The 1,083,654-nt window shown below is 45.1% G+C and overlaps 118 protein-coding genes, 20 long non-coding RNA genes and 11 other non-coding genes across 282 annotated transcripts in view; 72 read left to right on the top strand and 77 right to left on the bottom strand.

Annotated features, from left to right (window-relative positions):
• The window catches only part of LOC125975296 (raftlin), a 37,482-nt gene extending 21,101 nt beyond the window's left edge, over positions 1-16,381 (top strand). Inside the window, exons 5-10 of the mRNA XM_049730643.2 lie at positions 1,126-1,486; positions 5,070-5,285; positions 8,251-8,360; positions 11,153-11,256; positions 13,130-13,205; positions 13,511-16,381. Of these exons, the coding sequence (XP_049586600.1) occupies positions 1,126-1,486; positions 5,070-5,285; positions 8,251-8,360; positions 11,153-11,256; positions 13,130-13,205; positions 13,511-14,005 (1,362 nt within the window). The 3' untranslated portion in view covers positions 14,006-16,381. The remainder of the gene's footprint in view (positions 1-1,125; positions 1,487-5,069; positions 5,286-8,250; positions 8,361-11,152; positions 11,257-13,129; positions 13,206-13,510) is intronic.
• Positions 1-23,030, bottom strand: part of LOC125975301 (uncharacterized) — a 45,622-nt gene extending 22,592 nt beyond the window's left edge. The window contains exons 1-2 of one of the 2 annotated variants that reach the window (XR_011087442.1): positions 22,751-23,030; positions 22,306-22,449 (exon numbers count right to left, since the gene is read on the bottom strand). This is a non-coding gene — a long non-coding RNA (uncharacterized lncRNA). The remainder of the gene's footprint in view (positions 1-22,305; positions 22,450-22,750) is intronic. The other variant, XR_007483926.2, reaches the window with a different exon arrangement.
• LOC125975300 (homeodomain-interacting protein kinase 1-like) lies at positions 17,139-19,247 on the top strand. Its single transcript, XM_049730652.2, has 5 exons — positions 17,139-17,920; positions 18,001-18,255; positions 18,320-18,511; positions 18,918-19,050; positions 19,129-19,247. The coding sequence occupies exons 1-4, from the start codon at positions 17,906-17,908 to the stop codon at positions 18,921-18,923; spliced, it is 468 nt and encodes a 155-aa protein (XP_049586609.1). The 5' UTR covers positions 17,139-17,905; the 3' UTR covers positions 18,924-19,050; positions 19,129-19,247.
• LOC125975298 (uncharacterized) lies at positions 19,346-21,662 on the top strand. The gene is made up of 13 exons (XM_049730647.1): positions 19,346-19,460; positions 19,590-19,658; positions 19,847-20,034; positions 20,103-20,366; positions 20,432-20,466; positions 20,528-20,591; positions 20,673-20,732; positions 20,804-20,856; positions 20,926-20,974; positions 21,042-21,140; positions 21,254-21,288; positions 21,379-21,520; positions 21,617-21,662. Exons 1-13 carry the CDS (start codon positions 19,407-19,409, stop codon positions 21,657-21,659), a joined length of 1,155 nt encoding a protein of 384 aa, XP_049586604.1. The 5' UTR covers positions 19,346-19,406; the 3' UTR covers positions 21,660-21,662.
• Positions 23,031-23,213: 183 nt separating the features above from the next.
• Positions 23,214-45,235, bottom strand: LOC125975302 (uncharacterized). Its single transcript, XR_007483927.2, has 8 exons — positions 44,807-45,235; positions 44,350-44,413; positions 41,970-42,037; positions 41,741-41,870; positions 31,463-31,531; positions 31,194-31,329; positions 26,171-26,276; positions 23,214-25,764 (listed from the first exon to the last, which is right to left on the bottom strand). It is a non-coding gene; the product is annotated as an uncharacterized lncRNA (long non-coding RNA).
• On the top strand, positions 41,935-48,512 carry tbx20 (T-box transcription factor 20). Of its 2 annotated transcripts, XR_007483925.2 has the most exons (9): positions 41,935-42,258; positions 43,365-43,653; positions 44,238-44,402; positions 45,232-45,340; positions 45,652-45,810; positions 45,934-46,010; positions 46,946-47,058; positions 47,128-47,617; positions 47,722-48,512. XR_007483925.2 is itself a non-coding variant. In XM_049730645.2 (8 exons), exons 1-8 carry the CDS (start codon positions 42,129-42,131, stop codon positions 47,451-47,453), a joined length of 1,368 nt encoding a protein of 455 aa, XP_049586602.1. In that variant the 5' UTR covers positions 41,935-42,128; the 3' UTR covers positions 47,454-48,512. The 2 variants fall into 2 exon arrangements, 1 of the variants encoding a protein (XP_049586602.1); XM_049730645.2 differs by having other exon boundaries at positions 47,128-48,512.
• Positions 48,513-50,661: 2,149 nt separating this feature from the next.
• Positions 50,662-52,830, bottom strand: herpud2 (HERPUD family member 2). Of its 4 annotated transcripts, none has more exons than XM_049730648.1 (6): positions 52,678-52,830; positions 52,013-52,214; positions 51,843-51,950; positions 51,422-51,763; positions 51,206-51,347; positions 50,662-51,003 (listed from the first exon to the last, which is right to left on the bottom strand). In XM_049730648.1, exons 2-6 carry the CDS (start codon positions 52,078-52,080, stop codon positions 50,845-50,847), a joined length of 819 nt encoding a protein of 272 aa, XP_049586605.1. In that variant the 5' UTR covers positions 52,081-52,214; positions 52,678-52,830; the 3' UTR covers positions 50,662-50,844. The 4 variants fall into 4 exon arrangements, with proteins under 4 accessions (XP_049586605.1, XP_049586607.1, XP_049586606.1 ...); XM_049730650.1 differs by having other exon boundaries at positions 51,843-51,947; XM_049730649.1 differs by having other exon boundaries at positions 52,013-52,131; positions 52,678-52,806.
• A 229-nt stretch (positions 52,831-53,059) lies between these two features.
• pkdc (protein kinase-like domain containing) lies at positions 53,060-54,989 on the bottom strand. Its single transcript, XM_049730641.1, has 3 exons — positions 54,840-54,989; positions 53,845-54,228; positions 53,060-53,743 (listed from the first exon to the last, which is right to left on the bottom strand). Exons 2-3 carry the CDS (start codon positions 54,210-54,212, stop codon positions 53,149-53,151), a joined length of 963 nt encoding a protein of 320 aa, XP_049586598.1. The 5' UTR covers positions 54,213-54,228; positions 54,840-54,989; the 3' UTR covers positions 53,060-53,148.
• Positions 54,897-57,357, top strand: acad9 (acyl-CoA dehydrogenase family, member 9). The gene has a single exon (XM_049730640.2). The coding sequence runs from the start codon at positions 54,897-54,899 to the stop codon at positions 56,781-56,783; it is 1,887 nt and encodes a 628-aa protein (XP_049586597.1). The 3' UTR covers positions 56,784-57,357.
• On the bottom strand, positions 57,065-62,395 carry dpy19l1l (dpy-19-like 1, like (H. sapiens)). Of its 2 annotated transcripts, none has more exons than XM_068651923.1 (22): positions 62,068-62,395; positions 61,825-61,849; positions 61,549-61,636; positions 61,215-61,352; positions 60,985-61,105; positions 60,566-60,659; positions 60,390-60,447; positions 60,229-60,320; positions 59,946-60,045; positions 59,757-59,834; positions 59,581-59,667; positions 59,454-59,513; positions 59,299-59,379; positions 59,097-59,198; positions 58,955-59,026; positions 58,834-58,891; positions 58,683-58,711; positions 58,298-58,417; positions 58,057-58,231; positions 57,890-57,989; positions 57,694-57,819; positions 57,065-57,619 (listed from the first exon to the last, which is right to left on the bottom strand). In XM_068651923.1, the coding sequence occupies exons 1-22, from the start codon at positions 62,273-62,275 to the stop codon at positions 57,457-57,459; spliced, it is 2,175 nt and encodes a 724-aa protein (XP_068508024.1). In that variant the 5' UTR covers positions 62,276-62,395; the 3' UTR covers positions 57,065-57,456. The 2 variants fall into 2 exon arrangements, with proteins under 2 accessions (XP_068508024.1, XP_049586596.1); XM_049730639.2 differs by having other exon boundaries at positions 58,683-58,707; positions 58,815-58,891; positions 62,068-62,394.
• Positions 62,396-63,529: 1,134 nt separating this feature from the next.
• gbp (glycogen synthase kinase binding protein) lies at positions 63,530-65,523 on the bottom strand. Its single transcript, XM_049730642.2, has one exon. It carries the CDS (start codon positions 65,390-65,392, stop codon positions 64,883-64,885), a length of 510 nt encoding a protein of 169 aa, XP_049586599.1. The 5' UTR covers positions 65,393-65,523; the 3' UTR covers positions 63,530-64,882.
• Positions 65,524-72,730: 7,207 nt separating this feature from the next.
• si:dkey-22o22.2 (neural-cadherin) lies at positions 72,731-113,447 on the bottom strand. Of its 2 annotated transcripts, none has more exons than XM_049730636.2 (34): positions 112,233-113,447; positions 94,657-94,845; positions 93,301-93,526; positions 92,452-92,656; positions 91,573-91,684; positions 91,261-91,510; positions 90,987-91,129; positions 89,961-90,133; positions 89,719-89,887; positions 89,485-89,655; positions 88,760-88,932; positions 88,525-88,692; positions 86,855-87,104; positions 86,394-86,521; positions 86,122-86,308; positions 85,914-86,057; positions 83,428-83,711; positions 81,701-82,330; positions 80,636-81,632; positions 80,211-80,304; positions 78,244-78,428; positions 77,948-78,171; positions 77,226-77,503; positions 76,948-77,165; positions 75,890-76,017; positions 75,639-75,769; positions 75,465-75,576; positions 75,214-75,394; positions 74,971-75,140; positions 74,638-74,902; positions 74,377-74,560; positions 74,013-74,263; positions 73,711-73,868; positions 72,731-73,642 (listed from the first exon to the last, which is right to left on the bottom strand). In XM_049730636.2, the coding sequence occupies exons 1-34, from the start codon at positions 113,149-113,151 to the stop codon at positions 73,151-73,153; spliced, it is 8,589 nt and encodes a 2,862-aa protein (XP_049586593.1). In that variant the 5' UTR covers positions 113,152-113,447; the 3' UTR covers positions 72,731-73,150. The 2 variants fall into 2 exon arrangements, with proteins under 2 accessions (XP_049586593.1, XP_049586594.1); XM_049730637.2 differs by having other exon boundaries at positions 72,731-73,639.
• A 10,703-nt stretch (positions 113,448-124,150) lies between these two features.
• ccne2 (cyclin E2) lies at positions 124,151-128,896 on the bottom strand. Its single transcript, XM_049729960.2, has 12 exons — positions 128,502-128,896; positions 126,971-127,009; positions 126,627-126,708; positions 126,369-126,425; positions 126,050-126,192; positions 125,843-125,978; positions 125,618-125,764; positions 125,452-125,547; positions 125,237-125,371; positions 125,006-125,117; positions 124,774-124,931; positions 124,151-124,690 (listed from the first exon to the last, which is right to left on the bottom strand). The coding sequence occupies exons 2-12, from the start codon at positions 126,982-126,984 to the stop codon at positions 124,574-124,576; spliced, it is 1,197 nt and encodes a 398-aa protein (XP_049585917.1). The 5' UTR covers positions 126,985-127,009; positions 128,502-128,896; the 3' UTR covers positions 124,151-124,573.
• Positions 128,897-129,227: 331 nt separating this feature from the next.
• tp53inp1 (tumor protein p53 inducible nuclear protein 1) lies at positions 129,228-135,541 on the bottom strand. Its single transcript, XM_049729962.2, has 4 exons — positions 135,314-135,541; positions 133,051-133,367; positions 131,765-132,248; positions 129,228-131,684 (listed from the first exon to the last, which is right to left on the bottom strand). Exons 2-4 carry the CDS (start codon positions 133,181-133,183, stop codon positions 131,465-131,467), a joined length of 837 nt encoding a protein of 278 aa, XP_049585919.1. The 5' UTR covers positions 133,184-133,367; positions 135,314-135,541; the 3' UTR covers positions 129,228-131,464.
• A 2,197-nt stretch (positions 135,542-137,738) lies between these two features.
• nagpa (N-acetylglucosamine-1-phosphodiester alpha-N-acetylglucosaminidase) lies at positions 137,739-141,078 on the bottom strand. The gene is made up of 11 exons (XM_049729493.2): positions 140,842-141,078; positions 140,118-140,335; positions 139,780-140,047; positions 139,578-139,717; positions 139,388-139,496; positions 139,187-139,315; positions 138,915-139,120; positions 138,805-138,852; positions 138,607-138,735; positions 138,457-138,505; positions 137,739-138,290 (listed from the first exon to the last, which is right to left on the bottom strand). Exons 1-11 carry the CDS (start codon positions 140,928-140,930, stop codon positions 138,077-138,079), a joined length of 1,599 nt encoding a protein of 532 aa, XP_049585450.1. The 5' UTR covers positions 140,931-141,078; the 3' UTR covers positions 137,739-138,076.
• Positions 141,079-141,315: 237 nt separating this feature from the next.
• Positions 141,316-143,641, top strand: ndufaf6 (NADH:ubiquinone oxidoreductase complex assembly factor 6). The gene is made up of 8 exons (XM_049729496.2): positions 141,316-141,559; positions 141,716-141,938; positions 142,031-142,087; positions 142,155-142,257; positions 142,323-142,456; positions 142,514-142,615; positions 142,934-142,990; positions 143,390-143,641. The coding sequence occupies exons 1-8, from the start codon at positions 141,366-141,368 to the stop codon at positions 143,516-143,518; spliced, it is 999 nt and encodes a 332-aa protein (XP_049585453.1). The 5' UTR covers positions 141,316-141,365; the 3' UTR covers positions 143,519-143,641.
• A 779-nt stretch (positions 143,642-144,420) lies between these two features.
• Positions 144,421-150,374, bottom strand: LOC125974734 (beta-2 adrenergic receptor). 4 transcript variants are annotated; one of them, XM_049729498.2, is made up of 4 exons: positions 149,489-150,374; positions 149,280-149,403; positions 146,929-148,644; positions 144,421-145,948 (listed from the first exon to the last, which is right to left on the bottom strand). In XM_049729498.2, the coding sequence occupies exon 4, from the start codon at positions 145,907-145,909 to the stop codon at positions 144,875-144,877; it is 1,035 nt and encodes a 344-aa protein (XP_049585455.1). In that variant the 5' UTR covers positions 145,910-145,948; positions 146,929-148,644; positions 149,280-149,403; positions 149,489-150,374; the 3' UTR covers positions 144,421-144,874. The 4 variants fall into 4 exon arrangements, with proteins under 4 accessions (XP_049585455.1, XP_049585454.1, XP_049585457.1 ...); XM_049729497.2 differs by having other exon boundaries at positions 147,003-148,644; XM_049729500.2 differs by having other exon boundaries at positions 148,282-148,644.
• A 58-nt stretch (positions 150,375-150,432) lies between these two features.
• plekhf2 (pleckstrin homology domain containing, family F (with FYVE domain) member 2) lies at positions 150,433-156,436 on the top strand. The gene is made up of 2 exons (XM_049729502.2): positions 150,433-150,599; positions 153,811-156,436. The coding sequence occupies exon 2, from the start codon at positions 153,822-153,824 to the stop codon at positions 154,548-154,550; it is 729 nt and encodes a 242-aa protein (XP_049585459.1). The 5' UTR covers positions 150,433-150,599; positions 153,811-153,821; the 3' UTR covers positions 154,551-156,436.
• On the bottom strand, positions 154,955-160,397 carry wdr73 (WD repeat domain 73). 2 transcript variants are annotated; one of them, XM_049729495.2, is made up of 8 exons: positions 160,256-160,397; positions 159,726-159,793; positions 157,954-158,042; positions 157,779-157,867; positions 157,633-157,700; positions 157,394-157,555; positions 156,986-157,330; positions 154,955-156,822 (listed from the first exon to the last, which is right to left on the bottom strand). In XM_049729495.2, the coding sequence occupies exons 1-8, from the start codon at positions 160,312-160,314 to the stop codon at positions 156,575-156,577; spliced, it is 1,128 nt and encodes a 375-aa protein (XP_049585452.1). In that variant the 5' UTR covers positions 160,315-160,397; the 3' UTR covers positions 154,955-156,574. The 2 variants fall into 2 exon arrangements, with proteins under 2 accessions (XP_049585452.1, XP_049585451.1); XM_049729494.1 differs by lacking the exons at positions 154,955-156,822; positions 156,986-157,330; positions 157,394-157,555; ... (1 more) ...; positions 157,779-157,867; positions 157,954-158,042 and having other exon boundaries at positions 158,202-159,793; positions 160,256-160,363.
• A 67-nt stretch (positions 160,398-160,464) lies between these two features.
• Positions 160,465-161,816, bottom strand: cfap418 (cilia and flagella associated protein 418). The gene is made up of 6 exons (XM_049729503.1): positions 161,595-161,816; positions 161,428-161,521; positions 161,193-161,254; positions 161,057-161,122; positions 160,866-160,961; positions 160,465-160,782 (listed from the first exon to the last, which is right to left on the bottom strand). Exons 1-6 carry the CDS (start codon positions 161,726-161,728, stop codon positions 160,623-160,625), a joined length of 612 nt encoding a protein of 203 aa, XP_049585460.1. The 5' UTR covers positions 161,729-161,816; the 3' UTR covers positions 160,465-160,622.
• Positions 161,817-162,011: 195 nt separating this feature from the next.
• On the top strand, positions 162,012-163,597 carry LOC125975027 (uncharacterized). The gene is made up of 3 exons (XR_007483831.1): positions 162,012-162,094; positions 163,322-163,364; positions 163,462-163,597. It is a non-coding gene; the product is annotated as an uncharacterized lncRNA (long non-coding RNA).
• trnas-aga (transfer RNA serine (anticodon AGA)) lies at positions 162,316-162,397 on the bottom strand. The gene has a single exon. It is a non-coding gene; the product is annotated as a tRNA-Ser (tRNA).
• zgc:113232 (uncharacterized protein LOC541546 homolog) lies at positions 162,872-170,153 on the bottom strand. Of its 2 annotated transcripts, XM_049730048.2 has the most exons (29): positions 170,021-170,153; positions 169,452-169,550; positions 169,151-169,295; positions 169,030-169,070; positions 168,232-168,319; positions 168,079-168,144; positions 167,716-167,879; positions 167,495-167,629; positions 167,377-167,430; positions 167,243-167,296; positions 167,024-167,077; positions 166,890-166,943; positions 166,583-166,636; positions 166,449-166,502; positions 166,204-166,257; positions 166,069-166,122; positions 165,937-165,981; positions 165,663-165,716; positions 165,363-165,416; positions 165,238-165,291; positions 165,088-165,159; positions 164,966-165,001; positions 164,841-164,885; positions 164,738-164,770; positions 164,358-164,504; positions 164,102-164,278; positions 163,933-164,023; positions 163,771-163,848; positions 162,872-163,666 (listed from the first exon to the last, which is right to left on the bottom strand). In XM_049730048.2, exons 4-29 carry the CDS (start codon positions 169,048-169,050, stop codon positions 163,458-163,460), a joined length of 2,001 nt encoding a protein of 666 aa, XP_049586005.1. In that variant the 5' UTR covers positions 169,051-169,070; positions 169,151-169,295; positions 169,452-169,550; positions 170,021-170,153; the 3' UTR covers positions 162,872-163,457. The 2 variants fall into 2 exon arrangements, with proteins under 2 accessions (XP_049586005.1, XP_049586006.1); XM_049730049.1 differs by lacking the exon at positions 170,021-170,153 and adding an exon at positions 169,880-170,017 and having other exon boundaries at positions 169,030-169,295.
• An 88-nt stretch (positions 170,154-170,241) lies between these two features.
• On the bottom strand, positions 170,242-172,938 carry snrnp48 (small nuclear ribonucleoprotein 48 (U11/U12)). The gene is made up of 9 exons (XM_049730051.2): positions 172,663-172,938; positions 172,329-172,442; positions 172,209-172,269; positions 172,047-172,127; positions 171,748-171,930; positions 170,864-170,985; positions 170,641-170,765; positions 170,451-170,567; positions 170,242-170,366 (listed from the first exon to the last, which is right to left on the bottom strand). Exons 1-9 carry the CDS (start codon positions 172,804-172,806, stop codon positions 170,279-170,281), a joined length of 1,035 nt encoding a protein of 344 aa, XP_049586008.1. The 5' UTR covers positions 172,807-172,938; the 3' UTR covers positions 170,242-170,278.
• Positions 172,939-173,190: 252 nt separating this feature from the next.
• On the top strand, positions 173,191-175,116 carry sri (sorcin). 4 transcript variants are annotated; one of them, XM_049730055.2, is made up of 8 exons: positions 173,191-173,365; positions 174,044-174,091; positions 174,179-174,248; positions 174,341-174,384; positions 174,458-174,605; positions 174,694-174,807; positions 174,890-174,948; positions 175,024-175,116. In XM_049730055.2, the coding sequence occupies exons 1-8, from the start codon at positions 173,327-173,329 to the stop codon at positions 175,048-175,050; spliced, it is 549 nt and encodes a 182-aa protein (XP_049586012.1). In that variant the 5' UTR covers positions 173,191-173,326; the 3' UTR covers positions 175,051-175,116. The 4 variants fall into 4 exon arrangements, with proteins under 4 accessions (XP_049586012.1, XP_049586011.1, XP_049586009.1 ...); XM_049730054.2 differs by having other exon boundaries at positions 174,041-174,091; XM_049730052.2 differs by having other exon boundaries at positions 174,035-174,091.
• Positions 175,117-175,344: 228 nt separating this feature from the next.
• On the bottom strand, positions 175,345-178,832 carry LOC125975211 (uncharacterized). The gene is made up of 10 exons (XM_049730490.2): positions 178,371-178,832; positions 177,906-178,286; positions 177,321-177,680; positions 176,900-177,253; positions 176,727-176,744; positions 176,589-176,655; positions 176,478-176,521; positions 176,263-176,413; positions 176,004-176,117; positions 175,345-175,397 (listed from the first exon to the last, which is right to left on the bottom strand). Exons 1-10 carry the CDS (start codon positions 178,758-178,760, stop codon positions 175,345-175,347), a joined length of 1,932 nt encoding a protein of 643 aa, XP_049586447.1. The 5' UTR covers positions 178,761-178,832.
• A 9,009-nt stretch (positions 178,833-187,841) lies between these two features.
• Positions 187,842-190,941, bottom strand: mettl25b (methyltransferase like 25B). The gene is made up of 8 exons (XM_049729592.2): positions 190,556-190,941; positions 190,376-190,494; positions 190,106-190,316; positions 189,972-190,034; positions 189,763-189,903; positions 188,851-189,485; positions 188,594-188,778; positions 187,842-188,523 (listed from the first exon to the last, which is right to left on the bottom strand). Exons 1-8 carry the CDS (start codon positions 190,682-190,684, stop codon positions 188,378-188,380), a joined length of 1,629 nt encoding a protein of 542 aa, XP_049585549.1. The 5' UTR covers positions 190,685-190,941; the 3' UTR covers positions 187,842-188,377.
• Positions 190,942-191,104: 163 nt separating this feature from the next.
• isg20l2 (interferon stimulated exonuclease gene 20-like 2) lies at positions 191,105-193,257 on the top strand. Its single transcript, XM_049729596.1, has 4 exons — positions 191,105-191,187; positions 191,594-192,172; positions 192,241-192,441; positions 192,509-193,257. The coding sequence occupies exons 2-4, from the start codon at positions 191,663-191,665 to the stop codon at positions 192,620-192,622; spliced, it is 825 nt and encodes a 274-aa protein (XP_049585553.1). The 5' UTR covers positions 191,105-191,187; positions 191,594-191,662; the 3' UTR covers positions 192,623-193,257.
• A 279-nt stretch (positions 193,258-193,536) lies between these two features.
• bcan (brevican) lies at positions 193,537-199,384 on the top strand. The gene is made up of 14 exons (XM_049729591.1): positions 193,537-193,699; positions 194,931-195,010; positions 195,072-195,464; positions 195,522-195,699; positions 195,838-195,965; positions 196,035-196,301; positions 196,378-196,821; positions 196,895-197,449; positions 197,514-197,618; positions 197,678-197,836; positions 198,059-198,141; positions 198,207-198,351; positions 198,780-198,962; positions 199,109-199,384. Exons 1-14 carry the CDS (start codon positions 193,569-193,571, stop codon positions 199,201-199,203), a joined length of 2,946 nt encoding a protein of 981 aa, XP_049585548.1. The 5' UTR covers positions 193,537-193,568; the 3' UTR covers positions 199,204-199,384.
• A 95-nt stretch (positions 199,385-199,479) lies between these two features.
• On the bottom strand, positions 199,480-202,245 carry hapln2 (hyaluronan and proteoglycan link protein 2). Its single transcript, XM_049729594.2, has 5 exons — positions 201,255-202,245; positions 200,777-201,160; positions 200,590-200,706; positions 200,326-200,508; positions 199,480-200,102 (listed from the first exon to the last, which is right to left on the bottom strand). The coding sequence occupies exons 1-5, from the start codon at positions 201,313-201,315 to the stop codon at positions 199,825-199,827; spliced, it is 1,023 nt and encodes a 340-aa protein (XP_049585551.1). The 5' UTR covers positions 201,316-202,245; the 3' UTR covers positions 199,480-199,824.
• A 2,374-nt stretch (positions 202,246-204,619) lies between these two features.
• rhbg (Rh family B glycoprotein) lies at positions 204,620-209,694 on the top strand. The gene is made up of 10 exons (XM_049729593.2): positions 204,620-204,921; positions 206,924-207,110; positions 207,178-207,328; positions 207,402-207,549; positions 207,617-207,783; positions 208,047-208,184; positions 208,256-208,389; positions 208,457-208,578; positions 208,655-208,728; positions 209,158-209,694. The coding sequence occupies exons 1-10, from the start codon at positions 204,744-204,746 to the stop codon at positions 209,236-209,238; spliced, it is 1,380 nt and encodes a 459-aa protein (XP_049585550.1). The 5' UTR covers positions 204,620-204,743; the 3' UTR covers positions 209,239-209,694.
• A 9,151-nt stretch (positions 209,695-218,845) lies between these two features.
• On the top strand, positions 218,846-236,208 carry LOC125975056 (uncharacterized). Of its 2 annotated transcripts, XR_007483847.2 has the most exons (4): positions 218,846-219,083; positions 225,902-225,977; positions 231,220-231,295; positions 235,977-236,208. It is a non-coding gene; the product is annotated as an uncharacterized lncRNA (long non-coding RNA). The 2 variants fall into 2 exon arrangements; XR_007483846.1 differs by lacking the exon at positions 235,977-236,208 and having other exon boundaries at positions 231,220-231,458.
• Positions 221,111-230,686, bottom strand: LOC137840627 (uncharacterized). Of its 3 annotated transcripts, none has more exons than XR_011087420.1 (5): positions 230,413-230,686; positions 229,401-229,461; positions 227,713-227,961; positions 224,158-224,336; positions 221,111-221,769 (listed from the first exon to the last, which is right to left on the bottom strand). It is a non-coding gene; the product is annotated as an uncharacterized lncRNA (long non-coding RNA). The 3 variants fall into 3 exon arrangements; XR_011087421.1 differs by having other exon boundaries at positions 229,405-229,461; XR_011087422.1 differs by lacking the exon at positions 229,401-229,461 and having other exon boundaries at positions 230,413-230,684.
• Positions 236,209-238,231: 2,023 nt separating the features above from the next.
• On the top strand, positions 238,232-276,657 carry mef2d (myocyte enhancer factor 2d). Of its 7 annotated transcripts, none has more exons than XM_049731858.2 (12): positions 238,232-238,397; positions 258,503-258,784; positions 262,138-262,341; positions 265,716-265,853; positions 268,289-268,526; positions 269,024-269,080; positions 270,301-270,485; positions 270,626-270,652; positions 271,013-271,130; positions 271,956-272,115; positions 272,203-272,265; positions 273,195-276,657. In XM_049731858.2, the coding sequence occupies exons 2-12, from the start codon at positions 258,731-258,733 to the stop codon at positions 273,580-273,582; spliced, it is 1,632 nt and encodes a 543-aa protein (XP_049587815.1). In that variant the 5' UTR covers positions 238,232-238,397; positions 258,503-258,730; the 3' UTR covers positions 273,583-276,657. The 7 variants fall into 7 exon arrangements, with proteins under 7 accessions (XP_049587815.1, XP_068507854.1, XP_068507853.1 ...); XM_049731857.1 differs by lacking the exon at positions 265,716-265,853 and adding an exon at positions 265,460-265,597 and having other exon boundaries at positions 238,235-238,397; XM_049731859.1 differs by lacking the exons at positions 238,232-238,397; positions 265,716-265,853 and adding exons at positions 250,590-250,761; positions 265,460-265,597.
• LOC137840579 (uncharacterized) lies at positions 260,358-261,848 on the bottom strand. Its single transcript, XR_011087325.1, has 2 exons — positions 261,703-261,848; positions 260,358-260,791 (listed from the first exon to the last, which is right to left on the bottom strand). It is a non-coding gene; the product is annotated as an uncharacterized lncRNA (long non-coding RNA).
• A 1,224-nt stretch (positions 276,658-277,881) lies between the features above and the next one.
• On the bottom strand, positions 277,882-284,496 carry nes (nestin). Its single transcript, XM_049731854.2, has 4 exons — positions 283,596-284,496; positions 283,102-283,226; positions 282,040-282,116; positions 277,882-281,469 (listed from the first exon to the last, which is right to left on the bottom strand). Exons 1-4 carry the CDS (start codon positions 284,385-284,387, stop codon positions 278,297-278,299), a joined length of 4,167 nt encoding a protein of 1,388 aa, XP_049587811.1. The 5' UTR covers positions 284,388-284,496; the 3' UTR covers positions 277,882-278,296.
• Positions 284,497-285,139: 643 nt separating this feature from the next.
• capn7 (calpain 7) lies at positions 285,140-292,363 on the top strand. Of its 2 annotated transcripts, XM_049731855.2 has the most exons (21): positions 285,142-285,627; positions 285,721-285,829; positions 286,201-286,367; positions 286,456-286,523; positions 286,584-286,811; positions 286,894-286,980; positions 287,052-287,178; positions 287,248-287,333; positions 287,397-287,490; positions 287,550-287,696; positions 287,772-287,878; positions 288,004-288,124; positions 288,190-288,334; positions 288,395-288,494; positions 288,583-288,718; positions 288,811-288,886; positions 289,056-289,201; positions 290,141-290,203; positions 290,286-290,416; positions 291,875-291,967; positions 292,043-292,363. In XM_049731855.2, the coding sequence occupies exons 1-21, from the start codon at positions 285,526-285,528 to the stop codon at positions 292,185-292,187; spliced, it is 2,478 nt and encodes an 825-aa protein (XP_049587812.1). In that variant the 5' UTR covers positions 285,142-285,525; the 3' UTR covers positions 292,188-292,363. The 2 variants fall into 2 exon arrangements, with proteins under 2 accessions (XP_049587813.1, XP_049587812.1); XM_049731856.2 differs by lacking the exons at positions 290,141-290,203; positions 290,286-290,416; positions 291,875-291,967; positions 292,043-292,363 and adding an exon at positions 289,861-290,097 and having other exon boundaries at positions 285,140-285,627.
• Positions 292,364-295,022: 2,659 nt separating this feature from the next.
• LOC125974938 (SH3 domain-binding protein 5) lies at positions 295,023-298,523 on the bottom strand. Its single transcript, XM_049729893.2, has 9 exons — positions 298,205-298,523; positions 297,616-297,678; positions 297,244-297,372; positions 296,545-296,709; positions 296,332-296,462; positions 296,210-296,252; positions 295,908-296,118; positions 295,489-295,833; positions 295,023-295,404 (listed from the first exon to the last, which is right to left on the bottom strand). The coding sequence occupies exons 1-9, from the start codon at positions 298,268-298,270 to the stop codon at positions 295,181-295,183; spliced, it is 1,377 nt and encodes a 458-aa protein (XP_049585850.1). The 5' UTR covers positions 298,271-298,523; the 3' UTR covers positions 295,023-295,180.
• A 316-nt stretch (positions 298,524-298,839) lies between these two features.
• Positions 298,840-306,521, bottom strand: mettl6 (methyltransferase 6, methylcytidine). 4 transcript variants are annotated; one of them, XR_007483791.2, is made up of 6 exons: positions 302,260-302,951; positions 302,017-302,151; positions 301,778-301,948; positions 301,526-301,667; positions 300,934-301,130; positions 298,840-300,323 (listed from the first exon to the last, which is right to left on the bottom strand). XR_007483791.2 is itself a non-coding variant. In XM_049729894.2 (6 exons), the coding sequence occupies exons 2-6, from the start codon at positions 302,530-302,532 to the stop codon at positions 300,988-300,990; spliced, it is 864 nt and encodes a 287-aa protein (XP_049585851.1). In that variant the 5' UTR covers positions 302,533-302,692; positions 306,316-306,521; the 3' UTR covers positions 298,840-300,987. The 4 variants fall into 4 exon arrangements, 3 of the variants coding, with proteins under 3 accessions (XP_049585851.1, XP_049585854.1, XP_049585852.1); XM_049729894.2 differs by adding an exon at positions 306,316-306,521 and having other exon boundaries at positions 298,840-301,130; positions 302,260-302,692; XM_049729897.2 differs by adding an exon at positions 306,316-306,520 and having other exon boundaries at positions 298,840-301,130; positions 302,260-302,464.
• On the top strand, positions 303,698-305,574 carry eaf1 (ELL associated factor 1). The gene is made up of 6 exons (XM_049729898.2): positions 303,698-303,977; positions 304,447-304,541; positions 304,620-304,756; positions 304,890-305,062; positions 305,160-305,396; positions 305,501-305,574. The coding sequence occupies exons 1-6, from the start codon at positions 303,875-303,877 to the stop codon at positions 305,548-305,550; spliced, it is 795 nt and encodes a 264-aa protein (XP_049585855.1). The 5' UTR covers positions 303,698-303,874; the 3' UTR covers positions 305,551-305,574.
• A 306-nt stretch (positions 306,522-306,827) lies between the features above and the next one.
• Positions 306,828-317,940, bottom strand: bmper (BMP binding endothelial regulator). 2 transcript variants are annotated; one of them, XM_049729891.2, is made up of 16 exons: positions 317,506-317,940; positions 315,180-315,265; positions 311,186-311,285; positions 310,221-310,303; positions 310,037-310,127; positions 309,887-309,969; positions 309,697-309,796; positions 309,506-309,615; positions 309,297-309,431; positions 309,120-309,224; positions 308,957-309,002; positions 308,727-308,872; positions 308,374-308,575; positions 307,950-308,292; positions 307,741-307,871; positions 306,828-307,674 (listed from the first exon to the last, which is right to left on the bottom strand). In XM_049729891.2, the coding sequence occupies exons 1-16, from the start codon at positions 317,600-317,602 to the stop codon at positions 307,493-307,495; spliced, it is 2,040 nt and encodes a 679-aa protein (XP_049585848.1). In that variant the 5' UTR covers positions 317,603-317,940; the 3' UTR covers positions 306,828-307,492. The 2 variants fall into 2 exon arrangements, with proteins under 2 accessions (XP_049585848.1, XP_068507936.1); XM_068651835.1 differs by lacking the exons at positions 315,180-315,265; positions 317,506-317,940 and adding an exon at positions 313,046-314,103.
• A 991-nt stretch (positions 317,941-318,931) lies between these two features.
• On the bottom strand, positions 318,932-363,077 carry bbs9 (Bardet-Biedl syndrome 9). 5 transcript variants are annotated; one of them, XM_049729955.2, is made up of 23 exons: positions 362,937-363,077; positions 362,155-362,266; positions 361,926-362,082; positions 360,791-360,855; positions 360,610-360,723; positions 358,678-358,852; positions 357,949-358,033; positions 357,244-357,427; positions 356,218-356,347; positions 354,830-355,011; positions 354,395-354,471; positions 354,128-354,181; positions 353,963-354,065; positions 351,562-351,666; positions 350,483-350,497; positions 348,780-348,920; positions 348,411-348,506; positions 348,104-348,276; positions 347,820-347,972; positions 337,757-337,939; positions 336,635-336,884; positions 333,094-333,198; positions 318,932-319,583 (listed from the first exon to the last, which is right to left on the bottom strand). In XM_049729955.2, the coding sequence occupies exons 2-23, from the start codon at positions 362,264-362,266 to the stop codon at positions 319,321-319,323; spliced, it is 2,922 nt and encodes a 973-aa protein (XP_049585912.1). In that variant the 5' UTR covers positions 362,937-363,077; the 3' UTR covers positions 318,932-319,320. The 5 variants fall into 5 exon arrangements, with proteins under 5 accessions (XP_049585912.1, XP_068507991.1, XP_049585913.1 ...); XM_068651890.1 differs by having other exon boundaries at positions 362,155-362,251; positions 362,937-363,061; XM_049729956.2 differs by lacking the exon at positions 350,483-350,497.
• Positions 321,276-321,348, top strand: trnak-cuu (transfer RNA lysine (anticodon CUU)). The gene has a single exon. It is a non-coding gene; the product is annotated as a tRNA-Lys (tRNA).
• On the bottom strand, positions 321,664-321,736 carry trnak-cuu (transfer RNA lysine (anticodon CUU)). The gene has a single exon. It is a non-coding gene; the product is annotated as a tRNA-Lys (tRNA).
• trnak-cuu (transfer RNA lysine (anticodon CUU)) lies at positions 322,043-322,115 on the bottom strand. Its single transcript has one exon. It is a non-coding gene; the product is annotated as a tRNA-Lys (tRNA).
• trnak-cuu (transfer RNA lysine (anticodon CUU)) lies at positions 322,526-322,598 on the top strand. Its single transcript has one exon. It is a non-coding gene; the product is annotated as a tRNA-Lys (tRNA).
• trnak-cuu (transfer RNA lysine (anticodon CUU)) lies at positions 324,666-324,738 on the top strand. Its single transcript has one exon. It is a non-coding gene; the product is annotated as a tRNA-Lys (tRNA).
• LOC125974972 (golgin subfamily A member 6-like protein 25) lies at positions 343,207-345,680 on the top strand. Its single transcript, XM_049729957.2, has 2 exons — positions 343,207-343,698; positions 343,768-345,680. The coding sequence occupies exons 1-2, from the start codon at positions 343,222-343,224 to the stop codon at positions 345,259-345,261; spliced, it is 1,971 nt and encodes a 656-aa protein (XP_049585914.2). The 5' UTR covers positions 343,207-343,221; the 3' UTR covers positions 345,262-345,680.
• Positions 363,078-363,301: 224 nt separating the features above from the next.
• On the bottom strand, positions 363,302-363,373 carry trnap-agg (transfer RNA proline (anticodon AGG)). Its single transcript has one exon. It is a non-coding gene; the product is annotated as a tRNA-Pro (tRNA).
• Positions 363,374-363,671: 298 nt separating this feature from the next.
• On the bottom strand, positions 363,672-363,743 carry trnap-agg (transfer RNA proline (anticodon AGG)). Its single transcript has one exon. It is a non-coding gene; the product is annotated as a tRNA-Pro (tRNA).
• A 292-nt stretch (positions 363,744-364,035) lies between these two features.
• trnap-agg (transfer RNA proline (anticodon AGG)) lies at positions 364,036-364,107 on the bottom strand. Its single transcript has one exon. It is a non-coding gene; the product is annotated as a tRNA-Pro (tRNA).
• A 293-nt stretch (positions 364,108-364,400) lies between these two features.
• Positions 364,401-364,472, bottom strand: trnap-ugg (transfer RNA proline (anticodon UGG)). Its single transcript has one exon. It is a non-coding gene; the product is annotated as a tRNA-Pro (tRNA).
• Positions 364,473-364,763: 291 nt separating this feature from the next.
• On the bottom strand, positions 364,764-364,835 carry trnap-agg (transfer RNA proline (anticodon AGG)). The gene has a single exon. It is a non-coding gene; the product is annotated as a tRNA-Pro (tRNA).
• Positions 364,836-365,011: 176 nt separating this feature from the next.
• On the bottom strand, positions 365,012-370,200 carry nt5c3a (5'-nucleotidase, cytosolic IIIA). Of its 2 annotated transcripts, none has more exons than XM_049729948.2 (8): positions 369,986-370,200; positions 367,459-367,557; positions 367,287-367,356; positions 367,083-367,215; positions 366,904-366,993; positions 366,666-366,828; positions 366,273-366,473; positions 365,012-366,209 (listed from the first exon to the last, which is right to left on the bottom strand). In XM_049729948.2, the coding sequence occupies exons 1-8, from the start codon at positions 370,121-370,123 to the stop codon at positions 366,108-366,110; spliced, it is 996 nt and encodes a 331-aa protein (XP_049585905.1). In that variant the 5' UTR covers positions 370,124-370,200; the 3' UTR covers positions 365,012-366,107. The 2 variants fall into 2 exon arrangements, with proteins under 2 accessions (XP_049585905.1, XP_049585906.1); XM_049729949.2 differs by lacking the exon at positions 369,986-370,200 and adding an exon at positions 367,969-368,125.
• On the top strand, positions 367,533-371,827 carry LOC125974970 (uncharacterized). Its single transcript, XR_007483804.1, has 2 exons — positions 367,533-367,679; positions 371,290-371,827. It is a non-coding gene; the product is annotated as an uncharacterized lncRNA (long non-coding RNA).
• On the bottom strand, positions 370,584-372,622 carry dctn3 (dynactin 3 (p22)). The gene is made up of 7 exons (XM_049729951.2): positions 372,439-372,622; positions 371,828-371,912; positions 371,673-371,759; positions 371,509-371,592; positions 371,386-371,444; positions 371,251-371,310; positions 370,584-371,055 (listed from the first exon to the last, which is right to left on the bottom strand). Exons 1-7 carry the CDS (start codon positions 372,538-372,540, stop codon positions 370,969-370,971), a joined length of 564 nt encoding a protein of 187 aa, XP_049585908.1. The 5' UTR covers positions 372,541-372,622; the 3' UTR covers positions 370,584-370,968.
• Positions 372,623-372,796: 174 nt separating this feature from the next.
• atg5 (ATG5 autophagy related 5 homolog (S. cerevisiae)) lies at positions 372,797-383,831 on the top strand. Its single transcript, XM_049729434.1, has 8 exons — positions 372,797-372,901; positions 373,254-373,451; positions 373,525-373,652; positions 373,950-374,028; positions 374,127-374,289; positions 374,452-374,546; positions 379,736-379,853; positions 382,827-383,831. The coding sequence occupies exons 2-8, from the start codon at positions 373,344-373,346 to the stop codon at positions 382,961-382,963; spliced, it is 828 nt and encodes a 275-aa protein (XP_049585391.1). The 5' UTR covers positions 372,797-372,901; positions 373,254-373,343; the 3' UTR covers positions 382,964-383,831.
• LOC125974729 (uncharacterized) lies at positions 375,270-376,985 on the bottom strand. Its single transcript, XR_007483714.1, has 2 exons — positions 375,880-376,985; positions 375,270-375,525 (listed from the first exon to the last, which is right to left on the bottom strand). It is a non-coding gene; the product is annotated as an uncharacterized lncRNA (long non-coding RNA).
• A 3,599-nt stretch (positions 383,832-387,430) lies between the features above and the next one.
• On the bottom strand, positions 387,431-395,434 carry prdm1a (PR domain containing 1a, with ZNF domain). The gene is made up of 7 exons (XM_049729335.2): positions 395,095-395,434; positions 393,031-393,351; positions 392,435-392,554; positions 391,849-392,101; positions 389,770-390,677; positions 389,557-389,685; positions 387,431-389,482 (listed from the first exon to the last, which is right to left on the bottom strand). Exons 1-7 carry the CDS (start codon positions 395,119-395,121, stop codon positions 389,030-389,032), a joined length of 2,211 nt encoding a protein of 736 aa, XP_049585292.1. The 5' UTR covers positions 395,122-395,434; the 3' UTR covers positions 387,431-389,029.
• A 72-nt stretch (positions 395,435-395,506) lies between these two features.
• On the bottom strand, positions 395,507-405,821 carry LOC125974730 (uncharacterized). The gene is made up of 2 exons (XR_011087326.1): positions 402,856-405,821; positions 395,507-396,819 (listed from the first exon to the last, which is right to left on the bottom strand). It is a non-coding gene; the product is annotated as an uncharacterized lncRNA (long non-coding RNA).
• Positions 405,822-413,485: 7,664 nt separating this feature from the next.
• Positions 413,486-415,052, bottom strand: LOC125974721 (uncharacterized). Its single transcript, XR_007483704.1, has 2 exons — positions 414,716-415,052; positions 413,486-414,171 (listed from the first exon to the last, which is right to left on the bottom strand). It is a non-coding gene; the product is annotated as an uncharacterized lncRNA (long non-coding RNA).
• A 15,416-nt stretch (positions 415,053-430,468) lies between these two features.
• On the bottom strand, positions 430,469-437,969 carry tlr18 (toll-like receptor 18). Its single transcript, XM_049730489.2, has 9 exons — positions 437,818-437,969; positions 437,032-437,084; positions 435,264-436,262; positions 434,004-435,186; positions 433,292-433,700; positions 431,759-431,776; positions 431,315-431,349; positions 430,760-430,930; positions 430,469-430,685 (listed from the first exon to the last, which is right to left on the bottom strand). The coding sequence occupies exons 3-9, from the start codon at positions 436,250-436,252 to the stop codon at positions 430,536-430,538; spliced, it is 2,955 nt and encodes a 984-aa protein (XP_049586446.1). The 5' UTR covers positions 436,253-436,262; positions 437,032-437,084; positions 437,818-437,969; the 3' UTR covers positions 430,469-430,535.
• Positions 437,970-439,819: 1,850 nt separating this feature from the next.
• si:ch211-113g11.6 (uncharacterized protein LOC559008 homolog) lies at positions 439,820-451,796 on the bottom strand. Of its 2 annotated transcripts, none has more exons than XM_049729340.2 (14): positions 451,332-451,796; positions 449,485-449,624; positions 449,219-449,281; positions 448,664-448,759; positions 448,452-448,557; positions 447,362-447,469; positions 447,163-447,302; positions 446,915-447,093; positions 446,719-446,827; positions 446,449-446,656; positions 444,711-444,826; positions 444,316-444,488; positions 444,082-444,137; positions 439,820-443,246 (listed from the first exon to the last, which is right to left on the bottom strand). In XM_049729340.2, the coding sequence occupies exons 1-14, from the start codon at positions 451,438-451,440 to the stop codon at positions 442,900-442,902; spliced, it is 1,950 nt and encodes a 649-aa protein (XP_049585297.1). In that variant the 5' UTR covers positions 451,441-451,796; the 3' UTR covers positions 439,820-442,899. The 2 variants fall into 2 exon arrangements, with proteins under 2 accessions (XP_049585297.1, XP_049585298.1); XM_049729341.2 differs by lacking the exon at positions 451,332-451,796 and adding an exon at positions 450,377-450,605.
• A 136-nt stretch (positions 451,797-451,932) lies between these two features.
• ctsk (cathepsin K) lies at positions 451,933-467,174 on the top strand. The gene is made up of 9 exons (XM_049729414.2): positions 451,933-451,993; positions 463,969-464,189; positions 464,706-464,832; positions 465,379-465,501; positions 465,573-465,725; positions 466,001-466,219; positions 466,300-466,465; positions 466,546-466,654; positions 466,744-467,174. The coding sequence occupies exons 3-9, from the start codon at positions 464,707-464,709 to the stop codon at positions 466,841-466,843; spliced, it is 996 nt and encodes a 331-aa protein (XP_049585371.1). The 5' UTR covers positions 451,933-451,993; positions 463,969-464,189; position 464,706; the 3' UTR covers positions 466,844-467,174.
• On the bottom strand, positions 453,232-459,731 carry lingo4b (leucine rich repeat and Ig domain containing 4b). Its single transcript, XM_049729352.2, has 3 exons — positions 459,272-459,731; positions 456,441-456,546; positions 453,232-456,362 (listed from the first exon to the last, which is right to left on the bottom strand). Exon 3 carries the CDS (start codon positions 456,348-456,350, stop codon positions 454,536-454,538), a length of 1,815 nt encoding a protein of 604 aa, XP_049585309.1. The 5' UTR covers positions 456,351-456,362; positions 456,441-456,546; positions 459,272-459,731; the 3' UTR covers positions 453,232-454,535.
• A 572-nt stretch (positions 467,175-467,746) lies between the features above and the next one.
• On the top strand, positions 467,747-469,626 carry ctss2.1 (cathepsin S, ortholog2, tandem duplicate 1). Its single transcript, XM_049729412.1, has 7 exons — positions 467,747-467,911; positions 467,967-468,089; positions 468,160-468,312; positions 468,382-468,606; positions 468,748-468,913; positions 469,005-469,107; positions 469,277-469,626. The coding sequence occupies exons 1-7, from the start codon at positions 467,762-467,764 to the stop codon at positions 469,374-469,376; spliced, it is 1,020 nt and encodes a 339-aa protein (XP_049585369.1). The 5' UTR covers positions 467,747-467,761; the 3' UTR covers positions 469,377-469,626.
• Positions 469,627-469,633: 7 nt separating this feature from the next.
• onecutl (one cut domain, family member, like) lies at positions 469,634-478,890 on the bottom strand. Its single transcript, XM_049729376.2, has 3 exons — positions 478,589-478,890; positions 476,641-477,763; positions 469,634-474,022 (listed from the first exon to the last, which is right to left on the bottom strand). The coding sequence occupies exons 2-3, from the start codon at positions 477,629-477,631 to the stop codon at positions 473,712-473,714; spliced, it is 1,302 nt and encodes a 433-aa protein (XP_049585333.1). The 5' UTR covers positions 477,632-477,763; positions 478,589-478,890; the 3' UTR covers positions 469,634-473,711.
• Positions 478,891-494,826: 15,936 nt separating this feature from the next.
• On the bottom strand, positions 494,827-498,286 carry hormad1 (HORMA domain containing 1). Its single transcript, XM_049729400.2, has 16 exons — positions 498,019-498,286; positions 497,748-497,811; positions 497,377-497,521; positions 497,240-497,303; positions 497,120-497,156; positions 496,989-497,009; positions 496,883-496,909; positions 496,740-496,807; positions 496,508-496,656; positions 496,265-496,422; positions 496,132-496,200; positions 495,977-496,034; positions 495,806-495,855; positions 495,636-495,722; positions 495,198-495,254; positions 494,827-495,130 (listed from the first exon to the last, which is right to left on the bottom strand). Exons 2-16 carry the CDS (start codon positions 497,778-497,780, stop codon positions 495,050-495,052), a joined length of 1,104 nt encoding a protein of 367 aa, XP_049585357.1. The 5' UTR covers positions 497,781-497,811; positions 498,019-498,286; the 3' UTR covers positions 494,827-495,049.
• On the top strand, positions 495,089-495,975 carry LOC125974726 (uncharacterized). The gene is made up of 2 exons (XR_007483711.1): positions 495,089-495,153; positions 495,597-495,975. It is a non-coding gene; the product is annotated as an uncharacterized lncRNA (long non-coding RNA).
• Positions 498,287-498,478: 192 nt separating the features above from the next.
• Positions 498,479-502,618, top strand: ensab (endosulfine alpha b). The gene is made up of 3 exons (XM_049729485.2): positions 498,479-498,690; positions 499,816-499,938; positions 500,025-502,618. The coding sequence occupies exons 1-3, from the start codon at positions 498,634-498,636 to the stop codon at positions 500,193-500,195; spliced, it is 351 nt and encodes a 116-aa protein (XP_049585442.1). The 5' UTR covers positions 498,479-498,633; the 3' UTR covers positions 500,196-502,618.
• Positions 502,619-503,526: 908 nt separating this feature from the next.
• Positions 503,527-505,455, top strand: mcl1b (MCL1 apoptosis regulator, BCL2 family member b). Its single transcript, XM_049729435.2, has 3 exons — positions 503,527-504,112; positions 504,706-504,956; positions 505,079-505,455. Exons 1-3 carry the CDS (start codon positions 503,662-503,664, stop codon positions 505,193-505,195), a joined length of 819 nt encoding a protein of 272 aa, XP_049585392.1. The 5' UTR covers positions 503,527-503,661; the 3' UTR covers positions 505,196-505,455.
• A 14,373-nt stretch (positions 505,456-519,828) lies between these two features.
• Positions 519,829-520,419, bottom strand: LOC137840587 (uncharacterized). The gene is made up of 2 exons (XR_011087334.1): positions 520,232-520,419; positions 519,829-519,909 (listed from the first exon to the last, which is right to left on the bottom strand). It is a non-coding gene; the product is annotated as an uncharacterized lncRNA (long non-coding RNA).
• Positions 520,420-521,020: 601 nt separating this feature from the next.
• Positions 521,021-527,381, top strand: tmod4 (tropomodulin 4 (muscle)). The gene is made up of 11 exons (XM_049729410.2): positions 521,021-521,081; positions 522,145-522,241; positions 523,627-523,807; positions 524,281-524,437; positions 524,506-524,625; positions 526,000-526,092; positions 526,167-526,297; positions 526,357-526,464; positions 526,543-526,686; positions 526,748-526,892; positions 527,235-527,381. Exons 3-11 carry the CDS (start codon positions 523,706-523,708, stop codon positions 527,255-527,257), a joined length of 1,023 nt encoding a protein of 340 aa, XP_049585367.1. The 5' UTR covers positions 521,021-521,081; positions 522,145-522,241; positions 523,627-523,705; the 3' UTR covers positions 527,258-527,381.
• An 853-nt stretch (positions 527,382-528,234) lies between these two features.
• scnm1 (sodium channel modifier 1) lies at positions 528,235-529,910 on the bottom strand. Of its 4 annotated transcripts, none has more exons than XM_049729455.1 (8): positions 529,770-529,910; positions 529,520-529,590; positions 529,348-529,436; positions 529,165-529,259; positions 528,869-528,972; positions 528,705-528,799; positions 528,492-528,612; positions 528,235-528,430 (listed from the first exon to the last, which is right to left on the bottom strand). In XM_049729455.1, exons 1-8 carry the CDS (start codon positions 529,818-529,820, stop codon positions 528,316-528,318), a joined length of 741 nt encoding a protein of 246 aa, XP_049585412.1. In that variant the 5' UTR covers positions 529,821-529,910; the 3' UTR covers positions 528,235-528,315. The 4 variants fall into 4 exon arrangements, with proteins under 4 accessions (XP_049585412.1, XP_049585415.1, XP_049585414.1 ...); XM_049729458.1 differs by having other exon boundaries at positions 528,492-528,608; XM_049729457.1 differs by having other exon boundaries at positions 528,705-528,796.
• Positions 529,911-530,437: 527 nt separating this feature from the next.
• On the top strand, positions 530,438-531,681 carry lysmd1 (LysM, putative peptidoglycan-binding, domain containing 1). Its single transcript, XM_049729472.2, has 3 exons — positions 530,438-530,620; positions 530,796-531,073; positions 531,180-531,681. The coding sequence occupies exons 1-3, from the start codon at positions 530,438-530,440 to the stop codon at positions 531,325-531,327; spliced, it is 609 nt and encodes a 202-aa protein (XP_049585429.1). The 3' UTR covers positions 531,328-531,681.
• Positions 531,682-531,820: 139 nt separating this feature from the next.
• On the bottom strand, positions 531,821-535,282 carry tnfaip8l2b (tumor necrosis factor, alpha-induced protein 8-like 2b). Its single transcript, XM_049729476.2, has 3 exons — positions 534,966-535,282; positions 532,586-532,909; positions 531,821-532,485 (listed from the first exon to the last, which is right to left on the bottom strand). Exons 2-3 carry the CDS (start codon positions 532,901-532,903, stop codon positions 532,243-532,245), a joined length of 561 nt encoding a protein of 186 aa, XP_049585433.1. The 5' UTR covers positions 532,904-532,909; positions 534,966-535,282; the 3' UTR covers positions 531,821-532,242.
• A 2,994-nt stretch (positions 535,283-538,276) lies between these two features.
• On the bottom strand, positions 538,277-543,331 carry LOC125974643 (soluble guanylate cyclase 88E-like). Its single transcript, XM_049729334.2, has 17 exons — positions 542,805-543,331; positions 542,500-542,704; positions 542,304-542,436; positions 541,878-542,052; positions 541,700-541,791; positions 541,317-541,574; positions 541,089-541,233; positions 540,835-540,957; positions 540,645-540,765; positions 540,435-540,564; positions 540,217-540,363; positions 539,955-540,101; positions 539,720-539,876; positions 539,320-539,429; positions 539,145-539,234; positions 538,949-539,064; positions 538,277-538,827 (listed from the first exon to the last, which is right to left on the bottom strand). The coding sequence occupies exons 2-17, from the start codon at positions 542,625-542,627 to the stop codon at positions 538,464-538,466; spliced, it is 2,436 nt and encodes an 811-aa protein (XP_049585291.1). The 5' UTR covers positions 542,628-542,704; positions 542,805-543,331; the 3' UTR covers positions 538,277-538,463.
• A 441-nt stretch (positions 543,332-543,772) lies between these two features.
• On the top strand, positions 543,773-563,703 carry LOC125974719 (uncharacterized). 2 transcript variants are annotated; one of them, XR_007483700.2, is made up of 6 exons: positions 543,773-543,894; positions 544,007-544,061; positions 547,367-547,451; positions 547,981-548,081; positions 554,904-555,011; positions 563,356-563,703. It is a non-coding gene; the product is annotated as an uncharacterized lncRNA (long non-coding RNA). The 2 variants fall into 2 exon arrangements; XR_007483699.2 differs by lacking the exon at positions 563,356-563,703 and adding an exon at positions 555,323-556,618.
• Positions 563,704-564,786: 1,083 nt separating this feature from the next.
• sema6cb (semaphorin 6Cb) lies at positions 564,787-611,757 on the top strand. Of its 2 annotated transcripts, XM_049729311.2 has the most exons (21): positions 564,787-565,031; positions 573,099-573,190; positions 589,384-589,454; positions 596,030-596,244; positions 598,409-598,523; positions 598,819-598,876; positions 599,324-599,380; positions 599,468-599,569; positions 599,641-599,731; positions 599,802-599,924; positions 600,009-600,097; positions 600,185-600,402; positions 600,534-600,665; positions 600,810-600,965; positions 601,358-601,534; positions 601,639-601,773; positions 602,193-602,270; positions 603,422-603,480; positions 604,117-604,167; positions 605,726-605,866; positions 609,506-611,757. In XM_049729311.2, the coding sequence occupies exons 4-21, from the start codon at positions 596,076-596,078 to the stop codon at positions 610,726-610,728; spliced, it is 3,174 nt and encodes a 1,057-aa protein (XP_049585268.1). In that variant the 5' UTR covers positions 564,787-565,031; positions 573,099-573,190; positions 589,384-589,454; positions 596,030-596,075; the 3' UTR covers positions 610,729-611,757. The 2 variants fall into 2 exon arrangements, with proteins under 2 accessions (XP_049585268.1, XP_049585269.1); XM_049729312.2 differs by lacking the exon at positions 605,726-605,866.
• A 160-nt stretch (positions 611,758-611,917) lies between these two features.
• On the top strand, positions 611,918-617,821 carry LOC125974714 (cortexin-3). The gene is made up of 3 exons (XM_049729488.2): positions 611,918-612,903; positions 613,597-616,760; positions 617,505-617,821. The coding sequence occupies exon 2, from the start codon at positions 613,704-613,706 to the stop codon at positions 613,944-613,946; it is 243 nt and encodes an 80-aa protein (XP_049585445.1). The 5' UTR covers positions 611,918-612,903; positions 613,597-613,703; the 3' UTR covers positions 613,947-616,760; positions 617,505-617,821.
• A 218-nt stretch (positions 617,822-618,039) lies between these two features.
• ptpn23a (protein tyrosine phosphatase, non-receptor type 23, a) lies at positions 618,040-627,929 on the top strand. 2 transcript variants are annotated; one of them, XM_049729291.2, is made up of 25 exons: positions 618,040-618,280; positions 619,275-619,349; positions 619,420-619,547; positions 619,662-619,738; positions 619,865-619,914; positions 619,977-620,108; positions 620,180-620,260; positions 620,339-620,470; positions 620,548-620,595; positions 620,666-620,722; positions 620,803-620,861; positions 620,951-621,030; positions 621,110-621,224; positions 621,295-621,360; positions 621,436-621,581; positions 621,674-621,985; positions 622,050-622,204; positions 622,286-622,617; positions 622,686-625,284; positions 625,416-625,600; positions 625,678-625,782; positions 625,959-626,097; positions 626,173-626,286; positions 626,363-626,386; positions 626,965-627,178. In XM_049729291.2, the coding sequence occupies exons 1-24, from the start codon at positions 618,197-618,199 to the stop codon at positions 626,372-626,374; spliced, it is 5,283 nt and encodes a 1,760-aa protein (XP_049585248.1). In that variant the 5' UTR covers positions 618,040-618,196; the 3' UTR covers positions 626,375-626,386; positions 626,965-627,178. The 2 variants fall into 2 exon arrangements, with proteins under 2 accessions (XP_049585248.1, XP_049585246.1); XM_049729289.2 differs by lacking the exon at positions 626,363-626,386 and having other exon boundaries at positions 618,041-618,280; positions 626,965-627,929.
• Positions 627,930-628,127: 198 nt separating this feature from the next.
• LOC125974720 (uncharacterized) lies at positions 628,128-631,849 on the top strand. Of its 3 annotated transcripts, XR_007483703.1 has the most exons (6): positions 628,128-628,778; positions 629,496-629,553; positions 629,830-629,940; positions 630,084-631,239; positions 631,339-631,408; positions 631,593-631,849. It is a non-coding gene; the product is annotated as an uncharacterized lncRNA (long non-coding RNA). The 3 variants fall into 3 exon arrangements; XR_007483702.1 differs by lacking the exon at positions 629,496-629,553; XR_007483701.1 differs by lacking the exon at positions 628,128-628,778 and having other exon boundaries at positions 628,791-629,553.
• A 1,543-nt stretch (positions 631,850-633,392) lies between these two features.
• Positions 633,393-635,656, bottom strand: LOC125974722 (uncharacterized). The gene is made up of 5 exons (XR_011087383.1): positions 635,281-635,656; positions 634,157-635,137; positions 634,004-634,075; positions 633,835-633,904; positions 633,393-633,650 (listed from the first exon to the last, which is right to left on the bottom strand). It is a non-coding gene; the product is annotated as an uncharacterized lncRNA (long non-coding RNA).
• A 1,685-nt stretch (positions 635,657-637,341) lies between these two features.
• On the bottom strand, positions 637,342-646,991 carry scap (SREBF chaperone). Of its 7 annotated transcripts, none has more exons than XM_049729302.1 (23): positions 646,849-646,991; positions 644,361-644,564; positions 644,176-644,296; positions 643,877-644,034; positions 643,583-643,803; positions 643,401-643,506; positions 643,113-643,285; positions 642,846-642,972; positions 642,134-642,246; positions 641,974-642,068; positions 641,795-641,893; positions 641,521-641,730; positions 641,079-641,458; positions 640,864-641,013; positions 640,502-640,694; positions 640,324-640,439; positions 639,674-640,157; positions 639,524-639,606; positions 639,372-639,454; positions 639,136-639,302; positions 638,990-639,070; positions 638,671-638,877; positions 637,342-638,596 (listed from the first exon to the last, which is right to left on the bottom strand). In XM_049729302.1, exons 2-23 carry the CDS (start codon positions 644,480-644,482, stop codon positions 638,351-638,353), a joined length of 3,735 nt encoding a protein of 1,244 aa, XP_049585259.1. In that variant the 5' UTR covers positions 644,483-644,564; positions 646,849-646,991; the 3' UTR covers positions 637,342-638,350. The 7 variants fall into 7 exon arrangements, with proteins under 7 accessions (XP_049585259.1, XP_049585261.1, XP_049585257.1 ...); XM_049729304.1 differs by having other exon boundaries at positions 644,361-644,561; positions 646,849-646,989; XM_049729300.2 differs by having other exon boundaries at positions 646,711-646,878.
• A 72-nt stretch (positions 646,992-647,063) lies between these two features.
• Positions 647,064-649,180, bottom strand: elp6 (elongator acetyltransferase complex subunit 6). Its single transcript, XM_049729438.2, has 7 exons — positions 648,701-649,180; positions 648,537-648,615; positions 648,359-648,429; positions 648,038-648,162; positions 647,642-647,852; positions 647,427-647,582; positions 647,064-647,331 (listed from the first exon to the last, which is right to left on the bottom strand). The coding sequence occupies exons 1-7, from the start codon at positions 648,752-648,754 to the stop codon at positions 647,209-647,211; spliced, it is 819 nt and encodes a 272-aa protein (XP_049585395.1). The 5' UTR covers positions 648,755-649,180; the 3' UTR covers positions 647,064-647,208.
• A 925-nt stretch (positions 649,181-650,105) lies between these two features.
• LOC125974657 (chondroitin sulfate proteoglycan 5) lies at positions 650,106-660,035 on the bottom strand. Of its 8 annotated transcripts, XM_049729363.2 has the most exons (7): positions 659,637-660,035; positions 657,246-658,080; positions 655,962-656,150; positions 654,572-654,725; positions 652,662-652,718; positions 651,870-651,959; positions 650,669-650,818 (listed from the first exon to the last, which is right to left on the bottom strand). In XM_049729363.2, the coding sequence occupies exons 1-6, from the start codon at positions 659,824-659,826 to the stop codon at positions 651,873-651,875; spliced, it is 1,512 nt and encodes a 503-aa protein (XP_049585320.1). In that variant the 5' UTR covers positions 659,827-660,035; the 3' UTR covers positions 650,669-650,818; positions 651,870-651,872. The 8 variants fall into 8 exon arrangements, with proteins under 8 accessions (XP_049585316.1, XP_049585318.1, XP_049585317.1 ...); XM_049729359.2 differs by lacking the exon at positions 651,870-651,959 and having other exon boundaries at positions 650,106-650,818; positions 659,637-660,032; XM_049729361.2 differs by lacking the exon at positions 651,870-651,959 and having other exon boundaries at positions 650,106-650,818; positions 654,650-654,725; positions 659,637-660,030.
• A 616-nt stretch (positions 660,036-660,651) lies between these two features.
• smarcc1a (SWI/SNF related, matrix associated, actin dependent regulator of chromatin, subfamily c, member 1a) lies at positions 660,652-669,373 on the bottom strand. 2 transcript variants are annotated; one of them, XM_049729305.2, is made up of 28 exons: positions 669,122-669,373; positions 668,301-668,420; positions 668,139-668,224; positions 667,975-668,056; positions 667,803-667,895; positions 667,664-667,733; positions 667,509-667,578; positions 667,362-667,437; positions 667,155-667,280; positions 666,605-666,726; positions 666,268-666,398; positions 666,132-666,191; positions 666,015-666,052; positions 665,823-665,944; positions 665,669-665,740; positions 665,410-665,523; positions 665,179-665,332; positions 664,998-665,108; positions 664,813-664,872; positions 664,487-664,745; positions 664,253-664,414; positions 663,647-663,702; positions 663,378-663,534; positions 663,092-663,270; positions 662,876-663,010; positions 662,292-662,604; positions 662,088-662,213; positions 660,652-662,011 (listed from the first exon to the last, which is right to left on the bottom strand). In XM_049729305.2, exons 1-28 carry the CDS (start codon positions 669,293-669,295, stop codon positions 661,920-661,922), a joined length of 3,360 nt encoding a protein of 1,119 aa, XP_049585262.1. In that variant the 5' UTR covers positions 669,296-669,373; the 3' UTR covers positions 660,652-661,919. The 2 variants fall into 2 exon arrangements, with proteins under 2 accessions (XP_049585262.1, XP_049585263.1); XM_049729306.2 differs by having other exon boundaries at positions 666,605-666,699.
• A 161-nt stretch (positions 669,374-669,534) lies between these two features.
• cmtm6 (CKLF-like MARVEL transmembrane domain containing 6) lies at positions 669,535-673,289 on the bottom strand. Its single transcript, XM_049729473.2, has 5 exons — positions 673,148-673,289; positions 672,102-672,241; positions 671,500-671,676; positions 671,188-671,286; positions 669,535-670,911 (listed from the first exon to the last, which is right to left on the bottom strand). Exons 2-5 carry the CDS (start codon positions 672,216-672,218, stop codon positions 670,726-670,728), a joined length of 579 nt encoding a protein of 192 aa, XP_049585430.1. The 5' UTR covers positions 672,219-672,241; positions 673,148-673,289; the 3' UTR covers positions 669,535-670,725.
• An 88-nt stretch (positions 673,290-673,377) lies between these two features.
• On the top strand, positions 673,378-685,458 carry cpne4a (copine IVa). The gene is made up of 16 exons (XM_049729357.2): positions 673,378-673,927; positions 675,597-675,787; positions 676,096-676,278; positions 676,361-676,432; positions 676,758-676,832; positions 677,144-677,227; positions 677,320-677,409; positions 678,043-678,141; positions 679,821-679,907; positions 680,698-680,757; positions 681,255-681,388; positions 681,456-681,510; positions 681,773-681,824; positions 682,659-682,792; positions 682,904-683,140; positions 683,514-685,458. The coding sequence occupies exons 2-16, from the start codon at positions 675,617-675,619 to the stop codon at positions 683,640-683,642; spliced, it is 1,662 nt and encodes a 553-aa protein (XP_049585314.1). The 5' UTR covers positions 673,378-673,927; positions 675,597-675,616; the 3' UTR covers positions 683,643-685,458.
• Positions 684,445-689,180, bottom strand: LOC125974724 (uncharacterized). The gene is made up of 4 exons (XR_007483709.2): positions 689,032-689,180; positions 688,802-688,914; positions 688,605-688,708; positions 684,445-684,537 (listed from the first exon to the last, which is right to left on the bottom strand). It is a non-coding gene; the product is annotated as an uncharacterized lncRNA (long non-coding RNA).
• A 2,667-nt stretch (positions 689,181-691,847) lies between these two features.
• Positions 691,848-693,218, bottom strand: cmtm7 (CKLF-like MARVEL transmembrane domain containing 7). The gene is made up of 5 exons (XM_049729481.2): positions 692,957-693,218; positions 692,480-692,656; positions 692,315-692,413; positions 692,135-692,216; positions 691,848-692,011 (listed from the first exon to the last, which is right to left on the bottom strand). Exons 1-5 carry the CDS (start codon positions 693,065-693,067, stop codon positions 691,998-692,000), a joined length of 483 nt encoding a protein of 160 aa, XP_049585438.1. The 5' UTR covers positions 693,068-693,218; the 3' UTR covers positions 691,848-691,997.
• Positions 693,219-693,314: 96 nt separating this feature from the next.
• Positions 693,315-696,026, bottom strand: LOC125974676 (fasciclin-2-like). 5 transcript variants are annotated; one of them, XM_049729405.2, is made up of 7 exons: positions 695,802-696,021; positions 695,153-695,611; positions 694,669-695,025; positions 694,568-694,594; positions 694,388-694,477; positions 694,249-694,296; positions 693,315-694,161 (listed from the first exon to the last, which is right to left on the bottom strand). In XM_049729405.2, exons 1-7 carry the CDS (start codon positions 695,836-695,838, stop codon positions 694,130-694,132), a joined length of 1,050 nt encoding a protein of 349 aa, XP_049585362.1. In that variant the 5' UTR covers positions 695,839-696,021; the 3' UTR covers positions 693,315-694,129. The 5 variants fall into 5 exon arrangements, with proteins under 5 accessions (XP_049585362.1, XP_068508055.1, XP_068508057.1 ...); XM_068651954.1 differs by having other exon boundaries at positions 694,388-694,480; positions 695,802-696,020; XM_068651956.1 differs by having other exon boundaries at positions 694,388-694,480; positions 695,201-695,611; positions 695,802-695,979.
• A 147-nt stretch (positions 696,027-696,173) lies between these two features.
• On the top strand, positions 696,174-697,334 carry LOC137839524 (sialic acid-binding Ig-like lectin 15). Its single transcript, XM_049729424.2, has 3 exons — positions 696,174-696,304; positions 696,373-696,756; positions 696,818-697,334. Exons 1-3 carry the CDS (start codon positions 696,259-696,261, stop codon positions 697,243-697,245), a joined length of 858 nt encoding a protein of 285 aa, XP_049585381.1. The 5' UTR covers positions 696,174-696,258; the 3' UTR covers positions 697,246-697,334.
• A 139-nt stretch (positions 697,335-697,473) lies between these two features.
• On the bottom strand, positions 697,474-699,806 carry LOC137839578 (uncharacterized). Of its 6 annotated transcripts, none has more exons than XM_068651948.1 (6): positions 699,259-699,800; positions 698,610-699,068; positions 698,126-698,482; positions 697,839-697,931; positions 697,698-697,745; positions 697,474-697,610 (listed from the first exon to the last, which is right to left on the bottom strand). In XM_068651948.1, exons 1-6 carry the CDS (start codon positions 699,293-699,295, stop codon positions 697,537-697,539), a joined length of 1,068 nt encoding a protein of 355 aa, XP_068508049.1. In that variant the 5' UTR covers positions 699,296-699,800; the 3' UTR covers positions 697,474-697,536. The 6 variants fall into 6 exon arrangements, with proteins under 6 accessions (XP_068508049.1, XP_068508050.1, XP_068508052.1 ...); XM_068651949.1 differs by having other exon boundaries at positions 697,839-697,928; XM_068651951.1 differs by having other exon boundaries at positions 698,658-699,068; positions 699,259-699,787.
• On the top strand, positions 699,656-700,768 carry LOC125974684 (sialic acid-binding Ig-like lectin 15). Its single transcript, XM_049729425.2, has 3 exons — positions 699,656-699,761; positions 699,828-700,211; positions 700,273-700,768. The coding sequence occupies exons 1-3, from the start codon at positions 699,716-699,718 to the stop codon at positions 700,671-700,673; spliced, it is 831 nt and encodes a 276-aa protein (XP_049585382.1). The 5' UTR covers positions 699,656-699,715; the 3' UTR covers positions 700,674-700,768.
• A 61-nt stretch (positions 700,769-700,829) lies between these two features.
• Positions 700,830-703,293, bottom strand: LOC125974669 (V-set and immunoglobulin domain-containing protein 1). Of its 2 annotated transcripts, none has more exons than XM_049729388.2 (5): positions 703,207-703,293; positions 702,538-702,996; positions 702,054-702,410; positions 701,947-701,979; positions 700,830-701,859 (listed from the first exon to the last, which is right to left on the bottom strand). In XM_049729388.2, the coding sequence occupies exons 1-5, from the start codon at positions 703,241-703,243 to the stop codon at positions 701,735-701,737; spliced, it is 1,011 nt and encodes a 336-aa protein (XP_049585345.2). In that variant the 5' UTR covers positions 703,244-703,293; the 3' UTR covers positions 700,830-701,734. The 2 variants fall into 2 exon arrangements, with proteins under 2 accessions (XP_049585345.2, XP_049585349.2); XM_049729392.2 differs by having other exon boundaries at positions 700,830-701,856.
• LOC125974686 (sialic acid-binding Ig-like lectin 15) lies at positions 703,214-704,718 on the top strand. Of its 2 annotated transcripts, XM_049729431.1 has the most exons (4): positions 703,214-703,352; positions 703,598-703,709; positions 703,778-704,161; positions 704,223-704,718. In XM_049729431.1, the coding sequence occupies exons 2-4, from the start codon at positions 703,664-703,666 to the stop codon at positions 704,621-704,623; spliced, it is 831 nt and encodes a 276-aa protein (XP_049585388.1). In that variant the 5' UTR covers positions 703,214-703,352; positions 703,598-703,663; the 3' UTR covers positions 704,624-704,718. The 2 variants fall into 2 exon arrangements, with proteins under 2 accessions (XP_049585388.1, XP_049585389.1); XM_049729432.2 differs by lacking the exon at positions 703,214-703,352 and having other exon boundaries at positions 703,586-703,709.
• A 578-nt stretch (positions 704,719-705,296) lies between these two features.
• On the bottom strand, positions 705,297-707,948 carry LOC125974653 (IgGFc-binding protein-like). The gene is made up of 5 exons (XM_049729353.2): positions 707,640-707,948; positions 707,198-707,265; positions 706,378-707,111; positions 705,889-706,282; positions 705,297-705,815 (listed from the first exon to the last, which is right to left on the bottom strand). The coding sequence occupies exons 1-5, from the start codon at positions 707,720-707,722 to the stop codon at positions 705,397-705,399; spliced, it is 1,698 nt and encodes a 565-aa protein (XP_049585310.1). The 5' UTR covers positions 707,723-707,948; the 3' UTR covers positions 705,297-705,396.
• Positions 707,949-708,499: 551 nt separating this feature from the next.
• Positions 708,500-718,114, top strand: LOC125974637 (sodium bicarbonate cotransporter 3). Of its 3 annotated transcripts, none has more exons than XM_049729310.1 (25): positions 708,500-708,725; positions 709,380-709,455; positions 709,535-709,663; positions 709,752-709,890; positions 709,966-710,126; positions 710,278-710,466; positions 710,546-710,655; positions 710,726-710,883; positions 711,009-711,096; positions 711,163-711,309; positions 711,539-711,642; positions 711,779-711,953; positions 712,049-712,182; positions 714,782-715,027; positions 715,153-715,261; positions 715,333-715,494; positions 715,615-715,728; positions 715,810-715,971; positions 716,118-716,369; positions 716,439-716,507; positions 716,583-716,756; positions 716,818-716,949; positions 717,047-717,120; positions 717,198-717,305; positions 717,488-718,114. In XM_049729310.1, exons 1-25 carry the CDS (start codon positions 708,681-708,683, stop codon positions 717,549-717,551), a joined length of 3,321 nt encoding a protein of 1,106 aa, XP_049585267.1. In that variant the 5' UTR covers positions 708,500-708,680; the 3' UTR covers positions 717,552-718,114. The 3 variants fall into 3 exon arrangements, with proteins under 3 accessions (XP_049585267.1, XP_049585266.1, XP_049585265.1); XM_049729309.1 differs by having other exon boundaries at positions 717,032-717,120; XM_049729308.2 differs by having other exon boundaries at positions 710,543-710,655; positions 717,032-717,120.
• LOC125974670 (complement C1q tumor necrosis factor-related protein 4) lies at positions 712,495-714,783 on the bottom strand. Its single transcript, XM_049729397.2, has 8 exons — positions 714,190-714,783; positions 714,057-714,107; positions 713,863-713,991; positions 713,518-713,797; positions 713,353-713,441; positions 713,231-713,281; positions 713,017-713,145; positions 712,495-712,827 (listed from the first exon to the last, which is right to left on the bottom strand). The coding sequence occupies exons 1-8, from the start codon at positions 714,323-714,325 to the stop codon at positions 712,544-712,546; spliced, it is 1,149 nt and encodes a 382-aa protein (XP_049585354.1). The 5' UTR covers positions 714,326-714,783; the 3' UTR covers positions 712,495-712,543.
• A 79-nt stretch (positions 718,115-718,193) lies between the features above and the next one.
• Positions 718,194-725,126, top strand: pik3r4 (phosphoinositide-3-kinase, regulatory subunit 4). The gene is made up of 20 exons (XM_049729295.1): positions 718,194-718,361; positions 718,736-719,458; positions 719,611-719,744; positions 719,807-720,014; positions 720,094-720,483; positions 720,558-720,692; positions 720,760-720,981; positions 721,069-721,242; positions 721,328-721,473; positions 721,549-721,752; positions 721,860-722,061; positions 722,450-722,553; positions 722,665-722,887; positions 722,950-723,280; positions 723,502-723,713; positions 723,775-723,906; positions 723,971-724,071; positions 724,205-724,293; positions 724,426-724,546; positions 724,641-725,126. Exons 2-20 carry the CDS (start codon positions 718,741-718,743, stop codon positions 724,809-724,811), a joined length of 4,017 nt encoding a protein of 1,338 aa, XP_049585252.1. The 5' UTR covers positions 718,194-718,361; positions 718,736-718,740; the 3' UTR covers positions 724,812-725,126.
• LOC125974717 (collagen alpha-6(VI) chain) lies at positions 725,028-740,510 on the bottom strand. The gene is made up of 39 exons (XM_049729490.2): positions 738,307-740,510; positions 736,483-737,070; positions 735,461-736,039; positions 734,772-735,392; positions 734,078-734,638; positions 733,399-733,956; positions 732,741-733,319; positions 732,091-732,669; positions 731,604-731,965; positions 731,402-731,480; positions 731,184-731,329; positions 731,016-731,108; positions 730,889-730,942; positions 730,704-730,775; positions 730,598-730,624; positions 730,471-730,515; positions 730,341-730,394; positions 730,167-730,229; positions 730,028-730,093; positions 729,887-729,940; positions 729,768-729,803; positions 729,611-729,673; positions 729,474-729,536; positions 729,331-729,393; positions 729,201-729,263; positions 728,945-728,995; positions 728,830-728,865; positions 728,670-728,732; positions 728,429-728,491; positions 728,290-728,325; positions 728,183-728,219; positions 728,083-728,094; positions 727,148-727,641; positions 726,829-726,919; positions 726,117-726,767; positions 725,957-726,041; positions 725,781-725,887; positions 725,620-725,664; positions 725,028-725,552 (listed from the first exon to the last, which is right to left on the bottom strand). Exons 1-39 carry the CDS (start codon positions 738,386-738,388, stop codon positions 725,386-725,388), a joined length of 7,488 nt encoding a protein of 2,495 aa, XP_049585447.1. The 5' UTR covers positions 738,389-740,510; the 3' UTR covers positions 725,028-725,385.
• LOC125974666 (sodium bicarbonate cotransporter 3-like) lies at positions 727,522-744,822 on the top strand. Its single transcript, XM_068651958.1, has 10 exons — positions 727,522-727,671; positions 728,413-728,515; positions 742,599-742,728; positions 742,819-742,979; positions 743,131-743,319; positions 743,396-743,508; positions 743,579-743,736; positions 743,862-743,949; positions 744,016-744,162; positions 744,414-744,822. The coding sequence occupies exons 4-10, from the start codon at positions 742,925-742,927 to the stop codon at positions 744,612-744,614; spliced, it is 951 nt and encodes a 316-aa protein (XP_068508059.1). The 5' UTR covers positions 727,522-727,671; positions 728,413-728,515; positions 742,599-742,728; positions 742,819-742,924; the 3' UTR covers positions 744,615-744,822.
• Positions 741,202-762,910, bottom strand: LOC125974715 (collagen alpha-6(VI) chain). The gene is made up of 41 exons (XM_049729489.2): positions 762,838-762,910; positions 758,385-758,475; positions 756,726-757,334; positions 755,995-756,582; positions 754,825-755,403; positions 754,135-754,755; positions 753,468-754,028; positions 752,799-753,356; positions 752,141-752,719; positions 751,491-752,069; positions 751,007-751,368; positions 750,803-750,881; positions 750,585-750,730; positions 750,417-750,509; positions 750,290-750,343; positions 750,105-750,176; positions 749,999-750,025; positions 749,872-749,916; positions 749,742-749,795; positions 749,568-749,630; positions 749,429-749,494; positions 749,288-749,341; positions 749,169-749,204; positions 749,012-749,074; positions 748,875-748,937; positions 748,732-748,794; positions 748,602-748,664; positions 748,346-748,396; positions 748,231-748,266; positions 748,070-748,132; positions 747,841-747,903; positions 747,702-747,737; positions 747,595-747,631; positions 747,495-747,506; positions 746,593-747,086; positions 746,274-746,364; positions 745,562-746,212; positions 745,402-745,486; positions 745,226-745,332; positions 745,065-745,109; positions 741,202-744,997 (listed from the first exon to the last, which is right to left on the bottom strand). The coding sequence occupies exons 2-41, from the start codon at positions 758,464-758,466 to the stop codon at positions 744,831-744,833; spliced, it is 8,097 nt and encodes a 2,698-aa protein (XP_049585446.1). The 5' UTR covers positions 758,467-758,475; positions 762,838-762,910; the 3' UTR covers positions 741,202-744,830.
• Positions 758,045-765,524, top strand: rpp25l (ribonuclease P/MRP 25 subunit-like). Of its 3 annotated transcripts, none has more exons than XM_068651960.1 (3): positions 758,045-758,491; positions 760,352-760,485; positions 764,581-765,524. In XM_068651960.1, the coding sequence occupies exon 3, from the start codon at positions 764,581-764,583 to the stop codon at positions 765,190-765,192; it is 612 nt and encodes a 203-aa protein (XP_068508061.1). In that variant the 5' UTR covers positions 758,045-758,491; positions 760,352-760,485; the 3' UTR covers positions 765,193-765,524. The 3 variants fall into 3 exon arrangements, with proteins under 3 accessions (XP_068508061.1, XP_068508060.1, XP_049585428.1); XM_068651959.1 differs by having other exon boundaries at positions 760,308-760,485; XM_049729471.1 differs by lacking the exons at positions 758,045-758,491; positions 760,352-760,485 and adding an exon at positions 763,800-763,952.
• A 212-nt stretch (positions 765,525-765,736) lies between these two features.
• LOC125974707 (transcription factor HES-7.1-A-like) lies at positions 765,737-767,538 on the bottom strand. Its single transcript, XM_049729480.2, has 3 exons — positions 766,983-767,538; positions 766,803-766,889; positions 765,737-766,284 (listed from the first exon to the last, which is right to left on the bottom strand). The coding sequence occupies exons 1-3, from the start codon at positions 767,025-767,027 to the stop codon at positions 765,910-765,912; spliced, it is 507 nt and encodes a 168-aa protein (XP_049585437.1). The 5' UTR covers positions 767,028-767,538; the 3' UTR covers positions 765,737-765,909.
• A 1,503-nt stretch (positions 767,539-769,041) lies between these two features.
• Positions 769,042-771,156, bottom strand: LOC125974704 (transcription factor HES-2-like). 2 transcript variants are annotated; one of them, XR_007483697.2, is made up of 4 exons: positions 771,001-771,156; positions 770,776-770,877; positions 769,730-770,351; positions 769,042-769,652 (listed from the first exon to the last, which is right to left on the bottom strand). XR_007483697.2 is itself a non-coding variant. In XM_049729475.2 (3 exons), exons 1-3 carry the CDS (start codon positions 771,043-771,045, stop codon positions 769,935-769,937), a joined length of 564 nt encoding a protein of 187 aa, XP_049585432.1. In that variant the 5' UTR covers positions 771,046-771,156; the 3' UTR covers positions 769,042-769,934. The 2 variants fall into 2 exon arrangements, 1 of the variants encoding a protein (XP_049585432.1); XM_049729475.2 differs by having other exon boundaries at positions 769,042-770,351.
• Positions 771,157-772,066: 910 nt separating this feature from the next.
• On the top strand, positions 772,067-775,004 carry zp3d.2 (zona pellucida glycoprotein 3d tandem duplicate 2). 3 transcript variants are annotated; one of them, XM_049729355.2, is made up of 9 exons: positions 772,067-772,688; positions 773,207-773,322; positions 773,397-773,500; positions 773,604-773,778; positions 773,854-773,959; positions 774,038-774,126; positions 774,231-774,298; positions 774,389-774,706; positions 774,784-775,004. In XM_049729355.2, the coding sequence occupies exons 1-9, from the start codon at positions 772,206-772,208 to the stop codon at positions 774,987-774,989; spliced, it is 1,665 nt and encodes a 554-aa protein (XP_049585312.1). In that variant the 5' UTR covers positions 772,067-772,205; the 3' UTR covers positions 774,990-775,004. The 3 variants fall into 3 exon arrangements, with proteins under 3 accessions (XP_049585312.1, XP_049585311.1, XP_049585313.1); XM_049729354.2 differs by having other exon boundaries at positions 774,231-774,301; XM_049729356.1 differs by having other exon boundaries at positions 772,687-772,794; positions 774,231-774,301.
• Positions 775,005-775,018: 14 nt separating this feature from the next.
• fli1rs (Fli-1 proto-oncogene, ETS transcription factor-related sequence) lies at positions 775,019-783,918 on the bottom strand. Of its 4 annotated transcripts, none has more exons than XM_049729369.1 (10): positions 783,694-783,918; positions 779,900-780,081; positions 779,597-779,766; positions 778,871-779,074; positions 778,645-778,740; positions 777,789-777,857; positions 777,666-777,725; positions 777,136-777,183; positions 776,899-776,985; positions 775,019-776,427 (listed from the first exon to the last, which is right to left on the bottom strand). In XM_049729369.1, exons 1-10 carry the CDS (start codon positions 783,709-783,711, stop codon positions 775,889-775,891), a joined length of 1,473 nt encoding a protein of 490 aa, XP_049585326.1. In that variant the 5' UTR covers positions 783,712-783,918; the 3' UTR covers positions 775,019-775,888. The 4 variants fall into 4 exon arrangements, with proteins under 4 accessions (XP_049585326.1, XP_049585327.1, XP_049585328.1 ...); XM_049729370.2 differs by lacking the exon at positions 783,694-783,918 and adding an exon at positions 783,179-783,616; XM_049729371.1 differs by lacking the exon at positions 776,899-776,985 and having other exon boundaries at positions 775,019-776,478.
• Positions 783,919-784,374: 456 nt separating this feature from the next.
• etsrp (ETS1-related protein) lies at positions 784,375-790,309 on the top strand. Of its 2 annotated transcripts, none has more exons than XM_049729404.2 (8): positions 784,375-784,555; positions 786,656-786,742; positions 786,823-786,904; positions 788,459-788,527; positions 788,620-788,694; positions 788,799-789,200; positions 789,270-789,388; positions 789,463-790,309. In XM_049729404.2, exons 2-8 carry the CDS (start codon positions 786,701-786,703, stop codon positions 789,718-789,720), a joined length of 1,047 nt encoding a protein of 348 aa, XP_049585361.1. In that variant the 5' UTR covers positions 784,375-784,555; positions 786,656-786,700; the 3' UTR covers positions 789,721-790,309. The 2 variants fall into 2 exon arrangements, with proteins under 2 accessions (XP_049585361.1, XP_049585360.1); XM_049729403.2 differs by having other exon boundaries at positions 784,377-784,555; positions 788,426-788,527.
• Positions 790,310-791,152: 843 nt separating this feature from the next.
• Positions 791,153-793,745, top strand: pycard (PYD and CARD domain containing). 2 transcript variants are annotated; one of them, XM_049729470.2, is made up of 4 exons: positions 791,153-791,663; positions 792,039-792,083; positions 792,195-792,242; positions 792,501-793,745. In XM_049729470.2, exons 1-4 carry the CDS (start codon positions 791,417-791,419, stop codon positions 792,761-792,763), a joined length of 603 nt encoding a protein of 200 aa, XP_049585427.1. In that variant the 5' UTR covers positions 791,153-791,416; the 3' UTR covers positions 792,764-793,745. The 2 variants fall into 2 exon arrangements, with proteins under 2 accessions (XP_049585427.1, XP_049585426.1); XM_049729469.2 differs by having other exon boundaries at positions 791,156-791,663; positions 792,186-792,242.
• Positions 793,746-794,020: 275 nt separating this feature from the next.
• dnajc28 (DnaJ (Hsp40) homolog, subfamily C, member 28) lies at positions 794,021-796,847 on the top strand. Its single transcript, XM_049730488.1, has 2 exons — positions 794,021-794,027; positions 794,726-796,847. Exons 1-2 carry the CDS (start codon positions 794,021-794,023, stop codon positions 795,472-795,474), a joined length of 756 nt encoding a protein of 251 aa, XP_049586445.1. The 3' UTR covers positions 795,475-796,847.
• On the top strand, positions 795,921-813,072 carry gramd1a (GRAM domain containing 1A). Of its 9 annotated transcripts, XM_049729322.1 has the most exons (25): positions 795,921-795,968; positions 797,912-798,006; positions 798,978-799,036; positions 799,147-799,308; positions 799,489-799,531; positions 802,546-802,717; positions 802,811-803,123; positions 806,637-806,871; positions 807,034-807,054; positions 807,144-807,228; positions 807,327-807,430; positions 807,671-807,766; positions 807,895-807,975; positions 808,063-808,181; positions 808,263-808,536; positions 808,726-808,879; positions 808,953-809,099; positions 809,399-809,520; positions 809,579-809,721; positions 809,787-809,890; positions 810,000-810,215; positions 810,293-810,377; positions 811,076-811,183; positions 811,304-811,424; positions 811,499-813,072. In XM_049729322.1, exons 6-25 carry the CDS (start codon positions 802,669-802,671, stop codon positions 811,580-811,582), a joined length of 2,661 nt encoding a protein of 886 aa, XP_049585279.1. In that variant the 5' UTR covers positions 795,921-795,968; positions 797,912-798,006; positions 798,978-799,036; positions 799,147-799,308; positions 799,489-799,531; positions 802,546-802,668; the 3' UTR covers positions 811,583-813,072. The 9 variants fall into 9 exon arrangements, with proteins under 9 accessions (XP_049585279.1, XP_049585275.1, XP_049585286.1 ...); XM_049729318.1 differs by having other exon boundaries at positions 802,546-803,123; XM_049729329.1 differs by lacking the exons at positions 802,546-802,717; positions 802,811-803,123.
• Positions 796,825-798,367, bottom strand: si:ch211-225p5.8 (uncharacterized protein LOC555567 homolog). The gene is made up of 5 exons (XM_049729460.2): positions 798,150-798,367; positions 797,830-797,996; positions 797,517-797,751; positions 797,278-797,437; positions 796,825-796,919 (listed from the first exon to the last, which is right to left on the bottom strand). Exons 1-5 carry the CDS (start codon positions 798,226-798,228, stop codon positions 796,877-796,879), a joined length of 684 nt encoding a protein of 227 aa, XP_049585417.1. The 5' UTR covers positions 798,229-798,367; the 3' UTR covers positions 796,825-796,876.
• On the bottom strand, positions 812,309-817,607 carry scn1ba (sodium channel, voltage-gated, type I, beta a). The gene is made up of 6 exons (XM_049729463.2): positions 816,573-817,607; positions 814,453-814,619; positions 813,947-814,184; positions 813,711-813,852; positions 813,429-813,501; positions 812,309-813,302 (listed from the first exon to the last, which is right to left on the bottom strand). The coding sequence occupies exons 1-5, from the start codon at positions 816,622-816,624 to the stop codon at positions 813,435-813,437; spliced, it is 666 nt and encodes a 221-aa protein (XP_049585420.1). The 5' UTR covers positions 816,625-817,607; the 3' UTR covers positions 812,309-813,302; positions 813,429-813,434.
• A 679-nt stretch (positions 817,608-818,286) lies between these two features.
• psmc4 (proteasome 26S subunit, ATPase 4) lies at positions 818,287-822,025 on the top strand. The gene is made up of 11 exons (XM_049729379.2): positions 818,287-818,416; positions 819,257-819,355; positions 819,485-819,671; positions 819,849-819,995; positions 820,384-820,493; positions 820,570-820,663; positions 820,796-820,963; positions 821,035-821,111; positions 821,244-821,412; positions 821,511-821,566; positions 821,647-822,025. The coding sequence occupies exons 1-11, from the start codon at positions 818,384-818,386 to the stop codon at positions 821,758-821,760; spliced, it is 1,254 nt and encodes a 417-aa protein (XP_049585336.1). The 5' UTR covers positions 818,287-818,383; the 3' UTR covers positions 821,761-822,025.
• Positions 822,026-822,715: 690 nt separating this feature from the next.
• On the top strand, positions 822,716-830,219 carry si:dkey-199f5.8 (beta-1,4-galactosyltransferase 3). The gene is made up of 7 exons (XM_049729398.2): positions 822,716-822,924; positions 825,455-826,380; positions 827,076-827,311; positions 827,414-827,601; positions 828,096-828,218; positions 828,303-828,407; positions 828,502-830,219. The coding sequence occupies exons 2-7, from the start codon at positions 826,122-826,124 to the stop codon at positions 828,722-828,724; spliced, it is 1,134 nt and encodes a 377-aa protein (XP_049585355.1). The 5' UTR covers positions 822,716-822,924; positions 825,455-826,121; the 3' UTR covers positions 828,725-830,219.
• zmp:0000000881 (uncharacterized) lies at positions 830,048-836,414 on the bottom strand. 2 transcript variants are annotated; one of them, XM_049729374.1, is made up of 6 exons: positions 836,342-836,414; positions 832,638-832,803; positions 832,415-832,553; positions 832,011-832,118; positions 831,231-831,783; positions 830,048-831,141 (listed from the first exon to the last, which is right to left on the bottom strand). In XM_049729374.1, exons 1-6 carry the CDS (start codon positions 836,397-836,399, stop codon positions 830,792-830,794), a joined length of 1,374 nt encoding a protein of 457 aa, XP_049585331.1. In that variant the 5' UTR covers positions 836,400-836,414; the 3' UTR covers positions 830,048-830,791. The 2 variants fall into 2 exon arrangements, with proteins under 2 accessions (XP_049585331.1, XP_049585330.1); XM_049729373.1 differs by lacking the exon at positions 836,342-836,414 and adding an exon at positions 833,337-833,493.
• Positions 834,532-839,661, top strand: lsr (lipolysis stimulated lipoprotein receptor). Of its 2 annotated transcripts, XM_049729350.2 has the most exons (11): positions 834,532-834,746; positions 835,432-835,761; positions 835,898-836,017; positions 836,297-836,353; positions 837,103-837,249; positions 837,332-837,532; positions 837,618-837,680; positions 837,792-837,908; positions 838,015-838,309; positions 838,424-838,868; positions 839,044-839,661. In XM_049729350.2, the coding sequence occupies exons 1-11, from the start codon at positions 834,701-834,703 to the stop codon at positions 839,077-839,079; spliced, it is 1,857 nt and encodes a 618-aa protein (XP_049585307.1). In that variant the 5' UTR covers positions 834,532-834,700; the 3' UTR covers positions 839,080-839,661. The 2 variants fall into 2 exon arrangements, with proteins under 2 accessions (XP_049585307.1, XP_049585308.1); XM_049729351.2 differs by lacking the exon at positions 836,297-836,353.
• A 107-nt stretch (positions 839,662-839,768) lies between these two features.
• mag (myelin associated glycoprotein) lies at positions 839,769-850,422 on the top strand. 7 transcript variants are annotated; one of them, XM_049729346.2, is made up of 13 exons: positions 839,769-840,051; positions 843,870-843,968; positions 844,818-844,919; positions 845,061-845,124; positions 845,351-845,719; positions 845,808-846,104; positions 846,530-846,787; positions 846,892-847,152; positions 847,226-847,534; positions 847,601-847,700; positions 848,266-848,362; positions 848,614-848,667; positions 849,222-850,422. In XM_049729346.2, exons 4-13 carry the CDS (start codon positions 845,079-845,081, stop codon positions 849,375-849,377), a joined length of 1,947 nt encoding a protein of 648 aa, XP_049585303.1. In that variant the 5' UTR covers positions 839,769-840,051; positions 843,870-843,968; positions 844,818-844,919; positions 845,061-845,078; the 3' UTR covers positions 849,378-850,422. The 7 variants fall into 7 exon arrangements, with proteins under 7 accessions (XP_049585303.1, XP_068508164.1, XP_068508165.1 ...); XM_068652063.1 differs by having other exon boundaries at positions 843,870-843,975; XM_049729344.1 differs by lacking the exon at positions 839,769-840,051 and adding an exon at positions 841,772-841,908.
• Positions 850,423-852,271: 1,849 nt separating this feature from the next.
• lin28aa (lin-28 homolog Aa) lies at positions 852,272-861,352 on the top strand. The gene is made up of 4 exons (XM_049729467.1): positions 852,272-852,402; positions 852,528-852,703; positions 856,372-856,556; positions 858,310-861,352. Exons 1-4 carry the CDS (start codon positions 852,372-852,374, stop codon positions 858,545-858,547), a joined length of 630 nt encoding a protein of 209 aa, XP_049585424.1. The 5' UTR covers positions 852,272-852,371; the 3' UTR covers positions 858,548-861,352.
• Positions 861,353-861,675: 323 nt separating this feature from the next.
• On the top strand, positions 861,676-864,287 carry mecr (mitochondrial trans-2-enoyl-CoA reductase). Its single transcript, XM_049729399.2, has 10 exons — positions 861,676-861,956; positions 862,188-862,285; positions 862,413-862,544; positions 862,619-862,762; positions 862,883-862,985; positions 863,068-863,170; positions 863,278-863,351; positions 863,426-863,486; positions 863,584-863,656; positions 863,787-864,287. The coding sequence occupies exons 1-10, from the start codon at positions 861,775-861,777 to the stop codon at positions 863,942-863,944; spliced, it is 1,128 nt and encodes a 375-aa protein (XP_049585356.1). The 5' UTR covers positions 861,676-861,774; the 3' UTR covers positions 863,945-864,287.
• On the bottom strand, positions 864,083-867,396 carry smpdl3b (sphingomyelin phosphodiesterase acid like 3B). Its single transcript, XM_049729375.1, has 8 exons — positions 867,233-867,396; positions 866,942-867,155; positions 866,351-866,448; positions 866,113-866,256; positions 865,671-865,840; positions 865,410-865,590; positions 865,191-865,324; positions 864,083-864,998 (listed from the first exon to the last, which is right to left on the bottom strand). Exons 1-8 carry the CDS (start codon positions 867,291-867,293, stop codon positions 864,624-864,626), a joined length of 1,377 nt encoding a protein of 458 aa, XP_049585332.1. The 5' UTR covers positions 867,294-867,396; the 3' UTR covers positions 864,083-864,623.
• A 1,108-nt stretch (positions 867,397-868,504) lies between these two features.
• rpa2 (replication protein A2) lies at positions 868,505-871,655 on the top strand. Its single transcript, XM_049729437.1, has 9 exons — positions 868,505-868,669; positions 868,826-868,914; positions 869,230-869,331; positions 869,416-869,529; positions 869,601-869,675; positions 870,175-870,291; positions 870,573-870,698; positions 870,782-870,876; positions 871,493-871,655. Exons 1-9 carry the CDS (start codon positions 868,657-868,659, stop codon positions 871,578-871,580), a joined length of 819 nt encoding a protein of 272 aa, XP_049585394.1. The 5' UTR covers positions 868,505-868,656; the 3' UTR covers positions 871,581-871,655.
• A 132-nt stretch (positions 871,656-871,787) lies between these two features.
• On the bottom strand, positions 871,788-874,963 carry themis2 (thymocyte selection associated family member 2). Its single transcript, XM_049729337.1, has 6 exons — positions 874,800-874,963; positions 874,592-874,732; positions 874,103-874,522; positions 872,915-874,029; positions 872,573-872,684; positions 871,788-872,078 (listed from the first exon to the last, which is right to left on the bottom strand). Exons 1-6 carry the CDS (start codon positions 874,888-874,890, stop codon positions 871,981-871,983), a joined length of 1,977 nt encoding a protein of 658 aa, XP_049585294.1. The 5' UTR covers positions 874,891-874,963; the 3' UTR covers positions 871,788-871,980.
• Positions 874,964-874,995: 32 nt separating this feature from the next.
• LOC125974665 (transmembrane protease serine 3) lies at positions 874,996-877,878 on the top strand. Its single transcript, XM_049729380.2, has 9 exons — positions 874,996-875,892; positions 875,973-876,062; positions 876,152-876,277; positions 876,431-876,596; positions 876,659-876,837; positions 877,005-877,100; positions 877,220-877,362; positions 877,421-877,576; positions 877,765-877,878. Exons 1-9 carry the CDS (start codon positions 875,667-875,669, stop codon positions 877,834-877,836), a joined length of 1,254 nt encoding a protein of 417 aa, XP_049585337.1. The 5' UTR covers positions 874,996-875,666; the 3' UTR covers positions 877,837-877,878.
• A 147-nt stretch (positions 877,879-878,025) lies between these two features.
• ethe1 (ETHE1 persulfide dioxygenase) lies at positions 878,026-880,674 on the top strand. Of its 2 annotated transcripts, none has more exons than XM_049729415.2 (7): positions 878,026-878,385; positions 878,854-878,998; positions 879,070-879,218; positions 879,333-879,462; positions 879,750-879,839; positions 879,917-880,033; positions 880,326-880,674. In XM_049729415.2, the coding sequence occupies exons 1-7, from the start codon at positions 878,182-878,184 to the stop codon at positions 880,370-880,372; spliced, it is 882 nt and encodes a 293-aa protein (XP_049585372.1). In that variant the 5' UTR covers positions 878,026-878,181; the 3' UTR covers positions 880,373-880,674. The 2 variants fall into 2 exon arrangements, with proteins under 2 accessions (XP_049585372.1, XP_049585373.1); XM_049729416.2 differs by having other exon boundaries at positions 878,256-878,404.
• Positions 880,675-880,989: 315 nt separating this feature from the next.
• LOC125974683 (nuclear receptor coactivator 7) lies at positions 880,990-883,947 on the bottom strand. Of its 3 annotated transcripts, none has more exons than XM_049729421.1 (7): positions 883,795-883,947; positions 883,175-883,328; positions 882,527-882,676; positions 882,298-882,450; positions 882,125-882,220; positions 881,973-882,046; positions 880,990-881,880 (listed from the first exon to the last, which is right to left on the bottom strand). In XM_049729421.1, exons 1-7 carry the CDS (start codon positions 883,818-883,820, stop codon positions 881,742-881,744), a joined length of 792 nt encoding a protein of 263 aa, XP_049585378.1. In that variant the 5' UTR covers positions 883,821-883,947; the 3' UTR covers positions 880,990-881,741. The 3 variants fall into 3 exon arrangements, with proteins under 3 accessions (XP_049585378.1, XP_049585377.1, XP_049585379.1); XM_049729420.2 differs by lacking the exon at positions 883,795-883,947 and adding an exon at positions 883,401-883,758; XM_049729422.2 differs by lacking the exons at positions 883,175-883,328; positions 883,795-883,947 and adding an exon at positions 882,795-883,021.
• Positions 883,948-892,232: 8,285 nt separating this feature from the next.
• On the top strand, positions 892,233-909,881 carry LOC125974718 (uncharacterized). Its single transcript, XR_007483698.2, has 4 exons — positions 892,233-892,309; positions 892,509-892,611; positions 896,091-896,291; positions 909,565-909,881. It is a non-coding gene; the product is annotated as an uncharacterized lncRNA (long non-coding RNA).
• A 2,361-nt stretch (positions 909,882-912,242) lies between these two features.
• Positions 912,243-920,808, top strand: ctnnb1 (catenin (cadherin-associated protein), beta 1). Of its 3 annotated transcripts, XM_049729331.2 has the most exons (17): positions 912,243-912,412; positions 915,917-915,968; positions 916,037-916,264; positions 916,351-916,604; positions 916,688-916,926; positions 917,266-917,467; positions 917,542-917,686; positions 917,831-917,934; positions 918,025-918,159; positions 918,266-918,469; positions 918,547-918,705; positions 918,816-918,935; positions 919,013-919,163; positions 919,252-919,373; positions 919,440-919,500; positions 919,814-920,064; positions 920,265-920,808. In XM_049729331.2, the coding sequence occupies exons 2-16, from the start codon at positions 915,956-915,958 to the stop codon at positions 920,026-920,028; spliced, it is 2,352 nt and encodes a 783-aa protein (XP_049585288.1). In that variant the 5' UTR covers positions 912,243-912,412; positions 915,917-915,955; the 3' UTR covers positions 920,029-920,064; positions 920,265-920,808. The 3 variants fall into 3 exon arrangements, with proteins under 3 accessions (XP_049585288.1, XP_049585290.1, XP_049585287.1); XM_049729333.2 differs by lacking the exon at positions 919,814-920,064; XM_049729330.2 differs by having other exon boundaries at positions 917,831-918,159.
• Positions 920,809-935,764: 14,956 nt separating this feature from the next.
• Positions 935,765-939,225, bottom strand: LOC125974667 (serine/threonine-protein kinase ULK4-like). Of its 5 annotated transcripts, XM_049729383.2 has the most exons (9): positions 938,862-939,225; positions 938,689-938,788; positions 938,454-938,593; positions 938,337-938,370; positions 938,202-938,264; positions 937,952-938,053; positions 937,802-937,885; positions 937,644-937,719; positions 935,765-936,577 (listed from the first exon to the last, which is right to left on the bottom strand). In XM_049729383.2, the coding sequence occupies exons 1-9, from the start codon at positions 939,036-939,038 to the stop codon at positions 936,205-936,207; spliced, it is 1,149 nt and encodes a 382-aa protein (XP_049585340.1). In that variant the 5' UTR covers positions 939,039-939,225; the 3' UTR covers positions 935,765-936,204. The 5 variants fall into 5 exon arrangements, with proteins under 5 accessions (XP_049585340.1, XP_049585341.1, XP_049585339.1 ...); XM_049729384.2 differs by lacking the exon at positions 938,202-938,264; XM_049729382.2 differs by having other exon boundaries at positions 936,019-936,577; positions 938,202-938,370; positions 938,862-939,217.
• A 1,747-nt stretch (positions 939,226-940,972) lies between these two features.
• LOC125974639 (trafficking kinesin-binding protein 1) lies at positions 940,973-954,492 on the top strand. Of its 5 annotated transcripts, none has more exons than XM_049729317.2 (16): positions 940,973-941,159; positions 943,834-944,028; positions 947,683-947,759; positions 948,049-948,165; positions 948,250-948,350; positions 948,522-948,630; positions 948,703-948,781; positions 948,847-948,977; positions 949,049-949,123; positions 949,207-949,344; positions 949,457-949,533; positions 949,602-949,832; positions 949,949-950,274; positions 950,430-950,804; positions 951,651-951,739; positions 952,273-954,492. In XM_049729317.2, exons 3-16 carry the CDS (start codon positions 947,709-947,711, stop codon positions 953,167-953,169), a joined length of 2,796 nt encoding a protein of 931 aa, XP_049585274.1. In that variant the 5' UTR covers positions 940,973-941,159; positions 943,834-944,028; positions 947,683-947,708; the 3' UTR covers positions 953,170-954,492. The 5 variants fall into 5 exon arrangements, with proteins under 5 accessions (XP_049585274.1, XP_049585270.1, XP_049585271.1 ...); XM_049729313.2 differs by lacking the exon at positions 940,973-941,159 and adding an exon at positions 942,181-942,339; XM_049729314.2 differs by lacking the exon at positions 940,973-941,159 and adding an exon at positions 942,181-942,339 and having other exon boundaries at positions 951,651-951,741; positions 952,278-954,492.
• Positions 954,493-955,254: 762 nt separating this feature from the next.
• gapdhs (glyceraldehyde-3-phosphate dehydrogenase, spermatogenic) lies at positions 955,255-961,181 on the top strand. The gene is made up of 11 exons (XM_049729413.2): positions 955,255-955,377; positions 958,925-958,987; positions 959,123-959,219; positions 959,320-959,426; positions 959,523-959,613; positions 959,694-959,812; positions 959,878-959,959; positions 960,027-960,178; positions 960,257-960,419; positions 960,503-960,600; positions 960,691-961,181. Exons 2-11 carry the CDS (start codon positions 958,959-958,961, stop codon positions 960,755-960,757), a joined length of 1,005 nt encoding a protein of 334 aa, XP_049585370.1. The 5' UTR covers positions 955,255-955,377; positions 958,925-958,958; the 3' UTR covers positions 960,758-961,181.
• Positions 961,182-962,245: 1,064 nt separating this feature from the next.
• On the top strand, positions 962,246-965,426 carry tmem147 (transmembrane protein 147). 2 transcript variants are annotated; one of them, XM_049729462.1, is made up of 8 exons: positions 962,246-962,391; positions 962,525-962,627; positions 962,935-963,004; positions 963,142-963,207; positions 963,396-963,532; positions 963,603-963,687; positions 963,824-963,945; positions 965,278-965,426. In XM_049729462.1, exons 2-8 carry the CDS (start codon positions 962,551-962,553, stop codon positions 965,294-965,296), a joined length of 576 nt encoding a protein of 191 aa, XP_049585419.1. In that variant the 5' UTR covers positions 962,246-962,391; positions 962,525-962,550; the 3' UTR covers positions 965,297-965,426. The 2 variants fall into 2 exon arrangements, with proteins under 2 accessions (XP_049585419.1, XP_049585418.1); XM_049729461.2 differs by lacking the exon at positions 965,278-965,426 and adding an exon at positions 964,082-964,553.
• LOC125974727 (uncharacterized) lies at positions 964,421-965,514 on the bottom strand. Its single transcript, XR_007483712.2, has 2 exons — positions 965,386-965,514; positions 964,421-965,311 (listed from the first exon to the last, which is right to left on the bottom strand). It is a non-coding gene; the product is annotated as an uncharacterized lncRNA (long non-coding RNA).
• Positions 965,432-968,277, top strand: sult2st3 (sulfotransferase family 2, cytosolic sulfotransferase 3). 2 transcript variants are annotated; one of them, XM_049729418.1, is made up of 6 exons: positions 965,432-965,567; positions 966,844-967,052; positions 967,114-967,240; positions 967,363-967,457; positions 967,562-967,742; positions 967,882-968,277. In XM_049729418.1, exons 1-6 carry the CDS (start codon positions 965,432-965,434, stop codon positions 968,004-968,006), a joined length of 873 nt encoding a protein of 290 aa, XP_049585375.1. In that variant the 3' UTR covers positions 968,007-968,277. The 2 variants fall into 2 exon arrangements, with proteins under 2 accessions (XP_049585375.1, XP_049585374.1); XM_049729417.2 differs by lacking the exon at positions 965,432-965,567 and adding an exon at positions 966,004-966,300.
• Positions 968,278-970,046: 1,769 nt separating this feature from the next.
• Positions 970,047-978,347, top strand: ncam3 (neural cell adhesion molecule 3). 2 transcript variants are annotated; one of them, XM_049729338.2, is made up of 17 exons: positions 970,050-970,083; positions 973,501-973,636; positions 973,853-973,924; positions 973,996-974,190; positions 974,281-974,406; positions 974,498-974,638; positions 974,738-974,855; positions 974,957-975,114; positions 975,189-975,322; positions 975,586-975,721; positions 975,888-976,055; positions 976,139-976,259; positions 976,613-976,742; positions 976,811-976,979; positions 977,053-977,236; positions 977,299-977,430; positions 977,523-978,347. In XM_049729338.2, exons 2-17 carry the CDS (start codon positions 973,585-973,587, stop codon positions 977,563-977,565), a joined length of 2,079 nt encoding a protein of 692 aa, XP_049585295.1. In that variant the 5' UTR covers positions 970,050-970,083; positions 973,501-973,584; the 3' UTR covers positions 977,566-978,347. The 2 variants fall into 2 exon arrangements, with proteins under 2 accessions (XP_049585296.1, XP_049585295.1); XM_049729339.2 differs by lacking the exon at positions 973,501-973,636 and having other exon boundaries at positions 970,047-970,083.
• Positions 978,348-978,619: 272 nt separating this feature from the next.
• Positions 978,620-991,672, top strand: mroh1 (maestro heat-like repeat family member 1). Of its 3 annotated transcripts, none has more exons than XM_049729293.2 (45): positions 978,620-978,773; positions 979,041-979,099; positions 979,242-979,387; positions 980,033-980,164; positions 980,247-980,409; positions 980,588-980,686; positions 980,775-980,926; positions 980,996-981,136; positions 981,306-981,398; positions 981,656-981,734; positions 981,942-982,055; positions 982,147-982,220; positions 982,304-982,426; positions 982,658-982,759; positions 982,841-982,985; positions 983,097-983,137; positions 983,233-983,374; positions 983,528-983,580; positions 983,872-983,979; positions 984,039-984,158; positions 984,384-984,506; positions 984,581-984,727; positions 984,959-984,985; positions 985,728-985,850; positions 985,997-986,076; positions 986,231-986,375; positions 986,434-986,529; positions 986,886-986,990; positions 987,059-987,194; positions 987,277-987,389; positions 987,460-987,612; positions 987,677-987,733; positions 987,814-987,911; positions 987,989-988,154; positions 988,223-988,392; positions 988,466-988,603; positions 988,946-989,060; positions 989,128-989,274; positions 989,342-989,408; positions 989,531-989,652; positions 989,718-989,867; positions 989,944-990,078; positions 990,185-990,287; positions 990,356-990,421; positions 990,502-991,672. In XM_049729293.2, the coding sequence occupies exons 2-45, from the start codon at positions 979,078-979,080 to the stop codon at positions 990,576-990,578; spliced, it is 4,908 nt and encodes a 1,635-aa protein (XP_049585250.1). In that variant the 5' UTR covers positions 978,620-978,773; positions 979,041-979,077; the 3' UTR covers positions 990,579-991,672. The 3 variants fall into 3 exon arrangements, with proteins under 3 accessions (XP_049585250.1, XP_049585249.1, XP_049585251.1); XM_049729292.2 differs by having other exon boundaries at positions 981,942-982,061; XM_049729294.2 differs by lacking the exon at positions 984,959-984,985 and having other exon boundaries at positions 981,942-982,061.
• Positions 991,673-991,958: 286 nt separating this feature from the next.
• Positions 991,959-994,516, bottom strand: LOC125974709 (cholecystokinin). Its single transcript, XM_049729483.2, has 4 exons — positions 994,274-994,516; positions 993,417-993,496; positions 992,947-993,142; positions 991,959-992,671 (listed from the first exon to the last, which is right to left on the bottom strand). Exons 1-4 carry the CDS (start codon positions 994,281-994,283, stop codon positions 992,535-992,537), a joined length of 423 nt encoding a protein of 140 aa, XP_049585440.1. The 5' UTR covers positions 994,284-994,516; the 3' UTR covers positions 991,959-992,534.
• Positions 994,517-998,001: 3,485 nt separating this feature from the next.
• LOC125974723 (uncharacterized) lies at positions 998,002-1,025,983 on the top strand. Its single transcript, XR_007483706.2, has 5 exons — positions 998,002-998,294; positions 999,370-999,637; positions 1,015,402-1,015,486; positions 1,020,921-1,021,028; positions 1,024,607-1,025,983. It is a non-coding gene; the product is annotated as an uncharacterized lncRNA (long non-coding RNA).
• Positions 1,011,762-1,019,619, bottom strand: LOC125974697 (basic helix-loop-helix transcription factor scleraxis-like). Of its 2 annotated transcripts, XM_049729464.2 has the most exons (4): positions 1,019,473-1,019,617; positions 1,018,724-1,019,353; positions 1,018,440-1,018,656; positions 1,011,762-1,012,476 (listed from the first exon to the last, which is right to left on the bottom strand). In XM_049729464.2, the coding sequence occupies exons 2-4, from the start codon at positions 1,019,104-1,019,106 to the stop codon at positions 1,012,438-1,012,440; spliced, it is 639 nt and encodes a 212-aa protein (XP_049585421.1). In that variant the 5' UTR covers positions 1,019,107-1,019,353; positions 1,019,473-1,019,617; the 3' UTR covers positions 1,011,762-1,012,437. The 2 variants fall into 2 exon arrangements, with proteins under 2 accessions (XP_049585421.1, XP_068508168.1); XM_068652067.1 differs by having other exon boundaries at positions 1,018,724-1,019,619.
• Positions 1,025,984-1,031,915: 5,932 nt separating the features above from the next.
• On the top strand, positions 1,031,916-1,038,984 carry si:dkey-33i11.1 (sialic acid-binding Ig-like lectin 16). Of its 3 annotated transcripts, none has more exons than XM_049729343.2 (18): positions 1,031,916-1,032,670; positions 1,033,454-1,033,552; positions 1,033,641-1,033,752; positions 1,033,973-1,034,118; positions 1,034,244-1,034,364; positions 1,034,437-1,034,573; positions 1,034,708-1,034,830; positions 1,034,889-1,035,035; positions 1,035,445-1,035,550; positions 1,035,673-1,035,836; positions 1,036,421-1,036,570; positions 1,036,637-1,036,768; positions 1,037,391-1,037,472; positions 1,037,624-1,037,672; positions 1,037,741-1,037,818; positions 1,037,880-1,038,016; positions 1,038,284-1,038,403; positions 1,038,742-1,038,984. In XM_049729343.2, the coding sequence occupies exons 1-17, from the start codon at positions 1,032,622-1,032,624 to the stop codon at positions 1,038,399-1,038,401; spliced, it is 1,950 nt and encodes a 649-aa protein (XP_049585300.1). In that variant the 5' UTR covers positions 1,031,916-1,032,621; the 3' UTR covers positions 1,038,402-1,038,403; positions 1,038,742-1,038,984. The 3 variants fall into 3 exon arrangements, 2 of the variants coding, with proteins under 2 accessions (XP_049585300.1, XP_049585299.1); XM_049729342.1 differs by lacking the exon at positions 1,038,742-1,038,984 and having other exon boundaries at positions 1,031,916-1,032,530; positions 1,032,620-1,032,670; positions 1,038,284-1,038,550; XR_007483675.1 differs by lacking the exon at positions 1,038,742-1,038,984 and having other exon boundaries at positions 1,037,741-1,037,823; positions 1,038,284-1,038,401.
• A 91-nt stretch (positions 1,038,985-1,039,075) lies between these two features.
• Positions 1,039,076-1,044,998, bottom strand: hpn (hepsin). Of its 2 annotated transcripts, XM_049729378.2 has the most exons (14): positions 1,044,498-1,044,998; positions 1,044,318-1,044,353; positions 1,043,929-1,044,038; positions 1,042,665-1,042,772; positions 1,042,520-1,042,561; positions 1,042,217-1,042,346; positions 1,042,030-1,042,143; positions 1,041,890-1,041,930; positions 1,041,617-1,041,782; positions 1,040,904-1,041,094; positions 1,040,562-1,040,657; positions 1,040,355-1,040,497; positions 1,040,013-1,040,177; positions 1,039,076-1,039,937 (listed from the first exon to the last, which is right to left on the bottom strand). In XM_049729378.2, exons 3-14 carry the CDS (start codon positions 1,043,963-1,043,965, stop codon positions 1,039,893-1,039,895), a joined length of 1,278 nt encoding a protein of 425 aa, XP_049585335.1. In that variant the 5' UTR covers positions 1,043,966-1,044,038; positions 1,044,318-1,044,353; positions 1,044,498-1,044,998; the 3' UTR covers positions 1,039,076-1,039,892. The 2 variants fall into 2 exon arrangements, with proteins under 2 accessions (XP_049585335.1, XP_049585334.1); XM_049729377.2 differs by having other exon boundaries at positions 1,044,318-1,044,997.
• LOC125974728 (uncharacterized) lies at positions 1,042,341-1,043,905 on the top strand. Its single transcript, XR_007483713.2, has 4 exons — positions 1,042,341-1,042,597; positions 1,042,676-1,042,750; positions 1,042,961-1,043,068; positions 1,043,465-1,043,905. It is a non-coding gene; the product is annotated as an uncharacterized lncRNA (long non-coding RNA).
• A 1,839-nt stretch (positions 1,044,999-1,046,837) lies between the features above and the next one.
• Positions 1,046,838-1,048,749, top strand: LOC125974699 (uncharacterized). Its single transcript, XM_049729468.2, has 6 exons — positions 1,046,838-1,047,017; positions 1,047,334-1,047,407; positions 1,047,803-1,048,005; positions 1,048,121-1,048,268; positions 1,048,337-1,048,459; positions 1,048,539-1,048,749. The coding sequence occupies exons 2-6, from the start codon at positions 1,047,341-1,047,343 to the stop codon at positions 1,048,610-1,048,612; spliced, it is 615 nt and encodes a 204-aa protein (XP_049585425.1). The 5' UTR covers positions 1,046,838-1,047,017; positions 1,047,334-1,047,340; the 3' UTR covers positions 1,048,613-1,048,749.
• An 890-nt stretch (positions 1,048,750-1,049,639) lies between these two features.
• Positions 1,049,640-1,052,296, top strand: LOC125974712 (FXYD domain-containing ion transport regulator 11). The gene is made up of 7 exons (XM_049729486.2): positions 1,049,640-1,049,923; positions 1,050,759-1,050,800; positions 1,050,998-1,051,030; positions 1,051,144-1,051,158; positions 1,051,396-1,051,470; positions 1,051,720-1,051,744; positions 1,051,937-1,052,296. The coding sequence occupies exons 1-7, from the start codon at positions 1,049,800-1,049,802 to the stop codon at positions 1,051,965-1,051,967; spliced, it is 345 nt and encodes a 114-aa protein (XP_049585443.1). The 5' UTR covers positions 1,049,640-1,049,799; the 3' UTR covers positions 1,051,968-1,052,296.
• Positions 1,052,297-1,052,461: 165 nt separating this feature from the next.
• Positions 1,052,462-1,058,776, top strand: LOC125974713 (FXYD domain-containing ion transport regulator 3). The gene is made up of 8 exons (XM_049729487.1): positions 1,052,462-1,052,715; positions 1,056,219-1,056,268; positions 1,056,706-1,056,738; positions 1,057,097-1,057,120; positions 1,057,197-1,057,271; positions 1,057,386-1,057,422; positions 1,057,512-1,057,555; positions 1,058,058-1,058,776. The coding sequence occupies exons 2-8, from the start codon at positions 1,056,235-1,056,237 to the stop codon at positions 1,058,075-1,058,077; spliced, it is 267 nt and encodes an 88-aa protein (XP_049585444.1). The 5' UTR covers positions 1,052,462-1,052,715; positions 1,056,219-1,056,234; the 3' UTR covers positions 1,058,078-1,058,776.
• A 147-nt stretch (positions 1,058,777-1,058,923) lies between these two features.
• LOC125974706 (proline-rich transmembrane protein 1) lies at positions 1,058,924-1,065,315 on the top strand. Of its 3 annotated transcripts, none has more exons than XM_049729479.1 (4): positions 1,058,924-1,059,068; positions 1,059,176-1,059,358; positions 1,059,782-1,060,009; positions 1,064,229-1,065,315. In XM_049729479.1, the coding sequence occupies exons 2-4, from the start codon at positions 1,059,182-1,059,184 to the stop codon at positions 1,064,376-1,064,378; spliced, it is 555 nt and encodes a 184-aa protein (XP_049585436.1). In that variant the 5' UTR covers positions 1,058,924-1,059,068; positions 1,059,176-1,059,181; the 3' UTR covers positions 1,064,379-1,065,315. The 3 variants fall into 3 exon arrangements, with proteins under 3 accessions (XP_049585436.1, XP_049585435.1, XP_049585434.1); XM_049729478.2 differs by having other exon boundaries at positions 1,058,951-1,059,082; XM_049729477.2 differs by having other exon boundaries at positions 1,059,007-1,059,358.
• Positions 1,065,316-1,065,619: 304 nt separating this feature from the next.
• The window catches only part of rspo1 (R-spondin 1), a 22,736-nt gene continuing 4,701 nt past the window's right edge, over positions 1,065,620-1,083,654 (top strand). Inside the window, exons 1-6 of one of the 14 annotated variants that reach the window (XM_049729447.2) lie at positions 1,065,620-1,065,910; positions 1,066,585-1,066,819; positions 1,067,202-1,067,258; positions 1,077,789-1,077,822; positions 1,080,023-1,080,126; positions 1,081,611-1,081,991. In XM_049729447.2, coding sequence (XP_049585404.1) covers positions 1,081,895-1,081,991 — 97 coding nt within the window. In that variant the 5' untranslated portion in view covers positions 1,065,620-1,065,910; positions 1,066,585-1,066,819; positions 1,067,202-1,067,258; ... (1 more) ...; positions 1,080,023-1,080,126; positions 1,081,611-1,081,894. Of the gene's footprint in view, positions 1,066,333-1,066,584; positions 1,066,820-1,067,201; positions 1,067,259-1,069,322; positions 1,069,427-1,077,540; positions 1,077,823-1,079,759; positions 1,079,935-1,080,022; positions 1,080,127-1,081,610; positions 1,081,992-1,083,654 lie in introns of those variants that run through there. The other 13 variants (XM_049729441.2, XM_049729439.2, XM_049729444.2 and 10 more) reach the window with 13 other exon arrangements.

The raw sequence follows: 1,083,654 nt of genomic DNA, 5'->3' as shown, positions 1-1,083,654 counted from the left end.
TCGCGTTTGACGGGTGCATCTGTCGGCGGCTGATCCAGACGGAAATATCTCAACTGTGTCATGAATATATCACGGTGACACCCGCAGCAATCATTCCCGATCCCAGGAGGTCTGCGCTTCGTCGGCACGACTTCTCGCATCGCGAGGCGCACATCATACACCAAAGTTAGCGGTGTGAAATTTCAGGAGCAACCAAAACTGAACCCCCAAAAAAAGTTACAGCTCAATTTAATTGAATGTTAGCCAAAAAAAAAATGAGCACAATGGGCTCCAAACTGAAGCGAATATTTGAACACTTACATTCATACAATAACATTATGGGCTACAAAATAATGACTGAAAGGAGCTAATGAACATATTTCCACAGCGTCATTATTATTTTTTTTCTACAGGCAGATGTTTTGATAGCAGATCTCATTAGATTGCCAAGCTAATACCGCGGGTGTGCTTTGGATGGCGTTATTGGAATTAATGTGTGTGTTCTACTTGGTCAAGCAAGGCCTTTAACAAAATGATGTTAATGACGATAGCGTTATTGAAAATGAATTCATTCAAATGCGCCGGTGCTCTCCGTTCATCGCCCCCCCCCTGCCTCCTTCCATCACCTCGTCCATCACCCCCCCTCCGCCTCCCCGTGTATTATCCTTAAATGAAAAAACAAGCTTTTATCTGCGTGATTCCATTTGGACGCATGGCAAGGAGCAACGTGGCGTGGCAGCCGTCGCCTCGCATCAAGCAATGAGACTGGGAAGCCATTTGACTGTTTTCCAATTTAATTTCATAGTGAATAACCTGCAATTTGATTTTTATTCTCTTCCATCACGGAGATGGCGGTGGAGGGCTGCCATCATTTTTTTTTTTTTTGAGGGAAGGCGTGTTTGGATGCCGAGAATGGCGGCCATTAACGTTCTTCCACGGCAAACGGTTCAATCTTTCTCTCTGGAACAATTGCAACATAAAAATGCTAGTCGACGGGAACGCAATCTGAGGGGGGGGTGCTGACTTTTGAAAACGTTCCAGTTGCCAGAAATGATTATAAAATGTGTGTTTCAAACTAACTAACTTCAAACTAGCTTGGGTTTTCAAATGGCTGCTAACGTGTCTGACTGTCTTTCTTCCCAACAGCAGATCCAGGACGCGGCCGAGCAGGGTGTCACATTTGTGGGCTTCGTGCAAGAACCCTACGGGGCACCCTGCACCATGATCCGAGAACCAGACACCCCCTCGCTTTCCCTGCACTCCAGCCCCAGCTCTGTGCTGGGCTCCCTGGGGAGCTGCAGCCCCTCCGACCCCTCCAGTCCCAACCGCCACGGACATCCAGGAAAGGAGACAAACGCGTGCGAGAACTCGGGGAATCACTCGGGGGGACTCTCCGTGGCTTCGTCACCGATATCTGAGGAGTTGACGGAGGAGGCGGAGTCACTGTGCCAGAACAACAGCGCACCAGAGACAAAGCAGAGGAGCAGATACCAACAGAGAACCTGTGGTGAGTGGTAACCATGGTTACGGTTTTTCAATTTCAAAAAACAATATACATGTATATATTTTTTTTCAATCAATAACTTCTATCTGGCTTCACACGGTTTCTGCAAAATGGTAGAACCTGAATTTCTCAGCTTGTGCCTTTCTTGCAAAGAAGAATATTGCTGAGGCCGTCCACCATCAGATAATTAGATGTCATCATCAAGTAGAAAAGAAAAGTATTAATCTCCTCAGTCTGGTCGCAGGAAGCCAAGAAGCGTTTGTGTTATTTTGTGCGAGTAAACCCCCTCCACCCCTCCCCTCCCCACCGACTACACTAATTGGTCCGTGGAGGGTCGGCAAAGGTCATCATTCCAGTCTGCGCGCAGCTTGTCGAGCCACAAAGACACGCCGGACATTTTTATCCTGCCTGACAAATCCAAACAATCGCGATAAGGATGTAACACACAAAGCGCTAACGAGCTGTAATTAAGATAGCTAAAGGTCAAGATGTCTACTCGGGGGAAAAGGACACAACTGCTTGACTCATTTGACTGCGAGTTATTTCAGTGGCTTGGTTTATTTCTAACGGTCATGAATAAACCAATTAATCATGGATGGCGGGCCGCAAATGGCCCCCGGGCCGCAGTTTGGACACCGTTGTCTTTTGAAGTAACACGAGCGCAGCGGCACGCTTTCCCGCTATTGCCTCAACATTACGCCATAACACTCCGCCTCGGGCTGTAATCCTCCCCCCCAAAAAATAACAATCATTCCGCTTAAAGAATATCTTGAACAGAAAGCCCAATTAGCACATCTGCGAAATAATCCGCAACAGTTTCGTCGGGTTCCTCGCAGAATAGCGCCCACCCGTCCACGGTCTATGCACAACAGATGGCGACGCCCACTTCACCCCCGAGAGAGAGCAGATCATGTATGCTGTGCCACGGGAGGAGGAGAGAAAAAAAAAAAAACTCTAAATGTATGTGTGACTCGTATGAAACACGGCATGACATGTCTCCATCTGGGCGTCCATCTTTGTGGGTTCAGCCCAGACGCTGCGAGAAGTGGAGGCCCCGTGCCAAGCTCCCATGTCGCTTGGTTTCCTCGCTCCAACGCCTCGAGCTTGGGCCGGCTTGATCCCCGAGCGTCGCGGCCAGCGTTGGCACACCAAGAGAGAGGAAGCGAGACGTGACCGGAAAAGCTTGGCAGGCTTTGATTGATCTGTCCCACAGGAGCTTTCTCGCTCCGATTAGACAAATGTAACATTAATAGGTTGAATCACTCGGTGCTTTGCCTCGTGGCTATCCGTGCGTGCCGTCGACTATCTGGCTGTGCATTAGTTCTTTTTCCTTGTTTGTGTTTTTATTGGGGTGTGCCAAGCGACGTTATATTATTTTGAGATTTTTCATTTTGGTTCATTCTTAGTCCGTTTAGTTTTTTTTATTTAGTTTGTTTTCATTAGCAGGTTTAATCGTTTGCATTAGTTTTGGTTTTGTTTTTTTTGCTTAATTTTAGTTTAGCTTTTATTATTTTTAGTATTAATTTTATTATTTTTTAAAAACACGTTTTATGTATTTCATGTGCGTAAGATTTAAAAATATATATTTGTGTTTAATTTTAGTTGAGCTTTTATTATTTTTAGTATTAATTTTATTTTTTATTTTTTTTTAAAACACGTTTTGTGCATTTCATGTGCGTAAGATTTAAAAAAATAGATTATTTATTGCCGTTGTTGGTGGGCATTTTCAAGTTAAAGCAAAGAATGAGTCAAAACTTCAAATAACTCGACAGCAAGTGACGGAAATGGAAATTTGATGATGCATAACCGACCATAATGACCGTTTTAGTGCTTTGCTCCAGAGCACAAACACGGCTCCAACATCTCGCTTTTTAAAAAGCAGCAAAACGCGCCGAGTCAGCAGAGGAAGGTCACACGAGCTCAACAAAGACAACTTATTTGTCTTTATTATCTGTGAAGCGCAAGGCCTCTACTAAATGATTGATGTTATTTGCTGCTGAGGCCGTTGTAGATAAAGAAACGTAAACGTATCGGCTCATCTAGAATTTTGCACTCTCGGAGGTTGGGCGTCATCTGATATCATCTTCTTTATTATGTCGCATCGCCCTTTCAAAATCGGGCCTCGTTTTCAGTATCGTCCACACACCGAAGCTAAAGTTCACAATCGATCATCTTTATTTCGCGTCTCCCGCAACGGTATATTTTTTAGTCGTTGTCGCCGGTGGACAATTTTTTTTTTTTTTCGGGTTTGAAGACAACGGGAAGCACTCTTGACTTAATATTTCTAGTTTTGTTCATCTCTATGAAATCATTCAATGTTCATTTCCAGATGCTATGTGTGCTGTGACCAACTGGGGGCAGTATAATATAATTTATTCATGGCGGAGGATAAAGAACGCATGCGTGAGTATTGTATTAGCCGTCTGCGTATTTCTCGATCTCGTGTTCAAATATTGGATATGCTAAAAGGGTTATGAAATGATATTTGTTAGTCGTTACTCTGAATTGCGTTAAGCATTAAGCTAGCAGAATTTAAGTCAGAGTTACGCGCTGGTGGCTTCGTTAGAATTCCGCAGCGACCGGCCGAAATGTCAACATTTGGCGGGGAGACTTTGGCGTCCGGCCGCCTCGTCCGTCACACCGGCTTGACAGGAAGAGCTTATGAATGATTCATCTTTGCCCACGCGCCGACACCGGAACCGAGCCCTGAATCCCACATCGGGGTCTGTTTATGTGCGAGTTGTTTGTTTTCTTGCCTTTGTGTTTGTTGTTTTATGTATTCTACTTTTTTTTTTAGGGGAGGGGGGGGGGATTTTTTACATTTGTGCCAATCTTGGGTCGTCTCTAATTCTGCCTTCCATCTGGTCGACTGTGGTTCAGGTGCACTCACTAACCGCCTCCTTCATCTGCTCGGCACTCGGCTTCTGTCTTTTTTCCTCTTCGGTGACTGCGAGCAGAGCAAAAATATTTCCACCAAAGAAAGAAGAAGAAAAAAAAAGACTCCCACTTGGCCTGTGTTTGATACAGGGACACGTGCGCTCTTTTCTTCTCTCCCCCTAAGCCGTCTGCATTATGTATACGCTTCCTCTTGATGTAAACAGCGAGCCGGCGGCAGAGCCTTTAATGCATTATTCACTCAGTCTAGCCGCAAATTAACTGGCAGTGTAAACGCTCCCTCTTAACTCGCTGCATTCCTGGAAAAAACAATCGCGGGGAAAATTGCGAGCCGCTATTAATTCGACGCACGCTCGGGTCGGAGAGAAGAGACGCGACAAAAGGAGGGGATCGAATTTTTTGGCGCATCAGCACATATCGCGCCGGCGGAGTGTATGCTAATCATACAGAACAGACGGAGCAAAGAGTCACCAAAAGTTCTGACTTTGCTTTAATGAGTGACTTAGTGGTCTCACAGGATGCTACAAATCACGATCGAGCGTAGACTTTGACTTCAAGGCCGCGAGTCGATACAGTTGGGGAACAAAAACACACAAGAAATAACTTGAGAACTTTTTACACTGCACTTAGCACTGGTAGGATGCTAGCAAGCAGCTACAAACTAGCTCGTATTTGTCTTTTCTCTCCACAGGGGCTGAACTTCTGGCTTTGTTCAACCACCCGGCGGTGCGTGAGGGGGGCACGGTGAAGTACTACACGGTCAAGGTGCCGCTGAGAGTGCACGCCGGCATCAACGGCGGCGGCGACGTCCGAGAGGTGGAAGCTAACTGGCTGGATCACATGACGCAGCACTTTAACAACGGAGCCTCCCTGGTCGACGGGCATTTCTACCTCGGAGACATTGACGGTAAATAACGGGCGGTCACAACATCCGTCTGGCTTTCCTTGCCGGCATTCAAACTATTTCCTGTTTGGGTTCTTTGGTGGGCTTTGGTGGGGCATGTCATTCATCTGGCAACGTGAACATCTGGAAACGGATTTTACACATGAAAGCCTCCTGCCCAGCTTTGTGTTGACAAAAAAAGTTTCTTGAAAGAAGAAGAATAAAAACTGCCATACTCAGGTGCTGCTGTTTTGGTTAGCAACAGAATCCAAGATGTGAATTAACTCTGTAAACTATGGCATGCAGTTCGGAAGAAGGTCAGCCGCAAAATTAATAAGAGTTAGCCTCCGTTTAGTAAACAAACATCAGTGTCATGTTCCCGCGTTGTGACCTTTTTTCCAGCAGATGTTCCGGCACCTTCCCATCTTCCATCTGATCCGCTTTGTTCTAGAGATTGCCGCGAGTGCTCTTTGTACACGAGTGTTGTCATGGTGACATCGCGGCCGGCCTGCTGTCGTCGTTTGCATACGCATGTGCGTGTGTTAGATTAGGTCATATTTGGAGAGAAGCGTGTGAGCGTATTTTCGTCTGTGTGTGTTTGGCTGTGGCCGCAGGTAATATAAACGTATTAAATTTACCCAAATGCATTAAACATTGATACACGAGCGTGCGCACACACACACACACACACACACACGTTGTCACCAGAGTGGAGTTTCCCGAGCAAGACGTGCAGAAGTGCAAAACAGGACTGTGTCTTTTGTTACTCGAATGGCTTAATCTCGCTCTCTGCTGTGAGGATTTAGTCTTTTTCGTTTCTTTTTTTTTTCCCCTTGTCACGCACACGCCTGAGCCGCTATTCAACATGCGCCACACTCGGCTCGCTACGAGTTCTAAATTTGGGCAAGGACGACAAACGCTGCCACTCAAATCAGCCCACGTGCAAATTTTTTGTATGTCATGAAAAAGGTTTCGCAAAGTGTTGCCGTTAGTTCGTGTTGTTGGACTTGTGGGACGTTCATTGATATTGTCAGACCTATATAATAAAAAATAAATTAACATATACATTCAAATGAAATTAATTTATCAAATAAAAATAGTGTTCAAATTAAATGAGTTAGTTCAATGAATATATTAAATTAAGATTAAATGAATGCATTGAAATGAAATGTTTTTAAAATGAAAATCGAATTAATTTTACATTAGAATCATTTTAATACATTATAATTAAAACTTCACACAGTAATGTAGTAAAAATAAATGTTTTTAAATTGAAATTTAATTAACACATTAAAGTAACAATTCATGTTCTTCGAGTGCATGTAGCCCAAGTCTCCTCTTAGCTGCATAGCTCCAAAATACGAAATACGTCTAATGCCGGAATCCAGAAAGATGCAGGTGCATAACAAACATCTAATAAATAAATAAATCGCCATTGACGTTGCGACAAGGCGAGCGGCACCGAGCTAATCCCTTTGTTACACATCGCAAGCAGTGTTGGACTAGCAAAAGGATTAGTCTGCATCCACAAACATTACTGTTGCTACTCCCGTATTATCATCTACAGCAGGAAATAATCACGACTTGAATGATTATTTCAATCTTTGGCTTCCTTTAGCTTGAGACGGTCAAAATAACGACAAGCGAGCATTGTCGCTGTCGGGCGGAATCTGTTCATATTGTGGGTCGGTTATATTTACAAATAATAAAGCAATCTAAAAAATATATATCATGATACGAAAATGACTTCATAAAAAAATTGTCCGCCATGTTGTGGAGTCTCAGCGGTGTGTTGAAGTGAGTTGAGGAGCTTCATTTAGACAAAACTAGTGCTTTGGTATCCATCGACAATTCCAGCTTATTTTGCAGTAGGGACTCAATTGCTCACAGATGTTTGCTATTCGCAGCACATCACTCAACTGTCATTTACTGCCATGTAAATTCTGCCTAGCAACAGAGATTAAGAGCTTGCGTACCAGCTACGCACACACAGGTTCACCAGACCCCGTCCCGTCCACTGTGTGAAATATAAATGAGCTGTCAGCGCCGGTCCCGGCCTCCATTTTGAAACGGGCAGACATGACCCCGGTCACACGTCTTTCTCCGAGCTTTAATGCGCACGCACTAATGAGCACAACATTTTTCATTTGGCACAATCATTTATTGATTAACCACCCAGAATGCATCGCTCTGACATCAAACATCGGAGTTCGCCCGGCGGTGCGGCTTTCCCCCGTAAATGTGTCACTCAAACGCCAAATCCAGAAGCGCCGTCACACTTTACTCACCCGGAAAATATCGTGCAAAACGTGAACTCTGTACATTTCGAGAATGCGGTGATTTGATTGGTTGACGGAGAATGGTCACTCCAGAATGGGTAGAGGGAAAAAAAAAAAAAGTCTGGATGCTTGGATGGGGGGGTCTTGGGGGGGTCCTGGAGTGAACAATGTCTGCATTTGAGGGAGCCAGCAGATGTCTGAAGCGTCTTCAATTGAGAGTGCACCAGCCCCTAATTAGGTTTTGGGGAGGCATCTATATGAATCCCCCCCTTCTCGCTGTCTGTCCGCTTTCCTATCCTCCTTCCTGTCGCTCTAGCCATAGGCCCCGCCCCTCCCCACCAACACTATTATTGGGGGTCTCGTAATGAAATGTGGAGTGTCTTGTATTGCGTCTGGGCTCGGGCAAACTGTATTAGCGTGGAAATGGCAGGGCAGTAATGAGAAAGCACTCAGGGCCAGCCTGGATGACCGTGCGCCAATTGCCCAACACACGTGTGTGTGGTGCGTGTGTGTGTGTGTTGAAAAGGAATAACAAGAAATGCGGAGGGGAGGCTCGGGGGGGTCATGAAGGCCACTCTGTCTGGGATGAGATGCAAAGGGAACGTATCAGCAGCGTTGGAGCATGTTTGAGATCATGTGACCCTTTTGGCACTGCCTGTCAAAGACAGATTTATTAATACTAAAAATGATATTTTTTTTTTCAATCGCAGATTTGCTTCCAAAGTCGGTGGAGAGCGTCTTTGTGTTCCAGGAAGCCAGCGAAGGCGAGGCCAATACTACCTACGACGCCATCGTGGTGGAGCAGTGGACCGTCATTGACGTAGGTGGACTTTTGATCAGATTTTAACAATAATATACATGAAGTATTTGATTTTAAATCATATCTGAGGTCAAAAACAAGATTCTTCTGAAGAAGCTGAATCAAAACAAGCTTTGCAACAATTTGACCCTTTCTGTGCATCTTTGTACAATTTCTCTACTTTTTATTGCTTTTCTGCTCGTTTTTATTGTTAGCGGAATGAAACGTTGAAACATGTAGTACATCTTATTGACATATTGAGCGTGCGCGTGTGTGCGGGCCCGTCGCGGTAAACAAGCTCTTATCTTCTCCTGATTATATCTTCCAAAGGTTTGGTGTTAAAATGGATTTCTGTCCAGTGTGTTTAAAAGGTGTGTGTGTGTGTTATATACTGTATGTGTGTATACAGATGCTATCTCGCTAATGGAATTTAGACTTTTCTCAGTGTGAAAGGACGTTTTTTGTCCCACCAATTCACCTCTTGACGGTTTTAACGAGCTAAGTGGGGCGTTTACTCGGTGAAAGTGCAGTCAATCGAAAGAGCAGTGAACGTGAAGCTTCGTTGGTTCCGAGATCTTCTCGCGTCACCCCCGTTTAATGTAAAACTTAAAATAGCTAATGAAAGTCTATTAGCTTAATGCTACTAAGTCATTTGAAAAGAAACTGACTGGCTAAAGCAAACTAGCATAGACGTTACGGTACGTCTAAACTTTAAAACATTCTGTTTGACACGGTGTAGTAAAAGTTGAGCGACTTTGTAAATTAAGAACTCGCACAACATTCAAGGTACTTAAAACGTACGTAAAATTGAAATAGCTAATGAAAGTATATTAGCTTAATGCGACTATACAATGTGAAAAGGCATTGACTGGCAAAACTAGCATAGACGTTACGGTACTTCGAAACTTCAAAACAACTCCAAATTCAGATCTCACACAACATTCAAGGTACTTTTGTGTTATTTAGTTGAAGCCATGGGAGATTAATTTAACTGTAGCGTCGAAAAAACAAGAGATGTAAGCAATCTTAATTGACCCATTTGCATTGCGCTTCATCTTCATCATGCTGTTTACTTTCAATGCTTCTCAGTTCCCCGAATTTGGCTCGAAGACTTCAAACCACAACAGAGGCTTTCCTTCATTTATTTAAATCGAGCGGAATGTCCTTTTAAAAAAACAAACTCCTGACGGTTGCTAGTGAGCATTGTTCCTTGGTTCTTATCGAAGCGGCAGAATCCGACAGGCCGAGCGAGACCTCTCCTGCTGGGCGCTGGTGCAAATTAGCCCGGGCGCTATCTGGGTCGCGCCTCTTGTCTCACCTCCGCCGGGGAGAACCGAGACATCACACATATTGCAAGCAAGGCGTGTGCCACATGCTAGCTGGTGACGGCTATATCTCGGTTAAGTCTAAACTAAAAATTAAAGAGCAAACAATTTCGGTTTTGACACCAGAAGAAACAATCTAGATATACCCAGGTGACATTTTCTGTTTTTACATAAAAATCACTTTCCATAGTGGGGGGGGAGTCAGAGCAGATGCGTCATCTTTAAACAAAACCCAATGAAACTCAAAACTCTTTCCATGAATAAAAATGAAGGCGCGCACAGCGAGTGAACTCGCAAAAAAATCAAGCCAAACTTTGGTTTGTGACTTTTGAACGCCGTTGACATTTGAATGCGTGCGGTTGTTGACTTGCTGAACACGTTTGCCGCTTATCACTTATTTCTCTTGCTTGACATTTTTATGTTTATTTTTGCGCTTTGCCTCCAGGCTGCTTTTGGCTCGTGCGTCACCGAATGAGTTTAAATTGTATTTAAATGTTTGTGATGTTTGACATTCATTATTTGTGTCTGTTTGCAGGCTTCATTAGCTTTTTCCATTTATTTGTCTTATCAAAGTGCATTAATTCAGACTTCATTTCCTGTTGAGGCTACTAGCTGCTTTTATTACATTTTGGTACGTGCATTTCAAAAATCAGCGATGTGGGCACTTTATATGAAAAATGTCTGCATTTGGTTTGATTTAAACTCTTTTGCTCACTCAAAACATGCATTAAATTAAATCCACCCGGCACATATCAGATGGCATACAAAATAACTTTTTATTTTTATTTTACTTCATTCACTCTTGCCCACTGAGAACTTGTCAAATCTTGTAAGAAACTCTGTAAAATCCCACAGGACCTGTCCTAAATCCCATGAGACAGGCTAAATCTCACGAGATTACAGCTAAATCCCACGAGATTTCTAAATCCCACGAGACTTCCGCTAAATCTCACAAGACTTCTGCAAAATCCCATGAAACTTCAGCTAAATCTCACGAGACTTCAGCTAAATCTCACAAGACCTCAGTTAAATCCCACGAGACTTCAGCTAAATCTCACGAGACTTCAGCTAAATCTCACGAGACTTCAGCTAAATCTCACGAGACTTCAGCCAAATCCCACGAGATAACCTCAAATCTCAAGTCTTTCGCTCTCACTTTAAAATCCCCTTGCAACATGTCGTTTTTAACGACAATTAATGTCCTAAAATAAATATGTGGGTATCCCCTACCTGATAAGACACACAAAATGAGCAGTTTCACTGAGCAGCTTGTTTGTTCAAGGTCTTAGTGTTGCTGACAAACTCTTGTCGTCAGCTCAGCGCGTTGCTATGTTGACTCATAGCAACCGGGGATTTTCTACGGTGCTTGATTTATTTTTTCCAACCTTTGGAGCAAACTCCAACACGACACAAAAGCCTCCAATAAAAGCGGCGATACGCATAATCATACAGATTGATTGTACTAGGTGCTGGGTGTTTTTTCCACAGGGTTTACAGGTGAAGGCTGACTACGTCCCCCTGCTGCAGTCCTTGGCGATGTACGGCTGGAGACTCACCTGTGTGCTGCCAACGCCCGTCATCAAGACCAACAGGTAATCAGCCATTGGCCATTTTGGGGGAAAATTCAGGAACGAAGCTAGCCTCACTTAGAAATGCACATACTTGAAAAGATACAGGAAGTCGGCCATTTTGTTTTGAAGTGACTATTGTTGGGTTGTTTTGGCTGTTTTTAAAGCACAAAAAAGTGTTTGTCCCTTTGCTACCAAATTTCTACCGTGTATTCTGGAACGATGTGTAATAATAATTGCGCAGCACACGAAACTCTTTGCAAGTTATCTCCTTTCACACTTGTTTGTGGCTACGCTGACACATCTCTCCATCGCTTGGCCTAGATTGTATGAAGTGGAACACAGCTAGCACGCACACCTTGTCTCGACTTGCGGTTCAAACAGACTTCTTGCTCGAAAGACGTTGACCTGAATCTGCTTCCCCGCAACTTAAATAAAAGCCGAGCAGCAGTCACAGGAAAATCTCGTAATGTTCTCTCGGCTAAGCTCGTACTGACAACGCTGGAAGGAGGAACTTGGCGAGATCAACATGTGTGGAAAGCTTCTCGTCTTAGATGACAAATTGCTAGAAATGACCAAGAAAAAAAAAAAAACGACTCATAATATCACGGACCCCCCCCCCCCCCACACCCCGTTTACACGGCGCAACACAACGGCGCTAATTAATCAAGCCGGCCTAGATAGCGCACAACAAGCAGCTTATTTCTCACCCAGCCCGCAAACAGTTTTGATGATACATTTCACTCCGATACTCATTAGGCTCGTCTATTCGCCCGCTGGATGAAACAACGTGTCTGCAAACGGGTTCCGGCGTGGTTGTTTTTGTCTCATCTGAAATGGATGCTAGCTGGCGTCTCCGCGCAACATTAACCCCGACGCTCATCTTGCCTTGGCTGCATTCAATTAGTGTAGCTGGTGATTACATTTTGGAGCCATTAAGTCATTTCTCATTGTTCGCCAATAAAAAAATAAATAAAAAAAAAACCCGCATAAAAGTCTTGTTCGATTGATGATTGCGTATGAAAATCAAAGCTCATTATGACAACGAGAAAGATCACGTATTGGACCTAACGTCAGTTCAACCCAGTGAGGTTTTAGATAATCAAATTATTTATATAATTTTGTTAGGTTTTTTTTTTAGCCTCCAGGTCTATTCAGTCGTGAGTAGACGTGAAGTCTTAATAGCTCGGCGACAGTGTGTGCCACAAAGGCCTGTCATTTCCTCAACAGGCTGGACTGAAGTTTCTGCTGGGAAAGCGTCTTTTTTTTTTTTCCGCCTTTGATTCCCCCCACCAAGCCCGTCCAGCGTTCTCGACAGCCGAGAAAATAGCTCACGCAGACGTCTCGAGCAGGCCCGCTAATGGAAAAAAATGTTTTTGTGAAGCTTTTTGGGTGGTTTATATAAGGAGTCTTGCATCTATTTCATGTCGCGAAAAGGGAAGATTTGCAGCGGGGGCTTTTTAATGTTGCCGAGCCAGTCATCAAGCTCTTATTCGTGGGCGACGTTGGACGGGCTTCGTTTTTAGCCCAAAACAGCAGGATGGAACATGAAAGCCACAAAGCAGACGCAAACAAGAAAGCTGTCAGCGTCAGCCCCGAGCGGACGATTTATACAAAAACAAAACGGGGCCGACGTCTCGTTAATGAGAGCGGCGTGAAGAAGGAATGAAAGGAGCGGGATCGTAAAGAGGCGCCGACCCAAAACGTGACACGGGCCTATGTTGTGAAAGCCGTAGAAGCTTTTGTTAGGTACGGAAAAACAGACGCTCAAAGATAAATCGCAAAGTGCGTCGCCGACGTCAAAGCGGCGCTGACAAATTACGAAACTAAGAGCTTATCAAGAGTCTGAAATTTATTTTTGAAGATCATCATCCAGATCATGTCCTGTTCTTTGCAGTGATGGCAGTCTGGCGACCAAGCAGATTGTGTTTCTGCAGCGACCAGTCCTGAGCCGGAAGCAGAAGGAATCCAAGGTACACTTTGCTCTCATTGTTTTCAAATGGCCGCTTCCACGTTTTCCTTTTTACGCTAAACACAATGGCCTCTCTGTGAGCGTTATGGTGGGCGAAATGTTTACAGAAGTCCAACTGGACATTTTTTGGAGATGACCTCTGAATAGTCGTGAGAACCTCTTTGAGTGGAATGACATAGGCCACAGATTTAGGAGATAGCTCAAGTCCAACACATTTCCCTTGACGGCAACTTTTGGACCTCATCAGTCTGATGTCTGCATTTTATGTATATTATGAACACTAATCCAAAACTTTCCATGTTCCAGAAACTGATCTTCAAACCTCGTGGTAAGGCCAACAAGAATGGCATCAAAAACAAAGAGAAGAAGACAAAACCCAAATCGGAAAAAGGCATTCCCGATCGTAAGGAAAATGGCGAGAAACCAAATGAGCAAGATGAAAAGATTGAAGACCAGAACGCTGTCAAGGTTGAAACTGTTCAAACAAAGGAAGAAGCGGAAGTCGTAGAAGAGATAGAAAAGGAAACCTTTGAACTTGACGAGGAGGGATTGGCAGAGTCTCCGGAGAGGACAGACGTCCAAGAAGTCACAGAAACTGCGGCTGACGAAAAAGACGATCAGATCAAGGACGAGCAAGAAGTTGAAGTTTCAGTGGAAAATGGCCTAGAAACGGACGAAGATAAAAATGAAGATGAACCAGACCAGAACCAAGGCACGATTGAAGAATCAGTTGGCCTGGACCTCAAGGACAAGGGTACGGTGGCAGATTCACAGAGCCCGAATGAAATCCTCCAAGAGTAGCCCAGAATTTGAAAAGCCCTACCTCGAAAACCTCAAGACAGGGTTCACACCAAACATTATTGGGACTTGGAGCACCATCGACTTTGAAATCTGCCATCTTTCATCTACCGACTGCTGTATAACCACACCTTGTGAATGTACCACGTATCCTGAAGGAAGCAAATGAAGATGCTCGGACTAGACTTGGATCGAGCGCTTGCAGTCTGTTAGCTGGCCGGCGCCTTTTAATGGCCAGACTGATATCCGCGGGAAAAGTTATTTTTGGACTCTTGTTGATCTAGGTGACGAACTTAAAAGTCTAAAGACCACTGGCTAACCTCCGTCATACTGCTGACTGCCTAAGGACAGAAAAGACTTTTGATTCGTTCAACTCTACGGGATCTGAAGTGTTAGCCTTGGCTAACATTGGGAGTGGGATTCCTTTGCGACAGGCAATCCAAAGTTAGCGACACAATGTTGACGGCTACGCTCACCTCGCATACAGAATGTTCCGAACAAGCGGATGTGAAATTCACGGGACTATAATGTAGCTTTTATCTATCGTATCGTAAACAACGTATGCTATGAAACTCGACTTCTGTAGCCGTGTCTCTTGCCATACTGAGGATTTGACAAATATATTCCATTAAATTTCACTTGACAGCAGCCTTCGATAAAAAAAAAAAAGCACTTTTCTGAAAAGTCCATTCATGCCAGGGAATGAATTGAGGAAAATGGTGCCTGTGGCGCGTAAAACGAAATGAACTGACTCGTTTTAAAGTAATAGCGGTTAGCATGGCTCTTACCTGCGGCTATTAAAGCGCTCCTCAGCGGGTGTTGTTTAGAACAGTGAGCGAGTCGTGAGATGCCGTTGCTTGCCTAAAGGCCGGACGGCGGGTGGGTCGCTAAGGTGAGCGGCGACCACATCGGCTACACGAATCGCCCGTTAGCTCGCTAATGGTTTTTGTCAGTAGGGCATCTGTCAGGAATTGTGCATTTCTTACAAAAGGAGACTGAGGGATTCGTTTTGCCACAGCGGTATTGACAATAATGTCGAGCCCAGGTACCTTAGCAAATAGCTTTTGAGATTTCACACAAGTCACACTTTGACGTGAACGGAATGATTTTTTCTGGTTTGATTGTTTTGCTGTTTAAATGTTATAATTACACCCAACGAGACGCCGTGTTTTGTGCTGTCCATGTGTCGTCTGGTGCTGTTTTTGTGTAGAGCGGAAAACACACGAGACCAGCTTAGCCTTAATTAGCCAAATTCTCGATTTTTTTTTTGTAAGTTGCCTCTTAAACGACTTTCCGCAAAAATATTTTGCTAGTGAGGCGCCTGCCTATCCTATTGAGGCTTCAAGCTACCTCCCTAGGGTTTCTTGGTTTTAAGCTTGATGTCTACGCCCTTCCCGATGGCAAAATGTGAGGTCATACTTAATGGCAGCCCAGGTTCAAGGGTCACATTTGGCCGCCGGATTGATTTTTCCAGAGGATAGAAGCACTCTTAATTGTATTCCAAGATGTGAGGAACATTCTCTCACTGGCTTTTGGCTGCTCCTGGGCTTTCATTGAATGTTTTATTTCGTGCTTTACAATGATTTATGCAAATGGCATCGCGCTTGGGCGCCACAGAGCTTATGTAGTTTTTTTTTTTTTTTTTTTTATACAGGGGTTACTTGGTTTACATATGGTTGGGAACAAAAAAAATCAGACAGTGACGATATCAAGGTTTTGCGATACTGTATCGTGACGATATTATACGTTGCCCATTGACCATAAAAATACGCGAGTGCTAACATGCTAACATTTAACTGTTCATTAGTGACAACGGATGTTACGAAACGGACACGATGGTTTTTTTTCATTACGGTCAACAATCCGTACGTCATGCTGGTTAATCAGCATCCGATCGTGGCTGATAACGATTCGGTCCTTGGCAGTCTCGACGTTTTGTCACGCCATACCAAAAATGGTCAATTCTGCTTTGAGGCGATTTTCATGGTTAGAAGGAATTTAATTTCATAAATTTCACCGGTTTGTTTTTTTCTGGCTATTTTAAACATGGCGATCAGCAACACCCTTGACCTGCCCTCCCCTTAGTGACATCATCAAGGTCACATGATAGCACTTTGTTTGTCTCAACATTCCATTCGGACAGGCATCGACGGTCGTACCTTGACGAACATTTTGTGGGTAGTAGTGTTTTATTTGTTTTGTCAGGAAAGAGACATTTGAAATTCCAGCTGCCTGTTTTTGTGTGTTAAAAAAATGCCAGTGATGGTGTCAAAGTATTCTTTATCTGTGTGCTGTCCCGTCCATCGACGTTGTTATTGTTAGCCGCCGCTACTGCATCTGTACAATTTGTACATTATAAAAGTATTTATATTTAATGTCCACACGTGTGCTTCTTTACTGGGTTCTTAATGCCATTGTCAGATAAAAAAAAAATCCTAAAAATATTTTTTTTCAAACAGATAACACAATAAAATAACTACTGATGAATATCACATTCCCTACTCCCATGTCTTAACGAAATTATCACATTAGCACTCGAAGCCATGTTTTGTTGATGACATCATTAAACGTCATTAAATGTGCATTTGGGCTACTATTTGGCTCGCCGTGGTAAAAGGTCAAAAGTTTGCATCCAACGCTGATGGGATATTTGCGCCGCTGTTGCACCGCAACACGGCACCCAAGGGCCACATTACACACAATCACACACAAACACACACATGTATAAACACACAAATGTAGCTTGTAAAAGTACAGCAAGAAGGACAAATGAAAAGCGGGGGACACATGAGAAGCTTTTGCTTCTGTATGGACGTGGAAATCCTAATAATGCCACAAGGCCCCCGCACGGCCCTCGCAGGTCAATATTTCAGCCCCGATAATAACACGGCTCGGCGTTATGAAAGGCCCACAAGGCCAACTCAATCCATACCGCCTAAGACTAAAAGATCATTAAGAGCAAACCCCAAACACCAAAGCACTCTCCTGTCTGCATTGATTGATTGCTAATTGAAGACATTGATGAGTCCATCACACACACACGGAGACATCATCAAAGGTTTGCATGTCTATTATGTATGAGCTACAGGACTCCATTGAATACAACTCGGCTGAATATTTTGCACAAATGTTTTTTTTTTTTTCAAAAGGCTATTCGTGTCTAATCGAAGGAGGATAATTGACACTGAGGAATAAAAACACTAAAAGTGGGCAATTTGCTTCTCCTTAATAAAGTGTTTAAATTAGACAGCGTATGTCTTACTGGTTGTGGTTCTCAGTCTTCCTCAATGCTACACTGCCCTCTAGCGGAGGGCAGTGATACAACAGCAAAATAATTACACTGCTAGAATTTTGGCTTTAATTTGAACGGAAATAATGCTTTTAAGAGAGGGGGGGAAATAAATTATATATTAAAAAAATAAAGATCCCTCAATATAAGATTATTTTTAGCTTTCCAGGGTGGACTCGTGAGTTGGGGGTGGTGTTTGAGCCCCTTAAAATGCATTCATTATATTATTAAAATGCCAATTTTTTTATTTTTGCCACTTTGCAATCCGCCTTGGTACCTGCGCCACTGTCAGGAAGTTCCTTCTGCACGCTCTCTGCTCAACTTTGAATATATTCAGCTTGATGTGGCGTAATGAGGTCACATGGTGATGATATGGAAATGTGATGTCACTATGGCGGTAGAAGAGGAACATTAGAGACATGACACAGAGCTATGTGACATCATCACTCACTTTACAGGAGCTGCTGGCAGGGACAACTCCAGGAAAAAAAAAAAAAACATTTTATGTTAAAATCAAATAAAAGTACTTAATCAGTCCCCTGCCACGCTTTATATTTTTAAGTGCTGCCGAAGGTGGATTTGTTATATTCATTTGTGTCTGCCATGAAAGGAAAATGGCTGCAGAGCAGGTTAGTAAGCAATTAAGACCCTAACCCTTGTTTAGACACGCACTACAAATTAACTAAATTTTGCTAATGGCGGCTGTCAGAACCCCCCTTACAGGGTGCAGGCCAAAGTCATCACGTCGTCAGAGGAGGAGGCCGTCGCCGTGCTCTCCTCGCTGTACGACGCCGACAAACACCTGAGGGTCCTCCACTCGCCCGCCTCCGACTACCACATCATGGAGTTCCTGGGGGAAGGCACCTTCGGCGACGTGGTCAAATGTTTGAAGACGGCCACTAGGGAGGAAGTCGCCGTCAAGATCCTCAAGCAAATGGACGCTCTGGACTTGTTTAAGAGAGAGGTGCCGGACACGAGGCCCCGTCGGCTACTTTGATGACTTGATTCGATTTAAATATCTTTTTCAGGCCCGGGTGTTGAAAACCTTAATGGATTTCGACACGGACAAAGTCAACCTGATCCAGTGCAAGAGCATCTTTGTGGACAGAGTCTACATGTGTCTCGAGTTTGAGATGTTGGATATCAACTTGTTGGACTTCATGAACAGCAGACCCACCAAGTGCCTTCTGGTCAAGGAGATCCGACCCATTCTGCATCAGGTACGTTTACCTTCGTCTAAAGTGGTCAGATACAAAATGTCTATATTTTGCATTCTCCAACGGCTAACAAAGAAAGTTCAGTAAAGTTGTTTCCTTTTGTAGCATGATGCTAACACTGTATGTGTAAGCTAGCAAGGGATGCGAATCAATGTAACAGGGTTGTTTCTTTTTGTAGCATGATGCTAACATTATATGTATAAGCTAGCAAGGGATGCTAATAATGTAATGTTTCAACAAGTGATTTTAGTATGTGTTACATCGCATACATCGGCAGAGCCGGCCTGCTATGTCTTCAAAAGCCAGCAAGCCTGGCGGATGACGCTATCATAATTGAATACCATGTACTCGTGTCTTCAGCTGGCCGTGGGCCTGCATTTTCTGAACAGTATTGGACTTATCCACGCAGACCTGAAGCCCAACAACATCATGTTGGTGGAGCACGTCAGCCGGCCGTACAAAGTTAAAATCATCGACTTTGGCTTGGCCCAGCACATCTCGGAGATCCACCAGGGTCAACACTTTCAGAACCGCCGCTACAGGTATCTTTTTTGCCCTCCTAATTTTGTTGAGATACTTGATAACTAGTTGCAGTACGTATTGATTTTTCTTGTTTTCAGGGCGCCGGAGATCATTGTCGGTTTTCCCTACGCGGAGGCCATCGACGTGTGGTCTCTTGGTTGCATTATTGCCGAGTTGTTTCTGGGCTCTCCACTTTTCTACAGCACCTGTGAATACGACATGGCAAGAAAGCACCCGCCACTCCTAAAAAACTTTCTCAAGTGGTCCGACATAAGGTCACTTCAATCTCGAACTTTTTTCCTCCCCACAGTTGAGGAAGATCGAGCATATCCTGGGTCACTTTCCACAAAGACTACTGAACATTGGAGTCAACACTATGTATTTTTACAAGAGGGAGCGAGGCTTCCAGTCATTTCAGTGGAGACTAAAGGTAGAAAGTAAATCGGGTGCATTTGTAAACTTACGATTAGCTACTAGCTAGCAACAACCTCCGATTTTTAGCGGCGAACGAAATTTAGCATCACTTTGATTCTGACAGTTTTGCATCACCTCTCCCTAGACGACCAACGAATATGGCTACGTGGCTTGCACCAACAATTTTATCAACTCTCTGGATGACCTTTGTAAGGTATCAAGCTTTGTTGTTTATCGTACAAAGAATGCGAAATGCCATTTTTGCGACTGCTGCTGCCAAGGCGAAAATGCCAAACAGAATAAAAAAAATTGGAACTACCAAGAAATTCACAATCTGTGACCTTACAAAATGTGATTCTTTATATGTCTTGGTATTAAAGCCTGCAGTGTGTTCCGGTCCAGGTCAGACAAGTGGTCCACCTGTCAAATGAGGACACCACAGCAGAAATCCGAGACCAAGAGATCTTTGTGGATTTGCTGAAGCAGCTGCTAAGACCTGACGCCGGCCAGCGACCGACCCCCAATCAAATTCTACAGCACGCCTTCGTCACTATGGATGACCTTGAGCTCAACCACGCCGACACCTTCTAGTAGGTTCACGGCGAGGAACTGTAGAAGCCACTTGAGTAGATTAAACACCTCGTTTCTTCTGTTCAAGCTTGAAACTGAGCTGCGAAATGATGCAGGCCTGTCAGAATCCAAATTCGGGAACTCGGGCTTCACACAATGAGACCGCAAGCGCTCGTCCCACTTGGCATATCCACCGGGAACATCCCGACATCGTGGGCATCTCGTCACACATCACGAGTGGCCTCAATTTGGACACGCTCAATTCGGATCCGCAATTGAGCCTTGCGAATCAGCTCCGTTCAGTTTGCCTCCACAAGTCGCCGCCCCAGGAAAATATGTGGCACATGGCAGGGTAAGCTAGTTAGCCGAAACCGCTAGCTTAATAAAAACTACCGATTAATCGGTCAAATTTTTCAGAGAACCAAAACAGAAGGAGGATCAGGAGCAACGAGGTACGTTTGACCTCGCTGCTGGAATGAAGCTACGATGACATCACTTGTGACCTTCCGACAGGGTCTTCCGTCATGATGACTAGCAAATCGGCTAAATCTGAGCCTCCGCCACAAAACAGCAATCAGTCAGTTCTGGACTTTTTTTGGGGGGGGGTCTAGATTTTTTTGAACAGGTCTGAAGTTTACAAGTGTTCTTCTTTGAACAGAGTGCCTAAAAGTACCAACCGAGATGGTGACCAAACACCAAAGACGGCAAGGAGCATCAAGTAGGTTTGTGTTCAAAATTATTTTTAACACGTTTGTGTGTCATTCATCTTTGGTGTTTTTAATGGTCGAGCACCAAGAGGAGGAAATGGAAAACCAATCCGGGCGCCATCCGCACAACACAAGGTAAGTGAACTACTGTAAGAATAACGACAATAAAAACAATTTTTTTTGAATGTGTTTGTGTTGTCGTAGGAAAAGGAAAATTGAAAAGAAGAAGGCGACCCACACCGAGCAGAACAAGGTCAGTGTGACGTCACGCTTTTTTTATACTGATACATTGCGATCAATATGTTGCCATTGGTGCTCAGGGAGTCGCCAATAACAAAGAAGAGAAAAATGAATCCAATAGAACCCCCGACAACGGAAAGTAGTAATGAGTCTACGGCTAAACCAGCAGAGCCCAGTGTGTAAGTATTTGAGACTGACTGACTTATTTGTTATAATGTAAATATACTTAAAAAATATATAAATAAAATAAAAATAAAATATATAACTATCATCCACTATTATACTTTTGCAGAAAAACTAAATCTAGAGGCGCCCTGGCGAAACGTAGTAAGTCACTCCGCGCAATATTGGCTTAGCGAGCGAATTGCGTAATCAATCTGTGCATCTTGCCTCTCCTGACGTCTTTCCCCCCCCAAGAAATTCCAAAGCGCAAAAGGACACGGAACACTTACTCGGCCCGGAGAAGGAGAAATCAATCTGCGGGGAAATTGAAGGCAGCGAACACCAGAGAATGGAACAACCAAACTCAGGGCCCTTCCGAAATTACAAAGCGCAGTGGGTAGGTTACAGGGTGACGTCATAGCCTGTACTTTTTTTTTCTTTTCTCTCATCAAAATGATTAGCAGCGCTAAAGCACCATTCTTCTGTACAACAGTGTGGGCAATGACAACACCAAAAAACACAAAGATAAGACGTGACGGGTGTCTACAATCAAAACGTGAGATTTTTTTTATTTGATTTATAAAAATATCTTTCATTCTTTATAGCAATGTCAACAAGTCTTTGTCCTTCTTTGGGTAGACCTTCCTAAAAACAAGAGGACCTGGTCCAGCAGAATCTCTAAACCTAGCGAGGCAACCAAAGCTAACCCCAACTGAAGAAGGGCACGGTATTCTAGTGCATTAAATACTCTATACCGAAAGTTTATGACATATATATATTTTTTACTTTTAGATCTGTTGATTGATTGCCCTGATGGTGTCTCAGCAGACTGATAAATTCTCGGTGGCAGTCCAGGTATGACATCTCACAATTTAGATTTTTGACAAACTTAACTTCAAATCAACGTCTTTGCTTAGTCTGTTCAGGTTTAAAGGAATGCGAGGAGTCTTCAAATGATAGAGATGCGAAAGAAAAAGGGTACAAACTTATCTGAAGCAAACATAATGTTGCTCCATTTGTGTTGCATTCGTAGACCGTCGTAAAACAAACCATTTACAGATCAAGAGTGAGCAGACATTAACATAGTCATAAAATACATACTTGTAAACAAAACTACATAATAGCAGCCTTGAGCTCAGGCCAGCAACAAAATGGCGGGAAGGCATAAAAGATTTAACTTACTTTTAGATGACTTGAGGCTTCGTTCCACTTTCTTAACAAGGTCATTTGCTCCCTTTAGGGGTTCCATGCGTCCGGCCACAAGTTTGTAATTTCAAAACATCTAATCATGTTTAAACTGGGAGGAGTCTTCAAATGATACAGATGCTAAAGAAAAAGTGTACAAAGTACTTTTAAAGCAAACAATTTTGCTCCATTTGTGTTGCATTCGCAGACTGTCGTAAAACAAACTGCTTACAGACCAAGTATGTGTCATAAAACACATACTTGTAAACAAAACTATAGATTAACAATTAAGGAAAAACATATTTATCTGAACCAGTGACAAATTAGCAACTCCAAAAACAAAACAGTCTTAAAAGTCAACACGTACATAAATAACACAGCAGCCTTGAGCTCAGGGCAGCAACAAAATGGCGGGAAGGAATAAAAGAGTTGTTTAACTTACTTTTAGATGACTTGAGGCTTCGTTCCATTTTCTTAACAAGGTGCCTTTAGGGGTTCGGTGTGTCCGGCCACAAGTTTGTAATTTCTAAATATCTAATAATGTTTAAACTCGTAAAAAAATAAATTAAAAAAAACAAAACAATAGCCCGCAGTCGCCGTCCATCAAACTTCCTCCTTACCTGCGCACCGCTTCTAATTAACTGAGCTCGTTCACGAGCGTGCGCGCGCACAGCGTGCTGGCTTGAACACATTTTGTCCAGTAGGTGGCACAATTGGTCCTTTAAAAAAATAGTTCCGAGAAAAGTTATATTCAAATAAATATTGCTCCAACAGGCAACCGAACACTAACTACTCCGTAAATACTGTATATATGCATACGACATATATAAAATGAAACTATAGGAGTAATTTTTTTACATTTAGACAGAAATTGGATTGATCAATTCCGGACATATATCATACGATCTTTATTTTAGAATTGCAAGATATTAAAATAAAATATTATTTAAATGAACAAACAGTTTCAAATTAAAATGTAACATTATGAAATTCTGAAAATACTTTTCTTCCTCATTTCTCAGGATAGCCAATCAGCAACGAGCAATGACCAGTCGTGGCTTCCGACACGCAGTACCGCCGAGTACCGGCAGATGTCACTAAAAGACAGATTTACTCACACTTGCTCATTAAACGTATGGTGCGGATTAAATTTGTTTGTAGTTGTATTAACTTAATTTAAATGGTGAGTTTCAAACATCACATGTGATATGGGTCAGTTTGATATTTTATTTAAATTTATTGACAGTGTTGGCGATTATGTTTCCAGAGATAGCACAAGTAAATAGATGAGGGTGGATGATGTAGTTTGAAGTCTGGCGACAGACATCAGCAGTAGACATCTGAGAAAAGGAAGCAAGAAAGCAAAATAGAAGCTTTCCATCTTTATGACATCTGATAACAAAACTAGTTTGGAAACAAATTTTAGGATTTCAAATCCGTCTAGCGCCATCATTTGTCAAAAGTGCTGACACCGCAACTTTGCAGGCCGAGAGCCCTCCCCCCAAACCGAATGATGTTTATCCACCCTTGCTACTCTCAGCTTGACCTCTACAACAACAAGAAATGATGATGGTGATGATTGACAAGCTATTGAAAAGTTCTCAGCAGCGGAAGATTGTTTTGAAAGCAAACATTGTAAAGCACACAAGTGTGTCGTTTAAAGTCGCTGTGTGTGTGTGCGAGACACTGACATGTTTATTAGCGAGCAACAACGCACGCTGTCAATGATCAGTCCTCCTTTAGGTCTCCTTATCTCAACATTAAGCCCCCCCCCCCCCCCTGACTATTCCCTGCACGGCAATTCAATTAGCGCTCTCCACCCCTCCCCTTTTTTAAATCTAGCGTTGTCGCCGATTTTATGCACAGTGTCATCGCCATGGAAACGTTTGTTTTAGTTGGGCTGGAACGGCCAAACTAATCCCGCAAACGCAGCTGCCCGGATTACCGGTGCGCCTTGACCTCCGGCTTTTTTGAATCTCTGCTCTTCCAATAGACAAAAGCCTCCGCCGGCCTCACCTGTCACCGATGGGCAGATAAACGATAAATTCCGATTAAAGGACAGAACGTCTGATCGCTATCGGTGACCGGTTTCATTACGCTAAAACTGTTTCTCAATGGAGTTGTTCAGAGAGGGGTAAATTAGGGTTTGAAGAAAGGGTTCAGATTTGGAATTGGGGATTTTAAATATAGGATTCAAACCCGGGTTTGGATACGTGAAGTATCGGCAGCCTCCGCGAGTACCGATACCTTCAAATAAATCCGGTATTTAGAAAAATAAGGTATGTTTCAAATTGGAGTTTCAAAGCTGGGTTATGATTTGTGATGATCAGGCCCGATAAGCTCAGCGTGCAGTCATGCTCAAGCGACGCTCGGGGGGGGATTAACGGCACGGACGATTGGTCGCGGTCGGCTCGCTTAACGGAAGACGGGAGATGTTTGCCTGTCAATGAACTCATTCACTTCATTTTAAAACTGTCAAATACTTTCAGAATCATTTAGAAGTACATGGTGGGTTTGAAATCTGGGTTTGGACACAGGCTAAGATTTCAAATTAGGGTTTGAAGCCCATTTTGCACTTATGGTTAGAAGTTGCCAAGGCTGTTGTGGACTCTTTATATTAAAACTGACAAATGTCTTTGGGATTAAATTAGCCGCAATTAGCGTCGGTTCTTCCAGAGCACACAATGAGGACCGGGACGGCGGGCACTGATGTGTCACCCAACATGGACATCCCCCAGGGAGGAACCCAGCTGGGACTTTGTCGCTAATGGACTCATGAAGACATAATGAGACACGAGACTCGCATCTTGAAGGGAAGGGTAAGGCGGGAAATGGGTTTAGATCCAATGTTGGGTTTCAAATTCGAAAATTAGGATTGCAAATAAGGAATTGAAAACAAGGTTACGGTTTCCCATTAGGGTTTCAAATCCAGTTTAGGATTTCTAGTTAGGAATAAGGTGGTGGTCCGAGGGGGTGAGGGAGTACGAAGTACGGCTCCTGTGTCACTTGTCAACACCCTGACGCTTTAATCGGTCACGCCTGCGCACGTATTAAAAGATTATGCCTTGCGTTGCGCTTGGCTTCCCGCACACCGCATAAGGGGCTGCTTCTGGAGGGGGGTCAAACCGAGGCCCTTATAAGGAGAGAGTAGGTGGACTCAACAATCCAGACTTGACACACTCATTTTGAACCCTACCTTGAAAAGTTGAGGGCCTAAAAAAAAAAAAAAGCAAGCTAAATTGAGATGGATGTCCGTGTTGATAAATACGCCGCTGAAAGGTGTCTGCACTCGGACACTAGCACCTTCTTCTGCGGCTCTCAGCACCCGGGGGTCCTCCACCAGGGGGGGGACCCCTGCAATAATAAAGTGCTAATTGAAAAAGTGCCGCGAGCAGGGAGGCGGGCAAAGACGATGAAAGATCAGCAAGACCACCGGACAGTTCGCTTCTGTGTGGCCTGTGTGTGTATAGAAAATACATTGTTATAGTCTCCTTTTAAAATGTGTATCGCTACACGATGAGTGACAGACGTATACACACACACACAGATATAGTTCGTATTCCATTTCCCGTGTTGCGTGCGTGACATCGGTGAGCAATGTCTGCTCTTATGGAAATGAAAGCAGGGTTACTGTAACCCTGTTAAAATCTAATGAGATTCTGATTAAATAGAACATCAGTATGACTAATTCCCCGAGCTCCCCGAACGCGGCGCGTTATTGATAGGCCGGCGCGTAAGTGGTCTCCGCGGGACGGGTCCTAATGGCCCAATAATGCATTAGAGGGGCCGCGCTTATTGTGCCCCATTGGAAACACCTGGGAGGGGCATCCATCAAGGTGAACTCAGCGGGGTCTTCACGAACCTGTCACTGGATGGCTTGATCCACTCTCGGACCCCAGGTCTGACCGGGGGGGGGAGGCGGATTCGAGGACAGACGAGCCGCCAACGCTTCCTGGAATGGACGCCATCTTGGGGAAATATAGAAATACGTGAGGATGTCGGGAAGACTGGAGTGATGATGAAATGGTATGAAAATCTCACGTGACAGAAATAATTGTAAAAGTACTTGTGTAGACAAAAAATATTTTTTATATTTAAAAATCTATCAAAATATATTGTGTAATTCATTCAAACCCAAATGACAATTTTAACCATTTTAAAAACTTTTGAGTTGAATCAGGACTGTGTTTTGAAGTGGCAAATTAACTTTAAATAATATTTAAAAATTATATAAATTATTATATATTATAAAAATATTAGATATTATTTAGATACATGCAATAAAATGCAAGATATGTCTGTTTTAAAAAAAAAATCCCTTTTTTACTTTGTACATATGTCATTTTTTCCAGGTAATAATTTGTATTTAACAAAATAGTATTGCACACAAAGGCTTGGCGAACTTATAAGAAATAAGAAAAAAAAACATTGCGACAAACTGTTTATTGAGCTGACTGGTGGTGAAAAGGTTGAAGAACCTTTTGCTCAACATTTTCCTTGTCCGCCGCTGAACCTTGCCATGACCTTGCACCCTAAAGCAACATGTGCACTTTCTAAACATGGAACGAATTTCACTCTTGTGTTCAAATTGCGGTCGTCGGCACACCAAATGTGATGACAACACGACGGGCCCGTTGCTGTGAGACAATAAACTCTCCCACGCACGCATGCACACGCGCACGCACACATGTGCAGCGGGTGGCCGCCGGCGTTGAAGAATGAAGACGCTAACCGTTTAAATCTGTCAGAGGCCGAAGCATCTGTCAGTGAACAGTCTGGCCTGAGAAAACACGCAATGCAAATACACTCTGGGTGTGTGTGTGTGTGTCAGTGGCGGCGGTCAAGGCCATTACATGTTGTGTATTCAAAACAAAGTTTTATCAATTAGCTTAATGCTAACAAACAATGCAGAACACCATCGACGCGCTAACGAATAGCATCGGGGTATAAATAAAACAATAAAGCATAAAATATTGCCTCGTTGTTTGAAAAAAAAATCGAATAATTTCTGTTTTACGTTCGCAGTCAAAGACTTTTTCAGCAACATTCATTTCCAGTGACATTTAGGAAGAATTAAAAGCCGCTAAGTGACTTTGGCATCCTCAGTTTTAACATCAGTATCATAAGTACTAGCAGCCATGAAGACTTCCCGGCACTCCCCCCACCCCCCCTTCCTCCTCACCCGCTCCTCCCCCCCGACAACTTCCCAATGACTAAAATGATGTGATTACGTTGAGGCTAATGACGGCGGGCATGCTTAGATCCATCTGCGACGTTTTTCTTTGCTTCTGTCCTGATTCAGCGGCCTGTCAGCAGCTTCTTGGAAGAGCTTTTCACCACCGCCACGACAAAGCATCGTCAGACGCAGCAAAGCATTCTGGGAAGGCTCCGGAAATGACTAGACCGTGACAAGAAGTCCAATATTTGAAATATTCAAGTTATTTGTTGATGAATTGAAATTGAACCTGATAAATCACAGCGATCTTATCATGCTGTTGATGGAAAAACATTTTTTTTGCTTCGGGTTTAGCCACACAAAATTCAGCCGACATATCAAATCAGCATTTGATTGACAGGGCTTGACCTCTAGTCTAGCGACAAAGAAGCTGGTTGAACCAACCAGCTGCAAACCTCCAACGCATTACAGTAAAAACGACGCAAATCAAGTTAGCGGCGGCGGCGGCCTCTTGTGCTAATATTAGCCGTGCCTTTGTTCGCGGCTCCAGCTGCGAGCTTTCTGACGAGTCACAAGATTGAATTTTACCGTCGAGATGACAAAGTCGGGAGTCGCTTGTGCGTACTAGCACAATGCACTCAACCAATCACGTGTCTTCTTATTGTCTGCTCCAACTGGGATCTTTCAATAATGCATAGAAAAACAGAAACCATAACAATTGGTTAAAAAAATAACATGAAAAATAAAATAAATAAGTAAAAATATAAATAAAATAAAAAAATACGGTAAAATGATAAGATGCAAACCAATAACACTTTGTACTAAATAATAAAAACGATGATACGAGTGCAGGCGGGTTTCTTGAACGAGCAACTGAGGAGCTCCCCTGTGTAATCACATCAGGATGGAAAAGTTTTACTTATGGCAAACGGAATCGAGTTACGATTGAGCGGCGGGGCGGGAAGCCGATTTGTATCGATCCCCATAGTAAAGAGCGCTCGCAGTCAGTCTATCTATTCAGCGCGGGAATGAAAGGCCGCTCAGCCTATAGAGCCAGACTGTATAATCCTATGTTACCCGATCAATAGCGGCTGAAACCCGGCTTTTCCCGTCCCGCCACTATCCGAATATTGTGTGTGTGTGTGTGCTGATGGAGGTGGTGAGGGGGCGAGGTAATAAGTGCTGCCCATCTTGCCGTCTGGCAGCGACATCACACCAGAAGTGAAGTGACGGAAAATACAGAAGAATCCAAATCGAGACTCGTTCAGAACTGGAATCGTTTAGATTCTCAACGTGGATTCTGTAATCTAATATTTTTGAACATGCTAGGAAAATTTCATGAAAAAAAAATATGAGTCAATTCATGAAATATGGATTTGTCAACACGCTGAATCATCACGTTGTGTTTACATCATGGCGTCACACAGGCAGATTAGCTGCTTGACATTGATCACCCAGCAGTCCATCAATCACCTATATTCACTCCCGGCCTCCGACCCCCCTCCCCTCCCCTCGCAGGGCCGCCAATGCGCTAAACGCCCACGCCGGCGACCTCTCCATGCTAAAACGCACAAACAGCCGTCGGTCAGGAGGTCTCCACGACCCGCAGGAGCTTTGACATTGGCCAATCTGATGACTAAGAAATCCAAATATGAGATTAGCCCTCGGTGACTATCTCACTCTAAGTGCCCCCCCTCCCCCCCTCCCAACACACAAATGGGGCCCTAAGAAGATAATAGCGCTACAATTGGTTTCACAAGGGCGTAGAAGGTGGGGGGGGGAGGGGGGGCTGTCATTCGATTACAAGCCCCCCGCAGAGAAATGTTGCCCGAGCGAAAGTGCAGATGGGCCGTGTTTGGGTCGGACCAATCGGGACGACTTCAGGAGAGAGAGAAAAATGGACAGGGAAGTCGCTGTCAATCAAGATAGTGGCTAGTACATAAAATAAATCAAGCTAGAATTTTTTGATGTCCCAATACTTTTGCTCACATGTCATCATTTAACCGATAAACTGCAAGACTTCTGAGGTGACTAAAAAAGTAAAATATAATTTGTTCCGTTGTCTAATCGATTGCTTCTTCTCCCAGGAGAAACTCGAGTAGGCAAAGATTATTAACAGATATTAGAATTATTGATCGATCGAGTCAAAGGTGAAGGCATTATCACCTTGCTGGTGTCCTATTGAAGTATAAGAAGGTTACAGAAGTATTTATGTCCTATTTAGCATGACTCACCAGAATGTTGGACCACACACACACACACACACACACACACACACACACACACACACACACACACACACAGAAATATCTAGCCGCCAATCATCCTTTGGGCCGGACGTGGTGACACAATACGTGGATGCCGCAATGTTTTCTAGCTAAACAAGGCTGTCAATCATGGTGTGTGTGTGTGTGTGTGTGTGTGCAAAAGCACAGAATTTTCATTCCTAATATTTTGACCGTCTCAAGAAGACCACCCTAACAAAACGCAGAATTTTCCCAGTTGTACCTAATAAAGTGGGCAGAATGTTTGATGTCATCAAAAGGAGAGGCAATGTGACCGTGAACACAATTAGCGATACCTGGCACACACACAGACACACACACCTAGCCCGGGGCTCATCCACTACCAGGCAAGCTAATCAGCTAACGAGCCGCTAATGGCGTCAGCAGCAGCCGGGCGACCGCCGCCGGCCCTCTAAGGCGGGAAGAAGGCCGCTTCTGTCATCAGCGTCCAATTGCACCTTTGCTCCACTGTCCTCTCGGACGTCCTTTTGGACGTCTTATTCTATCTCGCTCACACACACACAAACACACACACACATTAGCGATCTCCTCGCCTTCCCAATTAGGCCTCTAATTTGGCTAATGGAGCATTAATGGAGAAAGAGGCTGCTGAAGACCCGAGCTCAGCACAATGTCCTCACACACACACACACACACACTGTCCTATATAATCCAATACTACGCACAGATTTGATTTCATTAACAATAGTATCACAATGCTCCTCTCTGACGACAAAATAATAGAAAAAAATTTGCACACAACACTCCGTTTGCTTTTTCTTTAGCTTTTTGTCGCACTGCATAAAGCATTTTGGGATCTTTGCTAATAACCCGATTTATAGATTTTCACAATATAGCTGAGATTTTTTTGTTTTTGTTTTCAGTAAACATAAAACAAAGTATTTTTGTAGCATCCCACACAGATTGTGTGTGTGTGTGTGATAAGAAGAAGTGTGACGGCGCCATGTTGATCTTCCACTCAACAATGCCGCACTTATTCCCACGCTGTCCACATCTTTTTAATGAGTGTGTGTTCTGTGTCAACGTGTCGCATTTCTGTAAATGTGTGTGTGTGTGTAGACAAACTGTCCAATAAACTCACATCGGTAATTAAGTAGAAAGACAAATATTTGGGTGAGAAGTACTAATTTAACTCTTACTTGTGTATGAGTTGAAAGTATATATATTTATAGATATATATATTTATTTATATTTTTATATATATATATATATATATATAGAATGATGACGCCGTGGCGACAGACGTATCTGACACTTTTGACCCGTTTCAAGTCGACACACACACACACGCAGTGTGTGGAGATAGCGTCAGTGGCTCAGTCTCCAGCCTTCGATAAGGGGGGGACCCCCCCTTAAAAAAAAAAGAAAAAAAATGAAGTGTGTGTGTCTGTGTGTGTGCTTACAGTGAGCAATGGAAACGCTCCAGTCGCTTCTAATCTCCAACTCGGCTCCATAAACACAAACTCGGGGGGGATGCGTCGAAGCCGACGGGCTGATGATGTCATCAAAAGGCACCCGGCCGCCGTGTTTAAGCCGCAGCTATGTGAGGCATGCGTTTGTGTCATTTTTTTTTTTTTTAATCGTACATTCTTAGAAGAGGAGGTTATTATTATTGTCTCTGCATAGGAAGGCCTGCGGTGGGTTGGCTAGTTGATTGCGACTTGGGGCCTACCTGATAAGAGTCGGAGCCGGCACAGCGCAGGCCGGCCGTCTGTTAGCATTCCTGGCGTTTCTGCATATCCTGTTGACACACACACAGACACACACAAGTTTAGGAACCTGGACATATTCAAGTCAGACTCGGTGGACCTTTAAAGGAAACTCACTTGAAGCAAAATTCCTGATTAAAAATGGAAGCTTTAACAAAATGGCCGCTGTTTAGTTTCGGGCATCGCCGCGTGAAACTTTTCAATGTAAATTGAAAATAATGGATCCAAGATGGATGCAAGCAGGCTTTGTGGAGGACAAAAGCCCCTCCATCATGAACGGCCATTTTGGCCACAACTTGGACTTCCTGTCTAAAAAAGCACGCCATTCAAAATGTCCTGCCGCTGTTCGCCGCTTCCTCCTTTCGCTCTTTGGCACTTTCACTCATTCACGCATTGGGAAGTGGCACGCCATTTGTCACGGGGCCTTGTTTGCCCGTGTCGCCTTTTACGAGACAACCAGAGGGGCGCCGGCTTCCTGAGACCACCCAGCGCTTGGACCCTTGACTGAACTTGAGCTTTTGCGAGATACTTTTAAAAAATTTGTGGTATTTTCCATTTTTTTTGGGTTAAACTCCAAACCTTCGTGTCATTTTAGTTCAATTAGTAACTCGAATTTTCCAATCTGTGTAAATTTCTCTCTTTTGGCAGATGTGCACTTAGAAAGCGGTGGTTTGCGCCGTTGTGGGTGTGAACACAGTCTCTGCGGCCAATAGAAGAGTCTCTTCTAATTTAATTCATTAATGTTCCAGAAAAAGTGTAATTCTTAACCCTCAGGTTATTTTGACGTGTCACAGAATATGAAAGGAGAATCGCAGGATTAGCGGCAACTGTGAGGTAATGGCGTCACGAGGCCCCGCCCCCTCGCCGTCCCAGTCGTGCTGGGATGCCTGAGGATTAAAGAGCGTGCTGACAATCGCATCTGTTTTGTTTCTCCAGTGCGCTAAGCACTGGTGTGGAGAAATAGTGTGTGAAAATGTCGATACGGGAGCGGCGTAGGTGTGTGCGTGGAGTCATAAATACAGCCGGGCTTAAGTGCGTGTAAACAGTACCAGCGAGTGGCGCAATATTTCTTGGGATTCTCGTAGTAAAAATGAAAGCTTCTTTCACAACAATGTGAATGAAGGACCGGCTCGTACCGCGCATTTTTTTGTTGCTAAATTACAAACTTTATTATCGGCCTCAGGCGAGACGCTGGAGAGGCAAAGTGGCTCGCCAATCTCCTGAAATCCTCCCAAAGCTCCCCCTCTCTTAGTTCCTCTTGTGATCCACGGGGATGCCCGGAGGCCTCGCCAACACGCCACCTCCGTGCTGGGACAATTAGCAAAACACACACAAGAACCACTTTGAAGTTCTCCACAAAAGCGGCTCGTCTGTTAACGCCGCGTTTTTCCGCATCCGGGAAGCTCAAAGATGTCAGATGAAAGCCAAGATGGCCGACGAGCACGACGGCTTATAAATCCTCATTTCAACTCGGGCTCAATAAAAGTCTTAAATCACTCTTGGCAACCTGAAAACAAGCAAAAACGGGAATGAAGTTGTGCTCTGTAGCAAATATCACGCTAATTTACAATAGCCTGTCTATGGTGTTTCACATTAAATGTTAGCATTAAGCTAGCAGACGTAATAAAAGGAGCATGGAGGAATTTTGGAAAACTGTATGGGACAAGCTGATCTGGAATTTGGACAAGGGTGTGTAGACTTTTTATATGCACTGTATATACTACAAGATATTTTTAACAATTGATTAATAAATTATTTTTAGCACAGAAAAAAAATATAAATATTGCATATTGTTGCTTCTGGGCTTGTTGTCTTATTAATCGGTTTCAGCGATGTTACGATTGTGCTTCACTTTCTCGGCCTGCCCACAAAATTGGAAAATAAAAAGACAATCACTGACAAAGCATGAAGTGAGTGAAAGGTCCGCAACAAGTGCACGAGGACACTTTGAGCAATGGAGACGTTTAGAATCCGCTCCCGACCAACAAGTGCTCGCAAAGTAGGCCATCCATCACAGGATGGAGGGGCTTGGAGATTTTGGGGGAGGGAGGGGGGGGAGGATATGAGTCATGGGTGGTGAAGAGGGGAGGGGTGTAGAAAGAGAAGGATGCTGGCTGAGTTTACGCTGATAAAGGCGAGCTCTGCCGGATTAACTTGTCCCGAGTTTTGTTTCAGCGGCGGCGAGGCTAAGCGAGGCGCTCTTAGCTCGCCAACATCTGGAACGTGTCAGCGGAGGCCAGACGCCGCGTCTACGTACGCTGGCGCAATGATGCGTGCACACACCCTTGTAAGATCAACACAAACAATTTAGAAAAAAAAACACACGTGAACATACAGTATCATTACAAACGCACAAAATCATAATAATTAATTTTACACACATCTAAATAAAATCAACATGAATGCAATGACGTGAATGAAACCATCACACACACGTCAATAGATAGAAAACTATAAAAAATAAAAAAAAACACATCCAAATAAAATAAATACACATTAACCCACATTAAAATACTGACAAAAACACACACACAAAGAAAGATAACACAACACCTGAATGTGCAAACAAAACCAACATATGGAAAAACACAAAAATAAAACACACACACACACTCACGTGCACTCTCACACACTCTGTCTCTCTCAAATGCACAACCAGACAGACACACATCTACTTACACACACACACATCACAAACTAACACTCCCACTCTGACACACGCAAGCCCACATACAGACATACACGTCAGACACATGAAGACGGAGTTGTCGTCTTTGAGGCAGCCGAGATAAAGAAAGAGTCCTGCTCCTTGTCACACGGACACACACACACACACACGCACACACACACGCACACTCCCAAAAGCCACACTGCAGTCGCTAATGATGGACAGCTGAAGGCACACTCTCGGGGCGCCAATCAAATTTGCAGGCCTCTAATTGGATTACAGCGGGCAAGAGGGAGGGCTTTTATCTCGCCCCGCTCACAACACACACACACACACACACACACACACTCGTTTGTTTGTGCTCTCGTCTGCGCTTGAATGATGGACAAAAGAGCGGCCTGTCGACTGGCGGCTGAGTGCTGATTGGTCGGAGCCGCCGTGGCTTTGTTGTGTGCTTTTTGCCTCCAGCTCATATGTGTGTGTGTGTGTGTGTGTGTGTGTGTGTGAATGTGTGTGTGCACGAGGCGTCACCTAGCTCATTGCCTGCTCTCTGTTGGCTTTTCAGCAGGCCTCAACACTACAAGTAGTGGAAAGACGCCGCGGGCTAGCATGGCGTAAAAAATACACAAAAGAAAATTCATTTAGTCAATTCTGCAAGATGATGACAGCGGCTTTTTTAAAGGTCAATCATGTTCGTGGCCAATTAATAAAAAATCTGCCAACAATATAATATTAGATATAACTAAAGGAACTGGTGAGAATGTTAGTCGTCCCTGCGGATGCCCGCAAGACGCCGAGCGTATCAGCGGCGTATCAGCCCGACCGACCGAGGCCAGCCAGGAAGTCACAGACGAACCCACGCTACCTAACCACCTACCCACATCTTATCTGTTATTGGCCGGCCCACTCGGACGCTTATCTTTTATTGGATGACTCCTCTGTCAAGCTTATCTTTATTGGCTGGCTCCTCCTGAGCACCAGGACGAGGAGAAGGAGGAAAAAGAAGGAGGAAAGACATCCTCTGACGTGTGGGAGAATATCATAAGCCTGTTTTCACCTTGCCTCACTTCCTGTCCTGCAGCCAATCACAGTCAGGTTAAATCAGTGGCTGAGTTGATTAAATAGGAAATATCATTAGGACGCTCATCTTAAACAGAAAAATTATCATTGTATTTAATTAATGCCCATAAGCAAAATACATTATTTTTCAAGAAAATTAAATTAATATAGGCTTGTTATCATTATTATTATTATTATTATTATTATTATTATTATTATTATTATTATTGCCCTTTTTAAATCACAATCAATCACAAAGACTTATGTGGAACACCAATTCATAATAAATAGAAAAGTTTATTTGATAAAACAAAATTGAGTAGTTGTTGACTAGTGTCAAAGCCTCAATTTTAAAAGTTTAAGACTTAATATGGAGACGTAATGTGTAGAATACTTCTAAAAAAAAAAAACTACAGTGGAAATAACAAAAAAAAACCTAAAGCTCATATGTTAAAAACGACATTGTGCTGTGTCACTTAAATGTAATAATGCTTTGCGTGTTTTTGAGCTCCTGGTTGCCGTGACAACGCATCCATCCCACAGGCAGGAGCTCTTATCTCACAGAAAAGCTTTTAAACGCGAAAAAAAATTACATAAAGAAGTTAAAGCAGCAGGAAGCAGAGCCTGATGGGTAAATACGTTAACAACACGCCATGTCCACCATTTACGATCACTTGCCGCATTTCCTGGTTGTTTGAACCGTCCCTGTCTGCTTCTGTTTGCATTAATCCAAATATTTATGACCCTTTTTTAGCCTCTTGCTCTTATTTGATGTCTTATTATAGAAACCTGAGTGGACTAAAGTGTGGCTTTCCTTCATCCATTTTGATAAGGAAACTGGAATATATCAAAAATAGGGCTTTCGTCTACCTATGTTTTGGAATGTGTTACAAATTTTGCGGCAATCTTTGGTCAGTCGATTACGTAGATCGTTAAACCCTTTCAAAAATGTCTACACTGTCGTCATCGTATCTCCTTGGCGTCATCTTGAGACACTAAATATGAACAAATATGGAACAGCCTTGATACCATCCCAGACAACACACAACACACACATCCCCGCCTCCCTGGGAACAGCGGGCCGTCACTGTTAGCGTTACGTGCCACTCACGGCACCTGATAAGACAAGCAGAGCCATAATCGGATCGCAACTGAGCTAGCCACCACGGGGAAGTTCTCAAGACAGTTTGTTCAAATGTGTTTTTCCCGAATAGCTATGTCGTCACAAAACACAATGCTCACATGGAACTCTATCGGCTAGCTTAAGAAGCTAACATAGCGGTGAATTTCTTGACAAATGGTTAAGAGCCTTAAATACATCACGTACATTAAAAAAAAGAAACACAAACTATTTTGTACACAAAAAATTCCTCAAAGTTGTCACAAAAAAACAGCGGCTAGCAAAAGATGCTAATGTACCTCGGCATCTAATCTTAGTATGTATATGCTCGAGCCATCTTTTTATAAATTATTTTGTTTTGAGCTGTCAATCTTTATATACATTCTTTATATACAGTCAATCTGTCTTTATTTACCCTCACTAATCTTCATATACAATGGATTAGCTTTCCGTGTGTCGCAAATGTGTGTTTATGTGTGCTTAGCATCAGTTCCTAGATAGACTTATCTCCCAGACGCTAACGGTGTCTGCGCGGCCCATTACTGAGCTGCAATTAGTCAGCGTCTCAAATTAGCCACACACCACAACAAGTGTCTGCTCTTTTATCAGAAGGAGCTTTCGAGACGTCTTGTTGACTGATTGAGCTCAAGAGCTGTGCTGGACGCTAAAATAAGCTCCATGGCGTAGTCCGACAACAGTTCCACGCTAGCTAAAATAAGAAAACTTCTGACAGTGCTAAAAGATGAAAACCTCCTTTGGGTCCATCAAGTACAGTAAATGTATTGTACACGCGCAGTTTGTTTGCGAACCTCAAGGGAAACGAGTGAGCTGCTAAAATCCGAAGATATAGAACATCCACGCTCACACCTCTGAATGGACTTGTCACACTTACACACGCACACGTTGTGATATAACACATCCACAATGTCACACATCCCAACTCCCGACACAAATAAAAATGGTGTCCATTTTGTCCCTCCATTCGTCAATGATGCATCTGACCTGCAACTGTGAAATAGCATCTTAGCGTCTAAGCTACTGATTAGCATGGCAACCTAGCATAAGGTTGACATTCCACTAAAAGAAGCTCGTAATTGCACATAGATGCCACAAAATGGCTCAACCAACAATCACATCATTCAAATCAAAGTCAAGCGGAGTCTTTCATCGTATTTTGGTAAATCCGAAAATTGACTCGGTCATGTGACGGGAGCTTTTGTTTATATATGCTAGCTGCATTCCATTAGCCTCCTGCCAGAAACATGACAATAAAGTTGACTATAATCTCTCAATTCTGTAAATATGATTTTAGGGTGGTCAGGTTTTACCCAGATGTGCCTGAAAAAATTGGCATGGGAGAGGCTGGGAAGGGGGGGGGGCGTAAAAAAGTTCTTAGCAGGTGCCGGGTGTTTATGTGACACCTCTTCAGGGTGCTAATGCTGGATAGGCGTTTAACGGTAGGGTAATGGACGCTCGGATGGCGGCCGGGGAGAGTCAAAGGGGGGTGAAGATGTTGTTAGCGGGGTTAGGGGGGTGAAGGGGGGGCACTTGTGCCGCTGCGCTGGATGAAAGCTCCCCGACCAGCCGTCGTCGCGGTAACTAATTTGCTGAGATTTTCCGCTCGACTGGAGGCACGAGGAAGAGGCCCCCTCGGACCCTCCTTAAGCCCTAACTTCCCCCCCTCAGCACTTTCACTTGACATCAGGCTAGCAAGTAGACAAGTAGCCTCAAAGCTAACATGCTACATTTTGCTTCCTGTTGTTTTTGTGGAGAGTAAAAATCATATAAAGATAATTTATAAATTGTCTTCTGAACTTTTTTCTACTTGACAAGGACTTTAAAGTCAACGATATGTACCTTGGAAAATTTCCAAGTCAAGTTTGAATGCATACTTTCGGTTCGACTGTTTCTCACTATGAGGGTTGAGACACGCTCTATTCCAAAGGTCGTAATCCTCTCCTTCCACTTTCACCTCAGACGGACGCTAAGCGCTAAGTGCAGATTATTAGGAGCAATAACAACACTTCCAACAATGAACCTCGGGGCCGCTTGGCCCTGCTCCAGTTAGCTCGCTGTTAGTTTAGCCGTCGTGCTAATCCCTCAATTTGGAGAGCCAAGACAAACGCAAGACCGCCAAATTACAGCATTAGCACCGTTGCTACTTTACCAACTTGTTGGACATATAGTTAAAAAACATTTCTTTTGCGGGTCAGGTATGAGCGGGCAAAGTGGATGGTGTAACACCGTGTACATATTTAGCGTGGTGTCTGCTCAGCGGGGTGGAATCACTACACAATTACAGTCGCTTGTTGAAGACATGTAGCCCAGGAGGAGGCGCGTCTCCGCTTAGCTTTTAGCACCAGGCTGCTGTCGCTAAAATGTCATGGCTATGCTGCAAAAAGGCTGTTATTAGCTTCTGGCGTGTCTGTCGCGCTCAAATACTCTCAAGAGAAGACGACCATGTGTCCCTCCATTATTCACAAGAGTCGAACATTTCTTTTTAACCGACGACACTTGTTTTAGGATCTCAGTTACGACGCCCCCTACAGGAACAACTCGGATTTTATTTTTAAAAAATTCAAATTGCGCAATTTTTTTAGGGTGTATTTTGAAGAAAATTTCATTATATTGCATGACAAAAAATTTTTTAAAATTAAAAGTCAATCTGATTGAAGAGAATGGAAGATTTTATAAGTTTTGAGTCCTGCGCCGACTGCCACTTGTTACCAAAAATAACACGCACAGTTGAACTGAAGTGAACTAAAGTGTCGTGTTTGGGTGCACAAGTGGATTATGGTGGAGGTTACAATTGGTGGGGGCTCAGAAGGGAGAGGGGGTTGGTCCCGCATTTGAACTTAACCCGACTGACTGACGCAGCAATTAACATCAAAAGCAGCAAAAGCAGCAGCGCAGTGTGACGCTGCGCTAATTAGTCATATGAACCAGACAGTGTGTGTATGTGTGCGCTTTCACAGCGGGTGGATGAGAATGGACTGGGAAGACAAATGTGTTGCTCAGTCATCTAATTGGAATTTATTTTCACTGGAATGAAAGGAAATGAAAATAATCCATGAGTTTCTAAGCGGCAATGATATGTTAGCATTTTAGCAAAGATTTTGGCTGAGGATAAAGAATAGATGACTACGAGTACTTTCACATTGTGTTGAAATATACGTTGCTTAAAAGTTTTTAACACCGCAAAATTGATGCTAGTTTTGTTAGCCTATCAATGGCATTCATGTGTTAGCATTAAGCTAGCGTTTAGTAAACTACAGAATGTCAAACGTTTTGACTCAGACTAGAAATAAATCATTTTTTGTTTCACGTTCGGCTAAAGTGTCACATCCCAAAAACAAAGTAACAATTGAGCAGGTGACGGTATTTTTAATGTAGTGTTTTCTACTTTAGCCGTAAATCCTTTCGAAAGGCTGAAGAATAAAAAGCGTGTGATGGGTGAGTGGCACATAACAAGATCTGCGTTGCACTCAGGGATATGACAATGAAAGCATCCCCGCCATTATCCCGCCGGATAAATGGCCTCCGTGCCGCTAGGTCGGCCGCCCGCGACGGCCAATTCCCCTCAGAGTGGAATTTGGTGGAAAAATAATCGCCCCGTGATTGAATTGCCCAGCGGGACGTTTGAGCCCGGCCCATAATGAAATGGCTGTTGTCGCGAGTTGACCTTTTTGGCCACTTTTTCAGCAGATTACGCCGACTATTTGCCTACAGGAAGACGTGTAATGTATGTACATGCCCCTGTTTTGTCAATGTAAATCCCCATTACCGCACACGACATTCTGTTTATAACTCAAAGGCTGTCACCCGTATACCGGAGCGGGCCACGCTCAAGTCTGTTTACAGCCGGTGTAGCTAAAAGGCTAAAATGCTAAATGAATACAGTAATACGGCAAATGCTAAAACGAGGCTAGTCCTAGTTTGGGTGGAAGGATAAAATCAGAACTCCTATTGAAATATTACAAAAAGCTAATTATATTTTTGATTGTCTTTTACTTTCTTTTTTATATAAAAAGTCACAATCTTGCTATAAATATATATTTTTTGAAAATAATCACTTTTTTTGCTCTTTACAAATATTAAAGTTAAGTGGCAAAGCCATAATGTGATTAGCATAAACTAATGCTAACGTTTTCTATTTGTTGCTAGCTTCACAAGTAATGCTTGAAACTTAACTCATTAGCATAAAACATGTTTGGAACAATGCTAACGTTTTCTATTTGTTGCTAGCTTCACAAGTAATGCTTGAAATCATCCAAACTTAACTACCAGTGCTAAAATACTAATTACTAATGTTTAGAGTTAATCCTCTAACATTTAAAGACGGATTTTTCTTAAATTGTACAACTTCAGTTTGCAATGTACACATCATTTCCCCCGTAAATACGATTTGAAAAGTGTCATTTTAAGAGTCTTGCAGTTTGTGTGAGTGACTTGACTGTTTGGCTTGGAGCCGCGTTGCCCCTTCAAGGCCCCGCCGGCCCCTCAAAGTGTGAATAATATCCAGCGAGCAGCGCAAGGGAAAGCTTTTAGCACATTATCCACTGCAGACGCCAACGCACGCTAATCCACTTTGTCAGCGCGGGTCTCTTATTAAATATCTGCACAGGCGCATTTGCATTCTGGAGTCTGCTAAAGGCTTTAAGACCTTCGCACATCGTTCTCAAAGCAACACATGGAGTCACATGGAGGACACATTTGCCTCACTTTAGAGGACGCGGCACTTACGAGAAATGCTATAAATAACACACTTGCTCATCATTTTGGCATAACAAATGAAAAGTACGCCTTGGAAAAGGTGGCAAAGGTGTTCATCTCTAGCTTCAAGATATGAAATGACAGTTTTCTTATCTGTTTCACTATCCAGCAGGAAACAACATGGCGTCTCCACAAAGGCGCTGATGTCTACAGCGGAACTTGCAAAAGCAAAGAAGCAACGAAACAAATTGCAAATTTGTGCGAGATGGAAAAGAGACAGGTTGATAAAGGAAGATGTGCGGAGGCCATTTTGTTGCGAGTGTACTATGTGAGAAAACAATAAAATACTGCAAAAACTGCATAACAAGGCGTGAAAGCGTAGTACAAGGAGCTTCTACTAAGGTGGCGCTATCACTTTTAGGAGTTCTAGACTGGCTACATATACTTTTTGTTTATAATTAAAGTCCTAAAAGTTTGTGTTTTTATTGCTTTGCTGCTTTTATGCTTGTTGTTTTTCAATAACAGGTTTCTTTCAGTTTTTGGTATTTCAACCAATACAATTGTCTGTTTTGATTGGAAGGAGGAGGGTTATTTTCTTTTCATTTTTTTTTTTTAACATTTCCCCCCTCCAAAGCCAGGAAGCTTTAGTGATTCCAAAAACAAACTAATGTGTTTTGATACCTAAGAAGAAGTAGAAGATAGCAGATGACTTCCTCTTGCAGCTCCTGTTGACCATGACGTCTTCTTAGGCCCCGCCCACATGATCTCCACTGATTGGCCACCGAGACGGGACAGCGTGACGTATGAGCCTCTGCAAAATGATTGGAGTGACGGGAAAAAAAAGGCTGAAGTTGGCTCTGAGCTTTCCACAAAAATCTGTACAGCACCTTCGGACCGGTCTGGAAGTCACCTGAGAGTTCTGGATGTCCTGCTCCTGCTCCTTCTTCTTTTTCTCCTCCATCATGCGATCACATTGGCCTTTATAAAACACATCAAGCAAAGGGATTTATTACTGTCTCATTATCGAGTTTGTGCGGAGTTTTTCCTTTTCTTTTTTTTGCGGAGCGACATGGAGTACAGCAGCTCCCCGAAGCCGCAGCTGTCCTCCCGGGCCAACGCCTTCTCCATCGCCGCGCTCATGTCCAGCGGCAAGCCGAGCAAGGACAAGGACGGCGGGGACAGCACCATCAAGCCGCTCGGTACGTGCAGCCAAAAGTGATACAACTGTTTTGATTTTGTATTCACTTTTTTAAAGTTTGCATGAATCAGAGTGGAAGAAAACAAAAGTATGGAGAGAAAAAAAATAGTGACATTTATACAGTGGGCTTTTGTTCATTTGAAATTTTCTAAAGTTTTAATAATGATATTCATATAAAATATTTTCATGACTCATATATGATTAAAAATATTTAATTCAAAAGGTTTTCTATTGCGTTAATAAATACGTGAGTTTGTGTATTTTATTTAGGTTTTGTATATAAATGCTCCCATTGACAACATTTGTAATATGAGAAAGGTTGCGAGTAGTTTATATAAAAAATAAAATGTAGTTTAAAGACATATTTATTGACATCTATATCTACATTTTGCTAGTGTGTGTACCTTTGTTTTGTTTTTGGTATTGTAGTGAGTTAGTAAATAAGAATGCATTTAATGACGACTTGTTTCTGCTATATTCGATAAGAAAAACATTTAAAGAAAATTCATATTCACGAATGTTGTGCCTTTGTATTTTTTTTCATTTTAGATTTTATATTGTGCTAATAGGGTTGGTTTATTTAGCTTTGTATCGAGTTAGAAAATTTACATTTTAATGATGATAACTTGCATTCATGCACGTGTTCATATATTTCGTTCTACTGAATATAACGAAATTCATGAATGTGCTAATGTTGTCTGTCTTGCAAATGTAATCATATATAGATAATTAATGTGACTGATTTTTTCTATATATCTGTAATTATTTTCAGGTTTAAAAAATATATTGTTCAACACGTTTTTTGATTTTAAAGATACACACTTCAAAAATGTTATAAAATTAATAAAATAATCCAATAAATGGATATTTGTTTTCCTCATATTCCCTTCATGCATACCAAATGTTACAATTTAAAAAACCGTTGTGATGCAATACATTTAATTTGAAAAAAAATAAACTAAAAAAAGTCCTTATATTTACTATTATAACAATTTTATCACCCGAGGGAAAAACATAAATCTCGCTATGACTTGATTGCAACTTGTGGTGAATTTGTCTTTACCAAACGATTATTAATTCATTCAAATTGCACGCTTGCCTTCGCAGAGCAGTTCGTGGAGAAGTCATCGTGCAGTCAGACGCCCCTCTCGGAGCGCTCCTCTTCATCATCTTCATCTTCGTCGTCACTGGACATCCTGCAACCGCTGGCAGGAGAGCTGGTCGGGAGCGCGCCGCTGTCAGGCGCGGGGGCGTGCACGGAGCCCCTCATCCCCACCAGCCCGCCGCTCCCATGCAGCGAGGAGATGGCCAACATCTCGTGCAGCCTCGAGACCAAAGAACTCTGGGACAAGTTCCACGAGCTCGGCACTGAGATGATCATCACCAAGTCGGGAAGGTGAACACATATTTTGTTTTGCTTGTTTTTTTTTTTCCTGCCAAATATTGTAAATGGGAGAATATTTCAATTTGCTTGGCTCCTTTCTTGCTATAGGTGTCGTTCATTTGAAACACATTTTCCAAATTATTATTATTGTATTATTATAAGTATGATTAATCATCATAATGATAATAGTAACAAGTGCTTATTATATGATAAAGCATCAAAATGTGTTTTACGATAATTATAAAATGTTTAACACGTTTTAATGGCTTAAGTCAGTATTTTTCCAGTTAAAACATTTTTTAGAGTAAATTTTATTGCTAACGAACAATTTTATGTGAAAGCCAGTAGTCTTTTTTAAGAGTTGGTATTTTTGTACGTTGTGTGTCATTTTTGTTATAATTTATGATTTACAATTTAAAAAAACAACAACATGATAGACATTTCAATAATAAATGATTAAATATAGCATTACATCAAACAATTTTCGTTTTGACTAGGCTGTTATTTGCAAAATACAGATGGTGGACTTTTCTGGTGATTTTACTTTTCATTTTATCCATGGCCCCATTTAATGTGTTGTTGTGTGTGTGTTCGAGGCGGATGTTCCCGACCATCCGTGTGTCTTTTTCGGGTGTGGAGCAGGAGTGCAAGTACATCGTGTTGATGGACATCGTCCCGGTGGACAACAAGCGCTACAGATACGCTTACCACAGATCCTCGTGGTTGGTGGCCGGCAAGGCTGACCCTCCTCTTCCTGCCAGGTAATAGAATCCTAAATATAGCATATGAAAAATACATATACCCTCGGCTTATTGCGTGTGTGTTTTCCTTTTCTGCAAAATAAATGCCCTAAATGGCATTATGCAAATTTTTTCCAATCAAGCCATTTGATTGGACAACAGGTGCACGGGACTAGCTGTCATTTAGCAGATATCAACAGTATATAGTTAGCGTTACTTGCATAATATACTTGGAATAAAATGTCATTTAAAGCACCAGTGGTCGTCAAATAAGGTTAATGAGACAAAATGTGTGTAAACAAACAAAACACTAGTTCGTCCAACATGCTAACGGAGCTAGCCACTGAACAGTCATGGCGTCAATTGGCTTCATTTAATATTTCTGGACTACTTTGATTGATGTTTCATCATCGTGGATTACTCACCAAATGACGTGATAGCGTGACATATAATGAAGTAGTCCAATCTTCCTGAGCGCTCCGTGCAAATGAAATAATCTTTTTTTTTTTCATTCATTCTTTTGGTTTAACTATTGACGCGCTAACGAATATGCGGACTATTTGTACTGGCGGAGTAGCATAAATCATTACGCACCCAAATCATAATTGATTGTTGTTGCATCTATTTTGCATTGCAGTAATTCGAGGTATTTTTAAGGGGATTAAATCATGTTTAAATTTTAATTTTAATTCCTTTTGATGTTAAAAAAAATAATAAAAATGTCCAAAACCCCCAAAATAATTTCTTGTCAAACCCGAGCGCTGATTGGCTACTTTCCGCCTCGGTTTGCTCGCTCTCGGTCAATCAGCGGCGAGCATGTGACGCCTGTGTTGTGATGTTGCGTTCACAGGTTGTACGTACATCCCGATTCTCCGTTCAGCGGCGAGCAGCTGATGAAGCAAATGGTTTCTTTTGAGAAAGTCAAACTCACCAACAACGAGCTCGACCAGCACGGACACGTCAGTTTGTATTTTGGTTTCAATATTTTTATAATTATTCATTCAAACTGTGAACTTTGATATTTATGACGCAGTGTCACTATACTGTTAGATGTCATACAACATACAATTATGATAAAATATTAAACGCAACATAAACAGGGTTCCGTCATAGATTAATTAGATATTGATTCCAAATTATATAGTACACTACATTTTTGAAAAAAATTGGAACTAAATCTTGATTTAGAAACACATTAATTTGATTTTTTCTCTATTATTTTCCACACTTAAAAAATGACCAAAATTCTCATCTGCATCTGTTCTTGCAGATCATCCTAAACTCCATGCACAAGTACCAACCTCGGGTTCACATCATCAAGAAGAAGGAGCACACGGCCTCGTTGCTCAACTTCAAGTCGGAGGAGTTCCGCACGTTTGTCTTTGTGGAAACCGTCTTCACCGCAGTCACCGCGTACCAGAACCAGCTGGTAAATGTGCATCTCATGTTATTTTGCAGGATCTCTGTGTAAAACAAAGTCTTGGTTATGTTAAAGATTTTTCAAATGAGTCTGTATTATATACAAACGTGTGTGCACATGTGTGTTTGTCAGATCACCAAGCTGAAGATTGACAGCAACCCCTTCGCCAAAGGATTTCGGGATTCGTCGCGGCTAACGGACATGGAGAGGTACAGGGATTTCTGGGAAAGTCATTTTGTGTGGTCATATATTTTGCTGAAATTTTTTAGTCACACCTAGTAGAGAGCTAAAAGGATTTTATTGCTCAAAAATATCAATTATTTAATTTTGCCAAGTCAGCACTTCTGACTCCCATTCAACACAAGTTTGAATGAAATCGATTCATTAAGAAACACAACTAAATTTTTGTGTTGTACAACAGGGGTGTGTAGACTTTTGATATCCACTATTATTTGCACACACACACACACTCGGAGGTGGTGTCAGAGTGTATTTGAGGGGCTGCGAATTGGAGCTGATCAATTGATCTTTGGGGCGCTGCAGAGGGAAAATGCGATTAGCCAACAGTCGCCATGCGGCTGCACTCAAACACACTTTAATCCAATTGGACGACTTTGAGTGATTGAAGCCAGCAGGTCCCGCCCACCCCCTCGTCCCATAAAGCATTGTGGGATTTTGCCATAGGGTCAACCTGACAAAAACACACACATTTGTACTGGTCTGCTGACACATATTGCACTTTACTAACCTGATTGGAGGGGAAGGAGGGGCGGGCGGGCGGGGGTAATGTGGACACATGGATGGCATCATGCAGACCAGCACATACGCTGAACACACGCACAATTTGTGTCACTGAGCTTGACAAGTGCAGCTTGACAAGACTCAAATGAGCTAATGCACTTGGGAGTGTAGTGGACACACACGCACATGCATGACAAAAAACTATTGCAAACAAAATGTTAGATTTGATTATAGTATGGATGATGTCACAACAAGGAAGTCAATAAAATATATTAAAAGAAATGGTTGCGTAATGGAGCAGAATCATTGTGAAGTATGTTCAAATACTGTTTGTATGTAAAATGACAAAAAAAAAAAACAAGGAGATTTATTTTGGGCTATTGCTCTTGGACTTCTGCTGCAGGGAAAGTGTGGAGAATCTGATCCACAAGCATTCGTACGCCCGCTCGCCCATCAGAACATACGCCGGGGACGACGACCATTTGCCTGACGACGGACACCCGGCCCACGCCAGAGGTGACAAATTATTATTACCACCACCACGAAAATATAAATTTTGCCAACATTAACGTCATTTCTAAACAGGCTCGGCGTTCACGGCCTCGGACAACCTGTCGCTGAGCTCCTGGGTGAGCGGCGGCACGTCGGCGGCCTTCTCGGGCTTCCAGCCCCCTCCGTCACTGTCAGCAATGGGGACGGGCGGAGCCGCCTCCCTGCCGCACCCCATGCAAGGCTCGCTGCCCCCCTACGGGCGTCTGGGCATGCCCCTGACACCGGGCGCCTTGCAGGCCGGCGGACCGTCCTTCCCAACCTTTCACATGCCGCGCTATCACCACTACTTCCAGCAGGGGCCCTACGCCGCCATCCAGGGCCTGCGCCACTCTTCCGCTGTCATGACGCCCTTCGTATGACTCCGCCCCCCCCCTCCCCAAACCTCGGACCGCCTCACTCTCATCTTGTGTAAATAGCTCACTGTAACGAAAGGACGAAGAAGCAGGAAGAAAGGGACATCTTGGAGCTCAAGGACCAGAACGTGGAGTCAGCCATGTTGTCAAAAGCGACCTGATTGGTTCGCGTCCTCGTTGAGACGACGAGAGAGGCTACCAGCGACCTTTGATGGGAACGAGATGGGATTCCAAACACGTGTACAGTCAAAAGTCAACCTATGTGAGAAATTAGGACTGGGTGGAAGCGCTACACTGGCTCACTAGAGATAAAATAAATGCTAGCACGCATGCTGGATTCAAACATTGTAAGAGAAAGAAAAAAAAAAATCATCGATTCACTTTGTTGAGTTCAACGTTTAAAACAGCAAAAGTAAACTACCTGACTGTTAGCATAAGCTGACTGGCCGTTATTTGTTTTTTTAGTTGAAAGGGATACAAAGAAATGTTTCAGTCTTCCTGGAAATTGTCCTCAATGCTTCTCATGTCATTATTATTATTTGATTTAGAGAAGAGTGGATAGAAAAAGTCAACACACCAATTCAAATGACTGATTTTGTGATTTTTTTTTTTTTTAAACAAAAGATATTTGAGCTGGGGTGTGCACATTTTTACAATTCACTGCAAGTAGTGGCATCCAAATATTCAATTATGCTAAAAAAATTTAGTAACACGTTAATTGACATTTTTTTAAAACTCTAAATTTATTAAATTATTTTTCCGAACTCCGGTTTCAAGGACGTCTTCCTTCAATTCACATTTTTTCTTATATCTTAAACATGCGGTAATGCCGAGGTTGAATGTGTACATTTAAAAAAAAAACTGCATATTTATTTGGTTTCCATGAATGTAAAATGTACAAATGACACTCGTTTCTTTGTTGTCATCTGAGCACCAAACAATGTTGCATTTTGTTGACTGTTTTTTTAAGTGCAATATATTTATTTTATTGTCTGAAAATGTCTAATGTATCACCTTGAAAAAAAGTTATTTGTCAAACTTGAGAAATATATATCACCACCCAAATGCTGACTCATTTTTTTTCTTTACATTTAAACAACGCATGAAATAAACATCATTATTAATCCTATAGGATTAAAACGGTTTTATATTATGAACCATCGCAATCGTAGGCTGAGATTTATTCCGACAGCGCACTCTGGTGGCAGAGTGGTATAATGAATGCATACGCATTAAAAACAAAACATCAATACAGTTTAGTGCAGCTACACGGGGAAAATAAATTATATTAAAATAATTAAAGTGGGGAAATGAAAAAATCTATTCTGCACAGGAAAATAAAAATAGCAATATGAAATTAGAAGCCAATAGAGATACATAAAATAAACACATTAAGTACTTTAAGTCGCAGGACCAGCCAAACTATAAAGTGCAAATTATAGTTAAAAAAATATGCTGACTAAGACAAATACGGTAAGGTTTTTTTTAATGATTTTAAACTTTTCAGTTTGTACTTTTTTAACTTTGTACTGAAAGACATTTCAGATTCTTTTACTTTAGGTACAGAAAATGATCTGCACTTTTGCCATCAATTTAGCATTTTGGCTCATTTTCCTCTACTCTGGCTTTTAGCGGACGCTGCGTGACAAGCTAACAGGTCAGCCCTGGAGCACAGGCATGCGGCGGCCATCTTGCTAACAATATGCTAATAGGTTAAGAGCAGGCCGGGTGATGGATGGCGTGTCTGTGGGCATTTAGCGGCAAAGTGCTTTGGAAAGCCAAGACGCCACCAAAGTGCTTCAAGGACGAGTGACGTTTTTGTGATGAAACGTGAACTAGACAGGAAGTGGATGCGGAATTTAAACTGAACGTCAGCCTAACACATTTAGCGTAAAAAGCTTTGCAATATTTCCATTTATAAACTGATTTTCGCAAACATGCACACCGCTTTCGCATTTAATTTGCTCCCAGTCGGAATTTATGAATTTATTTGCTATACTAGTCAAAGTGCAAACACAACAATACAAAATATATATATACAAGATTATCAATATTACCAATTTCTTAAAATGATTATTTAATATAGTGTTCAGTAAGTCTGTTGGACCAATTAGCCACCTTTCGCTACGCAATCAGTAGGCTAGCTCCTATTTTTGTGTGTGCCTCGTACAAACTCTACAAACTGCCACACACACACACACACACAACGAGTGTAATGAAGTGAGTATGTCCTCTAAAGACAAGATTTGATAGGAGGGAAACAGGCTGCATAACAACAAGTTATTAGGATGATGAAACGTCCTACAAGCGTCCAAACACTCTTAAAAGAAAGCTCGACTCAGATAAGGAGCGACGGGAGGCAGAGGGCACGGGAGGGGGTGCTTACGATCCTAACCCGATTGGATCGACGGCTCGCGGCGGGGACGTAACCCAATCAAACATCCGTCAAGCCCATGTCATGCATAATTAATTGAGCCCGCTACACGAAAATCTATGCTGATTGCATTAGGACCTTTCAGAGGACCCGTCCGAAGTGCATCGCGTCATGTCCTTTAATGGCGCTGCCTATTCTTGCTGCTTTTTATATTTATAGACTATTTATTGAAACATGTCCAATTAAGACATTTAATGCTGCTGTTCACTCACTTGCACATTTATGTATATACATTGAGGATGTATTTATTCTTGTAAAGTCTCTTGCTGGTATATATAAACACTTACATTTTGACTATTTTGGTTTTTAAGGTAGCTGGCACACATTTTTTAACATGCGTTACTGCCGCCTGGTGGACTGGAGCCTCACTGCATTGTAAATTTTCCACCTGTTAAGGCCCTCAACACAGTTTACACTCGATTGTGGTTTTTTTTTGGGATCGAACGACGACCACTGAGCCATTGTCGCCTTGCTATGGAATATTTGACCATTGGTTGCTGTTAAGTGAATACATTTTTGATTTTTTAATAAAGCATGGACACAGCCTGTTAACTTTACCGCACTTCAGAATGAGACACATTTTCTAATTAAGATACATTCACATTTGTTTTGCTATTTTATACTATTACTGAAATACAAATATCAATACTCACTGGCCAATCTCTGATTTGCTCTTCTGTGACTGTTGATGCGCTGAGGTCCTTCCTGCGCTCTCTGCCTTTAACATTTGCAAATGCTGCCACCTGCAGGACAGCAAAGGACTTACAAGAAGAAGGAAAATCATCTATACACAGCTTTTTATTCCTCAAAAAGAATACATAAAGCCATGACTTACAATAAAAGAAACTAAAACAGATGGGTTTAGGGAATCCATTCACAGCTTGAGTGATACATTTTCAAATAGTGCTTAAGGCCTTATGAAATGTTGAACTAGTTTACAGGCTAGTTGAGGTCAGTTAAGGACTAACGAGGATGGAGCACAGGGGGTAAGGCAGGTGGTCTTTGGGGCCACCCCTCGGGAATAAGTGAGGTGAAGAAGATTCTGACAAAGGACCACGCCACGGTGAGCAAGCCGGGCTCCTCTTGCTGGGCTTCCTCCGTGCCGTCGTCCATCACCCGCTCCTGAAGACGCACACACATCCTGTTTAACCCTCAGGTCGCGTGGTATTTGCTTTTCCGCTTCTGTGTGGCCATTTTGTAATTCTCAAGAGTTTTAGCTTCTCTAACTTGAAAGTACAGAAAGCGCAAATATATGATTGAATTAAAACGTATTATAAAATTGATTGACTGCTTGAAACTGTTGATATGGAAAATCAAAACATACCAATTCGTGCAGGCCTTGTTGCATTTCAGCTTCCTCCCGAGCTTGGGCTTGGTCGGGATCCTGAAGGTTTGGTGGGTCTTGCTGCTGCTGGTTTTGCTGCCGCTGTTCCACCGTCCTGAAGGGAAACCAGCCCACCTGGTGCCTAAAAGCAAAAAAGTAACATCTAACTTGTGCTTTGGGCAACATTTACAAAAGACAAACCCACTAGTGACTCACAGGTAGACGAGCATCATAGCTCCCACCACCACCATGAAGCGCCCGAAGGAGCAGTTGAAGTAGACGAAGCTGAGCAGGATGCAGACACGGAAGAGCGCGAAAGGCCAGTCTAGCCAGTCCCCGTTGAGCTGGTCCTCGTTTAGCATGCCCCCGCCGCCGCCCGCGCCTTGTACGTTCATCTGGATGTTGGCGTCAGCCGCGGGAGGCAGCGGCAGGTTCTCCGGCAGGGGGTCGGCGGCCGGGACGGGCGCCAGCGGGGGCTGCGCGGCTTCGTTGGGCTGAGGAGGCGGCAGCTGTGCAGTGGCGAAGCTGGGAGGCTGAGATGCCGCCACCGCTGCCTGACTGCAAAGAGAAAGACCACCGTTTTAAGATTGGCCAGCAGGGGTCAAACAAATTTTAGAGTGAGACATTTTATACTCACTACTGCATGTAGTAATGCCGCGCGTACATCTGCTGCCACCACAGCATCTGCATGGGTGCCAACATCTGGCCACCTTGCGAAAGCAATCGAGCTCCTCCATGAGACCTGCTAATGATTACCATCAGAAAAAAGAAGCACGCTTGTGAAGAATAAAATATGGAGTCTCTTACGATTGGGAGATGCCAGCCAGGTTCTTGGGGTTCGAACTGACGGTGTCACCTCGACGCCGGAGATCCATGACTCATTATCGTGGAGCGAACAAAGGTCGGAGGAGGGATTCGACGACCACCTGAGGAGGAAGCTTCCTTTAACACCTCACTGGGAGATGCTTGCCCTTCTGCATGATTTGTTGGTGGTGCTGCTTTATTCTGCCTTTTGAGATATCAAGTGAGAAGTAGACTTTCAAACCATTCATATGCACTCACTGGACAATGTAAGGATTTGGATTTAGTGGTACAATGACTAAAGAGTTTAATTTCCTGACCAAACATATTGATGTGAAGACAAATATTGACGCCGCCTATTATTACATAGATGTTCTAGATATTGTCCATATATTGTTGACTTTATGGCGTCACAAAGTTTTTTTTTATATTTATATATATTTTAATTGTCGTACGTGTGTAACTGGGTGGCGATAACCTGACGGGCAAATATTGACATCCATATCGTTCAGAAGTGATTAGCTCGGCTGACATCACAGCTAGCTCTCTTTAGCTTGTTGGCTAGCAAAATAGCTCGCCCCCGCTTTCTTACGGGGGGGGAAAGGGGGCTTTGACAGCGCGCTTTAAATAAGAAAGTAAACTTTACGTGGTGACAGGACCTCCTTATTTACCTGTTTAAATGCTTCTATAGAGAAGTGCCACCGTCTTCTATGTTGTTTACTCAGTGCTTGATGTCGATGACGCCATTGCGGAAGTCAATATGTCGTCACAAATCTGCGTCCTGGTGACGTCACAACTGCGCGACATTTGCACATTAAAATAGTGCGGATTTTTTTTAATATACCCCTTTTTTTACGAAAGAGCAACCTTTGGTGAACATATCTGGAATCAATTGAAAAAATACTAGTTATGTGCTATTTATTACTATAATTGTTTGTCAAAATCTTTACCTCTAAAAAATGGATATAAGGAAATTTAAAGCCTTATTTGAGAAAATATTCGAAAATGTTGCATGCAAACTGGATCACACTTTTTCTTTTAATACGACATTGCAGCCATGCACTCGCATTTTTATTTTGTATCATCTTTTCGTGCGACATGTATCAATAAAAAAAAAGATCAAGCCGAAGCTTTTGTTGTATTCAAAGCTTGAGCTTGCTCAGGACCTCTTCGATCAGCTTCTTGTCGTGGCGGTCGATCTTCCAATGTCCTGGCATCCACCCCAGCAGGAAGCGTTGGAAATCAGTCCATGCGAAGGCAAACATCTCCCTCCACTCTTTCTCCAATGCCACAAAGTCCAGCTGGGTGCTGCTCAACGCACACTTTAACTCAGAAAAGTAATGATCCAGGAGGCCCGGCGCCTTCTTCTCACACTCCCTTTCTTTAAGACAGCTGCCCAGGAAGTAAGCCACATCTTTCATCCCACAGCCGCCGCCCACATACTGGAAGTCCACGGCCGCCACATCCCGTCCGTCGGAGGAGAAGCAGAAGTTGGCCAGCTTGGCATCGCCATGCACGATGGTAAGGAAGCGGCAGCTGTTCAGCGCCTCATCCACCGCGCCAGCCGCTGCCTTCAGCCTGGCATCATCCATGGCCTCAAGCTCATCCGGGCGTGTCTCCAGGTGCCAGTAGGTGCCCACTGGCCACAGGCCCTGCGGAGCTACGCCCAGGAAGTGAGCGTGGAAGTGGGCTAACCAGCTGAGACATGCCTTCATCTCATGATCGTTTACGTTGGTTCTGTGAGGACAACAAAAGGTGTATTTTGCAGCAGAATACTGCATGTGGTGATATAATACTGCACATTTGTGGGAGGAAAATACAAGTGATTAAACTTCTACCTTCTTTGGTCATAACCAGCCACATCCAGGTCTTCCAGTACAATGAGAATCTCATCTTCATGGGAACTAACGGTGAAACAGGCGGGTATCCTGCACTTGGAATTGGTGGCGTAGTTCTGGTACCAATGTGTCTCCACCTCGTAAGACCTCACCTTCCTCATATGGGAGCGATGGGCGGCGGTGGCTTGTTCGCCCCCGTTGGGAGGGAACTTGACGTGTTTAACGACCACTGATGGCCGCTCGCAGCCCTCCAGATGCAAGCGGACGATCTCGCCATAGCCGCTCCACAGAGTCTGGATCTTGGCGCCGACACGCAGCGAGGCAGCGCCGCATGCCTGCAGAACCGTGTCCTGGAGCGCAGGCTTCATTTACAGTCACTGTTGACTATCAGAACAAGGAATTAAAACAAAAGCGGAAGTTATTCGACGTATTTCCCTCCCCGATAAAATGAAAGTCTGCGTTATGGACTTTGGCGTCCTGTCCAAAAACTCGCACGACCCTTGTTTTATGGTTGTCATACTCTGCGCATGCGCTATACACTGTGCAGTAGCCGCAAAATGTGTAATACGGGACTCATTGCCGGCATCAAATGGCAAGGCCGAATTTTTACTTTACTACTATTTTATTTAAATTTTAATGTCATTTTCGGCAGGAAACGACCAAATCAACAACCGGTGCCGCCATGTTTGATGACGCGTCCAACACCGTGGCGCAAGTCGATGACGTTTCGGCACTGTCCCAGTTCTGCATTGGATGTACACTTGCACCCTATGATCTTAAATACTTCGTGCGTCCTACTAAGTGTACAAGTCATGGCGGACAGCAATGTGCGGGGTCCGACACTCCGTTTTGTGCACTACCAAGGTGCGTCAAGAACATTTCCAAACGTGCCCTTACGTTTCTGGTAGGAAGTGCCAACAGACTAGCGAGGAGTACGCATATAGAGCGTTGAAAGAAATGAGACGGGCCCACGAACGTATGTGCTATACACTGACCTTGTTTTTGCAGCCATCGCCATTAGCAGTTTTCAGCGCTTCTGTCCGCCCACCAAAATGATGACCATCAGTAGAATGCTCGTCCTCTCCAACTGTTTTCACATCCGAAAGCAGCTTCTGCGCAGTATAAAGCCGAAATACGTCTGCTCTTTCCCACCGCAAAGGTCAATTAAAACTTACACAAGAAACCTCGCCTATGCCAAAGACTTGTTCCTCGGCCAAGTCAATCAGGCGGAAGTATTTCCCTTTCCAGAAATTGGACTAGAAGAATTGGAGGAGATTAACCAGCTTGTGGATCCTGTAGAAAAATTCTTCAATGAGGAGGTTGATTCTGCAAAGATTGACCGAGAAGCAAGAATCCCCCCGGAAACGTTGAATGGCTTGAAAGAGCTTGGACTGTTTGGACTCCAGATTCCTGAGGAATATGGAGGTCTTGGATTGTCCAATACTATGTATGCACGACTTGCAGAAATCACATCATTGGATGCTTCTATTGCAGTCACACTCGCTGCTCATCAAGCAATTGGATTGAAGGGTATACTTATAGCGGGGAATGATGCACAGAAGAAGAAATATCTGCCTAAATTAGCCTCAGGGGAACACATTGCAGCTTTTTGTTTGACTGAACCAGGAAGTGGAAGCGATGCAGCTTCCATTCAGACACGGGCGACATTGTCAGACGATGGAAAAAATTACCTTCTCAATGGATCCAAGATTTGGATTTCAAACGGCGGAATGGCTGACATCATGACTGTGTTTGCACGGACTGAGGTGCTTGTAGATGGCACTAAAAAAGACAAGATTTCTGCATTTATTGTCGAGAGAGCTTTTGGAGGCATTACGAGCGGAAAACCTGAAGACAAACTTGGTATCAGGGGCTCCAATACTTGCGAAGTGTCATTTGACAATGTTCCAGTACCGCTGGAAAATGTGATTGGAGAATTAGGGGACGGATTCAAGATCGCCATGAATATACTCAACTCGGGAAGATTCAGCATGGGAAGTTCTTCAGCTGGAATGATTAAAAAAATGATAGAATTGACGTCGGAATATGCCGCAACACGAAAGCAGTTTAACAAACGCTTAAGTGAGTTTGGTATGATCCAGGAGAAATTTGCAATCATGGCCTTAAATGTCTTCGTAATGGAGAGCATGGCCTACCTGACATCAGGAATGATGGACAGACCTGGGCTACCTGATTGTTCTTTGGAAGCCGCTGTGGTTAAGGTGTTCAGCTCAGAGGGAGGCTGGATTTGCGTCAGTGAAGCTCTTCAGGTTCTCGGAGGTCTAGGGTACACAAAAAACTACCCATACGAGCGTTACCTCAGGGATTGTCGTATCCTTCCCATTTTTGAAGGTACCAATGAAATTCTGAGAATGTACATCGCTCTTACCGGTATGCAATACGCCGGTAAAATCCTCACGGGAAAAATCAAGGAGATGAAGAGAGGAAATATCGGTCTGGCTTTGGGGATGGTTGGGAAAAAATTGAGGAGCTCGTATGGAAGCGTACCAGCAGGGGTGCTTGCGGGGAAGAACGGAGTGATTCATCCCAGCTTAGCGGAAAGTGCGCAAAAGTTTGAAGAAAATGTTTATCTTTTCGGATCAACAGTAGAGAGCCTGTTGTACAGATACGGAAAAACAATCGTGGATGAACAGCTCATTTTGAAAAAAGTAGCAGATGTTCTTATTAACCTCTACGCCATGACAGCCGTCCTGTCCAGAAGTAGCCGTTCCATCAGCCAGGGTCTTCGGAATCATGACCACGAGGTGTTGCTTACAAACACCTTCTGCGCTGAGGCTTACTTCAAGAATAATTATTTGATGACCCAGTTGCAAAAGAACTCTCCCGAGAACAATGACGCCAACTTGAAGAAGATCGCCAAGGACGTTTTGGAGAATAGAGCGTATATCTGCTCTCATCCTCTTGAGAGGACATATTGAGTTCTCTCATGATACTAATACTTCTTGGTTTTGGTGGAAAAGTGCCTGTCACAGAAAAGCTTTGCATCACCAATAAAATAAAAGTGCTTAACTATAAACTCTGGTATTGTGATTAAATAATTGTACGGCGAGATCATACAAACATGTTGGATACTTACGGATAACTTTTCTGGTGGAAAAAATATGGAAACTTGAGGTCCGCTCAAGTCGCCTGGAATTTACAATCTACGGCAAGAGTGTAAAATTATGAATACAATCAAGGGTGGGGGGAAAAAAATACATCAATTGTACCCTTTATTTTAATACAAAACATCTATAAAACATGTGCAAGACGCATAGACAGAGAGAGGAACCATGACACATTAGAAACGATTAAAAACATTCCTAGGAAAAAAAGCTCTGTACATATTTTTTGTTCACGCAGTGGCTCCCTTTGGCACATAAAGGCTTCCTCTTGAACTTGTTATTCCAATACTTCTGCTTTTTGCAACCTTATTTCTACACACTGCTACTGTTAGGGCGTGATAAACCGCTACGGGTAGTTTGGCAGTGCGACAGGCTAAAAAAAAAACAAGTTATCCGATTAAAGTCCTGTAACGTATATTGCTTCCACCGCTGCACCAAAAAAACTTGAGATTTGAGTAAAGTCCAAAAAGCAGATGACTGAGTGCTGTTATCTGGCATCTTTGGGCACTTTGAGAACTTTGTAGATATGATTGGCAAAGACGGTGGAGAAGTGTGGCCGTGAGTTTCTGGACATGTGAGTGCACAGAGGAATTTTACCCACGTTCTCCGGGTCTTCCACATCCCAGATCTCCGGCATGCTGCAGCCGGGCCTTGAGGGAATGGCGAAAAATAACATTTTATTGGACTCCATTTATTCAAACAACTTTGCAATGACGTATCCTACCTGGTTCTCCTGGTGCACCAAGAATCTTCCAGAACAAAAAAGTCGACTCCCAGCTTGTTCAAGTTGCTCTTGACAGTTTCTGCGGACATGCGGCTATACATGGAGTACACCAACTTGGTTCTCTCCCTGAGGAACACGACATACAGCCATGTGATCATCACGGTCTGATCATGGTGGTCATGTGACTCGCGCTGACCTTAAACCGGCGTCTTCGTAGTGGGGGTGGTTCACGATGGGCCGACCCGTGGACAATTTCACGCTGGCCATTGTGGGCATTGCACCCGCAAACACAGCATCTGCATCACATGACAGAGAAAAAAAAAAGTGAGGTGGAACCAGGAAGGGTTAGAAATGATGCCTCACCAGGGACGGTGTTGTCCTGTATCCAGTCCAGCAGCTCCTCCTGAGGCATGTTGCTGAACTCCCCGATGATGCCCCACTGGGCCTGCAGGTTGGCCACGCCCTTCACCGACATGAGGGCCAGCATGACAAACACAAGGACCTGTTGTTTGGTCCTGTCCGCGATCCAGCCCAGTAACTGAGGAGAACACGGAAAAGAGGATGAGTGAGGCAACCGGAGCGAAGACGTCGTGGCGATTACAACCTGCCGGGAGCAGATCAGCGATGCCACGATGCACATGTGCGGCGTGAGGAAGAGCTTCAGCCGCATGATGAGGACGGCCAGCACGCTGAAGGCCAGAAGCTGCAGACTGTGGTACGCCATCTGCAGGAGACCATCACAACCAATCATCAATCTTTTTTTTTAATTGTTAAATAATCTTTCTGCATGCTTATCTTCAAAGATCAGTTGTGTAAAAAGTTCATGGCAACCACAATACCGATGCTAGTTTTGTTAGCCAGTCTAAGGTGTTTCCTATTATGTGTTAGCATTCAGCTAGCGGACTTTTGTCAGATTTGGTTAGATTCTGAATATAATGATTTAAATTTGTGCAGAATATGTACGGGAAATATGGAGGAACAGTTCTCACCTCTCCTTTAGTGACAACGTCACTCCTATAACAGAAAAAAAGAAGCTGAAATATGTGTAATTTTGTGTTATTGACTTTTGTTGCATAATGTCATGATTCGAAATTCCTAAGTGCACAGTGACATCATCTGACCTCGCAACCGAGTCATCTTTATGACCAATATTTGCTTTTCCTCCATCCTTCAGGTAGCGGATGACATCTTGCATAATCTGAAAAAGGGAAAAAAAAGTTATGTTTATGTTTTTTTAGCACATCACAAACAATCTAGTTACCGTCTTGGCAATCAAAGCCACCACCAACAAGTTGACGGGCAGCAGCAACGTTGTCAGGTAGCGGGTGGGAGTCTGGCGAAGGATACAAATAAGTGTTACAAACGTTACTCGCACACAACACGTGCGGTGATTTCAGTCCCACCTCCCACTCCATGAAGTCAAACTCTGCAGCGCATGTGTACATGAGCGTGTGGAAATCCTTGTAGCTGGTAAATTTGGACTTGATCAGGCCACTGATGTGAGCCTGGGGAGCAAAAAAGTGTGTCAAGGCACAACAAATAATTGAGAATTTCCGCTAGGTAGGTCACAGTAACTTTTGGGAAAGTGAGTGAGCCGTAACTCACATCGTCGGAAGCACCGAGAATGGTGGACAGTAGGAATTTGAGTAGAACGGTGGAGCCCACCCAAAATAAAGCTTGCATGACCTGTGGACAGAAGAAGATTTTTCTTACATCCAGAATACGAGTCTACTATAATAAGAAAAATAAATCCTTCCTACCCAGAAGACCAAGCCGGTTCTGAAGATCCGAGTCAAGCGATCCCTCAGCGCAATGACAGCCTGAGAAAGAAAATCATTATTTATTTAAGAAGATTAATTTCGACATCATCCTCGTGACTCGACTCACCCAGATTGAGACCAGCGAGGAGGCGTAAAAGGATGTGAGCAGCATGGCGTTGCCAAACATCAACACAAAGCAGAAGGCCAGTGCGACCTGCAGTTTGAGTAAACAAAAGATAGAGGGCGCTAGTGAGCACAATCCTTCCACACCTTTCCAATACATTTTAATAAGACCTGGCATACCATGTGAGTGACCAACAACGACTGCATCTTAGCCGCGCTGAGGTAACCCAAGATGTAGGACGCAAACAGGGAAGCTACCTGAGAAAGGAGAAAACAAACCCAAAAAAATAACATTTATTTGATCTATTCAGTTCTATTAAAAACACGTGTAGATGTTCCTTTGAATTTTCTCTCTGTTTTGCTCCTGACCTGAGTGAGCAGCACAAACTGGGCAAACTGCCATGGCAGCATGAAGCACAGTGTGGAGATTCCCAAAGCGGCCAGGGCCATCCTGCTCGGGTTCCGGGTTCTGGTGGTGGGGGGTGATAAAAACAGCGAGGAAAAAAATAAAACACCCACTGGACACAACTGCACAGGCGCCATAAGAGCTACGTTTGTTCCACTCCGATCCTGTGGGTGGCACTAACGAGCATTACTAGATGCATTCCGAATTTGATCAGCCGTGTTCAGTGGGTGACATGACCCTCTCTACCTCAAGATGAATGTGAGTAGCATCATCTGCAGGACCAGGAAGGGGTAAGCAAAGCTTTCCCTCAGAGGAGGAGTCCACATCACACGTGTGCTCTGACGCATAAAAGATGAAATATTAGCCGATTTTTAATCAGAGTCACATTTCAATCACCTCGCACCAACCTCGCCGTGATTGAAGAAGAAACACGCGGTGGTCACGACGCCGCCCAGTCGGCTTCCGCTGGAAAGGAAACACAACAGACCTGATTACAAGACATTTATTAACCCTCATTCTAATCGTTTCTTTTTTCTTTCTTTTTTTTTTTTTTGTAACCAACCAGCCAAACTAGGATAATTACCTGAGGTAAGCGCCGTACAGGAAAAACATGCTCATCATCAGCCCGTTGAGCAAGAACACGCATGTCACGTAGAAGTAGGCCGGGTCGCCCAACCCTGAAAATATATTTGGGAACACCCTGAATCATATTTTGAATTTCAAAGCAGTTCCTAGAATGTCATCACAGTTCATCTTACTTAAGAGATTTTTTTAAAAACAAGAACCGACTTGTTTTCCTCCACCCTCAAATCAACTCTTGGTTGCATCACCTTTATGTAAACGTTGACTAATCAATAAGCGGGCCGTTTCTAAAACAAATATTTGTTTGCCCTTTTAGTTTTGAAGGACTTCAGTCATAACTTTGCTTCTTTCAGTAGGTTGTTTGTGTGTGTTAGAAGATATTTGCAGAGGGCACAGGATCGCCACGGCAACTGCAAGTACCTTCGCAACTGTCCACTGGCGTGAGGCCTTCTCCTCTGTTGATGGACCAGCACATCTTGGTGGGAACGCCAAAGTAGCCCATGACGGACGTGTAAACCCGGTACCAGCTAGCTAGAACCACCTGCAGCACGCAAACACACACAGTCGGCCCGACCAGTATGGATTTTTTTTTGGGCTGATGCAGATTTTATATAACAGTTGCGAAAAAACAAGTCCTGCCAAAAAAATACCTCTGGGTAAAGATTAAACCTCTTGAGGGTGTTTATGACGAGCGGGTATTCGGTCAGCCGGTCGTTCATGATCATGTGCAGGCCCTGCAGGAAGGACGGCGCGTCGATGATGGTCTTGTAGTACGAATAATACAAACCCTGCAATTAACAAAAAAAAAACGATGTATTGATTAAAAGACAACTTGATAACCCGCCTGGGGAAGATTCAGAGCCACTTTCAAGCAAGGATTAGAGTGAAATGTCACTCCATCTAAGAAAGAAAATGCTTGGTGTCCAAAAAAGCTTTCAGTATGATGAATTACGCAAACACGATAATAAATAAGGAAATGATCACCATCTCGGTCCGGAAAGCCATTTCCTTTTCTAAGCTGGATAAGTGTGAGAAGTGTCTGTCATTCTCAAATAGTTGTGTGAGATGATACCTGCAAGTAGAGCATAATAATAATAATAAAAATAATAATAATAATATAATAATAAGCGTTAGACAGGAAAGGTCAGATTGGTGAGAGAAGTCAAAGATTTAAAATGAAAACCAAATAAAAGCATTTAAATTAATAACACTGCTCATTAATGCACACATTTTTATTTATTTATTTATTTTACAACTCACCAGTGGAGATATCCGCTCAAAGCAGCTGGGGGCAGACAAAAATACAATTTAGAATTTTTTTATAAGAAAAAAAAAAAACATTCTAATTGCAAATGAATTAGCAATGAGTGGTGGCTAACGGTCCAGAGCTAACAGACAGGTGAGCTAACGTTAGCCCGGATGTTGATATACGGTGGAGATAACAACTTTGTTAGCCGCATATTTATCACAGTTTTCAGCGTCCCGGCGCGCCTCGCATCTTACCGAGCAGAAGCGTGAATCCCAGGCCGACCGCCGAGGTGTGACTTAGCCCCAGCTTGTTCCGAACGCCCGATAGCCCATTCGCGGCTTTGGCATCCCTGCTGCCAGCAGCGGCTCGTTTGGCGCCGCTTTTGCCACCAGTAGAAGCGACCGGGGGACTCTTTTCGCTTTTGTCGCTTTTACCGGTTTGCTTTCGGTTTTTGGCCGCCATAGAGAGTTGCGGGAAGATGGGGAAGCAAGCAGTAGAGGAAGCCGGAGGTGAACGAGAGCTGAGCGGCCACAGAGCGGCGGTGCGTGCCTGCTCATGAGCTCTGATTGTGCAGACGCTTTCACTTACTACAGTGGCGGGTGGATCGATCCAAATGTCGATAACGTGAATATTGATATTGGTCGATATCAATGTATGAGGATCGATACGTGGGTACTTTCCTCTCCTGTAGTTTTATTGAAAATTAAAATGAACTGCATTTATGTGTCGCTACTCACTACCAACAAATAAAAGTCCCTGTAAAGTGAAACCAATTGTGTAACATATTATTAAAAAGAAGTATCATTAACAACAATTTGAACGATTAAAAAATATTTATATATAAAATACATACACAAGTAGAAGTACAGATACTTCTGTAGAAAATACAAAAGTGCAACAACCATTGTGCCTCTTATTCACCCCAAATAAATTTCAGATGTTCTTTTAGTTCCATATTACAGCACAAGGCCACATGTTGAGAGCTTCCACAAAAACAGAAAGAATTCATTGTTCAAAGATATCAGCCGGGGGGGCAGGTTAGGTTACAAAAATTTTTTGAATGAGTTAAAATCATCATCGAGTATCGAAAATCTAACGCACAAAGCTAGGCATCATTAGATGGTGCGGTTTTAATTTTTTTCTAATTACCATAATGATCTTTCTGTTGTATAAAAATAGTAGCGGTGTTGCAAGAGTGTGAGACCGGAAACCTTTTGTGAGCAGGTCTTAAATGTTTCCTCTGCAATAAAAACCGCTTCACAATACTTGTTTGTCCATGGCAGCAGTAATGACATCAGAATAATCTGGTTAAATGCTTTTAGTCTGTTCTTTGAACTTTAATTTCTAAATTGGGAGTACATAAAGCTCACCCAGTGCCTGTTTGTGCTGTTTATGAGCTCCCCAGGGCGATTGGAGCTTCTTTCTCTTCTGCTGGGAAAGATGATGAAACACAGTGACTGAGCAGGAGCGGCAGAGGGAGCTGCCGTAAACAACATGGAGGCCACTGCAAAACATGTTTTTCTCCCCCTCGCTTTTCGCACCCTACTGTGCTGCTCCACATAGAGAGACGAGAGGAGGGGGGGGGGGTATTTATAGGCCCATAATGAACATGTGTCCTCCAACGCCACGCCGTCCACGCTCGCACACGTGGAGAACCTATCTGACTAACGGAGCTTTGAGTCACAAGGCGTTCCCGGAAGTCAAGACGACAACAAGTTTGGAAAAACAAAAGTGTGTTTATTAAGACAACCCCAAAAAACAAACAAAAAAAGGGCCTGAATACTCAGGAACATTAATACTTCGTTACGAAGCAGTTGTGCATTTTTCTTGACACAGAGCACAAATACAAAAAAAAAAAACACCAACAATAGAACTCCTCATTGGAATTCCCAAAAGGTGAAGAGCACCACAAAAGTGTTGTCATGTGAACGTCGACCACACACTTCCCCCTTTTACAAGCAAACAAACAGACCCATGTAATAGTAAGCCCTGTGGGAAATGGCCTTGCTTTCACATGCCTCCCTGCACCCCCACTATCTTGCATATTTGCCCACCAGGATCCCCTTTCAGAGGACACCTAGAAGCTTCCAACCACAAGAGACTTTTTGTTGTCACATTGCTTGGTATAGAAAAAAAAAAACCCAACAACTTCCGATACTCCTCATAAGGACCAAGGGTGAGCTGGAGCCGATCCCTGGGAAACAACCCGGACTGGTTACCAGTCTCAGACAATTGTAAGACTCTTCAATGATTTGAACAAGTCACTTGGAATGTGGGAGGAAACAGGAAGCCGGGATTTGAACCCCTGTACCGCAAAACTGCAAGGCAGTGGCGCTAACCACAAATCTACCGTGTTGTGTAGATAAACTGCTGTAGAAAAATAACACAGATGGTGTCTTTGATGAGGTTTTTGGTGGTGAGAGTAGCTGCTCCGAGAGGGAAGTCAAACTGAAAAAAGTAATCAAAGGTACACATTTGCTTCCTGTCTCCGAGTGTAAACAAAATGGCCACACACAAACACTAAAGGATCTTAACTCTCCTCCACGCTAGAGTTCATGAATGTGGGGAGTGAACGAAGCTAGTAGTTTGTATCCCAGGCACCCAAACGACAACAGATTAAAGGAGAAGGTGGGAGAAGACAAAAAAAACGTGTTTACGTGTGGAGGGGGGCTTTATGAGTCGTCTTGAAAATGGCGTCCATCTTACTCTTAAAATGACACACAAAAAGCCCCCCATGTGAAATTTCATTCATCTGAGAAGAACGGGGTGATGTCGACGAAAAAGAGCAAAATTTCCGATTGTTCATAGCCCCTTCGATCCCCCCACCGCTGCACTTGAGTTGAGATTTTCAAACATAAACAACACGGCTGATTAGCCGGGCGGCTAACTGGCAAGCTAACCGCCTCCCGTTGACGCAACGGAGCCAATGTTCCAGGTCAAATAAAAAAGGGGGGACGTGGATGGAAATAGGAGGTTAAAACTCAGCTAGCAGTTTCGTCGACTTGAACTTGAAAGTCAAAGGGGGAGAGAGTCACGGAGAGGGTGGGAAGAGCCGAGTTTGATGTCTCGTCAGCACGGCACGTTGTCCGCTGCCTTGGGGAAATCGCCACAGTCCGCCGCGGAGAACTGCAGCCGCTTTACGGCCTCTTTGATCAGATTGCCAGACAGGATGAGCTCCTGGAGGAGACGATGCGGGTCGTCCTCGTCGGCGTGCAGCCTTTTTTTGTTCCACGGTTTAATTTGGTCCCACTCCTGGTCGCTCGAGCCGGGGATGTGGTAAGGGCTCGCCCGGCTGCTGCCGCGGTTTCTCAGCCGGATGCAGCAGCCTTGCCGTTTCGGAACCGGCGCGCCCGTGGCGATGGTGCCTCCAACTCCACCGCCGCCGACCCCCGCCGGGTTGACCACACTCCCCACGCCGGTGGTGAGTCCGTGCAAGCAGGCAGCCTTCTTCGCATGGTTGCCGCTATTGTTGTGGAGCTGCAGTGCCTCGCCGATTCTCGTCACCAATGCGTCCACCTCTTTGGAGTCGACGGTGACGGACTGCTCCAGGAAGATGTAGTTTTCCTTTCGACAAGGCATGGTGAGCGCCGGTGAGTGTAGTTGTTGTTGTTGTTGTTGAGGATGAATGAGAGTGGAAGCGCTCCACACACCGCTCCTCGGTCCTCGCTCTCGCCACGCCGCCAACCTCCAACAAGCACCGTTGATTTGTAAACAATGGATGACGACTAGAGAGGAACGTACCAAATCTCCCGCCAAGGGGTTAATTTGGGTTGTTTCGAAACAAAAACCCCAGACTCCTATTGAGAAATAAGTGAGACATTTTATAAAAACATCCATACATAATATTAATCATTTTTAAACAAATGCAATACTTTTATCCGTATCACCCCGATGATTTCCCAACATACCGATAGTTTTCCCCCCCTTACTGCTCTCCTGGTTTGGACTCTTCCAACCAAATGGACGTTACATAACTCGTAACTGCTTGTCAGGGGAAAACAAACAAAGCACGTTTTTCGGTCGAACAGGGAAGAAAAGCAAACCGTTAGCATTATGTTTTTCGAACACAAGATCATATTAAACCACCGTGGTGTTTTCCATAATAACACGCTCGTGTCCCAAAATAAACAAACCAAGTAGTCACTAAAATGGTATCGTTTTGATAGTATTTGACCTTTGGGTTGTAAAAAGGCGTGCCGTACCTAATAGCGGGCGTTAAATAACTAATAAATGCAGACTGACATAAAATTCACAAGAAATTCTCCCTTCAAATTACATTAGCATTTAGCTTCCAGACTGGTCAAGAGTTTTATTATTCTTATAGCACAGTCTGCATGTTGTGTGAATGTGTTCGAAAATCACAATGAGCTGGCTGCAAGGTGAAGTTTAAATGTAAACAAAGTGTTTTTTTTGCATTGAAACACAAATACGGAAAGAAATTCGACCCTTTTGCTGTTTTTTGTTGTCGTTTGTAACACTAGCAATAGGTAGCCTGTTACATTTTAGAACATCATCCTCTTTTGAACCAAATCAATTGGTCAGTAAGCAATTAGATTTTAGGACTTGTGTTGCTACTCAACCATTCTTTTACATGCACATGAATGCATCCTTTTTTTTTATTTTAAGAATCATCTCCCTAACCTGTATTTGTGAGTGCACGGTTGCAATACGTTGACAGCGTGGCAGCCAGCATGTGTATGCTGACAATAGGAGTGTGTTTGAATATGCGTGTGTGTGTGTTGCTGAGGGGAGTACACAGTGTTCAGTTGTGCTTTCTGAGAAACACCACGGCTAAACCTGATGCTCCAGTCAATGAGAGCCCTCGTCACCATATAAGGAGCTACGATGGTTGCCAACACGTGGCGTGGCGAGCCAATCCGAGGAGCCTCAACTCAGACTTCCTGTGTGGCTCAAAGTAAGACATGGCGGGGGTCAGGGAGTGGGAGGCGCAGTTGGGAGTGGTACCAAAAAAAATGTTGGAAACCAAAAGTCAGAGCCAACAATGGCACGAAGCCAAACATTATACTGAAAGAGGCCCGATCGAATGTTGGTAAACACTTAACCACAAGTCGACTTCCGCACAAATGAGGAAATGAACTCCAAATTTACTTTTTGGCTTTTACTCGAAGCGTTTGCTGAACAAAAGTTTTCAACGGACGAAAAAAAGTTGCTTTCCTTGACCTGAAATGTTTTGAAAACTAAAGTAAACATTTGATGACTGCTCTCAAAGTTCAACTTGAATGTGGGTAGTTGTCACATAACTCAATTGCTCATTTAAAAATGGGTCATGCGTCGAAGCTGAGGGTGGAACATATTTGTTCAAAAAGATTTGAGAATAATAAACAACAATAGGTCAAGTGAAAGTGTAGTTTATCAATGTCTGTTTATTAAAAGTAAAGTCAACTACCTTTGCTTTTAAATGGCTGCCGCGCCCAGCAACTATTCAGGGCACGGTGCTTATTCAAAGTTACGGTATGTGATAACGTCACAATAACAATAGCAAACCTTGGGACTTTCTGTCCTAAATGTGTCATGACTCGAGTCCTTTTTAGCTAGCACAAAGACTTTGTGAGAACATTTCATGTGAAATCTAAAAACAAGGAGATAATTGTCACCCGGAGGGAACTTGACAACAACATGAAAACATTCAAAAGGGAGATTAAAAGGTTCAAGTCAATCCCATAATTGAGCATGTTTTTGTTTTGCTCGTTCCACTGTGTTGCCGTCCCATCTGTTAGCGGGATTATACCCCAAACATAGACCCTTCTCGCCCGCCATGTGTTCACACTACACTTGTGTTCATTTATAGAGGCAGATGTCAAATAAATTATGTTGCAACTCATCTCGCAAGTGTGTGGCAATAGAGTGAAAAACGAGTTGAGACTTGAGGTGCGTCGGGAGGAGAAACTGCAAACTTCGCTTGCTCAATGTCAGGCCGCAAAGTTCGTTGAATGAAACAAGCGCAGGAAATGATGTCACGTGATTGCAGCCGGCTGCCGCTTTATTGGCACGTACTCGCCCGACGGTAATGTTTTTTTGTTTGCTTTCGTTCCGATAAAACAATAGGAGAGGATGTGTGAGAAAATGAGCGCCAGCCACATCAACGAGGGAGATTACGATCGGCTACGGAATGTAGCGGAAGTGGGGAAGAAAAGCCAGTTTGTTGTCATCACACCTTCCCCCCCTCTTTACGAAAAAAAGACATGAGTCATCTGTCCGACGTTCTCTTTAAAAGAGGAAGTAAAGCCTTTCGGGAGGAATGAGGGCATGTGCTTCCTCTGAAACATAGAAGGAGATTGTTTATTAACAATCGTCCGCTTTGTTAGCGTTGTAAAAAAAAAATGATTCAAGCGCCTTATAAAGTCACAAAGTTCATCACGAAAAAAATGTCAACATCCGCCTGGTCGTATAAGCAGATAAGACAATCTTAAACGGATAAGACAAATACAAATATTAATATATGAGCATGCGTGCTGGATTGTTGGAGCTTGTGGGAGGCCGTGGAAGTTAAAATGGGGACGCAAAGATAAGGTTGCAACTGGGATTTATTTATTTATACGTGGGCAGCATTAAAATACTACTGGAGGATGCGTCAATGGTGACATGTGAGCCCCCTGCTGGCGGTATTTACCATCGTGGGGGGGGGGGTGCAAATGGAGACACTCAAAAACATGTTGATGACCTTGTCGAGATTTCATCAATGACATTGTGGGTTGTATACAAGTGCTGCGAAAGCTTCACATATCACATTGACTAAGCACTCACCTGTTTCCTGGCTTTGGTCATGTGACACTGGCTAGCTGAGTTATGATTGGTTGTTACCTGAGCCCTTGACAACAACTGGCAAAATGAAGTTATCAAATCAAATGTAGACAAAATAGTACCTATTATTGCCAAAAATGATTAAATAAATAAGTATCCCAAATTATAAAAAGTTTAAAATGAAAATTAGTTAATATTGTATGGTTTATAATGAACTGTTTAGCATATTTTGCATATACTCTATAGATTTGAAGTTTTTATTTATTTTATTTTTACCTCAACTACAAATGACCTGGCCCTTGTGCCCCTTTTAAAAAAAAAATCTGCCCAAATGTTTACCTACTGTTTAGACAGTAACACAAACATTTATTCCCCCCCCCCCCCCCCCCCCCCCCCCCCCCCAACCAAAGTTAAATATTCCAAGGTTTGAGATTACCCCAACAATTCCAAAGCGCTCCTTGTTGATGTTGCCAAACATTTTGCCTTTGCCGCCGGCAAAAGAAAACAAGAGGATCAACTTTGATAGCAGTTGGCGTGTGTCCAGGCGTTCAAGTTCACAGAGTTTGTTTCCTCCATTCAAAGGGCAAGCGAGAGAGAGAGAGAGAGAGAGAGAGAGAGAGAGACGGACCATTTTTATACTCCCTATGCTGAGGAATGCGAGGCACATGGCTGCCAGTACTATGAAAGGATTTATGTGTTGCACATTTGTAAACACATTCAGGAACGTGATCTCCGGCTAATAGTGGCGTATTTAGAAAAAGAAGTCGAAGAAAAAAAAAAAATTAATATAGCCTATTCAAAAGAGTTTGTGAAGTGATGCCATTGAACCCGCCTGCACAGCTAAGCTAAATGCTACATCTATGATTTATGCTAATTTAACTGCACATACTAGTCTAAAAAAATATTTGTTATTGGAAAAAATATGTTACATGCTGTTTGAAAGAACGTTTTGACTCTGTCTACGCCTCCACCAAAATCTCACAAACACTGATTTGTTTTGAATCTGCAGACAAAATGGCCGCCACCCGTTAATCATCCACGTGGGACTCGAAAAAGTACACCCAGCGATAAAGTCATTCGGGAGTTTTGTCTAAGCAGTTCACAATATATGATACACCTCATATGATACAAATATTTATTGACCCTTTCTTGTTCCTGTTGTGACCATTAGACCTGCTAGAGGGCGCTGCAAGTCAAATACATGAATAATATAAGAATCTATAGTTAAATTATTACTTGAGTAAGTACTCCATGGGGGAAAAAAAAACTACAAGTTGAAGGATTTGTACTGAGTACTTCCACACCACCTGTCAAAACATTGTTTACCTTTTGGAACACGTGCTGGCTTCTTCACGAGGAGGAGTCCACATGATGCAACGGGCAAGCGTGTTGCATAATGCAAAGAAGGGAGACGTTCGGAGTTTGATTGATTTGTCTGTTGGAGGAGGAGGAGTCGTAGTGAGGAGGCCTCCGTGACCCCCACGCACACATCCTCAAATGACTAACTGTACACAAAGCACTCGCAAAACACCAAATTATATAATGTTCCTTTACACCACGTGTGTGTGTGTATATGTGTGAGGAAGTGCTGACTGGGCTTATTTTTTAGAGGCAGAGTGAGACATCGACTCGTGTTTTCACCTCGTGAAGCCACAACTAATAATATTCACATTATATAATGTTATATATGATCTTGCGAGCCTTTCTATTTTTAGCTTTATCAAGGACAGCCTGTACAGTTGCAACCTTTTTTTTTTTTTTTTTTTTACTTCAGCAACATTTGACTAAAACAGGAGTACAATAGTTTTCCTCACTACTGATTTTAGAGCTTGCAAGTGTTCCTAATAAATTGTCCAAGTGGTGCACTTATAATGAAACTAATAAGTTTATGGTTGCAAACTTTGGAACTTTGTTCAGGTTAGATTGACATTTAATTGTTTTAAGACACACACACACAGGTCAAGGTCTTACTTTCGGGTTGAATGGTGGACATCACACTCCCTGTTGTTGTCTTTTTTACACACAATAAAATTAGACAAAAGTATTGGAACATCAAGCCAGCAACAATTATGATGATCTAGACAAAATCTCTGACCAAATACTTTCCCCAACGTTCAGTTGTGTACGTTGACAGATAAAAACACACATTGTCTTACTGTTCCTTATCAAAGCGCTGCACACATACTTTACAGTTAAACGTGCCTTGCAGTTTGATTACATAACATCTGAAACGCATGCCCTCCCCACTTGGGTGAAAACCATAAATCCTAACCGCTAGACCATATGGGATTCCTGGAATCTCAACTACCGTAGATGTGTTCCTAGGCTCAGAACATAGCGTAACCAAGAAGATCATATATTTATGTGGTGTCGTGTAGGTTATTTAAAAAAATAAAAGCCCAGCTTGCACCACTGAAATGGGAATTAAAAACCTCAAAACAAATGTATATATTTTTTTGCCTATCTCCATGTGTTGCTGCACCTTTTGTATTTGCATTACTTAAAGCAGTATAACATGGAAATGATTCGTTAGCCTGTCTATGGCGTTTCCCATTACGTGTTAGCATTATGCTAGCAAACATTAAAAATGCTATCTTTAAATTTGATGTCTGTGTTTTTTCACAAACCATGACTACAAGGGAGTCCAATGTATATTCTTAGCATGAGTATCCATGACAGCTAATTTGATACCCTCTAAATTTGTTTCCACGTCGACGCCCCACACGGCAGTTAATAATCGTATACAGCGATTTAGCGCCAGTCAGCTGACATCCACCCGTGTATGGCACAGGCACACACACATGCAGACACACTATCCAATGCTATTCCTGGCCGCGGTGAACCTTTTGGAAGCTGCCAACATCTGTGAAACTTCACACTGACCCGACTTGTATGCTGAAAATAGAAAGTGAGCACATAGATTGGCTCACGGTGTGACATTCGAAAGTTGATTGTCCGCCGTATGCGTGCGGTCAATGACTTTTTGCTCCAGCAGAGTCAGTACGTCAATATTTGTTTATCAGTCCGCTTGTTGAAATTGTTGTGTCTCTGCTGTTACCGTGGTTACTGAAATAACACAAAAACAGATCCTGTTCACCTGCATCACTATGGCAACCACTACAGCATACTCACCTATATCACGAGAGCAACCAAAGCATCTAACTTTCTTCTATTGTTCTGGCAACCAAGCATCATCTGCCTTTGTATCTCCATAGCAACCAAAGTGCAACGACAATCGGAGCATCCTTCAAAAATGCATCCCTATGGAAACCAAAGCATCATCTGCATCCTATTTGTGACGTCATTTTATAAAAAATAATACATGTTATCCACTCTTCTTGAAAACAATACCTGTGCATCGTGTCGGAGCTAATGCCGTACTGCATACGTCCACTAGAGGGCAGCATGTGTCCTGTCATGTCTGTCTATTTTCTTTCACCAGTCGCTAACATACGCAAGAGGCTCTATGTAAGCTGAATTTTTCATGTTATATGTTCAATTGAAATTGATAAGGATTCATTTGACTTACCCTGAACCTTAGGTCGTCTAACCGAAAAGAAGGTGCTTCAAATGGCGACTCAGCTGAAGGGTCGGCCTGGCTGGAAGTCAGGTGCTCCCAGGCTTTCCAACAAGCCGACTTTTGGGGTTTTTGACGCGGTCCGGGGCGAAACGCTTGGCTGAGCCGCGATAAATTTACATCTTTCTGAAGACTCGTTAATTACCCAGAAAATTGAGCACGGTCTTCTTTGTGTTTTACGGCGATTGGCACCGGCGTTTAAGTGCGTTACCGCCACCTACTGGTTTGGAGTGTGAACGATTGCGATATTCTTTCCTCTGCGTAGAATGACATTAGAACTGTACTTTGAATAAAACCTCAGAGGATATTCAGGGAAAAAGTTTTTTATTTATTAAAATTCATGTACAAAAGGAAATATTTTTTCAAGTAATTATAAAATGTCCATATTTACATTATATCATACACTTCAAATAAGCAACAAACACTTAAGACTTTTTCAAATGAACGAAGAAGCAGCACACACACTTCAGGTGCATAGTTGACAAGGAGAAAGAACTCAAAAGTCAGAAAAATATGTCCCCAAACAAAACAAGCTACATGAAAATGTATTCTTCAGTCATTCAAATGTAACAAATTTCTTTTCTATCCTGTGAACATATTTGGTGGGCATAGAAGGATTGATTTGTTTTCTCTTTGCTTTTCAAATATAAGTCACAAGTACATTCCTAAGGCAGCCAAGGACAAACTTAAGTTCCAGGAACTAAAAGAATTAATAAGTTGGAAAATTTTAGAAATGCAATTATATTAAGCACATTAAAATGTTCCAGTAATTTTAGGTTTAAATGCATCTGAAGAGGAGGAAAAAGGGGTCCAAAAAAAGCTCCAGTTGGGAAAACTTTAAATGATTGTTGCCGCCAACTATGGAAAAACTTCACTCTGCCCTCTTCAAAGATGGCGGATGATGTCCATTTTGTAATCCAGCCTCCCAGTTTTCACTTTAGTGAAAAATCGACATACTGTCCAAAAATGAGAAGGAGTCGAGACTGTCGGGTGGCCCTCTAGTGGCTGGGAGGCCGTCGTGCGACGGTCCCGTACGAGAGCGCCACTTGGGGGCGGTCATACAAGTCGCTCAGCGTCTGGAATTTGGGTCCCCAGCGCGACAGCCGCTCGCGTGTCGTCTCCCTTGCGTTGTCCTCCTCTTCTACGTCGTCGTACCCGAGTGAGCTGAGGCTTCCCGCCGGCGTTCCGGATCCTTCCTCCCGCCACCTGTGGAAGACGTCCTCTGGGAGCGCGTCCTCGTCGTGGTCGGCCTCCCACACGATGCGAGACACATAGTTCTTGAAGTCCACGTGGGAACGTGACGATGAGGGCGGGGGCGGGGGGTGTTGGTGGACGTGCGGCTGCGGGATGGTGAGGTAGGGGCCGCAGGCGGGGTGTACCTCCTCCTGCGAGCCCGGAGACGATTTGATGAGCGGGGCTGTGGTGCATGAAGACGACTGGGACAAGCTGGAACGCAGAGGACGCTTCAGCTCCGTCATGTCGTAGCCCTTCTGCACCAAGAAAAATACGTGTCGATTTTAAGGTTAGCATTTCAGATTTGCTGCGGACTGGGCTGTACCTGATCCTGCTCGCCGCCGCCTTCCTCGTTGTAGTTGAGGATGTTTTCGCGGACGTCCTCCCAGCTCTCGTGCTCGGCCGGGATGTGGTAGACGCCGCGCTTGCGGAACTTGTTGCGGCTGCCCTTCTGGTTCCACACCGTCACCGCCACCAGCACGGCTACACACACCAACACACACTGATTTAGCTCACTTGATAGGCTACGAAAATGTTAAAATATGTATGTAATAAATATAAAAAATAAAAGTATGCACAATGTTAGCCAGATATTTACACAACTGACGCATTGAGAAGGCAACTGACCAAAGAAGACGAGCAGACACATGCTGATGGCCAGAATAGAACTTGGACTGAGAGCGGCCAATCGGTGGCCTCGGTACTGGCCCAGCTCGCAGCGTTGCCCGCGGAAACCCTCCAGGCAGCGGCACCGGAAGCCGTCGGCCGACAACGGCTGGCACGCGCCGCCGTTGCGGCACGAGGCGGGACCGCACGGCGACGGCACGCAGCGTTCCGCTCCCGACTCGTCCGTCAGTGTCACCAGACCGCCGGGGCACCTATGAGAAACGTGTGAATCACTTTTTTTAAAGAGTAATATTTCATATTAGCATTTTGGGGCTAAAGGCTAAAATATGTGTTGCTTTGAATCTAATCGAAGGTGTGTATGTACCTGCACTGATGTTTTCTCCACAGGTCGACACAACGCAGCGATTCGGGGCATGGCTGTGCCCGGCAGGCGTCGCTGAAGCATCCCAACGTGACGCCGCGCCTCTCCAGTACGCTAACCAGATCACTGCTACTCCGCCCGTCCAGAGGGAGCGCTCGACCGTTGAAACGAACGTCCCGCATGCAACCTAAACATAAGACACAGAAGTATAAAAAAATGTGTTCCATTCATCAACCCGTACTGGATTCCTGCGCCTCGTCTCACCCTGAAAGTCTCCATCTTCTCCGCCATGGGGTCCCTTCCCCACCGTGACGCTTGTCGGGTCCACCACCAGCTCCCGCCGGTTCCCCAGCCGTGCCCGGGCCTCCCGCGAGCCGCCTCCCTGCTCCAGCCGCAGGACGAAAAGGTTGTCATGACGACTGAGGCCCACCAGCACCCACTGGCCCACGTCCACCCGCTGGCCCGGGAGCCTCAGAGCGTGGGCCCCGTCGCCCAGGTTGGCTCGGACCGAGAGGTGGCCCTCTGCGATCTGAGTGAGAGGATGACATCATTGTTAGAGCTTCCTGCATTTTAAAATTTCAAAACGATATCTTGTACCTCCAACACGATGTACTCGTCGGCTCCCCGGGACGTGACGGAGAGCAAGGTGCCCGAGTTGGCGCGGGTGCGCAGGAGCATTTGAATGTTAGTGCGGCGGTTGGTGGTGCCCCCGCCTCGAAGATGGAACCTCAGCATGCTGTCGGAATCCAACGAGAACTCCGGAACCACTGAAAGGCAAAACGACCACGGGGAACTTTAATTTAGACACACACAAACACACAAGATAGCAGTTGCACACACCTGTGTCGCACTTGTGTCCGCTGTGTCCCGGGTGACACTCGCAGCTGAAGGATCCCCAATCGGCTAAGCAGGAGGCGCGGGCCCCGCAGGAGGGCCCGGCCGCCGTCAAACACACGCCGTCCGTCGCCCTGCACCCCGGGCTGCTGTCCACGCTCTCGCCGGGTCGCGCCAGGTCGTACACCTGAGTGAAAATAAGCAAACATTGGATTTCTTTTCAATCAGAATGTTGAGTTCTTTTTTTGCGGGCGAACCTGAGTGTCCACCAGAAGGTTGCGGATGCAGCCGCTGAAATTAGCGTAACGCGGCTGAGGAGACGTCGGCTTCACGCCGCCCAGCTGGAGAGGCTGATATACGTTCAGATATCTGAAGAGGAGAAAGAAGGGATGAGCAAAAAAAAGGATGGAGGGATGGATAATGGTGGTCACCTCTCGTTTCCTGGCGTTTGGCCGGCCGCCCTGCAGCCGGACTCGTCCGTCTCGCGGGGGTCTCCGGCGACAAGCCCCTCCGGCTCGCTCACCTGCAGCCCCGAGCACTGATCCAGGACCAGCTGCACGGCCTAAATGAAGCACATTGGTGACTATTAGCAGTAGGCCCAAGTCGATTAATTTAATTTTTAATTGAAGTATTTATTCGATAGAAGTTGAGGATGTAAAAAGAGCAAGTTAGTCATTCCCACCTTGCCATCGCTGATGACGTCGAGTCGATGCCAGCGGCGGTCTGCCACGTTAGATTTGGCCGCTAGTTGCAGGGTGAGGGTCCCGGAGCCGTGGTTGACCTTCAAGACCGGAACGCCGTGCTTCAACTCTGCGTGGAAAAAAAACAATTCATGATTCCACAGTCATTATAGAAACGGACGCTAGGGGGCAGCAATCAACTGCTCCATTCTGGCTCAGCAAGCATTTACATACAATATGTTTGATTATATTGCAAAAATCTACATTTTGTTATGTTCCAGCATTACCCCAATTTGGAATGACTTCATTAAGATTTTTTTTCCCCCCAAATGATAAATTGTTTGTGTTGTTGGCTGTGCCCTGACAAAGTGAGGCGCTGCGAATACTTTTTAGGCGGCACTGTGAAGTGATGGGCTTGTATGTGTTTAACTGCTGCGTTAGCAGATGAACCCCATTAAAAAAACAGCACGAAAGCGGCGGGTCAATTCTTCCGTGCCGCTTCCAACATCCTCATGTCCACCATCGCTATTGAACGCCTTTAATGACAAAAGCACTCCTGTGATCAATGAGGCAGCCATATTTGATTTGCCCTCCCCCCCCGGCCGGGAAACGACGACAAGCCGGCGGGCGAGATAATTACGTAAGTTTAATGGCGCTAGATTATGCAAGACGTGTCTGGGAAAAGGCCGGGGGGGCGGCGGCGGCGGGGCGGACTAATCCTATAACGCCACATCAGGACCACCGGGAGGTGACATTAACGTCCCATGATGCTCTTTGTCTGCTGACACGCCGCATTGATCTGATCCCATTGTTGCGGAGAACAAGAGGATCAGCATCTTTGATAAGTACAAATCCAATCTTTTCGTAACTCTAGCCAGGAGGCAAAAATATATGGAATAGAAATGGTAAAATAGAAATTATAGTGGCCAGCAGAACTGCAATGTCGTAAGGGGCGTGGCCTAATGCGGCAATTTGACTGGTTAATTTGCATGTGAGCATTTGGGTGTGAGCTGTGGCCTACAGAAGTTCTCGTGATCATTTCAACCTGATCAATACTCACCGATGGAAATGAAATCTTGGAGCTCTCCGGGTTGGGCGGCGGGTCCGAGGGGCCCGTTGTAGAGCAGCAGCCCGTCGGCCGCCTCGGTCAGGAACTCCAAAGAAATGTGGCTCTGGAAGCACGGCGCCAGCGGTGGGAACCACGCGTAGCCCCCGCCGCCAAAGCTGTGCTTGGTCTGCTGGCACTCGGGTCCGTCGAACATGGGCGGACACTTGCACCTGACGTGAGGAAATTAATTTTCTTCTTCTTCTCATAATTGCATCATATATGACACCCACCTGTATCCGAGCGGACCGTCAAGGCAGGCGCCCCCGTTGAGGCAGGGGTTGCTCGGGTAGGACGAGCAAGGCAGATGCGTGGCCTCGCGACCGCGGCAACCGCAGCGCGCCGTGGTCTTGGCGGGCAGGGAAACCAAAGACACGTTGCCCGAGTGGAGAGCCGCCGGCGTCTGACCGAAGGACACCTGAGTGGAGCAGCCTCCGGAGTGAGCGCAGTCCGCGTGGGGGCAGTCGTCCACGCCCACCTGGGAGATGGACGCGGCCAGCACGGCTTCCAGCTGAAAAATAAAATGACCATCAAGCTAACGCTAAGGAAGCTAGCATGTACAATTTGAATCCAAATTGTTTGACCTTGGTGGAGGTCTGTGATGTGTGACAGTTTAGTGTACATGGATGACTGACTCTCCGCATCCCGAGTCGGGGTCAAGCGAGCATCTGCTTCTCGGGCTTTTAAAGCATCTCAAGTATTCATGTACACGCGTGTCCATGTGTGTGTGTGTGTGTAACATGGACATCCACTTAGCGACACACACGAGTGTGAAACCGCTGTATTGACCGGCGACGTGTCAAATGCTTGACATTGTGTTAAGTGCTGGTGTGCAAACAAATCTTTCCCTCCTTCCGCCCGATGTGGCAAAATAACCAACCATTTTTATCTCGCTGTAAAATTGAGAAGTAAAATGTGTATAGATTTTTTTTTTTTTTACTTTTTTTGAACTCACCTTTGCTTTATTGGCCGCCACGTAGCCGTGCAGCTTCTCGGCCTTGTAGTACGGCGAGCCGTGAGCGGCGAACCACACGCTCAGCTCCCCGCCGGCGTCTTCCAGGGAGAAGACGTGAACCTTCTCCGGTGGCGTCCGCAGGAGATCGGCTAGCGTTCGACCCAAACGGGAGAAGCGGCTCTCCTCGCCGCTTCTGGACGAGAACAGTTCTTCGACACTCATGTCTGGGAGGAGAACAAAGAGGTAACTCTTAAATCGTTTCGAGTAAACCCGAGCTTTCCCAGGTTCGTACTTACTGCGTAGTCGGAGGGAAGCGGCGTTCAGGAGCGCTTCCCGCGGCAGCTCGATCACCTCCACCTGCGCGGTGGACGTGACGTCCGGCCAGGCGGGATCGGACACGCGGACCTGCAGCTGGTAGGAGCCGGGGGGGACGCCTTCCCTGATGCTCAGCTGGCCGGAACTATGGTTCACGCTGAAAAGTCTGGACGATGATGAAAATGTTTCATTAGAGGTGACGATTTTTTTTTTTACATGGAAAAGCAAAAAAAAGCATTTTTTTTCCTTTCCTTCTTGCTAATTATTGATATAAACATCTAAAATCATACATGTTTGTGTTTGTAAAAATATTCATGTGATAATAACCCGGAATTTAATTGACTGGCGCACCTCCGACCGACCCCCTGCGTAGAAAAAATAAACATCATCCAAACAAAGCCTTTTATTGCCAATAAAAGCTCCCTTTAATTTAGTCATGCAAATTTGCAAATGAAACACTCGATTTTCCCCACATTTGTGCGTAATTAATTTTTTTTAATAACACACTCAATATGTAATTAATATATCAGACCACCATTATACTTTTAATCTCCATATTCCCAGCAAAGTTAATAAAGACCACAAATATAAATAACTTGGCGCCTTGGTTGCCCGGGCAACGAGGAGCAAGGACAAGTTATGTCATGGCACCTTGCCCAGACGTCCTGTATAAAATATAAAATCTCTGCATTAAAGTGATTTTTTTAAATGATGTCACTAATATTTCAATTTTCTTCTGTATGATGTCGAGCATATGCCAAAGTCCATTTCCAAAAGCCCCCGACTTTTTCAAATTGATTTGAGAGAATTTTAATGGTAAGCAAAACGTGTAAACGCATTTAAATGTTGCATTTGATGGCGTACCTACTTTTGGCTCTCCCTGTACTTATGTCCGTATTATTAAAGGCCTGGTGGAAGAGCAGATGTGCTCTGTGGTCGCTCGGAACATCTTGATGTAAAACCCTCACGCTCTGCCGCACCGGAGACGTCAACGCGGGCCGGCTAGCACGCTGGATGCGCGCCACGGCGCTCGTGTAGCGTTAAACACACGCCGCCGCCGCCGCGCCCTTTAGACTACGCGCCAGATGGGCCCATTAGTAGCGGCTGAAAGCGGGCCAAAACGTGTCCGACGTGCGGACGGCACGGCCGCCGCGCTCGCTTTTGGACCGTGAAGACGTCACGTGGCGGCGGCAAAGCACGTCAGCCGCCGCCATTGCCATGGAGAGCCGTCGCGTGATGTGGCTAACGTGTAAACAATCTGGAAAGCCGTCTGGGCAATCTTAAATTTCAATTGAACCCTCTTGGGCTCATGAAAGGATTATCTGATATTATTTTTAATTGTCGATTGTTCTTCTGGCAAAGCACTACTTTTGTCTAAATGACCCACCTCAACTCAGTTTCCTGGCATATTATTTTTATTGTCCATTGTTCTTCTGGCAAAGCACTACTTTTGTCTAAACGACCCACCTCAACTCAGTTTCCTGGCATATTATTTTTATTGTCGATTGTTCTTCTGGCAAAGCACTACTTTTGTCTAAATGAACCACCTCAACAGCACAAGATGCCACAAGTTGGCGTCAAATCACTACTTTTTTTCCCAATTGTTCTCTGTTACGTATGGTCCCTCCTTGGAGCTGTCTTGTCACGGGGAAATTTCGATACATCTTAAGTATAAATAGCTCATATCCTGGTTTCTTTTGATCCCCTCTTCTCCCGCAAGTTTCCATGTCGCTGTCTCTCTGTCACGACACACCTTTGTACTGGCAGCCACGCTCTGGTTTAAATCTGTCACTTTCACTTACGCACGAGTTCCCGCTTTTCTTCTTCTCCTCATTCATCTCAAAATGTGCAGAGGAAAACCTACAAAACCTCTTTGACTTCATTTGAAAATTTGGAGCCGAGCTATTAGCTTTGCTTTGGGTCAAAAAAAAAAAAAAAAACATCCTACCTGGATGGTTTGCCTTCAAATCGGTACGTCTTCTCGCTCCAGTCGTCCAGGTCTGGGGACGGGATTTGGCCCAGCGCTGTGGTTGGCAGAATACCTGCTTTCCAACAAAACAAAGTCCGGAACAATAAATTAGCCCCAAAAAAAAAAAAAACAATCAGAGAAGAAAATGTACGTAAGTAAGTTAGAGCAGCTGACAGCTGGTCTGAAGCGCTAAATAAGTGATGCAATCTGCAGGGAGACAGCGGAAGCACTCGACTGTGACAAAAACGTCTTGTGAGATCGGCGGCCGGCCGGCGGGCGAGCGGGCGGGTTGGTGGCGAGGACACGACGGGGGAATGTAAAGGTGAGGACCACCAGCCCAAAAAAATTCAGCTGACGACAAACATCCAAAAATCTCAAATGTGGTCTGGACGGAAGTGACATACCTTCATAACTATACACAATGAAGTTAGCGTGTCCCGGCGAGTGGGGGTGGTCGTTGCGGTCCCCGATGACCACCGTCAGCGTGCTGGTGGAGCTCATGGCGGGCGAGCCGCTGTCGATCATGAGGATGGGGAGTCGGTACTCTTTCTGCCGCTCGCGGTCGAACGTGCGCAGGGCGGTGACGGCGGCGCTGCCGTTGCGGAAATCCGTCAAGTTGAAGTCGGCGGCGTCGGCGGTGAGCGCCAGGAGCCGTATGGAGAACGGGCCGCCGTTGGACGAGAGGTCGCGGTCGGTGGCGTGCAGCAGCGGCGAGCTGGCGTTCATCCACACCGCCTGCGGGGCCGCCGTGTTCTCCCACACCACCGGCCTGTAGGGGGCCTCGAATTCCGGCCCGTTGTCGTTGATGTCCAGCACGGTTACCATGACGATGGCCGTGCCGGTCAGGCTCGGGCTGCCGGCGTCAGTGGCGAGAACCATCACCCTGTGTTGAGAGATTTTCTCCCGGTCCAAAGAGTGAGCCACCACCACCCAACCGGACTGGTCCACCAGGAACTGATTGTAGGGGTCCGACTCCTTGGCAATACTGTAAGAAAAGCGGCCATTTTGTCCAGAATCCAGATCGGTCGCCATCACCTGAGCGACGATGGTGCCCACGGCCACGTCCTCGGACATGGCCGGCGACTCGTAGAACTGCGGTAAGAAGACGGGGGCGTGGTCATTGGCGTCCTCCACCTGAACTAGACAGTAAGCCAGGCTGAAGAAATCAGCATCCTCCGCCTTCAGAGTGAGGTTGAAAGTTCTCTCCTGAGGCTTCTCAAAGTCCACTTTCTTCTTGAGCTTGATCACGCCGCGTCGGTTCACCTTGTCGGTCTCCACCAAGAACTTCCTGTCGTCGTCGCCGCCCACGATGCTGAAGGTCACGACGGCGTTCTCGCCCTGGTCTACGTCGGTGGCGGACACCACCAGAACCTCGCTGTTCACCTCCAGGTCTTCGGTTACCTGAGGAACATGAGTTCAAGCCAACCCTTGAGATCTTGAAAACTGAAATGAGTGAGTGGTGGACTCACCTGAGCAGTGTAGACTCTCTGGGAGAAGATGGGCGGGTGGTCGTTGACATCCGAAACCAGGATGGTGGCGGTCCCCGTCCCGGCTAATCCGCCACCATCTCGGGCTTCCACCACTACCAGATAACGCTCCTCCAGTTCCCGGTCGAGCGAGCGCAACACGGTGTAGATGGTCCCCGTGGTGGCGTTGATGGAGAACAAGTTGAGGTTGATCTCGTTGCGGACGTTCTTGACGATGCTGTAAGTCAGTGCCGCGTTCTTCCCTTGGTTGGCGTCGTCCAAATCCATCGCTCTCATCTCCATGACGGAGGTGTCGGCGGGGGAGTTCTCGGCCACTTGGCCCACAAAGCAGCCGTCCGCTTCCAACGCCGGGCACGGGAAGAACGGCGCGTTGTCGTTGATGTCACGGACCTCCAAGAGAACGTCGGCGAATCCCGTGAGTCCCGACCCGCCCTCATCCGTGGCCAGGACCAGAAACCTCCAGGCTGGACGTTCCTCCCGGTCCAGACGGCGTTGGGCGTAGATCCTCCCGGTGCGCTCGTTGATCGTGAATTCGCCGCCGGCGCCTTGTCCGTGGAGGGAGTATCTCACGGCGCTTTGGTCAGCGTCCTGGTCGGGATCGGTGGCGGACACCTGGAAAAAATATCAGACCCACGTCGTCACGGCGGTCCACCAAATGAGTTGAGCTTGAAGAGTATTAACTTGGTGATCCTCTGACCAAGCAATCCAATAAGCACCTGGCGTCTTATCGCCATGTTTTTCATTAAGCAGCCGCACGGAAATAAAACCTTCGCCGTCCTTTTATCTCCCTCGGCGACGCCAGCCGGCTTGTCAGCGTGCAATTAACGCTTAACGGCGACGTCGCCGAAGAAGAGAAACCAAAATGACACTTTGGAGTGTTTGTTTCTCCTTCTTGTTTACAGAAAGCTTTGATGTGATCCCACCACCTCCTCCCTGCGTTGCCATGGCGACCGGATCGATCCCGTCGGCACAATAAATCATCCATTTCATTTAATTGCTCGGAAAATGATTTGTTTTCTAAATACGATGGACGAAGAGGAGGAAGAGGAGGATGAAGAGGTCGGCCGGAGCACAGGTGAGGTGAGGAGCGTTCGTTTTAAATTGGATTTTCCCCATCTGTTGGATTGTGGGATGAAGAAAAGGGCAAGGGGGGATGGCACGCCATGGCGGCCGGGCCGGCCGGGCGGGCGCACATCAAATCAATTCCGGGGGAAGCGAGGCCGGGCGGAGGACCGGGTGACACGGCGGATTACTTCCCGGCCCTCTGCGGCGTGCCTCCATTTTGCTAATCTGATAGAGCGTTACGGCGGGGAAGGTGTGACCAATGGCGGATGAACGAGGGAGGAAAAAAAAAAAAAAAGAGGAGGAGGGAAGTTCTCAGAGGACGTCTGACGCCGTCGCACGCTTGCAAGGTGTGGAATGACCCCGTGAAGTGAACAAAAAGTATTGGGAAGAAAATGTGATCTTTGGACAAAAGTATTGGGACGCAAAAGTTAAAAGGAAAAAAGTAGACAAAAGTATTGGGACGACAAAACATGAGGAGAAACTGTGGAGTTTGGGCAAAAGTATTGCGACACTCGCTGGAAGTGAAAGTAAAAATGTGGACAAAAGTATTGGGACATCCAGAAGACAAAAATGGAAGAAAATGCAAAATACTGGACAAAAATATTGGGACATGTACACAAAGTCAAGAAATATGAGCGACGCACCTCCATGATGAAGACAGGAAGCTCGGTGAGCTCCTCCTGAATGACGGCGTGGTACTCGCTCATGCTGAAAACGGGCGCCTCGTCGTTCCGGTTGACCACCTGCACCACCACCAGCGTCTCGTTCTCCCACTTGCCGTCCGAGGCCACCAGTCGCAGCTCGAAGCGCTGCTCCATCTCGTAGTCCAGCGGCTGCGCCACAAAGATGGTGCCCACTTCGGGCTCCACGTCAAACGTGCCCATGGTGTTGCCCGCCGCGATTTGATAGCGTAGCTTGGCGTTGGCACCTGTGATGAAAAATGGGACGTTTGATATTTTAAGATGATTGAGGACTAGTCATAGAAGACATCAAATGTAGCTCTGCAAGTCCCGAGACACTTCATTAGGTACACACGTACGACTTTTCTTGTGATCTCTGACACTTGTGTGGCACGTGTGTAGCACATTTACATATTTTGCACGTTTTCTTTTTTTGTCACCTGCCAAGGGACGACGACATATGCAAACGAGCAAACCTCTGGCATGTTTACGTTTGTGTTGTATAAGCATCTTCATGAATATTCTTTAAATTAGATAAGTTTGGTAGCTAGCGAGCTAGCTAGCGGTCGACAACAGCATGAAACAAAATATCAGTCGAATTCCAACCAAAATGAGTTTTGCACAGTTGGCCTTGGTAAACACACACACACACACACACACACACACTCATGGACAGATGCATGATGGGAGCCCAGAGGCAGGTCCGTCTGGGTCGAGGCTCGCTCAACATTTACTGGCACCGAGGAGAACTTAGCAGGCTATCACCATCTGTGGAGACATGCAGGACCTTCATCAACACTCCTGCGAGTGTGTGTGTGTGTGAAAGCTAAAGCTCACCGGTCCTTCACGGCCTCTGAGCACGATCTGTAGCGACCAGTGTGTGTGTGTGTGTGTGTTGAAATGTGTACAAGGGGAGTAGCTGCAGTGGTTCCTCGCCTGCAGCAGCTTCACTAATGATCAAGCAGGCCATATGGCATTGCCCTCTTCTCACACACACACACACACACATCCGCACACACTCCTAGGTGCTGATTTAATTGGCGACCCAGCAGGAGGCTCTAAAATGAGATGAAGGTCAGTAGAGGGCTCCTTGTGAGGTGGACCCTCGGGGGAAGTTGTCCCCCAGCTGTGACTACAGGTCCACCGTGCTCTGAAGGACTCCTCATAACTCACAGCTCAAAGTTTCATGATGTACAAAAAAAAAAAAAAAGTCCCTGGAGTGGTACGGTACTTCAAACCACATGTTGGTTCTGTGATGACTCGGTGTTGGATCGATTGGTTCTGGGTTATTATGGTCTGTTACGCTCTCGTTTTATTGCGTTGGTACCGCAATGGTCTATGTTAGTACGATAATGTTGGTTTTGTTTTTTTATGTGTCGGTTCTTAGTGGCTTACTAGACACAAGGATGTGTGTGTGTAAGAAAGAGTGAGCGTGCCCATCCGTGGCCGACGTGTGTGTGTGTGTGTTGTTTGTAAATGTGCCGAAGTGTTTAAGTGTGTGCGCGCGGAGCTCCAGGCGACACCGCTGCTAAAGAGCCAACTCGGCAGAATCTTAAACAGCCTTTTGATCTCATTAGCAGACGCACTTAGTTCGGCACATTTTCCAGTCGGAGGGCCGAGTAGGATGCGGAAATCACACAGGGTGACAAAGAGCTGCACCGACTAATCAGCTTTACGAGGGGGGAGTGGAGTGGAGGGGGGGATTCATCCATCCCCGAGTTTGCACTTCTCTCGCTATATAGTAAGATGAGGAAGTAAATATACTAAGGGATTTTCTTCGGCTGCACGTGAAGGCTAAAATTCAAATATTGGAAAGTGTGGTGTTGAAATTCCCCCCCCGAGTAGATAAAACCATCCATGCTAATTTACGTTAGCCGGTCTATGGTGTTTTACATGATATATTAGCTTGAAGCTAGCAGGCTTTCATTCGAGGATTACCTTGAACATTTAATTTTCTTTTGGGTTTGAAACTTAACTTTAGATTGTATAATAAAGTCAATCAGGACTACTGGTGTGTGCGTCTCCCATAGCACGACACAGAAGAGGAAGCGAAAGGTGCAAAAAGTGAAAACAAGCCGAGCCCCGGGAGGCTGCCAGGCGTCGCCGGCATCCGCCGTCATCACCACGAAGCAAAGAAAGGAGCCGCTGTTGTTGATTTGCGGCCCCCCGCTGCTCATTGGTGGAGAGCGGAGGAGGAAGACGAGCGTGGGACAAAGACAAACAAAAGCATCAAAACTATCTGGCTCAGGGGGACGCGGTGGCGCTCGCTAACGAGGGGAGGAGGTCGGCGGAGGGGATTCGTGGAGTTTGGATTGTGACATGTTGGGTAATGAAATCTAAAAGGAAAAAATCTTTGTTGTTCTTGTTTTAGTAGCATTTGTAGCAATTGTGCCGTGTTACCCTTTTCCTATCACCCGTGGCTTTGGCGCCATCTTGTGTCCGTGACTGACCTTCGTCGTGGTCGTTGGCTGTGACGGTGATGATGACGAAGCCCACCTCCTTGTCCTCTTCCACGCTCACCTCGTACACCGAGCGCGGGAACGTCGGCGCGTTGTCGTTGACGTCGGCCACAAAGATTCGGACGTAGGCTGTGTCTGGAAGGATCACGTTGTCAGTCAGTACCGTGTGTCGGGTCGGTACTGGTTCCGAGATGGTTACCCGTATTGGGGTGTCCCTGCTGTCCCGGTCTTGCCGACTCCGAGCCGTCCTGCGACTGGACCTCGATGAGGTAGGAAGCTTTCTGTTCTCGGTCGAAGGAAGCCCGCGTGGCGATGGCGCCGCTCATCGGGTCGATGCTGAACAACGCGAAGTCTCCGCTCTCATCCTTCAAGATGGTGTAGTGAACCTACACAGCGGGAAAGACGATGGCGGGTTCCTTTGCTGATCAAATGGGGGAAGACTATTCACGTGGGCGGCAGGGAGGGTCTTACCATGCCGTGAAGGCCCGAATCAAAGTCGATGGCCGACACCTGCGCCACCGACGTGCCCACCTCGGCCCCCTCGGGAACCGTGGCCTCGTACGTGGAGGACAGGAAGAATGGAACGTTGTCGTTCACATCTGAAGAACGAAGACGTCATGGGAGAGCGTGAGAGGATTTTTAATTAATTGTATAAATAAACTGTTCATGAAATAATTGGCTAATTGATTACCATAAATATAATATATTAGAATATATATTTTAATATATTCTAATATTATAATATCAATAAAAATATTTTATTTCATGTACTAAGGGGTTAAATAAATCCATTTCCAAGACAAAAAATAAGAATAAATTATTAAAAATTAAATGAATACAAATTAATTATTGAAATGTATTGTTTTAACAAACTATGAATATAAATAAAAAAAGTTTTGGGAAAAACCTACCAATGGGAACTTGACTCTCACCTGTCACGTTGACGTAAACGGTCGCAAAGGAGGCGAGTGGCACGGCGGCGACGTTTTGGACTCGGACCCTGAGAGCGAAGAAGCGGGTGGTCTCGTAGTCCAGGTTCTCGGCCACCAGGATGGAAGCCGAGCCGCCCGCCCGGTTTGGTTTGATGTAGAAGCGTACAGGCATGTTGGTCTCGGGCACCTGACCCTCCTCCAAGTTGTAGGTCACCCGCGGGTCACCCAGCGCAGACGTGGCCTTCACCGTCTGAGAGAGGGGCATTCGTTCGATTATACAAAATCGTTTTTATTTGGAGTAGGCGACACGAAAGTTTGACTTCATGAGAGCAGAGTACACGTTGGAGGTCATCCTTTTTTTTTTTCTTCACGTCGCCTTTTGACAAAAATCAGACGCTCCGAATATCGGGTCGCCATGACGACGCGTGAAAAGAACGCCTGGCGCGCTTCACCTTTGAGCGCTGCGAGGCTGCGCGTCAGCCTTGTAAGGACAACGAGGAGCAGCCTGGCGGAACATTCCAGAACATTCTTCTCGGAGCACAAAGAAATCAAGTCGGTGGATCTCGAGTCAAATTTGGAGCGCTCATAAATCAAAAGTGAAAAACTTGAGACTTTTATGTGTGTTTATTTTTTTTGCTCTGTTGTTGACCTTGGGATAACCTCAATCTTCTTCTCTGACAAAAAAAAAATACTTGGTCGAGAAAAGATGAGGGGGAAAAAAAAAAAGAAAAAGCGTCGGTAGGAATGTTTCCAAGGAAAGTATTACGTTTTCCGCTGAGTGAGAAACGCTGTCCGAGCAGTTCAAACACAGAAAGACTCTCAGCCTGAATGTAATCGGAATACTTCGACAATGTGACTTTTTTTTCCAGCCGTTGACTTTATTTCTATTTTGCGCGCTGATGCTTATTAACACCGATAGATTCCGAAGAGAGGAGCTATTTAATTATACGGCCCGTACGTTTTTTTGGTGACCCTGAGGGATTATCGTGAACAAGAGGAACCTTCGATATAACATGGACAACGCTTGAGTGCCTTTAGAATTCATCTCCGCAACCATGCTCGTGACGCAAAAGATTCATATTTCAAATCCTTGTTCTCCATTGAAATGAATAGATTGCTGTTAATCCGTTCCAACTTCCACCAAAAATAAAACAAAAATATGTTTAATATATTTTTTTCTCTATACAGACTATAGCATTAATAATTTTATTTATTTATTTATTTATTTATTGTTTAGTATAAATAAAGTTTGTGTATAAAAATTCTTCAGTCCGCCACATTCACTACAACATAAACATGTTACCTAGAAAGTTTTGGAGATGAGAAGAACTTTTGTATGGTTTTAAAAATAATCTCAGCACATATGCCATTAAGGAAAAAAAAATATGACAGACTGCCTCGCTACCTCGTTAGCGGTGTAATTAACAGGACGGCTAAATTTAAAACTAGCGCTCCTCCGGCGTGTGATTAGCACTCGAGTGGAGAGCAAGGAGCCAGACGGGGGAGATTTGAGGGCCACTTCATTAGGTACACACATCCAAACATTCTATTGTCGTTGCAACCTTGGGCTTCAGCATTTCCATCAAGTTGGTTAATATCACAAAGATTTTGGAGTTTATATTTCTTCCATCCGTCAGAACGGAGTGCGAGATGGTCCGAGTTGTTCTTACCAGGATCTTGGCGTCCCTGACGGTGTTCTCGGGCACGGTGACCCAGTACTCGGGCTGCTCCCAGTGCGGCGGCTGGTTGTGAACGTTGGTGATGATGACGGTGAGCTCCACCGAGCTGCTGCGGTTGCCGCCGTCCGACGCCACGATCTGCTGGCTGATCTTGGACGTCTGCCAGCCCAGGAGAATCATTAAAATTGCCCAGCCGGAGCCGAGCAGGGCAAATGTGTCACCTCACCTGCGAGATGGGTTGATTGACGTAAATCCATCCGGTGCTGGGGTTGATGTGGAGGTAGGCCGGCTTCTGCGGCGACAGCGAGTACGCGATGGCCGCGTTGCTGCCCTGGTCGTCGTCGTGCGCCGCCGCCCGTAGGAAGCTGGTCCCTACGGCCGTGTCCTCTCGGAGGAAATCTGCGAGAGGCCGGGACAGAGCGGCAAAGCTCACGTTGAATATTTGATGCGAGCGACGTGACAGCAGACGTGGAAGAAGAAGCGCAGCATTCTGACATTCGGACTTTTCTGGAAATCCTGCTGACTGGATGCCGAATGTCAACGCTCATCACGCAAAAAAAAAAAAACCAGAAAGCTTAATCTGATCTTGGAAGCCTTCTTTTAATTTGAAGGACACACATTTGGGAATTTCTGTTTGATGGCGTTCTGTTTTCATTCATTTTAATGAATGAATCAAATATGGATTTCATTGTACGATGATGAACGCTCAAACGCACACACACGCATGCCGGGACGATTCCGACGCTAAATACTTAACGATGTCCTCGTGCGCTAATGTGACGAGGACAACTTGTGACGCGACGCTTATCAAAACACGCAAACAAACAAATAAACAAACAACATGGACGCCTGAAGAGCGCCTTCATCTCTCCGTCTTCCCCCTCCCCCGCCCGCCTCGCGGCCTGACGTCGATGCAGACTGACGGCTAACGACCGACTGACAAACACTCACACTGGTAGCGGCTGTTCTCGAACTTGGGGTCGTTGTCGTTCTGGTCGGCGACCAGGACGGTGATCTGGCAGATGCCGATGAGCGGCTCCTCGGCCTGGTCGGTGGCCGTGACCGACAGCGTGAACTCGCGTTGCCGCTCCCGGTCGAAACTCATCGCCGTGGTGATGGCGCCTGATCGACAAAGACGGCCAATAAGATCGATGGGTGAATTGATATTACGTCATCGATACCTACCGGTGTCTGGATGGATGTCGAATCCGGACGACACCCCGTCCCTGTGCATGATGCCGTACTTGACTTCTCCATTCACCCCCATGTCGGCGTCCTGGGCCTGGACCCTCAGCACAAAAGTCCCGGGGGGCTGGTTCTCCAAAACGGCGGCTTTCAGACTGTAGTTCTGACACTACAACAGACGCGGCGGCCGTTGGATCACTTTGAATCTTTTAACGGAGGAGACGCTCGGAAACGACAAGCACCTCCTGGAAGACGGGCTTGTTGTTGTTGATGTCGTTGATCCCGACGATGACTTGAGCCGAGCTGCTGAGCGGGTACGGACCGCCGGACGCGTTGTCGTCGGTGGCGGTGATGGTGAGGACGTACTGAGGGCCTTTCAGTCGAGGCGGAGGGCTGCGCCGTAGCTTAATGATGCCTTCGAACAAACAATGGAAATAATATCGAAACCCTTCCTTCCACCATTTAGTACTTCCATTCTCCATTTATTGATCGGGAATTTACCTTTCACTGTGTACAACATTTTAACATGGGTGGCCAAAACCTCATATATTATCCGGCGTTGTTGAGAAAAAAAAAACAATGTCGCGTTTTCATGTGCAAACAATCAGGCGGCCATTAGCATAACACAGCAAACAAACTGTAAGCAGCTTTGCCAGGGATGAAAATACTTACTCCACACTTTGAAGTGACAAAGCCCAACATCCCAGCGAGCGAAAAGGCTATCTGCCATGTGAGGGTAACAATAAAACATTCTTATAGCCATTTATGTGTTTAGAGCTTTGCCGTGCGTGTGTGTGTGTGTTCTCTGTGTGTGTGTAGCGGGCGATAAGGTGCAAAACACACAAAAAGATAAACATGAGCAATGCGCCTGAATATCAATAAATAATTATGTGTGTATTCACGTTTTTATATATGCACGCCTGTTTGGGGACTCGCTAGCTTTGTCCCTGATATACCGGTTGCCATGGCAACAGCGGTGGTACTTGTGTGTGCGTCGACGTTTCTGTCACCGTTGCATGTGGTTATGCTAATGCATGCTAACAAATAACATACCGACTACCCAGGGAGAACTAGCGTCAACGCGGTTTTGTGTTTCTCATAAAAAAAAAACGGCTGTATGTTTATGATTTGCGTAAAGCCGTGACAAAATAATTGGAATTAATTAGAAGTGCATTTACATTTTTGCTATCGTTTCTTTTCGGTGCCTTTTAAAAAATGTATGTTCTCCAAATTAAAATGAGATTTGGGCTATTAAACGAAATCCTCACCTTTTTGGTTGTCCAACTGGAAGTTGCTATCCTCGTTGCCGCCCGTGATGGCGTACGAGACGCCGTCGCCGTCGGGGTCGTTGGCGTGGACGATGGCGACCAGGGTGTCGGGGCCTGCGTCCTCGCTCAAGAATGTCTTGTAGCTGGAAACAAATGGAGTAGAGTCATAAAAGTGTTCTTCTACTTGTTGCTAGCTTCTACTAATATGCTAACAGATAGCCTAGCTCATCTAGTAATGGCTAAACTAATTTCTTCAAATCTGCGTTTGTCATACACCATCTGCGAGAAGACGGGCGTCTCGTCGTTAGTGTTGGCCACCCGGATCCGTATGGAGGCGGTTCCCGTGCGAGGCGGCGTTCCTGCGTCCACGGCGACCACCAGGAACTCGTAGATGTGATTGGGCCGCTCGTAGTCCAGCCGGCGGGCGGCGCTGACCACGCCCTCCGAAGTGATGTCAAAGTCGTCGCCGTGGACCGAGTAAGACAGCTCCGAGTTCACGCCCGAGTCGCTGTCCCGGGCCAGAACTGAAGATAAGATCGGACTTTTAATCCTCCCGCAATGTGAGATGGAATGTTTTAGATCTTACTTTGTAGCAGAGACGTTCCGGGTGCGACGTTCTCAGGAACGTTGTCCCGGGTGTAGATGGAGTGCAGGAACTCGGGGGTGCAGTCGTTCTCGTCTGTTATGTGCACCACAACCTGTAGGTGGCATCTTGGCGTTATTACGCAATGAGCTCTGTTTCACTTCCTGTTTTATTTATTTTTTTCAGTTGATTCGAACTTCTGGCGACTCCACAATATCGCGTGCCGCGTGACATTTCTTCTCAAATGTCCTTTGGGGCTGAAGGCAACACAACCTATAGATGCGACCGTGAGGTACACTATAAATAGTGTCACTGAGGAGGAGGCAGCGTGCACATATGACACACACACACACACACACACACTCTTGGGCTGGATTAGCCAGCCAAGCTAATAGAGTCGCCGAAGCCTTCAGGGGCCACTGGTAGCCATTTTAAAGCACTTACCAACATCTGGACAGCAGGGAAGGTGATAATGGACTCCTCCAGGTAAGCGTGTACATGTGCGAGTGTGTGTGTGTGTGTTGTGTATTAACGCTATGACATCTTCAAGGCTTCCCATGAGCAGTTGGCAAAGTTTCCTCACAATTTGTGTGTATATTAAAGAGCGTGTGGATAAGTGCGACGGCGATGGCGTCTGATCACGGAGCTTGCGAACGCAGCTTTGATGTGCTGACTTTTCATCAAGCACCCCGATGGAAACGAGGTCAATGGCGGCGAGTGTGCAAATTGGTGCGTTGCATCACAACGTCTGATTCAGCAGCGGCGCTTGGAAGCTGGACAGTCATCACCCGAGACAAGTTTGGAAATAAAAACACTTAAGTCCCCGCCAGCGGATGTGTTCCTAATAAAGTGGCCCGTCACGTCTGTTGTTTTTTTTCGTACCTCGCTGACGCCGCTGAGGCCGGTGTCGCTCTCGGAGGCTCGGACTTGCAGCGTGTGCACGTTGTGCCCGCTCTCGTAGTCCACGGCGCGAGTGAGGCTGAGGGCGCCGCTCTCCTGGTTGATGCTGAACAGATTGCCGGGATTGGATTGCAACACGTAGGCCAGCGGCTTCTTCTGGAAGGACACGGCCTGGACCGCCCCCACACTGCACGCACAAAACAGTTTGGGAATGATAATCATTGTTCTTGGATAATAATAAATATGTGGTTAAAAGTGAAATACAACTGAATGTACAGTGATTCCTTCGTTGACCACAAGAGGGAGCTCACGTGCCCCTACTGGTAAATCAGAGTTACGAAACCTTCAAAATCAAAGTTACAGGTTCCACAAAAGCTCATTTTTTTGCAAGGCACTATGGAACTCTCGAATTAACAAATGAGCGAGACTCAATTTTTTTTTTTTTTAAATGCCAGCTAAATGTGACACGGGCGACACATCAAATGGACCCAAATGGGTGCGCGCGCACACACACATGCCCCCCAAACACACAACTCACAGGGTGGCATGGACACTCGGATATTATTAACACAATGTGCTTTGCGCCAGAAGCCCGAAGGGAACCCACACACACACACACACACACACACAGACACACACACAAGCACATATCCCTTCATGTTTATCCAGACCTCGCTTTTAATAAATATTTGAATTTGCCACACTTTCAAACTCTCAGCCTCGGGCCACACACACTCTTGCATCTGGGTCCTCTTCATCTGTCATGCTGCCTCCAAACTCCATCCTCCATCCTCATCCATCCATCAATGAATTAAGACGCTTGGCACTCACGGCTGTCCGACGGCCATGTTCTCGGCCACGTTGAGCTGGTAGGTGACGTTGGTGAACTGCGGCGGACGGTAGCCGGCGAGGACCGACACGGTGGCCGGCGGACCTTTGTGACCGGCGGCGTCCACGGCCTGAACCTGCAGATGGTACTCATGGCTGGGGGCCAGGGGGCGCCCCGTGGTCCTGACTTCACCCGAGCGGCGGTCCACCTCGAAGCAGTCCATGCCGCCTGACAACGGCAGAAAAACATTTTGCATTATTGAACGACTACTGTGTTAAAAATAAAAAATAGCCAAGTTGCACATTATTCCATGAACTTCTGTTTTTAATTAAGAAAACCCAAATAATTTTTATATTCAATATTGTGCATTGATTTTTCTATATTTTGGAAAGAGCCCAAGGTAAAAGAGGTCAGCTGAAGATGATGAAGATGAAGGGTAGGAAGAAGAGGACGTGGGATCCTCAGCTGTTGACCAGAGGGTCTCCACTGGTCGCAGCTGCACCCCACCTGTCAATCATTCCATTCTGCCGCCATTCTGCTGCTCATCATCAACTGTGGTGGATGGAGGACCACCGTTTTCTATTAACAATAGATCACCGAGTTCCTCAAGCGCGGAATTGCACAGTGGACACTTGAGCCGCTTCCAACATTTCGGGAAAAAGTGGCCGTCGTTATTTTCGTAGCTCTCATGAAACGGTGCACCCAACAACGCTGTGCGTGTAAAAATAGAATTGTGTGAAGTGTGACTTAATCTCATTTAAGTCTACATTGGCAAGATCTAAGAAGAAGTTAAATTAGTGGATTATTTGTGAGGACACACGTCGTCGCATTACGCCAAAGGGAGGCAGTAAAATAAAATAATCAACTCTTAAAATATCTTCTTACGCTCCAAAAAATTATATAAAAATACAAAAATCCACAGCCACGGGCTTCCATCCGCCCACCTCGCCGCCTCTCTGGAGAGCTTCCTATTATTCCCCAACGTGGGAGCCTTCTCGGCCCCCCAGGGGAGCGTTTAGCAATGGGGGGGCCGTGGCGTTTAACAGCGATTTTTTTTTTCCCTGTTTCTTGATGATAATTGAAATTCAACAAGTCACTTTTTATTTAGCTAAATCTGCGGGGCTCCGAGCTAAAGCAGGTTTACCGCATGAAAATTCATGACAGGTAATACATATACATTCTTATTTGCATGTGAGGATAAATATAAACGAACAAATTTACATATTCATCAGGATTTAATGGCACATGTGCTGTGATAGGTCGGTTTGTCTTAAGGGGCGTGGCTTAGCAAAATCTCAATAAAGTCAACAACGCGACTAACGGGGAATAAATATTCGATTTGAAGTATAAACGCTCACCGTCCAATAGGAGGAACTGCGGCTGTCCGAGGGCGTCGTCACGTTGCCGTGACGACAAGCGGTAGACCACAGACCCAGGGGCGGAGTCGGGCCCCACGGCCGCCAGGTAGGGGACCGGGAACATGGTCCACTGCAGGTGGGCCTGACTGAGCGAGCTCAGAGTCAACCGGCACAGGTACCATTCGTCACCTGAAGGAGAAGGACAAAGACTCGGTGACATGTCAAAAACAACAAGCGACACCGTGACCCCAAACGGCGAGAGCCAATCAGAAGGCACATTATTGAGTTGTTTCGTTTTTGCTAACACTGCGCCGCGCTTTCGTCATTTCTACCGTATCGTGGCATCAACTCGACAAACTCAAGTGTTGTTTTGTGTGTTCAAGCTGTTGTTCTCCTTTTGTCACCGTCGTTAGCGGTTGTTACGTCTCCCCGCTTTGTAGCTAAACTAGCAAGTACGGCGCGTTGTTCAGTTGGCGTCATGAAAGCTAGCGTCTCCGCAAGGCCCCGAGGGGACGCGCTGACATTAGTCAACCAGCGCCTTTATCCGCTTCCTGTTCCCCGGGAAGACAACAGCCACATTTTTCTTTTTGTTTTCATGACGTTGCTGACAAAAAAGACACAGGTTTTTGTTTTGAAACTCTGGGTCGTGTACTTTCTTTTTTTTTCCGTGGAGGGATTTGTCAAGAAGACTGGAAAACAACAACTCTGTGTCAACTTCTGCCAACTAACTGTGTCAGAGGAGCATTAAAATAAATTCTGCTTTGGTCAAAAAAAAAAAAGACTGATTTGCTACAGCTTGACTGATTTTATTTAATCTCAAATGATATACCTTTGGAATTTTTTATAACATATGAGCAATTGTGTTGTAATATATAAAAGTATTTTTGGAAATTTTTATAATATATGAGCAATTGTGTTGTAATATTGACACCAAGTTGTTCTGTAGATTTTTTTTTAGAAGCATTTTTAGCATAAGCTAGCTAGCTAGCTAAATTTACGTTGCAAATTTAGCTACCTAGCTTATGCTAAAAATGCTTCTAAAAAAAATCTACGTTGCAAATTTAGCTACCTAGCTTATGCTAAAAATGCTTCTAAAAAAAAATCTACAGAACAACTCGGTGTCCTTGTCTAAATTATTGAATATTTTACGCTCGTCACTCCTAGCTGGTTAAATGCGGAATAATGGCGTCTTGTTTTTACATCCGCTACGCCCCTCCAGCGGAGTAATGGAACTCGGCCCGTTAGCACAATCAACATCAACGCGCGCTGACGGCTCGCAAGTGAGGAAGAAGCAGGTAGAAGGATGGATGGATAAAAGAAGAAGAGTTTCACCTCAACTAAGTCAAAGTAACGCACGTGGAGGCAGCTTGCTGGAGCGTACCGGAAGACGGCGGACATGTTAAAAAAGCGCGCTGACCGCACACGCGTTAGCTTGACGATTGTCTGACACGAAAGGAGCGCTGTCGTAAGAATTGTTAAGCCGCTCTTTTGTCAATTGGCGTCCGCTGTACTTTTTTATGCGGCGAGGTGACGCCTCATGAATACGAGTTTGGAGATGCCCGCGGGGTCATTTCCCGTGGCCCACTGAATCTCAGGGCCAGATTTGAATTTAAGTCGACCTTATTATAAACCGCTATATTGTGTTGCTTCTAAATTAGTAAGGCGCAAAAAAAAACGTCCCGCTTGGAGTGTGAACATTGTTGAAGTTCATCCTGCCAAACCTTCACATCAACTTAAAGCAAATAAGCGCAGGAAGTGAAAGATGTTCCAAAGTCTTTTAACGTCAGCGTGTACACGTTTGTGTACTCGTGTTTGTGTCACACCGGCAGCTTTTCAACCACGCGGGAGGAAGCAGACGCGAAGCGACTGCTACTTGATGTTATTCGGCATGAAGGCGCTGGTGCAATAGAGAAAGAAGGAGTAGAAGCTCCTGGATGCCGGAGGAGCGTCAATTAGCAAAGGGAAGGAAAACAACATGCCTCTGGGGGAGGAAGGAGCAGGTGGGAGGTGGAGTGATGGAATGACGGCAAAAGAAATAAATCAAAGACGTACGAGAACTCATATTCATTAGGGTGGCCGAGCATTCGTTTATTTTTGCCATATCAGGGTTCATCGTTTGCGACTTGGGGGTGACAAATAAACAGCTTGAAGCGAGCACGCTGGGCTTTTAATTTGGAAAGTTGTGTGCCAAAGATTTGTGATTGACGGGGTGGGATGCATCGCCATGGCAACCCGCAGCGGCACAGGTGTCCCCACGGGGGGCCGGGTGCCATGGCGACATGTCAAATTGACATGTGACAAGCTCTCGTTCCCTCGTCTGTGTGCGACTTCGGATTGGCGTAGAAGTTAGAGCGAGGTCACGTAACTCCAGAAACGGTAGCGAGCCAAGTCGTCTCGACCGGCGAACAAACAAACACGCTTCTGTTGGTGAACCGGGCTCTCCATCTGGTCCGTGGGATCCAGCGGACAGAGGCCTGCTGCATCCTAATTAGCAACCTTATAGACTGGCCTACTTTACACACACGTGCGCGAGTGCGCACACACACACAAAGGAAAAGTCCTGCAGGCACACACTTAATTAAAGCTCATTTGCGCTGATGATGATGAGCAATGCAGGAAATGAAAATAATAATAATTACAGCCACATGCAGTTTTCATGGCGAATCCTCAAAGTGATTGTCAAACTCTGACGCATGAGACAATAGGCAAAAAAAATAATAATAATACAAGCTTGGCAAATCTCATTTGTCTGATGGAGTTCAGTTATGCAAATTCCGATGCGGAAGTTTGCCAAAGAAAGAGCTGCTTCAAAACAAAATGGCCGACTTCCTGTTTATATGCGACCCGTTATCTCCGACACATGTGACATACGTGTGTGTAAGTGCAAGTGTGTGTGTAAGTGTCTTTATGTGCATTTAAGTTTGTGCGAATCCCTAACCCCCCCCCCCCCTCGTCTATAAGAATCCTGACGGAAACTCTCAGGAGAAGCGTGCAGGCCAAGCGAGGAGCAACATGAAAAGTCACTTAGGACTGCAAGTTGTGGTTTTTGCGTGGAGAAGATGATGAAAATGAAGTCAAACACATAAAAGAAGGAAGAGATGATTTGGAAAACAGCATTTTCTCCTAAATATCCAGAAAACAGCAACAAAGGATCACAAGTGGATCCATATTTGAACTCCTGCAGTGATAGCGAGACTCCAAATGAAATATGGCCACTGAGGAAAAATGATGAGGTGCTTGCATCATTGGCATTATTGTTCTATTCCCGCCAAACCCATTCCCTCTTTCCCACGGAGCCGAGCAACGCGGACCCTGCGGGGCCCCCGATGCAACAGCTCAGAGGCCCTCGGCTCCAGTCCGCTTCGGCTTCACACGCCTCGATCAATGGCGGCCAGATCAGACGGGGAAGAACATCAAGACGGAGGAGACCAAAAAGAGGAAATCGTGAAGCAACCAAAACAAACAAAGAAAAATCACAAAAGAGGAGAATGAAGAATCAAATCAAAACGGGGGAAAATGTGATGTTAAACACAGAAATGGATGGGGAAGGCATCATGGGAAGTGGGCCAAGCGGACGGGTCGAACGGGATTTACCGATAATTCACTGCGTTTGTTTTAATCACCTCCGAGGAACAGACGGGTGGAGACTGTCTCCGAAGAGACAAGTTGGTGTGTGTAGAGTATGTTTGATTACACTAGTCGATGAAACTAGGACGTAAACATGAAGATAAAACGTGGAAGAACATTTAATGGCCTACTGAACTGAACTCTGGGTGAAATTTTGTCCAAAAGTGTCCATTTTTGGTGGGTCTTCTTGTGACAGACAAATTTCTTTTTGTGGGTCCCTTCATGATAGACACGCCCGTAAAATTTCATGTTCTTAATAATGGCCTCTTGAAACATTGTTAGCAAAAAGTTATTTGAACTAGCGTACCAACTAGCTTAGCGTTAAGGGTTTGTATCGCGATTCCAGGGAGGATGAGGCCGAGGATGAGGAGGATCCGGGATCCGCGCTTTATGTGCAGCGTGGTCACGGCGCCCGAGGAGGAAGACGAATCCGGTGCGATGCGGCGCTCGTCTGAATTATGAATATCTGAGGACTTTTGTCGGCCATTAAAAAATAAAGTCCTAAATGTTTAATGAGGCGCCTCGTATATTATTGATAGCGCGCCGCGTTGACAAGTGTGCGAGCGCGTCCGCCGCAAACGCGTCACGCCGTTGTACACGCGTGTACTCCTGCGAGATGCTCTCATTAGTGTCTATGACAATTGACAACATGCTAGCATGCTACATAGCAACCTGACATTTCGAAGTGGTTAAGAGTTGAGATCTAAAAATCAATTTATGGTAATTGTATTAAATGCTAGCATGCTAACGTTGACATGCTAGCATATGGAAAAAAAGATAGCAGCTCAGATTCAGTATTTTTAAACAACGTGTGTGTGTTTGTGTGTGTTTGCGCATCAGCCCGTCGCGCTTTCAACTTTGGTGAAGGGATTTCCTCTCCGTGACTCAAAGGGAATTATCTGCGACTGTCATCTGCAGCGATAAAGACGCATCGACACCCTAGCATCGCTGCGCGTATTCTTTCATCTGTGTGTGTCTGTAGGTGTGTGTGTTTTCCAGCATGTTTGTGTATTTTTCTCCGTGTGCTCATTTCAAGTCATGGCGTTCCTTTTGACGATGCGACGAAGTCAAAGTATGATCATTTAGTTAGCTCAAACAAAATGGCGGTTAGTCAAATCAACTGTCAACAGGCTAAGCAACACGTTAGCATACCGGCTGTTAGCGTATTAGCAATTTATCAAGTCTTCCCAAATTAACACTTAAAACTATTTTAAAAAGCGGTCCAAATAATTATATTCTGTTATCTGAAAGTGAAATGCAACTATTTATAGGGAGACGTGCAAATCCAGCGAGCGTGCTAACGCACAAACACTGTCACAAATAGAAGAACACACAAACTGTGATGAATGGAATTAATCCACCCGGAGTCTCTGATCAAGTTTGATGCACTTGTGAATATCAGACACACACAGACACACAAAGGCTCAGATTTGTTCCATTATGTGAACAAACTGCAGCACACTTTCATCCAACAAACAGCAGCATTCGGCCAATTTGGTCCAATCTTGTAAAGCTGCTGTGTGCGTTTTTGATGTGTGTATTTTGGTGTGTGTGTGTTGAAGAGTGGGGGTGGTCTCCTGAGTCCTGTCATGGCTTAAATCCATTGTAGGCGATTGTGAAGTGGTTGCCGCAAAGCAGATTGTTGAGCCTCACATGGCGTGTTTGTGAGATGTTTCAAATATGATTTCAGAATTGAAAGACTTTGCAATAAAGTAGAAGAGTGTCGTTTAAATAACATTTATCGTTTTAAATATCTCATGCAATTTTTGTCTTAGCGCTGATTTCATGTTAGCATAGCCGACAGTTAGCAGGTTAGCAGTCTACCTACAGATTCTCCAAACATTCGCGCTAGCATGCTAGCTATTAGCATCATTTCATTGTTGTCCTACATGAACACAGTGATGTTATCCGTTTCAACTATGAGAAGATAATCGTACAACAAATGTCAGCTCCGAGCGTCGCCTCAGGAGAAACTGCCATGAGTGAAAACATCAGAAGTGACCAAAGTTCAGGTTCTCCTTGTTTTTTTTTTTTCTCTCCCCTTTTCACTTGAGTGTTCTCATTATGTCTCACTTCATCCACTTCTCTTCTCCTGGTTGGACTTAACAGCAAAGTGAAGGTGACTCACGTCCCTGAGACGGTCAAGGAAATGCTAACGCCTGCCTGATTCATCATCTGCACTGACGGAACGCAAAAACGCACACTAACACACAGACGCACACAAAATCTAATTTGCTGCATACCACCTGTTAGCATGTTAGCATCTGCAATCAACTTTAGCTTCATATCTTTGGTGATATACCCAACTTTTTATTTTATTTTATTAACTGGCAGTAGCCGACAGCGCAGGGTACGACGAGAAGACGAGCGGGATCATATTCATAGACGCAGCTCCCGCTCCCCGAGGAGGAGGCGACACCAGGAGGAACTTGTCATGGAGCCCAGACGCTTGAGTATGCTCCTCCATTATGAAAGAGCGCAATCTCACTCAGTCGGTCGGGGAGACGCAGAGCAGCGACAAAAAAAAAAAAAAAAAAAAAAAGGGGGGGGGGGGGGAATATAACTGCATGCATTCTCCCATATTTAATGTGTTTGACTCCTTTTTGCCAAGATGAAACAAAAAAAGGAGGTGCACCAGAAGATGGATGAGAGGAAACGGAAGGAGCCAGTGAGAGGAGGGACGGCTGGAAAGAAAGGAATCGAGGAAAGATGCAAGTGAGGAGGATTTGAAGAAAGAGAGGATGCAAGAGGAGGAGTGCAAGATAAAATGTTATAAAGCCTCCCGTGCACTGGAAAACACACAAGAGTGTGTGCGTGTGTGTGTGTGTGTGTGATGCAAGCCTGGCGGGCCCTGCTGTAATCGAGGCCGGATGGACATCAGGGCTAAGAGTTGCAGCAACCCTGCAGGCTACACACACACACACACACACACACACACACGCTTCATTATTTTTGGGGTGTTGGTGTTACTTGTTCATTCTTTCACCAGGCTGACTTCATCTCGCCATCCTTTGTCTTCTTGTCTTTTTCTTCTCTTCCCTCTTCATCTTCCTTGACTTCATCTTCACTTCCTGGTCTTCAACTTCATCAACTAGCTTCTTTGTCTTGACTTCCCTCTCTCATTCTCTTCGTCGTCCTCCTCTTCTCGATGTTCTTCACACCTCAGGTGAGAATGGATGATGTCTTCATTCGAAAGCTTATCAACACTCGCTCGTCCTCGAGTGAAAATAAAAAAAAACGAATCAAATAAAGCTCCAGCACCCTTCCTTGTTAATTTTCACTCTTCCCTCACGGCTAATTATCAACGCCTTTGATCTGTCCGTTAACCCCACCCTCCCCCCCCTGTTAACGCTTCAATTAGTCAGCAAGCATTCGGGCGAAGATTGATCCCAGCCCACCAGACTTCTTAATGGACCTAATTAAACAGACAGACCAAGTGTGTGTGTCGGAACAATGGGTTGAACCGGGTGGTTACCACGGAAACGCCTCTCCGGTAGAACACCCGCCTTTTACAGTCAAAAAAATCACAAACTCCAAAATAGTTTTTGCTGTAAATTATGAATGAGTGTGTCGGCTCGACGTTTCCCCGCCGCAGGAAGTGATGTCACATTTATTATGCGCCGGTGAGAAGGCGTCCTGAGCTTACAAAAGCAGCAAACCGAGATTTAACATGGGGCTGAATGCTACGAGCATTATTTTTATTATTCTTCATATTCATCTTAAAGGGAAAATTAACATTTTATATTTAGAATATTTTTGAATGATATATGTTGTGATTAATGTTTTAGTTGTGGGATAAGAAATAAACAAATAGCTTGTTTTTATCTAGCTAAGGCGGCGGCCATTTTGTAACTTATTGTCGTTTGAAAATGACATCACAGTTACCGCTCAGGTCGTAACCAATCACGGCTCAGAAACTGAGATGTATTATAAAAGAAGAAACTATTATAAAAGATGAAAAGCCACGACTGGTCAGAAAGTCGGCCGTTTTAGCATATATTTAGAATATTTTTGAATGATATATGTTGTGATTAATGTTTTAGTTGTGGGATAAGAAATAAACAAATAGCTTGTTTTTATCTAGCTAAGGCGGCGGCCATTTTGTCACTTATTGTCGTTTGAAAATGACATCACAGTTACCGCTCAGGTCGTAACCAATCACGGCTCAGAAACTGAGATGTATTATAAAAGAAGAAACTATTATAAAAGATGAAAAGCCACGACTGGTCAGAAAGTCGGCCGTTTTAGCATATATTTAGAATATTTTTGAATGATATATGTTGTGATTAATGTTTTAGTTGTGGGATAAGAAATAAACAAATAGCTTGTTTTTATCTAGCTAAGGCGGCGGCCATTTTGTCACTTATTGTCGTTTGAAAATGACATCACAGTTACCGCTCAGGTCGTAACCAATCACGGCTCAGAAACTGAGATGTATTATAAAAGAAGAAACTATTATAAAAGATGAAAAGCCACGACTGGTCAGAAAGTCGGCCGTTTGAGTTCAAAGCCTCCATTTAAGGGTCATTTCTCCATTTCTAGTTGTCCTTCAAAGCCAAACGGAGTTTCTCCTCCATTGACTACCAAATTCCATGTAAACTCGACTGGAAGAAGATTCTAAATTGTAAAACGGTAAAATATTCATCACTACCCATGGGGAGCTTTGATGACTCTCCAAACTCTGCTAAGCTTTGAGCTTGACCAAATGTCTTCTGACATAATACATCTGCTGAACCACCACATTTCCATTAACGCCGTCGCATATTGCGCGTTTCGTGCACTTGAAGGAGCGCCTAATGCAAGCGGGGACCGCAAACGCTTCAGAACGTCATCCATCCGACTCGTCATAATTAGTCCGAATATGTTACGGAATGTCTGAGGGGCATGAAAAAGATGAGAAACGCATCAATTCAATGACGCCAAGCAGCCAGCCATGAAGCTGCTCCCGTGTGTGTGTGTGTGTGTGTGTGTGTGTGTGTGTGTTCATGCTTAAGAGACAATGAGGCGTATTGAGGACAAGAAGGGCATGACAAACACAGAGTTTATGCCCTCTGTCATGTCAATAATGACTCTCACACACACACACATCTACACACACATATACACACACACGCACTGGCAATAAGTGGCGCCTGCTGCGCCCCGTCACCCGCAGGACCCCAGGGCGCTCTCCCATCCCTCGCCATTGTGCCCCCAATGTCGTTTCCCACCCCCAAGGTCCCGCCCCCCCCTAGATGTGATTGGCAGCTGAGGTTAAAGGGCGGCCCTGTTGTGTGAAAACATAAACGGTGGGAAACACAAAAGACAACAAGCGAGAATGCCAATTAGCTTGAGCGTCCTCGTCGAAAGCTGAAGAAATGTTGAAGGGTTGATAAATATATTATTTTTAATTATTAGTTTTTATATATTTAATTTTTTGAGGAATTAAGATGTCATTTTCTATTCGATAATGATTAAAAAATGGCATTATTTCAGGAAAGCCATGGGGAAGAAAAACTAAATTATTTGCAAATAAAGATGCATTTTAAACTAAATTTTTATTTTATAAACTGTCATTTCAATCAGTCTAAACACTCATGAGAAAAAAAAAAAATTGTGCAGCACACATCATCAGTCGGCATCGTTTTACATTCAAATGAGGGGTTTAATTGCGATGGGGGAGGGGGGGGGGGGGTCTGGTGTATACGAACACACTTGGATGCATGAGCGTGCGCACACACACAAACAGGCGAGTCGGTGCCCTCCCGCATGAACCCTCCCAAAACTGCTGTCAATCAAAAACACAAAAGGCCCGCGAGTGGCCGCTCAGATCAGGCGAAGCGGCGCCCCTTCAGCCTGTCATGGCCGCTCAATGGAGCCTTTTGTGCGGCTCTTTAGCCCGCGTCGGGGGGCATAATTGGCCCGTGCGACGGGGGACCCCAACAAGGCAGCATTGGAAACAACTTGTGTACACATTTCAAATAAAGCTAGCGAAGGTCGACTTTAAAATGGCAATGAGCTAACATTTATGAGTTTTTTAAGGGGTTAAAATTTTTTCGCTAATCAACTTGTTGTCATATTTGAACCCAAACGGCACCTAAAAACAAAGTCAACAGTTTTTGGTGTCTTTTTGGGGCTACGGAACAAATCATCCCGTTTGTTTATTGGCTGGTTTGTTAGCTTAGCGCTAGCCAGCTAAAGCCCCTTCACCTCTCTGCGGGCCGTTAAATCCGACCAGATGCCCGTGTGCGCTAATCCTGCATTGCAGCAGAAGGGTAGGGGGGCCTGGCCAGAGCCCTGTGGTACCCCAGGCCACAGAGCGGATTCCGGTGGTGTCGGTTTTAGGTTTTTAGGAGACCTGACACCATCCCAAAGCAGATGGAGGACACTGCTGTGTGTTTTTCTTTTTGTGTTTTTGTGTGTGTGTGCGTGTGCGCATGTAATACAAATAAACAAAATGCCGCCTGTGCTCCGGTGAGCAGGATTATTGTTGTTCAAGTGAACAGCAGTTGTTATGAGTTTCCGGCCAGTAATCCCAAAATACAGCATTAATTATTAAACAAACTAGAAGCAGGAAATCGTTTGAAGCCATTGTTGGACTTAATATCGGAAGCTAACATTTATCTTGCTAACGTTAGAGAAGCTCGAATAAATGAAGCTACGAAGGAACTTAAAGTTAGCTTAACTCTCACATTGAAGCTAATACTGGAAGCAAAAGATTAACTTGAGAAACTACGATTGAAGATTTTCTAGATTCGCGGTTTACTTTATCTTTGACGTGCTAGCATATGAGCTAATACTATTAGTGAGTCAGAGTGTGGAAAAAAAAAATACAAATGGTGGCAAGACTTGTGCCCTGGACTTTAATGAGGTAGGCTGTTGCTATCACTGCTAATTAAGTCCGCCGCTTCGCTAAAACGCAGCGCTAATCCTGTTAGCCCGCAATCGAGGAGGAAGCGGAGGGAAAGGAACCAGGGCAAATTAGCGGAGAAGATGTGAAAATGAAACGATAGGAGGAGTGGCTGGGCTCCTCGCCGCACTTTTATTTCCCAATTAGCCAAGCAGGAAGTCGTTAGCTGCATCGTGTCGCCATGACGCTACGCGCTCTCCTGATTAGCCGCCAAATCTGCATCTTGTTCTTTCCTCACAGTCTGCTCGACTTCTTCTCATCTTTGGAGCTTTATGGAGACAAATTGGGTGTTAGCTGAGTCTGTCGCCAGCGCGCGCACACATTCAACATCATGATGACCCCAATAAAAACCTCATTCAATTAAAATGTGAGCTCGCCTATGGACATTTTCGATCTTTTTTTTTTTGGTCGTACTTCAAAGAAATGTGACTTTTCATTTTAACGTAAAATTCCATAAATGCTAGTTTGTCGCCATTTAAAAGTCAGGCTAAAAATTCATTCACATAGATTCATCATTTTATTTACTTGAACTACTTGAGCAAACTCTTTTTTCCCGCCTGTGTATGTTCACTTGAAAGCATCTTTGGCAACATCTTCTCGATGTGTGTGTGTCCGGTTGCCTTATCTGTCCCAGTCGCAGACTCCAGAGCCTGCGGTACACATTCCACCGGCTCTGAACACAACGCCAGCTGGCACACACACACTCACAATCGCACACGCGAACACAAAAAACACACACGCACGCACCGAAGTCTCAACCGAGCCTGAACATCGGAGGACAGCGCTCGAGGAAGTCAGAATGCGGAAGAAGAGGAACGTGTTTTTGATCAAAGCAACCTTTCAATGGTGAACTTTGACCCTGAGGTTGTGAGTGCGTGTTTGTGTGTAGCAACAGGGGTGTAATGTGAAGCAGACGCTTTGCAGGGGAAACGGATGAAGACGACAAGTGACAATGTGCAGATGGAGGCGGAGGTGAAAGTGGAGCTAGCACCCCTGGCTTGCAGTCAGCGGTTCTGGGTTTGAATCTCGCAAAATAAAGAACATAGGCAAGAAGTCAGCAAAAAGAACCTGTGATGCTCCAATTAAGCTAATTTGCATAATCCCGCCCCCACATCAAGTTACCAAAAGGTAAGCAGAGCTGCAATGCTAGCTCACGCTAAGCTAAATTGTCGACGTGAGCTGTTTGTGGTGCATGACCCGACACCATTTTTTTTCTAGTCAGCTTATTTTCAAAATTTAGCTTTTTTTTTTTCCAATCTCCTTTAAAGCAAGATGAAGATGAGGAGATGAAGGGGAGGAAGTGGAGGAAGTGCTGCTGAAGAGTCTGCAGGCTGTATGTTCAGCTTTACTCCATCAAGCTTGTTTTGAGCCCCGACGAAAAAAAAAATAAAAAAATAAATATCATCGTGCTGAGTCAGGTGTGCGTGCTCGTAAATGCGCGCCACTGCTGTTTGACCCGAGGACGAAGCGAGACGTGAGGATGAAAAGAAAGTTCAAGATGAAGGAAGAGGATGTTCACACTGGGCAAGCGAGCCGACACATCACAACCGATTTGAAGCGGGACGCTGGCGACCGCGAAAAGGTCAAAGGCTCCGAGGGACGTCTGAGGACAACACGAGCGCTGCCTCCAGCTGTTGGACTCATTAACAATATTTGCTAATTAGACGGAATTTTTAAAAATGCCAACTCAGCAGATCTTGTATGTTCTCGGGGTGCGTTTGAGAAAAAAAAAAAGTCAACGCTGCAAACTTTGCCTTTCAGAAGCAAAAAGAGTGAAGAAAAAAAAACCTGAGCTTCTCTTAGGTTCAACCGCTCTCCCGTCTCCTCGCTAACCTGCCCCAGCGTGCCCACGCCGCCGCTGTCATCTCGCCGCGCCGCCGCCGTCCATCACCCGCCACCGTCTGTCATCAACCCTTAACCTCCCCACACCCTTTGGCGGCGAATTCCAGACGCGGGGCCTCCTCGGACATCTGCGCGCCATCCGTCCATCTATCCCGTTTTCCATATCGCTTATCGTCACTTGGTTGACTTTTTGGTGAAAGAAGCCCGGTCGACCTCTGACTGGTAATCAGCCAATCACAAGACGGCATTTGGTTTTTGAAGCTAGTCTTGAATTAAGCCTCCTCTGACAGATAAAAGAGCAGAAGCAATTTAGCAATAACATTATTTTCAATTAGAGTTGCGTCGCCACGGCAACATTTGTCATGCGGTGCATTTTGCAGGTGTGCAAAATCTAATATTTGACGAGTGACACTTTTTGGTGATTGGGTGTCAGATGAGGAGCCGCCGACGTGGCGTCTGTCATCAACACAGCTGGAAGGGGACACCCCCCGAAAAAACACACAAAGGCGCCACTTCACGTCTCATTGAGCAAAGTGACGGCAGTAACCAAGGTTTGTTTCGTCGACTATTAAAAGAAATAAATCGGATTTTTAAAGAAATCCATAACGTAAATATTCCCAGATTAACATGGGATTAAATTAAAATCACAATTTCGAGATTCATGCATGACAACAATGCTCGTGACGTGCATCATCGGTGACACACACAAACACACACGAGGCTCAAGTAGGTGTTAACGACTGCTGAGGCTGGACCTCTTGGCACGGAACCCCCTCGGTACACACAACGACACAGATTTATTTTTGCACACCTCTTCATCGTGGGGCTGGTAATCCAATATGAAGCAGGTTTGTGTTTGCGAAACTGCGGCTTCAAATCAGCTCTGACAAGACGAGCACCGCTCGCACCCTGGGGCTCATTTGTGTGTGCGTGCACGTGTGTGCGTGTTTTGTCCTCGCTATCTATGCGACACTTGAAACAAGTTTAGACTTTTATTTTTACTGAAATTTGCATGTGTGTGTGTGTGTTCATTGTCATAATGAATCTCCCTCGCCATGTATTTTGTTTGTGTTTACTGTGCGTGAGTGACAGTAGGGGGGTGGAGTATTTTGCAATGGCTTATTTCTATTAGCAAGAAAATTGCTGTCATTAAAATGAGTCATTATTTCTATTTTTAAAATGAAAACGTGCGAAGTGAGTCACCGCAGGGACAAAATGTGATGGACAGTCAATGGAAGGCAAATAAAATGAGCTGGCATGAAAGCGAGTGTTTGTGTAATTAATTTGTGAGTGTGTGTGTGTGTCTGTGTGTTAGAATGGGTCCATGTGGTGAAGGAAGCATGTGGGTCAGGTTTCCAGGGACCGCTGGCAGCTGGCTGTGTGTGTGTACGTGTGTGTGTGTGTCTGTGTGTGTGTGTGTGTGTGTGTGTGTGAGATGGGAGTCAGCCATGATTGAAGTAATTATTACAACAGTCCCACTTGTACTTTCTACTTTGTGCTTTTAATTGACTACAAACAGACCTGAAGTCACCTCGTAACCTGGCAATGACACCCCCATCCCAGAATGCAACACCGCAGAGGACGCCATGACAGTGCGGAGTCTTTCGTTTCGAACGGAACGGACATTTTTTAGCTGAGTGCATATATTAAAAGTAGTTCTTGACTTCCTGATTGCTTGGTTGCCTTGGGGGACCGACTCCCCCGCCCCCTCCCCCCTGGGGAGACACAGATAAGCTGCAAGGCAAAAAGAGGAAAAAAAAAATTTGTCCCCAGGTCGTCCGCTTAGCCTGCAGAGGAACTCCCCGAGAGGCGGAGCCCGCAGGGAGAGGTGTCACGCTGGAGATTGACGGACAGGCTGAGGAGACGCCAAGCTTCCTAAAAGCATTCGCCACGCTGTCTTTCAAAATGACTTTGTTCAAGTCTGGATTTCAAACTTTCAACAAGAATAATGATAATAAATCAGCGGCGGGCCGTTCTGGGCACTAAGACAGGGGGCGACAAAGCACTACTTTTGTCCAAATGAAGCACCCACTATAATGGTTCCTCAACAACAAGACACTACTTTTGTCCAAAATAGGTTCCTTCAAACTTTCCCATTTGAAATGTTATTTTATAGTTTTTATTATCATAAAATAAAATAAAAAATGTCTTTGTAACATACATTTTTAGGGATTTTTCTTTTGCATCAGTTCAATTCAAAAATATTTCCCACACAAAAATATCAATAATAACAGCAGGGTTATTTCTATTTATTTTTTTTTTAGCTGTTGAAGGTCTGCTGACAGCTAAAGGATTCAGGAAATGTGATTGGCGTTTCCATGGTTACCATTTGGACTCTCGCCTCCATGGGACGGGTACCGATGCTAATTGGACGACCTTGTCCTAGTTGGCCTCGCCCCAGGCTGCGGCTGATTGGCTGTCAATAAGCCATTAGGACGTTCCACGAAGGCCAAAGCGAAACAAAACCGAACAGTGAGAACACACGCGCAACTACTCTCAGCCTGGATAACGCCCCCTAGAGGCCATCAAATGCATTACAGACAACAGGAGCACTTGAGTTGAAGTAATTTATATCAATTGCGTGAGCCGCAGGTGCTCATCTGGAAGCTAGCATAGCATTAGCAAGCATTCACGCTAAACAAAACACTTTTTTTTTTTCTGTGTGTGTGCTTTGTTCTCCTTTAAAAGGTCATTTCAGGGAGCGTCAGCATGTGGCCGCCATAATTTATCCCGCGGCATTTTTGCACACGCACAAACATTAACACACACACACACACCAGCGAGAAAACATGCATATCGAGAGTGGTGTGATCAATGCTTGTGACAATGACAGACACACAAATGCACTCTCTGTGAAGCTCAGCTGCCTCCGGGACACACAATCCGATAGTGTTTGCGCTTACAAACGCACACATCTACACACACATGGACTCACAGCAGTGGCAGGTTGCTTCGCGCCTTTGGCAAAATCCACAAATAAAGACAATAGAATAAACCTGTGCGACAAACCTCGTGCGTCACCTCGGGGCTCACGCACACACACATACAAAAAGCGGCGACACAAGCGGACGTTTGTGTAGCCGCAATGAGCTATAAATATTACTTAACGGCTTAATGAGGGAAGAGTCGGCCATTCCGACAGCCACGTAAACACTTTTGGATTGATGCAATCAAAGCCTTGCTTTAAATAAGTTTTTCCATCCATCCATCCATAAATTAAAAAAAAAAGATCAAAAAAAGTTTCTCGCTACTGCGTTCAGAATATTGTTGTGTGAAATAATAATCAAAGTTATCCGCTTTGTGTGCGCAGTTTGAATTTTCCTGGCCGCGATTCGGGCTCATTACAATCCTTTTGTCTCGCTGCGCTACTGATCTTTATTTGGCTGAGATAATCGTTTCTCTCGCGCCGCAAAGACAACTTTAAGGGATTAGAAATGACTGTTTGTCTCTGTGATCAACTCATAGCTTTTTTTTTTTTTTTTTTTAAACTCAACAGTAGATGAGAAAAAAAAAAATCATGATTCTCTTTCAGTCGCAAAATATGTCGCCAGAGGCTTGTTGGCATTGAGTAGCAGCGGAAAAATGGTTGCCCGATTTTGCCACAAAAAAAAATTCACACTGCAACACAGCCTCTCCGTCTAACTATTACGTAATATCTGTCCAAGTTGACTTGTTTGTTTGATTTATGTGGGCTTAGCATTTTTTCAAATGACCTTCTGTTTCCCCTTTCGGTTAGCTTAGCTTGTCTCTTGTTGATTCCAGACACGGTGGCGACCAATCAGACCCTGACGTGGCGACACATCCGCCCCCCGGGTTTGACCGGTGACAAAAAGCAGAGCGCCTCAATCAGAGCTGGAGTTTACACCACGTTCAGCAGCGTGTCCCACAAATCACACAAAAGACGGCCTGGCCTGGCCTGGTCCGTCCGCCGTAACAAAAACAAAGCTTCCTGTCGGAAGGGCCCGAGGGTCTGGGCGGCAGAAGCGGGGCCTGGGGGGGGTTAGGGGGGGTCCAGGTGAGCAAACACGGCTAATTAGCGCAAATAAACAAGAGCCACGCGGCTAGCTTGCGCTGATTGAACAAACGTGACCTGGATGCTGAGCCGCCGCCCAGATGGGGCCAGTTTAGAGTCGCGCTTAAACATTTACTTTGCTGGTGGGATGGGAGGTTATGGCGGGCGGGCGGCGGGACCAACATCTGGATGTCGTTTCATCTTGTCAAACAGGACGTTGTCATCCTCGACACTCGGCTACTTTGTTTTGAAAAGGGCTCAGTCTCAACTTTGCAGTTTGGATGAAGACCACATCAACCTTATGAAAATGACATCAATCAAGTTGAGGGGGGAAGAAATTGACATTTTTATGGCCCTCTTGAAATTTACATTTGGTATTGGTCGAAAAAGTATCAGCGCAAAAAAAGATATGAAATTTGGTAGTCACATCTGACCCACCAAAACTTATGCTTAAAAAGACATGTTTGAAGTCTCCATTTTATGATCACTTTATTAGGAGTCCTTCAAAGAAGATTTAAATGAAGCAAAGTATGTGTACTTTTTCAACTCAAAGAACTAAATTTAGTTCAATAGATACTTTTTTTTCTGCCTCGCTGATTGCTATGGTATGCCGGTGATTTATTAAGAGTTACACTTAATTTGTTAGCATAAACACACCCTCCGCTTCAAGCTAAATCACCAATCAGTGCAAAACTACTCTTAGCTTCTTCGTTTACACGAGTCAAAGGTCGCAGCTGATTGGTCGAAGGCAAAGCAAACAGGCAAAAAGACAAATAAAGTGCCTCGAACAAATAAAAGCACACACACTTGATGAAAGTGACTGTCAATGGCAATGCAGCAACACGTGTGTGATGTTTAAGTGCACCCACACACACAAACAAACACACGCTTGCACACACACGTGTCAACAAACCACAAAAGAAAAAATATATACTAGAAGTAGCCGACTGATTTAACTCCATAAAAGATAAAAAGTCTGTCACTGACTTGTATCATAGCAAAAAAATATATATTTTATTTGTTGAATCAATAGCAGTGATAGTGTTAGTCCAGTGAACATTACGAACACATCCCCGCGCGCGCGCACGCACACGCACGCGCATGACTTAAATGCAAAATAAGTTCAGATGGGGAAAAACTATTAGCTAAATGTTAATATGATGGGACATTGTCAATCGTTCAGTCCAAAATTCATGTTGCTCATACCTCTGTGTTTGTGGATCTTGACCATCACCTCCGCAGGCTCCCGCAGGCTGCGCGCCAGGAACACTCTTCCGGAGTCCCTCTCGATCTGCACCGGGGAGTCGGCGTCGGAGATCACCTCGAACCATCGCTGCTCGAATCTCCGGTCGGGCACCGTGAACACCACGTCTCCAACGCCGGCTTGATCCGGGACCGTCACGGCGTACGTCATCTCCTCGGCCAGGGCGCGCGACCTCCGCTTGGCCGGTTTGGTCCTCTCCGAACGACGCACCAGGACCTCCAAGACGACCGGCCCTGCGACCAGCGGCTGTTTTCCGCCATCCTTGACGTAAAACCGGGTTGTGACTCGACTCAGTCCGCGGAGGGATCCCACCAGCGTCACCTGTCCAATTTCGGGGTCCACGCGGAGCAAGTTGGACTCGGGTTGTGCGTAAAAAGTGACGCGCCCATTTACATCCGCGTCTCCGTCTTTGGCGTGGAGCCGGATCAACTCGGTGCCGATCGGGGTGAACTCGTCCACCTCCAGGGTTCTATTACCGGTCGTGAAGTGGGGCGCGTTATCGTTGACGTCCGTCACCTCCACCTGGATCAGCACCGGACCCCAAGCGCACCGCTCTACAGTCAGCTCGTACATGGCGATGAACTCTCGGTCCAAGCGTTTGGATGACACCAAAACCATGTGTCGCCGGTGTCCGTGGAGGTGAACGAGACGGAAGTCGGACGCGTAGCTCCCTTTCAGCGTGGCCCCACTACCGGGGCAGACACCGACTAGTACCGGCACAGCCACCCCGTCCACGGGCGTCCCGGCCGGGGAGTTCTCCGCGATTCTTCCTGAGTTGTGAGAGCGACGAGCGGAGACGGGAAGCAGGTGGACCAAGAGGAAGAGGAGGAGAACGCGCGGGGATACTTCTTTTTGGACCATATTTCCATTAAAAAAGAAATAAAACAACAAATTAACTTCTATACTCTCAATTTTAAGCCTCCTTCTTAGTCAAACTTGCTTCATTTAAGTCCCAAGTCTACATTTAAAATTTTAAAATCCATCCTCTGCGTCATGGGAAAAAAAACAGTTTAACATGATGGTTCTCTGAGTTGATAAAATGCGTTTTTCAGAAACACAAATCTACAAAAGTGAGACGTATCTCGCTAAGGAAAGGCGAGTTTGAACATCTCTGGATGGAGAGTGGAATGGGGGGAGAAGGGAGACCGGCAGAGGGAACCCAACGGACTCCATGTGGCTCTGTAGGAAACGCCCACACCACGCGGAAATGAGCCAATTGGAGAGCAGGATGGAGATTTGATTGACAGCCAGGAAAAGCGAAATTCGGGAGAGAGAAAGTCAGATTTGGTACCAGCAGTGTTGGTTCGTGGTGGGCAAATAGTGTGTCAAATATATTTTTTTTACATCCTAATAACAAAATATGTGGTTTAATAAATGCACTTTATAGATGGCTCGTTTTGCTAATCAAAGTTGTCTTTCTTTGTTTTTACTCTGACCAACCAATCAGAGGATGGACACACGATGATGTCATCAAGGCTAATTTGAAAGCTGATTGGTTAAAAAAATATTTTAAATTGCTAATCTAGTTTAAAATACTTGTCAGATTTGATTGACAGGGCAGCATATTGATGCTGTTGTCTGATTGGGGGGGAAAAAAATCTTAACATTTGTGTACACAAGTGAATACACTGTTGGGAATTGATTAAAACAATTTTATGGAATGATATTAGAATTTAGGCTGTGAATGTAGGTCACTGCCACTGATAGACTCGAAACCTTTGATTGACATGGTACTTAATAAAGTGGCCTGTCTGTATTATTTATTCATCCTGGGTTTTTTTTTTTTTTAGTCTTGGTAAATAAACTTGCCAGGTCATTAAGCGAGAACACAACAAAGTGTCATCAATACCCGCCCTGACACTTGTGATCAATCTAGATGCTGATTGGCTGGCTCCATTGTGCTCACCATAGATCATGTATTGATCCCCAAGGAGGCAAAGATGGTCGCTCTTGTGTTTTGACTAATTGCTTTGTGATGACATCACTTGTAAGCAACCCTGCAGCGCTTATCCGTCAGCTTAGATATTTAGAATTGAAGAGAGAGAAAAAATAAAAGGCCACTTTTGCAGACATGAATGTGTTTTCTTTGCTTTGAAAAGAGTGACAGCTTAAAGCTGCGTCGAGAAGAGGAAGCCCCCCCTAGGAGACGTCAGAATTATCTCCACATGTTGGCGGCGGCGGCCTGATGAAAGCTAAGCGACGCTTTCAGAGCGAGATGGCAAAATGATGTGAAGGATGAATAGAATCACTTTGTTTGCTCTTTCTTTTTTAAATCAACTTCTTTCCATTTAAGCTCTAGTAAAAAGAATCACACCCAAATCAAACACGAACAGTATTTGAATCATTTAAGAGGTCAAAGGAGACCACAAAGTGACGTCACGTGACCAGGTCACATGACCAACCTCATCCATACTCACGACAGATGGCTTGCATCAGTATGCATCTGTTTGCAAAATGTCACTCGGCGATCTGACAACCATCAACCTGAGTGACACACACACGTGTGTGTGTGTGTGTGTGTTTTCGCAGCAGATGGAGACCAGCCGTCAAATGACACTCGAAATTGTACGCCGTTTCCCCAATCACAGGTGACTGACAGGCAAAGTGTGTGATTATCTAACGCGCACACACTTTTAACGGCCGCTAACTTTAATTATAATTGAGCCTGACAAACGAATCAAAAAAATGTTGCCGGGTAAAAAAATATGTGATGGCTGTGGGGCTCGTCAGAGTTGAAGGCACGCCAGACGCACACACGTGATGACGTGCACGTGGAGTGGGTGTTTGAAGCTATTTCTTTCCACTCTGTCTCTAATAACGGTGTTTTTAAAGAGCTGTCAATCTAGCGCTGCCAGATACATGATGGGATGCTATGTGATGTTTCCACAGCAAACGACATGGAGGGATGGACTCAAGGCAAAGATGAAAGTGAACGAACAGCTATATATTTTTTTTTATGGCATGGCATCGATTTATGAGTCCACCAAATGTCATGCTGCTAAGTCAAACTGTTTTCAAGTTTTGTCATTTGTCCTTCCATTTAGTCAAATTTGGGAACATTCAGCTAGCTAGCTAATTTTAGCGTAGCGTCTGCTAACACTAGCGGATGTAATGAATAAATCTTCCAAATATGGTAAGGCCCTTTTTTTCAAAAAGACTGTGTAAAAATATTAGCAAAATATCTACTGAAGAAACACAAATGCAGGTTTTAACACCTTTAAAAGCTTTCATTTACATAAAAAAAACATCATAATGTCGTCTCCGCTATTAGGCTTTTACAATGTGTGCTAGTTTCCGAGGCTTGTTTGCGCTATAAAAGCACCTCGTGTGCCTGTGTGGACAAAAAAAAAAAAAAAAAAACATCATTACCATTTTTAATGCGAAGTAAAAATATATTTTGATGTCCTCAATCTGCAGCTGCGGGAGCAACAACGACATTAATTACACGTCGTAAAGGGATTACACGTGCACACTAAAAGGGATAATATGCAATATTGCATGTGGTGCGTTTGCATCACGCGTGCTAAAGCCGCTAATGTGAGTCGATAAATTAGCTGCAATAAATAACAAGATTGCTTAGCGGGCGAGTGAGGCAGAAAAAAAAAATAAGGTGTGTGTTTGTGTGTATCCGGTGCTCCTCAATTATTTTCTGTTATGCCCCCCTAGGTAGAAAAAAATATTTCACGCCCCCCTAATTCTCCTCAGTGACTATAAATAGTATCATTTGTCTATAAAATTGTGATAAATACACTTTTGCATGACGTATCCTAATAAACATGCTCCCCTGGGAAACTATGAACAAAAGTATTGGGACACAACAAAAGTGGAAAAATAGAAGGGAGTTTTGGGTTTGGACAAAAGTATTCTGCCTCTGAATGAGAGTCAAGTCAGCGTGATATTTAAAGGATGGGCGAGCGACGCTTTGGCGAGGCCCGGGAGACGAGTGTAGGGAAAAAGATGATCAGGATGAAGCAGACGCTGCGGGTAAAAAGCACTTTGTCAAAGCAGGAAGGCGCAAGTAAAGCTGGAGGCCAAAAAGGAAGTGGCAGGAAGCCCCGGTAGATACAGAAGAGGATTGCGAGACTGGGAATGTGTTTATATTCACGATATTATGCCCTGTATAGTGAATTTGCCATTTAGAATGGCTGCAACACCAGTTATTTGAGGGTGTGCACACTTTTGCAACCACGTTATCTCAGTTATTTTTACTTTTACTTTTCAAAATTTGTACAGGTTACAGCTCACTAGCTAAAAAAAAGTTTTATATCACAAAAACCTGGCATGTAAACAACTGTGTGTAGACTTTTGATATTCAAATCATATAAAATTTCATACATAGCGATTCGGGGGAAGGGAATTAGTGAATGATTCCAAACATATCCTGGAAGCTTCGTTTCCTCGCGGAAAGAATAAAAGGAGTCATCTGTGAGCGTGGAATTCCGTGGCCTGATCCGCCATCACCGTCGACTCCGCCGCGCGTGCTAAAGCGCTATAATACGTCCGCCACTGCGCCGCGCCGCCGCGTACGCCGCCACTTTGATGATGATGATGAAATGCGACGGGCAGCTGAGACGTTTCCCGAGAGGAACGCTTTGCTGAGACCAGACAAGGGCACGATCACGGCGGGAGGATCTAAGCGAGGATTGGATTTTTTTTTTTTTTTTTTTTACTGACAGGACAAGCCAAAATGTCACAAAAGCAACCCAACGCATTCCCAGCGACCCCAAAAATATATATATATAATTATTAGACTTCAAAGTTAAACACTATCACGGAAGCTTTGAACAGCAACATCAGCTCAATGAAAACATTAATTGATCATCACATCGAGCTCTAATCAACCTCCATGTCGTCATTTTCTGACTCTTGTTGTCCAAAATCTTTTTGTTCCGCGCTAGCCGAGCGGAAAAGCGGAGGCGTTACAGAAAGCAACGGACCACCGGCACAAATGACGTGATGGGAGAGACAGGTGGGAGAGAGAGAGAGAGAGAGAGAGACACAGGTGGAAGGGAGGAAAAATGGGAGGGAACATACTAGCATGGCCTTGTAGCATGACACATTCCGAAATTTCAACACGCCGTGAAGTCAGATTGAAACAATGTAGCAAAATATCAGAGCTTAAAAGCAAAGCGATACAGATAAGCTAGCAAGATAGCTTAGCGAGATGTAGTAACAACATATCAGTGTGACGCATCTTAGGAAGCTAGCATAGCCAAGATAATGTAGCTAGCAACAATGTGAAATAGTAAAATAGTGTAAGTGGCTAGCGTAGCATGACGTCGTACGGCACAATATAACGATCTTCGCTAAACATCAGCGAAAAGTTTAGTATTGTGAAATATTGTATAAATATTAGCCTCTTAGCGGTATGCTAACAAATGTGCTTATTAATTTATGAATGACCCAATCTTGTTTATATCCCGCTGCCGTCCACCGGAGGCTATACAGTGATAATTACGACATGGATGTTGCAAATATGGTAGCCGGGGGACCGCCTTCGGGAAAGTGCGTCGGGTCAGTGAAGCGTGAACCCCGACGAATTTTAAAATGCGTCCACAGGGTGATGTTGCGAAGTGACTTCCGCGTGAATATTCATGAGGACTTAATGTCACATGACCAGAGGCAGGTTAAATAGCGAAACATTTTAGTTTTAAATGTGTTCCTCCCCCCCAAACATATTAACCGGTGAGTATGATACCAGATTTTTGAAAAACGACAAGAGCTTTTTACTTTTTTTTTTTGTACAACCGATAAAGAGCAACAACGAAATTCGACTGTGACAATCGCTTTCTAAGTTCGCAACTCAATTTCGCTAGTATTCTCAGTCTGGCAGGCGGTGTGAAAAGGACTTCGATTTCACACAGACTTCTTAATAACGATTCATAGTTTTTCTTTATTGATCCCCAAGGAAATCCCAATAGTGTTCGAGTCGAGCGTGTGACGCTCATCCAGTCTGTTTCATCGGCCCGAGTTCTTTTCATCTCGGCCAACGTGCCTGGCAGACACAGCCTGGCAAAGTGACGACGACACCCGGGGGTCCCTGAACGCACCACCGCACGTCCTGGGCAATTCGGCTCATAAGTCACGAAATCTCCCGACGACATCACGCCTGTCACAAACATGCGCACGCGGGAACGCGCAACCTTCCAAAGAAGACATCCTGTCTCATCAGATCATTTCCTCCCTGTAGGAAGTGTCATTAAGAATCCCGCAGATTTCAGATTGCGACTTCCTCCAACTTACAAAAAACTCACGTAGCGGCGTAATCAGCCGAGTAAAAACTGGTCAAATAAAAAAAAAAAAAAAGATATTAAAAGTGAAGACAATTTGCAATTTGATGCACAATTTGTCTTTGCGGACCGTACCTGGCCCCCGGGCCTCGAGTTTGACACCTGTGCTGTACGGTCATAAAAAAAAAACAATGATGTCATTCTTTTTAGTAATTGAACGACATGAAAAGTGGAACACAAGAACGAGACGTTTGCTCATCACCTGACTGCTGACCGCGCCTGCATTAGGTGTGTGTGTATATGTGTGTGTGTGATAAATTGGGTCGCAAAGGGCTGTGCGTGCCTGAGGGCCACTTGTCTGACACCCCCTCCCCGAAACGTTCAGGTTGGTGCAAGACTGCAGCAAAAAAAAAAAAAAAGAAAGAAAGAAAAAAAGGATGGACGTGCTTCCTAGTTCGGGATGAGATGAGCATGCTGGAGTGGAGCCAGTTGGCGCGGCTTCAAAGAGGTGTGAACGCCAGCGACCGTTCGCACCGCGCTAGTTTTTTTTTTTTTAATTAAAATGTGAGGAAATCAATGCTGATGCTGTGTTTGGATGTCGTGGAACCAAACGAAATTTGACCACATGAACTTTGACTTTTCGAGGACGAGTTTGCGTTTTACTCATGGGATCGTTTATGGAAAATAAAGTGCAGAGGTGCCTTGACTTGCGAGTTTTTCAAGATACAAGCTGTTAGCCTCATTTTTGCCTTGAGATACAAGGAAACATTTCAGACATGAGTGCGCTTCAAGCCCCTCCCGCTAGGTGGCGCATTTGTAAATGATGACTTTATGATATGATTATGTACCTGCCATTTATAAAAAACTTTACGAGGGTAACCTCGGACTCAAGTGTGACACGCTTTTGACAGAAGCAATAAATCTCCAATTTGCTTTGCTCCATGAAATTAAAATTATTTTAGTTAAAAAAAAAAAGAAACTCCTAATTGGTTGTGAATAAATCAGCAAATTAATCAACAAAACTAATGAAATGAAAACAAGTGGCTGCTTGCTTGGGCACACTTCTGCAGGTGGAGGCTGAAAGCACAATTTGACCAATTTCACGCATGTTTTGTTTTTGCCCCCGACACCACGTAAGTGTGTGTGTGTGTGTGTCTGCCCGTGTGTGTTTGCTTTGCGTTCAAAATGAGGTCAGGCGCGATGCTTCCAACACACTCCTTCCCCGTCTCTCTAACCTTTAGAGAATCCTGCCGACACTCAGATTAACTCTCAGTGAGGGTAAATCCTGGACGACAGCTCGAGCATGTACACACACACACGCACACACTCAACACACACACACAGGCTCTCAATTTCTCAATCTGGGGAAAATATAAACATGAACTTGAAAGTCTGCAAAAAAAAAAGTAAAAGCTCAGACGACACAAGCTCTCGATCTGTCTTTAACTTTCTAATGCGTATACACACACACACACACACACACACACACACACATTTAGTGAACTTTGGGGACGTGGAGGTAAAAAGCTGACTCGATTTGACGGGAGGTGTGCCGACTCGGCACAACTGAGCGAGCGTCTGTGCGGTTTGACGCCAAGCTGCCGCGGCTGTCAGCTCAGAAAAGCTCGGCTGGCTTTTTTTTATTTTATTTTATTATTACTACATCAGCTATATCATCTCCGCACACTTCTAGCTTATTTCTACACAATCGTAGCGGTTTTAATGTTTGGTATGATTGTAACATTTATGCTAATGTCTGTTTAGCCCGTCTATGGCATTTCACGTTATTTGTTAGCTTTAAGCTAATACACTTAGTTAAATCTGTGAGAAAGATCATTTGGTTTAAAAAATGTAAAAAAAAAAGGGTAATTTTCTGACTTGATGTTTGAAGTGGGTCTGCTCCCTTGATAAACGAGGATATAAAGTCATTCTTTACCAGTAGGGGGCGTCCATCCATAAGACATTTGATTGAGAGCTGACCTTGTGGAGCTGACTTACGACGCTTTCTTATTTTATAGCGAGTCATCAAACCTTGCTGCCATGCTCCGCCCACACGCAATGATGGAAACTCAAATCCTTCGCAAGTTAGCGTCGGAACTTGATCTTAATATACGAGTTTTTAAGGCTCCCTGGAAATTAGCATAATACTTCAAACCAAAATGTCCGACTTACTGTATCTTTTGGAGCACAACTTTTTTGTGGGTCAACTCTATGTATACGAGTCCACCAAATTTCATGTTGCTATATGAAGGGCTGGATTTTCAAAAGGTTCAGTGAAGGCTCCCTGAAAATGCCTAAAATCTTTGCGTGTCTTTTTTTTTTTGTGGGTCTCCTCTTCACGTTACACGTCTACTAAATTCGATGTTGCCATGTGAAACTGTCTTAGGGGGCTGAATTTCCCCCCCCCCAAAAAAATCGCTACATTGTGTCCCTAAGGAGGATGCGGCAAACACACACACACCCGTGCGTACATACAGTAGACACACATGCGCACACCCCAAGGAAAGGGATTATTATTATCGCACAACACACACACACTGGTGGGCAGGATATATTTATTTATTTTCACACTCTTTGCACACACACACACATTGATGTGTAATCTCAAGAAGAGGGTAGCAGGCACAAGATGAGGATTTACAGCATCATGTTGCTTTTTCTCACTCCCAATGGCCCCCTTTGCCACCCCCCCAACACCTCACACACACTGACACACACTGACACACACACACATAAGCCTGCATGAAATAAGGCCCTGCGTGGCATAAATCTCCGCAATGTCAACTTTAGTGAAACCGATCACTCAGCTGAGATGTGATTGGCCGATTCCCAGGAAGTACATTGCTAGTCAGTCTAAAAGCAACCATTAGATCTATTTTATTTTTAATTTTTTTTACAGTATGTCCCTATTTTTTGCACATCCTAATCTTGATATAAAGACAGCCACCAATCCCAAACGATTTATAAAGTCACCTAAACCAATTCAAAAACACTTTAAAAAAAAAAAAGAAAAATAAATTCCTGAGATTTTCGGTTGTTTTTCGTTTCCATTTCGGCTCATCGTGTTTACCATAAACCAAGAAGACTGCGAAAAGGCGGAATGGGATGAAAAAGACTTCAAATAGCCCTTATGAAAAATTTAAAGTTCCAATTTAACGGCAGTGCAAACAAACAGCCACGTCAGAACTTTAACGCGGCGTACGGTCGGTCGGCGCAGTCAAGCGGAAGAGGCGGCGGCCAACTTGAAGATGATGCCATAAGACGGACGAGCTTTTAAAAGAAGAAAATGTTGTGTTTTGTTTTCTTTTGGTTTGGGAGCACAACACTAACCTGTCTTGAAACCCTGTCTTCAAATCTTATTCCTCTCCAGTCCCTAATTTAAGTGCTTGAAACCCTAATTTGAAAAATTCAATATAATTTGTCGTTTGAATCCCTAACCTGAATCATGAAGCCTTACTTGTAAAACACAAACCCTGTTTTAAAACTCCAATTCAGTTCCGAACAAAGACTCCAAAACCTACTTGGAATGTCCAAACCCTATCTTGAAACCTTCCTTTCCGGCTCGAAACCCTAACTTACTGCTGTCATTCCAGCGTACGGGACAAAAGAGGCTCCACGGCCGGACCGTCCGTCGGTTCCGGAGGCGTGACGACCAATCATTTGGGCGCTTTCACGAGGATAATTTACGGAGGCGTCAACGAGATGGATGAGGCCGCCGGATGTGGCAACACGGGCGTAAAACTTCCACACACGTACAATCCGCGCGCACACACACACAAACATAAGTCATCTTCGTCAGCGCAGGAGTAAGAAGACGGCGTCAACCTTGAGGCCGCGTACACAACATGAATCAAAAAAAAGAAGAGGAGGAAGAAGGCGAGCCAGCGAGGAAATAAATCCACACTTAGATGTTCAGCACACAAATACACGACAAAGACCACACTACAAACTACTGAATGGTCAAAACCCTAATTACAAATCTGAAATAATCATCTTGAAATTCTAAACTGTCATTTAAAATAATAATTAACCTGTCTTGGACGAATATTTTGAAACCCTACTTTGTGAGCGACATATTTTTATGCTGTGATAAAGTTGTGTAGCAGTGATGTCACTGCGCATAAGTGACGATTCAGCGGGAATGAATGACTGCTGCAGGTTGTTGTTGATCATTGAAATGTCCAGCGGACGTTTACAAGCACGCCGCCTGTTACTTCATCTTTGTCATGGATTTACTGCACTCACACACACACACACACAGTGTGAATTATGCTCGATGGCTGCTATGCATTGATCATGTGACTTAACTGCTGCTGCACATTGAAACAGGAAAGAGCAAAGGCGGAAAGATTTGTGGCCCGCACTCATATTGATATGCCGTAATACAATTATTGCGCATACATCACAACATTAAGCTTGTATTGAAAGCCGTTTGTTTGAGATATGTCACATGTAAGAAATTAAATAGATGATAAATAAAGGTGTATTGTAATATTTTATCGTTCTGTCTTTCTTTCAACTACTTTAATGAAGTGCTCACTTTATCATATGGTCAGCTACTGTAATGTAATCGAATTTAACATGCAGTTTAGGAAGGGGAAACGATTTCTATTTCATCCATTCATTTTGGAGGAATAATGAAATAACAAATGCATTTAAAACGCCCTATTTTAATGAGGAAAAGGGCAACTAAGAAATGGAGGTGAGGCCCGCCATGTTTTAGTGACGTCACGGAAGGAGGCATCACAAGACTATCGCTTAAAATGTCAAAAAAACAAGAAATGAGCAGTCTGTATCTTTACACCAGTCACCAACATACGCAAACATCATTAAATATTCAGTTGAAATTAGGAAGAATTCATTTGGCTTACATTTCACATGAAGTTTGATGCCACCTCCGCCGTCTATCCGAAAAGGAGGTGCTTTAAACGGCCACACTCAGCTGATGGGGTCGGCCTCCTGGCTGGAACTCAGGTGCTCTCAATCTTTCCAACAAACTCTTGGGGATGGTGACGCGGTCCGGTGGAGACTCCTGGAGCCCGCTGACACTTTTATGTTTGTTATTTTTTTGTAAATCTTTAGATACTAGGTTTGTTTTCTTTCATTTTCTTTGAGAAGTTCCCGCGCGTTCTGCAGGTGATCCGGGATGCATTCAATGACCACTCACATAGCCGGAACTTGGATGACTCATTTAATGCACAAAAAAAAGCAATGAAAGAGCAAAAATTTGTAACCCCTATAACTTTCCTTTGGTAAAGGTTGCTACACTTGCTGGTACAAATTTCTGGTCTTCCTTTACTTTTTTGAAAAAGTGAAAAAAAAAAAGAAATGAGAATGCTAGTGTAAAATACTTGATTAAATACAAAAAGCAGTCGTATACTGCCATCTTGTGTACGCACTTGGTAGTGCAACAAAACTGTTGAAAACGTTATGAGTGATAGTAGTAAGTATAAAGTACATAGAGCAAGTTATAAAAATAAGGACAAAAAAATGTGATTTCTGGAAGATATATGATATCAGCAACATTTAGCCATACAAATAGATGCTAAATAAATGTATGATTATTAAACTACTGATGCAAAATGACACAACAAAAAGAGACCAAATTTAAATGAATAGTAATCACTATCATCGATTTATTTTTTTATTTAAAAGATTCCAATATTCTGTAAAAGAACACTTGCAAAAAAATGGAACTATGTACACAAAAAAAAAATGGCTGAACATCTCAAGGCACAGACATAAATAGCTCTCAAGAGTCCTATTAATTTTTTTTTTCTTTAAATTCAATAAATACGAGCCCATAGTAGCGTGTAAGCAGCAGCAATGGCTCAAGTCAAGTTTCCAGGAACGAAACAGTCACGAAAAACACACAAAACGAGTGATCGCCAGTGACCACAAAGCTGCATGTTCCCCACGCTGCCAATGGGATGGAACAACCAAATGAAGAAGCACCAGGAAGTCTCTCACAAAAATCTCATTTCATGTCTTTAAATTCATCTTGTTTTTTTTGGCTGCTAAAAAAAAAAGGCTGCCAAGATCCCTCTCCCCACTCAGTGATTAGTCGGTTTCTCCGTGCTGCTGGGTGGTGTCAAGATGGTTGCCATAGCAACCACAGGTGAAAGCGGGCAGTTGCTGGCATCCTGAGTGTGGCGCTCTTGAGCTTTTCTCTGTCAGCCAGAATTAGTTTATTCAATTTATTTTCTAATTAAATACTCATGAATAACTTTCACTGTCATTGAGCGAGACTCACCAGGAAGTCCAAGTAGGTAACGTGCGTCTGGATGTTGTGTCGGTCTTCCATCTTCACTCTGGCGAAAGTCTTGAGCTCGGGTTTGGCCTCCGAGCGCAGCGTGTCCACGAAGGGGCTCATCCACCGCACGCACTCCGACACGCTTTCCCACGTCAGACCTGATGCACGTAAAACACACAAAAACGTTACCGAGCTGCCTTTACCGACTGTTAGCAGCATCTGTGGAACCTACCGGACACTTTGTTGACGACGTCGAAGGTGGAGAAGTGGCAGAAGGCGGCGGCGGCGAGGACGCTGTAGCTAAAGTCCAACGAGCGGATATCCATGATGCACAAGTCCAACAGCTGAGAGGACAGAAGCACACAAAAAAAAATGAGGGAGATGTTTAGAAGAGGAAGTCCTCGTGTTTTGGGATGCGAGCACAGCCTCCGCTGCTGTATGTTAGCAAACAGGAAGTTCTTACCTGCGTCATCTGAATGTATATTTCCTGTGAGAACTGCGGCACAAGAAAGTTCTCATCGCCGTTCTGGGCCTCCACTTGAGCGTAAAGCTTGAGCCAAGAGATGGGGGTCTCCGGACAAAGATTCCAGTCTAATGCCTATGAGAAATTAAAAATGGAACATTCAGAATTTGCTTTAAAAAAAGAGCTTGAATGTTGTTTGGAATGTGGGGCGCCACCTTGAGGATTTGAAGCTCGGTGCGGCGGATGTCCCACGTGTCGCAGGCACCGTCCGTCACGTAGGCGAACTCGCCAATTTTAGGAGGGTAGATCTCCTGCGGGAGAGGACTTGAATCAGATCGATACTTTTAGGCGGCGTACGAAAAGACGAGGGTGACCTCTGACCTCGATCTTGGAGGCGATGAAGAGCGCGGTGATGCCGATGAGTTGCAGGTAGTCCTTGTTGACGTCCTCCTGAGTCAGCATGAAGCGGTCGAAGAAGTCCTGCGCCAAGTACGCCGTTTGCCGGTGGAGGCAGTACACTTCGCTCACCTATGGAAACAAATTTTGTTTATAACTTTTACACAAAACTTTAATGATGACAACATTTTGGAAATGTGTGGTTCTGACCTCAAGAACCCAGTCGAGGAGGATGGCCCTCATGCTGGGCTGCAGCTTTTGGTGTCTCTGCATGTAAGTCTTGTCGTGAACGTACTTGAGCTCCTTGTTGAGCATCTTGATCCACACGTCGTCCGAGCTGGCCCAACTGCAACGTCGGCCACAAGGTCAATATCAGGCGTGACGCGATTCGAGGCGGCCATTTTAGGGAGGCTCTACCTGAGACAAGGGAGGGGCGAGGGCTTGATGAAGAGGTTCTTGAAACGGTACTGCTTGAAGCCGGAAAGGTCGGCGGGTTCCAGTTCTTTGTGCGGCGTCTCGATGAGGACGCACGGACTCGCTCCTTCGTCCGACCAACATTTCTACAAAATACCGTCATGAATAAAAAACATGGCTGCCATCAGACGACCTGAAATATCTAAAATGGCTGATTTGACTTTTAAAGAGGTTTAACGAGCGAAGCAGCAAAAGAGTCATCAGCTCGGTGTGCTAATGAGACTCCCCACCCCCTTTAAAAAAAAAAAAAAACCCCACAAACCTGAATTTCATAGCAGCTTTGTTTCTTTGCAGCGGGTTGACTCTTCTTGGCGGTCTGCTACATAAACACAAGACCACAAACACCGACATGAACTTTTATTTTGTCACGTATTTCTCAAAAACGAGGCTGTAAGCGATTTTTTCGCAGTTTCCCCCCAACTACGCTGGAACAATGCGTCTCATTTGCATAATCCCGCCCACAGTTAGGCTGATTGACGATGATGTCTGTGCGTCAAGCGTAAAACATGCGCCAACCAACCTCGCACTTTCTTTTCCTCAGTGGCGCTCGGGGGGTGGGTTCCAGCGTGTTTGAGTCTCTGGCTTGAAGGGTGATGCGATCACTAAGAAGAAACATTATTGATTAGCGTCATCCATTTTCTCCTTGTGGGTGATCTGAAGCCTACCCTCATCTAAAATTCAACGTGATTAGTTTTCTTTTGTGTGACGTGAACAACAATGTACTGATTCAGATACATTTAAATGTGATAATGGTCTGGCCCCACCCGGCCCACCCTAATCCCAGGGGGGGAGGGAAGAACACCCCCGCCCTTTCTCTCCACCCTCCCCTCACCCCTTACACAAACAACGGCAGCAGGTGCTCACCTGCGTCTGGACATGGTCGTGGCGACTGGACTCGAGCTTCTGCAAAAGAGACAAAAAAAAACGTTAGCGTGCATCATAAAAAAAAGAGGCCCGGAGATGGAAGTCACATTCCAGAGCCACTGCGGCACCTACGTGCTAAAGAGCCATCTTGTCGTATTTGACTCACAAGTGGCAATTATAAGTCAACAAAAGTCATCAAAATGCTTTTAAAGCCGAATATTGCACACACACGATGTTTTAATTCACCACTGATGTCAAAAGACGACAAAATGGTGGCTTTAAATTGAAAAATGATAGTCTGACTGAATACTTAGTCTGAATTGTGTATGACACAAAAATTTGTTGTAAAATAATAAACCTAAGAGTCAAAATGACTTAGAGTGACTATTTTGTTTGACATCCATTATTATTTTGTGACTCTACTCACTATAATTCTTGTATTTATTATGCGTTAAATCATTGTGGCATAGTCAAATGATAAGTACAGGGTGTGTAACAAGTTAATAACACTATAACAAAAGCTTATAAAGGATTCGTCCATTTATATTTGACATTACGCTGTGACATTCGCATTTTTACAAAACAAAATGTTGCATTTAATGTTTAAAGAATGAATATGACAGACTGACTCCAGAGAAAGAAAAGGGGGGTGGTTGTTCCCTCGCTTCCAAACAAAAAAAACTCAAAAAACACCCTACTTAAACGCACTTTTTAACCATCAAACGCTAGAATCAACCCTTCCAGACATTTTGGCGTACTTTGAGCGACGAAAATGAGTCAAAACGTCAAGTTTAAACGAGAATAGAAACGCAAAGACGCGCCAATTCGAGCAGCGTTAAGCGGGAGGATTGAAGGAGACCCCCCCAAACTCTACGGCCACAAAGTAGTCTAAAAAGCCCCCCAGACATAACCATGATGACTTTTTAACACCCCCAGCAACTAAATGAAACCCTCATCGTCTCTTTTAACCACACTTGTGTCCATTTGGAAGCGGATAAGCGCTTATATAATGCCAGCTCAAGTTTGGGAGGGAAGCTACTGTAATTAGCTGCTGTTAGCTGGGTTGCTAACTGGGTCAACATTGCTCTCGATGATGTTAATAACATAGTTATTAATACTCACAAAAGACGGTTTTATAGCCATCGTACAAGCCACGAACAACGACGAGGAGTTTAAATATAATTTCGGAGAGGAGGAAAAACGACTTTGTTAATGACATTGTCAACGATACTTTGTCTTGTCAACTTTTGTTTAAAAAAAGTGCAAAATGGCACCAAGTGCGGCAATAATGACATTGTAATATACCATTCGGATGTCGTTGAGTGTATATTTTCAATTCTAGGTGACAAATCATCGAAAACTGAGGCACTTTCTCAAGTTCAATCTGCAACCGATTGCAAAACAAGAGAAAATAAGACTCTTTTCACCTCACTAAGCAAGATACATCTCACATAAAGCCTAGTAGGGTGAAGACAGAGTTTTAAATTGATCTTAAAGTGTATAAAAGAGGTGATCGGAGCGCTTGTCTTACCTCCAGAAGGAAGAATGAGTGAATGGATCAGCTGTGGCGCCGGCGCCAATCCTTATATCCGCCTCTTATGCCGCGCTGCCACTGCGCATGCGCGTTCCCGGTTCGCACATAAACGCGCTCAAAAGTTTGAAAACGAGCGGAAATATTCTCCCGCAACCTGTCTACGCAAGCCCCGGACCCGGTGCGCCTGAACTGAGATTTAAACGCTCATTCGAGATAAACATTCGCCAATTTGAAGGGCATTTTTTCGAGTTCCCCGAGCAGACCGCGTTCATTTCAATGGGCGGACGTAATTCACGGTGTTTTTCCACTGATATACGGATTTTCCTATTTTCCGGTTGGATTTAAACGACGCGCCACAACCCCTTAAACCGACCGGAATGTGAATGAGGCAGGGAAGTTATTGCAAAGTGGCATTTATAGCCAATTTTTCACCAGCGGCCGGAGGGACTTCCGCGTTCAGGGGCGGAGTCAGCCTGACACTCGGCCAATGGAAGCTTAGCCCGACTCGTCACGTGACTCGGCGGGCAAAATGTAAACAGAAAAGCACGTGCTGCTGCTGTCAAATTTGTCAACAAAGCGAAAATGCGGACTTTTCAACATTATACCACATTTGTTCGTCCGTCTAGAGATATAAACAATAAATTCAACAAGATTTAGTATGTATATGTGTAAAATAATTATAATAGTCAAGCAGGCACAAACGAAGACTTCCACAACTACACGTGTGAGTATGAAAACATTTATTTCGCAACTTCTAAACGATCAAACATTGGAACTATTACAGTTTGAAAACAGGCGACCCCCCAGATAACATCAGAGTTCCAAGAAAAGTGAAGGGAACAGTCGTACATATATAAAACACAGAGGAAATATGTCGATAAATAAAAGAAAAAACATTAACCCTACAAATCCTACACCAAGTAAATTTTTCTTTTTTTTTTCTTTTGGCAAAGTGCGGTATTATTCCAGTAAACTACACAAGGAAAAAAACGTGTAACACTTGGTGAAAAAAAGAAAAATACAAATACAAATGCCACATTATATTCTTCACACTTTAGAATAAAAAAACTGGAGGTTTTGCTACATGATTCTGTCTGCTTGCTTGCAAGTCTAGAAGAAAAAAAAAAAAAGGGCGAGTGAAAGAATGTGGTGCATAGTTGACATCCATTTGGGTCTTATGTTTTCTTGTAGAATGTTCCAAAACATAAAAGACAGAAAAACAAGAGTCCAAGTTCTTCATTGATGCATTGTCCTAAGAACACCTCAACCTGGAAGGCACGTGATGCGCAATTTTTCAAGGCATTGAAAAAACAAAAAAACACAATAAATCCCTGTTAGCTTTCAAGACATACCAATCGAAATATCCTGTGATCCCTTGTGTCACAGATATTGTAAAAAAAAAAAAACAATTACATGATTTGTGACATTCAAGATAGGATGAAAAAGTTTCAACGGCACCAGAGAAACTTCCCCGAGTTTCATTCGTCGGTGCTTTAAAATGAAGTCCTGATTGTTATCATTTGTCAAATGTGCCTGTTACTTTTTTTTTTTACTTAAGTAATCATCCTAAATATAATAACACGAGTACATGCGAGCAGGTACAGTATACACTCTTTATGGTAAGGAAGCTAATTTCTGCCCATAACATCCACTAAAATGATTTAAAAGTAAAAATACAAAAGAGATATACCGTTTAGTCCATGAACAAAGAGTATTTTTTTTACCATAACGTAAATGTGATTATTATTCATCCTCATCATGTTAAAAGTCAAACAACAAAAGTTACAAACATCTTAATATCATACTAAAAGATTACAGATCCTCGCTACCTATTTTTTGGTTTTAGTTTTACAAAGTGTATCTACAGCATTAACGTAAAAACGATAAGAAAACATGTCGCAATCAACAGTCCAGGGACCAACGCTAAATGTCTCACAAGAAAAAAAAAAAAAAAATTATCAGCCATCAAGTAAATCTGCATTTCCGAGTAAAAAGTGATTGGTTGTGACCCTGAGAAGTGGACTGCAGATTCATTTAAGAACAATAAAAATTTAAAAAAATCAGAAAAATAACATTTTTCTTTCCATTTTCTCTGTTTTCACTTACTAACAACAACTCTACGCAAATACACACACGCGCACACAAACTTTCCCATACTGATATGTAATCTGTTTTTAAATTTTTTTTCAGAAAAAAAAAATATTTTGGACTTTTTTTTTTTTTTAAATACATTTTTCTTACATTTCTATTCAATGTAAAGCTACAGTGAAAACAAGGCAAGCTTAGTGATATCTAACCCATTTTTTTTCAAAACTTTTTTTTCTCCCTCGTTACGTTGATGGTGAAAATGACCGGAAAAAAGTCAGAGGCAGGACAACACGTGAATTTTCCCCTTTCGATGCAATGGAGTGACATTTTTTTTTTAACGATAAAAACAATCAGTTCGGTTCTCTATTTACACTCGAGTTGACGGGGCGATCAACGCCTTCGGGCGGAGTTCCAGTTACCATCTGAGCTTTGTACGTAAAACATTTCGACGACTGGCACCACGTAACAATGTTGGGGCCGCCTTTCATAATCTGTCGCCACGTCAGCTGTCCATACCACTTTTACTATGCTACATTGTTTAGCGACATGCTAACATTTGGAGTTTGAATGGTAGAAATAACAGCGTCGGCAAATCACGAAGACCTTTTTTTGCCCGGTAACTGGAACTCCGCCTTCCGGCGCTCAACTGTGACGTTCAAGTATTGTGACAGGTTGTCGGGTGATGATGTCATCATGGATAAAGTGAGTCCGCCTCTGAGTAAAGTGACCTACAGCGCTGATTCTACACGTGAGGAAGAAGAGTCCATGAAGACAAACTTTTTGACCCGATCGGACGCCTCTGTTGTCAAAATATCATCTTGGGGCCGAGCTGCTGGTGCTTGTTGCGTGACGCCGAGGCGAAGGCGGCGCCCTCAGAAGTTGAGGTGGCGCTGGCTGGGCTGGTGCAGGTGGGTGGGGCCGGCCTTGGGCGGGTGCAGCAGGTTGAGGCGGCGCAGCGCGTTGCGGGACAAGAGCGACTGGCCGGCCAGGCCCGGACGCTGCGGGAACAGGCCGGCGCGGGAGGACAGCGCCGCCGCGTAGCATGCCGACTGATGCGGGCCTGCACGGCGCTGGACCGATGACACGTCTGGTCTGTGAGACAACATATCAGAACGATATTAGCGCTAAATTCTTCACCCTAATCTCTTCAAATCAATCCTCGAATGACTAACCTGTGACGTGAAGGGTCCAGAGCGCGCCTGCCTTTCTCCTTGGGAGCGGCGGTCAGGTCCAGAGAGCGCTGCATGGGGTTCTGGTTTAGCCTGGGTGGGCTGTGGTGGGCGTAGACCGACATGCTTGGGTGTTCAATCAGCAGGTTCTCCAGAGGACTGGTCTCCACCAGGACGGACTGGACCCCGCGGCCGGTGAAACACGGCGGCGGGGTGACGAACCAGCTCTCCTCCAAGGACGAGGCGTCCAGACGCAGGAAGTCGCCGTCCTCGTCTTCCTCCCCCTCGTCGTCTTCGCCGCCGCCGTCCGGGTCGGTGTCGGCCGTGGAGTTGAGGGAGGTGCAGGAGGCGTAGCGGATGGGAGGGCTGGCCATGGGGGACGGGATCATCACCAGGTCCTCGTCGTCTTCCTCCTCCCCCTCGCCTTCGCCCCGGCCAACGGTGGAAGCGGATAGGCCGTCGCCACGCTGGCTTGAACAGCTATCGGCTGATGACACAAAAACGATATTTTTATAAATATTAATCTCACTCAAGGGCAAATCTCATCTTTTTACAATTACTTGGTAAATGAAGACAGACCCAAAAAAAAAAAAAACAACATTTGTACCAATGGATAAAGGTGTAGTGTCTCATAAGTAACAGCAGGAGGCGCTGTGATTGTGGTACAGTGTTGTCTGACGGTTTAGCAGCCAAACATCACGTGACCCAACCTGACCACAGGCTCAACAACAGCTCTGCAAACGCACGCCACCAATGCTGACATTATTTTTGAAGCCCGAAAGGAAGCCAAATGTGGAGGCCAACACACACACACACACACACACACACACACACACACACTGCAGCTTCTCATGACTCACCCAGACAGGAAGTTAAGCTCTCAGCTGGCCGGCCACTAAAAATAACCCGTCTATAATTTTTTTCTTTTCAAGGAACATAAGTCAAATATTGCAATTTATCAACTTTTCCTTCCGGATTTTTTCTTTTTTTTCTGCCTGATAACATCCAAACACGTGAGCAGAGAGGAATGATGCAAGAACATTGCAAACAAAGCTTGCTCAGTTTGTTTACTTCCTTTTTTGGTGGCATGTGTCAAGTCGTAAGTCACAGGACACTTCATTAAGTACACAGCAAATGACCTCAATGAAAAATATCGACCTTCTGGCTATAATTTGTATTTGCGATCGCTCATTGAGTCGAATTAAAAAACAAAACGAGCCTAATGAGCAGTTTACTGCGCCGATAAAGTCAGTCGGACATATTTGAGCACATCAAAAGTTGAGACTCACCCAGAAAGTTGACCAGAATCCAGTCTTCCTCCTCCTCCTCCTCCTCGGGCTGCTTATCGTGGCGAAGGCGGCGGGTTGTCTCGGGCGCGGCAACGTCGTCGCCGAACAAGGCGCTGGCGAACCTCTGGAACATCCTGCTGGGGCGTGGGCGCGCTTCGGGGAAGGGCCGAGAGGCGCTTCGGTCATCAGCTACGGGCGGGCAGGCGCTCGGCCGGGGCGCTAAAGTGCATCAAGTGCTCGCAACTCATCGGAGAGCCAGTGGGCCGCACATGGTTAGACGTATAGAGTAGATGCAGGGGGGGCAATGACTCAGAGACCTGAAAGACACAGGAGATCAATTTTAGCATATCAGTTCATTATATCATTAATATTTTTGATCAATCACTCTTTATGGGGTTTTTATATATACGTTTTGAGTAGCATTATTATTATTTGAAGGTTTATAACTAAACTAATCTATGGCACTCTAACTTATTAAGCTTGCATTGAGGGAAAATAAGTGTAATTTAATTAATATGTATATTGTAATATGCTCTTTCTCGCCATATCCCGATTTTCCAATCATTGCACATGCGAAACGAACACATGTTGTGGTTCTTTTGTGTTGTAAATTTTAAAGATTATGCAGTCCGCAGCTGCAACGGTTTCAGCTGTTAAACGAAAAAAAAAAAAAAAAAAAGGGTTCCATTCAACAGCGGTAAATAGGACACGCACCAACATCATCACAGTTGGTCAGCAGCACACTGGAGGACAAAGCGCATAGTCATTCAGCGCCACAGGGACTCTTCGTTGGTTTATTTAAAGTCATGACAACGCTCACTGAGGACAGCCAGTTGGACCTATCCAAACACTCAAATGTCGGATTTATTTGGCGGTATATAAACTACCCGTGACTTGCCAAAGCTGTGGCGCTTTCAAAACCTCGACTGTAGCTCGTACATCGCCATACTCGAGTTGTTTTGATGGCGCTAATACTCACAAACGCCGTCAAACTTCTGTCCCCGCGTCTAAGTTTCTACTTCTTGAATTTCCATAACGGATGGAGCCGAGTTTAACGTATTTAACGTGCAAAACGCGTGTCGTGACTTGAGTTTGCTCGTTGCCCGAACGTTCTTTGTTTACTCGAATCGAAACTGCGCACGGTTGTGATTGTTGATCGTCAGAATCTCTACATTTCGTGGGCCTTTGTTCTTAAAAGTAGAAGAGCGCCACTCACACAATTCTTTACTGAATTTTAATCCAAACTCGCTTTGATTCGCTGCAAGGCATTTGTAAGTTTTCAAATTTCTGACTTGCTCGCAGCACTTGAACACGCCACGCGGTTCACTGCGGTTGTGCTGCGTTAGCGTCTCTTTTCACACTCGTACATTTCAATGTCAGGTAAAAAGTGGCTTTTTTTTTCTGGAAAAGTCGTTGAACTTTAAACATGTTTGGACAAGGGGAAAAAACGACTGTCCAACACACCATCGTAGGAGACCAAAATAAAAAATAAAAAATCTGATAATCTGCAGCTCCCTGAGTCAACAACTCAGAGCGAGTAAACAAATACCGAATCAACAACGCAGTTAAGTTAAATGTCAGATGTCAGATGAAAATAATCCTAACAAGTAGTTACAAGTGTGGATTTATTAGTATTTTGGTGGTTTCAAGACAAACTAAATTTAGCAAAATATAAAAGTTGATTAATTGTTACATACATACACCAACTGATTCCGTTGGAAAAGATGGGTACTTATAGCAAAACTACCTTGTAAATTTTGAAATCAACCAAATATAGAGACGATTTTAGTTGAGTTTTCACGAAGATCGATTAGTCGATTTATCGGCTGCCATTTTAGGCCTTTAAGTGATAGTCTTAGAGTGGGGGGTTGAGAAGCCTGTTTGTCTAAGACGGTTTAGCTCGTTTGCAGCCGGGCGTGGAAAAGAAGAAGTGGGGTGGGGGTAGGGGATTTGTTATTCGACACGACTTTAGTCACGATCAAACCACGTAAACACAATGTTATTACGGTGTAACAACACACAATCGAATGCACGGAAGAAAATACGCAGTTACAAACACGCAGGGACTTAAAAGCATCATGAAGAAAATATGCTAAGTGGAACAAAACGTACAAGATGAATATGATGCCATCAATGATCAGAAAAGAGCAATAAACTGTCCGATAATTGCATCGTTATAAGTGAAGATACATTAAGAAAAAAATCTGGATTAATTGCGCAGAATGATCAATTCTGCGTGTGGGGGAGAAAACAAAGAACCCACCTGCAGCTCAGCCGACGACGTCAATAAAAAAGCGAAAATTCCTTCTTGATCGCGAGGTAGATGAGTGTCTTTTTCTAAAAACGAAAAACTCGACGCTTTCTTCGTAGAAGAAATAAAGTAGAAAAAAAAGGCGTAAGGTTAGGAACTTCACATCGGCTGTTGTTTCTTCTTGGTTTCCCCCGACTGCTCCTTTTGTTATTGTTGTATGCGCTTAGGCCTCCCCAACAGCTGATCGGAGTGACGTCAGGCAAGGCGGAGCCAACGCCCGCGTCTCGGCCAATCGCGGGGCGCGGGACTGAGTGTCACTAACACACGTGACTGTGTTCTCTGAAGGACAAGACCGGGCAACACTCTCAAACGTTGTTATGCAAGTCGGTTCATATCCGGTTCCGGTTGTGTTTTGTAACGTTTGTAAACGCAATCCGGATTCAATGTTTTTGTTATTGTAGTTTTACGATGTTTAAATAATTTTGTACATATGAGCCAATCATTACACGTTTCAGAATTAAAATGAAATGAGCATTTTTATTTGGTTTTAATTTTGAGGAAAAAAAATAGTTGAACAGCAATAAAGGTGGATTTTAACCAATATATAAGTTTGTTTTTTTACCACAATAAGTCTTCTTTGAGGAACAAAACTTGCAATATTTCCAGAATAGTAATCATTTTACCTCAATTAAGTAATATATTTTTTGAGCAAAAAAAGATGAAGAAATTTAAGATCAAGAGAAATGAAAAATTGAGTTGGTGCTATCTTATTCTAAGTGGCTGAATTCCTCAACCAAATTGGTCCGGTCATATGAATCGGTCCTTGCTTGATTCAAATCAACCTGACCAAAACAAAACCATAGATTAAGATTGGAAAAACACACATGAGATAAGACCTGCTTGTCTGGCCTGCCGTTTTTCCATTTGTGCGCAAGCAGGTCTTACCTGTCCATTTGAGGACATCACAACACTGATAAGAACGTCCTTGATGGCTTCTGCATGACATCAACTCTACGAGAACCTTCCAAAACTTTCCAACGGGGTTAATCTTTAATCATTCTAACCTCTTTTTAAACATTTATGGCTGCTATTTGAAACTGTTCACAATTGTCTCCACTTTGTGAAAGCAGAATTCCAGCAGAATTTAGTTTCAAGGAATGGGGGTGGACAAAATGTTCAGTGTGTCAGTGTTCCAGCAAAACAATAATAAGGAGCCTCCTCCATATGTGGAGTTGGGTGGGCTTGTCTTTACATAAGTGTGTTTTCCTGCGAGTTGCACAACTGCACTTGGGTCCACGCACAGGTCAATACCCTACTATTTTTTTTTTTTTTTGTCTACGTATGCTCTATTGGGAAATGGGACAAGATGTACAGTATGGAAAAAGCAACTGGTGTCATGATGCAATGTTTCATGTTGTGTTCCCAAGAATCTCACATTTCATTGAGTCTTTGATTACTCACTGCAGTAGTTAATTTCATGTTCTTCTACAGCAATTAAAAGCCTTCCTTTTATTTTACTCATTTTTTTAAAAATTATTTTATTTAGATTTTCTTAAATTTCATTTGTACAAATAATCGCTGGTGCATTTTTTTATATATTAATGTATGTCCTTATGTTTAATTATTTAAAAAGGTTAATTTTGTAATGTTTAAATAATCTTAATTTTTTGTGCATTCAAATATAGACATGTTTTTTATCTTTTTTTTTTTCTGCTGTGGTGACCTCATGCATGACGGACGCGCCGACAGGGTCATGCCCTTCCCGCACTTTTTATCGTCAACACGCTGAGGGGAATGTGAACGAGACACACTGACCTCTGAGCTGACAGTCACATTTTTGCCTTGCCTTTCTTTTGAATTCTTCACACAATTCCATGTAATTGTCACGACATATTTACATGTTGTTTCCTAAGTTGGGTGGAGTGTTGGGCCACAAATATGTGTACACACCCAGGGGAGCAAATCACACACTCTTCCTGCATAGTATTGCATCAGATTGAGTTCAAAACAGTGGCAAAGTCCTCCAAGTCACAAAGTCAACTTCTTTTCTCGGCAACAACAATGCATCAAGTCATGTAAAATGTGTTTTTAAAATTCTTTTAATACCACGTATTAATTACAAAATATTGTAATTAAGTTTTCAGTTTTTTGGGGATTTATGTTTTGCATATTGTATTTTATAACGATTTATTTTGTTTTCTCTCAGATTATCAACTTCTTTATTTTCTTAATTTCTTAATTTTCTAGTTTTATTTATATATACAAATTATTCAGACTTGAAAACACGTTTAACAAATGAAAAAACAAACAAGGGAAATGGAGAAAAAAAACTCTGTTTGCTGTTCGTGAGTCTTTGTCGCCCTCTACCAGGTTGACAAGGGAATTACATCCTCAAGGCTTTTTCGCAAGCCAACAGAAGTTGACAAGACACCAGACAGAAAAATAAGTCTTTTATTCATTTGTTGGATAGTCTCAACAAATATTGATATAGTACTATAAATATAAATTCCCAATAATTCTATACATTCTTCATTGACATTTTAATATTCTATCAAAATGATTTGTACTGTGATTCCAGCTGACTGGCAGCAGAATGTATCCCTGAGAATTACCACAATCTCCAAAAATAAAAATTCAAATAAAGTACATTCAATTATCATACTTTAAGTTATAATTAAACAAATATGCGTGTGTGGAATGTCTGTCAAGTGTGCCAAGACTTCACGGAACTCACCTTTTCCAGCGTTTGAAAGTCAAGTGTCTCTTCTTCATGGCCTAAATTATTTCCAGTGAGTTTGAGCAATCCCGATCACATTTGTCAGCCGTGCGGCCGTTGGAAACTTCTCCGTCGAAGGTGGTGAGCGGCAGGTAGGTGTAGTTGGCATGCGTGCGACTCACCCGTGAGGGCCTGCGCAGCAGGACCACCACAGCCAGCAGGCTGAGCAACATCAGAATGCTCAAGATGATCGTGAGCGTCAACCAGGTTGCCCTGAAAATAAAAAAAAATATTTCTAAAAAGTGCATTTTCAGGATTTGTTTTCTCTCTGCAAAAAGTTGCTGGATAAAAAAGGTGCCATTATATGAAAAGTCATAATTACTTCCTAAAAACCAAATTGAAAGTTGTGTAACAAAAACAGATCTATTTGTGAACTTACTCTGTCAGATAAGTTTCTCGCTCCTGCTCTTTGTCCTTTGAGCGTCCACCTGAAATGACAAAAGATAACAACTCAACACACACTTCTGAGATATTTACGAAGAGCAATTTGGTGCTGAGCCTTTCTGTGGCGGCGCTCCATCTCCCGTACCTTCTTCACAGGTAGCTCCGGAGAATCCCGGCATGCAGCTGCAGCCTCCGTGGACGTGATGGCACGAGCCGCCGTTCATGCAGATGCAAGTCTGATTGCAGCCGTTGCCGTAGAAACCTGCCAAACATTCTGAGAAAAAAAGCAACAGAATATTTCAATGACACATCTGAGTTTGTGTTAGCGCCTCTTGCTAGCTACCTTGACTGCAGTTCTTGCCTCTCCATCCGGCATCACAGACGCAACGACCTGCAACATGATGTGCAAATGAAGCATCTAAGCTAAAAGGTGAGGAGGTCCGAAATGCTTACCGGCGGCGCAGACCCCGTGGGGACCGCAAAATGGCGGTTGACACACCGCCGACTCGCAGCCGGCGCCCTGCCAGTCTTCCTGGCAGCGACAAACTCCGTCCTCGCATATGCCGTGTCCGCCGCAGTCCGCCGGCTGGCAACGTCGCGGGTGGACGCACAGGACGGTGGAGACTGCCCGAGCGCAGCGCCACCTTGTGTCTGCCTTGCTGAGGGCGGGAGAATCGTTTTAATCTGCAGCGAGAGGTGATTTCTGCTTACGAGGCGCAATCTACCATTTGTCAGACGGGTAGCTAGCCAAGATGCCATTGGACACAAAAGTGGACGACCCGCCGCCATCCATATTGATGGCGTTGATGACTCCATTTTCTTTGAGAAAGTCAGCCATCTCCCAAAGGTTCATTCTGTCAAGACATTGACATAAAGCTACAAGATTTTATGTGGAATTCTTTTTTTTTTTCTTCCAAATCTCTCACCCTCTTTCTCCCGTCTGTCCGTCTACCTGCACCAAGACAACCCTGCCCTCGGCGTCGTGACCCAACACTGTCCTGGCCGAAATAACGTCGCTGAAATACTGCAACGAGCCTGTCAAAAGCGCACAAAACGCTTCCGAGGTTATTCATGACGGAACGCTATGACCATATCGAAGCACGAGGTCGTCAGTACCGGTCTCCTGCGTCCCCTTGCATTCAGCCTTCAGACTGGAGTTAACGTACACCTCGCCGTTTCTCAGCAGCCACATGACTCCGCTCACCAACTGAACAAAGGGATTGGATTCATCCAAAACCTCTTCCTCGGACAGATACCTACAGAGAAGCACAATATTGAGTGAAAAAAAATTACAATTTGATTATTTTCCATCTCTTACCCAAACACCAGGGTGCCGTCCCTCCTAATGCCAAACTGGGCGTTCTGCACGCCGCCGCTGTCCTGCACCATCCTGCCGTCACTCACCACGTTGCCCAGACACTGGCCTGTATGTGTGTCGAAGAAGCCGCCGTTCTGGGCGTACAGACAGCCAAGGGCCTGGGACGTGGCCTCCACCGTAGACAAAGTGCGATTGGCGCAGCCGCCCGGCCGACCTGGCTCCAGCACCGACAGGGTCCTCAGTGGGTCGTGGACGACAGTAAAATGGGCTGAGGTAGAAAACAAACTCACAACAATAAATAAAGTTAAAAAACAAAAGATAATAATGTGGTGATTTACCGGTCCCAAAACGGCCAGGCAGTTGGTACGCGACCAGCCTGGACTCGGCTACCGGTAGACCGCTGTGGTTGCTGGGACGTATGTTCTCGTGTGTGAGATTGCCGTGCACGATGGCCTGACAGTCTCTGAAGCGTGTTTGGCGAGGAGGACCCAGGTCGTCCGGGTTGGGCTGCAGGATGCTCATGTGGGGCACTGGGGTGTCATCCAACGCCCATACTCTGAAGAGGGAAGGCAAGGTGGCAAGAAATATTTTCAGTTCTTCCATTTAAGTGGAAATTAACTAAATATCATTTTAGATCTTTGCCTGGTGATTTTCAATTATTTTTACGTGGAAAGGCAGAAGTTAGGGTCACGTGATCGGATATTGAAAATGTAAATATGGTATAAACATAGTTTTTTTTAAATAAAATACTTTGCATAGTCATCAGATATGACGTAGATATAGTGCAAATGTATAGAAACTAATTAAAACATTATTAAAATTATACACAGAGGAGCTGTCGACCAAATTAAACTGATTATAAAAATGAGGAAGTAGGTGACTGTCGAGAAATAAAAAAAAAACTAAAAGTCAGGGAATATTATTTTTTTTAAGTACTCTAAAGAACAGTATTAGTTTATATCAAATTTGTTATTTGGAAAGAAATAGAGTAAAAGTTTCCATATGCTGGTTACTGGGCAGCTAACTAATTAGCATCCCTAGTCGTTTGCTCCACACACTCACCCGTCACCGGGACTTCGGCTCGTCCACAGCCGGCAACAAAGACATAAAAACAGCCATAAAAGTCTTCCAGATATTTGTCTGGGTGCCATGAGGAGCTCCTCTTGTTGATTAAAGTGTCAGGTGACTTTTTTTCCTCATGTCACGCCGCATGGCCACTTTTTTGTCGCGTACACTTGGAAAGTAGACATGAAAGTTAACTTCCTCGGTATCCGGTCGTGCCTTTCAAAATAAATTTATTGTTTCCGTTAAACGACTTACAAAATAAAAGCATTTGTATGGTGCCAACAAAATAACACGGGATAGAACAAAAATTCATTTTTTTTTTACATTATACTGACACCTGGTGGTCAAGGTGGGCACATCAGGTTTTAAGGTATCAACATTATTAATAATGTTGATTTTCGTTATACGCATGACGTTACACAGGCTCACCATAGATGGCGGTATTGAGATCACGATGGTGTCCACCATCCACCAAAACCATCCAGAGAAGAAAAAAAAGTAGGAAATTGAAGGGTAAAAACATGGCAGCGAGCATCAGTTGTATAAATCACGCAGTGTCGTGCGTGAAACCTTCGCTGTTCTTCACCGTTCAACGCAAGACGTCCCCGGTCAGCGCGTGCGCTCGGCGGGCGGCGGAAATTCGGAGTGTTAGAGCCGCGGCAAGCGCTACTGCGGACGTTCAGCACCATGAGAGGTTCTGCTTAGAATTAGTCAGGTGGGTTCCGTTCTCTGCTTGGATAAGTCAAGGTTGGAGTTGACTCATCTCCCAATTCTGGAGCAATTTGTACTAAAGAAAGTAGAGAACCCATAATTGATACCTGATACTGTCACGGAATTCTATTTATCGATCTGAAATCATTTTTTTTAACAGGTCCAGGGACTATGAGGGCTTTGTGTGCTCCCTCCTGCTGCCAGAAGCGGCACGACGCTCCGCCTTGGCTTTGCGAGCCTTCAATGTAGAACTAGCACAGGTGAAGGACTCCGTCTCTCAGAAGTCTCTCGGTCTGATGCGAATGGAGTTCTGGAAGACGACGATCGAAGAAATCTACAGAGACAAACCACCAAAGCAGCCAGTCAGCATCGAGCTGTGGAAGGTAATTAGAAAAATCATTTGAAAATTTTATTGGCTATCATTCTGTTTTAAAAATATATATTTTTAATATATATATATATATATATTTTGCAGGCCGTGAAGAAGCATAACCTGACCAAAAGATGGCTGACAAGGATGATAGCAGAAAGAGTAAAGCTACTTAGATCTTCTGTTTTGGGACGAACAGGATGGATTGGAATAAATCGTTTCGTTTCAGGAAAAGGATCTGGATGACAGAGGCTACCGCAACCTTCAGGAGCTGGAGTCCTACGCCGAGAACACGCAGTCTTCACTCTTGTACCTGCTGCTCGAGTCTCTAGGTAAGAAGGTCTTACAAGAACATTAAAAAAAAAGACATCATTTGTGCAAATGTCTCTTGCGGCAGGTATAAAGGACGTCCACGCAGATCACGCGGCGAGTCACGTGGGCAAGGCTCACGGCATCGTGACGTGTTTGAGGGCCACCCCTCATCACAGCGTCCGGCGTAGAGTTTACTTACCCATGGACATCTGCATTTTGGTAAGCTTCTTGGCTTGACTTCTCCACGCCAGGAGTTTGATCTTCGTCTATTTGTAGCACAGGGCTTCTCAGGAGGACTTTATCCGCGGCAGCCGGGAGCAGAACATCCGGGACGTGGTGTACGACGTCGCCAGTCAAGCTCACGTTCATCTGGAACACGTCAGTACACAAATGATAAGCTTGTAGTTAATTTGGCGCCCTCTTGTGGCCACCCAGGACATTACAGGAGACAAAACGAGGTTTATTTACAAGAATCAGTTGAACAGGGAAAAAACAATTTGTAAAAATAACAAATAGGCTCGATTATATTATTTATTTTAATTTTTTATATTTTTTTATTAATTAATCTACCTTAGAGCAAGCATGTCAGTGTGAAGGTCACACTAATGGCTGCATGCTGTTTCTGCTTCTGCAATCACACGCACACATACAGCCACTTGTGTTTTATTTTTTGCTTTTGTCTACACCCCCCTCCAGGCGCGTTCGTTCCGCCCCAGCGTCCCGGCAGCTGCGACGCCGGCTTTCCTCCACATGGTAAGTCCTCTCACGGCAACTAATAGGCTCATGAGCGCTCCTGGCTGTGTTATCAGTGGGGCTGCTTAGCCAACTTAAAATATATGTATTTTGAGCCTTACCCGCTTGGCTTGCAACGAGCATATGATTTTTCACGCCACAGTGGATTCCCCCCATCGTGGTTATTTTTTGCATGGCTACGTTAGGAAGCTAGCTCGGCGTCCCTTCTCGACCTATTAAAAAATTAATTGGGAATAATTGCAGGCCTGAGCAACTGCCGTCTCAAGCATCAAAAAAAGATCCCAGACTGCAAGAAAAATAAAAAGATAATTCATCAGATTTCAAGGAGACCGAGCGACGCGATTGGTCGGGTAGTTTTACCTCCTCATCACCTGTGGCTCTGGTGTTGGTTCCATCCAGGTGGTGCTGGAGGACTTCCTGCAGAGGGTGAGGAAGGCGGACTTTGACATCTTCCATCCGAGCCTGCAGAAAAGAAACCCCCTACTCGCCATCCAGCTTTACCTGCGTTCCTGGAAGAAAACCTACTGAAGGCCCTCAAAGGCTTTTTTTAAGAGACTTCTGAGCAGGATCACATACAAAAAGTAGACCTAAAGAAATGGACAGCTTCTTCTAGACAAAAAATAAATAAATGTGAGAAAATGGCTGATTATACTTGAACTCAGAGGGTGTGCACACTTGTGCAACTCCAACAGTTTTGAAATGATCTTGGTCTCATGTTTTGGTTAAGAAAATGTTGCATTTTAACAGGGGTGTGTAGACTTTTTATATCCACATGGTTCTGATTTCTGCCCCCCCCATGCAAAAAAAAACAAACGATAGATAAACATGATTTGGACTTTTCTACTTTAAAAAGAACGGCGCCTTCGCTTTGGCTGTCACGCTCGCTTACATAACGCTCGGCTCGCACGTGTTGCCGTGCATCTTTCATGACGTTAATCTTTCATGATTTAAGTAACACGTAAAAAAGTGCAACATCTCACAAGGGAATGAAGGTGTTTTTTTTTTTTTTTTTTTTTTACAGCTTGCACAAAGCAGCCCATAAGCCAGTAAGATAAAAAAAAAAGGGCCCCACATGTTCGATTTGAGGGCGAAAGCTGAGACGAGAGCTCATTAGTCCTAAAAGACATTAGTTTGTTTCTCCCGCTAGCATTTTGTTGTCCGGAAAGTCGTACCAGCTGCCTAAAAGCTTTTGACGCATCATTTCTATTCATCTCCCATCTTCTCGTCAATATAGCGCACCTGGCTCGAGTGGATTTTCCGCCGGTAAATAATAAACTCGTTTTTTCATGAACCCTTTATCGTTCATGCTAATATTAACGCTCTTGATGGCTTTTGCGAGATGCGCCAAATTGCAACTCGCTCAGAACGACTCGAACAAATGCGGTTGAAATATTTCTCTCGGTTTTATCAAGTTCACGAAGTGACCAGTGGTCTGTAACACGTTTTTTTTTAATATTATTCAGCTCAGATGACAAAACCGTTTCACGCACTTCAAGTACAGCTTCACAGAGAACAAAACGAGCCTTCTTCGGGGTTAGCAAGGAAGGAGGATGCAAGGAAGGATGGGGAATGGGAGTTAGTGGTAGGTTGAAGTTGGAGGTGGTAACTAGGTTAGTAGGGCTCGTAATAAAGATGGTTAAGTTTAGGTTTCGTCCTCCATTAAAACAATTAATCAACACTCTTAACAATTTTACCAAATAACTGATTGCACAGACCCATTAACAAGTTTAGGTTAGACTACCCAACCCGGACCATCATCAATGACCTTTGACCACAACGAAAAATCCAGAGTCTTAACTGGAATCTCGTTTGATGTGACGTCAAGATGTCACTTTAGCAGTCCACGTGACATTCATACTTGACCAAAAAAATGAAGAAGAAAACTCAAGTCCGTCTCGAGCTTTTGTTGGCGTCCCTCAAGAGCAACTTCTGCACACACAGCCGGAACTTATGATCACGCACGCTGTAGATGATCACGTTGCAGCAGCTGTTGCTGGCTAAAATCCAAAAGGCGAAGAAGGAGAAGTTGCACCACTCGTTGCCCAGAACGTTGCCCACCACAAAAACAGCAATGGGGGTGAAGGAAGCGGTGAAGGCCACCGTCAGCGTCCCGATGGTCTTAGCCGCTTTGATGTCGGAGAAGGTGGGCTTGCTAGCTTTCTGGCACTCCGTTTCGGCTAGGTGCTTCCTGCGTTTAGAGTGCTGACGGATGCTGGACAACGAGATGATGTTGATGGCCACCGTCCCGCCCAGCAGGGTGAAATCGAAAGCCGGGAAGAGCAATAAGATGTTCCAGGCCTGCGACGGGAACTCGCCGATGGTTCCCAAGGCGTAGTTGCACATGCGGCTGCAGGTGTTGTACTCCAGGACGATCTCGCGACTGAAGAGCAACGGCGACACGGCGAGGAAGAAGCTCCCCAGCCAGGAAAAGGCGATAAGGATGCTGGTCCGTTTACGAGTGATCACCGAGTCCTTATGCAGCGGCCTCAGCACGGCGATGCTCCGCTCGATGGTCATTAAGAAGATGGTGGTGATGGACACCAACGTGCAGCCGGCGAAGATGGGTCCCATCACGGCGCAAGGGTGGACGCTCATCGAGCGAGAGTTGGACGCGGTCCACTCGGGCGCGGAATCGCCGGCCATGAGTTGGAGTTCGGCGTAGACGGATAGCGGCACCACGAAGACGCCCACCGCTAAATCGGCCGCGGCTAGCGAGGCCTTCAGGTAACCCTGCGGCGTGCGGAAGTGCTTGGTGCCTAACACCACCGCCAAGGTCAGAAGGTTACCAAAGACGATGGCCAAGATCAGCAGCGCCATGAAGACCACCATGAGGATTTTGTTGGTCTGCGTGCAGCAGCACACGGTGCACGGCGACTCCTCCGCGCCGTCCGGCACGCTCGGCTCGACGGGGTCGATCATTGCGCAATCAATCCCGGCGCCGGACGCTCACATTAGCACCTGAAAGGAAAACGAGGTTGAGGATTAGCAGTAGCTAGCTCTTGCTAGCCTTGAATGTGACTTGGAAAATACTAGCGTTTATTAACAAGCTAAGGTTTTAAGGTTAAGGGATTACTCATGGGTGGTTAAACAGATTTTCTTTTTTTAATTTATTCCTTCGCTGTAAACATTTGCGCTATTTCTCCGAGCAAAATACGTGCAAGGTCATTGAGAGGCTGAAAAGAATGAGCTTTACTGCAACGACCTTCGCCTTTGGATCGCTGGCTCCAGGAAAAATCCATTCATAAAAGAATCGTATTCACAATCGAATACAAAGTAGTTTATGTAAGCAAGAATGAGTGAGCTCTTGCACTTTCTTTTTCATGGCCAATACTCGAAATTAATTTTGGATAGCTTTAAAATGAAGATCAAATTTTGACTTCATGCTGTAAAGTGTAAAAGACTTCCGAAAATACACATTTAAGAAGATTTTCGAGAATATTTGAGAGAAATCAGGCAGAAAAAAAATGCATGGATGGAAATAAATTAATAATAAGTTAATTTTATATATATATATAAAAAAAATACTAATTTAAGAAGATTTTTGAGAGAAATCAGGCAGAAAAAAAATGCATGGATGGAAATAAATTAATAATAAATAAATTAATTTTATATATATATAAAAAAAAATACGAATTTAAGAAGATTTTTGAGAGAAATCAGGCAGACAAAAATGCATGGATGGAAATAAATTAATAAATCAATTAATTTCATATAAAAAAAAACTAATTTAAGAAGATTTTTGACAGAAATCAGGCAGAAAAAAAATGGATGGATGGAAATAAATTAAAAATAAATAAATTAATTTTATATTAAAAAAATACTAATTTAAGAAGATTTTTGAGAGAAATCAGGCAGAAAAAAATGGATGGATGGAATTAAATAAATTAATTAATTAATGTCATGTAAAAAAAAAAAAAAAAAAAAAAAACATATTTTACTCTAGATCTCGGCTCCATCTGTAATCACGTCATGTGACTTTATATGAGTAAATAAGCCGGCTCTGTTGGCTCACGTGAGACCGGAGCAGGCCGGCCGGCCGGCCGGCTTGATGGATGGATGGACACTGACATCATAATCCAAGCGGACGGCCGTAGTAGTAAACACAAGCCATCAAACTGGGCCGTCTTTTAATCCTCACAAACATAAAAAAAAAAAAAAAAAATCAGCCCCTGAAGCTCTGTCATCGTCACCTTTGACCCCCCTGTGTATCATTTTCTACACGTGTGCGATGTGATGACACGTTGTCACTGTACCACAATCATCTCGTTCTTGTTTACAGTAGATCTTCCAAAGTGTCGCAACGAGACGACAACCCTCCCACCGCCTCCTGGACCCACACTGTCATTGCTTATCTCTCAGTTTCACATTCATTTTCACCAGCGGCCAAATACACACACACACACACACACCCACCCACACACACACACACACACGCGGTCCCCGAGTCCATGTGGCTGCTCATGCAGAAGGCTCGCTCATATCTAGCTAATCATCTTCCCCGGAGTGCCAGTGCAAATAGATGCAAGCTATGTAAACTATGTTTACATGCACAAATGTACTTTAGCTATATTTACAGGGCATATAAAAAGTCTACACACCCCTATCTAAATGCCTGGTTTTCTCAGATATAAATATATATAAAATATATATAAAAATAAGACCAAGTGGAATTATTTCAAAACCTTTGATCGATCGATAAGTCGATTGGAACAGGTTGCATATGTGTACACACCCTCTTGCAAGTGGCTGTTTGCAATGACACCCAATCGTGTATTACAAAAATTACTGGCATCGACACATGGCATTGTTTTTATGACTATTAAAATGAATATGTTAGTTTCTATTTAATTTTGAATCAGTTTTGATTTAATTTACATTGCAACTACACATTCTATGTTTTAAATGACTTACCAAATTCATTTTTTTTTTACTCAAAATTTATTGACTATTATTTTTATCTTTTTATAAGTCTCATAAAAAAAATGGCCTTTTACTTGTACGGCACTTTTCTACCTTCAAGGTAAACAAAGCACTTTAACACTGCCTCCACATCGGCATGAGCAATGAAGAATGAAAACCTTCCTCAAGGACATTGTTGACGTGGTTGCGAGAGCTTTCCGAACGAGAAATAAATATATATATTTGACTTTACCGAGCAAATTAAAAAAGATATATTACCATAACAGATTTGCAAGTAGTCCTAAAGTGCAATTCTACAAATCAATCACCAAAAAATGCTCAACCCCCCAAAAACAGCCCCGAGAAAACCTCAGAAATGATGCAGGACTTACTTTGAGTGTCACTTTGAGGAAGCCACAGGAATCTTCACACATCTTGCCCCCCCACTCCAGCCTTGCACGCACCCATGCACGCACGTGGCGGCTCCTGCTCCCCTCCACTCCCCCCTCCCTCCTTCCCAAAAAAAGAAAGAAAGCCCACTCATCAGCTCACGTCCATCGCGGCATCTTTGTAAAAGGACCAGGAGGAGGAGGATGATGATGCCGATGGTCCGCTCAGCTTTATAAGGGTCTCTCTCTTCCTGCTCCCTCCATTGGCTGACTGTGAGGATGATGACAGCGAAGCCCCCCTTCCTCCTCCACCACCACCACACCACCGCTCGTCCAATGTCCATTCTTTCCATTATGTTGACAGTCCTGCAAGTCCATTAAAATGCATTAAGTTGTTTATTCAGGTACATGGAAAGAATTCCACCGACAGTCAGAAAAAACACTTATCGAGCGAGAGCCATTACGGAAGCACGTTAATGAATTATCAGCGTGCATAACGTTATGGGAAAGAAGACATTTTTATCTTATTTAGATTAAAACAGATTATTTTAAACCTGGAAGAAAAACACAAAGATTTTTTTAACATCCTCTCACGTGCAGTAAAATTGTAATTTTATAGGTCATATCTGTATATGAAGCCCTATTTTTTTTTGGGGGGGGGAATATAATAGTCATAAATCAAAATAATCAATATAAGGGAATATATTTGTGTGTGTGTGTTAGAATCTGTGTATTTACAGACCAAAATGTTCACGCAAATTTAACTTAATGCTAACATACAATGGGAACACCATAGACAGGCTAACAGAAATTAGCATAAAGCAGTTATGAACTGCCCAAAAAAAAAAATTGCTACTTTAAAGGAGCAGCCATGCATTTCAAAAGTTTGTCAACACTACGAAAGATGATGTCATCGACATGGACACGAGCGTGTGTAGATTTCGAAGTGAAAGTTGAATCTTCATCTTCATCTGCTGACACAACGCTTTAATCTGCATTACCTCACTCGGGAGCTCACTGGTCGGGTTGCCGCCGTGACTCCCGGATTAAGGATTACTCACTCGCACACAAGGGAAACACGAGATTACGCCATTCTCTGTGTGTGCGTCCCCAGTCGCTGCAGTTCTGCCAAAACACAAGATCAATTATAACGCTTTGAAGAACACAAACTTTACTTTGCAGGTGTCGTTCAATGTGTGATTGGACATACTTCATATCGGTGCACTTTATGCGATGATGACACAGCGGCTTGCGTGGCACGAGCCGCCGTTCGATCCCCGCACGCCACCCGAGAGCGTGGCGTTAATTCACTGTGACTGTGACATGCTTTGCTTGTTGTCTGCAGGCCTTCGTCATCCTCATCATCATCACCCCAGCTGGGTGAGTCCCTGGGCGGCCTTGGGGAGGGGAGGAGGTTGGGGGATTGGACAGATGGGTGTATGCGTGCGCGTGGGGGCGAGCTCGCGGTCCGCTGGCTGGCCTCTGAGTCACGTTTGAGTGTGCAGTGATGTCATCTTTGTTTGGACGTGCGTGTGTCCGAGCAAGAAAGCAGGCAAACCGAAGGGGGGGATGGATTATGGGAGATGCTGCCTCATCCTAACCTGATTTTTATTTATTTATTTTATTTTGGGGAAAAATGTGCCCTGAAAATACATTTTTAATCTGGTCTGGCATCTTCTTCCCCTGCAAATCAATCTTTTGGTGCACATATTAAGATATAGCAATATGAAAGGACAGAGTGGTGAATCTATAATGAAATTAATACAATTATCAATAATATGTTGGAGTTGTTTCGACGGCAGTAGTCGGGATTCTGAAGGCCTTCGGCAGGTTTCCGTTGCATGGCAACACATTGAAGCTGACTGAAATAAATGAATTTGGGATGGTTAGGAGTCGGTGGAGAAATCGGACAGGAGTCGAATTGGAAATTAGCAACAACAAATATTTTTCAAAACCCACACAACTCAACATTTTGTTCCGCGCAACATCAGGTTAAGTGAATTTCCCCTTTGCAGTCGTTGAAATGACAAATCAACTTTCCGACTGTCACTTGAACCCGGCTGATCAAAAGCGTTCTGATTTCCGACCCTCGAGTGTCCCTGAAGGCACCGCGTTGCTCGGCTGCCATGTTGTTGTTTTTTCCCCCCTCATCTCCCAAGCAGGCGGCGGCTTGCGGTGTTGCGTTTGCGGCTGCTCGGCTCCTTTTTAACGGACACTTCTTGGATGGGATCCGTAGTTCCACCCGCTTCGTCGGACACACACGTCACGTTTAAATAGTCATCGAATAAAAAGGAGACAGAGGGAGAGAAATATAGAGTTTGGTAAGTACTTACTGTCAAAAAGTTACTTGGGTGTTGTGTCGGTAATGTTTACTAGCTTAGCCGATTAGCTTTGACTTCTCTTAACGGAGCTCAAGTAGCGCCGTGTGCAAGCTCGACAACCTTCCTGGAAAAAAAAAAAAGATAAATTACTTGCAGTTTCTGGTCGAAAGGTTAAAAGTAAAAAACAAACAAAAAAGTCAACTAAAGTGCAATCGAGGCGAAAAGCTAACTTTATGTCGAAGCTGCGCTGGCCAGTGAGGCTAGGCTAACGGTAGCAACAGTTGGTCGAACTTGAGCGTCAAACTAAGTTTTAGATTTAACAAATTTGTCAGTTTAAAATTTCCAAATTTGCGTTAAGTGTTATTTTACAGTTCTTACAGGGGAAACACCGATTTGGAAGTGACCCTTTTCAATTGAGGCCAATATGGTGCTTAGTGATTAGCACGTGTGCATCCTATTTCTGAGGTTCGGGGTTCGAATCTAGGATTTCTCTATTGAGTTTGCATGTACTAACCAAGTTTCTTGTAAATATAAGTCCTTTCTTTTGTTATTTATTATTATTTATTGTTTAAATAATTAAACAAACAAACCTGACAACCGGCTGAAATTAAGCCCCGCCCCAAATGGAAGCCTTCTCTACTTGAAAGCTGCATTCTACTATGTTGATTTATATTTGATTAATTAATTAGCCCTTCTGACAATAGCTGGAAACATGCCTATTGTTTATAAGTGCCCTGCTGTTTATATGGTAACCAGTTGACCTTCATTTGTGAACGTCAAACAATTTCCTCTCCAGAATATTCTGTGCTTAATTGTTTAACAAAACGACAATGGTTTTGAAGAGGAGCGAAAGTTGTGATCCAGACTCCTGCTGAGTCGTCTTCCTGTTTCAAAAGGGAAGTTGCGGCTCAGCAAGTTGCATTGGAATTAAAAAAAAAAAAAAAAAAGTTGTACCTCCCCCCAAGGAGTCTGGCACGCAGGCTGGGTCTGCTAAGCTACTTAGCATCCACAAATATGCGTCTTACAAAGAGCTTTATGCTCGACACGTCCTCTCCGATCGCTTATATTAGTCACCATTTGCTCCAATTAAAGTAAAGTTAGGATGACAGTTCGACATAGCGGGGCAAAACTCGGAAAAGCTTCATCGGGTTTGTTATCAACAGAATAAAGTCCAGGATTTTGTTGAACTAGAGTAACGCAATCCATCCTGGTGTCAACAAAACAGCATTAATCATTAAATGAAGTCTAGTCCAATTGAGAGATGGATAAATTAAATAATTTTTGCTTGAAAATGGTAATAAAAACCCAATGCATGATGTCATCTTCACTTAAATTTACATTTTGTCTGATGGTTAAGAAATATTAAGCAGCGTAATCCCCCAGATTGACTCACCTCCATCGCGCCACTTCCTTAAACGCTACATTCTACGTCAAGACTCATGACAGGTCGTTTTATGACTGTCTTTCTTATATGGCTGTTAAAAGGCTTTTAAAAAGCTTAATCCTTTTCAATGCTACCGATAAAAGCCAGGAGAGAGAAAAAAAAAATGTCCTTGTGCTTTTGAGGAACTCTGTGGTCATTTTACAGCTTTGCTTTTTCCGCGGACGAATCCGCAATAAACGTGGTAAATATTTGTAAAAATGTGTAGGTACACACACACGCACGATTTGAATATGTAACCGCAGGTGAGCAGGGCGAGGCCCTCGTCAATGATCTACCCGATTATCCAAAACGTCCTCCACTCCCTTTTTCCCTTCCAGCACAGTCTTGTGTAATCATAATCCAATATGTCAGCGTGTGTATAAATGGCTGCAGATTACAAGGCGCCCGTCGGACGTTGTCCGCCGTACGTGAACTGGAACTTGCTGTTGCCGTGGTAACGCTAACGCAATGCAACTCTTAAGCCACAGTCTTAACTAACGGCTGGCAAACCGAATTAAATCGACGGCTGTCTTTGCTCAGTGTACCTAATAAATTGACCTGTGTGTTGTGAGAAACCAGGTTGGATTTCAGCCCCGAGATAATCCAAAGACACGTCGGGACGTGCGTCGGCCAATCAGACGACTCGGTTGTTGATTTGTGTTGCAACTTGACGTGAATTAATTTTTTTTTTTAAATGCTTGCGGCTAGGACAGAAAAGAACACGCCTTCAACCGACATGAATCAGTCGAGTTATGTACTCGTCGAAATAACTTTTAAAAAGTTTGGCGCTGACAGCAAAGAATTTCCAATTTTGATGAGTTTGAAGGATAATCTCTTGCGTTATCATTTGTTTATTTGGATAATCCCGCTTGGCAAAATACTCTCCCAGTTGCGCCATTGATGTGACTTACTGCTACTCATTAACGAAATTCAAACGACTAACAACATAGCGGCGAGCTGCTTAAAATGTTCCATGTCATCTATAAAGACGCAAAAGTAACGTCAAAGACATTAATTACAACAGCGGCGATGATAAAGTAACACAAAAAACCCAATAATCCGTCCCTTTGTTCCTCTTTAAACCAATTTGGTTAGCTCGCTGCGTTATCTCCCGACCACAGTGCTTTGGCGCCAAGCGGCCAAAGTTGCAGAAAGGCTCGTCGACAAGCCTTCTGAAGGTTGCTCGCGAGGTCCCTTCAGAGCCGCTAATTATTCTCATCCTTTAGCGGTGGCGTCTGTTGACACCTCAGATGGCTATTCGCGCCTTTGCTAGCACGCCGCTTCTCGCGTCAACCAAACAGGCTTATGTTTCATGTTTGTTATGATCAGTAGGCCCGTAGGAACATTTTGAAGTTTTGAGAAAGGCGAGCGTGGCTAATTAGCGTGGTTGACTCCTGTGAGGCAACCGCTCCAGCTTATTAATGTGCACGTCACTAAGGGTGGCTGCACAAGCTCATTAGCATAGCGCTGTTGTGAATGGGCCTTGTGTGGAATGCCAATGACTGCGTGTTACCAATCCCCCATTAAAAAAAAAAAGGTTTATACAAGTCACAAGTATTTCACTTGTCCAAATAAAGTTATTTAGCTCACTTCAAAATGGCGGCAAAGCACTACTTTGGTCTAAATGACGTCACAATTCATTTCAACGTAATAAACAAGTATTTCACTTGTCCAAATAAAGTTCTTTAGCTCACTTCAAGATGGCGGCAAAACACTACTTTAGTCTAAATGACGTCTCAACTGGTTTGCGTGATGTGGTGTAACCTTACGTTTGCTTTGCGGGCGCAGGGCGGGCCAAGATGGTTGACCGCCTGGCCAACAGCGAGGCCAACTCCAAGCGCATCTCGGTCGTGGAGGGCTGCTTCGGGGCGGCAGGCCAGCCCCTGGCCATCCCGGGCCGCGTCCTGATCGGCGAGGGCGTCCTCACCAAGCTGTGCCGCAAGAAGCCCAAGGCGCGCCAGTTCTTCCTCTTCAACGACATCCTGGTCTACGGCAACATCGTGCTGCAGAAGAAAAAGTACAACAAGCAGCACATCATCCCGTTAGAGAGCGTCACCATCGACACGGTGCCCGACGAGGGCGAGCTGCGCAACGGCTGGCTCATCAAGACGCCCACCAAGTCCTTCGCCGTCTACGCCGCCACCGCCACCGAGAAGTCCGAGTGGATGAACCACATCAGCAAGTGCGTCCAGGAGCTGCTCCAGAAGAGCGGCAAGGCGCCGGCCGGCGAGCACGCCGCCGTCTGGGTGCCCGACTCGGAGGCGGCCGTCTGCATGCGCTGCCAGAAGGTCAAGTTCACGCCCGTCAGCCGCCGCCACCACTGCCGCAAGTGCGGCTTTGTGGTGTGCGGGCCCTGCTCGGAGAAGAAGTACCTGCTGCCCAGCCAGTCGTCCAAACCCGTGCGCGTCTGCCAGTTCTGCTACAGCGAGCTGATGGCCGGCGGGCGCTCCGACTCGGTCGGCGGACGCACCGGGAACTTCCGCGACATCTCGGACGACGACGACGATGACGACGACAGCAGCGACTGATGGGGGCGGGGCCCCGCCCGCGCTGGCACCGTTTTTTGAACTGAGACTCTTAAACGCCACGCACTGACGTCCGCCAAAACCAGGAGGCGGAGCTAAAAGTCAAACTAGTTTAAAAGGCCTTTCATTTCCAAAACACGGCATTTTTTTGGGGCCATTATTGAGAAAATTCAGGGAAAAAAGTGGAATGTTGAAAAGTAAAAGGTTACTTTTACTTTCTTTTTGAAGGGAGCAAAGTTAAGACAAAAATGTATTCAGGCAATTTTCCCATAAGTTCGTTCTTGCATAATTGTAAAAGCAGTTGTACTTATTCACATTTTGCTAATTTTGGAGAATTATATATTTCTAGATGTCTTTAGAGACAAAAGCTGATTTTTTTTTTCTTTTTTTCTATTTGGGGTGTCACCAAGTGGATGCTTCCGAAAACTCAAGTGGCGACCACGCACGTGCCTACACTCGTAATCACCTTTGTGCCTCGTACAACACACTAAACGCCTCTCCACTCAGACCAAGCGCAAAAAAAAAAAAAAAAAAAAAATCAGCAATTTGGTGCTTGCGGAATGTCGTCTTGGCGACAGTTGCCATGGCTATACAATTGATATCTGTTGGCATTTTGTTAAAGCAATAAGCACGAAAGCTTGTCCATTTGTGGCTACGTAATGGTTCAACAAACAAGCTAATGTACAGGATTGTGGTCAGATGTGGATTTTTTTTACTTGTTGGTCGGATTAGGGCGCCACCAGGAAAAGAAAAATCAAACTAGATTTTTCAGAGAGAGAAATTAGAATTAACTGTAATCTGAGTTTAGGATTTTTTTTCTTAAGAGCCTTTACTTTTGTAAGAGTACGAGTCATTTCTAGAAAAAGTAAGATTTGTTTATTCTCATGAGAACATTTATAAAAAAAAAGGTATTTTTGTGAAGTTGCAACTTGTTAAAATCAAACAAATCTTAGAAAAAAAATACACTAGTCTTGAATAAAATTTACAGTTAAGATTACAATTGAAAATTAAATTTGTTTTTTCTTAAATTAAAAAAACTCAAATGTCTTCCCTTGTGGGAATGAATCAGACTTGATACTTTCGATGAACTTTTTTCTTTAGAAATTCTAAAAAATTAAAAAAATCTAATAAAATCTGCTTTATTTTTGTAACACTATTACTCTACTCTATGACTAAATATTGTCAAGATTATAACATTTTACACAAAAAAAAAAAAAAGCTTTTCCCCACACACAAGTGATGCTCTAAGAAAAAAAACTATTTTAAAACATTTATTCTTGGAAAAAACAGTACAGTGGCAAAATAACTACAACTATTTTCAGAACATGGCTCACACTTCAAACTAGTGACGTATAAAAGCTGCTAAAGAAAGGGATTTTGTTTTTTTTCTTTTTGGTATTCTTCATGTAATATTTGTTTCAAACAAATCCAGTGATGAGGTGCACCTTGGTGATCCTTGGGCATTCATATGACTCCCATGTTGAATTTCTAAAAAGACTTTGTTTTGTTGGCCGTCCATCTTACTAACAATTCAAAACCAGTTATAATCGAGGGCTTTTATGTCGAGCATTATTTTGTGAGATGTCTTGTTGACACACTAACTGCTGGCGCGCTTCCTAAATGCTGCACCAATGAAATTTCATTGTCCTTCCCCTCCAAAAGCCGCAAGGAGGCGGTTTTGGAGCTTCAACAAAAGAGAAAAAAAAAGGCTGATTTTGTTTTGTGTGTTTCATGTTCTTTTAAGATGTCTAGCGAGAAAAAAAGGGCTTAATCAGAATGTAAAATGAGATTAATGATGATCACTAGCGTGTATTAATTTTTGTACAAGTGAGAAGCTGTACTAGGGCACGTCTCTGCTTGTTTAAAAAAGAAAAAATGTAAAACGTCAATGTTGCTTGTTTGAGTTATTTCACTTTGGATTGCACTATTTCTTTTTTTATTAAAGTCCAGTTTTTGTGCAAAGATAAATGGTGTGGCTCCACCAACCACTCACATGGCTTCGACAGCCAAATGACAAAAAGCAGCGGTTACCTGGATTGCGATTGGCTGATCCAGTCCCACACGTGCAGCGATGTGTCGTCAGCGGCGGACACCAGCGTCCTGCGCTCTTTGGGATGCCAAATGTGATGAGTGACGGCAACAGCGCCACCTTCAGCTTGACTGGACGATTGCGGAGAACACACGGCGTGGCCGCGATGCTCGAAAAGCGGACGGGCGTCACGGCCATCTGCTCCCCACGAGGACGTGTCGTAGATTTGGACCGAGCTGCCGAAACCTGAAAATAATCAAATAAATTAAAAAAATCAAATTTAAATGTAATAAATTAAATTATTTAAAAATTAAAATACATATCTTAAATCCGAAGAATGTCTCAGGCTCAATTTAAATGTAATAAATAAAATGATTTACCTTAAATCCAAAGAATGTCTCGAACTAACCTGACACAGCGATGATGTCATCCAACGCCGGCGCCCACGACACGTTGACGTCATCCGAACCGCCACGCAACGTGCCTACCGCTAGCTGAGCCCGCCGCACAACGGCCCCCGGGTCCCTTAGGTCCGCCACCGCCGCCCGCCCGGATGACGACACGCGGACCAGCCCGAATCCGGCCACGTCCGCCCACCACACGTCAGAATCATTCGATGGAGGAGCAGGTGCCAGCTGAGGAGGCGCCGACGTCCGCGTGTCCACGGTGAGAACGTCGCCGTTGGCGCAGGCAGCCAAGAAGACGGCGTCGCTTAAAAAGTGCAAACTGGTCACATGCTCTTCGCAAGCTGACGCTGTTTGGACAAAAGTAGGAATTAAATCAGTGAAAATTTGCGTAAATATTTATTTAGGATTACCGAGCTGGTAGAGCGTCTGTCCTGTGGTGAGCTGGGTCAGCCTAATGTCGTTGCCCCGACACCCGTGAAGAACTTCCGGTTGCGGCCGGAGCCGAGCCGCCATCTTGACGCCACCCGAGCTTTCCTTGGAATCCGGGAAGCTCGCCACCTTTGTTATGACATCTAACATCAAAACGTCAGCTAACGGCTAATTCATGCTAACTGGGATTATAGTTTTGATGACATCACAGGGGATGTACCGCTGTCATCGCCCCCAAGGTTCCAGACGTGCAGGTCAGAGGTCAGCCCGTCGTTAGTCACAGTCAGCCTTTCAAAATAAAATGCGCAAAACTGTCGAGCCTTTTACACGAGACAGGAAATGTTTACATTGGAGCGTCACGCTCACCTGGTTCCTGGGATATGTTTGAGAACGCTGACAGGACCTGGAGAAAATCCACCGTGGAGCACTTTGAAATCCCGTTCGGCACAGAGACCCTGAATGCATCATGCATGCAAACACACCAATAAAAAAAAAAATTCACCCACACCACTCAGCCTGCATTTATGATTCGTGTATTTACCTTGTTTTCTTCAGCAAAGAGTTTTCGAGGCAAACTGAGCTCCAAAATTTGATTTTTGGTGGATTTGTTGTAACCTGCCACACAGATGGCTGTAGACAAATAAAAATAAGCAGTTATATTTGAATTTTAAGCGTGGAGCTTGTGCAAAACTAGCAGCTAACGTTTGTTTACCTTTGAAGAGTGCAGACCAAATCTGGATCTCATTTTTTTTTTCTTCATGATACACACTATCAATTTGAAACGATGACTTGTTTTGGATTAAATCCAATTCATTATTTATTAAAATGACATGTTTGCTACAAAATGATTTTTTTTCCAGACCATTACCAGTACAAATATTCACTCTTGAGTTCTGTGATTAAGTCACAAAAAGGCAATTAAAAAGCAAAAAAAAAAAAGAAACACAAATTGGTTGTTTTCAGTCCACCAGAGCGACGGCCCAGGCCGAGCTGGACGGCAACTGGGGCAGGATCCATCCCGGCGGGACAGTGGTCCCGTCACAATGATCATCGGGCACCAGGAAGATGTCCCACTGTCGGCGTATGTGAAGCAAAGCATGCAGCGAGGACTCCGCCTGGGCGTAGTACTCGGCGTACGGCCGCAGGGCGGGGTCGACGGGCTTCTCCTCGCCGAACAGCATGGCGTCCATTTTGTGCTTTTGCCGCCTCTCCCTTTCCTTCTTGAGCGCTCGCCGCTCTTCCTCTTGCACGCTGTCCAGCATCACCGTCAGCGCCTTTTCCTCCGTTGTGTAGATATTCGTCCTGGCCTTGATGACGCGCCGCAGCCCGTCCAGTTGGCGCTGGAAGGCCGTGTCCTCATCCTCGCCGGTATTCACCCCTCTGCGGGTGGCGGCGTCCTTGCGAAGGCGCCGTAGCTTCTCCAGCGAGCGCAAGATGTCCTGCATGCGCTTGATGTCGCTCTGCTTCTTGCGGACCTCGCACAGGACCGAGTCTGCCGCCAGCTTCAACTCGCGCTCCTTCTTCTCCTCCTCCGCTTGGTGGATTTGTCGCAGCCGCCATTTGTCCACAACGCTCTCCTTCTCGGCTCGTCGCGCCTCCCGCTCGGCTCGCAACATCTCTGCTTTTTGCTTGCTTTTCAACCGCCGCTCTCGCACCCGGGCCACGTGCCGCTTTTTCGCTTCAAGCCCGTCCGCCAGACTCGCCAGTTTATCCTGGAGGTCCTGTTTTAGTCGTAAAGCGTCTCCGTAGGCAGCAGACCAAGCGACGTTGTCCTCCTGCAGCTTGTCAGTGAGGTTTCGGCAGGAGTCGGACAAGTGGGAAGCCAGAGCGGCGGCATCACGCAAGACGGCTCCGAATTCTGGATGAGATCGTGACTTCGGCGTTCGAGCGTCTTCCTTCATCTCTCTAGATCTTCTTTGTAAAAAATGACTCAGCCATTGCTCATCTTGCTTCCTCTGGAGCGCTTTTTCATCAACAGGAGCCTCAGGAAGAAACTCACTGGGTGGCTGGAAGTCATTTTGTGGAGGATTCCAGTTAAAAGTCGGGACCGCTGGCGGATACGTCGGAAGCGGAGGGGGACCGGTGGGGAAGTAACCCATAGGAGGATGTTGCGGAGGTGGGAAAGCGCAAGGAAATCCAGGGGGAAGATAATTGGAGGACATTTCGTACCCATAGCTGCTCGGCATGTTTCCGCCGGCGGGGTAATTGCCGGGATTTGGGTGGTGGTTCCCAGGCCCGCCGGGGCCGTATGTCCAGTCCATTTCTTTTTTTCTAACAACGGCCAAGAAGTCTTAAGTAAATGGATTTACTCACTTTTCCCTGAAGTCCACTCTATGACTCGGGTGGGAAACTCCAGCTGATACACATGAAGGTCTCTGTATCTGCACAACATAGGCAAGACAGAATCATGACCTTTGACCTTACAGCTTCCATAAGAAATATTTTAAAAAGTGAGCTATTTCACCATTTTACCACGAATTAAAAAAAATATAGTTATGACGAGACACTTAAGACAGTAAATAAGAGACACTTAAGACAGTAAATAATTCAAATAGCAACTTAGAATATTATCAATGACAGAAACAAGTCGAAATATGAAATAAGTTTATTTAAAGTATGAGATGACGCTATAAGAGACGTACGAGATGAAATATTCATAAGAACAAATTTAGAACAAATTTGAGTGGAATTCAAGCTGTAAAAACAATCGAAATTAAGCCTCGCCGAAGCCCTCGTGTTAACATTTGCACGCCGACTTATTCGTATATCCTCGCAGTGCTTTCTTAAGGTAAAAAAACAATTAGCCTTTAAAGGTTGACAACCAAACCTTCTCGGTGACTTACGTTTTCAAAGATTCGATAAACCAGTCGTCTATGAATTCGTCAAATTCAGAAACTTCCATCACGTTTATCGTTGATAGCGTTGTAGCAGCCGAGTTTCCGGTTCACCTCTTACGTTACAGCGCCACTCGCTGGACTGGCGGACGATCCAGTGAGCGCATAGACTGCGAAATTATTATTTTTTAAATCACAAAGACAGAAAGCTGGAATGATTGAATTATTTTATGAAATTTAATTGTCTCAGCTACTCTGATTGACGTGACTGTTTTGGAGAAGCAGCAACAATTCAGTTTGTCATTTTTGGATACAACATTCATTAGAGAACAGCAAGTTGTGTACATTTTTTTTGTGAGTGGTCTATGAAGACGATTTAGGCCGGGTGTCTTGCGCACGCCCATCTGAGCTGCGGCTGCATCGACACGTCCGTGGCCTCTGAGACGGCGAACCAGCTGCACTGGCAAGCGTACGCCCGGACGCCCTTCCTCTTTCTCAGCTTGGCTCCCAGCTTCCCATGATCAGGCATGTTATTCCTGCATGTGCATATAAAAAGTCTTTTCATTTATATCACACATAGGAAATGTTTTTCTTTGCTGGCAGTGTGATTTAAGCCCACCTGAGGAAGAGATAATCACACGACGAGTCCCACTCGCAGTCGTCAAACGTCAACACCCGGAAGTCGCAGGAAGTGCACCTCAGCTGGTCACATGACCTGCTCCGCACATGCCCATTGGTCATTGCAATTCAGAGCAATGTGTATTTAATTGCATTAATGCTCATAGAGGAGGATAAATTGGGTTTTGACACCTCTTGGAAGCGGCCGTTCCAACTCCTTTTGCCACGCCGCTCCCTCCCAGGTAAACGGGACAGCACCTGCAAGGATGCATGGGTAGATGGAGGGGAGATATCAAGCTGAGAGTGGGGGCCAAATATTTGAGCTCACTTTCTCCCTCCTGGTTGAGAATGAATCTGGTCGTCCAAGTGTCCTTTGTGAGGTGGCACGGTCTGAAATGAAACGTGCAGAAATAAATTGACATTCAGAATTTGTGCATGTTTTTCTTTTGGAAGGATCAACGATTATTTTTAGTGGAGTAAATGTCGTTGAAATTAAAATGTTTCTTTAAAAAAATCCTACATTATTATAGTTGTGTTTTTAATTTTAATTCAAATGTGTTCACCTTTGCCCAAGGAGCATCACTATGGTCTTCATCTTGTAATTCCTTCAAGGCAGCATCAATGTCCTCCTTGATGCTTTTTATCTTCTGTTCACATCTGGTCGCATAAGTGATGGCCCATGAACAACTACGACACACTCGCCATCTTTAGCTAAGTTAGCTCGGTTTACCCGACATTCCGCGGGCGCTCGTCCCTGTCTTTACCGCACTGTCCTCCCCCCTTGGAGCTCGCCGGGCTGACGGAAATGTTGCGACAGAACTTCTTTTCCACCTCGTCCAACAGCTCGTCCAGGTCGTCGTCCATGGTGGCTGTCTGTCCATTACCTTAAAGCTAACAAGTTCGCCATTACAACATTTGACGTTGCTAAGCAACGCGAGCATAAGGCGGGGATTGCACATTTCTTCAAAGTAAATTACACCTCTATTCCCTTGTTTTATCTAAAAATAAAATCCAATTATAACAGCCAATATACAATTTAAACAATTATTTATGAGTCATTAAGGATTTTTTTCATTGAATTCTTTAGCAGTGTACATAATATCAATTTTGTGAGCTTTTATCTTGAAAGTTAATGTCGAGCTGCAAGGCGGAAATGCGCAAATAATAAAACATGCTGCTGTTCTATTAATTTAACTCGGACAAATCAAATGAATATACCGTAAAGAAATGGTAAATATCAATTCATTAATCATTACTTTACCAGATTTTGTATTAAACAGTACATTACATCATTGCTGGCATTTGTTTTGAAAGTAATTAGGAAACACGGTGAAACTAGCAAATTACGATGGTTAAAATATCTGATTAAATTAATTAAAACATTGCTGAAATGCGTTAAAAGTTCGAGTGCGTAGGAAGAGGAGTCAAGACGCAATAAAAGAAAACGGATGCGTTGTCGGCAGGATTCGAACCTGCGCGGGGAGACCCCAATGGATTTCTAGTCCATCGCCTTAACCACTCGGCCACGACAACTGTTAACGGAGGGCGCATCATTTGTATTTATGAACATAGAATTGCATTTGACCGCACCAATTATAAACGCAATTATTCCACATAATCTTTTTCAGGTCACTTTTATTTAAACGGAGTTGTCAGATATATTCTCTTTAGGGAAAAAAGGAAGACTATGAAGAATAAGGGAAATTTGGGCTATAATGTCACAACGCTTTTTGTTATTTGTGTGACTCGTCATTTGCACTTTAATGACTTTGAAAAGATTCCTAAGCAGAAGGGCGAATTTGCACATTCAATAAATAAAAATGGTCATTTAAATACAACTTCACACTTAAGAAAAATAAAACAATTAAAATTCAAACAAACAGAATGTTTTGAACGTATTTATTTAAAAATGTAGTTTTTCAAACCAACAGATGCCTCTAGGTGCCATCTCAAAACAGTTCACAAAACTCACGGAATTATTAATAAATTTCACATTTAATAGAATAGTTGAACAGTTTTAAAAACACTTTATTCTTTTCATGCGAGCTCACCGTGTTTCCTTGGAATTTATGTGAAAAAAAAAAGTATGAGGTCCTGTGATAACGAAGAGGAAGGGAAGCAGAGGCAAGGATAAAACAAAACATCACTTCAGAGCACCGTACATGTACTTGAGATACTTTACATCATATTTACACGTCATCCTTTATTTATTTATTTACCGTGCATCAAGAAAAGATTCACAGCGCTTCCACCGTTTCCACATTTTATGTTCCGGCCGCAATCTGATGGAAGCCGAAAAGGCCGAAGATTGAATTTACTACATTTTGGGTTGAGGTTGGAAGATAAAATGAGGATAAAGTGAAGCCTTGTAAATCTTCATTTGCATTTTAAACATCGGAATAAAAAAAAAAAAATGGGACTGAATGAAAAAATTGAAATACTTTTTACCCAACCTAGAAAATGGATACAAAGCAGTGTTCCGGAGCGGAGTGCCCCTCAGGTCTGTACTTTGCCCACTGATGTTCTCATCAGCTCGAAGCTTAAATAATGCAAAAATGATGATGACAACTGGACTTTCCGATATTGTTAATCTTTAGTTTAGGAGCTGCGCGGTCGGTCCCTTAACCAGACCCTGCTCTTTGCGCATCACCGGCGCGTGGATGCTGCAGTCTCGAGCCTCGCAGAAACCCGGAACGCCGGCGATTCCCATCATCCCGGTGATACCCATCCGACCCGGGAACCCGCGGGCACCGCGCGGACCTTCCATGCCATTTTTGGCAACGCCAGGCTCACCCGGAAAACCTGAGGTGGTTCCGTGTAGTATTAGCATGGGTGCTAGTGTTAGCATACAGAAAATGACCAAGGCAATGCTTTTTTTGAAGTCGTTAGAATGAAAACAGTCTCACCAGGGACCCCTTGTGGTCCATCAAGTCCCTGGAAGCCTTTTCCTGGATCACCTACAATTCCTTTAGGACCCTTTTTGCCTGCTCAGAAAGGCACCTATCAACTTCCACACATGAATTCAAAATCATTTTGAAAATGAGGAAAAAAAAATCCTGATAGCGGACCTCGTTCTCCCTGTGATCCTTTCTCTCCCTCTAGGCCTCGGTCTCCCTGAACACCACGGCCTCCCTTAGATCCAGCTTTACCCGCTTTGCCCTACAAGAGACACGGAATACATTAATAAAAAAAATGCAGGAAGAGAACCTGACTATCTTACACAGAAGCCAGTCTTACAGTTTTGCCGGCTGGTCCCGGAGGTCCTTTGGTTCCAGGGGGTCCGATGAGCGTACGGTTGTTGATGGGGCAGCCTTGCGTGCACTTGGCCCGAATGGAGGCGGCGTACTGCGAGATCTGAGCTGTAACCACGCCTCGGCACAGCTGCAGCACCTGCTCATCTGACAACCCGGGACCCTAAATGACAACATTTAATGACGTCTTTTCCTCCTACTGTGTATAAACATCCTGAAATAGTCCATTTTAAACAACTTACAATGGAACCTTGCACGCCTTTGGGTCCGGCTTGGCCTTTGACACCCGAATCTCCAATGGGGCCGCGGGCTCCTCGGGTCCCCGGGACGCCGGGAGGACCCACGGGGCCGGCGTTGCCGAGTCGACCAACTGCACCTTTTGGACCCCGCTGAAACAAGGATACGAGTATTTATTATTATTATTAATGATGAATTATTTACATATTCCAACAAAGACAGTCATTATGTTTATAGTACATTAAGTAAGCATTTAATTTGTACCATTTTAAAACATTAGAAAAGCAATAAAAATTCATGCATGAAGATATGAATCTAAAAACAATGTCTTTGACCTCTGCTTTGTGTTTTGATGACCTTTAAACCCTTGTAACGGGAAACTCACCTCTCCTTTGTCGCCACGGTCACCAAGTGACCCCTGCAAGCAGAAACCAAAGTCACTCAAGAAGTAAAAATGTCAAACATGCTGAGAAAAAAACAAAAAATACCTTTTGTCCTTTTTGTCCCTTGATCCCTCCCCTACCCTTCGCACCCTGCACGTGGAAGTAAAAGGAAAATAATGAAGGAAATCATGACGAGGAAGTCATCACAAATTGCACTTGACTGGTCTTACCGTGACCCCGTCTGGTCCGGTCTCGCCTTTGGGCCCCTGAAGAGCACAACACACAAGCACACACACACATGCTGATAAGTTGTGTAGAAATTGTGCGGTTGTCGGTGTGTTACAGTACTCACGATGGGTCCCTGGAGACCTGTTGGTCCTGGTTTGCCAGGTATCCCAGCATCTCCTTGCTCACCTGCAGGACCCTGATGGAATTTTTTTTAAAAATTTGAATATATCAGGAGAAATTTATAAAGGGTAAATGAGGTGCACTGCTTACTCACCAGAGAGCCCACTCTGCCTCGAGGTCCTCGAACGCCGGGCTCGCCTTTGCTTCCCTGCAACGGTGGAAAGAGCCGCTTCAGCATCACGCTCAACTCGGTGAGCGTGCGGATAGTGGCCGAGTCACCTTAGCCCCGAAGAAACCTGGCTCGCCCATCAGACCCGGGACACCTATGGGACCCTGAGGAGACAAATGTGAGAGGATGTCATATGGAAGATTTTGTTTTTACTAATATCTGCATTTTATAAATTAAATCACCTTACCGGTCATTCATTTAGATAAATAAAAATAATTAAAAAATACAATTTAATGAAGTGAAAAATGGCGACATAAATGGAAAAAAAATGACAAGACCTTGGGTAATTTAAAATACACGGTGGCTGTATTTTGCCCACCTGAAGTATACAAATTTTTATACCCACTCACATCTTCTCCAGGGTCACCATCGCTGCCTGGAATGCCACCAAGACCTTTGGTACCCTGTCAGAAAAGAAAAAAAAAAAAACTTGTTTTAAAATTTCAATACCCATAAAAGCTCATGTCTCCCAAAAAACGGATGACTGGATTCCGTGGGAAATCTTTCAGATTTTTTTAATTAAATAATTTAGATGTCTCTCTCTGTGGAACTAGTTGTGCATGACCATTTTATGTTTGACTTTGACATAATGAAACTAAAGACATACAGATAAACAATGTGTACCTTTGTTCCGGTGGGTCCACGGCCACCAGGCTGGCCAAAATAACCCTGAAGGAAACAAACAAGGAAATATTCAGACAGAAATGTACTGTAACAAAAAATAAACTCAACGTGACATATTGCAAGGTGTCCTACATTGTATCCTCTGTCGCCAATGTCTCCTGGGAATCCGGGCGCTCCAGTCTGACCCTGCAGGATGAGACCAAAGCTCAATACCGACCTCTAGCGGCCAACAGCTCTTACAGCAATTTTTCAATCTTTCTTAATGACCTTGCTTCCATCTTGTCCTTGAACTCCGACTTTGCCCTCTTCACCCACGGAACCCTGGATAGGCAAAACACATGATGATTTATTCATGATACGCATAAAGTCAGCAGTTTTCATTTTGCTAGCAAGATTTGAATGTAGCCTCACTTCACCTCATATGATAAACAAAAATGTTTTAAACACTCCTCCTTTTACGGAAACAGTATTTCTACCACAAAAAAAAAAAAAGGTGACCATCAAATTTGTACCTTGGGACCTTTACCTCCCCTTGATCCCGGGGTACCAGGATCACCACGAGAACCCTAAAAAAAAACAAAAGAACACAACTTTAGACTTTGATGTTAAAATCGAATTGATTGAATAATCATTTGGGTTTTCTTACTAAGTTACCAGGCCCTCCAACTCCTCCTCGTGGTCCCTCCATGCCGGCATCACCCTATAAACATGAAGTGTGTAATATATTTGTGTTTCCCATATTTTACAATATTTAAAATATTGACAAAGGCAATTCTAAAATATTCTATTGGGGGAGTCAATTTCTCAATTCACAGCAAGGTCTGGTTCATTACGTTCAAAATACAAAAGTGGGATAAAGTTTGTCCAAGTGGACTTGTCGTTATTCCGCTGCAAGTTAAGAAGGTCTGTGTGTATTTTTTGGATAACCTCAGGGATGTCAAAAAAGATTTTACCTTCAGACCCGGCCCGCCAGGCTCACCCCGGGCACCTATAAGTCCTGGTTCTCCCTGGTAGAAAAAAAATAAAATAAATCATAAATATATTCTGATTTATTTGGTCATATTTTATTTTTGGGCTCTTCACTTACCATGCCGCCCATAAAACCTGAACCTCCATCTTCGCCTTCGGGTCCGGGATCACCCTGAAATCAAATGCAAACACAGATACAAACAAAAAAAACCAAATAGTCCAAGTTTTTGCTGTTTTGATAAAAGGGAAGCTATTTATTTTTTAATCACAATATTATTAATTAAGGCAGGTGGATGTTTGATAAAGTACTTAAAAAAAATTCATTTGGTTTCCTCACCACTGGACCAGCATCTCCTCTTCGGCCATGTACTCCTTTTGTTCCTTTATAACCCTAAAAAGACAACTTACTAGTTTATTTTGCTTCATTTGAATTTTTTTTTAAATGTTATATTATTGATGTTAAAGCGTCACCTCTCTGCCTTGGTGTCCTGGCGCTCCCATTTTACCCTGGTGGCCCCGCAAGCCCTGACAGGAAGTGAGAAGATCAGATAAGCCTTCTGATACACCAATCTGGACACTTCTAGTGTACCTTGGGTCCAGCAAAGCCGGCAAATCCTGGTTCTCCCGGCTCGCAGTCGCACTCGGTGGGACCCTCCTCGCCGAGGCCTGCGTTGCCATCGAACTCCTCTTCTGAGTCGTCAGGTCGTTGGGGCCTGAATGGGACCTGAAATCATATATATATTTTTTTTTTTGGTATATGTCTGAAATTATGGACATTATGACTGACTCTTATGGATTGCCTCCCCCTACCTTCCTCCGACCCAGCTTGTCCTCCTTGGCGTAATGCGACTCCGTGGTGGTAACGTAGGGGAAGGCGTCCTCTGTGATCATGGTGACCTGGGTGGGGGCGGGCCCGTAGGGGTCGTAGTCATCCTCCTCTGGATTCTGGTCCTCGTCGTAACCGTGGGAAGACTCTGGTGGAGATGACGATGTCTGTTAGTTTGAGGTTCACTCACCAAGTAGACTCTCTGGAGCCCCTTTCACACAGAGATCCTGCAAAATAGCCGCATCAGAGCCGTAACACAAGACTTGGCATTCAACCCAGAGAAACATCCTATAAATTCACCATCTACATTTGCAAAAGACATACACCCTAAAAGTCATGTGACCGACCTGGCTGCGGGGGCCTCAAGTGGTCATAGGGGTCCAGGATGGAGCCTTCATAGGTGTGATCCTCGCCTGCACATTTCAGCCACACATAAATGATTAGTTCATTCATCCGATGCATCCAAAACACGATATCCGTTCAAACGCATGGGCCCGGACCCGAGTGGTTTCCGGAATAGTCTTCCTGGCAGAGAGCGCAGTTGACGATGCACAGCAGCAGGACGAGCAGCGTCCACGGCGAGGACGCCTGGAAACAAAAAAAAAGCGTGTTAGCATGTTAAATGAACATGCTAACTCAAGCGTTGCTTTTCTTGTTCATTGAATACAAAAAAAGAGAAAAATTGCATGAATAATTTTTGACATTGAAGTGCGAGCTGACACCGATGACCCCACTGGACCCCAAGGCCAGTCAGGTGACAAAATTAAGAATTCTTTACTTGTTTTCTTTTCCATCTCTACTTTTGAAATTATTTATGATGAAATTTGCCATGTTTACATTGGGTTTAATTTTTTTTTTAAACCCGCACATGTTCTCTAAACTCAAACTAAAGCCTACCATAGTATTGATCGCCAATGACAAAATATACAGTGCAATCTAATTTTGATTTTAAGTACTTTTGTGTATTTTAATACATGAGCATGTTCCATCTTAACTCACTATTAATCTGCTCAAAAAATTATGGTTCTCAGATAATTTAATAGTAGACCATACACCAGTCTCAAAAAATATAAAACCCATCAAAAAACTCTACAAATAAATACTAAATTCATTTTGAATCAGTAGTTTATACAACAAAATAAAAAAATCATATTTAAAATTTTGTGTCACCTCAAGAAGCTTGCCTTTAAAAAGTACAACAAAAAATATCCTTTGTGATTTTCATTGCAACCTCAACCTTTGTTTTCTTCGAATCTCAGGTCCGCCGGGCAGCCACCAGGCCGGACCATCACGCTCACCTTGTCACCGAAGGCTCCCATGGTGCTGCACGACCAAAGTCCTCACAAAACACACCACGCTGCAGTCAGGAAGAAAGCACCAAAACAAAGCAGCTACGATGCCAGCTCGGCTGCTCCTCACTGCATAATTCGCCCGGGACGGTTGCCCTCCTGGATGCTCGTGTCTCTGGCTCTCTGCAGGAGCCCTCAGGTTCCCAGGAGGCTGGCAGGATCCTTGCTGGCGTCTCTCGTCCAATGCGTCTTCTTCTCAACAGGGTGAGAAATACCTGTGGCAGAGTAGAAGGAGAAGACACTCGGTAAGTGTGCAGTTTGATGTCATGCAGGTGTTTGCAGCATTGACAATTTATTTTACTTATGAGAGGTGGCTGTTTTATACATTAATATGACAATAATACGCGACTTAAATAAAAGAGAAGTGTGACCTTTGAACTTCCCCTGGCGTGACACACCAGTCCAACATTCCGTGGCTTTTTCTGGAGATTCCGTCAGCCAATCAGTAGGTGAGGAAGGCTGAGCCTGGTCTACAATAAACAGAAAAACAAGCAGTATTTCTTTTTTCTAGTCCTTATTAAACTCGCTGAACACATGAAATGTTTTTAAAAGACAAAAAAATACGTTTTAATATGTGATTCTCCCCACACAAATTAGAACCACATTAGCAAACGTAGCATCGTAGCTGCTAACTGTTAAGAAAGAGGCAACATACGACAACTGAGGACGTCAAGAAATAAACTAATAATAATACACAATAATAAAAACATTTTCTTCGGATTTTTGTAACTTAACCAGCAACGCAACCATGAAGCACAATTGAATAGTACAAGCTAGCATAGCTGATAGGCTAGCTTACAGTATATGCTAATTCTCGTAAGTTTCTTGCCAACTCTTCATTTTGTCGTTACTTCTGTCATAAAATACTTGAAAAGAAATACAATAAAATTCCATTTCATTGTTGAATTGGAAATACATTTTTCTCAGTTTATGCGCCCACCTGGGTTATAGTTCATCGCATTAGTCATTTGCCGGCACCTGACCAATAACCTCTCTTCTGATTGGACGACGCAAAATGACGCTCATTTGCACTTATTGTAATCGTATATTATTCATCAACTCCCAAAAATATTTATACAAATTTATTTGATATTTACAACAGTTTATCATTTTCAAGTATAACAAAATAGTTTCAGTTGAAGAAAAAAAAAAGGTGCCATGTTGCTGTTGCACAACTTTATTGACACAAGTTATCTGGTCAAGAACTGTCACTCCTTCCTCGCTCATTCCTTTTCTTTTTCTTCTTGCTGCTGTGGTGGTGTCTGTCCTCTGGGGAACGTGAATCTCTGTCCACATGAAGACAAGTAAGATTAATAGAAGAACAAGTGCAATTCTGACATGATGCTGATATCAGGAAAACACAAGTCCACCTCTTCCTTTTCTTCTTCTTGCTTTCTCTCTCGCGACTCCTCTCGCGGCTACGGTGGCGTCTGCTACGTGATCTGCGGGACTCCGAGGATAAAGAACGCCTTTCGTCCGTCCGACGCCTGCCGGACAAAAATAAACACAAACTGAGCAAATGAAGCTTCACCTTTAGGGTAAAACAAAGGTAAATAGAACCTTTGGGATTTTCCTTCTCTGGCCTCATCCGCCTCTTGTTTTTTCCCCTTGTCCTCCTCTTCATGCTCTTCCTTCCACTGTCTGGCGAGCTCGTCCGAGTGGACCTGGATGACTTCTCTGATAACCTGTGAGACGATACGATCGCTATAGCCTCGTAAAAACAACTTCCAACTTTACACCTGGGGGGGGGGGGGGGGGGGGGGGGGGGGGCAGAGGCTCGAACCTCCGTGTAGGACTTTTTGGTGATATGGACGTTCTTGGCTCGGTAGGACTGCCGCCGTCTCTTGTAGTCCCGCATCTCCGCCATCAGCTCCAAATGCGTCTTTGGTTCGTTCTGTTCTTCAGCTGACACAAACGCAGATGTTTTAAGTTCAGGAGGAATGACTTACGACATTTCAAAGTACTTAAATAATCGACTAAAACACTGTAACAAAGTATTTACCGTAATTTCCGGACTATAAGCCGCACCGGACTATAAGCCGCACCAGCTAAAATTCAGGGATATTTTAGTTTTTTTCTTACATAAGCCGCACCGGACTATAAGCCGCACGTGCACATGAGTTTTTTACAAAGAAAGACACAGAAAGCCGTAAAAATCCATAAATATGCCTCGCCGCCATTTAAGACTCAGGGTTCAAAGTAACTTTCTGAATAAAATGCATTAAAAGTTCACATTCATTACAACTTGTTTTTGGTGAGCAAAATGTCAGAAGAATTGAATTTAAATGCTGATTGATTGGGTTTTAATACAATGCAGATGGTCCAAACAGCGCCACTGCTTTGTGTAATCTCTAAGAGAAAGGGTTTAGAGCCCTTTGACGCAGGTCACCTAGCGTGCATTCCTACTAAAGCTCATAATAGTCACAAGCAACACAGCCAGAATAAGCAGCAGCCATAGTAGTGTTTCAAAATAGTATTTTTGTTGTTTTTTTCTTCAAGATACCGCACAACAGTGGTCCACAGCCTTTTTACGAGTGTATAAAAGTGATCAAGTCATCACAAAAATCACAAAAAAAATCTTATATAAGCCGCACCTGACTATAAGCCGCAGGGTTCAAAATTTGGGAAAAAAGTCGCGGCTTATAGTCCGGAAATTACGGTATTTACCCTTCTTCAGCTTGGACACCAGATCTACGTAAAGCTCCTCATTGCCTGAGGCGGCGACGGTCCTCTCTTGGTTGAGGACGCCGATCACGTGGTCGTACAGCGCCAGCCGGTCGGCCACGGTGAGGTCGCACACGGCTCGCTTGTGGTTTTGCGGCACGTCCACGGGCTGGTAGGAGTATTGACCTGATACACCACAAAAGATCAATCAACAATCGTTTCTTGGCACCAAAGCAAGATAAGAGCCAAGAGTCAAAATGTGCTTTCAAAAGGTTCAGTTTTCAAAAGAACCAGGTCAGTACCTTGCCAGAACACACCCTCCATCTTCATGAGTGGAGCAGCAGCTCTGGCTTGCAGGATCACCTGGTTCTGAAGGATTTTGTCTGCTCCAAAAAAAAAAACAGCAGCTCATATTACAATGCTAACATCGCTAACATATACTCCTCGAGGAAGTCGTCACTCACCCATGGAATAGCTGCGGACGCTGGTGTTGACGTAAGATGAGGAACTGTCGCACATTTCGGCCTGCAAGACGGCAAATGTTATTTTCACACACACAACCACAAGTGAAAAAATGGTGTCACCTGCTCGTCAGAAGAGTAGCCCATCTTTCGGAGGTAACATGAAGCTTTGTGTCTCTCCATGCTGCGAACGGGGACGCGATGGCCGGGATCGTAGGGGCACAGCTCCATAGGTTCCTGGATGAGAAGAATCACATCACGTGATTTCTGCCTCGTACTACTCTTAGCTGTAAATGTCTGAATTTAGCATATATTCATCCTCTGACTAATGGATATTGCCGTTTTATTGTTAACTGTCACTTGTAAATTAATTTCACATTTGAAAGAATAAAACTGACTTGATATTTTGAGATTTGTTGTTGTTTTAGCTGATCATTTTAAATTCTATTGTGGTTACCTTATCCGGGTCGTTGTCCGGTGACCAGCCCAGTGCATCGTACAGGTCTTGTATCTGTTTCTGGCAATGTTCTGTAAACTCCAACAACTCCTGCAGGTGTTCCATTCGCTCCTGCAGGGTTGTGGTTTTCAAAACGTCCGACATTTTGGTGGCTTTAGGTCTAAAGAGAGAGAAATTCAATTATAAATCAACCCGGTTTGATTCATGTTGATACAAATTCCGCCATGTTTCCCAGGGATGACGTCAGAGTTTCTTCTTTGTGTGTGTTATGATCACACGCGGTTATTCAGCACGCCACCTACAGGGAAGTTGGTAGATTACAGGTCAGGTGGTCTGTCTGAGCCAATCAGAATGCGCTATTTTGAGCTATTTTGTAATAAATAAAGTATATATTTTTAGCTTTTTTATACAACCTGCAAAACTGTTTTATGTTATGTCAGAGTTGTTACATTTCACCGACATTTTCAAATGACACGCCCTTGGTGAAATAAAAAGACGGTAGCTTGTGATTGGTGGGCTCTTGTGAGCTAGTGTAACCGGAAAATAGAGAAAATTACAACAGTCTGGTGGGAGGGGCAGAGATTAACCTTACCAGTAACTAGTACTCCATTAGTACTTTTTGGATCAACGTCCATATTTGAAATCGTTTTCCACGAGGTCGAAAATGGCTTATGCGGGATACGGAGCCGCTCCGGGAGGAATGGTAAGGGCGAGGATTCGAGGAAGTTTCGCCGAGAAAAGTGCTTCGGTTTCCGTGCTGTGCATGTCCTGTGTCAGAGGGGCGCGGAAGTAGAAATGGAGCGAGATTTAATAGATTGGGCTAAAAAACGAACTGCGATTGCACCTAATCGATATCTTACCCGAAATGAATCACCTAAATGTCTAGAAATGTGCACAAGTCAAGCTTGCCGCAACAAACGTATACGACTAATGCTTTAAAATTGTATATTAAACTCGTTCTGCAATCACTTACACTAGTTTTAGATTATGTAATCAATGGTTATTGATTATAGATTTGCTTGCAGCATTGCGTCAAATTAATCAATGACAGTTGATCTATTTTTTTTTCCCTCGACACACCCAATGTACCGTACATGTACTGTAATGGAGAAAAGGTCAAAAGGTCTGTTTTTTAATTTCATGTATTTATCTTTATGTAATTAACCTTAAATGTGTTTTTATTTCAGTTGGCTTATTATGTATTAAATACACTGTTAAGAATAATGCCCAACATTTTAAGATGTAATACAAACATACAAAACAGCTATGGTAAATATTTATTGTGCGTTTTTATTTGTTTAACCTTAAAAATGTGTTTACAAAACTTTAACAACATTCATATCAATTTTAAATCTTTCAAATAAATGTTTTGCAGCAGCAGCAGCAGCAGGATCCTCTTTATGGATACTTTGCGGCTGTCGCTGGGCACGTGAGTAAATTTAATTCAAATTAAACATGAGAGGATATGAGTCAAATGGATCATAATAAAAACAATAATAATCTTGTGGTTTGACAGGACGGCCAGATCTCCGCAGATGAGCTGCAACGATGCCTCACTCAGTCCGGCATCTCTGGCAATTATCAACGTAAGAAATAATAAAAAAAAATATATATTTGGTATAAGTGGTTTGAATCACGCCCTACAGAAATTGAATAAATTTTTGTTTTTTTTACCCAGCCTTCAACATAGACACCTGCAGACTGATGATCAACATGCTGGACGTATCCTTATTGACGTGAAACACTTAAACTTAAAAAAAAAACTGCGGCGAGATCCTTGACTGGCGCGTGTCAGCGAGACATGTCGGGCACCATGGGCTTTAACGAATTCAAAGACCTGTGGCAGGCGCTCAACGCCTGGAAGAACATTTTCATGTCTTTTGACCGCGACCGCAGTGGCATGGTGGAAGGTCAGGAGATGCAGCAGGCCATCAAGTCACTGGGTTTGTGATACAGACAACAATGGGAGTGGCTGCAATGCCTTTTGTGGCCAGTAGGGGATTTGTTCGTATATCGCTTGCTATGTCGCAGGTTACAATCTGAGCCCCAACGGTATGAACATGATAATGAAGCGCTACGGCATCAACGGGCGAATCCCGTTTGACGATTTTGTGAGCTGTTGCGTTCGACTCCGAGGCTTGACGGGTGAGAACGCGAAAATACTCGGATTGCATTTGAATCCTTTGGATAGAAAATTGGCCTTATTACCCGTGAATGATCTTTTCAGATCACTTCAGACGCCGTGACACAAGTCAAAATGGCTCCGCCAACTTCCAATATGATGATGTAAGTGCGCAAATACAGCCAATACGTTTTTTTTTCTCCTCCCGAACAATAATGGCAACCTTTCTCTCTGTCTAGTTTATCCAGGTGACCATGAGCATGTGAGAAAGGACTCGTGGAAGGGACACCTTTTATTTTTTTACACAGACTCATTTTTTTATTCATATGAATTTTTTTTTAAACAGTGGAACCTTGAAAGTCCAATAATATTCTATAATTTGGCTAACAAAAAAAAAATGTGGGCAAAAATTCTACAAGATGGCTCAATTAATTGACTCCAATTTGTTCCCACCCTTTACAAACTTTATTACATTCCCAAAATTACATCTTAACACCAGCACCATTCAATATGTGACACTGCACATTTTACAAACACAATTAAGTTCCCTCATCTTGTCGTTACTTGGGTGTGCTGTCGCGCCCTCTTGTGGCATCAAAGGGCATTTCAACACCTTCGGGATTTCCAAATACGAAGATTTGACTTAAAAGGTTCCACTGTGCAATTAATTTGTGCAACCTACCACTATTTTTAGCTTGAATATACTGCACACTATTAATGTATTCACACTTATCAGCCTTCACACTCTTTTAGTTATTAAACTGTATTAAAAAAAAAAGGTGCTACTAAACTCGGCGGTTCAAGATGATCCTCAGACAACCGCAGACGTCATGAACTGGAAGAATAAAAATATATTGATATCATTTTTTTTTTTTTTTTAGAAGTGAACTATAAAAGTGAGCAGTGGGAATATTAGATTACTTTGGCTTGTGTACGGAATGAAGTGTCCAGTGACGGTAAACAAACCTGTTTGAAAGAGAAGCCGGCCACTTGGCAGTCACACGGCAAATTGAGAATGTGACTTTGGAAACGATCTGTTGGAATATTAATAACGGAAAATAAATAGTAGTGAAGCTAATCAAACAGCATTTAAATGTTATTCATGGCTAGCCAGTTCTTATGTTTCTGCACTTGAGCATTAAAAGACAAATAAAATCAAATGGTGTCAGTTTGAGTTGAATTGCATGATTTTTTTTTTTTAATTGTATGAATTTGTTACCTTTAAGGATTTGCATCCGTGTGAGCAAAGCGATGAAGTCGTCATAATCTAACTTCCCTTGGCTGCTGTACTCCAACCACAGCGTCTTTAAGCTGTCCCTGTCCAACCCGAAATCTGCGAAGAAAAGTGGCGTCCCTCAGGGGTCAATCCTGCACCCCTTGCAATTTGCTCATAAATATTTACAATTAAGATGCATGTATTTTTAAATATACTTTTTTTTTTTTGCAACATGATAATCATACTGTCGAAAAATCATTACCCCGTGCATTTAGGGCATCGTTCATGTTGGCTTGAGTAAAAGCTGGCGGCTGCCTTCTTTCGTAGTGGTCCAAGTACTCTCGTCTGGCGGCCGCCACGTAGTGGTCTAGTTTGAAGAACTCCACCACGTCCAGGTACCCAGATTTGTCTGCCTGAGAATCTCAGCTCAGGAAAGTCAACCATATCAACACAAACACACACACCGGTGAAGGATACGTCTGCGAGTGTCAGCAGCAAGCGTGCAGTCCTGATGCTCAGCGCTATTTGGGGAAAAATAAATCCCATCATGAGTGTTAGACAACCTTCAAGTACAAAATGTGAACTGACATTTTCCGCCGATGGAATGGCCTGCAACCTGCAGCCTGGCCGCCACGTCCTCTGCATTCAACATCGTCTGTGATCCCAAGAAATTCAAAACCAGTGTCTTAATCATTTTTACGTTTATCCTGTGAGTGACGTGTTTACCTCTGACTTCTCGTCATCCTGCAAAAGACAGAAGACAATTATGAATCATATCATCAATATTATGGATATCAAATTCAACTTTGGATGATCAATATTATTATTTCGTTAGCCTAGCTACGGCGTTTCCTGCTATGTGTTAGCATTAGCGTTTTGACACTACAACATATACATACGGTGACGCAGGCATTCTGTGGGAAGACTTCACAACGCAACTCCTGAGGCCAGGAGACGCCGTAGCGGACCAAGCGTGCTTCGCAGCTGTCACGGGTCTTCTGGCAGAAGCTCCGGCACGGGCGGTAGATCTGACCGAAGGAACACCGCGGAGCGTAGGCGGCGCACAGGAAGGGGCGGATGTCGGCCGAGCAGGTGGTTTGCGCGATGGAGTGGAAGAAGGACATCTTGGACGCGGCGTCGCGCTGGGTGGTGTGACCCAGCTGGTTAGGCATCATGGTCTGGTTGTAGGACAGGCCTTGGCACATGGGGATGGTGAGGGGCTCGCAGAGACCGCCGCCCTCGCCCACGCCGAACTGAAAAGTACATCCAAAATACATCATTGAGAAGATAGCTACTTCTTCTGTAACTTCGATTACGTACATGCTGGCATGACGCCGTGGTGAAATCGTCGCACTTGAGGGACTCAGGCCAGAAGAAGCCAAACTCCTTGAGCAGCGGCTCGCAACTGGAGCGGACCAGTTCGCACATGGTCTTGCAGGGCAAGCGGGCTTTTCCCGCCAAGCACTCGGGGGTCAGGACGGAACACAGGAAGGTCTTGAGGTGTGGCGAGCAGGCCAGGCTGACCAGGTTGGAGTAAGCGTTGAGCTGTACGGCGACGTCTTTTTGCGTCTTGTGGCCGAGGATGTTGGGCATGACCGTTTGTGTGTACGGGAGATCTTTGCAAAGGGGTTGCGTGATGCTCTCGCAAGTTCCTAATGTCGTCGTCTCAGATTCAGGAGCCTGGGTGGAGACAATCGGTTTATTAGGAACCTGTTTGCGAGTATTGTTGCATGCTCTGTTTGCGGCGTGTTGCGTTAAGCTAGCAGGATTGTTTGAAACTATAACTAGCTTAATGCTAGCATAAATGTGAAACACCATGGACGAGCTAATGGAAATTAGCTACTTCAAAACATAACAATATTTACAAACAATTCTAAAAATTCTCTCAGAGATGCTTCTCCTTACCTGATCACAGGAATACGTGGAAAAATTCTCACAATTCAGCCTTGGCGGCCATTGGAAGCCAAACGTGTTCATCAGAGGCTCACATCCGGCGCGAGCCTGCTCGCACTCAGTTTTACACGGAGCTAGACGAGTTCCCGCTTTGCACTCTGGAAAGTAGACGGAGCACAGGAAGGGCTTGAGCTGTGGCGAGCACTGGATCCTTACCAGTGGGGCGAACTGGTACATCTCCAGGCCCGCTTCATCCTGGGTGGCATGGCCTAAAAGATTTGGCATGATGGTCTGGCTGTACTTGAGGTCTTTGCATAGAGGAATGGTGATGGTCTGACATGCTGTCGCCGAATCAGTGGAGAGAGAGGTTGACAACTGTGGTTGTTGTTGAGCCTGAAAGCACGCAAACATTTGGTGGAAATACGTCATGCCCTAAACTGAACAGGAAGTCGGCCATTTTGATAATTGACCACTGACCTGCACACAGTTGTATTCGGGCAAAGCGTCGCACTGAAGCCTGCTGGGCCAGGTCAGGCGTTTGGCTCTGAGGGTGGCCTCACAATCTCGCTTCACCTTCTGACACACGGCCTTACACGGTTTCACCCGGGCGTCGTCTTCCGAGCATTCCGGGAAGGCCACGCGGCACAAGAGCGTGGCTATGTCGGGCGAGCAGGACGTCTCCACCATTTGACCAAGCTGATGCACGTTGAAGCCCTGAACTCCGGCTGGGTAGCGGCTGGTTGCGTAACCCACGTTCCGGCAGAAGGAGGCGGTCAGGGGTCGGCAGCTGGGGCGTTCGTCCCTGGCGCCCAACGTCCGGTGAAGGGTCGGCAGAAGAACCAACGTCGCTAGGAACAAACGCAACATGGTCCGTGGTCTCTGAGGGCCCAGTTTGGGAATGCAAAGTCAACTCAAATGCTGTTGGTGGACTTCAACCTGTTTGCAACATCTGCTTAGCATCATGTGTTTGTATTGGGGGGGTCAGGGGGGGGTCCAAAAAAACTCAAAACAACACATTACTGGACACAAAATAGTGAAGCATTTTGAGTTTGTGTGAATAACATTTGATGATCTGCCTAGCAACAGTTTGAGCATGCAAAAATAAAACAGCCAATAATGACGTTTTATAAAAAAATGTTTTATTTTAATTGATTGCGTGAAAACATGACGATGACGGATACTTTAAAGTAGTTTTTATCTATTTTCCAAAACGGCTCACCGCCCGAGACCCAAGAAGCGTGACGCATCGTTCCCACACGACTGTTATATTCCCCCGCGGGAAAGGACAGGACCCTCTTTGTGAGTTCCATTTCACTGTAAGCCTTATTTTTGGTTCTTTTTATGACCTGCCTGGTCGTGTATGCGTTCTATTCTCCCTTTTAACTTTCCCTGTGGTGTTCGGGAACGCCCTTGATGGGTAAGACCGTTGTTTAATTCATCCATGAGCCGCACGCCGTTGACAGTGGAAAGACCAGCACCAGTCTGCCGCATTTCCTCAAACTCTATTCTAATTTCTAAAGGAGCATCCGTAAATCCTCCGGCCCTAGGAAAAGGATGTGTGGACGGGATGTGGGAACACCCCCCCCCCCTCTTCTAATGCGGCCATTGAATGACTCCTTTCTTGGGGACAAGGGGTGTACGTGGTGTTTGGGCCGCCAGGAAAATGGCTGATTTATCTTATTTCTTATTTATTTTATTTATTCAAGCGTTTAATGGACTTGTGGAATGGTAGCTGTCTCCACCCTGGCGAGCGAGCGAGGGGAGGGCGGCCAGCAGCTTCTGTTCATGGCCGATGGTGTTGTCTCGCGTACGGCCTCATGAAAATGCCAATTTTATGACCGAGGGCTCTGTTGAAACCAATTGAATCTCTTTTTGTAGTTCATCATTATAAAATACTAACACCGCTGTAATCTCCATTGTTTGTTGATGTCACCGCCTGGGATTGGGTATCGGCTATGTTCACATGAGGTAGCATCCATTCAAAGGTAACAAACTGCTGTCTAGTGTTGTTTCAGTCAATGCTAGTGGTAAAATCTTTGAACACACACCGATTGCGGTTTGTGTTCCAGAGTTGGCCCCGATTGCGGTTCGTGTTCCAGAGTTACTGCCGATTGCGGTTCGTGTTCCAGAGTTACCACCGATTGCGGTTCGTGTTCCAGAGTTGCGGTTCGTATTCCAGAGTTGCCGGCGATTGCGGTTCGTGTTCCAGAGTTGCCACCGATTGCGCTTCGTGTCCCCCGAGTAGGCGCCGATTGCGGTTCGTGTCCCCCGAGTAGCTGCTGATTGCGGTTGATGTCTCCAGTGTTGCCGCCGAGCGCGGTTTGGACTTTGCCATAGGCCAGTGAGGTTGTTTGGACTGGTGCGCTTACCCCCCAGTCCGCCACGTGGGGCTTTCGGTTTTTGGGACGTCGGGAGCCGTCCCTTGTGGGGGTGGGGGGGTACTGTCAGTGTCTGTGTGCTCACCCCTCCCTTCCTGTGTCTCTCAATCTATGTATTAATCACAGTCACCTGCCTCTCGTTACCTGTCTGTTCCGATATTCATGTCCATAATCGAGTATCTATAGTTCGCTCAATAAACCCTGGTCCAAGCTGCATTTGGTCGCCCTGCTCCATTCCATCCATGACAAAGCCAGGCACAAGTACAAGCACAAGCACAAGCCAGGCACAAGCACAAGCACAAGCACAAGCACAAGCACAAGCACAAGCACAAGCACAAGCACAAGCACAGGAGCAAGCGCAGGAGCAAGCGCAGGCGCAAGCGCAAGGGCAAGGGCAAGGGCAAGGGCAAGGGCAAGTACAGTCCCAGTCCCAGTCAAGTCAAGTCAAGTCAAGTCAAGTCAAGTCAAGTCAAGTCAAGTCAAGTCAAGTCAAGGCAGGGGCAAGGCAGGGGCAAGGCAAGGCAGGGGCAAGGCAAAGCAAGGCAAAGCAAGGCATGGCAAGGCAAGTACAAGGCAAGGCAAGTACAAGGCAAGGCAAGTACAAGGCAAGGCAAGTACAAGGCAAGGCAAGTACAAGGCAAGGCAAGTACAAGGCAAGGCAAGTACAAGGCCAAGGCCAAGGCCAAGGCCAAGGCCAAGGCCAAGGGCAAGGGCAAGGGCAAGGGCAAGGGCAAGGGCAAGGGCAAGGGCAAGGGCAAGGCAAGGGCAAGGCAAGGCAAGGCAAGGCAAGGCAAGGCAAGGCAAGGCAAGGCAAGGCAAGGCAAGGCAAGGCAAGGCAAGGCAAGGCAAGGCAAGGCAAGGCAAGGCAAGGCAAGGCAAGGCAAGGCAAGGCAAGGCAAGGCAAGGCAAGGCAAGGCAAGGCAAGGCAAGGCAAGGCAAGGCACGGCACGGCACGGCAAGGGCAAGGCACGGCAAGCACAAGTACAAGTACAAGTTCGATGCGAGGCGAGGCGAGGCAGGACAAGTACGAGGCGAGGCGAGGCGAGGCGAGGAGAGGCAAGTACAAGGCAAGTACAAGGCAAGTACAAGGCAAGGCAAGGCAAGGCAAGGCAAGGCAAGGCAAGGCAAGGCAAGGCAAGGCAAGGCAAGGCAAGGCAAGGCAAGGCAAGGCAAGGCAAGGCAAGGCAAGGCAAGGCAAGACATGTTCAAGGCAAGGCAAGGCAAGGCAAGGCAAGGCAAGGCAAGGCAAGGCAAGGCAAGGCAAGGCAAGGCAAGGCAAGGCAAGGCAAGTACAAGGCAAGTACAAGGCAAGTACAAGGCAAGGCAAGTACATGGCGAGACGAGGCAAGTACAAGGCAAGGCAAGTACAAGGCAAGGCAAGTACAAGGTAAGTACAAGGCAAGTACAAGTCAATTCAAGTCAAGTCAAGTCCAAGCACAAGTCCAAATCCAAGTCCAAGCACAAGTCCAAATCCAAGTCCAAGCACAAGCGCAACCACAAGCACAACCACAAGCCAGACACAAGCACAAGCACAAGCACAAGCACAAGCACAAGCACAACCACAAGCGAAACCACAAGCACAAGCACAAGCACAGGCACAGGCACAGGCACAGGCACAGGCACAAGCACAGGCACAGGCACAGGCACAGGCACAGGCACAAGCACAGGCACACGCACAAGCACAGGCACAAGCACAGGCACAGGCACAAGCACAGGCACAGGCACAAGCACAAGCACAGGCACAGGCACAGGCACAGGCACAGGCACAGGCACAAGCACAGGCACAGGCACAGGCACAAGCACAAGCACAAGCACAAGCACAGGCACAGGCACAGGCACAGGCACAGGCACAAGCACAGGCACAGGTACAAGCACAGGCACAGACAGGATCGAGCACGGGCAAAGCGCTGGCACCAGCACAAGCACAAGCATGCGCAGGCTCAAGCAATGGCACAAGTACAGGCGTGGCGGAACACAAGCAGGCACAAGCACAGGCACAGGCCCAGGTTCGGCACAGTATTGTACGGCTCGACGCAGGCACGGGCACAAGCACAAGCCAAGCACAAGCTGGAGCACAGGCACAGGCACGGCCCGGGAGAGCACGGCACTGGCACGGGCGGAAGCACAGGCACGGGCACGGCACGGCACGTCAAGGCTCGGCACGGCACAGGCGCGGGCAGCCACAAGCACAAGCTGGCACGACACGGCACGGTACGGCACGGCATGACACAGCAAGGCATGGCGCAGCAAGGCAAGGCAAGGCAAGGCAAAAGCCAGGCATGGCACCGCAAGGACGGCGAGGCAAGTACGAGGCGGAAAGCATGGCGAGACGACAGAGCAAGGCTAGGGCAAGGTTACTCAGGGCTAGGCAAGGCAAGGCAAGGCTGGGCAAGGCAAGTACAAGGCAAGGCAAGTACAAGGCAAGTACAAGGCAAGTACAAGGCAAGTACAAGGCAAGTACAAGGCAAGTACAAGGCAAGGCAAGTACAAGGCAAGGCAAGGCAAGTACAAGGCAAGTACAAGGCAAGGCAAGTACAAGTACAAGGCAAGTACAAGGCAAGTACAAGTACAAGTCAAGTCGAGGCAAGTACAAGGCGAGGTGAGTACAAGACAAGTACAAGGCAAGGCAAGTACAAGGCAAGGCAAGTACAAGGCAAGTACAAGGCAAGGCAAGGCAAGGCAAGGCAAGGCAAGGCAAGGCAAGGCAAGGCAAGGCAAGGCAAGGCAAGTTCAGGGCAAATTCAAGGCAAATTCAAGGCAAATTCAAGGCAAGGCAAGGCAAGGCAAGGCAAGGCAAGGCAAGGCAAGGCAAGGCAAGGCAAGGCAAGGCAAGTACAAGGCAAGTTCAGGGCAAATTCAAGGCAAATTCAAGGCAAGGCAAGGCAAGGCAAGTTAAGGCAAGGCAAGGCAAGGCAAGGCAAGGCAAGGCAAGGCAAGGCAGCGCAAGGCAGCGCAAGGCAGCGCAAGGCAAGGCAAGGCAAGGCAAGGCAAATTCAAGGCAAATTCAAGGCAAGGCAAGGCAAGGCAAGGCAAGTTAAGGCAAGGCAAGGCAAGGCAAGGCAAGGCAGCGCAAGGCAGCGCAAGGCAAGGCAAGGCAAGGCAAGGCAAGGCAAGGCAAGGCAAGGCAAGGCAAGGCAAGGCAAGGCAAGGCAAGTACAAGAAGTACAAGTACAAGAAGTACAAGTACAAGTCAAGTCGAGGCAAGTACAAGGCAAGGCGAGGCGAGGCGAGGCGAGGCGAGGCGAGTACAAGGCAAGTACAAGGCAGGTTCAAGGCAAGTTCAAGGCAAGGCAGCGCAAGGCAGCGCACGCAAGGCAGCGCACGCAAGGCAGCGCACGCAAGGCAGCGCACGCAAGGCAGCGCACGCAAGGCAGCGCACGCAAGGCAGCGCACGCAAGGCAGCGCAAGGCAAGGCAAGTACAAGGCAAGTTCAAGGCAAGTTCAAGGCAAGTTCAAGGCAAGTTCAAGGCAAGGCAAGGACAAGGCAAGGACAAGGCAAGGACAAGGCAAGGCAAGCGCAAGGCAAGCGCAAGGCAAGCGCAAGGCAAGCACAAGGCAAGCTCAAGGCAAGCTCAAGGCAAGTTCAAGGACAAGGCAAGGACAAGGCAAGGACAAGGCAAGGACAAGGCAAGGCAAGCGCAAGGCAAGCGCAAGGCAAGCGCAAGGCAAGCGCAAGGCAAGCACAAGGCAAGCTCAAGGCAAGTTCAAGGCAAGTTCAAGGACAAGGCAAGGACAAGGCAAGGACAAGGCAAGGACAAGGCAAGGACAAGGCAAGGCAAGCGCAAGGCAAGCGCAAGGCAAGCACAAGGCAAGCACAAGGCAAGCTCAAGGCAAGTTCAAGGCAAGTTCAAGGACAAGGCAAGGACAAGGCAAGGACAAGGCAAGGACAAGGCAAGGCAAGCGCAAGGCAAGCGCAAGGCAAGCGCAAGGCAAGGCAAGCGCAAGGCAAGCACAAGGCAAGCTCAAGGCAAGTTCAAGGCAAGTTCAAGGACAAGGCAAGGACAAGGCAAGGACAAGGCAAGGACAAGGCAAGGCAAGCGCAAGGCAAGCGCAAGGCAAGCGCAAGGCAAGCGCAAGGCAAGCACAAGGCAAGCTCAAGGCAAGTTCAAGGACAAGGCAAGGACAAGGCAAGGACAAGGCAAGGCAAGCGCAAGGCAAGCGCAAGGCAAGCGCAAGGCAAGCGCAAGGCAAGCGCAAGGCAAGCGCAAAGCAAGCGCAAGGCAAGCGCAAGGCAAGCGCAAGGCAAGCGCAAAGCAAGCGCAAGGCAAGCGCAAGGCAAGCGCAAGGCAAGCGCAAGGCAAGCACAAGGCAAGCTCAAGGCAAGTTCAAGGCAAGTTCAAGGACAAGGCAAGGACAAGGCAAGGACAAGGCAAGGACAAGGCAAGGCAAGCGCAAGGCAAGCGCAAGGCAAGCGCAAGGCAAGGCAAGCGCAAGGCAAGCACAAGGCAAGCTCAAGGCAAGTTCAAGGCAAGTTCAAGGACAAGGCAAGGACAAGGCAAGGACAAGGCAAGGACAAGGCAAGGACAAGGCAAGGCAAGCGCAAGGCAAGCGCAAGGCAAGCGCAAGGCAAGCGCAAGGCAAGCACAAGGCAAGCTCAAGGCAAGTTCAAGGACAAGGCAAGGACAAGGCAAGGACAAGGCAAGGCAAGCGCAAGGCAAGCGCAAGGCAAGCGCAAGGCAAGCGCAAGGCAAGCGCAAGGCAAGCGCAAAGCAAGCGCAAGGCAAGCGCAAGGCAAGCGCAAGGCAAGCGCAAAGCAAGCGCAAGGCAAGCGCAAGGCAAGCGCAAGGCAAGCGCAAGGCAAGCACAAGGCAAGCTCAAGGCAAGTTCAAGGCAAGTTCAAGGACAAGGCAAGGACAAGGCAAGGACAAGGCAAGGACAAGGCAAGGCAAGCGCAAGGCAAGCGCAAGGCAAGCGCAAGGCAAGGCAAGCGCAAGGCAAGCACAAGGCAAGCTCAAGGCAAGTTCAAGGCAAGTTCAAGGACAAGGCAAGGACAAGGCAAGGACAAGGCAAGGACAAGGCAAGGACAAGGCAAGGCAAGCGCAAGGCAAGCGCAAGGCAAGCGCAAGGCAAGCGCAAGGCAAGCACAAGGCAAGCTCAAGGCAAGTTCAAGGACAAGGCAAGGACAAGGCAAGGACAAGGCAAGGCAAGCGCAAGGCAAGCGCAAGGCAAGCGCAAGGCAAGCGCAAGGCAAGCGCAAGGCAAGCGCAAAGCAAGCGCAAGGCAAGCGCAAGGCAAGCGCAAGGCAAGCGCAAAGCAAGCGCAAGGCAAGCGCAAGGCAAGCGCAAGGCAAGCGCAAGGCAAGCACAAGGCAAGCTCAAGGCAAGTTCAAGGCAAGTTCAAGGACAAGGCAAGGACAAGGCAAGGACAAGGCAAGGACAAGGCAAGGCAAGCGCAAGGCAAGCGCAAGGCAAGCGCAAGGCAAGGCAAGCGCAAGGCAAGCACAAGGCAAGCTCAAGGCAAGTTCAAGGCAAGTTCAAGGACAAGGCAAGGACAAGGCAAGGACAAGGCAAGGACAAGGCAAGGACAAGGCAAGGCAAGCGCAAGGCAAGCGCAAGGCAAGCGCAAGGCAAGCACAAGGCAAGCTCAAGGCAAGTTCAAGGACAAGGCAAGGACAAGGCAAGGACAAGGCAAGGCAAGCGCAAGGCAAGCGCAAGGCAAGCGCAAGGCAAGCGCAAGGCAAGCGCAAGGCAAGCGCAAAGCAAGCGCAAGGCAAGCGCAAGGCAAGCGCAAGGCAAGCGCAAAGCAAGCGCAAGGCAAGCGCAAGGCAAGCGCAAGGCAAGCGCAAGGCAAGCACAAGGCAAGCTCAAGGCAAGTTCAAGGCAAGTTCAAGGACAAGGCAAGGACAAGGCAAGGACAAGGCAAGGACAAGGCAAGGCAAGCGCAAGGCAAGCGCAAGGCAAGCGCAAGGCAAGCGCAAGGCAAGCGCAAAGCAAGCGCAAGGCAAGCGCAAGGCAAGCGCAAAGCAAGCGCAAGGCAAGCGCAAGGCAAGCGCAAGGCAAGGCAACGCAAGGCAACGCAACGCAAGTGCATCAAAAGAACATTCCAGTCCAGAACGGATGTGTTATTCGTCTTAGTTATACTGCATCCATTGCAGCCTGGTCATCCTAGAAGAGGGACCCTCCCATCCGTGGTCTCTTAATGTTTCTCATTTCCCCTAGCTGGAGTTTTGAGTTTTTCCTTGTCCTCTTGGGAGTTCAAGATCAGGGGATGTTTGAGAATATTTGCCATTTTTCACATGTCATGAGTGTTGTTGTTAGTCACCCAAATGTTGAACAGAGGCTGTGATTTACCAAAGTCGAATTCTTTCTTTGGCAGCCTCAGACATGGCAAATAAAAACTCTTGTTGCAAAGCGTGGAGTAGCACACTAGTTCTCATTTGTGTCTGCATGTTTGAATTTGTTTTAGGATTGCCCCAGCGAGCCGACACATCATGGAATCCGCCACTGAGGGACTAGCACCGTTAGCAAAACGTGGAGTAACACGTCAGCAGACGATCTAAATAAGTCATAGTTGTTGTTCAACTATTTCTCTCTTTTTTTTCTTTTTTTGTTTTTTTCTTCATGACTGTAATGTAGCGTTGGCCATCGCTTGTACGCCAACGGCAGTTGCGCCTCCGTGCGTCAACTGATAAGGAATATTGAACGGGACGACGCCGTCGCGGCGCATCCCCCGATAAATAAAAATAGAATAAAGCCTTCACCGTGTTATGTTGCAGGTGCATTTGCTGTCCACCGTCCGTAGAGACGGCAGGCGGGCGGAGAATCGATTAAATCCCCGCGATCGTTAAAATCCAAGGAAAACGCTGACATTTCTGGCAACCTGTTATTTTGACTGGGGGGTGTAAAGCGCGCCAAACAAATGCATTCTATATGGACAGGGGAGCGCGGGAAGATCAGGGGCCGAAATGCATTAATGTCACATGTCATTATTATTTGCCGCCAAAAAGCCTCGTCCGCTGCCACTAGACTCACGAGGGTGGGGGCCTTGGGTGGGTGTAGTGAGGCCGAAATGCATTGACGTCACATGTCCGGGCGGCCATTATTATTTGCCGCCAAAAAGCCTCGTCCGCTGCCACTAGACTCACGAGGGTGGGGGCCTTGGGTGGGTGTAGTGAGGCCGAAATGCATTGACGTCACATGTCCGGGCGGCCATTATTATTTGCCGCCAAAAAGCCTCGTCCGCTGCCACTAGACTCACGAGGGTGGGGGCCTTGGGTGGGTGTAGTGAGGCCGAAATGCATTGACGTCACATGTCCGGGCGGCCATTATTATTCGGCGCCAAAAAGCCTCGTCCGCAAGCCATACATTGAAAAGTTGAAAACAATATTAAAAAAATAAAAATATAATCCGCTGTGGAAACCAAGTAAGAACGCCACCAGAGGGAAAAAGAGAATATCTGAGTAATAATAATAAATTTTAATTGTACTAAGTTCATCTTGTTTTTCCTTTTTTAAATCACTTCACTGGTTTCTTTTATATCAAATAAATTGTTTTAGGTTCATTAGACATGTTTCGGCGGTTTCTTCCGCCTTCATCAGAGATTTTGTTTGATATAAAAGAAACCAGTGAAGTGAATAATAAATTTTATTACAGGCTCTTGGCCCACAGGGTAAAAAAAAATTAAAAAATCACATACATTAAAATAAATAAAAAGAGTACATTTCAAATGTTATGAGAGGCACTCATGCCAGCGTCCTCTGATGGTGGATGTGTAGCCTCACAGATCAATGTTGACATCAATAAAACAAAATGACGTACTTTCCACAAAGTGATCCGAGCAGATCCAGGCTCCGGTGTCCAGAGCCACGACCCCACAACTTTCTCTCTCATCACTCTCTGATGACATCTTAATTAAATGTAAGATTGAATAAGCTAAATTTTTGTTGATATCTTCATTGTAAATGTTAAAAAAAGGTCTTTTTCACATTTTAAAGTGTAACTCCCCTCTGAAGTTCAACATAATAGCCCTGTTACGAAAACTTTTCCAGCCATCTCGAGCGGGGTTCTCAAACCTGCAGTCTGGGGGCCATTTGCTGGCCCATTCTTACCATCAACGTTTCATGTTATGTTCTTTGCTCTCTCAATCAGTGTGAGTCTGTATGTTTAATCACTTATGGCAAATTACGGCCCGCGGGCCACATCCGGCCCTTTGCGCGTCCCTGTCCGGCCCGCCTGGAATCTTCCGAGCCACCAGCACAAAATTCCTCGGAGAAAAGTTTGGGTCGAAAAGAGGAATCAGCTGACTGCGCACCCCTGCGTAGACGATACGATTAGTCGGAACGTAAATACCCGCGGACCCGTTTAGGCTGCGCTGGCGGCTCACCGTTCTCCTGCAGGTAGATCATGCGGTCCAGCAGCACCAGCGTCTCCACGACGGGTGCCAGCAGCAGCGCCAGGCTGAAGACCACCACCACCCGGCCCTGCTGTGCCAGCATAGCCTCCAAGCGGTCCTCATCCAAAGGTAGGGATGGGGGCAGCCCCACCCGGGCCAGACCCAAGCGGGCATACCTAAAGCACAAACATCATGGACGTTTTTACGTTACGTTTTTTATGACGTATGCAGAAATGGAGTTGACTTACTCATTGAAAGTCAACAAATGGGCTTTCTTCACCGTCTGTATTCCCGCCCTGCGCAGATCCGGCCTGCTGTTCGTGATGAAGACCTCCAACGCGGCGCGGTAGCAATGCGTCCTCAATAGCGGGCTCTCCTCACGCAGCCTCTCCACGTAGTCTTCCATGGCGTGACAAGCCGCCTCCCGTGCCTTGTAGGGCAGCTGGTGTCCCTCCAGCCCCCGTACGTGCGCGCTCATCGGGTAGCCAAAATCACAGGGCTCGGGGTTTGGCGGTGACGTATCGGGAGGTCCGAGCACGCCCGGAGGGAAGGGCTCCTCTTTGGTGGTGAGCTTCATGTAGCAGCATGCCACGGAGGTGATGGCGCGTACGTGAGGACATTTGACAAAATGGCGGAGGAGAGTGGGGCTGAGGTCCCCGCACGCGTGCAGACCAGTGAGGACTAGGTTTTCCCAGACGTCCCCCTCGAGGACTGCCGCCTCAGGGCACCGGAGTCTCTTGTTATGGGGTGAGAATGGACCTTCGCCAACAGCGTGGCCTGTGCCCAGCTGCTGCATGAAGGACTCCCAGGAGGCCTTGGGGTCCACCCAACCTGTCACGTGGCGAGGACACGACTCGGATGATGGCGGATCAGAGGAACATTTCTGATTGGAACAAAGGAAGGACAGCAGCATTTAAGATGTTATGTTATTTGATGAAAAGTCTAAATTCTAATTAATCATGTGTGATGTGGTATTTTTTAATTTAATTTAAAAAAGATTTAATTAAACAAAGTAATATATTTTTTAAAATTAATTCAGAACAATTATCATAGTCATTTTAATTTACATTTAATTTTAATTTTATTTATTTTATTTTTTTCAAATAAAATCAGCACTATATAATACGGTCAATATTAAATTAAGTTTTAATTGAAATTACCTGTTTTTTCCGCCTCTCCTTGTCCAAGGCGCAGAGTAGCTGTTCATCAAACTTGGTTGCCGTGGCAACCAGCGCAGGGTCAGCCTCGACGGCCGTTACCGACAAGCCGAGCCCGAATGACAGAAAGCGAGTCAGGTGACCCTGTGGCCAGAGAGATGTTGATTATAATGGCAGAATTTGTTTTATCAATTTTATTGACATCATACTACCTGTCCAGAACCAACATCTACAACGCGGTTGCATTCCGTCCACTCACAAAGTTCCTTAACCAACTGAAATAAATTTAAATAATACAAATGTATATATATTTTTTTAAACATGTTCAACAAATATTCTTGAGTACCATGCCCAGTTCATGGATCTCATGTTGCTTCTTTGGCTTGACGTGCTTGCGGAAGGCATGTGCCAACAGCGAGCTCTGGTTCAGGTTCTCCTGAAACTCTTTGGGTTTGGCTGAAGTCCAGGTTCGTGACCGCCGGGAACTTCTGGGAAAGGCGAGGGAGTGAGCGGTGGCACGGAAAGCCAAGAGGGACAGCGGCCACACGTGGGGATACCTGAAGAAGACAAGTATTCATAAATATGGATTCTGTATATTTTCAAATACACAGTGTACCTCCTGTGTCCATGTCCAGCATCCAGAAGCAACTCTGCTATCTGAGGATAAGACAGATGTTCCAGAACAGACTGCCAGCTGATTGGCAACTTATGCCACAAATCTTCAGTGAAGAACTCCTTCAATTAAAAAAGCCAATTTAAAAGGGATACTTAAAATCTTCAAATAAATGTCACTTACAATGATGTATGACTCTGACAGGTATCTGTACTGTGATAAAAAGCAAATGATTCTTTTGGCCAGCTCTTTCTGCTCCTCCGCAGAAAGACTAAGATTTGAAGTTTCCCATATTTTGTCTTCTTGCTTCATTTCACGTGCAATTACGAAGCTAGCGCGATGCTAACTACCCAAGAGCCATTCTCGGAGCTAAACGTGAGTTAAAAAGCTTAGTACATTAACCCACTAGTTCCCTATATTATTCACATACATCTCTGGAATATTATAACTCAGTTTAAGCAGTCATTATAATGATAATTACGCGGAGTTGGTATGACTTTAGTGGTAGTTCGGCAAGCTAACTTTCAAAACAATGGTGCGTTCACTGTCTTTTAAGAAATTTAAGTTGCTTAGCATTTGAAGGCAAAGCAAAGGGAGACTCAAATCCACTACAAACAGAACACAAACTACGACTCTACATTTATACTATATTATTACAATGTATTAAAATTACATAATTTCTGTGCGTCCAACGCGTATTTATATTTATATTAAGTTATCGAACATGCAAAGTTCTTTTTCTACCTGAACGCACCTTAACCTGGAAGTAGATGTTTGTTGTCAGTTAAAAACACCGGGTCCACAATGTGCTACAGGTCTGTTTTGTCTTCTTTATTTAATCGTTTAAAGGAACACAGTCGACGTTTTATTTATGTTAAAACATGTTAAGATGTCGTCCGTTGTATGTTTGTGTCATATGCAACCGTTAATCATCCGTAATTGTGGTTAGTAGTACGACCGTTAGCATTAGCTAGCATAGATGCTGCTAGTTGACGTCAGAACCTCAAGTTAATAAATAAAGGCCTTCTTAACAGTAGTTGTAAAGGATAATCATTAGGTGGTTTTGCAATATAAAAGTAGGAAAATTATAAGAAACGCCTCAATTCACTTCATCATAGTTCCTTTGATAAAGTTTGAATATTGAAACGTTCAATGTATTGTTAAGGGGAAATTTGCATATGGAATGTTAATTGTATTTCTTTTCTCTCATTTTTGTCACAGCTCATATCCTCTAAACTGCTGTCTGTCGGCGTGGAAGTGATCAAATAGCTACTAAGAGGGCACACCAAAATGTGTGCCTGTGTGGGAACATCAGGAACGAAGACGACAAGCAAAATGCGTGTGAACAACATCCAACAACACAACAAAAAGAAAAAAAATCACAAAAGAAAGCTCACACAGACAACAGAGCAAAGCATCATGTCAGCTCAGCATCCCTCCTGTCATTCCACCACACCAAACCAGGTTTTAACCCATGCAGGGAGCTCCACCAAGCCTTCATCTCCCCCACACCAGCAGCTTATTTTAAACGTGATCAACACCAAAACATCAAAACAACACTCGAAACCAATCCCAGTCGCCAGCAAATTCCTCGCCATGGACTGTGAGATGGTGGGCACGGGTCACAAGGGAAGCGTTAGCCACCTGGGACGTTGCAGCATCGTGTCCTACGAGGGTGACGTGGTGTACGACAAGTTCGTTAACCCCTCGGTACCTGTCACCGACTACCGTACGCGATGGAGCGGCATCCGGGCCCGGGATCTCAGGAAAGCCACGCCCTATTCCCAAGCCAGGAAGGAGGTGAGGGAAACTCTACTTCCTTAATCATTGAATGATATCTTGATCTTTTTTTTAATAATCTTTGGCAGATCCTGAAGCTGCTGGCGGGAAAGGTCGTGATCGGCCACGCCGTCCACAACGACTTCCGCGTCCTGCAGTACTCGCACCCGCCTTCCTTGACCCGGGACACATCACGCATCCCGCTCCTCAACAAGCGGGCCGGGTTTGAGGAAAAGGGCTGCGCTTCACTCAAGAGACTCACCAAGGCCATCCTTCATCGAGACATCCAGGTTGGAATTTCACAAAATGAATTAAGCGATAATAATTGATCAGATCGACCGATCTTTGTGCCTTCAGACAGGACGCGGCGGCCACTCGTCGGTAGAAGACGCCCGAGCCACCATGGACCTCTACAAGCTGGTGGAGGACGAGTGGGAGAAGAAGTTGGCGTCGGGTAGTGGTAGTAGCTGATTGGCTCATTCCATAGGCTCCACCCACTTCCTGCTCGAACCGCTGACGCCTGAAGGTGATCAATAAGTACCGTATAACTTAGTGTGTACTCACTAGGAAAAAAAAGTACAGATAAATGTGTGACCGAGCACCTATCGATGCCTCTTTTAGATCACACTGAAATCTATTTTATTCCTATATCGGGAAAAAAAGTGACATTTTTTTTTTAAATACTTTTTGATTAATGTTTCTCCACTGTAGCAAGTGTTTGTAAGGTAAAAAAAAAAAATCATTCATAATAACAATTATGATGAAAAAAAATACTCCAAAAAATAAATAGAAAAAAAAAAGTGTTTTCTTCTTTGAATGTCCTTACTCAACGTTTTTACAAATTCTTTCTTGAGTGATTTCCTCCATTTTAGGAAAGCAGATTAAGCGCTCGCCTGCTGCGTTTAGTGGAATAACTTGATTTAAATATAATATGGATTCATGCTGGGTTAACTTATTAAGAGCTTGAATAATTGCCACATACAGTGCGTAGCCCAGCATTAGCGGCTAATTCGCTTTTTATTAGCCTTGCACAGGAATTTGTTCATGTTGCACATTTTTAGCCGTGCAACTCACCACTCGGACTGATTAAAAGTCACTTTTCAATACCTGCACTTGTTCCAATATTTTTGTTCAAACTCAGCATTTTCTTTCATTTTACTACGTACGCAGTCATTACTAACAATATTTCCATACACCATATTTTAGTTTTCTCCACATGTCCCAATATTTCTGTCCACACGTCCTGTCGGTGTCCAAATACTTTTGACCTAGACTTTTTTTCCCCCCCACTTGTATACTTTGAAGTATTTAATCAGATTAGTCCCCCCCCCCCTGTGTTGTTCCTATAAGGCAATTTCCCAGCAAGCAGAAAGTAAAGCTGTGGGTGAGGAGTTTTTCGGGTACTCCACACCCACCCATGCCCCCCCCCCCCCCCCCCCCCACATTTCTCTCCTTTATCTCCACTCTCCGGAGCTGTCTGGGTGGACATAACCAACCTCCCTCCATTTCTTTGACTCTGGATCTGGAGCTGCGCCTGAGCAAGATGAAGTGAGTAATGCACTCCATTTAATATTTTATGTGATGACATTAATATTTTGACATCCAAGATACATTAAAATACATCGAAATTCAATTTCAATAGTATCTACGTACTGAAATTATGTCATTGGTTTATCCCTTTTGTCATATTGAGGGTTAAATTGACATGTCAGATTTTTAAATATTCCTTGAGAATAAATAAAAATACATCGGCCGTGATAAAATTGGTTCAAAAAGAATGTAGAATAATGTAGGCATATTTTGTTGTATTTACATTACATAAATATATATAGTAATTTAGTAAATAAGAATAAAAAAAATGGTTTATTGAGAGTTGTGTCACCTAGAAGTGTCTTGGATGATTTTTTTTTTTTTTAACAAAAAATGTTCTTTATCTTTAATTGTTACTTTTCAATAAATGAAAAACTTTTTTGGAAGTTGATCAAAAAATTTAACCTATTTTCCTAACATGCTAATGATGTTTGCTATTTAGCTAGACGTCTCTTGAATTACAACACAATCCCATGACAAAACAAAGGTTGTAATTCTTAACTCTACAATTGAAGTGATATATAGTATTTGTTTTTTTCTCACATGACAGTTCCTGGCAAAGTGTGATTGGCCTCTTGGTTTTCTTTTCTCTCTCTTTGAAAAAAGGGACTATTCAACCTGCTGTGATGTTTGCTTGCACCACCATGTTGCCTGGATGCAACCTTTCTTCTGCAAACATTCACACATTAAAAAAAAGAAAACCAACATTTTTTTAAAAAACTAACATCTTTATGAATTTTTAGATTTGCCCATTATATCAGCTGTCTCGACTTTTTCATAGGTGCACTGCTGCCACCAAGTGGTCCGGAGCTGCATGACTTTAAAAACAAAATCAGTGCTTTTCACAAACTTCAATCCAGTGGTTTTAAAAAAAACAAGCACTAATGAATGTCTTTCTGAGCACAAAAGCACAAAGAACACCCTGAGCTTCTTTCAGAGCAGGAGAATAAACGGAGGGGGTAACTTCTGGGAAAACGGGAGAAGTTAAAAGAACCACAGGGCAGTAAATGTCGTTTTGTCCTTCAATCGCTCGAGTCAACTCTTACGGTTAGCGCCTCTTGAGAATTTTTACGACCAATTAGGATTCATTGCACACAACCAAGAACATTTAGGATTTTTTTGTGGTGGGTGTTTTTGTATCCAACTATTATATCACCAATGTCAGGGAAAAACTTTTTTCTGTCTTCAGACAGGTGCGTCCCCTCGTCATGTTGACCGCCATCGCTCTGCTGGTTCTTCCACGATCCTCCACCGCCCAGACCCCATCAGGTAGAATCACATAACCAGAAACGAATCAATCCACATCATCTAAATAATTTTTTCCTCGCAGATGACACAAACCTCCTACACATGACCATCACATCTGGTCCGAACGCTACGGGCGAGCTGGGCGCCTCGCTTATATTACCGTGTCTGGTGTCGCTGGCCCGTCCACCGCCCGCCCCGGCCACCAACGGCCGGCACGCCGCTCTCTCTCTACCTCGCGTCAGGTGGAGCCTAGTAGGCCACGATAACGAGACGGAGATCCTGGTGGCTCGTGGGGATAGCGTGCAGGTGAGCGAGGCCTACCGGGGCCGGGCCTCGCTGCCGCGTTACGCCGTCTCCCCCGCTGACCTGACGCTTCAACTGGACGGGCTGAGGTACGGCGACGCCGGCGAGTATCGCTGTCATGTGCAGCAGGGACCCGACCAAGACCACGATGCCACGAAGGTCCAAGTCAAAGGTAAGACACAGGGTCAAATAAACAGAACTCAGAATAATCCAGTCTACGTACACTCAGGTTTGGTGTTCCATCGCGGAGACCCGTCGAGAAGCTCGCACGCTTTCACCTTTGAGCAGGCCCGCGAGGCTTGTACGGGGATCGGGGCCCAAATGGCCAAGCCGGAGCAACTGGTGGCGGCTTACCACAGCGGCTACGAGCACTGCCGAGCGGGTTGGCTCTCGGACCGCTCGGTTAGGTAAGGACGAGATGAATCCATCAGGATTCAGTCTGAACATTTCCATTTAAAATTATAATTGCATTATTTTGAATCGATTTAAATCGATTTGGAATAGGTTTAAAAAAATCCCCATTTGATAGTCGTCCCTCTTGTCAGATATGCGGTTCAGAAGCCAAGAGAGGACTGCTTGGGTGTCATGGAAGGACTTCCAGGAGTGAGAACCTTTGGAACGTTAGAGCCCCAACAACTTTTTGATGTCTACTGCTACGTGGGCCACATTGCAGGTATTAGATTTCATCTTATCTGGAAATAAGTTGCCATTACAAACATTTCCATAAATCCATATCTACCAGGTGAGGTGTTCCACCCCTCGACTCACCGCGGTTTTACCTTCGGGCAGGCCAAGGCGTACTGCCAGAGCGAAGGGGCGGAGCTAGCCACCCTCGCTCAATTGTACGCAGCCCAGCACCAAGGACTAAACCACTGCGGCTCAGGGTGGCTGAAGGGCGGCAGGGTGCATCAGACCATAGTGACCTCCGGAGGGCGCTGTAGGGAAGCGCCAGGAAACATGACCGAGTTCCCCGAAGCTCACAACCACCATGACGTCTACTGCTTCAGAAGTATTAAAAAAAGCTTGTCAAGTCTTTTCAGTCACTGGCTAGTACGTATAAAGTTCCTCTGACGTCTTCTCTCCAGGTGACTTCACTCCATCTCCGCTATCTCCTCTCACCGCTGAGTCAGAGGACGTCAGCCGTCTTCTCTCCACAGCAGAAACAGCCACCAGTAGTGAGGTTCAAACGGTCCACCCTGTCACGCAAAACCCACTTAAGACCGAATCGTGGACTTCGGATGATCCTGAGCCTGAAGGTCACACAGCATCTTGCACCAACTTCCTTACAAAGACAACATCTGGACCTGATGACATCACCAGCCACTCGGAGGAACACAGGAGCACTTTTAGTGCTAGTACCGTGGATTCAACGTCATCTCACAGCACTGAACCAAGCTCCACTGTCTCACCCACTTTTGACCACAACAAAACAGTTGAAGATCATGCAGAGTCTGGAGAAGAAAAGACCCACCCTTTGGTTACTATGGAAACCAACTCAATCACCTCCTCCGAGCCACCTTTGGATTCAAGTAAGTCATTATCTTGGACTTATGGAGCAAAATATCGGTGCCTCCAGTTGAACTTTTGTGGTTTTCTGGTCAGGTGAGGAGCTTTCTGGTGTGGCATCCATCACGCCAGACTCACCCAAGATCCTACCAGCTGAGGTCTTGACAGTCTCTACGACCCCTTCCGCCAGGACCTCATCCTCTGGGATCCAATCCAGCTCTCCTCCGGAGCTGCTGACCTTCATCTCACACAGTACGACGCACCAAGAAGCAGTTCAGAATACCACACCAGAAGATGGAGACGACGCTAGAACAGAAACCTCCGCCAAAGAAAGTCCAGAAGTAAAACCAGAATGGAGATCAAACCTGAGGGACCTACCAGATCACACAACTGATTCCGTAACACCTCCATCAACATCTACTTCCTCCACACATCAGTCTGGATTCCACATGTTGTCCAGCTCTCCACTTCCTGTTGCATGGAAAGAAGCCACTAGCATCACCAGCAAACCAAAGGGAGGACAAGAGGAGACCGGCTCTCAAAAATGTTCCGGGTGTCTCCTTGAAGACCAAACCAAGGAGACCGTAACCAACCCGATTGTAGACAGAGAAGAACCCACGGTCAAGGCTGAAAGACAGGAAGTCATCCTTGGTAAAATAAAAAAAAAAATCACTGCCATCCCAGTTCAAATTGATTTTGACGCTGTTCTCCGCAGACCTTTGCGGGGAGAGTCCATGTTTGAATGGCGGCACATGCGTAGACGGCGAGACACCCAAATGCCTCTGCCTGCCCGGGTACAACGGCGCCTCCTGCCAGTCAGGTAAGGAAGTACATCCTCACTTGAATTTGCACGCCTCCATATTATTTGTCACTCTCCAGATGTGGAGGCTTGTGAGGCCGGCTGGGAGAAGTTCCAAAGCTTCTGCTATCGTCATGTGACCGCACGGCAGAGCTGGGAGGGAGCAGAGCAACACTGCCGGACCATTGGAGGACATCTTATGTCCATCATGTCCCCTGAGGAGCAACAGCACATCAATGGTAACGAGAAGGTCTTCCGGCATATCGGTTTGACAAATCTTCACAACTTTGTTTTGGAAGTGTTGTTGAGGAGACACAACATGAGACAACATGTGACAAGGGGGCGCTTGGTGTTTGGTCTGCACCACAGGAAGCTCAGATTATATCAGATGTTCTTCTCCCACCATGGAGTTATTCTTAGAAACATTTTTTTGTTTATCATCCGTATTTCCTTTATGTTAGACAAATATCGAGAGTACCAGTGGATCGGACTGAACGACAAGACCATCGAGGGAGATTTTCGCTGGTCCGACGGAAACCTTCTGGTGAGGACATTTTTTTGTCTTTGAGGATCTCCAGTAAGTAAAACTGATTTTTTTTTTTGTTTCAGATTTACGACAACTGGCACAGAGGACAGCCCGACAGTTACTTCCTGTCCGGCGAGGATTGCGCCGCCATGGTTTGGCACGACGGAGGACGCTGGAGCGACGTGCCTTGCAACTACCATCTTTCCTTCACCTGCAAGAAAGGCCTCTGTGAGTTCTGCACCTGACTTTTTTTAAATCTTATTTACAATCAGGAAACCATTTTTTAAATTAAATCAATGAATAAAGAACTGAATATTAAATGTGTAATTATAACGGTTTATTTCAAATTTTCAATTTCTTTTTATCTATTTTATTTTTATTTTCTACATCACATTTAATTGAATAATTAAAGGAACATTTAAAAAAAATTAAATCCAGGATCTGAATAAATAAATAAATAAATAATAAATGAATAAAAAAAGTCAATATTAAATGTGTAATTAGCACTGTTTATTTTCAATTAAAAAATAAAAATGTGTATGTATTTTACTTTTATTATTTCTTACATCTACCTCACATAAACCATTTAATTGAATAATTAAATATAAAAAATATCATAAATAAATCCAGCATCTTAACTGCTTGTCGTCTTCCAGCATCCTGCGGCAAGCCTCCGACAGTTCCCAACGCCACGCCGTATGGTAAGCCGCGGACGCACTACGAGACCTTCGCCAAGGTACGCTACCGCTGCCACGCCGGCTACGTCCAGAAACTGAACCCCATCATCAGCTGCCTGCCCAGCGGCCGCTGGGAGGACCCCTTGATCTTGTGCATGCCAGGTAAGCAACATTTGGGATTTTTACTAGCATGCTTCAAAAAGTCACATGATGCCATCACCAAGACGTGATTACCGGGACAAAAATCGACATTTCGTTTTTCTGCACACCCAATTATAACGATATAAATGTTCCGTCTTCACATGCAGACCTCAATTCAACTGCTCGCCCCCATCCCGATGCGGTGGAGGAGGTCACCGTAGAGGTCCACACACAAAGCAGCGCCCCGCTCCAGACACATTGAGAAAATCACTCTCTAAACATCTTCAGAAACTAACCTTAGGCTCCGCCCCCTCCCAAAAATACGCTGTAATCCAAATAATACAGCCGAGTCACACAAACAAGCAATTTTAGCGTCGCTTTGGTGTTTGTATTTTTTGATTTCGAAAAGTGATGTATTTTATTAAAGCAAACATGGCGGGGCACTTGGACTTAACTTCTTCTTATTTCCGATATTTAGTGTGTTTTTATTTTATAACATTAAAAAAAAGCCATAACAGGAAGAGCAAAACCTTTTAGCTTTATTTTTTTATTTTTTTTCAAGCTCATTCATATACAAATACATTAAAATAATGCGCAATAAAATGCAATATTTTTTTATTTACAACAAATTATTTACCAATTGTTTAATAAATAAAACAAATGAATAAAAATGCACTGATATATTTTAATGAAACAATTTTGCAGCTTAAATGAATGCAACAAATATGCTTGGAGGCTTTACTATTTACAATATATTTTTTTTAATGTACAGATAAATTTGAATTAACCGGTATTAGGCACAAAAATTGTCTATATAAATGCAAAAAAATTGTAGATAATGTAAATAATTGATCGGCCGAATTAAATAATGGCAACTGTCCGACTACCTATAGCAATAAGCTCCGTAGAGATGCGACGTCTTATTGGGGAACCCAAAAGAGCGTACCCCGGGTTCGGGGACGCCCCCACATCGTGTCCTGGGAGTACCGATGGGGAAGCGCACGCTGCCGTCTCGCAGCCAGCCGCCGTCGCATCGGTCGTAGCCTCGAAAGTGCCAGGCCGCGTACAGCTGGCCGACCAGCGCCAGCTCGCCCGCCCGACGTCCGCATGCCTGCCCGGCCTCCTCCAGGGAAAATGCGCCCGGAATATAGAAGACGGAACCTGTGATGGCGTAAATTGGAAAAATATGTTAATTTTTAATTTAATCTTAATTTTCTGATTTTAAAAAGATTTTTAGCAGCAAAAGTTTCATTTTAAATGCATTTTCCAAGAAAAAGTATTTATTTTTCCAAAGCCCCAAAAATTTCCCAAAAAATACAAATTTTCTGAAGAATTTTCTTTTCTAAAAACAAAATGTTTTAGATTTTTTTCCCCCCAAACTCACCTGTAGTCAAAGAGGTAAAGCAGAATGCATCAAAGTGGTCTCTGTTCTTATCTTTGGGCGAGTAGGTACGAATACCCGGTTGCGTTCGTGCCCCGCAGGCGGGGCGCGGGCTGATGATGGGGTAGCGGACGCTTCCGTCCCGAAGCCATCCCGCTTTGCACCAGTCCAGACCTTCCGTCCAGGCTGCGACACACAACACACGCAAATTGCACCAACCCAAATCCAATCAAACTCAAACAATGTTGGGCAACACAATAATTATACCTCTGTAAAGTTCCTCGTAGGAGGCCAGGATTCCATCCTGCTCCTCGCACGCCTCTTCAGCCTCTTGGAAAGTCAATTTGTAACGCCCTTTTGGACTCTGATACGGAAAAACCACACCTGACGATAACCCCCCCCGTCAATATCTCAACAATGGAACAGTCCAAACCTTGATGAGGTCACGGGTTACCTTCAATCCTGAGCGTGACCTCCACACTCTCATCCTCGATGTCATTGATGAGCTCGCATCGGTACCTTCCGCCGTCTCGCAGTTGCAGTTGGCCCAACCGCAGGGAGGCGTCCATGTTGTGGGCCCGCCGCAACGACGCCCGCGGGCCGACTTGACCGTGCCGCTTGAAAGCGTGAGCGTTGGAAATCATCACGATGTTCTCCGGGCCCACCTGGCCCGGTTCCAGTTTGGTCCACTTGATCTTATAGTGGTCGGGCTTGATCTTCATGATGCACGGTAAGGTGACGTTCTCGCCCCGACGCCCGACCACCTCGGCGTAAACGGGCGGATCCAGGAGGTACTTCAGCTTAGACGGAGATCCCGTTTGTGTCGCGATGTTATTGGCTGGTTAAAGAAAATTAAAAGGAGACTCAACAGAGCGTCAGATTCCAAGTGGTGTTCTTCAAGTGGCGCCATGACACATCTTTGTAGTGTTTACCTGAGAGCAGAGCCACGCTGGCAGTCAAGCAGCTCACCAGAAGAACCAGGGAGGAACTCATGATGATGGAAAATCCACACAAGTCACAAACAATCGGTCTTAAGAAGTTTACAATGAGAGATCATGGCGATATCTCACATGGTGAAGATCTCGGACTCTCCATTAAGTCCATTTTGGCTGCGAAATCCTTGAAATCTCCAAAAGTCTCCCCGTGCTTGCTTGTTTATTCAAGTCGTGAATGTTCAGCTGTCCTCAAGCACGTCAGTTCGGTCTTGCCCTTTCTCTCGCTCTCTCTCCCCCATCACGCTGGTCGCGTGGTCAAGCGAGCACCATTGTCATCCTCCAGATGTTAATGACCACCAGGGCGGGACCTTTGTGGTTCTTCGCTTGTGTTGTGCCAGTCCAAGCAGAAACCATGAGACCACAGAAAACATTTTGACGCTGGACAGCACCAGAATTCCTTCTCTATTGACTTTTAATTCAAAACTCAACTTTAAATAAATAAATCTTGGCTGAATAAATAAACATTAGAGCGTGATAACTTGCAGCCAGCACTGAAGCTGCCATTCAAGCATCTTTATGGCCGCTGGGTGAGAGGAAGCTGTGTTGGCTCAGTGACACAACGACCGCATTGTGATACTTTCATTGTGTGTACACAACACACACACACACACACACACACACTGAGGTGGACACAAGAGGAAATAATAGGAGTCTTTTTTTGTATAGCCTAACCATTGTTCTCATTATCAATGAACCTCTTTATTGGCCTCCAATTAGTATTCACCCCAAAACATCCTGCTGCACTCTATCTATCTATCTATCTATCTATCTATCTATCTATCTATCTATCTATCTATCTATCTATCTATCTATCTATCTATCTATCTATCTATCTATCTATCTATCTATCTATCTATCTATCTATCTATCTATCTATCTATCTATCTATCTATCTATCTATCCAGCTAGCTAGCTAGCTAGCAAGCTATCTGTCTCACTGTCTCTCTCTCTCTCTCTCTCTCTCTCTCTCTCTCTCTCTCTCTCTCTCTACTTAGCTAGCTAGCTTGGTAGCTTGGTAGCTAGTTAGCAAGCTATCTTGCTATCTGTCTCACTGTCTCTCTCTCTCTCTATCTACTTAGCTAGCTAGCTTGCTAGCTTGGTACCTAGTTAGCAAGCTATCTTGCTATCTGTCTCACTGTCTCTCTCTCTCTCTCTCTCTCTCTCTCTCTCTCTCTCTCTCTCTCTCTCTCTCTCTCTCTCTCTCTCTCTCTCTCTCTATCTATCTATCTACTTAGCTAGCTAGCTTGCTAGCTTGCTAGCTAGTTACCAAGCTATCTTGCTATCTGTCTCACTGTCTATCTCTGTCTCTGTCTCTCTCTCTCTCTCTCTCTCTCTCTCTCTATCTCTCTCACTCTTTCACTCTAATCTTGAGATAAGGTCAAATTAATTTCCTCTGTAAAGGTTACAGTGCATTCCAAATTAACTGCCTTTGAAATGAATTCCTGAAAATTTAATCAGAACGTCCTCTACCGTAAACCTTTTGCGAGTCGGGTACAGTCGTTCAAGACGGCTCGAGAAACACAACCTCAAAGACGTTCGGTTCAACATAGAGGCCGCCGTGGCGCTACCGTCGCTCGGGTGGGGCCCCACTCGGGGCGAGATGAGCCAGACCGATAGGGCGACTCCCGATCCCCTCGCTCAAACCATGCGTGACTCCAATGATGAAAGGCGTGACGAGCATGGAGGTCATGAAGCATGTATGACGGCCAATAAGTCAAGCATTCTTTTCTTGGGAGAAACATTTTGCTGAAAGCTTGAGGGCCCTCACCTGTCACACTGTGTACCTGTTCCTGCAGCAACATGCAGATCCTCTTGACAAATGCATGATTGCAAACATACCAGAAGTTACTAAATAGGACCTTCATTCACATTTACTGTTTTGTCTAATGTTCCATTAAAGTCTTCTGTTGTTCTCGTGTTATTTAACAGAAACATGCCCGGACCTGTATTTATCTTTTTTTTTTTTTTTTGGTGCCATTGATACCTCAGATGAAGAGATTGTCTTGTCAGTACCGAGGCCCTGCAGACGCCCCCCCTAGTACTGATGAACCGATTAGCATTTGCGCTAAACTAGCGTCAGAAACACTGTTACAAGAACGACATAAAATACGTTAAATGAGTTAACATGAATTAATAGGGAGTTAAGAAACTAATTCAATAGAATGTAAGCGATTAAATAATTATGCCAAAAGTAGTAAGGGCAAATAGTTTGAGTTATCTGCAGGTATGATCAGTCATGTGGGGCGGGTGAGAGGTATGCATCATGTGTGTGCGTGTTTGTGCACGTGTGTCATCACAAGACTAACTTGAGGTGTCACCTAGCGAACAGTCAAACTTGTCACGAGGTAGATTAGCGTTGTTGATTTAGAAAAAAAAATTGCTGTGGTTAAAGGAGTGTGTTTTTTGGTATTATGATTTTTGTCTGCAGCCTCTGATTGGCTGATCAATCGGGTCATGGGGGGGAGGCGGGTTCAATAATTTTGATAGACGTATTTTGAATTCTCAAGATATTATTGAGGTCTCTAAAATTAAACGTAGGCCTTGAAGAGACATTTTAAAGCCACTTTTTTTTGTAATGTATTATTTTAAAAATATTTTCAAGTGGTACTCTAAAAAAACAATTGATCATTTTTGAAGGCTCTTGGATCTATTTGAAGACATTTTTTGTTGTACTTTAAATACTTTTTTAAAACAACCACCACCAAATTTAAGATGACATTTTTTATTTTCGAGACCTCTGATTGGCTGAAACGGTGAAGGTGTCCCTCAGGTGTGTGATTTCTCTTTCCAGGTAATAGTTGACATTCCTCCAAATCATAACAACATTCTTGCCTTCGCCCTTGGGGGGAGATGAGGAGGCTGATATTGGTTTGACTGACATCTCTTATCGAAATGCTACTATTTGGTAAAAAAAAAAAAAAAAAAAAAAAAACAGCACACGTATGTAGTATGTAGTTTGCACTTTTGTACTTTTTTTTAATATATCAAATTTAAGACCTTTTTGAGGACACGCATCAATTTGAAGGACCCCCACCAAAAATGAATAAATAATTTAAAATATTTTCTGAAAATATATATATCTAATTCAAGACGACCTCAATAAGACAAATTCTAAGTAGAACCCAACCAATAAACATGAAACATTTCTTATGTAACTTTTAGAGATAAAAGTAATTTAATGCTTCCCCATAAGAAGCTTCAAAGTTGAACTTTACCTGCAAGCTACTCAGAGGCGGGGCTAAAGGTGACCCCGCCTTTTTAATCGAGGAGGTGTGTACACTTTAAAACTCACATGAAAGAAAAGCTCACTCATCTAATTCTTTTCACTCTCACACACACACACACACTCAGGATTTTGGCAGTTCTGGCTACACCGACACCAGCAGGTCCACATTTCTCCAGTAATCCAGGAGGGACACAGCAACAATGACGGACGTGTCCACCAACATGCGGCTGAAGCTGCCCATCGTCTGCTTCATCCTGCAGATCATCCTCATCATCCTCTTCGGCGTGCTGGTCCAGTACGACCACGAGGTGGACGCCAAGGAATGGCACAGCCACAACCGCTCAGACTACGAAAACGACTTCTATTACCGCTACCCAAGTGAGTCACCTTTTTTTTATTTGTCCAAAAGTATTTCAAAAACTTTTGATTCCTGACCTACTTTGAATTCCTCTAATTGGAATCGAATGGACTTCATTCCATCAAAGCCTTTTTTCTTCCCTCTTTTAATTTAAACAAGATGATCCATTGTTGTCTTCTTTTTTTTATTTTAACGCTAAAGTTGACCCACATTTGCAGCCTCTAATGTAAAACACACATTGAGAATCAAATTTCATTGATTTACATTCAAACCTGCGGACAAAATGCAAGAGAGATTCGAACCTGAATCCCAATGTATGTGAGCCAGACTTGATAACCACTAGGGCAATGCGTTGCCACAAAACAAGAGTCAAAATAATCAACCAATTAAAAGCAAGATGATTGACAGCATGATTAATTGAAAAGGTCAAATGTCGTCCTTTCAAGGGGTGTGGCCTTTTGGATCATGTGACATGAAAACAGGAAGTGCTCCCCCCCCCACTCCTATCCACAACTTCAATCATGAAACACTCAAACATGTCCGTCAAAGTGACGAGTGAGTACTTGTTGCTTATCTGACTTCCCTGCAGGTGGGAATGATGAGAATGTCGAGAGACAAACATTTTGGTCTTATCGCAGTCTTCATCTGCTATGTGCTAATGAGCTAACTCAAGCTGCTTAACCTTTGACCTCACAAGTTAAACATTGATGTTATACAGGTGACCTCTACGCAAACGTTCTGGAAAAAAAAAAAGAATTGTGTAAAGACAAAGCATGTCAATAGTGGGCTATGGACTTGCGTGTAAAACAAAAACACAAAAGTCCATCCGGTTTGTGTAATGTCAACACTAGCCAGTATTTTGAAACTTTTCAATGATGGCACGTGAAGTGAAAACAAGAATAATTTTATTTTGAGTCAGATTTCTACTGTTTCGGTAATGTGTGCAGAGAAAGATGTGTTTTATTTTGAAAATCGGTTAATATATATTTAACAAAATGTGTTTTTGAGGAACTGTGTTAAGAGTTTAAAAAAAATATCCAAAGTATCTTGTTAACGTTGGAACAAACGGTATGACTACGCCCCTAGTGGCCAAAATGGGTACACCAGAAGCAATTTAATAAAGTACCATTTTTCTAATTAAAATTGGCAAGGCAAGAAAATATATATTTTGAGGGTGGAATAAGCCTTTTTTAATCTATCTTTTTTTTTTTAAACATTTCTCCTTCAGCATTTCCATCCCGTATCTCTCGATCACATTTTTTTCTTCTTCTGTCATGCTTCTTTTAATCTGTTTCTTTTTCAGAATGTTGTTTTTAATGTTATGACTCGTAATACGTAATCTAGGACTTTCTAAAGGCTACTGTCCCTCGCACAGCAGATAAGATCAAGTGTTGACACACACCGGCGCCTTCCTGGTTTCTTACGTTTTACTAGATGGTCACATGTTTAGCGTGATTGCATCACCGGAGATAAGACGACGCCCTCGCCGTCACCCAAAATGAAAGGAATTTTTACGATTCAGCGTTTTTTAATTTTAGCAAATTCAGAGAGGTCAACAGGTCAACCTTCGCTTCATAAACACATAGTTAGATTTGGTGAAGCAGCATGTGGCTCTATTTTATTCCTGCGGGATATAAACTTTACAACTGAATTTTGTTAGGTGTTGTTTATTCATGCATTTTGTTTTGGGGCCAAGAGGGGGGGATGCTGGCACCACTCACAAGCGTGATTAATTGGGCCAATGAACTGTTGCCATGGCGATGGTGGCCACCGGACCGTTTATTATTGTTTTGCTGGAACATTTAGTGTCACAGTATAGGTCATTATAACTTCAGTAAGAGGTCAAATGAGATTCTAAATATTATTTAATAAAATTAAAATAAATAAATTAAAATTGAATATTATTACATTTATATCCGGTCATCATTGGGAAAAAAAAAAATCTGTAAAGTGAAAGTAAAACAGGCAAAGAAGTGAGCCTTGTGGAATGCCAGCTGATATCAATCCAATGTGTCTGTACAGGCTTCCAGGATGTTCACGTGATGATCTTCATCGGTTTTGGTTTCCTGATGACATTCCTGCAGCGCTACGGCTTCAGCAGTGTGGGCTTCAACTTTTTGATAGCCGCCTTTGCGCTACAATGGGCCACGCTCATGCAAGGATTCTTCCACGGCATGCACGGTGGAAAGATCCACATCGGAGTTGAGAGGTAACCAGTTTTTTTTTTTTTTTGACAAAAACTCCCAACACTACTTCCCAAAACTTTATTTTTCCAGCATGATCAACGCTGATTTCTGCACGGGCTCCGTGTTGATCTCCTTCGGAGCGGTTCTGGGTAAAACCAGTCCTATCCAGCTCCTGGTGATGGCGCTATTTGAGGTCACCCTATTTGCGGTGAATGAGTTCATCCTGCTCTCACTTCTGGGGGTGAGTTTTTTTTTCGGCCTCAACCCAAGCCTGATTAGAACTGCTCCATGAAGACAAAGTATCTTCTAACCAGGCCAAGGACGCGGGAGGCTCCATGACCATCCACACCTTCGGGGCCTACTTTGGGTTGGTAGTGGCTCGAGTCCTTTACCGACCCAACCTGGACAAGAGCAAACATCGGAACAGCTCGGTGTACCACTCGGACCTCTTCGCCATGATCGGTAAAATTAACCGTTAATTGATAGAGGAGATAAAATCCATGCAGATCATTGTGTGATTGTCCCACAGGTACCATCTACCTGTGGATGTTCTGGCCCAGCTTCAACTCGGCCATCACGGCCCACGGCGACGACCAGCACCGTACCGCCTTGAACACCTACTACTCGTTGGCCGCGTGCACCTTGGCCACTTACGGCATGTCGGCCTTCACGGCGCACGATGGAAAGCTGGACATGGTGAGTCAACGCGTCAGAAGATCGGCAAGTTCTCAGTGGAGATGAAAGCTGATAGTCATGAGGCGCCGTGCTGCCTCTGATAGGAATCACTGATCTTCTCCGATAAAGCAGGTGACATAGTAGAGTGGTGCTATGTGGGCGGAGCTTATCTGATGTGGGCATCATTCTTCTGATTTTTTTTTTTTCCCCACATGAAAGGCTGAAATATGTAGTTGAGGACCACAGTGAGGGTTTCAACAAATGGTTTCCTTCTTCTGTTGTAGGTCCACATCCAAAACGCAGCCCTGGCAGGAGGTGTGGCTGCAGGCACGGCGGGGGAGATGATGCTCACACCGTTTGGCTCCATGATCGTCGGATTCCTGGCTGGAATCATCTCCGTGCTGGGATTCAAGTTCCTCTCTGTAAGTCTGTCCACTAGATGGTGCTAATGTGCCCATCGGTCATACCTGAACTGAGGTGTGCTTGTTTTCAGCCCATCTTGGAGGAGAAGCTGAAGATCCAGGACACGTGTGGCGTTCACAATCTCCACGGCATGCCCGGAATCCTGGGCGCCATCGTGGGAGCCGTCACCGCCGCCGTGGCCTCCTCAGACGTTTATGGAGGAGGGTAAATTCAAACGCCATTTGTCACTATCTTGACATTGTTTGGGTGGTCACGTGATGGCTTCTGGCAGCATGGCTGATGTATTTCCGGATGTGGCGAGTGGCGAGGTGGAAGCGTCTTTCCAGGGCGTCCGGCAGGCCATCTCCTTGGCGGTCACCCTGGGCATGGCCCTGTTGGGGGGGCTCATCGTCGGTAGGCTCACATTACAGTTCTCTTCACACGTCATGTATAAAAATAATAATAATATAATACCATCTTGGCATGTCAGGGTTCATCATGAAGTTGCCCGTTTTTGGTGCACCTCCTGACACCCTTTGCTACGAAGACAGCATCTATTGGGAGGTGAGTGGACATGAAATAAAAGTTCTGAAAAATATTTACAAAGATAATAAAACATTTTATACAGTCACTGGTGTGCTCAAATGTTTTTACTAGTGAGGTCAAAATATATTTAAGACGATAATAAAATAGACCGGTAGGTGGCGGTGCTGCATCACAGTAAATAAATTAAAGGCTGGAAAATGAAATGACGTCATATTAGCTTTAGAATGTGTTGTGTAATTGACACATTAGGAGCAACTGTGTTGCCCTAATTGAATTTTACTTTTTTAAAATATTTTTGTAATGATTGTATTTTTAAAGTTTGCACGCGGTGATATTTTTAAATGCAAATTCACGCGTGTTTACCTTTTTTTCAGTGTGTTTCATGCATTGTAATTACAAATGTGTCTTTTTCCTTTTATGAAAAAAATTATTTGTGGTCTGTTTCAGGTTCCTGGTGACGAGGAGGGTCACGAATCCCAACTGACCACTGTCGTCCATTCTGCAGAGACCGAGAAACTCAACAGCTAAACACGCACACACACACGCACACGCACGCACACACACGCACACACACACACATAAAGGTCATACTGCCAGTCCTTTGGGACATTTTCGAAGAAAAACAGCATCCGGCTTTCACCGCTAGATGGCGCTGTGCTGCAGGCCTGCGTGGGAAGTGAGCCTCTTTAAGAGACGATGCCAGTCAATCAGCAGGCCACAGCATCATAAATGCTAACTCTTGAATTTCCACACCAAAGAGCAGCCAATTTCCTTTAAAAATTTTCATACGATTTTTTTATTATTCCTTGGGTTGGGGTTTTTTCTTTGATATTATTTTCCTGTTGAACTATTACAGTCATTTTTGATTGACCCTTAAGTTTTTTTAGTCTCTGAATATCCCCATTTCCTTCCTAGCATGTTTTTTAAAAGACACATTATTGTATCATTTTGGTCCAAATAAACCTTTTTAATGTGTGATAACAACTCCTGACTATTACTAAATCCTATATTGCATCTTTTTCAACTTTCTGATTCCACTAAATAAGCTCAGTGCTGCCTGACATTTTATGGGCACCATATGGTACTACACCAAAACTCTGACACCAATAGAAAATATTTTTTAAAAAATCTACGCATGTTACATGTAGTTAAGAAAGAAGGCAATGCAATCAAGTTTTTAATCCTTTCGGTCTTAAAGACTTAATGAGTGCGGAAGGGGTTAATGCAAGTGTTCCAGATGGGCTTTGTCTCTCGCCGCTTAATTAACACACTTTCATTTTTGGGGGGGGGGGGATCAAACAAGCCCGAGAAGCGCTCGTCCTCGTTATAGATATATACGCCGTCCTCGGGGCCCCGAATGCGAGAGATGATTAGTGCCGCTGGGGGGGGGGGGGAGTGGATGGATGTGATTTGCATGGTCATAATCATCAACAGCATCTCAAAAATTATTTATTTCAGACAAATATTTATAAAGTGTTTGGAATCTTGTTCTCAATATCGATCACATGACTACATTCTGCGGCGGCACTGATACCAGGACGGCCCCAGGGGTCCCCCCCCCCCAGAGTGGCTGCATGAGTGTGAACAAGCTCTGCATTCTTTTCCCAGGACATGGCGGACATAGAGGACAGGTGGTCAAGGTGGTCAGATATTGCCTGAATGGTGGCGTCCACTCAAACATCCATTCAGCTTCATTCAAATGCAGGCAGAAATAAGCGTGAGAGCCATCGTGATCATTGTTGACACACGGCCTCCAAAACCATCGTGAGTAAAAATAGAACTCTTGATTGAGTGCAAATAAAAATGTCAGATGGTTTTAATTGTTGAAATAAATGGAAGGAAGGGAGGAAGGAAGGAAGGCCTAATATGAAACCTTCCCCCCCTTTTAAAACCCTATTTTCAAATCCTACTGAAATGTGTAAATAAAAAAATAAAATAAAAAAATGGCATGTCAACACAAAACCCCAGCCAGCACCTGTGGCTCCTGACGGCGTGATTATTTCCCACGTTCCTTGAATGGGACGTCAGGTGTCAGCTCTCTGCATGCAGCCCTTCACAAACAAGATGGCCACTGTCCTTTGAATCAGCGCTGTAGGTGCTAATAAAAGCTTAATGGGAGCCCCGGGGGTCTCCTGCAGGGGACGCATGGGAGCTGCCGGCTCATATTGAGAGGATATATCCAATCTGTGGCCTTTTTTTTTTTTGATTGCATGTAAATAGACCCATTGGGGGTTTCATTTTTTTTTTAATCCACATGCTCTGATAAAAGCAGTTATCAAATAAACATAAGCTGGGAATTATCTGTGATTTGATCCAGGGACTACTTAAAGCCAAAGTAAGAATCACATATTGAGACCAAGGAGCTACAAGAGGAGGTATTCATGTTTTACGTTACATCATAATTATTGCCTTAAATTGTGTTCTGTTATTTTCTTATGTTACATTGAATTACGTGAAGTGATGTCAAGAAATTGTATTTTGGTTATGGTGCAAAAGCGAGGTTACGTTAGGTTACCTGGGATACTTTAGCGATCCGTCTTAATACTTGACTTAGAAATTCAAATACTTCTTTATCATCATTTGCTCTTTTCCGCGTTGCATTTTTTCCAGCCCCCTTGCGGATTATTCCCAGAACAAAGGCAGCTCGTCAGCACACTGGGTGGTTGCCATTGACGCCGGCTACATCGTTTGGAGGCTGTGGTGGTGGTTTGGGGGGGGGTAGGCCAAGCGGGGTGGGGGGGGCGCTTGACTAAACGCAGGAAGTTGTTCAGCTGGAGAGGTTTTCAGCCACTTGACTGAAGGCAAATTGCTTCCAATGTGCCCGAGCACTCCAAAGTGCTTCACGGCGTGGAAAAATGACGAGCCGTGTGAAAGGCAAATCAACAAAAGCAGCGACACCTCATTCATGCCCCCCCCCCAAAATGTTCACCACACTTGTATTTGTCTGACAAGATGACCTCCCACCGATCAACGCCAATTTGCATTCTGAGATTGTACCGATTTATCTCGTACCAAACTGCTGATTATTTATTTTAAGTAGGAAAATAGTTTGAGGTCCAAATTACCGTTTGGTTTTCCTGCTTTTAAATGTCGGTTCTTCAGGACTTTCTTTCTTTTCCAGTTCAAAATAATCGTATTACATTTTTCATTTTTATTTCTATTTATTGCGTCAGGCCTGTCATCTGCCGGTTGATTTGAAGAGGAGTTTTAAAGTTCAAAATAATAGCAACACTTTAGTTTAAAGACCGCTCTCTGTCATTATATCATGACCACGTAAAGCCCAAATTTAAAAACCTTCGGAGAGAACCGACCAAATCTTTAGCAATTAGCGGATCCGAGGAAAAGACGACGTGACGTGTGAATGACCATTGTGACACGGGGAGGGGGTCAAGATCACATTTAGTACGGCCTTTAATCCCAGAGTTCCTGCGAAGTCCCCTGGCGTCCAACCCGGACGCTAACAAGGGCTCCCAGCGGAGCCATTAGACCAGGAAAAACCAACAAAGGCCGCCATTACACACTTCTTATGAAAGACCCCAGGGGTGACGGGGGGCACGCCGGACACCGCCGCAACAAAAGGGAACTGACCCACCTCTCGACCCCCCCCTCCCAACTGAAACACCATCCATTCACGCCATCACCTCCGCTAACCTCCACAAGCCAGCGCCATTGAACCCTGACTCCCAGCGCACGCATCCCTAAGAGAAGCCGCCATTGTGGGATTTGGTGACTCCCGGGTTGGAGGGCCCGAGAGGAGCCTGCTGGAGGGGCTTCATGTCTTCTTAATTGAGAGACCTTGATGAGGTGTGGGGGGCAGGGAGCGGCTAGTGAGGCACGCTAGGCTAGTGACGCTAACAAAGTTGGGGAAGATTTTCCTTCATCCATCCATTCTGTGTAGTTGTTTGAAATTATGTTCAGAAAATGTATTATTATAAACTTACTATACTGAGTTTTAAACTTATACTTGTTATACTAATGAAGCTAGCTTGGGCCGAGTCTAGCTAGCATGTTAGCATTGGGCCTGCTACAATGACTAGTGTTTTGTTGTTGACCTTTTCTCCTTGTTTAAACCTTGTTGATGTTGTTTCTTTTTTGTGTTTTGCTGTTTTTGTGCTTTTTTATCAGATTCTAGCACTTTTATTCACTCACTCTGACCCCTTATATGCAATTTTGATGCCCATTCCATAAATGTATGACCTAATTCATCAGGTCAAAGTCATCTTTAAGATCCCGCTATGTATAAGAAGGATTTTTTTTTTTTTTGGTGGGCACACTACCTCGCTCGCTACCGATAAAAGCGCGGCAAAGATGGCAAAGATGGAGGGGGGGGGTTAATTAACATCCGACTAATCTGGCCTAAATTAATAAGCGAGCGAGGGGAAGGTAGAAAGTAACGTGACGTGACGATGGGAATTTGGTGGCGGTCGTCTCCCCACAACCCCTCCTAACCTCTCCCATTGGGTTCCCAGTACAAACCGTCCATTGTGGACGGCGCCAGAAAAACCTCCATCGGGCGCCAATTTGCATGGAGGCGACAAATGAGCACGCTTTCTTGTGTGTGTGTGTGGAACGGAGCGAGCGAGTCGCACGCACACACTGTACGTTTGTGTACACACTCATGACGAGGCTTCCTTTTGAGCGTAATTAAAAGAGGAGGTGCTCGCACACACACACACACAAAAAAGAAAAAACACTTTTGTCTTACAGCGCGGCGGGAGGAGGCGGGCCCCCGAATATTAATTAGGAAGCCACGGAGTGAAAGTCAATCAGGCGTGTCGAGCAGATGACAAATACGGCGCTACTTTCTTTCTCCCACGGCGGCGCATGGATATGAGCGTTTCCGGGCCGTGGCGGTCGGCCATTAGCGGCGGGAGGCTGGCGAGGGGACAAAGAAGGGAGGCGGTGTGCCACCCAGCGGGGAGGGCGGACGGATGGGAGCCCACCTGTAGGGGGCCATCTTGAGTCGCCGTTGACAATTGTGGGGAAATTTGAAATTTACTTTGGTGGTGATTTGTATCATGAGTATTATATTTACCGTAAGAGGTCAAAGGTTAGTGTTGCCACGTCAATCTCATCTGCTCGAGACTTTCAGAATCTTTCTTATCAGCATAAACCCAGATTGATGACATCATCGCTTTTCCACCCTCTGATTGGTTAAAGCAAAACTTTCATAATATTCCGAATTTATTTATTTTTTCTAATTCTGTGAGTTAGTATGAGCAAAGGTCAATCGCCAGGTGTGCGAATGTGAGTTGCCGACTGAATTTGTTACTTTCTTCTGGCTCCGTTTGCACCTGAGTGGCAGAATTCCACAGAAACAAAAGTAACCAAGCGGCCATGTTGGCAGCGCAACAGCAGGAAACACGTTTTGTAGTTTTGTTTCTTTCACTTGAATGGTAACAAAAGCAACACATACACAAAACACCCGGAACGCCATTGAGTGCCCGGGCGGCATCGCCCTGACAACAAAAACCGTTAGGTCAGATTTAGCCCCTGCCCGTTCAAAGCGCATCTGCTGGACCCAGCCGCAAACAATTTCAACTCTATAAATCAGCCCAAAGTGCGCCATGTCCGCTTTTTTGTCTTTCTTTTTTGTCACCCGTTTCCTTCAGCTCCTTTTTTCGTCCGTCTCGCTCTTCACGCTGACTGTCTAATTTGCTTAATCCAGGGAAGACCACATACAGAAGGCCGCATATCGACTTTGTGTCTATGAAACCTGCAAAAACAATTCAAAAAGAAATGTGATACCTTTTAAAATTATATTATTTGAAATAACCAAATGTTCATTTATTTTTATTTTTTTTACACTTATCTGTTTTCCATTTAAAAAGCCCGAACTTGTCTTGTAACATTCTATTCTGTCTTAATCTGTTCTTTTCTTCCGTGTCCCCATCATGCCCCCTTTCGCCGAGAACTACCCGTTCCCCGTTCATGCCGCTTTGCCGAGCTCGTCTTTGGATCTCCGCTCTTGGCGCCGGCTTCTGAAACTGTGTGTGAGCAAACGGGTGCCCACAAAGGGGGCTTTCTTTGCCCTTCAATGGCCTCCGTTAACGCTGGATGGGGGTGAAAGAGTAAGGGGGTGCTTCCCGGGATGGCACACAGAGGCAGGAAGCTGGCAAAAGGGGCATCACGGGAGATGTGCCAGTCCATTTAGCGAGAGAAGAGTATGTGTGTGTGTCATTGTGAACAAAATGGACACATTACACTTCCCTTTCCCTTTTCCTTTCACCCCACATACACACACAGATCCCATTTACATGAGTTGGCCTGTATTAGCACGTTAGCATGAGTGGGCTAACCTGGTTAATTAGCAAGCAATAGTTAGCTGGTTACATTAGCTAAGTATAAGATGGTTGGAAACAGGAAGTTATCATTTTGGAATGCTCCCCCAAAAATTTAAATTAACACGATAGAACAAGGCTATGTTGATTCACAGATTATAAAGTGATTCCATTTGTTGATGACTATTAGCTATAAGGCTAACGTTAGCTGACTAGCATTCAAATATATATAAAAAACTATATCCATTTACGGCAGTATTCACAGAGTATGACGTGATTTCATTTGTTGATGACTATTAGCTTGTTAGTGGGCGAACGTTAGCTGACTAGAATTCAAATATATATAAAAAAAATTATATCCATTTACGGCAGTATTCACAGAGTATGACGTGATTTCATTTGTTGATGACTGTTAGCTTTGGGTGAACGTTAGCTGACTAGCATTCAAAGTGATGGCGAAAATGATATTCGTTAGCTAGCTTCATCAGCTATATAGCAACATCTCATAAAGTAAGAGGCGTGTCGGCCATCTTGTGAAAAGATCTGGGAGGGTCTGCCCTGTAGGGGGTTTTGAGAGCAGGTGGGACTGATCTAATGACCGAAAGCCTTTGCGCCGTACCAATTAACCCCAGTGATGGACGTGTCTATTATTAGACGCCGCGTTTCAAAGAAATCAAAGTCTTGCGTTTGAAGGAGGCGGCAGGAACTAGTGGCTTTAGTTTCAAATATTTTCCCTCTCCTAATATGTATTTATTAAAATGACAATTAAATCATTTTTGACATGCTCGTAATATTATTTTTCTATCTGTAAATCGATTTTTGCTCCAGTTACGTTGAAGACCTGTAAAAGTCTGTGATAAATATTGTTTTGATCATGAATGAAAGAATAATTCCCATTTCAAGTGTGAGAAATGCAGGAAAGCGTGACTGTCTTATCAGTGCTGATAGTGTAGTGTGTGGGGGCAGATAGATATTTGTAGCGTGAGGATTAAGTGCATGTATGTTCACACGTTGTGTTCACATATATATGTGTGTGTGTGTGTGTGTGTGTGTGTGTGTGCCCCTGCAGGAGGATTAAAACGAGGCTAATCTCCTCTTGTTCCTTCTTCTTCTTCTCCTTCTTCTTCTCGGCTGTTTAGATGCCGCAGCTGCCAGCTTGCACTTTATTCATGAGCGCGAGGGTCCGAGGTGGCAGCCGTTTGTTTACGCGTTCCCACGACTCGCCGCCAATTAAGCATCTTCCCTCCGTCAGCCGCTTGTCTGCTCCCATTAGGAGATCCCCAGCAGACGCCCCGGGCCTCCTCCTCTTTTTTTTTTTTTTCTGCAAGGCCTCCACCACTAGGGCCTATTCTGCAAGGCCTCTTCCAGATTTTTCTCCTCAAGGTTCTCCTTCTGTGAGTAAAATTGAATTCACTGTTTTCTGGGTTTGGTCATGTGATGCACTTTGTCGTTTTCAGTGGACAGCAAGTGGCAAAATGGCCGCCCCCTGAAATGGATTGCTACATAATTCATATTCCACAAATCCAATATTCATTGCAAATTTTTGACTCCTTTAAATTAAGCTTGACCTTTGACCAAGACGCCAGGCTAATCAGCCAATAGGGCTCCAGCTCACTCCCAAGGCCCCGCCCCCTTAAACAATTCACCTGCTAGCCTAGTAACCTCAAGTACGACAGGACACGGATGGAATTCGAAGGCACATTTTTTTCCCAATCAGTCCAAACTTGAATGCATCAAAATGACGACTTGTTCGCCACGGCATTAACATGACAAAGCACCTCCGACCCGGCGCACTTATTTGAACTCTGAACTCGCCCTTTGTGTCAGCCAGACAGCAAATTGTGGCGGCGGCTCGCCCCTTAGTCAAGTCATTTAATAGCAAAGTCAATTCCCATACCCCCCCCCCCCCAAAAAAAAAAAAAACAAGCGCTCCCACACTCCCAAGCAGACAGGCTGGAGGACTCCCCCACAACCTTCTAACACCTCCCTTGTCTGTGTTTTAATGAAGCGAGGGGCACCCATGAAGGAACATTATTAGAGGCCTTCCACGTCTGGACCGGCTTAATCCCAGAGAGTTGCGACGCGTCTTCGGTTCGGAACGTCAAACCCCGGGAATGTCTTTGTGTCCTCGTATGTTTTCAGCATTGCCTCCAAAAAGTTCCCCATATGTTCTCCTGACATTATCCAGGAACGCTCCCAATGTCACGACGGATGGGGGGGGGGGGGATAAGGTCCCAGAAACTCAACGCGGGTGTGTAATCATCAAGCTTTGTCGGCGGTGATTGCTCATTGTGCCGGTCTGCAGGAGGCCATGGAGATCCGCATGGAGGTCAAGTGATGGACTTCAACTTTGACCTGACGTGCTGGTCCCTGGACGAGGGGAGCCTTGAAATGTCACTTTAGCCGTCAGATAATTATTTAAAGTCGAGCCTGACTGATGAGCAAGGAGGTGATGCTGTGAGCTGGTAAGATTGAAAAGGTGGAGAAGAGAAGAACGAAAACCCCACCAACGTGACAGTGGATGACACTCCTGACCAGCAGGTGGCAGTATTCTGCATCTTTCTCTTTCAGATGCCCACAAAAAACATGCTACAAAAATTAACACGAGTTTATTAGCATAAGGACGTCTCATGAGGAAGTTCAAGTCAGAGGAAATGGTCAAAATATTAGAAACAGCTGCCCCCCCCACCCCACAGATAACACACACTTAATCTGTAATCCAATCAGAGCTGCTGAATGAAGGGGAAGGCGGGGTGACACGGATTAGGCTGTACAATAACTAACCTGAGGGGATCAAATACGTCCATACACAGGAGCAAAGTGTGTGGGGGGGGGGGGGCTCCCAATTTAAAGCTGCCTCCATCCCCCGCCAGCCACTGCATAACTTCACAAACCGTTTTCGTACAACAATGTGTGTGTGTGTGCATCTTCATGTTTTTAATATAACATGAAACGAGAATGAATGTTGCTAATGGGGATACACACACACACACATACATGAAGATATCTTGTTGCCACGGCAACCAAAGAGCTGTGTACAGAGGTGATGCGTTTGTGTGTACGTGTGAGTGTGTGTGTGTGTGTGTGTGTGTTTAAGAGCTGGTGAGAATGAGAAGTGAGGTCTAAGTGGCAAGGTGGTGAGGAGATGATCAAGTGAGAAGTTGAGCTAGTAAGGAAACAAGGTGAGGTGCCGAGGTGCAAGGAATAAGAAGGTGAGGAGGTGAAACACACACACACACACACACACACACACACACACGATAATTATCTTATTCTGAAAGCCGCGGAAAATTGACCACGCTCAAGTCGCCTGGATGAAGCACACAAGATCCCTCATGCAAGTCAGTGTGTGACCACATCAGGTCAAAGGTCATCTCGCAGTCTTGTCATTTCAACACGCTTCTACCCTTTGACCCCCCCTCCTTCTTTGAGGTGACAAACAAGGGCGGCGGCCATGTTGAGAGGTTAAGAGCTGTTTTATCGGGCAGGATGAACTCTGGCCTGAAGGTCACAGGGGACAAAACAAACACGTGTTCATCTTCAATGGAGACTCAATCACTGCGTGTTTGAATGTATTCGCTTATGAATATGCGTGTTTAAGTTCATTGAAGGCTTCTGAACTTTTGCTCTCTGCTCAAGATTAGTGCAAGTGGATAAAGGTCACGTGAAGGTCAAACACTTGATCCGCTCAGTAATCACTAAGCAGTGCTACAAACACCCCATTGAATGCTACACAGATTTATGCTAGCTTGTATTTCCTTTTTCCTGTTTTTTTCTTTTACAAGATGGTGGCAAAAAAAAATAAAAGGTAAAATGTCAAATTTGGGCTTTTTGGGTTGTTTGTGTTCCCTTACACGTCTCAGCTGATTGGTTAAAACAAAGGACCAAGGTGACAAGCACAGGTGGGAACCAAAAACCTAACAAACAACACAGAAGAAGAAAACAAACCAGAAGAAATAACCCCAAATATTTTTGAATAATTAAAACACAAATATTTACAAGTAGTTTGGCAACAATCTAGGATGCTAGCAAACAGAAGCAGCTGAAAGGGATCTGAAGCAACGCCGAATGAGCAACATTTCGACTTGACAGGTACGTTTGTCACCTCTCTTTCACTTTTAATTGGCAGTAAAAATACAATTCCAAAGCGTTAACACTTTGTGTTATTCTTACACACTACAAAGAATATGTCATGCTAACAAGTTCAACATAGCAGCTTTGGCTAACATTAGTTTCCTAGTGCTAAAGCTAGCTTAGTGCAGCTAGCACTATTTATCACGACTATGTGCATTTTATTATGAATGAGCATGTTTGAGAATATAACACAATAATCTACCAAGTACACTAACAAAGTATTTGTACTTCCCACCACCAAATGATTTAATATGCAATTTTTTTGCGTGCAATCTTTCCGCTGCTGACAGCCAAATGAAACATAATGGTCTTAATGGTAACGTAACGTAATGGTCCTTCAAATCGGGCCGTATGAGCCACTCCAGCAACACGCACACTGCTTTGCATATGAATGACATCACCCGAAACTTTTGAGGGGCTTACTTTAGAAGAGGGGGAAACGTTTGAGCCGCTCCAGAGGCCCCTCGCTCACCGGTGACTATTTGACATTCCATCATAGTTGGCGTCTTCGTCTTGACTTCATGTGGTCAATTTCCAAACTCAGAGATGTGTTAAAATGCTTGAGCTAATAAAAGTGTAGCATCCTACATTCAAAATGTACATAAAGCTTCCCATAAAAATAACAAATAGATGTTGTTAAAATAGGATTATTGTTTTTTTTATTTTTTTCCCTAATGGACTACAAGCACGGAAGCTTTTACAGCTCAGTTGTGTACTGCTAAAAGAAGAAAATATATTTTTTGATGAGACGCTTTTACAATCCAACAAAGTGTTTGATCAAATGCAATAAAGAGAGTATAATTATTTGTATTTTGGATAGATTAAAAGAAGTTGAGGCATTGCATTAACTCTGGGAAGAAGACGCAAATGACAATAAAGCTCAAATAAATTTAGGCGATGACTTTTTTGACACAGAGCCCTCTGGCATTCATACTTGGTTTCCCTCCAAAAAGCAGAGAAAAGACCCCAGGAAGACATTCCTGCTTAGCAATGGCCGTCGTTGGGGATGTGATTCAAAGGCGCCAATGAGCTGCTTGGACCACACCCAATGCCCAAATCCAAGTACAATGTCAGTTTTCTCGATATTTTTGTAGCTACTTCAAAATGACGATTATGCTAGCAGGCTAACAGTTCATGACTGTAAGAAATCTGAAAGCTAATATGCTACTCCCTGCCATTCAGTCTTTTTATTATCTTGCACTTGGAGATAAATACGTATTATTTTACATATTTTTATTTATTTTTGCTTTTGGGGTGCCCCGGTAGTGGTCACACAGGTGCTTCTTATGCTAACAGAATGTACTGTATAGTAATTGTTGCATGGCCTCTGCTTCATAAGGCTGATGTTTAACGCTGTAAACACGAGCGGGGGCGGCTCGTAAAATGCAGGGGGGAGAGTTGGGGGGGCATAAAGAAGTGGGTGCGCGTTAAGAAGCTTCCTCATTGAATTAGGCCACACTTCATAAAAGACAAGAAGCGGCACAGCTGTACTGCAAAGACGCACATTTCATTTGTTTTATACTGCGCCGTGCCCTCGTTTGCATGACAATGATAATGAATTGTGCGTGTGTGTGTGTCTGTGTGTGTGTGTGTGTGTGTGTGTGTGTGTGTGGCGGCCATATGTGATGTCAGACGGTGGAAAACATGTCCATATGCACATGCTGCTAGACTCTGGCATGCGTTTTTGTACGTATTAGCTTAGCGTTACAATCACTGCAATCGATAAACAAAATAAATAAGATGAACTAAAAATTAAACGGTTCAAAATTTTATGTGATCCAGGATCTGTTTAATTTGTGCTTTATCCGCTTCTATTTGGTGCTTTTTTTTAATTCGTCAGTGGTAATGTTAATTTGAATAAATAAATGAATATTTTAAAAATACTTGTTAAAATTCGATAGATATATTTGATAGGTTTTAAATTCTTGTTTAGATATTTTAAAAAATACACAATTGAAAAAAAATAAACTTAACTTCAAGTCACATTTGCATTGTTTTCATTGTAAACATTTAATACTATTGCAACACAGTTTTCATACAAGGCACATTGGTGAACACACATCATGCAGAAAATATAAAAAAGAATTATAAAAATAAAAAACTTTGCATCAACCATCGTGATTGGAGGATTATTCCAAATAGCGCCCCCTTGAATTGGGACCATTTAAAGTCACATTTCAAAAGATTTGCATAGATTATCAATTCTAATAATAGAAGGGGGGTGGGGGGGGGGATTGCCGCTTGCCGAAAAATTAATATAGAGCCAATTAGGCTGTGCTAGTGCTTAATATATGTGTGTCAGGAAATGAAGGCGTGTTTGTTTCACAGGCCGAAAGGAAATTAGCAATGACAGTAAATCAAGTGTTTGCATAGAGTTTAAAGACGACAGCTCTCATTGGCCGGTGCGACGGCTGACACACGAGCTATCCAATCACAGTGCAGTAGAATTCACTGCTGCCGTGGGTCTCACATTCACCGGTCCGAGCGACGACGACACCGCCGCTCATTAATGATTAGATTCATTCGTATGAACACTAAGAATTTAATTAGCGTTATTATAATTAGCATCAACTTCTTGCTTCGCTCTGATTGGCCGAGCACCATCCGGGTGACCGGAATCTTCCCGGCTCAGGTGACCGCCAACCTGACAATACAAAAAATGACGTGAAAAGGTTAAAACAAGCAAAAAGGAAAACAGATTAAATATGGAGACGGCTACGTTAGCCTCTCGTACTAACCACGAGCCATCAGAGAGAGCTTAGCTTCTCGGACTAGCTGTTTGTTAGCTACTAGCTTGGATGCTATCAAGCCATCAGGACACGGCTATGCCCTGATTGACCCGACTCTTGTTATTAAGACGCTTTGGTCTGAGCCGTCGCTAAAGGCGCCATCACATGCTTGCGCTTAGCATTAGCGCCTCGTCGCGTACCAGTCGCCTTAACGACCACTTTCATCCTGCTAACACCCTTCACTAAGGACACTTTATTAGGTACACTTGCAGGCATACAGTAACAGGATCGGCATTGTTTTACAGGAACACAAATAAAGCTTTGAACTTGATTTGATTTGAACTCATTTTAGGCCTTTCACCCTTACGGTATGCAGCAATCAGCTAATGCTACAAGCTAATGTTGCAGTTATTTTTAAAGAGACCTACAGTGGATTCTAAATGGACAATTTACTGCCGCAGCATGTGGCAGCGCTGAGGATGATGACATCGTGTGTGTGTTTGCGCGCGCGTGTGTGTGTGTGTGTGTGTGTGTGTGTGTGTGTGTGTGTGTGTGTGTGTGTGTGTGTGCGTGTGTGAGAGAACAAGGCACGCCGCTAATTAACAATGTAAACCAGCATTACAATACAAACTTCCAGGCTGGATTCACTCCCGTCTTATTTATGCCGTCACTCTCCCCGTGTGAATAGTTTACCGTGTCTCATCGTGGGTACCCCGCTCCACCCGTACCCCCACCATCTCCCGTGAACACCCCCCCCCCCCCCCCCTACCCCTTCGCCCTGAATAGGCGGCCCCGATTGAGCAAACAGTCAGACTGTCAGCTCAATAGGAGGTCTGGCCGTGAACTTCAAGTGCTTCCCAGGCCCCCCAGGCCCGCAGCCAGACTTTTGGGGGGCCCCTACGTGCCAGTGCTGAAGAGGGAGGGCGGGGTGGGGTGGGGGACCCCTGCCACAGTGGTTCCCAAGGCAGCTGCAGTCTGGTGAGGAGGGACGATGTGTGCCCCCTCTTTGCCAGTCATCCTCCAGACCCCCCTTGTTACACACAAAGATCCAGACGCAAGCTGCTGGCCGTGCACCCCCCCCCTCCCAAAAAAAAAACCCCTCAACCAGCTCCCAGGCTCCTCATCATCTCATTAGCCCGCGCCGCCACTCCACTGTCTGCCGTGGATGCTTTGTTTTCAGCTCTGCATAATTTACACAATAAATTGACGACGGCTGAGACCCCCCCACCCCCTCCACTCCCAACCCTTCAGCTCAATATACCACCTGTTAAAAGGAGGCCAGCTAGCCATTGGTTAGCTCACCGCTAAGTCGATTGCGGTACATCGTTCACACCCAGACTGTAGCTCGCAGATTTCTAAACCATCGTTTTTTTCAGTATACAGCACCCAATTTGGAATCGCTGTCATTGTAGTACCACGTTGTGCCACAACATGCCGGGCAGCAGTGAATTTGAGTTTTTTTGTATGCTCCGGAATTAGCATAACATCTATGTTAATTCCAATTAGCCTCGCAGGCTAGCATTAACCTATCAGACTTTTGTTTTTCTATCGTTTAACATTTTCATTTTGAAATATGCAGTTTATTAGGGTGCTGATTTGTTTTACAGTAAATATCAACTGGCAAAGCTGTTAAAAAGGAGGACAAAAACGTCAAATGTTTTTCAGAGGAGTGAAAATATTAATAAGGATAGAAGCAAAATGGCGTCGGTGGTATGGCAAGGACATAATGGCGTATTGTTTAAACGTCCGCTAATTAGCACAAGCAGGATTTAGATAGGTTTAAATAGTTAGTCAGCACACATGCAGGGGGGAACAATGGTGGAATTGTACAACCTTGCATATTATAAAAAAGGCTATTCTAGAGACTTACACTCGATTATTTTTACTTTCAGGTCCTGACTGTTTTTCAAAGAGGAATTAAATGACAGAAAAAAAATCAATACTGTATATATTTAAACCCTTAAATTTTTTTTAAACTGACCTAATTTAAAAAAATATATATTTTAATCTTTAAATCAAAATACTACTAAAATAGAGAGAACACTAAAGTGTGTGTGTGTGTGTGTGGCACCTGTGCCTCGCCTCCTTTAAGGATGGCACCCAAAGAAAGAAAGATGGTGCCGTGGCGCACAGATGCCCTCTGAAAGCCTTTCCGAGAGACAAGCATTGAAGCGCCCCGTGATTTAATACCAAGGCACAAAAAAGACACCCCGCCCACCTCCACGCCCACCCGTCGGCGCGGCAATTAAAAATAACAACAACAACGTGGTGATTAAAGATGGCCGACGGCGCTGGTTTGATACCTGCACTCGGCGGCGGGTCGTCAAGATGGTGGCGAGCTGGAGGAAGAAGGGCCAGGATGGATCGAAGGAGGACGGCGGGAGGAAGGAGATGAGGAGGAGGAAGGGGGAGTCGAGGTGGACCATGAGGAGATTCGTCCTCCTCCTCCTTCTTCGTCGTTTTCAGCTTGGCCGACGTTAGCCTGCACAGAAGAAGCAAAGATCAGAGGCCATTTTCCCATCAACACACACACACACACACACCTTTTCATGTGTGTTCTCATGGTACAGTCTGCCCCCCGGCATGCAAATGACTTTCATTATGCAAATGCATGCAAATCACATCCAAGCGTGTGAGAGCCGAGGAGAGAGGAGTGGGCGGAAGCCACGCCGCCAACTGACTGAGTGGATAAATGAATGAATGAATGAAAGGGTAGAAAAAAAGAGGAGAAGATAGAAGCAGAGTACAAGTCAGAGTGGTGGGATGTGGCAGGCCATGGCGGACGGAATTAGCCAGATTTTCTCTTTGGCGTAAATTGTCATTTATTAATTCACTCCAGTTTGTTGCCCTTTAGTCAAATGCTAAGCTAACTAGGTTGAATCAATTCGCGCGATTCACAAATGACCAAGTAGCTGAAAACGAGGGCAAACTTGGAACGTCATGTCGCTAGTTTGGTTTTCGAGAAATGACACAAATTGTGTGTCACTACTCGAGTTAGCTACCGCAAAGCTTTGCTAACACAGCTCAATTAATGACACAAATTAAATTTGGGCATTCACAAATAAATTTACATGGGTAGCTCAAAGCTAACATGGCTAAATCATTAGGATTTATGTAGCTAATTCAAGCTAGGCTAATTATGCTAATTTGGTGATTTTAGGCATCCGAGATGACAAAGCACAAATTAGCATAGTTGCATATATATTTAAAAGTTTGTGGAAAATACCCAAATTTCAAGTCCATTTGTATTTTTAATTGCTTTGGTAAAATTCCTTAAGGTTGCAAAACTTAGCATGTCGCACAACCAGGCTTTTTTTTTTTTTCCATAACTTTTAAGGTTAACATGTTAGCCACAATGCTAACGTACACGACAGCCCATCACGTCCCTGAAAAGGACGCAACAAAGCGACGTGACTAACGAGCCAAGGGGGCGCTCTCGTCTGCCTCTTTTGTCTGCCATGTCACCCGGGGGAAGATTTGGTGGCAAGACGGAGAAAAAAAAAGGGGTGACTCGGGAGTGTGAGAGAGTTGGGGCCCACAGCACGGTGGGCGGCAGGCAGAGGGACAGGAGGGGGAGGAGCGCTTGCACCATGAATGGGCGGCAAACCTCTCCTAATTGGCACTTGACATTTTTTTCGAGAGTGGAGCCCGCTTTCCAAACGCTTTGCCGTCGCCCTTGTACGGAAAAGTGCCTTATGCAAATATTTCTATATAGCGTCACAGATGCATCGTCGTCAGTCGTGATAACAGTTTTTTTTTCACTGGAATTTGGAGTCCATGTAAACTTATTCTGTCATTTTGTGTGAATTTAATGAAATAAATATTCAATTTGTGGTTTCCATCTTAGTTTATAAAACAATTAAGCTATCAAGAAGCTAATTTGAAAAAAGTATCCTCACAAAACTAATCACACTAAAATGGTAAATGCGAAAAAATAATTAAAAATTAATTAATTTAGAAAAACAAAGCAAGCTAAAAAAAAAAGCCAACTTTCAGAAACATAAATCATTTAATTTCCCAAATTAATTTCAACACTTTTTTTCCCAGTGGAACATTCCCAGTGTGACATCCTGCATGAAAAAAATCCGATAGCGACACTCAACGCACGTGGCACAAGTAGGAGGTAGGTACACTGTGGCTTCGGCAGTTAACATCTTTGGAAGCATGCAGTTAAGGAAAGCACACCTTTTACTAATCTCTTTGTATGAGGACTTGCGCAGTGGTCCTACATTTAAGCCCTTGTGACAAGAAGGGCTGCTGTTCCTTTGGACAACACTGAAGCCATTTTCTCAACACTGTCTGAAGAAGAAGCAGGGGAGGGGCTCTCTCGGTGGGATTTAAGAATCACAGGCTCTTATTGAGAAAACTGTCTGGCTGCTCGGACCCGGCGGGACTGAAAAGGAGGCAAAGGGCCGCTTTGTCCCGAGGTGACAAGTGGACTTGCTCTATTGACTGTAAAGTCTACTGCAGGGGGGGAGGGAGGGGGGCAGGGGGGGTCCACAATGGCTGTTTTTCTACTTGACACTTGCAAGATAAATGCGCAGTATCGCTAAAATCAACTAGCACCCGGCTCCCCGTTTTTATCTTTCCCAGAACCGGGTCCGGCATTCATTTTTCCCGCCTTTTTTTTTGTTTGTTGCTGTATCTCTGTGTGAAAGGGGCTCTCATGGAGGGCACTTGACATTTTGAGTTCTGCACACACACTTCCCCAAATGTAATTCCAACGGGACAAATCGCTGCGGCTTGTTGGGACAGCAAAAATGTCCACCGGGTGTGGGAATGGCCATCTCGGACCCTTTTCTGCCGCCAGCAGGGGGACCGCCCTCCATTTTACACGGACAGAAAAGAAATCACACCTTCAATCAGCCATTGCGGGCATCCGCCTTGCTGATCTGATTGACCAATTACCTCTGGCCACAGAAGCTAAAGGCTCAGATTGTTCACCGGGGGTACTGTCTGCTTGATTACCCCGTTGGACCCCCCCTCGCCCCTTCCTCCCACCATCACAACCGCAGCCCCTTAGTCCCGCCCTTCAACGAGATCCCATCAGGCAATCGTTTGAAAATTTCGAGCTTCCCACAGAGTCGAAACAGAGAATTCACTTTCACACAGTTTCGGGTTTGCCTCGGAAAATGCACGAGGATTGAGGTAACGCATCCCCCAAACTGTTGCTATTCAAATCCCTCGCCCCTTTCATACGGGCCAACATGTTATTATAGGCCAACCATGACACCAAATTCCTTCAAATCAAACATCTTTTCACGCGGAGAAGTTGGAACGGGTGAATAAAGGAGGAGAAAATGATAAAAATGAGGCTTAGATGCCAGCAGGGCGTCAGATTAAACGCGGGGCGAATTTTCAACTGGAACACAGTATGTATAATTCAGTATGCAAGTAGCCTGATTCCCATCATGCATTGCTCTTTTGAAGTCCAACCCCATGAATAGCAGCTAGCCACCTGATTAGCCGTTAGCAACTTGTTAAGCGTCTTGTCAAAGTCCAAACTGCATTTCTTTTCTTTTCTTTTTTTTTTTTGAATGCTGCCATGTGACGAGCTCCGGGCTAAGCTCCAGCATGCCGCCCCGCGTAAGGGGGATCATGGGTGGCTGGGGAGGGGGCGGCTTATTAGATTACAAGTGATCCCCTTTTCTCAATGCTATGCTCAGAAGCCCAGAAATGACACGTATGGAGCTTCTATAGCAAACACAATGCCCGCAAAACTCACTTTGTTGCGCCCCCTGCAAAGGGCCCCATCACATATTTGCTGCCTAACGAGAACCCCCCCCCCTCCTCCACCTGAAAATGGTTCCCGACAAGACTTTCACCAATCAACACGAAATCACATTTTGGTACGCTACCTTTCCGCTGCTTCCTCCCGATTGGATTTTCTTTTCCCCGTCCGTTTTGTATTTTTTTGTTCTTGCGTCGTCCTTTCGGGTGTCTTGGTGCCTTTCCAGGAGTGTAATGGGATTCTTGTTACTTTCGGTTATCTAGCTTTATGAAGAATGTACATCACTCATACAGCTAGATAACCAAAGATAACAATGAACCCCGAAGGCTCCACCCATCCTTCCTCGTCGATTAGCCTGGACCGAGCGCTCGCCGTCCTGCGAGCGGACACAAGCTTGTTCAGTACAAAGCATTTGTGATGTCATCAAGGGCTTTGGCCAATCAGAAATCTCAAAAGTCAAAGATGGTTACCCTGTTTTAAGGGTATACAAAACATGGGTGTAATATTCAACACCTGATACTTTCTCACCCTACTTTGCTGTGTTCTGTGTGAAACTCAGCACGACCATTTATTCGTAAACGGAAGAAAAGCAATAGTGGGTGGCGTGGTAGCCGGTTAAAAGTAGTCCCGCCGCCTGGCGCCCGCCTCCCGTGGTGCACCCACGTCACTCACCGGGCGAGCCCGGCGGGTGGGTGACGCCTTCTAACGCCGCCCCCCCGCCTGGGCCAAGATTTCTTTTTAAATGAAACCAGGATGCCGGCTGTTGGACTATAAAAGAAAAACGCTCGTCTTCATTTACATTATCTGATGCCAACGCTCAGGTTGGCGCCCAAAAACCGCAGGGGGGCGGGCGGGGGGAAAAAAAACACCAACGCACACATTACCTTTTTACACCCACAAATACACACGCAGATGTAGATAATGTAACACACACAGTGGGGCACATGGCACACAGGGTGCGTCTAATTAAAGCGGCTCTGTGTGGCCAGCATCCCCCCCCCTCTCCCCAAAAGTCACCCCCCCCCCCCCTCCTTGAAAGGAAGATGAAGCGATATATCTGCAGGCGAGGCAGTCAACATGGACGCCATGCCTTTAGCTTAGATGCTACTACGTGTTAGCACAGATGCTACTGCACAGGTGCTACTTGCTAACACAGGAAGATGAAACTAATGTGTGACACATTCAGAGGGAAGGGCAAGGTGCGGCTATGTTACACACATTCATAAATAGAACACACACCATGCATGTAACACACACACACACATATGCATGTAATTCATTATTACCAGCCTTTTACATTTTTTTTCTAGTTAATATTTTTAAGTACATCTCATTTACCTATATTTTCATAATATAGTATTGTTATTTTTTTAATTTTAAGAAGAAAATATCATCTACACTATTGGATCATTTTGACCCTATTGTCAACACAAATGTTTTCAAAGAAGGTGATGATAATAATTATCAGAATCAGAATCGTGTATTGTTTTATCTGCTTGAGTTATTTATTAGTCATTCACTTCTTTGACTTTGTCTTTAATATGCCTCAATATTCAACATGCAACTTAGTACTAAAGCGTTTTTTTTTATTCTATTTAAAACATGAAGTGTACTTTTATTTTAAAAACTACATTTTTAAACATATTTCCGTCTCATTGTCTTTTGCTGTGATAAACATTGCATTGAAATTGTTACACATTTTTCCAGTGGTTAATCATTATTAGTGTCTAAAAATATATACAAATATATATCAATCAATCAACATATTTGCTCAAACATGCACCGCGTGTGTGTGTATATGTTGTGCTTAATTACCTACAAAGCGCGTGCGCGAATCGTCAGGCCTTTGAGGGTGTGTGCGTGAGCGCGTGGACGCCTGCAAAGAAAAATAAGATTTTAATTCCCCGACTGAAACAAATATCTTTTTGAAAATGATAACGATGCAGGTGCTCAACTAATTATTATGTATAATGTACAAAAACATTCTTTGGAGTTGAATGTATATTTACACACACGTGTACACAATTTTTGAACACAATATGCACACACTCAAGATCAAGTGTTTGAAATTTAATATGAAATATCACAAAATTGAATGAATATAATTCTTTGCTATACGTTCAATTGATAACTTTTAGGCCGTCTGCGTGTGCGCGCGCGAGTGTATGCAGGCGAGCGCACGCGTGTGTGCATGTGTGTGTCTCCCTCCGCGAAAATCTCACGGCCATCATGTGGAAGCTTGCATAATCCGTTTGTCTCCCCCAAATGTTCTGATCCAAACGCGCGCGCTCGTGTTTCCACACGTGTGCGTATGCATGTGATGCGCGCGTCGTATTTAGCTTTCACGTGGAAACCTCCCGCTGCACTTTTTTTTGTCTTATTATTAATGCGCGTGCACTGCGGCTTCTGCTGGCATAATCCTCCTCATCATCTCGATGTGACTCACGTGGCCGCGCACGGCGTCAACGTGCAGTACTTAAAAAAAAAGTGTCTTCGTCTTCCTCGCGGGGTCGACTGCTTGCATGCGCGTGCATGCGAAAATTAATAATAATGATGCTGGAAATCACGTCAAATCACGCGCACGTAGCGTCACTCATGCACGCAGCAGCATCGGCACTAACACGTGATCGAGCACTGGCTCTCAAAGCGCATATGAAATTGTTGAAATAAATCAAATTCCACGTTGTTTGGATAGATTTGGTTTAGAGTGGATGGAAATGGTACACCATCAAGACGACATGCAAGCATGCGTTTCCTCTAAATTAAAAATATATATATATAAATTTGAGCAACACAAAATGTAACAATGGTGATGTTTGATACTCACGCCGTGTCTGGGAGCGGAACCGCAATCATCCAAGCGCGCGAGGAGGCTCCCGGCCGTGCGTGCGTACTGATGGCGAGTGAGGGGCGAGTGAGCCGGCGGAGGCTGACGCGCGCGCTCTTGACGGCCGCGCCAGGCCATGACGTGCGTGCGTGCGTGTGCGTGCGTGTCGCGTCCATCCACTCAGACGCCCGCCGCTGCCTCGTCCTCCAATGGCAGCGGCAGACCCGTTATTTCCCGCCACGCTGGCTCTGCGCCCTCCCCACCCCAAAAAAGACCCCCCCTCTCCATCTCCTCTCCCTCCTCCGACTCCCCCTGGCGGCCCCCTCGCGCTCTCCATCCACGCGCATCACACGCACATTGAACTTGGACATGGCTGCTCCAAGAAAATATATATACACATGCGGACGAGGACACGCCCCCTTAGTGACGTCACCCAGGTCACTTCCGTGTATCCTCCCTCCGCAACCTCCCCAACGTGACGCAGCTGGTGGATGCTCCGGCTCAGCGGAATATGAACCAGACTCAAATCCATCCATCCATTTCCGAGAGCGATAGTCCTCATTAGGATTATTGGCGAGAGAAATTGGAGACGCCAGTCAATTTCTCGGCACGTCGAGACAAAAAAGCAAGCAAGCGTCCATATTTACACTTAGAATACAAATTAGGGTGAGATAGACATTAGCTCAGGTGACTTTTGGGGAGAGAGGTTGGATAACAATAAGTCAATAAATAAAGTGGCCTTCTGACACTTTTCTTTTTGCAATATGCTTTTATATTACATCTTAATGTCTTCATTTTCTTCTTCAGCATCGTTTGCTGTCGGCCGGGAGAAGCTCGAAATGACAACTCTTCCCAGAGGAGAACTTCCCTCCCGCTTTTCCCGGTAAAACCTTTCATCTCCATATGACACCATGCAGGCCGAGACCCCCGTCTGGACCATGCACGTGCGTGGCACTCGGTGTATGCGTGGGATGCACACGGGAGTCCAGGAATGTGGGATGGAAGAAGGAGGAGGTTGTGGTGGGATTTGAAAACAAACGAGGGGGGGGCGTGCAAATCAGTTTTTAGTGTCACCGCCGAGCCCGGAGCCGCAGACAAGGGTCCAAAAAGGAGGCGTGCACCACTCCATTATCATAAGAATCACATGGCGGGGATAAAAATCTCCTTTGAATAAATTACCGCTTCAATAGGAGGCGCGACTGCCAAAGAGACAACTTTGTCAGCGCCCCCCCCCCTGAATGTTGGGGTCTCTCTCTCTCTCTCTCTCCTCCTTTGCCTCCACTGCTTTCCTGGAAGCGACATGGCCTCTAAATGGCGCCTCTGTGCGTGCGCGCGCCCTCGCCGATGCCAGGTTACCACGTCCGACGGGTTAGGCAGGCGGCAGGCCCTCTTGGGAAAGACCACCGCTTAATGGGATAGAGTGGAGGGGGTACAATGGGGGTACATCCAGTACCCCCCCCTCCCTCACCCCCATTATCCCACTCTCTTCCTCCCTCTTCATGCTGCATGGGAACCCGAGACGGACCAGCACCACCACCCAAGTTCATTAGCGCCCATCTTAAAACAAGAGAGCCTTTTTGACCTTTAGCACACCTCTTCATTAGGTGCTTTTTTTCATAAATTGATCATAATTTGAAGCTAAAAGCTATTTATAAACAAATCTCAATACGCAAATTTAGTACACTTCCACATGAGGCAAGAATGGGAACCACCCCGAGTTTGGCAGCAGGGCTCACAATTTGGCAAGTGTTTGAATGCAATTTGTTAAAGAGGAGTCTTTATGAACAAATTAGCAAATGACTTTTATAAACATTTATAACCGCATCAATAACTGTGGCTTTATTGTGAAGAACTACCTGACATTTAAAGTTCAACATGTAGCCATGAAAATGTCAGTCAAGTCTTCACAAATGGATCACAAAATGGCTGCCTTTTACTTTTTTTTAACTAAATACACAAATTATAGTTTAATTACAGACATATATAATTTATACACTTGCAAATAATCAAATGTTAATCCCCCTAATGACTAAGTTTGGCAGCATGGCTCACTATTTGGCAGGCAGAATGTTGTTATTTAATGTAGCTTGTTGAAGTGGAGTCTTTACAAACTTAATGGCAAACGACTTTCTTATTGTAGTTCACGTGACGTGAAGATCTGTGAGTAACTAACAACAGATTAAAAATAAATAAATCCATTGGCTGGATGACAAACAGGCTGATAGAAAACAGTTTAGTTGGTCATTTTATATCAATCAATCAATCAATGAGCTTTGATTGGGTCCTATCAAACCACATTCACACTGTCACTCAAACTGAAACGTTTCACTAAATTCAAATGTGACATTTTTAATACAATTATAAAGTTACGTTCAACTATTATACATTTGGTTAATTATCTAACATCCGTATAGAAATTATAAATACTATACTATTATTAAGCATTCAAATTCTGCCAATTAATGTTGTCTCTTGAAAGCCTTTATAAATTCACATTATTATTGTCATTTATAAATATTAACTACAGGAAAACGTCAATTCGAACCCTCAAAACAACCTGTTGTGCGCGCACGCAAACGTGCACGCGCATTGGATGCGCGCTTCAAGTCTATGCAGCTATGCACACACACACACACACACACACGTAGAAAGCAGCGACTGGCTCACATTTAAAACGTCGTAATTGAAAGCATTTATTTCTATTTCGCATGCAGCTTGTGCCCCGATTCCACCCCCAAAAGGTGTGTGTAACACCCCACCATCCCCCCCCCCCCCCCCCCTTTTTTTTTTTTAGTCTCACCTTCTTGAATGATCCATCCTTTTCTTTTGGCTGCCGACCACCACGTGCGTGTCGAAGCTGAAGTCACAATCAAATCAGAATTAAAAAATCACAAATAAAGCAAAACGTGTCTTTTTCAAAACGACGACGACACGCAGAGCCAACATGGCTGCGTGAAAAATGACCCACGCCGCACAGAGTGATTACAGCCGCAATTAGAAAGTCATTTGCATATATGCAAATGAGGGAGGAAAAACATCTCTTGCTTTTGGTCGCCGGAGGGAAATGATCAGCTTTTTTTTCCTCTCCTACTTTGAAGTGCTTAAATCTGTTGTGTGATATTGATGATTATTATGGCCTTTAAGAAACATTTTCATCTAAATTTGTCCTTTTAAGTCACTAAAATGGGCAATGATTGCATTTTAATTCGTCCGTTTAGGTTGAAAAAAAAACATTATTTGGAATGCAGCAGATCTGATGAAAATGATGATTAATAATTGAAGAATCAAGACGCATGGCATACTTTGGGTTTCAATTCAAGATGATTTAGTTTTTAATATATGACGACTGACATTTTACTTTGATTGTCCAAAGCAATAATTGTAAAAAAAAAATATCAACATTTCCAACGGTATATGTCATTTTTTTTATGGTCGTCAAGCTTCTTCGTGTCAAATTAATTAGGCGGCCTAATCCCTCATTTCCGTGCGTATAAACCTGCAGATCAAATTTGAATTCTATCATTTAGAACTAAAATATATTTGACTCTCTTTCTACAGAAAATAGATAAATACAATAACATTTAACGGCCACTTTATTAGGTACACCAGCCACTGTCAAGAAACATGAAAAGTATATTTCATCATAAATATTTTTGAAAAAAAAGGTTATTAATAATTTCATGTTTTTGTTTCATGATTGCACACAGATCGTATTTGAATATAATTCTCATGTGTCCCTAATATAGTGACCAAGTATATCAAAACTAAGCCTGTTTATTTTCCAATGCTTCTTCATTCTTTACGATTCCTAATTAATTTTTTTTTTAACTATTGGCATCTCATTTGCATATTTTCCTGACGGGCTCAGGTGCGAGGATCACGTGACGAACATCAGGAAGTGGCGGATATTTAATTAATCATTATCGACGTTAAACCGGAAATGTCGCATGCTTATTTGCATCCAAAGTCGCTCATGCCCGATCAGGGGATGAGGAGGAAAATTAAATTCAATCTACCGCTTCTTTATTTGTTTTGTATTGTTATTATTGATAGAATTTTTTTTTCAAATTCTACTGAGTACAATCGTCATTCATCCTTATCCTGTTTTTTTTTTTTTTTTTTTTAAAGTGTAACATTTCACGTAATATTTGTACAATGGTGACGTTTTATTCAAACTAATTAGTAAGGTAATTTATATTTTTCAGGTTATTTGTTGCTTTATCTCTCGGCTTTTCTTTTCTTCATTTTCCATTAATTGCATACTTTAAACAAAAGAAATTTAAAAAAAATCACTTGAAATCTCCCGATGACGTTTTATTGGAATGAATTCATTATTTTCAGGTTCATAATTGTTTTGCTCTTTAGTATTATTTGATGTTTTAAAAGAAGAAATAAAACGTCCCTTAAGAAAAACAGAAAACATCAATTTTGCACCTTTGAAATATCAACTCACGATGGGAAAAACCCACTCGTGTCATGTTTAATTTAAATGAACACATGCACGCACACACAAGCGGGCGCGCGCACACATTTGCATGCTGTATCCCACGATGCTAGTTACAATGGGATCAATTAATATGCACATAAATTAAAAGTGAGACGTTTTTCTTTTTTTTTTTCTTTCTTTTTTTTAAAGGCGTGAATTCCTGGAACGGGAGAAAGAAAGAAAGAAAGAAAGAAAGAAAGAAAGAAAGAAAGAAAGAAAGAAAGAAAGAAAGAAAGAAAGAAAGAAAGACTCATGAGAAGGAAAAAGAGGATGAGGAGGAAAAGTAAAGAGCACGTCATCATCATTCAACTCATTAAAATAATCAATAATACACGTCCTTTTAAAATACACAAATTATATAAATTTTTTACCGAGACCTGTTTCTAAAAATTGTATCCTGTCGTGGCGCTAAATAAGATAACAAAATATTAGGAACAGCCCGCTTATTTATAGTGTATATAGTTAAAGCAATATTATTGGAGTTACCTTGTTATTTTAATCACATAAATGAGCATGAATAATTATTTTTAAAAAAGCGTAACATGGGGAAAAGCAATTAAAAAATATTAAGGATAAAATGTTTTAGCATTCAGGATGAGTGACCAAGTAGACGATTAGATTATTAAAAAGATGCTTTATTATTTTTTCCAATAGAACGACGTGGTTTTGATTAGATGATCAAAACGGTTTTGCGCTGCAATCAGAGCAGCACTTTCATAATATTAATGGATGGAGCGCCATCTGCAGGACAGATGGTGACAGGCAGGGTTTTCACATTAGTAGTTGTTTGTCTCCCTCTGGCGGCTTACATTTGGTATTACAACTTCAACGACAAGCTGTTTTTAAATGGATGGATCGATGGAAGGCATTCTTATATTATCCTCCGAATACACATTGTTTTATTATATATTATAATAAGTTTATCAACACAAGATTATATCGCTTTTTTTTTAATTATGGTTTTTCTAGCTACATCAATGTGGAAGTGAGTTGTTTTTTGTCCTATGAGATTTCAGATGTTGCGGCCGAGGTCCCCCCCCCTCATGACCCCCCAAAATCTTTCCTTTACTGTGTGCAGTGGCTCATTGTGATGGTTGCACTTTAGTCCTAATTGATGGGCACAGGCAATAGAGGAGAGCAGAGGGGGCGTTTGTTGGCGCCGTTGCCATGGTGACCGTCGGCGTTGCCAGGCAACCGCAGGGATGCGCGTGGAGGCAGAGCGCAAGACACGAACACACACACACACACACACAAAACAGAGAGGTAAATAAAGTCAAGCTAATTGCTCACCTGCTGACTAACATATTATAAAGTGCGGTTAATTGCTCCTAATCGTTGGGGGGGAGAAAAATGTCAGACTTGTAGACTAAAAGTAAAATGTACAACAAAATAAGAGCAGTCTGTTATTCATTTCGGGGCATTTTTCTGCAAAAAGAAGTGAATAATAATAATAATAATAATAATAATAATAATAATAATAATAATAATAATAAATCTATTTTCTTAACCACTTGTCCTTACGAGGGTCATGTCAATCTTTTTCTGTCCAAGTAATGTACACTACTGGCTGCATAATTGTGCTTAGTCATAAGCAAATGAAATACAGTAGGCAATGACATCCAGTGATATTGATGTTCCAACAGAGGGCGCCAGATGACCTAATATACGTATTTGTGAAGAAAGCTGCTTAAATTCTTCATAAAACTACTACGGTAGTTATAATTGCATATACTTGCATCTATAATCCCGAACTGATATGAAATAATTGCATTGATATTATTATTTTCATAGTAGTTTTAATTAATTTGGTAGCTAAATCAGCATAACACATTTAGATTTTGACAATTAGATGACTTTAGGGGTAAATTACTCCACATACGATGTTAAATGATGATATTAATAAAACGCAGAATTAACATTGCACATTTACACATTTAGAACTTTTTATTCCCACAGTGCGTCTCGACAGGCAGATTTTTTTAAAGCTGTTTCATTGATGAATCGTCCAGTACGTCACTCCAGTGTTTTCCACTGTTTGTTGTCATTCCTCGTGGTGGCATTTCCATGACCCCAGCACTGAGCCCGGCGTTGGCCGGCGTTAGTTCCCAGCTGCGGGAATGAGCGTCCATCTGACCGCAGCAATGGAAATCCATGGAGTAATCTTCTTATGTAAAGCACAAAACACACAGTGTGTAATCCTTCCGACCTCTTTGGTGACACCACAACTACTAAACTCTTGCACTGTGCAGTAAAACAATCATGTCCACATGGGAACATGCTCAATGAATGTGCATTCCAAATCAACAGGTGGCGCTATATACTGTTTATGTGTTGCTCCTCTGTGTGTTAAAAGTTTATAATTAATTTCAATGAATTCATCGTTAACCCATCTGAAGCGCTATTTGAGCGCAGATATTGAATTTTAATCATAATATGGTTTGTTTGAACATTTTGGACTTTTAAAAAGTTATTTGAATATGTTTCATACTCTTTTATTGTAAGAAAAAACAAATCACGACTACCCAAATTGCTGGTGATGTCATCATAGCCTAAATTTGTAAGTACGTTGGCGTCACAACAGTATATCTATATATTGCCCAAACTGAAAGCAATACTTGTTCATAAATCTTATGAAATAATGTTATACGTCATAAATCGTTATTATTACTCGATGCGCGCACGTGCTGCACTGTTACGAGCACACGCTCCCAGCTCCTCCCTTCCGTGTGACGTCATCTGCCCCGCCTTCCTAACTGTAAACATAGTGTTCATCCGCGCAAGCTTGATAAAGTAGTGCGAGTTTCACTATTCGTGCCCTAGTTGTGCACACCGTGCTAACATCACGTGTACCACCAGGAAAAAGGTGAATTTACCCCTTTGTTGCCCACATCAATGCATGTTATTCCTTTAATTTACATATAAACATGCTGACAATGTAGAAAGTGATAATAAATCACAGTCAGCAGTTGGTTGGTTATCACAACTGTCCAATATGCTCGCAGTAGATCGACGTTAAGACCGCTTACAATAACCTGGCTAGTCAACAACTTTGACGTCGTTTTCAAAAACTATTCGTGGTAAAAATCAAAGTGACATTTGTCGTAAGTTACTTAGTTTAACCGGTGAAATGAAATGTTGGGACTCTCAACCCAAGCGGAGGGATACAAGCCCCGCCTACCTCCGCTTCCACCTTCTCGCCGACCGCGCGGCCGCCTTCTGATTGGCCTTCACAACGTAAAAGCCTCGCTCCCATTGGCCCAAGATGCCTGTCAGTCACAAGGGGACACCGCCTCAGAACGAGCTTCGGCTCCATTTGCACTGTCGCTAAATAGTTACACCGCACGTCAAGTCGGAGGTAATTCGATCATTCGCAACCCGGGACGCGCTCAGCGGCACGCAGCACAGTCGGCGGCCGCGATTTGGGACGCTTTGAGCCGGCGTTAGACGCACCCTGACCACGCTCGCCTCCTCCGGCAGATGCGGATGCTCTTTTGGCCCGGTAGGTGACTGCTTCTCTTAGCCGGGTTCGTGTCATCTTTTTCGGGGTGAGCATGTGTGTGCGTCCGGTGCTTTGGAATGTGCGTGGAAAGCTGGAAAACGGAAGGTAGTTTTCTTTAGTTCACGTCACTCCGTTTCAAATGCAGGACATATTAGTCGTGTTTACATTTTTCAAAAGTGATGTTTTGTTGTGGGGCCAATCACACACTTTGTCAAGAATGGAAGGGGGGGGGGGCATCTGCCTCGAGCAGCTGGCTTTGATGCAGTCGCATTTTATGGAATAAATGCATGAAACTTTATGCATGTAACATAATTATCAAAGGCGTGATTTGGCTTTTTCTTTGGATTCAATTCCGAACTAAACTGCGTCCCATATAAAGTTGAGTCAGGCAGTTTGCTTTCTGGACTGGTGGTGATGTGCTTCACTTATTTGCTTTGCACTTAAACATAATTGAGACTCTTGTGGCGGTGAGCGTTTTATTCAACAGAAGATATTTAGTTAAGATTTTACTCTGGAACAGACATAGTGGTTCTGTGGTAGTGACTGTTTCACCCTGGAACGAGCAGGTAAAGAAATTAGAGGAGAACATTTTGACATTTCTAGTTTGAGCTCTGTCAATCAATGAAGGTTCTGTGATTTTAGACAGTTGGTGTAAACGAAGGCCACATGATGGCGACAGTTTGACCCTCTCCTGGATGCTTCCAATTTCATGAAGGTTTAACCCTGGAACGGAGAATAAATTGACATTTTGACCCTGGAACAGAAATGGAATGGGGTTCTGTGATTGAAACTCGGGTTCGTCAGATTTCGACTCAGACATTTTCTGATTTCCGATTAATCGGCCTATTAATGACCAAAATCTATCATCAATAACATCTTTTGGAGTCTTAACAACACTTTGTCAATAAGTGTTTAACTTTACCACTGAGAAAAATCGTCAAGAATCATAAATTCTGGATTCTTTCTGCCAGTTCGTTCATCATGGTGCTTATTGTGAGAGCTTCCATGTTATTGTTTACAGAAGCAGAGGAGGCTGATTCCTTCCACAGTGCTTGTTGACGTCTTTACGATGGCGTCTATTTACTCAGTGTGTTAAACAACAGATTTACAGCGCGCGTGGAAGTAAATCACAGTTTGGCCGCGGGAAGACGGTTTGCGGCGGAATAAAACGGCTTTTGCGCCGAGTCCATTTCTGCCCATTGCGCTCTCATTACAGCGCGTAATTGCCTTTCTCCTGGGAGGAGAGTGTCATCAAACTTCTCATTTCCTCCTCAGACCCGCAAACCATTTTGCCGCTGGTTGCCGCTGACACTAGTCGTCACTTTCTCATCAGCGTCTTGGATTTATTTGATGCAGTTTCCCCGCTGTCACACTTAATATAGCGCAGATTTTTTTTTTAAAGCCATTGTTTTTTCATGGAAGACAAGCAAGTCCAAATTTTGTGTTTTGTGTAGTACCACATTGTGCCACAACATGAGGGGCAGCACTGAGCTCTACTAGAGGAAATGCAGCATTAATAGCAAGATAAGAACAAGATAAAATAAAATGGACAAATACAAAATATTCAATGCTATATATAAAAGAATCACAATATGAAATAAATTATAAAATACAAAAATATTCTAAAAATAGAATACACAATTATTAGCATTTTACATTTCAACCTGCAAAAAAAAAATAAACAGTTTAAATGTGATTGTATGCTTTACCCTGAAAGGTTCTTTAATGGCCTGCGTGTTGGCATCCACTTCAAAGTATGCAATCTACACATTGTAGGTGGACTTGTCGGGCGAAAGGGGGCTTAAGCGGCAGATACTTTATGAGCTTAGTGCCACTAATGTGCTTTTGTGTTTCCCGAGAGCTGTGACTGCAGGTGGGCGCTGCACATCGCATCGCTGGCCACAAACTTCCATTTGTGTTGTAAGCGTGTGTTGGCTGCAGTCAAAACACAGCAGGGAGGAATCAGCTCCCCCTCCTGGAGGTGCAATCACTCTCTTAAAGTTGGCCCTTTTTTTTTTGGAGAGTGGGGGTCAATTTTAGCATTTAAGTCTTTACTTGTCCTCCTCTTCGGCGCTGCTCATTTAGGGAAGAACATTCCCCTTCTCTTTCTCCAACTGCTCCAACATGACTCGGCTGGCGTGCACTTCAGACGCGACACAGAGCACCGTTGTGCGCCGCGGGCCGCATCGCAGCGACCGCTCGCTTTGCCGCACGTGAACCTTCCGTTCCCTCCGGATCCTTTGCAACGTTTTCCCTCTCCTGCAGTGAAGCAGTGACAAGAGATCACATAGAGAACGCTTGTTTTGCCTACTTTTTTTTTTTTTTTGTTGCTACAAATGCTACCACTGTTTCTAGCCAGGTTTGAATCGGAATCAAACGTTGTAGAGTTCTATGGAGAATCATCCAAAAAAAAAAATCGTCGGCGGAATCGTTTTTTTTAAAAAATCGTTAGTGATCGGGCCCTAGTTCGATTCTGAGGGAATATTCTAAACAAGTATGTCAACGCAGCTAACCCTTAGTTGCTATCATGTAGCGATGCTAATGTGCTGCTGTTGTAGAAAGCTGTCAGGTTGGCCTCTCGCCCATCTGCTCGCTCGCCCGCTGTCACGTTTTTTTGGCTGCTTACCTTTCACCTCTCTTGCGGCAGAGGAAACGTCCTGCCAGGTGAACATGTGTTGTCCGTGTGCCACCCACGATCCTTGCCCCATTTTTGTTCGTTTCCATACTCGAGTATTAAGGCAGGAAGGAATGACCTCCCTGTACAAATAGTTCGTGGGATTGGTAGTGTCCCAATACTTTTGTCCCTTTTGTATGAGCCACTACACAATCAATTAGCTGCAAAACATTTGTAGCAATTAATACTGAAGTGAGCTTAGCTTAGTTTTCTAAGTGCGTTGTATTTTTTTGTTTTGTTTTTTGTCTTGCGTATCCCCCGAGATCGTTAATAAGTTGATTTAATCAATGCTCATTCTGGGAATTGCCAGACAGCCTGTGGTATTGTTCTCATGTTCCCTACTGTTTTTTTTTTTTTTTTTTTTTTTCTCAATGATTTGAGATCATTAAAAACTCCTTGTGGCTGTTTGGATTTTCAGTGCTGCAACGTGATGCAATTAGGCTTGGTTTCACCGCAACGCACTTCACAGAAAGTGGTGTTGGCAAACAAAAGTCAGCGACATTAATTGATTTTTTTTTTGGTTTGTTTTTTTAGATTTAAAACATACAAGTCCATCTTTATTACTAGCTCGGCTCATTACAGAATCTTGTATGAAAAAATGTTCTTAGCAGTTTTGGAGCAGCTTCACTTCACATGAAATTTGGCAGGCATGTTTATCTTCAGTAGACCCACAAAAAAGAGACTCTAAACAACTTAAGCTACATCTATTTCTTATTTATTTTTTTAAAAGTTCAATCCCCATAATCAGTTTAACAAAACGTGAAATTTGGTTGATGTGTCGATCATAAGTAGACCCACAAAAAAAATATCCATGCTGGCAAGGCACTGTTTTTGTTCGCAGGGCACATTTTAGTTTTGAACGATCAATTTCCAGGACAAATTTGTCCTAGATATTCCGTCCAACTGCTTTCCAACCAAAAAATATTTACTGGAATTGGGCTTTTATTGGTTGAGCCTTCATTTTTGGTTCAAATGAGTGCCACATGGTGACTTTCGTGTTGCGTCCAAGATTAAACCCTTCAATTCTTGGACCGAGTAGAACAATAATGGACACCGGATCTCCCCAAGTGGACAGCCGGCTGGCCTTCACTCCCCGTTCCTAAAGGTCAGCAGTGCTGGACTGGGATCGTTTACACTGCGATGATCTCATTGTGGAGTCATTCCTGATCTTGGCTGTCATCTGTCCACGCCATGTTGCATAAACATTCATGGAAATTAAAAAGGAGAAGAAAAAAAAAGAAAAAGCGGTAATCCCTGCTCAGTTGTCGATTTTGGCTAAAAATAATCAGTACAAAGCGCTAAATTTATCCGCTCCGCCTCGGACGGAATTGCTCTAAATACGCCGCTTCCGTGCCAGGATGGAAATGACCGACCTGGCTTTGGTTGCCGCAGATGAGCAAATGAAAAACGCTGAATGAAGACTCCATTTGTTTTCATCGGGGATTACGGCATCTGACAGAATCTGGCCGTCTCATTACATTTAATATCCAGGGAGATCGCTGCCTGCTGACGCTTTTTTTTTTCTGCGGTGGTCCCGCGTCATTCCGCAAGCTGCGGACTCTCATGTAGGTTAAAGGCAATTTGGAGCGCAATTTACGGGATTATCCTCAAGTGGCGGGGAAACGGCGGCGCTCGGAGTTTCTGCGCCACACACAGGAAAAAAAAATTCTGATGCCGGCTTGACCTTGACTGGGTCACGGTGTCAAAATCCACTTAGATTCCATTTGAATCCGTTTAGTTCGGCTTCTGGCAACCTTCAGCCATGCCGTCTTTTATTTGAAATTGCATTAAGATACTTCTCAATTACGCTAGCCGGGAGCTTTTGGCTGAAGATTGAAGTGGAGGAGAAGAAGTCGGACAATGAGAGTTTTAGTTTGGATTTTGTGCTCGTGTCGAAAGTGACAGTTGAGTCAAAGTCGCAAACTTCACGCTATTTGATTGTAGAAGTAGAAAGCTTCACTTGGGTCGGCGTTCTCCGTTTAGTCACGAGCAAAACTCAGATTGTTGTTTTTGACGGTTGTGTAGCATCAAAAATAAATAGCTTGTTAATAGTTTGAAAGAAAATAAATTGCGGAAAACTTTACTGTCTCTATCCACCAATCAAAACAAAAGTTAACCTTTAATGGACACCTGGAATCGGCCCTCTTGACCATCGCCGTTTCAATCCAAAATGGCCGACTTTGTTTTTCTAGCTTAGCTTTTTTTAAAAAACTACTTTTTTTATGTGCTTACCAGATCTCTTGTTGCTCGGTGAAACTTGTTTCAGGAGCTGAATTTTTAAAGAAAGCAAAATTTAAAGAAGTTGCCAAAGCTTGGTTGGTCAATATTCGTTAGCTTAATGCTAACCTGACCACTCTGAAATATTAGACTTCCTGTGTGCTTTCAGACTTTTTAGTTTTATATGTCTGCTTCGGATACTTAATTTAAGTCAAACTCTCTTTATGGGTGGAATAAAAAAAAAAAAATCCCCAAACTCTAGGGGGCCATCCATTTGGATGTGGGCTTTGGCAGTGAGACTTCTGGACTGAGCCAGCAACAGAAGGTGAAACCAGAAGGAGGTCATGTGACGCCTGCAATACCAAAGGAGCTAGTGCGGTCCAACCAAAAAATGGTTCAGGCGAGCAAAAAAAAACAAACCAAAATGTGAATTCCGACTCGACCAGACTGAACAGAACTGCCGGTGGCGTAGCGAGCAACCTCCACGTCTTTAGTTCCGTCTTCCCGAGCCGCGACGAGCGCTGCTGTCAAAAAGCGTTGGCAGCGACTCCAACAAAAAGCATTTCTGGCAAAGACGACTCGCAGCTCGTATTCTGCTTTGGAGCAAAAGGCGCTTTGATTACACAACACGGAGGCTGGGAGATGAGTGTACTCCAAGACGCCTTTATGAAACAGACGTATGACATTTTACAGATTCGATATTTTTATTCTGTGCTCTTGCTACTTCCTGAGTCCGCATTTGAGTTGCCAAAATGAGTGGAAGCATTTGGATTTTATTTCATATCAATTGATTATATTATTTGGCAAAAGTACAAAAAGTAGTGAACCTGTCCCTGGTTGAAAAAAACATTAGGGTACAAATCCTTTAACACAAACAAGCGAAAAGGTCCTGGAAGTGTTTCGATATTTGCTCCGAACGTGTGAAGATTTTTTTTTTTTCTTCTTCACACAGCAAAGCAAGATGACGCTCACTTGCAGTCGATTTGGAGAGCCAACGAGTTCTAGAGAGAAAGCGCACTTGTTTGGTGTCAGCATGGCAGGCATTAGATAACGTTTTATTTGATGCTGTTCAATGGCTGACTCGTCCTCACCTCTCGCCCAGGCCTCTCCAGCCCACACACTCGCACACAAGCAAAAGACACACACATCCGCCCACTCACACACACACACACACACACACACACGCATACACGCAGCGCACACAGTCTCCGGAGGATTCTGGCACTTGTTTATGTTATTGAACTGGTTATCACATTATAGCTGCAACTCCAGAGTCCTCCCGCTTCCTCCAGGAGGATACGGAGCCATCAAATGATGATCTTCGCTTTGTGCGCGTCCTCTATTAGATCAATTTTAATGCATTTTTTATTGCATATCTTGGAAAGACGTCAATTCGAAATTTGTCTTTGGAATAATATGTTCTGTGCCAGCCCAACTAGTGTTCTGATTGATGTTTCTTTTGTGGAATATAAATTAAACAGGCAAAATTCCCTTTTTTAGAATCTATCTCAGGAGGCGGCCATTTTGCCACTTAGCTATGACATCACAGTTGCTCAGGTTACAACCAATCACGGCTCAGCTTCAGAAAACTGGTGAGCCGTGATTGGTTGGGACCTGGGCAACTGTGATGTCATTTTCACTCGACAGCAAGCGACAAAATGGCCGCCCCCTGAGATGGATAAACACAAATAGATTTTTGATGCTACATTCAAATTCCACAAACACAATATTAATCAGACTGGAGTGTTTCGACTAGCGGCGGCACATACAACATATTATTGTGAAGAAAATATTTCACTTTAATCTTTTAGGCTAATCTACACACCACTTGAGTTCAAGCGTATCTCCTGGTGCTGATTGTGTCGCTCATGCTTGTCGCCATGGTGACACGATGTCAGTGACTTTTCACACTGGTCACGTTAGCCCGGCTCACAGCGATGTTGCACGCCACGCTCATGAATATGAAATATGAAATGAAGTTTTTGCCTCACGCAGCGAAACAGCAGCACTTTAGCGACGGAGGACAAAGTCGTTTGGCGGTTTTTATAAAGTCAAAACGTGGCTGTTTTTGCGTACACGGCAGGAATATATCATGCGCAGATGTTTTTTTTATCTCACTTGTATTTATCGTCAAAAGAACAACACCTAGAAATGTTTTGCTTTCAAGTCTAAGCTTGTCCTAAATATCCCGCCGCATTTCACTTTTTTTTTTCTTCTGACAAAAAGTTTAGAAGCAGAAATGTCAGCATCTCGCTCCTGACACTTAAATGTTTCCGCTCACAACCGTTTTAATTTGCAATAACTTGCATGAAGTGAAATGAAAAGCAAAACATTATGAACAACAAGACAATTATTTTGTCAAATAGTCAAACGCGTTGTAATGTTTTAATTAAAATGAACCTTTGAAACAACACTTGTCAATAACTGAATATTTTCTTGACATATTGAAAAGTGTTTATGCCTTCAGGATTTGTTGAGTAAACTAATTAAATAATCAAAGAGTGGTTAGGAAAAAAAAAATTGCCTTTGTAAGCATTTTCCTTGGAGTAAAACTGTATTGCATCGTAAATTGTATCGTTGTGTAATTGGGGATAATCACATCGTATCATTTTATGTACTTGACTTCCTGTTTTGAAACTGTACTCAATTTTTATCTCTTTATATTTGGAGAGGATGTTCTCACCTTATAATTGGAGTGAACTCAGTTCAACTCCAGCAGATTTCAAATAATTTTACTGTTTTATTTTGTGTGGCCCTTATCTGACCGTTTATTTTGGTAGCTGTGTTTCGGAAGAATGTTTTGGTTTAAAAAAAAAAGCTGCCTAGTTCCATTAACTGTAATTAATCGCTGTGCTCGTTAACGACTTTATTTCCCTCCTGCTTCATTGACGTTAAACCAGAGCGATCATTACGTTAGCATCATCCAAGTACTATTTGTGCATCCTCCACGTACTATTTGATATCGAGCTACACATTATTTCCATTCACTGACGGATTAACATGTTCTTCTTCTGATCATAATGCCGCCGCCACCTCCTCCTTGCCCGAAGCAAAGAAGCTTAGAGCTTTTAGCTGGGCTCACCGCTAGCTAGCATCTGTCGCCACACACAGGCCCTCTCCGACACATGCTCGGAGGGTCATAAAGGCTTGTTTTCATGCTCGGAGAGGACGTGGTCGATATGGCAATTCCTCTGGAGTCACAACAGGTGTGTGTCGATTTGTGTGTGTGTGTGTGTACACATGGTGAGCTCTCCAAATGGGGGACAGAGGACTTATGAAGGGTCCCCTCTGACCCACCTGTAGCCTGTCAGCTGTTGTAAGCCTGTTAAAGCGTCAGCTGTTTCTGAGGAGAAGTGTGTGTGTGTGTGTCCGTGTGTGTGTGTGTGTGTGGTCAGTTGTCGCTTGCACATACAGCATCCTGTCTCCTTTTGGGATTGTGACAGTCCCACTTCATTAAAATTCAACTTTTATATTAAAATTTAGAACAAGAAAATCTGGGGGGGGAAAGTGCGTCGGCCATTTTGAATATGAGCTTAGACCCGAACGTGACGTCAGATTCCTAAAGTTGCTCCTCCGAGCAAAAGCGTTTTGTTTTTGCTGGGGTGAGTCGGCTTTTATTTTACCGCACGTAAGCAAAAACGTCTGCGGTCGGTCGGTCGCGTCATGGGAGTCGTCGCAGCTGTCGGGTGATTTATGACTTTAATTTGCTCGACAGATTAAACTATAACGCGGCCGCGCGGGGTGGCGTGTTAATGAGGATATGGCGGCAAAGTCTGGTCTCTTTGCAGATTCTTCCTTTTATTAATTTCACCATCAAATGAAGCAGCAGCAGCTGAGGACGTTTGTAGTTTTTTTTTCAGAGGGCAGCTGAGCCGAGCAGACGTGGAACGTCTGTTAGGGCTCGTCGTGACGCTCTTGAACTTTCACCTTTGGCTGTGACAGCTTCAGGGAGGATGTGTGTGTTGGGGGGGCGGATGGGGAGGGCCTTGTCGAGACAGAGAGTGTCGCCTCGTATTTGCTAGAAATACTGTGTGACCGGGATTTACTCATGAGAGTGCACAAAACATATTTATTTTCATTTGCATGCTTATAACCATAGCAAAAGAAATAATACACAATTTTTGGGGGGAAAAAGAACATAAAAATATTTAAAAAATACAACGTTCTTATGTAAAACTAATTTGAAAACACTGACAAATATTATACAAACAAATATTGAAAATACGCAAAAAAAAATCAAAAGTATAAAGGACAATGCACGTGTGATTAAATAAATAAATAAATAAATAAATAAATAAATAAATAAATAAATAAATAAATAAATAAAATTAAATAAATAACAAAAACACACATTGTAAAATCTGCATAAATGCTAGACAGAAAATACACAAATATTAGAAACTTAAAAGCCAAAATATTGGGCACAATATTAGACACTTTTCAGAATTATATACACATAAAAATAATACACATCATTTAAAATAATCCATACATGAAAAATACCCGAAATATTAAAAAACGGACTTCCCCTGCTTAGTTGGGGACCTTCTCTGCCTCCATTATTTTGCTACCTACTTTGTGCCAGCCAACAAGTTGTGGTTCCATCCAGACGTTCCTGTCGACTGTAAAAACGTAAAAATCAGCGGTAAAGCAAACTAACAATTGCGTGGGCCGCTTTGCTCCTCTCAGCCTCCAAATCTGCCTGTTTTAAAAGGAGCCGTGTCACTTTGAGGCTGCGAAAGGTTGACGATCAGAACGTCTGAGCAGCTTTCAAGAACTTTTTTTATGTCTGCAGCATGTTCCGCTTTATTACACTGCAGGATTTGTCAGACGTGTGCGAGTGAATGTGTACAATTGCCGCACAATGTAGGTCAGAGCAGAGGAGAGCTTTGTCATTTCTTCTAATTTCTCCAATCCTCCCCAGGGAAGAAAAAGGAAGGCTCATTTGCATAACGGCGTCAAAGCCTCGCGAGCGCGTCGTGTTCATTTTCACGCGTATCGGTGGCAAACGAGCGTGACTCCTTTTTTCTTTTGTAAAGCGACACAAACAAACAAACAAACAAACACGGCGGACGGCGTTTGGCAGGCACAAGAAGCCGAGCTCGGCTTTTTACTTAAATCCACGCGCCTGCAGGCCGGCTGGCTCGCTGCTTCTTTCTCTATTTCTCCCTTCTTCTTCTTGGACAAGAATGTGTCGCTGCCTCCCCCACCCAACCTGGCAGGTCTTCGCTTGGCTCGGCGAGAGAGCGGAGGAAGGATCACAGATCCTCCTTTCGGGCTGACGGCCAACATCGTGTGTTGGAAGGATGGGGAGAGGGAAAAAAAAATTAGTAGATCATACATGGACTTTCACTTGGGCCACCAAATCCTGAAATTGTTACCTATTGAATATTTTTTCGATTAATCGATGAATTTCCATCCATATATTCAGATATTTCGAAGTGATGGTGCAGAAAATATTCTGATGTTTTGAACATATTGGAAAATAGGTCAAATCATGTTTTGTTTTGATTCAACAAACATAATCAATCAGACAATGACGGAGAATAAAATCGTTACTGCTACCAATTTTAAATAAAAAAAAGTATCAAACCGATTAATCGGTAACTACAAATCTTTACGATTATTTTACTAATCGATCAGTTGTCGATTAATCAATTAATCATTGCACCTCTAATATATATTTGCATTAAGACGAAATGGACCGGTCACCAAATTTATCCGGAAGAATCAAGATGTCCTTCAAAATAAAAGGCCCGGCTTAAAGACTGTAAAAGGAGCGAGCGAGTCCTTGTGAGCGACAACGACCGGGCTTCCCAAGGAAGAACTCTCCGCCTGGTGACCTTTCTTGACCTTGAAGTCTCCGCCGGGGCCGGGAGGGTGTGGGAAACGGGGGGCCGGCGGCGGGCGGAACACTCGCGTCATTGACTTTCCACACAACGCCGTAAATGTCCGAAAGGGGTGCAGCGCTCTCGTCTGTGCCACTGGTCCCCCTTGGGCCACATTCCAGGAGGCCGTCGCGTCTGGAAGCAATAACTAATAAGGACAAATCACGGCGGGTCGCCGGGAGCCCAAAAAAATACAACCGTGCAACAATCTGCGATTAGAGGCGATAGTCTAGTGTTTTTAACCTCTTATCCATCGGTCCATGTCGATACCAATATCAATATAATCCATATTTGGACGGACCCACCCACCACCACCACTTCAGTGTCGTTTGGCCAAGAGGCACGAGACATTAGCAATGTGTTTGTACAACTCTCTGACAGCTGAGCATGTGTGTATGTGTTGTGTGTGTGTGTGTGTGTGTGTGTGTGTGTGTGCACTTGTCCAGCTGTCTTTGTGTGGACTGTGCAGTTCAGATAATCCAAGTGGTGGTCAGAAGCACGGGCCCGTCGTATCTGAGTACTCGGAAAAAGTCGGGGAAAATCGGTCTGGCTCGCTTGACTGTTCACACCCACAACGGAGAAAGAAAGGCTACAAATTCGTATCGTTTTGAATATAAAATGAGTTTCTAGACTCAAATAATGGATTGTACCATTAGTTTGATTTTAAAAAATTTCAAAACACCGCAGAGCCATAAACTCGACTCGTGAAATGGATTAAACAGTTTAATGGGGAAAACGTATTTAATAAAAAAAAAAAAAAGTGTCTTGAAATGAAATCGTTTTGGCTCAAAACGGACGCTTTGATGGCAAAAACATCCCAACGTGAAATTTTGTGCGACATGATAGATTAAACTCCTGAGATGGTTTCAACATCTGGTTTGATGTCAAACATGGAAACTTGAAACGCTTCAAAGTGATTGACTAGACCTGAAATGGAGTCAATTGATCTTTTCAAGATGACGTTTTTTGTCACTTAAAAACTTGTAAAGTCTTCAACTAGACTCAGAAGACCACGTAAACATCTGCTTTGGATAAAAAGGCAAAGGATGTGTCCTTGCGTCCTCTGGAAATCGGTAAAAACTGAAAAACGTAAAAGGTTGAGATGATAATGTTCAAATTTTAGTTTGGATAAATTCCGGGAATTTTATTTTAAAAATACTTACGACCGCAAAATGATCGAATGGGTTTCACAAATTGATTAAGCGGTCTATTTGGTGTGAAAAATATCAAAAGCCAACGTTGTATGACTGAAAAAAAAATCTGTCAGTGTTCAACTGATGAATCGGTGGCAGTTGCTGAAGGCATGCACAAGCGACGTGAGAGGAGGAGGGAGGGGTTGTGTTGCCGGGTGTTCAGCGAGCAGGGTTGTTTGTGGGTGTTCGGACTTGGGGGGGGGGGGGGGCCACGGGGCGTTCCACCAACAGTTGTCACTCGGACGTTCTCTGGCGGAGCGACCACGCTTGTGTGCTCCGTCGACCTTCCTTTCTTTTGCAACCGGGACGCTAGCTGCCATCTTGGGCCTGGTTCTGGACTACCGTCTGGCTTCAATCCAGAGTCCCTGTTGGGTTTTTTTCCCCGCCCCACGGTAAGAGGGATTGATTAATATTCTCTATGATCTGACCTGTGTTGAATTTAATTGAGTAGCTCCGTTCCTTCCTCGTAATCTGGAATAAAATCTCGAATTGCGTAATCTTACTCAAATTTAATCTTGATTATGATTTAGTATTATTATTAATTTGGAGCTATGGAGGGAACTAAAAGGTTTAGGTTCAGATCCAATTGTTGGTTTGTTTGATTTTCCTGCTCTTTGATTGAGTGGAATTTTACAACGTAGATAGCAGAGGTGGAGGACTCAAGTCACATGACTTGACTTGAGTCACACAGTCTTGGACTTGCCTTTTTACATGTGAAATCTGCTTTTTAAATTTTTTTTTGTCTTGATTAATGACATTTTAATCCAAGTAGAAATCTCATTTTATATACACAAAAAGTTCAACTGGATCACTGAAATTTGTTTTTTAGCCTAGCAACCGGGGACACTTTGAAACGTGACCATTAAGCGTGGAGCGGCTGTCGTCAGTTGCCGAGCTGACTTCAAATTGGGCTTGTTGGTGGGGGATGTCATTGAAGGGGGGTCGGAGGGGGTTATGTGTCTCAAGATAGATTTACGGCCCTGCTAGCTCGTGCTGCAGTGAGCCTCATAACGCCACACCTGTTGGTTTCCCCTCTTGACTCGCGAGGCTATTAATGTGTCTAGCGTCGTGATTGGTGGGCTCGCCGCCACCTGTCGAGACGCCGTTGTATATACCTTTTAAAAAGTCAGCGTGAATATATGTTTTTTTGGCCACCATGCCAACCTGCATTGTGAAGTCGTATTGATTAATTCACCTTGTGTGAGTTATGCTAGCGTAGCCTCAGTGAGTTATGCTACGCTTGTTAGCGTATCCTCAGAGCTGTAAAAGCTTCACCATATTATGAGTGATATTAAAAACTCAATTCAGTTGAAACCGGCTTTCTTAATGGAAATAAATCAAATATAAATCATTCAATCATAACTAGTAGCCATTCTTGCAGTTCCGCTGTACGCTAGGCTAAGCTAACAGAAAGCAGTCATTGGGGCGGTGTCCAAGCAGCTGGCGGCTGCTTGTTTTAAAGTTCATCTCGACAACAAACGCTTTTTTGACCCCCCTTGCGTTGGTTGTGTGCCAAAAAGCTGTTGCAGTTGTCAAATTGTGTGCCAGGTTGTTTTGTTGTGACTTGAATTTCGTTGTGAATGACGGATCAAATTCATTTTCGCCGTGAAGGCCCGAAATGTACATTTCGACCACCATTTTATTTCTTAATAAAATGATCTTCATCTTGTCATTCAAATTCAACTATCATGAGTTTGAATATTGTCCTCCAGCTCATAATTGGTTCTTTGAATGCTTCAGGTTGGTTCCATTGTCTCGGCACGGCTAGATTGTTGCCTAACAGCAACAGCAGTGCCAAGAGAAAGTTCCATAACAGAAACAATCCCGTACAGCACTCCCCCCCCCCCCCCCCCCCCCCCCCGTCATTGTTCCGCCACTTCACAACGATGTCACACCTAACGGCGTGATGGGTGTGCCTTGGAGGCTTCTTTTTGCTTCCTGTTGTTGATCTTACCAGACAGGTCAAACCACATAGTCGCCGTACGCTCGTCATACCAAGCAAAAGCATTTTTTGGTTTGTTTTGTCACGGCGCCATTCGCCTGTGATGCACCGCCGAAGTTTGCCGATTGTCCCGACGACAATGCTGGAAGGTTTCATCAGGACGAACTTATTTAGTTGAAAAAATTAATAAGCAGGACGTAATTGCTTGACTGCTGTTCATGTGGAATGGGCAAAAAAAATAGCTGATAAAATGACTATATTGTCGTGGATAGTCGAGAGCGTATCGGTTTCTTTTCTCGTTCACGCCAACCTTATTTAATTATTCGATTTGGAGATGTCTTGACTGTTTGCCATCACATGAGACGACTTAAATATGTGCCCTTTATTTTCAAATATAAAGTGAAACTAGACGAAAAATAAACAACCTATTTAAATATTAGTCAAAATTATATTTTTCCCAAAAATATATATATGCAAAATGCAATACAGTTATAGGAAAATCCCCCAAAAAAATCCCAGAAAAATAAACAACCTACTTAAATATTAGTCAAAATTATATTTTTCAAAAAAAAAAATATATATATATATGCAAAATGCTAGTTATAGGAAAATCCCCAAATATTTTGGGGTATTATAACTTGAAAATTGGGCAAAATAATTATCTATTGGAAAAAATGGGGGGGGGGGAAATACACAAATAATAATTCGTTTTTAAATATAAATGTTGAATTTTTATTTTATTTTTTTAGATAAAAATTGCTCTGTGAAAATTATGCGACTAAAAATATATCATTTCTTCAGCACCCATCTTTGTGGAAAGCATTGTCAAAATCCAGCAATGGCAAACCTCTCATGGTGTTGCTACCCAGCTTTCTCCATTCTCGCTTTATCCCAACCTTCAAATCAACTCCACTTGGGCTTCCTTTCCTTTGCACTGCATCAACACCCCCACCTCTCTCTGCAGCCTCACCCGTGATTGGTTAAGTGGATTGCGGGTAGGGGGGGGGGATAGAGAGGTGAGATCATGTTCTTCTGCCAGTGCTTGGCAGCATGGACGTACAAAACCATCTTTCAGATACCTGGCCAACATATTCCCCCCTCCTCCACCTGCAGATGCTCCCACCACTAAATCAGCTTTGTTGACACAGCAAAGATGGACGCCGAGCAACTGCGGCGGTTCGTAATGTGATCAAATATCAAATACTTGGTTACTTATAGATTTTTAGGCTTTTTTCTGAGTTCACTAGTTCATTGAGTACTTTTTTTTTTTTTTTTTTAACCCCCCCTAGACGGCAACCCGCTGCAGCTGATGCTGGCACAACAGGCTCCAAAAATCTCAGTGGGTCATGGGAGGCCATTCAGCGGCCCACTTAGCCAAGCGCTATCATGTTTGCCACGTAGCTAATAGTCCAACCAAACCGGAATTACACTTTCAATTTCGGCTTCAATACAGTAATAGGAACCGAGCCCTGACAGTTTTGAGAGAGAGAGAGAGAGAGAGAGAGAGAGAGAAAAAAGATCTGCCTGACGTTCGTAGTTGTCGTGTTGGCTACATCTGGAATTGGTACAATCGTTACGGAACGTTTTGATCCAAGAAGCACAACAAATCAAAGACGTGCATTCATCTTTTCCGTCAGCTGAAAGTTTTTGTATCGCTCTGCTTTTTTGTCATTTGCGTCATTGTCTCTCGCTGGCGTCTTTCCTTAATGTGAGCGTGTTAGTCCAGTTTGTTGAGTTGGCACTTGGCACCGATAGCACCACATCGCCGAGCGAGCAGGAAAAGCTTTTCGATAAACCGCAAGGGCACTGAGGTCACGCTCACGTGATGGAGCAGCCCAAAAAAATCGATGAAATAGAAATCAGAAATATATATTTTTTAAATTATTATAAAATAAATATAAAATTATTATATGAATTAAAAAAATAATACAAATTAATTTTATTTTTCATCCAGAAATTATATTTGTAAATTATTACCTTAGATAAATATTTATCTAAAATATAAAATAGAAAATATAATATTAGAAATGTATATTTTTTAAATTATTATAAAATAAATAATAATAAATATAAAATTATTATATGAATTAAAAAATAATACAAATTAAATTATTCATCCAGAAATTATATTTGTAAATTATTACCTTAGAAAATGTATCAACCAACCAACCAGATAAACCTATTCAATACAAATTTTTTTTTTTTTTTTTAACCTGCTGCCACTGCTTGCTTTTTTTTTTTTTCCCCAATAAATTCTCTCCTTGTATTGCATTTAGCGCCTTTCACACGGCTCAAACTGGAGTCGATGTCCTTTTGATTTACCAACTGCGTGAAAAGGAATAGCGGAAAAACAAGGACAGGGGTGTGAAGTTTGACACCTGACACTTGTTCCGCCCTGTTGTGTTGAGCGCAAATGTCACTTTCCGTCTCTGACGTCGGAATGAAAGAATTTGTTTTAAAGTGAGAAACCGTGACAAAATGTCAGTGGCAAGCTGTCAATTCTGTAAAACCTCGTTGTAGCACATCGCCCTTGTCCGACCCAATCAGCTGTGATTTTCGTGCTTTGACTCCGCCGTGTCACGGTCACCTATTTTCCGCCTCCAGGAATAACAACAGCGTGGAACGCGGGAGCCGGAGGCAGCTCGTCGGCGGGAAAGGTCACCCGTTAGCTGACCTCCGCCGTCCGGCTCGATCCGGGTGACTTCCCCTCCGGCCGGCAGGTGACGGCGGCAAGCGAATGTTCTAGTCGCACCGAGACCCCTCGCGGCCTCTTCGGTTCCACGGCGGAGAGCAGATTGAAGCTTTGAAATGCAGCAACAGATGTCAGGGATAATGATGCCGCCATGCGACATTCTCAAACTGCTCTTTTAGCGCTAATCTGTGTGGCAGGCGGCTCCGAGGCAACGACCTAGCATGCCCCCCTCTTGCCTGAGCTTAGCCGACGCGTTCGCTCAGGTTCTCCGTGCTTTTTAGCTTTTCAGAAAATCAAAAATATCATATCGCAGCTACCACTGTACATGTTGTTTTTTCGTCCAATCAGATTTCAGCCTTGCTGTGTTGCTATGTCAAACTAATCTGTCCTCAGTCCTCAGAAGCTGATGTAACTGGCAATGGGATTGTTTTTTTTGACTCAAATTCATCCACAGAAATTTTGTAAGATACCATAAAAGTATTTTTAATTGATGTAATTAATTTTTAATTGCGTTTTGCTCCATCGTCATCTGATGCTGTTGGTGTCAAAAGTCCATGAGACAAAACTTAAAATACTGAAAAGCAAGGAACATTCCCACTGAAGCATCTGGCATGAGAAGAGTTTCTTTTTTTTTCCTTCTTCAACTGCTTCTTCTGCCCAGTCCGTCTACTGGGACAATGTAGTTTTCATCAAAAGTAGCTGCACCTCAGATATTCTTCATTTCCTCAAGAGCGCCACCGCGTCACGTCTGCTTTTATATCCGCTCACAAAATGTCCACATTCTCCTGAGAGAATCCACTTTTCATGTCGTCGGGCATCCCCCAGGGTTCCTATCTAGGTCCTCCGCAGATTTGCTAATTATCCGTGTTTATGTATCTGACACCACTCAAAACTTGTTTAGCATTAAGGGTCGCTTTTAAAGAGTAGTAATGTTGCAAGTGGACCACCTCGAGTGGATGAAGGATGTTCTCGTGGCATGAAAAATCCCCGCGAGTTGCCTTTGAACGCTACCTCAGCTAACGAAAGCTGCGACGGAGTGTGAGAATAACACACACTCACCTTGTTATCGTGTGGATTGAACTGCCAGCGAGCGTGTCATTGGGAAGAATGTGCAAGACATTAGGAACACCTACTCCTTTTTTTTTTTTTTTTTGTAATACCCGCAGCGCGCTAATGATGTGATCCAGGTAGAATTCATTATCCTCCTCTGAACTCTCTTATCAAATCTGTGCCAGCGGAAAGGGAGGCGACCATTTGAAGAGGAGTTAAAAATGGATTTTTTCCGAATGCTGGATTTCACTAAGATGTTGCCGACAGTTTCGACATCCTCGCTGTAGATGTTCTAGCCTCCGGTTCTTCATCAGGAAAACAATTAGTGCCGCACTCCCTGCCTCAGTCTCATCAGTGAATAATTCATAGATAAGTTTGGATGTTACAAGATTTAAGTCTTTTTTTTTTTCCTGAAAAAGTCTTAATATCACAACAAGAGTTTTTTTTTTTTCAAGAAAAAAAATCCAATATTAATGAGATTTTAAAAGAAAAATAATTAATTTAGATTCTTTTTCATGTGAAATGGGTTTGAGAAAAAAATAAAAATAAATAAAGTAAATAAAAAAGGTTTACGTAATATATTTTTAATTAGGCGCTCAAGAATAACATTGTATTTTTTTAAATAAAAACATCTTATATTTAAATTCCAATTTTTCCCAAAAAATACTTAATATTAAGATAAAATTATTTGTGATTTATTTAATCATGTTATTGCGGAGGATTTCGACATTCTGCCGTAGTTGTTCAGGCCTCCGGTTGTTCATCAGGAAAACAATTAGCACCGAGCCGCCACATTTCCTCTTTTGCTCTCGTCGGTGCATAATTCGAAAACAATTGAAGCTTCCACTCTTAACGTTGCACAAACAGGAAATGTCATGACCGGCAATTTCAAACACTTTGTATTACCATTTGAAATTATTATTAGCATAATCATTATTGACATCGTGTGTGCTTTAAGTGGTTGCGGGAAAAAAAAAAGTGATACAATGTTGCCATCTTGGGATGACAACTTGAATTGATGAGCTGGAACCATGTCAATATTTTCACTTCAAAATTTAGCTCCTGTTGCTATATTTGCACGTGGCTAACATTAGCTCAAATCTGTATTTACGTACAGTAGCAGCCATTGAATTTGACCTCCATCCGCATGACACAATGAAGGCCGGCCGGCAGGTAGGCAGCGAAAGTCGGCGAGCTGGCGTCATCTCAGCTCGTGTGTACTCAGCGTCTGCACCCCTGCCTGCGTATATGTCTTTATTTATGGACGGCTATTTTTACAACGCCGCCGCAAATAGTAGGAACGGCGCCCAAAAGTAGCCTCGGTCTCCCTCGGCGTTCCCGGCCGGCCTTCTCATTCATTCATGACTTTGCACCAACACTGCACGCGTTCTTCTTCTTTGGAATTTAGGAATGTTCACCACCAACTTTTACTAGATACATGCTTGGCTGGCGGCGCCGTTTATTCTGACGTAGACTGGAATGAGACTTGTTCCACATGTTTTTGGCATTTATTTACATTTAGTGTCTTTTGTTATTAAAGTGGATTTTTTTTCATTATTTTTTTACATTTTATTTATATTTATCATTATATATTTTTTTATAAGTCATAATTGCTTCTTTCCAAGAACAAAAATAAAAAGAGCAAATAAAAAAGCTAGACGAATTAACCCAAAAAAAACCCCCAAAAATTTACATTTAGTGTCTCTTGTTATTAAAGTGGATTTTTTTTCATTATTTTTTTATATTTTATTTATATTTATTATCATTATATATTTTTTTATAAGTCATAATGGCTTCTTTCCAAGCACAAAAATAAAAAGAGCAAATAAAAAAGCTAGACGAATTAACCAAAAAAAAAACCCCAAAAATTTACATTTAGTGTCTCTTGTTATTAAAGTGGATTTTTTTTCATTATTTTTTTATATTTTATTTATATTTATTATCATTATATATTTTTTTTATAAGTCATAATTGCTTCTTTCCAAGAACAAAAATAAAAAGAGCAAATAAAAAAGCTAGACGAATTAACCCCCAAAAAAAAAAAAAAAAAAAAACCACACAGACAAAAAGCTCCAATGCCGCTGTCATCTCTGCGTTGGCCGGCGTGCCAGGCGGCCCCGACCGGGCAGCCGGTTGCCGTGGGCGACCGTCCGATCAGTGATGTGGCGGTGATGCCTCTAATGAAGCTGACACAGCACAGCCTCCCTGCTCGCCGGGCCGCCGAGGGCCTCCTGCTCTGCATGTAGCAACAACCCCAAACATCCTCCCTCCCTCCACCCCCACAGCTCCACTTGTTTCATGTGCGGCCGATTTGATGGCCGCCTCATTTATTCTCTTGTTTATCGGCCGGGTCGGGCAAAGACGGTGTTTGTAGTAGCTAAAGTGGGTCACGGTGTGCAAAGCGAGCCCCCTCGTTCACCGCTCCCCCTGCCCGTGTGTTGTTTTCCAGGAGCCGGCCAGCTGAGGTGAAGGCGAGGGCACAGTGTGGATGAGCCGCCCGGCCAACGAGGACCATGATCTGAACGCTCGCTCGACCTCTCTTCTTTCTCCGCCGTCGTCACCGAGTGAACGTCTCCCGCGTCCGGCAGGAAGTGTTTAAACCCACCAGCGGGAAGTGGAAGAAGATTCGGCCGTCACCTGAACCCCCCCACCCCGCCTCCGCCGCCGCCACATCAACATGGGGAGGAAAAAGATTCAGATTCAGAGGATCACCGACGAGCGCAACAGACAGGTTAGCGTCGCTGGATTTGTCGCGCTGAAACGATTCGTCGAATAGCTCGAGTCATTCCGAAATAAGGTCAAAGCAAAAACTGGTCTGAAACGAAAAATCATGGCTGAGAAGTTCATAAAATTAAGAACACATAATAAGTAAATAGCTGCATTTCGAATCGTTTGAATCGAAATGGTGACAATCCATCTCTCTGATTGGCTGTTAGCTAGCAAATTAGCGGCTAGAGAGTCAAGCTATCAAGGGCTGACTTTTCTTAACCTTTTGTCGCCATTTTTTCGAAACGGCTCGAAATGAGCATTTCTTTGGCCCTAAGAATAATAACAAAGACCAAGCGAAGCAATTCCAAAAGGGCTAAATAATAGAAACAGAATCTAAATTTCCCACGGGAGTGTGCGCTAGCTGTTGTGGCATCCCGTGTAGCTCGAACAACAACACTTGACTGTTCTCTCAGCAGTATCACCACAACACGACATCAAAGCGTGATTTTTTTTTATTTTTTTTTACCAGGCTCATTTCACACGTCGCGGTGGGCTTTCTCCCAATTGGTGGAAATAAAAAGCGAGAAGATATCTGACAAGAAAAATGTCCTCGGAGCGTGCTTATATCAGCAGCGTATTGTCATCTCGGTTAAAAAGGCTAAATGATCCATCAAAGACGAGTCGCCGGCTAAATGGGCTTCTTCGCTCTATTGAGCACGTTGAGTAATGGATTTGACATGGCCACCTCCAGCAGCCTGCAGTCGGCGAATAACAAGAGAAGAAGAAGAAAGTAAATAAAATGAAACGCCAGGCCGCCTGCTTTCTTTTTTTTTTTTATTCTCGGCTTTTGATTTCTTCCTCATCAATCCCAGCAGGTTGTATTTCCATAAAGGCGCGCAAATGACGCCCGCAGGCCACCAAGGATTCTTGTTCAGACGCAATCGGAGCTATTTGTGGACCGGTTAATGGATCCGGAACTCGGATCAGGTGGCCGGCGGTTAGTCGATAGTTTGACCAACTCGCCGGATTGGGTCGCAGGAATAAATCAGGAATTGTCTCAACTGCAGGAACTTTAGTGTGTTTGATTCCGTAACGATTAATTGAATATTTCCAATAAGATGTTCTCTCCAAGGACAATTTGCTGGTTTGAAAAAAAAAATCTTTTGAAGCTTAATGCCGGTGAAAGGAATTCAAATGGATGTCGGAGGACATGAGCGCCCGTCACCCTCCTACATGTTGATTGGGGAGATGTTCCGTTCCATAAGCTTCAAAAAACAAAACAACCACTGCCAGTGTAGGCCCGGCTGGAAGCACGACAGAATCTCCAATTGCGCATTTCTCCTTTCAAGCATTGTGAGGCATTGCTAGGTTTTATTTTAATTTTTTTTTTTGGAACCAATATTGCCATTTTGGAAACGTAAACATACAGTGGCCAAATGCGATTTATTATGACGGTATAAAATGTGTGATCCTAAAAATTCTGGTGTGCCACAGCCAATCAATGATAATTTTACCATTGTGTTCATGCTAATGTGACCTAGAAATTTTGGCGACCAAAAATGTGTAAAATATCATTTAATTATTTAATTTGATCCTTTAATTCTATTTAATTTAATTTATTTTAATCATTTTTTACACTAATTATTTAAAATAAAAATTGTATTTATTTAATTATATTTAATTTAATTTAATATGTTTTGGTCATTGTGTACACTAATTATTTAAAAAAAATAAAAAATTGTGTCCAAGCCCAAAAAAATCAGGCTAGCAGGAAGTTAAAAGCAAAAAAAAAAGTACTACTCATAGTTAATGATGTTCCAGCCCTGCGTGCGAGCTAACAAACGCTAGCGACCCGTCGGTTACGGGAAAACGACGAATCGGCGCCGGCTCTCGGTGGTGCTTTTCCTCATCCATCTGCCACGCGAGCAGAACCCTGCCAAGACACTCCATCCTCTTCGCTTTATTCCGTTGCCATTGGTTACCTGCTCTTCACCTTGCACACGTCCAGCTACTTTGTCCTGGATCGGACCTGAGAAGAACAAAGTGGCTTAGTTGAAACAAAGGGATGGATGGATAGATAGATAGATAGATAGATGATGCTCTTCCCTGCGTGATTATTGCAAATGCCTCGTTATCGATGTGCTCTCATTAGCCCAACATATACGGCGAGACGAGAGGATAAGATAAAGGAACGGAGGACGGAAGCGACTCGGTGTGAGGTCCTCCTTTTCACATTCTCCTCTTGTCATCCTTCCATCCCTGTGCTGCTCTGACATGTTGCAGCATCTGTCATGCCTCCTTCTCACTCCTCCTCCCCTTTCGCCCTCGTTCTCTCGTCGCTTCCTGCTGCCACAAATCAAATTATATCGGGGTCGTATCCACGGGCAACCACCCCCCCACCCCTCCCGCACTCTCACCCAACCCGTTTCCCACCTCATCACACGGTGCCGCGATCATCTCACCCCCACCCTCCCCTCCAGGACTCATCTTTATCTCCACGCCTATCTACATATCACACACGCACACACACACAATGACATGTTGACATACTCATTTCCTCAAGAGTCATCTTAACTTAACCTCAACCTGAAGCTCATCCCAAAATGGATTTGCGTACACACACACACACGTCCGGTAAGCTCCAGCCAATCAAATTGCAGCTTGTTAAGTGGCAACAAAACAAGCAGATCTGTATCGGCCGCCAAAGAAGAAACTACAAAAGAGTGCTACCATGTTTATACGCCCAACATTTTGTGTTATCGAATAGAGCTTCTGTTTGTGGATGGGAAAGAGGCTTAAAACGGAGCCCTGTGGGACACCACAACCAAAATAAGCTTAACTGCCCAAAAATTTTTTCCTGTCTTGTCCAAACAAAACCCAATCTACATTCTTGGTTAACTGAAATATTTGATTTCAAATAATTAGCACCTTATCACTCACCTTCTGAGCTCCCTGACAAACGTGTGTGTGCGCGCGTTTGTAAGAGTGCTGGCGTGGAAAAGAGCATGGCAGAGTGTGAAAGCGACGAGGATAGTCAACGTGACAGCAGACGAGAAGCATGTTTGGCCAGCCGGTCCTCAAGTCTGTTGCCTCAAAACAGCCCCCCCCCCCTCCCCCCTCCCTTTAATGCAATCTGATGCAATGAATGGCGTAATGGAAACACAAGCGTGATTAAAAAGTGTTGAAATCGTACTTCCCGTTAAATTGAGAGTAAACAAGACCTGTCGGGATCATCTGTGGATAAAGCTTACGCCTGTCAATCAAGAGCTTTGGGCCCCCACATTGTTAAATAGAGAGAAGTCGGGGAAAAAAAAAATAGGATTGATTGGTGGAATACGTTCGGGATGTCTCCAACTGTCCCCGTTTGATTGACAGGTGACCTTCACCAAAAGGAAATTCGGCTTAATGAAGAAAGCGTACGAACTGAGCGTGCTGTGCGATTGCGAGATCGCCCTCATCATCTTCAACCACTCCAACAAGCTCTTCCAGTACGCCAGCACCGACATGGACAAGGTGCTGCTCAAGTACACCGAGTACAACGAGCCGCACGAGAGTCGGACCAACGCTGACATCATCGAGGTAACGTTTCATTTGTGGCTCTTTCGATGTTGTGGTTTCGTTTGATCGTAATTTGGCGTAATTGGTTTGATTGTGACTGTTTCTGCGTCACCAACGATTATCCTTCAGGTGTGGTCAAACCATCAAAGCTGAATTATTATTTTGTTTTTTTATGATGGAGGCCAACGCAACATGGACAAAGGAAAGGCACGACGTCATTTTGGTAGCTCTTGCGTCTATGGGATTTTTTTTTTTTCGTCGTTTTATGTTCGCCCTAAGAATGAAATAACTATAACAATCGCTATTGTTGTACTTTTAACACACCTCGCACCTGCAGGATGATCGTCAGAGACTCGTGCAGCAAATTTCGGTAATTTCATCTAACGAGCCGGATTTAAACTTGTCATTCCATCGAGATGTCATACTTTGACATACTTTAGACCAATTAGACTGTCATTTAATTTTTTTTGTTACGAGATATATTTCAGATATGCTGCCGCCTGAATGAAATGAAACCGGTGAAGCAAATTATTTCAATTTAGATTATTTTTTTTAATTCAAGAAGAGCCACTTGAGCACATTCGAGCCATTTATTGAGCAAGAAAAACAAAAAAGTGTGAAAACACATGCAAGGAGCTGCTGTTGGCCACAGCTCACACCCGGACGCTCCCACACTGACCTGCAGAAAAAAGACTGTATTATACCCAATCACAAATTTACAACTGTACACAACTAATGTATCAAGCTCATCTTATTGATTCCTTAATTGATTGATAATTTATAAGGTCAATGAGTAAAATCTGGACTCCATCTTTCTGTCTCATAGTGGCAGCAGTAAAGCTTACTGTTGCTGCAGTTGCAGATGGCTCTTAAAGTGTGCGTGTGCATGCGCCTGTGTGTGTTTGTGTGTGTGTCGCAGGGCGTTGGGCAGCTCCGGGCCACATCAGCTCAAGCTCCACTGGTCCTGTTTGTGTGCATACATGTGTGTGTGTTTGTTTTTTCCAGTGTGTGGATGTGTCGCGCTTGTCTCTTTCTTCCTCTTTATGCTTGTGTTCATTTGTGTGTTTGTGCGCGCGTGTGTGTGTGTGTTTTGCACGCTCTTCCATGGCCCCAGAGAGCATCTCATACAATATTCAAACCTGGTGTGCGTCTCGCTTGTGTGTCTGTGTACATCCTTTACACGGGAGCATCCCACCCCGGTGCTAAGCTACGCTACGTTATGTTATGCTGCTGCGAACCTCGGCCCCTCCCCTACCTCACGCACACAGCCACGGTCACACGGGCGAAGCTTTCGGTGACTTTGTCCTCGGTTGTCCCTCCTCCAGATGCCCACCTCCTCATTAAGCGGGTGTTGGTTAATCCTCGGAGTTCGTGTCCTCACGTGACGCCTTTTTCAAATCGTGAAATTTGTTAAACGCGCAACCCCAAAGGTTTTCTACGTTCCAAACGTTTCTCCAAATCTATCGAAACGCTTCCTCCTCCGACGCAATGAGGTCATCATTGGACTTTAAAAAAAAAAACATACAAATTGACAGGAAGTGCCAAGCCTCAGAGCTTAACATCGATAAAGCTTAAGCGAAAGTGGACACGAAGACGTTACATTCGCCGGGCAGCTGTCATTGGAAGCTGTTTTTTTTTTTTTTTCGTAGGCAGTTCTCTGTGTCACCCAGGCTCGGCCCGACCCGGTTGGGACGGCGTGACTTAATTATACGATTTACATTGGGCTTAATCTGCGGCCAGAGGACGCCGGCGAGGATAATTGGCCGGTCACCAAATGCACTCGCTCGTATTCTCGCTCAGTGCCTCCGTGAGCTTCTCTGCGAGTGCTTTTGACTATAAATTATGAAGTGTGGATGTAGTCACGCAGGCTGACACACACACACACACGAACACACTCAGCTTAGTGCGGGTCATAGTGCATATGACCATTTCTCCCCTGTATGCTTAGAAGCACTTTAGTGTGTGTGTGTGTGTTGTGTAGCAGTATTCATCACACAGCTCGACATTCCTTCACTCAAGTGAGAGGTAGCACATATGCGCACATTGCCTCCAATGTGTGTGTGTGTGTGTGTGTGTGTGTGTGTGTGTGTGTGCGTGTGTGTGGGCGGGCTGCCTCCGCTGCCACAACGTGTTAATCCGCTCGGCTGCAGATCCCAATCAGGGCGAGAGAAGGAGGAGAAAAGAGCGGCGGAAGGCAAGGCGAGCGAGCACAATGAGAAAAGGCCTCCGATGAATAGACGAGCGAGGAGAAAGGAAGGGAGGCAGATGGATGGAGGGATGAAGACGGAAGATGGGGGGGGGTTAAGAAAGGTGGTGGTCAGTAGGGCCGAACAATTAAGATGGACATTGCAGTCTTCCAAAGGCTGCAATATGCTGCTTCGTTTCAATTAATTACTATTTTACGTTCAAAAGTGAAAATAGCACTTATTCTACGCAACGGTAAAATTGTCGCACGACAAAAAGCTTTTGTGTTGCGTGTACAAACATTCCACTGGCAGATTTCCTCTGACGTCCATTCAATGTCCTTAAAGGGGCACGCGTCCCTTTCAGCTCTTATTGTGCTATTTGTGCCCGTTTTATGTATCTTCCAGGACCCACGCGAGTGTTGGGTGCGTGCTCGGTGTGTGCTCACTTAATTTGGATGTGTGTGTGTCGCTGTCCACCAAATACGTTGATTTGATTTTCATTTCCGTCTTTTTAATATTAAACCTTCATATTTGGTTTAAAAAAAAAAAGTTGCACTGGAGTTAAAAAGCTACTCTCGAGATTTTCAAATGGAACCAAGGCAATAACAAATGTCGTTATTACTATTTTGAATGTGGCAATTCATACTTACTGAAGTTTTTTTATTTTTTTGTCGTTGTAGCAAGTTGGCAGATTTTTTTTTTGTCATTTTACAGTTTTGCTAATTGATTTCTTGGCCGGTCACGGTGATTCCCGCCGTTTCGCCCGTCCGCAAAGCTTCTTAGCTCGGCGTCAAATCGGGTTGAGCCAATCCGAAGCGTCAGCTAACATCAGCACTCATTGGATCAACAAAAAAAAAAAAACATCGGTCATATTTCTCTTTTGTTATCATGGTCTTTTTTGATGACACCTGCGTGTGTGTGTTTATGCAAATGTCCCCCCCGCCCCCCTTCAGACCTTGCGAAAGAAATCATTTAACGGCTGCAACAGCCCCGAGCCCGACGGCGACGACTCCATCGACCAAAGCCCGTTAAACGACGACAAGTACCGCAACAAGACGGACGACCTGGATTCCCTCTTCAAGCGCTACGGCGTGAGTACACTCGCACCTGTGTCACCGTCTCTAACCCTCCTCCTCCTCCCCCTCCCTCCCTCCCTCCCTCCCTCCTTCCACCTCTTCTTCCTATCCTTTTTCTATTTGGCCTACCAAGGCTCTGAACAAGAAAGAGCACCGGGACTCTGAGAGCCCGGACCCCGAGGAGCCCTTCTCGCTCACGCCGCGCACTGAGGAGAAGTACAAAAAAATTGACGAGGAGTTTGATAAAATGATGCGCAACTATAGGCTGTCAGTGAGTACCGCCACGCCTCCGCTGTGTACCCCGACCCTTTTGACCCCGCCCCCTTCCCCCCCTTTCGGGCTGCTGACGGCGGCGGCTGTACTTGTACTCACAGAGCACTCGCATTCACCATCCTCACGCCTCCTCTTCCTCGTCCACGTAACCTTCACCTATGGGAAGCCGTTTGATTCCAAAATGGTTAAAACCTCGTTTAGAATAAGCCCCGCCCACATCGCACAAACTCCCCATTTCCCATACATAGTATTAAAGTAAAATTATGAAAATCTAGTCAATTCTTCTAGTCATTTTCATAAGCTATTTTTATTTCTTTTTTTTAAAAACTCTTTCACTCTCCTCATAGCTGCTTTTAAAATTAGCGCAAATCAAAACGACGCACTAGTTAATTACTACGCTACTGCTAGCAATGTGAGTCAAGCGCTAGTATGCCAAAGTTGTCCTTTACGCTCAAACGGCTTTCCATACTCACCAGCACATCAGCTAATGCTAATGGTGTGTGTGTGAGAGACGGAGACCTCCCCCAAGGCAGGACAGTCAGAAAGGCATTATGCATTCAGTTGGAAATTACAGTGGTGCAAAAAATGGGACGCTCAAGCAAGATGGGCAAGTTTGCATTAGCAAATATGAAAGAGTCCTGGAATGCTAAGTTGGTTAATTAAATAAATGGAAATAAAATAGTAGTCAAATATATATTTTTTGCTTAGCATTTCTGCATGTCAGCCATGTTTGTGGAGTGTGTTGCCACATTATGTTTGGCATGTGCACGATATATAGAACTAACGGGTTAAGTCAATTAAAATTTAAAAAAAAAATCTAAATGCATAATTAGTTTTGTTCTTTCTATTGTTACGGTGATTCAAATATAATAGTAATGCATTTTAAACAAATAGAATAATATAGATATATAATTAATGTGAAAAATGAACTGGATACATAAGTAAAATAAATAGAATAAAAAGTAACAAAAACAAATACAATTATCAGTGTATATTTATAATAATAGATTCATCATAAATACAACAATCCTCAGGGAAGAAATACCATTATATTTGGGAGTTTATGGACTTTACAAAACAGTGTCGTGCCTCTAATTCGTAAAAGAAATAATAAATCCTGGCAATCCATACTCGACTTCACGCGGCATATTCATAACAGCGAGGCAAATCGTCATGCGTGCTATAAAAATAATCACGCGGCGTGCGAGAGGTGCGTTAATGACATCCTGGGCTGTCACCGCTGTCGTCATGGCAACCACCGGCAAGGAAAACACACCTTTTTTCTGTAATAACTCAATTTAATACCTCAGGTTCACGCCTTCCTACTGCGAAGAGGTGATGCTATTCATAGGGGCTGGCGTGCGGTCGCCATGGAAACGGCCCTGACTGGACACGGCGCTCCGGTCGTGAACCGGCTCCGTCTCCGGCTCGGGTTCCGCCTCGCACCTCGATTGATGTCTATATCCCTGGCGCTCAATCACACCATTAACGTCAGCTTAATGAGCGCCGTTCGATTTTTACGAGTTGGCTAACTGCCGGGCTCGTGATTGGTCGCCGGTGAACGCGCACGGTCACCCTGAGCGCTTTTATGAGTTTACGCCGGAAACCGAGACCACAGCACTTCTGTCACAGCTAAAGCAAGGAAAGTCACTTGGAGGAAGCGAAAGACAATAAAACAAAGCAATGGCTATTAAATTGGTTTTGCTAGCTTAATGCTAACATATCATGTGAAGCTACACGTGCCCGCTCCTTCCTTAAAGTCAAAATGGGTCCCGGGCTGCGCAGAGCCCAGAACTCGGGTGCTTTGGCCCATATTCTATTTATATAGAAGTCCTGCTTTCACTGAGAAGTGGGTCACCTTGCAGGACAACCCGAAATGGTTGTTGAGATTCATTTTAGTCCACTTTATGGACTCCACCATCACTGTGTATATTTGTATTGTATAGTATCAGTTAAAAATAATTTCATACTTTTGTATCATTCAGAATGTGTAAAATGTTCAAATATTTCACAACTTTGTCAATGGAATTAGCATTAGCCCGTAGCTTTAGCGGTGTTATATCTGTTTCACAGTGTGGAATGCAAGTGGGTGTTAGCATTCGCAGTTTGAATACTGTTAACGGCGGGATGCAAGCTAAATGCTAGCTTTAGCGATGAAACGTAGCATTATCAGTAGCTCGGCAATGCACTGATAACAGATGTGCTGAGCTTTAGCATTGTGATATCCTGTTAGCTTTTAAAATTAGCGAGGGAAGGACAGGCTGACTTTATTTGTTTTGGCGTGACTGTTTCCCGACATTTCAAGCTTGTTTGCTTCGCTGATGCTAAGCTAATAAAGCTAATTTGATCACCTCTCTCTTATCGTGATGATTGGGTTAGTAAACACGGACGCCCTCTAAACCCCGCCCCTTTCCTGTGTGTCTTTCCCACCAGGCCGCCGTCCCGCAGCCGACCTTCTCCATCCCCGTCACAGTGCCGGTGTCCAATCAGAGCGCTCCGCCGGCGCAACCAGCTACCCTCCAGTTCAGCAACAACCCGGGCGGCACCTTGGTCACCACCACCTCCTTCATCAACGCCGCCCTCTCGGATCCTCGCCTGCTTTCACCGCAGCAGCCCGCCCTGCAGAGGAACAGCGTTTCGCCGGGACTGCCGCAGCGACCCGCCAGCGCAGGCACGGCGCCGCTTTCTCCTTTTCGTGAAGAACTTGAAACGTATTTCATTCCCTTCAAAGTCGGTCTACTTGAGTACTCGGCACGGCGGGGGTGTCGAGGGCCCGCTCGTTACCGCTTTAATTGAAACTTTTGTAAGTTCCACACGCGCGCGCCCGAAGCTGACAAAAACGTCTTTTGATGCTCGCTACTGACTGACGAGCTTGGTACGCGCGGAAACATCATCAAACCAAGGAGCGCCAAAACAAAAGCCTCTTCAGAAACAACAGCCGGCTGTGAAGTGCCGCCCACACCATTTGATTGACGGCTCCTCCATGCAACATCTTCTACCTCCCGAAATATGTTTGTTTATCGTCTTTTATAATATTTTACCCTTACATGACCTCACAACACATTTTGCACTTAGCATTAAAACCGGAAATTCGGCTTGTTGAAACTTGTTGAGCTGATCTTATTGAGCTACACAAATGAATTAATTGTTTTGTGTCGTCCTCTGCAGGTGCACTCCTCACAGGAGATCTGGGAAACTCCAACGGAGCGTGCCCAAGTCCAGTCCGTAAGTAAAATCTCAACACACACACACACACGCTAATGGTGTTGACAGACAACAGCTGAAGGTCACAGTCCATAAGACACAATATGGCGGCCAAACAACATTTTGATTTGGATCTTTTGAATTCACCGTTTTCTGATATCAGCGGTTTTTTATTTTTATTTTTTTTCCCGAGCGAGGTCATGAAACCAATTCAACTCGTCTCTCTGTCCGTCAAGACTTTATTGTGCAAAGCAGCTGAGAGCGAAACGTCCTTGCGACAACTGCGACAAATAAAACAGGCAACACCCGTCTTGTGTTCTTGCTCCCCGCCCTCGGGGGCCCCTCTCAGCTGTTGCCCCTCATCTCCCCCTTCTCCAGCCCCGGCCGGGCTGGCGTCGGCGATCTTGGCAGCGAGCGCTCCTCAGAGGTGACTTTGACGCTGGCCAGAGCTTCCCCCTTAAAGCCCATTAGCGGCACATACAGTGCCAGCACTCACAGATATCTTCTTGTTTTCCTTCTGGGTTTTTTTTTTTTTCCTCTGTCGCCGATTTATTTAATCCTTTCCAACCTGTGGGGGATTGATCTTTTTGGATGGGCCTGAGTGTTGCCTTTATCTACATCATGTGTTGAAATCCAAAACGCCATCCAGTCAAGTGGCAGCTCAGGTGACTCTCTTCATCCAGAAGCTTCTTGTGGTCCGCTAATGCTTCTCCATCAGTATCCCTTTTCCTTTTCCCGTGTGTGCCTGAGTGCGTGTGTGTGTGACACTCTCAGCTGTTGCGTTGCGGCTCTTCGGGAACATCCACATTGACGTCAGAAGCCATTCCCGACATTCCTCAGTCCAGAGTCGCCACATCGCCACCACGTGGACTCGCACACAGAAACACAAACACTCAGAATGGGCAGGTGGACTCCATGTGTGTGTGTGTGTGATTGACAATGAGCAGAGTCACATGCCACCGCTGTCATCAGAAAACGGTGTCATGGAGAACCTCTCTCAGCTATCTTACACACACCCGTGTGTGTGCGCGCGTGTGTGTTATTGCCGTGACAACCAAATCTGTGACCCCGACTGACTTAATCTTCAGAAGTTTGCATTCAAATCATTCTGGATGTAACCATGACAACCAAGCCAGCATCCTTTGAGTTATTTCGTTACGTATTATTAATTGGATTTATTATTTTGTATTTCGTTGAGGTTATTATTCAAAATGAACTCTGCGTCCTTGTGCTTCTCTTAGCTAACGGCTACATTAGCGCCCGGGCCTCGCCAGGTCTGCTGTCCGTCTCCAATGGCAACAACAGCAACCTGGTCAAAGTGGTTCCAGCCAAGTCCCCGCCTCCTGCCAGTCCTCAGATGGTCAGCGCTCGCAAACCCGACCTGCGGGTCATCACCTCGCAAGGTGGAAAAAGCCTCATGCAGCTGGTGAGACAAAAAAAAAAAAGAGCACAAAGTAGCAAAACAATTACTCGCGTTTCCCAAATCAGGACGACGCACTTTTTATTTTCAATCGAATCTGGAAATTTTGGTCGCTCTTGACATGACTGTTTCCTCCCGCCGCGCAGACAGAAGAGCTGGAGCTGGTCAACGAGGTGAATGAAAAGCTTCCGCGGCCTTTGTTCCATCTCCCATTGTGTTTGAACACGACTTGCATGAACGTGCACGAGCCCGTCACGACCCGACCGCGCTCGTTACGTTACGTTATGAAGTGTTCGGAGTGGAGACGAGCATGGCATGTCTCGCACGTTTCACAAAAGCGACCGACCATGATAACCATGGCAACCTGATGCACAATTTGTGAACGTCTCAGCGAGCTTGTTCATTTCAGAAGCGGTGATATGGAAATAGGATCTAACGATTTGAGGCGGAGCTTGCATGCGGTGTGTTGTATTTGCTAAGCTAACAGCTAGCATCCATCTCTGGCTCAGCCGTGTTGTGTTATGTGTTCCCAGAATGCTCAGCGGCTAGGCAGCTCCCAAGTGCAGCAGCCCCTCACCACCCCGGTGGTTTCCGTGGCGACGCCCAGCCTCTTGGCGCCCTTCTCCGCCATGCAGACGGCTTACAACACTGGTAACACCATCTATTAATATATTTGACACTTCTGTAGCAACATCAAAGCTAACATTAAAATGCAAAACAACAAAAAAGAAATTGTCGTTAAAAGTTACATGTCAAGGAATATTTTGGAATAAATTTTAAAAAATCACACTAAGGAGCTAGCTCATCCAGTGCGACTTTATTTATGATTATTTAAATCAATCTTATTTACAATGTAGATGCAGCCATGATCAAACGCTTTGAGCGCATGTTTAATTGGCGGCGAACTTTTGACATGAAAGCGTGCCGAGCATGGCAAACAGGAAAGTGGCTGTTTTGCTCCAGTAAGCAGCTGACCCACATCCCCGGCGTATCCGCCTCCAGCGGCTAACGCGGGCGTCACGTTGAGTAAATCGCCGTGTGCTCCCTCAGCTGGGATTCCCACGCTTATGCTAGCCAGGTTAGCCTCCTCGCTGCTATCCCGCCCAAATTGGAAATCAGGCTTTCAAACCAAGGTTTGACTTTTAAATCTTTCTCACTTTTTCAACTTTCCATCCCGGGTTGGGCTTTGGAATGGAGTGTTTGAAGTGCTACTTGCTCCCATTAAGCGCGCGCCCCGTGTTGGGTGGGTGGCCATCTGCCGCGAGCGGCGCTAGGTAACGCTAGCGTCCCGCCGAGTAAGGCCCGTTTAAAAAACATGAATAATGTCGTCAAGGATCTCGGGCGCCTCCCGGCAGCGGATGAATATTCACTTTGTAGCTACTTCAAAGCCGGAGCGTGAATACGATATGAAGACGACGATGAATATGGATCAGCGCCGCCGCGTACTGACGTCCGGCTCGCTCGCGTTTGTTTCAGAGTACCAGCTGACGAGCGCCGACCTGACGGCCCTGCAGACGTTCACGCCGGCGGGCCTGGTGCCCGGCAACATGGCTGCCTGGCAACAGCAACAGCAGCCGACAGTCACCCAGCAACAGGCGGCGCCGCCCATCAGCCTGGCGTCGCTTACCAACCTAGTGTAAGTTTTTCTTGGGTTAGGATTTCGAGAACAGGCCGCCATCTTTGGCTGGATCGGTGACCCCCACCCCCCCACTTGTTTCCACAGCATGTGGGGTTCAGACAAACAGAGTGCAGAGATGGCTAACTCCAACATTGCTGCTAACCTCAGGTGAAGGCTCATCTTTGTCTCTGCTGTGTTGTTGTTGTGGCGAAAACTGGTATTACACTCAAGGCGCCCATCATGAAATTCTTCCTCTATATTGTTAAAAGCAATTAAAAAAAGATTTCTTAAAAATCTGTTATGATACGTCACTGCAAAGCATTGTGGGTAGCACGAATGCTCCCGGCTATGTCGTTAGCGCTGAAGCTAGGCCGCCGCTCTGAACTCCATCACTGTCACCAGCAGGCTGACTCGGACCTTTTTTTTTTTGCCCGCCGTCATCCATCTACGTGGTCGGCGTGGCGTGCGAGTGCGCGCGTGCGTGTGTGCATATGCCAGCAAACGAGGGGATATTAGCCGCTGATGTGACATATTAGAAGGTTCCCTCCGGCGGCCACAGGCGCTAATTGGCAGGGTGAAATTGGCGTCCGTCACGTGGAGCTGCAGGCAAGAGGGTGAGAAAAAAAAAAAAAAGAGTCCTGACGACAGTGTCAAACGATGTGCCTTCGTTAAAAGTTATTGCGTGAAAGGTAGCACTTTTTTTCGTATGCTGAGGCATGGCTTGTGAATTTCATGCTTTCAATATCTCAACTCTGCCTGCTTTTACGTTTTTTTTTTTAAGGGGGGGTCATTAAAACAATTTAATTGTAAAATTATTTGTTTTTTTTTTCTTGGAAGAACAATTCTTTATTTTCTCCAAGACTTGTTTTCATTTTCTTAATGATTTAATTCTGGTACTTTTTTCTCCTAAAATATGTAATTTTCCTAAGAAAACATTTAATAAAACAAACAAATGCAACTTGTTGTCTAACTGCGCTGCATTAAAAATATTTTTACTAACCTAGTTACTTTTAAAATCCAGTAATTAGTCGTATAATTTACTTGACAGGGTAACTTTCTTGTCTCACTAATTTTGCTTTCTCTGCTGCCCCCTACAGGCCGATGGCTCCCCTCCCTCAGGGCACCTTGACGGTCAACACCAACCCTCACGTCAACATCAAGTCCGAGCCCGTGTCGCCCAATCGGGACCGCAGCACTCCCTGCCCCAACTTGGGGGGCGGCGTTCAAGTCCACGGGCAGGTGGTGCCGTCGTACTCCTCCACCGTCCAGGGCCGCTCTCCCGTCGACAGCCTGAGCAGCAACGGCAGCTCGTACGACGGCAGCGACCGGGACGACGGTCGGGGCGGCGGCGGGGGTCCGGACTTCCATCTCCACCAGCAGCCCGGCGTCCAGCAACCCACCATGATGCTGCTGCGGCCCGCCTCCACCGAGCCTCCGGAACAGGACAACGTGAAGAGGATGAGGTTGGATACGTGGGTCACATAAAACGCCGGTGCCATGCTGGGCCGGACAGAACCAATTGAGGCCCTTCCCCACCCCCCTCCCAAAAAAACATTACTACACACACCAGCCCCAGAATTTCACATACGCACATAAGCATGCTTAACACTTGGGCACACATACACAACTCACAAAAAATTTGGGGTGATTTGTCAGGATGAACCTAGAATGCTCTCATTTGACCTCTGAACTTTTGAAGTCTTGAATAGTTCAGTATTTTCTTTTTCAGAATTCTGTACAAAAAGAAAGACTGAGCATTCAAAACTTGAGCAAAAGTCAAATGAAGTTTCCCTGGAAAGGTTTCAGAGCATTTTTCGGGTCTTCCTGAAGTCACACCCACAAAAACTAATGCTCCAAACTTTTTGTCATCACGGGTCGACTTCATATTTGTCTCTTTCACTCGGGACGGCACGACGGGAAAAAGCCAGTTTTAATATGTAGTGCAAAAGGGGCTCATGCGGTTTCCCAGCATGCCTTGCGTGTCTCCATCCATCTCCAGAGTAGATCAAGCCAATGATGGAAAACTGCCCCCCTCCCCCAAAACCAGACTGATGACACCCCTGACTCTTGGGCTGCCCTCACACTTTGTAAATGAGTTGGTTTTAAAATCATTGCTCTCTTCTCTGATTGGCCACAAGCTGTTGCTTTGCCGGACCAATCAGAGGAGAGAACGCCGTCACATGGTTTTGCTGCCTCTTTTTAATCATGTCAACACGAATAGACGTTGCTTACAAATCAGACAGCAGGGATGTGATTTAATTTATCCAATGATTAGTCGGCTAATCGAGGCAGGGAAACAGCGTTAATTGGAATGATTTGTTGCCATGACAACAACAGAATCAGGGAGGATGATGAGATTTATGCGCGTGGTAACGCTCAAAGTGAACCACATGGGGGGGCTGTACATAAACTGCGTGCGCGTGTGTGTGTGTGACAAGTTTGAATAATGTTATTGATAATAATAGTAGATGATTGTACATATGAGCTCAGTATTTGGCAGGAAGTAAGGACAACAAAAAACGAATTCTCAGTGGAACTCCTTTTTTAATAATTCTTTATGGCTATGTGCGTGTGTGTGTACAGTACACGATATAAAAGTGTAGTTTGTCGACAATGCAACAGAGGGCGCTATAGAGGCAGAAAAGGGACTCGATGTTGGAGCGCACTTTTTACACTTAAACACACGTGCACACATATCAATGCAAAGGTTCCCTCCGTCCGCGTGTTTGTATACTTTTTTGACGTTCTGCGATTAGAGTATGAAGTTAACAACCCTCTGGTTGGAGGTTTCAATGGTGACAAGTTTAAATTATAAGAGTTTTCTAAGAATTAATTGCAGCTATTTCCCCCCAAAGTTTCAGTTGTGTTGCATGTCCTTTTAAAAAAAAAAATCAAAAAGGGAAAAAAAAAAGTGTGTGTGTATACCATATATATATATATATATATATATATATATATAGTGTGTAGTTATAGTTATATAAATATATATATATATAATATATATCAAGTTATACATCTATAAAGTTATATATATATCTTATATAGTATTTATAGGTATTTATGTTGTGTGTTTTCCTTTTTTGATTTTTTTTTAATATTAGCATACTACTACTCCTGTTTGCATTACGTTTTTTTTTTTTTTTTTTGCTTTGTTTTGTGTCATTTTAAAATACGCAAACATTTCCAAAAACTGCCCCTTAAGTTCTACATTAAAGCTACAAAAGTAGATATAAAGAGGCGGGGGTTAAAAAAAAAGTTTTATATTTGCTAATATGTACTTTTCCCACTATATTTCACAGCACACACACACATATACACTTTTTTCCTGTCAATCAACAGTTTGAGAACATCCCCCTTTACCATTAAAGTTGAAAGATTTTTTTTTTTTATCATATCACTGTATTCAAGCCCACTTAAAAAAAAAAATTGTGTTGCCATGGCGATGCAGTTAGCCACCAACGAAACATTAGCACTGCACCTCTTTGTTTTTGATGACTATTTATTGGGACAATGTGCGATGCGGTCCTTTTTAGTGCGCTAAATGAACGATTTTCAATTCATTTCCTGCGGCGTTTTATTCTGTTGGGAGTCTGCCTCAAGCCATACGCGACTTGGTTGTTATCTGTGCGCTCCCTCTAGGGGGCGCCATAATCACTAAAAGACAATCATCTTCAAACTCTGCCTGCTATGGAAAGCCATTTGAGCGTTTTATTTTGCAAGTTCTTGATATCCAAAGTTCATATACTAGTTCGCTCTTTGTCCTAACTAGTAAGACAAGGATTACTAATATGTTTCAACTACTCTTTTGGGATAATCAGTTAAATCAAATCTTACAAATAAACTGCTGTATGGATCTTTTGATAGGTATCAAGAATTTGGAATAAACACTCCAATATTTTTCCACACGCAGGCCACCAAAGCTAAAACGCTCACTTTCCGATGTCCATTTGTGCTGGTGACAAGTCTGTTTTTTTATGGTGATATTATTACGATGAATATAAATGATCATCATCACGATGAGGTCATAGACGTGATGAAGACTTTTTTTTTTTGTGTAGCTTAGTTTTTATTTGATCAATATTCTATAAATATCTTTTTGTTTGTTTGGGTTTTTTTTTTTTTTTTTGGTTGTGTTATGAATTAAACGTCGCACGTTGTTTTGACGCACAAGTAAGCGAGGATGTCACTGCTGCATGGATCAAGAGCAAAGGGGAATAAAATGTAAAGTCAACACACCATCGTCACACAAATATATTCTAAGAAAAATGAAGAAAAAATATAGAATAAAAATAGCTAATATATTGTGTTGGGCTAGTCTGCTTTTTTGTTGTAAAGAGAATTTTTTTTGTTGGAGAATGATATACAATTTGTGTATATTTTCATAAATAAAAGTATGCACTGATATGTTATTACGAAATCTATACTGCTTTTACAAAAAAGTGTTTGTTATTGTACCAAAGTATCCGATGCTCCCTTTCTTCTTGCGCCTCCCTCGCTCCCCTTTTTGCGTATGTTTTACCGTATTTTATATATTAAATAGACAAGTTGACCTACACCAAACTTTGTCGCTCTTTTCTCTTTCCTTCATCTGTTCTCTTTAAATGTAGATTTAAAAAAAAAAAAAAGTCATTTGGATTTTTTTTTAAATAGATTTTTGTAGATGTCATCTGTCCGTGTCAGCTGCCTGCTTGACGTCACACACATGCACACACACGTACACACTCACACACACACTAGCAGATTTGTCTCGAAATTCATTTCAATTTAATCACCGACACAAAAACATTGACATCCATCTGTTTTTAGCATTAGCATGCTAACAAAATGACACTGGAGAAATACTGTGATTTAGTTAGCTTATGTGTGTATGACTTTGCGTTTGTGTATGTCTGTGTGTGGGCGCGGCCCGCTGTCTCACTAATTCAATTTCCACATACTGATTAGATGACAGCGGGCATCTGCTGACACACACACAGACACACACATAGTTATGTGATTAGTCGAAAGCCTTGCCCACTTAAGCACAAGCCTCCTTTCCTTCGTTTCATGCCGTCAGCTAGCATGGCGTTTGTAGCGGCTGTCTATCTGTCCCATCGTTTTTGTAAATGTGTACACAACCACAAACAAAAGCATACTTTGAAAAGCTTGACAAAAACTTTATCGGTTTCACTGACCAACAAAAATTGTGTGGTCATATCTATCAAAAAAAGGATTCATGCCTGAAATTAAACAGGACGTCGGCCATTTTGTTTTAAGCTATAGCCATTTTGGCTGAATTCCATGACACCACCATAAAGATATTTTGTTTAGCTTTACTGTTTGTTTACTGTCGTTTCTAAGATGCCTAAATGTCAAACAATCGTGGATCAAATTTGTATTTGTATCTTTAATGGAAGGATCAAAGACAACTAATACGGAATAAGAAATAAAACACGTGTTGAAGTGAAGCGTTTGTCATGGAGGGGGCTTAACATTGTGGAGGATTAGCAGAGTCATGCGCAGCTGTCACCAACACAAACAAAAAGCTAATTGCACGCCGCCGTGCAACCTGGACTATTTTTAAAGCCATCGTACATGATGATGAAAGAATCGGTCAGTGACTGCAACTTCAAGTGTCTCACTGGAGACGCCCGAACGGAATGTCAATCATAATTGGCTATTTCTGACTTCTCGCTCGTAAAAAGTTGCGTAGCTTGAGCTTTTGAGGTCACATTTAAGCTAAGTTGCTATCAAATTGGTTCTTCTAGAACACTACTTGATTGTGATCATCTAAAATAACACTCAGAACATTTTGTCATCAAGTTTATTCAATTTACTACAACTAAACAATCGATCAAGCAAAAAAAAAGCAACATTTATTAATTTATTGATCAACAAACCGCATGAGCTTTTTGTTACACGACAATCAGTCAGTCATTAGTGCGATCTGCTCTTATTGATCTCCACCGGGAAGTGAAACGTATCAGCTCGATTTAGATCAATAACAGCTGATCAATGGTTTATCTTCCAGTCCGGACCAAGATTAGCACAGAAGGAAACTGGAGATGGAGATAAAATCAAATTGGCATGATGGTAGTGGTAGCAAGAGAAGACATTTTAGGAAAATTTAAGGTAGCCACGAATTGACTCGGGGTTTTGTTTTGGAACTTGATGAGTGGCCAGATGGTTTCCAATGACACCTAGGTTTTGGTGGACCGGATTATTCATCCCCGGATGACCAGGAACCTCCCTCAACTTCTGAATCCTCAGAATGTACGGACACTCCCGTCACAGGCTCCGCCTTCTTTGAACTTCCATTGACCGCCTTCCCCCAGTCCAGCTCGCCAGCAAAGTCCATCCCGGTGGAGATGTCATCTGATCCGTAAGCAGCGGCATCTTCCACAGATGATGCCCAGAAGTCCTTCTTGTCTTTGCCGTTGGTTTTGTGGAATTCCGACAAGGAGTCTTTCAAGATGACGGATTCCTCAGGTGCAGTCTCTGGGGACATCTCAACAGGTTTCTCGTCAAATGTTGGGGCACCTTCTTGATGATGACTCATAATAGATTTTTCTTCATCTTTTTGATGTCTTATGTCAACATCTTCGCTAATCTTTTCCAGGACGTTCCATTCATCTGCCAGATGGCCTGCAGCCTCTTCGACCATGGAAGTAGATTGCTGGAGGAGACCTTTTTGGTTTTGAGATTCCAGACACTCTTCTTTATCTTCTTCTCCCAAATTGGGTCCACTGAGGAACTCACTAAAGGTTTCATCATCATGCATCACCTCATCCTCCCTTTCCTCTGGAGCTTCTGATGCATCTCGAACCCCTTCTTTCATCTCTTTGTTGTCTGTAGAATCCATCTGAGGCTGAACTGGAATCCCGAAGAGAAGATTGTTTTCATCTTGGAGATCAGGATCCATGCAGACTGGTAAATTTACCTTGACAGCTTCTTCTTGGTTCAACGTTACATCCTGGACTTCCTCCAAGTAGTCATCCGGATAGTCCAGTTGAGGCTGGATAAAATCATTGAGGTCCAGATCGTCTTCATCTTGGAGATCAGGATCCATGCAGGATGGCATGTTCACCTTGTTGGCCTCTTCTTGTTCCATGGTCAATATTTCATCCTGGACTTTCTCGTTATCATCTGGAGAGTCCAACTGAGGCTGCTCTACTTGGAGTTCAGATTCTGTGCAGGACAGCAGGTACAATTTCTGTGCTTCTTCTTCTTTCAATATTTCATCTGGGACCTCCTCCACAGAGTAATCCGGTGAGTCCAACTGAGGTGGGAGAAAATCCTCGAGGTCTAGATTGCCTTCTCCTTGGACATCGGGATCCATGTTGGATGTCTGATTTTCATCCTTTTCAGTCTCTTCTTGTTCCATAGTCATTATTTCAACTTGGTCCTTCTCTCCATCACTCAGAGATTCTGATTGAGAAGGTCCTAAGTCCAGATTGCTTTTCACTTGGACATCGGATTCTATGCAGGATAGCGAGTAAACTTTCTCTGCTTCTTCTTGCTTCAGCATTCCATCTTGGACCTCTTTCTCTTCCATCTCCTCCTCATTATCCTTAGTGTCCAACTGAGGCAGAATCAAGTCTCTGGAGATTGGTTGGTCTTGGACGTCAGGAACCATGTAGGACGTCAAGTTTCCTTCTTCAGCTTCTAAATCCTCCATGGTCAATGGTTCATCTTGGACCTTCTCTAAGTCATCCAAATGAGTCTGGGATAAATCATGGAGGTCTTGGCCTTCAGATTTCATGATAACTTCTTCTTCCATGGTCATTTTTTGATATTGGAGCTCCCCCTCTTCCACCTTCTCCTTGGCATTATCATCCAGAGTGTCCAACTGAGGCTCCACGGAATCCTTAAGGACTTGGATGCATTCTACTTGGACTTCAGATTCTGGGATGTTTTTTTCTTCCAAGGTCATCAATCCATCCTGGACCTTCTCCTCTTCCATCTGCACAGAATCACTAAGGTCCATTTTGGTTTCCACATGGACATCAGATTCTGTGATCACATTCAGTTCCTTTGTGGTCATTCCATCCTGGACCTCTACCACCTCCTGCCATCCCTCCTCCTCATCCTCAAGAAGGACTGTTTGGTTCTCACTGGCCACCTCTTGAGCAAAGTGAGAAACATAGCTCTCCGTGGAAAGGTTCTCCAATTCCTGCTCCACGAGTCGGTCTGTCTCAAGCTCCACATCATCAACATCCGCAGGTATTTCTTCATCCAAATGCTCTTCACTGACTTTTTCCAGTCCAGAAGCTTCCTGAGAATATCCCAGGTCATATTCTACCACCTCTTCCTCGACTTCCTCACAAAGATCCTCCATGGTTCCAAAGTTCTTGGTCTTGCTTTCATTCCAGGCACGTCCAGCCGCATCTCCATCACTGGACTCACTCTCGTCCACGTGAGATGCTTGCGTATTAGCGTCGGTGTCGTCGCTGGTGTAGCGGATGAGCGGACGCGTGTCAGCTAGCGTGTTTTCTTGAGCATAGCTGTCGCTCTCCAGCTCCGTTCGCCAGGACACCGAGACATTCTGGGAGTCTTCGTCCTCTTCGTTGATGTCTGGTGAACGTTCTTCACGTCGACTCCAAATCTCTTCTTGCTTCTTCGTTTCTTCTCGACTTAGCTCAGACCTTCTCGTTAAGATGTCCTCCTCTGGTTCTGCGTACTGACTTTCCGCTTCTAATTTGGGTTCACTTGACTCGACACGGATCTTCTTTTCTACTACGCTGTCCCATGTGTCCATCTCTTCTCCATCTGGGTACAACAAGTCCACTCCTTCTGCCACAGATGTTCCCAAGGTGGAGTAACTTATTTCCTGGCTGATCTCAGCCATGTCCTCGGGGTTGAGGTCACATTGGGAAGTGCTGGTCCTGGATTCCAGGGTGGGTTCGAGTATTGCCTCCGTTCCAGATCTTGATGTTATCTCCTGCTCATCCACCACCAAGCACGCCTCAACCGGAGCTATTGCGGAAGAACTGAAGGTCTCCTCTGTCATCTCCAGAACATGTTGTTGCTGGCTGATCTCCTTATCGAGTGGTGGAGCTACCGAGTGGAGTTTCCCACCATATTCTTCTTCTCCACCTTCATCTGGATGTTCCTCCTCACCAGGAGAAGATAAAGGCTCAGCATATGTTACTTTCTCATCTACTTCCTGCGCTCGAAACTTCTCCACAGCTCCATCATGCAATATTTTAGGATAAGGACTTTGTTGTCTGGCCACTTTCGTTGTCGTTTCTTCTTTCTTGTGAACCTGACAGACATTTTCAAGGTTGCTCCTCAAAGGGGTCGTTGAAGTCACGGATGGTCTCCAGACAGACGCGAGGGTGTTGCAGCGAGAGGGTTGTTGGTAATTCCCTCGTAAAGATCTCAAAGGCACATCTATGAGAGAGAAAAAAAAAATGCAGTCAATAAACTGCGGGGGATGAAGTTGTCGTAAAAACGTGACCTCCTCACGAGCAAGATGGAATTGCCTCCAATGCTTTCTGGCTCAGTTCCACGGAGGGGACCCATGGTGGAGCGGAGGCTACGCTAATGGACGCTATTGATCGCCATTTCCTTTCTTACTGGAAAGCCAAGAGGCCACGTGGCGGGCGCTTTGTGAACGCTGTTACTTGGATTACAACCATCAATCCACCAATTTGAATAAAATCATTCTAAAATGGAGGAGGCTCAAAGTGAAGGGCTATTAGTTAACCTGATATCATGTTAGTGACTATTTTGCATTTTCATCGTCAAAGTAGCCCTTTAAAAAGCACTTTCATTAATTAAACGTTCCAAATAATTTAATCTAAATGGAGGCTTATTAAAACAACCATGTGATTAGTCTCGGCCAATCAGCAACAAGAATTTTGTTGTAATTTAAATAAAGTAAAAACAAAAAGAAGATTACGCAAGATGGTCTTTCTAGGCAAAATTAATTATCTTAAAGGACATTTCTGGTATTTTTACCTTTCAGTGTAATGTTTCTGGACTCTTTAAGACGTCCGATATCATCTCGCCGGAGGCTCTCACTGTCCAGTAGAGCTCTGCAAAGACAGTAAAATAAACAAGATGCTCAACTCGGACACAAAAACCTCGTCCTGTGTGGAGGAAAGAAACATCAGAGTGTGCTGTCATTCTTATGATGATGAATGGAAGGTCTCTGCTATTGATCACACACTGATATTATTAGCAGGCCATCCAGCGCTAACTCACAAGCTAGCCACCATCCATCACACGTAATATCTTTTTTTTTTCTAAATTTTGATTCAAAAGATATGATTTACTTTTTGTCTGCATCTTCAGAAAAGGTGTGTCAGCTTTATCAGGCTCTTAAAGCAAGTCTAACGATTGAGTATTGATGGATTGATAGCTAATTATATTGCATGTCATGTGTCCCCTCCCAGCTGTTATTGGAGAATCCCACAGCTCATAAATGTGGGAGCAGTCTGCGTCAATACAGGGTGGGGCGGGGGGGTGTGCACTTTTGTGCTCCACAATGGACTGAGGTTTGCGGCTCCAGCAGGACGACTCAGGCTGCTGCTTCAAGGGCGTGACCTTTGAAGCCCAAACAGCTGAGACCTTGTATGGCTGGAGAAGAACTCGATCACACTTGATCACACGGTCGAGTTTTATTGATGTGTCATGTCTATTGCAAGCCAACTTCCTCTGGCACGCTGGACAAGTGGAAGACGCCCCCCCCCCCCCCCCCACCCCAGCTGATTTATTGTAACCTTGATGAGAGCCAACACGGTTGATTTTTGGTGAGACACTCTGGACTGGTGACCAGTTAATTATAGAGTGGATAGAAAAAGTCTACACACCCCTGGTGCCAGCTATTCATGATACACAAAAGAAAGAGTCATGTTAGCATGTGTCAAAAGGGGAAGAACGGCAAAAAAAATGTAGTTGCAAAAGTGCGCACACCCTCTTATAACTATGGCTGAATCATATTTTAATTTATGGGAGTCAGCACACACCTTGTGTGACATCATTTGGAATATTTGGAGGTCTTTTTTTTTTTTTTTCTACCTGTAGGTGACCACCTCCAGGCCCAGCGACATCTTCTGCTGGAGCAAGCCTCGGTTCTCCTGCACCAGATGATGAAGCTGCTGGCCCACATGCTGCTTTTCCTTCTCCAGACCTTCCAAGTGCTCCTGTACGCAAGACATGGCTTGATAAGGTTAGATGGGGAACGTGCTTCTGTTTTGATGGCTCCTGCTAGTCGCTTGTCAACCATTCAGGAGTCAGCGTGTATTATTCGATTGTTCGCCGGGCTTCCTGAAGAGGAAGAGGACAGCTGGGAATGACTCACACATTCTCACAATAGGCCGCTCTGCCCACTTCTTAGGCAGGAAGTATAAACATAGTAGCTGGTCCAGTTTTTGGTTTTTAAACACACTGGCAGAAGTTCTGCCATCTTCAAATTTAGTCAGTAGAAAATTGTCATACAAATAAAGATTTGTCATATTCTTGAGATGGTGAATTATTATGAGGAAACATTTTGAAAATTGTGTTTGCTTCACCTGAAGTGTGTTTATGTGCCGTCTGTGTTCTTCACTCTGCTGTTCTGCCGTCTCCTCCAGCTGCCTCCTAACATCGCCTTCAGAGATCCTCTCTCTCTCCAAGGCCATCAGCTGAGCCTGGTACTCATTCTTGTGGCGCTCCGTTTGGCTCAGATGGGCTGCGGTCTCCCTCAGGTTCTCCTCAAGTTGGTCTAGCTGTGCCTGGTAAGCTTGCTCGGTCTCCTGCCATGCCTTGGAGGCCTGCTGGATGAGCTCCTCCTCCAGCTGGAGGAGGTCTAAGGTTGGGGTGCTGCGTTGCGGTGCTCTATGGATCAGGGCGGTCTCCAAGCGGGCCACGTCGGCCTCGTGGTTCCGTACCAGGTGCTCCTTCTCCTCCTCCAGCTCGCTAATTCTCTCTCTGAGCCACCTCTGAGCCTCATGCTCCTCTTCCAGCTCCTTCCTGCTCACCTCCATCTTCGCGTTGACCTCCGCTTGGGCCCGAGCCTCCTTCTGCCAGTGCCGCTCTACCATCTGGAACTCCTCACTCAATTTGCAGACCTGCATCTGAGCAAAGACCCGCTCCCTCCAGACTTCATCCAACTCCTCTCTGGTCCGATGGAGATCTTCCTTCAAGCTCTTCTCCCTCACGGAGGCGCCCCGGTGGCCGTGCCGTAGAGCGTGGATCTCTTGGGCCAGCTGCATGTTCTCCTCCTCCAGGAGCTTGACCCGGCCCAGGTAGCTCTGCAGGCGGCGGTTGAGGTCCAGCATCTGGTGCTTCTCCTGGGCCATGTGACGGGAGTTGTGCAACGCCATTGTGGGACGGATGCAAGAAGTGGAAGCTCAGGGTGGACCTGACAAGTGAGGCTGCTGTGAGGCCGTGGGAGCTATTGAAGGAAGAGGAGGGTGTGTGTGGAGGGAGGAGACTAGAGGATAAAAGGGAGGAGTGGACAGAGGGGCTATGGTTAGTGGGAGGGGGTGGGGTGGGGGGGGACGGTGAAGTCATCTCACATGTTAACTCTTTCACCGCTGTGATCCAGAATAGCTTCTTATGCTCCTCATGAGGCCTGCAGAGCAATTCCAGACCCTTCACTTGAACTTCTTGGAATGTCCTCTCACTTACACTCAAACTCTTTGGTACCATCCTGTCTTACTTGATACAGGACATTCAAATTAATGAGCCACATGCTGCTTCATCAAGGTATCTGATGATTATGGAAGCTACCCATGCACATCAATTCGATTCTGTAGTCATTGTGACCTGACACAAGCCAGAGAACAAAGTCACTTTCTTGGAGAAGGAAAAGGAGAATTTGACTGCTCAAAACCGGGAACTGATGGTGGCGCTGGAGAGCAAGATGAAGAACTTTTCCTCTCTCTCTCGCTCTCTTTCTCTAAATTCACCAATCTGTACATGTCCTATCCATTGTCATATACAATGCACGCACGCCCCCTAGTGGCACAGAATGCCTCATGTGGGTTTCCTTGCCGTTCCCATTGCGCATGCGTAAACTACCTTCCCGGAAACGTGCTTGAAAGCGAAAACGAAAGCTTAAACGTCATTATAAAGCGATGGCGACAAGAGAGACGACATTCACCAACACCATGATGTCACCGTCTTCTGGCCACCTCCACGAAGATTGCTGAGATTTAAAGTTTGCAGTTTTCTTTTCTAACCTGAGGTTCCTGAACGTCACGTGTAGTTTCCGCCAGCTTTTTTCAACTGCGCATGCGCGAGAAAGCGTTCCAGGAAGCTTCGTGTTTGTTTTGACCCGCTAAACATCTGTCAAACTCGGTCAGGGAAGATTGACTTCACCCGGGCGTCGCTGGCCATAAAATTCAGTAGTTTTACTTTAACATCATTATGTCGTTGTGTTGTGTCCACCTCCGTGGATTTACCTGCTGGCCACGTGAAAGAAATTAATTTTCGTGGGTAGCTCAAATCGTGTTGAGAATGGACAGTATAGCGTTGGAAGTCGACGCGATCAAATTCGCCAAGACGGCCGTCACCTACGACCAAAATGGCAAATACGACGAAGCTGCGTTTTACTATAAGGTGGGTACATCCAGCGGATGTCCGCTGCTTCCTCGTCTGAAATTTGTTTGTGACTGTCAGTGTACGTGGACGACTCAAACTTGTTCCCTTCAGGAAGCCGCCCAGGCACTCATCTACGCCGGCATGGCGGGCTCCAAGCTGGACGGGATTCAAGACAAAGTCAACGAGTACCTGGATCGAGTGCAAACCCTCCATAATGCGTGTAAGTCCATTATAAAAGATTCCATCACACATAGTGACACAAAGTTGTTTTTTTTTAAATCTCCCAATGATGCAGGATGAATGTGTAGGAATGTTGGTGGCATGCGTCAGACAAGGGAGTGTTTGCTCAGTCAGGACGTCTGACTTTGTTTTTCCGTGACTGCTATGTATTTATTTGTGTGTCGTGGAAACTGGGTGGATTGCATATTTTTATTGCAGCTGTCAAACTTTCCTGCTAAATGTGGCTTTAACGCTCAGAAAGCCACTTGAGAAAATCTAAAAATTGCTTTTAGATAAAAACAAATGATGCTCCCGAATAATGTGTGTTCTAAAATCTTCCCCATCCTAAAATGGCCGCCTTTTCCCTCCTAGTGAGCGCAGTGGATGCGCAGAAGAGCGACCCGCTCAAGTCTCGTCACCAGGTGGACCTGGAGCGCGCCCACTTCCTGGTCACCCAGGCTTTTGAGGAGGACGACAAGGGGAATGACGACGAAGCCGTGGAGCTCTACACTCAGGCCGTAGAGCTCTGCATCAAGACGGTCAGGATGCTCATCTTCTCTCACTCTTCGTGGTCTTCTCCAGTTGTTCCTCACGATCTTCTCCACGCGACTCTTTATGTTCTTACAGTCCAACGAGACGTCTGACCAGGCTATGCAGACCAAGCTGAAGCAATTGGCCCATCAGGCTTTGGACAGGTTGGTTTCAATAGATCATCACGTGACATCATGTGCTAATGTTCTCGTGGTGTCCCTCAGGGCGGAAGGTCTCAAGCAATCACAGTCCAAGTCCGGTCCGTCGCAGACTCAGGACAGGGCGGGACCGTCGGGAGTGAAACCCAGCTCGTCGGGACCCGTCCGGCAGTTTTTCCCGCTGGGTCCTGACTTTAGCCTCAACGACCGCCCGCAACCTCAGCCCATGAGGGCGGTCCAGTCCAGTGAACCGCAAGGTCAGCGATACTCATCCGACGAGATCGAGGTCCTCAGGTCAGTCGCACTTGAGTCACTTTGCCGCCTTCTCTTTGACCATCATGCTCCATGTTCTTCAACATTTGTCACACTTTTCCAGGAGCACGTCGACAATCAACGGCATCGCCTACGTTCCCTTCATGAGCGTGGACCTCAAGGAGCGCTTCGCCTTTCCCGTGCCTTTCTCGTGAGTCATCGTCTTCAACAAGCTGTAGCCAGCGCCAGCGTCCGTTAGATCTTCTTGATCTTTCCCACCAGGGACAAATCAGGCACCCTGGCTCTGTCACCCAAGCAGAAAGTCATCTTCTCCCGCTGGGTCCGACCCGACGAGATCTGCACCAATCCCACCATGATTATGTCCGTGTCCAGCTTCAGCATCAAGCAGGTCTGCAACGAGGGCTCCCCCTTCTCTCGTTGGTCCTCACTCAACTTTTCTTAACACTTTGTGGCGCAGACGGTGGTGTCCGACTGCTCCTTCGTGGCCTCGCTCGCCATCAGCGCTGCTTACGAGAGACGCTACAACAAGAAGCTCATCACCAGGTAGGTTGAACGTTTCAAGATCCCATCAGTGCCATCCTGAAACATCACGTCGATATGTTCCAGCATCATCTATCCTCAGAACCGACGAGGAGAACCCGAGTACAACCCGTGTGGGAAGTACATGGTCAAGCTGCACATCAACGGCGTTCCCCGGAAGGTAATGACATCATCACGCAGGCAGAAGATGAAGGCAGAAACTCACGTCTCCTCACGCAGGTGATCATCGACGACTTCCTGCCGGTGGATCGCGGCGGCGAGCTGCTGTGCTCGTACTCCAGCAACAAGAACGAGCTGTGGGTGTCGCTCATCGAGAAGGCCTACATGAAGGTGATGGGAGGCTACGACTTCCCCGGATCCAACTCGGTAGGCGGCGTCACGTTTTCGACATCTCCGGTCTTCTTCTTTGTGTATTCATCACGTTCTCTGTCATCGCCACAGAATATCGATCTTCACGCGCTCACCGGCTGGATCCCTGAACGCATCGCCATGCACTCGGACAATCAGTCGTTCAGCAAGGATGACACTTTCCGCATGCTCTTCCAAAGGTGACTTGAAATCTTTATCGTTATCATCATACTGGAGAAAAAAAAACTAATACTAACTTTGACCAGCAGATAGCAGCATTGAGTCACTTTTGGATGAGATGACTCAAACTTTTTTGTCTTTGCAGATTCCACAGGGGCGACGTCCTCATCACCACGGCAACGGGAGTGATGACAGATGACGAAGGAGAGCAATGGGGCTTGGTGCCAACTCACGCCTATGCAGTCCTCGACATCAGGGAATACAAGGTCAGCCTCCGCTAAGCAGCACCGACCCCCCCGAGTCCTCCTCCTGACCCACCCGCTTCTTGTAGAACATGCGCTTCCTCCAGCTGAAGAACCCGTGGAGCCACTTGCGATGGAAGGGCCGCTACAGCGAACGCGACGATAAGAACTGGACTCCCGAGCTTCTCAAATACCTCAACTTTGACCCCAAGACGGCGCAGAAGTTTGATAATGGTACTGGAGATCACATTTTGCTCATGGACAGCATTGGATGTTTTGTTTTTTTTCTCTCAGGTGTGTTTTGGATCGCCTGGGAGGACTTGTGTCAGTACTATGATGTCATCTACCTGAGCTGGAATCCCGCCCTCTTCAAAGAATCCACCTGCATCCACAGGTTTGCGTTCAAACTCAAAAACTGCTGCAAGTTCCTCTCGGAGAAAATTAGCCTGAAGTGTGTTTTGTGCGTTTTGTGTGCCATGCAGCAGTTGGGATGGAAAGCAAGGCCCGGTCAAGGACGTCTACAGTTTAGCCAACAACCCACAGTACAAGCTGGAGGTGCAGAGTCCAGCAGGGGGCGCTGCTGTGTGGGTGCTGCTTTCCAGACACATCACTGACAAGGTTAGGACAAAGAAAGGACAAAAAAAAACCTTCTCAAACATGAGGATCAGAATCATGCTTCATGTTTTTTTTTTTTTTTTATTGTGATACAGGAGGACTTTGCGCAGAACCGAGAGTTCATTACTCTTGTTGTTTACAAGACGGACGGCAAGAAGGTTTACTATCCAGGTCTGACATTTGCACCCTCTGGAAGTTCGGACAACCAAAATAAATAAACAGGCAAAATATGAGCACTATTGAACAAAACTGAAAAAAAAAAAAAACATCATGATGACATCATCTATAGGAACCGTGACCTGTCAAGGGTCAGTACTAACCAGCGATTGTTGTTTTGCAGCCGAGCCGCCTCCCTACATCGACGGAATTCGAATCAACAGCCCGCACTACCTGACTAAGATCCGACTGACCGGCGCCGGCTCGCACACCTTCACCTTGGTGGTGTCGCAGTACGAGAAGCAGAACACCATCAACTACACGCTCAGGGTAGGAGACAAAGACGGGTTGTCGCGACAAACAGACAACATCTAAATGTGTTTATTTTTTTGCATCGCTGTTTAGTTCAAGTTTAGACTCTTAAATCTTGCGTAGAGAAGTGGAGGGAATCACCGGAGAGATTCGCGTTTTAGCGTCGTTTTAGCATCGCCTTTGTTTATCTATTTCCTAGTAACAAAATCCACAAAGTAAGAGGCGTGAATTAGATTTAATCTTTCAAAGCAGATTTGAAAACACACAAATTCTCCTCATCCAATGATATTTGTTCTGCTCCAGAAGTTTTCTTTGCTCTTCTTGTTTTTGTGCTTGTATTCAAAAGTTTGCTTTGTGTGCCACATACATAACCAAGATAATTTTTATTTTTTATTTTTTATTTTCACAAACATGAATTAAGGCTGCCATAAAGTATTGTGATAATAGTGAGCAGAATGATCACTTTTATCATATTACAGAATTTTTTTTTTTTTTTATTACAGAATTTTTTTTAAAGCCATGGTCATTTTTTGTAAAAAAAGAAAAGATTCTAAATGCCATGAGCAGGAATCGATTCCACATAGATTACTTGAAAGCCAGACTATTTCTTTCGTTTTGCAAAAAGCGTACATGAAACGCAAACACATGTAAGCGACCAATTATGCTTTTTTTCACAGCTTATTATACTGCTGCGCTAATGGCACGTTTGTTACTGGACGACCAGGGATGGAGCTAGGGCGCTGCCACAAAGCGAGCGGCTTCCCCTGCCGAAGTGGAGCCCAGAGTGTAGGAAAGAAAATTTCCCCTACTTCGTTACCGTATAAGAAAAGAAAAAAAAAAAAAAAAGTCATAGTATAGACTCAACTGTGCAGTCAGCGAAGGGATGCTTTCATATGCTACGATGCTACGCTAGTTGCTAATTTGATATTCTAATTTCTTTTTTCTTTTGTTCTGTAGGTTTACTCTGGCTGCAAATTCAACTTCTCCAAGATCCTAAATCCCTTCACGCATACCAAACGGGTAGGCTAACGCAAACATGAACACAGCAAATATAATTCGGTGTGTGTTTTTGTAATTTTGCACACTTTGTTGTGTGGCTCAGATTAACGGCCAGTGGAAGGGCGCAAGTGCCGGCGGCTGCGGCAACTACAAGGACTCGTACAAGAACAATCCCGTCTACCAGCTGCAGCTGGATCGGGCCGGTCCGCTGCTCATAGAACTGCGAGGTTCCAGGTTAGTGTCTTTTTTTTTTCTCATAGCATTTCATAAATCAGCTTTACTAAGTCATTGACACGCTGGGTAAAGCACTTCTACTCCAGGCCTGTAGATGGCTCTCTTCACAATATTGCCACATATGAAAAGCTTTTTTTTTTTTTTTTTAACTACTCATTTGGTCACTTTTTTTTTTTTTTACTCATTTGGTCAGTTGTTGCTACCCTAAAAAAAAAAAAAAAACATTTAAACATGTTGACCCATTTTGATGTGGCTTTCGTGCATCCTGTGAACTCTACAGGAGCAAGTGCAAAAAGTTGCTGACTCATCTCAGCTTTTTTTCTTCTGGTTAAACACTCAACATCCAAATAATCCATCACATTTCTGTGTGTGCGTGTTCAATCCATTTCACACTGCCCTCATGCACATTTACATAAGCCATCTTGTGGCTTTGTTTTTGTTTTCTTTCCCGCACTGGCATTTTCTTCTGTCGCCAGCAGAAAATCTAAATGTGCTGCACACTCAATTTATGCTTCAGCAATAATGCCGACTCCCTGTCCCTAGTATTGATTTATTTATGATCTTGTTTGGTGAAATCATTTAAAGCTACCTAAAGCACAAAAAGTGTCAATAAACTTCCTGAAGCCGCTTTTCAAAATAATTGTTTACTGTTTATGCAAATGTGAAAAAAGTTAGTTGAGTTATTGCCACCAGTTCGAGTTAAGGGGGGGTTTGGTCGCAGGACAAAGAAAGAAAAATAACAGTACCAGTTTCCTACAGCCACCAGAGGGCGCTCTCGCTTGCTAAATTCACTTGTGCTCCTTCACTAGGTCATCTAAAATTGTCGTTTTCTTGGGTTTCAAGTAGCCAAAAGAGAGAAAGGATATTATATAGTTAAGGAGCTACATTAGAACAAATAATCAGAGACAAAAACAATCTTGCGTTGACCCAGTTACAATGAAATTTGCATGAATTTCAGGCCTCCAATCTTATCTGTTTTGAATATTTGACCAGTTTTTACTCACCTGATTTGAAATCGAGTAATTTGTCAGTTTGTTTTGTAGCTTTTACTGTATATAATATCAGGTGCTCATACATTTATTTGGCTTGACAGTAATAATGGCCCTCCGAAAGAAGCTATGGCTACAATGTGGCCCGCGAAAAAAATGAGTTTGAGACCCTTGGGATAAACAAATTACATAAATGCAGCAGACAACAAAAGAGGCATACAAATCAAGGCTGAACGTTTATCTGCCCGAGCGCAGACATCCTCTACTAATGCGATTCAAGTGGCCGAAGTGGATTGAAGTGCGATACGCGTTTGTCCGATTCGCTTATTCAACACACCGGGCCAAGCGGGAACAAAAGATGACAAAGTGATGTAACATCTCCGACTCAGGACATCGCGTGCGTCTTCACACATCTCCTCTGAAAATTGAAATCATTCCGATTGACATGTTTTGTAACGTGTGCTGACAGGCAATACAGCGTCGGCTTCGAGATGGTCACCGTGTCGACCACGAGCGATGCCAGCTCCACTTCCACCAACAAGAGGAGCAGCGGTGATTACAGGTCGGCCATTTTCAAAGTAGGCTTTGGAGCCAGGCTTCATGTTTTTTGTCTTCATCGTGTGTGTTGTCCCGGCAGATGCGGCTTCTGCTACATGGACTGCGAGCAGGTCCCGGCGGGCGTGTACAACGTGGTGCCCACCACCTTCCTGCCCAAACAGGAAGGGCCTTTTTTCTTGGACTTTGCCAGCACCGCCCCCCTCAAAGTGGCTCAGCTACAATGATTGAGCTTCTGTCCAAACCCGCCAATCACAAGTGGACTCACCATGCCAATGACTTTTTTTTTTTTCAAGACAAAATCCTCACATGTCTTGTAATATGGCTGTCTGCTATTATAATGCATTATGGAGACACATTAAATGGCCGTGTTCTATACCAACCTTTTTTTTCAGTGAACAAGTGTGAAGTGATTCGTTCTTTTTTCAGTTCATACGATTCAACCAGTAGGTGTCGGTAATGCGCATTGAAGCTGGTGCCACCTCGCCGTAAAATAAAACGAAGAAGAAAATGACGTCACTTCCCGTTCACGAACGAGTCGTGAATTGCGTTTCCTGGTGGACAACTGAATTGATCTGTGAGTGAATGAGTGAGTGAATGAATGAGTGAGTGAGTGATTTGCATTTACAGTTAATCGCGAGAACGGATCAGTGAGGGAACGACTACTGACTTTCCCGTTCGCGAACGAGTCAATGGGTCAACTGTCTTCCTTCCTTCCTTCCTTCCGGTGCATCAACGGTTCAGTCAGTGACCGTGTTGCGTCTCTCTCCTGGCGTGGATTATGTAAGCCAGAATGTCGATTTACGATTTACCAAGGAAAGAAAGAGCCACTCACTGAAACACTTAGTTCTTTTATGCTCGTTTTCTCCAAGCTAACGGCTAACTTTATTGCATGAACGGATGCGCCGTTATGCAACAACGGGAAGATTATGCTTCTCTTTGGCTAATCTTTATTTTATAACACTTATAGTAGTTTTTAAATAACGTGTATGCATATATACGCCTAAATATTACTATCCAATATATCTACTGCAATTTCACATTAGATTGCTGGTTTGAAATTTACTTATATTATTATTATTATTTTAATAAACATTAAAAACCTGTTAAAACTTGTCTGGTGTTTTATTCCTTGTTTTTATTTTTTTGGGCATGAAAACAAAACTGACATTTGGTTTACTGCTTTATATGACAATATGTATATGTGTTTTATGTTGTGTAAATGTGTTGGTGTCCCCCAAAATAAAGAGCAAGTCGTCAAATACACATTCTTGACATGTACACAAAATGCATAAAGTTATTAGGTACGCCTGAAAATGGTGTCCGTGTGACGTCATAGATCAACCAGCCAATCAGGAGGTGGGGGTCAGTTCAGACTTGGCCATGATTTTTTTTCCCTAATGAAATGGCCTGTTATTAGGTACACTTGAAAATGGCGGTGTACCTAATGGAGTGTCCGAGTGATGTCACAGATCAACCAGCCAATCAGAAAGTTACCCTCGTTAAGCGCAGGTGCGGGAAAACTTTTAGCCACTTTCACGTTCAAAAGGAGCTAAAAGTTTTCACGCACCTGCACTTAACGAGGGAATCACAGGGACACTCCATTAGGTACACCGCCATTTTCAAGTGTACCTAATAACAGGCCACTTTATTAGGGAAATATCTTGGTCAAAGGTCACAGGTGTCAAGCTCTAGTCCTCAGGGCCGCGTTCCAACATGTTTTCCAAGTGACCCTCGTTAAGCGCAGGTGCGGGAAAACTTTTAGCCACTTTCACGTTCAAAAGGAGCTAAAAGTTTTCACGCACCTGCACTTAACGAGGGAATCACAGGGACACTCCATTAGGTACACCGCCATTTTCAAGTGTACCTAATAACAGGCCACTTTATTAGGGAAATATCTTGGTCAAAGGTCACAGGTGTCAAGCTCTAGTCCTCAGGGCCGCGTTCCAACATGTTTTCCAAGTGACCCTCGTTAAGCGCAGGTGCGTGAAAACTTTTAGCCACTTTCACGTTCAAAAAGGGCTAAAAGTTTTCACGCACCTGCACTTAACGAGGGAATCACAGGGACACTCTATTAGGTACACCGCCATTTTCAAGTGTACCTAATAACAGGCCACTTTATTAGGGAAATATCTTGGTCAAAGGTCACAGGTGTCAAGCTCTAGTCCTCAGGGCCGCGTTCCAACATGTTTTCCAAGTGACCCTCGTTAAGCGCAGGTGCGTGAAAACTTTTAGCCACTTTCACGTTCAAAAAGGGCTAAAAGTTTTCACGCACCTGCACTTAACGAGGGAATCACAGGGACACTCTATTAGGTACACCGCCATTTTCAAGTGTACCTAATAACAGGCCACTTTATTAGGGAAATATCATGGTCAAAGGTCACAGGTCTGAAGCTCTAGTCCTTGGGCCGCGTTCCAACATGTTTTCCAAGTGACCCTCGTTAAGCGCAGGTGCGTGAAAACTTTTAGCCACTTTCACGTTCAAAAAGGGCTAAAAGTTTTCACGCACCTGCACTTAACGAGGGAATCACAGGGACACTCTATTAGGTACACCGCCATTTTCAAGTGTACCTAATAACAGGCCACTTTATTAGGGAAATATCTTGGTCAAAGGTCACAGGTGTCAAGCTCTAGTCCTCAGGGCCGCGTTCCAACATGTTTTCCAAGTGACCCTCGTTAAGCGCAGGTGCGTGAAAACTTTTAGCCACTTTCACGTTCAAAAAGAGCTAAAAGTTTTCACGCACCTGCACTTAACGAGGGAATCACAGGGACACTCCATTAGGTACACCGCCATTTTCAAGTGTACCTAATAACAGGCCACTTTATTAGGGAAATATCTTGGTCAAAGGTCACTGGCCATGATTTTTATGAATAAATTTGCTCAGTAAGAACTTGGTTCGATCCCAGGTGTGAGCATATAGCTAAACGTTTTTAGAATTGGAACCTCGCTTTGTATGTGTACGCATATGCAAACTGATGCAAGTTTTAATGTGTAAATACATAAGGTGGCAGAGTTAGGGTTTCATAGGGTGTCCAGCAATTAAGAACTTTTAGAACTCTCCAACAGAGCAACATTTTCTTTATTCAACATGTCCACACATGATATTTTCACAATGCTTGATGCCAGCTCCCATCTTCGTGGAATAAATCAACAAGAATGAAAAGATACTAAAATTTCTCTTTCAGAGTCACTCCAAATAAATGTTCCTGTGACGGTTCCTCACAGTCCTTTGACCACCACAGCCTTCTGGGAAAAGTTGTCCGCATTTTTGACGTCGCTGCGTTGCCGCCGCAGGTTGAGGAAACTGAAACGAGCCTCTAGGTTGAAGCTCCTCTTGGTGGCGGCTGTTACGCTACTGTTGTTGTTCTGGTTGTTGTTGTTCCTGTTGTTGATGATAGCCGGCCCGTTGTCCAACGTCACCTCGGCGCCTTCCGCACGCTCACCTGCGGTGCCGTAAAGTGTAGAAAATAAGGAGTCTGGACAAAAGGCATCTCAAAACTGGGTTCCTTCATCAATTGGCCACTCACCTCTCTCCAGGTCACACTCGGGCGACGACGCCCCACTGCACTCGCTGCGAGGGCCGAGCACGGGCGAGATGAGGCCAAAGTCCGACAGGGAGACGGAGCAGGGCAGCTCCAGGCTGCACGGCCTGGAGGGAGGCGAGAAGGACGAGGAGCAGGATGGAGTCGGTGACGGACAGGTGGAGGAAGAGGAGGCGCAGGAGGAAGAGGAGGTGGAGGAAGACGGCGACTGCAGCTCCTCGGGGTTGTCGGGCGAAGAACCCAGACTGCACGTGGAACGCGTCTCGGAGTGTTCCTCGGACGCCACGCTACCGCCGTTGCACGGCTCGTTGTCAAAACACACCGACATCACTGTGGATGGAAAGTAGTAAGAAAAATATATCATATTGGAAACTATACAGAAATTTCCATCTTCTTGATCTTACTGGAAATGCCATCAGAATCCGTTTTGACGCCGGACGACTGGTCTCCGTCGCCCTCTGCGCCGACACCGCATCCCCGCGGGCCTATGACGGAGCTGCGCCGCCGTTCGTGGATCTCTTCCGAGATGGCCTCCAGGTTACAGAGGGCTGTCTTGTATTCAGCTTTGGCGTGCGAGAGCTTGGCCTGACGCTCGTCCACCGTCTTCTTTAGGTTCTGCGTGGAGGCAAACAAAAAAAAAAAACAGCATGAACATCACATTCAGACGTTTGGTTTTGACTTCAACGAAGCTGAGCTTGTTACGCACCTCCAGCTGCAGGTAGAACTTGGCTTTCATCTCAAAGTAGGGCCTGTGGAAAAAGTGAAGATGTCAGATGGCTCTTTTTCCCAGCAGCACTTGAACGCAACAAGGTTTTCATCATTTCTCACTTTGACTTGTTGATGGTGCGTTTGAGTTTCTTCTCCAGCTGCTTCATGCGAGCGATGGCCGCCGCGTGCTTGGCCGCTGTCTCCTTGTGCGCCACCTCGCTTCGGATCTTCTCTTGCTCCGCCTCCAACACCTGTGAGAGCCAATCACGTCTCGTCAGCACATTTCGCCATCGAAAGTCAAGCGGTAGACGCTAAAGAAAAGCGAATGCTGACCCGCTCCGTGGCGTGGTTGAGCATCTCCTGCCAGGCCGAGTCAAAGTGGCGTCGGTCCTCCTCTTGGAGGCGCTGTTCGGCCAGCAAGATGGTTTCTTTGGCCGCGCGAAGGATCTCGGAGGCTCTCTGGAAGTCCTGCGTGGCCTTCTGGGCCTCCAGCTGGGACTAAAGGACACACGAGGGATATGTTATGTTAAAACAAAATTTTGATTTTAAAGTTGTGACGCTAATAACGCCGCCTTGTCGTTGTGGTCATGTGGTCGAGAAGATTCTTATTACTGGTTGATTCAGAATTTTATCTTGCAGTGAGAATCGAGGTCAAGCTCAAGTTCAATGTTATTCCTTTTCTGCAGACTTTGCTCTCAAAGTACTTTGCAAGGGCAGGCGGTGGTGGTGACAACCATAAAATGTCAGCAGAAAAGCAAAAAATACAAGTTTAATAGGACAGTTAAACAGATGATGTAATCTACCTAGCGTGCTTTGTTTCAATTTTGCAATGAACGTTAGCGTTAACTAAAAGACTTTAATCACTGACGTAGTTTGTGGTCAGTCAAACCGTAAACAAACCAGAGTTTTAATGTGGTGAGGCAAATGCGATGACAAAGGGGAAGTGACTACGGGGGACTTTCCAGTTAAAAGCAACTTCTGTATTTCACAGGAATTTCAGAAGAAGAAATAATAATAGTGACAATAACCAACCTGTCGGGTCAGACGCCGGGCCTCCCAGTACGGCTTGGATTCGTCAACCGTCTTTCCGATCTTGATGAGGAGCTCGTCCAACTTGACGGTGGCCTCCACTAGCATTGAGCGAAACTTCTGCCGGGCCTCCTGACAAAAAAATAATTTGGAATAAATGCGAGACCTTCAACTTGCTGACTTGGCCCAAGATGTCATAAAAGCCACGCGCAAGACTCATTTATGATGTCACTGACCTACAAGCATAAGAGGTGGCACAGATTGCTCACACCTTGAATGGAAATTCCATTCTTTGGATACATTATTGTGGAAAATAGATGAACTACTCCTTTACGAAGCATGTTGAGCATTTGATGTGCGTGCCACCACACTAACCTCCAGCGCCGTCTCGCATCGGTTGATGTCGTCCGACGACTGGTTGAGTCTCTCCAGCTCGCCCTGCAAAACATAAATAATAGTTTAATTGATCACTGTAATAGCTTTAGTGGTTTTGATATACTACAATATTTTGTCATTTAAATCAAATTGTGAATTCAATCACAATTTAAAGCATAAAAATCCTAATTGAATCTTGAAATGATAAATTCATGAGGTCAACTGTACAGTTCATTCTTTAACTTTACAAGTATTTTTTTTGTATAGTCAGAAGTATTTAACTCTAAAGGATCCTTGCATTTTATTCTGATTGTTTATAAACGTTTATTAAAGTATAATTATTATAATAAATTTGAACGGAATTACAGCTTAACACATCTCGTGCAATTACATATTTTACCAAATACTCGAGTATTTTAGTGACATGCAAACTGTCACATCTTAATTATTCGTGAACGACACAAAATGGATGACAACCATGCAAGAAAGCCGCTTTAAGTCGTCGTTAGTCACGACAATTGACAACATATTTGACATCTTAGGTTTCCAATAAAACGTAATAAGGATTGGAGCTTTGCTTTGTCTATACCTGGACGCGGGGGTCCACATCTTCATCTTCGTAGTCCGCCTCGTCTTCACAGCGATGAGGGTCCATTGTTCGAAACCTGACCAAGAACCAGCGAGATGTTCAACAACAACACATCCCTCTTGGCTTCCTTGTTTTTCTCCGAACACGATGTAAAGCGAACAGAACCGAAGCAGGCCTGGATTGCGTCCTCCTCTTCCTCCGTACTACTTTCCTTTTGTCACCCGGGGCTCGTGAATGTTGAAGAAGATGGAAAGCGAGTGGTTTTGTGAGCTGCTTGACCCGCCTTTTCCGCTCTTCGCTCTTCTTTGACAGCTCATTTGTGCCGTCGAGCGAAAGACTACTTCCGGTAACGCCCCCTTATTTGCATAGAGTCGAGCTACTATGTTGATTGGCTTCTTAAAGCCACGTGACGTTACACAATTGATCCTGAACACAAGTTTTCTGACATAATCATGTCACTTTTTGGCGAGTTTTGGGGGGCGACCCAACCAATGAATGCTCTTGAGGTCCCTGTAAATATTATTTTTTAATTTATTTTTCTGCTGCATGGAATATTTATTTTTTTTAGTAATTTTCCATTTTTTTTCCAAGATTTTTTGAATCTTTATTTTTTTGGTGGGAGGAATATTACCCCATTTTTCTAAAAATGTCTTTATTCTCTGTGTTCTTGCATCTGTAATGAAATCACTTGCTCACAAACACACAAAGGGACAGTGACCTCCTATCAGGAGCACAATGTGACGACTGTTACTGTTCTTTGGACTTGGGGTGTGTCATCTCTGAAAAGCCAACCACCCACACTACACATTTTATATTACTGTATACATGGTTGTTCTTAGAAATGCAAACAGATGACGCTTTGTCATGGCACAGCTGCCCTTTGGAGAACATCTCATCCGATTAGTGGAACACAGGCATTTGCATCATTTCCATATCGGCCATCATTGAAGAACTTGACCTAATTGTCTGGCTGACGGACTAAGATGCTTTGATGTCCACAAATTGCTGAAATTAAATCATGTGTTAAAAATGCTACTTGAAAAACACATTTGGTCTTCTAGTGCACTCTGGGGTTGAAAAATGTTACAGGACACTTGTAAAGAGGCCAAGTCAGATATGTCTAAAAATACATGCGACATTGTGACCCTTTTACACGGTGTAAGAAAAGAAAAAAGCATACCAAGTGCGTTTACGGAGACAATAATGCTTGCTTATGACTGACACAAAGTTATTTTCTGAACAATATGGTCATTGTCAAAAAACAACCTTCCAAAAAAAAATATATGTTGACATAGGCAGCAAAAAAATTCACCTGTTTATTTCCACCTCAAGCGGCAGCCATTTTGTTTTGACTTGATTTTCTGATATTTCCAAGTGACCCAAAATTGTAGCATGCAAAAGAAAGTCAAGATGTGATATTTTGCTAGACAGTGGCACAACATTTAACAAAGTTCATTATTGTGCTTGGAGTTACATTGCTCTAATAAATCATTTTATCTGCAATTGCCAACAATCGGCCGCTTTGTGACCCTTTTGGCTTCTGAATTTGTTTTCAATTGGTCGACTGAGTGACGCTCAGCCGCTATCCCCGATATTGAATTATCCGTGACTTGGTTATGTTGTTTTGCCTTCTTTTAGTCTCTGAAAGCCAAAATGTTATAAAATTTAAAGTTTGTTGTGTTTTAAGAAAACATTTTCATTACAGTATCACAAGAATCAGGCGGCGGCAACTGCCACTATATAACTTTAGAAAAGTATTTTACTTTTATTACTGTCCACTAATGAAGATCAATATTGAGTTATTTAAAAATTTTCGAGGCCAGACACTAATCATAGCATTAAATCCGCTTTTATTTCTGCATATCTATGCTAATCGATCCGATTGGGAACAAATGGTTCAGATCCTTCACGCTCCATTGACCCCAAGAACGATTTCTCCGTTTCTTCTCGGGGCACTTGCATGACAAGCTGCTACTTAAGCGAAACCGCTTTGACACCTTCCCTCACGTTGGGGGAATAACAGGATGAGCGCTCGCGTGACTGCTGCAAACCGTGAGGAAAGAGAGAGGAAGTGTCTCCACCTTGTTTGACTCCGAGGTTGCTTAAGGGTGAAGGTAACCTGAGGCAAAATGAAAATGCGTTGGAAAAAACTTGATAGCATCACGCTTGTTGAGCAGCCGAGTATGTTTGCTTGCTGGTCAGATTCTACTCAGGAGAGTTTTTGTGCCGTCTCAATATTGGTTATTGACAAGTTGAAGGTTATGGGACAACTAATTTGGTAACTACGTTCACGCGATGCTATGTTAGCTAACCTGCACTTCCTGCTTTTTCACATGTTTTAGGGAAGTTATATAACCACAAAGTAAAAGCTTCAGCAAGGACCTGACCACATGACCTTTTACTGTTGTGCGCTTCCTGTCAGCTTCACCGGACTGACCCACAGGAACCGGTGACTCCACTAAAACAGAACCATTTCGTTCTTCACTTTTAGACTTATTTCAAGTGAATATTTAAAGTCATTGTTTCTATATGACCTCGTAGCCCAAAATAAAGAAATATTTTGAGATTTGACAATAAATTTTAAGTGATTAAAATTATTTTTAAAATTCCACTTAATTTAAACAATGGATGCATACATTTCAAAGTGAATGAGAAATTTTCCAGTAAACAAATAACTAAAATATAAACAAATGTGACTTAAAAAGTCAAAAGTCCTTTTTAACAATCACCTCTAGAACTTTACGACCACTCAGGTCTTTCTCCGCATGCGTGCGTGCGTGTTGTCATGATTGTATTTTGATGAATTTGCCCTGCAAGAAAACTCTGGGAACACAAAGTCCTTCTTTCTTGTTGACCGTTTCCCTCTGGACGTACTCGTTGGCCACGCAACGGAAGCCAGCCTCCAAGAAAAGCGCCGCCAAAAAGTCTGGAAATGCACGGATGCCAGGCATGTTAGGATGAGGCATTTGGGAATGAATGGAAATTTGAGATGCCAACAAAGATGACTATGTCGTGCGTGTTAAATGGGAAAAAAAAAAAAAAAGCAAAAGCAGTCCAGGTGACTTGCTTTTTTTTTTTTTTTAAATAATAATTTGATATTTAAGATTACTTTATTTATTTATTACTTTATGTATTTTAATTTTTTTTTTTTTAGATTTTTTTTAATCTATTATCCCCCCCAATGTTTTTTTATTAATATGTATTACATGATTTTTCAGTATGAAAATATCTCATTTTGGTATTGATTTATAGTAATCGATTTTGAAATTAACCCTTTCAAAAAAAAATGTGTAGCTTTTTTTGGGATGATTATCGGCACACCTTTGGAGAAGAAGTAGGATCTGGTTCCATCCTGTCGCACGTAGAAGTTGTCTGCCAGCTTGCTGCTGGCTTTGAACCGCTGCATGGCGTGATCATGCACGCCGTAATCTCTGAAGAGAACGACGCCTCCGGCTTTTAGCACCTTCAAGGAGAACACAAAAGTACTTACATTCTCTACGGTATATTGCAGAGTGGGGTCATAAACGGGGGTTCACTGTATCCAAAATGGCAGCAGCCATAATGCACTCGTACCCTGTGGATGTTGCCAACGGCCAGCGCCATCTTGTCAGGATGGATGGCAGAAAGCACAAAGATGAGCGTGGCAGCGTCAACGCTCGCCTCGGGAATGCTGTCTCGCAGGTCATCACAAGTGAGGTCGCACTGGAACACGGCGCAGCGAGCAGGATTGCACAGAGGATTCTTCTGTTGACAAAAACAAGGGTGTGTACACTTTTGACAATGTAAAATCAAGTAAGGGGTATTGGGCTCACTTTGACAAAATCAACCGCTCTGGGCGAGAAGTCGCAGGCGTAGACGAAGATGTTGCACTCTTCCTCCAGCAGAGGGAAGATGCAGTTGCCCACGCCGCATCCCGCCTCCAGCAGGACTAACCTCTGTGATTCAGACTGCAATTGATGGAAAAAAAACAAAACATTTACACATTGGGTAATGTCACTCATATTGTTTCAGAAGTTGCTGGACTTTATAGTGCAGCCAAACTGCATAACTCTCACTTGTCTGCACGTCTTGAGCTCCTCGAACTCTCTGCTGGTCCAGTGTCTGTCCTTGAAGAAATTAGTTGTGTTCCTTTTGTAGAACAAGTCCCAGTTCTTCTGTGCTTCTCGCTCCAGTTTCATCTGCTTGAAGGCGGACACCAGACTCTGATCTCCTCCAGTCTTTAAGACTACTTGTTGGCTGGCCTCATGTTTCACTCCGCCGCTGTTGTTTTGATCACAATGAGTGACGCTATCACCAAGGGGCAAACTTTCATTCTCCGGCGCGGCCATGCTGCATGATTAAAAGCTTCCTGCAAACATTTTCTTGTACATTTCTACACGTAGTTATAAGCGTCGCAAGGACTCAAGTCAACAAACAAAAACAACGTGTCTTCTCGGCAGCCGGTTCCATGTTGTCCATCAGTGAACATGATCCGTGTAGAAACTTCCTCTGCAAGTGACGAATACATAAATACATCCACCCATTCTTAATACGTACTGCTTATTCTCAAAACGAGGCCACAAAATGTTTTTTTTTACACAAAAAGTCATTTTAAAATGATAGGTATGTTGTTTCACAAACATTTACGGGAGCTTGCATTGACTAGGGTGTATTGTTATGAATCCTACCAACAGTGTCCGTAAAGAAACAACATCGTACGTTAATAGTTCCGACAGTCAAAGAAGTCCTTACGTATAAAAAATACATAGAAAACTAAAGAACATATAACACATCATATAGGCTTATAAAACGTGCATATTGATTGCTAAGTTTGATCTGAAACGTCGACGCGCACTAAACGACTGCTTTCTTTTATTTATTTGAATGGGGACGATGAAAACGTGCAGGTTGTCATGGTCCGAGTGGAGGCGTCTGACGGTGACGTCACATCACACGTCTAAACACGTTGTCAAGTTGAAAAAAAAACAAAAGCAAAAAAAACCTAACAATCTTGTTTTGTCTTTTTACAAATGCACAATTGCATCCACTAGCAGCTGTTTTGTATGTAAAGATCGACAATAAGTTGTGAATAAAAAAATACACTTGGCGATCGGTCGGATAACGTGAGTATGAAGGATTTGATCAATTTTAAAAATACAACATTAGAGGTCTAAAGACATTGTGAGGTGTAATTCGGGAACTCCAAATGGCCTGCACAGTGAGGAAAACAGCAAAAATATCCATCAGGAGACCTGTCAAAAAATTGAGATATTCCGTATATTTTATCTGAAAATTGATGGTTTGTGCGACTTGCTCCTGTCAGAAATTGTACATGGCTGCCCTCTAGCGGACAAAAGTTAGAAACATTACAAAAACAATAAATACATCACATTGTATTTCGGTTGGCTATGCATATAAAATACTTATAGGCATGGATGCATAAAAAAGTACAATAAAAAATCAAATCAATCCAAAAGAAATTACGTCAAATGTTTTTTGACAGCTTGGACTAAATGCGGAAATGTCGTATTAGTGACGTATAGGATGTTTTGCTAATAGTTAGCTTCGTTGCTAACCTTGTCGCAGCTGATTAAATGTTAAACATTTTACGAGCTTTTGTTCGTTTTTGTGCGCGAAATTTGTGATGGACATTTGAACGTTCGTCTCCCGTGACAACCAGAAAGACAGAAGATGAACGGCAGTACGAACCCGTTGCTGGACAAAGAGGAGCATGTTTTGAAGCTTGGGGAAAGCTTCGAGAAAAGGCCCAAGTCCTCCTTTCACACAATCAGATGTGAGTCAACTGCCAACATAAAAATCACCTTTTATATGCAGATTTCAACACATCCATTAAGATGACAACATAATCATCTGTAGTGACTAAAAACAGTGGTACAGCTGTTATTGTGAAAGAACTGCATCATATTTTTTTTGTTATATAGCCATATCCTTATTTTTATACTGCAGAGAAAACACTAAATATTAATGGTAAAATACACAATATTTAAAAAAAGGTAGAAAAATACAAGACCAAAAATACAAAAAGATAAAAGAAAAAATAGAAAATGGAAATAATATATACTCAAAGTACTAAAAGTATCAAACAACATTACAAAAATGATTTAAAAAAAGACAAATTACAATGGTCTTAAATTACTTGAAAACAAATGATATAAATACACAATTAGACAAATTACAAAGCACAGAATAACTATAAAATCTGATTAAATACAAAATATGTGAAATGACTTTTGCCTGAACAGATGATTTCAAACCCGCGTCCATCGACACCAGCTGCGAAGGAGAGCTGCATGTGGGCAAAGGAGACGAAGTCACCATCACGCTGCCTCACATTCCGGTACAACTTCTCACACTTGCTTTCTTTGCATTAGCTACAAAAGTGTGGTAAGAGTTTTGTTGTTGTTGTTGTTGGCAGGGCTCCACGCCGCCCATGACGGTGTTTAAAGGCAACAAGCGGCAGTATCAGAAGGACTGCGTGCTCATCATCAATCACGACACGGGCGGCTTTGTCCTGGAGAAACTCAGCAGCAGCATCCAGGTCAAGAAAACCAGGTGAATTCAATGTATTAAACCTAACATGCCACAAGAGGGCGCTAAAAGATTGTTGATTTGGGAGATTTTTCCAAAATAATGACAGATAAGTCCATCATGGATGCGAGCTAACATCTGTGGCTTGTTTGCTCAGGGCTGAAGGCAGCAGCAAGATCCAAGCTCGCATCGAGCAGCAGGCGGTGAGGACAAACCAAGCGGGACCTCAGTTCCGGGCCCCCACGAAGCCGGGCGTCACCGCCAAGACGTCGCCATCGCCCTCCAAGGACGACCCTTCCCCTGAGCCGCAGCTGGACGACATCAAAAGAGGTGAGGCGGCCACGCCAGATCACAGGATTTGAAAAATAGTCACGAGTCCATTGTGATGAAAAGAACCAAGTCATATTTTTTTTTGTCTTTCCTGCAGAGCTGCGAGCCGAAGTGGACGTGATCGAACAGATGAGCAGCAGCGGCAGCAGCTCGTCCGGCTCGCCCAACGCCTCGCCCAGCGCGGGCGACAGCAGCGATGGCGGAGGAGGTGGCGCTTGTGATGCCAACCGCCCGCCGGGCCCAGTCTCGTCTTCGCCACCAGGCCGCCACGCCCTCGCCAACGGGGGCGGCGAGCGGCAGCCTCCCGCCAACCATCAGCTCATCAACACACTCAGTGAGTACCAAGTGTCCAATGAACAAAGCAACCTTGTGACCTTTTGCTGTAAAGATGTCCCTCAATATTTTTTTTCTTTTTCTGCCTCATGACGATGACAACAGGAAGTGATCTTCAGCTCAGCGAGTCTGGCAGTGACAGCGACGACGACTAAACCAGCCGGACGGACGCCTCTCCTGTTTTTTTTTTGTTTTTTTTTGGGTCAGGTCAGAGTATTTTTTCAGATGATGCCACATATTTAATTTTGTACAAGAGAGAAACTTTATAGATGGAAGATTCTATTTAGAAGCGGGTTTTATTTTCAATACATTTTTTTTTTTAGCAACATCTCTAGTTTTAGGCTTTTAATTTAAAACGTTTTGGAAAGGGAATTTGTTAATTTTTGTTTAGTGACACTTTATAGTCCAGTTAAAAAAAAAGAAGACTTTATTAAAGTCGACCTTTTAGTCAAGGAATGTTAAAAAACATTCAGTAATTTGAAGCATAAAATTTTAAAATGAGTCAGTGAAAAAAAATAGTATGGTTATTTGTAAATGTGCTAGAAAATTGAAAAGATATTGAAGATTTTTACCTCAGACAACTGCAAAAAGGTTATGCGGATAAAAAAAACAACAACATCTCTTTTCTTTATCGGTGCTCCTCTTACCATTTGCTTGTTTGTTCTTGACTTCTCACGCTAAAGTATTTTTGCAATTTGTATTTCAGTGGTCATTTTGTACAAAATGGCCGCTGAGAGAATCCGAGACATTTTGGCACTGCACTTGTTTTTGTTGTACTAATGAGTTTGTTGGAATAAAATAGGTGTAAAGAATTTTTGCTGCTGGTTCAAGTTGTGTGTACTAGTACTTTAAGATAAATTATTACTAATTTGCACAAATGCCATATACACAAATAGAGATGTAGAAAAAGTTTGACTTACTTTTGGATGACTTCATTTTCTTCCCACGGGTTCACATAACATCGGTCGTGTGTGTTCGTCAATCAAATGACAGATTAATGATTTTTCTTCAAATAACTGCTGTCATAAATCAAATGAACCACCAAATACGCGCTTGAGAAAACTTTTCCGTCCAAAACTTTCCTCTGAGCGCACCTTTTCCAATCAACTGAGCAGAACGTGTATTGACCAATCCGCTGTCAGCAAAAGATCACGTGACCAAACCCGGAAGACAGTTAACAGGTTGATGTAATTGTATGAAGAAAAACTTGTCTAAAATAAAAAAACAAAATAAATGTCTTCATGGTTTGTGTCTTTGGAGAAAAATTAAATACATCTGTATCCATTTATTTATACAAATACAATCGTTATAGTCACAAGCCTAAACTGGTTATCTTTGGTAGCTCTGTAGCGACATCTTGTGGCTATTAATGAGCATTTATTCGACTTCCTGTTCGTGATTTGAATGATGGAGGAAAGACAGTGGGCCAGCGTGAAATTGGATAAAAGATTATATTGTGGCTCTTAAATAATGAGGAAAAGGTGTTTTTTTTTCATGAACATTTTCCACAAAGACGCTACAGTACTTTTCAACAACACCACACAAGTCACATTTGGGCACACAAAAGTACACACACCACATAAACATAAATAGCTTTTTCTTTGTTTTGTCCCTTTACAGCGAACCCCGAATGCACACACCTACACAGTTTCCTTTTTGGTAAAACATACAGTACAAAAAATAATTACCATGACATCAGGCCTTGCACGATTTTACTACACTTAATTTTCATGATTCATTTTTTGTGGATGTGGAACGTATCCCTTGCAATCAACTGGGGGTTCACTGTAAACCATTTCTTAGCTGCACCCTCCTAGCTTGTGCTACCACCTTTGCTATATAAATTAACAGTATCAACACAATTGTAGAAAAGGTTGTAATAAATCTATTTCGCTTCCAGTACAAAAGCTCCTCGTCCACTTCGGAGACTATCAGCACGACTCGGAGAGTCCAAAAGTTCCGTGAGGTTCCGAGACGAGGTCATCCTCCCGCAAAATTCCTCTCCTGAGTGTTTTGTTCAAAAGGGATTCCTTGGACCCTGAGTACCTTTGCCGCATCTCAAGTCCGAGATGCTTTTTTTTTGTGGGGGACGTGGGGTCACCGTCCGGGGCAGGCGAGCGGTCTGATGCAGCGTCCCTGGAAAAGCACCAAGTTGGCAGGACAGTGGCAACCAGCCACGCACGGCTTGTGGCACGGCCCGATCTCGTTCCAGTTGTCGCAGGTTTTGGTGCAGCCCGGCCCGCACGTGTCGTAAACGGCGCCGTGCTTGCATTGCGTGGCTGACACAAAAAAAAAAACTTGTGTTAAAAACAATAAGTGTCGTGGCGTGGCATCAGTTGACTCACCCATGCAGGAGGCGTCCGGCCTCCAGAGGACGGGGACGCCTTCTCGCTCGCAGGCTCGGCTGTAGGCGATGAACGACTCGCAGTAGCAGTTCTTGTGCATCGGACACTCGCACATGTCCGTCACACACGACCTACAAAGGTAAAAGACGGTTTATATCCATCCCCCAAAAATCTGTGGGAAACAATTTCGATTTTATTTGCGTCGTCACCTGTAGAAGGCAGCAAAGTCGACCACGCGGTGACACTTCTGGAACTCCCACGACTTGATCTTCTGGCACTCGCGGTGGGCGCGGAATTTGACCTTGACGCTGCCGGGACAGAGGAAGGAGGTGGGGCGACGATGCGTCGGCTGGGCACACAGCTCGTTGCCGTCCGGCGCGCGCCACGACTCGGCGAACTCGTCCACGTCGAACTTAAAGTGGCCGTCGCCGCCCATGGTGTCGTCGCGTTTGTGGCCGTTGTAGTTGCCGCACAGGCCGCAGAGGCGCCCCCGCAGGTGGGGGGCGGCCACCACCTCCACGAAGCTGTCGCCGTCCCAGGTGATCTCCAGACCTGCCGACAAGGAAGAACATTCATATTTTAATGTGCTTCAAAGAGATAGAAACATTGAAAAGTCGTGGTCCTTCAAGTGACCTGCGATGGTGGTGAGCTTGAGGAGGTAGCCGTCCAGGTCGATGTGCACGCCGGGCCCGTGGTAGGGCAGCGCGATACGGGTGCCGTTCCTGCGCACGGTCAGGTGCTGGTGGAGGCCCAGCACCAGGCCTCCCAGGCGCACCTCCACCGACTGAGTCCAGGAGAAGGAGCGGGTGCGCCGAGCGTCGTTCTTCACCAACACCTGCGAGGAGGACACGAGCCAGAGCCTTTTGAATTTATCCCCATACAAATTGTAAACGCAATATTATTTTTGTCCACTTGGAGTCGCCATTCTCACATTCAACTGAAATAAATGTGCCTGTTGACCTTGACCTCAAGGATCAAAGTCGTACCAAAAAGCTGGAGTCGCCGCCGTTGCTGCCAGCAGCACCGCCGCAGTCCCTGGTCAAGACGTACTGACACGTTCCCTGGAAGTTAAAAGTTCTCCCGTCGAAGGTGTTGTAGTGCGGGTCGCCAAACACGGTGCACACGCCGGGCTCTGCCGTGACACACACAAAAGGCCGTTGAGAAGAAGGAGACGCACGGCAGGAGCAAACGAAACGGGGGAAGTAAACTTACTCACTTTCAGTGCAGACTGGACAGCAGCCCGTCCGGTTCAGAATCTTGTTCTGGAGGGCGGAGTGACACAAATTTAGCAAAGCGGATGAACGAATGGGATGGAGGATAGCATGAAAGAACCAACAGGTGAGCTGGATGCCGATTGGCCGCGGTGACGTGTCACTCACCGAAGGGCAGCTGGTGATTGGCACGCACTGTTTGGGCCGGCACTCCACGCTGCCTTTCACGCAGGCGCACAGCGTGCAGTTCACCGACGACCACATGTCTCCTTCCTGCGGATGGACGAGCGCAACACAGATCAGCTCCATCCATCATCCCTCCATTCGTCCATTTCATCATCTCACCCTGTAGATCTTGTTGCGTACTCGGCAGTACTTGACGTCGTCCACCTTCACGTAAGACAAGCAGTTGTCGCAGCAGCTGTCGCCGTGACAACTGCCCGGACGCGAGCAACGCCTCCGGCACACCACGGTGGAGTCCTGAACGGACGACAAGATCAGAAGGTTCAGGTGACGTGGTTCAAAACAAAATTGGCAGCCTCTTTGAACTTCACCTTGCAGGTGCACGTGGTGCAGTTGTCGTGCGCAAAAGACGTGGCGTTCTCAAAGACCTCGCTGTGGAACAGACAACTCCCCTGAGACAAATCAAACACCTTCCGCTGACCTGCCGCAGCGAGACCACCATCGTTAGAAGGTGACACACACACACACACACACTCCCCAAGAATGTTTGTCTGTTATTTACCAAGACATTTGGGACAGCATTGGCCCGGAGGGGTGTGGCTGAGGTGGGCGGGGCAAGAAAGCACAGGACACGCCTCCTTCACGCAGAGAGTGCGCGCTCCCTGCAATTACGACACGTTCGATCAAACCGCATGATCGAGACTGAGAATTGAATATAAGTAGTGCTTTGGCGCCATCTGATGCATACTCACCGTGCATGTGCACTTGATGCAAGGTTTGCCTTCTGGACTGAACTCCTCCTTCTCTTTGTAGAGACGGCCCTCGAAGATGCAACCTGACAAAAGTTGAAAGTTCATTTCCTTTCGTTGGCGGGCTTGGACTCGACTGGAAGTTCAACTCACCGGGGCAGGTGGGGCAGCACTTTTTGGGATGGATCTTGGGATTCTTACAGTGGACTACACACCGCACCTCGGCTTCCGTGATGACGCCCTCCTATCACAACCAGGATGTAAAAATGTGATGTCAAAATATTTCTTATTATTTTATATCTTTTATATATGAATTTGATATATATTATTGCCAGACCTGACAGCGCCGAGTCACGCAGGGCTTGACGCCGCTGGTCCAGGAAACTGAGCTGTTGTAAGATCGTCCATCCAACATGCAACCTGAGAAGACAACCGTGTGTTTAGATTTCAAATATCGATGACAGGATGTCAGGAACGATGCACAAAATTGACGTCGAGGATATGGAAGCTGCAGACGCATTTCATTTTTTTTTAATTTAATAAATACTGCTTTCATGTCATTTGCAGCCATCACATTTAAAATTTGTGTATATTGTAAACACACTGGAATTAAACCTAAAATTTAAAAATAAAAATCCTCACAAAAAAAGTATAAATGGAAGGATTAGGTGGTTCCAAAGAGTAATAAACTTGGCTTGTCCACTCAGCAATAAATTCCCAGCCTATTCATTTCACGCCGCTTACAGTAAATGGACCGCAATCGATGCTGCGTCTGCAATGAAAGCTGATCACGAGAATTGATCTACTTTCCTGGGTCTGAAAAGCAAACCAAATACCAAAAAAACAAAAAAGATCTCCAGTCAGCGCCGAGGGGGATCATCGCGTGCCGTTTGAAAGCCGAGCCTCCCCGAGAGCCTCGAATCAGCTTCATACACTCAATACTCGCTAATATGACAGACATGTGACCACTTCCTGCCCGCAGCCATTTTTTTTTTTTTTTTTTACAATTCCAGAGGATTATTTCCGAATCAAGTGAAATCACAGCACAGATGAGATGAATTTTGGCTGAAGATGTGAAGTTAAAAAAATACCAAAGGACATGTAAATCAACCAAAAAAGTTATTTTCTTAATCGGTGGATTAATTGATTATCAGAATTTTATTGGAACCTGCATTGGCCTAAAGAAATCCAGATCAATCGGGCCCTAGTTTTAATTGTCACAAGTGATAATAATACAAAAATGGAGCATATATAACTTTGTTTCAAATATGAAAAAAAAAAAAAACTTTTTAAAATTCTTACCTTTACACCTCTCGCAGCACGCGCCGCTTTGTTTGACCACCAGGGCGCAATCTTCGGACACTGGCGGACATTTCTCCTGCTTGCAGTCGGCCTTGCCCTCCTGCCAACCGCAGATGAAAAAAAAAAAGAAAAGATTGGTCAGTCTGCTGTTTTGTTCTTTGGTCAAAACATCATTTTAAGGTTAAACTGAGATGACACATCAGACGACATTAGGATTATTATTATTATTATCATTATTATTATTGGTTGTGGTGAGGTCATCACAATGAATCATTAACATCCGCACTCACATCATTTTCCAAAACTTAGACGGAATTATTTATGTGATTCCCAGAGGAAGGAAGAGCACCACATTTGAAAACAATTTGGAAAATAATAACACGACTCAACCCGTCTGATGGTCAGTACAAGCAAGCGTACAAATTTACAAATAACTTTAATTGTAATGCAGCCTGGTAGTAAACAATGTTCATGGATGGTCTAATGCCAAACAAGTAGGAAGCTTCTTTCCGTTTGGCCCAAAACGCCACATGAGCTCACTTTGTGGTCGCCCGTCGCGGTTCAAACTCTGCGGCCGAGACTGATGGTGGATTTCAATTTACAACCACGTATTGTTTTGATTGACTTTTATTTGGAAATAATTTGCAAATCACCATCTCCAAATATTCATAATATCCAAATTCTCAATATGATTAATCAATCTCCAAAATGGTTGTCAAATAATTTGATAATGGATTAGTTGTCAATAAATCAATTAATTATTGCTCCTCTACTTCTATGTGAAAAAAAATGTGTCCAAGCTTGAGCAAGGTCACGTCCTTGTCTCGCTCCCGTCTTCTGTTAGCACAAAGTGGTATTAGTCCAGATGACCTCATGCACCCCCTCAACCCCCCCCACCCCCGTCAACACTCCATGGGGTCCCTTGTCTACAGGTCAAAGGTGGTGACGGGTCATAACGCCTTCTAAACACTTGACATACCGCGGCACCAAGGCTGCTCTCCTGGATGGCTGTCTGCCGCCGACCTCCCCCAAGGCCCCATCCACCCACCCACCCCCACATACATACACACTTGGACTACATTGAATTACAAACAGGAAGACATAAAAGTCAAGCCTCTGTAAATGTCACCGAGCAACGTTAGATGTAATAAGATTACATCTCAAACCACCAATCAAATTACAGACAAGTCACATGTCATTGTTCTATTTGAAGCCCACAAAGCGTAAATGTTAATTGTTTTACAGGATATTCAATCTTAGACGTCTGCGGCAATAGTTAAGCGGTGCCATTTACAATTGCAATTGACAAACAGCAGGATGTTAGATTAGATTTACGCTTCTATTCATCCCTCCTTTGGTTTTGTTTGTACTATGTTGCTTGTACGACATTAATCAGTGTCAAAGCGTGACTTTGTTGTTGGTACAATTTAATTCCTCCTGGGGATGCATAAAATACAGTATTTAGGTCAAGTGTTGCCTTAAGGGACAGTCAGAAAGCCAAGTTTTTCCCATACGACAACTAAATTTCGACTGAAAACGACTAAATTGCTGTTTATTAAACCCCGTTCAGGACACATATAAAAAAAATGAAAATCATTTTCATAACGGTTCAGTGCAATAAAATTCAAATTTACCACAAATACAAACATTGGACTGTTACTAGCAGGCATATAATTATGCGCCACCGTGTGTTTCTTGTCCCTCAAAGGCCACCATACAAAGGTACCAAAGAGGTTAGCAAATTAACTAGCGAGCCAGCTAGCCTGCTAAGCGCACAAATTGAATGACAAATAACAGTGTTGTGCATTTTTACAAGTCTAAATCACACCATACATCACCACTAACTTGACATAAAATTACCTGTTGAACTTGACCCAAAAGAGCTGTGTAAGCGATAATGAGCGACTTTATTGCCGCGGAGGGGCGGTGGACTGTTTGCTATGTGACGTCATACGCCAACAGGTGCCGCGATGCATGCTGGGAATGGTAGTATCAGCGAAAACGAAACAAAAATTACTGATATTATTATTAACAGTATTAGATTATTATTATTATTATTATTAAGTTAACTACAGTTTTTTTATTTTAGCTTTTTGACATTTCCAACTTAACGTCAATCATATGGATTAGTTTTGCTTTTCTACCTCTAGGGGGAGACAATGGCAAAATTTTCTCCCCATCATTTATTTTTTTAAATCCCCTTCTTCCCTCTTTTCCATCACTTTCTCCCCCTCCCCTTCACCTCCAATCTCCCAATCTACTGCTGCCTGTGAACTTTCACCTCCTAAACAAACAGGTCGGGACCCCCCTTAGCAGTGAAAGAGCCACAGTAGCTTCAGGGAAAGGAATTCCCCAAACAGACTTATTTTTTACTTACTTCCGCCGAATCGCCCCTTCCTGTCCAAATGTGTGTGTGAAATAGAAATAACATTAACTGACCATAATTTATAGGACAAATATGCGCCTCTCTGGCGTCTATCGTTTAGGCGTTTAGTGCTGGAACCCATTTCAATGATTTCTTATTGAGAAAAAAAAATGCATTAAAAGTACTTAAGAAGAATTCTCAAAATTGCCAACATGAAGATTTTCCCCCCTCACTTTTAAGCAAGTAAATTTAATATTGGGAATTAAATATTTTTACAACTGTGTGACAGTTAAAAACTTTTGCCTATACAGTAAAAATCCCTGAGATGAAAATGAAGCAATTAAATTCCAACTGGGGGGGGGGGAATTTAAAATAGCAAACGGTGTACCCCCCGAAATAATTCCCATAACTCCCTTTGGAAAAGCACTTGACCGTGACCAAGATGTAGAGTGAGACGGACATACAGACGACTCGATGAAGAGGGGCAGCAGATAACGGATCGCCATGGCGACCGCTCTGTCAGTTTTACAATGGCTCCTCTGTGTGTGTGTGTGTGTCCCCCAGACCTTAGTCTGGTCTGTCTAGACCCCCCCCCCCCCCCCCCCCCCCCCCCCCTCACACACGTACACACTATATGAGTATATGAGTGACACTGCACCCCCCGCCCCAACATATCAGACCGCCTGGCGACAGGAGACTCACCGCATGTCTTTGGAGGGAGGGGGCACAAGGGGGCTGACAGATGTGGAAGTACTTGAACACACTCAGGAAACATAGACCCCGCCCCCCCTTTTTGAGCAAAGGTTGCAATTTTGAGTGTGTAGTGTGTGTGGATTTTGATGAGAATGTGAGTCATGTGGATAAAAGTATCGAGACAAGAAAGTATAGAAATACATTTTTGGTGTCCCTTTTGGTTTTCAATATTGCAGCCAAATATTGTGATTTTTGTTGCCGTGTCATTGTCAACATGTCTTGATTAGATCATCGGCAAGTAAAGTCCAATCTCCGATTGATCCATCGACGTGTGTCCCAACACTTTTGCCCATTTGTGGGTTGCAGCGGGAATTGGGGAGGGGGTGAATTGTGGAGTAAAGGTCAGTGATTGGCTGCTGACGAGTGATATCCATTGAGCTGGGCTTTAAACTGATGGCGACCTGATAAGAGCGAGAATGCTGTGGTAACCGTGACAACAAAGTCGCCAAGTTGGCAGAAATGTTCATTTCGCTTTAACTTGTGTTTTCAGTGGTTCTGCAACAACGACAAGAGTCCTATTTGTGTCTTCATTTCATATTGTTTCTCTTTTGGTACAAAAGTAGATGATAGATTTTTTTTTTTTGGTCCAATCATATTTCACTCTCTGTGTTGCCATGCCAATCTAATCTGCCCATGGCCTTTAGGTCCTTGTAACTTAACTTAGGCCCAGGTACCAAACACACAGCGGCTTCTGTCACCTTCAAAGCTTGACACGTTCACATCCTGACACATTAGCGTCCCGCTATTGACTTGTGATAAAGCTCACATTTGCTCAGTTGTGAAAGGAAGCAACGCAAACACTCAACGAGACAAAGCCCCGTCACCAGACCTGATAAGGGACGAGTTTGCCGATCAATAAGAGGAAGCGGGTGTTACCAGGCAGACACAGGTGATGCACGGGTTGTCGGTGATGTTGGGGATGTGCAGGACCTCGCCTTCGTTCTCACAGCTAGCCTCCGTGCCTGGAAAACACAGAAGACAGAAAATGGCGGCTTTACGATGACATTTAAAGGCATTTCGAGACATTTAAAAGGCTTATAAGGACGTCTTAAGGGTGTCAAGACACAAGAATCCCTCTAGAAAATATTTAACACTTCTTAAAAAATATATTTTTCCAATACAAAACGACAAATTCCGCAGTACGTGAGTCATTTTGTGCATTCCACTAAATCCTAAGCGGTGACATTTAAAGGGTCTTAAGGGTCTTAAAAGACGCGGTGGCAAACGTAACCTGAAACAGGAACGCAGGAAACACAAAGCTTTACGGGCAACGCGAGGCACATGCGAGGAAAACTCCTCGATGCTTCCGACCGCGGTCACGACCTGCAAAACCGCTTCCTGTGTCCCACTATGGCGGCCATGTTGGATGACATCACACTTGTTTAGTTAAAGACGAGAAAGCGCGCGGGGGAATCCGACGGAGGCTTCCCAGTGCCGTGTCGTCTGCGTTTCGGGGTAGACGACGAACTCGCCGACTCCGCCGCCGCTGTTAAACTTTACGACCTTCGAGCCTAATTAAACTGGCATGACTGAGGGAGGGGGGGCAATGGAGGGGGGGTCTCTGGGGACACATCCCTGCTTTAACCAAATAACTCAGTCATTGTTTTGTGTTTGTTTCAGGTAACAAGGGCAAACCTTCCAGCGGAGACGCTTTACTAGCATGTTTACGTATCGTACGCACTTGCGGGACACTTCATTAGGTACACCAACTCATGCAATCCACTCGTGGAAAAGGAGCCGTTTTGATTCGTCATTAAAATAACACGACATTTGCTCACTTATTCATCATTGCTCACTTGTTTTTTTTTTAAGTTGTACTCTTTAAAAAATTCATGTTACATATTCTTTAATTTTTATTTAACGTGTTACGTTGCTCGTTTCCCTCTTTGTTGTGGTTATCGAGACAAACGTAACCTTCACAGTGAAGATCAAAATAATTTTTTAGGCCACAAATAAACCAATGAGAGAGTCGGACATTAGCAGAAGCACCTGCCAGCTTAATTAGCCCTTTTTAAAACATTGATCCTGTTCTCATTTGTTGTATATCACAAAAAACAGGTATTCGAACAGGGGTGTGTAGACTTTTTATATCCACTGAATCAAGTAAATCAATCTACAGAGGGCCCCTTGATCCCCGATGACCATCTCTCCCCTCCGCCCCCCATCTGGTGCCGCTTTGGCTTCATTTCCATCTTTGCTCCGAGGAGAACCCGCCAGGAACCGCGACATCGTGTTTAGGATTTAAAAAAACAAACCGAAAAAAAACAACATTTTTTTTTTCCCTGTCCTGTGGAGGTTTGATTTAACGTTTCCAGCTGAGCCAAAAGACGCGGGACATGTTCTGCATCAAACACTTTCATCCTCTCGCTATAATCACATGATGATGATGATGAAGGCCAACTGGAGAAGAAAAAAAAAGGGGAAAAAAAAGACAAAAACTCCTCGCTTGTGCTTTTTACTTGCCTGCACTGGTGGAATGTAACCAAGTCTAAATACTTAGCGACAGTACTTGAGTACATTTTCACGGTATTTATTTTTCTGACCACTTTTGACTTCAACGTCCGGAAAGTAAAAGCCGACATCTGTACTTTCAACTATCCAGTCAAAATAGTCTTGCTACTTTTTCCAACTTTGGTAGATGATGAAATGATGTCAAAAAGATGGAAATAAAGATGGTTGAACAAAATGAGGACAGTGTTAAAACACACAACTTGTATTTTTAAACAGTATTTTAACCTTTTCAATTATAAATTGAAATATGTGGAATATTTTGAAACTTTTTCTTTTATGGGAGTTTGCTGCCTTGAAATTTTGAGTTCACCCAACTTATTTTTTTTAGTCTTTAAATACACAAGAACAGAGAATTCATTATTTTGCCACCTCTGCCTTTCACTGTAATAAAGTGACGACGAAGATAAATAAAAAGTATATAATAATACTAATAAAATCATATTTCGAGCCTCCTTTTTTTGCGCGTATTGATGTCGTGGCTCCGGGGGAAACATATGATCGACGAAGACGAAGGCGCAAAACGCACACATGCAGATCCAAGTTAAAAGCAGAAGTTTAATTACAAGCCCCAGCGTGAGGCGAGCGTCTTCATCTTCTCATTGCCAAACCTAACTGACCGTGTAAACCTCGCCAACACCGCGCGCAACTACGTGCGCTTTTACGCACGAAGAGCAAATGTGGAATCTCTCACCTGTGATGAGCGCGGCGGTGGGCATCTCAAGCAGAAGCAGCAGCAGTAGCGGCAAGCCGGCGAGGAGTCTGCAGGTGGAGCGGCGGCCGGACGTCATCCTCAACAACCGACGGAACCTCCGAGTGTGCGCTTTTTAAATCCCCAAAATACAAAAGTCGTCCTCAGGGAAGTTTGTGCTGAAGCTTTGGAGCCGGGGTGCATGACGCGCTTTTGGAAGCCTGCCTGGTGGAGGTGAGCAGAAGATGGTGGACTTTCCTGGTAGAATCCGTCCTGAGCGAGGAAAGTTCCAGGAGGAAAGATCAATGTGTTGCGTTCATGGATGCTGGCTGCCGACTGTGCGCTTTCTGAGGACTGCACACACACTCTCTCTTCTCGCTCGCTCGTACACACGCTTTCCTCCTCCTCCTCTTCTTCTTCCTCCTCCTCCTCCTCTTCTTCCTCGACGACTACATGCTGCCGTGTGGAGCCCAGCAGAGGCAGCAAAGTCCAGCCGGCACCTGTAGAAGGCCGTCGGAGCATTTATTCCACATCCTTCATGTGCAAGAGGAGAATGGAGAATTTTTCGTTTTAGGGTTAGAAACAACAAAACGAAGGATGCAAAGGCAGCTTCTAATTTATTAAACAAAAAAATCAATTAAAATTAAATTAAAATTTTTAAAATTAAAATTAATCAAGCGAGCAATTATATTCTATTTGTTTTCAAGGTTATTTAATAAACTTAAATTTAACAGTCATGCCTGGATTGGGTAATCTGCACTTTCTGGTGAATTCCCGCCAGGCTGGATTTGCAATATACAATGTTCAGTGCGACCCGTTCCGGCTTATGAATTTGATTTAAAATCATACTACGTTTGTTCCTGAGGGTCTCACTAAATCACAATATTATACCAAAAGTATCAAAAATATTTAACACACTAGAAAGAAAAATACAAAATATAAGAGCCAAACTGTACAAAACAGACCGAGGCATAACACAGCCTGGTCGTGTTGATGTCGGCGCTGGGGGAACTTTACAGTCATCTTCCAAATGTCCCGCCACTGTTAGCGGATAAGCGCTAGATAAGAGCTAAATGCAAACAAAGCGTAGCTAACCGCTAGCAGATGAAGCCACTCACAAGCAGAAGGAAAGGAAAAGAAGGAGAAAGTGACCAGACATGACGTTTCCTGCCGGCGGACGGGAGGGCTGCCGGGTCGGAGCCCCCCGCCCCGGCCCCGGGGTTAAAGCCTCCTGCAGCCGACAGGTCTGGCCCTCAAAGACCCTGTGTGTGTGTCTGTGTGTTGGGGGGGCGGGGGTCCAGCTGTCTCAACCACCCGAAGAGCCTGGACTTAGACTTGCATCTCCAACACAAGGAGATAACATTTAGCGCAGGATGAATTCAATAAAAGAACAAAAAAAAATGAGCAGTAAAAAAAAGAAGACTCAAAAGTGTCTCAATTGACTTTTATTGTGTTTTCTATTTAATGACATTTTCTTTTCTATCTACAAGGACGTAAAAAAAAAACATTGCCTATGTTACAAAGAGCTTCAGAGCCCTGCCACGCCTTCTTATTTTTGGCTTTCATTGACTTGTTTCTCCCCTGTGCGTCGGCGCTAACAACATTAATGCTAACATGCTAGCTGACCATGTTGCCATAGGTACCAGTTTTTACCCTGAGCTCACATTATTCAAATCAAGTGTTTCCTGGTGGAAGGTCGACACTTTTTGGTCGATATAAAATCTAAGATACAAATGCTAACGATGATATTGTTTATCTCAGGTGTGAGTCCTTCGTCAATTCTGGTTAGGAAAGAGGTTCAGGGTTCAAACCTCCTCCTCAGGCCTCTCCAGCTTCAGGGTCCTTTTTCTTCTCTTTGACTTTGCTCGCAGATGTCTTTTTGGATACTTTTTTGTCTCCTGTCTCTTTGCCCGCCTCTTTCCTCTCCTTGGAAGACGACTCCTTCTTGACCTCCTTGCTTGACTCCTTCCTGTTCTCCTTCTTCTCCTTGGAGGACTCTTTCTTCTTCACCTCGTCCGCCGCCACCGGCTCTTCTCTGACGGCGCCCTCTGATGGCTCGCTGGAGACTTTCTTGTCTTTATCTGAATGACAAAAGAGGAGATTATCAGGAGGGGACACTTGTCCCCATTTAGATTGAAAACTAAACTGGGTCAAAGATGGAACCTTGAGGGACTCCATACTGGAAAAGACGATTAACATGGGCATTTTATTGTATTTTTTTTCAGTCGGAGCGAAAGCAGTTTAACGCTTTACCAGAAATGTCGGCACACTTTATTTGCATCCATTATGTGGCCACACCAGCTCGTTTATGATGTGACCTCAGACGGGCGCTGGGAATGCTAACGAGCCCTTTGTCGCGCCTCAGACGAGCCGTCGCAGTGCCTCTCAGATGGGATTAGCTCTGACTTTTGTTGTCACACACACACTCACACACACACACACACACACACACACACACACACTCTCTTTAGCATGCGGACAAATTGAGCGACAACAGCACCTGTTGCATTACAAAGCACCGCCACTTAACTGGAGGAACCCCAGCCAGCCCGCTCTCCACCCTCCGTCCAAGACACATGTTCACACACTCACTCACTAACACACACACATACGCTACACACACTAGCGGCAGCTTGGATTGGCTGCGGGATGAGATGATAAGAGGATAGTTGTCTGCCTACAATGAGACGCTCTTCTTATCTCCATGAGAACATTTACAGACCACAGACTGATGTCTCCCTCACGGTGTGTGCATGATTTTGATTTTCTTTCCCTAATATTGCGACTTAATGTGCGATCATTTCTTTTCAATGTTCTCTTTCCATATTTTTATGCAAACACAAGCAAAACATTTTTTATCTAAATAACAATAACATCAGATTTTTTACAGACAATGTCGTGGATGCTCGCTGCGGGCGGTGTGTGCAGCCGCCTGTATTTTGACGACGGCTGCGTGCAGTTGAATGCGGCGCTGCTAACAGGCCTGAGCGAGCGGAACATGCGGGCCTTGAACGCACCACAGATAATCCGCAGATCCCCCATCTCGTACGCACCGCGACTATTGTTGCCGTGTTTTGTTTTTTGTCGGGAACAAAAAATAATGGCGGTGACAATGAAGCCGGAGCGTTTTAGCTTAGCACACAAATTCTGTCATGTCGCGTACATTCGGAAGATATAATTATGATATCATAAGCAGCTGACATGGAGGACAAGAAGACCTCAGTGTTAGGGAAAATGAAACACCTCGGCCGCTCGTTATAATAACCGTATTCCCGAGATGCCGCCCGGCGACTGGAACGACGCTAGGCTGGGTTTCCCGACGCCGACTCAGCGCCTCGGTGTCGCAAAGGAGAGGAAAAAAAGTGTTTAGTCTACAGACGTGCGCTTTGTCGCTTGCTGCCATCTTGTTTTACAACGTCAATGTTTGTGGACGCTCCCCCGGAGAAAAACTTTGCAGTTGACGGACGGCCGCGCAGGTGCTCCCAACGTTTTCATAGCTGGTATTTCCACGTCTCTCCTTCGCTGCAAACGAGCTCAAAGATGGAATTCTTGGCCAATGTCATGACGCCGCCAAAATGAAAAGACTTTGTGGGTCATTTAGGTTTAAATGTTGGGAAAGCTACAAAATGGCCGGTCTCACAATCACTCAAGATCTATTTCGGGACTCTTTCTGTAGCAGATTTCTCAAGTGTGACATTTATACCTTGTGGACTCAAAATCCATCACAGCATATGAAGCAGAAGGACTTGATGGACATCCACATCTGTTAGCAAGCCCGGCTAGCTCAGTCGGTAGAGCATGAGACTCTTAATCTCAGGGTCGTGGGTTCGAGCCCCACGTTGGGCGAGATATGTTTTGAACGGAAAAATCACAAGATGTGAGTGAAACTGAAGAGCACGGCTTCAAGGCTTGCTGGCCAGCGAGCCGGCTGGGTGTGGTTTCGTGGGCAAATTCATTCCCGCGGTCTTGAGGGATATTTTTTCTCTGGACAGAAACGCCCTGCTAACACCCCAACATGAAGATGGTGGTCTGCTCAAAATGAGTTTTTTTGTGACTATGAAATTGGACTAAGTCTGCTAGTATAACACATAATCAACTTTCTGATTATGTAAGTATATTTGGATATCGGGTTAATATCTTAACGTCCAGCCAAAAGCTAAGCGCCCAACGTGGGGCTCGAACCCACGACCCTGAGATTAAGAGTCTCATGCTCTACCGACTGAGCTAGCCGGGCTTGTACGAAATCAGAGTGAATGGCGACAGACATTTATACTCTTGTCGTCTTGATTCAAAGCGTAAACACAAAACAAAGTCTCCACTGTTTAACTATTAAGATTCTTTGCACACACTGCGTTTCTTGACTCCACTTAACAACGTCACTGTTGCCATGGACACCGGGAAGACACACACAAAGCTCAAAATATATCAAGCTGTTGGAAATAAGGAAAAACGGGATAATGACGCCGCTTGAGGAGAACATCCACATCCGGCAAGCAGGTTCTGATTTGACACGAACAATCAATCATTAAGAAAAGAGGAGCGCCCAACGTGGGGCTCGAACCCACGACCCTGAGATTAAGAGTCTCATGCTCTACCGACTGAGCTAGCCGGGCTTGTGTGACTCCCTGTGAGTTACTGTTCCTGCGACACACGAGCATTTAAAACAAGCGCTATTGTTAGTTTAGTCGTTTATCTGAGCACTCCCGAAGCCTGGCAGCGATTCGGCCATAAATCAAATGCATATGTACACACACACACACACACACACACACACACACACACACACACACACACACACACACACACACACGTATCCAAGCATGCATTCACCTGCAAAATGACACCAAAGTATGCATGTAAATAAATGAGAGCAAACAGTCGCAGGAAGTTGTCCAAAAGAATTGTGACACTGTTTATCTGGCAAAGCCATGAGTGTGTATTTAAACAATTTGTGGAATCAAACACCGGCCGGCCCTACTCACGATTCAGTCTCACTGTCCAAAGGTTGCCGGGTGGTCAACAAGCCCGGCTAGCTCAGTCGGTAGAGCATGAGACTCTTAATCTCAGGGTCGTGGGTTCGAGCCCCACGTTGGGCGATTGTGTTTTAGGATGTCGCTCAAAGAACAGGCCACATTGACCTTACAATAAAAACAACAGCTATGCTTGTGCTTAATAAAAAAATGTACAATTGACTCAAGCTTTACAATTACCAATTGAACACACAATTTTTTTTTCTTCTTCACTGCCATGCTTGTTCTCACGGACACGTTCTTCACCGACACGGTCCGATTGGGGCGAGTCGCCGAGGCAGACAGACACAAACACGGAAGCGCAGAGGGGGGTCCGAGACGGAGAGGTCTCCAGGTACAGGAGTTGGTCATGGGAGAGCAACTGTACTTAAATATGTGTGCGAGCTACAGCTCAATGCCTTCTTTTATCATGTCTCATTGGCGGGTTGTCCAAGCAGCGTCATTTGGCTAATGTGGAAAATGAGAAATGGACTTGGGAAGTTGGTAATGATCATCAGGAAAGTCTGCCGCCGTGATTAGAGGCCCAGAGAGTTTGCTTCAGTGATATATGGAAGGGAAGGGGAGGGGGGGAGGACGCTCAGACGGTGGGAGGAAGCGCGTACATTCCGAGCTAATCCTGCTAGCACGTTAGCGATACGAGAACATGTCAGCGGCGTTGACACTTTGACGCTTATTTATGAGGAGCTGCTTTAAGCTTGTTTGCCGCCCGTGTGAAAGGATGCGAGCGCTTAGCGGGCGCACGTGTGGCCCGAAGAATACGCCGCGTATTCTTTCAAAGAAAAATCCGATGAAATGTGTGTGTGTGTTTGCTCACAGGGAACAAAGACAGCAGTGTGTCCCGCAGAGAGCGAGAGTGGGCGAGACACATCCATAGTATATGACTTATTTATCTAACTTAGAACTGTTTTATCCCACGTGCCATAAATCTAACAAGACTCTCCGCCCCGGCGCGCACGCACGTACGTCGGCGCGCGCACACATCTGTAAGATGTTAGCTATTGTGTTTAAAACACCGGCGTTAGGAATTTTTCCTACGGCTTACAATAAATCGTTAAAAGTTGCATATGATATCGGATTACCAGCGTCTTGTAAAGGATATATATCATGTATTTCTTTTTTATGTGCTGCTGTCATCACGATTTTCTGCAATAATGTCGTAAATTACGCTGCCCTCAACTTGTCCGATATTACGATTCATCAAGTCTAAATTTAAAATGACACACCTTTGGTGTAGTACCGCGTCATGCCACAAAATGGGGGGGGGGCAGTACTGAGCAGTGAGAAGAGGCACACAAAGGTTATGCTATGGTTATGTTATGCTAGCATTAAGCGAGAGGAATTTCCCGAGATGTAATCACATGGTCGGGTTGAACTTTTGAGGGAGTTGAATTTTTCTTTAAGTGTCAGTTTCAAGTGAGAGTGGCAACCCCTATAAACAGCTTGAAGCAAGCACACTTGACCTCTTATTTGGAGAAGTGGATTTTCTCTGGTCCGGGACGACTATAAACTCGCCGGCCAAACGCTTCACGTTGTTGTAATAACATCGTGTGTCTTTTCAAAACACATCGGTGAGCGGATTGTCAGAATGGAAATGCTATTTGCTCAGAAACGAAGCGCATCTGTATGTGCGTATCGCCGAGTTTGCCAGCGTCCACTTGGAGGTGTTTGCTAAAGCAAAAAAAAAAAAAAAAAAAGCAGCTGCTCAAACACACTCGTAGGAGGTGGATTTGTGCTTCATTTCTCTCCGGGCTCTTTCGTTCTTTCTTTCTTTCCCGCGGCAGCGTTCACACGCCTTGGCGAAGACGAGCGCCGAGCGTGCGCGTGTTTTCTCACTCGTTCAGACAGATTGCTTCCTGTTCTGCTCGCTGTTCCACTTGCTTCCTTCCTTCCTTCCTTCCTTCAAGCCGGCCAGAATCATCCCTCTGTTTGCCTTGGACGCTCCGAACCCGGCCTACGCTAGCTAGGTTTACTACAGCGAGCGTGTTACGCAATCATTAGCGGCGTTTATTATAAGGACGACTAACAAAGATACATTTTAAGTGGCTCGTCAAGCTTGCAGGATACTTTCCAGGCCCACCCAAGTGAACTATAAAGCTGGGGTCATGTGACAAAAATATTGGACTGCTAACATGAGCCCGGCTAGCTCAGTCGGTAGAGCATGAGACTCTTAATCTCAGGGTCGTGGGTTCGAGCCCCACGTTGGGCGTAACATTTTTAAATGAAGCGAAGCATTTGGATGAATCTGGAAAAAAATAGCACAGAACTAAAATATCTTATTTTGTCCTCCTCATTAATTGCAATATTAAAGTCCATAACAACAGATTTCACCAATCGCCCCCCCCCCCACACACACATCTGCACTGGCAAGCACTTGTCATGATGACATCACCGCCTAACACGCTGTCTTATCAGCTGTCTTCTCACCTCGCCGCCACATTCATCTCTGGCTTTTACAGCCCTCGGCGGGCGCTCCCTCACGCCGGTGTGTGCGTGATTATTTATTGAGGGACGGAGAGAAGCGACGTAAAGGCCAGATGACCTCAGCTGGAGTCTGTTTCACGTTCGCACCGTGCTTTGGCTCCGGTTCGCTCGTCTCCACCTGACTTCCAAATCGACTTGATGAGTTGGAGCCTTTGCCAAGATCGTGGAGATGTGTGTGTGATGACCAGGGGAAGGGAATCGTACAGGTGCTGGCCAAAAAAATAAAAATAATGAGGCCGACTGATGACAGCTTTATGTGGTGGACAGTAAAGGTTAGCTGTTTTTGGTTGCCATGGAGACGGCGGAACGAGAGGGGGTAGAGATGCTACAATTAAAGTCAAATATAGACAAGGAGAGGGAAGTCGGTTCCCGTAAAGTTACCATTTTGTCGTTACGTTACTCCCCCCCCCCCCCTTTCCCATTGGATGTTTCTGACGACAATTTTGTCTGATTATCCTCGGGAGTGAAATTTTGGAAGTATTTTTCCACGGACCAAATCATGGAGTGGCGCGGTGGAACCCGGACTGACGTCGTTTAGGACTTAATGACGGCTAAGTGTGGTACTTTCAGAGCGGCGTCGGCGGGTACAAGTCGTTACCACTTCTAGAGAAAACACCGCAACACACACACGAGCATATAAGGCCGCTTATGAACCCAAGCGGCTCATTGCAGAATGTTTTTCACGGCTGATGTGCTTCCAAAGCGACGAGGCGCCGCTATCTGATTGGACGTTTGCCGGGAAGTAATTGTTTTGTTGGCAACCCTGGCTTTTTTGTTTTTTGTTTTGTTAAAATAAGAATGTTATTCAGGCACAGGTGTGGAGTTCATATTATTTTTAGTAGTAGACGTTAAAGACGAGTCATGATGAGATTGTTCTGTCCTTATTCTGGTGTGTGTGTATGTGTGTGTGTGTGCAGCCATGTTCTCATAGGCAGGTCATGTCTGGGTCAATCTCTCTGGCTCCAGCACTTCCCTGCTTTAACCCCTTCGTATCCCCAAGCTCACACACTCACACACTCGCCGGCACAATGAAAGCAATGTTGCATGTGTGTGCTGTGATGAGTACAAGTAGTGTATTCCAGCTGTAAAATGAGAGTCGGTGGCTCTAAAAATAAATTGACCGGGAATTGGGGGCCTAGGGGGTGTAAGGGGTGCAAAACACGGTCATTCTATTTATTTATGAGTTTATTTTTGAGTAATAAGTAAGCAGAATTGGCAAGCAAAAAATTCAGATTTTTAAAAAAATTCCTTTTAGAGTAATAAGTGAGCAGAATCGAAAAAAAAATCTAATAAAAAAATCAATTTTTAAATTCCTTTCCCTAATGTATTTATTTTAGAGTAATAAGTAAGCAGAATCGGCAAAAAATTCTAATAAAAAAATCAATTTTTAAATTCCTTTCCCTAATCTATTTATTTTAGAGTAATAAGTGAGCAGAATCGAAAAAAAAAATCAAATAAAAAAATCAATTTTTAAATTCCTTTCCCTAATCTATTTATTTTAGAGTAATAAGTAAGCAGAATCGGCAAAAAAAATCAAATAAAAAAATCTAGTCAGTCATTTCAAGCCAGTGCTAAAAAATAAAAGCCTCTTTTTCCACCAGTCCAAACGACTCCATTTTTCTTCCTTTTCAAGACACTCCCTCAAGCAGTTCATTTAAGCTCACCAGCACGTCAGGTTGTGCGCTTCCCAAAATCAAACACACACTTCCACACACTCTCCTGAGCCATCACAACAAAGTGAGAGAGAGTGCGGTGCGCACGCCGGCACATCCCTGCAGACATTCCGGTGGTTTGCGGTATGATTGATGGAGTCGGCACTACTGGTCCCACTGGGATGTTCCCACTTAATTGCTGTCTGTCCACACACACACACACCGAGCATACTGGTCTTTCAAGTGAGCATCGCGTCATGACTGTCTGCCGCGAGGGATGCGCGCTCGTGTTCATTCAAAGGCACTTTTCAAATATTTTCAAAGTAAATATATTGAGTCTTCTTCACACAACTACTTAGATCCCAAAGAAGCGAGAGTTAAGTACTTTCCCAAACTATGGCCGTCGTGTGTGTGGTTAAATGACAAAGCGGCGGCGGCAGCGTTACGGGGTTGTAAAAATACACAAAATGCCGGAATGTGGAGTCGGCGGAGCCATTTGACAAAGAACCGCACAGGCGGCGTAATTATAGCTAGCCTATCTAAACCGGCTCGTTGGAAGAGAATCCGTCTGCACTGCTTCCACTGCAACGTGAAAGTTGTCGAGAAACATTTTGGCTTTGGGAATGCGGACTTTCTAAATAAGCATTTCCTGGCTAGTTATTTTGGATGGCTAACTGCTGATGTTATTTTATGTACAGTCAAGCTATCTGTCCGTTGATGCTAGCATGCTATGAATGCTAGCGACGCGAAAAGTTTCAAATAGCTCGAAAATACAAAAGTTTGTTATTGACTCTTGTGAACACGCTGCTATTATTCTTAGTTTGTGTGTGTGTTTGTGCAGATGCGCTGAAGTGCGCACACATTAGCCTGACACTATCAGTGTAACTTCCTGTGGGCGTGGCCTAAAGTTTTGTCTGCGTTAAACCAACTTCCTGCACTAATGGCAAGCACAGCACTGTGTGTGCGTGTGTGGGTGACTGGGGGAAAAAAAAAAAGATTGTGTGCATTTTTGCACGTGTGCGGCGTGTGCGGTTGTGTTGTGAACGTAAGCACATGCAAATGAGGGCGGGCAAGTGTGTATTTGCACATTCTTGCGCTGACCGGCTCGCCGTGCGCGGCCGCCACAACGTGACCCATCTCGCTTCTCTGACACGCACACACAATTGTGTGTTTTTCAAGCGTGTAATCGCGCCCCGGAGATAGCGTTGCTTCCCAAAACACGGAGGCAAACAGACAATTTGCCGGGCTGCAAGTCGTTAGCTTGCTAGGAGAACTAGCGTTAGCATGAGCACAGATGGCCGCTTGATGGCGGGGGGCCTTCTGGCAGGCCGCTGCTAACCACGCGGCAGTGGCAGCGGCGTCTGCGGTGGTCGCGTGGGTGTTTGTGGACGGAAGCGGCGATGCGCCTCGGCCGGGGCGAGCGCGTCTGTCTGGAACTGATCGAGTCTCATTAGTCGCTGGAAATAATTAAAGCTGCAACCTGTGGCCCCCGTTTACTTTGGCATCGTTGTGTTGTGTGTGTGTGTGTTGTCAGCTCAATGTGAAGTGTGTGCATGGATCAGATCATTAATGTGTGTGTGTTTGCCTACGACCATTTGCGGAATAAATGCAGAGTATCCTGTCCAGGACCACGAGTTCATTAGATGAGTGTTTCAGGTGTGTATCCTCAAAATGTGTGTGTGTGACTGTTTGATTTCCAGGGTCCAATATTTGCCATGGAGCAGAGCCTGGTCCCTAATGAAGGGAACTAATCTTGTCGTCTGTGATCACACACCCACGCACAAACACACACATTAAGTCACATTCAGTGACACACACACACATTAATTTTTTTTGTTTTAAGAGTATCAATACAAAGTATCGGTCTTAACCGGCATTATTTTTCTGTATCAAATACTTGCGAAGGCTGCAGATATCAGCCACCGATACTTAAGGTAAAATAAATCTGACATGGAGTTAGTCCTCCTTTGCAGTAGATGGCGCTATGCTGCGGCAATTTGATACATTATCTGCATTATAAAGAAATATTTTGGTTGCAATTCTTTTGTCATTGTGTTCAAAGAAATCTTAAATATCAAAAGATGTATCGGTACTTGGTATCGTGATACTCGTACTGTGCTGTTGGAAAAAAAAAAAAAAGTTTTTACTTCACCTTTGTTTATCCAAAGTTTTTTTGCTATACTCAACCGGATAATAGGAAATAATAAGCAAACAAGACATCGCCCTTACGACAAACACACACATCGTACGTAACCTGAGGCTAGCTTCCAGACACCATTGTCTCAATCGAAAATAGAAACGGGCACAATATCGCTTTTCATTTTTCTGATAGCCGTCTTGCCACGAAAGGCAACTTTGCAATATTTTTGGTAAGATTACTTTCTGGCAATGTCGCTAACACCAGTTAGCTTCAGACGATGTCGCCAACAGCAGTTAGCAACACATTAACACACTTTTTTCACACAGAGGCGCACTTAATCACTTAAACACACACACAGGATGGGTGCGGGGCAACGTCTTGACGTCTGCGGTCGCTCTTTGTTCTTTGTCTTGAGCCAGCGCCAAGGCTGTGAGCAAAACTGACACTGAAGGAAGCGCTCAAATTCACGCTCTATAAAAAGAACTTGCGGCCATCGGGTTAGCTCAGTTCAAACTCTTAAGCGGCCTCACCGCATTTTCCCTTTTAAATGGATATCGAGGATATGAAATAAATGCCCGAGTGGCTTTACGTAAAGCCACGTTGGCTAAAAAGACCTTCCGGAATAATCCGCCGCTACACAGAAGCGTTTCTGCGTCCGCCGTCATACCGCGTATGTTTCCCGTCATACGATTTGACATGTTTGATAACACGACGAAAGGATGAAACACGTCCGAGTTCACGTGCGGAGTGAGGACAGAACATGTCTGCCGCATGTTATGTTACATAATACGCCATGTAACACGATCCATAAACAAACGCGCGGCCTGTGGTGCCCCTTTTTTGTTTGTTTTTCAAAGGCGAAGCCGCAAAACATTGTTTTTATGATCGTGTTGATTTTACGCGGCGAGCGCTCTTCATTTTTCAAGCGTATAAAAATATATGTTAGCTTGGTATATGTCTTTAAAGTCACAGTGAATCATGGTTGTTTACATAGCGAGGGAAAATGCACATTTGTCAGGCCGGGCGGAGGAGGAACACAGTAAGTTTTTATAGTTAGTGACAGCTGACGAATAACCCCCAACTTGAACTTTGAACTCGGGCTCTGCCTTGTGTACCCCCCAGCTAATTGACACGTCTCCTTTGATAAACTTTACACGGCGGCCGGGCGGCGAGCACTTTTATGAATGCATCCGTTCACGAAATGAATGTTTTGATAATGGAGCAGATATTTGGGCGAAAAAGTCAATTTGTTGCACGTTTTTTGTCGTTTTAAGGATCAAACGGGAGTGACGAAATTATAAGTAATAACGTAAATGTGTGGCTGGGTGGGTGCGCCGTGGAGAAAGAAAGAAGAAGGAAGAAAAAAAAAAAGCACAAGCTGTCTGAGGGACTTGTGGAGATAAGTTTTGGGGGTTTGAGAAATGTCCACACAAAGGGGGCTTTATTCCAAAGGCTGCTCGGAGAGCTTACTTATATCCAACACGTGTATAAATATATTCGTATAGCAAACCACAGTTACATATGAAAGTTTATTGGGAGTTCTGAAAAAAAATAAAATTGGAGTGATTCTTAAAAAAAAAAAAAAAAAGGCTAAGGAAGGGTGACTTTCAATTCAATCAAAAATATATAAATAAAAAATAAATAAATGAGATAAATAAAATAAAAAAAAAACTGCCAAAGTAATCTAATGAGCGGTAATTTAGCGTAACCGCTAAATATTAGCTTAGCGGCAAAACTTTGTGATGTAAAAAGCAGCAGCAGCAGAGTCAAGTTAAACTTCCTCCACTCTGGAAGTTTGGCTTCCTCCGCCAGGCATCCCAGAGGAAGACCATTCATTCCTGACGGCCGTTCCCCGAGGAGTGACAACCTGAACGCGAGTCTTTCACACGTGTAACGTGTTGTACGCTACGTGAGCAAAGCGTGACGGCCCTCGCCGAAAGGATGTATGCTTTGTCCGTGGTGCTCATCAAAATAATAACGCTCGCCGTTTCGTTTCTTTCCCATGACCTAGCGGTTCCATATTTTTCGATGTTTTCCAATGATTGGCTGCCAACCAAGACGCATTAAAAACCACGCTACACTTTGTGTCAAATGTGATTGGATTACGGTGTTTATCCGGCATCAAAGTCAGATTACGAAGCCGCGCTAGCAAAGGTTGCTGAAGGTCAGCGACGGGAGCTCGCGGCTGTCGCGGGGGCTTACAAGCACATTCAACTTTCCACTGGTGACAATGATAAGAAATATGTGGAACATGTTTACATAATAGCCGGCAGCATTTGATGTGAGCCCAAAATAGCCAATCAGATAATGCGGCGGCAGCGACATTAGCGACGACGCTATGCTCGCGTTAAAGCCCGGCGGCGGGCGCGCGTTGACGGACCTTTGCTTCACGTGGTGTGGCTATTTGTTAAAGTTTTACTTAAAAGTAGGATGTGCTGTTGATTAGCTTCAATTCATTTTTTGTTTACTGTGATGAGGTCATGACCTCCAATGGTAGCGTTTAACAACCGGGCTACTATTACACACGCTCGTATTTAAACACACACACACACGGGGCTGTTTCGGACTAATCCTGCTTTCAATCTTCTTTTATATGCAAGCGTTCGGGCTAACGACGTCACCGAGGGAATTAAAAAAAAAAAAAAACTTGCGGGATAATGTGAAACAAGGACGCTAAGCCGGAAACAACAATCTATAGGAGCCTCCCAAAACTCCATTTTTGTATTATGTTGCCGAGTACATAAGAAAATGAACGCTATAATTGTTCTTTCTGTTATTCTTCACAAAAGATAAATAATATATGCTTGTGAGAAATGTTTTATTGTGTGTCTACATGTGTTGCTCCACCGCTTAAAAGTTTCGAGGACCACAACGCTGTGGCTATTTGTTAGCCCGTCTTCGGCTTTGTTTATTAGCATTAAGCTAGTCGGACTTATCTAAAGAAAGGCTATGCGCTAAATGTATTTACTTGCATTGCATCACGTTACCGCTCCATTTGTCCACCGAGGAGACGGGACGTCGAGGGCGTTTTGGGTTTGCGGGGTTCAGGACACCCACGAGGAAGGCGAGAGTGAGCGGCATACGTGAGTGCAGTTATTTTGAGAAGGACGCGCTGGACATGTTTGAGTTGGGACGCATGTTCCAGAAAGCCAGCTGTAATTTAGTCAACGCACCAATTTGAAGGCCACGGAACCCCCCCGAAGAGGCAAAAATACTAACTGCTGCGGCGCTCCAACACGCATCTAAGGCTAAAAACATAGAATTTAAAAAGTTCACCCCTCACCAGATTACCAGAGTCCAACCCTCTACTCCACGGCAACGTTTACTGCTGACTTGCGGAAAGTGTCCGATTCCTGCTTTCAAATAATTACAAGTTACAAGTTCATGTCGTGTAAATAAAAGAGGATTCGCACGTACATTCACAGACGCAAACAAATTAGTCTTGGAGGCAGACATGCTAAATATCAGGACAGACGCTATGCCTTTTAGCTATTTATATTATTAAACACACACTTGGCAATGTTCCCGTTAAGCGTGGTGACCTTGGTCGAACTCCGCCAACAGCTTTGACGCAGCTAATGGACGAGCGCTACCGTCATGCTAACACTCTCGGCTAATTGCTAATGATGCCTGCTAATGGGTACCATCCTGCGCGGCGAATAAACACTAGCCAAGCCTTGGAAGCTAACAGCGGGTGTTTGTGGCTAACGTGAATGCGCGGCTGTGTTTGAGGATGAGGCCGCGTGATCTTAGCAATTAACGGATGCAAAAAATAGCCACGCGGTTAGCAATTGACGGACGCTACAAATACGCACGCTGTTAGCAATTAGCAAATAAATAAAACAGTGGCTGTATTGTCAGAGTTCAAGTCGAGTTAATGCATGTTCGCCGGCTCATTGTGTGTGTGTGTAGCGTCTCTAATTCCAGGTGGGCTGCAGAATCAGTCACATCAGAGTGTGGGTGGGGGTCTCGGATCTGACGTCCTGCCTAGCAGACACCTTTTGATGCCTTTCAAGTCCATCAAAAGTCACTTCCTGTCCTGGAGCCACACATACCGCCGCCGCACATGAAGAAGACGCAAGAGCCTCAGGCCGTGTCTGCTTAATATGTTGGCGAGGAGGTGGCGGGGTCGGGCGGGGTCTTGGAAACGAGTCGGTTTGACACAAAGGAACCCGTTTTTTCAAGCTATCTTTTTTTTGTGTTTTTACATTCCGACAATTGTCAATGCAGTACCACAACGTGCCACAAAATGTTTGGCAGCACTGAGTGATGTGAATTCACGACCTACCTTTCTTGATTTTCTTGGAAGGTTGTTTCTTCTTGATAAACTTGGTGGCGTCCTGAGGCTCCTCCGTCTCGTCTCCCGCCAGCTCCGCGATGGGCTCCACGCAGCCTAAACGACACACGTTAGCATTAGCACGCTAATTCTTTTCAGACGAAACGAAGCGTGAATAATGTTTTATGCGCAACGCATCTCTGCTCATGGAGCGACTCTCGGCCAATCAAATTGCATGATTGTGCAGAAATGAAAACAGTCAGAAAAATAAATAAACAGAAGCTTGAGATTTTATGATGTCAGATGATTGATCATGGAGGAAGAAAAAGAAGCGGCATTGAATAACATGCATGTGTGTGTGTGTGTGTGTGTGTGTGTGTGTGCATTTGGGTAAATCCCCACTGGAGTCCCGGGATCAATGAAGGATTTAAGGAGCTCCTGAGGTGGATGAATTGGACGCCTTGTCTTCCGTCCATCCCTCCTCCCTGTCTCCTCCTCTTCATCATCGTCCTCCTCACCCCCTCCCCTCCCTGTCTCGTTCCTGATGTTTCCCCTGCTCCTCTCCCTCGCTCCTCCTTGCTTTCTCTCCATCCTTCTCCTCCTCATTGCAACTCCCCGCATCCCTCCATCCTCCTCTCTTTCTCCTCCTTCCATTCCTGGCTCACTCCTCATTTCCTCTCATCGCTGAGGATCATTCCCAGTTTCACGCTGCTTTCCCTTAACATCCACGGCACACATGTTGCCTTTGTGTGTCCCCTCTGTGTGTGTGTGTGTGTGTGTGTGTGTGTGTGTGTCTGCTATCATGTCGACCTTAAGTTGTCTGAGAATGTTTCCCCGCCCTCTTTGTGTGTGTATGTGTGTGTGTGTGTGTGAAGATTAGCCTAAACCCTCTCTAATATTTATCCTGGCCTTTCTAAAGCCACTCTTGTTCAGTTTGGTGAGAGCGCAGCATGTGGCTTCTCACACACACACACACACACACACACACACACACACACACACACACACACAGTTGTTTGAAATGGGATATGCTTCGCTCTTAATTGGGCAGGTGTTTTTCTAAGGCCAGAGACTTTTGACATTTTTCCCCCCCCCTCAACGCTGTCTAACAATTTTGGTGGGAAAGTGTGTGTGTGTGTGTGTCTTATAATAACATCAGGTAAGAAAAGAGAACTCAGTGAAATGTTACAATTAGAAAGAATAAAAATGTGAGTTCGAAAAACTTAAAAAATCCATGATGTGTTGAAAATCAAGCGTGGGTGGACCGGCTGAAGCTAAAACATCCTTCACGGAACGCTTGGGTCGGGAGATTTTTTTTTTTTTTTGCATTTCCGCTGTCCAAAAAGACAGACAATGCGGGTTGCGCTTGATTTCCCATGAAAAATGCGAGAAATAAAAATAAAAGACGAGGTTTGGGCGCGTCGACGACAGCTGGAAGAACACTTCGCTTTTGACGGTTTGGATTTGTCGTCCCGACGACACTTTCTTTTTTGCGGAGCGAGCACGTCGGCCGTCCGGCCGGCTCCCAAAATACTCCCGGCGTGTGTTTTGCTTCTCATCAGCACATTCCTGCTTTATTCCGGGAGGCTGCGGCCTCAACATGAGGGTGACACGGCTGTGCCGACAGCGCCAATTTGCCTGCGGCCTTCACGCTATTTACAGCGAGTACACAAACACACACATAGGAAGAAGACGCATTCCGAGCGAGCGAGAACTTCTCGCTAAATTACCGGCAGGGGGGAAAAAAATGAATCAATTATGTAATGCCCTCACATGTGGGCAAGGAGAGCTTTGAGATGGGTCTCGTCGCCTGGACGTATAATTTTCCTCATCTCCATCTCTCATTGGTTTCCGTTTGTTGTGGTCGTCGCTAAAAAGCACGGTGACGACTCGTCACCCTTTAAATAGGCCGGCGGACTGATTACAGTGCGCCGCTCCGAAGAATGCTTCGATAAAAGTGTCTGGCGTATAAGCCCCGCCCCCTTACGGAAACCACGCCCTCATCATCTTATGGACCCGAGAACCTCCCGAGAAACTTCATGTGCTCATCCCTAACCTCGCTATATGTTTTAATGTGTGTATGACGACATGGAGAATATTTGATATTTCCTGGAGGAGGCGGAGGCTCGTGTTAATTATTGATCGCCCGCCGTTTATTTTTAGAACTGGAGGGAGCTCCACTCTTCAATTTGTAAACGCCGCAGACGCACAACAAGGGCAGCTGCGCCGAGACCTAACACACACACACATGCACGCTCTATATTATCTATATGCACACACACACAAATATATAGTGCAACACACACACACGCACACAGCAAGCCCATCCTCTCCCCTCTCTTTAAGTCGAAAATAGACACAGGCCTCAAACCACAGCTAGCAGCGCAGCACTGCAAAAATAACTAACACACACACACACACATACGGTACAAGTAGTGCACGTGTGTTACTTTGATTAATAACCAAAAAGCGATTCTGGAAAAAAATAATAATTCGGAAAGCAAACTGAATCGAAGCCAAATCCGATTTTTCTTTAAAGAACGCCAATATGCAAATATTACAGCGTCTCATGTTCATTTTTAGTATTTTTGTTGTCCAATAAAAGCAAGTTAAACGTGTTCATAAAAGTAGCGCGGGGAGCTAATAAATGTTTTCAAACAAGAGTGTAAATTTTAAATTAGAGCGCTGTAAAAACGGCTTAACCTCAGAGACTGACGTGATGCTACCACAAGAAGGTTTCATTTATTTAATAAAAAGACATCGCTGGGAAACGCCCGCCCACACCCAAATGATCCTATAAAGTGTCCTTTTGCACAGTAAATCTCAAAATAAAAAATAGAATCGACCCTCTACAAAAGAAATAAACTCAAGTATAAATTGAAGCTACTTTCTGTTAGCCTGTGTTTCGATGTTAGCATTAGGCTAACAGACGATTGCTTGAACCTTTTGCTATTAAATAAAAAATGTTTGATTCCTTTTTGTGTTTTTTATGTTGGTTTTACAGTATCAAACCCTCTTGAAGCGAGCACACTTGTCTCCTATTTGGAGTCATGTTTTGGAGGAAAGAAAAAAAAGTTGGAGAAAGGTCGACTTAATGATACTGTTGATTTTATGTCGATTTTTTTATTGCTGTGTGTGTCCATCTCAGCTTGTGTTGAAGTGAGGAATGTTCTACCACCCAAAAGCTATCATTTACACTCACTTACACACAAACACCCACACCGAGTGGGGCTTTTTTTTTTTTTCCACCGTGTGTGTGTGTGTGTGCGAAGAGAGAGGGAGGGGGGGGTTAGCCGTGGGTATTGTTGCAAACATAAACAAGTGTGTACCTCTACGCCTGGGTGAAAAAAAGCAACATCTGAGACTGCAAATAAATCCCAGTTTACAGTGGCTGTTAGTGTGTTTGTGTGTGCGTAACAGTGTTTGTGCGTGTGTGAACGAGACCACTGGTGGCGGACCGGAGGCGACGACGAAAGATAAACACGAGTTAATGAACTGACTTGTGGTTCTAATCCGATAATTGAAGCTTTAAATCGGAAGTTTTTAGACTCACCTGGGGCCGCCAGGTTCTGGACTTGGGCGGGGACTTGGGCGTTGGCTTCGGAGGCCAGCGTGAGGCGCCCCCCTTTGGCCAGACGTTCGCACAGCAGCGTGATGTGCTTCTTGAGGCGGTCCGTGTCTCGGGGCAGGCCCAGCACCGGCCCCCCGGCTTGGGCCAGCGTGGTGGCCTGGTCTTTGGGACTACGGGACAGACACGTCCTCAGGAGGTGGGACACGGCCGCGTCGCAACTCTCCTCCCAGCCCTGAGGGGGAGACACTCAAAATCACGTTTGGCCGAAGAAGATAAACGTGAAACACGCCGGGTCAGATTGAAAGTGAAGATGTCTTAAATGTGATCCAGCTGAGCTACATAAAAAAAAGAAATTCCAGAAATGTTTGAAAAAAAAAAAAAAACACAGCTGCAAAGAGTTTTTTTCGTTCTCTGCTGCCATAAAGTTGATGAAGAGCAGAGGAGGGCCGCACTCAAACAACACACACAATTATGTAAACTTGCTTAAATGCGGACAAGTGTGTGTGTGGGGGGGCAATTAAATATCAGGCCGGCTAGACAAAATAGAAATATTTGATACTGTAAATAGTTTCAGAAGGATGAGATCCAGCTTGTTCTCACTCAGTGGCCTCCTCCAATGATTTTCCCAGACTGGACAGATCAGGACGTCACGTTGTCTGTCTGGAGCGTTTGTCTCAAAGTACCGCGCTGAACATTTTTGCTAGCGGAGAGCCAAGATTTTTTTTTTTTTTTTTAAATGAGATCCTTGTCTCGCTTGTTCTATTAATCCAATGACGGCATTCATCCTCCTCTAAAAGAACGCCGATAGCTCAAAAATGGACTTTAAGATCTTCTCCTTCACCACCTCCTTCTTTTGGACTTGTCATCGTGTGCTCTTCTTGACCCCGCTCTCAACTCGCTCTTCTTTTCTTCTTTTTCTTTCAACTCTAATGTTCTTCTCTCTCAGTCGGCGTGCGTGTGGTTGGTCATTAGAGGCATGATGACCTGTCATTAGGACTCATTAGGGGGCCTATCAGCATGGGGGCGGAGTCCAGAATGGAGGGGGCGGAGCAAACTGAGAGTTCGCTCACCTGTCCCACTGTGTGTGTGTGTGTGTGTGTGTACCAGTTGCGGCGTGTCGTGCAGCAGCGGCAGCATGGTGGCCTCCAAGATGTTGGTCTGCTCGGGTGTGAGGCCCTGCCCCAGTGACAGCAGCAGCACCAGGAGCTGCGTGGAGCTCCTCAGGCGCACAAAGGCCTCTTCCAGCTGACAGGCGTTCTCCTCCGCCGCCTCCGCCAGAGTCATCACCTGCGTGGCCACAAACATTTTGGAAAGTCAGCCTTAAGAGTTCTGGAAAAATTCGTAAATGTCACCCCTTTGTATTTTCCACTTCTGCTGTCCTATTACTTTTGTCCACATGGTATTTTCCCGCACGTCAACACCCACTGAGGTGAGAAGATCAGATGGAAACATCTCAAAGCAAAACAAGTCCAAGGATAAAGTCCAAGGATCAACATGAAAACACATCCCCGCCCCCTCCTTCCTCTCTTCTGAGGGACTCTGGTGGTCAGAGGCTGACGCAGGAGCCAGACTGTGGACAGCCACTTCCTCACCAGCCAGTCACGACGACGACAAGGTCGGAGTCTCAAATAGATCCATGAGAAGAGCGGGATGAGCCAACGTTCCGCGTGAGCGCTTCTCTGATCTCTTATCGAAAGGCGCCGCCTTCGTTTGGCTAAACATCCCGACGAGCACTTAAAACGTGTCGCGTCCTTGCGGTGACCTAGAAAAGCGGCAAACAGAAAAAAAAGCGAAGGCCGGCTTTGAGAGCACATTTTCAAGGTGCAACTTAAGACCTCGAGTGAGTTGAACTCTGAACCTCAACTAGGGTCCGTTCTGAACTTGGAGCGATAAGGAGGACAAGCGAGGACAGGCCTGAAGGTTGGGGGAGAAAGCAGATCCTGGACTAATGGAGCACATTGACTTGACAAATGGATTGGCGGGATTTGGGAAGAACACCCACATGGGAAAACAAAAACACAACAGGACACCTGGACCAAGGTGTTTGGACACAAATATGGAGAAAGAAGACAGATGGACTCATCCCTCCGTCTCTACCCAGTCAAGTTGCTCGCCCCCCCCCTGCAGAAACTCAATTTAAGTGGCCCGATGAAAAAAAAAATTTTTTTGCTGAAGTCAGCAAATCAGAAAAGCCACAATCTGCAAGATCCTCATGTAACATTCTGACCATTCAAAACGGACCACCCTCCCATGAGAGCGCTCCCGAGTGTGTGTGTGCGTGTGTGTATTGATAAAAAGAGCGAGGGTGCAGTGAAGGGCTCCATTGTTGGCAGGGTAGCGGCTCGCTTCCACGCATACACTGATTGATGCCAGCTGAGTGGACACAAAGACACATTTAGTCTACACACACATACACACACACACTGACCGGTGAGTTTAGAGGAGGAATTTGTCGTATTTGCACACACAAACAAAAATACACAAATGGGCAACAATGCCTCCCCGCATCTGTTCTCACATAGACACCAGTACAAATGTACACACACTTGTGCACACACACACAGTCACATGTATTCGGGTTAATTGAAATTTTGCGTTACAGGAATTCCATTATTAAAAAAAAAAAAGTTCAGCTGCTGTTGTTTCAGATGGCAGCAAAGTTGCGCAACACGTGTGTGCATGCGAGTGGTTTCCCTAATTCACGAACAAATTAGCATGGCCATTTAACAAAGGCGGGCATTGCAAAAGCCATTTCCTCAAATGTTCTTCTTTCCCTAACACCAGAAGAAGACATTTCCTCGATAATGAGGATGATTAAAAACATGTGCCGAGGGGTCTTGAACTCGTCTACTAACTTGGCGGATAAAAATAGCTACAACATGGACGCCGTGCGATGATGTCACTCACGGGCCGCAGCATTAAGTCATCCATTTTTTTTTTTAAACCACTCAATTAAATATGTAAATACCTCCCTTTTTTTTTTCAACTATGTTAATGTGAGGCGGGAAAAGTTCTGGCAGGTGTACCTAAAATTGTGACCGGCAACAGGTGCGCACACACGCAAAGGTGGAAGACGGCGGGCGGGCGTGTAAACAAGCGTCAGACATGGAGACAGTGCGATGAGGCGATGGCAGCCTCGATAGGTGGCCAGACAGTAACCGCTATTGTGGATGCTCAAAAGCGGCACGCACACAACCAATAGCGATAAGAGTCGTCTGTCTACACGTCTGCTGATAGCATCGCCACGACGAGGGAAGGAGGCAGCGAGACCGCCGCAGATACCGCGGCCGAGAAGCTGGAGGAGGAAAAAAAAAAAAAAAAAAAGTTGATGAAAGCCTCCTGGCCCAGAGCGAACGGAGGATCGCATGACAGGATCTGGCGACCTGACCGGATCGGGAAGTTATTTCAACTGAGAGCCCCCCTCCACCACCATCACCTCAAAAAAAAAAAAAAGAAAAACTATAGTGGGGTACAGTCTTCACCCACTCTGTCACCATTCAGCAATTATAATGGTATGTTTTTCTCTGGGTCTGCAGATAACGATTATAATAATCAGTTAATCTGTTGATTCATCTATCGATTAATCGGCTAATTTGTTCCTATTTCCGTCGAGATTTTTATTTTAAGTCCTCAAAGATAATGTATAGAGGCTTACAGGTCATATTTATTTAATTTTTATTTATTTAATTCCGAGCATGTGGACAATTTCAAATTAAAAATGATTTGTTGATCAAAAAGCATTATTATTATTATTTTTTTTTTTAATGGGAGTGGTAAAACTACAAAAATAAATACAATATCCGAAGCGGGAGCGCTGTGAGTGAACGATCGAGTAGCGACGAAAGCGAACGGCTGACAAGGAGAGTCGGGAGATTGATGGAGGAGGGCGGGGATAATCGAACACACCACCTTTCATCGCGCAGCAAAGCTCTTTGTGCGGCGAGCGTGTGAACACGCGTGGAGAAAAAAAACCTCTAAAGTGAAGCCACCATGGCAGCCAAAACATTGAAGTCGCCTCCTTTGGCGGCTCATCAATCACAGCCTGACAAAAGGACACTTTGAACACTTTTTTTTTTTTGTGGACTTAACCTCGTCTGGCTCCACTTTGAGGAAAAACATTTTGCAGCATCATTCTTGCTCTGGGAAAACTGACCACTCACTTTTCCTTTCCAAATACTTGACAGAGGCCTTAATGTAAACACCGGTGAAACTCCATGTTAGCTATGTTAGCTTAGCATTTGTTGATACTGGACAGCTGGGCAACCTTTGACCCTACAGCACACAACGGCATATATTCTCCATGAATAACAACTGGAGCCAACAAAACTAAAATGGATTGAAGGGAAAAAAAAAAAAAAGACGTAAACGCTATATGTTCTATATAAAGGGCGATGTAGTGGGTGGTCCCGAGGGCCAAGAGGCCCCCGACCGAGCAGGGGCCTAAATTACAGAGCGTGACCCACCGCAGTGACACCCAACCTGGGATTAACATCTAGCTCGGCTCCCGGTAGCCTCGGGCTGCGTGGGGCTGACCTCCGCAGGTTCCGAGGTGATTGCACGCACACTCAGGCCCACCCAGAGATGAAATAATGAGCGGGTTGAGTGGGAGTGGACTTTTGGGTGGAGAATTTGGCACTCGCGTCCAAAGTGTGTCTTCATGGACATGTGGGGGGACACAAAAAAGCTCTTATCTTTTCCTCCATTTTTTTAACTTTAAATATTGCCAAAAAAGACAAAAAATATTATGAAAAAAAATTCAATTTTGTGCTTTATATATATTATTTTGTATATATATATTTATATATATATATTTTATATATTATATATATATTATTTTATATATTATATGTATTTGAACTATTTTATGAATGTTAGAAAGTCACTTCCAAAAAATAAATATATATTAAAACCATTTTTTTTAACCAATCATGTATTTTTTTTCAGTGCCAACATTTTCTAGGATGTAAAAAGATTTTTTTGTAACTGATGGAATATCTAAACACATATTCCATCAAGTTTTACACTATCAAACGTGTGGAAACATCTGGAAGGATGTAATGCAAGACCTGCGTAAGAGGTTAAAGCAGGTCAAATGAATTAAATGAAACACACACACACACACCTACACACACCTCATAAAGTGGTCCGCTACAGCTGCTTGGACGTGTGGACGGGGTCAAAGTTCAAACACATATGCTGACAGCACATACTCGGCCCGTAGTGAACACCCTTAAATCACACGCACATTTACACAACTAGTGAGAGTGTTAAGAGAATGTGATGTTGACCAAACCCGAGGGCCTGTTTCAGCAAAACAGCTGTCCGTCTGTCTGTCTGTCCTCCACACACATTAACACGACATAGAGGTTGACATCAGGAGGTGGAGACAAAAAAAAGATGGAGACCAGCAAGTAGAGACAGGAGAGAAAGTGGAGAAGACCTTGTGGCCACCAGAAAGGGGACAAAAAAGTGAAAAGTGGACACAAGCCAGTTGAACTTATGTATTATATTTCCTACGAGAGATTTTGACTACATCCTGTCCGCCAGGAGGAATATTCTGTTTTCTTTTCTCTTCATATGCGCTTTACACTGCCAGTGCGTGTGTGTGTGTGTGTGAGTGTGTGTTTAGTCTGAAGCCATATTTAGTCTCTCTGGTTCTAAAAGGAGGCCTATAATCACACAGAACCTCTCTCTCTACTCATTACACACGCACATGCACGCACACACACATGCGCACACACACAAGCCTGTCATTAAAAGTTCACACTAACCTCCCAGGCTGTACGCGTATCAAGTGTGTGTGTACGTGGACACACAAATTTGCAGGAGATAAAATCAAAGCTAATAATGCTAACGGGATGCTAATCATAAGCATAAAGGGTCAATCAGTCAGTCTGCACAAATAATTGCGAGAAGGAAAATCAAAGCGAATAATGCTAGCAGGATGCTAACCTAGCTAAATCAAAATTGCAAGAGGCCAAATCAAAGCTAATATGCTAATGATATGCTAATTATCGCAATCAAATAATGAACATGGACAGCCAATCGTAGTCACACGCAAACACACACACACACACACACGTGGAGACCGCATTTGTGTGTGTCTGCGCACGCGTGCGAGCGTGCGTGTGTGTTTGCTTTGCACTGAATGGTCTCATTGAAGAGCGCGAGTGCCATGAGAGCGCCCGAGAGAGGAAAGAACTCTGGGAATTTACTGCTACAAGATAAATATCCTCATCTCGGCGTCGCCGGGCTGCCGCACACACGCGCGCAGCCGTAAAGTCAGCGTGTAATCTTACAAATCAGCCATTGTTTGTCACGCGGAAGTGAAGCGCGCACGACATGTTGACTTTGGGCAGAGCGACACGTGCAGACATTTAAAAAAAAAAAAAATTACAATTTTCTTCCCCTCAATATTGCGATTACGAATTAAAATGGTCCGAATGGCCCAATTACCGAGCGCCGACGAGGAGGTGGATGGCGTTCTCTTCAAAGGAGCCTCCCGCGGCATCTCACGTTCCTCCGCCCGTCCCCCCCCTTTGAAGCGTCATCATCCCCCGAACGTACCGATGTCACAGAGAACGACGCGGGCTCATCACAAAAAGAGCAAAATACGCATCGCCGCGATGTCGGCCCGTCGGCCCTTTGCGGGGAAGCCACGTGCCGGCGAGCTGAGGGTGCGTGAGCCCAAGATGGAGAAGAACATTGCCTCCTACTTGAAGTTTCTGGAGGTCAACTACCGCAAGATGCTGTTTGAGAACTGGGAGCTATCCAACACCATGCGGGCGGGCGAGAAGACCCAGGCGGAGTTGCGCAAGAGCAACCTGGCGCTGGAACGCTTCAAGGTGGAGCTGCGCACCATCAACGTGGAGCTGGAGAGCGTCCGGGTGGAGCTGCGCAAGACCAACCGCGAGCTGGATGAAATCAAGGCCTCCAAGGACGACCTGGCCAACGAGATGGCTGAGAAGGAGGCCAGCTGGAGGCGCGAAAAAGACGAGCTGCTCCAGGGCAGGGAGGAACGGCGGGAGGAGCACAAGAACGGCCCGGTGCGTAAAAACAAGAGCTAGTTTCGTTTACGTCTTTGATGACCAAATGTTTCGCCGCCTCCTTTTCAGGACCCGGCTCGAGGACGGCGGACCGTCGCGGAGCCCAAGGAGCTGAAGAGAAAAGAGAAGGAGGCGGTGGCGGAGGAGGACGGCAAAGAGTGTGACGACAAGGAAAGAGTCCAGGAGGAGAAAGCTCGGAGGAAGGAGGAGAAAAACCGAGGAGACAACAACCACGAGGAGAAGGAGCAATGGAGGGAAAGGGAGCGAGAGAAGAAGCACAAAGGGGACAAGGAGGAGGCGGCAAAGGAGGCCGACAGCAACCAGCAGCAGGAGGAGAGGGAGAAGCAGGTGAAGGGCAAGGAGGAGGAAGCCAAAGACGACAATAAGGAGGAGAAGGCAGGCAAAAGGGAGGCGGCGGCGGAGGGGAAGAGGGAGGCGGTCAAAGGGATGGACGAGGCCAACCCCGGCGAAAAAGAAGAGACGCTGAGGGAGGAGAAGGAGGTGAAGGAGCAGGAGAACGAGGAGGCCAAGGAGAAGAAGACGCTGAGCGAGAAGCAGGTGAAGGAGAGGGAGAATGAGGAGAACAAGGAGGAGGTGGAGGAGGAGGAGGAGAAGAGCCAAAGTCACCCCAAGGAGCAAATAGAGAGCCAAAAGGAGGTGAAGGAGAAGAAGAACGAGGAGAACATGGAGGAGAAGGAAAGGGAGAGAGAGAGTAGCTGGGAGGAGGTGAAGAAGGAGGAGGAGGAGGAGAAGGAGAGCCCTGGCATCCCGAATTTGGAGGAGAGGGAGCAGCAGTTGGCCAAAAGTTTTTCAAGGGAGGAGGAAGAAGAGGAGGAGGGGGAGACAACGACCAGCGATTGGAAGGGAGAGAAAAAGGAGAACGTGTGGCAACGGAGAGACGAGGGCAAGAACAAGGAGGACAAAATGGACGAGGAGCTGAAGAGCAGGCTCACCAGAATGAAGGGCGAGTGGTGGGACAGAGACCGCAAGGAGGAAGAGAGGAGGAAGGAGAAGGACCGCAAGCTCAAGGAGGACTGGCTGGAGAGGGAGAAGAAGGAGGAGGAGAGGAGGAAGGAGCGGGAGAGGCGGCTGAAGGCCGAGTGGAAGGAAAGGGAGAAGCGCGAGGAGGAGAAGAGGAGGGAGCGGGAGAGACTCAAAGCCGAGTGGAGGATGAAGGAGATGAAGGAGGAGGAGAGGCGCAAGGAGAGGGAGAAGAGGAAGGACGAGTGGTGGGACAGCGACGAAGAGGAGGCCGGCGAGAAGAGGGAGCGGGAGAGGAGGGACAGGGAGGAGTGGAAGGAGAACGAGAAGCTGAGGGTGGAGTGGAGGGAGCGCGAGAGGAGGGAGGCGGAGAAGAGGAAGGAGCGCGAGAGGAGGCTGAAGGCCGAGTGGGAGGAGATGGAGAAGCGGGACAAGGTGAAGAGGAAGGAGAGGCAGAGGAAGGAGCAGAGGAGCAAGAGGGAGGAGGAGAGGAGGAGGGGGGGAGGCGAGGAGGCCAAGGAGAACACTTGCTTCGGGAGGCTCCTCAAGCTCCTCTGCTGCTGTCGGAGAGAACAAGCCTGAAGCTCCGCCCCTTCAACAACCAATCAGCCTGAAGCTCCGCCCCTTCAACAACCAATCGGCAAAATGAATACGACTCAAAATTAAAAAAAAGAGGAGATAATAAGATTCCTGTCCTGATGCCTAACAACAAAACTTGATTAAAAATTGATAAGATTTCCGCTCTTCAAAATCAACTTTTTCATATCGAAACAAAAAAAAATAAAAAATCAAGCTGGTACAAAGACATTTGTCCAACAGGATTTCCCACTCCTCAAAATTGATCAGATTCTTGCACTCTGGCAGCACAAAAAGAAGAAGAAAAAAAAAAAAAGATCCTCCAACTCAAAATGGTTCTGAAGGTGAACACCGCCATCTTTGCAAATGGCTTCCTATGTTGTGATTCGGCCATTTTGGGGATGAATAAAGTAGCTATGGATCCATTTTGTCTGGCTTGTTGAATGTGCAATCCGTTATGAGCGTTTTCACTTTACTTTGGAGTTTTGAGCCATTTGTCCCATTTAAGTCAACGGTCGCCCCGACGACGACAGGAGCGTTTCATAAAATCACCGTGACGCCTCTCGCGGGGGCCTCTCTGATCCCCCCTCGGCGGCATCGAGAGCTTCCAACATGGAGGATTTATTAAATCTCCGCCCGGCGACCGATGACGACGCTGGGAAAAATGCGGCGCGTTAAAGCGCTTTTAATGAAAAGATGTTTGTCTTCTTATTTTTTGTCTCCTTGACGTCGGCCGCAAAGTCACCGCGTAACTATGACCAAAAAAATCTCGCCGACTGGGCAAATATACACTTTTGATTGACACTTTGTTATTAGTGAGCGGCTACTGTAACGTTGTTTATTAGCATCGGCGCGCTACCGTCACGCTGAGAGTTGCCGTGAGTCGGGACTTATTTGATTTTTGGTTTGACTGCCGCTTCCCCTTTCCAAAGTATCATTGGGAAACATCAGCAGCTTTTCTGGACACGCCCCAAAGGAGCTGCATGAAAGCCATCATTGATAAGCCCCCCTCGGTGACACTCGGGCAAAACAAACCGGATCACCGACAACGCTACTGTGCGCCATTCATCTTCTGACCGTGTGTGTGCGTTGAAGCGTGTAAATGTGTGTGTTGCGGAGGTGAAACATCTCCTGAGGGGCGAGTCACAAGATGATGGAGGAGCCAGAGATTCTCGGCTCCCGACGGTACTTTAAGCTCAGGTGAGCGCGCAAACACTTTTCCAGGTGAAAGGGTTCAAGACGTTATCGCGCAACGATTTTTTTTGGACTTCACACAAGTCATCGGAACCGAAGCCAAGGAGAAGAGCCGTTTTCCATCCGAGCGACGGACGAGTGGCTGGAAATGTTCCGTCCGCGTTGGACTTCAAAAAGCGGCAAAAGGGCACGGGCCAAGCTGGTCCGGCTCGCCTAACGCGCACCACATGTTCCGATCCGCAAATGTGCGGCGCACGTGCCGACTTCTCTCCGATCCGCTAAAAGCAAAAACGCTGGAAGATGGAGAGCGAGCGGACGGCGGAAACGGAATCCACTTCAAATGGCAGAAATCAAGCTAATGCCCGAGAATGTAACACGAGTACGCGTGTGCGCGTGCCCGAGCTCCAGCACGGCAATAAGAGGCCCGGCTGTTAATGGCGGTGGTCCGACTCCACAGTGGGATCTGTGTTTAGTCGTGTTTAGAAGCCCATTTGGGGCCCGATAAATCAAGCCGCTGTCCACCAGAAGCCTCCATTAGGGGCCCCCGCCGGGCCCCTGGACGGGCCTGTCAGTCACGCCGTCAGTCAGCCAGCCGTTTGAACTCCTAATTACAAGGGAGGGCTCCGTTGGCCGGGACCCGGCCCGGATCGGCTCCCCGGGCCCCAACTGCCGCCGCCCCTCCCAGATGGAGAGTCCCGTGTGTTAACAAAAAAGAAAACGGCGGATGTTTGGAGAGGACACGGCGGCCGGGGAAAATATTTATGGAAAGTGGAGAGGGAAAAAAAATGGCCGCCGCCCTTTTTCGTGACTTCTTGAGTGACACTTGCAGGTTTGCCCCCCTCCCACTGTACATTTCAGCGTTCGCTAGCTAGCATCATGCTAACCGATAGCAAGTGGGCAACTACCGTGCAGATAAAGATCACAACATGTCGTTAAATGCACATCTCGTAAATGCTCGTTCTGAGTCGAATCAGCCAAACGACTCGAACGAATCCGGTCACTCCGCTGTATGAAACGGTTGCACACATGTGAATGTAATCAATGAAAGCCGTCGCATAAGCTCGCCCTTGCTCGCACACACCCACTGTAGCGGAAAGAATGTTGCCATCTGGACATATACAAGTTGGATCTGCTCAAAGTTACGAGATTTCACGCCTGCGTGCGGAGGTGTGTGCGCGCGTGTGCGTCGACGCGTGTAAGTGTGCTGGCTTGTGAGCTCGCAGCTAATCACCCTGAAACAGGACCACCGTAAATCAGCAAACTGAAAATCTCACACGCTAAATAATCTGCACTAACGAGCGGAATTTAAATTTACAAATTGCATAAAAATTGGCATCTTAATTAGTGGTGTGTGTGTGTTTGCTTTCCACCTGTGTGTACGTAGCGTCTAGCAGCGTGTCGAGGTTCTGCAGCGGCGCCGGCGTTTTGTCTTTAAAGCGGGTCAGAAGGCGCCGTTGAATGGCTCGGAATTGGGCGGCCCGCTCGGACAGGAGGTCCTGGTACTTCTGGGCGCTGACGCGAAGCTGACACACACACAAAGTTACACACTTTTTGGGGGCTGGTCACACAGCAATGGAAAATTTTTGGGAAGGAAAACCAATACAGTGCAAATTCCAAACAGGAAGTCTCAAACTAGGATCGGCATTGTGTGTACCTCAAAGTGGTGGTCTACGGACAGGAAGTAGTCCTTGAGGGGCAGCGGTCCGCTGAAGCTCTTCTTGAAGTCGTCAACTCCCATCTTGGAAAAATGATCGTCGACTCTGCGGAGAAGCTCCTTGGTCACTAGCCACATGTCCTCAAAGGCGTCGCTCTGGATGCGATAGCGTTCTGGCGCGAGCACAAAAACACACATTACGATTTACTGACTCAAAATATATATATATATTTATATTTTATTTGTTTATTAAATTATTTGTGAATATTTGCTATCTAACAATAAAAGTTCAAAGTAGACTTCTTACGGGAGGTCTTGGAGGCCAACACGGTCACCAGGCCGCCGGGCAAGAAGCGGAAAGCCAAACTGTTTCCCTCGTTATCTTCCGAGTTTGCCGCAAACTCTGCACACAGAGGCAAAAAAAAAAAAAAAATGTAAAAAGGCCCAGCATGATGTCTCTGATAGCCTATCGCCATACAGGATGCCGACAAAAGGCAACAAAAGACAATCACACTGGCAACAAAGAAGACATGTACACACACTCACAGACACACACACACACCAAGGAGAGAGTGTTTTGTCGTCGGAGTTGCTGATTGCATCCGACTGTCAGATTACTAGGAAAAAAAAAAAAAAGGACCTCCCATTCAAACACATCTCGAGTGTGTGTGTATACCGGGAAAGATGGTTGCCAGGTCCACGGGCGGCTGATTGGTGTCCACGGTGATTTTGAAGACGCTGCTCTTGCTGGGAGATGTTGCCGTGCAGACGAGGGCCAGAGGAAGGCTGAACTGGCGCTGGATGATGTGAGGGACTCCTGGAAAACAACAACACAAAATATATCCAAAAAGTATGATGTACACTTTCAGTGGGATTCCTTTGAGTCACTCCCAGTTGACCGAAAAAAAATGACTCATAAAAGAATTAAACATGGTCTAGGGGAAGTCCACTAGCTTTATGCTAATATAAAATGTGAAATATCATTAACAGGCTAACAGAAATTAGCATTGATGTTATGGTATGTCACACATGATGAGATTTCCCCGTGAATTTTTTTTTTTGAACAGAGAGTCACGCAGCTCGGTCCAAAACGGAAGTTGTTTGAGAAGGAGAGAAAACAGAACGAGCTGCCAAGCGTAACTTTGTCGCCGAACTGGGTCGAAAAATGAGCCTTGGAAGTAAAAGAGTTCACGTGCAGCGCTGAACAGTGGAATGTTCCGGATTATTGCTTAGAGCTCACACACACACACACAAACACACAATTATCTGACAACCACGTGAATAATTCTATTGGTTTTGAACGAACATGAGCCCGGCGCATTATCCCGACCGGCCTCTCGGCTACTGTGTCATGCTCGCTGGATGTTTTCACCGCATTCCACCCGACGGCCGCCGCCCTCGCCTCTGCCCCTGTCCCTCTCAACCCGCCGCCGCCGCCGCCCCGCCAGCAGGTGCCCTCAGCGTGAAGGCCGCTGTTTCGAGCCAAAGCAAAGAATCTTTGGGTTTCCTGTGACAAGAGCTTCTTGGGCGAAAGAAAAAAAAAAAAAAACTCTATCTTGGGTGGAGGAAAAGAGGAAAAGCAGAGCAGAGGAGAACGTGTGGGATTAAAAGAACAGCCAGAATTTTGGGACAAAGCTGTGTTGAATTTTTGTTGACAGCCGGTTGAAGTGCTGCGTCCACCGGGGAAAATTCATGCTAGCTAGCTTTTCAATGCTCCTGGCGAAATAAGTAGCCAGCACCTCTTTCTGACCCGAGTGTGTGTGTGTGTGTGTGTGTGTGTAGCCCTTTCAAGCCCCCTCTAGATCACAGCACATCCTATTCTGTATCAAAGCTCACAAAGTCGGACAACTAAAACAAACATGGGCTGACAAGCGGGAGCACTACAGCCTATACTGCGTGTGTGTGTGTGTGTGTCGAAAGATTTCTTGTATGAAAGCTAAAAAGAAAATATTTTAATTCAGAAAACGTGGAGGCGCATGTGTGTGTGTGCGTGCATCAAGAAATCTTATAAGGAAAGAAAATATTTTTCATCTTAAAACAAGGCGTGCGTTTCACATTAAATTATGATTGAAGGATAAAAAGAAAAAATGAGTGTCTGTGTGTCCTAACAAGTATTGGATTAAAAAAAAAAACAAAACACACAATACTTCTATTGATAAGTGTGCTTGTGTAAATCCTGTTTGAAGGTCAAAAAGAAAATATTCATAAGGCAAGGAAAGAAACCTTGCAAGAAAATATTCATCAAGTGTGTGTGTATGCGGCGGATCACGTTACAGAAAAGACTCGGCTTTCATCCTGTTTGGACAGTACTGTACATACGACGTGTGTGTGTGTGTGTGTATTTGTGCGTCTACTCTACGCACGTGAGCGCGCACGTACCTTTGGGGTTGAACTCTGCGGGGAAGAAGAAGGACAAAGACACGAGAAGATGTGAGACAGAAGCAGATGTTCCACTCGGACCCCGTTTCGCTCGCCCTGGTTCCCACGCTCCAAAACGCACGTGATAAAACACCTATGGACAGTTTAGGCTGATCCGGAATATTCTTTAAAAGTTTGTGAGCCAATATAATGGCTATAGAAGTTTTATTTTTTTAACCGAAAGAATTCTTAAAAGTTAACATGTCCAATAATATGTTTACTGGTGGTGCCATGTTGAAGTCACATGACGCCAGCCGGGGTTCCTTCACCTCGGTGACATCAGCGGCGCACAAAACCCTTTCGAGCGCTCGAGTTCTATTTTTAGTCTCACAATAAAGCGAGCGTTCCCAGACGGATTTAGGGCAGAGGAAAAGTGTTCCATGCTGCCAACACAAACGCAATCCAAAGGAAACAATACCTCCCTTTTTTTTTTTCTCAATAAACTACTTTCTGAGGGAGATTATTTGGACTATTTGGAGTAATAGTGAAGTCTGTGACATTTTGGAATAAAGGCAGCTTCTGTTGCCCGCCACTAAGGGGGAAAAGTTACATCTTCCAGCAGCCTTTCCGGGAAAGAGAACCACTGGAAGGGACATTGTTCGAACGACAGCTGGCTACACATACTTTTATTTTTTTTACGTCTTCACCACTTCTTTAAAACATGAACCAGGAAAAAAAATAGTCGTGTGTGATCTTATTGCTCTATTAGTGTGTGGCGTAGTGGAAAAGAGAAACACTGTTGTAGTACCGAGACTGTCCAGCGAGAGACAGTACAGGGTCAGAGGGTATTTAAATACAAAGAAGAAGAAATGAAAGATGCTAGGCTAACTTCTATTTGGTGGCTGTTATTATTTTTGTGAAACGCATGAGAGTTATATAAATATTATTATATATATTTTAATTTATTAAATATTTAAAACTGAGAATACATTTTTGGTTTTTTTTGCAATTTTTTACATTGATCATAAAAAAAAAAAAAAGCTTAGTTAGCTTTGTATTAGCACGACCCTAAGCAGGATGGATGGTGGCCATTTTATTACCTGTGGGCGAGCTGTAGGACAAGGTGAGGTCTCCGCCCAGGTCAGCAGGCGGGTAGCGGCCGTTGAGGAAAACCGAAAAGACGACCGCGGTGGACGAGCCCACTCCTGAGGAAGGAACAGCGACATTAATAAACATTTGAATATTTCTTTTCAAATCTTTACAATTGGCGTCAATCAGATCGGTTCTTGCTTTCGCTCAACCCCCAGCACCTCCTTCCCTCGTCTTTTAAAAACCGGGCACGATTTGTCTTGAGGTTCAGCCGCGGTGCTTTGCGCCAAGACGAATACCGAAACACGTGTGTGTGTCTCGATGTATGAGCGTGTTGTGCATGTGCAAATAATAAATAGAAGCAAAACATGTGTGTGGAAGAGAGGAGAAAAAAAAACACAAATCAAGAGATTCCTTAGTGACATTCCTGCTCTGCTTTCACTTAACCTGTGCAAACACAACTTTAGGAAAGTGGACTTTTTTGGGAATGTTTTGGAGTAGTGCTTCTGCTAAGGTTTCCTTCCACAGGTCCGCTCTCTCTCTCCTCCTTTCAGGAGCACTGACCTCCTCGCCGGTATTCCGTCTTTCAGCGGGAGGCTTTTAACCTCGGCGCCCCAGCGGGTCAAACGGCTCGGACGGGTTTAAGTGCTTTAAGTGTTCCCAGGCCCATTAGGAGCAACAAACACTCAAAGTGAAACACTAATCCTTCTCTCTCGCTGGCTTTTTGGGCGTCTCTGCTCGCTTCACTTGCCGTCATCCACATCTGGACGGGTCAAGTGGCGGTCCGAGTGACCCGCAGGTCCGTGTGGTCCGGCCGCCGGGCCTTCAGGGCCATTAAGCCGTTTACGGCGACAACAGTGCAAACAAACTGCGCGCAAAGGTGACCACCTCGCCTCCTTGACCTCCTCAGTCGTGTCCTCTTTGCCTCCTCGGTTCTGTTTGCTTAACCTTGCGTCACGTGATGATTGGAGCTTGCCACATTGGCGCAAGTATACTCCATATCTTAAAAACTAAAACTAATCTAATACTAAAACTTAAAATAAAACAAAGTAGTTGTGAAAAAAAAGATTGACCTAAAAAAAAAATAATTAAAAATAACCGAATTTAAAAAAAACAACAAAATATAAACAAACTAAATTGAAAAATTAGGAATTATTGTAACCCTGGTGTGTGCATGTGTGTGAGTGATTAAGTTTAAAGTGACTCCTGGTTGTTTGCTGAAGGTCAAAGTTCAAGAGGGACGCAGATTCTTGTCAAGAGAGGAAAAAGGTGCTAAGTGGCAACTGTGTGTGTTTGTGTGTCTATTATATTTGAAGGAACTGCCCATAAGATTAACTCCAAATTCCATGAAAATAACTTAAATTGGCACATCGTGGGCTGAATTAAAAAATGGCGACAATCCGTCTGGCAACCTTTGAATACCAAAATATATTAAGAGTGTCCTAACTTGCTCCTTGGTAGCGGTAACCAGTAGAATACTAACCTTTGACCCTTGCACTGACCAATCTGCTCAAAATCTCACCTTTGCCCTCTGAACCCAAACAAAAACACCACTTCCTTCCTGACTTTAGACATGTGCATGAACGTGACAATCAACCAGGGACGACGGAAAAAAGTGATGTGAAAGAGGACGCTAAAGAAATTCAATGAACGTAAAACAACAGAGGCAGAATGCGGTGAGCCGCAAATCCACTCGCCGTCTGAGACGCATAAAAACTGATTGCGCGTATGTGACGGTAGCCAGGCTAAGCTAATTAGCTAGTAGCAGCCAAACCCCAACAAAGTCCAAAGTAGCGACTTGCGGTTCCGTCGCATCAAAGGTCCGCAGCTGTGAATGCTTTAGTGCTTTTCGTTTGTCTTGTCACAAAAATCGTTTCCAGCGGAGAATAGCTTCATGTTTCGAATCGTATAATCAGAACCAGAAGTACACGAGACACCGGCACCACGGGGAGGGTGTCAATCACTGAGCAGTATGGGAGATCAAATCAATTCTCAAACGACTTATTTAAATCCAAGTAAGCCAAAAATTAATAATAAAAAAAAATGTAACAGTGAGTACCGAAATAAAAAAATCTGTGACTAATTGATGATAAATGGCGGAGCAACATAACAATATAACAAAAGTCTTAACTCCCACATTGATTATTTAAATATTCCTCCCGTGGCAATTTAATTTCCCTCACGGGATGAATCTTTTCATCTCCATATCCAAGCGGCGCTTTTTGAAAACACGAATGGAAGCGTTCCCGTGATTGCAGCTGTTCCAAGTCAATTGATTTTTTTCATCTATCGTCCAAAATGAAACACAAGTGCTTTCACATGTTTGCGATAAGAACAATCTGCGGACGATTCGTCACGACCGTTACAGCTGTAGAAGACAAGTTGTCCGACATGTTGCACACGTGGACTGACCTAGAGGTTCCAAGACAAACTGGTCCTGAGTGACGGCGAGCGGCGTCTGAACGGCAACGGTCAGCCTGGCTGAGGTCAACACGCTGCTGGCCTTCACCGTCACCTGCGCACATTTGGGATCAAGATGAAGCGAGCAAAGGTCATCAAAGGTCACTCTGAACTCACCTTTACTGTCACCGAAGGAACGGGAAGGTCATCCATGTCTTGGATCAGAGCTCGCTGTGGAGGCAGACAAAACAAAATGGCAACACGTTTTTATAGTATTATATCGTTTTATGTGGACGATAGTGAGAGTAACGTGGGATTAAATTCGCCTCGCGGTTCGCAGCTGAGACCTTGGCAAAAACAATTTGGATAAAAATATTTACAAAAGGTGAGGAGTGTACTCACATTTGTGAGACAGACATCGTGTGTTTGTGTGTGTGTGCGTACCGACGGCATATCCATGTGAGGAGACACGCACGCAGTCACCGTCACGTCCTCCTCATTTTCACCTTTAGGCAGAATGTCTGAAAAACAAATTTGATGGTTGTCTGTATGCTGATGAACTCCATTAGACACTTCAATCGGTACGCAATACGCAAATTCATGACGTTCAATACAGAAGAGGGAGGGGGGGAATAAAGCGAGTGGAATTTTTTTTTTATATTTCTGCAAGTTTAAATTTAGAGTTTTGCCACAACACTGAGCGTTCATTATTTAATTTCAAGCTTTAAAAGTACACCTCTATGCTAATTTCAATTAGCCTGTCTATGACGTTTCGCATTATATGTTAGCGATGAGCTAGTGGAGTTTCGTTTTTGAAGAAGGTTGACGGTGACAGTTTGAAGTAAGACCATGAAGAAAGGCCTCAGCATTTAGACCAACCCTGAGTCCTGCTGGCCTCCCTGATGAACTTGTGCAGCCTTCTCATCTCGGCGTCGGCCTGCTCGTAGTCCACCTCGCGGGAGTCCACCTTGGGTGTGGTGAAGAAGGACGGGTCGGTGCCCATGTAGGAGCAGAGAAGGTGGCCGTCCCAGCTCAGGCTCACCACGGCGCCTTTCAGCTCGCTGAGGCCAAACAAAAAATTGCGAGGTGACTCCAGATGTGAAGCAGTTCTCACAAACTTCATGTAAAGGAATAAATCATTTGATATATTACTTCCATATTTTGATTAGCAACACAATACCGGAATGCTATTATTCTAAATTCTTCTATTTCTGCGAGTCCAACTTCCTCCATTTTTTTTTTTTTAAATGGACGATACATCAAATTTACATCAAGATTTCCTGACAGAACAAAAAATGGGAAAAGAGAGAAGCAGGAAATGCTGAGTGATGCAATAATGTGTTTTAACAGCGTGAGTGAGTGCGTGTTAACTGGTTGCAGATGTGTCGTACTTCCAGGCCGACGAGGCGGTAACACACGTACGCACACACACACACACGCACGCACGCACGCGCGTACGAGGCAGTAGGGTGGCGGAGTTCAGGTGGAGGCTCCACACCTGCACGGGTGGAAATCGCCAACATTAAAACGTCCACTTTAACTGCCGCGGAAACACACTCACGCACGCGAGCGACTGTGACGGAAACACACTCCGACACGAAAAAAAAAAACTCGCACACACATGCTTTGCCCACAGTGGGATGTTCCCACCCACCGCTGTTGATGTTGAACGGGAGCAAAGACACAGAAGAACCCCGAGCGAGGCCGCGTGTTGGGATGATGGAGAAGGTCAGTTCATGAGGTTCATTCATGACGTCACGTGATAATGTCGCAGTTTGTTTATTAGCGTTGGCTGATATTTTTCACGGTAAGAGTTGTCAAATCTGAAATATCTGGCATTAACTCAAAATGGCTGCGAGGAAAAGAAAAAAAATGGCCGTCTTACTGCTGAATTTTGCACATGGGCCTTTTGGCGCGTCTGCCAACTTATTTTTTTATATAAATATCTTTTATTTGTTATATATTTTTGTATTATATGTGATATAATTTATTATAAATGTGTTATATTATTTTGTATCATTTTTTTATATATTTACTATATAAAAACATAAAATCTATAATAAAATTATAGATTTTTTTAGCTTTCCAGGGGGCGCCACTGAGCTGGTTATAGTGACTTGTGTTTCGGACCAGGATACATTCCGGCGCACAGAGGGCCCCAAAAAGGCGACTTTACTAGTCGGGAAACTAATAAAAAGCAACGATTCCGGCATGTGTATGAGAGCGTGTGTGTGTGCGTACGCGCTCATACGTCAGCGCACACTCACGGGAAGTTGGCGACGCGGAGCGCCACCGGCACAAAATCGAGCTGGGCGGCCCACTTGAGCGTGACGTCCTGGTACACCAGCAGCATGTTGGTGTGGTTGCCTAGCAACAGGTTGGTGGTGCCATCGGTCACTAAATGGAAAACAAGAATAAAAATATGGATTGAGGCAAATTGTCATAAAAGTCATTTTTCTTAAGGGGAAGGGGAGAATGTCAGATATTACACATCATCATTTTGTGGTTATTTCTTATTGGATTACTTACGGTAAAGTTTGCTCTTTGATTTAAAAATGGGAGCTAATTTAGTGCTACACAACCACAGAATGGAGGGGAAAATATTTTTTGGGTACAACGATTGGAAAATCCAAAATAAAAAAATCTGAATCAACCTTGTGTGTGTGTGTGTGTACTAATGCTGTGTGCGCACGTGTGTGTGTGTGTGTGTTTAGGCTTTGCTTCCGCCACCCAGCTAACATAATATCGGTTTTATTTTTAGCGCTGGAAAAGAGGTGAAAAGACACATGATAAACTTTGCCGCCGCAAAGTGGAGAAATAACCCGAGTGATGACATCATCACATTTCGCCAAGTAGTTCTAAATACGGGACTTGCGTTACACACAACACACACGTCCATACACACTCGCACACGTGCCCATCCATCCCGGGAGCGGTGCGGCTACCACCAGGGGAGATCTGAGGTGACGACCACACGCAAAACAAACACCTCGGCGGGTCAAATACAGCGGCCGGCGAGGAGAGCGGGGGTCAAAATGACAGAGTACGTTACGTGCGGTTGTGCGTCGGTGGCTAACAAAGGAAACGCACACACCTGCTGACCTTTTACGATTTCCACGTGAAGTCAAGTATATACATGATTTGAACAAATTTCCCATGACGCCTCCCTAAACTTCCCGCTGCCTCAATCAGATGATCCTCAATCACCCATTCATCTCCTCCTCATCCTCCCATCCGAACCAACTCATCCATCAGTGGAGCAAAAGGCGCGCACGTGTTCATGAGGGACTCACGCGAGGCGTACGGCAGGAAGCAGCTGGGGTTGAACTCCAACTTCTTCATGAAGTGGATTTGTTCGTTGTCACGCAGGCAGTAGAGGTTACGCTCGCCCAGGATGAAGATGAAGGAGGACGAGTGGGAGAAGGAGGGCACGGAGATGTCCAGGGCCTGCTCGCCCAGAACCAACGTCCAGTCGGGCTGGTGGGGGGGAAAAAAAAAAAAACCCTGGTCAACTCTATATATATTTTTGAATTACTACATTTAAAAAAATTATTGCCACATCCACCAGTCATATTATATTATAAATATAATTTATATATTACAAAAATATAATAAATAAATAATTCCGTCCGTCCATTTCCGTACTCCTCCCACTCATTCACATTAAATAACTCCCATTCAACTCTTCGTGACCCCTTTCGCGGCGTGTTTACATTCGTACCTGTCATGTAAATACTCTTTACGTGGTGCTTTAAATCAGTGTCTGTTGCCGTGGTTACCTGCACGCTCCAGTACATACGGCCGGCTAATTGGAGGGCAGCGGAGTGCAAGTCAAGAGCCTGGCTGCCAAGTACAACTAAAACAACGCCAGCAGTGTCAAACGGGTGGCGTCAATGAGTTTATTCTTGCAAATTGGGCTTGTTAGCGTTAACGAGCGCTAACGGTCGACGCGGGAACGGGTGACATCACGGTGAGGGTCAACGCGGGTGACGACTCACAGTCAGCCTCTTGCCTCCGGTTTTGAGGGGCTGGTCGGGGTCCTGACGGTTTTCGGCGTCCGTGGCCACGGCCAGGGTCTCGTACCTGAGGAGCAGAGTGGATGTTATGCTTTTTATTTTACAATTGGACTCTGGAACATGTGAATTCACTTGACGCTAATTCCCGTGGGACAATTCATTGTATCTATTGTATGTTTCGCCTAAAAGTATTTTTATGACTCGACAGCTGCGCGCCGTCTCCGCCAGGTCTGACCGACACCCGGCCCACACGTTTCACGCGTCCCGCTCTATTAGCGCCAACATCGGCGCTGTTCAACGATACGCACGAAGGGAGCGGGAGGCGCTCTCGCAGATGTGGAGCGCGAGCGAGATTCCTAGAAATCGCCGACGGGATTTGCTCGCTTCACAAAGACACGGAATGGAACATCACGTAGCGGCCCGAGCTGGCTTTGCACCTGCGCGCAACTTGACGAGCGCGAGACCGTGCTCGGAGTTTTGAGAAGCATTTGCGCGTGCGTGCTTCCAGCGAGATCATCTTTCATGGACGACACCAAATGTTTGCTTAAACTTTATACGAGGCCAGATCGTGCTGGCCAAAACACACACTTGACAACGCACACCTTGTTCATCACTTTTCAAAACGGCAACACAAATATTTCTGCGGTTTGTCACATTTTCTTTTCCACTCGCCGAGGTTTTGTGTCGACGGCGGTCGTCAGCCAAACCTACTTGTAGCTCTCCAGCTGGCGGGCCGAGGACACGGTGAGGAAGCTGTCCGTCCGCGAGTTGTAGGCCAGCGGGCCGGGAAGCAGGAAGCCCGGAAGGAACCTTCCGAAGGAGTAGCTGTCCTGCTCGAAAAACATCAGCATGCCGTCCATGGACTGGATGCACAGCGAGTGGTGACCTGAGGAAAGGGGGCGGGGTTAATCACTATATGAATAATTAGGTCAATGTATTTAATCAATAAAAATGGATGTGCATTTTTTTTGAACCTCCACACACATACACACGCAATAAACATGTCGCTCCTGTTTCATTTCAGCGGTGGCGGCGCGATGCGGAGCGAGACGTGTTTCTCACTCCGACTCAGTCTGATATCTCCATTAACACCTTAGCACATGCACACACACACACACACACACCATCATAAAGCAGCGATGTGACCGGACGACTATAATTAGGCCTCAATGCGCCATTAGAACTCTCACTGCCGTCAAGTCGAGGTCAGGGATACAGCCGCCTACAGTGCACACACACGCACACACACACACGCACACAAACCATCCATCAGCAGAGATTTGGAAAGAAAAGCCACACACTCCAACACACCTCCTCTGTGTAAACACGTGTGTGTGGGTGTGAGTGATGAGCATGTTCCACAGTGGGCAAGAACACAATACAATTACAATGACACACACGCACGCACGCAGGCACGCACTCGAACTCGGAACCTCAAAGCCGTGGGTCGGACCTGCCAACCGCCATTCCCGAAAGGGATCATGAATAATGGAAATAAAAGCCATCATTAATGGCCGGGCGCTATACAGAGAGGCTTGTGTGTCGAGCGAGCGCGCGGCACAATGCTGGAGTATAAAAGCGTGCGGCTGGCTATACGTTCTATTTTGGTTTATTAGCTTAAGACCGCGTTATTCAATCCTTCACGTCCACTACGAGCTGACTTATTACACAGCAATAAAAGATAATAACCTCGGTTTAAAAATAGTCGGGACGACGCCGTGCTGATGTGGTTTTGCTTTAAGGTCAAGTTAAAGCGCCGGCACAAAGTTCTTGTGTGTGTGTGTGATAAAAAGAGACTCTAATGGCTTCTTGTAGATGACCTCTGACCCTCCCAGGTAGGGTGGGGGGTGTGCAGGGATTTCCCAAACTAAACAGCATCTCATTCATTCTAACTCAGTGACTCTGGTAGACTAAAGTTGTGTCTAACATTTGTTTTTCATCCTAAAAAATGTATTAAAAATGTATTTGAATGAATTATTTTTTTAATCTAACTTCTTTGAATTGAAGTTTCTGTTGATGTTCAAACTGCTTAATGTTACAGTGAATTACAATAATATTAAATATAGTCTTTTGCTGCATTTTTTAAATCGTCCCTGGCATAAAACCTGCTAACAAAACGATGGCAGAAATACAGCAATGCAATGGCGGGCACTGCCCTCTAGTGGTGAAAAATAATAGACATGCAAAGGCGTGGACGTGTATACTCAGTGTGTGTGTTTTCACACACATGCATACACAAAATGTACAAATCCCCTCCCAGCATCCTAAAATACTTCCTCAGAACTTAATTTCAGATGAGTATAAACACGTGCAAAGTTCTTCCAGAGTTCTTAAAAGTTCCGGTACAAAGTTCCTGCGGTGCAAAAGGCTCTCATGTAAACAAGGAGTGAATCAGGGGTCCATCACGCCAAGCCACAGTCTGGCATATTCCACATGCGCACACTCAATTATGCACGCGTGTGTCTGGACAAAGCCGCCTTTATTTAGAATCGTCATTTTGTGCACTTTAAAGGGGATTCCCGTGTGAGTGTGTGTGTGTGTGTGTGTGTGTTTTTCTTGGATTGTGACAAGTGAAGGGCTGTCCCCGAAGGTTTTTCCAAAAAGCATGAAAAAGCGTCATTCGAGTGTGCATGTGTGCGTTACCCGTGACCCCTCCAAAGGTTCCGTATGTCATGTTGCAGGCGGTCCTCTGCAGGTTGTGCTCGTAGACCAGTTTGATCTGGTACTGGTCGCCGTGCTCCACGTTGCCCGCCGTGCCTGAACACACACACGCGTCAACAAAACGCCACTGAAACAGGAAGTGACACGTAACGAGGGGGGGTACCAAGAACGGAGAAGACGGACAGCCTCCTGGGGTGAAGGACAGCCAGGTGGAGAAGATCGGAACATCTGAGGAAAAAAAAAAAGAAAAACATCAGCATCAGAGCAGAAATAAGGCTGATTTTCAATCTACTTAAATCTATCTTAATTTAGACAAAAGTAGTGCTCTGTCATTATCTTGTGGCACCTTGGAGCTACGTTTAATGAAGAAGCTTCACTGAGACAAAAGTAGTGCTTCGCCGCCGCAATATATTCGCTTTTGCCTCTCCACGTGAAACTAAAGTAGTGTAGCAGATGCAGCCATGACGCGACTTCTCGACTGACTGAACAATTTGTTGATTTTTGTCTTGCTAGGACAAAACGCAGTCTTCCGAAGGGAGCAACCGCGACGGAAGGGGAAGACAATCCCACAAGTGTTCTTTCATCCTGGGAAAGAACAAAAAAAAAAAAAAAAAATCTGCCCAGCGCCTCGGTCACCCCGCCAGTATTTATACTCGCCAACCTCGCCGCCCGACTTGCCCGCTGAATTCCTGGGAGGAATTCCGCGCTGGCGAACCGCAGCTTAAAGCAAATACCGACACGGCGCTGTGGGAAGGAAGGAAGGAAATAAGGAAGGAAGGAGGCGACGCCGTGGAGATTTCTAGAACTTTTTTTTGCGAGAGAGCTCTCACGTTTCATTGCTGCAAACTGGCTGAAGGGAGACAGCGCCATCTGGGCAAATTGGTGTGCTCATTTGATTTTTAAAAAGTACAAAGTGGGGGGGGTCTTGTATTATTTTATTTTATTTATTTATTCATTTTTATATTTTTTTTTGCCATAATTGCCCAGCTTTGCTGTATAAGAATTTAAAAAGATTTTTTTTAAACAATTGAATTTAAAAATGATTTCAGCCACAATACCTGGTTGAGGTGTTGAATATAAATTAACCAACCTTCATCCAGCGTAAAAAAACAAACTGAGGCGGTTTAAATTTGGCTATTCAAGTCGCCAAGCGTAAAGGAAATCAGGCTAAAGCTAATTGCAAGAGGATTAAGTTGCTAAATGTTGCCGTAGCCTCATGAATGAAGACAGCAACACATCACTTTTTGCAGAGGTCGGTCTTTTTTTTCTACCTCTGTATAAGAACCAAATGTACTCACGAGACGAACTTCCCCAGCTCCACCTGGATGATGGCGTTCTGGAGGTGGACCTCCAGGAGCTGCGCATCGGCCAAGCCTTGCGCCCCCTCGGTGGCTTTGGCGGGCTGAGGGGAGAAGATCCGCAGCATTCCCATGTAGCTGCCCACCACCACCTTGTCTGCACAAGAAGCGAGAAACTATTAACGTGACGGACGTGACTACGACCTGAAGATAATTTCTATTGCATTACCGTGTCCCGTGCCGCTGTTATCCACATCTCCAACGCACATGCATCCCTGGTCAAACTCTTCACCTTTGCCGAGGGCTGCCGACCACCAATCCCGCGCCTTGAACAGAGACATCTAATAGCACAGAGAAGATCACACATTTTTAATTTCAATCACAAGAAAAAATTGGTCAAATAGGTGTCACTCAAAAGTTGGACACGTCATACCACGCCGGCAGCCAATGAGGAGGCAGTATAAGTAGTCATGTGACAAGTTGAGTGTCAAGCCTGAGAATGCAAGCAGCTTTGCCCTTATTAGTGCTGACTGAGCAGGTGGAACAGGCAACTAATCCAGCAAAGTGATAAATTAAACTCATTTTACAAATGAATACACTTTAAAATCATGTTTCGTGATATCAAATTCTAAAGATTAAAAGTTGGCAGCCAGACATACTCTTGTTTTTATTGACAAATTATAAAAGACTTAAACGGACCAAAAAAAAAAAGCTAATTAGTGGATTTTCCGCGGGCATTTAGCATATGTATTATTTTCTTATATCTCGCTCAAACTGTGGAGCGTCAGCACAGATTATCTTTATGGTGCCCTGGCCTGACTTGAGGGTTATATTGTCCGCGTTTGAGTACTAAAATAAGTCACGCTAATAGTTTTGAGCCTTACACGCTCACTCATCAAGGCGTGTTCACAAATGAATTAGCTAACGCTAATGTATTAACTTTAGCTTGTCCGGCTAATTAGCTAGCCCCGCGAGTTACCCAGCGTCCAGCGGGTGGAATGAGTGTCTCACCTTTTCTTCACCGACGCCTCCGACGAACCCGCAGGTTTATTACGCCTCGCGGTGGCAAAAATTACATTTCCTCTCTTGAAGCCATCGTCTTGTTGTCATGGCACTGACGCTCAAACTGGAGCGGGCGTGGCAATTGTGCGCATGAGCGGAAAAGAAATGCATGTTGGGAAAGGTAGTTCTTTTGCAAGCAATAGCCCGCTCAATATAAGTAGTAAGGGATTTGGTAATATAAATTTTGTTCTTAGCACATTGAACAAATAACAAATAATTTTAGTTGAATGTGTGTGTAATGTAATGTGTAATTTTAGAGCTGTGAATAGTTGTAATAGTGAGATAAATTAACTACAAAAACATTTATCAAAAGAGGGCTCGTCCGGGATTTGAACCCGGGACCTCTCGCACCCTAAGCGAGAATCATACCCCTAGACCAACGAGCCACGTACATCTGGCCAGATGTAGTATGAGAGCTGCAGAAAAGTCAGTTATGCGCAAGCGCGGATGACAGGTGCATGATGGGAAATTGAGTCTTTAACCGTTTAAAATTAATAGCTCAAAGTCTCACTCAATATACGTAAGTAGTAAAGAATTTAGTAATGTAAATTCCAATCTTAGCACATTGAACACATAACAACAAACAAGTTTAAATGAATGTGAGTGTAATGTAATGTGTAATTTTAGAGCTGCAAATGAATGTAATAGTGAGATAAATTGATTACAATAACTATACAAAAGCAAGGGCTCGTCCGGGATTTGAACCCGGGACCTCTCGCACCCTAAGCGAGAATCATACCCCTAGACCAACGAGCCACGCACATCTGGCCAGATGTAGTATAAGAGCTGCAGAAAAGTCAGTTATGCGCAAGCGCGGATGACAGGTGCATGATGGGAAATTGAGTCTTTAACCGTTTTAAGGTAATGGCTCACAGCTTTACTTAATATAAGTAGTAAAGGATTTAGTAATGTAAAATTTTATCTTAGCTCATTGAACACATAACAAAAAATAAGTTTCAATGAATGTGTGTATGTAATGTGTAGTTTTGGAGGTGAAAATAACTAATAGTGAGACAAATTGAGATTACAGAAAAACGAACAAAATGGAGGGCTCGTCCGGGATTTGAACCCGGGACCTCTCGCACCCTAAGCGAGAATCATACCCCTAGACCAACGAGCCACGAACATCTGGTCAGATGTATTGTGACAGCTGCAGAAAAGTCAGTTATGCGCAAGCGCGGATGACAGTTGCATGATGGGAGATTGAGTCTTTCACTGTTTTAAGTTAATGGCTCACAGCTTCACTTAATATAAGTAGTAAAGGATTTAGTAATGTAAAATTTGATCTTAGCTCATTGAACACATAACAACAAACACGTTTAAATGAATGTGTGTATGTAATGTGTAATTTTAGAGGTGCAAATATCTAATAGTGAGACAAATTGAGATTACAGAAAAAAAATATAAAAGGAAGGGCTCGTCCGGGATTTGAACCCGGGACCTCTCGCACCCAAAGCGAGAATCATACCCCTAGACCAACGAGCCACGCACATCTGGCCAGATGTAGTGTAAGAGTTGCAGAAGTTAGTTATGCGCAAGCGCGGATGACAGGTGCATGATGGGAAATTGAGTCCTTCACTGTTTTAAGTTAATGGCTCACAGCTTCACTTAATATAAGTAGTAAAGGATTTAGTAATGTAAAATTTGATCTTAGCTCATTGAACACATAACAACAAACACGTTTAAATGAATGTGTGTATGTAATGTGTAATTTTAGAGGTGCAAATATCTAATAGTGAGACAAATTGAGATTACAGAAAAAATGTATAAAATGAAGGGCTCGTCCGGGATTTGAACCCGGGACCTCTCGCACCCTAAGCGAGAATCATACCCCTAGACCAACGAGCCACACATATCTACCCAGATGTTTTTGTTCTTGTTCCTAACTATCAATTTGTGCCACGTCAAAGAAGCCTATAGAGGCGGGTTGTAGTTTGGCGTTTTGCTGCCGCCTTGTGGCCTTCTAATGAATTGCAACCACTTTCAAAACTCCTTTCGTTACAAAACAGTCAAGTAAAACGTGGTCATAATACAATGTTATATTTCATTTCTAATTCACACCATCAGAGAAAGAAACAAAAACAATCGGCTTATAAAAATACAACACATGACTCTACTTTTGAAAACATTTCCACACAAGGTCCACAGACACGATGACATTATTCCCTGTTTCAATGATATACAGAATAAGGAAATGTTTCCTTCTGTTCTTTGCTGAGAAAAGGCAACATGCAGGTGATAGCAGCACATGTAAAACACAAAGCAAAAAAAAAAAATTACGTTCTTTTCACGATGTTGAACTTTGGTGTGTGGATTTCTGCCCGTTTTGACGATGTAGAATAAAGTGCTTCTTCTAAGCAGAGGGGGCTTTAAAAGGCTGAACGAAAGTAAACATGGCTTTTTTTTTTTGTGTGTGTGTTTGTTTGATACATCATACTGACTCAAACATGCGCATATGTTAACTAACAGCTATCTTAAAGTGCATTTCTTCAAATCACATCCTCCCAAAGTCAATCAAGGACATCCGTTTTCATTTCCGTTCGAATCATTTTCCAAGGTCCTCCTGCTTCTTCCTGGTCCGTTACACACGTTATGGTACACAAAGACAACCATAGAAAAAAACAAATACAGTGTCCCAGGTTTGCCTCTTATTTCGAGAACTGAGTCTTCTGGATGTTACGCAATAGCTTCCCATTCCTTGAAGGCAAGAAAGTGAGAGCTGGCGCAAAGGAATACTTTAAAAAGTGTATTTTCGTTTTGGATGTGTTGCTGCTCTGTGTGTATTAAAGAAGCTGATGTTTGTTTCTAATTAGCTTGACGTCATGCTAATTTCCGCAGATTTTTATCTTTAAAAAAAAAAAAAAAAATCAATGCTGTACAGTGAACCCCGATAGAGATCAAGCCCGATTATGGGTATTGAAAATAATCGCAAAAAAATCCTGAACCCCAAATTTGTGGCGGTTCACTGTCCTGCAGTGTGATGCGCTGTCCACGAGATGAAGTGAGAGTGCGTCACAAAAACCCAAAAGTTGTGCTGCGTATTTAAAAGTGTCCATGTACAAAGGCGTTGAAGTAGGCATGGGACTAAAAAAAAAAAGGGGGGGTGGTCCAAAGAGGAAGTTAGAGGACCTTCTGGAGGATGGCGTTGGGTACTTCCAAGGTCTCGTCCTTCACCAGGACGATGTCGTAAGAGTCCAAATATTTATCCAGACGCTCCTCCACCTACCGAGGAACCCGAGGTTACACGAAAGGAAGACATGACACAGAATAGCACTCTCTTCCAACCTTGTCGTTGAGGAAGCCGACTTTGAGGATGTTCTCCACGTTGGGCACGCCGTCGGCCATGCTAAGGTCGCCCAGCGAGTCTCCCATCAGGATGATGTTGCAGTTTTCCTTCAGCTGCTTGAAGTAGTCGGTGTTGCGCAGGGCGCCGTCGTGCTTGTTGTACACGTGGATGAGCTCGCCTTTGAATCCTCGCAGCACGCCCTGCAACGATAACCACGTGCAAGACTCTGAAATACATTTTTGATATCGTTCCTATTCTGTGTGTGATAAATTAGCAGTTGTATGCTAAATTCCATTAGCCTGTCTATGTCGTTTCCCATTATATGTTAGCATAAAGCTAGTACTTTTTAAATATGCAATGTGTCTTTTTTTATGTCATTTTTATGAACTCACGTTGTCGTCAAAGTCCATAAAGTTGGACACCACCTTGACGTTGGGGTGGTAGACGCCCGCCTGGCGGATGATCTCCTCCAAGACGTCCCCCAGGCCGGCAGAGAAGATGAAGACGGGAACGTTGTGCTGGTGCAGCCGGTCGAAGAACTGCTCGAAGCCTTCCCTAGAAAATAAATCAAAAATCATTTTTTAATTTGCTTCTTTTTTTTTTTTTTTTTTTTTGGGGTGGGGGTGGTACCTGAGTGCGGCGTCAGAGTCCCGCACCACTTGGGGCAGTTTGTCCTTCTCTAACCTCTGCTCCACTAAAAGCGTGTGTGACTTGAAATACCTGAACACACACACGGGCAGAACATCAAATACGATGACGCAACATTACGGTCTCGGGAATTGCGTACGACGTGAAGCCAAGCAGCTCACCACTCCACCATGAAGGGGTATTTCTCCTCCATGGTGAGGTTGGGGTCGATCTCGATGGGGTAGTACTTGTTCTTGAGCTGCAGGAGCTTCTGGCGACATTCCTCCGTCACCAGGCTGCAGTTGTCGATGATGTCTGGGAGCGAGAACATCCACGTGTTACAGCTACACGCTCAAACTGGAGGTTTTATCGCGACGTGGACTCACTGTGGCACGTTGGAGAACGTTTGCCGTTGATGGCGAACTTGCTTAGCGTCATGTCAAAGTCAGTGATGACCTGCGAGGGGAGGACCAAGTGAAGACCAATTGGGGTCATGGCTGTATATATCAAATGCTGTACTTGCACGTCATCACCAGCAGGTGTCAGAGTAGTACCCACCTGAAGTTTGGAGGCTCCTCCCTTAATGAGGCCGCAGATGATCTGCTCCACCCTCTCGGGGTCTCTCATGTGCACCGTCTTCTTCTCGAACTGAGGCATCTGAAAGCGGGACAGGAGACGACATCACTGGAGTGACAAGATTCGAAGTGATTGCATCGTGCCTGACCGCGCCTCGATTTCATATACGACGTTAGCGACAAGACCAGGAGCATGATGAAGAGGTATGTTGGAGGATATGTTCCGTCTTGCCATGAAGTAACGTTTCATAAACTAAACACACCTCCAAGTCCTTGTTGTCGGGCAGAAAAAACATATCCAAATATAGTCGAATACTATTGGCTCCTCGATAATTATTTTTGTACAATGTAAACTAATTTCAAGTGTCATTCTGAGGGAGCCGTGGGGCATTACGTTACCTCAAGATTAAAAGTTGATGATTAAGCTGCAGTTATAGAAGGGCGACAGTTGACACACTTACACACACACACACACACACACACACACACTTACCGCCAGGCTGTGTAGTCTGTGGAAAACAAGAGCGAAGAAAAGAATGTGTGGCTAAAGCGCCTTTATATACTTGTAGAAGGCGGGGAGGGGAGCGAACGAGATCCCGCCCTTACGCACACACTTAACATTTGATCCATGTCAACACAAACTCACACACTCACACCAGTGTGTATAAATAGAAATGTGAAGAAGTGTGGGGGGGGGAAATGAGGTTGTAATCTGCCCTTGTTGTCATGTTACCTTTGACTTTACGCTCAATGACAGCATCTGCTGAACACGCACGTTTGAAGCACACACACATTACTCGAGCGGCAACGAAAGGCTTAAGGTCAGGTTAAGCGTCATTGTATGTGTCTCATTACACACACACACATTGTGCAGACATATAAATAAACACTGCTGCTACTTAGCATATCCAACAACAACATCCTGATATGTCTGGGTCGAGTTGAGCAGAACGACAAGGATGCAAATGCGAGCCAAGAGGAATGTTTCACATAGGTTGAGGCAATAAGTAGGTCAAAGCTCTCCGGTTACACCACGATAACATACATGGACCATATTGCATCAGCCAGAGCTTCTGCATCTGTTTACAATAAACAGTGGACGCACATACCGCCCGTAAATAGTCAATAAAAACATCTTGAGAAATAACAAGAGTTTTAATTCTGTGCGTGTGGAAGTTACAGGTGGCTTTCAGTTCAATGTGAATTTTATTGCACTTGTTTATAAGTTGTTGGTTTTTTTCCCCCCATAAAAAAAAAACAGTTTCTGGCCATTTGAGAATTTGGGGGTAAAAAAACTAAAAGTGCATGCATGACTGATATATATTTATCTAGAATATAAAGGCCTTAAATATTGCCTTGTGGGGAGGCCGTTCCGGTTGCCATGGTGACCGCCATCTGGTGCTACTGATAGGGGTGAGGGAGGACAAGGTTAAGTTCAGAGCTCTTAATATTCCATTTAAAAACCATTCCGACGGTTGCATACAGATTTGTGACAGCAGCACCCTCTGCTGGTTACCAACGGTATCTCTGAACTTTTTTTTTTTCCCCCTATCTTAACGTTCTAACTTTTTTTTCCATATTACTCCACTTTTCCTCATCATATTTTGGAGCTGCCGTTAGGACAAACCAAAAAAATTTTTTGACATTCACTGAATTTTATTTTGTTATTGTGCAACCCAAGCATGCTGCAGCTCACATGACCAGCGACACAATTTGTGTCCTCCTTTGTGTTGTTGGTCTTGCATGCGTCTCTTTTGTCCCCCGAGCACGCGACTGCCGAGGGCGACCAGACGCCGGTGACTCACAGATGACAGGAATGTCAAATTCTAAGTGGTAGGGCAGGGCTGAATACCTCCTACATGAATCATATATATACATAAAGGAGGGCGGCGGGGCCTGCTGCTGCAGATATAAATTAACTACACATACATTAAGTTAAAACTAAATAACACACTTTTAATAGCTCAGCTGTGATTGACTGTGCAAGTGTTGTAACCACCTCCATTGATTCCTGTGCTTGGTGGTTTACTGCTAGCAGCATGACATGCATGTCCGACAATTGAAGCAGTAAGTACCGATGGGCAAAAAACACAACCGGGGGCTCACTGTCACCTCAAAAGCTTCTTATGTGCTTGTGTAGAATAAAAAGCTAGCTGCAAGTGACCTCTAAAACAGCTGCTGTGCTGATATTGGGGAGTCATCCGCGCGTGCGTGAAACAACACTAAAGTCACCTTTGTTAAGGAAACGAAACAGCCTCTGGCCTCCTTCAAAATAAATTTGTGCGGTCCAATATGTATAAAATAATGTGGAATGTACTGATAAAGGCGGCAGCTGATTTCGTTACATTAAAAAACATTAGAATTTCATATGATGTAAGTTGTCGTCTTGCTAGGATAGACGTGAAAATATCAAGGTTTTATTTTGAAATCAAGTTTTGGCTACTTCCTGCGCATGCCACTTGCTAACTTGACGCTCCCCCGTGTAGCTGTAATGTAGCTTCCAAACTCACCATTTCGATGATTCTTGTCTTTTTGCCCGCTCGCTTCTTCTTGGCGACGATGTATTGGGCCAGAACTACGCCGCCGAACAGGGCGCACACGCTCGCGCTAGCCGCGGCGCCCACTTTGACGACGGCTGTCCGATCCATAGCGGCACGATCGGAAGTCCGCCGCCTTCGCCAAGATGAATCCTCGTGTGAAGTTCCCTTCTCGTTTGGTTGGCGCTCGCGCGCTTGCTGGTGACGTCACTGGCAACAATATGGGGCTGTTTCCGGACTGGCACGCGCATAGCCAAAATCCGCGTAAAAATAGAAAATAATAACTCAGTTAAATTATTTTTCTGTTTTGTCTAATCAAGTAAATGTGGTTGAGGTGAAGAGTGATTCCACCAATTTTTTCCTTGTATTTTTGAGAGGTGTTTGAAGCCAGAAAAGTGTCATTCAAAATTACTATAATCTTTCGCCATGTCTCTAATTGGCTTTTTTTCCCCCAACAAAATTAAAAAATTGAATGAACATCCTCCAAAGATCAGCAATTCCACAATTGCTGACTGGGGATACTGTATTACAGTGAAATAGAGAAGTCATACTTGGCACAGGAAAACAGAAGTCCAATAAAAACTTTTTTATTTGATTAACCGCAGTCACGTTGTGACGTATTGAAACAAACAGAGGCATTGTCCATGTCAGGAGACGAACGGACAGGAAAAAAATAATGCAGGTCAGGTGCTCAAAGTCTTATGACTCAACTTGCAGGAGATGAGCTGGAATGCGAGTAAATCTAACAAATTACAGTAAGAGTAGCATGAGTACAAATAAATAAATAAGAGCAGGGTGACTCAGAGCTGTCATGTGAGGGGAGTAAAATCTTCCAGACAGCTGATGAAGAGTCATGTGCCTTGTGTTGTTTCGTTTTGTTTTCTTCAGGCTAGCAACTCAACACTTCCCAAATCGCGTTGTATTTTTTCCACGTCATAAAGCTACACAAATGGGAGTTACTCCACGGGCCGGATGCCCTTGGCCTCCTCCAGCTTCCTCAGGTTCTCGTCCCACTGGGTGAACTGCTTGGACAGCAGGAACATCTGACAATACAAAGACATTGTTTACATTTTTTTTTTTTACAGAAATGAATGTCCAGCTTGTAGTTTTTTCTTATGTTTTGTGTTTTAAATTAGTAGTACATATTTTACACTGGTTTTACATGTAAAAGAATTAGGTCACGCTAACAGGCTTTTTTTTAGTTCCTCAGTTATGCTTTATGGTATTTGTAGAAGTACCATTTTGTTGTATTCCTCAAAAAGCTTCTTTACTTCCAGCGACTGAACATCCGCCTGGTCCTGTAACAGAGCCGACAGTGAGCTCTCCGAAGGCAAAACCCAAACGACAGAACATGGTGTGCATCTTTCTTCTACCTGCTGTTTGATATGAATTTGGGAGAGACGCTGGAGCTTGGTCGAGTGCTCGGGAACATCTGGAAGACAAACGCTGTTACTATTTACATTCTGACAAATAACACGACAACAAAACGGGGTTACCTCGGATGTAGGTGCTCTCCAGCAGCGGCTGCAAGTTGCTGGCCTGCTCCAGCAAAGCAGCCTGGGAAATCAGGAAGTCCTCCTCTGTAGGCCACATGATAGTAAGTTAAAAAATCCATGTCCAAGTTAAGATAATTCAGCATTTGTATTTTTGCATTTCTCACCGGCGAGAATAAACTCCAGCTTCATGGTGTCGGGCACGGCCATGTGGTCGGTGAACTGAGGGTCCAGGTACTTCATCAGGTCCTCAACTGCGCAAATATAAAAAGTCAGTAGAAGCTGAAGCTAATCTGTTTTTAATAAAGGCTGTGTGACTCACTCTTCTTGTGCAGGATCTTGACTCGCTCCCTCTTATTGGCCGTGTTGGTCAGGCCAGCTTGAATTCTTGCGAGGGACTCAGCACACTGCAAAACAGAAGACAATTATTAATGACATTAAGCTCTCAGTTTGTAAATGCATTAGTTACGAGAAAGCAAGCACACAAAAAGCAGCCACTGTAGCAGGACTTTAAATGTTGGATCATATGACACCGCACCAAGATTGCTTTAAGCTACAGATAGGTCAACTTTGCTTTAGTTGAACAAATTGTATCGAAAGAAGATCAACTTTCACCCCGATATACGCGATCTGACAATTTAACACTAATTTAAATACACGTTGATTGCTAAAAACTAACTCCCCCAATCTATTGTGACCAGCTAAATCTAACTAGCTTGACACCGACGTTAAAACATATCACTAACATGACATTAAGGAAACTACACAACACACCGCACAAAAATACCACAATTCTGAAATACTGCACACTGATTCGTGTAAATATTGGACATTGGGAAAAATTATCGGCTATAGTTAGCTTTGCTAGACTCGAAGCTAGTTAGCTTCTTAGCTTGGCCACACCTATAAATAAATATAAACCTGAAAACAAACCTTTAATGGTTTCGAACTTTTATTCCTTCTGTCTCCGTATATACGAGTCTCCAGTGCCTGTAGGCGTATTTCTACATTAGCTACCGCCGCTTGTTTGTCCATTTTCTAAGCTTCTTTTGCCAACAAAACGGGAGGACCCAAACAGCCCTCAATCGCCTCCGTCTTTATCATGCGCAGACGCATATTGATGACGTCACATCGTAGTAAATATTTTAAACGGGTTTTCAAATATTTTAAATGTTTTTAAATGTACAATAAAAGTGGTGCTTCTGCTTAATAGAATAAAAAAATATATTTATTATCAAACTAAATTATTTTGGCGCTTTCGTCAAGTTGCCAGGCGTCTCTAGTGGTCGCTGTTGTCAAAGCATTCTTCTTCGGCTGTCAGTCACCCGGGAATGACAACATCGCTGTAACACTTTTCCTTTCTTCCCTGCCATTTGACCGCAAAACGCCGACAAAAGTAGGCTTTTATCCACTCCTACACACGCGTGACATACTCATTTGTCGTGACAAATTCTGAAAAGCCAAGTCAGTGCCGCGTAACGTTTTTTTTTAAAACACTTCCGCGTAGCTTTTACAGTAGCTATGCTAGCTAGCTTATGTGCTACCACTAGTTTTTCCCTCCTTTTTGTGGCTCACTTAATGAAATAATACAGTCGAAGACGCCGTTTCAATGCATGTCGTTTATTATGTCTTATGTATATTGTATATATTTAATGAGAACAACACCAGTGGAGGATGGATGGTTCCATTTAGGATTGGTGAGGTGAAGTTGCCCAAATAATGTCAAATATGTTTTTCTGGTACGACAGGAAGCTGTGCGCTTCTGGACTTTCGGCTCTGACTTGAGAGGTGTCCAGTCTATATGAGCCTCTGGGAGGGGCAGCAGAAGCAGCAGCAACATGGCAGATGACAAAGACGTGTTAAGAGACGTCTGGTTCGGCCGGATCCCAGCCTGCTTCACTCTCAACCAGGACGAGGTGACTGAGAGAGAGGCGGAGCCTTACTATGTATGTCAAACACTCGTCACTCATCAACTTGTCAGAAGAAGTCAAAGACAGTGAGCTCCTTGTTTTCCCACAGTTGTTGTTGCCCAGGGTGAGCTACCTGACGCTGGTCACGGACAAAGTGAAGAAGCACTTCCTGAAAGTGATGAGGGCTGAAGAAGCGGGAGAGATGTGGTTTGAATATGAAGGGACGCCGCTCAAATGGTGAGGCGATTATGCTGCTTGGTCGAAAATACAAATATTCCAGCTCACTGGCCATTTACATTTTAAAGACTTCTGGGTTATTTGTTGAATTAATTAAGATTTCCTTCCCAGAGAGGTATACATCTTATATGCAATCATCATTCTGGGTGCAATCCCAAATCTATCCACATGGTGTCAGTGTGGCCCCACGCAACAATTAGAATCAATCACAGCCGTAGTAGTTCCAGGAAATACAAATCACAGAGTACATTGCTCTGTATTTAGTTGTTCAAACAGAAATTGATTTTCCAATTTCAGGCACTATCCAATCGGTGTTCTGTTTGACCTCCACGCTTCCAACTCTGTCTTGCCGTGGAGCATCACTGTGCACTTTAAAGTAACGGCTCTCCTTAACTCTCATTTTACATTTCTTAAGTCACTCATTGAGGTAATAAATATGACATGTGGCTAACACAGTTTTTATTACATCATCAGAACTTTCCGAACCAGGACCTTCTCCACTGCATGTGCAGCTCGGTAGTGGAGGCCCACTTCATGTCCAGCATTAAGGAAGCCGATGCGCTCAAACACAAGAGCCAAGTTGTCAACGATATGCAGAAGAAGGACCACAAGCAACTGTGGATGGGCCTGCAGCACGGTGAGGAACACACACGCGCATCTGTCGGGCAAATAAAATGAACATGAACTTATTAACAGTCACGTTGTCCTCGCTCAGATAACGTTCACCTTCTTCTGTTGCCTTCTGACCTGCTCCAACACGCCCACTTCACTTGACAGGTGCGCTTGTGTTTATTTGCAGATAAGTTTGAGCAATTCTGGGCCATGAACAGGAAACTGATGGAGTACCCCACCGAAGAGGGAGGATTCCGATACATCCCCTTCAGAATATATCAGGTCAGTAGCATCCACACGTATTTGATATGAGAAAAAAACCCAAAGGCACACTAGCAAAAAATTAATTAATTCACGCACCAACTCACGGGAAGTGAAATTCAAAATCAAGCGCGGTTGTGAATCACATCGAATAAGAACCTTAAGGGGAAATCACCTCTGAGCAAAGCAGATTCCCGCAATTTCCTGGCACTTTCCACACAGCAGCACATGTTTTGGATGCAGGTTTTTACCTCAAAGCCTCACCTGCTTGTGCAAGCCTTCAGGGCCTTCCCCTGACAGCGACAAACACAGCCTCTTTGTTTCTGACGCTGTCGTAAAAAAAAAAAGCCCCATCACCGCCTTGAAAAAACACGAGCCTGTTTCGGAGAATTGCGTGACGTTACTGTTAAATGAGCAGCTACCGCTCGAAGGCTCTTCCGAGCCTGTGAATATGCTCCAGGGCATTTTGGTGCTTGAAATGTCGGACAAAGTATCGGAACGATAAGGTCAACTCAAATATAAAATGATTGGTCGTCAGCTGAGCCCTGAGCATCTGTGATGTCATTTTTAATTGACAGCAAGTGGGAAAATGGCCGCCCCCTGAGATGGGGGGGATTTTGCAAATGCAATATTAATCATAAAACTATGTTTAGATTCAATTAGATTACATTTTGAAATCAGAAATGACAGCCAAGAAATCAACGCTTCATCGTTACTGCGCCAGTTGTGCTTATTTTGGCAAAATTTCAACGCAAGGACCCGTTTTATTGTAAATGATGCTCAGATCACCACATGACATTCTTGTCTGTCACCCGCCCACGTCACAGTTTCCATCCAGTTGCAAGATCTTCATCTGTACACCAAACAGATGATGTCATCGCTGCTTTTGTGATGACGGGGGCAGGCAGGGCGCTTGATCCGGAGGCGTAAGTGGACAAGCTGCCTCAGGTCGCTTGTCCGCTGCCGCCTCCACTCCTGACTCAGGTGAAAAGTCCCCTGACTGGAGAGACAGAAACCAAAGTGGGGCTGAAAAACAAAATTGAACTGGGTGCAAGAACTTGATTTAGACAAAAGTAGTGCCTTGCTGCTATCCTGTGGCAAATTGGTGGCAGGGTACCGATGCTTCATTTTGACAATGTTGTAGCGTGTTAAGCAGCTTTGGTTTTGACCGGAGTTCTACTTTGTCGAAGTGAGTTGAGGAGCTTCATTTAGACAAAAGTAATGCACCGCCGCCATCTTGTGGTGTCTCTTATTTTGTGACTCATCAGTGTTAAAGTCTCAGTAACATTCAAATTAGGCAGTTTTAATAAATGCTTGATGCGCTTACAAAAAAAAAAAATCCAGGTGAGAATACCTCGGTAGACGTAGAAAATCTGTCCCGAGGTTTTCCCGAGGGTGGGGGCATCGAGCTCATCAACCAGGAAGCCGGGCGACTCCCACATTGAAGGGGGAAATATAACTATAAATCTTCTTGATGCCCGGCGGTCACTGAAGAGTCACGACGAATCCGATGAGAGAATGTGGAACAGATTTGTCTTGGGAAAAACAAGCCGAGCTTTGAGTATCAGGACGTTTGCGGTGTCGGGAAAAGCCCCTCGCTCTCATTGTCGGCCCGCCGGCTCAAAAAAATACTGTCGGCGAGCCGCGCAGATGTGATGCTTTGTTGTTTGCCGTGATTGATCATCCGGCGTGTCACGACGGCTCCGCTGCCTCTCGTCTTTATTCTCTCATCTCGTGTGCCATAAAGCCTTTTAATGCACTTTAGACAAACATTCTTGTGTGCCGCAGTAAAATTTGGCCCTTTAAAGCCACTTTGACACGCCCACTCAGACGGTGCACTTGTCGTCGCCATAAAAGAAAAAAAAAAAAAAAAAAACCTGCCGGCCAGCGATTCTCGGCCCGTGACTCCAAACTTTCCGTTGTTTTGGAAACGAGATGCTAAATATTTACACCCGGCGGAACACTAAGTCAAAGATTGGGAGCAAGATGTTCTCGAAATATTCACTCAGTAAGTCCATCCAGACCAAAGACTTGCTGAACTTGGAATTTTATTTTCGTCTCGTCTAATTAAGTGTTATTAGTTCTTAAGATGCATTGTCGGAAACTTAACTCATTCATCGACGGTTATAGATATTAACCGGGTTGGCAGCGAATGAGTTAATCAGATCTACTCGGATCTGAATCGGACCTCTTCCAAATGTGAACAGTTAACAACTTAATGAACGATAAACACAATTTTGGTCAAGTTAAGAAAACACGATAACGTGACAGGTATGCCGAGCCCGACCGCTAAATATTCACAATCACGAACGAGGAAGACTGGCAGACGAGAGAGAAGGCAAATCCGGCGTTTATCTGGGTCCGACGTGTCGTGACACGGCGCCGGCGCGGAGAAAGTGAACATGGATGCGAGAAGACAGCCGAAATTCCAGAACAAAACCGTCTGGCCCTCAGAAGTCACTCACACACACACACACACGCACGCACGCAGGCAAACACATGCTTGGCATCCTTCAAAGGCAGATTGCGGTCTTTAGTGTAAATAACATGTGCTGCGTTTGATGCCGACAGAATTAATGACAACGGCGAGTCCAAATAACAGAGGGCTCATTTCCGTCTGGCCTGCAGCCGCCGGCCGGGACAAAGAGGCCTCGCCGCCGTCACGTACACTTTTCATTACGCCCAGCGAGCCAGCGTCCGGCCGTCCGTCTCGGGGACGCCCGCTAAATCAACATCTTGCGTCTCTCGCTCGTACTTGGGACCCCGAATTAAATGAAAAATGAAATAAATTCTGACGTCGTTTGACAATTTTGCCGCCATCGGTGCCAAGGCAGTATGTCGATAAGATGAGGAGCAGCGTTTTAGACAAAAGTAGTGCTTTGCTTCCATTGTGTTGGGTCAATTTGGTCCATTTGGTCCATTTTTAAAAAAATGATCCACTCTCATCCAATGTGTTGTTGATAACGGCCTTGCCCTATTCTCAAAACATTGTCAGGTACGCCTCGTTGTTCCCGCTCTGTGACTCAGCAGCCCCCCCCTCTCCCGCCTCTCTGGAAGCTGCGTGCTTAGAAGAAGTTTTATTGCCTCCCAGATATCTCGTAATGGCTCGTCGCGAAGGGGGCGGCGGGCTGACTCGACAGACAATTACAACACGCGGGAATGCTCCGCGCGCTTTTGAAAGATGCCAAAGGCAACGCGTGACGAGAACGTCACGCCGGGCTTTACTGTAAAAACTTCTTAGCGCGGCCGTGACCGCCGACGGACGTGTCGCGATCCGTCTCGACACTAACGGGAACGCCGAGTTATTTTCGACATAATTAATTCCATGTTTCTGCCGTGTGTTGGATTCGTTCCCTTAACCGCATTTCAGATCGTTATCAGTTTGCTGGCATTTGTTCGAACAGACTCTGAATGCAACCAAACCTGAATCGGAGTCCATTTTTATTTACGAGCGGTCGTACCTGTACAGTAAATTCCAGACATACTATGATAGGTAAAAAAAAAACATTTTGACAAAAGATCAAATATCTAGAACTGCTCCATCATCAGATCAGGCGTCTCGAGGCCATTTCGTGACAAGCGGGTGGAATTTTAATTGGCAAATGGACGGACGGGCTCACACAAACGACTCTTGATTGACAGCGCCGTTCGTTCAGCTTATTTGACCGCCATCACTTAGCCGGATTAAATCCCCTCCGCCGAAAATTAGGCTACGTGTTGAGTTCCGCCGCTCTTTTCACCGAGTGAGAGCGAGGTGTCGCCCGGCCAGCTAAGGTGTCGGGGCAGCTCAAAAGAAAGTGTCTTCATCACCTCGGGAAACGATAGCCCCCGCGGAGTGTTTCATTATTCATCGACCGGCCGCGTTTTAAAAATGCATCCCGAGTCGCTGTCACTTAAACGCACTCTCCCTGTTTCGCTCGGGACGACGAGGCGCTCTAAAGCATGCGATGACTCAATCTTTCTGTGTAACGTGGCCTTTGACGCCTTCCACGCCACCTTTGCTCGGCGGTGTGTCGTTACCACGCCGTCACCCGACCTCGCCGCACACTGGTTTCCTTTTCACGTCTCTCATGATTAGAGCCTATCGCGTGTCCCCCCTCGGGATCTTGTTCGACACCTCGGCTCTGGTGTCGACAAGGTGCGACCGGGTCGGCGCCGCCAGGTGCGAAGACCGACGGGCTCCGGCCAAAAAACGCCATCACGATGACACAGCAGCCGTGCTTATTCATTAGCCGCGCTGGACCGCGACCCAACGACATCATCAATCAGTTTTAGATTAGGTTAGCGTGTCTACACCAAACCATCCATCAATCAAGTGTTCCAAATTGGAGGTTACTCATCAAATGCGAAATTAATCCACTCATTCACTCCCATTGACGGATATAGCCGTCAAAGATCCATTTCAACTGGCAGTGAATGAGTTATACGACCGAGTCCATCTTGAACCAAAATCCCGTCTAATTCTTATTTTCGGGGAAAGAGTTTGGCGTGCGAAAGGGGAAAGAATGCTTCTGACCTCTGAACCCCTTGGGGTAGAATCAATAAGCGAAACATGATTAGCGTGATTCATTTAACCTTGAGGCCGGGCCAGTGGCGTTCTTCTGCAGCCCAGTAAACACGTCTGATGACTTCCAGACTGATGCAGATCTGCGCAACATCCCAGCATCTGCAGCAAAAAAAGCAGTCGATGGCTCATGCATCGCTTTCGATCTGCGCCTCGGACTTTCCCCGCGTCGTCTTTCAGCCTTCCGGTTAGCGCAACGCCAAATGTTGGAATGACTCATTTGCATACACGGCGGAATGCTCGGTAGAACCGAACAGGTGCAATCCGGGACGTGGGTGTGTCTGTGGGAAAAAAAGTTTTTTTTCTTCTTCCCTCCTCTTCTCTCAGAGTTCATGTGAGCTATCGATGAGCAGATGCTTCCGGAAAGAAGTGAAACACATGAATGGGCTGGGGATGTGACCAAGCTGAATCATAAACAATTCTTCAAAGTTTTTTCCCCCCCCACAAAATTACAGTCAAACAAAACAAAAACAACCAGGTAACTTAACTCCAATTAGCTTAATGCTAATAAACAATGCAAATCACCATAGACAGGCTAACAAATAGCATCTGTGTCACTGTGTTATATAACCTATTAAGCAAATTATTTGAACACTGTAGGTGCCAAGAACAAAAAAATGACTCTTAATTCTTTCTTTTGTTGCAGACGATGAGTGACAGGCCTTTCATCCAGAAACTCTTTCGACCTGTTTCACCTGAAGGCAACGTTCACACTCTTGGCGACTTGCTCAAAGAAATGTACCCTGCGGCATTCGCTAATGACGGTAGGTAACACACAAACACACACACGGGGATTTACCAGTCCTCTCTCGCCATAAAAAAAAAAAAAAAAAAATCACATTCACCACTATTCGCTTGCTCTTATTAGGGACCTTCTCCGCCTCGCTCCTAATTCCAGCGCATCTCGTCTCGCAGACTTACACGTAAACAGTAAATAAAATCCGAGTGCGCACACGTAGGCGATGTGTGTGTGTGTGGCCCAAATAAAGATGAGAGGAAGCAGCAGCAGTCTAAACACACTGAAGAGAGGAAGTAGATAAGGACACAATGGAGCGTCAGCACAGACGACCCGCAGGAGACTCACCTGCTCGCTGGAGTCTGAGCAATCCCACCTACACACACATACACACAAACACACACATACACACAAACCGCCTCTGCGTCTGGCTGGTTGTCTCATTCACTTTCAATCCACGTCAGCACATAAGCCAATACAAAAAAATATGGTAAATTGTTTAGTTATTTTTATTCTTATCAAGAATGTTTTATTATTATGCGAATAAATTGTACTGATTTAGCTTCTAATCGCTTTATTTAGATTAACTAAATAAGGATGCGTGTTTTTAATGTATATTTCTGACATTAACCACAATAATAGTGTTTTATTAAATAAAAAAATACAAATATAGCTGCATAAAAATTAACTTTTTTTAATTCGTGTATTAATTTTTAAAATGTCACCTGCTTTGAAAAACTTCCAAAAACTTCTAATCGCTTTATTTTGATGAACCAGATACGGATGCGTGTTTTTAATGTATATTTCTGACATTAACCACAATAATAGTGTTTTAAGAAATAAAAAATACAAATATAGTTGCATAGAAATAATTAACTTTTTTTTAATTCATGTGTATTCATTTTTAAAATGTCACCTGCTTTGAAAAACTTCAAAAAAGTTTTTGTATATTAACAAATTCAACTTCATTTATAGTGCACTTAAAAAAAAATTAACCACAGCAACAAAGTAAAAAAGAATTGAACATAAAACATCAATACAATGGTAAAAAAATTGTTCTATTTAAAAATGAAACTACTTAAAGGAGATTTTTCCTCCACTTTTTAAAAATCCTTTTCAACACCACATTTTTACTAAATCAATAACTAAACCTTATTAAATCAAATGTGCGTAAAGCTAAAGAATGAAGACAAACAGCCATAATCCAGACTCTCATCTCATTTCCTCCCTCTCGGCTCAGATGTTAAAGATCTTGGCTTCTCCTGATCCAGGAGCCCTTGTTTATCTTTCAAGGTGTCAGTCAGGTGTAGTCCCTTCCTCCAGCTCTTGTCTTCATCCCTCTTTCAAGTCTTTGACATCAAGTCTCCGTCTCTCCTGATCAAGGTGAAAGTGCTCTTTTGTGGCCTGCTCGTCTGGCAGATAGTGGCAGTGTTTGGATTAGAGCCAGCGGGTCGTGTGTTAGCGGCGGGCGGCAGTGGGCTTTGCCTCCGCTATTGTTCCGCACTTCAAATCCCCCCCCCCCCCCCAAACGTGGGGGTCCCCAGAGCTTCTGTGATCTCCAGCACTTCAAATGAGCGTGTTGTGTCTAAGGCTCGGGCGTTTGATTAGATCAAAAAAATCTCAGCCAACTTTTAATTGGTCCAACCAACTCCAAATAATCAATAAACTGTCTAGCGTTTGTCAAAGGGGTTTCCCAGCTCGGCCGTTCCCAGCTTCAGGAGCGTTGTTGAGCAACCTTTTGCCCACGCATGACACATTTGAGACGGCTCGTAAGCCTTTTTTTCCTCTCGGCCGCAGCGCGACACGTCCATTTTTTGTTATTTGCGGAGGAAAGCCCCCGTGCGGCCTGAGTGACTTGCATAGCTCCGCCCCCCTCCACATGCTCGCTCTGAGTTAATTAAAACATCAACTGCCGTGATGTTGATGCTTAGTCAGACCGTGTGCGTGTGTGCGTGTCTAATGTAGCATAAATGTTTGTGTGTGTCTCGAGTGGGCGCGGGGTTAAGCCCGCTGATATTCCCCCCCCCCCCCCCCCCCCGTTTCTCATTCGTAGACTACAACCCACCCACTCGCAAGTGTTTGTGTGTCTGAAAAAGTGCGTGACGTGATACCGCCGTCGGATTTATTGACCCGCATTTAAACTGGAAATTTTCAACAAAAAAGGCCACGCAAAGGCCTATTTAAAAAAAAAAAAAAAAAAAAACAGGGATGGGCGAGTACCAATCATCGGTATCGGTACTGATACCAGTAAGGTATCGGTACTCGCGACGGAGGCCGATACCGGTATCTTGAGGTCGTTTTACAATTTGTAGAACAACTGTAAATAGGTCTAAATTTTAAATATTTTCTGGATTGAAAAATTCTCAATCGGCACTTGGTATCGGTGACTGATCAAGATTTGATAATCGCATTATCAGTCTGTAACAAAGTTGTATTGAACATCCCTAAAAAACAAATTGTCTGTTCGTATACAACACACACACAAACTGACACACACACAGGCAGACACACAAAAGCACAGGCAGCACCAAGTCATCTCAGGAGGGCGTTGTTGCCGAGTGCCAACCGCCACAGCACCCGAAACCTGCTCACTCTCTAAAATCGGCACTCAGTCTGCCGCTTCCGACGTTCCGTAACGGAACGCTGGAGTCTCGCTCGCTCGCTCGCTCTTTGCCGACAACGGTCACTCTGCCGCCGTGCTCTTTATTAGCGGGCCCGTCTTTGCTCGCCGCGTTTGTCGATGCGAAACCGAAAGTGTCAAAGCGAAAGTTGATAATCAACTGCCACCGGCCTGAACATGTTCACCACTTCAAAACCGTTCTCTTCTTGAAGTACGAAGTGAATGTTGATGTTCATTATTGATAATTATTGATTCTTATTTTATTTTTAAATTATTGTTGTGTATCTCCCCTTTGCAGATTTCTTTTTTTATACAAAAACATGATGACCGCAAGTCCTAATATAGTCGATTAAAGTCCGATCCAAATCGTGTGTCCCGCAGGTGAGGAGCGGCGCCACCAGGTGGTGATCCACGGCATCGAGCCGCTGATGGAAACGCCGCTGCAGTGGCTCAGCGAGCACCTCAGCCACCCTGACAACTTTTTGCACATCTGCATAATACCGGCGCCCTCCGACTGAGACCGTTGCCGTGGCAACCAACGCTCAAAATAAACGCTTCCAAAGCGCAGGATGACGACGATGTTCTCCAAAGAACTTTCTCTGATGCGCATCTTCTTCGTGGGACAAATCTGCAGTTTGAGCCCCCGGTAAGGAAAAGCGCTTGAGCATTTATGCAAAATCCTTGAGACTCATTTTTGTCCGACGGGTGAGGACAATGAGCGTACGAGAACATGGACCTTCACCTGGACGTCAAGGATATTGAATAAATACTCAAATACTCTGAAAACGGCCAACAAGCCTTTAATATACGAGGATTTTTTTTCCCCTCTATTGATATTGTAGGCAGAAAATGCTAATTTTTGACCACCAAATAATTTACCCATAATATAATAATAATTTAACTCCCAAATGAGATTTCGAGGTCACAAATTAGCATTAGCCAAGTAGCATTACCCACATTTCTGAAAACAAATTTAACAAACAATAGGAACCCAGACATACTGAAATAACATTTTATTTATTTTGATCTCAACTTGAAAAAGGCTAACAATTTTGGAAACGTTCCGATTTCAAATATCACATGACGGAAAGTTACTAAAAATACTTGTTGTCCATCTAATTCATGTCATTTGAAAGCTGTAAAAAAAAAAAAAGAACTCGCCATTTAGTATCTTGTGACCACTAATTAGCATTTGGTGCGCCCGACATATCGATATCATAGCCATCATTTTGACTTTTTCATGTCGCAGCCTCTGTAGTTTCACGACCACTTCAATGTCACTTTTTCTACGCCCACTTTGTTCTTCTGTCCTTCACGTGTTCCCTCACTTTGGTCCGAGACAACAATAAACAGCCGCCTTGTTTACGCGGTCGCCTCACTTCTCCATTTAGCTCCTCTTTGTCTGTTACTTCACTCGCTCGCCTTTGTTGATATCTCCCCCCCTTCCTCCTCCTCGCATCTTCTCCAGCCAACATCACGCGGTGTCCCCGTGTGGAGATGGCCGAGGCCCAGCCAGACTGGACTGACTTTGTTGCGTGTCACCAATGACTCACGAGCATCCCAATATGTGCGTGTTCAGTAAACGGGGGGGGCCGTTCGGACAAATCGTCGGTTGCGCAATTTCTTTCTTCCACCGCCGAGCGCTTTCAACCGTTCTTTTTTTAATCATGTATTTGTGTTCCGACACGCCGGCTTTGAAGCTTCTTCTTCTCCGTGTGCCCCTCCTCCTCCTTCATCTCGCCAGTTTAATGACCCCCCCCCGCCATACAAGTCATTTGTACCCCCGCTCGCTAATGAGCCCACTAAACTGTCTTGTCAGACGAGCCTGTGGCTGCTCCGCGACGCTCTGATGAGTACGCGTACATAATTACAGACAGCAGTTATGGCCCCCCCCCCGGGGGCTTGTAACCGAGTACAAATACTTTGGTACTGCATTTAGTATTTATTTTTCTATCCACTTTTTCCCGATATATGAAAGCAAACTCCAAATAAGCTTTTTTTTTCAATTTAAGCAGAGAATGACACAGAAACCCAAAGCACTACTTTTGTCTAATTGAAGCTCCTCAACCCACTTCAATATACGCCGCCAAGTAAAGCACTACTTTTGTCTGAATAAAACTTCTCAAATTCAAAATAGTTATGAGGCTCCTCAACTCGCGTCAATATAGTCCTAGGTACCACAAAAGCAAAGCACTGCTTTTGTCTAAATGAAGCTTCTCAATATGGCGACAAAAAGCACTTTGTCTAATTGACCCCGAGTGTGCACGTATTATTTATTTTGTTTTTCTTAACTTAATAGTTGGATCAGCACTTTTACTTTTCTGCTTCAGTACCCGTACTTGTCGTTACGAATACTTTTCCCGGCCACGCTTGCATTTCGAAACTGCTAATTTATAGCGCATGTGTTTAAAATGATGTCACGGACCATGTCATCACGGCAGAGTGGTCGCCGCCGAGCATGATGGGACGGCGGCTTTACGGTGTTGACTCAAGCTCAGCGTGTGTGCATGTGTGTGTTTGTGCATGTGTGTATTTGTGTGTGTGGTAATGAAGTCTTGTGATGAATGAATGTCTGGTCCCAGCTGACACACAGTTTTTTACGGGTCTCTCCTCATCCGAGCCGCCGTCTGACTAGCGTACAGTACTCGTGCACATACCCACGGGCTGCCTGACGAATTGCAATGGAACGTCCATTTTACAACACCAGTAGTATTTAGTAGAAAATGGCAGACATCTGAAACATCCTGACGGGCCGAGATTCTTCTTGAGAAACAACTGCGGAATTGTTTCGTTGGCGCGTCCGGTTCTGGGTTTGAATTTTGGCTCGGGTTCTTGTGTGCGGAGCTTGCATGATGCCCCCGTGAATCCCATTTGTTTTTTGTACTGATATATTTGCATAATTTGCCAATTTTTTTCCTAATTATCATTTTTTTCTAAATTTAGTTCTTCCGACGGTTAACCAATATTTTTGGGAACTTTTAATTTATTTTTCTGACATTACTTTTTTTTTTCGGGTCCTGCATGTTTTTTGTCTAATATTTCCAGTTTTAACCATTATTTGTTGTGATCTTTTTTTCTTACTTTGCTATATTTTCCTTAACATTAAATTTTTTTAACACATTTAATTAAGTAGTCATCACATACACACACATAGAGCCTATTAGTGTAGTCAGCTCAACAGTGTTAATTAAGTGTTTGTGTATAACGTGACAAAGTCAATTATGCAGTGCAGACATTCCTTAAGAAACTTCACCACTTTCCCCCTTTGCAATAAAAGCCGCAACATGCCCCACAGACACACACACGTACACACACGGCGTGTTATACGGCAACAAGTGTGAGGCCACGTGCAGCCTTTGCATGAAATGAGCTTTCTGAGATCAAACATGGAAAATCACGCAAGTCGTCTATCTGATTGTGGCTTCAAGTGTCTGGCCGGTCTTGAGATATTCTCAACAATTATAAATCAACAGAAGTGAGCTCAGCATGATGTCATAATTTGTTTTTCTGGAGGGGGGGGCGGGGTTTGTCTAGTTTTGCTCTCCTCGGCCTTTATTTGCTTTACATGATTTTGCTTTTCTAAATTTTGCATTCACCAGACCGAAAAACTGATGCAGAAAACGAAACTTGGCCTGTGCATGCACGTCACGTCATAAACGCTCAAAGCTGTCATTAAAGTGTTGTCAAGAGCTCCAACAAGCGGCTATTACACGAGGAGGAAGATGAGGATGACGATGCGGAGAGGCTAGACGAGCTTTGATGTCCTTTCTTGAAAGTGTCTCACGCTCGAGCACAAGCGGTATTATTAGTAAACACCGTGTGGCGCTCGGGGGCCTTGGGGGAGGTCGTGACTGATGATTGGCTGCTCTCAAACAACTAGTCTTGCTTCCTTACACTGAGTAAGGACGGGATGAGGATGAGGATGATGATTCAGCCTTCATCCTGTCCGTCAGACCTCCGCGACGACTTCCATCGTATTTACCGTAAAAATACCTTGGGGGGGGGGGGGTGAGTAGGCTGGAAATCCCTTTTGCTGGAAAAGTACATGTGTGGACATGATGTGTATAAAAACATTTTTGGACACCAAAAAAAGATATTTAAGAATTTATCCCAAAAGTTATTTTGAGAGTCAATGTAGCTAAGCTAGCTCTGAGTCTGAGTGCTTGCTGACATTTGGAGAACCAGGCCAAAAGTCATCTGGGATACGTTGGGGCGACTCTGTAAGACGAGAGGCGGTTGTCAGGTGAAGTTGCGTATGTCGTCCGGCGGCATGATGAAAGCGCTCGGTCGCGGCAGGCCTCGGGAGGTCCGTGTTCCATTTCCTGCCGGACGCCAGAGCAACATAAACGTTGACGACTTTCTTCTTCCTGCCTCGTCATAAAAAAAAAAAAAGTAAATTGTGAAGACGAGCGACAGCAAATGTGAGCAGTCAGCAAAGCGAGGACAGCTGCTACTTATTATTATTCCCGCTCGACTATTATTAGCTTGTCCGAGACTCACATGTTGCCATGTAGCCTAACAATATGCGTGATACTTTTTTTTTTTTTCAATATTTGTATGTGGAAATAACAATGGTCAAAAGATACTTTTTAATCATAGTTATTTTTAACTCATATTTAGAAACTACTTTTTTCTAGCACATCAAGTTTTTGATGTTTCAGGTTTTAAATCGGACCTTCTTGCGCAATATGGATTATACCATGCGTTGTAATTTGTAGCGATGTTTTAAAAAAATAATAATAATCCAGGGAACCTACAGTTTATGAAAATTTCTAAATATATGACTGTATTAGCATTATATACATATATTAAGACTAATCCGCCCACTGTGGAAAATGTCTAATTTGGCTAATAAAACTCCAATTGAAAAAAATATATATAAATGTGTTTATTCAAATTTCTCAGTGAGAATGTGTTAGTGAAGAAAGTGTACCATTTTTTTTTTTTCTTTTGTTCTTGTAGACTTGAATAACAACATGCCAGGGTTTGGATTAAAAGCAGTGAACATTTATAATAATTCTCATCATAATTTACACATTTGGACATTTTTGCACATAAATAAAACAATCTGTAAACCAACCAGCATGTAAACACAGAGAGAGACACACACACACACACACACACACACTGAGTTTGTGGAGTTAAAGCTCACGAAGAACAGACGAGACACTTTTTGGTCAAGAGGAAGATGAGAAAGTGGGCGGGGCCAGTGCATAAGAAATGTGCTTGAGGGCGGGGCCAGGATTAAACAACGAAAAGTCCCTTGATTTCTTCTTCACATTCTTCCTGCTTTAGGCGTTTGCAGTTTGGAAGTCCAGTCAACTTTGGTTTGGAGTGTCACATACGGACAGTGGTAAGAATACAAGAATATTAAAACGATAAAAAGATTGATTTCTTTCCAAAAAAAAATGTGAACCAAAATGAAAATTTCAAAGAAACAAATTAGAAAAAGAAAAATACATTTTGTATTCATCTTGAAAGGTCAAATTAAAAAAATCACATTTAGAACAAAATTTCAATAAGATTTTAAAAATTGAGAATTTGGAGATAAAAAAACAAAATAATTTAAAAAATACAAAGAAAAAAACAAAAAGAACACGATAAAACTCAAAATGAACAAATATGAAAATAAAAAAAATTAAAATAGAATTGCTAAAAAATAGCCAAACAAAAATTTTCAAACAAAAATAAGATTAAAGTTAGTATTAAAATTTTTTAAATGAAATTCACGTTTAAAAAAATCCCTTCTTATAGTTCTGCAGTTTGGAAGTCCCGTCAACTTTGGTTTGGAGTGTCACAAATCGTATTCATTAAATTTAAAAAACATTTTTGTAACGTAAAATTTAAGTGAAATGTGAATATTACAAATATGAAATGGAAACAACCCATAACAAACATAAAACTTAAAAGCAACACAATGTGAGAGGACGTCTTGTATTTGGAAGTCTGGTCAACTTTGGTTCTGAGTGTCACGTCCGTCTTACTGAAAATGTCCTCACAAGTAAAATAAGTAAAATGAAATACCCTAAGATTCATATGAAGAATACAATAAATAAAATAAAATCCAAATCCCTTCTTCACATTCTTCCTGCTTTTTGCATTCCGGAAGTCCATGCAGTCAACTTTGGTTTGGAGTGTCACATCCACATCACTGACAGTGTCATCGTTATCAAAAACACAAACAAAACAAAATGACAAAACAGGTGCTACATGTTGCCAAGCTGCGCTCCACTTCCGTTTCTTCTTCTTCAAGTAGCCGAAGAGTAAATAAATAGACAAAAGTTTGTGTCTTCAGCCTTTCCCTTGACACACACGCACTCTCACACGCACGTTCACATGCACTCTGAGGTAACTGTTGCGACGCACACACTCGCCCTTTGTTCCTGTCGTTTAAATTAAGTAGTAAAGGGACACAGTCAAATTGTGGAATCATTCTTGTAAACCCTGAAGAATGTTCTGGAAACATCATCACCAGCTAATAAATTAAAGTGTGGAAATGGGGACCTTAGTAGGGTGATTGTCAAATTTGAGCCCTGAGTAGCAAGTCCCTGAAGTTGGTCCCCCTCCCTCCCTCCCTCCCTCCCTCAAGGGTCCGCCTCCTGCTTGACGGCAAGTTCGCACCGCACCTTAATAACCGAGGTCTGGCGCCACGCCGTTCCCAGAACCTGCTTCTCTAGGATGGCGTCCAACTCGGCTCCGCCTCGGAGCCTCTCCAGTTGCTCGGCGTGCTCGCTCATATCGAAGCGTTCGATTTCCTCGTTGGCGCGTTGGACCTCGTCTGCGGCGGCGGGGTGGGGGGCGTTGACTGGGCAGTAGCCCTTGAGGTGGAGGCGCAGGCTGCACAGGTGGATGTAGTGACGGTGGCACTGCGGGCACTTGTGTGGGCGCTCACGGGAATGCAGGCGCTTGTGGAGCTTGAGGTGCACAAACTGCGTGAACTTGGCCGGACACAGCTTGCAGTGGTACGGCTTCTCGCCCGAGTGGAGGCGCAGGTGTGTCTTCAGGTTGCTGGTGCTGCTGAAGCGCTTGTGGCACACCTGACACACAAACAGATATAAGCCCCCCTGATATAAGGCTCGCCCTCACCCCCAAATGCTGCCGAAAGCCTCACCTGGCACTCGTGCGGCTTCTCTCCTGTGTGGACCAGGTAGTGTTTCTGCAGGTGGGCCAGCTGCGTGAAGCCCTTGTTGCATGTCTGACACTTGAACGGTCGCTCGCCACTGTGGACGCGGAGATGGACCTGCGCGAAAGTAAAGCGGTGGTCAGATAATCCTTTCTGAGAATAGTGACCATCCTGAGAGTCATTGGACATTGGGGTCCTTACCTTGAGATTGGAAAGCTGTCCAAAGGTCTTGGTACAGACGTTGCATTCATATTTGATCTTCCCATTGTGCTTCTGGAGTGGGTAGGGCAACGCCTTGTAGCCGGCTGAGCCGACACCCCGCTTCACCTTCACCAGGTTCACTGCTTCCTCATCTGAGTCGCACATCTTGACGGGCGACCGCTCGCTGGGTACCCCTGCGGTGGGGGATCCGGTGGACGGGGAGTGGTGCCCGGCGTAAGGACGATGCACTGCTGCCTTGTCCTTAAGGGATGCGGTGGCTGAGAAGGCGCTAGTGGGCGCTGGTAGGATGAAGTCCCGTGGGGGGTGGGCGGCCTCTGACATCACAAAGCGACGCCCGGCTGCATCCGAGGGCAGGAGGGGAACATGGGGCGGTAGATAAAGCGGGTATATCCTGGGGTAGACGCCGCCCCCGGGTATTGGGTAGTGATGTGGCAGGAGGTAGCGAGAGTAGGACGCCCCTGGGGGGTAGAAAGGCGATAGCGGAGCGGCGGGTAACGGCGAGTAGTTGTGGTATGACCCGAGTCCACCCGGGTAGAAGGGTGCAGACGGGCTTCCCTGGGGGCTGCTCTCCGGGCTGCTCCTCGCCGACGGGCTGGGTGTGGCTGACGATTGGTCGCCGGGGGAACGGGGGTAACCCAGAGTGCCCACCTTGAGGAAGTCCTCCGGGTGCCCCCTAAGGGCTGGGTAGAGGGCGCGCGGGTACAAGGGACGCTCTGGGCTGTAGGCGCAACGTGGGCGTGTGGGCACTGGGCAGCTGGGCTCACTTTTGGGGACGTCCCGTAGTATGGAAAGGACACTGTGCTCTCGCTTGGGGGGCTGAGGGGTGACGGTGTGGGGAGGCGAGGGGTCCGACGCCTGATGCTGCTTCACCTCCAACAGTGACTGCTCTGCAAGGACAGGAAAAGTCAAATCAATAGAGGTCTTGACGGATGTTTACTTTTGGGGAGATAAACGTGCATTAGCGTTCTCAAAGTGACACGCGCTTGACGGACGAGGTGAGGATCCGGACAGGAAGTTAGGGGTGTATATGTGTGTGTATGTGTTACACTTTTTGTTACCAGCGAATGAGGTAAACACACTAAGGTGCGAGCAGACAAAAAACACTTTACCGCCGCTTTGTATTAGCGTTACTGCTGAACTTTATTAGCTTTGTACAAGTTAAAACTGCTCGACATTAGCTAACACTGGTTTTACACTGTTTTACTGCTGTTTTCTTCTTTATAAAAACTTATATTAGCTAATGGGGCTTCACTGCTCCTTTTTATTAACTTACAATGCTTTACTTTGGCTAACGTTGCTTTAACGCCGCCGTATATGCGCTAGCACTTTGTTAGCGAACACTGCTTTTACTGATGCTTTCTATTAGCTAAGGCTGCTCTCTCTCTCTGTCACACACATTCTGGTGAGATGAAAGCAAGGATTAGCAGCCCAAACTCTTAAAAGCTAAGACATGTCATCTCTCTGCTAAATGGCCGCCATCTATTATGTGTGATACAATGTGTGTTACCCCCGAACACACACACACACACACGAGTGAGTGAATGAGTAGTAAGGCGTCGGTGAGTAAACATGGAGGTTATCAGTTAGCCTTCCTCCTCATCCTCCTCACAGACCTAAACAAACATGGCCGCCATCTTAGAGATTTCAATCTGTCAGCAGCTCAGACAGGAAGTTCAAGAGAAGGGGAAAGGTGGGGAGGGCGCAATGAGGGCCTGGGGGGGGGGTCCCTTCTGTTCTTTTTAAGTGACACACACACAAAGCTGGATGGTGTGTTTAAGTACTAACTACAAAGACGCTAAGAGGAGAAAGTGCCATCTAACACATACACACACTTGTACATATGTGTGTGACAAATGGCTACTTTGGGGTCATTAACTTGCCCCAAAATGCTGCTTTTTAATAGCTTAGACTATCTTATGCTGTTTTTATTTTGACGTTTTTTCTTTCCTGACAGTTTAGTTAATGCTACATTAAGGTTGGTTAATATCAGCTAAAACTGCTAGCTAAGGCTATGTGTATATTTTAAGTTGTGAGCCAATCACACGCTACTTTACTTACTGAGCTTCTGCATCATGAGTTCCCCGGATGGCGGGTAGTGTAGTCTGCGAGCGTAGTCGAGGCAGTACCACACCAGGAGCTCTGCGCCGGCCGGCACGGGCCTGACAGTGTAGAAGTAAACGTCCAGGCCGTTCTGGCAAGCCGCCACATTCTGCTCGGCCGCCGAGTGGGCCGGGTTGACGTAGCGCATCCAGTTGGAGCGAGACTCGTCTAGCCCGTCCACAAAATGGTGGAAGTCGCCATCGGCGTATATCTGAAGGCACAAACAAAAACACAACTTTACATTTAGTTTGACCGCTTTTACTGTGTTTTGCGTCAATTGTCCACAAAATGGTGGAAGTAGCAACACGCTTAGCATCATGACACACGAAGAGCGGGAATGGGGGGGGGGTACTTCCTGGAAGTGACAAAGTGGGTCAGCCCATCACTGTTGCGGACTTACGGGAAGCTTCCTGTGACATCACTTCTTCCCCCTCTCGCTTTCTCACACAAGCCGGAGTTACTTACACTTCCTGTGACAAAGGCAGCGGCGGTGATGTCACAGGAAGTGGTCCCCCCCAGAGTCCCTTCACACACATGCACTCACCCGCCAGAAGTACTTGCGGTTGGCGTCCTTGGGCACGCTGTCGCTCGTGTAGATTTGCCCTACCAAGGGTCCGAAGCGGGTCCCCTTGGGGATGTATTCTCGGCTGCACACGCCTACAACCTGAACCCAAAGTACTTTTAGTCGAGTGACCAAATAAAAGGAAACAAGTCTAATTCGTGATCTGTTCTTCAATGTCATGAAATAGATTACAATTTGACTATTAGCCCGGATATCTATTCACCACGGTCATGACGGTTTTAACGCAATCATTCCAATCGGCCGGACTTTCACTTCTTGTTTGCTATCACTTCTCAGCTTCCTGCGGATAACAAACACCCTGATGAAATAATCTATACGGTCACACTTTTTGACTGCGAGGGGGATGTCAATTTACGCAATCGAGATAACTTCTGTTATTGGCAAAAAAGTCTTGTGAAGGAGATGTATTTTTTCAAATCATAGTGGTTGAGGTTTGAACGGCTCCCTCTATTGGCGGAAGGAAGTATTGTAGCTAGCCTGACTCCTTCCATTAATGCTTTTTTATTAGCTAGCGCTACTTTGCAAGGTTGCTTTACATGTGTGCGCTGGTGTCTTACCTCTTTTCCGTCCGCTGCGTGTTTGAACATGAGGTTCCGGGGCAGCGAGGCTTGTGCCCTGATGCTAGTACTTTTAGCGACGTTAGGGTCCGCCTCCGGCCCCGCCTCCCACATGGTATCCTTGACGATGTACGTGCACTTCTCCTCAAACTCGGCCTCGGTCCAGCGAGTCATGTCGGCCTGGTCGGCTGTATTTGCCGTGTCCATGTCTGTGTCTGGCTGGACGCCGTCTGAGGCCATCTTGGCGGCGTGGTGGGCGTCGTCCTGCTCCATGGTGTGCACCCCCTCACTGGTCAACATGGCCGAGCTTTGAGAGGTCGCCTGGGAAATACACAAGGTTTCGTTTTACGATGACGAATAGCAAATAAATCATCCATTTTAAGACTGACAAAATAATAAATACATCTGTAGTTCTCTTTGAAAGAAATAACAATGAGTGATGATTTTTTTGGGCCGATGACGACAATGCAGTAGATGACTTTCAAGTGAGTCAGACACGTGAAGAAGACGGAGGAAGTAAGGAAGTCAAGAGCAAAGGAAGTGCCTGTGACGGAGTCGGACTAAATTTGGAAGGCCAGCAATTCAGTAGCGGCGGTGGGAGCACAAACAACACACGCACACACAAAAACGAAATCAAAGTCAATCTGTGTTTTACCTCATTTTTCTCAAAGAACTCAAAATGGGTAACAAATATCAAATACGTCAACGTTAAACAAAATATGACATATTGCTTCAGCCCAAGATGCAAAAAAAGCAAAATAAGAAAATGACATTCAAAAAAACTCCATTTGAATGTCAAAATGGCTTTATCAAGCTGGAATGCACACACAATATACCAAATTTAATAAAAAAATATTCCAGGGTTATTTTAAAGTCAATTTATGAATGAGTTCTGAATTCATTCTTGCGTGTGTGAAAGTTTTAATGACTTAATGGGATGCTAAAATTAATCAAGCTGCTCTATTTGAAGTGACTTGACTTAAAAACATTCATATTCAAACCTTAATCACACGAAAGTTTCCTTTTTTCTACTTCCTATTTTTGTCTTGTAAGAGTGCACACTTTTGTCTTTGCACAAAATCCTACACAAAGGATTTCATAAAATATTAGGCCGCTAAATTCGAAACTTCAAAATACTAAATTAGGCCATTTCCCTCAAATGTTGAGCTGTTTTAAAATATTGTAACAAATTCACAGTGTCTAACACTAAAGTTAGCTCATCCTCTATTTCAGCAGTCCTCAATAATGCATTAGTTGTATATTCAAAAGTCCATTTTAAAGATTAAAAAGCAAACCTTTTCTTTACTTGCTAATTTTGTTCTAAGCCAAAAGTAAGCAGTGTTGAACTTCAAAAAAATACTCAAGTACACTCTGTGAATAAAAAAACTTTTAAACACAGCAAAAAGTCACATTAAAGTCTTGAAACTAAATATTCTTTTTTTTCTTGCCATTATTGTGTATTTTCTCAGCAGTTCACACAAATTTTCCTACAAGTTAAAAAAGCTGACACAAAGCGTAAAATAAGACAAAACTTTTTAGGCTTCCTGAATCTAATTTTGTGTACTTTTACATCTTTATAAATTTTTCTTGTCCACAAATAATAAATTACCTCTTGAATTTTAAATTAGGGAAAAGTCAAATGCAAGTGTAAAACACTTTTTGGGGGCAGTCATTTTTTGAAGCAAAAACCCACATTTAATTAACTTTTTCTTCCCACATGTAATATTACAATTTTACACTTTATGCTTATCCATAACTCATAATTCATATAAACCTTTAAAGCATGTTTCACTTCAAACATCCAAACACGAAATATTCATTTTTGAATTCCCAATTTCCTCAGCAGTGAACACACATTTCTTGTCCAAAAAATTATTAAAATCCAATTCAAGCCTTAAAAACTCTCAAGTAGACTTCTGATCCAGAAACAAAAGTCCAATTCAATTCTTAAACTTATTCATTCTTATTTTTACGCATTTTGCTCCACGCCAAGAATAAAACATGCGCAAAACTCCAACCGTAAAAAAGCGCTGCAATGTTCAAAAGTTAAAAAAAAGTATTCACCGTATAGTTTTGGTCCCATCCACACATAAGGACGTCTGGTCCGGGCCTCTCAGTCCGTGCGAGTGTGTGGCGTGGCGTGGCGTGGGGGGGACAGGTGCACGCCGTCCTCTCGTAGCTTTGGTACTCCGCGCTCGTTCTCGCGAGTGTGTGTGCGTGCGTGCGTTTGTGCACGCGTGTGTGTGTTGCCGTCGGCGCGCCGCCTTGGAGTGTGCGAGACAAGGCGAGAGACTCCTGCTATGTTGCGAAGAGGGCCGGCTCGCCTGCGCGGGGCCACGCCTCCTCAGAGGCATGACCACGCCTCCTAAATATTGGGCCACGCCCCCTCGATTTTGGGTCACGCCCCCTGGTGCACAAAACATGTAAACATGTAAATGAGTCGTTTGCGAGGATGTTAAATGTAATTTTAGAAGAGTTTATTTTTTATTTTTTATTTTTATTAATCTATCCTTGCTTTTTATGTAAAGTAGTGATTTGGGGGTTTTAATTTAAGTGATTGTTTCACGTTTAATTTTTTCTAATTTACTGCATCAGTCCGCCCTTTTTATTATTTTTTCCTGATTTTATCACTTTTAAATTTCTGTCATTTTTTATTGTAATTTATTCTTTATTTGCTAGCATGTCTTTATTAGTTTTCCGTTGTTTTATTTATTAGTTATTATTTATTGTGTTATATTATCTTGTTGATTTTATGTCATGAGTTTACAATTGCTAATTTTTATTTGATTATTTTATTTTTTATTTGACTTTGTGTCTGTTTTCAAGTCCTCTTCAAAAAGATGAGCAACTAGTGTGTGTTAGGGAAGCGTTGAGTCACACACACTGTCACAGGAAGTCCCTTTCTTCCCGAGGAAAGCTCACGCACGCGTACACGCATGTTAAAACACGCACACACACTCATACACCGTTTTAGAGGCTGCCTGTAGGGGGCAGCACTGGTCCTCAGCGCTTGTCTTTCTTCCACATCATGCATAGTCTCACTTTATTTTGCATGTTTCATTGCGTGAGTGGTAGGTTGACTTCATCTCCTGCACTTTCTCCACTTTTTTCTATAATAGCGTTCGCCAAAATGCTCTCGTGTTGTGTTATATGGATTCAAAAGAAGTTATTTGACCCCCAAAAATGCATGTGTGAAAATGACATTACTCCATAAATGTCCCTTTAAAAAATACATCAATATAATTTGAGATCATCATCAAAGTTTGAAAGAAAATTAACATTTGATTATTTTTCTTACATCCTTGCCGTCATCCAGAATATTTTGATGATGAAAATGAGGATCATTTCAAACACCACATAAAAATGCACCAAAAATAATTCATTCATGCTTCTACATTAAAGTTTTATTTAAAAAGTCAACCCTAAACCTTTTTCCATCATTCATTCCGCACAACACATGCTCCCAAACACACACAATGTTCATGTTCCTCCTCAAAGCAGATGACACATGAACGCATGAACATGCCATGCACATGGAAAATCAGCATGCAAAATAGAAACGGAAATGGAAACCAGAACTCGCCCCAAAAAATAGAAAGGACACACTCATGCAAAAGAGTAAAAATAAAAACTAATGCGTGTGATGAAACGGGGCCATGAGAAGAAGAAAACAATTATAACAAAAAAAGAAGAAGACATAGTCAAGCTCTTCTTCCTCCTCCTCTTCCTCTCCTTCCTCCCTGGCTGGTGACAGAGGGTCTGACCACATCAATGGCTGCCTACTGCTTCCTGCCCCAACACACACACACACACACACACACACACACACTTACAGATGTGTCCACAGCTGTCAGCCAGCAGGCCGCTAGCATGTTGGCTAATGCTAACATATACCCAAACTGTATGTACAGTCATCCCTCGGTTCAATTTCTGTGACGTCACCATATCGAACGTGGCTAATGTTTTAGCCTTTAGCTATCACATGCTAACACGCGCATCATCCATCCGTTAACTGTAAATAATAATTCTGCAAATCACCAAAGTGTATTGAACAGAAATAATACCAAAAGAAGTGAATTGGCGCATTAGGAGGGTGAGGGGTCGGGTAGCTGGGGGGCACACAAACAACCCCCAAAAAGTTTATTTTTGTTTGAGATGCATGCCTGCAGGATATGTTGAGAGAAGCCGTGTATATTCTACATTTGGCCAAATAAGGACTAAAACTAAATTACAAACTAAAAACGATTATAAAATAAAGCAAAACTTGTCCAAAAAAAAACACTTAAATTAAATAATTTCCACAAGAATACCAATAATATCGTAATTTAAAAAAAAAAAGCAAAGGGACGAGTGAGAGAGAGCGAAAGCCATAGCGCAACTTTCGTCCTCTCGTCTCCTTTCACCCCCCACCGACTGCGCCCCCTCCCTCCCCCCCCCCCCCCCTTTCAGGTGATCTGCTGAGTCCCAAACATGTTAATTGCAGCCCAGAGGCCATTTGATGCCACGCCAAATCACTGCGAAGGCTCAGCCATTGTCCAACTCTTCCTTTGTGTATTTGTGCGTGAGCGAGGGGCAAATTCACTTGGTGCGCGCCGGACCCTCCGAGTGTGTGGATACAAGGAGTTAATCCCTCAATGGAGAAGCCATTAGAGAGAATTAAGCAGGTTAGAGCGACCATGATCCCCCTCTCAGCCTCGTGGCGAGCGCCCGACTCGAGACTTCCCGAAAACCAATGGCGTTGTGGAGATTGGGGGGGGGGGGGGGGGGGTTAGGCTACTACCCCCTCTTCTTAATCTGGCCAATCCACCCAACAGATGGCACAAACTTGAGCAAAACTCAGAGCAGACACAAACAGGCCCCCACCACCTCACTGATTCAAGTCCCCAATTAGGTCTCGAGCTAATCGGCGTCCTCAGCACGCAACAACCACACACACACACGCACTTCGTTAAAAAGCAACACTTCCTGTGCGAGGGTCAAATCAGGTGATTTGTCCACCGTCGACATAATAATGTTAGCAATAGCTGAAAAACACGCTAAAATACATTGTTGAAAGATAATAAACTTATCAGGGTGACTAACACCTAAGCCAACCATGTTCTGTTAACAAAACACGTTAGCCGTTAGCTTACAAGCATGCTAATGAGTCTCTTAATCATATAGCTTGCGAACACGCCGTTGTTAGCCATTAGCTGTCAAGATTTTCGGAGAAGTCGGAAATCATTTACTGAATCTCTGCAGTTGAGTGAAACCTTTTACACGATGGCCCTTTTGAACCAAAACCAGATTAGAACCAGAGCGCGACATATGACGTCAATGATTTCCTGGAGCTAATATTCCATTAGGGTTTTTTTGGCCATGGTCGTGCAACCCGATCATCACAACTGTCATCGCTGCGTCACACGTGCGCGCCCGTGGACAGATCCCAACAAGGAAACGCCAACGCTGCTCTCTCCACACTTAAGCGCAGACAAAACAGACACTTCCCACACACACACCGCAAGCACGTAAACATGTTCCAGTAAATAACCTGCGGTGACTCATTGCACACACTGACACACACATTTTTTTGTGCATTTATATTGGGTGTCAATTATAAACAGATTTGTCGCTATCAAATCTAAAAATATCGAAACTGATGAAAGTCAACGTTCACACGTTCGTGTGGCGATGTGCCTTTAAGAGGCGTGGCCTCCTGAGTGACATTGTAACTCGAATTTCGGGCTCGCAACACAAAGCGAATCAATCATCTTTGTGGGCGTGGCTATTGTTGTACGTTTATGACACCCTACTCGAATAGATCATTTTTTTTGTGTATTTATAATATTCCGATTTGTCTTTCATAATTATTCCTCCTTGTCACTTTATTTACGTTGCTTGTGTTCCGCCGCATTAAGTGCTCTTCCTGTGTGTGTGTGCGCAGATTGAGTGAGTGGTCATTAGGAGGTTAAATGGGGCCCGTTGTCCAGGCGGCGTGCTGATTAGGCTCGGATGGGGTCGGGGCTGCCGGGCACCTGCCACAATGGGCGCGGGTCTCATCCATCAGCGCTGACCCCCCGGCCATTGCGGTTGATCCCGCCCCGGACAGCGTGCACGGCCTCGAGATGGGTTTGGGGGGACGTGGGGGGGCTCCTTCACCCACCCAGGAACTGACCAGTACGCTTAATAACCTTCAACACCAGTAGAACCCCTCCCCACTTGGCGCCAGGATTAGCCACACTGGCCTCTCCTTGTTTGGTGACCCCGACAAATGACCCAAATTGGGTTCAATATTGCTGTTATTGCTTTCCTCGTTTGGGAGGAGCCCAACAGACAATGACGATCACATGTTGACTCATTCACACTTAAATGCAAGTGAATGAAGACTTCAAATATTGAAGATTCAATTGAACCGCCCAAGAACCTTTATTCCAGCGGTTCAACCAAGGGTCCTCAACCCTACAGGTCCAGAATCAGCATGACCTCGCGACCTGCAGGCCACACTGCCCCTTGGCGCCACTTAGCAGGGTTAAAGAAGAAAATGCTGAGCATGGCAGTTTCCTCGACCTGATTCGAAAATATCACTTTTAAGATGTGCGTTAATAAGATTGAGAACAAAACACATCCATTGTACACTTTTTCACAAGTAGCTACGATGCTAGCTAGCAAGCACGTGAAGAAAATTTACGACACATGGCACAAGCATCATCCCAAACGTGTCGTTGGCATCAAGCCGTGAGCTCCAGACAAAACACACTCGCCAGAAAAATCAATAGCGACATAATCAGAACCCCCCCGCCCCAGCCCCCCCTAAATCCCCACCACCAGCACCCCAAGCTGTTAGCCACAAGCCAGATTAATAAAAACTATTAATAACAAAACATACAAATTAAACATGTGCTCACTATATGACACAGTTGGGACAAAAAACAGTGGGGGGCCCCCGTTTGGGTTGGGGGTGCGTCAAAAACTCGCAGTTATCAGGAGGACAGAAAGACCTTTGAATATGTGTGTGTCAGGGGAATCACACAAAGACACAAACACGCATGTTTGGTATCGCTAACCCGCTGACCTGCTAGCCTTGAAAAGTGAAATGGCTTTACTACTCTTTCACCTTTTTACCCTCAGATTGCTTCATTGTCGCCTCCTCGTCTTTATTACCACTCTGTGTGTGTTTGTGTGTGTGTGTGTGTGTGTGTGTGTAGCACATTACACAACAAGGTTAGTGACTTTCTTCTCCCCAAGGCCAACGCTTATTTTTAGTCCCGAAAGAGAGTCGTACATGCACACACACACACAAACACACCTGCTTGATAACAAAAATGACACAACAGGAGATAACGCACAACAACAACCCAAGAAAGTGTGTGTGTGTTTCTGTGTGCGTGAAGTGGGACACTTGTGAGCACAAAGATATTCGACCTGTGTGTTCATGGAGGACACAAAATACATGGACGGACACACACACTTGTCACATGTTACCGCCCAAGTGTAAATAATCTCTTGTCTGTGAGGCAGCCTGGTAATTCTACTGAACATTAGTTTCGGTGTACTAGTTAGCATTAATTTGATGATTCTTTATAAAATAAAAATAATAAAAAAGCAGACCCTAACACCAGTCTCACCCATCACCATGAAATTGTCCATCAAAACGCAAAACATGGAAAAAGACTTATGCCTAAAATTGAACAGGAAGTCAGCCATTTTGTTTTTAAGAAGCCATTTTAGGGTCATTTTGGAAATTTGAAAAAAACATGACCAGTCTGGGGTTTAAACTGTCCACTGGTGCTAATATGATTATTATTATTATTTTTTTTAAAAGCCACTCACCTGTGAGAACAGACATTTATGGTCAGGTCAAACTTGATTTATTTCATATTTGTTTAGTTCTTTGAAACCAATCCAAGGACCAGACCAGTTGGTTTAGTCCACACCTGATGTAAAAGATTGTGTTGAGATTCAAACAAAAGAACAACAAGAAACGTTTCTTTAAAAAGCATCAAAAAGGTCAACAAACCCTGATGATGTCATCAAACCTATTGTGTTACATTCAAATCTTCCATCAGCTCATAAGCTCCGCCCTGATTGGACGCCCGAATTGGAAATGTCCAACAATCGCGGAGTGGAGTGACGAACATTGTAGCACTGATACACACACACTAACTAAACGTACTGCGGCGCGTGTCGACTGCAGCAGGAAGAACTTTGGCTTCTGTCCTATTCTATTGGCAGTCTTCCAAGCCAGACACACACATACACAGACACAGAAAACCACCCAGCCAGATTGAGGGAAGCCTTTATCTGAGGCTTGGCGCTAAACTGAATGGTCATGTGTGTGTCTGTGTGTGTACGTGGTCAGAGAGAGTGGGCAATAAGGAGGTAAAGTTTAAGCACAATCCAACAGGAGAGAGTAAACACTGATAAATCCCAGCTGTGTGCGTGTTATATATGAATGTGTGTGTGCGTTGTTGCGCACACACCCTCTCCCCATGCACACTAAAACACTTCCGAGCCCCCCCTGAAACCTTTCCATCACATCCATCGTCCCACACACACTTCCACTACTTTGATGAGGTGACTTTGTGCACGTGTGTGTGTGTGCGTAGGGGTTGGGGGGGGGACCCTGATCTGTTTTGCGTAAAGATCAGACGAAGGGGTCTCTTGGGCAAGACGGAAGTGGAAGCCACACAGCTTGAACAAGAGAGAACAACATGCTAACGTAGCCTAGCGTCAAGACATTGCATTTACTAATTCTATTAATAGATCCAATCCCAGATTTGCACCAAATGTTCCTCCCGGGGGGCGTCCCAATACTTTTGTTCGCACATTTGTATGACGTATTCGATAAGGCCAAAAACATGTAAACAAAAGCGAACTTGTTGATTTGTTGTCTTCCTGTACCCCACGCTGGAGGCCTGTCGCCACGGCAACCGGCCTGGTGACACATCGCCGTCTGGCCTGTGGTTTCCTCTCAAGTGGTCAACATTAATGCCCCCTCCTCACACACACAGACACACACATTTTAAAATCTCGCTTACACACACGGTAAAGACATACACGGTTAAAATGAAAACACAGACAGGCAGTATCAAGGTGAATCATTCACACGCACACACATTAACACACACAACAGATGTAAACGCACACAACTCATTCTCACACACACACACACGGAAGTGCACACACATGCGCAAACAGCTGCTTGCAACATGCAGAGGCAGGCAGTCTGCGGAGCACTTCCTCGACACATTTTATTCATTTAGGCTTCATTCAAGCCGACGGAGCACTTTCACTACACACACGCATGCACGCACAGAGCCACAACAACACAATCGCTCAGCAAAACAGATATACATGACCCAGCACACTTGGGACTCACTGACGCTCTGTAAATATTTACAGGAAGTAGACGGGTCCATTGGAGACGGATCGTCCTCCGACCCCTCCCCAAACACACACATTAAGACCCCCGGACGCACACTCACACACACACCCTCATCTCCGGTCTTTCCGATGTACCACCAGGATAGACGGATCAATCATGAACGCACACACATACGCACACACACAGGAGCGGACAAGGCGTTGATGTGGTACCCCTCTGGATGACCCTTCACCTTACCCCTGAGATTCCGGCCAATCACGGGTCACCTTGGCTCGTGACCAAACTGTGAGTTGTTAATGAACAAGTTGCAAGTGAACACGCTTAATTGCACACATACTGTAGGTACGCACATATTGATAAATACAAGTAGACACTCATTGACAGATACACACATACTTGTAAATATGTGCACATGGAGACCATCCATACAAACATTTACACAAATGTACACACATACGCACTTCCGTGACTGCTTCATCACGCTGACCTCACGGCAACCTCCGACGTCAGCTCTGACCTCAGGCTACGCGTCCTCCTCCTCCTTCTCCTCCTCCTCCACCTCTTCTCATCTTCACGAATATGTCTTCCTCTAAAGCCATTGGCTGGACCTGTGAGGCATTAACTTGACTTTGGGCTTTTTTTTGTCCAAATAGTGCCAACAAAGTAAAAACAACAGCACACTCATCTTCCATTATTTTTGGTGGCATGAAAATGATGCCGAGTCCTACAAAAAAAAACAACTGCAAATAATTGTGTCTTGTCTTTGTAGTTTTACGTTGACATCAAAACTGAGACTCATTCCTCCAACCTCGCGCCAACTTGGCGGTCCGACCTGTTCAGTGGCGTCTCCGGAGAGCCCGATGTCCTTTTTTACGAGCGTGTCGAAGCATTCCTCGGCGCTGTCGGACCGGGTGTAACGCGCCGCTAATTAAAGGGCGACGAGGTACAGGAGGCTTTTCCAGCGCTCCTTCATTAACCAGGGCTGCTCATGACACATCAGGCTCGCACAATAAAAAAAATATTAGCCATGGCTCATTTGATGAGTGAGACACAAAACAACATGAGCTTGTTCTTTAGCATTTGATACCCCCCCCTCCCCCAAATTCCTCAATACACACTAGAGAGTCAACACAGGGGAAACCCCCCCGATTGAATCTTAACCACATTTGAGCTTATCAAGCACTTCCGTCAACAGCGGTAGCTGGCACACACAAACAACTTCCCCTTTGGCTTCCTCTTCCTCCTGTCTTGTCATCAGCGCCACGGAGCCCCCACTTTACATTTCCACAGCAGCGGGCCGTTCTTATCTGAACTCTAACCTGTGATGGGCTCAGATAGCAGCCGGGGTTCGCACTCAAACACAGACAGCTCGCGGTATTAGCGTTAGCATCAGCGGCTATTTTTTGTATCCTGGTGGAAATATTTGACTCACTAATGCTCCTAAAATAGTTACAAAAGAAAAAAAAAAACACTGAACTAGGTTCTACCAACTGACAAGAAATCAGGTAGACGTTTATAGCATGACACACGTACCGAAAAAGTCGGCCATTTTGTTTTGAATCTGTTTTGTTGAGCGAATTCAAGGGCTCGTATTCTTTGACAAACTCAACGCAAAATTTTATTTTCCTCTGTCATTTATGAAGCTTGTCTGCGTGAGTGTGTGCGTGTGTGTGTGTGTTGTTATGTGTTAAGCAATACGACAGGTTAAAGGGCGTGAGTGAGTGTGTGTTCATACCTGCAGGGTAATTACAAGCTAAGTGCACGGTCCGGACAAATTACAGAGGATCTCACACACATATATGAACACACACACACACAATAGGAAGTATGTCACCAAAGTCCACAAGAAAGCGATAAGTGTAACACACACACACACACAGTTTAGCGAGTTAATATTTAGTTACTCGTGATCAAAACCAAGACTGATGAGTTTAACGCAATGAAAAGTTGCACACGTGTGTGTATGAGTGATACAAAATCATGTTGACACACACCCGCATACAAACACAAAACACACACACAGCGTTATTAACTCAGTTGAGACGCGAGCGGTCAATCACTGACAAAACACGCGCACACACTTTATGGTGTTGGAACAAGGTGAGCTCTGTTTGCACACACAAACACACACACACGGCGTTTGTGAAACAGAAAGTATCAAGGCCAAGGGCTCGTGTCCTGCTGCACCTTCGAAAAATATGCTAGCAGGTCACGCACACGTGACCATTTATTCAGTACAACTCCGATTTGGGAATCCGTTTACACAAATGCGTGTCTGGAACTTCACTTTGTTGTTGTTACACTTTTGGTGACTCCCTTTTGTCACTGTGTGTGGGTTGTGTGTGGGCAGCTGAGGAGCCAAATTGATTCTAATTGGGAGAACACACAGATTGAGTGCGAGCGCCACCCACCATACACGAGTGCAGGTAATGACACACACACACACACACGGTAGAAATAAGAGCGAGGAGACACCAAGTCTGGCTCCGTATTTAAACTCGCCGTGTTTGTCTTTCTGTTTCACTCGTCTTTATTGCTCTGCTGTTTATCTACAGAAGAGCAGACATGGCCACTCTCATTTAGTAGGATTTAAAAAAAAAAAGTAGCTCGAGTATCTTCAATCAGTGGCCAAAAAGTTCTGAACGTTTACTCAGACAACAGACATTTTTAGAAATTAATCGGACGGCTGTTTATTTATGGATTTTATTAATAAAAACCTTCCAAATAAAAGAAACATGCTAGCTAGTGAGCTCCGCTAGCTAGCAAGCTAATGGAGTTGAGTTCAGAGTGAGAGTGACAAAAGAGGTGCGAGCTTTTTAATGACACCTCTCACACATAGAGGAATGCGGGGAGTGGTGTGTACGTGTGTGTGCGTGTGTGTGTGTGTTTGTATATATATATAAACACTGTACATTCATGTATGCGTGCGGTTTTGTTAGCGCGCGTGGCCGGGCGGCGACCCGGCCGTGACCTTGCGGCTCTGTGTCGTCCATATGAATGCTTTCAAGCTTCTTTGTTGCTATGTGTGTATTTGCGTGTGTGTGTGTTTGTGAAATTCAAGGCGTTTGAGTGATCCCGAGCGACCGCTCATCACCGAGTTCACCTGTCGCGCGGCATGAAGCCCAAAGCAAGCAGGGTGGCAGCTGAAGGGGTCAAAGTGCGTCGCAGAGTGTGCGTGTGTTTATGCATGTGCGTGTTTGTGTCATCTATTGTTATTTTTTCTCCTCTTTTCGAGACCTATAGCCCGCGTTGGGTAACTCGAGCCTTTTTATAGGTGCTCTTTTGCCACACACACACACGCACACACAGACACACACACTGCTGTGTTACATAGCAGTGAAAGCTGCTGCTGTCCATCCTTAACCCCTTCCCCCTTTCCCTTGATCAGCCACACGATAGATCAGCTTTCACAAACACACACAACACACACAACACACACACACACACATCCATCCATCCATCCATCCATCCATCCATCCATCCATCCATCCATCTATCCATCCATCCATCCACTCACTTCTGACTTTCCGTCACTTTTTCTTGCTTCACAGACACACAAACGCACATCCCGATTGTGTGTGTGTGTACGTGTGTGTAACCCTTGTCTGGGCCTCTATTCTTGTCCTGTGGCAGGGTTCAAAGGTGACAGCATTTACAAGCTGCAACTGAATACACAAGTCAAGGTGAAGTGGGGTGAGGGGGGGGGGTCGCGGTGCTTCTGATGTGTCTCGATTTATTTGAGTGAAATTGTGCCGTCATATGTGTGTAGCATTGTGTGGAAATGAATGTGCATGTCAAATCATACGTGTGAGTTTCTAGAAATGTAAACACACACTTGCGATGGGCTCATCCTGGCCACGCTCCGGATCGATTCCCAGGGTGTGTGTGTTTGGTTGAGGTTAAATATCGGAAACGTGAACGAGTGTGCATGTTTGATGTCAACTGACCGATCCAAATTTGTGCTTTTGTGTCAGTGTGTGTGTGTGCACATGTGTGTTTAAGTGACACATTACAACCTCATTAACACTTCATTTCTCCGGCACAGCGGCGGTCTGCCACAGCTTGCTTGTCATAATGTGTGTGTGTTTTTCTGGTTCCTTTTGTTCGCTTTGTGCTTATAACGGACCGCGTATCTATTTCGTCCTGATCTTAAAACTAAAATCCTGTCTACTTGTTTTTACGGTGTAAGTGCCAGTCTGCAAATAAATTGAATCGCCCATCGAAAACATCTCGCCTGTTTATTGAGGGACGGACGGATGGCCGCTACGTGTTTATTTAGGACCAAAAGTACCGTTCTAAAATGTCGAAACTTAAGGCCGGCGCGGCCGCTATACCCCGAGGCCAGAGAGGAAGTTCTTGGGCGGACAGTAGATGTTATCTGGCGGCGCTCTGGAGTGCTGCGTCGTGGGAAGAAAAAAAAAAAAAAAAACTTTAGTCAGTCAGTCGGTCGCCTTCGGGACGAACACACAGGAAGGATGCCGTAAGTGGCCGTTTCCATGGAAATGGCGCCCGCGCCCTCACCCCGCCGCAAGTGAACTTTTTACCCTTGACGACGACAACGCCTTGACGGGCTCGGGCCCGCCTACCCCCGCCCCGCACCCCCGCCGGCGCCGCATGTGGTCCAGGCTCGAGAAAGTGGCGGACGTAAAAGCGCACTTCAAACGCACGTTGGCTTTCAGCGCATGACAAAACATTTCCTCGGCGGCAAAAAGCCGCTGATGGATGGAGCGTCCTGAAGGTTTATACGGGCTCAGTGTTTGGACTGCGGCCTCTTGTTAACGTCCTCTCGGCTACAAACACACTGACATGAGATTTATAGAAATGAGCCATTGGAGGAAACACAGCAGAATAAATCAAACGCACCCTTTGGAGTAAGTTCCTCCACACGAAATCGAAAAAGAAGAAAGTGTGCCAGACTGATGTGTTTTCCCCCCTTTTTTTCCCTATGATCTTTAAAATATCGCCACTAAAAGCCTGGTGGTCCAAAATGTCCAAAACAATCGGGTGAAGAACATTTTTTTATTTTATGAAGTAAAGCGCATGCTTTCACTGTGAACAAGTAGATCCACAAGATTGCTAACCCATCACCCTGATCGCTAGCTAGCTAACATAGCGAGCTAGCTAGCAAACATAGCGAGCTAGCTAGGTAACATAGCGAGCAAGTTAGCTAACAGCTACCTATACATGATGGATTGATTGATTGATTGATTTCGTTACAATTTATATACAAATTATTCAATTTTAAAATGCTAAATTCTCTTCTATTTCACCAATATTTATCATCGGATTAATGATAATTAATTGTTTGCCGCACATGAATATAAGAATTATACTATATACAACTTGAGTGAAAAAGGCTAAATCAATTCAAGAAATATTACAAGACACTTGATAATCTACTTAAGTAGAGATAATCTTTCTTGGAGGTTTTTCTGGAATCTTCTCTGACAAAACCAGGCCTGACGATAGCCGCTTAACCCTTTGCCGCCATGATGCTTTTGTGCCCGCAGGTGTTTGTGTACGTGTGAGAGATAGTGGTTGACCTTATAGGCTGACAAGTATTAGCAGGTTAATATCATCCGTAAGGTTGAGAAGGGTGACCTCAGTCACCCTGCAAACTGTCCACTGAACCTGATGACCCTCCTGGACCCTCGCCCCTTCCTCTCTAGATTACACAGAGTGGGCGGAACTTAGGTGATGAACTCTGAACCCTTTGGAAAGTGGAGAAATAATGTGTTGTCAATGTGTACGAAAAACACAGGAAGCGCTAAACACGAGTATATAATATTATAGCCTCTGAAAAAGTCACACTGAAATTTGCCAGAGATGATCAGAGGGGTCTTAGAGGCTCAGAGGGGATCAGGGGACGAGCCTCGTGAACCCATTGCGACCTTGGTTTGCCCTCCAAACCCAGAAGGAAAAAAAAACAAAACTGTCGGCAGTGATTCTTTATAGCCGTTATTTATTTTTAGCTTTATATTTATAAAAAGCGGTGAGATATCACCCTCGCGTCACTTTGAAATCAGGTTCAGTCACACGCTGGTTTCGAACGCTGATGAAGTCGCTTCCTGTCACCAAAGGTCCTCGCAAAAACAGCACCGTGTGTGTTTGTGCGCAAGTGTGTGTGTGTGGGTGTCCGGCAGGTTTAATCAGGGAAGGCCTTGTCCGGGATAAATTTGTGGCCCCCAGCCTCCTAATTCATCCCGGGCCCTGCTGCCGGCCTTGGGCCACTGATGAAACTTGCCAAGGTTAACCAGAGCCACACACACATTCACACACTCTCCTTCCTTGTTGCTAAATTACAAAGCACTGTTAGCCAACATGGCCTCATGCTCATGTTGATGGATCGCTGCACTTGTGTGTGTGTGTGTTCCCCCCCCCCGCTCAAGGACATTTATTATATTAGGGGTTTCACCGTCAACCTGTTGTGAAAGTATTTTATAACTGACGTCCAATGTCGGGCGATTTTAAATTTAATGCTTTGACGTGGACAAACACATGCATGATGTCAACACCAATATTACATTACATGTAAATCGTTTGTGCATTGTAATTGTGCCGCTCCTTGTGCTGTACCAATGTTGGCCACCGGGGGCAGTATAATACGGTCACGCAGGCACAACCGCAGAACTAAACTGCTTCTTCTACTGTAAGTGACTCAGAAATATTCTAGATACTTTCGTTGTAGAAGATAAAGATATTGTCTAACCCATATTTGCTTTCAAATCGTCGTTGCTTTTATATCCGTGACTGTCGATGCTAACGGTTAGCATGTCAACAATCCAAGAATTTTACTACAAAATAAAATCTGTTCTAGTGAGAACTTCTTCACTGAGATAAACCTCAGAGAAATGGAGTCGAGAAAGTCGGGAGCTATGTGTGAGACATCTAGCGGAGGAGAGAGCCAGAAAGTCTAGATTTCCCAAAGGGGTGCTGACGGACATCATTTAGACTTGATTAGCAACTGTCAGATGAGACTAATCAGCGTGTGTAAGATTTACTGCCGGGTTCAGAAGAGTTTCAGGCACGATCAGATGCCTAATCAAGCCTCGGAACACACACGGTCTGGTCTGGTTTAGCTCTGCATCCCTACATGCTAACAGGTTGGCAGTTCAACGACAGGTTATAGGTGAGGCGTAATATTTCCTCACAGACGTGACTTGGCGGTGACTGTTTGGCAACAAGGCCATCATTAACGGGCCGGAGACAGGCTTTTTCTGCCGGCGCCAAAGCCACCGGGCCACGCCCCTGGTTAGTGTCCTCTCTTTGATCTCGTCGACTGATGGGAAAGCCCCCGGTAAACCGACCCAACCTGTTGCTGAATCAGCGCTCACGTCAATCTCACGTGGGACTTGAGTCATTGAAGTAAACAATTCAGGTGACTCTGAGATCATGATGACGAGGCGTTTCTTTTTTTTTTTTTACGTCACGTGGCCCTCCTCATGGAGTCTGTTTTGGCTGGCAGGTCATGCAAGGTGGAAGTGAATAAATAACCTGCTGGCACTTTCCAAGTATGAATGCAGGTTAGGAATTCCGGTGTTGTGTGTCTGTGTGTGTGTGTGTGTACCCCCCACTGAGTCCCTGAAACCAACCCTGAGGGGGGGCAAGCTGTTGCAATCCACCAGGGATGTTACGAAGCTAGTAAAAACAGCAGATTGTTTTCGTCATTGTTTCGCTAAGCCACACCCCTAAATGTAAACTGGCCAATCGCGGTGCAGCAACTATCTGCTGTCTGACGGGCGGAAGTTTGTCGTATTGTGATACCTAGAAGGACTTTTGAATCTATTTTTGTTTTAAAAGCTAATGTTGGATGTTCTCGTTGGAATCAGTCAAAAATCTCGAGTTAGCATGTTAGCTTCATTGAATCTGTGTGGTGATTAGCTGCTAACCAGTGGAGGGTGTACCAAGAGTCAACAAGTACTCTCTTGGGAGCGTAACGTCTCCTTCAATGAAGAAGTTGGAATGTGAGACAGGCTGGCAGACGGCCACGGCCGAAGGCTTGACGCCTCCTGCCGTCTTTTCCGCCTGGCAGCGGGGAGAATTTACGCGCCTCCTCGGGGGTCCTCCTCCTCCTCCATATTGGCGCCGTGCCTCTGGCCGGCCGTAAAGCAGCAGTGGACTTTCCAGAGAGAGAGCGCAACATACGCCGTGTAGCCCCTCCCGACCTGCGACATATGTTTTACTGTCTGTCAGAGCATTACACACACATACGTGAGCATGCACGCACGCACACACACACGGGCCTCCTGCTAACACCCCTTCAGGTCAAACAAATCCCTTTCAAATCTGGCCTGCAGTCGCTTCACGGGGGGTAAGGTGGGGTGGCAGTGAGCACGCCACTCACGGTGTGTTTGGGCATTCCTTGACGGTCATTTCAACCCTCCCCTGTCATATCTGTCATGCTAATGGAAGTTTCTAATCATTGATATATTTTTTTTCTTATATGCAGTTGCTAAGCTCCTGGAGAAGCGAATTATGGCTAAATTTCTTAACCGATGCTACCATTATGTAGCATTCGTAGCTAGCTACATTGTCAGGGTTAAAACGAAGTAAATAAGTTGGAAACACCCATTCTACAAGCTCTTGTTGTCTGAAGGAGGCCGTTGTCATTGCGAGAAAAAGATTAGCTAGCTGCTCGTCTGCTAACGATAAACGTCGCGCCCGACGGATTTTGGGCTGCGGTCGATCTCGTCTCATTTGCGCCATTTGAGCAGCTTAAGAGTCCGACAAACAAGGCGTGTTGTGCTTGTTTTACTGCCTGCGTTTCTAATCTGAGTCTAGCTAGCTGGTCCACGCGCAGACCGGATTAATTAGCTTGATCGGCAGCCCCTACTCCTGACAAAAGACCCCCAAAGTATAATCTTCTCGCAGATGTCTGTCTGCAATAACAACATACAATACAATTACAGACTTTTTAATATCATGTTAAAAAAAAAAACACAATAGCCAATTTTAAAATTTAAGGCGGGAATATTTTGCAGGCTAACGCAAAGTTTTGAATGAGATTGATTCCAAAGTGAAAGTAAATGCTAAATGAAGTCTAAAATTAGCTTAAAGATGGCTTCCAAATCTTTTTAAAAACATCAATGATGGCTAGTCAAAAGTCTTATTAAAGGTGTTTAGATAGATGAAAGAGGGCTGCTAAATGACAAAGCTGCCGATGCTAATGATGCTAATAACGTTGACTTTGAGGTGTGAGGCTTGAAAGGAAGTTTAGGCAAACGCTAACAGCGGCCCGTCGGCTTCCATTGTTCCGCCGCTCATTAATGCTAATGCTAGCTGTTTGCCCACAGCGGCAACGTAAACGAAGCTCAGAGTGAAGTGGATTGACCCAAGTGTGTGTCTGTCACCTTGATCACGTGACGTATTGTCAATATTTTGTGTTAAGACTTAGCGCTCGGAGGGCTTCATTTAAAACCAGTCTGATATCCACAGCGAGCGCTTTCGTTATCTCGTTTTTGCATGTCTTCGTTTGCAGCATTCAAATGGCTTTTAAAGGACTGTTATGGAAATACATATTTTGATATTTTAACGAATTGCGAGGGAGTTGTGGAGTTACCCGTAATGAAGGAAAAAGTGTGTGGCGCAATATGCAAATGAAGCAGCAGTTCCAAGGAAAATATTTCCATTGAAACAGGGAAACTTTGATTAAGATCGATTGCTCACTCCAAAAGTTTTCAACTGTGGACGCCTGCTCACACAAACACACACAGACACACACACAGTATCATGGGAGTTTTTCCAGGTGTGTTTTTTTCGCCAAAATTTAAATCTTGACCAAACTCAAATTTGTCAGCGCTTGAACGAATGAATTTTTGTCTCAACCGGATTATCGTAAATCAAGGTACCCCTAGCGAAGCGCAGGCAAACTTGCTGTCACTGTACTTCCAGTGTCGGGGTGACGAGTCAAAGTCGGCGGCCCCTGACCGTAGACCCCGCCCCCCCTCTCCTCCACCGCGATGGCGGCTGACCTCTAATGATGATGGACGCTGCTGTGGCGGAGAATGGCGTCATTGTTCCAGGTGACATTCCTGACGGTCATTTGGGGCCGCCCCCTCCAGGATCCATCCAGGCCCCCCCCCCCCCCCCCCCCCCCCGAGTCACCCGCTACCGCCGCCTCTTTCCATGACAAAGAAGCGGGTCACCTGACGGCCCGAATTGACCCGCTTCACTCGGCAGCCTCGCAGCTAAAGTAAACAAACTGTTAATTCGGGATAATTCGGCAGAACGTACAACGGCGCCGTATAAATTCCTAACCTGTGAATCCTCCGCCCCCACCCTTCCCTTTTCCTTTCTTTACACTCATCCTTCACTTTACTACCACACCATCAGAAGTATTGGGACACTAACAGAAAGGCAAAATGAGCATTGTGTATTCCCGTAATCCACATTAAAATTCACGTCTTACTAAAAGGAACAATTCAGGGAAGAGCAGTGAAGAAAGTGGTCCAGCAAGTGTGAAGAAGAAGAATTTTGGAGGGAAGCCTGTCTCCATCAATGGGATCATTCAGGTTCTTATCAGGTGAGTACCCCCCCCCCTCCCCCATGTGACTACCTTCCCCGTTCGCTGCCTCCTGGCCTTTTGTCCTCCCGACAATGTGGCCGTCAGAAAGGGTGAGGAGGGCTGAATGAGGGTGAGGGAGGGAGGGGTTGTAAAAGAGGGAGAAAAATATGGTGTTGATCCCTCATTCTTTACGGAGATGTGCTCCAGGTAAATAGAAGGCTTTTTTTTTTCCCTCCTGGTTTGCTTTGTTTTGGTCCCACAATGAGGAGGTTTGTGTGTTTGTGTGTGTGTGTGCGACCCCCTGACTCGACCATCCCAAAATGTTTGCATAAAGAAATTACGACCCAAAAGTGTTAAAGACCCCCCCAAATCTGCAAAGGTGAGAGCAAAACAGGACATGAACAAGACCCAACTTGAAACAACAAAAACACAGCTCATGACCCCAAGAAGCGTTTTCCATTTAAAAAAAACAAGATAAGAATCGGACTCAAATCCATTTTTCCAGGTCATGGTGGAATTTCGTTGACAGTTGCTTTTCCTAAACAATCAATGCAAATGACTCAGGATAACTTTCAAGTCATCAACTGTTAAGTATCATTTGAATGTTTTATTATTCAAAAATGGGAAAACCCTAAATGCGCTGAAAAATCGGTCAAAAATGCACTATACAAAATTTCAAATAGATTTCCCTGTCTACAAATAACCATTCATCCAATTTTAAAAACCAAAGAAATACCATCATCCTAATTTAAATCCTCAACCCAAATTTGAAGTATGTTCGGGTGATTGATTAAATTGGAGAACTTTGTCCTAGATTCCAGCAACCTCCACGCAACGCACGCTGCCTGAGGTTAGCTTAACGGTTACCCGGGGAGGTTCACAGCTGTCACAGCCCCGGGGAAGAGGCGTCGAGGGGGGGGGGTCAGAGATGACAACCTGCAATCCCACCTGCTCCCCAGAAAACATCACAGAGTGAAAGGTGACGACAGACGCCCGCTGTCCCGCGCTGAGTGCCGACTTTGAACGCGACACATTTTCCCTTGCGTCGTTTTCGATTCAAATTATCATCAGGCAAGAATATTTTCCAGATTGCTTCATATGGGCAAGTGTTCCACAGGAATGTGTGGGTGAATGTGAAAGGGAAAGGTTCCATTAAAGCTCACCTGTTCTGACCCCTGCAGGTACTTTGGCTTCTTTTCATTCATTCACTCTTTTTCTTCTTCTTCCCTCCATCAGCGGCCCGGGGCCACGCTTTGAACTCATGCCGTCCTCCCTGTGAGTGAGAGAGAGAGAGTAAAGGTTTGTTATATACAGCATTTGGCCTCAGGTGTTGTTGGGCCACCATTGTTTCGGCTTAATTAAACTGGCATGGAAGTAAAGGCCTCTTTAGTAGGTACTGGATGTGTGTGTGTGTACGTGTGTGCTTGTGTGTGTGTGTGTGTGTGTGACATCCCTGCCAGCAATTCAGATCTTATCTCAGCTTTTGTCAAAGCACCTACTATTTGTGCGACCATGTGTGTGTGTGTGTGTGTGTCCGCCATTTAATTTTATTTCCTGCTGTATAAAAGACAATCGGCATTCCCTCACACAGATTCACATGAACCATCACCGAGTTTTAAACGGGAGAACCTCAGCAACCTCATTTTGATCATTTCTTCTTCTTCCTCCGAGAGAACCTCAGAGAAAAGCACGAGCGCAAGAACCAGGTAAAGATGAAAATCCCAGCGCTCATAAAAGACAGAAGAAGAGGAAGCAAGAAAAACAGAAGAAGAAGACAAGAACGAGAAAAGACCAAGAAAGAATGAAGAAGTACGTACTGTCTGTACCGACTTCAAGTCGTCTAGAAAGTGACTCAGTGACGAACAAAAAGTTCTGATTCACCAGGAACTGCCCAATATAGTTTGAACGTATGACACGCGCGCACGTTCAGCAGGTCAGCGAGCGCACACACCCAAGAATGTAGGCCAGGTAGCACACAACGCCACACACACACACGAACGGACGCACAATGTGAGCGAGCCAGAGAGCGAGAGAGTCGGTCCTGCTGGGCGGTGTAGACACAACCCCGCTGTGGCTCGGCTCGCTCACAATAGCATCAGCAGGGAGGACACGGCGCTAATCCCTGTTAGCATAACAATGCTACAGCGGCACACCTCAAGCCTTCAGCACACACACAAATAGAAATACACACACTGTAAACCTGTAATTGGGCAGAAGGGGGGAAAAAAACAATAAACTTCGACACGCCGACACAAAGTGTGTGTGTGTTTACTACTTATTAGCTATCTGTTAGCTACCTGGCTAATTTGACATCCACCAGGCCAAAATGTCCGTCGAATGTAAACTTGAAAGATTTGAACGACTCACTCTTATCCCTATTAGATGTTGCCACGGTTACGAGGATGAGGGAGTGGCGTGGACAGAAAGGTATGAGTGTACGTTTGCTCTGTGTTTACATCCTAAAAGCTCTCTAATAAGACGCCGGTAGACGGGGAGGCTTTCATCTTAACCTGTCCCGTCACACCCACTCCCCCAATGAGTGGCGTTATTTATGGCGGCTGTCTCGGAGTGGAGCACTTACACATCTTCTGAGTCAGACGGGAGGCTCCAGAGGAGGAAGGTGTGCTTGGACATTTCATCATTTACTTCAATTCATCTCACCACTAAAAATGCAATTTTCAAACACATGACGAGAAGATTTCGCCAAATGATGTGGCCGGCCCTATCTGGCCCCCGGGCCTTGAGTTTGACACCAGTGCTTTACTAGAAGCGACGAGTTAGCAAGGATACAAAAATAGATCGTAAGAAACGTTGTTTTTTTTTTTATTAGGATGTTAAGGGAAATGAAAACACTGTGTGTGTGTGGTGACAGTAATCTGATTACTTTAATCTGATTACAAGTGTAAGCAGTCAATGAGTTCCGCCCAAAAGTTGGCAGACGGGCTGGGTGACCTACACAAGGGCAGGGACACTCGTTGGGGGGGGGGAGGGATCTACGCTTTTGGCACGATTCGAACCACAAATGTCACATGACAAGCCGTCGTAATCTCCATTTTGTGACTTTTGTACTGCCGCACATTCTTGCTTAATGACTGTGTGACAAGTCGCCGGCTAACTTTCCCATCGATGTAAACACACCAACTAGTCACCTGGAGAAAACACACACGTATGAAAACAAACACACACACACTTGCGCTCAAGCATTATCCGTTTCAAGGCCAAACCTGCCGTAAATCTACACTGACAGGACACACACACACCCGCAGACACACACACACACATAAGCGCTGCGTGTATTGTGTTCATTTTTTTTCTTCTAAAAATCGTCTTTCTGCCTTTTGTCCGTTTTTCAAAAAACATTATTATTATTAAAAACCAGGACATCATTTCAAATTGGCAGTGTAGAAAACGCACAAATGCGAATTAATTATGTTTGGCGCGTAACGTCCAAAAATGTCGATTATTCTACACGATTAATCGATGTACCAAAGATGATCGATTAGTTTTCAATCGATTAATCGGTGCACCTCTAGTTTTGATGGAGCAATATATCGCTATCATGTTGATATCATTTTTGGATTATCGTGCATTTTTATCGTCTGGTATCATCTTCATGCTGCTTTTTATGGTTTCACTTGTTTCTTTCACTTTCCGCATGGTGAAGCCTTCGAAACATCTCCCAAGCAGCATGTAAAGTATCTCCACACTTTTTATGTGTCTATTAACTGGCTGGGTGGGCGCTTTGATTGACAGCTCTCGCTGATTGCTCTCTTCCTCTCAGGCTTCCACTTTTTATTTCCACCATCTTGTTGGACCGACTGACTGGAAAAACAACGAGCGCAACAGTTGCCGCAGGACAAACGCCGTTAGCGTCCCGCCACGCAAAACTCACACGACCGGGTGGGCTGACGGCGCGGGTCATGTGACACTCTCATCACGACCCAAACTGTTTTATTACGTGTAAACAATCCCACGTGTCAGCAAGAAAGTCGATAAAGTTTGTTGTTTGGATTTTTTGATTGTCTGGCTGCTATCTTTTTGTATCGTTTTCCGCTTCCCACGCGTACCGTCAACTATTTTCGTACTCTTTAGCGTATTTGAACCCCTAAATATTTGTATACTGGCCCCATCTGATGTAAACTGTGCGTTGGCGCCATAAACTGAACTTGAAGTGCGGCGCTTTTATTTTGCTGGGAGATGCGTGGGAGGTTTATTTTGAAATGCCCCTCCGATGAACGCTAAATATTTGCCTCACCGCGGTCGTTGTCGCCGTCTTCGACTTTCCCTCTGTCCCCGCCCGGCCAGGCGCTTGAAGGGCCGCCGTGTAAATCTTCAGACGGCCGACAACTGCGCTCGGGATCACACGGTCCGCATTCTCGGGATTGTGGAGATGTTAAAGGTATACGCCAAACACACACACACACACACACACACACACACACACTGGAGCCTCGTCTTGCTGTTCCACCTGGACTCATCTGCTTAGGAAGCTGAAACACACACCGCTGTGTTAAAATAACCACTTCTGTGTTATCATATGCCATGTGTGTGTGTGGTGTGTGTGTGTCACACACACATACACACTTTTTGTAATCCCACACACAGTCTGAAGTCACAGCCTGAATAAGCACAGCGCAGCAGGCCTAGCGTTCAAAATGTCAGCGGGTCAAATACAGTAACACACACACACACGACACGAAGCAACCTGAATCCAGCAGCATTGTCCTGCGGGGCTGACAAGATGCCAGCAGCTGAAGAAGAACAGAAGATGGACAATAGAGGAAGGAGTGAAAGGAGAGATGCTGGTTCTTTGCCAATTTAGGAAATGGTGGCAACTTTGTGTGTGTGTAGATGATTTAAAAAAAAAAAAAAAGCAGCATATATGTTACGGCATTAATTAAAGATGTGTTTCCCATATCGGCAGATCTTCCATGTGCAGGAAGCGAAAGACAAGTGAGAGGCGTTAAGTTTCACACCTGCAGGTGTCCAGTTTGAATTTTTCATGACGGCCTGCTGGAGCGACAACTTCACGCAGGATCACAATGTCAGCCAATCAGAACGCACCATGACCTCTACTTAAGCTGCAGTAGCTTTTTTTAATGGGTTTAAATATCGACTGCATATGTTCATTGTAACACATTGACCTGCATTCACACACACAACACAACACACACACTCTTGTCATCTTTTCTGTCTATTACCGGGACGATGGTGCTGATACTCTCTCCCTCTCTGGGTCACAGATAAAAGGCTTCAGGTAACCTAAGGAACTAAAGACACACACACATATATGCACACACATTTCCCGTTAAAGAGTATCTTTGTCATGACACTGACTTGTATCTCATGTGAAATCACTGAGTGAAGACTGAGCCATGTTACACTTTGAAGTCACTCGCACACACACACATACACGCAAGTGCGTCTGCCGATGAAGAAAGTACGTCAGCATTACAACGTGAAAGGAGAAGTGTGTGTGCGTGCATGTTTAGTATTGGTGTGTCTGGACGGCTCCAGTGCATTTCCATGGAAACCAGCGAGTGAAAAAACTCCCAGATTTAATCATAATCATTGATGCAATGATACAAATGAAAAAAATGTTACGTGATGACGCAATGGTCAAATGTTGCACTTTCGTAGCTCAAAAGCAAAACATGAAGTTTAATGAGAAAGAAAGAAACACAATATATTTGCTATTAAATTGACCAAATATGCATTCATATAATTATTTGTCCGCAGAATCATCTTTACTTTCTTTATTTTTTTTGCACTTTTTTTAAACAAGTCATTGCAATGTATATCCGGAGTTGCCTTTATATTGATGTTAAATTTTGCTAACAGAAGAAAATAAATACAAATCATCATCCACAAAGCAATGAAGTTGTTTTTATTGTCATTAAGCAGCTTTTATATCCGTTATGTCATTGTCTGGAATATTTGTTTTTATGATAAGTCTCCAGGATACCTTCACTAAAGTTCAAACATTGTAAATGTTAATGTGTCTGCTCGTGCAATCTATTTCGTGCAAGTGAAAGATCCAAAGGACTTCTTGTAGTCATTCTATTTTTTTTTCACGTCTGCTGCTATTCATAACTTTCTTTTATTGGCTTGACCGTTTTGCTCTAATTATCCCACTTCCTCGCCCTCATGTCGCCACGCTGACATTTGAGTGTGTGTGAGCTGACGCGTTTACTGGCGCCCCAAAATGTCACACTTTGTTTTTCCTGCTGAGTCAGCGTTGTAACGCACAACACATCACTTCTCTCTGTTATTTCAATAATATAACATATGAATAAAAGAAATAGATGTACACAATATATGTGTGCGTGTGTGGTGTAATTTGGGGGTCCCCTATGATGTGGCGAGAACATCCGGTGAAGTGTGTAGGAGGACAAATGAGAGGGCGTGTAGTAATTGGAAGTCAGAGCTCCTTTTTTCTTTTATTTACACGCTTCTTTCTTTGCCTGCGCGCGTGCACGCACACAGTCGCGCGCGCACAGAGTAAATGACCGGAAAAAAAAAAGAGAAGTCAAGTGTGGAGTGAAGGCAAAGCTGAAGTTCTCACTGAAGTTTGTCGTCCGACTTGCAAACAGACCACGCACAGACACACACACGCACACACACGTGCACACGGGACTTCCTTCCCGCCCGTCTGACTGAATTAGCAAAAACCTTCCCTTTCAACACACTTTCACTTCATCTTCCTGCAGATAAAAAACACACAAACAAAAGACCCCCCCAAAAAAGAACGTTGATTCAAAACGAAACTTTGGATTGGATAATATGAAAGTAATGAAGGTGAGGAACAAGAAGCCCCTGGACAGACGTGACGACATTTCGGCAAAAAGTCAAGAATTGATGAGAGTTTAAAACGAACTGATGAGGAAGTGATTGACAAACACTGTGAAAAGTGAATAGTGTCGTAAGCGAGTGAAGACAGCGCCGTCCGTGTACGTGCTTGAGTGCGTGTGAAATGTTGCAACGAGTATAAACAAGTCAAAAACAAATGGAAACGTATTTATTTATATTGCTGTGTGTTTATTTATACGCCAAAATATTTATCTTGCATCCTTAGTAATGACAAAACTTTCAAAATAATGTCGAGATGATTATTCTAAAATCAAACTAAGAATGTATATATTTTTTTTAAACTGTCAAGAACTATGAGGCAGTGAAAAACAACACCACGGACTAATCAAATGGACATTAAAAACATAAAAAATAGTCATAAACAATTTTAAAGAAACTAAAAGAAATTAGTGAAGGTCCCAATTAGCAACAAGTTTAAAAATCGCAAAACCAAGGTAAAACAAAAAACATAATCAAGAAAGTAAATGAACTTGGCAAAACTTTCACTAAAACTGAAACTAAATGTAAAAATAGTTAATAAAATAATAGCAGACCACCGAATGACTGAAAAAAAAAACGCGTCAAGAACTATATATATATTTTTTTAAATGGCAAGAATCATAATGAAGAGTAAAAAAGTCAACGACCATATTAAGAACCCAGCTAAAAAACAACTTTTTTAAAAAGGCGAAAACCAGGTCGAAAGAATTAAAAAAAAAGGTAAAGAAAAAAAACTTTAAAAAAAAAGAATAATAGGTTTGTCTTGTATAATTGTTATTGTAAATTATGAAACACATCCGGGGTGAAAGGCCACGAAAGGTAGATCGCGGGAAAAGGAAAGAAGATGGACGACGAGGTAGAAGATGCACGTCGAGGTAGACGAGGGAGAAACATTCAAGTGGATACAGAAAGTGTAAGTTGGCGAAAGTATTAATCAAGGATGCTTTTGGAAACGTTGCTTAGGATAAAGTTGGTCGGTTGAGTGAACTACTCCGCAGAAGACATCACTGAGTGGAATTAGCCGCTAATTCAGCGGCTAATGCTAGCGCATGAACGTTGCTAAGCAACTAGGGGCAAGCTAACGTAATAAATAAGGCCTCTGTGGAGAAACGAAGTGTCATGGAAGAGAAGTTGCCAGCTGGAGTGGACCGTTTGAGACTTGGAGGTCTTTGTCGAATGCTTTGCTGACATCGCCTGGTGGGCTTTGGACCCGCCCTGTTGCTTTCTCCACCCTTGCTGTCTGGACCACCGGAGTGAACTCAGCATCAAGTAAGATACTTTTGTTTATTTTCCCAACAAGTGATGAAAGTTGATTTGAAATGATGTTTGATGAAATATTGAAAAGATGCATTCACAATAAATAGAGGGTCTTTATTTGTTTGGAAATTTAATTAAGCTTTATAGAAGAAAATAACTCGGGTTAGCCACCTCTCGCTACATTACATAAGCTAGAGAGGCGGTACATCAAGAATAAATCTTAAACATATCAACGAGTAAATAAGTCAATGTTTTTATTATGTATTCTTTTGTTTTGACGGCGTTGACGTAGATTTATGAGAACGCCGCAAGCAGCGTTGGGAAGTGGGCCCGCTTGCCGCCTTTCGCGTGCAAAAAAGGAGGAAGTGCTTTTTGGGGGTGACGTTATTTCTCCCGCAGACAAACTGAAATAACCTTCAGTTTGTATTTTTGACGTTTTCTCTCGATTCAAAAAAGCAGAAGTGTGCGGCAAAACATTTTTGGGTGAGTCATGCTGGCACATCGCTCTTCTTTTTGCTGTATTTTTCCAGCACGGCCATCATCAGAGCTGAATTTCTTTTGGAGAAAAGCGGGAAAACCCAGTCAATTTACGGGAAAGCGTTCACGTGCTATGAACTGAAGCTAACATGCACAGTTAGCTGCTAAATGAGCTAAACGCTAATGTCATAATCCCCCAGTGTTGAGTCACTGCACTCAGTTATCTTTGGCTAATCTGTGCCAATTAATTGTGGTTGTGTGTCTGTCTGTGTGTGTGTTTGTAAAGTTGCGTATTGGGAAACAATCATCGTAGATTAGCGACGTACTTTGGGTTTGCGTCACTCATCGGAGTCATTTTCAGAGTTAATCTGAGTGTTCGGCGTTTCTCAGTGGTGGCGTGATGAAATACAACAAGACTTTCCCATGATTCATTTGAATTCAATCAAGTTATCTTACAAGACGCTTCAGTCAACAGGTTGCTAAACTAGTTAGCAACGCTCTTACTGCAAAGACTCCTCTGGAAACAAAGAACGACTTTTACAAGGCTAAAATTGATAGTTATTGTCCACGATGCAGAGGTTGGACACCACCGAGCAGCCATGTTCCGCGTCGGGGCCCGGTACCACCGCCCACTTACACGCACACACCAACTCTGCCGTCCCAGACTGTTGTGGTGGGCATGTTTGAGGGTTTGCAGCACTTTGAAGGCCACCATTGATGTCGAATGGTTGCCAGACAACATGAGGAGAAGACGGCTGGTGGAGGATGAGGCGCCTTGTAGGACACGTCCAACCAGCACGGGCGGTGGTGTGTGCTTGTGTGTGTGTGTTCGACTTGCATGTAGCGCAACAGGGGTCCTCGCTGTGGGCAAGTGATGTGTGGGCAGTTTGTTCCTCACAGGCCCGGAAAAAGCCGGCAGGAAGTGTGAGGGGTGGGAGTTGAGTTAAGGGAGCCCCCCCCAAACACACTTCTCACCACCTTTACCCGCCACCCCCTCGTCTCTTGATAGCACCCTCGCACCATTGCATGGTGAAGAGGGGGCTGCGAGACCACCCAGACAAACTTCTGCTAAATTGGAAGTCACATCAAAAGCTTGTTGGTCATGTCGCAACGGTCAAAATTTGAGGGAATGTTCTTTTGTGTCAGTCATCGCGGTGGCCTATTGCTTAGCACAACAGCGTCACAGTTCTGAGGTTCTGGGTCCGAAAACAGGATAGTTGGATGGATTTTTCACGTCAACTTTTCCTCATTAGTGTAGCGTCATGTGACCCGCTCTAAAAACAACGTTCTATATTGGACTTTCCAGGGGGGGGGGGGGGGGGCGTCTTGAACACAGAACTGGGAGGGCATGGATGACGGGCGGCGGGGAAAACTGATCAAAGCTGGAAAGAATCAACGCGACCCAAATTAGAGACCAAGAGCGGAACCAAACGCTTGTTTCATGACAGACAGACGGAGACAGACAGAGACCACACTCGTGTCATGTGACCATCACTCACAACAGTCAAGGAAGGCACACGCACACACACTCGTGTCACTATTTATTATGGTTGACACACAAATAACCGGCACATTTATCAAACATCAATCGGACTCTTGACACACTTAACATGAAAAAAGTCCATCGTGGAGAAATTCGGTCGTGGAGCAAAAAAAAAAAACCCCAAAAACGTTCATGATCAATTTTCCCTGTTCCTAATGAAAATTTTAATGAAATAAGAGCGTTTTCATGACTAATAAATATATTCATGTGTGCTGATGACCGCAAGCATTTTGAGGCTAAAATCGGATTACACAAAAAATAAATAAAGGAATACAACATGCAGCTAAAAATGCACAAAATGAAAGGAAAATATGGAGTCAATCAAATGTTGACCAGTCGACTAAGGTGCTCGCCTTTCGAGTCTCTGTCACCTGACTGTTGCCTGTCCGGCCCTATTTTGAGTAGGACGGATGGACATGCGGAAGTAACGTTGCCGGGACTTTCCGCCGCTCGCACCCCACCCCGAAGAAGAACAGCGGTCAGCTGAGTCAGCAGGTTGCACTTGAGGTAGCCCCCGCGTGGAAGGAACAAACCCCGCGGCCTTTCCACGATCAGGAGGCCTTCGAACAGACAGCGGTGTCGCCAAGCGTTTTCCCGCCGACGTGATTATGCAAGCCAGGACGTCTCCAAGTTGACTGACAGGCGGGAGCGGTCGCCGCGTCACCCTCCACCAAGCCAGAAAACACATTTGAAGTTTACGAGCGGCCGCGGCGGGCGCGTGTCACACTGACATCCAAACGTCTTGTTCGCATTAAGCGCAATGTTCGTCTCGTGCGAGAAGCTCCAAAATGAAAGCGCCGAGACGAAATGTCAGAGAGTGAAAACAGGCACACAAAACCGCCATTGTTCCCAAAATGAAAGACAACATCACTTGAGGTTTGCTTTCCTCGCGGGACACCAAAGCGGCGGCGCGGACGCCATGCTAGCTCATGTCTTCCGGATGCGCCCATGTACCACCAGTTGCCCTTTGATCATTCGTTTGGAGTCGATTCCGATTTTGAGGCCTGCCACAAGTGTACTGGGGACACGCCAGTAGTACGCACTCCCACTTCACAGACTATTTGACACTAAGCTGTTTAAGCGTTTAGTCCAAAGCCTTGATGTCGTTGTTACTTGCTAGCGCGAGAAGTGAAAGGCGAGAAACTCGTGATGGGTAAATGAAGCTTCAAATTTGCTTCATGAAGCAGCGGTGGCACTTTTTTCAATTCTTAAAAACCTTTATTTAAACCAACAGTGCTGTCTAAAGAGGTACAAAACTGGTTCATGAAGCAAATTTGAAGCTTCATTTTCTTGTCAAGCCTCACATGATAGCTTTAAGCTAATGTTTGAACAATGTTTACATTCAGGCTAAAAAAAAATATATGTGCCCCTTACTAAAATTCAGCTAGGAGTGACCAAAAAAAGCACACATTGTCTTTTATTTATAAAAACTGCGAGCGAGTCTTTTTGTGTCCTCACATCGACGAGTGAGTGAGAATAGGAATCTTTTTAAGATCTTCTTTCAATAAGAATACTACATTGGGCGTTGACAGTTGTTTTCAGCACAATAGGCCTGGAGAAAATTATCTCAACAGAAAAATCTTAGCCCTATCACCCAAATTCTAATTTGGGAATTATGTGGTTGTTATTGTCCTGTGGCGAATGGGGCGCGGCAGCTTTCGATTGTATCTCCCCGAGGGTGACTCAACTTGCGGCGCCACGCTCGACTAATGGAGGCTGAATTAAGTGTGATTAGCGCTTAGCCATACTTGCGTTAGCTAACAGGTTTTGGCGGCCAAAGGTGAGGCGGCGGCCTTGCGGGTGGGTGGGGTTCCAGAAGCTTGAGGCGACGGGTTTCCTCCTGTCTTACTTGGCTCAGTGATGAACTCCATCTCTTTACTGACACCTACTGGTGAGAGCAAGTACTGACTCTATAGGACAAATGGATTCTGCGTGAACTTTTTGGCTAGCACAAATGATTTCCATTGTCTTTGCTACTTTTAAGGTTCACTATTGTTTGTAAGTTTTGCAAATTCCAAAACGATTTTATAGCGATTAATGAAAGGTGTTTGGGCGTGGGCGATTTCGTATTGTCGGCTTGACATTTCCTCATGGGTGTGCGAGGCGACGTGACAAAAATAAATCAAAATTGAAGGACTTAATCTTGTTGACAGGAGCACAAAAGTTGGGAGGTGTGCCAGACGGAGACAGTGCAAAACAGTAATTATGACATAACGCGTTGCGTAACTTCAAGGTGACGCATCACCCAAAACATCTCAACCTTTTGGCACTTGAGCAAATATTTCAGCATACCCGACTCGTGCGGTTCTTTCGTCTTTTGCTCGGACGTTTGATGTCGGCGTCAGTCCCCAAAGTTGGTAGACAAACTTGGCGGGTCAAATTGACCCCGTTGTCTTGTGACACACACACGATCATCAAAGCAGCCTGACTACAGGGCACGGGGAGACTTTTAAGTGCAGTTTACCTTCAGCGTCACTGACTGATCAGCTTCCTTAGCACTCACGCCACCGGAACCCAACACACACATACACACACACACACACACACACAATGCAACACCACCCACCATCACGAGTGATGTCATTCGAAAATCAGCCTGAGGCCTCAAAGTGTTAGTGATCTAAAATGCTCGCTTCCTCCACTCGTTGTCATGATGCTGATGATGATGTCTCGCTGGAGGAAGATGTTTCTTCATCGTCATCATCATCCTCACGGCGAGGAGGGAAAGTCAAAACAAACAGGAAGTAGGTCCGACATGCGAAAATCAGACTGGAAGTCAGGAGAGAAAACAACACGAGAGGAGTGGGACTTTGGTCATGTGACCGCACGATGCTGCCCTGCTGCCACATGGCACACACACACACACACACACGGGAAGTTGACCAACAATTGGTTTTGCAATCGTTTAGCCACTGCACAAAATGCTAATCGCGAGCGTAAAACCAACCGGCGTCGGCCCGTCGGACATGTGAGATGCTCGCTGAGGCCCCCCCCCCCCTCCCCCTCCCTTGTGACTGCCATAAATTATATTACTGACATTTCTTGACTTACGAGTACGCCAACTTACAAATTGAGGGGTTATAGGTCAGCCAACATTTAAGTTACGAGTGATTTTCTGCTCTCATTTTTTAATCACAAGCCTTGGAGGTGCGTGTGTGTGTGTGTTTGCGCGTGAGTTATGGCGCCCCCGCTACACGTGGACACCGACGTAGCTTTAAAGTCCATCTTCTGGCAGCCTTGACCTTCAAAGCCATGAATCCTTTTTTCACTGTGCTGCATATTTCCTGTTTACGCTCATCAACAAGGTCAGTAAACACAACACCGCTTCCCGGTCGCTACGGTGACCCTTGCCCTCGGACTCCCCTCGGGCCTGTTGAGGCTGTTCGGGTTCGATTCTCAAAAGCCCGTCGAGATGTAAGCGTTAATGACCTTCGTGATGCGTTCAGGTGCAGAAAAGAAATGCGGACAGTCAGCATTAGCATTCGTGGAGGGGCACGTAGGCGGTAATTAGCGTGAGGATGTTTGTGTGTCTGCAGGATCCTCCAGCGACAAAACACGAAAACCACAACAGAAACGCTAAGTGACTGTCTCCTCTCCTCTTATTTATAGGACTGTTTATCACACACATACACACGCACACACACACACGCTGCCAAATGTGACAGTACTATTTATTTGCGTTGATATTCAAAATATAAATATTTAAAAAAATGACATTACGGCCCCATTTGTTAATCTTGCTGCCCCTTGTCAAGGTCTCATGTCGTCGGTCGCGCGTTTGTTTGTGGCGTGGAAATGAGGCGACCAATCATTTCCCAACATTGTGAGCGTTTGACTTTCACATGCAGAGTGTGAGAACCGTGCGACACATGCGCAACGCGTCACAACACAATGCGTCCATTCAAGTGCCACATCCTTCCTTGGGTTTTTTTTTTCTTTTCCCTTGTTTTCATCAATGAATCCAGCACCTGCGCTACTGCACAATGACACACACGCAGAAAGTGGCCACTGAGTCAAAACAGATTGTGTGTGTGTGTGTGCACGTGTTTACAAAAGTACAAGGGATGATCAGAGAAATGTGAAATAAGGAGTCGTGCAAGTCTTAAGAATGATTCGTGACAAATGTCAGAACATGTGACTGCTTTTATGGAAGAAAATGTGTGTGTGTGTATGTTTTGTTGCCTTGAACGTGTGTTTGTGTTTGTCTGCTGCTTGTGTGTGCGTGTTGTGTGGGTTTTTACGAGTGTGCATGCTGTTTGTGGTTGTGAATGTGAATATACAGTAAGTGTTTGTGTGATGCTTATGTTGTATGGCGCTCATTTGTGTACTGTGTGTTGTTTGCGTGCGTGTGGTTTGCGTACAAGTGTGAGTGTGTATTGCTGGCACAAATGTCTGTGGGTCTGGACATTGCTGTGTGTTGTGTAGCTGCTAGTGTGTAATTTTGTGTGCGTGTGTCTGTTTGTGTAAATGTGTGCGTGTGTAAATTGACACATCTGTGTTTTGGTTCTTCAAGTGTTTGCTTTTTTGTATTTGTGTGTATTGGTTATCATGTTTGTGCTGTGTTTGTCTGTTTTGGGGGGTATTGTGTGTGTGTGTGTGTGTGTGTGTGTGTGTGTGTGTGTGTGTGTGTGTGTGTGCGTGTGCGTGTCAGTACTCTGAGAATAACTCTGGAACAGGAAGTCTAAATCTAGCCGAGACCGGGAAGAAAAGTGTGTGAGAGGAACAAACAAATGAGGAAATCCTCCATCCAACCCCCCTTACACACACACACACACACACACACACACACACACACACACACACACACACACGGAAATGCAGATGGGGGCGCTGTCAGTCCGTATCTCATTGAAATTTATTTTAATTGTGCAGTCGTGCCTTGAGATAAGAGTGACCTGCGTTCAGAGTTGGCAGTCCGACCGGTACTTCCTCCTCGTCTTCTTCTCGTTCTTTTTCTTCTTCTTCTTTTGTCATTTGTTCCAGAGCGCAGCTGCCGGGCAGACAGGAAACAGATGCTCACGGCGTCCGTCTTCCATTTCTCTTTTCCCCCCCTCTATCCTTCCCCCCCCCCTTCCTTCTGTCCACTTCCTCCTTTTCTCACCATCTTTCTCCCTCTCCTCCATCAGAAGACAAAATTTCAATTGCGTTCAACGCAACACGGCAGGGGCAGCAAACTTGACGGCCCCATCGTGGTCGCCATCTTGCCAAATTCGTAATTCCCTTCAAAGCCCCTCTGCCGAGTCGGCAGAAAAAGCAGAAGAAGAAAAAAAAAACTTTCCAGCAACACATAGTAAACCTTGGAGGTGTGCGGAGGCCGGAGCTGGCGGGAGGCCCCGCCCCCTTTATTGCTGACCCCTGTCAGGGTTTTTTTAACGGCGGCGTGGCCGGCCGGGTCACGGTCGGCCGGCCTCACAGGCCTTAACGACTTCCTCCCATCCCAATAAAGACGAGATGTGTCGTGATGAATGAGAGCGGCGCCGTTCGATGACCAGCAGGTAACCCCTGACACGGGAAAGATGAGCGGGGTGACGACAAATGGGAAGACAAAAATTATTGTTTTAATGTAAAAAAAAAAAAATCCCTAATATCTGAGAAATAGCATGAATCTTAACATTTATTTAAAATATTTGTTTTCGTTACTATCAAAAATGCATTGAAGTTTTTATCCCAAAATATCTCAAAAGTTTTAAATGTAATTTTTTTACTTTTTGTATGAAAAAACATTTATCACATAATTTATAGATATTTTTGTCTTGTATAAATACGAGTACTTATTTAATATTTATTTACTTTGATATAGTTTATCCCCAAAAAACACAAATATATTTTGTAATGCTCTCAAATGATACTTGCATTCATTTGACACTTTTGAAGGATGACGAGATGGATGGGCGTGGCCTATGGGGGTGTGACTTTGAGTGACAGACGGCATAATGTGGCGCCCGGTTAGCCTCCGTGTCCCCTCGTCAACTTCCCCTGCCCGGATCCCCTTTCCGGGGGTCACAGTTCACCCATTAGGATGCCCCTCGGTGCCTGATAATGCACACACTCCGTGTGTGTGTGTGTTGGGGGGTTCGAACCCGTGCACTGTCAGCAGGGGTTGAGAGGCCTGACAGCCACCATCAGTCTTTGCCCGAACACACGCCGAGTTTGTGGAGCCTCGGGGGCTCGCTTGTCCTCGCGTTGGCCCGTCCGCCGAGCGCTTGCACTGATGACAGCTAGCTTAGTCAGGCTGCTTAGTTTCATTCATCAATCATTTCATTTATTCAGCAGAAATAAGGGTTTGGGATTTATCTGTTAGCTTTCTTTTGTTTTATTTTACTAGTTTTTTTTTAATTTATGGAGTTTGACGCTTTCACGAGTCGTTCAGTGAACATATCCGACGCTCGCGTGCCAACATGACGCACCTCCAGACTCGTACGTCGCCGTCGTACTCTCGACGTCAAAGATTTGCTAATAGTGGAAGTTGTAAAGTTGCGCGATGTTTACGTGACGCACTGTTAACCCTTTCTGGTCAGTCAAAGCCCGGTCACTGTTTATGAAAGGTCGAGATGAGGTCCAACTTTGAATTTGCAGATCTAGTATCAGGTCACAGCAAAGGCCAAGTCTACAATGAATGCGTGTGTTGATGACTCGGATGGACTCTTGGTGAAGGAGTCCAGCTGCCGGCTGAGGAAACAGGAAGGAGGTTGACATCTGCGATAAGAACTCAATGTTGTCTTACGTTCGGGATTAGCGTTCACCCCTCCGGAGAAGGTTAATGGTCCGCACCAGCCGGCCGCATTCCTCCGCGGCGGACTTTGACGCAGCCTCACCTGTGTTTGGAGTTGGTTCGTTTTTTTTTTTGGGCCAACCCGCAAGAGGGATTTACGTTTGGGCGGAGTGCAAACGGCACCCTCGGATAAGGAAGGCGCGAGGTAAACATTGACCCGAACGCTATCGCAGGCTTGTCCGCGTCCCATCTTTCACGGCGAGGGGAAAACTGTGCAAACAACTCCGATAACTCTCTTTCATAGTATCGTTCGATAACGGCCACATCCCTCCGGCCCTGACAAGTTTTTCCCATTCTTCCATTTGATGATAAATTTGACACCTGCAGCAAAAGATTTAAAAGATACTATATTTTCACAACATGAAAACAATGCTGCCAATATGGTGACAGTAAACAAAGTCACGTGATGTCTGGTGCGCTGTTGAAATCGGGAGCCAGTTTGTTTACCACGTGAGACTGAGCGTGCCGACATGTTGGGACACAGGCCATCCTTTCGGCTTCTACACTTGACCGCAAAACTGAAAAAAACGTTCTTCTTTTTATAGACTGTGTCGCCATCTACTGGTCAGTCGGTGTACTGCACAAGCAAAAATTGGGACCTCTCGTTTTTATTTGCCAATCTTTTTTCTCCTCATGCCATAGACACTTTTAAAAACTTCAGAGGACTACCACTTCATGCAGCTTGAACATTTTTATTAGGATGCAGACAACATAACTTTCACAATGTCTATCTTTTGGTTTAGTTCTTGCAGGTGCCTTCAAAGTATTCGTTACAAGCCACAGTGAGCGCCGCAACCAGAACCACAAACTCCTGAAAGTCCAGCTGTTGGTCGCCGTTCTCATCCAGGTCAGTCATAATCTTGTCAACAGCGGACGCGTCGCTGCAGCCCTGAAAAACAAAAAGCTGGCGCTGAACACAACCATTTCGTCTGATTGGGAGGGGGAAACAAAATGGCCACTTACGGACATGAAGTCGGTGAGCTCCTCCTGCAGGAGCGTCTTGAGCTCGGCTTTGCTCAGCTTGTGCTTGTCGCCCTCTTTAGACGAGTACGAGTGGAAGATGGTGATGAGCCCCTCGATGGCCTTTTCCAACTGACGGCCCATTTTGTCAACACGCTCGGTACCTGCAACACACTAACGCACAATTTAACACAAATATAAAGACTGTGATGTGGGGGGGTGGAACTCACTGCAATCTTGCATCCTAAACAGTACACAAATCTTTTTAAAAAAAAACAAGCAGGTATCGTAAATCCATTTCGCCTTTTTCACACAACCACACGGCAATATCATGCAAAAACGCAACAGGCGAACCAGAGCACAAAATGGTTTCCAAGTAAATCTTCACATCCTGTCCTAGCTTTTGCCGCTTCACTTTTCGATGTGGTGCGTATCCCAGGGGTCAAATCCTGATCGACTGTACTCCCTTTCACACTGGCACCCCACAGCCTCCGAAGCCGGGTCGCCATTATCAACCCGCGTCGGTACCTTTCGGAATCCAACGAAGTGTAATATTACCGCGACTGCATGCTTTCGCACAGCAACACAGCATCCTGCAATCAGATAATTACACATCAGCGCCGGCACCAAAATAAAAATTGGCCAATGGCGACAATTGTTTCCAAGCGGATGTCACGCCGCTTTCCGCCATTACCTTCGATTCAGGCGCCGTACTGCCTTGGCGACCATTCAGCATTGGTTACCTTTCACATAAAACAGCAGCACAGGGTAAACTTGGCTTAAGCTTCCAATGAGGGATGGATGGATGGATGAATGCTCCGATACTACATCACCGATAACACTTTACCGGCTTTGTTAGATGTATTGGAGCGAATGCCGTGGATTTGATTCAAATTAAATATTCATCACAACCGCAATCCGTAACAGCGTTATCAAATATCTCTGTCAAAATCGTATTGGTTCTTCGCACAGCAGGAAGACATTTTCTTCACTGGTTGGCACCGCAGGACACCCGAGAAGCTGCAACGCGGGGGGTTCGGAGTCATATCACCTCCAAATAAAAGAATGGAAAAAACACAGCAAAGTGAGCCAGCCTCACGCTGAGCAGCCGAGACACCCCCTGAAGATCTGAATCCACTTTCAGCTCTCTACATATTTTATGAGGGTGCAGAGCACTGGTAGGAAATAAAGTAGAAATTCTTTAAGGAGGCTTAAGATTATTTTTTAATCATCACTTTCAATGATCTCAAACGATGGAATCAGCATAATACCATTCGACAAAACCCAGAAGTGGGCTCACTTTTTGGAAGTTATAAAAGCAGAGACCTGACCCCACCCGTGTGTAAGTTTTTTTTCAGGACATCACGTCACGGATTCAATTCTTACAGGTAAAGATGTGGAAAATATTATTCATTCCTTTGGGCTTTCAGTAGATCAATCACAAGTTTTCATATTTTTGAGGATGACCCCGTTCAGAGCTTGAAGTTTGAGAAGAACTCTCTAGCAAGACAAATATCCCCCCAAGTTCATTTAATGGCCTTGAAATCTCTTACACACACACCACCTCAAATTAAACAACGCCACACTTTCAAAATGCCTGTTAAAATCTTCTTTTGATCATGTTTCTTGAATACAAAGAGAAGCAAACTCACCTGACCACGAAGTTAACAAGCCCAAGTGTGTCCAGCTGGCGTGTCATCACTTATGAGCGTTTCTACCTGGAACCGGATTCATCTTTTGAGTGACAACAGTGACCCCTCTGGTCGCCGGTGGTATTGCGCGTCAGTAAAGCAACACGTGAATGAAAATGGAAGCACTTTAGAGTGTCTTTCTCCGCACGAAAAGAGGTCGTGAAAGTACTCTGATTACATCGTGTTTTCAGACAACGGTCAAACGTGAAAGTAAGAAATATTAGGTGAGTATAAATAGCAAAGGTGATCGATGTTTTTAAACTTAATTGATCCACGATTAGCTCCACCTCAGGGCTAATAAAGCTAACAATGCTAAGCGCTAGCAATTTAGCAATAGTGTTATTTTCCCAAACATTTGATTGTATGTATTCATTAATGTTTTGGACAATATGATACAAAATGGTTGTCGTTTTTCAAACTGCTTTTACAGATGGTGCGTTTTTATCCCACCCGTTTTTCAATTTAGTCATATGACTAACCACATTGCAATCCACATTTTTATTCAAGAAGACAGTAAAAAAAAATAATAACAAATGTCCAGCATTTTACAAATATCAACAAACGTAGATGAATATTTTACTTCTACTATGATCCGGAAGCTCCTGTCAATTATATATATGCATATCTGATTCTGTATACACGATACTTCAACAAAGGCAGGGCGATTAATAGTTTTATTTTTTTCTACCGGAAATAATAACGCAGCTTTATGTATGCAATTTAAGGAGCATGTAGCTTAAGCTGCAAGTACACAGCATGGGTCCATTCCTTTCAGCATCCAGGTATCATGTTCACGTCGGACCTTTTGTCTCCAGACGTTTAGGTTTACCGATGGAAGTGCCTCACGCTACCACAGGGATTTGTCTTTCGTTAAACACTCCGTCTTTAATGTACTCCGCTTCTCCATCAGGATGGGGCACTTCCGGCTCCCTGACCTCCGTGGTCGAGTGGCCCCCCACGGACAATGTCTTGCTTCGGATGCTATCCCTGGTGGGTCTGCCCAAGACGCTCCTCAACTGTGCCCAGAAGAAGGCCTGCTGATTCGCCTGCTGAGGCCACTCCAGGTAGGTCTTGGTGCTCAGCATCTTCTTCAGCTTGCAATATTTGCTAGGCAAGGAGCTCGGGTCGATGGGCTCCTTCACCACCAGGATGACGTCGCTAAATGTTTTGCCCATGGCTCGCTGCTGAGCAAAGTAGAGCTCGTAGTTGCACCACTCACTGTTCACAAAGTGCCGCGACAGCACAAATATGACCTGCCCGGAGAAACAGGAACAAATCATTTATAAATTAATAATTGTTTAGTAAGAAAAATGCCACTCAATATGATATCAAGTCCTCTTGAGTTATGTTACTTACAAAAGGGGCGCAATAAAACTGACCACTGGGTGGCGATGTTGCTCTAAGTTTATTTCAAATGAGAGGGGGAGTTCAGTTTATTTTTTTCTGTTTGCCATCCAATTTTCAAACGTCTAAGCTGGTTTCGCTTTGAGGGCACAAAAAAGACACTTCCCCAAAAACAGTTCCTCTAGTCATCTTGCACAACATCTCTGCCTTACCTTGCGACTGCTCTCGATGTTCTCAATGATGTTGTCGATAATCCAGCGTCCCGGCATGAAGTCCCTCTCGTGTATGCACAGCCGGTAAGGGTTCCGGTTGTTCTCCAAGCACGGCAGCAGATGTTCCCTCACCCATTCGGCGTCCCAGTGGCTGTAAGAGATGAAGGCGTGATAGACGAAAGGTCCGGCTTCTCCGGCAGCCCGCTCCTTGCGTGCTCTGTATTTGGCTCGGATGATCTGATACGTGGCCTTGGTGTACCACGGCAAGTCAAAAATGTAGCAGAGAAGCATCAGGATGAGGATGACGGCGGCGGTGGTGGTCACGCTGATGATGATGACCAGTCTGACGTCGCACGCCACCTCGCTCGGGAGGTATTTGGATATGACCGTGTTGAGAAAAGGCTCCGGGTGGTAGCACTTGTAGTTCTCGGGCCAGTCCGTTAGGTTGACCCGTCCTTTGGCCTTGGTGTCCTCGATGAAAGCGTGAAGCTCGCAGGTGCAGTGGTACGGGTTGTTCCCAGCTCTCAAGTCAGAGAGTCCAGGCATGAGCTGGAATGATTCCTTGCTGATTAGACCAAAAGAATTCCCGTCCAACGCCAACCTGAACAGCGACGGACTCTCCCACTTGGACGGGATGAACTTGATTTTGTTGTCGCTCAAAAGCAGCTCCTTCAGGTTGACGGCCTTCTCAAAGTATCTGACATTTAGCTGGTCTAGGTTGCACGAGGACAGGTCCAGGAAGTGCACGGTGGTGGGCAGACAATCGAGGCCTTCTGTGGTGAACTGGTTGTGGTGCGCGATGACTCTGGTGATGTTCTCCTGCCAGACGCAGCCTTGGCTGCTTTGGGCCGATCCCATCTGGTTGCGACTGAAGTCCAACACTTGCAGCCGGCGGAACTGCCTGGTCAGCATTGACAAGTCTCTCAAGCTGACCAGCTCGTTGGTGCTCAGGTTGAAGGTGTGAAGGTTGCTCATGGAGCCCCTGTAGTCACACAGCTGGTTGAAGACGTAGTCATCCCGTAGGCGGTTGTTGGAGACGTCCAGGACCTCCACGCCGTTCATCTCCACCCAGGCGTCGCAAGGCACAGAGTTGAAGTAGACGTAGCCGATGGACAGGCGCCTGATGTTGTTGAACCAACTAAAACGCCAGTCGAAACGCAGTACGTCGGGATTGCTGATGTACCTGAACGACATCGGGAACCGCACGGTTAGCGTTTTTGCCATCAACAAGTCCAGATTTGCTGAGCCGGCGCATCTTACCAGAGATCCAGCGTTTCCAGATGCAGGTTGGTGATGCTGGATTTGGCGCCACTGTCGATAAACGTGGGCGAGCGTGCAAAGTCAATGTACTGGAAGCGGACCCTCTTGATGGGGGCCTCTTGCAGATTGGTCAGGGCCATCCTCAAGAGGTTCTCGTTGAACTTTCCTCTGTGGAAGACCAACTGGTAGGCTGCGACACGGCTCAAACCCTGGAAGATGTCTTCGTCTCCCGTGTAGTACGAGAACTCAAAGAGGTTGCGGAATTGGATGCCGCCGAAGGTCTTGTTGGCGAGGTCTCGCAACATGTGACGGAGAACGCCAGGCCGCTGGTCGATGGCCATGTCGAAGCCTATCTGGGCAGTCTGGAGAATCCGCAGACTTCCAGGCTCATAGTAACTTAAATTGGAGGAGCATTTGATAGCGAACGTTTGTAACTTGATGTTCTTCAGTGAGTCAAAGTCTTCCTTCTTCAACCCCTCCACCAGAGGGCCACCCAAGGACAGAACCTGCAGTTTGGCCAGCCGTGAGAATCCCTCGGCCAATGTAGCTCGCTTGTAAAGGTTGTTGGACATGTAGAGAAACTTTAAGTTCAGCAGAGACGTCAGCACCGAGGCGGGAATCTCTCCCAGGGAGTTATTGAAGATGTTGAGATGTTCCAGCAGATCGTTGTTCTTGAACGCGTCGTCGTGGATACGCGAGATGTTGTTGAACTGCAGCTTGAGCACGCGGAGGCGAGGCAGATGCGCAAAGTCCTCTGAGCGGATCGCTTGGAGTTTATTGTAGGATAAGTCGATGTCCTCCAGCGTGGATGGGAAATATCTCCACGGGACGCTCTCCAGCTGGCTGCCCAGGCAATCTGCCACGCGGCCCCCGTTGGAGAAGCGGCAGGGTACATCTCCCGTGGTGCCGTTTAGCGTCGATGGACTCTGGGTTGGTGACGCGTGTCCTCCGTTGAAGACACCACCGAGGACGATGAAGGTCCACAACATTGTGACTCACCTGGAGATGACATGCAAAAAAACGCCCACCATCAGTGTGCAGAATCTTTTGGAGGGAAACCAATATAATATGATCTCATTAAATCGGGCCCCAAATGGATCGAACGGAATCACCCAGAGTGTAATACGGAAAATAATCGGATGGAGACATTTCTAATGATCTCTATCGGGCTAATTAATGTTTTAGTGTGTATTTTTTCCTCTGTTGATTTGGAAGGAGCTCGAGTTGCCATGGTAACCCGCCTCATGTGTGCAATGCCTGTTGGCAAGATATGAGCTCTTGTTTATCCAGTTTCTTTTCCAACCACTTTCTGTTTTCATCTCCAGCATTTTTAGACCGCTTTGCCAGTTGGCGCACATTTATCCATATTAAAAAAAAAATGTGTGGGGGGGGGGAAAATAATACTTTTAGAAAAATAGACTGGAGAAGAATTTGGCCTTGGCCTGGTTTGTTATTAACTTGCACGGCAGCAGCAAAACTGATTCATCGGAAGGAAATTTAAACGCCTACCTATGCCGTTTGTCAGAAGGGGGATTGGTCTGTCTTTATCTCAATGACACTTTGAAATTGCCGCACTTCCTTCAATGGACTGGCAGCTTGCGAGAAACTAGGTCACGTGGACCATTGTGTTGTTGTTTCCCGTCAGGTGGCTCGTGCACTGTGGCGAAATGTTAGGTCATGACGTTCACACTGAAGCTATAAAATGCTCCAGAGGAAATTATTTCCAACGCACCGACCCGGAAACGAGTTTTTATGACATTTTACTTACTTTTGCGCGCTTACTGTAGCACCACTAGAGGCCGCCAAAACGGACTGCTCCTTCTGAGGCACACGAAAGACATAATCAATGAAAAACATTTTTTTTTTTTTTTTTAATTTGCTATACTATGTGGGACCATTTGAACTTTTTGCACAAGCAGCATTTGTACTAGCTAACCTGCGCGTGATACCTAACAGCATCCTTCTAATATCTTTAGCACCATCTACAAGCAGACGCCAACTTGCGACGCCGCGTCGTCAGATCTTATGATGTCAGGTTCGTTGGAATATTAGCGAGTCAAAGCTTGTCTTTTCCTGAGGTTTAGCTTTTAATGTTTTATTTTTTTTTAATTGGTGCTGGCAGCGTGCGAGTCGTGCTTGTTGCTCAATCCACCCGCCCGACCAATGATCGAAGAAGAGCTGACCCAGTCACAACCATTAATTCGTTTATTTATTTAGTTTTTTCAAAATACTTTCAACTTTCGCCTTAAAAATTTTACTCTATTATATATTATATGAATGTCTTTTCCCAGACATTTTATTTTTCTTCTCATAAAAAAACAAATATTTTCACAGCAGTTAAGCCAATAAAATAAACACTGGAAAAATTCGAATAAGTCACTTCTTAGTCATTTATTTTGGACTAGCCCCATCTTTGAGCCGCGTTATGGCTTGGAGCCACCAGTTGAGCAACACTACTCCGAATCACATGTGCATCCATCCATTCAACAACAAAAACTCAAATCATGATGTCGCCGATCGAGTTGCAGTAATTCCCGTCTAAAGTTAAACTCACCTTCTCAGACTCGGTCAGTTGCTTTCTCAGTTGCTTGTTTGAATCGGGGCAGTGTGTCAGAGCAGTTTGTATCTATTGGCCCGAGTTTACTCCCTTAAGTCCTCACGCTCCCTCCTCCTCGTGTGTATTGTGTGTGTGTGGTGTTCAGGAATGTGGAACAGCCTCCAAAATGTGACTTGTGTTTTTTTCCTCGCTCTGCTGACAGACTATTGAAAAGTAGAAGTATTGCATTGCAACACTCAAACGTGCTTTATTTTCGGTTTGGTGAGGAAAAGAATTGACTGATTGACAGAATAAAAAAAGCCTCAAATAATCCATATGTTATTATGCTGATGTGATTGTGGATAGCAGAATAATTAGTGAGCAGCGCTGTATGTGTAACACTACACACATTAAGAAGAATTTTTTTTAACACAATCGGTGGCGCAACAAATGTAGACAGGCATATATTCTTTATCCTCTGCGAAGAACGGCTAATATTACCCCAGCTCATTTCATTGGGGAAAATAAATCATTTTGAGTTACAAGCACAGTCGCAGAACAAATCAACACTAGCCCTGATGACGCAGGCGTCCCATTTAAACTTCTTGACCTTAGTTTCCCGTGTGACTCATTTTGTTTTTCTCCCTATCACTGACACGTGTCTGCCAGCTTGTTTTGACATCCATCTTATCAGTTTTGACTCATCCATGCTTGGCTTACGTCTTCCATTGTTCTCATCTTTGTTTAAATAACTCACTATTGCAGTTTACGCAGCATCAGCATGGTCAATATGAATACAAGGCATCTCGTTGTGTTCGAGAAGAAACTTTGACATTCAACATGTACCGCATATTTCTTATATGAATATACCGTACTCCGTACCGGAATCAAATATTCGGGGGCAGGTACTGACGGGAAAGGTTGGGTGTGGATCATTAACCAGCCACGCTAAAGGTCAACGTGTTCTTCGTTCTGAGACGTCTGACCTTCATTGGCCTTTTCCTCCAGACTTGTTCACTTGAAACAAGCTCATGTGTCGGAACGAAGAGTATTAAACGCGGGTCTGAGCAACATGGCTCTGAAAATTGAATCATATTTGTCTCGACAAACAGATAGCACAACATAGCAGAGCAGCCTCGTCGTATAGGGACTTTCCTCTGAGGACAGAAATGTCGAAAATCTGGACCGAGAGGCTCATTAGTTTGAAAAGTACGTGGAAAAAATGTCCCATTAAAAAGGCCCTGTCTAAATGGCTTTGATTTATCATCCGCAAAGTCCTAAAACCTGTCCCCCAAAGATTGCGACAGCAGGCAGCAAAACAAGTTGGTATGCAAAACGGCCATTTTGCAGCAACACCTGGCAGCAACAATCAACCAACCTATTGTGACCACCCCCGGCCGGGCGACACACCTAATGGAAACAAAGACGAAGATTCCCGCTCTACAATGTAGCCCTAATGAAGCCTTTTGAATTAGTGTTAAGCAACCTCAGGCACATCTCGTACTGGAAAACAATTTAAATTGAGGATAAGCGCTTCGGCCCATAAATAAATGAATAATAGAAAAGATCGACGTGAATAAAAGATAAGATCGACTCGTGGCGCAACAGCTTTTCAAAGCTGTTTGTCTTTTGAAAGTACCTTGAACTTCCTTTGTCAAAAAAATGTGCCGGATTGATGTGATTCTTGCCAGCAGATGGTGATGAAATTCCGCCGATGCTAGCCTTTAACCGTTTTGTAACCTTAGCAGTTGCCACACAGTCCACCCTCACGTCAGGCTCACGTTGGCCGCGATCATCACATGAGAAAAGGTCGATGTTTGACCTAAGTTACTGTTGTTGATAATTGGGTAAGAGGGGAGATGATATGGGGCAGAAATTGGTACCCAGTTTTAAAATCAAATGTTGTTCGAGCTCGCTAGCTAGCTCACGAGCTATAGCTAGCGAAATAGCTAGCTAGCTATAAATCAATATAGATCCGTAAATGGAAACGTAAAAAACTAAAGGTCAAGTAAAGAACATCTTTTTGTTTATAGTGTAGTCACATTTTATTAATTTTCACCGCACATGTCGAGGTTAACACATGTCAATAAGGATTTGTTACATGAATATCTATTGCACCAGATATGACTTTTTAAAATAATAGCATTATTAATATATTATGATGAACATGAGGACCGTAGAAAGAGTTGGACACAAAAAAAAAAACAAGACAGCGGGCACGTTTCATGTACATCACTCGAGACCTCAGAGAAATACGACAGCGAGCCACCTCATCCGCATAAACACGCCCCTAAAAGCAACGTAACAAAGATGGCGGGCCGGAGTTCCGATAAGGCAGCCATTTCAAGATGCTTGGAATCCAATTCTGACGCTAGCAGTAACCAAAGCAACAAATGGGGTTGAGCTAATCTGTTCGTTAAATTTGTATTTGGACCACATGCAGGTAGGTCCTGACGCGACTACTTCCGAGTTGCCAGGTTGCGATATGCTGGAATGCAGCACTGAGACTTCGTGGCTATAAAGAAGCTTGTATCAAAAAGCTTAGGTTGAAGTTAGTCGTCAGGCAGATACGTGACGCGGGTAGCCGGAGGTGGGAATAAGTTCAAAAGTCCAAAATAATTCTGAAATCCGAAACTCCACATTTGAAGCAAATCTGAAATTATTTTGGCAAAAATCGAGTTGAATTTCTTGCTTCATGAGGTGGCCGCCACTGCACCGGTTAGTTGCCAGGTTTGTGCGCACTACATACAAAAATTTACTTTTCTTGTCACATCATCACGAAATGCAGATTTCTTTAAAAAAAAAAACGTCAACAGACAACTCAAGTCATGTAGTTCAAGTCGGTCATGAATACCAAGGTTAAGTCGAGTTTTTCATATTTGGCCAGGCAAGTCCCAAATTCTAGAATTAGCGTTTTAAAAACCCTGTAAAGTGAAAATAAATGTTGTTTAAATGTGACACAACTAAGAGGAATGTTATAAAAAAATACATGCCAAATTTTGATGATTTAAAGCAAAAAGTATGTAAAATGAGAATTCAAAATGCAATGTGCAAAAACTCACTCTACCCAAAAATGGCTTCTATCTTGTCGAGAATCTTTTTTTAGTCGGGGGGCTTGTCAGTCACATCACCTCCCTGCTCAGGAATTTAAATAATGACTCTGAGCTATAAATTGTGGCTTGCAGGGAAGATGCATTTATGGAATGTAGGGATAGCTAGCAAGCTAGCAGTATGCTGTCATGCTAGCAAAAGCTGCCAGATAACCATTTCGGTAAACAAAGGTGCTTAAGCTTTTCCTGGGCCTTTTTCTGAATCCACTTTACAGGGTTTTTAAGTTTGACTCAAGTCAAGTCATCAGACTCAAGTCCCCCCAAGCCTGCAGCCATTTGATTGGATTAACACAGTTATGGTTTACATGCATTAAAAGGCAGAAAATGTTGACGATGTTGGCTCAATGCAGCTTTTTACCATTCGAACCTCCTTCGAAATGCTTTCGATATCGTCGCCGCACCGCCCGCGAGCAGAGGAAAGGAAATACGGCCGTCTCAATTCGCACTGCTCGTAATCTCAAATAAATGTAGAGCGCAGCGAGCCGGCTCCTAATTAGCTATTAATGACAGCCGGGCCGCAGCGGACGACTCGACACGACCAAATGATAATTTGTCGGCGCTCTGGAGAACATTCTAATCCGCTACACGACTCTTCAGTCAGAGACGTAATGTTCTTTCAAGCTCAACGTAAAGTCGGGGCCGAACGTACGTGAAGCTTCTGTCCAGGGACTAGCACGTTTGTTTTTTGTTTTTGTTTTTATCGCAGCTTTCAAACCAGTAAGAGAAACTAACAGTTATACGTCACATTCCAACTATGCCGTTTTAAAAAGAAACTCAAAGCATCGAGACAAACGCTCACGTAAAGAGGCAGCAATGGTAGAAATCAGCACTGCAGGCAGCAATAAAATACAGAACATCACAAATCGAAACACAAGCCTTTTTTTTTTTTTTCTCTCCTGGTAAAAATGTTGCCCTTATAACGAGGTTTGCGTCAAATCACTATTTTCGACACCTTGATCACAACTTTGCGTTCTGTCGCGCAGGACCCTTCTCAGTTTGAAAGGGTTCGGCGATGATTTTGTTCGACTTGTAATTTGCGGACACGCCGGCCAATCTGGAAAATGGACTTTTGGTTTTCGTCATCCATAGGCGCACCAAATATATTTTGCGCCTTTCTGCTCTTGCTAACTTTGCAGAGGCGTTTTCGCACTTGATGTAGTCAAAGATGCGAGCAAGGTGTCATATCTGATGGCGTCTTGTTAAAAAAGATGCCGCCGAAAAAAAAAAAAAAAAAAAAAAACGCCCTTGTCTGAAGAGGAGGTGCTGAGACACAGTGATGGTCGGCAACGAGCTCTCGCTCATCCTCGTGACTTCCTGTCCAAAAAATAGATGACTCTTCCTCCCAGCGATGTTGCCCGAGTCCCAGCGATCGCACTCTATTTGCACAGACTGCAAAATTGTGCTTAGGAGTTGATGTCCCAGAAGTATTAAGGCTTTAAAAATCTTTTTTTCTTCTTCTTGAAAACTACCAATGAGATGTGATGCAAGATGTCTGATATAAGAGCAGTCGTAAAGCTTCACATATCCACAAAGAAGCACAATCTAAGTCAAAATATCAAAAGAAACCATCGTAAAGAATCGGCCTGGCATCGATGTTTTGTTTTCAACCCCGTCGGATATGTTTAGTTAGTGCGAGAGGGATGGTTCACAAAGAGTCATCATCGGCGCCGGTACTAAATGTAGGTGGGACCGTTCAAATCTGCAAGTCATTAGCAAAAAGCTGAATTTTAGATGATGTCACAAATGGTGACCCTGGAGAAACTATCGTTTGAAGATGGAAGAAAAGTTTTGGGTACTGATTCCAATGTGACCAAATGGGGTTCCCCGACTTTTGCGGTCCAAGGACTCCTTACAAAGATACATTTTCCCCAAAGGACCTTCTCATCATCCAAATGAAACCAAACTACCATGCGTGATGTTTTGTGAGCCAAACCTCCCGTATATCCTTTTACTTGGAGTCATTAAGGGTTAGGGTTAGCGCTAGCCACGGTTAATGAAGCCAAACGGCGGCCACGGCCAGCAGCAGCGACGGCCCGATGGTCTTGGCCAGCGAGGCGGCCAGCAGCCGGCCGTGGTTGACCACCTTGAACGAGATGACCTCCACCTTGAAGCCGTCCTCGGTGGCCATGCAACGGAAGACGCCGTCCCTCAGGGGCGTGTCCAGCGCCGGCCCCAGGACGCAGAAGTCGCCGGAGAAGAGGCAGGGGTAGTTCTTGACGCAGTTGTCCTTCTCCCAGCGGTAGGTGGCGTGGAAGGAACGCACCGGGCAGGGCAGGAAGATGGAGGTGTTGGATGGCACCAACACTTCTTTGGGGGAGGTGCGACGCAGCTTGAGGGCTGTTGGAAGAAAGATGCTCTATGCTCACTTGTTGGCCATGGTTTAACCTATGAGTCATTAAGTGTGAAATCACCAGAGGTGGGAGGAAGAGTTTGTCAAGTTCCTAGGCTTAACCTTTGAAAAGTCGAGTCACCGTCGAATTTTAAGCAAGTCGTGGGAAGTCATGCCTAGGGTTGAATCGTAAATTAAAGAACGTCATTCTGTGACGTAACTCATTTCGAATTACCATCCCTGAACTCCCTGATAGCTACGGAATGTCAACTAAAAAAAACATTTGAGTCCTTATCACCTAAAAACAGAAGTCATAGTTTCCTCTTTAGCTGGAGCAATGCTCTATTTGTAAGAACAGCCTATTAATTGCTTTGCTGTTTCTGAACGTGCATTTTTTTGGGGGGGCCTAATAAAGTCATTGAGCTGAAGAAACGGCTGTAAAGCAATTAAAGCGCCTCGGCTGCATAAATACAAAGACTCCGCCAGTCACAGAGGCTGCACTGCGTCAATTTCCAACACGGGAGACCAAACACTGTCAATAAAAGTGAGTTGTTAAACTGTAAAATCAGAACCACACGCTGTTTATGCGACAAAAAAATGCGGCGAGATAAAAGACCCATTTCTGACAAGTGACAACACACGTCGTTGATGTCAACGAGTCCACAGTGTGTTTCTATAGATGTTTCTGGCAGATGCTTGTCTCCAGTTGCATTCTGGACTCTGAACTTGAGCCGATCCCGCCTGCATGTTTTCAGGACTCAGCTCAATTATGTGATACTCATCTTTGGCCCGCCGGTTTAATTAAGATACAGAGAGAGCAGATGAAAAAAAAAAAGGGCTCACCAGCAGCCTCCCCGCAAACCGACGAATTGGATTGGTCCAGATTCTGAATCAGCGACCTGTTCCGAGAGAACACACAAAGGACAGATTGCTTTAAAAGGCTCTCGGAACGTAATTAGAAGCCTTGCGAGTGTTCTTGAGAAGCAGCAAGACACTCCCTAAATTGCTGCATGGACATTTTACGGAGAAAAAGCATTAAGGACCGACCGTTGTATGGGTTTGAGTGTGCCAACATACCCAGACGTGACGTTATATCCCGGCGGGATGGCGATGCACCTCCTCCTGGCCTTGTCCCAGCCGCAATACGGATCCCGGGAGAGGATGCATTCGCGGCACGTGTCGCCATAGCGACCGCAGTCGGCCAGCGGCAGTCGCTGGACCTCCATCGCCGTGGCAACGTATAAGTGACCCTACGGCGAAAGCCACCTTTTACATTCAATCGCTTTGCAATTCATTGCTTTTTTTCCAATCTAGGTAAGAGCCGAGCCGTCTTGTTTTCAGACGGGGCTCCATAGTCTGGTTTTAGCGGCGGCTTTGTGAAATCTATAACGGAATAGCAAGTAGCCTCATCCATCTCTGGAAGAGCATAAAATATTGATTCGCAAGATAGCAGAGTGCCCCCCCCTACGTACCTTTTGGGGGTTGATGGCCATGTTGAGGACAGGTCCCTCATTGCGGAACATGGAGTACTGGGAGACGATAAACACCCCTTCGCTGCTATGAAGAACTTTGAGGACCTTTCCTTGTTCTGTTGGCGAAGATAAAGCAGACGGAACTTTTGGAACGTTTCCATTCGTAGGTGGCTGCCGGGTCAGAATAAAGAAGCGCACCTACGCGTTCACATTTTTTACATCTAAATGTTCAACCAACCATCGAATAGTTTACTAGCTCAAGGCGAAGACCTAACGCACAGCTAGCATATAGCGTACAACCGCTACGCTAACACCACCTCCCTGAAATGCCACAACAGAGACAGAAATTGGCCTAGTTTCTCACAAAAACATAGATCAGAGTCGAAGCATTTGATTTGGAGCGGTCTGACGAATAATCCCAGAGGGAATATTTGTGTAATCTGTCCTTTTTTTCGCCCCGTCGCTTCTTTCTTTCATTCGACAATGAGGCCTTTCATCACGTTCCCAGCCTGAGCTGTCCTAACTTTTTTTTTCTCCCTCAAACTTCAAAAACTCTTTTGTCAAAGATAAGGTTTGGGAACGCTCGTTTTATCCGGTTTTATTCTATTCTGTTATCAAGATAGTGGATCAGTAGCAGCAGCAGCAGACGGGGGGTGAAAACGGGTGACAGTGCAGAACTTCACTTGAGCTGCTGAGTGGACACATTGGGTTTAGTCGAGCAACAGTCTTTATTTGAAAGCTTGCACTCTTGGAGAAAAAGCCCAAAAGTTACATTGGGGCTTTATCTCGGGCAAGCACTTCAACTCTTTGAGAAATTCGAACGGCAACAGCGCTTCGGTTGTGACGATAATCTCGCATAGATTAGAAACAAACATTTTCATATGATTCTTAATCCTCCCAATGGACGGCCCCCTTGTGGCCAATAACTCCTCACCAAAACACTTTTTGATCTCTCTTTTGTAAGCGTATAAAGCCGTTTTTAGCCTCCGTCGTTAAACCGGCCCGTGAAATTCGCCAGCGTTGATGATTTTAAATCGCTTCGTCTGTGCGTGGACACGTCAAAAAGCTTTTCGAAAGTTTCGATTTTCGTTCTTCCCAGTTGCCCGCCGACGTTGATTGAATTTGGCGTAATCCTGTTTACGACGGTGTGACTTCTTGCCCGTCGATTCAATTTCTCGCACGTTGGGTCGTAGACCATCTCGAGCTGCTGCGAAAGGCACAGCGAGGTGACTTTTTGTTTTTCCCCCCATCAGGTTGTCTCCCTCACTGCCACACTTCATTCCGCCGACAGCAAATTGTTTTCCCGTCGGCTATTTTTAGCTCGTCTCTCATATCGGACTGACGGCGCTGTGAAATTTGCTTGCGGACTCTTAAGCCGATAGATGTGACACCTCCCGTGTACACCAGAGCGGCGGGAGAGTCATGCACACATATGACTTGTCATTGTTGCCATGGTGATCTCCCTCAGGCGCTAGGCAATTTTGTCGGTCCGTCTCAGAGCCGCCGCGGCGGCGGCTGCGTGACGTGCATGTTTGATCACGTCCAAATCAAATATCAGAGTGCTCGTGGTACCGAAAGATGATGAATGTCATGGACCCGAACTGACTTCAGAAGAACTCGCAAGAACTGCTTTGTTCTTCCCAAATTTGTGCTTTTCTGGTAAAACCTGGGTCTGATCTAATTTTGTCTTGAGCTAGTCTAAACTGACACCGGCTCAATGCGAAAGGGCCGACGTTACCTGTTCCAAGGTAAAGAACACTGTAGTGCTCATCGTTGACGGCCAGGACGATGTCGGCGACGGTGTGCGTGATTTGGTCGTCCGTCGGCAGGTCCAGCGGGGCCACGCCCACCGGCCGGATCACGTCTTCGATCTCCGGGTGATATCGGATCACGGCCAGGTTTTTCTGGTCGTTCTGACTGGCTGCCGAGAAATTATTTCGAATGCACTGCGAGGAGACCAAAACGGAATCAGAATCGACTTGCGAGTGCCGGAACCGCGTACGCTTACCATGCCGGGTCGATTTCCAATGAAGGAGTTGCTGTAGCCTTTCAGCTTGGACGTGGAGAAGGCCTGGTCGATGTCTTCTATGGAGTAGGCGCAGATCACAGTTCTGCCCCTGGAAGAGAAGGTCCAAAACATGAAAGATGGGCCTGATTGACAGATGATCAAATATACAAGAGGTTGGATTCACGTCGGTGCTCACCAGGCGTTGGAAAAGAGCCCGTACATTACGCCGGCCCGCTTGTCCTGTGCCGTCAGAACCACCGCCTGCTTCATTCGGTTGTACTGCTGCTGAGTGTTTCCGGCACCGCACATGACCCGCGCCTTCATGAAGGTGGTCCACGAGTCGGCCAGCAGGTGTTTGATCCCGCCCTCGTCCACCTGTGGAACAAGCACATTGATCCAAAAAAATGTCTCCTCCTGATCCAGAAGGTCATTCCGGAATATTACCGTGCAGATACGTCCGATGCGGGCCCGGTACGGCTCCTCGTCCACTCGGGCGGTCTTGTTGATCTCGCTGAAGAAAAAATAGATCTCCTCCTTGTACTTGAGGGAAGACGGGATGATGGCGGCTCCGGCAAACTGAGGGTCTGAGATGATATAAACGTCACATGCGGGATCTTGGACCAGCACTTGTCCTCCTACTTACTCAGCAACCAAACCATTTCCGTCTTCAGGAGCTTCTGGGGCCCAAAGGTCCGACGTATGGAGCCGACGTGACCGCTCACCGCCGACATGGCCGAATACAGGCTCCCGTCTGAGAGCAGAAGCACATCAGCAGGTAAGCAAAGGCCAAAATGGAGCCTGATGGATGATGGAGGGAAAATGTGGATGCAGAGACAGAACATTAAACACAGAAGCCCCCAAGGGGTTTAACGCAGTAAAGATGAAGTAGATGAAGGCGAAACACAGCCAGGCTGAAGCAGCCACCGACGCTCCTTTTCAGTTTCCATAGCGATCGTCACTAAACAAGGAATAATTAAGTCCCCTTTCACTCAAACCGGAATTTTTTATTTTTTTTTTGCATACCAGAAAGGTTAAATCTCATTGAATTTGACCTAAACGTTCGCCTCAAAAACTCACTCGGATCCCTACAGAGGAAAAATAAAGGTCTTCTCAATTCCAAACACCACAGACTCGACCGAGGAGTCGAATTCATTGCGTTCTGTGACCAAGTCAATCAGAATACCAAATCAATAATCCCCTTTGAGATGAATCGAAAGCAAATCCTCCAGACACGTCTCTACTCTGCATGCATATTTCATGCTTGATGTCAATGCTTTCATTTGACTTCTCCCGTCTTTCTGGCGTTTTTCGCCTCCAGTCGGCCATTTTAAAAATGACTCCGAACTCGCGTCGCCGGACTTTTTACAAAGTCCAGCCGATGAGACCGCATGACACATATCGTACAAAAATACGCTAATGGTGTCATAGCGGTTAGCCTGGCTAGCATCTGGTTAGTCCTAAAATATTCATCCCGGCGCTACCTGGGGACCGGCGGCGAGGAACGAGGGCAGCGACGCAAAAGTGGAACTCCGTCTGCGTAGTACAACGAGCGTTCGAATCTCGTTCAGTTAATAAGATGAAAATGAGAAGCGAGGAAAGAAAAATATGTCGACCTTGTGAGACTGATGAGGAACAGCTGCTCTTTATTCGCTCCGGCGGATGAACAAAAATGGTTTTCTATGCGGCTGTCGATGATGTTCGCTTGCCGGTACGGCGCACACGGGTCGGTTTACCTGCGGGCAGGGTGATGGACTTCTGCGAAGGGTACGGCGGGGAGATGTCGGAGGGCGACCCGATGGGCCCCACGCCCTGGATGTCGGTCAGCACTGTGTCGTTAACCTGCGCGCACACGTCATCGGCAGGTCGCAAGACCGGAAGAGTCACTGAAAGGCGTGGAAGCGGACATCCTTGGGAAATTTGTTTCGATCCACATCACGGCGCTTACCAGCATCCAGCAACGAGGACTGCCGGCGTTTGTCCCGCACACGATGAAGGTGTCGTTGACTTTCTCAATGACCGTGATGAAGTTGTCGCACTCCAGCTGCGAGGCAAACGGACAAACGCGGGTGAAGACCATGACGCCAAGTCTGAAGATAGGCCGGGATGCAAACATGAGGATGAGATCGGATGGACCTCCCTTTTCTTTGGAACTCGCCCATTCATTGCGAAATGGATTTTGTGTTTGACTCAAGACGTCATCCTGAAGACAGACAGCGGGACGCCCCTCGTCGTCCCCCGACTCATCTCATCACAAAACTGCAAATCACGCTCCGACACCTCCACCGCCTCAGGGTGAATTTATTTAACTCGTGCGAGAATCCAAATAACACGGTCAGCAAAGGATGCCCTTGCGAAAAGCAAGTTGACAGCTTCAAAATAACACCAATGACATCATCGACTATCATCGCCTTGGTGTTGATGAGAAAAAAAAACCTCAGCTCCCACAAATCTGGAAGACTGGAAAGTTCTGATGATGAAGATGCACTTTGAAGCCTTTTACCTCAAGAGGCGCCGCCTTGGCCTTGCAGGTGTCGATGGCCGTCTGGTCCGACGGTGCCGGGATCTGTCGGAAGGGTTAGCGAGGTGCGCTAGTTAGCATCTGTGTGTGCTAATTGACGAGTATTCGTTGACCAAATTATAAAATCGAGCTTCTGAACATCAAGCACCTCGTAGTCCTCGTTAGCATGCCAATTCTTAGCTTGTTGGAATTGATTTCATATTCACCACATCATGAATGAATAAATAAATGTTTGCGCATTAGCTTACCTGCACGTCGCGTACGCCTCGGTTGCTAAAGGTGAGCACGTAGATGATGGCTTGGCCGCCCACGTAGAGCGTGTCGCTACCTTCCTGGTGATACATGCTAATGTAGTTCTCGGGTTTGTCAAAGTGGAAGCGAGACGGTTCTGTTGGGGGGGGGGGTAGATAAATATTCAACGATCATTTTGAGCGCTGTAAATGATGATTTGCGATTTACATGCTGAATAATTCCCGTTTTTTAAATGAACCCTTGAAAGAAGATAAGCAGGAGAATGAATGTTGGGAGCTGTCATGATTGCCGTGCTCATTAAAAATGTACAATGGTACAATTGCGCCAGGTCCTTGCCGGAATCTTTCAGCGCTTAATGAGATTCTCAAGGGGGGGAAAAACGTAATTATGCTAGGAGGGCTACAAAGACAAATATCTTTATAAGCAAGTAATGTAACAAGGGAAATTCATTGGCCACAAAATTTTGGCCTAGAAATAGTTCAGCAATAGCATTTGTGAAACCAACCAAGAACTCATCGGAGGCTTTGCTATAAAATCGTTCCGTAAATGTGTCCATCACTGTAATATATGATACGGACATATATGGTCCAATATTGATCATGTGTCCAGATAAACCAAAAAATAAAGCATGCTTTATTTCCGTCAACGCTTCAGTGACAGACTTCATCGATCTGCTCGGATCGCATATCTCAAATGATCTTCCCCCATTAAAACGAATGCAAAAGCCATTAATCTGTTCCAGTCCCTTCAAAATCACCCCAAAAAATGTGGGCAGAGGATAAAGAATACATGCCTATGTGGATTGTGTAATTGTCTGCCTACATGTGTTGCTGCACCACTACACAATATATTGTATGTTTAAACTTGAAGCAGCTTAAAGCAACTTACTTTTCATGAGACCAAATGACACTTTGCCACCATATCAAATTTTCCCGATGGGACTTTCTCCTGGTTTTCATAAAGCAATGTAAATATTCATCTGACCGCCTCCTCAGCTGGTCGAGTGAGGACTTGACGCCTCTGTAAGCTCCTCACAGCTCCTTCTAAATGCTTCACCTTGTTGTCTGCCCGTCTGGTGGAATTGTGTGCGTGTGTGTGTGTGTGCGCAAGCTCTGCATTGCAATGAACGCTGACTGCCTTGTACGTCATCTTTAGTACCGTATTTGTCCACGCTCATTTTATGATTGGGGGAGGTAGATGATCCAGAAAATCCAGATCCAGCCCACACACACACACACACACACGTCACCACCGCCATCAGACTTAGCAGGATGTGTGAGGTGTAAAAATGTGTGAGTGGAATAAATAACGACAAAGGGGGTGGGGGTGGGGGGGGGGGGTCTCCACACAATCCTTCTCCCCTCCTCCACACACACACACACGTACACAAATGGGCGTGCACGTGCACTTAGTGTTATTTTATGGCTGGCGTCGGTTGCTGCAGCCGCCTCGCCGGTCCCCGCATTGCAGCCCCGCAAGGACGCGGGAACAGCGCGCCGCCTCCACACGGCCATATTTCACGCCAAGGGTGCAGCCTCGTGTGTGTGTGTGCGCGCACGCGCCTGTGATTGACAGGCGTCTCGGTGCGCTAATTGTAAAAGCGCGCACGAAGCAGCCCGCGTGCCGCTCGAGGGACCTCAAGCGAATCTTCCTCACGTCACGTCGATATTGTTTTTTCCCCTGATTATTTTGTCCAGGATTTAATTCATTAAGCAGCTGGGGGAGGGGACATGTGAAGAACTAATCCATTTGCCGCCGCCAGGCATCCAAACTCATTTGGTGGATCAAACGATTCAAAAGTGGGATTAATGCTTTTCAATAAGAACAATACAGCAGTGCTTACCGTGCACCACAAATTTCAGCCTGGCCGGCTTTGCCATCACAGCCGCGCCAAAAATCCCCGCGAGGAGGAGGAGGACGTGATGATGGAGCGCGTTCGTCTTCATGCTCATCGTCGATAAAAAGACACCTCCAAAAATGGAGAGGAATGATGAAAAAAAGAAAATCCTAGGCTTGGAATTGCTCCTCTGTGTTAGCGTCCTTCCTTCAGCGGGTCTGTCGCGTCCTCAGTGGCCGATGCTTGTGCGCTGCCGCCGGCTGATGACTTGGACGAGTGGTGCCGAGATGAAGAAGAAGAAGCTCCACCTCGCAGAAGCTTGGCAACAATTGGCTGCAACACACACACGCACACACACATGCACACACACACACTACCTGTTGATAAGCTTTTAACGCATTGGTAAAACTGCAAATTGCAATCAAGAAAAAACTCCCTGTAATTTGCACATATTCAAAGTTGAGCTAATAATCATGCAGTGTATGTATATATGCCCACTGTTGTAGATATAATTTTTTTTTTTTAACACTAACGGTGTTGTCATAGCAGCGAGGTCAAATACATTATATTGTGAATTAATTTATATTTTGCTGTTGTTGCAGTGACAAAATCAAGTGTTTTCTTCTCCTGGAGGCTCCACAACAACTCTGAGGAAGATCTCCTGACAGGTAGAACATATTTGGATTGTCATTATTGTGGATGGAATATATAATTCATGTTTAAAAAAAGGGGGGGAGTCTATGACCTCATTTGGGCTCATAATTGGATGTGATCATTTGAGCCACTAGATGGCAGCAGCGTCAATATTTTGATGAGCACGTTGAGTCCCTTTCCTCTGATTGGTTAGTCAATTGGTTTTGCTCATTAGAAAAGAGTCATTTTGATTCCCAACCAAAGAAGACACCATTTGAATGATTAAGTGTGTTAGATAGTATTATTGGACAAATAAATAGTGCAAGGATATGTACATTTATAATCACACCCTTTACATAGTGTACTTTCGATTTATTCTTCTCACTTGTCATTTGGGCCAATGGGAGCTAGTGGTCGTGTTAAAATAGGCGATTCACGCGGACCGGCAGACAAACCTATGGAACAGATTGAGACAGTTGAGAGGTAATCCAAAGGGCTTTAAATCCCTACTCCTGCACGTGATTATAGGATGTTTTTCATTTTTCTAGGTTATTACTGCCCGGGGCATGAACGTGCTCTCGGGCTGCTGCTGCCGCCTCGAAATATGAGCTCAAAAGACAAAAATAGTCCTCAGTAAACTTACGAATAGAATGTGATGAATCCAAAAGTTTGGGTTTTTTTGCTTCGGTTCAGTGAACTTTGTGCTGCTCTTTTTGGTATGATCACCTTGGTCACTAGAGGGCAGCACGCGGATATATTGAAGATGGTCAGATTAGTCGTTTTGAGAGAAGATAAAGAATATGTGCCTGTGGCTATTATATTACCTGTCTACCTGTTCACTAGCTCATCAATGATGTTTCCCATTATATGTTAGCATTAAGCTAGCAGACGCGACGTGTAAATCTCTATGTCCAGTTTGACAGTGAAATGATCGTCTACATACTATAGATAATATGAAGTATCTCTTTACATAACACATGAAACCTACGAAGTCCCGTAAATGTCCACAAATGGTCTTACAATCCTTGCTGTTGTGTTGCCTTACGAGCAGGCAGGCCACTTTGGGTCTCTGTTCCAAGTCCTCCGAGTGCGGATTAAGTGCTTTGCTTATGTAAGCGGGTGTGGTTCCCTTTGTCACTAACAACAAAACAATCTCACTGCAGGAAGATTTGCTTTTAAGATGATTAGATCTGATTTTTTTTTTCTTTCTTTCTTTTTTTTTTAAATCTGCTGTTGGACAACAAGAAGAAGAAGGCAAAGCAGGAAACACGAGTCAGATTGAAACTTTAGACTTTAATAGCCATAAAGAGCATTTATTAAGGAAAAGTGACTTTTTAATGTTTTGTAGACAAATGCGTGCCTTTTTAGCCATCAAGTGTAAAATTGAAATTGAACAAGCAAGTACAAGGTTGCCTTGAGATGCAACTTGAAGTATGCCAAATCATCCTTTTCCATTGAAATGAATAGAGAATACAATTAATCTGTTCCTACCTGCCGCTAAAACCATTAAAAAATGTCTCTTTTTAAATTGAAAAATAAAACTTTTATGTTTTGAAAACATACAACGAGAAGTAAAAATAATTATAATAAAAATAATGATTAAATAATAAAAATGCTGAACCATCACTGATGAATTTTCACCACAACAATTCGAGAGGGCTTGAAATGAATTATACACTTGTGAAAAAAAACACCACTTGTGGATTGTTAAAGCATTTAATAGTTGTCACACATCAAAAGTAATTGTCAGGCTGACGACAAAATGTTAGCCTAATAGCATACAGTATTTGCCTTTGCAGAATAAAATCAAGACCTGGATGATTGAGAATCTACACTGACAATTTATAGCAAGCAGGGTAATAAAAGTAAAATACCGACGCACTCATGCTATTAGGCTAACCAGCACGCGCACACTAAAGACCTTAATATTTACAAAATGGTCAAACTTCAGAGCATATTCTCGTCTACAATGAAATAAGCGAGGCACGTATTCTCCAGTGTGGCGCAGGTACAAAAATAAAAAAAAGTACGAAAAAAGATCCTGACAAATCTGCTTAAGCTTCAAACGGTAAAGGGCACATCCTTATCTACAGGAAGCATCAGAGCCGCTAATCTACTCCACCTAGTGTATTTATTACTTTTTTTTTTTCTTTTTCTGCCTGCTGTTCACAGTGAGCATGTCTATTCGTATTGGCAATGAAAACGTTACAAAATGGCCGCTGAAACAAGCACTTGAAAGCGTTTGTAGAGTCAGAAACATTTGCTTCTGAATCGGTCAGCAGATTGATGAAATGTTTATTGGTTAAGATGAAAAAAAAAGAAATTATTTTGCTTTTACAACAAAAGTGAATTTGTCAATTTAACGCTTAGACTCATTTTCTCAACACTATGGCGATTAGGGATACACAAGTCGGTTGGTCGTTGCGTTTAATTTGTCGCCGCTTTATGAGGGGAGCGTTTCACCTGTGAGGAGTCGCTGGACCCAAAAGAACTCTTGCTCTTAAGTTAGGACAAGTCCAGGAAAGTGTCTCTGAAAGATGTCCCAGAGGTCCTCAAACCGCTGAGGCTTCGCTGGCTTTAAATGAGTTTCATGGTGAACCTGCCGCCGTCGCCGCCGTCCCCTCCGCCGCCCATGGAGGAGCGAGGGACAAAGTCGATGGTGGCCGTGTGCTTGATCTGGCCTTTGCTCTGGCTCCAAAAGAACATGAAGATGAAGCAGATGGCCACCGAGCTGAGGAAGGACAGGAAACCCATGGTGGTGGCGATGATCAGCGTCTTGGCGTCAAAGGGGTACGGCTTTGCCTGTTGAGCCGAGGAGTTGGTGGCTTGAGGGATCAGGGGCTCTTCTAACCAGTCCTCCTCTGGGAAGAAGGGGATGGTCTGGTTACGCTGGCCCCCCTTCACGTAGAGGCCGACCGTGATGCTGTCGTTGCCGGCGGCGTTGCCCGCGAGGCACTGATAGGTGCCGCTGTCGTGGACCTGCGCGAACCGCACCTCCAGGGTACCGTTGGGCAAAGCTCTGATTCTTCCCGCCGGAGAAATCACGCTCCTGTGGGATGAGATCCAAGTGATGGACGGTGCCGGATCCCCATCCGCCTTGCAGGTGAAAAGAACGGTAGTGCCGTCCTCCACCCTGGCTTCCTGCGGCCTACGGTCCAGGATTCGAGCGGGCCGGCAGGTGAAGACCCTTGTCAGCTCCTTTTCGGAAAAGTCCCTAAATTCTCGCTGCTTCGCTGCGTCGTGGGACGAGCACGTGGGTTGCCGTCCGTCAAAGTTCAAGCGTACTCGCCGACGGACCACCCAGAGCAGACGGCAGTCGCAGGACAGGGGATTCCCATCCAACCTCAGCACCTGAAGGTTCCCCACTGAGTGCAAGGTGCTCTCCTCTAAAGTCGTCAGCTGGTTTGATGTCAAGTTGAGCATTCGGAGCGAGGCGAGACCCTTGAAGGCCCCCGGCTCGACCCGCAGCAGGTTCCCGCCGGCTAGATGTAACTCTTGGAGTCTTTGGAGGTCCCGTAACAGATTCCCTTGAACAACAGTGATGGGGTTGTAGGACAGGTCCAGGAAACGCAGGTAGGCCAGGTGACGCAGAGCTGAGTACGGCACCGTGCTGAGGTTGCAGCTGCTGATGACCAGAGCGGTCAGGTTGAGTCCGGTAAAGCTGTTGCCGGCGACCGTGTCCAGCGAGGGCCAGTTGGCCAGGATCAGGGTGTGCAGCCGGTGCAGTCGGCGGAAAGCATTGTTAGGCAGCGTCGTAATGGTGAGGCGCAGCATGCGAAGGTACGTGAGGCTCTGCAGGTGAGACAACGCCTCGGTGGGAATGGACGTCAAATTACTACGATTGATGTTGAGCTCCTGCAAACTCTGCAAACCAAAGAAAGCTCGCTGGGAAATGAACACCAAGTCATTCTCGTCGGCGTCCAGCGTCTGCAGATTCACCGTCTCTCTGAAGGTGTAGTCCAGGAAAACCAGAATCTCATTATGGCTCAGATCGAGATATCGTAGACCGGACAGGCCAGAGAAAACACCCACGGGGAGGATCTTGAGCCGATTATTCTTAATCCGAAGCGTCCTGAGATTCTGTAGCCCCTGAAAAGCTTCCACCTCAATCATGGAGATCATATTGTCACTGAGGTCCAGATCTTGAAGTTCATGGAGGCCAGAGAACTGGCGGCGCCCCACCGTCCGAATTTTGTTGTAGGTTAAATCCAAATGCTTCGCATCGCCGGGAAAGCCCTCCGGGACGGAGTTCAAATGTTTCCCGGAGCAGATGACTTCCTTAGCGTCGGGCCGACACGAGCATCGAGGAGGGCAGCTCCCTGCGGAGACGTCCAGTCCCACCTGGAGCAGGATGCCCCACGCCAGCCATCCACCCAGAGACTCCGCAAACATCTTACCCCCTTTCTGAAAAGACATAAAGGAAGGACGTCACTTGGTTGCCGACGAAGTAGAATTTGGACGACTTGTTCCGACAAACAGTACCGTGTCAGCGCCCGAGTGCAGAGGATCATAACCAGCACCGGTCAAGTTGGAGTCAATCTTGGGTCTGGCGGGTTTTTCTTATTCTGGTCATCCCAGCTAGCGTAGCCTAGAGCAAACAAAGAGAGACGTGCGTCGACAGTAAATTCATGAAACACTGAAGTTGCTTTTTTTTTTCATTAAAACATGAAATGTGCTAATGCTGATTAGAAAACATTGCAGCTCTGCTTAGCTTAGACATGAATTCAAAATGGCCGACACGTCCGACAGACTTTTTTGTATCCAAAACATTTTTTTTTTTTTTTTAAATCCCGCCAAAAAGCACCCTCGGAGGCGTCCATGTGAAACGGAGCCCGCGTTGCCGCCAAAAGCTGCAAGCGGCGCCTCCAAAGGTGCACATGAGGCCTCCACGGGACGCCTTGAGGCGAGCATCTGGCACTGGACCAGCCCAGCCCAGCCCGTATGTGTGCCATCGAGTTACATTTGGAAAGAGTTGACTCGAGGCTTGCATGCATGAGGCTTTTTTGAAACCCAATGAAAAAGCAGAACACACCCGAGCACAAACTTTGCCTTTTGTCCTTTGTCCCCAACTCTGTGCCAGACATTCCCGCGGTCTAGAGTTGTGATCCGGTCTGATCCGGGCTAGTGAGAGACACGGGCTGGCAGGTGTGTGGCATCTCAACAACTGCCAATCACTGATTGGTGTCAAACCCCCCCCCCTCAAACTCGCTATGCTGCCGGCGGGGGTCACAACCCGCCATTTTGTCAAATCCCGCCGGCCGCTTCACGACTTCCTCCGCTGTCGTCGCCGACCTGCCGTGCGATGAAGCCTTTTCTGGAAACAGGTGCATCGCAAACGTAGCCGTTCGTCCTTCTAGGCCCCGGAAAACGCCGACCCAACCAACACGGTTCTGTTGTGTGACACTCGTGATATATTTAGCTGACGGCGGTGAGAACAACAAGAGCCTCAAATCCCCAATTAAAGGAGACTCGCATGTACATTTTGGCGTGCCTCTTTTTATGAGCTTGTGGCACCTGCCGCAGTGTGGCGGACCCCGGAGGCCTGCAGCATGCAAGTAGCAAAAATTGTTGCCTGCAGAACACTGCAGAAATGAGCAGCTGCTTTATGAGCGTCACAAAAAGTCCCTTCCCTGGGGATGGACCTTTACCAGCCTGCCGCTTGATGTTACAAAACAGACACAAAGACTAAAAACGCCAAGAACCAAAAACCCAAACAGTCGCGTGAGAGCGACGTGAACGCAACCGAGACGAGTCCCGTTTGAATCAGCAATATTAATAATAGCCGGCATAAATGAGGCGAGGGATTTAGTCTCAGCGCAGCACCGCCTCGCAAATTAGGTCGTCGTGGCAAATTGACCCTGCCCCTTGCGTGAGGAAGTTTCGCAGGCGAGCCCTGGCTCTTAATTTGTTTAGTCGATCTTCTCTAAGGAAGGTTCTTACTTTTAATTGACACTTTAAGATTTCTCTTTTTAAATCTGATTTGACAAAGCTGTCAACGCCAGTGGAAGCGTCTTGGCGTTACCGCGGCAACGCTCCAATCCTTTTTAAAAAACAGATTAGGCCAACGTGCTTTTGCCAGCTTCTTTTATAATCTATTGTTTAATCATTTCAGCGTATTGCTTTTTGGAGAGCCCTTCATAATCCTCTTAGCTGGTCGTTATTTGTGCGCCTCCTGTGCGAAAAGGCCCAAATCGTGCCACCTCCTCGCCGCTATACGTCCATGACGTCATCGCCGAACGCATGAACAAACAAAAACTGAGATCTCGGTTCATCCATGTATTGGGGTTACCAGAAGATGCTATGCTAATCTTCGTTAGCCTGTCTATACTTTAAGCTTGGAGACTTCTGTTCGATAAAATGACATGATTTAGATAAGCATATTAGCTTTGATGTATTCTACGGTGTCCCAAAAGAAAAGTGCTAACAGTTGTGAGCACTTGGTCATCCTCCCGAGCACCAAGGCTATGCGGTGATGCTTGGTCGCCAGCCAAACGCTCAATTTAATCAGGAGCTTTTTATGAGCACAAAGTGTTTTCATGATTCATTTGGAGCATTAAGGTGTACATGGGGTGGAGGGGCGCTAATAGCTGCCAGGTTGCTAACGGCTTCCTTCCATCTGCGAATGACGAACGGCGACAACTTTGACTCCTTTCCTCGCTCCTATGCGTCACTGCTTGCTCCGAAAAAAGGTGACGTTAACTCGACAAGAAGCTCTCGAAATTTTAACTTCCTCAATGAAAGAACCAGCGTAACTTTTTGTACACCCTCGGTTTCGTACGATTCATCGAACGTTCGTACAAAAAAAGGCGTAACTCGTTTCCCAAAACTGATTCATGTTCATGCAACATCCTGTGCGTTAAATGTCCATTCATCACTTAATTAGTCATTTATATTTATTTCTTATTATTTTCTGTACGCAAAATATAGTTCCTCTCTATAAAAGGTATTTTCAATCTTTTTTTATTGACTGTGCTTTTCAATTCAATTAAGAGATCGATGCCCAAAAAAAAAAAAAAAAAATTCTATATAACACCTGAAAATGAGATCTTTATTCCAGTTGCATGCTAAATAAGTGATTTCATTGTTCAGCCAACCTTGAGAAGAACTATTTGGATTAAACCCAAAGTACATCAAGCGCTGTCCCAGTTCTGACTCAATCAAGCGTAACATGACCGGCACGTCCATAAAGCTGATTTAGTAGAAACGCAAAATAACACAACTACACAAAGCTGTCTGCTGCATCAGCTGCGTGAAAACAATAACAATCGATTGTCCGCCATTAAAAAAAAAAAAAAAAAAGTAAGTCTACATACCAGTTTGGACGAGCTTCCATGGCAGCTTCTTTCACCTCCACTTTCTTGTCTCTATGATGTCCACACGCGCTCCTCGTCCTGATTTACTTGACGGAACCTCCGAGAGTCGTCATGATTGGACCACGGCGAGAATCCAGGTCGACTTTGCGTGCGCGCGTGTGTGTATGTGTGTGAGGGAGAGAAAGTTGCTGCCGCATCTTCATCCCTCTCCCCCTCCTCCTCCTCCTCCCTCCCGTTTGAGGCGGCGAGCACGTGATCCTTTCCGTTCCGCCAATGGAGGCACGTCATGCCCTCGTAACACAACGGCGCTGTTTGGAATCCGCTTCCAAACTTCTGGCGAGGGAAATTCTTACATTTAAATTTCAAAATAGTCAAGGTCCCTTGATAGCGAGGTGAAGCATCTCGTCATTGACACCTACGTGACGGGACACGCATAATCAGAATATGGTTGGGAAAATTTCCAATCTGTCAGCTTTAAGAGGATTTTATTTTTTTTGTGGATGTGGCGAGGTGCTTCATTTACTTCTCGGCCTGCAATGAGAGTTACGATCGTCAATTGTAGAGATTGTTGCTTCCAAAATGATCTTCGAGCATTTTTGTTGATTGTTGTAGCTAGTAGAAAATTTGGGGAATTTGCAAAAAATATATATTTATTTTTACTTTCATTTTGATTTTACTGATTACATGTATTTTCCCCAAAAAGCCAATTCATTAGTCATAAGAATAAAATAAAAAAAAGAGCGATTCTATGAGGGCCTTCGTTAAAACAGCAAATACTAAATCCAAACAGAATTATTGAAGCTTATTCATGTTATTTCTTATTCCACCACTGCTAAAAAGAAAAAAATGATGCCAACCATAAGTCATAATTAATAAGTGTTTTGATGCATTCGGGGCCAGTCGGGTCCAAACGCACTCTTGTGATTCTCCATTTTCAAATCCAGAGGGGCTCAATTAGATTCGGCAGAATTAAAAGTGAGCAACCGAGCGGTGATCTTTCACCTTTTCTGTCCGGATCTTCAAACAAACAGCAGTCAGCTCAAGACACCAGGGCTCAATAGGGAGCCAATTAGTTTCAAAGTCAACACATACTACACACATTGTGCACGCATCAGCATTGAGCTTCATGAAAGAAAATGTAGAATCTGTAAAACTGATGTTTGAGCCTCAGGATCCCTTTTCTGCTTCGTAGACACAAAAGCAAGAATGGGCAACTGCGACCTTTAATCCAAGCTGCTGTCGACCGCGGCTCACGCTCACACACTGAAGCCTTACCGGAATGCCTGCCTCCGTAACGGTTTTTAAAATGTCTTCTGGCCTGTGCCGAGACATTTGCATTATGCCAGCTCGCTGAGAGAGAGTCCCGCACGCTGGTGGGCGGCGGTGGGGGTTGTGCACAAGGAGGTAATAGCCGCCCGTAACATCTGGCCATCCTGCTGCCATCTGTAGGCTCCGCCTCCCTAAAGAAAGATGAATTATATGTAGGGATTAGATCCTGCCTCGTCCTTCAGCGTTTTATTCAAACCTATTCGGCGACACGGCCTTGAAATCTCTGATATACGATTGAAAGTTATTTTCTCTCGGCAAACGCGATCTTTAATCAGTTTAAAAGTTCAATCATTTCATATCGTAAAGTGAGAATGGCTCAGCTGGTCTTTGTGCGAAGAGTAACGGCGGACTCCCGCCGGCTCTGACACACTCGTTCGTCATGTGGAGGCGCACAGGTGAGGCTGGGCGACCTCGGTAAAATATTTACGGCTTGGAAGCGCATACCTCGGGGTCAAAAGTTTGCCACGTGGGGATAAATCACTGCTTTTGCAAGGTAATCTGTAAATGGGCACCATGGTTTACACCGAGCTCCCGTCTTGACATTCGTTCCGCTCATATTGTTTGGTTCTTTCAAGGACTAGTTTCTTGTTGTTTAAAAAAAAAAAACGTTAGCGGGTCAGGCAAGTCATTAAATGAAAAATGAACGGTTAGCCAAATGGCTACGTTAGCAACACTGGCGTGCTTTTGTAAACAAGCTCCGCTCAGTTGGCAGCCATGTTGTAAGTGTAAGCAAAGCACATCAGCGAACTTTCAAACCCCAAAAAACTACTTTTGAAAAATAAACAATCCAAGATGGCCGCCGGCACATTTGGGAAGTCACAGCACAACTCCAAATGTGCTGCATCCCTGTTTGGCGGTGAAGCATGTGACCTTCAGAGCGTCACGTAAATCCCGTCATCATGAACGAAAGCCGGGGCGACGTTGAAAGTCGCAGCGCTAATACGCCAAGAAATGGACCTTTTAAATCCACGCTCGGGCCACAGCTGCCGCCGTCTCTAATGAGGCTACATGTCGTGCGCGCCGCCGCAGACACACGTGTTTAATTCGTGCACGTCAGCGCTTTCACAGCTCTAAAAATATGAATTAAAGGCCAGGAGTGTAGCGTAGCCAAGCCGTGACGACTGCTAATCCGAGTCGGAGGCGGGATCAGCATGTGGCGGATCGAGAGTCAGAAAAATTCTGAATGTGTGTCGCCAGCTTGTTTTGTGACTTGGCCGGGGCGTGATTAGCGGGCCTTTCTGTCTCTCTCTCTCTCTCTCTCCGGCCTCCGAATCCAAAGTAATCTCAGCAAACACGACGTCACATGCGCTCGCCCACATGAAGCGATTAGACGCCAGGGAGCCCGAACGACTTTGTTTTGTTCTTCCGCCGCCGCGGTACTCTGGTTCCGTCGGGAATCCCGAGTCGCGCTCATTGTTGTGAAGCCAGAAGATAAGATTGCAGCCTAAAAATATGCAGAGGTCAAAAGGTCACGGCAGGTGAAACTGGAGCCTGAGGGGTCCGCCGACTGGTTGGAATAGCGGCGCGTGGCGAGAAAGACAAACGACGGCCGAGTTGAAGTTGAAATGAGTTTTGTGACCTACTTTACCTTCGTGGAACATTGTGTGCCTACCATCTTCCCTCCCAAAAAGTCTGTATTTAAAAGCTTCTATTTTTGATGAGACCTGCCCTGAATCATTTCCGAGTGATGCACCAAGATATAAAGCGAGGGAATTTCCCATGATGCATCTTTCTCCTCCTTTCCGTCTCACTCTTAATATTTTTTTTAGTTTGTTAGTTAGACCTGACTTCAAAACTGCTTACCGTTATTTTTTGTCATCGTATTTTACTTGGTTTTGCATTCCTACGACCTAACTTAACGCAACTAGCTTAACTGCACTGTTGTTAGCGTTTAACCCGGATTGTCTGGATCGAAATTGACTCGACTTTTCCCATCGATGGTATTACAGTCAAAAAGTCATTTGGATGTTTTTCCATTCGTATTTTTTTGGGCGTAATTTCCCGTCATACACAATCAAGAGGTCAGGAGGTAAAAAAGACCAGCGGCTGTAATCCGCCGAGGTCAAAAACAAGCCTTAAACCCTCTTTGGTGTCTGCGGTTGTCGTTAATCTGGCGAGCGGGCAGCCGCTGAAAAGTGCTGTCGAAAAAAAGCTTCTCGGCAATAACGTCGCTCGTCTTACGTAAGGTCCCTGGCGACTCCCCTATAGATCACTATAGCATATCCGGCTGATGTAAAAGAACTGATCCTCGGGGAGAACGAGTCCAACAGGAAGCTGATGATAAATTTCACCTAATCTTATGTAATACAAGAATAAAGTTTTTTGTTTTGTTTCTTTTAATAATGAGACCGCAAGATTTCGATCCCGCCGCCTCTGCGGGCCGATCAGTCCGTCATCTCATCATCTTAAGTGGCGTCGCCGTCGTGGAGGAGCTTTGGGACGCGGAAAAGTAAATGAAAATGAAGCGTCATCAATCAAGAGCCAAAGCGAGCGCGGCGGTCCCGCGGGCGCCACTTAGCATCGTTACGCCGCCGAGCTCCTACGTGACCTTGAAAGGCGGGAAAGCTTCGTCATCACTTTTTAGCTCTAAATCATGAGCTCTAAATCTATATTTTTTAAAAAAGATCATTTGAAGAGAGCAGAAATACATTTTCAATGAGGCATGAGAACGAAGTCGTATTGTTTTATGAGATTTATAAAAGCCGGCATGAACGAACAAGTGTACCTAATAAAATGGCCTGCTCCGGTTTTGCTTTGCTCGCTGTGTCAGCTCTCACATGACCGAGACGACGGTCCCTTTTTCTATATATTTAGACATGTCGATGTTCATGTACAAATCAGGCATGTGACTAGCGCCATGAGGAAGCGCTAGCGTGCGGCCTCCATTTTGTCTCCATTCTATAAATGTACTTGTTTCCATTTTGTGATGACCACCTGAGGAAATGTGTCACTTGATGTTTTTTTCATCATTGGCACGCAAACGTTCACGGGACACTTCATTAGGTACATTGAGATCCAACGCAAAAATTCAGCCTTCGTTTGACGACGGCATCAAATTTGTCTTTTCTCGGAAAAATATTCCCCCCACACCATTTTTACAGATTGTCAGACATTTTGTTTTTGAAGCGGACATTTTAAGAGATCAAGATCTCAGTGCTGTCCATGTGCTACAAAACTCGAGGTACTATGAATTTAAATTTGTCCGGAGACTGTCAAAAAAACGATTCATGTGATTATTACTTATTGATAGTTCATGGAGCTCCATGAACCCGTGATATAGCGAGGCAACAATTGATGATGTCATACATCCCAAACATCCTCAAAGTAGGATGTTCTCTTATTTCAACCCTTCCTGCGTTTTTTTCCAGCTGCGTCAGCAAACGTTGTTTATAATGAAGCACGCTGGCCCGCCGAGTGAAACCAGATGTCCTCTTCTCACAACTCCTCCCCGGACCCCAAACTCCTTTTGTACTTCCTCAAAAATTCCTCTACATATAAACCAGACACTGCTGACCTACTTGCACATTGGACCCGCCCGGCGTCAAAACAGAACCACTTGAACGGACTCTGACCGACTTCTGGACTTTAGGTACGTCAACTTTTATGTTTGACTTTAAAGTTTACTTTCTGCTCTGCAAATGTTGTTTTCCTTTTAATTAGCACCAAAGTTCTTAAGTCGAAGAACCAAAGTGAAAACAAAATACAGACTAGGTTAAAAAAAAAAGTGCTGATTCAGCTTCTGTATTCAAACTAAAGTAAAAAAAAATAGACAAAACTTCCAAATATACTTAAGTAGAAAAGAAAAAATACATTTTTATTTTAGAGTGGCTCGAGCGTCGCAAACAAAAGCTGAAAATGTATCCTCCTTGTTGGTTGCCATGGATACAGCAAGCCCTGTTTATACAAGCAATAAGACCCGCGGGCAAAATCCTACAACAAAATATGAGCTAGTAAAGAATGAGAATTTTTAACCAACTTGAGGTCGAAAAAAAAAAACAAAGAACCGAACTGACTTCAAGTACGCTAGCAAGAAAATGACAGATGGAATGCAAATGGTGCTAACAAGCAATTCTGATGTGGCGATTTTGCATTTGTGCTTGTGCAGGATGTGGCAACGTTGCCTGAGCGTGTTTTTGCTGGCCGCCTCGGCTCTGGCCCGCCTGGATCAGGTGACCCTGGACAACCAATGGGAGCAGTGGAAGCTAACGCACCGGCGGGAATACAACGCCATAGTCAGTGTGTTTGTATTATGGTTTCCTCTTGGAACAATTGTTCCCAAAGTTTCAAAATTCCAGGGCCGTGCTTAAGGGGTGGCCAACGGGCCAATGTTGCGTCATTAGCGAGCCAATTTTTTTTTTTAAGCGTCAATCATGTATTTCAGGTTATGATTAGGGTTTTAAACTGGGCTTGAACTTTCAAAATAAGTGCGTAGTTTACCTTTCTAAAATGGCTGCTGATATCTCGTGTGTAGTTTAGCGAGAGTGCCAATGTCACACAGGCTTGGTCTTTATTTGCCGTGTTTTGCGCTACTAAAGAGGGAGGATGTCCCGAGACTGCAATGTGATCTGCTTTTAATCGTCCTGATTAAAAAAATCCAGGCTGCGGCATCAAGCAGTCATTTGGGGCTAATTAAAATGTCAATTTGACCCATTTGCCCAGATGGATGACTTTCAATTTGTCTGCTCCTCTCTTAGTCTGCTTTTCCCTAAGTTGCCCAAGAAGCAATGAGCAAGTCCCTTTTTTTTATATATATACTCTGTCTTCTTCCTCTCGACCAGGATGAGGAGGGCATCCGGCGGGCCATCTGGGAGAAGAACGCGCTGATGATCGAGGCTCACAACCAGGAGGCGGCGCTGGGCCTGCACTCGTACGAGCTGGGAATGAACCACCTGGGAGATATGGTGAGAAATAAAATATTCATATATAAATATAGATCAGAGCCGCAAGACGCCAGAATGTGCTGCGCTTGCAGACGTCGGAGGAAGTGGTGGAGAAGATGATGGGCTTGGAGATGCCCATGACTCGGGAACGGGGATTCACTATGAGCCCCGAGGAGAAGACCGTCCCGCTGCCCAAGTCGGTGGACTACCGCAAGATGGGCATGGTGACGTCGGTCAAAGACCAGGTGTGTCATCTTCACAAGTCACGGTCGTCATTCAACACACATCATAATGACAACAAGAACTTTAGGTTTTTTTTAGAGATGAAGGTTTTTTGTCATAATGTAAAAACGTCTCTGAATAAGCAACATTCAAAAAGCTTCACATAATCCAAGGCCAATATTAAAAGGGATGAAATACTGACACCTACTGGACAAGTAGAAGAATGCACCTAACAAATCAACACTTGTTTTTTTTTTTGTTTTGTTTTTGTTTTGTTTTTTTTTTTTTTGCTGCTCAGGGTACATGCGGCTCGTGCTGGGCCTTCAGCTCGGCGGGGGCCTTGGAGGGTCAGCTGGCCAAGACCACGGGAGAACTGAGAGACCTTAGTCCTCAAAACCTGGTGGACTGCGTGACAGAGAACAGCGGCTGTGGAGGAGGTTACATGACCAACGCCTTCAAGTACGTCAGGGACAATGGCGGCATCGACTCGGACGAGGCCTACCCTTACGTGGCACAGGTGACTTTCCGGAATGGCAACAACTATCTTCTCAATGCTGGACAATTTGAGATATTTTTCCTCTGCGGCGCCCCCTGCAGGCGCAGATGTGCCGCTACAACTCATCGGCCGAAGCGGCCGAGTGCCGCAGCTACAAGGAAATTCCCGAAGGCGACGAGCACGCCCTGGCCGTGGCGCTCTTCAAGGTCGGCCCTATCGCTGTTGGCATTGACGCCTCCCTGGGGACCTTCCAGTTCTACCAGAGAGGTCAGTGAACGCCACATCAAAACTTCATCGCATCCCAACCTGGTCACTTCAAGCCGTCCGTCCCCTTGTCACATGACCAGGCATTTACTACGACTCCAACTGCAACAAAGACGACATCAACCACGCCGTGCTGGCGGTGGGCTACGGCGTGACGGCCCGGGGCAAGAAGTTCTGGCTCATCAAGAACAGGTGTGATGTCATCATCACGTGACATCATCTCAAGGACGCTGTCGCTATGGTAACATTTTTTGAATGGTTCACATTTGTCTTTCTGGCAGCTGGAGCGACAGCTGGGGCAACAAAGGCTACATCAAGATGGCGCGTAACCGCGGCAACCTGTGCGGCATCGCCAATTTGGCCAGCTACCCCGTCGTGTGAGCGCTCGACGCTTCTCCTTTCTCGTTCGTCTATATCTCGTCCTTCGCCCATCTCCGTGGCAACCAGTTTTCATGTCTCTGTGGCTGTTAGCTGCTGTTAGCTGAAAGGTTTTGTTTGAATGGAAAGCGCGCACATACGTGGCGTCGCTGGCCGACGCAGTTCGACGGGACCCCAGACGTGACGTAATGATGGCCGCAATACAAATTTGTATTTGTGTCATTTTGTCATGTGTGAGCTTTCGTACACTTCAGCACTTTTGTTGTGATCATTATTGTTATTCATGTGTAAAAAGTAATGTTTTGTATGAAATGAAATTAAAGATCTAAAGGCAGTGACGTCATACCTGTCTACTTGCAGTACACGCAGAGGCCACTAGAGGGTGATGTTGATTATCTTTTTTGACTCACCCAAACGGGGAAATGACCTGAAAGGAAGTCTTGACTGTTTTGGCTGTCTTCTACTTTTTGCTGGATTTAGGCGGTGTGTTAAAATTACTTTCAAATATTTGTTGCTGAATATATTCACTTGGTCGAGGAAGAACTTGAGCAGCACTTATCTCTGTCTTCATCACTCTGGGGAAAAATAAAACCCTCAGCCTCTTAAGATGCTTCATGCAGGCAAGTTTGACCAACTTTAACAAACCATTCATCATTATTTGTGTTATTTGATGAATTAAATAAATAAGTAATCGCAGATGTTAGGGTGCTCATGATAAATTTGTTCATATGATTCAAACAATGAACTTAAAATATATTGTAATGTAACGGGGTTTTTTCCACGTTGTTGCTCAAGTGCCGCCAGCAGGAAATGAAGCAAGTCTACTTTCATTTTGACAGTCAACTGCCACTTGACTGCTTCCGATACACAGTTGATGCTTTCAAAATTTGGCGTTACATTTTCATTTAGTTTGTGCTCAAAATGTTAAAAAAAAATGTAGGAGGATTGATGTTAACGGGCCTGCTGCTGGTCTCGCTGCACACGGTGTTGGCGGCAGCCATGTTGGACATGGACCTGGATGAGCACTGGATGCTGTGGAAGAAGACGCACGGCAAGTGGTACCGCAGCCAGGTAAGTCATTTTTTTTTTCAAGTTAACCTCTTGACAAGTGTCTGCGGCCTTTCAGCCGGAGGACCTTCATCGCCGAGGATTGTGGGAAAAGAACCTGATGCTCATCACACTGCACAACCTGGAAGCATCCATGGGTCTCCACAGCTACCAGCTCAGCATGAACATCCTTGGAGACCTAGTGAGACTTGTTGAATTTTCCTCACTGCTGTGATTCATCTTTATTTCTTTTGCACGTATCCCTTTGTTAGACACCTGATGAGATCCGTCAATCTTTCGCCAACTTGACTCCTCCCACCGACTTCCACAACCGGTCTTCTGATTGGCCGCTTCGCCAAATGGTTGACATACCCGACTCTGTAGACTGGAGGGACCAAAAGTACGTCACAAGCGTCAAGATGCAGGTGAAGTGGTGAGAACCTGTCCAAAATTGGAGAAATGATCTTCACGAGGGGATCGTTGTGGCTTGGCAGGGTTCGTGCGGTTCTTGCTGGGCCTTCAGCGCGGCGGGAGCTCTGGAGGGCCAGCTGGCCAGGACTACCGGCCGCCTGGTGGACCTGAGCCCCCAGAACATCATGGACTGCTCGGGCAAGTACGGCAACCGAGGCTGCTATGGCGGTTTCATCAGCGCGGCCTTCCAATACGTCATCGACAACGGCGGCATCGACTCGGAAAAGTCGTACCCGTATACGGGCAAGGTGAGGAATCGGATCACCTGAATACATTAAGACAAAAAACATGTTTTTATTTGATTATATAAAGAATAAATTTGAATCAATATCAAACAAAAATGAGCACCAATTATTATGCGATTTTTAATTTATTTTTGTCTGGTTCAGTTCGGGCAGTGTCGCTACAGCGCCGCCCAGCGCGCCGCCAACTGCTCGGGCTACAACGTCTTGCCCGAGAACGACGAGGACGCTCTCAAGCAAGCGCTGGCCGTTATCGGACCCATCTCGGTCGCCATCGACGCCTCCCGGCCCACCTTTGCCTTCTACAGCAGCGGTGCGTTCAATGTCCACCCACGAGCATTGTCACTCTTCATACAAAATTGAGAAGTCGAGATTATGACGTCATCAGTTATGAATATGTCTAGGCGTGTACGACGACGCGTCATGCTCGAAGAGCGTGAATCACGCCGTGTTAGCGGTCGGCTACGGAACGCAAGATGGAAAACAATTCTGGCTGGTCAAGAACAGGTACATTTTGTATACAATATGGCCACTTCATTAGGAACAACATCTCCACAAATCCAATTTTAATTACTTTTAAAAGCCAGTTGTTATTTGTGCTGCTGTTCCTAGTACCACAGCCACACCGCGCCACCGTGTGGTCAAATGTGGTAACTGCATCTCTCTCTCTCTCCAGCTGGGGAGCTTCGTTCGGGGACGGCGGCTACATCCGGATGGCTCGCGGCAAAAGCAACCAGTGCGGCATCGCCATGTTCGCCTGCTACCCCGTCATGTAATCCTCAACACAATATTCAAAATGGATGGCTTCATCTTGACATTACAAATGCGAAATGTAAGCAAAAGAGCTTGAGAGCATTTTGTGGTCTCTGTTTGGATGTTTTGCTGCTTCATGAGGCAAGAATTATAATAACTTGACATTGATTCAAATTTCTGTTAGCCTTCTGTGTTAGCATAATGTTAGTAATGCTTTTTTCTTTGATGTATTTAACTGCAATTATGAAACTGTTAAAGACGTTCAGAGAGAGAGCACGTGTTGGGTTACAAATGAGTGTTTTTATTTTTTCTACTTTTTAGTGCAACATCACAACAAACAAGTTTCACATGAGGTATTCAAAGGGATTCTCTTGAGTTGCTGTTAGAAAAAAAAAAAGAAAAGGAAAAGCAAAATTCCCGCCACGTTCGCCCAGGAAACGCACTCAGTCAAATATTCGCATTCCCCGCGGCGCCCTTCCCCGTTTTTCCCTTTGGAGCGAGAACGAGAGAGCGAGGCTGGCTTCTTCTTACAAACGTGGAAAAATAGCTTCTGTCTCCTACTTTGATTACGGGATGACTTTCTGGGGAAAAGTCCCGTGATTCCGGCTTTTTTTTTTTTTTTTTTTGGTTTTGGGGAAAACAAGGAACAGGCAACGTTGATTACAGCAAGAACCTCCTTGCTTGGATTGTCACCTCCTTCTTTCGTTATTTTTGGTCTTGACAAGGAATTTATTTACACACAGAACACGGATGGACGGGACGGAAGCTTTGGCTGGACGCGGGCCCACTAGGGCGCCGCAACAGATTGATTCCAGCTTTTTTTTTTTGTCGGTTTTTAGATTTTTTGCACATAAAGGCATGAAGTAAAAGATGACGAGACGGATGACAGACAGACAGACAGACACCCTGACAGCATGGAATTCTTTGGTTACGGAATATCTTCTCACACAGTTGAGGTAGATGGTCGAGTCTTCGTGTACAGAAAAGTGTGGGGGGGTGAGGTGCTGTTTGGGGGGGGCACAGTCGAGAGAATCATTGTCTCAGTTCCGCTTCAACACAACAATGCTGTTCATTATATGACTTCCATCTTTGGTTATTTGATTAATTTTTTGCTCTTTTCCCCATTTTGACCCTGAAAGAGTTTTTCATTTGCATCCTCCAGCCACTAGGTGGAGCCAGTGGGATGGAAGGGGGGGGGCTAGAATGTGCAGTCAGCCGGCAGCACACCCATTGAAGGCCTTCCCGTATTTATTCTTCAAAAGACCGACAACCCGGGCTGACCTTCGATCATGCTCTCAATTGTTACGCATTAAACATTTAAACAAGCCCCTCCCACCCTCATCCTCGCCAAAGCCCGCCGGTGTGTCCGACAGCGTACATCCCAGCAAATACCCGCAGAGAAAGACTCCTTTGAAGTCTACTAGAAAAGTCAATGACCTCCTCCGAGGCCTCCCCCCCCAAATCACCCCTTGCCCCCCCCCCTCATCTGTCAAGTGCACACAGTGAAGGCCTGCTTGTCCGCAGAGACGCGCAAGCGGACTGGGAAACGGATGCGATCTTTGGTATTTTCGTAAAGCTCAGACAACCATGCGAGGGGTTGGGGAAAACATTTGGGGGGGGGTTATTCCATATCCTTGATATCCACCTTGAGGTCCATGTACTAGTGTCCTCCTTGTCCTCACTAGTAACCCAATTAGTAGAGCAACTCGGAAGATCTTACTAGCCACTTTTGGCTTCCTCGTTTATAATTCAACCCGAAAAGTAAATGAATGTGCTGCTAAGCCCAACGAGTAAGAAACAATTGTGCACTGAATTGTCTCACGAGTGAGGACAAAGACTCAAATCAATGCTCAAAATGGCTTCCCATTGAGGAGCTCCTGATTCCTGGACCCCTCAACCCCTTTTGAAAATAAGATAGAGAAGAAATCCGAGAGGGAGAGAAAGGTCGGATTTTCCGAGCTGCTTAGACCTTTTGAGGGCTCTTTCAAGAGGGACTTGGAACTGAGACTGTGGATGAGGACAAGGGTGAGGTGATGGTGGGTTGGAAGGGGTGGGGGGGATCACAAGCATGCAGGACCCCCGAGGAACACGAGCATGTGACCTTGAAGACGCATGTGGAAGGTGGACGGAAGGGTCCCGAGCCAGAGACGGACGGACGGACGGACGGACGGGCTCCCCCACCTCATCACCGCTATTATTGTCATCATCAATATTATCAATATTCATATCACAACATTCAAATAAGCTTTGGCCTCGAAGAGCTGAGCACGCACACACAAAGAAACGGGGGCCAAGCCGTCAAGACATTGTACGGAACACCACGGGAGGGGGCGGGGTCGGGAGCAGACCACTTGCAGAGCTCCGGTTCGCACGGTGCATTGTGGGGAACAAAAACTTTTGAATGGACGCCGTGATTTGGACGAAGTTCGCTTTTTTTTTTTTTAATTGTCATTTTATCTACTTTAAAATGTGTCCGTACGCTGTCCGCCCCGTGCTGGGTCACGACAGTTAAGATCAGAAGATGGACGGTTCAGATAATGGATGGACGCATGGATGACATTTTGCTCAAGTGTGCAACGCGGAGACACGAAGATGACACAGGTAGGACATTTGTCATCATTTCACGTCCAATTATGAAATGTGCTTGTAGCGCACCGATCGCTGTTTTATGTGCATATTGACGAGAACGTGAATGTTTGTCACAACACTGGCAGCAAAACGCAAATAACGCGATGTTTTGCTCACGTGACCTAAGGGAAGCGATTTGAAGGCAGCGAGTTTATGATATTGACATGTGGAAATGTTTCTTAATTTAAATACTGACCATGACTTTAAAAATGTGTTGATATTTTGTCTCTCATTAGTTTCGACATATTAATGAAATAAATATGTTGAAGAAATTTACAAATTAAGTCCATACTCTTAGTTCTCCAGGTCCTTTTTTCCTGTCCGGAAATTGTGAAAGATGAACGGTAATGTTTTATTTTTATTTTTTTTAACATCAACGTTCAAGCCTCTAAAATTCTAATTACGCCTCGATTCTCGCGCATGCGCAGAGGAGTTCTGCAAGTGTCTTAATTGTAGAGAGGGACGTAGGAATCAAGGGGTCGGGTCGGGTCAGGTCAGGTCAGGGGGTTCGAGCCGTACATTCAGGGAAGCAAAGTTCATCTTTGGTATTACGATGGGATTCTACAGCTAAAAGTGCCCATCGGATTAAAAACACAGACATCATAAATAAACACGTACATCGTATAGTTGGCGTCAGTCAATAAATAGGCAAATAAATAAAAGGAACTAAACAATAAATAGACAAAGATAAATAGAGAGGATGGGGTTCAGTTGGCCAAAAAGGGCAGCGAGTCAAAACCCGTTTCCTTTGCGGACCAAAACCACCGGCGTGTGCTTGACATCTGTACAAAAAAAATTCTGAAAGAACCACATTCCTTCATTGTAAAAAAAAAAAAAAAAAAAAAAAAAGGAAGAAAAGTGTGTGGCAAACAGTAAGTGTCAACCCCCTCCTTCAAAGACCTTGAATGGTTTTCAAAATTGTTGGATTCTGTCTTGACCTTTGTGATTCTGTCAAGGCCAAGGAATTAGGGGGGGGGGGGATTCTGCATGTGGTGGCAAAGGAGGGGGCGCTCCTGTTCCTGGGAATGATTGACAGCTGCGAGTCGAAGACGCTACTGAGGCCTACGGATGATTCCAGGCTCGCAAGTCCTGGGAGCCATCGCCATGGAAACGCATGCTAAAAAGAAAAAAAAGACAAACTCCCCATCTTCCTCCACCGTGATTTCCGAGGAAAGGCGGGGGATAAACAAAATGGGAGGAAGGGGGGGGTGGCGTCTGATTGGAGGAAAAGTCACCCACGAGAGAAAGAGAGAGCTCTCGGCGCATGTGAGCAAACAGCAGCTCCTGATTGGTCACGAGCGGGCGAAGGCGTGGAGGTGCACCAAAATTATGCTTGCTCCTGATTGGTGGAACCTCCCGCCGCCACTCTCCCATCTAAGATGGCGTCTTGAAAAGGATAGTACAGTGGTAGCTCCACTCCATCACCAAGCTTCAATTAAATAAAACCCGACACCATTTTTTGTTGGGTATTTTTGAGAGGAAAATTGTGTTTAAAAAAAAAAAAATTAAACAAGGGGTGAGTTTAGTTGACTGGAAAGTTAAGGTACCACTGTACGAGCCAGACGACCCGCTCCACGGCGCCCTCTATCTCCACTCCAGGGCACCCGCCCCACGCTTTGGTTTGAAATGGTGGCTCACGGCTGCTTCCGCGCCTCCACGAGGACATTTCACGCCGGCCGATCACTGCTCAGACTCGGCCTCGTGTCCCCTCGCCGCCGCCGCCGCCGCCATCAGGCCGTACTGCAGGACACGGCCGAGGACGAGGCGCTGGATCCCGAGGACCCGGTGGAGGACGGGCGGCCCTCGTCGCTCCACTTGTTGAGGTTGCGGCGGCGTGCGTTCATGAAGAAGTTGCTGACGGTGGAGAGCTCCAAGCCCAGCTGCTGCGAAATGGTCACCTGCAAGTCCTTGGTGGGCCGGTGGTTCTCCCGGAAGATGGCCAGCAGCGTGCGGCGTTGGAGGTCGGTGAACACCAGCCGAGTACGCTTGGGCCCCTGGTTCCGCTCCAGCTTACTCTGCTCTTGCTCCTTCCTCTTGCAAGCTACGAAGAGGAAAAGGCAACGGAGAGACAAATTCAAACAAAAAGTGCAGGCGGATAACGAGGACAAATGGATTAAGTGCGGGAAAGTGGATTTGTCCGAAGGAAAAACGCTGAGGTCGGCAAAGCGGACGCTCCGCAAAGAGACGAATCAGCAACTTGTGTCAGTGAAGGCATCGGCGCGCCTGTCTGGCAGATTCCAGAAGATTCTGACGGGCTCGCGGATGCCTTCAGTGACACGCTAACTGCATTAACATGTTCACTGCGATAATATATTCTTGTAGCGCACCGATTAATCGAACGACAAATGAATCAACAAATTAATTGAGAATTATTTTCTGACATTAATACTAAATCCTAATTTGTATATATTTGTGTGTTTTTCAATGCCCTACTTTTGAGTCAAATAATTCAAATTTGTTTTCAATTTGATGCATTGATTAATCGGCAAAATCATTGAAAGATTGATCGAATAAGGTCATCTGTAGTCACCTTTACCAAAATACTACACTGGCTCGTGTGAAGAATGAACACTACCGTTGACGAGTAACGGTGCTCCCTTGTTTGAATTCATGGATTGTTCATGTCGATAATAAATATTGTAACTGCATTGTTGAAAAATGGCAGTCGAGCATCTGAAGATGAGCGAGTGAAAAGATTTCATTCCGCTCTTTGAGGAATGTCTGCAGACGCCTCAGCTGATTGGCTGGAGATAGCAGCTCAGTGTGACCTTCAAATACGCACACACACACACAAGCCACACACAAGCGCTACATTAAATAAATGAAACACCCGCAATTGATCCGCTTCCATTTCGTCATCCCCAAACATCTCATTCCAGGTTTCTCGGTCATTAGTCGGGAAACGAGCGTGACCTCAGCGCCGCCTCGTTCTCCATCTTTCTCCCCGGCGACACCGCAACAACCTTCGGACATTTAAAAGCTTGTCTCGACGACGAGACTCTCCGACGGCGCTAGCGATGATGAAACAATATGCTGCTCGTTTAGCGTCATTATGAACAAGAGTGCTCATGCAGAACCTGTATGTTATTTTTTACACAAAATTCGAACTTCACACAGGCTAACGAATAGCATCTATTTAAGCAACGCCTATTTGAACACAAATAGTGCAGCAACACACACAGACAGACAATATAACAGTACTCGCGAGCGTATATTCTTTATCTTCTGCAAAAAAAAATGACTGCGTCACTTCATTTTCCTTGCATGAGCTAGCTTAGTTAGCTAAGCGTATTCTGTACAGTAGTGATATGTCGTAATAAAAACTGCAACACAATAGCAATGGCTAGTTAGCGTGCAGGGAGAATTTAGGGCCTGTTGTAACTAGGATGTGGGATGAGGGGGGGGCTTCGGGGGGTGCGCCCTGGCCCACTTCCTCCCTGGCTGGCCATGGCGGTGACCATTAAGTAAATGCTTGCTAGCACTGTAATGGCGCGTAAGAGGCTCACAATGGACGCGCTATAAATCGGCGGTGGCGGGCCGACATAAATATCTCCCCCCCTCGGGTGTCTTATGATGGTGGGAACAGCCGCTAATCGTGATGTACGCTGCGTCTCGTGTTGCGCAAACGTGATGGAGAGCCCTTTAGCGCCCCCCCCCAACCCAATCCCTTCCCCCCACCTCAGGGTGGCTCCGGCCTTCCCCCCGCAGCCCACGCAGTTGCCCCCCCCCCCAACTCCCGCCCCCGCCTCCCTCCCTCCCTCCCTCCATTGCTTTGTGGGCCAGCGGCTGATAGAAATTATTGATTAAATGTGAGCCGCTCAGACTCGGCCAGGCTGTTTAACTCTTGCGAGCCCGCACGGCTGAATAAAAACAACATTGATGTGTATTTGCGCTCTGAAATCACAACATGCAAATGGAGCCGCAATTAGTACAGTTCGGTTGTATTTAACTTTTAAAATCCATTTGCATGTCATTTTTTATTCTGAGCATTTATCTATTGAGGTACAATTTTTGCATTTTAAATGAGAGAGTGCATGTTTACAAAACAATCTTGAATCATAACAATAAAAAAAATGAGCAGTAGGCCGCAAGTGGCCCGCAAGCCGGACTTTGCGCAGCCCTCATTTTGCATTTTCATCCTTTTCCGATCGCCACGTCCTTCACTCGGAGCATTCGTCCCGATGGCCTCTTCCAAACACTCGAGGGTGTCGTGGCGTATATAATTGAACCGTGGCTTAATCCCGAGCTCACCGGCGGCTCGTCGTGTTTGGACAAACGACTCAGCAGATAAACGCTTATTTGACAAAACAGCACGGGCGAGAGAGGAGACGCCTTCCTCGGAATGCTAATTCCCGTCTGGAAATGGCGGCCGAGGCGAGGCGAGCTGCTCTTTCCCATGGTAATCAATACACACTTGTAATTAAACAAAAGCGGGATCGGCCACGAGGAAGGAAAAACAACAAACTGCCACCTCGGCAACATTCTGTGAAGAACAGCGTTCTACTGGGGATACTTTTCCATTTGGAACCATGAGGAAGAACATTCCATCTTTTTTTTCTGAACATGGAACATCATTCATTCTTTCTACTATTTGGGACATCGTTTCATATGAGAAACGTGTGTGTGTGTGTGTGTGTGTGTGTGTGTGTGTGTTCTCACCCTCCAGCCGAAGCGAGGCCATTCTCTGGAACTCGGGCTCCTGCAGCCACCGGGACATCCTCTTGAAGGTCTCGCGTCCGGACTTGAGCTTGGCCCAGGGTTTGGGGTTCCTCAAGAGGTCCGAGAGCGTCCCCTGCGAGCGGCACAGGACCCGCTCGGCAAAGATGGCCTGCGGGATACTGTAGCGCTTCAGCTCCGTGATGATCCTCTGCGCCACGTCTCGGGTGTTGATCTCCTCGCCGCCGCCCCCGCCCCCTGGGGAGCTGCCACCCAGGCCGCCGTCCCCCTGGGAAGATGAGAGGGAATGCAGGTGGTCCACGATCTTGGCGGCCTGCTGGCCGGGGTGGTGGTGATGGTGGTGGGCCTGGTAGTGCTGGCTGTAGATGTGAGGGTGGTGGGCCGCCCCGTCCATTTTGTTCAGCTGGTGCCCCATGGTCATGTCGCCGGCGCCCAATCCCGGGGGCGACATCTCTCGCCCAAAGTCCGAGGTCCTGCAAAAGAGGCTCCCGCCGTGGACGTCGTAACCGCCGTGGAGCATCTGTCCGCCGCCTCCGCCCCCATTATTGGGACTCCCGTAGCCGTGCATGGAGCCCAAACCCGAGGAGGGCGGCGTCATGGCAAGATCTTTGGCGTAAGGGTTGTAGAAGTTGGCGGGGAGGCCACCGCCGCGATCCTCGCGCATCAGCGTGAAACTCCCGATGACGTTGCTGACGGGAAGACAGGGGTGGTGATGATGATGGTGGTGGAACTTGTCGTCGAAGGGCTGCAAGGGGGTCAGGGTGGTGTAGGTGCTCCCCGACGCCGACGGGGAGTCGCCGCTGTAGCCCAGCGCCGACATGGAGTGCTCGAAGGTCGGCGGAGGCGCCCGCGGCTCGGCTTCCAGAGGAGGCCCGGCGGCGCCCAAGGGGGGCCGGGGGAAGGCGGCCGAGAGGTCCCGCGAGTGAAGCTCGGTGTGGCCGTGGAGCGACATCTCTCCCAGACTCCCGTCCATCCCGGATGGATTTATCGATGAGTGGGAATGTATTGATTTGCGGCGGCTAATTAATGATGTGAGCGCCGTTAAATACTTCCTCGTACTCCCGCGTCACCCACAGGAAGACCCTCTTCAAGCGTCCTTTTGTGCCTGGATGAAACAACAGGACAGTTACACAGTGCAAAAACCCACATTCCAGTCATTTTTTGTCCATCATGTAATTGTTTTGGAAAAACTGCTAAGCCCAGTAGTTCCGAATGGTTTTTGTTGCTACCCTTTTACTTGTCTTCCCTTTATGACACCCTTGGCACACATATTTGTTGAATTCAGTTAAGACGTCGTCACATGGGCTCGGCAGCGGTGTCTCATAACTCAAACAAGCGTTCACAACTGCAGGTGAGCTGGAGTCAAGCCATGGTCCACCAGGGACTGCTCACCGGCCAATCACGTCGCTTAAAAGACCCAAAAGCATTCGCATTGTGGATAATTAGCATCAAGCTCCCACTTGCATTTCGTGTGTGAAATTAAGGTTGCAGGTGAGCTGGATGGAGCCTGTCCTTGACTTTTGTTTGGCAAGAGAAGTGGGACACACTCTGGATTGATTGATTAATTGATTGATTGCCACTCAATCACAAGGCACAAATGGACAAACAAGCACTAACATGGACGCAAAGCAGTCAAGAGAAGCTGCCTGTTTTTGGAATTGGGATGAGATGCGGGATTCAAACGGTGAAAGTCAGAAACGTGAGGCAAACGTGTTAAGCACTACTCCAGCATTCCAACAACAAAACGAGCACGTTTCACACCACCGCGTCCGAATCCCTTGTCTCGCGCACGCGCTTTCCCCCCTCAAATATTGAACCACATTTATTGGTACTTAGAGGTAAAAATACGGACAAATGATCATAATAATGAATAAAAACCAAAGCGATTCTAATTAAACAATGACTCAAAATGGTGCGTTCGCGGTCTTACCTTCAGCGCGCGTCCGCGACTTCTGCTGAGCATCTCCTGCATTGAGCGACGTGCACACGCACGGTCCGAAAACCTCCGTCAAGCTTTTTGTGTTCTCCACCCCAAAAAAAAAAGATGCATATGCCTTTAATCCTTCGTTTTCTTCTTCCCCCACTGGTAATTTTGCTCCGCGTTCGCCCGCGTCGGTCTTAGCAGCTCCGCGGTGCTTTTTCTTTCATTATCTGCCGAGATCTTCCTCCTCCTCTTCCTCCTCTTCTTCGCTCTGCCAGCCACTTCATCGATCTCAGCACCAACTCTTTCTCCTCCTCCTCCTCCTCCTCTTCTTCCACTCCCCCCCACCCCTTCCTCCCCACTGTTCCCCCTCCCCTCGGTGCGTCACCACGGCCTTAAAATCTGACAGATGTGCGATGAAATTCCTCCTCCAATTAACCCTTTCTCTCCAGGGTGTGTGTGTGTGTGTGTGTGTTGCATCTCCACCTCCATGATGAGCCCCCTCCCCTTACCCCCCCCCCCCCCACGCACACACTTATCTTAAGTTAAGTTAAGTCCGTCCTTCTCATCCTTCTCACTCCAAAATCTCGGATCCAAGCGTTTAAAACCTCTTGAAATGCACTCTCGTCGAGACACTTGATTAGGGACACCGTCCGATGCTAGTGGAGGGAGAAAATTGTCTTTTCTTTCTTTGAAAAATAAATACATTTATTCAACGGTATAATATTTTTGGTCACCCAAATAATTCATAGTCGGCGTTGATTAATTTAGTGCTGCATGTGTCACTTACATCGAAAATATATTTTTTATTTTTTTTCCCCCTCGTATTAGCTAGCATAGATCTGTGTACCTAATTTAGTGACCAGTGTGAAGCGCCTCCATCTATAATTGCATTATCATTTCTAAGACAAAGGGCGACCGACGGATTGGAGCTCTCACTTGTTCACACTATGCATCTAATTTAATACAATATGTGCAGATAAATAAAAATAATATATAATATAGTGTATATTATACATAATAATAACTCTACTTAATTTATTATAGACATTGTGTTCTATTTGTAATATTTTGGACACACACAATGACATGTACAATATGGAGTATATACTTATATATGATGTACATTTATATACATTTGATTTTAATATGACTAATATTAAAAACAGTATAAAGCATTATTTTTATTAGCCATTTGTAATTTTTTAAAGGCATATTTTAGGGATGATTCCGCCAATGAGCTTTTTGCTGACTTGCTGCTTTATTCTGTTGTGTATTAGAATTTTCCTCGTCGTAATAATCAAGTCTTTTTTTTTTTTTCACACGTGATCATTCAATCGACGCTGCGCGTGCACAGCAGATGCCGTGCGATCGATCCGCGTGCATGTGCACCAAGGGGCGTGCACGCGCGTCCGGGCCTACAGGGAGAAATAGATGGTTCTGGAAAGCTTCATGATGGGGATTGGGGTTCAAAGTTCAACCACAGTAACTTCGAACATGTAAGTTATGGGTCATATTTAAATAATTTTCAATTGAATTGTATGATCGATGAGTGTCAGGTTCCCCCTATTGGCCAGGAAAACGTCTGCGTGACGTTACACGACAACAAACACAATTTTTTTGCGGGGATTGATTTTGTCCTCCGTTTTATTACAATTCAAAATTTATAGTGAAACAACGGAACAATAATCGTTTATCATTCATACTAAATGATCATTTATTATGCACATGCAAGTGCTGCAATTAAATGCAGAGATTGCTAAAAAAAAAAGGTGTTTTTACACGTTATATTCAAATCTGCAAAGTTGCTATTTTTAACCATACTGTGTATTGATTTTATATTTAGCCTATAGATGTTATTTTGACATTTATCAATTAAGGCAGCCTTTTTACCGATTCCTATTAATCTTAATATTCAGATTAACACGTGTTTTTCCACACACGCACACAGAAAAACACAAGTTATTACAAGCACTGACTTTATTGTCATAATAACCAATTGAATGACATATATTAATTTTTTATGGCCTTAAATGCAACAAAAGAACTTTGTAAAACTAAAATAAAATGTGTGCAATTCATCAATAACATTTCCAGTCGGCAATCATGTTCTCATTCGCTCCACTTTATTTATGCACAAATGAAACGTATTTTTATTGTATTTCATTCTTTTTAGATTTTACAAGCACAGCAGTGGAATTTGAAGTTGACTTGCTTCGTGATAAAACAACATACACACATCTCTTTAAAAAAAAGTGAACACCTTCAATACGTTTATTATTCCCATGCATTCAAATGTTACATTTGAATGTAAAATTATCCGTCAAAAAACGATGAAATGACATTTCAAAAGTGAGCAGAAAACAAATTTAATTTGCTGTAAAATAAAATGCATCGTGCAAGAATGAACGACAATAGAATTGAAACAAATAAATACACTCAATTACTTTATTAATCCAGATTCTAGAAGTACATTCAATATTATTACGTCAAAAGAGACATTTGCATTTCTTTCGTTAAATCAAACATTCAAGAATATCCTTCATTTCCCTTCCAGCCCTTATTTTTGTTTTTTTTTAAATGTCTTCTGCTTCACTGAGCAATCAATAAAACGGCACGTGCACGCGCGCACACGCACGCGCCAGTCAATATGTGAATTAATTGCACTGGATTTCATGGGAGAAAAGGAACAAACGGAATCGCCGAATATTTTTGGGGGGGAGTAAATTCTCGTGACTTCACACTTCTATTGATCAGCTGAGAAGGGAACTTAACTGTGATTTACATTTTTAAAATCAATAAACTCCAAAAAGACGGCCCAAAAACAAGCTTCAAACAAAATATCACGACTCGTTTTTACATTTCAACACACACACACACACACGCACACACACGCGCGCGCGCGCGCAGACACAACTACAATGTCTAAAAAAACCCGCAACTTTATTTGAATGCATTCAGATCCGTGTTTTTTTTTTTATCCCTCGTAAATCTCGCGCACGCGCTCACGTGCTTCGATCGATCGATCAACTGCTGCTGCAAAAAACAACAACCAAAAATTCATATTCAAAAATATTTAGGTGATTTTGGTTTTTCCTCGTCACGTTTCGTTTTTTTTTCTTTTTCAATTCATTGTAATACTACAGCTTTTTTTTTTTTTTAACTCATGTATAATCCAAAATATTGATTTATGGGCTGCCATTATTTCAATTTCATGTTTCAACTAACATGCAGCTAAATAAATTGGTCCAAATATTAGAAAATTATAGATAAAGCAAATCGTAGTGTTCTTTTATTGTGCAGTACAGATTTAAATAAGCACAACAATAAATGAATATCTGTCTAATCGTGTCACAAAAGTGAAAAAGGCACTCTTTTTTTTTTCATTTTATTTGTGTACCTAATGAAGTGGCTAGACTAGCATGTGTGTGAGTGTGTGTTGAGAGCGCAAGTATTAATATTCAGCATATTGATCCATGCATGTTAAACAGCTTCTATTTGTCCTACTACTATTTTCATAGAAGATGCAAGATCCATTTGCAAATGACGTCAAATTGTTTGTGTGTTTCCAGCTTATTAAATATGTAAATTCAATTAAAAGTTAATAAGATTAAGCAACGGCAACATTAATCAGCAACAATTTGAATAGTTCACGTTCTGATTTGCATTCCACCCCTCCCCAGTGTATAAAAATAATCAATATTTAGTGAGATTGACACACATGCATAATTTTATTTTATAAAGGTGAGATTTACCTCACCTTTATAAAATAAAATAAAAAATCTTGCTTCTAGGTAAAATAAAGTAAAACAAAAATCCAGTCAAACTGAATGAAAAGGCTAAAACAAAAAAATACACATAGTAGAACAAATAAAACAAAAGCAAAAATAATCCAAATGAATGAAACACAAAAGTCAATTAGAGCATGCTAAAAAAAAACACATATTGGACATATTTCGCTTGCATCACCATCCAACAAACACATAAATGTAAATGTTGAATGAATGTAACCAAAATATTAGACTACGTAACAAAAGCTGGTCAAGACCAACATGAACAGACACTGTAGCATGCTAACAACTGATTAGCTGTAACGAATAGATTTCACCCGCGTCACCAGCTAACAAGTTAGCACACACGTCAAAGTAAAATGAATAAAGTATATACCTGTCCTACATTATTACAAAAAGAGAAATGAACAGGTTAAGGCCTATACATGTCTACAAATACAGAATTATGCTAACAACACGCAAGCTATCTGGTTAGCTGGAATTAGCATGTTGGAAGTTTTTCACTCTTTTCATCACCACTGCAGTGCAAGAAGACAATTAAAATTAACATATGAAATATTACATTAAAAACAAATCCATTTGTGTACAGAAACTGCAGCATGCTCACAACCGATTACCTGGAAGTTACATATTGGATGTATTTTACCCAACAAGTAAACACATCAATCAATGCTAAATGAACATATTTCTCAAATATTAGATTAAAACCAGATTAGTCTTCAGAAAAATCAACATGTAAGGGTCAATGTGAGCAGACCCAACAGCATGCTAACACACAAGCTAATTGGTTACATGCTAGTAGCATATTGGGCATATTTCACCTGTGTGCCCTGCCACCAAGTAAACAAATAGATCAGTGTTAAACAAATATATTTCAAAAACATAACATTAAGGAAAACAAAATCTGATTTCATTGAACATGGCAAGGGCAATATGAGTACAGACAATGTAGCATGCTAACAACACACATGCTAACTGGTTAACCTGTAGCATATTGGATATATTTCACCTGTGTCCAACATGAAAGTCAATGTTAATGAAACGAACATATCTTTACAACATTAAATTTGAAAACATGTCAAGGGTTTGCCGCATGCTAACTGGATCATCACGTATTGGACATTTTTCACCTGCGCCCAAAAAGTAGTGAACACCCCCCACCCGCCCGTGGAGCAATGGCGAATATTTCAAGCGCTCCTTTGGGTCATATAAAAAGTCATTCCTCAAAGTGTTTGGCCTCCTAAGGCCTTCCCACCCTTCCTCTCCCACCTTTTCACGCATCCTCTTCTTGGTCATGGCCGCATGCATGCGATTATTCCCGTTTTGCTCCGCATCTAAAATCCGCTCTCCGTGTGCGTCCGAGGCGAAGTGTGTGTGCGTGCAGCCTGGTGCACAACTCCTTCCTTGCTTCCTTTCCTTCCCCTCCCTCTCCATCGCTCCCTCCCTCTCTTTAATCAGCATGTTAATAAGAAAGGTAACTAATCAATAGATTCAATGGCCTGGATTGATACCATCTCCATCCGCGCACCCCCGCTCGTGCTGCAACACACACACACACACAAATACGCAGAGCCGTCCCCGCGGGGGAAATCCGTTGTAAAAACAAGAAAAGTTGACAGAATTAGATATTTAGAAATAAGATTCTGCCTTCAAATCTGGGTTTAGCGTGTAGAACCTGCAAAGAAATAATGATGCAGCATAGTGGGAGAGTGGTTAGCATATCCGCCATGCAGTTTGAAGGTTCTGGGTTAGAATCTTTGGCATGTTCTTCTAGATGGAAAGGAGAACCTCCTGATTTTTACTTTGAATCGTGTTGGGCAATTTAATGTTTGCGGCTGAAATGAAACAACATTTTCTCGGGATGATTGCTTCTTTTAAGGAGGTCCTCCAGTTTGTCCATCTTGATAATTTGACCAGATGAGAATCATTTTGGATTTGCGGAAGGCTTGAGAATTTGGAGACGAACAATATTTGTTTTGGGATTCTTGTCAAGACACACTCGGGTCCTCTTCCGCTTCATTCATCTCCGGAATCTCACTTCCTGGTTGATGCGCAAGGTCTTTCCCGTTCAGGCCCCGAGGCCCCGGCCATGCTTCCGAGTCGCAGGGGAGGAGAATATTTAAGAGCGGCAGCGGCGGCGGCCTCGCTTAGGGCCAAAAAAAAAAAAAGACAGAAACATCAGTGGCGCTACCAAAGCTATCATCCTCCTTCACCCCTCAACATTTTATTAATAGACTGAAAAGTTCTCCCTCTCCTCAGGATATGAAGCTCCCTCACATGAGAAGCATGGCACGGGATGAAGGCGGATGGAGCAGTGAGGTGGCCCAACTGGAGCTGCCGGTGACCCTTCGCAAGCCCCCCCCCCCCCCCCCCCCCACACACACACACTCCCCCCTCCCTCGCTGTGCCTTCTGGTAAGTTGGCTGGCAGTGTACAGTGGGATGTGTAGATCTTTTTACATTCATCTCCCTCTTTACACCCCCCCCCCCCCCTCCTCTTCTTCTGGATCATTTTTCAGCGGCGGCCGAGCGATCAATATGTAGAAGAGCGAGCGTCGTGCTGGCTGGCTAGCGCTATCATGTATCACTTTGGAATACGGCCTATAGATTATGGACACTTCATGTTTACAGAATTATTCTTTTGTTCTGGGGTCTTGACAGTACTCTGGAGGGGAGAAAATAAAAAGTTTGCATTTTTTATGTTAGCAACTAACAATAGCGGCGACGGTAAAAATTACTCAGTAAAAAGAAAAAAAATACAGACTTTGAATTAGTATTTTTTGTACTTTTTTACGCAAACTCAATTTGAATAGCTAGCTGAAAACATGCTAAATTAAATTAGCTAGGAACTTTTAATGAAGCAATCAATCAAAACCGTAACTGCTGTGTCATCCACCACCGAGGAAAATAAAAGAAAATATTTTTGAAAGTACCGTTTTGAAACGGAGGGATTAAAATGATGTCATGTGAAAAAAAAAATACTTAAGTACGTGGAAAAATGAAGTATTTTTACTTTTGTTACCTCTGGCCAGCGCCGATCAATAGTTCATATAAGCTGGCTCTGGATAACCACCGTAAACATTTGCAGTTTCTTTCAAGGAGCACTCAGCACACTCTGTCCATAAAAGCTTCACACTTTTATTTGGCCGTAATGGCGGGAGAGCAGGTAAAAAAGATGGCGGCGCTCTCCTCTGCATGTCGGCAGGCGGGCGGAATCCCAAAGGGGTCCGGATGGAGAATGACCAGTGCCCCCTCCTGACCCCGAGCGCCGCTGTCACCCTCCATCACCCCGCTCTCCATCTCGGACGGTGCGGTCACCTAGCAACCGGGGCCAGGGTTCGCCGCTCGCGGACCAGAGGCTATTGGGAAATCAATCGATACGCCTCGGCCCGAGTGAGCGAGCTGGCCGGCGCCGCCCCTCCTTCAATCCTCCGCACCCTCCCCCCACCTCAGCAAGCCTTGTTACTCCCAAATGAAGACGATGCAGTTTTCCACACGTATGCGCATTCGTCCTCTCTCCCTCCACCTGATGCTGTCGGCGCTAGCTCTTAATGCGCTAGCACGACTAGCGTTGCTAGCGTGAAAATAGTTTTGCTCTGAGGATGATGGGGATAAAAATCGGGTTTTTGGCCTTGTGAGGATGGATCGGAAATTTGATAGTTATAGTTGATGACTGATTCTGGAGGCCTTGCGTGGATTAGATGGATCTGGCGACACATGACGTCAAAGGTGAAATCTGATTGGACGAAAAAAAACGCGAGAGAAAAGGTCCTGACCGCTCACTCCTGATATAAATAAAGCAAAGGTCCGCTGTTCCCGGACAAGAACAGGCTGATGTATCTTTCCCGACAGCGGTCCAGCTGATTTTGGATCAGGAGGTAGCGGTCCGGCAATTAATCAAATTTCACGCCAGCTTTTTCTTTCATGAGGACCGAATGGAATCGCTGACTAGCCGCTTTCTCGTTTCTGGAATTCTCAGCACATTCGAGTACTTTGGTGCAATAACTCTGAGCAGCAGATCATCCGGGTCGGATGGTTCCGCTTGTGTTTCTGAAACTCGGGAGTTGGTGAGCCATGACTTGGGGGTCCGCAAAATCATTTGCAAAGCTCTGTTATGATCATGACGTATCGTGACGGAAATTCCGGGGCCTTCCAGAAAGTAGCGGCGAGGGCTAGAGATACAAAATGGACCTCAGGCCATATCAAGAATATCGAAACGAAGATACCCCTACTCTTAAAATACTCTTAAAAATACTTTAAAAATATATATAATGAAAATAATAAAATAAACAATCATTACAATAATAAAATAATTAATCAAAATATATTAAAAGTAATAATAAAATATATAAATACTTAAAAATACTCAGCACCCTCAACTAGAGGAGGATGGGTCAGTGCCATCACTTTAAAACAGAAGGCAGGTGGAGAAGGGGGTGATGATGAAAGGACGGGGGAAGGACAGAGGAAGACGAAGAGGAGGAGGAGGAGGAGCAGAGCAGAGCAGAGGCAACAAACCAGTGCTAATCTCTTCTTCGATCAGAGCCCATCAGAGTGGACAGCAGCTAAGAGCTCAAAGAGGGCCTGCTGCTCCATCTGGACATTAACAAACAACCTTTAAGGGGCTCGCTTGGAACATCTGACTGCTCCCAGATCCCAATCTCTGCTACTGTGTCTCTTTCCCCAAATCTCAACCACAGCGGCCCAGTTTGAAAAATCTACTTTGCTGTCAGCACAAGAGCAAAAACAGCATCTGGAATGGCTTCAACGGACAATCGTTCATTTCATTACAGGCAACCAAATGAAATTCCACAGCTTATCTTCACATTAATGTCATCATGTCAAAGATAATGTCATTCGGAAGAAATCTTCGATAGTCTCTTGACATTTGAGGAGAAAATTCAACATGGGGGGTCATTTTGATGGCAGACAGCTGCAGTGGCCCCACCTTGAGATGGGCCCACTAAGAAGATGACGCTGGCTGGCTCGCTCTCTCTTTTGGAGGGCCCCCAGATGGTCATCCAGCACGTGGCTGAAGCTGGATTTGCCAAGTGACCTCCTCCCAACTCCCAGCTGGAAACTGTGGCCAGGTCACTGATCTCTGAGCCTCTCGTGACCCCCGCTGACCCCCCTCCTCCAAGGCATCACTAAACTTCTCCTTTTTAGGACCAGCTGCCATCGTAGTGGTAGACCCACCAAGGGAGTGTCCAGCTGCCCTCTCGGAGTCCGCTGGCCTTTCACTGGACACCAGAGACCCCGAGGGGGTGGGGCATAGAGTAAAAAGGATGGGCTGGACCACTACAAAAAATAAGAACGTTTGAGGGAGGCAGGGGGGGGGGGGCACAGAGGCGTGACATTGACACGCACGACAGAAAAGAAGCTTTTAACCGTAAAAGTGGAACAGCCGCCTCTGGAAATCGGAGGCGACAGTAAATGCGCGTGTCCCACATTGTCCTCTTTACATGACCAGAGCAAGGAGGCGGGACCAAACTGAAACCAGAGACCAGAGGGAGGGGAACCAGTTGTACAGTCGGATGACTTGGCATGAGGGTAAAATGGAGAGGGGGGGGGTTGTTTGTACCCTTGTGCCTGGCTGGAACTGGGCTGCTCACCGAGAGAAGAAGCTTCTGGGTTGGCTTGCCTGGAGTCAAGTCGATAAATCAATAGGACACACGTCACTGCAGGCCCAGAGAAGCCACATGAAACTGTCATTGATCGGCATAAGGGGGGGAGGGAGGGGGGGAGAGAAGAGGGGGTGTCGGTGGGGGTGGGGGAGGCAAGCCAGGAGCCCAGGGGTCATCTATCTAATCTCTTACTATTGCATCTCCTGCTCTTCTTCCTCCCCCCTGACCAATGTGGTGGACCAGGAGTCAAAGGCCGGGGTTCTGGCCGGGGTTCTGTTCTCTTCAGAACACCCACAGCTGATTGGGTTCCGTTGCTATGCATCGTGACTCCGCCCAGTGATCAATACGATGCGTGTCGGACCGGGTGCAGCGCTTTTGGGCTCGCTGATTTGTTTGACTGTTCAACCTTGACCTGGTCGGTGTCTTTGGACCTGACTGTTCCACTTCTTGAGACACACTAGCGGACACGCGCTCAGCGGGCTAATTGCCGCCGCATTGATCACGCTTACTCGACCTCAAAATTGGGGTCAAGCACAAAAGAGTCAGGAAGCAACTGCTGATTTCACACCGTCATCTCTGCAACGGCCAACCAATGGTCCGTCCGACGTTCCCCGTTTGGGCTCCGGCGCCATCTTTTCAATGACTCGGCTATTAGCGTTGTGTAATTTGTGTCATTGTGGAAGTGGACTTTTTTTGCCTGACACGTTCATTAGCGCAATAGGTGCTCCGAGCGGACAGGTGCAGGATACATGGCAACCCTCTGTCTTTCCCCGGTGGGGTTGCCATGGAAACGGCTGATAGAGTAGGCTTATCGATCGCCGCGTCCACCCCGACCCCCAATCCCCCCCCTCGCTCCCCGACCCGACTTTTTTTCCGCGGTGATGGGCGTGGATCAATAGTCTGTATATTGTATGCTCCTCTCGCCATGGGAGGAGGAAGGGAGGGGGGGCGAAAAAGGATTGTAAAAATTGCAAGTGATCGTATTTAACGCGGACAAAAGCAGATAGGAACGCAAGTGACTTGTTAAAAAAAAAAATAAAAATGCCTGATTATGGAGGAAAGGACGATGTGGCCGAAGGAGCTTTTTTTTTGCGGCGTTGTCACACCGCGTTTGCTCCTTTCATGCCCAAAGAGGGCATCCATTGAAATGGTCATCGCAATTAGCCATCAGAGAGGGTCAATTCACCTCTCTGAGAAGGTGGGTGGGTGGAGGGGGGGGTTGCTGTTGCAGACCTGGGGGAGCTCGTTTAAATCTCGCCCGAGGGTTCCCTCAAGCAAGGGGGTCACGGTTGAAGTCGGCCAAGGTGGGCTCCGCTAGTCCAGGTGTTTCTGTCGCCCCGAGGCACGGTCATCACGATTCCGAGACAGAGAGGCGCCCATGAAAGGGTGGCGGACACAAAGGCTTTTGAAGACGTGTGGAGAAATTAGCCCGTCAGCTCAGCCATGGTCAACAACCTTGGAAGACACGCCCACCTTTTGCCATAAGCACCCTGCAGCCCCCGCCCCTCCCCTCCAGAACAGCTTGATCCCGAAGCTCACAAGTCATCCTGCCAGTTTTCTATCTTCTTTTACATCTTAAAAAATACAAACATTGTAAAAAAAAAAAAAGACTCCCTGAGAAAATATTTTTTTAACTCCACCTGAAGTAAAAAACCTATTAACACTGCTAAATTTATCCCCAAAAATTAATATATATATATATATATATATATATATATATATATATATATATATATATATATATATATATATATATATATATATATATATATATATATATATAAACATAACAAATGCATATTTTCATTCATAATTGTTTTACTTCATATAACATGGCTCTCTTCGAGGAGTGTAAATACAATTGACTTACTTTCTTGCCATCACACCGGCGAAGTAAGATTAGCCGCGAGCGTGCTAACGAGAAGGGGAAAAAAGCACATCGTCTTTGCCGCACTTAGCCTCACAATACGTCCAAGCTGTGCATTTCTCTTCAAGTACACACACAGCATATTCTATACAACCACACACACACACACAGTCAATATGTTTGGTGTTGACGGGGAGGAATGTGCCCCGAGGCTCCCATATAAAATTAGCAGACCATTCCCATGTTGGCTCCCTTTCATGCCCCCGCTCGCAAAGCGCCCCAACGCCAACTGTATCAATAATTTAGCCACAATTTAGCCCAAGCGGGGGCCCACATGTTCCAGGTCAGTTGCAACACGCGCTGTCGCCTTTCTGGTCAAACTGTCTCCACACTGACATCTTGCTTTTCTGGATCTGCAAACTGACAGCTGGCCTCTTGTATGCCGAGTGGAATGAAGATGATTTTGTCATCGTTGTATTGGTATTATATTGTGTTTTGGCTTGAGCTGAGTTAGCACGTTAGCGAAACGTAAACTAAAGTGATGTCCGTCGGTGCTGTAATTGCAGCCAACCGATTTAAGAACGACAAAGTTGGAATCCACAAAAGCTCAACCACGTAAAAATGGTTTTAGCATTTGCGTGAGAAGAATGAAGTAGAACCCAATGGCAACTGACCATGCCTGGAGTTCAGCAAGGTTCCACTTTGGAACCCTTTGACTTCTACATTTTGGAGCTTTAGCCTAAATTATTTTTAAGTGAGGACTTGAGGTTGACAAGCAGTACTTGACAATGGGTCTCCTTCATTCAGGATTCCTCCTTGGAATCCTCATAGCCTCCAACGTGTCTTTGGGGGGGGATTGAACGGCTCCCCCCACGCAACCAACAACAGGGCACGTCTTCAAGGAGCTTTGGGCTGCTAATCTGCTTGGCTGTAGCTGAGATGGAAATGTGTGGCGGGTGTGTGTGTGTTCGAGCGGTTGTATGCACTTGCCCCTCGGCCACACAAAAAGGCCTGGAGACAGCCGAATGCTGCAAGGGCAAGGAAGTCAACCTCTGAAGGCCAAATGCGGCGAATGAGAAAGTTTGTCCTGAGGTGCTTCCTCATGTGGTCCAAACGGACCTGCTGTGCATGAAATATACATCCAGCACCGGCGGGGATGTACACACACAGAAACGCACACATGCCATGGTCTGCACTGTTTATGCTGGATTCAAATTCTGAATCTCTGAACCCTGACCGACCCGCAAACCACTTGTCCACCGTGCTGACCAAGAAGCTCCTATTTCCCACAAAAACAAAAGAAGACAAATTGTCATTAGATTGTGCCTGTAAAAACCCATGTAGGGTAATGCGATCATCCAAAGTATCATTAGACAGCATTTTGCCGTCCACCTAGCAGCGTATCGATACCAAACCACAGGAGGTATCATCGCCATTGATTATGTGTCTAATTCTGTTGGATAAAAGGCGGACGAGAGTCGCTCCGGGCGGGATGAAATAGCAAATCAGATACAAATAAAACGCCACGCAGTTGCTGGGATGAGTTGCTCGGAATGATTACGCCAGAAGAAGACAAATACGTCCAAATGAAGGAGACTGTCCAAAGAAAATGTGGCAGTAGTAATGGCGGCGATAATTCCTTTGGCCAATTTTGGTGGAGTTTTTTCAGACATGTTCACGTCGGCCATTTAGGAGGATCAATAATAGGTTATAGAAGAAGTCCGAACAGGTTAAGTGTTCCTCGCAGAGCAATGTGTGCTAAAAAAAAAAAAAAGGACATAAAGCGCAAAAATGATTTAATGCTTTCGGGACCTGGCCGAGCTCGTTCGGCTCCTGATGAGCGGTTGTCGCGATTGGCTTGCACCGGCGTCAATAATTCATCGATAATTTCATTTCAAAAGATGGATACAAACTTGAAGGATTATGGCCTGTGAGCTACTTTGAATTCACTTACCCTTCCGCCCTGATCTTAACGCAGCAAAGTCGAAAAAATACGATGACACCATTCTCAACTCAAATATTAAGCTAGCGAGTTAGCTTAAATATGTAATGTGTCATTTTACCCTTGAGAGCCAATAAAAACCTCCATCGTGCTTATTTTGAAGAGTTATTCACTATGCGTCAAAATATAAAGTAAATTGAGCTTGCACACTGCTCGTATCTCAAATTTCTGCTCTCAAGTCAAAGCAAGAACTCGAGTTCTTCGTCATCCGTGATGTTCGGCGTGTCGATAACGCGGCGAGGAGTTAAATGAGTCGGTCGGCTCGGCGAAGGCCACCTTTCAAGGTCAGCGCCGATACGACGGATGATTCCCGGTCTTGCGTCAAGGTCAAGCGTGACCCAATTTAGAACAACTCCATAAAGGTTATTTTGAAAAAAAAGATAAATAAAACAAAAACTGTTATGGAATGGGATTTTGTAGTGAATCTCTTCCCAAATTTATCTGGAATAAGTTCACGTAGCAGACAAACGCGGTCCGGCCGGACTTGTTTGTCACAGCTTCACGTGAGGACACAGCAGAGGTCCATTGATTTTGGTCTCTCTGGGGAGCAGAAGGCTTTCCGTGCGTATGGTCGGGCCCGCGTGGTGTCCGGCTCAATGCGGCGCCTCGGGGGCCGCTGTGACAAACGCGCCGTGACCGAGGCGCAAACGCACAAGGCGGCCTTTTGTGAGGCCTCGGCACGTGGCGGGACGCTTTTAAGACTTCAAATTCATCCTTCACGATAAACGCCGCAAAAGAAGTCAACTGTGTTTTTAAACTCAGGTCGAACCTTCAAGGTTCATATTTGAGACTCGAAGCCCACACCCTCCGACACGTGGCGAGAGGATACACTCCGCTCCGAGTCAGTTAGCGCCTCATGCCGATCGTCACGGACAATGGGGCAAGGGCAAGTTTGTCCCGCCCCTTTGCTCCCCCCCCCCAAGGGAGACACGAGCCGGGGGCAGGCCGCTCTAATGGCCCAAGCGTGACATTTAAACCCCTGCCCTGCGGTAGTTTCAGGGGGGCTTTAGTGGAAAGAGGGAGCAGTGAACATAGAGAAAGGAAAAAAAGGGTGTATGAGGCAAGGCTCACCCTGCACACGCGTGCCCCCCCCCGACCCCCCTTCAGTTGTGAGCTAGCGGGGGCCCCTATTGTTAGCGGCCTGTCCCCGAAGAAAAGCTCTTTCGCGGAGCAAACAATTCAGCTGTCCACTCGGATCACAATGGAGGCTCATCCCGTGGCTTTTGAGCATCTGCTCGGACCTGCCGACCAGCGTTCGTACTCGCACCTCGGCACGCTAAGTCCCGAGTTTGCCTGCCCACCACCACCTGCTCTCTGCATGGCCGCCTTTGAGGGTTCCCGTTTGGGATCAATAGCGCTGATGAGGACAAACGGACAGATTTTTTTGGGGGGGAATGTTTACATCCGAGAAGCCAACTGTATGAGCTGAGCGTGACGCTTGCGTGAAGAACAAGATACAGGCAGGAGTTGTCTCCGAGGGCCTCTGTCTCAAAGCCTCTTGCATTGCCCACTATCGCCCCCTGGTGGAGCGACACAATCAAGGCAGTCCACCATTAAAAAAAATAGATTTGCAAAGTAGCCAATTCCAGTTTACAGGAATGCTGATATGTTTTACCTACATGTACTTTATATTTAAATCAAATAATATTTATGTACCTCTACTGAAGCATATTTTGGCCCTCTATGGTGTATTAGAAATTTTTTCCAGGAGAATATCTTCAGCAGATTTTCCGGTGCGCCCACTCGAGCGGGGGTGCGCTAATCAGCTCGCAAACATTTGCTGCCCTTCTGGCAATGTCAGAGGGGTCACAGTTCTTGAGCTGGATGTCCACTGCATTGCTGCCGCCACCCCCCGAGCCCCCCACCATCACCCCCCCCCCCTCCTCGGGGGCCCACGGGCCCTGCAGGCACAATCACAGAAGCCGCCTTTAATCTCCGCTGAGCCTGGACTCAGTCGAGCTGGCTGTCCATCAGGCCTTGACCGCACGCCGGCCGCCCGGACCGCCGCTATTGACCGAGACGCGCGGCGCCGCGCTCTGATTGGTCAACTGCCGTGTTTGCGCAGCTGATTGATCGGCCTGCGCTGCCCGCTGAACGTGTGTCCCTGAATTTCATTTCAGAATTCATTTGCGGGCAGCGCTTGTGTGTAGAAATGAAATGTGCGAGTGAAGGATTGTGGGTGAGGACGTGCTATTGTTGGACCGCAGAGGAAAAGTACAAGACGGCGTTAAAAGTTGCTCGTATTTACATCGTGTGGGAGTGCCGCGTGATCTCCCGTGTTGCTTTTACGTTGATGGATTTTATGTATGTTTTATATTCGTGTGTTGTTCCCGTGCACGTCGCTGTTGTAAAACTGGACTTTCCCCGTGGCGATTCTAATAAAGTCTTATTCTCGCATTTCAGCCTCCTCACAAAGATGCGCAACTATTTCTTGGCTCTATCACGCCCTCTGCTTTACGCCTGTCGTCTTAATAACGTTGCACACGTGCCGCCGAGAGACAATAAAATAAACGCGGCGCTCCCTCCACACAATGCCGTAAGCGGCCATTTGATGGAGTCCCCCACCCCCAGACAGCGAAGGGGCTGCTGCTTGGATATGCATCACAAAGGCTTCCTGCGGTATTGATCGGCAGCGGGTTTGGCCAGTCTATCAGCAAATGTTCCTCTCTCCGGGAAAAACAATAGGAGATTAAAAACGCGCAGCTCGGCCGCGGAGGAGCTCAAAGGTCACTTGTCCTCACGTATAATCCACTTTCACTTAACGGCTTCATTTTCACTACTCGGCATGCAAATGCTGCTTGTTTGGTGACTTTAGTGCTCGCTGACTGGTGGGAGTGCAAAAGAATGATGGATTGAATTGTCCTGATTTTTTTTAGGGGGCTGAAACATCTCGCTCAATTTTTGCTGTGTGAGCAAAAATGGTGTTGACATCATCGACCAAGTACAGTAACAGCAGTCAGTAAAAACAATTTGAACTTGTCATTTATGGCAATGCTGACCTGCAGAAGTCAAACTTGCGTAGACAACATTTCAAAATGGTACAATAACAGACAGTGAGAAGCTCACAAATACAACAACCAAAAGAAAAGAAAAGTCCTCCAACTGCTAACGCAACAAAGTTCACGTGCGGTATTTTAAAATACCTCACAGGTGAGCAAATGTGGGGGGAAAAAAAAAAAAGACGAACTTACACGTTCGTTTTGGACTCGCTGAACTTGCGTTTCTTCACAGGTACCTCCTGACTGTTGGGGATGGTGTACTGGCGAACCTGATGGGAGAAGATTTGAACAAGTGAGCTGACAGGCGGCGATAACACAAGAATGTGTCCTGCTTACCATATTTTTCTTGACAGGTGCTTGCTTCCTTGTGCCCGTCGTTGCCTTTTTCTGTTGCTGACAGAAACGTGCGGCACCGTGTTAGGATCACTATAAACGACTTTACGAAAGGTCTCGCACGTCGAAATCTTGATCGACAGTCTTACGTCATCAGAAGAAACCACCCCGTCGTGGCCTTCGCGTTCTATTTTTGCACAGAAACCTTCTTGTCTTCCGCACATTTGTTTGTGTCTTTAATTCTTGAGACAGAAAATATTTGGACTTACCTTTGAGGTCTTCTGCTTTAATTCTTACACACAATTTCTGAGGAGCCTTCATTTTAAATTCTTACTCCTAAAACGATATGCTCTTTTTTCCTCTTTGGCAAAAACATTTCTGTTTTTCTTTTTTTTTTTTTAGATTAATAGCGCAAATGAGAGAATGCAAGGACACGCTAACCATGGTGTGTTGAATGATGCGTCCGCTCCTGGTGGTCATTGTGGACGTCTCCATGTCAGATGTTCTCTTCAGCACAACAGTCTCCATCTGAGAAGAACACTTCTTGTCAAGCATCCTTTCATGAGCAACAGCGTATGCGGTAGTGATGACAATGACGATGTCACGCTCACCGTTTTAACCTCACAAGTGTTCTCGTGGCAGGTCAGCTCAATCTCTTGTGCTGATGAAAAGGAAAAAAGGATAGAACAATAATGTAATAATAACAATAATAACAGTAGGAGGGCTTTATGACCGCCTGTTGCTTTGGCCCTAATTAATAAGAAACACCAACGAGATTTTACCTTCATTGTCTATTTTGTCGCTTTGGGGCGTGTTGTCCACATGTTCACTGAGAGACTCCTACAGGTGGTGAGATGAACAAACATACGATGTCGTTTTTCGTTGATAGCAAGTGGCAAAATGGCCGCCCGCTAAGAGTGCCTGGGTAAAAGGTCACCTGTGACAGGCTCCCGTCACGTTTTAGCCGAAGGCACCATCTGTTTCTCTTTCTTGTGCTCTCCTCCACCTGTGGGCGGGAAGAACCAGATGTTACTGTCGGTCCCAGGAGGTGTGTGGTTCCCAGCACTCACCGGTTCCAGCCTGTGTCTCTCGGTGACCATGTCCAACTTGAGCGAGTGGAAGGGCGTGGCCACCTCGCCCATGGTCAGACTCACCGGCTCCCGCTCAAACACCAGCATGTTGTCATCGGCATCCTTGAAGCCCGGTGGCTGGTAGTCCTGCGGCGTAACTGAGCGCACGGCGTACCGATCAGAATTTAAACGAGAGATCCATGCTCATTGCTAAGATAATCTAAAAGAACCGGAGCCATTTACCATCATCATAGTAGGTCAGCGTCATATTCAGGAAAGCTTTGTTGGGCAGAGGGCCGAGGTTCTGCAGAAGCAGGTAGAGCTTCCTCACCAGCAGTATGCTGGCCTTCTTTGTGTTGCCCAAAGACACGGCAAGATCCTTGTTTTCAGTGCTGATGGGAAAAGAGCTAGAATGAGCAGACGGACGGGTGAGATTGATTTTGGGTCATGTTGCTCTTCAAAAAAAAAAAAACACCTGGCAAAGTCCAACTGAGCCCCTTCTGTGTTGTACTGAATCCTGAATTGATAAAACTCAGTCACGTTCTGAAAAAGGAGACATGTCAGATGCGTTACAATCCTGTCAAGTGGTCAACGTCGTTTGTCGTGCCATCACCTTACCTGAGGGTTGTCGGGCTCTGACGAAACCTGCAAACGTGCCGGAAGTTGACGTAAAATCGCCATTGACATTACTTAATAATTTCATTGTCACAAAAAACAAACTTACTGTGATAATGACGGTCTGCAGCTGGAGGGGGAAAACAAATGAGATTTGGTATGATGCAAAATGTGAACCAATTTAATTTCCATGATTATGTGACAAAAGCCAAAGGATGAATATTGTTAAATGTGTCTTACATATTTCATCTGAATGGCATCAAAGCATCCCATAATCCTTCGGAGGGGAGCAGAAAGAGTCATGAGGAGAGACATTCCGACATGCCTCTTGTTTGTAAGTGGAAAAATGCAGACATTTACCATTTGACAAGCTGACAGGCGCCGGGACAACTGCGTTCCTCTCTGAGGATCATCACCCTCTGATCTGTGGGAAGAAACTTGTTGATATAGACTGAAATTAAACATTCATCGTTTTATTGCACCCTCGATTGACCGACCTTCAAAATATTTGATCCCGTAGGCTCCCTCGGGGAAAAGTCCTCGAAGGTACATGATGCCCGACACGCCTATGGCCAAAAGATTTTTGATGACAGTGATAGACTGCCGCTCGGACACAACCTGATTGGGGATCAGGTGAGTGTTCTGCGGAACAAACACACACTTGTTTATTCACACAGAACCCACAGCGTGAATACAATACCCATATAGCTTTTATTATTCAATGGCATATAGATTATATTATTTTATGGCTTTAGTGCGTCTAAATAAACAAAAAAGCATCACATTTATGATTGATTATAGATTTGTTTAAGTTGCTTCATTTAAATACATTACTGTTAAACATGAAGTCCTTATTGATTATATTTACCTTAGATGTTCTTATTTGTTGTACACATGTCATATTTTCAGCGAAACAGAACCTAAATCGAGATCTGGGGGAAAAAAAACTATATTAATGAACAAACACAGATTAGCTCGTTACGTTGGTTTAGCAAATTAAGCTAACACATGAGCTAACTAGTTATAACAGTAAACCGTTCTAAAACTCATTCAGCACTTGTGTATTTAGCTAATAAAATTGGACCCCAAAAATATTACGAATATTAAAACGATTAATACAGACGAAAGATGAACTTTACCTGGAGAAAAAGTTAAATTTGAAAATGGTTTTGACTCGGTGAGGAAACCGCAAAACGCAACGGCAAATGTAACGTTTGATTGACAGGGAGCAAAAAATTAACAAGTAGCCAATCAAGCAAGAGGGGCGTTGCTTTCTTCAGATCCTACAAGATAATGACACTTAAAAATCACCCTCTCTCGTCATTACATTTTATTTGATGCGTTCATGAAATAGATAAGAACAATTTGTAATTCAAAGTGACTATCCATGATACATTTTTGACATTCAAATCACATTTTGTTAAAGTGTTTAGCTGTTGAAGCAGCCTTGCGGAGGCGTGGCTTACAGATGTCAATGTCGCTAACCGATTGGACAAAAAGATGTTCGCCATTGTTGTCCGGGCAAGTGACGTTTTACCATTGGCTACTGTATGTGTCACTCACACGTACGACACGCCCCTAACAGTGATGTCATTTCTGAGCACGCCATTTTTGTTGGGGAGCAGTTCTGTCTCAGAAAGCGACGATTAGATTGTGTACAGGTACGTCGAACTGTAGGTAGCTTTTATATTTTTTAAAAGCTTTTTGGCTTTTCTGGCCACCGGACCACCCGCTCGTCCCGCCACACTCACAGAATGTCGTCAGAGAACCTGGACTCGGACACTCAGTTGGAATACGAGGACGAAAAACAGGTGGGTTTGTGGTTGCTATCTATCTGTTGTGGGCTAACTTAACGCGTGCTAGGCTAGCCAGAAGAAGGCTGACGTCAAACTAGCATAAGCTTGTGTGACATCGGTGTCATAATAAGTGCTCCGTGTTGTTCAAATTGTTCTCATGTAACTACATGAAATCCTGTTTGTTTTGCTCCAAAGAGCGTCATGCTTTTGCTGCGACAACAGCATTGGCTGGTCTCGTCTAATTGGCTGGGGAGCTGAAGCTAGTCAGGCCTCTTTGGGTCCTCTTGGATGAGTACTCTTAAAAGTTGTTTTTCTAAATTAAAAACTCAGTGTTGCTTCACGAGCCTCAAGTGTCATCTGCTCACTTACGTCGACAAAACAATGAAAACGGGAGAGATAAAAAAAGGGAATTTCATCCTGGTGACGTCTTGTTATTGACAATGAATCCTATGCAAAAGCAGTTTGAGCATCAATGCAACATCGCTGAGATCCAGTTTCTATATCTGTAGACTGGGCTTTTAGTGTTGTCATCTGCAGGCTGCTAGAGCATGTCACAGGTCACAATTCGTGCACAGTTTTCCCTCACTAGTAACATGTGATTGTCCTACTAGTGTGCAGAAAATCAGTCCGGTCCAGAAGTATCTGAACAGTCTTTTGCTTTTGTTCTCTTTGCAGTGTGACCTACTTGGTTTCAAACAGCTTAACACCTCATTGTATATGCTAAAATAATAGAGCCAAATCTCTTCCCGATCTAGGTGTGTCCCGCTGGCCCCAGGTGACTAGCGGCACTTAAAACCCGTCGCTTATCAGACTCGTTTGTCTTGTGTGACGGCTGCTTAAAACATTTGTTTTGTTCATTAAAACCATGGTTGCATTATAAACTGGAAAACAGTGTCAAGTAGGTCAATGCGGCTTAAGTCGTACTATAAACAGTACACGGGGCGGTCACACACAACACAAACTTTGTTGTTGTCATATATGATAACATGTGTGATGATGACATCACCGCCTTATCATTTCATTGCATCACCCAATGAGGATTGATAAGGCATGGTTCCGGTCCCGTCTGGATCTGCTGTTTGTGAGAAGTCCGTGTTGACAGAAACGTGCGTTGATAAGGATGCCATCTTGTTCCCACAGGACTCCCAGGAGAAGAACGCCAACCCGGTGAAGGCCGAGGAGGCCAAGCTGAAGGCCAAGTATCCCGGTCTCGGTCAGCGGCCCGGCGGCTCCGGCTTCCTCATGAAGCGGCTACAGAAAGGGGTATGACGCATCGCTTGCGTAACACAGATGTGTCTTTCCATGCTCATTTTATTGCTAATATGTCTGACTTCTCTCTCGCCGCACAGCAAAAGTACTTTGACTCGGGCGACTACAACATGGCCAAAGCCAAGATGAAGAACAAGCAGCTTCCCGTGGCAGGGCCTGACAAGAACCTGGTGACCGGCGACCACATCCCCACGCCGCAAGACCTGCCGCAGAGGAAGTCGTCCTTGGTGACCAGCAAGCTCGCCGGCTAGCCTTCGCCATCGCACCTGGAGAACCCCCCCCACCCACCCACCCCCCTCCCAGCCTCACCTGTACCCCCACCCATGTCGTCACAACCCCCCCCTACTTCCCTTGTCATCCGCAGGCAACATCCAGGCAGACTTGTTGTGTGACATGCTAGTTTGTGGGGTGGAAGGAGGCGTCGTCCTCTTCTGTCCTCTCCTGAGCACAGCGCCCCCTACTGTGCACCGCGCTCCACCTCTTTGTCTTGGCCGTCCGCGTTCCAAGATGGTTGCCATCGGCAGGTGTGTGTGGCTTGGCCGGGGACATTGCGCACTTTTGTATTTTGGTGATTGATGTGCGTCGGGGACCGAGGAGCCCACCTTCACGCTCCAGGATGCGGTGCGGGGTTCGAACGTGCGCACGTCCTTACTTGCTCGTATACCAAATTTGCGATGCGACGGGAGTTCACGTCGCTTTACTTGTTGTTCCCTCGGAAAAACACGCTGCATGATTGTATCCGACGAGAAATCCTAACAGGAGGGGCGGGGGACCATCTTCACTTTTTTTTTTTTTGTGTCTTTTGCTGTCCGGACAATCCACAGCGCCTTCCGGTCGCTGAACTTTATCTGACTTCTGCTTTTTGCGAGCAAGCACCGTTGCACTGGCCGCATGCTCCTCGCAGTCGTGCTCACACTGGCATGCCTTTGTGCGGTTCAAGTTGTGCGCTTTGAGCAGGAAATTGCGCTGCAGAGTGGCAGGAAGAGTGTTTTTTTTTTTTTTTTTTTAAATCAATCCTGACAGACTTTCTCTCTTGGAGACTGGTGGCAAATCGTGCTTGTGTGCTTCATCACTTTGGTTACAGCAACATCCACACATCTTCAAATAACACGTGGAATATCATTCGGCTCCAGTAAACAACTCTGTTAATATTTCAGATTTCGTACGGGAAGCCAATTGAGAATTTATTTGATATCCTCGATGTCCATCTTAGTACACGCTTGATCCACAGTAGTTAGACAAGTCTAACAATGGCAGACTTTTTTTTTTTATTACAAGTATCGATTTGAATCGGAAAATCATTTCCAATTTTAAAAGAATCAAATTGTTACATTTTAAAATGTACTGTTCTCGAATCGCAACACAGCCCATATAAGCGGGATCCCATATTGCTTCTTTGAATTGAATTCACTTACCAACAATAATTGCAATATTATCGATAATATTATCTACACGTCTTTGAAAATCACAATGTCCCTTCACCGCTGTGATCTTTGTTAAAATGGCAAAAAGGGATACTGGATATTGAGGATTTCGAATAAAAGCTCCAACTACTTTCCATAATCTGTAGCGTGTCCGTAACCTGATAAGAAACAAGGTTGGCTTCTTTTTCTAAAAGTAGGCCGTGGCGTTCCCGCGGGGATTCGCTCACACGCCTACTCTGAACAGAACCCATAGACATGTCGTGACTCATTGTAGACGCCTCGAGCATGTCAGAGCGCTTTGCATCTCTGACAAAGCTCGATTTAAAATGTGCTTGACGATGAGGGCGAAGGAAGGCACGTTTGAGCAGTTATGCAAATATTTGGCTCAGTGTTACCAGTACACTTCTTGTTTGTTTCTAGTTAGCTAGCATCACTCATCGGTTATCAGCCCATACATATCAAATCAAAACACGGCAATACCGCCACCTAGAAAGTTCTGTTGGTCTTGAATTTTACAGACAAGCCTCTTTTTTAATCCCCTCGTTTTGAAAAACGTACGTTACGACCAGAAAAATTGCAAGATGGCTATCAAGGCTATCGAATTAACGTTAAAACGGCTCCCCGTACAAAATCAACCTGCTCGTTTCTCTATCGATGGTGTGCTTGTTCTTTTGTGTGAATATGTAAATAGACTCGTGTGAATGTGCGCACGTACGTACGTATGTGATTCAGCGGCACCTCAGCTATTCGAAGAGGCCGCATCGTGTTGAAATGCAGCCGATTCAGGCAAATTTGCTTCGCGGCGCCGTCGCCTCTCTGAAATGTGTGGAATTGACCTCAACGGCAACTTAACATCTCGCTGTTGCGTTGAAGAGAAATTGCGGGCGATGAGCGGCCACGACGAGGTCGCCTTTAAGTCGCGGGGGGGCCGAATGTAAACGTGACGGCGAACGAGCATCACCTTCATCTCTGTTTTTGTGCTCTCCTCTCCTCTCACAAGTATATACAGTATATATATATATTTCACCCTGGCCTGGCATCACTGCAGGGAAACCAGAGGCCTCCATGCGTGAAGGACAAACATGTTACTTAAAAAGAAAAAAAAAAAAAGGGTTTACATGACAGGAGAACTTGTGGGTAACACTGGAAGAAGAACTTCTTCACAGAGTGCTCGGAATGTTGATTTTTGGTGGGGAATCGCGGAGTTTTTTTTTTTGCCAGTATTTGAAATAAAATTTTACATTTATAAATCGACTTGTTTTTTTGTTCATATCACTCGACATAAATTCAAATATATTTACAGTGCTAAATTACTTATGGAACAAGTTAAGAACACGAAACTAATCGAACATGCATTACTTTGTTTTTAAACTTAACGAATTCAATTATTTATTTTACATAAAGTACATGTACAGTGGGGATTTAAAAAAAAAATCAATAGATGTTTCTCCATTCATGACCTATAACCTGCACGTTTTTTCTAGACTTCTCGAGAAGTTCAAAATGAACTGAGATCACGTGATAGTTGTTGCCACTAGCAACCACTGGGGGGAAGCAAAACTTCATTTCCATAGTGTTAGTCACTAACCGCAGACGGGAAAATGAATGGAATGTTTTTATTTGCAAAAAGGGAACAGTGCGTCCTGTCTCTGTCTTTAGACGTTTAGTCACGTCGCAAATGACAACCCCCAGTGTTGTCAAGCAAATATATGTAATGATTCAACTGGAATTTTTATTTTTATTGAATCCATTGCACAAATAGTATCACGTACGGACGGGACAGTAAATTTTAAAAAGGTCCGAAAGTGTATAAACGTCCAGTGTCAAATGTAATGCAAATTGAAAAAAATAGAAGGAAAAGATAGATTGCACAGAATGCACGATGTGTTCGACAGTTTTATTTCAAGTACGTATGACTTATTTTGTCCCAAACTGCCTAAATGTAATGCCCAAAATCAATCATTCAATAGCTCACAACTTTACTGTAAATTACAGTACACTATAAACTAACAAAGGGAAAAAATTCCATAAATTTTGTTACATTTTTTAATATGAATCATCAAAAGAGTGATAGAATGTACTTGGACGTTCCTTTTTCTTTTTTTTCAATTGACGTCACAATGACGCAGCAGCCCGTGTTTATATAAAGCCCATTGGCTCCCTCCTTCTTCTGCCTTTCGAGATCAAGGCACATATGGAGGACTAAGTAGAGCCAATACTAGCTTTTGTTTAACGAGGTAATTATTTCCCCGCACTTTAAGAGAGAAACCAAGAAGAAAAAGCAACCATCAAGATGGATAAGGTGCCGAAAAGCCTTATGAGTTACATGTTCCCACAAAATGGAGTCGTCGTGGAGGGCTCGGTGCACTGCAGCTCTCCCCCCGTTGCCACTGCTACTGCGGCGACCTTGGACCCAGTAAACGGCAACAGCGCGGCCGCTAAGCAGCGACCGAGCGCCCTAGAAATGGTCTCTAAGGGCACCTTAACCTCCATGAACCTCCACAACCACAGCAGCGACGCGGAAGGCAGCGACGGTTCACCGCCGGTTTCGCCTGACTCCCAGGAGCCTCCCAACGGCAACTACCGCGAAGACGCGATGGACTCCGAGACCAAGACCCTCATTTGCCGCTTCCTTACAGACTTTACCGGCCTGTCGAAGGCTCCATGGAATGAAAGCAAGGCGCATTCTACCTTGAAAAGAGTCGTGGCGAGCATTTTGGAAAAGCACAAGTACAAATACAATGGTGAGTGGCTGTTTGTTTTTCTGGCTTTTTTTGGGCGTACGTTTTAGTACGTGATGTGAGTCAGTTAGTCGGTCGCCATTTTTTTTTTTTTCCACACAACCAGGAAATGTCTACGTGCCTTCTTCTCTAACGTATTGTTTTTCCAACGTGGTATTGAGTCCAAATTTTTACTTCCTAATCATTTTAATATCATTCCAAGGCAACGAACATTTACACATCACTTTTAGTAGCTTGTTCCAACCAATGAGCATCAAGTACAAAGTCACTCAAAAAGGCAAGAATGAAAAGAGCACACTTCCTGAAATAAATGTAAGTGGGGGAAAAAAATACAATCTTGTAAACTAGACTTTGTATTTACTAAAGGTGTTGTCGACAAACATTTAAATGTCCCTCTGAGGCTTATGGGTGTGACATAGTTCTACAAGTGAGCAGTTTTAACTTGAAGGCAAAAAGCACTACAATAAGGTAACTGGGCTTTTTTTTTTTAAAATTTGCCCTTTTATTTACTCAAGGTAGCATGACCTGAATATTTCATTGAATTTCCCTAAAGCATATTTGTGTTAACCAGACTTTTTTTATTTCTTCCCCTCAAGGTATCGTCAACAAATTGTCTCTGGACGACCGAGGGGACGATGTGAGTTTTGTCAGCGAGGTGGCCAAGAGCCTGTTTTCGGACGGAACCACCAACTGGGGTCGTGTGGCCAGCCTGGTGGCCTTTGGGGCCGCCGTGTCCCAGTACCTGAAGGAAAAGGGCCAGCCCCACTGTGTGGAGGCCGTGGCCGACGAGATCTCTTCGTATCTGCTGTCACACCAGCGCAACTGGCTATTGAATAACAACTCTTGGGTAAGTAAGTTAGTCATGGCTGACTGTAAAGCGATTGTGTAACACGGCAAAGTCGACGTGTCAAGCAGCCTGTGCACTCCACCAGCAGCGAGTGTAATTTTTTTTTTTCTTTTGCTCTTCAGGATGGCTTTGTAGCATTCTTCCGGGAAACCGATCCTGAGTCGACAATGTGGAACACTTTAGTGGCATTTGCTGGAGTGGCTGGCATCGGTGCCACGTTGGCCCTGTTGATCAGGTGAATTTGTTGGACTCTTAAAAGACTGATTTTTGAAACAACATTGGCGCTGGAATACGTACAAGCTACGTCTACGTTCCCTTTGGACACGAAAAGATGGAAATTGAGTCGCCGTTTATGTCAGCTGAGCGGTCCAACCTACGATTTAGTGTTTTCACCGACATGGCTCAACAGCTTGACTTCATCTAGCAATTAGCAAATATTTAATTTACAAAGAAATTTATTTTTTCTAATAGATGTAAAATATATTTCACGTAAACTTTGGATTTTGTGCTTGTTTTTGTTTTTTGGGATTGAGTTAAATTTGCGCGTTGAAGACATTTTAAAGGCACCCGGCCGGCATAGTAAGAATACGTAGCAGAAAGCACCCGCCACATCTTTCGCGCACGGCAAAACGACGATGAAACTCATTTCCATAAGTCTCATTCCGGAACAATCCAGCATTGTGAGTGGAGCTCGGAACATTTGCATTGATGTCGCTCGGCGGTTCCTCTCACGTCAGATCAGCGCCAAGAACCGAAGCCCTGCAGAACTTCGGGAAGTACGGTGCCCTGGAAACTTTTGAGTCTCGCGCAAGATTGCTAACATTGCTAAGGGTTGGAAGAACGTTAACAAAAACAAAATCTTGAAGAAGACGATGGGTCTAGGGCAATGGCGCTGGCACGTGTTCACCTGTAAGCCATCAGGAGAATGTGGAGGTTTAGTTAATAAAAAAAAAAAAAAGGAACATAAAATGCTTTTGTTGATTCTGTCTTTCTGTTTGAGAACTTTTTGTAAATGAAGAAGTTAAGTTTTTTTTTTTTTTTGTTTTGTTTCACCCAAGAACCACTTCCGCTCTACTTCCCATTTATCACCACAGCACAGTTTCTTAGAAATAACACTCCCCCCCACCCCGCCCGCCCGCCCGCACCCCATATATGTCAGAATTATATAACGGCTCCATTAAACACGACAATGCGGCCAATCTATCGTCGCCATGTTTGTTCAAATCCTCGCGGTTGTCGTGGGTTACAACCCCAGCACACTTAGGAGAAGGAAGTCAGTGTTCTCCATGGTGATGCAGCCTGAAGGGAATTATTGGGGGGGAGGGGGCAACTTAACAGGAATGTTTGCGTCACCTGGGAGAAAAAATAATGTTAGTTTGAAGCTCCGGCAATGACCTTGATTGGTTTAAATAGGAGTTACCCTTGGATTCCTAATTAAAGCAGCTTCCTCATTAACGTAAAAACATTTCGTCAGCCACCAAGGCAACACAAATACTTGTGTCTACAATCTTTGACTTAATTTCCAAAGACTGAGACTTTTTGAAAAACATGTTGGTATTGTTTAATTATTGACAGCTGTTTAACTTGGGCATGGTTAACAATCTTGTGATACTTTGACATCTCGAGATTCGACGTTAACAAGTTTACCAGACTTTGACATACTTTGTGAAACTATGACGTATCCTGTGACACTTGGATTTTGTTAAATTTACAACATACCTTTAGAAAATGTAAAATTTCCCACATTGTGACATTTTGTTGACATCTTGCGATATGTCAAAAATTCTCTCGAGACTTTCGCAAGACTTGGACAATCTCAATCTTGTGACTAATCATTGATGCTTCCTTATCTCCCCTTTAACATAGGCTGTGATAGTCAGTGGAAACCGGAAGTGACTCATATCAATACCGTGCGTGGTATTAAAGTACTTCTGTAGAAAAACTTCTCCATCTCAGACGTGACCGTCTGATCAAGGAGATTTTGGAGTGATGACATTCCATAGCTTCCAGGACGTATCTCTGAAATGCACAAATGACAATAATTACCCTGACGTGAACTTCTTCCTTGTAACCGGCGTTTAGCCTTAAGCTGTTCTACGTTGAGGATGTTAGCGAGACTCCTCAACCAAATAAAAATTTGAATGTAGCCTTTGCCGATGATTCCTCATGTACCATTCTATACACAATTCATTGAAATGAATACCAGAGAAATTTTGGTGTGAAAGGCAAAGTTTGAGAAGTCGCGGCTATTCAGCTAAATTTGCCATTTTTCTTGGAATTGTATGAAAGATAAATTACAAGTGAATTATTTGTAAATTCCTCATTCATTTTCTTTAATTCCCATAAGTGTTGGAGCTCCTAAAAGATTGCTACGCAATCTAGCGTAAGCTAGCATTTTGGCAGAGTAGCGTAAGCTAGCATTTTGGCAGCGATCCATTGTTTACCATTGATTCTAAGACACCGCATTGTATTATTTGTAATGAAGGTATCAAAAATAAAAATACTTTTAACTTCCGGTGGCTAGCAGTTACTGAGAAAAAAAAACAAAAGCTCTACAGTCGAGAGCCCCGAACAGGAAGTGTTGCTCAAGATGCATTGCAGTGCTGGGAGCGTTGCGGGCGCGGTCGCTTTGGAAACAATCGAGTGCATAGTTCACATTGTCGTTCTGGGCGGCGTAGACCGATTGTAATCAGGTTCAAACTCGTTCTTTTACTTTCGAGTTGAGTATTAACTCCCAAAGTCTGTATTCAGCATAACTTAAGTCTCTTCTCCCTGAGGCTGGTAGGTAACACAAAAACAAACAAAACCACCAAGTGAGTGCTGGTAGCTCGAAAAACTAGTTCCGGCGCTTATGGTATATTGAATTTGTTTCAAACTAAAATACATGATTATTTTTCTGTCTAGGTGCAACGAGTGAGTTGTCTTTCCATTGGTTGAAGTTCTTTGCTACTTTTCAAGCTGCGTTGCGGGCACCAAATGGAAGGATTTCCTAAACTCTATCAGGTCCTATCAAATGCATCGAAAGTGATTTCCAAAACACCCCGAGTGGTTTTCTTTGTAGAATGTAATCCGCCCCAAGTTAACGGAAAAAAAGAATGGCTGTGTTCTGACATGTGATCCTGCAGTTTTCCATGCAAACCGGTCCGCTGCAGTTTCAACTTTTGGTAATACGAGCCGTGAGGATCGGCTTCCTGGCCCCCGCTCGCTGGCGACAGGCTGCCCCCCCCCCCCCCTTCTCTTTTAAAAAAAAAACAAGCCTTCGATTCCGGGAAATGGGCCGTGGCATAAGTTTATCTTTAACCCGACCGCTCAGCTGCTCTTACTGAGAACTGCTTCAGCTCGGAACTGCGAGAACCTGAACGTGTCGATAAAGACGATAAAAAGAAAAAGCCTGCTCGCACTCGGCAGTAAAATGACATATTGTTTACACAACAACTAAACGTATGCGTTCACACAGACTTGTGAAAACAGGTTTAAAAAAAAAAAAAAACTGGAGGATGGATTACGAGCACCCTATTCCGCTTTAGTGCTAAAGAAATGTCAAAAATTCCGACGTGTTTCTACTTGTCACTTCCCTTTTACTGCAGTCATGTTGTTTATTTCACTTGTATGTTACTGAAGGCTCCCATGGAGCATAAATTTAGTGACGCTTTAAATAGTCCCTTAAAAAGTCCTGGATGAAGGCTCTTGTTTCTCACGCTGATCCAACTGTCACGTCATGAAGTCATCTTCAATTTTTCCGTGTGATTTTTTTTTTTAGCTTGGGAGGTGGAGTTGAGGACAATGACGTTTCCTAATAGGCTCTTAAAATAGAAAATAATTCCTTACGTCGTAACGATTGGCAATGAACAAGAATAATAATTAACAGCCACTGTTTGTGATATAAAGCCAAACCAGGGTTGAGAAATGAAGAAGTGAGGGCAGGGAAAGAGTTCTGTTACGTGGTTATGTAATCTTGGAATGTGGATCGGTCCCATGGAAGCTGTTGCCGGGAACACTGTGTTCCGGAAAGGAAGAAAACACAGCGCCTGACCTCACCATGGGTCACCCGTCTTTGTTTACATCCGCTCCAGAATTGTTGCCATTGCCGCAATTCATTGCCAGGACTTAAGAAGTTTGTAAAGAAAGCGACGCGTGAGAAAAAAATATGCACAAGCGTCAGAATTCGTTTTTTGCTTTGTTCCTGCTTGGCTGGTTGGATGAACATTTGGATGAGAATGCGGAGAGGCGACATCTTTGTTTAATCGGAGGCTCGTCAATCATCTCAAAAGTGCACAAAGACAGCACTTCCTGCTCTTCCTGTCCTAGGTGGAAGTGTCTGAATAACTTGCACAATGGCATTTGATCGTTTTGATAATTATAATCCGTATATTTGAGATACAATGCTTGCTTGTGAAACGGAGTTGGCTGCGAACTAGTCCTTGGTGCACCCCACTTTTAGATAAAGTCAACCGAGATAGACAGCGTGATGCTAAATTGTCCGTAGATGCCATTGCTGAATGTTTGTATGTAAACTAATATTGGCTGAGAACCAGTCCAGGCTGCACCCCACTTCTTCTTTCCAAATAATAATAATGGCAACATCAATAATAGCTCTGAATGACTTGACTGTGTCACGTTGCTGTTTTTTTTTTAGGTGGACCACAAGGAAACATTTTGTCACCAACAAGAAATAACTTTTTGGTTTGTCTGTGAGGAAACGATTGCGGGCCAGAGTTTAAATATGTCCAGTTTGTTTTCTAAAAGGGGACAACCTGCCTCTGTCCTGAGTTTGCAAACAACAGCAAAACTGTGTGCTGACTGGTTTCCCGTGGTCCACTCTGCGGGCGCCATTGGGCGGTCGCTGACATCCGTTTGGACCGGATCGACAATAACAAGTAAGCACGTCTTGATAAACCCATACACGTTTTCTTAATTAACACTGTATGAAGAATGCTGAAACCTAGCTTGGATGTTTCGAGCTAATTGCTAATGCTATTTAGCTTCGATGTTTCGAGCTAATTGCTAATGCTATTTAACTTCGATGTTTCGAGCTAATTGCTAATGCTATTTAGCTTAGCTGTTTCGAGCTAATTGCTAATGCTATTTAGAAAATTCCAAAACTTTGAATTAATTGGAGTGTAAATATACTACGGTTTTTGCTGAATTCTTTTCAGAGAACACAGCGAGACTTTCTTAATACCAACTTGGCTACTGCTCTTTATTTGCTTTGTCACTTCCTTCTTAAAGGAACTTTGTCTTTGCTTAGTGTGAGAAAGACCGACGGAGACGTGCAATATAGACACTTTGGTTTAACTTTGCGGAGAATTTATTTCCCAGAAACAAAACTCGAGCTCGCCACAGTCTCCGTGACCTCATGGTGAGGATGTGGCCGTCGTTCATCAGCATCTGAGAAATAGGTGACCTACTTCCTGTATGGTCACACAGAGGAAGTATATTTCCGTTGCGTCACATTGACGTGACGGCAGCGGGCAGACCAGAACTCTTTTGACCCCAGTTTTCCCAGGGGGTTTTTGTACCCCGCCTTTCCGCAAATTCGAAGCCTCACTTTATAATGTTTAAATATTCATTCTATTCAAATAAGGCAAAAGTTGTTTTGGAAAAATGTCCTCGTTATTTGCATTTTCCATAAACGAAGGCGTAAAAAAAATAATCTAGATTGATACGCGATTGAAGGTTTTATTGCATCAGTCGTCATCCATCATCATCATCATCATCAGCATGCGGCGCCACGGCCTCCGTGTGACCGAAACACGGAGTCATGCATTTTTACCTCACATGTTTCTGTGCTCTCAGCTGAGCAGATGATACGTGTTGTTGTGCTTACCATCTGATGACTGGTTGAAGTTCAAGAGATGAGCTCACCCCCGAGAAGTTAATTATAGCGCCCCCTACCTCCCCCACACTGGGTTTAAAGCTGCGCTCAGCGCTTACTCAGCAACACGTGAACCGAATAGTTGCCCTTCTGCTCCTCATTTAACTCAAAAGAGCAACTCCGGCAGAAGAGCAAAAAAAAATGTGCCGTGTTAGCAACACGGAGCACTTTAGAAGCGTTCACGTTCTAGAGAAAATCACGTAACTCCGCTCGAGGAGACTTGTGATCGAGAAGTCTAATTTATTTACAGAGGACATTTTGTTTCGGCCTCGGGTGCTGGGCCCACGTGCCGCTGCTTCATCGTGACTAAACACTTTAGCGGTCGAAACAAATCAGCTCAAACAACAATAATACTTTAAAAAAAAGAATTCTATGAATCGATTAAACAAGTACTTTTGCCATCGTACGTCTTCTTTAACGTCTCACACGGTTGGGCCGATAACGTGATGGCGCTGCGGGTGTTTAGTCTGTCTCGTGTTGAATTTCTCAAAGCGTTTTTTCCACACGTGTTGACATTTAAAAGCTTCGCCATTGTTTTGTCTCCACGTGAATGTGGGTCACATCTTTCATCCTCCCCCGTGGATGTCGATAACGACCACGGGGATGATGATGATGATGAAGGTGACGATGGGGGGGGGGGGATTACAGCGCAGACAAAATAAGACGGCGACAAAGACGAGTGGAACTGCCAAGCCAAATTGTTGATCCTGCTGTTTTTACTTTGCCGTTTTCCCAGACACAAAGAAAAGGTTACTGAAAACAGCATTTAAGAAGATAATCTGACCAAAAAAAAAACCAAAAAACTGCCAGATCAGGAGTGTTTTATCGATGCGCTAATCTGCCCTTAAAGTATCTTAATCCTGCTGTATTCCGACTTTAATCAAAATTCCTTAAAACCAAAGAGGTTTAGCTCTTTAAAGGTCATAAACAGCTCACACGTCTGTCTACCACTTGTACTCGACAACACTTGGATTAAAGACTTTAATACGTCCACTTTACATACCCATAAGCTAAAGCTAATAAATGCTCCTTTCTGAAAATCGAAACAAAAAAAGATTTCTGTCTTCGAAAAGGCAGCATAACAATCATAGGCGGAATGTAGTAGGAAAATGAAATCATCTCCTAGTCAGGTCGGTCGGTCCTTTTCGCATTTTTATCCCCCTCATCAATGCTAAACCAAGATGGCGGCACCACCAAGGCGACATATTGGATTCATAACTTCGCTAGTGTCGCCATCGCAATCAATTCACCGTTACCGAGTCTTTCCATCTCCAACGCAAGCTCTCGGGCAACTAGCTGGAAATCCCGATGTTTGTGACAAACTTAATTTGCATAAAAAAGTCTTGGGATTTCCACATGTGCTGTTTGACCTTCGAGGCTTTGTTGACATTTGGATATGCTCATGTGACCCGCAGCCAACAACTTTCAGCTTTCACGTATTAGGGAAATGAAAACCTTATCGGGACTATAAATCTCAATAATGACATATATGTGACCTATCTTCGGAACGACTGCGTAGGCGACCAATCCCGTGATATTTATTTCCTAGGGAAAGTCATCACAGATCAAATGTAGCTCTCACGTTTTTGACATTTAGCCTGTTTTATCGCGTCTCCCGTCCAGATGACGTCTGTTTGCTTGGACGCCGCCACCAGGTGTTCCATTGGCCGCACCTGCATCTTGTTTGCCAACCCACACCAGCTGCTTTTTACTTTTTGGTTGAGCACCTGCGATGTCAAGCGACTCCATGACCAGTCAAGCCTTTCATTTTTCGTGCAAGTTTGCCAAACGCCGCATGTTTGTTTAGCTAGAAACCTTGGGTACGGCCTGGACTTGATACAAGTCAATGTCAGGTCAGGGTATTTATAAATACAAGCATTCGTTCACGCCTGTTTTAATGTTTGCAGCCTATCCCAGTTTTTTGGAGCCAGAAGTTGGTTACACCCAACGTTGGTCTCCAGCCAACCGCAGTAAACTAAGACAACAAAGCAATCCACCTCATTCAGTCCATAGGTGAGTCTACACCAAATGACTTTTTGGACGGGAGACGGAGTCAGCCATTTACAGGGCGCATTTCTAGAGTGTATATGTCATCGATAGGTCCTGCTAATTATTATTTTCTATGATAACACATCTTTTGATCCCTAAGCTATCAGTTTGTCCCATCGATATCGGTTAACCGATAAAAAGCGGATAGCTTATCTCAGAGGACAAACTTCACGTTAGCGCGACAAGCATAAACCTGACGGAAGTCACCTATGTCCAAATAAACACATTTAATGATGCAATTCAATTGAATTGTGAATTCTGATTCGAATTGCTCGATTTGCAAAACTATCGCTTATTGTGATGGGAGTTAAATCGACTGCCACGAATCTGCCGAATGACGACTTCTCGGATCAACTCGTATCTCGAGGCACTATATGGACTGTATACCGCCATCCTGTGTTATTTACACAATGTCAAAGATGACGACATAGGCAGAATTCCGTCCGTCTTTTGTAGTTTGAACCAGAGTCGCGTGAGAAACCCTCCCGCGTGCCAGAAGCGTCGATAACCATCCGATGAGGAAACAAGCCGTCAGTAATGGAAGCCCTGCGCTTGAAGCGTCACATTCGGGGAGGGGAAAGGTGATCGGCGTGAGAATTTACGAGAAGGGGAACAGGTGAAGGGGGCGGGAGAGACATTGTTTACGCCAACCGTTGCGTTTGCTTCCCCAAGCTGATTAACGTTTGACAACTTCCCGTTTGGTGCCTCGGAATGTTCATCACGTGACCGTTGCTACTTTCTGCACGCAAAACAGTTACGTTGTGATTGACGGTCAATTTGACCATGTGGTCAATCTGATGCTAAGCTACATTAGCACCGCTCACAAGACCCCCGAATCGTAGTCAATTTAGATCCCAACCACGATAAACTTTCCTTATCATGCTAGCATCTGATTTTAGGCATCTATTGATTTGCCTGTTTTGACGAAAAAATTAAAATACATAAATAAAACTGGAGCCAGTCGCTGGTTGTGATTGTTTACACAAACTCAAGCAACCTTTTGTAACCAAAGTGCTGGTGTGGGCATGGCGGGCAATGCGGGAGGCGACGTCTCCCCTGACCCTTGCTGTTGCTACGGCGTGCTCGTTAAATGTGCACGCCAAAGTGCTTGAACTCTCTGATCCGTGTCAAGAGAAACAAAAGCTTAGCATTAAGGAATGCTGAGAACCTTTTGAATGGGCCTTCACTACCGTCAACACGTCGAGTGTACACACGGGTTGGCCTGGTAATTTTTCGTTCGGAAAATCCGGTAATCGTGTTGCCCAGGGTGTTTCATTGTTTACATTTTACTGAACAATTATATTGATCTTTGTTTAGAAGTCTAATAATAGAGTTACATTAGAAAATATTTTGTTTTACTGCGGAGGAGGCTGTCCAACCGGACTGACTCTCAGTGTTGACATTTGCTAGGCCACGCCCCTAAAGGAAACAGACTACTTTGCATACAGTTGGATTTTATAAATATTTTCTCTATTCTATGTTATATATTGAATTTAATGCATTGCTGATTTCTATATTCAAACAAAGATGTTTTGGGTGAGCTAGAACGGCTCGACATTCCAAATCATTTCAATGGCGAAAAGATGAGCTAAAACGACGCTTGGTCACAGAACGTTAAGGCAATTTCGGAAGGATTTCATCTTTGCATGTATTTAGTAGCAAAATATGTCAGGAGTGTGCAAATGAGAGCGTTTCCTGGCAGAGAAAGGTGTATCACGCCAAACAGGAACATCTTGACCCTCAGGCTATGCTGAATGTCAATAAAGCTTTTATGTACCTGCCAGGACATGTGATATCCGTACGTTCCTTTTTTCGTCTTTGAACTCCTCGAGGTTTTTCCATATTCATGCTTTGATTAGATTTTTTTTTCTTCTCCATGTGACATCTTTTTTCCTGTTAAGTATTTAAAAACAACCTTGGCAGGAGAAAAAGAAACCAACAGCCATAGCTGTGTGAAGGAAGCATTCTGGAATCTGGAACTTAATTATTCCAGAAACTGCTTTCTGATTCTATTTGACTGGGTGTCGCAAATGAGGAATGTTGTAGAAATATTTCTGATGCTTCCTCATACTCGGCGGGTTTTCACCGTATGAGAACGTTCCACTCGAAATGAAAGTCAAAGAACAAGCTTAGTTTTTGTTTTCTCGTAAAATAATAAATCCACGTCACAGTAGAGATCAATGTTCAGAGATTGAATCTAAAGATTGACTTCAGCTCACCTTAATACAACCCTAAACTTTTTATGGATGCTTTTGAGGGTCAAAATTGTTCCTGAACAGAGCAGTTCAGGGTCATGTGACTCCCAAAAGTAAACTGGAATAGCTCCTGCTTGCTTTTACCACATAGAAAATTCAAAGTTTACATCCGGTTGTTTTATCCTTCCTCAACTGACTCACATTTGGGCTGACCAGTGTGTCATGTGACAACTTGTCATGTGACTCAGTTCCCTGTCCACCATGACTTTTAGATGACTGGAGTTGATAACAAGCTTTAAAGTTAAATGATGCTGGTCAAGCGAACTTTGACTCCCCTTCCCACGTACGCACACGCCTACGTACAGGGAGTGGAACAAAGTTCGCTGGACGTTTGTTTTGAGTGCTACGAAAATAGTTTTAGCGAGTTAATTTCTCCCTAACCGAGCATCCATTTAGGTTTGTTCATTTTTAGCTTGTTGGCTTTATTTTCATTTGGGAATTTATCGTCTTTATAGCACTGTGGGAGTCATTTCTTCTTTTAGCATTGTGGGAAACAACGTTTGCTAGCTTGGTTATTTTAGCTTGTCAGCTTCTGCTTTTAGCGACTTGTTTGTTCCATTTGCTTAGCAACACTTGTGAATGAATGAAAGAAAAACTTCCTTGTTTGTTTGTTTGTTTCATTTTGAATCGTGTGTCGGATGCTAAAGAAGTCGTTTTTAGGTTCCCATCAGGGAAGGTCACATGACACGCTGCATGCTGGTACTCGCCATGCACTGATGTCAATTTTAGTCAGACAGGTATTGTGATGCCACTTGTGAGAATTTTTTTCTCACACCTCGTTCACATTTTGGAAATTTCCCACCCACTCCTTTTTGATTTCATTCGTGTATAGTCTTTAATTATCAAACGTATTTGACTCGAACATGTGATGTCATCATTGCCGTTGATGCATTGTTTATGTGAAACATGTCTTAACATTGAGCACCGCTCCAGTCAATAAATATTTCCTGACAGTCATTTGAAGATTGTTTGAAAGCGGACCAACACTTCGGTGCTCATCGACGCGTTGAAACGGAAAAAGCAGAAGTCGTGCCAGCGTAGCATGTCGATGCTTAGCGGCGCGCGTCAACTTTCGAGAGCGTTTTCGAGAGCCGAGGAAAGTACCCGAGACTCCAAACTCTGTTGACCTTGACGGGCCTGAAACCAGCCTTAAAAAGAGCCTTTTTCGAGTTTAGCATGCTACGATAAAAATTGTAATCGTGCAATTGACGACATTGATTCCGCAACATGAATGACAACATAACTAAATCGGCAATTAACTAATTTTATTTAGGTATAGTCAATATTAACCCAACGGTCCACGGTCATTGTCTTTGTGTCGCTAGCATAGCATAGCATAGCATAGCATAGCATAGCATAGCATAGCATGAATAAATCGATGCTAGTCCAGTCCAGTCTAGTTAAATTGTGCAGTACGCTAAAGCAATTAGCGACAGGCAGCGTACATAACGAAAAAGTACCGAGTCGTGGCGAACCTCGTCGCATCTCCATGCTAACCAGGCAAATTTGGATGGTCGCGGATGATTGATAGCAATGATTTTTTTACTTGTGTCCAAGCAAAACACAGCAATGGCTCATAGCACGCACACACACAAACATGTCAATCAGTAACGTTAGCACAAACACGTTATGCTGACTCAGTGCTTCAACTTGTCTCATTTGGTCGTTAGCGAGTACTGATCAATCGTGATATCAGTTGACATTGAAGCACTAAAATATTTCCACTTAAATCATATTCCACAATTACATTATTAATTAGAATAGCGTCTTTAGACAAGTGAGCTGCATCTTGTTTTTTTACTTGTTGCAGAAGCTGCTTTTACTGACTGCACAAATATATTTGACACCATTTTGAAAAACATTTTTTTTTTTTATGCATTGTTTGACTCGGCTGGAACAAAAAATGTTTTGGTTTCATGTGATGAAATGTGAGTGGGCTCACTCTCAGTATGGGTGTGTGTAAGTATGCGAGTGCGTGGGCGGCCATGGAATCGCTTTTGTCCATACACATGTTTGTATCTGTCGTGTGTGTGTGTGTGTGTGTTATGCTCTACTTTTTTTGACATGTAAATGCACGGAGCATTATGGCGTAGCTTCCATTGTGCTTTCGCGCTAACACCAGCGAACACGCCTACGGCTGGGGATTTTTGCTCGACTTAGAGTGAAATAGAAAGCTTCTTTTTTGTCCACAGTCGTGTCATTTTTGTCTGTGAGGAGGCGTTGTGATTACCACTGGGGATTTTTGGTGGACTTATGGTGAAATAGAAAGTCTTTATTATTCATTTTTTTTTGCATGTGGCTTTTCCTTGCATCATTAGAGCAAGCAAGAGTGCTGTTGTGTTTTTGCATCGCTTTGTTACATACACAAAAAGATGCAGCAAGGCCATTGACAATTATCAACATAAAATCAATTTATAACATCTTGAATATAGGGCAAGTGCACAGATGGGGGGGTGCACTTTATTGAATTAAAAAAAAAAAAAAGGCACGTGCGCATTGTTTTGCAACTAAATATAGACTCCCGTCTACAAATGCACCGCACAACTTTCCGGTGTGCCTAATTGAGACTTCAAAGTCTTAATTAGGTTTTTTTTATTCTCTTATCTTGGCTACTATCCTGAATGATGTCAATGAGCTCGCATTCTGTTTTTTTGAAGGCCAGACACCTTAAATAAAATAGAAAAGCATTTTGAAACACAACAAAGCAAAGAGAACAAAAGTAGCTTACAGAAGAAAATGAATCTGAAGTGATTTGAATTACATGCGGCGTAACAGATAAATGCTGCTTCACCATTTTTGTTGCGTTAGAGCTATAAGAGCTCTATACGTAGCCGCCATTCGCTAGCCTGTCTGTTGTTAGCATTTCGCTAAAAGGATTAGCTAAAACCAAGCTAAGTGTGCTTTTGTGTGCCCGCCATTTTACAACATTGAAAAAAAACTGCGGATATCAGTGTTTGATTGTAAGCAATATAAATAAAACTAGTCTGAAAAAAACAACTTAAGTACAGTAAGAAAGATTTTGTACTTGGTGACGCATTAGCATCAAACATCTGGCAGCGAGAGCACGCCTGGACTTGTTGGCGCTTATGTAAGAGTGCAGACGACAACCTAGCAGACATGAGCGCACCCCAAGAGTCACGCGGTGATGAAGTGTTTCGGCCTACACACATGCATGTCAACATTTAATACACACCCTCGCGCTTGTTATTTTGAATAAGGCCGGTTGCTAGGCAAAAGTCACAAGGAGCTGTCTCACTTTTCTCCCTGATTTCATCACGTTGTCACTTTTTGAACTGGACGTGCTTTGTGCACGTCTTCTGGTTCTTCTTCCTCATTCTGTTGCTTTAATTCTGACACTGTTGTGGTCATCCTAAGGCTTGACAAGTAACATCGAGTTAGCTAGCTAGCTATATTTAAATTTGATGAATCGTTCAGTCCTTGTTTGAATGAATTTGAATTTGTTTGTCTATCAACTTGACTTGTTGCCCTTGGTATTCCAGGGGGTTATAGCACCCCCTCTCTGTTTCATCGAGTGATCAAAACAAACAAAATAAAAAATTGGGAGGGGAGGCGGAGTGCTGACCGTGCACTTCCTGTTTTGGTACTTTCACATTCATTGTTTTCAGTAGAGCTCGCTTTCCAAACTTTATCAGAAGTGCCTCCGCATGACCTCAAACTACATTAGATGCCCCCCCACCCTTTTCCCGCAAAGCCCCCCCAATGCCCTCAACCGGGCGGTGTGTGTGGCATGTGCTTTGGCCTGCTGGATTCTATTCAAGGAGGGAGAACAAGGCCCCCCAGTGTGCTCTGTTTTCCACATTCCTGCAGCCTGACATCAGCCGGCTGCAGGAAAGACTCGGCCTCGCTCTTTTGCACGGGGGGGGACCCGAAGGGGCGCCGTGAATGCGGGGGTGGGCGGCCACAGTCTGGCGGCCCGCCCCGACGGGCCCGCGATGGCAACAATGCAATCAAAGGGACGCTTTACGTGCCACATGTTGTTTGCCGCTTCGGGTTCGAGGCCCCGCCGTCGTTAAGATGGATTAAACGTGCCCCCCCACTCCCCTCACTGTCGCCACATATGGAAATTGAGGTCATATGCTCATTGTAAATATTTATGCTACTCAATGCGAAACACAAGCCACACGCACGATTAAGTTCCAGAATGCATTGCGCATTGATTGGTCAACTGATTAACTTGGTAAATAGATTTACATTCTGTAATATTTCCTGTATTTATTAGCATTTCTTTTCATTTCGTGATGTTTTTCGACGTATTTCCGTTTCTTCCGACAGTAGGGATCGTGACAAAGATTTGTGCCGTTAATGTCAGGCCACGTATCGACAAACCAGCTCTCAGACTTGACTTCTTCTCTGTTGGGTTCTGTTTTCACTCTGATGGATTTGCTTTGGAATTCTTTCCCCATGCGCTCATGTGGTCTGCGGGTGTGTGGGTGGGATGGGGGAGGAGACATCAAAGTGGAGGGGAAATGGGATCCCCCCCTCCCCACCCGGGTGGGACAAAGCGGACCTCGGCGTTGAGAGACAAAAAGAACGTGATGGCGCTTACGAGGAGGCCGGCTGGGCTGCCTGCGTCCATTCACATTTTTAACCATTCATGTTTTTAACAAGACGTTCGAGAAGGACGCTTTTTCTTTGTCTTGTCATCTGCTTCTTTCTTTCTCCCCCCCCCCCCCCCCCCAGATGCCCCTATCTGGAATGCTGGTTCATGTTCATGATGGGTTATCAACATGTCCTTGAATGACGAATAATTGGGCTGTAAGATGAAAAACACATTTTCACTTTCATTCCAAGCAGAAGGGAGAAACGAATCTGTGAAGTATTGTGGCTGTAAGATGAAAAACAAATTGTCACTTTCATTCTAAGCAGAAGGGAGAAACGAATCTGTCAAGTATTGTGGGAGTCCTGTTGAATATACACACCTTCCAAAATTGATCCATTTTTCAGCACGTTGGCGAAATGAATGTGGAGAATTTTAAACTCAGGTACCTACTTGCTATGGTAACATCAACAAACATACATTGTGAGACTTCACACACACGTGTGGATGGCATCATTTTCGTGTCAAACCAGCTTACCTGCTCTGGTGTCTAACCGCAACCTTTCTTTGAATTTTTTAATTGCCGCCTTGCAGGACACAATATGGCCTCTATTACGCTCTCACACTAATTATTAATGCACGTGTATACACAAACACAGTCTCGCACACACACAAACAAATCTTTCTTTGATTCTCTTTGTCCCCAAAAGACACACAAAGGGAAAAAGCAGCATTACTGTACAAAGACTTTTGGGTCCTGCCCTAAAATGTAGCTCGTCTAGGGTGACTCCTAGCGGTGGAATGTATATTGCAAGTGTGTGTTTTGGTCACCTCTGAGGAGGTTAAAAGATTGACCAGGTATCATAGCTGGAGAACCTGAAATACCTGGTGGAGTTATTTTGGGTTGTAAGGTGCTGTTTTGTTGACTTGTGATATTTTGTGTTGCTGTAGGCTGTGTTTTGTGTTGCGCTACATGCTTTGTGTTGCACGACATTCTTTGTGTTGTGCAGCGTTCTGGAATGTTGAAAGAAATTATTCCAGAATAGCAAAAGCACGCAAATTAGGACAAGTGCTTGTGCAAGTAATCTGATTACATCAGGATTTGCATAAATTGATTTTTGTCATAGGTCATCGATCGCTGTGACATTTCAGGTGAGTCACCTTCTGGTTTGTACGGTTTGTTCTTGGCTGTTGCTAGCAAACATGACGCAATTAACGTCATTTGCAATGAATGGCATTTTGTGCAATCGTGTCATAATGTACCAAACGATCACAATGTCCTTTTTTTTTTTTTTCTCTCTCTCTCTCTCTCATAGTCTGTTGTGTCATCAACATGAAAGTCTCAACGGGGACACCGCATCATTTTGAAGCATGTAAGAAGACACAAGGTAGGGGGCAAAGATGTCTGCCAAAAATCCAAATGTTACACAAATCCAACAAAAAAAAGTGACAAGATTAGCAAAAAAAGTGTACATTGGAAAATCATTTTTGCACTGAATTGAACTGAATCCAACCGCTCCACTTTAGAATATTAAGAGATACATATCAATTGTCAACATACAGTAGAAGTTTCGAAACATCACATAACACTGAGATCATAAGGAGGATGAAAAGAACAAAAGGTTCGGGTAGGGCACAAAATATGTCAATTGTGTGTGTTTGTTATTGTAGGTGAGGATGCACACAATGTTTGGTATGTTTCGTGGTGACCAAACCTTTGTTGTTGCTTCGATACACAAGAACACAATTATGTAAAAGATGGAGGCAAAAAGTCAATGCAGGGCGCACCCAAAAAAAATATGAGACAATAACAAAAAAGACAAAAGATGAATCATGTTCACGTAAAAAAGTTGTGTGAATGCAAATCTTGGACGTGGTAATAAAAATGTGGGTCACAATAAAAGACAAGAAAGTCTTGAGAATGTCAGAAATGGGAGTTTGTGTTATCAGTAAGAATGTGCACAATGTTGACAGGGGTGCCGCAAAATGACAAACGTGCTCGCGGCGGCGCTCCTTCGCTTCATGACGTCACCGTAAGAATTGGGGCATGACGGGGAAGGACGTCTGGTAATGGGGAAACACAAAAAACACACACAAAGCGTGAGAATGTCAGCGTGGGACACACTAAAAAAAAAAAGTGGTTAGTGTTACTGTCAGTCGGAAAAGTTCAGTCATTGTGGGACACAAAAAAAAAGTGAGACATTTAAAAATGGCAACCTTAGAATCCCTGAGAATATCAATATGGGACACAAAAACGACATCAAAATGTGAGAATGTCGATGTCGCACACAAAAAAGTCATTAAACGTGAGATAATCTCGATGTGGGACCGTCTTTTGTACCGACTCGTTTTGGCCACTAGGTGTCAGTGTTTCTTCTCAGGTGTACTGCACTTTTCATGTTGCTGTCTATCCTGAAAGTTCTGTCGCTCTTCTCTCTCCCAAAAATACAGTGCTGACGTCACGAGAGGTGGGGTGTCTCGGATGGTAAGGGGTCCTGGACTGGGTGTAGTTTGTGTCTCAGTGGAGGCTTGGACGCTGTGACTTGAGGTAGGTGAAGTCCATGTTGAGCTTTATCTCAGTGTTGCTTGTGCAGAATTTGAGAAACATAAATCAAATGCACGGATTAACGTGATGATTTGGAAAGTAAAACATGAAAGAGGATTATAGGGGTTGCAGATCAAGATAATCAGATGTTGAATGTTTTTGGCAGAGTAACGAAGATTTGAGAAGTTGAAGATGAAGGTCTTTCCAACTTATGAAAGTTTCTTGAAGATGAAGGATTTTATTTTAGGTTTTTTATATTTTATATGTTTGCTTTATATTTCAAAGTTGATTTTGATGGAGATTTTGACATGTTTAGGAGGTTGAACATGTAGGTTTTTGGAGCATGAAGGAATTTGTAAGTAGATGGGAGGGTCTTAGAAGTTAGAGAAGGTTTGGAAGTAGAAAATAGAGTACCATTTTAAAGATGAAGGCATTTGGAAATAATCATTTTTCAAATTCAAACATCTTTGGAGCTTGAAAATATTTGGAGGATGGCTTGTTGAATTATTTGGAAGGTGGACAAGAAAGGTTGATGGAAAATTTTTGTTTAGTTCTCTTGGCTGTGTAACACTTTGTGTGCGGTCCGTGAGTGTGTGTGTGTGTGTGTGTGTGTGTGTGTGTGTGTGTGTGTGTGTGTGTGTGTGTGTGTGTGTGTGTGTGTGTGTGTGTGTGTGTGTGTGTGTGCGTGTGTGTGTGTGTGCGTGTATGCAACGTAAGGCGCTGAGGCTTGACCCGGCTGCAAGTAGCTGACTTGTCAAGCTAAAATTAAGCCCAGCGTGATTTGGAATTTTACACTTGGGCGCTAAGACCTGCACCAACAGGAACAAGACAAAAAAATGAATCCAAGAGTGTTCTTTCGATTAGCTTTGGTGACTTTTTTTTTTCAAGAAACTACATATCGATATCGTTTGAAGCGTGGCTGCAAAGAGTCACCTCCGGTTTTCAGGCCTAAGCAATCGATACGGCAATCGTCTGATCTCAGGCAAACATGATTGATGCGATTGCTTTGGCCTGGCTCGCCGTTGGGCCCAGAAGTGATTGTTTGCATTAAAGAGGCTGAGTGGATGACAAATGAGCGTCCGCGGATGATAAATGAGGCTGCGTAGCCTCCCTGCTATTCTTAGCGGCTACGAGCTGCGCTAAAGGTTTAGAGTTACTCGCGCCTCATTCGATTTCCCGCTTCCGTCATCACTTGGCCACGCTCCCGTGCTTTGTGACGTCATGTGATGTGTTAAGTGGCTTTTCTATGATATTTTGGTTTTCGTTTTTACACTCGTACTGAGTCACGATGCCGCTAGGAAATAAAACAAGCCCGGTATTGGGTTGATACCGGTCCCCGGTGTCAGTACTCACCCATTTTGTTTGTGTACTGTTCCTTTGTCCCATAGAACCCCGCCATCACGGTTCACCCATCCAAGAGCGAGTGCATGTGAGTGTGCGCCTTCCCCCCCTCCCCAAGAGTCAGTCATGTCGGACCCCAGGGACATCGACGAGGACGCCATCCTCAAGGGCCTAAGTCCCGAAGAGCTCGACCAGCTGGATTATGAACTGCAGGAGATGGACCCCGAGGTACATGATTGGAGTCACATGACTTGAGTGGAAAATAAATGTATCCCTTGAGAGTTTGAATAATAACACCAAGTTGTTCTCTAAGTCGAATCAGTGAATTGGAACTTTTGTGTAAGCTAGCTAGCTAACTGTGTGGTAGTGATGGAAATGGGCCAAGTCATCAAAACTGCACCAGATTGATTGATGCCAAAACTGCTTAAGTAAAAAAAAAAAAAAAAACTGCTTAAGTGAGCTAAATTAAGCTAGGCTACATTAGCTTAACAGTTTAGCTAACTGATAACTAAGCTAGCTTTCATGTCCATTTATGCCTTTAATAGAGAAAACCATCAAGTAATAGATTCTGATTTTGAACCATTAAAACAACTGCTTGACTTTAAATCTAGGTCTTGCTCAAAAGTTGAAGATTAAGACTCAAGACCTACTTATGATCTGGCCATATGTGACCGTCTTGTCCCGTAAACATGACCTCTCAGAATGCCTTGCTGCCAGCTGGTATGCGGCAGCGTGACCAGACAAAGAAAAACCCCACCGGACCGTATGACCGTGACGCTCTGATGCAGCACCTGGAGAAGGTGGCCATGGAGCACCCAGACCGGGAGGAGCTGGTGCCTTTCACTGGGGAGAAGAAAGGTGCCTGACACTTTCTGTAGTCTGTTTTATAGGCCAGGCACCCAATAAAGACTTTGCTGTCCTTGTAGGAAAAGCTTTTGTGGCCAAAAAGGCAGCCGAGATTCCAGCGCACGAGCAGGTCATCTTGGAACCCGAGCTGGAGGAAGCTCTCAAAAACGCCACCGACGCCGAAATGTGCGACATTGCGGGTGAGACCACGTCTTGTTTGTCTATATGTGTCCCCACGTCGGGTGTCAACTAACGCAACCCCAAACTATCCATAGAAGTAATTGATGAAAGGAAGAACAAGCTTCCTGCTGTGCCGCCATGCTGTTTTTTTTTTTTGTTAACCCCCAGCATGCCAGCACATCGACCGGACTGACCCACATATAAGTAACGCCGGGACGTCCCATCAGCCACGATAGACATGCGACGGGATCCGATTCCCCGAAGTCAGCAGCTCAAAAATAAAACGCGTCGGGGTGGAGCGGCTTCTGCGGGAGCAAGATAGGATATCTTTGTAAAACACACGGCCGTTGACAGAAAAAGACCAAGACGGCCCCGTGGCGCATCAATTTGATATTTAAGCCCATTAATTGTTTAAACACATGTTCGGGAATGATGAGCCAGGTCTCGGGGTTCAACTAAGAACTAGCATTAGCATAGCCTTGGATTTGGTGCTTCTGTTTAAAGCTGGAAAAGTTAAGGACCAATTATTTGATTCTGCACAGAAAAACAGACAGACCCACAGAGCCTGGCTGCCCGGGGGCTTGAATCTGGACCGGGTCCAGATGAGGATTAAAGCTCGGTTAGCTTCCGTCAGCCTTTTGTTGAGCTTTTTGGCCAGTGTGTCGACAGAGGATGAAAAGCTAGCCTAAAAAACTGCAAGTGCAGATCAGCAATGTAATTATCTCTTTTATTTACAATATTAGCATCAGTCGCCGCTCCCCTGCTAGGCTAGCTCGATCCGTAAAGCTAGTAGGGTTACTGTCAGGGCCACAGCGGGTGTTTATGGCTAAGCAGGCAGCTGTCTCACTGGCCTGCCTTTTCCCGATGGGGTCACAAGGGGTGGGGGAGAATTGGGGGGGGGCAGCAGTTGGTGTGTGACACACTTTGATGGGAGGCAGATTACAACATGATGAAAATATGTGCTGCCACCTGCTGGTAACAACGGAATTCAGGTGGAAACTGCTAATCTTACCTACGTTCTAATCTAAATCATCAAAAAAGATAAGTGGGCACAGAACGGACCCCTGAGGGCCTGCATAGAATGGAAAGACGAAGACCGTTCCTGACCAGAGTTCAAATGTCTGAAGGAGAATTCCTCCGTCAACTTGCGAAGGGCCTGGCCGAGGTCAAGAAACACCAAAATAGAACGTTTGGGATGATCTGCGCTAAATTTAAAGCTCTTTCTTGGCGTCCAAATCTTGCTTACGTGCAATTTAATATCAGACTGAACTCTTCAGAAGTTAGCTCAGGGCAGCAAACCATTTGCTTCTTTCACATTGTTGTGATGATACACAAATATTTCTAGCGTCCACTTTTTGGTCTTCCACCAATTGAATGTTTTGTCACCCTTGCAGCCATCTTGGGAATGTATACGCTGATGAGCAACAAGCAGTACTACGACGCTCTGGGCAAAACCGGAATTATCGCCAACACCGAGGGCATCAACAGTACGTAGCCGTAGCAGGAGGTGAGCTCGCCTTCCGTGCTGGAGATCATTCATCTCTCCTATGTGGACTTTCAGGCGTGGTGAAAGAAGACCCCTTCAAGATCTTCCCCGACGAGCCGCCCAACCCCACCAACGTGGAGGAGACCCTGGAGAGGATCCACAATAACGACAGCAGCCTGACCCAAGTCAACTTTAATAACATCAAGGTGAGGCGGCAAGGTTTCTGGATTTGGCACCTTTTTGAACATTCGACGGACCGTTTCAGGACATTCCCATACCGACACTGAAGGAGATCTTCGAGGCCATGAAGGGAAACTCTCACGTGGAGGTTCTGAGCATCGCCGCCACTCGTAGCAACGACCCCGTGGCCTACGTGAGTCTGGTGAAATCATCAGGAACACCAACGAATGTGATGTCATGATAGCTGAGGTGGCCTATTTGCGCGTGTCAGGCATGTGCGGAGATGCTGCAGGAGAACACCAGCTTGCAGAGTCTTAACATCGAGTCCAATTTCATCACCTCCGACGGCATGAAGGCCGTCATTAAGGCTATGGCCAGTAACGCCACACTGGTGGAGCTCAAGATCGACAACCAGGTTGGACGCACACACGCACACAAACGTACACGCACACAACTCCAATTTCATTCCATTTCAGCGACAGAAACTCGGCGACTCGGTCGAGATGGAGATCGCCGCCATGCTGGAGAAAAACTCCAGCATCCTCAAGTTCGGCTACCATTTCACGCAGCAAGGCCCGCGCGCCCGCGCCGCCATGGCCATCACGCGAAACAACGACATGCGTAAGAAAACCAAAATATCTTTTCTTTCCATCTCAAAACAAAAATGTGAATTGCTCGTGGCTATTTTTTGGATTGAATAGCACAAACTAAGAATATTTTTTAATTGATGTAGTATGATTTTTAATTAAAAAAAAATACTCATCTTCATACAAATAACCTAAAATTCAATGTAAAGAAAAAACAGTTTGTGCATTGGTAAAAGTCAATGGGCATTGTGCTGTTCCTTCCCGTGTGCGCACTTTGGCCACTAGGGAGCAGTATAATACAATAAAACCGACTTCCAGGCTTCAAATTTATTGACAAAACAGAATTTGACACATCTTTGTTTGCTTGTTTGTTTAGTTCGGCAGCAGAGGCTGAGATGAAGAGTAGAAGAAATCATCCCTTGTTACGCAGAGCATCTTTTTTTAGGACAGGTGACATGATTCATCATCTCATTTGGAAGGGGAGGAGCGTCTGTAAATACTTTCAATAAAATATTTATTCAAATCCTCTTTGTAAACATTTGTACACCTTTCATTGGATGAAAAAAAAAGACAAAATTTCAAGTCGGGATGGGGAAAAAAAATCCGATTTTTGTAAATAAACTCAGATTTTCTTTTCAGGTCCTATTGCCCATCCCTAATTCCGTGATTTCCGCACCTCTGGCTCGTGGTCTGCTGACAACATGCTAAGGTTTCATTTTAATCACGCAAATCTCCTTTAAGTCACTTGTGATCCTCGCACTTCCCACAAGCACCTGAGCTATTTTTATCCCACCCGGGCCGAAACGGATCCGGACGGCCGGGCTTGGGTTACGGCGTTCCACATAGAAGAGGAGCTCGTTTGCGCCCTCAGCGCTTTATGGCTACTAACAGCTGCTAACCTCTCAGGATTTCCACAACATTCCCTTCTCTTCCTCGCCTGTCATGTTTTTCATCTTCTCTTTAAAGTGACGGCAGCTGACTTCCATTGCTGACCGCAAAATTTGTTTGGTGATTGAATCATTCCAGGGTGTACTCACTTAAGACATTTCTAAACCGCAGTTTTGAATTTGTCAAGTGTGTTTTTTTTCCAACAGGTTAGGTGCAAGCTTGCAAAAAGAAACAACTGTTGAAAATGGCTGCCTCAGAAGGTCCCCAACCGGACGTGTGGTGCTTTCAACACATTAGCGGCATTGAGAAATGTCCCAGCCTTAGCTCTTCTGACCCTCGCGTGCTTCTCTAAGTCAACGCCACTTTGCTGAGCGCGATGCTAACTGGTGGAATCACGACCCAAATTAGCACCCGAGTAGCTCCGTCCACTTCAGGTTTACGCTTAAGCTGAGCGGGGATCAGGAGGGGAACATTTGATACACTCAAGATCTGCTGCGGCCATTTTTTATTTTTTGATGTGTCCTGTCACATCGGAGCCAAGTCACATCTAGTCCAGGAAGTCTTAGATGTTAAGGTTGAAGAGAAGGCACGGTTGCGAGCGAGGGAGGCTCGTCCTCATCGGAATCAAACTCGACACCTTCGTCTTTCACCCATCGGCCGCACCGATCTTGCAGCCAGCCGTCGCTACGGGAAAGATAATCCATTTAGGGCATATACCGTATGTGACATGATGGAGGCGGTGTACCTTTTTAGTTTGACGTAATGCTCCAACTCGAGTCTCCTCTGGGCCGACATGGGCTCAGATGTTGGAGTGGCGGACGGAGGATGCCCTCCTGTGGTGCTTGATGATTTAGACGGCTCACTGCCTGTGAAAATGCACAATTATTGATGGATGAGAGTAAAATCTTGCATTTTAAGATCATCAAAAAACGGATAGCTAAACTCGAATTAATATTACCCGACATGCTAAGAACATCAGCTGACTCTGCAGCTCCACAAGGTGGCGCCACATGATCAAGTTGGCTGCTTGCTGGTCTTTTTTCCGTTTTGCTGCTATAAAAAAAAAGTTTAATTTCTTTTGGGGGTTTTTGTGAGACGCTGTGGAAGATGAATTTGCCATGCCTGGTTCTCCGATGGCAGCTGTTGTATGGGGTTGTCTTCAACAAAGCGTGATGGGTCAGCTTCCTTGTTTGTGCCAGTAAAGGAGCTTCTGAACTGGGACCTTCCTGAGAAATACAACAAAAGCTCGTCTGAGTTCAATTTAATAACAATGGCGATGAAAATGTCCAAACAGATTAATCACATGACACAGATTTGGGCTGTGCACTCTCTGCTGCTGGAATATTAGAACGTTTTTTTTTTCTTATCTCAACTATCACAGCAAAGGCTACTGGGAAATGTAGTTTTGTGTTGCCCACCTGCGGCTGGTCCTCAGCTCTGATGAAGTTTTCTTGTTTCCTTTTTGTTATTTCATGCTTAAGCCGTGCTTTCTTCCCATAGAATGCCTTCAAACCTAGACATATACACAAAAGTGTCAATATTTTCACATGAATCAAAGTTTTGTTTGAGCCAGATACAATGCAAAAGAACATTTTGTTCACCTTCAAGATGTCTTTTTCCTTTTCTGTGGACTGTCAGCATGTCGACGGTGTCAAACACAGGGCGATAGTGGCACACAAGACAAGTGTACCTAAAAACAAAAAATGTTCTAGTGATCACGTGATCAAAGATGGCCATCAGGTAGTCGCGGTGTGGTCCGTGTTTACATGTTACCTTCCATTGCTCAGAAGTGCTGCTTCGTCTTCTGGTATGAAATTTGACAGGAGATCTGCGACCCGACGTTTCTGCAATCAAACACAACAAAAGTGTCAACAAATTGTGAGTCATGTAGAGTTATATTATTTGTATGCGTGTGTTATGCTGTTATGCTAAGTGATGCTAGCAATTAGCTTACTTTGCACACTGCAATGTGTATGCATCGATTGATAGATAATAGCACGCATGATATAACATTAATACTTACTTTGAGGATATTAAGCTGACTCTTGTCGTTACCTTCCCGTTTAAAAGACATGTTTGTACAGCAGTGTCATTTGATGTTAAAGTAGTAGCTTAGTAACACAGCGGTCTAGCCTACGAGAACTGTGGCGTTCAGGGTGAATGGTAAATTTAAGTTTTTAAGTCAAGTGGACGTCTTCCGAATTGAGCAGAAATGGCCACAACTAGTGAGCGAATATACCGTTTTGTGCGTTTGAAAATTGTGAACTATATTGTAACGCGGAAATAGGTTCATTAAGTTCAAATGTTAACGTGTGTCCTTGAAGGCATCATGCGCAAAGCATGATGGGAGGTGTCACTTTTACAAGGCAGGCTAGGCAAGGCAGCCATGGCAACATGGCAGGCAGAAGACGGCCGGCCCAACTTTGTCTTATTTTGCTGGATGTTTCCGCCCCTTTTGTCTCATTTTAATTTGCTTCTCTTTTAATGCGCCTCTCCTTTACCCATCTATATAATGTTGACTCGATTTTTTTGTAGGTGACGTCACGAAAGTTACCTCTGTCGTCATTGTGGAGCGCCGATTAAGCAGTTTATTTGTTAAGTATAAAACCAAATAGAACAAACAGCCATGTTTGCTGCTCTACGATTCGACGAAAGTTGACTCGAGCCGAGTTACTTCCTTTCCTCGCTGTCATGTCCGCGGGGAAGGAGCCCGCGGACGCCGGTGGGAACGGCCTGTTGCGAGGCGGTCGGAGCAGCAAGTCTTACGGCAGCCTGGTCCGGTCCAATGCGTCTCCGGTCCGACGGAGACCCATCGAACATTACATCCAGCCCGGCGAAACGCTTCAAGGCCTCGCCCTCAAATATGGAGTCACTGTAAGTACTATCCATCTCATCTACTTTTACTACACTACTATGATTATTTGTTTATTATTGTTATGAAAACCTGTTTTTAAGGGGGAAAAATGGATTTGCAAAATTTAAATCTGGTTAAATTTTTTTATCAAATAGTTTATCAATGTGTATTCCAACAGCTGTGGTTTTCTTTCAGACAGAGCAAATCAAGCGAGTCAACCGTCTGTATACCAACGACTCCATCTTCCAAAGGAAGTCCTTGTCCATTCCTGTGCCGTCACACTCGGAGGCTCACCAAGAGGAGGATGACCAAGGTGAACGTTTGAACCATGAGCTGTTCCCGGCTGATAAGAGCCCGACGGCGAGCCCCTCCGGCAAAGAGTTGACGGCGACCGATTTCTTAAGCCGATTGGACGGCGTTATCAGCGAGTCCAAGCGGGCGGCTGCCAGGAGATGGCAGGATGCAGAGAAGAGGTCAAAATAGGTTTTGACATTCTATCTGTCTGCATTTCTGTCCTATTACTCACTGATACCGAATGATTAAAGGGTTTAATTGATTGCTTTTTCTCTCCTTTGTCAGGCTGGCCGATCTAGAGGCACTTTGCTCCAGCAGGATGAACGAGCGTCCGGCGCCGCCGCCGCCATCGTCAGCCGCCGCCGTGCCGCTCACCGCCACCAAACTGACAATGAAATTGCGGGAGCGAGAGGACGACATCTTTGAGCTGTGAAGCCACAACGCTAACATAGTCTGACACTGAACCTGGGTATGCTTTGAAATACATTTTTAACACTATTCGATCCATATGTAGTATGCGCCTCTATGCGACATGTCACATGGAGGCAAGTCACATGGTGGCGGTCACATGATGGCGATCACGAGAGCGTGCGTGAAGCGGCCGGCATGTAACAATAGGCAATAGTGTTCTCCGCTTATTAACTTATTCACCAAAAACTGAAGCTTTTTCATACAGGGCACATGAGTATGACTAATTCATGTAAACATGTTGAGATGGAGGGAGGAGTGTGATTATTCTGTCTATGTAGCTTTTGTAAAGTTTAATAAACAGTTGAAGTATAAAAAGAACACCTTCCATGAGTAGTAGTTTGTTTGTGAGCCCATCTAGTTGAATAACATTAAAATAAATTCATCTTCTCTGAGATCTGATCATATAAATGACCTACACATAATGTAAATCCTTAAATAGACAGCTCACACAAGCATTGTTGTCACCTTATTGGCTTTATTATTATCATCATCATCATTATTAATATTGGATGTTTTTTTCCAAACTTCTGCAGCTTCAATATTATTTTCCTCTTGCTGATGCAACATCCTAACCGCTAGAGGGCAGCATTGTATCAGGAATGTATCTGCCGCCTCTTCCTCTTTCCACGGAAACATGGATCCTAATTCATAAGTTTTAAAACGGTGTGAACCACTTTGTTCTAGTCTGACCTGCTGTCATAACGACACCTCAAAAAAAAAAAAAAAAAGAAAGAAAAAACAATCCAGCAGTTTTTTTTCCCAAGTGGAGCAAGCATGCATCGGGCACCTTCCCTCTTTGTTTGTTCTCTCAGCACCAGGTCAGTGTCGATGGAGCGTGAAGTGTCAGTGTGGTCCCAAAGAGGAGACCACGAGTTTGTCATATTGTCCCTTCTTCTATAAGCTTGTTGAGTCCCTTGCAGATGTGTACCAGGTGGTTCCGGAAAGGCCCATCGGGCTGGTAGAGCCGGGTGAGCAGCTCGGGGTCGGCGTAATGATTGAAGACGTGGTTGATGCGCCCGTGGGACTTTGGCGTCAGGTGGCTGTTGACCAGCTTCAGCAGGAGGTCCCTGCAGTCCGTCAGGAGCTCCGACATCACAGTCTTCTCAAAGGTAAAGTCCACCTGTGGAGCACCACACAACACTCTTTTGTCATTGCTTCCCATCGGTCACATAGCAGCTTATACACCAAATGATCTATTTTTGAAGATTCCGAGTGCGTACCTCGTAGAAACTGATAGCGGTCATCGCACCCTGGTGCAGCTTCTTTTTGAAGTCCTGGGCCAAGAGCAGCTCCTCTGTGCTGAAGCGGTTATTGCGAAACAAAAGGCCGATCTTGACGGCGATCTTGATCAGGTCCTTGACCACCTTGTGGGCTTCCACTTTGTTGCCCGTGTATTCCTTGGAGACGCGGTAGAGCTCATCCAGGATCTCGCTAGTGGTGTCATCGATAAACATCTGCACAGAGGCCTTGGTGGCCATCCTGCTCAGGATTTTCTTCTGGACCTTCAAGGCCGTGTCCTTGGAGTTGAAGTGGTCCATGGCTGTCTGAAAGTGAGAAAGTACAAACGTTAAAATGGGTCATGACTTTGCACCAGTGGGACAATGCAGCTATTTGGGCGCCACCCATTTTGCATTTTATGTGTTTCCCCCAAGATAATTATTATTATTATTATTTTTAAATAGAGACGGGATTGTACATCAGGTTTTGATCCGCACGTCACAAACAATCGTCCGGATATTCTCGGTGGCATGAGGACGGGTAACATTCTCACTGCCACTTGCCAAGTCAAACACGATGACGGGAAACGGGCCTCAAAGGAGAAATGAGTCACCCAAGTGATTCATTTGACCAATTAATTCAACAAAAATCACCATTCCATATTTAGCATGTTGCGAGCATTTTTTTGTTTTAAATCCAGCTTAAGTGTCACATGCTTACTGTGACATAACATCCGTCTAAATCCACATTTTCACCAAGCGGCGCTGTCCGGCTGGAGGTTTGAAAATGTAAAGCCCAATGTAAGATATATGTGCAATTAGCTACCGCTAGCATAGCATTACATCATCGTGTGACATCATAGTCCACCATTATCCAAATGAAGTTCACTTTAATATTCTGCTTTGGCACTAAGATGGCGCACAAGCTTTGTTTAAAGGATCCTCAATTCACTTCAAAGTGGATTCTTGGCACCAAGATGGTACCAAAGCACTACTTTTGTCTCAATGAATCCCCTCCACTTGCTTTAATATCATTCCTTTAGCACCAAGATGGCACTAAAGTAACACTTATGCCTGAATGAAGCTCCTCCACCGACTTCAACATAGTTCCCCGGCACGAAGCTGACGCCAAATCCCTACTTTTGTCTAACAAGTCCCCTAACACTAAGATGCCACAAGATGCTTTAAAGTAGCACTACTTGTGTCCAACTAAAGCCCACATGAACGTGTGTCGTTACATAGTGAAACAAAGCCACGTAAGCTTCATTTTTATTTGCTTGCTTTGCGATGGCGACCAGTGAGACCTACTGGCAAAAACAACGCTGACGTGTCCCGTCGAGGCTTTTACCCTCCTCTGGGATGGTCGAGCTCACTTTGTATCCAAAACACACACAGACACCCAAGAGAGGTCATCAGCCCTGAATGTTACTCCCTGAGGTGTCCCACACTTTGATGACACACCATTAGGAAACTCACTATCTTCTTGAATTTGACTTGATCCTGTCTGAGGAGGGAACGCCATCCATTTATATGCTTTCATTGCCATATTGACCCCTCGGGAGACAACAACATGGCTGTCTGCTGGTTTTGGTGCGAGGAAAGGAGCTAATAGTGCAATTTCTATTTCCCCAAGTAGAATAGTCCCATTGGTTTTCTGGACACTATATCTCGACTCTGGACTGAGTGTCCAGGACGAGTTGTACCATAGAGAATGTATGAAGCTGCTGTGTGCAACTTCTTGCCTTGTGCTGGCTTGTTTGGGAGGCGAGTGACATAGCTGAGGCAAGCCCACGCCTGTTTGCCGCACGTCATCAGCGCATATTGCAAATATCTGTTCATTTACGGCTGAGGCGGTACGTTTGTCTTTTATGCGCGGGAAAAATCTTCAAACTCTCTGTGACGTCACAGTGGCTTCATTTTTTCTTTAACCCAGTACAGTACTTTTGTTAATTCAATTGTCTTTAACTTTGAAGTCCAAACATTAGCATTTAAGCTTTTAGAATGTTTTTTTTTGGCAAACATTTGGCAGTAACGTCCTTTTTTTTTTTTTTTGCGCACATCTAAACCAGACTTCCTCAAAGCAACCCGACTTGAAGTTATGAAAGTGCAAAGCGGACATTGCGCTCTTGCTCAAGTGGACATTGCTTAAGGCCGCCGGTCGGCCACGCCCCTCTGGCGGGAAGTGAAACTGACAGCTGACAGTTGCTTTGCGCCGTCATCTCTCAGCATCTCGTACCCAATAAGCAAAGCGGGGGGAGTGCAGAGTCTTGAGTTGAGCAACTACCTGCGCGTATCGCCTGCATGAGGAAGTGCAAAACTATTTGTTTTGTAGTTCATCCGAGTGCTTCCATTAGCCTGCTGGAATGTTAGCGAGCCAGCTTACCTGAGTTGGCGGCGTCCCCCCCCCCTGCTCTGGTCGTGGTCGACGACAAACAGCACCACTGGCTTGACCTCAACGCTTCATGTTAGCAAAAAGCAGCGGCCCGGGCGTCTCGGCACTCCGCCTTGAGATACTGACGACTTGTACTTCCTTGAGGAACTCAACGTGCATTGACACACCCCTCAGTGCTCAAGTGTGTGCGCCTGTGTGTGTGTCTCGCTGAGTGGCTGCTCGTAGATTGACATGTAAAAGTTGCAGCGGCCCCGTGATCAACGCGCCGACTGCTGACGTTGTAAAAGTCTGCCTGTCCTGACAAGTGAAAGCACAAAGAATGTAAGCCAGAGATGCAGCAGCCTGAAAGGGGAGCGGCTTAGACCTTTGTGTGTGCGTGTGTGTGTGTATGTGCGCGTGTGTGTGTAGGTTCAACTTGCCCGGAATGCGGTTGAATGTGCTGCGTTCACTTTCTGGCTTTTATCGAAGGCAGAAAAGCAAAACGTGACGTAGGTCGAGATACGTTTATTGTGTATTTTGTCAATTTTTCCCTCAAAAGTACAACTGCGCTTTGACTTGAGTTTTTCCCTGTCACGAGCTTTTACTCAGTTTTTTTTTCTGATTTATCATAGTTTGGGGGGTTTTATTTTCTGTATCGGTGGCTGGTATTGGCAGCTTCATCAAGTACTCGATACCTTAAAGTACAGACACCCGGTATTCATGATACCCATCCCTAGTTTGTAGTTCTACTATAGGGAACATTTCTAACTGTGGCGCCACCGGTTTATGTTGTCTGCAATTCAAAGTCTACTTTCTTAAAAAGAAATAACGTAGCAGCATGGCGTCAAAGCACATCGACCTCCCAACTGAGAAGTTCGTCTTTTCATTTTATAACATAGGACAAAGCCAGAGTGAAATCTTGTGGGTTTTATTTATAAAGTGTAGTGCACAGCTATGCTTCCAAACTTCCTCTACAAGATGATACATCTGGAATCTTTATGAATTCATGAGCTGTTCGCCCCAGAAAATATAAATAAATGTGGAGTTTACAAATCCTCAACTCTGTTTGGATTATTTATGAAGAGTGAGCCCCCCGATTATCATGTGGGATACATTCCAGACTCACCTGCAAAAATCTGCATTACAGAGAGACGATATACATAATTTTAATATGATTTTACGCCTCCCACACACTTAGTCAAAATGTATTAAAACATGCCGGAATATATTACAATCTACTTGATAAAGTATTTCTTCTCTCACGCAGTTCTATAAGTTCTAATAAGAGGCCAATCACGCTTGCTATCGCTAACAGCTACACTTAATAAGATCCTCGAAAAGATGATCCACCTGGAAGCCGTGAATTCACGAGCTGTTCGGCCCCAGCAAATCTAAATTAATACCAAGCCATAATATTAGTTAACAAATCTTCTACTGTGGTGATTATTTAAACACGAAACTTCAGTAAACATGAAATCTGTAACGGTATGGCCGTGTATGCAAGCTGTGTGGACACTGGGCCCATTTAGCCCCTCCCCACCAACATATAATAATTCCTTCCAGATGTTGGCATTGGAGGTTCCGCTGGGCTCCAGCTGCCGGGCTGAGAGGCCAGCGGTGCCGTGCCCACCGAGGATCCCCACCCGCTCGAGTACACCTGCCTCTTTGTCTCGCCAAGCCAAACGAGCGAGTGGCTGGGCCCCAGCGGGAGGAGGCCGGTCGCTATGGCAACAGGCAGGAAGTAGTGCTTAAGCGGTTTCCTGTCGGCCTCCGGTTTATCGCGTAATGACATCTCACGAGGAAACATCAACGGGTGTGCGACAATATCAACAATATCTGGGTGTGTTTTGGTGTGTGTGCGGGGGCGGTGGTTGTTTCTGTTTGTGTGTTCAAAAAACTGCCAAGCACTTTAGTCCACATTTATGACTTAGATATTGAGTTTCAAACTTGAATATCTTTCACAATTTTGCCCACATTTACAAATGCAATGGCCTGCTATTAGGTGTGGCCAGTTATGGTGTCCCTAATGGAGTGTCCGAGTGATGTCACAGATCAAACAGCCAATCAGAAAGTTACCCTCGTTAAACACACCTGCGTGAAAAGTTTTAGCCACTTTCACGTTCAAAAGGAGCTAAAAGTTTTCACGCACCTGCACTTAACGAGGGAATCACAGGGACACTCCATTAGGTACACCGCCATTTTCAAGTGTACCTAATAACAGGCCATTATATTAGGGAAATATGGTCAAAGGTCACAGGTGTCAAGCTCTAGTCTAAAATGGCGGTGTACCTAATGGAGTGTCCGTGTGTTTCCCTCGTTAAGTGCACCTGCGTGAAAAGTTTTGGGTCACTTTCACGTACCGCAGGAGCTAAAACTTTTCACGCAGGTGCACTTAACGAGGAACTCACACGGACACTCCATTAGGTACACCGCCATTTTCAAGTGTACCTAATAACAGGACACTTTATTAGGGAAATATCATGGTCAAAGGTCACAGGTGTCAAGCTCTAGTCCTCGGGGCCGCGTTCCAACATGTTTTCCAAGTGACCCTCGTTAAGCGCAGGTGCGTGAAAAGTTTTAGCTTCTTTCACGTTCAAAAGGAGCTAAATGTTTTCACGCACCTGCACTTAACGAGGGAATCACACGGACACTCCATTAGGTACACCGCCATTTTCGAGTGTACCTAATAACAGGACACTTTATTAGGGAAATATCACAGTCAAAGGTCACAGGTGTCACGCTCTAGTCTTCAGGGCCGCGTTCCAATATGTTTTCCAAGTGACCCTCGTTAAGCGCACCTGCGTGAAAAGTTTTAGCTTCTTTCACGTTCTGCAGGAGCTAAAACTTTTCACGCAGGTGCACTTAACGAGGGACACTTTTCACTTTCCGTGAAGCTTTTCCCTAATGAAGTGGCCTGTTATTAGGTACACCCCATGGACACTTCAAAAGATACACTATACGAGGTAGAAAAAATAAATGAATAAATAAAGTGTAATCTCAAGGATTGTGAAGAGATTTCGAGATGGATGTTGTAATGGAAGATAAACAGAATCGGTGGCTACTAGTTGGACCACCTGCAGTTGTAAATTGTAGGTTTTGTTTAATAAAATAAACAGTTAGAGTTTTAATTTTAGGAAATGTCTGCTAATTAATTGCAATTAGGTTGGTTTTAAAAAATGAGCAAATTATAATAGAATTACTTTATTCATAAAATACGATGTTTTCCACATGACTTTTTTTGTCAATGCCCATTAATCTGTTTGAAAAATCGAATGTGGCCCATGATTACAAAAAGTATGTAAATGATGTAAACACATGCACAGTGGCTGTACATCCATGTTTATATAAATACAATCTACCATGTACAAGAAGAAGCATATTGTTTCACTCAAAATGGTAATCATGTCTCTACTTTGAACATCTAGTAGATGTCATGTCTACACTCAAGTCAAGTCACGATGTCACAGCATGATAATGTGAGATTGAGATGTTATGACATTTTCCACCGGCTCACAGGAGGGTGCACGAGGCGCTCTTTATGGGCATGTTGACGGGCAGCTTGGCATACTGCTGCCTGAAGCTGTTCCTCTTAATGTTGAGGATGGGTCCCGGGTTCTCCGGGTCATCCACGGGCGGCGCCAGCGCCGACGTAGCGTTCCCCGGCCCTGCCTCAGCCTTGGCGCCCTTGTTGTTCTTAGTCTTTTTGGACTTCTCCTGGAGGTCTCCCGCCGCGGCCATGGGCTCGCCGGAACCCTCGGGTAGCGGCAGGGTATCCTGCGGGAGGTCGCTGGGACTCGGTTTGCCCTCCGCTTGCTCCTCGCCGCCGCTGATGGGCTGACTGGATGACATGTTCTTGGCTTCGGTGCTGGTGGAACTGACACACATTGTGAGAGGCGAGATTTTACAAACAGAAGTGGTTAGCCTTGCTAGCTTTGACTCATTCCTAAGTAGCTCAGGAGTTGGGATGTACTGTGAACCTGAAGTCCTCCACTCACCCGTTGGAGCTTTTTTCTTCCGAGTCCTGCTCGCTACTGTAGCGCAACTCTGCCGGAGTCTTGAAGGAGAGATCTTTTTTTCCTTTCAGCCAGTATGTCTTCATGTAGCCTTTACCCTGTACACAAGCGGTTGCAAACATTGCTAACGAGTGGCTCGATTGTGACGTTTGAGTGACCACAAGGAGAAGGTGTTGACCTTGACAAAGATCTTGCCTCTCTCCTCGATTATGTATGGCTCATGTTCCAGGTGGTCTTTGGTGGTCTGGCTGATGTGTATCTGCATACCCTGCTCACACACACACACGCACATACACGGTTTCCAAGGTCCCCAGCTCGAGAAGGAGTTAAGTCATGGATGTCAGTGCAGTCACCACGCCATTGCTCTCCATCCTGGAAGCCGTGTTGACCGTATCACCGAAGAGACAATAGCGAGGCATCTTTAGGCCCACCACGCCGGCCACGACCATTCCTGAGTGGACACCTGCAAAGCGGCACCGGTAGATCTAGCATCCATGGATACAATCAGCACAAGTAGAGCATGCAAGTTCTGTCGAAATTGTGGCTCCAGCTATCTGCATCAAACGCCGACCCCCTGGCCAGAAGAAAAACCTTTCATGCTTCACAAAGGCACATCACTGTGCTTACATCACCTTCCCCAAAGTCTTTTTCAAAGCTTTGAAAGCCATGAGTGGTGCAATCCCAAAAAAAAGTGCTGACTCAGCAGTATAACAGACAGAAATGAGCGATCAATTTTGAACAAAACAAACTCACCGACTCGTATCTGGATGTTGTCCCCAGTGGATGGATCCTTCAGGTGGTCAATAGAGCTCAACATGTCTAGAGCCATGTCGCAGATGTGATGGGCGTGGAATGTGGTCTTGTTAGGCACGCCCGCCACCACCATGTAGGCATCCCGAATGGTTTCCACCTGCACCCACGTCCATCAAACCGTCTTGAGATTCATCGCGTCTGCGGTCGTCCAACCTCTGACTGTTGAGGAGCCCACCTTGTAGACGTTGTGCTTCTCACTGAGCGTATCAAAGACAATGTAGATCTCATTGAGCATGTCCACCACCTGCATGGGGGTAATGTGGATGCAGATCTCGTTGAACTTGACCACGTCGCTGAACAGGATGGTCACATCAGGGAAGACCTGGAACGGACCGACCAAACATTCGGGTCATATAGCATCAAAGGCAAAACCTTGAACAGGTTCTGCGGTGGTCAAGGTTGGTTCCCAGTCCAAGGTTTGTGGACATCAGGCATACCTGGCATGTCTCCAAGGCGGTGATTCCCTTTCTGAGACGGTCAGCCACGGCTTTCGGGATCATGGCATACAGCAAGGAGTCTCCTCGCTTCTTCTCTTCGTCCAGCTTCTTGATAATCTCCTGCAGCTGTGCATACTTTTGTTGCTCCTGCAAGAAGCAACTTCTATATTAGCCTGCAGTTTCACCACTTGCTGACCATCACGGTCTATCTTCCTCACCTGATCCAGCGCTAGCTGCAGCTCGGCCGACTGCTGCGTCCCGGCTAGGATCAGCTCTCTGCTGGAGTCGTGCAGGTTCAAGTCGTTGACGTAGACCCCCATCTTGATCATGTCCTCCACTGTCTCAATACTGCAAAAGGATGCAGACAAGATGGATGGAGGTCACCTCAAGGCTGAGCGAGAGTGCCGAGCGCCTGGTGGTGGGCTTACATGGGCGTCCCCAGGAAGATAAGTGAGTCCCACTGAGGCACATATTTCATCTGGCCCTTTAGGTGGAGAGGCTTTTTGGGGGGTTCACGCATGTCCTCGAAGATGGTCTCGCTACATTTGCCTGAGAGGAACATGAGGTCAAATCATCATGTATACTTCAAGCATATGCATTTCTCGACTGTGACTTTACCTGTGACGGTCTGGAAGGCCAACAGCTCAATGTCTTCGCCTCCAGAGTTGGCGGCGCTATTGTACTGAGTCAGAGTGCTGCTGTACTCCTGATCCGTGCCTTTCATCTCCTCAGACATTTGTTCTACACGGACCACAACAACTTGTTCAGAAGGTCAACTAGAAGAACATGACGCTACAATGACTAGCTTGGACATTAGCTAGTAGCTAACTGGGCAGCTGCTAGCTTCCAGGTATGCTTTTAGGGTGCCGTACCTCTTTCTTCTTCCCTCTTGGCCTTTTCGCTCTCCTCTTTCTCTTCAGGTTCCTCTTTGTTGAGTTTTGGAATGTTAACTTTTTGTTTGCTTTCAACCACTGCTTTAGAGACCAGCTCAAACACATTGTTCAAGTGGGTGTAGATCTGAGTTGGGAAGGGTGGGAGGGGACACGTTAACGAGCAGCCAGGATTGCTAACGTTGGAGACGGGGTGGGGCCGATACTCACGTTGTCCCAGCTGAACTCCAGCATGGGCCTGACCAGGGTGAACTCCTCGTTCACCTTCTTGCCCTGGAGGTCAGAGAAGACCTCTTTGAGGCCGTCGCCAATGCGGTACATGGTCATGTCGCGGCGGAAGATTACGCTGAAGGGGAACATGTCAAAAAAGATACCTCGCTTCATGGGAAGCTTCTCATAGCTCGGCGCCGTCTTTTGCTGCGGCATGCGGTGCTTGAAGGCCGCGTTGTCAAAGTTCATCTTATATACCTGACGGGGCGGGGCAGATTTTTTGGGATTTTCAGATCTTTTTCTGCTTCCGATTCCCGAATGGCCGACCGCTCCATTCTCGGTCGGACTTACTGCAATATTTCTGTGATTCTGTTCATACGTACCACATAAGTCATCTTCTCTGTCTCCTCTTTGGACAAGATCTCTACTTCAATATCTGTGTTGTAAAACTGACGCCCCACCTGGGAGAGCTGGCCTGCAGGGGGCGCCGATGCAGGTCAAAACACGGAAACGTGGGCTTTGACTTCCATCAACTTAACGTGTTGACGCGGCGAGCGAGACCTTTGACAAACTGCGTGAATCCTTTGCGTGTGCTTCGGTAGTGCAACGTCAGGCTGGTCTCGCACTCTTCCTCCACGCAAAAACTCGGCGGCTGCACTTTGGGGAAAGAGAAGCGGAAATACTCGTGCAGGTTGTCCAGCTCGTTGATGAAGTCGCGCACGTTCCGACCCAACACCTGCGAAAAGCGCCACATTTCTGTCCTTGACGTTCAAGATCCAGTCGCATATTTTAAATTGGATCCGCTAGCAATGTCTTAAAAGGTTAATTAAGTATCGTTCTGCTATCTAGTGGAAGAGCCTTGACTTGTTCTGCTTGTCACTAGACCACTTAAGTGAAATTGGACAATTTCTCTCGACCTACTGCTCGGGAATCTAATGAAAGAGTCAGAAGAAGAAGGCTAATTAATCCAATCGACGACTGGCCTACCTTGAGTATGCGCTCGTAGCCGTAATTTCCGATCCTCTTGACCATGTAGACTCCGAAGGCATACATCAGCTCATCGTGCGTCTTTCCCAGAACCTCGCCTGCCGCCTTGGCGAGACGCAGGATCAGGTTGTCACTGAAGGAGAGAAGCCGTGTTAGTTGGTGACTTGGCTTGTCCGTCATCTCGTCCGTCACCTACTTGTACATCTGATGCCTGACAAACTTGAGGTGCGGGATTTCGGCCCGGTTCTCAATCAGCCGCCACACGTCCTCGCCGTAGGACTCGTTGATGTAGTCGTTGACCGCTTCCAAGTACAGGCCGTACATCTTGGCGGCGCTGGTGGCGCTAGGGACCTCCGTATCGCTGTCCGACGTAACTGCTCTTCTGAGGGGAGAAATAAAAGCTGGAGAGGGGCGGGGGGGCGGAGGGGGTTAGTTCTGGTGAGATGGACCTAGTGCATCGACGGCAGTCCTTCGGGTGGACCGGAACGAAATTGGGCTCACCTCAAGTGTTGCTCTACTACCTTCTGAAAAACCCAAGCACCAGGATCAAATCTGACCCATTTCAAGTTTTCCAAAAACAAAACTGTTGATACCAAAGTGGTTGGCGCCTTCTTGATCCAAGTTCTCAGTCGATGACAAAACGAGGCGTCTGACAAAAGTCTTCACACCTGCAGAGGCTCAGCCCTTTGTCGTCTTAGGCTGCGAATGTGTGAGGCTAAAGCTCGGTGCAGAGCGCCGTTCGCCAAGATCACCTGCACATGACAGGTCCCCCCCCCACTCACTCCCCAACAAACGCAGACACTCGACTGTCAGGTCAACAGGCGAGCAGGTCCAAAATAGACCGACCAAGTGACGTATGTTTGTGTCAGCTGGCAAACAAAACAAATCCACTCCGACAGGCTTTCCAACACAGTCTCGACTTAATTATTAAAAACGAAATAACTGAAGTTTCTGCCTTGATTCAATGTGTAAGCGCAATAGTGACTTTCTATTTCCAAATTGCTAAATAGTGCCTCTGACCTGGACATTTTATAATTCAAGTTTGTTTCAAGCTCATGCGTTTTATGAAATGTCTTTAAGGTGCGTGCTCTATTAAATATTCATTGAAACTGTTCATATTCTATTAAATATGAATAAAATGACTTTCGCTTGCATCTTTTTTTCCTTATCACATGTAAATTTAACAACTACCTGATCAAGTATTCATCAGAGAATTTCAACTAGACATTTTCGGTCAAGTGTTCAAACGGAACGTTTTCTATCGAATGTAAATCAGCGTTTTTAAACCGCACATTGGACATGACACGTGACACGCATTTTTAACCAAATATTAATTAGTAACTTCAGCCTGTACATGTTCTACCAGTTGAATCTTTTCTAGGAAATCTTTGAAATGCATATTTTGTGTGTGTGTGTGAGTTAGAATTAAACAATGGCCATGCAGTGTAAATCCAGCTCTAAGAGTTTGTTTTGGGTTCCACTAGGGGGCACTGTTGGCACAGCTTGGTTGTTGCCTCCGCAGAGGAAGGCGCCAGTTTAAAGGTGAAGAACAAGAAGAATGGGCGCGACCTTTTGGCAACGACAGATATAGGTGAGCGTATGCGCAACACACACAAAAAAGGGATATATTTGTATTATATTCGATGTTTATGTGTAGTCAGTTGCTTCTCATTTTGTATTTGACCGTTTTCTTCGTTCAACAGACAAAAGTGCACCGGCGGCCGTGACTCTCCTTGCCCACCTGAGAGATGCTAACAGGTAAAGGAATTTTAATGGCTTACCTTCTCAGTGACATCATAGCATGTTAGCTTGTCCTCTCATTTAATTTAGCTTGTTAGTGTTTCTTTTTAGCGCTCCTTCAGTTTGGCCAATTTTAGAGCTTTAGTTTCATCATTTTAACTTAAACTTATTCTAGTTTAAAATGTTACCTTGTTACTTTTAGCATTCTACTTTAGCGTGTTAGCTTAGCATTCACAGGGACTTTTGTGTCTTGGCATGTCGTTTTAGTGCTTTAGCTTTTTGTTTTTTTTCGTTCTTCTAAAATCACCGTTGCTTTTAGCGATCTGAGAGGAATTTTAGCTTATTAGTACGTAATGGCGAGATGTTCTGAGAGTGAAGTGGTTTTTTTGATGTACAGTGGACAGCTAGCAAACAAGGTTACGGCGCTACGCGCGAACCCTCGGTAGCTACGCTGGCTCCAACGCGCTAATGAGGCTAATGGCTTAGCGGGTACATTGGCCTCCCCTTCCCGCCTCATCGGTAGGTTTCGGTTGTTAGCGGCCCGCCGTGGTGCCACTCGGTGGTGCGGCGACGGTACCTCGCAGAGATAACAATGTGCCAAAGGTGTCCGCCGCCTTCATTAGCACGACCCGCTGAGTCAGTCGTTGCCGTTGTGCAGGTGGATCTTTTTCGCCGCTTATCCGTTGACGCGACGCCGTTCCGTTATCGTGTCTGATTCAGAAAGGCTCCTGTGCCAACACTGATAGCGGATTTTGCAACCGGTGGGATAAGCTGCAAATAATTATATAATTTTTTGTGCATAACGGTTTTGCATTTTATAAGAGGAAGCAATTTCTCTTTTCTATGTTAAAAAGTGTTTGGCAACAAAGTAATTCCTTACAGTGAAGCTAATTGACAAATTTTTCAAATTGAAAAAAAAATAATAATCAAAATTAACATTTGGACTTTGCAAACGAATATGGTTTTAATTTGAATTCTGACTTGAATAAGATCCAATTCCATGCTACCACTACATATTTAACAGTCAAAATCAAGCCCAAAAAAAACGCCTTGTCTATAACGTGGATAAAATAAAGGAGAACATTTTATTTTTTTCTCATTTTTTATTTCTTAAAGTGCAATCATGCAACACTACTCTAACCATCACATTCACTTGATAAAAGTGTTCATCTTCTGCCTGCGGGGAAGGAAGTGAAATGAAATCTTTATGATTGATAACGTTTACAACACACCTCGTCCTTCTACACACACACACACACACACAAACACACACCCATACACGCACACAAAATCTCTGCATGATGGACACTTATGTGTGAAGACGTCTTCCTTTTTGCCCTGCTGGCCTTTTATTTGTTTAAGAAATGCTATTTTCTCCCTTTCATTATAAAAGTGTTTGGATCTTCCAGGTGATGTGCATTCTGATGTCTAGCTCTCTCACACACTCGTTCTCTCACACATGCACACGTACGGTCCATTTCAGTCCCAGGGCGCCGCCGCTGCTGCCGCCGCCTATTCATTGGTTCACATGGCGGCTGCGGGGGCTACGCTAGCTGAATGCTAACGAGTTGGGTGCTCTTTGGGTTGCATTTATTGCTCCTCTGTGTGTTCTCCATCTCCAGCACCCCCTCTCCACGGGCCTCCTCCCGCCCCGTCACAATCCCCCCCAAACCCTCCCCACCTGACAGCATCTTTATCTTGGCTGCTTCCCTCCCTGCTCAGCTGCTCTTTGTGTGTGTGTGTGCATGCGGGCATGATAATGCATTGTACTCGAATTTTAAAAAAGACATTACAGTCAACGCCAGCTGTTGGCTGAGGTTCCAAACTAAGACCTGGAGCCAAAAGCACAAATTGGCCAATAGGTGATGTGAAAAATGTTATAAACTTACAGACACATACATAACATAATCATATTTCAACGCAATTGCAGGCATGTCTAGGAAATAGTGTACCTATTACAGCATCTGTGTACCGTGCCTTTAAGAGGCGGGGCTTATGTGTGACGTCAAGCAATTCAATTAAAGCTTTTAAGTTTTGCCATTGCAAAATTGGATCGTTATCTTAGTTTCACCAAAAAAAAAAACCCAAAAAACAGATCGTCGTTGTAGTTAAGTAAAATCGAGGATGTGCACGTGACAAAGTGTTAGCTTCCACCTAGCTTCTCGTGGTCGTTGCGCCCGCTCCGAGCTACTGTGGCAACTTAAAAGGAAAGTGAAGCAAGGCAGCGAGCGTTTTTGCACAAGGAGGAAGCGTGCATATAAATATTCCATTAAGTGGAGTCGGCTCCATAACAGCGTTATGTATTCAGCGTGGACGCCCAAATGAAATTATTGGGGGGGTGACGGAGGGGAGCGAGTAGCTGCTTCCTTTTCTAATACTTTTCCCGCTTTGGCCCCGTGGCCTCATCACAGGTGACACTAATCCAATTTCAGCAACAATACACACACACACAAACACACACATTTTAAAGGTCACGGGAGACGGTGTGAATTTAAAAGCTCACACAAGAGAATCCATTTGAATCAATAGTGTTCTTCCTCTGCCAAAGAATAATAATATACTATTTGTGAGGAGGAAAAATGTTTTGACCTCATGTGTTGGACGTGAGAGCGGCACGGTGCCCTAGTGGTTAGATGTCCGCCTCGTAGCGTTTGAATCTCGCAAACGTGAGTTCGCTGTATAACAATCGTAATCCCGTCCCATCTCGTGCGTGGAAGATAAAATGTCGCGCCAGCAGTTTGGCGGGGAGGCGCCAGACGCTTTTTGTGTGCCAAACACGGCGGCTCACGTTAGCACTCTTTAGCTTGGCAGCGTTGTCTTGTTTGATATCGCTGCCTCCTGTTGGCGCATTCGCGCAACATGTCATTGTGGAAAAAGTCACAATAAACACACAAAACGTTCTGAACGCGTGTTTATGGATTTAAAATGCGTAGCGACTGGTCCAGCTCCTCCAGCACTTTTTTTTTTTTTTTCTTTTCCTCCATCAAACACAAGCACAAATGTATGCACCAACACGTCATCACCTTTCCACTGTGTGTACGAGCAGGAAGTGAAAAATAACACGCTTATTTATTAATGCACACACCGAAATTGAATTCATTTTCATGCTTCAGTGCTGATGGAGAAGTGGATCATGATCTAATAGCGTGTAACACACACATCCACGCACACACACACACACACACAACGCTCGCAATGATAAACAACAGTAGGCGCCGCCGACTAGTAAATTGTGAATGATTGTGCTCATTTGGACACTCCAACGGCACAGCAACAAGGCACTCTATTTTTATCAAGCCGTCATGATGTCGCTTTTGTTTCAGGGGCCGAGATTGGAGTGTCATGGCGTGGAGGCAACAACACAAATGCAATACGTCCTCTCCCACAAATGAACACAAAGCAGCAGATGTGAGTGTTTTTTTTTTTTTTTAAGTCAATTTAGTCTTATTCCACTTAAGCGGTGATAGTTTTTGTTCAAACGTAACGTTTAAGGCTCTTTCTATCTTTGAGGTCACACTTTAGTTTCAAAGTGACGACTGTTGTTGCTCTTTTAATGGATGACGGCGTTGCTGCTGTCGAAAGAAACGGTAGCGGCCGTCGACTCCCGTGAACTTTACGCCCCCCCCCCCCCCCCAATTTGGATCGATACCGTCGTAAAAAACGTGCAATAAGGGTCAGCTCAACAGCAGCAAAGGTCGTTAAATAGGGAGATTATGATTTTTATGATGTGGACACATGATGTGAAGGCATTATGGAGACATGATACAAAATGATTGATCAATATGTCATTATGGAGACTGGTAAAAATATTGTAACAACCTTATGATTCCAAGTATTATGATTGTGCTGACCTCATTGCGAAGACAATTTCGAGACACCGTGGAGCGCTTCCCATTCAACAACGGATGTGGTCGTTTTTTTTTGGTTTTTTTTGCAGGAGGCTCTTGAAGGTGACGTGAGGATGAAAGGGGCATTGTGAATATTTGATGAAGCAACATGGTGGCCACCAGTCGGAAGTCCCGGTGTCCAATCAAGCAGGTGACCTTTTCCTTTTTAAGCCACGCAGTGCACACTTCAAACATCCGTCTGTCCGTCAACACATGGACGCACACACACTTGGGGGAAAAAAAAAATCAAATAAGAGCATCATGAAGCGTGTTATATTTGTACACAAGTAGCGCGTTTGTCCTCACTTCCTGGCGGCGATGACGGAAAGTTCCGGAGCGGTCGCACGGGTGCGCTTAGTGAAGGTGTGAAGTCTTGGCAGGCCAAAGAGGGATAATGATTTTATTTCAGCGCCCCGCAGGTGCATTGTGGGTGTCGGCACCATTGATCTGGGCCGAACGATAAGAAAGGCGGGCCGGCGACAGGCTGTTAACCCGCCGAGTCGGGAGCAGGAATCCATTTCCCGGCCTCCCGCCCGGCTCCGTATCTCCCGTCGGTGCAGCTGTCGGCTTCACAACTCCCTCTTTTTTTGTCCTCTAATCTGCTGTGAAACGCCATCACTGGCCGGGAGGAAAAATCCGCCTGCGCGGAGGTGGAATAAATGTCCTCCGCCGGGACGGAGCGGGGACATCTTGGTCGTGCGCGCTCTGGGAAAATTAATAGATTTCCAAACGGACCTGAGCCGCGACACGTCTTTTTAAACGCAGCGGCAATTGCCTTCGTTTCATCTTGCGCTGCTTCGACTCGTAATGGTAATAATGTTCATAATATAATATAACTTAATATAATAATGTACTTTTGAAAAACAGAGTTGTGCCGCAATTAATTCGAGAGTCAAGATTTTTGCTGTGATACAATTTAACAAACTAATTACAACAAATTACAAAGTGAATAACCCCCCCCCCCCCTCCCCGAGTCAAAACGAAAGGAAGTCCCCAATGAAAAATCCAAAAGCTATTCCACCTGTGACACTTGAATGTAAACAAACACCTGTCTGCCCCTTCGCATCATCCATAATGTAAACACCATCTGCCCTAGCATTCGCGCACGTAATGTAAATACACGGCCATTTGCGCGCACGCACACACACACACACAGACACACACACACAGGGGCTCGCACTGCCTCCTGGGCCGTAACCGCTGCATAGCGCGCGTGAGGGTAATTGAATTTGACCCGTGGCTAACGAGGGTGGCGTCCGTCTAATTGAACGTGACAGGGCATCGGCAGTCCCACTGACCCCCCCCCCCCCCCCCATCCCCTTACCGCCCACTCCCTCCCGCCCCTCCTCCGGCCCAAAGTGACTTTATCCCAAACGCATTCCCAGGATGTTTGTCATTGTGAAACGTCTCCGTTGAGCGCGACGCGGTGGCTGCCTCGGTTACCGTGACGAGCGGTGAGGTCCAAAAAGGGGACAGGCGTGTACAGGGCATCAATCAGCGCCACCGCTCTCCTCCAGGCTCGGTCGTGTCCTTTTATGTCCTGATCAGACTTAACGCAAGCGGACGTGATTGGTGGAGTCCTTAAACGCAGCGTTTTGTTTGGAGATTCACCTTTGTAACTTCACCTTCTTTGTCGTCGTCTGTGCAAATGGGGAAGCGATAAAAAGAAGAAACTTTTCAAGATTTCCAAAGTTCACCTTATGGCCATTTTCCATCTCTGTTGTTCCCCATCCTTGTAGAGGTGTCTTTGTCTATTTCCGCCCCCCACTCCCACCCGGTCTCCTCACCGTCCCCGATCCAGGCCGTGCAAAGCTGCTCCATCAGCTCCCGACACTTTTATCAGCGTCGCCAGACTTCCCAAGGAGCTGAAACACCCAGAAAAAGACTCCATATTTTATTCTTATCCTCATTAGACGTCTGAAAAAGAAGACGCCGCTTCCCCCGCACCAGACCTCCTGCTTTTGTCTTCTAAATCTGCCTGGCGGGGGTTTAGGGATTGGGGAGGGGAGGGGGGGGGGTATGATGGGTGAGAAACGATGGGGTGGGAGGGGGTTGTGTTTTTGATAGAGCCGCCGTGATCCTCTTCACTGATATGCTGAGGAAGAAGATTCAGGCCAGGATGAAAAGGCAACAAATGTTCCGCCGAGGATCCTGGAGGGCATCGGGCAGACCAGGACGCACATAAACACAAAAATACACAAAAACATAAACGTCCACACTCGGCGTTGACACACTCCTGCTCAAAGGACCAAGATAAATCATTTGAAACTTTTCCCACCCTCAATGCAACCTCTAACCTTTACAAAGCAATTGATAATAAAGTACCTACTGGTACATCTGAACTTTGTTCGGGATTAATCAGAGGCACTTAAAATGCCACCAGTTGGATGCTGACCGCTATCTAGAAAGTGCTTGAATGTCATTGGCTAATTTTTAACACCGCTTCACCCCCTCTTATAAAAGGGTGTGTACACTTATGCAACCACTTTTTCCCCAGGTTTTCTTTTTTTTTTACATCCCATATTGACAATATTTCCTTTTTTTAAATTGAGATAAACATCTTAAAGTTCACAATGATGAAATAATTTCATTTTATGTATCTTTTTTACATGACAAAAACCTTTGTGTAGGATTTTTATAGCCACAGTAAACAACCATACAGTGTACATCAATGTTTTATCTGTGTGTGTGTGTGTGCGCTAAACTCTATTTACCAAAGATGGATTAAAGTGCAAGTTCGCAGCAGCGTGTTTGCGCTGTTTTTAATGACGCTGACATTTACGTTCATGTTGGTGTTTTTTATGCTAATGGGTGTCAACAAACTACAAACTGCGCTCGTGTATCTTTATGACGCTCATATTAATGTCGAAATGTCTCTATTAAAGTTCACGTCGATGTTAATGTAGATAAACAAAAATCTCTGTCTGTTTACGTAACCTTAGCGTCACCTTCATTAATTGCATGTGCGCGTGTGCGTGTGTCACACACGCACACAAAAAGAAAAACACTCGAGGTGAAGTGCACACGCTGCGTTAGCGCTGTGCATTAGGCTTGATTCATGTGGTATTCTCCAAATGCTATTAGCGCAGAACAAGCTTTTAGACAAGTCGAGGCTCCAGAGTGGTCACTGAAGCATATCCTGGTGATATTATGGGATGCTCATGACGCTACGGTGACACAAAGCCCACAAAGCATGAACAAAATTGAAAGACAACAACTAGTCGAAGCTAATTAGTGACACCATTTTGTCATATTCTGTCACAGACTGTTCTTACATTGCAGTTAACTGTGAGACAACAAGAAGTAGCCTGATGCTAAGCTAACTGTAAATGGCGGTAGTTAAAATTCAATATTTTGATTAGTCACTGTTAGCAGCTTAGCCAGTGTTAGCCTGACTTCGCCTGAGGTGACATTTTGATTACTTTTCACCGATTCGCATGCTGCTCTTCTTCAAATCCTGCCAGACCCCCAAAACGTGTCCTGGTGTTCTTCATGTGTCAAGTTTCACAAGTCAAGCAACAGAACAAAAAAAAAACAATCCATTTGCGTGACCGCCGGCATTAATTCCACAAAGCGTTGCGGCGAACACTTTTGACTCTGACGTTCCGTCTTAATTCCCACGGCAAGGTTTTTTTTTTTTTTTTTTATTCCGAGTGCCGTCCTTGAAGCGGACCCTTCACGCTCCGGCTCGCCTCCGTGGCCTCGAGCCGGCGCGGGTGTTCCGGTTTGATCCGACGCCATGAGAGTTTGTCTCGGCCTTGGCGTCTTCAGAGGGACGACGTCTGCTTGTGCTTTTTTTTTTTTTTTTCTTTTTCCCACAAAAGCCATGCGCCGCAATTAAAGTCTGCAACGCTCATCAATGTCACAACAGAACGAGAACTTCTGAATTGTTTTTGTTCCCCACCGGCTTCTGACAAATCAAAAAAATCGGTCAAACCGGAAAAAACATGTCCATTTTTTCCCCCCCCCGCTTATTAACTATCTTAAAAGCGCCGTTGTTACATTTTCTGGCACGCTAGACGCACTAGTGTGGCCGCAACCGTCGTGGTGGTTATGATTTGTGTCGACTTGGCGGCCGTGCGCCAAATGTCTTGTCAACAGAAGAGTTACGCCTTGTGGAAAAAAAAAAAGTCATGAATAATAATAACCTGATTAGCACAACAGACTCGTTCACAATCCAGTGTTTCGGTCTTTCACTCAATCATTGATTTATTAATTCTTAGTGTATTGTGATGTACAACGTCCATAACCTCTGGATGACTCCGCCGCGTTTTGATTGGCCGTTTTGTTGCCGACCGTCATGGCCGCCACTTGAGCGACAGGCCCCGAATTAATTTGCCTTTGAAGAAGATCTGCTTAGCGGTGGTGGCAGCGGTAGCTTTCTTTTTAAATTTTTTTTTTTTTTCCCTGACTCAGCTGGAAAAGTAAACGGCGGGCGAAGCGCGAGTGGGAGTGAAGACTAGCTGTCAGCCTGAACGCTATTTGCTCTGCATTCATTAAAATTCTATTCAGAATAATCACACAAATGTCAAGTTTGGAAACGTTCTTCCACTTGGTGGGGACACGTGACCTTGAGAGCAAAAATAAATAAATAAAGTCGAGTCTTAGTCTCATAACCAAATCCTAAATAAGTATACGACACGAAACAGCGCGTATTAAAATAAGATTCAATCGGAACATCTGCAGAGAGGCAGAAAGTGACGCTCCAGTGTGAAATTTGATGAAATATGATTAAAGTCGTCCGTGATTTGTAGTTTCATTATTTATACCTTCATAATACCTAATAAAGTAAGTCCGGCTGTTGTTTAATGTCGCCCCAATGGCGCTTTAATAATTGCAAAACTGGATATTACACGTCATACGTGTCACAACATATACATACAAAGCCTATATTTCATATTTTCATATAATCATGTATTCCTGTGTCATGTGTTATTCCCCGTATCCACATAAGTGATTATATGTACATATTTTTTTTTTTCCCGATAATATGCGTGCTACGTCGTGAACGGGATATTTTCCGAGCTTTCTTCATCTTTCAATCGTCGTCATGAATATTGCATCAAGTGATTACTGCGCCCTCAATCTAATATTCATGTTTTTAATATCAGCCGCGGCGGCCTCACTCAATTGTCATGTTTGTCTTTTGGGAAATTACAAAAAGCACCAGATACTTGCCTCCGTCAAATGAAACACATCCTTCATCGCAGATTATTATTCATAACACGCATTATTCATCGCACACATTATTCATCACGTTATTCCCATTGAAGGGGCACATCTGCCCGGTCAGCACTTTTCGTCTTTTTCAACGCGTGATTGCTTGAACATCAACTAATAGAACAATAGATCATATCTGGGATGTATCTACATTAATCAGCATTTTTTTTTTTCTTTTCTTGCTTGTGCCGTAACACGTGTGGCCATATTTCAAGTGCTCCTTGAAAAAGTGTTTTCCTGTATCCACCACCATCTGCGCGTGTGCTGTTAGCGTGACGGGAATACTCGATTAGCGCTGTTTTGGCGTGTTAGCAAAAAACGGCTAATAACTAGCTGTCCTTTGGAAGGTCAAAGACGCGTGTTAACATTCCGCCGGCGTTTCTTCTTGTCTTTCGAATGACGTCGTTTGAATAAGCGGTGAGCGGCATCGTGTACCGCCTCACAGTCTCAAGGTTCTGGGTTCGAATCTGGTTAATTCCTCCCGCATTTCAAAAACGTCCTGGCATGAATACCGTTTATGCTCGCACGTTTTTGAAATGCGGGAGGAATGAACCGCTGAATTATCCATCGGTGTGAATGCCACTAATTGGTGACCAATTGAGGGCAAGTCCGCTTGACCTCGCCAGAAGTCGGCTGAGAGGGAGACTCGACTCTCGCAGTTCGCTTCTGCGTCGACGTTTTAGTTGTGGAAGCTGCTCGAGAACTTCCTAAAAGGGTTTATCGTCGTATTTGTTTTTCTTCCGGCAAAGTTCTCGCATGGTTTAAGCATTATTTCACGCTTATGGTTCACCTAGACGGTTATTCTCATATTTTTCTGTTTTTAATACGCTGCTGAATTGAGCGAACAGCGAGCGTTAGAAAAGCGAGCATTCGATGCTAGGAGGCAAAGTGAGGACATAGATCACATTTCTGTTCTATTTACATTTTATGAGACAAGACAGAAGCTCTCTGGCAGTGTGTCAAATGTGTTAAAAAAAAACCAACAACAACAAGAAAAGCTTTATACCAGCCAGCCCTTCTTTCTTTGACAAATATGATGTCATGTCATAAAAATCCAATAATTTATTGTTACATCCTGACAAAGTGTTTAAGAACACCACCGCACAGGAAGTTTGACTCAAACAATAACAATGTTGATTTAAGATCCTCCTGAGCGCGCGTGTGTGCTAACGTGTGTGTGTGTGTGTGTGTATATGTGTGAGGGAGAGTGAGTGTATCCTACACTTTTCCTACGTGCATTTGCACTTGACATTTCTCGACAAGGTCACACTTTTTACTTAGTACACAAAACACACATTAGCAGACACACACACACACGTAGTGCAGCTCGAACGATGAATTTGAGCACACCGCTAACGAGCAATTAACATGGTGATCTTAATGTCCATGAATTTATCTTGCTTTAATGAACGTTTGCTGATTAATGGCGCGCACACACACACACAAAACATCAAGTGGAGACGATCATTTCAGATGCACCTTGGAAAATGGAGACATTATTTTACTTGACTTCCTGGTTGAGTCACATGACCCCATTCTTACAGCTACTACACCATGCTAGGTGGCTACATGCTAGCCTGTTAACATGTTATTGAGCTTGTTAACCTCACTAAAATGATCTTAAAGAACGTCCTCTTGTTGTGCCTTAAGTCTTTAAAATCCAATATGGAGACTTATTGGACCAAGTTGGCCACGACCACAGGAAGTGCAACATTTGAGCTGTTTTCTCATTTGCGTTCTTCTCTCTCCTTAGGTCCTTATGAGCTCGCCAAACGCATAAACCAAGAACCATTACCCAAATGCTGAACACACCGATTGGTTGGCTTGCCTTGGAAGATGTCCCACGATGCATTTTGGGCTGGTAAGTTTTCACCAATAGTGCGTTCCGAGGAAAACTGTACTTGGTAACTTCACCATATTCTGCTTTCTTGACATTGATTTTGACATATCTTCCTTTCTTGTATTTGTTTGGTCACCTCATGCCTAAACCTGACTTGGAACATGTAGCGCTTAGCATTTTAGCACGTGATTATTTTAGCCTGTTTCCCGTCACGTAAAAACGGAACCAAGGTTTTCCCGCTGTGTTGTCTTCCCGTTGTCATCCGAGAGCGGGTAACCGTCGCGGCTAATTGTCGCCTACTGTCGCCGCAATTTGCTGAATTGTGCTTTCAGCTGCTGACTCGCTCCACGGCGCCCCGCTGAGGCCGTGGGGGGAAACAGCTGCACTCAGCAGGTCACCGATGCAAAAAAATAAAAAGCCTAATTGCTTTTTAATGTGCCCCACTGCCGGAGTGTGTGCGTTCGTGTGTGTGTGTGTGTGCGTGCGTTTGTGTGTTCACAGTTTAATGAAGTTTAATTAATGCAGGTCACTTTTTGTTCATTGTGGTTTTTCCTTTGAAGTAAAAATACGAATAGCGTGAAACCCCCATTTATCATGGGGGACACATTCCACATGGTTTTAAATATGAGTTAAATATTAATTGTGAACCGCTGCTGTGTGGCACAACTATATATATATATTTTTAAATATATTTATATTGCGTCGTCGTGTAGCATTGAGGCTTTTGAGATTGATGTCAAATAAGGCCTGACTACTAAACTCATGGCCTGCCACTGATATTCTGAGAGTCAAACAACTTGTTGAGGGCGAAGCCAAGCGTCTTGGCAATGACATTTGTTTCATCTCCATCTCGCCAGTCTGGTCACATGACATCCCCTTTGTTGATATTGAGCGGCGGCGCGCATCGAACCAGACGCGATGAAGTTGCCAGCCAATGATCATAATAAGCCGGCCGGCGCTCGGCGACGGAGACTAAATGAACATCGCGTAAATTGGCGCTTGAAAACAACGCGATCGATGGGCGGAGAGTCCTTCATGCCGAGAGAGAGAGAGCGCCGGTATTGATGTCGTCATGGCGACGCTCGTGGGAAGTAATGAAGTTTAAATACGTTTTTTTTTACTGTACACTGGTGCCTTGGGACACCAGTTACTTGATTCCAATAAGGAGCCGTTTGGTAAATAGCAATGGATTGATTTAATTAAAAAAAAAAAAAAAAAGGTCTTGCCAAAGCTTACTTTTTGTCAGATGACCGCCGCGCTGCGATCGACAGGCGACACGTGCTCGCGAGCGTGACATCGGCGGCTGACAAAATGACAGCTTCAACTGACGGCCGGGACACGCACGCTTGCATCCCAACTATTAACAGGTCGTAATCGGGAGATGGGGCGAGCGAACGAGCGTTTGCTTGATCATTAATTACTCGACTCAAATAAGAGAAGTTTTTATTTTTGTTCATCTTGACTTTGCCATTCGTTTATCTCTCGTTGAGTCAGCGGATTCTCATGCAGGCACATTGACATAAAAGTGAGCTAAGTAAAGAAAAATTCAAGTAGACTTTCTCTCTCACCTGTCCCCTGCACTAAATGCACTGTTGAACCAACTTGTGACCTGCTTCCCCCCCCCCCCCCCCCTCCCCACGGCATGCTAATTGCTAACAACAATTAGCGGCACATTTGTTCAGTCATTAGTGAGGAAAGCTGATGAGCTTTTGCTTGTAATTAGCCATCAGCGCAAAGCTGCAGACGACTAATGATGGCGCCCCCCGGAGGACGATTAGGGCATTGATTGTCTTTTCCTCGTTTCAGAAAACAAGCGGCTGTTCTGTTTTGTTGGGTTTGTTTTTGCTTTGCTGTTTTGTGGGGATGACCTACAAAAGCTTTCGGGATACTTGAGATGTTTAATGCCAATCCCGGTTCAAGTTTAACGTGGAAATAAACAAACGGATTTGAGCTTTGTTTTGAGTTATGGATGTGGTCAGAGAACAAGCCAAACTTGTATCTCAAGGCACCGCTGTTCAGACACTTGATTAGGTACACTGGCTCATGACATCAAAATTGAGTGAAGATTGAAACATGGGCGTATCCAAATATTATTAGTAAAGGCATTTTTCTTATTATGAAATCAATGAGCAGATATCTGAAATGTGTTTGGATCTTCATGATGAGGAATTTGGCCTGCAGGGAGAACTTTTACAAATATGAAGACTCAGCAGCTAATTATTTGTTAGTGTTGATGATGAAGACGCTTCCTCGGGAGAGTCTTCCTCAGGCTGACGGCGTCTTCATCGCCGCCGCCGCCGCCGGAATACGAAGCAGCCGCCGCCACCGCCGACGGAATAATCACATCACATCAGATCATAGCTCACTTTTTATTGCTGCAAATATTAACACCTGCAGGCGACCACATGGAATATTCAAGTACTTGGCTGCCGAGGAGAAGCAGGAGGGAAAAGAAAATTATAGCAGGATGAGAAGGAAGGGGGAAGAGAGAGGAATGGAAAGATGATGGCGGTAGAAGAAGAGAAGGAAGAAAAGGTGGACGACGATGGTTAGGAGGAGGAGGAATTGAAAAATGAGGAAGATGAAGTGAAAGAACGAGAGGAGGACTAAGATGATGAGCAATCGAAAGATGAAGCGCAACGGGAGGAGGAAGACGATTTATGCGAGGGAGAAGAAGGTCAGAGTAGGATGAAGATGTTTGAAGTCTTAAATGTCATGTCGGCTGCGAACAAATCATCCTTTGTCTTGGGGAATGTTCTTTGTCAACTCCAACAAATATTGATCAATAACACACGCTGAACGCTTTTGCGAGGCACAATTAGCATTTTGTGCCCGATCAAAACACAAACAGGAGGCTATAAAAAAGCAAATATTGGAATCAATTGCCGAGAAGGTTGAAAACCAACTTTGACTGCCGACCGCTTTCCCAAGAGTGTATTTTGTCGTCGTCGTCTTTATTGTTTACTGCTGCTTTGGCACATTGCGGGGAAAGTTGAACTGGTCATGTGAGTGTGAGACACAAGTCGGATGTTTGTCTTCATGGCTCTCATGTCCATGCAGCACTTTTCCAAGATGGCATCATGTTGTGATGGGATAGCGCCCGCGAGGCTTCTCCCTTCCCTGCTCAATTAAAAGTATGAGGGGAGGGGGTAGTGGGGGTCCGCGGCGCGGGGCTCGTTTAGTTTCGTGATGAGAACAACTTTGACTCCCACACTGCCTCCCGCCTTTCGACATTCGCACGCCCCAAAAGTATGCAGCGGAGGAACTTAGATACACACACACACACAGAGTTCATTACACCGAGGCTCCCACTGGTGAGTTGGAGGGCGATCTCTTGCCTCCTTTTGCCTCCCCCTTCCCTCACTAATGGGAGTGTTTGGGGGAGGAGGGAGGGGGCGGTGGATAGTGATGGAGGATGTGTTGGAAAAAACACTCCAACCTACAAAGAGAAGATGTTTGCACAAAAGACCCCTGAGCAAAAGCTGTGTGTGTGCTTGTGTGCTTGTGTGTGTGTGTCTTGTTCTAGCCAAGGTGACCTTGACTTTCTCTCTACGAGCAACACATTATGATTATAGTCTATTCTTATAAATATTGTATATATTTTTTTATATTAATAGTGTATTATATGAAATGCTTTTGTGTGTTTACAAACACATTTTGCACAACTAATTGTTACGTCACCTTTTTTGTGCATTGGAATAATATTTGGGTCTTTTCTTTTCTTGCGAGGATTATAATTGGACACCTTAACCTCTGTCTTGAATTAGAAACCCTAGCCCCTTGTTGTAAACCCGAATTCCAGTTTGAAATCAAATCCGGCTTGAACCGCTAATTTGACCTCCATCTACAGTTTTAAAGCCAAGCCGAGCTTGCAACCCAAGTTTGAAACACCAACACCGACGTAGAAGCTCAAACGGCTTTTCTTACGGCTCACTATTTGGCAAGCTGCAGCTAATGCTTGCCTTTCACCTATTTTGACAGTGGGCTCACTATTTTGCAAGCAGTAGGCAACTCTTGAATGACATGATGTCAGCCTGAAGGTCACGTGACTTGTTGACATGTTTTTGTTGGTTGTCGTGAAGCAGACAGGCTAACGTTAGCACCTGCAGACAAACTGCGAGCTGCTGTCGATCACGTGCGTGCACCCATGTCACTTCCCTGCAGGAGGGAGCAGGAGGCTCTTGTGTGGCAGCTTAATTAGTCTTTTCAGTGCACGTGTGTGTGTGTGTGAGGTTTTGGGGGTGTCATAAAAGCGCACGTAGCATGAAGGGCGGCGTGTTACATTGGGCCACAAATGGGGCAGATTAAAATGCTCTGATGAGTTATGGGTCATTAAAGGCTTCTCAGGCTGCTAATCAGAACCACATTTCCTCCTACTCGCATACACACAGACGCACACACACACACTCTCACCTCATGACAGCTTCCTTTCCTTCCTTCCTTCCACCACCTGTGCTTCCAGTGTCACCTTGCGATTGACTGACTCGAGTCTCTTTGGTGCAGAGATCTTGCTAAATTGCCACATTAGAGGCATAGAAGTGTTGTTACTAACTGATTGCCATATAGTGAGATCACACGAAGCGACAGATGCTGTTTGCCAAATAGTAAGCCAACCCTCAGAATAAGTTACCATGCAAAAAAAAAATAGCTACTGTTTGCCAAATAGTGAGCCCATTGTCAACGTGACACGCAAACGTTATCTACTGCTTACCGAATAATGAGATTGCACTCAAAGATATGCCAAGCGAGCTATATCTTATCGACTCGAAAATAGAACATGCATAAGTTGGCTACTGCTTGCCAAATAGTGAACAAACACTCAAGCAGAGGATATGTGAGCCTTACTTACCGCTTATCAGATAGTGATCCTAAACTGAATAACAACACAAGCGAGTCTTATTCCCAGCTTGCCATATAGTGAGCGTACACATTATGACAAGCAAGCCAAATAGTGAGCTAACACAAAACGAAGGAACAAGCAAGAGTTAGCCAACGCTAAGAGGAGCTAATGCGAACGTAGCGGCAGCGGCCGAGGAAATCCAAGGTCATCCCAACGGAAACTGGTGCTTAAAAAAAAAAAAAAAAAAACACGCAGGCAAGGGGCTGAGGGACCGTTTAGTCAGGTTGCTTTGGCAAAAGTAGACTAGCCAAAAATCTCGCGCTGTAGCCTTTGTTGTCAACGTGGCCCGTAGCGCCGGCGTGGGCGCAGCGCCGACACTCAATTCACCTACACACACGTACACAAACACACACTACTCTAAACGCACACACACACGGCATCGACTACCTGCGAGCGTGCCAGACGCAAGGTGAGGACTCCTCGCTTTGACGTACAAGGCTGTCTTTGAATAGGGATTTGGCGAGAACTCTCACTTTTCTTCGAATCTGTTCGTAAAGACCTGGCAAGTGGCGGGTAGCTCTTATCTTTGTGCAGGTTCATTATTTAGCAAGCAGGAGCTACTCACATATTTCTTTTTTCCTTTGAGGGTTAGCTTTTCCCTTCCTTTGTTGGTATACTCACTATTTGGCACTAACTTTTTTTGTCGTTGCGTGCGAGCTCACTTTTTGATAAGTGTCAGCTAACTCGTGCTTGTCTTATCTTTTCGTGTCAATGTTTGCATGTGGGCTCACTTTTTGGCAAGCAGCGACTACATTCGTAAAATTCATTCACCTGCGAAGCAGACCGATTATTTCAGCACGAATGTGAAAACTCAGCAGATTTGCTCGCAGTGCTAAAAAGTCAACTGAGCGTGTCACGCCAGCGGGCAGCCAGGCCAACGACGGCTGACGAGCACATGAGCAAACTGGCCGTGAAGGAGCGTCTTTGTCTTAGTTTTGCTTTTATCGTTGTCATCATCAGATGATGTTTTTGTTGCGAAGCACAGGGAGGGAGCGGAGCGTCCTTGACTCTCAGGACATTCAGAATGTTCTCCAACTCTTCCATCCCACCATTTCACGGAAAAATATGTAAATGATGTTAAATTTGATTATAATTTCAACCTCTATTTGTAAACATATCACTCGGCTAAAAGAAAGACTTTCTTCTTTGGCCCTTTTGAAAGCTTTATTGATGTCCGTCGATGCCGACAAAAGACTTATGCCACATAAAAATATGCGTGTTTATGCGGACGTGTCCCGTAGCGTTGTTTCTCCCAGCTGAGCTGAACTTAAAATTCTACAGGCTTGGTCTGCTGAACACAGACACTCACTAAGTCAAAGTGTGACTCACTGGAGCTTCTGGTCCCAGCTGAGCACTCCGCCGCTAGCTTATTAGCATACTTGTGTCTTTGTGTGTGTATTGTATGCGTATGCATGAGTGTATAATGTGGCGCTCTCGCGCCCAAACAAGTGTCGCTTGTGCCGAGCCCCTCCAACAATCTGCTGCGGTAATCGCCTCACTTGTCATTTGGACGCCGGCCTTCTTTTCTCAGAGAGCTTTTGGAGAACACTCGGGATGCCGATTAGCGCACTTTAAGCTGGACATCTTGGTCCACGTTCACCTTCTTCTCCTCCTCCTCCTCCACCTGGCCAGTGATGAGGTGTGGAAGACATGGTAACCAGAAACCGGGTCACATGACTAAATCAAAGTTTTCAAATTTCGGACTTGTGACTTGCAGATTAGGAAAGACTTGCCTTGATTACACGACATTGGATTTCAAATCATCTTTGCTAATTGACATGAATGCAAATGCCATTAATCCACTCCAGCCTTTTATAAAATAGCGACAAAAAAAAAACATGAATAAGAAAAGTCGTACTTTAAAGTACTATAAGAATGTATAGAAATAACCTAATTCCATAAAATGTAAAAAAAGTAAATTAAATTAAAGCACTACTGCATTCACTGTGCTGCGTCTCATAGTGTGCATATTTTGGCCACCGGAGGGCAGTAGTCTACATTCATACGTCGTATATACACAAAGAAGACGGTGGCAACTGCTCAATAACCAGCAGATAGTATACAAATATATATGTAAATATAAACTTGTGAGTATTGTTATTTTTCTTTTCATCACAGTAACTCGGGCCATGTTTTTAAAACTTCAGACGACTCATGACTTGCACACATGACTTCGTCGCTCCTCCCGGCTCTGCTAAAACCTCAACATGTGATGTTCCCAACACCTCAGTAGTTGGTAGAAATGTCATAATCATGGATAAGGGAGATGCCAGAAATTTAATTGACATAAATCGTGTAACAAGCTTGGCGACGGGAAAAAATTAAACTCATAAGTCAAGGTACCAAGTTGTTTCCTGTTTTCCAATACGCGTCCACGTCGCCGCCTTTCTCCCTCGATGTTTCATTCCGGAGCTTCGTTGGCGTCTCTGAAATGCATCTTATGAGTATACCGGTCTGACCTTTCACTTTGCGGCGTGACCCATCCGTCGTCCGACATCGATCTGTCCGACCGCCGTCCCGGAGTTGACCTTCATTTTAAGCGAGGAAGCCCGCCTTCCAATATTGAATCAGTTCCTCCTCTCCATTAACTTCCCGTCACCTCCTCCTTGTCAACGTCGATGTTCCATCACGGAGATTCCGTCAGGTCGGATTGTCGTGGCGCGGCCGTCTCGGTGATCGTCTCCGCCGGCGAGGCTGACGTGTGTAGACGACCATAACTCATGAAGGCTGATGGGCTGTGTGTGTGTGTGCTCTAATGGAGCTAAGAAATTAGACTAATGGAATGTTTGTCATTTGTTATATCCAGATATTAGTCAGTGTCCAAAGGAGGCCACAGACCGAATTTATCCAGCCTGTTTGTTTTTTTTTTAACCTCGACTCGAAGCTACATTAGCCGCGGCATCCGTTATCATCGTCATGGTGATCGATAGCCCACAAAAACACCAAATGTTAAAGCGGAACGGGAGATTTATTGAGTGAAAGGAGTATTTTTGTCAACCTAAGTACACAGAGGATGCGTTCAAAACCTTCCCACCTTCCCTGGATAGGCAGAAACATTCAATTAAGAAAGGTTTTTGTCATGATAGCTTAATAGGTCAAACACAATTATGTTATTTATTCATTATTTATTCAGCACGCTGTTGTTTACTTGATTGTCTATTGTGGGCCATGTCTTGTCACCGTGGGATAGGGGGGAATGAAATTTCGGTTTCTTTGTGTGTCTTTGGCATGTGGAGAAATTGACAATAAAGCTGACTTGACTTTGACTTTGACTTTGATCATGAGTAAAAGGTTTTGTGAAGCCATGCCACCAAATTTTGGTTCAAAGCAGCTATTTTTAGGTATATTTTGCAAAAGAGAACGGATCCATTTCTTTATTGATACCAAATTTAAATCATATGTACTTGACAGACGGAGAACATGAAGTTCGTAAAATTGGGATTGTGTTTGTTTTTTTGTACACAGTGAACGCGGTGCACCTATTTTGATGTGGAAAAAAGCTACAAGCACAAATGACTCCCGGCGTGGCAATATTTCTAAGTGCGCGCTCCTTCTCCTCTTGTAACACCAATATTGTTTGTAGCGGCATCCCATAATAACATCCCCACGGTGCCCGCTGTTCTCCAGACAAGCCTGGCAAAGTGCAGCTATGAATACATTGAAGGAATAAAAGTGGTTTCATTCTAATGGGATCGAGCAGCTGAGATGGACTTTAATGAAGTGTTGATTAAATATGATCAGTAGAAAACCTTTTATCACGTTGTTTGGGATCAACTCGTGTTGCGCCGTGTTTTCTCCAACAACTCCATTACTTTTCCTCCCCCCCCCTTGTGTTTGTGTCATCCGGTGACGGACGGAGATAAGCTGCCCTCTCAGGCTCGCTCACATGATTGTGCCCACAGCCTTTTTTGCAGCTTCGTGCAGTCCTTACGTAACGACAGACGCGCCTTGCCCGCCGCCGCTTATCCGCAATGTGCCACCCAATGGCGTGAACACAAAAGGCAAACTGCAACAAATCAGCGCGCTTGAACCAACGTGGAAAATGTGATTTACATGCATGAATTATGGGCAAGTCGTGCGTTTTTCTAGCCGCGCGTCTCGCCACGACTAGCCCTTTTTATTTGATATCTTTGATGTCCAGTTAAAGTTTGACAATAAAGCTGACTTTGATTTCACAAACAAGCCTTTCAATACAATTCAGCGCAAAATGCCCAGCCCAATTACCTTGCTAATAACCAAACGGGTTTTACACATGAAAATGATTTTGTAGAGTGCTGGGTCAGGGGCCTCGGTCCAATTTGCTGCAAACCCAAAACATAACTCTGTGAATAAAAGATAAATGTTAGACATTGCACGTGGGATGTGTCTGTTTGGCCTTGGTGGAGGTCTTTGTGGACCGCAATTGCTATTGTTTTAACAGCTTGCATACATAATTCTGCTCACTGCAAATGCAATTTAGTGACAAAAATAATGACTGGCTTTGTTTGTTGGGAACAGTGTTTTCATTGTGCAGCAGAGTAGGATAAACATCAAATAAGCACAAACAAATCTGATATACTTTTCATTTTTTGAACAAAAAAAATGGATAAATGGATGATGGTCAGACAGAGAAATTCTCTCTTAAAAACAATTAAATTTAATCGCGTTAACCGAGCTCGGTAGGTGTCCTGTCTGAATTTAAATCTGTCTTTGTTTGCGCTCCGATTGGCTGGCGTCAGGCCGGGCGCGTCAGACAATTAACATCTGGACGAGAAGTGAGCGGCGCTAAGAAGAAGGGCGGGGCCTAATCCCATTAGACCAATCAGAAAAGGAGACAAGTTCGCTCAACCTGCCTGTGATTGGCCGTACCATCCGTCACTCAGTAAAAGGCGTGGTCTCAGCCGCTGCCAGTGCTTCTGGTCTTGTCTCAGTCTAGTTCGCTCGGGTCTGTCAGAGCGCGAGGACGGACACTTTATGGGATACGCAAGTACGCGTGGAGCACTAACTCACCGAAAGATTAATAACAAGCCATTATCAGTTGACCGTCACGTCACGGCATGTAAGAGCTACCAAGTGAGGAGCTAGCGAACAGTTGGCAAATTTTGTGCGTGTGTTTGTCGCGAGCCTCCCGTGAGCTACGTACGCGACGGTCAAGAAAGAAGGTAAGACGAACCCTCATTTCATGTTGGTTTCATTTTCCAGCTTTGGTTAAACTCTGTTTTTTGGGGGGGGGGGGGGTGTTGGGGGTGCCTCTGTTCTTGTGAGCCTGGTGGCGTCCACGTCCGCGCTCCGCAACTTTGCGCACCGACTGTGACGCTAATGAAAAGCATCTGACTACACAATGTGTCCACTCAGCACTGTCTAATGAGCAATCGCTTGTTTTTGCTCTCGGTTCTGAATGTTTTCGTGTCTCTCTCGTTCGCTCGCTCGCTGGCTCCCCTGGACCTGCCCGGTCCAAGCGGCTGGGTGAGCTCATTGTTTTCACAGCATTGTTCTGCTGCCGCACAAAAGAGCAAGCGAGCTTCCACTTGTGCGATGGAAGAAGATGCTGAGAAACAGGTTAGCTTGTCATTGTGCACGAGCAGGCAGACGTCTGTGCGCGTGCACGTCAAGTCACCGCTGCTGCTGTGTGGCAGACGTTCAAGTTGTCACCTCATTCCCGGGAGAATTCGCCCGACCTGGCTTCTCCGTCTGCTGCTGCAGTGACATCACGGCGGCGGTGGCCAGCTCGGGTTCCGCTCCGAACGAGCGTCCAGTTTTGTTTTCTTCCATTTGGGTTTCATCCCATTTAGCAGTCCATCAAGTTGGTCTTTTTGGATTGTGCAGACGCAGTGGCAAGACGTGAAGTTGCCACTTTGACCTCCGGTGGGGATTGAGCTGATTTAATCCACCTTTTAAGAATGCCACTATCATGTCGCAGTTACAGAAGCGATCGATACTCCATACAAACGCAATTTTGCGGGACGTAAATGCGCTGTGTGGTTCATCTGGAGCACTTTGCAATGTTTATCTAATGTGGCCAAAACAGAGGACAGGCAAAGGTTGACATAATTGAGGGCCAGTGCTCTGGCCCCGTGAGGACAAATTTGAAAATGGTTTCAACCTGATGATGGGGACTTCAGGTTTTGTTTTTAGCATCAAGTCGTTCACTTGACTGTATGGTCGACTAAGAATTTGCTCGCGTGGCTTGCAGTGACTCACAAAAGTGAGCACACCCCTGACATATGTGTAAAAATGATCTTTGATTCATCATGTTGCAAGTGTGTTAAAATTTGACTTTGACTTTGATTTTGTGAGCTCCTCTGATGTTGACGTCACGTGACTTCCTCTGGTTCCGATTGGTCGACATCCCAGGCGGCACAGCTAATGGAGCATTAATCCCTTTGTGTAATTTTAGTTCCCATCCCCGACGTTGGGTTTTTCGTTTCGGGCGTTCTCGGTTGCAGATGGCACCTCCTTAACGGCCCTCGGGGTAATGGCGGTTGAAATTAGGCTCCTAAGCAGGGAGGACGACCCGGGGAGGGGGCGGCGGGCCGGGTAGGCCCTTGGGGAACATGGAGTCGGATGAAGTGCCTTCCAGGTGGGCCTCGAACATGGAAGCATTTCAAGCTCAGTAAAACAGGACGTCGTTGAGGGGTTTTTAAAGACGCCAGGAAACGGCCCCAGGCAACGAGGTGGCCAATCGGAGTATGTTTCTCTCTAAATATCGATACATTGTGAGTGCCTAGGCCAGGGGTGTCCAACTCATTAAATATTTTAAAAAGATAAATGCTAATAAACATTCTTAGCAATTTTTCAATTTTTTATGAGTGACGACAATTTGTAATTGGGCCTCGATTTTGACACCTACGGCCTAGGCCGATGTCACAAGAAGTTAGAACCCCCCTGTTCCTATCAGAGGCTGTCGCCGGCGTCCATTTTGGAATTTAACTCCCGCCCTGCTTTCACCGCACGGCAGCGGTAGCGGCTTCCCCTCTTCCGACCGCTCGGTGGTTAGCGCCCGCTCGGGGTTCAGTCCGAGGCTGAGCGGGGGAAAAATGGCGGTCGGCTCTGGACCGCAAAAGCTGGCTGAGTGTCAGGTGTCGGCCAGTCCAATCCAGAGGGGCTCGCTTTCTGCGGCGGGGAAGCTTTAACCCCTCGTCGGCGTGATGGCCCCGCCAATCGATTTTTTTCCGAGCGCTTGCGGTGGTGTGGCGATACCAACTGAGTGGTGCCGCTTGACGACTCGTTTTATAATCCGCATGGGATGAATCGGGGCAACTGAACTCTTCTCGAAGCTAGTCGAGTCTCCCTATTGTCCCACGGGGCTCGTCTCAATCGGGTTGCCAGGCGGGGCTGCCGGATGAGCGGATTTGCATAGCAACCGCTTGCTCACCTGGCGAAACGGCTCATTAGTGGCCGCGCACATTTTTAAAAACAAATCTGTGTTTTGGGAAACTTTGTAAAAACTAAAGAGAAAAAAAATAGGAGCGCAGTGTCAATGAAACGTTCCCTCTTGTTCCAACTCTGACATCTTTGTCAATGTGAGGACAAGTGAGGTGACGCGCCATGGTCAGAATTAGCTGAGGGGGTAACCACGGTAACCTCGGCAGGCCACCGCAGCCTCAACGCCATCTGTCAGAAGTGCCTTAAGCGCGTGCGAGTGGACCGCCTGTATGTGCCGCCTTGTCGGCGTGATTACTTGCTAAGTGCTCTACCCACAATGCACCTCCGCCACGTTTATTTAAAACCCGGACAACGCGCTCGCTCGCCTAACGGAGACGCGGCGTGGAAAAGTGAAAGCCAGCATGTGAGGAAATAGCTGGCGGCCATACACTCTCGCTTATTGATTTGCTTTGTTGCGCCGCGTCAACTTTTCCAGCTCCCGCTGCTTTGATCACGTGCTAAATGTAAAAAGAAAAAAACAAAATGGAGGTTTTGATGATTTGCTTTGTGATGCTGCGACTTAGCGTGAAGGCGGATCATCTTGAAAGCGCTGTGCAGCTTTTAAGTTGCATTTTTACGTTTTTCAGTTTTTTTTTTTTTTAAAGGAGCTCATTTGATGCTTTGAACTGAGATGTCTTGTACGTAATTTTCCTTTCACTTGTTTATTAAACACACAAATCGTTAGCCCGTTAGCATAATGGCGCCGATGTTTAGTTTTCCAGATGAAATGTCAACTCGTAACAAGACCCGGTGTGATGTTATCTCATTAGTGCTTCGATGACATCAAATGTCAAAGTGGCGCTTTCAGGAAAATGACGGCCGCAAAGGTCACACACGACACAAGTCGTCTTTGGCTCGGGTAGATTGACTCGCTTGATTGACTGACGAGTCTTGTCACGAGGGGTCGCCGATCTGTGTGGAAAAACCGGGTCGGAAAAGAAACTTTGAGGGTTTGAGGAAGACAAAAGCGGTCGTCACGTCTCTGCGAAAGCAATTAGCATAACAGCGTGAAGGGGAGGAGTCACGGCGCCGTCTCACAAAATGAAGCTTTTTATGGCCCGCAGATGTGAAACCAAGCAAGAAATTAAAAGTCCAAAATGACTTTTCTCTTCTCCGCGCACCCCCGCCCGCTTCCGCCAGCCCCGCCAGCGCCTCGTTCGTCACGTATTTCGTGTCATTTGTCATCCAGAGGCGCCTTTGCGAGCTTTAACCTTTGACCTTGACCGCCATTCATCTTCTCATCGCGCCTTAACAAAGACATTAATCGTCACTCGTTTAAAACCGTGCTCGAGAATGAGAAATTTCAATTTTGCCGGATCGTGACGTTGCGATCGGTCAAGGTCGAGAAGGCTCGCGCGCATTTTCCGATCTAATCAGATAAGCAACGATTTACGTGGCGCTTTCATTTCACAGGCACGGCTATTCGTAGAAAAGTCCGTTTTATCATCCAAGACGAGCGTCCCCGATTAAGCGTGGAAGGTGTCGAGCGCGCGTGCGTGTTGTGTAATATTTCTTTTTATGGCCGTATTTCTTTAACGCCGGCCATATGTGCGCAATATTTGCCTTGGAAGCCAGCGCGCTCCTTCTCAGAACTCCGGGCTGCTTTCCATACGTCTTGGTCTATTTTTAAACGGATATTTGAAGGGAGGGAGGGAGGGAGAAAGGCTGTTATGGGTTGGGGGGGGCGGGGGCTTCGCTCTCTGTGACATGAATTCCAGCAGGCAGACGTCCAACGATGCAAAAACAACTCGCGTACCTCTGATTAAAGTGTCAAATGAAGACTTTTGATTTCACACCTTTACTTTTGTCTTGCTTGTAATTACTTCATTGGGATCCAAATGTGTCTCGGTCCATATTGTATGATTTGTTTTGTGATCCCAAGTGAGGCCCCCCGAAAATATTTTCCGAGCGAACACAAAAGATAGCAAATTACATTTTCCAGATTCGAATGCGGTTCTGGTTGCGTTTGTAGGAAAACTTCCATCGACCGAGTAGAGTTCAGTTCGCTTCGCATTTTATTTTCAAGAGCTACACAAAAGCCGTCAACACCGATTGCTCGGTCGCAATGGGGCATATGTCCAAACACAATTAACACATCAGAGCTGGAACAGAAGATCTATAATTTAACCATCTGAAAACTGTCAGGATGACCTGACATTTCCCTATCGCCGTTCCGACATGAAGGATGCTTTAAAAGACTGGAACAACTTTTTTGTGAGCTTTTAGATCTTAACAATTTGCCTTTTTTTTTTCTTTTATTATTAATCCACAGGGAATTAAAGTTAAACAGATTCTGACAAAATATTTATGAACGATGGGGTCGGTAACCAAGATTGAGTTAATCTATTATTTCATCGCAATAATATAATAAATTCGAGTTTGTATTCTCGTCGCTTCATAGGAATTCACAACGAGGCGTAGCTAATACAAGCTAATTAGCGCTAATGCTAGCTGTATGTATTTGCATGTTCTCTCCCGCCGTTCACATTGCAGGCTTGAACCCGATCAGAACCGAAGCGATCCGCTCGATGGAAACCCGACGTACCCCGGTTTGCCGCGTTGCGTAAATGTTGTCAATCCCGCTGCGGGAACGAGCTTTCATTGTGTAGACGAGACAATCGGAATTGAGTCATTGACACGCGGGACACGTTGCATGGGCGTTTTTTACTTTAATTAAAGTCAATCTAATCTGCTCGACTCATCTGTGGCTCTTTTCCAATCACACGTTGGCACACATCAAATGTTTGCTGTCAACATTGGAATCGCATCATCTTGCTGCGATTGATTGTCTATCAATTATGTGGGTGACCTGTATGCCTCGCCATTTTTTTTCCCCATAATACCTTAAACGTTGTTGTTTGCCGTCGCCGCCGCCGACTGCAATCATAAAAATGATAATATCATGGCTTTGTCCTACTTCTTTGTCTAATCAGCGCTTGATTGCCTACAATCTGATTTAAAAGAGCGCTTCATTGTTTTTGCTAATCGTGTTTGCTTTGTTGTTGCTCGATGAATTTGATGTCTAAACAGAATCTGCCAAGAACCAAATTCCTCGGCCCAATTGTCGAATGTCTCGAATGATTAGAGCTGGACCATTTTGGAAAAATAATAATTGCGTTGTTTTTTTTTTTAATATGAAATCATCTTTAATGTCAAACCAGATGATCAGCACCATGGTTATCAGCGATGATGCCATCAGAGACGTTGTATCCAGACCGACTTGAACCGGCTCACCCCGATTGGATGGACTCATCTCATATCGTTTCATAATAGACTTCCCTAATGTTTTTTCTCATTCAAACGGGAGAAATGATAGTCGGACCCGTCCGAGCTGCTCTTTTAATCAAATGACAAGAGCGAAGAGGCACAGGTCGCTCGTTCGCCGCCGAGCCCTTTTTAATTAGACCCTGTTTTCTTAATGAACCGAGTGTCCGAGTCCATTTGGCTCCCCGCCTGCGGGGGCAGCGGTGGACTAGCGATGGGGGCGGCGATGTGCTAGCCTCTTTGTCTCCACTCCTTATTGAATGATCTATTTTTTTTTTTTTTTGTTGCTTTGTGCTATATCTGCTCCTCACTGACATTAGCATGATAATGCTCTCTGGAAAGAGCCGCTCACGCTTATTACGTCCCAGTTAAACTAACAGCCTGAATTCCGACATTCATCTCGGCTATCATGGAGTGGCCTTCAACGGCACCGGGGAAGCCAGATGACGGGTCGCGTCTTGTAATTATGCTATGCTAATTCGCCGCCCCCCTCCCAACTCCTCATTTTACACTTTCCGAGGTGGGAACAAGGCTTCCCGACGCCTCTCGTGTCACAGCCGACTGAAGGGGAAATGAATAAATGGGTTAGCGGAGAGCTGCTGGAAGGAAGGAAGGAAGGGAGGGAGGGGAGGGGAGGGGGTGACGAAGGAAGGAGGGAGACTGCTGTCGGGAGGGCGAGGTACAGCTGGAGAGACTTCCCGCGAGGTGGCGAAGGATCGGGCCACCTGGAAACCCTCAAAATGGAAACTTTGTTATTGTGAGCGACACAAAGAGGATGGCTGCTAGCTTAGGTAGAATCCCAGGAATGTGCACTTTGTTTGGACGTTTCCTGGACATTGCCAGGTGATCACATGGTCGGTTGGCTTCACGCCACACACGCTTTTCCGCCATGTTTTTTGCTTGAGCCAACGGTTCCTCGAATTCCGCCGACTGACGTTTTGGGGAAGTGGAAGGAACCTGCGCAATGAGTAAGGATTGCGCAACACTTTGCGCTCGGTTTTTGTTTTATAGGTTTACAACAACGGGAGTCAACGTTGTCAATCGACAGCAAATTACAAAATGGCCGCCCTTTGTCGTGGTTTTTTGCTGCTCAGCTCATTTTCTACAAAGGGAATATTCACAATACAAGATGGGGGATGCTTAGATCAAAGTGCTGTAAAAAAAAAAAAAAAAAAGGCACGTAGGAGGAGTCAAATTATATATAATAAGTAAATCCGTATGTATTATCCTTTTATATTTCAGATTTTCACGACTCAACAGTGAGTTTTAAAGCTATGTATTGCAATTAATAGGATTCACACTCTTCTGCTGACACAAGCAAAAAGCAACGGAGTGGAATAATAGAATTGTCTTAAGCTTCACCATCACACCGCCCGCAGGCTTGATCTCACGTGATTGTCTAAATCTTCCTGCAAGGGATCGCCACGTCGTCCAAGCGGCTTGCTAAGCTTCCGCTAATAGCGTCTAAGAGGATGTCATGGAAAATGCACTTTTTTAGGGACACTCGCGAGTCCATCACAAGCGAGCAGTGGCAAAAGTCAGCTGGCGAGGGGAGATGAGGTCACGTGACCCCGCGCCCCACAAGTAAAACATCCGGATCCAATTGAGCACATCCCTGCTCCAATTCCAACTTGCGGTTTGGAAGCTTTTTGGCAGGGATGTCGAGATGACACAGAGCGGGGCCGTGATGGATGACGAGCGAGAGCGAATCCCGGCGGGTCCGAGTCGGCGAAGCGCTTCTTGGTTCCGCTACAAAGCTCTGTTGTACAAAATCGGCTCCGTGTGTGTGGAAAGTCAAGTCGCCACGTCCAGAAGCTTCTTGTCATTTGAAAGTCAAGCCGATCGTGTCCCGTCCCGTTCTCGCCTTGTCGTTATATTTTACACCGGCGATTGTCAACCGGTGCTCCGCGGCCCTTTAGTGGTCTGTGGCGGTATTGCAGGTGGTCAGCGAAATTGAAAATGGAAAATAATTGTAACATTTTATTTTTTAGACTTGATTTATTATCCAGCTAATTATGTGGATAATTTACCCATCCAAATGTAGCTGAGATTCCCAGATTTTTTTTTTTTTTTTTTTTTAATAACCTGAAGCGCTGCATGCACCGCGGGTCGGCTAATCGGGACAATGGCGTTCTTCCGGCCGGCGCTGCTTGAAATTGCCTCCCGCCGAGGTCAGAACCTCCATCATCAGCGCGTTGAGCTGGCGATCCAAGTGACTCCATGCTCCCGACGGCGTCTCCCCGCAAACGGATAATGGAAAATGCTTAATGGAAGTTTGTCGCCCGTATTTGGCGACGCTACGGCCGCTGCACGGAATTTGTCAAATTTAACCCCATCCCACCTCCCAATGTCAAAAAAAATTAGTCGCTCTTTGGTTCATGAACCTGATTTGAAGATTATTTTACTGATTCTTTTATCACAGACAAATTATTTAGGTTGAATGACCTGACATGTTTCGGCGTGTACTTCCGCGTTCATCAGAGTGTTTGACACATTCTGCGTTGAAAACTTGCTAACCTAAATTTTTTCGTCCTCCGCAGGACCTCTTTGCCGTGGACCCCCATCGTGTTGCGACCCGCTCAGGGCGTGTGTGTGTGCGCATGGATGGATTCAGATGCTGAGCTGAGCTAAGGTAGGCATTTGAAAAGCCGATTTTGTGTAATTAGTGCCGGTGGAATGTTTGATTCGCTGAGCGCCATCGTGTTGGTGCGCTACACTGATCCTCTTTGTGCTCGCTAACTAAGATGCATACAACAACAAAAAGAAATACTTACGCTGCTTTGGAGACGCGTGATTACTCTATCATGTTGGAATATGGTAAACGTAGCAGTGGGGACATTTTTTTTTAGAGAGGGTTAGCACACCTTATGAGTTTTTAAATAAATAACTAAATAAATCTTCTTGCATTATACTGAAAAAAAACATATTAAAGTCTAAATCCTACAAATTTCATAATTTTCCCTGGAAAAAAAAATATTTACGTTGGAAAAATAAGCATATTTTATTTTAAAAATGTCAGAATTTTCCCCTGAAAAAAATATTTACGTTGCAAATTTATGCATATTTGATTTATTTTTTTTAGTATTACAATATGTGGCATTTTAACAAGGTGGAGGAAGCGCTGTTGACAAACGCGTGTCATGAAGTCATTCACAAAATGAAATTATTGGCGTTATCGCTCGGGGGACATTGTGTTCCAGAGATTCGATCGCACACAGCGATAAATATGCTGAGTCATCACGCGCTCATGTTCGCAAAACGATGACGCAAAGGATTAGTGGTTAAGCTCATATGATTGCGTTGAAAATTAGATTAGTTGAGTTTGTGTGACTGCAGTCGGCAATCGAGAGTCACCAACCGCTCGTCTCAGACGGGCGAACGACTCCTTGGTGCCGTAATCCATTTTGTGACATTTTAATGTGAAACCGTGGACGGCTTCCTATCGCGCGCTCGTACCACCGGTCCTCGTTGACGGGTCAGTGAGCGCCGATGACGGGTCGCCCCGCGGGATGATGGAAAGCAGATGGCGGGCTGGATGCCGCCCGCTGTGACCTTCAACGCTGCGAAGAAGAGATCATCATCAGAGCCAGAATGCTCACCCTCGTTATGTACATCACGGCCAATCAAAGCTTCTGCTCGTACAGCAGGAAACAAAATGAGTTTCTGGGCGGAAGATCGGTGGACACCCTGCTCAAAGACGATCACGCTCACTTTTGATTGATAGACAGCGATTAATGAACCCATTAATTATTGTGGCACAGTGACGCGCGGAGATGTTGTTGAGATGATGACGGGAGTGGGGGAAGTGGACAGCTGGAAGGAGGCTGCCGATGTGCTTAGGACACAGAAGGAGGTGTCAGATGTGCAATTGGGGTGAGACGAGTAGCGTTATGAAGAACAGCTGGCTCGTGTGCTGCCTGCCACGTGAGCCTCCTCAAAGTCCTCCCCCTTGAGGTTTGGATCCGAGTTAGCGCAGGTTTAAAGACGCAAAAACGTCTGGGATATTTATTGGTGGGGCCGAAGGGGCCTGACCCAATATGGCGTCAGTTGAGATCTCAAAAATACATCAAACTAATGGAGTGTGAAGCACATCAACATTTTTGTCAACGAAAAATCTAACCAGATCGTGTATGACACTTGGTTTAGTCCAAAAATGATAACAATTGGGAAAGAAAAAGATTATCTTTTATTCCAAAAACAAAAGTGTTATGTCAAATGCGAGCTCCTTCCCTGGTGAGCTTGGTTTTTTTTTTGTGTGTTGTCAGCAAGGTGCAGTAAATCTTCTTCTGTGGTGGAGTGATGGGGGGAAGAAAAGCCAGTGTTCTTGTTAATCCGCCGCGTTCGTGACCGCAACACGACTGCTGACACACACAAAAACCTCGCGCAAATGGCGCCCGCCGCCGCCGTGGTCCTCTCGGGAGGGGTGGCGGCAGGCTAGCCGGGCTAATCCCACGCCGGTCACGGCGGCGAGATTGCGGCGCACTCAGAGCTCCTCGCCGGGACCACTTCAAAGTGACGCCAAGGACGAGCGCGTCTTTGTGAGCTGGATGCTAATGAGGCCTGGAAACGCCGCGGCGCCGTTCACCTCAGCCTTCCTCCTCCTCTTCCTCTTTTTCGGAGGTGAGCCTTTGTTGCTCTCTTAAGCTTTATTGACTGCACAGAGTGCCGAGGCAGCGTCGTTCATCTCAAACCGTTTTGAGAAGACTTTTGAGTTATCACACCATCTATGAGGTCTTAGGTTCACGTTTGGAATGGACTTTTTGAAGGGCGGAAACAAGGATTGATGGATGGGAAGGATGCCGGGCGACTGTTCCAAAAACACGGCCTTCGCTAGACGTGCAAATGTTAGCCACATTAGCTTGTTGTTGTCGCACTAGGTGACTCCTATTTAACTTTCACAAGAGTCGAATGAAGCGGCAGTAGCAGCAGCTGTGCGGACAACCTGCGCCATGTCAGCTAACAGCTGCGACGCTTTGCGTTCATTAGCGCTAACTCGAGATGCTTTTTGTAGGCGCGCAACAACTATTTTTGTTGCTTCAAGTATGAAAAGAAGCAAAAAGCTGGCAGGCAGGCAGGCAGGCAGGCAGGCAGAGCTCTGTGGAAAGTGTGGAGGCGGGGGCTAAGCCTGTTTTTTTTTTTTATTTCCCTTTCCCAAAATCAATGATGTTGGCGCTAAACAATTTGTGAGCCTATTATCATAATTTTTAACTTACTGTTACCAAATCAATAAAATAAAAACTTTTGGAACGGTGAGACCTTAGCATCTATGCTATAACAAATTATATTGTAAATGCTAGTTTTGCGCGAGTTGTGCTAGACTGACTTTTAAATCATTAAAAATTAAAAAAGCGGCACACCTGCTGCCCGTCGGTTGCTGTTGATGTTAGCGTCTCCACGATTGGATGGTTGCCCCGGCGATGCCCCCCCCCACACACACACACATTCCCCATCTTCGATGATTGCGAGCGATCATAAGCGGTGTTTACTGGTTCCCCAGGCGAAGCATTAAAGCAGATTGCGGCATTAATTGTCCATTTGGACTCGCTAAAGTTCAGCTCGTAGCAGACTGATGATGAAATGTGCTCTCTTTGTTTTATTGCAACAACAAACCAAACCTTAGCAACATGTAACCGTCGTCATTTAAGCACAAATTCAGCCTTTAATGTTTTTTTTCTTCTTCTTCTTCTTCCAAACTGCTGTTTCAATGAGGTCTGTGCTTTCTTTTGCTGACTTTTCTAGATTGCGCAACGAGCGTGTGTGTGTGGGGGGGGGATAATTGTGCGTGGATAAAATATGGTAACAGAGTTTGATGACTTGGTTGCAAAATATGGATTTTTGTGATGAATTAGCTGCCAAAACCAATTTGACCTAGCAAAAGGAAATTTAGTCGTGAGTAGACCCACTAAAAAAAAAATCAAGCCACGGCCCAGAATAACTTGTTTGAGGATGATATTTGGTAAGCCCACAGAAAGGTTGCGCAATTTTGAATCTGCCATTTTGAGGCTCATTTTGTCCATTTTGGTTTTTCTCCTTCCTATAAGAAGATGACAAATTGTAAATTGTTCTCATCAGTGAGGTCTCTTTTGTCCTCTCCTTGCACTCTCTTCACCTTGCGCACGGCGGCCCCTCGCGATTCCACCTCGTCGTCTTTGTTCATCTCGGCTCCAGTCGGAGGCGTCCTTCCCGCCTAAAGGTCGCCGTAAGAGGAAGGCTCGCTCGGCTCTTCGCTCGGCTCTTTGAGGGCACTCACGCCGGCGTCCTGGTAATTACCGGCGAAACGAGACGCTCCGGGAAGTTCGGTCAGCGCCGCCACGGCGGGCGGAAGCGTCATTACTGACAATCTTGCCGCCGTCATCCGCCGTGGCTAAGCCGCTATGATTGGTGGGGGAGGAAGAGGAGATGATAGAGGAGAAGAGTGGCGTGCAAATTGGAGGCTTTTCACCAGCCGCCGTTTGTGACGCCGCGTGAAATCAAAGCTGATGTCCGACAGCTTCCTTTCCGCCCTTCACGTCCAGCCGTCCGCACTCTTTAGCTCATGCTGTCGGCATCCCACGCCAACGCTAATCTAAATCTATGAAGCTATATAAATAAGTTTTATTGATTTTGCTCATTATAAATTTTTTTTTTTTTACTTAAAGCAGAAGTCAAGTAAAACATTTTCTTTGCGGAAATTGTAGCCCCTCATGAGTCCAAACACGACATTCAGAAATAAGATGATGATTCAGAAAATAGATCATTCGTAATAATGAAAGAAAATAATTCAGAAATAAATATTTTAAATTTAAATTAAGTTAAATTCTTAAGGACAAAAACAGTCCAACGTTCCGAACGCCTGTTTAGAAATATAAATTCAGCTAAATATCAAAATAGTCATCAGCCTGGGAATGAAATATCTGTCGAACCCATTTAAAAAAAAAAAAAAAAAAAAAACATACGCCACAGCAGGTGTTTATTATTGACTGCTGTGTGTGTGTACGTGTGTGTGTAGCAGCCCAGTGTTATCTCCAAGGTGAAAAACGTAAAGTAACTTCCGTGCTTTGACGCCAAACGCACTTGAGCAAATCAGTTGCCCCTCTTTCCCTCCCTCCCTCCCTCCCTCCCTCCCCATTTCCAAATGCTAATGCAGCAGAAGGTAGCTGCTGCTGTCGGAGCTTGTGATCCGTAGGTGAACTCTCGTCTCTGCAAGGACAATTTATGGAAGCTCACGTGGCGTCGGAGGCTTTGGCACAGCGGGGACGCGCTCGCGTCCTTGCGGTTCGCTTCTGGAACACATGCTGGAACAATATCCAATATGTGCACAACGTCCAAAACGTCTTCTTAATCATAATAACGGTGAAAATACAGCAGCTGGCGACACGTACGTTCTTGTCTGAGAACCACAAATATTCCCTTCCAATGTGAGCGTGCTCATTTGTGCGGTCCATTTGGCGTTCAAGTTGGATCACGCCGTCTTGAACATTCATCAAAGTGGTGTGACACACGTTAGCGCCGCACCGCTTAATCCATTTTTATCTCCCGGCCGCTTAGCGAAAACAAAAAGTTTCTTATTGGCAGCAGCGGCGACGCTAAGGCCTGTTCGAACAAGATTTGTGTGTGTGGAAATCGCTTTGGATGTGTGTTGCAATGCTCTTTGTTACTACTTGAGTGTCTTTATTACCATCCAATGCTTCCAAATCATCTTTCCGTATTGAAATCAATGAAATTGCCATTAATCCATCCCAGCATCACAAAAAAACACCCAACAAATTTTCCTATATTATCTTAAATTATCTTTATGTATTAAGTATTTACCAGTGCAACAATCCACTGTGTCGGAATTAGCGTTGGTGTTTCGAATCAATCGCTATGCTATACGTTCACTTTTCAAATCGGATTCGACGTTTTGTACGATACTCCGACGTAATACGATGCACCTGTGTGTGTGTGTGTTAGTAAATGAGCACGTGCGCGTGACGAGTGCGCAAAGTAATCATCCGACAAGGGTACGCGACACAACGGGTTGATTAGCGCAGCTGCACACTTCAGCGTGCATGTTGATTCGTAGACACACACACATACACACATACACACACACATACAATCTGCTTATACAGTCAACACCCATTGGTGAAAATTTTTTTTTTATTATTATGATACAGATTTACCCCTCCCACTTGTTTTATGCGCAAACCCAAACTGACAGAACTTGCACAGTCCAAACATCTTCAAGCTCCGGGCAAGATTTTCTCATTCCAGCTTTGTCAGCTTTTAGGTGCCCACCCCCCCCAACGTTCCCCGCGGGCGTGACCCTGGCGTGAACGTCGCCTCAGAGCTGGTGAATAATTCCTCCGGATATCTCCAAGCCCCGTCCGTCCGTCTTTTCATCTTTTCCTTCCCTCACCACCTTCATCAGGTCTAATTGACTCGTCATCCCGGCTCACAGTAATTGGCTTCTAATCGCCGTTTACGCCGTCACTTGTCAATCAACCTGAGTGACGCTCCACCGGAGTCACACGCAAAGCCCATTTAATTAGGTACACCCCCCACGTACCCAGTAAAATGAATACATAAAATAATACAAAAAAATAATTACAAATCACAAACTTAGCCACAAGCAAACAGTCTCCAAGAACATGGCGACCTTACTTCTCCTGGAAGCTCTCCGACCGGTTCCCACGCTCCGGTCGGTAAGATGGCTTCTCCCTGGCCGTTTCTTTCTCGCTTTACGTCCTGAACCTGACGTGTCCAATCTCTCGACACTGAGCGGGATTAGCATGCGCTTCCTGTCGCTTATCTGCTTTCTTTCACGGCTCTCGACACTTCTTTTTCTTTTTCTGTCTTTTGGAAGGCGTCTCGCCGGCCTCCCCGCTGCGTTGAATAATGCCGAGCGACCGGCGAGGGGGGATCCTCTTTCACGGGGGAGAACACGACAACGTTACAGCGGCGTGAAAGCCACTTGACTGCCTTTCCCTTGAATCTTGCACGCCATCTCTCTTTATTGTCATTTTCAAAGGGGGGAAAAAAAAAGCCTGAAAATAGATACAATTCTCTTCGGGGGTAATGGGAAAATTGAATAAAAGCCTAGAAATTGTGGGGAAATCTTTTTGAAAATGCACATTAAATTTTCATTACTTCGTATCAAGTAAGAAAATTTGATAAATTCAAAAAGTTGAGGCAAAAAGTTTTAAAAGCTCACCCCTTACACAATTCACATAAAAAGAGTGGAAATAAAAAAAGGAAAAAGCTTGCTAAAAGTAGCAATTTGAGAAAATGCACTTGGGAAATCTTCAAATTTGCAAACATTTAACAAGTCCACAAAATATGACAGCTTTGTCGAAAAAGTTAGATTTGCGCAAAATAAATTGAAGAAGTAAAGCCTGAAATGTGTGAAAAGTAATCACTTGAAATGAATGGCGAAATAAAAATGGTGAAAATAATTCATGCATTACCAGAAATGCACACACAGGTTCCTTCTTGAATGCACACATTGGCCTCCAGGGGGCAGTACAACAGACATGTCCAAAGATTTCCACAAAACGACTAAATACGATGTAGTAATATTAGATTTTTCAATTTTTGTAGCTCGTGTTGCTCAAAACGAAAGAAAATAAAAACGTAAACAGAAGTACCGGTGGTATAACAGACAAAAGGGAAATCTTCTAAATTGTAAGTCAGGCGGCCATTTTAAAAAAATGACACCACTAACACTCTGTCATCACCAAACAGCCCAAAAGAGAAAGCAGCGGTCTAATCCTTTTTTTTCTTTCTTTTCTCCTCCTTCCTACATCGGCCCCCACCACCCTCCGACAATATTGCAGTTTGTTTTGATGTGTTCCAGCTGAAACGCATAAAAAAGACAAAGTGGAGTCATTCATCACAGGCCAAACTCACGGGAGAGATGAGAAAACGCCGGCCAAAAACAAATGACTTACACGGCAACGGCAATCAAACCCCGCCTGCATCTCCCGGGCTGCCCTTTCATATTTTCTCATTGATTCTTGCGCTATTATTGCTATCTGACTTCGAGGTAATTGTGCTGAAAGGTCCAAGAAGTTAATTTTCCCCCGTCGCCCTTACTCCCACTCATGGTTTTCATTCTCGCGCTCAAGTAAGAACGTTGTCGGTGTTGAATGACAACCGTCAAGATGGCATTGATTTTTTTTGTTTTTACTCAATGCCCTTTTAGGTGGTGTCTGTGCCTTGCCCACCAGGGGGCGATATGACAGACAGAGCACATAGAAGAGTTTCACATCTAAGTGACTAAAGTACAGTAATTGTTGACTTTGCTGACACAATTTAAAAAAAATATATATTGCTCATAATTTAAAGCTAAATAAAAAAATCGTCTGAGCAACATAGACACAGATCCAAGCAAGAAGCGTATTTAAGGGTTTGATGGTTGCTCCTGCCGTGGTGATTTCTGTGCTCCTCACGTTTTTTTGTCAAAAGCTGACTCAGCACTTTGCAAGGAGTTAGGAGATGAAGCGGCAGCAAGGCGGAGGGAGTTTAGGGGTGGGGGGGGTTCTTCTGATCTAAAGTCGAATCATGGCAGTGTCGGTGATCCTTCCTCCCGCCGGCGGTAAATTCCGATGACATTTGCTCCTCTTTGATGCTCCCGATGATGTTCCCGCCTCAGCCCCCCCAAAAAAAAAATCCTTACTCTCTGCCGAGCTTTCTGATCTGCGCTGCCGGGAGGGAGTGTTCATCACTCCTCCTCCTCTTCCTCCTTAACGAGGAGCTGAGATCAGCTCAGCTTACGCCAACCTTCCTCATCCTCCCATGTGGACGTTGAGGCGGATGATGATGTCACGCCCGTCTTGACCCGCACGCCCACGCCACCGAGCGATCACCTTCATCAGCGGTTTGCCGCCCGCTCGTTCCTGATGCGCACCGGAAGAACCTTCACCCCCAAAGACTGTTTCGCTCAGCGAGATGAAATTTGGCAGGCTTGTGAATCATAATTAGAATTTCCGAGAAGCTGTGCCTGAAAGGACAGTCGTCCGTTTTGTTTCTGAAGACACATTTTGGCTCTCTAAGACCTTCAATATGATTTTTTTTTTTTTTTATATATACATACAGCCCCCTAAGGCCAGTTTCCCTTAGCAACATGAAATTTTGTTGGCATGTGTACCATGATTAGACAAATATAAAACGTCTCAGAACTCCTGTCCGACAAGGCGCAGCAAGTTTTTATTTTTATTTTAACCCAACTGTGTAGCTAGTTTCATTTTGCAACATCAAGTTTGAAAGACATGTCTATTATATCACGGCAAAAAAGACCAAATAATGATTGCGGCATTGAAGTTGTGGAGCATCTTCAAGAGCTGTTCATCTCAGCGAGCAGATTGAATAAATGTCTTTGAAGAGAGAGAGAGAGAAAGAAAGAAATCTATATACAGTCCGTCGACATGGACTCAACAAGCTCCGCCTCTGCTTCTGAGTCATGTTTTCGCCATCACACAAGAGGTCTTGGCAGGATCCTCAACTCTTCGCGAAGGCATGACTCATCCTTTAAATGGCTCTTAATCCTGCAGGCAGACAAAAATGAACAGCGTTGCTACGTTTCCTTCAACCCGTTCGCCGCCGTCGACGGCTATAGACGACGCATTTGAACCGGGCTGGCCAGTTAATTAAGAATCTTTATCAATTATAGAACGAATTGGCAAACTTTGTTTCGCAACCTTTACTGAGCCATGATAAGAGTGTCCTTAAACGTCTTTGTTCAGCCTGCAGGTACGCTTACATATGCTGCTTATGACTAAACCAGCACAGGAAGCAGAAAATGTGCTCAGTGATTTTTTTTTTCATTTCATTTAGCTGTTAGCAACACTGGAATTTTAATCGAGCGCCGGGACATTTTTATATCGCCGCAGTCTTGGTTCATATGAGGAAGAAAAATCCTCCGTACACGTCAGCCGCCTGGCATTTACACGGCCGGACGGACGGACGGCGTTGCCCTGGCTTGCCCGAAAGTCGCTGGGCACAGCGGCGCCGTTGTGCAGGTGCGAGCTTGGCCGCCGGTGTTTGCATGTCAATGATGCCAGGGGGCCATCGCGGTGCCAAGGGCGGGCAGGCGAGGTAAATAAAGACGTGTTTGCTGGCGGTGCTTGTTATTCTGCTGATCAAGCGCACGCACGCACGCACGCACGCTTCTGTTGCGACACGCTTTAAGCTCTCGTTTTAAAGTGTGTGTGACTCAAACCAGAAAAACCGCCAGGGTGGAGTTTTGAAAAAGATTATGATCATCAAAGTCATATATTAGAAGCGTACGTATGTATTTTTATTCCCGTCCTGTCGCGTCCATCATTTCGCTGCTCCCTTCCTTACGCATACTTGACTTTTCTAATTAGCCTCGAAAAAAAACTTTGACGTCATAGTACGCGCAATTTGTCAGTGTTGAAAGTGAACAAGTTGTTTGTGTGAGTCATGCTGTTGGTGGATGGGAGGGGTGCTGCTAGTGGGGGTCCTCTCTCTCAGCTGCCGAGCCATCCACTGGTTCTTCGCCTCCAGGCCTTTTGGACAAGCCCACTGGCTTCCTCACCTCGCGCTCACCTTTTCTCCATCTGGCCTTGCCCTCCAGGACTTAACCCAGCAACACTGCAACAGCTTCACCAACTAGAGTAACATCTTTTTTTTTTTGCCCCTCCTCACTCCCAAAGCGTCATGACTTTTTTTTCTTCTTCTAGGTTTGACTGGTTGTGTGAAAACACATTAATTACCGATACTGTAAATACACCGCAAACTATGATCCCAAAACGCATTTATATCCTTTTAAACTGGTCATACGTAACTTCAAACTTTTGATGTCAATTACAAAGAGCAGACCGCAGCAAAAAAAAAGGGAAAAAAAGTTTTAGCCTCAAGCTAAGTTGAGTGTCATCATGTTAATTGTCTAGTATGTGGTCTGGAGGCTAATTAGCAAAAAAGCAAGTTTTTTTTTCAAACGGCAGAAAACAATAGAGCAATCAACAACGCAGACTCTTCTCCAGCTTTTTTATTTTCATCCATAAAACGAAACAAGAACAGATGCTGTCTTGAATGCTGAGTAGCGTGTGGATTAGCAATGTTTACTGTCATTGTGATGTGGCGTCACGAAGCGGCGGCGACCGCAAGCGAGTCACGTGCCGTGGCTTTTCCTTTTTTTTTTTTTCCTCCCCCATTTGTCTTATTTGAGTTCACCCTGCCTGAAAAGATGGATGACAAAGAGAGTTTGAGGCTAATGGCGCTGGCATCAATCAGGCAGACAAATGACGCGCACAAAGTCGGAAAAGCAGTGGCCGCTTCTTTCCCAAAAAGAAAGCTTGCAGCCAGGTGGCTAACTCACGCCAGGTTGGGCAGGCCTACTAGTTAGCATTAGCATGGTCTGGTTAAAAACAATCAACAACATCAACGAACCATATTTTATTTCCTTCTCTTCAACATCTGCATGAGTGTCCTCTTCTGCAACCCCCAGCGGCCTGGAAATTCAATTTCTTCGATGACCCGAAAATAAACAATAGAATGTGTATTTCTAATTCTTGTAAGGAATCACTCAGACGGACGCTAAAACAAAACTATATTCTGTGCCTGAACCTCCATGCAAGATTTGTAGATCCATTATGAAAAAAAACCCCAACAAAAAACAATTCTGCTGTGCTTCCAAATAGGGCAGCCAGATGTAGAAAACCAAAATGAGCTCATCAAACACCTACCTGTCATATCGTGTGGGAAATTATATTTTAAAAGGCACAATAATGTGTGTTTAAATCATGATCCCAGTCAAAATATCTCACAGCAGCCGCCCACATAATGCTTTTTCGCTGTTATGTGGAACAAAGAGGATAATAAATTAGTTTGCGCACAGTTGCCCTCCTTACCAAGTCAACATTTTGTGTGTGTGTGTGTGTGTGTGACCTGCACACATGGTGTATATGATCACACATATTAGTCGGCTAATAGGCTGTTAACCTCGCACGCTTGCGTGGCCGTCATTTAAGATGTCCTCCTGATTTATTGGTCGTTTTGCTCACTGGCCTCGAATGCGTGTCTGTTTACAAGGCCAGTTTGCGTGCGTGCGTACCGAGAGTATCGGTGACACAGGTCGACCTTCTTTTGGAAAAACCGATGGCCGTCTGAAAGCGACGAGACAAATCGCCTCACTTAAGATGGCGGCGCCATTGTAAACAAACTGCGTTGCGTGTGGGTGCGCTTGGCTGACGTTCAATGCCGTCTGACTCATACGTGCTCTTTTACTTTCATTACAATTTATTTCTAATCGATGTACAAGTTGTTTGCTAATTTAGTTTACAATCGACCAGTGGCTGGATTAAATATTTTTTAAAGAAATCAATTGACCAATTTTTTTTTTTAAAGAAACAGATGAGGAAATATACGATATCTTGATATAATAATAACGATAAATAATATAATAAATAATACAAATAATGTTTAATAATAATTGTGCCAAAGATTAGTTAGTAGATGTTTTGTTCACTTCACTGCAACTGTGAAGAGCCTGAAGTTCACTCCTACATAACTCCTCTTTTGAAATAAGATTTGGGGCTGGCCCAGAATAGCAAATCAAAAAGCAAACTACCGCTGTGTCCGTCCGCAGCCTTGGGCCATGTCCACATGTACATGGATATATATTTTTGAAAAGTATATCTTCCTTGCTCCAGGGTCCAAAAGATCTACGGCTGCTCACAATAGGTTTCAAAAAAAATAATAACCTCTACGCAGAAAAACACATTTGTCATCTCTGGGTAAAAGATGAAACATTTCAGCCGGCTTGCTTGTCGCCAATGCCGCGAGTACGTCGTGTTTACGATCATTCCTTGTCCGCTCTGTTCAAATTAGGGCTCGGCAATGATTAACATTGGCTAATCACGATTAATCGGCAAAAAGTCCTGTACAGCATATTTCTTTTAATGTATTAAATGCCACTATACTTTTCCGTTTTCAGTGAACGCCGCAGTCAGAAGCAAAAGACTTTCACAGTAAAAGAAATAATAGTACGAGCCTAGTGAATAAAAAAAATTAATGCCATTAATAAATTTGTGAGTTACGACGAGTCGTTTCTACATATTCATGACGTCCACAGTAGCAATCACAGTGTCGGGCGTTGACACGGCAACGGATTCCAATTATGCCGACGCACAGCCGCCGGCAGAGGCAGGTTGAACGGGAAAATGACACGTCGGCGCGGTAATCTTGGATTACCCGCGTGTCCTCGCTCTCCTGCGTCTGTCGCACGGATGGCGGCGCACGGCAAAGCGTGCCACGTCGAGGCCTCGCCTGCAGACTTTGATTTGTCAGGATACAAATGTCACCCAGGTGCCTCTAGAGCCCCCCCTCGTCACCCTGCCCGCCCTGCCGAGACATCATGTGACTTTCTTGTCTCTTATCATTGCGGCAGCCATTGTTCTTTCTCAATGTCAGTGTTTTTTTCCTCTCAATGTGTCTGTGAGAAATTTTGTTGCCTTTTTCAAGTGTTCCTAATGAAGCGACCAGCGAGAATACAGCGCTCAATATTTGAGACACACACACACTGTGAGTATGATAATGGTTCCAGGTTGTGTGTGTTTTCAATGATTTATGAGCTTGTGAACATTGTGGGCCAAAGTGCTGCACTTTCACTATTAGGGGAACAGACATGGCGTGTGTGTGTGTGTGTGTGCGCGTGTGTGCGTGTGCGCGTGGTTTCCCACCAGCCTTGATTGGACCTCACGTGTCACCAAAAGGTCAAATAAATTGTTTGTGTTGGAAGCCGCCCGAGTGGAACGCGCACAGTTGTAATGGTGGAAGCGGATTTGTCATTATAAGCGTTGAACAGGTCCAATGTTGACATTTTCTCAGCCATGTTTTAAAGATGACCTGTTGGATGGTCCTCCAAAAGAATTTGCTGAGCTTCCTTCCCTTCCCGTCAGGCCTTTCACTCCCAAGTCCGAACCTCGCATTGTTTTGCCAACGCGTTCCCGGGAATGCCGCTCCAACAAAAGCCGGATTTGTTTGTGAACGTTCATCCTCCCCCGCTGCACGGAGGAGTCACAGAGATGAAGGCCAAGCTCCGGCCCATGTCTTTGTCCAGACTCCTCTTCCTCACATTCCAACAACAATCTATTGCTCAGAATTGTATAAAAGGAACATTTATTAGGCCGTTGCATTCGGTACACAGTGTGGACAATATAAACGCATCTTTTAGATAAAAATTTAGTGTATTTTGCTACCGTTTTAGCATCCATTTAAATCGAAATGGCGTGATTTGCAACATTGGAATGCAGTGAGTCATAAAATGCCTCCTTTGAAAACAGAGTATTATATGAAATGGCTCCCTTGTCCAAAAATTTATTTAAAAAAAATAAAAAATACTCTAGAATGAAAGCCGTAACAGAATTTGGAGGGGAAAAAAAAACTATTCATGGCCACAATATGTGCAATTTAGTTTAAAGAGGAAGTCAACCCTGACATTTTCTTGACACTAATTTGATTAATATGAGTTAAGCAGCTTTCAAACCAAAAAAATAACACGACAGTTGTCAGTGTCAGGCCACAACCAATCACAGCCCAGCGTCACAAAACCGGTGAGCTGTGATTCGTTGTGACTTGAGACAACATTTTCTTGTCGACAGTAAGTGGCAAAATGGCCGCCCCCCGAGAAAACAGGTGTGTGTGGCGTCTTTAATTCATATCCCGTAAACAAAACCGTAATCATAACAATGTATGTCAACTACCTGGGCTTCACAGAGCGAGCATATGATCACAAAGAAAATTTGGGAGTGTGTTTCAACGCATCCGCAAGTTCCTCTTTTGTTTGTGTTTGCGGAGATTGAGTGTGTCCCTGTGTGTGTGTGTGTTTGTGCGTTCTGACCCACTTTGGGAGCGTTCCAGAGCGCTTTCATGATGGCAAACAACGAAAGTGCAGCGGCTTCCTGTTCCGAGCGCCGGTCTATTTGTGTGCCCATGTGGGCGTTTGCGAGCGCTTACGCGTCCGCCGCCTCGCCTTCCACGCCTCGCCTCGCCCACCAACGCACCTCCCAGACCGACCGCCCGCCCGCCCGCTCGCCTCGCCACTTATCTTCAATTTGGACCTAATCAAGGACACAGCGGGAACGTTCTTGCCATCTCTGTAGTTCTTGTTGTCGTTGCATGATTTGTTAGGGGCAAATGAGACCACGGTCGCAATCAATATTTTCTTTGCGCCCCTTTTCATGTTCTTGCTTGACATTCATCACAAAGCATGACTCTTAATGCTTGCTAATTGATTCTCCAACCCAAAGAAACTAATCATCCTCCTCAAACGGAGCACCGGGCCGCTCTGAGTCACGTCTGGAGCATAAAAGTTATTTATCTTTGATTTCAATAGAAATGAGCTCACCAAACATTTCTCGTCTGAGTGGGGCCTTCCAAAAAAAAAAAAAATCACTTATTGTGATTACAGCAAATGATACGAATCAATTTGCTGAATAATCTTCCAAATGTGATGTTTATTTCATGCTTTTTTTTTTTAATGTCCCGTGTTGATTATGCATAAAATACAAAGTTTGCAATTTCTAAATCAAATTACAAGCCAGGATTAGAGTTTTGTAAAGGTTTCAAGCATTATTTTTGAAACGAGGGCTTGCGGTTCAGAGTAGTGATGAGAAAATGAAGCTTCGAATTTGCTTCATGAAACAGTTGTACTTTTTGACTCCTCAAGATGGCACTTTATTCAACATTTGGCTGAATTGACCATTTCCGACTCCTTGATTTAAACCAAAATATAAAAAACCTCAACAATCGGTCGGAAACCTTGCTGAGAACTGAATGATCTGTTTGCGGTGTTGTTAGTGTCAGCAGCTTATAGCTGTGGAAAGGGGGGGGGGGGAGACGCTCCGATCGATAAAGTCAAATGAATAGCCCAGCCGTCGTAAAAAGTGTGCCTTTTTAAACAAGTTGCGTTAATCTCGCTAGCCATCAACCCTTCTCCCCACTTTCAGACCGGCTAACCTCCCCCAACTCAAAGACTCTAATTAATCTAATCAGTTAATCAATCAGCCGTGGACCTCCCGCCGTATCCGTGCTAATGGAGGCTATGACAGGCGCAGACCCTGCATTATTAATACCTCAATTCCTGGAGACGGTGCCCCCCACCCCCCAGAATGCCGGCGGCCAGGGTCCATCGATCAGCTAGCGCTGCAAGGCCTCATGGGAAATCTCCAGCGCTGGGAGTGCAGATGGGAAAGTGGTGTGGATCTTGTAGATGGCTCGGAGGTCAACCAATCGAGAAGTTCTGTAAATGTGTTTGCGGCGGGAAGGGGGGTGGGGGGTCCTCGTTGCGGTTTTACTAGATTCATTTTTTTATCGCCACGTTAGCCGATCCGCTTGTCAGTTAACGCAGTATTTCATCACCTCGTTAAATCAACCCGCAGCCGGATCTTAATCAATCAGTTGTCGATCGATGAACATAACGGTGTAATTTCCTGCGGTTTAATAAAATGTCCATCTCAGGACGAAAATAAGATATCAGACAAAATGTGTGCCGTAATATTTCCACTATAAAACTAAAAGTTGGGTTAGTTGGTTGGTTGTTGCGAGCGTGGGCGCAGCGTGGCGGCGGCGTATGCTCGCTAAAAAGATGGCGGACATCTGGTGTGTGCGCTGTGCGAGCACAAATTGTGTGTGGGCGCAAGTTCAGACCCGACTAAGCATAATGTTTCCTTTTAAGTGCAGTACTGCGTTTGTTTTTACACCATTTTTGTTTGTTTGTATTTTTGGGGCATGTTGTGACAGCTGAGGTCCCGTGGGGGGGAAGGGGGGTCTTTGGGGGCGGGGTCACTGCTGCAAATGGGTCATGTTCAGTCCTCACACTTGGTTGTTCTTCTTTCTCAGGAACTTTCAAGACAGCGGGAAAGCGGGGTATTTGACGGCGTCAGCGTCATTGAGTCCAGCAGAACCTGACAGTAAGTCACTTTTTGCACCTCTTTGATGCTTAGCTTCTTTGAGCCCGACTTTTTGCTAGGAAACATTTACCCGTTCAATAGTCATCAATAAGAAAAAAAAAATGGTCACCTGATTGCAAGACCACATTAAAAGTCAATGACGTTCAACTCCATTGATCCCGCCAATAAGTTGCCGTCAAACCTCTTTGATTAGCGTGTAAGATAACGGCGTCACTGCCATATTGCACATGGGTCGATTGATTGATGCATAGATCAATGGACGGCGGAGCTCTGCCAGCGGTGTTGCCCGACAGACGGCGGAATGTCAACAACGCGAGCTGAGCCATCCTGGCGGCGTTCCAAACGCTAATCAATAATCAATTTTCCACCTGGCAGCACAGCAGCCCGGGAAAACAAATTCTCACTTTTTCACCTTTTGATTGAGAACACAAGAAATGTCCATTATCCTCAACAGATGGCAATCGCTGATTGATTTCGTTTGCATTTTACATGCCAGGAAATACGATTAGCTTGCGGAGTTTTTCCGAGCGTAAAACTTGGAGGAAAACAACATTGTGGTGAGGGAGGAGGGATGGATGGAAGGAAGAATGGAATGGAAGCGAGGCAGAAAAGCACGTTCTAGCAACAGGCGCAATGTTGTAAGGAGCCCCGAGTACAACCCAGGTGTGATGGAATGAAGGCCGAAAAGTCGATTTCAGCAAAAGTAGGATGAAAGCGCCTTTTTAGCTGTCACGCCGGACGGACTATTCACCGCAACCAGCGGCGCCAGCCCGCTCCACGCTGTGGTACAGTTCCCCTCGTTCTCCGTGGTGGCGCCCCTCCTCCTCCTCCCCCCGTGTCACTCAGTGAATGAAAGAGTGTAAGCCATGGCTGGAATGCGTAGCGTAGGCTCGCTCGGCATGTGCGTGGCGGAGTTCAGGGCGCACAATGAAAACGGGTCAAACCGGGTGCTGAGCGTGAACACGAGTGGGCCCAAAGGTGAGCACAAAGGCGGCTATTGTTTGTTCAAGCCTGAGTGTAAAAACCCTCGAGGAGGCTTGCTAGGTCGCCTTTTTCTTGCGCTATTCATCAGGGACTTTGTTTGCTCTCATTAAGAATGTACACTTGTCGCTGCCTCATCATTGCTAATGATTGTTAGCATTCAATGACATTATTTAACGGCTGCATATGGCGGCCATACTTTCCCCACCGCTGTGTGTTTTTGTTTTTAGCATCCGAGCTAGTGTTTGCATCTGATGAACTTTTGTTAACCTGCCTTGGCGCTTGCCCCCCTTTGACCCCGCCATCCCCACCCTCGGCCGCTTGTGCCGGCGTCTGCTCGAACAAATTGGCGGTGGCGAAGAGGCAGATGGCAAGGGCGAGGAGACGGCTTGTCAAAGTGTTTTTGCGCGGCGGTGGCAACACGTGTCATAAATTCTTCTTCCTCCTCCTCCTGGCACGTGCCGACACACCAGAGACACGCACACGCCGCCCCGCATCGGCATGAACCTCACGCCAACATCACCCAGCGTGTCCGCACGTCAAACACGACGCTACGCCAGCTCGAACCTTTGACAGCTCGGCTCGTTAGGACGCGTCCTCTGAATGTAAACAAGCTCCTTCCGAAATCTTGTTTACGTTTTTGAAAATGACACACTGTTGCCTCCTGAGGAAAGGCGCGTTAATGCACGGAAAGTTTGAGACAGATTTTTTTTTTTAAATCAGCAAACGCACGAGAAGAGCTATAAGGCAATTTTTTTTTCCTGACTCACTCGCATAAAAAAAAAAAAAAATCATGATGATGCAAATCAATAAGCGTGCACCCCGCTTAATTGCATCTTGTAGACACGAGCCCTTACTGAACAGTAACCTTGCACACTTTGTTTTGTTTATGTTCGTATTCACTTGGATAATGAACAGATGTTTGGGTTGTTGTCTTTTTTTTTTTTCCATCGTATTGTAAGTTGCGCGAGTCGCTGCGAATCTGGACTATGGAATGTGTGCGGGGGTTACGTTCCCAGGGTGCTTTGACATTTTGTGCAGCAGCTGGGACTTCTTCTTGCCAAACATCACGTAAATAAGACAAGAAAACATCCTTGGAGGAAGAAGAAAAAAATGCCGTCTATGTGTAAAGAGATTTCAGTCTGCTGCAATTCTGTTTAGGGTGACAAATCTTTTTACTTATTCAAATTAAGTTGTGGGCAGACATGTTTTTTTTTGGAGGACATTTTGAGCCTTTGAGAAGGCTTCCAGGTCGCCGTCTTCACAGCCAAATATTTTTCAGACTGTGTTGACTTTGGCAAGACCGCCAGCCTCGCCTGGCATTTTAATTAGCGAGCGCGGCTCGTCATTGAGAGGTCCAATTAAACGTCCCGCGTCTCAGCTGGAGGGCCGAGACATCTGCGGCCGGCCTCGCATCGCATGGCCGAAGGTTTGGAGATGTCCGTTATGCTTCTTCACGATGAACAATTATTTTGATTAAAAGGCTCTTTACAGTCTCATCATGTGGTTTACTTGACACAGAAGTAAACACACATCCAGACTTTCTGTTTTCGGAGCGGCTTTTTGGAAAAATAATCTTTCTTTTCCTCAAAATCACTTGTCACCTTCTTCGGCGAATTGCAAGAAACCATCATTTTCTCGGCTGTCACTCAAGCTCCTCCCACCAGAGGCATCTTCTTAATGAGATTCTCCAAGGTCCTTCCGAAGGACACAAAAGAGTCCAAAATAGTTCTGTGAGGAGACGGACGGCACTGTTATGCGCCAGCCTTGAGGGTAACGGGAGACAACAGTGGCTTGTATCTCTGTATTGATCACAATTGATCTGCTCCAGGGTTCGGGCGACTAGAACCCGGGCGGCCCGGCAATCCCGTCCAACTGTTTGTCATTTGTTTGTAAAATGTAGTTGGATAAGAAGTTAGCTTCAAATGCTACATGCTAACGTTTGTTTTCATCGGTATTAACTGCCGATCAGAACATTTTAAAAGAAAAGTCGAACAAAAAATGACCATCTCCCGCCGTCGCAATCTCGTTAGCATGTGACAGACGCTCGTTAACTGCCGGTGTTAACGAGTGACTTGATTAGTGCGTCAGGAAGCAGCGGGCCTTCAAAGTGGGTGTGTAGAAAAGCTTCATCAAGTCTCATCTTATTTTTGGACTTAATTAAAATGGCCGACTCCTCGCTCACTGCATCCTTTGATGATTGGCGGTCCGGTCCCTCCTCTGCGTCTCTTTCCCGTCCTCATTTATCCGCTCTGCTGCCCGATGATGTCATCAGCCGTGAGAAGGTCATCGTCCGCTGCCGAGTGTCCCGCGAGGAAGATCTGTCCCCGTTAGACGCCTTTATCCTTCCTCCCGGAACGCCGTGCGATGCGCTAGCATAATTGGAAGCTTTTTTGGCGGCGGTGGCGGGCGGGCTCGGCAGTCGCGGCGTGGCCCTCGGACAATGATGAAGTGTTTCATCTGAGCAGGGGAGCGGGCGCTCGTCACGCCGCCGCCGTTATCTTAACGAGGCCTCTTTCCCGCCAAATAGTGCTCTTAGCGTGTACTCCTTTTCAAATTGTTTGTATGTAAGAGCAGCACTTTGTCAAATTAGTCCAAAGGTGGCGTTGTCATGACAACAGAGCTACGACTTTTAGCAAATAGCTACCGCTTACTTAAAAGCATCACGATAATCTGGCAGCAATTTTTGGCACGTGTCGAAAAATGATTACGATACGCTCGAAAAACACAAATCGTGGTCGGAACAATCCGACAATTTCAAAACTTTTCCCTCCTCCGTCATTGGACGTAGCAGTAATCAGGCTGACGTCCTTTTACCCCGCAGATCCAAAATACGCAGCCCCCCCGTGTTTTGTCAACTTTCCAAAACGTCACAGAGACGCTTTTAGCTCATGACGACGACGCAGGAGCCCACCCGGGGCCGCCCTGAACTCCGTTCGACCGTCGGCCCTGACACAAATATGAGAAAATATCGATCGGGAACGACGCTGTTGAGACTCTGGTGGTGGGTGAAGATACAAGAAGTATCAGGTGGTGCTTTTCACTCGCAATCTGAATTATTAATAAAAGGAGGCTTGGATGGTCACCGGACGGCGCCCTGAATATTTTAAAGTCTGAGCGTTACCGACGGGCCAGTGTGGATTAGGAGTGACGGCAAGCGCGGTGAATGCTCGTCCCTTTCGGAAACTAAATAATTAACGCGCGATGGCGGGATGAATAAGATTGAAAGTCTTCATCCATCCCCCGTCGCCAGTCGCTGAACTTTTTTTCCCCACCCTCCTGACAAGTGCACCAAAATGATGGACGACGTCTTCCCGCTCCGTATCTGTCATGTTCCGAGAGCCGCGTGCTACGCTATGCTAGCCGCGGTGCCTGCTTATTGATGCTCGGGATTATGCGACCAATCAGGGGAGACGATCGCATAAGGATGTCACTTTGAGTTTTAGTCTCCAGACTCCATCGGGAAGGCGTGAAGCGAGACTCGAACGCGTAACCTTTGGACAGAGGCAGACGTGCTAACGAGGCGACGGCACGACAATGCATCTCGGCGCGATAACGACCTGAAGGTCTGGCGTATGAATGTGTGCTTGGCAATAAAAATAATAAGTCTGCAGTCAATTTTATCTTCCACTCTTGGCCGGGACGACGCGGCCATTAAGAGTGCAATCAGAAGCACATTTCATCTCTTTTATCTTCCATCAGCTGCGGCCAGCAATGAACCGGTGCACCCGGGACGTGGCTACTTCCTGCTGCATTACATCAGCACATTATGTCGGAGCCTGAGCATTTTAGACCCTTGCGTTTATGAACTGCTTGTTGTCGAAATGAACTGCAGCGGTGCCTTGACTCACCAGTTTGCAAATCTGTTTCATCATAAAAATATAATATCATAATAAAGATTGGAAAGAAATACAACAAAGCTCCACATATTCAGTTTGGCATGGACAGGCTGTCACAAAGTTGTCAAAAAGTTAAAGGCTAACTCGTCTTTAACCGTGACCTGGAGAGCAGAAAGTAAAAAGTTGCCTGAGGGGGTGCAAGCTCAACGCCAGAGCAGGAAAACAACCCGTGACAGAACGTGGAAGGCGGCAGGACAGACTCTCCATTGTGAGATCGCCGCCGGCCGCGGCACCTCCGCTTATTTGCCTCCGGTCTCAGCCGCTCGCCGGCCGCTAGCATCTGTTAGCTTGGCCGTTGCACCTGCGACAGGAGGAAGTTTGCTAATTAGATTTCCAGAGGTTGACCACGCTGAGGTCCTCGCAGCAAATTGGAAGTGGGGATCAGGGAGCGCCGGCCAATAATTGGGAGCACAAATCCCTCGCGGGCCACGGCGGCGGAGCGAAGGGTGTCAGACGGGGTGTCGCGCTTCTAGTCAAGCTCCAATTACCCGACTTTGAAGGCGCCTGCCGCATATCCACACCTGCAGACTGGGAAAACGTTGAGAGCATCCAGGCCTTTTCAAGCACTCGAGCCCCGCCAGGGAGTCGCTCACCTGCCTGAAGAAAAAGAAGAAAGAAGAAGACAAAAAGCACAGTAGTGGATTTCCGTTCTCAAAGCTGCATTAACATTCCCAAAGACAACTGACGCCCAGTCATCCATTTTTTTTCTCCTGCCACTTGTATTCATTAGGTTCAGGGATTGCAAAAAAAAAAAAAAAATCATCCTGCTTTAATGAAAGAGTGAGGAGCTGTCGCCAGATGACAAGGGAGGGGTCGGGACCCCGCACATCATCAGTGCCACTCTGCCGGCTCTCGCGGGAACGTCGCTTAACCTCCAGCCGCCGCGTTGACAGTCGGTCCCGTCTCCGAGTCGGCCGGCGTCATCGATCTTGCGCCGAGCTCCCCGAAGCCTCCATCTTAGACTTGAGCTCCCGTGCGAGATCTTCCCGGACTTGACAGCGCGAGCTGACTGGAAAAGCCAAATATCCTCGAAGACAGATCAATAAAACATCTACCTAATGTAGCCGTAACATTAATTAGGTTTGTGAGCTCGTTAAGCAGACATTAAATAAGTGCCTACTAATTCAATGAAGGATTTTGACACGGTGGAGTAGTGGTCAACATGTCTGCCTCGCAATCTGGGATGGAAAATTTGATTGTTTTCGATAAGGTTGATTATGTCTTGACGATGCAAAAAAAACGCCTGTGCTGTCTTGATGTTATTCATCGACTCTTTTTTTTTTTTTTCCTGGGCTGAGCTATGATGTCTGTTTTTTGGCCTGAAGTCGACAAAGCAGGATAAATCCAAGTGAAGAATCTCTTTTTGTGCTGTGAAGCTGATGCAATGTTTTGTGTCTGGCGGGCAGCGAACGGAGTTGGCGGCTTTTTACAGAGCCGAGCTCGACACGAGATGAACATTTGTGACAATAGCGGTTATTTTTATTATTTTTTGTGCCGTGGAATGCTAATTGTTCAATATTTATGAGAGCAGGTCGACCAGCTGACGTTGCTCTGCTGCATTGTAATTATGCAACAGCTTTGATGTAATTCATGGCACCCGCAAAGCTATTCTTCATCCCAGATGCCTTCGGGGCGAGAGGCGGGGCCACCCACAACTGGTCGCGGCTAATAAATAGTTTTTTTGTCTTTTGTCAGGTTGGCGTCATGTGTTCCTGCTGAGTCGTCACTTTGGGGGGTCACCATGAGGCGGACGCCGCCTCCACCCCACAGTTTGCTACCCTCGCCCCTCCCCTTCCTGCTACTGCCGCTGCTGTTGCTGCTGGAGACCGCCGCCTCCTTGCCGCCTCCCACCGGAGCCGCCGCCCCTTTCCCGCAGGACCTGGAGCCCATCAGCGTGGTCGGACGAGACGGTGAGTACCGCTCGCTAGTTGCCGGGGAAACGCCTCTTGACGCGCTTTGGTCTGTCTCAATTGAAACTTTTCCCCCTTCAACGTAACGCCGAGATACCATAGGCCGGCGCATAATCACTGCTTTTATCGAAGACAGCCCGGGTTGTACACCACGGGGCGTCATCTTTGTAGAGAAACACACAAGATGCGACACACACTCACAAGACCTCACACATGTACAAGGGCACACGTGTGCGCACGACACGTGTGTGCTGAGAGGCCACGTGCATGACATGAACACAAAGCCGATTCTTCAAGATTTTGTCTGATGTGCACAACAGCAGCAGCGAGCCTGCAGCAACAAAACACAACAAGTTTACATATAGCTTGTTTTCCTGTCAGTTGCATCTAAGAGAAAAAAAAAAAAAAACACACGAGTGACCTTTATAACCTCAAGTCGTAAATAAACATTGACTAATAATAATTAAAAAAAAAATCTGAAAAATCAGTGCAGCGCACTCACGATGTGACTAATGAGTAAGATTTAAGCTCACATTGCACTCAAGACTTGTAAATTCGTAAATTTGGCTCTGACAGCACCAAAACCACAGAGCATCACAGTCAAGCGGACACAAAAACCGCCGCTGACCTCCGTGACCTGCTGAGCTCTGAGCTAGCCTCACTGTTTTTTTTTTTTTAAACCATGAAATATTTAATATATATATTTAATATATATATATATTAAATATTTTTGAAAATATATTTAAATGATTAATTTTGACCGCGCGTGCAGTCCTGCTTACACCAAAAGGAGGAAGAACGTGTGTGAGAGTCCCTCAAGACCTTTGGTCTTCGGACCCCACATCACGGCGCTCGGAAGTGACGGACGAGGCCTAATGGATGGGCGAGCGATGTCGTTGCGAGCGCTCTAATGGATCTCGGTGGAGGCGCGGGCCGGCCATTAGCGGAAGTAGCGCTGTCTGGGCTAATAGGGGCGGCCGGCGTAATGAGAGCCATTTGTCAGCTGAGGGTCCGGCAGGTGACGCCTCCGCATCGGGTCCCCTCCGATATGGAGTCCATAAAAATACTCACCGAGTCACTAGGGAGTCGCAGAGGCCACGTTTAGACCGCTCGGTAGATTTGTCAACTTGGGAGGGGAAGAATTGAAGCGGAACTACAGAATCGAATGGAAAAAACTACAAATATGGCTGATGAATCGATTCTATTGAGCAATTTGACTTAGTTTTGTTTTTGTTTGTCCAATTGTAATTCAGTCCAAGCTGCCATGAAAGTGAAGAAGTAAACTTGCACTTCTCATCTTTGTTGTTCTTTGATCAGTCGGAGCAGCAATGCCGGTTCAGAACCCGAGATGGATTAAAATCCAAAAGCGCCGGCCGGTTCAGGTGAAGGTCCGGGCCTTGGAACCACTTCAATCTTTATAGGCGGTCGATTCCAGACGGGTTTCGGAAGGGAACCCCCGCTGGGAGAATCATTTGTGTTCATTCAATGGTGTTGCCTTTTATGGCTCCGATGGGAGCTTCCGGAACTTTTGCCACTTTGGGCTCTTCCTCTTCCCTGCTTTGAACAATGTGTGCACAACTTCCAGGATGCAAAACAGTCTGTGTCACTTGTGTCCTGTTCAACGCCTTCATCTTTTTTTTTTCTTTCTTCCTTTGTAAGTCTTTTTTTTTTTTTGGTCCTCTTCTTCTTTGTCTTGTCCTTTTTTGTTTTCTGTGCAAGCTTTTTTTTTTTCGTTTGGCTTCCTCTTATGTATATTTCCTTAAAGATATTACTTTTCTGTCATCGTCTTTGTTTTCTGCAAATTCAGTCTTCATCTTCATCCTGTTCTTTGTTTTTCCTCATCTTTGTTTGTCTGCAGAATGGACCTTTTTTTTTTAAATTAGAAAAAAAATCATTCTCTTCATTGCCGTCTTAGCAAACTTGTCTTCATCAGCCTTTTAGTCTTTCTCCTTTTTTCCTCATCTTAATTGTTAAATAAATGCCCTTGGAATATCCTAATGTTCTCCTCTTCTTTCTCTTCGTCTACCTTACACAAAGAAGTCCTCCCGTTCCTCAATTCCACTTGATTATTATTTCCTGCATTTGATGATGATGTTCATTTGACAATAAATCAGACTATTAATTTGGAGTGTTTTTTTTTTCTCTCTCTCTCTCTTCTCTCCAGCTTCCTACTTGTTCCCCAGTTTCCAAGGCTTGACAGAGGACAATGACACGGAGCGTCTGGGTCTGGACTTCCAGAGAATGCTGAGGATCAACCACATGCTCTACATCGCCGCACGGTCAGTCCGGGCCGCGAGGTTAACTCTCGTCGTGGGCAAAGACTTTTTATCTGCTCGGATTCCCAGCGCTAAGCTAATTGTTCCCGGGTGTTGGCTAATAATTCCACTTTTCTCCTGATAGATGGTTACGAGAGCTAAACATGTGTTTTAAATTTTCTTTTGGTACAGTGACCCTATTTCCATTTGCTAATTTGTGATTTTTTTCTTTTCATTGTGTTTACTGCTGCAACAGTGAATTTTCTCATGTTTATGAAAACGTAGCGACATGCTAGGCTAACACGTGTTTCTGTTCCAGGGATCACGTTTTTGCCATCAATTTGGCGGCCTCCACGGAGCAAATCCTCCCGCAGCAGGTGGGAACGTTGGCCGCCGCGTCGTCACGTGATCTCGCCGCGCTTGTTTTCTCAATCAGGCGCAAACGTCGCCGTCTCGTTATTCCGCCACGGGAGCGTTCAAGTGTTTTCCAATCATGGAATCCGCCGGCTCAGAGCTCCACGCGCCGCCCGGGAAACCGCCCTCATTTGTCAAACATGATTGGACTTAAATAAAACGCGGCGAGCGGCCCACCGCTGCCGCCGCTGCCGCCGCCTCTTTTGTATTGAGATGAGCGGCCAAGATGGATGCCGCCGCCGCCGATTATTTTGGCTGGTCGCATGTGCGCGCATGCTTAACAATAGGCAGAGCTAATCCATCTCCTGATTTCTTTGTTTGTCTGTTTTTTAGCTTAGCCTCACCTTAGCTTGACGTCTTCTCAGTTTAGCTTCTTGGCATTTCCTAACAGGTTTTGTCTGTTTTCTCAGAAGCTGACGTGGAAGACCAAAGACGTGGATAAGTGCACCGTGCGAGGGAAGAACAGCGTAAGGATCTCATGCACAGTCTGGCACCCTCGCTTACATGCATTAACGGCAGATTTGATTTTTTTTTTCTCCCCCTCTGGGCGCCAGGACGAATGTTACAATTACATCAAAGTTTTGGTACCCCGCAACGATGAGACGTTGTTCGCGTGCGGTACCAACGCCTTCAACCCGACATGCCGTAACTACAAGGTACCAACACGTCATTTGACGCCAAATCGTCGAGTGTTGGCGTTCATGTTTCTGTCACGTCGCGTTATCAGATGTCGACTTTGGAGCAGGACGGTGAGGAGATGGTCGGTCAGGCTCGTTGTCCCTTCGAGTCGCATCAGTCCAACGTTGGGCTTTTTGCAGGTAAGTGGACATCACAAAATGGTGGCGGCGGCGCACTGTATTTGTGCAAATGTCTGGCTTTGCACCACAGGAGGCGACTTCTACTCGGCAACCATGACTGACTTCTTGGCGAGCGATGCCGTCATCTACCGCAGTCTGGGCGAGAGTCGCCCCGTGTTACGGACTGTCAAGTACGATTCAAAATGGCTGCGAGGTGAGCGCGTTGTGTCGCCGTTGTCCCTGTTGTTGCCGCCACGATATGCAAAGTCACCCATGTCCGTCCTCCCCTCGACACCAGAGCCTCACTTCCTGCACGCCATCGAGTACGGAAACTTTGTGTACTTCTTCTTCAGCGAGATCGCGGTGGAGTACACGTCCCTGGGCAAGGTGAGACCCTCGTACACATGGTCGCTCGGCACTGGCCTCTTCTTTTTTTCTTTCCGTATTGGATCCTGGCTCTCTGGCGCCCTCTAGGTGGTTTTCTCCAGAGTGGCGCGCGTGTGTAAGAACGACAACGGCGGTTCTCCTCGAGTTCTGGAGCGCTACTGGACGTCCTTTCTAAAGGCTCGCCTCAACTGCTCCGTGCCGGGCGACTCCTTCTTCTACTTTGACGTGCTGCAGTCCCTCACTAACGTGCTTCAGATCAACCGCCGGCCCGCCGTACTCGGCGTCTTCACCACGCAGGCCAACAGGTCGGTATCACGGCGACCGGTCCAGGGCGTGCCCGCCGATTCTTTTGCCAAAAGTTGTTTTGGGTTGACTCCAGCTCACCTGTGACCTGAAATGTGAAAGTTTGTCTGGTCTCTCACCCATCTTCCCGCAGCATCACCGGCTCGGCCGTGTGCGCCTTTTATATGGACGACATCGAGAAGGCCTTCAGCGGGAAGTTCAAGGAGCAGAAGAACAGCGAGGCGGCCTGGACGCCCGTCCCTGACGAGCAGGTTCCCATACCAAGGTGATGATGCTTCCTTAGCTTAGCCTCTCCTGAGCTCCTTATTAGCTTAGCATTTCCTCTCCTTCAATTCTCCGTAGCCTGTTTTTTAGCAAAGTATCCTGTTAGCTTAGCGTCCCATGACCGCGCTATGGTGTTTGTTCCCAGGCCCGGCTGCTGTGCCGGCGAAGGCTCAGCTGCTGACTTCAAGTCGTCCACCGCCTTCCCCGACGACACGTTGACCTTCATCAAGTCCTACCCGCTTATGGATGAAGCGGTGCCGGCCGCCAATAACAGGCCACTCTTCACCAGGACCACCAGCAGGTACGGCCAGGAGCGCAAGTTCTTAAATGTCTCTGCCATGTGATGGGTTTAGAGTTGTGGAAGCTTCTCGGAAAACAGCAGCGTACGAAATAGCTCAAGGTGCCCTTCAGTCTTTCACTTTAGCCGCTCCATGAGAACTTGCCAATGTGCAGAAGCTTTTATTGAAAAGACCAGCAAGCAGGATCGATGTGGGGTCTCGGAAGGGAGGATTAACAGGTGAAGGGGAATGAGAGCGAGATGGTGAGGCTTGAAGATCTGATGATTGATTTCTTGGCGTGGGAATAAAGACCCATACCGAGAAAAGTACAAGAAGAGCGTTTCCCAAGAACGTTCCAAAGTGGAACAAACTCATTCCAAGATGAAATCTAGACATGATGTTTGCGTCGTCACAGGTTCAAGTTGACTCAGATCGCAGTGGACACATCGGCGGGCCCCAACAGGAACTTCACAGTGATCTTCTTGGGTTCCGAGGACGGCCGAGTCCTCAAAGTTCTCACCAGCACGGATGGAAACAACCAGACGCTCAGCACCACAATCTTGGAGGACATCACGGTCTACAACCCCAACAAGTAAGAACGGAATATTCCGCCTGGCTTTAGCAGGCGGCCGTTTTGTTTTCTGACGACAGTGCATCAAAGTTTGTTCGACTTGTTCTCGCCGTGTTCTCTCCCAGATGCAACGTGAGGGTCGAGGAGCGTCAGGTGTTGGGGATGGAGCTCGACCGAGACCACCACGCCCTCTTCGTGGCCTTCTCAGGATGCGTCATCCGCGTGCCGCTCAGCCGCTGCGACGACTACGACTGCAAGACGTGAGTGGCCGCCTGTAGCCAATCAGAAGCCGGAAAAGAGTGAAAACAAAATGGCGGACAACAACAATGAATGGAGGACAAGTGGAAAGAAAAAAAGTTTGAATGACACGTATGCTTGTTTTTGTATGCATCACTTTCTATTTTTGGGCGAGGAATGCTCAACTCCATCAACCCCTCGGAGCCCCCTCCCCCCCCTCTCGTTTTGATTTCTCCTCCTTCCGGGAATTGAAGTCCCATCGCATGCTAACATCTCAGCAGCACGCACACTTTCACTGCCAGATTGGATCCAGCTGATTGACTAGTCGCCAGTGTTGGGGGGGCATTTTTTTTAAAGGGGGAGGGCATAGTGGAGCAACACCGTACACACATTTGTAATTAAAACGTCTTTTTTCTGCTGCTCTGTCTTGGGTGGCCCGCAGACGCTGCCTGTCCTCTCGGGACCCGTACTGCGTGTGGCTGAAGGCTGGAAAGTGTGTCGCCGCCACACCCGGATCCAAGTAAGTCGCTCCAATGTGTTGGCACCATTATGACATCACAGTGACATCATCAAAATAGACAGAAATAGCCGACAACTGGTCAGGCTGTCGATCGACGGATGTACATCGCAACCGGCTGATTTTTCCACTCCACGTTGTGAGCGGCGTTTCCCGGAAGGCCACTTTAGTGATGGAAAGAAACGACGGTCCCACCAGCGACTCGCTGAGGTTTTTGATTTACGAGCAGTTTGGAGAGCGCGAGAAGCGGGCCAGAACATCCGCTGCACGTTCAACTATCCACACGGAGTCATAACAAAGGAGGTGACATTTTTGGAATGTCAGCAAAGAAGACGACGTGGATTTGATCCCAACATCTGCTTTGGATCTTCTTGTCGTCTTTTTTTGGACTTGTGAGGATCCGAAAGCGTGAGCAAGCGAAGCGCTGACAATGGAAACACATGTGACACAGGTGACATAAGTCTCCTGAAAAGTTGCGCTCGTGGTTGCCGCGCAAGCTTGGTGACATCTTCAACTATTATTTCACCTCTGCTTTTTATTCCTGTGACAAAGCTGTCACACGGATGCTGGAAGCTCAACTTTTATTTTTCAAGTTGAGTGTGACGACAACTCTTCTTTTTTTTTTCCTCCCTCTTTGTGGTGCTCTGCAAACGCTGCTCTCCTTCGCAGTATATAAACAAACAAAAAAAAGTTTTGTCCAGAAACTTTTACTTTTACAAGTCACAGCAGGAAGTGTGAACAGAAAATGACAGCTGGTTCTGGTGTCGGAACTTTTTGTCTTGATTGCCCACCTGGCTGGCTCAGCCGGCAAAACATCATCACCGGTGATTTTTATTTTTTTTTGTACAGAAGCGAACTGAAAAAAAAAAAAAAAGAAATCACCACTCAAGTTAAAGACAAAAGACTGACCATGTTACAGGATGTGATGTCATCATATTGCACTTAAACATGGATGATTATAAGAGCGTCACCCATGGTCATATTCCGGAATTAAATTTGTCATTATGTGAATAATAAATAAATATAAATGTATACATAATATGTATAATATATAATTCAGTGCATTTAATTGTGTGACTAATGATAAATTTAATTATGTCAAGAAGGTTGGTTTTTTTTTGTAGCTGACGTTTGTGATTTGTGTGTCCACTCAGAGGTGCCTTTGAACAGGACATAGAGAACGCCGCTCTTCTCCATCCTAACACCTGTCACGGTGAGTCGGCCATATTGTTTCCTCAGGACATTAACATAAGGCCTATTGAACGCGCCGTCACAGGTGTCATCTCGCGGCTCGCTAGTTAGCATGTACTCGCTCGCCTCCTCGTCCAATCCCGGAGTTTGTCTTTTTAATTGCGTGGAGCTGACAAGAGTCAGTTTGTCGTCAGTCGGCCGTGAAGAACGTTCCGGGCGAGAGGCTTGTTTTTTCCGTCCGGCGCCGAGACACATTACACACGTTTAACAACGTCGGCGTCTTTTGGCAGCCGAAAGGAAAAACAAATGTCAATCATGTCAGCTTTTGCCACGAGATAGCAGACCCCCAGCCGTTACCCCCTCCCCTCCACAACCATTTGCATGAAGCATTAGCATGTCCCAGTTGTGCCGTGGGCGTGCGTAACATTTTTTTTTCCCCAGCTCCTCCTGTGATCCCATCTCCAAAAGTGCTTTTAATCTTCCCGCTTGGGTGACGCGTTTGTCTCAAGTGTCGTTTCGAGCGCTTCCATGCGTCAAGCCGACAACAATAACACAAAACAACAAAGGCGACAACAAAGAGACGAGTCACGGCGAAGAGCGGGAATCCTTGACGGGGGAAAACTAATTGTAAATGTTTTCTTTGTTTCCCCATCTTCAGATGTCCTGGCGACCACTCGGAAGCATAACACGCCTCTGGACTCGTCTTACGGTTAGTTCACACGTTCCCTTACTTCCTCTCCGCAAATGGCCATTTGTTCTTCCATTTTCCAAACGCCGCCCGAAACTTCCGGAATCTTTCATTCGGACTGCTCGGTGACAGCTTAAACATGGCGGCCGTTGTCCTTAATGGCCTTTATCCCCGGGGAACGCCATCCCCGTCATGTCTCATTTGGCTCACCGGCGCCCGCGGCGTACTCAGAATGGAGTATCGGGACGTGGCCGAGCTGGCCGGCCGGCCGGCCGGCGCGCCGATACGACCCGAGAGGCCCCGAAGGGAAAAATTGTTAACGTTTGTCACAGCCTGTCTTGGCAGACGCAAAGCCACATTGTGGGCATCCATTTTGTTTCTCTTGACTGACCGCCAACAGCACTGAATGGCCGCCAACACCACTGACCTCTATAACACAGCTGACTTACTGCACACGAGCGTGGCTAACGACTAACAAGATGGACTGACCGCTAACACGACTGATGGACGGCTAACGCGACAGACAGATTATTAACATGCTAACCAACTAACCGCTAATCCAACCAAGGCTGTGTTTGGAATCCTTCCATAATCCGCTACCTGGGCCCTCTGTCGTGAGTTTACTTAGTTGCAGTGCTGTTTTCGTTGTGTATTGTAATGAAATCTTTGCCTGCGGACTTCCATACCTTCACTTCCTGGAGGCGGAGTTTGCGCTACGCTGTAGCTTTGATGCTGCGGCGCGGTGTTTGATACCCGCCGTATGCGCGCTGATGCTCGTCCCGCTTTTGTCTCCTGAAAGATTTATCGCGCTAACAAAGCTGATGGATGGTGTGAGGCCTCCACTCGGCGAAGCGCCTGACGCCATCTTTCTTCCACTTCCCGTCATCTCAACAATGGCCGCCCCGCAGAGAGAAAGGCGGAAGATAAACACCCACCGGCATATCCAATCAGATAATCCTCCATTGTGTGCGTCGTGGCCATAGAAACAAAAACCTTCACAATAAATCAAAGGGAAGCGCAGATGGTGACGTGGCGGGATGCCGTCGTCTGGCACGCCACCAGCAAGATGACAAACCGAGGCCTTTTTTCTCCCCTTAAGAGCCATTTAGCACGCTGCTAACAGGAGGGCGCTAATGATGCTATCAAGCATGCAGCGTGTCAGCAGGACAATATGTCTGACATTTGACAAATATTCCACCCGTTATAGTTGAACTTTCTTTCAAACAGAAAATGGAAATCGAAAGTGACTGGCTGCTCCCGGGACGAACGCAACTGATGGCTAACGTGGCTGACTGCTAATTTAAGTGGTAGCTCACACGTCTGACACGACTGAGCGCTAAAACGGCTCTAGCTAACAGCTAGCGGCATCGCACTCATGTGAGCTGGCCACCAACTGTGTCGCCATGCTAACTTCTAAACATCCTGTCAATCTGTTATAGATTGATTGACAGATGAGTGTACACAACCGGGCGTGTATCTGAACGAATTTTCTCCCGAATCAGGAAGTTGATTGACGAGTCACTAATCAATCACTGTGTTGCCCCTCCCCCTCCTGTTCCTCCCTTCGCTGCAACCACAGGGAAGGCCACACCCACAAGCACCGGCCCGTCCAATCATAAGGAGGCAGGTGACCCTGAAAGAGGTCCAGGTCCGGAAGGCCCTCCCTACGAGGGGGGGCAAGGGTCACCTGACTCGGAGCCAATCATTGTGGAGATGGAGGGTAAGGGGGAGGGGCTTATATCCACGAGGGGTTTGCGCTGCTGGGCCCCCATACGGCTGACTAACACAACAGCTAACACCAGTGACCCGCATGACTAACTAACTAATGCGACTGACTACTTAACACGACTGGCCATCACTGCTAACACAATTGACGATAACTTAGCATAACCGTGACCCCGCACTCGTCTTGACCATTTGACAAGCGGGAGCCGACCGGGTGCAGATTGCTGACTTGAGATTGAACACTGCAGTGAAAAGTCTGACTAATGTTAGCTTGCTAACCATTACCACCAGCACAAACAACCACAAAGTAGGAAGGTTGTGCCCAGCAGATGGCCTCAAACGAATTCCTAAAGAATATTTCATCTTTTTTTTTTATATAAATATTAATAAGTTTGGCGGGTCACAACGTGGTCTGCACAGAAGCGCTGACTACAGTCTTTAATATGCAAACGTCCGTATGGACCAGACGTTCATTAAATATGAAAAACCTGACCAATCAGCAGTGACGGAACCGGGTCACGTTGCCAGAACCACACGGAATATTGGAAATGTATAAAAATGTGATGATACGAATTTTTTTTCCACAAGCTTTGACTTTAAGAAACACTGCGGCTGATTGGATGCCTGTGGGTCATGTGACCAAGATTCAGTAGAAGGATCTGCTAATAAACAAATTTGTTACATAAATACATGCATGTACACTGCACATTAGATTTTTTTTTTTTTTTTTTTGACGATACCGACTGGGCCCACAGTGCTGTCCGTCACCCGCTACCCCTCTCCCACCCTGCCTGACCTGCCTGCTTCCCCACCCAGCATCTAACCCACCAAAATGTACCCCACCATGAGCTCCCCACCTCAAAGCTGCAGAAGAAAACTTCCCGCGTGGCGTCGTATTCCCGCTCGAGTCACTGGGAAGTTTGCTCCAAAAGTTCTCTGCTTGCAGTCGTGCATGCGTTGTCATCTAAAGGCGTCAAACACAACATACGGCCTATTCCGTTTGAGGACGCTGACTCGGCAGTGAAGGCGGCACAATCTCTCAGATTTGTGACTAGGACCGACGTGACTGACGGCAAACACAAATCAACGCTAACAGAACTGATTCGCCGTTCGCAGGTGGCTAACACAACCATGCTAACAGCGCCGACGAATGGAACTGACTGCTAACACGACGAGCAGCGGCCAATCAGAGTCCAGCGCTCGCATTCGATCCGTCATTGTTGGGTTTTTTATGTTTTTTTTTGCATCAAACATGAACAAATGCTTTTGTAAAAAAAATATTGAAGGAGCTCATCGATTATCTCCCACCTGAATTCAGTTGGTGATTGTGCGTGCGCGTGTGTGCGTGTGTCGGGGAATGAAAAGGTTTGGCTTTGCTGTTAGCTTGGCGGTGTTGCGCCGCGATTGCATGAGCTCGTAAACAAAGCCTGAGGCGGCGGCGCTGTCAGGATGAAGAAGTCATTAAGGAACAATTACACGCCCTCTTGAGCTCACACTCACTCCCACTAATTACTGAACTCTTTTGACTTTATTAAAAGAGCAAGTCTTGACTAGAACTTGAGCTATTTTTTTTTCCCTCCAATGGACTTCACATGACATCACCGCCTCTCAACGTGAGATTTTTCATGAGCTCATTTCCGGTGACTTTGGGTATTTGTTTTTGGACTTCTGTTTGAAAATCTTGGTGATTTGGTCAGAGCACAAAAACAGCAAATAGTTAAGTTTCTTGATCATTTTTTTATTTGGTAAACTTGCATGCTTCCAAATCCCATTTGAATATGGATCACTGCCTACGTGAACATCCAGAAACACGATTGTCGACCCCGCCGTTTTGTGGCCAACCGTTTGTCGTCTCAAGGACTTTCCGTCACTGAGAGGAAGGAAAACCTCGCTGAGACACTTTGTTGATGGAAAGCAGAAAGACGGCGCTCTGTCTGTTTTCATTTCCAGCGCTTGGTGTTTGTCCTCCCGTGACACGGCGACGACGTGCGCTGATATTTGCCTTTTCAAAACGTTCCCCCAAGTGGCATCCTGTCAATCACATCTTGCTCTTTTTACCCCCCCCCCCCCCCCCCCCCCACCGCCTCCTCTCCAACATTTGCTCATCCATAGTGGACATAAATGCATCACAACCCGTCTAAGGAAGGGAAGATGAAATTTAAACATGCCGTCATGTGACCAATTAATTCGCCCAAGTTGTCGTGCGTTCAAACAATAGTCGGATGAAGAAAGCAAAAAAAAAAAAAAAAAGACTTTGCTTGGATGTTGCTCTTCCTTGCGTCGTCTTTATCTGTCAGCAGACGTCTGACACTTTCAGGCCCGCAAAGCCTCTTGGGAGTCGACGTCGTTGTCTGCCACGGTTGCCATGACGACCCCCCCCTTTTCCCCTCACACGTTGCGCGACTTTAACACTTTTTGTCTGCGCACTTATGGAAAATCAACTTGATTCCGCTACTACTTTCTTTTATCTGGCTCATTATTTGAGCAAAAATATTGGGACACAGCTCAAATCATCTGCATCTCAACGTCTCCTCTTAGGAGCAAGCCATAGATCACCAAGGCTGCGATCGGTATTGATCAACAGAGCTGAGCGTGCGCGTTCATATATTGTCACTCGTTGATTTGAATTGCCCTTCAACTGACTTTTGCACACTAAATAAGACAGACAAGGAACATGTGAGCGTCAAGGTTAATTCCAGCCTGAAAAAGATGAAAGTGCTACTCGGCTGCATAGTGTTAATTATTGATCAGTCGGCGTGATGAGTCATCATCTTAACGATCATCGTCTCGTTAACGTTTTTGGGACTTTTTCAGCAAAGATTTTCTGCCGCAATTCTGTTGCCGACCTGCATGTTCGCACATACGCACATGCATATGCTAATGAGGGAAACACACACGCACACACACCAATGTGTCTTGCGGGTTTTTGGGGGCGGCAGCGTAGAGGAGGCGTGACACCCCAGATGGTCGGCAGTGTGGACCAAGGTCGTTTATACGCACACACACACTGTGTCAATTAAGTCCATTTTGAGCCTTTTGAGTGGCGGCCATTTTGTACACTGCTGGAGCGCCGGGTGGCAAACAAAAATGATTGACAGCTCCTGACGACTCAATTGTACTTCTTCCCTCACTCTCCATTTTTTCTTCTTCCCCACCATTAAGGCTCATGTAGGCTCTGTATCTCTCTCTGCTGAACTCCTTCAATATTTCTTGATGTTTTGGGTGTCTTTTTGTCCTTCTTAGGTTTTCTCTCTCAGGCCATGTTTGGTTTTATGACGCAAATGCACAGGTTGCAAAGTCATCGAAAAGATGACTTGTTTGTAGATTTTTCCACAATGCTTTTTACAGCCAGCATATTGAAATGGAGTCATCCATTTGCTCCATGGCAACGCAGCAAAACCATTAAAGTAAAGAAAAAGAAAATTGCATGAAATTGCTTCCTTGTGCAATAATTGATCAATGATGTAATGCGGTCGGTCGAAAGCAGAATAGAATGTTCAAGCGTTGACTTTAGGCTGAAAGCCATTTAGGGACAAGTGTGTCAATCAGCCATCCAGTCATAAGAAATTGAACTCGTATTACCAAATGTGAAGGCCAAAAATATCATTTGATGTCAACAATTGTTGTTTTTCAGGCGTTCGCCGACCTTCCGAAGTGGACAAGAGCAACCACAGCGTCCACTACACGCTGCTGATCGCCTGCGTCCTGGTGGCCTTTGTGCTGGGCGCCTTCCTGTCGGGCTTTTTGGTGTCCTGCTATTGCAACCGGGCCGGGCACAAGACCCGGAAGCTCCCCAAGGACCCCGAGGTCCAGATCCCGCACGCGCTGTCCCTCCGCAGCCTGGCCAAACTCAACGGCCTCCTGGAGGGCGGCGCCGGCAAGGAGGACAAGCTGGAGACGTCCTCCCCGAAGATCTACAGTTCTTTGTTCTCCAAGGAGGCGCCCAGGAGGAGCGCCCACCACGGCATGTCCGTGGGGGACCTGGTGCTGCCCCACCACCATCACCACCACCTGCGCTCGTCCTCGGAGCTCTCCGGTTTGCCCACGCCGGACTCCACGCCCGAGCTGCCCATCAAGAGCATGAAGGCCTTCCGGAACCAGTGGGAGAAGAACCACAACTGCAACAACGCTTCGCGCTCGCCTTCGGCCCACGTGTTCCCTTACGGGGCGTCGCGTCTCCCCGACGAGCGGAAAGTCTACAACGCCGAGCGGCTCCTGCCGCAACACCCTGGCTACGTCCACAAGGTGATGGAAGTCACCTCGTTGGACGAGCTGCTCAAACACATCCACGATGGGGGTGGCGCCAAGACGCCGCAGCTCGTCAGCCCGGCGGCGGGACATCATATCGGTGGGCCGGCGGCGGGGCACCTGGCCTACGCTGGCCGCGTCCAGCCCCATATCCCAGAAACGGAGTCGGCGCCATACTATAGCTCGTCCACGCTGCCCCGCGACAGCCTGACCCGCCGCATGGACGTCCCTCCGGACCCGCCGCCTCCGCCGCACACGTCTACGCTGGAGCGTCGCCAGTCCTCGTCCCAAAGGCATTCCTTCATGGGCGCTGGCGGGGCAGCTCTCCCGCGCCATCACAGCTTCAGCCAGCGCATGAGCGCTGCCGCCGGCCACCAGCCGCCACCCCTCCTGGCGCGCATGAACTCCACAGGAAGCTGCGAGGGTCACTTCCCCCTCCTGCCTCCCGGGTACTTGGCGCGCTACAACGCCGCCCAGCAGGACGGCCCTCTCAGGGGCGGCAACGGCGACATTCGAAGGGGGGCCCCCTTAAAACCCGACGCCCCGCCCAAGCCGCTCTTTATTCCCGCCTCCTCGCCCGTCAGCCCGCACGCCAACTTCAACTACTGACACTGTTTGGGACACGGACCGATGCCTCAAGTTGACGTGGGAAATTATCTTTGTACCATATTGGTATTGTTCTGTTCGACGCGACATTGACCGACCTTTCATCGCTACGCAGCGCAGCGCAGAGCAGCTGATGGCCTCCTCCGTGCGCGACAGTAACGCCGCAACTACATCATCGACAATGACACCCACCTCTAAATGAATGACAACGACGACATTGACTCAATTTACTAACTATATCAACAAGCTCGACTGTCCACGTCGACGTGAGCAAATACACGGCAACGCAACACTGACAGTGACGCAAAGGTTGCACAAAGTCGCGGTAAAGACTTGAAGCGCTGCCATGCTTGGTTCTCGTTTTCTTTGCGATGTCATTGTGTTTGATAACCAGAATGTGTTTATATTATGCATGTGTGTGTGTGTGTGTGCGTGTGCGTGTGTGCGAGCATGTGTATACTGTATGTGTGTAGAGCCACATACAGTATATGCTATCTGCAGTATATATAAATAATATATATATATTAATGTGTGTCAAGTTGTGATGACAAATTAGCAAGAAAGTAACTTTTGTCTTTTGCCTTATTATACTCAGACTACCCCCCCCCCCTTCCTCCCCCTCCAAGAAACTAAACCACAGCCAAAAACTGTCAAATACATTTGGGGATTTTCACTAAGATATTCCTGAAATGACTTTACTGCATCACAGAATCTTGACTTGAGTGTCGTTAGGCCACAGTTTTTTTTTTTTTCTGTTTTTGCATCAAGATTCAATTTTTTTTGAAGCCCACCTTTTTAGGGCCACAGCAAGACCAGTCTGCTGAAGCGGATGACTCGCTGGCGCCTTTTTTTTTCTTCTTCTTTAACGTTTGATTGTTGTTCATATGGACATTTCTCCAGTGGGAACATTTTGGACCGCCTGAGGCCGACATTCCCGTACAAACTGCAACAACAACAATGGGGAGAGCTGCACTTCTTATTGACACACTTTGTGGCTAATGCTTGTAAATAAAATCATACTGACGACACAAACGTGCCTGCCTTATTATATACTCATGGCAGCACGGATCATTAGAGGATAATGGATTCATTTTCTTTTTTTCAATGATTTTTTTTTTCCCCATACAAATTGATTGTTGGGTGTAGACTGACACCTTGTGGTTGTATGGTTGTAGTGCAAGAAGTCCCCTTTTTTTTTTTTTTTTTACTTTATTGGACAAACACGCCCATCCATCCATTTTCAACGCCCCATATCCAGTTCAGGGTCGTCAACAACTTGGGAAAAAAAACTTGAGTTTACAAATTTTGCAACTATAACGATCGCCTCTAGTAAATACAAATATAATACAAAAATAATAGAACGGAGAAAAAAAATGAAAACAAATTTATGGTACAACACGAAAGTTGACATAAATGCATTTAAATTGGCGAAAACCTCCATTCAGAGCATTTATTTTTGCATGACCCCCAAAAGTGAGAAATGCGTCCCATTTTAAAGGGCTGAAAAAGACCCTGCAGTCCTCCTTGAGGCCACCAGAGGGAGACACAGTACAAAACTTCCACGGGCGTACTCACTTAAGGGGAACCCCCCACACATACGTAACACGTATTGTGACCATTATACATTCCAAACTTCAACGACACATTGAAGACGAACAAAAGGCAGACTGTTTGAGGTGTCTTAGATGTCAAAGACATCTCAAACACATTAATGATAAATGATTTTTTAAAAAAAAAATCATCCAAATATATTGTGACATTACAAAGACAACGTGTCTTGATCTCATTTATTTGTCCTGCCAATGCAAGACAAATTATTCAAAGGAAAAACGCACAAATAATTTTGCGTGCGTTGCGCAAGGGCCGCACCCCTCCCTCATTGACTTGCGCCACATCACCTTGCTGGAGGATTGCCATGGCAACAGGTTGCCCATAGCGACGGGGTACCGCTCCATTGCCGCCAGACAACCGGCACGCGCGGGCTGGCGGGCGCGCGCAAAGTGATACGCGCGCGCCAGGGTGAGGTCCGCGTGCGAAGACACTCAGACACGGTGGAGACAGCGGAGCCCAGCCCAGCTCGCGCGGACTCGGGGATCGAACCGGCAGCAGCCGTGGTGGCGCCGGCATGATGGCGGGCTGACGTGACGACAACAAACAAGAAAACAAGATTGGGAACAGGTCAGTGACACGCACACTTGACTCTTGATGGGAGAGTGACATGAGGACAAGGAAGGGTATTTGCTTTTCCTTAGCTTTATAAATATTTTTTAGGATTGTTTCAATTGATCATGAGCAAAATTTCTCCACTTTAGCACATTTTCTCCAACAGCTTTATGACCGTTTGATGAGATACATGTTATGCTTTTTGTGTTAATTTAATTATATTTCCATTACCTGTATTTTTTAATTTATTTATATTATTTGGATTCAATTTGAATTGTATTTTAAGATGTATTCGATTTTTCTTATATTTCTATATGTTTATATTTGCTCTAATTTCAACATATTTTCCATTTTATCTGAAATATTTGTTCTCGTCCCATTATTTTTAATCCTAATAATTGCATGCGTTTATTCTAGTTCCATTGTTTTAAATCCTAATAATTGCATTCTTTTATGAATCATAATTTGATTGATTTTTAAATTCCGTATATAAATGGATTTTAACTTTTTTTCTATGATCTAATATGTTTATTCCATTATTGTGTTTTGTTCACATGTACGTTTAGGATGCTGCCGCCATCCGGAATTGCCAGAATGATTCCATCTCAAAGAATTCACTTCACGCTAACACTGCATGACTGTCAAAAAGTCTCGTTAGTCGTCAGTGACCTTTAATTGATTGACCGAAAAGATTTGTGTGTTTTGCAGGTGACTGGCCGCCACCCCTGTGTGCCCCCTCCTCCTCCTCCTCCTCTCCGTGTTCCGTGCGTGGTTACCGAGCGCCGGCCACAGCGCTGGAGCCGCGACGCTCCAGCATGGACGTGCCCAGGATGGCCGAGGGCCTATTCAGCAGCACGCTGTCGTCGTCCGGCGGCGGCCACCAGGCGGCGTCACTGGAGCAGAAGGTGGCCTTCATCTTCGTGCTGCTACTCTTCATCTTCCTGGCGCTCCTCATCGTGCGCTGCTTCCGCATCCTGCTGGACCCCTACCGCAGCATGCCCTCGTCCAACTGGACCGACCACACTGAGAAGGACACCTTCGACTATCGCATTGTCTAAGCCGGGGGTTCTCAAACTTTCGGGGTCCAGCCGAGAGAGAGATTTCCAAGAGATTTGACTCCAAATCTTAGCGCCCTACGAAATGACGTGCGAATTGCATTGAAGCCTAGTAAAAAAAAATCCTTAAATCTAATTATTTTTTCAGGATTCAAAGTTTAAAATTTTAAATGAGAATTATAATAATAATAATCTTTCAAAAATGAAACTATTTTATTCCAATGTAACATTATAATATTATATTAGTCCAAGTTTAATGATTTTCAGCCAGTGAATTTCAAAGATACAAATTTTATTTATTTTTCTATATGTATTATATGCTGTAAAACACACCTTAACAAAACTATACTCTAAATTCCAGAAAAACTTTATTCCCGTCACCGTCAATTACTCGCCACTATTCACAGCGAGGCTCAAATTCACCTTCTCAAAATAACATATTAAAAAAATCTATTGCTTCTGGACCCCCCCGGTTTGAGAACCACTGGTGTCGCCTTGAAAATGGCTTCCCTGAGTGGACACCCCCCCATCCTCCTCCCTCGTCCTCCATTTGTGGACTACCTCGTTCCGCCTTCTTGTGTGTGGACGTCTTAACAGGGTCAAACAGAGTTTACATGCCAGCGTCTTTGCTAGATTTAGACAATCAGTGTTGTTCCGCCCATCCGAGTAGTCGACCTCCTCCAAGGCTTCTTCACGCCTTCTTCTTCTTCTTCTTGGAGCGCTCCCTTTAACGTAAACCCTTTGAACATTGGCGGTGGCCATGTCGGACCCAAAGTTGAGAGTGAGTGCTGTACCGTGTGCCTCCACATGTTGTCCCGTGTGGTTTTCGTCACGTGACGTGCGTGTTCCTCAAGCAGGGTCACTGCCGGCACTTGGTAGGTGGACGGCGGCAATGTCGGTTGTCTCCGTCCTCCCGCCAAAGCCTTCGCCAAATGACGCCATGGCCTCTCCGCCATCTGTGCGCCTTACAGCAGAGGTGGGGGACGCCAGTCACATGACTTGACTCCAGTCGAGTTTTACGACTCGGCTAAAACTTGCCATTCATGAGACTTGACTTGGCTTGGATTTGAACTGTTGAGTTCAGTTGAGGGATTTGGGATTTTACATTTGGCGATTGTGAAAAAGCAAAAGGTACGAGACAAAAAAAAAGACATCTTACTTCATCGACCACTATAAAAGTAAGCTAGGTTCTCTGACAGTTTAGCTTACTGATCGACTTGACTCAAGTCAGACTAAAAATCGCCCATTTTTGGGACTTGGTGCTTGTTTGGCTAAAATGGATGATTGCCTGTTTACATTTGAAAATCTAAATTTTCTTAAATTGGTTAGCAAGTCTGTCTCCTGGTTCTGAGGTTCCTGGTTTGAATCTCGCCTTGGGCCTTGCTGTGTGGCGTTTTCAGCTTTATTCAAGACTCTAAATTGTTCTTCAGTGTGACTGGGAATAATTTGTGCCCCTACGGCGCCCCCTTTAGCTCCGCCTGTGTCTGTACCTTGTGACCAAACAAGATTCATGACTTGACATGACTCATCTGGACTTGAGACTCGCTTGAAACTTGAACGTTTAGAGCCGCACAGATGTGACTTCCTCCCACCTCTGCCTTCTAGTGTAGATTGTTTACAGACTTTCCTTCCCGCTGATGTCATTAAAAGAGAGACACTGCCCTTGCCCGCTCGCACCCCCTCCTCCCTCGTCTCACTTCCTGCTGCCACAGGAAGTGGACCGCTTGAGCCTTTCTGGCGCCGTTCTCGTTCTGCTGTTGCTTGAAACCAGAAGTCGCACAAGCTTCTCTCTTTGGCTTGGTGGTGTGCATGTCTCTGGCCTCTCCGTGCATGTTTTCTGTCAATATGGGAGGGAGCCTTTGCGCTCCTTAAAAAGCCTTCGTGCTCCTGAAGGAGCCTTTTTTTTTGGGGGGGGGGGGATTAAAAGGTCAGATTACTCTGCGTCCTTTTTTTCTCTAATTTGTTTGATGCTGTTTGGCTACCAAGACAGCTGAGGCGTCATGTACTTCGTTAGAGCCAAATGACAAATGGATTCCTCGGAGCCATCCGGCAGGCTCCGAGGAGGCGGCGGCGGCGGCAGCGGCGGCCTTCTGGGAGACCTGAAAACATTTCAATTTCACCTTATCAGCTGCCGCCAGCGCGCACCCGCTGAGGGCTCGATTGCTTCTTTTGTGAAGCCAGACACATTTTCGTACACACACACATTCTCATGCGCACACACAGCCATGGACACATACGCAAACAAACATACTCAAATATAAGCACACACATACACAAAGTGGCCATAGGCTGTTTTTTTTTGCGGTCCAGCAGAGCATCACACAGAATCACAAGAACATTCGCTCGGGCATGATGTGAGCGTGCATGCGCGTGCCGGCGTGCCACCGCAGGGAAGCGGATCACAGAATTTGACACAAGCGTTCATCTTCTTACGTAACGTCAACTTTGAAGAACGGAAAATAAGCCGCTTGACGACGGACCTGTCATGGCCTCCATCCTCGTGCCGACGCTCGGTGCGCTTTGATATGCTAATGAGAATCTTATTTGACGCTAAAAACTCCCAATATTGTTGTTGCCACATATCAGAGGAACAAAAATGCACAGTGAGGAAGGACTATACAGTCAGCGATATCATCACAAGCCGTGAGACGATTCCACACGCGGGCAAGAAGAAGCACATGACCACATCGTCTTCTATTTCCTGTCACAATCGACATGTGCCATTGATTACCAGGAAGGCAAAGCGAGAAAGGACGGCGATGATCAGGACGTCACATCTGCACGAGCAGGTCACCTTGGACCGGAGCCAAGCTGATGGTGAGATGTTTCGCAAACAGCTGACAACACGCACATACACACAAATGTGCTTATATAATAAGATAAATAAGAAGGTAGTTTATATCATGAGATGAAAAATGATGTAAGCTCAACCTCCCACAGAAGAGCAACATGTTCCTCTGATGGTTGTGTATCCATGGCAACCAGCCACACTTGTGCTGCCTTGCAACACTCACGTTGCACTAATATCGTTTGTTATCATAAAACCCACACATGAACATCCACATGACTTTTTCGCCAACGCTAGTTGGATTAAAATAGCCTTACTATACATTATCATTATAAAAAATGCCGTACTATACATGGTCATTTTAAAAAAATATATATATAAGCCTTACCATATATGGTCTTTTTTTTTCTTTAAAAAATGTGTGTTGTAAAAATGCCTTACTAATATAAATGAAACATGAATACATTATAAATGAATTATAAATGAAATATTGCGATATGAAAGGGATGTGAAAAACGTGCTGTTTGTTTGCGATGTTACTGTGAGGTGAATACATAAACGTCAGCGTGACAGCAAGAAGATGAAGTAACCATGGCAACAGCCCTCAGAAACATCACTGCAGTGACTCTACTGTCTTCCTCTCCTCCTCATCTTCAGTCTGATGAGTTGGCTCATTATGAAAAGTCATTTGGTGTGTCTAACTTTCCTCTGTCATGTTTTTCTTTCTCCCTCCATCTTGTTTGCTGTCATCCTGCCTTCTTCCTCCTCCTCAGTTTGTGTTCGTGTGTGTGTGTTACGCGCGCCTACCTGTGGCTCCATCAGCATCCTGAGCCGTGGTCGCCATGGTGACGTTCGCCACTGAGTCGGCCTCGCGTTTGCACGAGCACACACCGCCCTCTGCTGGGGAGAAAAAGAAGACAATGTGCAAAAGGTGTTATATTACGAAAATAAGTAGTATTTTGGGAAATTTACTAGAATATGACTTTGGTCACAGATTAAAAATCATAATGTTTCAACTTGGAAAGATAAAAGTTTATTCTGGTATATTAAACCATGATATCGCAACAAAATAAACCTTTTTCAACCAACATTTTATGGTGACATGAATTTTTTCCTTGTAAAATTGTTCAAAACGTTTTACTCCCACAAATGTGTACGTTTATTTTCCTCATCGAACCAGGAAGCAAGATTGTTGAAAGCATCAAACGTCACACTTGCTAAGGTCAAGGTCCAGAACGTGAGAAAACGCCAGTGGTGATATCGACTACATTTCCCATAATTCCAAGCTCTTCGGCTGTCTACGTGACGTCGTCGCACTTCCCGTTCAAGCGTGGACAGCTCCATGACACAGTTGTTTGGGGAAAGGAACCGACCGAGTGCGTCTTCGTGAGCCGCCTGCCTCCGCCACTACAAGCCGACATCGAGTGACATCCTCGCGGGCTAGAGGGCATCGCTAACCGCCGCCATGGAGGCGGTTCCCCGCATGCCAATGATATGGCTCGATCTGAAGGAAGCGGGAGACTTCCAGTTCAACTCGGCCGTCAGGCAGGTGAGCTGGGCGGGGACGTGGAGCGACGATTGGCGGGGGGAGCCAGTGCCCTCAAAGTGGCCGTAAACAAAACAGCTTTGACCGGATCCGAGGCGGAGTTTGTCCTGCTAAACATCCAGGAGAAGTTACCAGAAGGCCCAACTGTTCAGCCTGCCTTTTTGTTTGCAGTCGTTAGCTCCGTGTTAGCTAAGCTAACTAAGCCGTTGATGTAAATAGCTGGCAGCTAACGAAAACGCTAAGATGGCTGATAAGACACAAGTGGACCAGAACGGGGCCCAGCTGGACCGTCTCGAGCTGGCCGACTTGGGTCACTGTGATATGAAGTTTCTCCACGAATATCGGTTATTGGACCTGCTCAAAAAGTCCCTCTCGTAAACAACGAGTGTTGCAAAATATGGGCCGCCATGGGCTCCACTATAGCAAAACTTTTATGTCTTTTGTCTCCCTCCATAGGTCTTTAACTTTGATTGCTTCCTCGTTTTTCATAAGCAGGTCAAAGACGTTATCATCACAAAACCATAAATCTCATGAGTCCTACTCGTGTGACGTCAGAGCTCATTCGCTGTGCACAAGAAAGTTCCCGAATTTCATTTGAAAGTGATTCATCGTTTTTCTTCAATCATTGCCAATGCTATTTATTGAAAGGCATTTTAATAATAATTTAAAAAAAACTTCCACAATATGAAATATAACCTAATATGTGACTTTGTGCTATAAAGGTTAGGAAACACTGTATGCCTTAGCCCTTTGTGAAACGTTCTATAATGTGTTGTCAAATGTCCGCCATACATTATGCGTGCTGTTCTCAATTGCTTTAAACATGTTGAAATGTTCCAGTCTTGTATGGTGTGTGCCAGAATCATTTGTGATGTGTTTGAGGTCTGTCTCAAAGCTTTGCAGCAAAGATTGGGATCATAAGAAAATCAAGTGCGAAGATTTCAAAAAAGTGCTAATCACGTATTTTAAGAGCTGGCATTTGTCTGCCATCTTCCAGTACATCTTGAAGAACTACAACGAGAATCCCGACAACTACAACGAGCAGCTGAAGAAACTGGAGACGTTGCGGCAGGTGGGGTGCAAGTCACATGATGTGACCATAACTGGAAGGACCACCTGAAATGTGTTCATGCGTTCGTCAGAGCGCCGTGAACGTGACCAGAGACTTTGAGGGATGCAGCACCTTGAGGAAGTACTTTGGTCAGCTTCATTACCTCCAGAGTCGCGTTCCCATGGCAACAGGACAGGAGGCGGCTGTGGCCATTTCATGGTATGTGTGTCACATGATGTCGTTTTTTTTTTCCCTTGAGACAACAACTGAGTCTGCAAAGTCAATACAACAACAGTTGAGTCACTGATAAAGAATTTGTGTGTGTGTGTGCAGGACTGAGATCTTCTCTGGTAAAACAGTGACCCATGAAGATATCAGCTATGAGCAAGCGTGTATTCTCTACAATCTTGGTGAGATGAAAAATGTCACTTTATTGTTTTTAACTACATTCAGGACATCACAAAAATCCCAAGAGCCATTAAGCCCAAGTAAATTGAAATATTAGAAAAACAAATCTCACCTGTGTTGACTTGTAGGCGCTCTGCATTCCATGTTGGGGGCCATGGACAACCGCGTGTCTGAGGAGGTATGACGCAAATAAACACACTTCAACCAACACACACAACTTCTCACACTTTGTGCTTCCAGGGGATGAAGGTGTCATGCACACACTTCCAATGCGCAGCAGGAGCCTTCTCCTACCTGAGTGACCATTTCAGTCACAACTTCAGCGTAGACATGAGCCACCAGATCCTTAACCTCAACATCAACCTCATGCTGGTAGGAGACAAGCAAGCACGCACACACACACACGCAGGTCACAACAACTGACCTGTATGCGTGTGTTTCAGGGTCAGGCTCAGGAGTGTCTTCTGGAGAAATCCATGCTGGACAACAGGAAGAGCTTTCTGGTGGCTCGCATCAGTGCTCAGGTGGGCGTTTCTCCCATCAATCATTCCAGTTATGACATCACGGCGCTACTAAGCGCGTACGCTGCGACGCCTACCCAGGTGGTGGATTACTACAAAGAGGCCTGCAGAGCTCTGGAGAACTCTGAGACGGCCTCCATGCTGGGAAAGATTCAGAAGGACTGGAAGAAGCTGGTCCAGATGAAGATCTACTACTTTGCTTCAATCGCTCACGTGAGTGTGAAATTTTCACATCAGTGTGTGCGTGCCACACCCCAATCTTCACCCGCACCACACTTTCTCCTCAACAGTTCCACATGGGCAAACAATCGGAGGAGCAGCAAAAGTTTGGCGAGCAGGTATGCACGTACAACAGGTTGCTAGCCGTGACTGCGTGGTGTTTGAGTGCGTCTTTGTGTTTGTGTGCAGCTGGCATACCTTCAATGCGCTTTGGACAAACTGTCTGAGGCAATCAAGTTGGCCAAGGTACAGAATTTCTCCGCGCAGCATCACACTGGTGATGGTGGTGGGTGGTCTTACCTTACAAAGCATCTTTTTGTATCCAGGGTCAGCCTGACAGTGTGCAGGAGGCCTTGCATTTCACCATGGATGTCCTTGGTGGCAAGTAAGGAAGACTACCCCCCCCCCCCCCCCCCCCCCAAACTTCTTGAGTCCCCCACCACAGTTGACTTGAATTGAATGGCCTATTTGTAGATACAACTCTGCCAAAAAGGACAATGACTTCATCTATCACGAGATCATTCCTTCTCATGAATCGTTGACAATCGTCAAAGGTATCAAGGAAGCTTCTTAAAATCCCAAATCTGATTTATCTGGGTAGTTTAAGAAGATATTGTGCCCTGATGTGTGCAGGCGCCCCTCTGGTCAAAGCTCTACCTGTCAACCCTACGGACCCGAGTGTCACCGGACCGGACCTCTTCGCCAAGCTGGTGCCGATGGCAGCCCACGAAGCCGCCTCCCTCTACAGGTGCGCACCTGTGCTCTTAGCCCGTTGGCCTGTTAGCACGTTAGCTGCCACTCAACGTTTGTGTTTACAGCGAGGAGAAAGCCAAAATGCTGAGAGACATCATGGCCAAGATCGAAAGCAAGAATGACACACTGGAGTGAGCCGAGTGCACATGTATAAAGGGGGGAGAACGCTAATTGCTAAGCTAACAGCTCTTTTCCCTTCCCTGCAGGCAGTTCATGGACTCCTTGGGGGTGGAGGCTGAGTCTGTAGACAACCTGGAAATGTACAGCCACATTCCGCCCGTCCTGATGGAGAAGTGCGCAGCTCTTAGTGTGCGACCTGACACCGTCAAGAGTCTTGTCCAGTCCATGCAAGGTCCGTGGCGCGGCTCTCAATCTGGGGTCCAGGGGAACCCGAGCGTTTGCAAACCTTTGCCGTAAAAGCCGAACCTCTGTTCTACGCTTCAGTCCTCTCGGGCATCTTCACCGAAGTTGAATCGTCCCTGCGAGAGATCCGAGACGTTCTGGAATCCGATGAGGCCGGCGAACGGACTCTCCCCGAATCCGTTGCCCCGGGCGAGGTCCACCCGGCGGACCACGCTCAAGTTCTAGCAGAGTTCCAAAGGGACCTGGAGAAATACATGGAGGCCCACGAGAAGGCCAGCTTCACCAACACTGAGCTCCACCGGGCCATGAATCTGCACATCAGCAACCTACGTCTGCTGGGCGGACCACTGGAGACCCTGAGAGATACCCTGCCCCGCCCACAACTTAGCGAAGGTAAAAATAGGCATGAGGGACCGTTTGAAATTCTGTCTGACCGACACGGTGCTCTGTTGAGCAGAGGACATGGCCGGGCTGCAGTGCATGAAGCGGATCTTGGGGAAGGTTCAGGAAATGAAGGACCAGAGAGTCAATTTGGAGAAACAACTGCGGGAGCTCATTGAACAGGATGACATCACTTCCACCCTGGTCACCACCGAGAAAGCCGACACTAGGGTATGTCGTTTTAGGGGGAATGTCTGAACTCGAACCAGAGCTCCAGACCTCAGAAACTTTGTACACACTTTGTACTTTCAGGACGTGTTTGAGGAGCAGCTGAAGAAGTACGAGCCGGTGAAGGTCTACATTGAGCAGAATCTGGCAGCCCAAGAGAACATCCTGAAGGCTCTGACCGAGACCTACGTTCAGTACGCATCGGTCCGCAAGAGCCTGAGCGAGACGGAGCAGCAGTTGACCAGCACGGTCCAGGGCCTGGTGGGCTCCTACGAGGCCTACGAGGACCTGATGAAGAAGTCGCAGGAGGGAAAGGAGTTCTACGACGACTTGGAAGCCAAAGCGTCACATCTGTTGGAGGGAGTAAAGACTTTGTGTCAGAGCAGGATGGAGGAAAGGCAGCACTTCCTTGACAGGTAGGTTTTCTTGATGTTTACAACTTGCGTCAGCATATCCTTACCTCTGCTCTCCTTGTCACCACAAGCCACAAGAAGCCTCCAGCGAGACCTACAGCAGCAAAGCCTTCCTTGAAGCCAAAATCTCAAGACGAAGACTCCTCCAGTCTGGAGGATCCAGAGTTAGCCCAAATTAATGCCGCTATCTTGGCCTTATCAGAAGACAAGCCAGAGGAGCTTCGCAGCCTCCCACCAGACATTCCTTCTCATCCCACCTCTGCGCTTCATCAGCCGCGTCCAGAAGCGTTCCTCCCTCCGGGTGCCAGCAGCGGCGGCTCATTGCCTTGGCCCGGCGGTCCCTCAGCTGCTGGGCATCCTCGATTCCCGGCCCATCTCCCGTCACCGGAACTTCTGGCTCGGATCGCGCATTTCCCAACATCTGGCACCTTGCCAGTACCAGGACCTTTGGCATGCAGACCTATTCCTCACATGGCCCCCCAGATGCCCCCACAACAGGCGGCTTACAGGCCTCAAGTCCCTCAAGTTGGTCATGCCCCAGTCCGCCCTTCAACCACAACTGTGGACACCATTCAGACACCCATACCCAGCTACACTCCGACGCCTCACTACCCTGTCCCACCCTCAGTTTCTCCTGCTTACACGGGGTCCCCTATCCCACCTTCAGTTTCTACTGGCTACACGGCCTCCCCCATCCCACCCTCAGTTGCCCCACAGATGGGTGCAACTGCCTACCCCCAATGTGGGCCTCAAATGACACAACAGAAGCAGTTGCCGAATCAGTACCCACTCCCCATGGGCCAACCCTTGTCCTCAGGCTACCAAACTGGACCGAGATCACTCCCTACCCCTCACCCTCAACTGCAGGCCTACCCACATGGATACATGCAGGCGGGAGCCCCTCCTCACCTTGGCCCCCCTTCCCAGCCAGGAGCACAGTTTGGGGCCCCACCACAGTCGGTGGCTCTTTCGCAGCTTGGCCACCGTCCGCAGCTTGTCCGCCCACCACAGTTTGGCGGCCCTCCTCAGCCTGGCCCCCCTCCACAGCTTGGCGCCCCTCTGAGGCCTGCCACTCCTCTGCATCCTGCCGCCTCACCACCACAGTACCCACAAGTGTTCCCAGGTCCGAGGCAATCGCAGCAAAACGGCTACTCGGCTCCCCCTCAGATGCCCCATGGCTACCAAGCCCCTCAGAACTACGCCCCCCAGCAGCACCCTCAGCTGATACCAGGCCCCATGCCAACTCGGGGCCCCATGCCTGCTCAAAATGCTCCTCTCCAACTCCCCCCAACATCTCAGACTGTACCGCCTGTTTCTCAAGCTTACCTTCCGCACCAACACCTCCCAATGCATCCCGGCGGCGCCCAGCAACTTGGACCCCATCCACAAATGACAAGTGGCCCCGCGGGGCCGATGCCTCCTAGCAGCCAGACAGTCCATCCCCAACATCACCCACAGATGCCTTCTGCTTCACAACCTCATCTGCTTCCCGGTGCTCAGGTCCACCATCCTAGGGCTCCCATGGGCCACATGCCCCCCGTCTCCATTGCACCGCAGCAGCAGCACCCCCACCCCGGACATCCTCCCATTCCAAACATGGCTCAGCCGCCCATGACCATGTCCAGTCACACCCATGTCCAAGGCCACCAAACTGGGAGTGTTTGCTTTCCCGGAGGGGCCCCCATGATCCCTCAACAGCCTCTGGCAATGCAGTCGGTCGGCCCCCAACAGCCTCAGCCCTCTCTTGGCGTGGCCCACTCACAGCCTTCTATGTACCCATCAGGTCCAGGAGCTAACGTGCCCACAAGTGCCCCACTGACATCACCTGCTCTTGGCCCACATGGTCTACATCCTCACATGGCCCCCCAGCACATACTCCACCCCTCTCCTGGAGGTCCTCCCATTGGACAACCAGCTCATACTCCCTCCCAATCGCCTGCACAATCTACATCCCCCACACCTCCTCTGCTTCTGACACCCCAGCAGAGACCCAGTGTTTCCCCCAATATGGGGAGCACACTTCCGCCAACTCTTCCGGCTCCCTCGGCTGTCTCTCCTCCATCTGCTGCTCTGTTCCAGCTTCAGAACTCCAGCAGCCACGACCTCCTATCCTCCAGTCCTGAGAGCCAACTGGGAGGCACAAAATCCCCCACCAATGTCCTCCAGCCCACGAAAGCAGACCCACAAGAAGGGGAGCGTCGCAAGAAAGACTCCCAGGGAGTTCTTCTGATCCAAGGCGATCCGTACGAATCTCCAGAGCTCGTCGCCCGCCTCCACACCGAATTGGACGATTTTCGAGCACAGGCCGAGTCACTGGAGGAGCCTTCGAGCGGTGAGAAGGGGATGTCAGTGCTGGACGTGTACTGGAAAGATCTCCAGGAGCAGCAGGAGAGGGACGCCCGGCAGCTGTCGATCGCCATCGCCCGCTGCTACACCATGAAGAACCGGCACCAGGATGTCATGCCCTACGATCTCAACCGTGTGCTGCTCAAGTCGGGCAAAGACGATTACATCAACGCCAGCTACATCAAAGACCTGTCGCCATTTTGCCCGCAAATCATTGCCACGCAGGCGCCGCTCACCGGCACCGCCGCCGACTTCTGGTTAATGGTCTACGAGCAGAAGGTCTCCTTGGTGGTCATGCTGGTGTCGGAGCAGGAAATGGACAAGGTACGGCAATTGCATTGACCGTCTTGTGGATTCCAAGAAACTATGTTGATGTGAAGGTTTAGTGAAAAGTTGAGAGACTTTTGTAAACTAAGAGAAAAAGGTTTGTGATGGAGTTATTTCTGCCCCGCTAGGGAAAAGTGGTGCGCTACTTCCCGACGGAGCGCGGCCAGCAGATGTCTCATGGTCCCATCAAGCTCAGCCTGACCACACACAAGACCACGGCCACCCATGTGGAGCGCATGATCAGCCTGCAGTACAATGAGCAGAGCCTGAAGCGCACCGTGGTCCACCTGCAGTTTACTTCATGGCCAGAGCTGTACGAGCGCTCGCTTCCATTCCTGCCTTGTTTGATGTTTATATTTCTACGACATGTGTTCCTTTTGTGTCCACCAGGGGGCTTCCTGAAAGCATGAGCAATCTGCTGCACTTCGTTCGGGAGGTCCATGGACACTACCTGCACCAGAGACCCATGCACATGCCCGTGGTGGTCCACTGTAGGTAAGACTACAAATCCATTACAGATGAGTCGTGAGTAAGGTTGTCATAGATAACGAAACCACTATTACTAAAATAAAACGTAAAAATGCATTGTGCCAATGTTGATGAGGAAGGGTAGTGCTGGTATTGCAACACTCCTTGTGGATATCCTAAATAGAACTCGTTCTGTGCCATAGCTCTGGCGTGGGTCGCACCGGGGCCTTCTGTCTGCTGTATGCGGCGCTGAAGGAACTGGAGGCGGGGAACGGGATTGCCGACCTGCGGACCCTCGTCATGAAGATGCGGCAGCAGAGAAAGAACATGCTGCAGGAGAAGGTTTGACGTCATCACAAAAAGGTTGCCGCCGCCGCCGGTGTACCTCACGCGACTCATTCGTGTCGTCCCGCGCAGCTGCACCTCAAGTTCTGCTACGAGGCTGTATCGTGGCACGCGGAGCAGATCTTGCTACAGCACGGTGTCTCCGTGGTCAACTTCAGCAAGAACGCCGCCGCGACCAATTCCAAGGTAATCGCACTTACACATTCAAACAAGCCAACGCATGCAGTTTACACAGAGATGTTTGTTTGGGTCTATTCCACAGAGAAGTTTCTAGTCCGAAGAGAAGGTACTTGTCCCGAGTGAAGGTTCTAGTCGTAAGAGAATAATCTTGTCCCAAATGAAGGTTCGAGTGCTGAGGTAGTTCTTGACCAGAGAGAAGATTCTACACCCGAGAGAAAGTACTCAAGTCCCAAGGGAAGGTCCTAGTTCTGACAGAAGCTACTATTCTAGGTGCTAATTTAGAGAGAATAGTTTCATCCTAAGAGAAGGCTGTAATCCAGAGGGAAAGTTGTAAATACCAAAGATTGGTTTACTCCTGTGTGGAAGGTTGTAATCCTGGGGAAGGGTCTGAGTCAAGAGAGAGAGAGAGAGAGAGAGAGAGAGAGAGAGTTAAGTGCCAATACAATGATCTAGTCCCAAGGGAGCGTTCTATTGTAAAAAATGTTTCAGTCCAGGGAGAAAATACTAGTCCTTAGATAAGGCGAGAGTCCCAAGAGAACTATAACAGTCTCAAGGGAAAGCACTATTGCCATGAAGAAGTTCTTTTTCAAAAGAAGGTTGTCAAGCGAGAAGACTCTAGTCGTCAGGGTACGCTCTGGTCCAACTGCAATAGTTGCTACCGTCACTTCCTGGTCTTGTTTGCAGTCGTATTCCCGCCAGGAGTCCCAGCAGGACTTGGTTCTGGGTGCTGACATGTCTATCAGCTCCATCCAGGCCACCATCGCCAAGCTCAGTGTACCACCCCCGGGTGACCTGGTCTCAGGGGACCTGATCCTTGATGATGATGATCCACCCCTCTCTCTTTCGCCACCCATCCACTTACCAAATGACCCCAGCCCCTCTCTGGAACTTGTTACTTTCCCGAGGTCACCCCCTGCCTGCTCAGAGTCACCCCCTGCCTGCTCAGAGTCGCCCCCTGCCGCTCTCTCCCCTACGGCGCCTAACGGCCTGGTTGCGGCATCACCGCCACCCGAGACGCCAGCCACCCCGCCGCCAACCTCTTCTTTGGAGCTGCTGGCCTCGCTGGCACCTGAGGCCTTCTCCATGGAGGGTGGCGGCGGTGGGGGGACCAAACGTGTGACCAAGCAGAGCTTCCTGCAGCCAGTGGAAGGCCAGGGGCTCCATGGTACCAGGAGCGTCGAAAGCACCGACCCCCTCAGCGGTTTAGACCCCCTCTGGAGCCTCAACAAAACCTAAAGCAAATAACTAAAAACATCTCAGCATGCATCACTATCCACTTGGTGACCAATCAACCAATTTATGTTTGTAAATATTTTAATGTTTCACTAATTGTCAACAATTAAACAAACTGAGTTAGATATCATGCCGCATCAAACCTACTTAAAAATTGCGTACCTAGTCTTAAGAGAGAATCATTTATGTCGGACCAGAGGGATGAGGTGGGCAGAGTTTCGGCCGCTTGTTTTTTGAAGCAATTTTTGAGCACAACGAAGCAGGTCGCACGTATAGCTTTTGTATTTTGCAAGTATAACACAGTAAACACACCTGTGCTTTTGATCTGAGTACGACTTTGTTGCACTCTTGGATTTCGCTAGCGCTATTTAAGTTGCACTTGAGCAAGTAAATAAAGAAATCACATTGTATTATCAGTGTTAGTGATGTGCATTCCTGTTCTTTTAAGTGAACTGAATCTTTGGAATCAGTTCACTCAATATTTTTTTCTCTATATTAAAACATCCCGTGGAAATAGCCCATATACATGAAACAATACACAACCACCCCCCTATATATGTGTATATAGTGGTTGTGTGAACGATGGGTTCAAAAGAACGAATGTTTTCAGTGAATGAAAAGATCTAAAGATCTTTGAAGCCATGACGGAAAAACTTGTTTGGACCCGTTTAAAAATCATTGATTTGATATGACTCAAGAATTGTAATGGTGTGGTGTTTCTTAACAACCGAATTGAAAATGAGTCCACGGGAGCACTGCAACGGCCGCAGACCTTTTGCAAGAGCAGTTCATTTTAGGATGAACTATCGATACAAATATTTTCATTTGCTTGAAGGCAATAGCGTTAACCACTCGACCAGAGCCTGCTCGGAAACAAAAGGAGATTTGGTCGTATTGATAGGGTTATCCATCCGAACATGTTCGGTGTTCAAAGTTTCAACGGATAGTCAGTCCGAAGCAACCCTTTCCACAGTAGTCACCATGACAGGCGACCACCCGGTGGCGTCAGTGTGCCGAGCGCCGCTGGACGATCAGGAGAAGAAGATTAGAATCGACGGATGTGACGTCAGGGCTTTAGGTCAATTGAAGACAGGTGTGCTCGCTCAAGGGGAGTGATCGTATGCAGGTGCCACCGAACGGTTTCTCAAGTAAGCTAGCACGCTAGCAAATGTTTGTCGCGACGGACGCCGTGTTTGTTGCACGATTTCCGCGCTCAAGGGGAGTTCTCAAATGCAGGTGCCACCGAGCGCGTAGCATTTTCTCAGGTAAGAGAGCAAATGTTAGTCGTTTCTTGCCGTCTCTCACGACGGACGCCATGTTTGTTTGTCGGAGGATTTTCACACGGCGACTGTAGGCGTCGAAGTTAACTGGAGAGCGCAAGGAGAGTTTTCACATCGGCCCCAAAATGTGTGCTTTGTTGCCTTTTCTCACAAGCCTTTTTTATTTTGTTTGTCGCGGGATTGTCGTACTCTCGTGACTCGGCTACGTCACGTCCACCGCGACGGTGGGCCTGGAGGTAAATTGTATGCCGCAGGCAATTTAGCCCGTGAGCAAATGTTTGCAGTTTCTTACGATGCCATTTAGTATTTCTTGCAGGATAGGGAGTGTTTGAGGTTTGGGCACGGCACGCCACAATCGACTTTGCGTCGCGTCGTTGCGCGTTTTGATGGTGTTTTAAATGTCTTTCGCGTTTTTGTTGTTGTTTTTTTTTTAATGCTGGCCAGCATTTCTTTCATTCGTTTGTTTGTAGAAGGTTCGTAAATGACGCCGCCGATAAGCGCGTGTTTGTCTGACTATAGGAAATATTAGTTTGACTCTTGTCAACTAAACATTTTTTTTAAATAATTTTATATTATGCGTGTGCCATTTCCGTGTTATGCAAACTGATAAATGTAACGAATTGTCCAAATCAGAGCAAATCCATTCAAAGATGTCGCCCGCCCGCCCGCTCTCGTTCCGTTACGCAACAAACATTTGCGCAGGTTATTTTCTCCCGTTTTGGACGCCGCCGACCTGGATCATCTATCTGTCCAATGTGAGGTGAGTTGTAGATGATGAAATTAAAATATGAATTATAATTCTCATAATTTACTACAATGTCATGATTGTATATTTTTTCAAATGTAAAACTTTACTTAGAATGTATAAAATGTAAATATGAACTATAATTTTGATCAATGATCATAACTTACTACAATATAATATTTTTTTTCAAATGTAAAACTCCAACTATGTGTAATTGTTTGTAAAAAATCATGCCATTGGCACTCTAGTCAATGTCTATTTTTGTTGCAATAATTTGCTTGTCTTTTGTAGCACTAAAAAAGGCCGCCCAGCCAGCATCCTTCCATACAAAGCAAGCAGGAGCCTCTTGAGGAGCCCTTTCAGTGATGCTGAGGACACTGAGGAAGAGGAGTCCTAAATCAGGTGAAAACCTGTTTTTGTCAATTTCAGTTCGATCCGCCCCGGCGACGCTCACCAATAGTAGCTAGCCGCTGTGATCAAGTAAGCAAGTGACCGACAACTTGGGGTGCTCTTTGAGTTTCTAACATTTGTTTCTGTTTCTGCAGATGGCGACCAGGATGTGACACGATGTGATCAGAGGTGAACGGACCGCTGTGGCATCGCTCTGAAGTCGCCGAGTTTTGAGGGAGACCCGCTTCCCTGGAGGCGTCGACCTGCGCAGCTTCAACGTATGAAATGGATTTTTTTTTAAATTTTAAATTACACCAGCGGTGTCCCAATGACTGCTTGAGGGCTGCATACTGAAACAAATTCAGAATTCTTTGACGCAAATTCATTCAATCAATCACGAAATGTTGCCATTAATATTTAGTGCTACGAAGCAGTGTTGTGTTAATCCGTGTGGTGTGTTGATCAAGTTGCCCCGAGGCTGCCATTTGGACACCAATGGTGACGTGTGTGTAGGGCTGCACGTGTATTGGAAAACTGCCATATGGTGGTCTAGGTTATTGACATGCACTTTAAGACAGTAAAGATTTTTTTTTTCATGTCTCAAATGAAACATGTTTTCTTGCCTAACTATTTGTAATGAGTTAAGACGATAAGTCATTGATGTAAGTTAAAGTTAACTCATCTAACTTATCTCATTGCCATCAAATAGTTAACCTCCATCCAAGAATTTTGCACAACTTGCCTCAATGCAGTGATCTGGCCCAATACTGCCATATCATTGATTTTCCAAAATGTTGTGCAGCTCTCATTGAGTGCCAAACGCGCAGCGACGGCAAGCGACCGCGCAGCGACGGCAAGCGACCGCCCAAGCGACGGCAAGCGACCGCCCAAGCGACGGCAAGCGACCGCCCAAGCGACGGCAAGCGACCGCGCAAGCGACCGCCCAAGCGACGGCAAGCGCAAGCGACGGCGCAGCGAGACCTTTGTGCTTGTCTTGCAAGGTGGAAGAGACTATGTATGAAACGAAGAGCCGGTGGACGGAGGCCACCAGACCCGCGATTGGTGAGCGGGTTGCAAAGGAAGGAACCACCCAAAGAAAGCAGTGCCAAGTGTTGAAGAGGAGCCTGATGCATGGCTGGCCAAGGCTGGCCAGAGGCGGTGACATGGCAATCCAATCTGCAAGCGTAGTGGACACACTTGTTGGTTTTAATTTGATTTCCTTATTTTTCTGCCTTTCAGCTGGCAGCGGATGGGGTGAGCGCCAGCCTGCACCGAGACGGACTGGGCTGCACCCACAAGACCAGGGAGGGGGTAGGTAATGAGTACGTTGACAGAAGTGAACCGCATGCAACTGAGTGCTAGTGGAATTTTTCCCCTTGCCAAAACCACCACAATATGTCTGCCTTTCAGGATTGCTGGGGCAGTGAATCGGACGAGTGCCTGCACAGAGAGAGACTGGACAGGACCACGAGACCAGAGGGTAATAATAAAAAACTTTATTTGTCGAGCACCTTTCATACAAGAAATGCAGCTCAAAGCAGTTTACAACCAAGAAAGCAATTATAGTCATTGAATTCTTCATATAGGAACAGACATAAAAAGAGTAATGAGTACGTCCACAGAAGTGAACCGCATGCAACAGAGTGCCGTTTTTCTTTTTGCAGTGGCACGAGGCGGAGGATGAGTCCAAACGTCCAATGCCGGCCGGCCGGGCGGGCAGGAGCCGACTGTCGGCCGACCTTCGCCCGTGATGAGCGGCCGACACGAGACGGACGGGTGCGGATGCGGCGAGGGCAAAGTGCCCAAAGGAGAGTGTGTGGTGTGTGAGGTCTATGTCTGTGGTGTGTGTGTGTTGTGTGTATGTGTGTGTGGTGTATGTGTGTGGTCTGTGTGATGTGTGTGTCTGTGTGGTGTGTGTGTGGTGTGTGGTGTGGTGTGTGGTGTGGTGTGTGGTGTGGTGTGGTGTGTGGTGTGGTGTGTGTGTGGTGTGTGTGTGGTGTGTGTGGTCTATTCCTGTGTGGTCTATGTCTGTGTGTTGTGTGTGTGTGTGTGTGTGTATGGTAGTTTAACTACCGTGTATGGTAGTTTTTTTTTTTTTTTTTTTTCAAAAAAAAAAAGGTAGTTTAACTACCATGTATGGTAGTTTAACTACCGTGTATGGTATTTTTTTTTTTTTCAAAAAAAAAAAAAACGGTAGTTTAACTACCATGTATGGTAGTTTAACTACCGTGTATGGTAGTTTTTTTTTTTTTTTTCCCCCAAAAAAAAACGGTAGTTTAACTACCATGTATGGTAGTTTAACTACCGTGTATGGTAGTTTTTTTGTTTTTTTTTTTTTTTTCAAAAAAAACAAAAAAAACGGTAGTTTAACTACCATGTATGGTAGTTTAACTACCGTGTATGGTAGTTTTTTTTTTTTTTTTTTTTTCCAAAAAAAAAATATGGTAGTTTAACTACCATGTATGGTAGTTTAACTACCGTGTATGGTAGTTTTTTTTTTTTTTTTTTTAAAAACGGTAGTTTAACTACCATGTATGGTAGTTTAACTACCGTTTTTTTTTTTTTTTTTTTTTTTTTTTTAAAAACGGTAGTTTAACTACCATGTATGGTAGTTTAACTACCGTTTTTTTTTTTTTTTTTCCCGAAAAAAAAAAACGGTAGTTTAACTACCATGTATGGTAGTTTAACTACCGTTTTTTTTTTTTTTTTTTTTTCGAAAAAAAACCGGTAGTTTAACTACCATGTATGGTAGTTTAACTACCGTGTATGGTAGTTTTTTTTTTTTTTTTTTCAAAAAAAAAACGGTAGTTTAACTACCATGTATGGTAGTTTAACTACCGTGTATGGTAGTTTTTTTTTTTTTTTTTTTCAAAAAAAAAACAACGGTAGTTTAACTACCATGTATGGTAGTTTAACTACCGTGTATGGTAGTTTTTTTTTTTTTTTTTTTTCAAAAAAAAAAAAAAAACGGTAGTTTAACTACCATGTATGGTAGTTTAACTACCGTGTATGGTAGTTTTTTTTTTTTTTTTTTTTTTTCAAAAAAAAAAAACGGTAGTTTAACTACCATGTATGGTAGTTTAACTACCATGTATGGTAGTTTAACTACCGTTTTTTAAAAAAAAAAAAAAAAAAAAAAAAAAAACTACCATACACGGTAGTTAAACTACCATACATGGTAGTTAAACTACCGTTTTTTTTTTTTTTTTTTTGAAAAAAAAAAAAAATACCATACACGGTAGTTAAACTACCATACATGGTAGTTAAACTACCTTTTTTTTTTTGAAAAAAAAAAAAAAAACTACCATACACGGTAGTTAAACTACCATACACACACACACACACACACAACACACAGACATAGACCACACAGGAATAGACCACACACCACACACCACACCACACACCACACCACACCACACACCACACCACACCACACACCACACCACACACCACACCACACACCACACACACACCACACAGACACACACATCACACAGACCACACACATACACCACACACACATACACACAACACACACACACCACAGACATAGACCTCACACACCACACACTCTCCTTTGGGCACTTTGCCCTCGCCGCATCCGCACCCGTCCGTCTCGTGTCGGCCGCTCATCACGGGCGAAGGTCGGCCGACAGTCGGCTCCTGCCCGCCCGGCCGGCCGGCATTGGACGTTTGGACTCATCCTCCGCCTCGTGCCACTGCAAAAAGAAAAACGGCACTCTGTTGCATGCGGTTCACTTCTGTGGACGTACTCATTACTCTTTTTATGTCTGTTCCTATATGAAGAATTCAATGACTATAATTGCTTTCTTGGTTGTAAACTGCTTTGAGCTGCATTTCTTGTATGAAAGGTGCTCGACAAATAAAGTTTTTTATTATTACCCTCTGGTCTCGTGGTCCTGTCCAGTCTCTCTCTGTGCAGGCACTCGTCCGATTCACTGCCCCAGCAATCCTGAAAGGCAGACATATTGTGGTGGTTTTGGCAAGGGGAAAAATTCCACTAGCACTCAGTTGCATGCGGTTCACTTCTGTCAACGTACTCATTACCTACCCCCTCCCTGGTCTTGTGGGTGCAGCCCAGTCCGTCTCGGTGCAGGCTGGCGCTCACCCCATCCGCTGCCAGCTGAAAGGCAGAAAAATAAGGAAATCAAATTAAAACCAACAAGTGTGTCCACTACGCTTCCAGATTGGATTGCCATGTCACCGCCTCTGGCCAGCCTTGGCCAGCCATGCATCAGGCTCCTCTTCAACACTTGGCACTGCTTTCTTTGGGTGGTTCCTTCCTTTGCAACCCGCTCACCAATCGCGGGTCTGGTGGCCTCCGTCCACCGGCTCTTCGTTTCATACATAGTCTCTTCCACCTTGCAAGACAAGCACAAAGGTCTCGCTGCGCCGTCGCTTGCGCTTGCCGTCGCTTGGGCGGTCGCTTGCGCGGTCGCTTGCCGTCGCTTGGGCGGTCGCTTGCCGTCGCTTGGGCGGTCGCTTGCCGTCGCTGCGCGGTCGCTTGCCGTCGCTGCGCGTTTGGCACTCAATGAGAGCTGCACAACATTTTGGAAAATCAATGATATGGCAGTATTGGGCCAGATCACTGCATTGAGGCAAGTTGTGCAAAATTCTTGGATGGAGGTTAACTATTTGATGGCAATGAGATAAGTTAGATGAGTTAACTTTAACTTACATCAATGACTTATCGTCTTAACTCATTACAAATAGTTAGGCAAGAAAACATGTTTCATTTGAGACATGAAAAAAAAAATCTTTACTGTCTTAAAGTGCATGTCAATAACCTAGACCACCATATGGCAGTTTTCCAATACACGTGCAGCCCTACACACACGTCACCATTGGTGTCCAAATGGCAGCCTCGGGGCAACTTGATCAACACACCACACGGATTAACACAACACTGCTTCGTAGCACTAAATATTAATGGCAACATTTCGTGATTGATTGAATGAATTTGCGTCAAAGAATTCTGAATTTGTTTCAGTATGCAGCCCTCAAGCAGTCATTGGGACACCGCTGGTGTAATTTAAAATTTAAAAAAAAATCCATTTCATACGTTGAAGCTGCGCAGGTCGACGCCTCCAGGGAAGCGGGTCTCCCTCAAAACTCGGCGACTTCAGAGCGATGCCACAGCGGTCCGTTCACCTCTGATCACATCGTGTCACATCCTGGTCGCCATCTGCAGAAACAGAAACAAATGTTAGAAACTCAAAGAGCACCCCAAGTTGTCGGTCACTTGCTTACTTGATCACAGCGGCTAGCTACTATTGGTGAGCGTCGCCGGGGCGGATCGAACTGAAATTGACAAAAACAGGTTTTCACCTGATTTAGGACTCCTCTTCCTCAGTGTCCTCAGCATCACTGAAAGGGCTCCTCAAGAGGCTCCTGCTTGCTTTGTATGGAAGGATGCTGGCTGGGCGGCCTTTTTTAGTGCTACAAAAGACAAGCAAATTATTGCAACAAAAATAGACATTGACTAGAGTGCCAATGGCATGATTTTTTACAAACAATTACACATAGTTGGAGTTTTACATTTGAAAAAAAATATTATATTGTAGTAAGTTATGATCATTGATCAAAATTATAGTTCATATTTACATTTTATACATTCTAAGTAAAGTTTTACATTTGAAAAAATATACAATCATGACATTGTAGTAAATTATGAGAATTATAATTCATATTTTAATTTCATCATCTACAACTCACCTCACATTGGACAGATAGATGATCCAGGTCGGCGGCGTCCAAAACGGGAGAAAATAACCTGCGCAAATGTTTGTTGCGTAACGGAACGAGAGCGGGCGGGCGGGCGACATCTTTGAATGGATTTGCTCTGATTTGGACAATTCGTTACATTTATCAGTTTGCATAACACGGAAATGGCACACGCATAATATAAAATTATTTAAAAAAATGTTTAGTTGACTAGAGTCAAACTAATATTTCCTATAGTCAGACAAACACGCGCTTATCGGCGGCGTCATTTACGAACCTTCTACAAACAAACGAATGAAAGAAATGCTGGCCAGCATTAAAAAAAAAAACAACAACAAAAACGCGAAAGACATTTAAAACACCATCAAAACGCGCAACGACGCGACGCAAAGTCGATTGTGGCGTGCCGTGCCCAAACCTCAAACACTCCCTATCCTGCAAGAAATAATAAATGGCATCGTAAGAAACTGCAAACATTTGCTCACGGGCTAAATTGCCTGCGGCATACAATTTACCTCCAGGCCCACCGTCGCGGTGGACGTGACGTAGCCGAGTCACGAGAGTACGACAATCCCGCGACAAACAAAATAAAAAAGGCTTGTGAGAAAAGGCAACAAAGCACACATTTTGGGGCCGATGTGAAAACTCTCCTTGCGCTCTCCAGTTAACTTCGACGCCTACAGTCGCCGTGTGAAAATCCTCCGACAAACAAACATGGCGTCCGTCGTGAGAGACGGCAAGAAACGACTAACATTTGCTCCCTTACCTGAGAAAATGCTACGCGCTCGGTGGCACCTGCATTTGAGAACTCCCCTTGAGCGCGGAAATCGTGCAACAAACACGGCGTCCGTCGCGACAAACATTTGCTAGCGTGCTAGCTTACTTGAGAAACCGTTCGGTGGCACCTGCATACTGATCGTATGCTTGATCCCCTTGAGCGAGCACACCTGTCTTCAATTGACCTAAAGCCCTGACGTCACATCCGTCGATTCTAATCTTGAAACTTTGAACACCGAACATGTTCGGATGGATAACCCTATCAATACGACCAAATCTCCTTTTGTTTCCGAGCAGGCTCTGGTCGAGTGGTTAACGCCATTGCCTTCAATCAAATGAAAATATGAAAAATAAGGTTTGAGATGTACTATTATTATTATTATTATTTTGGGGTAGTTGTATTGTTTGATATGTACGGGTTATTTCCACTGGATGTTATTAAAAAAAAAAAAAAAGCCGTATCATTGTGTGTGTGTGGGAGGGGATTCGTTGAACGATTCGTTTGAACGAATCGTTTGAGTGAACCTGATTCTAAAGATTCGTTCACCTAAAAGAACTGGAATGCACATCACTACAGGATTCATTTCCCTCACTGATCCGTTCTCGCGATGAACTGGAAATGCAAATCACTCACTCACTGACTCGTTCACACACAAGTCCGTTCAGTTGGTGAACGGGAAATGCAATTCACGACTCGTTCATCAACGGGAAATGACGTCATTTTCTTCTTCGTTTTTGTTTTACGGCGAGGTGGCAACAGCTTCAATGCGCATTACCGACACCTACTGGTTGAAGTCATAAGAACTGAAAAAAACCAATCCACTCTCGTGGGTTCACTCTCGTTCACTGAAAAGATTCGCTCCTTTGAGCTAATCGTTCACTCACTAGTCAACACTAATCAGTGTCTTTATTTTGGAAAATTAGTACAAAGTCCTGTGTTACAAAACATAATAAGTTATGCCACTACTTTAGCACACACAGCCACCCAATGAGGGACACGGGTACAAGGTTTTCTGCCTCTACGGAATAGTTTCGTCTTGGGTGAACACCCGGAAGTTGTCTGACGTTACATGGAGGAAATGAAAACCATGACACTAACATAAAAGTGCCTAAAGAGCCATAGATTAGTGTGTGAAAATACATTCTTATTCTACATTTGCTTTGGTCCAGAGAATTCAGTAGCAAAACTTTAACGCAGGGGTAGGCATTTCATTTTTAAAAAGCACAGAGGATGGCTCGCACATGAATATATATATATATATATATATTTTTTTAGAATGAATAGTATATGCATCAAATGCATACTTGAGTGCTGGGTGGTCCCAATAAAAGCGAGCGAGCCATACTTTGCCAACACCTGCGCTAAAGGGACGAAGAAGCAGTATTTGTATCTCACACACACACACAACTCAGTACGTTACTTTCGTATCTCACATGCGCAACTTAGTAAGTAGATGTTAGAAATGTAAACCAAACCTGCGCCGCGTTCAACTCTGGAAGCAGCAGGAAGTCTTTTCCCGCTGCTGACAGTGCATTGCCAAATCCAGTGTGAAAGGTCCTTTGCGCATCTCATGCAGCTTACCAAGTTGTGCGTGTAACTTATGCATCGCACAAACAAGTCTGTTATAGCTTGTAAACACAACGCTAAATGAAAAATGACGAGTCAGGTTGTCTCCCAAGTTCCATAAGAGCTCAAGTACCGCTAATAAATAGTTGTTATACATAACAAACAGCACCCCCTGGAGGTGAACATAGTTGGCAGCAGGTCACATGTTTGCACATGACGTGAACGAGGCAGCGAGGTTTTTCTTTCTCAAAAAAAACTGTTCTGTCTTTCTGTGAGGATGGGCTGATTTTTCCCGGGTCAAGCAGCATACAGGGCGTCAAAGATCAGATCTCAGTCCAGTTTCTCCAAAACCGACGGTACGAACACCAGACTGAGCTCGCTGCCAAAGTCGCAAACGATGGCGGCGTTGTTGAGGACAAGTAGCTGCCTCACGCCCTGACCGTCACTACTGGGACCTAAGTAGACCGTCTGGATCAAGTCTCCATAGTTCAAGTCCCAGAAGGAGACACAGCCCAGACCACCAGTCACCAGGAGAGAGTCTGAGATCAGACCCAGGCTGGAACCGCAGCCGGCCTCCTGCCAAGGACAACACGTGCACTGGTCAAAGGAAATCAACAAAGGACAGCGTACGCACACAAACACACACACACCTGCTGTATACAGTATAGTTTGATGCCAGTACTCCGATCCCATACACAGATGAGGTCATCCAAACCCGAGCTGATAATACAAAGCGGCGCGCACACCAGGGAGGTGACGTCGCCACGATGACCGTAAACATGGCTGACGCGGTTTCCCGTCAGGACGTCCCACAGGCAGATGGCGCCGTCCTGGCCTCCGCTCGCCAAGACCATTGTCTGAGGAAATACCAGAACAACAAACATGGACGACAACCGCTAAGGATTTGCATTGGTCGGACGTGCGTGTGCAGGCACACACGGCTATGAAATCACGCAAACAGGAAGTGACCTCATCGATGTAGACAGAGGTGATGCCTGCCGAGTGGCCCTGCAGTGTGAAGAGGCAGCATGAGTCCTCCAGACGATAAACCTGAGCACATCCAAACATTCAGCACATTCGCATAACACAACCCCTCCACAAAAAAAAATCCTTACTCGCACAGTATGGTCGTGGCTGCCGGTGACCACCCTGCCGGCGGCGGCCCTCAGCACCGTGATGGGCTTCTGGTGGGCGCACTGCACCGAGCGCGTCAGCTGACAGCTTATGGCGTCCTCGCTGCTGTAGCAGGGCGACGTGGGGACGCCGCCCAGGCAGGGAGTGCCTAAAACAAAAAGGTCAGCATTTCGAGTGTGACACGCACGCACGCACGCATTCTTCAAAGTGGTCTCACCTCGATACTGAAGCAGAGCGAGAGGTTTGTTGACGTCCAGGCTGAAGAAATCCAGAGAGCCGTTCAGACGCGCCGCCACAATTCTGATCAGAGCGGCAAACGTGTGCGTCACTTGATGGTGTTTTGAAGTGAAAAATGGTGGTGCAGCGTACCTGTTGTTGAGGAAGGCCAGCGCCGTAATGCCGGAGGTGCCCTCACTGGTGCACCGCAGGCGGCCATCGGCCGTGTCCCACAGCTACAAACGTGACAGCGTTACACAACTCTCAGGTCTCACACATGCGCACCCACCATCTTGTACACACCTCCAGTTTTCCATTGCTCCGCCCAGCGGCGATGAGATTCCCCCTAAGCTCCAGCGCCCACACGGAACCGCCGCCGCCGCCACCTAAGTCCGGGGCCGCCATGTCGTAGGCATCCCCGAAGCTTGGCTTTGTGCGGCTGCGAGGAGGCGCGCTGGAGAAGGACGGCGAGGACGAGGAGGGGCAGAAGAAGTTAGCTGGCGAGGGCGGCTTGTGCGCCATGTAGGCGTCCGCCACAAGGTCACCGTAGTCGAAACCGTCCCGGAGGGGCCATGACGTGGGGGAACAAGCTGGCGTGGAGGTGAAGTTGGTTTCGATGAGCGGTGTCAGGTCCGGCTGGTCTTTGAAGAGGGGCGGCCGGCTTGGCGTGATGCGGTGCCTCACTTGGTAGCCCTCGTCCTCAGACATGCTGTCGCCGCTCATGGAGGGGTCGGGTTCTTCGTAGCTAAAGTTTGGGATGCACTCCCGACTGCTGTTCCGCCTCAACCTGGATGATACGCAAGCCGCGTGTTTAGCTGGCAAAGTTGGCATCAAATATCGTTAAAGCTAAGATGTATGGTCACTCAAGTGGCAAAAAAAAAAAAAAAAAAAAGGCAGCCAGCTAACATGGCAGTGGCATCTGCAAGTTTCCATCTAACAAACAAAAGACTTACCCGTGCTTGGGGATGACGGTCAGGCAGTCTCCTGTCTGAGCATCCCAAACCCGAATCTGTCCGGCCAAGCAGCAGCTGGCCAGCAGCATCCCGTCACTGGCCAGACACTCAATGTCCTGCAAGATGTCAAAGCTGAATGATCCATATTCTCCAGCATGGAAATTCTCTTGTTTCGCACCATGCTGTGACCCCGCAAGAGGAGCGGCGAGATCTCGCTGACGGGCGGCCAGTATCCATAGCCGTCGCAAGGCCGGTCCCCTCGGCGCCGGCGCCCGCCGTTCTGGCCGTAGTTGCGCGGGCAGAGAAGCCGGTAGAGACAGAGAAGGAAAAGAACCAGTAGGACGCCGGCCGCCAGGCCCAGCGCCGCCACCCTGCATGGAAGAACAGAATTTTACAGGCGCTCCAACACGCCAACAAAGTGCTATGTGACTGAAGAAAAAAAAATCTTTCAAACTAGGGTTTAAAAATAGGCTTCGGGATTCAAAAACTTAAAAAAAAAAAAACTGTTCAGTGTGTGCATGTGGGAGTGTCCGGACTGACTTGTAGAGCGTCAGGTCCGTCTGGAGGTCGGTCGCCACCTTGGGAATGGGCGGCATAGGGTGTTGCGTGTCCTGAGGGTGGCGCCCCTCGATGGCTTCCTGAGGGCTCAGGTGAATGGCAACGGGGATGACAGGCAAGATGCTGATATACCTGAAAGGTGGCCACAAGTTAAGACTCCCCTCAGGGTTTGCAATCAGTGCTGGTGGTGAACTCACCTCTTGGCTAAAGTGATGTTGTAGTAGCTGAAGAGTGAAGGCCAGTGCCTAAAGGAGAGTCTCCTCCATCCTTCTTCATCTTCAGTCCCCCAGGTGATCTGGGGTGCAGCCGCAGAAGACTGGGGGACGGGTTCCGCTTTGGAGCCCGCCAGGTCCTGCACTTGACTGTCAGGCAAGGGCGTCGGGTCCGGCGTCAGGCGGCCAGTGAGGGTGCCGGTCGGGATTCCTCCGCGGAAAATGGGCGCCACGTCCAGATAGGGGTTCAGACCGCCGCCGTCGTCTCCCAGGGGACTTTGCTCCGACACTTGCGCGGCCAGGTAGGTGCGCACTCCGGCTGGGTCGGTATAGACCAGGATGCCGATCCAGATCACCGTGCTGACCTGCAGACGGAACGGTGGAGTTTAGAGTTTGTCCCAGGACCAGTTGGATGTGACCAACCTACCATAATGATGCGTTGAGCCAGGCGCGTACGTGCCAGGAAGTAGACCAGTCGCAGCCTCTTGGGAGGACGCAGGTTCCTGGTGGAGGTCTGCAGGGTGATGGTGTGAGGAAGCGGCCTCGGCGGAGATGGCGCCGACCGTGATCGCAGAGGGGAGGGCTTGGGCGCCGGCAGCCTGTCCTCGGTCCGCATGTGCCCATGCAGGTCCACCAGCTGCAAAGATACTTTTAGGGATCATCGATTCCCGCAAGCTTCTTACGTCGGCGGATGTGTGTACCTCCATGCGGCGGATGTCTATGGACAACACGGTGGTGAAGAAGAACATCTGCAGGAAGAAGTCGGACACAAGACCCACCACGGCAAACAGGCAGAACTCCTACGAGCATCCGTGTGAGCTGGTCACTCAACACGCTTCCGCCATATTTGAGGTGTTCAATTCCGTAACGGCTTGCAAACCTGGATGGCTGGCACCAGCGTGAAGTATCCAATAAGGATGATGCACAGCTCGGTAGCCATGTTCTTCATGATGGACCAGCTCTCGTTACTCAGGCCTAAAGAGACGAGTTTCAAAAGTCAAAGCGTAGCTACGGTGGCAACATTGCCGAGCCCTACGTACCCTGAGCGATGCGCAGCTTGACCTCCAGATCGACCGGTGTGGACACCACAGATTGGGTGAGGACCAAGACGTTCTCCACACCAATCACCACCACCAGGTATGGAAAGATCTCTCTAAAAGGACACAAGACATATTCGTTTAAAAACTGGGCACATTTAGACAAGGGCTGCAACTAGACATTTTTTTAATAATCGATCAATCCGTCAATTACTTTTTATTTTATTTTTATATTATATTATCATAGTATTATGTTACTCATTATAGTATTTATTATTTTATTATTAAATTATATTTTTATAATATAAATTCACATTTTTATTTAAATTCAAAAACATGACACCATGCCAAATTGCCAGAGCAGAAAATTCAAAAAAACAAATTGATTACAATTCAGTTCCTGGTTTGGGCCATGAATGTAAAGCAACAAGGCTCAGATCACATGATCTGTTCTGTCACGATGACTAAGATTTAGCGCGAAAAACAACAGTCGGCAGTGGCGCATGTGTGTGCATTTGCTGGGATTGGTGGACGACGCTCGTCACGCCACGTCATCTGCTTTTCAGGCATTCTCACCATTGGACGGCTTGCGCACCGTCCATGTCAGGATAGATTTGACTTCACAGACTGCTTGTAAACATTGACACAAATCACTGGAAGTAGGCCACTGATAAGCCTTTGTGCGTGCGTGTGTGTGTGCGTGCGTGCGTCGTACCCTCCGTTGAGAGTGGGCGTGAGGCCAAAGAGCGTACACAGGCCGACCGACATGAGCAGCGAGCTCAGCACGGTAACCACAGCTGCCAGAGCCAGACCCCACTTGGACTTGACCATGTCGATCTTACCTGCAAGGAGGAAGAGGACCACCGGGTCCAAGACTTTAATCGACATAATAATAAGTCTCCTTTGATTGGAGGACGTGTTCCTCACGTTGCTCTCCAAACAACAACGACACCAAAAGCGATAAAGAAGAGAGAAAACTGACGCGTGGAGAAGTAGATGTAGGCAAAGAGGATGATGTAGGTGGTGACCAGCGGGATGAGCTCGGCCACGCCGATCTCCTCCTTGAAATGCACGTGGACCATGCGCTCGTTCTTCAGGCTGCAGTTGGTGGACGGGTGCAGCTGCTTCAAATGAGCGCGAAGGCTGCTCAGGAACCTAAACACGCAAAATAGGCGTCTTGAGAGGAATGGCGGCAAATTTGTCGATAACTTGAGCTAACGCAGAAGCCAACCGAGGCGCATTTTGGTGGATGTAGTGTGACGAACATCACCTTGCGTCATAGGTGGCCAGCACCATGCTGATGGTGTACGTCACCACTCGCTTCTTGTTGTATTGACCGACGCCTGTGAGTTTCCCGGGAACGCCGAACAGAAGGTCTGGAACGCACGTTCGTACGTAAAAATCAAGCGCACCCAAACACGCGCCGTGAGCGTCCGGTTTTGCCACGGCCACCTCTGAGCGTGGCCGAGGTGTGCAGGCCTTTGGGCTCGTGCTTCTGGATTGTCTTCAAGGGGTCGGGGTCAGCGTCGAAGAGTTCGCGTTGGTTCTGCCAGTAATTGGCGGGCGAGACCAGCAGGCAGCCGTGCTCCGGCAGCACCGGGCGCATCCGCCGCAAACCCGGCAGCAGGTCGCTCACCTGTAGGCAAAGCGACTCCAGGCTGCGAACGCCCGAGCTGATGACCGGAAGCAGAACAACACACGTTTTGTTAAGACAGGAAGCTCAAGTGTTCCAAAAGGATCTCCAACCTGTCGACGTGGACGTGGTTGCGGATCTCGTCCAACAGGCCGAAGACTCGCCCCAGCGGCGAGCGAAAGACGTCCACCGGCACCAGGCTGTTGTCCCATGGCGACACCGCCGCCTTCAGCAACACTTGCTGGATGTACGCCACCGGAGGTCCCTGGTACTGTGTCAACATCAACATAGCCGTGAGAAGCCGAACACGTCTTCTTTTTCCCCAAAAAAAGTCAAAAGCCATCAGCTGTGCCGTTCGCTCCCATCAAATATCTACTTAGATATAAAAAAAAAAAAAAAAAAGCGTGGATACCCAGTCAGGTTGTTCACCGAGGTCTCCTTGAGGCTCGTGTGAAGGAACGCTGTAGTCCCGCACGCTCGTGCTGAACTCCACAGGGCCCGTGCCGGGGATAGGGAGCCTCAGTAATGGATAGCTGGCCAGAAAGAGACAAAGTAGTGTCCCACATTGCAAAATCTCCAAGATGGCGGTGTACACACCAGCAGGCGAGGATGCTGACTGAGGTGAAGAGGATGATGAGCACCGGGTAGGTGGCGCACAACAGCCCGTGGCGGTAGAAGGCCGCCGCGATCTTCTCCCTCAGCTGCTCGCGCAGCATCATCGCGACGGTCGGCGTCAACTCCCAGCCATGGAGGAGAGCGGGGCGCCCAACCAGCGGACGCCGCGAGACATTCAGGTGCCTGCTGAGCATAATAATAACATTTGTATGAATATACATATAAAACCACAAATAATATTCGGCTCTCTCACACACACACACTTACATGGGTCCGTTCAACTATTCCACAAATCAATTTATCGCCAAGGTCGAGTACTCAGCTAGCTCGAGCCGTACGCTCGACTCTGCGTGTTGTGCGTCCCATTTATGAAGCAAAAATGTGAGCCGGCAACATTTACTTAATTGTCACTTGCAATTTATGTTGTGCCAGTGGCACATCACACTACCACAGAGTGAGAAGTGAAAATTAAAATTGGTGTTCTAAACTTGCCTGGCTGGCTGGCTTGAACACACTGTGTCGCTACTTTAAAGGTGTGTTTGCTTGGCGCGCACGTGTAAGTCGGCGTGCTCGTGTCCGCATTCCTGATTAAACAAAAGACCATGAGAACGCACTTTAGCCATCGTGTTTACTAGCCTGCTGGACTTTTTTATAGTTCAAATTGTATCCCCGCTTCCATATTTTGCTTACATTTGGATATTTTTAAATTATTATTATTTTGGGAGATGTTGTTGCCAATTAATGCTGGCAGAACAAATGTTTGTAGAGCCCCTCCAACGGAGTCCAGTTTGCATCCCGTGACCCCCTTCTAAGTGAGTGAGCAGCCATTGTGTTGAAATCTTTTTATCCCAAGACAGCCAGAATAATAAACACAAACAACAATGTCGCACAAACACCGTAACAATACTCATGGGTAAAGTTGTATAAACCAAAACTATTTGAATTTCTCCATTTGTTTCTCTTTTCAAATGCTTGGGAAGAGGACCTTAAAAAAATCTCACATTTAATCCCAATCGAAACATTGATAACACCAAATGATACTAATAGTATTTTTACAAAATCGTTCTACCTTAATAACCTATCCAAATCAATCAATCAGCAAGCATGACTGACAACAAATGAACAATAAAGATGTGCACGGAAAAACCCTCTCACCTCTTTTGAAAAACGTTTCCTAAAACGGCAGCCCTGGAGGAATTTCCAGGTCTCAGCAGCATGACAATTCATTGAGTCATTCAAGGGGGTTGTGCATGCGAGTGCGACTGTCATAGTGACATGAGAACAGATGTGCTGCCACAAGTGAGAAAGTACTCGGGCACACGTTTCCTTCCTTCCATCCATCTATCAATCATTAAGCACTCCAACTTCACGTGTAACATCATGTATTCATCTATATACTAACAAAAGCGCGTGCACAATGAATGTCAACCAGGTTATTCCTGTGACATCATGTATTCAAATTATCTGGCCGTATCTTAAGCAGAAAGAAGCTGAATTCTTGAGTTACAAGAAGCTCGAAAGGAACCGATGGATGAAGAATACGCACACAAAACGCAGGAAGCTGCCAGCGTGCAATTTACGCTAATGCTAACATTACGACCGAATAATGTCTACTTTACAACCTATTCCAAGTCGTAACTCGTGGAATGCGGTCGTGATACGATGTCACTTTTGGTGCTAAAACGATAAAAATAAATATCGGAAGTAAAGTAAACATGTAGGAAAGACTGCGTCTCAGGTGGGAAAGTTTGTCAAGTGGGTTAGCATTAGCCTGTTAGCTCCTCTCAGGTTACACTATAATATCCTTTGAAGTGACATTGAGTAGCGTTACCTGACAGGTAAATTCAATCCACAATGATTTCAGGGTTGTCTGTCTGTCTACCTGCCAGCTTTGTTAGCATGTTTAGGCTAGGAAGCTGTTAGCATCCTTAGCATCAACTCATCACATAGAACGCGTTGAGTATATTTATTAACACCTTTCACAGAAAAAGTCAATAATTATGATTAAATAAAATGGTCAATAAGAAGCTCACATCTGACTGATTCACATTACATCTTACTATAATTTTGAGGCGCCCGTAAATTTGCTCTATATGTTTGTACATTTATTTAAAAAGCCAACTAAATAGACAAGTACGTGGAAAATATTTCTCGTTAAATACATGTCGGTATTGGCACCACTAGCGGCAAAAATCTTAACTGAAAACATTGGAGCGATACTTTGCGGACATGCGCGACTAAAGTGTCAATTTAAATGAATTATTTTTTGCTTCCTCTTAAGAACAACACACTCGTCACCAAGCAGCAAGCGGCTCCAAGCGTCAACACTTGCCTGGACAAATGTCACGGTTTCACCACAGCCAGTGCCTGGAATAGTGTCGGGTGGTCGATAAAAGCAGCTAAATGTTGCCCGGCATGTTTTTTTTTGTTTGTTTGTTTGTTTGTTTTTCGCGTGGTCCACAAGACTGACCTGCACAACCTGAGGGTCCAGTCCACAAAAGCTTGATGCAAGCTTGTTAAAGCTCTTCGCACAATTCTTCCCTGAATCAACCTCAGACCGTTGACGCCCACAGCGACGTGCTGTGGCGAACCGGTGTCACTACAATTGTAAAAGACATTTTTAAAACTGTGTGTTTGATATGTGTGGTATTAAACAACTAGTGAATTGTTACTGCCTGGAAAGAGTTCAGTTGTATTTAAATTTTAATACTATTTTTCAGTACACACATAATTGTGATGGTTGTACCTTACAGTAAACAAAAAGCCCAAATTCATCATCATCTAAGAAAATGTGAAGTATGATTTTGAATGTATAAATTAGCAGAGGTAGCTAGAGAACAGCGCTGGATGTCCCCGGAGCGAAGAAGGAGGCACCTCTGTCGTGGACTTTATACTGAAAAGTCTTTTTCTTCTGTTGACTGTCAGCTTGTCTCCTCCTGTCACACACCTCCACCTTAACACAAACATTGTCCAATAGAGCACTTTTATTGACGAGATAGTAGAGTAGATCTTTTGTATATGAAGCTATGTGTCGCTTTGATAGCTCACCTGACCGTGGATGTCCCTGCAATATCCCGTCGGAAGACTTCGTACATGAAGAGCGAGGCTACACTGGTGAGTCAAACCCCTCAGCAGCCTCTCCGAGTCGTCATCACTTTCTACGTCGTTTTCTCCGTCGCAGCGCAGCAGCATCACCACGTTGCCCTGCCGCCAAAAACGAGTCACGGTCGCATTTGGAACCTTCATCTCGGAAACGGACCCACCTTCAGTCGTGAGCAGACGGCGGCGCGGCAGTAATGGCTGAAGTCCAGCACGGCGTCCACGGTGGCACCGAGACTTAGCAGCAAGCTCACGTCGTCCACCAGCAGCACGGGGGGGCCGTGCCCATCGTTCGCTCCCTCCACTGCGCTCCTGGCATGACTGAAACTGGAGGAAACAAACTGGACGAGACTTTGCAAGCCTGCACTGGGATTCCTGAAGAAGAGGTGAGACAGAATAGAAGGCAGTTTATTGCTCAGGACATTTTTGATAAGTCTGTAGAGAAAATTGAATTAAAAATAATAGTGTTGACAACTTTCCAGACCCCTCTTGCATCTACACCAACATCGTGACTGTGATTCAAACCTGATTTTTAAAGACAGAGAAGGAGAAGGTCTCACCTTAAGAAATCCATAGCCTCACTTCCTTTTCTAGCATCATGCGGATTGAGGATGGACAAGGATTCATTGAGGCCTTCAAGGAACACCAGCTGACCTTTCTCCTTTGCCTGAGACAGACTCACACCCTCAACAGACACAATACAAAATATTAGCGTCCATTCTGCATCACACGCTCTTTATATTTTGGCCAGCTTACGAAATGTAGCACAGTAATTAACATATTGATGAATATAATTAGTAAGTCAATACTCCTTGGAGTGATGTATTGATCATGTTTTCAGTAAATGTTATTTAACACAAAACAAGTGGTGCGTGAATTACCAGTCTTTGGCTAACCGCAGTGTAGTGACTCAACGACTGCGCCAGGGCCACGAAGCACACTTGACAGCCCGCTGAAATAAAACATGACACTTAAGTAACTTAGCAATGTTGCAAGGCTTCTTATTCGTGTGTTTGTACTCGGTGCTGTCATGTTGCATCATCACGTGTTTGTGTTGACCTCTGAGGTAGAATCCAAGGAAGTGATGAATAAGGAAAGAGGCATCACTCTGCCTGTCAGACAGCAGCACAAACTCTCCCTGACAAAAAAAAAAAAAAAAAAAAAAAGGTTTTATATATATCTCTCAGAAATATATGTGACTTACTTCCACTTTAGCCTCTTACTCTGCTGAAGTCTTCCGGGCTGACGTTCAAGATGCTGTTGAGTTCTGCAAACATCGTTAGCCAAACTAGCAGCTAACTAGCCACTACTAGCTACATGTCATAAACACAACAACTAGCCAAATGCTTGCTTAAAACTCACGCTGGCACAATGCTCAACACTATTAAGCTTCAAGGCTTCATTTGGATTCATTCACTCATAGAAAGAGTCGACATTATCATGGATTTCATTAGCAGAAGCGTCACGATGCTAACTTTAGCGCTAACCCGGGTAGCAGGGTGTGACCAAAGATAGATTCCCGAAAGGAGGATGGCTCACTCTTGCTACCTTCATAAAATCACACAATTAAACATACAAGCTTTTGCGTCGCGTCTGTATTCAGAGAGGATCTTTGAAGTGTTTGGAAACCGACATTATTTATTATTTAGCCTTTTTTTTTTGTAGTTATGTAAGATTTCAGATGACAGACCTGATAAAGGAGAGCAAAATGTCATCCTTGTGTAATGTGATGTAGAGTCAGCAGGAAGCGCTGTTGGGTTCTCAAACATCCATCCATCATACGTATCCAAAATAATAATTAGTACATTGTAGTGTGTGCGTGCGTGCGTGCGTGCGTGCGTGCGTGCGTGCGTGCGTGCAGACTGCCCCCCACCCTGGCTGTTTGTGCTCTGTTGGTCATGTGATGCCCAATTGTTGCCATGGCAGCACGACTACTTTGCTTCACTTCTTTCAACTCACATCCTCTACTGTGTGTGTGTGAATAATGGTGGTGTTTGTTTTCCACCCGTTACAAAAGTCTTTTCTCGGTCTTCAGACTAAAGTGTTCCTTACGCACCCCAATCCAGACCCCCACCCCCTATCGCCTTCTTTATTTATTTGAGGGGACACAAGGGCACCTCGCCCGCCAGTCTCCAGCCCCCCCAAAGCTGGCCGCCAGCGAGCTCCCTTCAACCCCCACTAGCAGCACCCTGGGAAGCAGTGGTGACAATAGCGTGTTTTAACGCTTTCATTTCTCAGGCGTGCACAAGAGACCATGCACAAAGAATGTCTGCCTCGAATGTGTGCACGTGTACACGCCAATGTATTAAGCGTGGTGTGATGTAGACTGACTACTAATGTGTGTCTGTGTGCTTGTGTGTCATTGAATGTTTTGAAAGGAGTGTGTGACGTTGCCAGATGCTTTGTGCACATGTGAATGTAAGTGGGCATGTGAGCGCCACTATACCACCTGAATGCTGCTCTATGTGCTGTGTGTGTGTGTCTGTGTGTGTTCATATGCAAATTTGTTGGGAAAGAAGTTCAGAAACTCATGAAACAACACTTTGTGTGTGTGTGTGTGTGTGTGTGTGTGTGTGTGTGTGTGTGTGTGTGCGTGTAAAAAGAGAGTCGACGGCGGCCGGACAGAGGTCATGTTAAAAAGGTTTTATTTCAACAAGTGTCGGAATTGCGTTTGCTGTTCTCGTTGGTTGAAAGAGTAGAAAATTAAAAGAGTAAAAGTACATCAAAGGATTAGAAATTACACCAAAGAAAACAAGACACGTCGTGTTTGAAGTCGATCCATCGATCTGATTTGTTTGCAATATTTAGAAACACTTACTGGATTAGTCAACAAACATCAAAACCTTTCAGTAGCTTTTTCTTTTGACCACGTTTACACACGCTGGAATTCTGGAAATATTTTTACAAAATACAACGATGCAGGCAGGAAAGTGTGCGTGCTTGTGTGTGTCTGTATGTGCATGTGTGTGTGTACATGTGTGCAGTGAAAGAGGTAAGGGGCAGTCAAGTGACCACAGGAAGGTAGTGAAGTGATGATAACGGGGGAAGAGGAAAGGGGCGGGGCTGGACGGCAGTGTCAGCGTAGCCGCTCGATGGACCCGTGGAGGGCGGCACGGCGGTGGGGGCGTTGGGGTGGGGTGGGGTGGGGGTGGCTCGAAGGTGAAAAAGTGTATTTTTCACATCATGTTGTTCTGCAGAGAGTTGACCTCCGAGTCGTCGTCGCCCAGCAGCTTGTGGTTGTCGTGTTTGGGCGTCAGCGCGTTGTGGATGTTGAGGGCGTCGTCTTCCTTGGGCGGGGCCTTCACTGGCTCCTCCAGCTTGTTCTGGGAATTAGGATCATCCTGACCAATGAGGAGGAGCGGCGCCAATGGGGGGAAGGCAGAAGTTGGTATTAGAACAAAGACTTCAGCTCCAAACGTAACGTGCGGTCGGTCGCTTCTGTAAACGCTATCGGTGATACAATGCGTGTCACATTGCGTAACACCTGTCCGATGTTACAACGCGTGTGACATTGTGTAACATGCTTATGGTCTAAAACGTGAGCCGAGAAACATGTAACATCATGTAACGCCTGTCATGTAAGACTCGCTGTGCCATGTGACACATGTAACGTCACGTGTAATGCGTCATGTAATGTGTCCAACATTATGAAACACTCGTAACATGACCTTGTCGTCGCTTGTGAGTTCATTGAGACAATACCGTCGTTACAAGGAATTTTAACACGAGTCAAATTAATGCCATGTAACGGTGTGTGTGTATGTACCGTTCGGTATGTAACAGGTGTGACATGTACCGATACCTACCAAGTGTGTAACATCTCGTGTCCATTTTTACTAGAGTAGTTTTGTACCATCTGTAACATCATGTAACACGTCTAAGATGTCACACATGTATGTAACATCAAGTAACCTTTATAATGTTATGTCACCCATCTTGGAGAGGGGTGTGGCAGTGTAAAGTGTCTTCTCCATGTGTGTTATTGTTTATTGCATTTTTGCTGCATGAATACAACGCCCCAAATCAGACTCCCTCAACCCGGTCAAACAACCCAAGAGGCACATGCACATCCACATGCAACAGCTTTAGCAACCCCCAAACCAAATTCTTGTCACTTATGAAATATTGACTCATGCAGATACCCCCCCCCCTCCCTCCCTCCCTCCCCCAGCACTGTTTGGCCTCCAAGTGAACACTTAGGTTGCCCCTCAGAGGTCTCCTGTGGATACAGAATGGCTCAAGGACTGCTTTTGATTCACTTTCATGGTCGGCAGCAATACACACACACACACACTCGCACACACACACACTCACACACACACACACACTGTTGGAAATAAAAGTGTTGGTGTAAGTGTTACATGTGTGTCACGTGACAAAAAGTGGATTTACCGGCTAGATCGTAACTTCGGGCAGGACGTGCGGGTACGTGACTTCCATGGTTACGGGGTACGAGCCTTCTTTCCTCCCGTCAGCGTGAAACTGGAAAACGTTTTGTGTTTTGTTGGGTTTGGTGGTGGGTGCATGTGGGTGGCGGTGGTGGTGTAAGGGGGGGAGCTGGGTTTGGCGGTAGGGTGGGAGGCACAGAATCACGAGGGGTTTCCAGCGTTTTGTCTTTTTTTTCTTTTGCGGGAAGGGGTGGGGGAACAGAGATAAAAACGTTTTGATGGTGATGATGATGAAGGCACACGCACACTTTGGCCAGACCAACGACCCCTCCGCCCCCACCCCCCAAATTTGATCACTAGGTTTGCTTTATTTATGTTCAATTGCATGCTGATGCTTTTTTTTTTCATTCAATAATAGGTGATCTATATTATTAGTTGGAGGTTGTTAGAGAACCTTCCATCCTGCGCACTTCCTTCACAATCCTTCCATCTTAATTATTCTCTTGATTTCCTGCAGACTTCCTGATTATTTCCTTCTTACTTGATGCTCACTTTCCCCTGACTTCCTTCATCCCTTCTACTCACTTCCTGTTTACTTTCCCGCACACCTTCTCATTTCATATTTGGTCATGATGGCACATTTTTGTGTGTGTATTAGTGCAGTGACAGTTGAGGTGATTTATTGATTGATTTAGCTATTGATTGATTGACAGGTGTGTTTAGGAAGGTGTTGAGGGCAGGGCTTAACGGACAGCGTGGTGGGACGAGGGGGGGGCGAAGGGGATTATGGTCTTACCTCGCAGTCGGACTCCTCTTTGGTCTTACACTCCCACGTATATCTGCTCATGGTTTTCTGAGGGGAGGGGGGGGGGTTCAAAGGTTACACTCCTCAAAAGCAGTAAAGGCATTGCTGTCATGGCGACGGAGCGAGAGACAAAAGATGTGGCCATGATAGCCAGTGGGACGAGGCAAACAAGAAGTGAAGAAAGCGGTGCTAATGCTATGCTAATTAATGTAGTTAATCAGTTTTTAATCGCTTTCATGTTTAATGGTTTTTATATTTATTGTATCTATGGCTCGTGTTTGAGCTTCAGATGCTAACAACGTTAATGGATTCGTTTGTTTTGATGAATTAAACGCAATGTCCGTTTGATGCTAGTCTAGTGAAATAGCCCAACTAGCTGGAAGTTAGGACGTTAGCATAAGTTCTATTAAATATGAAATAAATGTTTGTTAGCAATGAAACATCAATGAATTCTAGTTTTAGTGTTTCAGTTGGTGCAGCTTTTATGCGACAGTAATAGGACTTTTTGGGAATGTTGTGAGGTAAAGAAAATTTGGGGGAGATGCGATGAAGATTTTGGTTTTTAGTCGGTTTTGTGTGCGAGGGTTGTGAAAGTGTTCTTTGTTGCCTTTGCTTGGAAAGTTAGCAAGGAGCAAAAGTACAGTCACTTTGGGTTGCTAGATTAAGGAAAAACACCCGGGCCAATTTGTTGTAGTGCTCAGCTCGGAGAAAGTAATTCTTCTGTGTACTAACTGGTCTCAGTAGACGGGCCCAAAAATAACATGCCAACTTGCTAGCATTTCATTTTGTTTTTTCTCCTGACAGAACCTATGATCCCATCATGCTAAGCTAATGCAATACTAGCTACGTACTCTTGTTTCCATGTGTTAAAGTAAAGTTGTGTTCTTTGTTGAGTTTGCTTGAAAAGTTAACAGAGAGCAAAAGCAGTGATGGGCTGTTAGAGGCGGTACCACTTCTAACTAAATGTAGACAAAAAAAAAAAACACACCGAGTAGTTGTAGCTCAAAGTGAAGCTAAGAAACCCCATGCGGCTGACTGAGCTCGATGAATGGCGTAAAAAAACATTCTGAATAGAACAGAACACATTAGCGTCACTTGTTTTTTTTGTTTCTGACGCCATCCTCCGATCCCATCATGCTAGGGTAATGCTATGCTAACAGCTAACCATGCTACAGGTACTGTTAGTTGCTACAGGTACTGTAGTGTTGCATCTCAGATGTTTATCCTGATAGGCACCACAACGGACGATATCACCCGCCCCTCCCTCCGCTTGCCCCGCCCACTCTCAGGATAAACAAGACAGTTTGTTAGCGTAGCAGAGCTGCAGTGGCGGGCAAGGCCAACAGGTGGCGCATGCCCGACCATGACTTACCGAGCAGAGAGGTGAGCAGAGATCATAGGTTGGAGACAAAGATGGCTGCGGCGGGAGGAATGAAGAATTGCGGGAAGGAGGTGGGGGCTTGTGTCATAATTGTTTACGCTATGCTAATTGTTTCAAAGAGGAGGAATTCAATATGGCACCTCTCAGAGGATCTTCAAAAATGAATGTTACTGATGAAGATGGCCTCACAAAATATGACAGCAATTTGCATATTTCACTTAGGGGTCAACTCTTGCTGCCGGCTGAGTTTGCATCGACATAAATGGCCGAGTGTTGATTTATTTGGACGGGACCAAAAATTGACACTGTTATACAATTAATGCACTGACTCCTTAAAAATGTCATCATCTCGGGTGTCCCCCCGCAATCCATCCCCCTCTCGCGCCTCCCCCCTGGCCTCAGACTGAGTCTCTCTACTTGGGGGTACTCATGCCCATGCGTCGGGAAGGGGGAGGGGGTAGGAAAGGGGGAGTAGTCAGATGCAGAAAAAGGGAAGAAGAGAGCGGCGGGAGCACGTTACCTGACAGATAATGTTATCATAGTAAGCCAATGCACGGGCATGGGGGGCGTTAGGAGGGGTGTCGCACAGTTTCCTTACGTTTGGGTGGGAGCCCTCAGCGATGGTGGACAGCGAGAAATTATCATTGTGAGCCTCCGACGTGGGCCGGTACTTACTGCAGGGCGGCACGCAGCAACCGGGAAAGAAGAAGAAGAAGAGGAAGAAACGGGAGAAGGAAAGAGAGCAAGAGAGAAGAAGCAAATTTTTCATCTGGGATGCAAACATCAACATTTAAAGTTGTTCTTCTAAACCGGAGCACGACAAGTGCCGCCATCATTCAAATTCACCTGTGTAGCAGATTAAAAATTTTATGAAAATATTATTGCAATTATTTGTTATATATTTTTATATATTTTTTTAAATGATTTGTTAGCATTGAGCTGACAGGGACATTTGTAGAGCTTCCTTCCTTCCTTCCTTCCTTCCTTCCTTCCTTCCTTCCTTCCTTCCTTCCTTCCTTCCTTCCTTCCTTCCTTCCTTCCTTCCTTCCTCCTCACTTCTCCTACTTCCTTCATGCTTCCGGCCTCCTCACTTGTGCCTCTTTCCCTTCTTCCTCAATCGCCTCCATCTCTCGATTCTGGATGAGATTGTCGTTTCTCCATCCCCCCTGCAAGGCCCCCTCCTTCCTTCAAAGTTGCACAGCTGCATGTAGGTCAGCCCCCCCCCCCCCCACCACCCCCCTCTCCGACTGCCCTACTTTCAGCTGGATGCAGCGAAGCTATGACATCACCTTTTCTCTTTGTCAAAATGTCTCCTGGCTAGCTGCGTCTCCTCGCCATCATGGCCTTCATCCTCCTCATCATCATGTTCCCCCCGCAGTGCCATCATCACCCCACCCATTGGTCTAAAAATATCCCCCCTAGCGTGGGAGCTGGCGTCGACGACTGAGCTCTTCGCCACTTTGCATTTGCATGTTCGATTCCTGCGAGCTGCCGTCGGGTCGCCATGGAGACGGCTGCTAAAACACTCGGCCAAGTGTCAGCGCAGAAACCCCCCCCCCCCCCAGTCGTCTCAACACTCCCCAGTCTCAGTCATCATTTTGCATTCAGTCCACCTCCTCTGCCATCCATCCTCCTCCGCACCCCGCCATCTTCCTCTCACATCTCACCAAAGTGAATTAGAAGAAGAAAAAGGAGACACCATTTTATCACCTTGCAGAGTCTACAGAGCGTGCATCAATATGGACACCTAGTCCTCAACCACCGTTGCAATATTAATTTTACTGATGACTTTTTTTTCTTTTAACTCATTCACTTCCAACCCAGTTAATATCTTTGACGTCTGTTGCCGTCAACAGCACCGAATGAGTTCATTGTAATTTGCATACACCTAAAGTTTATGGCCACCTCACCTGCGTCTGCGCAGCTTCTTATTTTCAGTCTTGAGTACGTGGAGCTTCTTAGCGAAGCAGACCACCATCATGAAAAGCAGCAGGACCACCACGGCCGACGCACCGACCGCCAAACACATCACCTGGAACTCCGTCACCACCGCCTCGCAGCGGGCACCTTTGTGCCAGATGTAGTCTTGAACGTTGCACCTGGAGGACAAAGGGATACTCATCATCAGAAGATACTCTGCCTGGCCTCCGTGACGACATATTTAGCAGAACACCGACGTCATGCTAACACATGCTACACTGCTAACGCGCGTCCAGTGAATTGCATTAGCGTTAACACAGCGACCTGTTACGTGGTCACCATGACGACACATTTAGACGTGTGTTGTCATGTGTGTCCATGAAAGCATGAATACAGAGAAGCTGACAAAGAAGGTTTATGTAAGAGTGGTGCCGAGGGGCTTTCAAGTAGAGTGGCGTGGGGGGGGATGTGCTGGTTGTCACGGCAACTCAGCCTGAGCACCACAATCTTTCTCATTCCATTACATCTAGAAAAAAATTATACATTTGACGCGTTTCTTCCACTTGATCTCCGCCCCTTGGGCCAACTTGCTGCTGCCCCAGCCCCGCCCCCATCCGTCCGCCCCCTGACTTCTCTTAGGCTCCGCCCCCAGTGACCACCATTACATCAATCCAAACTGTAATGAATAAAAAAAAGAGTGTTAACTTGAAATGAAAGAAATACTGTCGCTTTGTTTTGTAAGCTCCAAAGCACACTGTAGCACGCAATGTTTGTGTGTCTGTGTGTGTCTGTGTGTGTCTCCAGTGGAACGTGTCAGCCATCTTTGGCAACAACAAAAGTTGTGTGGGCGCGCGCACATGTGTGCGTGTGTCTTTTGTTGTAACCACGCTGGCAGTCGTAACTCTCCTGTGTCTTTGACCTGTGAACTCATTGACTGGAAGTGAACCCTAACACACACAGCGTGTGTGTGTGCGCGTGTGTGTGTGTGTGTCCGTGCAGATGGTTTTATTATTGCGCCTGTGTTTCCATGAAATGTAAAATGGATACACACTGCATGCAAACTTAATTATATCAAGCTGCCGGACACACACACACACACACACACACACGCACACACACGAGCGTGCTGGCAATGCTGTAAAGTTGTGACTCATTGAATTTGTGCTCCACCTCTGCATGTTTCTCATCTGTTGATGCTTTCGTCTTGTCTTTCTTTTTCGAAAATCAAATGCCTCAGCAAATACAGTATGTGTGACGACAGGTGCGTGTATTACCTGCAGAATGTTCCGGCGTCTTCGAGTAAGTAACATTGCCCTCCATTATAGCAGAAGTTGGGGTCAAAGTCACATGGGGAGCGACAAGTAGCATTGACCATCTGGTAGCCCGGGCGACAGCCGCCCATCCCGTCGGAGCCGTCCGCAGGGGTGGCGCGCCGGGGGCCGTTCGGCAGGTAAGACGCGGGACCCGCCGACTTGGGTCGAGCCGGGGAGTCGCTGTTGTCAGTGGTGGTGTCGGGGTACTCGTCGGCGGTGGGGGACACCCCGTCCTCGTACGGGGTCAGGTAGTCGTAGCTGTCAGGCATGGCCCAGGACGTCGGGTCGCCGCCCTGGAGCTCGTGAGCCAGCGAGGAGGTGGGTCGCGGGGCCAAGTCCAGGTTACGTCCACGGGAGGCGGGATCGAAAAAGTCCACGTGGAGGACGTCGGCGTTGGTCGCCGGAGGGGCGCCGGCGGACGGTCGGTCCAGGTCGAACACGGCCGTGTCTCTGACGTTGATCCACGGCGGATCGGTCCGCGCCAGAGGCTCCTCCTCCGCGACGTCGGCTGGCAGACGGTTGCCGGGTAACAGCAGCTCCGTCTCCGCCGAATCCAGGCTGATCTGAGATGGCGAGGGTGTACCGCCTACTTCCGGCGCTAACATGCCGCTGCTTAGCTCCTCCTCCTCACCGCTGCCGCGGGCCACGCGGCCCACCCTGGGTGTCACAGTGTTGACGGAACCACTTCCCATGGTGACGGCACGGCTGACATCGGTGGGACCCTCCTGCTCGCTCAGCGGGACGGTCCCGTTTGAGGAGGCGGCCAGCTCGGTGGTGTTGGTCGCCGTGACGACTCCTGAAAACACACACAAATAGGAGTTGAACTCTTGCGCTGACACACGCACACACTTGGGAATGACATCACGTTACACGTGAGGAATTATGGGATGGATTAAAGGAGTAGTTGACTAATGCATTCCAACACTCGACAGTCCAGATTAAAGATTAGCACGGACACCATCATCAGTTTCAACACACACACACACACAGAAAAAGACGCGACATACACACACGCCAAAGACAAACCCACATATGTTCAATAGGTGCATAAAAAAATCTAAGCTCTGGAAAGTGGAAAATTTTGCCTCCTCCAAATAGAGTCAGTCAATTTGGATCGTTCTCCGTTTCCAAATGTTTTGATGTTGTGGAAATGAGAACGTCGTCAACACAAAGCTGACCCGTTTCTTTTTTTAAATTGGGCTTTTTGGTGGCAGCCGCAGATGGCGCAGCGTTTCTCCATCCAGCTGGATCAGCAGCATCTGTTGCCATGGAAATGCATTTTTCACATCCCGTCACACACGCAAAGCTGAACATCTGTGTGTGGTATCAGAGCTCATTTTTCAGTTCATTATTGAGGTCATACAAAGGTTGAGTCCTGGAAGACGTCCCACGATAGGCAGACCTGACTATTCAATGCGTGTGGCGTAACACGGCTGCATCCCTGCACAATGCTCCATCACAACTACGTGAAGAGGTGCAGTTTCCACGGCAACGGGCCGCTTCCTGCGGCGGGATGCAGATGCTTTGAGTTCATCGGGTTCCTTTGCAGAGTGCCGAGAAGAAGGAGCGGAGCGGGCACAGGTGTGGCAGTGACACTCACACACATACTCAGTCATGTCTGTTAGCATGCGGCTAATGTACGACCGAAAGAACTTAGCTTAAGATTTGAGTCAACTGCATTCACACCCACACACGTTCACTGTCTAATGCTGAATCAAAATCACTTATTGAATCACTTAATCATACATTCATTAAGTCCCATTCACACACAGAATAATTGCAAAGTTAAATAGAAAACAATTGACAGTCAAATAATGAGACATTTCGAGCCTCACGGTCCGTCACATACTAAATCATTTACTGAGCCGCTTGAGTCACTTATTGAGTCTGAGTCACATTTGAAATGAAATGACTATTTAAAATGAACAGTAAACAATTTCAAGATGCTGAGGTTGTCAGCATCTCGTGCGCGCGCATGTGGTTATTTAATAAGCGCGCTCGGCTCGGTTGGCAGACAAAGAGGCCGTCGTCGCGCTTTTGTGTGTATCAGAATGTCCGTGCGCGCGTGTGTGAGCGCCCCCCTCCCCTCATGCATTATTCATGCGCACGCTAATCTGCGCCTCGCCTCTTTGTGCCGTGCGTGTGCACGCCGACACGTCCCGCGGCGCCCTGGCGCACGCACGCCATGCTGACCTGATTTCAAGCGTACTAGTAAGTGAACATCTGTCTCGTGATGTGACCTCGTTTCCCGTGCGCGTGCGGAGCGAGCGCCAATACAGACACTCGTCCATGCGCGTCCATGTTGACAAGCAGCTGACGCGCGCGCAACGGCGTTAGTGTGAGTCCTCTTACCGTGCACGGAGATGAAGTGCAACAGCAGCAGCGAAAAGAGTGCGCGCGCCATCCGCGTGCGTCGGCGGCAGCTTCCCGTGCACGAGCTGGTCTCCATGCTCGGCGTGCACGCGCAGTCCACAGCACAGGAACGTGCGCGTGAAGAAGACGAAAAAGAAGAGGAAGAGGAGTCTTCTTCATTCAGCAGCATCGCCCCTCGGTTTGGCTCGGCTCAGTTTGGCTCACGGCTCCATCTCCTCCACCCGCGCGCGGTGATGCGTTCAGGGACTTCGCTCGCTCGCTCCGCTCCGGCTGGGCTCGCTAACAGTGGAATGAAAGAAGACGACAAGCAGAGAGAGGAGAGAAGTGAGAGAGAGAGAGTGAGTGAGAGAGAGGCAGGGGCGGAGAGGGAGGGGGACGAGGGAGGACGGGATTGTTTGGTCCCCTCTTCCTCCTCCCCCTCCTTTAAACCTCCTCATCCGCCCCCCCTCCCCTTCCCAAAATTTGAGTGACAGCTTTGTTGCTTCTGTTTTTTTGGGAGTGTTTCTCCACTATTTGGCAGATTATTTTGGGGGTGGCGGGGGGCTATTTATAAATTGTTATTTATCCTGGAGTGCACATGGTGGTGGTGGTGTCAGCACTAATGAGATACCCCCCCCCCCCCAATATCCAAGGTGTGTGTTACTTTGTGTTGTTTCTTTTCTGTTGTATTTGCTAACCAGAGCAGAAGTAATTATTGCTTGGCCCCCACTACCCTCACGTCTGCCGCTCCTCCCCCACCCAAAAAACACACCACCAACAACAAACACACAAACATGCACACATTTTTAACCAGTGGTGCTTAAAGTACTCTCAAAAGTACTTTATTCAAAGTACAGAGATACTTATTAACCATGCATATTTTTTTTCCCCCCAAAATGCTGCCTATTTACTAAAACCGACATAATGCAAAAGCTATAGTTGTGATTAGAACATTTATTTTGTGCGCCAACGAGGACATTGAAATACGTTAAATAAAAGTTGTCGGAGAAGAGCGTTTGTAGAAAAACATTTTATTGGCCAGCGTGTAGGTCCACTGTAGCAAACGGACCGGATACAAAAATCAAAGGAAATGCTACAAAGAACACAAGTTCATCTACACAAAAATCCTTTAAAAATACCATTATTAGCCATTAAAGATAATATACGCAACAGTGGTGAAACAAAGAGGATCGCAAGACTGCCTGCGACGGCATGCTGTGATATCACGGGGACGCCTTAAAAAAACAAAATAAGAGGAATCAGGAAATAGAGGTAGCAGGAGGCTAAAGGTTCTACAAGAGAAGCCAGAGGAAAGGTCTAGAAGAGGTAGCCAGCCAGAAGGAGGAAAAGGAGGAAGAGGAGGTAGCAGAGATGCTAACAGTGCTAGCTGTTCACTCACTGTGTGTGTGTGGACCGCACTTATGTCATTTCAAAGGAGGAACTATCAATTCATATTGTCATGTTAATTTATGGTCCACCTACTCACACACAGACACACACACACGGTAGGAACAGGAAGGTTTACAAGCTTTGTCTAACATGATTGATCAATCAAAGCGCAGTACAGTGGGTGAAGGGGCGGGGCTAGCGAGGTAGGCAGCGTTCGGAAGCCGAGGCAGAAGAGGAGGCGGGGCTTAGGCGCTCGAGCGAGACATCACAGTCGCACCGACAAAGGCAGCCGGGGTGTGTGTGTGTGTGTGTGTCAGCTTCAGTGTGAACCTCAGTTTTGTGTGTATGTTTAGGAAGGGGGCGGGGCCTAGGGCAGACGTTAAAATTCTGTCATCTTTGTTTTGGTTAAAAGGCGCAGAAGAGCGGGCGGGGCGCTCACAAACATTCAATGTTAAGTATGACACACACGCGGGCCGGCGGGGAGGCAAGCATGCACAAACACCTCAACACTCACACGTTCAGTTCATTTCACATGTACTTTGTCATGCACACCCTGACGCGCAGACAGTGTTAGTTTAGCGCGTGCACACACAGTGTACGACTGACACACACGTACACACACACACACACACTCAGTGTAACTAATGCGAGGTAGACACTCGCCAGGTTGGAAGTGGTAACTTTGTACAGTGTTTGTCTGCAGCCTCCATTAGGCCCGACCCAACAGAAACAGTGTATATGACGTGTGTGTGTGTTGCCCTCGCCACTGAGCAGAGCCCTGAGAGTGTGTGACTGTGTATTCAAAGACGTTTGACAAGTTGTGGTAATGATGAGTAGCAAAGGCCCATAAATAGGCTTCAAGTGTGTGTACGTGTGTATGCGTGTGGGAGGGGCTCAGTTGTCTGCTGCACGGCCACCAGAGGGAGCTGGAGGGCCGACAGGGTGTGGGGGCACAGCCTCAGGCTGTGCAGGCGCTGGTCCTGGGTCTGGGAGGAAAAAAAAAAAATTGCAGTCAGTTAAAGGTGAGAATGCTCATGAACAGTGACATCACGCACTACTCACACATGCCATTGGGGGCTCCTGGGTGGCGCGGCGGCATCATGGGAGGCATCCCGCCAGGTGGGGGTCCAGCGGCAGGGGGTCCGGCCATCATGCGTCCAGGCAGGGGCTGTCCCGGGCCCATGGGAGCTGCGTGAAAAAGACCAAACATCTCACATGTGACACTTGGAGGTGTCTGCAGGTGCCACTAATGTAGCCTAGCCTCACCTGTCTGACCTGGGTGGTGGGGCGCCATAGGGTGGTGACCCATGGGGGGGTAACCGGGGTGCATTGCGGCGCCTGGCGGGGGTCCTACATGGTGAGGCGGCGGGGCGCCGTGGTGGGGAGGCGGCCCGCCGGGGTGCATGCCCGGCGGGCCGGGGTGGGGTCCGGGGGCGTGGCCTTGGCCCTGAGCCTGGGCGGCGGCTACCGCTGCCGCCTGCTGCTCCATCTGCTGGCGAGCTTTCATCTCGGCGTACTTGAGCTGCTCCATGTGGAAGGCTTGGCGCTCGGTCAACAGCTGCTGACGTTGAAGCTCCAACTAAAACGACGACAAAGTACATTGGCGGTTGTTTGCGACACATCCTTACAAATGCTGTTGCCGTGCAGACATTTCGATTGACAGCTGTCACCAACCACAGTGGGCAAGTGAAGCTTTCTATTTGGTAACGGGAGCGTGTCGCTAGAGACTGCGGATTTGGTCCGGCAGCTCAGGAGCAAACGTAAACAAATCCTTAAAAAGAAGACTTCACTGCTCTCACAGGAATGTGGCAACACAAAAGCACAAAGGAAGGCAACACAGTGAGACTTACAGCCTCCTTTTCACGATCCATGATGGTTTCCAGCTCCTCAAAGTGCCTCAGCTTGATCTCCAACTTCTTCATTTGAGTCTCCACCAGCAGAGCCACCAGTGACTTGATCTTCCTCTCCTCCACGGCTGCCAGATGCTGACGGAATGGCAACATACAAGATATTTACGACAGCGAAGGGGAGCGGCGCGACCAGCGCTTTACGATGCAATGCGTCACCTTGGCCTTGGTGGCGGCAGACGCCAGGGCGGCGGCCGCCGCTGTGGCGATGTTTCCTTCGCCCATGTCGTGCTCCAGCTTTTTCCTTTTCTCCTCTCCTTCTTCCGTGCTGGCTTTCTCCTCCTTCTCCTTCTCTTGCTCCGAGGAGGACGTCTCCATGGACTCGTCTTCATCTTTGTCTGGCGGGAGGGAAGATGGCAGATGTCACGTGACTGGGCAGGAGGCATTTCACGTGATGATGTCACGTGACCGCAGAATGAATTCATAAAACAAGACGGCGACCAACCGGCAGGCGCGGCGGCTTTGGCCTCGTGTCCATCTTCGCCCTCGTCTTCTCGTTCCGACACCTCCCCGGACTCCTTCTTGACTTTCTCGGGAGCCTCCGTCTTGTCGCTTTTCTCGGCCGACTCGCTGGGCTTCTCCGCCTCGTCCTTGGCTTCGGCCTGGGGGAATGAGACAGACGTCTTACGTGCCGCCAAAGACACGCAGATACTTACTGAACAAGCAAAATTGACATCACTTGATGTCAATAGATGGGCTATGTCATGTCGTCACCTTGTCCCCCTGCTGGGAGTCCGTGTCCGTCTCGGTCTTGTCGCCATCTGTGGCCTCTGCAAGGGAGGGAATAAAAAAATAATAAAAAAAAAAGGTCACGATAATATAATACACCCATGTGTTCACAAAAAAAAAAAATTTGAAAATGAGTTGCATATTTTTAGTTCATACAAAGAGACTTTAAGTATGTCACGAAAACACGCTTTGAGGGCATAAACATGGATGAAGCATTGATTCCACGTGACCTTTAATCAGGACTAACACGATGATGGCTGAGAGAAAAAACATCTAAAGTGAGATTTAATCGAGAAAAACATATGACTGTGATGATGAAGATGATGGCAGTGGGGGGAAAAAACATGATGTGCGATGACCCATTTTCTGATAGCCCCCCCCCCCTCCACACGTGTTCCATTACCCCATCTGCTGTGTAGTTTTAATCCACTGGTTAAGGGGGAACGTGAAAGCACATGCGCACATCTGACAAACAACAATCTGCAGCCCTCTAGTGGTTGCGCATGTGAAAATGAGAGCTCCAGGTTTAGTCAAACCAATTGGAGGAAAAAAGATAAAAATAATAATTGTGATGCGAAATGTGCAACCCACCTGTCTTCTCTGGCTCCTCAGGGGCGGTGCCAGCAATGCCGCTGCTCTCCAGTCCAAAGGCAGGGTCCACCTTGCCCGTGTTCCTGGCCGCCTCTTGCACCTTCTTCACGTGAGCCTCCACCAGCTCGGCGGGAACCTCCTCGCGCACGCGCGAGAACTCCTCTGCGCAGACAACGTGTGATGAGACGGCCATTTGTTGCACGACGCCGAAGAGACGTTAGGATCTCGTCTTACCGAGTGCGGCCCTGGCGGCGGCGGACGCCACCCTGGGGTCCACCACGGAGGCCAGGAAGGCGACGGTGCTCATGACGGGGTTCCCGGACTGGCTGAAGGGGATGGGCTGGTAGGCCAGCGGGCCCAGCGCCGACTCGGAGCTCTCCAGGTAGGGGTCCTCGATGGGCAGGCGCAAGAAGTGCAGGATGCACTCGTCTTGAGTGCGCGAGCCCACGTGCTCCGACACTTTGTTCCAGTCATCTTTGTACATCTCCAAAGCCTGCCACGAAGAAGGGAAAACCTCAATTCTGTGCTTGGGGGTGCTTTGAAAAATGTGAAGGACTGACCTCCAACAGGAGCAACGTCTCCTGCTCGGTCCACTCTCGAGAGGACACCACAGATTTACCCTAAAATATATGAATGATGATAAATGAATATAGAGGGCGACGTTTTTTTTCCCCCGTCGCCCAAACCTAATGCGGTCATTCTGATCTTCATGAAAAAGACATTTGAGCAAATGAACATTTCAGACCTTTGAGTTCTTCTTGTACTGGTCGATGCGGAGGCCAAAGTTCTGAAGGTCGATGGCTTTGTCTTTCATCTTGTCAGCAAAGTTGGCCATCTGCTGCTGCGGCGGCGGAATCTGCAACATCGGACGACACGTCAGAATGTCACGTCATTGCCTAATCGCCGTCTCCGCTCCGCATCCTTACCGGCGAGGGTCTGTGGTTGAGGGGCATGAGGCCAGAGGGCGTGTCGGCCAGCACGGTGAAGTGAGGGGTGGGCGGGGGTCCCATGGGCAAAGGTCTGCTGTCGGAGTCCACCTGGTAATTGACCAAGCCCCACTGCTCCAGGAAAGCGTGAACCCTGCGCACCATGTGCCATGAGATGCGGCGGCAGTGTTTTGAAATTTCAATTGGCCTCGCGCAATGCACACAACTCACCGCATGATGGCGCACACGTCCCCAGTCAGGTTCCTGCGGCAGGAAGTGGAGGTAAGGTACTCTTGGGGGTTGAGACGGTAAGTGTCGATCATGAAGTTGCGGTAGGCTAGGTATCTGTTTGGGAGCGTGGCAAGATAAAATAGGAGCGGATGTTATTCTCATAATGATGTCATCATATTCTTTTAAACCAAGATTGAAGTTTTTTTTTTTTCCTCAGACCATGGACCTCAAGCAAATTGATTGACAATATACTGCTTACATTTCTGGAGTTTTTGACTTGTTCTTCCCATTGAAGAACTCTGGCAGGGCTCTCCTCTCGATCTCATGAATGCTGAAAGAGGAGCAAGAAGATGAGGTCCGCTTTGAAAAAAAATGTCCCGAGTTTTGCCAGCGCTTCGGCGTCGCCGACTCACCAGTTGTAGTCAAACCAGGCGCTGTAGCTTGGGATGATGATGTGGTGCGTCTGCTCCGTCACGTTGTCCTCTCCGGCGTCCATCATGCGGCTCATGTCGGCTTTGTTCCCGTCATCGTCCTCCTGATTGCATAGTGATCATTTGAAAATGATGACATTGAACGTCGTTTCCATTTAGGATTGATCACGTTACCTTCCCGCCAGAAAGCACCGAGTCATCCTCCATGTCATCTACGAAGCCAAAGCGGCACAAAATGACGTCGTCAATATTTTCAGCATACCTGTATTGTGTCGCGTCGCCGTCACGTACCGACATCGGCTCCGTTGTCCCCTTTAAGAGCCGTGTTGTCAGAGTCCTTCTTTGAATGAGCTGGACGCAAGACGGCAAAGCGTGTTCAGATTGCCATCACATTATCAAAGCAGCAACAGCCCAATTTGGAATGTACCATTCTTAGAAGTGCTTCCCTCCTCAATGCTAGCACCTGCAGACGAGTCGTCCAGGTCCTTGGTGACGTCGTCCTCCGTGTCCTCCTCTTCACCGCGGTGTCCCCGGCGCTTCCAATAATGCCCCTGGTTCCTGAAGCGGGAAGTAGACGTCACGATCGCAAATAAAAACATCTCGGGGCTCTACGTTAACTCGTGACTGCGTTGGGGGGGTCACCTGAAGTTCAATCACGCCGGTCGGTACAAATGTCAGCACAATATGAAATCTTTACACTTACAATCTATTCATGATCAATACGTGCGGATGACACGGCACGGGCGGCGCGGCGTGTTCCTCACCCCTTCTTTCCGCCTTTCTTCCGGGACTCGGCGGGCGTGCTGGGCGGCGAGGGTGAGCGCCTCCTCTTCTTGCTGGCCGAGTTGGCCTTGCGCTCCTTGCGATCGGGCGTACGGGAAGACGACTGATCAGACAAACAGCGCGGAGGGAGCGAGGGATGGAGGATGAGATAAAAGAGTGGCAGAATGAGAGGATGGAACGTCTGCACACACTGGGGGGAAGGGGAGGGGGGGCAACAGGCGGGGAAGAGGCGGGGGGGAGGGGGTGCAGTGGCGTGGACCCACGACCAGCCTTCCTGTCTACTCTCACTATTAATGTTACAATTCATCATCTATGGCTTATTTGTCCGCTCTCACTATTCTTATTTATATCATATGAATAGAAACGCCGAGGTGCTTTGGAAGAAGAGAAGGTGAGGAAGGATGACAACAGACGACATAGACGGACAGACAGACAGACAGACAGACAGACAGACGGACAGACTTTCCATGCGAGACGACATATCCCGACCATCTAACAATAAGCAATGCGGTACGTTTTGGTAACACTTACCTCCTCCTCCTTGGGAAAGATCTTCTGGCGGAAAGTGACGGGCTTCTTGTTGTCGTCCACCTCGTAGTCTTCCTCATTCATCCACTCGTTGAAGGCGTCCGTGTCCAGGACCCATCTGGCGTGGACCTGAGCCAGGGACACATTTGCACTCTTACGTCCAAGCTGTCCATTCTATGTTTTTTTTTTTTACCCCTAAAGCACGCTCACCTTCCAAGGTCGGTCGGCACTGGGCGGCTCCTCTACGTCGTGGTCCACCTCGCTGGCTGCCATCCAGGTGTCGTAGCTGATGAGAAGAGACTGTCTCAACTTCTGGAGGACACATGTGAACTTCGACAAGTCCTCCGTTGTGCTCACCTGTCTGGGAAGAGACCCCAGTGGACCAGAACCTGCTTGTCTTTCCTCATGACGGGACGCAGCCACTCTTCTGCAACGCACCATTTTCAAATAAACGATTTAGGAGGACAAAAAGACCAACAAGAACAACAAGATGGAAAAAGAGCACTGCAAACCTTCGTCTTGCTGCAACGGCGATGGAAAAATGATGTGTGTGGCTTTGGACTTGTCCTCAGTAATGGAACCCTACGAGAGGAAAAGGAAGGGCAAAATGTGACAGTGACGGTGGATGGAATGAGGTCCACTGATGCTCACCTGGTGCCTCTTAATGGCATCTTTGAGTTTACTGGCTTGCTTGGCTTCCATGTCAGGGGACAAGAAGACGGTGGGACGGGTCAGGCAGTTGTTCTGGACGAACACATTAAAGTCCACATGGGATTAAAAAGTCAAGAACTTGATTTAGCATTTTATTAAGGGCTGACTGTACCTGCACCAAGTTCTTCTCTACGTTCAAGAACATCTCCACATTCCTGTCCATGCGGGAAGGATTCTGCAGGTCAAAGCGCCGCCTGTGGATGACAGTCGAGCGCATGCGTCAAGGGTGAATTTGCATGTTCTGCACAAAGTTGAGAATTTAAACCACAAACTCACCAGCCTTGCTCACTCTTGAACTTGTAGACGGAGCCCAGAATGTGGCACAGAGCACCCCCCGCCTTCATGTCCAGGAAGCACTTGGCCTTGGGGGGGAGAAAAGGAAAAGTGAGGAACAAAACAGGAGCAGACATCTTGGACGGTAAAAGGTCAGTTATATACTGGCAGCTTGGTGAGAGCGGGATTGTTGACTTTGCGTCCAAAGGAGTCCTCCTGGAACTGAAGCAGCTGCACCACGAGCCCGGCCAGAGATTTGCTGGAGGGTGAGTCATTCTGGACATACTAAGAACACACACACACACACACTTTAGAGCATAGTTCCCACTCTCATGTAACATCTCAAAATTTACAATAAAGAGAGATCACCTTTTTTTATTCTTCTTATTTTGCTATCCCACATACTTTAAAGCCTTAACCACCTTAACATACTAAAATATACTTTAGCACCTGTTCTCACTCTTGCTGACAAGAAATGGGGGACTATCATATAACTTTAGAGTAAACAATAAGACTTGCTCGGACAGATGAGCTACACTATAAAGCAGGCAGCAGTCAGAAATAATTATAATCACGCATATATTGAGATTTTAGGGGTGATCAGAATTGTTGCTTTAATAATTAAAAGGTTACTCGTCATTGTCGCCTCCAATGTGAGACGTAAGAAAAACAGTTTTACGATGTAAATGTTGAGAGCTCACTATCATTAGCCAGTTTGTGCTAGCTTGTTAGCACTGCAGAGGAAGTCAATTATTTAATTAAAAGGTGCACGATTGAATTCGCTTTTATTGTGAGCCATGCTAAGCGTCGATACATTGGGAGCTGTTATTCGCAGTCACCCACAAACAGCAAATAAAATCCCACTGACCCACAAAGTTGGTGACTTTTGGATAAGCTCGAGTCGGTCCTCCATTGTTAGCGTAGCGCCCGGCGGGCCTCCATTGGAATGAATGGGGCGATGCTAATGCTAAGCTAAACTAGCTCACCTTCTTGTAGTGCTTGCTGATCCACAGACGAACCGTCTCCAGTTGGGATATGGTCTCGGAACTCTCCCAGAATTTGGCGGACGGGCCACCGTCTTTCTTGCGGCCTACCGCGGTCCCGCTGCCACCGACGGGGCCGACGGACGGCCCGCTAACCGAGGTCGCCAGCGTCGCCATTGTGTGTTTTTGTTCGCTGCGTTTGTCTTTCTCCTCCGCCGCCTTGCTCCGAGCAGCCGCTCCGCCGTTACTGCGCAAGCGCAAACGTGTTTACGTTTCAAATTTTGCGAGTTGCTATTTTTGATGCATTATGGGAAAAGTAGTCCTTTACAATATCAAGCTAGATTTATCAAGATGACGTACTGTAAAATGTCTTTATTTTTTGTCTTCAAGAAAACAAATGACTCAAACAAAAGAAAGAAAGAAAGACATTTTTATTATGACAGACATCTGCGAAGATCAATGCTAAGAAAATAGAATAAAGTGAGCTGTCATTTTATCTACTACATGTCTGGATTACTTCTATACATTCAGCCCGCAATATTAGCTTTAAAAATAAAATTGGGTTTTAGTTTGAACACTTTTGATTGAGTTGTTTCATCATTTGCATAATTTTCTGGGCATACAATTCAATGTTAACAAGTATATATTTGTCAGAATCAACCAAGAGTGGACACCTGAGACATGGAACTAATAAAAAATGCTTGCAAATACAATATTTATTACTCATTAACCATTTGAGTGGTGGCCAAGAGGGTAAAAAGAGTGGGTGGAAAGAGGAAAATTTAAACATCCATGCTTAAACTTTCATTTTGCATACCACAAAAGATGAAGGCATCTTAGCCTTTTGACAGAAAGCTTCAAGTTTTTAAAGTGTAAGCAAAGTTTCTAACATTTCATCTAAACAAAGCATCACAGAAAGCTTTAGAAAAAAACACCAATATTCTGTAATCGACTGTTAGTAACACAAAATGGAGTTTAGTTTTTCCTAGTGGTTAATATTATTTTAAAAAAAAATCATCTGCTTGTTATCACTTGGCGATGTTTGATTGTATGACGACAGGAAACAACAAGAACAAAAAAATAAAGTACAACATCACCTTTTCCGTTTCTATAAACTAACTTCAGAATATTTACAAACTTGCTTAAAGGGGACATATTATGGACAATTGATTACATCGCGTATGCAAATATTTTTTGTGTGTGCAGTGCCTGACCAGCAATCAAGATTGAAATTAATCAACCGAGTAAATCTTTTATTTATTTCCTGAAGATGTGACTATGACACCGCCCCCACCATAATCAAAAGATGAGCAGAGCTGCAGCGTTGGTACAGTGTTTCCAGCCCTACTGACATCAATACATCCAGCATTTGAAAAACTTTCTAAGACAACCGGAGGCTAGTTTGAATTGTGAAAAAGAAAAAAAAAACCCAACAACATATGTCTCCTCTAAGTGGAAAGGCGATTGTTTATTTCCTGAGTTTTCCTGGCCTCAGTAGTACAAAGAGCGGAAATCGGGCCAGCAAGTGGGAGACGCGAGCACCTCCTAAAACGTCAAATGTTTGACCTTTCATGGCGCCCACAGAGCACAGAAACAAACAAAAAAAATTATTCTACTGCTGTGGCATCCTTGTTGAGTTTTGTTGTTTCCGCCTGAGCCTCCTGGTCATTTTCTGCCGGTGGGATGCCGTTAGTCGGCGGCGCCTTCTTCCCTTTGCCAAAGGGAAACCGGTACGTCCTCCAAAATAGGAAAAGGTCGACCATGAACGCAAACGACGCCAGGAAGCCAAACGCCTGCCAAAGGGAAAAGTTAGTAAAAATAAATCAGGAAAGAATTACAAGTGGAAAATAGGAAAGCATGATGTCAAACATGAAAGAAGGAAAGGGAAGGGCTTGGAGGAGGTAGGAAAGGAAACAAGGACATCGGGAAGGAAAGAAGAAGGGAATGAGAGAAGAAAGCAGGGAGTAGAAAGGAAATACGGCGCTGAGTGAAGATATTGCACGGAATGAAACAAGGTTGGGATGAAAGAAGGCGGAGGGAAGAAAGGAAGGAAGGAAATGTTTGCATACCACAGCACTTTTCTCCAGAGAAGTGCCGCCGTTGATGGCAGCAAACGTCATGGAGGCGATGATGAAAAAAATGGCGATCAGAAACGTGTACACAAAGTCCTGCAAGAAGCAGAATGCATAGTTGTGATATTAGCATTCATATCACACCATAAAAATATAAGAAGCTTCATCGGGGGAGTTGCCAACTCAGCATTTTGTCCTCGAAGACTTCCTGTACTGAAAAGGGAGGCCTTCGTTGTGGTCACGTGACGTTTGAACATCAACGCCACATTTCAAAATGTTGAAAAGCATTCACGACAACGCGCAGCTTACCAGACTGGACCAGCAGGTGATGCCCACCCTGCGGTGCAGCGTGGTGGAGAGGAGGATGAGGAGCAGCGTGGTGAAGAGGAACGACGTGCAGCTGACAAACTCAAAGAACTCCAGAGCTGTGCAGTTGATGCAGACGGACACCACCTCCTCCAGGATGAACGCCACCAGTGACAGCAGCTGGACAGGTGAGACGACTTTTATCATTCAAATTTGAGTCGAATCGCTGGAGTGTTTTCCCGCGCTAAACGTTGCGATAGTCCAGCGGCGATGTGCTAACGGAGCTTTGTGCTAACGGCAGCGCTTTCACTTCCCACTGGAGACTTCCTGACGAGAGGCCTCAGGAGGAAGGGCAAGTCATGGCCAGGGCCATCAAAACCGCACTTGAGTGTTCTCTGATGGCTTCTCCACCAATTTGGTAGACACTCCACCATCTACAGGTCCTCACACACTTGGCTCAACCAATCAGAATTGCTCCAATATTACACAGAACCATCTCAAAGTCCTCACGTAAGACAACAATCCTGGTCAAAGTTCTCAAGCTGCACACAACCATCTTGGAGTCCTAACACAATACACCGAATCTTCTTAAAGTCAAAACTCACCACTTCCAAGACCTTGACGATGAAGCGTACTCGGTCCAGATATTGGGACGGCACCAGACAACAGACGGCGTTCGGGTTTGGCACCGTTGTTGAGGAATAAACTTCTTCTGCGGCCATGATGAAGCTTACAGCTGACACACCTACATGTACACATATACGCACATCATCATCTATTGACCAGCAAAATGTTTCCTTTTTGTCTACAATTTCCCCCGAAAGAGGAACCACACATCACTTTCATCCGATATAGTCTGCTCATCTTTTGTAAATATTTTCTTTCCTCGTGATGATGATGCTGATGTAACACGTAAGTGATAGTCACCTAAGATTTACCTGATTCTACAATTAATGAGATTTTCTTGATTACATTCTTAGCACAATACAGATTTTTTCCTCGTGTTAGTGTGATGCTAAAAAAAAGCTAATGTCAAAATGTGACTATTAATCACTGTACACGTGAGAGAAGGCGAATGACGACATCATTCGCTTATTATTTATAAAACAAGATTATGTGATGGATGGACGAACAACGCAGTAGTCACCCAATTGCGAAGATCATTTGAAGGTGATGTGAAATGAAGACAAAAACAAAACGTGCAGAATTCTTAAAGATGTCTGACTGCGCAACAAGCGACCGTGACACGCTGCATGCTTTCCATTGCTTCATATGAATTATTGATCTTTTCACACAAACAGCGAAGGTGATGACCGACTTGCCACTGTTCTCTCATTAAAATTCCTCTTTAGATTACCAACCGTACCACTAAATTTGAATTAAATGGATCGATAAATCACGTCGGCATGCGGGTGTAAAACAAGCCTGCAGTCGGACGAATTAGGCCGAACACACCAAGAACTTTTTCATGCGTAATGTGTAGGTGAAACGTGAGATAAACACAAAAGTGAAAGTCGCAGAATTCTTAACAGAAATTGGCAAGAAACTTTCGTTTGCACCGCTCGACTTAGTCGCATGAATAAATCTGATCAACATGTTCGCACGAACAATTTCGCTAAACGTTTCATTTCAATCAACGACTTTGACTTACCGCTAAGGTTTCTTAGTGGGGAACAAGTAACAAGTAATCCTGCCGTCTTCCACAAAAATCTTACGAGAAGTGAACTTCCGGGAAATTTACTTGAGCCAAAGCTTAACGTGAAAATATCGGAAACACAAACACAACTTCCGGTACTCTTCAGCGTAACTCTCACGAATAAATACGAGATGGATTCTTCAGGTGCGTTCAAAAATGAACACAGATTGCAGTCATCTCACCATCACAGGGAAAATTTCAAAATAAAAGCATAACATTACACTGATACACATTTATTAGTTACATGCTTTTATTTATTATACCAACGATAAACATTTGAAGTCGTTCAACCCCTCATCATGTCTACACCCCGAAGCAGCATTTTTAGAGCGCCTTGTTGTGGAGGTGTGGAAAAGTATTTTTTTTTCACGAATAGAAAACGAATAGAAACTAAAAAATACACCAATCAATAACAAATAAATAAATAAAATCATCCGCGAATGAATGATTCTGCACGAGGCAAGGTTAGGATGGTGCAGTTCCTGTGTCAGCCTGCTAGAGGGCGTCCACACACCGCAGCCGCACAGCCCTTCCGCGCGCGCGCGTGTGCGTGCGTGAGGGTGGGCTTTCCCCGCGTTTAAGGCGCGTGCGAGGTGGCGAGAGGCTGTAGAAGCAGAAGAAGAGGAGGAGGAAGAGGATGAAGGTGTGCAACGCTGATGTCAGTTGAGATCCCAAAAGACGAAACTTTGTGACGCCTTCCTCCATTTTTTTTCCCCACGGATCCGACTGCTGAAGGTAAAGGAAAAAAAAAAAAAAAAAACGCCCAAACTCCACCTGACATTCCTACACTTTCTCCATCTTCCTCATCATCTTCTTCACATCAAAATCTTTTGCTCTCAGTGCTTATGGCATGTACAGTATTGATAAATGAATTCATGTGGAATGTGCATGTAAAGGCATTTGGTTATTTATTCCATTTCCTCCAAAATGAAGCGGAATGTCCACGCACCATTAAGCTCTTTGTCGTCACTAGTGAAACAATTCACTGCACAAGTGGACCGACTGTGTCCGACTCGTATTATTTGAGCCATTACTCGTCCCGCTTTGAGCTTACCGGTATGCAATTCAACCGTACTGGTTAACTAATGTGTTGCACTAGAAAATAACATGTAATTCTACTACTAGTATGCCAAAGTTGGAACATTTTTGTGTGCGGAAATGTCACGAGTTGAAGACAGTAGAGGAAAAATGTGTTGGTGCACAATGGTGATTTTTTAAGATGGCTTTCCATAAAGCCGTTTTTGAGCATTTATTTGATACGCTTGATATGCAGCTAAGGCTACATCTTCATCATCCTCATCATCCTCATGGGGGCAAAGGCAATATGGTTTGGTCGTCTCAAGTTTCTGCTTCTGTTTTTCAGCTCGATTGAATTCACGTGTTTTTTTTTCACATGGCCAGAGATGTTATGTTTCTCTCAAGCTTTCACGTGACCTTTCGTTTTCACGCGACCTTTCCTTTTCACGTCTTTGCTGTCTATGGCGTCTTTCACGTGACCAAATATTACAGCTGGTTAATAAACAAAACAAAAAAAATTGGCCCGTCAGTCTGCGAGAGAACTACACGATGAAGGCTAACTTAGTAAACTAACTTTACTAAGTTGGTAACGGAAGCTAACGAGCTGTCTGAACTCCGACTAGCAACTATGGCGACTTCCTACTATTATTTTCGACACGATTGTTGGGAATACAATTAAATCGGCAATTAATCTTTTGTTGTGATTAGTCGACGCACTATGACATTTTGTCCTGGCGATTACAAAGCGCGACGAGCTCAAACATTTACCCGCAATCCTTTCGGGAGCTGTTGAATGACACCGATAATTATCCATGTCATGTGTGATGTCACCGACGCTCTTTAATCCGCCGCAGGATGTCAGCACTCCGCCCGCGGGAGCGTTCATCCGCCGCTTGACTGCTCAGCCGCTGCAAAGCCTCGGCAGGCCGCCATCGACGCTGGTGGCGTGCACCTGCTCGGCTCACACTCGCACACACACTTTAGTGAACCTCACTACCTTGAAGCTTTTTGTCCTCCGGGCTCGCCTTGAGGGCAAGGAAGTTGTCTGCTTTTAAGCACTTCCATTGCCATCATCTTTTCTTTTTTTTTTTAATTTTAACATTCCATCATGTGTTTCACGGGAAACATGAACTTTCCAAAAAAATTGAAAAGTTCTTGAATGAATAAGTCTTGGAAAGTGAGGAAGAGTGACAGATAACTGAAGAAGAAATTGTTTCAGGGTTAAAATCAGTCGATGGCGTTCGGCGATACGTTTCGCGTAAACTGAGCTGCAACGCGGCAGGAAGTTGTCAATGGAGGAGGATGACTTCCTGCACCATACACACACACACACACAAACACGCACACACTGAAGATCGCTTACATGATATGTGCCTTTCCCACGTAGACTTCCCGGCCACCATCGCGATGGGCGACATCTACGATTCGGCGTGCGACTCGTTGAGTCTGCTGGAGTCGCCGTGCCTGACCAAAGTCGAGCTGAGACTGACGTGTAAAGGGATCAGCGACCGCGACGCCCTCTCCAAACCCGACCCGTGCATCGTGCTCAACATGCAGTCGCACGGACAGTGGATGGAGGTGCGTCGCCATGGCAACCGCATCACGCACATGTTTTTTTTTTATCTTTTTTTAGTTTTGTCTTGATTTTGGACTCTTTGACTCTTTAATTTGTTTTAAACTTGTTTTTGACGTGGTTCTAAACTAGTTTCTTGTTTAATTTAGACTATTTTTGCCTCAATTTGGAATTGTTTTGTGCATGTTTTATTTCTTCATTTATTTATTATTTAATTTAATTGTATTTCTTTCTTTCCTTATTTATGTATTTGATCATTTTTATCTTCTTTTTAACTTAATGCCAAAGTCTTTTGTGCATGGCGGGCGCTCAGGTGGACCGCACGGAGGTGATGCGCAGTTGCGTGAACCCGTCCTACTCCAAAGTCTTCACGCTGGACTTTTACTTTGAAGAGGTGCAGCGTTTGCGCTTCGAGCTGTACGACATCAACAACAGCAACTTCAACGGTGTGAAGGACGCCGACTTCCTGGGCGCCGTGGAGTGCACGCTGGGACAGGTAGCCGCTCGGCTCCTTGTTCTTGTTGGATCAATCCCAACACAACAGATGCTAATGATTATGCTAATGCTAATGTGTGTAGATCATTTCTCAGAGGAAACTCTCCAAAGCTCTGCTGAGGCCAGGAGGCAACGTGGGAAAAACCATCATCACGGTGAATGTCTTTTAATGGTGAATTCTTGATTTGAGGGTGATGAAGATGATGATGAAGATGATGGCGATGATAACCATGACAAAGATGATGATAATGATGATAATAACAAGTTGACAAAGAAAAGGATTTTGAAGATGATGATGCTGAAGATGATGACCATTTTGTTGATGATGATGAAGAGGAAGATTTTGACGATAATGAATTTGATTATGGGTAGCAGCTAGTTCTCTGCATGGTTTGTTACTTGGCATATAGTTCCAACATAATGAGCCCCTCATCACAAGAATGTGTGTGTGCGTGTGTGCGTGTGTGTGTGTGTGTTCAGATCACAGCAGAGGAGCTGACTGGGAATGACGACTACATCGAGCTTTCCTTTAGTGCGAGGAAGCTGGATGATAAGGTGGTTACAGATGCACATGGGCATACACACACACACACTTTATGATTTATAAACACACACACATACGCACGACAAACAAACATTTGAGGGGCATTCAGGGATATAATTAAGGATTACACAAAACTATAAATGCTCTCACACACACACACACACACAGAAGTGAAATGTTTTCACTCACACATTAAAATACCGTCACGCACACAACCCAATTCCCCCCCCCTCGACACATTTGTACAATGAAATGCGCACAAACACGCAAATAAAATGCTCACACAGACTCCCCCCCCCCCCCCCCCCCCCCCCCCATTTAGGACTTCTTCAGTAAGTCAGATCCGTTCCTGGAAATCTATCGTATGAATGAGGACGCCACACTGCAGCTGGTCTACAGGACAGAGGTAGCACATTATATTAACACACATACACACACACACACACCTCACTCATAATGTGTGTTTTGGTTATTGTTGTGCTGTGTTGCTGCTATCAGACGGTGATGAACAATTTGAATCCAGTATGGAAAACATTCAAAGTCTCCCTCAACTCACTCTGTAACGGAGACCACGAGCGTAAGCTGCAGGTACACACACACAAACACACACAAATGTCAAACATACACAAGAAAAAGAGACACTCACTAACACACATAAGCTCCTCGTAAAAACTTTATGTCTGCCTGGTGACGTCATAACGTGTCATATGGGTTATTTTTAATTTCCTATAGAATTGTAGGGAGTGTTTTTTTTAATATAATAACGCAAACAAAGTGTTTTTAATCATTGATGTTTCGCAAACAACCCAAAAGAATCCCCAGTGGAGTTTGTATGGTAGCCATGGATACGCTAACATTTATTTTTAGCACTTTTACCGATGGATTGACGATTGAGTGTGTGAAAAGTGGAAGTGAGCAAATGTGACATTTGAAGACAGTCGAGCGGATTAGTAAGGGGAAAAAGAAACAGGAGAGGAGGAAAGGAGTGCACGCCGGCCGGGGCTGCTGGCTAATTGACTCGCTTGATGTCCTCGTCACATTGACAGCTCGTTAACACATGACGCCGCTTGCGTACTCAAACGGGAGTATGTTCTTCACACTTTTTTTTTCTTATCATGGCATTAATGAAACAAAGTCAAAACACAAAAATGTTGTTGCTAACCTGAAGCTAACCTGCTAATGATAGTTAGCGAGACGCTAATTGTGTTTGTGACCCCTCAGTGCACAGTGTGGGACTGGGACTCCAACGGGAAGCACGACTACATCGGGGAGTTCGAGGCCACCTTCCAAGAGATGCGGGGTGCCATCGAAGGACGACAGGTACCCCAAATCACTCGCACCTATGCTTTAAAACGGCGATCCTTAAAGTCACGCTAGCGCCCTCTTGTGGTACGCACTGGCCAAGTACAATTCATTTGTATTGAACTTTTAAGGTAAATACATTTGTATTTTAATTAGCCTTTCACGTGTAGTGTTAAATGGTTGTTCTGGGTGGATTTCACTCATGAATGAAGCAAGTTACGTCGCAGGTGGCATGCGTATATTTGAGCAGCAGACGCGACAAGCGAGCAAAGTGACATCGTTGAAGAAGAGCAGATGTTTTCTGTCTCCGGAGAACACGGAATAATTCCTACGAGTGCTGCGGGTCGTCTGTTCCGAACTTTTTGCTGCGCCGTGAAAGACAAAAAAAAAAAAAGCTCTTAGAGGAGACCCAAAAAAAAATCCCAGCGAGTCCAAAGCGTGAAAACTTGTGATCCGTCTTCAACTTGAGCTGCAGAAGCAATTTAACGGATCAGCGAGTCACACAACTACACACTGACAGCTATACACTGACACCTGCGCAACTCTATGAGGCCATGAGAGGCTCTGAGGTCATGAGATTACAAAGCTGCCAGGCTATGAGACCATTAGGCTATGAAACAATGAGACCATGAGACATTGAATGAGATTGTAATACTATGAGGCCATGATCAAAAGCCATGAGACTACAGTTTGGATCTCAGCAATGAGAGTATGACACCATGAAGTAATGAGGCCATGAGACAAGATGAGACTTGAAAGCTATGTCGAAATGAGACATTTAGACAATGAGAATCCTGCAGTGTTTCTTCCTTTTGATGCCATGCTAACCTTGTAAAAGTGTTGAAGCCTTGCGGCCGCTAGCAGGCTAAAGTAGCTCAGATGATGCTGAATGAGCGAAACCCGAGCCGCTAATTGAAGCTTCTAGCAAGAGAGAGGAAGTGCCAATTTGCTAGTAACAGTAACCCCACCGCCTTCACACACACACACACTCTCAAATCTGCCATACAGGAAGGGAGTGGATGCTCATTAAAGCTAACAAATGTGTTGACAGAATGACAAAAAACATGACATCCTAAACGATCAAAACAAGCTAGCCTAATTAGATTCAACAATCAGAATTAGCGAGCTTGTAGCTACGCAAAGAACGTCACGTACAAGTTAGCATGCTAACAATTAGCCACAAAAAAAGCTCAGCGAGCTACATACGATATAGCTTCTGCCTGGCAAATATAATAGCATACGAGTAGAATACATTTCGCAATAAAAGCACTATCCAAGTAACTCAATGTAACCCAGAAGTGAGTCAGTTGTAAATTGCGATTTATTCCTCTTTTTTCCGTCGTCCTTCTCCCTCTTCCTTCATTTCAATCTCCTCCTCCTCTTCGTCTCGCTCCTTCCTCTCACTCGATCTTCGTCCTTCTCTACTCCCACTTTCCTCTTCTCTTTCTCAATTGTTAATTGGTTGGCCATCTTCCTCCTTGTCTTATTTGTTTGCCTTCTCCCGTCTACCTCACGGCGTGTTTAGTTGGCTCGGTGACAGACGCGTTAGTGACACACAATGGCGGGCACACATGACAAAACGAAACACTGAGTGATGGACACACACACACACACACGCACACACACATTCGGCTGGAAGCGGGAGCTTTTATTTCTGGTTAGCAAAAAGGTCATGTGATACGTGTGCGTGCGTGTAGGTGCAGTGGCCGTGTATCAACTCCAAATACAAAGTGAAGAAGAAGGGTTACAAGAACTCTGGCATTGTCATCCTCAGCCAGTGCAAGGTCAACCTTCTTCCTATTCCTCTTTATGTCACTGACAGGCGACGAGTCCATTATCCGTCTCTATGTGTCCTGACGATCGTGGCTCGGTGTGAACGTGAACTTGAATGCTTGGCGCTCTAAATGAGCAGGTGAATAAACGTGATGGATGAGCCGGCGCCGCGTGGGCGGAGTCAACAGACAGAATGAGAGCAGCCGCTGACCTTAATGAGGCCCACAACAGAAAACTTCATTAGGGATTTTTAATGCTAATGTAGCTTTTCTTTAGGTTTTAGATTCTATAGGGCCTAATTTCTTTTTTTTCTTTCGTTCTTCTCCAAACCACTTTTTTTCACGTGTACTTTAATTCCGTTCCTTGTTTTCTTCTCCCTTCATGATAACATGGACTTGATCTTTCCTACTTCCATTCTTTCCCTCTTTTCCTTGTTTCTTTGTTCCCCTATTCCCTTCCTCCCAGCTCGGGTCCATCCGAACATGTCAGAGCAGTCAGGGTGCTATGGGCCCCCCCCCCATGGAATCACTGGTCCTCTTTCTTTCCATTGTCCTTTTTTTCATGCCCATTTTGTCATAACATTTACACAAAAGTGACTTGCACAGAGGTCAGAAGTCACTTAAATATAGAACGAGTGGAAGAGAAATCCCAGAACAGGCATGTGCATGAGGCGTGTGCGTGAAGTGATGTGTGTGTGAAGCGTGTACATCCTCGTCAAACGAATCCACTGACGAAAGAATCGCATGACGATGAAATTTCATTTTTTTTTTTTTAACATGATATTCTTTTTTGTATTTGCAGATTATCAAGATGCATTCTTTCCTAGATTACATTATGGGAGGATGCCAGATCCAATTTACTGTGAGGGCGCGCACGCACGCACACACACACACATGCACCCGCACACGCACACCACAAGTCGCATCCAGGTCATCGTCCTGCTTCTTATTCCATCAAGAGTAAACGGCGCCCGGGTTCTCAGAGTGGTCCTGATGACGTTGCCACGGAAACGGTAACCACGGCAACAGCAACCTGCCGCCCCGATGTCCCACTTAGCGACCACGACAGACCCCGAGTGTGGTTGCACCGGTCCCGCCGGTCACACTGATGCTGGCACATCATAGCATCAAGGATGGCCAATGCCTTGTGTCGTCACGGCAACGCGGCAAACAGGAAGCACGGACAGATTCAGTTAGACGATTGGCTGAGGGCGGAAGGTATTTCAAAATAAAGCAGATAGCAATTCAAAGACTACAAGTCCCGTTAGGATCTTGATCATCAAAATCAGGGGTTCTGCTCGGATCACGCCTCATGTCACATTGCATGTGACATCACACATCTCAATCTGTGATTGTCAGGTGGCCATCGACTTCACGGCGTCCAATGGCGACCCTCGCAACAGCTGCTCTTTGCACTACATCCACCCGTACCGACCCAACGAGTACCTAAAGGCGCTGGTCGCTGTGGGCGAGATCTGCCAGGACTACGACAGGTAGGCGCTCCGAGGTGGAAACCGAAAACCAAAAGTCAACCCAACTCTTGTCTTGTTTTTGTTTCAGTGACAAAATGTTCCCAGCGTTCGGCTTTGGAGCTCGTATCCCGCCGGACTACAAGGTAAGTCTGCTAATGCTAAGATAATGCTAAATGCCATTGACAGGCTAATGTACATTAGCAGTGATGTCACGATCAGTATAAAGCTTCAAACGAAGCAACAACAGATATTTGGGCAAATATTGTTTCTATGAAAAAAGTTGACAAAGTAATGTTGACATTGACGTTTGATTTCTTTTTTTTTTTTTTAGTTGAAGCAGACATCAAAGAGTCTTTCTGTCCATCCAATCACCTTACTTCTCCTCTACCTCCTTTTCCCCCTCAGGTCTCCCATGACTTTGCGGTGAATTTTAACGAGGAGAACCCCGAGTGTGCAGGTAGGCTTTGAAGTTCCTTCACTCATTTAGAAAAAGAAAGAAAGAACTCTCAACCCATAGAAAGGTGACCGAACAATGTGTCATGAGGATGAGAATGATGAGGATGTGATACTGATGATGAGGAGGATAATTGGAATCATCAGGAAGAAGGATGATGATGATTATGATGAGGATGAGAGTCATAATAAATTGTGATGTAGTGTATGATCATTGAGAATGAGGACAATGATGATGCTGACCCCAAGGCACAATGATGATCATGACAATGTGTTGAGGATGACATAATGATGAGCAGGATCGTGATAATGATGAGAATAACTGATGAGAACCGTGATCATTTGATGAGAATGATGAGAAGTATGACAAAGGGAACGTAAATGAAAAGAATGATGTTGATGGTAACGAGACAGATGATGTGAGAATGACAATAATGATGAGAAAAATGTGATGATGATGAAGATGTTAACAATACAGAGATTGGTGTGGAGAACTATGAGCATGAGGGTGAGAATCATAATGAGAGTGGTCATGATATTTTTAGACTTGTTTTGTTATGGATGAGTTTTATGCCTCAGTGATAATATGAGGTTGTCAGAGCTGTCACCATGCTAATGGCTAATGCAGCTAAAGGTCACGTAGCGATGCATTAATTAACACAGCGAGTGTTCCCTCGGTGACCGTTCCCTCACTTCAGAGACGCCCCGCGGCACACAAGGACACGGTCCGCCTCTCACTTAGCTTGACAGAGCGGCATCATTCATTCACGCTGTGAACAAGTGAGATGGGGTTATGAGGAAATGATGAACATGCGCTTCTCATGTTCTTCTCATTCAGGTATCCAGGGCGTGGTGGAAGCCTACCAGGCCTGCCTTCCCAAACTTCAACTCTACGGACCTACCAACATTGCTCCCATCATACACAAAGTGGCCAACTCTGCCTCGCAAGAGGTTCACACCAAAGAGGCCATGGTATAAAACATGACGGCTAGCTTGTCAGCTAACATGCATTAACTTTTATAGCCCATCCACTAAATATTTCAACAGTTAGCCTGAGGCGTGTTCTTTTGTTGTTATTGTTAGCAATATTTCATCCTTTTGATCCTGACGGACGGCGTGATCACGGACATGGCGGACACACGTGAGGCCATCGTGCAGGCGTCTCACCTTCCCATGTCCGTCATCATCGTGGGAGTGGGAAATGCAGACTTTGGAGACATGCAAATGCTAGATGGAGATGACGGGATCCTCAGGTCGCCCAGAGGGGAGCCCGTGCTCAGAGATATCGTACAGTTTGTGCCGTTCAGGAACTTCAAGCATGTGAGTGTCACATGACAACATAAAGACGATGATGAAAATGATCATAAATAATGATCATCTGTAGAGCCAGGATGATGATAATGCAAATGAGGGTGATCAGGATGATGAGAACACTGATGAGAAGGAGAATATTCGAGAATGATGTTGAGGTTGATGAGAACAATGGTGGAAATGATGCTAATGAGGACGAAGAAATAATGAGGAAACTAATAAGAAACTCTACTTGGATATTTTGCTGACCATCAATCGACTGCTTCTTCGCACCCCCAGTCACTTAGAACAGACCAATTTTTTGGGTGGGTACACATTTGATGGTAAACAATAATAACTCAGGTTTGTTTTCTTGTCTTCCTGTCTTGTTTCTCACCCCCAGGCATCGCCGGCAGCGCTTGCTAAGAGCGTGCTAGCCGAGGTTCCCAACCAGGTGGTCGACTACTACAACAGCAGAGGCATCAAACCCAAAGTGGCCAGCCAGTACACCTCCAGAACCTTTGGACCATGAGGGGCTCGGCCCGCTACCGCATATCTGAAAAGCACAACTAATGACCGCGAATGACCCTTAATGACAACTATGGACTGCTAACAATAGCTAAAAACCTCTAGCACACACTTCTTTTCACTCAAATGAATACTAGCTAGCTGTAGCATCTTAGCATTTTTCGTGCATGCCAGCCAGAGGAAAATGTTGCACTGTGAACGAGCACGTTGCCGTGTTGTCTGGAAGTTTAGTGCACGCGATGACAAGTCCACAGTTTATGTTTGGACACTTTTGTCTAATTTCCTGTAGCTCGGGGCGCCAAAACATCGTGCATGAGTTTGTGTTGTTTTTGCATGTAGTAACATATCAGCTAGCATGCTAGGTCAAAACATATCCTACTAACATTTTACAAAATGTCTGCCACCACCGCAATATGATGTGGGCCTAATGTCTGCTAGCATGTTATGTCAAAACATGTCCACCATCATTTTATGGAGAACTATTCAATACCACATTTTTTCACACTGATACCAGTACAAGTTGACTGAAATTGAAAAATATACGTAGGTATTAGCTATGTTACCTGCACTGCCTTCAACAGGAAAAATATACCTAATTACTGCACTGAATGATATCGTTTATATCGTAAATGCGTAAAGTCAATATATGCATGAACTCAAGTAATGCAAGAAGTTATCTTAGCATTCAAATAGCAAATAAATGTATAGGCCGACATTTTGGTGGCGACACACTAATCAATCACACAAAGAATTAATAAAAACATAAATTGACTGTATACAAGTATTTACAGTACTTACAGACATTGCATTTTAATGCGCATAGGAGATCAGCAAAACGCTCCATCAGCATGTAGTATGTCATTTTCATCCTGATAGAACAGCCACAAAAGTATCGGTAGCTGGAATGACATGACATAATACATTGATTAAACAGATATCGGTCACCGCCTGTTGCAAATTTTATGTAACGCGTTTGTTTGTTATGACATATTTGCTAGCATGCTAGCACGAAACATATTTGCTAGCACTTTATGTAGTGTCTACTAGTGATCTGTCCATATTTATCCGAAGCATTTGACGATAAGAAGTGCAAGCGCGCCATGTCACAGCATATTTGCAAGCATACTATGATAAAACACCAATTAGCGTGGTAGATCACGACATAGCCGCTGACATATTGTGACAAAAATAGCTGCTAACATGTTATGATTTAACATATCATATTTCAGATTTTATGATAAAATGTCTATTAATATGCTAGCTCAAAACATATCCTACTAGCCTTTTATGAAATATCTTCTAATGTGTTGTGATGTAACATACCCATAGTGAGTGCTGGGAAAACATACCCTCTAGTATTTTCGTATAAATGGTATAAATGACCTCTCGGACTCTATGATGGTAACATGTTGTATGTGCTAGCAATTTTGCTAGCACACACAATATGTTTTTTGTTTGTTTTTTTACAATCCAACATTTTGGATGCTAACATGTTATGTCATTATATTAGCTAGCATGCTGGGTCAAAACATCCGTTAGCATTTTATGCTTTAGCTAAATATTTTATCCTATGCTACATGTCTGCTAGCAGCGTTTTGCTAGCATGACAAATGTAGACATCCAAGCACAATTTTCTTAATCTAGACAAAATGTTGTTACAATGTGTTTGCTTCCATTTTGATGTGTTTGGATCTCTTGTCTTCCTGACGGGCATTTAGAAGCCTTTCGTCCTTCTTGATGTGTGACTGTTTGATACAAGATGGCGGATGGGTCATGTTACCTGACGATAACAATTAAACTTTTATTACTGTCAAGATCAAGCGAAGTCTACGTCTTATTTCCAGTTTGTGATGTTTCTCAGCTGGCCCTTTCATACTACAGCGAGAGAGTTTGTTTAACACTTAAGCGTGCTTTTGAACTAGCAGCACTTCACAGTCCTCAAATGGATATATGCAGCGTTCAAAGTTCATCTCTTACAGTAGGACGCATCCATCATCCTGTCTTCCTACCTCGCCACATACCTGAAATTTAATTGGCTGACAGCAGACGCGCAAACAGTACCATGCCGGCAGCAAGGTCACAAACACTACGGATGTTAAAACTACCTTGATACGACTTTCACTACATAAAATCGACACTATGTGAGAAAGCCAGTCATGTGATTTTACAGTTTTTAAAAAAAATAGATTTCCGATAATAGCGGCTTTTGAAAAAGAAAAAAAAAAGCTTATCACACACAAACATAAAAGAAATGGGGTTTTGGTGCTGTCACGAATAAAAAAGACAACCTGATTAATTGACTTGATTGGGGTGTCATTAAGTTAATTGGACCTGATGTCTTTTTTTTTTTTTTTTTTTTTAAACTACTCATCAAAACCAGAACGCAACATGGCCACCGGGCATGTTCCCGCTAAAATGTGGTATCGCCATGTGGGTCACTTCACAGGACACTTCATTAGGGACGCAACATTTCACATGGGAAATAGTCACACAAAGTATATTTACGTGAATTTTTTACGATTAATATATTATAATATATATTCTGAAGACATGATGAGCTGGTGTTCCTAGTAAAATGTCTAGATGTGATAAGAGAAAGTGTTTTTTTTTTTTTTGAAGCGTCATCCGATCGAGGTCACCTCAACCCGGGGGGTTCGGTAGAACTTTTCCGTCACGGTTAAGGGACGAAATATGTCTGAAGAATTTTCTTCTTCTCTTACTCTGAAGCCAATCTCTCTCTGGGGCATATTGCTTCTGTCTGGATCAGCGCTGATGCAAGTGGCGGCAAGCGGCCAGCATCAAAACCGAATCATTGACGTCCACTTCCTGTTTGACTTGATAAAACGTTTAAAAGTGGCTGTTCTCATTTGTTTCAAAAGGGCCTCAAGTCTTGGCTTGACCTCGCAACAAACGGTCAGAAATTCCAGGAGGGGACAAACTGAAACGCAAGAAAAAAAACTAGATTAAAAAAAAAAAAAAAGGTCCACCAATTGCGTGAGTCGCCCACTATATTTGTAAGCCGTGAGAACTTTCACCCCTGAAAGTTTTCAGGCGCCATCGGGAGCATGAGAGCGAATAGTACAGTAAGTAAAAACGTATTGATTCCCAAAAGCACCGCTAACTCAAACCGCTCTGAAGACTATCGGAGCGAGTCATCCATCTGATTGGGAAACGTAAGAAGCTCCTCTTGGTCGCTAGTTGTGATTAATGACACGAGATCATGGAATGTCCTCCACCCAAATGGGGTGGCTGGGAAAGTGAGGAGAAGAGACACTCGACTAAATGCCTCCTCTTTAATATTGCTTCACACACTTTAATTATTGCAAACCCTAGCACCCTCACTCTATAACTGTGTGTGCATGTGTGTGTGTACTGTGTACTGTGTGTGTGTGTGTGTGTGAGACTGATGCTGTTGCTATGACAACGGAAGTGGAGCCTCTTTTCCACTCTGTTTGCTGTCTGACCAATCTGAAAAGCTGGAAAAACATTACTAAAACATCAATGTAGTTGTTCCTTCCTTTCTTTTATATCGTAAACAACTAACAGCAACTACCGCTTGACAGACAGACAGACAGACAGACAGACAGACAGACAGACAGACAGACAGACAGACAGACAGACAGACAGACAGACAGATGAACGAACAGATGGACAATCCAAGTACACAGTCGTATAGCTTCTTTTAAGTATAACAAAAAACATCCAGTGGCATTCCACTTGTTCATAATTAGCATAGCAGATAGAAGTGTGTGTGTGTGTGTGTGTGTGTGTGTGTGTGTGTGTGTGTGTGTGTGTGTGTGTGTGCGTGTGCGTGCACGCATGTGAGTGAGTGTATGTGTGTCCACGACGGAGCCAATGATGAACACGCACCGAGCTCATTACATTAAAACAAACAGAAACAGACTCAAGAGACTCAAAGGCTTTGCCTCATGCTAATACAGGCTAATACCACCACACACACACACACACACACACACACACACACACACACACACGCAATGAATGACATCATGCCATCAAGTAAGTATATGAGGCCAACATCTTGGTTATGACTCCATATCGAAAAACAAGAGTCATGATGATGTGACATATTTAACATCTTTTTTTCCCCACCGTCTGTTTCCAGCTGGCTTTAACTCCGCCCTGCTGGGATGTTGTTAAAATCCCATCAGCATAATGCTAGCGCTATGGTTACCATGGAAACGCAGCCCCACCAAAACCAGATTCCGATAGTTCTCACACTGGCCGGTGCTTCACATTTACCAACCTCCTGCAGCGAACCTACTCGTGGAACATTTACGACGTGAGCAACACGTTTGTGACTCGTGTTCAAAGTTGAATGTGAAAATTGCAACATATGCAAAAGTTCTAGTTCGAGATATGTCAGATGGCCCTCATTGTTCTGATACCTTTATTGGTTCCAAAACTCAGGCTCGGGGGCCAGATTTGGCCCGTCATATCGTTATTTGAGGCCCGTGAAGGAAAAGCATGTGTTTCGACTTCAATTTGAATAACCAGAACATATTTCTTCCTGTAACCTTGCTCTAAATTAAATTGAATAGTAGCCAAACATTTTTTTCCTCTATTCTGATTTTTAAAACTACGTAGTCATAACGACCCTCTGAGGGAAACCAAATGTAGTTTGACACCCCCGTTCTAAAGATTCTGATGCCGTGTCCGTGGAAATTTGTTCATGCCTGCATAGCATGCTAGCAGATGATGACGTGACTTTGGACTTGGCAGAAGGCCGAAGCTGTCAAACTTCACGTGTTAATTAGCGAGTCGAAGGCACTAATGATCCACTAACACACGTCACAACTTTTTCACACTGAGGCTAACAAGCAAAAGCGTTCATCTCTTCATCATCATCATCCTTCTCTAATTACGTCTCACCTGTGTGTGTGCGTGTATGGTATCTGCGCTCGTGGATTTTTTTCCCCTCATTAAGAATCAGCGAGAAACTAACCGTTGGACTCTTCTTGACAAGGTGTGTGCTGCTGGCATAGGACCAAACACCTGGTATCTCCAGAACACATGAGATGCCCACACATGAAGACCATGATGTTCACACTGTGATGTTAAAAGCAGAACAATAAACAATTGTAACAATTGTTACGCAGATTCATATGGGAGTGTGTGTTGCCATGGCAACTATTTCCTCACCTGTCAAATATGCACTGGAGGATGAGCAGCCAATCAGGGAGCTGAATTTCAGGGATGGCGAGGTCAGGTGAAGGGACAGGACCCACTTGGCTTGGTTGTCATGGATATGCTTCCTGATTGACAGGAGATGTCACTTTTTTTTTTTTTTTCAAAAACTTTAATGAGAAAGTGTTATATCAATGTTTGACCTGTCAGATTGCTCCAGGTTCCCGCTATCGCTGTTTACCTACTTCCTATTTGGCGATCACAACATGTTGCCATGGCAACAGCCTGGTGAAATTTCTGTGCAGGTTTGATTCCTGGTGACAGGCCCATTGCTCCACCACGTCAAGACTTCAAGGCTTGTGTTTGTTAATTGTCTTTACCTGCTTGTGTAAGTGTGTATAAAGAGGACAGAAAAAAAATTCCAATGAGTTAATACTTATGCAAAACATTACTTCTTTGACAACTGATTCAACAGTCAGCAAAGAGTTAAAAGTAGTTGAATTTGTTCTGACACGAGCTGAGCCATCGGATATTATCTGACCGCGAAATCAATGCGTTTACTTATAAGCTGTGTAACACTGACACCTAGCGGTCAGAATGTGAAAGTACACAAATCAAGTATTTTTTTTCACACAAAAAAAAATCACTTCTATCACTGCACAATAATTCGTGTCATCTCATTTCCTCGTGTACAATTGTCCCATGGCTACTTTTTACTAAATAAATATGTTAGTTTTAATGGAGTGTGAGAAAAGAGTAAGATAATCCAGTCCAATTTTTGCACATTCCTTAAAATGGACTGGCAACCACTGCAAAGCAATTTTTACCTTTTGCCAAAACTCAACTTTGACAGGCTCCAGCTAAATAGTCCAATTACGAAAAAAAATTAGTATCTGGAGTTTTTTTTTTTTTTTTTTAGGTGTCACGGGACATCACCGGTCAGATAGGAGTCACGCATTGGTGAAACATAGTTTTAATTGACAACATGCAGCACATCACAATGCCAAACTTCAAATAAAAGTTGAAAGCACGTGTAAATACTGTGCTCCTTTTCCTCTTAGCATCAAGCTAGCTCGCTGCCTTGCCGCTGTGGGGCTAACTGCTCCATCGAGTGGCACGTTAAGGCACTTTGGGAAAAGATGAAGCTATGAAATTCTTTTGGTGTTTTTATGATCACCTATGCATGAAGATTAACAACCATAAGTAGCATAAAAAAACTAATATTGCAGCAGGATTCAAACATTCACTAGATGACAGGATATAAATAATCAATCATGTTTTTAAATCCAGCTTTTTTTTTTTTTTTTTTAGAATACAATTGTCACTTTTTGAAATGTTGTCAACAGCGACGCAGCAAATGCTTGTTGCTAAACCCTTCTGCTTCCCAAACAGTAAAACAAGATTTGCGGCAAACCCTGACGCATGTGCAAGAAAAAAAATGAACATTCAATCATAAATAAAAGTTCATATTACTCATAAAATGTTTTTTTTCCTCCTTCAAAAAGTGTAAAACCAGCGTAATAAAAATGATTTGTATAGCTACAGCTCTTGCTAACAGCTAGCATGTGCGATTACACTGAACAACGTCATGCTATGTGGCTAATTTTGCTACTTGTCTTATATTTTGATCCACATTTCAAAGGACAATTCATTTGTATTGTTTAAGAAACAAACAAAAAAAGAAAAGCTGCAGGCATCCATTTCAGTATCACCAAGATATCACGATATTAGTCTTTCTAGTAGACACTACTGCGGTATCTTGCCCTACAGTGGTTGCTTCTAACCAAAATGGGTGACTAACAAACATTATAATATACACACAATTGCAAAAAAAATAAAAATACAGGCATTTTGATTGACAACCCCAAATGACATTCATTTGGCGACTGACTTAGAGATCCTTCAAATGTCTTTGTTTTCTGATTTTGGCAAATGATTCGCCATAAAAGTCAGTGAGCGCATGTGATTGGTCACAGATTTGCACAAACAGGTCACATGATGCTAACCGGCACACAAATACGGCTTGAATATAAACGTCCAAAGTATTGTAATTGTTAACAGTCTGTTAACTTTTGTGTTCCTGTGCTTTCACATTTTTGTCATAATAATCACCATAATCATCATCATTGTTGTGTAAACTTCAACTTCTTGGTGGTACATAAGTTTAAAGTGTAGCACCGTGCACGCTGGCCCGCCTGTTGCCGTGACAACAGCTTAGTGTGCATGTAACCCGTAAGGAGGCGATTGTTGGCACACTGACGCACTACACTAGTCTAGTGTAAGTTAGCATGCTAAATGCTAACATTTCCTTAGCCTAGCTTGGCTGATGGTTCAGCCTTGAATCTGTTTGCGAGGTTAGCATGCTTTTAATGCCAAGCGTGACACGTAGCTGATGATGGAAAATGGTTCAACGTTGTCTTGTTTACTATTTTAGCACATTAAGAACTAATTCGTCATCTTAGTGTTACATAAGACTGACGATGATGATCAAGATGATGGTGGTTAAGCATTGCCACCCTCTTCCATTAGCATACTAAATGCTAACAATTTTTAGCCTTACATGGCTGTTGATGGTGGTTCAGCATTGCATTTCTGGCATGCGAGGTTAGCATGCTAAATGCTAACACTTATTCTGCTTAGCACAGCCCAGGTGACAGTAATCCTGAAGGTGACTCAGCATGAAATTAGTTGGCATGTTAGGATTCTGAATACTAAAATTACTTTAGCTTAGCATGGCGGATGCGGAAAGTGCTTCAGCATCTGATCATTTCACTTTTGCGCAGTGCGTGGATTATAAAGATGATGAGGGTGGTCCAACATCATGTCTGTTTGTGAGGTTAGCATGCTAAACGCTATTGCAGTACTGTAAACATTGTAAAAAATCAACAAAAAATACACAGGCAGGTCATTATGGCACACAGCAATGCTCTCAGTGTCTCTAATGAGAAAGCAACAATTAAGCGACATTTTCATCAAACAGCGGGAATGATGGGAAATGTAGTCATGGAGTTGACTATGTATTGTTCGCACCTGTTGTTGTTGTTTTGGTGTAACACTGATGTGAAAGTGACTCTCAGAAGCACCGGCAACTTTCGGACTTTTTTTTTTCTTTTTAACGAGACTGCTCCTGGATTAGAATCTCGGCTTCCAACTCTCATCCAATCATGTTGACTTGTTGAACTCCAGAGGCAGCCAATCAGGATTCTGGACATTACATGGTCGCGCCTGCATGCATAAAATCAAATTCATGTGACTCCCAATTTGTGTAAGGTTTCATCCACTTTCAAAAATAATCAAGTGACAAACTAATATTAATTATAGGATAATAAAAATAACATGATTAAATACCATTGGGGTGTGGCCCACAAGAGACACTGTAAGACGTCCACAAGCTGACCGCCATCAGGAAGGTAGTGATAAAACCAAACACCTGAAAACACAACACACAAACAGAACACAAGCAACAATAACACAGCTGTGACAATAAACATGATGGCAACAAACAACACGCAAACATGTTGTACTTACAGATGCCGCCACGAGAGCAGACACTCCTCCACTCTTCACGGCCGCCACAATGGAGCCGATGCAGATCAGGATCGTACCTAGAGAGTAGTGGAAGAATTCCTAAAAGAAGAATACAGGGATGAAGTTGACGATGTGCTGCGTGAAGATGATGTGGGCGGGGCTTACAGTAAGCGGCCAATTGATGCAACCCATCTTGGCCTGTAAGCGGCACAAGTGCATGAGGAAGAAGATCAGGAGCACCACCAGGAACCACACGGCCACCACCTCAAAGTACTGGAACGCAGCCCAGCTTGGCCAGCCTCGTGCACAGTGAACGCACAGGAAGGTGACAAGCAGCGCCACCTGCAGGAGACATGAAAACATACATCCACCTGAATTTATTATAAGCCTGTCATTAGTCAATTTGATCACTAGACAACAGCACGCCACTCTTAATGAGGAACTCAAGTGTGTGTGAGTGTGTGCGTGTGTGTGTACGTGAAACCACACCCACAGGATGTCCCCATCTGCCCGCACTGCCCCCCCTCCCTATCCGCCCCTGTTGACTTGATGCTAGGTTTATTAACACATCAGCTAAAGGTGTCATTTTTTTCAGGTGTTGCCGTGTGATTGTTGTCATGGAATTGTTGTGCGGTGTCTGACCATCTGAGCCATCTTGAGCAGTCCCGGGATGGTTCGGGTGTATCCCAGGTTGCAGCCGCCGTCGGACGCGGAAGTCCTGCCGGTGGTGGTCGGGCTGACCGTGTGAGACATCTTAGCTTGCCTGCTGAAAGTAAACTTACTAAAAACTTGAGACTAAAAGAGAAAAAGGAAGTCCTGTTGGTCTTATTAGAAAGGCTTCAGTGCGGGAAGGCGCCAAAACATACGCCCAGCTCGTCACACTTTGCACAAGTGCATACTTCCGCTGACGTTTCACAATAAAAGCTATCACACGCGCATTTCTGTGGTACCTTTCACAATAAAAGATATAATAATAATAACGAATAACAACGTAACAATATTTATCCAAATCACTTTTTAATCATATAATTCATGTATTAATCGGTTTAATGACATAGTTACACAATGGTGCAGTAGTTTGTCAAATTCATGTAACTCACTTTTATTGTTTTTATTGACAAGTGTAGTATGAACTTTGCACTCCAAGATAGCTCGGTAACAGATTCAACCCTGAACACAATCAACAAAAACAAATTATGCATACTTTAATACTACAAATGTCATTAGAAAAACACACAGAAAGACTAAATTAAAGCCTACAAGACTAAAAAGGCAACAAAAATGGCTCAAGGTTAAACAGATTGTACAAAAACCTAAACAAATACAAAAATCTAAATAAATGCTTAGAAAAAGGGTACCAAAGACTATAACGAGTAGAAAGTACAAAAAAACAATACAAAACATCACAAAAAAAGTACTACAAGGCCCCAAAAAGAAATAAGCAAAATACTAATAGACTACAAAGAGTAAAAAAATAGCAAAATAATGACTTCAAAAAGCCTAAAAAGACTACAAAAAGGCTACATACAAAGATGAAAATCAGGCAGAAACTTTTTTACAGTAATTTACAGTGGTGTGTGTTTGTGTGGTGGCAAGTGAAAGTGTGAGCACTGAGCAGTCAAGCAAAGGTCAAAAGATTCTTACTCTGTTAACCACACCACTTCCTGTCAGTGCTCCCATGTTGTAATGACCAAAGCAACTGGCTCAAACTCCTGCTGAAAATAATATTTTTTATTTTGACTCTACCCCTTTGCCGCTTGGTCAGAACAGAGGCTAGCTGATGAACTTGGAAGATGACGAAGACGATGAAGATGATTAATGAAAGGTCACAGTCGAATAAAACAGATCTGAAAAGACAAAGGTTCAACATCTGGTATTGAGACTGAAAACTCTAATCACCGAATGACTGGTGACAAAAACAAGCGATCTTTCACCTTGTTCTTGATGTGTGAGAGCACGTGTAGTGGACGGCACGCGTTCACCTGCAAGTACATGCACATGAATTATAAGTCAAAGGTGTATACACAATTTATAAAAAAGGCTGAACGACGGCTCTCATCTCAGAAAACGCACTGGCTTCAGGAAGAGCAACAGTGCTATAAACAGTCTGAAATGCATCAGCATCACCAGCTGGACCATGGGAGGAATGCGGGACGCCGTCCTCTACGTCACACACAGACACATTCAAATCCCCATTTCAGGTCATTTTTAATGCTCATATATGAGATGTTGAGTAAAACGTTTTGCACTCACGGTTTTGTCGAATCTGGCGATTTCGAGCTGTGTGAGAAAATGATTATTATCATCAAATAATTTCACAAGGCGCAATCTCGCAGATGATTTTACCACCTCACCTCTGCGCCTCAGTCGGTGGACGATGACGCCCCCTGTGGCCAACAGCAGAAGCGCCGCGGCGACTGTACCGCATACCAGGACCACATCCCTCTTCGTGTTGGCCGGCCGGTACGTCTGCTCGGCCCTCCCCAGCTCGTTCTCCACCCGGCAGGTGAGCTCGTCCTGCTGTTCGTACTGGACGGAGCTGTTCAGTAACGAACCCCTCGTTAAGTTCTGAACCTCTAATGTTGCCGTTAAGGGGCTCCCGGAGGCTGACAGCCAGGTGATGTTGGGTATCGGCTTGCCCTCCGCCAAACACTCCAGCCTCTGGGGGGCGCTGCCGCTGATCAGTGACAGGCTCAGGATTGCGGGCCTCACTAACAACAGAAGAAGGAAAAAACAATGAGGAAAGTTATGAGGTTGCGTTGGGAATACTGAATTTTTCATGATAATTGCTAACTCGCTAACAAAATAGCTCTCAAGCCTTCACACAAATAACCACACCTCCATACGACCAAACAGAAAGTCCACTCGTAGAGTTGAGTCTTTTACCTTGTACCTTCAGCATCAGCGCTTCGCTCACCGGTTTTTTTCCATCCAGCTCCACTTTGCAGAAGTACTTGCCCTCAGACACATTGTAATGTTTGATGCGAAGCGACACCATCCCCTGGCGGAGGTCACCGGCCAACACGAAATCCTGCGTGCCAAGGCAGTCGACCGGCAAGGCCGATGAGTCGTTCTTTACTTCACATTGGACAAATGCGTTTCCGGTATTTATTCCGGCGATCCAGCTCAGCTTGATTTTCCCGGCATAGCGGTCCTGCTTGGCATGAGTGAAGGAGCATCCCAGGATGGCTTCTTGTCCTCGCAACACGTTGACATCAGAGACACGCACGGTCAACGCGGACGATGGCACGGTTCCTACACCCAGACCAGACTTGGCAAAAGTACACCAAATCTGTACTGGGGGTCCATAGCATTAACTTTCCACGTCAACATGCTAATGTATAGCTAACTGCGTCCACGTGCTAATGGAGCCTACATGTCAACATTCAAACATTGCTCACTGCTTCTTCGTCATCATGCTAATGCCAGCAACCAGTTTCGCAGTATCAACAGGAAGTAGAACCAATTGGAATGACGCACAACTCACCTGTGATCACCAGTAACAGAAGCACACACGTACGCATGTTTGAATGCACTTATACACACTAGCACACGCGTATGGAATTGCATCAAGACACACCAATTCTGGGCCATCACAGCAGTTGAGGAAGGAAACGAGTCACAGGATGCTGAGTGAGTACATGATAATCCCGCACACACACATAGACATGCTCAAATAGTCAATATTAATACCTTTTTACAATTTCTGTTGCGTGTGCCAGATTTTTGGGGCATTTTAAAGTCGTGTTTTTATTTTGGTTAGCTTTAGGTTCCATTTTCTTCATGTTCTTTACAAAAGATGAATCTATTATTGGCCTATGTGGCACATTGTAACTTCCTCTGACATTCTTTGTATCTATGTTCCTTTTTCCACATAGACAAGAAAAACTTCCTCAGAATAAAACAAGAGTCACACTGGAAAAACACACCCACACTTGTCCATCATGGATGTGCTGCTCTGCGTGTCGTTGTTGTTTGCTGCTGATGGAGGTGAGCTGAGGCACAAGTGTTTTGGGATAATTTCTCTTGTTAACATCACTATGTGTTCTTCCCCAAAGTGTGGAGTTCTGAAGAAGGTGTGTGGGCGGTCCACGTGCAAGCAGAGGTGCGGGCCCTGGCGGGCCACCCGGTGGTGCTGCCGTGCACCTTCAGCCACCCGTCGCATTCCCATCACGCCTCAGTGCAGGTGCGTTGGCGTCTGGGTGGAGCTCAGAGTGTCACCATCCTCTACCGCTGCACCGGTAAAGTGACCGTCTGCCAGCCCGGGCCCCACCAGGACCCGCGGTACCGTTTGGAGGGTGACCCCCGCCAGCACGATCTGTCCCTGCGTATCAACGGCGCCGCCCTAGGGGACAGTGGACGCTATTATTGTGGTTTGGAGGTGGAGGGAAGGGATCACAAGAGCGTGGAGGACAACCTGGGGACCCGGCTGAGGGTAGAGGGTAAGTCGTGAACAAGAGGGTCCACTTAAGGTGTCCCTCACGTTTTTGTTTTCCACTATAGCGGCACCCATCATCCTGTCCCTGAAAGCGGAAGCCGGTCAGGACTCGAGCTACACGGCCGAATGCAAAGTGACAGGCTCACCGCCGCCCGACATCCAGTGGCTGGGACCCGAGCACCCGTTGGAAGGTTCTACGGCGGGCGCACTGAGTTTGACTGGTGACCTCATCGTTAGCCGGCTACAGGGTGTGGAACCCGGATGGCAGGTGACATGCTCTGCCTCCAACCCCCACGGGAAAGACAAAGCCACCCTCTACTTGCTTCCCCATCCAGCACCTCCGCCCAAAGATGGAGTGCCCCCTTATATTCTGCTGCTGCTGATTCTTTCTCTGGGGTCAAAGGTCATCATGCTGCTGGGGATTGGAGTGTCCTACAAGGCCCCGAAAAGAAATAAGCAAAATACTAATAGACTACAAAGAGTACAAAAATAACTAAATAATGACTTCAAAAAGCCTAAAAAGACTACAAAAAGGCTACATATAAAGATAAAAATCAGGCAGAAACTTTTTAATGTGTGTTTGTGTGGTGGAAAGTGAAAGTGTGAGCACTGAGCAGGTGAAGACGCAATCATGCAAAGGTCACAAGATTCTTACTCTGTTAACCACGTCACTTCCTGTCAGTGCTCCCACGTTGTAATGACCAAAGCAACTGGCTCAAACTCTTGCTGAAAATAATATTTTTTATTTTGACTCTACCCCTTTGCCGCTTGGGCAGAACAGAGGCTAGCTGATGAACTTGGAAGATGACGAAGACGATGAGGATGATTTATGAAAGGTCGCAGTCGAATAAAACAGATCTGAAAAGGCAAAGGTTCAACATCTGGTATTGAGACTGAAAACTCTAATCACTACATGACTGGTGACAGAAACAAGTGATCTTTCACCTTGTTCTTGATGTGTGAGAGCACGTGTGGTGGACGGCACGCCTTCACCTGCATGTACATGCACATGAATTATAAGTCAAAGGTATATACACAATTTATATAAAAAAGGTTGAACGACGGCTCTCATCTTAGAAAACTCACTGGCTTCAGAAAGAGCAACAGTGCTATAAACAGTCTGAAGTGCATTAGCATCACCAGCTGGACCATGGGAGGAATGCGGGACGCGGTCCTCTACTTCACACACAGACACATTCAAATCGCCATTTCAGGTCATTTTTAATGCTCACATATGAGATATTGAGTAAAACGTTTTGCACTCATGGTTTTGACTAATCTGAGCGTGGCGATTTCGAGCTGAGTGAAAAAATGATTATTATCATCAGATAATTTCACAAGGCGCAATCTCGCAGATGATTTCACCACCTCACCTTTGCGCCTCAGTCGGTGGACGATGACGCCCCCTGTGGTCAACAGCAGAAGCGCTGCGGCGACTCTACCGCATACCAGGACCACATCCCTCTTCGTGTTGGCCGGCCGGTACGTCTGCTCGGCCCTCCCCAGCTCGTTCTCCACCCGGCAGGTGAGTTCGTCCTGCTGTTCGTACGGGACGGAGCTGTTCAGTAACGAACCCGTCGTTAAGTTCTGAACCTCTAATGTTGCCGTTAAGGGGCTCCCGGAGGCCGACAGCCAGGTGATGCTGGGTATCGGCTTGCCCTCCGCCAAACACTCCAGCCTCTGGGGGGCGCTGCCGGTGATCAGTGACAGGCTCAGAATTGCGGGCCTCACTAACAACAGAAGAAGGAAAAAACAACGAGGAAAGTTATGAGGTTGCGTTGGGAACACTGAATTTTTCATGATAATTGCTAACTCGCTCACAAAATAGCTCTCAAGCCTTCACACAAATAACCACACCTCCATACGACCAAACAGAAAGTCCACTCGTAGAGTTGAGTCTTTTACCTTGTACCTTCAGCATCAGCGCTTTGCTCACCGGTTTTTTTCCATCCAGCTCCACTTTGCAGAAGTACTTGCCCTCAGACACCTTGTCATGTTTGATGCGAACTGACGCCATCCCCTGGCGGAGGTCACCGGCAACCGCGTAATCCTCCGTGCTAAGGCAGGCGGCCGGCAAGGCCGATGAGTTGTTCTTTACTTCACATTCGGCAAATGCCTGATTGTCTTTTCTTTCGGCGATCCACCTCAGCTTGATTTTCCCGGCATAGCGGTCCTGCTTGGCATGAGTGAAGGAGCATCCCAGGATGGCTTCTTGTCCTCGCAACACGTTGACATCAGAGACACGCACGGTCAACGCGGACGATGGCACGGTTCCTACACCCAGACCAGACATGGCAAAAGTACACCAAATCTGTACTGGGGGTCCATAGCATTAACTTTCCACGTCAACATGCTAATGTATAGCTAACTGCGTCCACGTGCTAATGGAGCCTACATGTCAACATTCAAACATTGCTCACTGCTTCGTCGTCATCATGCTCATGCCAGCAACCAGTTTCGCAGTATAAACAGGAAGTAGAACCAATTGGAATGACGCACAACTCACCTGTGATCACCAGTAACAGAAGCACACACGTACGCATGTTTGAATGCACTTATACACACTAGCACACGCGTATGGAATTGCATCAAGACACACCAATTCTGGGCCATCACAGCAGTTGAGGAAGGAAACGAGTCACAGTATGCTGACTGAGTACATGATAATCCCGCACACACACACAGACATGCTCAAATCGTCAATATTAGTACCTTTTACCAATTTCTGTTGCGTGTGCGAGATTTTTGGGGCATTTTAAAGTCATGTTTTTGTTTTGGTTAGCTTTTGGTTCCATTTTCTTCATGTTCTACACAAAAGATGAATCTATTATTGGCCTATATGGCACATTGTAACTTCCTCTGACATTCTTTGTATCTATGTTCCTTTTTCCACATAGACAAGAAAAACTTCCTCAAAATAAAACAAGAGTCACACTGGAAAAACACACCCACACTTGTCCATCATGGATGTGTTGCTCTGCGTGTCGTTGTTGTTTGCTGCTGTTGGAGGTGAGCTGAGGCACAAGTGTGTTGGGATAATTTCTCTTGTTAACATTACTGTGTTCTTCCCCACAGTGTGGAGTTCTGAAGAAGGTGTGTGGGCGGTCCACGTGCAAGCAGAGGTGCGGGCCCTGGCGGGCCACCCGGTGGTGCTGCCGTGCACCTTCAGCCACCCGTCGCATTCCCATCACGCCTCAGTGCAGGTGCGTTGGCGTCTGGGTGGAGCTCAGAGTGTCACCATCCTCTACCGCTGCACCGGTAAAGTGCCCGTCTGCGAGCCCGGGCCCCACCAGGACCCGCGGTACCGTTTGGAGGGTGACCCCCGCCAGCACGATCTGTCCCTGCGTATCAACGGCGCCGCCCTAGGGGACAGTGGACGCTATTATTGTGGTTTGGAGGTGGAGGGAAGGGATCACAAGAGCGTGGAGGACAACCTGGGGACCCGGCTGAGGGTAGAGGGTAAGTCCTGAACAAGAGGCTCCACTTAAGGTGTCCCTCACGTTTGTGTTTTCCGCTATAGCGGCACCCATCATCTTGTCCCTGAAAGCGGAAGCCGGTCAGGACTCGAGCTACACGGCCGAATGCAAAGCGGCAGGCTCACCGCCGCCCGACATCCAGTGGCTAGGACCCGAGCACCCGCTGGAAGGTTCTACGGCGGGCGCACTGAGCTTGACTGGTGACCTCATCGTTAGCCGGCTGCAGGGTGTGGAACCCGGATGGCAGGTGACATGCTCTGCCTCCAACCCCCACGGGAAAGACAAAGCCACCCTCTACTTGCTTCCTCATCCAGCACCTCCGCCCAAAGATGGAGTGCCCCCTTATATTCTGCTGCTGCTGATTCTTTCTCTGGGGTCAAAGGTCATCATGCTGCTGGGGATTGGAGTGTGGCTGGTGCCTGGAGTAGGCCTCTGGTGGAAGTGACCACGCCCGTGTGCCGCCACACCCGTGAGCCCCACTTTGACCATTTAGATTTTAGAATGATGTTCAATAAAGTTTTGATGCTGTGTTTGCTGTCACCTCCTGCTCACCTGATCCATAACTACTTTATTTTCAAGAAGACACATCCACGAAACAATGTCAAGATCTGTCACAATTCGTTTCCTTGTTTTAATGTTGTCATAGTTTGGGTTGGCGTGTCTGTTGGTGTGTGTGTGTGTGTGTGTGTGTGGAGGGGGCTGTTGTCTTCCATCCCGTCTCTCGGCCTTGGCGATCATCTTTGGCCGAGTTCTCGGGTGGCTCCTTCTGGCACCTGCTGGTTTTATCTCCACGTGACCTTCCTGTGAACATTCTCCTCCAATCTTGGACATACACTATCGTACCTCATTCTTCCAATTGTGTCATCTTGTGCAAATTTATGTTAGCTTTTGCCTGTGACATCATTAATCTATTGCTCTTACCCGACTATGTAAAGTTTGTGCTTTTGATACTTCATGTCTTTGCTTACGTCATTATATTCTTAGTTTAATCATGTTTCCAACCGTATCTTTTCTTTGTTAGGCCAAAATATTTCCCTCTGTGCAGAACGTTCAGTAGTAATCAAAAACTGCCGTCTAGCATTAGTCAAAACATAAGATACAATCAAGTACTGAACGGTCAAGACGACTCTGGCTGTGTCCATGATTCAGAGAAAAAACATCAGGCATGCATTCCACAGTTCCTTAAGGGTCATTAAGCTATTTAGGCAATATATCAAAAGTCATTTGTTATTTCAAAGTCCTCAGAAATATATCAGATCATAAAGTTATAAAAACCTTTCTCATCACCACCTATCAAAAATGTCTAGTTATGTCTTCTTTATTGATTTGGTGTGTAGGTATAATTATATGCTTAAAATGTTTCTTCTATTTATTTATTTAGTATGTGAATATACTTGTCTGCTTATGTACTTTATTCAATGAGGTTTGAGCATATCTGTTTTTGTAGCGAGGCAGGACTTTTTGTATTTCGACCTCATTCCTTCAATACACAATTTATAAAAAAGGCTAAACGACGGCTCTCATCTCAGAAAACTCACTGGCTTCAGGAAGAGCAACAGTGCTATAAACAGTCTGAAGTGCATCAGCATCACCAGCTGGACCATGGGAGCAATGCGGGACGCCGTCCTCTACTTCACACACAGACACATTTAAATCCCCATTTCAGGTCATTTTTAATGCTCACATATGAGATATTGAGTAAAACGTTTTGCACTCACGGTTTTGTCGAATCTGAGCGTGGCGATTTCGAGCTGTGTGAGAAAATGATTATTGTCATCAAATAATTTCACAAGGCGCAATCTCGCAGATGATTTCACCACCTCACCTCTGCGCCTCAGTCGGTGGACGATGACGCCCCCTGTGGCCAACAGCAGAAGCGCTGCGGCGACTGTACCGCATACCAGGACCACATCCCTCTTCGTGTTGGCCGGCCGGTACGTCTGCTCGGCCCTCCCCAGCTCGTTCTCCACCCGGCAGGTGAGCTCGTCCTGCTGTTCGTACTGGACGGAGCTGTTCAGTAACGAACCCGTCGTTAAGTTCTGAACCTCTAATGTTGCCGTTAAGGGGCTCCCGGAGGCCGACAGCCAGGTGATGCTGGGTATCGGCTTGCCCTCCGCCAAACACTCCAGCCTCTGGGGGGCGCTGCCGGTGATCAGTGACAGGCTCAGGATTGCAGGCCTCACTAACAACAAAAGAAGGAAAAAACAACGAGGAACGTTATGAGGTTACGTTGGGAACACTGATTTTTTCATGATAATTGCTAACTCGCTCACAAAATAGCTCTCGAGCCTTCACACAAATAACCATACCTCCATACGACCAAACAGGAAGTCCACTCGTAGAGTTGAGTCTTTTACCTTGTACCTTCAGCATCAGCGCTTCGCTCACCGATTCTTTTCCATCCAGCTCCACTTTGCAGAAGTACTCGCCCTCAGACACCTTATCATGTTTGATGCGAAGCGACGCCATCCCCTGGCGGAGGTCACCGGCCAACGCGTAATCCTCCGTGCTAAGGCAGACGGCCGGCAAGGCCGATGAGTCGTTCTTTACTTCACATTGGACAAATGCGTTTCCGGTATTTATTCCGGCGATCCAGCTCAGCTTGATTTTCCCGGCATAGCGGTCCTGCTTGGCATGAGTGAAGGAGCATCCCAGGATGGCTTCTTGTCCTCGCAACACGTTGACATCAGAGACACGCACGGTCAATGCGGACGATGGCACGGTTCCTACACCCAGACCAGACATGGCAAAAGTACACCAAATCTGTACTGGGGGTCCATAGCATTAACTTTCCACGTCAACATGCTAATGTATAGCTAACTGCGTCCACGTGCTAATGGAGCCTACATGTCAACATTCAAACATTGCTCACTGCTTCGTCGTCATCATGCTAATGCCAGCAACCAGTTTCGCAGTATAAACAGGAAGTAGAACCGTGAAGACGATGGTCAAACCAATTGGAATGACGCACAACTCACCTGTGATCACCAGTAACAGAAGCACACACGTACGCATGTTTGAATGCACTTATACACACTAGCACACGCGTATGGAATTGCATCAAGACACACCAATTCTGGGCCATCACAGCAGTTGAGGAAGGAAACGAGTCACAGGATGCTGAGTGAGTACATGATAATCCCGCACACACACATAGACATGCTCAAATAGTCAATATTAATACCTTTTTACAATTTCTGTTGCGTGTGCCAGATTTTTGGGGCATTTTAAAGTCATGTTTTTGTTTTGGTTAGCTTTAGGTTCCATTTTCTTCATGTTCTACACAAAAGATGAATCTATTATTGGCCTATATGGCACATTGTAACTTCCTCTGACATTCTTTGTATCTATGTTCCTTTTTCCACATAGACAAGAAAAACTTCCTCAAAATAAAACAAGAGTCACACTGGAAAAACACACCCACACTTGTCCATCATGGATGTGTTGCTCTGCGTGTCGTTGTTGTTTGCTGCTGATGGAGGTGAGCTGAGGCACAAGTGTGTTGGGATAATTTCTCTTGTTAACATCACTATGTGTTCTTCCCCACAGTGTGGAGTTCTGAAGAAGGTGTGTGGGCGGTCCACGTGCAAGCAGAGGTGCGGGCCCTGGCGGGCCACCCGGTGGTGCTGCCGTGCACCTTCAGCCACCCGTCGCATTCCCATCACGCCTCAGTGCAAGTGCGTTGGCGTCTGGGTGGAGCTCAGAGTGTCACCATCCTCTACCGCTGCACCGGTAAAGTGCCCGTCTGCCAGCCCGGGCCCCACCAGGACCCGCGGTACCGTTTGGAGGGTGACCCCCGCCAGCACGATCTGTCCCTGCGTATCAACGGCGCCGCCCTAGGGGACAGTGGACGCTATTATTGTGGTTTGGAGGTGGAGGGAAGGGATCACAAGAGCGTGGAGGACAACCTGGGGACCCGGCTGAGGGTAGAGGGTAAGTCCTGAACAAGAGGATCCACTTAAGGTGTCCCTCACGTTTGTGTTTTCCGCTATAGCGGCACCCATCATCCTGTCCCTGAAAGCGGAAGCCGGTCAGGACTCGAGCTACACGGCCGAATGCAAAGTGACAGGCTCACCGCCGCCCGACATCCAGTGGCTAGGACCCGAGCACCCGCTGGAAGGTTCTACGGCGGGCGCACTGAGTTTGACTGGTGACCTCATCGTTAGCCGGCTGCAGGGTGTGGAACCCGGATGGCAGGTGACATGCTCTGCCTCCAACCCCCACGGGAAAGACAAAGCCACCCTCTACTTGCTTCCCCATCCAGCACTTCCGCCCAAAGATGGAGTGCCCCCTTATATTCTGCTGCTGCTGATTCTTTCTCTGGGGTCAAAGGTCATCATGCTGCTGGGGATTGGAGTGTGGCTGGTGCCTGGAGTAGGCCTCTGGTGGAAGTGACCACGCCCGTGTGCCGCCACACCCGTGAGCCCCACTTTGACCATTTAGATTTTAGAATGATGTTCAATAAAGTTTTGATGCTGTGTTTGCTGTCACCTCCTGCTCACTTGATTCATTACTACTTTATTTTCAAGAAGACACATGCACGAAACAATGTCAAGATCTGTCACAATTCGTTTCCTTGTTTTAATGTTGTCATAGTTTGGGTTGGCGTGTCTGTGGGCTCGCCCTTCCCCTCCTGTGCCCTGATCAGTGTGATCACCCTCACCCGCCTCTCGTTAGCTGTCTTGTATTTAAGTCCTGTCTGCCCCTCACTCCCCTGTCGGATTGTTTGCGTCTCATGTCTTCTTGTTTCTCGTTTCTCGACTTGCTTGTCTGTTCTGGCCTTGTTAAAATGCACAGCAAAATGGTATCAAACTTTATCATTCATTCAAAAGGACTACAAATGACAAAAAAATGTTTTGTTTGTTTTCCTTGCTGCTTTCATGTCAGCATACTTAAATATTCATGCTAATGTGGCTAACTTGTCAAACCTTAAGATGCTAATGAAGACGCATTAATGTAGCAAACTGGTTTCATGTTACACACACATACAAAGACCACAAAAAAGAAAATCACTCCGAAAACAATCTAAAAACATGACAAGAATGAGACTATGAAGACTACAAAAAGATTACAAACACTATGACACTATATTATCAATAGCATGAGCTCACAGCAGTAGAGCTAACTCAAGTGTTAGCTAGCCACACTCAACGTTAGCCATGCTCAATCTACTGCGTGGTAAAGAGTTGTGGTTCTCGGTAGCAGATGGGATGGACATCTTGACAACAGTCCTCATGGCTCCAACCAAAGTCCTGACTTGGCTCTAGATTAATGGTTCCACAATGACCCCCATGAGTGTCCTCGGGCTTGCCCCCCTGCCAGTTGCTGACTGTAAACGGCGCCCTGTCAATCCAGTACCAGGCGCCAGTCAATGTGCTACGACGCAAGCCGATCCAAGCCCGCCTCGGGACGCTATCCCCGGTATACCCCTGCCGGACTCTGACCTGCACTTGTTCCATGAGTTGGAGAGAGGACAAGCTGACCAAACGGAGATTCCGGTCTCTGCAGAACTTGATGGACTCCTGCCAGCCCAGAGCCTCAGAACCGATTTCCCAAACGTCAGGCGACAAGACGCAGCCTCTGTAATCTAGTGCGGAGAAGCGTATGAGAGTTTAAATTGTTTATGAGAGTGTTTATGTTAGAGCTAATGCTGTTCACACCTGAGGTTTGACTGATGGCGGGCGCCGGGTTCCCAAAAAGGACGCCCCCCTTTTGTCCTATATAGTAGACGGCCATCTTGTCCGAGGTGTGCCAGATCGCGCTGTCCAGGCTGAGCGTTACCACCGTGGAGACATAGTCTGTCCCCGTAAGCGTTAGCCAGGTGGGGTCTTCCAGTGGGCTACTCCCTACACGGACCCCCGTGGCCAGGTCCTTGTGGACCAGAATGACGGCAAAGTTATACACGTCCGGTATGGCATTGACCACGTAGCATGAGGCCAACTCCGACTGAGGGATGAGTGGCAGGAGCAGGCCAGGCCGGTGGAGGACGGCGATACCGGAGAGCTCCAATAGAGGCCAGCCTGGATACGAGGAGTCCACCGAGGAAGCGTCCTCCTGAGGCAACGGTATACATAATAGTCAGGAGGGGGTGCTGTAGATCTACACATGTACTTCAACTTGGGTAAAGAGTATGTAGGTTCAGGTGGTACCTGGGACAGAAGGAGAGCAGTTTGGTCCTCTGAGGCTTGGGACAGCAGAGGTGGGACCAAGAAGGCCATCTTGCCATGTGGTTTGGGGTTTAGTGTGACGTAGAGCATGGAGCAGCCGCAGTTTAGTGTGGCGGCACACGGGTGCCCGAAGAGAACCGCCACCGGGTGCTTCGCCCTCACCACTCTCCAGACCTCGTTGCCGCCCAGCCAGAACTGAGCGGCGTGGTGAGGCTCCAGCTCCACTTCCTTGGTAATGTTGTCTCCTTCCAGGCTGACTGTATTGACTTTCTCTGCGTTAACCACAATGAGCCTAAAGGGGGCGAACTCGGTCATGTAGGCGCAAACCACATCAGGGGGTTGGGTGGTGTTCTGGTTTTCGGGAACCCGCGGGACGAGGTACTCGGTGCCAAGCGCATCCACGGGAAGAACTCGAGCACTCTGCACGCTGCCCGCCTTGACGCTGACAACCTGGACAGTGACCTGGCGGGTGCTGCTCACCCGAAGAACCTTGTCAGAAACATTCTCTCGCCCGAGCTCAGTGGTTCCATAGGAGAAGAAGCGCCGCGTCTGTGCCTTGACCAGAATCTCCGTATGGGTTTGTTGACGGATCGCCACTGTGACCTTTGTGTTATCGTGCAAAGCCGTCACATGCAGCTGGTTATGAGGTTCCTCAGGGTAAAAGTAGGCAATGTTTTCTGGAAAGACCACCAAGAAGTTGGAACCAGAGGTGCATCCTGGAAACAGAGCCCAAGGTACATGCAAACTATTGCTTGAGAATCAAATCAACACATTATTTGCCATAGCAACGCATTGAACTCACTTGTTTCTGTCGCCCTCTTCAGCAGAAAAAGCAGTACTGCAAAATACAGGTGGCCCTTAGCCAGCATCCTGAGCCAAAACAATGACTTTCAGTGATACATTTGCTACAAAGACCACAAAGTGGGGTTTTTTTTGCATTATTATTTTTTCTTGTAATCCATTCGTAATGAATTATACTTTTGCTGTTTGTGTGCCAGCTTTGTCCCAATTCTTTTTCTCGAATGAAGCTAATATGCTAACAACTAGCACAGGAAAGGACATAAAGACATTGCAGAAATGAAATGCCAGAACCAGATTTCAAACCCTGGAGCTCGTAACTAATGATTACTTCACAATACTGCACTCATGAATAGTTATTTTGTTCCCTTTAATATTAGTTTGATCTGCAGTTTCCTGTCACACTTCCTGTTTAAAAAGCGCCAAGGGCCACATTGTGGTCTTACCTTCTCTTTAGCCGTGTCGTCTGTGCCACTCTTACAGAGATGCATGTACGTTTGTCAGTCAAAGCAGGATATTTGCATGGCATCGATGTTGACTCAATATTCAAGACGGCTTAAAGCATCTTCTAAAACCATTTCAATTGAATCGAATGAATTGACTATGAATGCAATATTGTAGTTTTCCACGAACATATTCACGTGTAGAGTCAAACTAGAGGTCACATCTGGCCGCTGTGAGACTTGATCTTTGAAGCCGAGCCGGTTATTGTGTGCTTTGTTGCCGTGTTATGATGAAGATCAAGTGAGAGGTTGTGAAGCAGCTTTGTGCACACAACAATGGCGCGTGCGTGCAGATAGAATCAGCAAAGCAGCGGGGGGAGCATTAAAAATGAAGGTGCTAATCATAGATAAGCACTTCAAACAGCCAAACTGCATCGGTCACGTCGGTGATTGTTGATTTTATGACAATGTGAGTACATTCAAGGTTTTATAACATCTTTCCCATTCATGAGCAGATTGGTGCTTAGCAAATCTGGCTCACACTTCTGAGGTTCTGAGTTCGAATCTGGGCCGCGCTTTCTTTTTGCGCTTATATGTTCTCACGTGGGCCCTGACATTTGTATTGTATATTTGTTTATGTATTTGGCAAGTGGCAAAAAAAAAAGTCTCTGCACAGATGACAACAATAACAGAAATGCCCAAAGTTAACATGAGATTAATTGGGGAAAAAAAAATGAATAACATTTCCACAATTACAGTTTTTTTTAATCTAAACATAATAATCACTATTAATTTGTTGTCAGTTCATTTTCGTTCTGCTTTTATTTTGTGAATGAAAATAACAGGTTTACGTTCGATATTTCATTCGTTTTGATCAACTTTACTAAGGGAAACAAAATGGATGGTCGCTTCAGTGATGTCGAGACACTCGAACCAGGGGGGGCGTTTCTTGAACCTGGTCTCGATACAGACAGTCCGTGAGGCTGCGAGGAGGGAAGAAGCAACGTGTGGACCTTTATCACCTTCGATAGTGAAACTTTTAAAATGTCACAAGACGCGAGCGAGCAGATGAGACCGCTGCTAACATCGGTAAGTGAGTTGGTGGCGACGGCAAATTGTTGTTCATCCCGTCGGAGATGCGCCAATGACGAGAAAGCAAAGCGTGCGGGGAGAAACTTGAATGATCAACTTTAAACAACAAATTTATTGTGCTTAATTTGACTTCCTTTCCAGGAAGTGAACTCGGCTCGCGCGCACCTCGGTAGTTCCGAAATCGCAGCAAAAAAAAAAAAAAAAAAAAAATGCAGGTTTTCTAAAAAGTTGCTTTAAAAAAAAAAAACGGTCGCGCCTTAACTTTGCCGTGTTGTGAAACACGCAAACGACATCTGTATTTACCTTGCATTCGGCTTGCGCCATATCTACGTCATCGTCACGATGACGTGATTTCTATCATTTGTTTTTTACCCCTGCTGAAGCGTCTGATATATATTAAAAAAATGAAATTGATTTTAAACCTAAGATGACCAAAGGAGAATATGTGACGGATGTTTCTATTCTTCTTTTGTGGACCACTGCTGTTGTTTACAAGTTCCTTCCATTCATCCTTGCAGAAGAATGATGTTGTCCATCATTTACACCGCAATGTTTTTTTGTTTCATGGACTGGCCTCTTTGAGAAAAAGTGGTCCAATTATTATTGTTTTAACTTTCTGAAATGAATTGATTATGTGTGTGGATGTTTCAGGCGGAGGAAGCAGTGCTGGACCGAGGGAACACAAGCTCCACCCTTTTCACCAACTTTGAGGCGGAGGAGCTGGAGAGTGAGTGTCTGACGCTTGTGTTGTTCACAATCAGGATGAAGCATTCTATTTTGACACATCGGTCATGTTTGTCGGTCAGGTCACAGGGAGCTCTACGTTGGCATTCACGTCCCTTTGGGCCGACGGCGCCACCGCCACCGGGGACACCGACACGAGCGGCGGAGGCAGGTTCGCCCGCATGAAGATGTCTGCGAGTCGCCTTCTTACGGTAGATTCCAAATGACTTTTTTGCTAGTATAAAAACAATGACATTATTAAAAAAAAAAAAAAAAAAAAATTGCTCTCCCGCTCTCTAGACACACCGTCACAGCGGGTACAGTTCATCTTAGGCACGGAGGACGACGACGAGGAACATGTCCCGCATCAACTCTTCACCGAGCTGGACGAGCTTGCTCTCAGGAACGGAGAAGTCGTGGAGTGGAAGGAGACGGCAAGGCAAGGCCGCCGCCGCCGCCGCCGTGCTGCTTTCTGTCAGCCATCTTGAACGAGACTTCTCTTGTGTGTGGGCAGGTGGTTGAAGTTTGAGGAGGATGTGGAGGACGGCGGCGAGCGTTGGAGTAAACCTTACGTGGCCACCCTGTCCCTGCACAGCCTGTTTGAGTTGCGCTCGTGTATCATGAACGGCGCCGTGATACTCGACATGCGCGCCAACGGGATTGAGCAGATCGCAGGTCAGTACACCATTTTGTTGTTGTTGTCCATGCACTCGTGGCTGACGAGGTGTTCTGAAGTTGCTCGATTCTAAAGCCGAATTGCAAATATGGGGGTGAGCACCAACACCTGAGTAGAACCTTTTGAGGAACAATTTGAGATGTTTTACAGACATGGTGATTGACACCATGCTGGCGTCCGGTCAGCTGGAAGATCACGTCCAAGACAAGGTGAGGGAAGCCATCTTAAAACGCCACCACCATCAGAACGAGAAGAGGCTGAGCAAGCGCATCCCGCTGGTGCGATCCCTCGCTGACATGGGCAAGAAATATTCGGACCCTCATCTGCTGGAACACAATGGTGAGCGCTCCGGACAGACTACGGGACCGCTTGATGAGGACCACCTAGAGTGATGTGAAGCTTCTTCCACTTCCAGCAGGTCTTCTAGCGTCCCCTCAGTCGGCTCCTGGGAACCTGAACGCCGCCGAGGGGGTGGGAGGTGACTTCAACGCCGGTAGTCGTGAAAACAGCGCGGTGGACTTCAGCAAGGTGAAAGACCTCTTTGCACCAAAAAAGGATTACAGTGATCTATATAGTGGCGCGTTCCCGTGCGTTTCAGGTGGACATGAACTTCATGAGAAAGATTCCAGCAGATGCCGAAGCCTCCAACGTGCTGGTGGGCGAAGTGGACTTCCTCGAGAAGCCCATCATTGCCTTCGTTCGCCTGTCTCCCGCCGTGCTCCTCTCTGGACTCACCCAGGTGCCCGTGCCCACCAGGTGAGCTCGCTCTCCTTTTGGGCAGAAGGTCCCATGACTTGAATTCGGTAATTATGCTCCATTGACCAGGTTCGTTATATTTGACCAACCAATGTATAATGTGACTTTGCACCTCTGCCAATCAGGTTCCTCTTCCTCCTGCTTGGTCCGTTCGGAAAAGGTCCGCAGTACCACGAGGTGGGGCGTTCCATGGCCACGCTGATGACGGACGAGGTGTGAGGTTAGAAGCTCACGTGACTTAGAAGCAGTCTTTAAAATGTTTGCGCGGCTATCCTCAAGATCTTCCACAACGTGGCCTACAAGGCCAAGGACCGCAAAGATCTCCTGGCAGGACTGGACGAGTTCCTGGATCAAGTGACCGTGCTCCCGCCGGGCGAGTGGGACCCCAGCATTCGCATCGAACCGCCCAAGAACATCCCCTCTCAGGTTTGTGGACACGCAGGCTAAATGCTAATGCTAACAATGACAACTGTTTTACTTCTATACGGTTGTCTTTGATAACAGAGTGAGAGATTTTAAGTTGAGCAAGAGTTAAAGTTTAGTTGTTTCAAACCAGGGTTCTGATTTCAAAGAAAGATTTCAATCCATCTGTTGGGGGTTTCAAGTTAGCTGGGTGCTAATGCTAAAGCTAGCAACACCAAAATTGCATCCGCAGGAGAAGCGGAAGACTCCCTGTGCCTCGAATGGCTCCGTCCACACCTCGGGCATCATCAAGGAGGCGGAGCATGTCGTTGGCCCAGAGCTCCAGAGAACGGGAAGGTTAGCGCTTAGCCGTGTTAGTCACACGTGGCTAGCTTGCGTATAAAGTAGTTTTCACCTTTTTTCCACATACTTAATACTCATAGAAAGGTAGAGTACTGACGAATGACAAATTCTGTACATTTGTGCGTGTCAGGTTATTTGGAGGTCTGGTCGCGGACGTTAAGAGAAAGGCACCTTTTCTGCTCAGTGACCTGACAGATGGCCTCAGCCTGCAGTGTTTGGCATCCGTCCTCTTCCTCTACTGTGCCTGCATGTCTCCCGTCATCACATTCGGAGGCCTGCTAGGAGAAGCCACCCAAGGAAACATTGTAAGAAGCGTGAATCACAACGTAGCGGTCCATTTAAGGCTTTGCACGTGGTGACATCATCATTCCGAGGCGTCCTTCGTGTGTGTCTGTCGCAGAGCGCCATTGAATCTCTGTTTGGAGCGTCCCTGACGGGCGTGACCTACTCTTTGTTTGCGGGTCAACCTCTCACCATTCTGGGCAGCACAGGGCCCGTTCTGGTCTTTGAGAAGATCCTCTTCAAGTTCTGCTGGTGAGTCAGGTCCTGGTGACTTTTGGAGAAGTAAATTGGGTTTATTCGTGATTGTTTATGCTCTCAACGATACCAGGCTGGCCGTTGCTCAGTTCATGTTGCTAGGCGGATTATTGATCCACTTCGATTCGATAAGGGATGGATATACGCTTAGTACGTTTAAAGTTTTAGTTTTTAAAGGCGACTCTTCTCCTCTAGGGGGAGTCCTTGCGCCATTAGAAACTATTCTCCGTTGTAGGTAGGGACGCTAATATAATGATGGATAATGATGAAAATAATATCTTAGGAAGCATTTCCCCAAAACACGGAAGATCAACTTTAAAGTATTTTTATTGACCATTTGGTGAGTCTTCCAAGATGCCTACTGGGTGAAGAGCAGGAATCCACTGAAGGTGCTGTGGTGGTTGCTGTTGTCCCAGATTTGCGTGTTGTGCCAGAGAGTCAGCGAGAGCTTATCGCCCTTTTCCAGCAGCAGGGTGGCGCCGTTAGACGCCGTGTCGCTGCCCTCGCCGGACGGCTGCTCGTGGGTGATGAGCTGGATTTGGGCGTCGTTCTTGTAAAGCACGGCGCTCATGGTGAAGTCGGCGGGGGCGTTGGCGGTGAAGCGGATGTAGTAGACGCCCCGTACGGGTGCCGTGAAATAACCTGGGGGAGGTAAGCAAGCAAGAAGAACCAGTGGCAGGGCATTAATAATTGATGCCCCCTCCTTAAAGAAAAACTTGATAGCGGCAAAGCAGTACTTGAAGCTCCTCAGCTCTCCTCAACAGCAAAATTCCACAAAATAGCAAAAGGCTGCTACTTTTGTCTAAAAGAAACTCCTCAGTGACCACTGACCTGTTTCCGGGTTGTACGCTTCACCAATGTTGGTGAGGACGTCCTTGAAGAGAAGCTTCTTCATTCCGGACGTGGTCTTCTGGAGACCGTTACCCCCCAGAGACGCCGCAAACGCCACCTTTGGCACATCTACAGTAAGGCGACAAAAAAAAAAAAGAAAAGTTATGACGCGATGTATCTCGCAAAGCAGCATGAGCAAGTATTCGAAACTGACTTCTCATATTCCTCAGCTCCGTCTCGGTGCTCTCCATCCGTCCTTTGAGTTCTGCCGGCACATGATGATAAGTTCGGCTTCTAAGCAACGCAAGTATGAGTTGAAAAACCAAAAGAAATTACCCGTGTTTTCCGTTTGGAGTTGCGTCATGGAAGCTTGAAGCCTTTTCATCTCCAACTCGACGTCAAACTCCTTTGGAGCTTCGTCGACCCTTTGGAGGCAGGATGCAAAATCGAAACTTTTTTTTATTTTTTACAAAATTTCACATTTAAAACGGCTTTCCATACAGTGGGAAAACCAGGAATCCGCTGAAGGTGCTGTGGTGATTGCTGTTGTCCCAGATTTGCGTGTTATGCCACAGCACCATCTTCAGCCTGTCGCCCTTCTCCAACAGCAGGGCGGCGCCGTTGGACGCCGTGTCGCTGCCCTCACCCGACGGCTGCTCGTGGACGATGAGCTGGATCTGGGCGTCGTTCTTGTACAGCACGGCGCTCATGGTGAAGTCGGTGGGCGCGTTGGCGGTGAAGCGGATGTAGTAGACGCCGCGAACGGGTGCCGTGAACACGCCTAGATCACACGGACCATGTTGTTGAGCACCGTGACGTCTCGTGGCGGCCATTACGCGGGCTTACCAGTCTCTGCGTTATAAGCCCCGCCTACATTGGTCAGCACGTCCCTGTAAATGAGATCTCTGTTTCCCGTCGTCGTCTTCTGGCCGCCGTTTCCCCCCAGCGAGGCGGCAAAGGCAATCTTTGGGCTTTCTGTTCAAGTGAGGGTTGATATTTGGGTTGATGTGAAAATGGCTACACTTTGACACCGGGCTCACCTCGGACTGTGTTCAGCTCCTTCTCGGCCCTCTCCAGACGCTGCATCATGGCTGTTTCCACGGAGACACACAAGTCACATTACGCAGACTAGTAGCTTAGCTTACTTGACCAACTTGTTAGCGCCGGCGTCACCTCGTCTGTCGGCCTTCAGGTCCTCCATAGCCGCCCGGATGCCGTCAATCTCGGCCCGGCGGTCCAGCTGGGGAGTCGGGCCGCACCGCGCGACCGCCACCGTTAGCAAAAGCACCAGTGCGACACGTGCAAACATGACGGCGGAGCACAGATGAGACGCCGGCGTCTCGTTACTTTTATACGGGGATGACCGCGGTGACCTTGAACTTGTCAATATTGGCTTTGAGAAGAAGCAAATGTATGCATGCGTCTGTCACAACATACATATGTACCAAGATGCCATTGGGTCAAATATTGATGCGGGCAGGGGTCACTTTGAACTTTTACGTGAAGGTTACGCTCATCGATCCGATGTACGTTTATGTGAAGGTTACGCTCATCGATCTGACACAGCAAACTTAGCCGATGAACTTCAAAATGCTCGAGCACGTGTTGCATGCTTAACAAGGTTTTATTATTCAATTTATTTATTTTTGTTTTATTTATTTTTTTATATATTTTATTTATTCATTTGTATTTTATGCATATTTTTCATTCTATTTTTATTTAATTATTCTTTTATTATTACAATTATTCCAAATGTCCTCCTCAGTGACTACGGCCTGAGCTACTTATCCCTGCGGACCAGCATCGGACTCTGGACCGCCTTCCTGTGCCTGCTGCTGGTGGCCACCGACGCCAGCTCCTTAGTCTGCTACATCACGCGCTTCACCGAGGAGGCCTTTGCCGCCCTCATCTGCTTCATCTTCATCTATGAAGCCCTGGAGAAGCTTCTGCATCTGGGGCACATCTACCCGGTCAACACTGCCAACCATTTGGACAACCTGACCTTCTACACGTACGTCGGACATCCTGGCTAAGCTGCCGTTTTATTTGAAGGCAGCTATGGATCTCTCTCATGAGCAACCACCAAAGTTCTCACTCGGCAGTTGAAGTTCTCGACCCAAATTTTTGCGCTCGCAGGTGCGAATGTTCTCAACCCGCCAACGCCTCGACCGAAACGCATCAGATTTGGAGAAACCGGGGCTACAACTCGTCGGCGAGCATCCCGTGGGAGCAGCTGAGCGTGAAGGTGACGCAAATCCTCTGGAACGTCTCGTCAGAAACGGGAGAACCCCGGCCGAGCTTCTCTTTGTTTTGCAGCGCTGTCAGAGTTTGCGCGGTGAATTCACCGGCTCGGCTTGCGCCCGCGACGGACCTTTCGTCCCCGACGTCCTTTTCTGGTCCGTCATTCTCTTCTTCACAACCTTCTTATTGTCGACATTGCTCAAAGACTTCAAGAACAAGAGATTCTTTCCCACCAAGGTGGGTTTGGCTTCCTGTCATCTATCACACATAAGATTCAAAACTGAAATGTTTCCAACAATCAAGAAGAGTCCCGTGACCTCCATTGAACTTCTGTTCCATGATTTGCATGACATGCAGGTGCGATCCACCATCAGTGACTTTGCCGTCTTCCTGACCATCATGTTAATGGTTCTGATGGATTATCTGGTGGGAATTCCGTCTCCCAAACTCAGTGTCCCGGACCGTTTCCAGGTATAAATTTCCAAACCGAGGCGGATCTTGGGCTTAACGCAGGAATTTCACAGTTTCTGCATTTCCTGTATTGTGTCTCAGCCCACCTCCGATAATCGCGGTTGGCTCATCTCGCCGCTGGGTCCCAACCCCTGGTGGACGCTGCTGGCTGCCGCCATTCCCGCTTTGCTCTGCACCATCCTTATCTTCATGGACCAGCAGATCACCGCTGTCATCGTCAACAGGAAGGAAAACAAGCTGACGGTGGGGCCCGTGTTACTTTAATAAATGCAGTTCAGTCCGAATATTTAATACAAACCTTCACGTGAGGCTAATCAATAGCATTAGCTAGGTAGCTAGCATACAACGCATTGACTTAATGAACGTTTTGATTCTTCGCTTAACCCCAGAAAGGCTGCGGCTACCATCTGGACCTGCTGCTGGTGTCCCTGATGATAGCCGTGTGCTCCATCATGGGCCTACCGTGGTTCGTGGCGGCCACTGTTCTCTCCATCACGCACGTCAACAGCCTGAAGCTGGAGTCCACCTGCGCGGCCCCGGGCGAGCAGCCCAAGTTTCTGGGCGTCCGGGAACAGCGCGTCACCGGCCTGATGATCTTCCTCCTCATGGGCTGCTCGGTCTTCATGACGTCTGTTCTTAAGGTGAGCTCACGATTTCCTTTCCTCAGCTGCTTCGGCCCTTTTTTTACGTCCACCTTTCCTTGACGGCAGTTCATCCCGATGCCCGTCCTGTACGGCGTCTTCCTCTACATGGGCGTGTCCTCGCTCAAAGACATTCAGGTACGTGTCTTTGTTAACTATAAAAAAACAAAAAACAAAAAAACAGGCTAAGTCTCTCTTGTCGGTCTTGTGTAGCTCTTTGACCGCATCCAACTGTTCGCCATGGCATCTAAGCACCAGCCGGACCTGATCTACCTTCGCTACGTTCCGCTGAGGAAGGTCCACGCCTTCACCGCCGTGCAGCTCTCCTGCCTGATCGCCCTGTGGCTCATCAAAACCTCCGCCGCCGCCGTCGTCTTCCCCATGATGGTTAGATGAAGGCCGGGTCGCGCCCTAACATCGTGCCGCCACCTCACGCTGTGCTCCGCAGGTTCTGGCGCTGGTGTTCATCCGGAAGCTTCTGGACTTTGGCTTCAGCAAACGAGAGCTGACTTGGCTGGATGACCTCATACCCGAAAGCAAGAAGAAAGACGATGACAAGAAGAAGAAGAGGGAGAAGGAAGTGAGCACACAGCATGTGACTATGTGAGCGTACCACGTGACCTTACCACATGACCTTCATGTAAATAGAACATGACTTGCAGGAGACTGCTTTGCAGGGGGCGGTGGACAACTCTGCGTTCGATGATGACGCAATAGTCGTCAAGATCCCTGTGAAAAGTGTGAAACCATGGTGAATCAGAAGCATCGTGTTTGTATGTAGGTGTGTGTCATCACCACACGTAGCCTTAAACGTGTGTCCATGGGTAGGTCAGACCCGTCTGAGGTGAACATCTCGCGTGAGATGGATAAAAGTGGCTTCTGTACATCTCGCTCCATGACGGCGGACGCCAACAAAGCTCTGAAGCCAATCAGCAGGTCAGTTGATGATGTCATTGAAGATGTTGTTCATGGACGTTATTACTGATGGCATGGGATTATAAAACGGTGTAATTAAGAGACAAAATAGCAGCACCAGCAATTTTAAGCTAACAATAGCGCTATAAACAAGCCAATGTTATTCTACTAAGTCTCTTTTTCTTGTTGTCTTTACTCTCCAGTCAGGAGCCTGTGCCCTGCGTGAGCGAGGACCAAAGAGTAGCAGACGTTGAGACGGCACTATGACCCGCAGGGTTACGTCAACACCACTAAAGGGTGCTGCCATGCCTCCTGAGTCAAAGGCGAACAGGACTAGGACTTGGCTTCTCTACCATAGTGTTGCTCGTTTTTTTTATTATCATTATTTTTACATACTTACATATTACTATATGAACACAGCTGTTAGTCTTAACTGCAAGCAAAAAAAAAAAAGTGATTTCGGGACCCGTGGATTCTCATATTTGTGGATTTTGTTCTTTATTATATTGTTATTTTTCCACATTTTGAGAGGGGGCTAGAATAGTCAATTTTTTCAGATTCTTTTGTCTTTTTTAAAGTGACTGCACTCACGTCATGTAATGTCAAACCTTCTCAGTGGCTCAAGTTATATGTCATGCACAGTTATTATTGTGAGAATGATTTGTGTGATAAACATTTCCCATCCAGTGTCAATCGTATCTACAATGATCCGAGAGCGATACTTTTGTTTTGAAAGCAGATTATGTCACTTCCTGTTTCTACTTCCGCCTACATCTTTTAGATTAATTAACATTTCATTCGTTAAGAATAAATATTATTCGCAACTTAAAGTATCATGTATGTTCTTTAGACGGTTATTCAGCTTTTTTTTTGTACTTGGAGTTCGCCGTATTTACATTTCATAGGGCGGCTACCGAGTGACGTTTCACTCTGACCCGGAAGCACAACAACAGCTGCACGAAGCCGTTTCTTCGCTTTATATCGCTAGTTTCCGCAGAGAATTCCCTTAGTACTTTCTTTTCTCATTCTGACTGGCTTTATAAAAGAACTCCACTACATCAGCCTCGCCATCCGCAGGTAAAACGACTTTCCCCCACCACTTCCTGCCATTTTTACACGGATGCTTTAGCTGTTTGGTTAGCCGGCGAGCTAACGGGACGCTAACGAGATGTCATATGATGGCTCTTTAAAATTTAAACACTGCAACGTATGTGGAAATACCGCTTCTAATTAAGTCAGTATAAAAAAAAAACAAGTGTTAGAATAGAAAATGCAGGATTAACATGATAAGTCACATGACGACGACAGATGGTGAACAGTAAAAGAGTTACACCGGTAAATTGCATGTACTATTGCGCTAAGGACTGAAGCCTTTTATGAAAGGTTCCCAAAGTGGTTTAAATTCGATAAGTGTTTTGTTACGACCATCAGTTTACTTCTACTCCCGGCAGAGGCGATGGGCAACCAGCTGGCGGGTATTGCCCCATCACAGATCTTGTCAGTGGACAGCTACTTCTCAGACATCCATGATCATGAGTACGACAAGAGCCTGGGCAGCACGCGCTTCTTCAAGGTGGCGCGCGCCAAGCACCGCGAGGGCATGCTGGTGGTCAAGGTGTTTGCAATCCAAGACCCCTCACTGCCGCTCACCAGCTACAAACAGGAGCTGGAGGAGCTGAAGATCCGCCTGCACTCGTGCCACAACTGCTTGCCCTTCCAGAAGACCTCGCTGACGGAGAAGGCCGCTATCCTCTTTCGCCAGTACGTGCGCGACAACCTGTACGACCGCATCAGCACGCGGCCGTTCCTCAACAACGTGGAAAAGCGCTGGCTGGCCTTCCAAATCCTCACCGCCGTGGACCAGGCGCACAAGGCCGGCGTGCGCCACGGCGACATCAAGACGGAGAACGTGATGGTGACCAGCTGGAACTGGGTGCTGCTCAGCGATTTCGCCAGCTTCAAGCCAACCTACCTTCCCGAAGACAATCCTGCCGACTTCAACTATTTCTTTGACACGTCCCGCCGTCGTACCTGCTACATTGCGCCGGAGCGCTTTGTGGACGGCACCATGTTTGCCGCCGAGAGCGACCAGAACACGCCGCTGGTGGACCTGAGCAGCAGCAACCAGAGGAGCAGAGGCGAGCTCAAGCAGGCCATGGACATTTTCTCTGCAGGTGGGCCTGAAAGGTTTGCTCGTTCTAAAACAGGTCATGTGACAAAAAAGAATGGTCGTGACACAACGGAAAGGAATTTGTGCCAGCGATGCTTTGGGATGGATGCCGTGAAATGTTATTTGAAGGCAGCGTGTTTTCTCCGTTTTTCTCAGGTTGCGTGATCGCTGAGCTGTTCACCGAGGGCGTCCCGCTCTTCGATTTGTCCCAGCTGCTTGCGTACCGCAAAGGACACTTTCAGACGGAGCATGTTCTGGAGAAGATCGAGGACCGCAGCATCCGAGAGCTGGTGAGGCCCGTGTTTGACACGGAAACCCGGATCTCAGTCGTGCCTTCTCTGATGTCCCTCAGGTGGCGCAGATGGTCCAGCGAGAACCCGAGCGGCGCTCGTCGGCCGAGGACTACTTGAAGCAGCAGCGAGGAAAAGCCTTCCCAGACATCTTCTACACCTTCCTGCTGCCTTACATGGCGCAATTCGCCAAAGACACTTTCCAGTCGGCCGACGAGAGAGTCCTCGTAATACGCAAAGACTTGGACAACATCTTGCACAACCTCCGAGGTGACCGCATCGTGAAAACGCAGCTTCCTTCCATGAGACCAAATGTTCTTGAAGACACACTGGCAAATCCTTGACGCAGGCTCTCCAAGTTCCTCCCAGGACGCTGGCGACGGCACGGTGAGCGCCAAGGAGCAGCAAGGCCTGATGGTGCTGGCGTCGGTCATCACTTCCTGCCTGCAGACGCTGCATTCGTGCGACTCCAAGCTGGCGGCGCTGGAGCTGATCCTCCACCTGGCGCCGCGTCTGGGCGTGGACATCCTGCTGGACCGCATCACGCCCTACCTGCTGCACTTCTGCAACGACCCGGTGCCGCGCGTGCGGGCCCAGGCCGTGCGCACTCTCACCAAGGTGCTGGCGCTGGTCAAGGAGGTGCCACGCAACGACGTGAATATCTACCCGGAGTACATCCTGCCGGGCATCGCCCACCTGGCGCAGGATAACGCCACCATCGTCAGATTGGCGTACGCCGGTGAGGCGGCTGCCGCCTTTTCCACCAAATTGTGTCCATCCAGTTGGTGAAGAATCTTTTTTGGTCGTTGTCAGAGAATGTGGCGCACCTGGCAGAGAGCGCCCTCCGCTTCCTGGAGTTGGTGCAGGAGAACAACTTAAGCACGGAGCACGACGCCAACGGCGAGGAGGCGGAGGAAACGCTTCACCCCAACGATAATTACGACTCAGGTCAGTGGAAAAAAGCGGTCAGGTGCTCCGAGATTTAGAATTGATTGGAACAGCCCCGAATGCGCAGAGCTGCAGGCGCTCCACGAGATGGTGCAGCAGAAGGTGGTGACGCTGCTGAGCGACTCTGAGAACGTGGTGAAGCAGTCGCTGATGGAGAACGGCATCACGCGACTCTGCGTCTTCTTCGGACGGCAGAAGGCCAACGACGTGCTGCTCTCGCATATGATCACCTTCCTCAACGACAAGAACGACTGGCACCTGCGCGGCGCCTTCTTCGACAGCATCGTCGGTGAGAAGCGCTTTTTTTACGCGCACCTCGGAGTTTGAAGTCGCGCCGACTCCGAGAGGTCAATTGTGGCTGTGTTTGTGTGCGGAGGAGTGGCAGCGTACGTAGGCTGGCAGAGCTCGGCCATCTTGAAGCCGCTCCTCCAGCAGGGCCTGAGCGACACGGAGGAGTTCGTCATCTACAAAGCGCTCAACGCGCTGACGTGCATGTGCCAGCTGGGCCTGCTGCAGAAGCCTCACATCTACGAGTTTGTCGCCGACATCGGTAAGTTGACATCAAACGTTTCATCCTGGCGCCTCAGCTCATTTATTTGATTTATTTATTTTTTTTTTTTGCTTCCTGGCCGCAGCTCCGTTCCTGTGCCACCCCAACTTATGGATCCGCTACGGCGCGGTGGGCTTCATCACGGTGGTCGCTCAGCACCTCAACTTAGCCGACGTCTACTGCAAGCTGATGCCGCACCTCAATCCCTTCGTCACGCAGCCCATCATTCAGGTGAGCGCCGCCGCTGCTGCCGCCGCCTTGTCACGGCCATCCCGGCCGGCTCACACCCGCCGACCGCATCCTCAGATCGACAAGGAGCTGGTCCTGCTGAGCGTCCTGAAGGAGCCGTTGAGCCGCTCCATCTTTGACTACGCGCTGCGCTCCAAAGACATCGCTAGCCTCTTCCGCCACCTGCTGCTGCGGCAGAAGAAGCGCGCCGGGTCCATCCCGGAGTGCCCGCCTCCCGAGGACCCCGCCATCGCTCAGCTACTTAAGAAGCTACTCTCGCAGGTGAACACGCCAAATTAAGCACAATGCCACGCCGGATCCGACTGCGACTTCAAATAAAACGGAGCAACTTGGAGTTTGAAAGTTTCTGTTGTTCGGGCCGCCTGCAGGGAATGACCGAGGCGGAGGAAGACAAGCTGCTGGCGCTCCGAGACTTCATGCTCAAGTCCAACAAGGCCAAAGCCAACATGGGCGAGCAGATACATCTGGGGGAGGCCACCCAGACCGGCGTGGTCGACCTCGCCGTGCTGGGCATCGCCGGACGCCAGGTGGACTTGGCCAAGCCCAAAGGCGAGGTGGAGGACAAGCGAGGTGAGCCTCGCGCTTTTTTTTTTTTTTTGTCCCTCATTCAGTTCATATTTGCGCATATTTGTAATGGATAAAACACCTGTTTTGAATTTCGGCAGAGGACAGCATGTTATTTGTTGGAGTGAACGCGAGCGCGATTTGCTGTCATTTTTTTTGACGTTTTTGCTTTGATTTTCTGCAGATGTTTCTTTGCCTTTATACTTTTTTTTCCTTTTAATTGTGTATGCTATTTTATGTTTGTACGGCGGCCTTGAGTGCCTTGAAAGGCGCCTGATAAATAAAATGTATTATTATTATGATTTAAAAAGGCCCAAAACTAAACAATTGGACATTCAAACGTTTAGAAAAGGTGAAGTGAAGTTCACCATAGCTAAATATTTGTCTCTCCCAGCGAGGAAGCACACCAAGCAGGACTCCATCATGAACGAGGAGTGGAAGAGCATGTTTGGATCTCAGGAGCCTGCTTCCACCGCTGCCACCATGCAGCCAAACACGGTATTGCTGCATGGTTTCATTTTCATTTTCTGTTTGTTTTAAAACTAGCGACAACAAAAAGAGCCGATTTTTAAAAGCACCAACTGATTAATGGCTTCGTGCGCCCTGGAGGTGCCCGACGGTCCGGCGAGTCAATCCCGAAAGAACGCGACGGCGCCGGCGGTGGCCGTGCAGCAGTCGGTGACAGGTGGCCTGGCCTACCAGCGCCGCGTCAACACCTGCAAGGCGGAGCTGCAGCAGCTGGTGCAGCAAAAGCGCGACCAGTGCAGCGCCGAGCGCATGGCCAAGCAGATGATGGAGAGCGCCGAGTGGGAGAGTCGCCCGCCGCCGCCCGGTAAACGCCCGCACTTCTGCTCACGGCATCTGAGCTAAGCTAAATAAAAAAAAAATGTTCAGGGTGGCACCCGAAAGGATTGCTGGTGGCCCACCTCCACGAGCACAAAGCGGCCGTCAACCGCATCAGAGTGTCGGACGAGCACGCCATCTTCGCCACGGCGTCCAACGACGGCACGGTCAAAGTGTGGGACAGTCAGAAGATGGAGGGCAAGACCACCACCACCAGGTCGGTCCTGACGTACTCGCGCATCGGCGGCCACGCCAAGACGCTGACCTTCTGCCAGGGCTCGCATTACTTGGCCGTGGCGTCCGACAACGGCGCCATCCAGCTGCTGGCGGTCGAAGCCAGCAAACCGCCAAAATCGCCCAAAGTGCAACCCTTCCAGACCCGGTGAGACTTCAATTATTTCATATTAATTAGCTTATATATATTATTAATATATAGTATATATTGTATAATATTTGATTCGAATATTTATATTGGTGATTATTATTTGCAAAATGCTTTCAAATATATTTACAGTTGTATCACTTTATTTCAAAGAAAGTTCAAATGGCTCATGCTGTAGCTCCCAAAAGTCAAAACACAGGCATAAAAAAAATTCCCTGCAGGTCTCTGGATCTGAAGGAGGACGGCTGCGCGGTGGACATCCACCATTTTAACTCTGGCGCTCAGTCCGTGCTGGCGTACGCCACGGTCAACGGCTCGCTGGTGGGCTGGGACCTTCGCTCCAACTCCAACGCCTGGACGCTTCGCCACGACCTCCGCTTGGGACTCATCACTTCCTTCAGCGTGGACATGCACCAATGCTGGCTCTGCCTCGGTAAGCGCGCCGAGCGGCATCTTCTCGACGCGACCTGAGCGAGCGTCCCCTCCCTCCGCAGGTACGAGCAGCGGCACCATGGCCTGCTGGGATATGCGCTTCCAGCTGCCCATCTCCAACCACACGCATCCGGCACGCGCGCGCATCCGCCGCCTGCTCATGCACCCGCTCTACCAGTCGTCGGTCATCGCCGGTAAGCCTACCCTCTCGTTTCCACGTTGACTTCGTGGTCATGTGACTCGCCCGCGCGCGTGCAGCCGTGCAGGGCAACAACGAGGTGTCCATGTGGGACATGGAGACGGGGGATCGTAAGTTCACGCTGTGGGCCAGCTCGGCCCCGCCCCTGTCAGAGTCGCAGGTGAGAAGCACAAAAATATCCGTCCGTCCGTCCGTCCGTCCGTCCGTCCGTCCGTCCGTCCATCCATCCATCCATCCATCCATCCATCCATCCATCTTCTGATTCTTCTCATGCTCTCTGTCCTGCGTCGCAGCCGTCGCCTCACAGCGTGCACGGGATCTACTGCAGTCCGGCAGACGGCAATCCTCTGCTGCTCACCGCCGGTTCCGACATGAGGATCAGGTGTGACAAACGAATTAACAATGCCAAATTGTTTTACGGCCCAAATTTTGGTGTTAGAAATTCTTAAAGGTTCTTGAGATTCAAAATCAGACGGCCCAAAGTGAATGACGCTGTGACATTTGCGCTCGCCAGGTTCTGGGATCTGGCGTACCCGGAGAGATCGTACATCGTGGCGGGCGGCGCCAACGATTCGCTGCACTGCCCCTCCGTCATGTACAGCAGGAAGATCATCGAAGGCACAGAAGTGGTGCAGGTAAGCCGAGCGGCGCATGCCGTGATGTTTCTCAGAGTACACCGGTGAAATGTAGTCCAGGAAGCACACACACAATTGTTCATCCACATCGCAGGAGATCCACAGCAAACAGAAGAGCGGCGCCGCTGAGGACTCGCCGCGACGGGGACCCGAGTCGCTGCCCGCGGGACACCACGACATCATCACCGATATCGCCACCTTCCAGACCACGCAAGGATTCATCGTTACCTCGTCCAGGGATGGGATCATCAAAGTGTGGAAGTGATGCGCGCGCACACACACACACACACACACACACACACACACACACACACACACACACACACACACACACACACACACTCTAATAGGCTCACTCACATCAATGCTAGCTGGTTTCTATGGAAACATGCAAAGACTTCCTGTAATTAATTACCTGTCGTGCTGAGCTCATATTGGCTTATGACGATGAAATGAGAAAAACCTTGATGTCACTGTGATGTCATCTTGTACATATTGAGTTTTATAGTTTGATCATGTAATGCTGAACAAGTCATGTGACCTATGCGTGTTCAATAAATCCTGACGTCATAGTTTATTATTCAGTTTGTTAGCATGCTCAGTTCAATTTATAGGGATGCTAAACGATTGAATCACTATAATCCTTGTTGATACTTAAAATTAGATTCAGTTTGACCTCTCTTTGTGTAGGAAAATTCGGAATTTTCTGGAATGTTTTGAAATCCAAACTTAAAAAAAAATGAGCGGATGTTGAGATTGTGACACGAGTTCCTAAACAATAACAATCAAGTTGAGAAGGTTTCAAGTTGAAAAGAGTCACATGGGTCCGCGGCGCCCCTTCAGGCCACGCAGGCGTCCTGGCAGGCCTCCAGGGTGCTAAAGCGGTTCTCGTTTCCGCCGCATCCGCCGTACCAGAAGCGGTCACACTTGTGCTCCTCGCTGTCGTAGAACCACATCATGGCGTAACGCTGGCAGTCCCCAGCCTCCATGGGCAGCAGGCAGGCGTCTGTCGAGAAGCAGGGGGGACGTCACGCGTCGGCTTCTTCGTGCGAGCGAGCGTTTGCGACTTTTACCCGCGGCACTGGCGTCGGTCGATTGCGGCGGCGTCGCGTCATCCTCTGTTACGGTTAACGTGAGCGAGAAACGCAGCCGTAAGTCAAAGTAGCGAGCTACAGATAAGGCGCCCTCATTTTTGTTTGAAGATTGATCACGTGTTTTTGTGATGATTCCTCACCTTCTGGGCTCAGCATGTGGACGACGTCAGTCTGTCCGGTTTGTTCTTGCAACTGGTCGGCAGGCTCTTCCTGCGGCTGGTCAGCAAACTCCTCCACGTACCCTTGACTGGACGCCATAGCGGTCACATGACCAACATGATGACGACTGTGATGATGATGATTAAAAACGCCTTACCCATCAGTGAGGATCTGCCCACCGTCTTGACCCGTCCGTTGGCAGATCTGCTTCAAAGATGGCGCTGGGTGTGTGATGAAGCCCTCTGTGACACACACACAGTTGCTTAGAAAGACAAACATAGACAATGCAAAGAACTTCTGACACGTATTAGTCTCACTGTCTAGCGCGGCCATGAAGACCCTGAAGAACCTCCGCACGTAGTCCCGTTCCTCCTGGTGAAGCTGTCCCAAGTGCAGCAGATGCTGCTGCAAGGGCTCGCCGGCGACGGTCTCCACCTGCTCGCGGTCGTAGCGCTCGCCCACCGTCACCACGAATAGCGCCACCCCCTGGCACTTGGCCTTCATGGCGGCGGCACGCAACACTTTGCGATCCTCGGACGCCGACCTGGTGCCCACCACCACCAGCATCACCTTCCTCCTGCGGGCGTGGGCGGCTGTCGTCGTTTCCTTCAGGCCGAGGTTCAGGGCGTGCCCCAAGGACGAGGATCCGCCCTCTTGGCGCATGTTAGTCAGCAGGTGTGACCTCATAAGCCGCCCATCCTGGTAAGCCTGCAGGCCAAACTCCAACTTGGTGCCGCGGGCGCCGCTCTGCTGCACCACGGCCACACGGGCGCGAGTGTCGGCCTGGCCCGGCCGGGGGCTGATGGCCAGTTGCTCCACCACGGAGGCCAAAAGCTCCTGAGCGCCGGCGTACTCGTCGGCCTGCATCTCGCGCGAGCCATCCACAACCATCACCACGTCCGCCTCCACTTTTTGCGGCGCCGGCGTCTCCCGAATGAACGTGCACTCCTGGCCGTGTCGGCACGGGTCTGCGCAAGTGGAAAAATGCTTAAGCTAACATCTTACGCGAATGTCCAAACATCCGCTTACCGTAACAAACGGCGCAGTTCTTCACTTTCCACAGGTCGGCCGCGGCGTCCCTCCCCAGCACAGTGAAAATGGACTTTCCGGTGTCGTCCAGCTGCAAGAAAATGTGAATAACGGATGAGAGGTCCACACCAACAGTGAGTAACTGATGATAGGTCCCCCTGCAAAATGGGAATTAAGTACTGGGAATTGCGAAAGAAGTGTCCAGCGCTCCCCTCCTGCTTAAAGTGATTGTCAACTTCTCCAAAACGCCACTTCAACATAGTCCCTTGACACCAAAACAACACCTAAGGAATAGTAAAAGTCACATTGTCAAACTTGCCTCCATGGCACGGCTGAGGGCGGGGGCGTTCCTCAAGGAGATGACGGCAGGCACCACGTTGAGGGCGCGGTACTCCATGACGGCCGTCACCACGTCGCTGACGTCCTGCGGCGGGCCGCTTGAGAAAAACACGGCCACCTTCCTTATCATGGCGCCCGAGCGCACGCGCTTCAGCACGTTGCGCGCTACGAAGCGCATGGCGGCGCCCAGTTGCCGCTTGTTGGACGTGCGCTCCAGTGCCACGTTCCTCACGGCGTCCATCAGCTGCGCCTTGCGTCGGTAGTCGTGGAAGCGGACCAGGTACTTGGTGTAGGCGCTGTACGCCACCACGGCCACGCGGGCTCCCGTGGGGCAGTTGCTCTCCGACACCGTAATATCCTCCAGGAGGGACAACAGGGCCGAGCGCTGGCGCTCGAACGCCGCAGGCGTTACGTCGTCGGACATGTCCAACGCCACCACCAGCTCCGTGGGGAGAGCGGGGCAAGAGCCCAAGTCTGAACGGCCAGCAACGACGAGAGCACAAGGTAAAAAAAAATGGCGACCAAAACGCAAAACTTTTTTCATTTGCTCATTCCACATTAGGTCGTTTGTAATTGCGTTCAGTATTTCATTCGTTCACCCATTCTCATTTGTTCATCAACACCCTCATTCGTTCAATTAAGCATGCAGTCATTGGAACTAATGTGTTCATTCAATCAAATGGGCGCATTCATTGATTTGGACATTATTGTTCATTAATTGGCTCACTCACTCACTCACTCACTCACTCACTCACTCACTCACTCACTCACTCACTCACTCACTCACTCACTCACTCACTCACTCGGGTTCCAATGATTGGCTCATCCAATCGTTCATTGTTCGCGATTGAAAAAACAAAATGGCCACCACAACGCACAGGTTGACAACTCAGGCAGGAAGTGACACGTACGTACCTTTGGAGCAAGCTGAAAAAGAGCACAAACACAAACTTAAAGCTGATCGGATGACAACCGGACAGTGGGTGTGGCCTCGGCTAGCCGATACTGGACTCACCGCAGTTGTCTCGGATGTACGTGATCAGCTCGCATTCCTTCAGAGCGATACGAGACACTTCAATAAAACCAATAAACAAACAATGAAACAATAAACGCGACCCTTACCGTCTTCCCTCTGCTTCCAGCGGGACCTCGTGGGCCCTGTGTGTTCCAAAGAAAGGCAACGTCGTTCATCGATTTCTTTCTTTCTCTCATTCATCCATTTTGTTTCTTGTTGTTGTGTCAAAGGAGGAGTCACCCTCACCTTGTGTCCCTCATAACCCGGCTCTCCCTGTTGACCCGTCTCCCCTGTGCGACCCGAGTTACCCTGCAGAAAAGTCGACAATTATCAGTAAGTTTTATTTGTTTGTTTCCTGTGATTTGATCAATTAATGTTATTTTGTCACATGGCTCTGGACATTGCAAAAGACATTTATCCGCCTTGGAAACCTGAGCTATGCGCACCCAAGCTGCAAATGTACCCGCATGTTTGTGTGTTGACTCACCCCGCGACCTTGGTTGCCTTTGCGCCCCGGTAGACCTTGAGGACCCCCCAGGCCGTTCTCACCCTAAGAGCAAAAAAAAAGTGGGTGTGGCCACTCAGCATTTCCTCAGGTGTCTGTTCACCCTAAAAGACTTTCTGTCAGTGAAGTTGAACGCACTCACCACTAAACCGGGGTAACCGGGGAAGCCTGGATCTCCCTACACACACAAATAAGTGCGCATTAAGAGATACACAGAAAACACACACAACTTGAGCTCAACACGGTCGTCTGCTCACCTTGATCCCCTTAGGTCCAGCTGGTCCGTAGCCGTCTCTGCCGTCCTGACCCTGTTGGCGGTATCAACTGTTTACATGACGAGTACACAAAGAACAGCTGTACTCTGACGCATGACATACGTAAACACCGATGTTAATTGGTTTCTCGGTAAAGTGGGGCACTCCCTGGACTGTTTATGTCGTCCAATGGCATTTATCGAAAGTAGATGCTAAGGAGGTTAGCACGTGTAGAACACTTCCCAATGCGGATACATACCGGCGGACCCCGTGGTCCTGGCGTGCCCCGCACCCCTTGCACGCCTGGATCTCCAGGTTGTCCCTTTAATGACAAATGTTGTGGTTACCATGGTGACGTCGCATGATGTCAACACGAAGCTGTCACTCGCCTTCTGACCATTACCACCGCGTCTTCCTTTCGAACCTGCTAATCCTGGTGAGCCCGGCCCCCCCTGCAGGAAAACCACAAGAATGTTTCAGTGCACACTTTGATGGCATGGCACTGTCGCCATGGTTCAGATGCATTGCATACCTGTGGTCCAGGAAGTCCAGGGATCCCTCCTGGTCCAGGCTGACCTCTGACCCCTCTGGGGCCCTAAACGTGCAACAAGAATCAGTCAAAAATGTTAGCGTTTTTAGCGCTGATAGCACTTCCTGTTTATTACTCACCTGAGGACCTGAAGCCCCAGGACTTCCTGACAGGCCAGGATCTCCGGAAGCTCCGGCACCACCCTGGGGGAGCACAAACATGTACACACAATTGTCAGTGTGTGTTGAGTGACATAAAGCAGATAATGGGTTTCTGATATTCTGGGTGATCTCCCACCTTTTCCCCGAGGGGTCCTCGTCTTCCGTCGGGACCCTGACACACAACACGTACACACATTCAGCGTGAGAGGAAGTAAGATGGTGACAGTCAGAACAACAGCAACAAAAAAATCTCACAGGATTCCCCTGGACACCACTTTCTCCGGGCCTCCCGTCTTGTCCTGGTTCTCCCTGGACACAAGAAGGGAAGGAAAGCAGGTGGCGGGCATAAGGGAGGATGCCGGGAACTTAGGAAGCAAGAAAGGAGTAATTGCTGACCGGCAAACCAGGATTTCCCACATCTCCCTTGGGTCCCGGCGCAGTGTTTTCCCGTCCAGGTTCTCCCTGACACAACACAAGAAGGCATGTCACGTGACCAGCAGGCTGAGTGGTCTTTGCGAGGAGAGGCTCAACTCACCGGATCTCCTCTCAGGCCTCGCTGTCCCTTGAGTCCCGCCTCCCCTCGGATACCAGGAATGCCCTGAGGAATGGACGAATGTCAGGAGTTCAGAGGTCAACACGACTGTGGGTCAATCCCACACACAGCAAAACTACACTGACGCCCTCTGACTCATGTCCATGTATACTTTACCGGATTTCCGGGATGTCCTCGCTCTCCTTGACTACCACCTTGTCCTGACATGCCCTGCACGCACAAAGAACCTTCATCGCGTTGATGAAGAGAATGATGATGAAGTTGATGAGGACACCCGAGCGCTAACCTGATCTCCGTTGACGCCGTCCAGTCCGCCTTCTCCATCCTCGCCCTGCCAAAACAATTACGTGACATCCATCAAAGTGGACTCCCTGCTGAAGGAAGGACGACGTCGTGCCGTGAATGTCACTCACCCGATTACCTCGCAGGCCTCGGTAGCCCTGAGCACGAAACAAACGGAAGACGTCGGCGTGTAAGCATCATGTGACGTGACAGACGCATACACCAGCAGTTAAGTACCTTAGATCCTCGGAGTCCGGCGCAGCCCTGAATACCCTGAGGTCCACTGGGCCCAGGACTACCACGGTCACCCTGAAACGAATCGACACCACGGCTGAACCCTCAGCGGCACAAGTAAGGATACAAGAAAGGAGGGAGGCAAGGTAGGACAAAGGAAAGAAGGGGGAAACTGTAAGTGTACTTACAGGTAGGCCCTCTTCTCCAGGGAATCCAGGGAAACCTCTTTGTCCCGACACGCCCTAAACGATTAAACGCATCACATGAAGATGACGATAATGACGACGAAGACAGCGGTCACGACGACACTGTAACCTTCGACCCCAGGGAACCCGGAGACCCGCGGATGCCTTCGTGTCCTGAACATTTGCACGTGACGTTGCAGCACACTCGACTGGACACCGTGTCCTGTCGCAACACATGGTGACAGATTAGCGTTAGCGAGCCATGGCATTTAGCTCCGCCCCCTTCTCCTCAACTCACAATCTGCTTGAGTACGGCGCTGCCCACGTTCTGCATGCCGATGCTGAGCGGGGTTTTGTAGCCGAACCCTCGGCCGAACTCCAACATTTGCAGCTGCGCCAGGTCCGGCGCCCCCTCCAGGCCAACCATCAGCAGCGCGTCCACACCTGTAGGAACACCTCTGTATTACCTCCGTGTACCACACGACAAAAACACGTCTAGATCTTCTTTTTCCTTACCAGACTTTCGCAGCAGCTCGGACTCATACTCCAGTGTCATCACGTCTTCATCTAGTCCGTCTGAGAAGATGACTAGAACCTGAAGGCGGGCAGTATCAGACCATCAGCGACTTTAGTTTGTCTCAAGTCACGTCATGTGACTAGAGACCCCCATCTCTGGTTTAAGTACATGAAACCTCCGCAAGACTGAAACATGACTTACCTTCACACCGCCTTTGGAGTCGTCCTCAAACTTCTGCCCGAAGGACTTGAGCATGGCCCTGTTGAGGCGCGTGGGAACGTTCAAATTCCAACTCATGACCCCGCTCACAACGTCATCGTTGGGGTCGTAAGGTTTGAACATGAAGTCGTAAAGGGTTCCTCCGTCCTGGTCCACCACCCTGTATCCGATTTTGGTCTCGATGGGTTCGGTGCCGGTGCAGCACAAGCCTTGGATGGAGGAGGCGTAATGGACGATCTCGGGCAAGAAAGTCCTGAGCTTGTTATGGCCGCTGACCAACATCTCACCCGGACGTCCGCTTCTTTGAGAAATGTCAAAGCCCATGGCAATGTCGATACTGCAGCCTGAAGCGAGAGCAAGATTTGAAAAATACAAATGAGAAAGAATCGTGACTGGGCCTGAAGACAATAAAAGAAGGGAAAAAGAAAGAAGAATGGAAGGAGAAGAAAAGCCAAAACAAGGAACGTACTTTCCCGCTCTTTGCTAAATTTGGATTCACAGATGGTTTTCACCACCTTTTGTCTGATCCCCTCCAAACTGTCAAAGTTTTCCACAGTGAAGAGTCTGTCGTGGGTGTCTGTGATCTGCAGGAGCTGCAGGTCGTGCACGTCACCCACACCGATGGCAAACACCTCCACCCCGAGAGCCTTGAGGCGCTCCGCGGCCTCCTGCACCTCATCCTGAGACTCTCCGTCCGTGATCAGCACCAAGTTCTGGGAGACACCGGCCAACCTGCGAGAGCCGTTGGCTTCTTCAAAGTGAGCCCTGATGGCATCCAGGGCGCGTCCGATCAGGGTTCCGCCACCACGCTGGTTCATGCCCATGATGTGCTTGGTCACCGCCTCATAAGTGAAGAACTGGTTCAGGTAGAACTCGTGCTGGAAATCGTTGCTGAATTGCGCCAGTCCGACCCGGACAAAATCCTGGCTGACGTTGAAGCTGGCTACCAGCTGTGTGGTGAAGTTCTTCATGACGGTGTAGTCCTGATAACTGATGTTGCCCGACTGAGGGAGCAGGAAGATTAGATCGGCTTTCTGCTTCTCGCAGGCTGCAAAAGCAAAGATTAGACTGGTGAAGAAATTGGTTTTGTCACCAACTGGTGACGAAAAGGTCTCCTACCTGGTTTTGTGGAGATGCAGAAAACAAACGAGATGTTTTTGTGCAAAGTTTCCAGCGCGTCAAAACTGTCCACGTAGAAGACTCGCTTTGAGTCATGACCCGCCATGATCTCCAGCTGTTTCCTGATGGCGCCCTCCACTCCGATACTGAAGACTATAATCCCTTTGTCTCGGAGCGCGTCGGACTGTTCACGCAGATCGTGCCAATCGGTGGCGTCGCCGTCTGTGATCACCATCAGAATCTGAGGCACTTTGGACGCTGCCCGACCGCCGTACTCGGCATTGAAGAACGGCAAGGTGTAGTTCAAGGCCTTTCCCGTGTAGGTGTTCCCATAGGGGGACTCGAGCACCGCTATTGCTTGAAGAACATCTCGCTTGGACTCGTATTGGTTGAGGGTAAAATTTGATGTGGCGTTTGTGGAAAACAAAATGACTCCAAAGCGAGTGAGGTCACTACCGACCGTAGTTTGGTTGACCATGGACGACATGAACCTTTGCATGCTTTTGAACTTTTCCGAGGTGACGCTCGTGGAGCCGTCCACCAAGAAGATGATGTCTGCTTTCTCAGTTTTCTTGCACTCTGGTGGAGGAGAAAAGAATGACCATTACTTCCTGCAAGAACCAGCAAATTGGACTAGAACAGTGCGAGTGTTAATGACCTCTGTTTGGATCACAGATCTCCAAAACCAAGTGGCTCTCCAATTCCTTCAGAACATCAAAGTCCTTCCCATAAAACTTTCGCTCTGCTGTTCCGCTGATTTCCAGAAGCTGGGTAGTGTTGGCGTCCTTCACCCCGATGGCATAGACCAGCACGCCCTTTTGCCTGAGGGCGGCGGCAGGAAGTTTGACATCATCTTGAGCTTCTCCGTCAGTTAACACCACCATCCTTTGACTCACGCCAGGGCGCCCGCCTTGGGAAGCGTCAAAGTACGGCGATAAAGCCGCGATGGCTTCTCCCGTGTCTTTACCTCCTCCGATCTGTTGCATGCCATCGATGGCTCGCAACATTTGGTCTTTAGTGAAATAGCTGTCGAGGCGGAACACCTGCTGCTGGATGTTGCCGAACTGCATGACGCCCACGTGGACGTCCTTCTGCCCGATATTGGACTTGCCGACCACAGATTTCATGAAGCCCTTCATTTTTTCATAGTCCTGCGGGTAAATGCTTTCAGAGCTGTCAACCAAGAACAAGAGGTCTCCGGGTACGTCTTTACAAGCTGCAGACAAACAACACGGAAAGTTAGTTAGCCCAGTTGTGCCCACAAAACACATGTTCGGAAGTGTCTGATGCCGAGAGAAAATTAATCAGTGTTGTTCGCAAGGAAAACAAAATCTTACCATCAGTGCTGCAGATGTCGGTGATGATGTCATCCTTGATGGGCTTGAGAGCGTCGAAGTTATTGACAAGGAACGTCTTCTTAGGGTCACCGGATATCTCACGAAGTTCCTCCATTTCGGCATTCTTCACTCCGACGGCGTAGATTGTGACACCTTGCGCTCGTAGCTTCTCCGCAGGCACCTTGACCTCATCTGTGGATTTCCCATCGGTGATGACCACTAGGTATTCGGGCACCTTCTGACCTCGTGTGACCACGGCCCGATCAAACTGTGGACCCATGAACTCCAGCGCCCTTCCCGTTTCCGTCCCGCCCCCCACTCGCACGATGTCCTCCACCGCCTTCTCCAGGCTTTTTCCGTCCGCATAGGCTGTCAGATCAAATTCCAAGTTTGGCGCATCCGCGTACTTGGCGACGCCCATACGGACGTGTTGGGGTCCGATGCGGAAGGTGCTGATGAACTCGATGATGAACTTCTTTATGTCGTAAAAGTCGTCACGTTCGATGCTTCCAGAGTCGTCGATCAAGAAGAAGATGTCCGCTTCATCAGTTTGCAAGCAGCCTAGAACACAATCGATCAGATTAGATTTTTTTGTTCTATAGAACCGTTTTGATTAATTTGATTAGTGGTTCCGATTCAGAAGTGATTCTGAAACAGCCTCTGTGTTTTATTGGTCAAGTGCAACAATGCTAACCTTCCTTGATGTTGCTTCTTCTCATGTTAACGCTGAGCGCTTGCACCCGGACGTTGTGGCAAACAATGTTCTGGAGCTTCTGCTCCAGCGCCCTCAGTTTGGAGAAACTGTCCACAATGAAAATGTGGTTGCTGGGCGGGTGGGACGCCATCTCGACCAGCTGGGCACGGTTGGAGTTTTTGACGCCGACCGCGTAGATTTTGACGCCTTCCCGACGGAGGGCCACCGCAGCGTGGCTCACGTCGTCTTGGGATTTCCCGTCTGTGATTACCACCGCCACCTGCTGGATGCCTTTGTCTTTCCTGCTGCCTCTTTCTTTGGTGAACACGTGCTCCCGCGTGAAATCGAGGGCGACGCCTGTTTGAGTGTGGCCGCCGTGGTATGGCATTATTTTGATGAAACTAAGCAATTCGTTCTTGTCATCGAAGGTGTTGAGGTAGACCTGAGCTTTGGGTTTGCTACTGTACATGACGATTCCCACTCGCACCCTGGAAGGAGCCACTTCCAGGCCGCTGACAACCGAGTGCAGGAACGTGCGTACCAGTTGGAAATTGCGAGTTCCTATGCTTCCGGACTCATCGATGATGAAGACGACGTCTGCAAGTTTGGCTCTTTTGCACTCTGTGGAAGAAGCAACAACAACAAAAAATGATCCTCCGTAAGGTTGCCCGTTTAAGGATTCCTTTTACCTCCAGTAAGACTGGCCGGCAGCCTCTGGTCTTCAAAGGTAGTCTTCAGAGAGGGAAGGGCATTGACGATGGAAGGACTGAAGGGGAAATCTCTCTTTTCTAGTAAGCCGACTTTCAAATCTGGTAATGACGCACCGACACTCATAGCCACCACCTTGATGCCCTGGGCCTTGAGTAAGCGAGACTGTTTGTAGACCTGGTCGTCGGACTCTTTCCCACTCAGGACAACCAGGAACTGTCGGAAGCCTTGTTCCGCCCGGCTTCCCGCCTGGCTGGTGAAGAAATTCGAGCCCGCGTACTCCAAGGCCGCACCCAGGTTTCGCGGCTCGTTGGGCTGAAGTTTACGTAGGCGGAAGCGGCGGACAGCGGCGCTGGTTTCCTCGTTGGTCTGGTGGGTATTCAAGGGGAACTCCACTTTGATGTCTTGGCCGTACTGAGCCAGGCCAAGGCGGTGCGCTGAGATTCCGAAGTTCATTTGGTTGGTCAGTCGGAGCAGGAGGGTTCGGACCTGCTGGAACTCGGCTTGATTCAAGCCGCTGTCCACCAGGAAGAAGATATCTGAAAACTTTTCGGACAAAGCTGGAAAAACACAAAATATTTGGACGTAATTATGCATGACAAATCTTTGTCTTTATCGGGAAGTCTGGGCTCACACAAGCCACGATAAGAATCCCGATAGGAATCCGGGCCACGCGAAATGTTATAGCTGCGTTTTGGATTTCTATAAGCAGAACATGACCTCATCCCAACCCCCCCCCCCCCCCCCCCCCCCCCCGAAACAAAATGTTGCGTAACCGCCGTACAACATCCGTTGTTCTTTGAGCTCTACATCGGGTCTTCATCAGCAATTCAAATTCCACGAGGTCAGCGGGTTATAATTAGCTATGTAAAACTCTTGTAGCCCGTTAAAACAACAAATGAAAAAAAACAAGTGCTAACTTCTCACGCTGGAGCTTTCCATAGGTTTTGCCCAACCCGGGAACCTCGATCCCAGTGTCCCTGCAGGTGCTTCTGGTACTCACCTTGCCTCTGGTTGTCCATGGAAGTGCACACGGTTTGCAGCAGACCGACACTCAGCCTCTGCAGAGCTTGGAAGCTGTCGATGTAGAATCGGAAGTTGTCGGTGGGTCGGTTGGCGATGGCGTCCAGCTCCACCAAGTTAGCTTGCCCCACTCCGATAGCAAAGACGATGACCCCGTGTTGTCTGAGGTGCCGAGCGGCCTCCGCCACGTCGTCGGCGGACTCTCCGTCCGTGATGACCACTGCGATCTGAGGCACCCTCTGGTTGGCTCGGCTTCCGGCGCTTTCTGTGAAGAACTGCGTCCGAATAAAGTCCATGGCCTTGCCCGTCTCCGTGCCTCCCGTCCGGTAGGGGAATCGTTCCAGTTCGTCCAGCAGAGAGTTCTTGTCCATGTGATCTTTCAACAGGAACTCTTGATAAGGTTCGTCGGTGTATTGCGCCAAACCCACGCGGACTTTGTCAGGACCGACGTCAAAACCGGACACCACGGTTCGGAGAAACGTCCGCACCTCCTGGAAATCGGAAATGCCGATGCTGGAGGAGCCGTCCACCAGGAAGACCACGTCGGCCACCGTGGCGTTGGCACATTCTGAGAGAGGACAGAACAAAATTAGCATTTTTATCCATCCATTGTTTTTCAAACACACGGGGGGGGGGGGGGGCAAATTGATTTTGAGTTGGTGTGGTGCTGATGGGATCTCTATTGCTTGGTCGGGCGGTGGTTTATTCAACAGCTCGCTGAAATTCTCTGTCCACCTTTGGTGTTGCTCCTCCTGGGTGGTGAGGAGTCGTCCCTCTTCATCCCGGATTTGTGTGTTGTTCTGTCTGAAGTTCCCAGCTAGTTTCCTGGTGGTCACGTCGAGTTCCTTGAGATTGTTTTGCGCTGCTGCTTCCTGTGCTTCTTTCAATGTAGTTTTTCTTATCCCGTTTAGCGCTTTTCCTTACTTCCTTGTTTGCTTCCTCATAATTCTTTTGGGCTGCAGTACTTTGTTCTGTTCCCAGAAGGGGTATTGCAGCGCTTTAGCTTGAGTTGGAGTTTTCCAGCCAGTAGGCGGTGGTCTGATCCAGCGCCTGCTCCCCTCTTTACTCTCACATCCAGGAGAGACCGTCTGAACTTCTGCTTGATGCATATGTGGGACAATCCGGTTTTCGGTAGTGTGGTCGGGAGATATCCAGGTGGCTTTATGAATGGGTTCATGGTGCCTCCTATGACCACGTTGGTGTCAGCACATGTGTCTGCAAATCTTTCCCCATTTTCGTTCATGGTGCCAAGTCCAGCTCGTATCCATTGTTGTTGTTTCCCACCTTGGCATTCATGTCGCCCATGAGTAAGGTTCGGTCTTTTTCCTTCCTGGACTGGAGTAGGTGTTGTAGTCGGTTATAGAAACGATCCTTCATTTCCTCCTCGGCATTGTTGGTAGGTGCATAGCACTGTATGATTTGAAGGTTGATTCTTTGATGGGTTTGTTTGGAATCTTGCAGTGATCATTCTGGAGCTGATGGGCTCCCAACTGATGAGGGCCCGTTGTGCTTCTTTGGCGAGCATGAGTGCCACTCCTTCTGTGTGTGGTGCTGCTTCCTCTGCATGTCCAGAGTAGAGAATGTCCTCGCTACTGGCTAGTTTGACTTCACCTGTCTGGGTCCATCTGGTTTCGCACAAGCCAAGAATAGGTTGTGGGGTTTCAGTGATGGTAGTCCATGTGATTTTCATTGTGAATACGAGAATGCTGCCAGAGGTGCGCAACATACTGTGTTGATGTGTGGGAGCGAGATAGAAAGGCCATGTCATCCATTTGGTGGAATGCAGTGCGGTGAGGTCACCCACCTGTCCTCTGTGCAGCGTTACCGTGGAAACAGGCGGCCGCCATGAGAGCCAGGAGAAGACTCCTCCCAGCTGCCATGACCATTTCTTTCTCCTGCAACGAGAAGGCGGTAAGCAACCATCATGTCGTCGTCAATATGAAAGAAGCGCCAAGGTCGGTGGTTGGTTTGTCCATACGTGTCTACTGCCATCCACCCCATTGAATAATAATAATAACAAAAATAGCAATGATAATAATGGCATCCACCCCATTCAATATTAATATCAATATTAATAACAATAATAATCATATGCAGTCCGTCTGACCACGTTGTGTTTCTTTTGGTACATTCGTAGAGAGGTGCATTTAGAAACGGTGTCGTTGCGCCGTTGGGGGTGTGAACACAGACGATTTGATTCCCGGCCAACCAAAGCCTTTTGTTTTCTATACCTCACAATGTCAGCACCTGTGTGTCTTCTCATTACACTTAAGATGTTGTTATTGATGAACGGAAGAGAAGATGCCCGGCCGGAATAGTGACGACCGTTTGGGTTTCACGAGAAGCCTAAAGGGACGTCACGTGGTGTTGTAATTGAGAATGAGCAGCTGTCTGCTATCACAAAACAGAAAGAGGAACAATTGGCTCATCTGTTTGTGTTTAAAGTGGCGGCTGCGTTTCCTGCAGACTCCAGTCGCCGACCATATCAAGCATCTAATGGTGCAAGGCCTTGTCCTGTGGATGACAGTTGTGAGAAGAAAGCCAAGGGGGGGAAAAAAGGAGCTCCAGATCAGTGTCACTTGATTGAAGAAAGTTCACTGGTGGTCATTCCTTTTGTGCTCTCACGTTGAGTTTACTGGCATCTGCGGGCCCAAACTATGGAAGCTCACATGGCACAAAAGAGGAAAAAAAAGATTGATTGTATGTTTAAGAATTGATTCTTCTATTATGAAGAGTTTCTTTTTAACAGTCTTGACATCACGCCTTCTACGGAAAGATGAATAGATACAATAGATTCAGTTGGGCGAGCATCAGTGAGGAAGACGTTTTAAATATTTAAGTATATAGTCAAACTACATCGATGCCAGAGATGGCGATCCCAAAAAAAAGTCCAACTCACAAACATCTGCAGGCCAGGCGTGTGGGTTCTACTGGCCACGCCCCTCAAAGACCACCCCTCCCTTCATACACACGTGAATGTGTTCATAAATTTAAGACCTACTGAAAAGGGATGAAGAAAGGTTTTTCACAAACCTACTTACCATTGAAGCATCCATAGACTAAATTTGTTGGCCAAAGTCCCAGACTTCATCAAAATGACTAATTCAGCTCAAAATGGCCGACTTCCTGTCCACGTACTGTTTTGTGTGTCATGTTATCAAAGATAGGTTTGCCCAATTTCATGTCCAGGGCTGAATCTTTCAAACTTTCCAATCTACACTACTGAGTTTTCTTTTTCACCCCCCAAAAAAAAAAATAATAATAAAAAAAAAGATTTTCATGAATGTTGAAACCCCCCCAAAAAGATCACTTAATCATTCAATCAGTGACTTGTCAGACTAACAATAAACGCAATGATTACAAGAGGGCTTTCACACAGCCTGCTACATAGAGAAAGAACCAAACATTCCCTCGCACGCTCACACTTTCACATCTGGTCCACAATTTGGGAAGCGCGCTATCCGCGCTTCACGGCAAAAGCCATAACCAAATGACCTGTTCTCCATTTTACTCACTGCGTGGTCGTTTTATTTCTTCAGTTTTAGGACAAGGCTAAGCCACGGAAACAAAATGTAGACTTACACAGGTTGTTGGTTGAGTTCAATCACAATTCTTGTTAAGAAAGCTCTCTTTTCCGGAAAAATACAAGACCTTTCATGCGTCCATGCTCAAGAGCAGAAAGTGTCCATTCAGAACAGGCAACGTTCAAGGTTCTTTGGTCAGCTTATATTCAGTTGCACATGCCAGTGTGGGCCGAGTTTGACCGTTAACGAGTCAGGGGGTGCGGCAAGTTCGTAGGAGAATTTGATTCCATGGAAGTGGGGGCTGGTTCGGTGAGAGCTGGTTCCGTTGGGGTGGGTGCTGATTACGGGTGTGCGGGGGCTGTTGTGTTCCATCCCGTCTTTCGGCCTTGGCGATCGATCACCTTTGGCCAGGTTCTTGGCTGTCTTCCTCCTGGCGTTCTCCCTCGGGCACCTCTGCTGGTTTTGTCCCCAAGTGAGCTTCCTCTAAACATTTTCCTCTAGTCTTGCACATACACTGTCGCACCTCGTCCATTCATCATCAGCCATCCACTTTTGTCATTTTGTCATGTTCTTACGCACCACTTACCATGCATTTGTTTGTTTGTTCTTTCGACACTCCACGTACTCGCTTACTTCATCACATTCTTCGTTCGATTCTGCTTTCAATCACGTCTTTTTGTTGTTAGCCAAATGACTTCCCTCTGTCCTGAACGTTCAGCACTAATCCAAAGCTGGCGTCCAGCATGAGGCAACATAGGAACTCACATCTAGCATGAATCGAAACAAAAGATATCATTAAGTGCTGAACATTTTTGAGATGACTTTGGCAGTGTCCGTGATTTAGAAAAACATCAAGCATGCATTCAACCGTTCCTTAAGGGTCATTAAGCTATTCAGGCAATATATCAAAAGACATGTTATATCAAAGTGCACAGAAATACATATTAGATCATAAAGTTATAAAAATCTTTGTCATTACCACCTATTCAAGATGGCGGCGCGTGCACACGCAGCGGCCACTCTCTGTCCCGTTCGGTGTTTTGTGAGTGTTTACTGAGTGTTTGTCTGGCAGTTTTGTGTGTATTCGTCTCGTGTGATACGTCGTGCTACTAGTGCGGCGGGCATGTTCTGCTCAACATCGGCGGAAGTGGGTTTTATGGCGTTCTGGACTTTGGTGTGGAGAGATTTGCTGCTGGTGTTAGCGCTCGGACTGCTTCGTCATGGAGCGACGCCGGACTGGCCTGCTCTTCCTCCCCCGGTTGGACTGCGTCCTGAGCTCGGACTGCTCCGTCCTGGAGCATTGTTGGGATGCGTCGGCAGCGGGTCTGCGAGGCAGCGGAAGAGGGGCCAGCGCGGAGACGTCGGGCCAGGCTTGCGGCCAACCCAGCTCGCCCATCCGTGCCTTCCATTCTCCTGGCGTACGTTCGTTCGCGGGACGACAAGATGGGTTGCGTTCGCCTGATAGGATCCACGAACCGGACAGTGCGTGCCTGCTGTGTGCTCGTGTTCACAGTGGCCTGGTTGACTGTCATCTTACCGGACTCTGCTGTGCATCGGGAGCGGCTAGCGTGCTATCACGCTTATTGTTCATTGATGTTGACTTCTTATGTTATTTTTCCTGTGTTGTTTACTTGTATGTGCGTTGTGAACTCTGTCTTGTCACCCTGGGATAGTGAGAAACGTAATTTCGATCTCTTTGTGTGTCTTGACATGCGGAGGAATTGACAATAAAGGAGACTTTGACTTTGACTTTGACTTTCACAAATGTCTAGTTATGTCTTCTTTATTGATTTGGTGTGTAGGTATAATTATATGCTTAAAATGTTTCTTTTTTTGATTTCATATGTTAATATGCTTGTCTGCTTATATACTTTATTCAATGAGGTTTGAGCATATCTGTTTTTGTAGCTCGGCAGGACTTTTTGTATTTCGACCCCATTTCTTCAATGTGTTTGAACTCACTTGTCTCTGTCGCCCCCTTCAGCAGAAAAAGCAGTACTGCAGAATACAGGTGGCCCTGAGCCAGCATCCTGAGCCAAAACAATCGCTTTCAGTGATACATTTGCCGCAAAGTGTTTTTTTTTTTTGTGTGTGTGCTAATGGTTCTTTTTGCATTATTATTTTTTTTTGCAATCCATCCACAATGAATTATACTTGCATTTTTGCTGTTTGTGTGCCAGCTTTGTCCCAATTCTTTTTCTCGAATGAAACTAATATGCTAACAACTAGCACAGGAAAGGACATAAAGACATTGCAGAAATGAAAGGCCAGAACCAGAATTCAAACCCTGGAGCTCGGAACTAATGTTTACTTCACAATACTGCACTTGTGAATAGTCATTTTGCTATCACATGTTCCCTTCAATATTAGTTTGATATGCTGTTTCCTGTCACACTTCCTGTGCCATATTGTGGTCTTACCTTCTCTTTAGCCGTGTCGTCTGTGCCTCTCTTACCGACAGACGGAGATGCACGTAGGTTTGTCATCCAAAGCGGGATATTTGCATGGCATCGATGTTGACAACCAATGACATTATTCAAACAAAAACAAAAAAAGCTCTCCCGCTGTCTAGACACGCCGTCACAGCGGGTACAGTTCACCTTAGGCACGGAGGATGACGACGAGGAACATGTCCCGCATCAACTCTTCACCGAGCTGGCTCTCAGGAACGGAGAAGTCGTGGAGTGGAAGCAGACGGCAAGGCGAGGCCGCCGCCGCCGCCGCGCTGCTTTCTGTCAGCCATCTTGAACGAGATTTCTCTTGTGTGTGTGTGTGTGTGTGTGTGTTGGCAGGTGCTTGAAGTTTGAGGAGGATTTGGGGGACGGCGGCGAGCGTTGGCGTAAACCTTACGTGGCCACCCTGTCCCTGCACAGCCTGTTTGAGTTGCGCTCGTGTATCATGAACGGCGCCGTGATACTCGACATGCGCGCCAACGGGATTGAGCAGATCGCAGGTCAGTACACCATTATGTTGTTGTTGTCCATGCACTCGTGGCTGACGAGGTGTTCTGAAGTTGCTCGATTCTAAAGCCGAATTGCAAATATGGGGGTGAGCACCAACACCTGAGTAGAACCTTTTGAGGAACAATTTGGGATGTTTTACAGACATGGTGATTGACACCATGCTGGCGTCCGGTCAGCTGGAAGATCACGTCCAAGACAAGGTGAGGGAAGCCATCTTAAAGCGCCACCACCATCAGAACGAGAAGAGGCTGAGCAAGCGCATCCCGCTGGTGCGATCCCTCGCTGACATGGGCAAGAAATATTCGGACCCTCATCTGCTGGAACACAATGGTGAGCGCTCCGGACAGACTACGGGACCGCTTGATGACGACCACCTAGAGTGACGTGAAGCTTCTTCCACTTCCAGCAGGTCTTCTAGCGTCCCCTCAGTCGGCTCCTGGGAACCTGAACGCCGCCGAGGGGGTGGGAGGTGACTTCAACGCCGGTAGTCGTGAAAACAGCGCGGTGGACTTCAGCAAGGTGAAAGACCTCTTTGCACCAAAAAAGGATTACAGTGATCTATATAGTGGCGCGTTCCCGTGCGTTTCAGGTGGACATGAACTTCATGAGAAAGATTCCAGCAGATGCCGAAGCCTCCAACGTGCTGGTGGGCGAAGTGGACTTCCTCGAGAAGCCCATCATTGCCTTCGTTCGCCTGTCTCCTGCCGTGCTCCTCTCTGGACTCACCCAGGTGCCCGTGCCCACCAGGTGAGCTCGCTCTCCTTTTGGGCAGAAGGTCCCATGACTTGAATTCGGTAATTATGCTCCATTGACCAGGTTCGTTATATTTGACCAACCAATGTATAATGTGACTTTGCACCTCTGCCAATCAGGTTCCTCTTCCTCCTGCTCGGTCCGTTCGGAAAAGGTCCGCAGTACCACGAGGTGGGGCGTTCCATGGCCACGCTGATGACGCACGAGGTGTGAGGTTGGAAGCTCACGTGACTTAGAAGCAGCCTTTAAAATGTTTGCGCGGCTATCCTCAAGATCTTCCACAACGTGGCCTACAAGGCCAAGGATCGCAAAGATCTCCTGGCAGGACTGGACGAGTTCCTGGATCAAGTGACCGTGCTCCCGCCGGGCGAGTGGGACCCCAGCATTCGCATCGAACCGCCCAAGAACATCCCCTCTCAGGTTTGTGGACACACAGGCTAAATGCTAATGCTAACAATGACAACTGTTTTACTTCTATAGGGTTGTCTTTGATAACAGAGTGAGAGATTTTAAGTTGAGCAAGAGTTAAAGTTTAGTTGTTTCAAACCAGGGTTCTGATTTCAAAGAAACATTTCAATCCATTAGTTAGGGTTTCAAGTTAGCTTGCGCTGTTGAGGAATGTCAACTGCTTGACAGGTTGAATGCTAAAGCTAGCAGCACCACAATTGCAGGAGAAGCGGAAGACTCCCTGTGCCTCGAATGGCTTTGTCCACACCTCGGGCATCATCAAGGAGGCGGAACATGACATTGGCCCAGAGCTCCAGAGAACGGGAAGGTTGGCACTAAGCCGTGTTAGTCACATGTGGCTAGCTTGCGTAGAACGTTTTCATGTTGCATGCTCATTTCAATTTATAAGGATGCTAAATGATTGATTCACTGTAATCCTTGTTGATACTTACAATTATATTAAGTTTGACCTTTCTTTGTGTAGGAAAATTCGGAATTTTCTGGAATGTTTTGAAATCCAAAGTTAGCATACTTAAAAAAAATGAACGGATGTTGAGATTGTGACACGAGTACCTAAACAATAACAATCAAGTTGAGAAGGTTTCAAGTTGAAAAGAGTCACATGGGTCCGCGGCGCCCCTTCAGGCCACGCAGGCGTCCTGGCAGGCCTCCAGGGTGCTAAAGCGGTTCTCATTTCCGCCGCATCCGCCGTACCAGAAGCGGTCACACTTGTGCTCCTCGCTGTCGTAGAACCACATCATGGCGTAACGCTGGCAGTCCCCAGCCTCCATGGGCAGCAGGCAGGCGTCTGTCGAGAAGCAGGGGGGACGTCACGCGTCGGCTTCTTCGTGCGAGCGAGCGTTTGCGACTTTTACCTGCGGCACTGGCGTCGGTCGATTGCGGCGGCGTCGCGTCATCCTCTGTTACGGTTAACGTGAGCGAGAAACGCAGCCGTAAGTCAAAGTAGCGAGCTACAGATAAGGCGCCCTCATTTTTGTTTGAAGATTGATCACGTGTTTTTGTGATGATTCCTCACCTTCTGGGCTCAGCATGTGGACGACGTCAGTCTGTCCGGTTTGTTCTTGCAACTGGTCGGCAGGCTCTTCCTGCGGCTGGTCAGCAAACTCCTCCACGTACCCTTGACTGGACGCCATAGCGGTCACATGACCAACATGATGACGACTGTGATGATGATGATTAAAAACGCCTTACCCATCAGTGAGGATCTGCCCACCGTCTTGACCCGTCCGTTGGCAGATCTGCTTCAAAGATGGCGCTGGGTGTGTGATGAAGCCCTCTGTGACACACACACAGTTGCTTAGAAAGACAAACATAGACAATGCAAAGAACTTCTGACACGTATTAGTCTCACTGTCTAGCGCGGCCATGAAGACCCTGAAGAACCTCCGCACGTAGTCCCGTTCCTCCTGGTGAAGCTGTCCCAAGTGCAGCAGATGCTGCTGCAAGGGCTCGCCGGCGACGGTCTCCACCTGCTCGCGGTCGTACCGCTCGCCCACCGTCACCACGAATAGCGCCACCCCCTGGCACTTGGCCTTCATGGCGGCGGCACGCAACACTTTGCGATCCTCGGACGCCGACCTGGTGCCCACCACCACCAGCATCACCTTCCTCCTGCGGGCGTGGGCGGCTGTCGTCGTTTCCTTCAGGCCGAGGTTCAGGGCGTGCCCCAAGGACGAGGATCCGCCCTCTTGGCGCATGTTAGTCAGCAGGTGTGACCTCATAAGCCGCCCATCCTGGTAAGCCTGCAGGCCAAACTCCAACTTGGTGCCGCGGGCGCCGCTCTGCTGCACCACGGCCACACGGGCGCGAGTGTCGGCCTGGCCCGGCCGGGGGCTGATGGCCAGTTGCTCCACCACGGAGGCCAAAAGCTCCTGAGCGCCGGCGTACTCGTCGGCCTGCATCTCGCGCGAGCCATCCACAACCATCACCACGTCCGCCTCCACTTTTTGCGGCGCCGGCGTCTCCCGAATGAACGTGCACTCCTGGCCGTGTCGGCACGGGTCTGCGCAAGTGGAAAAATGCTTAAGCTAACATCTTACGCGAATGTCCAAACATCCGCTTACCGTAACAAACGGCGCAGTTCTTCACTTTCCACAGGTCGGCCGCGGCGTCCCTCCCCAGCACAGTGAAAATGGACTTTCCGGTGTCGTCCAGCTGCAAGAAAATGTGAATAACGGATGAGAGGTCCACACCAACAGTGAGTAACTGATGATAGGTCCCCCTGCAAAATGGGAATTAAGTACTGGGAATTGCAAAAGAAGTGTACAGCGCTCCCCTCCTGCTGAAAGTGATTGGCAACTTCTCCAAAACGCCACTTCAACATAGTCCCTTGACACCAAAACAACACCTAAGGAATAGTAAAAGTCACATTGTCAAACTTGCCTCCATGGCACGGCTGAGGGCGGGGGCGTTCCTCAAGGAGATGACGGCAGGCACCACGTTGAGGGCGCGGTACTCCATGACGGCAGTCACCACGTCGCTGACGTCCTGCGGCGGGCCGCTTGAGAAAAACACGGCCACCTTCCTTATCATGGCGCCCGAGCGGACGCGCTTCAGCACGTTGCGCGCCACGAAGCGCATGGCGGCGCCCAGTTGCCGCTTGTTGGACGTGCGCTCCAGTGCCACGTTCCTCACGGCGTCCATCAGCTGCGCCTTGCGTCGGTAGTCGTGGAAGCGGACCAGGTACTTGGTGTAGGCGCTGTACGCCACCACGGCCACGCGGGCTCCCGTGGGGCAGTTGCTCTCCGACACCGTAATATCCTCCAGGAGGGACAACAGGGCCGAGCGCTGGCGCTCGAACGCCGCAGGCGTTACGTCGTCGGACATGTCCAACGCCACCACCAGCTCCGTGGGGAGAGCGGGGCAAGAGCCCAAGTCTGAACGGCCAGCAACGACGAGAGCACAAGGTAAAAAAAATGGCGACCAAAACGCAAAACTTTTTTCATTTGCTCATTCCACATTAGGTCGTTTGTAATTGCGTTCAGTATTTCATTCGTTCACCCATTCTCATTTGTTCATCAACACCCTCATTCGTTCAATTAAGCATGCAGTCATTGGAACTAATGTGTTCATTCAATCAAATGGGCGCATTCATTGATTTGGACATTATTGTTCATTAATTGGCTCACTCACTCACTCACTCACTCACTCACTCACTCACTCACTCACTCACTCGGGTTCCAATGATTGGCTCATCCAATCGTTCATTGTTCGCGATTGAAAAAACAAAATGGCCACCACAACGCACAGGTTGACAACTCAGGCAGGAAGTGACACGTACGTACCTTTGGAGCAAGCTGAAAAAGAGCACAAACACAAACTTAAAGCTGATCGGATGACAACCGGACAGTGGGTGTGGCCTCGGCTAGCCGATACTGGACTCACCGCAGTTGTCTCGGATGTACGTGATCAGCTCGCATTCCTTCAGAGCGATACGAGACACTTCAATAAAACCAATAAACAAACAATGAAACAATAAACGCGACCCTTACCGTCTTCCCTCTGCTTCCAGCGGGACCTCGTGGGCCCTGTGTGTTCCAAAGAAAGGCAACGTCGTTCATCGATTTCTTTCTTTCTCTCATTCATCCATTTTGTTTCTTGTTGTTGTGTCAAAGGAGGAGTCAGCCTCACCTTGTGTCCCTCATAACCCGGCTCTCCCTTTCGACCCGTCTCCCCTGTGCGACCCGAGTTACCCTGCGGAAAAGTCAACAATTATCAGTAAGTTTTATTTGTTTGTTTCCTGTGATTTGATCAATTAATGTTATTTTGTCACATGGCTCTGGACATTTATCCGCCTTGGAAACCTGAGCTATGCGCACCCAAGCTGCAAATGTACCCGCATGTTTGTGTGTTGACTCACCCCGCGACCTTGGTTGCCTTTGCGCCCCGGTAGACCTTGAGGACCCACCAGGCCGTTCTCACCCTAAGAGCAAAAAAAAAAGTGGGTGTGGCCACTCAGCATTTCCTCAGGTGTCTGTTCACCCTAAAAGACTTTCTGTCAGTGAAGTTGAACGCACTCACCACTAAACCGGGGTAACCGGGGAAGCCTGGATCTCCCTACACACACAAATAAGTGCGCATTAAGAGATACACAGAAAACACACACAACTTGAGCTCAACACGGTCGTCTGCTCACCTTGATCCCCTTAGGTCCAGCTGGTCCGTAGCCGTCTCTGCCGTCCTGACCCTGTTGGCGGTATCAACTGTTTACATGACGAGTACACAAAGAACAGCTGTACTCTGACGCATGACATACGTAAACACCGATGTTAATTGGTTTCTCGGTAAAGTGGGGCACTCCCTGGACTGTTTATGTCGTCCAATGGCATTTATCGAAAGTAGATGCTAAGGAGGTTAGCACGTGTAGAACACTTCCCAATGCGGATACATACCGGCGGACCCCGTGGTCCTGGCGTGCCCCGCACCCCTTGCACGCCTGGATCTCCAGGTTGTCCCTTTAATGACAAACGTTGTGGTTACCATGGTGACGTCGCATGATGTCAACACGAAGCTGTCACTCGCCTTCTGACCATTACCACCGCGTCTTCCTTTCGAACCTGCTAATCCTGGTGAGCCCGGCCCCCCCTGCAGGAAAACCACAAGAATGTTTCAGTGCACACTTTGATGGCATGGCACTGTCGCCATGGTTCAGATGCATTGCATACCTGTGGTCCAGGAAGTCCAGGGATCCCTCTTGGTCCAGGCTGACCTCTGACCCCTCTGGGGCCCTAAACGTGCAACAAGAATCAGTCAAAAATGGTAGCGTTTTTAGCGCTGATAGCACTTCCTGTTTATTACTCACCTGAGGACCTGAAGCCCCAGGACTTCCTGACAGGCCAGGATCTCCGGAAGCTCCGGCACCACCCTGGGGGAGCACAAACATGTACACACAATTGTCAGTGTGTGTTGAGTGACATAAAGCAGATAATGGGTTTCTGATATTCTGGGTGATCTCCCACCTTTTCCCCGAGGGGTCCTCGTCTTCCGTCGGGACCCTGACACACAACACGTACACACATTCAGCGTGAGAGGAAGTAAGATGGTGACAGTCAGAACAACAGCAACAAAAAAATCTCACAGGATTCCCCTGGACACCACTTTCTCCGGGCCTCCCGTCTTGTCCTGGTTCTCCCTGGACACAAGAAGGGAAGGAAAGCAGGTGGCGGGCATAAGGGAGGATGCCGGGAACTTAGGAAGCAAGAAAGGAGTAATTGCTGACCGGCAAACCAGGATTTCCCACATCTCCCTTGGGTCCCGGCGCAGTGTTTTCCCGTCCAGGTTCTCCCTGACACAACACAAGAAGGCATGTCACGTGACCAGCAGGCTGAGTGGTCTTTGCGAGGAGAGGCTCAACTCACCGGATCTCCTCTCAGGCCTCGCTGTCCCTTGAGTCCCGCCTCCCCTCGGATACCAGGAATGCCCTGAGGAATGGACGAATGTCAGGAGTTCAGAGGTCAACACGACTGTGGGTCAATCCCACACACAGCAAAACTACACTGACGCCCTCTGACTCATGTCCATGTATACTTTACCGGATTTCCGGGATGTCCTCGCTCTCCTTGACTACCACCTTGTCCTGACATGCCCTGCACGCACAAAGAACCTTCATCGCGTTGATGAAGAGAATGATGATGAAGTTGATGAGGACACCCGAGCGCTAACCTGATCTCCGTTGACGCCGTCCAGTCCGCCTTCTCCATCCTCGCCCTGCCAAAACAATCACGTGACATCCATCAAAGTGGACTCCCTGCTGAAGGAAGGACGACGTCGTGCCGTGAATGTCACTCACCCGATTACCTCGCAGGCCTCGGTAGCCCTGAGCACGAAACAAACGGAAGACGTCGGCGTGTAAGCATCATGTGACGTGACAGACGCATACACCAGCAGTTAAGTACCTTAGATCCTCGGAGTCCGGCGCAGCCCTGAATACCCTGAGGTCCACTGGGCCCAGGACTACCACGGTCACCCTGAAACGAATCGACACCACGGCTGAACCCTCAGCGGCACAAGTAAGGATACAAGAAAGGAGGGAGGCAAGGTAGGACAAAGGAAAGAAGGGGGAAACTGTAAGTGTACTTACAGGTAGGCCCTCTTCTCCAGGGAATCCAGGGAAACCTCTTTGTCCCGACACGCCCTAAACGATTAAACGCATCACATGAAGATGACGATAATGACGACGAAGACAGCGGTCACGACGACGCTGTAACCTTCGACCCCAGGGAACCCGGAGACCCGCGGATGCCTTCGTGTCCTGAACATTTGCACGTGACGTTGCAGCACACGCGACTGGACACCGTGTCCTGTCGCAACACATGGTGACAGATTAGCGTTAGCGAGCCATGGCATTTAGCTCCGCCCCCTTCTCCTCAACTCACAATCTGCTTGAGTACGGTGCTGCCCACGTTCTGCATGCCGATGCTGAGCGGGGTTTTGTAGCCGAACCCTCGGCCGAACTCCAACATTTGCAGCTGCGCCAGGTCCGGCGCCCCCTCCAGGCCAACCATCAGCAGCGCGTCCACACCTGTAGGAACACCTCTGTATTACCTCCGTGTACCACACGACAAAAACACGTCTTGATCTTCTTTTTCCTTACCAGACTTTCGCAGCAGCTCGGACTCATACTCCAGTGTCATCACGTCGTCATCTAGTCCGTCTGAGAAGATGACTAGAACCTGAAGGCGGGCAGTATCAGACCATCAGCGACTTTAGTTTGTCTCAAGTCACGTCATGTGACTAGAGACCCCCATCCCTGGTTTAAGTACATGAATCCTCCGCAAGACTGAAACATGTGACTTACCTTCACACCGCCTTTGGAATCGTCCTCAAACTTCTGCTCGAAGGACTTGAGCATGGCCCTGTTGAGGCGCGTGGGAACGTTCAAATTCCAACTCATGACCTTGCTCACAACGTCATCGTTGGGGTCGTAAGGTTTGAACTTGAAGTCGTAAAGGGTTCCTCCGTCCTGGTCCACCACCCTGTATCCGATTTTGGTCTCGATGGGTTCGGTGCCGGTGCAGCACAAGCCTTGGATGGAGGAGGCGTAATGGACGATCTCGGGCAAGAAAGTCCTGAGCTTGTTATGGCCGCTGACCAACATCTCACCCGGACGTCCGCTTCTTTGAGAAATGTCAAAGCCCATGGCAATGTCGATACTGCAGCCTGAAGCGAGAGCAAGATTTGAAAAATACAAATGAGAAAGAATCGTGACTGGGCCTGAAGACAATAAGAGAAGGGAAAAATAAAGAATGGAAGGAGAAGAAAAGCCAAAACAAGGAACGTACTTTCCCGCTCTTTGATAGGTTTGGATTTACAGATGGTTTTCACCACCTTTAGTCTGATCCTCTCCAAACTGTCAAAGTTTTCCACAGTGAAGAGTCTGTTGTGGGAGCCTGTGATCTGCAGGAGCTGCAGGTCGTGCACCTTACCCACGTTGATGGCAAACACCTCCACCCCGAGAGCCCTGAGGCGCTCCGCGGCCTTCTGCACCTCATCCTGAGACCGTCCGTCCGTGATCAGCACCAAGTTCTGGGAGACACCGGCCAACCTGCGAGAGCCGTTGGCTTCTTCAAAGTGAGCCCTGATGGCATCCAGGGCGCGTCCGATCCGGGTTCCGCCGCCATGCTGGATCATGCCCATGATGTGCTTGGTCACCGACTCATACGTGAAGAACTGGTTCAGGTAGAACCCGTTCTGGAAAGTGTCGTTGAATTGCGCCAGTCCGACCCGGACAAAATCCTGGCTGACGTTGAAGCTGGCTACCACCTGTGTGGTGAAGTTCTTCATGATGGTGTAGTTCTCATAACTGATGCTGCGCGAATGATCGAGCAGGAAGATTAGATCGGCTTTCTGCTTCTCGCAGACTGCAAAAGCAAAGAGCAGACTGTTGAAGAAATTGCTTTTGTCACCAACTGGTGATGAAAAGGTCTCCTACCTGGTTTTGTGTAGTTGCAGATAACAATCGAGATGATCTTGTGCAAAGTTTTCAGCGCGTCAAAATCGTCCACGTAGAAGACTCGGTTTGAGTCGTGACCCGCCATGATCTCCAGCTGTTCCCTGACGGCGTCCTTCACTCCGATACTGAAGACTTTGATCCCTTTGTCTTGGAGCGCGACGGACGGTTCATGCAGATCGTACCGATCGGTGGCGGCGCCGTCTGTGATCACCATCAGAATCTGAGGCACTTTGGACGCTGCCCGACCACCGTACTCGGCATTGAAGAACGGCAAGGTGTATTTCAAGGCCTTTCCCGTGTAGGTGTTCCCATCGGGGGACTTGAGCGCCGCTATTGCTTGAAGAACATCTTGCTTGGACTCGTATTGGTTGAGGGTAAAATTTAATGTGGCGTTTGTGGAAAACATAATGACTCCAAAGCGAGTGAGGTCACTACCGACCGTAGTTTGGTTGACCATGGACGACATGAACGTTTGCATGCTTTTGAAATTTTCCAAGCCGATGCTCGTGGAGCCGTCCACCAAGAAGATGATGTCTGCTTTCTCAATCTTCTTGCACTCTGGTGGAGGGGAAAAGAATGACCATTACTTCCTGCAAGAACCAGCAAACTGGGCTAGAATAGTGCGAGTGTTAATGACCTCTGTCTGGATCACAGAGCTCCAAAGCCACCTGGCTCTCGAAGTCCTTCAAAGCATCAAAGTCCGTTCCGGAATAGACTCGCTCTGGTGATCCGCTGATTTCCAGAAGCTGGGTAATGTTGGCGTCCACCACCCCGATGGCGTAGACCACCACGCCCTTTTGCCTGAGGGCGGCGGCAGGAAGTATGACATCATCTTGAGCTTCTCCGTCAGTTACTATCACCATCATTTGCCTCACGCCAGGGCGCCCGCCTTGGGAAGCGTCAAAGTACGGCGATAAAGCCGCGATGGCTTCTCCCGTGTCTGTACCTCCTCCGATCTGTTGCATGCCATCGATGGCTCGCAACATTTGGTCTTTAGTGAAATAGCGGTTGAGGGGGAACACCAGCTGCTGGATACTGCTGAACTGCATGACGCCCACGTGGACGTCGTTCTGCCCGATATAGGACTTGCCGACCACAGATTTCATGAAGTCCTTCATTTTTTCATACTCCTGCGGGTAAATGCTTCCAGAGCTGTCAACCAAGAACAAGAGGTCTCCGGGTACGTCTTTACAAGCTGCAGACAAACAACACGGAAAGTTAGTTATTCTTTTGCCCAGTTGTGCCCGCAAAACACATGTTCGGAAGTGTCTGATGCCGAGAGAAAATTAATCAGACAAAATCTTACCATCAGTGGTGCAGATGTCGGTGATGATGTCATCCTTGATGGGCGTGAGAGCGTCGAAGTTATTGACAAGGAACGTCTTCTTAGGGTCACCGGATATCTCACGAAGTTCCTCCATTTCGGCATTCTTCACTCCGACGGCGTAGATTGTGACACCTTGCGCTCGTAGCTTCTCCGCAGGCACCTTGACCTCATCTGTGGATTTCCCATCGGTGATGACCACCAGGTATTCGGGCACCTTCTGACCTCGTGTGAGCACGGCCCGATCAAACTGCGGACCCATGAACTCCAGCGCCCTTCCCGTTTCCGTCCCGCCCCCCACTTGCACGATGGCCTCCACCGCCTTCTCCAGGCTTTTTCCGTCCGCATAGGCTGTCAGATCAAATTCCAAGTTTGGCGCATCCGCGTACTTGGCGACGCCCATACGGACGTGTTGGGGTCCGATGCGGAAGGTGCTGATGAACTCGATGATAAACTTCTTCATGTCGTAAAAGTCAATAGGGTGGATGCTTCCGGAGTGGCCGATCAGGAAGAAGATGTCCGCTTCATCAGTTTGCAAGCAGCCTAGAACACAATCGAACAGATTAGATGTTGATTGAACCGTTTTGACTCATTTGATTAGTGGTTATGGGGAAACAGCCTTTTATTGGTCAAGTGCAACAATGCTAACCTTCCTTGATGTTGCTTCTTCTCACGTTAACGCTGACCGCTTGCTGCAGGATGTTGTGGCAAACAATGCTCTGGAGCTTCTGCTCCAGCGCCCTCAGTTTGGAGAAACTGTCCACAATGAAAATGTGGTTGCTGGGCGGGTGGGACGCCATCTCGACCAGCTGGGCATCGTCGGCGTTTTTCACGCCGACCGCGTAGATTTTGACGCCTTCCCGACGGAGGGCCACCGCAGCGTCGCTCACGTCGTCTTGGGATTTCCCGTCTGTGACTACCACCGCCACCTGCTGGATGCCTTTGTCTCTCCTGCTGCCTCTTTCTTTGGTGAACACGTGCTTCCGCGTGAAATCGAGGGCGACGCCTGTTTTAGTCCCGCCGCCGCGGTATGGCATTATTCTGATGAAACTAAGCAATTCGTTCTTGTCATCGAAGGTGTTGAGGTAGACCTGAGCTTTGGGTTTGCTAGTGTACATGACGATTCCCACTCGCACCCTGGAAGGAGCCACGTCCAGGTTGCTGATAACCGAGTGCAGGAACATGCGTACCAGTTTGAAATTTGATGGTCCTATGCTTCCGGATCCATCGATGATGAAGACGACGTCTGCAAGTAGGGCTCCTTTGCACTCTGTGGAAGAAGCAACAACAACAACAAAATGAACCTCCGTAAGGTTGCCCGTTTAAGGATTCCTTTTACCTCCAGTGAGATTGGCTGGCAGCTTCTGGTCTTCAAAGGTAGTCTTCAGAGAGGGAAGGGCACTGACGGGGGACTGGAGGACGAGGGACGTGGAAGGACCGAAGCCCTCACCTCCATAATCTGGTAATGGCGCATCGAGATTCATAGCCACCACCTTGATGCCCTGGGCCTTGAGTAAGCGAGACTGCTTGTACACCTGATCGTCGGACTCTTTCCCACTCAGAACAACCAGGAACTGTTGGAAGCCTTGTTCCGTCCGGCTTCCTGCCTGGCTGGTGAAGAAATTGGAGCCGGCGTACTCCAAGGCCGCCCCCAGGTTTCGCGGCTCGTTGGGCTGGAGTTTACGGCGGCGGAAGCGGCGGAGAGCGGCTTTGGTTTCTTCGTTGGTCTGGTGGGTATTCAAGCGGAACTCCACTTTGATGTCTTGGCCGTACTGAGCCAGGCCAAGGCGGTACGCTGAGATTCCGAACTTCAGTGTGTCGGTCAGTTGGAGAAGGAAGGTTTTCACCTGCTGGAACTCGGCTTCATTCAAGCCGCTGTCCACCAGGATGAAGATATCTGAAAACTTTTTGGACAAAGCTGGAAAAAAGATTTTGACGTGATTATGCATGACAGCGCGGAAGACAAATCATAATGTCTTTATCGAGAAGTCTGGGCTCACGCAAGCTAAGTTGACGATACCGTTAACATGACCTCATCTCCCCCCCCCCCCCCCCCCCCCCCCCCTCCACGCACACAAATCACATACGCAGCTTCCAGACTTTTATTATCGACCTGGGAATTAGTTTCTGTGGAAACTTCCCACAGCAAACACGTATAACAGTAAATTCTACTCTTCAACTGAATTGCCCTTCTCGTGTATTTTGGCTGGCATCACACATCCTTGCTAGCTTCTTTTGGCCTGCATTGTTGTGGTACGGAACGAAACGAAATGTTGCGTAACCGCCGTACAACATCCATTGTTCTTTGAGCTCTACATCGGGTCTTCATCAGCAATTGAAATTCCACGAGGTCAGCTGGTTATAATTAGCTATGTAAAACTCTTGTAGCCCGTAAAAACAACAAATGAGAAAAAACAAGCGCTAACTTCTCACGCTGGGGCTTTCCATAGGTTTTGCCCAACCCGGGAACCTCGATCCCGGTGCCCCTGCAGGTGCTTCTGGTACTCACCTTGCCTCTGGTTGTCCATGGAAGTGCACACGGTTTGCAGCAGACCGACACTCAGCCTCTGCAGAGCTTGGAAGCTGTCGATGTAGAATAGGAAGTTGTCGGTGGGTCGGTTGGCGATGGCGTCCAGCTCCACCAAGTTAGCCTGCCCCACTCCGATAGCAAAGACGATGACCCCGTGTTGTCTGAGGTGCCGAGCGGCCTCCGCCACGTCGTCGGCGGACTCTCCGTCCGTGATGACCACTGCGATCTGAGGCACCCTCTGGTTGGCTCGGCTTCCGGCGCTTTCTGTGAAGAACTGCGTCCGAATAAAGTTTATGGCCTTGCCCGTCTTCGTGCCTCCCATCCGGTAGGGTAACCGTTCCAGTTCGTCCAGCAGAGAGTTCTTGTCCATGTGATCTTTCAACAGGAACTCTTGATAAGGTTCGTCGGTGTATTGCGCCAAACCCACGCGGACTTTGTTGGGACCGACGTCGAAACCGGACACCACGGTTCGGAGAAACGTCCGCACCTCCTGGAAATCGGAAATGCCGATGCTGGTGGAGCCGTCCACCAGGAAGACCACGTCGGCCACCGTGGCTTTGGCACATTCTGAGAGAGAACAGAACAAAATGAGCATCCATCCATTTTTTTTGTTTTTTTTAAGTGATGCACACGAGCGAGCCAACGTTGGTGTCAACGCCGTGTCGATGTTCTCATTTCCACCGCGAGCTATGTGGCATGACCCACGTTACCTTCTGACAACTGCAGAAGTTGTCGTTTGGCCTCCTCCACAGTGGTGCACAAGGTTTGGGCGACGCTCTGAGAAATCCCTTGAAGCGCGGCGAAGTCGGACACGCTGTAAACGAACTGACTGTGCGGTTGGCTGGCGATCTCCCTCAGCTGATTTTCGTCCGCGTCTTTAATCCCGATGGCGTACAAAAGGATCCCTTTCTTCTTCAGTGCCATTGCGTGAGACTCCACGTCATCTTGCGATCTCCCATCTGTGATAACCACGGCGATCTGGGGAACTTTCTGCTTCATCCTGCTGCCGGCGTCTTCCACAAAATGCTGACTTAGCATAAAGTCCAGGCCTTGACCCGTATGTGTGCCGCCGCCCATGTAGGGTAGCGTGCTGACAGACTGGAGGATGTCCTTCTTGCTCTCAAAAGTGTTGAGCAGGAACTCGGTTCTCGGCGTGCTGCTGTACTGGACCAGAGCCATGCGGACCCGGTCTGGGCCTACGTCAAAGCTGTTGACCAGCGTGGCCAAAAAGCGGCGGATCTTCTCAAAGTTCTCGGTGCCGATGCTCCATGACCCGTCCACCATGAAGACCAGGTCGGCCACGGCTTCTTGAGTGCATACTGACAACGGGCTCGGGTCACTACACGGCGATTTTGGACGGACGGCGGTGCCAGTCAGAGAGAGCGAGTGCTTCTGCTAGCGTGGGGTGACGTGCTGTGTCAGCATTTATTTCATTGCATTACTCCAGGTCCATCCTTTAAGATGAATATCAAGGAAATAAATGCTCAAAGAAGACAAATCCGCAGTGAGCGGCTGTGCAAAAGCGTGAAGAACATCCAAGCTGCGTGGCCTTCAACTCTGGTGGAGTCTTATTTTCAATCTTCCGGCTGAGGGAAATCTGTAAATGGCTCTTCTTGGTTGTTGAAGAGATTTTCTCAAAAGGCTTCCTGTCAATCTGCCGTGGAATTGCCCTATTTACGTCTCCGGTGGGCCTGGGATTGTCACCACAACCGAACAAGCCTTTCGGATTCAAAATCTTCAACAACCGAGAAGATTCCAGTAACTGCATACAAGTTTGATTTTATTGGGAATTGGATGACTCCCGTGTGCGCAATCGTGAGTAACTTGAGGATAACAAAAAACTGCCCCCGGGAGAGGCCAGAGCCAATTGTCATAGTCCGCTGAAAGGATCCAGACATGAGGAAACGCATTCTTGTCAAAAGTGATATACAGAAGCAGAACTCCTTCTTGTAACCTCTTCCAAATCAGCATTTAGATAATTCAGAGCCTCCAAGATTACATGACACCATTTGTCTCAATCATTTTTTATTTCTGGCATTTCAAAAATATTTTCACGAGCGGAAAAGATTTATTCTTGTCACCTCTTATTTTCTTTGCGCCTTCTCCTCGCCACATGTGGCCTTTTGAATTTTTTTGGGGGGGTTTCAATGGTAATTTTGGCAAAGATGATCATGGTGGGGGTGAAGCATGTGAGTGCATGAACAAACACAACACACACACACACACACTGTGATGTTAGTCGATGTGATTTTCATTGTGAATATGAGAAGGAGGCCAGATGTGCGCTATATAGTGTGTTGATGTGTGGGAGCCAGATAGAAAGGCCATGTCATACATATGGCGGAATGCAGCGCGCTGAGGTCACCCACCTGTCCTCTGTGCAGCGTTACCGTGGAAACAGGCGGCCGCCATGAGAGCCAGGAGAAGACTCCTCCCAGCTGCCATGACCATTTCTTTCTCCTGCAACGAGAAGGCGGTAAGCAGCCATCATGTCATCGTCAATATGAAACAAGCGCCAAGGTCGGTGGTTAGTTTGTCCATATGTGTCTACTGCCGTCCACCCCATTAAATAATAATATAATAAAAATAGCAATAATAATAACGGCATCCACCCCATTGAATATTAATATCAATAATAATAACAATAATAATCATATGCAGTCTGTCTGACCACGTGTTTCTTTTGATACATTCGTAGAGAGGTGCATTTAGAAACGGTGTCGTTGCGCCGTTGGGGGTGTGAACACAGACGATTTGATTCCCGGCCAATCAAAGCCTTTTATTTCCTATACCTCACAATGCGTGTTCTCACTACATTTACGAGTTGTTATTCATGAACAGAACAGAAGATGCCCGGAATAGTGACGACCGTTTGGGTTTCACGAGAAGCCTAAAGGGACGTCACGTGGTGTTGTAATTGAGAATGAGCAGCTGTCTGCTATCACAAAACAGAAAGAGGAACAATTGGCTCATCTGTTTGTGTTTAAAGCGGCGAGTGCGTTTCCTGCAGACTCCAATCGCCGACCACATCAAGCATAAAATGACGGAAGGCCTTCTTTGGAATGTCATGTGGATGACAGTTGAGAGAAGAAAGCCAACGGAAAACCAAAGGAGCTCCAGATCAGTGTCACTTGATTGAGTTATTGAAGAAAGTTCACTGGTGGTCAATCCTTTTGCGCTCTCACGTTGACTAGCGACCAATCCCAGGTGTACCCAACTTCTCTGGGATGGGCTCCATCTAACCCTACCCTTGAGGACTTTTTTTTTTTTTTTTTTTCTTACCATCTGGACTTGGCAAGAATTCCAATAAACATTGCTGATGAGCTGTATTAATGTTCTATTTACGAACGGATAGATGTTGCTAGCATGCCAAAGAAAAAGAGGGCTTTGAAAGTTTAATGGTGCTTGTTGTATTTATTATAGTTGAGAGCTTACAGATGGGACTGAGACGGTCGGTCTATAAATCACATTCACAGTGCTGGAATGTGTGTTGGTGTGATTGTGTTGTGTACATTAAGGTGTGTATATAGGTTTGAAAGAAAGCCTGCGTCAAATCAACTCCCCCAAAGAAATGCCCCCCCCCCCACCCGCTAATGTGAAGCATGTGAAGGTAATCACAGCGAGACATTTTCACTGACTTTGTTTACATCGTCACTCAAGGACGCGCGAGAACACTGTAAAGCTGAAGGGGGGGCGGGAGTTGAGACCCCCGATCCGATATCAGTGACATCATCGGAAAATAATGAAAGGCAGTAAAAGGGGTCAAAGGACACGGCAATGAAACGGCAGAAAGTCTTCTCGTTATTGTTCCTGTTTGCCAGCCTGTCATTATTTATCGTATTCTTGGTCCTGTTCCTATTCTGGTGATGTTCTTGTTATTTCTCTTTCTTTTGTTCCTGTTGCCGTTTTCTTCTGGATCCTGTTCATTTTTTTGTTCTTGTTACTGTGTCTTTTGCTGCTCTGGCATTTGTTCCTGCTCTTTCTCTCGACTTGCCGTTGGTCTCGTTCCAACTCTTGTTCTTGTTGCTCCGTTCTGTTTTTCTATACTTGTTCTTCCTGATTTTTGATAATGTTCATATGCTTGCCCTTATTTCGGTGTATTGTCGTTGGTTCTTAGAAAGTTAGTAGCAGAGCAAACATAATCATTCAAGTGGAGTGCATTTGGAGTAGAACCAGCAGCAAAACAGAGCCAGCTGGAGCCAGCTGGGACTTGGGCCGCTGTCGCTAACTACAATCCAGAAATCTGCAAAATGTCTGATTGCGGGGATTTTTGTTGTTTTTTTTTTACACAGGAGAAGTCTCACAGCTGCGCTTGTCTGATTTAACCCTCTGGTAGACACAGACGCAGAACCGAGCTCGGACTGGGCCCACGCCGGATCCCCATCTGGACGACAGATGCGGTTTTGGCCACTTCCTCCATTTCTGATTTGACACCGAGCGCCACATTTTCATCCAGTTACTGACAATAAGGTAAAATGATTTATCCACACACACCAAAGTCATACTGCGCTTTGCTACTTCTGAAACTTCTGGACTTAAAATAGCTTATGAAGTCAACTCAACTTCACACACATTACAGTCCAGACCAGCCACAAATATTCTTCTTGGGCCACAAAGCCCAATCCATCACAATAACTACATTATTATTATTAATACATTTTTGCTCTGACCACATGATTATTATGAATACCGTACAATAAATTCCATGTAAAGCAAAAACAAATGTCTTGTAAATTCGAAACACCACAAAGCCAAATTTCAATGACTAACGAAATGGTGGAGTCCATCAAGTAAGTCTTCAAAATCATGAAAAAGAAAGAGAATGTAAATCATTCCGGACGTGACTAATTGCTGCTGACTGTCGGCCGGCCGGGACGCGTCCGTACACGTTTCTTCTTTCTCAGCCCGCTTTTCCTTATTTGGTTAACTCAACGCCAACAAAGGGCACATTCCTACTTGAGGACCTTCTGGACCTTCTCAATAGAACATCTCCAGGAAATTCCTCTTCTTGGGTTTCGAGACGCCAGACGGAATGTAGAGCTCAGACCAGGATTTCGCCAAAGACGCTGCATCTAAACACCACGTCCGACCTCCCAAGTATTTCAACTTTTTTGGAGAATAATATTTATGTAAGGCTATCATTCTGTTTTGAGAACCTACAGTGTCAACGACATGCGAGCCAAGAGCAGGCTAACGAACTCATTTTTTGTCGCGGACCATGCCGAAGTTCTGCTTTTCCCTTAAAATATAAAATAATTGTACACACAATTATACACACAATTTTGGTGAGTTATCTTTTTTTTTTTCATCCAGTTTGGGTTATTTACTCATTCACAAAAATAAGCTTTATACCCTCACTGCCAAGGAGGGGTGTGCCCACTTTTGTCGGACATTCTTAGTGGCGGGGCCCGTTTCCGGTGCGGATTTTAATCTGAGTTTTTGATTGGTCATGTTGGAAACGTCTCATCGACTTTGACTTTCTTCATGGTGTCGCATGACCTCTGAACGCCACGACCCACCGCAAATGACCACACCCTCATAAATACGCAAGACGTACACATCATCGTGTATTATAAGCATATGATGTACTAATTATGGGCTTAGCTGAGCTTTTTTTTTGTTTTTGGTTTTTTTAGAAAATGCTAACTCTGCCTTCTGGAGAGGAAAAAGAGCTCCAAAAATTTGATTTGAATGATTTTCAATGTTTTGTCATAATGCGTCATGGCCTCCAGTGTGGAGGGTTAGCAGAAAAACATCTCATTATTTTCAGAATAACTCACACACAGCATATAAATCACTCCTGCTGCCACAAAAAAAAAACGTGTATCCGTCACATCATAGTTATTTTGTGCTTTTTTGTAAAATGCCTAATTTATTATTTTTTTGCCTTAAGCATTGGTAGCTGGTATCGGCTCCACTAGTATCGGTAGCTTCAAATGAAGTGACCCAATACGATACCTGCTATCGATACGCGCCCATCGCTAATTTTAATTTTTAAGGACGTAAAGCGGAGACGTAATAATCTTAAACCTGTAAGTGTTCAACAGTCCAGATTAATGTGGCCCCAAGGTCGTACACCCTGATGTAGTCTATGTGAAATTTAAAAGTGTTCAAGTGAAAACATATGCGCTACACCGGCAGGAATTTACTGGCATCTGCTAGCGCAAATTATGGAAGCTCACATGCCGGAAAAAAAGGTTTATGTTTCAGAATTTATTCTTCTGTTTAGAAGAGTTTTATTTTAAAAGTCTTGTTTAATTCAGATTAAAATGACATCACACCTTCTACATGATAAAAACTAAAGAGGAATAGATTCAATAAATTCAGTTGAGCGAGCATCAATGAGGAAGACGTTTTAAATCTTTACGTATATAGTCAAACTACATTAATGCCAGAGATGGCGATCCCAAAAAAAAGTCCAACTCACAAACATCTGCAGGCGTGTGGGGGTCTGAGAGGCGGGGGTGCCATGCCAGAACCCCCCCACACACCCTTCTGGTCCTACTTAATCTGATGTTACCATCAAAGAGAAACTTTCACAAATACATAAACCATAACATTTCAAAAGTGGCTGGAAGTTATGATGAAAGAATGTTTTTGCTCATATTTCTTTTGAAATGTGTTTCATTATAATCAACATCAGGAAACGATTAACAAGTACTTATCGACATCTGAAGCACCTGACGGGATTTTCTCATTTCAGTTCTCGGACCTTCATCCTTCTCATCATCATCATCATTATAATCATCATTATTAACAGCACATGCACAAACACAGACATTTAAGTCATGCACAATAAAAGAAAAAGAATGAGACACTTACAAGTCACAGCTCGGTCGTCCACTCCGTGCCAAATGTTGCATTACCACGGCCTTATAGGGAGGTGCTGTCTGGGTTCTACTGGCCACGCCCCTCAAAGACCACCCCTTCCTTCATATAACATGTGAATGTGTTCTTGAACTTAATACCTACTATAAAGGGATGAAGAAAGGTTTTTCACAAACCTACTTACCATTGAAGCATCCATAGACTAAATTTGTTTGCCAAAGTCCCAGACTTCATCAAAATGACTAATTCAGCTCAAAATGGCCGACTTCCTGTTCACTTACTGTTTTGTGTGGCATGTTATCAAAGATAGGTTTGCCCAATTTCATGTCCATGGCTGAGTTTTTCAAACTTTACAATCTACACGACTGAGTGAGTTTTCTTTTTCACCCCACCCCCAAAAAAAAAGATTTTTATGAATGTTGGGACCCCTCCAAAAAGATCATTTAATCATTCAATCAGTGACTTGTCAGATTAACAATAAACACAATGATTACAAGAGGGCTTTCACACAGAGAAAGAACCAAACATTCCCTCGCATACTCACACTTTCACATCTGGATGAAAGTTGTCCAGTCTGTGTCTTTCAAGTTTGCTAGCAATCACACAAAATCTTTGGGATGAGTTTAGGACGAAAATGACCACATCTCCATGTGCTAAGGATTACATTCGGTGAATCTTAATAGGTTTGCGTGTTTAATATGTTTAAATGTGTGTACTAGGGGTAAGACTATAAAAACGTTTTATGTCTCTTTATTTTGCACATTTGTATACTTTACATACGTTCAGTGTTATGGGGAAAGCCCTTAAAATAGCAACTTATTTGGCCTGAAATAGTGACGAGAAAGATAGAAATTCCTAGGGAAAAAGGATCAAAAGTTGACGTTTTCAAATTTTCAACAAAAACTTTAATCGTAGAAACGCGTACCAGCCGCTCCTTGCGCCCTTTTATCAGCATCATCATTCATTCATCGCCCACACGCACAAAGCCACGCCCCCTTAACGCTCCGGCGTTTTGCGACACTGATCTTTGCTATACGGCAGCGTGAGAAGCAACACCAAACATGTGAAGAAAAGGAGCGAAAAGAAGGAAAATAGAAATAAGATTCCAGGTGAGTTGATATTTCAACGTTCACCACGATCACGCAAAATGTATCTCGGTCGCTAGCATGGGTATGATGTTACTTTGGCGACCGTGTCGAGTGGGATTAGTTGATGCCTTGCCTGTGCTAACGCTAGCCTAGCCTCGAACGCTGGTTCGTCTGTAAATTAATATTTTAATTTTATCTCTCAGATAATCGGATCAATAATTATTTATTTAAATAAGTTTGTCTACGTTTGCAACGCGAGGTAATGAAGGCACAATGTAGCTTTGGAGTCACTAAATAAACCTGTTGGCAACAAATGTTGGACACCTTTGTCAACAGTGCACCAAATTATTTATTAAAAATGTATCATTCTAACCTTAGATGAGTTGGTCCCGTGACAACAAGCAAAATCTCCACAACGATATTACTTTGTATAACTTTGAAACCTCTTATAACCATAATATTGTACCATAATGGTTACATGGTGGTATCGTTTAACAATACCATAAAGCCTGTTTGATCGTATTACAAGAGTACATTTGATTACGCTTGCTAGTATGTTAGTAGAAATTATTTGTGATGTAAAACAAGAAAAGAACAAGGATTTAGTGCCTAGTGCCAATAAACAAACTCCAAAATGTTGTATTTACAGATGGAGAACTACAGTAAGGTTCGCAGTACAGAGCAGCCGTCCGTATGTCCATTCAGCCTTGTCGCCGATACGCCGGAGGTGCGCGTCAAAGAAGGCAGCAAGATCCGCAACCTGCTCCGCTACGCCCTGAGCCGCGTCGAGACCAAACCCCAGGCAGAAAAAGATGGTGAAGGCGAGGTCGATGAGGCTCCGCCTGGCCGCCCCCTCTGCCGCCAGCTGGTATTCACGGCGAGCGGCAAGGGCGTGTCAAAAGCTATCACGTGCGCCGAGGTGGTTAAGCGACGTGTCCGGGGCCTGCATCAGTTGACCTCGCTGGCCAGCACCACGCTGACAGATGTGTGGGAGCCCCTGGAGGCGGCCGTCGGGCTGGACAGCATCACCGTCAGCAGGAAGCTGCCCGTCATCTGGATTCTCCTCTCCAAGGACCCGCTGGACCACAACCTGCCTGGGTACCAGGCGCCTGGACGCTGCGACAACCTTTGGACTCGTGATGAAAAGGAGGAGGTGGGAGCATACAAGAGGAAGCGGGGCGGAGGCCGAAGCGGGGACGGCAGAGGAAGAAGCGGAGGACGCTACGCAGGAAGTCCTCGAGACTTGAAAGGACCCAGATGATAAAAAGCAGCGAGGGTTGTTTGGGATAAGATTGCAACGGGGTGGAAAATGTTCATAGGAAGTTAAGTCGAAGCATTTTGGAGCTGCGTTGGTGCCTTGATTTACAACTATTTCGCTTATGAGTTTTATAAATTATGAACTGTGGCTTGTTATTAGGTTTTTCTTTTTTTTTTATGCTTTGTGTATGAAGCCAAACATTTGATTCTGGTGAGCATTGGACACTCCAGCACCTCCAAAATTATGGACGCCGAAATAGGCTTGATGTCATGTGACTCATGTGAGTGTCGACCAGATGAAGCATTAAAGCGTTCCATCCAATTAGTTGAAAAGAAGATGCACGGCCAAATCCCTTATTTTCATTTTAGCTCGAGTAATGGAACGCAGAGGTGAGTGCCATTCCTGGTTCGCGGGGTCCCTCTAGTGGTAGACAAAAGAATAAACCAATGTGACGTATTAACTGCAGTTTTCGTGGCATCCTCTTGCCACCCTGGTGAGGAGAAGCGGTTTACAAAATGGATGGCTAGAAAATGACCAACGTGACAACTGATTTTCCCATTTTCTTTATTCACACACGACATTCAAATAAATTAAAGGTGCAAACGTGCGTTGTATCAGCATCGTCACAGTGGACTTTGGTCTTCAAAAAAAAAATGACAGTTATATATACATGTGAGTTGTACATTCTATTGCCTTGACATTGTCCCCTCATGTTGTAGATCAGGACCAGGGTCTCCACAAGCTCCCCGTCATGCTAGGCCTCTTTTGAGGCGTGTTGTTGAAAAGGATGACCCTGGAGGGACCCCCGATAGTCGGAGGGGAGCAGGAGGGCCACGAAGAAGATGAGGAAGCTGAGGCTGAGGAAGCTGAGGCTGAGGAAGCTGAGGATGAGGAAGCTGAGGCTGAGTCAGCGAGGCCCATCGCTTTGCCGTCAGAATGCAGAAAGTGGGCAGCCCTCTGCAGGCAGGAGGAGAAGCCATGTTGGTAAGAGTGAAGCACCTGCTTCATGTTTCCTTTGTTGACATGTTGCTGCAGGAAGTAGACGGTGTGCTCCAGGATCTCTGCTTTCTCCAACCTGCGCCCACCACCGGCTAACTGTCGAACAGAAGCAGGCAGCAGCGCACACACAGTTTTACACACACGCGCGCTTTTAAACACTTTTTGAAGTAGGTTCAACGCTTTCGACTATGAAGTAACTGAAAAAAGTACTTGACTAATCACCACCGCAATGATCAATATTTATAAAATATTTAATAGAAATGTTTTAATACAACTGAACTGTACTTATGTAGTCTACTTGATGAAAAGAAAGTTTGAAGCTATTTTTGTGTAACTAAAGACTAAATGTAATTGCGTCTTCTGCATGCCGCTAGAGGGCGCCCGCGTACCACCATTTTTTAACAACTGTTAAAGCAAATAAAAACGTCAAAGTTTTAAAAGAGGGGTGAAAAATCAAACTCAGATGAGCTGTTTAAAAAAAAAAAGCCAAAACTTTTAACTCTAGTGCTCATCATCATATAGTTGTTGAAAACTAACCTTCAGGGACGAATGTACCTTTCAAGTACATATTAACTTTAGTTAGTACAAAAGTCTCATATGAACGTTATATTTACTTGTGATGTAAGCAAAAGAGTTTTGAGGTTCTCCAAGCTTCTGTTTATTCTTTCTCGTCGTCGTCTTTCCACCAGAGGTTTTAAACTCTGCGGAAGACAAACAGCATCAACATATTTCCTGATTATTATTATCATGATCGTCATGTTGTGCGCCCTAATAATTAGCAAAAGTCTACGTACCTTCTTGTCTGTATTTGCATGCTCGCGATGCTGAGACATCATCATGACTGGAATCCAACAAGAGTGCAAGTTGAATGTGGTCCACGTGCTCCACTATACCTCTATAAAAAGTCACCACAGGCTCCACCCACTTTCTCTCCACACTCTTCTTTCAAATAATCGAATTGTGTGTCATATTCATCTACAAACAATACTTTCTTTAGGTGGAAATGTTAGACTATTTCCCTTATATTTTAAAATGCAGTAAATTATTTCCCAATATGTTCTTTAGTCTTTATGAAAAATGATTGCACTTGCACAAAAGTGATCCGTATTCGGACTCGGCGCAGGTCTATACTGGACTCCTATTATTTCTCTTATTCATTGATGTCAAACACAATTTGTTGCATGTGCCAACAGGAGCCTCCGCTAATCCACGGGCACGTGGACGTAACCCCCCATCAAAGCCACCCGACCCCCACTCAAGCGACACGCGCCCCCTGAGAGGTGAGACCAGCTCGTGTTGCATTAACATCTGTGAGGGGGAAAAAAAAAAGAATAGGGGGGTCTTGTCGGCGTCAAGGCATCCGGCTTATACAACGTAAAATTCGCTTGTGTGTGTGACAAAAAACACCTCCATGAGGAAGCCAGCAAAAAAAAAAAAAAAAAAAAAAAAAAAACACCCTGTGCGTATTTTGTGCTCACAAAATCAAACCAGAAACGACACGGTCGTCTTTTGCGCATGTGAATTGAAACCAAAGGTGTTTACCAAACGCACACAAACGCATGCATATATTCACACATAGTTTTGAAAGAAAAAAGAAAATTCACAACCGAAACCTGTGCGTCAAACGTGCGTAATAGTGATTTACGCGCATTTTACATAATTAGGTAATCATGTCTATGTGCTCGATTTTATCGTCAATCAAGACTTTATGCAAAGATTTAATTTATTATGAAACAATGTCACAATAAATGACTTATTTTGGCTATGCACATTTATTGCAAATGCATCAGAATATATTTTCGAGTGTCGAAAATGATGTCAGTTGACCACATTTAGCTCCTTTTTTTTTTTCTTCCTATGAACACGCGCGCATTGTCATGAATTTGTAATCTTTCTCCGAATAAACGTCATTGCCGTCGCGTGCGAGCTTGGCTGCGTGGCGCGCCTCGTGGAACGGCGCGTGCGCGTCTTTTCAATTCAAGTGCGAATGAGTGAACGTGTGACCGAAGCCATTCCCGCACTTTGTTCACTCGCACCTCTTGCACGATGAGAAGCGACTGCTTTCCGTTCTCCCATCGTCACCCCCACAATTCAACATTTGTCTTCACATCGGCCTTGTTTGCATATATTGTCACACAAATTCTAACCCACCTTTAATATTCCAATAGGCTTGAGCACCCTGCGGTCAGGTCTTTTCGCTTTTAAATTTCAAAAAAATATATTCTAAAATCAATTTTCGACCGACATTGTTTGAATATATGTTAGTGAATAATGAAAAGTATTAGTCTCACTAATAATGTTTTAAGTGGTGCTAAAATGTTTGTTTAAATAAGCTTTTGCAGCAACTTTGATTTATTTATTTATTTATTTATTTACGCATGTTGAGCTAATGAAACATGAAAATGTATTAGCATTTTAGCTATAAGAACATGTAATTGTGGAATTACCGAATATACGAATATTTATTCCACGGCATAATAATTCACAATTAAATTAATTCTGGGACCATTTGATTATTCTACTCCGAATTTCCTGTTTTAATGATCTATTATGTATTAATTTCGGCATAAATAACCCTAGAAATGTCGCTTTGGTATTTGGAAACAGCAAATAGGCTAACTAACACTTGATGTAAATGAGTAACACTTCATTTATGGCTTCCTGCGTGACAGGATTGAGAAGGGCCGCCGAGTGGGGTTCCCACGGGACACACTTCCATTGTCCGCCTCTTTCCACAGAAGACGCGTTAGAACACGCACTCGACATTTGCATCTGTGGGTGAAGTGTGTGTGAAGTTGCAAAAGCCCCCCCCCCCCCCCCCCCCCTACTTTAACGATGTAGCCTAATCATATAATTAAACCGAGGAACAGTTTTCTTGTTTTGAGTTAGTTTTCACAGCTATGACCATTTTTTTAAAATAAAATTTTGGGTGCGGAATTCAAAGCTCACCTCTCATCAAATTTTTGAATGATGCTGGTTTTCTTAAAATAGTAAATATCGGCGCGCACCTCAGAGGCGGTGACTCATATTTAACATAAGTTTGACTGTGATTGGTTCATTTTAAACATTATCCCGTTTATGTTTTTAATGTTCCTCTTGAAAATGTTTAGATTTTATTAGTCATACAGTTCATTGATCACGTTACTGGTAAATAAAAAATAAGAAAGGTTTTACATGGTCCAGTTTTTCAATATGGCACAATACAACATGTTTTATATTGTATGGATAAAAGCATTCATCCTGGTTAAAAGAAAGCACTCATGCTATTTATCAGAATTTGAATGAAATGTTTATTTAACCAAAAAAAACAACAACAAAAAAAACAATAGAGGCTCACCATAGGGAGACATGGAGAATAAGTTAGTGTGCAAAATATACAAGTTATATATTATCATTAGGAGGGACCGCAGAGGTTGTTTGTGACTCATGGACATGAGGGTGGGGCCCCTCGTACTTTAAAGCAGCTGGAAACGAGATAGGACACTTGATTATGATCCACGCCCGGGTTGCTACGCTTACGCGCGTGTGTGTGATGACTCACCTTTGAAGCGGGCACATGTCGGGCGCCAGCATCCAGCACCCATCCCAAGCAGCACTATATACACATCTATAGTGGGTCGAATGGTTCACATATATACACAGCAGCGTACAAATGACGTCTTCAAACTATTTACATCATCAACTTAACAGATAATGTATACATGGGGGAGAGGGGGGAGAGGGGGTGGGGAGTCAAAGTTCATCCTTTAGGGCCAGGGCCTCCACACGCTCTGGCCCAGAGAGGGCCCCTCGGCCGGAGGGCTCTCCATGCACGTCCCCAGCCACTTTTGCCCCTGAGCGGGGGTTCTGGCGGGCTGAGCTGCCGCCGCCGCCGCCGCTGCCGCCGCCGCTCGCCTGTGTCTCAGCAGGTGGAGGATGGAGGAAGTAGAGGAGGATGAAGTGGAAGAGGAGCGTTGGATGAAGGAGGCATCCAGGGCCAGCCACAGGCCTTTGCCCTCGGGCCCCAGGAAGTGGGCGGCTTTTTGCAGGCAGCTGTGGAAGCCTTCTTGAAAGGAGCATTGCTGTGATTGTGGGCCAACACTTGCTTTGCTGCTGTTGTTTTGGAGGAACAGGACGGTGTGCTCCAAAATCTCCGTCTTCTCCACGCGACGCTGGGCTGCACCCTGGAGCAACACACGTATGTTCTTTTATTACTGTTAATTTATTATCAGGCATACGTATTGTCCTCACTATAGTGGAAACTACAGCAGTTGGTTTTGGGAAGAAAAAAAAAAAAATCACATTTACACTTCTGCATCATTTAAAGTCATGAAAGTGTGACCCATGTGAGATTTGAACCCAGAACCTTGCGACTGTGAGGCAGATGCGCCAATCACTAGGCCACCCGCTGCCATTTTTTTTGACGAATGACGCTAACGTGCATGTTTTTGAGCCATGAAAGAGCACGGAGAACATGCAAACTCCACACAGGAAGGAAGGCCTGAAACGAGATTTGAACCCAGAACAGTGAGGTAGACGTGCTAACCACTAGGTCACCGTGCTGCCCTCAATATGGCTCCAATTTGAGTTCTCACGTTGCCTTTTTACCTGCTCCACTTGTTGCGGCTCCTGCATCAACATGCTCCTCAAACGCTCGAGACTGTGGTTCATTCTCTCACGTCGACGCTTCTCGACTTGGGATTTTAGAAGCTGCAGAGGGAGAGTATACAATAAAAAAAGTAAATCTTTCATATACATGCTAAACTACACTTTTCAAAACTAACAAATATTGTGCATGTAAAATACTGTAAGCTATTTCAAGTGCTTCTTTACCTTTCTTTCGCGGATAGCATCCTCTGCTTCCTGCATGAGCTTCATGATTCAATCTTCTTCTAACTAGGAGTCTTCTGGTGTCCAAAATTTGTCAGAAAAAGGATGCAACTAAGCCTAGTTGCTTGTTTTATACTCTGTCCGCTCAAGCCCCGCCCACTTACCAACAGCCAATCACATGCCACCTTGACAAATCCATTCTTTCTGTGTCATGCTGCCTCAGACTTTACTTTTTACTTTTATACTAGATTAATTGAGCTCCCTCTAATAATTCCGCACAAGTTAGTGCAATAAATCCGCTTGATGGTTAAAATAAAACTCAGCGCTCCAGTATGCAAAATAAATGTTCTTGTAGCAAAGCAGCCGAAACGTCTCTCAATGCATAATTCAATACAAGTAAAATAAGATTAAGATATTTTCTTCTGTGTGAAGCCTTATATTAATTATTCCACCAACGAATAATAACTAACAGGCGTACTGCAACGATTTGATTTTGCATGTCCGTTGCCGTGCGCGTGCGGGTCAAATTAACATGACCACGTTTGCATTCACACTTGTAAAATCCACGCGTGCCATCTGCATGTGTGCCGCGTGCTGGAGCGCCAAATTTTCCACGCGTGCATGTGAATCCTTTTGAAGTGGAAGTGCGGCGGTGGGAGAGCGACGCCACCGTGTCAAAGACCCCCAAGGTGTGACAGTGGGAGAGTGACCAGCAGACGTTTCTCGCAGTGGGGAGGTGTGACTGGTTCACACTTGAATCGAAATGACGTGCACGGGGCGTCGGGCTATTTTTCACGAGAAGGCAATCATTTATTGAGGAGAAAATAAATAATCATGTCGGTGGATGTAGACTGTTGATGTAGTAACATAACGTTGTTTTATAATACATCGCTTTAATGGCAGTTTTAAAAAAATGTTCAGTAAATAAATAAATAAATAAATAAATAAATAAATAAATAAATAAATATGCATGTACATAAAATTTCGATGCGTTTGAGATTTTATTTCGTTATTTTAAACATTTGGACGGAAGTTTTAAATGGGGAGCATTTGGCTGCTATACATCAAACGAGCAGAAGGTGGCGCCATTTAACTTGGAGAGTAATTTGACGCAGGCGACCAACTGTGCTTTTTCAGCAAAACCGAGGGAAGAAAAGCAAGATTAAAACTAATTCATCACATTTTCAGAGTAATTCAGTGCACTCGATATGATTTATTTTCTATTCCTTATATTTTTGTCGCTGTTTTCCTCATTCCAAGGAGGGAAGGCGCCATTACGGCGTGCCATACCTCCATTCACGAGTGCTTTAACGAACCGGACCATGACTGACAGTTTAGAAAATCTGACTTTTCCGCAGGCGTACTTAAAACTACCCGTGTTCGTCCATTCCGAGCTACCGCCGCTGGAAAAGCTCCACTTGTACCCGGTCAAAGCTAGCGGCCTCGAGCCTCTACCAAGGCCCGTCCGAGTGCGCCTGCTCCCTGGGCCAGCCAGACCACCAGGCCCGTCGGGTCATCGCACCGTGAGGACCTCATGCAAAATGGACAAAATGCTCGTCCGAGTGCCCAAGAGCATCCTCGGTGTTGGCGAAATAAATCAGCTCAAACTGGGATCATGTCAAGCAACAAAATCGTCCAAGAATTATATTTATTTCCTTCATGGACTCGACCAGTGTGGAACCAAACGACAGGTGAGCTTTTAGGGGACAACAGTAACTGTTGTACACCCATTTATGTTGACCACCATTCATCACAAAGTCTACAAATAAGGCCTTTATGAAATTAACCGTTTTATGGGTAAGTCAACAAATAGCATAACTCAATGATCACCTGGTGACATGTTCACAAAATGGCGGTAGGCCAACAATTGTTTTGTTTTTGCTATTTGAAGTTAGATGAAGTCGTTTTTTGTTTCTTTGTATGTATCAAATGTTCAGCTCACTGACTAAAAGTGTGATATTTTTGGTAGATGACTATATTTATGAGCCTTGACGTCATGTATGTGCGAAACACTGGTTACTTCATTATTTGAACAACTGAACTGCTTTAAATAACGAACGTACTGGTCTATTACTTTCTATGTTAATTGTGTCAAAACTATTGTAGGTATGGTACTGTATCCAACTAAAGAAAAAAAAAAAACATACATTTTTGTTGCATCTATATTTAGCGTTTATTTTGATTCTGATAATTCACTTGTTTTGCGCAGATGATTAATGGACAGATGACCTATTCGAACACACTGCAGTACAACCCCGAGATGCACCTTGGCCTAATAAGGAGATCAGTGCCCTTTGTGATGCCCGTTGTCTGCAATTACACCAGGTGACTGCCACAACACAAGTCTGACATTATGTTTCGCTGTTATTAAAATGAATATTTTCTTTGGGCCTTTATAGGTATCAATACTCCTACAAAGTTGGCTACCTTCCAAAAATGCGCATGCGCCACATCTTCAAAGCAATGAGGAACAGAGCCAATTTTATCCTGACACCACTGAACGGTAATCTCCTTTGCCTCTTGAAATAAATTTGAAGAAAAATGGGGAAAGGAGAAAAAAAACAAAACAAGAGATGTGATCGTATTCCTTGTGTTGTATTTGGCAGTTCGTTGGGAAAGGTTTTCTCCGTCTGATAAGTACGTCCTGGGTGAGCCCATGCGCTTTGAGGCCGAGGGTCCGTCTGTGCCCCAAGACATGAGGCTGTATGTCCACTCGTGCTATGCCACACCCAATAAGTCGCACATCTCCAAGCCTCAATTTCCAGTTGTGAAGGATTTTGGGTAAAAAAAAGAAAAATCGTCAAGCACAAAATAGATGTGGACTTTTTAACAAACACACTTCCTCCAATGATGAAGGTGCATGATTGAAAGCAAATATGGTCGCTCCAGATTCATCCCGTACAAGAACAACGTTGTCCGATTTTCCGTGGATGCTTTCTACTTCCAAGGAATGACGGATCAAGTGAGTTGCATTTTGCGACCTATTCCAGGATCAACTAATTGACCGCCAGTGAATTTCAATTTCTGGTCCATTTTACAGCAACTCTACATGCACTGCACCATGTCGGTTGAAAGTGACGTTCCCACTCCGACGGCAAAGACCTGCAACTACGACACAAACTTAGGAAGGTCGGTTTTCTTTTTTTTTTTTTTTTTTTTTACTGGAGATTTAATGAACGACTTGGACATTTTTTAAATGAACGATTTCTACGACCATTTTGCTTCCTCCCAAGATGGGTGGAGCTCCATGGCTGGGACTGGGTGTGCGCCTGCTGTGACTCCAGCTGTGGCTCTGCTGCCGGTTGTGAGAAATCTATTTTAAAAAATATTTTGCATTGTACCTTTTTTCGTTAATAGCACCAACAAAATTCCTTATTGACATATTTTCCAGTGAGTGAAGTAACCACCAGCAGAGGGTGGAAAGTGCAGCCAAGAGGGCAACCGTTCAAAAACCACAAGAGGAAGCAGCCATTGTTCTTCTCCACTACCACCACCACCACCACCACGACAGTCGCACCTTCCGTGGTGAAGACCACCTTGGAGGTCATTCAAAGCCCGACCACACCGCGGCTCCAACTGATTGATGTGACAGAGTTAAAGTGGCCGTTTGGCGGGAGAGGAGTGGAGTGGGTAGAGGAGGAGGAGCAGGTGATGGAGGAGGATGTCTTGGAAACCCATCCAGACTTTGACATCGTCAAACATTCCCACGGTAAACAAAAACATTCTTAAAGCATGCAAAGAGCGGGCTGGGCTTCAATTGTGATGACATTCTTGTGCTTCATCCAGAGCCTAAAGTGAAAGCCATGGAAAAATCCCAGATGAAGATACTGACGCTGAAGACTAGCCGAGAAGCGACGGAGCCTGAAGCGATGGGTAAGGTGGCAGACTGGGAGTGGGAGGATGAGGAGATGGTCAAGAAGGGTTCCGCTGTGGTGGAGGTCATCAAAGAACCTCGCCGAACCTTTGAAGATATCTTTGAGTTTGACCAATAAAGCCCAACGCCGCAACCACAGGAGTCTCATTGTTAGCTACAGGGAACATTTATTAACATGAGTAAATGACGCCTAACGGAAGATTCTGTACAATTTCTTTTACAAAAGTCTTGCAAGTCAAGTTTCCGCCGCCAGCTATCAAACAAGTTCTTTGCAGTGGATTTAAAAAGTCTACACACCCCTGTTCAAAGCCAGTTTCATTTTTGAAAAGCAAAAAAAAAAAAGATGAGACCCAGATGGATGTCCTATAAAACCTATTTGACAAAAATATCTTAGGGGAAGCAAAAATCTACAGCTGATATAATGCAGTTGCACAAGTGTGCACACCCTCTTCTACCTGGGACGTGGTTGTCTTAAGTAATAACCAGTCACATATTAAATGGGACCTGTCACAATTTAAGGTGCCCCTGATCAACAACAAATTAAATTCATTTGTTTGCCTTTTATCAGAAAGTAAATAAATGCGTGTCTGTAGAGAAAGCTAAAATTCATTTGGTGTTAATCGGAGGCACTTGGTGGCACTCCTATTTAACTTAAATGTGATTAATCCTCACCTCATCCACGTAGCACTTTTCAGAGGTACATTAGATCAGTAGTTCATTTTTACTTCCCTTTTTTTAACAAACTAAAAAAAAAGGGTGGAAAAAGTTTTGAAATGAATGATCTCGCTTGCTTTGGATGTGTTGACTTTTTCTATCCGCTCTACTCAGAGAAGAGAAACTTGGTTCCATAATTGAATACAGTAAATACAGCGTGTCATCAGTATATTCATAATATCCCAGGAAGAGTATACAGGCGTCCGTTTGTCCCTCGTGTCCGTCCGTCCAACCTACTTTCCAGCAAGAATGCCCGTTTTAGAACAAAACTCATCTTCCCCTTTTTGGAACGTGTGTGTGCGCTCAGTAATATGAGCTCAGGTGGGAATGGGTGGCGGGATGTCTGTTCATGGCCGCCCCGGGGTAGATGGGGCTGCTGGGCGAGTTCCAATATGTGGACGGCGGGCCGAAAAAGTTCCCGGGCGAGACGGGCATGGGCGGCGGCGGATGGCCCGTCATGAAGTTCATTTTGGGCTGGTGGCTGTGATAAGGCTGCACGTAGGACATCTCCGTCTGGTACTTGACCATGCCGCCGCCGCCGCTGTCGGCCGCCTGGTGGTTCTGGTGCGTCTGCGAGATGCCTTGGAAGTCAAACTTGTAGGCGTAGCGCTTGCCGTGCACCTTGGTCATGATGTTCTTGTCGTAGTAGTAGCGCAGGGCCCGGCTCAGCTTGTCGTAGTTCATGTTGGGCTTGCTCTTGCGTTCGCCCCAACGCTTGGCCACCTCGTCGGGGTCGGTCATCTTGAACTCGCCGTTGGTGCCCTCCCAGGTGATGATGCTGGCGTTGTTGCTGTCCGACAGCAGCTCCAGCAGGAACTGCCACAGCTGAATCTGCCCTGAACCTGTCCAGAAGTTGTGTCTCAGTATCAAGTCATGAAACTGGGTGGACACATCTATTGTGGCAGGAAGCATGAAAAAGTCTCAAGGACTCGTGCAAAAATTTACAGGAAGTCAGACATTTTGTTTTGAAGCAGCCGTTTCAGATCCAAACGTACAAAAAAAAAAAATCAGCCTGTGATATCGGTGTCTATGCCGGACAGGAAATTAGTGGACATGTCTTTTCGTCACAGGACGCACGATGAAGTCTCAAGGACCTATGCGGAAAATTTAACGCTAAGTCGGCCATTTTAGTTTGATGTCGACATTTTGGGAGCGGCTAAATGGTGTCGTGCTTTGGTCGTCATTTTAAGTGTTTGCCATAAAAAGTGGGTTGAGTGGAAAACAGATGCACATTATATTATTACTTTCTCTATATTTAAATCAACAAATGGGACCTTTTCACTGTTTGATGTATTTTTGGACAGTGACCTTACCCACAGGCCTTTGGGCGCTGAGGTCAGGCAGCTTGTGCGAACTGTGCCTGCCTGTTCGGTTCTTGGACGAGCGGGCGGCTTGGCCTTCTGTGAGGAAAAGAGCAAGGCAAAAGGTCACAGACGTCTGTAACGTTTATGCCAGGCTCTCATTTTTTTTCTTTTTTCTTGCAATGCCATCACAGACAGTGCAAAGGCCCCATTTGTTTTGTTCCACTTATTCTACGATAGTTTCCTTACCTGGGTTTGCTAGACGGCTGCTAATGGGCCCTAATGTCTGATAGGGGTCTGGAAAGAGTAACAAGAAGACATTACAGGTGGCAGTGAAGGAAGCAGGGCCATTTCACTAACTAAACAAAAATCATCTTGCCTCTCACTTGAACATACACGAAACAATAAATGACGCGACTAATCGATAAATACATGTATCTACACTGCACACCCATTAAACGCAATATTGGGTCGTATCGCTAGGTGGCAGCATTGCAGCTTACGTCACTCACAATGTGAGTAGCGTTGCTTTCTCAACTTTCTGCGGCTATACAAATGTTAATTTTCTAATTAGAACAAGCGCGTGGTGTTTTTATGACTTTTAAAGTTAAAGCAAGTGTCACTTAATGGCTCACCAGCCTCTATTTTTGTTTATTTGTTTCAAATTGGCCTATTACCATTAGCGTGGTGTCCATTTGTCAGGCCAGATAATTTCATGGCTTTAGCATTAGCTGCACTTCATGATGTGTTATTTTCAGTATGTTTTTGATTAATCAAACCTTGGCCGATTCTTGTTACTGGTTCTGTCACTCTGCTGTGTTGATGCTCCATGGTGGTACCTACCAAGAAGGAAGACGTTTTGACATGTTGGAATGAATCATGTCCACATGTTGATTTTTTACCTTTGGCCACTACCGTCATGCCGTTTGTACTCCAGCTGTTCCTGCGGCCAATCTCATCAAAACTGCTTTCTGCGCACAACAGAACAATGAGACTGATGAGTACGGCGGACGGGACCAGGCGTGCGCTTGCAGAGCATCAGCAAAATCATTTGAAGTGGCCATTGAAGCTTGGGCGGGAAGGAAGTCCGTAAATGGGCCAACGGGACGATAAGAAGTCAGAAGGTCTGGAGATGACCCCGTAGTTTCTTGGGTGAGCTTTCTTTTGTTTAAGCCATCTCTGTCTCCACCAGATTGTGAGTTGTGTCCCAGCAGTGCGACCTACAGCCAGCCTCCCCCCCCTCACCCCTACTTCCTGTGCCATTGCAGCTGCTTCCTGCCTGAAACGGCCTGTTGAGTTTGGGATTCATCAGTCGGGGCCAGTGTTGTGCCAAGGAACCTCCTTCCACTGGTGAAACGATGTAACACGGCTCTGAACTCTCGGCGCATTGTTTCTTGAAGCCTGGCTCGTTCCCGCTCGCTTGTTTGGTTGCGATAAGCTGAGAATTTGGTCATCATGGTTGGACGATACAAGCAGAACCTCTCCTTGGTCAGGGTGGGACTTTAATTTGGGGAACGAGAATTGAAGAGCACCACGCTTAAGTTTGGGCTCATGAGGCAATATAAAATCGATCCAGGCATTTTCGACAGAGAGCCGATGGAACCTAGTTTAAATGAGACTAGCCGTGGGCTGATTACCAGTTTGATGTCGATTCTTGGCTTGTGGACTCAATGGTGAGTCCGTGTCATGTTTTGGGGACTTCTCAGTAGGTCGATGGAGATTTGCAAACTGTTGTTGGCAAATAAAAACAAGTCTCACCAGCTTTGACCTGAAGTCGAGGCTGCGGTGCCGGTTGCGGCGGCGGCGGCGGTGTGTTGGTGGACACGGTCGTGGAGTACGAGAAAGTTGGACTACCTGGCGGGAAAGACCAAGACGAGAGTGAATTACCAGTATGCAATAATATCACCTAATACTTTGGAACCGCAAATATATTTGGTCGTCCAACTTAAAAATAGCCCGAGGCAGGAAAAGGGCGTGGCCTTACTCTGCCGGAGGTAATTGAGGTGCGAGAGCAGGATGTCAGCGTTATAGGCGGACGTGAGGTGCATCATGTCCTCTTTGGTCAGCTTGCACAAGGCCTTGCCGTCCAGCGCTTGGAAGAGCATGACGTCCACTTCCTCTAGGACGTACTCTTTGATGGCCCAGTCCAACCACTGACGCACATGGTCCTGTGTCCACACCTCGGGATCTGATATTGGGAAGAGAGTGGGAAGTCTCGCGTTAATGTATTTGTCCATGGCTGTGATCGTTGATTCAAATTTAGTAACCGCTGTTGGTTCGCTTGAAATGATTTGACCTTGAGGACTTTGATTATACGAGTCAAATTTTGAATATCTTGATGTCCAGTCCAAAAATGTGTCACGGCAGGAAGGGTTGAGTCATTTCCAGGAACAAAACAATGAGCGCACCTTTGAGTTGCCCGTAACGGTGCGCTGGCTGCCGACGGCTGCCGACGGCGTCCTCGCATGTATTTTAGCGCTTGCCAATTGTTTCCACTCACAATGCCGTGTGGCAATATCCACACATTATGACGCAACGACTGACTCCTCGGTGAGTCTCATCTGATCCCTCCGTGACTTGTATGGGGAAAAGTCCGACTGACTCATGATAAAGGCTCGCCGTCACCCAACTTGGCATGGTCCAATTCAAGTTGTAGCAAAAGGTTCAGATAGAAATGATTGTGGAGTGAGCGGACGGGTCCAATGCTCACCTGCCGGTACGATGACGCGCTTCTCCTCCGTGGCGGTAATGCTGGGCGGGGTGACGTTGGGCGGGCTGACGCGGGCTTCCGGGTACGAGGGCTGGTACGGCATGGGCACGCCGTCGTTGCTCATGTGGCGGGAGCGCTTTGTCACGCTGCAGTCCACCGGGGACTCGTGGCTACGACGATTGAGCGCAAATGACTTATTTTTATTGAAGCAGGTCATTTTAAAAACTCATTTTTCATGGTTAGTATCATTTTTTTTTTAATTAAGTTCAGCTACAAAGCGATTTTGATTCCGCCCTGACTCACTTAGTTCCGTTGACATGCTCGCTTCTCTTCTGTGCCGTGGCGGCGGCCGGCCAGTCGGGTTCGGCGGGCTCGGGGCTCTGCTTGAATCCGCACGGCGACGTCATCTCAGTCTTCATGTGCATGGTGGTGGTGTAGGGCGGCTCGTATATGGGCTGGTCCTCGCTCACCACAGACAGCGCTTCCTGTGCAACAGCCAGTGGGGTCAGTGCGTGGCTATTTTAACACACTTCCTGGTTACCTTAATTATCGCCATTGGTAAAATGCTCAGTGGTTCATTTGTTGTTGTTGTTTTTTTTTTGCCATGGTTACGCCAGATTTTCACCACCTATACCCAAACGGATAGGTGGCAAGAACCATAACATAGCAAAATGATAGTTCACCCAAAAAAACCCTATTTTGTTGATTTCCTACTCATTTACTGTCAGAAAGGATATGCTGAGGTGTCAATGCAAATGCTGAAATGTGAGATGACAAGTCTTTGGAAAGCATCAGTGGTCTTTGACCGCAGCGCGAGCGAGTCGGAGGGTTGGGTTTGCAACGCGAGTAGGTGGGGTCCAACGAAGCTTTCAGAGCTTCTGCGTGAGCTTCAAGATGTCAAGATGCGTTGATGCGCCTGCGCGTAGACCACAACAACTACGACGTCCGGAGCCTGAGAAGCATGTTTGTTTAGAGGAGCCCAGCATTGTCTTTTGGGCCTCGCACGTCAGCGGTGTGCTTTTTCAGCGGCCGACAGGAAACCCGGCCGCCATGTGCAGTAGAACCTTTTGGCACGGGCCCACGGAGAGGAAGTTGAAAAGATGTGGGTCATTTGAAATCTGCAAAACACCCTGTGGTCAAGGGTGGTGGTGGTAGGGGAGAGGCAAGGTCATCCCACAGCCAAACCATTGTTGTTGTTGACTCGTCTTGTAGCTTTGTCGGGACCACTATTAACGCCTTCTTTTGTGACAATCAGTAAAAACAAAAAAAACCCACTATGGAACAGTTGCCAATGAGTTATTACTTGGTTAACTTGTAGCCTGTTAGCCGATTCTGCTTAATGTACTAGGGCATGGAGCACTGTGACAACTTGAGTCAAATATTAGTGTGCAGAAGTGAAAAAAGGGCCCGAAACTGGCACCAAACAGCCTGCATTCGATACCACTAATCCTCAAGAGTAGAGAGCGCAGCAGTTGTTTTTCGATCACTCGCTGGCTAACCACAAAGCACAAAAAGCACCGCTAATGCAACGGCCTCTTTGAGACGAAGCAGAGCTGGCGCCGCCTTTTTCAGCCCTGAAAAGCTGCAACAAGCGTTGTGTGTTGTTGTAAGAGAGAGCAACTTCCACACAAGTCACCAGCTACATATTGCATCACAGCCAACCACCATCTTGCCCAAAACCGGAGCGCTGCTCAAGGCCCAAAAATCGATCTTAGTGGCCCAAATCAATCTGATTGTTGTAAGTTGTTGAGAGCATCGATTGCTTTTGACACCAGAGGGTGAGAGATGTGATTGTCAGGTGTTAAACTTTGCACCCCTGTTCCGCCTTTCCGGCATCTGATAACTGCCTCCCAAGGAAAACGGCTGTCTTGTTTATACTCGGCAGCAAGATGTTACCAATAGGCAACACACAGGTAAAGATGATTTGACAGGAGTAAAGTTTTTACCTGGGGGGGGTGGTAAAAAAACAAACTGGCGTAATATTATGAGAACATTTTTGTAATCAGAAAAATTATTTTCTGAAAATAGTGTTAGACATTTCGTGAAAAATGCTCTAATTTTATTTTAAAACTTGTTTTCAAGTCATTTGACATGAGAATAAGTGAAAACCTTACAAAAGTGGACATAATTGTTAGTCAAGTTACAAAATTACAAAATTAGTTTTATTTTTTGACAGTAAAATGTATAATTGCGACGTATTATGAACTTTTATTTTTTTTAACAGGAATAAGAATGTGACTGTTAGATTTTAAAAAAATTTTTTAACAAAGATTGTCAAAATGTTAAGAGAATACAAACTTATTTTACCAGTGGGATTTTTTTTTGCGAGGTATAAACTTTAAAGATGATCACGATACGTTCACTAAACTAGGCCAAAATATTTTAGTTCCAAAGAAAGCCAATTGTTTTCTAACAGAAAATTTTACAAAAAACAATCCAAAATGTTATAGCCGCCGTGTAAGTCATGGTTTTACAACAAACATGTTTTGTTAAATAATAATTATTTTTTTATTTACAAAATGGTGGAAATATCACTGTATCAGATTTGTATTTTTTTGTCACTTGGATTTGGGGGGAGATTTTTGAGGAAATGAAGAATAGAATTTAAAGACAGATCACTTTTTGTATGTTAAATACAAAAGCTTTTGACCATAATAATTTAGGGAGCCTCTTTTAATTTCACCCTATTATTTGAAACAACAAAATCCACATCCTTTTGTGGTTTTAAACGAAGCCATTCTATCCATTTATTGAGGTGATTTTTTTTTTCTGCAAGCAGTATGAGTTCTCTGACAAAGTTGTGCAAAGGTTACGACTGTGTCTGAGGCCCAAAAAAAAAAGCAGAAGTAAAAGTTAACTTGAGCTGATTTTGCAAACTGTGTGTTTTTTTTCCCCTTTGCTAAAAGTTCTCTCCAGTCGTCGACCAAAGCTTTTTATTTTTCCTCCTCGTTTTTATACTTTGAAAATGTTTTAAACTCTGTGTCTCTATGGTCCAGGCAGCCGGAAATATGTGCGGAAAGTCTGAGGTTTGAGACAGGAAGCCTGCTGAGTTGAGATAACGACACCTGACGAGCGCTCCCGTTTGCAGCTATAAATTAGACTTAAAATAAACCCCACCAAACACACGCACGCACGCACACACACAATCGACGCGAGAGAAAACTTTGCGCAGGCCATTGTGTGTGAAAGAATGTGCATGTGACACTTTTTTTTTTAACATGAAAACCCATTCCAATTAAAACATCGTTTTTTCACTGTCCAATTCGTTAATATACAATATAATAATCGTCACATCGTCATCACGCGAGACACGCCTTTATTTTGAAAATATCTCAAATAGGACTTCCTCAATCTATACAGAGGCCTTTTTTTGTAAAGCCAAAAACCGTTTAGAATAAATTAAATATAGAATTATTAAGTGTTGTTTTAGAGGAGGCGTTTCAAAAATACATATATATCAAATGTTTTTTGTTAGCGATGTAAAATCGGCACTTTATAGACTGCTTTTAAACTCTCGTTCGAATCAAAAAGTCAAAACAGTCATAACATAATGAAATAGGAGGATCAACAGAAATAAAATACCGCTTTTGCACGCATTTGGTCTCCCAGTGGCCATCCACGATACCCTGAGGGACACCTGCCGCTCCATTGTTGCGCACAGCTTCGACGCTTCTCGCTAAACTGCGCTCGTAACCTCTTTGGTACAAAAAATTAAAAAAAGTGAAAATCCACGCGTCGTGTCCGTGCCGGTTCGGTTCGGTTGCGGCGGTGTAGTATAAAGAACAACAAAAGTGATGAGATAAATAACGGCCCGCTGAGAACGAGAAGACTATAGGGGGGAAAAAATGGGGTGTTGTTTTTTGGGTGCGCACGCTAATTAGTGTCCCTTTTGATGACGAGCGTGGAGGGAAAGCAAGAGATGCGGCGGTTAAGTTGTGTTTTTCTAGCACCGACATACAACCACGAACGGGAAGGAAGAGGAAATTTTGTACAAGAAGGAAAGAGTGCAGAGGACTCTCTCACTCGCGGTGTGGGTGGAAGAAGGCTTCGGGTCGTGCGCGTGGAAAGTCCACGACAACTTCAACGCACGTCCTTACCTTTATGGTGCAGTCCATATTCGAAGCGGCTTGCTCATTGAACGCGTCTCTTTCTCGTGCTTTTCTTTTTTAGCTGCTCAATTATTTGCGGGCTTCAATTGACGCTGAGGTGCATTGACTCGATGGCGCAAACCATTGTGGTGCTCTTTTTCTTTTTTTTTTTCTGCTCGCGCACCATAAACCGGATGGCAAGCTTTCTCTCTCTTGCTCGCTCTCTTTCTGTAAAGTGGGAAGTGAAGTCACCCTTGCGTTCAAACAACAATTTTTCAGGGCAAGGAGCCACGTGATCTCAGTTTACATTGAAGATTAGTTATGATCGCTCTGTGAGCAAGGAGAATTGGAAATAATTGAATGACGCTTAATCCAAATGGTATATATGATGTGCTGAGTTTGGGTTCAAATTTAGATCAACCCAGGCTGCTTGGTCAATTTGACCTCAACTTCCTGGGTCGGTCCAATTTTTTTCAAACCCAAAACAAAAAAGTCAAAGAAAAGAAATTGGATGTAGTTGTGAAACATTATTGATGGATCCACCCGTTTTCATCCATATCAACGGGCGCCCAGTATGCTTCCGACTAAAAATGACGTCACAGTTGCGTAAACCTCAGGTTACGACCAATCCTGCTCAATTTGCGAATGTCACATGATCAAACCCGGAAAACAGGTGAGCCGCCATTAGGCAAAATGGCCGCCAGTTGATATGGTTGGAAGTGGGTGGAGTTTCCAGCTTTGAAAAAAAACGAATAATACAATTATTTTTTTAATTAAACAAGATTTTAATGACTGGCTGAATGTCTCTACCCTCACTCAAGGTCATCTTGTATTGTCGGGAAAATAAGACTTGTGTGCCCAACTTTGATAGGTAAGTAACCTGAATTTCTGGCAACATTTCAAAGCACACAAGTGACTTGTCACACTAAAATATGTCTTGAGTGTTCCCAGAATAGTTGCTTGGATGTTTACGTGCGGCGTCATTTTCCAGGTGATGCCTTTTGTTGCCTTGTGTTGATCCCAGCTTTCCTGTCAGACACAATGAAGGAACATTCCCTGGCAACTTCTTTAGCTTTGTGATCCTCTCCACTCCACTGACTCACTCTGTCTGTCTGTCTGTCTGTCCGTCTCCAGCCAAGTTCACACGCGTACAGAAATGCGGTTTCACATGAGAGCCGTAATAAAGCATCGCGCGATCTGAAAAAAATTGCATCCGTGTGAAAACGGCAGGAAATTCTCAGGTATCAACATTTTCTCCGAGATGGGGGGTGGCCATGGCCATCATTGGCCACCACCTAGCTCTGCCCCTGGTAACACTTGATGTTAAAAAGTAGCGTCGTGTCATACTGTGTATTATAAGCCAACTCAGTTGCATCATTTACAAACACAGATCCCACAACGGGAGGAAAATTATATCATTATTAATTTTAGGAGAAAGAACGATCCCTAAACTCCCTCGGTTGGGTCTGTGCCGGTGCTGTGTTGGGATTCCTAAACTGCTCGTTGCCGGCAGTTAATCAGCCCGCCTCTTGTGTAACCTTAGCCGCCTTTTTGCCAGCCAGCCAGGCAGAGGTGGGGCTCCCCAATCACGACTCAGCGACGCGCACGATTTCACCCGAGAGCCCACTTTTCCAGATGCAGTGTGTGTGTGCGTGTGCGTGCGTGCGTGTTGGGTGTTTGTGTGAGAGAATAGCCGAGTAGTGTTTGTTTACATAAGGCTCTGGAGGGAGGCCTTCCTTATCTGCAGCCACCACTCATGCTGAGATTTCAAGACTTTCTTCATCAACCAGCCTGCGTGCATGTGTTTATGTGTGTGCGCGCGCGCGTGTGTGTGCGCGTCTTTAACTGGCCATTGTTCCAGCGAAATGCCTCCTAAAGATACACACTGATTTTTCTCGCCCATTTTTTTTTTTTTTTTAGTAGTTCTCTGCCTCCACATCTTTATGAAGAAGCGAGAAATACAACAGAAATGACGCATTTCGTTTCCAATACTTATTTTGGGGCAGTTCCGATTTTTAACAAAGCAAAAGCATCTTTAAAATAAAAAAAACCCCGTTTATTATGAGCGATATCGCGTGTGTTTTTTGTGTGGCCAAGTTGCGTTATCCGCTATTAGCGCATTTATTGCTCGTTCGTTGCAGCTAGTGAGAGAAAAACATTTTTTGTCTATAAATGATCATATTGATGTGTTGATTCGTCACAATAACATTCTATTACTCGAACGTCGAAAAGAAGTTTATCTGAACAATTGAAAACAGCGAAAAATATATTTTTACAAACCCATTGGCTTTTATAGATTCTTTTTCGACCGTTATCACAAAAAACAGCGTGTTTGATTTGTTCATCACTCCATTTTTTGTTTTTTGTTTTAATTTCTGTAATATTCCCTGCTTTTTTGTTAGCTAGCTTGTGGTGTTTTAGCGCATCATACAGCGTTGTTTTTGCACGGGTAAATTACGTAATATATTTTATTTATAATGTAATCCCCGTGTCAAACTAAAAAATACATCTGATTGAATTACAATTAATAATCGATCATACATATTGTAAATATGCCGAATCCATGTAGTTTCCTTCATGTAAACACCGTTGTGAGATTGATCGAACACAAATAATTATATTTATGTGCTAACCATGAAAAGGTCTTACCCAATTTAAAAAAAAAAAGAAATATATTGACTTTTCCACTCATAAAATATCTATTGGTAGAAGGCATACGTAATATTTGATCAGTCAGTTAAACACAAGTGTGTTTCTTTCACACTTCCGATAGAAATAACAGCTAAAATGTATCTTTTTGGAGTGTACTTTAATAGGTGTTTATGAATGAAAATTTTGGGTGCTCTGAGTGGGGGTTTGGGGTGGTGATTGTCTGTGACGTCACAACTGTGTTGGTCACGACTCGGCCTGCCCCTCCATCTCTCCCTCCCTCCCTCCTCTTTGCTCTTATAACGGAGCCGTCCCATCACAGAGGAGCTTTCGCTTCACTTGACTTCACACTGGGACACGGACCAACATGTACTGGGATTCCGCTATCAAGCCCGACACCAAAATAAAGGTATGACGTCATTGCTGTACACAAATGTCTTTCCAAAGGCAAAAAAAAAAAAAAAAAAAGGTATATTTTTCTATTTCTAGATGGAAGTGTGCCAAGGTGGCTTCTACGGGGAGGACTTTAGAACCCAGGAGGTGCCGGCAGGGTTTGACTTTGCATCTTTCGGTGAGTTTTTCTTTTTTTTTTTTTTTTCTAAATTTGATGATGATGCTTTTCATTCGGATAAAGATGATGAAGAGCCAATTGTTTATGCAGCCGGCTTCCTGTGAGCTTTGGAGGACGCGGGAAATAGTTTCCCCGTCGGCATCATCATCATCATCACATCTGTCAAAGCTTTTTTGCAACAAGGCCTTGACACATGTGAGAGAGGGAGGGGGCGATGTGCGTGTGTGAATCAGGGTGGTCAAGTTAAAGATACCCTCCCCTGGCTAATCCTTTCCTCCAGACTTCCTTCTCCAACAGATTTAGAGTGCATGCCTCCCTCCCTCCATCACTACGCTGTCACACTCCCTCCGCCGGTGTTTCCTCCACGCTCTTCCTCCCCTGTTTCCTCCATCCATTGAGCTAAAAAGAAAAAAGGCCAGCCTACGCTGATTGGATGGTAAACAAATGTCCACCCTCCCCACCCCTCCTGCTCCACTAATAAGTGTTTTGTCTAATTTCTCGAGCGGCAGGTTGCCCCCCCCCCCCCCCCCCCCCCAATGATGCTTGTATTGTTGTGTGCACAAGGCACTTTATTGGGTACATTGTAATTTTGCTGCAGAACCTCCCCCGTGGAATAAGACTTTGAACTTCTTACCCTTTTCCTACACTGTAAAAAACACAACTTGTGATTTTAGGAGCCTAAAGTAGTCATTTGAGTTCCGACTTTAAAATGTAAATTATTCACATTCACAGCAACAATTTTCGTTAGCACAACAACGTAAGCAAGTTGTTTACTCCAAAACAATTTGCTGAGTGGTGTTAGAGTTTTAAGTTGGGGAAATTGTCCTGTAAACAGTCATTGTAAAGCCAATTTTTATGTTAGAGCAATATTTTTTTTTTTGGATTGCCCAACTTAAAATGTCATCCTAGTTTGTTGCGTTGACATTTTCAGTTCACCCATTTTTGTGTAATAATATAAAGTGAAAAAAATGGCTTTGAAAATGTAAGGAGGTAAAAATAAAATACAGTAATAATACCGGTTAAATTCAATCATCTTTATGAATTGTACAGGCCATGTTTAAGATCACACTCATGTGTATACAACAAAAAAAGTCGAACAAAGTAGAAATAAAATAAATATTCTCGCACATAAGCATACTTTGAATGAATAAGAGCTTTATTATTTAACTTTTAAAGGTAAGTTTAAAAAAAAAACGCTCAGGCTTTTGAGTACATGGAAAGTTTACAGAGCAATACTACCATCTAGTGACATTTTGTAGCTATTGCACTTCCATTTTGTGCGCGTCTGTGTGTGCTGACGTCAGACCAGACGTGACCTCACCTAAAAAAAAACAATTCGTTGCTTTTACCTGGAGTTTTTTTTTGGTGTGGCAGTATTTCATTTTAGGGAGCATTGATGTATTTTAACATCACGTCTCATATGAGAAGAATTACTAAAATGGACTACGTGTAAATTTATTCCCACTATGGGTGTCTAAACCTTGCCTAATATTTGTGTTCATGTGTGTGTGTAACCTCCAGACTACCCTGGTGAAGATGTGTCTTTTCTGTTAGACAGCAGCAAGGCGTCCACGCAGCAGCCGCAGTATTCACTCGACAGCAGTTATGCGGAGCCGCCGAAAGGTCAATAAAAATGATAGGATATAAAATACTGTTTGATGATTTCAAATGCTCCCTAATTCATTAAACGTGCGCCTTTATTTTCTTCTTTGCAGTCAACTCAAGCGACATTGGTCTCTTCAACTTGGACTCATTCCAGGAATTCACCTGGTGGACTTCTTATCCACAAGGTGTTTTTAGAAATTTATAACTCAACCTTTGAATGATGCTCCGATAAAGCGGCCACGGTACAAAGATCTTATGCACGTGACTAAGCTCGGTTTCCCTTCGGCAGACGGGCTGATGGTGGAGCAGCACCAAGTGAGTGGTTACCAGGAGCCGGGGGCCAATCAGAGCTACCAGAGCCTGGTGCCCCAGAGCGGCCAGTTCAGCCCGGCCACAGAGGGCAGCCACAGCCCCTTCCCGGGCGTCAAAAACACAGACGGCGAGTCGGGATACTGCCGCCACACGGCCGACCTCTACCCTGACTCGGACGGCCAGAGAGGCTTCTGGCCCGAATACTCCCCGGCTGGCTTTGGCGGTCCCCCGCCGCACCCGCCTACTCCCTCCGTCTGCCCCGCCCCCACCAATCCAAGCCCTCAGCCGTCAGACCACTACTACCCCCGTGTGGCCAAGCGCAAAACCCTCCAGCGGCCCGAGAGGGACAGTCACGTGGCCCCTATGTCCGCTTATCCAGGTTTGTACTGTTATTTTTTAAGTAAATACAGAGTCGCTTTTATCATGTTAACATAATGCCACATGTCAGGTTCTGGCCCCATCCAGCTGTGGCAGTTCCTACTGGAACTTCTTCTGGATTCCGCCTGTCGCACCTTCATCTCCTGGACCGGGGACGGCTGGGAGTTTAAGATGTCTGACCCGACTGAGGTAATATTTGTCATTCAGGGAAGTACCTGCTATTTTGAATTTCTTGAACTCGGCCTTTGTCTTTCCCTCCGCAGGTGGCCAAGCGCTGGGGCCAGTGCAAGAACAAGCCCAAGATGAACTACGAGAAGCTGAGCCGGGGCCTTCGCTACTACTACCACAAGAACATCATCCACAAGACGGCGGGCAAGCGCTACGTGTACCGCTTTGTCTGCGACATGCAGGGCATGCTGGGAAAGACGGCACAGGAGGTGCTGAGCAGCCTGAACATTTTGCCCATCTCCAGCAGCACAGAGTCGTCCGCGTCAGACTTCAGCAGCGAGCGATGGGAGTAAAAAACAAAACCTATGAACCTTGTGAGTCATATCATGCACACAATATGTGACATTTGTGTGCAAAGTCACCATGAGATGAGGAGAATTTGTGGTGGAAATGTTCTACATGTCAGGCTCAGGGCGAAGGAGGCGTTTGAAGCATTACAAAGAGGAACGTGACACGGCATCTCCCATGATGGTAATTAAACAAGAAGTATTGGGGCCACAGCAAAAAGACAAAAACGCTTATACAAAGAAAACTAAAATAATAAAGCAAAAAAAAAAAAAAAATTTCAAAAAAACAGTGCAATACTACACACAAATTGCAATTTGTGAGAAAACCGTTATGAAAATCCACAAGTGTGCAAAAATAAATCTATTTTAATCTTGGAAATAAGGTTGCGACAATAGGACAAAACATTTTTGGGACTCTTTTTACGTCCATAATACTTCACAGCTTTTACTGTTGTTTCTGTTAACAAAAGTACTTGTAAATAGTGTTAATACAGTGTAGTTTTGTGCATTTATTATATTTTTATATACAGTATACAAAGCTCAGGTCTACCTCTGTTGTCCAATTCCAATGAATAAACTCAAATGATTCACTCGTTTCCAGTCAGCGACACGATTGTATAACAATAAAACGTGTGAATTTACAATGCGTACGTGACAACGACTGTCCTGATTGCCACTGCAATGTTCCATTTAAGAAAGATAATGTTTTAGAGGCAACTGGATGATTGTTTGTATCAAAACATTTAGTTCCGTGTGTAATGACACAAGATATTTTTTTGTTTTCTAGCTTTGACCTTTTAAAAACATGAAATTTTAAATTTGCGAGTGGCTGTTGCAACCCGGAAGTGCAGTCGGAAATAAGACGGGGGAAATCCTATTTCTGCTTTATCATTAACGTTTGATTGTATCGAAACCGTCACACTTGTTTCAAACTATATATATATATATATATGTGTGTGTGTGTGTGTGTGTGTGTGTGTGTGTGTGTGTGTGTGTGTGTGTGTGTGTGTGTGTGTGTGTGTGTGTGTGTGTGTGTTGTTTTAACTCGTTTAAAGTAGTTTAAAGTAAAGCAGTTCATTCAAATGGTCACATGGCTGGCGGCGCTGCGTTCACACAACCTCGGTAATATGTGAGCCTTGAGTCAATCAGTTCAAGATTCAAGAGTTTTTTATTCGCCATGTTTGAGCGTGCCAAACAAGGAATTTGACTTCGGTAAATCACAGCCTCTGTTCAACATTTAGGTGACTAACAACAACACTCAGGACATGTGAAAAATGGAAGATATTCTCAAACATCCCCTGATCTTAAACTCCCAAGAGGGCAAAGAAAAACTCAAAACTCCAGCTAGGGGAAATGAGAAACCTTGAGAAGAGACCACAGATGGGAGGATAACCAGGCTGCAATGGTGCAGAGAGGCCACATAGAAACAGTTTAGACAAAAAAGGTGTAGGGAGCAGGATGTTCTTGCACAGTCATGACTCTGAGACTCTAAGGGTGGTGTGAAAGTGGACACCAGCACGTCGTGAGTTGCGCTTTGCTCAAAATTCACGATATTTTGCCACGTGTTAGGCGTGTTCATTTCCGGAAAAAAGTCAAATCGAAAGCGAAAGTCCGCCCACAGTAAAGCAGCAGTGCGTTCGGACCTCACATCTCGCGCGTTCACTAACTTCTCGACTTAATTCCCCGCTAAAAATTTGAAATAATGACCACTAAAAAGAGTCTCGTGATGGACGCGCTGGAAAACCTGTCCAAGGAAAACTTCAAAAGGTTTGTTAAGGCTCTGGAGGACCGCCGCGGTAACATAAGGGTGGCGAAAAACAAGTTGCAGGATAAGGACTTTATGGATGTAACCGACGTACTGGTTTCCGCTTTCACCGAGGACAAAACTCCAGCCGTGGTCTCCGAATTGCTCTGGTCCATTAAGTGCGCCGACGAGGCCGAAAAGCTCGGTAAATAATCGGCGTGTGAGTCAGTGTGCGTGTGTGAGGACAAATGTGGCACGCACACACGGAGTTTGACTGTAATTGTTTTGTTTTTTTATAAATATTTTGAAATGTTTGGTAGTACAATTTGTTGTAATTTTTTCTTATTTCTTTGTTTATTTTGTGTAATTGTGTGTGGAGTGGTGGGGGGGATAGATAGATAGATAGATAGATAGATAGATAGATAGATAGATAGATAGATAGATAGATAGATAGATAGATAGATATTTAATCACATAGATTTATTAATATATTTAATGATATTTAGAACTACTGGAAGATTTTTTTTTTTAAATATACTGTAGTAGAGGTGTAACGAGTGCAAATCTGACATATTTTCAGATGAACAGATTGCCAAACATTTCCCAAAGTCATCTGCTAGCAAAGGTAGGTCTTTTTTCTATTTCATTTCATTCGTTTTGTCTGCTTTTGTTCCTAAAAACTTCAACTTAATTTGAATTTAACTTGAATTGTTCTTGTTTCTAACAGCAACCGCAGCAGCCGCTGCAGCCGCTGGCGCTGCGGGTGAGACTACATGCTCCAGCGGTAAATATCAAGATGTCCACACTATTTTTGCTTTCATTGGTCTTATTTTTTTCCTTATTTATTTTTAATATATACAACATTTATATGAATATGTGTTTACGTTTGTATAGATAGATATTTGTCTGTAATGATATTATTTGAGTATTCTTTGTGATCATGTGTTTTGGGTTCTTTGAAAATTTCTTTCACTGGCCGTGCTTGGATGATGTGAGAGTCTACCAATTGTCTGACATTTGTTCCCAATGTTTTGTACCTCAGAGGAGCACTTTGTGGACAAGCACAGGACAAAGCTGATTGAGCGCGTGACCAACATCGATCCAATTCTGAACCGTCTGCTGGAGAAGAAAGTCATCCAGGATTCGGCCTATGAGAAAATCCGCGATACAAGGGGCGACCAGCAAAAGATGATCGAGATCTACAGGCTGGCTCTCAAGTCCGGCATCCGTGCCAAGGACATTTTCTTTGAAATCCTCAAGGAGCAACACCTGCTCCTCGTGGAGGACCTGGAGAAAAAAGCGTAGATGTCTGTCCTCCCATGTCCACTCTTGGGCTAATTTACAGAATTCCGCTTTTTTCTACGCACGACCTTTTCCGGAGACTAAGACTACCAAACAAAGTCAAAACGTTAAAACTAGTGTTGTTTGATACACAGATCAGTGTTCGTTTCTGATAAGTTCCGCAAGCTCGATTGCCCTGTTGACGTAACTTGGCCATAAAGCGCTGCCTCAACAAGTGAACATCCAATTTTATGGGCTTTAAACTTTAACCTCAGTTTATTGGACATGCCACAGCCTCAAAATTGGCTCATTTTCACTCGTGGAGGCAACAGGATGCAGTCCATTGTGTGTTTGTCAAGTTCGGAATGGTGCCAGACGATTAATTGCAGCTTGGACCAGGGTTTATTGAAGGGAAAAGACGCCATGACGGGAACAAACAGGCAGGAGAACATAGCGACGTATGGGCAGCAGAAAAGGACGGGAATCAGACGTGGAAACATCTAGACGGCGTGAAAACGATAAGCAAGATTTTTTACTGATCAAAAAATGACAACATATAACAGGCAGGGACTAACAGGAAAACAGGCAGGACCAAACAGGACGGGCGAAAAAGACTATTCGACAGGGAGTGACATGCGGATAGGATTTATATACAATAATGGTAATGAGGGGCTGTCAGGAAATATTCTCAGGAAATATTGCAACAAATTGATTTTAAAATCACTTGAATTTTTAAACTCTTTTTAAACCACTTTTGAATGTTTAATGTTGATTAGAATATGAGAATAGTTTTTTTAAAAACTCCGTTAACTTGGTTGACCGTCATCTTTCCGGACTCCGCTGTGCATCGGGAGCTGCTTATTGTTCATCCTGTGTTGTTTACTTGTATGTGCGTTGTGAACTCTGTCTTGTCACCGTGGGATAGTGAGAAACGTAATTTCGATCTCTTTGTGTGTCTTGAGATGCGGAGGAATTGACAATAAAGGAGACTTTGACTTTAATTTTAGTTTGTAGTTGATTTCATTCCGACCCCGGATAAGCGGAAGAAGATGGATGGATGGATGGATGGATGGATGGATGGATGGATGGATGGATGGATGGATGGATGGATGGATGGATGGATGGATGGATGGATGATGGATGGATGGATGGATGGATGGATTTTTGAGAAAGATTTGATTAAACTTTTAGTCTTGTGTCTTCTGGCTGTTGTCTCGATCAATGGAACATGAGTTGTACAAGTTCAACAAGTTTTTAATCACTGGAAGAATCTGCCGAAACATGTCAGGTAATGCACCTAAAATAATTTGTTTGATATAAAAGAACCAGTGAAGTGAATTGAGCATGAGGGTGGAAAGCATCGTTCTCCCCGCTCCACTTGGTGTTGCCTGTATTCTTTTTTTTCCCTTTTTCATACGTGTTATAAATTTATGACATAAAAGTGTTTTTGATCCAAATGTCTAACATTAGCCTAACCATAGACCACCTAATCACGCATCTAATAACATTGTTGTTTATTGCATCTAATTTATAACTTATTTAAGATATACAACATTTTTAACGCAACTTACATTTGAATTGTCATCATACGCGTCGTTTTGTATTTTGTGTGAAGACGACTGGGCTGCTGTGTGACCTCCAGCCCAGCAGGTGTCGCCCATGTACTTTTCTCAACAAGCGCCAGTGAAAACCCAAGCAAACGAAGAAAGAAACAACAACAAACGTAACTGGCAGTGGGTGAGTCGATTTCCACCTTGTATTTGTCGTTAAATTCCATTTTTATAGTTTGGAACGAGTAAATTGGCACGTTTGCGTGGTATCTAGTGGAAGAAGTTTGACGGTTTGGCTTGCTTATTTAGCTTCGTTAGTTTGTAGCTAGGAGAAGTGGAATATCCGGGTATTTTTTATGACGTTGCCGATTTAAATTGCTAAATTAGCAAAGAATTAACATTGTTACCTTGTAAAACATATATGATAGCCTAAAAGAGTACGAGGGTGTGGGCTCAGGCACCCCCAGCCAACGCGAGCGCCAGTACCGCCATTTCCGTGCCGACAGGGCCGTGGAGCAAGTTACCGATTACCGGCAGAGGGAGCACGAGAGAGCGGCGGCGGCCGAAGGGGCGCTGGTGGAGCGGGACGTGCGGAAGCGCAGTAGGACTATCAAAATCACTCAAGCGGTGGAGCGGCTGGTGGAGGATCTAATCCAGGAGTCCATGGCCCGGGGGGACTTCCGCAATTTAAGTGGCGCCGGAAAGCCGCTCAACAAGTTCCAACACAACCCCTACGCCGACCCCATGACGCACAACCTCAATCGCATCCTCTTGGACAACGGCTACCAGCCACCTTGGGTGCTCACGCAGCGGGACATCCGCGAGGCCGCCGCTCGCATCCGTGGTCAGTTGCTGGACGGACGGGTCGGGCTGGGCCAAGCCCTCGGCCCGACAGAGCGCCTCCGCTGGGAGGAGCTGTGCGCTCACGCCGAGGAAGAGCTGGCCAAACTCAACAAGAAGGTGGACGGCTACAACCTGATTGTTCCCATGCTCCACATGCAAATGGTACATTTCAGCCTGGCGCGCGAGGTGCGGCGCGCAGAGGAGGCGGCCGGACGGCGCCGAGTTGAACAACGACAGAGGAGGAAGGAGGAGAGGAAGCGGCTCAATGCCGCCTATATCGCTGCCAAGTCCGCAGGCGTCAAGCGAGGACTGCTGTCGTGGATGCACAGTTGGCTCAAATGAACTGCACGAAACTCGACTTCATCTTCTTTTTGTGTTTTTAAGCCTTGAGTTTATTGAGCAACAATGCTTGACTGTTGTTGTTGCATCATTCTTATTTTTTTTTTATTGTGCGCGCGGTTCACTGCTGATTTTCCACCTCTGTCGCCGGGTTACAGATGACCACCGACGATGACACCGCCGCGACCCGAGCCGCGGCGGCCGTAGACGGCGTTCGCTTCCGGCTCCAGTCTTGGGCTATGTACTGCTGGTACGGGTCCTGGGAGCCCTCCAGTTTCCTGGAGCGGATGAAACTAAACATGACGGCGAAGGAGAAGAAGCTGAACATGCCAAACACCAGCAGGATGTAGAAGACTCCTTGGAATGTGGCGGACGTGCTGGCGTGGCTCTGCGGAGATTGCGCAGTGGTTCTGTTGAGGCATTGATGCAACCAGGACAGCAGCAGGGAACTCAAATCAGTGCCGTTGATGTCAGACATGGTCGCCTCCTGCTGCAAGGTGAGCAGTGAGTACAAGTTTTTGTATCCTGGGGAAAATGTTTGTATGTATTGTGGCTGGGGCAGAAAATGTTATGAGAGTCTTTCCTAATCCAACGAATCGATTCTAAAAGGAGATGGCAGCAGCCCTAATATATACGGATCGTCATAACGAACATCACAACAATATTACAATGGCTAGATTTAAAAAAACGTTAAATAAAACACGTACTTTTTTCAAATGAGAGACATTTTTAATAGCCACACGGCCCATTCAACAATATACCACAACAAATCAAATCGGTTCATTACAAAAAAATATATATATCCTTTCAATTGAAATGATTTTTCCCAAAGGTCCCTGAATCCTTATATATGATAAGAAAATAGATTCATGAATTTATAGAGATAGAATTTCCACAAATTTAAGCAATTCCATTTTGGTAAGAAGATTTTTATTTGAAATGTTGATCTCCTAAACTAACATCCTTGTAATGTAAACCAAAGTCAATGAGATAGCAAAGTTGTAATAAAGCACTCATCAGGAAGAAAAGCTTACCTGTGTGATGACTTTGCTTGCCCTCCTACTATGGCCCAGACGCAACGTTCCAGCCGCCTAAAAAGCAAACCCCCTCGCCGGGTCCTACCTAAAGCTCCTCCAATGCCTGGCTGTCAACACGTTTAATGAAAACATTTGTTAGAATTCAACTCTAGAAAAGAATATGTGAGGACACCGCCAGACCTGTGTGAAATGACAGCTCAGTGGCAGAACAATGCTTTCGCTGTGCCACTGTGACCTCCACGTGTCCTTGAACGCACCATTTGCACTCCACATCTACACTATGCATGTACTTGTATGAGGAATGAGATGCATACAATAAAAATCATTTGTTATATTTCACACAGTGCTTTTTTGATCCAATAAAAAACTTATTTAGGTTCATCTAACTTAACGCCATCACAGTCCAGCAATCTGCAACACATAAAAATGAGGGGGGGGGGGGGAAAGATTAACGACAATTCTAGAAAAAAGTTCAGATGATAAAGTGGTGTTGAAGAATTTGATAAAATTTCTAAAAAAAACAGTCAAAATTATTTTTATTTATTCATTTTTTTGCATATTTTATCTTAAATATATTTTAAAATATTTATTTATATTTCAACTGACAAATTATTCTTGTTAAATGACTGAGCAAATATGCGTACTTGAAATTTGTCAATTTAATCAGAGAAAATGACTTCCAGTTTTTGTAAAATTACAATTCACTAATTCTGCTGAAATGATGCATTCTTGGTGCATTTAGTGAATTATGAAGGATCATTCGACATACTCCTTGTGAGCCTTGAGAGCTCTGCGTGCCTCGCGGGCGTCCATGTCGTCCGACACCTTCTTGTAGCAGTAGACCACCACCACGATGAGCCACAACTGCAGGAGCACGATCAGCACATACATGACCATCTCCGACACCACCGCCGCCAGCTCCCGGTTGGCTTCAACGTAGATGGCAAACTCAAATGACTTATCGTAATTCATATCAACCGAAGCGTGGTTACGGGGGCGGATCCTCACCGGCGTCCACCACGCTGAGCTCCACCTCCTTCTCCACGCTGACGTGGTGCCGAAAGCCCGCCAGCAGAAGCGTTCGGCTGAAAGTGCAGCGATACGTTCCGGCGTCCCCGTAGCTGACGTTGCGCACGGCGACGGTGGCCGCCTGGATGTCCTCGCCTCTCGTGCCCAGCCAGTCCAGACGTCCCCTGAAAGCTTCGTCCACAACGTCGGCACTCGGGTGCTCGTAGTGGAAGATCTGGAAGGAAAGCCGGCGCGGGTTTTTGACGAATGTTTGCTTTGACAGAAAATTCATTTAGCTCACATGTGATCTCACATGTGTGAAATTTTCCTGTCCTTGAGGTCTGAAGTGCCAGTCCACGGTGGCGACGGCGCCCACTTCTGCTCGTTTCTTGCAGGAAATGCAACCCAGCACGAAGGCCTGGCCCCGTACGGCCTCCGTCAACGAGTCCACCTCGGCGCAGCCGCCCAGACACTCGCACGCTACAAAAAGGTATTGCCGTACTGAAAATGTCATCACTTCAACAGAAAAATGGTTTGAATGTATTAGTATTTATCAAGTCATATAGTCATTATTTCCTCGATTCCTTTCCACAAAAAGGCCTCCAAATATTCACGAGTGATTTCTCGACTCACCAAGCAGACTGATGACTATGAGAAAAGGCCGCTGGATTTGCGCGAGAGCCATTGAACAAAATCTACTGGGGCACCTCATCCAAGCTCCATAAAGTCTTCCGTTTACGTCGAAAATGAGTCCAAGAAATGACAGACGAGACAAAAAGTTGTTTAGCGAGTCGTCCCGGGGTACTCGCTGCTCCGAGGAGGCTTTGAGGAGGTTATATTTAGGCGCTGCTGGCAATATTACCCAAAGCCAGCTGGGAACTTGAGATGGATGACCAGAGAGCTAACGCTTTTCTTGCAGGCGGGATGGATGAACGGATGGACGAATGAATGGATGGACGGATGGATGAGATTTCTTCAAGTGTGTCAGTGTGCACCTACTTACTTGGATATTTTTGACGTTTCCCTTGATAACATACGCTTGCACAATGTCACTATGTGGCCCACATTTTAGAGCACACACACACACACACACACGTCTAATGAGACCCATCGCAAAATCATGTATGACACTTCAAATAGAAAATATACATTTTCTACGAATATATTTTTTTCCATCGTCAAGGCTGCTATCGTAGCGATGAAGTGAAGGCCGCCTCATTTGGGTATACGACAGATTCACGTGGGAGATAGGAGGCGTGCGGTGGGGTGATTACCTGGAATCGCTCAACAAATACAACCAAATCTCAATCTTTCAAGGCCTTCTAAGCTTGAGTCATGTGTATGTGTACGGTCGCTCCACTCGGGGGTCAGGGTTGTTGTCATGTGATGTAACCAGATGATGACAGAGTGTGTGTGTGTTGGGTCCTTGCCACTTTTAACCTTCTCATCTGCTGCGAGCAGTTATGAGCAAACCAGTGTGAGGGTGTCATCGAAACCTTGGACACACACACAACTTCAAGGTAATTCGACATACAGCATGTGTGTGTCTGTGGGGGGGGCGACAACCCCCCCCCCCCCCCCCCCCCCCTTCCCGCCTTACACACACACACATATCCTTTCTTATTTTTAGCACAGATCGAGTTTCCACAGCCCTCCCGGCAGCCTGGAGCAGCTCCCGAGCGTTTGGCAGCCCGAGTGGATCGCAGGTCGGGAAGGATGGCGCATCGACTTTAGTGCCAAGTCACTGTGATGCTCTGCTGAGGAATGAATACAAAATTCTACACCATAGCAGGTAAATGCAATCACATCGGGCATGCTTGTATTTGTAATCTAGATGTTAAATTGATCCTTTTTATTTTTTTAACCATTCGTCTTCATTACTCTCTGTTTACAAGTTTGGATGCAATTTCTTTGGCTCAACACCATCGTGCTGCTTTTCTTTTGTTTTATTTTCTTTCTTTTCCCCCTTTAGATAAGGTGACATGAATGTGAAAAGATGCTGCAGCGGGATGAAGGTGAGGAGCAGTAATTACCCCTCATAAAGTCCTCCACTGGTCACTGATGACAATTTAATGATTTAAAAAGTTAGTCCTCCAAGTTTTTTTCCTTGTGTATAGAGGAAGTCGTATATTGTGAGCTATATTTTGGAAGGGAAAAATATTTTTGAATAAAAAGACATGTAACTCAATTTTTTGGGGTGATATTGTTCAAGAAAACATATATATTATATTTTACAGACAAAAAAAAAGACATTTTGTAGACAGAAATTCTGAAACGGTGAGGTGAAGTGATGCAGTGTGATGATGTTAAGGAGCAACATTTCACTTAGTAAGTCCTCCGTTGGTTCTGCTGGCTTCGTTAGCTAAAGTACACTCTTCGTCAGAGGTTTGTAGATTTATGATTTCCATCAAACGTTCTTGCGAGGACCACATTCTTTCCATGCACCTTAGGCTGCCCACCCTTGGGCTTAAACGCTTTATGTTATTGCCACTGTGTTGACATTTAGGAGGCTCTACGTGTGTCACAAATAGACTATTTATTAAGATCTCTTCCACGAAGGCTGGCAAAGGCCCACTGCCACGCATTTGAGTCACTTGACAAGGGTAGCAATTATAGCGACTGCACGACTGCAGGTTGAGCTTTAGGGGTCGCTGTTTTGCTTAGGTCAATAACATGTTATGTTCATTAGACTCACTACCGCGATAGTTACGACAATATTTATTGTTGAGAAGTAGTACTTCTAGTCGGAATAACCTGAACTTAAATAATGCCAATGGTTTTCGTATGTTGACTAGAGCAAGTCCTTTTGGAAAGTTAGGTCAAGTGCTGCGTCCTTCCAACCGCTTGTTTTGCCTTTTGTCTTGTTTATTTGCATAGTATGGCACTCCATGTGGATTTATCTAACACATAACTAGTTTTAGTATTGATGAATAGAGTCAAAAAGGAAGCTGAGTAGATCATTATGTCTGATCCTACACACATATGCATATATGTATATATATATTCGCATTTACACGCAAGCAAATTGAATGTTTTCGGAAAGTGGCTCGAGTTGCAGCAGACTGTTATTTCTAGGACCGAACCAAAAAGTTTACTAGGGGGAGGCTCGTCTTGTTATTCGATTTTTTGCTTCATCTAATGCTACAATGCTGTACTCTACATTATTTAATTTGCCATATAGTTCAATTTACTATTCAAAGAAAAGCAAGTAGGGACGAAACTTGTCGCCAAATAAGTCGATATTTTATAGTCGCATTCCCCACCCACCCACAAATACTAATGTTTGCGTTCGTTCGCCCGTCTCTGAGGCGACAGTTATTTCCCGGACTGAACCAACAAGTTTACAAGAGGGGTGCCCATTTTTCCGTGTTACTTTTTATCTTATCTAATTACTCGTTGTTGGATTACACACGAATCAATAGGTCATATAGTAGACTTTAATATTCCTCAAACTTTATATTTGGTGATTAAAGTTAAGAACAAGAAGTAAGTCAATTATTCATCGTGCTAATAACCCCTACGCAAACGCAAAATCATTGCGTTCGCGCCCCCCCAGCCGACAACAGTCAGTAAGCTCATCCATTTAACTGTTCTCAGCTTTTCTTCTGCGATAGTTCCTTTTATTTAGATGTTTTAAATGTAAAAATGGTGGAAGTTGACTCCCTTTAGTTCGTCTTCCGACTTGTGGGGGGAGGGTGGTTAACGGCGGCGGCTGCCCCCCCAAACAAAGAAGTCGACGCAGGGGCTTAGGAGAAGAAAAAGTTGGCCCAAACTTTCGCTTGGTGCTGCTAGCTTGGCTGGTGGAGTTGAACGGTTAGCCCCGGCGGATGCGCTCCTCCTCGTCGGCTGGGCGAGCTTCCACACCATCATGCTGATGTGCTCCGTTGAAAAAGTGGATTTTAACATCACGTCACGGGCCGTCGCTCGGCTCGTCTTCGAGGCCGAACACGACCACCGGAATGGGGGAAATTCGTCGAACGGCAGGTACGGCGAAAGAGAAACAAGACGCTGAGTTTTTACTGGGTGCTTGGGGTAAACTATTCACGTGGTGCATAATAGTACGGGCTATCTTATATATGCATTGATTGGAAAGTCTATTTGCAAGATTAGGTTGGTCAAACATGTCCGTGCTAAGATTGTTCTTGTTCAAACACGAGAGCAAACAGTGCTTGCTCCACTGTGTCCCATTGTCACACATACTGGTGGCCTTCATTGGGTGTTGTCTATATATTTTTAAGGATTTTTTCTTTTTTTTAATTCAATTTTATCATAAGTGGCGTTGCCTTGACTTACGAATGTATTCATAGAATCTATGATAACGATCACTACCCAAAACGCTCGTATCGCAAATCATCTTCCCCAATGAAATGTATGCATGGTGTGTGTATTTGTTTCAAACACACCGTGTTGATGTGTGTGTTTGCTTCTTTTTGGTGGAATGTTTCCTATGACCTTGTTGAGTGTTCTCCCGCATGCACTTTGGAGCTTTCTTGGACTTGTTTTGAGTGTCCTCAAATGTCATGTAATACTCACAACAGGAAGTGGGTGCTCTCAAATTCCCCCGCTTCCCTGCAATAAGGTCCTTGACTTCATTACGGAAAAATCCATGTCATGTCGTCCGGGGTTGGCAAACTACAGCCTGTGGGTCAGTCATGGAGCTTTAAAGATACCCCAGAGAAACTGTATATTTGATCCATGATTAGCCTTCACACAAAGCTCAGTAAAGGCGGGATATTGCTACAACTCATTCTTGCTATGTCGGTGCAGAACAGTGTCTTGGAGTCTGTGACTTTGAGTGTGTATGGATTTAAAAGGCCGGATGTGGGCGTCAACAGTGTGAGGTTAGCTTGCGAACACAATATTTGCTAGGACTTTTGTTTGTCATCAAATTGTTCCAGTTAATCCAATAAGATAGTCATTAGCTCAGTGGAGGACTTTATTGACATGTTCTTTATCTGAAGCTCCTCATTTATAGCGAGTCTGAACACAGCTTGCATTGTGAGTGCTGCAAAGTCTTTTCACCCCTCAGGTGTTTTACCTCTGAGTTCACAAAGATGACACTCGTGAAGCAACCGTGATGGCGGAGAGCTTTGAGGAAACCATGCATGGAAAGATGGTGGACGTCCCGAACACGACACGCTTATTGTGAAGAATGACTGAATTCTTTGGGATGGCATTTCCCATGGCGGCGTACTCGACGGGTCTGGACTTTTAACGAGCGCTCCCGAAAACGATCATGTCCTCCGCTCGGCCCGTCCCGACACTGAGCATCCTACCCCCTTCCTCCGACACAGAATCCTGGTCCCGATCGCCCAGCCCCCGGCCCAACCGCACTGGCCGCCACCTGCGCTCCTACCGCACCGGCCGCAGCCGGACTAGGAAGCGGAGTGCGGACAAGCGCTCGGGAACCCCGCAGATTGTAATTGAGGAGGAAATTTCCCCTGCACCCTCTGAGGGCCCTCAGATAAGATGTGAGGAGCAGGGCCGGGACCAGGACCTCCTGTTGCCGCCGTGCCAAACTTGGTCGCGTAGCCCCTCTCCCAGCCGGCGCTCTCGGTGGTCCCTCAGGAGCCTGCTGGGCAGGGACTCTGACTGGGACAGCTGCAGGTTAGTGTGCTAGACAGAGCAACCCTTGTGACGTCACTTTTGACCTTTCTTTATTTTTTTTTAAAGCCACCATTGCATGCTGTAATTTTATGCAAATGAAGCGTGGCAGTGAAGGGAACGTAATGATAGAAATGAAAGTCTGCTCTTGTTGTACAGTACATAAGGTCCGCTCACCGGGAACAGAAGGTCTGCGCAACATGCTCTGTGGGAATTCTGTGGGTTCCTGTATGGAGGACTGTAAACCAAACATAAGGGAGTTACTAACAGCTAAAGTGAAACGGAGCAGACATTGCTTTCGTCCATCGTTTAAATGCGGATCGTTATTTACGAGTCACTTAGTCAACTCAGTGAGGGTCACAACAAACCAGGAGGCGGGGCTACAAGCACCCTTCGCCAGAATCATGACATCACCCTCGGCCAATTGGAGCTTGCCTCTCATCCGGTGATGTCACGCTGGCCCAATGGAAGGGGGTTCTGAATGGTGTGGGTGATCACCCGCCCCCCCCCCCCCCCCCCCCTCCCCTCTTCACGTCTTTCTGCATCAGCTTTATTGACTCCATACAGTACATTCTCTCAGCTCATGTATAATGTCCACACTTTGTCCACTGCGGCGCATAGACGTAGAAGATCATCGTCAGTTTGTGAAATATGCAAAAAGAAATCCTATATACTGGATGGTTAAGATATGTTGGGGATGTCAGGATAAATAATGATGTTTTACGAAAGCTATTAGTGGAATATGCGATAGGGCAACACAAATAGGTGCAGCGTAAATGGGTTCAAATACAGTCGATTTAGATTTTTCTTGCTCAAATCCACAGGAAGTTGAAGCTACCTCCTGTTTCGCTTTCTGTACAAGAACAAAATGGTGGGAATAAAACGAAAAGGGACCCGACCCCTGGTTAGTCTCAGAACCATGTGGTCATTGCTTTCTTTGCGGCAATCTGAAAACTACGTTCTTGTCAGGAAGGAAGAGGTGCTCATTTCCTGTCATTTTGACAGAACTCTCACGGTGCTCAACAGGAAAGCAGATTACAGGCAGAGAGACTGAGACTGCTGGATTATGTTGTGTACTCTAATCCACAGCGATGTACATAGATTGAGGGTGATTTAAATCCAACAGCAATGAATTGTGAAAAATCTTAGACCGCACACAAAAATGCAAATCTTATGGAAATAAATTCATTTCAGTCGACAGCAAGTGGCAAAATGGCCGCCCCGTGAGCCGCTTAGAAACAGTTGGAAAACTTATGATCCACAAACGCAGTATAAATGAAGATGTCTTGTTTAGACTAGTGGGGGACTATGAGTCCCAAAAATGTTCGTGTTTCCAGCATTGCTTAGTTTTTTTTCTTTTCATATCTGCTTTGTAACAACTTGATGTGTGTCGCTAGCATGTCCGCTCTGGGCAAAATGTATTGGGACACATCCTAACACTTGCACCTTCTGATGACATCTGAGATGTTTCCCAAACTCTTGTCACTTGATGGTGACACCAACTCCATCAGCATTGATTAATTGTATTTTTAGTGTGAAATTTAGACATATCTTTTCGGAGCTGCGTGTAGCGGGCTCTTATCTGTGGCCCCCAGTCACCAAAATGTTTATCATAGCCCACCCACCCATCCTCCCTCCCTCCCTCCCTCCCTCCTGGGCATGAAGCCGCACCTCCTCCCCCATCTGTGCGCTGTGGGGATTACGGATGGACGGCAGCCCGTCGGCGGCTCATCCTGCAAAGGCAGCCGTCGTCTGTCCGCGAAGGGCGTCGACGACGGCGATGGTGGGATACTAGCATCCCTCGCGTCCCCGCCGGATGTTCGCTCCAACCCGGCTTCAACGACGAGGAGAAGCGCGCCCGCCGCTCGTTTGTTTGTTTTTCGGATCCCCTCTTGGGACCGTGAACACCTCATGACATGTTCGAGTAAGTCATTCGACGGCGGCTGGGATGAGGGGCGTTTCACATTGTCCCCCTTTTTGTTACGATTCGCATGGAATTACAACCAAAACGAACATTTTGACTCAATAGCTAGCCATTCTTGCGCGTTATTTGCACAAAACGCAAGTGGTGCGTTCACGTGAATCTTGGTCGCTCAGCGGTCATCCGGTCACAGACTCCCCCACCCTCCTCTCGTCGCCGAGTACAGGAGCCTCCATCCCCCCCAAAACGGTCTTTTTTATTTTATTTTTTTGACCGTGAAATGAGCCCCCATGTCACGGTGCCTCCATCCCGTGTGTTTTTGTTGGCTTCTTCGATCCACATCGCTTGACACGATTGATGCTAATTTCTCCATGTTGCTTATTCGCTAGCCGTCGCTGTCCGAATGAATGGATTTACATCGGAGGTGACAAATTATGAATATTAGTCTTATTATCAGACGTTACGAATGCATTGTGTGGTCGTTGTATTTGTTGAGTGTCATCAGAAGCGGGAGCACGTTGTAAACTAACGCTGACACCGATTCTCATCACTAAGTCCCTATAATAGGCTTGTCAACATGGTAGGTAGGCTTCAGCCATTGAATGTAAAGTTTATTTGTGGTACTTTACTCAATAAGGTCACAAATGAAGCAGCAATACACAGTAATAACCATTGTCCTATTCAAATTGACATTGCAAAGGCAGAATATTTGTGTTGGATCTCATTAGACGACTAAATTTTGCCTAATTTTATGCCTGATGAATGGTCATCGTTGACATGGTAAAATATTGCATGTGCACTGCAAGCTGAGTGTTGATGGAGTGTTTGCCCAAATATGTTTTTTGTTTTGGTTGTTGCTCTGAATGTGGCGAATAAGTGGGCACTACGCCCCCAGCCTCAGTTCTGAGGCTTTCGATGCAAATCTCTTGTGCAATTTGCATGCAGGTCGTTTTATGTACTCTGCCAATGCAAACGCAGCCAAATTGTATTTGGCAGTCGAATTGTACAAAGAAATCGAATGTCACCTGATGAAATGATCAGATAAACACTGGGGGGGGGGGGGGGGGGGGGGAAATAATTTTACTCTATTGCAATGCCCCATAAGTTGTATAGCCAATTTTTTTTTAAATCCTTATTGAGGGGTTAAGTAAAAATCAATAGCAAGTCGTCTTTTTATCGTCATTACAAAAAGTGCACAAAAGATGAGTTTTTCCATTGAGGTTCAAAATAAATGTTTTTGAACCACAAATAGGCAATGTTTTGCTACAAAAGTCAAACTTTTCACAAATGAGAAAAATGTACCAAAAAAATCCAAATAAGGCACGAGAGTTAATGTTTAAGCTGATTTTTGCTTAGTGTTTTGTATAGACCTCAAATGTTAGGAATTTTTTGGGGCCGTCTCGCTTGAAAGTGGGATCGGCCTCCTTATCAGTCAGAATTGGTTCAGGCTGATAAAAGTGCCCCCTGCGTGGCCTTCCCTTTGTATTTAGTAGCTATTGTCAAACAGGAAGCCCGCTCTATGCCTTCTTGTCGCGTGCTCTTTGCCATCTAATGAAAAATTCACACATTTTTTTTTGTTCTGTTCTTTTTTGCAGCACCGCCAGTAACTCTCCACGCAGCACTCCAGGTAGCTCACCCTCCTTGCGTCGGCGGGTGCTTGGGGGCGGCCGGGCCAGCGAGAGCGAGGGAGGGGGGGAGAAGAGCAGTGGAGGAGGGGGAGGAGGAGGCGGCGGCGGGGGCTCAGACAGCCCCCTGCCGTCCATACCGTCGGCGTCGTCGCTTACCTCGGCCTACCCGATTGCCTCTCGACATTTCAAGAGCAATGCCAAGGTGAGATTTTGAGGAGTACGGCTCCAAAAACATCCCAGTGTGATTCGGCACCACGCGAGAACTTCATTTAATGAGCATCAACAAACGCTATGCTTTTTCTGTGGGATGGATACATCACCCACATATTTATCGTTCTAATGATTGTCTTTGTTGTCTTTGCAGAAAATGCAAAGCTGGTACAATGTGAGTATCCCTCTCCATCCCTTTTTTTTTTTTTTTGGAGGGGTGTCTTCATCGATACCAGCCAAAGCTCCTTTGTTCCTCTCCGTCAGGTCCTCAGCCCCACGTACAAGCAACGGAACGAGGACTTCCGTAAAATCTTCAAGAAGCTCCCGGACACGGAACGACTCATAGTGGGTGAGTACCGAAGAATCAACGAACGTCCTTGACTTGAGAGATTTGGGTCCACTGAACGCTCATCTTTTTTTTTTCTCTTCTCTCCCTCCCCCCCGCAGACTACTCGTGTGCTCTCCAGAAAGATATCCTGCTTCAGGGTCGCCTGTATCTGTCTGAGAACTGGCTGTGTTTCTACAGCAACATATTCCGCTGGGAAACCACTGTGAGCGCTCGCTTCGTTATTTGCGGATCGCTCCTTGCTGATAAAAGTCACACGCACATACTTCAAGACACAACAGCCGGCCAGGGTTAAACAATGTCAATCATCTACTTCCTACTACAGGCAGGATTATTTAATAGCATAGAAAAATGTAGCATTCATTTCTAGGTCAGGGTAATGGATTTTCTTCCGCTGACATTTTTCCATCCAGCAAAACCATAGGCTACGTTTCTGGCTTTGCAGATCACTATCCTGCTGAAAGACGTGACCTCCATGACCAAGGAGAAGACGGCCAAGCTCATTCCCAACGCCATCCAGATCAGCACGGACAATGAGAAGGTCAGCTTTAACTCCCACGCGCTTATTTGATCAGAGTCCGTATAAAAAAAACAAGCTGAGTCGGCGCCATAGGACAGCGAACTGATCTTTCCCTTCCTTCCTTCCTTCCCTCCTGTTGAAACGCTCAGCACTTCTTCACCTCTTTTGGCGCGCGGGATCGCAGCTTTATGATGATTTTCCGCCTGTGGCAGAACGCGCTGATGGACAAGGTACGAGCGATCAGCAGCTCACTGCTTTCACTCGCTTAGTACAAACGGGCCGGTCATGTGAGAGTAATATTTTCTACATGGTTGCAGTCGTTGTCCCCGAAAGAATTGTGGCATATTGTGCACCAGTGTTACGGCACCGAGCTGGGCCTCACCAGTGAGGACGACGACTACGTCTCCCCGACCGCCGAGCACATGAACGGCCTGTTGTGAGTGACCGACCCTAAAAGCAAACCGTTCGCAACATCCCAGTCAGTCAATAAAGTCACCCGTTCCCATCGTCGTACCAGGCCCGGAGAAGAGTCCGTGTCCGTCACCGATCTTCTGGACCTGAGCTCGGTGTCGCTTCCCTCCTCGGGCAGCTCCCCTCCTCCGCTGGTACCGTGCGCTCAGGCCAGCCCCCCCTCGGCGAGCTACGGCGCGGCGGGCTCGTCCCCGCCCTCCTCTGCCTGCTGCCTGCCCATCGAGGTGCCGGCGCCGGCGGGTCGCCGGCTCAGCTCGGATCCCCCGGAGCCGAGCCCGCCCAGCTCCCACGGCTCGGTGGCGTCCGCCGCGCTCACCAATGTGAGTGCTCATTTGTGTATACGTGATGCAGGACGTTTTCACAACGGCTGAAGAATGATTCATTTGAAATGTACAGTGTGTCCTGGAATTTGCCTGTGAGCGTCCGCTGTGCTTTTAAAAGCAGCGCAGTGGCAACTGCGAGCGGGCTTAAGAGTCATATGACGACGGCCTGTTTGCTTTCCCCCTCAGAACCCGGAGGAAGGCGGGGACAGCCTGTCCGAGGCAGCCGCTCACATGCTGCCCCTGCCCAACACCAGCCTGGGAAACCTCTCCTCATTGGACGCCACCAACGACGAGGACCTGCCCACCGACCCCAGCAACTCGTCCGACACGCAGGAGGAGAGTGAGTGACACGTTTTTTTCACCCCATCACAAGACAACAATTGTAAACGTCCATCCGTCCGTCCAACCTTCAGGTGAGGTGGAGTCGTTCTGCGTGGATCTGAACGGGCGGCTGCACGTCAATACGGCCGTGCGAATGAGCGTGGACAAGCTACACGACCTGCTCTTCTCCGCCGACACGCACTTCATCCGCCACCTTTTCTCGCAGCGACATTTTACCGGTCGGTACAGAAGGCACATGTACACCCCATTCTTGTTCCCCTGTTCAAGGAAAGCACTTTTTTTTGGTCATGCTATTATAGCCTCCCTCCATTGTCACTTGTTGAGAGTTCTTTCAGTCCTTTGAAATGAGGACAGCGTGAGTGGATTCGGCCAATGGCCTGCCGAGGAACATTGTGTCACACTAATTGGGGCATGTGACCTGGCTCTTCTTTTCACCCGGCATTCCATCTTCATCTGCAGGCCCTCCTGTTTTCCAAGCTTTTACGATGATCTTTTCGTCATTCTTTTGCTTTGGCAGACCTGACGGTGGGCGAGTGGCAGCGGGACGGCAGCAGCGGGACCACCAGCCGCGTGCTCAGCTACACCATCGCCCTCAACAACCCCCTGGGGCCCAAGACCGCCCCTGTGGTGGAGACGCAGGTAAGACCCTCAGTCGTCAGAGTTTGATTGCACCGGCCCAACGTCCTCCCGTGTCTAGACGCTGCACAAGAGCAGCGCTCAGGGCGAGTGCTACGTGGTGGACTCCGAGGTGATCACGTCGGGCATCCCGTACCAGGACTACTTCTACACTGTCCACAGATACTGCCTCACCTCCATCAGCAAGAACAAGAGCCGCCTCAGGTGACTTTATAGAACCCCCCACCCCACCCTCGTGAAAGTTCTCTCAACAATTGCCCTTGCTCTAGAGTTTCATCCGACATCTGCTACCGGAAGCAGCCGTGGAGTCTGGTCAAAGCTCTCATTGAAAAGAACACGTGGAGCGGGATTGAGGAGTACTACCGCCACATGGGTCAGTCAGTCAGTCAATCTCGCTCCTCGGGCCCCAAATGGCCTGCCAAGCAGCACCACCACCACCGACTTCCATGCGAACAAATCTTTTTGTTCCTCCTCCTCGCCAGAGAGCGAAGTGTGCAAGCTGGAGACGCTGCTTCAGTCCGAAGTGAGCGTGGTGACCACCGGGGACGTCACCAGCGCCGGCGAGACCGCCAAGACGCCGCCGGCCCTGCGACGGCGCAAGCGCACCTGCTCGCGCCGCCAAGGAGACCGGGATGGAGGGGGCGGCGCCGAGCGCGGAGACAGGGCCGTCGGGGAGGAGCGAGAGCGCAGGGACGCTGGTTAGTCTGCTGCCGTTGACGATCTCTACCATACTGTCTTGATTTGAGTATCAGCATTTTTTTATTTGTTTTTGTAGGTGCTCAGTATAAGAAGTTGGGAGAGCGCGCCCGTGGCGGAGCGCAGAATAGCGTCTCCACCATCCTCCTCATCGTCAGCTTCATGTAAGTAACAACATAGGTGATTGATTCATTGACTAACTCGACTTATTTGATTAAAAAAAAAAAAGTTTGACGGTGCCTTTCCTCGGCATCTTCTCTTTTTTTGTCTCTCCTTGTGCGCGGCTTTGTAGGATCTGTATCAGGTGCAGTATCAAAGGCTTTTATGTACTCGCTCACTCTGCCATTGCAAAGCCGCACTTGATTACAGGAAATGTCCGAATTGAACAAATTGGATTCGTTGTGCGATTAATCGAGCGCAAACGTATTGATAGTTCCTGTAATGAAGTCCCACTGTGACGTGAGTGCACACAAAAGTGCTTGTGAGCCACTTTCATGTGCTTCTCATTATCATTTAACACACTCAGTTTCCACCATGCACACACAGTTTTTTTTTAACCATAGTTCGCTCAATCGTGGCCGATGGCAATCATTTACATTGTATAAGATTTGTAATATTTTTTTGGCTGAAAATTCCCCTATATGTGTGCTCAGGCAATGCCATGTATAATATAAAAGTTTTGCTTTGGCACCGCCTTGTGGCATCTATAGGGAATTGCAAACCCTTTTTTTTGCGAGTGCCAATTTCCCATAGATGTCATCTCGCTGTCAGTGTTAAGTGCTTGGTGCAAACAAGTTCTTCAGTGTTGACTATCGTTCTTGATCCACCATGTGCGTGCATGGTTGTTTTTTTTTCTGATCAGCCTGGTGGTGCTGGTGGCGCTCAACATGCTGCTCTTCTACAAGCTCTACGCTCTGGAGAGGGCGGCACACACGCTGGAGACGTGGCACTCGTACTCACTGGCGGACAGGTGAGCTTCTCTGGAAACTTCTTTTTACTTTGAGTTTCTCAGAGGACTCTTGTTACATAAAACTCGAGTCATGGAATAAATGGACTTGCTCTCAAATGGTTTTTCCTTCCCCACCGTCAGTCCTCTACCTCAGACGGCAGGAGAGTGGGCTCAGGTGTTGCAGCTCCAGAGACAGTTCCACCAGGCGCAGCTCAGCAAGTGGCAGCAGATTCTACAGTCATCCGTGGCTCTTCTTGACCAGGTGTGTGTGTGTGTGAGTGTGGCCATCCTCAAAGGTAACTTCCATAAAACTTGCGTTCTCTGCTGTTTCACTAGATGAAGCAGTCACTTGAAAAACTCCACCAAGGCATCGCCGTCCCCGGGGTCCACCAGGACCAGCCGGCTGAGACGGACTCGTGAGCCCATCCTGTACGGTACCGTCAACACCCCACATCCAATACCGACCCACCTACACGGCTGGTCCACCTTTACAGAAAGAAAAAAACCCACCAGGGAACTATATGAACCACTTTTCACCTGTTTGACTTGAAAACCACACGGCCCTGTGGTGACTCAGCAATAAAACTCGGATGGAGGCCCACAGGTGGGCCCTCCAAAACGCCGCCACATCACGGAATCACACTGAATTTTTTGCAACATCTTCCCACGCCATTTTTTGTACTTCCAAGTTGGCGTAAATCTTGGGGATTTGATGTTTTCAAAAGAAATGGGACATGAAGACAAGCTTGTTAGTCAAGACCGTTACAGTATTTAATGCCCAAGCCCCGCCCTCCTCGTGCTCTGATTGGGTGTCAAGAGGGGGCCGCCGGTAAGGGCTGTAGTACAGATTGTTCTTGAATGTTTCATAGTAGGATATAATGTCAACAATAATAATAATAATAATTATTATGATGTGTGTGTGCATCCACGAGGAGTCCACGTTACATTTCATTTTTGTATTAGCTTCTTTTTTCTTTCTGATATTTTTCCGAAACCTCATTCGCTTGCCAATCATAAAGGACCAACCGGAATTCCGCGACGGAACAAAAGGGAATTTCTCGTATGTAATACATCTCTCCCACCTCTCTTTTTTTTTTTAATTGTCATGTCTCCAACTCCTTTTATTTCCCCACTCACCTCTATCACTCTATCTTTCCTGCCCTCCCTCGTTCCCTCCAGTTTGTTACGGCCCTGCTGTGCATGGCCGACCGCACACGACAACAAAAAGGGTGTATTATTTATTTTGGGACGGGTGCGGAGACGAGAATGTACTGTGAAGTTGTGATTGTGCACACGGAGAGAAATGGAAAAGAAAAAAAAATGCAACAAGTCCTGGCTCTTCTTTGTGTGTATGTGTGCGTCTTTACTACACTTCTGAAAAAATCGAAACCAAAAACTTCATGGGAAAATCTTTGATACCATTCAATGTTGATAATAACTAAATACAAATAATATAAAATAAAATCTGAAAATGTATATTCCAAATTGTATTGTTGTAAATTACAAGTTATATTTAAATGCTGATATTTGAAATGATTTAAGTATTTTCTTCCTGTTTAAATTTCAGATTTTTTAATGTAAAAATAAAAATGTGATGGTTTTTATAAGCCAATAATTGTGTAGGCCGCAGCCCTTAAAATACGCATAAAACCAGTGGATAACTTTACATTTTATTATGTTTTCCATTCAGTGAAGTGTTATTTCTGTTAGGAAAAAAAGCAGGTAAGAAAAAGTGATGAATGCTATTGTACTTCAAATATTTGCACTGGATTGAAAGTACACAAACACGTTGTTAGTGAACATTTTTTCTTTCAATATTGATCCCAAACCCCCTTTTCCTTAGAAGTCAGCAAAATGGGTTAATGCTCTATTTTCCAACATTGTTGTAAAAATAAATCCGATATTTCATACGGTAGTCTTGTTTTATTTTTGCCCCTTTTCCTGTTTGGCAGTGCGAGGCGGTGCTTTGCTGCCCTCTAGCGGCTACTATTAAAATACGTAAAACACGCACACTGTTGTACAGTTGTATAAAGTGCCTGGAATGGAGCGTCACACTCCTGTCTTGGCGTGTTGTCGCGGAGGAGACGGTGATGCTGAAGGTGGATGTGAAAATCCATCTCTGCGCCAGCACTTTCCCACTCTGAGGTCAAACACAACAACATGAAACACGTTTCCGATTAAACTCTGTTTTTACGTGTAAATTTCACAGGAGTTAAAGGGAAAATAGAAACAGGTATTATAGGCGGTATTGTGGATTTCAGCCTACCATGTGTTAATTATCCTCCTGCGCATCTGCACAATTGTCTTTGTTTTCAGACGCTACGGCTAAATACTCGGCCCTGAGGCGAGGAAGAGGAAGGAGGATCAGCAGCAGGAAGGAGAGAAAGAGTCAAACAGGTTGAAAGAATCCAAGATCAGAACGGACATTGTTTTCATTCAGGAGGAGAACATTGAGTGACTGAAGCATGACGTCACGAAAAATCTTCCTTTGCAAAATCAATCCACTCCAATTATCCATCTATTTGCATGAAAGTTTGTGTTGACTCACGCGCTCTCCCTCAAGGCCTCTTCGCCGGCCGCCGAGATCTTCCTGTAGCAGTAGATCATCTCCACCAGAAGCCACAGCTGCAAGCCGATGATGGCCACGTACATCATCACCTCAGACAAGATGGACGCTATGCCCCTCGTCACTGACACATGAAGGAACAGCATAGGTGAGTTCCTCTTTCTATGGTTATCATCACCCCCGAAAAAAAAATACATAAAGAGGTCAAGGGCGCATACTTTTGGGCACCACGCGGACGTTGATGATCTTGCTGGTGTTGGAGCGGAAGGTGTAGTCGTTGTAGACGAGCACGCGGCTGAAAACGCACTTGTAGCTGCCCGTGTCGTTGAAGGTGATGTTGGTGATGTAGATGGAGCCGTCCTGGAGGTCCAGCGTCCGTCTGCTGCCGCGCCACTGCACTCGCGACATAAAGCGCTCGTCCAAAATCCAGCCCTGCTCATTCCCGTAGCTGTACAGCTAAAAGTCCAAAATGTATCATGTGTAAAATATAATATTCATTAAAAATTCCAAATGTATTCAAATGTTTTAGCCATTTGAAAAAATAACATTAAAGTTAGTCATTGAAAAACAAATATTCTTAAAATGCATTTAACATTTGAAAAACAGCTCATGTCCAAACTGAATTTAATATAAAATTCAAATTTTAGTTTTGCATATTGTATGAATGAAATGATAACATTTCATATTTGATTCATCCCCTGCTGTATTTGCGTGCGTGACTGACATGTGAGAAGTCGGCGTCGCCGGCGGCCTTGAAGAGCCAGGTGACGCTGGCCGTGGCCATGACCTCGCCCCTCCTCTTACACGAGATACAGCCCAGCTTAAAACCTTGGTTGGCCACCGCCTCCGTGTCTGAGTCCACCTCTACGCATGCGCCCGCGCACACGCCCGCTGCAAAGAGAAACGTAAAACAAGCTCATCAAATATTGCGTTAATTATGACAAAGCCACAGTCATCCACTGTGCATGCATCTGGCGATGAAAGTCATTTTTATATTCAAAATACATCAATAATTTCATAACGCATGGAGGTCAACAGCAGCTCAATGTCAAAAGCCTTTTTCTGCTGACACAGTAAAAATGATGTAACCAGACATTGACCAACACATATGTGAACGCCGCATCCAAAGAGTCAGCGTTACATAATCGCTGACCTGACGAGTCAGGGTTACGCAACAGATATTCTAGAATTTGCCATGCGCCAGCTCACTAATCCTTTCGACGGAATTATGTGTGACCTTAAATGCACACAAACGCACAAGTGTTTTTTGATGACTAGTTGTGATGCAATGTGTCTCATAAATATACGATAGTGTTGTTTGTTTGCAATCATTTTGTGACTGTCATTTCATTTCCTACTAAATTGTCAGGCAACGTGTTTGAGCCTTATGAAATCTGCCTAGCGACAAGTGGCCAATGAAACGTGACAGTGGGAAAAATTGGCTCCAACTGGCTTATTAATATCATATCATTATTTTTCAAAAAATAGCACCTTGACTTATGAGTTTGATTTGTTCTGTGGCCATCCCCTGGTGGTGTAATGACATTTTTGTTAAGAAATAAAAAAAAAATAGAGTTAATAAATCATGTTGGACCTCCCATATACACAAATGGGAAATACCAAACCTCTGTGACATTTCGCCAAATTCCGAGCTAGCTTGAAACTTTCCACAAGGACAACGAACCACTTGAGCGAATGTTTGCGTCGCCTTTCCTTCTACAACTTTGGTTTGGGACAATGAATGAGACTGTGGGACGGCATTGCCATCGTTGGGGAGGGTGAAGCGTTGATTCATGGTCTGGAACTACCAATGGATTCATTAGTGAGGTCACAAGGTGGCCTAGCATCAATTTGATAGATGCATCCGTCTGGCCAAGATGGTTTCTGTGTGAGCTGCATTCATAATGTCCATTCGGCCTTGAACAGACACACACACACACACACGCACTTACACAAGAAGTTGTGCGTCATCCGTGCTGATGGAACATAAAGGATGACTGTACTTTCTTTTCACTGTACTTTTTTTTTTAAGCTCTTCACATCTATTGACGATTACACTTGAGCCAATGAGAGCTAACGTGGGCTGACTCTGTTATTTGTTATTTTTTAAGATGAGTTCAGAAATGAATAGAGACTGGATTGGTGGGCATTTCTTATGAATTAAAAAGTACGTTATATATATATATATATATATATTGATTTAAACTTCATATAGTTAATTCATTAAGATAGCCTAACTGTGAATTAATTTTGTTTTTAAGTTGTTTATTCCTCATTTTTGTTTAGACTTTTTAAAAAATATTTTTGATTTAATATTCATCCATTTAATGTAATGTTTTTTTAACATCTGATTGCTTGTGCACGTCATATAACACTTCATATGACCATCCTTGCGTTGTCCTTGTTAATATTTTATGCATGTTAATTGCTGCTATTGACTTTTTTCACATCACGCACACCCGTCAAGATTTAAAAGGCTGCTATTTTTAATCAAGCCTCCGTCTTATGAGCTCTCATCCAATTTCCTGCCTGATCCTCGCTTACGTGTCCAGATGTGCTTTCGTCATTACAGGGATTTTATCAGTTTGAAAGAAAAAAAAAAAAAGAAAAAATGAAACCCTCCACATTTGCCAGGCAGTACAAACCTCAGTGGAAAAAGTCTCAAGAGCCAGAAGATACCACCAGATGGCGCCAGAGCAATACTTTTATACTAGACATGGTTTTGGCCTAAGCTAACAAAACACAGAAAAGGTGAGTTTTAACGGCTGGAAATGAAAATGATCAAATATAGTTAATATACACTTGTGGTGTTACCATGGTAATGCAAATACAGGAGCTACTCACCTTGAAGCACCATGAGGAGGACCAACGGTATAAACATCACCAAGGCAGACATGTTACTGATGTTCAAAGCCTCCAAAAAGTGTGTGTTATGCCCCCACCAAAAAAAAAAAAAAAAAGTGGGACAAACAAAAGCAGGATTTCAGCGATCACCTCCCAAATGTTTCTCAGCAGCAGTGTCCATTTACAGAAGAAGAATCACTCCGGGTGTCGCCTTTCAACCACTCAATTATTTAAAATGGATCTTCACACTCTTCTTTTTCTTCTATTTTCTTGTCGTTCACAGAAAATGGCCCAGAGTATTAACTCGTTCTTTGGCTTTTTTAATTTGCATTGTAAAAAGCAATGTGCAAAAAGTTGTCTGTAGATTACATTAAATGGAAGAAGTCAAAATGAAAGTGCTCAACTCACTTTAGCGTAGTTCCTTGGATCCTAGAAGATTGCAGTGAAGCCCTACCTTTGTCCATCTGAAGCGCCTCAACTTTGCGCCAAAGCACTAGTTTTATTGCAAACAAATACTTTTGCCTGAGTGCAAAATCAATGAATACGAGAGGATAGGTTATCCCCCCAAAAATTAGCCTGGGTTGTTCAACAAATAATTCCGCGCACAAAAATTGCAAACAGGTGACTTTTTCCACTGAATGATGGAGGATCTCGCCTGCAAAGATGAAAAAGCTGCGGGTTCACGTTTTAGTTTCAGCAAGTTTCTAAACATGAAACCAGCCTTAAAGTGTTCTGCAAGTCAGCCAAAGATCTCCAAACGGCTCAAATGGGATTGAAAATGCACCTTGCTGTCAAAATGTCCTCTATTGGGAAGCAAAATTCTCACATGATGGTCCCCAGGTGGTCGAATCCCATCCATCATGCCAGATGTTCCCACTCGGTTTCACCATCGGATAGAAGTACATGAAATAGAATCCAGGAGAGCCGAGGCAGGAGAGGACACAAAAGATCAGGAGGCTCGCTGGCGGACATGTCGGTCCGTGTGGAGGGATGCTGTGCTGATCCTGTCGTTGGGATGGGGGAGATGAGGGAGGTCGGGTGGGGGTGATGTGATGCAACCAAGACGTGGAGCGGGATGACGGACGAGCATGAGGGAGAGGTGACAGGGCGTTGTCATGGCGACAGGGATTTGGCGAGAGTGGCTGTCTCCTGACTGCATAGACGATGCTGTTGCGTGTTACAGCAACTTTGAAGGACTCACAGAAAGTCTGTGTGTTTTTTCTTTAGTCTTTTGCACCTTTCATTTTTAACATTTTTATCATCTGACCTCTATGTCTTTGTTGTTTATTCTTTCTCTAATACAAGCAGCTAGAATTTCTCTCTATTGCAAATAGAATCTAAATTTTAAAGGAACAGGCCCATTTTTCTAAACTTGTTTTCTTCTTAAATGAAACGGTTTTTTTCCGCCTAAATTCAGGCCTCCTGTAATTCCACAAAATGTCCGCTAGAGGGCTGTATCACTAGATTAATATTGTATTTATTTTATATTGAAATTAGATTTTATAAAATAAAATACAATACAAGAACGTAAACGGCACAACGAAAACACTAGAAAAAAATAAGGTACGCATATTAATACCCCCATAATTATCTGCTAATTCTTGTCATGTTGATTATTTTTAATTCAAACTTCTTTTGATTTAAAAAATATCAAAAATTTATATATTTCAAAAGTATAGATCAGCTGATAGAATTACAGTACCCCAGGTTATGTTTCCAAATTTGTCGTGACGTTGCGAGACTACATCACCCACAAGCCTCTTTTACGTCGAACTATGACGTCACGACGCTAATCAGTGGCAGAATCCAACATGGACGATACTATGGCTGTCGAAAAGAGCCCGGTATGAATTCGTCACTTTTCTTGTATTGTGCTTACATTGACCTCTCTTCGATGGCTTCATTACACACGTTAAAGCGTTTAATAGTCAATGTCTGTTTGTGTTTTCCCAGCTCTCCTTTTTGCCTCATATTCTGTTTTCAATGTCCAAAACGTAAAGCTGCCAATTCATTCTGGGCAATCGCAATGTCAGACAAGTTAGCCGCTAGCGTTAGCATTGGGTTAATTGTTTATTTTGCGTTGATATAATGACACAAACACAATGTTTTCCATTTGCAACTGATCCAGTCCAGATTATATTTGTTGGTTTATAAATGGGAAATGGGAATTTGTTCGTTTTCCATGCTGTCAAATGAAGCTTGCTATCAGCTAGCCGTGGCAAGCCAAGCGCCTCTTGTAGCTTGTTAACGTGGACAAATGTTCATTTCACATTCATTTATGGAATGATTGTTTCAAGTAGTTGCTAGAGCTTGGCCTGCAAGATATTGATTACTCAAATACAATATATTTGCCCTTTCCGAAAAAAAAACAGTGACAGTCATTATTCAAAACAAGTTTACCCCTTTGTTTTGTTTCCCTTCTCGCATTTGTTTTATTTCTTCATATACCAAACAAACCATTAAACATTTCCCACCAGTATTTACTTGTATCAACCCCTGCAAAATAAAAATGTCATGATGGCCAGATGATATGGAAATAAGTGCTTTGTCTTTGTGAAAACTACCGCCCTGGGAACTCTGACTTTCTTTGCTGCTCACCCTTGAAAATAATAAAAACAGATGGTTGCAAAAGACAAGGGGAAAATTGCTCATTTGTTCCACTGTGTGTTTTCCCCCGCTGAAAGGAGGAAATTCCGGCAATCTTGAACTCCCGACCGCAGACCGGTCTGTCCTTCCTGGCACCAGAACCAGAGGACCTGGAGGACCTTTACAGCAGATACAAGGTCAGAAGTCATCAATCTTAGGCTGAATTTACACTATAGGAATGAAAGAAAATGATCTCCAACAGGAAATAGAAACCTGCTAAAAACGAATGTTCTCTAATTTGTCGGTTAACGTGTGTGTGTTTGCAGAAGCTGCAGCAGGAGCTGGAGTTCCTGGAAGTGCAAGAGGAGTACATCAAGGATGAGCAGAAGAACCTGAAGAAGGAGTTCCTCCATGCACAGGAGGAGGTGAAGCGGATACAGAGCATCCCACTCGTCATCGGACAGTTCCTGGAAGCCGTCGACCAGAACACGGCCATCGTTGGCTCCACTACGGGTAAGAACGCAAAAAAGAGATCTCTGCCAAACGATAGAATAGAAAACAAAAACTTTTTGTGTCCAGTGTTTATATACATTTTGATTCTAAAAGAGAAATGATCAAAATTAAGGAACCGCTGTTACAAACATTTTACTCATGAATTCTTTATCGAGCATCCCACCTTCGCTCCCCCAGGTTCCAACTACTATGTGCGCATCCTGAGCACCATCGACCGGGAGTTGCTGAAACCCAACGCCTCGGTGGCTCTGCACAAACACAGCAACGCCCTCGTGGACGTCCTTCCCCCCGAGGCCGACAGCAGCATCATGATGCTCACCTCAGGTATGGGGACCGCTCACGGAAGGACGAGCCGTTGAACACCTAGCCCAAAGCTAATATGGCAGCCAACACGCAGACGTTGAGCGCCAAAAGCAGACGGGACTTAAAAATCAAAATGAAATCGGCCTCACGGCAACAGGAAATAGAAACCTTCCCGAATAAAATGAGCGGCAGATGCTGGTTCCTGACAGGAAGTAGAATCCTTCCAAAATAAAACCAGCTGTACATTCTCAAGCGTTCATCTCCAATGGGAATAATTAATCTGCCAAAATAAAACCAGCCACATGGCCATCTTCTCTTAACAGGAAGTAGAAACCTACCATAATAAAAGCAGCCACTAAGTGACAGGCAGTGGCTAATTTGTCTTTTTTTTTTCTGTTTGTCCCTGTAGACCAGAAACCTGACGTGATGTACGCTGACATCGGAGGAATGGACATCCAGAAGCAGGAAGTCAGGGAGGCGGTGGAGCTTCCACTCACGCACTTTGAGCTCTATAAGCAGGTCACACACACGCACACACACACGCACGCACTACAACATGAAGAAACCAACCAAGAATTTTCTTTCCGTCACACAGATTGGCATCGACCCGCCCAGAGGAGTCCTCATGTACGGACCACCAGGATGCGGCAAGACCATGTTGGCCAAAGCTGTGGCACACCATACAACAGGTGTGTACACACATTAAACAGCGGCCGTCCATCTTTTAACCTCAAGTACTACCTGAGGGTTGCTTTTTTTTTTTTTTGGTCAGAAGGCTTTCTCATGTCTCAAAAGCAATTGTCCTCTCCTCTCTCGTGCAGCGGCGTTCATCCGCGTGGTGGGCTCCGAGTTTGTGCAGAAGTACCTGGGCGAGGGCCCCCGCATGGTGCGCGACGTCTTTCGCTTGGCCAAGGAGAACGCGCCCGCCATTATCTTTATTGATGAGATAGACGCCATCGCCACCAAGCGATTCGACGCGCAGACTGGGGGTACCAAACTGTCATTGAGGAACGCCGCTCTATAGAAGACAAAACCCTCATGTCGTTTTTCCCCTACGCAGCTGACCGAGAAGTGCAGAGAATTTTACTGGAGCTGCTTAATCAGATGGACGGTTTTGACCAGAACGTCAACGTCAAGGTGAGCCAAAATCTCTAATCCCCCCTCCCTCCTCTACACGCACGCTGTCTGAGGAAGCTTTTAGCTAATTCCCAATCCAGACTCCCTTTTATTCCCATACACGTGTCTAACGTGGTGCTCTGACCATCCCAGGTGATCATGGCCACCAACAGAGCAGATACATTGGACCCGGCCTTGCTGCGTCCCGGCCGCTTAGACCGAAAGATCGAATTCCCGCTGCCCGACCGTCGGCAGAAGCGTCTCATCTTCTCCACCATCACTAGCAAAATGAACCTCTCTGAGGAGGTGGACCTAGAGGACTGTATCCCTTTTTGTGTCATGTTTATGCACTTTTCATATTTGGCCTTACCACGCAGGTTGTCGTAAATAGATTGTGAGCATCCTTAACAGCTTCTGCAGACGTGGCCCGACCAGACAAGATCTCCGGAGCAGACATCAACTCCATCTGCCAGGAGGTGAGCAGCCGAGCAAGCCAATCAACATTGGTCAATATCAACTCGGACTCGATATCAATTTCTTTTTTCCGCATCCGAAGGCCGGCATGTTGGCCGTCCGCGAGAACCGCTACATCGTCCTGGCTAAAGACTTCGAGAAGGCCTACAAGACGGTAATCAAAAAGGACGAGCAGGAGCACGAGTTCTACAAGTAGAGAGGAATGAGAGAAATGTGTTTGTGTCTGTAGCGGCCATGTGTCATTTTCATTTTTGTTTTCTTGGACTGAACAAAGTCACTGCTGCGTAAGGCCTAATATTGAGCCTCATGTGCCCAATTAAGTGTGTTCGTTTTCTTTTGTACAGGCAGGCACGCTTCTGGTTCAGAAAAATAACAGTCAGTCTTTATCAGTAATCGGGTTATATCCATATACAAGTATATGACTGATATATCCATTAAAGATGTTTTGCATAAAATCTGAATATGGCTTTGTCTTCATTTTATCTGGATTGATTTTGTGACCCCCAGAAGGTCAAGACTGTTGTTGCTTGTGTCATTGAATGAGTAAGATTAAATGTTGTTTTAAAGGTTGAAACATGGTAATTGATGTGGAATACTTTTTGGGACAGAGTTGGTATGTTCATTGAACTATGGACTGTAAATATCAAGTAAGTAAACGATACACATAATTTAAAACAAAAATAAATACTTCTTTAATTTTTCCCACATTTTAACGCGTAGGGATGCCCTATGAGGTCATGAATTGGATTAACGTGGCACGTTCATGAAACTACGGCCTGTTTTAATGTATTGTAATTTAGATTTAATTGGCGCATAAAAAGTTTAAAATATCACACCAAAGCACATTAAGAAGTACATTATAGTACAGTAGAAGTGTTATAGTTAAACTTTTCTTGCGTTTCCAAAACCAGATGTTGATGGGGTAGTGAGGTTTCCCGCATATTGAACTGCACACGGAAAAAACCAATAAACTTGATATGGCACTTTACTGCTATCAGTTTCACTTCTCCAACATTTTTTTACACTTTATTTTACTTCAATATACACTTCCCATTTACTCGCATCACACATATAAAGACTTTATTAATCCACGAGATGATTCAGTAGGAAAAAACACGTATGAGGATGTGTGATTAAAAAAAAAAAAAAAGGGGGAGGAACCAAGCAAGCGACCCTCCAGCCGCAGCTTCTCGACGGCATTATTTAGTCCAGTCGGTGTGACTCTCCAGCTGCTGCCTGCACAAAGCTCGCGCGGTCAGTCTCAACTTCTTAAACATATCACCAGCACGTAGCGAGCTCTTTTTTTCGGCAAAACATCCACCATGGACTCCTGTTTGGAGCCTGTCGACCGACATCCGAGGTAAGCATTTGAAGTGCGAACTAGGCGGGCGGGGCAAAACAGCTGCTAGTTTAGCTTAGCTGAGCTACATGCTAACGCCGCTCCGGGGCGGCTCGTCTCGGTTTGGCTCCCTGTAGTTGGAACCCCAAAAGGTGGTTGTGTTTTTGTCAGGTTGCCGCTTGGGTTTACTTGACTTAGTCATTTTCCCTCGAATGAACACGTGTTTTAAGGATTTTTTTTTAAATTTTTGCCAGTATGTAACACTGTTTAAGTTTGGCGACCAAGCCCTCATAAAAACGACATAAATGTCAAAAAAGTGGCACTTGCATTATATTTTAGCTGAGAAGCTAGCGGAGGCTAGCTTAACTTTTTGGCGAGAAAAAAGTTTTTAAACAGGAGCGGCCAACACGAGTGGTTTAAAAATGGTTGTCGGTTGCTGCTCATTTACATTCAATGGCTTGTTGGTGCAACAAAAGGTCCACAGGTCACAAAGGTCGCCCACACATCAGGAAGTATCAACATATATATATATATATATATATATATATATATATATATATGGCAGTATTTTCCGTCGTAAATGTTTATATGATACTTGGATCAACATGCTGCAGGATTAAATAATTAGTTGTGTACTTTTAGGAGAAAAGAATAGTAATATACTACAGGTTAAAGTTTTAATATCAGGAGGGGTGGGAAAAATATTTTGGGGAATAGCTTCGTTGTAACAGTAAATCATTTTTTGAAAGGGAAAACATAAATGGTGTATTTTTGAGACAAAAGTTGGTAAATTTATGGTTTAAAGTTGCATAATTTTGAGAGTTTATTGAATTGTATATATTTTGTGATGAGACCTCTTTTGATTAGTAAAGTGTTATATTTTCAAGACAAATCATGGTTTTACATCTAGTTAAAAATATAAAAAGCCATAATTATTGTAACTGTCGAAGTCTACATATAATTGTATGTTTCGCCACTCACAGAAGCTCTTGTAGCTTTAGTGATAGTCCAAAGTTTTATAAGTTTTTTAAGTTTTATAGTTTGAATTTGTAGCAGTATCTTGGTTAATGAGTTGCAAGTCTAACCTTGAGCGCACAGTGAGATCACTGTGATGTAAAAGAAAACTATCTCCTCTCCATTTGTTATTATTATTTTCTTCATCTTTTTATGGCCTATAATTACCACAAGACTATTGATGTCTCCCGAAGCGTTACAATTGTGAGGTCGGACTGAATATTTTCCACTTGAGCCTTGCGTTGATGTGGCCCTCCGACCCCTCACCCCCTCCCGGAGTCATCTGTTGTCTCCACGGCGAGCCGCTGCAGTTCTTGTTTTAGCGTCGTTGGTCCCGGCGGACGGTAGCCCTCCAGAGAGCGCCGGCCGTGTACCAGCTGCGCCCATAATGAATGGGCCGGGCTCAAGATGGGTTGCCATGGCGGGGCCGCTGGCACGCGTTTGTTCTGCAGTCCCGCTTCAGCACCCCGGGCTCGTGTTTGCATGTTATTTCACTTGCACGCACTCTGAATGTGAATTTGCCTATTATGTCCCGAGTTTCTGTATTTGTCCCATGTTCTTCTCAAATTCAAAGGCTGTTGCGTAAGAACTGTTTGCTCAAGGCTACTTTGAGATTAGCAGTTGCGTTTAAGTATGAAAGAGCCACACTGCAAAAACATTGAAATGACATTGCAAGATTAAAATTGTAATCTGAGGTTGTTGTTTTTTTTTTAACAAGACGTGAAATAAAGCACTACCTACGTAAATGGTCTGCCCCCCTTCGTGCGTCCTGTGCGTTATGTCATCCCTTTTGAGATGTGAATAGTGACGACGAGCTATATTTAACCCATAGCACTCCTCATGCGCCCACTCGTGGGTCTGTATATTATTAATGCCCCGCGGGCACACAGAAAATACCTGCGCTCCACCAAGTGTCGTCCACACGGAGGTCGAATGGAGACGATGGAAGTCGTGGCGGTGACTCGGATGCGTGGACAACCGAGTCAGAAGTGGTCTGTTGATGACTTGAGCGCTCTCTCGTCTCTGGAAAAACTCATGGCTTTGTCGAGGCCAGATGAGCTTTTTCACATTTTATTGAGTGGCATTTATTCGCTCCTCGGCTAAAGCGTCTGACATTAAACGGGATTAGCATTAGTTGCGTGAGGCTGCCTCTTTTTAACGAGCGCTAATTGACTTGTTGGCACCGAGTGAGGTTCCGGCAGCGATTAGTCGGGCCTGTCCGGCCGACTGCTCTGCCCAGCGCTCCGTGTAAACAAACACAATCCGTTTGTTGGGTCTGCGCACAATTGAGCATTGTTTTGTATGGCGAGCGGGGAGAAATAGTACTCGGCGGCTTTTTAAAAAAGCTGACGTCAGCGGTTTTGCCGAACTACCGGTGGGGTGGCACTTTGTCCATTTTTGATGGTCATTTTATTCATAGCCAAAAACTGGGAGGTGATCAGCGTGACTACAAAATGATAATCTCATAGTAAATTGCAATAAATGTAACCGATACTCCCTGTCTTAATGTTGCTGTGTGTGTGTTTTTGTTTTTCAGCCTGTTGGTGACCCTATTCCTGTCCACCCAGTAGGACCAGTTGCCGTTACCCTGCAGCAGCAGCAGCAGCACTCTGTCACAATAGAACAATAGTGGAGAGAATCTCTTGTTCACAGAACTTCCCCCAAACAGACACGCGAAACCCCACCCTCGCTCGTCCCCGTCAGGCAGCGAGGTGGGCGGCGGCCTCCTTAATCCTGCAAAACGTGCCGCGCCTTTTGTCATGGCGACTATCGTCGTTACTGCTGAGTGGCTGAGGCAGCGGCACAAGGAAGCGGCGTGAAGACATCCTGCGGAGGAAGGACATGGAATTCAACAGCACACCATGCGGCAGCGCCATCGCCTCCTTTCGCTACTCGCAGTTTGGACCCAAAGTCCCTTTTTGAAATTTTTGGAACAAACCTAAGCCGCAGCAGGAATGCACTGAGGAATGGATGAATAACTTTTTTTTTTTTTCTTCTCGCTTGGAATATCTTTGCTATTAATCTGTTTGGTGGTCTCGCAGAGTGAAAGCCCACCAAAAGTGCCTTTCTTAGTTTTTTGGAACTATTTTTCTACTCTTGGACTTGATATTAGGGTCGATTATGACCTAAGCACCAACTCGCTGACAATCCTCCACTCCACTCCCTTCCTTCCTTCTCCACGTGGCCTCACTTCCATAACCACCATGATCACTCTACAGTCCAAATGGCGTTATTTGTTCATGTTCCTGGGCATCCAGCTGGTGGTCATGGCGCTACTGTCCCGGGAGGGCTACCACAAGAGGGTCAGCTACTTCATACGTATCTTCCGCAAGCCAGACCCCGGCCGGAACCACACGGCCGCCGACGTGCCGGTCAACGACGTGTACGCCAACCTGTCTGGCCTGTCCAAGGCGCAGAAAAATGGAGACGTCTACTACTGTCCCAAGAAGTCTCCTCTCTTAGGTGAGTGCCAAAAACGTCTTGTGGGTTCTTCTCTAAATATTGATGTCAATTGACTTTTTTCAGTTTCAAAGAAATAACGGGATTGTTTTTTTTTTTTTTTTTTTTTTAATTATTATTTCATTTATTTATTTAATTCCTTAGACGTTTAGCGCCAAGCCTTAAGACTCCAACTTCACAAGCGAGTTAAGATGACCAAAATAAATTCCTTTATTTGCGCCTACTGAAATTCCAGTTTTCAGAACACAAACTTGTTTTCCAGAGTTTCAGGTTTCTTCTTGGCAGACATGCCATGAGGCTCTCCACAGGAACAAACACTTTATCGATGACGTGTTTAATATCGCCTTTTGTTTGATTTCCTGCGTGCCCTGCCACACACTTGTCACACACAACCTTTAAGATCCGGATCCTTGTTAATGTTTGCTTTTTGCAAAAATATTGTTGCCTGAACATGTAGTACGTATTTCCTTATCAGTCACACCAAAAGCAAACTCGCTGGATTACCTTGAAAGCGTAGTGTGTGTGTGTGTTTGTCAACTATTTGCACAAGTTGTCAAGACACATTTGCGATGAAAAATCGATCTCTTGCTTGTGTTGTGTTAAATGGACACATTGGCTTTTCGCTGAACTCTTGTTACATTTTCCAATGATCTAATCTGACATATATAAGATCATAATACAGCCCAATCTGATTTTAGCCGGGCCGATCCACGTCAGCTTCCAATCGGGCCTCACGCTGGCCGAGGTGCGACGCAAGAACCCGCTGGTGGAACGCGGCGGGCGCTACCGACCGCCCAACTGCGAGGCGCGTCACCGCACGGCCGTGGTCATTCCGCACCGCCACCGCGAGCATCATCTTAAGTTCTTGCTCTACTACCTGCACCCATTCCTGCAGCGTCAGCAGCTCAACTACGGCATCTATATTATTCACCAGGTCAGTCCGCTCATTATTTTTTTGTCCCCGAAAAGAGCATTTTTAAATTTGCTGTCCGTTTTCTATTCCCTAAATTCTTTTGAATTTGTATCCCGTGCGCAGGCGGGCAATTACACGTTTAACCGGGCCAAGCTGATGAACGCCGGCTTCCGCGAGGCCATGCGCGAGGAGGACTGGGACTGCCTGTTTTTCCACGATGTGGATCTCATCCCAGAGGATGACCGCAACACGTACGTGTGCGACTCCAACCCCAAGCATGCCGCCATTGCCATGGACAAGTTTGGCTACAAGTGAGTCTCCATTGTTGCTCGTGTTGAATGTGGTACATGTGTTTTACGACGATATTTAAAAGCATGTCTCGTATTAAGCTTCTGCGTATGCTGCTTCTCATTATATTGCTCGAACGGTTTCCTATACGGACAAAAGTGCGACAATGGGAAATGCAATGTCAGTTTGAGATCACGTCTGGTGTACCTCAAGGCTCCATTCTCTGCCCCAACATTTTCCTTACCTACATCGACGTTTAACATTCACTTCAGCAATTTCTTTCTTTAGATGTTGTCTTTTCAGATGCGGTACGGCAATAAAACACACGAGTGGTTGCAAATGGACAAAAGTCAGACAAAACAAAAAAAACTCAATTTAATATTGAAACATCGGTTTCTATCCAATTAGAATTTTCAGTCCATTGTACTAAATTGGACCAAAGGACATTTTTATTCCCACACTAACAGGTTAGTGTAATGGTCTCAAATGATGTTTTGCGTTGTACTTGCCCTCGCAGGCTTCCATACTCGATGTACTTCGGAGGAGTGTCGGCTCTCACGCCTCTCCACTACCTCAAAATGAACGGCTTTCCCAACAACTACTGGGGCTGGGGCGGCGAGGACGACGACATCGGCATCAGGTAAGGCCTCCCATTTTCAAATGGCAGCGTGTTCAATCAAGCACATTCCCGTGACGCGTGCTTTCTCCTCCTTCTTCTTCCCAGAGTGTCTCTGGCGGGAATGTCCATCACGCGGCCGTCCCTGAAGGTGGGCCGCTACAAGATGATCAAACACAAGCTGGACAAGGGCAACGATGTCAACCCAAAAAGGTAGATGGTTATCCGAATCAATTCATGTTCAAGATTCTTCTTTAAAAGTTTCATTTGAATTAGATGACTAGTCATTTTCCCCGTGTGTTTCCAGGTTCAACATGCTGGCAAAGACGCGTCAGACGTGGAAGCTCGACGGTATGAACACGGCCGAATACCAAGTTCTGTCACGGGAGTACCTCCCACTCTACACCAACATCACGGTCAACGTCGGCACCGAGGCCGGGCTGCAGCTGGTGCAGCAGCAGCCCCCGCCCAGCGTCCCAATCTCCGCCAAGGCCTCTTCCAAGGCTGCCTCTCTCAAAACTGAAAAATAGCGCCTCATTTTTCCTGGCGGACTAGGCACATATATAGATATATATTTTTTTGTTTTCTTCGAAAAATGATATCAGCGTCCTGTGTCGTGCTGGACTCTGTGAGTTTATCGACGGCGCCGCCACGTGCTCGCTGCTCAAACCTTTTGATGCCTTCCAATATTTGCTCAGTCCTCCTGCTCGCCCGAGTGACTTTTTTTTTGCTTTGAGTGAGCATGATGCTGATACAGTCAAAGGATACGGCCCAGTTTACAAGTTTTTGAGATAATCAATACATAACAAGCATATCGTGGACCATTTAATTACACATTTCATATCGAAAGGTGATCTTGATGGTTAAGCCCACAGCCTTCATCATTTACTTTTTGTGTTCAATGGGTATGACAGAAGATGGTGACCGAAGGTCAGAAAAAAAAAATACTATTTAAAACAATTTAAACAGCATTTCCCTAAGAACACTTCAATTTGTATAATAAAATGAAAAATAACGCAAAAAAGAGCAGACCAACTTAAAAAAATTGTATGTATCTGTGCAGCTGTTAACTTTTTAAAAATCGATCAATCATACAAATTGTTTTATTTTATTATATCAGTAGTGATCCCTGAAGGAATTATGTGATGCCCATTCAACACAAAAATGTAAATCAAGTCTGAACCACTTTACTTTTTTGAAGGATATTTTTCAAACTATTTTTTTCTACTCTGAGAAACTTGAAAAAAATTGCTTCTTCGTTTAAAAAGAAAAAAAAAACATCTCAACTATCAAAACAATATATCCATTTTCTGAAAATATATATTTTTGATTTTCCGTTTGTTGTATTTTGAACCTGGTGACGACAAATGCTATATGTAACTCGCCTTCCTTTCATGCAGTAAATGTCCACCATGTGCTCTTTGCCATTAGCCCCACCAAGCATACACATCAAACACACACACACACACACCAGCGTGCTCATACGAGATCATCTTATTTTTTACCTTAATCCACTATGTTGTAATCAGCGTCTCAGGAAGCCGCCAACCAAAGAGTATCTGCCACGCACGCAGTACGCGTACCAGCTGGTATGGAAAGTTTTTCGAGCATTTAGACCATTTCCTTGATGTTCAGCTGAAGGTCCTTGTCCTAGAATGCTCATTGGGAAAAGGAAAAAAAAAAAAAAAACCAAAGAGCTCACAAGAACCTTGAGATGGCTATCAAAGATCATGGGAAAATTCTCCACATTTCGATCATGAATCGTGATCGATTTGATTTGGCCTCGGCAGCATAATGAAGCCACTGTGCGTGTTAGCAGGTCAGCACGCTGTAAAAAGTGACATCAGAAAATCTGGTGAGGAACGTCGTTGCTTTATTATTTTTTTTTGTGACTTTGCAGGTTTCTACTGGAATAGGGTAATGTTAGCTTGCTCTGTTGGTGTTTGTGCGTGTGCACACGCGTGCGTGTTTGTTCACCGCACTCGAGTGGCCTTAAATTCTGTAATAAATCGACTATTCAAATGACGGTGTTGAACTTGATGTGTCAGGGGAATGACGCAGCTGTCCAACAAATGTTCAGTGAATAAGTCTATTTTATATCACACTTTTCACAGAGGACTCACAATGTCTTCCACATAGTTAAAATACAGTCATGTGTTATAAAATACAAAATAATTGAATCATTTTGCAGTTCAAACAAATTCATGGAAAACAATCGAGAGAGAGTTGAAAGCTGACACTCACCGAGTCCTGCTGCAAATTGCAAAACGAAATTAAAAGAAAGCTTTACAATTGCATATAAATGCCACAAATGTTAGTGGCAAAAACTTGAGTCAACAATTATAATTGCTAGGCACCAGGCTGCCACCAGATGACGCCAAAACACTACTTTTGGACTAGGGGGCAGAAGTGTTCAAATAAAGGTTCAACCTGCAGCAAAAACATGACCGGTTGGTTTTAAGCTATGCACTGTACAGAAATCACAAAAAAATCGAGAAATACAACTGAAAGTACAAAAGCGCTAACTGGTTCACAGTCATCGGTGGTTCTTTGGTTATATACTGTAAAAAAGATTGAAACTTGATCATTCGCATCGACTATGAGCTGTTGAATGTCACGTTGTTGTACTTGACGATCTTGCCGTCGCGCATGACCACTTCTTTCTGCGCCCACCTCCCCACCTCTCCGTTCTTCTCCTCAAAGCGGCGCACCATCACTCGGCCGGCGGTGGGCAGCTGGCGTGGCAGGCCGCGGGTGGCATCCTGGAACAAGCCCATCTTCATCATGTCCTTGGACAGCTCCAGTGCGCCGCCGCCGCCACCTGCTCGCGCTTGGATCCTCTGCGGTGAGAGCGAACGCGGTTGTCTGGGGCCGCCGAGTTTAATGTCCGGTCGAGGGGTGCGCTCCCACCCCAGCGGGGATCCACGCTTGTTCATTGGAGAGTGTGCTGAAAAAAGGCAAACGACTGTCAGTCATTCTCAAAGTGTGATACCGTTGTATTTGACTCCAATCCACTTCCATTGACGCTTTATGCACCTTGCCGCTCATTGTTGAATGGAGACGCTCCTCTCCGACCCGGAGACGCTCCCCTCAGAGCCGGTGACGCTCCTCTCCAAGCCGGAGACGCTCCTCTCCGACCCGGTGACGCTCCCCTCCGACCCGGTGACGCTCCCCTCCGACCCGGTGATGCCGACCGGGTCCTGACACGCATCTGCGGCGGCGCTAGGTGCCCCAGACTTCCGACCGCCCTCCTTATGTCGCCGATGACGCCCACCATGGAGGCCCTCAGGGTGGGGTTGCTCTCCACCATCCTGCACACGGCCTGGCAGTAGGGCTGCTTGGCCATCACCTCCTGGATTTTGGCCGGGCACACGCTGGGGGTGTGCAGCCGGACGCGGGCGCAAAGCTCGGCGATGATTTTGCCCATGGCCCACACGTCCGAGCGCTGGTCCCGCTGGCTGTGGCGCTGCAGCACCTCGGGGGCCGAGTAGGCCTCGTTGCCCATGTCCACGGCCGAGTTGAGGCCGCGCCGGAAGAACTTGGCCAGGCCCAGGTCGATGATCACGGCTCGGTTTGTGTTGTGTTCCACCTGGAGGCCGAGAAACGCGTAAGCCTTTTTCCGGATTTGGTGCTCTAATGGGCCCGTCACATTCTGATCATATTGTTCCTATTTGCTTAGAGCAGAGAATGACTAAGTGAGAAGCTCAGAGTCTTTAAGCAAGCTCTGGTATGCTGCTTTTGCTGTATGCAATTAAATCCTTCATATCCAGATCATTTTGACATCCTTAGTCTTATCTAGGTCATTTTGACACCCACCATGATGTTTTCAGGCTTGAGGTCTTGATGGACAATATCATAACAGTGGAGGTGTAGAAGGCCCTCGCACATGCCTACGATGATTTTGCCTCGATTTGTTGGCGTCAGCTGTAAAACAAACAAACGCAAAGCCAATGATGAAAGAGCGGAAGAATATAGACCAGGTGTCTACTGCAAAACCTGCTTTTCCTCCCTTGGGCTTGAATTCATTTACATGTGTGGAATAAGCATGGTGTGATCAAAAACAAAATTTCAGAGGAGTAGTCATTAGATCAAGGAGAGTAAAGCAACGGTCCGTGGGCCACAAACGGCCCGTTCCATTCTTGAATCCGGTCCACGAGAAGTGCAGCTTTTAAGTTGTCCAATCTCGAATGAGATGGCGTGAAATAGGTTCCCGCGCTCACCTGTATTTTGGACTTTGCCGACTTAAATATGGTGGTCTCCAGGTCCTCGCCGAAAATGAACTCTAGCGGAATGATCCATTTGCCATCTTTCAGGTTGATGTTGCCCAGAAGCTTGACGATGTTTGGGTGATGGGCTTTGCTGCGAAGAAAACAAAACCGGCTTTTTACCATTATGGCTGCTTTGCAACTGAAACTGTCGTCGTTTAGTCGCCCCACTGCTCACTTGTACACTTCACACTCTCTCTCCAGGTCCTTTCTGCTGATGAGGTGCTGAGGAACCTTCTTAATGGCGGCCCAGGTGTCGTCGTACTTCTCTCGGTACACTTTGCCGAAGCAGCCTTGTGCCAGAGTGCCGGTGGAGTACGCCATCCGGGCTAGCTTGGTCAGCGCTAACGGACGCGGTTCACATCATTAGGTACACCAGCATGACCTCATGAGATCCAAAGCAATGCCACTTGTGATCTAGCGTCGATACAATTATAGAGCTTTCGTGTTCATGGAAGCTGCTCATTCTTATGAGGCAGGAAATAAGGAATGGTTATCATTCAAAGTGCATCTCCTCGGCTCATCAAGACGAAAAGTGAACAGCGTGTGATGAAATAAAATTCCTGGTAGGGGAGCGTCGCCGTCATCAATGAACACTGCTTTTTTTTCCCAGCTATATAATGTATACATACATACATCTATGAATATAAAAACACTTTTCACCCTGCTTTTGCTTTTTTGCACGTCATTGGACTTGAACTAAAGTGGTCACAGTTTGATTACAAAGAAAAAGCAGACAAACTGGAAAAACCACCAGCGATAACAGAAGGATGCAAAATGTCCCCAACATGTTAAGAAAGAATGAACGAATAAAAATAAACAGATATGATCTCTAAATTCTGCTGGCGTGAGGCAAATATCGATTGCGTCTTCTTACCGTTTAGGCAAAGCAGAGGCGTCAGGTCTGAACATGAATCAACATAGTTAGCTCTTTTATCATGCTTGGCTTCGTTCGTACCACGCCTCCCTACAAGCGGGCGGGCGGGTGGGCCTGCCTCGGCCTGACGTTTGACAACCATATATAAGACAACTCGAGACAGTAAAAACAGGACTAAAACAGGTGCTAAGTGTCGTAGCGTGTAGCTCAATTGAACTCTGCTGCTAACTAAAACAGCAGCACCCACATAAGCGTCTAAATTCTTGTTACATATGCCTTATATGGTTTATTGCTGAGTAAACAGACGGCTATAATCAAATGTTATTTGTTCCACACAGGGGGGAAAATCTTTATAAAAAAAGATCCATTTTGAAATATTTGCCATATTATCGCTTGGTGGGTTGTTCTTCCTCGGGTGCGGTGGTTTACTAAAAGCCATATCAGAGGTAACCGATGAAGCCAGAGATCATTTTCTAGGTTTATACTGACAGCTTTAACAAATATTTACTATTTAAAAGCTGCAAGCTTCTCTCTGAAATGAAATTGTTCCTTGGTTTCTGTCTGACTAATTTACCTCCACTGGAGGTCAGCAAATACCAACGTGGTGACTGTCAGTCACCTGACTGCCAGTTTCATTACGTTCTGTTTCTGTCATACTGTAAGGGAATTTTTATTTCAAATAGACCAATGACATAAATCAAAATATGTTTTAAACGACTAGGGACTTTAAAAGATTGACCCACATTCCTGCACCTGTAGAACGAACCAGTGTTCCAAGAAACATGGAAACTGTCAGTAACATGTTATTATTGTCAACTTATGTTTCGTGTATAATTATGTAGGTTAGTATACATTTCCAAGCTGGAAGATGAGAATGCTCGAGTTTTTATAGCAAACCAGAGAAACTGTTGAACATTAACAAACATTGCGATAACACTATCGCCAAACGGGTCGTACCATTTTTAGAAGTTGTGGAGAACAACTTATGTTAGTGTCAATTTACGTCCGTATTCAGAATATGGTCTTGCTAAAAAAAAAAAAGGACTTTGACTTTTAATGTTTTTAATCTCCTCATATTAGCTGGGTGTTGTGATAAATTATTCGCCGCTTTCTAGAAAATGTGTTTAACGCGAGTGTCTTCACCCCCCTCCGTGTTTCGCAACATGTCTGAACTTACACCTGCGTGGTGCGTTCAGGTACTTTCCTTCCCTCCTTGGCGAAACTGGAGACGTCACAAAATGGAGTTGACGCTACCTGACTGATTGGGAGAATTTACGGTTAGAGCACGATGTAAAGTTGTTTTTCGCTCATAGTTGTGAATAAGATAGAAGAAATTCAACGAGTGAATCTCGGAGGACAACAAAATGAAGACATTTTGGGCGTTGTTTATCGCCGCAGCTCTAGCGACAGGTAAGAATTTTTTTTTCGCCTCAACTGGGTGGGCCCGCTTCCGCCTCAGACATCGGGGACATTTTCTTTCACTCCAATTTTTGTCCAAATTCTATTCATCAACTGCGATTTAATAAATGTTTGGGGGCTAGTCCACGAGTGGTTGGTAAACGAGTAAAACCATTTTTTTTTTTTGTGGTTCAAAAGTCAGTTGGACACACATGGGTGTACAAAATGGCAGTCGGGGGACATGATCTTAGAATTAATTAAAATATGTTTTCCCCATTAACCAGGCAATAAAGCAACTCATTGTTTTACCTGCTTGTTGTGGTGTTGGTTTTTCAAATATTTTTTATACTGCATCCAGCTCCATTTTGAAATACATCATTTTCAGCACGTCTCTTTAAAAATGAAATTGAAACCCTTTGATAAGAAGTTATAATAGGCTCAATGAGCATCCAATTTGTCACCATGAAGTGTTTTGATTGTTGCTCAGAGTATGAAGTGATGACATCGCAGGTGACTCATGAAAATGGTTTCTTGGGGGGGGCCTAGTGTTTCAGATTTTGTGTTTACGATATCAATTATTAAGAGACGAGAGAAATGTGAAAGAACAACAAAAGGCATAAATACTTCACGTCAAAAGTTTTTGTGCAAGAGCACGTGTATGAATTATTCAAATGATTTTTATCCCGTGTCATTTCAGAGTCGGCCATGGCTGTTTCGGTCAGCAGCCCGACAAAGCGCTACGTGGTCATCTTGTTCCAGCCCGTAACGCTCACATGCAACTTCCAGACCAGTGCCACACAACCGCCGGTGATCACGTGGCGCTACAAGTCGTACTGCCGCGACCCAGTGCAGGCGGCGCTCAACCCCAGCAGCGCTGACAACATCCTGTCGCAGAACAACCCCAACTACGACCCCAACATCGAGTGCGCCGACAGCCAGCGCACGGTGCGCATCGTGGCCTCCAAGCAGGGCAACTCGGTCACGCTGGGCAGCGAGTACCAAGGACGCAAGATCAGCATCATCAATAGTACATAAGTTCATTTGCATGTTTCTGACCATATTAAAACTAGAAGCAACCTTTCTTGTCTGCTATTGAGTGACCAATTGTTGCTTTAATCCCACCGTGGTCATATTTTTATTTCTTTTTTTTTCCTCCCCGCCAGACGCTGACCTGAACATTGCACAGACGGCGTGGGGCGATAGCGGTGTCTACGTGTGCTCTGTCATTTCCTCGCAGGATCTCTCAGGCAACGGAGAGGACTATACTGAGCTCATTGTCTTGGGTAAATGCCAATCAACGTCTTCTTTCTATTGGCTTTCTTTTCCTTCTGCTTTCCTTTCAACCACAAATACACTAAATGAGCAAAAAGTATCGAGACCATCAAATGAGTCAGGTTCAGCGAGACCCCCGTCAAACAGCTTTGGCATAAAGTAGTTTAAATACCGTCGGATTTGTCCATGTGGTGTAGTCGGGTTTAATGGCTAAAAGGCCTCGCGGGCAGGTGTGGTCGTTCTGAGAGCGCACACGATCCAGTAATTGTGGCTTTATCTTTCTTTCGCAGAGAGAAAGTCAAATGCTACTGACCTGCTGCCTGGCATTGACTTACTGGTTATGGAAGGTAGTACAAAAGCCCTCAGTGTGACTGCTTTGAGCGCTAGTGACATAGTCGATCAGAAGTACACAACGTGGCGCCAATTGTTTTAGTCCGCTCGGGAAATAAAAGTGAAGCCAGTCAAGAAAGTTTTATCAAAGTGGAAAAATAAATTCACGGACCTAAAATACCTTCTTTTCCCGCTTTTTCCTTTTTAGTTTGTTTACGTTGGCAGCGCTGCGGTTGTGTCGTACCTCGCACGAGCCGGCTCAGCCAGTTTGTCAGGAGAGGTGTTGTTTCTCTCAGATAGGAAAGCAGACATTTGAAAATTAGCCGAGTAATCATTGAGCCTTAAAAAAAAGTTGGATGATTACCTTTGCCAAGCACAACAAAGTAGCATGTGGTAGCTTTTGTCTATTTGATATACTGTAACTTAATTTCTCAAATATCAGCTGTGAAATTGAAATGCGGGGCACATTTGAACCATTCTAGAACCAAAACATCAGCACACACAATGTAACTTTTTCAGTTCAAGTGAGGAGTCTCTTGAACGTTATTGTATCTTTTAAACGATGTTAAATGTGACTTCATTTGTCCATTTGGCGTTGCAGGGAGCAACGCCACCATCCATTCTTGCCGTTTGGCCTTAAGATTCCTTTTCATTTTCTTGTAAACTGCAGTTTGACTTGAAATAAATGATCGTAATGGTTGCTATTTACTGTATGTGTTTCTAATGTATTTAAGTTTTTGTGTGGTTTTTTTTCTTTTATGTCCAGATTGGCTGCTGGTGGTGGTCGTGGTGTTGGCCTTCCTGCTGCTGCTGCTGCTGATCGGCATCTGCTGGTGTCAGTGCTGTCCCCACACGTGCTGCTGCTACGTCAGCTGCCCCTGCTGCCCCGACCGGTGTTGCTGTCCGCGGGCACGTGAGTACTCGCCAGAAATCTACTTTTTAGTAGATAGTTGGGACGATTGACAAACATGAACATGGCATCTCTGCTTCCGCAGTGTACGAGGCGGGGAAGGCGGTGAAGAAAGGCATGGCCAACCAGTACGCCACCGTCTACGCACCGAGCATGTACGCCCAGCCGGCCTACAGCGGGCCACCCATCCACCAGCCCGCTATGCCGCTGCTTCCTCTGCCCAACGGTGTCGGGGTCCCGCCCTCACAGAACGGGTACGGACGCGAGTACGACGGCGCAAGCTCTGGTAAGGGAAAAAAAAAACATTTACAGGGAAAGTGATTACCTGTTAGTGTGTTTAAATTAATTGGAATGTCATTGTTTGTCTGGAGTGGGTCAAGGCTCCCAGGTGCCTCTGCTGCATGGCCAAGATGGGGGCGCCGGTGGCGACCATAGTAAGTCAACAGAAAGATTGTGTGAACCATGCCAAAAACTACTCAGTAGTCATTGTATTTACGGAAGTACCGGCGAATACGTTTCATTTCCTCAACCATTGTCACCTCCAGCTCGGAGTGGCTATCGCATCCAGGTGGACCCTGACGGCAACGCCACGCGCGCCATTTACTACATGGAGAGAGAGCTCGCCAACCTGGACCCATCCAGACCCGCCAACTACAACCGCTGTGAGTCTCTCGGTCGTGTCATTTTTGGCCTGCTAGATGATGTGAACTTAGTCTTGTTACCTGGTGAGCGTGGGTTCCAAACCGACGTCTCCTTGCCTGTTCTCAGTGGACAACGTGAGCGAGGTGACTTCGCTGCACGACAACGCCGACCCGCGATCCCGCGGCGGTCGCCCGCAGCCGCCGGCGCTGTCCACCGTGTATGATGATGACGAGGGCATGAGCACCATCAGCAGCGTTTCGCAACACGTGCGCCGCCGCCCAGACGACCCGCCGCGCCGTGGCTACATGAACGAGCGGGCCCGGGCCCGCTCCATGGACAACTTGGACGACATTGGGCGCCGCTACGGCCGTGACGACTACCCGCCGCACCGACGCCCGGACGAGCCCCGAGGCAGGAGAGGGTGAGTTGCCGCTCTTCAAGCGTGGGCAGTGTGTGGTTAGTCTGATTTGAATCATTTTCTCCTCACTTGACTTTTGGATCATTCCAATTAATTTTGAAAGTAACCACTTTTCAGGTCTGACGACGACTGGAGCAGCAGCGGCCGAGCTGGCTACGACAGAGACGAGCGCAGACGTCGCGACTACTCCCCAGATGACTATCGAAGAGAAGCAGGCGGAGGAGGCTACGGCGCCCTTCCGGGGAGGCGCAGCCGCAGTCGCGACGACCTGATGGCTCTGGAGAGGGACCGGCGACCGGGCGGCGGCCGGGACAGGAGGGACGACTACGACGACAGCATCTTGAGAGAAGCCATGGAGAGGAAGAGGCTGGGGGAGCAGCAGAGGGCTCGCAGCCGAGACCGACTGGGAAGCGACGAGGCGCGTTCGGATCGAGGTCGGGCGCCGCCCACCCGGGGGCCCCCACCCCTGCCTCGGAACCCGCCGTCAGGACCCAGCGCTTTACCGCCACCCTACAGCGACGACGAGAGCATGGCATCGTCTAAGAAAAGCAACCTGCGCACGGTAAGGGCCAACTCTGGTTGGATTCAACATCTGACACTCTCGAAGAAATACAGTCGACTCAACCCTAACAAAATCTACTCAGTAGCGCCCTCTGGAAAGAGTCAGCCGGGATTACCCCAAAACACTTGGAGTTACCACCCCCACCCACCTCCATTATTATTCTGTTTTTCCACAGAATGGAGCTGTGAGCCGGGAGAGCCTAGTGGTGTGAGGGGAGCAAAACAGAAAGCACCGCTTCCCCAAGAAACAAGTAAAACATTTTTAAATTGTACAGTTTTCATTTTATTTTTACTGTGCTGAATTTTTCTTTTTTTTTTTTTTTACCACTTCACTTACCAACCTTTGTTGCAAATAGAATTTAAATGTATGTGTGTGAGGGATGCATGTTGCTTGTTTGTAATTTTATGAATGAAACATTGTGGCTGCCACAAGTGCCTTCAACTGTATAAAAGTGTAGATTTAGTTTTACTCAGTTTTATTTAGTTGTTATATAGCCCTAGAGGGATTTTAAAATGTACTTTTTGGAAACACTTTTTTATTATGTACTTTGCTACTTTCTATAAAACATTTAGCAATTTCTAGAATTGCGTTGTACCGCTGACCATGAAAATGCTCGACGCACGATGAAAAATGTATTTTACAAGTAACGCCCGTGTCTTGCTTGGCCATTTATGGAAAGTGACATTTTCAACCACTAGAGGGCGCCACCACCGTGCATGCCAACAGACATTTGCTTTTAGAATATTCCCAACAAATCAAATTAAAAATATGTATATATATTGTGTAAATATGATATGCGTTTCCATTTTATTTGTATTTTTTTCAAGTTTTTCACCCCTCAGGCTGCCCTGCCCTGCCCTGTAGAGCAGTAACTTATATTCAACAGTTAAGATGTTACCAAAAGCCTTGCATGTACATTTAAAGGCTATTTCTACATTCAAAATTTCCAATTAGGAAAAATTGTTTGGCATGAGCTTCATCTACATGACATATATGTACACTAGATTGTCATCCTTCTGTAGCCTGTGAAGCAAAATGAAGCATTTTGAGTTTAAAACTGCTAGTAGGGCGTTTGAAAGTGGGCGGACTAGATGACATCACTCTGAGCGAGAGAGTGAGATGAAGACGAGGAGGACGACGACGCTGCCTCACACCCATCAATCCATCCCTTCTGGCTAATGAGGTAAGAGCTCTCATTTATTCAATATATACAATCAGCTGTCGAAAGCCTCCTTATTTTCTTTTTGGCATGTTTGTAGGCTGCAATAACTTACTGTTTCATATAAATGTTAAATTTCACTGATGTAGTTTCTATAACAATACAATAAATACTGTATTTCCCCCCCACATTTTATTTTTTTATAAATATATATTTGTAACATAGACTCTTGAAAATATTGACTCGACAATGACACAAAGTGCTAAAAGGAGAGCAGAAATTTATCATACACTGATTACTGCTAAATTTCTTAAATCTTATACACACATATTGGCGAGAGTTGATGAGGCAAATCAGTGTAATTCTTTTTTTTTTTTTTTAAATCGATATACTTATTGAAAGCGCTTACATAATGGCCCTCACTCCCTAAGTTGACCACCACTGCACTTGTGCAAAACATGCACTCTTCCACACTTAAAAGGGCAAACTTTTTCATTTGAATGGGACATTCTTCTTGTTTTCTTCCAACATTTTTCTCCTGTCAACTGGCATCCATCCATACATAGCTCTCGTCTGCACAAGTGTCCAGAGGCACAATGGCTCCTTTCTTGGTGTGTAGTTCTGTCCAGTAAGCCCCATCGTGCTCTCACAACAAGGCTGACAACAAGGGAATTTGTCGCCAAACGTACTTTTAAAAAATTGAAATTTTACAGAGTACGTGTCATAATCTAAGGTTTCATGCTAAGGCTACACGTTAAAGCGCTAACTAAGGGTGATCAAGAGGTGACAGGCAGAAAGAGAAAAAGGGAATTGTTTGGAGGGTGATCTCTGCGTCCACTTTCCGGTATTGTGCCGTCCGTGTCAGGCAGGCTTGAGTCCCAGAAAGAACAAAGGCTGCTATAGTGTGTTAAGTACACTTTTGGAGTTCCTAGCGCCCCCTTGGGAATGACTGCTTTGAAGGTCAATTCATTTCAAATTGACCTTACTGCAAAAAAAAATTCTATCACGAAACCGGATCAATGTTAAGTCACAAAATTGGCAGTCTTGCATTATAAAGTAAACATTGGAAATTGTTTGTCGTACGGAGCACATCTAATAGGAGTTTGCTATCGAAAATGTTTCACAGATTTGAAATTGAGCAGATCTGAAAGGACGAGAATCGCTCAGGATATTTGCAAGACAATTTTGGCATAATTGCCCACTTAAGATTCTTTCTGGAAATTGCATCATAATAATAGCATAATTGCCTAATTAATTATTTATGTTGGCCAAAAACAATAAAAACAAAACACAAGAAATCCCGCAAACGAGAAGGCCTCGTTGCTAAACCTTTGCGGATAACCGTGACTGAAAATCTATACAGACGTAAAAGGGGAAAAGAAAAACATTTTTAGCAAGCTATTTAGGCTAACATAATGCTAGATTGACCGGGCTTTATCAATACAAACTAAAACGTGGCTAATAATATCAATCACGGAGCTCAGTAATAATCTGTGTTTGACGCAGGTACCCTTCGAACCTGCATCCTTTTTCTTCTGTTCAATTATATTTCAATTTCATCTTTTAAAATAAAAAAGTGAACTCCATTCAAATGTTCTCTTTGCTTTTTCCATCAGGAAATCAATACATACTATACAGTGCGTCCCTTTGTGGCCAATGCCCGAGGCACGGGGCGAACAATGCCGCCGCACTGAAGGAGCGATTGTCATACAGTTAGGGGGAAGGGGGGGGCTGATGCGGGGGTCACGGTGGTGGGCGTGCGGATAGCGTCGGGGGGCCGGGCCGGGCCGCGCGGCCCCGGCCGGGGCTTGGTACAGAGAGTGGCGCCAGGCTTCTTTGCGTGACAGCGTGACAGGGAAAGAACTCGCCTACAGTGCACAGGTATCTGTCGACCCTTTGTGTCTGTGTTGCGAGTCACCTTTAGACTTTGTTTGGTGTCAGTGTGATGACGGTTATGCTAGGCAGAAGACCTTGTAGACTGCATTCCATGTCTGCTCTGTGCAATTTCGCCTCTGTCCTGCTAGGCTTGAACTCTTTTACTGTGTTTATCATTTATCCGTCGACAAACCAAAACATTTTTTACCATTTTGCATGCATTTGTTTGAATTTGAAACCGATGATTTATGCTGGTCTGGTCTGCATGATATGCAGTATAGATGCAGAAATCCAGTTGGACCTTTTTGAAGTCAAATTCAGAATTGCTTCAGAAGTGGCTCCTGTTAGAAATTCTTCCCATTCCATTCCTGGGGCGTCTGCTTGCTTGGCGCCATTTTTTGTTTGTATTTACTCACGTGTGTCGAAGCGGATACCCCCCTTTGGTTCCGAGCGGAAGGCAACGTTCCCAAACGGGTCGCCATCTGCCCATTGGCAACTCCGTTCTTGTTATGCGCTTTTCTGCCAAGTACGGCTCAGATGCTCTGTATGGCCACGCTTTACGAAAACACACCGGGGCTGTGCTCAAAATCACCATCTAGTCAGTCTGTCGGGGCTTCTCAAAGCTTTTGCACCAAGCGCCACTTGAAAAATATTTTATTTTCCAAGTAGCTCTCCTTACAAATACCTGGATAGCATTGCTCGTTTTGTCAGCCCATCTATGACATTTCCTACGACGTGGCGGTATTCCCAAATAAGATGGCACACCTTCTGTCGTCTAAAGATAGACAAAGTTTTGTCCTCGCCAACAATGCCAAACTGACATTTTGACTCATTCGCCGTGGATTTCCCAAATATAACCACGGCAAAGTAAAATGACTCGCCTTGTCTTATCTACATACCGGGCTAGCAGCTTTCACTGTAGCACCTCGAGTGATTGGAGACTGGCACCGCTCACCATTTGTGTGTGTGTGTGTGTGTGTGTGTGGGAGAGTTGTCATGCTTGAAGACCATCTGCTGCTCCTGGTGTATTTTTTTGTCTGGGTGGGGGTGCGAGGGGCTCTTAGCTTGCGTCACGGCCCGGCAGCAAACTGCACGCTGTGAGCGGGCCTGTTGCGGAGAAGAAAAAATAATTAATTAAAAAATTCCTCCAGTTATGCCGTGGTGCACAATGGCAGTCCAGTGTTTGTGCCCACAAGGTCTTCATTCTCTCGCACCCTCCGCAAAGTCCCTTTTAAGTCCACTGATGGGAGGTAGTCACAATGAAAATGTTCTTCTTGGCATAAGAGCAATTCCATACGTTGAAGTAGATTTTATCATCCACCAATTCCCCAATCATCCAGCAATCCAGCAATTTTCCGGCTGTACTACGTAGCAGAGCCATAAAAAGCCTGACGTAGTCAATGTTCGCTATCCAACTTGGATTTTTATCATTTCATGTCGACTTTGAGATTGCGAGATGGTGTGGTAATGTCCCACTTGGCACTGGCTTCATTGTCAGGACAATGGCGGCTATAAAAGCCACAGGGGCAGAATGAAGAGGAAGGTCACATAGCTGCGCAACCCACAAGCGTGCTAGCGCGTCTTACGCTAACACGCGTGTAGCGTAGGCGGGAAGCGGCATGCCGCATGCTAATACTCCCGGCACTCAGCATTCCCGTCGTCCTCGGTAGTTTACTCGACCTTATATGTTTGATTTATGAGCCGCTCGCTCAACTAAGCCTTGATTTGGACCAGTATTTATCTGCAACTTGAAGTTAGCCCACCCATCTTCAAACTAAGCGGAAGATCTGACTCCGTCACTCTTCCAAACGTTCCTCAACATACCGTAGAAATAAACAAGCTCTGCATTCTGCCCACACTTCATATGTTGCCGTAATGTGACTCAGTAGAAATGAAAAATCATTTTCGAACACTATTGATGACATCATGTCCATCACATAATGTTCTAACGGCTTTCTCTCTGGCAGTTCCTCTGCCCTCTAGAATTGCAACATCTCAGAGTGGTCAAGCGTGGACGAGGACAAGAGGCCGGTGAGAGAAGGAGCAGGAGCCTGGCGCTGAGGCTGGTATGAGGCAAGTGGTTTGTACGAGGAAAGCGTATGTTCTCGTTTGTCCGTTCGTCGCTCAATGAGGCCATTGTGAAGGCTGACGATGGGGCCGGGGGGGGGGCTCACCGCCTTTCGGCCTCGACTCACTCGACCGGCTCTCTGCCTTTTGTCCCGGTGCAGATGGCGTAGCTTGACGCAGTTTCGGGATTGTGTGGGTCCGGATATCTCAGGGGGGCGGATTTGATCCATTTTACCCCTTCCACACACAATGAATGAAACACATTGAAATGTGATAAAACACTTTTTAAAGTGTGTCTTGATGCCTGTTCTCACTCACTCGCAGGGAAAGAGAAAACAATTGTCAACGTCATTGTGTTTTTAGCAACAGCTAATATAGCCCGGGCTTTGTTGATCCGAGCTCAACATGGCAAACTCCACTCTCGGGCCTGCCATCTGGACACAGCGGCTGCCACGCGTAAATCCGACTCACTTTTGACAATACGGGACTACATTTCCCGCAGAAATGTTGTAAGGCTGTAGCGCGTCAGCACCCACCGCTTGACGGTCCGCAGAGCACAGACGGCGTCAGTAATCCACACAAAGCTGATGTGATGCGTCGACAGTACGAGGCTTTCATTGACCGAGTTTACGCCATGATGACGAGTGACTTCACTGATGCTCGCGTTTTTCCTTCTTTTGCCATTACACACTCAATGGCCACTATGATGTCATGCTGTGCGCGAAGCTCTATCAGTGATAGTTAAAATGGGATTCATGTTAAATCCTTAAGTGATGGGAAAAGACCTCTCCATCGCCGTTGTATATTGACTTCTCTGTGATTCGAACATATTACCTCTATTTTTGTAGAGAAGAAAGTTGTCAAGCCATCTGGGTGTGAGCAAACACCCACCAGTGGACCCCCTTTTCCTGTGAAACAGCTCTTTGCTTTGAATCATCACAATTCCCAAGGTATGGCAAGATATCACCAAAGCTTCAGAAACTTGAGTGTGAGATGGCGGAAGTGACTCACGCCGGTGACATTTGCAATGTCTTTTTTTTCCTCACATGGTGATGATGCACGTGTTAAAACGAACTATTTGTGTGATCCAGAGGTGTGGAGTGGACGCCATGTGGTGCTTGACGCTGTTCTTATCGCTACTGCTAATTATCAATGGTAAGAAATGCTTTGAAAGTCAAAACGGTCAAGAATATAGTTTTCTTGTGTTCAGGGGTCACGTGACCTGACGAGTCAGACTCACTGGCACTGAATAGCTATTAATGTTGACCTTTAGCCCCAAAAAGTGAGCTGCCGCTTAGCATTTATCATCAAATGGCAGTTCCATTAATTGCCACTTGAGGGCAGCAGTGAGATCGGGAATCACATAGTGTATATATTTCAGATGTCAGCTCCCAGTGGAACGTTTGGGTGCCGCGGGACATCTCGGCTATGACCAACACCTGCGTGGTCATCCAGTGCACCTTCATGTACCCGTCGGGCGTCAGGCCGTACCGCGGCGTCCACGGCATCTGGTACTACGGCAATCCCTACCCGCAGCTCTTCCCGCCGGTGGTGTTCAAGACCCGCACGGACGTGGTGCACGAGAGCTACAAGGGTCGCACCAGGATGCTGGGTGACCTTCAGCAGAAGAATTGCACGCTGCTCATCAACAATGTCGGACCGGAGCACTCGGGGAGATACTACTTTCGCGCTGATCTCGGCGGGGCCAACGTGTACACCTTCCCGGATTTTGCTGATCTTAAAGTTCTGGGTAAGACGCACATAATAAATTGATGATTAAGGTTAGAGATGAATGTATCACCGCATCAAGTCAAAGCGTAATGCTGCTCTTCCATTAGAACAACCCAACATCGACGTTCCGGATGAGATCGTGAGCGACGAGAGCTTGACACTGACTTGCTACGCCCCCGACAACTGCCCCGACATGAACCCCGAGATCCAGTGGATGTACACGGATTACCTGCCCGACCCCGAATTCAGCTCCGACTACATTGAGGAGGGCAACACCGCCGTGCAATCCAGCACATTGGTGTTCACCCCCAGGCCGGTGCACAATGGCCAGCTGCTGGGCTGCAGGGTGTACTACCCCAACACCACGCTGGTCTATGAAAGGCTGGTCTCTCTGGACATCAAATGTAAGTATGAAACTGCCAGCGCATGTCCCTGCAATTGCGCTTCTCGCTTATCAATTGTGGATTTCACTCATGAACATTTTTGGGGGCAATCTATAGCATCAACATGGAAAGATCATTTAATGAGGTGCTCTTCATATGAATTTAAGCCAAAAATATTTCTCTTTGTGGCAGGCGCAATGTCTCCTGAGAAACACCTCTTTCTGTAATGCTTTAAAATGCCACCAGATGGCGCCAAAGTTCCCAGTAGGAATTTGGTTCAAGGACATACTCTAGTGTTTTGCACTTGAGACAGCAAAAAGAGAAGAAAATTACTCATAAATCAAGTGACCGTCCATAGACAAAACATTTGAGGTCATTTCAAAAATGAGTATGTACTATAATCTCAATGTCTGATAAAGGGCAACATTGTCTTTGTGTCCGACCAGACGCTCCGCGTTCAGTGTGGGTGAACGTCTCCTCGGAGGTGATGGAAGGCAGCTCGGTGACCCTACACTGTGAAGTGGACAGTAACCCGCCTGCCAGGATTTCCTGGAAGTTTGGAGACCAGGAACTGCTGTGGGACACTGCGTCCAACCTGTCGCTCACATTAGATGACGTGACGCCGGCAGAGGAGGGCGTCTACACCTGCATTGGCGACAACGGCTACGGCGCCATGAATACGTCACTCTACTTAGCCGTCAAGTGTGAGTTTGGTTGCCTCCTGTTCAATTTCTCAGCAAGACCAGAGGCCTGATTTGTTGACATTTTCCAAGGTCAATCTGACCTGCCGCCAACTTTCTGTTCCCAGACCCTCCCCGCGAACCTATCGTCAACGACTCCTTGACTGTGCAGGCGGGCTCCTCGCTGACGCTGCACTGCAGCACTCAGGGAAGCCCGCCGCCTACCCTCACCTGGCTAAAGGACGGCGAACTGGTGGGCACCATCACCGCTGATGAGTTGTCCGTGCTGGAGCTTGAGGACATCACACCGCAGGGTGACGGCCAATACCGCTGCCTGGCTGAGAACGAGCACGGCCGTGCCAGCAGCTCCCTGAACATCACTGTGGAGTGTGAGTAGAAAAATGGTTGGTTTTCCTCTGATGTTTTCTGGGGAACTAACTGGGTATTTCCACGCCCTGCTAGATGCTCCAATCCTTCTGGACGAGTCCAAATGCACAGTAGTGCGGGAGGGCGTGCAATGCGTCTGCATAGCTTCGGGGAACCCCGAGCCCACCATCGAGTTTTACCTGCCCGACTTGAACATCACCATCAACGAGACGGAGGGCCGCTACAACTTCTACACGCACACGGACGGCCAGACGTCCACGGGCATGATCAAACTGCGAGAGAAGGGCGAGCGGGCCAGCAACGGCGGCCCCGCCGTCAACGTCCACTGCAGCATCTCCAACATGTACGGCAGAGATAGCGTTCTCCTGGAGCTACAGCAAGAGAGTGAGTCGTACACTTTCACTTTCTTTCAATGGGGGAATATCGTGGTAATTCTGTCTGGCTTTCCAGAGAAGTACCTCATGGCCGTTATTGTGGGCACAATCGGCGGCGTGGCGGTCATCGCCTTCATCATCGCGGCAGTGAGATACGTGGGCCAAAACAATAAGAAGTGAGTACCGGAGGATAAACCACAAGAGATGTAAAAAAAAAAAAAAAAAAAAAAAGGAAAACCAAGGAAACACTTAAGCCTCGTCATCCATTCTAAAACGCACTGACGCCACTTGTGTGAAAGAGTGATTGGCGGGGATGTGAGTATCAAATCCTTGGATGTCTGCTTCCTGGTTGAAAAAGATCCAAAGGGGTGTCACGGTAAAGGCCTTCAAATTTCTCAGTACACTCTTGTTTTTTTTGGCAGATCGTTACACCCCTTATCTGTTTACTATTCTGCAGGCATGATTCCCTGCTCTTACGCAGCTTTTGTATCCTTCACGCAACCTTTTCTAAAAAAAAAACAAACAAACTAAATTGCTTTATTCGGACCCTGCCTCAAATTAAAAAAAAAAAAAATCACCATTGACAATTTCCCCTCCGCGACTAACGGCATAACCGCATCACCCAGCCAGCGTAACCCGACGGCACTTGTCCTTTTAAAATGGATGCCCAGGCTTTGCATTTTAGCGTCGAGGTCCGAGTCTGACAATGTGACTCCGCCCCTCCCTTCCCCTCCATCCCAGAGAGAATGGCATCCCTAGGCAGGACGTGGTCCTGGAGAACCCCGCTTTGTACTACAGCGCAGTCAAGAAGGACAAACAAAATCTGAGGAAGAAAGTGGTGAGACATGATGATGACTCTCACGATGACGCGAAGTAAGATGTTAAGTCAAACTAGCTGTCGTCGTCGTCGTCATTGTCGCCCCCGGCCCGCTTTCCACGTGGCGAGAGCTCTCACCCCAACCATGAACCTTTTGGAAAGGCACTGTTTTTCTCTTGCTTTCATCGCTTCTCTGCGTTTTATTCTCCCCCTTCTTCTGTCTGTCTGTCTGTCTGTCTGTCTGTTTTTTCTCTCCCTTAACTCCTGCACAGCTTAAGACAGAGCTGTTGGGCTCAAAGTTTAACTCCATTCTAGAGGAGAGCACGGTAAGGTTCCTTAGTCCCAGCGATCCGCACATCCTGGCATAGCCGCTTTTGTATTCTGTACGCCGTTCTGGGTTGATTTTCGACGCCAAAGTGTCGTCTGCATGGCTGCTGCCTCATGGCTAACGTCCATCCTTGCCCGCCTAACATGTCTCAAGTCTCCTTGTCCCACCAATAACTATGTATTAACTTCTTGATGTTGCATGCAATAAATAGCCAGTAGTCATTTGGTAGTCTTCTGGTGACTATACACACAAAATAGTGCTTAGAATTAAACAGATTAAAGATACAAAACATACAGATTTGTTCTTGGAAATGTATGCATTTTTTTTCTCATAAAGTATGGTTTTGTAATGTATCTTTAAAATGTAATAATTTTATCCCAAAGTATGTTTTTTATTGGAATAATCCAATTTTATTTTCATGTTATTATAGAATAAAGTTCATCAGTCTATAAAAATGGATCCAAATATTTAAATTGCCACTTTGCAAGCAAAACGTCAAATGCCCACTCCAACCAAAAAAAGTCAAACAAATTGTTTTTGTTGGTGCCACAGGGAGAAGACGGGGATTTCCAACCTGCAAGCTCTTTGGCAAGCTTTGAGAGGCGAGAGCTAAACTACGCCGCTCTGGAGCTGGGTGGGTCCAGGGAGGGAGCGCCGGGGAGGGGGGACGACAGCAGCAGCAGTTACGCAGAAATCAAAGCCAAATGAATCGCGATCCTTCCCTGATGCCTCGGCCACGCGAGACGCAGTTGCAGTTTTAGTCTGATTTTTTTGACGTGTAATATTATAAAGCTTTTTTTTTTTCATCAAAAAAAAAAAAAGCCTTATGAGATAACATGAAAAATGTTTTTATGTACAAGAAATTGTCGAGAAATTTGAGTAAATATTGATAAAATCAGAATTTTTAGTCACAATCTTGTGTTATCACAAAAAAAAAACCCATAACGTTACACACCTGATCTTTACCATTTTGTTTGCGTCATTGTCACTGCGTCTGCTGCCAGTCAAAGCATGAGGGAAAGGGCAAACTGTCTTTTGTTTTATTTTGTGACATGTTTAATGTCACTCGAGGGTTTCCTCCCACGCAAGATCAAAAGGGTCATAAATTAAATGACCATTTTTCAAGGAAAAGAAGCTAAACTGCTCTGACCTTTTCAGGCCTCTGTATTTCATTTCTTTTGCCTGATAGGGTAAAGACGGAACCTTGCGTCACTATTTTTTATTGTATTTAACGTGTACAGTAAACAAAACGGTTGCCGTCTCCTTTAAGAGTCTTTAAAAACGGTCCGAAATGTAATCAAATTGTTCTTTTTGTATTCCACCTCATTGTCTGGAACGCTCGCTTCTCTGACTGATGGGAAAAACGCAACGCAACACAACACACTTTTCGAGTGTTCTCTCCTTTCGACAATGTGCGCGTACGTGTGCCTGTTTGTGTAAATGTGTTGAAACTGCTGAAAGACGATGGCTTTTTGGGCGTTGTGTGGATGGATGTTCGCATAATGTTGCATCCGATGTTTATGTTGTCAGAGATAGTTGAACTAATAACACACTATAGCAATGCTAAACTAAGAGCCTAATTTGATAACCATGGTGTCGATAACATATTAATGCATATGTATAATCGTGAGTGGGATGCCAGTGCAAACAATACAAAGTTTCCAAAATTGCGCCAAACGTTACACTTATTGACCATATACTACATGTTGTCATTATGGCCTGTCAAATATTAAAGGGATACCCCAGTTGTCAATTACTTGTCTTTTTCCACTGAAACTCAAAACTCACAGGATATTTTTATTTTTGTCACTTAGTAGGGAGGCCATAAAGTAATAATAAGAAATAGGGCTGTCACTATTGAATTATTTGTCCTAGAAATGGAGTTAAAGTTAAAGCAGTTTGACATTTTTTATTTACTTTTATTTTTATTGACTATTTCCTTGGCAGCTTTCATGATACACTCTCCTATTTTAACACTATTGAACATCGAATATCACAAACTGACTTATGAGAGGACCGAAACAGTCATAGAATACTCAACTATATAGCATTGGCGCCCTCTGCGGGAAACATGTTGTACTGCACCCACCCCTCTCTTGCTGTCTTTTGACCACCACTTCTGAAACTCATCTGCTGTTCCCCACGACCTAATTCACCTGGAAACTGTCAAATAACTCCTAGCGCGGATTAAATTATCTTTACAAAATAATATTAATTATTCATAATTAATAATAAAGAAGGAAACGCAACGTGCAGTACCTTTCAAAAATATATTGGCAATAGACGACGTGGAACCTCAACTCTAGTAGTGCAGGCAGCACTTTTGAGAAAATATGCATGTCCAACATGATGCTATAATATGTTTGTAATATAATTGTAATTTAACACAATTATCTATACAAAAAACAAGCGCTGAAGTACGTGGCTCGTCCACTTGGAGGCGCTATCTTGCACACAAAACAAGCCTGCAAACATTATTTGTTCATTTTTCAGCTTTAAAAATAGTGAATAGTGCAGCAGAAATGAATACAACCGAGTGAATGTCATTTAGTACGTACTTCAAGAAAAGAGGCAGACATTCGGATTGTAAAGTTCATATTTCGTCACATCGTTATTGAACGTTAATGATATTAAGTCGATGACATGAATTTTGAAAGGTAAAAATCGGATTGTCGGTATTTTTAAAAACAAGAAGCTTTTGCACATGTCATTGACATCAATACAAAAATACAAACTATTCCGAACATGTGCCCAATGCAAACCTGTCTTTCTAAAGATGGCAATGTTTCGCTCAATAATTTGATCAAAATTTAACAACAGCTTTGTCCTAATATTTGATTTATTGGACAGCAAGATAGGTACATAAGCAGAATCATAAAAATATACAAAATGACATTTCAAAAACGTTGGAGTATTAAATCAAAGAAAATACACAAAAGGAAAAGAATAGCAAAGAATGATAACGTAGCTTCTACTTGTCTGGCAATATAACGAGAACATTCGATGAAAGAAAATAAAAAGATAATATCATATACATTTTAATATTAATGTTTTAAAATAATTAATGAACTCAAATTAAAAATACTTTGTCAGACAAAAATTCACAGTTATACAAAATCTTATTCATAAAAGAAAGAAAAAAGTAATTCATGAAAATAAATTATACATCAAAACTAAAACAAATAAACAAAGAGGGGCGCATTTTTTTTGTAAAGTAATAAATCCTTCAAGTAAGTTGAAACGAAATGCCTATTGTGAGCATCTTGGTGATTGAAATGATGCTAAAATGCCTCAATAAAGCATTGACGTGATTTAGCGAAGCAGGCGCGCGCGCCCGCCCGCCCGCGCAGGTGAGGGTGACGAACGCAATCGAAGAAGGTGCGTTCGAGGAGATCCGTCGGCCTGAGCTGAAGGGGCGGGCCTTCTTTTTCTTTGCATTGTCTTACTTTTTTTGGGCTGCGAGTGCGGTGAGGGGTGAGCACCCCAACCCCCTTGCCTTCCACCAACCCCTCATTGTTTCACAAACATGGACCAACCCCTGCCTCCCCCTTTTTTGTTTACCCCCCCCCCCCTCCCTTCTGCTTTCTCCCGTTGCGCCGCTCTCCTTCACTTTTTGCGCGATATAGTGGCGACGGACGGCTTGCGTGGATTGCTGCGTGTGCATGCGTGGGTGCTCTCATCTTTTCACGCAGAGGACGAGATATGGGCTCCGTTTCCAACCAGGAATTCTCAGGTCGAGTATCAACCCATCTGTGCGCTGCTTAATTGATTAATTGCGCCTATTTATTCATTTTGGCGGGCTGGGAGTCAGCAAACGATTTTTTTTTTTATTATGTCCGTGTAATTTTTTTTTTTTAGGGGGTTGCAAGGCGGACGAAGACGAGGGCCCCAGCCCGGCCGAGGAGGACTCGGAGACCCTCCAGGGCCAGGGTTTGTGCAAGTGGTTCAACGTGCGCATGGGTTTCGGCTTCCTGTCCATGACGAACCGGGACGGCTTGCAGCTGGACGAGCCCGTGGATGTCTTCGTACATCAGGTAAATTCCACGCAAAAATAATAATAAATCACACATGCTTAAAAAATACAACCACAGAATATTTTAGTTTCGCAAAATCCACGAAAATCACGAAATTGGGTTTTTGGGGGGGTTTGGGATTTTTTTCCGTTTTTTTTTTTTTTTTGGTGTGGTGGTAGTGGAGCTGGGGGTTGGTGTCAAGCTCCGTGAGTGTCGTTCCCACCCCCAGCAGGAGGGGAAACACGTGGAAGCATGGTTCAAGCCCAGATGCTGGCTTTCCAAAGTCATTTTATTCCCATTTTCAGATCATGGATTTGCAAATGTGTGTTGTGTAAAATAAGTTAGAATCTATATTAGCTATACAATCAAAAATAGGAAGCTGAATCTGTTGTTTTTATCATTCCAGATTGTTCAGAGCTTTTCCAAAGGTGAAATGCATTTGATCCCATTTCAATGAATATATTCTCTAAATCTGTCAAGTGCTTTTAGCTTTTTCTGGAATTTTTAAATGAATGTCCAATGCCTTGCAGAAGTGCTGGATTTCTTTTATTTGTAAATAAAAATTATGCTCTATGCTGCAACATAACAAACAGTATACCATCAAATCTTCACAAATTGGATATAGAAAATGAAGCCAGACTGAAGTTGGGCGGCCTTCCATCTCAAACAACACTAACAAAAACGAAATACTTTTAAAATGACTTTTAAACGGACTTACATGATCTTATCCTAAATGTTTCCATCCCAAAACTTCACAATTATTATTATTTTCTTATTTTGCAATATGTACTACGTCTCCTAATAAATTACAACTTTGAAAAACCAATCGACACATTAGGCATTATTTTCCATCCCAAAAAAAGTCAATTTTTCATTCCAAGTTAAATTATTTCAGGACATCTTAGGAAAAGTTAAACATCCCAAATGATTAAACATCGAATTCTCAACTCTTCCCACTTAAAAGCTTTGAAATATTGACTGTCCTTCTGTATTTCTTAACTGATTCCAAGCCTTCCAATTTCATTCCACTTCCTCCTCTTTTTTTTTTTTTTCTCTCCACCATCTACATTTCAAGCCATCCCATCGGTCGGGGCCACTTTGATTCTTTCACTCCATCATTCACTCGTGTACATTAATGAGGTGTCGTTCTTTTGATATCAGGCAGACTAGCACAGGTATTAAAAAGAGAGAGAGAGGTGAGGATGACGAGTGCCCCCCCACATACACACACACACTCACGTGCACACACACGCACGCACGCGCACACAGTCACACTGCCTCCGGTGCAGCGTGATAAGATAAAGACTTAGCATGTGAATGAAAGGAGCGCCTGCTCGCTGCCTCATTCACTTCAAGGTTCCTGTCGTAAATTCATTCCACCCCCCACAAACCCGAATCCACGCAAGTTGAGAACATGTGGGCTAAAAAAGAAAAAAATACTAATTGCCATTAAACAAAATGAATCTCTGCAATTTTTTTTTATATCTATTTAATTATTGCTATTGGAGGCAATGTAAACCTGAAATTCTATTACCCAATTTTATTTATAAAAGAAAACAGATGAGCAACAGTGAGGTTAAAACAAAAGAATATTAAATGTGATTCAGACAGAGATTAAGTTTAAAAAAATAATAATTATAATGCAATGAATCCCAACATAAGCTTTAATGTTTTGTTTTCATATAGAGTAACCTGACACGGAATTCTTAAAAATAGAGCCATAAATTATCATTAAAAAAATCAAGTCAATCTGAGCATATTTTTACTTTATTAAACCTAAAACTAAATTTAAAAAAAGACACAGTAATGGATCAGCACATAATGGCTCTCGAGTGACTTTATAAAACCTTCAATTTAATTCCAAACATTTAAATCTATTAAACTATGAAACAGAAAACTGTGCCGATAAAAAAAGGCTTGCGTGTTGCGTGGCTTATGTTATGATAGCCAACAATAACAATATCATCTTTGCATGAGTGAGCTACAAAGGGCAAATTAATCCAATTAAATACAGTCATTGCACCAGTGAGCTAGAAAGGGCAAATTAATCCAATTAATTAATCAAATCCAAAGGATTAAACGCATCCCAATTTGGGGAAGTTGACTTTTACGTGACCTGTCTCAATCATCAGGGTCATTAGAAGTGCAGCTCAAGTTGAAGCTTGCAGCCAATAACCAACAATCCCATTTGCGTGTGTGGAGGCGCACGTGGCAGTGATGGATTCTGAAAGGTTATGGAAACATTAAAAAAAAAAAAGAAAAAAGAGAGAGACAGAGAGGCCCGGGTTGTAAAATTAGTAGCCGCGTGTCACAGAAAATCAACTCCCAGGATCCATTGGGCCTTTTGTGCAGGTGGACAATGGGGCCATACATGTGAATGGGGCGCCCCTCCGCGTGTGACCGACTCCCTCTTTGTCTCACGGACAGTTGCCCTCTCGAGCCTCTGATGTCTTCCTCGGCCCTTACGGAACTAAACTCCAGAGTAGTTTTACTGTAAGGACAAAAAAAAAATAGGTGTCCATCCCTTGGATGCAAAAAGGCCAAGTCAATCTTCCTGTTGGTGGCCGCTAGTTTCATACGTGGGAGAGGAAGTGGGGTAATGAGAAGCTTCCGGTTTGCTCACGTAGCACTTTGCAATTTGCTTTTATGACAAACAAGCTTTCTAATGTTATTGTAATGAGTCAACCAAGCTGATTCCAATTTGGCAAAATCCTGAGAATTTTCCCGAATTTTAAGGCTTCAATATATTTTATGATGGCTAAAAGAATATATTTGAGAGAAAAACATTCTGTATTGTCTGCTTAGCCTAATGCTAACATGGCTAGTAATTGCTGCCTCCTATTTAGCAAACCACAATTCTTTGGCAAATTTCTCTTGGAATATTTTCTGAACGTTGGAGCAAATTCTGGTGTCGGCGCTGGTTTGGCGAGTGGGGCCTTCCGCTTTTGATCGACCGAGAGATTTTTGAATTTATTGCTTGCAACTTTCAAAAGTTGTTTGCCTTTTTACCCTAACCGTTAGCCGTCTTTCTATGGAATCTCTCACGTGCTTAACTTGAACGTAACTTTTTTTTTAATGTCATTTGATTAATTCACTGCCCCCGCCACCTCCTTTTCCGGCACGCGTCGTCACACAAACCCCGAAATCAAATCGCAAATCAAAATGTCGCGGGCTTCCACAGGGTGGGCTGTTTATTCGGGGTGGGGAGGGAGGGAGTTAGGGAGGAGGTTAGGGTTAATCAAAGGAAGACATCACTCAGACCAACACCACCCCCCACCAATCCACCCTACCCTAAAACTTTTAATCTTGTCCGTCTTTGTGCCCAACAACCATCCAAGGAATGTCATTCTGATCAACCCCACACACGCACACACACGCACACACACGCACACACACGCACACACACACACACAACCTTGCCTTGCCTTGCCTTGCCTTCCCACCCCACCCCCATCCCCTTTAGATTGGAGCAGTGGTCAGTGTTAGCCGAGTGGGGGGCTGCAGTGTGGAATGCTGTTCCTCCATCCAGAGAGCGAGGTGGGGGGGATGGGTTGAAGGTTACCCACATCAGGTTGACCATTGGGGTGGGGTGGTGGGTCATTAAGCAATACCACTGAGTGTATGTTGGAGAAGTAATTCTCTACTTGCTAAAAAAAAAGACCAAGATTGAGTCATTGTTTCTTCTCCAGAGCAAGTTACACATGGACGGCTTCCGCAGCCTGAAGGAAGGCGAAGCTGTGGAGTTTACCTTCAAAAAGTCCCCCAAAGGGCTGGAGTCCCAGCGGGTCACGGGCCCCGGTGGGATCCACTGCGTGGGCAGCGAGCGCAGACCCAAAGGCAAGAAAGTCCAGAAGCGACGCTCCAAAGGAGATCGGTAAGCAAATAGAGTTGAGTCAAACGGTAAAATATCGTTCTGAACTTTGCTGACGCAACTCAGCATTAGAAAGTGTTACTTTAAGATTATATCGATTTGGAAACAAAGCCGTGAGCAAGCCAAAGTAACCGTTGCCTCTGCGCAACCCCCCTTGGGCCCCCCCTTGGGCCCTCATTTGCATGGGCAGAGGTTTGACGTGTGAACCTGGATCAATAACTGTTTAAATTTGGAGAATCCCCACACCCCACCTCCAGCCCAACACCAAAAGCCTTAACCAAACAAAAATGTCACTTCATTTGAAATATTTGTGGTTTTTGTGGTTGGTGAGCCGATCCCAAAGATGTTTTGTGTAGCTCCCAAGAACTGAACTGCATGGATGCGGGTCATGTTTTGTGTTGCGCTCCTCTCTGAATATCATTAAGGGGCCGGCCGGCCGGGGGTTAGAGGTGTATCACCTTCACCCTGCTGTCATTTGTGATTAGAGCCACCGAGTAGTCGGTGAGAGAGTGGCGATCGCTACGGTTTGTGCGCGTCAGCAGCCGACATCCCTTGATAAGATATCATTCGCCCCTTCGGCACTATTTTGTATTAGTGCTATTCTGCGCTTCATTTTTAGTTTTTTTTTTCTTTTCAGCTTGACCAAAATAACTAAACTATACATTTGGGCCTTAGGTCTAGGTTCTGATTATTATTTTTTAAATGAAGTCCACATTTCCACGGGGGAGTAAAGAAATTTTTTTTTTCCCCCAGCCTGACCAAAATAAAAATATATGTTTGGGCCTTAGGTTCTGATTATTAATTTTGAAATGGAGTCCACATTTCCACAGGGGAGTAAAAGAAAGCGCTGTCCGTTTAATTGATAACAGATGCGAGAGGCAAGGCAAGCGGGTGAAAGGTCAGTGTTGCCATGGGAACAATGTAGGAGTAAATGCAAGCAAACGCTGTGGTGCTGGGTAAGGGGTCAGGGTTCAGAGGTCATTACTGCCGCCCTCCCGGACAAAGGAGCACTTCCCTTTGGCGCTCCTGACGACGGATGCTGATTCAAGGGTGGTGCCGTGACGCCGCGGGCTTAGACGCCCGTACGGCGTCCTCAACGGGCAAAAGCAGCTCATTTGTTTCAACTTCAATGGTGCAAAGGGGATGACCCCCCCCCCCTCCCGGTACCAAGTGACCACCCCACCCCACGCCCACTATCCATCTGTCCTACACGCGTGGTCTTTCTATAGATTTTCTGTCCATTTCCACCCGTGCCCTCTCTGCTGTAACACTGCCGGCCGGCATCGTATTGGACCTCGAGTTCAATGCTAGTGAGGCAAAGAACGAAAACAAAGCATCCGTTTTAATTCAAATGGATTCAGTTACATAAAAATGTCAGCCAAAATAATTGTTTGACGTCAAACTGTTATTGTAGATTAAATGAATTGAATACCATTTGAAAAAGAACCAAATTGTATTGACTTGAAATATTCGTGATAGCTTTCACTGTGCCCTCCAAAAACTACAATTAGAATTAATTTGCTGTCTGATGAGGCTGCCATGATATAATAGATAACCTGCGGAGGTATGTTGAAATTGGTGCCATCTGTGACCTGACATGCCCCCATCAGATGTACAGTCGAGATGAAATGGCGCCCTCTTGTGGCGAGTAACACTTTTTAATCCGGTCATATTGCGGGAAAAACTCCATTCCACTTGTGATGTCATTTTCAAGAAGTCATATTTATATAGTGTATATATACTGATATTCTTGCAGGTGCTACAACTGCGGCGGTCTGGACCACCACGCCAAAGAGTGCAAGTTGCCGCCTCAGCCTAAAAAGTGCCACTTTTGCCAGAGCATTGATCACATGGTGGCCAACTGTCCAATCAAAGCACAGCAGCCCTCGCCGGCTCCTCAGGGAAAGCCATCCGCCCTGAAGGTCAACGAGGAGGAGAAAGGTGGACACGCCTCCACCCCGCCACCGCCACCTCCTCAAGAAGCCTCCGAATAGGCCTAGCGGAGGTATTTTGTGTTTTTTTTTTTTTTTTTCTTTTTTTTTCCCTTGGAAGGTGGGCAGTATTGGTTAGCACAGAGGCCAATCAAACTGCTTCGACTGATGAATCGGCTCCAGTCTGAAGCTTCTTTTGGAACTACCTCAGGTCAAAACAAGTTTTCTCAAGAAGAATGTTGCTGATTTTGTTTTTTCATATTTTTTTTTAAATTTGTTGTTATCGCTTACACTCAGGAATACTGCTGTGTTATTGCACTCTTTCCAATAGTGAGAATCACTGATGATGTTTCAAGACCTTCACTTCCGGGTGGCAAAAACTTCGACACACCCTCATGTCGGTTGTATCGTACACATTTTTACAACATTCACTCAATTGGTTCTGATTGAGTCGCTTTAAATTTTTTTTTTTTTTGGGAAGAAATGAAAATGATAAACCTCATCGGCAGTAATCAAACACTTTTTGCCACCCGAAGTACCCTGGCGCCTTTTGTTTATTATGAAAAGTAGATTAATCAGCCAGCAGACTTAATTGGCCGATATTAGCTCTTCAAAAAAAGTCAAAAAATCGGATGATTTTTTATTTTTTTTCTCTCTATTGTAAAGTTAAACAAATGTTAAAAGACAAAAGATTGTAAAATGGTCAATCTTCACGCTTATAATTAGCATCTACTTTATTGTTAGCATTAAGGGACCAAAGACGTTATTTTATTCATTATACTTGCGTTTTATTAATCGGCCAAATAATCGGTTATTAGAATTTTGCTCTGCTAAATATTAAAATTGACAAGGGCTTAGAAAAAGAGAGAAAAAAAAACCAATGCCAGGTCTTAATGAAAACATCTGTCTGAGATGATCAGATAGATTATCCTGTTTTTCTTGACCTCACCTCTTCTGAGACCGTTCTAGCTCATTTTGTTTTTCAATCTCAGTCGGTCAGTCGCTGCGGTCACGTGACTCACTCTAGCCCACTTACTTTTCCAACGACTAGTACACCTGCCTGATAAGTGTGAAGCTTTTTGGGCTTTTGTCACAAACTTTTTTACGGCAGGGTGGTGTGACGTAGCATATGCTACATAATCAGCAAAACCACACCCAAAAAAAAAAAAATCAACCTTCATACCTCACTTTGGATAGAATTCCAATCAATTTTGTCTCCAATCAGAGTTACCAAAGGCATATACGTTACCTCATCAGGACTATTAAGCGCACACGAGAGCACGACGATGCTGCATCCATCACTTCCGATTGTAGTTATTGAGGTCTTCAGCTAGCGCTCCTCTTGTTACTTGAAAACAAAGCGCACACTGTGATGTTACCAGTGGGATGGCTGGTGTTGTTTTTATTCCCTAACCCTTCTCCCCTATTTTAGTTTTTTTTTTTTTTTTTAAGATCCAAAGTGATGATTATTTGAGACACCACCCTCCCAAGTGTTGGGTCATCTGTGCTGGAAACAGCCAAGCCTGCGCCGAGGAGCCCGTACGTCATACTAGCTAGCTAAATCGGCGCTATACTCCCGTTTTACAGGAGACGCCAACGCTCTCAATTAATATATAATATGTAAAATTATTCTTTTTTTTTTTTTTTAGAAAGAGAGAGAGAGAAAAATAATCATGCTACGTATTTATTTTCATCCAGAATTAGGCGTTCCAACACTCAGGTAACTTAATCGGTGCCCTTTGATTATCGAGTTCAGCACAGTAGAAAATCGAGATGGACATAATCGTTGGTGTTCGATCGGTTAAACTTGTCAAATTGGAGCCATGCTAATAAGAAACTGGCACGGAAGTAGGAGTTCAGAACATTCAGAGACATTCAAGTTGACGAATTTATCCCTCGTTGTCCATCAACTTTACTGCCTATCTCGTGTATGAATTTACTATTCAGCATCAGCAACGTACAGAATGTAATTTACGGGTATAGAGTATTTTTAATAATTTGCTCAGATATTTTTTTTCTTCCTCAAATCATTTTGTTAAGCTTCTATCTATGCCAGAACCAATGCAATGTGCACTAATGATGTGTCAGATGCATTTTTTTTATTTGATCAATATATATTCAGGTTAGCCTCGTTAGAATTACCTCTCCTTTTATATATGTTTTAGTTTTTTGATTCACGCGCTCGTTGGCTCACCTCAGGAAATAAAACACCCGTTTCGAAAACTCAGGGAATAGTTCGGACGGGTTAGAAAGGAGTCGACGAGCGCACGCCAAATGTTGTACACGCGCCGCCGTTATTTGTCGTGTTTTCCTCCGTAATGGTCGAAGATGGTGATGTAGTTGAATATTATAAATGAAGGGGTGGTGATTGGGGGGGCGGGGGGCTTTAATAGTGAAATCATCCTTTCAAAATGTGGCTTGTTCTAGACTATCAGTGCTAATGACACACTCGCACTTGTTCAGATTGGATCCAAGTGAAGGGGAACCTACAAGCAAACAAAACCTCAAAGTAACTGATAAAAAAAAAAAAAAAAAGGTCCTACCTCCCCAACTTGGATAAGCTGCAAAATGCTCAGGGTAACTCTTTGTTTGTGACCATCAGCCATTTCTTTTTTGTTTTGTTCGTGATGTATCTTATCAATTGAATGGCTCGAGATAATTTCCACCCAAAGGGTACCAAAAAATGTGCATTTGTTACTGATGAATGTAATCAATGTTTACTGCCATGGAAACAATGATCTTGATCTCAGGCTAGTTTTTGTCCAAGATGAGCAGTGTGTCGTGTTTACTGCCATGATGTTTTGATATGTAAAGATCCTTCTCCATTTCAAAATAAATATGACAATACTCATGTTTTCTGCTCAAGCACTCACTGGACACTTGTTTTGGTACAGAATGTGAATTAGTTTTATCCAAAATGCTGACTTTACAATAACCTGCATGATAATGCTGGTTTATAATGTCAGGAGTGATCATTTAATATTTAGTCAAATATTTTCCAAAATCATAAATTGAATGTGTCAAAACACTAACTTGTGTTTTCCAATATTAGTAAGAATGATTCAAAAATATTTTTTCACTATAAAATAAGTAGCTTTGATAAAGTACCAGTTATACTTTCGGTGTCAAGTGGTTTTAAAAAAAATCCGCTCCGACATATAACCTCTGTCCACTTGGAGGCGCTGTTTTTTATTGACATACTCATTACGTCATTCCAACATGGCCGCCCCCTTCCAGCGAGATTAGCTAAACTAGCCCTTGCCGAATATTGTGTCCGTTTTCACGTCACAATGTGGCCGCAACTTGGCACCGGCTGTTATACAAACGTTTTACTTTGTAGAAGAAGCTTGTTGGCCGCTGCTCTTGACAAGCGTCACCGAGGAGCAGCTCGAGCTGATAATAACATCCGCCACCTGAGCCGCTGCAAAGCTCTGGTGTACACAAACCACGGAGATCCTGCCCATGTCGTACAGTAAGAATTTCAAAACAATTTGATTTTTGTCTTTATTACTGGCTCAAATGAGTGTCCTTTTTATATTTCCATTTATTCTAATTTGTTTGGTTGTATTTCATGTTTTACTATGGAAGCCTGCGTCTCGCTAATAGGACCAATTAAGCACCACTGACTAATTTCAGGAAACACAACACATTATTACAATCCTGTGCCAACTTTTGAGGATAATGTAAAGACTATGTCCATTAGGTTGCAGAATGTGGACCTTCCCCCACTGGGTCCAAAAGATGTTCTGGTTAAAATCCTGGCCGCTCCCATCAACCCATCTGACATCAACATGATCCAAGGTACCAAAAGTAGTTGGAGAAGCTCAAGAATTTTTACAGTGAACCCATCCTTTTCACAACTCTCTAAATGGAGCTCCTCCCCTCAAATAGTTGCTTAACACCATATTGTCACATTTGTTATTTTCAGGGACGTATGCCATTCTGCCCGACCTCCCAGCCATTGGTGGCAATGAGGGCGTGGCCCAGGTGGTGGAGGTGGGCGGCCAGGTCACGTCTCTCCAAAAAGGAGACTGGGTGATCCCAAGAGATGCCGGATTGGGTAAATGAACACTTGTGGCACCTAGCTTGCGTGCGCGAGCAACCCGTTTGCAGCTTCCGGGTTTCCGTCGACAGGCACGTGGAGGACGGCGGCTGTGTTGGACGAAGAAGACGTGATCTCGGTGCCTGGAGACATCCCCCTGTTGGCGGCCGCCACCCTCGGGGTGAACCCCTGCACTGCTTTCAGGATGCTGGCTGATTTTGAGCACCTGGAGCCAGGTAGAAAACAGCACTTCATTTCTTTCATCCTGGAAATAGACAATATTGAAAATGTACCAAAATGAATGCTAAAAACCAAACATCCCAGATAGGTTGACTTGACAGCGGTTGACTTTGCAGGTGATTCGGTGATCCAGAATGCAGCCAACAGTGGCGTGGGACAGGCGGTCATTCAGATTGCAGCGGCGAGGGGGATACACACCATCAACGTCCTCCGAGACAGGTTGAATTGAAATCATGATTATGTGTACTATGCTGACTCATTTCTCAAATATAATTTCTTCATTTTCATGCTGTGACTCAAGGCCAGAGTTCACCCAGCTCAGTGATAGGCTGAAAGCGCTGGGAGCGAGTCACGTGATCAAGGAGGACGCACTGAGACGGCCCGAGATGAAGGAACTCTTCAAGGCGCGTCTCGTCAAAACAGCGGATCCGTTCGTTTACGCTAGCGCCGGTGTGCAAACTGGGCACCCAGGAAAGCTACCAACGGAATCATTTGGGGTCTTTCTTTGCAGATGTGTCCAAAGCCCAAACTGGCTTTAAATGCAGTTGGAGGGAAGAGTGCCATCGAGCTGCTTCGTCATCTCCGGTGAGCACGCTGCTCAGTCTAAAAAAAAAAAAAAAAAAAAAAAAAGTTTAGTAACACAAGCGTGTTTACGGCAGGATTGGAGGGTCCATGGTGACCTACGGAGGGATGTCCAAACAGCCCGTGACTGTCCCTGTGGTACGCCGCATTATCACCTTGATCATTTAACTCCTAGCCAAATTTTTTTTTTCCCTCATGTTATATTCCCCCCCCCTCCCACTATCTGCTTTCCTAGAGTGCTCTTATTTTCAAGGACGTGAAAGTGTGCGGCTTCTGGGTGACGCAGTGGAAGAGACAACACTCAATTGGTGAGGTGGCACGAGTGCCTGCGTACCTTTGACTGATTATGGAAAATTGAGTTTGAATTGATGTAGCATTATAAATGTCATATTGGGATGGTTTGATTGGACTAAAATGCTCCATTGTTTGTGGATCCAGGAGCGTTCAGAAGCATGCTGGACGAGCTGTGCTCCCTCGTCCGCCAGGGAAAGCTGAGCCCTCCCGCCTGCGCCGAGGTGGCTCTGGGTGACTACCGCCAAGCTCTGGACGCCGCCGTGCAGCCTTTCACCTCGGCCAAGCAGATCCTGATCACGTGATGAAGCGTCACCATGTCAGGTTGAAAGTTCACCATTGTAGAGGCACAATCTTCTTTTATGAGCCATCTTTATTGATACATAAGAGGCGTCATCCAGGATGGACTCATTCCGGCTTTATCGTAGGGCATATAATCAACATAAAGACTGATACTGTTTATTTTATTTTGAAGCAGCAAACAAAGAGTAATATATTTTGTAGAAACGAGGAATGAACTAAATCACGTATCTATGAAAGCCATACAGGTGATAAGGAGCTAAATGTACCTGGTTTACGTTTACAATTGTCATATCTACTTGGCAGATTTTTAGATAACATTAAAATGCAAAGCTTTGGTCATTAAAAGGCTACAGTGTGTGTTTGAAGGGAAAAGAAAGTCTACACACCCCTTTTCAACTTTTTTTTTTTTTCACGCCATATGGATAAAAAATCAAACCAACCCTTCATGACCTGTACAACTCAAGTGGAAGTATAAAATAAATAACTGAGATCATGGAAAAGGAAATTGGGTGAACATTACTGTAGTCGATGTCTTACTCTGCTGTGGGATTGTTGCGACAATGTTTTTACATTCGGTTGAAAGTGCCAACAAGAAACACACGGCTACCTACAACAAAATCATTTACATTTCTAATTATTAGGAGGATATTCCTCGAACGTGCCATCCGTGCGAATCGCCAACTACTGCCGAGCAAAAAGCAACAGGACGCCGGCGGCCGCGCCGCCGACGACGCTCAGCGGGGCTCCCCCGAGGCTGCCGGCCGCCGCCTCCGTGGCCACGCAGCGCTCGTACCTTTGGTAGTCGACCTCGCGCGTGGCGCACACGTGATCCGCGCGGCATCCTTTGTCGCACTCGCTCAGGTCAAAGTTGACCGAGTTGAAGCGGTAGTACCGCTGCAGGCTGCAGTGGTCTTTGGAGATGCTCTCCAGGACCTTCTGCATGGAGGCCGGAGAGGCGTCGGCCACCTGGAAGCTCTCGGTCAGCCGGTACTCCTTCTCCCAGCGGTCCTGGCCCTTGTTGGCGCGCGTCAAGTTCAGATAGTACGTCACCACGTCCTAAAGACAAAAAAAAAAACAGGTGACGTTCAGTGGCGTGTTTGAGAATGCAGCTACATCAGGAGTGTAGAACATGCAGTACAGTAACAGCCCGTCAGGGGGTGCAATTTACAGTTTAGTGTGAGCAGTGTGTATGTGAAGAAAAGGCCCCAAACTAGTGTTTGGGGGAAATGTTCTGCCCGCCCGCCGTACTTGAACCACAAGCGTTGTGGCGTCGTATTCAAAGATGCGAATGCCAGGATTGTTGGCACCGTTTGCGACTCCGGGAAGTGTGGTCTTCCACGGTGTCACCCCCGGGCTGACGAACACGGTGCTGATGGGGGAGTCTGCAGGGAAAAGGACACATTTGGTACATTTCTGAATTTGTTTCTTCCACCCAAATTGCTCAAACGCTAATTCAATTCACATTACCTTTGGTGTCGTAGATCATGCGGAAGGTGTCGGTGTGGTGGTGGCCGAAGAACTGTCCCATAATGACTGCGTGGTGCTTCTGAATCAGTTCCAGGTAGCGCTTGTTGAACTGCGGCCTGTACCAAGGCGTGCTCCTCTTCTTCTCAAACATCCCCGGAGGGACGTGGCCGATGATGTACACCTGCACAACAAGCACGCGGTAAAGAGAAGACTGGTGAGAAATGCTTGTTTGTCCATTTTTGTCCCGTTATTTGACGTTGCCTTCTCTTTGTCGCCGGCCGCCTTTGTGAGAACGCCATCCGCCCAGTCAAACTGGTTGGCCGGATCCGCGTCGTTCTCGGTGACCGCGTTGCGGTCGTAGTAGAGATTTGTGTTGAGCACCAACATCCTGAAACCTGGCCGTTTCAAAAGTCTTTCTGTGTAGTAGCCACCTGCGATCGGCAACATTTGGAAGTTGTCAAGTCATTGCTCGGATGAAACCAGGCATAATTGTAGATTTCTAAATAAATGACTTCAATTTGGCCAAAAGCTGCCATTGAAATCAGCTCGACTTAAGGCATATGAAAACACATCTAAAAGACAAAGAGAGTTTTAACTCGTTCACTGCCAACCCACTTCATATCTTTGACGTCTATATGCGTCAATGGCACTGAATGAGTTAAGTCAGATACGAGTCAAGTCATCAATGTTGAAGAAGGAGGACCTTTTTTGAAGGTTTCCTGTGACGCTGGCTCCAACCAGGGCTCCCACATTTTGGCTGTTTGGTTGTACATGTTGTTGTAACCACTGGGAAGCTGGCTCTTGGGGTGGTAGTCATGGTTACCCAGGGCAGAGTACACCTTGGTTCCTCCACAGATGGCAAATAACACAAGACTTTTATGACTCCTCATTAACAAGCGCACCGCCGACTTTCCCTTTTTTACACTTGGAGCCGTACGTACCTGGAAAAACGTTTAGGAGGATTTGGGTGAGGTTGCCGATTATGCGCAGAACGGCTTCCTCGCCCAGGTTCTCATTGGGAACGTGCGGGGTGTCGTCTCTGTATCAAGATCATACGATGTTAAGAACCCAGAGCTGACGTTACTTGGGTTTGCAACTCATTGAATTTGCATGCAGCAGAACACCTAAATGCCAATTCACCATGTTTGCTTGGAAACCTGGGCTCCATTCATTGACCCGAGTTTGCGGTAAAAGCATCTGTTCAAAGTAAAAAAATGATAAGTACTAGTCGAAATCCACTCTGAAAACTAAATAAATTTAAAAATACAAAAATAATTATTAGAGGCTTGTTTGCCGTATGCTAACTTCCATTATAATACCTGTTCAACTTGCTTTTTTACGCATTTCATATCGCGACCATTTCACATGTGACAATTAGCTAGAAATAGAAAAACAACTAAACATGTTCTAATAAAAAAATAAATTGCAAAATTTCTCCGAACACAAATGAAAACAAATTGAATGTGAGTGCTAAAGAAAACGGACCGAATGAAACCCAGTTTACCAAAGCTACATTGTCACCGACCACCTACCCTGTCCACACAATGAAATCTGGGTCGGGCAGAATATCCTTCATGGCGTAAATGGAGGAGTTGATGAGGTTCCAGGGGGAGTCGCAGGCATAGTTGCCAAACGGACCTGCCTGCTCTGCTGGATTGGCTCCGCTCGAGTCGCACACTTTTGTGGGCTCCTTGCTCCAATCGTAGGACGGATCCCAGTGGAGATCAGTGATGTGCCAAAAATTCCCTAATACATATTCATTGATCCACACAGTGCAGTCATACTTTTGATTTACAGAAATATTTATAAAAGGATTTACTCACCTGACAGCGCAAAGGAGCCTTGAAGAAGCAGGCAACATAGCAGCAACCTTTCTGCAGACATGTTGAAAGGAAGCAGACACACACACAAATGGGTTCACTTTGCCGACCGGCCAGAGAGCGATATGACGTCACGCCTTTATTGCTTATGGTAATACATATTAGTCAATATTTCACCAAGCTGGGAAACCACGAGGTGTCGGTTTTCATGTTACTTCTGCATGTTGCGTTACTTAGTCGCTCGGCAACTGGGTATCATTTCTCAAGCGAACTGGAAGTGTCATTATTTCCTATAGATATACTCCCGAGTTGTCAAATTGATTTGATTTGTTTATTTCAGCAAATACATAAAGAACACTATGATTACAGATTAATTTCACATTTATTTGACATGACTTGTCAAAAAGGGAAGCGGGAGGAGGCGGTTCTGCTTATGTAGTCCGGTCCTGATTACAACCGAGGTTTCACTACCTTCAATCTGAAGGACTACAATGGTATATCGCTCGCTATATACTACTACCATATACCATAAAGGGAAAAGTAACAAAAACATAGATTTGACCAGTAGAACATAATTTCAATACAGCAGAAACAAATAAATTGGAAGTTTGAAAAAAGTTATAAAACTAAGGAAAACACAAATTTGACCAGTATAACATGATTTGACTACAGCAATACCTAATTGCTGTATTCAAATCATATGTTATCCTAAATTCATTCAAATTGATTTTGTGCAATCAAGATATGCTTTTAATAACAAAAAAAACCACATTTTGTTATAATTTGGTGATCTATCTAGAGATTTATCAGTGCCATCTAAAGTTGAATTTAAATGGTTAAACATAAATAAATTAATTAATTAAAATGAACATGACAAACAATAACATTTCAAAAGTGTGATTCATCTTGAGTTTAAATCTTAATATAAGACTGTTCCTTTTTTTTTACGTTTACATTTTCATGGTTTAAAAAAAATCTGAATCTCGTCGTCTTGAGAGGGAAGGTACATGGAGCTGTTTGTGAACCGCTGTGCGTTTCGCTTCCGGTAAAGGCAAAGCAGACAAACGGAAATAGGAATTTCAAAATTATTTCCTCCTGAATTTGACTGTCAGGCACTTTGTTTTGTTTTCTCCTGAAGTACATTTTCATTTACAAAAACAAAAGGTTCAATTGGTCACAAAATATGACTTTTTTGCTCAAATATATCTTCGAAATTTTGTTAAAAAACGTTGAAGGATCTGACAGACGGAGATGAGGGCGCGAATAACCAAGGTGACAGCTTCGCGGGAATAGTACGTGACGCATGCGCGCTGTGTTAAATCGCTCGCGCGCCAGAGTACTCCAGGAAGAAAGCTGAATTATTTGCGTCCCTTGTAACTATTGTTTGCATTTCATAAAAGTATATTTACAACCCCTATTCGCATAAAATGTGGAACCAGGGTGAGTGTGACGCCCGGACGTTTACTTGAAACGCGAAGTTTTTAGGCTATGGCTAACGAAAATCCGCCTTTTGTGGCGTCCTGAATTAGCCGAGCCGAACATGCTGTCATTTAACGTCCTTAAATGGATGACGTTTTTTTTTTCTGTTGTTTTTAGGAGGCTACAGTGAGTCGAGTATGGTTGGGGGTTACACTCAGTCGCCCGGCGGCTTTGCGTCACCCTCCTTGTCCCAGGGAGAGAAAAAGGTAACGTCAGGGAAATTTGGAACGAATGTACAAACTGGAAATTGAGACCTGATAAAGTATAACAAATTGCAGTCATTTAATAAGACTTAAACTCGAGTAATATTTTACAAGGTGACTCACTTCTACAAATCTGTCACTGTCAAGAACCTTATACGAGACTGATATTTTTGTCTACAATTTTGCAGTAACTCTTATTGCTGTAAAAAAAAAAAATATATATTTTTTTTTGCAGCACAGCCAATGTTCTGTTAATACTACAAGATGTTGGTTGCCACGGTTGTTATTAAAGTTTGTGTCTGTGTGTGCGTGTCGTAGAGAACCAGAAGCTCACAGATCATCCCCTGCACCGTGTCCCAGCTTATGTCCGCCAACCACTCGGACGAGTCCTTCAAAATTGGCGAGGTAGAAGTGTCCCAGGTGAGCTGGCACGTTTTGCCCCCCCCCCCCCCCCCCCCATTTCACGTTTCCCTGGAATACTAAAACAAGTGTTTGCTAATGCAGGTAACCATTGTGGGAATCATTAGAAGTACTGACAAAACCATGACTGCCATCCAATACATGGTGGACGACATGACGTGTGCCCCCATGGATGTGAAGATGTGGGTGGACTTGGAGGTATGAATATTTCTCAAAACTATGTGGTGTTGGGAGTCAAACAGCTTGTTAAGTTTTGTCTCTGGTTCAAGGACCCCAGCGCGGACGGCACCGTGCTACCTCCCGGCACGTACGTCAAAGTCTCGGGGAACGTGCGCTCCTTTCAGGTAAGGCTCCATGACGAGTAGAAGCTACGTGACCAAGCATAGCCAATAGTGATCCAATTTGTGGAGTTCAACACAAGTTTTATTCAACGTTGAGCCTTACATACACAGGGAAAAAATGTTGATATTATCTCGTGATCAGCAGTTTTTCCATCTTCTGCCACTTGGCCACCAAATGGTGGCAGCAAACCACCATCTGTTTACTGCACAGTGAAAGTACACGTTCGGTTGTGTTTTGGGCTCGCATTTAGTGTTTTTTTTTCTTGTGCAGGGGTTATGCTAAATGTATTCTTTTGTAGCAGGAGTAATAGTCTAATAAATGAACACTTCATATTTTAAAAAACAAAAAAAAAAACATGAGTGAAGTGTGCATGTTGTCCAAAAAGTAAAAAGTTTTACACAAACCAATAAACAAAGTCACCACCACAATGACGTCCCTTGATGGAAATAAAGAGCAATGCAAGGAGGGGGAAAGTGTAGCTTTGTGTGCGTGTGCATGCAGAATCACAAGTCGGTGGTGGCGTTTCGCGTCAGGGCCCTGGAGGATATGAACGAGATCACGTCACACATGCTGGAAGTGGTCCAGGCGCACATGGCGCTCAGCAAGCCGCAAACCTCGGTGAGGGAACTTCACACAAAATAAATGCTTGAACAATGCTAAAAGCGCTTTGCAGAATAAAACAGACCATTCTCTTGCTCATTTTAATTTGAGTCTTGTAACATTGTTGCAATTCGATGCTAATGCTAGTTTTTCAACAGTACATGCTAATGGTGCTATCCTAAGTGGTTAAGAACAAAAAAAAAAAAATCTTGGCGGCATTGTTAGCATAAAGCACACAAACTTTTGAACATTTCAAATGTTTTACTACGGATTTTAAGGGTTTTTGTCTTTGGGTCCAGGCCGGTTTCGGAACAAGCAGCTACGCATCGTCCATGCCGCAGAGCTACGCTAGCGGTAGCATGGACTCGGGCTACGCGGGTGCACGCGACATGGTCAACAATGGCTTGAGCAGCAATCAGAACCAGGTAAGCAGCGCTCAGGCGCAACGACCTCACCCGGCCGGGCGTGACGCCGCCTGACGTGTTCAACTTCCTTTGTGGGCGTCAAGGTGCTGAGTCTGATCAAAGGCTGTCCGGATCCACAAGGCATCGGCCTTCATGACTTGAAGACCAGGCTGCCCAACATCAGCATAATGGCCATCAAGTAAGAGACTTTGAGACAGACATATGACGCATCAAAATTATTATTTTTTTTCACCACCATTTAAAGTTGCTGCAAGTAGCAGTTGTAAATACAGCACAAACTATAACGCCCAAATACTTTGAATAGTTCAAACTTAGAACGTTACTCATAACGTTAGCTTTCAGATGATTTGTTTTTCTAAAAATATACCGCAAATTTGAAGGGGTGGGGCATTTTATTTGATGTTGTTAAATTTATTTACAATTATTTTCTGTCCTCCTATTTAACAAGCTTGCCCTGGGAGGGAAAAAAACCCCAAATATTTCAACTGACATATTCATGAGTTAATGTTAGTATAGCGAGCATCAATAATGAAAGGACGTTTTCAGTTTGCAGAAGTCAGCCACAGCAACATCACACTTGACTTGAGAATTTGCCTGTGGCAGTCACGCTTTATGGGAAGTGCATGAAGCGTGACTGCCGCAAGCAAATTTTCTAATTCTCAGAAATGTTTCTGACCAAATCAAATTGCACTGAAGTTTTCCCACTGTTTCTGACCAAATCAAATTGCACTGAAGTTTTCCCACAATTTTGCAATTTTAAATTCATTCATCAACACTTAATTATCTTCCCGCAGGCAAGTTGTGGAGTTTTTGAGCAATGAGGGTCACATCTTCTCCACCATCGACGAAGACCACTACAAGTCAACCGATTGTGACCTTTAGTACTTTCCACAAAACTTCATTTCCTATTAAACCATCTTGCGTGACCTTAGATAAAATACCATTGTTCTCAGCTCATGACCGGTCTTATTAATGCACAAATCAAGGGGTATTTAAAAAATCAGACAAGATATTTTGATTACGTTTTCTGCAAATAAATACTGTCAGAGTTAGTTTGGGAGTTAGGAACTAATGAAACTGGCATCAATATTATGGTCATTAAACTTTAAAACAATATATTTGAACAGAAACGGTGCAGCAACAGCTCTGTCAAAAAAGACTTAGTCTTATTCAAATGTATTACAGCTATTTTGTTTCATCAACATATAGGAGTAATATGGATTACACTGCCCCTAGTGGTCATGTCGTGCACACTAAAAGTAGCTACACTATTAAATCTACTTTAGTAGAACATAACATTCTCTTGAGCTTTCTTCAGCATCATTGCGAGCACGTCTTCCTCATTCTCGTAGTCGGAGCTATCCTCTTCGCATACCGGATCTGAGGGGACACAAGCTAAATCATTCAAGCTCACAAAATTAGCATCGTTCGTAGTTGCAATCGTTGCCGGGGCACTCGTGGCTCATGTGCCACAACTAAGACTACAAATTAAATGTACAAACTGTTTTTTGTAATCCAGTACAGCAAATTTAACTAGTTATATTTAACTTTTAGACATTTGAGTTTAGATCTTATTTGAAGTGTTTGTTTTCATTTATTGTGTGTACAAAATAGGACTAATGCAGTGTGTGTGTACATACTGTATTTGATGTGCAACAATTAATTGATTAATCAGCAACTAATCTATTATTTTTGAGCCTCAGAATGAATTGAACTTATCTCATGGCACCACTACAGCAACTTTAGTGTGTTGGTCATTACGATGATATTTTTTGAACCACTGATAAGGAGTATGAATAGAAGAAATACATGAAAGTAAATTAGGAAGAGTTGACTGGCACGTGGTGGTCAGGTTCCCCATTTTTGGGGCTCACTTTGGAAGTGGTGTCTCTCGCCGACGTAAGTGTTGGGCACGGCGTTGGGAAGCGAGATCGTTGCCAGGCTACTTGGTGCAGATGGTAGCGGGCGATAGCGCACGCTTGCCGGCTGCGTAGAAAAAAAGAGGAACTTTGTGGCTTTTCAATGTGTGACAGCTTCACGGCGGTATTAGCTGAGAGGCGTGCTAGTCTGATAGCATAAGGTGTCAACTTATGTGTCTGCAAAGCACTTTTTGTACTTATCTCTTAGATAGATAGATATATCTCTCTATATATACTATATATATCATTTTATTTTTTATTTTTTTTTAAATAACTTGCACCGTAAATGCTACTTACAATTGCTGGCAACGGCGAGGAACTCCTTCTACTTCTGATGGTCATGTCATCAAACGTTTTGGTCAGGACGGTTTTGTTTGCTCTTGGCATGGATAGATTCCTTTTTGGGGGTCTAGGAGGAGGACTCGTGGCGGGATGCATCTCCTTTAGAAACTGGTGCAAGAACTTGTCCGTCACCTCTGTGACACTTTCCACGCTGCATTTCGGGGCCTGGTTTGGGGGCCACGGGAGCGGCTGCTGGGTGCAGAACACGTTCATGCTGAGTCTCTCGGTTGGGATCTCAAAGCAGATGTTGGGTGTGTGCAGAAAGCTGGCCCGGATGGTGGGCTCCAGGGTGGCCCCTTGTATTCGGAGACAGGAAAAGTCAACGAGAGGGTCTTTCTCCAGCCCGGGGTCCGGGGTCACAGCTTTCACATCCAGAGGAGGCTTCTTGCCCAGCTGATTAAGCTTGTACTTCTTCTTGTCGCTCAGCAGCTCCACAAAATGGCCTTGCATATGCAAAGGCAGATAAATGACATTCTCCGTCTTCCCTTCTCCATCTTGGTCATCATCTTCTTCGTCGTCCTCCTCGCCAAGGGCGTGGCAAACGACGGCGTCTACCTGACCGCCCAGGAGTTGGACGTTTCGGCAGCCGATGACTTCGAGTCGCTCGCCGATGGAGAGGCCGGGAAAGCCTTCCTCTTCCACTTCCTCGCAGTTTCTCGTGGCAGATACTTTTAATCCCGGGGTTTGGGCGGCTGCCGCGTAGAGCTCGTACACAGAGTCGAAGCCCCGGGGACGTCTGCGGAAGCGCCCCGCGTACTGCTCGGATACCATGAAGTACTGCTGCGCCTTGCACTTGGTCACGCTGGACATGATAGTCATGGGCGAGGTTGTCTTTCCGTGGAAGATCATCTGGATCCCCGTCTGGAGCTGCGGCAGCCAATTGCACTTGAACATTGAGCAGGTCTCAGGAGCCTCCACAACCTCCACCACCACGGGGAAGGTTTGATCCGGCTGGGAGTGAACTTCCTGCAAGCTGAGAGGAACCACAAAGCTGCTGTCCTCGCACGTGTCGGTGATATCGACCACATCCATCGCCAAGGTGGACGGGAACTGCAGAACGTTCTTCCTCACTGCCAGCCGCAAAGAGAAGACAAGTTTGGATCATCTTATAAAGGCCTCCTGAAATTTGGGGAAATTGCTCACTGTTCATGATGGCGCTGATCTGGTAGACAGGGCTGAGGACCAGCGTGCGTTGGCACATGGCGGCGTTGTCGAAACGGAAGCGTTGACTGCGCAGGCCCGGTGACAACGCAATGTCCCTCGGGGTGAAGCGTTCTTCGTTCTCGTGCACGTAGAACTGGCCACGCGTCCCCAGCGGCACGTCCACCTCGGCCGAGGCCTGCCCCGGGCCGACCAGGATGCGGCAGCGACACCGCTTGTCCTTTTCCGCCACGGCGAGCAAAGTCAGGACGCTGCCTGTCCCCAGCGTGACGTCAGCCAACTCCACCTTGGTGGAGCTGGTGAACGTGACGGGGAGACTCCTTTCTAAGCTCACGGGCCTAAGTTTGACCAGTTCCTCGATTGTGCTGTACGGCATCTCCTCTGGGATCACCTTTAACAAGCCTGAGAAACCAATGGACCTATTGACTACTTCTACTACTAAATCATATATATATCTTTTTTTTTTGTCACCTTCATGGTCGACGGGTAGCTCAAAGGTCTCGTTGTTGCTGACGTCCTCGCAACAAACAGATGAGAGTTGGATGTCGGTGACCTTGATGATGTCCCCGGTGGAGAAGCACACCTCATTTCCAGAAATCTCATAGACAGAGCCTTAGAAAAAAAAGAAAAATAGGAGTGGAGACTTGAAAGGGAGAATTTCCCCACAAATGAAACCTACCTTGGAAGTAGACCCCTGAGCAGACCTGGAGGATTCTGGGCAGACAAGCGCTGTCCAGGGATGCGATGTACTGCTGGAGCGGGAGCGCCATCGTGGTGGAGCCGAGAGCAGCAAATGCTTCAAGCGGGCTCAAGTGTGCATGATGATGTTCCTTGTGCGGTTGAAAACACCCTCCCACAACAGCGAAGGAGGAAGTAGCAGGCCTCTGCACATTGCTTGCATGCAAAGATTTGCTACAACTGGTGGAAAGAGAAACTATGTACGTACGTGTGAATGTCATTTGTGCATTTACTTTCATGTCATCAAACCGCTATTATCTATTCATTTGATTAGAATGATGCACCAAATTATTTTTTTCAACAGTTGATTTTTGTCATCTTATTTTCCTTTGTCTACAAATCCAATATTTTTTGGGGCAGACATTTTGAGAAAATAATTCATTTGACATGAAACTGGATAGTTGGTCATTTTTTCATTTTTCTTCTCTTTGAATTTTTTGTGTCACGTTTTGAGATTTCTTTCAAGTGTCGGAAACGATTTGGACCTTTTCTCAGCGTAAGGATGGGTGCAGGTGTACTTAATGAAGTGGCCTCCTTTACGTAAGCCAAGCCGCTGTTAACGTGGGACTCGGAGCCACACAATTATCTCCATGCATATTTCAGAGCTGTATCTGTTACCGACCACACCTGAATGTAACGGAAGAGGGAGGTCACAAAAAGGGGATTAGTGAAGGGTCGAGAAGAAAGCCACAGTGCCGTGAAGTGTTTCTATTCAAGAGGCTGACCTTCTCGCTCAAAGACTACTATCAGGTGGGAGCTCTTACTCTCGAACTAAATAGATGGATCAACAGGACGTGACAACCCAAATATGGACGTGAAGGTCCAAACAAGAAGTTCACTGCACTGGTCGTCGTCATGCTCCCCTCCAGAGCTTTCTTCTGACTTGAAGAGCATCTCCTCCTTGGTCTCGCCCACGGTGGTCACGCTCCTGCCTCAGTCTTCATCTTTGTCCCCGTTGCCGCCAACTTCACGACCCGTAGACGAGGGGTCCATAGGCCTCGTGCTCGCCAAAGAGCCCCCGAGTGAAGAACCAGGTAGGCGGCCCAAATGTTGTTCCAAAAGTGTCATTGTTGCATGTAAGATTTTGATTGACTGATTTCCTTCATATGAGCAGATACTCATCAAGCGTGTTGTTCTCGCGAGTTGCTGCTCATCGTGAGCGTGTCCGTCGCCATCAAACTTGTCATCGCCTTCGCTCTCTTAGGTAACCATGTCATGAAAAACTCGATATCGTGACACACTTTTGGTCGGTCCTGCGTCTCATTTTATTCTCTGCTGCTGTCTCCGACATAGTCAAGTTTCTACTTTATCCATCCTCGTCGCCTTCTTGTGGCGTGAAGGGGAACTGCAGCACTCCGACCCAACAGCCGTCCCTGTCGAAGAACCCCGTCAACAGCCACATCGTCAACATCACGGCAGGTACAAGAACATGAATCCGTCGATATACTTTGCAGCTGCCACGAATAATCGGCAACTCATCGAAGATCAAATTGATATTCACGATCATCGATGAATCGTTACGATATCGGCGCAATATCGGGCGATTCACGGTACTGTCTTTCACCCCCAAAGAATGCCTGGGTTTGGTCGGCGACGGCAGGCGCATCGTCGGGGGTACGCTAGCGGCGGCGGACGGGTGGCGCTGGCAGGCCAGCTTGCACTGGAGAGGGCAGCACGTTTGCGGGGGCGCCGTCGTTTCGCCGTGCTGGGTCGTCACGGCGGCTCACTGCTTTGTCGAGTAAGTGAGGATAAAGTTTACAACAAGAAGAAACCTGATGTCAAGTTGTATTGTTCCTGTAGAAATAACATGCTGGAGGTGGCTGACTGGCAGGCGGTGGTCTCCGCCGTCAGCATCGCCGACGACTCCCTGGGGAAACGCTACCGAGCCCTTCAGGTCCTCTACCACCCTCTCTACGACACGCGCAGCAACGATTACGACATCGGCCTCCTGCGCACCATCGTTGACATCGATATGGATGGTAAGATTTGATTAACGCAGCATTTAGTAAATGAAATCATCAAAACAAAGACAATACAATCTTTTGGTTTGATGGAATGAAAGCAATTCTCCACTAAAAGAACAATGAGGGGCATTTTTTGGCAGGCAGGTCATGTCTCACTTGACGTTGTAGCACAACATTTGTAGGTGGGGTGCGCCCGGTCTGTTTGCCCAATCCCGACGACTCCTTCCTTAACGGCGCACCATGTTGGATCACGGGCTGGGGGTCCGTCCAGGAAGGAGGTGTGTTAGTCTGACACGATTGACAGCTGATGATGAAGTACCGGAAACATATACTGCAGTCTGACACGATTGACAGCTGATGAGGAAGTACTGTGGTTAACGTGTTTTTGTGAGGTCAGGTTTTGTGTCGGATGAGCTCAGGCAAGCTCAGGTGAAGGTCATCGCTGAGTCAATCTGCCGCCAGCCGAGCGTCTACGGCGTTCACGTGACACCTCGGATGATCTGCGCCGGCTCCTTGAAGGGAGGGGTGGACTCCTGCCAGGTAAATCGAATCAGACGTGTAGAAGAATCGTAAATAAGTATTGACCATGTGATTTTAGGGCGACAGTGGGGGTCCTCTGGTGTGTGAGACAGCTAGGGGTGAGTGGAGGCTGGCGGGGGTGGTGAGCTGGGGCGAGGGTTGTGGACGGCGCGATAAGCCGGGCGTGTACAGCCGAGTCACACAACTGATCGACTGGCTTGGACAGTATGTCGAGGTAGTGTGAATTTCCGCAAATTTGCGGTTTGGCATTTGGCACATTGTTGTTATTTTGCTGCCAAAGAGTGAAATTGTTACTCTGGCACCCTCTGGTGGAAGGTTTCGGTGAAGTTCGTTCTGTAAGGTCAATGTAAGATCCCTGAAATGCAAATATATGGATTTTTTTTCTTCTTCTTTTTTGTCCAGTTGAAACAACTGGACAACTTAGAAGAGTCCACTACAACAACTAGGAATGACACCTCATCACAACCGGACTGAGACACCAGTGGCATTTATTTTCCAATTAAAATCCTAATAAAAGGGAGTCTTCTTTATTTTTATTTTATTCCACTACAGTCTTTTTTTTTTTTTTTAGGTGAACGCGACACTGTTGCATAAACAGACAGACTGGCACCACATGACATAACCGGATTCTGGAGATAAAACTAGTTAGGCATTGTTGATTTGATCAGACAAGCACTTTGACCGCGGCGCCTCGTCTGAGTCTGCTCGGAAGCAACTTCTCTTCCGCGAGCGAGCGAGCGAGCGAGCGAGAGAGAGCGCGTCATAAGCAGGCAGAGGACGGACGACCCGACCCGACCCAGCCGGCCAGCGAGGAGCACAATGAGCTCGGTAATAACAGCTACAAGCCGACGGTGCCTGGCAGTCCCCCTCGGTGGTCTCCGGAGGCGCTTCGAGGGCTCGAGCGCCTCGGCAGCCGGAGATGGTGGCCTGTACGCGCAAGCAGGAGTCCGTGACATTCCGCCAGTGGGGCGGCGGTCCTACTCGACCGGGACGCTGTTGAACGACAGGCTGCTCTTCAGACAGGTAATGAGAACTTGAACCGGTAAGTAAAATGGCGTTTACTTTTGTGTTCGTTTCGGCGCTGCTCCTTTTCACTATCTTGGGTTGTTAGCTTTAGCAAAGATAGCGTTCGGTCGTAACCTACTCTTAAATAAATGTTCATCATTCCACTAGTATAGTTGCAATGAGACACAAACTTGACACTTGGGGAATTGAATGTGTCATTTTGTCGAATTTGAACCCACTAAGAAGCAATGGCGTTTGAAACTTTCTGCATTGGACTTTCTATTACCTCAATGCAACAAATAGGATAGTTGTCATTTTGGAAAGGTATTTATTGAATAATACATCAGTTGGGGGGGATTGTCGTTGTAATAGAACCGGACTGAAAATCAAATCTATGATGAAACAACTTTTTTTTTCCATTACAAAAGGAATGAATTGCATTATAGTTAGCAATGATGTGTAACTGATAGTTTTGTGTGTTTCAAGCTATTTGAAGCAGAGAGCAGCACCTACACGTACCTGCTGGCCGACTCCGTCTCCAAGGATGCCGTTCTCATCGACCCTGTACTGGAGACCATGGACAGGGACCTGAAGCTCATTAGTGAACTTGGGCTCAATCTGAAAATAGCAGGTCAGCAAGTGAAAAAAAGATTTCATTCAAGCCTCTTGGTGTCTTAACCTTGTGTTTGGGGCCTTTCCAAGTCAACACTCACTGCCACGCCGACCACATCACCAGCACGGGACTGATGAAGACCAGGCTAGCCGGGCTGAAAAGCGCCATTTCCAAATTAAGCGGCGCCACTGCGGACATTCTGCTGTCCGAGGGAGACAGGATCACTTTTGGAAACCATGTAAGAAAACGCACCGTGGGTAATATTGACGACCACAGCAAATGAGAGCGTACAGCTGGATGTTAACTTGCTAACACATGCTAGCTAGCACAAATGGATTATCAATCCCCACAGTATCTGAGTGTGAGAGAAACACCGGGCCACACTGACGGCTGCGTGACGCTGGTGACGCAGGATGAGCGCATGGCGTTCACCGGGGATGCCTTGCTTATACGAGGCTGCGGCAGAACTGACTTCCAGCAAGGTGCCTTGTGTTTGCCAACCATAGAAATTTGTTCATACACTACATGGGCCAAACACTTGTTTTTTCTTCAGCTTCCGGACGGACTGGATTGCTAAAGTATTGACTAACAATTATTTACAATATTATTTCCTATTAGAAGGCTTCTTTACCTTGGAAAGTCATTTCGCTTTCACTTTAAAGGGTGGATGGCTCTGCTCGCTGGAGCCTTTGTTTTTGTATTACTTACCTACCTACAGACAGACACAAGAGGGCAGTGTTGAGTTGTTCAATTCCTTCTGCCTCATCAGGTTGCTCTGAACGGCTGTACACTTCCGTTCACCAGAAGATCTTTACCCTACCCGACCAGTGCCTCGTCTACCCGGCTCATGACTACTTAGGTGGGCCGTCCCTGCAATGTTTGCATGTCACTCAAGGAACTTAAGCGTGCACTGACCACCGATAGTTGACTTTCCAGGTCAGACGGTGTCTACTGTCGGTGAGGAACGCACATTAAACCCTCGCTTGACCAAGAGCCTGGACGAGTATGTGACCATCATGAATAATCTGAATCTTCCAAAGCCTTCTAAAATCGGTACGAGACCGCCTATGATCTCAGCCAACCACAACACGATATTAGGCAAAGTACAAAAAAATGATTTTTGAAAGGTGAGGGACACAACACATGATGATGGAAAAAAATAATCCTGCCACTGTTCAGCCAAAACACATATTACAAATCGATTTATATCACCATCATGGACTCCGCTGCGTTGCCATCGTAACAGTTGAACTGGCTTAACGTGCAATTGTTTAGATCGAGGAAGAAAAAAAACAAATCTTTTACAGTAATCACATAACTCAAGTGCTCTTCTTTCTACTTGCAGATGTTTCAGTGCCTGCAAATCTGGTTTGTGGACTTCATCATGTTTGAGCGCCTTGTACAAGAGTGGACTTGAATCAAAAGTATTGCACATTGTTGATCATTTTTGTAAATACTCATACTCTAGCATCTTGTTTGAATTCAATTGAAAACATGCTATATAGCCACACAGGACAAACGGACGGACGGACGGACGGACGGACTACTGCATGTGTTCTATTCATTTACCAATACGTTTATTTCTGTGGTAAACTGCTAAAACACCTCTCTGTGTAATGTTCATATCCGATATGTCTGGAATGGTGTCAATCAAAACTAAAAATCTTTCAAGCTTTTTGGACAGGTAAACTGAATGACTTGGCTGATGATGTTTGTTTTCTATTGGATCCCGCCAACAGTCAATATCAGCCTTCCTGTGTTTGAACAATTGAACTTGAAAGCGTTTTGCACAGCGCCCATGGAAAAATGTGGGGAAATCATTTGCACTTCTGGTCAACAGCAAATGTCACTGTCGTCACTACAGTGTAAACAATACGTGCTAATGTGATTTTGAAAATAATTAGCATGGTAATATGAAAGAGTCAAATTTGAAATCACTGCAATGTATTGTGGAATTTGTATTGTCAGTGTTATGTGACAATGCCAGGTAAGTTAAATCTATACAAAAATGTGGTCGCTCGCTCATCTGCTAGTTTATTCAGTGTCAGCAGTAAAGACATTGCTTTGACAGTAGTTCCAAATTAAAAAAAAAAAAAAAAAAACAGAGGCAGTGCCAGCACCACCAGGCACTTCAAAAAAGAACGTTAACAAAAGTAAGACGTTGCTTGATGCTTTGGCTCGGTTTTTAGAATTGCTAAAATGATCATCTGTAAAAAAATGTTTTGCCAACATTTTACCCAATGAAAAGTCACAGACGTGACCAAAGACACCGTCCCAATTCAGATGGCACGCATCCTAGATATTATATTAAGAAAATGGAGAACTTTTATTTGTTCTGACCTTACAGGCCTACTCGTATTCAAATGACACTCAGCCACCTTGTCACATCATCGTCAAAGCGGTTGTACCATTTCCCTTGAACGGGTTCATGTAGAGTAAACACAGTGTTAAGTTACATGCCTGTTCGTTCATCATAAAGTACACTTTTGCTCATTTCATTTCATCCCAAAGGCGCTTTGATTTCACAAAGTTTCTTGGCCAAGGAAGGGAAGGCTTAAGGCTTGTAGCTTAGCTTACGTAGGCTTCTGACGGACAGCGGGTAGTAGTTTAAGGCAACAGTGTTCTCCATCTTTTCATCATCACAGTAACCAGCCTGACCGACCGGTAATATATAATACGCACCCCGCTCGCTTAGCTAACGGCACCCGCAAACAAACGTCGCCCGGTGGAAGCGTCTTTCTTTCCGCCATTTTTCAAATGCTCAGTTCCGTACTGTCCAGACCTCCAGGTCTTGTATGATGAAGTCCGTCTGCGTGGAGAGTGGAGCGTTGTGGAATGTGGGACATGAAAAACTGGAGCCTCGGTACAGATCTGCGTCTATCCAGAGACCAAATTCTCCCCTGTACATCCAAGGAAACAAAGGTCATCTGGTTAGGCCTTGTCAAAAAGATTTCTAATGTCTTGTTTCTTTTCGTAGATAACTCCGACTTACCCTCCACCTCCGAGATGAAGAGACTCCATGTTGCCACTTACAAAGTAGGAGTTCTCGCCGCTCCACTTATAAGCCTGAATGAATGGCAAAACAATGAAAGGCAATTCATTCGTTCACTGCTTAGCGTCTAAAATGAACCAAAGAGTTTGTACCTGGAAGTCAGGGTTGAAGGTGAATAGAAAAGTTTCTCCAGTTCCGTAGCAGTATTTGCTTACTCGAAACGGATCGGATGAGAAGGCTCCAAAAACCTGAAGATCAGATATCAGATTTGACGCTAGATGCTGCACCCCGACAATCCGAGCGAGCCAGCGAGCGAGCGACCGACCTTTTTCTGTATATCTTTGACAACCAGCAGCACGGGATGGTCCAAGCCTGCCATATTTCTGTAGAGCGTCTTGAGGCTGCTCCCATGGACAGCAGTGCTGTAGACCAGTTGCCACCCGTAGCCTTGAGTTCGATCTGGCATGTGCGACGCAAGCTGTGAGCAAACGGGCCCATTAGTCACCGGTCAAAAACAACGGGAGCCGATACTCGAGCGAGCGAGCGAGGCTTACGCTTAGCAGGTGTCTGTCATCCAGAAGCTCGCTATAATCACTCAGGACAGGTAGAACGTTATGAACTTTGCCCTGGTCCTCAGGTTCTTCTGTTTCAGAGTCCCAACTGCACAGACTCAAACGACGCTTTGTGTCTTTTCCCGTGATAATCTGGAAAAGGCACAAATGTAGCGCTCGTTCAAATATACAACACAGCAGTCAGTCATTGTAACACATTAAGACTTCGGGTCAAATCATCCAAAAGACAATCTCAATGATAGTCTTGTACCTGAACATAGGGCTGCTCACCGGCAAAGTAAAAGACCTTGACATTGTCTGCCAACAGCTTCATATCTCCTGATTTCTTTGTCTTTGCTATGCTCATCACGCGTGTGCTACTAACTGTCATGATAAGAAAAGAGCATGTGCTTTCCCCTCATTTGGTTCGCCCTTCTCTAGCCGCCACAGTTTCCTTTCCCTGTAAACCAGCAAGGAAGGGGGTGGGCACTTTGCCTATGATGCTTGCTAAGTAGTCAGAGAAAGGATGTCCATATAAAGAGAGGCTGGCTGGCTGGCTAGGGAGTTGCCACTACTGCTGTGCCCACATAAGCAAAAAGTCTCGAGTGAAAACAAGTCTGAGGAGATCATAATCAAATCTGTAAGACTTACCCCCCAATTTGTTGCTGCAGGATTGCTGAGCTGTTGACTCGAAGGCCCCTTCTTTCCCACATGACACCTGTTCTGAAAGTGGGGCTTCTTCTTCCTCTTGTTGGTGTACATATCTGGTGACCATTGTACAAAGAAGGTGTAGAGGTGGTCAACCCTACGCAAATCAAAGGACTTATTAGCAAACGCATCGTTGTTGTTCTGCATAAAAACAACTACTCAATTGTACCTAATGGTGTGACTGGTCAATGGATTTAGCCATGAGCATCTTAAAATGCACATTTCTTTTTGGTCCAATTTCAAGACTGCATTTATTAGCTCTGACATCATTTTGTACACCCACTTCAAAAAATGAGTGCAGTTCAAATGCCAGTTAGGATGACTCCCACTGGTATTGCCTCAACTTGTTGAATGAAAACAGCCACTGTATCTGTCCAGGCATGCACACTTCAGAAAAAAAAAAAAAAAAAAAATACCATAAGTATTAGTCATTGCAAAATAGGCGTGCACAGTCAAAATCAAGAGCTCCTTGGTTGATGCTCCTTGATTGCTAAAAATAGCTCCCCCTTGTGCCAGCATCCCATGCAAGTAAGGATTGAGAATCCTGTCTCCTCGTCACTTACTCTCCAACACTGTAGGCAACTCCCATAGCTGAGTGGAAAAATGGAGAAGGTGGTGGTGGTGGAAAGAGGAGAAGGCAAGAGATGATGGTGTTTGGAGGCTCAATGCTGTAGCAGCAGCATGTCCACGCTGAGCCTGCGTGGGAGCTCCCCCTTTATAGCCTTGCAATGCAGAGTTAAGCCCCTTTCAGCATAAACACACCCCTTTCCCTCCCACTTGGGCCCCCTTTGCAATTTTTGTGCACAGTCCAACATGTTAGTCATTAACTCAACATCGTCCTTAGTGTGGAGTTCACTCAGTTAATGTGCCTCTGCTCTGCTCTGCAAATTCAATAGCAGCAACCCCTGATGGTTTTTTCCACTATAGGTATGTTCTCCATTGAAATATGTCCAGAATAATCACCATAGCACGAACGGACATGGACCTGCCACACACATTTCGGCGCCTCGGCAGAGGCAACCCGACACCTCTCCGAGGAAACACTCCCACTTTGAAACATTTCACTCTTGTGAACATTTTTTTTCCCCCTTAGATGAGGGGTTATGAGGGTTGCTTTAGTATTAGATGCCTCACGGTCAAATGAAAGTACGGGTAACCCACCGATACGGTATGACAAGTTAACAAGTTGTATAGCCCCCACCTCCCCAAAAACAGATTTCAGTTCTGCAAAAATGACAGATTGCGTAATCCCCATACTGGTGTTAAAAGAGTGAACACATCTGCTTCTCATTGTTGTTTTTTTCCACTTCTTTCTGTCCTTATTTTAAGGGGAACGAGAACGAGAAAAAAAAGTGGCCTGCTGAAAATCATATAGTGTTGGAGAAGACGGCTGGAGTGGGATGTGGCCTGCAGTAAGTCAGAGCTCCTTTTTTTTTTTTTTTAACCTTATGTAAGGTTCGGGATTTGGGGGGGGATGGGACCACGAGAGATACGTTCTATCGACTGCTAAAGTCAATACTACTGTACAAAAGTTCAAGCAATCCTCTTTCCCCACAAACCATGGCAAAATGAAATCATTTAATTAATAGTGCAAGGAGATACAAAACACTAAACTTGAAAAAGATGGCTACTCTTTCACCTTCCTTCCCCTCCACTAATTAGTGGCTAATTAAGCTTGCATTTAGATTTGACCTGCAACTGACCTGTAAAAGCCATACAAATTAAACAGAATCCTTTATCCTCCTCAGGATTATGGTTCAACTCCATTCTCCAACTCTACATCTGATCACCCAAGTAAAGAGCTCCTAGTCCCCCTCCAGACCTGCAGGAGGCAGTCACAACATAATTAAGCAAACTTCCTGTCAGATGCCAGGGACGGACGGTCGGCCGGACGGACGGACGGCCATATTGCCGACAGAGCAGCAGAAAAGCAAAGAAGGGAAGTCCAGAGAAAGCAAAGCCAAAGAGACTCCTGGTCACACACACAACTGGTAGGAACTGGACTTGGTTTGCTTCATGCTCAGCTTGTTTGAAATGTTTGCTTTCAGCTGTGTTTATCTTAACTTGGAGTGGCTCAATCAATTTGTAGTCTTGATATTTTCCTACCATAGTGTATGTATGCAATTACTGAACTGAACTTCAAAGAATACAATGTGGCTTTTGCGGAAGATCATCAACCTGACTAATCACCCTCCAATTAATTGTGCAATGAACTTCAGAAAAGAAAAAGCGGAGGACTCGAGTTGTTCTATGGACCAAGGCCTTCGGACTTGTTTCACTCTGCAGAGTGCAAGGAAGGGACTTTTGGATTGGGGGGATAACAATCATCTTTTCAAATAATATGGTAAACATTCATGCAGATTTGCAGAAGTCCAAATAGTATTGTGCAGGTGCTTCTCCGATGGCGCTCGTTGCACATTCGGAGACAGCAGTGGCGCTGCACTCATGGTTTATTTGCATTTCTTTTGCCTTTTAGACTGAACTCAATAGTCTTGTGCTTCGTTTCTACCCACACAAAGCAGCCTCTGCCTTCTCCCTCCATAATGCTAACCATTTGAACATTTTCAGGCTAATTTAGTCTTCCCATTCCTTTTGGCTGAGCAAAAAATGTTTGATGTCTTATCAGGATGAATGGGAATATTCACAGGCAAAAACTTTTCTCGATTGCACGTGTCAGTTTAAAGGTTAGTTAAATGAGCACAGTACAAGCGTATTGATTTTCAACAAATTATTCTTGCACGTAGTACATGGAGGAGAATGAAGCACACACACGGAGATAATTGTTAGCATATGTGCTGAAGTCGGTTAGCTGGCTGGCTGTCCTACTTGGCACGCTCTGAGATTATGCAAGAGGAATTCACGGAGTCAAAAACAGGATGGAACAGGACTGCGAGGAAGAACTACATTGAGCCAACTATAGCTGAAATAAAGTGCTGATACCGAACTTCAATTGATGTTACGTCATGACAATGTGATGAAACCTTTGTCGACTCAAAAAAACAAAAAAACAATTTGAAGTCGGTAGTAGTTTCTAGCAGAGACGAAGGAAGAGCTACTGAAGATGTTTCTTATCATCACTGGACAGAAAAGTATTTCCTTTTCAAGAGTCAAAAAAGTCCCCAGAAGAAGGAGGAGCTACTGAAGATATTTCTTATCACTGGACAAAAAAGTATTGACTACTTTTCAAAAAAGTCCCCAACCGTCCCATTTGCAATTTATATTTGTTTTAGTGTACAATTCTTAACATTCAAGCTCATTAAAGTCAACAATAACTAAAGAGATCATATTTTTCGTTTGATTTTGTGGATGTTATCTTTTAGCTGTTCTTTAATATTTCAGATCCTATCCACGGTTGTCACATTACCCTGTCCATATTTTTAAGTATTCATCCAAATGAATTTTGTGTGTGCTGCTTTTCAGTCTTCAGTCAGGAGGCTGTGACCCATTTGTGGCTTTCTTATGATTCCAAGCTGGCACAATTTGGGATCGTTGTCCACTCGTAAATGTTGAGTATGTGTAAAAGTGCTAAACATTTACAGAAGTGAGGATTGCTGGTGTGCCAAATGCCAAGCTGCAGCCTCCCTCGTGTTGCATCCTTGGCCTTCGCTCGTGAGTCAGACCTGCAGCGCTTCATTAAAAAAAAAGAATCAAAAACTGTTTGAAAGAAGTCCCAGCAATGTGATAGTCACTGCAAATAAAATTCTAAATACAGAAGGGGGTCGCAATATTCAAGAGGAAAAAAAAAAGGCAAATGCTTTTAAATTGGCAGACAATATCTGTTTGAATTGCTGCAATAATACTAATAATGTTTTAGAGGTATACGAAAAGTCATTATTTCAAATAGTATTTCGATTTTTCGTATACTTGGGTCTCCCCCCCCCATAATAGTTCAAACTCCTTTTATTGTGATTTTAGTGTTTATGTACGATAATAAAGCAGACAAAGTAGGTCGAGTTTTATCCTTTGGTTTATATTCATATATGTAACCCTCACTTGGATATCCATAAAGCTACAGTAAAGCATTGCTTTTCTTTTTTCTTTTTTTTTTTTCCTGCTGGTTTGACGTTTATGTAACTGGTGGAAATGGTGTCAGATTTCTCCTTGCGAGAGATGAGCCTGTGTGAAAACGGGCTCCCAATCTCATCTTTCCTCGATCAATGAACAAAACGATCCTGAAAAATATGTACGAATTTGAAAGCGTCAAATGTCTTAATATTCAACATTTTCAATTGAAAAAGCCTGCTCAGCATTCATGCAAACAAAGAAACAAACCTTCCGGGGATTAGACAATAAAGTCAAACCACTACTTTTAGAAGTTAAAATAATTCTGTTATTCGCCCATTTCAAATCAGATGGAAATTACTGGATAGGTTTTGGAGTCCTAAAATGATAAGCTTCTTTGTTCTGGAGGAATTCCTCCTCCTTAGACTGACACCTAGTGATCAAAAGGAAGAAGTACATATTAGCTGAGGCCTAAACAATTTGAACACAGTCCAATGTGTCCTTGATTATTATTATTTTTTAAATACTATCCACTCTGCATAGGTGTGTGTGTGGCATTATTGATGACGTCACGGAAGGAAGCAATGACAATTTCCCCCTTGACTCCTTCATTGTTACTCCTTTGCGATACAGTACTTTTGTGGTAGTGGCTAGGCCAATCCACTGGGGGGCAGTAGTTAGACACATAGGTGTGAAGACGGACAATAGAAGGCCGTCAAGACTTTGGCGTGGGAAGGAAGGAAGGAAGGAAGGAAGGAAGGAAGGAAGGAAGGAAGGAAGGAAGGAAGGAAGGAAGGAAGGAAGGAAGGAAGGAAGGAAGGAAGGAAGGAAGGAAGGAAGGAAGGAAGGAAGGAAGGAAGGAAGGGCTTTCAGCAGCACTGGCCATGAGAAATGAGTCCTCATATTTATCACCACATACTGGGAATAAAAAAAATGCATTTAAAAGTAGAGCACAGTGATTATTCATATCAAAGTATTTCAAAGTATTACAGTCATGCTGCCATTTTTTTGAAATATTTGCATTTAATTAGTGTCATGAAATGTTTGTTGACACAAGCAACGTTTCCTCAAGCGGCAATTATGGCTGCATGCTGCTCACCGAGAGATTGAAATAACCAGATTACAAAAAATCCAGCTGGAAGAAAGAAAGAAATAAAAGGAGGCATTTGTTCTTAATCTTGTGCCAAGCAAATAACCTGCTTGTTTTCCTTGACACCCATCAAGCATTTTTGCAGAACTAGGTATTCTTAAATGACTGTACCCAACTATTTGAGTGATTCTTTTTTGCTCTATGGCTATGAAAAGACGGACTTGCATCACATGGTGTATTTTTCTCGACAGTAGATGACAAAGCTTTTCTTGAGGGTCTCCCTCGTTCCCTCCCTCCATCCCTCCGTCCCTCCATCATCTCCTCCTTCATTGTCTTCTTGGCCTTGTAAACTCCTCTTCCCCTCTCATTGTCAGCCCCCTCTTCTGCCCTCTGCTTCCTCTTCAGCTTCGCGCCGTGTGATTAGATTCACACAGTCTCGTATCATTGTCACTAACGCACACACACGCACGCACACACACACACACACACTGCTCCAAACCCTGTAAATAACCTAAACTCTGCATGAACCCCATCTCCTCAAAACACACGCACGTACACTAATAAATGTGTGCTAGGCCAGATGCTGCACTGTAATTGGCCAATGTGGCTTCCTGCTCTGGTGAAGATATTTTAATACCCTCCCTTAAAGACGCACACACATGCACATGCACATGCACAAACGCACACATGCTAAGGCTGCCTCTAAAACATCTGCTGCATCCACCCCATGACTGCACAAGCTGCACATGCATATAGGCACGCAGTAGAAGCAAAGCTACAATCAGCATGCAGGGAGCCCCTCCCGGTTTAACCACCAGGCCTGCCACCAATTTGAAAACAGCACACACACACACACACACACACACACACGCTCTGAGATGGCATCTGCAGTGCTTCCCTTGGAAGCTCCTCTTGGCAGTGTGGAAAGATTACTTACTGGTTGACTTTGCGATCTCTTCAGATTTGCATCACCATGTACAACTCACTGGTTGGAAGTTGTTTTTTTTTAATTTGTTTTTTTTTAAGTTGCCTTTACAAATATAACTGATTAGTGATTTTGATTGACAATGTCAAAAAGATATTGATTTTGACAATAAGTTGACTTGCAGACGCTGTTTCAATAGTTCTTTTGCCAAATAAGGTAACCACACGATTAGAAATACCGCTTAATATGTACTAAAAGCATTATTAAAAGGGCTTAAAGAAAAGAACCTTCTGCATTTGATCGTTGGCTCGGTTCCTAAGACGCGGGGTAGCACGCAAAATGCTCATTTGTGGCCTTGAAAGAGGGAATACAATACTTTGTGGAGTTAATATCCTTCCTATAAATTGGATGTTTGGGTAAGCAAAAGATGTGTATATTTTTAGGAAGTCTTTTACAATTTCTTTGTATCTTTTTCAATCTTACGACTGTAAGCCTGTCCGTTGTCAGTAGACCTGACCAGACCTGACTCTTAAAATAAAGAGCCACAAATGAGAATCTTGTTTACATTATGGCTGCAATTTAAGAAAAGTTGAAAAAAAAAAAAACATTGAATCTTTCCTCCATTTTTTCCATTGCTTAGTGAGTCACTGAAGTTTGACATGTTTTTGACAATAGAATAACAATAACGTATGAACACAGTTTGCGTCCTAAGTCACTTTCATTAAATGGCGGAAAGTGTCAAGTCCAATTAAGAAGCGCCGCTGATTTGACTGGCAAGAAAGTGGCTCCATCATTTACAGTCTACTAACCTGACTAGTTAAGAGAGATTGGGGGAGTGCGTCGGGTGGGGTGGGGCTGGGCTGGGCTGGGGTGAGAGAGAGAGAGAGAGTGAGACGTATCAAACACAAGCCCCCTGCTGAGTGGGGAATGGAAAAGCTGCTGGCACCAACATGAATATTTCAGCAGATAGCAAAAACTCTCTGTACCCTTCCCTCCCTCGCTCGCTCTCTCTCTCTGTGTCACCTTCTCTATCTCTCCCTCTCTCCCTCCCTTATCAACCAGCTCAGCTTCCTTTGCTCTTTTGTGGAGTGCACGGTGATAATGAACGGTGTGATAGCAATGGACCGACCATGTTGTGGAGGTCGGTCGGTCGGAGACCTGCTTGAGCCCAAATCTGGGAAGGCGTACTCCAAAATGAATTGTCAATTGAACCCAATATGTCTGCGATTTCTCCCATTCATTTGACAACTCTTCAGTGTTGCTGTGTGTGTGTGTGTGTGTGTGTTGCCACTGCAAAAGTCAAATTGTCATTTGCATGCAGCATAGGTGAGCGATTGCCTGTGGGAGCTGTGTGATGTCAACTTGTTTTGTTTTCGTTGATTGCAAAAATCATAAAAATAAAACACTCGTGTATGTTTGTCGACAGCGCAAGTTGCAGGTTTTTTTTCTTCTTGTGTTTTTAACAAGTCACAGGAGATGGTGTGAATCATCTAAATGCAATTCCTGCTTCATCTTTAAATCCAGCGCACATTTTTAGCGCAACGCAGCCAAAATAAACAATACTCATGGGTTGCCACGTGTGCTCCTTTGTTCAGTCCTTGAGATACTAAGTGTTTTCTGAAAGTATGCGAGATTCCAAAAACGCAGTTCAACTTGTGGGAACGTAAACGGTGAAGAAAAAACAAAGTGGTTAAAAGAAGAAGAGAAAAAGCAATCAAGTTTTCAGTCCAAAAATAGTTCTTTTTCACTTTCCAACTTGTGGCTTGCTTGTGTTTGGGTGTCTCGGGCTGACGCTGCCAAAATAAACAGGCAAATAGCCTGCAACCTAGATAAGCTCTACACAAGCAGCCTCATTAATTGTATTTATTTTCTTCATCAGTGCGTGTGTGTGTGTATGTGTGTGTCTGCAGCTAGCTGACACATTTCTGTCTGAATTGTACCCTCAGAAAATACAAGTGAATTCAATCTAGTAACCTAGTTGAAAATAATCCATTTTATTGAATGAAGCATATTTTCATCCCAATTTGTTGTTGCATTCAGCCTTGCTTTTTCTTTGAATCATCTTAAATGAATATCAGTCAGTTAGTTCACGTTTGTCTTCTGGCTCCTTATTCTCCTGAAAACTTGCGAGTCAGCATCTTGCTGTTCTGGTTGGCACCGTTTGGTGGTGCTTTGTGCTCCTAAAAGCATTGTCGGTGTCCTCTGGTTCATTGTTCAGTGCACATATTGTTTCAGCCATGTCTAATTGTACAAGTGGCCAATTTATAATCTTGTGTGATAGCTATCTCTGCAGAGGACATTGGCGAGATAGATAGAAAGAGAAAGACACACCTGACTGCCTTGCCTGCTATCTTTTTGTCTGCCTGCCTGCCTGCCTGACTAATCAACAGCACTCAATTATCCCCTCATTAGTCAGCCATTCAAAGTGCTCTTAATCGAAAGCCACTTTTTTTGCTGTCTGTCAATTTTCACTTGTCCAAGTTCATCATCTTTTGGCTCCGCTGTCCTTCCGTCCTCCTCGAAATGTACTCACTAAGGTGTGAGCATATAGATGTTGGTGTGAAGGAAAATGACAACAAATGAAATATGCATGTGTTGCATTTGTTTCATGTTGTGCCCCTGCAGATGTGAACTTCTCCCGTGCCAGCAGTCTATATGTGCATAGCTACGCAACGTCGGCTACAATTTTATATTAATCCAGTCTTGATGTTTAAAAAAAGAGCTTTATTGACTGCCAGAGAGTCATCAATCTCTCACTAAGACTATTATTGTGGCACGATTGTGTTTGGAATAGATTAGTCATTCTTTTGAGATCTGTTGACTTTTGACCTTTCACCTGCACCTTACTGGCGTGTTTATTTAGCCCTGAGTGCATGTTTTCATTTGGACACAAGAGGGTGACATGGATTTGCTTCTGTGGGCTGTAATTAGGCCAAGCAGGTGCACCAGGTAGAAGTTGACCAACCAGCTGCATGGGGAAGGAAGGAAGGAAGGAAAGAAGGAAGGAAGGAAGGAAGGCACTGGAAAAACATTGCTTGAAAAGCCTCCATTCCACTTACAGGTAAATTCATTCATCATGGCTCCATGCATTAGAAAAAAATAAAAGCGGGGGAATTATTTTGGTAAATACACATTGTACAAAATTGGATCTTTTCAAAATGCTTGTTCGTTTGTTGTGTATTTATACATAATCATTGATGAGTATGACAATGACACATTTTGGCAGCGGGCTCACGTGGGTATTTGTTTGCACACTCTAGGATGCGAGCTGGATGTTCGGACGCCGTCATCTGACCACTTTGTTTGTGACACGCATGCTGACAGCATATGGTGCAAGACCAGATCCGTGGGCCCATGTGCAAGGTAAAAAAAAAAAAGAAACTGTTATCCTGACATCTCTGTACTGTAGTTTTGCCTCTCTCTCTCTCTCTCTCTCTCTCTCTCTCTTTCTCTGTTTCTCTCTCTCTCTCCTCCCCCATATGTTGGCATATGTTATGTTTGGTTGGCGGTGTTCCACATGCCAATCTGATGCCCTGGGCACTGCTGTGGCTCCATGCCACCTGTGCCACTGCAACCGCCTGCTCACAGTAGATCATCCAATGATAAATGACAGGACAGATTTAATGAATTTATTTTTAATCAATGCATTTGAACAAAGTCGCACACATTTGAGACACCTTTGTAATGATTGGCTGCAAGAAATGTGAATATGATTTATTCTAAGAATCTTTATAGACTCATTTGTTTATTCATGTGTGTATCTGTGCCCCTCACAATTAAATGTCTGTACCGCTTGCCTGTTAGCATTCAACGGAATACGCTAGCGTCCAACTTCTAACGGGCCCAGGTGAATCGTTGACCCAATTGTAACAAGACCATCATTATTTCAGTTTGTACACTTTTGTTGGTGCTTTGTATCATCATTTTCCTTCTGATATCATCCAAACCTTTGAATAATCATTCACATTGAAAGTAAGTCAGTGGGATGAAAAAGGAGAAGATTAAAAGATGTTTGTGTACAGGTTGCAAACAAACTGGGCAGCTAAGCAGAAAGGGGAACAAAAATCGAACTCCAGGCAACACTTTTGTTCAATCGCTGTGCTGTTGACCAAACTGGAGTGGGCCACGCATAGCAATCCATGGCTCTTGTGCGGAAACATTTCATCTGTTGAGCTCCGCCGTACGAGAGGATCCAAAGTGCCAAGCCCCCGTTTTGTCATCATCTGCTCAACTTGAAGCTGCAAGTGTTCCAATCCCCCAAATTGTCAGACCACAGCTGACCAAACACGCACATTTGGATGGGTCGGTTAGTTCGGTGGGATGGAGCACACCTGACCCCTCTCCTGCACAAGAGCTTACCTATTGAGGTGCTCAGGAAGGATAGGATAGGATGGATGCATGGATGGATCTCCAGCACAATGTGGCAAGTCAGAAGCAAAGTGTCACACCTGACCCACACGCACTCAGGTGCCCCGGTCAAAGTCTCAGTTGGCCAAAGGAATCTGTGGAGACTTCATTGGATCAGCTGTTATTTGGGGAGGCCAAATGTTTGATGGGTAGGAGCCAGAATAAGAAATCCGTCAGCTAGCCAGCGGAGTGAAAACCAACTCCACAAGATTGACCCAGCTCTAGACGCGATACCTGCATGCCATCCACTTCTGCTCCACACTCCACCAGGGATGTCCTTCAAATATTATTTGATACATATTTTCCCTTCAATTGTGCCCACACCAATTCACTGACACAGCAATGTTTTCGACTAAAATGAAAACAACAAAGGTTTCTCCAGCTATCGAAGTGCTTCGGCTCCCTCCCGCATGGACATCAACAGAAAGCGAGAAGATCAAAGGCATCATTTACTGTCATATTCATTATGGAACTTTTGTTCCACCCTTTGATAGCGGAGGATATAGTAGTACAAGAACACATCAGGCATTCATTATTTGACACATTTTGGGTTCTTATACTAATACACCCCAGTAAGTTCTTCACTGGCCCTGGTACACCTCAACGAATGAATCATAAAGAAAGGCTGAATATTGGCAGTATTTGGATTCTTCAAGAGAGCCACCTGTCCATCATTGACATGAAAATAAGCGTCACGCGACAACCAATATGCCGTGAGAGGGCGAGCGCTGGAGTCCCGATTGCCTCGCAAAAACGAATGCCATGGCGTTGCTGTCAATCTGAACATTATTGCCGAGGAAAATGGTTGCTTTTGTCTTCAACCTTGGGCTCAATGTGACTTCCCAGCCTGATTTTCCTTCAGCCAACATCCCAAGCACCCCCACCCACCCAGCCCAGCCCAGCCCATCCTTGTGTTTGAGCTTCTCAGCAGGGGGCATATGCAAGGATGAGTAAGCGGCGGCCTATGCGTCGTGCGCGTGTGTTTGTGTGTTTAGCCTTTAGGCTAGTCCCAGAATGTGTTCATGTGATAATTGAGTATTCCGAGTTGCGTCCCAATGCACACAACTTGGCTCCGAATAGCTATTGCGTATCTTGACGGTGTTCCAGACCCTGAGCATTGGTCACGGCCCACGGAAATGATTTTGCCAGTGTCTATTCATTTCAATTGCTTCTACTTTTGTGCAAATGAAAAGTGAAGTGTTTCCCCACATTTCCTGTGCTAGAAAAGAGTGAAGCAGGATGGAATTAGTACTTCATGGCATAAGTTTTGATTCTATATCATTTTGAACTGGAAATATATTGTTGAGAAAATGAATATCTTCCGTTTTAGTTCCCCGATTGCCTTGCATACACAACGCGTTGAATGAGTTGCATCAAAGCGAAAGAATTGAACCGTTGCCGTGCTACAAGGTCATGGATTTTATCGGGAAGCTAAAAGCAAACACAGCGGAGATGAACACAGCAGAAATTCACTCTCTGGCTTTTAGCATCCATGGCTTCTTACACATTGACAAACACGCATCACATGGCGGGCAAATCAATAAACAAATTGACACTGGCTGTGGCCCAACTACATCTGCATGGGAAAAGTGGATATTCAGTCATTTTCTTTTTTCTTTTTTTTTTTTCCACCCTGCTGTGCAAAGAAAGGGGTGATGTAAAGAGGAGGAGAGGAGGAGGAGAAGAGGCGTTGCCCAGGCCTTGTTGAAAAGAGAAGAAGGAGGGGATTAGGCTTGGCGCTTGGCTGTCCAACCAGCGTCCATACAACAGCAGCATTTGCAGCATTTGCCTAATCCCTGGCTAATGGTAGTTTAGCGGCCTCCTCGGACACGCAAACGCTCGGCCTCCTTTTCCTCCTCCTCCTCCTCCTCCTCCTCTCGTCTCCTTTCCTGCCTTGCTCCGTCGCCCATTTACATAACATTGCGACGGTTTATGTCTGTGTTGGTTTTGGAGAGGAAAGAAGCAGAATGAGTCCGGACATCACACAAACGTGTCCGCCGTTTTGTCTGTTGGAGAAGGTGTGTGTGTGTGTGTGTGTGTGTGGTGTGTCACCCACACATACTTTAAGTGTGCTCTGATACAGACCGAGTTCTTTTTTTTCAGTCTATTTTAAAATGTATTTTTATCATGTGAAATGAATGAAAAATACAATTCCAAATGAAAAAAGTCTCACTGTGTATATTTGGATGGAATGAAATATACGCCAGCCATTTCCTTTGGATAACACCATCAAATGAGATAACCAATTCTATTGTTTGACTAGCTGGCTATCCATGCTAGTCAAATAATATTAGCGGCACTCTTGTCAGATGTGTGTAAGTTTGCCCTTGCTCATTTTCATTTGGCCCCATAGAGCAGAGTTTTCCATTGGCTTCAAAGCCGTGAAGCTGCCGAGCTCAGTCGGGGGCCTTCAAAGCTGCCTTCTCTGTCGGCAGGTTTAGGCACAGAGAAGGCTTCTTGTTCTTCAAGGATTTGGCTGACAAATAACGCTGAGCTGAGCTGAGCTGAGCTGAGCTGAGCCGGGTGAGGCGAGGCGAGGCGAGGCGAGGCGAGCTGAGGCAACTGACTTGCACCTTGACGGACGGGATAGGCGACAGACAGACTCCTTGTGGTCCGAAACCTTTTCTACCACCCCAGTGAGTATAACTTTTGCTTTATTATGCTTTTATTTTGTTAAATGTTGTCATTCTCTGCAGCACACACACGCACACATTCTCCTTTTGCCTGACATATGTGCAGCTGCTGCTGGACTTTTGTGGCGTAACTCTATTTTAATAACACGTTCCCCAAATCAAATTGAAATCCGGCATAGTGCTGTGCTGATGTAACGTTGTTCCGACGTGCTATCCATTCGAGTTTTGCTCCGGCCGGCTTCATCTTGTCTACTTAAGGAGGCACCAGCTAAGTGTTGAGAAAACAGGGAGGAGGCACGAGCCTTCTCAAGCCAATCATTGCGCAAGACCAGTGGCATTTTTCTCACACAATATGCAATCCATAACATGATATTACAATTGGCTTGCATATTAACTTGTCTGATATATCCAATTCATTTCCATGTAAATGAAAAGATATCTTGGAATACACAATTGTTGAAAATGATCATGCTGTATAAAATGCATCCAGCCAACAGACATAGTTTCCTTTTCTTTTCTATTTGTAACGGAAAATCATACGGATAAATCCTTCCTTGGCAAAACAAATGAGCAAAAATATTGGAGTGAGCAGGAACCAGTATGACATTTTTGTGTTTGTGGATGGCAACACAAGCAAGCATGTGTTGCCATCAGCTGTGTGGCAATATTTGGTAAATGTGTCTTTATTTTTTTCTATAATGCTATGCGTAACTGCACCTAACCAAGCTGCTACTTTTATGTTTGTTGGAAACTTAATATATATACTATATTTAAAAAAAAAAAAATCCCCATTAGAGAAAGGCTTAAAGAAAAATTGCATGTGCTTCTGCATCGTTCCCTTTTTCAGTTTTGTTTTCTTCGGGGTCGAACCACCGACGCCACAGCAACATTTTCTTGACGTGATCCAAAGTGTGCCTTGCCTTGCCTTGCCTTGCCTTGCCTATAGCTGTAGTTTGATGTGTGCATATAAGGAAGTGCAAAGCAAATCTCAAGTATTATTGCCGCTGCTTTGTGGCTGCGCTTAGTTAGCATCACTTTGCTTCTCCTATTCATCACACATGTTGATGCAGACGGACGGCCATTGTCCTGTTCTCTTATGGCCTAGCCGGATACTCTTTGAACTTGCTTGAGCTGCACCTGCTCTTAAGTCCTCTTGGATCACAGGATTCGCTCGCACACACACACACACACACACACACACACACACACACATTGGGTCTTTCTAGTGCTATTGCTGTCATTGTCCCGCTCTTGGGATAAGAGCATCAAGTAAATGGGCAAATTGTAATTGTAAATTGCAGGCCTCCCGCCACATTTAACGCTAGCGACCCTGTGGGGAGCAAATGGAAACGGGCAGCCATTATAATTACTCATTCAGCCTTTTGGAGGAGATATTCACCGTTTTGTTGTAAATGTATAGGGAACCTCTGTGACCTCCTGGCTTTCACGTCGGCCGCCGAGCCCCTGGCCGGTCGGTCGGCCTTCTTCCTCCCCTCGTGTCATTCGCCCGCCGCTACATTCCTGCAATCTGAAGCTCAAAGTCTCTCACTCGCGCCCCCCCCACCTTTCCTTTTTGTCTGCTTTTTTGATTGATATTTGTAGACTTTTATTGCATTGATGTTATTCGAAGGAGTCAGCACATTTGGAACGTAGGTGTTGTCTTTTTGAGAAGAGAATCGTCAAAAGCGTAGTCAGCTTGATTCACCAGCTGCTTTAAAACGAAGAAAGAACAAAGTGTTACGTCACTCACTGGAATATGATCATAATGGAGGATACGGATGCAAAGTGGGCCAGCCAGCAGACAAGCTCATGCAGCTTAACTGGCTGGAGGAAGCATGCGATTGGCACGTAGCACATCACCAGAAAGATGTTTTTAAAAACATATCCACTCTCATTTTCGAGGTTATTAGTTTTGCTGATTGCATCCGAAAATGGCAAGGTGAGGTGAAAATGACTGGAAGTGGGTAGCTGCAGATTTTGCTTGAAAAAAAATCAAAGCATGGAATGTAACATTGAAAATGTCTAAAAAGTGGACTATCAATTCAAGCGGGGTCAAAAATTGTGAATTTGTTTGAAAATCTCTGCAATAGTCCTGATGGCCAAATATGCGTGTTAAAAAGTACTAACTCTATTCATTCGAATTTTTCCTAAGCCATTTTTTGGTCATTTCATTCTTCCAATTGTAGGAAGGAATAGCAACCAAACTGAAAATGAGTCATTTCATTTGAACTGGTACTAATGCCACCTGTAAAAGTTGCAACTATATCCAGGTCAAATAAAAGCCATATTTTCTCATGCCACCAGGAGCTATGTCAACATGACAAGCAAGCCTTTTTTGGGTTCTTGCTAATTCTCCGTCACAGCCATGCAGAGAGCCCAGCCTTTCCCCGCATGTGTGGTGCGCACGCCAAAGTCAAACTCTGCGTGCACATTCAGACTGACAAACAGTCTGACTTTGGGCCAATTTCCATGCCCTCTAGTGTGTGTGTGTGTGTGTTTGCAAAAGCTGTGGCAGGAAACCCTGACAAACAAGAGCTATCGTGCACAGGAACTAAGGAAGTGAACTAGCACTGGGCTTCTGTGTTTTGTGGCCTCATTAACAGCCCCACCCTGTCTCCCTGTCTGTCTCCCTGTCTGTCTCCCTGCCTGTCTCCCTGTCTCCATCTCCGCTTTCGCAGCTCTCCACCGTGCTAATCATATTCCTTGGAGCAAACATGAGAGGGTAGACGGGGATGGGGTAGGAGCAGGAACAGGAACAGAAGCGCTTCTGTTTCTCCTCGTTACTCAAGCTCAGAGAAGAAAAGGGCAAAGTGAGCGAGACGGATAGATGAGGAAAGTGGCGAGAGAGAGAGAGTGCTGTAATTAGTTTGGCTTTGCGCTGGCCTGACGTCGGGAATACCTGAGTCTCTTCCTGACTTTTGAATTATGCAGAGTGGGAGAGGGTTGTTACGTTGTGAGGAGGTGTCAGCAGACAGTTGCGGCATCGTCACAACCACCCACCCACCCAAATGACACTTTGAGATCCGCATCTGTCTGTCATCGCCGCTCACAGGCGACGTGTCAAAAGTCTGCCTGCTGCAAGCTGGAAATCATTCCATGTACTAGCTGTAAAATCTTTCAATTGGGATTCATGCGAGCGAGGGAAGAATGCCAATTAATAAAATTTAAAAAAAAAGTTGCTGTGAATTTCATTTGGACACAATTATCAGGTTCTTTAGAGGGGAAAGTGTTTCCATCATAACATATTCAATTCAATTTTCAATCTTAATTTCAACGATAATGTATCTATAAAATGTGTGGTTGCAAAAACTTAGATCATTTGAATCTTGATACGTTTCATAAGTAGATGACTATACTTCCAAAATATTGACTTTTATTCTGTAAAATAAAACACCATTTTTTTCTGTGTACCTGCAATTTAGATCAAGTGTAAATGAACATCATTTTTATTTTGTCTTTATTTATGCATTTTTTTAATGTATTTATTTATATTATCAGTTCAATGTCGATGCAGTGTGTAAATTTAAAGACGTTGATATTTGGAGTACTTTGTGTGCTGTCGCTGCCACTGAGGTGGAAATGCAGCAAATTATTTGAACACTCCATAAAATAATTACCATGGCAATGAGGCTTGAGTAGTATATTTAGCGAGAGTAACCATGATGATGTAGTTAGAATTAATCCAACATTTTATTTGATAATATCCTTGACAGTAATATGGTTATTTTATATAATAATATCGGAACCTCAACCAAAATGGAGTGGATTTAATGACATGCTATTGAAAAGACCGTTAGTTTCTTCTCGGATGTCAACATTTGATGTGTGCTATTTTAATAGCGCTAGTTTCATGCTGCAAAGGCCCACAACGGTGTGCTGGTGCCATGTTCATTCACAATAATCAGAAATTAAATATTATTTCCAATGGCATTCCATGCTTCATAGGAATTCTTGTATTCTTTCAAGAAGCTGTATTTGACCAATCATTCAGACGGTGTAAAATGTTTTTGTCTCTGGGCCTTTTGCTGTTCCCACCCCTCCCTCAGCCCCGGCCAGTTATTTTTCGTGCATGGCAAATATAGCTAGACGTGTCTTTGGTCCGCCTGTCAACATGAGAACCGGTGCTACTTCAGTAATCTCAGCAGCAGCAGATTAGTTTTAGACAAACAGTAGCTAATAATAGCAAACAAGTTAGATAGGTGCCACAAGCAAGCCACACACACTGATTTCTTAATCATACTGCTGATGTGCAATCTCCCCACTTTTCATATGCTTGTGACACTCTTTGTTGGGCCATTGAACTCCACCGTGACCTTGAAATGACACTCAAGAATCTTAAAAGCCACGTCAGCAAAATATAATTACATTCACCGCCATCAGCGTCAAGAGTTTAATAAAAGGTCAAGTGGGAAATGCCAGTGATAAGGAATATGAGATTTGCTCTTACGCACGCAAATGTGCTGATGATATTTCATCGAGTACTAAGCTAGCGTAGCGTTCGGGCCAGTCAAACGGTACAGAGGAATGTCGTGGTGTGGATTATTACATTATTAATACCGATATGATTGGAAAGGAAAATATCACCCACATGGCTTTGTAGCCACAGCCGAGCCCAGGCGAGGCAAGGCAAGGCTGCCTTTATGCATAATTCATATTTCCATATCGTCATGGTGATCATGTGCGATGAATGTTTGCTGTCACAGCAGGGGAGCTGCTTGCCGCGTGCGTGCGTGCGTGCGTGCATGCGTGCATGTGTGTGTGTGTTGCAGATAGGTGTGTCAGCAGAGGCGATGTCAGAAGGGACAGAAAACAGAAAAAAGGAGAGGGCCAGCTCTGGCTTCCACTTGATTATTCTCCATCATACGACATTTTGTTTGGCCCACTGGAAAATGGGAGGGTGGGTGAGGGAGGGAGGGAGGCCTACGAGCGGCTCGTGAATTAGTGTATGCGGTACATTTTAGCCTCTGCCCTATTTAGCCCCAAGAAAAAAGAATTAACTACCTCCTACTGCTCTCTAATTAAAAGTCAGCTTTTTTTTAATTATTTGGAGCAAATATTGACTGAAAAGCCTTTTGAAACGTGCAAGGCAAAGGCTGGTGAGTGTTTATCTATCACCTGGATGTTGTTGCATGCAAATTCAACAAAAGCCACGTTTGCCTTTTTTCTGCTTCTTTGAATTCAAATATTTATTTATCATTCAGAAATGTATTCACTCAAAACTCAAAGGGATACGTATTTTGTACAAATAGTTCATATTTTGTCGAGACTTAATTTCATAACTGATGATCATTAATTGTATCACTTCATTTTTTATTTGCAATGAATATATTTCGAAGCACATTTTGCCACTTGTAGACTGAAAATGAGCCACCATTGCTTGTTAGGCAAGCATAGGTGCTTTGCTGGAACCTCGAGATTTAGTCACACAAATATGCCCGTGATTTTTTGGATCCATAAATATATTGGTATTTTTCTAATGCACAAAAATATTTAGTTTTTCCCGATCCAGAAAAATATTTGTGATTTTCACGTTTTACAGGTCCACAATTATATGGGCCATTTTCTCATGTGTTTATTATTTGTAAATATTTAAATATCCGTACGAATTGTCAAATATGCGTTTGTTGATCAGCAGACACAGCCATTTAATTTGACACACACATCACGCCATTTCAATATATTACTTGCACACACGCACGCACACACTTGTCAGATATTTCTTCTGTCCGCGGAGAGGCAGTGTTGTTGTCTCCATTGATCAGGAACTAGCCGAAAGGCTCGTTTAAAAATTGGAAAACAGAAGATATCGGTGTAGGGCTGGCAGAAGTACATTTGAATCAATTGATGAAAAATAAAAGTAGCCAACAAAATCAATGTGTAAAAGTACAGTTGAAATCAAAATGTTGCATCACAACTATTTTGGTAAGGACAATTTATCCTTGAGTAAATGTAAAGCTAGCACGTTACTAACCACCTCTACACATATGTGACTTACTCCCACATCTGCTACACACACACACACGTTCACCTTTTATGTTGGTGTTTGTGTGCTGAGGCTCAGAGGTGTGTGAAGTTACTCATACTGTATTCCCCTGGTGTACACGGATATTGAAAAGTTTGCATGTGTGTGTGTGCGTGCGTGAAGGCCTGAATTCCGAATGCTATTGATTAAACCCAGCAGGGGGGCGAGTGTGTGAGCAGTGCAGATAGCACACTAACCTGCCACTCACCAGAAGAACATCCAACTGCCTGCTTTCAATGCCATAGATCAAATCAATCCAATATTTTAACATGGCTTTGAAATGTCACTTTTCAATATATGCAGATGACATTTGAAAATAGCAACAAAAATCATCATCTTTCCCCATATGGATGAGGAGATGGTGTGGAGTCCATTTTGGAAGCTAGCGCAATAGCAGCATGCCCAATTAACTTGCGCATTCATCTATTATGACATGTCATTTCTGTCTCTAAATCAATTCGGTGAGATGAATAATCCACAATCTTATTGGTCAGGAGATGTGCAAAAGCTACAAAGAATTTTGTTGCCAAACTTTGTCAGCCTTTCATTGAGTTGTTAAGAAAATTCACTTTGGTTGTAATTATGGCTGTTATCCTACTTTGTATAATGATGATGATGGCGGCGGCGGCCGTGGTTGACAAAAATGCACTGACATTTGCCCAGATTGCACTCAGGCTTCACAGCCCAAATGGCCAAATCCCATTTCCTGACATGTTTTCCCCAGGCTGTCCACAAATATCATAACAAGCACTATTCTGTGGCTATTATGGAGAAGGCTGCATTGGATTGGAGCTCTATCTGTCACTACATATGTTTTTCCTCCTTGTTCTTTCCACCAACCTCTCGCTCCCATTCTCTCAGCTTCTCTTTCCACAATGCTGCCTTTTAATCACTGCTGTAATTGGCAACTCCCTGCTGTGAACATACACCACGCTCGCTCGCTCGTTCGCTCGCTCTCTCTCTCGCTGGCGCACACGTCCACACATTTGCTGCTGCTGCTGCAAATCCCTCTGGCAGTGTATGCATATGTGTGTGTGTGTGGTGATGGTGGGGGGAGGAGAGGGAGATATGGGCAGATAAGAATAATGAAAGGAGGAGAGTTTTAGAACTCCAGGCCAACTCACCAACTCAACAATCTGTCTGCTGTGGGGAAGTGGAGCGCTGTAGCCAAATAGTAATTATCTCAGTGGAGGAAAAAGACATGGCTGAAGATTGATTGTGAAAGCCCACATTGTTGTGGAGTTGCTTGAGAACCTGATGTTCATTCAACTTATTCAAACACATCATTAAAATGATGCAAATATGACCCATACTAAGAAGCTCATCTAGCTGGGATAAGAAATTGACCAATAATTGCATCTGAGGATCAAAAGAAAGAAATAGGGAGCAGATAATATTGAGCATTGCTACGTCTGACCCCATGCATGCAAAAAAAAAATGGTGCCATAAAATAAAGGGTCATTTTCTAAATTCCTATGAAAACAGGCCCCTCCTAATCCAAGCGTGTAAAGAAGTATTTCACTCTGAAAGTTACACATCATCACAGGAAAAAAAGTTTGTTTCAATTTTGTGTTTATTAACAGTTGCCCACCAAATGTGACTGTGAGAAACCGAAGGCCACTCCAAAGCCCAGATTTAAGAATCACAGCTTATCATGGCACATTGGCTGCAAGAAAGGAAACTTTCATGCTTTGTGTGTGTGTGTGTGCACGTGCGTGTGCGTGCGTGCATGTGTGTGTTTTAGCCTTTTAAGTGGGTCACCCCAGCATGTCTAATGGCCCCTTGCTGCGTGGCGCGTCCTGCGCTGAGCTGCTCCCTGCTGTCACACCCACCCACACACACACACAAACAAACCGGTCCTCACAGCGGGGGAGATTTTGGGGTGTCCCTCACTTGAATAGCCTCCATCCACAATGCACCAGCACTTCATCTGTTGCTTCTATTCCCAAAGTTGAAAGTTGACCAGGGATGTGCTAGCATGTCTCGCTATCGTCTGCTTTCAGCATCCTCGTTTTTTTTGAATGATCATACAAAAAGCATGATATCCTTTTTTTTTTTTTTTTTCTTGTTTGAACCCGTAGCGTGGGACTGGATTCTATGATCTATTTTTTACGAATTCCAAATCTCAGACAGACTGGGGTCATCCCGGAAGAAGCCTCCTCGAATAGGTGAGACTGTGCGCGGATCGTGATAGTAAACGAATCTCGATTAGCATTGTGTCAAAAAGGGTTAGTAGCCATTTTGTGTCTCAAGAACTGCTGGAGTGCAATCAATTGCAGGAAGGTCATTAAGAACCCATTTTTGTTGTTTGCCACCGACTATTTTTGCTCTTGATATGATCTGTGAGACGCTACGTCATTAAATATGGCAACCACTGTTTTAGAGTGTTATATAGCAGAAATCGTCGAGAGGGGGAGAGGAGTGGCTGAGGTGTAAGGGGAGGGGAGGCGAGGGAGGGAGGGGGCGGCTTGCATGAAGTGGCTTGAGCAGCGAGCGAGAGAGCGAGCGAGCGAGTGCACGGCCATTGGCTCCAAATTCACCTCATTATGGCTAGCATCAGTATTTTTTGGAGCGTACACAAACACAACTTGCAAGAAGGACATAGGACACAAGTGGCAATGAAAATCAACTTGCAGCAACCACACTGACAATTTCAACTACTCGTAAATTGTAAACGCTGAAGATAGACATCCCTGAGACCCACACACACACACACCGTCAATTTGAGGCAAGGAGAAGCGAGCTACGTCAGTATATTTTCACACTGCAGCAGCGGCGGCAGCTCTTTGTCTGCCTGTTGACCTGCCAGCGCTAAGATGGAGGAGGAGGAGAAATATCATTTTAGCGGGTGGCTTTAGGAGACATAAAGGACTGCTTTGTGGGTTTTGTTTGTGTGAGGACGCATTGTGGCAATATTTCTTTCTGTCAACATCATTTTAGTCCTGCGCCATCTTTGAGTGAAAGGAGGGAGGTGTCCGTTCCAACGTTAGTGCAAAGGGAAGGTGTCCATCGTGCTCGAGTGGGCAAGCCTCCGTCCACCTAGAGGCATGCACATTAATATGATGATGATGATGATGATGATCACTGTATTTGTCACATACACTTTTGACTATTTTTGCTGGCCCCCAAAATAACTCTGCATTCTTCAATAAATGAGGAATGATCACATTGATAGCTTTTACTAAAATGGACGCATCTGAAATAGCATTGATCCTATTCTGCTGGATGCAAATCGTCTCACGATAGCGTCTGCAATATTTTCCCGTGGTGATGCGCGCAAGCGTCGAGCCACGCCGAGAAACACAGAGAATAATTCATTTGTACTGCAGCAGGCCTCGGAGTACATTTTTCAATGTTGTGGGAATAACTAATACAGATACTACATACAGACTCCCATTGCAGGTTTTATTCCCGGACACACACACACACACACACGCTGATGGGATTAGCAAGTGATGCTTTAGTCATTTCTCTGCCTCGCTCACCAAATCTCCGTTCCTTGCTTTGAATGCATTAACATGCAATAGAAAAATACAAATGAATTGTTTTTTTGTTTTGTTTTTTTGGTATGCTCCCAATGGCCCACTCCATCCATTTCTGATTGAACATTTAATTCTATTTGAAGGCAAATGCAGCAGCAGCAGCAGGCCGGCATCCACTTTTGCAGGCAGAATGGTGATGACACTGAATGGAGGCTGCTGCGGCAAGCTTCAAAAGGAAGCTGACGGCCAGCCTTTCTTTTCAAAGCCTTCGCCGTTCTCATCCAAATATACATAGCGCGCATGAAAATCTTCAACTCGACATGATTTTGTTTCCTTCAATGCTTTTCCTGATATGTATTTTGTTCCTGATTTTTGTGGCAGGTAATGAACCTTCATTGTCTGGAGATGAATGGAGTGTTGGTTTTTCCTCACAATGTCCTTTAGCTCGCTGATGAGTGCGCCAGCGCAGTGTTGACACGCTGCCTGATTAGTCGGTCGACTTATAAGAGAAGACGCAGCCCCTCCGTCACTATTCAGCCATTTTGTCTGTCACACTGCTAAAGTGTGTGTCTGCGTACGCGGCGGCGGCGGCGGCGCCGGCTTTTGTTAAGGTAATATCCAGGAGAGACGACACAAGCCGAGTGCTTTTTTCCCTTTCATCTCTGTCTTTCCAAATTTGAAGCATTTATTTCCTGAGCCTCGTCATTTTACAGTCATGGGAAAAATGAGTTTTCTTTTGTTTTTTTCCCCCCATATTCAAAAAATGTGCACGCCGTGCAAAGCACAGGGCCCCCGCATTGCATCATGGCATGGCGTCGCATCGCATCGCTCGGCCTGTTGTCTGTTGTGTTTTAAGTGGATTAACGGAGCAGTGTGTGAGACACACAGTCAAAGTGGCAAGCAGAACCGTTGTTTACAAGCTTCTGTCACCTCTGTCTCTTCCAATTTTCATACAATGCTGCATTTTTGTTTTTTGTTCTCACTGCATTACTGCCAAACCGTTGCGTAATCTTATTTATCAAAGCATGAATGGGGGGCACAATCAAGCGTTATATTTTATGCATATATTACATATTTAATGTTCAACGCTGCTATTGTGTCATGTTATTGAGTCCGATCGGATTGACGTTTTTAATCAGTATTTTAGGTAGAAATGCAATATCACCTTTCCATTTTAAGGCATGAAAATGGGAGTGCTACCTTCAAATTCCATACACAAATCAAAATACAGCCTGGCTGTGCAATTCAAAAAATGTACTAATTACATTGTGTTGTCATTTGAATTGTTTTGTGTGAAATCAAAAAATAATAATTTTGTTGTGTTGACATATGAACATTTTAGAGTGGTGCAATTTTTAGCCCTCTCGGTAATCTAAAAGCAAGTTCATTTGTTTGTATGAAAGAGAGAACAACTTCTGCAGTCGGTCCAGATGAAAATATATCAAATATAAAAACACCACAATCATTTCAAATGGCTCTGCTGCAAGTAAATAATTTGCTTTTAATAAAAATATGATGACTATTAGTAATAGTGGCTCAAGCAACAATGTATGTTTTAAATGAATATCCCAAAACATAATCATATTTAATAACCTCCAGTATCTAGTCTACTCATCAAATTCATTTGAAGAATTCAGTCATCTGCTTTGGTTGAAAACAACCATGCTTTGTTTACTGCAATGTTTGATGGAAATTGTGCAGTTATTGTTCATCAAAATCCAAGCTTGCTTTGCGGGCTCATCCAATTGTTTTTCTTTTGAAAATAATCAATAATTTCACTGCCAGAAATGTCATATTGATGCAAAATCCACCCTTTGATCAGAGCAGCAAATTAAGAACACGGCAAGCAAGCATCAAAAGCTTTTCCACTGATTCTCATACGACATATTTGTTATCTCAATAGATCATATCTACGTCAACGTATAGTACGCGCACGGCCTTCGCTACAGGTAGAAGTCAATTGAATCAACTTGACGTATCATGTGACTTTCCGGCCTTGAGCTTGCTTTATCTTTTATTGCTCTCAAATTGCTCCCCCTTTTTTTTCCCCCCCTTGATTTCCAGAAGGGCTTCTTTGGAATACTGCAGACGACATATGCGCAAATATTTTTGTTCTATTTTGGGGATTAGGAACGTCTATCTTAATTGACAATAACGTCGTATATATATATATGCTTTGTGAATTTCAAGCAAGGTCACGTTTGTATTTAATACTAAGCATGTATACTCTTTTAATTGTACTCCATTCAGCCATTATTTTAGGTGGACTCTAAACAACGGAGGCAATTCCATTATTTTGTCATCCTTTCTTTTGTGCTTGAATATTTTGCTGGGGCTACGGCAGCGTGTCATTTTATGGCCAACGACATTGGGTCAACCTAAATGGCCTTTTAACATTTAAAAGGGGGCTTGGCCATTCAATCTATTCAGCCCCCTTAGCTTTCATTGGGGCGGGCGGGCCCAGGCTTTAGGCTGCTATTCATGTCCGATGTCTATGTAAACAAAAATTCCTTGTCGTTGTGCGATCGTGTGCGTGTGTGTGTGTGTGTTGCCTGTGTCTAAGTGCGTTTGTGTGCCTATGTGTGAGAACCTTCATTTTCTGAACTGGGTATAGAAGCCACAATACTTCTTGTCTCGTGTCTATTTTCTATTTTTTTTTTCCCTGTCATGCATTCTCCCCTCTCGTGAGCCACAACACACATGCACACACACACACACACACACACCATGAGGATCAGTCATGCTAGGGGTCGTCTGTGGGCCAACTGGATATTGTTGCTTATAAGCTGCTTTGGAACAATTTGAAATATATTTGGTACAAGAAAAGGCTTGATGCAAGCACATTTAGCACGAAAGAGGGAGGCTCCCAATACCTTGTGGCTCCATCCCATCCCATCCCACGAATACGTGAATAGAAAAGAGACTTGATTTGCTGATGAGATTTAAGTTGAAGCTCGGCAAATATAAGCCGTGTGTCCGTCTCGGTATTTGGAGGAAAATGTCCTTTCTTAATGGATTGAAGTCAAGCTAACAGTGTGCAGTGTGTTGCTGTGTGATGAATTGAGATGAATGCAATGCACAATATCACTTTTATTGCTTGAATTTAGGTCAAATTTATTACAATATTGTCGTATGTTAAATGTTAATTCAATAAAAAAATAACCCTTTCTGTGTTTGCAGGGATGTTTTTTTTTAATCAAAACAATGTAACATTTTGGACCTCTTAAATACGTACATCTATAAATCAGAAACGACAACCACAATTATAAACACAATTTATCCAGCAGAGGGAAAGTTGAATTTCCCCATTTGCAATAAAAAAAATAAATAAAAAAAAGAGAGATTGGAGAATAGATGTCATCAAACTGATCATAGTTGGTTATTGGGATGCATTTGAGGTTTATTCCACTGCTGAGATTCTTTTTTGTGTGAGATGAGTTGACCACAATAAAAAGGCTGCGTGGCCTACAAATACAGATGCTTATGAGTGAGTGACGTTAATGAGCATCTGCTGACCATAATCCAGCCCATGACTGACTTTTAAAGGCCCCTCTTCTCACTGAATGTGACATCATCATGAAATATCAGGGAGATGTTTGCTTTGCTGCGCCTGCCGCATTGTCACGCAGTGGAGCCCCAATACCGATCGTGAGAAGAAACATTGAAATGTGTTTGTAAATAAGAATCTGCTCCGGACAGATTGCGGAGGAGGAAAGAAGGTTTGATTTGTATTGCCGTTTGCACATCAAATGTACAAATTGTATTTTTGCAGGTTTTCATCAGGTTTCCTGTTACTGCCGCTGAGGAGAATGTGGCCTCTCTTGAAAGCGCCAGCATGGAGGACATTTACCATGGCAACCACTAATGCAGTATAGATGGAAGGAGTGAGCCTTGTCTGCCGGCCGCCGCCGCCGCCACGGCAATAATACAGGATTGATTGAAGTCAGGTGAAATGCCATTGGGGCTCTTTTAAATCAGCAAGAAGTGCATTTGATATCCAGCACGCTGGCTGGCTCACATAGTGTTCCCTCCTTGTCTCGTACCCAGATCCTTCCTTGCTATATGGATTAAAGCACTACTATAGAACGACTTGTCTTTCTATTTTTTTCCCCTCCTCACAGAGTCAGCAGTGTATTGTTTCCTGCATCAGCCACCCCATAATACCCCATGGACATAATCCCTTGTGATGTCACCTCTTGAGAACTTGTGTTTCCTCCTCCTTCACTTACTGGATTACAACTGGACCTAAATGGTGCAAGATTTTATTGTCAAAGGTTTGACTTGCTTTATTTGACCTGTACTTGGATGATGCGTACATTTGATTTGTGTTCCAGGCATATATCTGTCCGGAAATAATGTTCAAAATAGAAAGCAAAAACCAATGACTCATCGACAACAGTGCGTATTTTAGCTATCCCATGAAACTGTCAACTTTACAAAAGGTCAAAAGTCAAAAAAGGTCAAGAATTTGCTTGTGGAAAAAAAAAGTTGTCAACTGATTTACTGATGTTTGATTAGCAATATTCTGAGTATTCGTTTCCAAATGTGTGCATTTTGTTGCATTTTTGAAAGTGATTGAAAAGAATGCTTTACGCATCTTTATCTTAAAAGAAAAGGAAAAAATCACAGGCATTTGTGCTCTGTTTTGACTTAAGCCACAGCCCTTTGCAGGAGTATCAGTCCAAAACAAACATTCCTTCCAAGTGCTACCCTGATGCGTTGTGTCTGCGCGTGCATGCGTGCACGCGTGCACGTGTCTTTGGTCTGCGCCAGTGTATAGCTGTGTCCAGCCCCTCTCTTTCACAGCTAGAGAAAAGAACCACACCCCTTGGTGCCTTGGTGCACGTGTGTGGTGTGGTTTGGTGTGGTGTGGTGTGGAGTGGAGTTCTCCCGGGATTTAGCCATTTCTTTTTGCTCAAAAATAGCTTTGTGACAACCGTGGAATGTATTAAGTCCTATTGCAGAAAGAAAACGCAGAGATTTTCTTTAATTATGAAAAATGGTACATGAAATGCATTCTGAAGAATAAAGTGGCTGAAGGAAACCTCTACAGCCGCCCAACCAGTCAAATTCAGATGGGTGGATGGACTCAGTCCCGGTCTCGGGTTCAGCCTACTCGCGCCAAAAAAAGACGAGGGGGCAGGGGCCAAGTAGGCTACGACCATTGACCCAGCCCGAGTCATGTCCACAGTGACGGGGGTACCCGCAGTCCACAAGGCGCCCCTGGAAATCAGGTCCAAAGAGAAGACAGGGTCGTCTTCTGCGCAAGATGGGATCAAGAGATTGTGGTGCATCCTCACCAATTGAGGCAATCAAAGCTTACTGAAGTGCATCAGGCACCCCACACGACTCCGACAATGGTCCACTCTGTGAGCCCGAGGGAGAAGGATGCCTTGAAGTGGCAAGGTCGCTTTGCCGGGCAAGGTGGACAATGTCAAAGCACCGTGGGAGGTGCTGTTGATGTCACACTTGTTGTTGTTCCAGGTGGATGTTGGCCACGGCCACTATGTCTTTACTTGCATTGCTTGTTGAAAACTGAATTTAAAAAATGGAGGGACAGTCTCAGAACCCTGAGCCCCGCCCTGCAGGCATCCGACGGGTAGGTTAAGGAGCGACTTCCATGTACTACACCTGGAAAATCCAAAACACTATCAGTGGAACGCATCCGTCAGAGCAAGTGGTAGTATTTGTGAAAGCAGGTGAAGTTGGACATACAATTTATTTGTCTCACAGATCTCAAACGTTTGTCACTTCTGGAAAATTGAGTATTTCCTGCAAAAATACACACACATTTAAATTGACACATGTCATAGATGGCAACATAAATTCCAGCCATTTTAGGCATTAGCTGATCAATGCAGCATTTTAAGATTAGAGATTCAATGTCTGTCAGTAAAATGGGTATTTCAGTTGGTACTTTATTTCCAATTAGAATAGCTCCGATCCCAATGTTTGACTACCAAATGTAAGCAACAGTATTGTTGTTTTTAAAGTCCCATATGATGCACATATGTAATTTTGTGTCTAAATTTAATAACTTGACAACTTTAACGAAAACACAAAACGGCAGCTGTTATAATTAACATAATCGTGTAAAATGTTTTATTAAACCTACGTTTGTATAAAATAAAAACATGTAGAAAGTATAATTTTTAACGCATTTCAAGTGATTTGAGTTCAGGGACTACTTTTCCTCCCCCAGTCTACCGGAACTTCATTTAAGCATGTATTCATACTCGTGTTTTAGAGCGTATAGTTTTTGCTTGTTTCCATTATATTTGGCGTCATTTCAAAACCTACACAATCCTTATATCGTGTTATTATTACTCTTCATGTGTTAAAATATCAAATGGATAGATTTACCGATTTCAGTTTCAATTTTATCTGAACAGACTGCAGGATACATTCCCACTGCGAGGCGTTCTACGGTCTATATAAACCCGTCGCCATCTTACATTTTCTAGTCGGCACCCATCTGGACCAGACGTGATTGACTTCGGAGGGAGCGGACGAGGGCTCCCGCTGATTTTCGGCGTCACATTTTCCTCTATATTTACAGATTGATTTTTCCCCCCCCTCATCTCAATCCAAGTGGGAGAATTTGCTTCGTTATAACACGGGTAGGCAACAACCGTAAACTACACTGATCGTGTCCGCCTCTCACTGGAATAGTGCCGGCTGTTCACACGAGCCGGTCGGGACTCTGCTGCTGCTGCTGCATTCGGGGCTTCCGGCGTTTAGGACACGACAGGCACCACCTCGCGGGGATAATGGCGATTTATTGACATGCTGTCACTCTTTTAAAGTGAATTCGCTAATTTTTTGAGGAATTTCGCTCGAGCGAATAAACGACAATGTTTGATGTTACGATAGTGGCCAACAGCAAGCAGTCAACTGAACATGGACTGTTGGCCACATTCCATTTGAGTGACTCATGCTTTTAAAAACTTTTTTTGTTCAAAGAATTGTTTTGCTGCCATGGTATCTTGGTATCGCATTTCCTAATCTATGCGTGGGCACGACGTAACAAAGTTAACAAACGCTCGTCGAAAGAAGTTTCAGCCAACATTTGTTCGTGTTTATCTGCTACGTGTGCCGTTTTTGGAGTAAAGAAAAGCAAAATCCATCACGGACACATTTGTAATGTATACGCCATTAATGGGACTGTTTTCATGTGGTTTTTTTTTTTTAAACAAAGCCCCACACATTCTTTCCTGCCGTTGTTGCTTTGGGAGAAAGACGAGGTGGAGCCTGAGTGTGAAATTCGAGTCAGGAGTGTTGAAGCAACCAAGTCGGGCCAGCCGGCAGCTGTGGGAGAGGGGCGGGCGGGCGAGCGAGCGAGCGGGCGGACCGACGGGCGGCTGCAGCAGCGTGGACGGACCATCAACCAAAGTTACCAAGGCGCCTCCTTTCCTTTTTCGAGGCTAGCCCGAACGTTCGAGAGCGTTCAAAAGGGCATTCACACTTTGCCACGAACAAACAACAATATTTAGTTGAATGGCGTAAATGATATGATTTACGTCTTTGATTTCAATCTCAGTTTTGTAAAATGGCAAAGTGGTGAGAAGCTCAACCCGGCTGGCTTTAGTGGAATACTATGACTGCTTTGAATTTCAATGATTCATTGGAATTCAAAAGCCCAATTCAAGCATCATCTGCATTGCAATTTCTATTCGATTTAACGGCATTAAAAGTGAAGCTGTTTTGGTCTTTGGGCACCGTTTTAATTCAGATGTTCTGATATGAATTTGAAAAGACTGCAGCGTGGCCTGCATTGTAGTTGACCAACAAAACGTCTGGTAGCATTTTCTCCAATTTTGACTCCCAATATATGTAGTTGACGCTTTGAAGAATGCTGTCCGTATTCGTCTGGCATCCATCGTCTTGCACCCGAGACGGCCGGACGGCCACCGTGTGTTGCAGAGGCTGCAGCCGTTGAGCTCATTGTATGGTATAATAAGATGGCAGCCAGTGCTGACCCGGCACATTGCTTGGTTAACACTCAACCATTGTACATGAAGCTGTTCTCACGCCTCAAAAGCAGCTTGTATGTGCTACAATTGTTTTTGTTGAAACCGTCTTGCTTTATGCATGTTTTTGCTAACTATTTGACTGGAGTCATTGGCGTAACACCTCAGCCATGCAATTGAGATCTGTTCTTTAGTTCCACCCTTTTACTGTGCACTTTTCAGCAGTCCATTTCTTCAATGCCTTTCAGCAGGTCAAGGATACTAGACAATTGATTACATTTGAAATCTGAGGTGAGGGACATTATAGATAGGTGATTGATTGTGTAGTTGATGGCATTGTGGCAGAATTCATCTTTTTTAATTCTCCTTTTGGTTGGTAGTTCATTGAAACGGCCAAGAAATAAATGAACACTATTGTTAGGTTTTTCTTTTGTTAACCACAAGTACACAACTGATTGAAAATCTTTCATGCAGTCTGACTGTTGAGACACGAAGGACTGTTTTATGGTTTCTAGTTGAAAGCAGACAGCAAATTGTAGACTTGACATCTGGCCGGCTTCAAAGAAAGCCCCATTCATTCCGTTTTTGTTGGAACTTGTACTGCCTTGACTCGGTTAGTACGTTCAGCTTGAAGAAGGTAAGGCTGCCATTTGCCTTTTCTCTTGGCACATCCTTCCAAACTGGATGCAAAGATTTGCTTTTTCACCAGTGCGAATGATGTGCTTTGATTTGTCCACTGTTTGACATATGGCTCCCATTAAAGAAGGGCTTTGGCATAAGTCACTTCCAACTTCTCCAGCTTGCGAGGATGCCGTGTGAACAGCGAATTAGAATTTTTTTTTTTTTTCGTGGGATGCAACCACATACCCACAGCCCGAGTGGAGACTGTTTTAGTTTTGCAGCTGCGTCATTTAGCACAGGAATTATATTTTAATGACGACAATGCATCCAAGTTGATGTGGCTGCTGGTGTTGGATAGGTTTGTTGGTGTCCCAAGAACAAATGGTGGCCAATATTTGGAGCAAAACACTGCCCTACCTTTGAATGCAAACAGGGCTCTTGACATTTTCAGTTTTAGCATATGACCTGGAATTGGGATTAAATTGCGTCATTGAGAGATGCTGGTCTTTTTCGGCAGGGCTTAGTATAGTTTGTGACCCTGTAGATATGTATGAAGTCTTAAACAAAAGCCATTCCATCTAGGGAAAAAACAAAACGGCGCAGTGGTGTTATTAAATTTGAATTGGAGCTGCAACATACATCAAATTGTTTCTAATTTTGGCTGCCGCCGCCGCAATGAAATGTGAAAAAATGCAGGCTCTGCTTCTGCTGCACATCTAATCAAGCGCTTTATTGAGCTGTCCTGCATAACCTGAAGCAGGAGCAAGTCGTGCTGCAAAGAGAGATGTTCAATGACTGTGATTGAACAATGCTGATGATCATTTGTGTCAACCCTAATTTGACTGCGGCAGGCCATGTATGGAAAAATGGCATGAAAGATGCAACATGTTCATGTGACACATTGAGTGAGCCAACATCTCAAATTCTTCTTTTTTTTTGGGAAACAATTTCCCACAGCGGTCGGAAACTGGTTACTTTCAAAGTGCCGAGTGAATTCTCGTAAGGAAGCCAGAGTGCTCCGCTATTTCACCTCTCTTGCTGAGCCACTTTTGAATGGGACTTGATAGTGTCTGGTGACTTCTTGGGGTCAGGTAAACTTTATTGCACGTCTTTGACTCTGGGGATTTGTTGAAAAAAAAAAGATTGAGCATCACAATCTAAAATGTTCAGCTGCAGTGTAAATTTGCACTTGAAATGCAGTAGAGGAAGAATGTGCCCGCCCTTTCTCTCTCTGCCACAGCTTATTTTGTTTTCACCAAGTGAGCCACTTCCCACCCTTCCTTCCCCACATAAGTACTAGCTAGCCGGCGCGCTTAATGTGGGCCTTCCTTGTATGTGAACTGCAATTTGCATGGGTGGACTTCACACGAGACTAAATGAGGTTAAGACGTGAAGATGGCGCCCGTGTAGTCATCTCGTTTGGGCAGAGACCAGGACGGATTCCCTTTGCGTGACTTGGTGTAATCATTAACAATGAGGCGGGCGGAAGCCAGAGGTCACGGAGGCTGATGCTTTTTTTCCTCTCTCTTTCAGATCAGGAAGCTGTGACGGCTGTGGTTTGAGGAAAGGAACATGGCTTCCCAGGGTGAGTTGAAACTTCCAGCACTTGCACAAATAATACATGATTTCTTAAATCGTGTTTCTCGTTGGCAGCTGATTTGATGGAGCTGGACATGGCCATGGAGCCAGATCGGAAGGCGGCGGTCAGCCACTGGCAGCAACAGTCCTACCTGGATTCAGGCATCCATTCCGGGGCCACCACCACAGCCCCCTCCCTCAGCGGGAAAGGAAATCCCGAAGACGACGACCTCGACAACAACCAGGTCATGTACGAGTGGGAGCAGGGCTTCAACCAGAATTTCTCCCAAGATCAAGTCCAAGGTGAATCTCAGTCTCATTGCTGAAATCCTTTTCAAGCTTGATTTGGGGAGGGAGAGAAAAAAAGCAAGCCCTCTTATCTCTTGCAGACCTGGACGGTCAATATGCCATGACCCGTGCCCAGCGAGTGCGTGCGGCAATGTTCCCGGAGACCCTGGAGGAGGGCATGCAAATTCCTTCCACGCAATACGACACGGCAAATCCTACCAATGTCCAGAGACTAGCGGAGCCTTCCCAAATGCTCAAGCACGCCGTGGTCAATCTGATCAACTACCAGGACGACGCCGAGCTGGCAACCAGAGCCATACCGGAGCTCACCAAATTGCTAAACGACGAGGACCAGGTCGTTGGCGGTCGTTGGCGGTCGTTGGCGGTGGCGGCGTACCGCTCTGCTGTGGCTAATCGCCAATCTTTCTTCTCTCCTAGGTTGTGGTGAACAAAGCGGCAGTGATGGTACACCAGCTATCGAAAAAAGAAGCTTCCCGTCACGCCATCATGCGCTCCCCTCAGATGGTGTCAGCCATAGTCAGGACAATGCAGAACACAAACGACGTGGAGACGGCTCGCTGCACCGCGGGGACTCTCCACAACCTTTCTCATCACAGAGAGGGGCTGCTGGCCATCTTCAAGTCTGGAGGAATCCCAGCGCTCGTCAAAATGCTTGGGTGGGTGTGGGCTTTATTGGCATCTTTGAAATCCAACGAGTTGGATGTGGGGCGCAAAACAATCGCCGGTCGCTGTCGCTGTCTAAAAATCCATGATCTCGTTCCAACGTCGGCATTTTCATCTTTTACGCCGATCTGTATGCGCTCGAGTTTTCCAAGGCCATGTGCCATGTGCATAAGCAACTGTATTGACTGCAGGAAATAATGGAGGCTTGCAATGGGGGCAAAACTGGCAAATTAATTGGCAATTTGTGTCACTGGTGAGAGGAAAACAATTTCTAATCCGGAGGCGATTTCCCAGATGTATTGTAATCCAATAATCCTTTTTCTGCTTTGCAGTTCACCAGTGGACTCTGTCCTCTTCTATGCCATCACCACCCTCCACAACCTCCTCCTGCACCAGGAAGGAGCTAAGATGGCGGTTCGTTTGGCCGGTGGGCTTCAGAAAATGGTGGCCCTGCTCAATAAGACAAACGTCAAGTTCCTAGCCATCACCACAGATTGTCTCCAAATCTTGGCCTACGGAAACCAAGAAAGCAAGGTGGCTGGCTTCCCGTCGTTCTCAGCCGTGCTTTGATCATGTCGAGCTCACTCCAAACCTTGTGCTTTTTCTAGTTAATAATCCTGGCCAGTGGGGGGCCCCAAGCACTGGTGAACATCATGAGGACTTACACCTACGAGAAATTGTTGTGGACCACAAGTAGAGTCCTCAAAGTCCTGTCGGTGTGCTCCAGCAACAAACCTGCCATTGTAGAAGCTGGTATGTTTGAGCTCACAAGGAACATTTTCACAACCAGCAGGCTGTGAAAACGCTAACAATATATTTAGTTAGCCTAGCATCTTTTTTTTTTTTTTCTTTTAAATGTGTTTTGCACTTTATTTTCATGGTTGTCTTTTTACTCAGGAGGAATGCAGGCTCTGGGACTCCACCTGACAGACCCAAGCCAGAGACTGGTCCAGAATTGTCTCTGGACTCTCAGGAACTTATCGGATGCTGCCACTAAACAGGTGAAGAAGCCTGGACAACACAATCGTATTAACCGCTGTTTGCTCTACTTTTCTCAAATTCTCTCGGTCATGCATTTGTGTCTCTCTCAGGAGGGAATGGAGGGTCTATTGGGGACCCTGGTGCAACTCCTTGGTAGCGACGACATCAATGTGGTGACCTGCGCGGCCGGCATCCTGTCCAACCTGACTTGCAACAACTACAAGAACAAGATGATGGTCTGCCAGGTTGGTACTCGCTCGTATGGTGAAGATTGAGATGGCTTGGTGCTTTTCCATGCCTGTTGTTGACGATACCTTGCCTTTTTTTTCCCTCATCCTGTCATCTTGTTAGGTGGGCGGTATCGAGGCTCTGGTTCGCACTGTGCTTCGGGCCGGGGACAGGGAGGATATCACAGAACCGGCCATCTGCGCCCTGCGTCACCTCACATCGCGACACCAGGACGCCGAGATGGCCCAGAACGCAGTCAGGCTGCATTATGGCCTGCCGGTTGTGGTCAAATTGTTGCATCCGCCCTCACATTGGCCACTCATTAAGGTACACTGTACGCACTTAGATAGATTGATTTGTTCTTTAAAAGCCAGCTGACATGCAAGCGTTCCTCCTCCACCCAGGCGACAGTGGGTCTGATCCGTAATCTGGCGCTGTGCCCTGCCAACCACGCGCCTCTGAGGGAGCAGGGAGCCATTCCCAGACTGGTTCAGCTGCTGGTCCGAGCACACCAGGACACGCAGAGACGCACCAGCATGGGTGGCACTCAGCAGCAGTTTGTGGTGAGCATCTTCAAGCACGACGAGATGAGTGTCACTAACCCCAGTAGTGCTGTTCTGTCTACTCGCAGAAAACCGTGGCACAGGTTTTACGGCATGTTTTGTATTTTTAGGAGGGAGTTCGCATGGAGGAGATCGTGGAGGGTTGCACTGGAGCCCTTCACATCCTGGCCAGAGATGTCCACAACAGAATAGTCATCCGAGGCCTGAACACAATTCCGCTCTTTGTACAGGTGAGGTGAAAGGTTCCATTACTTGTGTTGCTGTCTGACCTGGCGGTGATTTTAAGATCTCATTTCTCCGTGCGCAGCTGTTGTATTCTCCCATCGAGAACATCCAGCGTGTGGCAGCGGGCGTCCTGTGCGAACTGGCTCAGGACAAAGAAGCCGCTGAGGCCATCGAGGCGGAGGGAGCCACCGCCCCGCTCACAGAACTCTTGCACAGTCGCAACGAAGGCGTCGGTACGTCCAAATGATGGCTTTTCCAAAGTCTGCCAAAATATAGTGTTGCAATAGCGTACCTGGATAACCTGTTGCCATCTCTTCTCAGCCACGTACGCAGCAGCGGTTCTGTTCCGTATGTCCGAGGACAAACCTCAAGACTACAAGAAACGCCTCTCAGTCGAGCTCACGAGCTCACTCTTCAGGACGGAACCAATGGCCTGGAACGAAGTAGGAAGTGTTTTGTTCAACGTATCTGTGTGTCATAAGGCTTATGCAAGTCTCTTGCGTCTGCAGACTGCAGAGCTTGGTCTGGACATCGGCGCTCAGGGAGAGCCTCTGGCCTACAGGCAAGAAGGTAAGTCACCTGAATGCTATTCAAATCACCTCAGTCCCATTGCAAGAGAAGTTAGATGCTGACTCATTCAGGTAGAAAGAAGTCTTGGAAATTTGACCTTGCCCAGTATATGTGGCTCAATGGGATAGATGGCTAGTCAGCGCAACAGTGGTGGTTGAGCCGTGGCCGTGGGCGTGTGCTTGTGGTGTTTTTGCTGTGTTGCTCGTACATACTACTTACTGTGTGAGCAAGCGCTTGGTTTGTTAACATGCTTCTAACAGCCGCTCTGCTTCTCCCTCCCGCCCGGCCGGCCTCCCTGCCTTCCCCCAAGCAGACCCAAGCTACCGTTCCTTCCACTCGGCAGCTTACGGCGCAGACTCGATGGGCATGGAGCCCATGATGGAGCATGATTTGGGCGGGGGCCACCACCCCGGTCAGGACTACCCTGCGGTAGAGGGGCTTCCTGACCTGGGACACTCCCAGGAGCTGATTGAAGGCCTCCCACCTGGTGACTCCAACCAACTGGCCTGGTTTGACACAGACTTGTAAATACCAAGACCAACATAACTCAACACTTCCTACTAGGTAAGCTGCAGCCCGGCCTGACCCGACCCACTGACGGCACTAGATGAGGCTGCTGCATGCTCTGTCTCCCTCCCTCCTTCCTTCCCTCCCACCCTCCTCCCTCTCTCACTGCGCTCCTAATGGCCAACTTGCGTGCCGCTCAAGTATTTGTCTTTGTAACATCTTACTTAGCTCATTCTGTCCATCTCCTTTCTTTTCAGCTGTATTATGTGATCTGGATGAACCTGCATCTTGATTCTCCCACATGGAGGAGGCGGGGTTTAGAAAGTGCCTGACGATGACCCATCCTGTCTATAGGGGCTCCATTGGGACAAAGTTCGCTTCTGGTTTTAACCAGAGGATGGTCGGTTGACTTGAAATCCTGATGCCACACATGGATTTGGATCTCAGTTTTGTTTTTTGAAATACCCTTTTTATGTACTTTTCCATTTTTATTCTTTGTTTTTACATTTAGCCCTGAAATCTGTAATGGTACAAAATGCTTTTAGCTAGCTTCTTTTCATTGATTTCCATTATTCAAAGTTATACTCACTTGTTTTGTTTGCAGTTTTATATTTTCTTTTTTTTTTCCTTTATTTTTTTTTTGGGTCTCGGGTAGTGTTTTTGTTTGTTTTTTGGTGATAATGCTCCATCCAAGTAATGTACATGACCACATTTTAAATGGTGTCCAAAACACTAGAGTAAATCATTTGCATTGTAACATTGTGTAGCTTTTGTATAAAACATTGGAAGTTGTGGTCCAAATATCGAGCTATTTTCTTGCTTTAAAGGTGGACACTAAGGTGTCTCTGCTGTTCCAAAGGGGGTGTAGCTGGCCTAGCTGACGGACGGAGGGAGGGAGGGGAGGGCTGTTATTGGTCTGTTACAAAAAAAAAGGGGGGGGGGGTATTGTAGTTGGAGGTGGTGGTGGTGGTGGTGGTGGTTGCTGTAGCCTGCTGTGTTCTGAAACAATAAAATGGACTCATTATTCAACTCGCATCCTTTTCTTCAAGCATTGTTGGACAATGTAGTATTACCACAACACAGTGTGATGCCGTTTACATTTTGGGAAGCACGCGCTCGTAATCGTGTCCGAAAAGTGGCAACGTGCATCCTGTACTAGTGATGGATGACCAACAGCACGGAACACCGTTCTCTCCACTGACAATTGGACATGTCATAGTAAATCTGGCCTGTGAGAGGCAGCATGGTGCCTGCCACAGGGCATCCAGACTGCTTGAAAGTACAGAGTAATAGTGATGGGCCAAAAAAAACACACCTATTTCTCCATTTTTAGAGCAATAGTAGGGTCAAGCACTTTCGAGAGACAACAATAGCTTTTAGGTGTGACTGTTTTTACTGATTGTTTTGACCTGTTGGAAGAAAATGGGAACCATCTCAGCTCTGCCTCACCTGTCATTGTGACAAGTAAAAATAAAATAACATAAAATGCATATTTGTCTACAGATCTCCATGTATAACTAATTTTGAACATTTTCATAGTCAAAACTGCTGAAATTGCATATTTCCTGTTCAAATACAAAGATGAACTGCTTTGTTTTGCTGATGGGACTTAAAAGTGCTCAGGTTAATAAGGCCCAGGTTGAGGCCGATAGTACTCAGCCGCACTGAAGGGCGGCGTACGTGAGCCAAGGGGTAATTAACGCTGCCCCATTTGTTGCTGCAGAGGTAGACCGACCGAGCACCCAACCAAATGTCACCTGCCAAGCACACACCTGTGAAGGAGGCCTTTTTGCCAGTGATGAGAGACAATGTATGTCTTGGAAGGAAGGCTTGGAGAAGAAGCTCCAACATATGATTGAGCTGCTGTGATGGCGCCATCAGACTTTCATGGAGGAGGCCAAATGAAAGCAAATGGGCCTCAACTCAAGGAAAATAAGGAGGACATTTACACCCAAGTAACGATGGCCAAGGACTTCATCTACAAAGAAAGGTAAGAGCATAAACTATGTGCTAATTGTATAAGCTATCCTTTTGGGTCCATACTTGTGCTTTAAGATGGAAGTAATGACTGAAAAGTGAACTGAAGAGTCCAATGAATTGTTTGTTTCTTTCCTCGCCTTTTGCTTTCATTAATATTCTCTTCACATCTCTCGCAAGTTGTGACAAAAAAGGCTGAGATGGAAATTGCAGTCATTCAGACATGATTCACCGCTTCCAACTAACTCCCTCCATACTCCACACTTTTTTTTTTTCTGCCAACCATTAGTGGGATCTTTGATTTAGATTAACAAAGGCCTGAAATCAATGCAAGATAATTAAAAAGCCATTGTTGAAGGGCAAGCATTTCTCTGAGTGTGCAGGTGTGAGTGTCAGAGAGTGTCAGAGAGTGTGAGGGAGGCATTGGGACTAATTCAGTGCGCATGCATATGTTGCTGATAATGAATGTCTATTGTCAACTCACCGATTGATCATAAGATTAGAGAAAACACAGCCTTTGGTCCGAATAGAACACGTCAATTTTTCTTTTTGGGCCAGAACTTGTAATTGGTAATTAAAAGTGCTTTGAAAACTTTTGCCCCTGATTCATTTGCAGAGGCGGTTGGCTGTCTATAAAATGTGCACTGTCTAAGTACGACACACAAGCCACAACATGATGACCGACCACCTGTATAAATGACATCCAAAACTCGTGACCGTGCTAGGAAAGGAGATGGAATTGAGAGCTTTGCCTCATGTCCACGTAGATTCATTTTCATAAGGTTAAGCGTACTTTGTCACCTGCGACCTGTTTGCTCCGGGTGACCTTGCTTGAGGGGTAAGGCCCCTGGCATCTTAGCTCCTAGGACCAGTGGGACACACAAAACCCTCCACCACAATAAAGTCGCTTTTAGGGAAGGGAAGGGATAGATCTTTTTTTCTTTTTGAACAAATTAATTTAGATAAAAGTATTTGGCGTGAGAAACATTCATTGACGCAAATCTACCCGATTATTCAATGGAAAAAAATCAATCGGATCATCCATCATAAAATCATCCAATCATGACAGCTCTAATTTTCTCACTGGTCTTTATCAATAAAATGTGAATCGGACATACATACACGACTACGTGTATGCATCCAGGTGTGTATTATTCATGAGGTGCCAATGGGAATATTAATGATAGAGGACCTTACAATTATTATATGAATAAATGCAAGCCATGCTTGAATAATGAAATCGTTTGAAACTGCATAAATGTTGGAATTTGCTGTATGCAAAATATATTCAACCTTTTGATAACCTTTTTTCACAACTTTAAAAAAAACGCTTCATATTTATGTGAAGTAAATAAGGAGCTTCACATGCAGTACGGACTATTTCACATGAAATTTCCTTTGTACAGTCCACTAAAAGCTGCAGGAGCAAGCATGGAATAGAGTAGGGATTGGAATTGGAAAAGGAAAAATGACCTTTTCTACTTCCAAAGAAAAAAAAATAGTTCGAACGACGCCCCGAGTATTTGAATTCAATTGAATTCCTTTATTTAGGCATTAGAGGAGATGGCCGCCGGTTGATTCGGACATCTGTTAGCCCGCAAAGTAAGCTGCTGGCTAGCTCCTTTCATCATGACATGTAAAAGTCCTGCAGGGTCTCAGTGAGATCCTATATTGCTGTCTTAAAACAAGGATGTTTGAGCAATTCAAAACGAAAGGGAGGGGAGACGGTATGTTTTGGAGTGACAGCTGAATGTTTACTTTTCAGTACATTCAGTGGTTGAGATTTTCCGCCGCTTGTTTGTATCGATTGAAATTCGGTCGACTCGGTCACAGCGTTTTCTTTCAGCAGTGTGTCAAATTTAGAAGAACATGCATCATGTTCCTGAACGGAGATTTCAAACTTTTAACCTCTCGACCGTGAGGCAGAAATGCTTGGGCTGCTGTTTTCAAACTCGGCTCGCTAGTTTGTTGGGATGGGAGCTAACCGTGCCACAAGTTTCAGGGAAATAGATACATTCGTGTTCTAAACATCCAAGAAACAAGATAAGAAAAAATTCATACGCAAATGTCAAAAATATAATTTATGCATGCAACAAGCCTTTGCACACACACACACACACCCGCTTTGTGACTGTTGGCCTTCTCACCGTGTGAATGAGGTGTGTGTGCTGAGTTGGCTCAGGGGTCTGAAGGCAAAGAGCATCCTCTCTGCCGCATCCGTCCGTCCGTCTCTGCCGTTGGACAAGATAGCCTCTGGCTCTACACACGAAACGCACACACATGCAGACACGTGCACCCCCCCCCCCCCCCCACACACACACACACATAAACACAAATACACATCCCAGCACACGCATGTTAAATCTTTTATAGAGATTTGACAGTCAATAATGATGGATCCAGAGAGCTGCCAAGACACATTCTGACAGACTGATGCAAACCCACACTGACTAACAGAAGTAAGCCATTTTCCCTTTCATGCCGTTGTTTGACATTTATTTACATGGAAGAATGCCGTTTGTCTCTCCTTCCTGTGTTTCCTTCTCATTGAGCCTTGCATTTTGCCGAATTGATTTCGGCAAACATTTCACTTCATCGGCTCAATCCCGCTCCCCTCTTGTGTCATTCTCCCCTCCACCCAGGCTTCTTTCTATCTCTCTCTCTCCCTGCTTCCCCTTTAGCCCCACCGCCTGCCTCCCTGTCCAGGCATTAATATGTATGCTTTGGGCTGGAGTGCACACTATGGGGAGATTGGGGCCTGCTTGCCTGCCTGCCTGCCTGGTGTGTGTGTGTGTGTGTGCGTGCATGTGTTTGTGTGTTTTCTGTGTGTGTGTGTGTGAGCAAAAGTGAATGTGTGCAGGGAGGCAAGCTGAGGACAAAGCCAGCGGTGATAATGAGGCCGCAGGGACAGAACCAGACAGGCCCCTCTGTGTGAGTGAGAGACTAGAGTAGAGGAGAGGAGAGGAGAGGAGAGGAGCGTAAGGGGCTCATGGCCTTATTGCCTTTTTCCCCACAAGTTGGATATTGCGCTTGGTTAAACCTGCAAGCTTCCAGTGCACACACACACACACACACACACAATGCGACCTTGGGGATACAAGGACGCGCCATTGAAGAAGTCATTTTGTCATTCTGTCTGTGGAATTGTAAAGAGAAGTGAATGAATCCGTACCATGAAGGCCAAATGACAAAGCATCATTCCTAAATAGAATAAAATACGAAAATGCCGGCCTCTGTCATGAAACAGCTCGACCATTGAACGTTACTGTACATTGTGAGGGCTCATAGCTGGTGTTGTGGAGGGCTTGCGAAACAGGATGGCTGACCTTCCTTCCTTCCTTCCTTCCTTCCTTCCTTCCGGCAGCATCTCCATCCAGGTGGACCTCTGAGAGGTGAAATACAAGCAGCAGGTCAATAGAACCAGTGGCAAGAAGATGTTTGTGCTAAACACAAAGTATACTTCCATTTGAATTGTTTGCTTTGCTTACATCCACCATTCAAGCCAAAAAAATGGATGCAAGCAATTTGGACTGGGCTCACTTAGTAGTACAACTTGGATTCGGCACTTGCCAGTAGCGGTGAGCAATGGTTCAAAGTGAAAGATGGCTTTGAAAAAGTTCTTCCCAAGCCTTGCCTATGAGAGAGAACGTCACTCGCTTGTTTGCTTGCCTTCCTTCTCCCCAAGTGTCAATCTTAAATGATTGCTCCTCAATTGAACCTGAATTTTGTGACCCTTAAATACATCCTTCCACTGTATCTTCCATTTTCTTCCCAGTCACCTCTTCTTCTTCTTTCTACCTGCGATTTCATTTTCCTGGCTCAGCCAAGCTTCTCACTCTCTCACTCTGTGTCTCTTTCTGTTCCTCTGCCTCTGCTCTTCCTCCACATGTTCATCCCTCTCCCTTTTAGTCCCTCTGTCTTCCTTCCCCAGGGGGTATTATCTCAGTCAGAGGCAAATCTGCCCAATTATAAGCCTCATCTCCTCTCTCCCTCCCTCACACACACACACACAGACACACACACATGCATCAGGCTTGTCCTGGGTGCAGCCACTGCGTCGGTCCCCTCAGTGGCTAAAACAACACAAGCACCTAAACACACACACACACACACCTTCCTATTTCAACCTTCTATTGGATTGCTCCCCAGCACACAAACACATACACTTGCCCCCCCCCCCCCACTCTGTCACACCTTAAAAAGCCAATTATACACTTTTCCTCACTTCTCCTCATCCCTCCTCCTGCTTGGTCTCCCTTTTTCTTTGCCATCAACGCAGGTGAGAGGAGGGAGAGAAGAGTGCCAAGATGAGGATGAGGTGAGGCTAAAAAAAGGAAGGAAGGAAGGAAGGAAGGAAGGAGGGGAAAAAAAAGAGAGCACACGTTAACAGTGTACACACGGCTCTGGTTATAAAATATGACATAATCTATCCTATATCAATACATAGACCTAGTACAATGATCCATTTCACCTTTTGTGAATTACATAAAAAAAAACACTTTTACCGTCAGGAAGGACAAAAGAAAAAAAATTGTTTTGATCAGCTAATTTAGCCACGGAGGAGAATCTTGAACGACACTGTAATGATAAATCCTACGGGCCGGCCGGCCGGCCAGCCAGCCGGGCTCTACATTGGAAAGTGAACATCGGAGTCACTGTGCATCAATCACATTAGCCAACTCCAAATGCTGTTTTGTGTCTCGGGGCACTCCAGCCAACCAAATGTGAAGTTTCTGCAACGCCCTTTCATGTCTGCAAGAGAACTACTTCATCATCCGCACAAATACAATTAGGCACACGTGGGGCTGCTGTCATGACCAGCCACGGGTACAATCAATCCAGATCAGAGTCATTTGGCCAATGCAAATCAATCCAAGTAGGGGTCGGATCACGACGTGACCCCTTCGCACAGGTAAACAATCAAGAAAGGAGTTAATCGGGCCGGCGGAACGCTGATTATTTACTGAATGAAAAAATTGTCCGTGCGCAAAAGCAGGAAAGGTCAGATCAAATGAATAGCTTACACGGAAAGCTCATTATAGATCATATATAGCATTCTAAAAAATACACTCATGATTAAATTGGAATAAAAAAAAAGCCTTTTTTGTCACAAATGATCAATTTAATGCTGCCCACCCGGACACGTGCGGTTTGTTGGGCGTTGAACTTGTGCACCATTGCAAATGAATCTATCTGGGACTGTAAATAAGATTGGGAAAGCATATTTTAAAACGGCAGTTCATCTATCAAAATGGTAAGCTACTTTGGCAGGCAGGGCACACGCGTGCGTGCACGCTTTTCCGTGTGCCACTCGCACGAAGCAGATAAGGCCAATGAACGCACACACGCAGCATGTGATTCTTTGGCTAAAGGTCAGAGTAAATGTAATTGTTTGAAGGTGTGTCTGGGCTGTGATAATGCCCAGAGAAACAGCAGGCAGCCTCGCCAACGTTAATGTCCCCAATTTAGCACCTAATTACCACTCGGCTGGCTTCATAGCCGCACTTATCTAACCCGGGTGCAGGCAATTTAATTTCTGATTGTATAAGCGGAGAGATGGAGCCGGAGTTGCGGAGAGAGGGCACCCACCACCAGTCACGTGCCCGCTCGCCGCAATAAATGAGAGAACAAGCGCAAAAGCGGGAACGTGTTCAATATTGTTCATCATTTCTGGCAATAACGAGCGCCAGCAAAACAGACCTAGATGGGAGAGCGCTGACACCAATTTGCTAAGTTCACGTCACTCTACTGGTGTCAAGAAATGAGTTGATGAGGAGTGAGAGAGAGCGAGAGAGTGGGATGGAGACAAAAGCTAGCACTGTTACTGATAAGGAAAGTATTTGGCCAACGGAGAGAAAACTCGAGCAGGGTGGAGGAGAAGGAGATGTGAGTGGGCTACTCGTGATAGATAAGAGGTGCAACTTTAAATTCTGGCCGAGGCCTACTACATAGTCGTCAACAATCATGGATGCTATCAAGTCAGACCAAAATATGCAAATCCGGCACATTTCACAAGTGACTACATTGTGCTAAAAATACAAGGCCCGTGCTTAAAAAAAAAAAAAGTCAAGTGAAAATCAAAACATTGGCCACAGTGAGTAGAACCTCCTTGTCGTTTTCATCAAAATGCAACTTGCAGCAGATGAGAAATGCTCCTCACCTCCATTCTTGTTCACTTGCAATGACTTTAAATAGGTCAAATAAAGTTTTGTCAGACAGAGCGCAATGACTAATTCCCCTGACTGCAATAGAGCTGAGGAATAAATAAAATGGCCACAATCTATAGCCGTGAGTAGCAGTAAATGTCCTCTAATAAAAGTGGCTGGTGGTAATTAAAATGTCATCCCGCACCATCGACCAGCAACATCTTTGCCTCTTTCTATTCTTCTTCCACATCTCATCTCATTTCTCCCTCTCTCCCGTCTGCTTCCTGCAGCTATTCACTTCCATTCGTCAATAGTCATTAAACACAATCTGATTGTGGCATCACATACGCATGTACGCACACACACACGCACACACACGTTTGTGATGAATGTGGGTAGGTTCAATAGATGCTTCGCGTCTTGCCTAATTGCAGACAGACAGCTTTATTGGACACAAAGACAAACAGTGAAACATTTATTCATTTCTTTATTTCATACTGTTCGATGCCACCGGCGCTCGTCTTAGATTGTTTTTCAGGATATTGGATTTTTTTTCCTGTATTAGGAACTTTTCAGGCGAGTATTCAACACCTGGTTCGAGTCAAATGCATTGCATGTTTGATATATATTTTTCAGTTTGTGTGAGTTTAGACAATTGTGTTCATTTTCAGCATAGCCATTACGTGGCTACAGTTTACCCTATCAATATATTGGATTTGAATATTTGAAGTGTTCCACCTTTTCTAACATTGTTCAACTCAGAAAATGAACAATCGGTGTGACATGAAAAATGCAGAGTGGCGATGAAAAAAAAAACAGACTGGCCTTGTGCTGAAGCACACCTTATTGATGTGCATTGACAACAATCAATAATTTGCTCATTCAGGGCAGAACAGCAAGGTCAATACAAACATGCACGCAGACACACGCACACACACACACGACTGAAAAAATAAACTTGCCACCTTTCTAACAGTCATTACGGGCGTGCTCACACCAAACCCAAGTGTGTATTTACGTTTCCACACGTGTGTGCGTTTGTGACTGCAAGTGTTGAAAGCCAACCCCAAAGGCAATCTTAACACTTCCTCACCGAGTCTTATACAAGTTTATCTAACACTGACAAAATCACGCACCCCCCATTTTTCACGCCACTGTGGAGCTAATTTAACACAATGTGCCCGGGTGAAGGCAGAACTGAGGAAACCGACCGTGTGGGTGTGTGCGCATCTTAGTCTCACTGGGTGCTCGGAGGGAGCGAGACGGGCAGGTCAACTCTGACAGCTATAAGACTGCAAAAAGAAAGTCAAGAAAAGCTCCATTAAATGTGTGCGAGTCATGAAACATTTGTAAGCTATGCGCCGTATAGCTCCACCCGAAAAAATGGAGAAGACGGAGAAACTGCGTGGAACTTTGACCTTGGTTATGTTGCGTCAAGCAGGAGAAGAGACTGTGTTCAAAAAAAAAAAGGATCTATATGTCAATAATGTAGAGCATCTTGTTCCTGCAGATCCTAAATCAGCAGGGGAAGCGGTGGCTGTCTATACGTTGGCTAAATGTATATGCAAGTCGGCGGGCGGGCGGGCGGGGAGAGGGGTGAAACGCGGGACAAGCGGCTAATGAAGCATTTGAAGTTACTTCCAACATAGTGTAGAGCAGCAGCAAAAAATGAATGTCCAGGGTACATACATTTATATTATCATTCCCACAGCTGCTGTGCTAGTTAGCGCAAAGGTTACACAAAGTACAAGTGCCTCGCCAACAACCTCAGGCAGCATTTTTTTTTTTTCCTTTTAAAATCAGACTGCTTAAGATAACACGCCTGGCGCACCAGAAAGACAATGAATGTTCTGTTCAATATAATCCCAGCAAAGTCATGATGGATTGTCCGAAATGGAGGTGGGGAACCTTTCATCAGCTTGACCAGACTTGCCTCTTTTTCATTTTTTTTCAGACAGAAACAAATCATCCGTCTGGGATTTCTGGACCCTTCCATGGTTTGTGTCAAATGTTGGACATTCATTTCCTGCAAATTTGACCAGTGAGTACAACCACTTGCTCTTTGCTCTTCTTCTCCACCAGCCCTTTTAGGGCAACGTAAGGTGAGCAATCCCGATAAGTTGTCAGCAATGACGAAATATTTTTAATTTCTTGTCAACTACTGGCTTTCTATTTTCAAAACCCTACATCCACTCACTCGGCGCAATAACTACTTGGAAAGAATTTTGCTGGCCAACACTATTATCGCTATCGCCAACACCATGCAAAAGTGTGTGCGTGCAATTGTGTTTATGGTGCAAGAACCCCGAGTTAATTAATTAGAAAGGCCAGTAATGTGTGTCTTGCTGATAAGTCCCTCCCTCCCCGCTACCCATAATGCTTTGCTGAGCTACAACACTCAGCCAATTAGCCCAGATAGTGACACACTGTACATGTGCATTTAAAACATGCACACAATTTTTTTTTGCACATCACACGCACGTACATATAGATACACACACGCACACACACACACTATGTTGCGTGTAAACAAACTCATGGAGCGCCTGTCTTTGTGCCAAGGGAGGAGAGGGAAGAGGGAAGGGGGTGAATGCATATCAGGGTATAATTAGAGCAGAGTTGAAGTACGAAGTTTGTTTTGGGCTCTCAAATTGGAAATGCTCAATGCAAATAAATTCAGTTGAGTGTCAATTACCAAGGCGAGCTTCAGAGTTAAAAAGCTTCAAATCAATTTCAGCCCGCCCGAGACAGATTAATGCTTCACGCGCGTACACAGGATGGCTTGCCTCATAAAAAATGAAATAAGTAAGTGCTGACAGACATTTACTTTTTGCACACTTCAGCACTGGCGCAGTTCAGCATTAGTTCATTATTTGTACAGAAGACAGAATGACAATGAGGCAAGAAAAAAAAAAAAGAAGCACCGAGCGAAGGGGTGCTTTTTTTTTGTTTTGTTACTTGTGTTCTGTTATTTTGGAATTTGATGCTCCCGTAGTTGACGTTCACTCTATACAAGATACAATCACACTATGGATCATCAAAAGGGCCTAATAGTTGAGTTTTAGGTTGCATCTCCAAACCATTCACTTTTCAGGAACACAAAAATGGCCTTTTCAACATTTATATAGAATACGGATAGCTACATTTTAGTATATGTGCGCGTGTTATTTTGCTCAGACAATGAGGTCAGACTAATAGGCAAAAGAAAGGAGTTTTTCCAGGAGCGTCACTGCAGAGAAAGATGGCAAAGAGCAAAGCAATGATTATCTGTCACTTTCTTAATGTCTTTCACCGTGTTACATCACTTGAACAGGACTCCCTCCGTCTATTCATAAAACACACACACACACACACACTTAATTGCATTCTGTTGCACTACTCCATTGTAAAGGCTCCAAAATAATTGTATCGTCACAATGGTGACACGTAGAGTGGGAAACGACACATTGTTACAAGTGCAACGTTTTTGTTTCCGGCAACTTTCCATTCAAAAGCCCAATGGTGCCCGCCATCCGTCCATCCATCCATCCGTCCGTCTGTGTGTCATTGCTTTAATTGACATTCTGCTTTTCTTTTGAGTCACATCAGCACTGGCTGGAAATGCAAAATGGGATGATACAAAAACACCAAAGCATAACGGGAGGGAGTGTAAAACACTTGGGAGACACTCCAGGGTTCGAATCTGTGTGTAAAAGCACTGCAGATTTACATAAAAAAAAAAAAAAAAAATTAATTTGCTACACGCAAAGTCAAATCATTAATCAATGGTTGGACAAGGCTGCTCTTGCTAGTTTACGTTTGGCAGTGACACGACATTGCATAAATCAAGTCGTATAAAAGCATGCTTGGACATGTTCTGTTTGAAAAAAGAAAAAGAAAAAAAGAGCCATTGGGATTAACTCAAAGAAATTGAGACGGGACCTCTATCAAACAATAAGCGTGTCAAGAAAGCTTGCTTAAGCATATCTGACGTTCCGCGAGCCCGACATCCATCTTTATTAGCGCACGGACGGCGGCGCAACCTATTAAGCTAATAAAGGCCATGGCATTGTGTAATCAACGCCAAGGGATGGATGATGGCGCACTACATCATCATTCCGCTGACACCCCTTTGGGAGGCGGCACAATGGACTTTTCCGCCATTCCCAAGGCTACGCAGGCCACTTCACTAATGAGCACACGGGGGACAACCGTGGACCCACCGACCGAGTGGGGCTTTAATAGACTCGTTCCCTGCCAGGAACTAGGAAGCAAGCAAGGAAGCGAGCGAGCAAGGAAGGAAGGCAATGTAAAGAGAGAACATTGGAGAGAGGGAGAAAAGAGCAGTGAGCCACGACATAAAATGCAAGAAGCCTCTATCTATGATGTTGAGAAACAAGGGAATGGTTCTAATTATATGTCAGTATAATTTCATCAAACTTGGCTCATGATTTCATACTTTGAGCTAACTTAGAAAATGAGAAAATTGAACCACGGGCCTCAGCTTTCCGACGTGGAGTTTGGATTTAACGCAATTTAACGTGATTTCAATCCCCCCAAAAAAATCGTCAATTACAGTGCTTGGAGTTGAGTGATCTGTTGACTTTTTGAAAAGCTCCGCACACTGTGTGTGTGTGTGTGTGTGTCATTAATTGTGCTTCTCTGCATCTGCATCTCATTCATGTTAAATTGGTGGAGATAAAAAGAACATGCAGCTAGCTTTAGAAGAAAAAGTGCCGTATTCTGGAGGTGTGTTGTGGATACTTTTAATTACCTCTCATTAATTTCAAACCTCCCGTCCAACTTCTTTCACTCAAATCCCTAACAGAACTTTCACATATGAAATGCCTCACCTTGACTTTTTGTAATATTTGATTTTGGCAGGGCAAAGCAGCATCTTATTGTAAGGCAGACACAATTTGCCTGATCAAATGTCCTCATCTCAGACGTGCCCACGCTGGCAGTTACGTCATACTGTCTGTCCATGTCAAGTAGCTACGCAGATGTCTTTGCACCTCAGCGGAAGGAAGGAAGGAAGGAAAGGAAGGAAGGAAAGGCACATCACAGCGACGCCACATCACATGAAATGATGCTAGCTTTGTGCATGTGCAAACACGTGCGCTTTGCCTCCCTGCGTAATTACACTGCACCTGGCAGCAACACACACACCATCTCATCTATCATCCTCACACGTCACATCTAACGCACCTAATATCCTCAAAGAAAAACACAGACAGACAGACAGACAGACAGGCTCCGAGAGCAACAGGAAGAGAGGCAAGCAGGCAGATGGGAAAATTCAGCCCAGGAATTTTTGGCATTATTCCGTCATTTGTTGGGCAAATGATTTCCAAAATGTAACCAAAGCTGGTGACCTCCTTCATAATTTGGACTGAGGTGAAGCCAACGTTGCTTTGTCAACACGTTCATTCAGGGGCCAAGAAAGGCGACTTTGAGACTCCTAAAGAAGCTGGAGCGTGGCCTGGAAAGCTGCCTTTCACTCCCAAGTAGAACTCTGCGTGACTCTCTGGCCATCTCCTCCTCCCCCTGTCACTCCCTGGCATCCCCCTTTCCGCTGGTAAAAGCAGCATGTTGTCTTTGGACGGGTGCCCTTCCAGCACAATAGCTCTCGCTCGTTCGCTCGCTCTCCACTGCTTTATTTATAAATGAGCAAAACTCAGTGGAGTGGGGCCAGGCAAGGGTGTTGCGCTGGGTCAAAGAGTCCATGAAAAGCACAGTGCCTGCCTGCCTGCCTGCTTGCTTGCCTGCCTGCAGCGCATTCGACAAGGCCTTGGCCCTCCATCTCATTGCTGTCATCTACTAAATACGGCGTGCCAACGGATTTGACGTTTTGCCGCTCGTACGTCAACATAAGACACTCCAAATAAAATGCATACATTCACGTCTGAATTAGGTTAGCGCTCATCCAATCCTATCAATTCACACTATTTCTACCTCATGAGCTCAGTTTAGGTTGACATTGTAAGACGAGTACAAATGTAAAAATGTCTTTATTTCTGGTTATTTGCTGACCATTCTCCAATCGGGCCACTGCATTCTGGCTTTTTTGCACATACTATATGTGCCTGGCCTTGGCAGGTCCAGAAAGTACGCCAGCTATCTGCCGGGATAGTCTTCAACTTACCTGCCCAACAGTACAAAAATGAAGGAATGTATTTTCATGGGAAAAGGAGGGGGAACATGCTCAGAGAGAGAAAAAAAAATAAGTCTGAGGATGTCGGTTTGCGAACGTGTGTGCATGAGCATGTGTGCGTCCTCAGCATACTCTCACAGCTCAATAATGATAAATAAGTCAAGCTCCCCTCTCCTGGCTTCAAGCCATCTCTCTGCTCCTGTCACCCCTCCTCGCCCGTCCGTCCATCCATCCGTCCGTCCGTCCCAGTGGTAATGAAGCAACAGTAGATACAAGTTGACAAGTGTGCAGAGCAGAGTTTCATCTATATTCATTGTGCGCTGGTGGGCCACCCCACTAAGAGCCCTTTTTTGTGCCTCCTTCCTTCCCTCCTCACTTACTCACTCTTTCCAATGCTTGCTCACGTGCATGTCAAAATAATGCATCATCATATGACTGCATCATCAACCTTCTCTATCTAGATCTTGTCGATTGACGTCCATCTATCCGTCCAGCCAATGCACATTTTTTGATGTTGTCACTAGTTTTGTGCTATGAGTTTTTTGTTTGTAAACAAGACTATCTTCATTTTAATGTGTATATATAAAGGTAAGGAAAGGAAATGAAATGCATTTTTTGCCTGTGCCACCTACTTGATGTGTCTGGGGGCCTGAGATGAGATGAGGTGAGGTCAGGTGAAGTCAGGTCAGGTGAGCAAGCAGTGCAGGTTCAGTTTGATGCAACTATGTGATTGCTGTGCATGCCCTTGACTTGCAGCTGGGCTGGCAAGCATGCCTCTAGGCCCCCACAGCTGCCTCATCATTACGCTTCATAGGGATCCCATGCCCCCCCCACACCCCCCCACACACACACACACTGAGACTTAGTCACAGCTACACACACACACAAAAATAGACAAACGGAGACATACACAGAGACACTCACCCCTTCCCGCAGGCTCCTCATTAAGCCGGTGTAGGCGGCAGCGGGAACCGACCACAGGCCCTCTGGGGAGGGAAGGGGAGGGGAGGGGGAGGGTTAGGGAGGGGAGGGGAGGGGAGGGAGCCTCTCTTCTCCTGCTATACAGTCATAGGAACACATGGAGCATTGGTGAGAGGAGGAGGAGGGGGTGCTGCTGGTGTTGGCGCTGGAGCTGCCGGCCCAGTTGAGGAGCAGAGTGGAAGTGAGGGGAAGGCAACATGATGATGATGATGATGATGATGCTCCTGCTGTACACAAGCTGGGGGGGGGGAAGGTGAAACTGGGCCAAGTCCACAGGGGAGGAGGATGACATCTTGATTGCAAGAAAGAAAGAAAGACATTCAAATGGACCAAACCAACATTAAAAATTGTATTAGAATGAGAAAACCTGCAACACAAAACAAAAAGAAGTTAAGAAAAAAAAAAATATCCCCCAAAGTGTGAGTATTATGGTCCTTGCTCAGCAAAAGCATGCTAATAATACTTTTACACTAAAAAGTTGATCTAAGGAGCGCACCGCAATGCACTCCATATGAACTTGTTCTGGATTCTATTTTTAGTAAGTGTCATCACTTGCTTTTTTTACAAGCAAGCGAGTAAGCGTGCTGCTTGCTATTTAGTCAAGTGGAAAGTTGATGCTGCTGTGATTCACAAGAAGCAGGATGTTGAATCATGGCAATACAAACCAGGAAGAGGATTAATACCATCATGCTAACAAGAATGTTCCAGTCAGTTTCAATCTACAAAATGTCAAGCAGTGCATCGAAAAACAGAATCAACACTTGTTGAACAAATGCTTGAATATGTTTTGTTGTTCAAGCTCATCTTTTCCCTACAAAAGGAATACTCCAGGATATTCCGACACGTCATGTGCGCTTCGAGCATTTTTATTTTCATTTCCCCTCTGAATGGGCATCATTCATCCGCTTTAAGATGACAGCAGCACTGTGAACTTTTGGAATGCCTGCATATCCCCAGTTTTTAAAAAGCCACCAGTGAGCAAAGCAGCCTCTTAGGCGAAAGCCCTCCAGGAGCCAACAGGAAAATGAGATCTTGTTTGTTGCAAAGACCCAGCTTCCCAAAATTGCATGTCATTAACCCACAAAGCAGCAGCAGCAGCATTAACATGTGCATGCCTGCATCTAATGGGCGCTTCATCTGGAGAAGGAGACAACCAAAACAAATAGACGAGAGGCTGAGAAGACACTTGGGTGTGCACGTGCTAGGCTGAGCTGAGTTGAGCTGGGCTGGGCTGGGCTGGGCTAGGGGGATCGAAAGGCACTGTATCACTGTTGCCATAGTAACTAAACCCAGTCCTGACACTCCAATCATCAGGACTGCAGCAGGAGAACCCCTGCTGAGACACACACACATACACACAGATAGACAGACACACACAAACACACACATAAATCAAGTATGTGCTGTTTTATTGGTCATCTGTTTACATCACGATAGCAAAACACACACACACACATAGAGAGCGAGAGAAAGAGAGAACCCCTGCTGAGTGTGTACAGACTCCTACAATTATGGAGAGACAGAAACACAACTGTGGGTTGAAATTCACCGCTTTGTCCTTCTCGCAGTAATTTGTCGTCCTGAGATAAAGTGGGGAGAGTAAAAAGTCTTCTGACATTTTTCATTCGCAACAGCACACACACGGCGGCGGTTCAACATTTTGACAAAATCAACTTGGCATCTTCAAGAGGAAGTCAAGTCCTAAACGTTTTGGGCAATATGCAGCCCCATTGCTCTCAACACAGAATTCGGAATAATATTGTGTTTAAGCATTTTTGATGGGTCTCATCCGTCATTTTGCATCACGTGCCAAAGGGCTCAGGTCAACTCAGAAAAGAGGTGAGCCGTCATCTTTGAGTTTTGGTTCCTTCAGAACATTGATTTTTTTTATTTACTCTGTCATCCATGAATAGTAGCAGGCAAAACAAAATACTCAATCACTAGATGACTAGAAGAAAATAACGAATATTCACTTTTTGGGAATCCTTTTTACTGAGTAGTATGCCGTGATTTTTTTTCTGATGAGGGAGGGAGAGAGAGAGAGAATCCTGCCGCATTTCAGTGTTAATAATGCCACCTGCTGGACAATACTGGTATTCTAGTAAAGAATAAATGGTTTATTCTGGCGTTGCCATGGATACAGACCAAACAAAGTTTAGGATTTCAGTGCGCTCGACTAACATAGGACATTTTCCATGAGTCATGATACACGTTTATGACACCCTGAGGGAACCCTTTGCAGGTCTGCTCAAGACATGGTCCTCTCGTTCATCTTTCTCTAGTTCTTGTCTTTGGCTGTCCAGAAAGAGTGCTTGAGTAACTCTGGCAAGTTCATTCTTGCAACAAAACAACAAAGCTTAGAATTGTTCAATATTAGACGATTCACAGCATGTTTGTACCTCTTCTCAGGATTTTTGTTGAGTAAACGTTTCAGAAGATGTTGGAAATCCTGACTTGGAGGAATTGTTGGAGAAACTGTAGCAAAGCATCAGTAATACAACCAAGTTGAAGATAAAATACTATATTGGCCCTTAAATGTCTGTGTTAGCGTAGGAACCTTTCTGCGTTGGAGATGCCGCTTCCTGACACAAAATCATCTCCTTGAGTTGACTGTAGCAACTGGAGTAGAACGGGGGTTTACCTTGAAAAGTAAATTCAGGAGTTGATTTCAAATCGACTGTACTGCACGGCGAGCTTTGAAGCGTACCAGTGTACATGTAGTAGAGAACACAACCCAGAGCCCAGAGGTCCGATATGCTGGTTGTTTCGGATCCCTGGAGAATCTCTGGCGCCATATAAATCGGTGAGCCTGCAAACCATTTGTGACCTGATCATGAAGTATCAGAGCCTTCAGAATAATTGCCCTTTGACACTTGTCTGTGATTAAGGGACTATATAAATCAACTTGCTTTTCCATTCAGGAATCTGCAATCATCAATAGATGATTGACTACTAACCTTGAAACCTTTTTTTCACCATAATGTCTTGATGTTTTGTCTCATATTTTCTATTCCCTGCTTCTTCACATGACAAACACAATGAAAGGAAAACTTCAAGAGTGTCTGTCTCCATCTTGGAATAACAGAAATAACCTAATTTTAACATGCCACTACTATCCAGCAGGATCTGTAGGAGAGACACAGTCAGAGATGATGGATGAAATATTGGAATATTAAGATGTAGATGGCCCTTGACACAGATGGACAAACCTTAGCAGGTGTCAAGTCGGAGAAAATGATTCCTAACTTGTGGATGTGTTCCAGTCCTTGGACCAAGTCCCATCCAAACTTTCTGGCCACATCTTCTGGCAGGCATCTATCTCGAATAATCACAGACTCCAAGGTACCACCTAGCACATGACCACAAACGTATTGTTATATGTTCCAAGCAAGTGAAGGAAAAAACTATGATTAAGAATGACTCAGTGGGAAAGTCGCAACTGACCCGTACAGAGCTCCACCACGAGCCACAAGTGTTTTCTGGTCTCGTACCACTCGTAAAAACGGACAATGTTTGGATGATCCAGATATTGGCATAGACGCACCTAAAGAAAGAAAAAAATGGCTGTGTGGATTTTTTAATCATCTCTAACAAACATCAGACTTTCATTAACCTACATGGTTGGTGATTTCAGGCCTTTTGGCTTTGTCAATGCATTTGAGGGCCACATAGTTCAGACTGCCTATCCTTCTTCCTTTATAGACAACAGATGTCGAGTCTCTTCCCAGCTCCTCGTATAAGTGGATATTCTCCATGGGATGACGACAAAGAGCACCCACGGAAGCACATAGCATGCAAACGCCACACAGGAATTCCAATTGTAAATTGGATTATTTTGAATGACTCTTCGATTCATCTTTTTTTTCCGCACAACTTAAATATTCCTTTGAGCCGCGGATTTTCAATCTTTATGAGAGTAGTTAAAAGGACAAAAGTCAATGGCTTTGATATGACATCACAATCAGTATAGCTATAATCACATTTAAGACATTTTTACACAAGCATCTAAATGCCCACAGTGAACAGGACCTTTACTTTGAAAACTCTGGATTGTTTTATTTTGAAAAAGGGAAGTCAAGGTCATAACTTGGCACGTGACGTAAAGTCGATGCTTTTACTTTGAAAATAAAACGGAAGTTGCAGTCAGAACTCGGCACCTGACAGAATTTCGCTGCTTTGCTTTGTTCCCGTTTAACGTTTTACAACTGCGGTGGCAGACTCAAGTGAATTCAAATTGAAACCAGGCAGGCAGACAAAACGCATTAGTTCTTCATTTTGTTTTGTTTTGAGCTGCTATTTATGTTTTTATTTTTTTAGTTAGCGAGATGGCTCAAGTTGAATTGTTTGCGTATTCTTTGAGTATTTCTCCGTGCTGCTTCCGCAATAGTAGTTAACGGTGGCAAACTTTGGTTTGTGAAAAAGAGAACAGCTAGGGATTGATTTGATCATTTATTTGATCATCTGCGCTCTCTTCGAAAAACGGTAAGAAATTGCGTGCGTATCGATGAATGTTTGTCCTATGTTGTCTGTTCATAGTTTGCTGAAAGTGGAGCAGGTGCAAAATGTGTTTCTTTACAATTGCAGAGCGAAAACGGAGACGTCCACTAAATGAGTGATCTTTTTCACAGTTTATTCATTTCAGGTACTTTTGAATTGTATTGATGAATGACTTTCATATTTTTTATATTATATGTGGCAAAGTTGTTTATTTTCATTCTAATGGAGTTTATTCAAATTTTAATCCATCCATCCAAAATATATAGTTGTATCTAAATGGTTTGTAGGCTTCAAGGAATAAATGACCTTTATCAATTCTGAAGTACGTACGTAGTATATAATGTTGGATTGGACCGCCAGGAAGCTAAGTGATTCTTCAGTTTGCTTGCTGTCAATATCACATGATCCATGAAACATTTGCTGACTTTTGGGTGCCAATAAGTGTTCAAGAAACAAATGTGCAACTGGATTTCTGGGCATATTCAATGCAAAATAACCTTGATCAGACTTTGTGAGTATTGTTAACTACTGCATGTGACTGCTGATAAGAAATCTCCTAGACAACAGAATCATCTGAACAATGGCAAAGACTGGCCATGTATTGGTTTGTCAAACGGATTCCGACGGCTCCGACAAAATGATGTCACTTGATTGACCTCATATTTCTTATCTTGCTGTGTGGAATTGTGGCTGCATTTGCATCAAGCAATTTCAGCTATGAGACCTTCGGGTCATTTCCATACAAGTATATTTCATCTTTTTAGTCACATGGTCCTAACTTAGGGTATAGATGACCATCTTTAGTTCTAGTAGATTTTTTTTTACACTACCTACCTACCTACCTACCCAGCCCCCATTTTCCGGAGTAGCAGTTGTGCTTGTTAATGATTGACCAGCACTCAGACAGGAAGCATTGATTGCATTCATTGATCATAAAAGTGCCGTCCCAAATAGTTGTGCATTTCAAATGTTGCACAAATATTGAGTGTGTTTAGCAGCTGGCATCCTGAACAAACGTAAAGTGCCGTTGAAAAGCATTCTATGGCCTTGCATTTATAAGTTGTCCTTCTTTCTCTTCCAGGTGAAAGACAGCACTTGTTGGACTTTTGCGTGTGTCGTCATGGTGGTGGGCTCTCCTGCACGACTTTTCACATCCACTCGGGCTCAATTTCAGTTAGTGCAGCCTTTGTGCCGCTTGAGCTGCTCCATGGCCGCTCCTTCCTCATAGTTGGAGCTACTCTGTGCCAAGCTGGACCCGAAGATTCCTCCTCCCCAAACTTGTTCCGCCCCGTCTCGGCATCTAACCTGCGCCTCCGAGCCGGGTATCCGTTTGGCCAACGACGAGGAAGAAGAGTATGTCAGTGAGGCACGGCTCAATGGCTTCAAGGTTGGCTACAGAGATGCAGAGACCATTACTGGTACGTAAAATTGCATCTTCATTGCAATGGCTTTGAACCCTCCTCACCAATGCGGGTCATTTTGGATGCTGTGAGAAAGTTCTCCTCAGTGGGACCGTTGTTATGTCACATCCTGTTAGTAAAGGCGCTCCAGGGGATCTCAGGCTGCCAAAATGGAGCTTCCAAAGCCCTCACACAAGATGACCTTCTCTAATTTCAGTCCCCATCCTAAAAAAAAAAAAAAAAACTTGCATGGAGGAGACAATGCAGGCGCATACACGGACGGGATCTAAGAATAAAGACATTTGGAGGAAAAGGACCTCCCTCCCTCCCTCCCAATTCCAGCAGCCACTTCCTCTTATTGTGTCAATGTTGAGGCTCATTGCTTTCCACAAATGGCTGATTGCTTTTGATTGTGCATTCCACACACCAGTGAATTGCTGGCGCTACCAATATTTACATTTACTCACTTGTTTAATCATCTTGATTTTACAATTGCAGTACGTAGTTGAAGATGAATCTCAAATGTTGGCTTTGTAGTGCAACTCATTCAATGAGGTTGTCCTCAAAGGGCATTGCTGCCATCTACTGGCTTAACTTGGCTGAAAAGAAAAAAAAAATCAAGAGCATTTTTCTCCCATGCTGTATTTGAAGCCCCAGCCAGCAACCTACCCCACTTGTCTTATTTGGGTGCTCACAAGTGTCAAATGTGAATAATCGGAATTGGCATTGTGTGGTGTGGCTCATGCTTGCTTGCCGCCTCCATTCTCCGGAGTAACCGAGCCGACTGGGATGCAAAGACCTGAGTAAGTTCAGGAAGCGTAAGAGAATCCAAATTGCTGGACTTGGTTGGCAAATTTGCGACCGTGAGAGTTTGATGCAAAAGTCCTCCTGTTTCAAATGAAAGTTGACAAGAGGCAGCAGAGGCAGCAGCGCTAGTGTGAGGCGGTCCTTGTGGCTCTCGTCATTGGCATGTGAGGCATGGTGTCAGCCCTCGTGTCCTATTCACTCCTCCCTCCCTCCAACTTCCATTTTTTTTTTTTTTTTGCACCCTCTGCCTTGCACTTCCTGTCTCACCCTCCCAATGTTTTTTCTCCCTCTTTTGCTGTGGAGTCTTTTTTGTCCTTGCCCTGTTTGGGACTTGTGGAAAATGTGATAGGTCAAGGGCTCCAGGGTTTTGCTCAGGCTTGAGGCAACATGAGTGAGTACTTTGCTGTCTTTCTACTCTTTTCACTTGCTGTGCGTGCAACATTTTGGATATATAGAGCGGAACGTTGGTTCCCCCACAATCCCTGTCAGTGGGTTTTTCCCCCCCCCGTCTCCTTTCTGTCACTTTGTAGTCCTTCCCATTCGTATGATGACACGCCAATAGTCTGCTTTGTTTCCTCGGCACTTGACCTTTTCGAGTTCCCCAACAGTTCTGGAGTTGTCTCTTCGTTTTGTGCATTGCTTTATAGAGAGAGGGCAGCCATGTTAGCCGCTTGGACTTGACCCCTACTGTTGGAGAAAATAGATTCCACTGACGTGACATAGACGGACGGTGGGAGTTGAATCAAGCGGAAAAGTTTCACTGCAACAAAGTCTTCTCAGCTGTTGCATTTTTTTTGATGAAAGCCAATGTATTTGTCAAATAACTTCTGAAGTCCAGAATGACTTTTGCCATTTGTAAGAGTCATCCCACGTATGTTCCAGTGTTTGTTTATTGCTCTGTGGTGTGACTATTCTTACATTTGAACTTGAACTTTGGGTCTGTTGGTGCAGCTATAAACTGCTACTAATGCTCCAGGTTGTCCACCACAGTGGTAAAATGATACCTGGTGTCAATCCAAAGCCAGCCTTGTTTTTGTTGCATTGTGAAAGAGGTCTGCTGAGATTGGCTTCTTATGTTTGCCACATTTTGAGCAAGATGATTTTTTTGAAGCTTGGACGATAAAATGGTTGTATTTGCTGTAGGCTTCGTCCGTTGTGTGTATGCTTCTTGACCACAGTCGGGCTTTCAGTCTGAATGAGCAAATTGTGTGAGAGAGACGGCATTGTTCATGAGAGAGCGAGAGAATGACGTCCACAGACAGAATGGAGGACACTGGAACAGCAGGAAAAGGACAGTCAAAAGCTGTGCCACAACAAAGGCTATTTATTATCATCACTACCCGCCATTATTGTTTTTTTTCAGACCCCCCATCAAAAAAAATAACTCTGACAGAGTAGTGGCAATTCGATAAGCAGGTTCAGTTTATATTTTGAACAACACAGTAAATTGATTTGTGAACAGATGCACAGAACTCTGAGCTCAGTCTGACTTTTTTTTTTTTCTTTTCTTCTCCATTCCCCCATTTTAAATGAAGGTGACAGAAGCCCAGATTAAATCTACGGGCTTTGTAGACTGTAGTTTGCCTTTCCAAAAATAACTCTTTTGATCCTAATGATAAAAAAAAAAAGGTAATATCACGGCTGTTAATAGAGTTGAGGTAAAGTACTGAATGACGCTGTTGCTTTCTTACAATCAAAACAAATTGTTTAAGAATGACAATGCATGGAGAGAATGAAGAAATAAATGCCTTCACGTTATGCAAGCATTTCACCACTAGATGGCGTGCAATGCCATCAACTTGTCATATCCCTAATAAGTTCTGTACTTTTTTTACTTATACCAACCCAAAGAGAAAGAATGACTTTTTGTGTGCGTTTCTTTCAGATGTGTGTAACAATGGTGACTTGCCGGAACTTGAGATTATTAGCCTTTTGGAGGAGCAGCTGCCAGTCTACAAGCTGAGGGCCGACACCATCTTCGGCTACGAGCAAGATGACTGGCTGCATACGCCTCTGGTGGACCCCGACTCCTCCCTCGACTTGACCACGGAACAGATAGAGGAGACCCTCAAGTACTTCTGTAAGTCTCTCGGTCTGTCTGTCTGTCCGTCCGTCTTGTTGACTTTCACCCCCTTTGCAAATGTAACACTTGTCTTTATCCTTCATCATTTTTTTTGGGTCACGTCGGCTTGAAGAGTGTAAATTTGCTTCTATAATTAGCCCAGCAATCCCATCAAAAGCGGAGTCAGTCTTTCCGAGGCGGGCTAGCATAGCTACACGCATTGACCTTACTTTTCTTCTTTCTGACTGACGACAAGGGAACAGCTGACACTTTTGTTGGGAAGCTTTCAGGAAATAAGTAGTCTGTTGAATACACAATATGGACCAAGCACATGTTTGGGGTCATCACATCCGGTCTTCTGCAGCCGAGCGACATCCTTTTCGTGTGACGATTTTGTCTGCTAAATAATATTAGTTCTCGGCTTGTATGTCGTCAAATGCGACATCATGGTTTTATTTCGGTCTTATTACGTAATGATGGAGTTCCTATGTGGTCCACGTCATCTCTTCCAACTCCATGCTGCTCAGCCGTTGGCTGCTATGGCAACCACTCGCAAGGACGGGAAAGGGGAGAGCGAGGGAGGGAGGGAGGGAGGGAGGGAGGGAGGGAGGGAGGGAGGGAGTGTGCGGTGGAGCTTTCTGACGTACTAGCTTGAGTCAGATAGCATTGCTCCTCTCATTGGCTGTTCCAACTGGCCCACCCAGCACACTCCAGCCACCGTGTCGTGGTTTCTGCTGCAAAACCCGTGACTGCTGCACACTCTGCAGCTTTGGATTGCTGGAGTCGCTGTGAAGGATGCTGTGCTCCTCGTGCGGAGCAAGTGCCGGACGGCCGGGCGGGACTGAGCAAAAGACAAGATGGGATGACAAGATGTTGCTCTTATTAGGCATGCTGGAGAATAAATCCACAGGGAACCATTGATGGATGGGGACAAGAGAAGATACTGAACAACCATCAAAGAGATGTCCGGACTCGCTAGATAGAAAGGCATGCTCACATTTATGTGAGACCAGAAGAAGAGTCCTGGGAAGTTGTCAGCATGGCACCACAAACAATATGGAGCACAATAATAGCCTGGCAGCAGGCTGCTAATGAGTGTGGGAGCAAAAAGGACGTGCACAACATTGGAGGGTGGGCCAATACACTGTGAAGAGCCCAGCTGATCATCTCGGATCGGAGCATGCTTGGCCGTCGGAGGCCATCCGATCCGAGCAGCGACCATGAAGAGACGGGCTCAGAGGGTTGGCAAAGCAGACTACTATGAATTGGACTGGTACTATGAAGAGTGTACTGATGGTAAGAAACTAGAACAAGTTATCCAATCGTACTGCACAAGAGTTGACTCATTTGTTTATTTGGAGTTGTCATACTACGATGAGCGAGCGAGAGAGAGAGAGAGGATGATCGCCCTTTGTGAATGTGTGGCTTACTGCTCTTTGATAACCATGTGAACTCTATAAAGCACAGAGCGGGATTAATGATGATCTGTTGTTTTTTTTCCCCCCTGATCATTGCACAAACTGGGTATTTTGTATTTGGTAGCAGAATTTCAGACTGGGTTTTTTTTTTTTTTCTGAATTGATGCAGCTGAGTCACTGTGGATGCTCTGTGGGCATATTGTCTAAAAACATCCATCCATCCATCCACCCATCTATCTCCCTCAGTTGGAGACAGGAGACTAGATAGCAGTACTTTACGTGCTCATATTGATTCTTTATTTTATCATTGATTTCTTGATCCGTGGAATGTTTTGAAGGAGAATGGCAACGTTGCACGTGTGACAAAGATGTTACGTAACAGCTGGAAATATTGCAGCCCCCCTCCCCTCCCCTTACCCTAAATAAATGTAAGCTGCTTAATATTATTCAGTTCAGCTTTGCAGAAGACTTAATTCAATGACACACCTTAGTTTAACACGTCTCTATGGTCAAATGATTTGAAAACTTTTCAAGGAAGCGGGGCATCATTTTTTTTTCAGTCTGTGCTGAGCCACAATTCAAGAGTCAAACATTTGTCAGATTCAAGTTATTTCTGTGACCAATGTAGCTTTGTCTGGGATATAACCAAACTAACGTGAGAAGGCAAGTTATGATAATGCATTAGAAGTTTGCTAATATGCTAAGGTGAATCAGTGCACAAATAGTCGAGCAGCCCTGCATCATTCCAGCTATTGAGTGGAGTTACTCAAGCGAGAGGGAACTCGCTAAGCAATTTCTGTGATTGGCAGCCACTAATGAGCACAAAGTTGAGCTCTTTGGAATCAAGCCACACTCATTTATGGGCCACTAAAGACTCTGTGACTGGTGGCCGGCCACACCCTGCAAACAGGTGCACAACTGTTTTTGTTTGCCTGCCGGCACCAGAGAAACTCCACAGGACTGTACCAAGTCACCCGAGGAGGGGGGGCGGGTCTTATATTTCACACACCAAAGTGTGCCTGAACATGTAATGATTATTTGAAATCATTTGAGCATTTAACAACGGAGTAAAATACCCATTGTGCATGCTATTTGAGCTCATCTGAGTCACTGAGTGACAAATCGCAGACGAGGGGAGGGAGGAGTCAGCTTGTCTGAGTCTCAGCGACAATTTACACACACACACCACACACACGCACAACGTAGGGCACGAATGACAGGCTTAAGAACTCTCAGATGATGATCACAATTCTGTAAATGACAAATATGCAGCATAGATTTGTTTTCCTTTTTTGTTGTTGTTGTTACGGACGTGCCATGGAATTGCACCTGCAGCAGCCGTTGCGCTTTTGAGTGGCGAATGGCGCTCGCTCCCTTTCATGCTGCTGACCATGGAGCCTGGCCAGAGGATGTCACCGAATTTCTTCATCTACCTCGACGAGGAAGCGCGGAACAAGAGGAGGAAATGGATTGTGCAAGTCAGACAGAGCTAGAACAACTGCTGGGGGTGGATAGAATCAAGGATCAAGTTCTAAACCAAGGTAGTCTCTCGTGTTTGGTTGGACCTGGCTTCAATGACTCTTCCGTGCTCGTCATTCCTCTTGTTATGTCGCTCTGACGTGGAATCCTGTATTTGTAGCTGAGAAAGCATTTCCGATTTGATGTTGCTCGAAAGAGATAGGATCTGTGCAATGTATGATATTTGAAAGCTGACCAGTTAGCATTTTTATCAACCTTTGTTATCCCATCTCTTCTTTATGCTATCTGGATTAGCCGGCTTGGCCCTTATCACACCACGTTATTAAATTACAGTCACCGACAGAATTCAGGTCACAGGTCCGTCCGTCCCTTTAATGACACGCCCGTCTAACAACTTGGAGTGAATAGGACAAATTAGATCTCAGTAAAACAACTTAAGCGTTTCTGTGTAAAAGTTTCTTCTTGAATTGGGTTTGTATGACAAGATTGTGATTATGCACTTTTAGCATAGCACCGCCACTGGTGCACACATTTCCAATGCACCTTTCCTCTGCTGGCAAGATTTATGCAATTGGACAACTAAGATATGTTGTCATTGCCTTTGTCTGTACGTATGTTCTTTCCATTTAGTCTCCATCTGTTCATTATTGTCTTGGTGTTTGCTCCTGGACAGGAGGAAGTGAAAATTATCGATTTGCATTGTCCACCTGTGTTTTGCATTTTGGGAGCGATCTTCATTTGGTTAGCGTTAGTAAAGCTTTGCTCGTTCCCGCAGTGCTGTGCGCCGATCGAGTGGGACAGATGACAAAGACCTACAGTGACATTGACGCCGTCACGCGACTGCTGGAAGAGGTGAGAGAGACGCGTACTTTCAAATTCATCCACATCAGCAGCAATATGACAACTCCCATGACTTCCAAGATTTCAACAGTAGTTGACATTTCAACCAAAAAATGGATTTTCACTGAAGAACCTTCTCATTAATGTTATTGCTTGATGTCAGGCCTATTAATGATTGTTGCCTAACGACGCAATCAGAGCGTGGACATTCTAATTGTCTTAGCAACAGTCATTTAGCGTTTTTCAAAATAAGTCTTGGACTTGTCTTGAACGCTGTCACTCTTTTGTTGTTGGTGTGCAGAAAGAGCGCGACTTGGAATTGGCGGCTCGCATCGGTCAGTCACTGCTCAAGAAAAACAAGGCCCTGAGCGAGAGAAACGAACTGCTGGAGGAGCAGGTTGAGCACATCCGAGAGGAGGTGGGTTCGGTTCCTGCATCTGCAATGCTAGAATGTGCCTGGTTTCAGTGTTGCTGTTTTTTTTGTTTTCTTGGCCGCAATTAGGTCTCCCAGTTACGCCACGACGTGTCCATGAAAGATGAGCTGTTGCAGTTCTATAGCAACGCCGCTGAGGAAAGCGAGGGGGAGTCCGTCACTTCCACACCGTGAGCTTCCTTTCATTTTCTTGTCTTGGTGAACGCATCTCAGATTGGATGAATAAATAGGATGGAATTATTTCTGCATTTCAACTGGTTTCACCTCATTCCATGATGTAGTATTTGTCTCTTTCTACACAGTGAGTGTTGCTAATTCTTTGCATGCATGTGCTTAAATAGCGTGCGAGCGAGCGAGAGCAACGTGTCGACACCGACTTGTTTCCCCCTGGACCTCTTGCAGAAGAAACTGAAAGATCTAGAAGAGGAAAATAAATCCCTACGCTCTGAGGTTGGTACTCACGCACGCGCTTGAAAAAGAAAAATATCCAAAAAGACTTGAATGTCTACTGTCATGCCCTAGGCCAGCCACCTGGAGACAGAAACTCTGTGCTATGAAGAAAAAGAGCAACAGCTGGTCAACGATTGTGTCAAAGAACTTGGTGAGTATTTCAGCAGTTTGGTGAGATGGACCACTTTGCTAATTTCGTCTTTGTGATGTTGCCAGGTGTGGCAAATGTCCAAATCTCCTCTCTGGCTGAAGAGCTGGCCAGGAAGTCTGAGGATGCTTCCAGACAGCAGGAGGAGATCACTCATCTTCTCTCCCAGATAGTTGACCTCCAGAAAAAGGCCAAGATGGTGTGCATTTTCACAATATTCTATTTTGATATGATACGTTTTATTGACCAGGTTGTTTGTATATTTGACAGCACGCTGTGGAGAATGAAGAACTCACACAGCACCTAGGAGCTGCCAAAGATGCTCAGCGACAACTGACTGCTGAGGTCAGCTCCCCCCCCCCCCTGTATAAGACGTGTTTTATATTTAGCTTTACTTTGAACTGGCCCGTTCTTTGTCTGTGTGCTAGCTGCGTGAGTTGCAGGACAAGTATGTGGAGTGCATGGAGATGCTCCATGAGGCCCAAGAGGAGCTGAAGAACCTGCGAAATAAAGTCGTTCCATCAAACACTCAGAGGCGCTTTCATTCCTTGGGCTTGTTCCCAATGGTGAGCTTCACAAAGTAAACAAGAATACTGGAAATTATTTTTCTAAGTCTTTTTGTTACTGTGATATCTGAAGTCACGGCAACATTAAGAAAGTGCTTTTTTTTCTTCCTAGGACTCTCTGGCAGCTGAAATAGAAGGCACCATGAGGAAAGAACTTCAGATGGATGACCCAGATGTTGAGGAGCTAAGGTAGAATTTGAAAGCTGCTTTGCCTCAAATGCCAGCTGTAATTTTTTTTTGTGTAATTTTCACCTTAGACTGCAGCCCAAGCGTGTGTTCCAGACTGTGAAGAACCTCAACCTTGTGCGCCAGCAGCAGCAACGCTCGCCCCTCAACATCCCGGGCTCCAATCAGTCTTCATGTATCACTTCGGGCCGCTCCAGCAGGGTGGGCACCCCTCGCTCCAACTCGGTGTACGGCAGCGAAACAGGAAGTGGAATCACGCTGGACAACAGAAGTAGCTGCATCCCGGAGAGCCCGGATAACGGGTGGGTACCAATCATTTCATTACTTAGGTTGGCCATCCATATTGGTATAGATCCACGATATGTCCTAATGTCCTCTTTTCAATTCCGCGTTATCGACGGATTGTCTGGCGGTGCAGGTGCCAGGACTCAAACAAGCGGCCCCCGGGGACCCCGGGCACCCCTGGCGGTCGGGACCTGGAGACAGCCTTGCGCCGTCTGTCCCTCCGCCGCGACAACTACCTCTCGGAGAAACGTTTCTTTGACGAGGAGAGGGAGAAGAAGCTGGCCTACCTGGAGGGGGAGGAAAAAGAAGGCAGCCAATGTAGCCCAGGCCCCGGGACACCCACCGAGAGTCTCTTCTCTCTCTGCTCGCATCCGTCGTTGGGGAGCATGTGGACGGGCTACTCGTTCAGCGCCAGATCCTACCTCCCGGAGAAGCTGCAGATTGTAAAGCCGCTAGAAGGTGAGCGAGTCCCTTTCATCCCCCCGCTCCGTGACAAAGACGATCCCAGTCTTTGCCGTTTTCTGTTATGTGGCGCCATCTAGTGTACAATGTCTTTTTTTTGGCAGCAAATGACAAATCTTTTTGTTTCCCCCCCCCTCCCCTTTCATTGGCAGGTTCTGCCACACTCTACGCATGGCAACAGTTGGCGCAACCCCACATGGGCGCTCTGCTGGACGATCGGCCCGGCGTGGTCACAAAGGGCTTCCGCACTCTGTCACGGGAGCACCATGAGCACCACGAGGTGGATGGCTGGCAACTGGACCAGCCAGAGGAAGACGATGCCTCCAGTGACTCGTGCGCGGCGGGCTTGTCGGGAGAGTGCTCCACTTCTTCGCTTTCCAAGAACGATGCCAGTGGTAGCCAGTGGGAAAGCACGCCTTGCCAAAGAGCAGGGACAATTCAAGCAAAAGATGCACCCTCCTCTTCCTCTGAGATGATGAACGGGCATGTGGACTTCAAGGAAGTCGGCACATTGGAGCACATGCCTGGTGAGGTAGCCTCTTAGCTGCTGTTACAGAAACCCCCCCCACACCAATAATGGCCACCTTGGATCACGGGGGGTTGCCACGGGGTTGGGAGGGAGGGAGGGCATAGTGGACATCTCAACATCCCAGCGTGAGCCGCCATCATGCATGGTCATTCATCTGCACACGCGTGTCCGTCCATCCATCCCACACAGTTCCAGTATGTGCTGCTGTTGAACACCCTCAAAACCGAGTACTTTGTATTTTTTTTTTTATATATATATTTCTTCACTTTCCAAACTCATACTTTCATTCCTGTTTTCCTTTCCGATGCAATGCTTGACTCTGCACTCACTGGTGACATGGGGTCTACTGTCGCTTGCTAAGTATGGCAGTTCCAAAGATCATCGACATTGTATCTTAATTCATGGGATTTCAAATATGCCAATGGAGAGAGATGCAATTGACTGCTCCGTTCCTGTGTTACTTCTCAGCACATAGACACTGCTCAGGCCCTGCTCAGGGTCACGCGAGCTCACATATCAGGTGTTATTATGGAGCAGCTGTCCAAGTCACATGAAGGATGGAAGGCATGACACTCTTTGCTGGTTAATATTGGAGTTGACCTTGTGGCTTTGCTCTACTGGTGAATTTCCAGCACATCTCCTCCAACCCATGGCCACATTTGTTCATGTGTCATTGTGCTTTTTCTTGATGCACTTTGAACTTGACAAACGCTGCTGCTTTTGCTTTTGCTTTGGGTTTCCGCTGTGAACGTTGGGCTTTTTTTTTTTTCTCCCCCCTCAATCTTTCTGTAGCTCCATTTGGATGCTCGCTCATCTATTCTCTCTCTCCTTTTCTCTGCCATAGTTAACTTCCCAGGCAAGTGTCTGTCGCACACCAGCTCCACCTACACGTTGACCACCTGCAGGATTCTCCACCCCTCTGATCAGATGAGCAGGTAAACAAAAGCTTACTTACTTGACTGTGTGTCCAATCACGGCGGCGGCGGCGGCGGGCGCTTTTCACAAAGATGTCCCTGTGATTTCCTTGGCCTCCCTCGGCAGATCGTGCGTTGACGAAGAAGAAGTGGAGTTGTATCATATGGTTGTCATAGAGCAGAGCCAATGAGTGCCAACGGGCTTGCATGCGGGTGAGGGAAGGCATGGCAGTGTCTTGCTGTGGGATGGAACACTCAAAATGAGCACATCTAACTGTGTTGTGATTTTTCACTTTGATTGCACTGATCAATGGCAACGATTTGATGCTTACAAAACAATACATTAAAGCATGTTACATGGTGCACAAAATGAGTGGTCGGTCTACTGAGTGGCGACTGCCTGCCTGACTCAACTCAATGGTGCGTGGAAAGTTTGAAAGCTCTACTACTTGAATGCTTTGATAACTAAATGGGTTCAATTTGCTCCGTTTCCACACCAAATATGGATCCTGTTGCGCCCATCCCACTGCAATCATTTTTCACTGGTGTGTTTCCAGCTCAGCTCTGTCGTCATGTCAGAGTAGCGGCAGCACCTCATCGACTCCGCTGGTCTCCTCTGCTCCGCGTACTCCCTCCTACACGCCCTGCTGCACCCCACGGCGCCGCCTCTCCGTGGCCGAATCCGCCACCAACCTTCGAGACTCCACTAAGGTCACCAGCAGCTCGCTAGGGCTGGGACGCCTCCTGCTGGAGCACGGAATCTCTGCGTCGCCGTACCAGCCCGGCGGCTGGGATCGAGGAGACCTGCCCGCGTCCTGTGTCGCCGCCGCCGAGGGAAATGACCACAGGCTGATGAAGAAACGCCCCGACAGCCTCCTTCTCCTCCGGCCATCCACGCCACCAAATTCCCCCCGTTCTTGCGCCAAATCCACCCCCCACTGGCAAGATTTTCAGTTCAGCCCCTCCGATGACGACCCACCGTATTTCGACACCTTCCTGGCCTCTAAACCGGCGCGCATCATCCTGAGGGAGACGGAGAGGGAGCGAGGCGGCCAGTCAGACGACCAAGGTCAAACCGAGATGTCGAACCTCAGACTTGTGGAAAAAGTGAAAAGTTTCCGCACCACCGTTGGGCCTCACAGCGCCGCTGCTGCCGCCATGGCGCCTGCAAGCACTTTGTTGGCTCCATTTTGCTCTCCTGGACTTGGGAGCGCCACGCTGGGTCTGAACACCGGACTGAGGAGGAATCCAAGCTATCCTGCCATGGTAGGCGCCAGTATGGCTATGAAGGATCCCCATACGGCTGACCTTCTCATCCCGCATTCCATGCAAGGCCCGCAAACCCAGGCGGCAGGGCACAGCCACGACATCATGACAAAGCCGCAGGATGCCGCTGCCGCCGCCGCCGTCTCATCGCTGCAAGACTCCATACTCCATGGACAGTCATGATGAAACATTACGGTCTGGTTTCGAGACCATGCAGTATCTATCGTGTGCGTATAAGATGGAGTGTGAATACTCACACTAGCCATATAACCTTGGCAACAATATTCATTGACGCAAATGAAATTGTGTCTTTTGCTGTCACGTCCATGACATGTGCAATATATTATTTCAAGACGAATATGTGGCCTATCATACGGCAAAGCAGAACAAAAATGTTTGATTTCTCCCATTGACCTGCTCAACTTGAACAATTGCACTAGCTGTAAGATTGGAATGACGTGGAAGATGCAAAATGAGGAATCCTAAAAGTGTTCTTCCTTTGTGCAAGTGTACCAACCCTCCAGCAGATGGTGCACCTAAACAAAAGTTTGGGAATCAAAATGCTTGCCTATTCCAATGACGTCATTTTTTATGGTAGTTGTGAGCAGATCTGTCACACTGCTGTACAAAAATGTGCCGTAAGCATTTCTTTGCCATTGGAGGACAAAATATTGTCAAGTGACTTCCTGGCCGTCTCCTTTAATGTGGATGGAATGTTCATTTGTGCCTAAAACCACTAACCTAGTTTTAATACTGTTTTGCATTTTTACATCATAATTCATAAGACGGAAAAAGAAGTCCCCAAACACATGCAATTTGTTCCGTTAAGGCTGCGCTCTTGTTTGTTGTAAAACATGATTGGCGAGAACAGGTAGACCCCATTAATATCATGTGCTGTGTAGCCATTATGTCTTTTGAATATCCTGTAAAGTAGGTTGAATTTTTTTTTAACTATGCATCGAATGAATGTGCCATGAAGCCATTTTTCTTTATAAAAAAAAAAAAAAATCCTTCCATTCTGAAATGTGCTCCAGAAACTTCCAGTACCTCTGAAATAAAACAAAAATGACCACTCATCCATGGCATAACACTTTGATTTGTAAAACATGACAAAAAGGAAAGTATTTAATCAACTCGTGTCAGAAGGCTGAAGAATGTCTTGTACAGTTTTCACTCATTTCAATCACTGTCTATTGAATGAACGGAATATTGTCTGAACTATTTCCGCAAATTGGTCGTGCTTTTATTTTCAAGTGTGCAATGTGTTCTTATGGCTGATTGTGGCGCCCATTTTGAAGCTATGACAAATGAATATTAAGGTCATGTCTGTGTGCTGCGCTGAATGTATTCATCGACTCATGTTAATTTAAAAAAATGAGATGTGCAGAAGTATCAAGAAGTTCATATATTTTAAGAGAGGAGAGCAAACTATTTTCAGGGACAGAGTGTTCTATTTTACATGACTGCACTCTGGATTCAAAATAAATAAAAGACTAATATACAAAAGATGTATGTATGTGTGCATTCTTTGGAAAATAATCTAGACTTTTAATTTGCTGGATATCAAAGAGATGTGAATATGTCAAAGGACTTGCATCTTTCTGTTTATTTCTTTAAAGTTGATGAAGGCGAAACATGTCTGATAAATAACCTCAATCAATTGCAACCCTTTGCAAACTTTTCCCATGTCCACCAGATGTCGCCATCGCTTAATATTTGAGTTCTGATTCGTCATCGCTCGAGTTCAGAGACAGTCGAGTCATTCAGTTACTTAAAGACCCACTTGAGTCTCTTAAAATAGCAGAAATAGTGACGGATGGATGGACGGACAGAGAGGGAGGGGTGGGGGTATTCCCAATTGTGTCCCCAATTCTTCCTCTGGAAATGAAATAGTGAGCACAACGAGAGCGAAGGGATGTCGCACTGCTGGGATTTTCCATGCTGCACGCACGCACGCACGCACGCACGCACGCATCCTGTTGCACGTAGCCTTGCTCAAACGTGTCACGTGACAATTGAGCAAGTGGGGAGAACGTGACAAACTGCAGTCAATTGCTTCTACAAACTACATTGAACGAACAACACCGCATTGACATTTCATTTCCAGTCATCTTACACATTTCATATAATGCACCACACTCAGTTAAGATTAAGTTCCATTGTATCTACAATTGGATCAGATGTCATCATCTTCGTTAGCATTTTGCGCATGCGACGTCTGGCTGTGTGCAAAGTGCCTCGTCCAGAATGGACGCTGGCAGCAAAGGATGGCATGACGTCACGTCGCCAGGGAAACCCGGCTCAGCGAGTCACGTGCCACGTATAAAAGCTGAAGGCTCGCCACTAAGCTGCGCACTCTCTCTCTCGTTCGAGGAAGCATCAGTCTTTGAGGTAAGCTACAAGCCTGCTTTAGCTTGACTTCCTCCACACGCAAAATACATTCGAGAGTGTTTGTCTAATATGGACGAGTTGAATAAGATAGGTCATCGTAAAGACGGGCGAGCTTGCTTTGCAGCGTGGCCTGTGAAGAAACGACGACGATAACGTGTCATGTCTGCCTGCCTGCCTGGCTGACTAGCTGGCCACGACGTCCTTTTTAAGCTCACGGAAGCGCCATACCATCGCTAGTTCTTCTCATTCCATTAGAAGATGAGTGGGGACATAAAGAGCGTTAAATATTGCGTTCTGATTGGGGCAAAGCTAGCTTCCTTCTGGAATGGAGGATAAACCCGAGGATGGGAGGGAGGGAGGGAGGGAGGGAGGGGATGAGGTGACTGCGCCGGCCTGCGTGTTGTGTAACCCATGCGTAGTTGCATTATTCGATTTTTTAAAAAAATATTCAAAAGGGCTTTTTCAGTGGCATCTGTCCTTTGGATGAGCGTAATAGTGCGTACGTGATGCAGGAGCAGGCAGGAGCAGGACTGCTACGTGACGGTGGCCACTTCCTTTTGCTGCATCTTTGCGGAAGTGACTCGGCGTCCGTGTTACGTAACCTACCAGACTCCACAAATATCCGTTGAGTGCAGGAATCCTTTCATGATTTTAAAACGCGCCCAATTGATCTCAAATCTTGTCATTTTGCTGTGGTCGGTCGAAATATGGGCGTAAATAGCTCTTGAAGCATGCAGTAGTGCACAAATGAGTTGAACGTCGAATGATCACAAAGCAACATAGCATTGTTTGAAACTTCAACGGCAATCCCCGTTTGGGTTGTCTTGGAAGTACAACTGTCACTAGGTAGGCGTGGCGGACAGATGCAGTCGTGTCAGGCCTTGTCTCATGGTTGAAGGTCATCGCTCCGACAGGGGAAGGTCAGTGCAGGCCTGCAGTTGCCGTGACAATGCAGAGCTGCTGCTGCTGCTGCTGCTAATTTATTCTCATTTCAGATCAACTTGGGCTAAATGAATCCATTGCACAGGCTGTGTGTGGAATATTTAGTGATAGTTAAGCACACTCAATTAGGTCCATATGTTTGCAAGAAATACAATTTCATATTATTAGTCTATTTGCAGTGCACATTTTTATTTGAAAACATATAATTAGCTCATTTTAAATGTAATACGAGTTCTCGCATTCATACATACAAGACAATCAGTTGTTGCACTTGTGCTGCTTTCTGAGAGCCTTCTTCAAGGGGGTGCTGGCAGTGTTTGCCTACCTGCACCTCCTCTGCAGAGTCATCACATGACGTGTGCAATTGCATCCTGCGCCCGCTGACAGGCGCACCTTTCATTTATTCATGTGCGCATTCATTCACTCGGACATCGATGTGTGGCATTATCCTAATTGTAAAAACCTGACGGGGTGTGCAAGGGAACAATGTTCACTCGGTGCTGGTTTTGGGACTGAATTAAAAAAAAAAAAAAATGGGTGGGTTCTTTCAGTGAGGGCAGCCGAAAAAAAAAAACAAAAAAACTGCCAGACAAAACATTTGCAGTACAAGCGAGAAGTCCAAACAACAGCTAAGTCTTTTTGGTAGCTGCTGATCCAGCATGTCACTGACACAAAGAGTAGACGTGTCAATTGTGTGTCGCTGTCCACAGGAAGTGGAAAGTGTGCTGACGATGTGTGTGTGTGTGTGTGTGGGGGGGGGGATTGAACAAGAATTTGGCAGCTCAACGACATTTGCTACTAATGGAAAGCGGGCAGGGCAAGGTAGTGAGAGTTCATATTGGTGCAGAACGGTCACCAAAGACTTGGACCACGAGTGAAAACATGCCCTAATGAGATGCTCCTTATGGACTCCAGCCAGCTAGCTTACTGCAATGGAAAAATACTATTGGGCTAAGGGGTGCGGCTGAGGTATAGAAAACAAGGTGAGCGTATGAATAGGCCAGAGAGGGAAAAAAAAAAAAAAAAACTTGGGAGTGGCATTAGTTTTAAAAGCCAGGTGTGTCTGCCAAAGCGTTTGTATCTCCTGCTGATTAGATTGGTAGTCTCAGAATGTGGTTTGGCATGACCCCCTTTTCCCAGCCGGGGCCCCTCCACTTCTCACCCATTTTCCTCACTAAATGGGTCACAGCTCAGGGCGGGGGGGCAGTCCTGACAAAGAACACTCAAAAGAAAGGAATAGGTTGGTGGCCTGCAAATGTACAGCAAAGAAAATGGCTCCTTTGTGATGGAAAGTTCTGGAGTGAGAGATGAAGCCCATTAGAAGCCATTTAAAGAGCGCATTTGAAGCTGCTGTTCACAACATTTGGCTTTGCACAATGCAGCCTCTGTGCACTGGCCAATGCAGCATGTGCAAGCAAGCTAATGTCCTGAATCAGTCTGTCCTTTGGTCCTTGGATTGACTTTGAGGTAACATAACTAGGAAAAGATTCGATCGACATTGGTATGTGAGAGCCCTCCACGAGCCCTTTGAATGCACAGCATCTTCTCGGCTTGACGCAGCTATAACTCGTGTTGCTAGGCTGCCTCACAGTTGTTTCATGTATCAGCAAAGAGGCCATTTTGTTTTCAAAAGATAGTTCTTGAGAGTGGGGTCCTCCAGGAAGGAAACGGCAAGACAAGGTCAGGTGATTGCTGAGTTTAGTAAACATACAAAAAGATGATGTCACCGGAGAAGAGAAATAAGGGAGCCAGCCGCACTTCAATGACCTCCAGAGCAACACAAAATGGTGGACAGCAGATTTCAATTCAAGCGTTACAAGTAGCAACACGTACTCTACACATATAATCTTCATTCATTTTCTCACTTGACCATTTTGAGGAATGTTTTATCTTTATTTTATTTTCCGTGTACCCATAATGAGTTAACAGTTGGACAGCTTGTCTACCGTGCGTGAAAGACACAACAGTTAAGGAGATTACAGCAGTCCAAAATGGTGTCTGAGCAGTGTCAAGGACAACCTGCAGCGCCTTGACTTACCTGACAAACACTCGCTTGCGTACAATAGCCACGCTCCAGGCTAATAAGCAAATGACACAAAATGACAATTACAATAAAGACATCATCATCATGCCATTTTAAGAGTACTAGGTGGTATCCGTCCGTCTGAGTTACCAAACATCCCTGTGCTACTGGTTTAGCAAGATTTGGAAGTTTCAGAAAGGATTCAGCCTTTCGAAACATTTGTGTCTTAATACAGAGCAAGTCTAGTAAGAGTCACAAATGGCTTCTATTGAAATGGAAGGACAAGTCCCAACTAAGCGCAGGACGATGTGGCTGCACTCACTCAACCCAAATGAAAAAACAAGTAGAGCCATGGCGGCGGAGGAGGAGGAGGATCGCATAGCTGAATTGATGCCAGCCAGGCAGCCAGCCATCGTGTTTGCTCTGATCTGATTCAAGCCTTTCTTCCTGCATTTCTTCCTGCCTTCTCATGGGCTCCATTGTTGTCTAAACATGTTTGTGCACATGATAGCACCACTCTGGTCTTTGTCAAAACCTGCCTGCGGTGAAACGCTCCCTTTTTTTTTTCCTTCCCTGCTCCAGGTGGTAATCCAGTACTCCCCAGGAAGCAGCAACCATGCCACAGCTCTGCGTTGGAATCAATGGGTGCGTTACAAACACACATTTTAGGAAGTTGGCAATGGATGGATGGATGGCAGGCATCCCGGTTATCTCAATCAAAGTCTGCATCCATAGTGACTGTGAAAGGGAACTAAAAATGTTTTTCTTTCTGTTTTGTAGCTTTGGCCGTATTGGCCGCCTTGTGTTGAGAGCCTGCCTTGAGAAAGGCATCAAGGTTGTGGCCATCAATGACCCCTTCATTGACCTGCAGTACATGGTGAGACAATCACGCAAATGTGTTGAAGCGTCCAATCATTGATTCCAAAGTGTGTCCACTGATGGCAAAGGTAGCGTACTGAACAATGTCGTGCGCTTAGGTCTACATGTTCAAGTATGACTCCACTCACGGCCGTTACAAGGGTGAGGTGTCCGAAGAGAATGGCAAGCTCGTCGTCGATGGCCAGGAGATCTTTGTCTTCCAGTGGTAGGCCTCATTTTTCTTGTGTCGTCCTCTTCTCGTTTTTATCCATCATTACAAGGCAGTCGTTCTGAAATATTTTTGGTTTGTTTATCTGACTAGTATGAAGCCAGCTGAGATCCCCTGGGGCAAATCTGGTGCCAAGTACGTCGTGGAGTCCACTGGAGTGTTCCTCTCTACGGAGAAGGCCTCTGTACGTACACGAGCATCCGGTCCTTGCATGCACGTCTCATGTCTTTATTCTAACGTGGAGGCTTTCCGTGGCGGCCGTAGGCTCACATCAGCGGCGGGGCCGAACGCGTGGTGGTGTCGGCGCCGTCGCCCGACGCCCCCATGTTTGTCATGGGCGTCAATGAGGACAAATACGATCCCTCCTCCATGACCATTGTCAGGTAAGGTGTGGAAGGGTTGTGACGTGACGTGACGCACAATTGCTCATCAAAGTTTGTTTTAACAGCAATGCGTCGTGCACCACCAACTGCCTGGCCCCCCTGGCCAAAGTCATTCATGATAACTTTGGCATTGAGGAGGCCCTCATGGTAAGATTGCTCTTCTTGCATTGATATCCATTCTTACTCATTTAACGATTTCTCTTGATTTTTCTAGACTACAGTCCATGCTTACACCGCCACTCAGAAGACCGTGGACGGACCCAGCGCCAAGGCCTGGCGCGATGGCCGCGGGGCTCACCAAAACATCATTCCAGCCTCCACCGGCGCCGCAAAGGCCGTGGGCAAAGTCATCCCCGAGCTTAACGGGTAAAGGACACAGACACTTGCATAACCGCCAAAGTGACCCAATGAATACTAATGGGGTTTATTTTCCATTGTCTCCAGTAAGCTGACAGGCATGGCCTTCAGGGTGCCCGTGGCCGACGTGTCCGTGGTGGACCTGACGTGCCGCCTGTCCAAGCCTGCATCCTATGCTCAGATTAAGGAAGCTGTCAAGAAGGCTGCTCACGGGCCCATGAAGGGAGTGCTTGGTTACACCGAGGATCAGGTGACACAAATAACGGTCCGTTTAATTGGAAGGCGCTGACTGACTGACTGACTGGCTGTGCTGTGCTGTGCTGTTTTGAGCAGGTGGTGTCCTCTGACTTCATCGGCGACACCCACTCCTCCATCTTTGACGCTGGCGCCGGCATCTCCCTCAGTGACAACTTTGTGAAGCTCATTTCCTGGTGAGGTGTTTGCCGATCAACTTGTCGGACAAAGAAAAAAACCATTGCTTTTCTGAACTGACCTTGTCGTTTCTTTGTTGGGCGCTCCAGGTATGACAATGAGTGTGGCTACAGCCACCGTGTTGCTGACCTGCTGTTGTACATGCACAGCAAGTAGATGCCCAAAGCACATCCAGAAAGGGACCACTCTCTCTCTCTCTCACTCACCATGCTGGTGTCCTCCTCCTCCTTTCTCTTTTCCGCACAGGCACCAACCATCACCTTGTCATAATCATGCCACAGTTCCTTGGCAATTAGATCTTCTGTGCAAGTAGAGAGCAAAAATGATGTGTTCAGTGTTCTGATTTAATCTTGTCCTTCCCTTTAACGATATAAGTTGATTGGCTGGTGACAGTATTTGTGTCTGTGTGCTCCCTGCCTGCCCGTCCCTGTAGAAGTGTTGTTATGGCTCAATACTGTCGTTACCTGCTGGCTGTGTCCATCACCATGTTGGTGTATTTCCAAGGCTTATCACCAGTGGAAGGAGGAAGGGCAGAATGACTGTAATGAAACAAAAAGTAAAACTTGAAACCCATAATAAAGCTGTCTCTTTCTCTCATTTCTTTACATACAGATGAACATGTAGATGATGTCAATATGATACTGGTACAAATTATGTCACCTGAAAAGTCAGTCTTCTAAACAAGGGTACATTAAAATTCATGGCTACGTCTTGGGTCAAATGGTAAGCATTCTTCTCCACCTGTTGAGGTCCTCAAAGTGCATCATACGAGGTCCTCCTCATTTACCCGTCAGGAGCAAGTGGAGGTTTAGTATCTTGCTCAAGGATAGTCAGACATGGTATTGAGGTTTGCTACCACTGCCACTACTTGCATATTTGCGCAAATTGTTATTAGTCATGTGAAGACGATGATCATGCCGTTGTCTCACAATGAGGGAAAATATTAATACGCCATACTTGCCCTTCCCACTTCAAAAAACTAAGTTAACATGTTTAAATGATTACTTCTCCAGTACTGCACTAGTTGGAAATGATGTCCCATCACCACTAAGGTTTACCGGGCTAGTCAAAATGATCTTGCCTGGGAGGCAAGATAATTGGTCTGCGCAAAAAATTGATCGCCAACACATCAAGAAGTTATCAGACTCCATGGATGCAAGTTTTAGAGCTATTACTAAAAAGAAGGGTGGCTATATTGGTCACAGTTTTTTAAAATGTTAATTTGTAATTTTTGTGTTCGTTTATTATTCTCACTTTAACAAATGAAAATAAATGAGAAGGGAAAGTTTCCATTTTTACTTCAGCTGCATAATAATTCTGCACACTAATAGTTTAAAAGTTAATTTTCCCGAGAAAGACAGAATTTCACGTGTGCACTCTTAAATATTCAAGTCTAAGGTTGATTATCATTTTGGTTGAACGAGAGCACTGTAGTTATTGAGAAACAAAATGAAGACCCAAAAATACAATTTGCCTAATAATTCTGCACAGTGTACAAGATTCCTCTTTCCATCGATCAGGTGATGGCTCATTCTTGAAATTTGCTGAACTGAAAATGATACTGTGCCTCCAATTCTATTAAATGGTCTTTGTCTGGTTACGTAATCTCATTGCAGCTCAAAACTACACATTTTACACAAAAATGAAAACCATAATTAGGAGACGGATCTTAAGGGAAAATCTGGGTTCCCAGCAGAAATTCTGTCGGAGGGATTTGACTGTTGCACGTCCTTAACTTCCGGTACCGACTGTCGCCTTTCTACCTCCTCTCCCTTCCAGTATTTTTCATTGTAAGTGACGTCTCACGAATATCAATGTTAAATGTTTGTTAGGACAAATGTGTGTGTGAATATATCTATATATATATATATTGTGTCAGCCGTGCACATCTGCCGTCTGAACTCATCCTATGTTTTTCCACAGGCCATCGGATTATCTGAGCAGCCATCATGACCCTGTTTCATTTTGGAAATTGTTTTGCTTTGGCCTATTTTCCTTACTTTATAACATACAAGTGCAGCGGGCTGTAAGTAGATCTTTTTTTTATTATCTCCAACTATTGTTAAGACAGCCACAAAATGAAAATAAAATGATGATATTGGTCCATGAAGGAAAAGATTTACGAAACAAAAGGGTTTGCTAATCAGCTTAGTCATGTCAGTGCATTGAGAGGGTCTACCCAATCCTCTTTTGTATTTTACAAATGGCAGGACTTCATGTGGACAAGCAATTGTTGCTTTTATTTGAGCATATTGTAGGCGGTAAGGGAACATTTACACTTCCTTTGGAGGTCCCATTTTCTTGTACTAATAATGATTGTGTCCCATTGTTAGTTCTGAGTACAACGCTTTCTGGAAGTGTGTCCAGGCTGGAGCTACCTACCTTTTTGTCCAACTCTGCAAAGTGAGTGAGTGAGCGAGCGAGCGAGCTTAAAGCTAGTGGATGCAAAATGACCTGTCTGCACTTTTCTCCCTTGGGTACTGCTCCATGAGAACAATGTGAAGCCTGGTGTAATTGTTTTTGGTGTTATTGTTTGTCAGATGCTGTTCCTTGCAACGTTTTTCCCCACCTGGGAAGGAGGAGCTGGAGTTTATGACTTTGTGGGGGTAAGTGCCAAAGTGACATGAAGCCACTCCATACGCTAGATGAGGTCATTTTGAAAACAAAAGTTGATGTGACCTCCAGTGACCAACTTTATTGCTTCCATGAGCCCATTGCAATGTAATTACCCAAAGGTATACATACATGTGTGTGTGCTTGATTTCTTTTAAAATTGCAAGTGTGTTTGTATCAGGAATTTATGAAAGCAACAGTGGACCTTGCAGATCTGTTGGGCCTCCATCTCGTCATGTCACGTAATGCTGGCAAAGGAGAGTACAAAATCATGGTGGCCGCTATGGGCTGGGCAACCGCCGAACTTGTCATGTCAAGGTAAGCTTCTTTCTTTTTTTTTTTTTTTTTTTTAGAGCTCATCAACAGTGTCAAATGTTCTGCTTGTCAGATGTCTTCCTCTCTGGGTCGGGGCCAGAGGGATCGAGTTTGACTGGAAATATATCCAGATGAGCTTTGACTCCAATATCAGTTTGGTGAGTGTCTTTTTCCTGTCTGTTTCGTGTCTTGTTCACATTAGCACTGGCATCGCAAACGTAGGATTCCATTTTGCGGTCACGTCAACGTCTGAAAAGATGTTCAACGTGTTTTAGTTTCTTTTTGTGTCTCCAGGTACATTATATCGCCATGGCGGCAGTGGTGTGGATGTTTACGCGCTACGACCTTCCCAAAAGCTTTCGGTTCCCTGTCACCGTGCTGCTGGCGCTCTGTGTCTACAAGTCCTTCTTAATGGAGTAAGTGCATCCTCAACACACTCATGATTGCATGTACACAAAACAAGAGCACAGAGAAAGAGAGAGAGAGAGCATCAGAGCTGCAGAAATGAGCAAAACATCTGATTGAAGTTTGTTTTTCCATGTGGCTGTGCAGGTTGTTTATCCATGCCTTCCTGTTGGGCAGCTGGACCGTGTTATTGGTGAAAGCTGTGCTGACTGGCGCCATCTCTCTTTGTTCACTTTTTCTTTTTGTCACCTTGGTGCACAGTAACTAAGCTTTTTCTTTTTTTGCTCCCCAAATTGTGGAATTTGTGGGGCTGCGATGGAAAAGACATTCTCTCTTATAACGACTGGAACACTGAGATTTTGTGAAATGGTCTATTTTGTATTTTGATCTCAAGTGAAGCCGTTGCAAGTAACATTAACGTTCTGCCTTTTTAATGACTCATTTAACAACACATTTTGATCCTGTATATATTTGCTTAGCGTGGACACTAGAAATGTCATTTTCCAACTTTGACATGCATGTCATGATCTGAGAAGAAGTGAGAATAATTGAGCCACTTAGTAGTGATTTTTCATCAAGAGAAAATTTGATCTGTATGTGATAAATGTTTTACGAGTAACAGAGGTATCCCTGGTCATTTATTTAACGCGTAGCCATAGTTTCTTAAATGTCACTGTTTGACGTGTTTCAAAAGAAGAAATGATGCTTTTGTGGTTCTTCCTCAATTCAATTGGATGAAATATCTTCCACTTGCCAGATTGTAGTCTTGGTGGAAGATGCAAGATGACATTTCGATGAGATATTTATAAATGTGAACTCGACTTGATTGATTGGACTGCACGGGCTTTTGCGAATGAAAATGTTCTTGATGCATAGCGATCAAATTTGAGCATTCTTTTACACCGCTGATCCAAGTTGGAAAGGGCCCGATGACTGAAAATTCTTTCTGCAGATTTTTAAAAGCTGCCACAAGATGAGTTGCATCTCTATGATGGAGTTGGACCCGTCCGTCCGTCCGTCCGCCCGTCAATGCTCACGCCTGTTTGCTAATATGCCACACATTGCTTTCTCTGTTGATACACTAGCCAACACTAATGCCTTGCACATTCCACAGTCAATTGAATAAGTATGATCTGGCAGCAGAGGGCCACCATCTCAAGCTGCAGGGTGTCTGCCAATCTTTTTCATGCAAATTATTCTTATTGTAATAAATCAATCGTATAAAGGTTTTAAAAAATGCTGACCTGACCGACATTGGCAACCGTCTTAACAATGGGTGTCAGTTGGCATCACCACGACCACTCAAGTCCAATCCAATGTGATTTTTTTTTTTCTCCTCCAAGTGCTGCGTCATACATTTGACTGATTCCTGTACTCCTGAAAAATCAGCAAACTGCAATTACTCCAAATGGAATGGAAGAAGCGGTCCATCCCTGTCAGCTGACGTCTACCTTAAGGAGGAAAGCGTGACTGTCCTACAGCAGAGCTCCAGTCGCTATGTCCTGGCAGAACTACATCAAGTACCACGGCCTGGCCCTGCCACCCGGGGCACACTCCAAGGAGAGCTTGAAATATGCAGAACATTTCTCTGTGGAGGACACCGATGTCTTTTCTGTGACATATCCCAAATCAGGTACATTCATGAACCCACATTATTTATTTTCACCATTTTCTCTTTTGAGTTCCCCTTTGAAGAACATGGAGGAGTTGTTGTAAGTCTGAAACTTAATAGAATAAAATGCAACATGACTGTTAATTATTGGTAGTGGCAGAATGGATCTACCTGGACATTTTAACTACGCGTCCAATCAATTAACATCTTTACGCATATTTTGTATTTCAATGGTAGGAGAACGTGTTGTTTTACAACTGATAACACGGTCAAAGCACCACAAAAATGTCATTTGTTCAATTTTGCGTTATTGTGCACCCCCCCGGGCACATTCCATTTGATTGGCGGTAGCTGGGAAGTTCTGTGCTTACTTCCCGTACCCTCGGACCTTTGCATATTTTTAAGTCATGTGTATACTTTTGTCGTTTCCTTGTTTACCTTGGTTGTTGGTATTAACTTTTTGAGCTTCCGAAAACAATCATACACGTGAAGGCTTGTCTGAAATATCTTGAAAAGCCCAACTTGGTCAAGTATATAGACGTATTTACGCGGACGTGAACGTCTCAGCGGATCCGCCTGGCTCGTCCCTGGATAGTTGGAAGAACAAACACAATGTCTGCAGAAGACTTGTATATTTTGCGCCATGGACTTATGTTGCCAAAGGAAACCCACTCTCAAGAAAGCCTGACATTCTTTGCACAGGATTTCACTTTTAAAGACGATGACGTCATCGCCGTCACGTACCCAAAGTCAGGTCAGTGTTGATTGAGTTGCCTGCGGACGGTTAGGATGATATCCCTTCCACACTAGTCGTGGATTCTCGACTTTGTCCTTTAAGATTGAGACGATTTGCGGCAATATGGATGGAGTCAATGCAAATACGTGCAGGACTGAATGTTCAATGATTGTGCAGTCCAAGTAGCTAAAAATAAACACTAAGGTCAGGTGGCATAAAAAAAAAATATTAAGGCAAGTTATGTTATCAAAATAAGTGGAGGTTTGGACAGACAGGAAAAGAAATTCTTGGAAGTATATGAAATGTAATGGCTTCATTCAAAAGAATATGTCAAGATCTGTCACAGTTGTTTCCTTGTTTTAATGTTGTCATAGTTTGGGTTTGCGTGTCTGTGTGCTCGCCCCTCCCCTCCTGTGCTCTGATCAGTGTGATCTTTCTCGTCTTGTTCTTTTTCTATAGTCTACATTTATCATGCGTACGAAAGGACAATCACAAATTACGATTAAGATGATACAACTTTTGTCCCACAATGTATATACATGTGCATTGTCTCGTCTGCAGGTACAATCTGGATGCAAGAGATCCTCCCGCTGGTACTCAATGGTGGGGACTTGACACCCATCCAAACCATTCCCAACTGGGATCGAGTTCCCTGGCTGGAGGAGAAAAGATTACAAGTCGTTGTGGATCAATTGACTTCTCCACGAGCACTGGTCACACATTTTCCTTACCAACTCATGCCGCAGTCCTTCTTCTCCTCCGAAGCCAAGGTCAGTAGTGCTGTATCTTCTTGCTCATCCTGGCTTGAACTCATTCGACCCCCTCCGTCAGGTGATCTATGTAATGAGGAACCCCAAGGACGTGGTCGTGTCTTCCTATTACTTCCACCAAATGGCCGCTTTCCTCGAAGACCCTGGAACCTGGGATGAATTTATCGACAAGTTCCTGGAAGGCAGAGGTTACCTTTGAAAAACAATCCTTTTGTCAAAAGAAATAATCATAATAGAAATAATAAGGTCAGATTGTTTGCATACTTTGGACCAAATAGGTGTATCCGTTGTGTGTGTTGTCTGTCTACAGTGATGTTTGGCAAATGGACCGACCATGTCAAGAGCTGGAGGCAAGCAGACCTAGGAGACAGAATTATGTTTATCACATATGAGCAAATGATTCAAGTAAATAGGCTTTCTGTATCATCAATCCTCCCTCTGCTGTACACACACACACACACACACACACACACTTGAAGGATTCATGAAGAAACATTCATCCCTTGCAGGATCTTCCTGCAGCGCTACGGCTTATGTCCAATTTTCTGGGAAAGAACCTGAATGACGACGTCATCGAGAAAATAGCCAACCATTCTTCTTTCAAGTCGATGCAAGCCAACATTATGTCCAATTTCAGTTTGGTCCCCAAGATATACATGGACTCTGACAAGTCGCAGTTCCTTAGGAAAGGTGAGGCAACTGGCCATGGATGATGATGATGATGATGATGATGATGGTGGGAAAAAAATACTTCCTGCAATTGCCAACTCTCTGGCGTATTGTTCTTTGCACTGTCTAACTGGATTTCTTGTTTTTGTCTGTGCTTTAGGTGTTGTTGGAGACTGGAAAAACCACTTTAGTTCAAAGCAACTGGCCCACTTCTCCTCGGTGATTTACAAGGAGCTGGAGGGGGAGCGCTTCACCCTGCCATGGAACTTAGATGGCGATGCTTGACGTAGTAGACGTAACGTAGAAATGTCATAGTTGCACCTTCACAAGTAAGTTACGGAATCCTTAAAAGTCCTTTTCCTTGCGTACTAATGGCAGTCTAAAAGTGTAATGGCACCCAATACAAGAACTATATTAACCTCGACCAGTGCATACTGCCATACTAACAAGCATAATTCTTATTTATCACTGTGTATGTTTTGAATCTCACAAGTGTGATCCCTCTTCCCTTACATGATATTGCGCTACATATCACTGCATTAAATGATTTTCAGTAGCTACTTGTTTGGCTCTTTACTTCTTTATTTAGTCCCACAATCGTATTTGTCAGTGGCAGAATAAATTCATGTCAAATGTATAGATCAACAATTGAATGTCAAACTATTTAGTGCAGGGCTTTTGTAATGTGGATGGATAAGGTATTGAAATGCATGCCAATATAACGACAAGCAGTTAAGCTCACACACTTAAATCAAAAGCAAAGACAGAAAGAGGAAAAAAAAAAAAAAAAAGACTACTGAGCGATAACTGGCGAAAATTGGCTTCCATAGGCAACCAATAGGTGGCAGCAGACGAACAGATTTTACCGTCGTAAAATGAATTTCAGTGACTGAAAATACATGCACGTACGCAAATATAAACAATACAAATACAACAAATACTGAACGCAATTAAGTGTATCAGAAAAAAACAACACTTTTCATTTGTAATAATGCTCAATCTAGTTCTGATCAATCAGTAAGGAGGCAAACGTGCCAAAATGAAGCAATCACAATTTCATTCTTTTTATTTCCAGCATTGATGCGGAGGGACCAAGTGTTTTTTTTCCACAAACCCAAAAACTCTGGCAGTGCTTGTTGACTGATCATTGATCAGTCTAGAGTCAGTCAGTTAATTTAATCAATGAATTATAACTCTCAAATTTTAGATACAGTTTAAAAGTGACATGGCTCTGAAAGGAATGTGAAAACCGCCCTGGTGCAAGCTGACAACCGGCCACCACCAAGGACCTGGTAGAATATCTTCATTTCATTCGACATCACTTGGACAATGACAAAGTCATTCTATATATTTTTTTGTTTGTTTGAACAACTGTGTGAGTGGCACTGGAGGCAAGGAGTGTGTGTGTGTGTGTGTGCTTGTGTGTGTGTGTGTGCGAGTCTTATCTGTCCCCTGAGTCCTGACACTACATCATTACAATCAATTAGATGGAGGCCCATTTTGTCAGTGTGTGCGTGCATGTGTGTGTTACATGCATGTGAGTGTGTTACAGACCTGGTGGTGCCTACCCTAGGACACCCACTTTGCCACAGCCTTGCGCCCACTGGTCCTGCCCTGGGTTGCCCACAGGATGCTTGGCTTCTTTGATGCCTCCTCTCATCAAGACGTACGCACACACACACACGCAAGCACGCATACTGCTCCAAAGATCATTCAGCTAACCGAGTCCTCTTGAGTCTACCCGGAGACATGCTCATATTTATCTGATGTTCCAAATGTTTACTTTAGGCCAACAAAATGTTTTGATCACTCCGTTAGTTTGTTTACAACAGGTTTCTCTAGGATTATTTTCAAATGGAACCATTTGCAATTGCACGATTTCAACAAATGACTTTTGTTCCTTAACCCCTTCAAAACACAGTAAGAAGCAGGAAAGAAAATGGCTAGACGCTCAAAGTGGGATCCATCCCTCGATTACGTAAAGACATCCTGTCTCGTGGGCGATGGCGGGCGTGGGAAATAGCGTCATTCATCCACCGTCTGTGAAACATACGTTTCAGCCCTAAATTGCCCGTGTGTCTTTGATGCCTTTGTTAGATACGTACAGGCTGCCGCGTTCCCTCCCCAGGGTCGTATAGAATACGATAAGTTGATAACGTGCCCACAGTGTGTAGAGCGCATGTACACCGCCCACCGCCGCATTATGCATGACGCACAACTTTGTGTTCACCAACAATGTCAATATTGGACTTTTCTTGCTCTTTTTCAGACACCGCATATCGAGCAGTGTTAAAAATTGGGGGATGCTGTCAGGAATCTAAGATGTCATGTCACACCCTGATAGGTGTCGATTTATTATGAGGTGAGAGCATTTTTCTCCATTTTCCTCCTTGCTTGTAAAACAAAATCAAATGAGGCAAAACTTGTAATACTTCATCATTTGGATTCCACTTGGATTTTCTCATTCATATTGTTTCAAAGGAATTAATTAGCTAATAAACACACACGAGAATTCAACCACACGCGCACACACACACACTCAGAGTCACGACCCACCCAGGGTGTCTGCTGAATTCCGGGCTGTGGGGCAATTTGCAGTAATAACAGGAAGCTAGTTAGTGTTATCTGCGCCATGGCGGCCTCCGTTGGCACTGACTGACTCTGGTCCGGTCACGTAGGGTTAGAAGCAGACAGACGGCAAAAGAGGGGGAGAAGATGCCCCAAATATCATAGGAGAACTGTCGGATCCACACAACCAGCCAGCCAGTCAGCCGGCCGGCCAGCCAGCCAACCCCAAGAGAGCAATTTGAAAATACTTGCTTGGGATTGTTAGTTGCTAGATGGTGAATAATGAAGAATAATGCTCTGTCCGATTAAAAGTGCATTTGCTTCCATTCAAAGGTGTGCTATTGTTTTATGGTCGCAGCAGTAAAGCGTCCATTGTTTGAGCAGTACTTCCTGCATTCCTGCACGCATTGAAGCACACATGGAGCCTAGTTTGAATCAGGCTTGATTTTTTTCAGGGACAATAATGTGCGCTTCAACATTTAAGGCAGACTAAAAGGGTTGCCGTATTTGTTGCTATTTGGCTGCCATGCCAAGAAAGGATGTCAATGCACCGCAGTGGCCAAAGAGTATGTCAGAGAAAACACATTTTGCTCCTCAAATATTTCATTTATGGACAACATTGTGTATGGGCAGTTGCAGTAAATTGTTTTTGGGAGGTCAAATTTCAAACTAATAAAAAAAATAATTGTAAACTAAAAGTGTAGCAGCTCTACTCTGTAATTTGAGGATGTGGTTAGGGAGGCCCAAAAGTGATCCAACAAAACAAACAAGAGAAATCCCTGAATGGAGCGCAGACACAACAGTCACGTAGCATTCGCTCAGCACGCAGACAGGCTGGCGGAAGGACGGACGGACGGGAGGATGCTGGACTCCACTCTTTGCAGCTTCTCTGATTGTATTTATGCTCTATTTGTATCAACATCTAGTAAGATAGTTGATATAGCAGGTCATAGAGTAAATAAATGTAGCCCAAACACCTCGGCACGGGGAAGAGCACTCCCAAATCCTAAAAGGAATTTACCTAAACGTTCCAAATAAAAGACAACTGCTAAAGATAATACAATAAATAAGCGCTATCTTTATGAAAGCTGTTTATTGCTTCTGGCAATGTCTTTATTTTGGTTTATGTTTAGAGGATGACATCCTTCATTGCAATGTTTGGACATGGATCCATTCACGTATGAAGGCATGCAAAACAAACATGTGAGTGTCAAAGTTCCTGTTTTACAACAAATAAGTTGTTTTCCATTCAAAACTTAATCTAAGAATAGAACGGAATCAAATAAAAAAGGAATAGAAAGACGTCAAATGCCATTCCAGCGGTGAGCAATTAGGTTTGTAGCTTGTCGACAAAGGACGGATGCGTGTGGCAGCATGGCACAATTTGGAACTGGCGCTTGTTGGACGCCTTTCAATGTTGTGGCTGTTCGCTGGCTGGCTGGCATTAAGACTCTCATGAAAGAATTAAAGGCACCAGTCTGGATTGTTTTAACGACCATGTTGAGTGACGTGTCTTGGACTGAAAAATCCTTTCTTTGTGTGCTACCATGCCAACGTCATTCCTAAATTTGTACCTTTTATGTCATCAAGTCAGAAGCACACAACAGGAAGAATCCTGATTCATCCTTTTTTGTGGAAACCTTGGACAGCTCCGGAGTTGTGCACGTGCAGTTGGGGACAAAGTAGAATACGCTTTTGTTTATGAGTGACACAATGGCTTTTGTAAACAAGGGATGACATGACCTTCCAGTGTCTTGACTGTGTACAAACATAATGCGGATAGAGAGCAACGTCGTCGCCATCACTTTCACACTGATAACAACAGACAACGAGGTCAAACTTTGGCTTATGCACGCAGAATTGCGGCCTCTTCATTTGCACCCGCACTTTGCTTCTTCTTAACATCCTCTTCCTGACAAAAGCATCATTGTGCTCTTTTCAACATTTGAAGTGAGTTGAAAAGTGCAATGTACATTTGTATTTGCTTAAAATTACCTCCACATAAAATACAGTTAAATCAATCAATGGCACTTTCCTTATTTAGCTTTCAACCTTGATGAAGAATTTTCCATTTCATTCCATATTTAGGCCAATGATCTCCAACATGAACTGTGGCCATCTGATTAAATGCACAGGCACGCACACACACACACACACTGGTTGAGAGGAGCATCTTGTCCAATCACCAGCATCTTTGCGTGCGTCTCCTTTCACTTCCTTCTGTCTCGCCATGATGTCTTCACTGTCCTCTCATTGTTTTTCTGCCATTGTTTTTTCCAGTTGTGCTGAAAATCCGTGCTTACATTATCCAAGTATATTTACTATAGTAGGATGTCATGTATTGTCTGTCATTCCTGGAAGACATGCAAGAGGAGCATGTTGATCCAAAAGACTTGGAATAAGAAAAGACAGATTTGCAATCTACTGTCTTAGTCATTAGCAAGTGGTGGGACTTCATGTCACATTCCATTAAGAACAGCTTTGATTTGGTTGTCCATTTTCAAATCACCGTTCAATCTAAAAGCCAGCATGGGAGCCAAAACCATAGTTTTTGTTTTGATTGAAATTTAGAGCATTTTTCTGACAAGCAGGCCAATATTGCGATGGTCAGTGGATGCCCACCCATGTTAATGGCTCTCATTTGGAGCACGCTCCAATTGAATGAGCCATAATAGCACCCCCTGATAGTCAAGCTGATAGATACCCCCAAGGGACTATTTATCTTTTGATTAGCTGCTTGCTCTCTGGAGTGCAGATACTGATAGATTGGCAGGGAGGGGCAGCCTGGCACGCAGCAGCAGTAGCAAAGGCAAATGATAGGACCCGCAGGAACAGCTACTTACACTCTATCTACCAAGATGAAAGAACAATGACGAAAGCCCGGTCATTCAGAGCGTGATGTGTATTTGGCCGTCACTCAACGCCTTTGCATCAGTCGTCCATGTACGTAATGGGATGCACAGTCCAATCCATGCTGCATGATGAAGCAAATCATGGACAGAAAGTACCTACAGAACGTCAAATGCATAAATTGGAGTCTTGATCATTTGCCAACGAGTTGGGACCTCACTCATTCATTATTTGGACAAAATGTCGATGATAACTTTTTAAGCCATTTGTTTGCCAGTTGCTCATGAATGAGAAAATGATGAAGAGGTAGGGAGGAGATGAGAGCCAACCCACTTGTTGTTTCCTTTCATCCCCTATAAAGCCTGGGACGGACGGACGGACGCAGCAGACCCTCCCAACCCTGGAAAAAGTCTTTTACTAACCTGACAAGATTTTTGCAGTGACCATGACAAAAGTGATCACCTTGGTTTTTTTGCTTCTGCTTGTGTACAGCACAGGTCAGTTCTGTTCTTTATTGTTGTTTGTAGCTATAGAAAATGTCCTCTCAACAGCGTTGGATTGTTTTTTTATCTTTCAGCAGAAGATTTTTTTTTTTCTCTTTCTCTAGTAAAGTCAATGGAAGTTGAATGAGAGATTCATTTGAGGTGTCACATTTGCAGAATGAAAGAATGTTACAGGTGTGTACAAGTATCTTTCCTCTCTTTGCCTCTCAGATGCCAAAATGGAAATCATCAGAAGCAAGCTGGACATTCAAGTCGGAGAAGAGCTTTTACTCTTGTGTAAAGGTCAGTCGTTTGAAATGGAGCTGACTTTGATGCATCTCATCAACACGTAACTTCATTGAATGCTCTCTCAGCTGGGGGCGAAGGACAAATCACATGGCAACGGGATGGCGAAGACATTGACCAAGAGTTCATTTCAAGTATAGATGAGTCCACTTCTAAGCTGGTCATCAAGAGCGCCACATTGATGGATGCGGGAAGGTACACCTGTCTGTGTGACTTTGACAACGGTCACATGGACGATGTGCATACGCAGATTTACGTTTATGGTATGGAAGTATTTTCTTGCGTGACAAGCAGTTGCTTGCTGCATTTTGGTCTGTGAGAAGAATTTAGAAGCCTCTGGTATTTCTTGTCAGAGGGTCCGTCATTTGAAAGCACCGCCACCTACCATGAGTTTTTGGAGGGGACAGATGGGGCGGTGCCTTGTCGGGTATCGGGCCAGCCGGCGGTGGAGGTCCGCTGGATTTACAGCCCGTCTCAAAGTAAGCGAGCGCAAGCTCATCTCCATATGATCATTTGGTAAATCATTTGTGAAGGATTTTCTGATTGTTTTTTTCCCTTCTTATTTCTCAGGACAAAATATACGGCAGCTGCCCGATAACACACTCGTCTTTGAAAAAGTGAAGCGACAGGATGCCGGGACGTACGTGTGCCAGGCCCAAATCAGAGGAAGGCCCGTCATCAGGGAACTTCCCATATCTATTGTTGTCAACGGTACGCCAACGTTGCATCATCCGTCGTAGCATGCTCGATCGACAGAAAGCAGAGCATCGTATTCAATTTGCATTCAACCCAAATGCTGTTGTGAAACAGCTCCTCCCACTGCACGTATGAAAGAAGAGGTGAAGAAAGTCATGGCTGGACCGGAAAGCAATGTTACCTTGCTGTGTTTGGTCGACGGGCAACCCAAGCCCAATATCACCTGGAACTTGTAAGACTTGATTTTTGCCTAGAATGGACCGAGCATGTCATTCAAAAGGAAAAGACTAGGTGAAGCGCGTTATAATGGGGATCGACTCACTTCTCTCACAGGCCAGCATCATTTGAGCCCGGCGGGCATCACCAGTTCAACTCTGACAGCAGCCAGCTGACCATCAGGTCCATCGTCAGGGAGGACCACGGGGAGTACATCTGCACGGCAAGCAACAAGATCGGCGAAAGCAGCGCTACCGCTATCCTTCATGTCTTTGGTTGGTTTGACTCTCCTCTGACTCCGACCGACCACAGTATCGATATTACAAAAGTGTGTGCGCTTTTGTTTCAGAGGCCCCAGAAGTGTTTTTGTCTGTTGAAGTGCAGAACGTCAGCGTGGGCCAGAGCGTGGCAGTGGCCTGTAACGTCTCCGGACTTCCTCAGCCTGACCTGCGCTGGATCAACAAGCGCAGTGGACAGACACTGGTAGGTAGGAATGCTAGGTACACTTTGTGATGTCACAAAGTGAGGAAGCAAACGAAACACACGTCCAGATTCTCAGAGCAGCTGACCATGAGTTGATCGGATTTTGGTGCGTCAAATCAATTCTAAAATGTTTTCAAGTCCAATTGGTGCATTAGAAAATAACTCATCTTGCGTAAAATTGATAATTGACTACAATTAACAGTGGAAAGCTTCAAAATGCTACTTTGATGTTGTCAATGACTTTTGTGGTTTGGCCTCTTCAGGACTCACCTTCTGGTCGGATCCGTGTTGAGGGCGGTGTTTTAGTGATTGATGAAATAGCGCCATCTGACGGTGGCTTGTATTCCTGCATGGCTGTTGGAATCATTGGCAATGCGTCAAGAGACGTTGCAATTCACAGTAAGTTAGTTACCAGCTTGCTTCATCTCTGTTTGCAAATGAGGAGAAAAAAAAACTTTATAGACACACGCAGTACCAGAGGTTTACCCACAATTTAAAAAAAAATGCCTCCAGATTGTTGTGTATTCATTACAAATCTAATTTCAAGCCTCTTATTTTTCCTCAGCTCAGCCTGGTCCCCCTCCCTACCTGTCAGTGTCATCTGGACCCGCGTCAGTCTTCTTCTCCCTCAAAACACCCCCCATTAACGGGGGAACACCAATTACCCACTTTGTCCTGCAGTGGAGACAAAATGCAGACGCGCAGTGGCAAGAGGTGACAGTCCCGGCTTCAGGTAATTAATTGCAAGTGTACCTATCAAAGTTGAAATCATTGCATGTATTGGACAAGTGTGTTTTGATGTGTGTGTGCTGGTAGATAGCCTGGCTGTGACCTCCCTCATGCCTTACACATTATACACGCTGCGTTTGGCTGCCGTCAATGCGGCGGGACGGGGGCAATTCTCAGACACAAACACTGTCCGGACTTTAGGAATACGTGAGTAGCGCACTCCCACTCCAATTTAGTAACATGACGAGATTCCAATAGAATTCCTGAAATGAAAAATATGAATGACTGAACTAAATGATGCATTGACATTAATTGTGGGATCCAAGTGTAATATTTGTTGCATCAAAATTCATATTGTAGTCTGAAAATATTCCTATCAATGTTTTTGAATATGGTTATGGTGCTTTCTTGTCACTCACTGTATGATTCATCTCTTGTCATCATGATGTTTGCTGCCATCTGATCTCCCGTTGTCCATCTATAGGAGGTAAGGCACAAACAATAAGCTAGCGAATGAGCAAGGAGGCGGGTTGTAATGCATACATGTGTTCCTTGGCATGTAGGTGAACCGGACAGCCCAGTTTTGTTATGCGATGAGATGAAAGTAGGGGGCGACTCCTTCTTCATCCCCCTCAAACACACCGATAATGGCGACACTCCTCTCCTGCACTACGACCTGCGCTATCGAGAGGTGGGGCTCAACCCGGGGTTACCTTCCACTCTACCTTGAATGGTTGTAACCTTCTTGTTTTTGTGCAGGATAACGACAAGGCTGAGTGGAAAGAGAAGCGGCTGTCGGCCGACGTTAAGTCTGTCGGCCTCACGGAGCTGGCCTTTGGCTCCGATTATCAATTGGAAATCGTATCGGTCAACGCTAACGGTTCCTCCGTCCCGGCAACGTTCAACTTCACCACTGCGGCCAAACCCGGTAAATACTCTGAAAAAAGATGTCGATGAGCAAATCTTTCTAATTTGACTCCGTCCGTCCGTCTGTCTTGTAGCGCGCAGCGCCATGACCAAAGGCAGCGTAGCAGGCATCGTCATGGTGATCTTCCTGCTGATTTTCTTGGTGGTGGATGCCACATGCTGCTACACAAACCGCTGCGGCCTGCTTATGTCCATCTCGGTGAAACTTTTTGGAAAGAAGGTTCCGGAACTCAAAGAAGGGGACGGGGCTACGAATGGGTAAGTACAGTAGGTGTGGACATGATGATGATGCTGCTTCTAATCCCATTTGTTTGAACTAGGGAAGTTAAAATGAATGGGATGTCCACTCCAAGAGGCGAAAGGCACCATATGGACGTTCAGACACTTCCCTCAAAAGAAGAGGGCACGCTCACAGAGGTCACCTGTGACAAAGCTTCCCTCACCAAACACGAGTATGTCTCTCACTAAGATTAAATCCCAGAGTTTCCATCTGCTATTTCTTCAGGAAGTGAGAACTGAAATGGCTTTTTTTTTCCCCTCACAGGAAAACTCAACCAGACCGAAATCTGCCCGCTACAGACGCATGAAGAGCAAGACAACCAAAAATATTTGCTAACAATTCCAAGCATAAATTTGAGCAGTCATCAATACAATACTACGTAGATTTCTCATTGGTCGGTGCTGCTGATTTGTGAGGACAGCACGCATGTTGACCATCTCCTGATCTCATCATGAAAAGTTGCTATGAAGACACTCAAAGGTCACAAGTGATATTTTGTATCCTGGTGCCATGAGTTGAATCGAAACTGTAATGCTAGGGTAATATTGTGAGCGGTCTTTTACAGGGTATAGCTCTTTGTAATTTATTCTTGAAATGACAATGTTCTCACATGATACGAATGTGACAAACAGACCAAGGTTTGTTTATTCCTGTATGTGCCCAGCCATTTGTCGCTAGAGCAGTGCAGAACAAAGTGGGCCGCTCACTCCAAGTCACCTGGGATAGGACGAGCGCTTTAGACAGTATGCTAACATTATTTAAATTGGACATTGTTATGAACTTTTTATAAATATTGTGCTGAGGCTGCTATCACTCATTTTCTTATGGAGCAAATATCCAACTCACACGTACAGGCAGGCCGTTAAACATTTAGCTGTTTCTAGGGGATCGAAGGCGATAAGAACATGGATATTTTAAAGTTGCTCAGTTTTTAGGCTAGTTTGTGTCTGCCTAAGCAATAAACTCTGATGTAGCAGCATTTTGACTTGGCCAAAAAGTTGTTCATGCATGCAAGTCCTATAAGCTGTGTTGTAAATAGGTCTGTTTTTATTAGTGTCTGTGCTATATCCAGTAAAAGTATTCACAGCACGTTTTGAAGTCGCTCTTTGTATTCTGTAGAGCAAGACTATTCTATTATTATATAGCCTTGGCTATGTAGAGCAACTTTTTCTCACCCTTCTATAGCGTCCAAAAGTATGAGAGCAACAACACAACATTTAGCTTTCAAACCTGAGACCATAGAAGACTAATAAGGCACATTAAATGAGTCACTAGGCCCAATTGGAAGAAATTGAATAGGAAAATAGTTGCAAGTCAGATGCAGTACGCCTACTCCTACGGTAGGGCGGCGCTATGCAAAAAATTGGCACTTGTGGGCGTGGCTGTGACGTCACACGGCTGATTAGTTCCTGCTGACCAGAAGCACATGATCGGACGTGTTTACACTTAAACACACAAACACGCAACGCTTCCTGTCAAACTTGGAGAAGGACAAGATTTTTTTCTTCAGAATTGGTAAGTAAAGCTATTAAACAGGCTCCGCGTTTTACTCTGTTGTTGTCTTAAGGACGTTTGCGGCTCTTCCGTAGCGGCAGCTAAAGCTAATAGGAGGAGGTGTTATTTTAATTTGTATTTTTTTACGTTACGTGTGAAAACAAACGCTTTTGAATTTTGTAGATTGTGTCGGATTTTGATATATAGTTGCAAACCCGCTTCGTCATACATAACGCTGGTAGGGAAGGATATCGTGAAATTGCAATTGATGTGTACTACACTGTGCAGGTCGCATTGAGCCCAGGAAACCAGCCCTCTGTCCACCATGGGCGAGACAGATGTGGAACGTGAGTTTTTTTCTCACTGAATGAGATTAATTAGCTTTCTTCATTGTACATTTTCTTTCAGACTGCAATATGTCTCTGCAGCTCTGCCTAATGCACTTGTAAGCCTTTCTAATGTTGTGATAAGCTTTGCATTTGACTCCAGAGGTGACCCTGGCTCTGCTCGACGCGGCCAATGATAAAGACTTTGAGGTCCAGGCTCAGGTGAGGAAGTCAATGCTGACTCTGGGAAATGAACAGCCTGACAGAGTGCTTGCCATGTGTCAGGACTACCTGCTAAAACACCCCAAGGTAACGCCACACTGAATCCTCATGATTACAAAACCATTTCCAAACCATTAGCCAAGTTTATACGCAGACGTTTTGAATCAAATCGCAATCCCGCTGAATCGAGTCCAATCGTTCCCTTTTCAAATAGAATCGTCATTGCGCCTCATGCAATTGCCATATGTTTTGAATTGTCTTTTATCGAAGCGATGCAAACCCCCACGGACTAAACAAACGGAGACAATTCGAATATTTCAGTTGGCACGTGCAGAGAAAAAGTGAGGATGTCCCGATCCAATCACATGATCAGAAAGTGGCCCCAATCACATGCTTATCAGCTGATCTGTGGCGTAAATATTGTCTTTCTGTAATCTGTGAACGCTCACAAAAAATGCAATAAAAGAAATGGTATAGTACAGTAATAGCTTCATTTTATTTTGCATGTTCCTTTTTCTTTTTTTTCTAGCACAATGATATGGATTGTGCTTCATGTGATTCTATTAGCGTCAATGTCACGGACGTGCATTCATCCACTATCGGCGGTGAAAGAACTCGGGAATTGAATGTGCGCGGCCGAAACAGCTTTGGTTTTGGAGCCATGTTGACCTGACTGACATGTGTATCATATTTGGAGGGACAGCAATCGTGCGGTGTTTTCTGTCTTACCAGTTGGTGGTGAGTCACAGAGTTGTGATTCTTCAAACAATTGAGCTGATTGTCAGCAGTCGAATAGACGCCATCTCTTACCCCAGAATCAAGAGCATCATCTCCTTGGCCTCAGATGAGATGACACGATCAAAGGTGGCCAATACGGTGACGGTTTTTTTTTTTTTTTTTTTTTTTGAAGTGAATCGTCAATTGTGTTTGTTTGTGTTTCCCAAAGGAAGTTGTTCCCGACTGGCAGCAGGCAGCCAGTAACATCCTGGTCGCTGTCGGCAACAAACACATCAATGACACCATGGAGGAGATACTGAGCAAGTTTCAACCTGGAATCTTGCCTCACTTTTTTGTGGTCCAGACCTTAGCCAACCTCTCTGATTCCAATGGTAGGAAACCAAGTCATTTTTCGCAAATGATCAATCATGTTTTGAATAAAACCTTGAGCAGAACAAAGAACGTAAAGCATGTTTGTTCAGGGTTGCAAATGTTGGCGAGATATACTACGTCAATAGTATCCCTCATTGAAATTAAACCGTATTTGTTTTTCTCCACACCTTTCTGTAGTTTATGGGATGGTGCCTTTCCTAAACGCCATTCTCGGCACCATGTTGCCTATGTTGAGCCTGACCAAACAAGACAACATGAAGTGGGTCTTCTCCTCAGGTATGCAAATTGGTCAAAAGAATTTCTTTTCAAGCAAGCAAAAGTTGCATCTTTCAACCGAACCCTGCTCTAATCGGCTTTCCTTCAGCTCTGTGCCATTTCAGCGACAGTATCTCCGAGTACCTTGCCAATCTGGACAAGGCTCCGGATCCCACGGTCAGGCAGGACACCTTCTCCAGTGAAATCTGTGCTGCCTTTGACATCCTGTTCAATAACTGGTTACAAAGCAGAGAATCAAAGGTAGGAAAGCGTTCCTCATCTTCCATATTCCAAAAACATCCGTTTCTTGTGTATGTGTGTGTCCATCAGTTGAGGCTAACGGTGGCTGAGGCAGTGGGCTCAATGTGCCATCTGATGGCTAGCGATAAACTGGAGGAACACATTCCCAAGCTCATCCCCGCCATTCTGTCCTTGTATAAGAAAACCAACGAGCACTACATCATTAGTAAGGTGAGCAACTTGCCTCACTTCACATTTTACAACAAGGCTTAGACTTTTTATTACCAAGCATCTTCATTCTTTTGCATTATGTCGCGTAGAACTATCGACCCTAACATAACAATTGATGTGGATGATCATTCTATTTGTAAGGCCTCCCTCCATGTTGTGTGTTTGATAGAGTCTTTGCCATGTTCTCGATGCTTCTGTTAACATGGGAAGCAGAGTGCTGGAGACTCAACTGGACAGTCTCCTCTTTGCGCTGCATCAGCAGGTAGGTACATTGTTCACAAAAGCCTTCTAGTGCTTAGGGGAAATAAAAGGTTCACCTCACTGACTTTGCCAATTCAAGTTTAATTTGACTGTATATGATCTTTTATGGACCCACACTATCATTTCATTGCACTCACAACAGGAGAGCAAGTCAAACATAGAACGTTTTGTGTCTTTTGAACTGCAATGCGACTTTAATGTCCCATGAGTAGACTTTTGCAAGATGATCATGTTTTGTTTTTTTTTTCCTCCCCTCAGGTGTCCACCTCTGTCGATTACAGTAACCCGCCGACGGTCAAGAACCACAATGAGGTTCTTCGTTGCTTCAGTCTGTTAGGTAGCGGAAAGTTTTTGGCTTGATATATAGATATTGTGTCGTATTTCTATGGAGTCACAAGAACAGTAACGTGAGTCCAATCCATTATATACATACATATGTCAGCCAACCAGTGTTGAGGATAATGGTATTATTTGTGAGGCCACACTTTTTTCATCTAAGCTAATTTGATTATGGAATTTGATGGTTGAATCTCTCTCTCTTTAGCCAAGGCCTTCCCAGATCGACTGGTCATGTTTGTTCTTCAGAGGCTGGAGAACAGCAATGAACGCAGTCGGCTTGGCTCCCTGGCTGTCTTGCGTCACCTCATCAACTCGAGCAGTGAGTGTGTGTGTATTTATTCAACATTCGCATGTATGACCTGAACATTTTCTGCGTTTAGAAATGTGACGCTATTGCATATGTGTTTCAGCGTCCATGATGGAGAGTAAGAAGCTTCTTATTCTAGCCAGCATCAGGCAACCAATGGCTGACCACAGTAACAAGGTGCGAACACGTGTGTGTGTGTGTGTATATGCATTGATAAAGTCAATTTGTCAGACAAGCGTCAAGTGTGTCTCTCCACTTAGGTTAAGAAGCGCGTGGTCCAGGTTATCAGTGCCATGGCCCATCATGGTTACCTGGAGTTGGATGGAGGAGAGTTACTAGTGCGATTCTTAGTTCAACACTGTGCATTACCGGACACATATCAGGTACAAGTGCTTTGCCTTGAAACATTTGAACACAGTTTATGTCAATACCATGAAATAAAAGCTAGAATTTTAAAATTGGATTTGCTATTTATCTTTTGAGCTGAAAGCCAACCTCAGTATATAACAACAAAAAAGGCTGCCGCTCCAATACTTTTGAAGGAGACTCCATCTTGAATGTTTGATTCATCATGTCACGAAAAGCCAACGCTTGTGTTCTTGTCGCATGGACAGAAAGCCGCAGCAGACCCAGAAGAGGTAACCAACGAGTCGCTGAGGACCATGTGCGACAGCACTCTTCATCTGCTGACAACAACTGTCGGACGTCTGGCTGATGTACAAGTGTCTCCGCTCCGTCCGTCCGTCCGTCTGATGTTGAGATTTGATTGCTGATTTGATTGACTTTGTTGTTTGTAGGTGCTTTGGCCCAAGCTGCTCTATTACATGAGCCCACCCCAGTACAGCAACGCCACCACTCCACTGTGTAAGAGTTTGATTGTACTCGGCAATAAAAAAAAAGACAACAAGGAAGCGAGCTTCAATATCGACTTTTCACAGGAGGGTAGGTGCCACAATTTTTGGCGTATCCTAGTAATCTTCTATTAAATATCTGTATATGCAATTTTGATGTACTTAATAGCTGGTGAAATCTTTTTTTTCTTCTCCCCTGTAGTCAATCTTCCTTCTCCTCAAGCACTGATGGTCAAACTGCTAGTAAGTACAAGCCCTCATGAAAAATGAAAAAGCTAACATTCTTGCTTTTAATTCTTTCATCTTAAATTGTTGTAAAAATGTTGTGCTGCTTCCAGGTGAATGCAGCTTTTCCATTCAATAGCAGAGGTCATGGAGCTCCATCACTCTCCCTGCTCCAGATCCTCTCTGTGAATATTCACCGCAACCTAGAAGCTGTTTGGGACCAAGAGATCCCTCCTCTCCTGACAGTACTGGAAGGTGGTAACATGTTTGCTGAGAGTACAAATTGAGCTCGCTCCATGAAAATCATTTTGTTTGTTCAGAGATGAAGAATGTGTGGTTTTTTTTTGTTTTTTTTTTTAATTGTTTGCATTATTTAAATTTCTGTCTTCTTTGCTGTTTGCTTTTCAGAGTCCACTGCAGAGAGCTTTGACAAGATAAGTTGGGATGAAAGTCTGTTGAAGGTGAGTTTTTTTAAAATTATTTTTGTGACATTATGTACACTACAGCAAGTTGAACACGAGAAATCAACAACATTCGGGTGTTTCCTCGACTCTGTTGTTCCCATTTGAACTAATGTAGGTGTATTTTCGGCTTCCATCAAAATACGGTTGACTTCATTTTATTGGTTAGTCCCCATTTGACAAATTATTGACCAATCTAAATTGTCAAAAATGTTTTGTACATGGCCGCCATGATGATCCTTTGTCAATATTGTTGTAACAAACCTAAGTTTGACTGAAACGCTTTTCCAGTTCCTGTCTAAGACTTTGGTGGCTGTTGACGATGACAAGTGGCTATGCCACTTTGCAACAGAAGCAACGACTTATCTTTCCACCTATAACAACGCTTTGGAGGAGAAGGTACGTGCCGACCAACGCTTTGAAACGGTTGCAACATCAAGTGATCTTTTTCTTGACAGAGTTTCCTGTATCAGTGTATCGGAGTCACCCTCCAGCATTCTTTTAATAAGGACTTTGTTAAAAAACAATTGCAAGAAATCCTCCTCACTGCACGACACAACGATGCGCTTGAAAGACAGGTACCATCAACTCAAGTATTCTATTCTCATGAGATGTTTTCAATCAATCTTGCAGTGAATTGACTTCTGAAAATCACATTTATAATCAAAGGACTGCCACTGAGGAAAAAAAATATTCTTTTTGAATGAATGCATCTTTTGTAGTCTATGAGCAGGAAAGAATAACATAAAGTTCTGGACCTCATTTGGATCTGAATAAATTAATTTGCTTTGTTGTTTGGTCAGGGTGTGGCTCTGGCCATTGGATTGTGCGCCAACAGCCATTTAGAGGGAACTCTGGCCAAGCTTGATGAGTTTGGAAAGTCTGATGCCTTCAAGAAATCCCCAAGTATCTTCAATCTTCTCAAAGTAAAAAGAACTTTTCTATTCATTTCAATTGAAATGATAAAGTCATCAGGTGAATTTTCAATTTCTGTCTTCAGGACCGTAATGATGTCGAACTGGAGAAAGTCAAAAGCACTTTAATCTTGTGTTATGGTCAAGTGGCTGTGCACGCTCCTCCGGAGAAGATCCTCAATCGCATTGATCAAGATATCCTTGGCTGCATCAGTAAACACTTCAACACCAAGGTCATACCAACACTGTGCTGCAAAATTCTAACTTTGTCTTTATCCGCAAAGGTTTCCGTTTTTGAAGTGTCAGTGTCGCCACACATGCATTGACGCTTTCGTAAAACTAAAAAAAAAAGAGAAAAAAATCTTTTGTTCTAAGATAACAGCAAAATCTTTCCAATCTAGTTTTTATTTTTGGGGATTGCTATTTGGGCTTGTGACTATATGACCTACCTCTATTTCATACAGGTTCTGGGAATTAAAGTAGAGACCAAGGTATCCATCATCAGCACAGGGCTAGAGGGACAATTTCCAAAGTGACCTTTCTTATTTTTTGCTGCTGGTCTTTTTCCCTTTTCTGGTGCGCACCCATTTGCAATGACAATGCTGACTTTGAAAGCTTCAAGGCAGATGCAACTTTTTAACACATTTGTCTCATTTTGTCAGCGGGATTGACACTATGATGGGAGCATTTTTTTGGGGGTTGCTAAAATGCTTCAAGCTTTTCTCAGTTGCTCACAAAACAATCCGTTTCCTTCATGGATCACTGTTGATGAACAAGAGCACTTTTGCTGTCGTAGCTTTCTCATTCAATTTCTAAAATTGCAATTCAGCTCCCTGAATGGCGAGCAAGCGGCTTTTCATGTTCTTTTTCACTCCTAACAAACTTTCTGGAGCAGGGAGGGCTGGCTGGCTAACTAACCTGGTCTAATCAACACTGATTTGGGGCCCTATTTTGGTTGCAAGCGCAAAAGTGCGGCCATGTTTGCGCCTGTCTACCACAATAGGGCCCATGTATCATCTCTTAATCTACAACAATGACAAATCAATCCTAATGTTGAGATCGTTGAGCTTGCTTTTGATTCTAAGAATTGACTTTGGCTTTGCTGTTTGTAAATGATGCTTCTGGCGGCGGCGGCGGTGGTGGCGGCATCCGCGTTTCAGTCTTCGCAATTCATTCTGTAAATTTGTGTCCCCTCACATTTTTCTCTCCGTTTTGTGTACCTGAAATTGTTAGGATCTGACAATGAAACTAAGTTTGATCCAGAGTGTTGGCCTGGTTGCCAAAGCTATCAGTGCGTGCGTCAAGAAACAAGGCTACGTCTTCTCTCGTAAACAAGAACTCATCGCTCTTATCCAGGTCAGTGAGCAACACTTAACGATGAATGGATGGACGGACGGATGCAAACTTTTCATTCTGAGTCATAAGTTTGGGCTAATGGTGCTCAACAACAAAGTAGAAGAGTACCTTCACTATTTGATTGCTTGATTTGTTGCCTCGGACAGGATTTTATTAAGGCGGAACCTGCCGATGGCCTTCGGACTTCAGTGCGCCACCTGGTGATGAGAACGTGTGCCCACCTAATGTATCCTCCAATGTTTGTCCAAGTAGACTAGCGATTGACATTTACAGTCCAAATAAAAAACATGCTTTGTTGAAAGAAACATAGCCGTGTGAGATTGAGTTGACTGCTTTGTCATTCCACAGAGTGTCTTTCCTTTGACCTTTTAGCGTTTCAGACCTCTGGACCCGGCGCTAAGCGAGAATGAGACTTTTGACTTGCTGAAGGTGTGCGTGAGCAGCGTGTTCTCCCTTCCGCCCGAGACGCACACTCCGGAAAAAATGACAAAAGACGAAGAAGTCCTAGACCCCAAACAGAGAAAGGTGAAGTTGTCAGCCCCGAAACAAAACCAGCATTTTTGTCAACATGTCATGTCTGCAGGCCTTGTACAAAGACACACTGTCTTCACTGCACGAGTTATTAAGCAGTGTGCTGGGCAAGGAGCCCACGCCCGATGCTTTACAGAGTGTCTTTAAGGTAGGACTTTCCTTCTCCCTCTACTTTGTACCATAGCCAATATTCGTAAACACGATTTATTGATTTCCTGAGCTCGGAATAAATGATGGATATCCATCCATTTCTATGAACAAGATGGTTTCCAACATGTAACATGGCCGCAATTTTGTGAGACATTCATTTTTTTAGAAAGAAATAGAACATCTTGCCACTTGTAAATGGGGAATGGACTGCGTTGAAAAGTTTTGGGTCACCCAGACAATTTAGTGATCATTAGTCTTTCCAATTTCAAAAGAGTTGTGCTGGATGCTGTGAGGTTTGCCTTACCCTCTGTTTCTCTTGAAGCTCTTAACGTCGTCATGTTATGTTCTCCGCAGCACGTGGAATGCGGGCTGACCTCGACACTGGACCACGAGAGAGAGCGAGCCATCTCGGCCACTGCTCACCTGCTGAATCACTACCTGGACAACATGACAGTAAAGGTGAGCAGGCTTTATTTCACCACATTCCTGTTTTTGCATGACGTAACTTTTGTCGCTCGCTCGTCAAGAACATGATGTCCTTCCACAACCTGGGAGCTCTGCTGGGTCGACTGTCTCCACGCTGCTCCGACCCTCAGCTCGTTGTGCGCGCTACGGCTATCGATTGTGTATACTTACTGCTTTATATCCAACTACGCTATGAAGGTGAAAAGTCCCTTTTATTTATATGGTCTATATTAGGATGTAATCATATGATTGTTCATTTCATTTCATTTTCTGAATTCAGGTTTTGCTCTTGACTATAAAGACGGCGCTGTGGAAGGGCTATTGCCCCTTAAAAGTCAACTAGAGAACCCGGACCATTCGGTTCTCTACAAGACATGTTTTGAGCTCACCAAGGTACGCCGTCCGTTTCAGCACTTAGCAGCAGCAATGTTGTCATACTCATCATGCGCCATGTTTTCGTCAGGTGATGAGTAAGCGTCTGCCTCAGCAGCAGATGACCACGTTGGTGTTCATGTTGTTCGAGGGCCTGGTTGACAGTCAAACAAACTGTTGCAGAGCTTCATCTGTCATCCTCAACACGTTGTTGAAGAACAGAGGAGGGGGACTACAAGAGATGGTAGCTCGTCTCACGCTTGCAGGCAGTTGATTGGAAATTCTCATGAAGTTTTCTTCGTGCCCAGGTACCAGAGATGCTGGAGATGCTTCATGTGCGACTGCAAAGCATCACTGAGGAGCAGGTAGGCCGAGGCCATTTCTTACCTTATATCGCATGCTATGCACGACGACGATGATGATGATGATGTGCACATGCGTTTAGGTGAGAGTGGCAGTTGGGCAGACGGTGCTAATCATGGCCTCCCAACATCTCCAGACCGTTCTTAATACACTGGCTAACCAACCACTACCATATGACAGGTAGTCCACTCCAACTGGCAAGCCCTCACATTGTCGCTGTCAGTGCGTTGTTCTACTCGTAGTTCCTGTCTTTTCAGCTGGACCAGCGAGATGTGGATGGCTTTGGGAGCAGACCCCATAGTGGCCCATCAAATCATAGAGATAGTGATGGAGAAACTTGCCGTCATGGCGCCCTATGTGGACAAGAAAGAGTCGATGATCAGAGGAGGAACAACTAAGGTGGCTACTAACAAGCCACTAGCTGTAAGTGACAAACACCTTGCATCGTGCGTTTCAAATATGAATGGATATGACTTTTCTTTTTTCTTCAGATGACATGCGGTCTGAAGGAATTGTTATTAAATGGCCAGAGCCAGGAGCCGGCGCTAAGCAAGTTTTCTCAGCTCTTCTCCTGTCTCCTTGTCCGACTGGCGTCGAGCGTGGGCGTCTCTGCGCCAAAGGACAACGCCACCAAACGCAGCGCCGCCATCCACGTTGCAGGGTTAGCATATTTGGTGCCCGCCGCGTCTTTGTCGCCTATCTGACTCATAGTTTTGCCTTTTTGGTGTGTCCAGAGTTGCGGCTGATGCGCTGAGAATCTTGCTAGCGAGAGCTCAGTTGGATGAGGTGTTGAAAAGACTAGATGAGGAGAAAGCTTGGGACGCAATCAAGGAACAGAATGCACATATAACTGGAGTAACGCTACTAGCAAGGTAAACACACATTGTATGTTTTAGCGCTATTTTCGGACAAAATACATGAAATTTACGGTTGAAATGGATTTTTTGGGGGTCAAATATTCTTTTGAAATTGGTGCTTGCAACATGTTCAAAAAAAAAAAGGCCCATGTTTGCCACTGTGTGATATCACATTTCCTGTCGGGAATAGAATTGCTCGTATAATTCTTTCCCGTCCTTAAATGATGCGTTTTTTTGCGCCATGCATTTTTAGCGGGAGACAGGTTTGCACTTTTGCAAGGCAGCTTTATTTAGCACACGTCATAAACAACCTCTGCCCAAGAGCGCTCAATAAAAATATATTTCCGTTGTCAACAGGGCGATGGCGAAACATGCCGGTCCCAGGTTACCCGCCATCGTTGAGTGTTTATGCCCTTCCTTGAACAACATTTACGAGTGTCAGCGGATCACCGTCACGGCTTTCTTCTCTGAGGTGATAGATAGCTTGCACATTTTCCACCAAGTTGTCTTGTGAAGCAAATGGTTCGCTCTCTTGCCAGCTCTTGAACCATCACGTGGCTACGGAATTGATGTTTATCGACGTCTTAATGAATAACATGATGGAAAGGATAGCGGATCCTTGCTGCACCGTCCGCATGTTGGCCGTGCGAGGTCTGGGCAATATAGCTGTCGGATCCCCCGAAAAGGTAACGCCGTCCGGCAAACCGACGCTGCTCCAACTAAGTTCACTCATCGGCACGTTCTTCTCTGCAGGTGAACAAATATGCCAAAGAACTGCTGGCAGCCATGAGTTCAGGCATGGAGGAGAAAGATGACCCAGGTAATTGCTACGTGGCACAACCTCTCAGGATGGCCGCTTGACTCGTCTCTCTTCTAATCTTGGTCTTCTGAACCGCAGTTTGTCTCGTTTTTGATTTTGCTGCCGTGCGATCTTTTGCGTAGGCAAGCTGATTATTCTGGAGGCAATGTCGGGTCTGTCCAAAGTTCTGCTCTACCTGGACAAGAAGAATGTCCACCTACTCGTGGTTTATATTTTCATGAAGATCAAACCGTTTTTAGAGAGCGTGAGTTGAGTCTTCTTTGTCTATCTGATGGTATTGTGAGTTGTCTAATATTTGCGGCCATCCAGGACAATGATGACATTCGCTGCGCTTCCATTCACCTCATGGGGAAACTGTCCAAATTTGGCTCCGGGGAGCCAATATTCAAGGACCAGATCCACAACGTTCTGGTCAGCCTGCTTTTACACCTGGTTGACCCAAACGCACATGTGGTCAAGGTCCGCAAGCCTTCGCGAGAAGCTGTCGCTCGGCAAGGCGGAACAATTTGTCCTACAAATGTGTTTTGGTTTCCAGGCATGCAAGTATGCCATGCGTGTGTGCGCGCCCATGGTGGGCTCGGAGCAGATCACGGCCATGTTTCAGAACCACCTCCATGAGGACAAGAGCTTGCACTATGGCGAGTTCATCAATGATCTCACCAAGTATCTGGTGAGGCAGACACACAAGATCTTGAGGAATAGATTTTGTTTGGGGAGCATTGCTTACATGTGAAAATATCCATCCCATCATGAGACTATGTTTGGTATTTTTGTAGATCCAAGACTTTCCAGGCATGCTGAATTTCTACCACATCTCCGTTCTCCAGTTCTTCAAGAGCAATTGGTCGGAAGTCCGAGCAGGAGCTGCAATGTTCATCGGTACGGCTGCAGCAGTTGACTCACTTTCCTGAAATGAAGCCTTTATCATCTTTTGATGTGTTTATCAGGGTTTCTACTGGGGAACCTTCCAGAGGAGCATTACGCTCACCTCAACATGGGTACCATCACTCAAGGTGAGGCAGCTTTCACATGCCTCTTTTCAATTGAATGTGCCGAGGCTCGACTTTGTGCGTGTGTGTGTGTGCGCTCGCAGGCCTCGTGATGCTGCTCCAAGATCCCGACCCCGTGGTCCGAGTGAAGGCTGCCGAGGCCATGGGACGTTTCCACTGATGCCTGTCGCCAAATTGCCGGCAAGTAGTCGCTCGGCCATTTGGACATGTGTTGCTTTGGTGACCATGTTTCCACACTTCACCTATGCTACATAACAAGTGTTCGTTTCTTGCTATATTAGTATTTTAGCAACCAAAGATAAGTCGTTTGTAGCAGAGGCATGGCAGTGACGTATACCGGTCACACGCACACGTGCATTTTTTTTTTTTTTTTTTACTATAAATATAAAGAATTATGTTTATAAGAATTTCAAAAGGTTTCTTTAGATATTGTCTGGGGTACTAGATTTTGTTGAATGTGTGTGCGTGTTTGGTAAAGTGCGAGCACCGTGTTTATTTTAAAGAACACATATCAGAATATTTCAAGTCTCCACATGAATTGACTTTTATATTTAGTCGTCGGCAGGCAAATCAACTGCTTCTGTACATGTGTCAACTTTTTTTGACTTGGCTCTTTGGCCTTAAAGTTGTGAACAATTCCTTCCATTCCTACGTCCATTTTTTTTTTTTTTGAATGATCTCCTTTAATAAAATTTCATTTCTCCGGCACATTCATCAATCATTGTAATATAGCAGCATTGTGACATTTGAGAATGGCTCCTGCTATGCAATCAAATGTCCCAATTCAGATAGAAAATATAAATGCTCACTGAACCCTTTAATGTTACCTGAATCAATTGTGCCAAAATGTCTTTTTTCACAACATTTCTATTTGATGATCGACGTGTATTTTTGTTTCCCGTGTTACATGTACAGCTGGTTGTACCTTATCCTTGTCAATATATGATCAAGTGAAAATTGCTAATTCTATCCGAGCACTTCAGCAATTTCTTCAGGCACTTTTTGGCTAAATGTACCTCTAATTAGAATGAGTCTTTTGTTTTAGCAGCTTAGAAATGATGTCCATATGGACTTTCGTGTTCACTATATTATGTACATTTTGGGGCAAGGTTCCTTCGGTGTGTATTACATAATGTCTTATTGCAAATGGCTCACTGTGTGGATGGTTGGGGGGGGAGAGAGGTACGTCTACAGTGTTAATAATAAGTATCAATCGTGCCAATAAGACACGATAAATAAAGAGATAAATCAAGAGATGTATTGTAATTGTATCATTTCTTTTGTATAAGGTTGCTGACACTCACATTTGGATTGTTACAAGATATTATATCGGACATTACGTTCAGATTTTTGTAAAAATAAACCGGCCAGTTGACCAAGTGAACTAGCGAGCAAGACAATAAAAAGAATAGAGAGATGCGCGGTGCTGTGACTAAGTCCATTTGAAGTTTTTTTGCCCCATTGCCAAGGGCAATAAAAGTTTGAGCTGTGACAAGTCAAATGTAATATTCTACTGTTAAAAAGTTGGAAGGAACCCAGAGACAAGACACAAATTGTTTTAATGAGATGATCATAGATTAAGATACATAAAAAGCTGTGGGGCTTTATGTTGTGTTGAAAAAAGTGTTTCAAGATTTGCAGCAGTATTTATTGATTTACACTAATCAATATACAGTTAGGCCAAAATCATTTCAAAGGCTGACAGTGATTTGGGAAATAGGCAATGGCAAAAGAGTCTTTTTATAGGCTATACACGCATAGATGCTATTTTTTTCATTATTATAATTCTTTTTTCTCAAAACAACCATATCCAATGTGATCGAATGCTCAAGATTATATCCAAATAATCATGAGCCAAAGCACATCCCAAATCAGGGCTACGATTACTTTTCTATAAAGTAAAACATAACAACGAAACACCGAATATTGCGAATTATGTCCATTAGCGAATGTAAGCCAACTTCGGAGCATCTTTTGCCACGATCTTGTCATTGACTTCAAATCTTCATCTTATGCAATAGTGTGAATCATTTTGGTATGCCCGTGTCACATTTGGCCACAGATGGAAGGAGAGAGAGAGAGAGCGAGAGAGAGAGAGAGAGAGTGAGACGTGCCTTTAGGAATATTCCAAGGCCTCTGCACTGCGCCTCCCAAAGTCCATCCAGCCCTCGTAATCTCGGTCTTTTATCCTGTGCTCAGCCGCGAGGCCGCTGGCTCTGCTGGCGATGGAGGATCTGCTTTGGTGGAGCATGCCTAGAAGACAAGCAACAGAGCGTGCGTCAACTTGACACGGCTTTCACAACTTCCGTCCGATGCTGTTGCCTTTGTTACGCAGACAGAAAAATCTCAAGGTACGTACGCACGCCTTGAAACAAAAGTTGCAGTGTGAATGAAATGTGTCCGTGTTTAGTTGAGGTACAAATGGAAAGCAGTGGATACACAAGTAGGCCAAAGCCCTGTCTAATCCAAGAAAGTAGTGCTTTGCCGCCCTCTTGTGGCATGGATTCTAAGCGCTTGCCATCACGCACCTTTCCTGGAGAGGAGTCTGAGCAGGAGCTGGCTGAGCATGTCGAAAGCCTCCGTGTCTTCGTGTGGGCTTTGCTTGTTGTAGTTGGCTTGCTGGTCCACGGGGGGAAGCGCTCCAGCAGAGCGGCGCTGGCGCGTGCCGTTGTACCACGCCACCGCCGCCGCCGCCGCCTTGCCGTCAGATCTGTCGGCTGTTATCTGGAAGAGAGGCGCAGACTCCACTATACGTGCTTTGTGTGCGCCTTTCCATTCCAATGCAACTTTTTTTTGGGGAGCAACTTTCTCTCTGAAATGAGATGTGTCCAAATTCTCATTTGACTGACGTAGTCCAAAAGATCCGAAGCCAGAACACCAGAAGAAATCTCTCTCTCTCTTTCCTTTGTAGACATAATGTGACCGCACCACAAAGGAAAAGCATCACAGCTGCCCGGAGGTCTTAATACTGATGCTGAGCTGAGTGTGTGTGACTTACAAGGGATTGTGAGGGAAGACTCAGCGAGACCTTGGACACGGCAGCCAGCAACACGACCACACAGATGATGACGTTCATGCCTGCAGGCAAGAAGTGAGGGTAAAACACGGACTTAATAATTTTAGACGCCACTTAGTTTGCATGCAAGAACAATCAGGTCATCTTATTGCACAGATACGCAGAATGTAAAGTGCAGTGTCAGCAGGAAACTAACAACCAATAATCTATATTTTCTTAATTTGCTCATGTGTTCTTTGTCTATATTTATCATGTCATCCTTGACAGGGATACATTAGTAGTTAGTTCATCAGTAGGAAGAAAATGCTAAACAGTCTGACAAGACAATAGTTTGGAGCGAGGGATTTATCGATTCCAGATCCATTAAAAGATAATCATTGCCTTTTTCTCAAACATTGCATACATGGAAATGAAATTCAAAGCTTGTGTGTCTTTTCTCTGTGACACAATGGGGATGACGTAAATAGTCATTCTTTCAATGCTAATATGATTCCTGTCACATTCAAATGGTTGTTAAGGTGGGCTTGCTCTCTTCACCTTCCTCTTCTTCTCTCCATCTACATTTTTAAACAATCACTAACTCATAAGATGTGTGGATGGATCCTTTTAAATGTTAAATATTTGTTTCTATGGTTCAAAAAACTGCAATCAATCTGAATACCTTGACTGAATTTGAATTCAATTAATTGGAACATTATGCTCATGTTGACATTCGGCATGCTTCTATATTACTAATGTGTCATGTCAACTCGACTTAAAGATAAATAAATGAAAAGAGCAATACAGACAAAAAATAGCTGACATAAATATTGTTGTAGAAATTTCTTTGCGATACTTACCTGCAGCCATCAGTGCTGACCAAGACGTTTGCCTCGGCGCTCAGCTTGTGAATGCATGATGGAGACGACGCAACGTTTTATATACACACACACGAAGGAAGGAAGGGAGGAAGGAAGGAAGGAAGGAAGGTGGGGCCAAGCCAAGTAGGAGGAGCCTTTCTGGCACCCGAACCCAAGACGAGTGACGCATGTGAACACGCCAAAACGGCATAAATCAGGTCTTGGATTGAAGCTTCAATTTGTTTTCCAAATGTTTGCCCTTCCAATTTCACCCAGGGCCAATGAAAGCGGCAGGAATTGCTGACCACCACGTGGCCTCTGCTGTGTCATAAACCAAATAGATTCATGTGTTGAAGTTCAGACCAAATGAGCCCAAAGACAATCGGAATGGAATCGACACTTTTTCTTGTGTCGGATGCTCACACAGATTGTCTCCAATAAGCTGTGTGTGTGTTTGTTGAATCGGCTCCTAAGATCACAATCATCTTATTTGACCAACGTAATGTGACTGAAATGGAAAAAAAAATGCAAGTCAATTGAGATGGAATCCTTTTCCAGATGTCATTGTCCAAATTTGACGTGTTTTGTTGTTGTTGTGCAGAAGATAGAAAGCAAAAGCAAAAGCAAGAGCAAGAGAAGTGGCTTGCCTGTAAAATGGTCAAAGCCGCAGAGTGCAGCAGGTTTTGGTGGTGTCCTCGTCCTAATGTGATGTCGTGGCTGTGGTTTTTAAAAGCTTTCAAGTGACTGCTGGAGCTCAAGCATCAATCAATGCCTGACATCTTTAGTCACACCATTCACTCACTTGATATTGCTCTTCAGGCCATTTGTATTCCTTGTCGTCTTTTCTGACTGCATTCTTGCAGTAGGTGTGTGAGGTTAAGCCATTTTCCAATTGTACTGGTGCTCTGGAGCAGCTCCAAGCTTTTCAAACATGGACAGCAAGCGTGTTAATGAGGCTAAGATGAGCTGAATCTTCCTGTCATGTGCAACTGCTCTCATTCAACTAGGTATGCTGTCAATGGCACCTGCACCTGTCTGTTTTATTGTCACCAAGTCATTCGATACTATCGAAAGGAGCACATGATTTCAGGACGTCCCTTCGTGTCGCTTTTATGTCCAAGAGACCAAACTGGTTGCTTGCCAGTTAGTCAAAGGGACACATGGACAAAGTAAGCCAAGTCATGCAGGACGGGAAGGCCAGAGATGAACGAGCAAGGCAACAAATGAAGAAAATGCACTTTGCCGAGTTTCATTACCAAGGCGGCTGGCTCCTAAATGAATTGTGTTGACAGCAAACTCCTTTTCATTTTCTTTGCTCAACTTGTGCCTCAAATGTAGGAAAGCTTTTTGGTCAGATTTTTGTGTCTCAGTTTATTGATTGGAGAAATCACATTTTCATGATTTAATCTGGCCTTCAACTCAGAAGTGGACCGGGTTCCACTCTGGAAGGAATTTCAAACTAGGCTTTTAAACTAGGGTTAGAATTTGAAGTGTTACAATCCGCCACCGTGGAATCCGACTTCTCAGGACGGTGGTGTAAGTGCGATTTCATTGCAGGGTGACAAATTCAAGTAATATTACAGCCACGGAATTGCTCCACTATATCTTTCATTGTCTTCAGTCTGGCCACAATTGAATTCAACCACAAGCAAATTCAATAAGACCAAGTATACGTATTCCTTTTTTGATACAAGTAGAAAAGTGTGACGCATGACCTTAATTCATTTCATCCTGGTCATAACATGAAAAAGAGGAGACATTCCAAATAACGCCAAGCCATTACAACCCTTTCTTCATTTTTGCTCGACTGTGCTGCCCCTGCAAAATCAAACATGATCATTGCTATTGAACATAACGCTGGATCATCCGTTGCTTCAAATTGAAATGTGCATGCCACAACAAAACCAAATTAATTCATAGCATTTTTACATCCTCCAGCAATAGCAAGAAACAACAACTACTAGCACCAATATGTGGTTTGGGGAGAAAGAAGAAAGCCTTGTGTCTTTTTGTGCTGGTAGATGAAATTGCACCCACTGTAATATGTTGCTTGCGGATCTTACTTCATAACTCTGGCTGACAAGGGTGAGACCCCCAAAGTCATGCATCACCCTGGATTGATCTCCTTTGACAAATAATATTCATAAATAATATAGACATGTTTTCAGGCAAAAGAATGTTTTCTACCTGCTAGTCTCTCTCTCAAGCGGGGCTCCAAGAAATCCACAAGTTCTTGCATGATGTACTTCCATTTGGCACCTGACAGCTTCCATGATGTATTATGATTCGCCATTAGCGGCCGACCGACCGACCGACCGACGATGTAATCTCCTGGCACAAGTCGTTAGCCGCGCGCCAACTAAGCGCTGATTTGTCACAACACCATTGTGGCCTTCCAGGAAGACATTCCAAGCGTCATTTGCAACTTTTTCACATTTACAAAGGGCTGATGTGAAATACACAAATGAAATCCGTCCTTTGGGAATCAACAATGATTTGATGTCATGTCTACGGGAATAGCAATTGCAATTCTGTGTTCTAATAGAAATGTTCGACCATATTTGGTAATATTACAAAGAAAAAACCGACTTGGCGCTTGCTTTGTGTGCAAGTCATCAGTCAGCTGTAGTCAAAGTGAAACTGCTTCGATTCGATTCAAATGACAGCATGCTCCGATGAGAATGTGCGTGTTTTCAAAAAAGCATCTCAACTCATCACACGTGCAAGTCAAAGCATTTTTGGATTCCAAAGTGACCAAATAACAAGCCAATAAATAAGATAGTCTTTACCTTTTCGGAATTAAATGGACAGTAAATATCAAATGATAGGAATGCACATTCACATGGACCTGTTTTTTTCCTCTTGACATGATTAATAATCATCATGTATGCACACATGCGCACATTGCTACCTGCAATTTCCACAGACTATTAGCATAATGGCTTCCTGGGAGAACGGGTAAAGCTTATTAGTAAACAAGCCCGGACCCATAAATCACATTTAATACTATTGAATTTTTTTTTTTTATTCGCGTTAATCACACACTATGTCGTCGTCTGTGATGCGGAGCATGTTTCTGTTTGTTTGTTCAACACAAAGTCAATGACCTGGAAATAAAGGGAGGAGAGGAAATATTGTATTATTTGCTGTTGACTCAACATCTTTAGTTGTTGACTGAGGATTTGAAATGAGATCAAGCGCACATGTATTCAAGCGCAAATGGACTGGAAATGATTTGTTGAGTGGCGCTCCAAATATGTGGCTTGATGATGCTTGCGTCAGATCCACTGGATTTAATGTTTAGCTGAATTTGTGCTCATAGTGGATTGGAGAGTTGTTGTAAGGACTGGGGTCAAAGGTTTTTAACTTGAAACTGAAAACATGATGAAAAATAAGAATAATTGTAGGAAATGTTTTTTTGGGTTGAAAATAATTTGCCTTCACTTTGGTCATTCCTTTGTTTTATATTTTTTCTGTTTCAGATTTATTTGTCAGTTTCAGATATTTTTTCAGTTTCAAGTACCAAGTGAGGTGGTGATCGCTCGGATCCTCCTCCAGCAGGAAGCGAAGCAAAGGCAAGTTACCGCTTATGACGTGCTAACCAGTACGTCTCGCTATTGTTTCGAACTTGATTGAAATGGAATTTTGAGCCACTATTGAGTGAAAAGCATCTGGACGAGATGGCCTCATCTAGTTGAAATGTAATGAAGCTCAATTGTTGTGCAGCAGCAGCAGCAGCAGCAGCAGCAGCTGTGTGTGAAGAGGGCTCCAACCAAGGACCAAAGCGTGACCATACCCTGCCTGCCTGCCACTTTGCGTGATGTGATGCGCAGCGTGCCTGTGCATAGTAACAAGTGTCAGGAAGTCAACCCAACCCAACCATTCTCCATGCGTGGGTGCCATGTTGACATCAACCTTTGAAAGCGTCAGTGCGCTGGACTTGCGGCCTAAAGAGGCCTATCACCTTTGCAGCTACATCATTTTATAATCGGAGCTTTAACAAAGAGACCATGCACGCACGGTACGTATTGATGTCAATTCCGGCAGCCTGCCGAGTTTTAATTCAAGACTTCATTTCATCTCAATGAACATAAAGAGATCCCAGACGTTCAAACGTCCCTGAAGCGGTTATTGTTTTGCTCCAATTTGAAATCCATAAGCACTAAGATATTGCCATAAAAATGTTATTGACAAAGGTTGAGCAAACGTGGACAAATGACTAGAAAGTCGATAACACTATTGCACGGCGCACCGTTTACGTTGCACCGGAGATAGAACCATAAAACACACATGCACGCCGCCCATTTTACAGCACATCATGTTGACGTTCAAATGCTCAAAGATAAGAACAGCAACCGAGTGTGTGTGTGTGTGTGAGTGAAATACATCCAATTTGTCAAATCAATACCTTCCTGGCATTGGTGATGGAAACATTTGTATTTGCTATGATTGGACTGTGCAAGTGTCCCTAATGCTTTGGTCACTAGGTAGCGACCATGACCATGATGAGCGTACGTGGGACTCGTCTTGGACCGTCGTGACGTGACATGAGCTTGTTGGACAAATCTATCATCTGGACACGTGGTGAAAAAGTCAAGCACAATAGATTGCACCCGTAGTTGCAGGGTGATTGTGTTGACGTGCAGCGCCACCCTGTGGCAGCTCTCACCTGTAGCATGCCTGTGTCACGTGTGCTTCACTCTAAAAAAGCAGCATACTGAGACGGAGCTGGACTCGTGTCTTCCTTCCTACTTATTTTATTTTATGACTATGGTTCGGCATTGGGACGGGGTCAGGATTTCACTGTCTAATGCAGGGGTCACCAACTCCGGGCCTCGACAATGTGTCTCCCTTTTTCAACGCACTTAATGATCAAATCATCGGCAAGCTCTGCAGAATCATGATAACCATCCTGATGATTTCAATAAGGTCTGTTGGCGGAGGGAGACATCTAAAATACTGTCGAGGACTTAGTGACCCCTGCCTTGCTGATGGGACTTTAAAGGCCCAGGTTGAGGCCGATAGTACTCTGCCGCACTGAAGGGTGGCGTACGCGAGCCAAGGGGTGATTAACGCTGCCCCATTTGTTGCTGCAGAGGTAGACCGACCGAGCACCCAACAAAATGTCACCTGCCAAGCACACACCTGTGAAGGAGGCCTTTTTGCCAGTGTTGAGAGACAATGTATTTCTTGGAAGGAAGGCTTGGAGAAGAAGCTCCAACATATGATTGAGCTGCTGTGATGGCGCCATCAGAATTTCATGGAGGAGGCCAAATGAAAGCAAATGGGCCTCAACTCAAGGAAAATAAGGAGGACTTTTACACCCAAGTACACCTTGGCCACGGACTTCATCTACAAAGAAAGGTAAGAGCATAAACTGTGTGTGTGTGCATAGAATGCTGATGAAGTAGGAAATAACCTGTAGCCAATTGAATAAGCTATCTTTTTGGGGTTTGTACATTTTAAGGAGTCAGTGTGTGAACCTCAGCACACGTCACTGGAATGGATTGTTTGATGCTTTCAAATGATTTCACGATATTTGTTTCAAACTGATAATCAGTACCCAAGAAACAGCTGTCATCTGTCAAGAAATGAAATGAAATGAAATGAAATGAAATGAGTGACCCCTAGCCTGTGATAGGTAGCAGTGCACATTGCCTCCCTGATTTACTGACTTCATGCTATTTCTATTTAGCTCAATAGGGGGCGATCTTGTCTTGAGCGTTCTCTTACTGTATAGGATTGAGTTCAAAGTTATTGAAATTCTCTTTTGCAGTATTGCATTAAAAATGTGGCTTTGGTGAACAAATTATTTATCTTTAAGTTCCCAAGAAAAACACAATTCTCAACATGACTTAATTCTTTTTTTGTTTTTTTAAAGCAAACAGAAAACATCGAAAACTATATTTAAAAAACTCTTCTTCACCTGACAAATATTTTTTGATCATTTCACCATAACCGTATCATTTTAATTCATGGAATATATACTCAATAGACACTTCATTAGATACATCAGCACAATAACGAGTAGCTAAAATATTTAACCAAATGACTAGAAACAACACTGTAAATAATACTGTGCCAAACATATACTGTAAATAAATGGAATTGTTTAAAAACCTAAAAAAACATGGAGCAACACAAACAAAATACACAGGTTGAGCACTTTTGTCCACTTTTTGTTTATAAAATAGAATGTACTCATTTCATTAAGGATGAAAACCTATTGCTAGATTTTTCACGATGACCCTATAGCAGATTTCCATTTCTAACTAATGTTTTATTTGACGTCTTCTTGGAAGGATCAAGCGCGTATGTACGTCGTATTTATTGATATTTAAGCTTCCTTTTGTAAACTGCCAGTTGAAATGAGCCACTTGGCCAGTGACAAATCTTTCATATTCATCTCCCGCCACTACTTAACAGGAAATTTCAGTCTGAGCCCAGGCGTGCGTCTATGGATATATGTACGTAGTATACGCTTGTGCAGATGTGAACCCTTCATCTCCAACATTGGAAAAACAAACCATTTGTCATGATAGCGCCAAGGACTGCAATCAATTCCACATGCTCTATTATTGTCAAAGTTGGATCATTAAGCTCAATTTACATGTTGACATAGCACCGATCATTTGAAAGGTGTTTCTTTACAGCTTTATTGCATTCGAGCGAGCAGATATTAAATAAGCTCAAAGGCTGGTAGCCTTAAAATAACCCCTTGACCGCCCTCAGGCAAAGAGGCAAACCTCTCGGATAATATTTGCCTAGGCCAATTAGAAGCATCTAAAGGGGCACTCAACGATACGTTAGTCTCGCAGCGAGATCTGCTTTCCATCATTCGGCCGCAAAGTCTGCTCAAAAATGTTTGGGGGCGAGGATTGAGCCCACGTTCAGACATTCATCATGACAATTATTTGGAGAACGCCATTTAGGAAAACGTATGGTGGAAAAGGCAATGAAAGATGCAAATAAATAATCTTGAGATCCCACAAAGAGTTGATATTTTGGGTTACTTTAGAGTGTGCTTGCTTTATTCCTTGCACGGGCAGGCAGGACATGTCTGCTTAGAATAAGTGAATTGTCTTTGTGCACATTAATCAGAATTTTTTTTGGTCAAGAAAGCCTGCGGCTAGAGAATAGAAGAGATGGAAAACAACATTCACAATGAGAACCTCAGCTTGAAGTACGGACTGAATGGAATGCTAGATTCCATAAAATGAGTGAGATATGCACTCGCAGTGACATACCAGATGTCTGAATAAAAAAAAACTTTTTATTTTTGCCTTGAGGATTCCGACTTGTTTTTTATTTGAACTCAAATAGATGAAAATCTCAGCAAACGTGTCATGAAATAAATGAAGTATGTGTTTTCAAATTTAAATTTGAAATGTTCAAAAACACTGCAAAAGTGATTTGGGAATATAACAAGCTGAATGAAGTTGGTGAAATTAACTCTACTGAGATTTCTGAAGCAATCCTGTCAATAAGTGGAAAATACATTTATGAATTGTAAATAAAAAAAATAATAAAATACAACCATTTTGCAATACACACTACAATGAGGCTAATAAGTATTTTGTTGTTATTATGACATTTATTTTTAACGTTAGCTATAGCTAGCGATGCTTCATCTCCCAAAGATGTCACCATTTACAGAGAGCATTGCTATTTGAGCGAGGAGGCGATGCCGGCCGGACTGGAAAGTCCATCTGTCGACATCTTTTCAGTGGACAGCATTTAAGGCTGAAGCGCTTCTCACCATTTTCAAGCCTCATTTGACATACTGAGCAATTTTCTTCATTATACTCTGTGGCGTATCAAATTTACCAGACATTTATTTTCACTTTATAGGGACCCGGTGAGGACAAGTCATACAGAGAATGGATGGATGGATGGACACGTTTTTTTCTAAGCAAACACAGGGCCGGCCGAATGATCATTCCAACCTTTCCTCTTGCCAACCTTGTTGTAGCACCTGTAAACATTTCCTCCTTCCTGTATTTGCTTTGGCCCGTGGGCCGCCTCGGAACTGTCATTTCATCACGGCCGACTTTTGTTGTCATTGGAGGTTGGAGAAGGATGTCTGTTAATCTGATTTGAAATCCTCAACCTGGGTCTGGCACACCTCACCCCCCCAAAAGTCGACATCTTTCTTTTTTTGAGAGATGGATGAGCACGACCTCAGTTGTGTGTCTGGGGGCGGATACGTCTTGTGCTTCGAATCATTTTTTTTGCGTCAGAGTCTAATCGAATAGTAATAGAATTGAGGATTTCTGCGGCTTATAGTCTAGTGCGCCTTATGTATTAACAAAACCGGATTTTCCTCTGATTTTAGCCGCTGCGGTTGATATTCGGATGCGGCTTATAGTCTGGGAATGGCCGAATACCAGACTGAATTAAAGCTTAAGCCCGTGTACGTCTCGAGTTTTACCGCGGAACGGCCAACAATAACAGATCGAGACATGCGTAATTATTCCACATTGCTTATACAATATGAGGAGGAAGTCATTAGTGCCTGCCCCTCTAAATATTCTTCTCTTGCCTTCAACTACACACTCTGACATAAATATTGACTATCGCATTTGAATGAAATAGTTTCCGTGTGTGTAATTGGTCCAAGACAATCTTTGTTAGTCGGCGTAATTATCAGCTGCGCTATTTGCCTAAGTCTCCAGCTTGCGTTTACGTTCCAAACCAATGTTGTCTGTGCTGCTGCAGACTGAAGGGCAGCCCAGGGAAGAAACACCAGTTGGCTGGCTGGCTGGCCGGCCGGGCCCTGAGTTTGCGCAGCCACAGATCACCTTGTTAGTCTTGATTTCACATTGGGACCCCAACCTGGAAGCTCCATCTGCGTGCTTGACTCCAAGGTTGACTGAAGATCAGGTTGCCCCACTGGCGTCTTGCGTACGTGCACGCGTAGATGCGCTGGCTACATGTATGCACAAATGTGCGTCTGCCTGTTGATGGAGGGCCAGGTACGGCTTGAAGAGAACGATTGATGGGCCAACAGAGACTCTGCAGCTGGAACAGAGTACAGCAGACAGACAGACGGACGGACGGATGGAGAGAAGCAAGGGAATAAATCATAGACGCAAGAAGGATGTTGGATGGAAGCGGAGAGATGGGAGAGGCCAGAGGGGTGGGGGGGGGGGGATCGTCGAAAATTGATTTCATTAGCCACATTCCTCAGAAAGGACCTGATGTAAGATTTCAATAATAAGCCAGTGGACGGACGGCAATGAGTGGCGTCATTTTGCGATGACAGGAAACCAGAGGAAATATAGAATGTTAATGGAGCTGACCACAACCATTCTTGATTCTGCACGCACACACACCTCAGAGCTTCACTTTCCATTTCTCTTCTTTTTACCACATCTCCAAACTTTCTTACTGTCACTGTCTAAGCATGCACACACACACACACACGCGCACACGCACACACGCTATAGGATTTTTTTTTTTTTTTTCCTGACCACATCCCCTACTCGGTCCTCTCCTCTCAACCTCAGGTCGTGCGGTAATGAATGTGTGACGGAGGCCCGTGGCTAGCAGACTGGCAGTGGTATTTTTAGCACTTGTGGCGGTTTCCAGCCCTAAATGTGCCCCAACGTCATATTCCAAGGTTTGAAGCCAACCTCAAAGGGAGGAACGGATCATTTGCTTCGGGAAGGTTAAGCTATTAGCCCTTGCTGTTAAACTCCACAATGACTGCAGGCTGCTAATTGGTGATACACGAAGAAGAAAAAAATTAAATAAAAACATCGTTGTTGTGATGACTGGAGTGGAAATTAGCACCAGAAGGCAAAAACAACATGTAGTCATTCTTGCGTGTTCTTGAAAGAATAACATAGAGTAAAAGCGGCCTTCTATATTTTGAACTTGAGGTTGTCATCCGTTTGATATTTACCATTCAGGCATTGTGTTGCACGTGGTTGAACCGCAATGGAAAAAGAGGATGGCCAAGTGCGCCTGGAGCACTTTCCACCAAATGTTTGCTGACCTCTGGCCAGGTTAAAGTGCTGCATCATGCATTTTCTATGTTGATCAAAAAGTGTGTCATGCATTGCTCACTTTTTTTTCCGGAATGACTCGCCAGCGTAGCAATTTTACGTTCAGGCCAAAAAAAGGCAGCTTGACCAGATTGGGCAGAGTTGACGGATGCATTTTTTTTTTTTGCCAGGTCAGCTCGGCTTTACGCACATCCCTCAATAGAAGGATGATTGGATGCTCTTTGGATTGTGGATCTTGGAGTGCATTTCATACAGACAGTACTGATAGCTTTGCTATAACTCACTTGGAACACGGCGTAATTTGAGACACACAGAACTGATGTGTTTTCTTCACCACTTCTCTCTCTCTCTCTCTCTCTCCTTCCCTCCCTGTCTTTTGCCAGCATCATCCTGAAATAACACAATGAATGAATCAATTCCGCTTGGTGACTGTGAGATGGTCTGAGCAACTTGCTGAAATTTATTTTCACTTTCTTGATATAGTATATATCGATACCGTAAGAAAAACCTGACGTGATTAACTGGCAATATTATCAGCGCTGCTTTACGTAATGGCTGAAGTGGAGCTTAGCTACGGTACGTTGAGAGTGTTGAGGCCCAGCCAAAAGGAAGTCCCTCAGCCACCCCGGAGGAAAAAAAAAAAAAAAAAAAATACAGACGTAACTGGACTTCTAATTGACATCATCTGAGGCACATTCCAGCTATGACATGTGTCCATAAACATTTGGAAGAGAAGAGTGTCATTGATGTGCCTAAATGGACTTTGAAACTTCATTTGAGCCATTCTTTTCAATTTCACACCGGCTAATGCTAATTTGAGGAAAATAAATTTAGGATCTAATTTATGGTAGGACTTTTTTTCGTTTCTCTAATTTCTTCTTGGTAGAGAGAGGCCCACGCGTGATTGATGGCTCACAGTGGAAGGGAGACCTTATTTGTTCTTTTGAGCTGGGTTTTCTCCTCCTTTATTTCTGTTGGCAGGCTCCTCTCATTCTGCCTCATCATCACTGCTGCTATTTCACAAGGAGCTTCATTGTCCATGCATGCAGAAAGGGATTGTTTTATGGTGCGTACAAAGACAAGTGGCAGAAGCTCCATTCCACAACTGCCTGCCTGCAACTGCCTGCAACTGCCTGGGTCATTTCATTTCAATGCCAACACAACTACTCTTTTTCTCTTACCCACAATTTCAAACATAAAACCTGTCGAATAAATATTACAGGCACAGACAGATTTCACAGTGCAGTGTGTGGCCGCCCTAATACGGCTCACTTTTAGCATCGGAACTTTTTGAGGTGCCTTTTAATGTAAGCATATTTATGTCTCTTCTCTGTCTTGTGTATATTTGAGTCTTTTGAAATAAGCAGCAAAAGTTGTAAAAGCTCAAATTCTTCCCTTAAATCACCTTTTTATTTTCGGATGTGCAGTGCACCATTAAAATAGAATAAAAAAAGAAAACCCTGTCGTTAATCCAAAATCTGATGTTGGGCCAATGCACACATCGTGTATATCCTCTCGTCATGTCTATGCTAGGCTGAAACACAAAAGAAGCACAAATACAATATACGCTGATTTTAGTAGGATTGAAAAGTGCTCTGATGCCTATGACGAGAAAATATCAAAAGAACAAAAAGCATACTTGGATTTCAGATACTGTGTACTGTAGACACATTGAATGACATCACAATCCATGGTGGTGACCCCAACTGTGCGGATTATCCAGCCAAGTGGGAAGAGCTTGCACCGTTGTTGATGGGGTCAATAGGATCCATTCCAGCGAGGAACAAAAACGGAGCCATGACACACAGAGTGAACGGCTCTGACCTTGCCTTGTTTTTACGCCAGGCAGGCAGGCAGGCAGGCAGGCACGGCCTGACCTCCAGCGTAACCACAAAAGCTGCTTGTGGAAGTGGCTACAAATGTGTGGCAAGGCAGGGCAGGGCAGGGCAGGGCGTATCCTGCATTTCGTTGACTAGATGGGCTTCCTCGCATACGTATATTATGCTCCATCTTTCAAGAGAGCAAAGTGAGCTTTTCAAAATAAACACGTGTGATGGACGTGAGCACCAGCAGCTCACAAACTTGGCAGATGACAATTGCTGACGGGCTTGGATTTCACCATGCCTGCCTGCCTGCCTGCCTTATGCTTTAGAATTCATGTTGACTATTTTGGTGGGCGACTCAAACGCAAATCAGTGTCTGGAAATGATGAGCCCATTTTGACTTTGGATTTCATCCTTGTGCTGGGGGTGATGAATATTACGCAGAAAAGTCTTTCCGCAACACTCAAGCCGTATTCCATTTAGTCAGAAACTCCAAAGTGATTTTCAGCTTTTCCAATCAAATCCCAATTTGTGATCCAATTGAGCTGAGTCACAACCGCAGATCAGCTCAATTGTTAAAGGCTAGGTTAGAGGCCGGCCAGCCAGGTAATGGCACGCTGAGGCTCCCTGAGGAACTCCTCTGCTGCCGCTCATCACGGAAAAATGTACACACCTACGCTTGCTTCCAGTACACCGTGAGATACGAGATGACAGTCAGTGTGCTAGAAAGTCACCTAGAAAGTGCTGAGTGTCCTATTTATTATTTTTCCAACCACAGCGCACAATTCTTCTCGTCTTATAAAAACATCAAGAAGCAATTGAGTTGTGTATTTTCAAACGTGAGATGATGAAATGCTTTTGTGACCACAATTAAGCTGTGGAGGAACTTGTGCCTCATGCATTTAATGACATTTTTGCCTGCTTGCTTGCTTATTCACTTTCTTTGCAATTAAGATTGTTTTCTAGTCTCATGTCTGGGCGGGTGTTTCATTTAGGGAAAAAAAAAAAATCAAGAGCCGACGTTTGAGATCATACAGTCAGACTTCGGGCACACGTGCTCAGATCAAATAAGCTAGAATTAGACGTTGGCCACCTCTGTTATTTGCAAATCCAGCAGCAATTTCCGCGCCTAAGTCCTTATAATGAAATGGTGGCAGACAAAATAATAAGTACTGACCAATTAAATGAAAACTAAAAATGAATGATAGACTTCACTGAATTGTTGAATTGCACCAAAATGTCATTGCGAGTTCTCAGCACGTGTGCTTTTAAATCCACGAGGTTCATGCAGTTGTCATGAAGTGTGGAAAGTGTCAACAGAAATGCTCTCCATGACTAAACTAAGTTTCTCTTTCTCGGTTTCACACGCACATGCGGGCAGGCAGGCACAGAAGTTCTCACAGTTGTACATTTGGCGATATAAATCACCTGGGCAATTTGGGGTGGGAGAGGGCCGTGTTTCTTTTTGCTGAAATTCCTCCAAATGATGGTTTGTGATTTATGGTGTGTTTTCCACCCAGCGAGGAGCCCCATCTATCCGTACTGGCTTCTGGATTGGAAACGTTGCTCAGCCATGTTTATTTTCTTTTCATTTAGTTCCGCCTCTGCTGCCGATACTTTACCTTGGTGATTTAAGAAGGCTGTGAGTGCTTTTGGAATCAAACCAGCTGGCATTCAACACGTGTGCATGTGTGTGTGTGTGCGTGTGTTTGTGTGTCCGTATTTGCTTGTGCACATACTACGTTCTACTTCATTGAAAAAATACTTGAAAAGTTGGAACCATCTATCTGGCACACCTGCCATGAGAACATGTGCTCATGGTTTTTACTCGGTTGAACATTTTTAGCCAATTTATACGGAGCTTTCAAGCAAGTTGTGATTGTTGACAATTTCAGGGAGGTTAGCTGCTGTGCTGTTCATCAGCGAATCCCACATTCACGCAAGTCATCAGATGATCACCGGTTGACCCGGAAATTCCGAGTCCATCGTCTAGCTTGTGTGTATACATGCTGGGTCTGGAGTTATTTTCTGTAATACCCCCCAGGTTTGGTTTGGGTCCAGGTGGCTGGTGTTAATGCATTCCAGATGGAAGATGGTGGAGAGTGGCCAGATCTTTCCAGAGTTTTGGTCAAACCAGAGCCTTGTTAATAAAAGCAGGGGAGATTTTCACGGGTTCCATAGACAAAATCTTGCCTTCTGATTCTCCAGGGGAGCGGAGAGCGAGTGGGAGGGAGCGCAATGTTATACTTTGTTTTTATTAAAGCTGGGTGATTGACAGCTCTGAGAGAATTTTCCAGCATTAAAGCAAGGGTCTTATTGGAGAGGACAGAGTGGAGAGCAGAGGGACCTGGCGAAGCACAACAATTCTCTGGCAACTTGCTACTGATGGAAGCAAGCAAGGAAGCAAGCAAGGAAGGCTTGGCCCCTCTTGCAATCCTCCTCATTCCCTCTCTCTTCTGTACCTGCACCATCGTGTTTGATAGCCCCCCAAAATTTCAGCATGTTAGACCACACAATAATAATGAGTTTGCTCCGAACAATCCTGCCTGGAGGTGATTCAAGCTTTGGATTGTCTCTACAATCAACGCATTAGTGGTGGATAAGAAAAAAAGAAACGTGCAACGTTGTGAGCCATTGCATTAGAGCGCCTTTATGCAGATGCATGATCTCCTAAGTGCTTCTGGCCTGAACGTTAGCCCAAGCACTGACCTACATTTACAAGCTAAAAAGTACATTCGAATTCATATATAATTTGTTTTATGGAATTTTATCAAAAAAACAGACATATCCAAATGTCACGGTATTTATTTATTTATTTGAATAAGATTTAAACACATTTACCCATTGTATAGTTTTGGAGTGGCAGGGGGAGAACATGCTAACTCCACCCAGGCACGGCCGATGTGGAATCGAACCCGAACCATCTCAACTATGAGGCGGACGTGCTAATAAAGTTACAAAAAAAAAACTATTATTGTTAGTAATGATTGGATTGAAATAGGATTTGACTATGTCTGGAACATCTTTTCCAGACAGACATTAAATCCGAGTCTAGACAATTGGAGGATTCTAATGAATGTGGAAAAGCAATGAATGAAAGCATCGGGAAGCAAGGCACTGGCTCACTTGACAACACCAACTCGTCTTTTTCTTTTTTTTTTTTTTTTTTTTCTAGACTTCTTGGCCAAACGAGCTTCAACCACAGGCTCGACTGCATGAAAAGATTATTAACAAGTGGAGGAAAAAAAATGGGAACAAGACATCTTGCAATGCGTACGATGATGATTGATGAGCTTATGAGTCAGAAACACTAACAGGAATGTATGCGTGCATAAATCCAAAACGGACTGAACACACACAAGCAGAAGTCTGAGGGTGGTGTCCTCATCATGTCTTTTCAACCAAAATGTTTGCTCAAGGTACGAGAAGAAGTAGAAAGGTGAGAGAAGTTGAAATCGTTTGGGGGAAAGCTGGAGAAGTAATGGATTGGGCACTTTCACAGGTGTGCACATCAGGGGGGTTGCAGAGGAAAGAGCGGCCAAAGTGGCCACCTGTCTTTGGCTCATTGTAGCTTTAGTGTTTCCTTTCATCCGGCCCTCGGCCGGCAGCACAGCTCCCTCTCGGAGCATTTGGACTCCCGCTGAGAGCGACCACGTGTGTCTGGAGTGTGTGTGTTTTGGTGTGGGTGTGTTTGCATAGCTCTCATCCCACTTGGGTTAGAAAGAGCAATGCTCCTAAAGGTGCATTTCCCTCCTTCCTGCACGTTTTACGCTATCTTTGTTCTTTTTGGTTTATTGAGACGGGTCGAGTCCGGGGAGGCAGGAAGTTGGACAGAGCGGGAGAATATACCCCAGGAAATGGATGCTCCAAATTTATGCTCCAGGAACATCATTCATTCATATATCTTACTCAACAAAAATGACTTTTTACTCCTCCGCTGTCTTCATTGTCAATTTGATTTCATTCTTGCCATTGTGATTTTCCATCCTTTGAATTCAGAATCGGGGTCAGAATGTTTTTTTTTTTCATTCATATAAGCACTCATTCTCTACCATTGGTGACATGTGGGCCAAGGTTAAATCCATTTTAAATCCACTTTGAGCAACCTCCTTATTCTATCGATTGTGGATTTCCATTTGTTCCCATTTTCTTTTGAAACCGCATCTAGGGCTGAGCACAAGCATGCAACACTGCAAACATTCGCTAGGATTTGAAATACCAGATAGTTTATATGAGAACAAATCTATTTAGACATTCCAATTTGTGTGCTGGAACAATTAGGATTGATGTTTATTGCCTGTCTGGCTTCAGTACATTGACAGGCTTTTCCAAAGACAAGTTCCATGAGTGTCAGATGATAGTTGGAGAAAAAAAGGAAAAGGAAATCGTGCATTATAGATTCAATGTATCGGTTTAACATGTGATCATTTGGATTGCTGGCACTTTTTCCATCCAGTATTTGGAATATTGTTCGGATGAACTTAGCAGCAGCAGCAGCATCTCTTTGACTTCCTCAGCAGCCAGATTTCCATGAGGGCATCTTCTTCAGAGAACATTTTATTGTTGCGCCTGGCCGCCAAGGGTCCACCTCCGGTTGGCTCACCTTGTTCCAAAAGCGCCCAGTGAAAGACGCAACAGCTGATCTGTTTTCATCAATGTAAAAATCAGAGATCATTAGCCAGCTAAGCTATGTGGCAGATCCTGTTAAGCGTGTATGACGGCACATTCACGCATGTGTCCACTTATTTGTCATCAGCGTGCAAACTTTCATCTGCGTGCATGTCTATGTGTGTGTAGGCGTAGGGGGAATCTGATCTGGTCTGGTCTGGTCTGGTCTATGTGTGGGAGGGAGGAACTGCTCCCCCTTCCTTCCCCCTTCTGTTGCCCAGACAGACAGACAGACAGCCGGCCGGCCTGTTAGAGAGATCAGACTGTCAGACCAACTGAACCAGGAGTCATTAGTACGCACTAGACATCAGGGCTGTCTTTCACGGATACTCGCGCTCAGTCCACATTGGATGGCTCGTCGCTCGCCCGCCCGCCCGCCCTCGGGGTGCCAACAAGGCTTTGGGCCTCCATCAAATAATAGCGCTCCGATGCCACTCAGCCAAAACATCATTATGTAAATATATACAGAATTCAATTCAATTAGATGGATAGATAGATGGATGGATGGATGGATGGACAGACAGATAGACAGACAGACAGACAGATAGAAAGAAAACAAGGTAACAAGTGTTGTGAGGCTCCACACCCTGGAAAGTCATCAGCACCAAGCCAGTGGCTCTCCGGGGAAAAGGAAGGAAGAGGCAAAGAGGAGGCGGAGAGAGAAAGAGCATGTGGAGAGGTAAAGAAGAGGACAGCAAAGGGACACAGGCAGATGTCTGTCCAAGAAGCTATACCTGCAGATTCAATTCCACCTCATTCATTCATCCCCCCCCTTTTCGCATTCCTCCGTGCTCCTCCGTCTGTCTCATCCTGTATCCATCCTTGTGTCTCCCTCAGCTCTGATCTTCCTGCCCCCAAAGAGCAGAAAAGGGAAAAGGAAAGAAGAGACACAAGCACAAGGCCAGGAAGCGGGGAATTGCAAGTAGAATTTACGTGGATGCAACTGGAGCGAGCTGAAGGAAAAAAAAAAAAAAAAAAGGCTAGCTCCATACTTTTTTCTTCCCCTCTCTTTTTTAATGAATATTGATTACTAGTTTTCAATCAAATGTTCATTTCTCCACGAGAGTTTTGCGGCAACAAAATATCAATGTGCTCGTGGATACAAAACAATTTATTGACCATGGAGTTATTTTCCAGCACAACACAAAAATATATTCTCGGAAAAAAAAAAAAAAGAAGAGTTCCAGCATGTCATGCCATCAACAAAAGGCAATATTTTGTGCAAGCCACTCTTAATTGGTTTTCAAGAAATTGATATGCTTGTTAAATAACATCGTTTCATATAGAATGTTATGTCACATAAATATACATTTATATTACAGTTTACACAGCTTTTGATGGATACAAATTTGTCTTTCATGGATTTGTGTGTTTTTGTGATCATGTGCCAAGGGCTCTTAAGGGCTCTTTGCTCTTTGCAAATAACCTAATAAAGTCCCACAATGAAAGGCTCTTCATGCCTTTTATATGCACGTTTGGGGGGAAAAAAGAAAAAAAATTGTTTTTCCCCCCAAAGTGAAAACACCCCAAAAGTTCCTTAAGAGCGAAAAGTTAGACAAACACGCTGTAAAATTTGTGCTGCAGTTCTTGAAAAAAAAAAAAAAGTCCTCAAGTTACTGCATTGAAAAACAATAAATGATTGAGCCTTTTCTTGATTGGGTTGTTAACTTCGGATGGCCGTCTTTCTGTCTCTGTCTTTGTTCTGCAAGAGAAGAGAAGCGAAAACAACTCTCACATCAATGTGCACATAAATCAAAGAAAACAAAAAAATGGAATCACGCATGCACTTTTGCGGACCTTCTTATAAGCTCAAATATTAGAAAATTCACGTATTTTCAAATGCACCCCATCTCAGACACAATGGAATTCAATAAAGGAAAAAAATATGGTTAAATCATAGGCAAAAAATAATAATATGAGCGCAATAAGTTTAGCGTCATTTGAAATTTGATGTGGCTATCCACGTCAAATGATTTATGACTTGCAACATTTCTATGCTTACTTGAGGATAACAAATTGTAATCTTCACAAATAAAGAACGCCACCACTGGTCGGCTGTCAAGAAATAAAAGTGAAAAAGTTATAATTCAAACGTCGAAACGTTATCTCTGTCTCTACTTTTGAGCGCAGAATTAACTCTTGAAAATGGGTAGCAGACATACTGTACGTCGAATTGAATGTGTGACATCACGAGCTGGCATTTGACAGCAAAGTATTTATCTGTGGTATCAGAGCAGCGCACTCTTGATTTGCTGGCTGTGGGCTGGCTGGCTGGCTGGCTTGCTGGCTGGCTGGCTGGCTGGCTGGACTGCTTCTCTATCTGGCCAGGAAAATAACATCACTTTTTCCCTCCCTCCCTCCTTCCTTCCTTCCCTCCCTCCCTCACTCCTCGGCTACTATTAAACCAAAAAGTAAGGCTCGGGGGATTTCGGTAAACGGACTACTGAGTGATACGCAACACATCATCCCTGCGTGCTTTATTGTTTTTTTTTTTTCTTCAGGCCTGATGTTTCCTAGATTAACTCACTGCCCAGAAAAGATATGAAATGGTATCCGGAGAAACCTCATTTAATTAGGCTCCAAGTGCACTCAAGTAGTAGTAGCGGCGGCGGGGTCAGAGGTTACAACTATCCTCTCTCTCAGGTGACGTGAAAGATGAAAAAGAGCTTTTTGTCGTCGGCAAAGCTTCTCCTGACTGGCTTTGAGCCAATCTCCTGGCTTCCCACTCATCAGCCCAAGCAACACCTGTTCCCCATTTCCTTCTAGACTCTACAAAAGGTGGAGGTGTCGTCTTGGACGACATCTTGGACGGTGGGCGAATGTTAGATATCAGGCCAGAATGAGGGGGTGAGATGATTGGATTCGGCCTGGAATTTGTGCTACCACTCACTAAGGTGATTTAGAAGGAATCTTTCTTTCATTCAGGTGGCTCAAGGCACAAACTCACGGTGAGACTGCTTTGTTGATGACTCAAATTGACAATTTAGTGGACATGAATCCGCATAATAATAATATTTGCCAAGTGAACCAGGAGAGGCAAGGAACATTCATTTGTCGTTGTTGCCTAGAGCAATATTATTTGAAATTGCAGCAGTCAAAAATACAATTGTATTTCGTTAAGCACAAATATGTTTGCTGGGTCAACTTTTTTTTTATTTTTTATTAATACCGATCGTTGTATGTTTTAGGACAATTGCTACAATTCCAGATTAATTTGGTGCGGGTATTTTAAATCCTCATTCATTGGTAAAGTTGATTTTTCGTATGATATAAATAGAGCAGAATCACTCACTCACTCAAATTAATAGAAAAACAATTGCACAGAATTGGTTAACTTTAGAGTAGCAGTTTTTATGATCAACTACTATTGCAATATTTGTTTAAGCAACACTATCACTACGGTTTAATGCACTACTTTTTAATTAATCACACTAATGAACCTTTAAAAATGGAAAAGAAATCACAGCCAACATTTTTTTATGCTGTATTGAAAGATAACTGACACGTCTGCATATTCTATCTAGCCAGCATGGAAATACGTCTTCACTGATTGGCTTGAAGAAATTCACTGCGTCATGCTGAGTGAGGTGTGTGTGTGTGTGTGTGTGGCTCCATTTAACATCCATTTAAATGACCAAATAAGTTGCTAGCTGGACTGAATTACTTCAAGCGTCAATTAAAATGACAACATTATGGGCAGCGAGTGGGAAAGTTGGCACGCCGATGGTACGCTCCTCCAATTTGTGCAATTGACTTTTTGAGCGCCATCACTTCGACTCACTCGTGGGTTGCCACAGCTGCGAGTGGGGAGGGAGGGAGGTGCGACTCGCTCAGTCAAAACAGGGGGAGGAGAACTTTAAGGCTGACTGGGCAGTCAAAACAATCTCACGGAGACTCATTCCGGACAAAGTCACACGACATTCATCTCGCTCGTTCTCTCACCAAGCTTCCCATTGGAGCCATTTGTTCCACCCACGCTAATACGATGACCTGATGATGTTTACTTGAGATACAATATTGTTTGATCACCATGAAAGAACTTACTGTGACGACAGAAAACATTTATTTATCAATTGAAGGTGGATATCGTTTTTCTGTGAAACTCAAGCAGGGCCCTCTGGGTTTTTTTTTGTGGATTTTCCGTGCTCTGGCTCTATTTCCCGGTGTTAAGCCATCCTTTCAAATGCAAACATCTCATTTAGCTCCTGGCGGCATGCGGAGAGGAAACTTGGAAAATGTCATTTCTCTCTAAATCATATATGGAGATTGGTATTCAAGCATGACAGAAAAACTGCTCATATGCCTTTTACTTCTGAGAGCGGGGGATAGTACGGAAAAGACAAAAAAAAAGAAAATAGCACCTGGGGTGTCTCACACACGCTGTAATTGCCTCCATAAACGTTCATCCCATTGACAGCAGATTAGGCGCTCCTGTTCAAATAGCGCACATCAAAAGTGAATTTAGCAAAGCTCAGTTTGCCGTTTGACATGCGTTTCACACTCTACGCGTCCTCATGGCAAACGCCTTTCATCCACCACATGTACGTACAACTCCACGCTTTTATGTGATGTCATCATTATTTATGAATTAACACGGCCATCGTCGCTATCATCTCTCCACGCACAGGAAGGCCAAAGCCAGAATTGAATCCACAACAACTGCGCTGTGAGGCGGACGGACGTGCTAACCGGTGTGCCGCCGTTGTTTGGAGGTAAAAAAAAAAGGGAACCCCTTGAGAGCGAGTGACAACAAAATGATCGTTTTACTAATCGATTTTGTTAGTTATATGACCCGACTTCATCTGTTTCTGTTCAATTGGCCTTTAACTGCTTCCATCTGTGCTGAGAACATACAGCACGCATGACGGCACCCAGTCACACGCGCTGATCAAGGCACACACACACACACACATTTGCCAGCAGTGGGCAAGAATGGATGTGAAAAAACAGGCCCCTCCTATATTAGCCACCTTGGATGCACCTCATTAGCATCACTCCGAAATTCCAGGCAAAGCGGCAGCAGTATCAGCAAATGAGGGTAATTTACTTTTCATCTCTGACCTTGAAATGTCCAATTTCACGTGATGTCATGCTTTTTTCCTCCCAAAACGGACTAATAACCAAATGAGTGTAAAAACCACAATCATTAGTGTGTTCTAAAAGTGCATGCTCCATAAAGCAGCAAAGTTAAAAAAAAACTCAAACTGTCCAAAGTGTAGGACAAATGGCAGGCTGATTATCCCACCGAGTCCGTGGCAGTTTCTCTCCGTTGTTTTCTCTCTCCCTCTCTCTCTCTCTCTCTCTCCATGTCTGTTTCCACAACTTCCTGCACGCCATTAGTTAGAACGTGTTGAAAGGGCCGTCGCGATGCAGGCCTCCTTAAGCGAGTAATCATATAGAATGTCTCCAAAGCTGCAATGAACTGCCTGCCGCCCGCCCACCCGCCGTCTGGCTCTGCTCTGGAAGAAAAACCAGGAGACTTGCAATGACATGCTTTTGATCAAGTGTGTTGCGTGCCGCACCGCACCGCACCGCACTGCAGTGTGTGCCCACTGCCCTGTATGTGTGTGTGTGTGTAAGGGTGTGAGCGGGCGGGCGGGGAGGGAGTTTCTTTTTTTATTTTTAACAGAGCTCTTTCCAGCCTTCTTTAACGTCACCATCAAAGCTTAACGTCAATGTGTTTCTAATAGCGGCAGCTGAATTAAACACTCTTGAGAAGCGGGATAAATCATTTTCAGAACAATTAGCTCATTTGTTGCTTTGCTCTGCACCACCAATGACTTCCAGACTCAGAGAGCAAGTGTGTGTGTGTGTGTGTGTGTGTGCGCGTGCCGTACAAGCTTGCCTCTAAATTTCAGTGGCGGCACATGTTGCGTGTCATCATCAACAATAGTCAGTCACCCTGATTCACTCAAGTGACGCACAAACCCACAGAAAGAGATCATTGACTTTCCCCATGTTCTGGGCTCAATCACACACATGCATCACTTGTCGTAGTAATAATAATCATTGCTTGGATTTATATCATGTCTTTCTTGTGACAACATACATGACAACATTTACATTACGGTCACACGCGTAATTACACGGTTCATTTGCAGTCAAAACATTAGAGCCTCCTCCTTCATTCATTCATCTTCCAAATACTTATCCTCAATCGATTATCAAATCATAAGATAGTGTTCCACTCAATGTCCATAGGTGGTGCTAATGCAGAAAGCTACCCAAGTGACCTCAAATCTCTTTTTTTTCCTTTTGTACTACAACCGCCGTTATTTACTGCCCCCGATCAAACTGCAAATGTAAAAAAAAATATCTCAATCTGTACTATAGATCAAAATTAAATTGATCCACGCAGCACTCAAATACAGGTCTAGTGATTCATCCTGCCAATAAACTAACTCACCAATAAATGGCCATCAAAAAAATAACCTCTGCCCATATTGTCAGTAATTATCTTGACATTCACAAAGCCAGCATACAATTTTTTTTTTTTTTTTTTTTTTTTTGCGTGCCCTGCCTGTCTGCCTGCCTGCCTGCCTGCACACACACAAAGTGCACGTTAAGCATACAAAAACGCTAATAGGAAACAGAAAAACGTAGCTGAGGCCGACGCTCGGGAGACACACGAGTCTCCAAAAAGTTTTCTACCCAGCATGCAGGTCCACGTTCATCATGCATCAGCAGCAGCCGCCAGTTGACAGCAGCAGATAGTATTACCCAGATCCTACTGACCTCAACGAGACAAATGAAACGGAGGGAAGGAGGGAGGGAGGGAGGGAGGGGAGCAAGTAGGCACGTGCAAATGAAAGGAAAGCGCAAGGTTGGAGGTCAAGCAATGTTTTACGCAACACCATTTTTAACCATCGATTGATTTTAAGAAAAAAATGCTTTGGGCTGACAGCAACGGATGGTGACAACTCAAATATTTGAAAAGAAAAATTCAAAGTAACGGCAATGAAAATGCAGATCCAAAAACGTAAGATGCAGTTTGTTGTGTTTTTGCTTACGAAAAATAGGCTACTGTTCTCCAAATGAGTTGAACTGGTGGAGGGAGCGCTGACATTGACGTGTGTGTTGTCTGCCTTTAGACAGTAAGGAGAGTATTGCCTTTCACACACTGCTAGGCTAAGGGGGGGACTCTGCCAGATGGCAACTTTTTACTCATAAATTCTGCTCAATGATCAAGGACTGCACTGAACTGGAGATCACCACACCACCACTTTTCATGGACTCAATAATTTCTGTTGACTTTTGGCCTGGCCTAAAGTCACACTCTTCTCTATTTTGTCAATTGTTTGGATATTTTCTTTCTTTTTGTCTTCTGCCTGAAATGAAGTCTGGATTGTTAAGCTAAGCAATTAGATGCCGTGCCACCTTTAGATGACCAAACAAAACTAGAAAAAAAAAGAAATGCATTTTGTTTCCAATAGAAACTTTGTGTTGATCTGCTTTTTTTTCTTCAATTATTTTCAATTGAAGCTTTGTGCGGTGGTTCTGGAGAGCACCACCATCCTGCCCAATGGGCTTTATAGGCTCCATTATTGCTCTCACATCAGCTTGAAACGGCCAAATGACCTTACATGTCATGACCGTATGTTTGACGTTGGTGCCTTTCATTTTGCGTAGATGCTACATTTTTTTATTTTTTTTTTGTCAGCTCACCATTTTTCTCTGGTTGCTGAGGCAGAACGTGCAGATGTGCTTGGGCTGGCCCGATTGGTCGGATCCTCGGCCGGGGGAGGAGTTGACGTGGAAGAACGGCGGCGACGGAGCGTGGCAGGGCTGTCCGTCGTGAAGCCCCTCGCCCAGGAGCAAAACGTTCCCCAGATGACTGATGTAGCTGCTGGCCAAGCGAAGCGTCTCGATCTTTGACAGTTTCCTAGTCATTCAATCAAACGGCAATCGTTGATCAAATCATCAAATGCAAGGCTTTGTGCTTGGCGTACCTGTCGGCGGGTTCGGTGGGGATGAGCGTGCGGAGCGCCGTGAAGGCCGTGTTGACCGAATTGGTCCGATCCCGCTCGCGAGCGTTGGCCGCCGTCCTCTGACGGATTTCCGTGGGGGGGGACGAGCCAGGAGGGCCCAACCTCCCCAGGACGGCTTCCACCGCCGCCGTGCCGGCCGCTCCCATGCACAGCTTTCTCTTCCTGCTCATCTTGATGTGAAAGGCGGCGGGCGACGAGGACGACAGGCGATAGGCCGCAGAATTGCCCGAGCGCTCCTCCGAGCCCGAGCCCGAGCTGTCGTCGTCGTCTTCGGAGAGGAGAGCGATGTCGCCGTACAAGAAGCGGCCTGCGGGAGATGCCGTGCGCAGCATGGCGAAGGTCATCTTGAATGCCGCCACGCCACTCGGCCCCTGGAGACTCTTTTTTTTTTTTTTCTGTAGACACTTACTTGGCTACAAATGGTCAATAATGGGCCAGACGATTTGCTTTTCTAAGTTGCAACAGCGGCGTGCGTGTCTGGCGAGCGATGGATGCTAAAAGTGCAACAGGTGGCCGGCCGCAGCTTCCAGGATCCTCTTTGCTTCTTCTCTTCACATCCCAAGAATCATTTTAGTCACTGACTTAAATCCTCTGGAAGAAAGTGGAGTGACAATGGCACACTCAAGTCTCCGCTCGTGCCTTGTTGATTTGCTTCGAGTGACCTTGAAGTCAATTTGGTGGCTTGGGTCCCAAGTAGAAAAATGACTCACCGCCCGTGGCAGCAGTTTGTTTCTCTCTCTCTCGTTCTCTCGCTCCGTCTTTCTCTTTGCCGCTGTGCTCCACGTGTGCCTGCTGTCTGAGTGTTTCCGTCTGCCTCGGGGTTTATAGCCGGTGGGAGGGCCAAAAGACTCCCCTGCTCCTCCTTCCGAGAGGCACGGACGGGTCCCCCTGCTGCCGTCCGTCCACAAGTAGGCCAGAGAGACCGGAGGCAAGAGGCAAACCATAGGCAGGAGTTTATTTTGGCGGCACCCCAGAGGCTAAAGGGGGGATTCCACCCACGAGCTGCATTGCTCTCCGTTACTCTGTGACTTTTGCTGCCCATTGACTATATAGAGAGAGATATGTATATATATATATATATATATATATATATATATATATATATATATATATATATTTGATTATATTCTTCTTATGAGTCTTATTTTGAAGTACCTTAGTACCTTGCCGGTCACCTTTAACCTCATAAGTCACACCTGCAAAATCACTGAATTGTTTGAAGGACCTGGTGGTCACACAGCTCTTGAAAAGCCCTTTAGAAACCATTCAGAAATCATTAGAAAGCTGACCAATACTGGAATGGGGAAAAGTCACCCATACAGAGTTACCTTCTCTGGTTTGTTGATTTCCTTGGAACCTTGATGCTACCTTTGCTTGCTCTGCCTACCTGGCTGGCTACCTACCTGGCTGCCTTCCATCTGTATCCAGCCAGCCAGCCACCCATCCATCTACCAAGGTACATAATTCCCCAAGGTTTGCTTGAGTCTTTGAAATCGGATGCTCTCAACCTATTAAGAGACAGCATGGCAACTTTGGAGTGGTGTACCACTGCAGTTGGCAAAAGATTGTTTGAGATCACTTTGAAATTTGAAGCGTTCCGTGTCAAGTCGGCTGTGCAGTTTTTCCACGCTTGCTAACGACACTCCAAAGCAATATCCAGAAGTGGAACTTGTTTATTAAAAAAATGTTGCCTATGCACTTTATTGACAAGCCCAGAGTTTGCCTTTCCCTGTATCATCTTTTCCTCCCTCTGTCCCTCGGCACTCCACTCGGTGTTGTTTATGTCTCTGGACAGCAGCAGACTTGGCGGCCAGCAGCAGCCGCAGAACTGGATGCCGGCCATCCATCCGTCGCTCGCTCGCTCGCTCGCTCGGTCGGGGCTTGTGGCTGAAGCCGGGAACTGGATAATTATCCAGCCATGGCTAGTAAAAGCCGTGATATGAGAAGACTTCTCGCTCTGTCTAGCTATCTATATATCTATCTATATATATATGTATACTATATATATACAAGTCGAGACCTTCTGATGCAGGCTCTCTAAATCATGCAGAAGAGACAAATATTTTAGCGTTAGCATTTATTTAAATGAATCTGTGTCTTGTTGAACATTTTTACATCTTGATGATCACTGCAAATGATTGCCTCTTTCTTGTCCTAGATTTCTGAAAGACTTTTGGATGGATTTTATCAAGCATGACTGTACAACTTCTGGCTTATTCCCAGGGAAGTGGAACTGACCCCCCCACCCCCCCAAGTGCCATTGCAGGTATGCTTCTTTTGTGTGAATTGGCAACAGCCACTCGCTGTTGAAAAGCAATAGCGCAATGAATAATCTGTCCGGGTTACATAATGTTACAGTCAGCATTCATCACTTTGGATCCCCCCCCAGCAACATGTGTCAGAGCACATATTTGTGTTCAACTACTGACATACAAAAGTGGTGGATAGTCATCAATGATAATCCATTGATCCATTGATGGATATTATTTCAAGAGAGCTATTTACAGTAGTAGTAGAAGAATTGCTGATGGGGCATTGATATATGCTGATTTTTGCCATCTGATCTGTCCAAGAAATGCGGAAGAGGAATCGTGTTTTGTTTTTTTGTTTTTTTAATTAAAAGACTATCTACTCATTTACTGTAAGATTGATACAAAGTGCAAAGCAATTGAAATTTCAGGAGCAATGCGTGTGCTGAAGCCTATCCCAGCTGACTTTGGGGAACTATGCTACTCCTGCAATTGTTTTTCCCAATTATTTCAATTTAGTTTTTCAGATTTGGCCCCTTGTGTACTGCTTGATGACTGCGAATAATACCATCATGCACCTCTATTCGTAATCTTTTTTTTTCCATTGATAAGATTCTGTATTCAAATGTTTTGCACAGGCTTGTTGTGTAGAAGGTGCCATTTTGCAAATACCAAAATGTGATCTCAAATTTCAGGATTTTATACTGATGTAGAATGATGAGGGAAAAAATTATTAGTAGCGGTGCCTACTATGGCTTTTCTAGTCCTGGAACAAATCCAGCGTTCAAAAGCTAGACAGTGTATTTCACAGTACTGGGCGGCTGAGGGCAATAAAATAGTGCGAGATGTGCTGGAGTCGCTGTGGTCCATCCTGACTTCCTCTGATTTGCATCTCCCATGTGTGGCTCTGATCTCACACAGTATCCAATTCTGCCTGAATTGATGCCTGCAGGCCAGAAAACATAACATAGGGGCTTTTCACAAGCACACGTGGCAGCATTTTACCAAAGAATGTAGGAAAAAGAAATTATTTGATTTACAGCGTAGTAATTGGTACATTTGCATAAAATGACACGACAGCTTGACCCCAGTTCAATTGCCTGAAGGGGGTGTGTGCACGGAATTATTTAGAATTTGGACAAATTATAGAGATAGTTTTTTAAATGATAGTATGGAATGGGTACCTGTTGCTTATTGATGAATCAATGACCAACAAACTTGAAATTCATCCTATTCAACTATGTTCAATTTGGGGGGGGGACTTAATTAATCACGATTAATCACAGACCTCATGCGATTAATCAAGACAAAAAAAAATATATATATATATACTTACTGAACTTTTTTTTTTTTTCTTCCATAAATTAGCAGATGCGCTGGTGAGTGAAGCCGAAACGCCCAGTAAGGCATAGCACATCTATCAAATTCACAAAGCCTTACTGGTCACAAAAATGATGATGCTAAGCAAGCCCAGACTACTTTGTGTCACCAAATTCGCAAGTGCGTCCGGGGCCGGGCCGGGCCAGGCCAGGCCAGGCCAGGCAGGCACACCCAGATGAGCGAAGGCAGCCCGGCCCCAATCGTGCTTGCGCTGGCACCAAAGTTGCGCCCAACCTAAATAGGGCACGTTGAACTCTTTCAGCAATGTCACATCTACATGAATGCTACAAAATAACAAGCAATCCGAAAAAAAAGAAAAATTCTGGGCTCATTTGATCATCTCAGACTAAATGAGCACAGCAAATCATAAGGTATTTTCATGCATGAGCACTCTAGCCTTATGATTATACCCCTAAAATAATAATCCTAGTTTATAAATCTCGTAGTGTTCCCCTTTCAAAGTTGGAGCTGCAGCAGCTGCACAGTAGTAGAAGACCATCTGAGAGTCATTAGCTTTCTCTCTCTCTCGCTCTCCTCCTCTCGCTTGATACTCTTCTTGCAGCTCAGACGTATTATTCATTAGTCTGATGAAAAACACCCACCAGCACACACACACATAGGCGCAAGTATCACCCCCGCAGTCTCAGCCCTTCTGTCGTGGGACCTGTCGGAACTGGGAAGCAGGTCTGGACCCGACGCGGTACCACAGAGCAGGCGTCTGCTGGGTGAAAGGGTCTCCGAGGAAGTGAGCAATATATCGCGCTCCTTGCACAATCGTTTTTAGTCTGACACTGACAGCAGCCGGACAGGAAGGGGGGGGGGGGGGGGGGGGGGGGGAGAAGAAGACTCTGGACTTGTTATGGTGCCACTGAGCAGACGTCTTGAGAGGCTCATTACCAAAAGTCCAAAAGCACATGTCTACTTTCCATGGCGGGCATGGACTGAGCTGAGCAAAAGGAAGGAAGGAAGGAAGGAAGGAAGGGAAAAAGAGAGAAAGACCGACAAATAAAAGTGGGATGGAAGGAAATAAAGGAGGGAGGTAAAGAAAAGAAAATGGGGGGGGGGGGGGAGAGTTGGCTGCCAAAGCACCAGACTTGATGGGATTTTGCATGGGGGGAAAAAAAACGGTCGGAAGTGCCCCCGCCCGCCCGCCCGCCCCGCCCCCATCCTTAACCTGCACCCCCACCACCACTTCCAGCCTCAGCTCCAGCCACGCTCTACTCCTTCCCCCCAGAGAGGCCGACCGACTCTACAGCTGGCCTTATTAAAGCCAGAGAGACAGGAAAAAAAAAAAAAGAGGCAGAAGGAAAGAGAGGTCACACAACTGGAAGACATCAGTTGAAACCATGCTCGCTCGCTCGCTCTTTTGGCTTTTTCCGTTCATATCCCGTTTTATGATGGAGTGATAGAGTTTCTCACAAACACGCTGGTGGTGCACTGGGTTCAAACACATCATAAAAAGCCATTGTTGGATTCCGATTGTCACCATGCTGTAAAACAATGACACAAATGCTGCTCCATTCAAGTCTGCCTTTCTTTCCTTTTATCTTGAAGGATGGATGTCCTTGCAATCAATTTGAGGGATGCAGGCCTCTTTCTGATCCTTTTGCGGCTGTTCTTTTACAATTTGCTAAAATTGCACATTCGACCGGCTACTGATCTGCTCCTCTGACGATGGCAAGAGATCGAATTTGTGAGGAAACAGAGCTGTATATTCGTAGCTGCGCTTCAGCCTCTGTGAGGAATTTGAAATCATTTCATCTGCAAAAGTTTGGCAAATGAGCACCAGTACTATAGAAAATGGATGAATGGTTGTTCATCCCAATTTCCCCTCATCCATTGGCCACAAAAGCGGTTTATTGCATTTGTGCAATTCTATTCAAGTGTTGACCCCCTCCCAAATAAAATAAAAATGCTATACTGCATCATTCTGAGAGCTGTCTAATGGTTGACAAGAATCACAGCATTGTTAAGCTCAAAATATGATCAAAATCCAAATATTATTATCGAAAGGAAGAATATGATTACAGGTGATTTTCTTTTTCAAATATATCTGAATTATGACGAGCAAGCTTCCAAGCTTTGTCTGAACCCAGCACGCTAACTAGAATGATACTCAGGAGAGTCCAGACTTCTGCCAAAGTTGAACTGTAAGAAAAATTGTGGAGTGATATATTGCTATTCATATTTCTGTCTGTATCTTACCACTCCCTAGTTTACAGAGTTTATGCAGCATATTGGATTGTGGGCAGGAGGAACGCAAATGGCAGGGAACAAAAAGAGAGAGAGAGAAAAGCAACGATGTGACAACTGGAGGATCGCCACGGAGGTGATGGGCACATTTCACATTTTCTGGGTTATGCTCAGACAGGCAGACCCATACGTGAATGTAAATGTCAGGTTTTTCACGCGCGGCCGGCCCCCTTCTAATTGTCCGAGGCGAGCTTTGCTTGACGAAAAATTTGCAGGATCAGTTGTGATCAAGTTTTCCAAATGTTTGGGCCACTACTTGGCTTGAGAACATTCCATGGTGTCATGGCTGCCTGCCTGCTTCAAATGCCAAGCAGCTCACCCAAAGAAGTGCTACAGACATTTTCCAACCATCCAAAGATCAGTTCGTATTTGCCAATGACTCTTCTAAAAATAAGTGGCTTTTTGAGGAAAGGAACCATATTTGGTTACTAAAAACTAAAATAATCATTTCTCTGCATAAAAAAAAAAGTAAATATTTGCATTCAAACATGTGCATAGGGTTAGGGGAATAAACCCCAACAATTCATTCAAGACACGCAAGTTGTATTCATCAAGGTAGATTTGAAAAAGCCCCAAGTGAGACTGTCTTACAGATGCCTTCCACTTTGTGTCACTTGAGAATTTCCATTTGCCAAAAGCTGTGATGAGCCCGACCTCCGACCCTAATTGATTATCATCCTGTGGGCCGCAAATGCCGGACCCCTGCTGTCGGCATTTCTGCTGCGAGCGCCCCTGAAAGAGTTAACAAAGAGCAAGCCCGGCCAAGAACTGAAAGGAAAAAAACAAGCTCAAATTGAGACATTTGATTCTTTCTACGAATGCACGTTATTAGGCTGAGGGGACCTCCTGTGCGTTCGTTGTACAGTCAGGTCAGCGGTGGTCATCACCGCCTGACCGGAACACAATGGAAAATCACACTCGTACTTACTGAATGGCGAATGGAGAAGAAGACTAAAAGTGAAGCGGAAGAGGTGAGGGCAAAGTCAAACCATTGTTTGATGTTACAGTCTTGTAAAGCAGCAGCTGGACAGGGTTGGCCCCCGAGAACCACCGCAGCCGGCTAGTAAACCACACACAAACACAACACACACACAAGCGCATAGAGAGAGAGAGAGAGAAAAAAAAAACAGTCTTTAATAAAGCTATCGCCAAGGAAACCGAGCAGACTTCCGAGCAGACTTGAGCAATGTGAGGCCCTTTTGACAGGGTCATACAGCTTGATATCCGCTCCGCGAGAAGAAATTACTGGTTGTTGCAAAAAAAAATAACATGTCTCCCACTTTGAATCGTACAAATGGAGCATCTCATTGATGGTGCAGCCAAAAAAGCACAAGTTGAAAATACGGCGGAATCTCTGAAGTCGACGTTGTACCATTCAGAGTTGGATGACGTGAACTTTCACAAAAATCTGTCTGCACTATTTGCAGCTCACTCGTGTGTCTTTAGGTACCCCCCCCCCCCTCCCCCCCCCCCCCCCCCCCCCCTCCCCCCCCCCCCTCCTGATTGTAGGAATTATAGCGGCATGATGACATCATGCTGCAGCTGACTCGGACCAAAGTCACCAATTTAGTTTCCAGGGAGATGATACTACGTATAAGGCAGTCCAGATGAGGATTGTCTCATTATCACACACACCGCAGCTGACTGTGTGTTTATGTGTTTGTACATGTGTCTGTGACCATTTAAACTCTACTTGCAGTCAATTACCAGAAAATGACTTGCGCCGACTGTTTTTCCTCCAGAAAAACTAATTACAGGCTTTGGGTTAAGGTTAGAATTGGGTTTAGGATTGCAGGAAAGTCCAAGATTGAGTCGTTCCATGTGGACAACGCAAAAGCAAAAGCAAAAGCAGGGCTCGCCACTTAGTGAACACAATCGCTGCTTCTCCCAAACGATATAGTTGGACATTCAGATTGGGAATATTGCATCATCTTTCAAGATACTTTGTTGTTCGTCTTGTTATTAATAGAACACTTGAACACATGAATGATTCACTCGGCTGAATCATTTCTTATTTGACCAAAATTGGAAACTACTGGAAAACTATCGAAGCCTGCAGAGTGATGTGAGGAAATTGTAATAACGCTCATCGTTTGACTTCAGCGACCTCAGAATAAAAAAACCAAAAGAATTGCTTTGACGTACAATAGTGACCACGTCTATTTCTACTTACAAGTCTGCCGTGTGGTAAGGCTAACGTGCTTGCATTGTGTCAGTGAATGTATGTCATGTTTGTGAAATTTTGTAACCCAAAAAAAATTCTCTCCGTTCTCCCCAGAATGGAACCGAAGGCCGGAACCAAGGCCGGGTAATGAAACCCGTTCGGCGGTCGGGGACCGACGGAATCCTCTACGGACAATGCGTACGTTACAATCCATATTTACAGGCACGTCGATACGCTCGGCCTTGAGTTACGGCCTCGGAGCCGAGCCGGTCTAACCCCGAGACTCATTTTGGTGGTCGTCATCGAGTTACAAGCCAAGGAAATAAACGGTAAGAGAATCATCCAATTCCAAATGCTTAAAAGGTATCGTATGAAGCGCGCTGTTCTTTATAACCCGCAAATGAAAGACCCTTAAGAAGAATTTATGACGAGGTTCACATTGCTTTTGTGCATTTGTTTCTACGCTGCGTATAAATTCACATGTCAGTGGTAATCATAGGCCTGAATTCACTTTCACTGCTGTGACCATTCATTGCACTTTCCAACAAGGCTCTTTGTAAGTTCTCATTTTGACCTATGACATGTGGCCCACAGTAAACCACTTCTGGCATGAGAAGCAACCTTGTTTGTTTCTTCCCAAATACTTCCAGTTATGTCTTTGAGACCAGGAACACAAGTCCATGAAAACAGAGGATGCCTGTGATTGGCTGATGATCAGTCCAGAGTCTATCTTGCCTGTCACCCCAAAACTCTGCTGGCTAATAAGAACATGTGTAGAAAATGGATCGGTGAAAACAATACTTATCACTTGTCAGCGTTCTCTGAAGTTGGATCTTCAAATGGACAGGAAAAAGGGGGGGGTGGACGAGGACGTAATGGGGTTTCCGACAGTAGCCCAGACCTGACAGGTTCCTTCATATCCGACTTTATTCAGTCCCACGGAGGGACTCCACACATGGTAAAAGCATCACGGCACAGCGACTCCCACGCACTTACGCACACGGACGACACACATGGTCGCTCTCAATCAGGAAATGGTTTTTACTTCGACTTGAAAACCTCAAAAAAATCCAGGCCGAGGGGCTCTCGGTAAATAATTGGTGCCACTGCAGACTTGAAGATGGAGACCAGCTGGGAGAATGTGGACAGTAGAAGAGGACAAGGTGTGCTGGCAGGCAGGGAGATCTCCCTCCCTCCCTCCCTTCCTCCCTCCTTTCCTGTCCTCTTTGGCAGGGATTTTGAAAAGAAGCTACTCACCTCAGTATGAAGTTGTAAGAATGGGCTGAAATGGAACTAACACCCGCGCACATGGAGACAAAGTGTGTCTTGGGTTTCCGCACTCAGTGAATGCACGCATGCACGCCCTCTCCCACCTGGACTTGGCTAACACCTACTGGATGTGAGAGTGATGTTTATTGACTTCACCAGAGCATTTCATATCACAGTTCCTGCCAAGCGTGTTCTTAAGTTGTGGACCCTGGGACTTAACTCCTCCCATTGGAACTGGATCCCAGACTTCCTGTGGAGCAGATTCCAGGTGGGAAGATGGGCAGTCTCACATTGACTGACTTGACCAGGAACACCCCCTCATGGAGGGAGTGCGTTCACAGATCCAATTTCTGATCATTCGATGAGAGCGGCCCCCCAACTACATTGGACAATACCATCTGCAAAAGTGTCGCCTTGATTGAGAACTGCAGGAAATGATGATTGACACGATTGATTCTTGTTGATGAGGATGACCTCAACTTGTCCAGAGTCCCTTCACAGCTGGTAGTCAGCGCAATTGTATATCTGAGCTCTATCCAATTATTTTTACACTTGGTCGTTATAATCAAAAGCCATTTCCTTATAAGTCGGCAAATGTGTTTGCACAGACGATACTAATCCTGTGAGAAACACTAACAATTGATCCATTTCATGGTTACTCAAAAAAGTGCTGAAAGCATATTTGCGGGGGGGGGGACAAATGACCCAAATCTCAGCAAGGCAGCATAGGAACGAATCCAAGTCTCCACTGTCGAAGCAGGAAAATATTTCATACCTTTACCAGCATATCCTGCATGCTAGGAAAGTAGCCCCTTGTGACTGGAAGGATCCACTGCACTATTAAAAAAAACAACAACTGAATGCCCAGTGATGTGGAGAACGTGTGAGTCATTGAGCATCTCACTTTTTGTCCCTTTATTGTCACATTCATCCAAAAAGTAGCATTTTGTACATTCCATTGAATAGTATAGTAATAGTTTGCATGTTCTCCCCGTGCCTGTGCAGGTTGAATGTGAATTTTTGTTTGTCTATGTGTGCCCTGCCTGCCATCGACCAGCAACTAGTTGAGGGTTTGGATAAGTCGAGCGCTTCCTTATTCCTAACTTGAAAGTCAATATTCTTCTTCGTGGACATTTAGCATTTGCTTATGACATGGATCAAAAACGTTCACTTTGCTTGGATGAGGTGTAATTTTACCTGTTGCCACGAGACGGCGTAATAGAAGTGGGTGGGGTGGGCTGGGATGGAGGCGGCCAAACGTTCTCAGCCATAATAAGCAGCAGACGTGACTCATTGAAGACCACAGCAGCCACAGACAGGTCTCTGGCAGACGCATAAATGAAAGGCAACGCTGCCTGCCTGCCTGACTGCCTGACTGCCTGCCTGCCCACTTTGTGAATGGGATTGCAATCATTTCATACAACACATTTGTTGATGCTTCGGCTTAGCGAGAGTAGAAATATGGTGGCAAAATATGAAGGGTTCATTTCGAGGAAGCTCCTTTCTCTCCCCCCCCATCCCCTCCCCTCCCCAGTGTGATTTGCTGCACTGATTTTCTTGGCCAAAGTCCCGCTCATCAAATGGTGGTGTGGAGAGCCTAAAAGGCAGCACAAAAACAACATATCACCTTGTCAGAAGTGATTGTAGCTCTGATCCTCATCATTCTTGCCCAGACTTCCCCCATGGAGAGGTCCACTCAGCATGAAGACTAACACATGTTGGACAGAGAGCCTGGTGTGGATTGGGCCGGCCTGCCCGCCTGCCTGCCCGAGGCGCTAGCTAATCTGCGGGCACTGCAATAACAGCCAAATAACATATTACACAACATAAAGAACGGCAGCCAGCGAGCCAGCGAGCCAGCGAGCGGTCACATTACATGAAAAGTGCGGGCAGGAAGTGTTTTGCAACAGTGGAAAATCTTCAGGTCCACCAGACGGTCACACTTCATCTGTGGTGAGGAGATGGATACCTTCCCCACCATAAAGCTCGCTGTCATACATTTGTCCGTGACTCCCCCACTTTGGCTCCGCTCGTATTTTACTTTCCTGTCAGTCTGACAATCACAGTCCCTTCTTTGCTCATCTCTTCAAATGTGTCAAATATAGAAATAGCATCCATAAGCCCTAAAAATGCAGCATTTCAGTTTCTCTTTTTTTGTGTGTGTGTGCACATTTCTTTCCAACGACTGCACTGCAAAGTCAGCAAAAAAAAAAGTGCGTTTCTCGGGTGTCCTGACTGTTAATCTTGTGTTTTCCTCCCTGATCTGCTCCGAAAACAAAGACAACAAAGACATTCTTCTAAAGAAGTATAAATACATTGATTTTTACAGTAAATGTTGTGATCAGTAAAATCCATTTGAAATATTTTTATCACTGCAATATGTTGTTGAGACGGAGCAAGATTGTATGTCTTGACTTATAACCTGAAATTTAGTGGCAGGTCCACTTGCTTGATTTTTTTTTATTTTTCCCCAACAGTAAATTGAGACTTGTTTGAAAGATGAGCTTTATGACTTCCTTGTGACTTGCGCACCTGTGATAATACACAATTTGAATGATTGAAAAAAAAAAAAAATCCACGCTATTCACTCTGCTTTCTTCTCTCACACTCGTGGCCAACCATGAGGCGCCTTAAAAATGGCCATGATGGGGGGCAATGTTGGTTCTTTTGCAAGCCTACTTGATCATCTCTCTTTCTTGGTGGTCACTCACACGTACACACACACACACACTTGTGCCATGCACCCATCTGTTTGGCTTCATTGCTTTAGCCAGGTCTGCTTTTGATTAAGATTACATCAGGCTTTGACCTATTAGTGTGTCGTGATCCTTTTCAAGTCATTCTGTGGTTACAGGTTAAGCTCAAAGCCCGACACTCTTCCCACTTCAGCCAATGCAAATGCAGCAGGGAACCCAGGAACGTGAAATCACTTCAACGTTTTTGTCATGTGGAGTCTCACAGGATGAGTGACCCATTTGGCATCCCAAAACATAAACCAAGGTAGCAATTTGTGAATAGATTGTTCTTTTAACCTCATATCCTGAGCATTTATGATTCTTTTTGGAAGGTCCAATTTCTGTTCCTTATTAGGCTAACATTTCAAAGTCAAGCTCATGCAGATGTATTTTAGGAGCCAAATGATAGACCTTTCTTTCATAGCATTCGCCTCATTAAAACACTAATGGTGCACACATCAAACAAAGGGCTTCCATTTCCAGATGTTGATCACAATATCATTTCTAAATATGACCCCAAAAAATCCTTCCAGCTTCTCTATGCAGCTTGAATGAATTGATGGCTCCTTGGGTTAATGACGGAGGCCAACGGTGACGCTAAGATGACATCTATCGGCTGTAATGCGGCAGAGCCAAATGTTAAAGTCATTTCGACTCATCAGACTAAGTGGACACGCTTGACTGAAAGGTCTTTCAAGCTCCCCGCGTCTGCTTTGGGATGCTGACTTTTTTTTTTTTTTTTTTTTAAATTGATTCCGAGCACTCATCATACACCTGCTTGGAGTGTTTCGATCAGAGAAACAATATGACCTTCCATTTCAAGAAAAGTCTTTTAGGGCTTCTAGTAGAAGAAGATGCATGTTGTATTTGTGCAGAGCTCGCCCAAAATTTGACGCACACATAATGGATTTATATTCGCTTCATTTATAGCGGACAAGTATAAAGTGTAGAAAAAAGAAACAATGGTCAGATCTTCATTCAAAAACCTACCAGTGGATGTTGTTTTTCAACATTTATAGGTCATTTTTAAAGTATGAACTAAAATAACTCATTATTAGCAGATCCATATTTTATGGATTGATGTCCAATTTTTGCACAGTTAGTTTTCTCCAAGGAGCGATGAAAATGGAAACTGAATTTCTGCGTGTTAAGCTTTATTTCAATTTGAGTGTGTAAAATATGAAGTATTTCCCTGCGGAGCTGATTGGGAAAAAGAGCAAAATGGAGCTTAATGTAGAGTGAACTTTTGATTTGTGTCTGCATGAGATGGCCAGAAAGAGCACTTGAGCTGCATGCTAATGTTACTCTGTGGATGCGTTAAAGTGAATAAAAGATGATCATATGTCAAAGTTAATAGCCGCGCTTGCAACCCCAAGAAAGTCCAAACTTAATCCCTCACTTAAGGAGTGAAAAACAAAAGTAATGCTTTGACACATCATATATGGAGATGACAGCTCAGCAAGTTGGCGGTAGAATTCCAACAAACAACATACACTTATTGAGAATAGTAGAAAAGTGGAGCAGCCAACAAACACGGTGTCGTCGCCATCTTGTTCCACGGGACAACTCAAGATCATCTTAAACATCATCATCTGAAACAAACAGACTCCTCCCACTGCCCCCCCCCCCCTCCCCCTCCCGCAAGCAAGGCTCCTCATCAGCAAGCCAAGTGTCATTGCGGTGAAAATTCACCCCATCTCTGTTCAACTTGATTAGCGGTGAGTGATTTGTAATATGAAACTTGCATGATGCCGTTGGTTGAATTATTATTATTTTGCTACATTTTCTTCTTCTCTTGACGTCCCAGAGATGTTGTCAGGTGCGCTACTCCTGGCCACGATACTTACAACTTTACCAGGTAGGTGAACATTTCTGCAATCCATCACATTTTAGAACTGATGACTTTATTTTTTTTTTTTCCATTATGTCAAGAGAACGTGGTGTGTTTTAATGGACAGATAATAATTCTATATTTATGAATTGGAATGATATCATAAACCAAATTTGAGTGGTTTTTTTAGTTCATCAGAAATGAAGCAAAAAATGGAAGCGTGACATAGGTCAGGTCCCGCATCCAGGTGCCCTTGCCCTTACGCTCAGGTTCCTATTTATAAGTATTGATTGTCTTTTTGTGCAAGCTTGCAGGCTGCAAGCAGCGCACCAGCAACAGCGCTCCAGCAGCAGCAGCAGCATGGAATGGCTTCCATTTGATTTGATGCTGTTTGACACTTTATTCTCCAAGGAGACATATTTTCACTTGTGTGTTTTGGAATGAAGTACGTACTGGATCTGGTCTTGAAGCACACCACGTAGTCCAAACCAGAAAACTCCCCATTTCTCATACCAAGGAAAAAATGTGTCCACGGTTATATTGTCATCCATGCAGAAGACGAGAGCAGGCGAGCTTTATTTAAAGATCTTCTCCTGTCATGGCTGCCATGATACTTTGTAGCCAAATTTGACCTCTTGCAAAAAATCAATATGCTTTGATGCAAATTTGATTGACGACCTTCTTTTTTTCCCCAGAGTGTAGTTGACAAATGAAATATTCACACAGAGATGACATGGAAATCAAAATGTGTGAGAAAATAAAAAAGAGTCTTTGGAGTAAAGAAGAAAAATCGATCTCATTGCGCCGCAGGGGGCCAAGGCGGGTGGAGCGTGTCCTTTTCCCGAAAAGAGATGTGTGTGTGGGCAGGAACAACTGTTACGCTGCCCTGTCGCTATGATTATCCAGCAGGTAGCTAGCTAGCTTATGTCATTTCTCTACCTGGTAATGTGAGCACTTTTACACGTCATTGATTTTGTCTTTATTTTCATCTTCGTAGGTCACACCGTGAAGCAGGTCATGTGGTTTCGGGTTTCAGCAGATGGTCAAAGGGAGTTCAGCCATCACACAGACGCAAACCAAATGGGCTTGTCTTTTCGCGGACGCACGCGGTAAGGCCATTTGAATGCAAGCGTATTTACAACTGGGCTGTCACTAGCCATTATTTTTGGAATTGATGACATCATTATTTCAGAATGAATTTTCTATCAATTAATGGAAGAATCACATCAAATTTCATTCATGAATATATATGAATATAATAAGTCTTATATAGTCAGTATAATATATATATTTATAAATAATATCATTCGTATTTCCTTTGCATTGCAGCTACATTGGCGGAAGCTATTCCAGCTGTTCGGTCCAAATTCGGGCTGTCAAGCTGAGTGATGCAGGCCAGTACCACTTCAGGTTTGAGACGGACCAACCGCTGGGCAGATGGACCTCTCCAGACACCGTCACTCTCCACGTAACAGGTTGTTGTTGTTTTTTGCCAACTAAAAGCGCTGAATCAGCTGTGACGGGGATGAAATTCAAGACGTCCGTCCAAGCAGCACGTTCCTTGCCAGACATTGACTTTGCTTTTGTGTGAATGTGTCAGACCTCCAGGTCCAGGTGCATCCAAGCAGGCCATCCAACATGTTTGGCTTTGCAGAGACTGTGTTTGTAGGCTGCCAGGCCACAGGATGCGCTGCTCCAGGAAGAAGCCTCGCATTGTACAGGTGAGGGGCGGGCAGGTCGGCAGGTGAGTGTGCAACTTAGCAAAACCAAAAAAAAAAATGCTTTGAACACAGGAATGGGCTGAACCTGGGTTCCTATGATAAATGGATGATTATCCAACGCTTTGACCGAGCGCACGTCGGAGCGTATATCTGTCGGCCAATCCCGCCGCAGAATGTGCAGTCCCCGGCCCTCTCTCTGGCTCTTGGCCGTAAGTAATTGCAAACAAAATGTGCATTACGAAATAAAACCAAATAAAAAAAAAACAATGAGCTGCGTGGACAAACACCTGCTATAGTAGGAAATGGATGGACGTGTGATTGCTTTTTTTTTTTTTTCCATCAGATGCTCCTCGTTCTACCTCCATCCACATTTCTTCTATAGGAGAGGTGTCGGAGGGTGGCTCAGTCACTCTGTCGTGCAGTAGTGACGCGGCTCCACCCGTAGAGAGCTTTGCCTGGTTCAAAGGTATTGCGCAATCGAAAAGCGCCGTGTGAATCCTAATTTCAACAGATGTCGTCCGCAGACATGGAGATGGACAGCATCCCAGACATTTTTGGGCCTCACCTCCACCTTTCTCACCTCAAATCCACAGACAGAGGAGAGTACTTTTGCGTGGCTCGGAACTCCTTGGGAACGGAACGCTCCAAAGCGCTTCTTCTCAATGTGACATGTACACGCTCACTTTATTCATTGCCAAGATTTACAAGAATAAGATGTTTAAATACTGTTTCAACAGCTAGAAGATATGAGAACATTAGACATTTGACATGTTTAGTTGATTAAATGGATCGAGTATATTTCCACCAATCATAGTTTGTTTTGTTTTTTTAGTTGGTGTTTTGTTCACACTAAGAAATTTCTAAGATGTAAGTCCAAATCTAAAATCCTACAAACTGTAATTGCTGACTGTTATTGCTGCTATCAACAGCTGCATCAAGAAAAGTATTGCGCAAAGGCTGTGAATAAAAAAAAAAAAAAAGAAAAAAGTCATCTATTTGGCTGCCTATCGATCGATCTATCTACTTGTTTATCTCTGGAAGGTCATGTGAAGTCACAGAGTGTTCTTTGTCCCTTTTCAGTCTCCCCCAAAAATACCCGTGTGCTGATAACACCGCCCGGTGACATTGGAGAAGGCACCTATGTGAACCTCAGCTGTATCAGCCATGCCCAGCCACCTACCAGCAGGTAGCCAGCCACTTTGCATTACAGTCATCTGCTCTGTCTTTTATTTTCTAATATAATTTTTATCTTTAACTAAGATCGAGTCAGTCCTACCAATGACTTGAATTCTTGACATCTTCCTTTAGGCATGCATGGTATCGCATCATAGGAGAGCAGGTGATAGCAAAAGGAAGCGTCCAGAATTTGACCTTCCCCTCGGTGCGCGCTCACCACGCTGGTCTGTACTACTGCAAGGCGTGGAACCCATTAGGACATCAAACTTCTCATCCCACCACTCTTAGCGTGCTGTGTAAGTTGTTTTCATGTGTGCTTGTTAAAACCGAGGGAACATCATTCAGGGACAAAGTCATCCTGGAAAAGCCAACAGCTCCGAAAAAATTGGATGCCTGTCGTTCATCCCAAAGATGTTATTAGATGAGGTTGAGGTCACGGAGACGGGATGGATATCTTTTCCTTCCACTTGGTATCTCTCCAGAAGGACTTTTCAAAGAGAGCCGTCACCAGTCTGAATTGTGGTCGTCGTAAGTGATAAAAACACAGACGCCCGCACAATTGGGGTTGGAAGGCAGGTAGGCGCCCACTTCACAGCAGCCAACTTTCCACATATTCACATCTTCTTGTACTTTCAATCTTCTGCGCAGTCTCCAACCAGTCCGATCTGCTTCTGCGCCTCTTCCGAGGGGAGCCGCTTGGATTGGTTGGCAATTAAGTAGGACACGCTCACTCCCCCAACGGCGCAAAACGCCCATTTCTAAATGCGCCTATCTACGAAAATGCCAAATGAAAGAAAACGCCACTTTTTGACTTGCAGAGGGCACAAAAACCTAAACGTTACAAATCAGAACCTGAAAGTGGCTTGATGTTGTCACGCAGATCCTCCCAAGAACACTTCAGTGCTGGCTCGCCCTTCCAGCGTGGTGGACGCCGGGCGGCCTTTGACTCTGACCTGCAGCAGTCAGGCCAACCCGGCCGTGGACAACTTCACTTGGCATCGTTTAACGCACAACGGAGCGCCAGTGCAATGTTAGTGAGTGGCCAAACGTTTGCTACGCGAACACGTCAATTGATGCATTTCCTTCTCTGAGGTAGCGTGGGGCAGCCGGACCGGTCCCGTGTTCACATTCTCAGAGGTCGGACCGAGAGAAAGTGGCCAGTACTACTGTGAGGCCAGAAACCGCATGGGAGTCCACAGCTCTCCTGTCCTTACGGTGCAAGTCCGAGGTACGGCCTTTGGGTCTTGCCAGATGGCTTTCTGTTAATTTCTCTCAGATATGCATTTTATCTCCGATCCACACTACAATAAGTCTTTATTAGTGGTGAAATGAAAGTTTGACAGCACCAAAGTGCATAATAACAAAGGTAGCTTAGTATAGGTAGGTAGCGCTATGCTAATACAGCAGACAAAAAAATGTGAGTCCCATTCATTTCCAGTCTGGAAGACGTGCCGTCGACATTTTCCACTCAAAACAAAAAAGGATTATCCCCTATAGGTACGTTTCGAAGAGAAACTGAAAGCTATGTCATGACGAATCTCATTCCGTTTGCGAGGATGAGCGCAAGGAAAAATTCCAATTTCTCTCACTGGACTGCGTTGCATCTGTTTCTATGAGTCATTGTGACTCATGTAAAGCTGAGGGAGGAGCGTGAGGAGATGAGGTGTTGTGGAAAAGGACTCCAAGAGGCGAGACAGCTGAAGAAGGGGAAAGACCAGACTCGGGTCTAGACATTGGCAAACTGTGCACAGCTCTTTTTCCGTGTCGCTTTCTATTTTTATGTCTGCGGAACTATTTCGATCACACGTATTGCGTACCCATTCTCTTTCCCTCTCCATTTCCGTCACCAGGACGACTAAAGGTTATTGCTTTGGCATCGGTGGTGGGCGTGTCTGCTGGGCTCATCACTCTGACGGTGGCCATTATGATTAGGTGACATTTTCATTTTTACCGTTGCTCCAAGTTGCCCCCAAAAACCTCGTTTCGGCCATCATTTCAAAACGTTGAACTGTTGAGAAATTGCACTTTGGAAAAAGTCATATTGGTATATGGATATCAATCATTTTTTGTTGATTGTGCACAGTAAGAACATGCACACAGTTGACATGGAATCAGCTGGAGTAGCATCCAAGGTATGTTCTTTGACAACTTGTACCATGTGATTCAGGATGGTTCTTCTAGCAGCCTTTGTTTCTTTTAGCGGCCTTCGCTTGCAGCAGACACCATGTTTTATGAGACAACCCAACCATTGAGAGAGACCTTCATGTCTGACATACCGGTAAGGTAAGCAACATTGCATCATATCCAAATGGCATGACGTCAGCCACTCTCTTGTACAGGAGGAACCTGAAGACTTGAGTGACAGCTCCCATCCTGCAATTGTTCCTCTCAAGGACGCTCCTCCAATCACAAAAGCTCCAACCCACAGCCCTGCCTCCAAATCGGTTACCGTCCACGACTCCAGAAGATTGTCAAGGTATTTAGCTTCACTGGCTTTATCTGATGTGCTCCTTACATCTTCTGCTCTCTTTCTTACTCGTTCATTTGTCATCTGAAACGCAGCCCGAGTGTTAACACGTTTATATTCCGACGACATCATCTCATTGTTCTTTGCTTTCTTTATTCTTCTGCGGGCTGTTGAAAGGCAAAAGTGCAGGAAGTGCTAATGATGATGCGAGTCAGATGTGCTCATGAGCTCATATGCTTTGCCTTTTGCCTTTTGCTGCTGTTGATGTTGATTCAGGGGCGAGCAGGTGCAGGTCCAAAAGCTGCCACTTGAGGGCGACACAAAACCAAAGGAGTCGACGAAAGTTGTTTCCATTCTGCTGCCGTCGCAGCACTTTCACCACATTTGTCACTAAATGTAAGTACATCACGTTGAAGGCCAACTCATGAAGTTCACATGTCATTAGCTCACAGATGAGGATCAAAAAATGATATTTCCAATGCACTCGAGGTCATGATTATTGTAAACTACATCCACAATAAAACAATTATGATCAGTCCGCAACAGTTTTCTTTTGAATGATTTTTATTTGAGAAAGTACTTAGCAAGTCTGCCATACAAGCTCAGGCGCTCCTGTCTGCATCTTCTTGCTGTGCTTACCTGGAGTTTGTCCTTCATCCCTCGACTCCAAGTGACCATAGTTGTGAGTGTGAATGTTTATTTGTTGTTATGATGATGACTTCTTTATTTGACAGGAACTACGCAGGCTAACAGTTACAAGTCCTTTCAATTAAGGTGGAGTATTTATTTTGATGACATTCAAATCAATGCATTTCATAATACAGTGCAGCTACACAGCCGGTAACAATCATCTTTTTATGTTGCAAATATCTCTGCAAGGATCTTTTACATTGGTTTTCTTTCTAAAAGGGGGCGGGGGTAGTTGTAACTTTTTTCTTACAGCTACATCACTGGGTATTCATAAAAGAACGTGGGGGGGGGGGGAAATGTGGATAAATGACCTCCAAATTTTTGATCACCTCTAAAATACTTGTGTAGTAATTACAGCACATACTTTGACTAAATATATTTGAGGACATAATTCATGACGCAATGGTCATTTTATTGGTAAAACAATGGCTAAAACATGCTACATAAACAAAACATCAAGCATTATTTACAAACGCACACAATACGGATTTCAATATGAGCAATTTAACCTCAATCTTCAGACATAGTTAAGGAAGGAGGTGGTAAGAACATCATTGCCTTTGTAGCAACTTGTTAAAATTACCTTTACTTGCTGCTGCTGCTGCTGCGGCTGCGCTGCAAAAAAAAAAGTCCAATAACACTCTAAAAAATAAAGGTGCTTCTGAGTTTCGTATTGCACTCCTGGTTGGATAGAGCACCCCTGGCTCTACATAGCACCATTGCACACCACCATTCTTTTCCTTCTTCTTCTTACTAGTCCTATATATCATGCATGAATGTATATGATGGCACCATGGGGTTTTTTAGAAATGTAACCCTTTAGGTTCCCATTTGGTGCTGTAGGATATAGAACCAGAGAATAGAAGCGCATTTGTAGACGCTTCATTTTTTAGAGTGAACGTGAGCCTGGCTTTGGCTATCACAAAGGGTGCATTTGTCTTTTTTTCAGGATTAGTTCATTAAGCTACTGTAGTGTCTGATAAAAGTGCTAATGTGGCAGCAGAGGACACCACTTTGTCAGCCCGCCTGTGACTTTTGGGCTGTTGTACTAAACAAATTTAGAACGCAGAAATAAGGAACATAAGGAGCAAAAAAACAACAACAGGAACTGAAAAGATGAGAACTTCCAAAACATTCATATTGACTCTGTAGTGGGAGAAGCAGTAAGCATAAGCGTAGCAACATAGGTGCTAAGTCATGTCCGTGCCATTTTATGAATCCCCGGTGAGTTGTTATAGTTCTGCAAGGCCATACAAAAACAAGATATGAGGAGCAGGTGCAAAACAGCTCAGCTGGGCGTTAACAAAGCTCTTACCCTCATGGCGGTAGATAACCAGGGCAGAAATCGGGACACGGTGGTGTAAACGCCGGGCTTCTTGGCCGTGGCGCATCCGATTCCCCAGCTCACCACCCCCAGCAAACGGTATCGGCTGCTTTTGGACAAGCGGTCCTCGGCCATAAAGGGCCCGCCGCTATCTCCCTGACGCATGGATAGTGATGGGATTGAGAGATTGCTCTAAAGCAATAGCACCGAGCATATCGGATTCATTTTATCATGATGCATTCAAAAGACCATTTCATTTTGAATCATGCATTAGCCATAGATGTTTTTTTTTTTTTTATGCTCCGCCATACATGTTAGTGTCCACACACTGACCTGGCAGGCATCCGCACCTCCCTTCTCAAAGCCAGCGCAGAACATACTGCCTGTGATCTGATTGTAGTAGTAATCAGGCGCATTACACATGGCGTCACTGATGACGGGCACGTTCACCTCGTGCAGAACGTCCGTTTGATGACCTGGACGTAATCACAGAGTCTTATTAAAGGTGACGTCATGTTAATAATGATGTGCTTTCCTCACCAGAGTCTCCTAAGCTCCCCCAGCCTATGACTGTGCCCATCTGTCCATCTCTCACCGTTTGGCCGTACACCGGCAGGCAAATGGGTTGGATGTATTCTACAAACAGCAGAAAAACACACATCTATAGAAAGAAAAAAACCACACGTGTGGTGTTTGTGTTATCATGCATTACACATCATGGGAATGGCAGGCATTTTGGTCCTCATATTGAAATGCAGTTATAAAGTAGAACACTAGAGGGCGCACACGACCAAGCTGAAATGCTCTTTTGAGAGCAAGCAAATGTTTCCACACGTTTGTCAGACTGTATAGAAAGAAACTGGTTCCTTGTCTATGTCCTACCATTGAAGGTGATGGGCTTAGCGAGGGCAAGTACAGCAATGTCGCTGCTGTAATCGTCAATGTTGTTGACCACAAAGGGCAGGTAGTTGCCGTGGTAAACGATGGTTTTCACTTCGGCCACGTTGGCATTGGCTGCTTTGTTGTAGATGGAGCCCATCAATACACGCCAATGGCTAATAAAGCCATTGCGCCTAGTGCAGAAGAAGAAGAAGAAAAAAGGAGACATTGGATATTATTATTGGAATTCAACATTTATTTAGAAAACAGCTTTTCCAATAAATAGTGTATTGAGTGTCAAGCATTTTTTTTTTGCTTGATTTAAATTCTAATGATACCAAATAAATCTGAAGTACTTCCAAAAATTCATTTTCTCTTATCCTACCATGAATGACCAAATTGAATCTCAAATAAAATAGTTATCAATTGCTCTCAGTATGCGAGTTCTAAAAGAAGGAAATGATCTAGTGTAAAGAGAATTTTTTGTTTTGTTTTTTCATTGTGCAAAGTTATCGCAATGGTTAGTCAACATAAGATTTTGCAGTTCCGTACATTTTTTTGTACTTTTAAATAGTAAAGCTGTTGAATTAGGACTTGTACTTGTGATTCTGAAATTCACAATGTGACTCCTTTTGTCAGCAATGGCCATAAGCCATGATGTCAATGTCATGCATGAAATCAAGCTGCGCCTCGCCTCGCCTCGCCTCGCCTCTTACTTGGGGAAGCAATGAGCTGCAGTGACAATCCAGCGGTCCGAGATGATTGAACCTCCACACTGATGAACTCCATCATACTGCAAGCTGACCTGCCACGGCCACATGCCCTGGCGCGCCTCCACACCGCCGACGATGCGATCTGCTGCAAAACTACGCCTTCCGCAGTCTGGTGGGGTAAGAAGGAATGGATTTCTGAACAAAACGTGAGCGCAATCGTTTGACATGAAAAGAAAACAAAGGTGGAAAGATCAAGATAGATGTTATGTTGCTTACCTTGGCACAACAACGTGACCACCTCCTTGCTCTCGCAGTCACTGCAACATACGTATGTGACACATGTTAAGAGAAGAGCAACCTACATCATCTGAATTTCAAAGTACACATGGAAGAAATTGAAACGTCAACGTAGTTACCATGGGAACAAAGAGTCTTTAATTTTCTTGCCATAGCGTAGCTCCTCGGGTCGGACACAGAAGAAGCCGCCGTCGCTGCCATCTTGTACAGACGTAATGGAGTAATTGACCACGCTGAAAGAAAGGCCCGCCGTTACTTTTGCCACCCGCCCGCGCTCGCACCGCAGGCCTTTTCAGATGCTCTCACCTGACAAAGCCCACTTCGGCACAGCTGACACGAGCCAGAAGCTCATTGGCCGAGGACGAACACACCTGACGCCACCTCTTCTGAGTCGAGTCCAACACTCTCAGATGTTGGTCAGCCGAATTGACTTGGACTGTTTGGGGGGGAATTCAAAATCTTCATCCTTTAATCTCAAGCATTTTTGGACTTGGTGAGAGCAGTGTTTAATCATTTGTTTATTATCCTGGCTTTAATTTGACGATTGTACTAGATGCCATGCATTGTCAAAATGGTTCAAATGTTGGAAGTGCTAACAAAAAAAATTACCATCATAGTATCCTGTGTCTTCCTCCACAGAGCAGTACGTGACTACAGAGGAGATAAGAAAAGCGTACGTCACGTCAAGTAAGGCAGTACATCTTTTTTTCTTCTTCTGTAATTTCCACTGTGCGTGTTTGTATCCATATCTGACCTATGACCCAGATTGCTGATCCAATGGCTCCCAAGGTCATCAGCATCACACACACGCCTATCAGGCGGCAAGGGGTTAACACACAAGTGAGTGAGATCCCCCTGTTCCCTGCATAGAAATGAGCAGAGATAGGAATCACAACAAGGACTAATAATGTAATCAAGGCATACAGCATTTCCCACGTTTCAGTGTAAATAGCCATCAAAGTTGGTTTTGGCATACAGCCGGGCGATGAACGAGAATGAATGATCTTTCTGCTACCTTGACATTCTTTTCCTTTTTCTCCCCCTCCCAAGGGACATCCCTTGAGGCAATTACAGCCGAGGGAGAGAACAACAACTCTTTTGTCCGCTCCACTTCTACCTGAGATGGACGGCGAGCGATGGTGGCTCTCCACTTGCCGGGTTAGTTTCTGCTTTATTCGAGCTTATAGGTACATTGGTTATTTTTAACCAGAGGTGTGTCTCGTGCCATTTCCACACGTCACACAAATGGCAAGGAAAAAAAAAGTCTTTTCACTTTCGTTCTTGACACTAAAAATGTGCCAGAGAGTTGATGGTGGCTATTAATGTTTTGGTTCACTTCCATGAGGAATATAACAGCAGTGAATATCCTTTTTGACCCATTACTGACATTTGGACTTTGGGAAACAGATTGTAAAACAAACTAGAAATCCGGGAAGATCTTTTTTTTTTCTTTTTTTTTTTTTTTAATTCATTCGTGTTTTTTCAGTTTTGCTTTTTTTTTTTTTTTTTTAATCCTTAGCTAAATTCAACATCATTTCTTTCCAATCTAAATAGGAAACGTGCCATTCATGTGTCAGCAGCAAAGACGGCTTGCTTCCTGACGGCAAAGATAATGTTTTTCAAAAAATCAACGGCAGGAGACATCAGTGCCATATAATACAGCAGCGGCAGCGGCGTGAATATTCGTTCCATTTTCTTCCACATCATCATCATCATTATCATCTCACAGGCACACTAGACAAACTTCTCAGCCAGTTAAGGAAGTGTCCAAGGCTGCAAGCACGAAGGCTCATTTGATGCCATTCTTTGAGGATAGAGCAAAGCGTTGTAAATAGATCATTTATCTGCTGTGGGATGTCGAATTGACAAACAGAGGTAAAGCAGCAGCAGCTTGGAACAAATCTGTTAATAGTTAACAATAGTCAAATGGACTGATGTCTGCAAACTCTCCAAATGCAGACAACATGCAGCATCTGAATATCAGTGAGTGTGAGTGAGTGTGAGTGTGTGTCATTTACCCATCTTCCCCTCTTTTACAATTTTTTCCGCATACATCTCTGCAGAGTAGGAGAGCGGTGACAACTATAGATGTCCTCTTCTTGGCTTTCCTCTCAACTCCCTTGATTTCCTACGACATTAAAAGCACACATGGATGGATGGATAGATCTGATAGGGAAACTGGCTAAGAACCTAAAAGTTTCAAATGTTCCTTACGTAGTAAACCAAGTTTTGTAACAATGTACAAAGTATTGATAGGCAGGCAGGCAGGCTAGGATAATATAATTGCTGACAACATTAATAAATGCACATTATTTGGAGGGACAAAATGGCTAGGCCTTCAAGAAAGCTTAGCGCTTGGTAACTATTTCTCTTTCTAAATGAAAATCCAGCTTTCAAGTAGACTCACCTTGTCTCCTCTGAAAGCAGGTGTACTGGCAGCTCCCTTCAGAATTAAACTGCAATTTGCCTCAGTCCAGTTGTGTAAAAAAAATAAAAATAATAATAATAATAATAAATGACCAAAAAGTATTTGAGTCCCAGTACGCAAATCTCTTCCCCCCTTTGGGTTCCTTCACAGGTTACTGACCTGACTTCCAAAGCGCTGAAAAAGACAGAAAAGGCTTTGGACGTCGGCTTTTCCTTTTTCTTCTTCTTCTTCTTTTCTGGCACTTGCGTCAGCTCGCAATCGAAAGTGCCACACCATCAGAAAGAGCAAATTGCACGAAAAATGACTTCGGATGACTTTAGTCGAAGTTGCGTCGTTCTAAAGTGCTCGTCTTGAGTGAGGGGCAAAAGAGGAGGGGCCTGCCTGCGTGCGTGCGTGCGCGCGCGCGCGCCACTGCGTCATTAGGCGCACAAGACAATTTGTATACATTGAGTGCAGAGTAACCTAAACAACTGAGTTTTAAAACGGATTCGTTTTTGGATTAGATTTTCGTGTGAATAAAACATGGCAAATTGTTTCTTGTAATGTTAAGATATTTTTCTTGTTGATCATGTCATTCAAATGAATCCAATTGTTAATTGACCTAATAAGAATAACAAATATATTAGCATTATTATTTTACTATTATTATGCGCTAATATTATTATTTGAAAGCATAAGTTTTGTATGCCACTAAAATGTATATGTTAATTTGTATGGTGTGCTGTCCACCATGTAGTAGACAAAGTCACATCCACACCTATGGACAATTGACATGGACCAATCAAGCTAGCATACATAAAGCAGAGTATCCATAGGAAAGCCACGCAGTAGCCACTGTGACCTCTGCACTGTGATAACCAGTAGGCCCAAAAAGTCAATAGTGAAAGCTGTGTGAACTGTGAACGCCCCACCCACCTCTCCTCTGATTCACTGAAAAGTCATGACAATTCAAGCCCAAGCAAGGAACAATCTGAGGCAGCAAACGTTTGCAAAATGTTCACCGACAATTTGAGTGATTTCGCAAAATGTCCTCGCAACATCAAATGTACAGGCGAACATGTACATTTACCTCCTGATTGTATGGTCTCGAAAAAAAATCACATTTTCGTTCAAGTGACTGGGCATGCTATTAATAGCAGCTGTATGATGTATTTATCAAAGTTCAGGCGTTATGTCCGGAAAGATCCAATTAAACAAGCAGTGAGAGAGCAGGCAGGGTCTTCTTGTTGATGGAAATTCTCAAGTTGCGATAAGGCAAACGGTCAACAGATACTACTCAAGTCAGGATGGAAACCAGAAGGACAGTGACTCCCAAAAACAGGCGCACTTGTTTACAAAATGCTTTTGCTTATTGAGAAGAAGAGAACATTTTCCTGCATTTAAATTGGAATTCACGTCACAAATGCTTTGACAGAACATTTTCTACATTTCAATTTGAATTCAAAATTTCTGATGATCACTTTCTATGACGGCTCGGTGGTGCACTGGGTAGCACGTCCGCCTCACAGTTAGGAGGGTGCGGGTTCGATTCCACCTCCGGCCCTCCCTGTGTGGAGTTTGCATGTTCTCCCCGGGCCTGCGTGGGTTTTCTCCGGGCACTCCGGTTTCCTCCCACATTCCAAAAAACATGCTTGGTAGGCCGATTGAAGACTCCAAATTGTCCCTAGGTGTGAGTGTGAGTGCAATTGGTTGTCTGTCTCTGTGTGCCCTGCGATTGGCTGGCAACCAGTTCAGGGTGTCCCCCGCCTACTGCCCGATGACGGCTGGGATAGACTCCAGCACGCCCGCGACCCCCGTGGGGACTAAGCGGTTCAGAAAATGGATGGATGGATGGACTTTCTATGACTTTCTATGACTTACTGACATGACTTGCCCTGAAATATTCATATTTTTCAATGTTAGGTTAGGGCTAGGTGCTTGGTGGCTGGCTGTTCAATCCAATAACATCCTAACAGGCCAAGTCACAACCTTTTTTTTAATTTTTATAATTATATCACCTTTTTGATATCACCTTCACGATTCTTGTATGCATTCAACTTGTGAGTTTCTGCTTGAGTTTCTCTCCTTTTAGAAGCCAATAACACAGAGGTAGGTATTTTTTGCTCCATGGTCACGCATGAAGATCATTTTGCTCCGGAAGCCTTGCTAATAGTAGAAGTATTTTTGTTGGTGTTGTTGCTAATAGTAGAAGTCGTCCAACGGAATGTTTTTGCCAATGTGCATGTGTCCACCCACCTCAAGGGGGCAGCATAGCTATTTGTTGCAATGTATGAATTGGAGGTCTTGCAGTGATTACGGAGCCTGAGCATCTTTCAGCAAAATGGTGAGCAAGTTAAAAAAAAAAAAAAAAAATACAGGAAGTCTTCTGAGGAGTGATCATGGCTGTCTAATGAGCCACTTGCATGTTTCCACGCTGCCTCTATTTTTCTTGGCCGTGTGTGCAAAAGCAAAAAAATCTAAATCACAGCCACTTGAAGCCAGCTCAACCTGTTTGCTTTCTTTCTTCTTCCTTTCTTTGACTTTGCTCTCACGCTCATCCTCTGCTCTGCACCTGAAAGAAGACGGAAGATGATCCATTTGTTTGATGAGCCCTAATTTATTATTTGGAGCAATCGATCGGGTTTATCTCCAAAGCGGTGTCGGTATCATCGTTTAAGAGGTGGAAAGATTTTATTCAAGGTCAGTTATGTTTGATTATTATTCCTTCACTTCCTTATATTGAACAGATTTGTATGAAATGTAGCTGGACAATTGAAAAGCTCCGTTTCAAATCATGAACTTTCTTTTGTATTCTTCATCCTGAAGACCAGAACAAAGTATTTCTGACCCGCTCAAACAGTGAACGTTCACAAATCATTAGTCTTTGTTTGATTCTTTTGAGAATCTTTTTTCAATTGCCTTAACTGTTTTTCTGAAACATGATTGCGTGACAGGACTGAATAATATTGTCACTTGTTAACTTTGTTATGAAGTGAGCATGTCCACATTTGAACAGATTGAGGATGAGGAAGCGCATGAACCCGTTCCTGCTGCTGCTGATCTTGATCCACATCCTTCAACCCTCATCAGGTATGTGCTTTGTTTTTTTTTTGAAACAGCTAATCTTGACTTTTTACAGTGGCGTATTATTGTTTTGCATGGATGTCACACCTAAATATTTCTCATAAAACAAATGTAAATATTCAAAGATAATACAGTCAGCATGGCTGGAGGTAAACAGGCTTGCGTGGCGTCAGTGAAAATGAACTCCAAAAATGTGTTTAGCCACAGTCAGTTCCTCATTGAACAAGGTGAACAGGTACTTTTTTTTCACACAGTAGCTTTGAAGATTATTTTCTGCTCAAAAAACTCTAATGAACATTTAAAAACTGCATTTTATTGAATTTTCTTTTTCTTTTATTTCTTTTATTTGATATTTCTTTTATTAAGCCTTAACTTTGGTGAGGTACGTGTCTCCCTTGCAGCACAAAATGCGACCACCGTATCTCCCAACACGGCAGCGGAGATTTTGATCCCACCAGAGGATGTCTCGGTGTTTGTGGGGGACCCCGCCGTGTTTACCTGCGCTGTGCCTGAAACATCTCCCGCCGTCACGTTCAATTTATCCGGGGGTCACGGAAATTACAGCCTCACCTGCCCTGGTGGCCGTGTGGAAGATATCCCCCAGGTCAGAAAACAGAAGATGTTGCCTTGCATTTTAAGCAAGAAATTGACTACAATCCAACAAAAATGTAAGACGTGATTATTAATAATTGCATGCAGTCTTCTCCGTATGTCCATAGGCTCTTTATGGAAGTTGTTTTATAAAAAACGGACAATCGCTGGCTGTGTGGACCTTCAAAGGAACCTCCAATTCAGACAATAACACCAGAGTCGTTTGTCAGCTGCCAAATGATTTGGGCCGCTCCACTGCCACTCTACGTGTTTATGGTGAGGACCACCACTCCATCCATCATTTCTTGCCATTCTTATCTTCCACGTCGAATGTGTTTCTTTAGATAATGGCGGTTACTTGGCAATCCTCATTGGCTGCGCTATCGGGGCCTTCTTCGGTATCATCCTGGTATTTGCTTTGCTGTACGTATATCTGCAAAGATCCGAGGGCTTCCGCAAGTGTTTCCGTAAGTAGTGAACCGACATGTTGATATGGCGAGCAATTACTTGAAGTTGTTCAAGTTGCCATGTTTTTTTTACCTGCAGGGGGCAAAGAAGATGAAGATGACATACTCTCAATTATAGCCAAAGATGTTGAGAAGAATAAGGAGAAGGATTGATAACATCACCTTCAAAACAGTAAATCAGGTGACCAAACCAGGCTTGAAACCAATCATTTGCCAATATGAACTGGAAAAAAAAGACATCATAAAATATCCCAAAAATACACATATATTAATAAACAAAACAAAATTCAGCCATTTTTTTTCTGAGGTTTTATTGACACATTCTAATCAGTTGAAATGAATGTGACAGAGATGTTTAGGTGTGGGACAGTGCTTGGAGGTGTTTTGTTTAAAATTAACAAATTATGAACCAAAAAAAAAAGACCAATTCCATTTGTGTTGTGACACCTGTTGCGTTAGACAGACAGACATACACACGCACGCACGCACGCACATCAGCCAGCCAGCGGGAGGGAGGGAGGGAGGGAGGGAGCGAGAGAATTCTTGTGTTGCTTCAGCTGCTTCCTTAAAACTTCTTTGTGCATCTAGTGCAAGAATGAGAGTTTGTTTTGTTGCAAGTGTTGATTGACGGGCGGGCTTGTCAGATATGTAAGCTCCTCTAAGCACTTCCACGTACTGTTTAGAGCCAAACACACCAAATGCCACCATAACAGCACAACTAACTGTGTGTGTTGGGAAAAAGTAGCTTCAGGCCTACTGCCCTTGACTTTCTTTTCTAACCAATAAGCAATGTTAAAATACAGTCGTGTGAGGTGTATGCAAAGTTTGGACATTATGAAATAATATTAAAAATAAATCACATTCATTTATGGCTGTCACTATCAAACCGTTTTGTAATCCAATGGACTATTATTCCATTCATGAATTGGTCAAAGGGACGCAATTTCAGCCTCAAGGTGTATGAAAACAATTTCAGGCAGTCGGGAGAGGGCACCCTTCACACCCGAGACATTTTGAAAACATTTTTTAGTATACTGACAAGGCGTCCTGCTCAGAGGAATCAGACCATTTTTGATAAATATATGAGAGCCGTTCTGAAAATGCTCATTGAAATGGGGCTGTGTATTTATTTACTTGCTTGTTTTATTCATTTATTTATTTATTTGTGTTTTCATTTATTTTTGTTGAAAATCAGTATTCAACATCAAGTGCTTTCACTAGCTATTTGACAATGTGTTTATGGGAAAACATTTCGTTGGCCTGCCTCCAAGCGAGGTGCGACCAAGTCACCCCTGCATGTCACACACTCGTACGCACATGCTTTCACATGCACATACACTATGGTTTATACTCCAAACAAAGAGGAGGAGCAGGTGAAACAAAAACAGGTGCTACTGAAAATAAAGACTTCTGTCCAGGCTGCCGCTGAGAACAATTCGCACACCATTTGCACCATTTGCTCAGGTAAGCATTAAGCAGCTTTCTTTAAATAGGTTGCTTTGAGTTTTCTTGCAAGTTAATGAAAATCAAAATGATATCAAGAAGAACAAAAGTTTAAAATGAAGAGTAAGTGTTGGTGTTGTTGCAATCTTTGAGATTTGAAAGTCAAACATCTGCGTGGCCTTCATCAATGTCATGCTAGCTGATAGTCACTGTGACCCAGAGGTCATGATGCAAAATATTTTTTCTACTATATTTTCATGCCTTCCATTTGGGGTGGACTCACTCCAAGAGATGCACGTAGCAGATCAGAACAGAAAAAAACAAATGCTTTGGCTCATTTTCAAATTGACTTTTGGAAGTTCACCTTGCTTCTGCTTCATTACTTTGCAAGGTCAAAGGTGAGTTTCTAAATAGAGCATTTCTGTCACACAACAAAAAGGTTCGAAATGTCTACTCATTAATAGAAATGGAAAATGACACCAAATTAGATGGACTTGTTCTTTTCCAAGATTTTGTTTAATAAGGTTTGATTACGTAAGACCTTTGCTTTTGTCTCTGTGTGTATTTAAGAAGGGTTTTATGAAAGTTGATTGGAAACTTTGCTGTTTTTTCTCCAAACATGCCAAGTGCATCCCTGCTGACGGGATTGTGCCCTTTCACACCCCAAGGACGTGCCTTCTAAAGAGTGTGTGTGCGTGCGTGCGTGTGTGTGTGTGTGCGTGCATGTGCCAGTGTTAGTGTTGGTGCATGCGCATGTCCAAAGCAAGGGCAAAGTCATGAGAACCAAATAGCATGTCCTATTCAATTTCACTCTGATGTTTTCTTTGACCTCTCTCTCTCCTTTCTGTCCAAACAGAGTTGAAGATGGGACATTTCACACTGCTAGCAGTAATAGCAGGTAGCATGCAAAATAAATCCACAGTATTCTTCAAGTACAGCATTTATTTCTTGTCATGACACATTTTCCTTTCATAGTAATAATTAATAAATAATAAGAAATACAATAAATAATAAAGAAAGAAAGAGTGCCCCATTAGCTTCAGGCTAACAAGCAATTCCACAAGTAAGATATTGTCTGTTTTTCTCTTCTTGTAGTACTCTTCAGTCTCTTCGCTGAAACTGAAGCAGGTAAGGCGAAAACTTTGCCCCCCCCCCCCCCTCGTCTGCCTTGGATTGTAAACTGGTTGGTGGGTGGAGAAACGTAACCTTGCTGTTTTCTGTCTCTCCTGTTTGCTGTGTAGGTGCATTTGTTTATAGTAAGTACACATCCTCAATTTTATCTATTGAAAGGGCTCATTGTGTATTTCGATATATTTCCAAAATGAACAGATTTATTCTGGCCCAAAAAAAAAAAAAGTCTTTGCTCTTATACAACGTGCCTGAATGGAAAATTGATTTCATTTCTTATGATATATTTACTTATATAAACTAGATCAACGTGGAAGAGAAGTGAATCCCTTCAATGTGTAAACCTTTTTTTTTTCTTTTCACAGACTATGAAAGGCTTCGAATTGCGGGTCTGATCTGTTCAGGCTTTTTATTCATCGGAGGACTTGCTGTTATACTGTGTAAGTGCCGCGCACTCAAACGGAAATTCAAGTTGCATTATTGACATTATTTCACATTGCCTTGGGTCATTCTTTAAGAACGAGTCAATATTCTGTCATATAATAATTTCTTCCTTTTTTTTTTATAATGAGTGATGAGCTTTCAGACATAATTGCTCTTCCATGAAAGCTTGTCACTCCACAGATGATGATGATCACACAATAATCTGTGATCTCCTTTAACCAAATGACCTTGGTTTTCTTTCACAGACAACAAGTGCTCCAGAGGCTCCAAGTAAGATTATTTATCTCTGTTTTTTAACTCCCCCCCCCCCCCCCCCTACTATTGAGTGAATTTGCAAACAGCCTCCCCTAATCCGTTTGTCTGTTTTTTGTTTGTTTGTTTTCCACCATGCTAAATAGCTAACTGCTGCCTTCCCTCCCCTCCCCTCCCTCTGACCCCCCTCCCTCTCTCCTCCCATTGCAGGAAAGACAAAGATGACAGCAGTGAAATCTGATATGGAACCTGCCAAACTGGTTTTCTTGTGGGACAAGAACCGACAGGAGAAGGATTGGAGGAAACGCGCCACCTCAGGTTGATCCGCAAATTTCAGGGTGGGGAAGAAAAAAAAAAAAAAAAATGGTAGACAAGACTTCTCAAGACTTGTTGCTTTCATAAGATCTAAGTAAGCGCAAATCTATTGCAAATGCAAAATGTTATATAATAACACTTGCTCAAGCATTAATGCATGAATGACATGTTTTAGGAGCTCGTTCCTTTGGTCAAATATTTCAATAAGAGAAATGAAATAAAAAGATATCATATTGTATACGATACAACATGGAAGCCTTGGAACTAATGTCAGTGCGTAAAGGTTGATGGGTGAATCAATGAAGGGAGCGAACGAACTCGACATGTTCTCTCTCGTTGAGTAAACACTGGAGCGAGCGAGCGAGCGAGTGAGCCAGAGAGCGAGAGAGCGACACTCCCCCTCCCATCCAGATTGCTCGACCTGACCCAGAATCAGCCCGGTTCGTCAGAACATCCCCCCTCAGCTGCTTGTTGCGACATAGAAACCGATTTGGGATCGGAACACGAGTCCACGCTCTTTTGAACTTCCTATTTGCAAACTCCTGCCAACCTGTGGAGGGAGCGTTTGGGTGGTGACGGACGCTGACCCACAAGAATCCACGGCGGCGATTGTGTCGCGTGATCTTCCATCGTCTTCGTGACAAACTTTTTTTGGGGATTCCCGTCTGTCGAGGGTAAGTCAAACGAAGCGTTTAGAAGTGACTTTTTGAAATCTCCTCCTCCTTTAGGATATGTGCTAATCAAGCTCCATTTTCGGAGCATCTTTCAAGTCAGTTGACATATGTAGTGTGGTTGGTTCCTCGCGCAAAGCAATACGCAGCATAATAAGACGCTCTGTGTCGTGCTTACTAAAACTGCTTCAAACTTTTGATCTTTTTCAATCATCTCTTACAATACTCAACAACCGTGGAGGGGGGGAGGGAGGAACAATAGCTGATCGACTGACTTTCAAAAAGAAAAGAGTGACACTCATTCTGTGAAAAAGCATCTAAATGTATGCACATGATTATTTCATTTAACAGGCATTACTGCGCCTTTCTATTCTGTGCATGCGTGCGTGCGCGTGTGAAAAAGGCCAGCTGATAAACGTACTGCTGTGGACTTGGACAAATAGATGTAAATAGATGTGCCCTTCAAATGAATGCGCATTCTGGAGAAGTCATATCACAACTATTGCAACTATTGAGTTTAGTGACGTATAGTTTCTAGCGGGTGCTTTAGCTCCCAACCCCAATTCATGGTTTCAAATGTTCATTTAGTATTGATTGATATTCTCTCAATGAAAGCTCTCCATTATCATTTCGAAATGTAATTTCCTCAAGATCGTGGTAGTATTTTCATGAATGACTTGAGCTCCTCGTAATTGAACAGTTCAGATGTTGGAGGATTAAAAAAAAAAAAGTATAAAACAATAACTTAAATGAAATGTGTGCTTGCTTCTGGTAACCAGTTCAGGGTGTCCCCCGCCTGCCTACTGCCTGAAGTCAGCTTCAGAAAATGGATGGCTTGAAATGTGCGTTGCAAATGAAGCAGAAAAAAAAACCTCATAGGTCATGTAACACCCAACTAAATAGATTAGATACGTTTGCTCTTTATAAAAGTTCCTTTCAAAAAAGTTGTATGACCAAAGGATGGTGTGAAATGCCGTTCCAGAAACAAAATGCAAAATTTAGATATGAAGGGAATTGCACAATATTATGCTAGCTAGCGAGTGTGAGCATCACAGGCTTGACTTCTGATGAGACGTTTGATTGACCACTTTTTGGAATATTGTTGGTTGAATCTGGTGAGACAGGTTCAAGCTAGTATTAAACTTTGGTCAGCGCTAGCATTGTTTTGCGCTCAATCGCCAGAGAGAGAAATTCCCGGCCTGCCGCAAATTGGCCATTTTCACCGTGATTCCCGTCGCTTGGCCTTGAATCGTTTATTTTAGCGTCCACGTTACGGCTTTTGTGTCTGGCTTCAGCATGAACCGGCTCCTAATCTTCATTAGGGTTGGTTCAAAGCGGCAAACATTTGCCACTCGTTTGAATGTGTTTTCTTGTCACCAGAAAAACTGGCGGCGACAATTACAACTGTCGACAAAAGTCTTTACGACCCTGAACGAAAAATCAATATGCACAACCCTCGCAAACGTTGGCCAGACAGAGACAGCTTGATCTATCTTTCCTTTTCCAGACGAGACGAGACGAGACAGACTCTCCTTTCTTCTGTCCTTGTATGACTGGAGATAGAAAGAAACAAACGGACTAGGAAAGAACGGCCAAGAGAGGGCATCTCCATGGGGAAATAATTGCAACTTTTTCCTTCTGATGTTCTTATCCAAAAATGCCTTCTCAATACCTGATACAACCTTTGGTAAATGTTTTCTGGAGGGAAGTCCTTCCTGATGGCCCTCAATGACAAAAGAATGTGACTCACTGCCTCAGTATGTATCACTCCCTTTCCCCCCCCTTCCCTTTCCTTTCCTTTCCTTTCCTGACAGTGTCACTCCTTCCTTTCACAAGCGCTCCCTCTCTTTTCCTCACTCACTAATTCCTTCAGGATGAAACTTTTCACTTTGTCATGAAAGTAGTTCAACTATACTAGCGTCTGTTTCTCAGGCTTGTGTGAAAATGTGGAATCCAGTGCTGCCCATGTAGGAACAAAAAAATGCCACACAACAACAGCTGTCTTTGTAGTGTTCTACAGGAACGCACACACACAGGAACAATGACGACAATGACGATATATCTATCTCCTTTTTTAGCAAAATTCTGGGATGGCAGCAGCCGTGCTGAAGTTTGACTGTGCACATGAGCTCTTGCTTCCTGCTGTCTCCACCTTGAACTAACATTTCAACTCCACAAGAGAAGCGGCGGCAGTGGCGGCAGCGTTGCCGTCAATTCGTCTCCGCCCACCCTATGCACTTTGTTTGTCCTTGTATCTGGAATCACACACCCAACTTGGCCTTTTAGTTTTCTCACCTTCAGTTTGCCCCCCCCCCTGGGGCTTCTCTTCTTCTTACTCTCTGCCCTTTTCTCTCCTCTTTCAGTCTTCTCACCATGATCCTCCTCTGTCTGTCTGTCTGTCTCCTGAGGTTAAGCGTCCTCTTGTGGTTGTTGGCTCATTTCCCATGCTGCACATTCTCACTGCCTCATCCTGGGTTGCTGTGGAGAAGCACCAAGAGTGAAGAAGCACTTTGCCCTGCTCTTCCTCTTTCCATCAGCACAGCCTTTTTGTTTTCCAGATCTTAGTTTTCACTCTGAGCTCCGTTTGTTCGTGCACTAACAACGTGATTTGCTCACCGGTAAGCGACACCATAAATGAACTGTTCTCGTAGATCTACAGGCAGCAGCAGCACATTTACAGATGAAGTGAATGTACTACGTAGTATGTCATGGGTGCAAGACAACAGGCCCAGGTGTGTTTGCTCTTGAGCTCTCAGCGGAAAAGTGCACTCGTGGAAAATCACTGCAGTGACGCAGAAGATGTTTTTCTTACCCTTTGCTGTGTCGTCATCGTTACGTAGACGCCCCGAAATGCTTTGGGATCGAATTATATACCACTCGTCAAAGAAATTCCATACGTATACGTATTTTATATTAGGACGTTAGAAAATAGGATTAACATTCGGACAAGAAGGAGCTTTGAAGGCTTAGTGCACGCTAACAACGTTGTCATGGATTTTTCTGTCAGCCGAGAAAGCCAATTTGTAAAAACAGCATCTCTTAGGGGACATGCATGATTCATATTTAATGTCATAAAGTTTGAAAAAAATAGAAGGCTATGAACGATTTGTGCAATTGCACAAAAGTCTTGGCTGAAATCAGCTTTGGCAGTCAAATTGGAAGACATTGTGCTTATTGGCACCATTGTTACTGGAGCTAATATATTCACAAGCGAGCATTTGTTCATTGGAGTAGCAGGAGTGCAGCAGCTCCAAATAATCTTTTCATTGTCATCATGTTAGGAATGAAGTTGGCAAACAGGTGAAAGGTCATTTCATATTTTCACATGAGAACAAAGGACTAGGCCAAAATTTTGTTGTTGTTGAATTTACTCAATTTCATTACATCAAGTGGTTGCAAGAAATAAAACTGTCTGACCCCGGATACATTTTGAAGTACTTCATGCATGTAATAATCACCATTAGTTGTGTTTTGCATCCTTGTTGATATCCATTTCTATCTTACAGGTGAGCAAGCGAGAAGATGTCAAAGATCTGTGCTTTGGTGTTAATGACAAGTGAGTCAAATTAATTACATTCTATGTCATCCAAGATTATCCACAAGTCTGAATAATTAGAACTCTGGAAGTAGTCGAACGAAAGAACATGCAATCCGGGTTGGCAAGTGAAGCACTGCCGCCCTCTGTTGGCCATTTTCTGCATGTGAACGTTAAAGAAAAAAAAAAAAAAACATCCGCGACCCTTGTGAGGCTAAGCGGTTAAGAAAATGCTTGCACGGATGGACATTATGTTCCATTTTAGGCTCCTATAAAGTAATCTTGACTAATATAAAAGTACAACCAAATGTTTATTTTGTTCAAAGAAAAGATATTTAAAAAAAGAAAAAACACACAATGATCATGACTATCTATATTTTAATGACTCTTATGTTTTTGTTTTTGCTGCTATTTGAAAAATAATCATTTTGATGATGTGCTTCTCCCATCTTTTCCAGCCATCTCGCTGGTGATTGCTGAAGAACAGAAACGTAAGAATGCCCTGACTGGGTGTATATTTTTGCCCCAAAAAAACCCCATCTTGACACTGGTGGTCAATCATTAGTTAGGACCTAAAACTAGGTCATAGTGTCCACTCATTTCACATTGTGTTGACTTTTATGTTCCTGCTGAAAGTTCTAGGACTGTCACAAAATCAATTGTCGCCTCTTCTTGCTCACGGAACGAATCAAAGTTCACAGGATCTCTTTGTAGACGTGCTGGTTGGATCCTCTGGCCATCAATGAACGAGAACATTTGTTCAAATCTCTTGTCCTAACAGTCCTGGATCTTTTCTGACATGATTTCCTTTACCTGATCCTCAAACCAACTTTGTTTTGTGTCTTACAGCTGAGGATGACCCATTTACCTTTGGTAAATACTCTTATTTGAGCTGTTTGATGATATGACCTGCTTTTGTGTCATCTTATGGAAATCCCGCTCTCCACAGACTACCACAGACTGCGTGTTGGAGGTCTGATCCTCGCAGCGGTCCTTTGTCTTATTGGCATTACCATCCTGTTCAGTAAGATGCAAACACACACACACAGTTCCTTTTACAGTCATGTAGAACCGTCCAAAGATAATAAAAGAATGATCTCCCGTATCACATAAAAGCTCCACTTTTCTCTTGGCACAGGTGGCCACTGCAGGTGCAAGTTCAAGCAAGACAAAAGGTGCACTAAAGCATGCTTGCAAGATTACAGTTAAAAGTGTGGAAAAAGGGATTTGTCTTGTCTCACTTATGGTGCTCATCTTTCTATAGGAGGAGGACAGGAAGCAACGTTCAGGCAATGCTAAATGACCAAGGTAATGTCAACTCATCGAGCAGACGTGACAAATGCTGCTCAAGGCCCTGGCCAAGTCACATTCACATAGCGGCTCCAAAAAAAACATCAACAACTGGAAACAGAGTAATCTTTGCTGTTGAAATATTGACAATTTGATCACCATCCTGCCAAAGTCTAAACTTATGTTTACTCCATTCATTTGTCGACTATGAATGGACTCGAAAAATCAAATGAACTAACCCTTGGTTTTGCTGTGGTTTTGTGCTGGTACTCTGGGAGTCATCGTGTACCAGCAAGACAAAAACAAAATAGCTGAAATTCAAACAGCCGAAACGTTGGGCAACCCGTGCTAGCTGGTAACGGCCTGTTTGGTTTTGCTTTTGCTTTTGCTGCTGCTGTTTTAACTTGCTTTTGAGACCAGCAGAATAAAGAAATTGCATCTGCAGGAAGGGAAACGTAAATAATCCATAATAACATTCAAATCGTTTGTGTGTCACCCCTTTCATCCCATTTGTCTGCAGGTCATGCTTGCGATTGCTAGAAGTTCACAAGAACACGACTTCCCCGAAAAAGCAGCAGCAGCAGCAGCAGCAGCAGCAGCCTATTCGAGGCGGGGATTTTCAACGTTAGGGAAACCAACAGGAAGTTGTCAGATGTTGGCTTGTTGTGATAACAGTTGCTCTGTAGCCAGCTCTTCCCGGCACACACACACACACACACACACACACACACACACACACACACACACACACACACACACACACACACACACACACACTTGCATTTAAAAACACACACTGTTATTGAATTCCATTTTTTTTTTTTACTTTATCATAATTATTCAGCACTTTGGGTTAAAAGCTTGAATTTATTAAAGTCGATGTGACCTGTTACGCAAACCAATTACCAAAACATTTTCTTATATACAGAAGTTGTGTCAGTGTATCTCACTACTCTGTATTGCGTGTTCAAGAAAAATGGTAGAGCTAAACATTAGCTATGCTATTAGCAGCCTAACGCGTGTTTCATGTATCCATGCCAAATACATCAAATGCACCGAGTAATAATTACCCATGAGCTACGTTACATTTCGAGTGGTATTACTAATTGCTGATCATCTTTTAACTTTCCAATTTAGCTTCTTTGAGCAATGCAGTTGATGTCACCATCACCATTCGGAAACAGTTTCTGCTATGTCCCAATTAAAGAATTGTTCAAATAAATACGAAAAGCACTTTCATTTGTGTATTTCGAGTGTGCGTGCGTGACCGACCGATGCGTTAAAAGTAGGGGGGCATTTTTGTCAACTAAGGATCAATCTAATAAAATGATTTGCGTTTATAGAGCACATTTTTGAAATGCCAATATTTGCTGCGGATATCTGCTGCGGATATCTGCTACGTCACGCACGTCTGGAATGGATGCTTTTATTTTGAAAGTGTTTTGAGGAACCCGTAGCGTTTTCTCGCTCAACCTGACACCGCTCTGCAAAGACGAAGCCTCTTCGTTTCTTCAAACATCACTAGGTCAAAGTGAGGTTAACTTGGTAAACGTACAAAAAGTATCCATCTCTATCAAAAGGATACTGACCTTGGATCTTATCGGCGTCCTGTTTTCCGTCTCTCCTTTCCGAAAGCAGACTATTATGGACCCCAGCGGACCTCCGAAGGAATGGCCAAATGAGAAGTCGTCCATGGGCCAGGCGCCCCCTCCGCCCTACCAGGACAATCCGTACCCAGGTTACAACCAGCCTGGGCCGGGGTATCCCCAGCCAGGGCCAGGGTACCCCCATCCTGGAGTCGGCGGTTATCCACAGGCTCCGGTGAGTTCCCCCCGTATGCCTGTTTGTGAAGTTATGTTAATTTATTTAAATCTAATAAAAAGTCATGTTTTTCTTTTGAAAAACAATCGAACGGCATGTTACTTTATTTAGGTATAATAAAGTCCTTGTTTTTCTTTTGGAAAACAATCAAACATTTTGATGAATGCTCTGAAATGGTTCTCTCCACACAATTTCTGACCTTGTAAAAAACATACAAAAAAGGGTGATATTCTGCCCTGTTTATTTTATTGAAATTTTCGGTTATTAATGTCAAGTTTTGACCTCAGAGGACAGGACGGCGTTGAGTTGAGAATTGTGGACTCAAATTCACAACGTGTACGAAACGTAGTTTTATGACGGCTGTGGTTGTGAAATTCACTACCCGTTCTGTAGAATTGAATATTGTAATCATGGCTCTTCCAGGATACTGGATATCCGCCATATGGCGGCGGCCCTGCGCACGGACAGCAGCCGTACGTGGCGGGTCAAGCGTACCCGCCCCAGCAAGGTATGGTGACCGTTCAGCCCACGGTGTTCGTGACGCGTGGGCCGCTGGAGAACCCTGTCAACGACCACCTGTGCTACTCCATCTTCACGCTCATCTGCTGCTGCCTGCCTCTTGGAATTGCAGCCCTCGTCTACTCCATTAATGTGAGTAATTCAAGTCATTAGAAATTTTTCAGCCGGCCGGCCGGCCGTCCTTCCGTCCTCAAAAATGGGGCTTGTTTTTTTTCTGAGAATGCTCGGCATTCAAAGAGTTAACGTTAAAGAAAACAGAAAACATAAAAAAGGAAGAAATATCTAGAAATATAATTAGATCAACTTTTTCGTTTGTAACAGAAACAATTTGAAGTGCATCAATTTGCCTGAAATGGAAAAAAAGATGAAATCCTTATTTCAACTAGAATCATTTTTGGCATATGAACAATAACAGTAAATAACAATAATCATTTCCAATTGATCAGCAACATGAATTCAAGAGCACAATAACATATTAACACTTGAACCTACAAAACAACAATTTGTGCTGTTTTTTTTTATCATCAAAATGAGGACGCCAGAGCGAAAGACTACAATGGGCCCGTTTTGCAGCACACAGGTTTGAAGCGTGATACTGCCACTCCCAGCTCCTGTTTAATGTTTAGCTAGCATTCACTGGACCTGCTCTTTGTCTTAAGTGCAGCCACAGCAGAGATGATATGATGTTGCAAAAGGGTGCCCATAGCCTCAGCCTCACCACTTTGCTCCCCAGTAAGCGTGCATCTGCACAACAACATGGCAGGAAATGATCTGTGGTGATTTCATTAAGGGCTCTTAGAAGATGAGATTTATGAGAAACTGGTCCACCCACGTTCAGAGCTGGCTTCCTGTTTCTCAGTGTGTCTACAGCCCAGAAGGCAGAGGCAGGCAGGAAAGCAATGTCACGTATATATTGTTTCCTGCCTTGGTTAGTCATGTTATCTTGTCAAACTTGAGCTTTATTACCACCAAAATTCATGTTTTAATAAACAATGGCTGCAGCATATTCAAAGTTCCCCATGTCAAGGAATAGCTTCTCTTTTTAGCCAGTTCAGTTCCCACTTCTGCTGCAGCAGCTGTGGAAAGCAAAAACACACTTGAGTGGCTGTCGATGATGCAGAAATATTTCCTCGTTGAGAAATGGACTCAGACGGCACGAAACGTCGTCTGAAAAACAAAATGCCCATTCATCACATTGGCAAATGTGAACACTCATTGCATTCAGCCACCTTCCATTCTTCTAGCTACAAATGTTGCTATCCCGGGACACAATTTCTTTCCTTCTTTCTTCTCATGGTCCATGTGTTGGAGGCCTCACGCAATGCACCGTGCAACAGGGCCATCCTGCTGACTTTGTCTTCTTCCACCTTACTTGGCAGCGGCTGGCTGAGAGCCCCGAGTCAGGAAAGCACCGAAGATAAAGAAGTGCCATCTCATTGGTTATTGTGTTATTGCGACAGTTTCTCCTTCAATTTCCTTCATACAAACAAGCTTTGCCCATGACAAGCTCCAGACTGTAGAAACATGCCTGTTTTACATCATCTTTCCACTTTGCTTTTCAAAGCCATACAGCATAATTACCTCCTGAAGTAAGCTTGGATGGGCTCCAGCATTCCACCGACCGACCCTGGCGAGCGAGGGGGGAGGGAGGGAGGGAGGGAGGGGGGGAGGGAGGGAGGGAGGGAGGGAGGGAGGGGGGATGGATAAGCAGTTCCGAGAATGCATTTGAATGTTTTGGGAAAACAAGGGGAAGCACATTAGTTTCATTTATGGGATCTTTTGCTCTACATTGAGGTTTTTTTTTTGGTAAGATCTTAATTAAAAGAAAAAAGAAAAAAACTCACACCAGAAAACAAGCCTAAAATTACTATTGAATCTGTTCTGGAGTTTATTTTCCTGAATACGCTATTTTTAATGCCCATGTACGGACCATCAGAGAGGTCTTGTGATGAATGCTAAACAGATACTCCCAATAGCAGGGAAGGGAGGGAGGGGGCGGGGCGGGGCACGTTGCGCAAGTCATGCACTTACAGGAACACATTAGGGAAATACTGTCCAAGAAATGGACATCATTGCTTTCTACAATAGCACGTGACTAATAGAGTAGGGAAAGATAGAAAGCAGCTCCCTCGCTGAACTGCTAAGAAAAATGAGTCCCATATTTGAGTTTGCTTGCTGCACCTTCAGCAGCCGGCTGGCTGGCTGACTGACTGGCTGCAATTTCAGCAGCTTGTCTTTTCTAAATACGCTTGTCTTGCTTTCGTAACTACTTGTCTTGTCCTATTTTGGATATCTTCAAGTCCAATTCCCCCCTCGCTCAAGCTCACTGGGCCTGCTACATCTCCACCAATCTTTGGCAGCGCTCGGACTTTTGCTGGCGCCAATTTATGTAAACAGTCTCATTTCTTCATCCACTGCACGGCTCACGTTGAACTCTCTCTCTCGTCCGTCCGTCCGTCCGTCCGTCGATGAACTCCATGCGATATTAATCCTGGCTGATGTTTTTGCTAACGTTAGCATATTCCATGCCAAAGTTCTTTTCTTCACATTTTCTATGCTTCAGAATAAGACAAGTTTGCCGAGTAGATGTGCGTACTCGTGAATACTTAGTTCAACTAATCATTGAACTTGAGCTAAATGGGACCTTTTTGAATCCAGATCTCCACCTGTTCACTCGCTAACAAAACAAAGTCAACAATGACAAGAATGTTGTCTTTTTGTACGTGGCACTCGTGATCATATTCATCATTGCGTAATCAAGTGCGTGTATTGTTATCTTCTAATAACAAGGCTCCAAATCCTAATGATTTGATCTCTCGGTAGGAAGGAAATTTGAAATGCAGCATCCATACAAGAAGGGTCCTGTGACTGTGTCCTCAAACGCGTCTTTGTTCCCCAAATGGTTAGCAAGTAAGAAGCCCAGACAATATCAGCCACTGTTTGTTCTCTCGGGCTGAAAATATGATTCGTATTTCCTGTTGTTATCAAGTGCCCTTGGGCTGCCAACAAGGGTACTCGTCCTCACTAAAGGGATCATTCAAACTAACACAAAGGTCCATGTGCTTTTAATACAATGTCCATTGACTAGACTAGACTTCAGCAGTTACTGCGTAGGCAGGGTGATTTTTATGATTTTTTTTTTTTTTGCTTCTGCAATGTTGACAATTCTCATTTTGATGCAAATGTGGAACAGGACGTGGATTGGCTGGAAGCGAAAGTCTAGTTTCCATCCCACAACGGCGCACAAAGCGCTAGCTAGACTCGCGCATTCAAAATAGGGCCCCGAGTCTTTTATGACTTTTCAGATTAAAGTTCAACGCATGGAAAAATCGGTGCACGACAACCTTTTGGACAGTAAAGCAGCGCCATTGTGTTTCGAACAGTGGCGACAAAGTGAGAAAGGCAGCTGCTGGCAATCGTGAGCTTACGCACAGCACCAGTATAGCACACGCACATGTGTTGTATGTGCTCACATAGGTCTCTCTCAGATTTCCGCAATTGTCATACCTTGCCACTTCCACATTCCCCTTCTTATGTATGTCCCACAAAGCAAAACCTACACTCATGTAACAAAGTGTATGATAGGGCCGCTCCATTCATGGAATTTGAACCTCCATTTTGGCTCCAGACCATCTCAAAATTCATATCTTTGAGGATTATTTGATATTTCCGTTGCATAAGTGTGTTAGTATAAGAAGGAGTGTCCTTCCTAACTTTATTGGGTCTTACAGTTGGCCGGCCTTGTTTTTCTTCACAGTCATAAAGTGTAACGTGATCCCTGTATTCCCTGCTGAGAGGGAATTTCAAGCGTTTGGTCCTCCTCCACCACCACAACAAGGGCGGGCGGGCGGGCGTTAGGGTTGGCACGGCACTCTACAGGGGAGGGGCGGGTCCAGTTAAAGAAAGACCCACACTTGAAGTTGTTTGGTGGGGGCAACATTTGATTTCATCTGGCCGTCGGGGTCTTTGTGTCAAAGGTACGTTCTCCTGCTAAACCTTGCTGGTGTTGCACGGTATACCCATACCAGTACTGTCCCTCCCTCAATATTTCACCGGCTTGACAGATTTGAATGCAAAAGTCAATTACAAACACCAACCATGACACTGACAGCTGATTTATTTTCTCATCTTGTTATGGAAGAAGTGGGCCGCTGAAGCCTCCCTTGAAACACTTTGTGTTGGATAAAGCCTTGTGCTATAAATATTAAAGAGCCAATAAAAGCACCGCCTGCTTGTTATTGGTTTTGGAATGACGTCAAAGGGAGGTATTTAACGTCAGCAGCCACTCACAAGCGCCACAGACTTGAACATTTTGCTTCTTATTTACGTATGTGACTTTTTTTTACATCAGACCCGAGAAGCAAACCACAGCGGGGATCGGCAAACGGCTGAGCGGTGCAGTCGGACGGCCAGGACCCTGAACCACGTGTCCCTGGGACTCGGCATCGGGGGCTTCGTCCTCTTGATTATCTACGCTGTGGTCGTTTTCAGCCTGGTGTAAACGGTAAACGACTCATAATCCGATTCCCCGTTTTCAAATAAGTTCAGATAAGACAATTGAAGTTACCAAAGGAAAAATGTGCGAAAAGCGTGTTAGACCATTCGATATGTTTTGCTTTTTTTGCAACTTGACAAAATTCAAGTTATTGCTACCAATATTTGAGCCAGGTGGATTGTGAAATCTTTACAAGCCAGCTTCATTGGTGTTTAGTACATGCATGATCATTACCTCCACTAAAAATATCTTGTTTTCAGAATTGGAATTTCTCCCTGAGAGATGTTAATCACTTCAATAAATTGGGGATTTAAAAAAATAAATAAATCAATGTCTTGCAACCCCCCCACCAAGTTTCATAGAAATCGCTTATGTAGGTCTTTTTTTTTTTGGGTGCAGATAAATGTTGGTGGGGGTTTTGGATTCAAAAGGGATCACAAGTGGTCTTCCTTCCCCTGTAAAATGAATGTCAAGGATGATTTCCTCGCCCTTTACAAACGTGTACGACTTGTATTATCTCTGGCTTAGTGGTTTGCCTTTGATGCCTTAAAACTTGATTGTTGTTCCACCGCACATGCCATTGTCAAAAAATATACTTTTACATTATTATTACTGTAGCTTTCTTCTACTGTGCTTTTGAATGTTACCTGTGATAACTAACCTTCAGAAATGTATGCTTTTCCATCACGTCATGAAAACTAACCAAAGAATTTGCTGGAGGAGAGATGTCATCATCTCCTTCTCCAAGAGCTGCCACAATTAAGGGATTTTTTTTTTTTTGGTGAGGCCAAATAGTACAATGTACCCCTGGTCACAAAACCAGCAGAAGGTTGGTGATGGTTATGAGGCGGTTGTTGTTAATTGCAATTTGTCCTTGCAAAGTATGTATACTTTGTAACAAACTTCTTTATAAATAAAGTTCAGAATTATTTGAAACTAAAAATGCACACTTTGCTTTTGACTCATTTTACCACCGGACAGTTTTGATTTGATCTGTTATTTTTCAACAAAATACAAACATTAATGGCAGCATTTATTTGACATTATGACAAAGTGGGTCAATATTTGTCAAGTTAGCGACCGATTTCTCTCATTGGCACGGAATAAGAATAAATGATCTCTGACATAATACAGTTGAGTAAATATCCTGTAAATCATTCAACTAAAATGTCGTGAATCGAACGATTCGGTGAACGAAGCTTTTGAGTGAACCGATTCTAAAGATTCAGTTCACGTAAAAGAACTGGAATGCACATCACTACAGCAAACTGGTGTGTCCACGGTAAACGAGAAAGCTCAATTTAAATAGAACCAAGCGCGGACGCACGCATGTTCCTGCCTTGCAAAGTTCCTTGTTTTGACGCAGAAGATGTTGAGTTTAAAACTTGAATATTTTTCACAATTTTGCCCACATTTGCAAATACAATGGCCTGTTATCAGGTGTGGCCAGTTATGGTCTACCGAATAAAATGTCCAGGAGGCACGTCACAAACAAAAAAGCCAATCAGGAGGTGGGGGTGTCGCTTTTCCACTTTCAGGTAAGTTTTGACTATGATTTTTCCCTAATAATGTGCTCTGTTATTAGGTACACTGGAAAATGGCAGCTTTAATGATGCACTCTCCTATTTTTAACACTTTATTGAACATCGAATATCACAAACTATGAAAGAACCGAAACAGTCATAGAATATTCAACGATAGGGCATTGGCGCCCTCTGCGGGAAACATGTTGTACCGCACCCAGTCCACAAATTTCTATGTCTTTTGACCACAACTTCTGAAACTCATGGCTTTGTCACGGACGGCGAGGCCGGGAGGTGCGATTGGGACGGCGTGGACGGGACGCGTGTCCGGTACAAGCCTTAAACGGGTGTGGACATGTAGCCGGAAAAACGTCATAGGAGAGCGACGATGACGGCCAATCAGACAGCACCCAACCCGAGCGAACCTGTCAATAAACGTAAATAACAAATATTTTCATTTGAAATACAAATCATATTTTTTCTGTTCCATAAAACACCGACGAAGGTTTGCTAACTTTTTAATTCATTATTAATAGGAAACAACTTAAAAGAAGAAATACAATAAATTATTATTATTTGGCTTTTATCACAATGCCGGCGAGCTATTGCAAATATTTAATTGAAGCGGTAATTATTGTGTAACATAAAAAAGAAACGCATTCATGTTTCTTACACCACAATATCCACAGAAAGCGGACAACGGTGCTGTTTGGCGGGCCTCATCTCCGACATACGGCTGACGTTGGGTCTCTATGAACGACACAAGTCCCAAAAGACATTGCAACGACACGTTGACCATCGGAGAGTCCCCTTCTACCAGGTTTGTTGGAAACACGTCTGTAGCACTACAAAATCAAGCAAACTTATCGAACCAAAAGAATAAGTATAAACCAATGGATGAAGAAAAGGACAGAGATGGTGCAGGTAATGGTTTTGTATCTGTTAAGACACGCAGTGCTGGTAGTATGTGGCAGTCCCACCGAGAATCACAGTTAGCATCACATTACTAGCTTACATTAAACAGCAAAGTCGCTATCAAGATGAGACAAACAATCCAATATCCTATTTGAATGTTTTACCACGGGGCACAATGTGCCATTGTTGCAGTAAGTTACTTGTGTGCTACCATTGACAATGATCATTTCATCAGAATATTGCATTTGCTGCCAAATGCTAAAATTGATAGGCTAAATGTAACGTAGTCAAACAAAATATGTGAATACGGAAATGATTTGATCTTCGTGTTTTAATTGGCAGATGAGCAAGATGACAAACTATAATGTTCTTTTCTCTTTTCTTCCTCAAGGTTCTATAAAGTTTTGTTGTTGAGGAGAACAACAACACAAAACCTCTTCAAGTCCAAGTAAGTCTTTATTAAGTTTGCTTCTGTTTTAATGTTCTAAAGTCAGCTTTGTTTGCCTGCTGATCTCTTAGTGAGAATAAGTGGTATAGAAAAATGTCTCAGCAGAAACATGCATATGTTCCGCCATATTGCAGATAAGTGCATTCTTGTAAAATTTCATAACAAGCGCACCATTTAGGGAACAGCCACAAATGTACAGCGAGTACACAATCATGAACAACACACTTTAAGAGCCGTCTGTGCAATGCCTCCTAGTGAGGAATTTTTTTACTGCAGTGGGAATCTGCTTGGTTTGAGGATATACATATGACAAACATATGATGATCCAGATGTTTTCCTGTGTGGCAGAGGTGCTCGGAATCTCTACGCAGTTGTGGCTAAGGTTTAAGTTCATCAAGATCAGTGTGACATTGAAATGCACTTCACTGTGTGCATTTGTGGAGAATATTTCAACGCTCGCAGAGTCTGTGCTTTGAGTAAAAAAAAAAAAAGAAATTTGAAGAAAAAATAGGAACACCGCCGAGCTCAGACAGATGATGATTGACAGCTGGTGAAGACTATTTAGCTCTGGAGGAGTTTTGCATTTTGTCTTACTCCTATGTATCGAAAGAGTGGCTCAAGATGAACCATAGTAAGTCATGCGTGGAGTGGCAAGCTTAGAGTTCCTTGAAAGCTTTAGTGATTTTCCGGAAAGAAGAGTGTGCCAAAAATCTGGTACAAGAAATCTCTCATTGCGCATGCTAATAAGTCTTCCTCCACCAAGTACAAACACATGTTTTGATTTGGGTTCAAATACTTCTTTAATTCTGTAAATTGGTCACCATTTTATGACTTGTGCTTTTTTTCCCATGCTTTTTTTTATTTATGACAAACAACCTTGGTTATTTGAGGCTATTCATTTCTTATATAAGCGAGCAACCTTTCAAATTCCGCATGGGATCAGACAATTATTCCTCCATTTATATGGCTTCCAAACAAATACAAATAAATACAAATTCCGCATGGGATCAAACAATTATCCCTCATTTATATGGCTTCCAAAGAAATGCAAATAAATACAAATTCCTCATGGGATCAAACAATAATTCCATTTGTATCGCTTCTAAGAACCGTTTAAAGAACCTATGTGGACCAGAAATCATGACTGATTTTGGATACTACATTTATTTCGTCGAAACATTTTGGAAGTTCACAAGAAGAAGAAAAAAAAAAAACCACCATCACAAATCAACTTTCACTATCTTGAAACTTGAAAGCCACTTTGTAACACCATCCAAGAGTTATTTCCTTCACATTTGTCATTGGAAAGGCATTTTTGCTTCCATTGGTAAGTACTGGAAAGGGAAGACACAACCAGGAGCTTCTGTCTTCATCTGTGTCGCACTCTTCATTTCTATGCTGAGATACCACGGCCCGTTTTAACAATTGTCTGGACCCAGAAGAAAATAAAGATCATGTCAGGATGGATCCCACAATAGTGATCCTTTCCAAAAGGTGATAAAGTGATTGAAAATGTTTTTTTCCGGCAAATGTGTTGATCATTTGTAACATGCCTTCAAACGGCCCCAAAAGTGAACAAATCTGGACTTGGAGAAGTTTAGAGTAGCCTAAGACTTAGCTAGGAGGAGACCAAGACTTTGAAGGGTCAAGATCAATCCAGTCCAGGTCAAGACTAAAACCGCCGAAGGCTGAGACCAAGTTTATTAAGCTCCAGACTTTGATCTGAGTCAAGAGTGAGACTAAGAACCAGACCAACGTAGGCTGAGACCAGGTCCTAAAAACCCAAGATTTTCTGGGGTTGAGATTCAAATTCAACTTAATTTCACATTTACGTATATGACCGTTACAGATGTTAAAATGTCAATGACTTTATTTTCATGCTAATGACAGCAATAAAAAATAAAAAAACACTACTGTTTTTTTTAGGAAATGATGTACGTCTGTGAAATCACTGAGAATCCTGAGAAAAACAAGCTTGGACTGTTTGAGAATGAATAAAGGCACGCACGTATTTGTGACTAAGTGGAAAATGTGTTGCTAATGACTTGCAGAGCACCTCTTTAAGCTCTTTGTCACCATCAGGCTGTGTGTGAGCCACAACTGCTGTTCCAAAAGCAAAACTTCATTCATTATGGAAAATCCCTCAACAAGTCCTCCAGGTGAACTCAGTGAGTTAAACGCTCTTCTTCTTCGTCTTCTTTTTTTAAGCTTTCGCTTGCTCATGGGGAAATTATGAAAGGAGCGTGATAGTATAAACAACCGTCATTTCAAGTGACGTTAATGGAACAATTTTGCAGGCTGCACTATGTCATTTTGTGTAGCGTCTCATGACAATAAGGGAATCGTGACTATTGTCTCCACGGATGGAAAAAAACAAATCTCCTTAAGTATTTGCACTTGCTTTCTTCCCACCATTCCTAGCCGCTAATATAAACAGCGAGTTGAAGATTGGCTTGGGCGCCAGAGCGCCTCTTGCCAACAATGTTCTCTGGCTGAATGGAACCAGTGTCCACCCTTTCCTCTATCTGGCCGCATCCCATCTTCAGCGTTTATCTGCTGCCCTTTGGATTAGATAGGGATGACAGAGAGGCCTATGGGCCTATGTGCCGGGGAGGTCTGCGTCACGGCGAGGCTGTGAGCTGCCACCGCTGAAGTCATGCCTCGTAAGGGGAAGCGAGGCGCTACCGTTTCCCCCCGAGCGGCCTACAAAACAAACAATTACGCCGGATGATCTTTCCAAGGGATCCGCGCTGGTGAGGATCAAAAGCCAGACCACCTGGAACCTGTCTTGGTCTCCAGACAGTGCTCACGGAGGGTCGAGGGTCTGTGGGAAAAGCCGCTTCTCCGTCCTGATCTCACTGAGAAAACACGACGGACGGACGGACGGACGGACGGACGGACGGTCCTTTTCGGATTCGTGTCACGTGCGTGAAAAGAAGAGCTGACTCTTCTCAGGCTCTTGACACAGGCAGGCTCTTCCAATTGTACTTCTCATCTGCCAACTTGATTAAGGAACTCAACTCAGGAGCAAAACAAACGTTCTGGTGCCATTGTAAGTCAAATAAACGGTTGAAGCGGTCAGGAAGAACCCCAAGACTTCATATCTTTGGTTGATTGGAAAGCGCTTTGGGTCCATTCTGTTGTTTTAAATTAGCAGTGTAAATAAAAGGCCATTTGAAATGTATTTCTTTCAGCTCTCCTTGCAACATATCTGTAAACGCACCAATGTTTATGAAAGGAAAGGAAACAGTCTAAAAATATTCTGCCAAGGGTTGTAACAAGAGCAAGTGAAAGTGTTGGAACATTTAGGGCCAGAATTCCTATCGCTCAGGCCAGTAGTGTATTTTGGCCCGTTTCAGAGTTTTGTGCAAGAGAAGCTTGACCTGGATGCTCAACTTATTTCTTTGGCTATTTCAGAAAACAAAACCAATGAGATCCAAACTCAATCTGTCCTTTGTGGTCAGAAAATATATCCAAACTGACATTTGCTGTTTATTTAACACGTTGCATTGTACAAAAAACAAAAACAGTAGTAGGAGTTCTAATGAAAACAGTGGAAGTGCTCACAGATACTACGGAAGTCAAAGATTCACTTCATACTTAATGGACGAGTGGTAGAGTTAGTAAGAACCGGACCAACGTAGGCTGAGAGCAAGACCAGGTCTTCCAGACCAGAGCAAGCGCTCACTGGCTTCAAATGTGTTGACCCTGGAGAAAGTCGAAGGTTCTCTTGCCTTCCTTGTTTCTAACCCTGAGCACCTCACCAACATTACTTGAAAGAAGAAATGATCCAGATGGTGGTGTTCATGGTCTCCCAGCTCAGAAATGCCATTTTGGGCCAGTTTGCATATTTGTAAGGAAACTAACCCCAGCGGGCCACTTTTCACGGCCGTTTCATTTTCACGACCTATTCTGAGGTAGGTACTTTTGAGTGGTTGTGAGAAAGATGCCAGAAGAGGAGGCGAGGCGAGGCGCAGGAAGGAAGGCCACTATGACCGCTTGACGGAGTGGACCGAAAGTTGGAGCAAGAAGAGGAAAACCTGGCAACAAGTCTTGGTAACGGCCATGGAAAACGGACTAATCATCGAAATTAGGTCCTGCAAAGACCCGTGCGTGCGGGTCAAAGTCGTTTCAAGTCCTTTAACGGCCACCTTCAAGGTGATGGGGAACGTCATCGACGCGCCTGCAAACAAATGACTGACCTTTCCCTCCAGATGTTTGAATGGAACATTTGATTGTCTTAGTCGCGTTCACATTTGAGCTGACCGCACTAGAATAGGATTTGCAAACAGACCACTTAAGTGGTCTTGTTTGGTGCATACCAAGTATGAAGGACTTGGAGTGTCTTGGTCCGACTATATTGGGCGCACACCAAGGTTCGGAGGGTTCACCGTCGATTGCGGTGACGGGAATCCCGCCAGATATTGTTTGCAAACGGACCGAGCCCACCTCTTAGGTCGTCTCGGTCCGTGTGTTTGGTGTACGCGAGGGGAGGGTTCGACGGGTTCGCACTTCTCTGGTGAACTCTTGTGATCTGATTTACTGCTGTAAACCTTCCTGGCTATCTGCCCTACTCTAACCGTGGTGAAGAGAAGGGCCATTTGGCCAACGACAACACTCTCCACGGTGGGAACGAGGACCTGTAAATTAGACTTGCTGCCTTCAAACCAAAGTCACTCCCTCAAACTGGATGCAACGGAGTTTTTGGCAAACCCCGTGATCGTCTCCGCGGGATCCCATAAATTTCCTGGTGCTGCTGCTTGTCTTACTCCCTTGCTGGGGTAATGTTACGTTCAACTTTGCCTAATAGCCCTCGCTTGCCTATTTATGGGCTCGCTCACGCCGGAGTCACTCAGAATTGTTTGTGTGCCGTTTTTATGAAACGGTGACATTTCCTAGCTCACATTCGGACAAATATCGGCATCAGCCTAAAAAAGACTCCGCAATTGTTGGGCCCCCATTTAAAAACAACCCATTTATTCTCAGAAGCGTCCTTTGTGATTCGGTTCTATCCTGTACAGGACTGAATCGGCGTTAGATAGCGTCGGAGGACCACCAAAGGCCGCCGGGCTCATTGAACTTTGACGAAGCCACACCGTGAAATGTATAACAAGCGTTTTTAACACTGTACACAGAAAGCTCCAACACATTTTTGGCAGAGCTTGGCTCAATGCAATGGTACATTTTTGCCGTTTTAAAAGGTAATTAAGCTTAAATAAACAGTGTGCCGGAGGCACCTTTTTGCAAATTAGACAAAATATTCACTGGCACCGTGATGTGCACATAATCATCGGAGTCTTGTGTGTGTGTGTGTGTGTGTGTGTGTGTGTGTGTGTGTGTGTGTGTGTGTGTGTGCGCGCAGCATTTAGGGCTAATCCATTTCTGGCCTGTGAGCAATTTGTAGACAGTCGAAGTGACTCATAAGCTCTTTCCGGGAACATTAATCGTGTGAAGATTTTTGCCTTTGTTTTGCTGCACTCTGAACCGCTTTTCAAAACGTGACATCTTGATGTGTAAGGATGTGTGTTTCGGCGATCGTGTTACAATGGGCTATGTAATTTGGGTCAAACAAAGCGTGTCTTGAATAAAACGTACCCTCGTGCAAGACCGCGCAATTGACGTGTCTTTAATAAATGAACACCATCATCATTTTTCAACCACGAGGCTGACAGCTTTAAGACGTCCGACTCACTTAAACTGTCTAGCAGACTTGACTTTGAGAAAATAGGCTTGACCATTTGTTTGGTGAGCACGCACAAGGGAGAAGGTCCCAGATGATTTCTAATCTGTTTCAGAATGACGTCAATCCGCATTTTGTTCAACTGCAAATAGTCTTGATCTCTTATTGTCTTCATCCCCCTAACACTAAGCGAATCACCATGGACTTCTTTGTGTCATCTTTGTGTGGCTTTTCTCCCGTCTGGATCAATGTTCCATCCTGACAAAAGTACATTGGACGCTGAGAAAAAACAAAACGGGAGGAAAGTATTTTTCTGGCGATAGGGGACGTCTAATTGCTAATCTGAACAGGCCAGCTTCAATCAGCGAGAGAGGATCCAGTTTTGATACAGCCGTCCGTGACTCACTGGGCTGTTTATAGCCGCTTACTTCACATTTGGCCGATGGATGGCTTCCTCTTTCTTCAATTAAAGAGAAATCTTGTGAAAAACAAAGCATCTTCTATAAAAATCCTCGCTGGATAAAATTGCATGCTAGGAAATGGACAAGTGTAATTGAGTTATGATTGGATTACGCAACCATATTGTTTATATCATTAAAATGCGCGCGTTTTTGTTTTTTGCTGTTCTTAAGGGATTTTTTTTTAAATCAGAGCGAAAATAAGGGTAACAAGAAGTCCTTTAGCAATGCGCTGTCAAGAACTCGGGCACATTGTAAAAAAAAAAAAAAAATAGTGAAAACATGGCCATTGTGATGGAGTAGGGATTTAAAATGTAATCCGTACCAGGCCACACTTCTTTTATGAGGTATTAAATGTGACCTGTTTGTGTCAGTAATGCAATCTCTTCTTTATGAACTCCGGAATTACACAAAGTCAAATCGCCCTGACCCAACCTTTCTAGTCTTAACCCCGATTGAAATGCATACCAGTCGATTGCATTTTCACTTCATGACCAAGCGGCTATTATATAGTGGAGAGAAAAACATGTCGTCGTACTGTATGTGTGGGCGCAATATTGTTAGCTAGTGCTAATCTGTGCTGAAACTGCAGCTCAGGCGACTTTACAATATGCGTCTTTGTTTGAAAGTGACAGCATTTTTTTTTTTTGCCCGGGCAAGCTGTCATGTTATAGGCAAAGAAACTTGGCGTGGGGGAGAACGGTATTATGCAAATGAGCCGAATCGTGAAACAACAGTCCTGCAAAATAATTGATGTTATGTCCTCTTTAAGCAAAGCTTTTGCGTCCACAAAGAGGTCCTTCCACCTGGTATGAAATAAAACTTATGTTCGTTGAAGTTGCAAAATGCAAATTAGTCATGTGTCCTTCCCCCACATTTTTGGTTTTATTTTTGAGCTTAAGTGATTTTGACACGAGATATGACTGGACGTATTAAGAGCAAGATTTAAAGAGCCAGCAGCACGTCTTGCAGTAAGGTGATAGCGAGTCCATGAGCGCCCGCCAATATGGCAAACACATGTTAGCCGTCTCCCGGGCACGTCGTTTGAAACGTGATAAATCTTGTTTTTGGAACTGCAATGATTCCAATGAACAAGGGGGGCGGGGATCTTATTTTCACTTGGCATTTTATGATTTTATGAGGTTGAATAATTGCGATAAAATGCTGTACTCCTGATGTTTATGACCGCAAAACAGCAGGCTGCAAATGTACACAATTATTGATTTACCCTCTTGTTATATTCTGACATTAGTCAAAGAAATTGAATATTTGAGTTGTACGCACATGCTACGATGGAGTTTCCAAAAGTACCAACTGTAGGCTTTCCCGTTGAGTATGTGGGAGAACATAAACGAGCTAACACCTTAGTTGTTTTTTTACCATACTCTCAATTTAGATTCTGTGACTAAGCGGATGACCAATTTTCAAATAATTAATAATGAATCAACTCGGTGATGTTGTCTTGACGTGGATAGTCCGGTTCTGAAGACTTGGGAAATTTAGAAGGCTAAAAGCAGGTGAAGGGTATCTTCCATGTATTTACACTTGCTTTCTGAGTTGAGTGCTGTTAAAAGCAAAGAGATACGAGTATCCCCAATGATCAGGTTTCACCCAATGTTGTTTCTTGGCACATTTGGCTTTTTCTAATCCAAGCACAATTGCAGTCTTATCCCATTCGTAGCAGATGTCTGGCCACCAGATGGAGGCCTTGGCTCTCGCACTGTGTCTACTCCTGGTAGCTGTGGATTTGATTCAGGACATTTGTTCCCAGCGGTGTATGGATGTTTAGGTGTTCAATGTTGGTACAAGCTAGGGTCCCGCTGACTCAGAATGGCTTTTGTTTTCTTCACTGCAGGCCAAAATGATGCAAGCACCGACTTTTGGATGCAGGTGTCTAACTGCATGGTGATAGAACTTTATCATCAGCTTGTTTACTGCCTCAATAACTGCCAGATCCATTGTTTTTCTGGAATGTGTAGAGCCTTTAAGTGCCATGTGGTCCAGATCAGAAAACATACGTAGATATTCTCACTGCTTGACCTCATTTAAGAGGTTATATCTATCTGCTCTTTTGAAGAATCCTTTCTAGTTCCTAGAGGACTTGCAGACTGTAGATTGAAGTGTCTGGATTTGGCTAGAGTGGACTCGGTTCCACTAAGTTTATCTCTGTTAAAAGAAGAATGTTGGCACAATGATGAAAAGGTGGGAACCTGGGACATAAGGAAGAGAAGTGCCCCCGAGATAGAGCCCTGGGTCACACCCGTGGATGAGTCATTCCGAGTGCCTGGGATCAGTCTAGGCTGAGACTATCTACTGATTTGAACAATACTTCCAAGAAAGTGCAAAGTGATTCCAACACCTGTGAGATTCAAGTGAACATTTTGTTCTTTGTTTTTGTCGTTTTACAACCATGACTAAGGTTGGACCGTGCCACTCTCCTTATGGCGCATTTCGAACAACTCCAACTTCATGTTTCTTTGTCTCTGTTGTCTTTTGCCCCCCACGTGTCCGTCCTCATAGTTCCCTTGAAAGCCTTTTTTTATTTTATTTTTTTATTTGATCAAGTAACACCTTTATTTCAGCTAAGGGGCTCAGATTTGAACACCTGAAAGTGTTTTGCTTTGAACCGCTCCAAATGTCCGGGGCAAACTCGAATTCCGAAGCACAGGTTGTTCTGTGTCCTAATAGATTCAATTGTGAAGGAAATGATAAAGATCAAGGAAAGCATAACGTGTACTTCACAGTTCATTATCAAAGACTTTGTCAAGCATCCTGATGAAACACAAGTCACGGTTTTATCTCGATGCCTTGTCTGAGTTGGCTCATTCCTCTTCACAGTTCAACAGTTGGACCGTCGGTCTCATTAGTAAAGGTCTTTCTTCAAGCTCCATTTAGCTCCTTGCCTATAATTGTACTCGGCTTTGAGGCCAAAGCAGGAACGATGACCACTTGTTGCATTGTTTGCATGCATAAGCACTCTCGGAACTGACACGGAAAGAAGCGTTTCGCTTCGGCTTTAGGGCTCCTCCGGGACGCCTTCTTGGCCGACGGTGGACCTTCTCCGTCCGTCCGTCCGTGCAGGTTGTTATCGAGATAATAAAGGTGCTGGCAAATTCAGAGGAACTCTTTTCTTTCTGTTGGTGCTTATTAGCGCTGAGTCGAGTTTGGGATTGGAGTTCATTTGAAGGTCTTCTTGGGGTTGACTTTGACATTCGGCTTTAGTCTTGAACGAACCCGACAGAGTGGAACCCGGACCCTCGCAACTGCCAACCGCTAGTGTGCTCCGTGCTCTAATATCGACCAATCTAACACACACAAGCGGGATGACAAAATGATCTATATGAAACATCATATGTCATAATTCACTCCGGCGCTTGGCCGCATTCACATTTTTCTGTCAGCGCACGCATCAAAATGCTTGAGTGGCAGCCACAGAGATCAAGTGAGGATGATGTGCAGCCGTGCTTTAAAATGCACTTTTTCTTTTCCCCTGGCTTGGCCACGGGATGAAGAAAAACAAATAGACTGTGGCGTAACTTAATTCTCAAGATAAATCTATCAGCGGGAGGGAGCGGTAGTCGTTTCACGCGGCGCACGGATAGATGTCACATTCTGGATTGAGTTTGGACAAATCTTCTCAATAGTGCTGTAAATAAATTTCAAAGTTTTGCGGTATCTCGAGAGGCACCAAAGACGAGTGTCGTTATTTTAATTGTAGAAATACTTTTGGGAAATGTTGATTTTTGGCCATTGATTATTATTACCGTTGTGAAATATGGCTTAAGCAGAAAAATCCACTCTTTTTTTAATTTTTTTTTTTTAATCCATCTCGGTCGGGGTGCTGCCATTTTGCCTCGTACTTGCCGCTTGCTGTCGGCTGAAAACGGTTAGCTTATTTTTACACTTGCACTGCAGGTACAAATGCCATCTGGCAACTTTCCTTAATTCAAAAATTGGTTTTAAAAAACAAATACAAAACATTCTGGCACCATACATGATACCAAAGATTTATTACAGTGCAGTGAAGGGCAGTGCAGGGCAGCAGCATTTCTTGAGTGCAGTTTGTGGGCGGAGCTTGAGCAGGTCCTGGCAGCTGGGAGTATTGGATGCAAATATCACCTCTATCTCACGCTCTCTCACACACACACACACACACACACACTCACTCCCTCAGTCAGTCAGTCAGTCGGTCCACCCACCCAGTCGCAGCAATGGGAGGCATCTGATGGCTCCGACCACTTGGAATAGAAAAGCCACAGGCGAATGGCATTGAAATAGAAACACATTGAACTGAAGACAAAAGGAAAAACATCAAGCTGTCTTATTCCAATGGGAATATTTTTTTTCTTCTTAATTTGACCCTTTTTTCTGAAATAACATTTTTTTTTTTAGGAAAATAAAGTGTACCCAGTGAACCCTGGCACAGGTGGGTTGCTCCTTTCCATTTATTTATGACTTCTTTCCACGTGAGCTTGTGTAATGATTTTGCAAGCTGCTTTGATGTGGCATATTAGCACTGTCAGACTTGAACAACTCTGTTTCTTACTGTGGTTAAACACGAAATCATACTGAAAGTTGTTTTTTAGTATTTGTAAATGTGTGTAATTCAATCAATGCTTTAGGTCATGTTTTTTGATGATTAGATATTAGCATGTGAAAAGTGATTCTTTCAAATGGTATGGTCATAGATTGGAGTATTTTACAAATGAAAACAGAGACGAAAGCAGCAGGAGGAAGGTGGCTTGAAGCTGATAGCAGTGAGCCAGCGAACCAACCATGTGTGATCAGTTGACTTGAGTTATTTACAATGGAGGGATGCGACAATTAAGATTTGACCAGAGATAAAAGCAGGAGGAGAGCGGACAGAAAATTTGCTAGTGGGCACTAAGCTACCAGGCTAAGTGAGTGATGACTATATTTTTCTCGTTCTCAGGTGAAGGTTAGAAAAGTTCAACTGGAGATAAAAGTAAGAGGAAAGCATGAAAACAGTGAGGTAGAAAAAGGCTCATTTTGCGCTAAGTTCACATGCTAAGTTAGTGTTCATGTGGTTGGGGAAATAGAGGCAATAATAAGTCAAAGAGATCGAAATGACGTTCCCACTATCCCACAGTGACAAGACGTAGTTCACAATGTAGTACATAGAAGTAAACAGCGCAAGAAAATAAAACAAGAAGGCACAAACAATGAATAAATAAACAAATAACGGCTAGGAAAAGTACTGGGCCACCATAAGGTGTCAATCCATGTCACAACAGCTTTGGTTTTCTTTGTGGTTATCGATGAGCAACGCTTTGGCTTGCTGAAAGTAGTATGAGACAGACTGCTGATTATTATTTTTATTTTTTTTTTGTTCTTCGTGATTTCAGGGTCTCCCATATTTGAAAAAAATCGCTTGCACTCTGATTGAAAGGCTGGTAATGTTCTTGTCATTTCTGCCGCACCAGAGACTTTCGTTTTGAATCTTCAGTAATACCACTGAGGTTGCACACTTTGATTTGATTTGATTTGAAGAACATTAGAAGATGTTTCAAGCAGTACAGACAACACATGTTCTTCCATAAGTTTGATTCATTGTGGTCCAGGTTGGCTTTCATTTCACAAATACCCCATTTGATTTGCGATGTTGGATTCTCATCCTTTCATTGATTGGCTTGCCTAAAAACTCCTATCTTCACTTCTGGTGTCCACATGATCAAATTCCATGTCACAGCAATTTCATATCGAAGAGGAGAAGATATTCTAAGTCTGTGTTTTGGTTACTCCAGTATTATTGTCAAGAAAAATGATCAAAACAGGATTGGGAATTCGGTGACTTTTGTATGTTGAGGACTTTGATGAACAACATGCGTCATTCGTTTTAAAATGAACTAGGATGCTAATATAATTTGAAACCAGCCACTAATGTGAAACAGCACGTACAGATAAGATCACAAATGATGACAAACAGATGACTCACGAGTGTAGAATGCCGCCGTCTTCGTCTTCAATGCTTCCGCTCCTCATTAAAAGGCGAGATTTAAACACAAAAGACAATCTACGGAAATTTCCATCTTGAATTTACCCGACACTCTGCACGGGATTTGAATCCGTAACTTGCCACTGAGTTCTCGTGTCTAGTGGGTTAGAGCTATAGCCGCTGAGCCACAAATGAACAAAAATATATTTGTTCTGTGAATTGACTTTAAAGTTTTATTTCAAAATGAGGCACATCCACCTGTGCCTTTGCAAAAGCACAACCTTCCAAACAAACAACAAAAGAATATTTCTCCCAGATGATCTAGCTCTATTGCTAATTGATTGGCACGAACCAATCCTGCTCAGCGTCAAATTTTGCAACAGGCAATGAAGACATCAAAACTGCTTGGGCACATGGCGCACCAAGAACAGCGAGGACATGGCGCACCGAGCATCTGGCCGGCAATAAAATCAAAGCCTTTGGAGTTTTGGGATGGAAAGGAAAGGAAAGGAAAGATCTGTCACTTGAATGAGAAACAAGCAAGCGCAGGACTTCCGCTAATTGCAACAACTAAATTCAGCGGTAACGTTGTAAATCCTAAATCTCTTGGGATGCCGAAACCAAGAAAGCAATATTTCCCACAATTCATCCTAACAAAACTTTGTTTTAGGTGTGGGTGAACTCCAGTGTGTTTTTACGGGAAACTGGTCCTTGGTTGGCACAAAGAGGTTGGAGTGGCCGGATTAAACATCACCCACAAGGGTTCATCCACAGGTAGATTGAATAAGTCATGCATCCCTGTTTGGGTTTTAACAAAGGAGGCAGGTCATTTCATCTGCTGACTTTTTAATGACCGAGCCCTCAAGGCTTGATGGTCTTTAAACACTACGTTTTTTTTTAATTAGGCTCACATCAACGTACAAACACCCGAGGGAATTGATGGCCGGAGGAGGCCCTTTGGTCGTAGTGGCCGTCCGTCCGTCCGTCCGTCAGTCCGTCCTTTTGTGGGGTTATAAAAGAGGTTCTGACGCAAGTCAGGAGTTACTCAAGCGTTCCTCTCCAGCCGTGTGCTGGTGGCCAGCTCCTTTCGAGTAACAAACAGGTGCTGCATCATTTTTTCTGGCTCCGTCTTATAAATATAACTCGGAGCTGCAGAGTGTCACTGATGTGTTTTTATTATGATGACTAAGCACCGTTTAGCAACGACTAAGTATCCCTGAGCGCTTATCTAAGCACTTGCTTAAATGACCAGAGACAATAATGCATCCTGAATTGCGTGTGTCATCCTGGCTAACTGACATGTCACCGTTAGCATTTATTTATCACTGGTAATGGCCGCCTCACACATCATTGTGACTTGTTTGCCTTCCTTTAAGTCCGCTTAGGTACGTACAGGCGATGGCTGACCTTGATTTACAAGGCTCTTCTTGGCTCACTTCGTATTTAATGACTTTTCTTCAGAGAACTAAAAGCTGCTTGGCCTCGTGGTCCTGGGAGCGTTCACTTTTATTACCCCGGCCGGCCGGCCGGCCGGCACTCTGCAACGCTTTTAAAGACCGAGCTGAAAATCTCCTAGCTTAATGCACTCCCAGTCTTTGGACCCACGCTAATTGATAAACGGCGCGAGACGACCGAGCGCTCGGTGCCTGTGTTTGTTTCGGGCACCGAGCACAACAGCCTAATATGGTCTTCCTTTTCTTCGGTTATCACGCTCATAAGTAAAGTAAAGACCACCCATTGTCGGTCGGGGTCCTCGTGTCTTCTCGGTGTCCTGGTCGCAACCGAGCTATAAATACACCTCGACCTTTCCACTAAAGCTGTCCCGAATGTGTTTTGATTACAATTAATATTGTGAGCATAAACACACTCCGGTCATCATCCAAGTCCAAATATAGTTTTGCAAATTGTCTGCTCGCTCTTTTGGTATTTGACCAATGTTGCTGCTCGCTAAGCATCTGCTCGGTCACTGATTAGAGATGACAATCTTACAATCCGACCAAAGAAAAACGCAAATTCCTGATTGATTACAAAACTTTACGGAGGAAGACTTTGAAAAGGGGAAATGCCATTCGCGGTCGTTGCGGGAACAAACCAGACAGCCACGAAGTCGGCGGAAATCAGGACACGAAGGATGGTTGGGGACTGGAGTTTGTCAAATGTTGGCCTCCTTTCAACGACGTCATACCTCAAACCGACCTGTTCTCGGTCGTCCGCTGTGTCTTCCGCAAGCCTTCTCACCAACAATTGTGCCTTTGCAGCTCGTCACGAGGAGCACGCCTCTGTCCTTTTATCGATCTTTGGAGCTGTGACCACCGACGAGGAAGAGAAACCCTAACCCTTCAGCTTCATGGGTTGACAGCCTCCGGCTCCGTTCGACTTTGCCGATGACTCATCCTCTTCATTGAATAAGAGAGTGGCGGCGTGGCAGATCATCCATCAAGAGACGGACGGATTGGCCTAACTCGCAGAGGAAGGGACTCGTTCCTCTGCCCCACGTCGTCCACCGAGGGACCTTGCCTTTCCGGAAAAACCAACAGAGACTATGCAGCTGGGACTGCTGGCGCTGACGATGGTCTTCCTCAGTTCCATAGGTGACAGTGATGTCACCAAACCTTTCAAGGCCAGAAGGCAGAGACGGGGTGAGTGACCACCCGGATGAAATGTAGCTAAGAACACAAGCAAGCACCATTTGTTTGGCACGCTCAAAAAATGTCAAAACAACATCGGGAATCGATAACAAAACATCATTAGCTAACGACAAGTGAATGAAAAATCGCACCTTTCCCCATTGAAAAACATTTGAAATGCCAGATGCTGGTGCTTTTTGGGCTGGTACAAGACACAGTACATTCACCAGAAATCATTCTTGAAGCAAACAACATCAAACCATTCTCTTAAATAAGACCATATGCGGATGGGGAATATCTCTTGGTCGAATCTGCCGCCTTTGTCGGTAATACTCCCCCGTTCGTCGCTGCCGTGACTAAGCTCTCAACCAATAAGCCGATGATAGGTTTAGGCTTTAAATGAGGCTTTTTAAGTCAGACTTTAAACTTGGGGTTAGGATTTCAAACTGCCATTTCCAGCCTCATGCCGCAGTGTTGTACTTTGTTTCGTCATTTGTATGAAGCCGATTTCTTATTAGCATGACATGGCGACAACTCCATTTGAATGCACCATCATTGGTGGCATTCTCGCGAGTTCTCCCTCAACCGTTTAGTTTTCAATTTATTTGGAGCTACACTATTACTGCAGGCTAATGTCGAGCAAAAGATCCGTGCAGTGCGTGACACACTCAGCCAATGATGCTGCAAAAAAAAAAAAAAAAAAGTTACTTAGACGTCCAAGCCTAGACTTTATTCGTAATCCAAAAATAGCACGCTGTGAACCGAGACAATAAATTGTTCGCTACGACAGCTTCATTGCACAAGTAATGTTTGAATGTTTTCAGAAAACATGTATAAAATACAATACGATAGATACAAGGATTTCAACCATTCAGTGGGATTCCCATCCGGATGACATAAGAATGAATGCGCTTTGATTCGATGTCCTCGCATCTTGGAAATCAAAAGCGCAGCTAGCAATTATGCTATTAGGCTAAGAATTTTGTTTGTGAAGCGGGCGGGGTGTTTGTTTGTAAACTGAGGCGCCGTGGTTGTTTTGATTTCACGCCGTTCGCATCTGACTTTGCTTTGATGCTCGTTGTCGCCTGTCTGCTGCCGCTGCCGCCGCCGCTGCCGCTCCTGCTGACTTTTCAACATTCAAGAGAAAATATGCGAGCCGAGACCAAACATTTTGCACCGCAAGCATTTAAGGGGAAACCTTAACGACATGGAGTTGGTAAAGCTCTCTTCTTGATGTGCGCGTGCGTCTCTGCGGGCCGATAAGGCCGACGTTCATATATGAGAGTTGAAAGGCCAAACTTGGTTGAAAGGACGAGCAGCCGACGAGCGCCCATCCCGAACAGCGCTGCGTGTTCTGAGAAAGCCGTAAAAGTTCATCGCCTTGTTTCTCGCCGTTGTCTCCTGTGGATAAATGAGCTGTTGACGATCAAGTCCTTGTGGTAAGGACCGCAGATTGGGTTTTCTTTGTTTATGAAAAACGGACGGACGGACAGACAGACAGACAGATGCGGGCTGCGATTGATTCCGTTTGGTCTGCATCGGCGTGATGTGGCCGTTGCCAAGTGAGACTTGTGTTTGCCACATTTGCGTGTGGGAAAGAACGGACGTGCGAGACGCGACAAAGTTGAGCGACGGTTCCGAATGACGCTTACTTGTATTGATGTGACAACCACCA

The sequence above is a fragment of the Syngnathus scovelli genome, chromosome 9 (genome assembly GCF_024217435.2).
Source record: "Syngnathus scovelli strain Florida chromosome 9, RoL_Ssco_1.2, whole genome shotgun sequence".
In the NCBI taxonomy this organism is placed as follows: domain Eukaryota; kingdom Metazoa; phylum Chordata; class Actinopteri; order Syngnathiformes; family Syngnathidae; genus Syngnathus; species Syngnathus scovelli.
This window is presented reverse-complemented; position numbering and strand designations above follow the sequence as displayed.

Bases quoted from the DNA above. Each gene is read 5' to 3' on its own strand.
- bbs9 (XM_049729952.1), bottom strand. From the start codon at position 361,497: ATGGCGCTGTCTCCCTTCAGCCAGTTTGCAGCAATGAAACGTGAGAGC. The intron at 358,034-358,677 runs GTAGGTTTGGCT...TCTGCTCCTCAG, and splicing joins CGCCAGCTGGAGAGCTACAA to GTACGAGACCCTGGCCGTGG. The intron at 354,182-354,394 runs GTACGCACACAC...CTGCCTCCACAG, and splicing joins CTCACATGGATATGCCGTCG to CGAGCTCTGATCCAAGACAT.
- wdr73 (XM_049729494.1), bottom strand. From the start codon at position 159,673: ATGGACTGGACATACGGCCCCGGCGGGCCTGGGAACCACCACCCAAAT.
- dpy19l1l (XM_049730639.2), bottom strand. From the start codon at position 62,275: ATGGCGGCCAAAAACCGAAAGCAAACCGGTAAAAGCGACAAAAGCGAA. The intron at 60,448-60,565 runs GTAATTATCCTA...TTTCCTTTCCAG, and splicing joins CTGTACGGCGCTTACCTCAG to CGGAAGCCGACTGGGCGGCG. The intron at 59,380-59,453 runs GTAGGAAGGATT...TTCTGTCCACAG, and splicing joins GAACCGGCTTGGTCTTCTGG to GTCATGCAAGCTTTATTTTG.
- ethe1 (XM_049729415.2), top strand. From the start codon at position 878,182: ATGAGCTCGGTAATAACAGCTACAAGCCGACGGTGCCTGGCAGTCCCC. The intron at 878,999-879,069 runs GTCAGCAAGTGA...GGCCTTTCCAAG, and splicing joins GCTCAATCTGAAAATAGCAG to TCAACACTCACTGCCACGCC. The intron at 879,219-879,332 runs GTAAGAAAACGC...CAATCCCCACAG, and splicing joins GGATCACTTTTGGAAACCAT to TATCTGAGTGTGAGAGAAAC.
- si:dkey-22o22.2 (XM_049730636.2), bottom strand. From the start codon at position 113,151: ATGGTCCAAAAAGAAGTATCCCCGCGCGTTCTCCTCCTCTTCCTCTTG. The intron at 86,058-86,121 runs GTAACCATCTCG...TGATCCTTCCAG, and splicing joins GCAGGGACACCCCAATACGG to ACACAGCCTACGTCCGAATC. The intron at 75,770-75,889 runs GTGGGAATGACT...TGCTTCATTTAG, and splicing joins ACGTCATCAGCGATGGCAAG to GCCGTGCAGCTGGTCCTGGA.
- tlr18 (XM_049730489.2), bottom strand. From the start codon at position 436,252: ATGTTGTGGACCTTCATCGTCCTCGGTGGTGTCTTCAACGGAGGACAC. The intron at 433,701-434,003 runs GTAAGGCAGAGA...TTCTCCGGGCAG, and splicing joins ACATCGAGAGCAGTCGCAAG to GTCATATTTGTGCTGTCGCG. The intron at 430,686-430,759 runs GTAAGTGGCCAT...TTTGTTTTTCAG, and splicing joins AGCTCACCGACTTCATGTCC to GGCTGCAGCGACGCGTCCGC.
- atg5 (XM_049729434.1), top strand. From the start codon at position 373,344: ATGGCAGATGACAAAGACGTGTTAAGAGACGTCTGGTTCGGCCGGATC. The intron at 373,452-373,524 runs GTATGTCAAACA...GTTTTCCCACAG, and splicing joins GAGAGGCGGAGCCTTACTAT to TTGTTGTTGCCCAGGGTGAG. The intron at 379,854-382,826 runs GTAGGTAACACA...TGTGTCCCGCAG, and splicing joins TGCGGCATTCGCTAATGACG to GTGAGGAGCGGCGCCACCAG.
- sult2st3 (XM_049729417.2), top strand. From the start codon at position 966,159: ATGTCTGCAGAAGACTTGTATATTTTGCGCCATGGACTTATGTTGCCA. The intron at 966,301-966,843 runs GTCAGTGTTGAT...TCTCGTCTGCAG, and splicing joins CGTCACGTACCCAAAGTCAG to GTACAATCTGGATGCAAGAG. The intron at 967,053-967,113 runs GTCAGTAGTGCT...CCCCTCCGTCAG, and splicing joins TCTTCTCCTCCGAAGCCAAG to GTGATCTATGTAATGAGGAA.
- themis2 (XM_049729337.1), bottom strand. From the start codon at position 874,890: ATGGCGCTCCCGCTCCAGCAGTACATCGCATCCCTGGACAGCGCTTGT. The intron at 874,523-874,591 runs GTGACAAAAAAA...TTGGTTTCTCAG, and splicing joins GCTACCCGTCGACCATGAAG to GCTTGTTAAAGGTGATCCCA. The intron at 872,685-872,914 runs GTAAGTAGCATT...TTTTCTACGCAG, and splicing joins CCTCGCCGTTGCCAGCAATT to CCGGCAAGCGTGCGCTATCG.
- bmper (XM_049729891.2), bottom strand. From the start codon at position 317,602: ATGACGTCCGGCCGCCGCTCCACCTGCAGACTCCTCGCCGGCTTGCCG. The intron at 315,266-317,505 runs GTGAGAGATTCC...TGTGTTTTCCAG, and splicing joins CACCGCCGCGCTCATCACAG to GCACGGAGGCTAGCTGTGAG. The intron at 308,873-308,956 runs GTGAGTAAGTTT...GTGTCACGGCAG, and splicing joins CTGTCCAGTCTGCACTGAAA to AGCCCGGCGTGTGCACCGTG.
- LOC125974706 (XM_049729479.1), top strand. From the start codon at position 1,059,182: ATGGACCCCAGCGGACCTCCGAAGGAATGGCCAAATGAGAAGTCGTCC. The intron at 1,059,359-1,059,781 runs GTGAGTTCCCCC...TGGCTCTTCCAG, and splicing joins GCGGTTATCCACAGGCTCCG to GATACTGGATATCCGCCATA. The intron at 1,060,010-1,064,228 runs GTGAGTAATTCA...TTTTTACATCAG, and splicing joins CCCTCGTCTACTCCATTAAT to ACCCGAGAAGCAAACCACAG.
- gbp (XM_049730642.2), bottom strand. From the start codon at position 65,392: ATGCCTTGTCGAAAGGAAAACTACATCTTCCTGGAGCAGTCCGTCACC.
- LOC137839524 (XM_049729424.2), top strand. From the start codon at position 696,259: ATGGATGTGCTGCTCTGCGTGTCGTTGTTGTTTGCTGCTGATGGAG. The intron at 696,305-696,372 runs GTGAGCTGAGGC...TCTTCCCCAAAG, and splicing joins GTTGTTTGCTGCTGATGGAG to TGTGGAGTTCTGAAGAAGGT. The intron at 696,757-696,817 runs GTAAGTCGTGAA...TTTCCACTATAG, and splicing joins GACCCGGCTGAGGGTAGAGG to CGGCACCCATCATCCTGTCC.
- sema6cb (XM_049729311.2), top strand. From the start codon at position 596,076: ATGAGGCGGACGCCGCCTCCACCCCACAGTTTGCTACCCTCGCCCCTC. The intron at 596,245-598,408 runs GTGAGTACCGCT...TCTTCTCTCCAG, and splicing joins CAGCGTGGTCGGACGAGACG to CTTCCTACTTGTTCCCCAGT. The intron at 600,966-601,357 runs GTACGGCCAGGA...GCGTCGTCACAG, and splicing joins TTCACCAGGACCACCAGCAG to GTTCAAGTTGACTCAGATCG.
- ndufaf6 (XM_049729496.2), top strand. From the start codon at position 141,366: ATGGCAGCGAGCATCAGTTGTATAAATCACGCAGTGTCGTGCGTGAAA. The intron at 142,258-142,322 runs GTAAGAAGGTCT...CTCTTGCGGCAG, and splicing joins CCTGCTGCTCGAGTCTCTAG to GTATAAAGGACGTCCACGCA. The intron at 142,457-142,513 runs GTAAGCTTCTTG...GTCTATTTGTAG, and splicing joins CCATGGACATCTGCATTTTG to CACAGGGCTTCTCAGGAGGA.
- LOC125974667 (XM_049729382.2), bottom strand. From the start codon at position 939,038: ATGCTATGTGCTTCCGTGGGTGCTCTTTGTCGTCATCCCATGGAGAAT. The intron at 938,594-938,688 runs GTCAGTTGCGAC...GTCATGTGCTAG, and splicing joins CGTGGTGGAGCTCTGTACGG to GTGGTACCTTGGAGTCTGTG. The intron at 938,371-938,453 runs GTTTGTCCATCT...TCTCTCCTACAG, and splicing joins CCGACTTGACACCTGCTAAG to ATCCTGCTGGATAGTAGTGG.
- LOC125974665 (XM_049729380.2), top strand. From the start codon at position 875,667: ATGGACGTGAAGGTCCAAACAAGAAGTTCACTGCACTGGTCGTCGTCA. The intron at 875,893-875,972 runs GTAGGCGGCCCA...TCATATGAGCAG, and splicing joins GCCCCCGAGTGAAGAACCAG to ATACTCATCAAGCGTGTTGT. The intron at 876,838-877,004 runs GTAAGATTTGAT...CAACATTTGTAG, and splicing joins CGTTGACATCGATATGGATG to GTGGGGTGCGCCCGGTCTGT.
- mettl25b (XM_049729592.2), bottom strand. From the start codon at position 190,684: ATGAAGCAAGAAGACAAAATATGGGAAACTTCAAATCTTAGTCTTTCT. The intron at 190,317-190,375 runs GTACACTGTGTA...TGTCTTCTTCAG, and splicing joins GCTGGACATGGACACAGGAG to GTATCCCCACGTGTGGCCGC. The intron at 188,779-188,850 runs GTAAGTCAACTC...TTTGTGCTTTAG, and splicing joins CATTTGTTGACTTTCAATGA to GTATGCCCGCTTGGGTCTGG.
- sri (XM_049730052.2), top strand. From the start codon at position 173,327: ATGGCTTATGCGGGATACGGAGCCGCTCCGGGAGGAATG. The intron at 173,366-174,034 runs GTAAGGGCGAGG...ATAAATGTTTTG, and splicing joins GAGCCGCTCCGGGAGGAATG to CAGCAGCAGCAGCAGCAGGA. The intron at 174,606-174,693 runs GTTTGTGATACA...GCTATGTCGCAG, and splicing joins GCAGGCCATCAAGTCACTGG to GTTACAATCTGAGCCCCAAC.
- LOC125974699 (XM_049729468.2), top strand. From the start codon at position 1,047,341: ATGAGGAAGCGCATGAACCCGTTCCTGCTGCTGCTGATCTTGATCCAC. The intron at 1,048,006-1,048,120 runs GTCAGAAAACAG...GTATGTCCATAG, and splicing joins GTGTGGAAGATATCCCCCAG to GCTCTTTATGGAAGTTGTTT. The intron at 1,048,269-1,048,336 runs GTGAGGACCACC...GTGTTTCTTTAG, and splicing joins TGCCACTCTACGTGTTTATG to ATAATGGCGGTTACTTGGCA.
- mecr (XM_049729399.2), top strand. From the start codon at position 861,775: ATGTGGCCGCAACTTGGCACCGGCTGTTATACAAACGTTTTACTTTGT. The intron at 863,171-863,277 runs GCGCGTCTCGTC...CTTTCTTTGCAG, and splicing joins AGATGAAGGAACTCTTCAAG to ATGTGTCCAAAGCCCAAACT. The intron at 863,657-863,786 runs GTGAGGTGGCAC...TTGTGGATCCAG, and splicing joins GAAGAGACAACACTCAATTG to GAGCGTTCAGAAGCATGCTG.
- snrnp48 (XM_049730051.2), bottom strand. From the start codon at position 172,806: ATGTCGGACGTTTTGAAAACCACAACCCTGCAGGAGCGAATGGAACAC. The intron at 170,986-171,747 runs GTAAATACCGTA...CGTTTGTGTCAG, and splicing joins GGTGTCCAAGCTGAAGAAGG to CTGAAGAACAGAACGAACCA. The intron at 170,568-170,640 runs GTTCTATTTACC...TTTGTCCGGCAG, and splicing joins AGAGAAGGAAAATCCCAAAG to GCGTCGGACGGACGAAAGGC.
- LOC125975211 (XM_049730490.2), bottom strand. From the start codon at position 178,760: ATGTTGCGTTTGTTCCTAGCGACGTTGGTTCTTCTGCCGACCCTTCAC. The intron at 176,118-176,262 runs GTAATGATTTTT...TTTTCTTCGCAG, and splicing joins CGATGCCCTAAATGCACGGG to ATTTCGGGTTGGACAGGGAC. The intron at 175,398-176,003 runs GTAACAAATTCA...GAAATCCCGAAG, and splicing joins ACGGATGCAAATCCTTAAAG to GTGTTGAAATGCCCTTTGAT.
- mef2d (XM_049731858.2), top strand. From the start codon at position 258,731: ATGGGGAGGAAAAAGATTCAGATTCAGAGGATCACCGACGAGCGCAAC. The intron at 268,527-269,023 runs GCACGGCGCCGC...CGTCCTCTGCAG, and splicing joins GCAGCGACCCGCCAGCGCAG to GTGCACTCCTCACAGGAGAT. The intron at 272,266-273,194 runs GTGAAGGCTCAT...TGCCCCCTACAG, and splicing joins AACATTGCTGCTAACCTCAG to GCCGATGGCTCCCCTCCCTC.
- elp6 (XM_049729438.2), bottom strand. From the start codon at position 648,754: ATGTTTGCAGAACTCAACAGCATCTTGAACGTCAGCCCGGAAGACTTC. The intron at 648,430-648,536 runs GTCAACACAAAC...GTTTTATTTCAG, and splicing joins CCTTGGATTCTACCTCAGAG to CGGGCTGTCAAGTGTGCTTC. The intron at 647,853-648,037 runs GTGAGACCTTCT...CCTCTTCTTCAG, and splicing joins GAGGCTATGGATTTCTTAAG to GAATCCCAGTGCAGGCTTGC.
- mroh1 (XM_049729292.2), top strand. From the start codon at position 979,078: ATGGGCGAGACAGATGTGGAAC. The intron at 981,137-981,305 runs GTGAGCAACTTG...TGTGTTTGATAG, and splicing joins AGCACTACATCATTAGTAAG to AGTCTTTGCCATGTTCTCGA. The intron at 984,728-984,958 runs GTCATACCAACA...TATTTCATACAG, and splicing joins GTAAACACTTCAACACCAAG to GTTCTGGGAATTAAAGTAGA.
- LOC125974717 (XM_049729490.2), bottom strand. From the start codon at position 738,388: ATGGTCATGGCAGCTGGGAGGAGTCTTCTCCTGGCTCTCATGGCGGCC. The intron at 731,481-731,603 runs GTAAGTCATGTT...GCCCGCCTTCAG, and splicing joins ACTCCAAAGGCGGTGTGAAG to GTTCTAGTCATCTTCTCAGA. The intron at 728,220-728,289 runs GTAAGGGTCGCG...ATCGCTCTGAAG, and splicing joins CTGGAAGCAGAGGGAAGACG to GAATGCGAGCTGATCACGTA.
- LOC125974639 (XM_049729313.2), top strand. The intron at 947,760-948,048 runs GTGAGAGAGACG...GTTGGTGTGCAG, and splicing joins TCACGCGACTGCTGGAAGAG to AAAGAGCGCGACTTGGAATT. The intron at 948,166-948,249 runs GTGGGTTCGGTT...GGCCGCAATTAG, and splicing joins TTGAGCACATCCGAGAGGAG to GTCTCCCAGTTACGCCACGA.
- nt5c3a (XM_049729948.2), bottom strand. From the start codon at position 370,123: ATGGATCGGACAGCCGTCGTCAAAGTGGGCGCCGCGGCTAGCGCGAGC. The intron at 367,216-367,286 runs GTGAGTCCACGT...TCTCGCTCCCAG, and splicing joins ACGTTCTCCAACGTGCCACA to ACATCATCGACAACTGCAGC. The intron at 366,210-366,272 runs GTTGGAAGAGAG...GTTCCTCGGTAG, and splicing joins TCGGCTTCCTCAACGACAAG to GTGGAGGAGCGTCTGGATAA.
- LOC125974972 (XM_049729957.2), top strand. From the start codon at position 343,222: ATGTCACAGAGAACGACGCGGGCTCATCACAAAAAGAGCAAAATACGC. The intron at 343,699-343,767 runs GTGCGTAAAAAC...CCTCCTTTTCAG, and splicing joins AGGAGCACAAGAACGGCCCG to GACCCGGCTCGAGGACGGCG.
- ctss2.1 (XM_049729412.1), top strand. From the start codon at position 467,762: ATGTTAAAAAAAAATGTAGGAGGATTGATGTTAACGGGCCTGCTGCTG. The intron at 468,914-469,004 runs GTGCGTTCAATG...GAATATGTCTAG, and splicing joins CTTTGCCTTCTACAGCAGCG to GCGTGTACGACGACGCGTCA. The intron at 469,108-469,276 runs GTACATTTTGTA...CTCTCTCTCCAG, and splicing joins TTCTGGCTGGTCAAGAACAG to CTGGGGAGCTTCGTTCGGGG.
- dctn3 (XM_049729951.2), bottom strand. From the start codon at position 372,540: ATGGACAAACAAGCGGCGGTAGCTAATGTAGAAATACGCCTACAGGCA. The intron at 371,593-371,672 runs GTGAGAAATGCA...TGTGGCCTACAG, and splicing joins GCTGGAGTTTATTCTCGCCG to AGGAGGACTTCCTGATTTCC. The intron at 371,445-371,508 runs GTAACCCCGTTT...TTTGTCTTCCAG, and splicing joins GGAGAGCACCTACATCCGAG to ATGTTCCCGAGCACTCGACC.
- plekhf2 (XM_049729502.2), top strand. From the start codon at position 153,822: ATGGTTGACCGCCTGGCCAACAGCGAGGCCAACTCCAAGCGCATCTCG.
- rpp25l (XM_068651960.1), top strand. From the start codon at position 764,581: ATGGAGAACTACAGTAAGGTTCGCAGTACAGAGCAGCCGTCCGTATGT.
- LOC125974643 (XM_049729334.2), bottom strand. From the start codon at position 542,627: ATGTACGGCCTGTACTTGGAAGCGGTCAACGACTACATCAACGAGTCC. The intron at 541,575-541,699 runs GTACGTATGAAC...CCGCCCCGTCAG, and splicing joins CAGAGAAGATGACTTATGTG to GTATATAAGATGAACTTTGA. The intron at 540,102-540,216 runs GTATGCCTGATG...GGTCCGTTCCAG, and splicing joins CCGCCTTGGAGACATGCCAG to GTCTTCCCTGATGTGACCAT.
- ctnnb1 (XM_049729330.2), top strand. The intron at 918,470-918,546 runs GTACACTGTACG...TCCTCCACCCAG, and splicing joins CACATTGGCCACTCATTAAG to GCGACAGTGGGTCTGATCCG. The intron at 918,936-919,012 runs GTGAGGTGAAAG...CTCCGTGCGCAG, and splicing joins CAATTCCGCTCTTTGTACAG to CTGTTGTATTCTCCCATCGA.
- onecutl (XM_049729376.2), bottom strand. From the start codon at position 477,631: ATGGACGGGAGTCTGGGAGAGATGTCGCTCCACGGCCACACCGAGCTT. The intron at 474,023-476,640 runs GTGAGAACACAC...TCCTCTTCGTAG, and splicing joins GGCCTCGCTTCGGCTGGAGG to CTTGCAAGAGGAAGGAGCAA.
- ncam3 (XM_049729338.2), top strand. From the start codon at position 973,585: ATGACAAAAGTGATCACCTTGGTTTTTTTGCTTCTGCTTGTGTACAGC. The intron at 974,191-974,280 runs GTATGGAAGTAT...ATTTCTTGTCAG, and splicing joins TACGCAGATTTACGTTTATG to AGGGTCCGTCATTTGAAAGC. The intron at 975,115-975,188 runs GTTGGTTTGACT...CTTTTGTTTCAG, and splicing joins CGCTATCCTTCATGTCTTTG to AGGCCCCAGAAGTGTTTTTG.
- tmem147 (XM_049729461.2), top strand. From the start codon at position 962,551: ATGACCCTGTTTCATTTTGGAAATTGTTTTGCTTTGGCCTATTTTCCT. The intron at 963,533-963,602 runs GTAAGCTTCTTT...TCTGCTTGTCAG, and splicing joins GCCGAACTTGTCATGTCAAG to ATGTCTTCCTCTCTGGGTCG. The intron at 963,946-964,081 runs GTAAGTGCATCC...GTGGCTGTGCAG, and splicing joins TACAAGTCCTTCTTAATGGA to GTTGTTTATCCATGCCTTCC.
- cfap418 (XM_049729503.1), bottom strand. From the start codon at position 161,728: ATGGACGACGACCTGGACGAGCTGTTGGACGAGGTGGAAAAGAAGTTC. The intron at 161,123-161,192 runs GTGAGCTCAAAT...GCATCCTTGCAG, and splicing joins TCTCAACCAGGAGGGAGAAA to GTGCTGTCCCGTTTACCTGG. The intron at 160,962-161,056 runs GTGTCAAAACCC...TGTGCGGAGCAG, and splicing joins GGAACGGCCGCTTCCAAGAG to GTCATGTGACCAGCTGAGGT.
- si:dkey-199f5.8 (XM_049729398.2), top strand. From the start codon at position 826,122: ATGATCACTCTACAGTCCAAATGGCGTTATTTGTTCATGTTCCTGGGC. The intron at 826,381-827,075 runs GTGAGTGCCAAA...ATCTGATTTTAG, and splicing joins CAAGAAGTCTCCTCTCTTAG to CCGGGCCGATCCACGTCAGC. The intron at 828,408-828,501 runs GTAGATGGTTAT...GTGTGTTTCCAG, and splicing joins AACGATGTCAACCCAAAAAG to GTTCAACATGCTGGCAAAGA.
- gramd1a (XM_049729318.1), top strand. From the start codon at position 802,753: ATGTCCTCCGCTCGGCCCGTCCCGACACTGAGCATCCTACCCCCTTCC. The intron at 807,767-807,894 runs GTCAGCTTTAAC...TGAAACGCTCAG, and splicing joins TCAGCACGGACAATGAGAAG to CACTTCTTCACCTCTTTTGG. The intron at 809,521-809,578 runs GTAAGACCCTCA...TCCCGTGTCTAG, and splicing joins CCCCTGTGGTGGAGACGCAG to ACGCTGCACAAGAGCAGCGC.
- smpdl3b (XM_049729375.1), bottom strand. From the start codon at position 867,293: ATGTCTGCAGAAAGGTTGCTGCTATGTTGCCTGCTTCTTCAAGGCTCC. The intron at 866,257-866,350 runs GTACGTACGGCT...CCATCTGTGGAG, and splicing joins CCTCCTAAACGTTTTTCCAG to GAACCAAGGTGTACTCTGCC. The intron at 865,841-866,112 runs GTCCTCCTTCTT...TGCCGATCGCAG, and splicing joins ACAGGAAACCTTCAAAAAAG to GTGGCTACTACACAGAAAGA.
- LOC125974684 (XM_049729425.2), top strand. From the start codon at position 699,716: ATGGATGTGTTGCTCTGCGTGTCGTTGTTGTTTGCTGCTGTTGGAG. The intron at 699,762-699,827 runs GTGAGCTGAGGC...TCTTCCCCACAG, and splicing joins GTTGTTTGCTGCTGTTGGAG to TGTGGAGTTCTGAAGAAGGT. The intron at 700,212-700,272 runs GTAAGTCCTGAA...TTTCCGCTATAG, and splicing joins GACCCGGCTGAGGGTAGAGG to CGGCACCCATCATCTTGTCC.
- zp3d.2 (XM_049729354.2), top strand. From the start codon at position 772,206: ATGATTTATTTTCTATTCCTTATATTTTTGTCGCTGTTTTCCTCATTC. The intron at 773,779-773,853 runs GTAAAAAAAAGA...CCAATGATGAAG, and splicing joins CCAGTTGTGAAGGATTTTGG to GTGCATGATTGAAAGCAAAT. The intron at 774,127-774,230 runs GTCGGTTTTCTT...CTTCCTCCCAAG, and splicing joins TACGACACAAACTTAGGAAG to ATGGGTGGAGCTCCATGGCT.
- smarcc1a (XM_049729305.2), bottom strand. From the start codon at position 669,295: ATGGCGACGCTGGCGACCTCGGTTAGCGGGCCGTCCGTCGGCCCCGTC. The intron at 663,535-663,646 runs GTGACGACATGA...TCATTCCCCCAG, and splicing joins ACTCCCAGCAGGGGGACAAG to GCCGAAGCCAAGGACGAGGC. The intron at 663,011-663,091 runs GTGACGCATTGC...CCATTCCGTCAG, and splicing joins CTGCCGCCACCAAGGCCAAG to CATCTGGCAGCCGTGGAGGA.
- fli1rs (XM_049729369.1), bottom strand. The intron at 778,741-778,870 runs GTAAGGCCACGC...CTTTCCCGCCAG, and splicing joins CCTCAATTACCTCCGGCAGA to GTAGTCCAACTTTCTCGTAC. The intron at 776,986-777,135 runs GTAAGGAAACTA...TTTTCCTCACAG, and splicing joins CAGCCGTCTAGCAAACCCAG to AAGGCCAAGCCGCCCGCTCG.
- mag (XM_049729346.2), top strand. From the start codon at position 845,079: ATGTGGTGCTTGACGCTGTTCTTATCGCTACTGCTAATTATCAATG. The intron at 846,105-846,529 runs GTAAGTATGAAA...GTGTCCGACCAG, and splicing joins GGTCTCTCTGGACATCAAAT to ACGCTCCGCGTTCAGTGTGG. The intron at 847,153-847,225 runs GTGAGTAGAAAA...ACGCCCTGCTAG, and splicing joins CCTGAACATCACTGTGGAGT to ATGCTCCAATCCTTCTGGAC.
- ctsk (XM_049729414.2), top strand. From the start codon at position 464,707: ATGTGGCAACGTTGCCTGAGCGTGTTTTTGCTGGCCGCCTCGGCTCTG. The intron at 465,502-465,572 runs GTGAGAAATAAA...CTGCGCTTGCAG, and splicing joins TGAACCACCTGGGAGATATG to ACGTCGGAGGAAGTGGTGGA. The intron at 466,655-466,743 runs GTGTGATGTCAT...TCTTTCTGGCAG, and splicing joins TTCTGGCTCATCAAGAACAG to CTGGAGCGACAGCTGGGGCA.
- lysmd1 (XM_049729472.2), top strand. From the start codon at position 530,438: ATGTCCGCGGGGAAGGAGCCCGCGGACGCCGGTGGGAACGGCCTGTTG. The intron at 530,621-530,795 runs GTAAGTACTATC...GTTTTCTTTCAG, and splicing joins CCCTCAAATATGGAGTCACT to ACAGAGCAAATCAAGCGAGT. The intron at 531,074-531,179 runs GTCAAAATAGGT...CTCCTTTGTCAG, and splicing joins TGGCAGGATGCAGAGAAGAG to GCTGGCCGATCTAGAGGCAC.
- hormad1 (XM_049729400.2), bottom strand. From the start codon at position 497,780: ATGACATGTGTACAACAAATAAGAACATCTAAG. The intron at 495,723-495,805 runs GTGAGCGTGACA...TGTTCTTCTCAG, and splicing joins ACACTTGTGAGGTTAAAACG to ATGGAGACTGTTGTGCTGAA. The intron at 495,131-495,197 runs GTAAGCAGGACA...TTCTCCCATCAG, and splicing joins CACCTGTCAAGAAAAATATG to GTTCGCCAGTACACCATCCC.
- LOC125974686 (XM_049729431.1), top strand. From the start codon at position 703,664: ATGGATGTGTTGCTCTGCGTGTCGTTGTTGTTTGCTGCTGATGGAG. The intron at 703,710-703,777 runs GTGAGCTGAGGC...TCTTCCCCACAG, and splicing joins GTTGTTTGCTGCTGATGGAG to TGTGGAGTTCTGAAGAAGGT. The intron at 704,162-704,222 runs GTAAGTCCTGAA...TTTCCGCTATAG, and splicing joins GACCCGGCTGAGGGTAGAGG to CGGCACCCATCATCCTGTCC.
- cmtm7 (XM_049729481.2), bottom strand. From the start codon at position 693,067: ATGTCTCACACGGTCAGCCCGACCACCACCGGCAGGACTTCCGCGTCC. The intron at 692,414-692,479 runs GTAAGCCCCGCC...TTCTTCTTTTAG, and splicing joins GCATCAATTGGCCGCTTACT to GAATTCTTCCACTACTCTCT. The intron at 692,217-692,314 runs GTAAGTACAACA...TTGTGTTTTCAG, and splicing joins CTGCTCTCGTGGCGGCATCT to GTGTTTGGTTTTATCACTAC.
- LOC125974657 (XM_049729359.2), bottom strand. From the start codon at position 659,826: ATGCTGCTGAATGAAGAAGACTCCTCTTCCTCTTCTTTTTCGTCTTCT. The intron at 658,081-659,636 runs GTAAGAGGACTC...GTGTGTTTTCAG, and splicing joins GCACTTCATCTCCGTGCACG to GAGTCGTCACGGCGACCAAC. The intron at 652,719-654,571 runs GTAACGTGCTCC...CCCTCCCCTCAG, and splicing joins ATGATAACATTATCTGTCAG to AAAACCATGAGCAGATATAC.
- scap (XM_049729296.2), bottom strand. From the start codon at position 645,595: ATGCTGCTGAGACCTGGAAATTCCTCCAGGGCTGCCGTTTTAGGAAAC. The intron at 642,973-643,112 runs GTCAGTTTTCTC...TCCTCCTTGCAG, and splicing joins CTACATCTACTTCTCCACGC to GTAAGATCGACATGGTCAAG. The intron at 640,158-640,323 runs GTAAGTCTTTTG...CGTATCATCCAG, and splicing joins ACCGTCATCCCCAAGCACGG to GTTGAGGCGGAACAGCAGTC.
- herpud2 (XM_049730648.1), bottom strand. From the start codon at position 52,080: ATGGATCTCCGGCGTCGAGGTGACACCGTCAGTTCGAACCCCAAGAAC. The intron at 51,951-52,012 runs GTAAGAGACTCC...GGTAATCATTAG, and splicing joins CTGGCTGGCATCTCCCAATC to CAGGTCTCATGGAGGAGCTC. The intron at 51,004-51,205 runs GTATGTTTTGAT...GTGCGTCTTCAG, and splicing joins AACAAGGCCTGCACGAATTG to GAGCGGGTGATGGACGACGG.
- LOC125974670 (XM_049729397.2), bottom strand. From the start codon at position 714,325: ATGTTTGCACGTGTCGCACTGGTGCTTTTGCTAACGGTGGCGGTCGCG. The intron at 713,798-713,862 runs GTAAGCCCGCGT...CGTGTGATCTAG, and splicing joins GGCTTATAACGCAGAGACTG to GCGTGTTCACGGCACCCGTT. The intron at 713,442-713,517 runs GTATGGAAAGCC...CTGCCTCCAAAG, and splicing joins GGATTCCTGGTTTTCCCACT to GGTCGACGAAGCTCCAAAGG.
- lin28aa (XM_049729467.1), top strand. From the start codon at position 852,372: ATGGGCTCCGTTTCCAACCAGGAATTCTCAG. The intron at 852,704-856,371 runs GTAAATTCCACG...TTTCTTCTCCAG, and splicing joins TGGATGTCTTCGTACATCAG to AGCAAGTTACACATGGACGG. The intron at 856,557-858,309 runs GTAAGCAAATAG...ATATTCTTGCAG, and splicing joins CGACGCTCCAAAGGAGATCG to GTGCTACAACTGCGGCGGTC.
- ensab (XM_049729485.2), top strand. From the start codon at position 498,634: ATGTCGTCAGAGAACCTGGACTCGGACACTCAGTTGGAATACGAGGAC. The intron at 498,691-499,815 runs GTGGGTTTGTGG...TTGTTCCCACAG, and splicing joins AATACGAGGACGAAAAACAG to GACTCCCAGGAGAAGAACGC. The intron at 499,939-500,024 runs GTATGACGCATC...CTCGCCGCACAG, and splicing joins TGAAGCGGCTACAGAAAGGG to CAAAAGTACTTTGACTCGGG.
- tbx20 (XM_049730645.2), top strand. From the start codon at position 42,129: ATGGAGTACAGCAGCTCCCCGAAGCCGCAGCTGTCCTCCCGGGCCAAC. The intron at 42,259-43,364 runs GTACGTGCAGCC...TTGCCTTCGCAG, and splicing joins CAGCACCATCAAGCCGCTCG to AGCAGTTCGTGGAGAAGTCA. The intron at 46,011-46,945 runs GTACAGGGATTT...CTTCTGCTGCAG, and splicing joins CGGCTAACGGACATGGAGAG to GGAAAGTGTGGAGAATCTGA.
- lsr (XM_049729350.2), top strand. From the start codon at position 834,701: ATGAAGACATTTTGGGCGTTGTTTATCGCCGCAGCTCTAGCGACAG. The intron at 836,018-836,296 runs GTAAATGCCAAT...TTTCTTTCGCAG, and splicing joins TACTGAGCTCATTGTCTTGG to AGAGAAAGTCAAATGCTACT. The intron at 837,250-837,331 runs GTGAGTACTCGC...CTGCTTCCGCAG, and splicing joins GTGTTGCTGTCCGCGGGCAC to TGTACGAGGCGGGGAAGGCG.
- rhbg (XM_049729593.2), top strand. From the start codon at position 204,744: ATGACGGACGTGTCCACCAACATGCGGCTGAAGCTGCCCATCGTCTGC. The intron at 207,329-207,401 runs GTGAGTTTTTTT...TCTTCTAACCAG, and splicing joins TCCTGCTCTCACTTCTGGGG to GCCAAGGACGCGGGAGGCTC. The intron at 208,729-209,157 runs GTGAGTGGACAT...GGTCTGTTTCAG, and splicing joins AAGACAGCATCTATTGGGAG to GTTCCTGGTGACGAGGAGGG.
- tmod4 (XM_049729410.2), top strand. From the start codon at position 523,706: ATGTCGGACCCCAGGGACATCGACGAGGACGCCATCCTCAAGGGCCTA. The intron at 524,438-524,505 runs GTGCCTGACACT...CTGTCCTTGTAG, and splicing joins TTTCACTGGGGAGAAGAAAG to GAAAAGCTTTTGTGGCCAAA. The intron at 526,093-526,166 runs GTACGTAGCCGT...GTGGACTTTCAG, and splicing joins CAACACCGAGGGCATCAACA to GCGTGGTGAAAGAAGACCCC.
- LOC137839578 (XM_068651948.1), bottom strand. From the start codon at position 699,295: ATGCGTACGTGTGTGCTTCTGTTACTGGTGATCACAG. The intron at 697,746-697,838 runs GTGAGTTTTCTA...ATGTACATGCAG, and splicing joins TGTTGCTCTTTCTGAAGCCA to GTGAAGGCGTGCCGTCCACC. The intron at 697,611-697,697 runs GTGAAAGATCAC...TTGCCTTTTCAG, and splicing joins TCTCACACATCAAGAACAAG to ATCTGTTTTATTCGACTGCG.
- etsrp (XM_049729403.2), top strand. From the start codon at position 786,701: ATGTACTGGGATTCCGCTATCAAGCCCGACACCAAAATAAAG. The intron at 786,743-786,822 runs GTATGACGTCAT...TTCTATTTCTAG, and splicing joins AGCCCGACACCAAAATAAAG to ATGGAAGTGTGCCAAGGTGG. The intron at 786,905-788,425 runs GTGAGTTTTTCT...TGTAACCTCCAG, and splicing joins GTTTGACTTTGCATCTTTCG to ACTACCCTGGTGAAGATGTG.
- LOC125974697 (XM_068652067.1), bottom strand. From the start codon at position 1,019,106: ATGACCTTCGCCATGCTGCGCACGGCATCTCCCGCAGGCCGCTTCTTG. The intron at 1,018,657-1,018,723 runs GTACGCCAAGCA...TTGAATGACTAG, and splicing joins CCCACCGAACCCGCCGACAG to GAAACTGTCAAAGATCGAGA. The intron at 1,012,477-1,018,439 runs GTGAGCTGACAA...CTTCTCTTGCAG, and splicing joins TCAGCAACCAGAGAAAAATG to AACAAAGACAGAGACAGAAA.
- LOC125974713 (XM_049729487.1), top strand. From the start codon at position 1,056,235: ATGTCAAAGATCTGTGCTTTGGTGTTAATGACAA. The intron at 1,056,739-1,057,096 runs GTAAGAATGCCC...TGTGTCTTACAG, and splicing joins GATTGCTGAAGAACAGAAAC to CTGAGGATGACCCATTTACC. The intron at 1,057,121-1,057,196 runs GTAAATACTCTT...CGCTCTCCACAG, and splicing joins GGATGACCCATTTACCTTTG to ACTACCACAGACTGCGTGTT.
- eaf1 (XM_049729898.2), top strand. From the start codon at position 303,875: ATGAACGGCAGTACGAACCCGTTGCTGGACAAAGAGGAGCATGTTTTG. The intron at 305,063-305,159 runs GTGAGGCGGCCA...TCTTTCCTGCAG, and splicing joins GCTGGACGACATCAAAAGAG to AGCTGCGAGCCGAAGTGGAC. The intron at 305,397-305,500 runs GTGAGTACCAAG...CGATGACAACAG, and splicing joins TCAGCTCATCAACACACTCA to GAAGTGATCTTCAGCTCAGC.
- LOC125974709 (XM_049729483.2), bottom strand. The intron at 993,143-993,416 runs GTAAGTCACACA...CCTCTCTTCCAG, and splicing joins GTCTTCCCTCACAATCCCTT to ATAACAGCCGACAGATCTGA. The intron at 992,672-992,946 runs GTGCGTGATGGC...CTTGTCTTCTAG, and splicing joins CAGACTCCTCTCCAGGAAAG to GCATGCTCCACCAAAGCAGA.
- isg20l2 (XM_049729596.1), top strand. From the start codon at position 191,663: ATGTGTGCCTGTGTGGGAACATCAGGAACGAAGACGACAAGCAAAATG. The intron at 192,173-192,240 runs GTGAGGGAAACT...AATCTTTGGCAG, and splicing joins ATTCCCAAGCCAGGAAGGAG to ATCCTGAAGCTGCTGGCGGG. The intron at 192,442-192,508 runs GTTGGAATTTCA...TTGTGCCTTCAG, and splicing joins TCCTTCATCGAGACATCCAG to ACAGGACGCGGCGGCCACTC.
- zgc:113232 (XM_049730048.2), bottom strand. From the start codon at position 169,050: ATGGGAGCCTTCGGTGACAAG. The intron at 168,320-169,029 runs GTGAGCGTGATG...TTTTGTTTCCAG, and splicing joins TGGGAGCCTTCGGTGACAAG to GCGTCCTCGCCGTGGACGCT. The intron at 167,078-167,242 runs GTGAGGAAACCA...ATTTGATTTCAG, and splicing joins GAGGAGATGCTGGTCCAGTG to GGTGATCCCGGACCCGAAGG.
- scn1ba (XM_049729463.2), bottom strand. From the start codon at position 816,624: ATGTCTGCCTTGGTGATGTTTATACCGTTGGTCCTCCTCATGGTGCTT. The intron at 814,185-814,452 runs GTCAGTCACGCA...TTGGACTTTTAG, and splicing joins GCGACGCCGACTTCTCACAT to CTGTACAGCTACGGGAATGA. The intron at 813,502-813,710 runs GTGAGTCAACAC...TCCTCGCCTCAG, and splicing joins GAGGCCTTGAGGGAGAGCGC to GGCCGAGTATTTAGCCGTAG.
- lingo4b (XM_049729352.2), bottom strand. From the start codon at position 456,350: ATGTTTGCGGAGTCTCTGGGTGGATGGCTGGCGTGGGGCATCCTGCTC.
- LOC125974637 (XM_049729308.2), top strand. From the start codon at position 708,681: ATGTCACAAGACGCGAGCGAGCAGATGAGACCGCTGCTAACATCG. The intron at 715,972-716,117 runs GTGGGGCCCGTG...GCTTAACCCCAG, and splicing joins GGAAGGAAAACAAGCTGACG to AAAGGCTGCGGCTACCATCT. The intron at 716,950-717,031 runs GTGAGCACACAG...CATGACTTGCAG, and splicing joins AGAAGAAGAGGGAGAAGGAA to GAGACTGCTTTGCAGGGGGC.
- bcan (XM_049729591.1), top strand. From the start codon at position 193,569: ATGCCCCCCCCCCCCCCCCCCCCCACATTTCTCTCCTTTATCTCCACT. The intron at 195,011-195,071 runs GTAGAATCACAT...TTTTCCTCGCAG, and splicing joins CACCGCCCAGACCCCATCAG to ATGACACAAACCTCCTACAC. The intron at 197,619-197,677 runs GTAAGGAAGTAC...GTCACTCTCCAG, and splicing joins CGGCGCCTCCTGCCAGTCAG to ATGTGGAGGCTTGTGAGGCC.
- si:ch211-113g11.6 (XM_049729340.2), bottom strand. From the start codon at position 451,440: ATGAGCATGAAGACGAACGCGCTCCATCATCACGTCCTCCTCCTCCTC. The intron at 447,303-447,361 runs GTAAGTAGGAGG...ATATCATCTCAG, and splicing joins GGAAATGGTTTGGTTGCTGA to ACCCTCAGTTTGCCGGAGCC. The intron at 444,489-444,710 runs GTACGTAGGGGG...CTTTCGCCGTAG, and splicing joins TGGCCATCAACCCCCAAAAG to GGTCACTTATACGTTGCCAC.
- ptpn23a (XM_049729289.2), top strand. From the start codon at position 618,197: ATGGAGGCGGTTCCCCGCATGCCAATGATATGGCTCGATCTGAAGGAA. The intron at 621,031-621,109 runs GTATCAAGGAAG...TGATGTGTGCAG, and splicing joins ATCGTTGACAATCGTCAAAG to GCGCCCCTCTGGTCAAAGCT. The intron at 625,783-625,958 runs GTAAGACTACAA...TCTGTGCCATAG, and splicing joins CCCGTGGTGGTCCACTGTAG to CTCTGGCGTGGGTCGCACCG.
- LOC125974714 (XM_049729488.2), top strand. From the start codon at position 613,704: ATGGACGTGCCCAGGATGGCCGAGGGCCTATTCAGCAGCACGCTGTCG.
- zmp:0000000881 (XM_049729373.1), bottom strand. From the start codon at position 833,478: ATGGTTGTCAAACGTCAGGCCGAGGCAGGCCCACCCGCCCGCCCGCTT. The intron at 832,804-833,336 runs GTAAGAAGACGC...CGCGTCCGTTAG, and splicing joins GCCTCTGCTTTGCCTAAACG to CGCTGACCAAGCTAGCCCGG. The intron at 831,784-832,010 runs GTGGGTGTCAAA...CTCGGCCTCCAG, and splicing joins TCAAGCCTGAAAACATCATG to GTGGAACACAACACAAACCG.
- tnfaip8l2b (XM_049729476.2), bottom strand. From the start codon at position 532,903: ATGGACCACTTCAACTCCAAGGACACGGCCTTGAAGGTCCAGAAGAAA. The intron at 532,486-532,585 runs GTACGCACTCGG...GGTGCTCCACAG, and splicing joins CCGCTATCAGTTTCTACGAG to GTGGACTTTACCTTTGAGAA.
- nagpa (XM_049729493.2), bottom strand. From the start codon at position 140,930: ATGGCACCCAGACAAATATCTGGAAGACTTTTATGGCTGTTTTTATGT. The intron at 140,336-140,841 runs GTGAGTGTGTGG...TTCCCTCTTCAG, and splicing joins AGCCGAAGTCCCGGTGACGG to AGTATGGGCGTTGGATGACA. The intron at 138,291-138,456 runs GTAAGTTCACAA...TTTTATTTTCAG, and splicing joins CGAGAAACTTATCTGACAGA to GGCAACCTGGTTGACGCTCA.
- acad9 (XM_049730640.2), top strand. From the start codon at position 54,897: ATGATGACCATCAGTAGAATGCTCGTCCTCTCCAACTGTTTTCACATC.
- LOC125974715 (XM_049729489.2), bottom strand. From the start codon at position 758,466: ATGGTCATGGCAGCTGGGAGGAGTCTTCTCCTGGCTCTCATGGCGGCC. The intron at 753,357-753,467 runs GTAAGATTTTGT...GTTTGTCTGCAG, and splicing joins CGACATCTGCACCACTGATG to CTTGTAAAGACGTACCCGGA. The intron at 748,795-748,874 runs GTATGCAATGCA...GTTTTCCTGCAG, and splicing joins CTGGACTTCCTGGACCACAG to GGGGGGCCGGGCTCACCAGG.
- hapln2 (XM_049729594.2), bottom strand. From the start codon at position 201,315: ATGAGTTCCTCCCTGGTTCTTCTGGTGAGCTGCTTGACTGCCAGCGTG. The intron at 201,161-201,254 runs GTAAACACTACA...TTCTTTAACCAG, and splicing joins CAGCGTGGCTCTGCTCTCAG to CCAATAACATCGCGACACAA. The intron at 200,509-200,589 runs GTATAATTATTG...TGTGTGTCGCAG, and splicing joins CTACGAGGAACTTTACAGAG to CCTGGACGGAAGGTCTGGAC.
- si:ch211-225p5.8 (XM_049729460.2), bottom strand. From the start codon at position 798,228: ATGAGGTGCCCCAGTAGATTTTGTTCAATGGCTCTCGCGCAAATCCAG. The intron at 797,997-798,149 runs GTGAGTCGAGAA...ACCTTTTTGTAG, and splicing joins CATAGTCATCAGTCTGCTTG to CGTGCGAGTGTCTGGGCGGC. The intron at 796,920-797,277 runs GTATGTCGAATG...TATGTGTTGCAG, and splicing joins GCTCTCAAGGCTCACAAGGA to ATTGCTGGACTGTGATGGCG.
- LOC125974676 (XM_068651954.1), bottom strand. From the start codon at position 695,838: ATGCGTACGTGTGTGCTTCTGTTACTGGTGATCACAG. The intron at 695,026-695,152 runs GTGTGGTTATTT...TTCTGTTGTTAG, and splicing joins TTCTGTTTGGTCGTATGGAG to TGAGGCCCGCAATCCTGAGC. The intron at 694,595-694,668 runs GTGAGGTGGTAA...TTTCTCACACAG, and splicing joins CCACCGACTGAGGCGCAGAG to CTCGAAATCGCCAGATTCGA.
- mettl6 (XM_049729894.2), bottom strand. From the start codon at position 302,532: ATGGCCGCGCCGGAGAATGAAAGTTTGCCCCTTGGTGATAGCGTCACT. The intron at 301,668-301,777 runs GTACGAGTGCAT...TTCTCCTTGAAG, and splicing joins CCGTTGGCAACATCCACAGG to GTGCTAAAAGCCGGAGGCGT. The intron at 301,131-301,525 runs GTGTGCCGATAA...GTGCATTTCCAG, and splicing joins ATCCTACTTCTTCTCCAAAG to ACTTTTTGGCGGCGCTTTTC.
- LOC125975298 (XM_049730647.1), top strand. From the start codon at position 19,407: ATGTATTTTTACAAGAGGGAGCGAGGCTTCCAGTCATTTCAGTGGAGA. The intron at 20,467-20,527 runs GTACGTTTGACC...ACCTTCCGACAG, and splicing joins GGAGGATCAGGAGCAACGAG to GGTCTTCCGTCATGATGACT. The intron at 21,521-21,616 runs GTAGGTTACAGG...TCTGTACAACAG, and splicing joins GAAATTACAAAGCGCAGTGG to TGTGGGCAATGACAACACCA.
- nes (XM_049731854.2), bottom strand. From the start codon at position 284,387: ATGGCGTTGCACAACTCCCGTCACATGGCCCAGGAGAAGCACCAGATG. The intron at 282,117-283,101 runs GTAGAAAAAAAA...CTGTCTTTGCAG, and splicing joins CTGGAGGTGGTCACCTACAG to AGCTCTACTGGACAGTGAGA. The intron at 281,470-282,039 runs GTAAAAATACCA...TCTCTCTCATAG, and splicing joins CAGAAACATTACACTGAAAG to ATGTGCCTTTGAGATCTTTA.
- LOC125974653 (XM_049729353.2), bottom strand. From the start codon at position 707,722: ATGCCATGCAAATATCCTGCTTTGACTGACAAACGTACATGCATCTCT. The intron at 706,283-706,377 runs GTACCACCTGAA...CCGTTGCCTCAG, and splicing joins CTGCTCTCCTTCTGTCCCAG to GAGGACGCTTCCTCGGTGGA. The intron at 705,816-705,888 runs GTGTGAACAGCA...TCTCCGCACTAG, and splicing joins CGCCATCAGTCAAACCTCAG to ATTACAGAGGCTGCGTCTTG.
- cmtm6 (XM_049729473.2), bottom strand. From the start codon at position 672,218: ATGGCCGCAGAAGAAGTTTATTCCTCAACAACGGTGCCAAACCCGAAC. The intron at 671,287-671,499 runs GTAAGCTGCGCG...TGCTTCTTGCAG, and splicing joins TCACCTGCTGGTCCAGTCTG to GACTTTGTGTACACGTTTCT. The intron at 670,912-671,187 runs GTATGCAAACAT...TCCCTTTGGCAG, and splicing joins CTCTGGAGAAAAGTGCTGTG to GCGTTTGGCTTCCTGGCGTC.
- mcl1b (XM_049729435.2), top strand. From the start codon at position 503,662: ATGGATAAGGTGCCGAAAAGCCTTATGAGTTACATGTTCCCACAAAAT. The intron at 504,113-504,705 runs GTGAGTGGCTGT...CTTCCCCTCAAG, and splicing joins GCACAAGTACAAATACAATG to GTATCGTCAACAAATTGTCT. The intron at 504,957-505,078 runs GTAAGTAAGTTA...TTTGCTCTTCAG, and splicing joins TATTGAATAACAACTCTTGG to GATGGCTTTGTAGCATTCTT.
- rpa2 (XM_049729437.1), top strand. The intron at 868,915-869,229 runs GTAACGTCAGGG...TGCGTGTCGTAG, and splicing joins TGTCCCAGGGAGAGAAAAAG to AGAACCAGAAGCTCACAGAT. The intron at 869,530-869,600 runs GTATGAATATTT...CTCTGGTTCAAG, and splicing joins AGATGTGGGTGGACTTGGAG to GACCCCAGCGCGGACGGCAC.
- LOC125974938 (XM_049729893.2), bottom strand. From the start codon at position 298,270: ATGGACCCTCATCGCTGTGAAGACGAGGCGGACTACGAAGATGAAGAT. The intron at 296,463-296,544 runs GTCAGCATTCGC...TGGCTCTCACAG, and splicing joins TCAACCACGCCACGGAGCGG to GTGTTGGAGGCGGAGCAAGA. The intron at 295,834-295,907 runs GTAAGATCAAGA...TTCCATCCACAG, and splicing joins GGATTCTGATGGCATTTCCA to TGATGTCGGTGTGTTTTGAC.
- pkdc (XM_049730641.1), bottom strand. From the start codon at position 54,212: ATGAAGCCTGCGCTCCAGGACACGGTTCTGCAGGCATGCGGCGCTGCC. The intron at 53,744-53,844 runs GTAGAAGTTTAA...TTGTCCTCACAG, and splicing joins GCTGGTTATGACCAAAGAAG to AACCAACGTAAACGATCATG.
- pik3r4 (XM_049729295.1), top strand. From the start codon at position 718,741: ATGGGCAACCAGCTGGCGGGTATTGCCCCATCACAGATCTTGTCAGTG. The intron at 719,745-719,806 runs GTGAGGCCCGTG...GATGTCCCTCAG, and splicing joins ACCGCAGCATCCGAGAGCTG to GTGGCGCAGATGGTCCAGCG. The intron at 721,753-721,859 runs GTGAACACGCCA...GGCCGCCTGCAG, and splicing joins TTAAGAAGCTACTCTCGCAG to GGAATGACCGAGGCGGAGGA.
- scnm1 (XM_049729455.1), bottom strand. From the start codon at position 529,820: ATGTCTTTTAAACGGGAAGGTAACGACAAGAGTCAGCTTAATATCCTC. The intron at 529,260-529,347 runs GTGAACAAAATG...GTATATGTCTAG, and splicing joins AGGAAAAAGACATCTTGAAG to GTTTGAAGGCATTCTATGGG. The intron at 528,973-529,164 runs GTGGGCAACACA...TGTATTTCTCAG, and splicing joins GAGCTGAGGACCAGCCGCAG to GAAGGTCCCAGTTCAGAAGC.
- psmc4 (XM_049729379.2), top strand. From the start codon at position 818,384: ATGGACGATACTATGGCTGTCGAAAAGAGCCCG. The intron at 819,356-819,484 runs GTCAGAAGTCAT...GTGTGTTTGCAG, and splicing joins ACCTTTACAGCAGATACAAG to AAGCTGCAGCAGGAGCTGGA. The intron at 820,964-821,034 runs GTACCAAACTGT...TCCCCTACGCAG, and splicing joins ATTCGACGCGCAGACTGGGG to CTGACCGAGAAGTGCAGAGA.
- prdm1a (XM_049729335.2), bottom strand. From the start codon at position 395,121: ATGTGTGGATGGGACCAAAACTATACG. The intron at 393,352-395,094 runs GTGAATACTTTT...TGTATTTCCCAG, and splicing joins GATGGGACCAAAACTATACG to GCGACCTCTCAAAGCTCGGC. The intron at 392,555-393,030 runs GTAAGACACCAG...CTTTGGGTTCAG, and splicing joins ACGCAGCGGACGGAAAAGAG to GTTGTAGGCGTGTGCAGCCG.
- tp53inp1 (XM_049729962.2), bottom strand. From the start codon at position 133,183: ATGTTCCAGAGGTTCGCCAGCGCCTTGTTCGGCGACGACGTTGCCGCG. The intron at 132,249-133,050 runs GTGAGTCTCAAC...TTGTGTCATCAG, and splicing joins GATTCTGGTCAACTTTCTGG to CCGATAGCTGTTCAAGCCAG. The intron at 131,685-131,764 runs GTTAGTCATTCG...GTTGTCTCACAG, and splicing joins CTGGACCCTTCACGTCACAG to ACCAGACGTGTCATCGGTCC.
- hpn (XM_049729378.2), bottom strand. From the start codon at position 1,043,965: ATGTATGCGGAAAAAATTGTAAAAGAGGGGAAGATGG. The intron at 1,042,773-1,043,928 runs GTAAATGACACA...ATTTCTATGCAG, and splicing joins TGTAAAAGAGGGGAAGATGG to GGAACAGGGGGATCTCACTC. The intron at 1,039,938-1,040,012 runs GTAAGAGCTTTG...ATGGCCTTGCAG, and splicing joins GGTTATCTACCGCCATGAGG to AACTATAACAACTCACCGGG.
- si:dkey-33i11.1 (XM_049729343.2), top strand. From the start codon at position 1,032,622: ATGTTGTCAGGTGCGCTACTCCTGGCCACGATACTTACAACTTTACCA. The intron at 1,034,831-1,034,888 runs GTATTGCGCAAT...TGTCGTCCGCAG, and splicing joins GAGCTTTGCCTGGTTCAAAG to ACATGGAGATGGACAGCATC. The intron at 1,037,819-1,037,879 runs GTAAGGTAAGCA...TCTCTTGTACAG, and splicing joins CCTTCATGTCTGACATACCG to GAGGAACCTGAAGACTTGAG.
- cpne4a (XM_049729357.2), top strand. From the start codon at position 675,617: ATGGGCGACATCTACGATTCGGCGTGCGACTCGTTGAGTCTGCTGGAG. The intron at 676,433-676,757 runs GTGAATGTCTTT...GTGTGTGTTCAG, and splicing joins TGGGAAAAACCATCATCACG to ATCACAGCAGAGGAGCTGAC. The intron at 681,825-682,658 runs GTAGGCTTTGAA...CTTCTCATTCAG, and splicing joins GGAGAACCCCGAGTGTGCAG to GTATCCAGGGCGTGGTGGAA.
- ccne2 (XM_049729960.2), bottom strand. The intron at 126,193-126,368 runs GTTTGTGGGGTT...GGTATTTTGTAG, and splicing joins AAAGCTGCTATGAAATTCAG to AAATGTTGGTCGGACGAAGG. The intron at 125,765-125,842 runs GTCAGAACCACA...TTGTTTCCATAG, and splicing joins TCCTCGACTGGGTTCTTGAG to GTGAGCGAAGTGTACTGCCT.
- LOC125974666 (XM_068651958.1), top strand. From the start codon at position 742,925: ATGAACGGCGCCGTGATACTCGACATGCGCGCCAACGGGATTGAGCAG. The intron at 743,509-743,578 runs GTGAAAGACCTC...CGTGCGTTTCAG, and splicing joins GCGCGGTGGACTTCAGCAAG to GTGGACATGAACTTCATGAG. The intron at 743,950-744,015 runs GTGTGAGGTTGG...GCTATCCTCAAG, and splicing joins CCACGCTGATGACGCACGAG to ATCTTCCACAACGTGGCCTA.
- LOC125974683 (XM_049729420.2), bottom strand. From the start codon at position 883,501: ATGATGTCAGAGCTAATAAATGCAGTCTTGAAATTGGACCAAAAAGAA. The intron at 882,221-882,297 runs GTCGGTCGCTCG...TCTGATCTTCAG, and splicing joins TCAAAGATATACAGAAAAAG to GTTTTTGGAGCCTTCTCATC. The intron at 881,881-881,972 runs GTAAGTCGGAGT...TTGGATGTACAG, and splicing joins CTTCATCTCGGAGGTGGAGG to GGGAGAATTTGGTCTCTGGA.
- LOC125975300 (XM_049730652.2), top strand. The intron at 18,256-18,319 runs GTGCCGGACACG...TATCTTTTTCAG, and splicing joins TGGACTTGTTTAAGAGAGAG to GCCCGGGTGTTGAAAACCTT.
- gapdhs (XM_049729413.2), top strand. From the start codon at position 958,959: ATGCCACAGCTCTGCGTTGGAATCAATGG. The intron at 959,813-959,877 runs GTAAGGTGTGGA...TTGTTTTAACAG, and splicing joins TCCTCCATGACCATTGTCAG to CAATGCGTCGTGCACCACCA. The intron at 960,420-960,502 runs GTGACACAAATA...TGTTTTGAGCAG, and splicing joins TTGGTTACACCGAGGATCAG to GTGGTGTCCTCTGACTTCAT.
- LOC125974734 (XM_049729498.2), bottom strand. From the start codon at position 145,909: ATGATCGACCCCGTCGAGCCGAGCGTGCCGGACGGCGCGGAGGAGTCG.
- LOC125974669 (XM_049729388.2), bottom strand. From the start codon at position 703,243: ATGCGTACGTGTGTGCTTCTGTTACTGGTGATCACAG. The intron at 701,980-702,053 runs GTGAGGTGGTGA...TTTCTCACACAG, and splicing joins CCACCGACTGAGGCGCAGAG to CTCGAAATCGCCACGCTCAG. The intron at 701,860-701,946 runs GTGAGTGCAAAA...CTGTGTGTGAAG, and splicing joins CGCTCAGATTCGACAAAACC to TAGAGGACGGCGTCCCGCAT.
- pycard (XM_049729469.2), top strand. From the start codon at position 791,417: ATGACCACTAAAAAGAGTCTCGTGATGGACGCGCTGGAAAACCTGTCC. The intron at 791,664-792,038 runs GTAAATAATCGG...ACATATTTTCAG, and splicing joins CGACGAGGCCGAAAAGCTCG to ATGAACAGATTGCCAAACAT. The intron at 792,243-792,500 runs GTAAATATCAAG...TTTGTACCTCAG, and splicing joins TGAGACTACATGCTCCAGCG to AGGAGCACTTTGTGGACAAG.
- LOC125974707 (XM_049729480.2), bottom strand. From the start codon at position 767,027: ATGATGATGTCTCAGCATCGCGAGCATGCAAATACAGACAAGAAG. The intron at 766,890-766,982 runs GTACGTAGACTT...TGTCTTCCGCAG, and splicing joins ATGCAAATACAGACAAGAAG to AGTTTAAAACCTCTGGTGGA. The intron at 766,285-766,802 runs GTAAATATAACG...TCTGTTCGACAG, and splicing joins CTCTTTTGCTTACATCACAA to TTAGCCGGTGGTGGGCGCAG.
- LOC125974712 (XM_049729486.2), top strand. From the start codon at position 1,049,800: ATGGTTTATACTCCAAACAAAGAGGAGGAGCAGGTGAAACAAAAACAG. The intron at 1,051,471-1,051,719 runs GTAAGTGCCGCG...TTTCTTTCACAG, and splicing joins AGGACTTGCTGTTATACTGT to ACAACAAGTGCTCCAGAGGC. The intron at 1,051,745-1,051,936 runs GTAAGATTATTT...CTCCCATTGCAG, and splicing joins AAGTGCTCCAGAGGCTCCAA to GAAAGACAAAGATGACAGCA.
- LOC125974704 (XM_049729475.2), bottom strand. From the start codon at position 771,045: ATGAAGCTCATGCAGGAAGCAGAGGATGCTATCCGCGAAAGAAAG. The intron at 770,878-771,000 runs GTAAAGAAGCAC...CTCCCTCTGCAG, and splicing joins ATGCTATCCGCGAAAGAAAG to CTTCTAAAATCCCAAGTCGA. The intron at 770,352-770,775 runs GTAAAAAGGCAA...GTGTTGCTCCAG, and splicing joins AGCCGCAACAAGTGGAGCAG to GGTGCAGCCCAGCGTCGCGT.
- capn7 (XM_049731855.2), top strand. From the start codon at position 285,526: ATGGACAGTATAGCGTTGGAAGTCGACGCGATCAAATTCGCCAAGACG. The intron at 286,368-286,455 runs GTCAGGATGCTC...ATGTTCTTACAG, and splicing joins TAGAGCTCTGCATCAAGACG to TCCAACGAGACGTCTGACCA. The intron at 287,879-288,003 runs GTGACTTGAAAT...TTGTCTTTGCAG, and splicing joins TTCCGCATGCTCTTCCAAAG to ATTCCACAGGGGCGACGTCC.